This window comes from Hypanus sabinus, chromosome 30 (genome assembly GCF_030144855.1).
Source record: "Hypanus sabinus isolate sHypSab1 chromosome 30, sHypSab1.hap1, whole genome shotgun sequence".
Lineage (NCBI taxonomy): Eukaryota > Metazoa > Chordata > Chondrichthyes > Myliobatiformes > Dasyatidae > Hypanus > Hypanus sabinus.
In genome coordinates, this window is record NC_082735.1 from 19,291,118 (window position 1) to 20,444,550 (window position 1,153,433).

Here is a 1,153,433-nt window from a genome sequence, read left to right on the forward strand (position 1 = left end):
GCCCAGAATGACTCACCCCAAAGCGCAATGCAGATGCCACTACACCACCAGCCAACTAAATCATAGTGCTTTACTCCAAAATACAGGCCATTTAGCCCATGATGTTGTGCTGACCATTTAATCTGCTCAAAGATCAATCTAACCATTCCATTTGACATAGTTCTCCATTTTTCTTATCCATGTGTCTAAGTATTTCTTAATTACTCCTAATGTACCTGCCTGTACCTCCACCTTGGCAAGACATTCCATGCACCCACCACTCTCTGCCTTCTCCCCTAAAATTTCCTTTTAAAATTATGCTGCCTGGGTACAGCCATTTCCACCCTGGGATAAAAGTCTCTGGCAATCCGCCTGATCTATGCATTTTATCACCTTGTATCAAGTCACCTCTCGTTGTCCTCCTCCTCTCCCCAGTGGTTGAGATTTTGAAGGTGGACATCTGTTGCACTCTCATGAACCGAAGTGGATGATTTCAAGAGCTTTGGCTGTTGTGGTGATTTGTGAGAATCTGCTTCAGTCAAGGAAGAGCATTCACTAAACCCTCCTTAACGATTGTGTTGCCAGGCACTGTAACCGAGGCACTGGAAAGAGGCTGAAATTCCACTGCTTCTGTCAGAATCACCATTAAAATCTCTCAAGTTTGCAGCCTTGGAGCATCACATTCACAAGAATAGATGCCCTTCATTTCTCATCATTACCTTTTTTTTGGTCTGATAATTTCTAGTTAATTGTATTAATTAATACTTGAATGATTTTAATGAATGGTAAGAGCTAGACACATTAAATCACTTCTTCATGTTGCAGACCCAGGTATTATTAATATGCTCACGGACTGTATGCTGGAGAACACTGATTTGTTTTGGTGGTCTTCAGTTTGAACACTCACAGGTAGGTGCCTGCTAGTACATCTGGAAAAAACATCTCCTCAAGCTGCGAATGGTGTTAGGAATCTGGTGCAAATCCCTCTCCCCACCCCACAATGATTCTCCTGCAGCAGAGAGTCGTCCAAAGTCCCTGGGTGCTCACCTTGTAACAAGAGACAAACCTCTGGACTGGGGAAGGCTATGCAGTAAAACAATGCGAGGTGGAGCCAATGACTTCCATCACATTTAGTGGGTGGTGCTGAGGAAGATCATGGTATCCGGGCGATGCGTCGAAATGTTCAGTGGCCAAAGCCTCGCAAAGCTTGTCACACTTGTCAGGGTGGAACCCTGAGCCCACTGCTCAGCACTGAGCAACTGTACTGCTCGCTCAGTGCGCCCAGCTCCGACCCTCCGCACCAAAACTTAGAGTGCCGGCAGACGGCAGAGACTGAAACCAGGCTTGCTATATGCTGATCCTGCTTCTGTTCATGCCCTTGGGACCGTATCCTAAGCACCACATGGTATCAGTGTGTGAAACTCTTCATGGCTTTTGTTATGCAATAAATTCTCCATTTATAATGTTTCTGCATTACTTTCCAAATTTTTATTTGTATGTAAGACAATTATGTAAATTGATTCTGAGCAAGTTGGTTATATAGGTTATACGCTATACCAGAGGCAAATTTCTTCAATATTTTTGCATAATTCCCCCATATACATCAAATGATAAGTGCATGCTTTCCATCTGTTCACTTTAACCAGAATGGGGAGAAAAATATTTCATTGTATTGTATTAAAATACCGATCCAGGTTAAAATATGCCCAGTATGAGTACTCTCACTAAAATGTATGTACATGCACACGCGCACACACACACACCTGTGCAATAGTCTTTGCTACCCTAGCTATATATGTTTTTGCTCAATACTGGTAGTAATTTAATGTATTGCACTGTACTCCTGCCACACAAAAAAAAAACAAGTTTCTTGACGCATGTGAGTGGTGATAAACCTGATTCTGATATGGGTCTCAATCGTGGACTGAGAGGGGGAGAGAGGTGGGGGGGGGGGGGGTTCATGGTTGGGAAAGGAGTGGGAAGGAAGCGGGAAGCACCAGAGAGACATTCTATAATGATCACTAAACCGCTTGTTTGGAATCAAATGACCTTGCCTGGTGTCTTAGGGTTTGGTGTGTCTGCAGCCATGACATTCCCCAACCCCAGCACTCCTCCACACCCCTCCTGCAGCGCTCAACCTTCACCATTCCCATAGGCTTTTGTTCCCACCAGTTTTACAAACTTGCACTGTGCTCCATATTATCAAATACAGTACGATGCAAAGGTCCTAGGCATCTAGCTATATATTAGTGCCTAAGACTTCCGCGCAGCGCTGTAAGTATATGCGGTATTTTTACCTCGTACATCGTTGACTCACTCATTCAATGGTACAAAGGAATGAGTCTTCAATGTAAAACATTCCACTTGAGCAAATCACCCCCCAACAACAAAGGTCACAGACAACCTATTGGAGTAAGTAGTTGAGGGGGAATTTGGCAATGACTTTCTCCAAGTAACTCAGCAGGGTGACTTCTCCATAGACACAATCGAATTTGTCTCTTTTCTTGACAATAGTTGTAGTTCCAATGTCTGTGTGGTGCCCTGGCATGTCAGGCGCTCCTCAGAAATGGCCGCTGAGGTTCTGATTTTTGAAAATGAAATTCCCCTCAGCAAATTATAAAATGTCAGCAGTGTAACAGTCTGCTCCCCAGGACTTGTTGTTTATAATGTGCCATGAAGAAGAAGCATTTGGGATGTGATAGAGAATCTGGTTTATGAGCACATGAAGAAGTGGAAAGAGTACACTACTTCACAAAGTGCCCACCTATCTGCCCCACGAGGTACCTCCTGCCCCAGCTGTAGAAAGATCTGTGGTTCCCATATTGGCCTCAGTAGTTACCCCAGAAACAGAGTGGAAACGATCATTCTTCATCCTGAGGGACTGCGTCAGTCAAGAAAATGGCTTTTTTTTCCCCCACTTGTCCACTGAAGGCGGTGGTGAGATGTGACTAGATAGCTTAGATGGTTGAGAGTTCAAGGCACTTCCACCAAAGACCCTCATGGTTGAGGAGTGCTTCAACAACTTGGTGCTGATTACCTCTCTATTCATGCACACCCTCAGTGGGTCAAGAGATTGGGTATTTATATTATTTGTTGCTCTTGACTGTGCTCAAGAATTGTGAAAGCTGTGTGCATCTGCTTGTTATCGTAGCACTGACAGCCCTATAAGTATTTCAGTTTTATGTAATCAAGCTGGTAAGAATTATAATGAATAATAAAGATATTTAATCCATGTTTTGTTTCCTTTTCACTATTTCAATTAAAACCTGGCTCCCAGTGGACCATCAAGTTCATTTTATCTGGTGATAATCCTCAAACTAAATCTTTCCCCAGCTAAATTTCATAAAGTATTATTGTGATTTGTATTAATTTTGCTGAGAGTTTTTATACCTTTGGTTGTGAAGAATATAGAGGCGGTTTCCCCATAAATTATAAGCAGTTATAAAGGGAACCCTGATGTGAAACAATCTGCTTTCCACAGTTAGTGCAGTATTCAGTGCAGTCATTACCTGAGGTCTCACCTTTTGGATCATGGCCTTATCTGAATGTAAATATATTTAAAGAAGAGCTAAAGAATTTTACCTGGTGTTCTAGCCTGTTTATTTCTCTCAACACAACTGAAGCAAATTGTCCCCTAGCTCATTATGATTGTGGGTTATTACTGCCCTAAGTTTAATTCAATTTCAGCTTGCCCCTTGAGTGTGAAACAGAGAATGTGGTCATGTGTCCATTATGGAAAGTGTCCAGTTTTCTATTCCCTTGAGAATGAATGCAACTTGATCTCTCTCAAGTGCCCATTAGCTCTACGCTTCTCTGACTATCCACATAAACAGAAGAATAGACTCAGTCTATGTGCATCGTAGAGGAATGAAGAGGACATCGATATGCATGTAAAAGAGGATGAATTGTGGGGGAACCAGATGGGGCAATGGGATTGATGAGAATGCACTCGGTCAGTATAGACTCAATAGTCTCTAATGTTGTGAGAAGGAGAATATAGGGATATTTCTTCAGGGACTTCTGCAGGTGGGAGATGCCCTGGAGGATGGAGTCAAATGAAAGAGGATTGAAAGAGGGGTTGGTTGGGGTGGTTGTGCTTGAGCATACTGAACATGAAAGTGGGTTCCTGGGTCACTGAGTTATAAAATAGAACCAATAGTGGAGTTAGGAAACACCTCTTGCTGTGGTCCTGGTAAGATCTGTCCTTGCAGCTCAGTGGCAGAACACTTAACTGCAGATAAAGAGGTCCGGGGTTCAAACCCAAATGCCTCCTTCAGAATTTATGGGGCAGCTCTGTTTAGCACAATGCTAAGGATCGGGGTTTGATACCCACTGCTGTCTCCAAGGAGTTTGTATGTTCTCCCCATGAACACGTGGGTTTCCTCTGATTTCTCCACCTTCCTCTCACATTGCAAAGACATATGGTTAGAGTTCATGAGTTGTGGGCATGCTACACCGGCACCAGACTCGAGGTGCAGCACAACCGTTGTCTTTACCTTTAGATAACATTTCAGCCATCTAGGTAAAGCCTGTTTCTATGTTTAAGGCAACACCATTCCTGTGCAATGCTACGTTCCTCAAGGGTTGCTGTTTGACATTGCTAGTTCCTCCATTTGAGTGAGTATTATTCCCCTGATATCGTGTGGGTTTCCTCGGGGTGCTCCAGTTTCCTCCTGCAGTCCAAGATGTACCAGTTGATAGGTAATTGGTTATTGTAAATTTTCCCGTGATTAGGCTATGATTAAAATCTAGGGTTGCTGGGTGGTGTGGCTCAAAGGGCTGGAAGGACCTATTCCACACTGTATGTCAAAAATAGTATGCACAGAGGATCTATTAATTCATGAAAGCACACTATCAGTCCTCAACATACCCGATTCCATTTAGTGATTAGACTTTTTATCAAATTTTACTGTAGAGCTCATGAAAATCTAGCAATGCACGGCAGAATTTCTAGGCTGAGATATTTTAATTATTTTTTTCTAAAGTAAGTGTGATCAGGCTACATACATTATGTGATGATTATAAATGTATTTCGGCTCCAGTTTTGAAATTAACCCAAGTGTCCATGACTCTGGAACTGACCAGCTTTAAAGAAGCTCTCCTACTCCGTCATTCTACCTTTCTTCGAGTGACCCACTGAAAGAGTATGTTCGGCTGACAGCCATTTACAAGTTGCTGCTCAAAATCTGCAACTTCGGAACTAAATATAAAACAGCCATTTTGAATAATTCAAGCAGCAAAGTAATATATTTTGATAAAATCAATGACAGGATGTTCTGCGTTGATGTTGAGGATGCCTGTTGGAATCTCTGCAAAGTTCCTGCTGCAAAAACGTAACTTGAAACTTAACAGCTGATGGTTTTGCGATCAATCATTGTTAATGTCTATCAAAATAATATACACTCAGTGGCCACATTATTTCGAACCGGCGGTACCGACTAACCTGGTTACTGAGTGTATGCTTGTGGTCTTCCACTACCGTGACTCATCCACTTCAAGGTTCAATATGTTGTGCATTTGGAGTTGCTCTTCTGCACACTGCTGTTGTAATGCGTGGTTATTCAAGTTGCTGTCATTTTCCTGTCAATTTGAACCTGTTTAGATATTCTCCTCACTTATAAGGTGTTTTCACGTGCGGAAGTGCTGCTGTCTGGATGCTTTCTTTGTTTTTGCACTTTTCTCTGCAAACTCTAAATCTGTACATATCCCAGAAGATCAGCAGTTTTTGAGATACTCGAACCACCCTGTCAGGCACCAACAATCATTCCGCGGATAAAGTAACTTGGATCATACGTACTTCGTCTCCTTTCTGATATTTGGCCCGAGTAGCAACTGAATCCCTTGACCACTAGGTTTTATGCATTGAGGTGCTGCCATGTGTTCGGCTGATTAGATACTTCAATTAACAAGCAGGTGTACCTTATAAAGTGGCCACAGCAGCAGTTCAACTAAACTGAATGTGCCATGCACCCATGGTTCACAATGCAGTTTTGACATAATGCCGGGGAGCAGGAAGAAGACTTAATTTACCTTAATATAAGGATAAAGGCCTGGTGGGATATAGCAAGGGAACAGGCCCATTGATCCACAGATATCTTAGATGGATCTCACGCTCTATTCTACCACTCATCTATAGACTATAGGCAATTTGCAGTTTGCAAAAAAAAACTTATGGAGAAAATCATAAACTCAAGATATTCTGCAGATTCTGGAAATCTGGAGCAACACAGAATCGGGTTTAATACCATTGACATATGTCGTGAAATTTGTTGTCTCTGTGGCAGCAGTACAATACAATATGTAATAATAGAGAAAAAAACTGTGAACAGCAGTAAACACATGAATATATTTAATAGTTAAATTAAATAAGTAGTGTCAAACATTTTAAAAAGTAAAAACGTAGTGAGGTACTGTTCATTCAGAAATCTGATGGGAGAGGGGATGAAGCTTGAGAAACACAGCAAGCTGATGAATCAGACTCGGATCCTTCATCAGGATGAGTCTCAATGAAGGGTCTCAGCCCAATATATCGACTGTTTATTCCCTCCCGTAGATGCTGCCTGGCTTTCTGAGTTCCTCTGCCATTTTGTGCGCTTTGTTGGAGGAAATCAGCAGGTCAACCAGTCCTCTGCAAACAATTCACATATCTTTAGACTTGAGGGAAGAAATCAGACCATTCAGAGGAAGCTCAACGTGGTCGCAGATGGTACAAAGTCCATCCAGACAGCACCCGATGTCGGATTAGGTCTCTGTGGCGATGAGGCAGTTACTTTGCTAGCTGGGCTGTTGTGCCACTGATTGAGATGACTGACCTCAGTCAACTAAGCACAAATCAGAACTAAACTTTAAACGTCTGTTGTGTGTGTACTTTAGTTACAGATGGCTACACATGCACAATCATCAAAGAAACATTAAAAGACTGAAAAAAGATCAGTGAGCATATTAAAATGAAAGCATTATTAATGTTATAGTGCAGTAATGTGAAATGAATTTTGAAAAAGTTGAGGGTTACTGCATAGGAATATTGCATTTTGTTCTATTTAGTTTGTTATTCGAGAACTATTTAAATTGGTTTGGCACAACATTGTGGGCTGAAGGGCTTGCACCTGTGCTCTACTGTTCTATGTTCTAGTTCCATTTTGATTGGGAATGTACACTCTCTTGCTGTGGTAAGGGGTTGCCACCAAAATTAAATCAAATGCTCAAAAGCACAGACAGAAGAGGTGGTGCAGATGCTGGAACTCTAGAGCAACATACACTAGGTGCTGGAGGTGCTCAGCAGGTCAGGCAGCATCTATGGAAATGAATAAACTGGACCTGGACTGAAAAGGAAGGGGTAAGAATTGACTTCATTCCCCTTGCTCTCCAGTCCTGATGAAGAATCTCAGCCCAAAACGCCAACAGCTTATTCCCATCCAAAGATGCTGTCTGACCAGCTGAGATCCTTCAGCGCATTCTGTCAAATGCTCAAAAAGACAGTTGACCCAAAGGTTCCTTTCATTTTATTCCCATGGAACTTTGATTTTGACTGTCATGAAGCAGAAGTCTTAATGGCATAAAAAATATTTTGTTAGTGGAATAGACAAGAAGTCGTCCTTAACCTGTTATCTTTAGTACGCATTTGGCTCAAATTTGGAATAACAAACAAATTGCTGGAGGAACTCAACATGTCAGGCAGCATCTGTAGAAGGACATGGATAGATGATGTTTTGATTTGAGACCGTTTATCTTGAAGACTTAATTTTCCTCTGGCAGTTTGATTTTTCTCCAGATTCCAGTGTCTGAGGTCTCTTGTGTCTCCATTAGGCTGACTCAAGTATTGAGTCATTCAAAGTCAAGTAAATCCTCAAGTGCACAAGCTCTGAGTACAAGGCTTCCTGATAGCTTTGTTGGAAAAATTGATCATGAAACTTTGTTGATGATCTTACAGAGTCTAGTAGTGGAGCACAGTGCTGCTCTGATTCCCTGAGCATTGCTTTAGAAAATCACTTCTCGGATCACAGTTTATCCTTACCCGCTGCAGGATCTGAAACCTCGTTTAATTCAATGGGGATTTAAGGCCTGAGCATTCAGAAGGAAAGGAGAAGTTGCATTGCATTTTTTTTTCCTATTTATGCTGCTGTAGTTAAATGTTTATGATTATTCTAAGTAACTTGTATGTTTCTAAACAACTTTTAAAATGTAATTGTTATTTTTAAATTGATTTCATCAATGTTAATATGCTTTGTGTAGTGAGAGGAGGTAGAAAGATTGCTTTTCTATATGGAAGGTGCAGGGACCCTCCATTCCACTGGTCAGATTTGCTTCTGACTTGTGTTAATATGGTAGATATGGATATGAGAATCAGTGATATAGATAGAAGAATGAATTGTCCTGGATTACAAAATAATGTTGGTCAGCGGGACAGTTGGGTTCAGAAATCGGAGGTGGAATTTTTATTGTGATAAGTATAAAGTGCTGCATTTTGGAAGTTCAAGTAAGAATAGGACATACACAATAAACGGTAAGGCCCAAGCAAGTATTGATGAATGAACAGAAGGACTTTGTGATGTGCCATAGATCACTGAAAGTTACTGCACACTAGACTGGAATGCTTGCCTTCGCCAGCCTTGGTATCAAATGTCAGAGCAGGAACATCTTGAGGTATTATGTGCAGCTGTGGCCTCTGCACTATAAACATGATGTGATTGCACTGGAGAGGGTGCCGAGAAAATTTTCCAAGAGTTTGCTTGGTTTGGATAATTTCAATTAAATGGAGAGATTGCTTAGACTGGCTTTCTTACCCTGGAGTGAACGAGGCGAAGGAGTGACTTGAAAGAGCCATGCCAAAGTATGAGGAGCACTATTAGTATGAATGTTCCTTTCCATAGTGGAAGTGTCTAAAAGAAGCGGTCATGGGTATGATTGAGAAATAGAAGGTTTCAAAGATCTGCACAGGCAGTAATTTTACAGAGAGTGGCTGAGGTCTCCATTGTGATGGAGGCAGATGCACTCACAATTTTAAAAACAATTAAATTCCATGAGAGCCACAGCAGATGGTCTAACACCCAACCAGGCCATTAAAACCTGGCAAGCATGTTTTGTGGGCAGGGTTAAGGCTTTCTGTCAAGGAAAGCTATTGTTCTCACTGAATCTCACTGCTTGACTCAAGGGTGTAGAGGGCCAGCAAGATCAGCCCACCAAACATCCGCCGGTCAGTCGGTGGGAGAGCTCCTGGACAGTGAGGTGCAGTTTCTGCAGAAGACAAGATCCAGCAAGGCTTGACTCAAAGACTTTTCAACCAAAAGGGAATTCTGGTGGCTCTCACCTATGCTATTCAGATGGTAAACTAGTTTATTGATGTAAGAATGGCACGAGCAGCTTTGGCTCAAAACATTTCAGCGAAAGAGCTTCTGTCTCATTGTTGTTATGGTAATTCTTCAGTGCTACAATAGCAATTCCCATTTGATTTTTAAAAAAAATTGTTCTATGCTTTGAAATAGATTCGAATCAAGACTGACACCAATTTAAACTGAGGGTGTTCCGATGGCTTTTCTTTTGTTAGAATAAAAAGCAAATACTTATGGCAGAGCTAACTTCTATGTACAACACCATCTGCTCAGAGACATTTCAGTTTCCTGTCAAGAGGTTTGATTTCTAATAACAAAGGAGGCAGCATGATGTCAACACAGGGAAAAAAAATGCTTCTCTTTGAGCAAAATTTTAAAAAGCTCTGAGCTGCCAATTTTTATATTGAATTGCAGAATAATGGGTATATGTGACACGTAACAGCACAGTCCTTAATCAAGTTAAACTTAAGGCATTCAATCAGATGCTGGAGAATTTGCATACCTAAATGAATTTCTCTATGCATGAATGTGATAACCTACAGGGGTGCCTGAACTCTTTGAATGTTGTCCAATGTCAGAAGTTGTCTGATCTGAATACTGCTGCTTCAATCTTCGTAATTTTCAAGTCATTTTTTGCTTGCTCCAGTGCACCAGTTGTGGAATTTGGCCAATCCCACGTTTAGAACTATTCTCTTTGATTCCCTACCTGAAACCCTGACATTATCTCAAGATGCAATATTTCCACCTAACACAAATAGCGTGAAGGCTTCAGAATGTGCCAACCCATGCAAAGCCTCTTGTATGTAATGTTCAGGGCCTTGTACATAGTGGAAGTTTGTAACAATCATTTAGATATCATTGTGCAATACAGATTTGATGCACTGCTAAAAGTTTCTAGGATGTGGTTTATGACTAGCCAAAATTTTCCTTCAAAGCTGATATTGACAAAATACCCTATAGATTTAGATGACTTCCATCTTGATTATTTTCCAATAAGAGAGTACGGGATTAATGCAGCAATCATGAAGGAGTACAGCTGGTTGCACCAGTCTAACATTTGGATGTGCAGTAGTTGACAGCACCAACATGTAGTCTTAACCAGGGAAGTCATTGGTCAACATATTCCTGCTCTGAGACTTCTCGCTAGCATGTTTTGACAGTCACTCAGTTCTGCTTGATGACTGCGGCCATCAGAAATACATTGTGCTCACTGAGCTGGAAGGAATTCAGCCTCTGTCAGTAGCCTACCCTTCACTAGGAAGTAGTCCATCAGGATTATTTCTGCTGGGGCAGTATCCGATACAATTCAAAAGCGGATCGGTGAAGTTCTGGATGGTGGGCTGCTGCAGGAGAGGTTGAACAAAAGGGCTGCAAGAGGCCGAGAATGTCTTTAATTGAGAAATGAGAATTTTGAATTGGAGCCATTGGATGACTAGGAACTAGTGTGGATGAGCAAGGGCAGGACTGATGAAAGAACATGGATATGGTGTGGGGTAAGATAGGGACAGTAGAGCTAACGGACTCTGTGATTTACGCTGATACTTTATTGTCTTATTTATTTAGTGGTAAAGTGTGGATTAGGCCTTTGCAGCTGTTTAAGCCAGGCCAGCCAGCAACACCCGACAAACCCAATTTACCCTAACCTAATCATGGGACGATTTACAATAACTAAGTAACCTACCTGGTAGGTCTTTTCAATGTGGGAGCAAACCAGGGAGCCTGGGGAAAACCCACAAGTTCAAGGAGCTAGCCATTGACTTCAGAAAGGGAAGCCAGGAGACAACAGGGCAGTCCTCCTTGCTGGGTCAGAGCTGGAGAGAGTCAGCAGCTTCAAGTTACCAGGCATTAACATCTCAGGTGACCTGTCCTGGGCCCAGCACATTGATGCAACCACAAAGAATATGCACCAGATTCGGTACTCTCTCAGAAGTTTACAGAGATTTTGGACGTCATCATGCACTTTGCAGATGCATTGTTGAAATCATCATGACCTGGTACAGCAATTCAGTGCACAGGGATTCAAAGAGGCTGCAGGGAGTAGTGGACACTGCCCGGCCCATCACAAACTCATCATTTTCCACCATTGAAAGCATTTACAGGACATGCTGCCTTAAGAAGGTGCATCTATTATCAAGGATCCTCACCATCTAATTGTGCCTCCTCCTTCCTGCTACCATTGAGCAAGACCTACAGAAGCCTGAAGTTTAGAGTCACCGGGTTCAGAAGTGGCTGATTTTCTACAAGAGTTAGGTGCTTGAACCTGTTTGAATACCCCAGACCACTACGTCAGCAATTTATCTTTGGCCCTTTGTGGACTTATCTCTGGTTGGGTCGCCCGCCCTTCGCACTCCTTCTCTGCCACCTCGCCCAAACCCTCCAATGGCACTCCACCCCCGCCATTCCCAACGTCCTTTGTTCCTGCCAGATTTACAAACTAACTCTCTACTCCATGTTGGCAAATGCAGCGCTGTGCAAAAGTCTTCGGCAACCCAGCTACATGTATATGTGCCAGAGACCTTTGCACATTACTGTAGGTAAAACATCTTATTCTTGGGATGATGGTGCTGTCATATGAAGAGAGATTAAGGTGACTAGGCTTGTCCTCAATAAAAATGAGATGACTGTGAAAGATTCCCATTTAAGTTCATATATTTCTCATAAGGCTGGACAGACTGGATGCAGGGAGAAGGTTTCCCCCAGCTGTGGTGTCTGGAATGAAGAGTCACAGTCTCAGCATAGGGAATAAAGATACGTAGGGTTAAAATGAAGACAAATTTCTTCAGTCAGGTGGAGGCAGGCCTGAGGGTTTTTTATAAGGGCAAACTGAAACTGTTTAAGAAGTTAATAACTTATCTCCTTCTACCTTAGGCCACAAACTTGTGTGTGTGTGTGTGTGTGTATATATTCACTGCTTCGATAGGTTTCTGTAGGTTTCTATACATACATTTAATGGCAGATACATCCTGAAATTCTTCTTCTTCGTAGACATCCATGAAAACAGGAATTTCCCCCAAAGAATGAATGACAGTTAAAATGTTAGAAGCTCAAAGGCCCCCCCCCAACTCTCCCTCCCACGCACAAACAGCAGCAAGCTAATGGCCGTACCCTACCCCACTAACGAGAAAGCATCAGCACCCTTCGCCAAGCACTCAAGCATGCAGTGAAGCATCGGTAAAGACACAGACTTGCAGTAGCTGAAAACCTACTTGTTCACCTATTCGACATATCACAGACTTTCTCTCTCCCTTAAAAAGGGAAAAAGAGATGTCCTTGTTTCACAGCAAGAGGGGAGATGTAATAAAAACTTGCTGATATACAATGTTAAAAGTCTGTCGCATCGCCTTTTCTGTGCTCTGCACCCAGAGAGCCAGCACCAAAAAGGGGGCAGCTCTCCAGACGCACAACCCCCGGCAGCTAACCCATTGCTCCCGATGTTCCGTGTTCCCCCGTGATGCTTCGGTCAGGGGCAACGGCCTCGAATCAGCATGACCCTAGAGCCACGAGATCCCAGAGCCCTGAAGGTACATTCGTCTTCCAGGCCACATGCTTAGATATCAAAAAGCGCCTGGTCGTGAAGCTCTGAGAGCGGGTCCCATTCCCACAAAGAATCAAAGTCAGAGTGCAACTCCAGGTCAGGGTGTTCAAAAGGACCTTGAAAAGGTATAAAAGAGATATCAATGATAGAAATAGAGCTGTTTCAGAAGATGCAAGTAAAGGAGTCGCCGTTTGGTGCCATCTTGACTCTGCCTGTCTCTGCCAATTTTACTGTAATTGATTTACTAATTTTTTTCCATGTTATCAAGTACTGTATTGTATTGTTGCTTGCCAAGTTAACAAATTTCATGACATATGCCAGTGATGTTAAACCTGATCTGATTTTGATTTCTGGATGCCAAACTATGAAGAGAAAACAGTGACTGGGTATATATATGTGCCTCAGATTTTTGAACAGTACCGTATTCTCCTCAACGTACTTATGCACATACTATAAACTCGACTCGTGATGGCACTCAGGGTTGAAATGCATTTCACAAGATAATATACTATATGAGGAATTTAGCTATCACCTGTAACAGCAAATGAACTGTACTGCGGAGAGTTCCATATTGTGCCAGGACTTCACAGGTCAAAGTCGGACCAAAAGAATGTAGGATAAAGAACAGGATCTGAACTGACTGATGAAAATTATGTATTATTTCAGTTATAGCTTAATACCCATAATAAAGTACACTTAGCAGTCCATAAAGTCTCTGTAGGAAGTACTGGCTTTTAGCTATAATATGATGGAGATTGTATCAGAACGATTTCTCCGGTTACTTGTTTTCCAACTTACTTAGGGCCCCTAATGGCATTGGCATTTAGTACAGTAATGAAGGTCTTCCATCTCTCTCTGATGTCCTGCCAAAGGATCTCGGCCCAGAACGTTGACCGTACTTCTTTCCATAGATGCTGTCTGGGCTGCTGAGTTCCTCAGCATTTTGTGTGTGTTACTTGGATTTCCAGCAACTGCAGACTCTCTCGTTTGTGATTTGTCCTCCATCTCCGGCAGTTTTCAGGACATCCTTCATCATGTCAGTAGCTTCCTCTTGGTTTTCACTACTGTCAGTTATGCAAGTCCTGGGTGGAGACTCAGGAATGCCATCATTCTCAAACGTAGAGGGAATCTTCATTGCTGTTTCCCTAACAATTGTGTTTGACCAGTCAGGGATGTTAGCCCCAAGCTGAATCCCCAAACCTGAGGACCGGTGGTGGGCTACTCTTTGACCTGTTCATCTTGAGTGACCACCAAGAGCCAAAGAATAAAACCCTGAATTCTGTCAACAAAGCTCTCTAGGTTTCGGGGCGTGCACACCTCTGTGCCACGGCAAGGTTGTAGCCATCTTGCAGGTTGTTTTCTCAGTTTTGAGGTAATTGTATATATAATTGTACATGTTTTGAGCTATGCAAAGCATCAAATTTTGATAAGATCAAAATTCACCTGCTGTGTTTGCAAAGTAGCAGTTGCTCTTTACAGTCATTGTTTACATGCTGTTGTGTGCTGTCTTGTCATCGGGGATTTGTATTGGGCTGTCTATGCATGGTGAACTGAATAAACCTGTTTGCTTCTGGTTTAACACTAGTGCAGTCAGGTGGCAATCTGTTACTCTGCATTGCACTGAAATAACCAAACATTCACTATTCGGCTGCTGTACAGTCGATAAGAAAAAAATAATAAGAGAAAAAAATAAAGGCAAGTAACTTAAGATATTGCTTTCTTGATTCGGTTATCCCTTCCCTCATCTTAATGGTTTGATTTTTCACCTGGCCACACTGGGGAATGATTAGCAAAGCAAGCAGTATATTGCTCCAAATTTTCTGTTAATGCTGCAACAACAGACTTGGAAGGAAATGTTCCACTTGTTAATGAGAATCCCACTGACATTTTCCTTAATGATCTTACAGATTTCGTATTTAGATGATAGGGATCTTAGCCAACAAATTTCCTGTCAATATTTCAGGCTAATAGCCGCAACTTTAGACAAGGTAATTTGAGGACATTGATTTAAGGATTTTCGTTTGTCCACCACTGTTAAAGTGTTGATAGACATTGGCTCTCTGTTGCGCTCATCTCATAATATTAAATCTTGTTGATTTCTTGTTACTCTCCTTTATAATTTCCTTTCTACCATGGCACAGTAACATAGTTAATGCTTTGCTTTATGACGCCCCAGCTGGAAGATTGGAGTTTTACACTGCTGCTCTTTGTACATTCTCCTTGTGACTTCATGGGTTTTGTTCAAGTGCTCCAGCTTTCCCCCACATGCCAAAGATGTACAGTTAAAGTCAGCGTGTTGTGGGCATGCTATGTTGCACCAGGAAGAGCGAAGACACTTCGGAACTGTCCATTCACTCATTGCTGATTTCATTTGACACAAATGCTGCATTTCATGACATGTTTTGATGTACAGTTGAAGTCGGAAGTTTACATACACCTCAGCTAAATGCATGTAAACTCAGTTTTTCACAATTCCTGACATTTAATCCTAGAAAAAATTCCCTGTCTTAGGTCAGTTAGGATCACTATTTTAAGAATGTGAAATGTCAGACAGAATAATAGTAGAGAGAATGATTTATTTCAGCTTTTATTTTTCATTACATTCCCAGTGGGTTAGAAGTTTACATACACTTTGTTAGTATTTGGTAGCATTACCTTTAATTTTTTTTAACGGGTCAAATATTTTAGGTAGCCTTCCACAAGCTTCTCACAATAAGTTGCTGGAATTTTGTTTCATTCCTCCAGACAGAACTGGTGTAATGGAGTCAGGTTTGTAGTCCTCCTTGCTTGCACATGCTTTTTCAGTTCTGCCCACAAATTTTCTATCGTATTGAGGTCAGGGATTTGTGATGGCCACTCCAATACCTTGACTTTATTGTCCTTAAGCAATTTTGCCAGAACTTTGGAGATATGCTTGGGGGTCATTGTCCATTTGAAACACCCATTTGCAACTGAGCTTTAACTTCCTGGCTCATGTCTTGAGATGTTGCTTCAATATATCCACATCATTTTCCTTCATGATGCCATCTATTTTGTGAAGTGCACCGGTCCCTCCTGCAGCATTCACCCCCACAACATGATGCTGCCACCCCCATGCTTCAAGATTGGGATGGTGTTCTTCAGCTTGCACGCCTCACCCTTTTTCCTCCAAACATAACAATGGTCATTACGACCAAACAGTTCAAATTTTTGTTTCATCAGACCAGAGGACTGTTCTGAAGGAAGAAGCAGTGGAGATTGCGGAGGCATTAGCAATGATCTCTCAAAAGTCGATAGATTCTGGCCTGGTTCAGGAGGACTGGAAGATTGCAAGTGTCACTCTGTTATTTAAGAAGGGGCAAGGAAGCAAAAAATAAATTATAGACCTGTTAGCTTGACATCGGTGGTTGGGAGGTTGTTGGAGTCGATTGTCAAGGATGAGGCTATGGAGTACCCGGAGGCATATGATAAGAACTCAGCATAGTTTCCTTAAAGGAAAGTCCTGCCTGACAAACCTAGTGCAATTTTTTGAGGAAATTACAAGTAGGCTAGACAAGGGAGATGCAGTGGATGTTGTGTATTTGAATTTTCAGAAGGCCTTTGACAAGGTGCCGCACATGAGGCTGCTAAACAAGATAAGAGCCCATGGAATTAAGGGAAAGTTACATACGTGGATAGAGTGTTGGTTGATTGGCAGGAAACAGAGTGGGAATAAAGGGATCCCATTCTGGTTGGCTGCTGGTTACCAGTGGTGTTCCACAGGGGTCCATGTTGGGGCCGCTTCTTTTTATGTTGTATTTCAACGATTTGGATTATGGAATAGATGGTTTTGTGGCTGCATTTGCTGATGATACAAAGATAAGTGGAGGGGCCAGTAGTGCTGAAGAAACCGTCTGCAGAGAGACTTGGATAGATTGGTAGAATAGGCAAAGAAGTGGCAAATGAATTACAATGTTGGAGAGTGAATGGTCATGCACTTTGGTGAAAGGAATAAACGGGCAGACTATTATTTATGTGGGGAGAGAATTCAAAGTTCTGAGATGCAACGGGACTTGGGAGTCCTCATGCAGGATACCCTTAAGGTTAACCTCCAGGTTGAGTCGGTGGTGAAGAAGGCAAATGCAATGTTGGCATTCATTTTTAGAGGAATAGAGTATAGGAACAGGGATGTGATGTTGAGGCTCTATAAGGCCCTGGTAAAACCTCACTTGGAATGCTGGGTGCAGTTTTGGGCTCCTTATTTTTAAAAGGATGTGCTGACTTTGGAGAGGGTTCAGAGAAGATTCACTAGAATGATTCCAGGAATGAGAGGGTTAACATGTGAAGAAAGTTTGACCACTCTTGGACTGTACTCCTGGGTGTTTAGAAGAATGAGGGGGGGACCTCGTAGAAACATTTTGAATGTTGAAAGGCATGGACAGAGTGGATGTGGCAAAGGTGTTTCCCATGATGGGGGAGTCCAGTAGGAAAGGACATAACTTGAGGATTGCAGGGCATCCATTCGGAACAGAGATGCAAAAAAAATTTTTAGCCAGAGGGTGGTGAATCTATGGAATTTGTTGCCATGGGTGGCAGTGGAGGCCAAGTCATTGGGTGTATTTAAGGCAGAGATTAATAGGTATCTGAGTAGTCAGGGCATCAAAGGTTATGGGGAGAAGGCGGAGGAATGGGACTAAAGGGGAGATTGGATCAGCTTATGATAAAATGGTGGAGCAGACTCGATGGGCCAAATGGCCAACTTCTACTCCTTTGTCTTATGGTCTTAATGGACATTTCTCCAAAAAGTAAGATCTTCATCCCCATGTGCACTTAGTCTGGCTTTTTTATGGTGGTTTTGGAGCAGTGGCTTTTTCCTTGCTGAGCAGACTTTCAGGTTATGTCGATATCGGACTCATTTTACTGTGAATATGGAAACTTGTCTACCTGTTTCCTTCAGCATCTTCACAAGGTCCTTTGCTGTTGTTCTGGGATTGATTTGCACTTTTCACGCTAAAGTACATTCATCTCTAGCAGACAGATTGCATCTTCTTCCTGAGCAGTATTGTGGCTGCGTGGTCCCATGGTGTTTATACTTGCGTACTATTGTTTGTACTGATGAACGTGGCACCTTCAGGCATTTGGAAATTGCTCCCAAGGATGAACCAGACTTGTGGAGGTCCACAATTTTTTTTCTGAGTTCTTGGCTGATTTCTTTTGATTTTGTTTGTAAACTTCTGATCCACTGGAGTTGTGATATAGTCAATTAAAAGTTAAATAATCTGTAAACAATTGTTGGAAAAATTACTCGTGTCATGCACAAAGTAGGTGTCCTTAACATCTTGCTAAAACTATAGTTTGCTAATATGAAATCTGTGGAGTGGTCAAACAATGAGTTTTAATGACTTCAACCCAAGAGTATGTAAACTTCTGAATTTAACTGTACTTGTGACATATTAAAATTTAAATCTCAATGCGAAAAATGCCTCTCAAGTAGCAAAATAATTAAAGCTAATGTGAGGAAACATTCATTTTATGCAGCAATGTGTTATGACCTGTAAGGAATTGTGATGTTCAACAGGGAAATGGAAACCCTAAATTTGAAAGAACAATACATCACTATAAAGAGTTTTATGTGTAAGAGGAGCTACAGTGCCAGCACAGATTTACTAAATAGGCTCTTCTGTACTGTCACCCTTCTTGGGTTGGAAACGACAATATACATTCCACAAAACAAAACCAATGGAAAGTTGCAAATGTCAGTATATGCAGAGTGCTATATTCAGTACTGTGCAGGAGTCTTAGGCACATATACATAGCTGGGGTGCCCAAGACCATTGCACACTATTGCACTAATTTTATGTATTGCACTGTAATAATGCTGCTGCAAAACAAAAGCAAGTTTCATGATATATGTGAGTGATGATAAATCTGATTCTGATGGGTGTCTCCATTGTGGATTGAGAGTGGGAAGAAGGCAGGGAGAGGGAATCACGTTTGGGAACAGGGGAAGGGGAAAGGGAAAAGGGAGCACCAGAGAGACATCCCGTAATGATCAATAAACCAGTTGTTTGGAATCAAATGACCTTGCCCGGTGCCTCAGGGTTGGGTGTGTCTGCACCCGCGCCTCAGCCACTGCTCTCGGTACTCCTTCTTTGCCAACTGTCCCACACCCCTCCCACAGCACTCTACCCTTGACATTTCCAACAACCTTTGCTCCCACCAGATTAACAAACTTGCTCTCTGTCCCATGTTGACAAGTAGAGTACTGTGCAGAAGTCTTAGGCACCCTACCTGTATATGTGCCTAAGACTTTTGCACAGTACTGAATATAGCATTCTGCATATACTGACATTTACAACCTTCCATTGATTCTGTTTCATGGAATGCTAAATGGTAGTACTTAAGCAGAGCCTGTTGTATTTTCTTTCTCTGAGAGTCAGAACCTCTCCAAAAAGCCACCAATATCAATGGCATTTGAAAAGAAAGATCTAAAGTGTTGCAAATTGAATGTGTACTCACTATATGAGGCACTTAAAATCTGTCTTTTCATTATCCAATTTCCCTTTCGTAATAAGTTATTGATTTAGCAATACAACTCTCTTAATTGTACAAGACAGCTGCTGCTTGGCTGAAAATACTCAAAGGTAAATTCTAAAGGGGGTAAAGCAGAATTGGTTACAGTTAGAGAGCAAACAGAATGGTTAATTGAAAAATGCCAAGTTAATGTTATAATTAGGCAAAAATGGGTTAACATTTAGAAATTCGAAAATGCAATTACACTTAAATTATACATGAGCATGTATTGTCTATGTTATTGTTTTTCTTAAAATATAGTAGCTACATGCAGTGATGCTCAGGACTTGACTCTGGATTGGCAGACTTTCCATTTTATTGGATGATATGTTTATTAATATCAGAAGACACTTCTAATTCATGCTTATTTAAGGTTTTACACAACATTTTATTTTTTCAGTGAACCAGATTAGTGGGAAAAGAACACTGGCTCTGTGAATTGGTGGGGATTAAGGTAAATATCATCTGATAAGCCAAGTGCAACACCTTTGAGATTATCAATCATGAGTTATTAGGATTCTACTGTAACCATTCAGAGTCCCGTCACTGGCGAGTCCTCAGCTTAATGCCGAAGATTGATGCCCAAGGGTCTATCGAAGATCTGGAATTCACTGTCCTGGTTCTGTGAGTCTGCAAGTCCATTGGGGAAGTCAGTTTCAATGTCTGCAAGTCCACTGGAGACCTGTTTCCTGGGCTTAGAGGACTGTCTGTCTGTGCGGGTGGGTTGTCTGGTGGAAAGCAGCTTATTTTACTTTTGTTGTTGTTGCTCCCATTGTTCTGATGAACATTGTGGGCATGCTAAGTAGGCACTGCATTGTATTGGGACTCTTGTGAGCCACCCCCATCCTGAGGTTGTATCGGTCATTAACGCTAATGATGCACTTTGCCTTGTGTTTCAAAGTACATGCAGCAAAAAATACATCTGAATATGAACACACAAGCTATAGGGCCCAAATTTATCTGGTCCATGGAATTTTCATCTTAGTTGACACCTCAAACATCTGGAAAAATTTCTGTCGCTAAAATGCCTATACGATGGCTAAAGGAAAAAAAAAATCAGACATTATATACACTTTGTAGCTCTCATTCAATCTGGTTGATACTTGGCAAAAAGAAAAAAATCCTTTAATTTCTCAAAATACTTTTGTACTTTTGTTACTGATTGTCAAAAGGATGCTGAAATGGTATCCATGTTTGTGCTTCAAGGAGCAATGCCTCAAAAGTGATGACATCCATCATTAAGTACCACCGTCACACAGGACATACCCTCTTCTCATTGGTACCATCAGGGAGCAGGTACAAAAGCCTGAAGGCATGCACTCAGTGACTCAGGAACAGGTTCTCCCCTATACCATCTAATTTCTGAATGGACGTTGAACCCATTAACACTACCTCACTGCTTTACTGTATTAACTTTTTACTCTATTATTATATATTGCAATGTGCTGCTGCCACAAAGACAGCAAATTTCATGACATACGCTAGTGATACTAAACCTGATTTTGATTCTGATTAAGTTCTGTGAGGTGGACCTCCAGCGTGTCCAATCCCTTAATAATCTTATATGTCTCAATCAGATCCCCTCTCATCCTTCTAAATTCCAGTGTATACAAGCCCAGTGGCTCCAATCTTTCAACATATGATAGTCCCGCCATTCCGGGAATTAACCTTGTGAACCTATGCTGCACTCCCTCAATAGCAAGAATGTCCTTCCTCAGATTTGGAGACCAAAACTGCACACAACTGAGTTATATTTGCAAACAGCTTTAAACAGATCTGCAATTAAGATATAGCATCATTACAAATCACTTCCTAGTCTTGCCAGAAATGGCATACGGATTTCATTTTATGAGAGGTTATTGTGCAAGCATTTCCTTCAGCTATTGTGGAAATAGAAAATTCTTTAAAGCACTCAGTAAGTTTAGGAGGAGAAGTTAATTCTTCCAGGTGATGACCTTTTATTAGAATTTAGCTAATTTAATCAATTCCCCCACTTCAAAAATAGGTTGGATGGTCTAGATCAGAATAGTTAAACTGATTATTATTATTATTTAGTAAACATTGGAGTCTGGGAAATGAGTTCACAGTGGTAATCCAAAAAGGTAAATGTGATCCATTGCTGCTTTCTGCTTCATTATGTTAGTCTCATCATACCGTAGGATTGTTGGAGGTACATTCATGGCCACTTGATCAGGTATACCTACTTGTTAATGCAAATATCTTATCAGCCAATCATGTGGCAGTGAGTCAATGCATAAAACTAGGCAGACATGGTCAAAAAAACTCTTGTTGGTCAGACTAAGTGTCAGAATAGGGAGAAAAGTGATCTAAGTGATTTTAACTTTGAATATTTGTTGGTGCCAGATGGGGTCATTTGTGGACCTCAGGACTCGCTGATCTCCTGGGATTTTTATGCACAACAGTCTCCAGAGTTTACAGAGAATGGCGCGATAAGCGAAAATGCCTTGTTAATGAGAGTCCTTGGAGGATGATGGCCAGACTGGTTCAAGCTGACAAGAAGGCAACAATAATTCAAATAACCATGTATTATAGCAGTGGTGTGCAGAAGAACATTTCTGAATGCACAACACATTGAATGGGGAGGGGGTGCTACAATAGCAAAAGACCATGTATCAGGAGATACCTGATAAAGTGACCACTGGATGTAGATTCATGAAGACTGTGGTAGTTGAGTGGAAATGTTCCCGCTCAGTAAGCATTATGGAGCTGTGTTTAAAGTGAGGAGTATTTGGAGAATCACTTTGAAAAGTTGTGCAATATTAACAATTTAAAGATGATATTCCAACCAAAATGCTACCGTATAAACTTCACAGTGTTTTATTTTTTTCTTACTTTAGCAGGCGCTATCTTGTTGATTGCACATCATGCAAGATGTTCTGTCTTAGTGTACGCCCAGTGTATGAAAACTACGAAGCTTTTTGATTAACATTAAAATGCAAAATATTATCCAGATGAAATCCCAGTTGTAAGGTAGGGAGATTTGAACCATATTTGGCACAGAACCCAACGTGCCAGTAATAGTAAACCTGATTCTGAATCAGATTCCTTCAATAATTCAAAGGTTTAATTTAACTTTAGAGAATGTATACAGTATATAACCTGAAATTCTTGCTCTTCATGGAGATCCGAAAACAGAAAAAAAAATGAATGACAGAAACATCAGCACCCCAAAGCCCCCGCCCACACACAAACAGCAGGAAAAGCTTCAACCCTGTCCCCCCCCCGCACTTGCTCCAGCTAAAACACCATCCCATTTACCCACCCCCACCCCACCATGCAAGGAATAGCATATACTTTATGAAGCAACAAAGCGTGTTGGGCCACAGGTGTTTTCTATCCAAGTGTTACGTAGATCATCAAGATTTATTCCAAATGTGAATGTTCTTGTACTTTTACAAATAGAATTTAGTAATTTGGAGAAAGAAAGAAATAATAGGGAAAGAAAATATGCCTGAAAGGTTTGAAATGCTTCTTCAAAACTTTATGTACTGAATGAAATATTTTGGGAATATCTGCATTGCCATTTATCAGAATATTAGAACTAATTAGGTTTATGTCAATACCACCAAGATTTGCTCTGGGAAAATTTAATAAACTTTATCATGTCTTAACGACATTGAAAAATATCATTGCTATTGTCGTAAGTCCCCACCTGTTTCAAAAAGGCATCAATTATACCAGTCGTGTGAACTGCTTTAATGACTTATCGTCCAATAGCACTCACATTTATGGTGATGAAATGCTTTGAGAGGTTGCTCATGACTAGAATCAACTCCTGCCTCAGCAAGGATCTGGACCCACTGCAATTTGTCCATGCCACAGCAGGTTTACGGCAGATGCAATCTCAATGGCTCTTCACACGGTCTTAGATCACCTGGACAATACAAACACCTATGTCAGGATAATGTTCATTGATTATAGCTCAGCGTTTAACACCATCATTCCCACAATCCTGATCAGAAAGCTACTGATCCTCGTCCTCTGCACTTCCTTTTGTGTTTGGATCCTATCTGGAAGACCACAATCTGTGTGGGTTGGTAATAATATCTCCTCCTTGCTGACTATCAACATTGGTGCACCTCAGGGGGGTGAGCTTGACCCACTGCTCTACTCTGTTTATACCCATGACTGTGCAGCAAGCTATAGCTCAAATGCCATCTATAAATCTGCTGATGAATGAAGGAATTGACTGAACTGACTTTATTTCTTGCATTCTTCACATACATGAGGAGTACAGAATCTTTATGTTCGTCTCCGTCTAAGAGTGCAATGTGCAATTTATAGCAATTTATAATAAATAGTATGTACAACAGGACAATCAATATAACATAGCAATACAGTTGTGTAGGCAGTCTGATGGTCTGGTTGAAGAAGCTGTCCTGGAGCTTGTTGGTCCTGGCTTTTATGTTGCGGTGCAGTTTCCTGGTCAGTAGCAGCTGGAACAGTTTGTGGTTGGGATGACGGGTCCCCAATGACCCTTCGTGCCCTTTTTACACACATGTCTTTGTAGATGTCCTGATTAGTGGGAAGTTCACATCTACATGTCCGCTGGGCTGCCCACACCACTCTCTGTAGAGTCCTGCGATTGAGAGAAGTGAAGCTCCCATGCCAAGCAATGATGCAGCCAGTCAGGATGCTCTCGATCATACCCCTATAGAAGGTGCTCCGAATTTGGGGCCCATACCAAACTTCTTCAACTGTCTGAGGTAAAAGAGGCACTGTTGCCCCTTTTTAACCACACAGCTGGTATGTACATACCACATGAGATCCTTGGTGATGTTTATGCCAAACAACTTAAAGCTGTTCATCCTCTCAACTCCAGGGTTATCCTGTCTCCATTTCTCCTGTAGTCCACAACCAGCTTCTTTGTTTTTGCAATATTGAGGGAGAGGTTGCTTTCTTGATAACACTTTGCCAGGGTGATGACTTCTTCTGTATAGGCTGCCTCATTATTCTTTGAGATAAGACCAATCAGTGTAGTGCCCTCAGCAAATTCAATCAGCAGATTGGAGCTGTGGATGGCAACACAGTCATGGGTGTACAGAGAGTAAAGGAGGGGCTTAGTATACAGCCCTGAGAGGCACCTGTGTTGAGAGTCTGAGGGGCAGAGATGAGAGAGCCCACTCCTACCACCTGTCAGCGATCAGACAAAGTCCAGAATCCAGCTACACAAGGCAGAGTGAAGGCCAAGCTCTCTTAGCTTCTTGTCAAGCTACGGTGTTGAATTCTGATCTGTAGTCCAAGAACAGCATTCTCGCATAAGCATCTTTCTTCTCCAGATGTGTAAGGACGGTTTGTGGAGCTGTGGCTATTGTGTCATCTGTCGATCAGTTATGTTGGTAGGCGAAATCTACGGGGTCCAGATGATACAACAACTGTTGGTAGAATCTCGGATGGAGATGAGAGGGCATGCAGGAGCAAGATCTACCAGCTTGTTGAATGGTGTCACAGCAACAACCTTTCACTTAATGTCAGGAAGACGAAGGAGCTGATTGTGGACTTTAGGAAGGGTATGACGAGGGAACATGAGCCAATCCTCATAGAGGAATCAGAAGCGGGGAGAGTGAGCAGTTTGAAGTTCCAGGGTGTCAAGGTCTCTGAGGATCTAACCTGGCCCAACACATCGATGCGGCTGTAAAGAAGGCAAGACAGTGGCTATATTTCTTTCGGAGTCTGAAGATAATTGGTTTGTCATCTAAAGCACTTGAACACTTCTATAAATGTACCTGGAGACCATGCTGACGGGCTGCATCGCTGTCTGGTATCGGGGGGGGGGGGGTGGTTATGGGGGAGCTGCTACACAAGATTGAAAGAAGCTAAAGGAAGTTGTAAAATTAGTCACCTTCATCTTGGTTACTAGCCTCCATATTATCCAAATCGTCTTCAAGGAGCGGTGTCCCAGAAAGGTGGCATCCATTATTAAGGACCCCATCACCCAGGCCATGCCCTCCTCTCATTATTACCATCAGGAAGGAAGTACAGAAGCACGAAGGCACACACTCAGTAATTCAAAAACAGCTTCTTCCCCTCTGCCATCTGATTCCTGAATGGATATTGAGCCCATAAAGATTAGCTCACTTTTATACATTATTTATGTTTTGTGCTATATTTTTAATATACCTAGATATACTTACTCTAATTGATTTGCTGATTTACTTTTTTTCTTTCTACATTACCATGTATCGCGTTGTACTGTCGCTGCTGAAGGAACAAATTTCACGACACCTGCCAGTGATAATAAACCTAATTCTGATTCTGAATTGACAAAGCTGTGCTCAGAGAGTAACACGAAAACCCATATTTTTCCTGATGAGGTCCCTGCTACCTCATGTTGGATGTTTGTCAATTTGGTTTATAAGTCTCTTCTGTTCATGTGTTCCAATCTCTTATAATCATCGTGGTTTTATCCAAAATTATGAAATTATATTTTCAGTTTACAGTTGTTCTGAGTAAAATACTAAACCAAGACGGTGCCAATGTTGCAGAGATGATGTTAGTGATGTTGCAAGTCTGAGTACCACCACCAAAAGAAAAAATGCTGTTTTCAATAAACCCAGGTGCCAGGGAAAGATATAGTATTAAGATCAAACTTCAGTTCAGAATCCCCTGTTTAAAATTCATGAAATGTGCTTGTGAGCCAATTGTTGCGCACAGGGAGCATCAAACTCTGATTGAATTTCTAACTCAATGCACTTGTGGGGGAAAATTCTCTGATAAATAATTGATCTTAATATCTTTTTTATTGTCAGCAGTTTTGTATCATAAATTTGCATTATGTTTGCAATGTTTCTGATTACTTGGAAAATAATTCCCAACTGCAGTTGATTACAATGCCTTGTTTGGAAACCAAATGCCCATACATGTTATTGATGAGGATCTTTGGGGAAAAAAAATAATTCACAGAAGATTTCCCATTCCATTCTAAATTGTAGGTTGTCATTCATGCTAATCCAAAATTCAGTTGTGAAGGATGAAAGATTTAATATTGTTCTCGTTGAAACAATCAAATTGAAAACTAAAAAGCAGGAAAAAAAAAGTTGCAATATGTGTGAAGTTTCCATGGGACGATTTTGGGGTTATGAAATATGTTCTGATGTCATGCTCACCTAATCTGCAGACTCAGAAGGTCCTTGGTATAGTCCTTCTTCTGGATTAAGTTCTCTATGAGGACTAAGTTAGCTAATTTTCCACTAGAGTAGCAATCTGGCATCATAGTTGACCACAGTCCAACTTGGAAAATCACCCATTATTCCTAAACACTTTGAATAGTTTTGAATGAAAAGTATGTGTGTCTAAAAGGTGTATGCCAATAAGATTGGTTAGGCTATGATCAACCAGTAAATCCACAGATAGTTAGATAGTCAGTGTCAAGATTCATATCTGAAAAGTTGGGTGAGGTGTTATTGTGCTGTCAACACATATGGTATCTTTGACATCAGAAAGGAGAGAATATTTTGGGCTTACTAACACAAGTATTTGACTTTCATGATTACGTAGTTTAATAAATGGGAACGTCAATCTTCTTTCTCTATCAGCAACTGTAGTTTTATAACCTGATATTTCCACAGAGTGGGACTTATTTTGTTTGAAGCTCAGAGGAAATTTCACATGTCAAGTTGAAATATTATTTATTTAATTTAGTATAATCACTTGTTCATTTTAGAAACAGAGAAACATAGAAAATAGGTGCAGGAGTAGGCTATTCGGCCCTTCGAGCCTGCACCACCATTCAGTATGATCATGGCTGATCATCCAACTCAGAACCCTGTACCTGCTTTCTCTCCGTACCCCCTGATCCCTTTAGCCACAAGGGCCACATCTAACTTCCTCTTAAATATAGCCAATGAAATGGCCTCAACTGTTTCCTGTGGCAGAGAATTCCGCAGATTCACCATTCTCTGTGTGAAGAAGTTTCTCCTCATCTTGGTCCTAAAAGGCTTCCCCTTTATCCTTAAACTGTGACCCCTCGTTCTGGACTTCCCCAACATCAGAAACAATCTTCCTGCATCTAGCCTGTCCAATCCCTTTAGGATTTTATGCGTTTCAATAAGATCCCTCCTCAATCTTCTAAATTCCAGTGAGTATAAGCCTAGTCGATCCAGTCTTTCTTCATATGAAAGTCCTGCCATCCCAGGAATCAACTTGGTGAACCTTCTCTGTACTCCGTCTATGGCAAGAGTGTCTTTCCTCAGATTAGGGGACAAAACTGCACACAATATTCAAGGTGCAGTCTCACCAAGGCCTTGTACAACTGCAGTAGAACCTCCCTGTTCCTGTACTCAAATCCTTTTGCTATGAATGCCAACATACCATTTGCCTTTTTCACCGCCTGCTGTACCTGCATGCCCACCTTCAATGACTGGTGTACAATGACACCCAGGTCTCGTTATATCTCCCCTTTTCCTATTCGGCCACCTAATTTTGCCCTTCTGTTGTGTGCGTACATTTACTGATGCTTCTGGACACATCATCAGTGATGTTCCTGGAATCATCAGGTATTTCAGGTCTTTCAACATTATACACCCTTCTCCAGGTGATCCAGCCGGAGCTGATCAGATCCTGGCTTGTGTCCAGTTGGCGAGCTACTGCGGTTGTCTCCATGGCTCCCCTCTCTTGAGCCACAGCCTCCTTAAGGCCCTCCTCTTCCTCTTTCCCTCGATGCCCAAATTGCTGTAGGCTCTGGCTAAGGAATGGGCTGTGAATCCCCTACTTCCACTGGGAGACACCTCGCTCTCCGTCCAGCCTGCTGGCAGTTGCTGACCAGTTCTGCGTACTTGGAGAGCTTCCTTTCAAAGGCCTCTTCCAAGTGATCTTCCCAAGGGACTGTCAGCTCCAGCATCACCAACTGCTTCGTAGACTCAGACACAAGGACAATGTCTGGTCTCAGGGTGGTGGCTGCGGTATGGTCGGGGAACCTCAGCTTCCTTTGGAGGTCCAGCAACAGCTGCCAGTCTCTCGCAGAGGTCAGGATACCTGCCGATGATCTTTTGGCTGCTCCCCAGCTCTTACAAAGGCAATGGTCAGCTTGGAGGGCTGGGACCATTTCGCCCAATCCACTCCTGCGCTGATGGCTTCAGCGATGGTCTTCAGGACCTGATCATGCCTCCATCGGTACCGTCCCTCACCAAGTGCCCTTGTGCAGCTGCTGAGGATGTGCTCCAGGGTTCTTCGCTTGGAACACAGTGGGCACACTGATGAGTCTGCTTTGCCCCATGTGTGCAGGCTTGATGGGCTTAGAAGCACATGGTACACAGCCTGGATGAGAAATTGGATGCGGCTTTCCAAAGCTCAGCCCAGGTCACTTTCCTCTCCACTGCATTCTCCCATCTTGTCCAAGCTCCCTGTTGCTTCATTCCCACCGCCTTGCAGGTTCTCCTCTCCTCCACTGCTGCTCTCACCTCCTCCTGAACTAGATGGCGCCTTTCCTTCCCTCTGGTGTCCATTTGTGGAGTTGAAAAGGATCCTAGCCCAGCTCCGCCTCGTGTGACCACTCCCACCAGCCTCCAGTGATGTAGCCTTTTCTCTGCTTCCTGAACAGCTTCCTCTGCCCTCCACTTCCTGCCAGTCCTCACTTGGATCCCTGCTCGAGCCACCTTCGTGTCACTTGAGTCCCTGTACTGTACCACCTCTTGTAACTTTGAATTCCTCCTCCAAGGAGTTGAAGGGCAGTTACAGTTTATTGTGGTGTCACAGAGCAATGTGTGGTTAAGTGCTTTGCTCAAGGACACACACGCAGCCTCAGCCAAGGTTTGAACTAGCGACCTTTAGATCACTAGACAAACACCTTAACCTCTTGGCCATGTGCCAACACAAGACGGGTAAAGAACACAGCATGATATAGATCAGTTGCAGATATGGGCTGAGAAATGGCAGATGGAGCTTAACCCAGATAAGTGTAAAGTGTTGCATCTCTGTAGAGCAAATGGAAAGAGACAGTACACTGTTAAGAGCAAGGTCCATAAGTGATTCTGAGCAGAGTGATCTTGGGATTCAAGTTCATAACTCCTTGAAAGTGTCGACACAGGTCGATAAGGTGGTTAAGAAGGCTTATGGAACACTTTTATTAGTCAATGCATTGGGTTCAAATGTCAGGAGGTTGCAACTTTATAAAATTCTGGCTAGGCCGCATCTGGAGTATTGCATATAGTTTTGGTCACTAATGGGGTTAAGTTGAGGTTTACCAAGATGCTGACTAGTTTAAAGAGCATGTGCCATCACAAGAGGCTGAATAAATTTGAGTTGTTTTCTCTGGAGCGTTGGCAGATGAGGGGTGAGCTGATAGAGATTTAGAAGATTATGAGAAGCATAGAGAGGACAGAGTATCTGTTTCCCAGGGTTGAAATATTTAATACCAGAGGGCATTTATTGAAAGTGAGAGGGTAGGTTCAAGGGGGACATGAGGAGTAAGTTTTGTACTCAGAGTATTGTAGATGCCTGGAATGTGCTACCTGGCATGGTGGTAAAGGCAAATACATTGGAGATTTTGAAGAGATGTTTAGATAGACACAGGGATGTGAGGAAGATGGAGGGATATGGACATGGTGTTGGTAGGAGGGATTAGTACTTGGGTGTTTTTGATTTACTTTTTAGCTGGCTCAGCACAACATTGTGGGGCAAATGACCTGTTCCTATGCTGTACACTTCAATATTTTATGTTCTATAACAGTTTTCTCTCAGTGATTTTGCTGTAGTTTTACACTTGCCCTTAAGTGATTTGAGTAATTAAGTGATTAAGGATGATCATCCTTTTCGAAGTATTTTTTTTTCTGGACTGCAGTTCATGAAGAACTAACATCCATGATGCTGAGATACCTCCTGGTATGTGCTGGAATACATCATCAGAGATGTAACCTGGGGTCATCGTGTGTTTTGGGTCTTTTTAATCAGACACAGTCACCAAAGGGGTACACCTCTTGATTCATAGCCATCTGAAGGCTCACTCAACAGCCTCTGTGATGGCTCTGACAGCTCTTTTTGCAGCCACTGTAATGCTGAGGAGTAAGTAGGTTCCGCAAAGCGAGCTGGCGCAAAGCCTCTCCACCCCACCTTTATAGGCTCACATCATGTTCTCCACCCCTGTCTCTGGCACTGTTCTACCAGCTCCTGGTTTTTGGTTTTCTTATGCTGAAATGCCTCCTTCATCCAGTCTTCCCTGTGTGTTCTGCCATGACCACCTGCTTCAAGGTTTCTGATAGAATGACCATTTCCTGCCTCAGTGATGATGAGGTGATAAAGTCAGGGAACATTAATTGCTGGCCAAGTTCGACTTTCAGTTGCTTGTGATATGCAGTGTTAAGCAAGCCTGCTGGTGATCTGGGCTAAGGCTGAGGTTGGTCTCCAGTTTTGAGAAAGACCATGGGTAGTAGAGGTACTTTCTGCTGTTGATGGCCAAGGAGATATTTTCTGTCATTGCCTTCAGCATCTGCTCATAGTGCCATCAAAGACTAGCTCTGTTCACACTGCTTTTTCTGTTTTCCTGTTTTGCGTGCCACGAAGTTGGAAGTCAGGACCAAACCATGAAATTGTATTATCTTTGCTTTAAGAAGTCATTATCTTGGTTGTTGCCATTTAGGAACTTGTTTGTTTTTCAAATGGCTTGCCACTAGCTATGTCTCCCATGGAAATAAGGGAGAATGGGAGGGATTACAGAAAATAAGGGGGATAAAAGAGCAATGACATTTGGCACTTCCTGAGAGACTCCTACTCCCCCAGCTAAACAGTAATCTAATGGCCCCTGTTGATCACAACGATTTATTGGTCCACAGATTAAGGAAACTATGCACTACAGTTATGTGGTCATAAATGCCTTCATCTTCACAGAGGACTGCTCTCATCAGTTTTTTAATCTAATCAAAATTTTATGAGAATAAGTTTTGAACATTAAGATGGTACAGTATCCTAATTCAGAAGGAGATGGCCATTTTAATGTACATATGATTTTTTTAATGTTCTATCGCTGAGCAGCAGTGAACCATCTGATTGGCCTATCAGAGTTCTCTTTGGGAACTAGTTGACTTGATCAGCATTTCTGATCTGGCTATTGTTCATGATTGCACAATAAAAATAAAAAATCATAGTTCATTGCTTTCAGCAGAATGTATTCCTTTCTTTATCATGCGTCACTTGCAAAGGTTGTACATCATGACCTTGAGAATTTGTTTCTATTGTAACCAAAATAAGCTGGAGGTCCATTGATAATACCTGCCAAAAATATGGCAGACATGATGCCTAGAAGTTCCTGATTCTGTCTCCTGATTGGTGAGACAGAAATGGGCACAAACATTTAAAGAAAAGCATAAGTTCCTTTTTATACATAGTTTGCACATAGAACACAGGCACATTTCCTTTAAGTCAGATGACCTAATGTTGCAGCCTTGTGTTCAACTTAAATGTTTAAGACGAGAATTTGTGCATCAAGACCAACACACACAAAACTCTGAAGGAACTCAGCAGCTCAGGTGCATCTATAGAAAGCAATAAACAGTCATCATTTGAGGTTGAGGCCTTTCATCAGGACTGGAGAAGAAGGGGGTGGAAGCCAGAAATAGGTCTGATCTTCCTCTCCCTTCCTTACTAGTCTTGATGCAGTTTCTTGGCCTGACATGTTGCCCATTTATTCTTCCCTGTTCATGGTTCCTGAGCTGTTGATTTCCTCCAGCATTTTGTGGAACTTGCTCTTGGTTTCTAGCATCTGCCGAATCTCTTGTGCCTAAAGTTATGGAATTAATTTTCACACTAAGTAGTACTTCATTTCTTTTACAAGCTCATTTCTCTTTAGAAGCAGATAATTAAAAGTGACACAACATTTAATAATATCACATTTGTGTTTCAGGACAGAACTGTGGTGATACATTACATGGACCTAATGGAACAATAGATAGCCCAGGCTTTCCATATGGGTATCCAAATTATGCCAACTGTACATGGACAATCATCACTGAAGAGCGAAATAGAATACAACTGGCATTTCAATCATTTGCCTTGGAGGAGGACTTCGATGTACTGTCAGTTTATGATGGTCAATTGCAACAGGAAAACCTAAGAACAAGGTACTTTGTTCACACATTGTGGCTAACTTTAATTAATCAAACCTGTTTATCCTTGTTGAGGCAAATGTTTTTCAAAACTGCAGTTATTTTAGAAAATTAGATAGCAATAGTCTATTGATGTTTTGTCAAGTTAAAATTATTATTTTGTGAGACCATAACTTAAAATGCTCATACATTTATTTCTACCATACTGAAAATTAATAATATTAGAAAAATGAAATAAGTTTCATAAATTCAGTGCTCTGTAAGAGAGTAGAGTTGACACATCAGATGCACAGCCAGTGATTCTGAAAGATGTCAGCCAGATTTGTAGTGAAGTGTTTCGTTCCTTTCTACAAGTTATCATTTTGCCATCTCAGGTTGAGATTGACAAAGTTGAACTGTGCTTTTGTTGATGTGTAGCTTTTATAAAGGATCATCCTTTCTAATCAGGAACCTATTTAACTCCACTTTAAATATACCCAATGGCTTGGCCTCCACAACTGTCTGTGGCAATGAATTCCACAGACTCACTGTCAAAAGAAATACCTGCACATCTCTGTTCTAGAGGGACAACCTTCTATTTTGAGTTTGTGTCTTCTGGTCCCACTATTGGAAACATCTTCTCCTCATTCACCCTCCTCATTTCAATTTCTTAAACATTTCCGTACAACAAAACTAGGACCTCACTTTGGATGTAAAATCTTTTTTTTTTGCCTTTCTATTTAATGTAAGTACTAGCGTGCTTTGCCACTGTGCTTCATCACGTCCCTGCACTAAATGTGGGCATGTTTCTTCCATTGCATTTGAGTCACAGTCGTGACATCTGGGTGGATCAATTTTATGGCATTACTTTAAGGTGTTGGGTCTTTGGAGATGCATCAAACTGACTCAGAATCAGATTTACTATCTCTGGCATATGTTGTGAAATACGTTAACTTTATGGCAGCAGCACAATGAAGTACAAGATAAATAAACATAGAGGGAGAAAATGTCCAGTAAATGTCTGTGAAATAGTTAAGTAGTGCAAAATAACTGAAGTAAAACAGTAATGAGGCGGTGCTCATAGGTTTAATGTCCACTTAGAAATTGAATAGTAGAGGGGAAGAAGCTGTTCCTGAGTGTGTGCCTTCAGGCTTCTTTCTGTGCTTCCTACCCGATGGCAGCAGTGTGAAGAGGGCATGTTCTGGGTGGTGGGACTCCTTAATGATTAATGCTGCCTTCTGAAGGCACCGCTCCCTGAAGGTGTCCTGGATGCTAGCAAGGCTGGTGTCCAGGATAGAACTGACAGATTTTACAAGTTTCTGCAAGTTATTTTAATCTTGCGCAGTAGCCAACTACCCCCCCCCCCCCCAACCTTCCCCATACCAGACGGTGGTGTAGCCAGTCAGAATGCTCTCCATGGTACATTTGTAGAGATTTCTGATTGTCAATCTCCTCAAACTGCTAATGAAATAGAGCCACTGCTTAGCCTTCTTTATAGCTGCATCAATATAGTGTGTACAGGTTAGGTCCTCAGAGATATTGACACCCAGGAACTTGAAATTGCTCACTCTTTTTACTTCTGATCCCTCAATGAGGATTGGTTTGTGTTCCCTCGTGGTACCCTTCCTGAAGTCCACAATCAGTTCATTGGTCTTGCTGACATTGAGTGCAAGGTTGTTGCTTTGACACTACCCAACTAACTGGTGTATCTCACTCCTGTACGCCCTTTCGTCACCATCTGAAATTATGCCCACAAGGTTTGTATCATCAGCAAATTTATAGCTGTAATTTTGAGCTGTGCCTAGCCACACTGTCACAGGTGTTGAGAGAGTAGAAGAGAGGGCTAAGCACTTATCCCTGTGGAGCACCAGACCAGTATTAGTTGCCAGCAAAGTGGAGATGTTATTTTCAATTCACACAGATTGTGGTCTTTCAGTTAGGACATTGAGGATCCAGATGACGAAGGTACAGTCACCTCAGTTCTGTAGCTTTTCGGTCAGGGCTGTAGGAAAGGTGGTATTAAATTAGGTATTTTCATTGTCCGGGTGATCCAAACCTGTGTGGAGAACCATTGAGATCACGTGTATTGTATACCTATTGTGGTGATGGGCAATTTGCAGTGGGTCTAGGTCCTGCCTGAGGCAGGCGTTGATTCTATCCAGGACTAACTTCTCAAAGCATTTCATCATCATAAATGTGAGTGCTCCTGGACGATAATCATTGAGGCAGCTCATGCTGCTCTTCTTGGGCACTGGTATAATTGTTGCCCTTTTGAAACAGTTGGGAACTTCCATCTGTAGCAGTGAGAGATTGAAAATGTCTTTGAATCCTCTTGCCAGATCAGAGACTTATCAGATACTCCTGTTTGACTTCAGCTTCCAAGTCAGAGATCACATGGTCATTAGATGCTGCAGGGATCCTCATAGCTATAGTTTTATTTTGTCTTTTAAAGTGAATATAAAAGGTGTTCAGCTCTGCCAGTAGTAAAGCATCACTGCCACTGATGATGTTGAGTTTTGTTTTGTGGGAAATAATGATTTGCAAACCCTGCCAAATTTGATGTGCATCCGCTGTCGCTTCTAACCTCTCCTGGAATTATTTCTTGGCACTTGAAATTGCCCTATGCAAGTCATACCTAGTTTTTTTTTAATACAAACCTGGATCACCAGACTTAAATGCCACAGTTCTAGTACTTAGCAGCTTATGAACATCCTGGTTCATCCACAGCTTTTGGTTCAGGAATGTGCAGTAAGTTGTCATTGGCACACACTCATCCACACATGTTTTAATGAAGTCAATGACGACTGTGGCATACTCATTCAGGCTTGAAGATGACTCTCTGAACACAGTCCAGTACATTGATTCAAAGCAGTCCTCTAGGTACTCCTGTGTCTCCTTGGTCCATACCTTCTCACTACTGATGCTGCAGTCTTTAGTCTCTGCCTATACTTAAGCAGTAGAAGTCGAGCCAGGAGATCAGACTTACAAAAGTGTGAGCATGGGATAACATGGTAGGTACCCTTGAACTCAGTGTAATAGTTGTCCAGTTATTTCCTCTAGTACTGTGGGTGATTTGTTGACAATAATTACTTGGTGACTTTATCAAGTTAGCCTGGTTAAAATCCCCAGAGTAATGAGGAAGGCATCAGAATGTGTTGGTTCATGCCTGTCTGTTGGGAGCCTGTCCAACATTAGCCTGAGGTGGAATGCACACCACTACCAAAATGATTGCTGAAGTCTCCCATGGCAGATAAAATGGCTAGCAGTTAATTGCGAAGTGTTCCAGGTCTGGTGAGCAATATTGGGAAGTCAACAACATATTGGCACACTACAAGGAGAATGGGTTCCATGGTTTTCTTTATTTCATGACTGTCAGAGGAAAAAAACGAATCTCAGGGTTGTGTACTGAATAAATGCTTCAATAATGAATGTACTTTGAAACATTGAATCTCGAATCTTGGAGGTAGGTGTACTTTCACCAGGTGTCAGACCCTGATGGTGTAAAGGGCTGGGTCCTGAAAACCTGGGCCAAACAACTGACCTTCACTGTTGTTATCTGAGGTTTCCACCAGCTTTAAATGAGTAGCAGAAGGATAGCAGAAAAGGTTCCCAAGAAGAGTATGGTGTGCTGGATTAATAATTATGAGCCAGTAGCAGTTCCATCTGTTGTGATGAATTGCTCAGAGAGTTGGTCAAGGCCAGAACTACTGCCTGTCTGAGCCAGAATCTGTACCTACCACCACAACAGGTCTGCAGTGGATGCAATCTCATTGGTTTGCCATTCAGTTTTGGAGCACTTTGAAGTATTACCTACATCAGGCTGTGGTTTAGTGATTATAGCTCAGAAGTCAACACAATCATTCCCTCAGTACTATTCAACAAGCTTCAAAACCTTGGCTTTTAGATATCTCTCCGCAACTCCATCCTTGACTTCTTCATTGGGAAACTGTGGTTCGGTAATAACATCTTCTCCTCACTGAAAATCAATAAAAGTGCACCTTAAGGATATATGCCTAAGCCCAGTGTTCAACTCTTTCTACATTCATGACTGTGTGGCTATGAGAATGTGAAGAGGGTAAGGAGTACGTGTAGAGGGGGTGGGCGAGGGGTAAGTGTAGCAAAATATGTAGACAGGAAAAGAGAGAGGTACGTCATTTGGGAAGTAAGGAGAGGTAACTAAAATAAGGTGCCAGGCCAGATGTGGAGACCACAAGGAAAAGGGAACCTGCGACCACAAGACAATGTGTTTGGCAAAGTATTTTGAGCTATACTTATTTCAAGTGTTTCGAAGTGCGTCTGTATTAATTCCAAGTATTGCGCTTGAACCTTTGCTAACTTTGAGTATTTTGCGTGCTTAGCTATGCAATAGCCAATCAATTAATGAATTTGAATCGGTAACCATATTTGCGAATGTAGTACCCTGCTTTTGGGTATAAGTATGACCTTCGTAAACCGACAAATTGGGAGTTGGCTACCGTACGCCTGAAGTGCGTGGGGGCTGCGAACTCCTCTCTGGATAAAAGCTGCTTCAGAGGTAACTTTGTGTCTCTGGTGTTTTTCCTCAACCGAGCAGGTAACAGTTACAGGTTGACAATGATCACTGCTAGGCACAGCTCAGACACCATATATAAATTTGCAGGTAACACCAGTGTTGTTGGCAGAATCTCAGAAGGCATCTAGGAGGTGTACAGAAGTGCAGTAGGCTGGCTTGTTGATTGGTGTCACAACCACCATTTAACATGCAAATTTCCTATGATTACGTTTGTTCATAAAATAAAAACAGGGTGCACAGGGAAAGAATTACTTTTTTTGTTGTTTTATTTGGTTAGGCTTTAAATAATTGGGCGACACAGTAGTGCAGTGGTTAGCACACTGCTTTACAGTGCAGGCAACTCCGGTTCAATTCCTTTCACTACCTGTCAGGAATTTGGATGTTTTCCCCTAGACTGCATGGGTTTCCTCTCACAGTCCAAAGATGTACCAGTTGGTTGGTTAATTGGTCATTGTGAATTGTCCCATGACTCAGCTAGGATTAAACTGGGAACTGTTAGGCAGCATGGTTCAAAGTGCCGGGAGGGGGCAGACCTGTTCCATGCTATAAATATATAAATAAATTCCCTTTATGTTTTCAATTTGACCTCATTGAAAAATTGACAGTATACTTGGATTCTTGTTTGTCAGCCGTATTGGATTTTTATGTATTCCAAATGAATCAACTTAAAAATTTACAAGATTACATGTTTCTGTAGAATTAGATGGCCAGAAGCTTTAATTTTCAGACTTGGAAATGAGCAAGCACATCGAGCTTGCTTCTGATTATATCTACCTTCTGCCAAGTTGCAAGGGACCGCAGACAGCTGAATTTGGAGTAAAAATAAATTACTAATTGGAAAAAATTAACCCTTAAATGGACACAATTTGCAATGCCATTTCCTGATATACAGTAGAGTAGCAGCTAATGCAAAGCTTATACAATGCCATCTGAAAGATTGGGTTTCAATCCTATCACAAAGGAGTCTGTGCATTCTCCCTGTGGCTATGTGGCTTTCTTCTGGGCACTCTGCTTTTCTCCCAAATTCTTAACCAAAGACATGGAGTTAGGGTTCTGCGGCCATGCAGGGAGCATGGTGATACCTGCGGGCAGCCCAACACAATCCTCGCTGATTTGTTTTACTGCAAATGGAGCGTTTCACTGTACTTTTTGATGTTCAAATCAAGCTAATAAGCCTACTCTTTGTAGGCTGTCTCACAATGCATTTATTCTGGCCTGCTGCTTTCATTTTCATTTTTAAAATATCTACAAAGTTATGAGTAGAAAGATGCTACTTGCTTAAGGCAGGTTAAACAGCATCCATGAAAGAAGATGCAGTGGACATTTTGAGTCCAGAACTCTTTATCACTTTTGGGTCTCTAATCCTGAGACCTCTCTAACCCTACGATCACTGATTGCTTAGCTTCCCAGTCAGCAATTATCTTCCCCACCCCTAAATTCTAGTATCTTCCTTGTTTGGGAAATTAAACAACTTGCATTGAGTTGAAAAAATAGATGGAGAAATTATTTTTAAAAACTGTAATCAGAACGAAATAAAAGTAACCATGAGGCTGCTGAGTTGGTTCACTGGATTTTGAGTTGCCTCGGTTTTTATGGTCCAGTGAGTTGCTGAAACATCTCACTGAAGCAGACAATATTTATTCTGAAAAAGCTTTTCTAACCTCACCAGGGATGAGATCATTAGCCTTTGTGTTTAGCAAGCTGTCACTCATTTTGGCATTGTGGTTCAATGATTACTAACATGTCAAGAAAGCTGCAGAGTATGATTTAGGTGAATGGCAAGGCATAAATTAAGAGCTACAAGTGTAATGTAGTTGCTGGCTGGCACGAATACACACATTTACGAAACTTGCAAAAATAAATCTTAGTTTCTGTGGTGTTGTTTCCTTTCATGTGATTACTGGGTGAAGTTTCAGTGGTGCTGTTTTTTCTCAATGTAGTCAAATTGGTTCAAGTGATCAAGAGATTTTAAGTAAACCTGACATAAAAAGTAAACCAAAATCTCAAAATCAAGATTAGAGTTTATTTATCTTGTGTACTTTGAAACATATAGTGATTTTTTTTTTTTGCATTAATAACCTGCTCCCCACAGGACAACACAGAGCACACCAAGTACCAAAACAGTAACTGCTAAACGAGCTCTATTCCACACTCATACACAGTCCTTTAACCCTGGACACACTGCCTTCCACCCACAGCCTCCAGCAGACTCGGAACCAGATTCAGGCCTGCAGACACTGTAGAGATGGTTAATAGTTTTATTCTCATTCCACTCAGTTAGCCTCTCCCACATGGGAGGGGTTTACATATTGTGCAAGCAGTGTTATCAATAATGTTCAGTTCAGTATCTTGCATGCTGACCTGCTGGTATGTGTTCTGTACTCTCCCTCATTATCAAACACGACAGCTCAACCACGGCAAGTGTGAGGTGGTTCATTTTGGCAGGTCAAGTATAATGGCAGAATATAGTATTAATGGTAGGACTCTTGGCAGTGTGGAAGATCAGAGGGTTCTTGGGGCCTGAGTCCAGAGAACACTGCTGTGGTTAAGAAGGCATACAGTGCATTGGCATTCATCAATTGTGGGACTGAGTTTAGGAACTGAGAGGTAATGTTGCAGCTATATAGGATCCTGGTCAGACCCCACTTGGAGTACTGTGCTGAGTTCCGGTCTCCTCAATATAGGAAGAATGTGGAATCCATAGAAAGGATGCAGAGGAGATTTACAAGGATTGTAAATCCCTGGATTGGGGAGCATGCCTTATTTGAGAGTAGGTTGAGTGAACTTGGCCTTTTCTCCTTGGAGTGACGGAAGATGGGAGGTGACTTGATAGAGATGTATAAAATGATAGGCATTAATCATGTGGATAGTAAGAGGCTTTTTCCCAAGGCTGAACTGGCTGCCACAAGAGGAGACAGGTTTAACGTGCTTGGGAGTAGGTTCAGAGGAGATGTCAGGGGTAAGTATTTTTACGCAGAGAGTGTTCAGTGCATGGAATGGGCTGCCGGTTACTGTAGTGGAGGCGGATATGATAGGGTCTTTTAAGAGGCTGCTGGATAGGTACGTGGAGCTTAGAAAAATAGAGGGATATGGGTAACCCTAGGTAATTTCTCAGATAAGCATATGTTCGGCACAGCTCTGTGGGCTGAAGGGACTGTATTATGTTGTAGGTTTTCTATGTTCCTATTAGGCTTCAATTTACCCAGCAAACTCAAATGTTCCTCACTCCTCCACTGTGCTCCTCCCAATGATATGTTATAGGCAGGGCAAGTGCAATGATTGTATTGAATGTTAGCAATTATTTTATAGATATGATTTTATGATTATAACTGTGCCTGCTTTTCACTTGCGTGTTTTGTGGGACTCGTTGGTGTCACTCTCCATAGAGAGGGTCGAATCACACCGATCTGAATTCACTGCCAGCCCACCGCACCTGCGCTAACTTCTTCCATTAATGGAAGGATTGTTGAATCAGTGCTCTGTACATAATAATCACTCAACAATGTACACTAGACCGTGAGCAATAACTATATCCCTGGCAGGGAGCACTAAAGCCTTGACCTTGGTATCTCAGATGGCTTTTTGGATAGCGCACTCCTAATAAATGATTTTAAATTGTTTTAACCTATCATAAACGTAAAAATGCTGTTCAATACCGAATTAAATACTTAAAATTTATTTTATACCCACCTAAAATTCAGAAAAGAAATACAATTAAGTAAAATTGAAAAATCAGAAATTAGTTAAAAACAATAATGCAGGATATAGTTAAAAACAATATTATAGGACAATAATATAGGATTTACAGGGTAAACTACTGAAAACACTGACCAGTGTACCCAGGGCCAGTCCTATCATTCATGTTCAAGTGATCTGGTCAATTTGAAGGGCCATCATCATTTCTGAGGGATTGACCTCTCTAGGGTGTTATGGTTCTAGAACTGCAAGACCTTATACAGGAGAGTGATCACTGGGGTTTCCCTCCTCCCCCCCCCCCCCGAGATTTACCTAGAGTATTGTATACGAAGGGCCTGCAGCATTGTTGAGGATCCCTACCACCTATCCAGCAATCTCTTTGACCCACTACTAGGAGGATTGAAGTGCAGGAGCATCAGGACCAGGACTACCAGACAGGCTAACAGCTTATTCCCTCAGGCTGTGAGACTAATGAATACACTGATACCCCTGAGGTCCCATCACTAGGACAGCAAGCTGATTGCTGTTCACTGTACTGCTTGCTGTTTACCTGGGCTGTGCATTATATACACTTCGAAGGTTATATTATTAACTTATTTGAGGCAATATTTTGTTTTATGTGCTGTGTATGATAAGTTTTAAGGGGACACTGTGATGCATTTCATTTGGTTGTATGTATGTACAGTCAGATTACAATAAACTTGAACTTGTACAGCACATCCAGACCATCCTTTCAGAGCACTTTTACTCTTCTGCTGGACTCTGTTGTCAGTTCAGCAATGGAGTAGGTGATAGGTACAGTGCATCCCAGGCAAAGCCCTCTGCACCATTACAAGGAGCACCGCCACAAGAAAGCAGCATCCATATTGAAGGCCCCCCACCATCCAGGCCTTGCTCTCTTCTCACTACTACCATTGTGTAGAGGTTGTAGGAGCCGTAGGTTCCATACCACCAGGTTAAGGAACAGGTATTACCTTACAATCTTAAACTGTTATGGAGAACTTCACTTACCTCAACAGTGAACTGACTCCACAAACTGCAGACTCACGTTCAAGGACCCTACAACTAATGTTCTCAGCTTTGTCTGTAGATCTGTCTGTATACAAGCTGTATTCATTTGCACATTAGTTGTTTGTCAACCTTAATTTATTGATAGTTTTTCATAAATTCTATTATTTCTTTATTTGCCTAGAAATGCCTGTAAGAAGATAAACCTGAAGGTAGTATATGTATATATACTGTATATGAATTAGATAATAAGTTTATTTAACTTTGAATTAATATGATCACCATTTCAACTCCAACTTCAGCATCGCAGCATTGTGTTCAGAGTTGAGCTGAGTGTGAAGTAGCTAGTGTTTCTCAATGGAGAAATTGGCTAAAGGCAAGAAAAGTTTCTAAATTTGCATATTATTGTCACATGACGTACAGTGGATATCTTAGTCTTGCATGCCATTCATACAGGTAATTTTATCAGATCAGTATATGGAGGATATACGCAGGAAAAACAATGAAAGGATAATAAATGTACTGTAAGACTTTGTCCATTTATTTAGTGGATTCAGTACATTGGACTGGTTGAGTTAAAGTTATTGCTTTTTATCCGTCTATTTTTAATGCAGTTCAAAACAAAAGAAATTGATCCCAAAACAGTTGTGGAGGTTAGTAAAACTCAACAAGTTGTTGGAGAGGAGCTCAATCACTCTCCTTGGTTTGTTTTTGTACTCGTGATAGAAAATCTTCCCTGAAGCAACAGGGTCTTTCCATCAACCCAGTAGCCTCACGGGCACTTATTTTCTTCATTCATTACTGCTTTTACTGATTTCAGTGGCTCAATTTAATATCGGAGAATGTATACAGGTTACCACCTGAAATTCTTACTCTTCGCAGATATCCACAAAAGCAGAACAGAGCCCCAAAGAATGCATGACAGAAAAATACTAGAACCCACAGCACCCCTCTCCCTCCTCCCACGCAGAAGCAGCAGCAAAACATCAACCCTCGCCCCTTGACCTACCCACTTATTTCAACAGCCAGCATCACTGCTCATCACCCACCGAGCACACAGTAACAATGCCCACAAAGAGAGACAACGAATTGCAATCTAACAGTAACTATAATTCCCCTGGTAATTTGACATGCCATACACTCTCTCTCACTAACAAGGGACAGAGTGGTGTCACCCTTGCACAGCAAAAGGGGAGACCAACAAAACAAATAGTCACTGGCTGTGATGTTACCGCCTGCTGCATTGCTTTTGTTCTGAGTTTCTCGGACTTGAGAATCAGCAGCAATCTCTCTCCCACCATTGAGAGAAAGGTCTGTCCAGATCTGTTTATTAACTTATACTCATGTCTACTTTAACATTACATCCAAAGCCAGTGCATCCCACATCAGGACAACACTGAAGTTTCAACCAAAACTTGGGTATACAGAACTGTAGAGTTTTGACTTTCTTCCAACTTCATGAGTTGTATCTTATGTCCGAAGTTTTTCCAAAGTACATCATTTGTAACTTCAAGACGTACAAAAAAGCTGGATGAACTCAGCAAGTCGGGCAGCATCCATTGAAAGGAGCAATCAAAGTTTTGGGTCGAGTCGAAGGGTGCCTGACCTGTTGAGTTCATCCAGCTTTTTTGTACGTCTTGATTTGACCACAGCATCTGCAGTGTACTTTGTGTTTATCATTTGTAACTTTTTGATTCAGAATTATGCTTCATGTGTAACACATCATCTTTCATCTCCAGGTAGAATGTTCTTACTCCTTTAGATGGGGATTATTTTTGTTTTTTGTATGTCTAACCTAACTTGTTATGGTCATGTTGACAAGAAATCTGCTGAGTGAATTAAAAAAAAAGCTGTTTTAATTAAATCTGTGAACATTGCCAACTAAGAAGTCGAACAAAAGAGGAAATCTATTTAATACATTACAGCCACATAAAATAATTACAGTGATTTATTCATGAAATAATGTGCCTTTCTGACTTTTTGCTGAAAGACATCTTGAGCAATTTGTTACCCATGAAAAGCTCAATGAACACGTTGACATCAAAAATGCACTGTAATATTACAGATTCATGCTTTAGTGGTTAATGTTGAAAGGGCAATTAACCAGATTATCCATTATTTTAATTACTTCATTCACTGTTCCCCTCAGTTTCATCAGTTTCAAAAGATTTAAATAGTTCTCCTTGTTTCCTTTGGTGGGAGGAAGAATTTTGTTTATTTAATAAGCATGAACAGTTGAAAAACTACACAATTTGAATTCAGTAACAATTTACAACAGGATAACAAAAATATAACTAAATAGGATAAGCACATTAAAAGGAAACTGTTTAACACAAATTACATGGAACAAATGATATTTCCAGGAAACCATCTGGGTGAGATAAATTAATTATACTTTTTAAATAGAGTTCTACAGGTGAAAACATTATGGCTATTAATTGGAGTTGGTTAATTATCTAATGCAATTTCAATGGGGCACTTTTTATGCATGGAAATGTGATGTGTTAAATTAATTTGCATTTTCACAGTGAGTAAAATAAACTGAAACAAGTAAGTGTTTATTTAATATTTCAGTAACATTTGAATAGCCCTGTAAATATTGTTTGATTAAGCACTCATCATTGTTTTAAATAATTATGATTATATTTATGAAGTATGTGAAATACATATGTCATGACACTACTGCGATACATGCGTGCCTCACTTGAAGTAAACATGAAGCTAGACTCTCATTTTGGACTCATGTCTTTCCTTTAATTAGTTTAATGTTTCGGCGTGCAAATTATAACAGTGTTGATGAGGTATTTTTGAAACAAATTTGAGTGGAAGGGCAACAAGATATTGAAATTTAATAGAATGCAGTGCAACACAAATTCTTCTGAAGGGAAGACATGTTCAAAAAAGGTCTGAAAACGGAAAAACACAGGTTCAAAAATTGTGAGTACTGGGTGATAATAATCATGAGAAAAGCAGAAACTGTTGGCTACATCAGAAAGATCACACATTCCATTAAACAGATAATTGGATCTTGTATACTAAACAAATTAAGCAGAATTTTAAACCATATTGAATAGCCAATGAGAAACAAGTACCAATTTTGCTGTGTGCTTTGGATTTAAAGGCATACCGTTTGCTTTGAAGTTTAACTGCTCCGACCGAACCAGATGAAGTTAGCTTTGTTGATATCATTATGAAACATTTGCTGATTGCAGAATGTTTAGGTTTTATAAACAGAATCAAAAAGAAGGGGAGTCCATTTCAGCGTACGTGGCTGAATTTATGGTCATGGATTTATGGAATTAGTTGCCACATACAGCTGTGGAGGCCTAATCATTGAGGGTTTTTAAAGAGGAGATTGACAGGTATCTAATTAGTCAGGCTATCAAGGGATATGGGAAAAAAGCCGGAAATTGGAACTAGACGGAAGAATAGTTTAGCTGATGGTGGAGTGGCAGAGCAGACTCGATGGGCCAAATGGCCTACTTCTGCTCCTTTATCTTGTGAATTGAAGAGTTTGTCTGAGTATTGTCAGTTCAGTGATGGACTTAATGATGCATTAAGAGACTATTTAGTTTCTGGAATCTTACAAGAAGACACTTAAAAACAGCTCCTAACTGAAGTACAACTTGCATTTAAAAGAGCAGTTGAAATCACTGTATCATTGGAAACAGCAGGTGTAATAGAATTGTAGTCAGGAATGAAAGGAAGCATGTAGAAAATTCCAACGACTGAGCTAAAGCATACCTGGCTGAACAAATTGTGTTACTGTTGCAGCAGGCACTCACGTACACCTGACGAATGCAGGTGTAAAGGTGAAACTTTCAGAAAATGCAATGAAGTCGGACTCATCCAAAGAGCACGTTGGCCAGACTTGCGTAAATAAGTGGATTGCACGAGGAAGAGAAAAAGTCAAATTACAGTTTCAGAAAGAGCACTAATTTGCATAATGTTGATGAAAAATCTGATAATGTTGAGAGTGATACAGGACTGGTTAGTCTTGAGGTTTACAGTGTGAAAATGAACAATAGACAAGCAATATAGCTTACACCAGAAGTAAATGGCAAACTAATTAAAATTGAATTGGACACTAGCTTGGCTGTCTCCACAAAATGCTCAGTCATTCCACAAAATGAGTTTGAATGGCATTTCAAAGATACTCAACCAAAGCCCGCAGTTTAACTGCAGTTAAAATGATTTCCAACTAAGAACGTTACTGGAGAAAAGATAACTCCTGTTGGAATGACAGTTGTAACAGTGAAGTACATCAACCAACAAGCCACATTGGGCTTGTATCTGGTTAAAAACAGGAGGGCCAGCATTTTGGGGACATGATTGGCTAAGACAACTACAACTTAATTGAAAATCCATCTGCAATTTTCATACCGCATCCCTTGGAATAGACTCAACCGAAAGCGAATTTGGAAAGGTACTGGATGATGCCATAACTGTATCCATGCTGTACATCATGAACCAACAGAGGGCAGACAGGTGTTGTTGCCAAACACTGTGCATCTGTTCGGAAAGCATATTGGACCAAGGAAGGACAGTGCTGCTCAGAGGAACTGTGAAAGTGACAAATGCAGTGGACCGACTTCAACAGTTATTGTAGGCAATATACCTGAGAGTTCAAGGAGCTTTAGGAAAGTTGCAAGCATTCTGCTTTTATGAGAATAAAGTACTGGAATCTACTCTTTGTGAACTTCAATTGGGGGAACAAAGAGCTGCTTGTAAAAGTAGATGCAAAGACCAAGGCCCAGGTGGATGAATGGAAACCCTAAAATAAAGCAGTCAAGGAGATACAAAACAAAGGATTTGTCATGACGTTGTGGATGAAAAAGCCAAGATGAGAGATCAGATCATAAAGTTTCAAGTTAAAAGTAAAATGTATTATCAGTTTACTTGCATGTCACCAAATACAACCCTGAGATTCTTTTTCCTGTGGACATGCTTAGCAAATCTATGGAACAGTAACTATAAACAGAATCAAAGAAAAACAAATGCAATTATAAATAAATAGCAGAGCATGAAGGGATATGGGGAGAAGGCGTGGGATTGGAGCTGAGAGGAAAAATGGATCAGCCATGATGAAAAGCTGGAGGAAACTTGATGGACCAAATGGCCTAATATTGCATCTATGTATGGTGTTATAGTCTTATATCAGTCGTTCATTATTCACAATTGTCTAGGATGGCTCAAGAACTGGTGCAGGGGGCAGGATTTCAGATTTCTGGATCATTGGGATCTCTACTGGGACAGGCTGGTTAGAGTTGTTCAGGTGGGTTTAAACTGATTTGGCAGGGGGTGGGAAACAAAGTGATGGTGTGGAAGATGAAGGAGCTGGTTTACAAACAGAGGCAATGTGTAATGAGACTCCCAGTAAGGAGAGACTGATGATAGGGCAAAATTGCAGTCAACAGAATGAGTTGCAATGTAAAAGATGGACAAAATCAGAAAAGGTGAATACAGGATGAAAGGTATTGTATTTGAATGCGTACAGTATACAGAATAAAGTTGATGAACTTGTAGCACAGTTACAGATTGGCAAGTATGATGTTGTAGGTATCACCGAAGCATGGCTGAATGAACATTATAGCTGGGTTCTTAATGTCTAAAGATACACATTGCATCAAAAGGGTAGTCAGAAAGGGAGAGGTGGTCGCGTGGCTTTTTTGGTAACAAATGAAATTAAATAATTGGAAAGAGGTGACATGGGGTTGGAAGGTATTGAATCATAGTGGGTAAAGCTGAGGAACTGCAAGGGTTAAAAAAAAACCCCGATGGGAATTATATACAGACCCCAAATAGTAAAGATGCAGTCTATAAGTTACAAGGGGAGATAGAAAATGTATGCCAAAAAGGCAACATTACAATAATCATGGAGGATTTCTATATGCAGTTAGATTGGGAAAACCAGTTTGGTGTGGAATTCGAAGAGGGGGAGTTTCTAGAATGTCAATGAGATGGCTTTTTAGAGCAGTTGATGGTTGAGCCCACTCAGGGTTCAGCTATTCTGCATTGGGTGTTGTGCAATAAACCAGAATTGATTAGAGAGGTTAAGGTAAAAGAACCCTTAGGGGAAAGTGATCATAATATGATTAAAATTTACACTGAAATTTGAGAAGGAGAAACTAAAATTAGATGTATCATTATTACACTGGAGTAAAGGAAATTGCACAGGCATGAGAGATAGATTCTTGATTGGTCAGGGCATGAAGGGATGTGGGGAGAAGGCATGGAATTGGGGCTGAGAGGAGAAATGGATCAGCCATGATGAAAAGTTGGAGGAAACTTGATGGGCCAAATGGCCTAATATTGCTTTATGTCTTATGGTGTTATAGTCTTATATCAGTTGTTCACTATTCACAATTGTCTAGGAGATCTTTTTTTTTAAAAAAGAAGCAATTTCCTTTTAAGGACTGGATCAATATGAAACATGAAAGTCCTTTTGTAATAATAGTTAACAAATTATGTCAACAGCTGAAATCATATTTTTAACAGTTGTTTTCATGACAAATTACTAGCTTGTATGTATTGTCTGGATTTTTGAAAAAGGAACAAATAATTTTAGTGTTCTCCATTTACTGAGTGCCTCGTGAAATGCATGTACAATTTTATACACCATTACATGTCACAGCAAGAAATGTTGAATGAAAATGAAATGTAATTTCAAATGTATCTATTAGTTTGTTCCAATAGTTTGTTAGGAGAATGTGGATTACCTCTAGATTTTAACATCCCATGCTGCACAAGAGCTTATAAAATCCCCAGTGTTATGCTTTGTAACTTCAAAACATTAAACTAATTAAAAAAAAACATGGAGTCTAGAATTCGAGTCTAACTTCATGATTACTTTAAGCGATGCATGCATGTATCATGTGGTAGTGACATGACATATACAATTCATGTATTTTTACATATAATCTACAATTAATTATTAGAACAACATAGAATGCACAATCAAACAATATATTTACAAGGTTATTCAAACATTACTGAAATACTAAACACACAAATCTCCTCGTTGTTTACTTATAAACTTCAACTTTCGTGCATCTCAACTATATATGTACATAGTATACTATATAACACAATTATAAGACATTTACTGCATATTAAATTTTAAATTGTCTGATTCAGGCCTAAAGATTTAATTGTTATGAAGACTATAAGCACAATTAGGCTATTTGACCCACCGAGTCTGCTCCGCCATTTCATCAAGGCTAACCATTTTTCCTTCCAGCACCAATCTCCTGCCTCCCGCCCCCCCCCCCCCCCCACCGCATCCCTTCTTGACCTGACCAATCAAGAATCTAACAACCTTGGCCTTAAATATACATAAGACTTGGTCTCCACAGCTGCTTGAGGCAACAAGCTCCACAGATTCACCACTCTCTGGCTAAAGAAATTTCTCTTCACCTCTGTTCTAAAAGGACACCCCTCAATTCTGAGGCTGTGTCCTCTGATCTTATACACTCCCACCAGAGGGAACATTCTCTCTACATCCACTCTATTAAGGCTTTTCACCATTTGATAGGTTTCAATTAGGTCACCCATCATTCTCTGAATTCCAGTGAATACAGGCCTAGAGACATCAAATGCTCTTCGTATGACAAGCCATTTAATCTTGGAATCATTTTTGTGGACCTCCTTTGAACCCTCTACAGTTTCAGTGCATCCCTTCTAAGATAAAAGACCAAAAATTGCTCACAATGCTCTAAGGGAGACCTCACCAGTGTTTTATAAAGTCTCAACATTACGTCCTTGCTTTTCTGTTCTAGTCCTCTTGAAATCAAACAATCGCATTTGCCTTCCTTTTCATAGCTTCAACTTGCAAATTAACCTTTAGGGAATATTGCCCAAGGTACCCCAAATCCCTTTATGGCACAGGTTTCTGTATTTTGTCTTAATTTAGAAAATAGTCAACTCTTTCACTTTTTCCAGATTGCATGACACTGTATTCTATCTTCCACTTCTTTGATCATTCTCCAAATTTGTCTAAGTTCTTCTTTAGCCTCTCTACTTCTTAAAAACTACCTGCCCCACCACCAATCTTTATATTGTTTGCAAACTTTGCAACAAAGCCAGCTATTCCATCATCCAAATCATTGACATATGATGTAAAAAAACATCAATCCCAACACAGACCGCTGTGGAACACCACTAGTCACTGGCAGCCAACCAGAAAAGGCTCCCTTTATTTCCACAGTTTGCCTCCTGCCAATCAGCCACTGCTTTATCCATGCTAGAATGCTTCCTGTAATACAATGGGCACATCACTTTTAAGCAGTCTCATGTGGTGGTATCTTCCCAAAGGCCTTCTAAAAATTTAAGTATAGAATATCAACCAATTCTCCTTTGTCTATCCTGCTAGTTATTTCTTCAAATAATTCAAAACATTTGTCAGGTAAGATATTTCCTTGAGAAAACCATGTTGACAACAGTCTATTTCATCATATGCGTCCAAGTACTCAAGTGAAGGTGCAAGTGAAGTTGAGTGTAGTTATCCTGTTTTGATCAGGAGCTTGATGGTTAAGGGCTAGTAACTGTTCTTGAATCTGGTAGTGCGATTCTTCAGGCTGTCTACCAGATGGAAGCATCGAAAAGAGAGCATGACCTGGTGGGTGGAGATCCATGATGATGAATAGTATTAAACTACAAGAGCATTTCATGTAGATGTGCTCAATAGTTCAGCTGGCTTTACCTGTGATGGACTGAGTCAAACCCACTACTTTTTGTAGGACTTTCTGTTCAAAAGCAAATATTTGGCAATACTTGTGACCTGCTGCATGCACATCCTTGGGTCTGTTGGCTGTTATTGTAAATAACGTGTTTTGCTATATGGTTCAATGTACAAGCAATAAAAGAAGCTGAATCTGAATCCAGGACATTTGTTTGATGCAAATGTTTCTTGTCAATTCTCAGTCCATGCTGAAATCCATTTAGTGTTGCTGCATGCTGGCATAACCTGCATTTTTTAAGAGGCTGTCGATAGATTTGAATATTGTGTCAACTGTAATAGCCATCCCCACTTCTGACATTACTGTGGTCTGTTGTCTCTCTTTTTTGTCAGCCGCAAATTTACAGTAATTGTTATATATTTGAAACATATTTTGATTCACCTATTATAAATTATCTAGGTGAGTGGCAGCATTTGGGGGAACTTTATAGACTGTGAGGAGAATAAAAATGAGCTTGATGAAGACCGGATAGAACTGGGAGTCCTTTCAAAAGTGTGGACTTGATGGACTGAAGAGCTTGTTTACAAGTTCTATCACTCTTTTATTGCATTCTCTGGGGCTTCTGAGTGTAACAAATGACTGTGGTAAATGTCATAACCTGAAATTCTTTGGACAAAGTGTTCCAGCAGAACTTTAAATTCTAACACTGTATTTTGCTTCATTGTCAAAGCTAAAGGCCTTATCCATAGTTGTGCAAGCACCTGTTCAACTCAGTCAAACTAATTTTTACTTTATTTCTTTGGCTTTAAACTTGTAACCATATCTGTGGACCTGTTCTTGGTCTCATTCTGTTAACACTTATTCTTTGCTAGTTCCATATTTGTCTTCATTCCTGGAACAGCTATTCCACATTGCCATGAATTTATCTCTACAGGTTATTTTTTTACCATTTTAGATTTTTATTTAAGTCTAAAGTGCAGAAAGCAAAAATAATTCCCTTTTATTACCATGTTATTCTTCAAAGAACCCATAATGGGCCAAACTTAATATCTGAAGGAAAAATTATTGGTTGTAATTTTGATTGCGAGAACAGGAGCAATTATTTCATATCTGTGATATTCCTTGGGCTCTGTTACTTTCAATGATTGTTAATGATCAATGATTGTTATCTTTCCTCCTACGGGGTATAGCCAATAATAGAACCATAGTACCATCAAAATTTGAGACTCCTGCTCAAAAAATATTCGGTCTTAAGATATTGTCTCTTTACTTTGTGCATTGAAAGGCATGTTTACCAATGTTTGAATATTGTCACCCTTTATGCTTTTATTGTGTTAGTGGAAGTGATACCTATATGATATTGAAGTACTTTGCTAAATGAAATAATTACCTGGTACACCAGACCTGGCACACTCTGTGTGCGTTCTGTTTCTTTAACACTATGGTTCTCATTTATTGCCTCCTCTAATTCTACTTAGGCCTGCAGCTTGGTTGGTCTATCTATTTCATCAGTTGCTATTATTTGTTCCCTTCACCACTGTTACCCATGTAATCTCTTAACAACTTTACTCTATCTGTCTCAGTCTCACTTGAATTGTTGCATTATCAAAGGTTCACTCGGTATCTCTCTCTAGTCTTTCAACTTGTTTTTCGTCTCATCATCCCATCACACTGAACACAAATTATTTTGCTACACAGCTCCATAAACACAGCATGAGGTAATTATGTACTTCGCCATTGGTCTGGTTTCATTTATCAATCCTTTTGAGTAAATTTAATTCCAAAAATAGAGTTTCTGCAGACTGAAATAATCTGAAATAAATTATTCCTTGCTGGATGTAAGTGTACAAAATTCTCCCATATCTTTGCTTACTGAGTTTATCAGCTTTTGCATTGGATTCAATTCTTCTTCCTTATTCAAGCCCAAAGCAATTTTAAGTCCTTCAAATCTCTTCACCCTTCTATTTTGTTCACTTAGTGATATCAAACATATTCCATAGGTGTATGTGAAAACCAGCTTGCATTTAATGCTTTTAAAATTCCCTCTATCAGCAATCTTCTTATTTTTCTATCTTAAGATCGGAACCTTGGTAAACGTGCTTTTACATATGTATCATGATTCCCCAACATGACTTTGTGCAGGATGGGATATCAGTTGTTGAGCTGTGGCTCAGCTTATTGATAGTTGGAGAACAAAAATAATGTGGAGTTTAGACTTTACAAAAGAGGAGAAATTCCCTTTCAGAGGAAATAAGTGCAAGAATAAAGCTATTGGCTCTTTGAGCCGGGCCTGAAATCCATGAAGTTCATCATTGACTATCAAGTTTTATTACCCTAATCCTACAACTCTTGAATGCTATAGTGTCATTATGAGTCTGCTCAAACACTACACACCTTGGATGGAGAATTCCATAAATCCTTTGTTTCTCCCTTGTGAATGATCTATATAGTGCATACGACTTTGAATACCAAACCTGCATTCTCTTTAGCTGGGGTATATGGCTGGTGAAGCTCTAGACTGTCTGATCAAGTTACAGATTTAATAAATCAAAAACAGAAAATATTGAAAAATTTCACTGTCCACCAGTATCTGTGAAGAGGTAAGCAGGAAAATCACCATTTTACTTATTTAATTTAGTTTGTATACTTTCACAAATCTGTAATCATTAGCGATCCAATTCCCAAATGCAGTCATGAAGCCTTGAGATATCACAAGGTTTTAACTTTGAAATTGAATTGTATGAGCAAGCAGAACAAGCTTCTGTTAATATATTTTCTCTTTATTTTCTGCACACGAGTGATACATTATCAAATTAATGAGCTGGTAGATTCTGATTCAGGAGCAGAAAAGTGCTGAGCAACCTTAGCTCTCCTCTTCCTCATGGGGAGTCGAGGGTGATCGCAGCAGGGAAGTATTTGCTGTAATTTGGTCAGTAGCTCTAAATTTTCTAGGTCTGTGGAGGAATTATTGAAAATTAGGAACTCATCTGCTGAGAATCTCAGCAGGACTCCACAAAATCCTATCCATTTATATTACTGCTGGATGTTAAATGAGCAAACAATTCTGTATTAGTTTAGCATCTTTTGCAGGCAAAATGCTGCAATCAGTAGTCAAAGACAAAATAGCCCATCACAGAGGAAGGTGGAAGTAATCAAGCATAGTGAACATGTTTTTATGAAAGATGAATTAAATTTGGTAGATTTGAATCTTTAAGGATTGGACAGGAGGAACTGATAAAGGGAAACCTATCAATGTAGTGTTTTCATATTTCAAAAAAGCATTTGACAAGATGCTTTAGTTGAGGACGGTGCATGAATCAAGAGTCCAGAATCAAAGGAATGTGGTAGTGCTCACAGAAATTGGCTGTCACATAAACAAAGAACTGAAATAAATAGATCCTTTTCAGGCTGGATATATATAACTAATAGGTTATATAATCCAAGGATTAGTTCTGATCTCTCAGTTGTTTATTGTTTCTATTAAAGTATGGGAGAACTAAATATAATGATTTTACAGTTTCTCTTGATGCAACAATAGGTAGAAGGGACATTATGATTCTTCAATGGGATATAAATAATTCTAGTGATTGGGCAAGCACGAGACAAATGGAGCTTAGGGTTGGTGAATTGTGAGATCATGCAATTTGGCAAGAGGATTGCTATCTAAAGGGAGGGAGAAAGAGCGAATATGAATGAGTGAGGCACAGCGGGATGAAAGTGTTTTAGTGCATGAATAACAAAAACAACCAAGTCCAACAAGTAGTTCAGAAACCAAATGGTATTTTGGGATATAAAGCACAGAACACACTGAAAGCAATACAACACTGTACAGGTTCTTCAGCCCACAAATGTTGTTCTAACCCTTCAACTTACTCCAAGATCAATCCAGCCTTTCCCTCCCACATTGCCCTCTATTTTTCTCTCAGCCATGTCCCTATCTAAGAGTTACCTGAATGTCTGTAATGTATTTGCCACTACCGCCTCCCCGGTAGAGTGTTCAATGCAGCCACTATTCTCTGTGTAGGAAACAAAAACTTTCTCTGACATTCTCATCCTCCATCTTTTCCTCTAATCACTTTAAAATTAAAATGCCTCAAATTAGCCATCTCTGCCCTGGGGAAAACTTAATTGTCCATGCTATCCAAGCCTCTTGTCATCTTTTGCATCTCTTTCAAGTAAATTCTCATTTTCCTTCACTCCAAAGAGAAAAACATTCTTCACTCAGACATTCCTCATAAGATAGGCTCTCTGAGTTATGCAGTATCCAGTTAGATGTTCTTTTCACTATCTCTAAAGCTTCTACATCCTTCGTATTGTGAGGCAACCAGAACTGAACACAATACTCGAAGTGTGGTCTAACCAGGATTTTATAAAGTTGCAACATTAAGTAATGGCTTTTGAACTCAGTCCCCTGAGTAATGAAGACCAACACAACGTATGCTTTCTTAACAGCTGTATCAACTTGCTGGCAACTTTGAAGGATCTATGGCTCTGGAAGGCAAGATCCCTCTGTTCTTCCACACTGCTAACAATCCTGCCATTAACCCTACATCTCAAATCTGACCTTAGAATGTGAATCACTTTACACTTTTCCAGGTTGAACTCCATCTGCTATTTCTAAGCCCAGCTTTCCATCCTAACAATGTCCAGATGTAAACTATGACAACACGATCCAAAACAACACAAACCTTTGTGTGACCTACAAACTACTAGCACACCATTCCACTTACTCACCTGCCATTTATAAATATGACAAAGAACAGAGGCCCATGGAACACCACTGGTCATGGATCTCCAAGAACAATACACTGTAACTATAACTACTCTTGGCTTTGTGTGGCGAGACCAATTCTATATTCTCATAGCCAAGTTTCCCTGGATCTCCTGCCTCCTAATTTTCTAAGTGAGTCTACTATGGGTAATCTTATCACATACCTTTCTAAAATCCAGATACACCACACCCACTGCTCTACCTTCAGAAATGTGTTTTGTCATATTCTCAAATAATTCAATTAGGCTCGTGAGACCTGAACATTCCCTCACAAAGCTGTGCTGACTATCAGTATTTAGACAATGCTCCTCCAAATGTTCGTAAATTCTGTCTCTTGGAATCTTCTCCAATAATGCTAGACAACATAGATTTTGCTTCGTAAATGATTTTGGATGTACTTTGTAGATTTTGGCCTGCTGATCATGAAAATCACCATGAAATTTCCATATCATGAACCTTTTTTAGAATTTGCCTATATTTATGATCATTCATAATTTTAATTCATAATTTATGTCAGAATAACTTATGCCAAGATTAAGGAATGCATTTTCCTTGGTCCACAAGCCAAAGAGGTTATCAATGACAGACAATTCAAAGGACGTCTGGGACCAGAGAAAATCACATGGAAAGCATTCCAGGATGTTGTCAAACTTTTTCTTGGAAATTACAGCACACCAAACATTATGCATGCAAAACCATGAAGTGGAACATGTAACTAAAGATTTATTTTCTGCATTCCCATTTAGACTTCTTCCCTGCGAATCTTGGCACTGTCAGTGATGAGCAAGGTGAACGGTTTCACCAGTACATTGCACTCATGGAGAAACTGTATCAGGGCAAATGAAATCCATCAATGCTGTCTGATTATTGTGGATACTTAAGTGAGAAGCATCAGACATGTAGTACAAACAATGATCATCAACAAAACATTTTTAGCTTATTTAGCTTTATTGCAAAGTGTCAGAACTGTTATGCAATTAAATGCATTATATTCAATAAAAGTTAATTTCTTGCTTCTCTATATTCCTAAGTGATACAAGTAGTCTGGAAACATACTTGTATTCAGCTGCAAGTGGTCTATCAAAAAATATCTCAGGAAGCAACACTTAAGAAAAAATTTGTTGTTCAGTGTAATTTGCACACCACTGAAGTAAAATTCACTAGTTTATAATTTGCAGGCTTATCCCTACTCCCTTTCTTGAACAAAAGAATAATGTTCACCCTCCGTTCATCCGGTGCTGCTCCTGCAGCCAGTGATGATGCAAAGGTCACCGCCAAAGATGAAGCCATTTCTTTCCTCACTTCCCTTGTTACCTGAGCTGTATCCCACCCAGCCATGGGGACTTACCTATCCAAATCTTTTTCAAAAGTTCCTGCACATCCTCTTTATCTTTCTTAACCTGAGCATGTCCTGGCATATTAACCTGTTTTACACTGATATCGTATGCATGAAAGTCCCTGTCATTAGTGAGTACCAAAGCAAAGTATTCATGAAGGCCTCTACTGCCTCTTCCCACTTTAGCTCTCCTAACTCTATTCTTAATCTCCTTCTTGCATACCTTGTAACTCTAGTGTCCTGTCTAATCCTTGCTTCCTAAACAGCCTTCTGTCTTCCTTTTGATTAGGTGTTTCAGATCAATGGTCAACCATGTTTCCTTCAACCTACCATCCTTTCCTTGTCTCAGTGGGACAAACATATTCAACAACCCATCAAGTACTCCAAAGACAAACTCTATACTGTGTCTGGTGCTCCCGGTGTGGCCTTTTAGATATTAGTGAGACCTGATGCAGACTGGGAGACCATTTTGCTGAACACCTACGCTCGGTCTGCCAGAAAAAGCAGGAACTCCCAGTGGCCACACATTTTAATTCTACGTCCCATTCCCATTCTGATATGTCTATCCATGGCCTCCTCTATTGTCAAAATGAATCCAAACTCAGGTTGGAGGAACAACACCTTATATACCAGCTGGGTAGCCTCCAACCTGATGGCATGAACATTGACTTCTCTAACTTTCGTTAATGCCCCTCCTCCCCTTCTTACCCCATCCCTGACATATTTAGTTGTTTGCCTGTTCTCCATCTCCCACTGGTGCTACCCCCCCCCCTTCTTTCTCCTGAGGCCTCCCGTCCCATGATCCTTGCCCTTCTCCAGCTCTGTATCCCTTTCGCCAATCACCTTTCCAGCTCTTAGCTTCATCCACCCCCTCCGTCCGGTCTTCTCCTATCATTTCACATTTCCCCCTCCCCCCACTACTTTCAAATCTCTTACTATCTTTCCTTTCGGTTAGTCCTGACAAAAGGTCTCGGCCCGAAACGTCAGCAGTGCTTCTCCCTATAGATGCTGCCTGGCTTGCTGTGTTTCACCAGCATTTTGGGTGTGTTGTTGTTTGAATTTCCAGCATCTGCAGATTTCCTTGTGTTTGCTCTATATTTCCATTTAGCTTTCTCCTGAATATATTTGCTCATGTTTTACATTCCAAAGTTCTTACCTAACAGCAACGTAATTACCCTTCTCCCAGTCATCTGTTCCATCTGCTCCTATCCTTGCCCAAGGTTATGGTAAAGGTCAGGGAATTGTGGTACCAGATTGTTTATCCACTGATGATCAGACACTAACTTGGTTCATTGTTTAGCATCAGATCCAGTGTGGCCTCTCCCCTAATCGGCCTGTCTCCATATTGTGTCAGGCACACAATGAGTTTCAATATGGACAAGACTAAAGGGATGACAGTGGACTTTGGCAAGGTACAAGATGACCATTCCCCTTTGTGGAGAGAATCAGGAGCACTAAGTTTCTTGGCGTGCACATTACTGACAACCTCACCTGGTCCCTCAACCCCACCTCTTTCGCCAAGAGAGCACAGCAGTGTCTCCATTTCCTGAGGAGACTGAAGCAGGTGAGGCACACCCCCCCCCCCCCCAATTCTCACTACATCTTACACACTATCTGTTGCAATGCATCAGATCACAAGACCCTGAAACAGGTAGTGAGGACTGGAGAAATTATCACCGAGGTCTGTCTCTCTCCAACCCTCTCATTCAGGACATATATATCAGAAATGCCTCCAGCATTTTCAAAGCCAAGTCCCATCTTCCCTTCTTTGACCTCCCTGTTTGAATGCCCGGCTCAGCCCACACCCTCACCCCCCATTAAACTCATAGACACATTCTCAACCTGCACTGGTCTCTTCCATTATTTTATCGTCGCTGTTTCACATATTTATGCCACTGCTTATTTTTCTATAGTGTCAGTGACATTATACATAAACGTACATCTGGCATTTCATGAGAAATTCTTGAGCTTCAATCCATGCTACTTAGGGACTTGCGTTAATATTATTTTATGACTGTATGTGCTGGGTTTGAAGTATATAGATAGATACTTTAATGATCCCAAAGGAAATTATAGTGTCACAGCAGCATTACAAGTGCAAGTATACTTTATGCTGTGTGTGATTATATATACTGTGCTTTGCCCCTTGGATCCAGAGGAATGACGTGCCTATAGAATACTCCCAAAAGTGTGATTGCTCACTTCCTGTTTCTGATTTCCACCCATGCTGATTCAGTGGACTTCTTCACAACGTCCAACACCCCTCCAGCTGAGATACTATGCCAGATAATATCTAATAAGGCGTGACCTTCAACACAGAAGATTCTAAGTAGGTTGTTCAGGGTACATATTGAGAGAAAGTAAATAGTGGGAGAGTCATGAACAAAATAGAGGGCCAGAATATATTTCCTCATGTTCCTGTACTCTCCGGAAGTCCATTTATCTTCATTCTAATGAACATAGAAATGAAAAGAGTTTGGGGAAGGGTGGGGGGGGGGGGGGTTGAATAGATCCAACCAGTAGTATCACAATCCTTGTCTTATCCAGCTCCATAAGAATTCCCAGCACTCAGTTGTACAAAAGGAATGAATTGCAAGATAAATCTTCTAGTTTACAAGTCAGAGGTAAAACTATTCCATTAAACTCCAACATTCCTAGAATATTATTAAGTATTTATTCAAGACATATCTTATTTAGTCAATCATATATGAAAAGAAGCATTTTCTTTGAGGTTAGCTGCGTGCCTGCAATGTTGCTGTGGGTAGGTTTTTTATTCTACCTGTGCATACACTTACCAGCGCATAAGAGAATGAACTCCATTTGCATGAGAAGTCATTAAGCAGTCTGAACCTTTACTCTCAAGTTTTAAAGAATGAGAAGCAATCTCATGAAAAATACACAAAATATTTAAAGGAGCTCGTTAGGCTAGATGGGAAACTAGAGGTCACAGTCCCAAAAAGTGTGAACATTCAGAGGAGAATTGAGAATCAATTTCTTCAGACGGCTGTGAATTTTTCAGAATTCATTCTACAAAACAGCAGTAGATGCTCAGTCCCTAAGTTTTTTTTTCAAGCAAAAATCAATAGATTTTTGGATATTAATAGAATAAAAGTATACGGGAGTATTGATGGAAAGCAGTGCTCAGAAATAACATCATTCATTGATTTAAGGAAGAACAGATGAGCCCCCGCCCCAAAGGAACAAGCGGACTATTCCTGCTTCTCAAAAGCAACACGCACTAAATGCTGGTGAACCTCAGTAAGTCAGGCAGCATCTAACGAAAAGTGTAACAGTCCAAGTTTCAGGGTGAGACCCTTCATCAGAGAGGAAAGGAAGAGGAGAAGCTTCCAGCATTTTGTGTGTGTTCTTTTGGATTTTGAGCATCAGCAGATCTTCTTGTGTTCATAATTTTCCTGCTTATGTTTTCTATGCCATGTTATATTCTCAGTAACTGATTATGTTCTTTGCTGAAGGTTTTGGGATTATGATACAACTGTATCCAGAATAAAAGACTGCCAGTCAACCATATACACAATAGCAAGATTATTCTTTTTGGATTTTTGGTTCATAGACTTCAGTTCAGCATTCAACACAACCATTCCTCAGAAACTGATTGGAAAGCTGAGCCTACTGGGCCTGAACACCTCCTTCTGCAACTGGATATTAGACTTCCTGACTGGGAGACCTCAGTCAGTCCGGATCAGAGGCAGTATCACCAACACCATCACACTGAGCATGGGGGCCCCCCAGGGCTATGTGCTCAGTCCATTGTTGTTCACTCTGCTGACCCACGACTGTGCTGCAACACACAGTTCGAACCATTTCATCAAGTTCACCGATGACATGACTGTGGTGGGTCTCATCGGCAAGAGAGGAGGTGCAGCGGCTAATGTTCTGGTGCAGAGCCAACAACCTGTCTCTGAATGTGAACAAAACAAAAGAGATGGTTGTTGACTGCAGGAGAGTATGGAGCGACCACTCTCTGCTGAACATCGACGGCTCCTCGGTAGAGGTCGTTAACAGCACCAAATTTCTTGGTGTTCACCTGGCGGAGAATCTCACCTGGTCCCTCAACACCAGCGCAATAGCAAAGAAAGCCCAGCAGCATCTCTACTTTCTGAAAATGCTGAGGAAAGTCCATCTCCCCCCATCCTCATCACATTCTACAGACATTTTATTGAGAGCATCCTGAGCAGCTGCATCACTGCCTGGTACGGAAATTGAACCATCTCGGATCACAAGACCCTGCAGTGGATAGTGAGGTCAGCTGAGAAGACTATCAGGGTCTCTCTTCCTGCCATGACAGACATTTACACCACAAGCTGCATCCGCAAAGCAAACAGCATTGTGAAGGACCCCACACACCCCTCATACAAACTCGTCTCCCTCCTGCCATCTGGGAAAAGGCACCAAAGCATTTGGGCTCTCACAAACAGACTCTCACACAGTTTCTTCCCCCAAGCCATCAGTCTCCTCAATACCCAGAGTCTAGACTGACACCAACTTACTGTCCTCTATTGTGCCTACTGTCTTGTTTTCTATTTATTATAATGCCTGCACTGTTTTGTGCACTTTATGCAGTCCTGGGTAGGTCTATAGTCTAGTGTCATTTTTTCTGTGTTTTTTTTATGTAGTTCAGTGTAGTTTTTGTACTGTTTCATGTAGCACCATGGTCCTGAAAAATGTCTTGTTTTCACTGTATACTGTACCAGCAGTTATGGTCGAAATAACAATAAAAAGTGACTTGACTTGTTGTTCTATTTACAAGGGAAACCAAATGCACAAACAGTTTTAAAACATATTTATTGCTTCCTTAAAGTCGCTTGAGCATTGTATGCAAGATATGAATTAATATGATAAGAGCATGTTTTATTGAACAAGCTGAAATTTGGCATCATTGAATTATGTCTTAGAGGTAATGAGAAGCAAATTAATAATAATTGATTATTGATTAATAATTGATCCTGAAAATTAAGATTTTTTTCATGTTACATTTGGCAAAAGATCTCCTTTTGTAGATACCATGCATTCTGTTTGTTGTGTCTGTACATATCAAATAAATAAAGGCACGCACTGGGAGGTGAACCTAACGTGTATTTTCACTTTACAGAGAGAGCTACAAATCAATGTGGGTAAGTTGTCAGTCAATAATTAGTGCTAAGGGGGGTCTATACAGAACGCTTTCCTTCCCCGTTAGATTAATCTAACATTAAACTACACATGTAACAAAACATTCCATTTTCCTTTAACAAACCATGTTCAAATAAACGTGTTCACAATAACAGTGTTTGTTTTATTTTTCTTTTTATTAATAGCAGTCTCTAAGTAACTTTACTATACTAAAGATCCAGTCTCTTGGCTGATGCTCCGTATCTTTCAGGATAGCGCCTCTGGACCTGTGCAGTGGCATCAGGTTTGGCAGGTGTCTTGTCAAAGACAACTTTCTCTGTTGCAGTTTATTTGATGTTATTAGTCTCCTCGTTACCCCGAATGCCGTTTTTTTGCAGCTTTCTGACTGCTCCCATTTTGCTCCCGTCTGCAACAGTGCATTCAATAGATGCAGCACTGTAGCAAGATTGGGGAGAAACCCTTGGTAGTAGTTTACAAGGCCCAAGTATGACCCGAGTTGTGATACATTTTCCAGATTTGGTGCCTGCAGCATTGCTTCAATCTTTTCTTGTACTTATGTTAAGTCATGCTTATTGCTTCCACAATATGGGATTTCGTTCTTGAAAAACTCACACTTTTCTCTCTTTGCAAGCAGACCGTACTCAGTCAGCCTGGTAAGCACTTTACCAAGGTTCTGGAAGTGCCCTTCATCATTTTTGCCAGTCACAATGATGTCATCAAGGTAACGTTGTGTCCCTGGGATATCTTGGAGCACTTGTTCCAATGCTCTTTGCCAAATTGCTGGAGCTGATGTGACGCCAAAGATAAAGACAATTGTACTGGAACAGTCTCTTGTGAGGAACTTCCTGCTTGACTCTGCCATCTCAGTTTGCATATAGAGTTGTGACAAGTCAATATTTGAAAACCTCTTCCCACCCGCCAAAGGCACAATAATGTTTGTGGCAGGGGATACTGCTCATTATGCGGAACAGGGTTGATGCTCACTTTGAAGGCCCCACAGACGCAAACAACTCTGTCTTTCACTTTCTTGATCACTGGGACAATGTGCATGACCCAATCGCTCCACTCAACCTTAGAGAGAATACCAGATGCCTTTGATCTTTGAAGTTCAGCATCCACTTTAGGATATAGTGCATAAGACACTCAACATGCTTTATGAAATCTTGGTAGTGTTGCTGATTCACCCAGTTCATTACTAGCCTTCAAGCCTTTGAGCTTATCAATATCCTTCTCAAACACCTTCTCATAAGCATTAAGCAGCTTTGCCAGTCTCTGGCTAGTGCTACCATTTGGGTTGAAGTTGCCTGTTGATGACACATTGAGAGCTTTGATTGTGAGCTAGTCTAGTAGGACTTTTTTCAACCATTGATGTCCAAAAAGTACTGGCCCTCCCCTTTTCAACACACAAAGCTCTTACTGTTGTGCTTTGTTTCCATATGTCACATTCACTTTCAGTTTGCCTTTGGGAGGCACTTTTTTTGCCTGTGCAGTTCTTTAGCATCACCGAGTTATTTTTTCTAAAGGTAGCTTAGAAACAGTCTGTTGTTGTCAGCCACTGAAGTTACAGACAAAGCTGACCCTGTCTCCAACTCCATTTTCATTTCTACACCAGACACATCGGCTGTGATCCATATGATTTTGTGATCTGCTTCAGTAATGCTATGGAGTTCTAGGCATGGCACCTCACCTTTGTCAGACTCTGTGTTGTCTGATTCAGTTTCATATTCTGTCACTTTATGCATTTATTTTGTTCTGTGTTTGAAACGTTTTACTCTGTGTAGTTTTTCTCTTTGATTGTGCTCTTGTCTGACTTGCATATTCTCTCTGTCTCCTTGTCTGTGACACTTCCTGCACACTTTTTCTTTGAACCAACGGTTATTTTCATCATGGGAGGATTTGCCACATCGATAAGATTTTTGGCTTTTTGCACCATTCAGGGGCACTTTGTGCATTTCACTTTCTAGACTCCTTTTCTGTAGGTCTCACACACCCTTTGCAGCTGTCTCCATTGACATTACAATGGTCAATAACTGTCCTAAGGTTAGGTCTCCTTATGACAATAGCCTCTTTTAATTACTTTGACTAAGTATGCCACATACAAGCCTGTCCCTTAGTGCCTCCCAAAGCTCATCTTCATAGTCAGGGTATTGGGAAAGTTTGCACAGTTCTGTAATGCATTCAGAAATACTTTCATACTTTGCTTGGTTCCTTTTGTGAAATCTAATTATCTCGGCTATTATCAGGAGTTTTGGGCTCAAGTGATTTAGTAAAATTTCAACAATTTCATCAAATGTCTTGTTTGCTAGCTTTGCCAGAGTTAGTAAGTTGCAAAAGAAACTATGTTCTAACACCCATTAACCTAAGAAATGTGGAGACTTTCTTTTCTTCATCCATGTTGTTAGCATTGCAAAGCTAACAACCCTCTCGATATATGACTCCCAGTCCTCATTAGCACTATCAAATTTGTCAACTTTCCCAACTAAGGCTGTTGTAACATTATTTTCACTTCAGCTTCGTGAGTTCTGTATTTCTCACTGTGTACTGTGCCCTGTCACTCATGCATCCCTGTGCTAGCATCCGTGACTGCCTTCTCTGTAGTGCTGCACTCTTTCCTCTCGCCATCTCGCTCCCTTCCTCTGAGTTCTGTCATTTCATAGCTGTTGGTGCAGTTGGTGATATTTGCTGACATTCAGGCCCATACACATTGCCAGCATGTTGTGTTTGTAGAGATTCATATCAAATATGTAAAGGCACACACTCAGAAGTGAAGTTAACTTGTATATTCACTTTGCAGAGAGAGCTACAAATTAAAGCACGTGGGTAAGTTGTCAGTAAATAATTAGTGCTAAGGGGATACGTTGCACTAAAAGAAACCGATCAATACACCACTCTGTTAACCTATATCTATGAGTTTTTCTGTACTATAGGATTAAGCATTAAGGTATTAACTGTACTCTGAGAAGTGAGGAAAAATCTGGTATGAAGAGTAATGGCAATGGATGATTGAGCAAATTTGGATTTCTTAAATTTCTTCTACTTTGTAACACCATGTTCATGTTTTGATTGAGCCCAGCCATAAGGGATTAGTGTAGAATAGCCACGATGTCAACTACAAATTAATAGGTATGCCTGACTAAAATAAGCTAAGCTGCCACTTCTCACAATATTTTGGGAATGAATTTATGTATTATAAAGCACTTTTGAAGCAAAGTTTAATATCTCCTGTTCTGTTTGGCTAATGATCAGTCATAAATCTTCCTTGTCATTACCAGATGGGAAATGGAATGATTTATAAAACTGCAGGGAATGATTATCATTCACAATCCATTCTCAATTATTTTACAGTTGATAAAGGGAACTGTAACAAAAGAAAACAAATAACATACTGTCTAGCCATTAACTATAATAATTTCTTGGGTAAAAGTAGTGTACAAACTTAATTAAGAAAGTTACTGAGATGCAGGCATGTCATGGAAGTCAAAACTTTCTCTACCCCCATCTTTTGTTATCACAATATAAAGTGAATTGGGGATCTGTAGAGTTTTTATTTGTGGTTTGTTCCCTGTTTTGTCCAGGAAAATAACCTTCAACTTTTGGAGAGAGCACTTTGATATTTGAAATGTTTTCAAACTTCACTCTATACTCTAAATAAGCATATTAATTTCTCCATGCATACTATTAATTTCACATTTAACTTGAGGGGAAAATGAGAGACAACAAATCTAGCATTAAATGTCTTTTGATCACTTTATTCTTTCCAGGTGACTAGTGCTGCAATTTCCAGTTGGGCAAGTTTTACATACTTGTTGGCAAAGGTATTGCCCCTAACCAGCATTTATGAGAAGTAACTTAGTCATTATTACACAGCTTTTTATTGGACTGTTGGAAGTTTTATTGGAAGTCCTGTAGGGGTGTAGAATTTCCTAAGATTGTAAAATGCTCCAATAAATTCAAATTCATTTGCTCTACACTGCTACTCCAAAGCCTAAGTATATCTTTATTGCGGTGAGGTATTGAATTTATAATCTGTGAGGAATAGAGGTCAGAATTCACTGTGATGAGAAGTGGCAATTTGTTTCTTTCAGAGTGTGCTTTTTCAGATAGCAACTTCTCAAATATCTAACTGACTGATATTTCTATGTGAGTACTTAGGTGGTTTAAAAAAAAACAACAGATCCTGGAGTTTCAGGAATTGTGAGTTGTGGAAGTAACTGTCATAGCCAATAATAAAATAAGATAACTGAAATAACTGGGCCCAGAACACAGCATTCTTACAACTCAAGCATTCTTTTGGTTTCACTTCTGCACAAGGAATGAAGCATGGGCCCCAATCACCCACACTCTTCTGAAGTCTGAACAGAAAACTGCTTTTTGTATAGAGAATTGGCTTATCACTATGGATATTGATCATTGATTTCCTTACTCGCAAGATCAATCACCATTCACAATAGAAGTGTTAAAGTCAATCAAAGCTTCAAGTGAACCAGCAATGATGTTTTGAAGTTAGTAAAGAAAATAGAACTTTAGTTTTTGGGTATGTTTCACATCTTCCTGTTATCTCATCTGACTCTGACACCTCCTATTGTGTAAAGGTATGCTATGAAGATCTTTCTGGAAGAGTTTCATCATAGAGATCACACTCAATTGGCTTGAGTACACACTATCACAATCAATTCAGCCTATCTCATTTACAGCAAGCAGAGGTGTCTCTAGTAGTCTCACTTCAAAGGTTTCACTTGATTACAACTGTCCCAGGCTATCTTTGCTTTGCTGTGACTCCCACAGAGTGGCTTAAAAAGAAAATTAAGAGCTGCTCTTGAGGTGCCTGATTGGTTTGGAAATGAATGCTAGCATTGCATTTGCCTTCCTCAGCACTGACTCAACCTGCGAGTTAACTTTTAGGGAATCCTGCATGAGGAGTTTCTCAAATTTCCATGTCTCCGATTTTTGAATGTTCTGCCTGATTAGAAAATAGTGTTCTTTTGTTTCTTCTACCAAAGTGTATGACCATAAGCTTCCTGACACAGTATTCCATCTGCCACTTCTTTACCTATTCTCCTAATCAGTCTAAGTCCTTCTATAGCCTCTCTGTTTCCACAAAACTACCTGCTCTTCCACCTATCTTTGTATTGTCTGCAGCCTTGGCCTCAAAGCCATCAATTCTGCCAACCAAATCATTGACATATAGTGTAAAAAGAAGTGGTGCGAACACTGAGCCCTGCAGAACACCGCTGGTCACTTGTTACTGGCAGCAAAAAAAAATCTCCCTTTCTTCACACTTTTTGGCTCCTACCAATCTGCCAATACTCTATCAATGCTAGTGTTTTTCCTGTAAATACCATGGGTTTGTAACTTGTTAAGCAGCCTTGTGTGTGGCACCTTGTCAAAGGCCTTATGAAAATATAAGTACATAACAGTCATCAATTGTGCTTTTTCTATCATGTTTGTTATTTCCTCAAAAAAATTCTAACAGATTTATCAGGCAAGATTTTCCCTTAAGGAAACCATGCTGACTTTGTGCTATTTTATCATGTGCCTTCAAGTACCCTGAGACCTCATTCTTAACAATAGACAGTAATATCTTCAAAACCATTGGGGTCAGGCTGCCTGCATATAAGTTCCTTCTTTATGCTTCCTTCACTTTTCAAAATATGGATTGACATTTGCAAATTTCCAGTCCTCAGGAACCATGGCAGTATCTAGTGATTATTGAAAGACCATTACCAATGCCTCCACAATCTATTCTGCTACCCTCTTACAGAACCCTAGGATGTTGTCCATCTGGTCCAGTTGACTTGTATACCTTCAGACCTCTCAACTACCTAAGAACCTTCTCCCTAGCAAATGCATTTGCACTCACTTCTGCCTCCTGACACTCTCAAACTTCCAGCATACTTCTAGTGTCTTCCACTGTGAAGGCTGATGAAAATACTTAATTATTTTGTACGTCATTTCCTTGTCTTCCATTACTACTCCTCCTGTGCCATTTTCCAGCAGGCTTTCTTTGCTCTTTATATACCTGTAAAAAAAAACTGTTAGCATCCTCTTTTATATTATTGGCTAGCATACCTTAATATTTCATTTTTTCTCTTCTTATGGCTGTTTTAGTTGCCTTCTCTTACTTTTTTTAAATCTTCCCAATCCTCTAACCTCCCACTACTTTTTGCTCTATTATGTGCCCTCACCTTTGCTTTGTTGTTCTTGACTTGCCTTGTCAGCCATGGTTGCATCCTGTTGCCTTTAAAATGCCACATTTTCTTTGGGATGATTCTCCCAGAAACTCCAGCCATCATTTCTGCTAGTGTCCCCTTCCAATCAGCTTTGTCCACTTCCTTTTTCATTCCTTTACAATTACCTTTACTCACTTGCAATACTGATACATCTGACTTTCGCTTCTCCTTTTCAAATCGAAGGGTGAATTATATCATATTATGGTAAATGCCTCCTTAGGATTCCCTTACTTAAATCTCCTTAATCAAATCTGGTTCATCGCCAATACCCAAGCCAGAACTGCCAAGTACATTTGATTTCCCAGCTTTTAGCTTATGTATTTTGAGAGGACCGGAAGTGACGGCATTGATGAATACTTATTTTTGTGAGATATTATAAACAGCCCACTTTTTTTTTCCTTCTCTTTTGTTTGTTTTTTTTTCTTTTATATTACTTATTAGCTATAGTTGTTAGATTAGATTAGTTAGTTCTGCATTATATAAATTTTTTTTTGTTTTTTTTTCTTTCTTTTTTCTGTTTTTTTTTATATTATATATTATGAAATATTTAGATTTACTATGTCCATACATATATCTTATGGCTTATGTCTTGGTAAACTCATTTATATTGTAACTATTATGTATGTTTTTTTTCATATGTAATGGAATGTGTATGTTGGTAATTTCTTTATCAATATATCATCTGTATTCTGTCCATATTATTAATATTAATAAAAAGATTTAGAAAGGAAAAGGAAAGAACTGCCTTCCCCTAGGGCTCTAAATAGCCCTCTTGTAGGCATTCTACAAATTCTCTTTCTTGTGATCCCACTCAAACCTAATTTTCCCAAACTACATGCAGATGGAAATTCCCATGACTATCATAAAATTGCTCTTTTGAGATGCATTTTCTATCTATTAATTTGTAGACCACATCCTGTCTACTGTTTGGGAGCCTGTATATAACCCCCATTAGTATCTTTACCCTTAGTTTCTTAACTCTACCCTTAAAGATTCTATATGTCATCTCTTTCTGAGGATGCAATTACATTTTTTTTTTACCAAAAGACCATGCCACCTACCTGTCCTTTTTGATGCAATGTGTATCCTTGGATGTTAAGCTCTCAACTATGAACTTCTTTCAGCCAAGACTTGGTGATGCCCGTGTCCTAACTGCCAATCACTAACTGTGCTACAAGATCATCTATATTCCATATATTGCATGCATTTAAATATTACACCTTCAGTCCCATATGCATCACCCTTTTTGATTTTATCTCCATGTTGCACTACAACTCATCCCATTGACTTCAATGTTGCCCTATCATCTGTCTGCCCTTCTTGACAGTCTCACTGCATACTGCATCTAGTTCTATACTAACTGTCACATCCTCAGTCCTATCACTCTGGTTCCTATTCCCCTATAAAATAGGATTAAATGCTCCCCAGCAGCTCTAGAAAACCTGCCCACAAGGATATTGGTACCCCTTGGGTTCAGATGTATTCATTCCTTTTGTACAGGTCATACATTCCCCAGAATAGATCCCAATGATCCCAACGTCTGATGCCCTGCCCTCTACACCAGTTCCTCAGCCATACATTCACCTGCCAAGACATCTTATTCTTACACTCACTGGCAAGTGACACAGGCAGCAATCCAGAGATTACTACCATGAAGGTTCTGCTTTTTAGTTTTCTGCCTAACTCCTGAAATTCTCTCTTCAGGACCTCCTCCCTTTTCCTACCTATGTCATTGGTGGCAATATTAACCAGGCTTCTGGCACCTGGGAAGCAACATACCATCCAGGTGTCTCTTTCAGGTCCACAGAATCTCATTTCTACTCCTTTAACTATGTAATCTCCTATCACCACTATAGTCTTCTTCTCCCTCCTTCCTTTCAGAGTTGAAGCACTAATCTCAGTGTCAGGGACCTTGTTGCTGCAACACCCCAGTGGTAGGTCAGCTCCCCACCCAATGCCCATCAGTATCCAAGGTGATATATTTATTAGTGAAGGAAAAGGCCACAGAGATTCTCCATACTAGCTGCCTATTCCCTTTTCCACTCTTGACAGTCACCCAGGTATCATCCTCCTTCAATTTAGGGGTGACTACCTCCCCTGTAGCTCCTATTTTTCACCTCAGTTTCCCTCATGAGCTGAAGGTCATCAAGCTGCAGCTTCAATTCCTTAACATGTTCTCATCCAATGTGCTTGAAATTAGCCTGGAGATAACTACAATATATGAATAGCCATAAATTCTGGGGCACTATCAAGTACAGGCCACCATTTTGATATGCTGTGACTAATGCCAGCTTGGATCATACAGAAAATTGTTACCGCTGAGTAAAACATTTTGTAACTTGAGCACTACGTTGAACATGAGTACAAGATCTTGGAGGCTTGAGCAGAATGCTGATGAGTTTCATTTGCTGTTTTCAAAAGATTCCCTGTCTGATTTACCACTGGACAAAAGAGCTTTCATGATGCAATGCAAAGCATGATTTATTACTTCCAATTGATCTTTACTTCCAGTTAATCAGTCTCATTAAAATAATGTGGGCTAAATCCTGCCAGTTGACACATCCAAAGGGAGCTGTCAGTGGTGTGCATACACGTGTTAGCTTGGTCCTAGCTTCTATGCCTGGGGAGCAAGTGTATATCTTCAGCTAGATCAAGCTCGTCCAACATATCAGCTTATTTGTACTGAACTGGCTGACTTCATGGTTGCTACATTTCTGACAAGCAAACTTGTTCATTTCAAGAGAAATATTGTATTGACTGCATAGCATTTTGAGAGAAGTGGAAGAAAAACACCATCTCCCTTCTTTCTTATCTACCTCTATGTAAACCTTTAAGAAAAGAGACATTCAACAGAGCTTATATTGTAGTTTAAAAGACTTGACTCTTCAGTGCAAAAGAAAAACAAATCTAGATGAAGTCTAGATGGGCGGTCTCAACATTATATGCTTACTACCTATTTCCCTCTGAAAATTGCACTTGACTCTCAGAGTTCCTCTGCTCCAGATTCCAGCATCTGCAGTTTCTTGTGTTCATGTTGTAAAAGTGGGAAAAATGAACAATAAATTATATTATCATCTCTAATTCCGTAAGAATAATGACACACACAATCTAATTCAAGATCTAATCTGCATCCAACTCAACTAAGGGGGAAATATATCCGTAAAACTCCATGAATTTATTTGCATCTAATTTACTTACAGTATCCATTTTGGGTGTTGTCAGCAGAAAAGCCAAATGGGAAATCAGAGCATGATGCTTTAGGGTTCCATGACTATCAGAGCAGAATGAAAATGCACAGTTCATGCCTAATATTTCTTTCTTTTTGCTCTTAATTTTATGGATGTTGTTTGGGAACAAGGTTGAAGGAAGTAACATCTTGTATTATTCCTTTTTGCTCAGCCAATCCAGACCTTGTGAAATTGTTGCTTAAAGAAAATAATTTGCCATTCCATCTGGAAGATAATGATGGAGTAAGATATGTGTGGTCATCAATATGCATGATTGATTTATGATTGAATGGCTTTTGTCACAGCATTACACTGGTGTCTTGCTTTAAAAATTGCAGAAATTTAATTTTATTTTACTTAGAAACACAGGGGGTTTAGTTAAGACATGATAATTAGTATGCACTGCAGAATGTGCATTGAAATGCTTATGTGAGGAATATCTCTCATTAGATATGCTGTATTATGATTGATGGGCTGACTTACTTGACATGAGCAATTGCAAAGGAGTACTGAATTTGAATGAACTTCTGAATCTGCTTGGTTATGTGTGGATATAAAATTTAAAGACAAGTTGGCTTAATCAGTTTTTAGGTGCTTTCTGTTGCTGTGTTGAATGGTAAAGTGCACATGGGTCAGGCAAAGAGCTTTATGGATGAAGCAGAAGTTTAAGTCATTTTTTGAAAATCAAGTTACATTTTCAGCCTGGAAAATATCACAGCTTCATAAAAACGCATGAAAGGTGCATGAAGGCAATAGTGTATATTTTGTGCACTCCCTATATCAGAACAGTGCCTATTTTTTTTAAAGTATTTTATTTAATTGAAACCTGCCCTGCATAACAAAATATGTACAAAGGCCTTTATAATTGGCTAAATAGGAATGAGAATGTCATCATACTAGGAATGTTTGGTGGCTCTGGGTCTGTACTCGCTGGAATTCAGAAGGTTGAGGGGGGAGGGATCTTATTGAAACTTTCCAAATGTTGAAAGGCCTAGACAAAGTAGATGTCAAAAGGATGTTTCCCATGGTGGGAGAGTCTAGGATATGAGGGCACAGCCTCAGGATAGAGGGGCGCCCTTTCAAAACAGAGATGCGGAGAAATTTCTTTCGCCAGAAGGTGGTGAATTTGTGGAATCTGTGCCATATGCAGCTGTGGATGCCGGGTCATTGGGTGTATTTAAGGCAGAGATTGATAGGTTCTTGATTGGACGTGGCATCAAAGGTTACAGAGAGAAGGCTGGGAATTGGGGTTGAGGAGGAGGTAGTAAAAAACGATCAGCCATGAATGAATGGCGGAGCAGACTCGTTGGGCCAGATGGCCTAATTCTGCTCCAATGTCTTATGGTCTAATATTACTGGGAGAAATGGGGTAGAATCAGATCATGGAATACTGGATGGGACTAATAGAGACATGAGGGAAATTTGAAAATAATTTTGATAATAGATAATAGGTGTTTGAACTATTTGGTTGCTTGAGCTAGTTGGTTGTGCCATGTTGATGGTTACGTGGGCTATGATTTGTTCAATGTCTGATGGAAGAGACACAAAGGGGATTTACAGTGAAGAAGGTAGAAATTAGAGTCAATGTGTTATCTCTTGGGAAGGTCTACACACTAGACTTGTCTGCTTATGTTGGTCCCAAATTAGTTGTACAGTTCTGGGTCAGGGTTGTCTTCTGAAGGTCTGCTTCATTTCATTTTTGCACAAATGTATGTGATGCAAGACATGCCAAAAGGTGTGCCTGATGTTAATTGATAGCATGCCAGTTGCCCTGGTAGCTCTAATTCTGTAAAATGTGAAACACTCAGATGACTTTTAATAAATTTTATGACCCTTATTAGTTGTAATACAATATGATTTAAATTCTTTCACATGGCACACAAAGCAAAGACCGAAGTAAAACAATTTCTTAACTTTTTTCATATTTACAAGGAAGGTATTATTACTATTAGCAAATCCATGTACCATGATTTAATATTCTGTAAACATATTGTAAATATAAAAATCTATAAGTAACATTCATTTCTCCAGAAATTTTTCACATAATGACATTGAGCATATTTCCATATTCAAAGTCATTGTATCAGTTTTTGATGTAAAGCAGACAGTGTGTGGCAAATAATTTACTGAAGTGCAGTTTCTTTCCTTGAGTTATGCACATAAGGCTACAATAAAAAATCTTGTAATCTTACTCTTGATATTATAGGAAATTACTCAGATTACCAGGATGATGATTTTACTATGAGGCAAACATGCATAAAAATTAAATGGGGCTTTCCAACCCACAAAGATCTCTTTTATCAGGATTCAAAGTATCCCAAAGAGAGAATGCTAATTTGTTATGCACTAACCTTTTATAGAGAGAACACTTTCAACTGGCTTTGAGCAATCATTTGCTTCAACAGCTAAAGTAACCAGAAACTATTTTCCACACTTCCCAAGAGGCCTGTAATGAACACTATAATGCTCCACTTTTTTAACTGATGCACCACCGAAAGTATCCCATCAGGATGCAGAACACTTGGCATGGCAACTGTTCTACGTGTGCCTGCGAGAAAGTGCGGAGAGCTGTGGACACAGCTCAACATATCACAGAAGGCAGCTTCCTCTCTAAGGACTCTGTCTATACTTCTGGCTGCCTCAGTAAAGCAGCCGGCATAATCAGAGACCACACGCACCGGATATGCTTTCTTCTTCCATCTCTCATTGGGCAGAGAATACAGAAGCCTAAAGGCATGTACCATCAGACTAGAATACCCTGCTGCTGTAAGACTATTATGTAGTTTCCTAATACAAAAAGCTGGACTCCTGACCTGACAAAATACCTCATTATGAAATTGTAACTGGTTGTTCACTTGCACTTCACCTTCTGTAGCTGTTACATTTACTCTGCCTTGTTATTGTTTTACCCTCTTTTACCTCAATGCGATGTGTTCTGGTCTAGACTGCATGCAAGGCAAGGTTTTCATTGTACCTGTAAACGTGTGGCAATAATAAAACAATTCCAATTTTGTGATCTTGTTAATGGCAACAGATTGTAGATTTTAGACAAGAATTACAATTGATTGTCTGTAGAAGGCTGCATATGGAATCTCTATTGAGCGCCTCCGCTCCATCTACCAAAAGCAGAAAAGCCAAATATTTTAATTCCAATTCCCGTTCCTGTTTTGACATGTTAGTCCATGACCTCCTCAGAGTGGAGGAGCAATACCTTGTATTCCGTCTAGGTAGCCTCCAACCTGATTTCTTCAATATTGATTTCTCATTCTGGTAAAAAGAATCCCCTTCCCCCAACTCTGCTCTTCTTCTATTCCCCACTCCGGCTCCTTACCTCTTCTCAGTTGCCTATCAACTGCCCCTATGACCCCTCCTCCTTCCCTTTCTCCTGTAGTTCACTCTCATCTCCCTCCTCTCCAGCCCTTTCCCATTCCTATCCACCTGGCTTCACCTATCACCTTCTGGCTAAAATCCTTCCCCTCCCCCCACCTTTTAATTCTGGCATCTTCCCCCTCCCTTTCCAGTCCTGATGAAGGGTCTCAGCCAGAAACTTTAACTGCTTATTCATGTCCATATATGCTATCTGACCCAGTGAGCTCCTCCAGCATTTTGTGTGGGCTGAGATGGAACTAGTTGTCTGGGAGTCTTAGAAGCTGTTTGGAATTGTCTTCTTGAAACCGATTCACTGTATTTGGAAAGTAAATGATTTTGTGCTTCAGTCAATTAAAATAATTGTGTTGCAGTGACAGTAATGTAATATAGATGTCAATTTGAAGGAATCAGACCTACCTTCATTTATGTTTTAGAGGAAGTTTATAATAATTTTCAATAATTTCAATCTGTCCATTGAGGTACAAAACAAAAGCCTTGATAAATTACAGACATTTCTTGTGTGGCATATAAACCGTCTCTTCACGCAGATGATTATAGGATGATTTGCAAGGAGGGAGGTTGAAGTTGTACATGAAGCTATTTAGCTGAGTGAATTACTGAATGACTTTAGCAAAATGAAAATAAGGTAAAGTCATTGGAGGATCTATCCCAAGTCCAAAATATCAACACAGTTATAAAGAAGGCAAGGCAGTGGCTATATTTCATTAGGAGTTTGAGGAGATTTGGTATGTCACCAAAGACGCTCGCAAGTTTCTACAGATGCACCATGGAGAGCATTCTAACTGGCTGCATCACTGTATGGAATGGGGCTGGGGGCAATGCACAGGATTGAAAAAAGCTGCAAAAAGCTCTAAACTCAATTAGCTCCATCCTGGGCACTAGCTGCCCCAGCATCCAGGACATCTTCGAGGAGCAATGCCTCATAAAAGTGGCATCCATCATTAAGGACTCCCATTAATCAGGGTAAGCTCTCTTCTCATTGCTACCACCAGGGAGGAGGTACAGGAGCCTTATGGCACACACTCAATGATATAATATAGAAAATATAGAAAACACTCAATATAGAAAAAGCTTCTTCCCCTCTGTCATTAGAGCTCTGAATGGACATTGAAATCATGAACACTACCTCACTACTTTTTTTGCACTACTTATTACATTTAACTTTTCATATTTATTTATACTTCTTACTATAATTCACAGTTTTCATTATTTTGTATTGCAGTGGACTGCTGCCACATAACAACAAATTTCATGACAAATGCCAATGATATTAAATCTGGTTTTAATTCTGATTCTAGCAGGATGTGCAAATATTTTTGAACAGTGGTGGATTAATCATCAAAACAAAAGTAATACTCACTCATTAAAGGCTTAAAGTTTTGTTTCTCAACAACTAACGCCCGGATGATTAAACCATGCAAATCTTTGGACACAATAGGGATTTCCTAAATGGATCTGCAATGATTCAGGAAGACTATGAAGACCAATGATGATGGAGCTTGTGAGCACATACAATTTTGAATATGTCATAAGACTTTGTGTCCACTGAAATTTGGGAGAAAGAGATGGTGGGGGGGGGGTGGAGAAATCTGGCTTGAAAAAGGGACCTTTTTAAGAGGTAGAGTTTTAATACAAAGAAACATATATGAATAATTTTCTAACCATGTTGTAAAAGTGGAGGTCAATAAATACAAAGAGTCCAAAGGTATTTTAAGGCATATTTTATATTGAGTGGAATAGAGAGATTATATGGCAAAGTTAAACATAATCTGAGCAGGGAGGCTGTTGGACTCATAGATTAAACCTAGATTTACAAGGCAGAAGAGTGGTGGGAAAAATTAAAGTTTTCAGAATTTAAATGTCAGAATTTTACAGTTTTTTAGTCCCAATACCAAGATCATAGTACTGGGAATTCATATGTTGGAAATAGTCTGCATCTTTGTGAAAAGTGCTGCTTTATCAGCTAATGTTGCTGAGTGACAGCATGTGATTGATAAAAGTAGATGACCAACATGAAATTGAATAATCATTCAGTTCTTTTTGCCCAATTAGAAAATGTTATAGAGGCTTTTCTGAGGTTGGAAAAGAGGTTTACTAGGCTGTTGCCTGGAGTAGAGACCATATACTATGAGGAGAGACTGTATCGAGTTGTGTTCTCTGGATTGGCAAAGGTGGACATGAGAGCTTACTGAGGTTTATAAGATTATGAGAGATATGAATGAGAAATTGAGGTAGAACCAGGGTTTTCTTCCCAGATTCCAAATGTCTAATACTAGACAGAACTCAGTTAAGGTGAGAGGGGGTAAGTTCAAGAGATATGTGTCAGACAAGTTTTTCTTATAACGCAGGGGCAGGTGAATGCCTAGAGTACACTTTCATGGGTGGTGGTGCAGAAAAATATGACACAAATATTACATCTGCAGATTTCTTCGTGTTTGCTACACAAATATTCAAGACACTTTTAGGCAGGTTAATTTGCAGAGAATGGAGGAATATGGAAATTGTATAGGCAGAGTGAGTAAGTTTATTAGATATTTAATTACTAGCTTAATTAGCTAAATTCAACATTGCAGGTTGAAGGATCTTTTTTGTGCTCTACTGTTCTATGTTCTATTGATAAGAATTGGAAAAAATGATGAGGAAATGATGTCAGGAAATTCACTCATGGAAAGTAGTGATGGATAATCTCAACAGTAGGAATAGCGGGCTGTTCAAAATACACAACTTTGACTTTGAAGGAATGAATTTTGAAGATACAGTGCAATATATTATATACAATGCAATTAGCAACAAGAGTGGGAAAATGAGTCTTCAGGCAGTTCTGTGTGACAGTGGCTTTCTACCCTTTTTGGAGGATCTTGAAGAGAGTGAGACTTCCTAGAGATAATATAGGGATTGAAGAGTAGATGTTTTAAAAGAGCAGAATAAGAATTGAGGAATCAGAATCAGAATTGGGTTTAATCACCAACATATGTTTGCGATATTTGTTGGCTTTGCAGCAGTAGTACAATGCAATACATCATATATTTATATACAGTATATTGTTAAATTAAATCACTAGTGCAAAAATGGAAATATAAAGTAGTGAGGTAGTCTTTATGGATTCAGAATTTGGATAGAAGAGGGGAAGAAGCTGTTCCCGAATCATTGAGTGTCTGCCTTTATGTTTCTGTACCTCTTTTCTGATGGTGGCAATGAAAAAAAAAAGGCTTGCCTGCGTGATGAGGGTCCTTAATGATGCACACAATCTTTCTGAAGCATCGCTCCATGAAGATGTCCTGGATACTACAGAGGCTAGTGCCATAATAGACCTGACTAAGTTACCATAAGACCACAAGAGAAAGGGACATTTGGCCCATTGAGTCTGCTTTGTCATTTCATCATGGTTGATTCAATTTTCATTTCAGCCCCAGTCTCCTGCCTTCTCCCCATTCATGCCCTGACCAATCAAGAATCTATCAACCTCTGCCTTAAATATATATATTGACTTGGCCTCCAGCATATTCCATAGATTCACTACTCTCTGGCAAAAGAAATTCCTCCTCATCTCCCTTCGAAAAGGACACTCCTCTATTCTGAATCTGTGTTCTCTGGTCTTAGAATCTCCTGTCACAGGAAACATTCTCTTTACATTCATTTTATCAAGGCCTTTCACCATCTGATAGGTTTCAATGATGTCACCTTACATTCTTCTGAATTCCAGTGAATACGAGCCCCGAGTCATCAAATGGCCTGCCTATTACAAGCTACTCAATCCTGGAATCACTCTCATGAACCTCTTTTGAACCATTTCCAGTTTCAGCACATCCTTTCTAATATGGGGGCCCAAAACTACTCACGATACTACAAATGAGACCTCACCTGTGCTTTATAAAGTCAAAACATTACATCCTTACTTTTATATTCTAGTCATCATGAAATATATGCTAACATTGCATTTGCCTTCCCCACCACAGACTCAACCTGTAAATTAACCTTTAGGGAATCCTGCACAAATGCTCCCAAATCCATTTGCATCTCAGTTTTTTTTTCTATTTTCTCTCCATTTAGAAAACAGTCGACCTTTTCATTTCTTTTACCATAGTGAATGACCATACACTTCCCGACACTGTACTCCATCTGCCATTTCTTTGTCCATTCTGCTTATCTGTCTAAGTCCTTCTGTAGCCTCTCTTATTCCTCAAAACTACCTGCCACTCCATATATCTTCATATCATTTGCAAACTTTGTAACAAAGCCATCAATTCCATCATCCAAATCATTGACATATAATGTAAAAGAAACATTGCTCCCAACACAGACCCCTGTGGAACACCACTAGTCACCAGCAGCCAAACAGAAAAGGCTCCTTTTATTCCCACTCACTGCCTCCTGCCAATCAGCCACTACTTTATCTATGCTAGATTCTTTCCTGTAATACCATGGGCTCATAGCTTGTTAAACAATCTTGTGCATGACATCATGTCAATGGCCTTCTGAAAATCCAAGTACACAGCATCACTGATTCTCCTTTGTCTATCCTGCTTGCTATGTCTTCAAAGAATTCTAACAGATTTATTAGGCAAGATTTTCCCTTGAAGAAACGATGTTGACTACAGCCTAGTTTATCATGTGCCTCCAAGTACCCTGAGACTTTGTCCTCAATAATTGACTCCAACATTTTCCCAACCACTGAGGTCAGATTAACTGGCCTATATATCCTTTCTTCTCCCTCTCTTCCTTCTTGAAGAGTGGACTAACATTTGCAATTTTCTAGTCTTCTCGAACCATTCTATAATCTAGTGAGTGCTGAAAAATCATTACTAGTGACTCCACAATCTTTTCAGCCACTTCTTTCATAACCCTGGTGGGTACACCATCTAGTCCAGTTGACTTATCTACCTTCAGACATTTTGGTTTCCCAAGAACCTTCTCTCTAGCAAAGGTAACTTCACACACTTCATGCCCCTAACACCTCAAGCTTCCACTGTACTGCTAGTGTCCTCCACAGTGAAGACTGATGTAAAATACTTATTCAGTTCATTCGCCATTTCCTTGTCCCCTATTACTACCTCTCTACCTGTCCAATGGCCACTCGCACCACTCTTTTCCACTTTATGCACCTAAAGGAAACCTTTGGTATCCTCTAATATTACAGGCTAGCTTTCTTTCAAATTCCATCCTAACCTTCTTAATGACATTTTAGTTGCCTTCTGCTGGTTTTAAAAGCTGCACAATTCTCTAACTTTCCATTAATACTTGCTCCATTATATATCTGTCTTTTGGCTTTTCGGTTGGCTTTGAATTGTCTTGTTAGCCACGGTTGAGTTATCTTTCGTTTAGAATACTCCTTCCTCTTTGAAATTTATATATCCTTTACCTTCTGAATTGCTTCCAGAGATTCCAGCCATTCCTGCTTTGCTGTCAACCCTGTTTCAGTGTTCTATTAAAATAATTTCTAGCCAACTCCTCTCTCATGCCTCTGTAATTTGCTTTGCTCTACCTCAACTCCTCCTTCTGAAATTTCAGGGTGAACTCAGTCATACTATGATCACTGATCAAATTTGGTTCATTGTACAGGTCCCAATCCTGGATAGTTAATCCCCTAGTGGGCTTAACCACAAGCTGCTGTAAAAAAGCCATCTTGTAGGCACTCTAAAAAAAATTTCCCTCCAGCACCAGCCTGATTTTCCCAATCTAGTGTGAAGTCCCTAATATCAACTTACTTCAATCTTGTGCAGTAACCCACCCACTGCTGCCATACCCCCCCCATACCAAACAGTTAGAATGCTCTTCACAGTACAACTGTAGAAATTTAAAATGTTTTAGGTGACATACCAAATTCACTCAAACTTCTAATGAAATATAGTCACTGCTGTGCCATCTTTATTGCTGCGTTGATATATTGGGTCCAGGTTAGATCCTCAGAGATATTGATACCCAGGAACTTAAAATTGCCAAGGTGATGAGATGCTGAGAATGTAGAAACATAGAAAATCTACAGCACAATACAGGCCCTTCGGCCCACAAAGTTGTGCCGAACATGTCCCTACCTTAGAAATTACTAGCGTTACCCATCACCCTCTATTTTTCTAAGTTCCGTGTACTTATCCAAAAGTCTCTTAAAAGACCCTATCATATCCACCTCCATCACTGTTGCCAGCAGCCCATTCCATGCAGTCACCACTCTCTGCATAAAAAAAACTTACCCCTGGCGTCTCCTCTGTACCTACTCTCCAGCACCTTAAACCAGTGTCCTCTCATGGCAGCCATTTCAGCCCTGGGAAAGAGCCTCTGACTATCTACAAGATCAATGCCTCTCATCATCTTATACACCTCTATCAGGACATCCCTCATCCATTGTCGCTCCAAGGAGAAAAGGCCGAGTTCACTCAACCTATTCTCATAAGGCATGCTCCCCAATCCAGACAACATCCTTGTAGGTCTCCTCTGCACCCTTTCTATGGCTTCCACATCCTTCCTGTAGTGATTCATGCAGTACTCCATGTAGTTCTGTAAAGAAATGTTGGGTAATCAGTAACAGGGCATTTAGTCAATGAAGCATGGACGTGAAAAGTTGCAACCTAGAACAGACAGCATAGCATGTACCGCATTGGTTTGATAGTGATTATTGATTAGTGATTATAGTATGACTGAGTTCACCCTGAAATTTCAGAAGGATAGCATGGTACAGGCCCTTCAACCCACAATATTGTGAAAACCATTTAACCTGCTACTAGGTAATTTACATAATTCTGGTGTATATAGCTCTCCATTTTTCTTACCTCCACATGCCTACAATTCTCTTAAATATCTAATAGACAATAGGTGCAGGAGTAGGCCATTCAGCCAGCACCGCCATTAAAATGTGATCATGGCTGATCATCCACAATCAGTAACCCGTTCCTGCCTTCTCTCCGTATCCCTTGACTCCGTTACCTTTAAGAGCTCTATCTAACTCTTTCTTGAAAGCATCCAGAGAATTGGCCTCTACTACCTTCTGAGACAATACTCCCTAATGTATCTGCCTCTGGCACCAGCTCCATGCACTCATCCCCCTCAGTGGGGGATAAAACTTACCTCTGATACCCACCTATACTTTTCTCCACTCACCCTAAAATTGTGTCCCTTGTTTCAGCCATTTCAACTCTGGGGAAAAAGGCACTGACTATCCACTCTATCTCTGCTTACTATTTTATACACTTCTATCAAGTTGCTCATCATCTTTCTTGGTTCCAAATAGGAAAAACCCAAGCTCACTCAACCTTCACTTGTAAGACATACTCTCTACTTCAAGGTGGTTAAGACAATGTCAAGTTGAATTTATTGCCCTGTGGACAAACATGGTGAAGTACAAGTACAGTGTATGCAGCAGCAACACAAGCACATAGGTTCAGACAAAACACAAATATACACAATTTACATAGACACACAAGACAGTGAAGTTAAGAAAACTGAAAAATAACATATTAGTGCAAAAAACTTCATTTGGAGGCAAGTCCATAGTAATGGTCTCTAATGTAATGTTGCTGAATGGAAGTTATGATAACAGTTAAGGAAAATAACCACCCTTGTCTTCTGAAATGTATAGTGTCATTTCAGAATAATGAAAGAACTTCACTGTTGATTGACAGAAATAAGTCATTTGATCAAAGTTTGTTGTGGTATATGCAGATAATGTAGATACTATGTGTGATGCTGTTGCAGGTAGACCAGAATTACCTTTAGGATTCAAAGTGAAAGAAGAAGCAAGGGAGTTGTTCAGCTGAACTGAGGTGTTAAAATAAGATTTGAATGGTCAAATAAAGATGTTTATTTCCAGATCTGAGATCAATAGTGCTGGAGAAGAGAAAAGTGCATAAATCCAATGAATGAGAAATGAATGTGACCTTGGGTTTTAAGATTCTGTGTGTGATACCAAAGTGAAGAAGGTGGTAATCCATGTATATTAGCATGGAGGAGCCCAGAACAAAACTTAAAAATTGCAGATTTCGCAATTTCAATAATTTCAATTTATGATTCTTTTATCTTCGAAATTGAAAGTATAACTTACAAGAGCATGGCTCTACATGATCCTGACTAGTCATTATTTTCTTTGAATTTTCTGTTCAGAATTAGTCTCCAGATAAATTATTTATAAATTAACTACAGTGATGTTCAATGGGACACATCAAGTGTCGTATTTAAAGGCTAACTTTGAGCATGGAAATGGGGCAGGAAATTCAAAGAAAGTAGTGATCAGAGAGAATCAGTCAGCACCATGCTTTTATGGGTTACTTATTTAGCTTCAATTGAAATTGTAGACTATTACAAGTTATCTTCTAGGCACCTCCAGGCTAATCCACAGGAGCCTTGATGTATAAAATGACATCAATGCCATACAATTCGGGTCTGTCTAACATGTACCTTCCACGGATACCTCAGGCCACTCATTAAACCCCCAGTTGGAGACATTCTTTGCCCTTTTTATGATAGCCTCCCTCTGGGGTTCTATAACCTTGCTGAACCCACCAACATGTGACCTTGCTCTCCACCATCAACTCTGATGGACAATCTTAAATTGACACTTCCACACACCAATAACCCAATTCACAAACACAACATTCCATAATGCCCGATTTCAGTCAAGAATTCATCAGTGAAATGAAGTACATAAAGGAAATATCTTTGAACAATGTCAACCCTTTGGCCTTAGCTCCTAATGGATTTAATGCTGCAGCACAGTACCTCCCATACAGAACCGGACGGACTCTTCTACCAGCAACATTCAATGCTTAAGCATACTTTTGCCACACTATAGAGAACAGAAGCCACAATATGAGCTTTTATTTTTGCTTATTTGAATATTTTTAAAGTCTTCATTACATGAAAAATCCTATTATAGATCATTTGAAGTACATACTAATTATATGCAGTGAAAATTGTATCATAAATGGACATGCAAATCATACATATCTTGAGACTACTGGCAAATGTGGAGGATTAAGATGCCAAGTTTTATGATTACTGCTGTGTTCTATCCCAGAATATGTGTTTAGTGACCTGAGTTAATGGCAGAAGCGTCAGATTCTATGGTCTGTTAAATTATCTTAATTAACAACTCGTCGGGTATGCATGAAGAAGAAACAAAATTATTAGAGGACTGGGTACCAGTTGCAATTAAGCAAAATGCACTGATCTTTTTTTGAAGGAAACTTGGTCAACATAGAGGTAACCCTTCTGTTGAGATCTGATATTGATTTTTCCCACATCCAGGCAATTCCCAAATGGGAAATGTCATCCAGGCTTTACTCAGTGAGATCACGGTCCTAATTGGCTCTGAGATTTCTACTCTATCTACTTTGATTACGTAATATGAACTTCTGTAGATTTTTCACCTCTCAGGATGGATACTTTATATAATTTCATTAAACTTTAACTATGTATCTGTGTATTCCTTTAGATTTCATATTTAGTCATTAAACTTAATTCTGTTTAGCATGATTTTTAATATTTGACAGGTCCCAAATGATTTTTTTTTTAATGGTTTGAGTGTCCACAAGTAGGAGAAGAGCTTGTATTGCAAGAGGCCTTTTGCTGCCTTATTCTTTGTCCATACACTGGGAGACTGATGTGGAGTGGTACATTGTTAAGCTAACAATAAAAACAACATGTTACCTTAACTGTGTTTTTATGGTATTTTAGTGGTTAATGTATTAACAGTAACCTACAAAGTAACATTTTTATCAAAAAATGCAAGAAAATGTTTTAAAGTTTTAAAGTATGCATTGTTGTGTTAAGCAAACAAGAGCATTGAGTCAACATGTCCATCACTATATTTATTTAATGGCATGGGGTTAGCTTACTGGATAATACTGATCAACGGAGATAACATGATCATTGTATTTCCTCAGCTTTTCAGTTATACATAAACTTTCTGAGCTATTAATCTGCCTAACAAGCCCTCTAAAATGTAGACCTACTGTAGGGTTAAGCAAGTTCCTCATTCGAATTCATTGGACTCAAAGGAATTATCCCTTATTTTCATTGTATTTCCATTATTTTGATTCATAAGTCCTTAAGTAATTTTCATTGAATAGTTGATGGACCAACATTAAAATTATTTCTGTCTTCTACATCCTAAAATATTATTGTAAAAAGAAACATCCTTTTTTAACATTTAATTTGTCCTATTAAATTTTACTTGCAACTTTACCATTATCTCCATACCCTTTGAATGTGTGGTCCACTCAAAACTTCACGTAAGCCTAATAACTTCTCTCCTTCACAGTGTTGTCCTTCTTGAAATCAATCTCAGGTTATTTTTATTTTTTCTTTAATAGTTTCCCTCAAGATTTAACTACCTCTTTGTCTGTATCTGTAAGTCTTTCTCCCTTTGTACTGTATTTAAACACTTACTTTTTAAGGAAATATAATTTCCTGAGTCCCAATGCAGGGTTCTGACCACAAACATCAACAATTCCTTTCCATTTCCTGAAAAACAACTGAATTATTATTTTTTGTGCAAGAAAACACATTGAATACTCAATGTGTGTTCTGTAATACAGCCCTTTTTTGTAAGAATCAAAGACTACCAGAAGGTTAATGGTATCTTACAATGTGTTTTTATTTGTCCTTGTCTCTCAGGTTGTGTAAAGAGAAAGTTGACAGCAAAGAGCATTTTATAGACACACAGAATGCTAAATTGATTTAAAATACATTGGGAGCCCGTGCCATTAATTCTGTTATGTATAAAATATTGATCTTGGTGTAATTTCATCTTCAGAAAACTTCACCATTGTATAATGATAACATGACAACAAAGCTGTTACTATAGAATTTGTTTAAAGACCCTTCTCTTGTATTCCAATAGCTCACAGCAAAGAATATGTCAGGACAGGTGAAACTGGTGGATTTTTAAGAAAAGTTTGAAATTCTGAGAGAAACAGGGTGATTGATGTCTCAGGAACAGGGCAAGGGAGTAAATGGCAAAGTTATGAGAACTAGATGGTTACAGGCTTGGGGATGGGAAAGAGCAAGGCCAAGTAGTGATTTGGAAATGAGAGTATGAATTGAGAAATTGAATTGGTGAGAAGCCATGTTCTATTTTTATGACTAATATCTGTGTCAGCATCCTGCAAGTGTCTTTGTGTTTCCAAGTCTTTGGGTCATAACATGTCATATCACACACTTACTCCCTCACTTTAGACCCTTGAAAATCTCTCACAAGAAAACATAAGGTACATTGATCAGTCCCATAAGAGGTAACCTGTGAATCAGCCTGATATTTTAACATTTCCCCGAGACATAATTGTGCTTTAGCCAAGACATACGACACACAGATTAACCTTGAAGTTGGTACACCAAAACTAACAAGGTTCTGAAAAAAACTAGCTGGCAGTTTTCAAATAAGAGGCGATATGGCCAACAAGTAATGCATTAAAAATTACCGAAGGTTGACCAAATTACTTGTTAGTATTTTTATAAATAGTGTGGTTACAGTCTTAGTATTTTTTTACATTTAATGCTGTCAACATAGACATTAAAAAAGATTAGAAAATAGCATGGTATAAAATTATCATGCTGTCAATTTCAGTCCATAACAAATTGACCAATTAAGTGGAATTTCAATGGAAATAACTATTACTGGAATGGCAATGGCAGTAAAAAAAAAGTATTTCAGTTAATCATTTTGGAGGATATAAATGCATTTTTGATTAGAATGTAATTGCAGTATTCACAGCTACAAACCATGAAAATGTAATTTCATTAGATTCATGAGGGAAGTTGGGATTATCATTTGTAATACCAGTTAAACATAGTACTTTAATGTTGAGTATACACCATCAAAGTGATTTCATTTTGTCTTTGTTGTAAATAGATACAAGGTCTCACTATGGTATATGATGACAACTTGGTTCCTTAAGTTTGTCATGGCTGGGGGGTATAGTGAGGATACCTTTTAAATGCTCCCAAATGGTGTGTATCTCAAACAGACTCTGACAACAAAGTCCAGCAGCTGAATTTCACATGTGGCTTAGCTACAAGCCTGGCAGAACCATTTCTGCTGGCAGGGGCAAAGGCGGGCTACTGGCGCGTTGAAGCCACTTGCTAGGGTAGATGGGGCTTGTCAGCTGTGGTTGGCAGCTCATCTAGAAGGAAAACTCTGATCTCAAACTTCTGCTGCCTTTTGACTATACCCACTTATGGGGAAGGCATCAGGAGTAAACCCTAAGAAAAAATCCAGATGGGCTCCTGAAGGTAGGCCAACGTCGAGTTCGATGCTGACCGGCCCCTCTTGCAATGACACTGGTATCAAACGATATTGGTCTCTGCCGTCCCCTTGGATTAATCATCTGCATGGAGAGGGGTGCTTGCCATGTGGGCATCAGCTTGCCTTCCTTATCGTATTGCCCATGGCTTGCGTATCACATAGACACCAACAAAGGACTTCATGGTGACTACATACATCTTATAATGGTAAGGAGTGGATGAGTTTGATCAGCCGAATTTTGTGGAACTGAAGGTCAGAATAAAATCAATCTTGGATATCGAGCTGATGGCAATTCAGTAATAAAAGTGTATGCTGGTACTGATAATTAAACAAGTCTTCAATCTAATCTTGAGGTGTGTGAATAAGTCAATTTTGGGCAATATAATGCCTGCTGATGTTAAGAAGATGGATAAGCAGGCAGCATTCCACATAGTGAACTCAGAACAATCATCAGCTCATACATTAAGATTTTGAACTTACAAGTATAGCAAAGGAAATAAATACATCTTTTTGGAATGCAAGAACAAATCAATGATATATTGAATTTGCTGATAAAGTATTATGACTTTATTCTTCTATCTATGAAAGGGTATAATAAGATTGGAAGCAGGAGAGAATGATGAGGTTAATTCCTGGGAACGAAAGAGTTGTTTTATCATGAGTAGTGGAGAAAACATTCTTCGATGTTTAGAAGAATAAGAGGTGATCTTATTGAAACAAGCAAGATTATTGGGTTGTGATTGACAGGATAAATTAATGTATTTTTTCTGATTTTTCCACCTGTCGGAGAATATTAAATGAGGGGATCCCAGTTAGGAGATTTGAGGATTGTCATTTAAAACTGATATTCAGAGTAACAACTTCTCGCAGAGAATATGGAACATAAGAACCAAGGAGCAGGAGAAGACCATGAGCCCTTCAAACCTGTCTTGCATTCAGTATGATCATTGCAGATTACCTGATCACCTCCTCTTCTGTGCTGTTTCCCCATCACCCTCAATTCGTCAAACTTTCAAATATTTAGCTAAATCCACCTGAAGTATATATAATGATTTGGCATCCACCACCATCAGGGAAGAAAATTCCCAAGATTCACTATACTCTATGAGAAGATGACTGCCCCTTTATTTTGCAGCTCTATCCCTTGTTAAGGAATTACCTACTAATGTAAACATCTCAATATCTATCTTGTTAAGGCCCCTAGGTTTATCCCTCATTTTTCTGAACTCCAAAGAGCAGAGGCCCAAACTATCCAGCCTCTCGAGGTAAGGCATCTTCCATTCTCTGGAATTAGCCTAGCGAATCTCCTTTGGACTTCCTCCAATACCAGCCTATCCATTTTTTGAATATGAGGGCATCAAAACTCAGCACTGTATGCCTGATGTAGCTTTGCCATCATTCTGTATAATTGTAACAAAACCTCCCTCATCTTGAACTCTAGCACTTTCACAATGAAGACCATAGTTGCCGTCTTAAATTAGGCAAAAAAAAAACAAACTGGTGGAGGAACTCAATGGGTCAGATAGTATTTGTGGAAGGAAATAAGCAGATAAAATTTGGAGTAAGGACACCTGGACCCCTCTGTATAGCACTCATTTACAGTCAAAGGTTCATTTGTTACTGAAGCATACAACTCTGAAATTCTTCCCTCCCTGCACAAATAAAAAAACAAACAAAAATGGAACAGGCATATTGTCCCCAAATCTCCCACCCTCACACACGAAAAAAGAAAAAGATTGGGCAAAAACACAGAATATAAAAAAACTCTAAGACTGATATCTGAAATCTGACCATTTAGATTATAGTCCGGCTTTGATTACTCTTAGTTAATTTCATAATGTTGCACATTGACAGGCTCTTGGTCTGTAAATGTTCCTTATTCGCATTAATGACCTGGAAGACATCAAAATATGTATGGCGTCTAAGTTTGCTGATGATACGAAAATAGGCAGAACAACATATTGCAATGAGAATGTGAAGCAACAATCTGTTGGAGGTCCTGGAGCAATTTATTTCAACCTGAAATGCTAATAATTCCATTCTTCCCACAAATGCTGCTCAACCTGCTGAATTTCTCTAACAGAGTACTTGTTTCTCCAGATTCCAATATCTGCAGCCCCTTGTACATCCATTGTGATTTTGCAACAGATAGATTTTTACATTGCAGGGGAATTAAGGGTTCTGTGGAAAAAGCAGGTAGATAGAACAGAGCCCATGCAGGTCAACCCTGAATGGCGGAGAAGATGGTCTGCTCCTGTTCCTGTTTCTTGTGTCTATTGTAGCAAGCCTCCAAGAAGACCACAATCTTGTCATAGGGCTTAAAGGCTTGCATGCCTCATTGACTCAAAGAGCTATGTTGGCCGGAGTCAGGGCCTTGTGCTTTGACTCTTGGTAGGGTCACCCATGTTAAACAGATCAAAAGGTAGAGACCAGATGATGAGTGGTCCACCAGTTCTCCAGTTTCGGGGGTTCAGCTCAGGGCAGCAACACTGACTGGTCAAAAAAAATTGTTATGGAAACAGCATAAAAAGCTGCCCTAAGTGCCAGCAGTGTAACAGGCAGCAACTAACTGACTAATTCAATAGGATAGCATAATTAGATGCATTCCTGGGAATTATGTTTCAAAGTGAGGAAGTGCAATGTTGTGAAATTAGCTAAGAGTCTATTGTCCTGTTGGCACACGGGGCTTCCACAAGGGTCTTCCATTTCTGTCGGTCTTGCACTCTGCCGCTCGCCGTTACCCAGTTCATGCCAACTTCTTTCATTTCTGCTTCCACAGATCTTTGCCACATCATTTTGGACCTGACCCTACTTTGCTTTCCCTGTGAGGTCCACCTCAGTGCTACTTTTGCTGGTTGATCATTTGTCATTCTCATTTCATGACCCAACCATCTCCACCGTCTTCTTTTCACACAAATTGAGATTGCAAGATGTAAGCAAGTCTTGGTTTCTGATTTTCTCAGGCCAGAAGATCTTCTTGATACATCGTAGACATTTTGTCTGGAACGTGTCAAGTTTCTTGCAGATGTCTTTCATCATCTTCCAACATTCACTTCCATGAAGTAGCACCCTTAGGATGTTGCTTTTAAAGATTCTGAGTCTTATAGTTTTTTTTATATTCTGTGTTTTTCACCCGATCTTTCTCTTTTTTTTTTGTGTGTGTGTGGGGGGGGGGGGAGGGAGATTTGGGGTTGATATGCCTGTTCTATTTTTGTTTGGTTTTGATGTGCAGAAAGGAGATAAGTACTTGAAAGATCTAAGGGCTAAGGGGAACCACACAGATAATGAGGTAGCGTCTGGAGGAGGTCAGCCTTGATCCTATTGAGGGGTAGGGAAAGTTTGAGGAGCCTGATTGTCTTCTGCTCCTTCCAATATACAAAGTTTTTCAACACTTATATCGCCATCAGTCTGATACTCAATGAATAAAAAAGTGGCAGAGAGTTGCCAGTGATTGGCAGCATTAATATAAGTAACACCATGGGACTAAATTATTGTTAACTACAAGAATATTAAATAAAGCCCACTGTTGTTAAGTGGATACAAACTTTCTTTTTCTGACCCCCCCCACTCTGCCCTTTTACTTCTTCTCACTTGCTTATTACTTCTCCCTGGGTCCTCTGCTTCCCCTTCTTCTATTGTCCACTCTTCTCTCCTCTCAGATTCCTTCTTCAGCCCCTGGTCTATCACACCCACCTGTCTTCACTGATCAACTTCCAGCCAACCTCTTCCTCCTCCACTTTTTAATTCAGGCATCTCGCCCCCTTCCCTCTCAGTCCCAAAGCAGGGTCTTAGTCCACAACGTCGACCATTCACTCTTTTCCATAGATACTGCCTGACCTGCTCAGTTCCTCCAGCATTTAGTGTGTGTTGGTTTAGATTTTCAGTATCTGCAAACTTTCTTGTGTTTGAAACTTTATTTTATTGGCTGTTTTTGAATAGTATTAAAAAAGTTGATTTAAGACACTAACTTTCTAGAGCCATAAGTATTTCAAAGACAAATAAAATAGAGATCATTTACAGAGGCAAAGAAAGCTTAGTTTGTGTTTTGTAGAATTATTCTTTTCAAAGATGTCTGTTCCAATGCTCTGTGTCTATTTCGAATGGGAAATATAAAAAATCAATATTCTCCACCTGCCCGCATAAACAATCCATGAAAGATCATGTAAGCTTGAACATCAAAGTAAAAGTCATTTGATCTTATTAGTTCAAAGTGCGGTTTAGTTGACAGTTAATTAAATACTGATTTTTGATTTGCTTACATCTTTGTTGCTAAGCTTGAGGTACTTGCAGAATATTTTCAACCACACTGGCAGGACTTTGTAACCACTAGTAAATAAATAAATAAATGGTACTGTTTGTTCACTATGTTTGCATTTACCCACTGATGTAACCAACTCTGGTACAGGAAGTAATTAGAAGACCAGACTGAATGTATGAACAAGGCATATACCTGCTTTTCTCCTGAACAAATCTTGCTGAAGAATCCTTCACAAGCTATTCAGGACCAGAATGTGAAAGAACACACAATTTAACATCAAATCCTGTATTAAAATGCACAATAATAACAAAGAACGATTCAAATAGACAAGTGTTTTAACATTTGATATTAAATTTTACTATTTCTAACAATAATTAAAGTCTGGAGGAGCATATAGCTTTGTAAAATTACGTTCACCAAATACAAGTGTGTATATTTTCTCTAGTAATTAAAACTTAACATGTTTTAAAATATTCATAGTGGTAAAATTGACGTAATTTTATGTTATGTTTTTGAGACTTTAGCAATTATCACTTTATCAGCTAGCTACTAAGTGTGCTATTGCTTGACTCCTCCCAGTGCAATGTAACTTTTGAAGGGCAATGTTGTCAGCAACAGCCTGATTTCTCTGTTTAATTGTGTATGAACTTTTCACTCACACTTGTCTGATTCATTTATCAACAAGGTGAAGTGTTCAAGGTAAATTTTTATGTCAAAGTACATATATGTCACCATATACAGCCCAGAGATTCATTTTCTTGTTTCTTGTTGACATACTCAGCAAATCTATAGAGTAGTAACTACAACAGGATCAATGAAAGATGAACCAGAGGGCAGAAGATGACAAAATGTGCAAATGCCAATATAAATATATGGCAATAAATAACAAGAACATGAAATAATAACGATAAAGTCCTTAAAGTAGGATAATTGGTTATGGGAACATTTCAATGATGGTGCAAATGAGTGTAGTTATTGTTTTTTATTTAGGAGCCTGATGCTTGAGTGGCTGAGTAACTGTTCTTGAACCTGGTGGTGTGAGTCCTGATAGTCTTGTTCATGGTCATGTTGCAATTTAAATTGCAAGGAATGGAAGTCACCTTCTTTGTTAGTTCCTTGAGATACAGGATGACCCTGTTCCACTCTAGTTTGTAATTTATGCATTGACTGATGAGTCTGGTGATGGAACAGCTGACACTTCTACAGATGGAGCAGAAGGAGCTTTGAAAGAAACCTCCATCATTCTTTTTGCAAAATCCACCACAAGGGAGAACAAATCAATGTAGAACTTTGCATTGTTGCCAACATTCCAAGTATTGTGGCCCTAGTTACATTCAGTTAGCGCTATGGGGAAGGCCATGGTGCCTAAATGCCCACTATGAATTCCCAAATCAGCCAGTCCATTTCAAGCACTGATATGGGAAGAGATTGCCAAGCAGGTGGTGGTAACATCATAAGTATTGTTCTAAACATCCATGTAAAGATGCAACTTTCTTATTTACTTTTAGCCTCTAGCCAAAGGCCGCTCAAAGTGAAGATAGGGTATTTGGGATGGTCTTGAGTAGCTTGAATCTTTGTGTTGGGGGGGGGGGGGTTGAACCAACAATCATAAATAGTATAAGTAATGCCCAACTTCCAAGCCATACAAACTTCTAAAGTTTAGCTTTACTTGTCACATATACATCAAAATGTACAGTGAAGTGCATTGTTTTCGTGAATGAGAAACTCAGTCTAAGGATGTGCTGGAAGCAATCCACAGGTGTTGCATGCTTCCAGTGCCAACGTACCATGCCTACAATTTACTAACCCTACATCATACATCTTTGGAAATGTAGGAAGAAATGAAAACACCTGAAAGAAACCCCCAAAGACACAGAAAGAACGTACAATCTACTTATAGGAGTGAGTTGTACCTCGATCGCTGGTGCTGTAAAGTGTTCTCTGACTGCTACGCTGCCATGCCGCCCCAAACATCAACCCAACCTCAAAATTGAGCAGGACAGAAGCTCAGGCTGAGTTGAATAGGACTACACAGAGGTTGGGTGGGACTGCAGCCAGAGGTCATGGGTAAAGGGTGTAAGGTGGAAAGTTTAACCAGAACATAAGGGGAAACCTTCAGAGGGTCATGAGAGCACGGAATGAGCTGCCAGCAGAAGTGGTGCATGCGAGCTCGATTTCAACATTTAAGCGAAGTTTAGATAGGTACATGGTTTGTAAAGGTATGGAGGGCTATGTTCCCAGTGGAGGTTAATGGGAGGAGGCAATTTAAATGCTTTCATCATGGATTGGATGGGCCTGTTTCTGTGCTGTACTTCTCTATGACTCTATGATTCCATGAGTAAAATATTCTTAATGTGGCGGCTTAAAGTATTCCAGAGATACTGTATGCACATCAGCAATTTCTCCTGAAGTCATTGATTTTGACTTGGTTACATCCTTTGATCTTGCTCACCGAGCAATCTCGTTAATGAAATTTCTGAGTTCTTTAGCCCTCTCTTACTCCAATAAATGTGTTTTGCAAAATGCTAACATCTCACCTTGTTTTCCTCTACAGTATTTATTTTTTAAAATTATATGCAAGTTTTTATGGTTGAGCTGCACACCATTGCCAAGAAACTGGATATTTATATAATGTGCTGAAAGGCTGCTGCATTTATTATGAGTCCCAAGCTGAAAAGCTGGACAGAATCAAATGTATCACAAGTGTGTACAGTATTGCACCCAAAGATTAGGATTAAAGCACTGTCCATGCATTTATTAAGTGAGAGCTTAAATTCAGAGAAGCTGTTGATAATTTCCTGTGCAACAGCCCTTAAAGCACATTCCACAAGGTATCCAGACAACAAGGATAAACACTGCTGCTGCCAAGGAGGGCGGACCTGCAGGTGACTAGAGGTGAGCCTCCATATTCTGGATTTTATAGACGTGCATGATAACTGAAGGTCATAATTTAGAGGTTTTTCAGCAGAATTTTCTTGACCATGCTCCATTGCCAGATCCAGCTGTGGATCTGGTCAAAAAGTGCAAATCGACAATGGTTTCTTCATCTAAAATCTACCACAAAACCTGTGTCAGATTAGACCAAGATTAGAAACTGCATTGCAGCTCACTTGAACGGAGATGACTGGCTGTAAAAAGTCATGCCTAGCTTTAGGTGATTTATATTTCATCAGCTGTCTCGAGCTTTATACCAGCTGTGTAAAATCTCAATTGCTGAAATATTCCAATTTCATGAAAATATGATTTTCATTTCTCTGTAGTTGACCTGGTGTTCTGAACTCAGACTGCCCTCTGAATATAATTACAATAGAATCTTTTGACCCTAACAATGACTTAACAAACCAGAACAATGTCGTGCAATTGGATCCAAGTGAAATTGTAGGGAACACCAGCTTGTTATTGTAATTTTAGAGAAATGGCTTCTGTTAGCTGATGAATTGGTTTAGAATTGTTTTGGTGTCAATATTTACTGATCACAAGATATTGTATAATTACTTGGACAGAGGAGCTCAGTTAGTGGTTGTGTTACAGCTGAATGTATCTGATTAGATTGATTAGATGGCTCTTAACTTGTAATTTTTTTGTATCAGATACATTGCTAATATTAATTTAGTAAGTGTTGTGTGGCAAAATATAAAGGTAAACGTAAGTATGATTCCAGGAAAATTTCAGTTTTTTGCTGAAAGTAAAATTGAAAACCTTAGAGTAAAACATAGTACCAGAGGAATATCAGGGACTGCTGTTTACTTTGCTTCATGGAAACATGGCTTGCACTAACCATTTCAGATGCTCAGTGACTTCACCATTCTTCACAAAGACAGGGCAGTTCGGTCTTTTAAAGGCTAAAGAGGAGGAGTGTGCTTTGTGATTACCTCATCGTGGTGCAGTTCTCTCTCAGTCCTGCTCACTCAACCTAGACTATTGAGTGACCAAATAATGTCTATTTTATCTGCTGAGGGAGTTTTCCACCATTGTGATCGTGCTATGCATTCCACCTCAGGCCAACGTCAGGCAGTCTCTGAGCAACATAATCAGCAGGCAGAAAACTTTGCTGCACCCCACTGCCTTCCCTATCATTGTGTTAGATTTCAACCAGGTCAACTTGAAGAAGTCTCTGAACAATCATATTACCTGTGGAACCAGAAGAGACAACACACACATGATCACTGTTTACCACCATCAAGAATCTGTGCCATCCCACTCTTTGGAAAGTCCAATCACATGCCAGTACTTCTGCTCCCAGTGTGTAGGTTCAAACTAAAGACTGCAGCACCAGTGGTGTGGACCAAGATGCTATGATCAAGGGAGGTGGCGGTGCACTTACAGGACTGTTTTGTGTCGGTAGACTGCTGGACAATATTCTGGAGTTCATCATTGAGTCTGAATAAGTACGTTACACTTGCTGCCGACTTCTTCAGGGCTTGTATGGATGAGTGTATGCCTTTGAGTATACCGGACATGCCCAAATCAAGTCATGGAAGAACCAGGAGATGTGTAGTCTGCTAAGGGCCGGGCCTGTTCCATTCAAGGCTGCTGATTCAGAACTGCAGTACCCAAGAAGTCCAGGTATGATCTACAGAAAGCTATCTTAAAAGTGAAATAACAATTCCAATTGAGATTTGAGATGGAATTGGATGCATGTCAGCTCTGGCAGGGCTTGCAAGCTATTTCTTCCTAGAAAGTGAAACTGAACATCAGGAATGGCAGTGATACTTCATTCCCAGATGAGTTCAACATCTTTTCTGCACATTTTGAAATGGAGAATAAAACTACAGCATCCCTACTACGTACGGTGATCCTGTGATCTCTGTCTCAAGTGGGGCATCAGAAAACCTTTCAAGAGGGTGAACCCTCGGAAGGCATCAGGTCCTGATGGTGCACCTGATCACGCTCTGAAAGCCTGTGCCAACCAAAAGGTGAGAGTGTTCAAGGATATCTCGCCATCTCTCATTGCTACAGTCGGAGGTTTCCTTCTGCTTCAAAAGGGCAAAAATCATACTAGTGCCAAAGAAGAGCAGGGTGAGCTGCCTCAATGACTGTTGCTCAGTGGAATTCATATCTACTGTGATGAAATGTTTTGAGAGGTTGGTCAAGAGTAGAAACAACTTGGACTTACTGCAGTTTGCCGATCACCACAATTAGTCTTCAGCAGATGCAGTCTCGCTGGCTCTTCACTTGGCATTGGATCATCTGGACAATAGAATTACTCATGTCAGCTGCAGTTTATTGGCTACAGCTCAGTATTTATTGCAATATACACTCACTTCTAGTCAGAAAGCTCCAAAACCTGGGCCTCTACACTCGCTGCAATGGGGTCCTTCACTTCCTCACTGATAGACCAGTCTGTGTGAATTGAAATTAACGTCCCCTCCTTGTTGATGGTTAACACTGGCGTACCTCAAGAAATAACCCTCTGCTCTACTGTCTCTACACCTACGGCTGTATAGCTAGACACAGCAGTTTGCCAATGATGCAACTAGTGCCGGCAGAATTTCAGATGGTGATGAGGAGGCAGACAGAAGCAAGACAGATCAGCTTGTTGAGTGGTGTTGCAGCACCCAGTGTCAGTAAGACCAGGGTATTTATTGTGAACTTTAGGAAGGGTATGTCGAAGGAACATTGAGGGATGAGAAGTGGAAAGGGTGAGCAGTTTCAGGTTTCTGGGTGTCACCATCTCTGAGGATCTGTTCTGGGCCCACATATTCAAAAGGACAGCAATCACACTGGTGTGAAAGAAGAGCAGGGTGAGTTGCCTCAATAACTCTTGCCCAGTGGAATTCATATCTACTGTGACAAAGTGCTTTGAGAGGTTGGTCATAGGTAAAAGAAGGCATGACAGTGGCAATATTTCATTAGGAGTTTTATGAGATTTGGTATGTAACCAAAGACACTCACAAATTTCTACAAATGCATTCTAATTGGTTGCACCACCATCTAGTATGGGGGGGGGGGCACTGCACAGGATCAGAAAAATCTGCAGAAATTTGTAAATTCAGTCATTTATGAGCACTGGCATCCCTGGTATGCTGAACACCTTCAAAAGATTAATGCATCAAAAAGGCAGCATCCATCATTAAGGACCCCCATCACCCAGGACATACCCTCTCTGATTGCTACCATCAGGGAGGGGGTACAAGAGCCTGAAGGTATACAGTCAACATTTCGGGAACAGCTTAACACTGTAAAATTATATTACTATGAATTCCATTACACTGCTGCTGCAAAACAACAGATTTCACAACATATGCCGGTGATATTCAACCGGAATCACATTCTGATTTGGAGTGCCATATTAGTCACACAGTGACAGCCACACTGACAGTCGAAGCAAATACACAGATACAAAACAAATTTCAGTTTCTGTTTTATTTTGCTCATGCACTGTTTGTTAATTTTGATGTTTAGTGTACTTAGTGTGATAAACTTGACACAGCACGAACCAGTAGAAAAATCACCTTCTCTGCTTCTTTCATGAAAAAGAAAATAGGCATCAATTTGCTTTATTTTGTAAACCTTCAAAAAATGACGATGCATTGGAATTCATCTGCAGCAAGAAGGCTCTTTATGCATGGGTTGCGTTTTCTCTACTTTCCTCTACCATACTTTTTTTTTATTCTATTCATAGAATGGGTGGAGGCCAAGAAGCATATTTTATGGCACTGTTACCTGGGCATAATGGTGTTGAAATCTGAGGGGAACAACCAGAGTATGGAAAGGGGCTAAATTCTCCCTTCAGTGTAATGAATATATGAAGGCATTATACCCACTTGACTTCCTTTAACCTCCTGAAGTGCGCAACCAGAGAGCACAATGTTCTACTTCTTGTTTAAACTTAGGGTACAACTCTGATGATAACCCAATCTGATCTAGCAAAATCCAACCATTTCCTCAAACACGGTTTTATTTGCGATAGGAATTGTAAAGAATACATCTATAAAGCAGTTTTCCACATGTAAATATTATGAAGATTTTGACAGTTTTCACAACTTTGTTTTTTGGAATCTTGCATGAAGTCCAGCAGAGGAGTAAGAAATTTTTCCTCTTCTTCCCAAACCCAATCATGCTGGGAAACCCATTCCAATTCCATGTGCAGCTTTGTGTGGATAGCTGGGACTGCATATAGCCAGCTTACATAGACATCATCTTCAAATGATGGCTGAGGGCTGGACAAAATATCAGCAAATGTTACGAATGAGTTATTCTTTAATGATCACAAATCCATTTACTGCTTTTCTGCCACACAGTATTCTTCTGCTAAGTAGTTGAATAACCATTTAATCTCTGTGCTGTCTCGGTTTTGTAAAATTGATAATAACTTACCAGATATTTGGCTGGATTGACTTGGATCTGGCCCACTCCCCAAGCGTGCCTTGTGCTCTTTTCTTTGCACTAATCTACTGTGGATGGAGGTGATTGTAAGAGGTGGAGGGACAAGTGAACTGACTCTCAGTGTCAGGGAGGTTTCCTCCAATATCCCATGGGCATCAGGTAACAAACTAGAGAAAGTCTGCAGATGCTGGAAATCCAAACAACACACAACATGTTGGAGGAACTCAGCAGGCCAGGCAACATCTATAGGAAAAAGTGCAGTCGATGTTTTGGGCTGAAGCCCTTCGGTAGAACTGGGGAAGGAAAGCTGGAGTAGATTTAAAAGATGGGGAGAGGAGAAAGAGAAATACAAGGTGACAGGCGAAACCTGAAGTGGGAGGGATGAAGTAAAGAGCTGGGAAGATGTTTGGTAAAAGAGCCTGAAGGCCATTGAAGAAAGAAAAGGGGGGTGGAGCACCAGAGGGGAGGTGATAGGTGGGCAAGGAGATAAGTTGAGAGAGGGAAAAGGAAATGGGAAATGGTGAAGGAAAGGGTGGGTGGGGGGCATTATCAGAAGTTCGAGAAGTCGATATTCATGTCATCAGCTTGGAGGTTCCCCAAACGGAATATAAGGTACTGTTCCTCCAACCTAGGTGTGGCCTTATCTCAACAGTGGAGGAGGCCATAGGCAGACATATCGGAATGGCAATGGGAAGTGGAATTAAAATGGATGTCCACAGGAAGATCTCACTTTTCTAGCAGATGGAGTACAGCTGCTTGACGAAACGGTCTCCCAATCTACATCGGGTCTCACTGATGTACAGGAGGCCACACTGGGAGCACCGGACACAGTATACGACCCCAACAGACTCACAGGTGAAGTGTCGCCTAAACTGGAAGGTCTGTTTAGGGCTCTGGAAAGTAGTGAGGGAGGAGGTGTAGGGGCAGGTGTAGCACTTGTTCCACTTGCAAGGGTAAATACCAGGAGGGAAATCAGTGGGGAGGGACAAATGGACAATGGAGTTGCCTAGGGAGCGATCCCTGCGGAAAACAGAAAGTTGGGGGGGGGGGGAAGGGAAGATGTGCTTGGTGCTGGCCTCCTGTTGGGGATGGCGGAAGTTTCAGAGAATTATGTGCTGGACATGGAGGCCGGTGGGGGTGATAGGTGGGGACTAGGGTCCATGGTATCCACATACCTATCCATGGTAGGAGGATGGCAGAAGGATAGGATAAGAGCAGACTCTGGAGATAGAGGGAGGGAGATCAAGAAAGAGGAGGGAGATGTCAGAAATGGACCAGGTAAATTTGAGGGCAGTGGGGAAGTTGGTGGCAAAGTGAATGAAGTCAACGAGTTCAGCATGGATGCAGGAATCAGTCACTAATGCAGTCGTTGATGTAGCATATGAAAAGTACGGGACTGAAAAGTACTGTTCCACGAAGCCAAGAAAAAGGCAGGCATAGCTGGGACTATGCGAGTGCCCATGGCTACACCTTTTGTTTGAATGATGTGGGAGGAGCCAAAAGGGAAATTGTTTAGAGTGAGGACAAGTACTGCTACTCAGAGGAGATTGGTGGTGGAAGGGAACTGGTTAGGTAGGGTATCCAGAAAGAAACAGAGAGCTTTTCCTTCTGGGTATGGAGGTGTATAGGGACTGGACATCTATAGTAAAAATAAGATGATGGGGGCCAAGGAACTTGAAATCATTGAAAAGATCTAGAGCGAGTCACAGAAGTGTCACAGAAGTAGGTAAGAAAATGACTGAACTAGGAAGGGAGGGGTGATAAAACAGTCAAGGTATGCAGATATGAGATCAGTGGGGCAGGAACAAGCTGAAACAATGGGTCTACCTGGACAAACATGTTTGTGGATCTAGGGTAAGGAGGTAGCAATGTGAGCTGTGGGGTTTGGGATCAGATGCTGAATTGCCATGATGGCCTTTGGTAACTCTATGTCAAAATCTTTCACAGAGATTTATAAATGTCCTTGATCAATGATGTTTTATAACACACTTTGGCTTTCTAATTCTAATTTTAGAAAATCTATTTTAAATTAGAAATGTTAGAAAATAACTTAAACACTGTTAAAATGATAAATAACCCATTTACATTTGTTAACCCTTTCCAACAATGTTGGTGAACCAGTCAGCTGAAATCTCTAATTATGTCTGAGTGCTCTCCTCCGTCGTTCTCCGCTATGCCACACTCAGAGAATCCAGTGGTGGTGTGGGAGATCAGGTGTACTGGAATCTGACCACCGGTTCGTCTCCAGTTTTCCAAGATATGCTGATCTCAGAAGGACATATAAATCAAGTCCAAGTTTGTTGTCATCTGACTGTACATATATACAACCAAATGAAACAATGTTCCTCAAGACCACAGTGCACCCTCAATATATATATCACACACAGCACATAAGCTAAACTATTGCCACAAAAAAGTTAATAATCAATAGTTTTCTCATTGAACTGCCAGCTAAACTTTAGCTTGATCCTTCCCATTATTCACCCTGTGGCAAGTGAAAAACTTTCCTAAATTCCTTTCTGCTTCAGATCCCAAAAATATGCATATTTTGTTGCTGTAGTTTTGGGCAACTCTGGGAATTATGCTGTTATAGTTATACCAGCAGTTGTGAATATATGTCGGATTTCCTCTGTATTTAGAAGTAAATTTATTATCCAAGTGCAAGTATGTCACAATTACAACCCCGAGATTCATTTTCTCGTGGGCAATCACAGTAAATGCATGAAATAGTATAAAAAATGTTAATGACTGCACTCAACAGGGTGTTCAAACAGTGTGCAAAAGATAACAATGTGCAAATACAAAAGAAAGGAAAAAATAATAATAAAAAAGCATTAATTAAATTAAAAAAAAACAAGAGATGATGAGTCCTTTGAAGTGAATCTATAGGTTGTGGAGCAAGTGAGGTTGAGTGAAGTTATCTCCTGTGGTTCGAGAGCCTGGTGGTTGAGGGGTAATAACTGTCCTTGAACTTGGCCACATGTGTCCTGAGGCGGCTGTACATTCTTCCTGATGGCATCAGCAAGAAGAGAACATGACCTGGTTCATGGGGGTCCCTGATGATGGATGCTGAATTTTTGCAACAACATTTCATGTAGATGTGCTCAATAGTGGTGTGAGCGTCATCCATGATGGACTAGGCCATATCCACTGCTTCCTGTAGAATTTTCTGTTCAAGTGCATTAGTGTTTCCATACCAGGTCGTGATGCAACCAGTCAATATACTCTCCACCACATGTCAATAGAAGCTTATCAAAGTTTTAGATGTTGCACCAAATCTTTGCAAACTTCTCAGGAAGTAGAGGCACTGTCATGTTTTCTTTGTTATTGCACTTATGTGCTGGATCTAGGACATGTTCTCTGAAATGATAACACCAAGGGATATACAGTTGAGGACCTTCTCCAGCTCTGATCCCCTGATGAGACATCATGGACCTCCGCTTTCCTCCTCCTGGTCAATAATCACCTCTTTTGTTTTACTGGCACTGAGTAAGAGTTTTTTTTTGTTGTGACACCAATCAGCCATATTTTCACTCTCCCTCCTATATGTTGATTTATCAGCACCTTTGACTGTAGTAACATGCTCTCTGAATTGATTTTGTCTGTTGTGAAGGCAATGATCAGAATTTTCAGGACACTATTCCTAATTCTGAGCTTTATGTTTTGTTAGAATGTGATCCATGTTCCCCTTTATGAGCCTCTTTGTGAGCCAGATAACTTTAGTACCAATAACTGTGATAGCTTGCTATATTTGTACTGTTAGTACTTTCAATAACAGTTGTTTGTATGTGTAGTCTCCAAGCAAGCCTAGAGGGAAAAAATCCTTTGAAAGTCACTCTACGATGGTTGAATATTAATTTTTGGTGTAGTGCATTGACCCATTCTTGATCTCAATTACAGCTACCATCTTAATAAAGAAGAGTCAGAGGTTAGAAAGGAAAATCAGTAAATGCTGAGGGAAAAGGGAAGTTAATTTGTAATTGATTATTTTAAAAATACAGTGCCTTACAGTTTGGATGTAACCTAATTTGTTCAGGGCAAAGGTTGCGAGATGGACCCACAGTCCCAGATGCGACTATCAGCATTTTTCTCACATCATCTCAGGAAATTGGGAACTTTTACACAAATGAGAGGTTTCCAGTTTTCTTGATGGTATTTGCTGCTGACATAAACATTTGATTACTTTTTGGAATGCTTCTGCATATAAGAAATATCCACTGTGAATCAGTATTTTTTTATGACAATAAGCTAGGCAGGGTATATACACTCAGTGGCCATTTTAATAGGTATACCTGCTCGTTCATGGAAATGTCTAATCAGCCAATTATGTGGTAGCATCAGAGTGTATGCAGACATGGTCAAGAAGTTCAGCTGTTGTTCAGACCAGACATCAGAAAGGGGAAGAAATGTGATCTAAGTGATTTTGACCGTAGAATGATTGTTGCTGTCAAACAGGATGGTTTAAATATCTCAGAAACTGCTGTTCTCCTGAGATTTTCACATACAAAATTCCCTAGAGTTTACAGAGGATGGTGCCAGGATATAATTCAAAACGTAAAGTAAATATTTGGAGGTGTTTGAAATGCTGGGGAGGTTGATCTTCATAAGTGCCAAACGACTAATAGAAGTTATGCTGCTGCTTAGCAATACAAATTTTCTTTCCATCCAATAACAACAATTTTGTTTCCTTTGTGATGTTTCACTCTAGGAAAAGTCATTGAGATTATCTCCCATCTGTAGTCATGTTTACAGATAGCTAGCCTAAACCATTCACCTATCATGACTAAAATTCAAATATGTTTGACTAAATAGGAACCACTGGTAACCTTATGCTTAATTTCTGAAAATACTTTTTGAAATATTTAAGTAATTCATAAATAAGAACATAATAATGGAATTCATTGCATTTTAACTATGGACTACATAAAATTGTAGAACCCGATTCATAACTCCCTGTATTATTTTTAGAGTTCTAAGTTTTTCTTCTGTCACTGAAATGAAACCAGTTATAATATAAATAGTTTAATATATTCTTTACTTAACAATTTGCCTGAAGAGCATCAGGAAATATGGACTACAAAGAAGAAATACGAGGTAAAAATCTGGAATTAAATCAGCTGTGTATTTATCTGGAGATCAATGTAAATTCACTGTTGTTTATTCAGAATGGAGAGGTATCTAATGTTGGTCATGGAAATAATTCTTATACTCAATGAATAAATGTGTCCAGATGGCTGTTAATTATATCAGTGATTTTTGCCAAGAAGCTTTTAATATCATGTTTGGGACTGGAAAAGGCCAACTGATGCAGCATTTGTTGGATAAGATGGATCACAATGTTTTTTTTTCCCACATTTAGTTTTTTTTATACAGGAAGGGTGTTTCCATTGATTCAATTTGGTATCAAATGACAGAAACAGGAGATAAGATGGTCTTTCATCAACCAAGTTTAAGGAATTTTGTGTAGCTGAAAGGAGGGCAATGGATTTGAGATAATAAAGAATGATTCCTTCGGAATTTACACTTGCTGATATTTTGTCCACCCCTCAGCTGTTGTTGGAAGATGGTACTTATGTACAGCCATGAAAGAGCAGGTTGCTATGTATCTATGTTCAGGGGATTTACTGTTAATTTAAAACAAACCCCAGGTGGGTATGTCCCATCATTTACAGTGCAGTGAATTATCCATCGCCAATACTCTTATATTAGTAAGCAGTAAGAAGCAGATGATTATTTCAAAAATATACTAATGGTGGAATTTTGTAGCTTTTGGTAATGCTAAAATTATAACTTCTGCTGAGTTTGGTAATGATTTTAAAGATTATCACTGAAAATCTCAAAGGTAATAAATTCAAACTCTAGTAGTACTAGGCAACACTCCCGAACATCTACCCAACTCTTTCTCTCATTCAGTTTGCTTATAGTATATGCAGACAATGGGTTTGAAGTTTTGTTGGTCTACTATCACTAAATATTGAATTTCAACTTGACTGATAATTTCCATTAATTAATTTAGTCTCTCAGGATTTGAACAAAGCAGGGAAAATTTTTGTTCCTTAGAGCTTTTTGCAATGTTATGAAGGTGAATGCTTCCAGGTTAAAGTGCTAAGAAGAACCATATATCAGAATCAGAATCAGGTTTATTATCACTGGCATGTGTCGTGAAATTTGTTAACTTAGCAGCAGCACTTCAATGCAATACATATTATCGAGGAAGAGGAAAAATAAATAAATAATTAAATTGACTGCCGTTTGTATATATTGAATAGATTAACAATTGTGCAAAAAACAGAAATAATATATATATATAATAAAGTGGGGTAGTGATTACGGGTTCAATGTCCATTTTTGAATCGGAAAGCAGTGGGGAAGAAGCTGTTTCTGAATCACTCAGTGTGTGCCTTCAGGCTTCTGTACCTCCAACCTGATGGTAAAAGTGAGAAAAGGGCATGCCCTGTGTAGTGGAGGTCCTTAATAATGGACGTTGTCTTTCTGAGATACCGCTCCTTGAAGATGTCCTGGGTACTTTGTAGGCTAGTATCCAAGATGGAGCCGACTAAATTTACAACCCTCTGCAGATTCTTTCTGCAGCAGCCGCCACCCCTCCATACCAGACAGTGATACAGCCTGTAAGAATGCTCTCCATGGTACATCAATAGAAGTTTTTGAGTGTATTTGTTGCCATACCGAATCTCTTCAAACTCCTAATGAAGTACAGTCACTGACTTGCCTTCTTTATGACTACATCAGTATGTAGGGACCAGGTTAGAACCTCAGAGATCTTGATACCCAGGAACTTGAAAATGCTAATTCTCTCATTTCTGATCCTTCTATGAGGATTGATATGTGGTCCTTCATATTACCCTTCCTGGGGTCCACATTCAGCTCTTTCATCTTACTAATGTTAATTACGAGGTTGTTGCTGTGACCCCACTCCACTAGTTGGTATATCCCACTCTTGTACACACTCACGTCTCCATCTGAGATTCTACCAACAATGGTTTTATCATCAGCAAATTTATAGATGGTATTTGAGCTATGCCTAGACACACAGTCATGGGTATAGAGTAGATCAGTAGGCTAAGCACATGCCACTGAGGTGCATCAGTGCTGATCGTCAGTGAGGAGGAGATGTTATCACCAATCCCAACACATTGTGGTTTTCCGGTTAGGAAGTTGAGGATCCAATTGCAGAGAGAAGTACAGAAGCCCAGAATGATGGAAGTAAGTGCTGAGCTGTAGTCGATGAACAGCGTCCTGACATAGTGTTTGTGTTTGGTCTTAAGCCGTTTGAAGTGTCATTGAGATTGCACCTGCTGTTGACCTATTGTGGCAATAGACAAATTGCAATGGACCCAAGTCTTTGCTGAGGTAGGAGTTCAGTCTAGTCATGACCAACCTCTCAAAGCATTTCATCACTGTAGATGTGAGTGACACTGGGCAATAGTCATTAAGGCAGCTCACATTATTCTTCTTAGTCACTGGTATAATTGTTGCCTTGTGAAGCAAGTGGGAACTTCTGCCCGTAGCAGTGAGAGGTTGAAAATATCCTTGAATACTCCCACCAGTTGGTTGGCACAGGTTTTCAGAGCCTTATCTGGCACTCCATCAGGAAATTCTGCTTTGTGAGGATTTACTCTCTTTAAAGACAGCCTAACACCGGCCTCTGAGGCAAAGATCACAGGGTCATCAGGTGCAGCAGGGATCTTCACAGCTGTAGTTATACTCTCCTTTTCAAAGCGGGCATAGAAGGCATTGAGTTCATCTGGCAGTGAAGCATCGTTGCCATTCATGTTTTGGGTTTCACTTTGTGGGACATAATGTCGTACAAACCCTGCCAGAGTTGCCGTACATCCGATGTCACCTCAATCACATTCAAAATTGTCTCTTTGCCCTTGAAGTAGCCCTCTTCAAATCATACCTGGTTTTCTGGTAGAGACCTGGGTCGCCAGACTTGAATGCTGCAAGTGAAATATCAAATGATTTTTGCAGTTCAGTAATGTATGCATTTTGTTAAGAGGTTATTCAGTGACTTAAATGACCTTGCAATGGTGAGTTAATACAAACACAGCTATATTGGGCATCCTGGAGCATGCAGGAAGTGGTCTGTGGAATCATTTCTGTTTTCTGGAGAGACTCAGAGGTCTGAGTAGATACTTAGATCTGTGCCCGCAAGTGGTTCTCTCCATAACCTGACATTAATGTAGGCAGACCCATTTCCAACATTTGCAAGCTGGTCTGACATGGGTCACCTCAAGGTTCTCTGCTACAAACCATTGCACCAAATGCAGAATTTATTTACCATCTATCATCTTCATCTATGGTGTTTCATCAAAGGCAGTGGATCAACCTACTGAGATGGATATTCACTGTTCAGGACCAAAGTGGGCCTTGCTTTTTACGAAGCTCTGCTTTCTAAACACTAGCAGCTGAAACTTCTAAAGATACAGTGGTTGTTTTTGAATAAGATGAACTTCCAGCCAATATTCTTTGTTTAGCTTCTTGTCGTAAACTTGAGCCAGTCTTCAGTTCTTAATGTAAATAATAAGAAATAATCAGTTTGAAGTTAAAAAGAAAGCTTTTTAAAGCCAGACTTCCTGGCCCCATTGCGCCTCTGCTAACTGCTCAAGAGGGACCCTGTAAGACGATGTGCTATTTCATTTGACTTGTTTCAAATTAGCCAACACTGCCTAACTTGTCTCGCTCAAGGAAGCCTGCAGGTCAGATAGGTACTATCCCTTATCAATAGTGGATCTATTCATAAGTTGGAATGTTTGTATACTCAAGGAGTCTTCTTTACAGTGTTAATTGTGGGTACCTGAGAACTCAGACTCCAGAAGCTTTTTGATCATTTGTGTTAAAAGGTAATTGGAAAAAACATCCTGTGTGTGAAATCATCCAAGTGGCAGAGAAATAATATAAATGTGGACAGCAGTTCAAGTTTTTTAGGAATGGTCCAGAAAAATCAGGAAGAATGACAGAAACACAGTGTAAATTAGCATCCATTCCTTTGCCTTCAATTTCTGTGATGGATGACTGCTTCATCAGTATGTATTTTTAGCTTATAATAATTATTCCTATATTTTGGAAATCTTTTGTGGTTTAGAAATGGTTTCTAAGTTTTATAAGATAGAAATCCTCTGTGAGCTGTGTTTTAAGAGAGTTGTTTGGATTTAAATGTGTTATCACTGAAAATAAATTAACCGTGTTTTAATCTAGATTGTGAGCTGGAAATATTTCCTCCTCGGTGGGGTGGGGAATCTAACACGCAAATGGTAGGTATTGGCTGCTAAACTTTTCAAGGAGAACAAACCAAGAAGTGAACTACTCTTTGAAGATTGCGTAATTACAGTATAACCTTTCTTTCGTGAGGGTACCCATGGCTATGTAAATCGAATAGGGCTTAAGGTCTTTGGTTGAGTTTTGAACTTCATAGTCAGCAATCCGAAAGCCATCACACTACCTGATCTCCTTTCAACATATATCCACTGCTGCTTCCTGGTGACTGAATATTAATATTCACAAAATAAATTACTGGACTAATGTGTCCAGTTAAGAACTTGTCCAGTTAGATCCCAAAGTCACAAATGCAGAAGTCTCAGCTTCTACTGCACTGCCCAGACATTGGATGGTATCTCCATCTGAATTGAGTTGAATTGACTTTATTCCTTACATCGTTCACATACATGAGGAGCAAGAGTCTTTACATTATATCTCCGGCTATATGTTCAATGCTCAATCATAGTAATAATATATAATAAATAGAACAGTCAATGTAACATAGAAATACACTCAAATCAGTGTGAGTTAATCAGTCTGATGGTCTGGTGGAAGAAGCTGTCCCAGAGCCTGTTGGTCTTGACTTTTATGCTGCGGTACTGTTTCCCGGATGGGAGTAGCTGGAATAGATTGTGGTTGGAGTGACTCGAGTGTCCAATGATCCGTCAGGCCCTTTTACCACACGTCTTTGTAAATCTTCTGTATCACTGGAAGTTCACAACTCCAGATGTGCTGGGCTGTCCGCACCACTCTCTGCAGGATCCTGCGATTAAGGGAGGTACAGTTGCCATACCAGGCAAATATATAGCCAGTCAGAATGCTCTCAGTTGTGCCCCTATAGAAAGTTCTTAGGATTTGGGGGCTCATACCAAACTTACTCAATATTCTGTGATGAAAGAGGTGCTGTTGTGCCTTTTTCACCACACAGCTGGTGTGTACAGATCATGTGAGGTCTTCGGAGATGTGGATGCCAAAGATTTAATGTTGTTTTCCTTCTCAACCCCAGATCCATTGATGTCAAAAGGAGTTAGCCCATCTCCATTCTGCCAGTAATCCACAACCATCTCCTTTGTTGTTGTGACATTGAGGAAGAGATTGTTTTCTTGACACCACTGTGTCAGAGAGATGACCTCTTCCCTGTAGGCCACCTTGTTATTTGTTGAATTTAGGCCAATCAATGTAGTTTCATCAGCAAATTTAATTAGCAGGTTATATCTGTGGGTGGCAACACAGTCATGGGTATACAGGAAGTAAAGGAGGGGACTTAGTACACAGCCCTAAGGGGCTCCTGTATTGAGAGTCAGAGGGGTGGAGGTGAGGGAGCCCACTCTTATCACCTGCCGGCGATCTGACGGAAAATCCAGGATTCAGCTGCACAAGGCAGGGTCAAGGCCCAGGTCTCTGAGCTTCCTGTCGAGCAAGGATAGAACAATGATGTTGAATGCTGAACTGTAGTCAAGAGCAGCATTCTCATATAAGCATCCTTCTTCTCCAGATGCGTAAGGGCGGTATGTAGAGCAGTGCTATTGTGTCATCTATCAATCGGTTGTATCGGTAGGCGTATTGTAAGGGGTCCAGTTTGGGTGGTAGCATGCTGCAGATGTAGTCCTTGACCAGCCTCTCAAAGCATTTGCTTATTTTTGAGGAGAGTGCAACATGATGCCAGTCGTTCAGGCATATTACCTTGGTCTTCTATGGTACAGGGACAATGGTGGATAATTTGAAGCCAAAAAAGAAGCTTTAGAAATTGATCAGCAGACACTATATGATTATTGAATGTGCAGAAATGAAGCTAGCTTGCACTTCAGTGCTGAGTACATTTGGTGCTAGGCTCTCTGCAAAGCCTAAATGAAACTGGATCTCCTCCTAAACTTTGCAAATAAAAAAAGACTAAAGAAGATCTTTGACCTAAAACCTTAGCTCTGTTTCTCGTTCCTCAGATGCAACCTAACTCGCTGTGTATTTCCAACATCTGTTTTAATCTCAGTCTCTTCATAAGCCTTGAAGGTTATCCATTTGAAGTTGTGACTGATAAAGTGAAGAAATATGGGATGATTGCTTACAAAATCTCTGTGTCAAAAGTCAAGAGATTGTGGAATGAGAGTAGCAGTTTGAGAAGAAGGAAGAGCCCATAAGCATATTCTGTGGGCATTGACTCTGATTTCTGCCTTAGCAGCTAGAGCGAAATGGGAATTGGTGACCAGTTTATTGTTGTCACATATGGACAAGAATACAGTGAAAAACTTTGTTTTGCTGTCATCCAGACAGATCATTTTGTAAGTACGTCAGGATTTTACAAAGGGGAAAACAATAACAGAATGCAGAACCCCTGTTAAGTGACTATTGACAAGATTTATAAATCAACTATGAATCATGGATTGTTCCAATAGTCTTCAAAGGCAGTTAACTTCGAAATTAGGATTAGAGTAAAGCTCACTCATCAAATTTGCAGAAAAGGGACAAAGGGGCAAAGAATAACAATGCAGAATGTACTGTTAGAGAGACAGAGAGTGTGCAGTGCAGGTAGACTATAAACTGCCTAGCCAAGACAGTGAAAGTTACTTCCTCCAGCTCATTTGGCCAATCCATGTGCACATCCTCCTTCCAATCAGTTGTCAACTTCTCAAACAAGAGAGAAGTAAATGTATCAGAGAGTGCTTAGTAGTGGGTCTACTATGGCTGACCTCTGAATGTTAAGCTGCTTGTTGTAAATTTGGAGTGTGATTAAATCTGAGACACATGAATGCTATTAGAAATGCTGCTTGTTGGTTGAGCCTGGGGGCAGACTGAATGTGCAGAAATCTCCAGATAGGTAAAGGTATATTCAGAGACCTTAATAATGGATTTAAAGTGCAGTCTCTTCCTGCACAGGGTTCAGCTCCTGGGGGAAGGACTTAATTCATTAATTCTTCAAAATTCAAAGTAAATTTATTATCAAAGTACATACTGTATATGCCACTATATACAACCCTGAGATTCATTTTCTTTCAGGCATTCACAGTAAACACAATAAAAGAACTCACTCAACAGGATGGACAACCAGTGTACAAAAGACAACAAACTGTGAAAATACAAAAAAAATAATAATAGTAATATTAATAATAAAATAATAATAATAACTAAATAAACAATATGAACATCAGCTGAAGAGTCCTTGAAAATGAATCTGTAGGTTGTGGGAACAGTTCAGTGATGGGGAAAGTGAAGTTGAGTGAGGTAATTCCCTCTGGTTCAAGAGCCTCATGGTTGAGGGGTAATAACTTCCAGGATCTGATGGCGTGAACCCTGAGGCTCCTGAACCTTCTTCCTGATAGCAGCAATGAGAAGGAAGCATGACCTGGGTGGTGGGGGCCATTGGTGATGGATGCTGCTTTCCTGTGACAACATTTGGTTTAGATGTTCTCAAAGGTGGGGAGGGTTTTACTCGCAATGGTCTGGGCTGTATCCATTTCTTTGTAGGGTTGTCTGTTCAAAGGCTTTGGTGTTTCCATTCCAGACTGTAATGCAGCCAATCAATATATTATCCACCACACACCTATAAAAGTTTATCAAATTTTAGATGTTGTGCTGAACTTTTGCAAACGTCTAAGGAAGTAGAGATGCTGCCATGCTTTCTTCATAATTGCACTTACCTGCTGGGCTTAGGAAAGAGCCTCTGAAATAATAACAATGAGTAATTTTAAAGTTGCTGACTCCTTCCCATTCTGATCCCCTGATGAGACATCATGGACCTCCAGTTCCTCCTCCTGAAGCCAATAATCAATTCCTTGGTCTTGCTGGCATTTAGTAAGAGCTTGCTGTTGTGGTAGCACCACTCAGCCAGATTTTCAATCTCCCTGTTATGTGCTGATTTGTCACCATCTTTGATTTAGCTAGTGACAGTGGTGTTGTCAGCAAACTTAAATATGGCATTGGAGTTGTGCTTAGCCTCACAATTATGAGTATAAAGTGAAGAGAGCAGAGGGCTAAGCATACATAATGTGATGCACCTGTGTTGATGGAGATTGTGGAGAAGATGTTGTTGCCACCTCGAACCAACTGGGGTCTGCAAGTGAGGAAGTCAAGGATCCAATGTACAAGGAAATATTATGGTCAAGGTCTTGAAGCTTATTAATTAGTTTTCAGTGCGTAGTAGTATTGAATGCTGAGCTGTCATCAATAAAGAACATCCAGATGTATGCATCTTTGCTATTCAGATGTTTATTGAATCTGGGGATGTTTGATCCAGAGGTTCTTCAGAAGTCAAGAATGGCATGATACTAGGTGATTACTGCCATCTTATTAGATGTTATGAGAACCAAGGAACAGGAATGAACAGAGAATTTTGTGGTCATTTTATATTAAAAACTAACACAGATTATAAAGCTAAAGGACATCCCTTTGATTGTAATTAAACTATAAAATAGACAGGTTTAATGTTGTAACACAGCCTGCAGAAAAACTTCAAGAAAAATAGAGAACTAGCTATACTACAATTATTGAAATGTCTCTGTACAGTTACACACAAACAAGTGATTATATTAAAAATTATTAGCAAGCATGAAGAAGGTTAAATTACAAGAAAAATAACAAGGCTCCAGATCCAACAGCACATTCCTACTGGCACTTGGCATTTGATCATTTCCTACCTAATCACCATTGCCAGTGTCATGACTGCTAATGAAGCCACTGAGAGACACAGCTGGTAGCTATAAAAGTATTTATTAGGGACTCACACAAGCTGACTGCCTTTGGAGTCATTTGAAAGACAGAGTTTCCCCCACCCAACATCACAGCACATTTGAATATGTTAAAGAACAAAGGTAACTTGACAATTTCTATAGTTACAATGTCAAAATGCTTCTTCTGAGTTACATGCAATTTTTCAGATACTTGGATCCTCCCCCCAGCATACCCAAGATGAGTATTGATTACTGTGGTCTCTGAGTTGTATTCATACCTGTTCAGACTATCAGGTTGATGGGGTATTGATTGAACTCATGCATAAGCAGACATCTCAGTCAGTTAGGTTTTTCCTGGTCTGCAGTTTATTCTAAAATGCAGCTTCAGGAAGACCATTGTTCCGAGCAGCATCTTAAATAAAATCTACAATCCACATTCAGGTATAAAGACTGCTTGCTGATGAAATTAATATTTACTGTTTTGCATATCTCCAGCATATGCCCTAACAGCCACGTTCACTTTCTCCAAGCCCAGCAGTGTCTAGATCTCTTGGGAGGAGGGGACAGTGGAAAATCCTTGGATTGGTCCTAAGAGTGTGGTTGGTGTCTAATCATTAAATAAATTACCAGCTGTTGAGAAAGCATAGGAAAGCCAAATCAGCCAAGGTTCATTTTTTAGGGTAGAGCAAGTTTGAGGGGTTGTATGACCTATATGTGATGTTTGTGGTCTTGCAAACACAACATTTTTTTTGTGGAATGTCATCACTCGATGCAAGTTGCATCGTGTGTTCAGTGGCATGTCACATTGGGCTGAATTTCCAAAGTTATGTAAAGCGACCCTGAAATGATTATCACTAAATATTCCTTGTTCTATGTGCACCGATTGTTTAAATTAGTGGCTGAACTATGTGAGCAACAATCTGGATAATATTTTTCATTCCATAGATAACTAGTTTAGTGGATGGGCCAAACTTTCTTTTTAAATATATAAAACCACCATTATGTAACATATGTAGTCCTTCAATTATACTGTATATAACAATATATTATTTTACATAAAAATATCATAATATATTGAATGCCCATTGTAAACTTAAGTTATACGAGAATTTGATATGTGTTCTTATTGACTGTTGATTCAGCAACATAAGCACAATCTTACTGACACATACTTGCTTCAAAACTTGAGGCAGCCTGATTTGTATCTTAACTCGGCTCTACTGAAGTAGGCCAATTTAGATTGTGTTCAGTAATATTACTCATCAATAATTCAAAGAGCTCTAGTAATTTCCATACAGAGCAATGAGACTCTTTAACATACTGCACTGATCAAGAAACTTGCCTGTCCAACATCAAACCATAGAAAATGAATTTCAGCAAATTGCCCACAAAGGAATTTGGTACAGAATGTTACATAAACCAAAGTTTTATGGAATATTTCAACAGATTTTAATATAATTCTTTTTCCTCAACATTTTGAAAAGTTACTTCAATTAACTTCACATTTTTTTTTAGAAATAAATCTCGGTTATCTTTGCAAGCCTTGTTTAGCAACAAATACTGATTTCCTTATGATCCTTCAATGCTTCACAGGCTTTGACAGCCTAGCCATGTTTGTTGCAGCACAGCTCCAGTGAACTTCTTTGCTGGGGCCCCAGCTTGGGCGCTGCAGTGCAGTGCACAAACTGTCACACCACAGACAGCTTGCTATTCTCAGAAAATGGTTTTGACTGTCAGCAAGACCCTGTATTCATGATTGCTGCCTGACAGTGCTGTCTCTGGCATTAACTGGTGGATATCTTTGAATTCTGGTGGTGGCATCCGTTGGTCTTGAGAGACCATGGATCTGCACCTGGTCTTTCCAGGGCGCAGGCCTGGGCATGGTTGTATGGGGGACCGGCAGTTGCCCAAGCTGCAGGCCTTCCCCTCTCCACGCCACCGATGTTGTCCAAGGGAAGGGCACTAGGACCCATGCAGCTTGGCACCAGTGACGTCGCAGAGCAATGTGTTGTTAAGTGCCTTGCTCAAGAATACAAACACACTGCCTCAGCTGAGGCTCGAACCAGTGACCTTCAGGTTACTAGTCTGATCTTTGAATCAGGTATCTTTGAATACCTTTGACATTAACAAATATCCAATAATACTTAGGAGCTAATTAAAATGAAGGTTAAAAGGTATATTTTAACACATTAAAACAAGTGTCAGTTAAAGACTAAAAATAACATTAAAACTAAGAAGAATTTTAAAAATCCTAGCTTTTTCTCTGAATGTTCAATGTGTCCCTTCACTTAAAGAGGGTTTTGCAGCACTGGAGTCATGTTTAGACAGTACAGATTCAGCTTGCAAGGCACTTAGGGTGAATGATAGAAATAAAAACAGAAGATGCTGCAGATGATGGAACTCCAGAGTAACACATACAAGATGCTGGAGGAACTCAGCATGCCAGGCGGTATCTATGAAGCGGAATAAATAGTTTAGGGCCGAGATCCTTCAGGTCTGATAGATAGGAAAGTAGAAGAAGTTCACGTGACTGATGTTCTCTTCGGCCATTCTCTTGAGCTTAGCCATTTGATCAGAGAATTAGGATGGAAACGGGTCTGTTGGTCCACTGCATATGCACCCATTTACAGTAATGATACCTTAACCCCAATTATTCTCCCCACATTCTCATCAACTTGTCCCCAGATTCCACAAGTCAAGGATCATATACAATGGCCAACTAACCTACTATTAGATCTGGTGATATTGATCCAAAGGTTCTTCAGAAGTCAAGAAAGAGGCATAAAAGATGGTGGTTATGGCCTTGCAATTCAGTGTTACAAGAACAATGAAGAAAGGAAAAAAGAAGACAAAGAAAAGGAAGCTGTGGCAACCTCATTCTCAGACTAGAGATAAAAGTACATTCCGTTGATAGATATAACCCACCCAGTTGCTAAATTGAAGCAGTGACAAAAGCTGCAGAAAATCTGAGTAGCTTCTAGAAAATACATCATTTGCTCTACTATAATTACTGGAAAATTTATGGAATAATTACACATACATGGGTAATCATTGAAGCCAGCATAAGAAGGTTTAAACTACAAGAAAAATAACAATTCTACACCCTAATCTAACACTACTTACCTGTTTGTCTTTGGGATGTGGAAGGAAGCCCACATGGATTAAGGGAGAACTTGCAAACTCCACATGGACAATACTGGAGTCGGGATTGAGCCAAGGTCACTGCATCGGTGAGGTAGCTTTTTTTTCCAGTTGCATCATGGTGCTGCCTTGGGAAACCCTTGGCCAATGGCTGCTGAAAATGGAGAATGAGCATTGAAGTAGCTTGGGGAACCCTGGATCTCTTTGTTACAATTTCACAGAGGCCCAGTTAAAACAGGAAGTTTCCATGATACATGATTCAAAGCTGTTCTGTTAAACGCCATTTGCCCCACCTGCAATAGAGTCTACAAATGCCACGTTGGCTTTGTTATCTATCTTAGAACCTGATGAACTTGAGTAGATACAAAACATTCTTGATTGGGGAGACTGTTTAAGAGGATGGAGAGTTATGGGCAATCCATCATTAATACATGGGAGTAAATTAATTTTCCAGTCCCAATGTAATAATTATTCTGAAAGACCTGAAATGAGTAGGACTGGAATCAAAACTTTCTACTGTCTAATGTAAGAGGCATTATATATAAGAGCCCTTGGGGAGGGATCAGTACAAGGGATATAAAATCCATATATTAGATGAAAAATGCTTTCAGTAAACTTCATTTTATTGTACATGCTAACTCAACAAAATTATAGGTCATGTCTCTTGTGACACATTGCATGCATGGAAGAATCCAAGATTTAGGTAATTAACTAGGAAGCGCTCCAACTTGTCTATTAACTACAGAACCAATTAACTCCAAATTAATATGCACACTTTCTTGCAGTAAAAATACACTAAGCTATTTAGAGCAGAAGGTGATTGTGCTTCCTCCTCTCTTTCCCCAGCACCATCTGATCATTGTCAGAGTCACAACTCACAAAGCCAATAGGCACTAAACGAAAAATTCCACTGCTTTATCTTCCATGCACATGCAAACAGCATAATAGATCAGAACTTCCATTCCCAAACCAGTGGCAAAGCAAGGATTTGCTTGTATCTCCTGACAGAAATCTTCATTTTGACTAGGTAGCACAGCGATCCAGTGAGTCAAGTCGCCCTATGATACTGGGAGCTTTCCTCAAGTGGATTAGAGTAGGATTTGGGTTAATGGCCATTGTGGATGAGGTGGGTAGAATGGCCTACTTCCTCACTGTAAGTCTCTATCACTGTACATATCTATGAATCAATATAAGCACTGTTCCTTTCAATGGTCCATTTAGAAATATTGTCCTTGCATTCCTGTTAAGTTCTTACTATAACAGAGCTTAAAATTGAGTTGCTCCTTTAGGAGACTGGTGACAGGTACTGTATGTGAATGATCTTTGGAAATTTGCTTGAGAGGGCATGAAGAAGTTCATTCTGCCAGTGGATTTGAAGGATCATTTGGAGACTGTGATTATACTCCAGTACTTTAAGAATCAGCTGCAACTACTTCATGGTCTTCAAACATCCAGAAAGAAGGGGGAGGGGTTCTGCTCTACAGAGGACGTTAAGCTTTGTGGTACATCATAGCTTCTGAACTTTGAACACTCTTTTGCTAAAAGTTCCACTATAGTCCTGATAAGTTACATCTTTGATGTTGTCCTTTGGTGAAGGATGTCATGGAACAAGATTTATGTTTTCTGGGGATCATTGAGAACTTTTATTATTGGGCATAGTATTGTGCAATTGTTGGGAGATTGCTAGAAGATCTTTGTTTCATAGTGAATGGGTAGAGATTGTTCTCTATATGTTAGTTTGTAGGTCTTGCCTGCTTCTTCACAGTTGATATACAATCAACGCCTTTGGTGCTGACAGTATCTGAGTTAGTTTTTAAATGTGGTAGATAGGAACTTCAGGCACAGTTCCCACCTTTCTCTCACCGCTGAGCTGAGCTGAAGACCACAGAGCTCCGGTGACCATGACCATCTTCAGGATAGCAGAAAACTCCTAGTATGGAACGACAGGGAGATCTCAAACAAGAGAAAATCTAATGTGTTGGAAGTCCAGGCAGCACACACAAAATGCTGGAGGAACTCAGCAGGCCAGGCAGCATCCCTGGAAAAGGGTACAGTCAGCTTTTCAGGCCGAGACCCAAAAGAAAACTTGTTCTAACTCCTTATCTTCCCCCCCCCCCCAATTCTGATGAAGGGTTTCAGGCCAAAAGATCAGCTGTACCTCTTTTGCATAGATGCTGCCTGGCCTGCTGAGTTCCTCCAGCATTTTGTTTGTGCAACAGAGGGATCTGCTGTCTGCCTTGGACAAAGTCATTGCAAAGGATCATCTCACCTGTCGCCTTCTTTGGCTGAAGAGCTATTTCCCAAATTACAATGTGTTCCATCCATCTCAATGTACATTAGCCATGACTTTCACTACGTGTAAACTCTAAGAGGAATGTAGGGAGCAGCATTATTCACCACTCTGATCTTTTTTGGCTTTGTAAGAATTTTCGTAAATCAATATGGTCTGCGGAGAATGCTTCTCAATTGTGGGTGTCTGCTAAAATTGGTCTCTATTCAATGCCTGCTACTTGATTGTGTGTAAGCAGTGATTCTAACCGATGCACCTTCTATAGATTCAACCTCAGTGCAGATGGGAGTAATGCCAGGTGCTGTCATCTCTGTAACACTTTTCTCATTCTTTATTGCAACTAAGCTGTGGCTCACCTCCAACAAGTTTCGTACTTGAGTGGAGTTCATCTGCAGGATAAGAGGGATACTGTTTGAGCTATATTGTCTTTACCCCAGACCAAGGTCACCCAGCTTCAGTGTCATAACCACAATTAGATCAAGATGTACTCAAGTATGAACTAAAATATAAGGATTTTTGCAGTGATTTTACATTCCTATCTAAAAAGAAACTTAAAATGCAATTTTTTGTGTGTTTTGAGAAAACCCATATTTCAACAGTCAAAAAAGTCAAAGACAAGGTAAAATTTATTATCACAGTACATACACATAACCATGTACAACCCTGAGATTTCTTTTCCTGTGAGCATACTCAGCAAACCTATAGAGTATTAGCTATAAACAGGATTAATGAAACAGCAGGTAGCGCATAGAAGACAAAAAACTGTGCAAGTGCAAATATAAATAAATAACAAATAAGAAGAGCATGAAATAACAAGATGAAGAGTCCTCACTCATCTCAAAATGTGAATGTAGTTATCTTCTTTCATTCAAGAGCCTGATGGTTGAGGGGTAGTAACTGTTCTTGAACCTTGTTGTGAAAGTCCTGAAGCAAATAGACCTTTTACCTGATGGCAGCAGTGTGAAAAGAGGATGGCTTCAGAAGTGAGGATCTTTGATGGAGGATGCTGCTTTCCTACAACAGCATTTCATGTAGATGTGCTCAGTGGTTGAGAGGTAGATTTTCCCATGATGTACTGGGTGGAATTCATTAGATTTTATAGGATTTTCTGTTCAAGGCACTGGTCTTCCCATACCACGCCATAATACAGCCAGTAAATACACTTTCCACTACACATCTTTAGAAGTTTGTCATAGTTTTTAATGTCATGCTGAATTTCCTCAAACTTTTAAGGGAGTGCAGGCAGTGTCGTGCTTTCTTTACAATTACATTTATATGATGGCTCCAGGGCAGGTCCTCTGAAATGGTGGCACCCAGCAATTTAAAGTTTACTGACCCTCTCCACCTCTGATGAGGACTGGCTCACCTAATTATCCAAATTGTGATTTTCAAATGTTCGTTTTTCACTTAGACTGATCTGGTAGCAGTTAGAAATCTCCCTCCATTCCTCTTCCTTAACCTATTCCTTCTCTCCAACAAAATGCCAAACAATTACCTGCTCCGGAGAGTAAAATTACAACTAGAAATTGAGTCCAGTGGTGACCATTTCTCATGCATATATTGTGCACAAGAAAGACTTTTCAGTCTGGTTACATTATCTTATCACTCTCTTTTAAATGAAATCATTCCTATTGAGAACTGGGCTTTTCTGCACGTGAATTACCACAGAGCATCTAATGTTTGCCCAACGTCAGTCATGTACTCAATTATGTCTCAAGTCATGCACTGCCTTACCTGCATACATTGATGTTCATTGTACCATCTCATTACTTTCAGCACTCAAGATGAGATTGTGAATGACTTGTCAATTACAACATTTCCAGCCTGACATTGATATCTGGCACACGGCATCTGCCAGATTCAGTTTTCAATGTTCAGGATGTTTGAAACCTCATTGTTAGGTGTTCCATCATTGACTGCAGTTTCTTCATTTTATGTCTAACATAATAGTTACATACTGCAATTACTGCATTGTTGATCTTCCTGCATCTTGTAGTGAAGAGATCTCTAGCAGTGCAGGATTCAGTCAGGACAAGTTGTTACCCATATGTAAAAAAAGATTATTGCAAGCAATCTCGTCCAAGTATCTCACATCTCCAAGGTAAACTTTTATTTCATTACAGCATAAAAAAGGAAGCCATTTCAGCCCATCACTTTGCTGCTGTCACACAGGGAAATTCTATACTTCCAGAATTCTCTCTGCAACCTGTTCTTTCTGCGTTCCCATCAGTTTCCCAGCACCACCCATCCCCGTATTCTATCACTTGGCTGTATTCTATATGTAATATACAGAGACTGAGTAGTCTAGCAACATGTTTGGGATATGGGTGGGAAGTGGAGCACTTGTAGGTAAGCTACATAGATAGGGGAAGAATGTGCCATCGACAGACATCCAGAGACACAGAGACAACAACAGCGTTGAGGTCATCAGTGAACCTGAGTCCCAGGAGCTGAGGAACAGCCATTCTACTTACTGCATTACTGTACCACCTTATCTTACTGAGAAGTATCTTTGTCGCCCCCTTCGAGCTTGGCTGCCCAGCATCTCTCGATTCAACCCTAGCCTAATCATGGAACAATTTACCAATTGTCATTTAAGAGACAGTGAGCAATTAATCTATCAATCAGTATGTCTTTGGACCGTGTGAGGAAATTGGAGCATTTGGAAAAAACCCTCATGTTCATGGGGAGAATGTACAAACTCCTTACAGGCAGCAGCGGGTATTGAACCCAAGTCACATGTACTGTAAATCATTGTGCTAACAAATGCACTACCATGGAATTATGTTGTGCGCTGTTCCTTAAGGTCTGGTTCCATTGCAAGTAATCTCTGTGGTGAAGAGAAATATCTTAGGAGCTTTTAATACAGTCCCTGTCGGGAACTGCATTCTTTGGTGTTACTGCACCTGAAAACTGTGACATCCAACCTAGGCATGCAGATTTTAATATGTCATGAATTACAATATAGCAGGCTATTAGAATTTGGAGCATACTTTGAAATTTTAATCTTGAGTTAAAATGCAAACAGCAGATATTCTAATAAATAAGAACCAAACATTTTGTTTAAAAAAAAATGCAGAATGTATGCAACTATGTCTCCTTATTTCAGGAACAGTGATAATAGGTGTCAAACAAAGTATCTTCAGAATGACATTCAAATGAGAGTATTTTTCATTGATGTAATTTCCTTCAGTAATTACTTTATCTGAACAAGAAATACTTAGCTTTCTGTGAATTGCATTTAAATTCAATGAATCAAAATGCACTGTAAAATTCTAGCTCTGAAAGATAAAATTAAAATAGAAAAATACAGTTTTTTTTATTTTTAAATACATTAAGAATTGCCTCCTTCTCTGTTGAATAAGATCTGCTAGGCTTGAATTAAGTTAAAAGACATCTTGCCAGTTAAATTTACATAGATTTTCACACATCTGACATTTTTTTTTGCAGTACTAGCAATTCTACCAATATCTGTCAAATTAAATAATTCTCTATTTCGAGACAAAGCTGCCATTTAATATATGGACAAATCAATCAATTCCAATTTGGTGACATTTATTCATTGACAATGTCACATCGTTTTTGACAGCATCATTCATGTTGATAGATAATGTTTCCCTCCAGGGCTCGAGGACATTCCACTTATTAAAATTGACGCCCGTCAGATTTTTTCTTAAATTTGTAATCCTGTACAAAAGACAGGATCAAATTTTCTTGCATGTTAATTTAGTTTATTCCTGTACACTTAGGTATCATTTATCGTATTAGTTATGCCTCTATGATTCATATATAAAAGTGACTTTAACTCCAAATGTGTGCAACTTTTCTGTACTTAATGGAAACTTCCAGAGTTTATCCCAACAGAAATAAAGACTATTAGTTGGACATTGGGACACACAGTAACAGGGGTGACTGGTTTGTGCTGTTTCTATGTGACATGTCATTATTAGCAAAATTATGGAGTGCTAGTGATTGAAACCAAAATGGCCAGCATTTTAAAAAGATTATACTTTATCCAAAAATACACCAAATTGATTTCATATGCCAGGATTTGTAACCCGACAAGAGAAAGCCTGAAGCACTTCCTAACACCTCAAAGCTTTTTCTGTTATGTTACGCACCCAACCATGATAGCTTCTGGGGTTTAGACGCTCTAATTCTCTGGAAAATGGATAGCTGGCACAGTCCCTTTAATGATTCAGAACTGTTCTGCTAATTAGCAGCCATGTTTTGGCACCAGAATTTCAATATTTAAGGAGCACCTCAATGGAGGTTCAGTGCTCGCCCGTCAGCTCTACTTGGATTATCGACTAGTGTCTAGTTTAGTATTCTGTTCTTGAATTAGTCTTGCATCATGTCTCGGTGCCAGCCTTGAATGCTCCAGCACCTGGGGCTAAGTGCTGTTTGCAGATTCAGCTTCACACTGCCCACCACCCTAACTTGGAAACATGAAGTCTTTTGTTTATCATTGATATAGATCTTGGAACTCCCCAAACAGCAGCACAGTTAAGAGTACATTCTATTAGTTACACTGAACTGAGGCTTTGGCTTGTAGTAATGGACTTCTGGACTGGCTGTGATTGGTTTCATGGCTGTGACCTCCCTTTCCTGATCTTCAGTTCTGAATGTTATTTGCTTACTCTTATTGTCTTTTTTTTTATGAGTTCTGTTGGGTTTCTTTGTTTTGTGGCTGCCTGTAAGTAGATGAATCTCAAGCTTGTATGTACATCGATAATGCTTTGCTTTGATAATGAATGTACTTTGAACTTTGGGCTTGGACATTTCTAAGAATAATTGCAGCAGTCCATAAAATGGCTCACCACCACCTTCTTAAGAACCGGTCAAGGTTTAATAATACATGCGAGCCTTTTCAGCAGCACCTGCATTCTGAAAAATGAATAAACTTGTCACTCTTCATTCCATTACTGATTTCATGTTGTCTCTCAGAATCAGACTCTCGGGTTTTTCCTCCTCTGCTATCTCAGTCGGGTCAACAATGTTTCTTCAGGTTTTGCAATTCAGATGTCACCTTCTGCAAGTATAGCTGATTGTTCATAGGCATGTTTACAGAAAGTGCTGCAAATGACATTGATTCTTGGTGTGCAGTGCATGCACTTAACATAAGTGCATACGTTAGAAAAAAATTGAGGTAAGGTATGAAAAAAGTACATCTCCATTGCAGGCACAAACCTCCCCACCATGAAGGATATCTTCAACAGGTTGTGCTTCAAGAAGACATTGTCCATCTATTGATCAACATTCAATGATTCTCAAAATCAGCTCCTTCCCCTCTGCCATCAGAATTTTGAACAGTCCATGACCTACTGCGAACACTGGCTCTCTATTCTTTTCTGGTACTATTTATTAAATTTTGTAATGTATAATAAACTTGTCCTTGTACTGCTGCTGTAAGGCAACAAATTATGCATAATCTAAGTCAGTGATAATAAAAGTGATTCTGATTCTAATCTCTTTCTTTGAGCTAAGTTGACCTGTGTCTTCAGGGAAATCAAAATCAAGCTCACTATATTTAAGCTAAAGTGGAGATGTTGCTTGTTATCTTTAAAAGCTGGTTACTGGTTGTGCTGTGAGAAGTAGGACGTGATACCCCATATATATTTAGCTTTTCCTCCCCCCTCCTTTTTTTCTCTCTACCCATCACTCTGCCTGTTTTCCAGCTCCCTCTGGTGCTCCCCTCCTCCTTTCTTTCTCCCTAGGCCTCCCATTCCATGATCCTTTCCCTTCTCCAGCTCTGTATCCCTTTTGCCAATCACCTTTCCGGTTCTCAGCTTCACCCCACCCCCTCCGGTCTTCTCCTATCATTTTGTATTTTCCCCTCCCCCTCCTGCTTTAAAATCTCTTGCTATCTTTCCTTTCAGTTAGTCCTGACGAAGGGTCTCGGCCCAAAACGTCGATAGTGCTTCTCCTAATAGATGCTGCCTGACCTGCTGCATTCCACCAGCATTTTGTGTGTGTTCCTAAACCATCCTCTGGATTCAGAGCTTAGCTGAGTGTAATGGGCTGGGTTGATCAGACACGAGCAATTTGTGTGTCCAGGAACTGTGGTAATCACGACAAAGTAACCTAAGCCTAATTTATTATCATAAAATTGAAAACACAAATAGACCACACAAAATATTACATAGTAAGTCACAAAGATTTCAGGGCTCTCGATCCTTAGTCATCTCTTGATTGTCGCTGTTGCTGGGGGAGCTCCGAATTTTGACACACTCAACAAACAGCCCCTGGTTCCTGGGCACTGATCACAATTTCCAGTCCAGTCCCAAGGAAAGGTCCCCACTAAATGTGAGTCCACAAGTGAAGAGAGACACACAGAGACCAACAAACTCTTTGATATTTTGTTCTTATGCCATTAATTCATCCTGGTTTGAAACAACCCATGTGCTCATCAACACAGTGTTCAGTATACACTGATAAATCAATTAGACTCTTTAAAAGTCACTTCTTATTCACCAGTCCACCAGTGGTTTGGACTTAACATTCCTTTAGTTGCAAAAGAACATGAATACTACATACTGTATAAGTGTTAAACTTAAATCCATTAAGTATCCATCAAGCCAACTTGACAGATGTTAAGAATCCAACACCCGAGCTTACAAAGTGACCAATGGCCATTTAATCATTAACAAACATCCCCATATTAATGATGACTGAGACTAAGAAAGGATCCAGCTGCTATCGGCAAACATTAGACATTAACAGACCTACAGTGTTTACCTTGTACAGACATTCTACATGCTGTGAGCTCACGAAAAGTTAAACTGTCATTTTGAAGTGTTAAGATATCCATCCAGTATTTTAAATTTATAATATAACACAATAAGAATCTGCTAAATGACAATCATGAAATTGAAGGCTTTGAAATTAGCTGAACAGTAGATGACTGAGCAAGATTAATGTTGTGTGTTCAATATTTCAGTAATATTTGAGTAATATTGTAAATATATTATTTGATTAAAAATTGTTTACATAATTCATTATGGGTTGTATTTAGGAAGTACGTGAATGGCATACACTGGAGAAAAGATAACTCTTGTGGGAATGACATTCGTAACAGTGAAATACAACAACCAACAGGCCGCATTGGGTTTATGTTTGGCAAAATCATGAGGTCGGCATTGTGGGACTGTGTTTGGCTGAGACAACTATAAGTTGTTTGGAGATCCACCCACCACCTGCATGCCACATCCCCTACAATGGAGTCAACCGAAAGTGAATTAAGAGAGGCAGTGGATGCTGCCACATTAGTGTACAATGTTGGTAGTGGGAAACACAAACGTATCCAGGGTAAAATATGGTGAACTGAAAATACAATATCCAAGTTTTGCAAAGCCTATCCAGTTCCTTAAATAGCACCATTGGTGATAAACTAACAAGTGAGCTAGACCTCATGGAGGCTGAAGGATTTTTTTCCAAGGTTGAGTGGAACCCATGTGCAACACCAGTTTTCCCAGTGGTAAGAAGGATGGATCTGTCAGCATCATTAGAGTGATTTTTGGGTTTAGGACATACACATTTAGCAATTGACTTTGGCTACCAATCTTCACATCTGAATATGTATTGTGGATTTAATTTGGAGAGCAGTTCTGAACAATGGGTTCCAGAAAAGCAATAAATCTCAGACCAGACAATGCTGATTAAAATTCATTTGGATGTTTGTGGTGTAGATTGGAATCAAAAGGTGTGAAGGTTGTATTCAGTTTGAAAAAAAAAACATTGTCTGTACATTGTAAATATGGAATTGTCCTTTGATGTTTGACACATAAAATATTGAGCCCCACATTAGGCCACAAGCCTTTCGTATGATGTCTGCTGTTGCTTTGTCAAATAAAGAAGCTGCTTTGTATCTACCAGTACTTCTTTCTGATGACTTCATTCACACAACAACAAGCATCTGTGGTAATTTTAAAGTCACCATCAACTCAAAACTACGTGTAGGTCAATACCCCCTGCCCAGGATAGAGGATATCATTACAAACCTTTCTGGAAGAAAACACTTCAGCAAAGTAAACTGAGTCCTACCTACAAATAGAGTTGGAAGAAGCATCCAAAGTGTTCCTCACCATAAATACTCATAAAGGACTTTATCACTATAACAGGCTTATTTTTTGGAGTAGCATCTGCACCTGCACTGTGGCAAAAAGCTATGGACCTGGTGCTGCAAGGCTGTCCAGGTACTTAGTGTTACTTGGATGACATCACTGTTACTGGTGAGGATGACACAAAACATCTCCAAAATATTGAGGCAGTGTCAAAAATCCTAGAAGATTTTGGGCTCAGAACACCACAATGACAATGATGAATTCTTTAAACCAAGCATCACTTACTGTGGGCGCACCATTTTTGCACAGGAATTTACTCAAGGGTGCTGAGAAAATTTAAGCAGTGGTGGATACCCTAAGGCCAAAGGACATGTCAAGTGTGGTCCTTTTTTCGGATTTGTCAATTACTATAACAGATTCCTGTCAATCCTACAGTGCTACATCCATGACATCCCATAGCCTTTGTCTCATGTTCCCTTGCCGCTGCAGAAAATAATTATGCACAGATTGCAAGAGAGGCCTTGACAACGCTTTAAGCCCAAGTACTAGTTTGGGGTGAAAATTTTTACCTATGTTGAAGAGAGTTTACTCACATTACTGATCATCAACCACTGGTGACCATTTTCAGTCAAAAGAAGGGTGTTCCACTGAACTGCAACACCAGGAATACCTGTTTCTTGGAGGAGACAATTACAAGATCAAATTCAAGAGGATGACGAATCATGGAAATGGGTGACTAATCATGGATTGTCCTGTTTACCCTTGGAAAAGGAGATACCTGAAAATTTTAGAAAAGGAGACAGTCCTTTCAATGTATTCTCCCTAATACAAATCAAAAGTCTCTCGATTATGTGAGAGATGATCCAAAGAGAAACCAGAAAAGACCCCACACTGACTCAGGTCTACATGGCCACCCAAAATGGCTGGAATATGCAACAGAAATTTGAGTCCCCTATTTTTCCCAGCGCCAGGAGGAACTTGCCCTTGATGGGGCTTCCCTGTGTGGGGTTTGAGAGTAGTTGTACCATCCAAGCTGAGAGCTACTATGCTGGAAGAGCTACATGCTGGTCATCTAGGCATGGTCAAAATAAAAACATTGGCTTGAAGTTTTGTCTAGTGGCCAGGAATAGATCAGCAGATCAAGTAGCTTGACAGGCACTGTTTGTGATGCCAACAGGTCCAGAAGATGCCATGGGCAGCACCGCTCCATCCCTAGGAATTCCCTCCATTGCCCTGGTGAAGGATTCATGAGGATGTTGCTGGACCATTCATGGGCACAAATCTCTTGGTAGTAGCAGATGCAGCTACAAAGTGGCCTGAAGTGTTCCCAATAAGATACACGACAACCTGGCACACTGCTGATGCATTGAGTAGAGTATTCTCAAGGACTGGTCTTCCAGCCAACTTAGTCACGGACAATGGGCCACAGTTTGTGTGGAACAGTCATTCCTGGAAAGGAATGGAATAAGGCATATTAAATCTGCACTGTACTACCTGGCTACAAATGGTTTGGTGGAAATATTTGCCCAGAATCTAAAGAATGCACTGTGAGTGATGTCAGCAGAACACACTACACTGATTCAGAAGCTCACCAATTTTTTGATTTACACACTCCATAACCCACAACTCACCAACAGTGCTGTTCCTGGGTCATCCCTTGCACTCATGCTTGGATCTCCTCCTACCAAATCTCAGAAGGAGATGTAGGACAAATGGCTGAGTTAAATTGAGGGCATCTGAAACAAGGAGGTTCAATATTTCACTCCTCAATAAGCAGTCCTGGTGAAGGATTGCTGAGATAATCAAAAGCAGGCACCTGAAAAGATTAAGGACAGAACTAGACCACACACCACCTCAGTAGAGTTGGCGTCTGATGTCATCTGGAGATGACACGCCAGTCAGTGGAGGAGAGCAAAGACATTTGTGAAGCAATGTGTCCAGAGCTGTCAAAACTACAAATGTATTTCCTGTTGTCCCAGAGTCAACTCGTACAACCACCATGGAGGAGGCCACAGAACCTGAGATTGTTTCTCAGCCACAGGTCTCTCCCGTTAAGCAGAGTGTCCACCCCCACCCATCAGGAAAGACATTATCGCACAAGAGTAAGAAATCTTCCACAGTGATTTAAAACCTAGGCCTGAACTGGACAACTTAATATATACTGTGCTCTGGAAATCTACAATGTATATAGTCTGGTGGCATTAACAACAACCATTATAAAATGCTTTGAGCGGCTGCTCATGGAGCATGTTAAAAAGCCTTTCTCCCAGTTACACTGGACTCTTTCCAGTTCGCTTATTGCTCAAGTCAATCCACTGCTGATGCAATAGCGTCTGCTGCCCTCCAATCTGTCCGGCCCCACTTGGAAAATCAATGGAGGAGTCTAGACTGCTGTTACAGACTTCAGTTCAGTTATCAGCACCATCAAATCCCAGGGACTTGTGGGGGAAACTGTCCTCGCTGGGTCTCAACACCTCCCTCTGGAATATGATAATGGACTACTTTACAGTAAGGCTACAGTCAGTCCGTGTGGGCAGCAATGTCTTTAGTCCTATTATATTGAGCACTGGCGGCTACCCCCCCCCCCCCGCCACACACCGTGTGTGTGCTTAACCTGCGGCAGTTCGTACCGTCGATGCATGACCGTGTCACAGGGTCCAGCTCAAACCATGTCATCAAGTTTACGAGTGACGCTACACTGGTTGGCGTTATCCAGAACAATGATGAGATGGAGTATAGCGAGGAATTGGAGTGGCTGATGGATCGGTGTGAGAAGAACAACCTAAGCCTGAATGCGGAAAAGACAAAGGAAATCATTGTGAACTTCAGGAAGGTGCAAACAAACCATCCCTCTGCGAATCCATGGCTCCTCCGTGTAGAGAGTTAAGTGCACCAAATTCTTGGGAGTTCATATCACAGATGACCTCACCTGGTCCCTTGATATCAACTCCCTGAACAAGAAGGCTGAGCAGTGCCTCCACTTCCGAAGACGATTGAGGCAAGCAAGGCTCCCCCCAACCTCCATCTTAACTGCATTTTATAGGAGCACCATTGAGAGTGTCTTGACAAGTTACATCTCCATCCGGTGTGGGAGCAGTTGATCGTTGCAACGGAAGTCCCTACAAAATGACTATGAGAACATCTGAGAGGATCATTGGGGTTACGCTACCATCCATCGAGGAGTTAAACCAGGAGAATAGCAAATGCAGGACCCTTAGTATTATCAAGGATCCCACCCATCTATCCAGCATTCTCTTTGACTTTCTGCCATTTGGAAGGAGACTATGATGAATAAAAACATGAATGGTTGAGATGAAAAACAGTTTCTTCCCCCAGGCCATTAGGCTTCTGAACTCCTAGCCACATTGTATTCAAGGTGTCACTGGTTAATATGTTTCATACCTTACAATATTTACAATGAATGCAATGATGTCTATTATTTATGTGTGTCTCATCTATAGGTTTTATCTTTACCTTAATAAGTTAAGTATGTTATGAATACAATTGTGCCTTACACCCTGGTTTGAATACGCATTTGTTTTCTAGAAACATTTTATGATTATATGTGTTGTATACATGTATATAGATAAACATCAATACCCTTGGCTTGATTTGAAATATAGACATATGGACTAGGGAGCGACACATTACATGCTTAAGATGCATTTTATATTGAGTTGGAGTTTATAGCTAAGCAGTGGGAGGAGTGTAGTGCATTCAATATTTTAGTAATATTGTTTATATTTTGTTTAATTAAGCATTGTTTGTTCACATAATTTATTATGGGTTTTGTAAGAAGTATGTAAATAGCACAGTATATGTCATTACACCGCCACATCATATGTGAGCTAAGAAAAAGGGAAAGAAATTAAGTGAACAGCATCCCGGCTCTTGTGTTTTGCTTTTTTGATTAGTTTCTGGAATATAAAACAAAACAGGTATTGGCAGTTCCATTATGCAAATAATTGCCTTGAGACAGGAAATTTCTTGTACTTAGTGTAACAAATAGATGCTGAGTACAGCTTAAACATCAAATCAGAAGCTCACAAAGAAATTAAGAATTTGGAAGATTAATGCTTTAAGAAGCTTTCAGGGTGATCCCTTTAAAACTCGTCCTGTTCATTTTTCACTCTGCTTTTGGAAGCAAAACCATTGGTGCACTAACTGATGGGAATTGAGTCCAGCCCTGGTAATATTTCCTGTATGGCCACAGGGTAGATTCTTCACGGGACTGTAAAGCTTTATTAATATTGAGGTAAATTAGAAAATTGAAAAGAGTAAAAATAATTGGGGAAAAATACTCAGCATGCTGTTACTCAGAATGCACGGGACATCTATAGCTCTGCAGAAAGTCAAGACCATAACCTTAAATAATGGGATCAAAAACACAGATCTAAATCAGCACATCTGATCATCTGAATTCGAGGTTAGAAGTTGTAAACAGTATAATTGGAAGGAATAAATTATAACAGATGTGACTATAAGTATTTAGAACCATTCAATGCATACAAAATGTGAGGAGCACTGTTTTTCGCAGAAGATTCCTAGAACAGGTTGAACAGAAGCAATGGAAGTCTATACTTGCATTTGTAAGCATTTGTGGATGAATCAGTAAGATATTGTGGATAGGGTGTGATAGAATAGATGTTCTGTGATAATCCAAGCATCATCACAAGACATAGTAGTAGAATTAGGCCATATGGCTCATTGAGTCTTCTCCACCATTCAATCATGGCTGATTCTTTTTTTCTATCTCCTCCTTAACCCCAGTTCCCAGCCTTCTTCCTGTAAACTTTGCTGTCAAGTCCAATCAAGAACCTATCAATCTCTGCCTTAAATGCACCCAACAATCTGGCCTCCGCAGCTGCATGTGGCAACAAATTCACCACCCTTTGGCTAAAGGAATTTCTCCACATCTCTGTTTTGAAAGGGTGCCCCTCTATCCTGAGGCTGTGCCCTCTTGTCCTAGACTCTCCTGCCATGGGAAACATCCTTTCCACATCTACTCTGTTGAATCCTTTCAACATTCTTAAGATTTCAATGAGATCCCCCTTCATCCTCCTGAATTCCAGCAAGAACAGACCCAGAGTTGCTCTGCATCTCAGACTCCTGGGTTTTCTCTGCATTTAAAAAGTTGTCTGCACATTTATTTCTGCTATTAAAGTGCATGATCATGCATTTTCCAACATTGTATTTCATCTGCCACTTGCTTGCCCGTTCTTCTAATCTGTTTAATTCCTTCTGCATCCTACCTGTTTCCTCAACACTACCTGCTCCTCCACCAATCTTCGTGTCAAATAAACCAATATATTACAAGCTTATTCATCAAGAGGCTTGGAGTAGTTAGAGATCTATTGTTTAAGATAAAATCTATTGTTTAAGATCAAATCGTTTAAGATAATTAAAGGATTTGATAGGATTGAGGCAGGAAATATGTTCCAGGTGTTGGGAGAGTCCAGTACCAGAGGGCATGGATTGAGAATAAGAGGTCAGTTATTTAAAACAGAGTTGAGGAAGAGCTTCTTCTCCCAGAGAGTTGTGGAGGTGTGGAATGCACTGCCTCGGAAGACAGTGGAGGCCAATTCTCTGGATGCTTTCAAGAAGGAGCTAGATAGATATCTGATGGATAGGGGAATCAAGGGATATGGGGACAAGGCAGGGACTGGGTATTGATAGTGAATGATCAGCCATGATCTCAGAATGGTGGTGCAGACTCGAGGGGCCGAATGGTCTACTTCTGCACCTATTGTCTATTGTCTATCTAAGTCAGGGTTTGGAACTGTGATGAAGTGGCACACCTCGGGAAGGACAGTTTGTATTTTGCAGGAGTACTGGTGAGATGTACCAGGTGCTTTCTAGTGCCTCTGGAACTAAATTACAAAGTATGATTACACAAATTAGGTGCTTGTCTTTCTGAGATTAAAGAAGTGGATTGAAGTTTTGAAAATGTTGCAAAGAACTGATGGTGTGAGAAGGGTTGGTGAATTCTAAGATTTGGAGGCATAGTCACAAACTCAGAAGCAGGCCTTTCAGGACAGGATTGTAGGGGTTTGGAGCTCACTCCCATAAATGATCATTGATGTTTTGGTTGATCGTTTAAGGTTTTTAGATTTGTTTACCAGTTGTACAGAGAGTCATGTGGTTAGAACCACTGTTCAGTCAAAGGTTAGTTGTGATCTAAGCAAATAATAAACAAGTTCAGGGGGCCAAGTGGCTAGAAACTTGTCTATGCTTTACATTTATCATTACTAAAGTCTTATGCTGAAAAACACATACAGATTTGCAGTTGGAGCCCAATCAAAGTTCGGCATTAATAAAGTACTACCACTAGAGGGGTGACGTGGTGAACAACGTAAGATCAATCATTTCTTTTACTCTGATACTTTTGCGCATGTTCATGTTCATAGATATCTAGGATAAATTCCTCTGGTTCCTCCCAACTCTTACCCTCACACCATTTTGGAAATAATCTACCTTGTCCTATTTTGATGCAGCCTTAATAGCCTCACATTGAGTTCAATCTGTCCTCTGATTGGATCATTGTGTGTGTGTTTTTTAAGCTACTTGCTACTGTCTGGAACATAGCCAGAGATTGACTACCCACTCACTGATGTTCTTTGTAATGCCAGCAGTTGTCTGTAAGTCAGATGATGACAGGAAATCTGCACAGGAGAGTTTTTAAGAGGAAAATCCTTTGCTTTGGGGTACTTCCACTTTCTTGTCCTCAGAAGTCTGAGTCAAGTGGTATAAACAAGTGTCAGAAATGGAGGCCTTCCTTGCTTGCAGTGGATGACCATGATTTTGTCTGTCCCTTGTCATGCCCTTTGCTCTCAGGAGAGTCAGCAAACGTACTTACAGAATACTGGGCCAGTGATTGCAGTCCAAAAGAAATTACTGGAAGGCTTGAGAGATTTAGAATCCTCTATTGCAGAGAAGTGACATGTCAGTCGTAGTATGTGAAGTCAGCTCCGGCGGATTGGGTGGATGAGATCTACAGTGATGTCCACTGGCCAGGAAGGTGGTACTGCAATGTTCTATAGAGAGCAAAGAGTGGAAAATGCCAACAACATCATTAATTTCAGGTTCAGACAAGATTCTGCATGTAGACAGTCTTTAATGCATTGGAGAAAAAGGGGACCTAAGTTGGATGGCGACATCTTTCCCCCCATATCCCAAGAGGGAATAACATTGGTAGGTCTATGAAATTTTTGCAAAGCTCCAAAACTGCATGTCAATGTTAGGAGTATTGATAGGAAATTTGCAAGGATGAATTGGCATAGTGAAAGAAAATTTGTTCAAGAGTTAAGGAAAACCATGATATTTTAATACATAATGGTCACCAAGATATCTATAGATAATGAGAAATCAAAAAAAAAAAGAAAGAAATATAGAAGCAATGAATCTGAAACTTAAATAAAAACAGGGAGTTCTAGAAGACTTGAGAAGTGGAAAAGGGAGTCAACAGCTTTATGACGATGATCTTTCATCAGAATCTTGAATCTCAAGGAGGAAAAGGAATCAGTGATAACTACCCAGTCTGTCATTAAACTTCTGGAGTGACTCTGAAAAGGGAAACAAAATGATCTTTCAGGAGAAAGATCTGAAAAATTACCTCCTTCTCTGCCCACAGATGCTGCTTGACTTGTTGCCTATTTCTAGTCATTTCTGTTCTTAAGATGGTTGAAGATTCACATTCCAAGTGTTTTAATGTATAGTGCTCATTATCAATTAATAGCAGCACATCAAACCCGCATGCAGGCATTATCATGCTACTTTTGTATTTATAAATTTCCAGTAAATATCTATCATTTGAGCAATAAAAGTGAATATATTTGTTCTTTTAAAAACACATTTATCTTTTCTCCTTAACTCATTGCCGTTTGAGTTTAATGGAGTCATGTTGGTTTAAAATTGTCTTGACAGTGCACATCCATTAATACTAGTGCCATCATTCCCCTGGATGCCTTTTATTGGGTTTATTGAAATGCAAGTTTTGATACAAGTATATGTTTCAAAAGTGAGCTCCATTGCAGGCTTCAGTAACCAAACAGAAATTCAGTGTAAGGGACAAGGTTCACCTTTCATAAATCTTGAATTTCATGAATAAAACAACAAGAATAAATATTTGTTATCAGTCATTGGAGTAATTTATTAAATCAGATTACCATTCTTCTGATCAATAAAACCTAAGTTAATCTCATCAATTAATCTTAAAATTTCAATATTTTAAAAAACCATAATCTTGAGAGCATGTTGAAATATGATCATCTGATCAATACACTAAACAGAAACACTGAGGACTAAGCTAAAGAAGGCAATCTACCTGAAGATTAAGAAATTAAAATTCATGTGCAATGTAAATCACATAACTTATTGTTCTAAACCAAAACTTTGAATTACTTTCTTGGACTCTGTTTCATTATCGTTCATTCATTTTGCGCCTATTGTTACTGATTCATCTCCTGCTGTTAATAAATGGTCAGATTCACATCAGAGGCTTGGTGATTACATGGTCATTTTTGCAATTATGAAAAAAATCTTTTCAATCATGTTTTTCTTTTAATGGCAAATCATCAAGGATTTGCAACTTTTCCAGTGATGCAACCTTCAGTCCCACTTGGCAGCAGAATTAACTTTGCTGTAGCATATGAGTTCTACTTTAATAAAGCTGGATTAATCTATCAATATCAGCAGTGTAAGCCTCTGCATCTGGGTTATCCAATGTAAGTTAGAGTGTAGCATGCAAATCAGATCTAATATCATCCGCTGTTTTAATTATTCAATTATTGGGAACATACCTCGTAAATTAAATAGAAGATCAAAATGATCATTTTTTTGCTTTATGGTGCTGCTCTTGCCCTCTTTCCACATTTTGCAAAAAAAATTTAATATCCTACAAAGATATCTACCATGATGAAGTGATTTGAGAAATGATTATGGTTTGATTGAACTCCTGCCTGACAAGGACCTGGTCCCACTGCATTTTGCTTACTGCACTGCCAGGTCATCAGTCACATTGGCTCTCCAATCAGTCTTGGACCACCTGGCCAACAGCAATACATAGGTCAGACTGCCACTTATTGATTACAGCTCAGCGTTCATCAGCGTCTTCCCCTCAGTACTAATCAACAAGCTTCAAAACCTGGGCCTTGGCATCTTCCTGTGCATCTGGATCCTTGACTTCCTCATCAGGAGGCCACAGTCTGTGCAGATTGGAAATATCTCCTTGATGAAAATCAGCAGAGACACACCTCAAGGATGGGTGCTTAGCCCACTGATATACTCTCTCTATACACATGAATGTGTCATGAAGAAAGCAAGCTAATGTCTATAATTCATTAAGAGTTTAAGGAATTTATGCATGGCATTAAAAAGTCTATCAAATTTCTAAAGATGCACTATAGAGACCATTCTGACTGGATCCATCCCTGTCTGGTATGGAAGCTCCAATGAATAGGATAGTAAAAACATTGTAGAGGGCATTGGACTTCGCCAGCTCTGTCATGAGCACTGTCTTCTCCAGCATTGAGAACATCTTCAAAAAAGGAAGTCTCAAGAAGGCGACATACATTATTAAAGACACTCCCTATCTAGGACATGCCCTCTTCTTATTACTACAAGCAGGGAGAAGGTTGAGAAGCCTGCAGACACACACTCAATGTTTTAAGAACAGCATTTGCCCCTCTGTTATCAAATTTCTAAATGGTTCACGACCTCAGTATTTTGATCTGATTTTGAACTATTTATTTATTATTGTAACCTATAATAATTTTTAAGTTTTATACTGCACTGATGCTGCAGAACACCAAATTTCAATGTATATGTCAGTGATATTAAATCTGATGGTGATTCTACATTTTGTTCTAATATCCAAAGTAGCAAATGCAGAAAGAAATACTGTGGATTGCATTTGTTCATATACACTGAACTGATCCAACTGAGGTCAGGATCACATTTAATAAGGAAATAATTGAGGAGATTCTGCAGCTCTAGCTACATTGTGGTATGTTATTGCATTAATAGAACAAGACAAAACATTATGATATCATAGCTTTCAATATTCTTCCATATTTTGAAGTACATGAATGATTTGCATGCCCTGGTGCTTTGCTGTTGGAAATGCTAGACAGTAAGGTTATTGTGTCTTAATTCCTTGTGAATCTGCATTCTGAGCATTGCAAAGGAAATATAAAAGCATAATCATTAAATTCCACTGAACATTGTTGCATCCTAACATAAAATTAGGAGCAGGAATAGGTCACTCGCCCTTTTGAATCTACTCTTCCACTTATCAGATTGTAGTTACATTCCTATCCACTCAGCATACACCCACCTCATTATTGAAGAAGAATCTGCCCACTACTGCCTTGAAAACTTTGAAATTGTCTGCATCTGCCACGCTTTATGACAGAGGTCAAAAGGCTTACAACACTCCTTGATGAAAATTTCCACCTCATCTCTGTCTTAAATGGGTGATATTTGTTATTAAACAGTGACCACTAGATGTAGATTTACCTACAAGTTCTAGATCTGGATTTCCTCATTTGTAGACCCCAGTCAGTTCGGATTGGCAAAAGCATTTCCTCCACAATCTTCAGCAGCACAGGAGTGCCACAGGGCTGTGTACTTAACCCCCTGCTCTACACACTTTACACCTTTGACTGTGTGACTGAGTGCAGCTCCAACATCATATACAAGTTTGCAGACAACACTATTGTAGGCTGTATCAAAGCGGGTGATGAATCAGTATACAGGAGGGAGATTGAAAACATGGCTGAGTGGTGTAATAAAAACAACCTCTCACTCAATGTCAATAAGACCAAGGAACTGATTGTAGACTAGGAGAGGGAAACCATGAGCCAGTAATCATTGAAAGATCAGAGGTGGAGAGGGCCAATAACTTTAAATTCCTGGGTGTCACTATCTCAGTGCACCTGTCCTTAACCCGTCATATAAATGTTATTGCAAAGAAGGCACAACAGTGCCTCTACTTCCTCAGGAGTCCACAAAGTCTCAACATGTCATTGAAAACCTCGGTAAACTTTCACAGATGTGTGGTGGAAATTGTGTATTATGGCCTGGTATAGGAGCACCAATGTGTGTGAACAGAAAATACTACAAAAGTTATTGGATTTGGCCCAGTGCATCTCGGGTAAAACCCTCCCAACCATTGAGCACATCTACATAAAATGTGCCATAGTTGTCGTAAAACATTGATACTCACTACTAATTCCACTCTTCACTGTTCATGCCTTCAGCTTCTAATCATTGCTGCATTTCTATCCTTGTCTGTCCTGTGCCCAGCCCACCCTCCCCTTTCATAGCCTTTTTTTTCCAAATTCTTTTTTTTAAATCGGTAACCCTTGTTTTCATCCTTCTGCAGGTAGAATTTTTTAACATAACAACTTTGGGTTTAATTAACCTGGGTTACAGGTGCCTCAGGACCCACACTGCCACATTCAAGAACAGTTACTACCCAGCAACCATCAGGCTGTTGAAAAAAAGGGGATAGTTACATTTATTTAAGGACTCATTCAATGGCTCTGCTATATTGTTATTTCGTGATCATTATTTGTTGCTATTTTATGTATATCTACATTTGTACCATTCCTGACAACAGCTACTGTTCTATAGATTTCTAAGTATGCCTACAGAAAAAGAATCTCAGGGTTGTATGTGGTGATATGTATGTACTCTGATAACAAATATTACTTTGAACTTTAAACCTTGAAGAAAAAAAAAATCCCATTAAGTTCCATTCAGGCAAATGCCTCAGGATCTTATATTTCTATCAAAATCCCATTCATTCTTCAGGATTCAAGCCTGTCTTGTCCAAAACCTTCTCATGGATCAATCTGCCCATTCTAAGCACTGGTTTTTCAAACTTTGCTGAACTGCTTCCAACTCCATAAGACCAAAGGTTTTCACAGAACTCCAGATACGTTCTCACTAACGCCCTCTGTAATGGAAGCACAAACTCCCCATTTTAGCATTTAATTCTCCATAACATTTTTTTTTAAATTTCTAATCACTGCATACTGACTGCAACCAAATCAGTTTCACATGTTTCTACAGTCTCATTATTATACACAATATGTTCTTTTACCTTACTTGCCATATAGGAGTATTCCCTATTTCCATGCATTGTCCTCAATTTACTTTTTCTTTGCCACTCACATACCCTATATCTCTCTGAAGCCTCTTTGTGAGTGCTTCACAACTTACTTTCCTAAATTTCTCTGATGCCAACAGCAAACTTATATCTTTTGTGCCTTCATAGAAGTTATTCACGTCAACTGTAAAGACTGGTCCCAGCACCAATCTCTTGTGTTGGATTTTCTCAAGGATCAATGTTATTACCCTTTTTTTCTCATCTCTATAGAGTCATAGAGCTATGGAAAAGTATAGCACAGAATTTGGCCCTTCAGCCCATCTAGTCCATTGAACCATTTAAACTGTCTCCTCCCATTAACCTGCCATTAACCCATTAACCTGGATCATGGTACTCTGTACCACTGCAATCCATGTACTTATCCAAACTTCTCTTAAACACTGAAATCAAGCTCGCATGTACCACTTGCCCTAGCAGTTCGATCCACACTCTCACAACCCTCTGAGTGAAGAAGTTTTCCCTTATGTTCCCCTTATGCTTTTCATCTTTCACCTTAACCTGTGAGCTCTAGTTGTAGTCCTACCCAGCCGCAGTGGAAAATGCCCTGTCTACACTCCCATAATTTTGTAAACCTCTGTCAAATCTCCCCTCAATCTTACACATTCCAAGTAATAAAGTCCTAACCTATTCAATCTTTCCTTACAACTCAGGTTTTCCACTTCCAACCACAACCTTGTAAATTTTCTTGGTACTCTTTCAACCTTATTTACATCTTTCATGTAGGTTAGTGATTAATTATACAACATCTCATAGAACTTCAACATAACTAATTTATGATGGTCATCTTGTGTCTTAATGTCATTTAAGGTATCATTATCATTCAGAATGTGTGTTGTGTTAACAAGCAGCCTTTGCTTCGCACCATCTTTGTTCTTCTTCTTTCTTATCCTCCATCCTATTTTGAATAAGTTGGAACATTTCTCACACAAGCATTACTTATATTGAAGTTACCTTGTCCTCTGTTGCCTCTGATTCTCTGGCTATTTATTTTGATCACCAATTCATATTGCTGGAATCCACAGTACATATTTTTGACCGTGACCCAGATTTCCAGCTCAGATTCATCTCTGTCTTAAAGATAAGTGTCTCTCACCAGCTGATGGACCCTTTGGCCTCTATTTCAGCTGACATACTGCAGAGACTCTCCCTTCACTGCACCAACAATGACTCAGGAAAGCCCTTTAAATCAACGGAAAAATCTTGGCTTTAATACCAGCATCCTACCTAAAACTAATAAAGTAAGCCAAGTTCTTTAGGACCAGTCATTCAGAGCAGAATTTTCGATATCCATCTTTTCAAATGAGTCTTCTCCTTCCACTTACCAATGGGTAAAGTCCTTGTAGTGGTCCGAGGAATGCTGTCAAATTATGTTGAAAATATACCTCATGAAAGTGGCTGTTGGCACCCGTGTAGGAAGGAACAAGCGAATATCAGCCTGAAGGGTGCCACATTCTCCATCAGGCAATGAGGAAAACCACACAATCTTCACAAAGAAAAAGAGAGAAGGAAAAAAAGAATATGAATCTTTTCTCCATCTCCAGGTAGTTGAACGGAATGCCTGTGCTTTCTGTGTGTGGGTTTGTGGTCCCAAAACCTTAACTGGAATCTGTAGTAATGATCATTCATAAGCAGAGAAAAACTGCTTGTACTTTGCTGCTTTTTGATTTGACTGTTTCATATACTGCACTTTCAATATTATCCTACAGTACAGAAGACCCTTTGATTATTAACTCAGCATACATATTATACATATAGACCTCAGTAATGCAAATATCTAATCAGCCAGTTAGGTGGCAGTGGCTCAATGCAGACATAGTCAGGAGGTTCAGTTGTTGTTCAGCCCAAACATCAAAATGGGGAAAAATGCCTATTTTTGCCAGTGAAATTATTGTTGGTGCCAGATGGGATGGTTTGAGTACCTTAGAAATGCAAATCAGTCTCTAGAGTTCATAGAGAATAGTGATTATAAACAAACAAATAAATCCATTGTGCTGCAGTTATGTGGGTGAAAACATCCTGTTAATGAGAGAGTTCAGAGAATGACCAGACAGGTTTCAGCTGACTGGAAGTTGACTGTAATTCAATTAACCAAGCATTATAACAGTGGTGTGCAGAAAAGCATCTCTGACTGTACAATACATCAAACCTTGAAGTGAAATAGTTGCAACAGCAGAAGATCACACTGGCTTCCTCTGCTGTACCTAATAAAATTACCACCGAGAGCTGACTCTTTGAAAAACCCATTATCCTATTCCCCCTGCTTAATTCCCATAATTTGTTCTCTCCCATGTGATCATCCTTCCCCTTCCCACCTATACCAGGAGATGATTCACAGTAGCCAATTAACCTTACATCCAAAGTTTAAAGTTCAAAGTAAATTTATTTTCAAAATACATATATGTCACCATTTAGAACCCTTCAGTTCAGCTTCTTCCACACACCTTCATAAGTCCATAAATGAATGACAACCATAACAGAATCAATGGAAGATGCACCAACTTGGGCTTTCAACCACTGTGCAAAAGACAACAAACTGTGCAAATACAGAAAGAAAAAAATAAGGAATAAACATCGAGAATATCAGATGAAGAATGAGTCCCTTGATTGTGGGAACATATCAGTGATTAGACAAAAGAGGTTGAGTGAAGTTATCCCCTTTGGTTCAAGAGGTGTAATAACTGATCCTGAACCTGGTGGTTTAACTCCTGAGGCTCCTGTACTTTCCTCCTGATGGCAGAAGTGAGATGTCAGCATGACCTGGGTGGAGAGAGAGGGAGTTGTCAATGATAAATGCTGTTTTCCTGTGACAACACTCCCTGTATGTGAGCTGCTCCCAATAGTGAGGTGGGCTTTACCCACGATGGACTGGGTCATATCTGATATTTCTTGTAGAATTTCCCATTCAAGGGCATTGGTGTTTCCATACCAGGCTGTAATGCAGCCAGTCAATATACTCACTACCACACATCTGTAGAAGTTTGTCAAAGTTTTAGATGTCATGCCAAATCTTCACTAAAACCTAGAGGCCTGCCATGTTTTCTTCATAACTGCACTTATGTGCTGGGCCCAGGACAGGTCCTCTGAAATGATAGCACTGAAGGATTTAAAGTTGCTGACCCTCTCCACCTTTGATCCTCTGAAGAGGACTCGTTCATGATTTCCTTCTCCTGAAGTCAATAATCATCTCCTTGGTGTTGCTGACATTGAGTAAGAGATTGTTGTTGTGGCACCACTCAGCCAGATGTTCATTCCCCACCCTATTCTGATTCGTCATCACCCTTCTTTCAGCCTATGACAGTGGTGTTATCATCAAACTTGAATATGGCATTGGAGCTGTGCTTAGCCGCACAGTCATATGTGTAAAGCAAGTAGAGCAGGGGATTATGCACACAGCCTTGTGGTAACCCTGCACTGTTGGATATTGTGGAGGAGATGTTGTTTCCAATATGATCTGACTGGGATCTCTGCAAGTGAGGAAATCAAGAATCCAATTGGACAAAGAGCTATTGAGCCCAAGGTCTTGAAGGTTATTGGTTAGTTTTGACAGGTTGATAGCATTAGAATAGCAAACCGTAGTTGATAAAGAGCACCCGGACACATGAATCTTTTCAGTCCAGCTGTTCTAGGTTTGAGTGAAGAGCCAATGAGATGACATCTTCTGTTGTGCTGGTAGGCAAATTGGAGTAGATCCAAGTCGCTTATTAGACAGAAGGCCTAAAAAATAATTTTTCTAGCTGGAGAAAGTCATCCAGCTGAGCAGCATCTGTGGGAGAAAATCATTGCTGATGTTTCCAGTGGCATCTCTGCATCAGGAAATAAACAATTCCTTTCACCATCCTCACCTCCCCCACCTCTCAGCTACTGCTCAACCTGCTGAATTTTTCCAGCAGATTGATTGTTGTCCCAGATACCATCATCAGCAATCTCTTGTGATGTCAACATTATTTCATAGATCGTTTTTCGTCACTGAAACCTCAGTTTCCACTTTGTACAGAAAACCCCTCTGCCATTACCATACCTCTTGTTGCCTGTTTCCAAGTGGCCATAGTTTAAAATATCACCTATGATTACATTTTTTGCACAGCCTGTATTCCTCTATTCTATCCATTTCTCTAATTTATTCCAGCCCTATCACGTTCCAGTTACCTCATTCCTGTGACTCTGACCCTTGTATCTCCCATTCCTCTGTTAGTGGTCATGCAGTTATCCAAGGGAAATTCAATCTCAAACCTGTAAGGCTTCTCATTTTAAACCCCAGTTGATTGTCCAGCTCTTCCAATATTTGTGATTCAAAATCTAATGCTTTTGAAATCTTATGAAGAAATACTTTGCCCATGTGTTACTCTGAAGTGCATTAGTAATACACAATGCAGTTGATATTTGCTGGTCGTGTTTTGTTGGCCTCTGCTGGACTAATGCATTCCACTTTTCCCAGCACACATCTGTAGCCATGCACCTTCCTGCATTTCAAGTAATTAGTAAGTCTCCACATAAAAGAAGCCTTCTGTGGAACATCACTTCTTGACTCACTTTGATCATACATAAACAACCTGCCTGGCAACGAGAGTAAACAGATTTATCTTATTCGCCTTAGCGATACATTTAATATTATTAATCTACAAAAACCTGGTTTTCTCAAAGGGAATTAGTTTCAATATCTCAAAGAACCTCTTCATCCTGTTAGGCAATATCTGATGATTCTAAATTTTACACTCTCAGTATTTTAATGTTCTCTCCTTAATTCCTGAATAATTTAGAATTAGTTGATGCCTTTCCAGGGGCAATATTAAAAGAATGGAACTTTTATGTTTATTTCAAGAGCCATGCTGAAGTAGAAAGAGGTCCTAAGGAAATAAATCTTAGGTACAAAGCTCAATTTCAGAATGTTGAGCATATGTCAGGTGGTCAACGCACCTAAATAAACTAAAATTAGACCATTGATGTTTAAATTCTCCTGCTAATACAAACAAGTAATTGAATTCTTAAATACGAAGTAAAGCATGAATCTGGACGAATGAGAGGAACTATCAGTTCACATTATTATGCAGATAGGGTAAATGAAAGCAGGCTTTTTCCTTTGAGGTTGGGTTGGGACTACAACTAGAGGTCAGGAATGAAGGGTGAAAGGTGAAATATTTAAGGGGCACATGAGGGGAAACCTCTTTACTCAGAATCTCGTGAGAATGTGTAGTGAGCTGCCAGCACAAGGTGTGCATGTGAGCTTGATTTCCACATTTAAGAGAAGTTTGGATAGGTACTTGAATGGTGGGGGAATAGAGGACATAGGTGCAGGCGCAGGGTGATGGGAGTAGGCACTTTAAATGATTCATCACAGACTTGATGGGCCAAAGGGCCTGCTTCTGTGCTGTACTTTTCTAAAATGCTATTGTTCTCCAGGATACAATTGCAGTGAGAAAACTTCCTCTCCTCAAACCACCCTTGTGCAGAAACTTATGTTTCCACATATCTTGAATGTAATCATAATGCAACAAAAGAAAATGTAGTATAAAGAATCGTTTTACTCTATCATCTGGGATGATTGAAGTTGCTGCAAAAAGATTTAAAAGAGTCAATTTGTTTTATTATTACACATAAGAAATGGTGATCAGGGAGTGGTGGTGGGGGTCACATCATTTTGATTCATGAGCTGCCAGTTTAAAGCATACCATTTTGCATTCTTATAAGTTTGTGTGCTACACTGGAGCAATCAGCAGGGGAAAAAAAAGGCAATACTGTTGTTTTATTTCAACCTTGATTTGAGATTATACTAACAGTATGATTCCAATGCAATTTCTGGTTTATATATAAACCCTCTTTTGAGATGTCCTTCAGAACATTACTTGTATCTGATTCTCAGCAGAATAGGGAAATTGAAATATTGCATATTGCCTATCATCAGAGGATATAAGCTTTAGGAAATTGGTCACTTTATCCAGCTATTCAGCTGTTTGATATCCCACGGCATTTTGTGTTCTAGATAATCAAAAAAGCTGATATAGTGGATGGATATGAGGAATATCTCTTAGGAGAAAGGTAAATAGAGAGGTAGATGCTTGAGGGTGGAATTCCACACCTTAGGGCAATAGTAGCTAAAGGCATGCTATTGATGGTAGAGTTATTATATTCAGTTATAATCATGAGACCAGAATTGGAGGAAAGCAGCTATCTTGAATGGTTGTAGGGCTAAAAGACATTACAAAGATAGAGGGCTGATTTGAAGATATGGATGAAGTTTTCAAATATTTGCAAATCATAAGCATTTCATAACTGAGCAACACACACACGAGATGCTGGAGGAATTCAGCAGGCCAGGCAGCAACCATAGAAGAGTATATTTGACTGTACTCTTTTCCAGAGAAGCTGCCTGGCCTGCTGAGCTCCTCCAGCATTTTGTGTGAGTTACTTGGATTTCCAACATCTGTAGATTTTATAGGTGCTGCCTGGCCTGCTGTGTTCCACCAGCATTTTGTGTGTGCTGTTATCTGTAGATTTTCTCTTGTTTGACACTGCTTAGCTGAGAGCCATTGTAGTTCAGCAGTCAGGGTGCCATTGCTGAATTGGGTTATGTTTACTCAGACAAGGACAGCAGGAATTTGATGTTCTCAAGTTTAAAGAGAAGAGAAAGGGGTAATTTTGATAGGAGGGTATTACAATAGTTAATTCAGAAAGGGATGGGACACAAATCAACGTATTCTGGGCAAGGTCGTAGGGACTGGGAGTATGTTCGATTGGGTATGTGGATATCAAGTAACATTGCTGAGATGGAACTGGAATTCTTTAATTGTGGTGTGGACCTAGGATCAGAAGCTGATGATCAAGGATCCAGTTGCAGAGAGCTGAAAGGGTGTGTAATTAGAGTCAGAATATAGCATGAAACAGGCTTTTTGGAGAAATTTGCCCAATCCAACCAAGTTGCCTATCTGAGCTAGTTCCATGTGCTTGTGTTGAATCATATTCCTCAAAACCCCTTCTAATCATGTATTTGTCTAAATGTCTTTTAAATATTGCAACTGTATCCACTTATAACACTTCCTCTGCTGACTCATTCTCTATTCCTACTGCACTCCATCTAAAATGTTGCCCCTCAGTTCATTTCCAAATCCGTCCCCATTCAATTTAAATCTGTGCTCCGTAGTTAAAGATTCCTGAGGAAAAACAATGACTGGGAACTACTATTTGTGAGGAGGAATTGAGAAAATGTCTGGTCTTCTCAATAATTTCATCGGAGGACATTTCCACTCCTCCTATAAACAAAATAGTTAATTATTGACTAACCAGCGGGTCATGCAGTTTCTGTGGAGGCAGAGTTTTTGGTCAATACCCTTTCATATTCTGTAACAGGTGGATGGCCATATAATGACAGCAAGGGAGGTGTGATGAAGTAGAGTTGGATGTTGTCATGTGGAAGCTGAGGCTGTTTAAGAAAACTCACCAAGGCAAACTTAAGGCCCAATGGTGATGATGTGAGTGAGATAAATCATCTGGTAGTATTGGGTGAGAATGCGCACCTGGTGAAGAATGATAGGTTAAGACTACTGTAGGGCTCGTGTACACAATGGCAAAAAGCAGTCAATGAAGATGTCAGTGCGATCCACATGTATTGATTCCAAATACTCAAAATCCTGGCATTGAACCTGTTTTGATTAGTTTCACTGAAGTTAATCAAAAAGGTTGTTGTGACACGTCTCGTGTGGTACTATAGTGGGTAGTGCGAGTCGCTCTGACTTTCAGCTTCCACCACTGGCTAGCAGTGTCACAAGAAGGAGAGATGTATGTGTAAGTCTCCTCTAGTCAGTACATAGCTTCTCCATCAGCAAACCCTGTTTAGTGCCTCCTTGCAGGCGACACAGGGAAACTAAACCCCTTTCGGACTCAGGGTGAACTACAGAGGATGGGGAGGAGGTCTGGCTCCTGCACACGTAGCACACAGCCCCACCAGTATGTGGACATGCCCTGGTGCTGCAGAACCAGATCCACAGCTATGAGTAAATAGCCCCACTGCCTTGTGGGCAGCCTCGGGAGAGACGAAGACTGCGGGAGAAAGCTCATGCAGCAAATCCGGAGTGGAGCCCCGGAGTCAGCCGGATATCATTGAACATCCTTCTGGCAGCTCCTGCTGCCAAACTGGTGCCAAACACATTGTTTCTTAAGCTTCTCTTTAGACTATGCTGGTATGACCAAGGGGGAATCTTGATAACTGGGCATCTCAGGATCTCTTTACCTTCCGAGGTATCAACATCACCCTTTGTCCTTCGAGACAGATGGATGTCAATCAACCACTGAATCAAGCCTTGCATTGTTTTAAAGATCTTTTCCTGTGCCAGTGAACCATGCAGTCACAGTCCATGCATGTGTAAATTAATTTTTGTGGCAGTGACATTGCACCATGCATTGGATGCCATTGAATATCATATTGGGTACCTCCCTGCATTGCAGAGCAGAGAGAATTTAACACCCAATGTACCACACAGTAAAGTGTTCCAGTGAGGTATCAGACAGACAGACATACTTTATTGATCCCAAGGGAAATTAGATTTCATTACAGCTGCACCAAGAATAGTGAAGAAATATAGCAATATAAAACCATAAATAATTAAATAATAATAAATTAATCATGCCAAGTGGAAATAAGTCCAGGACCAGCCTATTGGCTCAGAGTGTCTGACACTCCGAGGGAGGAGTTGTAAAGTTTGATGGCCGCAGGTAGGAATGACTTCCTATGCCGCTCAGTGTTACATCTCGGTGGAATGAGTCTCTGGCTGAATGTACTCCTGTGCCTAACCAGTACATTATGGAGTGGATGGGAGTCGTTGTCCAAGATGGCATGCAACTTGGACAGCATCTTCTTTTCAGACACCACCGTCAGAGAGTCCGGTTCCATCCCCACAACATCACTGGCATTACGAATGAGTTTGTTGATTCTGTTGGTGTCTACTACCCTCAGCCTGCTGCCCCAGCACACAACAGCAATCATGATAGCACTGGCCACCACAGACTCATAGAACATCCTCAGCATCGTCCGGCAGATGTTGCATTGAATATATAAACTTTGTATTCCTTGCTAGCACTTCAGATTACTACAACTAGAAGTTCAGAACCCATATTTAGATTGGGATTTTCTTTCCACAAGAACATATCTACAAAAATAATAGGGGAAATGGGTATTACAACATATATGGTGCTTTGCTGAGCGATTATAATAGCTTATATACAAAGGATACATTGTCAAAGGCACTTTCAAATCACACTTGTTTGGAGCTGAATTGTAGTGCAATAAAATTGAGATTATTTTGAAATTATTTCTACAATTCCCAAATGCATGGTTCACAGATATAATAAAACTTTAATTAAAGTGTTGGAAATGAATTGTAAAGACGAACTAAAAGTGATTTCAAAATTGGTTTAGAAGAAACAAATAATAGTCAACCATTGAAGTGTCTTGAAGCCAGTGATGAAAAGTTTTCATGAACTTTGTAGCTCAAGATTCTCTAGTTAGACATGAGTTTGACCTTAATATTGTTGCAAGCAAATTGTGGTGAAGGTAGATGAGTTTGCACAACAGAGCGATGAATGTTCACAGTTAGCAAAGCATGGAGTACATATCAGAAGAGCCCAAAGATGCAATTTATGTAGAAAGTTAACTTTAAGTATAGATTTTAATTTTATTTAATTTATTTCATTAACATTTTAGTTCATTAACTACTTTTTAAATAAGTCAGTCTTCAAAATTGTTAAGTTATTTTTTATTGTTCGACTGTAATTATGACTCTTTAAAGACTTAGTTACATTTGGTGATCATGGATGCCATTACAGTGACAATAATCAGTAATTACTAATTTGATGAGCTCTGAAGATTTCTGTAGCATGTTTTGTGTAGGAACAATGCATCTATTACAGCACGTATGGATATTTGAAGCAGCTAGCATTATTAATGATAAACAGTGGGAGCTCTGGTAATGATATCATTGCAAATATAGGGCCTAGATATGTTGGTAATCACCTGGTTTACTTGGCTGTGTAAGTCTAGGGAATACACACTCCAGTCCCACCAAACTCGTGAGATTGAGACAGCTCTCCTGCCCCCAACCCCTGGTTTGTGTGGGTGCTGTGTAACTTGCTACCCTGTTACAGCTCAGTGCCAAGAAATAACAGATAGCAAGTTGCATATGATTAAAGGAAATATATTTATGAACTTTAACTTAATTAAAAAGTTAGTAAAGAAAAAGTAAACAAAAAGGGCCCATTATAACTAAACAGTCAAATGTGCACAAGTTAGAGCTCAACTTTTTCAAAATTCATACATATTCCCTGATCCTCAGTAGAACCCGACACCTTGCTCCATCAAACCCTGGTCCCCCACTGTGTCAAGTCCTATGACCACTTCTCTCCAGCCTCTTCTTCTCCCACCAAGCAAAGGACCCAGCTCACACCAGTGTCAGGCACACAACACAAACCACACACTCATTGGACGGCTCACATTCCAAAGCACCCATTATAACCCAAACACTGCTTCAACAGAAAGACCATTAGAATAGTAGTGAAACTTTCCCCAGGGTATTACAATGACATGCAGATTTTTACACCATATATTACTTATATCACCAAATCAGTTGTTGCTCTTTGCTGTTCACATCCTAGTTAGATTATAGTCTGGTAATCCAAATTCCACTTCTTGCATAATGTTACTACTCAAAAGTGACAATTTTGCATTTGAAATTACAAACTTTATGACCAAGAAACTCAGTCACATGCTAGTTCAGTTCAGAATGATCTAAGTCAGCATCAGTTATATTTTTGGAATGGAATAGAATTAGGATCCTTTCCAGGTGAAACATCAACACCCCAGAAATTGAACTAACAAATACAGATGGTATCATTACTGCACAGGCACGGATGAAATGACATATTGCCCCAGACCGTGCTTCAGTGCCTCGGAAATTAGGTCACATTTTTTCAGAGGCTCACCTGATGTTGTTCCTGGAGTAACAGGAGAGCCACAACCCGATACTCCCCACTAGCAATGTAGAAAGCACTGAAGCTAACCTGCCAAAGGCTTAGAGAATCCTGCTGCCCCAATGACTGCCAAGCTTTGCAAATTTTTCCTCAATATCAAAGGTGATACAATTCCTTCCTCATTGCAGCAAAATATGTTTAATATCTTCTTAAAGATTTAATTGAAAGGAACAAATCTGCAACGATTTTCTTCAAGACACCCTTGTTCTTTCTATTTCCACAGTATTAAGCAACCACTCTTCTCTTGGCCTACCTAACTGAGACATACCAACTCTCAGCAACTATTATACCTGTTGTTTATGCAATGACCACCAAGTGGCCAATTAGCCCTTCACTACCAGATTGCATCCAGCAGTTTCCCTCTCTCACAATCCCACCAATGACCTATTCACTCCCCTGTTCTGTTTTGTAACTCCAGAAACTAATCGAAAGAATAACACATACGGGTTTACCTAATTTTACTTTTGTGAGGCTCTCACATATGATGTGGTGGCATAATGACACAGACCAATCATGTACTTTTGCATATAGCCCAAAATTAATTATGTAAATTAACTAAGAATGCTGAACTAAACAATATATTTACAATATTATTCAAGTATTACTGAAGTATTAAATACACTGCATCCCTTCGACTCAGATCAGACCTCAGCAACCCATACATAGGTCAAATAACTCCTTCTGTGCCTTAATTGTTCTGTGAATCTCTCAGTATCTATCCCTCTGGTGTGAACAGCCTGGCAAATCATGGCTCAGGACTTTTGCCCGTCAAAGTATAAAATCTGTGCACTAAGATGTAGAAGTTCCTGCTGGTCATTAATTTGGATGCTACCTTTTTGAGGTATCGTTCCTTCTCGAAGATGTCCCAGGTACTATGGAGGCAAGTGCCCATGATGGAGCTGATTGGCTAAATTAACAACTCTCTGCAGCTCACTTTAATCCTATGCAGCAGACCACACAGCCCCCTACCCCACACCAGAAATCAGTAGAAATCAGTGAGTGTTTTCAGTGATATACCAAATCTCCTTAAATTCCTAATGAACTATGGCTGCTGTCTTGCCTTCTGTACAGCTGCATCAATATGTTGGTCCCAGATTAGGTCCTAAGAGATCCTGACACCCAGGAACTTGAACTCTCCATGTCTGATCCCTTAATGAGGATTGGTATGTGTTCCCTCATCTTACATTTTCTGAAGTCACACTTTTTGAAGTTTAAACATTTAAACTAGTAGAAAATTTATGTTGCAATTCAAATATGAGGACTCAATTTGAAAAAAAGCTAATCTATCTTGAATGATAAATTAGATGTAGTACTTTTGAGATACAGATTACATAAACTGTTATCATTGAACTGTTTATATGGGGAAAACCTTTTTATCCGACCTTGTCCGCATTGCAGTCACTGCTGTTGGCTGAATTCCCTACATTGCACTCCTTTCATGAATCCCTGTAATGCATAAAAATGCTCAGACTTGATTTTATTCCATACATGGGAACTTACCCCGACAAAAATATTAAATTGATGAAACAGTACAAGCCATAGAACAGAACAGGCCCTTTAACTTACTCCAGGATCAAACTGCTGTAGCCCTCCCTTTATGCGTGACACACCATTTTTCTTTCATCCATGTGCCAACAAGAACTTGTAATGCCACAGGGAATGGAGCTACTGCAACTTAAGTTGCACAATTACCCCACATTTTTATGACTTTATGCAGATGTATAAAAGTGGCTTTGAGGAAAGAGAAACAGAATGATTCATCTCGACGAATGATTGCATTTGTTACATTAATGGCTAGAAGATCTATTTTATTGAGTTGGAAAGAAATTGATCCTCCAACTATATTTCACTGGTTTTATCAAACTATCTCTTGTTTGAGCTTAGAAAAAATTAGAAGCGTTGTTTTTGATCCTTCAGTTAAATTTGAAGAAACTTGGAGACCATTTATTCAACGTTTTCACATGAGTTAAATTGTCTTTTCCTAAACCTTACTTTCATTATCCTTAATTATTTGGATGGAGGTTCGGAGGTATTGGCGCTACTGTATGTATTTAACATTATGCAATGGCCCATGTTGGTTAGTGTATTTTTTCCTTCTCTTTTTTTGTTTTTTTTTCTTTTTGTTTCTTTTGTTCATAAATACTATGAGTTTGGGAGGCTATATATATTTATTATTATATATTTGAATGTTTACTTAAACTATCAATTATGTACTCTCAAACACTTTGTATTCATGTTTCATTTATGCTTGTTTAAAAATTAACAAAAAGATTTGAAAAGAAAAAAGAGAAAGAAACAGAATAAAGGGTGTAAAGGTAGTAAGGCTGAAGGGCTAAAGTGTGTGTACTTCAATGCAAGAAGCATCAGGAACAAAGGTGATGAACTGAGAGCTTAGATACATACATGGAATTATGACGTAGTGGCCATTACAGAGACTTGGCGGGCACCAGGACAGGAATGCAGGAATGGATTCTCAATAATCCTGGATTTCAATGCTTTAAAGGGATGGGGGGGGGGGGGAGGTGAGGTGGCGTGGCATTACTGGATGCTACTACAGCTACAGAAAAGTGTGGGTAATGTAACAGGATCCTCTTTTGAGTCAGTATGGGTGGAAGTCAGGACCAGGAAGAGAGCAGTTACTCTATTGGGAGTATTCTATAGGCCCCCTGGTTGCAGCACAGATACCGAGGAGCAGATTAGGAGGCAGATTTTGGAAAGGTGCAAAAATAATGGGGTTGTTGTCATGGGTGACTTTAACTTCTCTAATATTGATTAGTAACTGATTAGTTCCAATGGTTTAGATGGGGCAGAGTTTGTTAAGTGTGTCCAGGGTGGATTCCTGTCAGAGTATGTTGACACTCTGACTGGGGGAATGCCAAACTAGATCTAGTATTAGGTAACAAACCGGGTCAGGTCACAGCTCTCTCACTGGGAGAGCATCTGGGGGACAGTGACCACCACTTCCTGGCCATTAACATTTTCATGGAAAAGGATAAAATCAGAGAGGACAGGAGAATTTTTAATTGGGGAAGGGCAAATTATGAGGCTATAAGGCTAGAACGCGGGTGTGAATTGGGATGATGTTTTCGCAGGGAAATGTACTATGGACATGTGGTCGATGTTTAGGGATCTCTTGCAGGGATAAATTTGTCCTGGTGAGGAAGATAAAGAATGGTAGGGTGAAGGAACCATGGGTGACAAGTGAAGTGGAAAATCTAGTCAGATGGAAGAAGTCAGCATACGTCTAGGAAGAAAGGAGGTTTAGGAAGCAAGGATCAGATGAGACTATTGAGGAATATAGGGCAGCAAGAAAGGAGCTTAAGAAGGGACTGAGGAGAGCAAGAAGGGAGGGTGAAGGAAAACCCCAAAGCATTCTTCAATCATGTGAAGAACAAAAGGCTGACAAGAGTGAAGGTAGGACAGATTAGAGATAAAAGTGGGAAGATGTGCCTGGAGGCTGTGGAAGAGAGCAAGGTCCTCAATGAATACTTCTCTTCGATATTCACCAATGAGAGGGAACTTGATGATGGTGAGGACAATAACAATATGAGTGAGGTTGATATTCTGGAGCATGTTGATATTAAGGGAGAAGAGGTGTTGGAGTTGTTAAAATATATTAGGCCGGATAAGTCCCCTGGTCCTGTCGGAATATTCCCCAGGCTGCTTCACGAGGCGAGGGAAGAGATTGATGAGCCTCTGGCTAGGATCTTTATGTCCTTGTTGTCCATGGGAATGGTACCAGAGGATTGGAGGGAGGTGAATGTTGTCCCTTTGTTCAAAAAAGGTAGTAGGGATAGTCCAGGTAATTATAGACACAGTGAGCCTTATGTCTGTGGTGGGAAAACTGTTGGAAAAGATTCTTAGAGATAGAATCTATGGGTATCTAGAGAATCATGGTCTGATCAGGGACAGTCAGCATAGCTTTGTGAAGGGCAGATCATGTCTGACAAGCCTGATAGAGTTCTTTGAGGAGGTGACCAGGCATATAGATGAGGGTAGTGCAGTGGATGTGATCTACATGGATTTTAGTAAGGCATTTGACAAGGTACCAAATGGTAAGCTTATTCAGAAAGTCAGAAGGCATGGGATCCAGGGAAGTTTGGACAGGTGGATTCAGAATTGGCTTGCCTGCAGAAGGCAGAGGGTTGTGGTGGAGGGAGTACATTTGGATTGGAGGGTTGTCACTGGCGGTGTTCCACAAGGATCTGTTCTGGAACCTCTACTTTTCGTGATTTTTATTAATGACCTGGATGTGGGGGTAAAAGGGTGGGTTGGCAGGTTTACAGACAACACAAAGGTTGGTGGTGTTGTAGATAGTGTAGAGGATTGTCAAAGATTGCAGAGAGACATTGATAGGATGCAGAAGTGGGCTGAGAAGTGGCAGATGGAGTTCAACCTGGAGAAGTGTGAGGTGGTACACTTTGGAAGGACAAACTCCACGGCAGAGTACAAAGTAAATGGCAGGATACTTGGAAGTGTGGAGGAGCAGAGGGATCTGGAGGTACATGTCCACAGATCCCTGAAAGTTGCCTCACAGGTAGATAGGGTAGTTAAAAAAGCTTATGGGGTATTAGCTTTAATAAGTTGAGGGATAGAGTTTAAGAGTCGTGGGGTAATGATGCAGCTCTATTAAACTCTGGTTAGGCCACTCTTGATTTAAAACATTACATCTGGTACTTCACAAGCTATTGTAAGAAATATGGTACCACTATTTTCATGTAATTTAGAATATCACAAATAATCAATGTGCTCCTTTATTTGAAACTATATGGATTTGAAAAGTAATTCGAGCAATTTTAGAGGGCTTGGCTTTGCAAGAATTGTCCCTGTTCTGAAATAAATTTAGTGCAAAGGGTACCAATTGAAAGGTTGATATGTTGTCTGCACAGCTATTGCAAAGTTCCAAATAACTATTAGTCTAGGATGCAGGCTGAACGCTTAAAGCAGATCTCTGCTAATATCTGGTCTTGAACTTAAAATTGTCTTTTATGTGTCTTGTTGATGTCTGGTTGTGTAAAATGGATGGAGTTAACTTTTTTATAGATTCAGGAATTAAGGGCTATAGGGGACTGGCAAAAAGAGAATTTAAGGCCTGTGGAAATCAACTATTATTATACTGAATGAAGGACAGACTAAGGAGGCCCAGTGGCTGACTGTTGCTCTTACTTTTAACTAATGCAAGGACACAGAATCTCTTTCCCCAAGTTTTATTCTTCTACATGATGAGCTTTGCATTTCACTATTCCCATTGTCCAACCATCAGGAACTGTGCTGCTCTTCATTTCTCATACTTTGCTCTTTGATTATGTCTTTAATGGCACATATTTTCTCATTAATCATGCTATACAGATGTAAGTTACTCTTGAATGCATTGAATGAGTTGAAGAGCAGTGTACTGATTCCATCCTTGTTCCATAAACCTATCTAATATTGAAAGGCCTCAATAGAGTGAAATTGAGAGGCTGTTTCCAATAGTGGGAGGGTCTAGGACCAGTCTCAAAAGAGAAGTATGCCCCTTTCAAATAGAGATGAGGAGGGATTTCTTTAAGCAAAGAATGATGAATATGTGGAATTTATTGCCACAGATAGATGTTGTGAATTAGTTATTGGATATGCTTAAAGGGGAGGTTGATAGTTTCTTGATTAGTAAGGGCATCAAAGATAACAGGGATAAGGCAAGAGAATGGTTTGAAAGAGATACAACATCTGCCATGATGGAATGGCAGAGCAGACTCAATAGGCCGAAAGGCCTTATTCTGCTCCTATGTTTTGTGGTCTTGTGTTTGGGAAGCTAATCCAACAAAAAAGCCACTCAGCAATGGTGTATGAATATGAGCTAGAGTTCTGAACCACTGATTTCATGATATGTTCAAATCAAATTGTGGTAGATGAAGAATTAAAATTCAGTAAAGTAAATAAAATAATACTGAATTAAATCTTGTAGCATAAATCATAAAACTATTGTTGCAAAAATCCATCTGTTTCAATGTCCTTGAATGAAAGAACTCTGCCACCCTTGCTCAAGTGTGCATGTGCCTCCAACCCAGCAATGCCATTGACTTTTCACTGTCTCTATGGTCCCAGGGCTAATTAGGAATGACTCTTCTTGTGTTGTTCACCTCTGGAGAAAATATTTTTATGTATGCAAAATATTAATTTTATCAGCATAAGTGTTTAAATAGGAATTGTATTCCGTACATGAAAGCAGTAAATGTAGTTGTATTTCCAAGTTACATTAACAAGCAATCCCAGCTGAGCTTCCTTCACAAAACTATTTTGCAGGCTGTGTTTCCAATAAATTTTAACTCATTCCTATAGAACCCCGGCATTTGTAAGAAAGTCAATAATGAAGCTTTGGGAGCAAACCTGTATTAAGGAGGAAAGCAAAACTCTGGTGTATCAATGTGTAGTTAACAGCAGAAATTCACAGATGTTTATCAGTGGTGTCCTGTCGCTATAGCAAACAGTTCAAAATAGAAGTCTTATCACATCCCCTCCAACCTTCCCCTCTCTGATGCAGATTGTTCTGTCCTCAGTAAGGGCCTCACCTTTGTCCTCCTGTGTGCACACGTCAGTGAGTTCCACGCACGTCATGACACTAAGCTCTTGTTTTGCTGCCTCTGTCCTCGTGCCTTCTTCTTTGACAAAGACTCTCCACACCACTCCGATGACCCCCTTGCCTGTCTTTATCCCTTCTCTTCTTACTGGACACCCCACTCTCGTTTTCTGCCTGCTCTGGATCTTTGCATTGCTAACAGCGGATAGGGTATCAACCATCTCATCTTCACTGCTCCTCTCTCCAAAACCAAACTTTCTCCTTCCGAATGCACTGCTCTCCCCTCTCCACATTAATCCTAACTTCACTAACAAACCCACAGATAAGAGGGGCGCTGTAGTAGTCTGACAGACTGACCTGTACCTTACTGAGGCCCGGCGACAATTTTCGAAAAACTCCTCTTATTTTCTCCTTGAACAGGACTCCACTATGGAGTACCAGGCCATTTTCCCCCACACCATCATCGATCTTATTAACTATGGGGATATCCTATCCATTGCCACCAATCTCATAGTTCCCCCACTCCACACCTCCCATTTGTACTTCCTGTCTAAGATCCACAAATCTGCCTGTCCATGTAGACCCATTGTTTCTGCTTGTTACTGCCCCACTTAACTTACATCTGCATCCCTCAACTCAGTTTTATCCCCCAGGTCCATTCCCTTCCTACCTACATCCGTGACACTTCACATGCTCTTAATCTTTTCAATGATTTCAATCTCCCTGGGCCTGATCATCTTATTTTCACTATGGATATCCATTCCCTAAACATCCCCATCCCTCATCAGGAAGGCCTCAAAGCTCTGTTTCTTTCTGGACACCAGACCCAACCAGTTCCCCTCCACCATCACTCTCTCCATCTGGCAGAACTTTTCCTCGCTCTGAATCATTTCTCCTTCGGCTCCTCCCAACTCCTTCAAACAAAAGGTGTAGCCATAGGCACTCGCATGGGTTCCACCTATGCCTGTCTTTTTGCTTGCTGTGTGGAACAGTCTATGTTGCAAGACTACCCTGTATCACTCCCCAACTTATCCTACGCTACATTGACGACTGCATTGGTGCTGCTTCCTGCACCCATGTGGAGCTCTTTGACTTCATGAACTTTGCCTCCAGCTTCCACCCTGCCCTCAAATTTACCTGGTCCATTTTTAACAGCACCCTCCCCTTTCTCGACCTCTCTGTCGCTACCTCTGGAGACAACTTATCTACTGATGTCCATTATAAACCCACTAACTCTCACAGCAAGCTGGACTATACTTGCTTGTGAAAATGCCATCCCTTTCTTTCAGTTCCTCCATCTGCATAACATCTGCTCTCAGGATGAAGCTTTTCATTGTAGAACTAAGGAGAAGTCCTCCCACTTCAAAGAAAGGGGCTTTCCTTCCTCCACCATCAACACCTCAACCACATCCCTTCCATTTTGCGCCCAGCTGCCCTCACTCCATCCTTCCACCACCCCACCAGGGATAGGGTTCCTCTTGTCCCCACCTACCACCCCACCAGCCTCCACATCCAGTACAAAATCCTCCTTAAATTCCTCCATCCCCTGCAGAATCTCTTGGGGTCATCTACTGTATCACTTTCACTTATCAACCTCCCAGCTCTGTACTTCGCCCCTCCCCTCCTCCTGATTTCACCCATCACTTTATGTTTCCTCCATCCTTCCCCCCCCCCCCCACCTTCTTACTCCGACTCTCTCTTTTTCTCTCCAGTCCTGATGAAGAGTCTGGGCTCAAAGTGTTGACTGTGCTCTTTCATTGACGTTGCCTGACCTGCTGAGTTCCTCCAGTATTTTGTGTGTGTGTGTTTGCTTGAACTACTGAAAGTCAACTTTCCATAACCTATAGAAAGCTGAAAGTATTCTACTTTGTTGAATAAAATTTGACATTAATCATGTACACAGTCTGCTCTATTGCTTAATAATCCTTCTGTCTCTGACAGAAAAAAAACTAATTTGAATGTATGGGATTTCTTTCCTCTGAGAAATTAATTTTAACTGGATGGATTCCTTTTTTTAAGTTTGATATTTTATCTTTTGTCATATTCCATGTGTCAATCTTTGTTTTGTGCTTCACAAGATGTCTAGACAGGGTGTTCAAAATGAGTATTTTGCAAATGATGACTTTCTGTATCATAATTCTTGCATCAGCTTCCTCAGCTAGATTAATAACTTTGGTCTTGCTGGGGTCCACTAGAGCTTAAGAAGTGATGAACATTTGCAACTGACATCAATAAAGTGCAAATCTATGTCAACAGCATTCAAGGGCAATGAGCAGACTTAAGCGCAGCTAGCCCCAAAGCCTGGAATAGGAGATTGATGAGAAGGTTGAACATGCTGTCTGGTTCTCCTGAGTGAAGATGTCAGCTTTGGTTAACAAACAAACTATTTCATGAGGACTGGGTTTGTTGCTTCTTGTAGAATCTTCATTTTCCCATTGCATTGAACCAGAAAGACTTGCAATGTTCAGTATCCTATCGTGTTCAGTTGCTCAACTGACAATACAGCTTCTGTCAGCTGAGCGCAGAAGATAACCGGTTGTGATGATACCTGAGGCTCAGGCCAACCCAGCACTGCATAAAAGACGATGAATACCCAAAATAATTGGGTAATTTAAAATTGGGTAATCATGAACTGAGATTTAGTGTGCACAATACTTTTGACCAATAAGAGATATTGCCACATCCCACACCAGCACACTAACTCATCTGAATTTGGGTCTATTACAAAGATTGTGTAGTTGCTTTGTGGCCTGCAACTTGGTGAACTGTTTTTGAATGCTGATGCTGCACTTTCTGCCTTAATTCTGATTTTTGTAATGAATCTCTCCAGCTTAAATCACCAACGAGTTTGAAATTTCTGATTGTGTTTCTTATTTCTTTGCAGGTTAACAGGTTTTCAGATTCCTCCTCCAATTGTGAGTTCTGGATCTGTTCTCACATTGTGGCTTCTCAGTGATTATGCAGTGAGCGCACAAGGCTTCAGAGCAATCTATGAAGGTAGGGTGCTGATTCATGTTGGAAGTATCTTGGTTTATTGTGCAATATGCAAAGAACTTGTTAAAAGTTAACTCAGACACTATTGATGAGATGTTACAGCTAAAACCAAAGAGTTATTTTCATTATACTGAGGAATAGGAAAAGGATATTGGAAACTTTATTTGTTGAATATTGAAAATAACTTGTCCGGAACTACTGATAGAATACCTTTGTCACCACAAACGTCCTGAAGTCGAAAGCTTAATTACAAATATGGGAATATGCCATGTTTCCAAAATTATGCAGCGTATTATTTATTTTTCAATGTGTGCCTTACAATTCCATCACTGTGGTGACAAAATAAATATGAAATGTGGCTGCAGATACTGGAGTGTAAATAGTGGAAGCAGAACTAGAAGAACAAAATATTAATGGAAAAAAATCCTAATTGTACCTCTTAGGGTGGCTTGTTTGACATCTTAAGTTAAAGATGGTTTTGAATTTTGTATTTATCCAGAGAGAGTGGTGGTTGATATTGCAAGTTATAGGAAGTTTTGTGATGATGTAGAATAGTCCACTATTTGGTGGTTACAAGAATCACAAATTTCTTACGTCCTGCCAGTGTGATAAACTTGTATGCTTAATATCAGATTATCACTTGGGTTAATGAAAGCAAGCTTTATTGCTTGGTGATGCTGGGAGAAAAAAGGTGAAAACTCATGAGCAAGAGTTATAGATGAGCTTTGCATTAATTTCAATGTATACTATTTTGGCTTTTGCAATTTAGTTCTGCAGTTTGGTATACTGTTTTATCTACACCATATTTTAAAGGAGCAGAAGAGTAAAAAGGTTGAAGTTACTTAATAATGCAATGTTTGCAAGGAAATCAGCAAAGCAGAAGAAAACTTAGTAAAACTTTGTACAAGTGCAGAGTTTTACACAGGCAATATGAATGCAAACAATACAGGAAACAGTATATCATTTAGTTTCAGGATGTGTCTTGATCTCAAACATTGACTACTTCTGCACAGGAATTTAATCACATTTCATGAATTTGAACAAGCAAAAAATAAGTATGAGTGTTGGTAGTTTATTTTAATTTTTTTACAATTAGATATTAATAGATAAATGAAAAGAAACAAATAACCATTGTTTCAAAGAAAATGGCAAGATTTGCTGAGATCTGAATCATACACCAACCATATTATGTTCCTGGATGTGTGACTCCCACTACTTTGTAAGCAATATGCATTGTTTTCTCATGCTAGGTGCAGAGTTGACTCATCAGACATCTGATAATCAAAATTAATCATGGAAATTCAAGGAAATTTAACAGGAAATTTAAAAGCAAGTGCAAGGAAATTCAATAGCAAATAGATGATTTGCATTGTTGCTAGAGATAATGAACGAAAACTGAGAATATTTCAGGTTTGCAACAAATGAGGTAGAATATGTTAGAGATTAATTTAGTAAGAATCAATACACAGCTCAAATGGAGTAGGCTGTATTTTGTCATAATTATAGATGAGCCTTAAGTTTGTAATTATAGAAGCAGCTGAAAACCATTTATGAAATGCTTTTGTCAGATGAATTTAATGAATATTTTAAAATATGAAATGTATCTAATAGTAATTATATTATGCATATTTTGGTTTGGTTTGAATCTTTGAATCTTTGGTTTTTTTTTCTGATTTATCATTGGATGTTACAGCTTTTCCAAATGACTAGTTAAAGTAGGTTGTGAGGAAGTGGTACTCTCTAATGGATTGTTTCTTTGAGGAAGTAACAGGCAAGATAGACAAAGGAGAGTCTATGGAGGTTGTTTGCATTGATTTTCAGTAGGACTTTGACAAGGTGCCACACATGAGGCTGCTAGATAAGGTAGAAACCCATGGTATCACAAGAAAGATACAAGCATGGATAGAAAATCGGCTGACTGGCAGAAGGCAAAGAGTGGAAATAAAGGGGGGATTTTCTGATTAACTGCTGGTTACTACTGGTGTTTTTCAGGGGTGAGTGTTGGCTCTGCTAATTTTCACATTATATGTTAATAACCTGGATGACTGAATTGAAGGATTTGTGCCCAAGTACCGATTTTGTGCCGATGATACAAAAATTGGCGGAGAGGCAGTTAGTGTTGAAGAACCATACAGACTTGGACAGATAAGGACAATTACACACAGCTATGGAGGCAAAGGCAGTAGATATATTTGAAGCAGAAATTGATAGGCTCTTGATTAGTAAGGGCATCAACATTTATGGGGAGCTGGCAGGAGATTTGAGAAGAAAAATAATTCAGCCACATTTGAATGGTGGAGCAGACTCAATGGGCCAAATGTCCCGATCCTGCCCCATGTTTTATTTTCAGACCGTTTCATCTATGGAGTATCAGTAGAATCAATACTGTTTAGTTGAATTGGAAATGGTCGTGCAATAATGGGTACTAATTCTTCCAATGTGGGTGGCATGATACAACTTTCTCCCTTTATGTTATTACTGTTTTTAAAAAGTGGTGATTTGAATTTGATGACAATGCTGATGTAAGGGCTGTGTTAATTCATGTTCAATCAAATGTTTTAAATGGAAGTCAATACATTTGCAAAGGATGAAACAATTTGCAGAAAGTGACACAGATAAGATTTTCATAGAATTACTGAAAAGATGAGCAGAAGACTAAAAGCATGTTTGTTGTACATTTGAAATGTGATACAGGTGAATTGTAACATATCCCATCCTTTGGCTGCAATTTGTTGGCTATTGACAAAGCAAGGACTTTATTTGAAAATTCTTTGCACTATATTTTAATTCCTATGGATTTGCATCAGAGAGAGGCAAGTTGACTTGATGCTTGAGTGGAGAAAATGCAGTGATCTATTATTACTGTGGGTGATAACTGTGCACTTAGAAGTCAGTGGTGTTAGTGCAAATTCAAGGTAGGCCTATGAAAGACAAGAACTATTTGCTGTTACGTTTTAAAGTTTTAACTAACAATGTTGATGAAACATGAATACATGTCACAAATTTTTGACAAATAAACATTCAGTAAGGAACCATCAAAATTTACTGGAAAGGAAAACATCTTATGAGATTAGTGGTTAATATATTTAAATAGATTAATAGCTAATGTTTAGAAACAGATTAACAATAAATAGGTCATTTTATCGTCGTAATCGCTTTATTTTTCTGATCGTTCTTACATTTCTGTAAGGTTTTTAGTGATTAGTTTTTGTATGGAATTGTTTTTTTTGTTCTCTTTAAGCAGTGTAATACTACAAAAGCTGGTGATGATATATAGTTAGTTGTTATATTTGAATATAATTATTCATTGTGATTGAAATTGGAGAATGTGGTAGCAATATATAATAGAAATTTATGAATTTGGTTAGTATATTTGTCTTTGTTACAAATTGGTCAGAATGTAAAAGTATAAATATTAAGTTGCACTGAAATCAATAATATTCAATATTAAAACTATGCATTACTGTACCACAGAGAACAGTTTCCTACCCCAGCAAGTTTGCAAGAAAGAGATTTCTCACACTGCACAGAGTTTTTCCTCAAATCCTTTCATGATTTCACTTCAGAAGCACACAATAAGGATTTGCTCAACTGAATGTTTTGGTTAGGAGATTGTCCTTTGAAAATTGTTGTCTGAATCATTACTGCTGGAACTTTGAAACATGAAAGTGAAAGAAAATGAAACTGCCACACAGTTTCTCAGTTGGGTGCTGGTTTTAGTTTCTACTGCTGCTGTAGATAGCCAGGATATCACAGTGACAGAATAAGAGGTTAGATATTGAGCCCTGAGGATCTTTTTCTGTCAATGGCTGACATCAATAGAGTCTATTGTACCAAAAGAATTACTTAAGTTCATGGGATAATTCTATAAAATGTAGTACAGATAGATCACAAACCGGAAACACTTTGAATAGTGGAAGATATTCAAAAGCAACAACAATCTTTTGTGGCTCCGACAACTGACATGCTTATCTTCCTAACTTTATAACCCTTTGGTATATCTGCATTGTTCCAATTCTGCCCACCAGGTTATCCTTGGTTGTGAATGTTCCATTGTAGCTGGCCACATCTTCTGATGCTAAGGCACTAAGTCCTGGAATTGCTACTTCCCTACTGTTTAAGTTGATCCTTAAAACCTACCCATTTGTCCAAGTGCTTGACTGTCAACTGGAATATTACTGAATGAGGCTCAATGTCAAATTTATTTAGTTTATCATTCTGGGAGCTGTCACAGAATGGATTGCAGCACAAATACAATTCACTGATTCTCTTGTACATTTTCTGCAAAGGTTTGAAAGGGCCGTTCATAAGGATTGTATTTAAAAATCATATAGATTTAATGAATCATTATAAGCAAATACTCCCTTGTTTTGATTTAACCAATCTCAGAAAGCTCTAATTAGAACTTTCCCTAGAAGCTGAGGCTGAGTGAAGAGAATTGCAGAAAATTATATTGAAAATTCATCCCTTATAATAAGGACCATTGATGAAATGTCAGCAAAAGGGAAGCAAACCTATAATATTATAAAATGCAAATAATATACTGGATTCAGGCAATTAAAATTGTTCATCAGAATCAAAATTACCGGACAATTACAATGATCTCTCGGTGACTTCCCCATACTACAGATGGTAATTGAGGTTATTTTGTAAGAGGCAATCAAAGTGTGACTTGTGGCAGTAATATTTTATGATGCATAGTTGAGCTCTTTTAAAAGATAAAATTACTTGAGTATAATGATTAGAATATTTGCTTTATTGTCAAATATTTATCTGAAATAATGCCATTCAGCATTAATAACATATACACTTCAATATGCTGATCCTTATAAGACATAGGAGCAGAATAAGATGATTTAATCCATCGAGTTTGCTCTATTATTCAATCATGGCTGATTTATTCTCCCATTCTTCTGCCTTCTCCCTGTAACCTTTGATGCCCTTAGTAATCAAGTACCTATTGACCTCTACCTTATTACAGCCAATGATTTGAACTGCACAAGTGTTGGTAGCAATGAATTTCATACATTCATCACCCTCTGACTAAAGATATTCCTTCTCATCTCTGTCTCAAGGAATGCCTTTTTATTGTGAGGATACGCCCTCTTGTCCTGGAATTCCCGCTACTGGAAATCCTGTGCATGTCCACTTAATCCTTGTGTTTCAAAATTTGATATTTCAATGAGATCGCCCCTCATTCTTCAAACTCTGGAGAGTACAGGCCCAGAGCCAAAAAAAAAAATCTCCTCCTGTGTAAATCTTTTCGTTTCCAGTATCTTTCTTGTAAAACTCCTCTGGACCCACTCCAGTGCCAGCACATCCTCTCTTAGATATGGTACCTCAAAACTGTTCACAATGCTACAAATGTGGTCTGTACAATGACCTATAAAGACTTAGCATTACATCCTTTGATTTTATTTTCTAGTCTTCTTGAATTAAATGCAAAACATTGCATTTGCCTTTCTTACTGCTTTCTCAACCTGAAGCGACCCCTGCACAAGGACTCCCAGCCCTCTTATACCTCTAATTTCTGAACGTTCTCCCCATTTAGAAAATAGGCTTGAAGTAGTCACATTTTATTCAGAGATACTTAGCCTTGGAAGTTATTACAGGAGATGCATGGTTTGCCAAAGTAGTTCCTCTATGGAAAAATAGAGAGAAGAGAAAAAAAAAACTGTTGACTAGACTAATGGCCAGTAGATTGGTTTCTGGTAGCAGTATTGAACAAAGGTAACATTCACCTAAAAACATAGCATGGATTTCTTTTAGTTGAGGATTTATGACAAGTAATGAAAGAGACTTTAAATTAAGGTGTGTTATGATCCCAGCCCCCTCCTTTTGTGAGAATCGCCAGAGCACCCGTCGAAAGAGGTGGGGGGGGGGGGGTCAGTAGACCCAGTCAGAGAGAGAGAGAGAGAGACGTGCCAAATTGCAGGTCCCACTAGGGATACAGAATAAAGACAACAGCGACTATTGTCTCATGGACCACGTGAAAAGCCCTCAGGCAAGGTGGGCTGGTTGAGAGAGAGATTGCATCATCACAACCTGATTGACACCTGCGACCCCGTGAGGAAGTATAAAGGAGAGTCTCAGGGGGACAGCCCCTCAGACGCACCCAGAAGACACGAGAGAGTGATCCCGCAGCAGCGGGGAGCGATTCTGAAGGAAGCCACGTGCGTTAGATTCCGGGATTGGAATTTGTGGCTGGAATCACAGAAAACCGCTTTAACTAACATCGGGGAGAGGGAACCAACACTCCCCCGATTTCACGGAAGATTCATCAAGACTCGGCAAGTTCTTTCTCTTCTCCCCCAATCTCTCTCTCTCGGTCGCCCCACGTGAAACCCAGCGATTTTCAAAGGGCTGAGGCCTGCAACCTTCTGAGTGACTTTTATATTTCCAACGGACAATCTATTAACCCCTAGACATCAGCAGAGCTCACTTCTTAATGATGATTATTACTATACCCGCGCTTTAGATTGAGTGTTGACAATGTGCACTATCTGAATGTATGTATTAACCCTACTTTTGTGTCCCTTTACGAATAAAACGTTTGAAAATAGTGACATCAGACTTCAACGGACCTCTCTATCTTTGCTGGTAAGTTCTCCAGTTACAGGAGACGTAACAATTGGGTTTCTCGTCCGGGATTTGACACGAAATTGGGAGGCCAATGAATCGGGCTTGTAAATCAAAAAACTTGAATCTGGTTACACGGGTAGCCAGACGGGAAACCAGCAAAGATGGACGTGGGTGAATTTATGGAAAACCAGACGGTGGGGGCGCTAGAGGCGGCCACAAAATCAGACTTGTTAAATTTAGCGAAGGGGTTGAACCTCACAGCAGTGAGGTCGTCCATGAAAAAGCGGGAGGTACAAAGGGCCATAACTCAGTATTACGTTGGGAAGAATGTGTTTGAAGATGAGGTATTGGAAGATATCCCTGACAAAGTACCATCAAGTGGGACGGTTCAGATAGAGGTGGAGAAATTAAAGTTGGAACGTGAACTTAAGTTAAAAGAGCTGGAAGTGGCTGAGAGAGAGAGAGAGGGAGGGAAAGGCAAGAGAGAGAGAGGGAAAGGCAAAGGCAGCATGAAATTCACCTAAAGAAGCTAGAAGCAGAAGAGAAAGAGAAGGAACGGGCTGAGAAAGAGAAGGAACGGGCTGAGAAAGAGAAGGAATGGACTGAGAAAGAGAAACAGAGGCAACATGACTGGGAAATTGAGAAGATGAAGAACGAGCGAAGAGATCAAGGGTTAGACCAAGCAGAGCGGTTTAATGTTAGTAGGGAGTTGAGATTGGTGCCTCCGTTCAAGGAGGCAGATGTCGATAGTTATTTCTTGCTTTTTGAAAAGGTGGCAGTAAATCAGAAGTGGCCAAAAGAGCAGTGGGTGGCTTTGTTACAAAGTGTGTTAAAGGGGAAGGCCCAACGAGCATATGCGGCCTTGTCCCTGGAGGAGGGAGGAGCGGAGAATTATGATGAGGTAAAAAAGGTCATTCTCTGGACTTACGAATTGGTACCTGAGGCTTATAGACAAAAGTTTAGAAATTTAAGGAAAGGGTGGAATCAAACATATACTGAGCTAGCCCATGAGAAAGGGGTGCTCTTGGACTGTTGGTGCACCGCGGAAAGAGTGGGCGAGGATTATGGGCGTCTCAGGGAGTTATTTTTGATTGAGGAATTCAAAAGTTGTGTTCCGGAGGAGATCCGGGTGTATTTGAATGAAAAGCCGGATAAGTCCATTTCAGAATTTGCCAGGTTGGCGGACGAATATGCCCTAACCCACAAGACAAAGACTCCCTCGAATAAAGGTCCCCAGAGAAACCGTGGGAACGATCGAGAAAGTCGGACGAGTGAGGCAGAGGTCCCACCGGGAGCTAGCGGTAAGGTTGAGGGGGAAAGGCAAGACGGCCAGAGGTCTCCGGGTTTGACCTGTTTTAATTGTGGAAAGGAGAGGCACATTGCATCTCGACGCTTTGCTCCGAGGAAGGAGATAGGAAGAGGGAAAGCAGCAGTCCCTATCAGGTGTGCCGTGGTAACCAGCAAATCGACCAGAGAGCCGAGGGTAGACAGAGTACGAGAAGGCTCTGGGAGTTGTCTGTCATACGGAACTGTGTCTGTGATGGAGGGAGACACACCAGTTTCCGTACGAATCTGGAGGGATACGGGCTCTGAATTATCCCTGGTTAGCCGTAAGGTACTGGAATTTGGTCGGGAAACGGGCATGGTAAAGGTGGAAGGAATAAATAAACGGATAGAAATGGTGCCCTTGTATAAGGTCATTCTGGATTGTGAGCTGGTGTATGGATCAGTTGAAGTGGGGGTGCCCTCAGAATTCCCGAGAGCTGACGTGGACATCCTGCTGGGAAATGACTTAGCAGGGGGTAAGGTTTGGTCAGCAATGCTGTCGACCTGGTGACCGGCGAGTATGGTGGCCCCGTCCCCAGCGCCCAAGGACCATCTCGCCGGCGCGGTCACTCGCAGCCTGTCGAGAGAGAGAGCAATGAACGAGAGCAGTTTAAATCTGGCCAGTTTTGATTTGGCCGAGACGTCTTTGCTGACCCTGTGCCATGCGGGTTTAGAGGGTGGTAAGACGAAGAGTAGTAAAGTGAAAGGGGGTAAGGGAGAGGAGATAGATCTGCCTTTAGCGAAGAGAAAGGTCCTAAAGGTAGGAAATAAAGATGAGAAACAGATAAAGCTGTTAAAAGGTCCAGAGTTGGACATGGATGATCTGTCTGGTTTGGCAGAATTGTTTGAAGAACTTGAGAGTTCTAAAGGTGTTCCCGATAATGAGAGGAGGGCAGTCCGAGATGAAAAGGATACCCTTGCCTCGAAGGGGTCTGCTGAAAAGGCCGAGGAGGTTGTTTCAGCTCGCAGGGTTGCGCCTTCCCCAGGTGGGAGCTGCCCAGAGAGTAACTGGGAGGATCAGGGGAAGTTAGAATTTGAAAAAGGTATGGGTGTTGAAAGCCTGGAAGAGGCCAATGTCCCGTTTGAGTGTGTCCAAGATGGGGATGCCCGAGGTGCTGAACCTGGTAACGGAGCTCAGAAGAAGTCTGAGGTATCTGATCCAGTGGAACGGGACGGCCGTCCTTGTGGGTCAGATGGACTTGGTTCAGTGGGAAAGGGGTTAATCTTGGTAACCGGGGGAAGTGTGAGTTCCCCGGCGTCTGTACTCAAAGGAGTGTTCAAAGTTAATGCAGAATTCAAGAATGGTGGGGTGAGGATTGTTGGCGAAGGAAACAAAAAGTCTGTAGTTTCCAAATCGAAGGAAGAAATCTTAAACCTGGCAGATCGCTCACAGAGTGAGCCGGGGAATAGCGGGGGGCCCCCCACTCTATTGTTATGCCAGGATGGGGTGTGAAAAGGCTGCCTTCCACTTGCTACTTGAGCGAAGAGTTTGAATCAAACACCAATAGCCTGAAGGGGACTGATAAAAGGGCCAGCCACCTGGGTAAAATCGAAGAATTGGGTGAAAAGAGTCTAAGTTTGGGGCATGGTGTTGCAAAAATAACCCCGATGAACGAGGCTGGCGGGAGTTCACCATGAAAAATTACTCAAGTTCCCCACGGGGGGGCTCACCGAAAAAGAGGCGACGGTTAATGGAGATGCCATTGTTAGACAGCCAGGCAGGTTGAACCAAAGCCTGTGAATAATAAAGACAGCCCTTTGGAGACGTGCCGGTTAAGTTAAACGACTGAAACGATTAGTATTCGCGTAAACTTTTGTAAATGCACCTAAGCTAAGGTCACACCTCCTTAGTTTTGTTGCTTAGGAAAAAAAAAATAGGTGGTTATTGAATTGAAGTCTGATGTACAGTTCGCAATGTTAAGATATTAAAGAAAGGGACACTGTAATCGTTAACTATTTAGATACTGACTTGAATGTATAACGGTAGTATTTTGTGAAAAGAAAAACTTGTGTATTGTGTTAGATTCAAAACTCCTGCAAGACTGTGGACCACTCCGTTTTAACCACTGGTAAAAATGTTTTTTAAGAGGGGAGGTGTTATGATCCCAGCCCCCTCCTTTGTGAGAATCACAAGAGCACCCGTCGACAGGGGGGGGGGGGGGTCAGTAGACCCAGTCGGAGAGAGAGAGACGTGCCAAATTGCAGGTCCCACCAGGGATACAGAATAAAGACAACAGCGACTATTGTCTCATGGAGACCACGTGAAAAGCCCTTGGGCAAGGTGGGCTGGTTGAGAGAGAGATTGCATCATCCCAACCTGATTGACACCTGCGACCCCGTGAGGAAGTATAACGGAGAGTCTCAGGGGGACAGCCCCCTCAGACACACCCAGAAGACACGAGAGAGTGATCCCGCAGCAGCGGGGAGCGATTCTGAAGGAAGCCATGTGCGTTAGATTCCGGGATTGGAATTTGTGGCTGGAATCACAGAAAACCGCTTCAACTAACATCGGGGAGAGGGAACCAACGCTCCCCCGATTTCACGGAAGATTCATCAAGACTCAGCAAGTTCTTTCTCTTCTCCCCCAGTCTCTCTATCTCGGTCGCCCCACGTGAAACCCAGCGATTTTCAAAGGGCTGAGGCCGGCAGCCTTCTGAGTGACTTTTATATTTCCAACGGACAATCTATTAACCCCTAGACATCAGCAGAGCTCACTTCTTAATGATGATTATTAATATACCCGCGCTTTAGATTGAGTGTTGACAATGTGCACTATCTGAATGTATGTATTAACCCTACTTTTGTGTCCCTTTATGAATAAAACGTTTGAAAATAGTGACATCAGACTTCAACGGACCTCTCTATCTATGCTGGTAAGTTCTCCAGTTACAGGAGACGTAACAGGTGTCTGCAGCAAATAATGACACACTCCAATGAAGGGAATTTAGAGGATGTTGTGAATGTGAACTTTCAAATGCCATTGATAGGGTGCCAGCTATGTTACACTAAGGAATGTGATTAAGTGCAACAGGCCTGATCTCTGTGAGCTGCAGAGGATTGATCACATCAATGTCAGCTAAGATTTAACAAAGTGAAGATATGAGGTGATATATTTTGGAAGGAAGAATGAAGACAGGATATATAAATTAAATGATACAGTGGTATAATTGTGGTAGAGCAGAGGTCTAGGGGTTCAGATACACTAATCTTTGAAATGGGAGGACAAACTAATAAAGCCTTGGTGTTATAAAAAGAGCTATTGAGTTGAAAGGCCATTAAATAAATGTATATTTGTATAAATCATCAGCTAGGATACAGATAAAATGATGAACAGCTTAATTTTATAAAGAGTGGCAAACATACCCGAAGCCTGGACTGGCACCTTGCCCTACTGTCCTGTTTATTATTTATTGTAATGCCTGCACTGTTTTTCTGCACTTTAAGCAGTCCTGTGTAGGTCTGTAGTCTAGTGTAGCTTTCTCTGTGTTGTTTTTTTACGTAGTTCAGTATTGTTTTTGTACTGTGTCATGTAACACCACAGTCCTGAAAAACATTGTCTCAGTTTTACTCTGTACTGTACCAGCAGTTATGGTCGAAATGACAATAAAAGTGACTTGACTTGACTTGACTTGAAAAGCATTAAAAAAAACTTCACAAAATAGGTTTTATTTTTCCAAGGAGCTTGGATATGTAAAAAGACAGGAATGGGTAGAAGACTGTAGACCAAATGCAGATGGGATTAGCGTTGGAAGGCATCTGAGGTGGCATGAACGAGTCGGGCTGAAGGGAGTGATACTACTCTACTAAGCGGCAAGAGAACACCTTGGCTGATGACTTTCCAAAGCATGTGTTCCAGGTACTGGATCTGCAGCTGCTATTGTGAGTCAAGCAGAAGAGATCATTATGATGGGAACTATCCACGAAGGTACTCCTACCAATTTGTTTTACAGGAAGTGCATTGACAACTCAGGCAAGAAAGGCCTTTGAAGAGCATTACTTCCCTTTTTTTTCTGCAGGGTACCAGATCCATCTGTCATACCAAGTCAAGATAAGGATGCAAACAAAGAATTCTTCAATGACACTTACAATTAGTCAGTTCCTTTTCTAAATCTGAAGTATTATTAGCCTTTATTGCATAGCTTTTATTGGTTACTATATTACTGTAATGTGTTGGTGATTGATCATACAAATATGGATTATAAGTGTCCTCAAGGTTACCAGTTGGTCAATGCCTATATCCAACCAGTGAATTTTTTTATAACAATAGAATCTTCTGGTTCAAACTTTGAAACAATTTGGTGGTAGGGGCCATATTGTTCTCCTTGTGCATAGGTAAATACAATGTGTTTGAGGAACGAGTGCAAGTTTTCTGATTCCAGTCAGTCAGCAGCGACAATGCCAGTCAGGACAAGTCAATTACACAGCTGGGCACAGGACCATGTAAGCGTTCTCTGTACATAAGGACTAGTTTGGGCTAGTGTTTCTGGAAACATTGCTGTGAGTTCCTTTACATGTGTCGCCATCCAGTGTTGTGGCAAAATTGATATTAATGAGATTGTGATTGAATTGATAAAAACATAGTCAAAAAGCTAGGGCAGATTGCTGACTGGAGAGATGGATATATGTAAGAGGGTGTTGGATTCCAAGCTGGAACCTGCAAAAGATGGAGGAGTTGCATTGCAGTAGATTAGTAATCTGTAAACCTACTGAGATTTCTAAATATATTGTTGGACAGGGAAAGGAAGCAGGAAAAAGCTTTAGACCTGCTGTTCCCAAACTTTTTTGGGCTAACATCCTTTTGGATCCCAGATCTCATCACAAGAGCCAACTCTCCCTTTCCAGCCATTTCATAAAAATTATAAAGAATTTGATTTACGATGCACAGTGAAAGAAAATAGGAACTGCAAATTCAAAGCAATGATAAATAATTGTAAAAATTATTCAAATCTAATCAAAGCTACAAATAAATTACTTATTTAATTACAGTAACAACATTTTTCATCAACAATTTTAGAGCATGCATTAGTAGTCCAATTATTCACTACCTCATTGCCTTTTGACCTTTCCATGAGATGGATGAGTTTGGTGCAGTGATATCAACTTCTCAATGTCAGGGTGAGTGTCACTGAGAAGGACTCTCAGATATCCATGTTCAGTAATTTGCAGTCTGTTTTGTTGCTTTGAAAGAAGTTGGGAGACTGCACGGAGACCAAACACCAGTAAATATAATATCAGAAAGGCAAATAAAAACATCTTGACCTTTTTCCACAGGATAGCTCTCTGAGGTTTCATTCTGTAAACAAAAGAATTGATGTGATTTTTTTGAACCTCGGCTTCAGCTCAGTAGTGCGATCCGTTCTTTCTTGTTCTTCTTGATAATTCCTTATTACAGATGCCTTGCAATAGATTTACGACCCGATCAGGAATCTGGATTGAGAGAAGATCCTGAAGTATCTCTGACATGTCTTTATGCAGCTCACCCAGGGAGGCACAGTATACTTGAACAAGAGAAAATCTGCAAGATGCCCAAAATCCAATTGACGCACACAAAATTCTGGAGGAACTCAGCAGGTCAGACAGCATCTGTGGAAAAGAGTATAGTTCTGCTGAGGGGTCTGGGCTCGAAACATTGACTGTACTCTTTTCCATAGATGCTGCCTGGCCTGCTGAGTTCCTCCAGCATTTTGTGTGTTTTGGCAGTATAGTTGAAGATTATTATCTGATATTCTTTCTTTCTCTTCCAACTAAGTGAGGCTCAGAAATTGGAAAAGGTTCCAATGGCATATGTTGCACTTAAATAGGGTTAATGTAGACAGAAATGTGGAGATGACTAATTTGACTTTAATAAGATTCACATTATTTCCTTGCAATTGAAGGCTGATTTCATTAAACTTTGTGAATAATTCTGACAATTAAGCAATGTCATGCCTAATATTCTACAGTTGATTACTCAATGAAGTGTTCAAATGTTCAAAGATTTTTATCACAATTTTAAGAAATGCATAAAAGCATCTCAGGCAGTTTCCTTTTGAGGAATATTTGACTTTGTGTTTAACAGCAAGCTTTCAAATGTTCATCATTCTCAATACAAAGCTGTTGAAATAGTCAAGAATTGTGAGCATGGGACTTGATTTTATTTATTGCTGTGATAATAATATTCAATGATTTGTGCAGCTGATCACTAAGGTTATTTGTGACAAAATTTTGCTTGTGAATTACAAGAAAGTAATAATGCCACAGCAGCATACTGTCATGTATGGTGGCCTATTTGCAGAACAAATAAAAATGTTGGTGAGCAGAATGTCCTCCTCTTTTTAAAAATTGTTCAATAACCCAAAACATCCACTCTTCGTTTGTATCTGTTTCTAAAAAAATTCCCATAAAAGCACTGATTGAATGTATAAAATAATCGCAGAAATGCAATTTTTTTGCCATTCACCTAAAATGCATTTGTGATCAACTTAAATATAAGCAAGAGTTTTGTAACATATCGAGCTCCACAGCATGATCAGGACAGCATGGTAGTGTCATTAGTGTAACACTATTATGGCACCAGCAACAGGGGATCAACTCTCAATGCAGTCTGTATGGAATCCTCATGACTGCATAGATTTCCTCTGGGTGCTCTGGTTTCCTCCCATATTCCAAAGGCATTTGGGTTAATTGGTCACATGGGCGTAATTGGGTGGCATAGGCTCATTGGGCTAGAAGGGTCTGTTACCATGCTGTATCTCTACATAATAAAACATCTCAGAAATATATTTTTGATTACTTTAGGCTGATCTGATATTCCATCTATACCTTCCTTTTATACCTTCATTGAAGATCTTTGATATTTACATCTGAAAACATGCAAATCTTATTAAAAGGGCACAGCTTTCCCTTGCCTTACACTTAGTTCTGTGTTCCTCACTGGAACAATTCAAGTGGTTTGTTTAATGACCAAGACACGAATCTATCAAATGACTTGCACCATAACCTTTCGACATTAGTCATTAATTCCATTTCTTTTTCTAACAAGCTCAAATTGAATTAATGTTCTGGCTAACTTGAACTGAAATGATATTTCATTGATAGCTCCTGACACCATCATCTCAGGCTTATTTCTTACCAAGGTTCCATCAATTGTTCTTCATAGGACAAACCAACCATCTCTTGACGTAGGCTGGAGAACCTTCGCTACAGTCCCTCTGTCACTAACATATTCTTTTTATAGTTGGAGGACTGAGACATTACTGTATTCCAATACAGTTGCTTTTGCGTTACTATAATAAAGCAATATATCAACACTCTTTTACCTAAATCCTCTTGTATTAAAGGACAGCAGAGCTTTTGCTTTTGTAATTGCTTGTCGAAGTGGCAACTTATTTCCAGTAATTCACAAAGTTACCTGATCTTTAACTGTCTAAGAAATACACCTATTTTCTGTCTTTTTCTACCAAAATTGATGACCTTATATTTTGTGCAAACATATCTGTCACAAACCAGGTTTTTATCCATTCACTTGGCTTATGGAAATGTCCATGAAACCTCATTGCATGCTCCTCACACCCCAAACTGCTTCTTATCCCCATATTTGTCCTGGATAGCTTATATAGTAGCAACACACAAAAATCAAACCAGATAAAGGGTCTTGGCTCAAAATATTGACAGCTTATTTCCCTCCATGGATGCTGCCTGACCTGTTGAGATTCTCTTGCATTTTATGTGTGTTGCTCAAGATCTTCAGCAACTGCAAATTCTCTCCTATCTCCATATTGCACAGTAGTGTGGGCTGCAAGGAGAATTTATTTCTTTGAAGTTTGCTACATTGCTAACTTCATGCCCAGCTCAGTTATGTTGGTTGTCCCTCATGGAATAAACTTCACATTCCCCTTTACAAATCCCTCCATAAACTTGCTTTGGGCTTTGTCTGCAATTATTGAAATCAGAATCTGCAAGCCAGGTTCACTTTTCTCCAGCCAGTTTTCATCCACCAAGTTTTCATCCAGCCTCTCCACAGTCAACAACATCTTCCAAAGGCAGTACCTCAAGAAGGGAGCATCCTTTATTGAGGACCATCACTGTCTGAATTGCCCTCTTCTCATTACTATGATCAGGGAGGATATAGAGGAGCCTAAAGATCCAAACTCAAATATTTTAGGATCAGTTTCTTCCTCTCTGCCATCAGAATTCTGAACAGGTCATAAACCCATGAACACTACCTCACTACTCCTCTTTTGCACTAATTATTTATGTATTTATTTTTATTCTCACATAGGAATTTGTTAAGCTACAGTCTACTGCTGTCATGAAACAATAAATTTCACAGTTCACACCCAGTGGCTACTCTATTCGCTACACATGTACAACCCATTAATGCAAATATAAAAATAGCTGATCATGCTGCAGCAGCTCAATGCATAAAAAAGGTTTAATATTTGTTCAAACCAAACATCAGAATGGGGAAGAAATGTGATCTAAAGTGACTTTGACCATGGAATTATTGCTGGTGCCTGAAGGGGTGGTTTGAGTACTTCAGCAACTGTTGATCTCCTGAGACATTCACACATGGCAGCTTCTAGCATTTGCAGAGAATGGTGAGGAAAACAAAAAAAAAATCCAGTGATTAGCCAGTTCTGTTGGTGAAAATGTCTTGTTTACGAGAGATATCAATGGAGAATAGCGAGACGGTTTCAAGTTGACAGGAAGGCAACAGGTACTCAAATAACCATGCATTACAACAGTGCAGATGAGTGTCACTGAACACACATCATGTCAAACCTTGGAGTGGATGGGCTGCAGCTGCAGAAGGCCACGTCCGGGAGGTACCTAATAAAGTGGCCACATAGAAGAGTTATCTAATAAAGTCACCATTGAGTACATGTCACTGATAATAAACATGATGCAAATCCATCAGACTCGCATTTAATTCTAAAATGTCTGGTTGATTTATTTCTCTTTCAAAATCCTTTTGAAACTTTGTTGATCAAATACTCAGAATCAGAATCAAGTTTAGTATCACTGGCATATGTCAGGAAATTTGCTATGTAGCAGCAGTGGATTACAATACATAATAAAAACTGTGAATTATAGTGATTGTATATATTAAATAGTTAAATAAATAGTGCAACAAAACAGTAGTGAGGTAATGTTCATGGGTTCAATATCCATTCAGAAATCTGATAGCAGAGAGGAAGAAGCTGTTTCTGAATCGTTGAGTGTGTGCCTTCAGGCTCCTGTACCTCTTCCTTGATGGTAGCAATGAGAAGAGGGCATGTCCTGGGTGATGGGGTCCTTAGTGATAGATACCACCTTTTTCAGGCATTGTTCCTTGAAGTTATCTTGGATGTTGGGGAGACTAGTACCCATGATGGAGCTGAACGGGTTCACAACTTTCTGCAGCTTCTTTTATTCAGTGCAGTGCTCCCACCACCCCCACCACCACCCCCACCACCACCACCATTACCAGATGGGGATGCAGTCAGTTAGAATGCTCTCCGCAATATATATGTAGAAATTTGTGAGTACCTTTGGTGTCATACTAAACCTCCTTTAGCTACTAATGAAATGTAGCGACTGTTGTGCCTTCTTTGTAGCAGCATTGATATGTTGAGCTCAGGATAGATCTTCAGATATATTGTTCCATTATATATGGAAGATATCAAATATAGCCAAAATGGAACATTTTACAACAAAAATATCAAATCCTTTTTCGGAATGTAATTGCATTGGACGTATACCATGGCAATTTGCAAAGTAACTTGAAGTATCACATCTGTTCAATTATTATACAAAGATGGCCTGTTTTCTGCTAATTTGTTCCATGTGAAATTTTAAATGAGACTCCTGATTTTTTTCTCATATATCCAGACAGAGCAGCAAGTGTGTTTATTTTCATCACTAAGATCAGTTGTGTTTAAGTGATATATTAATCTTGAGATAAAAATAGTTTAATAGAATTTTACTGTGAACAGGTGGAAGGACCATCTGTCACTAGTAAGGGCATAAAATACATAGTATGTTTATATGTGTGAAATCTTTCTGCAAAATTGTATTTAATATTATTTATAGTTAGTGCTATGATAACCAGAGTTGTAGTTTCCAGAAATAAAAGACTACAAACATTTCCACTGCATGATGAGAATTTTAACTGCTTAATATATTTGATGCCAATATTTGTCCATTGTTATTGGATTTCAGCTGCAGGCAGATTTCAACATGTTCTCATCACTGTTGCTCTTTATCAGTGTCTTTTTGTTTCTTCATGATTTCCTTCACTTCCTCGAGTATATGCCGCAAAGCTGTCACTTAATTTCTATTTACGTCCATAATTCTCACAAAAGATGTGCAAATTATTATGCAAATAACAGAAATTCGATTCTAGCCATCTAGTCCTTGCTCCTGCTCCATCATTCAATAAGCCATGGCTGATGAGTATCTCAATGCCTTTTATCCACTGTTCTCTATCGTGTAACACCATTATGAATAAAAATCTATTGATGCTGTTCATGAATGTGACCCAGCATCCTGTCTATTGAGAAAGCTAGTTTAGATTTTCAGATAGTGCATATTTAATTTTTAAAAAATGCTTTCATATTTCACTGTAAAAGAACTGGTTCTAATTTTAATATTTTGGTTCAATTGTTCTCGATTCTGCACTTTTTTCGAAGGAATAAAATGATTTTGACAGAATTATGAATTAGCCTTAAAACCCAGTATCCTTCTGGAAATCATGCCTCTGAAGCCTCATATTGTTCTTAATAATTTAGACTCTGTACCTGAAATATCAGCCAACTGATTTTTGAATTCAGTCATCTAAATGCCAACTTTATATTAGCCATTATCCCTTATGATAACCTGTCCAAATCTGTTCAGTGATTTTTTAAATTATACTTGAGGTCTGAAACTCTGCTCTTAGTGCTTCTTCACTGATTTATGCATTGTTACCGCTCACTGTTGTTCATTTTAGTAATCATTGTCAGGATATATATATGTCACATAATTCTTGTCTGAATCCTTGGAAATCTAAATAGTAAGTGAAAGGCATTAATCTACTGGCAAAAAAAATCTATTTGCATTACCACTTTTAAAAGTGGAATATACTGCTGACCACCAATTGATCAAAGATGTCCTAAGTATGTTAGTTTCCATTGCTAAGGAGTTAACTCTGTGCTGCTGCTTATCATATGTGGATTAATAATTAAAACTGTCTTTCTGTCACCATTCTATTGTTCATTGTTATGGGTTCTTTCTGTGAATATTGCATGTATATTTTATTCATGCTTTTATTGATATGAACCCTTAAAATGTGCCAGATGTGTTCACCATAAATATTGACTGCTCACTAGCGTTAACACAAATTACACAAACTCTTTAAGTTAAGAAAAAGCCCATTATGCTCCTTAAAACCAGCTTTACATTTCAGTGTGTTTATGGCTGTCTCCTAGCTACGTTTAATTGCTTGCTCTTATCTATATCTATTCTCAGCTTACATGTAAATGGCATAGTCGCTACTCTGAGACTAGACGCACTGATTAAGGATTAGCTTCTCAAGCACCTTAAGGCTTTTATGGTACAATGGGACCAATTCCCATTCTACTGAAGTTGAAGCAATTTTCAATCTTACCTCAAAGCATCACTGGATTGAATGTTGAGAAAGAATTGATTCCTCTTGTTCCAAATTAAAATCAAGTAAACCTTTCTTTTTAAATCTATGGTATGCCAAACTGTATCTTTTTCTGGGTCAGGAGTCTAAAATATCCATGGCACTGTAGCTGTAGACTCACCAAAGCCAGGGATAATGACAGAAAGGCTTCTTTACTATTGAATATCAATTCTTGAAATAAATAATAACATATTAATAGACCATTTACAGCACATTACAGGCCCTTCAGCCCACAATGTTGTGCTGACCAAGTAACCTACTCTAGAGACTGCCTAGAATTTCCCTAGCGCATAGCCCTCTCTTTTTCTAAGTTGCATTTACCTCTCTAAGAGCAAATTAAAAGACCCTACAGCATCCACTTCGGCCACTACAATGGTTGGCCTCATCAGCAACAAAGATGAGTCAACATACTGAGGAAAGATAGAGAAGCTTGTCTAATGGTACAAGAACAACAACCTGAGTCTCATTGTGGACAAGACAAAAGAGGTGATTGTGGACATTCAGGAAGGTGCAGGTTGACCACTCTCCATTGCACATCAATGGCTCTGTTGTGGAGAGGGGGAAGAGCACAAAGTTCCTTGGTGCGCAAATAATGGACAATCTAAGCTGGACCAACAATATCTCTTTATTAGGCAAGTGTCTACACTTTCTAAGGATATGGGGTTTGCAAAGGTTCACTGCCCCCATTCTAACAACTTCCTACAGAAGCACCATCAAGAGTGTCCTGTCTGGCTGCATCATTGTATGGCATAAAGGCTGCAAAGCATTGGACCACAAGACCCTATAGTGGATAGTAAAGACCACCAAGAGGATCATTGGAGTTTCCCTTCCCCCGTTTGTAACATTTACAGGAAGAGTTGCTGACAAAGAGCTCAGAGCATTGTTGAGGATCCCTACCACCCATGCCACTATTTATTTGATGCACTACTGTAAGGAAGAAGGTGCAGGAGAATCAGGACTAGGCCTGCCAGATTAGGTAACAGCTACTTCCCTTGGGCTGTGAGAGTAATTACCTTGTCACCACAGAGGTCTTGGCACTAGGACAGTGAGCTGTTTTTGGTACTGTTTCCTGGTTACCTGTGCTGCACACTACCTGCATTTTAACTTATTTATGGTAATACCTTGCTTTATGAGTTGTGTGTGATATGTGTTTTGTGGGTGCACCATGATCCAGAAGAATGGTGTTTCATTTGATAAGCTTGAACTTGAACAAGTGCAGAGTTAAAGTGTTCAACAAAATTGGTGACATCCAGGCCCACTAGTCTGCTTGGCAGGCATTCCACTTTCCTCCTCAGCTTTCAAGGTTGTCATCAGAGTTACATAAGTACATCATTACAGATCATCTCATCGTAACTCTAAAGCCCACTATTTCTGTTGTTAAAAAGGTAGAAGAATAGTACTTACCTGAAATTTTCATACTAAATTGCACATCATCTGAGCAAAGCTTTGTTGAGTCTCTATTGATGCTGTATCATAGTCTTACATTTACCTTTCTTACAACACTGTAGAGACAACATCTTGGTATTCCTGAGAAATACTGGTTTTCCAGCATGTGTTATACAGTGCAGATGGAAATGAAGTACTTGTCTGATAATTTTGCTATATCCATAATCCCCATTATAGTTTTATCAATCTGTGAATTTCTTCCCGATTTATATACACATGAAGTTCCTTTGACCTGTTTCTGTATATTTTACTATTTTATTCCTTTTCTTTTTTCTCTTGCTTGGCAAAGCTCTCCTCAGTTTCAAAATCTTGTGACTCTACCCAATATCGAGGCAATCTTCAGCTAGTCATGTTTCCCCCCTCCATAGTCTCTTATTAGCTTGAAATAGTTGGAACACTTTCATATTTATTTGCAATTTCTTGAAAGGAGTGTACAGTATATTCATCAAGAAGTATGAACTAGTTTAATTGCCTGTTTTTGAATCAAGTTATACATATAAGAAATAATTTTTTTAATTTTTCCTTTTTGAATTAAAGTTTCTATTTCATTAGATTTCGGCAATAACATTGTTTGACCTAATTTTTCTCTTAAATAAGCTCTTAGTTGAAAGTAACAAAAAAGAGTATTGTTTGATACTTTATATTTATTCTTTAATTGATCAAATGACATTAATATACCTCCTTCAAAACAAGACAACAATGAGGAAGTGACTTGAATATTAAAATTGAAGAAACAAATTGGTCAAGACTATGTCTTGATAGTATGACAAATACAATAAATGGCCAGTTAAGATTAGTGCAATATAATTTTTACATCAATTATATATTACACCACAAAAAATAAATTAATTAAACCCAAATTTATCCGATCAATGTTTCCGATGTAAACAAGACATCGGTACTTTTTTACACTCTACTTGGTCGTGTTCTAAAATTCAACCTTTTTGGACAAATTTAAGAGTTTTATTGGAACAAATTATTGGAACACAACTTCCACAAAATCCAATATTATTTTTACTAGGCGATATTGAAGAGATGAAACCGAAACCCAAATTGAATAAATATCAGAAAGAATTTATAAAAATTGCATTGTCAGTAGCCAAAAAGGCTATTGCAGTTACTTGGAAATCGGATACATACTTAAGTATAGATCGTTGGAAGAAGGAAATTTATGGCTGTATTCCACTTGAAAAAATTACTTACAATTTAAGAGATAAATATGAAACATTTTTGAAAATTTGGCACCCTTATTTACAAAAGACAGGATTAAATAGATAGGTGCTCTGAAGATGAAATAATTGGTTATTTGGGGAAATAAATAAATACATATACTAAAGTTATTACGAACTCCATGGAGCATGTGGGGATCTTCCAATATCCAGGCACTCTTTCTTTCTTTCTTTCTTTTTTTTCCTTTCTTTCTTTCTTTTTTAGATAGGGATGTTAAGGAGGAGGGGTTAAGTGGAGGGGGGTAGGGTATATATATTTTTTTTCTCTCATATATTTTCTTTTATTTCTGTAATTATTTAAAACAAAAAAAGTAAAAAAAAAGTATGAACTACACTCATTGGCCCTTTATTAGGTAAAATTGTACACCTGCTTGTTAATGCAAATATCCAATCAGCCAGTCATGTGGCTTTAACTCAATGATAAAAGCATACAGTCATAGTCAGAAGCTTCAGTTGTTGTTCAGACCAAACAACAGGATGGGAAAAAAATGAGATCTGACTGACTTTGATTGTGGAATGATTGTTTTGCCAGACAGGGTGGTTTGAGAATCTCAGAATCAGCTGGTCTCCTGGAATTTTTACACATGAGTTTATAGACACTGCTACAATAAACAAAAAAAAAACCCAATGAGCAGCAAAAACTCCTTGTTAGTGAAAGGACAGAGGAGAATGGCCAGACTCACTTACAATATTACAGTGGTGTGCAGAAGAGCATCACTGAACTTCAATCCTTAAAGTGAGTAGGCCACAGCAGCAGAAGACCATAATCATACACTCAGTGTCCACTGCACTAAGTACATATCTTTAAGTATTCTCATCTAACTGGTGATTCTTTCTTCATTTTAAGGTACAAACAAGAGAGAATCTGCAGATGCCAGAAATCCAAGCAATACTCACAAAATGCTGTACGACATCAGCAGGCCAGGCAGCATCTATGGAAAAAAATGCAGTCGATGTTTTGGGCTGACACCCTTCAGCAGGACTTCAGGACCGGTCCGAAAGGTGGACTGTACTCTTTGTCGTAGATGCTGCCTGGCCTGCTGAGTTCCTCCAGCATCTTGTGTGTGTTGCTACATTTTAAGGTAATTGACTTTGCTTCACTTTCTTAGAAGACTCTTATTTCAGAATTAATCGCATTACTCGCAGTTTCATGTTGAGGTTATCATATTATAACTCTTTCCCAATGAATCTTTTTAATATCATTGATAATTAGCCTAGTCTCATTACACAAAAATATTCTGAATTGATGTGACTGTTAGTTAGCAGCTAAGAGCAGAAGTGCAATGTTTAATAAATATTGATTGCCTTTTGTATACTCATACACAGTTGTTGGAAATATTGAATAGATTGTTCTTGCATGGCATTTTATTTCTTAGCAATCTTTTTAACTTTAAGAACATTGCTCAGACCAAGATATACAATACTTGTCAATTTTTTTGGCTGTGAATTGATTTCTGTTTATTTCTACTAAAATGGATATGCTCAGGCCATTAATTTAATTAACTCTATTATGCCAAATCAGTGAGGATATACAGCTAAGGATGATTATTAATTGGGTGCAAGATCATGGTTTAAATTTGCAAATGCTGTAATCAATATGAATTCCAGTCCTCAGACTAGCTAAAAGCATGAAAAATCAGATCATAAATAGATAAATAAATAAACTATTAAATAACGCAGTGAGTTCCTTTAAATCAAAATGAATTATAGCATCATAAGAGTTTGAGATTATTGTAGTCAGTTATTTAAAACAAAGTTTAAAATAAATTTGGATATTTGGATATTTCTTAATTTAAGAACTTAAGGAATTTGGATATTTCTTAAATTCATGTTAAACAGGCATTTTATAACATTTCTGAGTTTGGGTGTAGCTGTAGTCTTTCTTCCCTCTTCTCTTCGGATGAATGAGTCAAGCTGATCTCTTTCATTGTCTGGCAATTTTGGCATTCACAGTGGAATAATTTGCCAGTTAACTCCACATGATCAATTTGGATCAACTGAGCACACCTTTTCTGTATCAATCATAAATAAATAAACAACGGCCGTTGTTAACTGAATGCAAATAACTAGCTTTATTGAATTATTTCTAGTGAAGATAATGTTGATATTAAAGGGATCTTGCTGCATTCATCATGTTTCTTCTTGCCTTCTGCAAAATTTTTTACCAAGAAGGTAAAAAGTTGAAAAGAAACAAAGTTAAAGGAGAGCTCAGATTGTGCTGTTACTCATGGTATAAACATTTCTCTTCTGCTATTTTAACTTCAAATTAAAGTCAGTACATTCAATCAGCGTGAAGTGTCATAGACTTTTTCCACTCTCCTTTGCGGATGGTCATGAATAGATATGGATCCCTTGTTAATCCCCCTGTAATGTAATGGCCAGAAGAGCACACAATGTAATTTGGTTGATGTTTAAGTAATGCTTTGTGATATTTCAGTGTAATCTCTCTCCCTTTATATTCTTTATCTTGGCAAGTAAAGAGAAGCAACCTAAATACTTCATAAGCACTTCTGTTTCCCTCTCCTGCCAGTTTTAAAATTGTATGAAGAAACACTCCAAGATCACTCCTTCCTCTACAGTTCAGAGTATCTGATAATTCATTACATAGTTTTTGTCGTTTACTTTCACTGAAATAAAAAGGATGATCCATTGAAAATGGTGGCCAGTGGGGTGGGAAGCTAAGGTGCAGTACCTCATCTCCCGATGAGTTATGGTATAAATCCTGAGATTCAATAATTTAATATAACCAGCCTTTCCTGTTTGAATTTGAACTTCACTTATAACTGTAATTCTGTATTTTTTTTCTAATGTGTCCTGATCCAATGAGTGTTTGCATTCTCTCCACCCACCCCTTGACTGCAACTTAAACCACACTTAGTAAACACAAAGTACACTGCAAATGCTGTGGTCAAATCAACATGTACAAACAAGCTGGAGGAACTCAGCAGGTCGGGCAGCATCCGTTGAAAAGAGCAGTCAACGTTTTGGGCCGAGACCCTTTATCAGGACCACGCTTATTTCCTTACTTTCACAGTTCTGATAAAGGCTCAGTAATTCACCTGTTCCTCTCTTCGTGGGTTCTGCCTAACTTGCTGAGACTTTCCAGTACTTTTGATTTTATTTCAGATCACTGTGCATCTGGACTTGGTGCAAGATCCAGTGTGGTTCCAAAAGTGCACTTTGATTGGGAGCTAGTTTGCCAGCGTTCACAGAGTGGCTTCAGACAGTCATGAGGGGACGCCCCTAGGTTCATTAGCAATCAAAACTATCACTGAAAATGAATGTTTGTAAATGCTTTTATCCTTAAATTATTAAATATGTTTAAATCTTTTTCACCAAGTTACACACTGAAAATCAATTCAGTAAAAACTAAACAATTAATTGCATTTAAAGACAACTATATTTGACTTCCTTCCCTTGACATGGTTTACATTCCCAAGGCTTAGCCAATTAGAAACAGAAATGACTAGAAACACAGAGTGAACCAGGCAGCGTCTGAGGAAGCAGGAACGGTTAAAACTTCAAGTCGTTGCCCCCTCATCAAATCTGGGAAGAACTGCAAACAAATTTGTTCTCATTTGCAAAAAAAGTGGTGGATGTATAGGTTTAAAAGTACATCATACGACTATGTGATTAGATCTCTGCTTTAGTTAAATTTGGCATTGGAGCTGTAATTTGTCACACAATTAAGTTTGCTGATGACACCACAGTCTTCAGCTGAATCAAGGCATGACAAATCGATAACTATCTAGTAGGGAAATTGAAAATCTGGTTAAGTCGTGCTACAGCAAAAGGCTTTTACTCAAAATCATCAGAACCAAAGAGCTGATTATCAACTCCAGGAAGAAGGTGGCAGAGGTCCAAGAGCCAGTCCTCACTCAGGGAACAGAAGCAGAGAAGGTCAGTAGTTTAAAGTTCCTTGGTGTTATCATATCAGAGGATCTGCCTAGGATTCAGCACATAAGTGTCATCATAAAGAAAGTATAACAGCACCTCAACTTTCTTAGTGTAGATTCATAGTGCCAAAAAGTTTGATTAGCACAGTGGAGTATCTCTAAGTGGCTGTATCATGGCCTAGTATGGAAGCACCAATTCCCATGAATGGAAAAGTTTACAGAAAGTTGTGGCTACAACCCAGACCATCACAGGCAAAGCCCTCCCATTGTGTCCTTTTGCATGGAGCATTTCCATCAGAAAGCAGCATTCATCATCAAAAAACCCAACATCCAGCCCATGCCCATTTCTCACTGCTACCATTGTACAGGAGGTATAGATATTAAAAGGTGCCCTAGTTGTCAACTAAAGAGAATCTAAGGAAGGTTCTTATTCAATGTTTTTCAACTGCATTCACAAAAAATGGGAAAGTTGCTGATTTAGTTATTATGCAAGTTTAAATTATTGGATTTGTTCAACATACTAAAAGTCTAATTGTTAGGCCAAGAGAAAAATTATTCCAGGCTGTGAAACAAAAGGGAAGAAATTGCACAGGTTCTGACTATAATTTTTCAATCCCCTCTCCACAGGAATAATGCCAGATAATGGGAGGACTATTAGCATTGTATATTTCTTTAAAATGAAAGGTTAAACTCAGTAATTGCATGCCTGTTTGATTAAATTCAACACTGGGCAGATGATTGGAATCCATTCAAAATGACAGTATACAAACTCCCACTCAAAAAAGCAAAGATTAATCAGGTGTAATTAGCATGGATTTGTTAAGGGAAGGTTGTGTTTTATGAAGAACTGAATTCTTAGAGGAGGCACCAAAGAAGGTCGATGAAGGCAGTGTGCTTGATGCCGTTGACGTGGATGGATATCAATAAGATAGTTGGCAAAGTCCTACAAATTAGGCTGGTTAAAAAAGTAAAACTTCATAAAGTGGAGGGTGGCAAATTGGATGTTAAGCTGCATCAGTGGCAGGAAGCAAAAGATTAAGATGATATGTGTGTGTTTTTTGTGACTGGAACTTTCATAGGGGAGTTTAAGGTACGATTGGAAAGCTGAGGATTTATTCAGAATAATGGAGGCTGAAAAGAGATTTAATAGAGGTCTGCTAAATTATGAAGGAATTGGTATTGGTTTATTATTGTCATATATCAAGACACAATTTAAGGCTTGTTTTGCATATTACAAAGTACAAAGTAAATTTTATTATCGAAGTACATAACCCTTAGTTTCATTTTCCTGCAAGCACACACAACAAGTCTATAGAGAAGTAACTAAAATAGGACAAATGTAAGATCAACTAGAGTGCAGGAGACAACAAACTGTGCAAATGCAAATATAAATAAATAGCAATAAATAACAAGAACATGAGATAACAAAATAAAGAGTCCTTAAAGTGAGATAATTAATAATGGGAGCATCTCAATGGATGGGCAAGTGTGTGTGGTTGTCCCCACTGTTCAAAAACCTGATGGCTGTGGGGCAGTAACTGCTGTTGAACCTGGTAGTGCCAGTTTTTGTTAAATCAGATCAAATCATTACAAAGTGCTTTGAGGTAGAACAAGGTAAAACAATAACACTGCAAGATAACAATACAGAGAAAGAGCAGTGCAGGTAAGCCATAAGATGTAAGATCATATTGAGCTAGATTGTGAGGTAATGAGTCCATCTTATACGAGGGAAGCCATCTTTGTAGGACATGTTTCACTTAGAGAGGGCAGAATTTAATAAAGCAGTTTGTTATACAATAATTGTAAAAATATTTAGAGCAGGGGCTCCCAACTTCTTTATGCCATGGATCCCTTAACCATTAACTGAGGGGTTCATGGGAGATGTGGATTTTTTGGGTGGAGATACGTGTCTAGAAATCACTGAATGAAATAGTGACTATTAAACCCTCATCACATTTAAGTAGTACTTAGACATACATTTGAAGGGTCATAACCTGCAGAGCCACAGAACCAAATGTGAGAAGGTGGCACTGGATTAAGTAACCCTATGGCTGCATGATCTTCTATGAAATACCACCAGAATATACTCTGAAGATTTGTGTTATTCTTTTCAAGCAAGATGATCTCCTCTGCTGCAAATCCACTTCCTAATAATGAGATTTAACTGCAATACCTGTTATTTGCCAATAATTACATACAATCGCATATAGTCATTTGTCAAAATAAAATGTTCCAGCAGGGTTATTAGAAAATCTACTTACATTCATCAGCAATCTTTTCCAAATTATGTTCAACTACATATGTGTGTTACAGTTCCAAATATTAAATCAGTGCATAACCATACCTTATTTAAATGTTTGTATTGTATTGAAGATGAAAACAAGATTGAATATGAAAAAAGTATTCAATAAACCTGTGCATCAGTTGCTTGCAAAGTATACATGGATTTCACTTCGCCCAAAGTTAACCATGTAACAATATATTTTATTTGTAGTAACAACAAAATTTCAGAATCACCTGTTTCAATTGTTACAGTAGTAATAATTTGCAAAAATGTTCATTTTTTTGTAAAAAGCATTGATTTAAACAAGTATTTTTTCTCTGTCCATACATAAATTAGTTCAACTAAGAAAGACTCAGTCAATTATCAAAGCTGTCAAGGCCCATTAATAAAGATGGGAAATTGTGCTGCAGGTGTTCAAGAAACAACCGTGAAAAATCCACATGAAATCAACCATTAACTTCAGTTGTAAGAGACAAGTCATCTTCCAACATTTACAAAAAGTATCAAGACCATTTTGTACAGTTCATGCGAAAATGATTTAAACAATAGCACATCTTGAGCTGGTACTGATCATTATAATGTGTACTGTGCAGAGGCCAAATTTTTACTATTATAGCAAAGTATTAACATATATTGCTAAAGTCATGAAATTCTGCAGATGCTGGAAACCTTGAACAAGGTGCACAAAATGCTGGAGGAACACAGCAGGTCAGGCAGCATTTATAGAGAGCAATAAACAGACCAGCAATATTTTCAGACCAAAACCCTTCATCAGGATTGGAAATAAAGGTGGGCAAAGCCAGACTAAACAGTCAGGGGAGGGAAGGTGTCCAGCCTGTCTGAAGGTGAGGGTGGATGGGGAAGGGGAGATGTTGTAAGAAGCTGGGAGGTGATAGGTTGAAGAGATAAAGGGATAAAGAAGAAACACTCTCATAGAAGACCACAAAAGAAAGTGAAGAAGGAGGGCTACCAGAGGGAGATAACGGACAGGTGAGAAGAGAAGTAGTAAGAGGGGAACCAGAGTGAAGAGGGAGATTATGAGAAGTAGCAGGGGAGAAAAATGACCAACATGCAATAAAAAATGCCGTGGACCACTATGTTGGTGTGGGAATGGGCAGTCGAATTGAAATGAATGGCACCAGGAAATGCCAGCTTTTGTGACAGGTGGAGTGAAGGTATTGGAGGAAGCGCTCTCCAAATCAGCGTCAGATCTCGCTGATGTGAAGGAGGCCACACTGAGAGCACCGGATATAGGACAAACTCGCAGGTGAAGTGTCACCTCACCTGGAAGGACTGTTTGGGCTCCTGAATGGTGGTGAGGGAGGATGTTTAGGGGCAGGAGTAGCACCTGTCCCGCTTGCTGGGATACATGCCGGCAGGGAGATCAATGTGGTGGGGGGGGGGGGGGAATCAAATGGACAAAGAAGCTGGGAGTTGGAAAATGGAGACTGGGTAGGGGCCTATTGAAGTTTGATTAGTTGTAGCATCATATTGTCAATGACAGAAGATAGAAAGAATGTTGCCGTTGGGTACAGAGGCTCATGGGGTGTTATATGGTCAAATGGAATCCTATCCCCATCGTGGCTGTCTTAGGATGGGGTGAGTCCAGCTGTGCAGGAAATGGAGGAGAAATAAATGGGGGAAGCATCAACGCTGGTGGAAGCAAATCCCAGTCTTTGAAAAAGGAGAACACCTCAGGTGTTCCACAATGGAGAGCCTCATCCTGGGAACAGATACCATAGAAATGAAGGAACTGTGAAAAGGGAATAGCATTCTCACAAGTGATGGGGTGGGAAAAGGTATAGACAAGAGAACTGTGAGAGTCAGTTGATTATAAAATATAGCAGAATGGAGACAGAGAGCTCAAGAAAGGGAAAAGAGGTGTCAGAGATGGCCCAGATAAATTTGAGGGCAGGGTGGTAGTTGGAAGCAAGGCTGATGAAATTGACAAGTTCAGCATGGGTGCAGGAAACAGCAGCAATGCAGTTGTTAATATAGTGTAGAAAAAGTTCAGGGATTAGTGCTTTGCTGAGTGTGAGATTGAATCATTGAAACAAGTGATACATGAATGAGGATAACAGTGGCTGGCAAGGTCACAATTTATCATCCGGTCTAGTTTGGCCTTGTAAGTGTGAACCTAGAAAGGAGATTTCAGTATTTAGGTCCACTGATAATGAAAAATAAGGTATGATACATTTCAAAATAAGGAATTGGAGAGAAAACTCACAGCTAATGAGATTGATTGCCAAGTGTTGACTCATAAAACGGCATTGTGTTAGTGGATCTTATTCTTTGCATTGAAATTTCAGCGATTTCAGTTTCATATTTCCTTGGCCTCCACAACTGTAATCTGCTTGATGGTTAAGGCAGGGGTCCCCAACCTTTTTTGCACCGTGGACCTGTTTAATATTGACAATATTCTTGCGGACTAGCGGGGAGGGGGTGTTAATCACAACTGGAATATAGGTGATAAGTCAACTATGTCACTTGCAAGTGGCTAATACACTCAATTTCATTTCTAAAAGGGTTTATCTAATGAATTTAATATTAAACACACAGCACATATTTTCCTCGCATGAATATAGTGATAACTCAATTATATGTCACTTATAAGTCAATAGCATCATAACATTTTAAGTAACATTTGGATATGAAACACAGTGCAGATTTTCCTCATAAGAACATATATCGTTGCAACACACCAATATCACCGAATCAGTGGGAGCCCTGGGCTTGTTTCCTTACAACAAGACGGTTCCATCAAGGGGTGATGGGAGACAGTGATATTCGAAGGGAGTTCCTTTTGTCCAGTCCATTCAGCAATTTAGTTTTCCTTACATTCATTGCAGAAAACCCCGTTTCGCAGAGATATGAAATTGGAAATGAAAGCAATGTTTTCAGTGCTTTTGTGGCTATCTCAGGATATTCAGCCTTGACTTTGATCCAGAATGCCAGCAGAGATGTTATGTCAAACATACTTTTCAGCCCACTGTCATTTGCAAGCTCAAGGAATTGATCTTCTTCCCGCGCTGACATGGATGATTCATCAGGGACATTCACAAATGGGTCACGGACCCATTCCTTTGCACGTCTTTTCAACATAATTGTATAAGGGCTAAGAGTGTTGTAAAAACAAGCCTGAAGGCTTTGTATGTCAATACAAGGAGCATTTGTAACAAGGTGGATGAATTGAATGTGCAGATAGTTATTAATGAATATGATATAGTTGGGATCACAGAGACATGTCTCCAGGATGTCCAAGGATGGGAGCTCAACATCCAGGGATATTCAATATTCAAGAGGGATAGACAGGAAAGAAAAGGAGGTGGAGTAGCATTGCTGGTTAGAGAGGAGATTAACGCAATAGAAAGGAAGGACATTAGCCAGGAGGATGTGGAATCAATATGGGTAGAGCTGCATAACACTAAGGGGCAGAAAACACTGGTGGGAGTTGTGTACAGGCCACCTAACAGTAGTAGTGAGGTTGGGGATGGTATTAAACAGGAAATTAGAAATGTGTGCAATAAGGGAACATTAGTTATAATGGGTGACTTCAATCTACATATAGATTGGGTGAACCAAATTGGTAAGGGTGCTGAGGAAGAGGATTTCTTGGAATGTATGTGGGATGGTTTTCTGAACCAACATGTCAAGGAAGCAACTAGAGAGCAGGCCATTCTAGATTGGGTATTGAGCAATGAGGAAGGGTTAGTTAGCAATCTCGTCCTGTGAGGCCCCTTGGGTAAGAGTGACCATAATATGGTGGAATTCTTCATTAAGATAGAGTGTGACATAATTAGTTCAGAAACAAAGGTTCTGAACTTAAAGAAGGGTAACTTTGAAGGTATGAGACGTAAATTAGCTAAGATAGACTGGCAAATGATACTTAAAGGGTTGACGGTGGATATGCAATGGCAAGCATTTAAAGATCGCCTCGATGAACTACAACAATTGCTCATCCCAGTTTGGCAAAAGAATAAACCAGGGAAGGTAGTGTACCAGTGGCTGACAAGAGAAATTAGGGATAGTATCAAGTCCAAAGAAGAAACATATAAATTAGCAAAAACAAAAAGCGGCACACCTGAGGACTGGGAGAAATTCAGAGACCAGCAGAGGAGGACAAAGGGCTTAATTAGGAAAAGGAAAAAAGATTATGAGAGAAAGCTGGCAGGGAACATAAAAACTGACTGTAAAAGCTTTTATAGATATGTGAAAAGAAAAAGGTTGGTCAAGACAAATGCAGGTCCTTTACAGTCAGAAACAGGTGAATTGATCATAGGGAACAAAAACATGGCAGACCAATTGAATGACTACATTGCTTCTGTCTTCACTAAGGAGGACATAAATAATCTTCTGGAAATAGTAAGGGACCGAGGGTCTAGTGAGATGGAGGAACTGAGGGAAATGCATGTTAGTAGGGAAGTGGTGTTAGGTAAATTGAAGGGATTTAAGGCAGATAAATCCCCAGGGCCAGATGGTCTGCATCCCAGAGAGCTTAAGGAAGTAGCCCAAGAAATAGTGAATGCATTAGTGATAATTTTTCAAAACTCCTTAGATTCTGGATTAGTTCCCGAGGATTGGAGGGTAGCTAATGTAACCCCACTTTTTAAAAAAGGAGGGAGAGAGAAACCAGGGAGTTATAGACCAGTTAGTCTGACATTGGTGGTGGGGAAAATGCTAGAGTGGGTTATCAAAGATGTGATAACAGCACATTTGGAAAGAGGTGAAATCATCGGACAAAGTCAGCATGCATTTGTGAAAGGAAAATCATGTCTGACAAATCTTATAGAATTTTTTGAAGATGTAACTAGTAGAGTGGATAGGGGAGAGCCAGTAGATGTGGTATATTTAGATTTTCAAAAGGCTTTTGACAAGGTCCCACACAGGAGATTAGTGTGCAAACTTAAAGCACACTGTATTGGGGGTATGGTATTGATGTGGATAGAGAATTAGTTGGCAGACAGGAATCAAAGAGTGTGAGTAAACAGGACCTTTTCAGAATGGCAGGCATTAACTAGTGGGGTACCGCAAGGCTCAGTGCTGGGACCCCAGTTGATTACAATATATATTAATGATTTAGATAAGGGAATTAAAAGCAGCATCTCCAAGTTTGTGGATGACATGAAGCTAGGCGGCAGTGTTAGCTGTGAGGCAGATGCTAAAAGGATGCAGGGTGACTTGGATAGGTTAGGTGAGTGGGCAAATTCATGGCAGATGCAATTTAATGTGGATAAATGTGAGGTTATCCACTTTGGTTGCAAGAACAGGAAAACAGATTATTATCTCAACGGTGGCCGATTAGGAAAAGGGGAGATGCAACGAGACCTGGGTGTCATTGTACACCAGTCATTGAAGGTGGGCATGCAGGTACAGTAGGCAGTGAAAAAGGGGAATGGTATGTTGGCATTCATAGCAACAGGATTTGAGTACAGGAGCAGGGAGGTTCTATTGCAGTTGTACAAGGTCTTGGTGAGACCGCACCTAGAATATTGTGTGCAGTTTTGGTCCCCTAATCTGAGGAAAGACATTCTTGCCTTAGAGGGAGTACAGAGAAGGTTCACCAGATTGATTCCTGGGATGGCAGGACTTCCATATGAAGAAAGACTGGATCGACTAGGCTTATACTCACTGGAATTTAGAAGATTGAGGGGGGATCTTATTGAAACGTATAAAATTCTAAAAGGATTGGACAGGCTAGGTGCAGGAAGATTGTTTCCGATGTTGGAGAAGTCCAGAATGAGGGGTCACAGTTTAAGGATAAGGGGGAAGCCTTTTAGGACTGAGATGAGGAAAAGCTTCTTCACACAGAAAGTGGTGAATCTGTGGAATTCCCTGCCACAGGAAACAGTTGAGACCAGTTCATTGGCTATATTTAAGAGGAAGTTAGATATGGCTCTTATGGCTAAAGGGATCAGGGGTATGGAGAGAAAGCAGGTACAGGATTCTGAGTTGGATGATCAGCCATGATTATACTGAATGGCGGTGCAGGCTCGAAGGGCCAAATGGTCTACTCCTGCACCTATTTTCTATGTTTCTATGTCTTGGGTCATTTGTGGTTAGGAAATTCCACTGACAGCGAAGACAGATGATCGTGCACCAGCTGTAAGAAGGACGGTGCAGCCTCAGTCTCTCCCAAAATCCCAGCTAACATTGGGAACATGTCAAATATGCCCCTGTCCACTCGCCATCCCCACAGATCCAGTTTGACTTTGAAAGCACTTTATCTGCCGACTTGAAGACAGTTGTAATTCTCCCCTGAAGTGACAAATTGAGCTCATTGAGCAGGTTGAAGATGTCACACAGGTAAGCGAGTTTTGCTATCCACTCCTCATCACATGGTGACTCGTTAAGCTGTTCCAACAGCTGTGCTTTGATGCCCTCCGCTATGTCATCGATTCTCCTTGAAACCGTGGTAGCTGAAAGAGAAGCCTGTGCCATCTTGTTAGCTGCAGCTTCTCCCAACAGTTCACAGCACATGTCCTTGGCAGCAGACAGAATCAATTCTTCACCAACAGTGAAAGGCTTCTTAGCCTCAGCAATACGGCCAGCCACTGAGTACGACGCTCTCAGAGCAGCAGCATTTGTGGAGGTGGTAGCTCTCAGCACTTGCTTCTGTCCCACTTGCTCACATTTTTTCCACTCAAGAAACTCAACGGGTTTGTTTTTAAGTGCAGGGTGCTTGGACTCAAGGTGCCGAAGCAGTTTTGAGGGCTTCATTGCCTCATTGGACAGCTTGTCTCCATGTATCACACACATGGAGCTTGGAGCATGCAAGTCACCAGTCGCATTAAAGCCATATTTTAAGTACGATGTGTCATACTTTCTGTGGAAGGAAGCTTTCTTTTTTTTTGCAGTCTCAGCCTCAGATGTCTCTGTGTTATCATTATCGTTAGACATTTTATGTCCCCTACCACCTCTTCCAAAGAAACTCTCAAGCAATGTTTTTTTGCTCATCAAGTATTTGTAGGTTAATGACTGAATGATGACCTTGTGTGCGTTCAAGTTCAACAGTGGGCATGACAGGGAATGAAGAAAGGTGCAGCTTACTCATATCATTTCACATGCTTTGCAGCCCGGTGGTTGGGGACCACTAGGGTAAGGGAAGTACTTACAAGTATTAGTAACATACCAATGCTGTTTACCTGGGCTTGGAGATGGTGACTGGGAAAGTTGGCGAGAGTTCTTCTGCTGCTGTGTGGGCTTGGGCTTGGGCTTGGGCATGGAAATGGAGACACAGAGCAGGAGATATCTGTGGAGAAGGGAAACGGAACAGGCACAGGGGAAGTTGTGTTGAAGCAGAAAGCAGAATGGAAGGAGTACCCTGGGCTAGCATTCAGATGTGACAACAATGAGAATCATAAGGGGAAACTTATGTACATTTCAGAGGCTTCAGAAGGCAGTCTAGAGATTGAGACAAGGGCGCTTGTGCGATTGGTTGCTGTAGGGCCATCCAGGCAAAAGTTGGGGCTGCCTAAGGGCTTACACAAGTATTTTAGACGTCTCACAACAGGATGTGCCTGTAGAAATTGCAAAACTAGTATGACTTGTGGAAATGGTTGCAAGCACAGATTTCATTGGATTGGATTGATTTGCATACCCGGTAGCACTAAAAATAATCAAATGGTCCAATTTTAAGGCATTTCAAGAACTAATATTAAGTTCTAGTATGTTATCTATCAGCCAGAAATTGCACACATATGAACATGAAGTTAAGATGGGTTTTTGCATGATTCCAGTGCACTCCATGGTAAATAGTATTTGTTATATAATCTTGTGGTAGAGGTGAGGTAACAACATTTAATGCATTGTCCTGGCATGTAAATAGGATATGATTAAAGCTAACAATGGACAATGCCCCTGTGCTTTATATCTGTGCTCACCTCCCAGAGGCGTTCTAACCAGACACCTCTAGCCCCACCAACCCAAATGGCCAGTCTATCCATTTAGTTCAATGTCAAGCAGGAAACACAGTTAATAAATGTAAACAACACTCTGCAGTTATAGACTGCAGGATTGTTATGACTTTGACCTTATTGATTTCTTTGAGACTTTTTATTTTAACTCATAATCTTCCAGTAAATGTGAAGAAGTCACTTTTTTTTAAAATTGTTGAAGTGCATAGTGTGTTCCAGTCAGCAACTTGTCAGCATTTATTGTAAGGAGATCTGGCTGTAAGCGGCAGGAAAGCCATATTCTTTCATAATTTTTAATGCAGTGGGAAAGAATGAATTAAACCAGAAGCTGTCATGAGCAATTTTGTTCTTGAGGTGAACATGTGTCTGGAAAACAAAAAGCCCAGAGTTCTATTTTGACTTGTCACTTGAATAAGACACTGGAAAGCATATGCCATCTACCATGTGTCACAGATGAAAGCTGATACTGAAAGGTTATTTTGTTTTTAACTTAAGCAGTATTTTTCCCCCAAGATATATTCTTAAACCAGGGAATAGACAGTCATAAGCTACAACAAATGCTGATTCGGCCATCAAATTTGAAAGATAAGTAGACAGCTTTCTCGATTCAGCAAAAAGATAAAATAGTTCAGGATTTGTAGAATGGTGTGTGAAACAAGGAATAATGACGGAACCACTGGATTTAAATCAAAGTTAGGTTGATATAATCACATGCTTATTATTCTTAGCTTGTTCCTATTAGATGTATTGGCCTTAAAATTTGTAAAATGCGTCAAAATGCAATATGCATGCAAAAATATTTATGGTGAATATTTATAAATTACAAAGTCAATATTTCATCAGATGGCAATCAGTATAATAAGTACAATAGGTCTCAGCTAACAGTTAACCAGATACTATTATGAAGTATAGTGCATTTTATATTACACTGATAAAACCGGTTCTTTAATGCTTGTTTATTAAGGTTAAATTATTTTGTTCATTTCAAAGATCGATTTTATTCTGAAGATACTTCATCTGTATCTTAACTTCTTAAGACTTGTTGAAATTGATATATATATTGCCATCATTGGCTCTAGCTTCTCCAGCATCCAGGATATCTTCAAGGAGCAATGTTTCAGAAAGGCAGCATTTATCGTTAAGGACGCCCATCATCCAGGACATGTTGTCTTCTTATTGCTGCCATCGGCGAGCAGGTGCAGGAGCCGCAAAGTCAGTGATTCAGGAATAGCTTCCCCTTCTGCCTTCAGATTTCTGAGTGGACATTGAACTTGTGAACACTACCTCTCTACTTTCTTTTCTGTTTTTGCACTACTTATTTAATTTAACTTTTTAAAATATATACATACTTCTTACTGTAATTTATGGCTTTAATTTATATGTATTGCACTGTATTGCTACCACATAACAATAAATTTTACGACATATGCTGGTGATATTAAGCCTGATTTTGTTTCTGATTCTGATCATATTTCAGATGTTCTTGAAGGAATGCATGTTTGTCTTCATGTAGTTTAAAAAATGTCTGCAGCACTCAAAGGTTAACAGCTCTGCCCTACAATTAACACATCATAAAACTTTCTAAGCCCGTCATCATTTAAAAGGGTCACAAGTACTCTTTTTTAGTGTTCGGTACATGAAGGAATCAATGTTAGAATGACATTATTAACTTTAAAGTGATCTTATTTAAAGGAAAATTGCACTTGTTTGTAAGATCTTTCTAAAGTAACTCAGTTTAGTTTAACCTGGTCACCATTAACGATTTTGAGTAGCTATAGCCTACTTTCATAGTTCAATAGTTCAATGTAGTTCCATTTAATATCTGAGAAGGTCTACAATATACAACAGAAAATTCTTACTCTCTGCAGACATGCTCGAAACAGAAGAAAACCACCCCAAAAAATGAATGACCGAAAGAAATGCAAGAAACCTGAAGCCCCCTGCCCACTCCCCCACTTATTCTAGCATAAAGCATCAGCATTCCCACCACCCACTATACAAATAATAGCAAAGCCTCAAAGAGAAACCATGATCTACAATACGTCAAAAATAACTACAATCCAACATTTTCCACATCCCTCAGGCACTCTCTCTCACTCATGAGGGAGAGAGAAATTCACAGCGATGGGGAGACAACAGTCACTATTTTGATGTTGCAGTCAGTCTGAAGCACTGCTTTTATTTTGAATTCCCCGACTGAAGAATCAGCAGCAGACCCTACATTGCCATTGAGAGAGGGAGAGAGGTTGATTACCAAGTGCAGAGCCCTTCGCTAACCACTCTCACTGCCTTTGATGTTTCGGCTCCCGCTCCGCTTCTGTTTGCAACAGTGTCGAGAATTTGTGTCCACAGGGCCGCAAGTCATTCAACTTCAGACCAAACATGGACAGACTGAAACGGGGCTGATTGGCGAATTCCAAGAATGGGAACACACTGTCATGCAGAACTGCAATTTTGAGTGCGGCTGTAGATCAAAGATCCCGATGGGACCCCAGCCACCCTGAAAAGGGTAATAGAGACATTAGTTTCTCTGATTAGTTAGGAGAAGTTTCCCTCCAGCACCAGCTTTAGCTCCGCCCACCACTCTGTTCATAAACTGTACGTAATTTTGCTTATTTTATCTGTACATCTGTTGAGTTTGTCCATCTTTATATAGGATAGCAAGAATGCAAGTAGTTATCTGTGCTGCAATATATGCACTGGTGTAAGTAGGGCAGCACGATCAGTGACCCGGGTTCAATTCCCGCCGCTGTCTATAAGGAGTTTGCACATTCTTCCTGTGACCATGTTGCTTTCCTCTGGGTGCTTCGGTTTCCTCGCACAGTCCGAAGACTTACCGTTTGGTTGGTTAGTTGGTCATTGTACGTTGTTATGCGATTAGGATAGGGTTTGTTCAGGGGTTGCACAGTGGGCAGTGTGACTCGAAGGGAGGGAAGCGCCTGCTTCGTGCTGTACCTCAATCAATAAATAAATAACTTCCAGTTGCAGAATAAATCAGGAACTATTCAATGTAATTCTCAAAATGGGTGGACTTTGTGAGCATATCATTGCTCCATCACTACCCATCAGCAGGACTTTTCTCTATTTCTATTCTTATTTTTATTTGATCAACATCTTATCATTATAAAAGTTCTGTCTATGGATCTGAGGATATGATACATGCCTTTTTGTGGGAAGTGTAAAGCACCTAATCCTTCTTCACCTCTGTTTTTTTTCTGGTACATTGATGACCGCTGATTCCATTCTTGCTGAGGCAGGGGAATCTATTAACTTCTGTTCACCACTTGCAACCACGTCCCCATCCTTATAAGGTTTGTTTGCAACTCTGCTTCCTCAGCCGATTCAATTCTCTCCTTAAAAAATCAGACCTTCTGATGTATCTTTGTCAATTAAGAAATTCCTTCCCTCTACCTGACAGCATCTTTCTTTCCAGGATGCTCCCTAAACAATTCAACTGAAGCTCCTCAGCTTTTTTTTTTTGGTAAACTCAGCACAACATCACATTGTTATGTTGGAATCCCGAGCAACACACAAGGTGCCAGAACTCAAAAGAAGGGTTCAGATGATGGACTTCAACCTGAAATTTCAATGATTCAATGTACATTTATTTCCAAAGTATGTATGCAGAATACAACTCTGAGATTCAACTTCTTGCAGGCAGCCATGTAACAAATAAGCACCATGGAACTTGTTCTAGAAAACACTGAATACCTAATGCATAATAACAAAGAACAAATCACACATACAGCAAAAACAATACATAGAATATCAAACATCAAACCAACAGGATTAAGTTTGGTTTTCAGTGCCATGCCACTAGGCAGTGCGGGGTCATTCTTTGCTGAAGCACCCCAGTCCGCAACAATTGCCCCAATCAAACCGCTAAAAAATGGCAAAAAGTGCAGCCAGAATCCAGGAACATGTGCAGCATGAATCACAAAGTCCCTAAAAAAAATGAGTCCACAGCTCGCTGATCAATCCTGGCAATGTGGATCCCAAGATTCCTGCACTTACTTCCAACAGCAGATACCAAGAGGGAAAGGAAGACCTGTCAAACGCAGGAAGATGGTGCTGAACAGCTGCCCAACCTCTGCTTCGACTGTTCATTTCACTCCATATATGTTGCTAGGCCCACTGAGTTCCTGCAGCATCTTGCTCATTGAAATAAATCTGCTGACCGAACCAACCACTATCCTTCTACCCATTTCAACATTTCTGCCATCTTGAGCACCTGTAACCCTGCTCATCGTGGTCCAATACTTAGCCATTTTCCTTATCACCTGCAAACATCATAATGTTGCTGCTTATGCTCATGGAAAGAATAATCACTTCAAAATTAATCTGTCGGATACAACCATTTGAAGCAATATACAACTTTGAAAATTATCCATTTACCACCCATCTTCTTACTCCCTGCAATGTTCATTCTGTACATCCTATTCTTTTTTGATTTGTTGTGCTTCCTGCTTGGAATGTTACCGCTGTATTATTTATCTGCTTTTCCAAATAATCATTAGCAAGAGCTCAATCACTTTCCAAATGAATTATTTCAGAGAATTATGTAACTGTTCGCATTTTGCATTTTTAGTTTCATCTTCTGTTTCTCTCCGTCCTTGGATGACTTCCAGTGTTTCAGCTCTCTGATGTTAAAAAGATGAGACCAGCTGCCTTTGTTATCTTGCTACTTTAGAATTGCCAGGGAATCATTCTGCTGATGATGATGTTCCATTTTCCGAACATACTACAATGCAAGAAAATATATTATATGTACGTGCATTTTGGGTGATAGAGATAATTAGTCTTCGGAATCTAAAAGTGATGTTTGTTTGGATCCTTGCCAATAATGCAGTTATCCAGCATTGTTTGTTCTATGCACATTTAAAAAGATTCTTTACTGTTGGAGGAACTGGGCAGTTTGTCAGGTTGCCAAGTTGCCACATGTTCACAGTGGCCACTGCCTAGGTTGTTTTCCTGGATGCTTGTTGACTGAGTTATGTTCTGCGATGTAGGCTTCCAATATTACAAAAAGATATAAAAATCTGACATCTTTTCACATGAATTTTCGATGTCATATGGTTTTGAATGTGTTCTTTAAATGGAGAAGAAAGAAAATACAATGTGATTTGTTTCAAGACTTCTCGCTTGTGAAAGTTAACAAGTCATTAGTTTCTGAGTTGTCATTTGGGTTTGTCAAATATCAATGTTTACTTATGGTGCCAAAGGCATACCCTGACATTTGAAATTTTTTCTTGCATTTTGAAAGATTGCCTACTTGTTTTATTTCTTTAAAAATTAGCCAAAACAAAAGAGAATTAATCTGATTGTTTGATCAATAGCCTTTGCAATGTAAATTGTGAGCAATTCCAATGCTGTAATGAAGAAATAAAAATGCAATTTGTCCATCAAAGCAGCCTTTCTCAACCATTTTGCTCTGGAGGAACCCTTGAAATAATTTTCAGGTCTCAGGCAGCCCCTGTGTAAAAATTATTATATCTACAGCTAACACTATGTTAGTGTAATCAGTAAGTTGTAGACAGAATGATCCAAAAATAATTGTCAATGCTCTTTTGAGTAGAAAATGGATTTTTAGCCAAACTTTCTTGAGGAAAAAAAACAGTTAATTAAGCTTAGCTTACCTTTCTTGAAATTAATTTCTTTATTTCTCTTTCATAAATTTTAAAAATTCATCAGGAAAACATAATAAATTTATGTTAAATTACTGGCTTAAGCCAAAATGGGATTTAATTTTTCTAAAGGTAGGCTCGGTAGATTTAAATCAAATAAAGGTTGTAAATTGGTTTTAATTAATGCTATTTACAACAAGAAAATTAATTGACTACATTCAATAGTAAAACTACTAAAACCCATAAGCCAAAGCAATATGAATAAAAAATATAGCCTAAGACACTATTTTATACAACGATTTGAAAAAACATTTTCTTACTAAGTGACATGATCAGACTCAATTATAGGCCTAGAATGTGAAACCTTCTGTTGTTTTTTTTCGCTGCACATGTACTCAATTCTGTGTCGAACTTGAGATAAGCACGCAGGGATTGTACCTTCAACCAAAATGAGAAGATTTCTATCCTTGCATTTAACACTTGTTAAACAAGAAACAGCTTGCTCACACATGTGAGAAGCTGAAAAGTGCAGCAAAATATTCCTATGAATGGCAGGATACTCTTCTTTCACAGAAATCCAAAATTTGTTCAGGGGCAGGTCAGTAATCTCATCTTGAATGCACTGCAGACTGCACAATCACCAAGTTCTTTCTTTTCTCTCTAAGTCAAGTTCTCAGGCTGAGCAGAAGATTCAGAGAAAGGGTCACACACCCCATTATACACCTGTGTTGAAAGAGAGGAAATATGCTGTTCAATTTTGTTATGCAATTCTTCCATGTATTAATTCTTCATTAAGACTTCCTGATATCCTTCCTCACTCTGAAGCCCAAGCAGCATTGGAAATATTTCAAGATTTCCTTTTGCAACATGATTTTTCCAAAGATTCAGTTACTTTTTTAAATCCAATCATCTTGTCACTTGAAGTCAAAACATTTTCTCCAGAGCTTTGCAGTGACTTGTTCTAATGATTCATATGATGAAAACTGTCTGCTAAGTAGGCGAGTTACTGCAGCCATTCTTCATCTTCAAAGCACTCCGCAAAACCTGGCCTTCTATTTTCTTGAAAGTACTCCTGCAATTCACCTTTCAGTTCAAATATCCTCTTGAGAACTCTTCCTCTGCTAATCCAATGGATATTTGTATGTAGCAGGAGACTGGTGTGCTCTTTCTTGAGGGGTACACCCAGTTTTTGAACATTCTTGAGTGAACTAGTCTTTGTTTAATAAAGTTAACCAATTTTGTAGCATCATCCAGAACTTTTTTTCATTCATCTCCAAGAGGTTTTGACATCAGCACCTCTCTATGAAGAAAGCAGTGTGTTAAGACAACATCAAGATTTTCTTTTTTTACAAGAGAAGTGGAGTCAACATTGATGGTGCTCCATCAATACAGTTGCCAACACAATTCCTCCAAGACAGATCTTTTGTTTCCAGATATGAAGGCAAAACATTAAATATATCTTGGCCATTGCTTGTTTCGGGCAGTTCTTTGCAAAAGAAAAGGTTTTCTTGGATTTCACCATCATTTACAAATATAAGAAACTTAGTTCACAAGTCCATGTAAAACCCTAAGTAGCTTTCGTTGTAAAGACAGATTTTTTAGTGCAGTGAAATGACTTAGACAATTGTAATTCTTCATCATTAACCTTATCAGAATTGTCCTTACGCCTATGCCTAGAATTCTCCTCTTCAAAAATCACTATATTAGATCATATTAAAAATGAAAATTTCTCTCCAATTTTCTGCTATACCAGCAGAGTTTGGTCGCTCCCATAAGTCAGTCAGCAGCACTTAAGGGGAAGTTGAGTGAGGTAATTATCAAGAGGGTGAGGCTGACGTCACAGCCCAAGTTGGGCGACTCCGTTCAATGCTCGGAAAATATACTTCACGCTCGTCCCGAGCCTACCATCCTTCCCTCCATGTGAAACAGCACTCCTCACGAGCCTACCATCCTTCCCTCCATGTGAAACAATGCTCCTCATTAGCCTGATGGCCCTCCCTCTATGCAATACAGTGCTCAGCAATTATCAACGGCCTCCCCCATTTCATGTCCAAAACTGAGAATGGGCTCAACCAAATAAACACAGTCCCAATGTGCACTGCCATACTGGGCTGAGAGACCTAATGAGTTTATAGTGGGGCTTTTAGTCACTGCCTATCACTGTGAGTGCTAACATTGTGCATTGCGCCAAGTTCTAAACGACAATTTTTTAAATCTCAATCTCTCACAGAACCCCTAGTGATCTCTCATGGAACCTTAGAGTTCCACAGAACCCCCTTTGAGAAACCCTGATCCATTGTTTTCAAAGACATCAAAGTTCTCTTTCCACCTCCTGAAATCTCTTTGTGTATCCACTCTATTTGCAGACACTCAACTATCATGTTTGCCCTTTAAGTAAGACTGGACCTCATCCATGTGGGATAGAAATGATCAAGATTTTCAGAACAACACTAAAAAGCTTAATAAGTTTAAGCAAATAGCACAGGTAAAATAATACAAATAATGTAAACAATAAACATAAGAGCTCAAGACATGGGAGGAGAATTAGTCTATTTGACCCATTGAATATTTCCGCAACTCAATCTTGGTTAATTAATTTTCCCTCTCAACTCCATCCTCCAATAACTTTTGACACCTTTGCTTATCAAGAACATGTCAATTTCTGTTTTGAATATACCGAATGACTCAACCTCCACAACCATCTATGGCAATGAATTCCATAGGCTAATCACCCACTGGTTAAAGAAATTCCTCCTCATCTCTGTTCTAAAGGGATATACTCTAATTAGAGGTTGTGCCATCTGGTCTTCAACTTCAATTAGATCTTCCCTCGTTCTTTTGAACACCAGTAGGTACAGGCTCAGAGTTATCAAATGCTCCTTATACATTAACCCTTTTGTTCCTGGGATTATTCTCATAAACATCCTGTGGACATGGTCCAGTCCAAAGTTAGGATATTTTCCCTTAGATATAGGGCCCAAAACTGCTTACCATATTCCAAATGTGGTCTGACCAATGCCTTACAAAGCCTCAACATCATATTCTTGCTTTTATATATTCAATCCTCTCAAAATAAATGCTGACATTGCATTTGTTTTCTTACTACTGACTCTTACTTACTCCAGCAACTTTAAATTCCTTGGTGTTAACATTTCAGAGAACCTGTCCTGAGCTCAGTATGTAAGTACAATTATGAAGAAAGCTCAACAGCGCTTCTATTTCCTTAGGAGCTTGTGAAGATTTGGCATAACATCCTACACAAAGTGGTGGATATGGTCCACTTAATAATAGCTGAATCCCTCCCCACCATTGAGCACTTCTACATGGGGTGTTATCACAGGAGAGCAGTACCCATCATCAGGGAGCTCCACCATCGATGTCATGCTTTCTTCTTGCTGCTGCCATCTGGAAGAAGGGACAAGATCCTCAGGAGCAGTTATCATCCCTCAACTAACAGGCTCTTGAACCAAGGGGTTAACTTCACTCAGCTTCAATTGCTCCATCACTGAAATGTTCACACAACCTATGGGCTCACTTTCAAGGACTCTTCATCTCATGTTCTCAATATTTATTGCTTATTTATTATTAGTTCTTTTTTTTATTTGCACAGTTTGTTGTCCTTTGCACATTGGTCAAGTTAGGAAAAGGAGAAGTACAACGAGATCTAGGTGTCCTTGTTCATCAGTCACTGAAAATAAGCATGCAGCTCCAGCAGGCAGTGAAGAAAGCTAATGGCATGTTGGCCTTCATAACAATGGGAGTTGAGTATAGGAGCAAAGAGGTCCTTCTGCGGTTATACAGGGCCCTGGTGAAACCACACCTGGAGTATTGTGTGCAATGTTGGTCTTCAAGTTTGAGGAAGGACATTGTTGCTATTGAGGGAGTGCAGCGTAGGTTCACGAGGTTAATTCTCGGGATGGTGGGACAGTCATATGTTGAAAGGTTGGAGCGACTGGGCTTGTATACACTGGAATTTAGAAGGATGAGAGGGGATCTGATTGAAACATATAAGGTTATTAAGGGATTGGACACACTAGAACCAGGAAACATGTTCCCAATGTTGGAGGAATCCAGAACCAGAGGCTACAGTTTAAGAATAAGTGGAAGGACATTTAGAATTAAGTTGAGGAAACACTTTTTCACCCAGAGAGTTGTGGAATGCTCTGCCTCAGAAGGCAGTGGAGGCCAATTCACTGGATGCTTTCAAGAAAGAGTTAGATAGAGCTCTTAAAGATAGAGGAGTCAAGGGGTATGGGGAGAGGGCAGGAACGGGATACTGATTGTGATTGATCAGCCATGGTCACAGTGAATGGTGGTGCTGGCTCGAAGGGCCGAATGGCCTACTCCTGCACCTGTTTTCTATTGTCTATAGGTTGTCTGCCCTATTGGTGCGTACTTTCATTTATTCTGTTATGGTTATTGGATTTACTGTGGATGCCTACAAGGGAAAGAATCTCAGAATTGTATATGGTGACATACAGCAGATGTACTTTGATAATAAATTTACTTTGATCTTTGAGGAATTAATGAGTGGAGTCCATCCCCCGTGATCTGAATCCAGTGCAGAAAAAGCTTTCATTGGAACACTTCAAATCTATTATCAAGGTCTCTGAATACACCTTCATCTATCTGGAGGGACTTTGGCAGCTTGCTGCATATTCAGTCTGCCCCAGATTCAACCAACTAGCAGCATTTTGTAAATAACGTTCACATGTCACACATTTAATCACACTCCTAATTTACAACAAGCAGCTGAGCATTCAACAGCCAGCAAAGGTGGATGGACCCATCACTAAGCACTCTCTGATATATTTCCTTCCCTCTTGTTTGAGAAGTTAACAACTGATTGGAAGGAGGATGTGCACATGGATTGGTCAAATGAGCTGGAGGAAGTAACTCTCACTGTCTTGGCCATGCAGCTTATTGTCTACCTGCACTGCACTTGCTGTCTGTAACAGTACATTCTACATTCTGTTATTGTTTTCCCCCTTGTCACCTTGCTGCAGATTTGATGAGTTTACTCTGATACTGATTTTGAAACTAACCTGCTTTGAAGAATGTTGGAACAAACCATGGTTTATGGTTGACTTATAAATCTTGTCAATAGTCATTAACAGGGGTTCAGAGAATGAGACGCATACAATATCACTGTTTTTTGTATGAGCTTATTAAACTCCCATCATTCCCAGCATGGTGGAGTAAAGTTTACCTGATGGGTGGTGGGGTGGAGATGCATTTAAACCGAAGGAGGCGTAAGGCGCTCCTTCCCTCCGCTAGCCTGTAGGTTGCCATAAGCAGGTTGTAGCACCTGCTTAGTTCCTTGATTAGGATCACATAAAGCTATGGGAGAAAGTGGTGGATGGTCATATGAGCAGCTGGTGCTTATCGCAAGCCCAAGTTATGTAATCACTGATGCCAGGCAGAAAATCTCTTAAGACTAACTATTGATAATAGCTGGAGTTATCCATCTTGTAAAAACACCTCCCAGAAGAAGGCAGTGACAAACCACTTCCGTAGAAAATTTACCAAGAGCCACCAATGTCATGGAAAGGGCAAGATCATCCACGTCATATGACATGGCACTTAACAAATGAATGATGTTGGTTTTACCTTGAGTTAAATGCACACTTGTTGGATACTGACTACTCACCCTTATCACTCAATCTCATTTTTGACTCCCTTTCCTTCTTGTACACCTCGAACTTCTGAAGGAATCCCGTCTATGAAATAGATGCAGTGTGATAGTGGTTCTGGTTGTGAACTCCTTAAATTTAGCAGCTTCAGGCTAGTTGGACTCAATTTTGCAATTTTGAAGGGCTGACCCTGTTGTGCATTGATCTGGTAAATGCTAAACAAAGTTTTATTAAGTCATGCTTTCTCAGAAGTCGCATACTTTTTTCCTAAGCTTTGCAACCTTGATCTGCTTCCTTCAACTCTGAAACTCTGAATTAATTCCCAAACTTTATTCAGCTTCTATGCACCAGCTGTTCACTTAGTTCCCAACCTGGGGTCCACAGACACCTAGCTTAATGGTATTATTCCATGGCTAAAAAAGAAAGGTTGGGAGCCCCTGACTTAGGAGCTTGCTACAGTGACTCCTGCCACAAGGAAAGAAATCAGTTCGGGGTGGCACAGTTGTAGCAAAGAGAATTTTCAGTGAAACGATAGGATAGTTGAACTGATGTGCACACTGTGAGATGGTACATTGAGGAAAGTTATTCATTGGTTTCTTTTTTTTTTAAACTTTTTTTATTGCATTTTTAAATGGTTACAAAGTATTTCTTGAAGTAAAAAAAAATCCAGATGTTAATCAGTCCATTGACTGTGTAGTTGCAAGTGCTGCAACATTTGCAGTTCATTTGATACCTGAAGTTAGGTGAGCATTCTTTTTATTTTATATGATCACTGCTGTATGAAACCCAAAGGATTTTGATCTAAATATTAATTCTATTCTTTGCTAGAAATAAATTTAAAATTGATTAATATTATCTGTCATTTAGAATTCAGATCTTTACTGTCTTTATGGCCACTCACATGAAAGCAATTACAATGAAGCATAACTGTGGTTAGAATTGGATCCTGGTGCTTAGTCCACTTATTTTGCCATGTTCCTAATTAATAGAAATATATTGATGTGTGGTACATACCAACGGCATTTAGAGAACCTATTATTGGTGACTTCTGAATAAGATAATGCACAGATTTCAGGTACTTACTGCAGTAAGAAAGGTAATATGTAGTTATTTCAGGCTACTGTTTCATATCTCTGAGTGTATTTACATAATCCTAGATGCAGCACAGCAGCCATTGCTTTCATTTCAAGCTGTGTTGAGCATGTGCAATAAATGCTGGACTGCCAGTACCTTATGTTTGAGTTAGGACCTGAAGTCCATTTTTATTTTCTTCTGAAATGAAGTTGTACAATTTATATTTGCTACTCTTCAGCTATCTTGTAAAAGGAAAACTGGATGTTTAAAACCTTTAAGGAATGACTTGTCATCATCATCATCATCATCATTATGCACCATGTCGTATGACGTAGGCGATCATGGTCCTCTATCCATGACAGTGATTGTTCTCGGCAAATTTCTCTACAGAAACCTTCTTCTGTTCCTCAGGGCAGTGTCTCTACAAAATGGGTAACTCCAGCCATTATGAATACTCTTCAGAGATTGTCTGCCTGGCATAAGTGCTCGCATAATAAGGACCTGTGATTTATACCAGCTGCTTATGTAAACCATCCACCAGCTGCTCTCATGGCTTCAAGTGACGCTGATCGGGTGAAGTGGGGGGGGGGGGTACACTTAGCCCAAGGATGACCTGCTGGCTAGTGGAGGGAAGGAGTGCCTTGCACCTCCTTTGGTAGAAATGTATCTCTACCCAATGACCTTAAGCTATGATTAAGAAACACACAAGTTGATAATTTTTTTTCTGCTGTGAAGTAATTTACCTTTAAAGTTAACAGATCACATAGAAAATGTCTTGATTCTTTATCAGAGTATATCTTTATCCCTTAAAAGTGTAATATTTGAAATTACTTACATAAACTTTGCATGACCGCTACATCATTGGCTAAAAAACTTGCTGTGAAATTCAGCGATCCCCTCCTTATCATAAATCTTGTCATTCTCATGAATCCAAAACATTGTTGTCTTAAAACATGCTGGAATCACTCTGCGGGTTAGGTAGTATCTTTGGGAACACAAACAGTATTAATGTTTTATTCCAACACAGAATCTTGTAAGTGAAACATCAACTCTGTTTCTGTTTCCACAGATGCCGCCTGATTTGCTGAGTGTTTCCGGCAATTTTGGTTTTAAAGTTTTTGTTTGATATTTTCTTATGTGCATCTGTTTTTTGCAATAACCACTCCATGTGTTCCACATGATAATCAATTTCTAGGTAAAAAAACTGCGGAATTCCTTGCTGCTTTTATTAATGACGTCTCAGTTGAGACACCAATTGCTAATGCAGTTGCCTCTATTTGCTTTTCTCAGCATTATGCAGTTGCAAAGTAGTGCATTATTTGATAATGACCTTTTCTGGTGCAAACTGCAATACTAAAAAAAATTCTGAATCACATGTGTCACCCTGATACAATTGCTGTATGAGGGGCAAGTGTGGTGAGATAACTATGAATTGACTGTGTGATCATATGAGTTCCAGATCTTGATGTACCCAATCTCCTCTAGTAGCATCATAGAAAAGTACAGCACAGAAACAGAACCTTAGCCCATCTAGTCCATGCCAAGCAATTATAATTGCCTACTCCCATCAGCTTGCAAAAGGTCTATGGCTTTCCATGCCCCTACCATCCCTGTACCCATCCAAGCTTCTCTTAATACACTGAAATCAGTCACATGCACCACTTGCGCTGGCAACTTCTTTCCATCCTCCCATCATCAAACAGACTTTTGTGATTGAACAGGACTTCTTTGTAGAAATGGTCTGATTTTTTTGTGGCCATGAATTTTATTGTACCTTGAGAGCCTCAGGAGGAGTGAATTTTCCAAAGATGTCACTTGGGGCTAAGTGGAGGCAATTTGGCTATGAGACTGGCAAGTACAGTTTGATCTGGGAGAAATTGGGGATCAGGATTTTTCAGTGGAGTGGGTTCAGAGAGAACTGAAGTGGGTGGTAAGACTGGAACGGTGGTGCTCAGTCCAGGGACACTGGTGTATCAAAGGGTGCAAGTCGATGATGTACTTACCCAGCAACTAAACCATGTCTTGAAAAGATCATACTGCCCAGAAAATGCCTTATAGTAGGTAAGTCCATTTAATATAGTCCAGGTTCCTCCATGGTGTTCTGAACAATAAGTTGTAGGGTGAGTGATATGACTTGGAAATAATGCCAGCAGCATATGAATTACTGACTCCAGGAATTAAAATTCACTTGAAAGTTACTCATTCCCAAGTGAATTAAAATGATTGGAAAATTATCAATAATGTATTTAATGGAGAAAGTGGCTTTTGTTGGTATTATGAAGCAGCTGGCATATATTTAAATTCCAAAGTCCAAAGTAAGTTTTGCTATCCAAGTGTGTATACATCAGCAAATGCAACCCTGAGATTAGTTTTCTTGTGGGCATGCTCAATAAGTCTATAGAATTTTATCCATAATTGACTCAATGAAAGACCAGCCAACTAGGACATTCAACCAGAGTGCAGAAGACAATGAACTGTGGAAATTAAAAAAAAATTTAAAAATATAATAAATAAATAAGCAATAAATATTGAGAGCATGAGATGAAGGGTCCTTGAAAGTGAGTTCATTCATTGTGGGAACATTTCACTAATGGGGTCAAGTGAAGTTTAATGAAGTTATCCCCTTTAGCTCAAAAGCCTGATGGTTGAGGGGTAGTAACTCATCCCTGAACCTAGTGGTGTGAGTCCTGAGGCTCCTGTACCCACTTCCTGATGCAGTAGTGAGAAGTGAGCATGTTTTGGGTGGTGGGGAGTCCCAGATAAAGGATACTGCTTTTCAGCAATAGTTCTGGTAAGGCGAGATGGGCATTTCATTATTAATTTAATTAGTTCTGCACGGTACTGCAAGCCAAGGGACATGTTTATGTTTTGTGTTCTACAAAGTATCTTAACTGTTGTCACAGGACTTGTGCAGAGCATTTACTCTGCAAGTAGCCAGGTAAGTTAGTTTAACATGGCTTTGTCTTCACTCTTGCGTCATTTGCAGAAATGAATTTGTAGAACAAATTCTACAGCTCAAGAAAAATAAATGCAAATTGAGTTGATGCAATAAATCAACTGAGGTTCAAAAAACTGATGTGTCAAATTTTATACTGACTCTTTAATCTATATACTTCCAAGCCTTGAAATGAAACAAATTTGTAAGTATTTAAAACCTATTAGCAATCCTGTAGTCCTCATTGATTTACAGTAATGACTGAAGTTGCTGTACATAGGTACAATGTATGTTGATAATTTGCGAAGTTAAATATTTGATTAAGAACACTAAATCACTCCTAAAGCTCCTGTGGGTGGACTAATCTGTGTTATCAAAGAGGGAGCTGCAGGTTTCCAGAGCTGTTTTTGAAAGGAGAACACTGGCATTTTTCTGAAGTGCATGCTCTTCCTTAATATCTTAATTACAAAATACCTCTCCTTTTTCTAGCTCACCATCATGCCATCTTCCCCTTATTCTTTTTAAGATTATCCGTTATTGTTATTGCTCTAAAAATTCAAATGGCCCTCTTGCTAGTGGACGGTGGCGGGGTGCATCTTCTTCAACAATCCCTTGGGAATGATGGTGTCTTACTCTTGTTCTGTTGTGTCTAGTTTGACCAATGAAGTCATGAATATTTTAGAAATGGGCTGGTTAGCCTATGCAATGATGCACTCTCTTTGCAGTTAGCCACTGTTGCTCAGCTTCTTTGTCCTCTCCACATATGAACTGATGCTTCTTTGTGTCAGATCCTATTTTCGCCACTTTGACCTGGTTGGTACCAGGGATTCACAGATATACTGGTCAACAATTCCTTCCAGATCAAACTGTACTTGCCAGTCTCACAGCCAAATTGCCTCCACTTAGCCCCAGGTGACATCTTTGGAATCACAATTTTCAAGTATGCTTTGAGAACATCCTCAGATCTTTTCCTCTGACCACTTAGAGTCTTTTCCAGAATACGGGTTTGAACAAAATATAGATTTCAGGATTCTTATCTTCAGCATGCAGACATTATACACCATGAAATGAAGCTGACAAACTGTAATTAGAACCTCAGAGCTGAGGATTTTATTCTGAGGGAGCGTGCTGATAATTACTATCCTTATCCTGCCAGTGGATTTGATCGATGTTGCAGACAGTGCTGTTGCTAGCTTTCCAATGCCTTGAGGTGCCTATTACAAGTCATGCAAGTCTCAGAAGCATTTAGGATACCAGGAATCACTGCTCCCCATGATACTAAGGATTTTGTCCTGTTTTGAATTCTCAATCCTGAACAGCCTCTTTCTTCTGTTAGAGAAAGGCTCTGCTGATGCACTGACAGCGTTGACCCTTACTTTTGCTGGGAGGTGTTCTCTGAGCTATTGGTAGTGGCCCACAAACTTTGTCAGTGCAGAAGCAGCAGGTTACTTGAGGATCTTTCTCTTGTGGATGTTGAGCATGAAGTGGATGTGAATGACTTGATGTTAATCAGAAATTTGGCCTAAATGTGTGCAATTGCAGGCATCATCCATGTACCAGAACTTGACCACTGAGATTGAGCTTTTCTTGGTCTGGGAGTGTTTTTCAGCTTCAGTGGAACAGTCCACTCTGGCTTGTTTTAGATGAGATGCCACACTGTGCCAAAAGTGATGAACAGAAGAAAACTTGGTACACGGACATGCAGTAGCCTTGACAATGGTCTTCACTAAGAATAGCCTTAGCATAGCTTGTATTATGGTTTGTGCATCATGGAGAAAAGTAAGGATAGCCAAATTTGAGGAGGATGTTTTAGGGTGTCAAACTGGCCATGTTAGTGCTGCTTCCTGCATTTCCCTTAGAGTTGCTATGAGGGAAAGATGATATGAATTTTGCTTGTAGATGAACAAATTACACTCTGAGTTGGAGAGGAGTTTTTTTGCCACTGAGAGGAGATACTAAGAATGACAAGCAAGGACTTGCCTGTGGCAGACAGCAAAAAGATTACTCTGTAATCACAATCATTCAACTTTTCAGCAGCCGACTGTGTCACAACCACAGATTCAGAAGTGCAGCAGATATGGCAATTGTGCTTGTGAATATGCATGTGTCAGCTAATTATTATTTCATTGTGATAGCATTTAGCTCCACTCATTCCGTTGCAGCTTTCATAGAGACCTAGACACAGCAACGCTTCACTGCCTGCTTGCATTCAGCCTTGCCTAAGAAATTGGACTATCGAGTCAACTGACTCTGAAAACTAGTGGAATTTGTTTTATTCTTACTTGTTCTTTTCAGCCGCAGTGAAGGCTTTGTTTTCCATTTGAGAGTTTTAGTCAATGGCCCTGTTTGGCCTAGCATTTATTGTTTTCTCTTCCCATCAACACTGTTTGCATTAAAGTCTGATCTATCAACCTGCTTCAGTGTCTCTCACTCTGCACTTGGGTGATATCCAAACTGGGTAACATACTGCAAACAAAGTCAATGAGAACGTTTTATCACAGTCTGGTCTGTGTAGAGAGGTAAACTGTTTATCTGTGGAATTCTAGGTATTTTTAATTACAGTTGGGGGAAAAGAAGTTAACCTTCTGGCAATGAGTAGGTAGGAAGCTGAATCCAATGGGATCATTCATGAAACGGTTTGAACAGACTTGTAACTATCTCATTACTTTACCAGAGAGTTGAGCAGAAAACCTCTTCATCCAGGTATCATTATGTGAAAGAAGGTTCACAATTGTTACCCACTACACCCACACTGTTACTGATACTGATGATTTCTGGAGCTTATTACTCTGTTAACCCCAACAAACTGACCCTAAAATGTCAGGAGTCACTAAGCGCATTATCACAAGGAGATCAATATCAAATTGCCGACGGATCCCACAGAGGTAGTTCTTCTCAGATAGGACATCGCAGAAAAATAAACTTGTTGATACCCAGCCAATAGAAGCTCCAGTCGGAGTCAGTCCACAACAAATGGGATGCACTAATTTCCACCATAATTGACTCCTGTGAGATACAATTGGTCTGCCACCAAGAAAAACTGAGATTTATGAAAGTGAATGATCATGGAGCTCATCTACTATAAACATAAGACATTCATGCAAAGGACACTCCACCATTTCTCAAAGGAAAATAGGTTGCCCAATAGTCAAACCCATGAGCGAATGGCAATTGAAATAGCACAGTCCCCTCATCCCCAGGCTCTGCACACTGAGAACAGAAGTGAACCCATCAAGGGCAGGAAGGCACTCAGCACCTTCTGGCTGGAAAACGTTTTAGTGCCTCCTGATCCTGACTGTGACTGTTAGGTGAGCTCACAGACAAGCTATGAAGCAGCAAAGTCTTGGTTTGATCATCTACAGCATTATTTATGTGTCATGTCTTATGACAAGGGTGATCATGGTCTATGACCATGATTGTTCTTGACAATTTTTTTTACAAAAGGGTTTTGCCATTGCCTCCTTCTGGGCAGTGTCATTATTAAGAATCGAACCATTATCAGTGCTCTTCAGAGACTGTCTGCCTGGCGTCAGTGGTCGAATAACCAGGACTTGTGATATGCATCAGCCGCTTGTACAACCATCCACCGCTTGCTCTCATGGCTTCTCGTGACCCTGATCAGGGGGCTAAGCAGGTACTACACCTTGCTCAAGGGTGACCTGCAGGCTAGCAAAGGGAAGGAGCACTTTACATTTCCTTTGGTAGAGATGTATCTCCACCCAGGCACCTTGGTTTGGTATCCTTTGTGCAGTCTATAACTCAGTGGTCAGCGGTTTCTCTAATGAATCCACAACCTTGTCATCTCCATCTGAAAAGAGGGGAACACAGCTGCAAAAAAAAAAACTTTTATGGCGAAGGAAACATATGTCTTCATAAATTACTTGTTCAAAGAAAAATGAAGAGAAAAATAGAACTAACTGGAGTTTCTGGAAAAATATAACTGTAGAGCCTCTTCCAGCTTTGATGCTCATTTGGCAACCATCTTTGCTATGATGGATCATGTTGTGAGTTCTGTTTTGCTGATGCATGTTTAATTTATTAGGGAATGATAAATTGCATGACTTTGGGTGAAATAAATATACAGAATCAGTCCATGGCAGTGTAATGCTATTTGCTTTGCTAAAGCACTAGAGGGCTTGTAGAGAGAATAGATGAAAGCTGGTGCAATATCCATGTTATGCTGATAAAATGTATCGTTTTGGAGGTCTGGTTTTAGCTTGCAACTTTGGCCTTACTTGCTGATTAACATAATCAGATCTTGCCTTGAGGTGCTGATACTGACATCAGGATTTGTGGCACTCAGTTGTGGAAAATGAAAACATTCAGGCGCAGGATTATTTGAGATGACTTAATGGTGGAGTTAAAAGGCTCATTTTCTTTTCTCCGTTATATCAATGAAAATCCTTGTGGATGATGTTTCGTGGGGGAAATCTCTGCAACTGCATTTGCGTGGGTGGGGTGAGGACTCCAAATCACCCTCCTACATCTCTGAACTTCTTAATTACAAGAGGTTGTGCTGCCTTCCCTCATCTAAACTACCCGCTGGAGCAAGACAGATATCTCTAGCTGAGAAGTTAGTGGTGATATTCACAACTGACAAGATATCTTCCTTTTTTTAAAAAAAAAATGCGTTTTGGTGCACTCTTCACCATTGAGAACATCTTCAGGAGGTGGTGCTTCAAGAAGGTGGCTTCCGTCGCTGAGGAGCTTCTCTCTCCAGGACATGCCCGCTTCTCATTACTACTGTGGTGAACTACATATACCTGTCAGGACACGCCCCCTGCTGACTGCTCCTGTGGCTCCTCCCACAGACCCCTGTATAAAGGCGATGGAGGTCTGAGCTCGGCCTCTCTGTCTCCAGCATGTAGTATAGTGGTCACTCACTGCTTGTTCCTTCTTCCAGTCAATAAAAGCTGATACCTCGCTTTTACGTCTCAGAGTGAGTTATTGATGGTGCATCAACTACCATCAGGGTGGAGGTACAGGAGCCCGAAAGATTCACATTCCATGATTCAGAAACTGCTTCTTTCTAACCATGATCAAATTTCTGAATACTCCTTGAACTCTTGGATGTTTCCTTATTATTCCTTTATTCACACTTTTTATTTATTTTGTAATGTGTAGTAATTTTATGGCTTTGTATTATTCTGCTGATGCAAAGTAACAAACTTCACATCATCTAAGACAATGATAATAAACCTGGTTCTGATTAATGTTCAGACCTAGCCAAGTAGAGTAATTTGAAAGAAGCAAGGAACAGACCTGGAATCATAGAGGATGCAGTGTAGGTTGGGTAGCACCCTCTAAGAGTTGCACACTTACAATATTCACATTTGTTTGATCATCATAGATTCAGCCATGGAGCGTAGGATGTACAGAAGTAGATTAAACATACATACCCTATCATCTGTATTGATTTCTGTACCTTCTTCCAAACATGGACTTGCTGGCAGTTGTCCAATACTCCCTGCTCTAGGCTTCAGACTGATTATTGCTGAATTGACTGCCAGTAGTTGCTGAAGGTGTATTAATGTCATTTTTCTCTTGCAAGAGGAAGATTCTTCCAATATCTGTAGATGAGATGCAGTCAACAATTCATTGGTGAGCTTTTTGGGTGTGTTTTTTGGGTGTTTACACAAATGACATATTTCACTCGATATTTTGATATACATGTGATAAGTAAATCTGAATCTGAAATTTTATGAGGCTAATGTGACCTGAAACACTGAGAAAGGCATGGAGTTCAAGAGTGATGGGCAGGGAGAGAAAAAAAAGGTCATTGTCCCTCCTCCCCTTCTTACCTCATCCCTGATTTATTTATTTTCCCCCCCCCTCCCTTTTTTTCTCTCTCTACCCATCACTCTTTGCCTGTTCTCCATCTCCCTCTGGTGCTCCCCTCCCCCTTTCTTTATCCCTAGGCCTCCCATCCCATGATCCTTTCCCTTTTCCAGCTCTGTATCTTTTTTGCCAATCACCTTTCCAGCTCTTAGATTCACCCCACCCCCTCCGGTCTCCTATCATTTTGGATTTCCCCCTCCCCCTTCTACTTTCAAATCTCTTACTATCTTTTCTTTCAGTTAGTCCTGACAAAGGGTCTCGGCCTGAAACGTCGACAGAGCTTCTTCCTAGTGATGCTGCCTGGCCTTCTGCGTTCCACCGGCATTTTGTGCGTGTTGTTTCTTTCAATAATATGGTTTTAGATTCATTTAGTACCAGTTAGCTTCAGAAGATTTTGATGTCCTGAAATTGGACTTAGCAATAAGAATTCATGCAAAAACTAGTTGATGCCGTTTTAAGGTTACATAAATGATAATCATACGCTATCAGAAATTTCAGGTGCACTGAATCTATATGGCATATCTGCCTGCATATTGGAACACCAATAGATCTACTGTCTATATTTTTTCTTGCTTAGAAGACACAGAAAATATTAATCTCAAGTTGATGAGAAATGCAAAAGAAAAACAAATTTACTTTCCACCCCTGTAATTTCTGGAGTGTAGAAAAATTATTTATTATTTCAACCATTCAAGAAAGTTTTCTTTTGTGAAGTTGTAGGGAGAAAGGATCAATGATTCTGTGAAATGAGAGAATGGAAGTTGAAGACCCAATGTCTGTAAATCCACAAATCTACCAGAGGCCAACAATGGCCTGTCCTGGGATTAGAGGACTGTACCTGGGCATGGGTAGGTGGGAGGAAGGGAGGAACGGGTTTGCTTGTTTGCTGTTTTTGCTTGTTATGTTCTGTTTTGCTATGTACTCCATCATTTTGCCAAGCCTGGTTGGCATGCTATGTTGGTGCCAGAATGGCTGGCAACACTTGTGGGCTGTCCCCAGCACATTGTTGGGTGCGTTGGGTGTTTGCACAAATGACATATTTCACTCAATATTTTGACATTCATGTGATAAGTAAATCGGAATCGGAATCTGAAATTTTATGAGGCTAATGTGACCTGAAACATTGAGAAAGGCATTGAATATTTTGCTCAATGATTATTGGCCTAGAGTCAGTATCCAACCTTTTGAGAAGTTTTGTTTGATAGTGCTTCCACTCCTTGTGTAACCAACCATTAATTTTCTACGAGAATAAGACAGGTTAAGTTATACAAGTAACAGAAGACCAGGGAAATCTTGATTCAGAGAAAGGGTACAGGCAAAGCTAAATTATAGGCATCTGATCTCTGGTTCGTGCTCAGTTCTGATGCCTGTTATCATTGACGCGAGGACATTTACAACAAGCTTTGTGTTGTGGGCATCAAATGCACAGGGCAAATGCAATGAAAGGACAAGCTGTGCCTAACCTCTGGGAGCAACTGGTTTAGTGGGACAATGGTTACTTGGGGTTTTTCGCTTCGTAGTAATTGCGTCGTCACTTTGGTGAGTTGTCGTAGTAGGTGGCAGCAGTTTGTATGCAACCCTAGCACATTAATATCCAGTTCATTTCATTCAGCAAGTGAGAAGTTTCAGGTGATTGCATAAAATGTCACAGAGATTATGGCCAATTTCCAACATGAAATGAAACATTCAACTCTTCAGTCTGTGCTGCAGCAATCACCTGGCTCCTCTCCTCAACATTAAACTGTGTCTGTGCAACGTCAATCTGCAGGTAATTTCCCTTCTGAAGTCAGCCTGATTTTGTCAGTGAAGGTGAAACCAGTTGAGACTCACAAACCTCTCCAAATCAGAACTCTAAGAGTTTATTAAAACTCAACCAACTGCCAAAAATAAAATGGTATAAATATAAACATTACAAATAATGTCACATACAACGTTACATGAAATTACTGAATGTATGACAGAAAGTATTACAAGTCTCTGATTTCTAATAAAAACCTATGTATTCTGTACATCAGTTCAATTATTAAAAGTAAATCCTAGTGTGTGTCTCCCTTCCCCCCACACTGCTTCCCCTCCGCCACTTTCCCGATACTGTTTGGTCACTACTGTTTGCGGTTTCTGTAGAAGTTTTTCTTTAAAGATGTTTTCTACTTTAACTCTACTGTGGATCTGTGGCTGTGAACTTCCCACTATTCAGGACGTTTACAGCGACAGGCACGCAAAAAGGGCCCGAAGGATCATTGGGGACCTGAGACACCCCAACCACAAACTGCTCTAGCTGCTGCTATCCAGGAAACAGTACCTGCAGCATTAAAGCCAGGGCCAATAGGCTCTGGGACAACTTCTTCCACCAGGCCATCAGACTGACTAATTCATGCTGACACAATTGTATTTCTAAGCTATATTGACTGTCCTGTTGGATATCTTACTGCACAGACAGACAGACAGGCATACTTTATTGATCCCGAGGGAAATTGGGTTTTGTTACAGTTGCACCAACCAAGAATAGTGCAGAAATATAGCAATATAAAACCATAAATAATAATAAGTAAATTATGCCAAGTGATAATAAGTCCAGGACCAGCCTATTGGCTCAGGGTGTCTGACACTCTGAGGGAGGAGTTGTAAAGTTTGATGGCCACAGGCAGAAATGACTTCCTGTGACGCTCAGTGTTGCATCTCGGTGGAATGAGTCTCTGGCTGAATGTACTCCTGTGCCTAACCAGTACATTATGGAGTGGATGGGAGACATTGTCCAAGATGGCATGAAACTTGGACAGCATCTTTTTTTCAGACACCACTGTCAGAGAGTCCAGTTCCACCCCCACAGCATCACTGGCCTTATGAATGAGTTTGCTGATTCTTTTGGTGTCTGCTGCCCACAGCACACAACAGCAAACATGATAGCACTGGCCACCACAGACTTGTAGAACATCCTTAGCATCATCCGGCAGATGTTAAAGGACCTCAGTCTCCTTAAGAAGTAGAGATGCCTCTGCCTCTTCTTGTAGACAGCCTCTGTGTTTTTTGACCAGTCCAGTTTATTGTCGATTCGTATCCCCAGGTATTTGTAATCCTCCACCATGTCCACACTGACCCCTTGGATGGAAACAGGGGTCACCGGTGCCTTAGCCCTCCTCAGGTCCACCACCAGCTCCTTAGTCTTTTTCACATTAAGCTGCAGATGATTCTGCTCGCACCATGTGATAAAGTTTTCCACTGTAGCCCTGTACCCTGCCTCATCTCCCTTGCTGATGCATCCAACTATGGCAGAGTCATCAGAAGAATTTTGAAGATGGCAAGATTCTATGCAGTAGTTGAAGTCCGAGGTGTACATGCTATTTATTACAGATTAATATAATTTGCATATTGCACATTCTGATGGAGGCATAAAGTAAAGATTCTTACTCCACTTTTATGTAAAGGATGTAAGAAAATATAGTCAATTCAATTCAATACAGGGTTTGAATTAATTATCCACAGTAACCACTGAGGATTTTCCGATGGTAACTCCTTGCAAATTCCCTGTTGCCAGCATTCTTCTGATCTGAAAGTTAATCCGGTGACAGTTTGATTGAGACAGCTTTCCCTTTAGATTGTATCGCCTCCATCCTGCTTTTTATTGTAGGAATGCCAAAAATACTTTAATTGGGAAGTGTTAGTCTATCAGCAGTCCAAAACTTGTTAATGAATATTTTCCCAACATTCACACTTGCAAATGCCTGTTGAGGACAGAGCTAGACACAATCTAATCAGCCTGCTGTTTATATGACAACTTGCTACTTGAGCCACGTTGTCACTTAACAGGGATCCAGGGCTCCTGTTCACATAACTGAGCATTTCAGAATTTCCTTTACAGCCCTTAATCTCTTTAAAAAGCTCAGCAATGAGTTTCCCACAATACCATGGGATATGAATTGCAGTCAGTATTTTTAATCTGATTATGGTTCTTTTTTTTAAAGTATCTGACTACAGATCTTTTTCAAGTATGGGATAAATATACTTGAAAATATCTGGTCATTTAACCCAGGTGAAGTATGCAAGTATCTATACTCCACTCAAAGTCCTCTTTCAACTTGTTCAACTAATCCCCCTGTTCTTATCTCCCTCATATAATTGTGAAAACCTTTCGTAAGTGTCTCTATAATATTGACACACCTTGCTGTAGCAGAATCTCCATTCTCACCAATTATTAGGTGAAGAAATTTCATCTGGATTTCTTGTTTACTATCCCATAGTGCTAGCTTTTATTTGTTTTTTTCTTCAGAAGTGGAAATATTCTCTCTGCACCAATTCCATCAGAACTCATGCTTAATTTTGAAAACATTTTTCTCTTCAGCCTTGTTTTCTCTGGAGAGAAAACTCACTCTGTTCATGCTTTCCTGATCTGTACATATTGCATTTCTCATATCATTTTCATAAAACTCTGCATCCTGCTGCCTCTACATAATCTTCATAATGCAGTATTCATTACTTCACTGTGGTCAATTCTGACTCTGGTTTAATTTTCCATCCCCCTAAAGATGCTTGGCTTTGTTTGTTCTTTGTGGCTTCCTAATCAGTGGTGTAACTTTCACAGACTGACATATTTAGACTCTCAGATTCATTTTTTCATCTTCTCCACCTTATAAGTGATAAATTTCCTCTTTATATTTCCTACCAAAATGTTTTGCCTGTATTGAAAATCGTCTGGCAGGTTTTTTTTGGGGTATTATACAATTGACATCACTCAGCCTTATTTGTGTATTCTTTAAAACAAAGGTCATTGTTAAGAAAATAATTTACTTATGCTATCTGTGACTATTCAAATGAAATCACTCACGTTGTGTCATCAAATAATGTTCCAAATTAAAGTCTAGAAATTGGATCGGGTGCTTACTATATTGTACTAATCTATTGCTCCTCCTTATAACAGGAGTTAAGGTCTCTTTGGACAGTAAAATTAAAACTGATGTTCCTATTGCATAAAACAATTTGTAATTAAATGAGTCAAATTACTGTAAATTTATTATTTATTGTTTTTTTTCTACTTTGATGGAATGACTAAGAATGTTTTGAGCTGAAGCTATGATTGTAGCCAAATTAATTATACAATGAATTAAAAATGCTAAGACTTTAAAGTTGCTATATTGGTCCTGGAAAGAAAGGCTTGGCAGTTTATAGACCCCTTCATCTGAAGCACCTAGTTTGTATCTGATTTTTGTCTCTGAATCTTTATGTTGCTGAACTGCCTCTGTGGTTGCGGCCCACAGCCATTGAGCCCTGGGACTGGCAGCAGTGCTGAACTGCCTCTGTGGTTGTTGGACTGGCTGGAGCACTGATTGGACCCTGTGGTTGTAGGCTTACAATCAAGGACTCTGCTGTTCACGTTCTGTGTGTTATTTGTTTACTTTTTTATTGTTTTCAATGGCTATATTTCATTATGAGTTTGAGGAGATTTACTACATCACCAAAGACATTCGCAAATTTCTATAGATGTGCTGTGGAGAGCATTCTAATAGGTTGCATCACCATATCGTATGGGGAGGGGAGGGTGGCTACTGCACAGGATCGAAATAAGCTGCAGAGAGTTGTAAACTCAGTCAGCTCCATCATGGGCTCTAGCTTTCATAGTATCCAGGACATCTTCAAGGAAGGATGCCACAAAAAGGCAACATTCATCATTAAGAATTAAGGACTCCCATCACCCAGGCCATGCCTTGTTCTCGTTGCTACCATCAAGGAGGAGGTACAGAAGCCTGAAGGCACACACTCAACAATTCAGGAACACCATCTTCCCCTCTGCCATCGATCTCTGAATGGACATTGAACACATGAGTATTACCTCACTATTTTTTTATTTTTACTTTTTCACTACTTATTTAATTTAACTATTTAATATATACACTTGCTGTAATTCATATATTGTCTATTAATATGTATTGCTTTATACTGCAGTCACAAAGATAAGTCTCACGACAAATGCCAGTGATATTAAATCTAATTCTGATTCTGCTTAGTTCTATTTTCAAACGTTGGGTGTTTGACAGTCTTTGTTGTATGTGGTCTTTTTTAGTTGGTTCTGTTGTGTTTCCTTGTTTTGTGGCTGCCTGCAAGGAGATGGATCTCAAGTTTGTATATGGTAAACATATTTTGTAATTCAAATTTTTATTATTATTTAGTCTTATTTTACAAAGCAGCACAACATATCACAGAGCAGATGCAGTACAGCATATTAACACAGCCATCGCATGACAGGAAAACATATAAAACTAAGAAACAGAAAAAACTTCTGATTGAAGTTTAAATTAACATACACATTTTGATAATAATTGTACTTTGAAAATACATTATGCCACAATCTGTCATTATGTCACTTGGTGTGTTCCTGGGATCGTACTTCTTGTCTCTTCTCTTGCATACACTTTGCATACATTCTACTTTAGGATCAAAAGTCACTAATGGCTTTAATATTTTATTGTGGTTTCATCTTTTAGGTGTCCTGCAACACAAATATTAAAACAAATATGTTTAGATTGTAGACAGATAATCTGTTAAGAAAAGAGAAGTCAGATAATTTTTATACTCTTTGGCTGTAAGTTTACTTCATGAACAATACTAACTGACTTAATTTCACAATTTACCTCTTTTGCATGACCAAGAAAAGATACCATTCACTATATTGTATGCTTTCTGATTAAGCTGTCCAGATGCACCTAAAGATATAAACTGATCTAATTATTGTTGCGCATAAACCTATTTTATATGTGAATACTCTTTTCAACTTTTAATCATAAAATTTCATGGATGGGATGATTTTAATTCAATTCCCATTGCAGAAATGAGACAGTTCAAATTGAATGGTTCAGTTATTCACCCAAAACTCACCCCTTTCCTATCATTTTTATCCCTGAGCTACAGGATTTTACAGATGATTGAGACAGATGTTTAAACAGGTGGACTGCTTATAAATGTTTGCAGGTTGTAGTTTTAACAATTTCCCTGATGAATAAGTGAGAAGTTTTCTTGCCAGGTAAAGGAATTTAGCAGCTGCTGTGATGTCAACTAAACAAAACAGGTAAGGTCTGTTGCTGAAATGGGAATTGTTACAAACAAGATTCTCTCCCCTCAGAAGCTACAACCTCATGAACAACCAGAGATACTCTTAAGAAAACTCTAGTGTGAGAAAGAATTATTCCTTTTTCTTTGAATATGACAGTACTAAGTTAATACACTCAAAATGCTGGAGGAGCTCAGCAGGCCAGGCAGCTTCTATGGAAAAGAGTAAACAATTGACATTTCAGGCTGCGACCCTTCATCAGTATCAAATTAAAAAGCTTTTAAATAATATTCATAGAGCAGGACAGACTGGAATACATTTTCACTTTGGTTTTGAAGCTGTAACATTAAGGTCAAAAGTTTTGATATTTTACCATTATTTTTACATAATGCTGGAATATAATAATGTGCCAAGTAACAATCATTTTAATTATAAAGCAATTAATTTATCTTGGTGAGCCGTTCTGTGCTGGAAAAATTGACTATCAGTTTACCAAAGACTATGAAGTTTTATAGGTTTCTTAGACTGAAAAGGGTGGCTACTTACTCATTGGAATAAAATAATGTGCTATGAATTCATTATTTAATACATAGCGATTTATTTCTGAGTTTAAAAAAAATTTCTCCCAGAGTTAATTTTCTAGTCTGTACCTTCATTATTCCTTGCATTAACATCTCTGTATGCTGTTTGGTTTTCCTTATTGAGGAAGTATATCTCGTACAATGTGCCCTTAGGATACACGACTGGATAAGCTGTCATGCATAGGCTCAAATGACCTGTGGTGCTTCAGTAGTTGTTAATTCTACTAAATACATAATATGGTTAGGTAAACTGTCCTGCCAAAGCAAATAGAAGGCATCAACATGTAATGCAAATAGTACTTGGAAAGCAAGCACGGACTCAACTGTGATGAATATTTGCTTCCTGGGCCAGTGGGAAGGGGTCACTTTTTGCCAAGCTTAGCTTTCTACACTGGCTTGATTTTCCAAAATACATCATCTGTATTGACATCCACTTGCTCCTCCTCGTCCCCCTTCACTAACTGATCAAGGTTGCCCTGTTATCTAACCTTCTTCACTTTGAACACCACCTAATTCCGTGTCAACTGCAGACATACTGATTAAGTCATGTACAATCACATCAAAGTGATTTACATGAAAAAGACATAACACTGAGCCCTGTAGCATACCACTGGCCTTGAATCCACTTAACTAGCTCTCCCTGGATTCCATGTGATCTCACCTTCTGACTAGCCTAGCGTGTGGGACTTTGTGGAAGCTTTGCTGAAGTCCAAATAGACAACATCATTTACCCTACCCTCATCTACCTTTTTGGTTACCTTTTCAAAAAGCAGTGAAATCTCATCAAGTATGACTTTCCATGCACAAAGCCATACTGATTCATTCTAATCAGACACTGTCCATACGAATGTGGTAGATCCTGTCCCTCAGAATTCCAAGTGATTACCCTTAAATGAGGTTAAGCTGATCAGTCTGTATTTTTCTGTCTTGTCCTTTACTACTTTTTTTAAACAATAAGCCAACTTCCAATCTTCATGAATTTCAGCAGTGGCTAATAATGAAGCAAAAATCTCAGCAAGGGCTTCTGCAAATTCTCCTGTAGCCTCCTGCAAAGCCCAAGGATGTACTTGATCATGCCCTAGTTATTTGTCTACCTTAAAGAGCTATAAGGCTACAAGTACCTTCTCACTGGTAGTATGGATGTTCTCCAAAGTGTCTCTGCTTGTTTCCCTTGACTCTTGAGTGACTATGTTTTTCACCTCTGAATACACCATGACGAAACAGTCTGTTTGATTAGTGTAGAGATTGGGATGAGCGGATATTCCATATTTAAAAACATAGAACATAGAATAGTACAGCACATTACAGGCCCTTTGGCCCTTCTATTAAAATTTAAAATTCTATTTTAAAATAGAATTAACAGTTTGGTTTGATGGTCTTCCAAATGAACAATAGTTCATATAATAAGTGGTTTTGAAACTTGAACTATGCGTGGTATTGAATGCAGATATCCACACTTTACAGGAAGCATATGTTTATTTCTTAATATAAATGTCAACATGAAGTGTAACAATATGACAACATGAAGTGTATCAATCAAACAATATGACAATATGATGTGTAACAATCAAAAAATAACCTTTAATTTAATGTTGAGATACAATACATGGAGCTGGGCTGGAGACTGTTTCTTAATAAAGGAATTTTTACCTTCAGACAAGACATGACAAGTAAGTGTAAAATAAAATATGGTGAAACATATATGCACTCAATAGTCACTTCAATGGGTACACCTGCTAGTTAATGCAAGAATCTAATCAGCCAAATACGTGGCAGCAACTCAATGCATAAAAGCATGCAGACATGGTCACAAGGTTCAGTTGTGGTTCAGCTTACAGATCAGAACGGGGAGGAAATATGATAGAAGTGACTTTAACCATGGAATGATTGTCTCAGTATCCCAGAAGCTATTGATCTCCTGGGATTTTCATGCACAGCAGTCTCGAGAGTTTACAGAGAATGGTGCAAATGCAAAATACTTCCAGTGAGCAGCAGTTCTGAGGGTGAAAATGTCTTTTTAATGAGAGAGGTCAGAGGGGAATGTTCAGAATGGTTCAAACTGACATAAGCTGATAGGAAGGTGATAGTAAGTCTCAAATATTGATGGTTACAACAATGGTGTGTAAAAGAGTGTCACTGAATGCACAACACTTTGAACCTCTGCTCTACAGCAGCAGAAGACCATGAACATACACCTAATCAGGTGCTACTGAGTATATACCCTCTGCATTTATACCTTCACACTCCCCAGATAATGAACCATTTCACATACATTTATAAGTTCAGAATCAGAACCAGCTTTAATATCACCAGCATATGTTGTAAAATTTGTTAACTTTATGGTAGCAGTACAAAGAAATGTGTGATAAATAAACATAGAGGAAAGAAAAAACACAGTCTCCATTGGTACATCTGTAGAAGATTTTGAGGGTTTTTAGTTGACAAACCAAATCCCGTCAAGCCTCTAATGAAATATAGCCGCTGTCTTGCCTTCTTTATAGCTGCATCAATATGTTGTGTCCAGATTAGGTCTTCAGAAATAATGACAGCCAGGAACTTGAAATTGCTCACACTCTCCACTTATGATCCCTCTATGAGTATTGGTTTGTGTTCCCTCATCTTACCCTTTCTGAAATCCACCATCACCTCTTTGATCTTGCTGACATTGAGTGCAAGGTTATTGCTGCAACACCACTCAACTGGGTGGTATATCTCACTCCTTGATCCACTTGCCACCATGTGAATTTCTGCAAACAATTGTATCATCAGCAAACTTACAGATGGCATTTGAGCTATGTCTAGCCACACAATCATGGGTATAGAGAGAGTAGAGTAGTGGGCTAAGCACACATCCCTGTGGTACACGAGTATTGATTGTCAGTGAGGTGGAGAAGTTATTTCACTCTACACAGATTGTGGTCTTCTTGTTAGAGAGTCAAGGATCAGTTGCAGAGGGAGGTACAGAGGCCCAGATTCTGTAATTTTTTGATCAGAACTCCAGGAACGATGGTACTAAATACTGAGCTGTAGTCAATAAGCAGCATCCTGACATGGATACTTGCACTGATTGTGTCCTTGTTGAAGATGAAATTGATACTCGATTTGGCAACTGTACCTTGACAGTATTGTAATAAATGGCAACAAAAGCAGTCATAAGAATAATTACTGAAAGTGCAGAGGGAGAGAGGAAACTAGTGCTGAGTTCATAGGAACAAAAGTGCTTAAGTATGTTGGACTTTTAAATTTAGTATTGTTATAGGAACTCATTTTTTATGTAGACATGTCCACAAAGAAGGATATTTACATCCTGAGACAATTAGACACTCTATTGGATTGTATTAAGTATAGTTCTGCTGGCATTTGGTTGCATCTAGGACAAGTATTTTCATGAGAGTGTTTGCACATTATGATGAAGAAAGTTTATGAATCTTGAATTGTAGACTCCAAGGTCAAATAACCTCCTTCTGTGCTGTCGAAGAGTTTGTGACATAACAGTGTCACATGATAACAGTATAACATGATAACATAATTATATGGCATCGAAATATTCCCCTCCCCATCATGCCTATGCCTGCCATCATCTTATTTATACTAATCCCATTCCCTAGCTTGTAATCTCCTTTGCCCTGGTGTTTCAAGTGTTCATTTAAAGATGTCTTAAAGCGTTGTGAGAGCTTCCACCAGCCTCTCAGGCAGTACGCTCTACGTGAAAAGCAAATTCCATAGATGTCCACTGTCTCAACCCTCTGCTCATCAGCATCTCTGCTAAGGGAATACAGTACCTCAACATCTAACTTGTTTGTGCCCTCATAATTTTGATTCCTTGGTCGGGCCCCCATTTAGCCGACATCACACCAGAGGAAGCAAACCCATCCTGTCCATCCTCTCCTCGCAGCTGAAGGGCTCCATACTTGACAACATTGTGCCAATTCTTCCTTTTTCTCTCTCCTCTGCAATTACAGCATTTCTATACTCTGGAGGGTGTTGAAGGGTGGGCTAAACTAATGTTTAAATGGTTAATCCATAACCAGGCTACTTTTATATTCCATATCCTGACTAATGAAAGCAAATGTCTTGTTTGCCTTCTTAATCACTTTATCTACCAGATTTGCAATATTAAAACAATCTTTGAACATGCAAATCCAATCCCTCTGTTTCAGAGCAGCAAACTCAAAATGCTGGAGGAACTCATCAGGTCAGGCAACATCTATGGAAAGGAATGAAGAGTCGACATTTCAGGCTGAGGCTCTTTATCAGAACTTCTTCCTTTCTTCTACATAGATTTCCTCTTCATAGATACCGCCTGACTGCTGATTTCCCTCAGCATTTTGTCTGTGTTACTCTGGATTTCTTTTTTTTTAACACCTGCAGAATCTCATGTGTTTATGTATCCTTCTGTATTTTTTCATGTTTCCTCAGGTCATACCACTCAATATGTATATCTTCATCATGATCTTTATTGTATGCTGTGTTTTACAACATGGGTGATCTTGGTCTTCCATCTGTCCTTATTCCTTGTGGGGAAGACCCCCTTATCACTGGTGTTCTTATTCCTTGGTTCTATCCATGACCGTGATTGTTCTTGGCAGATGTTTCTACAGAAGTGGTTTGCTGTTGCCTTCTTCTGGGCAGTGGCTTTACAAGATGGGTGACCCCAGCCATTAGCAATACTCCTCAGAGATTGTTTGCCTGGCATCAGTAGCTGTGTAACCAGGACTTGTGATAAGCACCAGATGCTCATATGACTATTCACCACGGCTCCCATGACTTCACAAGACCCTGATTAGGGGTCTGAGCAGTTGCTACATCTTGCCCAAAGGTGGCCTGCAGGCTAGCAGAGGGAAGTAGCACCTTATGCCTCCTTTGGTAGAGATATATCTTACAATATTAAATTCAGTTTACGTTTCCCTGCCTGGTCTTACTAACTAATCTATGTGGTTAGATTTATAATGTAAAGTCAGAAGTTCTGTTCTATTGAAACATGCTGTTAAATTTATGCTGTCTAATTTATGACCCACCTTTCCACAATTAAAACAGGTCAAGCCAGGACCCCTCCTGCCATCTTGCCTTTCTTCCTCCTTATTTTTTACCACTAGCTCCCGGCTGAGTCTCTGCCTCAGCCAGCGGGCTTTCTCTACTGTTCCTACGGTCTTTCTGGTAACTCTTATTCAAGGAAAACTTTGTCTTGTGGGTTAGGGCATATTCATCTGCGAACCTAGCAAATTCGGATATGGACTTATTTGGCTTCTTGTTCAAATACATCCGGATATCATCCAAAACACAACCTTTAAATTCCTCAATCAGAATTAACTCCCTGAGATGCCGAAAATCGTCTTCCACCATTTCTGCTGCACACCAACGATCCAAGAACACATCCTTCTCATAGGCAAACTCTGCATACGTCTGATTCCACCCTTTCTTTAAATTGCTGAACTTTTGTCTATAGGCCTCAGGTACCAATTCGTAGGCCCGAAGAATGGCCTGTCTTACTTCCTCGTAATTCTCATACTCCTCCTCTTCCACAGACAACACCACATATGCTTGTTGTGCCTTCCCTTTTAACACACTTTGTAACAACACCACCCACTGATCTCTGGGCCACTTCTGACTCACTGCCACCTTTTCAAAATGCAAGAAATAACTATCAACAGCCGTCTCCTCGAACGGAGGTACTAACCTAAACTCCCTACTAACATTAAACCTCTCCTCTCAGTTTGGCCCTCGAGCTCTTCGCTCTTTCCTTAACGTCTCCATGTCCAGCCTCTGCTGCCTCTGTTTCTCCTTCTCCTCATACTCCCTCTGCTTTTCAGCTCTTTCCTTTTCCTCTTCAGCTCTTTTCTTCTCCTTTTCAGCTGCTTCCAGCTGTATTAACTTAATTTCATGTTCCAACCTTAATTTTTCCAACTCTAACTGAACCTTCCCACTAGCTGGTACCTTTTCAGGGATCTGTTCCACTATCTCAGCCAAAAACACATTCTTCTCAATATAATGCTGTGTTATGACCCTCCACTTCTCCCGCTTTTTCATTGACAACCTCACCTCTGTGAAATTTAGTCCTTTTGCAATATTTATCAAGTCCAGCTTTGTGGCAGCCTCTAGCGCCTCCAGAGTTGGTTTTTTTATAAACTCGTCTACGTCCATCTTTGCTGGTTTCCCATCTGGTTACCCGCACAACCAAGTTTGCACTTAAAAGCCTGATTTACTGGCCCTCCAATTTGGTATCAAATCTCGAGACGAGGCCCCAAGATGTTACGAACCCCGTAACTGGGTTACTTAACCAGCAAAGATAGAGACGTCCGTTGGAGTCTGGTGATACTATTTTTAACAGTATTTATTAGTAAAAATACACAAAAAGAATATCAATACAAATATACAGATAATATACGTCATCAATATTAAACCTAAAAGTGCAGGTATAATAATAATCAATAAGAAATAAGCTCTATCGTTGTCTAGGGGATAATGAACTATCCGATGGAAATATAAAGTTCATTTCAGTTCATACAGGCTGCCGTCGTTTGTTTGTCACTGTGTTGCAATTGTTGGAGAGAGAGAGAGATAGAAGAATGGGAACAGTTACCGCTAAGTGTTTTGCCAACCTTCCTTTGTGATTTTGATCCGTCGGTGTCTCGTTGTTGTGGTCGTTCAAGTGTGACCTCTCCTTTAGCTAACCATTCTTCCATGATGAGCCCACCACCCAGGCAAGGGAGGACACATGTGAGCTCTCACCGGCTTCGCTATAAAACGCTGTCACTGGATTTCTAGCATTTCTCCTGGTGCATCTGAGGGGTGTTCCCCAGACCCATCTTTTATCCTCACTCACGGGGTCTCAGATGTCAATCAGGTTGGGATGATGCAATCCCTCAACCAGACCACTCTGGTTGTCCCCTGAGGGGATACAATGAATAGTACAGTACACAATACACAATTCCTTCTCCAAGAGACAGTAGCAGTAATCAGTAGTTCAGTTCCACGTTGTTAGGAGACATTCCACCTTGTTGTGTATTCTGTGTTTCTCTCTCTCATTTCCTGACATGCTGTGAATTTCTCTCATTTCCTGGGTCTCAGACCTGAAATAATAGCGATCTTGTGATTTTCAAAAAGGAGGGGGCGACTTTTCACACTTTAGCCCATCAGAGTTGCTCCATATTCATAACACTTTCGGTACCTCTCCACTCCTCAGACTTCTCTACCATCACCATCATATCAGGAATCTGATGGCTACAGCAGTGGTCATGAAGCATGCCTTCCCTCTCCACAAAGCAGACTAACCTGAGTGATACCCCAGTCTGCACCTGGACATCCAGCACTACTGCTGCTGATGGACATAAAACACACGACTATCTGCGACAGTGATTTCCCTGTGCTTCTTTAGAAGCTCCTTCCAGCCCCACAATGTCCACTTCCATGAAACAAGGATGACTCTGCATCGAGTCTCTTGAAACCCCAGCTGAGACAAATATTACTATTTCTACAGCAACATTGAGCCAAATCTTATAATTTCCACTTAACACCATTGTAGCAATTCTGTCACTACCAGTCCAAGTTATGTTTTAAGAAGGCAGTCATCATCTTAGCAGAACAACAAAGGGTCATAAATACTGACTGGTGATAGTACTCGTTGACCCATGAAGAGTTTTTGTAAGACATGCCTGTCTTGGAGACTGTCAATTGAAAGATTTAGATTTAATATAAAAAAACTCCTGTGTCTAAACCTAAACTTAGGTTTTGTTTAATTGCGCAATTATATGTGAAAACCAAGGAGGATGACCCTGTTAAAAAGTATTTTTAAAAAGATGATATTTAGTGTAATCCAACTTATCTGTTTAATGGTCCCCTTAAATTTAAAAATTATTTGCCAAAATATTTTTCATTTGAGCACATAAAATATAATTCCTTGCAAATCTGTATTTGATATTCCATTAATAATTGTAATGTAGATTAAATGTTCTTTGATGAAACAGATGGGTTTCATAAAAATGTGTTAAAGATCTGTTAGTTTATTAGATCACATGGAAGCATCCAGGAAAATAAATGTGGAATTGCAAACTATTAATTGATTAATTTCAACTGGGATTAATGAAAAGTATCAAATCATTAATAGAGTCCAATGTTCCATTAAATTTGCTCAGTACTGTAATGATTCTGTATGTTATCAAGAAAAAGGAGGCTTAGAAATGAGAAAGTTCCTTTCTCAGTGGTTTACAGCTCATTAAATACATAATTTGCAGGACCGTGATTAGTATTCCTTACATTCTTAGTGTTGCATAAATTTTATAATGAGATGAAACTTGCAAACAAATCAGTTTAATTATCCATTATCCATCTTCATCCCTGACATTAAAATTGGAGGATGTAGGATGAATTTTCTGAAAGTGATTTACTAAGCCCATTTTACAGAGTGATTTGTGTAAATACTTTGAAAAATGAGTAGATAATTTCAGCTTGACCAAGCTCTTTGGTGTTTTACACTCATGGTGGGTTTACGGTCATGTTGCCAGAACATTATTAACATAAATTACTCTGTTTCTTTTTCAAAGGCTGTCCTCCTGTAGGAATTTCCCTACAACATTGGATGTATTTTGGATTTATCGGCCAAGGAAGTTTCCTGAATTGTTAGAAAAAATCACCCTGAATTCAGCTCACTGACTGGACTCGCTGACATCTCCCAAACTCACCCTCCCCCTATACCCACAGTATGGATGAGTATGTGCAATCACCCCATGGCTCATGCTCCCAGAAATAGGCAGCGATATGCAGTGACCTCAGTGATGATATAATATAAATCAATTCAACATAATATCAATTCAACACTAACTGAAATACCACTATCATTTGTCAAAATCATCAAGGAGAAAACAACCCTTTCCTGATTCATTCCAACTTTCCCATTTCTTCTGCCGATGTTCAGCTTGAGCTGACAATAAACATTCCTGAACAACTTCGTAATATAAAAGTCTCTACAAAATGCAGATCACTAAAATTTTGACCATTCAATCACCATTCTTCAAATCTTTTAAAAGAGTAAACTAACAATACAAATGTACAACTAAAAAATTTTGGAAACACATACTTTTAAAGCCAAACTCTCAGCAAGGATATATTTATAATACTATACTGATATTTATAACTCCAACATCATTGGGAACTTTCAACTGACATGATGCCTTAACTCATTATTTGGCAATTAGAATTGTCATTGTCCTTTGTTTACAGAACTGTGTGAAATGTTAAGTTTTGTTTTAAATCAGCAATGGGGAGGAAGATAAAAATGGAAAAAGGAGTGAAATAAATATCTCAATGCTAACCTAGTAGATGTGTTCATATGAACTTACACAACTATTTGAAAAGCTGTCATTACTACTGCTTCCATTGAAACAGAGGAATTGAAAAATGACTTCCCCTTATATGGCCTGTTCCATACTTTTAGTGTTAACTAAAACACTTTGCAGGAAATGGAAGTATTTTGGAAGATTTGCCACAGTAGGAAAAATGGCAGGCATTTTGCACACAAATCTATCATCAATATAATGGCCAGAAAATCTCCCGTTATTAATTTTGTTTATTAAAAATAAAGGAGAAGTTAGCAGGCTAACTTCTTTTCTCTTTATCAAAGTAAGGGTACTGTTATGTCTGTTTAGAGAACATAATGGGGATTCTGTTTAATATATCTTTTAGAAGGAAACACTTCTGAAAAGCCCTCATGGCAACTGAATTCTTGAACTCAGGTTACTGAATGAGAGGTTTTGGACACAGAACCAACTGAATGCAGCTGACACTGAAATGGATTTGTCCCGAAATGCATTGCTTGCACTTTAATGAAGGGCACAAATTTAATAATTTATTTGATATTGAGTTAGTTGTCTTTTATATATTGTCTAGTAATCTATATGATGGATATGCCAAACAAATTTCACTTGACCTTTGTAAAAACATGTCTATGCTAGAGCAAATTTACTCAAGACATCACTGAAGGATGCAAACCATGACTTATTGCAGTTAAAAGAGGCATTTCACATATATAAATTAAGGAGGAAGCATATTTGTTTAGTCATCTGTTGAGCATTTTATTTTGGAAGGTAGTATGTTCTAGAGTTTGAATTTTTAAACAAAGACGTTGAATGATGGACCAGTGTTTAAGTTTGGTTCTAATGAATCTTTTGGCAGAAATATACTGTAGAGGATATAGAACTGTCCCATTTTAATTCCATTTATTTCAGAGGAGTGCAAATTGGACAGATGGTCTGATTAGCGAGGTATCATCTGGGCAAAACATTGAAAGTTGTCACCTTACACATATAGCAGGAATTATTTTATATAATATTGAAAAAATATTAGAAACATAGCATCTACAATATTATCCAGGATATCAATATTGAAAAACCAAATATATATTCTCCTTGTCAATTGATGATAACAATATTGATTTCAGTCATTTGCTGCAATTTTCCTCAATAGTTTTCATTTTGTTCCAATCAATGATTCTCTCTAACCATAGGTCTATGAATAGTGAAAGGATGCTTCTGAGGCAACCTAATATTAGATTCCTATAGATTCATGAGATAATCTCCAGAGGGAAAACTCCAAAATAGACATTTTTCTCATGTTTATTTCCCACAATGACTGATAATATTCATTATTTTGTAAGCTGACAGATCTTTTAAAATGTCTTACAAAAATATCCTTAGCAGTGTTCCCCTTTACTAAGATACAGATAGCAGTCAAAACAAGTTGCAATGATTACCATGGCTTAAGCATATACTGTATAAAGTTAAACAAATTTGAAATGGGCATAGTGAAATTCAGTCTTGGCAGCATTTGCTTGTTAAGATTGTTCAAGCAAAATGCAGAACATGAAACTTCTACCCACAGATTGCTCATGTAAGTACTTGTGCAATAAGTCAGTAGAAATATTGATTCAAACACGGTAACAGACAAGCAACAGCTTCAATAAATCTAGGTGGTTATTCTTTGTGAAGCTTAATTTCCTATTATGGAAATTTAATGGTGTTTACTGATATAATGTTTGTAATCTATATAACCTTACCAAAAGGCATTGGATCCAATTACTGGTAATGGGTTGGTTGGGAAATTAGTTTGGAGTGTGTTTTTTAATGTAAGTAAAATCATGACACCAAAAACAATTATAAATTGAGTTTTTCTTCACATGCTTGACATTTATTACATTTGATATTTAAGGGAGATCAAAATAACAAAAAATGTAATCAAATTAATTTTCCCCAGTTATAGATTTATTTCCCTCTATTTAATACATGAGCTCTATGGTTCAGAATGTGCAGTAGAAGTGTTAATAAAATGATTGCTGCTGACCAATGTTTTATTGCCAAACTGTTGACAGCTCAATTCCCTTTCATGTGTAGTTTAACACAAGATTTAAGCATGCAGTCTGTAATTTATCTCTCCTCACCAGGAGAGCAATTTAGGAAGTTCCTCTACTGGAATCTCTCGAGATCCATTGAGTTCATGGCATCTGCAGTAATTTACAAATTGGTCTTCCGGCAAAATACTCTGATTGTGTTACTTTTGTGGTATGAGACCTACCGTATGCATTTTTTATTTGTGAAATATCACTATTACAAGTGACACAGTACTCTGACTACTTATTTTATAAATTGTATGTGAATTGCACTTTCCTCAGATAAACATTTTTAAATATGAGGGAATTAAAAATATTTTTGTATATTTTAGCATTAAATATCGCACTCTTCAGTTTGCAGTCTGAAAATATGTGATATATTTGTTCAAAGATGAGCTTTTTTTTCTTTTTTCCAGTCTGTAGGAATTTGGACTTGTGTTCCTGGTGTATATGATGAACAAACTCTTCTCGGGCATCCAGCCAGCTACAGGTATCAATTTTTACCAATGTTTGGATGACAAACTCTGCTATCTTCATCAGGGATGATGCTTGTGCATGTCTAGTCTGGTGATACTTATAACCCTGTCATCCGTGCAGTCTTGATTGGTTAGTCCTCATCCAATCAGGTTTCCAAGGTGGGACAGACAAACCCTGTTTGGATGAGGACTAACCAATCAGGAGGGATGGATGATGGGGTATAAGTACCAGTGTGTTAGACATGCCCAGGCATTATCCATGATGAAGATGACAGAGTTTATTATCAAAATGTTAGTTAAAAACGATACCTGTACCCGATTGGAAACATGAGAAGAGTATTATGTAAGATTTGCTTTCCTGATCAGTACTGTCAAAAAAAAATACTTATGGGTTAGTAGATAGATGGCTCACATGGGTGCAATTAGGCAGCATGAGCTCAATAAGCTCGTTTATTATAAGCTCGCTTCCTATTATTGTGCTGTAAATCTAAGTACAAATTAAAAATTATATCTCACTTACATATTTCCAGCTAAAACACACTCTCACATACTGCTGTCCAACCACATAACCTGCTCTAGCATTCCTATTGTATTGTTTACTGTCAATTGTTTATTGTAACTACAAATCTGATCAAAAGAAAGATAAACATGCACTTTGTTCTTACTTTTAGCGAGGCATGCACATATGACATGGTGCCATAATAACATGCCATTCACCTACTTTTACATATAACTCATAGTGAATTATGGAAACTATAAAGCATGATTAACCAAACAATATATTTTCAGTATTACTAATACATTAAATGCTCAACTCTCCTCCCTGCTTAGCTATAAACTTCAACTCAATATAGTGCATCTCAACTTATGTACATACACGTGTGTGTGTGTGTGTGTGTGTGTGTATTATAAAATTCTATAATGGATTTATTAAGCTTGCCCACAAGAAAATGAATCTCAAGGTTGTATATGGTGATATATTATGTTCTTTGATAATAAATTTACTTAGAATTTGAGGATATTCTTCTGGGATCCATTAGCATTTCCATGATTAGTTGTCCCCTTGAATTTCAAGTCAAGTCAAGTCACTTTTATTGTCATTTTGACCATAACTGCTGGTAAAGTGCATAGTAAAAATGAGACAACATTTTTCAGGACCACGGTGCTTCATGACACAGTACAAAAAACTAGACTGAACTACGTAATAAAAAAACAACACAGAGAAAGCTATACTAGACTACAGACCTACACAGGACTGCATAAAATGCTCAAAAGAAGTGAAGGCATTTACAATAAATAATAAACATGACAGTAGGGCAAGGTGTCAGTCCAGGCTTCAGGTATTGAGGAGTCTGATAGCTTGGGAGAAGAAACTGTTACATAGTCTGGTCGTGAGAACCTGAATGCTTTGGAGCCTTTTCCCAGATGGCAGGAGGGAGAAGAGATTGTATGAGGGGTGCAGGGGGTCCTTCATAATGCTGTTTCCTTTGCAGATCTTCTCAGCTGACCTCACTATCCGCTGCAGGGTCTTGCAATCCAAGATGGTGCAATTTCCGAACCAGGCAGTGATGCATTTGCTCAGGATGCTCTCAATACAACCCCTGTAGAATGTGATGAGGATAGGGGGTGGAAGATGGACTTTCCTCAGAACTTTGCAAAAAGTAGAGACAATGCTGGGCTTTCCTTGCTATGGAGCTGGTGTTGAGGGACCAGGAGAGATTCTCCGTCAGGTGAACACCAAGAAATTTGGTGCTCTTTACGATCTCTACTGAGGAGCCGTCGATGTTTAGCAGGGAGTGTTCACTCTGTGCCCTCCTGAAGTCAACAACCATCTCTTTTGTTTTGTTCACATTAAGAGACAGGTTGTTGGCTTTTCCCCAGTCCATTAGCCGCTGTACCTTTTCCATGTAAGCTGACTCATCGTTCTTGCTGATGAGACCCACCACGGTCTTGTCATCAGCGAGCTTGATGATGTGGTTCAGGCTGTGTGTTGCAGCACAGTCGTGGGTCAGCAGAATGAACAGCAGCGGACTGAGCATACAACCCTGGGGAGCCCCCGTGTTCAGTGTGATGGTGTTGGAGATGCTGCTCCCAATCTGGACTGACTGAGGTCTCCCGTTCAGGAAGTCTAGGATCCCGTTGCAGAGGGAGGTGTTCAGGCTCAGTAGGCTGAGCTTTCCAATCAGTTTCTGAGGGATGATTGTGTTGAATGCTGAACTGAAGTCTATGAACAGAATCCAAAAGTATGTGTCTTTTTTGTCCAGGTAGGTTAGGGTCAGGTGAAGAGTGGTGGCAATGGCGTCATCTGTTGAGCAGTTAGGTTTGATCTTGTAATTGTGTTCACCAAGGAAAAGAGCCCATCTCTGCATTCTTGCTGCTTCTGCAGGTAGAATATCCTTTTGTAGATTGTAAATAAACACCAGTGGCTGGTGATCAGTCATGGGGGTAAACTCTCTCTGATTCCAGTAAAAGTTAAAATGTTTTACAATCCAAACCAGCCTCAAGATCTCTGTCAATCTGTGTGTAATTTTTCTCTGCATTGTCAATGCAAAGGATATGGGACATTCACTTCCATCACTCATAACACGTGACATGTCCACATTTATACCATAAAGCGAGTTGTTTCAGGCAAGCTTTGCTGGATAATGTGGATGATAATGTGTGAGTACCATGTCTGATATTACCATTTACCTTCTGGAAAGCCACCTCACACTACTTTATCCATTGCCATTTCTTCTCAAACTGTAGTAATGAGCTCAAGAGATGGAGCACAGTAGCCAGGTTTGACCGGGATCTGTTATAGTAATTGACAAATCCTAAAAGGGTCAGCAACTGTGAAACATTCTTTGGCCCTGTGGCATCTTCCACTATTTGAATTTTCTGAGTACACTTACGTAATTCTTGTGCAACAATAGTGTGACCACAGTATGTGATGCTTGGTTTAAATAATTCACGTTTGTTATGTTGTGCTCTGACCCCATGATCTTCTAATCTTTTTAACACTGTCTTGAGGTTTTGGAGATGTTCCTTGTCATCCTTACTGGTAACAAGGATGTCATCCAGGTAACAATGAGTACCTGGGCAGCTTTGCAGCACCTGTTTTATTACTTCCTGCTAGAGTGCAGGTGCAGTTGCTGCTCCAAGAATAAATATATTACAACGGTAAAGCCCGTTATGAATGTTTACGGTGAGAAACAATTTAGACACGTTTTACATCTCCATCTGTAGTTAGGGCTGAGCTAAATCCACTTTGCTGAAGGATTTTCCTCCAAAAAGGTACGCAAAGATATTCTCTATCCTTAGTAGATGGTATTGATCTACTTTCAGTACAAGGTTAATGGTGACCTCAAAATCACCACAAATCAGGACATACCCATTCTTCTTGGCTGATGAGACTACTGGTGTTGCCCATTGACTCCACATAACCTTAGAAAGAATTCCTTTAGCCTCCGTGCAAACTAGCTCACTGGCTATTTTATCACAGATGCATAAGGAAGTGGACCTTGCAAAACTGCTAGTGTAGGCCATACTGTTTCTTGTATGCTACTTTTTACATTATAAATCTCAAGGCTACCCATTCCTATGTCACGTCACTCACATTGGTATCAGATTTTTCATCAACAGCAAGTTCAGTATGCTTTTTGAATCTGCAATTTGACTTTTTATCCTTTTCACTTCTCTGTGGAGTGCATTTATTTTGCCTGCCCGGCATGCTCTTTGTATGTGTTTTCACAAATTACACTGTATCCTTGAATTGGTCTGGTGTATGTGAGCCCTTGCCACAATGGTACCATGATTTGTTTGGATGGGCAAGTTTCTGTTTAGATGTTGCAATTCTGTTCACCCTCATTTCCATTCCTGAATGCACTCAAGTGTTTCTCTGTCTGTGGTTTCCATTGATACAGCAATTTCAACTGCTCTTTTGAGTGTGAGTTGTGTTTCAGTTAGGAGTAATTTTTCAATGCTTTCTTGTAAGATTCCACAATCTGAATGATCTCTCAGCCCATCACGGAACTGGCAATGCTCAGAAAACATTCTTTCAGCCATATGAGCTGAAATGGACTCCCATTCCATTGATTCCACTTATGAAACCTAATACACTTAACAATTAATAATGGTTTGTACTGTAAATGTGCCTGTGTTACTTTTATGATATCTGTAAAGTTCATTTCAGCTGATTTAGTTACAGCAAGCAAACTGTATAGCTTTCCACTTATTTCACTCAGAATAACTTGTACTCACTTTGCATTAGCTATTTGATTTGCTTCAAGATACTGATCAATTTGCCCAGTATACATCAGCAATTTATCTTATATGCAATTAAACATGTCTCTCTTTCCAATGTACCTAGCTATTTCTGCTTTCTCTTATTATTTATTTTGATTGTCATTCACTACTCCTCGTTTATGAACCTGTGAATTTTGTCGGCTTTTTGGCTTTTTTTTTACTTGATGTTCTCTCTCCTCTTCTGAAGAACATGGGCTGCTCTGAGGAAAAAAATGTGATGCTTTTTTTTTAACTCAAATGTCTCGCTGTGCTTCAACAGATAAGTAGTCATCTCGGGTTTATTTTAAAACTCACTCATCACCGCTGTTAAGTTTTGTAATTCCAAAACTATTCAAAACAAAAACACAGGGAGCCTGTGGATAATTATGTGGACGTTGTTTTTACTTTTAGTGAGATATGGGGTGGCGTAATAAAGTTCTGTATGCCAGTCACATACTTCAACATATAACCTGTAATGAATGACATAAAGCAAAGAATGCTTAATCAAATAATATATTTACAATGTTGCTCAAATATTACCAAAATATTAAATACACAACTATAGTTTTCTTTCCACCGCTAATTTCTTAATTTCTCATCCTATTCTATCTCTGTCAAGCTAACTTTTGCTGTTTTTTAAAACAGCCTATTCTCTCTCTCCATTAATATTTTCTTTGTGTTCCTTTGTCTTGCTTGTACTCTTTGCTCACCTGCTCTCTTTTCCCGATCTTTTTCCTCCCATCTCCTGGTGCTAAGTTCTATATTGTAGATTCAAAGCCCCGTGTGTTATATTATTGAACGTCTAGTAAGAATAAATAAAACCTGTAGATAGAAACTAAATTCAATAGATGCAATTATTTTGAAGATTATTGCCTAACTTGATTTTGGTTTTGGCTCCTCAAATGTAAAGTCTTGGAAAATATTATAAGATAAATGAAATTGATGTCTGTATTCTGCAACAACATCATTATGTTCATTTCTATATTAGTCATTAATAAACGAAACCTCGCATTGCCTAAGCCAGTTTTTTGCTTGTATTCTGTAACCAAATACTTCATGAATGATCATTTAAACCACATTCCAATAATTGAAAAATCAAAATAATCAAACAATTGTTCAGTGAATTGTGAATTATTTCTTGGCAGAGAGGTAAAATCTATCTTAAGTGGGAACATCTTGTATAAGAATACAGAGAGAAGAAGAAATGATCGGAATGCAGAGCTACTCAAGAGGGAAGTACATTGAATAACAGATTTAGTGTACAACATCCCTTTACCAACTCCATATGGAGCTTGAGAATTTCAGTAAAATAGAAATAAAAATGGAAATTGGTGGAATTTTTTTTTTAGCAGGTTTGGTAGCTTCCATGGAAAGAGGAAAAACAGTGAATATTTTAAGCTACTAATCATTCAGCAGCACCTTTTTTTTGGTGGGTGGTTGCTAGTCACTAGAAGTATTTTGTTTCTTTTCCAACAAGTATATTCCTCTTACACACGTGGAAAGTCATGTCTGACCTGGAGTTCTTTAAGAAGGTTATCATTAAAGATGCTAACAGAAAGTTAATGAGTGCTGACTACATTTTAGATAGGCCTTTGATGAAGTCCTGCATGCAAATCTGGTTAGGAAGATTCAGTCGCTTGGTATTCAGGATAAGGTACAAAATTAGATTCAATATTTGATCACTGACTGGATTGGGCTAGTGACAGGTGGCAAGCCGCAAGGGTAGATGCAGGATCCACTTTTGTTAGTTATCTATATCAATGATCTGGATGATAATGTGGTAAATTGGACCAACAGATTTCCAGATGACACCAAGATTGAATGTGTAATGAAAAGAGACGAGGGGTATCAACGCTTGCAGTGAGATCTGGACCATCTAGTAAAATGGGCTGAAAAATGGCAGATTGGAGTTTAATGCAGACAAGTGTTGTAAGGCATTGCAGTTTCTGAGGACAAACGAGTGTCGGACTTATTTAGTGAATAGGAGCAAATACATATTCCCCCCTAATTCCCTAAAAGTGGTGTTACAGGTATATAAAGTCATAATGAGAGACTTTCTGCCTTCAGTCTTCAAAGAATAGAGTGCAGGAGTTGGGATGCTCTATTGAAGTTGTTTAAAACACTGGTAAGGCCTAATTTGGGATATTGAGTGTAGTTCTGGTCACCCACCTACAGTAGAGATATCTATAAGATTTGAAAGAGTACAGAAAAAAATTACAAGGATGTTGCTGGGACTTGAGGAAATAAGTTGTAGGAAAAGGTTGAATAGATTAGAAATTTATTCCCTGGAGTGTAGGAGAATGGGGGGTGGGGTGCAGAATTGTCAGATGAATACAAAATTATGAGGGGGATAGGTAGGGTAAAAGCAAGCAGACATTTTCAACTGAGATTGGGTGAGACTAACACCTAGAAGTCATAAGTTAAGGGTGAAAGGTGATATATTTAAGGAGATTCTGAGAGAAAACATTTTCACTCAGAGGGTAGTGACAGTGTGGAACGTGCTGGATGCGGGTTTGATTTCAACATTTAAAAGGAATTTGACAGATACATGCTTGGGAGTGGTATGGAAGACTATGGTCCATTTTGGGTCAATGGAAGAAGACAGAAAAATAGTATGGCATGAACTGGATGCATGAAGGACCTGCTTCTGTGCTGGAGTGCTCTGTGACTCTATGGCTGTATAACGCTCATATGTTTTCACTCCTGTTCATGTGCTTCTTCTTCAAAGAGACTGAAAAGCAGCTCATTTACAGTATATTCTCCATTCTGCACACCGCCTTGCCTTAAAAACATTGTCAAAGTCAAGATCGAGTTTATTGTCTATGCACAAGTATATCCGTGCAGAGTCATCACAAGCACATTGCATCATATGCACAGCATTCACAGGATAAACTAAAATCATAAACAATTTTCACAGGGAAAAATCAATTAGAAAAAAAAACTAAGTCAATTTTAGTGCAAGGTGATCAGATTAGTCATAGTATTGCTAAACTATAGTTTAAGATTTGCCAGTTGGTTCAAGAACTGAATGTTTGAAAGAAAATAACTGTTCTTGAACCTGGTAGTGAAGGACTTCAGGCTTCTGTAACTCCTGTCTGATGGTGGCTGTAAAGAGAATACTACTGCTGGTGAGGATGGATGTACCTGTAATATATTGGGCAGAGTTCTCTATTGTCTGCTGCTGCTTATGTTCCTGTGAATTAGACAAGCCATACCAAACCATGATGCAACCCAGCAAGATACTTTTAACAGTTACCTGTAGAAGTTTGTTAGACCATTTGTTGAAATGCCTAATGTAAAGTCAAATCAGGCTCGTGCTGGGAACTGAAACAGAAAATACTGACTGTGAATAAGTATGCTAATCACCTATTTACAAACAGTAAAAAATTGACCAAACATTCAAGTGTCCAAAGTTACAGAAGCTACAAAACTGAATATTCAACCTGCATACTTATCTAAATGTGTGTTTAGAGCATACATTCCCAAAGGTTATGTCCACCGCTTGCCTCATATAAAGGTGGAGAGGGAAAGAACCTCCCACATGTGCTCTCTATAAACCTGAGATATTTGAAACTGGGCACCAGACCGCTAACCAATGGGAAAAGCAGCTTCATTTTCTGATCTAACCAATCACGATGGAAGCGATTTTCAATAATCAGAATAAAGCACACCCTCCCACAGGACATTCCACCCTTCAAAAGTTGGAAACGTGATGATCCAAATGACAGACTAGTTCCCAACTTCACAACACCATTTGGCACAGGCACAGCCATCCCAGTTTACTGTTCCTGCTCACACTTGCCATCTACCTTGCAGCTTATACCTGTACTCAGCATACCGCCCACACCAACACTCTGTCAATTGGAGGAATCATTTTAAGTGTCAAGGCCTTCCAATTAAAAAATGAGTCATAGGAAAATACCAGTCCTTAAAGTACTTACAGTACTCCATTCGGGCTATTAATGCTCAAGTCCCTTAAGGCTGTTACCATACTTTGGGTTGAGGTTGGCTGGAATAGGCAGCTCCCCCAAAATAGAATGCCAAAACCCAAGAAGCCAGCTAATTTCCCCAAACTGTCTTCATCCTTGTCAAAAGGATCAGTATCAGTGGCACCCCTTCCGCAATGGAGTAAGGAATCCTCATACAAATTCAGAAATCTGACCAACTGGTCTGATGTGCAAATTGAAACACCATCACCAGGAATCTCCCACCACAAATTAGCATTCACCATTTTGCCATTCTACAATGCAGAGGGAGACATATGCACTCACCCCTGATTAATTACTGGATATTTAGAAAACAACAACAACAACAGTACTACTAGAATTGTTCCCCAAGTGTTCAATTCCCTCTGAAATGTGGGCACCTCATATCTGGAACAAAGTTGCCTTAATTTCTCAAAGTTGCCTTAATTTCCCATTAACTCAAATTTCATCTGGCCAGTATGAAAGGAGTGTTCCCTGAAACCAATTGCATGGAGAAACAAGAAATAAAGTAACAGATTCAGCCACAATAAACACATAATAGATTAAGAAAACATGAAATAAAGTAACAGATTAGAACACAAAACAGAAAGTACTGTTCTCTTAAAACTTAATTTGGAACTGCAAAAACTTAAAACAGTTAATTTCTCAGAGAAACGACACACTTATCAGAGAAGAACTGAGAAGGTAAAAGCAAATGGGTACATCCAGAGTCACAGAGGCAAAATCCACACACACATACGCACACACCCACCCCCCCCCCCCCCACCCAAGTGGCCACACCTTACATTTCTCCACATTCAAATCATTCATACTATTTACAGGAAAGAGCAATGCAGGCCAAATGAACTCCTTCCTACAACTATGAGTTGCGAATGTGAAGTTGACCCAAATTCCCACTTCGCACTAAGCCATGGCACTTTGTAGGGAATCCTGAATGGAATGTGAGGAATCTGGCAGAGGCAAAAAGGAAACCTTATTGGGAGAGGATTTGAAGAATGACAACAGTTTCCTCAACAGTCTTCCTTTCTTGCTTCTCCCAACTGTACTTCCTCCACATTGCATTTACCTGCTCCTTTGGAACCCCAGCTTTAAGCAACACTAAAAACATTTTTTTATGGGATATGCGGGATCCCCCACTCCCTGCCTGCTTATCCAAGTTCCATACCTGGATATGCGCACCATCTTCTACATAGTCTAAACCTTATAATAATTGAATCACTGTACTTATAGAATGACCAACAGCTGGGAATATGAAAGACAACACAACCCATTTTATTGGGGGGGAGGAATCAACCTGTAACCACTTCTATCATTTCAGAAGTTAATTCAATATAATCTGGTGGGCTACCACTATTGTAGTGTAACTCTATGATAGCAGCCCACTTGCATAGAACTTTAGTGCCTCCCTCTACTGTACTCCATTCCTTTTGGCGTTTTAAATTCTGTTCAGTAAAAGTGGAATACCTAAGTTTAACTGCTGCCATTACTTGAAACCATAGTGATGCATTATACTCGGGGGAAGCAAGCAGTGTTCTCAGGGCAATTATGATTGTGTGCTGGGATGATAAGCTCCTGAAAGCGCCCATCTCTTTGTTAAATAGGATCACTCCAGTACCAAATAACCACACGGCCAGAGACTTCCTAACCTTTTGTCTACACCTATCCCCTAGACCATAGGTGTCAAACTCAAGGCTCGCGGGCCATACCCGGCCCGGCGTACAATTATATCCGGCCCGTGAGATCATTTTAGATAGATCTATTATTTTAATTATTAATGGCCCGGCGATATGAAGCCTATGATTGTAAGTTAATACCAATCATAAAAATAATGCTTGCTCAGCAGTGTTCTTCATAAGAAATGGAATTTGTGAAGTGAAACACTTTGTAGTTATAGCAGAGACTGAGACACATGCGAACAGGCTGAAAAAACGGAGGCAATGAAAGCTGCGTTCGCACGCGCCCGACTGATCCGGCCCGCATGAAGCTGCATTTTGCCCAATCCGGCCCGTGGCCTAAAATGAGTTTGACACCCCTGCCCTAGACTCACTAGTTCTTTAGCAGAGAATTCTCTGCGCTCAACTGTCTTGAAGGTGTCTATTGTACCCTCCCTCACACATTCCTGATCCTCTTCCCCTTCCCTCTCCTGATAGAAAGAAGCTGCGGGCATGGGAACGTGTGATCACTGGGCTTGGCCCATGCTGCTTTGGACACACAAGAAAGAGGGCGATCATTTTGAGGGATAAACCAAGGGGTCCATGCTACCATCTTTCACTCGTTTTCATCATCCAGCCAGACATCCCCATCCCTCAGCCCCCACCCCCCCAAAAGAGTCTATGGGCTGTAGTTTCATTTGCTGACAAGCTTTCTCTGTATTCTTATCCTCCAACTTTGCAGCCTACCCTGAACCATCAGTAGTGATTCTCTCAGAATGATACAGCTCTGACTGAGATTTTCCAGATCATTCTTGCTGTTATTTTATACTGCTCTTTTACAATCACTGTAAACACCCAGAAAACATCCCACTGGCTACCCTTCTTCTGGTAAAACCCAGTTAATGAAGTATGGAAACAATGTGCTGTCCCATTTCAACCCCTGGCAAAATCTAACTGGTCTGACCAACCTAATGGCATTCCCTAACTCACCAGTAGATTGGCGAGACTTCCAAAGCCTGCTCTATAATCTGTCCACTCGGGAACCCTACATCTTTTGAACAAAGGTTCCACTCTTTAATGGGATGCTTTTCTGCTCAAAAAGCCAGACCCTTCTCACTGCAGCACCAAAATGTAATGTTGAATCAGGTTCACAGGTCTGGGAAGTCGGGCAGAAAAACACTGACTGCAAACAAGTAGATTAATCATTTACTTACAAGGGGTAAAAATTCAACCAAACATTCACGTTCCCCAAGTTACAGAAACTACAAAGCTGAAGACTGAATAAACATACTCAGCTAAGAATGCGGGCAGAGCATGCTTTCTGATGCCCCATCAATAACTCACTCTGAGACGTAAAGGCGAGATGTCGGCTTTTATTGACTGGAAGAAGGAACAAGCAGTGAGTGACCACCATACTACATCCTGGAGACTGAGAGGCTGGGCTCAGGCCTTGATCGCCTTTATACAGGTGTCTGTGGGAGGAGCCACAGGAGCAGTCAGCAGGGGGGGCGTGTCCAGACAGGTATATGTAGTTCACCACACTTTCCCAATGGTCATGTGCGCTGCTTGCCTTAAATAAAGGAAGAGAGAGGAAGGGCCTCCCACATGTGCACTCTGTATACCCAGGATATTTGAAACTAGACACCAGGCAGCTAACCAATGGGAAAAACTGTTGCAGATTCTAAAGTAACCAATCACGGCGGAGGCGACTTTAAACAATCTGAATAATGCATGCCCCCCCCCCCCCCACCCCAACACAGGACACCTATCCTCATGAAAATGTAAAGGCACTGCTGTGCTTTCCTTATGATTGTGACTACGTCCTGGGCCATCTCTATGTGGGCTATTTGCAGGTCATCTGGTATGTTAATACCTTAGATTTTAAATCTGTTGACTTCAGTACTGTCAATTCCCTAATATGGTCCTCCTTCCTCATCCTGAAGTCAACATTCTGTTCTTTAGTTAAGCTGATGCTGAATGTGAGGTGACCTGTTTTGTCCTGGTAAGCTGTCTCATTCAACCTCTCATTCATTCAACACCAATTGTGTCACTGGTGAATTTGAACATGGTGCTGACTTAGCCACAAAGTCAAGTGCGTATAGAGAGTAGAATAAGTGCTCAACCACAAAGCCTTGATGTTCACCTGTGTTGATGATTGGCGAGGAGGAGATATTGTTACCAATTCTCACTGATTGAGGTCAGCTGATGAGGAAGTCAAGTATCCAGTGGAGGGAGGTACAGAGGCCCAGATCTTGAAGCTTGATGATGATTTTGAACGGGATATTGTTCTGAAAGCCAAGCTGTATTTGAAGAGCAGCAGCTTGTGTTACTGTTGCTGATGTCCAAAAGGTCAAAGGCAGAATGAAGAACCAGGGAAATTGCATCTGCTGTTGACGTGATGTTTGGCGAACTGGAGTGCATCTGGGTCGTCTCTGAGGAAAGAGTTGACTTGCATCAGTAAGGTTGATGTAAGTGCTACCAGACTGTATTCACCGAGGCAGATCACCAGGCTCCTCTTGGCTATCGGTACCATCGATGCCTTCTTGTGGGAACCTCAGACTGCTGTCAGAAAAGGTTGAGTTGGTTTAGCTCTGTTATATAGGTCTGCTGATATTCAAGCTGCTTCTTAACAACACGCAATTAAAGGTTAAAAATGATGCCAATTTTTCTTGATTTTTAAAAATTAGCAAACTGTGAAAACTTGTATTTTTTAAAGCCTGAAATTAGAAATGTAGACCCTGAACATACAAATTCTCCCTGATGTATGGCTGTAATGGTAATGGTAATTAAATTGGAATATCCATTGCTGTCCCTGTTTAAGTATATAAGCTTACTCAATATTAAAGGCCAACGTTGTAACTGAGAAGAATAAGAATATGTTGTGAAAGACCCTTCTGACAAGATCAGATTATGAAGCCAGCAAAATCCATTGATGAGAAATTAACTCAGTGGAAGAGAACAGTAGTACAGTGGAGGGTTGCAAAATAACATTAGATTTCGAAGATTCTCTTGGCAACAAATAGTGCTATTTGATATAAGAGTACTAACTAATATAAGAACTGAAGAAGCCATGGGTGTTTTAGGATTTGACTGTAAACTATTGCTTGCCTTCACATTTCAGAAGATATTTGTACTAATGGGGCAACATTATGAAAGCTATTCTTCTATAAATTCAACACATGCAACCGTTAATGAATTAATACCCTGTGTAAGTAAGCAGAATTAATCTTTTGTTTTGAATGATATTTTTTGTTCTGTTGTTGATTTGTACGAATAGTGTTTCAATCATGCACTGTCATATGTTTTGGGGTAGAAATGGAACTTTAGCAGATATATTTCATACAATATGCAATTCAGATCTCAAAGTGGTTTCATTTCTGAAATTGGGTAAGAAGGGCACAGACCAAAATAGGATTAAATGAAGGAATTTATTTTGCTGTCAATAACAAGTTAAATTCAATTAACAAAAATGGTGTGTGACAACATCTTGTTTTAAGCCTAAGCATCAACAGTGAACTTGTTCAACCTAATGAATGCTTCCTTTCCTCTTGTGAATTCATTTGGAACAGTTTATAGTGCCCATGGATGGAGGAAATATGGAATGGGCCAATAGCACTACCACCAATGATCCTGACTCTAAGCCCAATTTCTCCCTTTAGGCTTAATAGGAAAAATGTAATGCTCTTTGCCTTCTGCCTTGTCCAGTCCATCCCCAATGCGTCTAGCCTTAAAAAAAGACCCCGTCCAACCCAGACATTCTCTCTCAGATACAAAAATGGGGATGCATGTACCAACAGGCTTAAGGACAGTTTCAGACCTGCTGTTATGAGACTATTGAATGGTCCCTTAGTGTGATAAGATGGACTCCTGTCCTCAAAATCTAACTCATTAAGACTTTGTACCTTATTGTCTGCCTGTACTGCACTTCGTATGTAGACGTAGCACTTTATTCTGCATTCTGCTATTATTTTATCTTGCACTCCGTCAATGTGCTATGTAATGATTTGACTGGCATAAACGGCATGCAACACCTCAGTACACTTGGCAATAATAAACCAATTCCAGTTACATTCAGTCCATCTCCAATTATCTGTAGCCTACTAGATTAAATTTGCCAGCTGAGTCATTGTGGAGTACTGTCTGCATGAAGAGCAAAGAGCCTTCTTGGTTGTATCAATTGTCTTCTTCGAAGTGAATGATTGGATTTCATACCCAAAATGCCTCTCCCAAAGTCAAACACCTCTGTCATGTTGCTTTAGCACATCCATTCAGACAGGGAGACATTCCAACACACATATTAAATTGTGCCATGTTATTTTTATTGTGTGTATGCAAAATTTATTGACCAAGTGGTGAAGAATTGGTTGTAGGGTGATGCAATGGTGCTGCTCACAGAACTGCTGTGTCACGGTGAGAGCTGTGTTTACACAGTGTGTCGAGTTTGTGACCACTTGGATTTCTTCTGGGTGATCCATTTTTCTTTCACACTCTAAAAATATGTAGGCTGGTAGGTTAATTGGCTGCTGAAACTGTGCCAGTAGTGTACAAGTGAGTGGTAGCATCTGGAAGGAGTTTTTAAACACTCAGAAAAATAAAATAAAGGGATTTATGGAAAATGAGTGTATATTGGTAAGTAATAGTCTGAATGGGTTCAGTGGGCCATGTTCCAAAGACAGTTAATTGGTCATTGTGAATTGTTCTGTGATAAGGCAAGGATTAAATCAGGGAATTGCTGGGAGGCATGACTCGAGGGGCCAAAAGCACAGGACCAAGCCCCATGATCTACAAGGTCTGCTGTGAACATGGTGACAAATTAAACTAAACCTCTTCTGCCTGCAGATGATCTGTATCCCTCTATTCCCTGCTATCTAAAAACCTCTTAAATGCCACTTTCATATCTGATTCCACCACCACTCCCGGAGGCTTGTTCCCAGCACCCAACTCAGTATATAAGCGAGAGAAAAACATGCCCCACACATCTCCTTTAAGCTTTTGCCTTTCTACCTTAAATGCCTGTCCATGAATATCAGACATTTCTACCAGGATAAAGATTAAAAAATTCTGACTATCCTACGGTTTCCTTATTTGCATTATGTTACAGTGTTACATGAAGGCAAGCTTTATGATGGATGCCAGCCTAGTTCATGAGGTGCGCAGAGCTGAAAGAACTGAATAACTTCAGCAGGCTGCTAGTTCTGCCTTTGCTGAGAACAAGCGGATCTATAGGTCTGTACCCAGACCTGGTCTGGTTTTTGAAAGTGGCACTGAAGGAGGTGTATTTTTGAGATGGCCCCGTGCTTCTGGCCAACTGTTGTAAAAGTCAAAAAAAGCTTAGTTTCTTTTTTGCATAATGCAGGTTGCAAATACTAGAACAAATTTACACCTCGTTTTGCTTTCCACCATAATGCAATATTAATAATGATCCTTTATCTGACGAGAAAGTCCCTATTTCGTTGCTGATAACTATAGACTATTATTATTATCAATATAATTATTATTATTATGTCATGAGCTTTTCAGTAGTGCTTACTGTACCTGATCACAGGCATTGATCCAAAAACTAAAGGTATAAAATGGATTGAGAGCTAATTTCTGGTAGTCTTCAGAATCACTGGACTCTTGTTAAGCCGCAGCATAATTTTCTGTTTGTTTCTACGAAGTGGATTAATTGTACAATAGATTCAGTGTTGAGAATGAAAAGGAAGAGCCCCCCCATACATCTCAGAAATTTGTTTTCACATGCACAAATAAAAGAAATGTAAGATTTGAAAACAAAAAATGCATTTCATGGTTGTGATTCATTCGCTACTTCAACACCACCTGACTTAACCAACAAAAAAAAATTGGATACTCACAAAGAGCAAAATTTGCTTTATGAGATATCACGGTGGATAAAGCTAGCGCAAAGCTCAGGGAAATGGATTCTTACAGTATATAAGTTTCAACCATCCAAAGTTTAAACAATCTGAGAGCATTGGTGTGATGTGGTGTAGTGCCCTCTACAGGGATTCTGGTTACTGCATAAACAAGGAAAAGTGACTGTATGTCATCTTAGCCAGTTGCTGAGGTATATAACACAAACATGTGCCCTCCGAGCCCATGCTGGCCATCAAGTACCCATGCTCACTATTCCTACGTTCACACGATTTCTGTCCTCTCCACATGCGCATCAATATCCCCTAAAATTCTTCCACTTACATGCACACTTGGGAATGGTACGGTGGGAAACTCTGTCACATGGTGCGAGCAGAATCATCTGCAGCTTAATGTGAAAAAGACTAAGGAGCTGGTGGTGGACCTGAGGAGGGCTAAGGCACCGGTGACCCCTGTTTCCATCCAAGGGGTCAGTGTGGACATAGTGGAGGATTACAAATACCTGGGGATACGAATCAACAATAAACTGGACTGGTCAACGAACACTGAGGCTGTCTACAAGAAGGAGCAGAGCCGTCTCTATTTCCTGAGGAGACTGAGGTCCTTTAACATCTGCCGGACGATGCTGAGGATGTTCTACGAGTCTGTGGTGGCCAGTGCTATCATGTTTGCTGTTGTGTGCTGGGGCAGCAGGCTGAGGATAGCAGACACCAAAAGAATCAACAAACTCATTTGTAAGGCCAGTGATGTTGTGGGGGTGGAACTGGACTCTCTGACGGTGGTGTTTGAAAAAAGGATGCTGTCCAAGTTGCATGCCATCTTGGACAATGTCTCCCATCCACTCCATAATGTACTGGTTAGGCACAGGAGTACATTCAGCCAGAGACTTATTCCACCGAGATGTAACACTGACCTACATAAAGTCTGTCTGACACTTGTGATGGTTTGCAGCATTTCTTTCAGCAGTTGAATTCCAATCTGATCACGAATAACAGTGAGCCCAACGAACCCTGTTTTTTTTTTTGGAGTGAAATCAAATCCATAAATAACTGTGTTGGTAAATTTTATAATCTGCAAAATTTGCTGAATTCAATATAATAGGTTAAAAATGTCACCATACCCATACCAACAGGTTCAGGAACAGTTACTATCCTTCAGCCATCAGTTTCCTGAACCACTCAACACAACACTAAACTGAACATTGAACACAACCTTTGCACTCGCTTTCAAAGACTGTACAACTCAAGTTCCCTGTTAATCATTTTGGTTGTTCATTTATCTATATATTTTTTCATTTGTTATTTCTTGTTTCTTTTTGTACTTGCACAATTTATCATTCATTGTGTGCAGTTTTCATTGATGCTATTGTAGTTCTTTGTTCTACTATGAACACCTGCAAGAAAATGAATCTCATGGTAGTATTTGGTGACATATATGTACTTCAATAATAAAATTTACTTTGAATTTGTAAATATCAAGAGCCAAATTTCTCTTTCTGCTTCTGACTTTTTTCCTTACCTAAAAGCTCCATCCCTGCATAACCATTAAATCTGGCATTTATTATTAGTGCTTGGATATTGTGACTATTCAGGACAAAGATAAGAAGAAATTTCTTCTACAAGACTGTGTTGAATCAGTGGAACTCTCTGTTCCTTAGTGGCTGCTGAGTATGTTTGATAGCTTTTTGGATATTATGGGAAATCAAAGGATGCTGATTAAATTCATGAAGGTGGTGCTAAGGTAAAAGATGTTGAATGGGGAATAGTCACAAGGAGCCAAATGACCTGCTGTTGCTCCTATTGCTTTTGTTCAATACAAAACTTCAAACAATGCAATAGCACTTCAGAAGAATAATGACTGAACTAATCCATTTGAGGACATTGTTTCAATCATATTCTAATCCATCAATCTCCTTTTTGAACATTTTCAGTATCTGAACCTCGATAGCCTTTTGGGCAATGAATAACCTCAAGGGTAAAGAAATTTCTTCTCATCTGTCTCCTCTATGTCTTATTTTAATCATATTTAAAAGAAGAAATTCCCTGATGCCTGGAAGCTTAAACTGTACTTAATCATTTTTCTATTCAGACTTTTGTGCTAACTAGGCTCCCAAAAATTTAATAAAAATGTACTAGTGTTAGTTATTAAAGCAAATATATAATGTAATCAATGTAAAAAGTATTTTCCCGTATTTAACTTGAAATGCAATGGCATTTGCTTATGACTATTGTTACGCAATGTTAAATTGATTTCTTTTTGGTATAGTGGAATATGATGATAAGAGATCTGCAGTATGTCACTGTAATGTGAAGCAGGTTCACAGGTTAGTGAGTGAGAGAAAAAACGCTGACTAAGAATAGGCATATTCATAATTTATTTACAAACAGTAAAAGATTTGACCAAACATTTAAGTTACACCAAGTTACACAAAATACAGAACTAAATTTTCAACAAACAGATACATAACTAAAAATATACACAGAGCAAACCTTCCTGATGATTCTGTGAAACAAAGGAGAGAGAAAGAGAGAGATATTCTCACACGTGCTATTTTATGCCCATGAGGCACAAGGTGCCCAGGACTGGAAATTGGTGCCATGCCACCAAAGCCAACAAGTGGGAAAGAGTGGCTGCAGTTTTTAAATGGACCAATCGATGACCAACATGGTGGAAGCAGCTTTTGACTGGTAAATGAACCACACTCCCACACAACAGTCACTTTATGTCATTCTGGAAATTCAAATGGACATAATGCTGGCTGACTTTGCAGCCCCTTTCCCCATTTGGAGCACTGTGCCAGAAGTCAGCCTCGTAAATGCATACAGGACAATGCTTATACTAGAAAGCTTTTAGGATCCAAAGTTATCAATGGAATTTCAGTGGCTGAAACAAATGTACTGTACTGCTGCAGCCACTTGCGTTGGAACTTCAGTCAGTTGTGTTTGTCACAAATACAAGGAGCCTCAAAAATACAAAATCCCATACCTAATAAAGTGGCCACTGATCATATGTTTGTGATTTTCTGCTTCCGTAGCCCATTATGGTTCAACATGTTGCACATTCAGAGATACTCTTCTGCACATTACTGTTATAACATGTGGTAATTTGATTTCAGGTTGCCTACCTGTTGGCTTGAACAAGTCTGGCCATTCTCTTCTGACTTCTTTCAATAATAAAGCATTCTCACCCACGGGATAGTGGATTTTTTTTCCCTTATTGCACTATTATTTTACAGCTGTGTAGGCCAACCATTGCTCTGAGTCGGAAACTTTTACAAGGCCTGAAAATTGCATGGCACCTTAAAAGATTTTTAAAATTAGTATATGCATACTGTCAATATTTAGTATGAAAATTGAGAAGTCACATGCTTTTGATTTTAGTTATTAATTGATGGGTACAAGTAAATACAATACCACAAAGAAAATCTTTCATGTTTTGCAAACGTTTTTCTAGTTCCATACAATTCCAAGTGCAAAGTAACAGAGTAATGCTACGTGCACAGGAGCATTTCAGTTATTCCGCAGCCATGCACCCGCACTGCTTACAGGGAACAATAGTTGGGCTTGAATATTCCAGGAGATCAGCTGTTTCTAAGATATTCAAACCACCCCGCCTGGCACTGACAATCATTCCACCATCAAAGTCGCTTAGGTCACATTTCTTCCACATTCCGATATTTGGTCAGGACAACAATTAAACCTCTTGGCCATATCTGCATGCTGTTATGCATTGAGTTGCTGCCATATAATTGACTTGAGTAAATATCTATGGTAATGAGCAGTTGTGCAGGTGTACCTACCATTCAGTGTAGAACCACACAGCAAAGGGATGGGTTGTGGTGAACTAATTACGCAAGTAATTAAACACCTTATTAAACTATTCCCTTCTGCCATATCTCACCATTCTCTGCATATCAAGGTGCCTATTTAAGATGCTCTTAAACACCTTTATTATATTTACCATCCCTGGTAGTGGTTTTCAGCATCCGCAACTCTCTGTCTGGGAAAAAAAAGCCCGTCCTGCACATTTATTTTGAACATAGTCCCTTTTACCTGTATGTATTTTTAGCTAGATGTATGGCAGTTCTGATTAATTCTGGGTATCAGCAAAATATAGACATTCTGTGTATAAAACAAAAAGACTTTGTGGCAGGGCTTCACATTCTCCACTACCTTATGTGACAGTGGGGATATTCTGCCTCATATGGAATGATCACGATGATCACTGCACTGAAGGAAATGATTTCGCAGCTGTGGAATAATTTTTTAAATCTGGTTACCTTGAAGTGAAAACAACCATATGCGACAATGCTGTTTTTACACTTGGAGTGATTGCCAGATATCATAAATTGAATGCTTAGGGTTATTCACCAGCATTCAAGGGCAATGATCAGACTTAAGTGCAGCTAGCCCCAAAGCCTTGAATAGGAGACTGATGAGAAGGTTGAACACACTGTCTGGTTCTCCTGAGTGAAGTTGTCAGCTTTGGTTAATATTTGAACAAACTATTCCATGAGGATTGGGTTTGTTGCTCCTTGTAGAACCTTCATTTTCCCATTACATTGAACCAGAAAGACTTGCAATGTTCAGTAGCTCAATTGACAGTAAATCTTCTGTCAGCTGAGCGCAGCAGAGCATTGACAAAAGATTGTGATGATGCCCGAGGCTCAGGCCAACCCAGCAGTGCATAAAAAAAACAATGAATACCTAAAATAATTCTTAAAATGAGGCCGGAAATTCCAATATATTAGGTTCTAATTCCAAATCGTTATTTTTGAAAGTCAATGAGTCTGAAACTGCTCAGGTTTCTCCTAAATAAATGTCATGTGGAATGGTGTGGACAGCTGGTGGATCTTTACCCGAGTATGGAGATACCTGCTTGAAAGAAAATGAAAGATAGGATCACTCAAAGCCTTTCTAGAATGAAGGATTGCCCTGTAAGAGAACAAGTTAATTAGGACAATGAAAAAAAGATCTAATGCTTTCTTGGTGTATATGAAGAATAGACTCTTCTCGGCCTTTCAGCCAGGTACAGGTATTGATTTTAAACAATGTTTTGATGACAAACTCTACCATCTTCATCAGGAATGATGCTTTGGAAAATGCAGTGGTATTTATACAGTACCCATTGTCCATCCCTCCTGACTGGTTAGTCATCATCCAATCAGGTTTCTGCTGTCCCCCGTTGTTTCCAATCAAATTCAAGTTCTTGCTTAGAGTGAGACCACCATCTTTGTTAAAATTCTTTTCCTCTAGTTTTATTTCTCAAATAGATACACTTACTTTATTGTAACCAAACTATTGATACTAGAGCATACAATCATCACAGCGATATTTGATTCTGCGCTTCGCGCTCCCTGAAGTACAAATCGAAGTAAATATAATAAAAATTTAAATTATAAATCATAATTAGAAAATAGAAAAGGAAAGTAAGGTAGTGCAAGTCAGGTCCGGATATTTGGAAGGTATGGCTCAGATCCGCGTCAGGATCTGTTCTGCAGTCTTATCACAGTTGGAAAGAAGCTGTTCCCAAATCTGGCCGTATGAATCTTCATGCTCCTGAACCTTCTTCTGGAGGGAAGAGGGAAAAAAAGTGTGTTGGCTGGGTGGGTTGTGTCCTTGATTATCCTGGCAGCACTGCTCCAACAGCGTGCAGTGTAAAGTGAGTCCAAGGATGGAAGATTGGTTTCTGTGATGTGCTGGGCTATGTTCACGATCTTCTGCAGCTTCTTCCAGTCTTGGACAGGACAACTTCCATACCAGGTTGTGATGCACCCTAGAAGAATGCTTTCTACGGTGCACCTATAATGATTATTGAGGGTTTTAGGGGACAGGCCAAATTTCTTGAGGTTTCTCAGGAAGTAAAGGTGCTGGTGGCACTTTCTATACTCCTTGATGTAGAGCAGCACTTATTGGCCAGACAGGACACATGGTGGAAACCTGCATCAAGGATCACAGGAGGTGTATCTGTTTGGGTTATCCGGAGAAATCAGTGGTAGCAGAACATTGCATTCACAATGGCTAGAGGATTGAATTCAAGCTACTGTGCCGCGACAATGGCTTTTGGGATCGCCTGGTGAAGGAAGCCATTGAAATAAAACCAGAGGCAAAGATTATCAGTGTTTGATAGTTGATACAAACTCAGAGAACTGCTTGCATTCTGCATAACTCCATGTCTCTAATAAAGGTGAGAAACAGAATCAGGGCCTCCTTTTTCTTCAGACCATCAGGAGAGCACTAGCTGAGTTTCAATAAACTACTGAACTCCTCATTCTGTTACACTTCCCAACAGCTGTAAAGGGTTGGGAATTGCATAACTTATTCCAAACCCCTTTCAACACTGGCACTTCCTTTCTCAGAGGTATACAGAACTAGGAGGGGAGCGGGAAGGGTGAAGAAACCTAGGTAGACAGGTGTGCGTGGATGGGAGAAGAATGGCAGCAGGTAGGCTATGTGAAATTAGGAAATTTGGTGTTCATATCATTGGGTTGTAATTTACCCAAGAGAATATGAGATCTTGTTCTTCCAATTTGACCTCACTGTAGCAATGGAGAAGTAATTTCCTCCACATTGGAGAAAACAAAAGTAGACTAGGTCACTACTTTATAGAACATGTGTTCTGTCTGTATTAGTGATTTTGAGCTTCCAATTGCATGCCATTTTGATTCTCCTTTCCTCTCATACATCAACCTCTCTATTCTCAGCCTTTTCCATTACTGTGACAAGAGCAAGCATCACCTGCTTTTCCTGTAAGGCCTCAATAATCACAGTCTGAACCGGTGGTGCCCCATAGCACTAAGGAGGGATCCTTCAGAAAGGAATATTCCATGGCAACACGGCCAACATCATCCATGGGATCTTTGGAGGTGGGAGGAACAAAAGCACTTGATGGCGTTCAGTGCTGGCTTTCTCAAGACATACACACCTTTTGATGTAGCCATGTAGAATTCTATGTTTCGATGTATACATAAAAGGTGGCAACCAGGTCGAGAGTTACATTGGGTACAATCGCGCCCACTTTCCGTGGAGACGTGTCTTGCAATTCTAGTTGACATGGTGCGTTTCTAATCTTCAGATAAAGTAAAAACCAACTTAGGAGACTGCTACAAAGTAGGTACAGTATTTTGGTGACAACCATGTTTACGCACAGCAATGCAGAAATCAACTGATTCTTCCCACAGTAGAGTGGGAACATCACCTCTGCTTTACCTTGGTTATAAACGCCATACAGTTCTTGGTGCTTGACCTGGCCCTCTGAGCCTTAAACCTGGCTGTGAAGGACTGACGAGATGATCAAGTATTAAAGCATATGGCTTTCATTTTGCTGTGATTAACTTTAGCCCTGACTTTATCGGAGCAGAAGAGAGTGAAGTCGTTCATGAAGAGGCAGCCTTTCATCAGCATGCCCCTAGATGAGACCACCCCTTTTCTTAGATCTGAATCCTTCTTGATAGACTTACTGAAAGGTCACATTTAATCCAAAAGCAAGTCAGAGAAGAGAAGGTATCTCTGCCAAACTCCAGACTGAATCATAAATAAGAGAAAATCTGCAAGCACTGGAAATCTGAGCAACACACAGGAAGCTTTGGATCGGGAAGCTTCAGATGTCCTCCCCTTTTAAAAGCTGACACCAGGTCAGACGAGCACAGGTTAACCGCACACTGCAATCCCCTCATCTAATAAAGCATTTTTCAGTTTAGTTCCCTTCGCTGTATTATTGAGTTGTCAGGGGCCAGAGAGCCACAGCATTTTGTTTTAAGAAAATTATTAAATTTCCATTTACTTCAACAAGCTTCTCAACTATTCTTAATTTCTTGCTAGATTAAGCTTTACTGCTTGTAAGGCTGCCAAGGTACTATTAATTGTACAGTGGCCACTTTATTAGATACTTCTTGTCTGTGATAAAGTGGCTACTGAGTGTATGTTTGTGGCTTTCTGCTGCTGTAGCCCATCCACTTCTAAGTTCCATGTGTTGTGGATTCAGAAATGCTCGTCTGCATTCCACTGTTGTAAAGTGTGGTTCTTTGAGTTACTGTTGCCTTCCAGTCAGCCTGAACCAGTCTGGCCATTCTCCTCTGAGCTCTCTCACTAACTATGCATTTTCGCACACAGAAATGCTGTTCACTCCATGTGTTTTTTTTTTGCTTTTCACACCATTCTCTGTAAACTCTGCAGAGTGTGAAAATCTCAGGAGTTTATGAACTTCTAAGATCACGTTTCTTCCCCATTCTGATACTTGGTCTGGAACTCTTGACCATGTCTGCAGATTTTTATGCATTGAGTTGCTGCCACATGATTGGCTGATTGGATTCAGCTGTCCCTAATAAAATGGCCATTGTGTGTAGTTTTGAGAGTTAAAGTCATTAAGGTAATAACATGAAAAATATAAGTGACAGTGAAGATTAGAAGAGACTGAGAAATAAAACCTTAAACTACAGCAGAGGCAAAGGGCTGCGACAGACCTGTCAACCTTCCTTTGTCAATTCAGAAAAATTGTGTTAAAAATTTTTTACTCAGCGAGTGGTGAGCGCATGGAATGGACTGCCGGCAACGGTGGTGGAGGCAGATATGATAGGGCCTTTTAAGAGACTTTTGGGTAGGTCCATGGAGCTTAGAAGAATAGAGGGCTATGGGTAACCCTAGTAATTTCTACGGTAGTGACATGTTCGGCACAACTTGGTGGGCTGAAGGGCCTGTATTGTGCTGTAGGTTTTCTACGTTTCTATGATGCATTGTCAGAATAGGCTTTGATATGAAGGCTGAATAAATTTAGAGGAAGATGTGTCTCGATTTTGCATTAAGTATTTTTGGATTAAGAAAATCAGAAGTATATCCATCTTTATTAAAAATCTAAGTTAAACATTTCAGTTAGGTTTATAGTAATTACAATACACACTGAAGTGTGCATAGATATGCTGCAAATGAGTCTGAACAGACACCACTTTGGCTGCTATCCCAGTGCAACAAGGTATCAGAGGCCCAAGATCTTAGTCACAAGTTTCCCGTCATTGTGGCTTTTATGCAGGAAAAATTTGTTTTCCCTTCTCCTGTCAGACTTGGGAGTTCAGCCAATGGCCCAGTTAGGTCTGTGATCAGGGAGCTGAAGGAAGGCAATTGGAGCAGACACAACATGTAGGTGGGTTGGGCTCAGGCCAGGCAGCGATGGGAGGAAAGTTGGGACAGGCAGCATCAGGAGAAAACAATATCACAGATAGAAAGTCAATGAACTGAAAAACTAAATTGTAAAATAATTAGCAGTTTCCAACAAATGATGAAAACAATATTTACTTTATGAATCCGTGATCACCTAGCATGAGCCTCTGTGTTTATATTGTTCCTTTAATTTGAAAAGATTGCAAGTAGGTAGTGGTATCATTAACTATTACAGGTGAAAAAAAAGCAACACATTGTATACAGAGTGGCCTGTCTGTAAAGGTGTTGTAAACATTAAATTAAGTTTACTTGATGAAATGTATTGGTTAACCTTTAGAGCAGTGGCTCCCAAATTTTATTATGCAGTGGACCCCTATCATTAACCGAAGAGTGTGTGGACCCCAGGTTGGGAATACTCCGCCTTCGAAGCTGATCTTTTCTCAGCAACATTAAAAGAGAACCATGAGAAATTTATCTTATGAAAATTAGAGCATTGTTTAGCCACAGATTCAAAAACATTTGCATAGGTAGTCTCATCTCTTGGTCTCAAATAGTTCCACATTTATTCACCATTTGATTTGATTGCCATATTTTTTCTGCTCTAGATTACGTGTTTCCATGCGATTTAGCACTGATCTCTGCAGTTTTTGGACAAGTTGACCAAATACATTTTTTCAATGTTCTTGCTTTTAGTGAGTTACTTTTCCCTCAAGTAATTGTTGTATATATTGTACACTCAGAATAAAAGCAATGCGGCAGACTGTAACATCGCAATAGTGACTGCTTTTGTTGGTCTGCCCTCCTGCTGTGGTGATACCTCTTTAGTGAGAAAGAGGGCAAATTGTTGGTGAACAATAGCTTTTGTTTTACTGTAGATCATGTTCTCTCTTTTGGGGCTATACTATTGCTTTTGTGGTGGGTGGTGGGTGCTGATGCTTTCTAAGGGGGAGGGTTGATGTTTTGCTGCTGTGGCTTGTGCATGGGAGAGGGACAAGGGGCTTTCGGGTTCTAACGTTTTGTAGCTATTCATTCTTTGAGGCTCTCTTCCATTTTTGTGGGTGTCTGTGAAGAGCACGAACTTCAGGTTGTATTCTGTATGCTTTCTTTGATATTAAATGGAACCGTTGAACCATTAAAAATCTAAGATTACCTATTTCAGTTACATTCATAGTATTAGTGCATCCTAACGTGTATGGAGACATGCTGTGATTGAGTTAGAACAGAAAGTACTTTGGCTCCTTGTTAGGCAATCTTGATTCATTTGGTCATTGCTCATCAGTTCCATGTTGAAAATAGCAAACATCTGAGAACTTAAGTATTTTTTGCAGAAGTTTAATTTTTTTTTAAATTAATTCAGGGAATCACTCTCTCTTTCTCACTTGAACTCTCATAATCTCACTCTGGAATGGTGCAAAAGTATATGACTTTGTAAAACTCTTTGAACTGAAAACTGATCGCATTATTTTAATACCAAAAAAAGATGCAATCACAAGTTAAATATGGATAAACAGAAGCAAGTAAGAGGAATAACCAAATCAATATGTGTAAATTTTACACTTAGGGAAGGTGACCTCCTTTCGGGATGAATTGTTAGGTAGATCACTATTATTTCAGGAGCTGTTCACATTGTTCAAAGTTCAAAGTAAATTTATTATTCAAGTACATCTATGTCACCATATACAATCCAGAGATTTATTTACTTGTGGCCATGCTCAATAAATCCAATAACCATGATAAAATTAATGAAAGGCCACACCAGCAGGGTGGACAACCAGTGTGCAAAAGATAACAAGCTCTGTGAATAAAAAACAGAGAATAATAGTAATAACAATAATAATTATAAACAAGTATGCAGTAAATATTGAGAACATGAGATGAAGAGTCCTTGAAAGTGAGTCCATAGGTTGAGGGAAAATATTAGTGATGGGCAAGTGAAGTTGAGTGAGACCCTTTCATTCAAGAGCCTGATGGTCGAGGGGTAATAATTGTTCCTGAACCTGGTGGTGTGAGTCCAAAGGGTCCTTTACCTTCTTCCTGATGGCAGCAGCGATAAGAAGCAAGGGGGGTGGGGGGGAGTTCTTCTGATGATGGTAGCTTCTTTCCTGTGACAACATTCCTTGTAGATATGCTCAATGGTGGGGAGAACTTTCCCATGATGGACTGGGCTGTATCCACTACTTTTTGTAGGATTTTCCATTCCAGGGCATTGGTGTTTCCATATGATGCTGTGATGCAGCCAGTTAATATAATCTCCACCACACATCCATAGGAATTTATCACAGTTTTAGATGTCATGCTGAACCTTCACAAACTCCAAGGAACTAGAGGCACTGTAGTGCTTTCTTCATAACTGCACTTACCTGCTGGGCCCAGGTCATCTGAAACAATTATCACAGAGGAATTTAAAGTTGCTGACTTTCTCCACCTCTGATACCCCAATAAAGACTGGCTCATGAACTGCGAGGTTCATCCTTCTGAAGTCAATAATCTGCTCCTTGGTCTTGCCGACACTGAGTAAGAAATTGTTGCTGAGGCCCCAGTCAGCCAGATTTGCAATCTCCCTCTTTGAGCTGATTCATCACCACCCTTGATTTGGCCTGTGACAGTGGTGTCATGAGCAAACTTAAATATAGCATTGGGGCTGTGTTTAACCAAACAGTCATAAGTATAAAGTGAGTAGAGCAGGTTGCTAAGCACACCGCCCAGTGGTGCCCCTGTGCTGATGGGGATTGTGGAGAAGATGTTGTTGCCAATCCAAACTGACTGGGGTCTGCAAATGAGGAAAACAAATGTGTCATATCAGACAATTTAAAATTGTCTCTCTTTACAATATTCTTGTTCATTTTCTTTTTGTAGAGCAATTACTGTTGAAAGGGCTTGCATTTTTAGAGTTGTTTTAGAAAATGCCTTTCATCAGCCTGAGGTGGTGTGAGGAAATTATAAAATCAGGTTACCAGCACTTTCATGTTGCTGACATAAACATTTGAGAAGATGCTGGGAAGAGGTAGTTTCATCTGAACAGTGCCTACCTATCTTTTACCTCCAAAGAAGAGCTCTGTCATGACAATACGGCACTTGCCTAAAACATCACTGAAATGTTAGCTGCATTAAGAACACTTCAGAGATGATCATTGCTTTAATCCACCGCCTCCTGACTTGGCTAAGAGTGCCACTTCTGAACTGTGGGCACTCCAAGATGAGGAGTGCTTTTGGAAATTCAGATAACCCAACTTCCTGCCTGTTAGTTAACTTTCCCCTGTGCTATGAATACCACAGCTCTTCAAAGTCAAATATTTGCAAAGGCCTTTGAAGAATATCAATACATTCTGTGTGCAGTGGCAACGTTTACCTTAAATTCGCTGACCTAAAGCTTCCCGAGAGAGTGTTATGACCACAAAAGATAAGTTTAGGCAAATATCACTTAAATGAAAGGGTAAATGTTTTATGGACTGCAATGTTCTTGGTGTTCTGATGGATTTCTAAATGAGTCATTTGGCTTGAAGCTTCACGCCGACCCCTTAAGCTTGCTGATTCCTTGTATCGCTGCTCACCCTCCCACACACTCATGTTTTATTCCATATGTAGTACTCCTCAAGTTGTGTGAAATCAGGTTTGTTGTATAACAGGACCCTTCTAATTGACAAGCTGTGTTTCTTGCGTACTTGGAACTGACAAAACTTATTACTTAACGTATAATGATCGACTGATCTGGAGACCAATTCCACAGTTCTCTCCGATATCTGCAGAGACATTTACTGTGGAAGCAGATAATGAAGTTATGCAACAGCATCATTACTAAGGACTGGATAGAGTGACAAGGAAAATGACCGTGACCTAATATTTAAATACTATGTGACTAAAATGTAAAGGAGCTGTATTCCAGTTCTTATAAGACAAACACACATATATATCACTGCTTTATAAATTAATAAAAAATCTTAATAATTAAGGAAACAAACTTTTTTTATGGAAACCTGTAATATTACTTGGGGAAAATATGTGACTATCTTTACCTGCATTATCATTGTTGCGCGATTGTACAATAAGAACATATCCAGAAAGAGACCAGATCTCCATGGTTTATTTGTGCTTTGAGAGAACCAAGTGTACAAGCTGTGGATCTATCGTACAGTGAGAAAGAGAGAGAGAGTGAGAGAGAACAATATTCATCTGATGTCCTGTGGTTTTTGATTATCTTCAAAGCAGTAATGCTCACAGTACAGCTGCAGAATATGTTTTTTTTCTAGCCTAAGAAGCTATTAAGAAAACTAACATGCCGGACTTGCCTGTAACACATGGCATGTCATGGGATTAGTCTGGTTCTATCACAAAAAAGCAGTCGCAGTGAAAACTTAAACTTTTGTGGTTTTCCCCAGCTAAAATATATCCAACTGTGCCTGTAGAATTCTATTGAACTCTTTATTCATCTGAAATACTATTGAAGTAAAGTAATTACTAATTATGGGAGTTGTTAAATCACCAGGAATATAATCCGAAATTATTACTTTGGAACATTACAAATTATATCCAACTGTATTTTCAGATACTGGACAGGAAAGGAGTAACATGATCACGTTTGCTCTGGCCAGCAAATGAGGGGTGTTTTAAATCAAAAGGGAAGCCATGATTTCTATTTTTTTTTATTATTAAGGTAGAGCTTTTTTAAAAGCAAGATCTTTCAAATATAAAGGCAGCGTGGACAGAGAGAATGGCGTGGTCAGTCACCAGAAGTTGTACCTCATTGATTCATGTGCGTGGATCCCTGGGACAGTTGTTGTTTGTATACTTAAGAGTTTATTTGTTTGTTTGTTTATTTATTGAGATACAGCACGGAACAGGCCCTTCTGACCTTTCGAGCCATGCCACCTCATAATCCCCTAATTGCATCCTACCCTAATCATGGGACAATTTACAATGACCAATTAACCTTCCAACTGGAACATCCTTGGACTGTGGTAGGAAACCGGAGCACCTGGAGGTAACCCACATGGCTTCTTTGCAGGCAGCAGTGGGAATTGAACCCACCTCACCTATACTGTAAAGCAATGTGCTAACCACTATGCTACCGATTCATTTTGTGGTAAGGAGAGAAAGAGAGAAATGGAAGGGTATCTCAGTGTGAGCAGTTACACAAAGGTTACAGAAATTGTTTGACCTTGAGTAATGATGTTGCACTGCAGAATAAGGGGGTCAGCTTCTATGCCATTGAATAAAAATTGGTAATCTGGAGTTGTGTACATCCATTGGTAATTCAGTATGGGTCTATTGTAAGCAGAGAAAGGCATGAGAAAGACAGGAGAGCTACATATCCTATAACACTTATAGACAGTGAACTGTTTTGAAGTGTAGACAGCAGATGTAAGCATATGTAAATCAGATCTTCACAGGATGGTCGGAAACATCCTTGTGTGAAAAATCAAAGAGAGGGACAGGAAACACAGTCCATAGCCATGAAAGCATCCCATAGCCAAAGTACATCAGAGATTTATTCCATTGACTTCAGAGGAATGAATTCTGGAGACATTGGATAATATGCTGTTGCTGCTGTATAATGCATTCAATGCAACCATACAGGGACTAATTTCTAGGCAAACATATCAGAAAGGTACATATTTCATGAAGGTGATCACTTTTTTTTCTCTTGATCTTTCCTTGAAAAAAGTTGGTTCTAGCAACTGCACTGCTAGTTTAGTCTCTCTTAGGCACTTCATACACATTGAGATTTCTAAATTTGATCTGGTAAATTAATGGAAAATCACTAATTCTTAAGATTGAATATCTGTTGCAAGTGGAATTCTGCTGATGCATAGATGAGCTCATTTCAAGTTCCTGCAGTACTCTAAGTTTCCATCAACATTCCATACTTTCTTATTGCAAGATTGAGTTATATCACTTGTTTTTACTTGCTAACAAGGCCATCATTTATTGGCTGTCCATAATTTTCTCCTGCACTGAATGACAGTTAAAAGTTAACCATATTAGGGAATCTAGAATCATATGTATGCTAGATCAAGTTAGCATTAGATTTCCTCCCCTTAGCGTTAATGAATCAAACCTATTCTTTATTGACTATTTATACGTGTTTTAATCCAGATGTGTGAAATTCCCCAGCTCCAGTATCTCTGGTTAAATTGTCCTGGAGAAGGGTCTCTGCTGAAAACATCGACTGTTATTCATTTCTACTGATGCTGTCTGACTGGCTAAGTTCAATGATTCAATGCTTTATTGGTTGTATTTGATATCAGAGAATGTATACAAAAGACAACCTGAAATTCTTACTTTTCTCAGACATCCTCGAAACAGAAGAAAAACTCCAAAGAAAGAATGACAGAAAAAACATAAGAACTCCAAAGCCCACTGGCCCTCTGCCATGAACAAGTAGCAGCAAGCAGAATCAATACTACCCCTTCCCCTCTTCCTACTTATTCCAGCATAAAGCATCAGCATTCCCACCACCCGCAATGCCAGCAACAGCAAAGCCTCAAAGAGAGACCTCGGTCTACAGTCCATCAAAAACTAACTGTTCATTCCAACATTTTTGACATCCCACAGGCACTCTCTCTCACTAACAAGGGAGAGACAGATATTGCTCCCACAGCAGCAAGAGGGGAGACCACTATCACTATTTCGATGTTACAGTCATTCTGAAACTTTGCTTTATTATCTTGAGTTCCCCGACACGAGAATTGGCAGCAAACTCTCCTTCACCACCGAGAGACAGAGAGAGAGGGTGATCAATCACCGAGTGCAGAGCTCTTAGGCAGTTCTCGCTGTCTTTGATGTTCCAGCTTCCTCTGGCATTTCTTGTGTGTTGCTTTGGATGTCCAGCATCTGAAGTCTTACTCGAGTTTATGATATGCATTTCTTTGTTCACCAGTCTAGTAACTCAACCACGTTCTACAGTTTTCTAATAGGACTGAATGATATGGAGTGTAGAACGAAGAAGCAGGTCACTCTTATTTGAAATTTTATTTGTGTTAATGGCATTATTTGACAGGATATTCTTAAAAGTTCAAAGATTCAAAGTACATTTTTTAAAATCAAAGTATAGAGACAGAATGTTGCTCTAAGATTCGACCTCCTGCGGGCAGCCTTGAAACAAAGAGACAGCTTGCAATCTGTTCAAATAAAACATCAAATATCTAACCTGTGAAAAAAGAACGCATTGTGCAAGGGCTGAAAGTGGGCGAATAACACATAGAATATCAACATCAAACCAAAAGTCCAGGAGTATTCAGTTTAGTTCTGTTCATCGCTGTCAACTGATTACAGATCATAGAGGCAGACTTGGCCAAAGTGACCCAGTCCACATTGATCAAAAATAAAAATAGCAAATAATGCGTAACCAGAATGCAGAAACACAAGCAACATGAACCTCAAAGTCCCAAAAATTAGTCCACAGGTACAAGCCACGCTGATCCAACCTTGCAGCAAGGAACCCAGGACTCCTGAACTTTCTTCTGACAGCATTTAGGGAGAGGAAGAGGAAGGCCAGTCAAACACAGCCAGACAGCACCAAACAACCACCCACACTCTGCTCTCAGCTTCATCGGCTTCAGCCTTGCTTGACTCCCCAATCTGAGATGAGCAATGAACAGATCATGGGCTTGTGCCCCACATCCAGGCATCTAGAAACCCAGGCCATAACACTCCAGTCCCAACTTCACTGAACTCCCTTGGAGTCATCAAAGCACCTTGTCACTCAATTGGCACAGAAACACACCATCAAAATGTAAATTGTGGTTCCAATCACGCACAGCGTAGTAGTAGAAACATATTTGAAAGAAGAAGTAGTTTTGTAAACTATCTGCAGGACATCGTCATTGGTCACGTTGTTCACTGGTGTCATCTTGGAGAACTAAGAACCCAAATCTGATGGGTGTAGTTACACAGCATGGCTAAATAAATTGAAAATTGTGATCTAGCATAAGTGGATTACACAACGTCTATGGTTTTTCACTATTCATCTGTTTTGCTTTGAATGAAATGAATCTTTGGATCCAGTCCCTTCTAGTTCTTCCATTTACTGTGTGACTCATCATTATATAATCTTCTTTTTACTTGGAAACCTCTGCTGCTTTCATGGATTTTAGTTTACATAATATAACACTTAGTGAAGAAGCTGGCAAGCATAACTTTCCAAATGGATTTTAATATCTGCATCAGAAATTAATGTCCTGGAATCATGCCCATGTAGATCTACTGTTAAAATGTGTGTGTGGCTGCATAATGAAGTTCAGAGGTGCAATTCAGTTGCACTTGCATTATTGCAACCACTGATTAGATTACTGCTTTGCAACTCATTCTGTGCATCTATTATTCTCTGCATTCTAACTGCTTCTTTTCCCCAGTGATTCATGCTACCTGGAGGGTCACCATTGATGCAATTACCACTTGGTAATTCTGTTATCAACCTAACAGGATTAATGCAACTTATTTCTGGTTCTATTTATTGATTTCAGTAAGTAGCATGGTAATCATATTTTAAAGGAGCTGCAAGTTGTAATAGAAATCATTTTGATAATTTGATGTCTGAGCAGTCTGTGCTAAAACCCTTTTTAGTCACAGTCATTCTATTTAAACAGGAATGACTTTATTGATCTAATTATTTCCTTTCATAGTTCCAATACCGTGCTGCCATTTTGTCTCCACAGTTCCACTCTACCATTGTTATAAATGCAAATGTCTTCCAGCTTTCTGTTTACAGATACCTATGATAAAGTTAACAACATGTAATTTGCTGTTCAACAATATAAATGATTTAATTTCAAAAAGTAATTAAATATTTGTGGCATACATTGAAAAGTATATGATGCACAATATTGTTCTGTTTCTACAATATAGAAAGTAAGGGGATCCTGCTGTGGGATTTTATCTTGCTTCAAGGAGATTTTTTCTATGTGATGAATATTAATAACTCAACTTAATTTTATTCGGAAGCCTTTATAAAATGAGAGGGCAAGCAATGCCTGAACTATTAAGCCCAAAATTTCTTTTCATCATATAATCAATTTGAGCACAAGAAGAAATTTAATTTGAATTGCTTGTGTGGCGCAGAATGCTAGCTCCATTAAGGGTTCAAAGTGCATGGGATCAGGTCACACATGAAAACATCAAGATATGCTCAGTGACGTCAAATGGTATCCAAAATAGCTCATGATGCCACTTCAGCTAAAAATTTTTGTGAATGGTGCAGCAGACTCAAACGGAAACAGAACTCATGACATAGGCCATCACAGGACAGAAAAGGTCTATAACTGTGTGATTTAAGGTAGACTATTCTGACCCGATGACATGATGTGTGGCTGTAAATTTGGATTATACATTATCCCATATCAAGTACATCCTTAACTCCAGCTGCACAATCATATATACTTTCGGTCTTTGGCCTCCTACATTGTCCCATCAATGTCCAGTTAAAGCTCAAGAACCAACAACATATCTTTTTTCTCGGCACAATACAGGTCTCAGGATTCAGTCATGAATTCAATAATTTCAGGTAATGTACTTCTATCCTCTCTTTTCTGTTGGATATCTCAGTTTCACTTTTTTTTTCCTTTGCTTCTTTTCTCTGAATTAACAGAACTTCCAACTGAACTTTTCTCTGAACTTCAGTGTAATAGTTACCTTGATAGCTTTGGTCGGCATCTTTTCACGGACATTCCCTCTGTTCACTCCTCCTCCTTACAACTTAAAGCAGGCTATTTTTCTCCTCTCACTCTTCCAAATCTGATCAAGAGTCTTTGAGCTGAATTATCTACTTTGCTTCTCTACCCATGGATGCTGCTTAATCTGCTGAGTACTTGCAACATTTTCTGTATGTAGCCAAAGCAAGCATCTGTGCAAAGTTAGATGATCGCCAACAGTGTGGTGGTTGGAGATATTATTTGGTTCTGGATTTAGGGACAGAGAACTTGTTGTTGTTCTCTCTCCTGCTTGCTTTTCATAAGATTGGGAAGTGTAAATGGAAATCAAAGATAGAATCGGCTTGATTTGTCATCCTCTTACAATAAGGATGCCTTTTCTCATGCATTGTTACTATATATAATTATAATGCATGGTATTTATATATTTTTTTATTTACATTATATATTATCATATAAATATGCTCTAAATATATGTATCTGTAGTATATTTGTATATTTTATGCATTGAACTGTACTGAAGACTCAAACCAACAATTTCATGACATACTGTATATAAGTGACAATATAACTGATTCTGATTTGAGGTAACTTAATGCAAGACATCATCATGAAGTTCACCCAATTATCACAGCACTGGTGAAGCAGCCTCTTCGAAAGCTTCAAGCCAATTTTACAGTTTTGAAGAAATCTTCTCATGAACTTTACATTTATGCACGTAAAATGAGTTCTTTATCATCCTACACACACAAAATGCTGGTGGAACACAGCAGGTCAGGCAGCATCTATAAGGAGAAGCACTGTCGATGTTTCAGGCCGAGACCCTTCGTCAGGACTAACTGAAGAGAAAGGTATTAAGAGATTTGAAAGTAGTGGGGGGAGGGGGAAATGCAAAATGATAGGAGAAGACTGGGGGGGGGAGTGGGATGAAGCTAAGAGCTGGAAAGTTGATTGGCGAAAGTGATACAGAGCTGGAGAAGGGAAAGGATCATGGGACAAGAGGCCTCGGGAGAAAGAAAGAGGGAGGGTGGAGCACCAGAGGGAGATAAACAGGCAGAGTGATGGGCAGAGAGAGAGAAAAAAACAAATAACTAAATATGTCAGGGATGCGGTAAGAAGGGGAGGAGGGGCATTAACGGAAGTTAGAGAAGTCAATGTTCATGCCATCAGATTGGAGGCTACCCAGCCGATATATAAGGTGTTGTTCCTCCAACCTGAGTGTGGCTTCATCTTGACAGTAGAGGAGGCCATGGATAGACATATCAGAATGGGAATGGGATGTGGAATTAAAATGTGTGGCCACTAGGAGATCTGATTTCTCTAGCGGACCGAGCATAGGTGTTCAGTGAAATGGTCTCCCAGTCTGCGTTGGGTCTCACCAATATATGAAAGGCCACACTGGGAGCACCGGACACAGTATACCACACCAGCCGACTCACAGGTGAAGTGTTGCCTCACCTGGAAGGACTGTCTGGGGCCCTGAATGGTGGTGAGGGAGGAAGTGTAAGGGTGTAAGGGCAGGTGTAGCACTTGTTCTGCTTACAAGGATAAGTGCCAGGAGGGAGATTGGTGTGAAGGGATGGGGGGGGGGGGAATGAGTGGACAAGGGAGCAAGGGAGTCGCATAGGGAGCAGAAAGAGGGGAAGCAGGAAAGATGTGCTTGGTAGTGGGATCCCATTGGAGGCGGCGGAAGTTACAGAGAATTGTGCGTTGGATCTGGAGGCTAGTGGGGTGCTAGATGAGGACAAGGGGAACCCTATCCTAAGTGGGGTGGTGGGCGGATGGGGTGAGGGCAGATGGGCGGGAAATGGGAGAGAAGCGTTTGAGAGCAGAGTTGATGGTGAAAGAAGAGGGAAGCCCCTTTGTTTAAAAAAGGCAAAGATCTCCTTTGTCCTGGAATGAAAAGCCTCATCCTGAGAGCAGATGTGGCAGAGATGGAGGAATTATGAGAAGGGGATATCTACTGATATCTTCTATAAGCCTACAGACTCTCACAGCTACCTGGACTATTCCTCTTCCCACCCTGTCTCTTGCAAAAATGCTATCCCCTTCTCACAATTCCTCCATCTCTGCCGCATCTGCTCTCAGGATGAGGCTTTTCATTCCAGGATGAAGGAGATGACTTCCTTTTTTAAACAAAGGGGCTTCCCTTCCTCCACCATCAACTCTGCTATCAAATGCGTCTCTCCCATTTCGCGCACATCTGCCCTCACACCATCCGCCCACCACCCCACTCTGGATAGGGTTCCCCTTGTCCTCACCTACCACCCCACCAGCCTCCAGGTCCAACGTATAATTCTCCGTAACTTCCGCCACCTCCAACGGGATCCCACTACCAAGCACATCTTCCCATTCTACTTACCACAGGGGTCGCTCCCAACACGACTCCCTTGTCCACTCGTCCCCCCCATCCCTTCCTACCGATCTCCTTCCTGGCACTTATCCTTGTAAGCAGAACAAGTGCTACACCCACCCTTACACTTCCTCCCTCACCACCACTCAGGGCCCCAGACAGTCCTTCCAGTTGAGGCAACACTTCACCTGTGAGTTGGCTGGTGTGGTATACTGCGTCCTGTGCTCCTGGTGTGGCCTTTTATATATTGGTGAGACCCGACGCAGACTGGGAGACCATTTCACTGAACACCTACGCTCGGTCGGCCAGAGAAAGCCAGAGAAAACACATTTTAATTACACGTCCCATTCCCATTCTGATATGTCTATCCATGGCCTCCTCTACTGTCGAGATGAAGTCACACTCAGGTTGGAGGAACAACTCCTTATATACCGGCTTGGTAGTCTCCAACCTGATGGCATGAACATTGACTTCTCTAACTTCCGTTAATGCCTCTCCTCCCCTTCTTACCCCTTCCCTGACATATTTAGTTGTTTGTTTTTCTTTCTGTCTCTGCCCATCACTCTGCCTGTTCTCCATCTCCCCCTGGTGCTCTCCCCCTCCCCCCTTCTTTCTCCCAAGGCCTCCCGTCCCATGATCCTTTCCCTTCTCCAGCTCTGTATCACTTTCGCCAATCACCTTTCCAGCTCTTAGCTTCATCCGACCCCCTCCAGTCTTCTCCTATCATTTCACATTTCCCCCTTCCCCCACTACTGTCAACTCTCTTAATATCTTTCTCTTCAGTTAGGGTCTCAGCCCGAAACGTCGACAGTGCTTCTCCTTATAGATGCTGCCTGACCCTCTGTGTTCCACCAGCATATTGTGTGTGTTGTTTGAATTTCCAGCATCTGCAGATTTCCTCATGTTTGCTCTTTATCATCCTCACCAATTTTTCTGTTTTGCTGGATGATGTTTTGACATCACTGAATGGGGCAGCAGGAGAGAATACATTGCTGAAGATTAACTTTACTGCCGGCTTTAAAGTAATAGATAGCTGAACATTCAGATTCCTATTTGTTAATACTATTTTGTATGTTGAAGTGTTAATGCCATTGGTACTGCTGACATTCTTACCCACGTCGTCTATGTGACCCATGAAGAATTGCTCCTTGGTTTAAAATATTTATGAATAAACCACTTGGCTAAAGCAGTTTGCATGACAGATTATGACGATTGCCAGCAATAGCTGCACCTAGCTGTTCATGCAGGGCTTTAGAATGAGGGGGGATTGATGTTTGCAGGCATGTTTGGGCCATCTGAATCTTTGGTTGTGGTGTGAAGAATTTGTCTGCTGAATTCTCTTTCATATGTAAGGAGGCAGCAGAGAACTTTATGTATTTCAGTGCTGCTGTAATGTGGAATGATCTTATCCATATAGTTCTGATCCTGGGTCTTGTGTGATGTTACATTGCTGCTCCAACTTGATTAAAAGTGAAACTTTAAAATTGAAGAAAAAAATTGATCAAGACTATGTCTTGAGAGTATGACAAATACAATAAATGTTCGGTTAAGATTAGTGCAATATAACTTTTTACATCAATTATATATTACACCACAAAAAATAAATAAATTAAACCCAAATTTATCCGATCAATGTTTCTGATGTAACCAAGAAATTGGTACTTTTTTACATTCTACTTGGTTTTATTCTAAAATTCAACCTTTTTGGACAAATTTAAGAGTTTTATTGGAACAAATTATTGGAATACAACTTCCACATAATCCAATATTATTTTCACTAGGTGATATTGAAGGGATAAAACCGATACCCAAATTGAATAAATATCAGAAAGAATTTATAAAAATTGCATTGGCAGTAGCCAAAAAGCTATTGCAGTTACTTGGAAATCGGATACATATTTAAGTATAGATCATTGGAAGAAAGAAATTTATAGCTGTATTCCACTTGAAAAAATTACTTATAATTTAAGAGATAAATATGAAACATTTTTGAAAATTTGCCGCCCTTATTTACAAAAGACAGGATTAAATATATAGGTGCTCCGAAGATGAAATAATTGGTAATTTGGGGAAATAAATAAATATATATACTAAAGTTATTACGAACTCCATGGAGCATGTGGGGATCTTCCGATATCCAGGCATTCTTTCTTTCTTTTTTTTTCTTTCTTTCTTCTTTTTTTTCTATAGGGATGCTATGGGGGAGGGGTTAAGGGGAGGGGGGATGGGTAATATACTTTTTTTTCATACTTTTATTTTATAACTACTGAAATACAATAAAAAAATGTTTAAAAAGAAAGTGAGACTAGGTCCAAGATATTTATTAGATTAGAAAGGAACCTGAGGGGAAACTTCTTCACTCAGAGGGGGATGTGAGAGTGGAACATGGACAGGAAAGGAGTGGAGGGTTATGGGCTGAGTGCAGGTAGGTGGGACTAAGTGAGATTAAGAGTTCGGCACGGACTAGGAGGGCTGAGATGGCCTGTTTCCGTGCTGTGATTGTTATATGGTTATATGGAACGAGCTGCCAGAGGAAGTGGCAGATTTCAATATTTCGATTTCAATATTTAAGAGAGGTTTAGCGAGTGGTATGGATGGCAACGGTCGAGGTGTGGGCCAGTGAACCTACGCAGATTAACAGGTCATCATGAACTAGTTGGGCTGAGGCATCTGTTTCTTTGCTGCAATATGCCATGACTCTAGATTTAATTTAGTGATAGTATTGTAAACCTTTTAATAAAATAGTCTGCCTTTGCATGGACTGGAAGGGTAGGACAGGGAAGTGATGGAATTCTCTCCACTTACCTGGATGAATATAGCTCCAAAAACACTCCAAAAGGTCAGGTCAAAGCAACCCCCACCTCCCAACCCTGTCTTCTACATCCATTGTGCTAGACTACCTTTGTTCCAGTTATTTTCCTGACCTACACAAACTGTATCTCCCAAATTTATGGCTTCTCTCACTGAGATGGCCCACAGATGCACGGACACCAACTGTCCAATGACGTTGAAGTATTGCAGCAGTTCAACAAGGTGGAGTATCTCCAACTATTCAGGGTAATTAAGGAGGCCAACAAAATGCCCTAGAAATTGACTTTCTTCCAATATAAGCATTAAAATTGCATTGTGCTTTTGGCCGGATATTGGTTTTAAAAGCTTCCAGAGAATAATGATCTTCTATCACCCTCCTAGTGTGATTTTCATTCACCAACCCCCCCCCCCCCAACTTGCACTTCATTTTTTTTAAGATTGGAAGGCTGAGCAAGCAAAGGTCTTTGGACTGACTAAAGCAGGTTTGACAGGATTTATGAAGAGGAATGATTCACTTTGATCATGGAATCCTAGTCTTCTAATTCTTCTTGTTCATCCTTCGGAATCGAAGACAACCACAACTTCTGTCAGGTGGAGGGTTTGTGACTGTGGGTCCGGAGGTGACTGGTGAGACCAATCAAGGCCCTGCAAGCTTGACCACATGTGCGACACATGAGGGTAGGTGCTGCAGTGGAAGTGGAGGTAGTTCGAGCCTTGTGCGTTTCCTCTGAGCCTCTGCGGTGCGTCTGATTTCTGCTGCATACGCTCCTTTAGTGGTCCTGCTCCACCAGGTTGGGCGGTCCAGAGCAAGTGATTCCCAGTTACCGGGATTGATGTTGAGGTCTTTGAGGGACACTTTGAGGCAGTCTTTGAAACGTTTCTTCTGCCCTCCAACTGAGCGCTTGCCCAGGCTCAGCTCTCCATACAGCAGCTGTTTTGGTAGTTGACTGTCAGACATACTGATGACATGGCCAGCCCATCTGGCTTGGGCTTTCTGTAGGAGGGTGTAGACGCAGTGGGTGCTAGCCCGCTCCAGAACCTCCATGTCTGGGACTTTGTCATGCCATCGTATGTGGAGAAGTCTGCGGAGGCAGCTCAAATGGAAGTGGTTGAGCTGTTTAGCGTGTCTGCTGTAGACAGTCCAGGTCTCGCTGGCATAGAGGAGGGTGGTGAGAACCACTGCTCGGTAGACCTTCAGCTTGGTGGTAAGGCTGAGTCCTCTCCGCTCCCATACATTCTCACGGAGTCTCCCAAAGGCGGCACTGGCTTTGGCAATTCTGTTGCTGATCTCTGCATCTATGTTCACTGCTTGTGATAGAGTACTGCCCAGATAAGTAAAGCTGTCGACTACCAGTAGCTTCTGCCCCTTTACTGTGATGTGTGGTTCCTGGTAGGGCTTTCCGGGTGTGGGCTGGAACATAACTTCGGTCTTTTTGGTGCTGATTGTAAGTCCGAAGTTGTCACGGGCTCGTGAGAGGCAGGCCATTTCTCACTGCATCTTCTGCTCTGTGCTGGCATTGAGGGCGCAATCATCAGTGAATAAGAGGTCTCTGACGATGGTCTCCTTCACCTTTGTAACAGCCTATCGATGCCGGAGGTTGAACAGCCCACTGCCAGTCCTGTATCTGACGTGTATATCATCCTGATAATCGCGCAAGGCATCATTCAGCATAGCAGAGAAGACCATGCTGAAGAGTGTAGGGGCGAGAACGCATCCTTTCTTCACACCCTTCGTCACTGGGAAGGCTTCTGACTCGTCACCATCATCCAAAACTTTCACCGTCATGCCATCGTGGAACTGCCGAACAATCTTGATGAACCTGCTAGGGCAGCCAAACTTCTTCATTATCTTCCATAAGCCATCTCTGCTGACCATATCAAATGCCTTGGTCAGATCGACGAAGGTCATAAAGAGGTCGCTGTGCTGCTCTTGACATTTTTCCTGGAGTTGGCGTGCAGCAAATATCATGTTGACAGTTCCACACTCTGCACGGAAGCCACACTGGCTTTCTGGGAGGAGACCTTGCTCAAGGTGTTGGAGAAGGCAATTAAGTAGGATGCGAGCCAAGATCTTCCCAGCTATGGACAGGAGGGAGATGCCTCGGTGATTGTCACAAGACTGGTGGTTGCCTTTCCTCTTGTAGATGTAGACTATACTGGCATCTTTCAACTGTTGTGGGACATTTCCTTCGTTCCACATAGACTGGAAGAGCTCAGTCAGCTTCTGCATCATGAATGGGTAGCCCTGGATCTCATCGGCCTTGTTGCTGAACCAGACATTCTGCATCTCACGCAGTTTCTTCTGCACTTCCCGTCTTGCACTGGCGAAGGCATCTATCTTTGCTTGTGATGTGGGATCGTTCTGGTGCGCTCTGAACAGTTGGTGTTTCTCTGACAACAGTGCCTGTATTCCTGTATCTCCTCGTTGTTCTCATCGAACCAGTCTTGATGTCTACGGATTGCTGGCCCAAGGTGTTTGAGAGCAGTAGAGTAGACTGCATCTCTGAAAGCCGTCCACTGCTCTTCGATGCTGGTGTGGTCATCCTGGGGTGTGTCAAGCAGCCTGCTATCTAGGTCTTCACGAAATTCTTCTGCAACTACGCTGCTCTTCAGCTTGGAGACATTGAGCCTCTTTGCAGTCTTCTGACCTTGGGGTCTTCTCACAGACAGGATGCAAAGTTTAAACTTGGTCACTATGAGTCGATGATCCGTCCAGCAGTCGGCACCACACGTGGTCACTCTCACGTCTTGCCAGTCCCTCTTTCTGGTGATGACATAGTCAATCAGATGCCAGTGTCTAGAGCGTGGATGCATCCAAGATGTCTTGTTACGGGTAGGGAGGCGGAATAGGGTGTTGGTGATGACAATGTCATGCGTAGCGCATGTCTTGAGGAGCAGCAGGCCATTGCTGTTACACTTGCCAGTACCATGTCTTCCAAGAATCCCTTCCCAGGTCTGGTAACCTGTTCCCAGTCTGGCGTTAGTCCCCGAGGGCAATAAGCTTCTCTAACTGTGGGACTGCTGCTATGAGGGTGTCAAGTACTTCATTGAACTTATCTTTGATGTCATCTGGGTTGGTCATCATTGGGGCATATGTGCTGATCAGTGTTGCACTCCTCTTATTGCCAAGTGGGAGCCGAAGCGTCATCAGGTGATCGTTGATGCCTTCTGGAAGCTTGGCAAGTTTACGAGCGAGGTGGGATCCCCGCCAGCCGCGGTGTGCTGGCCAGGGTAAGATGAGGTAGGCTATGTTTGAGGCACCTTTTCTAGCCCCTTCCTCCATGGAGGTGAGCAGAGCGATTCCTAAAGAGGACTGCTCAGACACCCAGGGAGCTGCCGAGCTCCACTGCTGCCTCATTCCAGCGGAGAACGACCCAATGCCCTGGGCCGCCTGTGTGCAGGTTTGTGACTGCAGCTTCCAGTGTATCCACACCTACTGCTTCGCCACTCGCCCATCGCCACAGGACTTGAAGTTTTTAGCAGAATGGGTTTGGAGTCGTGACTTGGATTAAAGTAAGGGAGAGTTGCGCAAATCGTCAGCCTCACTCTCTCGTCCTGACCTATCTGTATCCAGTTGCAAGACGGAGTCGAGACGGCTGGAGATAAGTCGGGATGCAGTGGATGGCCAGCAGTGTCTTACGTGTCTCACTGTGCCCTGATTGCACTCCACAAAGCTTTGCTGGGTTCGCCTTTCTACTCGTTGGACCGCCAAGTGGTGGTCTCCTCCGTGTAGTCCGCCGAATTCAGTCTTCGCATGCGTAGGTAGACAAGCCCTAACTCACCAAGCTCTTGCCGGCTGGTTGAAGCCGTTGCTCGGGGTGTGGCTGCTTTTGCATGCAAACAGCTCCGAGGAACCACTGGTGAGAGCTGAGTGTTGGGTAAGAACCAATGCGGACGAACTACTCAGAAGAGTACGATGTGTTCCCCGTCAGAGGTACTACCTCTCCCTGACACCCCATACACCCTAGTCTTACAACTGGAGCTAAGGCAATTAACTGGGAATGCAGGATACAGTCCTTCTTGCATACTCTAATGGAAATATGGTGCTTCTCTTACCATTAGAAAATGAAGGATGGTAAAAGGTTCATGCTTGATATCACTAGTGAAAGTTAACGAGAAATATGGCAAAAATCTTGTAAATCTATCTTTCTTTCTTTCTAAATCTTTTTATTAATATTAATAATATGGACAGAATACAGATGATATATTGATAAAGAAATTACCAACATACACATTCCATTACATATGAAAAAAAAACATACATAATAGTTACAATATAAATGAGTTTACCACGACATAAGCCATAAGATATATGTATGGACATAGTAAATCTAAATATTTCATAATGTATAATATAAAAAAAACAGAAAAAAGAAAGAAAAAAAAAACAAAAAAAAATTTATATAATGCAGAACTAACTAATCTAATCTAATAACTATAGCTAATAAGTAATATAAAAGAAAAAAAAACAAACAAAAGAGAAGGAAAAAAAAAAGTGGGCTGTTTATAATATCTCACAAAAATAAGTATTCATCAATGCCGTCACTTCCGGTCCTCTCAAAATCCATAAGCTAAAAGCTGGGAAATCAAATGTACTTGGCAAAGGGTCATATTACATCATATGAAAATGTTGAATAAATGGTCTCCATAACTTTTCAAATTTAATAGAAGTCTCAAAAGTACCACTTCTAATTTTTTCTAAATTTAAACATAACATAGTTTGAGAGAACCAATTAAATACAGTGGGAGGATCAATTTCTTTCCAATTCAACAATATAGATCTTCTAGCCATCAAAGTTAGAAATGCAATCATTCGACGGGCTGAAGAAGATAAATGCTGTGAATCTAACATTGGTAAACCAAAAATTGCGGTAATAGGATGAGGTTGTAAATCAATATTCAAAACCGCAGATATAATATCAAAAATATCTTTCCAATATTTCTCCAAAAATGAACACGACCAAAACAATAAATCTAATACAGATTGTTACTTAATCATGGATGAGGAAAAACAGTCCTATCCCTTATCCGTGGGAGTGGATTGAGGGAATGAGTCAAAGGAGTGGTTTGAGGAGATAGTGATGATTTGCCATCCTCGCGAATGACCTGAAATGAATCTCTGGCAGGGAGATGGAAGTTAATTGGAGTTTGATGAAATTAAACCATATTTGGCAATGAATGACTCTCCTTTGGAACCTCATTTGCATCCTGTGGAAGAATCGATCCAAAATATAGCAAGTGAACAATGAGGATGCTAAGAGATGCTGATGGCGTTGTGTGTAATTTATTGATTAATTAATACCGTGTTTTTACAGTCAAGTCAGTTGAAACTATGCACCAAAAAAAAACCTGTTCTTTTTCATAACAAATCAATAATTTTGGAGAGATCATTGCAAAACTTACTACATTCAAAATGTTTAATGAAGTGAGGAAACAAACATCTTAGTTGATGAGCCAAAATTAATTTTTCATCAGTTCATGTGCAAGCACCCTTCCTTCCATTCCTTCAATACTGGGATGCATATGTGATGAAGAATGAAGGAAGAAGGGGACAAAAAAGAAACAAAAATGCAGCAGAGGTGAATGAAGAGAAACAAATCAAAGATAAACATGAGGAAACTGGGATGTAGTCATTGGTAGAAACAAACGATCAGGAAGAAAAAACTCACTGAAATAATCCAGTGAACTAGAAATATTGTAGAATATAATGAGGAAGTATATAAAAACTGCAACTGCTGTGTTTTGTTATCAATACTATTTTTATCTTCCCTTTACTATCTTGGAAGAGCACAACTTTTTCTACAGCTGAATATTGAAGAATATTTGACATTTAGGAAGTCCAGGTTAGAGGATATAAAGAGTTGTGATAGAGTTGTTAATGAGGAATGAGATTAGTAGGGCATAGATTGCTAGTCTTGGCTCAGCAGATCATAATATAAATTAGAGTCTTCTTGGGTGTAGCTAACAATGAGCAAAAAAAATCGGTGGGAGTAGTGAATTATCATTACGCACCATGTCATATGACATGGGTGATCATGGTGATTCCATGTCCACGAATGTTCTTGGCAAACTTTTCTACAGAATTGGTTTGCCCTTGCTTTCTTCTGTGTAGTGTCTTTACAAGACCAGTGACCACAGCCATGATCAGTACTCTTCAGAGATTGTCTAAAGAGATCATATGACCGGGACTTGTGATATGCACCAACTACTTCTATGACCGTCCACCCCCTACTCCTGTGGCTTCATGTGACCTTGATCGCGGGGAGTAAGGAAGTCCTACACATTGCCCAAGGATGACCTGCAGGCTAAAGGAGGGAAGGAGTGCCTTCCACCTCCTTTGGTAGAGCCGCATCTCCACTCTGCCACCCACTAGTGGTTAATAGACCTCCAAAAAGTGTTTGTATTACTGGGTACAGCACAAATCATAAAATTAAAGGTGAAAGTCAAGGAGGAAATGCACTCTTCCTGGCATTACTTGAATCTATATACAAACAAGTCAAGCAGTGGTAAATTAATGGAATAGATAAAGGATAGTTTTCAAAGTTATAATCAAAGTATTTATATGTCACCATGGCCACTAGAGATTCAGTTTTTTTGTGGGAATTTAGAGCAGATACAGAGAAGTACAATAAAATCAATGAAAAACTAAACACAGAGAAAGATGGATGATCTATGTGCAAAAGACAAACTGTGCAAATATAAAACATTGCAAAAGAATTAAACAACCATTTTTTCACTTTATGGAAGAGACAAAACAAAATTGGAAGAAATATCAAAGAACTGAGCATCCAGTGTGAATGAATAACTGTGGGAAATAAGTAACAATCACAAAACATTGAGAAGAAGTTTGTGAATGTAAAAGTTAGTAACTCTCAAGGATGTGACAGCATTGAAAGAGATGGGCTGTGGATCTGTGGATAATATGGTTACCTCCTTTCAGAACAAAGAAGAATATGAAACAATTCCTGCGGATTCCTGCGGATTGTGATATAACTAATTAAGAAATAAAGGAGGAAGGAAACAGTGAACCTGGGACCTATTAGCCTAATATGATAGTTGGAAGCTATGTAACAGCAGAATATATAGAAAATCAATAAATTATGTTTGAGTAATTTATTGGAGTTGTTTGGGGATGTAACTTGTGGAATGAAGGAGCACTGGCAGATGTAATGTATTTAGATCTTTAGCAAGTTTTAGCAAGGTTCCACACAGCAGTTTTCTAAGAAGTTGAAGCTCACAGAATTCACGGTAATATACTGGAAAGGATGTAATAATTGGTTAACAGACCTGACACAAAGAATGGGCATATATGTATATTTCTGAGGCAGACAGACTTCATCTTATATCCTACTGCACGAACCAGTGCGCATGCTATTCTTACATATTCTTATTATATATCTTAGTATATATTCTTATATACATGTTTTGGCTGAGAGGACCAGGTGACATTTCTCCCACTTGCTCATTTCGTCATGGTTGATCCCAGATCTCACACCCTTGACGGCCCGACCAATCAGGAACCTATCAACTTCTGCTTTGAATGTACTCACAGACTTGACCTCCACTGCAGTCTGTGGTAGAACATGCCGTGGATTCACCACCCTTTGGCTAAAAAAAAATCCTCCTTACTTCTGTTCTAAACAGTCATCCCTCAACTTTGAGGCTGAACCCTGTAATACTGGATACCCCCACCAGACAAAACATCCTCTCCACATCCACCTTATTTAGTTCTTTCAACATTCAGTAGATTCCATTGTTGAGATCCCCACCTTTCTTCTGAATTCCAGTGAGTGTGAGCCCAAAGCTGCCAAACGCTCCTCATACGTTAATCCCTTCATTCCCAAAATCATCATTGTGAATCTCCTTTGGACTCTGCCAAGTAGCAACACGTCCTTTCTGAAATAAGGGGCCCAAAACTGTTGACAATACTCCAAGTGCGGCCTGACTAATGTCTTATATGGCTTCAGCATTATCTCCTTGTTTTTACATTCTTTTCGTCTTGAACTAAATGTCAATGTTGCATTTGCCTTCTTTATTACAGACTCTACCTGCAAATTAACCTTCAGAGTGTCTTGCAAGATGACTCCTAAGTCCCTTAGCACCTCTGATGTTTGAATTTTCTTCCCATTTAGATAATAGCCTGCAATTTTGTTCCTTTTACCAAAATGCATTATGATACATTTTCCAACACGGTATTTCATCTGCCACTTTTTTGCCCATTCTTTCAATTTGTCTAAGTCCTACTGCAATCGCATTGCTTCCTCAGCACTACCTACCCCTCCACCTATCTTCGTATCATCCACAAACTTTGCCAACAAAGCAATCAATTACACTATCAACAATGTGAAAAGTAGCAGTCCCAATACTGACCCCTGAGGAACACCACTAGTCACTGGCAGCCAACCGGAAAAGGTCCCTTTTATTCCCACTCACTGCCTCCTGCCTGTCAGCCATTCCTCTATCCATGCCAGTATATTTCCTGTATCACCAAAGGATTTTCTTTTCCTAAGCAGTATCATGTGAGGCACCTTATCAAATGCCTTCTGAAAATCTTGGGAAATTAAATACACTGCCTCCCCTTTGTCCACCTTGCTTGTTACTTCCTCAAAGAATTGTAACAGATTTGTCAGGCAAGATTTCCCTTTACAGAAACTATGCTAACTTTGATTTATTTTATCATTAATGGTCAATTACCCCAAATCCTTAATAGTGGACTCCACCACTTTTCCAACCACAGAGGTTAGGCTAACTGGCCTATAATTTACTCTCTTTTGTTGTCCTCACTTCGTAAAGAATGGACTGACATTTGCAATTTTTCAGTCCTCTGAGAACATGCCAGAATCAAGTGAGGCTGTAGTACTGCTTGTTGTAAAACATACACCAAATTTGCAGATAAGTTAAAACTGAGGGTGAGATTGCAACTGGGGAGGAGAATGTAAAAAGACTTCAAGGAGATATAAACAAGTGAACTCAGTGGGCGTGAACATGACAGATGAAACAATGTAAAAAACTGAGATTATCTAAAGTAATGCTCTAAATAGAAAAACTGAATATTTTTAACGGTAACTTATTTAATATTTAAATGTTGATATTCAATGGGAACTAGATATTTCCATACACAGCTCACAGCTAACATGCCAGTACAACAAGCATTTAGAATATCAAATGATCTACGGCCTTTATTGTGAGAGAATTTGATTACATGAGTAAAGGAATCTTGCTAGAAATATGGTGTGATAATTTTAGCAGCTTTGGTGCCCCTACGGAAGAAAGGTGCGCTTCTGCAGACTGCAACCATAATCTACCAGGCTACTTACTGATGTAGCAGGTTTTCTCCATGAAGAGGCTGGTCTATATTAGGTTATACTCTCTAGAGTAAACAGGAAACAAAAGGTGAACTTGTGGCAACCCGCTTCCCAGCGCACTCGAACCGGCTCACAAAGTGGCGCACACCGGCATTGAGGCCGGTCCCAAAGAGGGCGACAAGCCTGCTTCATCAGCAAGGGGAAAAGCCCGTGTGCGGGATGGGACTGTGAATACATGCCCCCTACAGCATTCCCACCCAGGGAGGGCAGGAGCAGGAAGGCTTTAAAGCGAGGCCACGAAGTTTGAATAAACCTCTTTGCAACTGCAGCTCATCGACTACGTGTCGTTATTTCAGTTCTGCGTGTCGTGCGCCACTACAATCTCATTGAAACTGGTTAAGTTAGAAGGCTAGACAGAGTGGATATAGGGTGGATGTTGTATCTCGCAGGAATCCACATTGAAAGATCACTCTCTTATAGTTAAGAGCCGGCCATTTAGGACAGAGAAAAGAATGTTTCTTCACTTAAAGGATGATATATTTTTGGACTCTTTGCAGTCCAGATAACTGTACTGAAGGCTGATTCAGAGCAGACAGTGATAGAACACTGGATATTAAGTGGAACAATCAATACGGGATTACAGGAAAATGGAGCTGAGTTGGAAAATCAGTCAAGATCCTGATGAATGGCAGAGGAGAATCAGAAAGCCTACTTCTGCTCCCGATGTTCATGTTCTAGAAGCTTTCTTGACAGGTCTTGACTTTGCTGTTTCATTTCTTACATACAGCACAGCCACAAAAGGTGGCAACGGTAGACTCACAGTTTGAATCAAACAATCATAATTATTTTGAATTTCTTCCCACATAGTCGAATTAGCCTCAGACTCATTGTGAAGAAGGCTGGATTAACTCTACAAATTAGTGAAAGTCTTACAGATTATTTCATAATCTTGTACTATTGTCATATTCTAATTTTAATATATCAGGTGAGATAGTTTTCTGGCAACAAGCTATCTTCATTACTTGGCACTTATGTCAATGTAAAGTCATTCTGGACAAACATACTATAGGCAACGTTAATGCTTTTGTTCCTGACAAGAACAATAAAAGGGGATTTTGCCATGGAAATATGTTTTGAGCATGGTATTAGTAGCATTTTTTATTCCATTCAATTGAAGAAGCATTGAGGTAACAAAGAAGAAGCTCCGCTGTTCGAGTGTTAAACAAAACTAAATGCTGTTCACCATTCATCTCGCCAAACACATTTTTAATGTATTTTGTTTGCTTTCTATGTGATGTTTAATTAATAATGAAATACTTCCAATGTCGTCATGCTGTGTATTGTACAAAATAAATGAAAAAGGAGTAAATTGAATTTGAAAGTAACAGTTGGATTATTCTACTTCAATTCATTGGAACTTGAGCAGAATCCGAGTGGGCTGGAAAGATTTCAGCTTGCACTGCTCACACCAAAAGCAACTTTTAATTCTCAAGACTGAAATATCCCATAATATCTAGCATTTCCTCTGTACCTGAATGTATCTACCTTGGAGAGTGCCCTGAGTTGATTATCATTTTACATGTGTTCGCCCTGCATCAGTGATTAGTGTTCTTCATTTCACAGGCCAATTTTTATGGGTTTGAGTACAAATTCAGAGACAAAAGTTCTGGAGTACTGAAGCAACTCTGAACTTTCAGAGGTACCATCTTTTGGACCAGATATTGACATAAAGCGTTATGAAATAATTTGAAAATGTCACTGACATGTTCAAAAATAAAAGCAGATAAATGCTTATGGTGCTCTCTCCAATATTTGTTCTTCAACCAACAATAAAAGACAGATCATCTGATCACCATTTCCTTGCTGATTGTTGGATCTCAGTGTCCAAAACTTGGCTGGTATATTTTCCAAAAACACCATGGTAACTTGAAAAATATTTCATTGGCTCGAGAATGTCATGTGGGTAATGAAAAATAAAAAAGGAATGAAAATAAAGTTCTGTTAATAAAGTGCACTTTTGATTTGCTGCGTGACTTAATAAAGGAAAATGTTCTGATATCCTATAGGTCCTCTTCAGGTTGGTTCAGGGTTCAGTCCCTGTGAACTGTTTGTAACCTGAACAGTCTACAAATCAGAAATGTAGCTGCAAGCAGAGTTCATACATGGCAGCATATGCCGTGAAACCCATCCCAGTGGTCTCCCAAAAGCACATATGTATAGGCTCTAGCTTAAGATGGGTGTTCACGAGCATGGCAGAACTTGTAATCCTTGTCGTTTTTCCTTTCAGTTTTAAGATACATAAAGTTCTCAAAATGCATTGAAGTGGAAATTGCTTGAAGTACCCTCTGTGTTGCCATCTCATTATAATGACAGAATGCCAACTTCTGTTAGGATGGAGGTTTTCGAAAGAACTGAATGGCAGCCCATCTCCAAACTCTGCGTAATTATTTCACTCTCTCACTCTAACATGTGAACCAAAATTATATAAACCACAGTCACATTTCTTTTCAGGTTCTGTTCTGCTGTTGTTACAGGGAATAAAACCTGAGGCTATTGGCTACCCAATAAACTCATCACTGGAGCAGTTCTCTGGACACAGTCAGAGACCTTTCCAGTATCAACCCACAATTTTCCACATGGTAATGATAATAAGCAATACTGGAAATGACATGCTATTTCTTTTTTTTTTTGTAATTTATTTTTTTATTGAAGTTCATCATCAAACAAACATTTCCATAAGATGTATTTCAGACATTGTACATATATATCATATAATCATATATATCACACATCTAAACAAAGTATTTATCTGAGGTATACACTTACAGAAAAGAGTGGAAAGAAAAAGCAAGCAGAAGGAAAGAACTATGTACAAGTAGGGAGTGATCTTTTTTTACAACATATTCATTGATTTGTGAGAATAAAATCAGGCTTGTGAAGCATTATGTAGTTAAACCGTTTTTCCCAGTATGATTCAAATTGTTCCACCTTATGATTAACAGATGCTGTTATCTTCTCCATTTTGTAAATGTCCATTGTAATTTCCAAACACGTATTTAAAGTTGGGCTCTCCTGTGATAACCATTTCCTAGTAAGAGTCTTTTTACCAGCCAGCAACAGTATATTCATTAAATATTTACCTCTTTTCAACCATTCTTAAGGTATATATCCAAAATATATGGTCTTACTCTCTAAGGGTATTTCACATTTAAAGATGTCTTGTACAGCATTGTGTATCCCCCTCCAATAGTCTTTGATAACAGGGCAGTCCCAAAAAATATAAGAATGATTTGCATTTTGATTTCCATAATTTCTCCAGCAAACAGGGAGGTTACTATCATAATGAGATTTCTGAGAGGGTGTAATTATGTTGCAAAGAACTGTTATTCCTTTAGCTGTCCAGTCCTTAAATCTAGCATCCAATTTATTTGGTGTAAAATCCAAGTCATATGCACACCATTTAAGAATTGTAATATCTCCCTCTAGATTATATTCTTTTGTAGTAGTTATCCATATTTTAAAAGTCAATTTCACCCATGGGTTATCAATAGTATTTATGTACCTTTGCAGGTTGTTATCAGTCAAAATTGCTTGTATGGGGATGAACAAATATATTTTATATCACAATTTGCATTATTTTCCAGATGCTGACTGGTGGTTTCATTTTTCTTAAACTGGAATATTTTGATTTAATCCTTAATTTTACCATGAGTATAACATGGTCCTTCCTTGAACAACATATCCTATACGCGCAAAAAAAATTTTGACTAGTAGAATGGTTCTGATTGTAAATGATAATCAGACTCATTTATCATAGAAACATATATATTTAAAAAGGCCATTCAACCCACTGTAGCTGTAATTGGTTCATATACTCTAACATAACCCAATTTTCTGCTGTCTTGTCAAAACACTGCTACTGTTTTTAAAGGACTCAGTGATCTCTCATGTATGTTTCCTTTAGTAAATTTTGATTAACTATGTACTGTAGAAAGACAATTCCTGTAACCCCTGTGATAGCTTTACATGTTCAAAGTTCAAAGTAAATGTATTATTAAAGTATGTACAGTATATTATTTTGAGATTCATTTTCTTGCAGATATACACAGCAGAGCAAAGAAATATAATAAAATCAATGAAAATCTACACACAAAGATAATGTGCAACTGAAGACAAACTGTGCAAATACAAATAAATCAATAATGCTGAGAACATTATTTGTGAAGTCCTTGAAAATGTGTCCATTGGTTGTGTCCAGTGACCATTTCAGTGTTGGGGTGAGGTTAAAGGGAAATAACTGTTCTTGAACCTGATGATATGAGAACTAAGGCATCTGTACCTCCTTCCTGATGGCAGCAGCAAGGAGAGAATTGTCTGGATGGCAGAGGTCATTAATGTTAGATGCTGCCTTATTGTTGCAGTACTCTTTGTAGATATGCTCAATGGTTCCTTGTTGTTGTCGCTCCCCCTGTCAGTTAAGAACAGGGATAATGGAGGTATTAAATCTTTGTTCCTTCTTTCAAGTGGCATCACTTTGCACCTTCTCAAACTACTTGCTTATTTCTGAAGCAAGTTCTCAAAATTTCAGACAGTTTTAGCAGCTTTTTGGTTTATAGGATAAAATAGAACTTATTAAAGCCAGATTTTGTTAGATACTGCTAAATTTGCATCTGCTTTATTGAGAAGAATACTTGCTGAGTTAATAAACATTCCTGCCACATCAAAAAGAGGTGAACTTTGATTGGTTACTTGGCTGCTGTAAATTGGCCCAGCATAGGTGGGTGGGAGGAGAACCGGGTGAGGATTGGTGAAGATAGATGCAGAAATACTGCTTGTTGGTTTACATTTCCTATTAGCCAGAATTGAATAAGGTGCTCCAATAAAATCCCAAGTAATCAGCTGCATACATTTTGTCCTTGGTAGTCTGTTATCGCATTTGTAGAATGGGAAACTATTTTAAACTTTCAAAACTGTGTCCAACTGCTCTCACACTTTGAAAGAAATGTAAGCATACTGTACTTTGATGCCTTTGTATAACTGTGATTAGTAACCTTTATATGGAATTGCACTGATACATTCCTTATTAAATTTAGTGGTGCATTATTGTCACATGGACCAAGGTTTGGAAAGAACTTGTCATCCATACAGATCAATTCATTGTGATGGCGCACTGAAGTCATAGAAGGTAAAACAATTAACAGTTGCAGAATAAACTGTTCCAGGACAGAGGAAGTTCAGTTCAAGTACACAGTGAAGTGTATGGTCACAGTGAGGTAGTGTGTGAGGTCTGAATCCATCTTATCATACTGAGAAACCATTTAATAATCTTATAACAGTGGGTCAGTAACTGTCATTGATCCAGCTACAGGGTGTTGTGCCTTCTGCCCATTGGGATGGGGAGGAAGAGAGAATGTCAGGGTGGATGGGGACTTTGATTATGCTGGGTGCTTTAACAAGGTAGCAAGAAGTGTAAACTAAAATAAAAGAATAAGCTGTTTTCTAAATGGAGAGAAAATACAAAAATCTGAGGGTCAAAGGGATTTGGGAGTCCTCATACAGGATATCCTAAAGGTTAATTTATAGATTGAGCCAGTGGTGACGAAGGCAAAGTTAGCATTTATTTTGAGAGGACTAGTATATAAAATCAATAATGTAATGTTGTGGTTTTGTAAGGCACTGGTAAGGCCTCACCCGGAGTATTGTGAGCAAGGATATGCTGATGTTGAATGGGGTTCAAAAGGGATTCATGAAAATGATTCTGGGACTGAAGGGTTTATCGTATGAGACGCGTTGAATAGCTCTGGGCCTCTCCTCACTGGAATTCAGAAGAATGAGGAGGATCTCACTGAAACCTATCAAATGTTGAATGCTCTCGACCGAGTGGATGTGGAGACGATGTTTCCTGTGTTGAGGGAGTCTAAGATCAGAGGATACAGCCTCAAAATAGAAGGACGTCCATTTGGAAAAGAGAGGAGGAGGAATATTGTTAGCCAGAGAGTGGTGAATCTGTGGAATTTGTTGCCACAGGTAGCTGGGGAAACCAAGTCATTATAGTATACTTAAAGCAGAGGTTGATAGATTTCTCATTAGTCAGGACATGAAAGGATATGGGGAGTTGGCAGGAGATTTGAGCTGAAAGGGAAATGGTTCTGCCATGATGAAGTGGCAGAGCAGACTCAATGGACCAAATGGCCTAATTCTGCTCCTATATCTGTGGTCTTGTACAGAGAGTCCATGGAGAGGTGACTGGTTTCCATAATGTGCTGACCTATTTCCACAACTCTCTGTTGTTTCTTGTGGTCATGGGCGGAGCTATCGATATACCACTCTGTCCTGCATCGTGATGAAATGCTTTCTATGGTGCATCCATAAAAAGTTGGCGGGGCTCAAATAGGGCATGCTGAAGTTATTTATTCTTCTCCGTTTTCTTCTCCCAAGACTCATGACCTCACACTTCTCATTTCAATATTGTCAGAAAATTTCCATACTTTATTTTCCATCATGGCTCTGGTAGTCTACACAGAGATAAGGAGTGACTGAGAAGAAAGCATAAAAAAGAAAAGTATGTATATCCCAAGTATTGACTCCTGTGAATGATTTTCAAAGCATCTTGAAAGAGGCTCATTCACACGCTCTCCATAGAAATGACTCAGCATGTTTGTGTAGCCATCAAGCATCAATCTACAATAATCTCCACCCGATTCTCCTCACACCCTCCTCTGCTGGGACAATTTATGTGGCCAATTAACCTATCAGACTTCACATCTTTGTGATGTGGGAGTAATGATCTGCAGCTCCACCAAGTTCCTTCACAATAAGCTTGAAGCAAATCTAACAACATTTATCAAGATTTGGGTTAAACAACTATTTTATTCCATTAACATTAAACGTTTAATCTTGAAGTAGGAATTTTGAGATTTTTTACTGAATATAGACGTTACCAAAATACACTATAGTTTACTGTAATTCAAGGGTTTATTTCTTGAGCAGAAGTGTCTAGCTCAATTCATTTCAGCCAACAGCCTTAGATTTGTGAGCGAAATCCTGCAAACCTTGCAATTTTTCTTAGGAACATGTTATCTCTAATAGTTTTTGTCATATCTTCCTGCTACTGTTTGCAACTTTTAATTTGTGACATGATGTTTAATTAATGTCATAGGAGTATAACATTTGCAAAATTCCAATCCAAGCATGATGGAAGACTGTGGTTAAGGCTTCCAGAATATGCACAGAGCGGTAGGCAAGGATGCAGTCCATCTGGACTAGTTGAGCCACCACAAATCCTTTTCCAATCTTAGCCTAGAAATTCATCTGTGTCACTAAAAGTGGCTGAAGAGGGGTTTACCAAGCAAACAACAGTTTAAATATCAGCCAAGCCAGAAAAAACAATCAGATTTATGGTCACTGGCATAAGACCATAAATTATAAGGTATAGGAGCAGAATTAGGCCATTCAGACTGTAAGGTGTGCTCCACTATTCCATCATGGCTGATTTATTATCCCTCTCTATTCCATTCTCCTGGCCTTACTCCATAACCTTTACATCCTTACTAACCAAGAACCTGTCGAGCTCCACTTTAAATATATCCAGTGACTTGGCCTCCACAGTTGTCTATGGCAATGAATTCCACAGATTCCCCACTCTCTGGATAAAGAAATTCCTCATCATCCCTGTTCTAAAGGGCTAAACCTCTATTTTGAAGCTGTGCCCTAGGTCCAAGGTTCCCCCACTCTATCCTCTCCACATCCACTCTGTCTAGGCGTTTCAATATTCAGTAGGATTCAGTGAGGTCTGTTCCCATGCTTCTGAACTAGTGAGTACAGGCCTGGAACTATCAAATGCTTCTGATACATTAACCCTTTCTTTCCCTGAATCATTCACATGAACCTCCTCTGGACACTCTCCAATGCCGGCACATCTTTTCTTGTATAAGGGGCCCAAAACTGCTCACAAAGCCCCAGGTGCTGTCTGAACAATGCCTCAGCATTATATCCTTGTTTTTATTTCTGTTATTTTTGTATGTAGAGATACAGTGTAGAACAGGATCTTCTGGCCCTTTGAGACATGCCACCCAACAATCTACAGGTTTTAACCCTAGTCTAATCATGGACCTATTTACAATGACCAATTAATCCACTAACCAGTTTACCTTTGGACTGCGGGAGGGAACTGGAGCACAAGGGGAGAAACCTACACACGGGAAGGAACGTACAAACTTACTTGCAGAGGAGGTCAGAGTTGAACTCCATGCTCCACCAACCAGAGAGAGCTGCAATAGTTTTTGCACTAACCGTTACACTGCAATAGCATCTATATTTTATCTCTAAATGAATATCAACATTGCTCTTGCCTTCATAACATCCCATTCAACCTGAAAGTTAATCTTTAGGTAATCCTGCACAAGTACTCTCAAGTCCATTTGCTCCTCTGATTTTTGAATTTTCTTCCTGTTTAGAAAATAATTTATGCCTTTATTCCTTCTACCAAAGGGCATGACCATATATTTCCCTACAATATATTGCACTTACACTTTTTTCCCATTCTCCTAATCTGTCTAAGTCCTTCTGCAGACTCCCTGCTTCCTTAACACTACCTGCCCCTTTACCTACAGTATCTTTGTATTGTCTAAAACCTTGATCACAAAGCCATCAATTCTGTCACCCAAATCACTGACATGTAACATGAAAAGAACCAGTCCCAACACCAACCCCTGTGGAACACCATTAGTCACAGGCAGCCAATCAGAGAAGGCCCTCTTTATTCCCACTTTTTGCCTCCTGACAGTTGGCCAATCTTCTAACCATACTGGTACCTTTCCTGAAATATCATGGGCTCTTATCTTGTTAAGTAACTTTATTTAAAGGCATCTTGTCAAAGGGCTTCTGAAAATCCAAGGAAATAACATCAAAGATTTCCCCGAAGAATACCCATAAGGAAACCATGCTGACTTTGGCCTATTTTTTCATGTGATTTCAAGTATCCTAAAACCTCACCCTTAATAATGGACTCCAACGTCTTGCCAGCCACTGAAGTCAGTCTGTCTGGTCTATAACTTCTGTTTTCTCCCATGATGCTTCAGTCGGTGGCATCGGCTTAGAAACAGCTGATCCACAGAGCCATGATACCACTGAAACCCTGAAAGCACACTCATCTTCTAGGCTTCATCCCTGGGCTGTTGAAAGTGGCTGGTCGTGATTCCCCAGGAGCAGGTCCCACCACAGCAAAATCTGAAGTCTGAGTGTAACCCCAGGTAAGGGTCTTCAACAGAACTCCATCCACCCTGAAAAGGAAAAAGAGAGGCATCAAAGGTAGAAATCAAGCTGTTTTTGTGGATTAACATGGAGTCGCCATTGAGTACCATCGTAATTCCACCTCAAACTCCTTAGCAATCATCACTGCACTCACTTCTACCCCATAATACCCTTGAATTTTTGACATACTGCTAGTGTCTTACTCAATGAAGCCTGGCACAAAATATTTTTTAAGTTCATCCTCCATATCCTTGTTCCCCATTATCAGCTCCAGCATTACTTTCCTGCCATCTGATATCCACTCTTGTTTCTCTTTCACTCTTCATATATTTGAAAAATCTTTTGGTATCCTTTGATAATATTATTGGCTAGCTTAACTTCCTATTTCCAATTTTCTCTCCTTAAAGGTTTTTTAGTTGCCTTCTGTTTATTTTTAAAAGCTTCCCAATCCTCTAACTTCCAACTAGTTTTTGCTATATCTTATACGCTCTCATTTGCTTTTATGCAGTCTTTGACTTCCCTTGTCAACCGCAGTTGCATCCTCCCCTTAGATTACTTCTTTGGAATGTTTATGTTCTATGCCTTCCGAATTGCTCCCAGAAGCGCTGGCCATTTCTGTTGTGCTATCATCCCTGCTAGTGTCCCCTTCCAATCAACTTTGGTCATCTCCTTGATTATGACTCTACAATTTCCTTTACTCCACTATAGTACACTGCAATGTTTCTATAATGGAATTAGCTGTTATTTTGGCAGCAGTGTAGTGCATAACAAATTCAAATAAGTTACAATCATGAAAAGTAAGTAAGTAGTGCAAAAGAGGAATACCAAAGTAGTATTTATAAATTAATGGATTGTTCAGAAGTTTGATGGCAAAGGGAAAGCAGCTGTTCTGAGAACACTGAGTGTGGGTCTTCAAGCTCCTGAATTCCTCTCTGATGGTAAGAATGAGATGAGGGCATATCCTGAATGGTGAAGGTCCTTATGCTGCCTTCTTGAAACACCACCTTTTGAAGATGTCCTTGATGGAGGAGAAGTTTGTGCCCATAATGGGGCTGGTTGAGTCTACAATACTCTGAAGCCCCTATGATCCTGTGCATTGATGACTCCACACCAAATGATAATGCGACCAGTCAGAATGCTCTCCACCTTACATCTGTAAAAATTTGCTGCTCTTTGGTGACATTCCAAATCTCATCAAACTCCAAATGAAGTTCAGCTACTGGTGTGCCTTTGACAGACCAGAACATCGATATGTTAGGCCCAGGATAGATCCTCTGAGATGTTGAAACCCAGGAACTTGAAGCTGCTCACTTTTTCCACCCTCAACTTTGCAGTATGACAGACAGAGCCCCAGGGTTTAAAGCTTGTTGATTAGTATTGAGGGGATGGTGGTGTTGAATCCCAAGCTGTAATCAAAGAGCAACCTGATGTAGATATTGCTGCTGTCCAAGTGGCCCAAGCTGAGTGGAGAGCCCGTGTGATTACATCTGCTGTAGACCTGTTGTGTTGGTAAACAAATTTCAGTGGGTTCCGGTCCTTCCTTAGTCAGAAGTTAATTCTAGCCATGATAAACCTCTCAAAGCACATCGTCACAGATGTGAGTGCTACCAGGTGATAGTCATTGAGGCAGCTTGCTCTGCTCTTCTTGGGCACTAGTATTATTGATACTGTTTTCTAGCATAAGGGACCTTTCACTGCTACAATGAGAGGTTGAAGATGTTCTTAAACACTCCTGCCAGTTGGTCAGCACAGGTTTTCAGCATTCTGGTACACCATCTAGGCCTGATGCCCTGAGAGGGTTCACCCTCTTGATGAATGTACTGACAACAGCCGCCAAGTCAGAGATCACAGGCTCACCAAGTACTCTGAGTATTTGCACAGTTGTGGGGTGTTATTCTCCTTTTCAAGGTGTGCATATTGTGCATAAGTGTGCAAAGTGTGCAAAGTAAGCTCATTGGGGAGTGAAGCATGACCGCCAATTATGCTGTTAGGTTTTGTCTCGCAGGAAATAATGGGATACAAATCCTGCTACAGCTGGTATGCCTCCAATAGTGCATCAAATTTCACATGGAATTGCCCTTTCAATCTCAAGATGCCCTTCCATAGGTGACACTTGGAATTATAGGGTTCTAGATCACTGGCCTTAAATGCCATTGTCTTCCCCAGTCTGCAAATCTCCTGACAGATCTGGGATTTCTGATTAGGGTAAGTTAGGTATGTTCTCAAAGTCTCACACATTCATCCAAGCAGCCCTAATGAATTTGGTGGCATTTGCTATTGCAAATTCAGTGCTTTCCAAGTTTATTTCCCTCAGCACCTTTCACAAGCAACAAATGGAAACAGAAGGAAAAGGAAGCCTGCCAAGGACAGATAGGACCAGCAATGAGAGATCAGGCCTGAGATTAAAATCTATGGCACAGCCTCCACTTCAGTTTGTTTAAGTTTTTACTTATTCCATTGGGCAATGATGGAAATGCTTGCATTTATTGCTTATTCCCAATCACCCTCAGAAAGGAAATGATGAGCTGCCTACCCGAACTCTTACAATATTTATAGTGAAATTGCTCCCACAATACTGTCAGAGAGCAAGTTCGAGGATTTAGACCCCATGGAGATGAAGGTACAGTGACATATTTCAATGTAACAATGGTGCTTTGCGGCTCAGAGGAGAACAGTAATGTGGTCGAATTTCTCGAGCCCTATATTGCACCATGGAAATTGTCACAATTGAGTTCAACTCTAAAAATAAATTATTTTCCGACAAGTATCACCAAGAATAACAGATCATTGCATCCAAATTTCAGGCAATATAATTGATAAAAGCTGATCCAAGCTCGGAGTTTCCAAGTCTTCCTCTCCTTGTTTTATCTGGTCTATGATTCTTTATTTCTGATTCTGTATGGTATTGTATTGCCAGTATCTTCTTATTTGACAAAAACAAGTTCAGATACTAGTCAAATGCCAAGGGATTCTGCAATTAAGTGAAAACTTGAGCAGCACACACAAAAGACTGGAAGAACTCAGCAAGTCAGGCAGCATCTATAGAAGCAAATACATAGTTGATGATTTGGGCTAAGACTCTTCATCAGGACTCTCCGTAGATGTTACCTGACCTGCTGGGTTCCTCCAGCATTCTGTGTGTGCTGTTCAAGTAGTTACCAAATGCATCAGAAAGATTACCCCCTATTTTGGTCCCAAATCAATTGCAATCTTCTTTCAAAAAACACAAAACTACGTAAGTTTAACAAAAACTTTTGGGATTCTATTTTATTTTAGTCACCTTGTTTTTTATTCTTTCACTCAGTGTGTTTCAGCTATGTACACTCAAGTTAATGATATAAACTGAAACAATGATATGTGGGTATATGTTGAAAAATAATGAGCTCACTCAGAATTTTGAGAGATTTTTTTAAGTAATCAGTATGGTATTCAGCTCACTCTCATTCAATGAGATAATTGAGTAATAGGTGGTGTCAGGCAGTCTCCTTGAAATTTGACAGCCTTGTCATAGTAAGATCCTGCTCATAAGGTTACTTTGTTTTTTGTCAAGCATATGCAGATTATGCTCAGAAGTTACCATCTGAAACACTGTGGTTCTCATAATTGCAAAGATGATTTCCTGCAATTCTGACATTCTACCGTTTTCCAATATTACTTTCTGTATTACTGATCAAAGACAGACTACCATGGTAAGAATTCAAGCTGACTGCATGACTACCTGGTATGGGAAGGGGAGGAGAGCTACTGCACTGGATCAAAACAAGCTGCACGGAGTTGTAAATTTAGTCAACTGCATCATGGGCACTAGCCTCTGTAGTTTCCAAGTTTTCTTCAAGGTGCAATGACTCAAAAAGGTAGCATCCATCATTAAAGACCCCTCCCACCCAGGACATTCCCTGCTCTCAATTGCTACCATCAGGATGGAGGTACAGGAGCCTGAAGGCACACACTCAATGATGATATTCAGGAACAGGTTCTTCCCCTCTGCCATACGATTTCGGAATGGACATTGAACCCATGAAAAATGCCTCACACTTCTTTTTATTTATTTTTTGCGCAACTTATTTAATTGAGCAATATATATATATATATATATCACATGCACACGCACTTGTAATTCATAGATTATTTTCTCTTTAACTATGTATTGCATTCTACTGCTGCTGCAAAGACAATAAATTTCACGACATATACCAGTGAAATGAAACTTAACTCTGGTTTTATTGAGTGTTGCTTTCAGGTCAACAGTACAGGCAGGCAAGGCTTCCATGTCACATGCACAAACTTTCTGGTGGTTATCAAATGCAATATTCAATCTTCCAAAGAATTTTTTTCCTGGTTTTAGTCGTTTATAAGCCTTGTTTGATTTTTTTTTCCTTTTTTTTTGCCGTTTCCTGATAATTAATTGGATTTGGACCAAAACTGAAGTATTGACTAGCGTTTTTGCATGTTCCAATTTTTATTTTCTGGTTGTACATCAGAAAATCAATTTTGATCTTTTTCTTCTTCTTGACCCTGCTCAGACAATCAAAAGGTCAGTATTCCCTGGGCTCTCTGCAATAAAAAATAAACAAGATTCTGTTCCCTTTTACCCTCAAACACCAGATGTCATGCCAATTGATTTTCCTGCCTTGCTCCATGACTTTACTGTCAGTAGGAAGTTAATGATCAGCAAATCATGTGTGCAATCCAAAATCCTTTATTGTATAGGACATTGATTGTCCCAGTACCTGGCTTTGACTTCCTGCAGATAGGTAATTGGATGAGTGAACTTGTCCCGGGAGAAATTCTGATATGACGGAAATGAGATCTAACATGATATAGCATTTAATTGTTAATGTGACTCAATGATTAAACAAAATACAAAGAAATTAAAAGAGTAGAACACACATAACCATTCCCATCTGTATCAATCTGTGATTTTCCAATCTATTTTTAATGTTGGATTTTCATCATTTTTTTCCCTTCAGTCCCCTTGCTTTCTGTAACCCTTGTGAAGAGAACTGAAAATAGGAAAATGCATTCAGAATTTTCCTGTGCATTTTAATGCTGGATTATATAGTGAGATTGTTGTAATTTGAGTATTATTAAAAGTAAGTTAATACTAATCGGGAAACTGTTGGTAACGAGTGGCGGGATCCAGGGTTGGCGGGGTTTTTACCCCTGCTCTTTTTACTCCCAGTATGCGTTGCATATAGTTCCTCCACCCATGCCACACGAGGTACCTGGAAGCCTCCGTATGGTAAATATCATTTGCCGTCCCAGATAAAGATGCTCTTTTGCCCATCAAATTGTCGAGTGGTCTTTTTGTAAAGTAGAAATTACCACAGAGATGATTTCAAATACTGTATTATATTACTTCTCTTTTCACAGTGGCTCAAACTTCTCTCATGACGGTGCACATTCCTCCTTTTATAAATGAAATAATAAGCTAACTGTTTATATATTATGTGTAATAATGGTTTCAGGCCTGTGGTCTTGTTCATGTTTGTTGGCTCAAAATGACTGTTCCAAATCACTTAATCTTCACCTTTGGGCATGTGAAGGTATCGGTTATCAGGATGAGGACTGAACATACTGTGCTTGTTTTCCTTGTTGTACCTGGTTGAAGTTGGCTGCTGCAAATCAGCTCACTTGAAATATGCAGTTACTTAATGCAGGCAAAAAATGTTCTCGTCAAAACTGTGTTAACTTCAGGGACTGAGCTCCTATTCTACTCTGTTGTAATAACACTGAATGTATGTTTATGTTTGGAATAGCATCATCAAGTGTGTAGTCAATAGTATATTTATTTTAACAAAGATTGCTCGCTTTACTTGCACATGTTGAAGCAGCTTATGATGGATAGGGACTTCTTATTGCTTCCATGCATATCAGGATCAATGGAATTGTGTTGTTATGATAAGAAAAATATCCAAATTAGCAATTCCAATGAAAGATTGTCAACATTAAATATTAAATCACTTCATGGCTACATATTTACCTTTTATACATCTGAGCGAGAAGCTAGTGTATGAATTTTTATGGAGCATTTTATTCCGTTACCTCAGTGTTATACATTCACATAATCATTGCAACGTTACACACAGTGGCCACTTTATTAGATATACCTGTACACCTCTTTGCTAATACAAATATATAATCAGCCAATCATGTGGCAGCATCTCAATGCTTAAAAGCATACAAACATGGTCAAGAGTTCAGCTGTTGTTCAGACCAACCGTTAGAATGGGGAATAAATGTGACTTTGACTGTAGAATGATTGTTGGTGCCAGATGGAGTGGTTTGAGTAGGGATGAGGTGGTTGATCTCCTAGGAATTTCATACACAACCGTCTCCACGGTTTTCGGAAAATGGTGCGCAAAAACAAACAAAAAAAATAATCCAGTGAGTAGCTGTTCCATTGGGTGAAAGATTAATGAGAGAGGTCAGAGGAGAATGGCCAGACTGATTAAAGCTGACAGGAAGGCAAGAGTAACTAAAAAAAAATGTATAACAACCGTGGGTGCAGAAGAGCATTCTTAACATGTTGAACCTTAAAGTAGATGGGCTGCAGAAGACCATGAAGGAGTACTTAATAAAGTGACCACTTATTATATTAATAGCGATAAAACAAAATGAATATTTGGGCAAACATATATGTATTTTATTCTGAGCATAATTTATTTCTCAAGTACTCTAAATTCTTTTAAACATACAAAATATTGCTAAACCCAACAAGGTTAAATGAGTGGCAAACCCAGCATGTGAAAAATTAAAGTTTAATTATCTGACTATTCTATCCCTTTTGTTACATTATATTTTATGAAAATAACTATAGATTTCATACAACATAATTAACATTATTTTAATAAAGGGAGAACCCTTCAAGCAATTGTGTAGTCACAAGCACAATTAGATCTTAAAATACATTTAGGTCTTGCATAATACTTCAAATCAGATATTGTCATCCCACTCTGCCTTGAAGCAAATTCTTTGCACTCAGAAGAAGTGATAATGCTTGGGAGGATTGGAACTTTCAAAAATAGGTTTAAAAAAAACTTTTTTACTTATAATAATTTACAGTGTTTTTGACCGAAGCATAAGGAAATTAAGACGTGTTATATATTTCTTCATAGAGACTGCAATGAATTTTAATAGGAAATACAGACATAAATAATGATTAGGAATCTTTGCTGGCATTGAGAATGTACTATAACATGTATGCTAGGAATGATTAGAAGAAACTGCATGAAGCACAGCTGGATATAAAGAAATTAGAGAACTTGGTTATTATATAATGATTTTGACAAGGGGGTAAATGTGAATTTTTGCTTTTAGTTTTTGACAAGCTGTTGTTCTCCAGTCTGTGTGTCAGTGCATTTTAACAAATAGAAATAAGGTAACATCCATATTATATAGTAATGTAATAAGTTTACTATTTGAATGAGCAGTTAAAACTCGTTATATATTGCAGTTGCTCTGATAGTTGTTTAGTGTTTTAAGACATGATTCAAATGAGAACATTACTGCTGTCTAACTTACCCTTCAAGTAATTATTATTTTTAAAAAACCATGAGATTCATAATCATTTAGTGTACATAATGAACATATGATATGTGTCTGGAAGACATTGCTGGGGGTGTGGCAGTGGCAGTAAGTATAAGATGCTCTTAAATAGGTATAGAATCTGCAGGAAGTAGAAGAATGTTGATATTGTGTAGGAAGAGGGAAACACTGGTATTTAGAAAATCTTTATTTATACCAGTTTAATTAGTTCAGCTCAACATCATGGGCCCAATGGTGTGTTTCTGTGCTGTGCTGGTCTATATGCTTTAAGCTGACTTAACCATCTATCCAAACAAGACTCAATTTTTTCATTTTACTCTAAAAATAACTCAGTATTTCATGTATCAAAATACAAGTAAGTAACTGTATTTATTGTGCGGTGAAGCAGATCACCAGAGACAAACTTCACAAAGTCAATCCTGAAGATATAAGGACCCAGATATAAAATCTTTGCGCTACTGCAGGTGCCACAAGCAAAATGCTCATGTTAAGATATTATGGCAGTGAGAGAAAAAGTAGGAAAGAGCAGAGAAAGAATAAATGCATTGAAATTAGGAGACTGCAGTGCTGGAGGCTAGAGTACAAAGGTTCATTTTTAAATCAGTTTTATAGACTATCTTCTAATGCAGAGAAAGTAATATTTTCTGATAGCAGAAATAACGGGGACCACAGACGACATCCAAGTGCCGTGACCTCAATATTGCAACAAGGCCAAAATTATAAATCACTTTCCAACTACCTAACAAATATCATAGTAGTTGCACACAAGGAAACTCAGTGTTTTTAATCATGCGTCTGCTGTCTGTTTCCAGTTAATTAATATATATATATATAAAATTATGGTTGACATTGACCATCTTTTTGTCCTTGTGATCAAAGGCCAAGTCTCACTTCTTCAGGACATGATTTGGTAATTTACCTCTGCAAATGCATCTCTGATACGTTCTTGATTGGGTTACAGGGTGAAATCTGAAGTATTGTGTGGAAAGATAACCAGCCATGATTGAATGGTAGAGCATACTTGATGGGCTGAATGGCCTAATGCTGCTCAGGTATTGTTTATTTGTCTAACTTTTCATGAAGATTAATTGCTATCAATTTTAAAGGATTGAGGTCAGAACTTCAGAGAACCTCTATCGCATTGTTGTGAGCATTAGAGTCCCCTGGACAGGCAACAACAACAAGGTAGCAGACAAAAATATTTTGTTTGTCTTATTCTTTCTGACTCCCTGTTTTCGTAGTTGTGCATTCACAAATTCTTGTTTCTCTTATACTGGGATATGAAGCTTTTGGTCAGGTTCTGACTATAGGAACCATTAGCTGTCTTTATTGTACAGATACCCTGCCTTGAACAGGTAGATAGAGTTTTCCACTCTTCCTACATATATTTCCTTTACATGGGAAACAGTAAATAAGCACAGCTATCTAAGAGCTTAGTTAGACCCCTTTTGGAGTACTGTGTTCATTTCTGTTCACCTCACCACAGGAAGGATGTGGATACTATACAGAGAACAATGGAGATTTGGAAGCATGTTGCCTGGATTGGAGAACGTGCCTAATGAGAATAGGTTGAGTGACCTTGGCCTTTTCTCCTTGGAGCGATGGAGGTCGAGAGGCAGCCTGATAGAGGTTTATAACATGATGAAAGGCATTGATGATGTGGATAGCCAGAGAGTTTTCCCCAGGACTGAAATGACAAACACAAGGGGGCACAGATTTAAGGTGCTTGGAAGCAGGTACAAATGGAATGTCGGAGGTAAGTTTTTCACACAGAGTGGTGGGTGCGTGAAACACACTGCCAGTGAAGGTGGTAGAGGAAGATATAATAGGGTCTTTTACAAGACTCATGGAGCTAAGAAAAATAGAGTACTATGCAATAGGGAAATTCTTAGTGTTTTTTAGAGTAGGTTACATGGTCGACACAACATTGTGGGCCAAACAGCCTGTAATGTGCTGTAGACTTCTATGTTTCTATGTAACTAGTGAGCTGGGTAGGCAAAAGTGTTGATGAAGAAGACATTTGATTACTGGGGGGGGGGGGTGAGGGGTGTCTGGTATTAGTGCAGTGGAACCAACAGATCTAAAGCTAACAGAAATATTGATGAAGGCTTCAGCAGACACTGTTCAAAGGGAATGGTGGAGTTGGGCGATCATGTGGCAAAGGTTGGGCGATCATTGTTGAAAGGTTGAACAAGTTAGGTCTCTATTCATTGGAGCATAGAAGGTTGAGGGGGGACTTGATCGAGGTATTTAAAATTTTGAGAGGGATAGATAGAGTTGACGTGAATAGGCTGTTTCCATTGAGAGTAGGGGAGATTCAAACGAGAGGACATGATCTGAGAGTTAGGGGGCAGAAGTTTAAGGGAAACACGAAGGGGTATTTCTTTACTCAGAGAGTGATAGCTGTGTGGAATGAGCTTCCTGTAGAAGTAGTAGAGGCCAGTTCAGTTGTGTCATTTAAGTTAAAATTGGATAGGTATATGGACAGGAAAGGAGTGGAGGGTTATGGGCTGAGTGCAGGTAGGTGGGACTAGGTGAGATTAAGAGTTCGACACGGACTAGGAGGGCCGAGATGGCCTGTTTCCGTGCTGTGATTGTTATATGGTTATATGGTTAATAGAAGTAGGCTGCCTTAACGAAGGTCCAAAGCAGGTTGCCGTTGAATAAGGCAGAGAGCTTGCAAGCTGTCTGGGTCCATGAACCTTATTTGCTGTCTGGAAATGAAGTCATCACCCTCAGTCTCTCCGATATTTCTTTGGAGGAAACTCCCATACTCGATGATGATGGAGAAGCAGCCTGACAATTAAGAACTACGAGGAGCGTTAGAGGCCATAACAAATGAGAACTGAGAGTTGTCAGCACACGTGTGCATACTGATGCTGTATTTTTGCATGATCTTTCTGATTGAAAATAGAAATAAAAATGGCACGAAATTCTTGAACGACTCCAGGACAGCAGTACAGGTGTGCGAGGAGAGCTCCTTGCTCATAGGTATGAAGCTGAGAATGGAACTAAGAGAACACAAAGTAAAGTGAGGGTCAAGGGTTAGTTTTGCAGGGAGCAGTGTCAATGGAAAACAAAATCATGTGCTATAAACATTAGCACAAAATGCTGGAAATTCTGAAAAAAGATAGTCATTCTCTGTGAAGAAAGAAACAACGTGAACAGTTCTGTTTGATTACTTTTCTTATTTGAAGGAGAGGGCAGTAGAACTGCTGGCAATTTCTAATAATATATGGTGACAGAAGAAATGTGAGTGGGAATATATAGGAATGAAGAAATTAGCCTAATAAGATGAACTCAAACAGTGCACCACTGAATCTCTAACTACTTATCAAGGGTTAATCCAATACACATTTAAGCTGCTGCAAGATCACCTCATGTGAATTAAGGCGAGCTCTGAATTTCTGGAAGCTTAATTCATATCTACCATGCAAGTACAACAGTCTCTTGGTACGTATTGGATATCAATGGTGACGTCTGGAAAAGGATGTCTATTTCACAAAACTAATGGAGGAGCAGCACACTTCAGACAGCAGTTGGATATTTCCCATGTTTAACCACACGTTTACACTAACTTGGATTTGGTGCAGCTTCCGTGCATGGGTAAATTCTAAGTACTGTTAAATACCGATGTTTTCAAAGTAAGCAGTTTGTAAGCTGATTACTTTTGTTAATTCTTGTTATTGCATTACAAATCAAGGATCAAATCTATGGCTTACATTGTGTTTAGTTTCAAACTATGGAACATGCACTTTTGAGAATTATAATACATGATTTCTGCACAGAATATACTGCATCAGTGAAAGAGCTGGTTTAATAAATATATAAACACAAGGGATTCTGCAGATGCCGAAAATCCAGACACAGTAAATCCCGGGGAGTGGAGTGGGTAAGGCAGCATCTATGGAGAGGAATAAGGAGTCAATGTTTTTGTCAAAGATGCTTCATCAGGACTGGAAAGGATAAAAAAAAGAAGGCAAGTTCAGAAGGTGAGGGGGGAAAGGAAAGTATACAACATGGAAGGTGATAAGGAGGATTTCTTGGTGACCAATCATTTTAATTCCATGCCCCATTCCATTCTGGCATGTCAATCCACAGCCTCCTCTACTGCAATGAAGAAGCTGCTCTCAGGTTGGAGGAGCAACACTTCATATTTTGCTTGGGTAGCCTCCAATCAGATGGCATGAACATCGATTGCTCCAACTTCTGGTAATTTTCTCCTGCTCCACTTTCTATCCTTTTCCATTCCCCATGCTAGCTCCCCTCTCATCCCTTCTCCACACTTGCCTATTACCCCCTCTAATGCCCCTCCTCCTTCCCTTATCTCCATGGTCTATGCTTCTCTCCTTTCCTGGCAGATTTCTTCTTCTGCACTTTACCTTTCCCACCTATCACCTCTAAGCTTCTCTGCTTCATCCTCCCTCCCCTTCCCACCTATCTTCCCCCTTAGCTAGCTTCACCTGTACTCTTTCCCCTTCCCCCACCTTTTTCTGGCTCGTACCCCCTTCTTTTCCAGTCCTGATGAGCAGTCTTGGCCTGGAAGTTCAACTCTTTATTCCTCTCCATTGATGCCCCCTGACTTGCTGAGTTCCTGCAGCATTTGTGAGTGTTACATTAAGTACATAAGCATTCTCAATCCCCATAAATTCTTCCATTTGTATTGCTCTTGATAATTCAGCAGATTATTCATTTTGGTCCGGATCCCACAACCCTTTTTCTCAGTCGTAGGGTTGCTTTTGCATGTCTTGGGCTAGTGAGGCCTAGCAGCGCCCATCCCTCTCCAGGCCAGACCATATCCAATGTCCTCCAGCCCGGTGGCTTGCCCTGGTCCTGAACACGTGGCTGTTGTAGTTCTTCGAGGAACTCATTCGCCCTGGCTGAAGACTTGGTCAACAAGATGCTTTGTCCAGGGGTGTTCTGTCATTGCCCCGTCATACCATTTAGCCCACCAGCCGAAGTGGTGTACAAGGGACTGCCACTTGGAGGCAGATGAGAGAGATTTAGGAAATGGATGCGGACCAGCAATGCCCATCCACCCTACGAGGTAGAGTGCAGCTGCCAGACATTGAAGGTACAACCTCCATCCAGCGCCCCCTACACCCCATAATTATATGCCAATAAATTATCTTATTACAACACACTCCTGTCTGGTGGTTTGAGGGTGGTGGAAACATTTATAAGTTTTAGATTAGCACCTCATGGCATAAAATGAAAAAAGTGAGAAGCCATACCTTGCTTGTGGCTTTTGCAGTCACTCTATTTGTGGTGGACAATTAGTTGTGGAAGGTCAATGAATGCTAGTGGGTTGGAATTCAACTTGTTTCTTTCAGAAATGGTCATTGTGTGTGTGTGTGTGTGTGTGTGTGTGTTGTGAAGATTATTTTTCACTATCGAGGCCAAGTTAGTATAATTATCTGAGCAACCAGAATTTTTTACTAATGTTCTTTTCATCAATGGATAACCTTGTTTCTGATTTTCTCATCTTATACTTGGAAGCCCCTTGACAAAGCAGTTGTAGGTACACTCATGGACCACTTTATTAGGGACAGGAGTGGAACCTAGTGTGATCTTCTGCTGTTGTAGACCATCCACTTGAAGGTTTGATGTGTTGTGCTTTCAGAGATGATCTTCTGCACACCAGTGTTGTAACACATGCTTATTTGAGTTACTGTCAGATTCCTGTCAGCTTGACCTAGTCTGGTCCTTCTCCTCTGACCTCTCTCATTGGCAAAATGTTTTCACCCACAAAACTGTCACTCTCTAGATGTTTAGTTTTTTTTTTGTTATTGCATCATTCTCTATAAACTCTAGAGAATGTTGTGTGTGAAAATCCCAGGAGATCTGTGGCTTCTGAGCTACTCAAACCAACAATCATTCCACAGTCAAGGTCAGCTAACATTTCTTCACCATTGTGATATTTGGTCTGAACAGCAACAGAACCTCTTGCGTGTCTGCACGTTTTTATGTACTGACGCGCTACCATCTGATTGGTTGATCAGGTATTTATATTAACATGTAGGTGTACAGGTGTACCTAATAAAGTAGCCATTGAGTGTCGTTCCCCAAAGATCATGCAATAAAGTTTTAGAAAGGGAATGACTGACTTGCAACAAAAACATGTCTTCTGTTTTACACAAAGCACAAAACCAATCCTGGACAGCCCCCCCATTGCTTTTTGCTTTGTCATGATATCAAAGGTGGCCACTCACCTCCCAGCCTCTGGAATGCAGCTCCCAAGTCCTTGCATGACCCAGTTACGACACTCACACCTGGCTTCAGGCAAATCCAAAAATGTCAGCCATCTTTTGTGCTTGGTGAACTTGACTGCTTCAAATGTCATAAGATCTGGTATCTGTCATACTATAAAGCATGAAAGACCATAAGACAAGCTGGAAGGTGATAGGGGAAGCCCAAGCTCTTGGGAGAAGTTTCATGCAATCATTGCCTCTGGTTTTAGTCTTTAACTTTCATCAATAACCATCATGGTCATTTGTTACTGCACTGTCCAATGCTATTTTTATCAAGATAGAAGAGGGTGCTACTGACAGACAAGTATCTATGGGGCCATGTTTTAATTTCACCATGTTGTTACCTCATTCTCACATAAACCATAGGTTGCTTCTGGTTTGCTTGTTGAAGCAGGGTCCATTATAACTCAACTTCTCATGGACTGAAAGGCTGTAATTACAAGGAAAGACTGGATAAGTTGGGACAGTTTTCCCTGGAGAAGAGGGTCATAGACCAAGTGGGTAGTTGCAGGGTAGGGACATCTAAAACTAAAGGCATAGGCTTAAGGTGAGATTTAAAGGGGATCTGAGGGGCCAGGTTTTCCACACAGAGGGTAGTGGAGCGAGCTGCTAGAGGAGATGGTAGTGGTAGATTGTGATACTATTACAGCATTTAACAAACATTTGGTTAGGGGTATAATTAGTAAAGGTTTCTTGGGATGTGGGCCAAATACAGGCAAATGGGATTATTGTAGACAAGCATCTAGGCTGGCATGTAGGTGTTGGGCTGAAGGTCTTGTTTCCATTTTGTATAGCTCTCTGAATGTAAACAAAAGTCAGTGGTCTGTAAGGTAAAGGAAGAGTGAGGGGTGCACTGGTCTATGAGATTATTGATTACAATTATATAACATTCTACACATGCTGATTACCTGCAGCACCTCTTTATTACAGGTTTTAAACTGATAGATCTACCCAATGTGTAATAAGACAGGATCATAAATGTTGATTTTAACTCCCATTGTTGAGAAATATATTTGTGTTGGGTAGTATATTCCTTTATCATCAGCAGTGGTGTCCTCCTGTTTATTTTCAATGGTTAGGCAACTTCCTCTTACTCAGATAAGCTAGGAAATCAACACTGCGGTCTGAGAGAGGATACTGACATCTGCATTCATTAAACGTGGAGAATTTTACAGACACTTCATTTTGCCCCTCCGTTACTCTGAGGTGCTTGCTGCGGGTAGTCTACAGTTCAGGGGCATATAGGAGTGCAGGCATCTCTGTTGCTCAGTGACTTATAAGTTATCCTTTCCTGCTAGATCTGAGATGGAACTGAATCAATTTAAGTTAAGTATTTGTGAAATCTTAGTCAAATGCCGGAAAATATGAACTCATGTCATAAAAATATTTTGGACTGGCCTGTTATCTGTTCTTTAAAGGAAATCTAAGTCAAAGAAGGAAGTTCTGAGCAAGTTTTCTTTTCAGTTAATGAAGGAACAGCAAAGCTGAGTTGAGGCGAGTGCCCGGGTATTTCAAACTACTTACAACACACTCTCACTATGAAGCGCTGTCACTGCATGTCTTCTGATATTGATTAGATTACAGAGCATAACCAAGCATGTCCATCCAGTCTGCTTATGGATTTCCCCCAAGTATCTGAAGATGCCCTTTTGTGTCAAAGGAATATTTTACTATGGTAAGGAAGTGTAAGTTATTTTACCAGAACTTAATGCAATACATTTTGGGCAGGGGATGGTTGAAATTAATTTCGCAACAAAATGAATTGCATCTCCATCTCTGCAGTTTCTGCTTTTCTGGTAAATATCTTACTGAGTTATAATAAGTACGAGATGTATGCAATGCATATAATTGTGACACAGTAGCATAGTGGTTAGCACAACGATTTGTAGTACCACCCATCCGGGTTCAATTCCCGCCACTGCCTGTAAGGAGTTTCTACAATTTCCCCGTGACCATGTGATTTCCTCTGGGTGCTGCCACTTTCCAACGACACACTTGTTGGTGGGTTAATTGGTCATTACAAATTGTCCCATGACAAGTTAGGCCAGGATTAAACGGGGGTTGGGGGGAATTGCTGACCGTACATTTCAAAGAGCCAGAAGGGTTGTTCTGTGCTGTAAATCAGTAAGTAAATAAATAAATTTTACTCTCTTATCTGTTGGCTGTCTGCTTCCTCTCCTCAAAACTCACTTCTTCTCGCTGACCTTTTACCACTTGTTTCGAAAGTGTTGTCTGATTCAATTACACCTCTGGGAAGAGTTGCACAACAGATTTTTTTTTCCCCCTATGGTTGGTAGAGTTGCTACTTCAAATCTTCAGTGACCCAGTTTCAACCCTGACCTCTGATCCTACCTGGGGGGGGGGGGTGGATTTACCGCCAGGTTGTCTGGATCCCTCCCACACGAAAATACTTCAGAATGGTAGGTTAGTGTGCCAATGTAAATCGTCTCTATTGTGTTGGTGATTGGTAGAATCTGGGGGGAGTTCATGGGAATATAAGGAGAATAAAATTGGATTAGTGTGAATGTGTGCACAAGACCAATGGGTGAATGTAATGTTTATCTGAATGCCTTTTTTTCACCATGAGACTTACATCCAGAAATTTCATGTTCCTTCCAGATGTAAGCTTCCACAGACAGTGAATAATATCAGTTATTGCAGACTGCAACAATCATAGTATGTTAATATCATGATTTAAAACCACGTAAGCACTGAGAGCTGCAGATTTTTTAAGAAAAGGTCCGAAAGATCAACTCCACCCTGGAAGGATACTTAGAATTGATCTGTGCAGCTGCCACAGGCGACACTGAGAGTTTTGAGGTGATGCTCTGACCGTTTAATGGAGCAACTGGCCCATTATCTACATAATCATAAAATTAAACTGATTGCTTCACACTTAAGATTGCCCTTTTGGCATAGCAAATCCTGAGAACTGCCCAGAAACTGATTCAATTAGCTTAATACTGTATGTTCCAGCAGACATTAGTCATGGCAGCTGATTGATTTCGACGTATACTGCACAAATAGTGAATTGTGTTATTTTTGTCTGTTGGTAATTTTAACTTAGTTTTAGTTCTCATAAATGGGAAAAATATCTAAGAAAGATAATTTCATTGCCTAAAATGAAATCAATAGCTTAATTAGGCTTTATATTCCAATAATTTTCTATTATTATCATAGTTTCCATCAGGTTTCCATGCAATTGCCTGAAGTTAATCATAGGATATCTTTCTTTATGAGTTTTATGGCTTCTGTGCTGCAGGACTAAAAATTCATTCAGACATTTAAAAGTAAAAAAAGCTGCTGAAGGATGGTTTCATTTGAAGAAATTTGTGCATATTTCTGGCTGTCGTGGTGCCCATTGGAAAATCAGTTTCATTTCTTGCTGATATTTTCATTCTCCCTGGCACATTTTTTAAGCCTAACACTCCTCCAAACTACAGCAAAATATTAATTAATCTGCAGTGAGTTTGGTCTGCCAAGCAACAGTCATATTGACTTGCAGAACAAACTGGTTTTCCGAAATTATTCTCTTCTATGAATTGTGTTCTTTCAACTGTTAAAGCACATAGTACATTCTCTGCCTTAATGAGAACTTCCATTGCTAAATGAAACTTGATTGCCCTGGCCATCTTATTAGAGTATTAACATGTTAAAATTTGAACTTTGGGAGAAATCTGGGGTGCTGCTAATCTTACTTACAGCAGTATTTCATTTAGAGATACAACATGGTAACAGGCCCTTCTGGCCGAATGAGCTCAATTACACCCAGGTGACTAACTTATCTACTAACTCGTACATGTTTGGGATGTGAGAGGAAACGCAAATGGTCATGGGGAGAACAAACTCCTTACAGGCAGTGGTGGGAATTAAATCCAGGCCACTCTCAGCAACCAAGCCTCAGAACTGTCACTGGATGCAGTTATGATTCGTAACTCCAACATATTAAATGGCAGAGATGAAAAGCGAGGGAGCCGGGAAATAACTCGTGTACATTCGTTTTACTTTAAATAAGGCATGCACATGCCACGTGGTAGTGTGATGACATTTGCAATTAACATATTTTTACATATAACTCATAAAGAATTAATCCGGCTGGTGGCGAAGTAGCATCAGCGCTGGACTTCGGGGCGAGAGGTCCCGAGTTCGAATCCAGCCGGCTCCCTTGCACGCTCTTCATCCGTGCCTGGGTTCAGTGCCAAGCTAGCAACTTGACCTTGTAAAAAAAAGCCTGGACAGGGATGGGCTCTGCCAGGTTTCAGATGCCCAAGACACGCCATACGATGAGCAATCACCAAAAAGATGGGTGCAAAAAGTTTGTTATGCAGCGCTCCAACGACACCAGGAGTTAAAGGCGCGCGCACACACACGTAATGAATTATTTAAAGAACAAGAATGATCAAACATTACTAAAATGTTACGGAATGCACAACGCTCCTCCCTGCCTAGCTATAAACTTCAACTCAATATTGAATGCATTTCAACTTATATACTATATAACGCAACTACTATATAGACATCCACAGCATAGTAAATTTTAAATTGTCCCATTCAGGCCTAAAGGTTTAATCATTGTGGAGGATTTCTTACTCTTGTGGGATAATGTCTTTCCTGACAAGAGAGGTCATACTGGGTGGCAGATGAGACTTGTGACTGTGAAAACAATCGCACGTTTTGGAGCCTCCTTTGTGGTGGTTGTAGGAGTTGACTCTGAGACTGTGAGAAGTGTTTCTATTAGCTCTGGACAACTTTCTTCTCCTTTTATTGACTTTTCCCTTTGAACCCTCTTCTACCCTTGTGTCTCTCCTGGTTCTGGCATTGTTCTCTCTCTTTATCCTACTCTTTTACTTTCTCACATTTCTTCTCTCTTCCATGCCTTTCTTTCTCACTGACATTATTTCTCTCTATCTCTTCACCCCTCATCAACTTTGTGTCTTTCTTTTTCTCACCTTTATTTTTCTTCTACTAGTTTCTTATGAGTATTTCTGAATTTGCTAATTACTTTTGAGAAAATAGGTCTTGTTTATCCTCTTCCATTTCCATAGCATTCATAGTATGTCATCCTCCCCTTTATTTTCTCTTTTCTTCTTTCTATGATGTGTATCTTGATTTTGGGAAGGTGAATATAGTCTTATTAATCATTCTATTGCTCCCATTACAATCTTGTTTTTCTCAGCCACAACATCATCTGACAAATTTCTGCTTTTGTACCTCCATTGACTCCTTGTTTTTGGTCTTCAATTCATCCAGCTGGGTTTTGGTTTTTGCATTTATTTTACAAGTAGCTTTTAGTCTCCCACTTGAAGTTTATGCAGTAACCTTAGTGCACTCAGAGTGGCTTCTGGATCTTTATTCTCACAAAAGCTAAATGCTTGCAACTTTTCTGAAGCTCCTTGAACTCTCCACCACCTTGAAGCCAAGCCATATTTCTCAAGTAACTGCCTGATTAACACATCAGAAGCTTTGTCAAATATGTTGCATACAAAACCTGTTATAGTCGGATTACTGCTTTCGTCACTTTCACAGTTTCTCTGAGAAGTATCTCCCTGCTTGGTCCAACTTGCATTCCAACCAGAGGCACAGAGCTTGACAACAACACTTGTTTTCCCTCTCTGAGTTCATGGTGTACAGCATAGAGACAGCTTTGGAATCACTACCTTTCTGAAATTGCTTTCAGTTGACTCTATTACAGGGTTGTGGCATGCAAGTTATGAGGGGATCCCCAATCAAGTTATAGTTGTCTCAGCCAGTCATGTCCTCCACAAGGCTGGCTCTCCTGTTTTTTTTACCACATACACACCAAGGTGGCTTGTTGGTTGTTTTATTTCACAGTTACAGATATCATTCCCACCAGAGTTATCTTTCCTCCAGTATAAGTTCTTAGTTGGATATCTGCAGGCTTTATTTCAATATCTTTGAAATGGCATTCAAACTCATTTTGTGCAATGACTGAAGCAGCCGAGCCAGTGTCCAATTCCATTTTAATTAATTTGCCGTTCACATCCAGGTGAGTCATATTGCTTTTCTTTTGTTAGTTTCACACTAAATCTCAAGGGTACACAATCCAGTGTCACTCATCATTATCAGATTTTTCATCAACAGCATGCAGATTAGTGCTCCTTAGAAAACTGCAAGTTGACATTTTATCTTTTTCTCTTCTCTGTGCAGTCCATTTATTTTTGACTGCTCGACATGCTCTTTGTATGTTTCCTATTTTGTTGCATTTTCTGTGGTTTTCACCTTTAAATCTGCATTGTAATGGTATCTGCGAGCCCCTGACACAATGGTAACACAATTTGTTCTGCAAGGCTGGTTTCTGTTTAAACATTGCAATTTTGTTTATGCTCGCTTTCATTCCTGACTACAACTCAGTTGCATCTCTTTCTACTGTTTCTGTTGATACTGCTGTTTCAACTGCATCTTAAATGTAAGTTGTGCTTCGGTTAGGATCCCTTTTTGAATGCTTTCTTGTAAGATTCCACAAATTCAATGACCTCTCAGTGAATCATTCAGCCCATTACTAAACTGGCAATGCTTCGGCAATCTCTTCAATTCAGCCACATCTGCTGAAATGGTCTTTACTTCTTTTCATTTCTATTTATGAATCCTTAAGCACCAACAATGGTTTCAGTTCTAAATGTCCCTGCGTTGCTTACATGATATCAGCAAAGTTCATTTTGGCTGTTTTGGTTGGAGCAGTTAATCTTCAGAGCAAACTGTATGCCTTTAAATCCAATGCACCCAGCAAAATTGGCACTTGGTTCTCAATGGCTATTTAGTTTGTTTTAAAATACTGTGGAATTCACTCAATATACAATATCCTGTTAGCTGTTGTGTAAGCAAACATGTCAAGCTTTCCGATGTTGCCAGCCATTTCTGATCTTTTTATTTAATCATTATTTTCACCTGATACTCACTGTTTATGAACCCGTGAATTTGCCCATTTTCTGCTGTTTTTTTGTAACTTGATTACCATTCCTTTTGCGTAGTAGAATTGCTGCTGTGAAGAAAAAAATGTGCTGCTTTTTTTTCTAACTTAACTGTTTCTCAATTCATTTTTTAAAAACATGAACATCTTGCACTGTTTCAACTTGTAAGTAGTCATCTTGGGTTCGTTTTAAAAATCTCGTCACCACTGTTATGATTTATAACTCCAAAACATTAAACTAATTAGAAAAAAATCAAAGGAGTTGGGAGACAACTTGTGTACATTTGTTTCTACTTAAAGCGAGGTGCATACTTATCACATGGTAGCCTCATGACATATATAATTCACGTATTTTTACCTAAAACCTTTAATGAATTATTCAAATGAACAAGAGTACTGAATCAATATATATACAATATTACTCAGATACTACCAAAATACTCAATACACAACAGTTGCTACTGCTGATTTTGGCTATATCTTATAATTTGTTGTCACAGTTACTTTTGGGAGGTTATTAAAATTTTCTGCGGCCCACAGAAGCAGGCACAGCAGGCTGATTTGCATTATTTTTTATTCCTCCCCCCCAGCCTGAAGAGTGGACAATTGGTGGTGGGCCTGGAGGATCTCAGTAGTAAGTAACATGGTCCTGTTGAAATAGTTCTTCTGTTCTGGTCCCTCGCACTGTTTAGGAGTATTTTCCCAACCCAAAGTTGAGTTCATTGTCCAATGCAATAAAATATTTATTACGAACAGGAGTAATGGAAACCTTACTCGCAGCAGGCATTCAGCATCATATAAGCAACATAGCAAGAAAAACATAAATTAGACATACATTATAGAGAAATATTTACAAAAATGAACTCAATTGGAATAACAGAATATTCCCACTGGTCATGACGTTGCTACCCTGAAGTAGTGATAAGGTTTGTACAGGTTGGTTCAAGAACCGAATTGTTGAAGGCATGTAGCTATTTTTGAACCTGGTGGTGTGGGACTTCAGGTTTTGGTACTTCTGTCTGATGGTCACTGAAATAATATTGTGTAATCTGGATGGTGGGTATCTTTGATAATGGTTGTTACCTTTCTGAGGCAGCGCCTCAAATAGATACTACCAGTGGTGGGGACGTGTTGTGCCCATGATGCATTGGGTGGAGTCAGTTACTCGCTGCAGTTTTTTTGCATTCCTGCACATTTAAATTGCTGTACCAGATTTGATGCAATTAGTGAAGGTTCTTACACAGTGCACCTGTAGAAGTTTGTTTTGTTCGAGTGTTTTGCTGAACATCCTTAAACATCAAAATATGTAGAGATGCCAGTGTGTTTTTTTTATAACTGCATCTATGTGCTAGGCCCAAGACAGTTCATTCAAAGTGTTATTACCCAGGAATTTGAAGCAACTGATCCCTCCAGTTCAGATCTATCAATGTGGAATGGGGCACGTTCACCCTCCTCCCCTGTTTTAAAGACAGTAATCAACTTTTTCATTTTACCGACCATCATTTTAGCCCTATCTTTGTAGCATCCATTCACTTAGTAGTAATACTCACTGTAGTCTGACAAGGGTCAGCTGTATTGTTATAGGTACCTTTAAAAGCTGATAGCATATATTTTACCTATGGGTTATGTTATGTTTTGTAACTTCAAAACATTAAACTAATTCAAAGGAAGACCCAAGAGTCCGTGAATGCTGGTCCATCTGTAAGCCAGGCATGCACGTATCATGTGGTAGCATGATTATACATAAACTCTTAAAGAATTATTTAAACCAACAAGAATGCTTAATCAAAAATATAGACTCAATATTACTGAAATATTAAATATACAATATGTTGCAAGAACTTGATTCATACAAATAAGGACCATTAGACTTAAAGCATTCAAGTCAGTTTTAGCATAGTGTTATGGAAAGAAATCAACAATTTTGTGAATCCTGCAATTGACTTTATTCATACAAATATAAAATATATTAGTCACCCACAATATAGTTTTAATAACAGAAAAAATGTTTGAGCTATTTTCTGAAATGTATTTTTTTCTGATTTTTCACATTTAGAAAGATCTTATGTGATTTTTTTATATTGCAGACAATATATATTTTATATATTAGCCAAGTGTGTCAGATGAATCACTATAGTTGTTTCTATGTTGTGACATTGTTATCTAATACTGGAATAACTAGACTTTGTATAAACCCTGAATACTTATATATCTTAATCTTCATATCACAGCTTTAACAATTTGATTTCAAAATTACTTGCAATGAAATGTATAAATGGATTTTCCATTACAGTGGTTATGTACTGAATAATGCATGTTACATGCATATAAACTTTGACTTCCTTGCGACATAATGTGAGATATGGGCAAACAATGCTTTGATATCACCTGTCATTGTGCACAGCTTTGCTGTGATTGTGCAGAGTATATCTGTAGCAGCACCAAAGTCTTTGTACTGAATGTTTTTAAATCATTCCTGACAAGGACAGTAATTCACAATGTTGTACAGTAATATATTATTAAATTAAACATATATTACTTTGAAGAATCCAGTTGTAATATTTTTGGACCTGTATACCAAATTTGCAGAAAATCCATGTCTTGAAATTGAAACTTTGCTGAAAATCTGAAGAGATGCTAACTCTGCACATGTCTTTAAAAAACCTTAAACTAAGCCTTTTAGTGATCCTTACCGATATATATTTTTTAAATAATTTGTTTAATTAAAGGGGAAGACCATGCACGTTCCTGACTTCTCTGGTTCCACGTTGCTGTGAGGAGCTAGACACACCAGAACTCCCAGTCCCTAGAGCAGAGATAACCTGAGATGAAATGCTAGATCTATTTTGCTTCCATTCCCTCAGTTTTACACCAATAGTAGTTGACATTCATCTGAGAATGCTTGCTACAGGTAAGTGCAGGGAAGAAGTAGAAAGAAACATTAGCTGCTTTTTTTTTTTGTCAAATCTACTTCAATATACCGGAGCATACTGAGAAATGCATCATTTTGTCTTAAATCAGGCTCGCAAGGATTGTTCTGGAGGCAAGTACCACCATGTTTCTGGCACCAACATAGCATACCCACAACTTACTAAACCTAACCCTAACTATACATCTTAGAGTGTGAGAGAAAACTGGAGCTCGTGAAAGGAACCCAATCAATCACAGAGAGAAATGTTCATCAAAGACATTTCAACACCTTTCAAAGGCCTTTAGAATCAAAGAAAGACTGTCCCTTATAGGACGGATAAGGGCCACAGTGTAAAAGACAAATTCTAGGCTTCAGATTGCAGTGAAAGTAGTTCAGAAGTATATTTAGAAGTCTTGTAGGTTTCCCACAACACATCACCCTGCTTCACCTGTGCCATCTTGAATCTAACATTACACTGTTAATTATGTGTTTATTTGATGACTAGCACCGTATTAAAGTATCTCTTTGCAACTGCATTTTTATGGTTTTTCAAAAATAATTCTTAGCATGAGCCAACCCCAGAGCCATTCAGATGTGTTACAAAATGTAAAGTTCTTGTATTTATGCTATAGATTTTTAACAGCACTTTAGCTCTTAATTTTTGACAAACAGGTGCTTCGACTTTGAATGTTAAGTTTCACAAGGGTGGAGTCTCATTCCTTCAGATGAGAATTATTGAAAGGTTTAAAAAATATTAATTTCTTACAAAAAAGCTGGATGAACTCAGCAGGTTGGGCAGCAACCATTGAAAGGAGCAGTCAATGTTTTGGGCCGAGACCCTTCGTCAGGACTAAAGTGTTTATTAATTTCTTCTTTATTTGGTCTTTACTCTTGCTATCAATAATTTAAAAATACTTGTTTTTTCATTAACTTTTATTTTTTTTCTGGTTTGTAATGTTCCTATCCACTTCCTGATTCAAATCCAGTTCAATTCATTCACATCAGTTTGGTCTGTTTGGTTAAAGCAGTACACTCATTTGTCCTGTTCGCACAGCCCTTAGTTATTAAATAAAATACCTTGAACTCTTTGAATCAGGAACTGACAATAGCTTAAAATAGAAAAGGTCATAGAAATTAAGTAGTTCAGTATTTCTGGTCTCTGCAATGTTTTGCAAATTGCAAACACATAGTGCTGTGCATGCTGAAAGTGAAATCAAGTCTCAGGATTCAATCTCTGTCAGTGGAACTAAATTAGCCCAATATTCACACAAGCTTATTGTTTTCTTCCTCTGAGATCTGTTGTATTGACTTTACTGCAGTAAATTTCAGAGGCAAAGTACAACACACCAATATGACTTTATAGTTCATTTAGCAGACTGGGGGTGAATTTATAGGCACAGATACGGAACATATTCAGAGTATCTGTGAAGAGTAAAACATTTGCAATCCGTGAAATTAAAAAAAACGATGCTAAAAAACTGAAATAAAAGTAAAATAAAAACGATGGAAAGACTCATCAGGTCAGCAGCGTCTATGAAAGAGAAATATAGTCAACACTTCACACGAAACACCATTTGTCATTTTTCAATTACCAATTCTAACTTTAAGTACCTGAATCAAACCCTGTGAAGTAGTTTGGTCAAATTGGTTAAGGAGATCAAATTGCTTGTCCTGTGTGCACAGGTTTTAGGAACTCAGTGAAATGCTTGATCTGAGAGTGACTTGTAAGGTCTTTACATTGGAACACTATCCTGAAATATTAGCGTTCCTTCTTTGTGCCCAGGTTCTGTGTTAGCGATTGAGAGTTTCCCATACTTTGTAAATTTTGTCTATTCTCTATTTCAGAAGGCTTCAAGGAGCATGGGTATTCTAAACCTCAATGAAGATGTAAATCTAAATAATGGATGTTGTAGATAATACATTGAAGGGAGCAGCATATCCAATTTGGATTGTACCTGATCCTGTCCGTTACAGATCCTATCTTATCAAATGGGCTCTGTACTGATTCTTATATGAATCACCATATCTAGACCTCTGATTATTTTTCAATTACTCGCTCAGCGATTTGCTGGGCGTCTAAAGAGTTCAACCAACCCAATTGAAATATAATCAGCTAGAAATGCCCCTATTGCCTCTAATCAAACAACAACACACACAAAATGCTGGTAGAACACAGCAGGCCAGGCAGCATCTATAGGGAGAAGCACTGTCGAAGTTTCGGGCTGAGACCCTTCGTCAGGACTAACCAAAAAGAAAGATAGTAAGAGATTTGAAAGTAGTGGGGGGAGGGGGAAATGCAAAATGATAGGAGAAGTCCGGAGGGGGTGGGATGAAGCTAAGAGCTGGAAAGGTGATAGGCGAAAGTGTTACAGAGCTGGAGAAGGGAAAGGATCATGGGACGGGAAGCCTTGGGAGAAAGAAAGGAGGGGGGAACACCAGAGAGAGATGGAGAACAGGCAAACTACTAAATACGTCAGACATCCCTAACAAGGTGTTAAAGGACAGACACATGACCTGTGGCCAATGACACTAGAATGCAGCATTTGAATTCATAAGGAATGGATATAAAAGTGGATGCTTTGTGTGTGCCGGTGGCAGTACCTTCTAAGAATAACTATCACAGATACAAGTGTGAGCAACCCTGCGTGAAACAGGTGGTGGGTGAATCGGGAACATGAAGAATGCCTGGCCGGCGTAGACTCCTTTGCCCGGGTAACACCTTTGCTATTCTTTGACTATTCAGGATAGTCTGGGATACTTAGCGGGTGTGCACACAAGGTATTTAGTGTATGAATTCACGTACTTGTTAGTTTTGTTACGAATGTGGAGCAACTCTGAGGGGCCGAAGGGTGCAAAGTCGCCCCCTCCTTTTTGAGAATCGCAAAATCGCTAGTATTTCAGGTCTGAGACTCAGGAAATGAGAGAGATACACAGCATGTCAGGAAATGAGAGAGATACACATCATGTCAATAATGAGAGAGAGAGAGAGACACAGAATACACAACAAGGTGGAATGTCTCCCAACAACGTGGAACGGAACCACTGATTACTGCTTTTGTCTCTTGGAGAAGGAATTGTGTATTGAGTACTGTACTATTCATTGAAATCCCTCAGGGGACAACCAGAGTGGTCTGGTTGAGGGATTGCATCATCCCAACCTGATTGATATCTGAGACCCCGTGAGTGAGGATAAAAGACGGGTCTGGGGAACACCCCTTAGACACACCAGGAGAAACACTAGAAATTCAGGGACAGTGTTTTATAGTGAAGCCGGTGAGAGCCTGTGTGTGTCCTCCCTTGCCTGGGTGGCAGGCTCATCACGGAAGAACGGTTTTGCTAAAGGAAGGTTGGCAAAACCTGTAGCGGTAACTGTTCCCATTCTCATATCTCTCTCTCTCCAACAATTGCAACACAGCAATAAACGAACGACGGCAGCTGTGCGAACTGAAGCAAACTTTATATTTCCATCGGACAATTCATTATCCCCTAGACAACGATAGAACTTGTTTCTTATTGATTATTATTATACCCGCACTTTTAGGTTTAGTATTGACGACGTATAGTATCTGTATATTTGCATTGATATTATTTTTGTGTATTTTTACTAATAAATACTGTTAAAAATAGCATCATCAGACTCCAACGGATGCCTCTACCTTTGCTGGTAAGTAACCCAGTTACGGGGTTCGTAACAGTTTAAACAATAAAGATTCTTGTTGGTAAATACAGATTTCTCTGTGCCTCACTAATCATTGTTATAAGAGGTATTTTTTTACAACGTTATTTTTTTATTCGTTCTTACTTCTCTTGTATTTTTTATATCTGTGCACTTGTAATACTACTGTGACACTGTAATTTCCTTTGGGATCAATAAAATATCTATCTGTCTATCTATCTATCTATCTATCTATCTATCTATCTATCTATCTTATTTTAGATCAATTTGTGTTTGTTGACAGCACAGTATACTTATATGTCAGCTCTGCAAAAGACTGATTAGTGTGTGTGTGTGTATGCATGGTCTTGCATGTATGGAGCAATTGTGTGCATCACTGTGTTAGATACTGACTAAATGTCAGAAATCATTTAGTTATTTGTTATTCTGCTTCCACCAGTGAATGACATTTCTACACTTCTAGTACCAAACAACAATCTATAAATTTAAAAGCTGATCTTATTTCCTTGATTATACTGCTGCTAGTCTGGAATTAGTTAAAGAATTTGGGTGGGAAATGTCCCTCTGATAAAAATGTTGTCCTGGTATTCCTCTTTGCCAACATTTGGATACGTTGTTCAGACTTGTTCACGACCTCAGGATAAAGTTGTGGTCTGGAGACAGCCCTGGGGTAGGGCTGAGGACTTGTATATTGGTGGGTTTTCTGCTGAAAACATATGGGTGGATCAGAGAAACCCCAATTCCAAAGAATGGCAACTGTCGAGGCCATATACCCATCAAAATTATCAACATAACTCTTTTTAGTTTTCTTGACTTTTTCAGTTTACAATTTACAGTCATTTGCTATTTTGCATCTTTCCAGATTAAGTCTAATCTGCTAAAAGTTAAGCCTGCAACTTTTGCACTGTGTACGTTTGGGAATTCCTGTGACCCTGGGCACCTTTGGTGGGCTCTCACACAAGTCTCCAGGATGAGCATCACAGTAAATTGATATTAGTTCTCTTAATATGCATCTATCTATAGAATTGGAGAAGATGGTTTTCTGCAGAGTGAAGTCATTGAACACTGGAAGTTATGTTGTGCTGTAAAACAGAATGAGACACCCAAAAACAGGAAAGTGGCTTTAAGTGAAGAATGCCATTTGTATCCAGTGTCTTGGTAACAGAAACGCGGGAAGAAAAAAAATCAGAATTATTTGCATTAACTGAGCAACTTAACACCCACATCATCAGCTTTAAATAATGTTTTACAGTTGATTTTCAGAAAAAAAGTGTAGAAAGTAAATTCCTACTTGCTAAATATAGAACAGTGCAAAGGCAGATTGATTCCTCACCTCAGATAATCAATGAACGTTTTATCGAGAAGGGTCACATATTCCCTGAAAACAGGGTTAAACAGGGTTAAAGCATGTTCAATACATGCTTCTAGTTGATAAGTATAATATAGTCTGCAAGAAAGGAACTGCTTTACCAACCTCTGACGGAGCAGAGAGCCTGTGAGTAAATGCATGCTTTCGACTGTTTGGTCTTTACCCTTGTGATTGTCGTCTCTTTTTTTTGATGCTTGGCGCTTATCAACACATTAGTCAGAAACCTAATCCTCTGAGAGCCGCTTCCTTTCACTCCCATCTTGGTAGCTGATTCATTCTGTGGGTCATTATTCTTCTAAGTCCTTCATAGATGTTAGGAAGGACATTACATTGACCGTCAGCTTCATTACACTATTGACACAACCTCCCATCGGAAAAGAGAGAACCACTCAACAAAGAATTCTCCTCATCTACACCTTACCCCTGACTTCACTAATTTCCATTCTGAATACATGCATGTTGTCCTGGAATACCTGCCTGATAGATGTACAATGAAACACTTTCCCAAATTCCTTATCAATTCTAAGCATTTATTGAACATAGCTTTAGGGAATTTGCAACCCTTACGATGTTTTACATTATCCCTTGTGGGGCTTAGTTGATAACACAATTTTTTTTCCTGTTGTTCTACTTCTTCAAATTATGTGAATTAACAGCAGGAACTCGGTATTCTAAGCATAAAAAAGCAAAAATCAGTTAATACAAAGAGTTCCATCCATGATGTGCCATGTCGTATGAAGTGGGTGATCATGATTGTTCTTGGCAAAGTTTTTCTACAGAAGTCGTTTGCCATTGTCTTCTTCTGGATGCGTGACCCTAGCCATTATTAATACTCTTCAGAGACTGTCTGCCTAGCAATAGTGATTACATAACCAAGACTTGTGATATGCATCAGCTGCTTATACGACATACTCCATGGCTTCATGTGATGCTGATCGGAGGCTAACCTTGCCCAAGGGTGAGTTGCTGGCTAGTGGAGGGAAGGAGCATCTTACACCTCCTGTTGTGGAGATGTGTCTCCACCCTTTCACCTGAATTCAAAGAGTAGCAATGACAAACACAATTTAGTCAAATTAATCTGTTATTTCTTTTTCTTGGCTAAAAGGAGCATTATGTACACCAACATAGCAAGTTTCCACCATACACACTTTCTTTAAGTGCCCTGTGCGTCAGCTTATAATTTTGAAATGGGAGCCATCCGATAAAGAGGTGAGATTCTCACCCATTAGCTAGAGAGTTAGTGTCTTCCATGATGATTTGCCTAGCAAGTTCTAAATAAGCAGTTCCACACATTTGCCAGCCATGCATCCTATGCTCGTATGAGCCAATGAATAAAAGTGTTTGGATAAATTAATTCCTTTTATCATTCATTACAGTGGTGCCCCTCTCTCCAAGCAGTGTGACTGGCCATTATGTTCTGTAGGTGGGAACTCCTGAGAGAGTTGTTGCATAGAGTGCAGAAGACAATATCAGCCATTGACACTGAATGTGAATTGGTGTGTCAGCAGAGGATGACCAGACCATGATGCACCGTCTGTCTGAGTAAATCACTAATGGAGTGGATTCCTGTTAATTGGGACACATCAGGACCAATAAATTCTGGCCCAATTAAGTGGCTGCATTTAACTGAGTAACAAATTATGTATTTAAATGGAATATAGAACAAATTAGAACACTACCAACCTTATTCAAAGTTCAAAGTTAAATTTATTATCAGGGTACCTACATGTCACCACATACAAACCTGAGATTCTTTTTCTGTGGATATATTTAGCAAATCTATAGGACAGTATCTATAAGCTGTAGACTGTAAGCAAACTGTTCAAATGCAGACATAAATAGTTGTAAATAATGAGCATAAAATAACAATATAACAGAATCCCTAAATAGGTATAGCTATCTCCTTTTGTTCAAGAGCTTGATGGATGAGGGGTAGTAACTGTTCTTGAACCTGGTGGTGTGAGTCCTGAGGCTCTTGTACCTTCTACCTGATGGCAGCAGTGAGAAAAGAGCATGGTCTAAGTGGTGAGGATCTTTGATGATGGATATTACTACAGTACTATTAAACTGTGTGTTAGTTGCTTTTTGTTATTGACAGAGGAATTCATTCAGTGTATACTGCCATATTCTTTTGATTGACTATAAATGAACCAAATCAACACAGGCAGCTAGTGCAGACAATGGACTGACTGAGTGCATTCCTACATGAATTAGTATCAAAAATTACTGCTTTTTAATTTAGTGTCGGTCAGCCAAATGAGTGAAATAACACTGATACTATTTAAAAACTATTAATTCTAAGTTTGGTGTAGTGTCTAACAGCCACAAAACTGCATTCGACTGACACTAGTTAGCAGCAGTTGCACCTTCCAAATCTTCTTCTTCATTGTAACATTCAAGATGATTGCCGGTACCTTCAAGTTCTTCAAATTTCTTTACTTGCTGTAGCAGTGAAATCATTTTATTTTCACTCCCGGCTGTTTCTTGCATCTCCAAGCCTGAATGCTTGAAACTGCAGTGAGCAAAACAGTTCTATACTGCTCATTTGTCGACAACAATGAGACAAAAAAAAATCACAGCTTTTTGCACACAAGCACATGCAACTGATGCTATTTCAAAACCATTCACTCTAACTACATTGTAGTATCTAAGACTGCACAAGTCAATGGGACTGATGCTAATTAGAAACTGTTCGGCAAGTCTCCTGTCCCAATTAAGAGGCATGGTGCCCAAATAAAAGAAGGGATTCACTGCTATTTTTGGATTAGCTTTTGTTCTCTAAAAGTTAACTCAAACAAGCAGCTGCTCCAATATACCGATGGTCCAATTTACCAGAACTTACTGTAGTTGCAATACACAATCCTTTAATACTCTCCTTGTGAATTAATATATTCAAATCAATAAACAACAGTTCTGAACAACCAGACAGGACCCTCTAAATATCCTGATATCTTAATTCCTTACTTTTCATTGACTGCCTCTTCACTGCCAGACTTCATCCAGGTTGTTCCATCATCCTGCTGCCAAGTGAGGGTAACTTCAGCCAGCAGATGGCATTAAAGCATTTTCAAGCCTTTACAATATATTGAAACATTTTATTGGTATTTACAAAACAAAAACAAGGTAGGAAATAGTCAGGAGAATCTGAGGAGAGAGAAAGGATGTGAATGGTTTTAGATCATGAGACACAGGAGAAGAATTAGGCCATTTGGCTCATTGAGTCTGCTCTGCCATTTCATCTAGCTGATTTATTTTTCTTTTCAATTCCATTCTCCTGCTTTCTCCCCGTAATCTTTGATGCCCTTACTAATCAAGAAATTATCAACCTCTGTTTTAAATATACTCACAGCCATCTGTGGCATTGCATTCCACAGATTTATCACTCTCTGGCTAAAGAAATTCTTCTTCATCTCTGTTCTAAAGGGACGACCTTGTAATCTGAGGCTCTCCCTCTGGTCCTGGACTCCGACGCTATAGGAAACTTCCTCTCCACGTCCACTCTATCTAGGCATATTAAATAGTTAATCTTTGTCCCTTGGATGTGATGAAATATATGACCTTACACTAGAGCTGGAAATGAAAATGACAATTAATCTGTAATAATTAATTTTATTTCATTCTCCACAGATGCTGCCTGACCTGTTATATATAGAATCATAAAAATCATAAAATCATGCTGCTCTTGAACCCACTGAGTCCACACTGACCATTTGTACGAATCCCATGTTATTCTCCTCACAGAATCTAGCACTAATCTAAAGATGTGGTAAATTACAGTGGAGAATTACTGTAAAACGATACAGTATCCAATTGTTCAGGCAAAAGGACCACTTTAGAAACATAGCAAACCTACAGCACAATACAGGCCCTTCAGCCCACAAAGTTGTGCTGAGCATGTCCCTACATTAGAAATTACTCGGCTTCCCCATAGCCCTCTAGTTTTCTAAGCTCCATGTACAAATCCAAAAGTCTCTTAAAAGACCCTGTCGTATCCGCCTCCACCACAATTGCCGGCAGCCCATTCCACGCACTCACCACTCTCTGCTTAAAACTCTTACCCCTGACATCTCCTCTGTACCTACTCCTCAGCTGTTTAAGCCTGTGTCCTCTTGTGGCAACCATTTCAGCCCTGGGAAAAAGCCTCTGACTTTCCACACGATCAATGCCTCTCATCATTTTATACACCTCTATCAGGTCAACTCTCATCCTCCATTGCTCAAGGAGAAAAGGCTGAGTCCACTCAACCTGCTTTCATAACGTATGCTTCCCAATCCAGGCAACATCTTTGTAAATCTCCTCTGCATCCTTTCTATTGCTTCCTGTAGTGAGGCGACCAGAACTGAGCACAGTACTCCAAGTGGAGTCTGACCAGGGTCCTATATAACTGCAACATTAGATCTCGGCTCCTAAACTCAGTACCATGATTGATGAAAGCCAATGCACCATATGCTTTTGTAACCAAAGAGTCAACCTGAGCAGCTGCTTTGAGCACCCTATGGACTTGGACCCCAAGATCCCCCTGATCCTCCACATTGCCAAGAGTCTTACCATTAATACAATATTCTACCATAATATTTGACCTACCCAAATTAACTACTTCACACTTATCTGGGTTGAACTCCATCTGCCACTTCTCAGCCCAGTTTGGCATCCTGTCAATGTCCTGCTGTAGCCTCTAACAGTCCTCCACACTACCCAGAACACCTCCAACCTTTCTGTTATCAGCAAACATCCTAATCCATCACTCAACTTCCTCATTCAGATCATTTATAAAAAATCACTATGAGTAAAGGTCCCAGAACAGATCTCTGAGGCACACCACTGGTGACTGAACTCCATGCAGATATGGCCGTCTACAACCACTCTTTGCATTCTTGTGGGCAAGCCAGTTCTGGATTCACAAAGCAATGTCCCCTTGGATCCCATGCCTCCTTACTTTCTCATAAGCCTTTCATAGGGTACCTTATCAAATGCTTTGCTGAAATCCATATACTGCTCTTCCTTCATCAATATGTTTAGTCACATCCTCAAAAAATTCAATGCTTATAAGGCATGACCTGCCCTTTGACAAAGCCATGCTGACTGCTCCTAATCATATTATATCTCTCCAAATGTTCATAAACTCAGCCTCTCTGGATCTTCCCCATCAACTCAATGACCACTGAGGTAAGACTCACTGGTCTATAATTTCCTTTGCTATATCTACTCCCTTTCTTGAATAAAAGAACAACATTCACAACCCTCCAATCTTCCGGAACCTCTCCTGTCCCCATTGATGATGCAACGATCATCGCCAGAGGGTCAGCAATCTCATCCCTCACCTCCCACTGTAGCCTGGGGTATATTTCTTCCGGTCCCAGTGACTTATCCAACTTGATGCTTTCCAAAAGCTCCAGCACACCTTCTTTATTAATATCTACATGCTCAAGCTTTTCAATCTGCTGCAAGTCATCACTACAATCACCAAGATCCTTTTCCATAGTGAATACTGAAGTAAAGTATTCATTAAATACCTCTGCTATTTCCTCCAGTTCCATATACATTTTCCCACTGTCACACTTGATAGGTCCTATTCTTTCACGTCTTATCCTCTTGCTCTTCACATACTTGTAGAATGCCTTAGGGTTTTCCTTAATCCTGCCCACCAAGGCTTTCTAGTGGCCCCTTCTGGCTCCCTAATTTCCCTTTTAAGCTCCTTACTGTTAGCCTTATAAGCTTCGAGATCTCTAACATTACCTAGCTCTCTGAACCTTTTGTTAGCTTTTCTTTTCTTCTTGACTAGATTTATTACAGCCTTTGTACACCACAGTTCCTGTACCTTTCCATAACTTCCGTCTTATTGGAATGTACCCATGCAGAACTCCACATAGATATCCCCTGAACATTTGCCACATTTCTTCTGTACTTTTTCCTGAGAACATCTGTTCCTAATTTAAGCTACAATTTCCTGTCTGATAGCCTCATAATTCCCCTTACTCCAATTAAACACTTTCCTAACTTGTCTGTTCCTATCTCTCTCCAATGCTATTGTAAAGGAGACAGAATTATAATCACTATCTCCAAAATGTTCTCCCACTGAGAGATCTGACACCTGATCAGGTTCATTTCCCAATACCAAATCAAGTACAGTCTCTCTTCTTGTAGGCTTATTTACATATTGTGTCAAGAGACCTTCCTGAACACACCTAACAAACTCCACCCCATCTAAACCCTTCGCTCTAGGGAGATGCCAATCAATATTTGGGAAATGACAATCTCCCATCGCAATAACTTTGTTATCATTACACCTTTCCATGATCTGTTTCCCTGTCTGCTCCTCGATATCCCTGTCACTATGGGGCAGCCTATAAAAAGCACCCAGTAAAGTTATTGACCCCTTCCTCTTCCTAACCTCCACCCACAGAGACTCCATAGATAATCCCTCCATGACGTCCACGTTTTCAGCAGCCGTGACACTATCTCTGATCAACAGTGCCACGCCCCCACCTCTTTTGCCTCCTTCCATGTCCTTTCTGAAACATCTAAAACCCGGTACTTGAAGTAACCATTCCTGTCCCTGAGCCACCCAAGTCTCTATAATAGCCACCACATCATAACTCCAAGTACTGATCCATGCTGTAAGCTCATCCGCTTTGTTTACAATACTCCTTGCATTAAAATAGACACATCTCAAACTGTCTGTCTGAACACATCCCTTCTATATCACCTGCCTATCCTCCCTCACACATTGTCTCCAAGGTTCATCTATTTGTGAGCCAACCGCCTCTTCCCCAGTCTCTTCCGTTCTGTTCCCACACCCCCAACAGTTCTAGTTTAAACTCTCCCCAGTAGCCTTAGCAAACCTCCCTGCCAGGATATTGGTCCCCCTGGGATTCAAGTGAAATCTTTCCTTTTTGTACAGGTCACACCTTCCCAAAAAGAGGTCGCAATGACACCAGAAGCCAGGACATAACCCAGGTCATTGAATCTGTAAAACAGCAGCTCCATTAGCTGAACTACTATCCTGACCTGGCATTTTCTACTTTTACTTTCAATTTCCAGTATTTTAATATAACAAATACTCCTTCATAAATTTACCTTGTGGCCACTTTCTTCAGGATTTTAATGATGGACTTACTTTCATTTTGAGGGTTGAAGTGATATAGCATGATATATAGCATGTCACTCCTTTTATAAAATAGGTCAGAGGTTATATATATCATAACAGATATATATTCTACCTTGAGCTCTAGGCAATTCCCATACTTAGGGCAGCCATTGACTATGATATCTTAATAAGCATTTTATTGTTTCATAGAGTCTTAAAAATGACCTTTGCCCATTTTGTCCATGCCAAGCCACTAATCTGTCTAGTCTCACCAACCTGCACCCAGACCACAGTCCTCCATACATCTCCTATCCATGGAGATACCTATCCAAACCTGCATCCACCACTTCTGCTGGAAGCTTGTTCCCTATTCAGCTGAGTGGGGAAATTCTCCCACATGTTCCTCTTAAACAATCCATCTTTCATCCTTAACCCATTTACCTGGTTGTAGTCTTATCCAACCTCTTATCCAAGCCTGTTTGCATTCACCCTATTTATACCCTTCGTAATTCTGTACACCTCTACCAAATCTCCCCTCAATCTTTTACATTCTAGCGAATAAAACCCAAATCTGTTCAAGCTTTCCCTGTAACTTAGGTCTTCAACACTTGGCGAGTTCCTTATGAATTTTAGCTGCACGCTTTGAAACTTATTTACATCTTTTCTGTAGGCAACTAACTCCATATTCAGCCTCACCAATGTCTTACACAATTTTAAGTTAAGATGCCGACTCCAGTACTCAATGCATTGATTTATGAAGGCCAAAAGCTTCCCTGACAACCTATCTAACTGTGATGCCACTTTCAAGGAATTATGAATCTGTATTCCCTGATTCCTCTGTTTGACCAGATTCCTCAGTGACCTACATCTCACTGGTTAAGACACACACTGGCTGGCCCTCCCATGGTACAACACCTCACAATAATCTAAACTAAATTTCATATGTCATTTTTCAGCCAGTCCAGATCCCCTTGCAAGCTTCGATAGCCTTCCTTGCTGTCTACTATACCCACAGTCTTGGGGTGATCTGAAAATTTGCTGATCCAGTTTACCACATTATCATCCAAATCATTGATATGGAAGACAAACACCACCACCAATCCTTGTGGCACACCACTGGGCCTCCAGTCAGAAAGGCAATGATCCACTATCACTCTCTGGCTTTCCCGTGAAGTCAATGTCCAATCCAATTTGCTACCTCATCTTGAATTCCAAGTGACCCTGTGTGTCTCTCAAGCAAATACAGTTGCAAGAAATCTTGTTAAGATCTCCCCCATCTCTTTCAGCTTGACACATAAATTACCACTCTGATCTTCCAGAGAACCAATTCTGTATCTTGCTATCCTTTTGCTCTTAATATATCTGTAGAAGCCCTTAGGATTCTTCTTCACCTTGTCTGCTAAAGCAACCTCATGCCTTCTTTTTGTCGTCTTGACTTTTTTAAGTGTTGTCTTGCATCTCTATACTCCTCAAGCACCTACTTGCCTATACCTGTTATGCAGCTCCATGTTTTTTCTTAATCAAGGCCTCAATATCTATCAAAAGTGAAGGTTCCCTAAACCTTTCTCCAATTCAGAATCTTAACCTGTGGACCAGACCTATCCTTTTCCATAACTACATTGAAACTAATGGCATTATGATCACTAGGTGCAAAGCGTTCCCCAATCCAATCTTCTGTCATCTGCCCTGTCTCATTCTTTAATAGAAGATCTAATATTGCAGTTTTTCATTGGGATTTCTATGTACTGATTAAGGAAACATTCCTGAAGACATTTAACAAACTTCCCCATCCATCCCTGTTACTTTATCGAAGTCAGTACAAAGAAAGTTAAAATCACCAGTCAATATATAGAAAGTGAAAATCACCTACTATCACAACCTTGTGTTTCTTGCAACAGTTTGCGATCTCTCTGCCAATTTGCTCTTTTCAATCCCACGAACTGTTGGGTAGTCTATAATATAATCCCATTAACATGGTCATACCTTTCTTATTCCTCAGTTTTACCCATAAAGCCTCACTAGATGAACTCTCCATTTTGGCTTGTATGAGAAGTAGAAGGTTTGAAAAGTTCCTTAAAAGTAACTTTTTTAAAAAATAAAAGTAATTATTTCAAACACCAGAGAGACAGATAAATGCTCATTACAGCTGGATTATCGTGCAATTGCAGCAGATCAAGTGAACCAGTTGGGCATAATCTCTTCTCTGTTCCTATATAACCATTTTAATCACCTTCATTTTCCATGCAACAGTGATATGCATTTCGACTTAAATGCCCATTATCTTACAGAAACGGCATTCATATAATTCACTTAAAATGAATTAGAACAGAAAAGTGTTTCAAAATAGCCTTAAGTACACCATTTTATTTTCTCCTGACATTTATCAATCACGACACATCTACTCACAAGATGCATATTCCCTTTGGCTTGATTCTTGTGCAAATCCAGAGCCCTGTTGCTAGAGAGGGATCAAAAATAATTGGCTATTTGGATTCACAAAGCTTCCCTCAACATTTCCATCAGCATTTGGCAATCTTAAAGGATGACCAGTTTCATTGTATTACTCTAATGATTGTAATTTTGGAAGTTCTTTAGAGGCTTATATTATAATGACCATGTTTGGATGTTGGTAGTTCAAATAGTATTCAAAGAGCAGCAAAGTATAAGTAGAGCCCAGGAACTTTTTGTTGTTTTATGATTCCAGGGAATCATAATCAGGCAGATTAATTGTGCCTCAGTGGGGTTATTATGAATTTGCTATTGTTTTCAAAGTCTCCAGTTGTTGCTAATGGAACCCTGTGATATGACATTAGTCAAGTGTGTGAAAAAATAATATTTTGTGGTCATATTTCATACAGCACTCATGGCATATCTGTTTTGCTCACGTATGAAACAACAGGAATCAAAGAGCGATTTTTAAAAAGCATATTTGACATGAACATACCTCACTGAATTTACTATATGCAATTTACTATTCTCAGCAGTGGAGCATCTAGAAGAGCTTTTCTCTCTGATTTCCTGTGATCCAGGTTCAGTCCCGACTTCTGGTATTGTCTATGTGAAGCTTTCTTGTTACTCTGTGACTGTGTTGTGTCCAAGGGCTCTGGTTTTCTCCCTCATGTGGTTTGATAGGTTATTTGTTGTCATGTGGGGTTTGGTTTACTTGTCAATCGAAAGCTGCTTCTGCTGTCCCAATTATCAGTTGGCCCTTTTGAAGGATGCAGCAGCTCTTTCCCATTGGTTGCCTTGTGTTCCACGGCACCTGTATCTGGTTTCAGGTGCCTCAGCGATATAAGAATTACATGTACGGGGGGTTCGGTCTCTTTCACACTGATTCTTCACACTGAGGTCACGACCAGTGCTGAAGAACCATTGGGAAAGTATGTTGCAGACTTAGAAGTCCTGCGTGCATTCTTTGCAAGTATCTGTTTGTTGAAACTTTGGGGAACTTAGATATTTGTTTGAATCTTTTACTGATTGTAAGTAAATGATTAATGTGCTTCTTCAAAGAAACAAAGAACACCTGTAACACAATACAGGCCCTTCGGCCCACAAGGTTGAAATTACCAGGCTTACCCATCGCCCTTTATTTTTCTAAACTCCATGTGCATATCCAAAAATCTCTTAAAAGACCCTAATCATAGTCAATGTCTTCTGTCTCGCTCACCAAACCCATAAACCTGCTTCCACATTACATTTGGTTGCTGTAAATGCCCCTACTGTGCAGGTGAGTGTTACAGTCTGGAGGGGAGTTGTTGGAAATCTGGGGGAAACAGAGCGAGACTAATACAGATGTAATCAGTAGCCCAGAAGAACCTGCTTCTGTGCTGGTGGTGGGAAAGTTATAGGAAGAAATCCTAAGAAATAGGATTTATTTTATTAGGAAAGGCAGGGACTGACTTGGGAAAGCCAACACAACTTTGTTCAAGGCAACTCGTATCTCATGAATAGCAATACTGTTCCCCCTCATTAATTTGATTGAGGTTCTTGAAATACTGAAGAAAAGGATTAATGAAGCCAAGGCAGTGGTCATTGTCTCAATGGACTTTAGCAATACTTTTGAGAGGTCCCACAGATTAGGCTGGTCCAGAGGGTTAGAACACATGGGATCCAGGGCAAGCTAGCCAGCCGGATATAGGAAGTGGCTTGATTGTATTAAGCAGGGGTGGTAGCAGAGGGCAGTTTTGCAAATTGGAGGCCAGTGACCAGTGGTGTATCAGTAATGAAACCTTTTCTGTTTCTCAATAATATGATAATAACAGCAACAAGAAAACAAGCTGCTGAAATTGAGTTTCTGGTGGACTTGCTTCATTTGGGCTGAGAAAGGAGAGGGTAGACGACCAGTATAACGAGTACTGAAGTAAAGATGAGAAGGGGTCGTGCAAGGTCTTGACGTGAGGCATCAACAATTCCTTTCCCCCAGATGCTGTTCAGACTAATGAATTCCTCCAGCAGTTTGGTTCTCATTCCAGATTTCAGTAATCTCTTGGATCTGCATATTTATTATTGTTTTGGACGAGCATGCAGGTGGCATGATCCGGAAGTTTGCTGCACAGTGAAGAAGGTTGTTTAAGGTTACAGCAAGATATTGATCAACTGGGAAGGTGGGCAAAGGACTGGCATTGGGAGTTTAATAGACAAGTGTGAAGTGGTGCATTTCGGGAAGTAAAATTAGAGCAAGGCAAACACAGTGAATGACAGGACCTTAGGGAATGCTGAGGATTAGGAAGACATGAAGAACAAGTGCATTCTTCAAAGTTCAAAAGTTCAAAGTAAATTTATTATCAAGGTATTTATCTATAACAATATAACACCTTGTGATTCAGTTTCTTGCAGGCATATCCAGGAAAAGAAGAATTTTATTAAAAAAAAACTATACGGTTACAGAAAAACACTGACAAACACCAATGTAGTAAAGGAAGATTGTGCAAATAAGAATTACATGAGTTGTAAAGAGTCCTTGAAAAAGTGTTTGGTTCATTGAATCAGTTCTGAGTTGTGTTGAATGAAGTTATCTGAACTGGTTTAGGAGCCTGGTGGCTGAAGGGTAATAACTATTGCTAAACTTGGTGGTGTGGGACCTGAAGCTTCTTTACTTGCAACAGGCATGAGACAAGGGCATGGCCCGGATATGGTGTGTCTTTGATGGTGGATGCTGCTGTCTTGTAACAGCACTCCATGTAAGTGCGCTCAATGGTCGGAGGGCTTTGCTTGTAATGGATTGGGCTATATGATATTCAATATTCGATGGGCCAAATGGCCTACTTCTGCTCCTTTGTCTTGTGATATCCATCACTTTTTGTAGACTTTCAGTTCCAGAGCATTGGTGTTTCCATAGTAGGATTTCATGCAGCCAGTTAGAAAACTCTCCAAAGTGCATCTATTGAAGTTTGTTAAACCTTTTTGGTGACATACCAAATCTATGCAAACTTTGAAAAAAGTAGAGATGCTGTTGTGCCTTTTTAGTGATAACACTTATGTGTTAGTCCTTGGACAGCTCCCCTAACATGTTGACACCAAAGAACTTGAAGCTATTGACTTGTACTCTGTTTCCAAATTAGGATTGACTCATTTACCTTTGGCTTTTTCCTCCTTCAAGAAAGGAACACAGTTGGACAGAAAGTTGAAGATGGTGAATGACTGCTTGCCTTCACCAACTGAAGTGTTGAGTAGAGGAGTTAGGATTTTATGTTATAGTTGTCCAAACAGACCGAGTCTGTTCCCCATGAAGCAAAAGAGGCTAAAAGGTGATGTGATAAAGGTGTACTAAAATCTGAGAGGTTTCAATAGGGTGGGCAACTACTCTGTTTCCCATGGCACAGGTTTCAAAAACTAGAAGGCACAGGCTAAAATGAGAGGAAGGAGGGCTAAAGGAAATCTGATGAGTTACTTTTTCACACAAGGAGTAGCTGGTATTTGGAATGAACTTGCATATCATCTGGACAGCTAGGTCCCAAATAGCAGGGAAATTCATCTATTGTTTCCTACTTCTATAGTTTCAATGGGACAGAATCTGAATGTCCCATTAAATTGTGTACAGGTTTCAGTTCTGGAAGACTAGCTCTTATTTTAGTTAATCCACCATTTACGCGTCGATAATGTCCTGACTCCAGAATGATTCCTAATACACCTGTAGCCCACTATGCTGGTGTTCTGATTGCTCATGCTGTCACTACACCTCCAAACGTCTGTGATGATCGGAGGCGGTTGGCAAATTTAGAAGTAGATGGGAAAAAAATTGAAAAATTATCAGTAAAATAAGTAGTTACTGTCTTTAGCTCAAAACATATTAATCTGCTTACAATTTTGTTTAAAAAGTCTACATTGAAGCAAGTAAAGTTAATCTCTTTAAAAGTAAATTGGCAGGGCTCTTCAAAGGAATGAAGCCAAGGTGTACAGTATGTCACAAACTGTATCCAAGATTTGCAGGGGAAAAATCTAAATGGGAATGCAGAAAATGAATCTTTAGTGACATGTTGCATTTCATAGTTTTATATGCTTGAAGCATGGTTTCAACCAGCTGCATGTAGTTTGGTGCTCTGTAGGTGCTGACAAAAATTTCAACAACTTCCTTGAATGTCTTCCATGATATTTTCTCCGGTCCCACTAGAAGTTCTTCAAATTGCCTGTCATTGATGACCTGTTTGATTTGTGGACCAACAAAAATGCCTTCCTTAATCTTGGCATCTGTTATTCTGGGAAGCATCTGTCTCAATTATCAAAATCCTTCATAGAAAGGTTTGTGCCTGGTGATAACAAATTCCATCCTTACAGTCCTGAACTCAACAATTATTACTAAAACCTGTCCTGCCATGCAGCAGCCCTGCCACCTAAGCATGCCCAAGCATGCCTGGACAAGATAGGAAACTTTCCAGCTTACATTGTAGGCAACCTTAATTGACTTGAATTATGAATTGAAATAATAAACATAAGTTTACATTGTAGGCAACCTTAATTGACTTGAATTATGAATTGAAATAATAAACATAAGTTTATTTAAAAAGGTGCGTGAGAAGGAAATTTCATGGCAATTTTCATGATCAGTAGCCCAAAATTCATAAGGTACACCTAAAGGTATTCAGGAAGTAGAATCTTTGTTGTCCGGTGTTATCTGTGGAGAGAGAGCCGGTTAATGCTTTAGTTTAAAGATCCTTTGTCAGAACTGATGAAGGGTCTTTGACGGAAAACATTAACTCTGCTTCTCTCTCCACAGATGATTCATGACCTGCTGAGTGTTTCCAGCATCTTCCCTCCAGTACTTTGCATCCTTTTTGTAGTTTTGTACATGGGTTAGGAGGTTCAGACTCCAGCGCGCGCAGACGAAAACGCTTCTCTCCAGATACTCCATCAGATGGGTAACATATTAATTTTTTTGATATATAGCATGGAATAGGCACTTCTAGCCATGCTGTCCAGCAATCCTCTTTATTTAATCCTGGCCTAATCACAGGACAATTTACAAAGACCAATTAACCTAGTAACCAGGATGTTTTTGGGTCGTGGAAGGAAACTGGAGCACCCCTAGAAATAGTGTTCCTAAGTCTCACAAATGAATAGATTTTAAATCCTTTCTTCTGACAATAACATTTGAAGTGAACTGATAAAATGAAAATAAAATGCCATTTTTATTTTTTGATTTTGTTACACTTGTTTCTGAAATGGGATTGGCAAAGTTGTCAATAGTTTAGTACCAGCAGTTGGTTACCTAGAAGTCTTGAAAGATTCCCACATTAGCACAGTCCACACAATATCAGTACCTGTATATTATCTTTTATTTATCCTTTAATCAATCTGGTTAAGACTTCACAGGTTTCAGGTTCCTTTAAGGAGCACAAATATTAAGTGTAGTGAAGAAAAAATGGAAATCAGAATGAGATTTGGTACTGTTACGTACCCCGTAACTGAGTAACTTACCAGCAAAGATAGAGAGGTCTGTTGAAGTCTGTTGTCACTATTTTCAAATGTTTTATTCGTAAAGGGACACAAAAGTAGGGTTAATACATACATTCAGATAATGCACATTGTCAACACTCAATCTAAAGTGTGGGTATATTAATAATCATCTTTATTAAGTGAGCTCTGCTGATGTCTAGGGGTTAATAGATTGTCCGTTGGAAATATAAAAGTCACTCAGAAGGCTGCAGGCCTCAGCCCTTTGAAAATCGCTGGGTTTCACGTGGGGCGACCGAGAGAGAGAGATTGGGGGGAGAAGAGAAAGAACTTGCCGAGTCTCGATGAATCTTCCGTGAAATCGGGGGAGCATTGGTTTCCTCTCCCCGATGTTAGTTAAAAGCGGTTTCCTGTGATTCCAGCCACAGATTCCAATCCCGGAATCTAACGCACGTGGCTTCCTTCAGAATGGCTTCCCGCTGCTGCGGGACACTCTCGTGTCTTCTTGGTGCGTCTGAGGGGCTGTCCCCCTGAGACTCTCCTTTATACTTCCTCACGGGGTCGCAGGTGTCAATCAGGTTGGGATGATGCAATCTCTCTCTCAACCAGCCCACCTTGCCCAAGGGCTTTTCACGTGGTCTCCAAGAGACAATAGTCGCTGTTGTCTTTATTCTGTATCGCTGGTGGTACCTGCAATTTGGCATGTTTCTCTCTCTCTCTCACCGACTGGGTCTACTGCCCCCCCCCCCAATGGGTGCTCTTGCGATTCTCACAAAGGAGGGGGCTGAGATCATAACAGTACTATTGATTAATTAAGACCTAATTTAAATGTCAATACTTCACTTTCAATTCATATTGTTTAAATATAATGTTGTTTGCATTGCCTTTAACATTATTTTGTAAGCCTACTTAAAAAATAAGATAACAAGAGGATAGTGAGGGATAAAATTGGCCCCTTAGAGAATCAGAGTGGTCAGCTATGTGTGGAGCCGAGGGAGATGGGAGAGATTTTGAACGATTTCTTCTCTTCGGTATTCACTAAGGAGAAGGATACTGAGTTGTGCAAGGTGTGGGAAACAAGTAAGGAAGTTATGGAACCTATGACAATTAAAGAGGTGGAAGTACTGGTGCTTTTAAGAAATTTAAAAGTGGATAAATCTCTGGGTCCTGACAGGATATTCCCCACGACCTTGAGGGAAGTTTGTGTAGAAACAGCAAGAGCTCGGACAGAGATCTTTAAGATGTCATTAGAAACGGGGATTGTGCCAGAGGATTGGCGTATTGTTCATGTGGTTCCATTGTTTAAAAAGGGTTCTAGAAGTAAGCCTAGCAATTATAGACCTGTCGGTTTGACATCAGTGGTGGGTAAATTAATGGAAAGTATTCTTAGAGATAGTATTAATAATTATCTGGATAGACAGGATCTGATTAGGAGTAGCCAGCATGGATTTGTGCATGGAAGGTCATGTTTGACAAACCTTCTGGAATTTTTTGAAGAAGTTATGAGGAATGTTGACGAGGGTAAGGCAGTGGATGTAGTCTATATGGACTTCAGCAAAGCCTTTGACAAAGTTCCACATGGAAGGTTAGTTAAGAAGGTTCAGTCGTTAGGTATTAATGCTGGAGTAATAAAATGGATTCAACAGTGGCTAGATGGGAGATGCCAGAGAGTAGTGGCAGATAATTGTTTATTGGGATGGAGGCCGGTGACTAGCGGGGTGCCTCAGGGATCTGTTTTGGGCCCAATGTTGTTTGTAATATACATAAATGATCTGGATGATGGGGTGGTAAATTGGATTAGTAAGTATGCTGATGATACTAAGGTAGGAGGTGTTGTGGATAATGAGGTGGGTTTTCAAAGCTTGCAGGGAGATTTATGCTGGCTAGAAGAATGGGCTGAACGTTGGCAGATGGAGTTGAATGCTGAGAAGTGTGAGGTTCTACATTTTGGCAGGAATAATTCAAATAGAACATACAGAGTAAATGGTAGGGCATTGAGGAATGCAGAGGAACAGAGAGATCTAGGAATAACAGTGCATAGTTCCCTGAAGGTGGAGTCTCATGTAGATAGGGTGATGAAGAAGGCTTTTGGAACGCTGGCCTTTATAAATGAAAGCATTGAGTACAGAAGTTGGAATGTAATGTTAAAATTGTACAAGGCATTGGTAAGGCCAAATTTGGAATATTGTGTGCAGTTCTGGTCACCGAATTATAGGAAAGATATCAATAACTTAGAGAGAGTGCAGAGACGATTTACTAGGATGTTACCTGGGTTTCAGCACTTAAGTTACAGAGAAAGGTTGAACAAGTTAGGTCTCTATTCATTGGAGAGTAGAAGGTTGAGGGGGATTTGATCGAGGTAATTAAAATTTTGAGAGGGATAGATAGAGTTGACGTGAATAGGCTGTTTCCATTGAGAGTAGGGGAGATTCAAACGAGAGGACATGATTTGAGAGTTAGGGGGCAGAAGTTTAAGGGAAACACGAGGGGGTATTTCTTTACTCAGAGAGTGATAGCTGTGTGGAATGAGCTTCCTGTAGAAGTAGTAGAGGCCAGTTCAGTTGTGTCATTTAAGGTAAAATTGGATAGGTATATGGACAGGAAAGGAGTGGAGGGTTATGGGCTGAGTGCGGGTAGGTGGGACTAGGTGAGATTACGAGTTCGGCACAGACTAGGAGGGCCGAGATGGCCTGTTTCTGTGCTGTGACTGTTATATGGTTATGGTTATATGGTTAATATGTTTACTTTTCAAAGCAGCCTTCTGACATTGTCGGTTTAAACAATCCAAGACTGTGATTATCACAGTCTTCAATTATCACAAAAATATGAATATTTCACAGGTAAACCCAATTCTTAATTACAGCAAGTTCAAGATCAGTTTATTATTATTCAACTGTACACATGTATACTGCCAAATGGAACATCATTCCTCCAGACCACGGTGCACAATACACTACATATAACTCAGACACTAGTACTTAAAGTCATATTACTTTAAGTAAATTAATAAACAATAAGGTGCATTTAAGCCACAAATTAAAAAGTAAACAGTAAACAATCCTGCTAAGTGTTTCCAGCGTTTTTAGATTTTTCTTTATTAAATTGGATTTCCAGCATTTGCAGTTGATTTTTGCTGGGTAATCAACAAAAATTTGTGCCCAGCTTGGACATTTCCGCTCAATGGTGGCGAGTAATCAGTATTTACTCGTGTTCACCTTAGTTCTAACATTTATGTGGAGATGGCAATGCTAGCATCTCATAGATGACTTTATTAGCATCACTTCTACCAGAATGGTCACGTTGCTGTAAAGTATTTTCTTATGAGTAATTTATAGGAGATTGAGGCAGAGAAGAGTATTTCCAGTTGTGATATTATCGAGGCCTCATATGTCAAGAATTCTGAGTTGAACATATTATTATTCAACAGGATTTATCAAAGCATCCATTATTTAAATAAACTTTATTATTCTGTGGATGTTATTGTCCTGCTCCTAATACAGAGCTCAATCTTATCAGTACATGCAGCTATATAACTGATTGATGCCAAATAAGGGACTTATATGGCATACCAAAAGCTTATGTACAGTATGTGTAGTGATGGATTGTTACCTTGACATCTGTTTCGTGTATTCAGTATTAGCTGAAATCATTTCAGTTTCTCATTTGCTTCTCTCTCATGGCAGGTTGCTGTGTTGATGCCAAGAAGGGATTAACAAAAGGAGAAAAATGAGCGGGAGAAAGCATAACAGAGATACATGAGATAGAGGGCAGCGGGAACTAATTTAATACAGAAGTCAAGGGAGAAGCAGAAGGAGTAACAAAAAAAAAGCAAGGGACAAACTGTGCAAAGACTGATTAACAGATTGGGCAGTAGGAAACAAAAAAGGAGGAAAAACATTGGATGAGGTAATTAAAAAGTATAAGCATTGGACGCCATTGTGAAGTCGAAGTCTTCCTGAAATTTTTTGGACAAGCTTTTCAAGAAAACATTTACCCAGTTAACATCTTACTCAAGCAGGAGAAGTAGGGCTTTCACACCAACTTGTTAAGTAGTTATATGATGGTATTCTATATGTTAATCTACATATTATATATTTTACATACTTTATAATCTGCATATTATATATATTTCTACATGTGGTAGAAAGGGTAATACAAGTGTTGGGCACTCTGAGATCCTTAAACGCAGCTGGAAGCAGCAGTTCCAATGGTATTGCTGTGGATAACAAACCCAGTCTCAAAGCACAACTAACTTCCCAGACAGCACCTTGAGTATAACTTTAGCCATGCAAGAAAGTGTCTTCCTCTGACAGTGTTCACTTCTTCAGTGCACCCAGCGGTTGAAAAATCAACCTACAGCTCTATCCATAAGGATTCGTTCAGTAAGTCTACTTCTACATGCATCACTCCTCCTCACAGTTGTGGATATTTGTTAATGGCACCACAGTGTTCAATTTCAATCACATGTTCTAAGAGAAAGCATTAATCCATACTTGCATGCACCAAAACTATGCCAACATTTGGGTGAATTCAAGTAATGTTTATATTAATTCCATGCAGACCACTAGTCAGAGATTTTCTAACTGCATACCCTAGATACACGAGGTATTGCCATTACCATTAACACCCTGTGGGGCACAATTGACCCAAAGTGGCCCAATAACTTTAATATTGAACCGTATGAGCAGATTAGAGACTGTAATGTGTCAGTTGGTGGAACCCATTACACCACCAGTGATTGGAGTTCAATCCCACTATTGTCTGTAAGAAGTTTGTACGTTTTCCCTATGACCGCATGGATTTCAATGAGTGCTCCAGTTTCCTTTCATGTTCCAAAGAGTTATGAATTAGTAAAGGTTAGTAAGTTGTGGTGGTATGGTGTTGGCACTGAAGCATGTGGTACTTGTGGGCTGCCCCCAGCACATCCTCGGACTGTGTTGGTTGTTGACGCAAATGGCGCATTTCACTGTATGTGCGGATGTACATGTGACAAATAAACACGTGTTTAAAAGGAAGCTTATTTCACCCCCCCTGATTCCTTTCCATCATCTACAAGGCATCAATCAGGAGTGTGAATGAAGACTCTTTTTTTGCTTGAATTGTAACAGCCAATGACATGAAAGGAGCTTGACCCCATCCAGGACAAAGCAGCCTGTTCATTTGGCACTCACTCTGACTGTATTCAATCCCTCCACTACGGCTACCATGTGCACCAACCACAAAATGCCCTGGCACCTCCAGACCACCATGGCCTCTACCAGCAATGAGGAAGAGAGCACCATGGGATCTGCATCATGCGGTCCCCCTCCCCCCTATGATGAACACCATTTTGACTTGGAAATATATTTCTGGGATGTTTCATCATCATATATACATATCCAGGAACTCCAAGCATAATAGTATAGCTGAAAATACATCAGCAGCATTGCAGTGCTTCAACAAGTTAATGCACCGTTCTCTTCTCAGGCACAGTTAGGAATGAGCAATGAATGTTGTTCTTAACGATGATGTAGACAACTTCCAAACGAATGAATAAATGAATACTGTGAATGTGCATTTGTCTGAAGTAGTGACAATATTATGGGAAAACATACTTACTGAGTGTGACATTTACTGAAGATCAGGGAAAACACATTACACCATGCTGCAGTAGCTTATGGTGATGTTCATCATAACTGTCATCTCCCACTTCCTTTTCAGAATCCATCTAAAGAACCTTCCATGCTGAGAGATATCATATTTCCTTATTTTTCCCTAATGGCACCATACGAAGATCCAAAGATTGATCCCATGAATGGAATGGTTAAGTATGAGGCATGTTAGATGGCTCTAGGCCTGTACTAGCAAGACTTTAGAAGGATGAGGAGGGTTTGTATATAGAAAGGCTTAGATAGAGTGGGCATTGAGAGGATGTTTCCAATAGTGGGGGTATCTAGAACCAGAGGGCGTTGCCACAGAGTACAATTACATCCCTACAGAACAGTGATGAGATGGAATTTCTTTAACTATAAGGTGCTGAATCTGTGGAATTCATTGCCACAGACAGTTCTGGAGCTCAAGTCATTTGGTATTTTTAAAGCAGGGATTCATAGGTTCTTGATTAGTAAAGACATCAAAGGTTACTGGGAGAATGTAGGAGAATGGGATTGAGAGGGATAATCAGCTATGACGGAATGACAGAGATGACTCAATGGGCTAATTGTGCTAATTCTGCTCCTCTGTCTCAAGAAAACCTTGAAATCCACTGCAATGTATTTATCAAACCACAGCCCGATTTGATTTTTAGCGGAAGAGATGCCAGTCTTACACCACAGTTTGACTTCATATTTGAGAGCAGGCTATTGACTTTAACCGTTGCAGGCAAATTTGAAGTGCTGCAAGCTGTCCATGATGTTGGCCCTCTGCTGAGGTGTACAGCGTTGGTGTTGGCTGCCCAAAGCAAATATGCAAATTGAAAGTCAATATGGAATTGGTCACATGCACAAGAAGCAATATTAGTGGTCAGTTATTAATTGAGATCCCTCAGGCTCAGCACTCTACACAAACACTCCCCTAAACTGCTCTTTAATAATACTATTAGGAGGATTATTGTTTTATATAGGTTTTTGAAAAGCTGTGGGAGGATTAAAAATTGAAAACTTGGTTCTGTGTCTACAGTTAATGATATGCAACTTTGATAAATCACAGTTGATAAATCAGCCTCATTACTTGAAACATCAGATGTACTTATACGCAAGTTTCTCAGATCAAGGATATTAACATATCTTTGAAATTATTCTAATGTAATAATCTTCTGTGAAATTGTGTTTGTCCCTAATTTGCAGAAACCTTAGAAAAAAAATTATGTTCCATTTGAAACTCCCAGGGATGAAATTTTATGAAGGCATCCAAAAAGATTTGGTAATTGTGTTTACAGACTTGTCAATTAAGATAATATAATCCTTTAGATTGTCAGTGGAATTGGCCCTTTTCACTGTAATCTTATGAAAGCGGTCAAAGCAGTCATTTATGGACTTAACTGAAGGCAGCTTCTCTTCCAATCGTGAATAATTACACTGTTGTTTTCCAGAAGAAGTTTCTGATACCACTTCATTTGTTAATCTTCCCACCGCTGTCTGTGAGGAGTTTGTACATTCTCACCGTGACTGTGAGGGTTTCCTCTGGCTGTTCCAGTTTCCTCTCAAAGGCCAAAGACGGCCCAGTTGTCATGTCAGCTGGTTATTGTAAATTAACCTATGGTTATTCGAGGTTAAATTGTTGTTTTACGGGTTATTGGTGCAGCTTGAAAGGCCAAAAGGGCATGTTCCACGCAGTATCACAATAAAAATAAAATCAGTAAGTAAACTGCATTCAATAAACACAACAGAGTTGAAAAGATTGAAATATAGAGATAGTGGCCAAAATACAGTCTTTACAGACAATTAATATTCTTAATTTCATGTCAGTAGATGGACATGAAGCATCTGGTGGAATTTAACAGCTGATATCACATATTTAAGCTTATTCCATTAATCATTTGTCTTCCTTTTTGTTCTGCAATGTTCTATGAAGTAAAAGAAAGAACAAAAATGCTTCCTTACAGCTAAGTAAACAACAACTAACCGAGTATTTATGTACAAATTGACACATCTGCAGATTTTCTGAAAATCCACCTTCATAAATCAAATGGTTCTTGAATCAGGCGGAGACATTGCTGTATTCATTCCACTGCACAAGTAAAATTGAATCTGATGAAAACTAATTTGCTTTATATAACTTGAATTTGAAATGATACAGAGATATATTTCGTCAACACAAACTGAAATGACTAAGGAGAAGTTTATGGATAGATCTCTAGAAACTATTACATTTGCACTGTAGGGCCATTTGTTATTGTCACAAGACATGGGCATTGCTGCTAGCAGTTACTGCCCATCCCAGAAGTTCTTAAGGTGGTGATAGTAATAAACTACCACCAAGAAACATTGAATTCCTCTTGGTGAAAATATTCTGTACGACAGGAGTTCCCAATCTGGGGCTCATGGACCCCTCAGTTATTAATGGTAGAGGTCCATGGCATAAAAAAGGTTGGGAATTCCTGCTCCAGGTAGGGTTATGAAGGGAGTTCCAGAATTTTGCTGCTGTATAAGCCGGAATTGTGCAGGTGGAGGAAAGCTTTCTGTTGCTAGATTCCTGTTACTCTGACACGCTTGCCCTTGCCTGTGATAGAGTGAAGATCCTGTAGGTGTCTTTGAAGGAACTCACGTGAGATCCCACTGTGCATTAGACACTTGTCACACTTTTAAGCCACAGTGCACAGGTAGTGAAAGGAGTGAACATTCAGGGTCTGTACGGTTACCAGTCAACCAGGATGCTTAGACTAGATCAGTGTCCAACACCTTGGTTGTTCTTGGAGCTGCATTCATGCGGGCTATTGAAGAGGATTCCATTTTATTTCTAATGTATCTTGCAAATTGTAGAAATACTGAAAGAAGTTTGCAGATACTCAACCTGGGAGGTGTTCTGCTATCCATTGCGGTTTGTTCAGTTAACATTCAAGTCTGTATTGATCCTAGGATATTAATAGTGCAACATTGACAGAAATGATATTTACCCTGGATCTGATTCTGGAGACTGCCATTGATTCCAATCATTTTACCTTGCATCCTGAAGCCAGTCACCCTTGGACTATAAGGAGATAGGCTATTGAGTGCCTTTGAGTTAGGAGCTAAAGAGAAGATTGTACATACAGATATTTCCCACTGATGAAGTCTCTCAAAAAGAGTTTTATGTGCCAGCTGGACTTGCCATAAGGCTAACACTAGAATAGAAAGCAATTCAAACAAGCATCCATTCTGTAGTCCAATTAATACATTTCAGATTTTTTTCTGTATGTTTTGAGTATCAATTAATATATTGGAAATTAGTCCCTATTTTACTGACAGGTTCAAAGGTGCAATTTAATGTCAGAGAAATGTATGCAATATACATCCTGAAATGCTTTTTCTTTGCAAAACATCCACAAAAACAAAGAGGTGCCCCAAAGAATGAACGACAGTTAAACGTGAGAACCCCGAAGTCCCCTCCCAGCTCCCCCTTCCCACGCATAAGCGGCAGCAAGCAACAATCCCCCCTTCCCCCCACCCCAACTGGCAAAACAGAAAGCACATCCACCCGCTACCAAGGCTATCTGAGTGTTAAGTGTATATATATATAATGACTTGTCATGGGCTCTTGGCATCTAACAACGTACAACATAACAAAGCTCTCACCCATAGATACTAAATATTTAATCTTTTTGCATACTGGAATCACTGAGATTCTTTTTGGTGCAATAAATTTTGAATGGTAATTAAGTAGGAAACAGTACTGCTTGAAATCCTTGAGGCATACTTGCCCACTCCAACTGGGCAAATTCCCAGGAACACCTCCAGTTAACAGCCCCCACACTCAATCCTTACAGCAGGCTTTGACTGTCAGGAAGCAGAGGCTGGAACTTTGCTGGCACAAAATTGATGGTCGATTTTGATTTTGAAAGCTTATTAAATACTGCTGAAATTGAAGCAAATGTTTTGATAGTGATTCATTTAAAAATGTTCATTTTAATTTCAATAGTTTTAAAATGTAATACTATTAAAATATCTTTAAAAAACAAAAAATAAAGTTTACTGAAATACAAAGACATAATTACTTTTCAAAAAACAAAGCGAAATAATAAAATGATTTGCTTTTCCCTTTGATTCATTCAGCAAGACTGAACTCCCACTGCCCTCCAAAGCATGGGGTAACAGATGGATGTAATCTCTACCAGTACGTCTGGAATGTTCATTTTGGCGGAATACACAAATCTGGTCTTTGCTTCAGTTTCAGTGATTGAAAACTGGGATTTTTGGACAGGACCTGCTAGCAATCATCAGAAGATAATCCCTGTTCATTTTTAATTTTTCTAGGATATACTTAAGTTTTTTTGCATAGGTCAGTAATTTAATTGTCAGTAGCTATACCAATAATACTTCTTGAAGTGGGATAATAGTAATTCTTGTTGAAAGAGAAACAAAGCCTAGCTTTTAAATTTTCTGTCCACCCAAAGCAGCCCCGCACTGTTGCATTAGTCCACAACATTCAGGATTAATATTGATTTTGAGAACCACCATGTTAATACCAGAGGCACAAATGATCCCAAATGAGCTGAATTAATATATCCTTCTTAAATATGTGCAAGATTTGACAATTATGCATATTTATGACGGAAGAAAAGGGTTTGAACTTCTCTATCTTCAGTGATATCACTGAAATTAATTTCTGAAATTTGGCTGCTTGAAACATTAGTCACAAATTCTGCTTTTACCTTTTTGCTGAAGCTACTTATTAATTAAGTGTGGCGTTAAGAAGACATTACAGAAGATGGCTGAACTTGGACGATCAAGGATTGATTGCATATGTCTGCAGCTTATTCAGTCTGCTGAGAATGTTGTAAATCATGCAAGAAGATCACGAAAACCTAGTGGACTAAATTATTTTTATTCAATTGTTAAATGTGAAAAAGAAGTGCCAGACCATATATTCATGAAAAAGTTACAAAAGAATCAAAAATCAAGTTTTAGTTCGACAGAATGGAAATATCAAAAGCATGCCTACAAAGGCATAAAAAAATCATTTTGCAAATGGACCTAAAGTGGAAAATCCACCTCGTGAACAGGTTCAGTTGGCGAAGTATTAAGGAGAGTGGGATAATAATTACATAAAACTGAACCAACCAGGCAGCCAGACAATGCCAATCAAAATTACATTTGACAGTAGCTTTGACAGTCAAAGCTGTTGCTACATCCTAATTCAGGAAGCAAATTTCATTCATGTGATATTTGCAAGCAAAAAATGTCAGTAAGCTCAGGCCTAGAATTATGGAACTGAATTGTGATAAACTACTTTGATTTGTGAAGTATTTTATGTAAGACATCCAGCAAATATGTTTCTCAATTACTAGAGCAAGTTCAGCATCTCAGTGAAGGTAATGGATTCCAGCTCTTCAATTGTCTACGAATAAAGTTAGTGAGATGAATTTTGTGTGTGGACTTAACAGTGAAGCAACTGGAACACTGTTACCAATGACTAAATTGGACACATTACAATCCCATATTCTCTTTACTTTGCTTTTGGTTTGAATAGATAATTTTAGATTGGATTAACACTTCACAGGTGTCTTCCAGTCAATAAAAGCCGATAACTCGCCTTTATGTCTCAGAGTGAGTTATTGATGGTGCATCAATTACGTCTGGAAGCAGCAAGTCCTTTCCCAGCCTATCTCAACATGGTACCTGACTGGTAGATCCCCTACTAAAGGCATGAATTTGTGGTGTTTGATCACTGAAATAATTAACTTCTATTGCACAAAAATGTATATTTATAAGAATCGAGCCATAGTCTTTGAAATATACATAATTAGACATAAAAATATAGACTGGGTTTCTTGCAATACCATAACCTCTACTTTTTTTGCCTTCAGTAAGTAAGTTTGTATTGCATTAACTCTTCAAAGTTGCAGGTTTAAACTGTTCCCAAGAAATTCAATGGTTTAATCTTTTATTCATTGTTGAGCAATTGAAAATCAATCTTTTCAGAGTGAACTACAATTGTGACAATTCCTAGTCATATTCATAAAATTCAACCAGGGATCATGCTTACAAACTTGATGTAACTTCCAGGCCTGTGGTGATGGTTTACCCATGTTGGATTCTTCTAAAATGTTACAGGAACATACACTGCTTTTTGTCTCAGCATAACCAGGCATTATTCTCCCAGTGCATTGCTAGACTCATAAGTCTTCCACATTGATCAGAGACTTACCTTCAGAAGTTAGGTTGTACGACATAACCTTTACTGCCCTCTATCACATCTCTGTCTATCATCCCCTGATCCTGTCCAAGGCCTTGAGCCTTTAAATTTTCCTTGCTTGCAATTATCTACAGCAATCCTCATTCCCTTCATCCTTCAGTTCCTGGGAATCACATTCTAGCTCCAAGCCAACTAGCCAGGCTCTTTATCCATTGAAAGCTTGAGAAGAGGTTGAGATTTGTTTAGCACCCAAAGCCTCTAATCGCATAAAACTGCTTCAAGGATCAGAGAGGATTAATTGGGCTTCCAATTGTTAGCAGTATCAATCAGCTGGTGCCCTGCTTTGGACCAAATTCGGTTGGTGAGATAAGCACCAAAATAATAATTAGTGTCACAATCCTGTGCCCCTTTAGTTCACCTAATCATATGCCAATTCTTTAATCAGATTAGTTGAGATGTACAGTACCTTTGCTTTGGACAATCATCATCATTGTTATGTACTATGTCGTATGACATAGGTGACCATGGCCTCGTGACCATGGTTGCACTTGGCAAATCCTTCTACAAAAGTGGCTTTCCAGTGCCTTCTATTGAGCAGTGTCTTTACAAGATGGATGACCCCAGACATTATCAATACTCTTCAGAGTCTGACTGCCTGGCATCAGTGGTCGCATAACCAGGGCTTGTGATATGCACCACTTGCTCCCATGGCTTCAGGTGACCCCTGATTGCGGGGGTGTTAACCAGGTGCTACCCCTTGCTCAAGGGTGATCTACAGATTAGCCGAGAGAAGGAGCACATTACCCCTCCTTTAGTAGAGATGTATCTCCACCCCGCAAACCAAATTTGGACATTGAATTCTCCAAATTCAGCTCTTCCACTCCGCGCCTGGTCTTCTTCCCTTTTCCGATGTATTCAGGTGGTCCTCCACACACCCTTCTTTCCACCCACTGTCCCCAGCCTCCCTCCACCCTTTTTCTTTCCCATCCACCATCTACTCACTCTGCCCATCACTCACACAACCTGACCCTTTGGGATCAATCCCCTCCCACTGTTTCCACTTCTCCACTTTACCTCTCTTACTTAGTTGCATGCCCCACCTTCCTTTCTTATCAGATTCCATCATCTGGAACCTTTGGTTGCCTCCACCAATCACCTCCCAGCCTCTGTTGGTATCTCCACCCTTCCCTGCCCTACCTGACTCCATGTGCCAATCTCCCTCCCCCCACACTCACTTGGATCTGCCTACCACATGCCAATTGTTGCCCTACACCTTCCTAGTACCTACTTACAATAGTTATCTAACTCTTGCTCTTTCAATCCCAATGAAGGATTTCAACCCAAAACATCAGCAGTTCATTTCTCTCCCCAGATGCATCCTGACCTACTGAGATCCTCCAGCCTGTTGCTTTGCGTTTGAGATTTCAGCGGCCACAGTCTCTTGTGGTTCCACACTCTGCTTCTCCTCAATTCACACACCAGCTAAAGATGCTACACTGTCTTGACGGTATGATAACCACAAATGACTATGCAAGCATCTTCTGGACTGGAAAGAAAATGCACTATAAATCACAGAGATCACTGTAAATATAGCTTGTTCTCCCCTGGACACAAAACCCAGCATTGATTCAAAATATTGTACTTAAGCGGGATTTTGATCCTTTTAAATGGTGATGTGTCACACTGATCTGCAGTGCAAGATGCAAGGGGAAATAGTCCTGATTTATTCTAAATGTTGTAATTTCATACTGCATCTGAAAGTTTATCTGTCCCAATTACCAATACTCTTCAATCTGATTTGAGTGATTCAAAAGATGATTTCCTTTGTCTTTTTATCCTCTCATAATAGAATGAACTCGCACTTAAACAAATTCATCTCTTGCCAAGTAAGAGGATTGTACAGATAATTTCTGATAAGGAATGTCCAATTTGCAGAGAAGGCTCACCTGTTTTTCATGCTTCAAAGGGTTTTTACTGCAAAAAAACCTCTCATCGATGTAAAATAGCAGCTATTTATTGCAAAATCTTACTTGTTTCAAATCAGGCAATTCTTATTTCAATATAAGCAGAGTGGTAATCCAATTCTAACATGCTTCACTTTACACCTATTTTACTTTTGTAGTTGTCCATATATTTCTTAGCCTGATCTGTTTGCAGACTCTGTGTCTCCTTGCTTTCAGAAAATGAACCTACCCTGTGATCTGACTTTTGGCTGCATTATGACTGGCTGCACTGCAGAAAATAGTTTATACTCCTGAAGTAAAATCAGAAAATGCTGGAAACAGTCAAAAATTATCTGTGAAATGGAAAATGGAGTTAATGGTTCAGATTGAAGACCCTTCGTCATTTTAGTCCAAGAGCAGTTTCCATGCAGTAATTTTCTCCTGCTTATAAATAAGGAAATTCCAGATGTTTGGGCTCCATTGTTGGCGAAGTAAACAGACAAAGATGGTTTTCAAATCTCTTACAAGAACCAAATTTTCATAGGAGCATTGACCTGAAACATTAACTCTACAGATGCTGTCTAAACTGCTTAGTGTTCCTGGCAGTTTCCCTCTTTTACTTCAGATTTCCAACATTATCAAACCCTACTCAGATAAGAACAGAGAATGCTAGAAACAATAAGTAATTCTGGTGGCATCTGTAGAAAAAATAAAGTTAATGTTTTTGATTAAAGATGCTTCATCCTAATACTTCAACATTAACTTTTTTCCGGTTACCATAGAAACTGGCTGACCTGCTGAGTGTCTCTAGTACTTATTTTTCTTTATTTCAGACTTAAAGCTTATGCATGTTTTAACATTTTCATTTACTTAATGTAGACAGATTTGGAAAATGTGAAAGAGATATACGTACCCAATTTGCACAAATTCTCTACTTCTGGCCTTAGTAGGTTGTACTGTGCTGCCCTTAATAACCAGCTTTCAATAGCCTCCTAGAAACTACCAAGAAAGCTCACCAGTATCTCTACGTTCTCAAGAAGCTAAAGAAGTTCAGTATGTACCCTTTGACTTTCAACAATTTTTATCAATACACCAAAGAAATTATTGCCCATGTCTGGTTAAATCTGCAAAGCATTGTGAACACAGATCAATATATCATAGAAATCATGGACTCTATACTTCTTAGTGCCTTGATAAAGGGACCAACATTGTCTGGAGTTGCCCACTAACACCTGACAATCATTCTTCTCCCATCTCCAGTCAGGCAGAAGATACAAACACCTGAAAGCAGATATCATCAGGCTTACTCTTCTGTCTTGCTGTTGTCGGACTATTGAACAGTCCCCTAGATGGACTGCTAACCACACACTCTGCCTTGTTATGGCCTTGCACTTTATTGTCTAACTGCACTGCATTTTCTCAGTGACTCCTTATTCTCCATTCAGTAATTGTTTTACCTTGCATTATTGCAATGGAATAATGTGTACTGATACTATGCAGGACAAGCTTTTCACTGTGCAACAGTAAATGGGACAATGATAGATGAATTTAACTTTCACTGCTCTGCCCACTAGGCAAATTTAGTCTCTTTCCTGAAAGCCCCAGTAGATGAAATCTCTATTTGTGTTGTTACTTAAGGAGAATAGTTATGAAATCCTAGGGAATTTTTTCTGGACGAGCAGAATAACTTGGGAAATTAACTCCCATTGGATGAGAAAGCATGATAACCACATTGCTGGGATCCCTCCAGTTTTTTGCAAAGCATGATGCAAGTTGATCTCACATCAAATATTTCCTGCCGTTTTGAATTGAGAGGTCAGTAAATGCTATAGCAATTAGCTTTTACTTTTTCAGTTCCTAATTCTGATGTTTAGACTTTATTTCTCAGGGATTATGCCAACATATCAAGTCAAATCCAAGGCATTAAAACAATACTTTGGTGAAATTACAGAGCGCTAATGTATTCCCTTCTTGACAATCTCTAAGGCAGAGGTTTCCAACCTCGGGTCCACGGACCCTTAAGTTAACGGTAGGAGTCCATGGCATTAAAAAGTTGGAACCCCTGCTCTAACGCATCACAAAGCTGTAGATTTAGGCAACTATGTGTGGCCTTAGACATTGCCAGGGAGGGTATATTAATGCATTCCCACGAAATAATGCAATGGAACAAAGCAAAAGAACAGGCTCCAATTAACTACAAAGTTCTGATAAAAATGTAAATTCTAATGAGTTCATTTTCTCTATAGTTTGCAGTAATTAAGTTGATTTTATTAATTTGATCTCAGTCCTGCTGAAGGATCTCAGAGCATAACCCTCGACTGCTTACTCTTTTCCATAGATGCTGCCTGGCCTGCTGAGCTCCTCCAGCATTTTGCGTATGATCCTTTGATCAGCTAACTGTGAAGCAAACAGAAATCATTTATGAATGCTGATTTGGAAACCTCTTCCAGCAGATTGGGTTGTGCAAGCACGTTTTCGAGGGCTATCCTTGTTGCTTGTGTACTGTTGAAACAGTTGGCTGTGGTTGTTGGAAAGCAGAATTGGAATTGGTGGAGCAGGACAGAGCTGACATAGACAAAATTTCCTTCCATCTAGGTTTTGTCTTTAGTGTTTGGTATGAGAGCCTATTTAAGCAGCTGTTAAATGTACGGTAGGAAAATAAGGAAGAGGTAAGATAGTGATGCGCTCGGATGCAGTGGCCTCTCTGGGATCAATCAAAGATATGATTGTTCTTCCTTTACATCTTTTTTCACAATCGCAAGACTCTGTTGGATATTAAGAACACTGTTCTGCAGGTCTACCTCACCACCATTCCAATTCACTAGTTCATTGGTAAGACCAATGGTGGGGATTTGCTTTGCTTTGATTGTTGTGAGGATGCTCGTTGAGGCCCCGAGGCATGAGGGCCATGCCCAGGAGAGCAGACGGTGCCACTGGATTGTGTACTGGGTTTGGGGCTGGCCACTCCTGTTGATGCTACCCTCTACTCTTTACTAGAAGACAAGCAGGATTATGATTGTCTGTGGCTGCACTTGAATGAGATGAGGACTGCTACGAGCATGTTCTTGCAAAAACCTGGCTCCAGGACATCATCCATGTACCATCGATCTACAGGTCGCGACACTCGGGGACTTGGGCTATATTAATATATTTTTTGAACTGTATATTTTTTTTTGCAATCATAATTATATGTGCTTTATGTACTGTGGGCTGTGTGTGATTGTTGGTACTGTTCTTTGCATCTTGGCCCCAGAGGAAAGATGCTTCATTTGTCTGTATTCATGTGTATGGTTAAATGGCAATTAAACTCCAACTTGACTGTATTTCACTGCAATTTCATATTGAATGCTTACTCAAATCAAATTGAATAGAATACGAAGCACAGACAGGATAATTTTATCCATTGAGTTTGTAATCATCTTTATCCTCCACATGGATTTACTCCTGTTCTAGTTTTTTTCATACGAATCTTTTCCTTTGTTTCTTCTAGATTTATTTTTTTCACTCTTGAAAGCAATACCTTGGTCTCTTTTTAAGGTAATGTCTTCTGTAATTGTTCCCTGGGTCAATACTTCTCACTTTACTTCCCGATAAACTTCTGATTCCTTGCTGGTTTTGAATTCTCCCATATGAAAAATACTCTCTGCCTTTATCATTTCCAAACGATTAATAAGTTTAAAGTTTCTCCAGATGACCTCCGTTTTTTTCATAAAAGAGCAAAGCATAATCTCAGCAATCATTCCCAATATCTGTAATCACTAGTTTTATATCAGTCTTGTATATCCAGTGCTTTTATCATAAGATGGGTATTATATGTGAAATGTGAAGTCCTGCAGATTTGTATACATATGTTTAAAAAAGTCATTTCCCTTGAATTCGGTGTATTCCCATGAATTGTCATATATTCTTTATTGAGCTTTTGAGGGATCTTGTAGATCATCTTGCTTCACTCTGAACGTATTTTGATTTTTGTTTTAGCCAATTTTGAAATATTCAGTGATGTGACCACTGATTCCACATACCTGTATTTTCTTTTTCATCCTGCTGTGGTACATTTTTGAAAACCTTTTGCAAAGCAAATCATTCACTGTCCATTATATTTCCTTTTTCTATTACTTTCATAAGTCTTGAAATAATCCTGCAAGTAGTGTCAGCATGACTTTGCCAATCAGATCCCTTCTGGCTATCTTTTTTGCAATATTTTCAGTCTCGAAGCTCTTATGTCATTTTTCAATTTACAGTTAGTGATATTAATCAGATTACTTATGGTTCCTAATTTTTTTTATTTCTTTCTCTTCCTTTGTATAAATAAAGTTCTTTGAGATAATCACTCTTCTATAAAACTAAAAAGTCTTCTATTCTATCCTTAAAACTACCTTGATATACCTTCTAGGATACCAGACGTGTTTCATCTGCTTGATTATTATATTATACTTGTTTAGTATTTATCCTGCTTAGACTCATCTTTTGGGAAGAATCTCCTACATTATTGTCAGGAAAACCTTAAGCCACAAATCAGGTGTTATTTTCTACATCCCTTGGTGGTCAATCCCTTCAAGTTCCATATAAATCTAGTGGTTCCAGAGATCAGAAAGTCGTTATGCAAACTAAAGGCTGTCTTCATTTTTAGAGACAGTCAGTGAACCAGGACAGAAATGATACAAAGTCATCAGTTTCTTTTCTAGGTTGCCACAACCTTTAAAGATATCAGCTGCACCACATTTTTGTGCCAGTCAATATCTGAACCAATTTCAACATGGTCAGCAAGCTGACTCTGAAAGTTCCCTTCCTATTTGTTAGCACAGTGCACACTAACAGCTAGTCAGAGGCTCTGTGTGGCAAGTTACAATGGATATCACAGCACATTCCAGCCAGCTAAATATTGCTGGGCCCAACTCACAAATGATGGGAGTTAGCTGTGAGGCATATATCAAAACCTGAGAAATCCAACTCATTGATATCCCCCCTCCTCCAATCACCTCTTCACTTTCTCCCAGCAGTACAAAAGTCCATGTACCACCTCTGCTCAGTACTTGCAAAATTTTTGTTTTATTTCTATTGAATGAATTGGTTCTTGCCATTCCTTATGTGCCTTTCTTTTGTTATATTTTCTGGAAATCAAATATTTTTTAAAAACTTGTAATTAGTTCAAAATTTGTTCATTCTTGTTAAAATGGTTTAAATGATGTAATCAAATTAGCAAATTTACTTAAAATGCATTCAACTTAATGATAATATAAGTATACAAAATTAAAAAAACAGCTATATACAATTTTAATGAAAGTGTGTACAAGTTAAAATTCAAATATATTTTCACTTCAACCATATACATATGTACCGCCAAATGAAGCAATGTTCCTCTGAACCAAGGTGCACAACAAAGTATATATAACTCTCCCACAATATTATCACAAATACATGAACAAACAATTAATTGATTAGTCACCTAATTCAAATGAGTAAGTCACACCAGATGTTAAAACATGGAGAGGCCACATTTTGTGTTTCCTTCACCATATATCTGCTAGAGGATCTTTGGGAACCCTTCAGGCTTAATCTCATGAAAACATTTGATGGTATTGCAGTGTATTAGGTTAATGTGATACTATAACACCTCCCTCCTCATAAATATCTCTGGCACTATTATTTCCACTGAAGCTTTTAAGACCCCTTGACCATTAAAGTTCTCCCACCTTCTCTTGTTCTCCCTCCATTCTTTCACTGCATGACCTCAGCCTTCTCATTGACTTGTCAAGCAAATCTCCAGCAGCATTTTGTTTGTTGTGATTGCAGCGGAGCAAGTAAAATCCAGCCCACAGTGTAATCTTGCTGCTTACAAAAGCTTTATTTTAAAAAAATGTTCATCAATTGCGAGGGTGCTTTTCTTCTAATGTCCCTAAAGGAAACACCTTCATATGTGCTTTTAAACGTACAGCTTGAAAAGAGGAGAGCAAATAGTGTCAGTAACAATGTGTGTAGTTGTCTAAAAGTGAAATTTAGCAATATAAATATCCAGTTGCATCGTTCATTTTTTGAACCATAATTAGAATTAATCTTCACAGAAATACACCTTTCTTTGTGATCACTCAGCCATTTTAAGTATGTTATTCTATCCAACATCTCCTAAAAATTAGATGCTGTCTAAAGATACTACTTGCTTTAAGGCAAAGATAAAATTATACAAAGGGGCAATGTCTCAGTGTTGATATTGTGGTCCATTCCTGGGAAATGAAGAAATTTAACTTTTTGACAAAAGGGATAAATTAACATGGAGAAGACCATCTCACCATTGTCTTCTACTCTTTTCACCTCCTGGGTTCATGAGGACATTCAGACTCAACCTCTTCAATTTGCGTTGACAAATTTCCCTCCTACTTTACTGTTACCATTCTCCTCATGCAGGTTCCATTCATGAACATTGTTTCCCCTCCACCCACAAAGCTCTGTTCTCAACTTTTCCATTATCTGTCATCCGCATATTAACCCAAGTCCTGATTCTATTTGCAATGCATCAGAAAGACAAACCCTCCTGCACTGATTATTCAGTCAGTAAATTTTGATCCCCCCCCTTCCCCATGATGTTAAACCCTATAACATGAGGTTTCTCCAGGTACATAATCAATGTGATGCCTATTGTTGATGAAGTTTTGATTTTAGTAAGTTAGCGTGTCTCAGACATTGCTAACAAGCTGAGAATCCCTAGTTTCACTTTACAATTTAGAGATGAACCAATTTCTTGAAGAGCAGATTATAACAATTAATAACCTGTTTGATTTATTAATGATGGGCAAGAAATGCTGATGATGATAACATCCCATAAATAAATAAATAGAGAAAAAATCACATGATGGTCGCAGTTAGTGTACCACTATTACAGCAACAACTGCCAGATTTCCATTCCACTGTTGTCTGTAAGGAGTTTGTATGCTCTCCCTGTGACCACATGGGCTTCCTTTGGGTGCTCCAATTTATTCCCACATTCCAAGGAATGACGGGTTATTGGTATAATAGGACAAGTGGGTATAACTGAGTGTGTGGGTTTATTGGGCTGGAAGGGCTTGTTACTATTCTCTATCTCTAAATTGCACATCCCTGTTAGAATGTTTACAACGTAACAGTTAAAATTACTATTTCATTATTTCAACATGGATTATCTGATCTCAGTCTTGATTTTGAGTTGGGAATGATTGAAGAAAGAAATAATTGAAATTGCATGCTCTTCGCATTATATAATGTCGGGAGTTACCTCTGAGACCATGCTTTGATTGTTTCACAACTTCGTTCATGTCACTAGTGTCACTAGAAGTTAATCGCGTAACTTCTAGAATGGGATTTCCATCAGCTTTTGAATTGATTCTGAGCCCACATTGGAGATCAGGGAGAGTGAATGTTTTCAAGTTAGTGAATTACTTTATACTTCCCTTTTTGCTGCTGGTGTTCAGGACAGCAATGAAGGTCCTCCGTCTGTGTTGTATTCGGCACTTCCTCTTGGTTTTCACTACTGTCAGTCATACAATTCCTGGTCAGAGATGCAGGAATACCATTGCACTCAGTCATAGAAGGATCCATCATTGCTGTTTCTGTAACTACTTTTGTTTTACCAGTCAGGGTTGTTAGCCCCGAGATACAACCCTGAACAGGAAGACCGGTATATCACTCTTAGTCTGTCCTCTAACCATTGGCCTGTTTGGCATCGGCAACCCTATTGATAGGCATAAAGCCCTGACTGCAGCCAACATAGGTCTCCAGGTCATTGAGGTGTGCAAGCCTCCAAACCATGACAAGGATGTGGTCCCCTTGGAGGAGGATAGTGAACACGCCGATGGTATTTCTCGTACCACATTGGATCCAAGACAAAATGAAGGGGGTGGCACGGTAGGCAGGTGGTGAGCACAATACCTTACAGTAAAGGTAACCCAGGTTCAATTCTGGCCACTGCCAGCAAGGAGTTTGCACTTTCTCCCCATGACTGTATGGGTTTCCTCCTGGTGCTCTGATCCATCCCACAGTTCAAAGACCTACCGGTTGGTGGGTTAACTGGTCATTGTAAATTGTCCCATGATTAGGCTCAGTTTAAATCGGGGTAATGATGGGCAGTGTTTCTGAGTTGGCCAGAAGGGCCTGCTCCACTTTATATCTCACTAGATAAATAAGTAGACAGATAGATAGATCAATCTTAGATCATCATATTTCCCTGAGATTATAATGTGGAAATTACTATTCAAATATAAAACCCATTCCATTTTAACCACTTTATAGGCGTATGTGTATGTTTATCCTGCCACCAATAGTTCTACATCCTAAAAACATATTTGCAGGTAGCCAGAGTTCCTGCAATATTACTAAGATATTACCCAGAATAGAATATCAAATATTAGAGGACATACATTTAAGCGGAGAATCAGAGAGGGAAAGTTTAAAAGAGACAGATACATGAATATGCATCTGTCTGCATGTGCATACACAGAAGGAAGAGATTCGACTTAATTTGGCAATGTGTTTAGTGCAGGTGTGAAAGGCTGAAAGACCAATGTATTTTAGCCCTATCCATTTGCTTCTCAATGTTGATGAGTCCATTTGATCTATAGCCATGTGAATTCAGAGCTGAAAAATGCTAACTTTTAAAATATATAATTACATTGTCTTTGTGAAAACAAAATTGCAGAAAACAAGATATCACTGAGGGATTAGCAAAGCCTGCTTAATTACCATAGAATAATACCATCACTGAATAGACAGATAAAAATATCTTAAAACTATAATTTTATGTATTGCTGTAATATAAAATACCAAATTGAGATCATCTGCAATAGAAATAAGATACTTAAAAATTAAGTACAGATATTTATGATATATATTGTGAGAATTTATTTTTATCATAATTTGGTTAATTTACAATGGTTGTAGTGGGTACCAGTCATAATAATGCTTTCTGCACTAAACTATAATAATATACCAAATGAAGGTTCAGTTCATAGTAACAGCTGGACATTTAACAGGTTGCAATTTTATAATTGATTTCTGAGATTAAGCACTGAATAAATGTCTGGAGTGCTGAGAACATGTTTGTTCATTTAAAACGTCCAATGGCAAGGCTGAATACCTGACACCACCAAACAGTGTTTTGCCCTTATCGCTGTTTGTCAATCATGTAAATGCAGTTCAGTTTTCTCATCTACTAATCTGCTCTAAAGATATCCTATTAAGCAATCCTTTGCCCTGAAGCCAGGTAAATTGTGCAGGAATATAAGAGAGGGGAGGGGTTAGTAGATGTGGATAGGGAAATTTCATAGAGATTTGCGGAAAATGTCATTGCAATTAGTGGAAAGGTTGAGAACCAAATTCAAGGTAGTTGGCAAATGAAACAAATGAGAAATAATGAAAATCTATTTTGCTTATGAAGGGAGTGATTAACATCTGGAATACATTGAATGAGGGGATAATTGAGACAATACTTGAAAGCAAAAAACATAATTGTAGTGCTGTGGGGTATGGATTTGGGAATAAAATTAGCTGCATTTTGCTTTTAGACAGTTCACATTGTTTCAAAGAATGGCTCCTTTTCATGCTCTACCCATGCAAAGACTCCGTGATTTCTTTTATTATAAATACAAAGCATTGCTTGAACCCATTAGTCACATTGTGATATAATGGTTAAGGGATTATGAAATCATAGAACATAAATATTCATTTGAACAAAAAGAACAAAAGTTAAATCATCCCTTGTAAACCTGATTAATTTTTTGCATTGTTGACTCAAGTATAAGACAGGCAGCAGGAGCTAAGCTGACTTATGTATCCACAAGACAAGAATACAGAAAGGGAGGTGAGTAAGAAGTTATATCTGAATGCTACCAACTGCTCACACTCCTGTCCACTTGTCAATCCCCAGGACATATATTAACTTGATACCATGACTAGCATTCATGCATATACAGTCCTGGAGCTGATCTTTGAGGCCTTGAGAGACGACAGGGTCTCAAATGATGCAATAAACTAAGTTGAATGGACCAATACAACAGGTGAGTTAATTTCTCCGGGACTGGGTCTGAGCTACCTGTGGATGGAAAGCCAGAACTTTGGGAAGCAAGGTTAGGAAACACTTTTACGAGTAAACAGTCAACTAAGCTTGGAACTCATATCATAGAAACAAAGAAAACCTACAGCACAATACAGGCCCTTCAGCCCACAAAGCTGTGTGGAATATGTCCTTACCTTAGACATTACTTAGGGTTACCCAACCTTTCTATTTTTCTGAGCTCCATGTACCAGTTGTAATAGACCCTATCGTATCCGCCCTCACCACCATCGCCAGCAGCCCATTCCATGCGCTCACCACTCTCTATGTAAAAAACTTACCCCTGACATCTCCTCTGTAACTACTTCCAAGCATCTTAAAGCTATGACCTCTCGTGCTAGCTATTTCAGCCCTGGGAGAAAGTCTCTGACTATCCACATGATCAATGCCTCTCATCATCTTATACACCTCTATCAAGTCACCTCTTATCCTCCATCACTCCAAGGAAAGAAGGCCGAATTCACTCAACCTATTCTCATAAGGCATGCTCCCCAATCCAGGCAACATCCTTATAAATCTCCACTTATAAATCTTCTAGATCTCTGTCATTATCTAGTTTTTTGAACCTTTCGTAAGCTCTTCTTTTCTTCTTGACTAGATTTACAGCAGCCTTTGTACACCACAGTTCCTGTACTCTACCATCCTTTCCCTGTCACATTGGAATGTTCCGATGCAGAACTGCACACAAATATTCCCTGAACATTTGTGACATTTCTTCTGTACATTTCCCTGGGAACATTTGTTCCCAATTTATGCTTCCAAGTTCTTGCCTGATAGCCTCTTACTTCCCCTTACTCCAATTAAACACTTTGCTAACTTGTCTGTTCCTATCCCTTTCCAATGCTATGGTAAAGGAGATAGAATTGTGATCACTATCTCCAAAATGCTCTCCCTCTGAGAGATCTGACTCCTGATCAGGTTCACTTCCCAATACCAGATCAAGCACAGCCGCTCATCTTGTAGGCTTATCTACATATTGTGTTAAGAAACCTTCTTGAACGCACGTAACAAACTCCACCCCATCTAAACACTTTGCTTTAGGGACGCGTCAATCGATATTTGGGAAATTTAAATCTCCCACCTCAACAACCCTGTTATTATTAAACCTTTCCAAAATCTGTCTCCCTATCTGCTCCTTGATGTCCCTGTTACTATTGACTGGTCTATAAAAAAAACACCCGGTAGAGTTATTGATACCTTCCTGTTTCTAACTTCTACCCACAGAGACTCTGTAGACAGTTCCCCTATGTTTTCCTCCTTTTCTGCAGCCGTGACACTATCTCTGCTTAAAAATGCCACATCCCCACCTCTTCTGCCTCCCTCACTGTCCTTTCTGAAACATCTAAAGCCTGGCACTTGAAGTAACCATCCCTGCCCCTGAGCCATCCAAGTCTCTGTAATGGCCACATAATGGCCACTCTGTAATGGCCAAGTACAGATCCACGCTCGAAGCTCATTCGCTTTGTTCATAATACTCCTTACATTAAAATAGACACATCTCAAACCATCGGTCTCCTAGCTTTCTCTATTTGTGAGCCATCTGCCTCTTCCTCCGTCTCTTCAGTTCAGCTCTCACCCCTCAGCAATCCTAGTTTAAACTCTCCCCAATAGCCTTAGTAAACCTCCCTGCCAGGATATTGTTCCCCTGGGATTCAAGTGCAACCTGTCCTTTTTGTACAGGTCACTCCTGCCCCAAAAGAGGTCCCAGTGATCTAGAAATCTGAATGCTGCCCACTGCTCGAATCCCTCAGCCACACATGTATCCTCCATCTCACTCTATCCCTGTACTCACTGTCACATGGCACAGGCAGTAATCCCAAGATGACTACCTTTGAGGTCCTGTTACTCAACTTCCTACCTAACTCCCTGTAGTCTGTTTTCAGGACCTCCTCCCTTTTCCTGCCTATGTTGTTTGTACCAATATGTACCATGACCTCTGGCTGTTCTCCTTCCCACTTCAGGATATATATGTCAATAGAGACATGTTCTTATTTTAGTTTACATCTGAGACTTAATCAAAAGAGTTGATGGACATGGGTCTAGAATAGGTCTGTGGTTCTGATAAATAGTATTACTGAATAGTAGAACAGATTTATATAGAACTTCTCATTTTCATTTATAATGAACTCCCTGGTAAAGAAGCAGTTCAGCCTGCGTGCAATAGAATATAGACAATGCCCAACTATGAACTGATAATTGGCAGATTATCATGTCAAATCAGAAAAAAGGTTAGCTATCTCTCTTTGAACTTTAAAGGCAACACCATTATCAAATCACCCAACGCCATTATCATAAGGGTCACCATCAACAAGGAACTTAGTTGGACCAGCCATTTAACCCAAATTTTCCAGTCTGTGGTAAATAACTCTCCACTTGACTCCCAGGAACCCTCCTACTATTCAGAAAGTATTGAAGGAAAGTGATAGAACGTTATACATTTTCCTGAGCTCAGAATGGTCAGCTTCACTCAGGACAGAGTAGATTGTCTGGTTGGAATCCACTCCTGACATCTTCAGTGAAAATCAAGAAACTACAGATACTGGAATCATACCTTAATTATTCTTTTCCTACTGCACCAACATATCTTGGCTGTAGTGTGTGTCATCTATATTGCTGCAACTTGCCAAGGTAACATCGACACTAACTTACCAATTCTGCAAGCTTTGTTATCCACAGTCAAAGACAGTGTGAGGAGTCCCACTGCATACAGGTTCCCCTCTGTATTGCTTGCAATCCTGATATACACACATGTAACTACTCATAAGGACTCCTCAAGATTGTCATAGTCAGGGAAGGTAGTGGGGATAAGCTCTCACTGCCGATTAAATGCTCCCAATGCATCTCAAATAGCATCTGACCACAAGGTCCAGCTATTACCCTTTATGCGCGGTATTACTACTAAGCTTGGTGGAACTGCTTCTACTGACAGGAGAATCGGCAAGGTGGGTTACTGGTGCCATAAAACCAGTTGCTTTGGGCAAAACCAGCCATTTTGGGCAGATGGGGCAAGTCAGCTGTGGTTACCCCTCATCTAGGAGAACAAAAAGTGAAAGCTTTGGGAGCAAACCCTAAGGAAAAATGCGGAGCTGGGTTCCCTAAGGCTGTCCTACATTGCGATCAACACTGACTGGCAATTCCAGCAACACCACTGGTGCCAAACTGTATCAGTCTCTGACATTTCTTTGGATTCATCAGCTGCATGGAGAAGGGAAGCTCGCTACGTGGGCAACAGCTTGCTCTCTATATTGAACCACCCTACCTTGCATATCACGTAGACAGCTAGGATGCAACCCTGACTAACCCTGATCAGCTCTTTCATTGATGCCATGTTAAAATCTTGGAACCTTCTACCAATCAGTAGTGTGGAAGCACATAACAAATGTAGCATTTTAATTTTCAAGGGAAATTTAGAAAGGCCATTAAATACTGGACTTGTCAACGTTGCCTGCATGCTAAGAATAAAGAAAAGGGGTAACTTCAAGGAGCTAAGTGGCTTCCTTTCATTCCTGACTCCTTAAATTATTAAGTTGTCAAATTAAAGTTAAAATTTACATACATTAATTAAAGTATTGCAATGTTAAACTAACATATTACCTCATCAATCAGGTCAACCCAGAATTTCTGCTGCTGCCTGATTACTGGTTTCCATTATGGTGTATTACTATATCCATATATCCCATCTATCACTGTACACCAAAAAATAGCAAAGAATGTGAATTTTAAACTCTTAATGAACATTCTCAAATCTAAAGCTCCTGGTAGCAAAGGATCTAGATTTATGCAGCATGGCACCTGCTTTTCGTGAACTGTGAATGGAAATAGAGACATTGCCATATTGAGTCTGAACAAATAGAGCCACCCTTATGTATTTCCAAACCAAGTGTTGGGCCTCTAGCATTTGCACTGAAAAGGTCTAATGTCTGCTTTAGAACCTTACTGCAATGACAGCACTGGAACCCATTTTTTTTCAAAAGTGTTGCTTTCTCTGAAATTCTTTCTGTTTTTGATAGACCACATTGAAGCTGAACACAAGTATAATTGCAGACTATTTGTGTCACAAAGGAATTTGGAGAAACAAGAAATTGACTTTTATTGTATATAATGTGTTTAATTGCATAATGGTGTTGACTCTTTGCAATAGTTCAACTAAGCTAAAAATGTTTTGTTAAAGATTTTCCTTTGTGCTCAGTGTCTGAGGCTTCTCACTTACGTGCCGGACAATAATCGGCAAGCAGTGATGGATTCCAGTTGCCCCAAAACCATTTCTCCATGGCCGCACTGTCTTTAGAACATTAGAAAATTTTTGACACAAACAGGCCATTCACCCAACAAATCTTGCCAAATTCCTGTTCACATAGTGTGTTGAAATAACTATCGAGTTTAGATTTAAAAATCTCTAAGGTGCTACTTCCAACTACACAACTAGGTGTCCATATGTCCACAACTCACTTTGTAAGGAAATTCTTCCTGATGTTAGTCTGAAATCTCACTACTATCTCACTAGTCTCCAACTACGTCCTTGTTGATGGATTAATTTTGAATTGCTAGCTGGCATCCTCCTTACTTATACCCATAATGATTTTGAATACTTCTATCATGTCTCCTCTCATTCCACATCTACTTAGCCTAAGAAGATTTAATTATTTTAATCTTTCTTCATAGCTCATACCTGACAGACCTGGAATGAGTCTCGCTGCCATTCTTGCCTTCATGTTCCTCAGAAAATAAGGACGCCAAAATTTTACACAGCATTCACAAGCAGCCTCACAAGCGCATTATATAGGTTAAGGAGAACGTCTCTAGACTTGAACTCTACCAAGCCCAATGTTCTGTTAGCCTTCCTAATCGCTTCTGTACATTGTCTAGATGTTGATAGTGATCAGTCTACAAGGAAATTCAAATCCATCTCGTACAGTGCACTTTTGAAATAGATGCAAATATACAGTGTATATTTATATCTAATATTTCTACTTATTTGTGATATTTTACATTTACTTATGTTAAATATCATCTGCCATTTATCTGCCCATGTCTGGAGTTTGCTTAGATCTAACTGTATCGATTCTGCTGCCTGAGTCTCTCTGCTTAATTTTGTGCCATCTGCAAACTTTATTAGTTTATTTGTTATGTGTTTATTTGAATCCTTAACGTTAATTAAAAACAGCAGCGGCTCCAAAACTGATCGCTGAGGAACCATACTTTTAACATTTTCTTGGTGTGAAAATGATCCTCTCACTGTAACTTGTTGTTTTCTGTTCATGAGCAAACCATTCACACACCTTACCCTGCACTCCTACCGCCTGTAATTTGATTATTAACCTCTTGTGGGATACCTTGTCAAAAGCCTTCTGAAAGTCCATGTAAATGATATCAGCCACTCAATAGTTATCATAAATTTTAGTTGCCTCTTCGTTGAACTCCAGCATATTAGTAAAATATGATTTCCCCTTTCTGAACTCATGCTGGTTTTCTGCTAACATGCCTGTTCTTATCAGCTGTTTTTCCTCCTCTTTCTTTATTCATGTTTCCATTATTTTACCTAGGATACACATTAAGCTTATTGGTCTATAGTTACCAGGGTCAGTGTGGTCACCCTTCTTGCATACCAGAACAATTTTAGTCTATTTGCGGTCCATAGGGATTTCACGAGTCTTCATTGACTTTTGAAAAATACATGTTAGTGGTTTGTATACATAATCACAGACCTCTCTAAGTACCACTGGATATTTGTGGTCTGGCCCTGGAGAATTATTAACTTCCAGGCTTTTCAGCTGAAGCAGGACTTCACTTTCTAAGAACTTAAAAAAACACATTAAAAGTTACTTTTTTTTCCTTCTACACTTACTGGCATATTGCTAACATCTGTGCAGGTGAATACTTTACCAAAATATGAATTAAGAGTATTGACTATGTCCTTCTCTGCATAATTTAATACCCCACAGTTATTCTTGCTGAAACATTCCACCATGGTTGTCACTGACAGCAACAAGATTGGCAGAAAATAAGTCTCGATGGGAATTTAGAAAATGAAGCTTTAGTGACATAGTTTTGTACGCTTGAAGCATTTGTCAACCAGCTGTATATAGCCTGATGTTCTCCAGTTGCCAAAAAGCATTTTCAACAACACCATTGAATGCCTTCCATACAATTTTCTTTGGTCCCTCTAGAAGGTCTTCAAATTGCCTGTCATTGAAGACCTGTTTGATTTGTGGAACAACAAAAATACCTTCCTTAATTTTGGCATCAGTTATTCTGACTTGAATTATGAATTTCAATAACAAATATAGGCAATTTCCACATGAATGTTATAGTATAAAAGCTATAGACTTAGCAACAGGATTGCTGCCAGTGCTATGTGATAGTGACGGTAAGAATTGGAGGAGATGGCAGTTGAATGCGTGGCTGAGGAGTTGGTGCAGGTCGCAGGATTTTAGATTTTTGGATCATTGGGATCTCTTCTGGGGAAGGTGGGACCTGTACAGATTGGATGGGTTGCACCTGAACTCAAGGGAGAGCAATATCCTTGCAAGTAGGTTTGCTAGCATGGTTCGGCAGGGGTTTAAACTAATTTGCAAGGGGGATGGGACCCAGAGCGATAGAGCAGTGAAAGAAGTGCATGGAGTAAAGCCAGATGTAACATATAGAGAGGCTTTGAAGAAAGAGAAGCAGAATAAAGGGTGTAAAGGTAGTAATTTAGAAGGGCTAAAGTGTGTGTACTTCAATGCAAGAAGCTTCAGGAACAAAGATGATGAACTGAGAGCTTGGATTCATACATGGAATTATGATGTAGTGGCCATTACAGAGACTTGGCTGGCACCAGGGCAGGAATGGATTCCCAATATTCCTGGATTTCAGTGCTTTAAAAGGGATAGAGAAGGGGGGAAAGGGGAGGAGGGGTGGCATTACTGGTCAAGAATACTATTACAGCTGCAAAAAGGGTGGGTAATGTAGCAGGATCCTCTTTTTAGTCAGTATGGGTGGAAGTCAGGAACAGGAAGGGAGCAGTTACTCTATTGGGGGTATTCTATAAGCCCCTGGTAGCAGTAGAGATACCGAGGAGCAGATTGGGAGGCAGATTTTGGAAAGGTGCAAAAATAACAGGGTTGTTATCATGGGTGACTTTAACTTCCCTAATATTGATTGGCACTTGATTAGTTCCAAGGGTTTAGATGGGGCAGAGTTTGTTAAGTGTGTCCAGGATGGATTCCTGTCACAGTATGTTGACAGGCCATACTTGATCTAGTATTAGGTAACAAACTGGGTCAGGTCACAGATCTGTCAATGGGTGAGCATCTGGGGGTCAGTGAACACCCCTCCCCGGTCTTTAGCATTATCATGGAAAAGGATAGATTCAGAGAGGACAGGAAAATTTTTAATTGGGGAAGGGCAAATTATGAGGCTATGTACACAACACTGGAAGAACTCAGCAGCCCAGGCAGCATCCATGAGAAAAGAGTAGCCAAAGTTTCGGGCTGAGACCCTTCATCAGGAATGGGGGGGGGGGGGAAGAGAGGGCCGAAGCCCAGTAATAGAGATAGGGGAGGGGGTAGGGCCCAGAGGCGCCAGGTGGAAAACCAATCAGAGGAAAGATAAAGGGGGGAGGGGTTAAGCATGAAAGAAGCTTATGAGGCTATAAGGCTAGAATTTGCAGGTGTGAATTGGGATGATGTTTTTGCAGGAAATGTACTATGGACACGTGGTCGATGTTTAAGGATCTTTTGCAGGATGTTAGGGATAAATTTATCCCAGTGAGGAAAATAAAGAATGGTAGGGTGAAGGAACCATGAGTGATAAGTGAAGTGGAAAATCTAGTCAGATGGAAGAAGACAGCATACATGAGATTTAGGAAGCAAGGATCAGATGGGTCTATTGAGGAATAAAGGGTAGCAAGAAAGGAGCTTAAGAAGGGGCTGAGAAGAGCAAGAAGGGGGCATGAGAAGGCCTTAGCGAGTAGGGTAAAGGAAAACCCCAAGGCATTCTTCAATTATGTGAAGAACAAAAGGATGACAGGAGTGGAGGTAGGACTGATTAGAGATAAAAGTGGGAAGATGTGCCTGGAGGCTGTGGAAGTGAGCGAGGTCCACAATGAATACTTCGGTATTCACCAATGAGAGAGAACTTGATGATGGTGAGGACAATATGAGTGAGGTTGATGTTCTGAAGCATGTTGATATTAATGGAGAGGAGGTGTTGGAGTTGCTAGAATACATTAAGATGGATAAGTCCCTGGGGTCTGATGGAATATTCCCCAGGCTGCTCCACGAGACAAGGGAAGAGATTGCTGAGCCTCTGGCTAGGATATTTATGTCCTTGTTGTTCACAGGAATGGTACCGGAGGATTGGAGGGAGGTGAATGTTGTCCTCTTGTTCAAAAAATATAGTAGGGATAGTTCAGGTAATTATAGACCAGTGAGCCTTACATCTGTGGTGGGAAAGCTGTTGGAAAAAATTCTTAGAGATAGGATCTATGGGCATTTAGAGAATCATGGTCTGATCAGGGACAGTTAGCATGGCTTTGAGAAGGGCAGATCATGCCTAACAAGCCTGATAGAGTTCTTTGAGGAGGTGACCAGGCATATTGATGAGGGTAGTGCAGTGGATGTGATCTACATGGATTTTAGTAAGGCATTTGACAAGTACCACATGCTATGCTTATTCAGAAAGTCAGAAGGCATGTGATTCAGGGAAGTTTGGCCAGGTGGATTCAGAATTGGCTTGCCTGCAGAAGGCAGAGGGTCTTGGTGGAGGGACTACATTCAGATTGGAGGGTTGTGACTAGTGATGTCCCACAAGGATCTGTTCTGGGACCTCTACTTTTTGTGATTTTTATTAACAACCTGGATGTAGGGATGGAAGGGTGGGTTGGCAAGTTTGCAGGCGACACAAAAGTTGGTGGTGTTGTAGATAGTGTAGAGGATTGTCGAAGATTGCAGAGAGACATTGATAAGATGCAGAAGTGGGCTGAGAAGTGGCAGATGGAGTTCAACCTTGAGAAGTGTGAGGTGGTACACTTTGGAAGGACAAACTCCAAGGCTCAGTACAAAGTAAATGGCAGGATACTTGGTAGTGTGGAGAAGCAGAAGGATCTGGGAGTACATATCCACAGATCCCTGAAAGTTGCCTCACAGGTAGATAGGGTAGTTAAGAAAGCTTATGGGGTGTTAGTTTTCATAAGTCAAGGGATAGAGTTTAAGAGACGTGATGTAATGATGAAGCTCTGTAAAACTCTATTTAGGACACACTTGGAGTACTGTGTCCAGTTCTGGTCGCCTCAGTATAGGAAGGATGTGGAAACATTGGAAAGGGTACAGAGGAGATTTACCAGGATGCTGCCTGGTTTAGAGAGTATGGATTATGATCAGAGATTAAGGGAGCTAGGGCTTTACTCTTTGGAAAGAAGGAGGATGAGAGAAGACATGATCGAGGTGTACAAGATATTAAGAGGAATAGACAGAGTGGACAGCCAGTGCCTCTTCCCCAGGGCACCACTGCTCAGTACAAGAGGACATGGCTTTAAGTTAAGGGGAGAGAAGTTCAAGGGGGATATTAGAGGAAGGTTTTTTTTACTCAGAGAGTGGTTGGTGCATGGAATGCACTGCCTGAGTCAGTGGTGGAGGCAGATACACTAGTGAAGTTTAAGAGACTACTAGATAGATGTATGGAGGAATTTAAGGTGGGGGGTTATATAGGAGGCAGGGTTTGAAGGTCGGCACAACATTGTGGGCTGAGGGGCTTGCAATGTGCTGTACTATTCTATGTTCTATGTTAATATCACCCTTTCTCTCAATCTTACATCTCTGATCAACTCTCTCCCTGCAGGCTCAGCCTTTATCCCTCCTTCCATTGCAATCATATTTTCTAACTTCCTTATTTCCTATTATTCTCAGTACCAAGGCCCTCTACTCCATTACTGCAAAAGCTAAAACCAACACAAGAGATTCCGCAGATGCTGGAAATCCAGAGCGACATGCAAGAAATGCTGGAGGAACTCAGCAGGGCCAGCAGCATTTATGGGGAGGAATAAACAGTTGATATTTCAGGTCAAGGTCCTTTATCAGCACTGGAAAAAGAAGAGAAAGAATAAGATGGCAGGTAGAGAGCAAATAGTACAAGCTGACAGATGATAGATGAAACCAGATGAGGGGGAAGGTGGGTGGTTGTGGGAGGGGGAATGAAGTAAGAAGATGGGAGAGCTTAGGTGGAGAGGTAAAGTGTTGAAGGAGTATGATAGGAGAGGAGAGTGGACCTTGGGAGAATGGGAAGGAGGAGATGATAGGCTGGTGAGGAGAAGAGAAAGGGTAAGATAGGAACCAGAAAGGGGAATAGAAAAAGAGAGAACAGGGATGGTAGAGGAATCGATGTTTATGTTTTCAGGTTGGAGACTACCCAGATGGAATATGAGTTACAGAGACAGTGATCTGCAAGGAAAGCAGAGAATTGGGGGTGGAAGAAGAAAGATGTGCTTCGTGGCAGAATATAAGCTAACATGTGGTAGCTTATTGAGTTATTAATGGCCCAACAGTGGAGCACTCAACCTTTGGTGTTACTCTTACTGAGACATACAGGATGTAAAAAAATTCAATGGTTTATTATCATCAGGTTTCAGCATTGTACACAAAGTAATAATCTAGCAATTGTACATTGTACCATTGTACACTGAATGAATTGTCATAAGTTGGAAAACAAATGATGCAGCAAATGAAAGTAAAATAATCGACAGATGCTGGAAATTTCAAATTTCAGTGTTCAAAGTTCAAAGTAAATTTTATTATAAAAATTCAAATATGTCATGATATACAATGCTGAGATTCATTTCCTCTAGGCATATTCAGCAAATCTATAGAACAGTATCTATAACAGGATCAATGAAAGATCAGCTAGAGTGCAGAAGACAACAAAATGTGAAGATGCAAGTATAAAACTTAACAGATATAAAGAGGCCTTAAAGTAGATAGTTTGTTGTGGGAACATTTCAATCGATGGGAAAGAGAGGAGAGTTATCCCCTTTGTTCAAGGGCCTAATGGTGTTGGGTTATTAACTGCTCTTGAACTTGGTGGCCTGAGACCTGAGGCTCTTGTACCTTCTACTTGATTGTTGCAGTGAGAAAAGAACATTGACTGGGTGTTGAGGATCTTCTTGATGGATGCTGCTTTCCTACGGTAGCATTTCATATATATGTGCTCAATCTGAAATTAAAAATGGAAAATATTTAGGCTGCATCTATAGAAAGAGAAACAGAATAACTGACTGAACAGAACTTTGTTCAGCCTCTTAACAAAGCCTTATGCTTGGCCTTGGTTCTATTGATTTATTTGAGAATCATGTAAAATCTGCTGAGATTCTGCAACACTTTTTCCCACCAAAACAGAACTTTTATTTGTTCAACCAATTAATTAGTCATGTGATCCTTTGAAATTATTCCACTTTAATTAAAATTGCTCAAGAGCAAAATTCAAATGCTTTTAGTGTTTAATCTAAAAGGTGTAAATTACATTCTCAGGGCTTATTCAATGATGGTATTTTGTGTCAAATGAATCAAAAAATCTCCTGAATGCATTCAAGAGTTGAAACTTAACAAAGAATATTATTTGTGAATCACTTTGGTTTTGTAATGCAATTTATGACTGAATCATTATTATTCATATGTGGATCAATTTTAAAATTGAAATATTGAATCCTGAGTTTTGAAGTAAGTCCTTGAGATACAAATTCACCTACGTTCCCGCCCATATTTGTAAATACGTCATTTGTTTCTTCCAACATGATGTAAAGGAGGGTTTATTAATACGTCAGCAGTTTGAGAAAATTCCTCTTGGAGTAGTACTTTGAGAAGAAAATTTCCCAGTGAGAGAAACAATAAAACAGTACTTATTGTCCTTTAATGCTGTATTTGTGTGAGCTTTACCTCTGAAAGTCAGCCCTCAAAAATGTTGGAATATCCTGCATGAAATGATTTCAAATACTTTTGTTTTACTTTCATTTTCAGTGAAATCTTAAAAAATATTACAGACAGGATAAAGAAATGCATTTGAACACAAAGCACCCTTTATTATCAAATGTTTTGGTAAACAATTCAGGGAAGCAATTTAATAGCTTACCGTGACTTTTTAATTGCTGAAAGAATCATTAGCAAGGCACTGAAAACATCTTGATACACAAGCTTAATTGAGTATCAGATGTAATGAACCTGGAAAGACAAACCTCAAGGTTATTGCGATAAGACAGACTTTTCCCAGCAGAAATGAACACTAGATACTATGATGGGGATAGGAAACAGGTGATTATCCAGAGCAAACTTTTGTCAGATTTATAATTGATCATTCAAGTGTTTTTGCATTAATAACACTTTATTACTTTATTACTGACAGAATTTAGTGTTATAAATCAGTTCATAATTGTCACATTACTGATGAAGTTGACTGTAAAATTGCAGTAAAGGGGGAAAGAATACATAAACAGAATGAAAATTTGAAGAATTGTGATTCCTCTTGTGCGATATTGTAGTTTCTTTTTCTGCATTGCTAACTTCCCTGTTTATTAAAGTATTATTCCCTTTGTTTCATACAGATCAAAATTATCCCAGCAGGTCACTGGAATATACAATTAACAAGATAAAAAATAGCTTTCTTCATCTGCAGCAGTCATTCTCTATGTCAAAGTTTTAGATTGTGTTTGCTGTCCTGGTAATTCATGTTGTTTTCATCTCCTCTTATTTATTCCTCTTCTAAACATGCCTTTATCACTTTTTTCAGGAGCACCACCACTATTTCTCATTTAGCATTTTCTGGTTTGCACCCTGTCGTGGACATATGTCTTTCCTCCTTCCCTCACCTTCCGCTGAGATGTTGACTTTATTTCCATCTCCACAGAAGCTGCCTGACCTGAGAATATTGTACAGTCGGCCCTCCTTATCTGCTAGTTCTGCATATGCAAATTCAACCAACCGCAAATCGAGAAAACCCGGAAGTACTCTTCCAGCACTCATTCTTTGTGCATGTACAGACGTTTTTCCTTGTCATTATTCCCTAAACAATGCAATATAACAACTATTTACATAGTATTTACATTGTATTAAGTATTATAGTATAAGTAATGCAGAGATGATTTAAAGTAAACGGGAGGATGTGCGTAGGGTTATGTTCGAGATCGAAAAAAATCAGAAGTTCTCTTACTACATAAGTAGGAACAGCAACATCCAGTATTATTTAGCGTTAGTTAGTCAAACATTTGTCTTAGAAAATAGTATATATTTTACTTTTCTATGCATATAAAACACTTAGGAAATGTATGTATTTCAATAATTGAACCACTGTGTTGCTTAGTAATAATTGTAGCTTTCATCGGGGCAGGGCCTTTCTCACTTTATCCTTTAAAACTGTTCCGATCATTGACTGACAGTAGCCTAATGCTTTCCGATTGCTTTATTATTTCCACCTTATTTTCAATCGTGATCGTGATTACGGATTCAGAGCTCCGCCAGGTCCTAAAGACCACCGCTCTGAGACAGGTTAGATAAGGTCCAGGGTTCCACTGGGTTCTAAAGTCCACCGCTGTGAAACAGGTTAAATAAGGGACTTAGGCATCCGCGTTTCTTGGTATCCACAAGCGGTCCCAGAACCAATCCCTCGTGAATAAGGAGGGCCAACTGTATCATTATTTCTATTTATATCATATTCTCACTGAATTACTCTCTTTATTTAACAGATTTTCAGCTGTTTAAATGTTGATCTGTTATTGGCTAGACAACCGAGGTCTCCATTGACTAAGCTCAACCATGGATGTTGCGTCTTAGCTGTCTAGATTCATAAGCTAGCGCTCTGTCGACTCATCTGATGAACCCAAAAGAATGACAGAGGCTGATACAGTTTGGCACCAGCAGCTTCTCAGGATTTGCCAGTCAGCGTTGAACTCAATGCAGGACTGTCTTCAGAACTCCAGTTCCGGATTTTTCCCTTGGGGTTCAACTCCCGAGGCCTTCTTTATGAGTGGGTGTAGCCATAAGGCAGTGGTAGTTTGAGATCAGGGTTTTCCTTCTCCTAGGTGAGCTGCCAACCATAACTGATGGGCTCCATCTGCCCAAAACAACTGCTTTTAAGGTGCCAGTAACCCACATTTGCCCCACCGCCTGTCAGTAAAATTTGTTCTACCAGGCTTGGTAGCTAAACCACACATGAAGACCAGGAGCTGAACTTGGTTGATAGAGGCTATTTGAGATGCACAGCATTGGAAGCATTTAATAGGTCATGGGAGCTTATCTACATCAGCACCCCTGGGTACAACATTCTTAAGGAACCAGGCTAGACTAAGTTCAGATTTATTTTTGTGGGTACACAGTACTTGCCTTGAAAATGAGCTTAATGCACCAGCAAAACAGGACATCAAAAATTAATCTAAATTAGACTATTTCCTTAGTTGCCAATTTACATAGCAATGCCTTCTCCTTCATCTATGGCACTCTGGACCATTCCAAAATTATAATTTTCTTCCACATTACCCATTCCATTTCTGTTATATTTTTCTACTGATCCTTTAACTGAACAGGAATGTGACAGACATCTGGTTCTGTTCATTCTCAGAGGGGAGAATTGCCATTACTGTGGTCAGCCAAAACAACTTGCATTTTTAGAATCATCTTGGATTGTACAGAGTATCACCACTCCCAACCTTTTATTTAAAGTTCAAGTAAAATTGTGTTATCAAAGTGCATGTATGTCACCATCTACACACCTCTGAGATCCATTCTCTTGTGGGCAAATTTAACAAATCCATAATAGAGTAATAACCTTAATAGAATCAATGAAGGACCACACCAACTGAGCATTCAACTAATGTGCAAAAGACAACAAACTGTACAAATGTAAAAATAACTAAATAATAATAATTAATAAATAAACAATAAATATCGAGAACACAAAGCAAAGAGTTCTTGAAAGTTTGTCCACAGTTTGTGGTAACGTTTCAGTGATCGGGCAAGTGGGTTCAAGAGCCTGATGATTGAGGGATAATAACTGTTCCTGAACCTGGTTGTGTGAGTCCTGAAGCTCCTGTACCTAATAGCAGCAGCGAGACAAGAGCATGACCTAGGTGATGGGGGTCCCTGATATTGGATGCTGCTTTCTTGCTCTGTGTAGATGTGCTTAATGGGTGGGGAAGGCTTTACCCATGATGAACTGTGCTGTATCAGCTGCTTTTTGTAGGCTTTTCCAGACAAGGGCATTGGTGCTTCCATACCAGGCTGTGATGCAACCAGCCAATATACTCTCTACTACACATCTATCGAAGTCTGTCAACATTTTAGATGTCATACTGAATCTTTGCAGTCTTCTAAGAAAGTAGAGGTGTTGCCATGCTATATACTGGGCCTAGGACTGGTCCTTCGAAATTATAACACTGATGAATTTAAAGTTGCCGAGCCTCTGGTGGGGACTGGCTCATGGACCTCTGATTTCCTCCTCCTGAAGCCAATAATCAGCTCCTTGATCTTGCTGACATTAAGTGAGAGGTTGTTGTTGTGGTACTACGCAGCTGGAATTTCAGTCTCCCTCCTCTATGCTGATTCATTACCACCTTTGATTCGGCCTGCAATAGAGATGTTATCAGCAAACTTGAAAATGGCCTATTCTTATCTCTGGAGCTTACTTTCACTCTAAGCTCCATTGGGAATCTGCAATACTCCATTCTGTCCGCCAGAATATTCTCAGTTAAACCCCTGTCAAATCCATGCACTGTAATTCTCTCCTCATTGCACTGGCTCTCTTTTCTCCTTGTGAAGTGCCCTGGGAAAATGTTATTTTCTCTGATGCACTGTAAGTGTTTACACTGTATGCAAGTTCTTCTTTTTCTGAAAACGCTTTTATAATTCATTTTGGCATTGAACATTTACTGCCCAAAGAAATATTTCATCAATAGTACAACAAATATTTGCTTTTCTGTTGTTAATAAACTGAAGGACAAACCATCCATTGCTGAACAGAAGCAGCAAGAGTCTTGAATTATTCTATTTCTGTTAAGAAATCTTTTTATTTTAGTTATTGTGTCTAATGGGTTTGGAAACAAAGCCTCATTAAGGCCAATGAAGAGTTCTCACAGCTGGCCTATTTTTTGGCTTGTTCCCAGGTACCCTATTTATGATTCAGTCAGACTATTCAAGTATATTTAAAAATAAATTGTCATAAATTGCAGCTGTACATTGAAAAACAAAAACAAACTTTTAATCTTTCTTTTCTCTTGCACTAGTGAAAGTGGTTTGAAAGGGAGATTCCAGTAGTTCCTTGATTAACTACTAACCCTAATACCTCTAAGTACCAGGAACTTTGGACTTCAAAGGACTTCAATTTCTAAAGCTTTGAAATTATTGAGCAGGCTCTTCTTGTGACGTCCTGACTGTCCTTCATTGTTGGAATCCAGAGAGAGTCCAGCAGCAGAATATGAATTTAATGAATTCCCCAATGCTTACATTGGGAAGCTTGTCCATTGGGAAGCATTGAGTCACAAGTTCCTTACTTCAATACAGGGAAGCAACTCTGTAGGAGACGAAGTAAACTATAAAGTAATTTACATCTGAAGGATTTAAGTTATTTTAAATGTTCATGTTTTCTAATTTTAAGCATTTAAAAAATTTTAATTGCTTTATTTGTAGTATTTTTACAGTGCTACAAAATGTCAATGGTATTTTGAGGCATTCAAAGTTCTTGGGTACTTTGACACCTGGCAAAGCAAGGAAGGTTGCTTGCCTTGCCATTACTTTTCCTGGCAGTCATTCCAATCCACTTTGTTTGAAATCTCAGCTGTCCTTAGGGTATTCATGTGGTTCTGTTCCTGATCCCAATTTTTTCACATGTCAGAAATGAAAAATTTCAATGAAAGTTAATTAACAAGAACATTGGTCTATTCTCTTCTTCTGTGTATTTGTAAGGGTATTGAATCAGGAAGACCCAGATCCACTTGTTAGTTCTGACAGCCTTGATGCATCATTAGATGTTACAATGCTTGATGTAGAAGAATTTTGACTTCTTAGGTTCCAAAACAAATCACTAAAGTGGTTTCCTGCACATTTTAGAAGACTTGATCACTTTTCTGAAGATGGGTTGTTTTGTGAATTAATTCATTTATTACTTTATTCCATAACTCCTGAGGTGTTTGCATTTCTGTAATCTGTGAAAAATGATTCAACATTTATGGGAGAATTAGTATAAAGACAGACTTCCTTAAGTCAGCTCATGTTCTGAGCACTGTGGGTCTGAGGTTTCTGGAGCACCAGTGTTTGTTAATTGTTGTATTTACTAGAATCGTTAAGCCCTTGTGTTTCTGATTAATCTTGTCAAGTTCATTTTGACTGGCACGGGTTTGCCACATTCTGTGATGATTTAAAGCAGACTTTTGATCAGCGCTTATCGCGGGGTCTTTGTTTTGAGAATAAATCATCTCATGGTGTCGCTCGTCAAGCCACCAATTTTCTGCTGAAATTCCTATGTATAAGTTCTTGTTTCAGTCTCTACACTGGTGTCAGCTGCTCCTCCGCACCTAGGCTCAGTTGTTGCCAGCACCTACTGTGACAGGTCATGCACAACCCAATGAGCCACTGCTATGTCGAGTTTCCTTGAAAACAACCATAGTAGATTTTAAATTATAACAAAGCAACAACTGACTTACATAACTAATCTTACCCGAAGGCTGCCTGGGAGAAACTAATGATTCAGATATGGCTGAGCTTCAACTTCTTGTCTTTAATTCATAGGCCTCAATCATAAAGTTCTTAGTGATTGTAAAAATTGTTTTTGTCCTGTATATTTCTCTTTTCATTACTTAAACATTTCTTGTCGTACCACATGGAATGAGTGTAATGAATTATTTGAATCACTGTTGTTTCTGTTCAGCCATCGAATAATGTGTCATAATAATTGTAGCCAAGGGTTGATTATTCTTCTGTTTCCTTGCTCAAAAATTATTGTAGTATTATAGCATTCATACAAAAGATATTTGGAATTCTATTGTTATCATCTATCACATCACCATTTTTGCTTATAATTTTGAATTATGCAGATATGTAAGGGAAATGCAGTGTAATGGATAAACCCAGGCATAAATAACCCTGACGGCTTAATGTTGCTTCAAGAATACTTCACCAATTTTAGCTATATACCAATTCAAAGATCATGGGAAAATTTGCTTGGTTATAATACATGATGACACGTACTTTATATTTTCCATAACAAAGATAATAAAAACAATGTCCAAGGCATTTCTTATTTCTTGTGGTAGAAGGTTACTGATGCTGTTTCATTCTACACAGCCATCTTGTGCTTGTATTATAGAAACTCCCAAGGACAATCCACAACCCATGAATAACTCAAACAGCTTGTGAATTGGTGCAATGGCCCTGGTTGTTGGGAAGCCATAAATATCCATGCACTCATAACAATATGGAAAAAAGAATCATCCTTCTGCACAATGCATAATTATCTAGTTAACTGTTATTTTACCTGCATTTGGCAGGTATTAAGCTTTATGTCAAACCCTATTGCATTCAACTTAATTGGAGTAGTACTCTGACATCCGTTTCCCAATATCAATGGTTTGGCATTTGGCTCACTAGGTGATGTTGCCTGCAGTCCTCTTCCACAAACTAGGATGCCAGATCCTGTGCTTCATTCATCAGGGTTCTCATACGACCTGAATTCCCTGTTGTACACACATAGCTTTCCCACTCACTGGGGTCCTGATCCCATACTTGCACTGCACACAATGGGGCTCTGGTATCCATGCTCCTCTTCTGCTTCACAGCACTCCATTTCCTACAGTCAATTTATCTCACTGGTTTCATGAAAAGTTTATTATAATTCACTGACCGAATTGTGTTGAATTATTTGAGTTTTACTTCAGAAGCTTTTCACAAGAAGGACCCATTGTAAATGGGGGTTCAGTGCTACAGCCACAACTATTATTTATACAGTTGGTTGTTTTTGTGTGAACAAAATCGCCAGAGAGAAGTACTGGTAGGTATGAAGCATTCTCTTTATTCAGCAAATACAGCAGGCATCATGTTGAGACTTCTTTTGGAGGAAAATGACCTGCTTGACCCAACATTACATGGAATTTTTCATGCTAAAGATCAAAGAAAAATTCGGGGTAATTCCATACTTACAATCCTTCCTTTGAACTGCATACCACCTTCACATCTCCTTCTTCGCACTCCTACTACAGACACTCACATACACACAAATAACAGATTTAAATCAGCATTGTCTGGTCTTCCAATTAACTATGGTGCCCTTTAATTAACTTGGCTCACTGTTCTTCGGAACCCATTGCTCAGAGCAGCATTTTAGGTTTAATCCGCAGTTCATACTCTCATCAGAAGACTGGTAGCTGAAGTTATTTGCTACATATGCTATCCCCAAATAACATTCTAACAGTTGAAAGGAACTAAGTGAATTAACAGAGACTTCAAGAGCTGCTGAATTGTGTGACTGTTTGCTACAGTGGCACCTCTGCAAGTGCCTGGAAGCTTTTGCAATGAATCTAATAGTTCAGAGAATGCCAGGTAGTATCTCACCTGTAGAAACAGCATCCTGAAAGCAAAAGTTTTATATTTGCATGTTTTCTTACAAGAAGCTATTCAACCTATCAAGTCTATGACAGCCCTGAGACCAACCCGATGAATTGCATCCCTCAACTTATTTCCCTGTAACATTCTCTATCTCTCACATGTTTATCTTTTCCCTCGATTGTCATGACCGTTGCTCCATTAATTTTCAATATCCTATTAACCTGGCAGCTAACACATCTTTGAGAGTAAATGTAAGAATGGCCATACACCACAAAGGCAGAAGAGGAAGTTAGGATCAAGCCCTTGTCACTGGAGCGGGAAAGCAACATTTCTTTCTGCAACTGTGTCTCACCCTATCCAATCAAATTAAACCAATCTAGTTAAAGTTTCATAGTTAAGGTTGGGTAATTAAAAAATAGATTTTATGAATCTAATAGTTGGTTCTCTGGCAATTACTAACTTTTTATGGCAAATTATTTTCTCAGTTTACTCCCAAAAATATTGTGACATAGAAACAGACGAACCTGTCTATGGACGTCTAATTACCAGGGGGTGGGTTCAACAGAATGGAGAATAAAGCAAAAGAGAAAAGTGTGGGTAACAGTAACATAAAAGGAAACATTAAAAAAGCGAAAAGCAAGGGTGGAGTGCAGACAAGTCAAGTGCAGAAGAGACAAAGGTTATTAGATTTTAAAAGCACAATGAGTATAAAGGTACTTTATCTGAATGCCCGTAGTATTTGAAACAGTCAGTGAACCTGTGGCACAAATTAATACAAAGGGGTATAATTTAGTGGCCATTACTGAAATGTGTCTGCAGGTGGAGAGCAGTGGGAATTCAATATACAAGGATATCAGGTAATACGGAAGGATAGGCAGGAAGGTAAGGGAGGTGGGGTAGCACTCTTAATTAAGGATGAGATCAGGGCAATAGTAAGAGACAATATAAGATCTAAGTTGCAGAATATTGAATCCATCTGGGTAGAGGTTAGGAATAGTAAAGGGAAAAAATCACTGGTGTGATTTGTCTATAGGCTGCCGAATAACAATATTACAGTGGCACAGGCATTAAACAGAGAAATATCTGAGGCATTTAAGAATGGAACAGCAGTTATTATGGGGGACTTTAACTTGCACATAGATTGGGTGAATCAAGTTGTTTGAGATAGCCTTGAGGAGGACTTCATGGAATACATAAGTGATAGCTTTCTTGAACAGCATGTTACTGAACCTACAAGGGAACATCTTATCTTTGATCTGATCCTGTGCAATGAAACAGGTAAAATTAGCAATCATGTAGATAGGGATCCTCTTGGAAAGTGTGATGACAGCATGACTGAATTTTGCATACAAATGGAGGGTGAAATAGTTCGAGCTAAAATCAGTGTATTATGCCTAAACAAGGGAGACTACAACGGCAGGTGGGAGATGGATAAGCTAGACTGGAAACACAGACTATATGGTGGGACAGTGAGGAGCAGTGGAAGACTTTCAAAGAGATCTTTCATGGTGTTCAACAAAAGTATATTCCATTTAAAAGCAACAACAGGAAGGATGGGGAGGACCAGCCATGGTTAACTAAGGAAATGAAAGAAGACATCAAATTAAAAGCTCTTGCATACTAAGTTGCCAAGAGTAGTGGGAAAATCAAAGATTGGGAAAAACTTCAAAAAGCAACAAAGAACCACTAAGTGAGCAAAAGACAAAAGGTAAGATAGATTACGAAAATAACCTAGCACAAGATATAATTTTTTAATAATTATATAAAGCAGAAATAATGCTAAAGTGTACGTAGATCCCTTGGAGCATGAGAAAGGGGAATTGATATTGGGTAATGAAGAAATGGCCAACCCTTTGAATGACTATTTTGTGCCATTCTTCAGGGTGGAGGGGATATGTCTAACATGCCAAAGAGAGATGACATGGATGCAAATGTGAGGTGAGAACCTCGATACAGAATAGAAGAAGGTGAATGTGATGGTTCAAAAGACAATGTAGGCAAAAGGCAAGTAACTATAGGACAGTTAGCTTAACATCTGTATTTTGGAAAATGGTTGAAGCTATCATTAAAAAAAAAATGAGGCGTCTGGGAAGAAATGGATCCATCATGCAGATGCAGCATGGATTCAGCAAAGGCAGGTCCTGGTTGACCAATTTACTGGAGTTCTTTGTGGATATAATGATTACTGTGGTTAGAGGGGAACATATGGACATTATTTACTTGGATTTCCAGAAGGTGTTTAATAAGGTACCACATAAAATACATTCCTAAGGTAAGAATGCATTGAGTTAGGGATGATGTGTTAGCATGGATAGAGGATTGGTTAACCAATAGAAACCAGAGAGTTGGGATACATAGATGTTTCTCTGGTTGTCAATCAATAGTGACTGGTTAGTGCTGGTTCTGCAACAGTTCATGATATACATTAACAATCTAGAAAAGGGGATCTAAGTTTGGTGATGACCACTAAATTAAGCTTAAAAGCAAATTGAGCAGAGGATATGGAGAGTCAACAGAGAGATAAAGATAGGATAAGCGAGTGGGCAAGGGTCTGGCAGATGGAGTATGGTGTTGGTTAATGTGAGGTCATCCACTTTGGAAGAAAAAATGGAAGATCAGATTATTATTTACATGGTAAAAGATTGCAGCACGTTGCTGTGCAGAAGGACTTGGGGGTGTTTGTGCATGAATCCAAACAGATGGTTTGCAGGTGGAGCAGGCTATCAAGGTGGCAAAGGGAATGTTGACCTTCATTGCAAGAGGGATTGAATTTAAGGGCAGGAGGGCTATGCTGCAACTGCACAGGGTACTGGTGAGGTCTCACCTGTAATATTGCGTGCAGTTCTGGTCTCTTTACTTGAGGAAGTATAGACTGGCTTTGGTGGTGTTGCAGAGGCCGTTCTCCAGGATGATTCCAGAGCTGAGGGGGTGACGCTATGAGGAGAGATTGAGTCACCTGGGACTGTACTTGCTGGAATTCAGAAGAATGAGAGGAGATATTATAGAAACATATAAAATTATGAAAGTGACAGATAAGATAGAGGCAGTGAAGTTGTTTCCACTGGTAGGTGAGACTAGAACCAGGGAAATAGCCTCAAGATTCGGGGGATTAAATTTAGGATGTAGCTGAGGAGGAACTGATTTCCCTTAAGAGTGCTGATCTGTGGAATTCTCTGCCCAATAAAGCAGTGGAGCCTACCGCAGTAAATATATTTAAGACAAGTTTGGATAGACTTTTGTCTACTGGGGGAATTAAGAGTTTTGAGAAAAAGGCAAGTAGATGGAGATGAGTCTATGGTCAGATTAGCCATGATCTTATTGAATAGCGGAGCAGGCTCGACAGGCCAGATGGCCTACTCCTGCTCCTATTTCTTATGTTTTTTGAGTTTTTTTGCTCTATCTTTTTGAGAGAAGTATCATATTAGGTTGTTTTTGCTCTTCTGCAACATATGTTAACATAATAATAAGTAATTGCCAATGTCCCTTAAATCCCTTCTTTACTTTTTGCTCAAAACCTCTCGAGAACCAATTTTGAAGGTTAGTTATTTAGAGCAGCTCAATCTACTTAGAAATTTGATTTTTTTTTAAATTCATATTTCTTATTTTAATTATTTTTTCTGGATTTTAGCCAAGGAGTTCTCTGCCTGAGTTAATGTGATACAGCAGAGTTCCTTCAATTTTAGTTCACCGCTGTATTCCTGCCCGCAGATTGTGTGTTGCGTGGTCTAGAGGCCTTTCAAACATAAAGCCTAATTCTGGAGGCCAAAGCCTGTGATATGTTTGATATGTTGAGGGAATGCAATAACATGGTGGAAGTTTGGCAAGGGGTGAGGATTGCGGAATAGGAGAAATTGTGACACTGGTGAGGAGAGGAAGAGGGGTTACAGGATAGCTTGCTAGGCTTTACAGAATCAAGCTGCTGCTGGAAACATAAGAATTGTTGTAGCCACCTGGTGCATTCCACACCTTACACCTGCAAAGGTAGAAGGATTTTGGAATGAGAATTAACCAGAATGCAGTGAGTCTGATTATAATTACAAATCATACATGCCAGTGAAATAGATGTTCATACGCTGTATGCTATCTTTTCCCATCTGTTCACTATTTAGGTGTGCTTTTGAATCATCTGTATAGGCTTTGTCAGTTTGCTCATTTAGATCAAAGATACAAGGACAGTTTTATTTTGGGGAGAAAATTATTTCTTCGGCACAATCAACATTATTCCTTTGAAGATTTTCCAGTGATGTGATGAATATTTTTGTCCGTTACATCTAAGAATATAAGAGAATAAAATTGGGTTAGTGCGGAATTAATATAAATTGGTACTTGATTCTAAGCATGAACTCAGGAGTCTCTCTCCATGCTGCATATTTTATGACTACTTATTTTAGTCCTCCTTATTTCCTCACAATTTAAGGCCATTGAAGTCAAAGTCTGTTTCTCGTTCCTTTGCATCATCACAAAAATGGATAATTTCATTGCCAATGTCCTCTAGAGATTCTAGAACATCCATTCCCTATATAGTTCAAATACAAAGTACTTGTTCTATATTTTATTTGGTTCAAAAGCTAAGTGCAAATTCAAGATGCTAGTGCTTCGCATAATATTATTTATGCTTTAGATTATGAAAGAATCATGCTCCTTGTTTATCATATGTAATTCTAAGCAGTTTGTTTATCCCAACTTGTAGTTGGTTGATGAAAGTCTCTGTGATAGTGGCTGCTTTGTTCTTTCCTATCATTCTATAATTGTATTAGCTTAGGGCAAATTTGCATTTCATTACATATTAGAGATTTCAATCTAACTGTTCTTTATTAGCTTCGCCCCTCCAATAGGATCAACTTCTTTCATCTTTCCATTCTTTCAAATGAAAACTTGGCATGAATGTGTTACTGATAAAATTTTGAAAAAAGTGTTAATTAAATATTCATTGTCCACCTTTTACCCTTCACAATAAAGATTTCCGTGTCAAACGATAGTCATTTCAAAACATGATACATGCATTTGGAAGTGCTTGCCTGAGCATGAGAAGAAACACAAGAAGTGTAATTAGATCGTGGAAGCTTTATTCCAAAGTGCTTATTTATCCAGTTACAATGTTAAGAAGAGCTATCTTATTACGAATCATCTGCCATTTATCTGCACAATGAATTTGTGAAGATTTATTATAGCAATTCTTGCTTTTGAGAGCAAGAGATATTTGATGGCCTCTGTGGTCAGTAATAATAATTCCAAGCCCCCACCCACTTACAGCATGCACATAAAGAGTTCCTTCTTCTTCAAGATTCCCTGATCTTTTGATTTTTATGAGCATCTATAGTTACTTTCCAGAAAGGAAATGTGAAGGGAGGAACTGATTCAAATCTAGCTTCAGTCATGACCAGACGCATTGTGGGGTTCTTTGGAATGTCTGTCAAAAAGTGGAAAGTGTTTTGGAAACCTGAACTGAAGGGAAAAGGAACGAATAACCAGGGGTTGACAAAGTCACTCATAATTTTAATTAACAGTGAAAGTGAATGACATATGGTCAGTAATACAGAACTCTGCTGCAATGCTTCACAGCATTTGCTGGGTGATAAATTGATCTATGCAAGTGTTCAAATTGTGATAAACTCCTGGAGGGCTACAAGATGCTAATTGGTTGGAAGTCCTGTCATTTTAGATCATTTTCACTTCCCTTTATTCTGTTCTACTTTCGGAGTTTCATTAGACCAGTCAGGCATTAAGTTCATTTAGCTCTTTATCAGTTCAGATAAACTGCTTTTTAATTCTCCGCACATTCTTCATGGTTCTGAGTAAAGTGTTTTGTCCTTGTACTATCTACATTGAATTGAACCACAGAAGAATAATGTGCGTCCACCCTTGTTTTCAACCTTTATGAACAGCTAGGCAGCTTTTAAAGTAGGTTACATGGTCAGCACAACATTGTGGGCCAAAGGGCCTGTAAGTGCTGTAGATTTTCTATGTTTATAACAGCTGTTATGCAACAACAATGAATTGTTTAATATCTTGCATAAGATTAGTAAATTCTTTAAAACAATGTTTATAGTGAAAACCAAGTTGATGATTTGAAAATACTTTAATGTTTGATTTCAGTAGTGACATTTATGTTCAAAAACTGATTTATGTTACAAGAAATATCCTGGTGTCTTGGCTGGTATGGATGAAGCTCATAACTAGGGTGATACAGTTAGTATATCTTCTCCTTCATATCTCCAGAGACTAGGGTTCAACGTTAACCTCTAGTGCTATGTTTATGGAGTCTGGATGTTCTCCCACTGACCAGGTCTGTTTCCTCCAGGTGTTCTGGAGGAAACCAAAGACATATAGGTTCCACAAGCCAAAGACATGTGTATTGGTAGGTTGTTTGGCCACTGTAAGATTTCTCCAGTTGTTAGTGAGCATTAGAATTGATGTGAATGAGAGGAGAACATATTACAGAGGAAAATTAATGTTTGCTCATTTTGACTCAGTGGGCACAAGGGTCTTTTATGTCATGCAGAAAACTAAAATAAAACTCAGTAAAGGACAATACTGAAGAATGATATGTGCAGGGCATTCATGGCAGTAATTGTCCAATCAGCAACTTATTCCTAAATCTGGTTCTATGTGCCCTGGAGATTTTATGCGTTAAAGACAAATGGTGCGGCCCCACAGGATGCTGTGGGGTGGAGTGAAAAATGCACTTATTTATTTATTTATTTGTTTATTTATTTAGTTGTTCAGCATGGATTAGGCTCTTCCATCCCTTCAAGCCATGCCACCTCAGCAACCCCTGACATACTCAATTAAACCTAACCTAGTCACGGGACAATTTACAATGTCCAATTAACCTCCCTGGTACACTTTTGGACTGTGGGAGGAAACCAAAGATCCTGGAGAAAACCCATGCTACCATGGCACCCTATCAACAACAGAACTGCCAATAAGGAGGCCATTAAGCTGATCCTTCAGGCAAATGTTGATGATCTCTCTATTCTTGATATGCTTACCTTTGTATGTAGCTCTTGGTTCTTGTTGAGGAGAAGCTTTGGGCATCTGGGCCATAGATGACCTTGACCGCACTGAAGAACACTCTCATGTGTGCCCCTGATATTAGCAGCTTCTTGAATATCTGCATTTTTTTCCCATTAACTAGTCTTCACCTTAGGGATGTCTGCTGAGTCTCTGGTTTTCACGTGTGTAGAGTTTTTTTTTACAGTTGTTTATTTTGCTTCTCGGGAGAAAAGTATAAAACTCTCTTCACAGATGCCAATTTTGGCAGTCTTAAAGGCGTGCCAATTATTATGGACACTCTAGGTCTCTTGTTAGCTGGGAACCTTTAAGGTGGTCCTTGAGGCAGTGCCTGAGAAGTGTTACTTTTGTAGGGTTTTTGAAAGCTTTAACATTTCTGATGCTGTTACATTAGGGAAAAATCAGTGGAGATAATATAGTGGATTAGATAGTGGTCTATCCTGTGTTTTTCAAGGCAAAGATGGTGTGCACACCTTTGTGGTCTCACCAGAACTATTATATTATTTTAACAGATGCCAGTCCCTGGATTAAGAGCAATGCCATGAAGTGTGGTGCTTATCCCTCTAACAAAAGAGTGCCACATTTTCTTTGGTTATGCTGGGAGAACCTCACAATACAGGAACTCTGTTGGGAGAAGAAATTACTGAGTGGATCATCCATGGAAAATGTCACAACATCTCCACTGAATCCTGACAACCTTTGATCTGTGACTACTTACAGTACAGAAGTGGCCTTCAGAATGGTCCTGAGAGCCATATCTCTTACTTACTTACTTATTTTGCAGAAAGAGACCCCAAGACCATAAGATATAGGAGCAGAATTAAGTCAATTGGCGCAATGAAGCCGCCACTTCATCATGGCTAATCCAAATTTCCTCTCTGCCTCAATCTCCTGCCTTCCCCCCAATCTCTTCATGCCCTGACCAATCAAAAATCTATCAACTTCTGCCTTAAATTTACATAAAGTCTTGGCCTCCACAACTGCCTGTGGCAATGAACTCCACAGATTTACTGCTCTCTGCCTCAAGAAATTCCTCCTCAACATAAAAGGAACCCCCACCACTCTGAGGCTGTGTCCTTGGGTCTTAGATTCTTCTACCATAGGAAACATCCTCTCCACATCCACTCTGTCAAGGCCTTTCACCATTCAATAGGTTTCAATGAGCTCAGCCCTCATTCTTCTAAATTCCAGTGAATGCAGGCCCAGAACCATCACACTCTTTTCATATGACAAACCATTAAATCCCAGAATCATTTTCGTGAACCTCCTTTGAACCCTCTTCACTTTCAGCATACCCTTTCTAAGATAAGGGACACAAACCTGCTCTCAATATTCCAGTTGAGGCCTCAGCAATGCTTTATAAAGTTTCAATGTTGCATCCTTGCTTTTATATTCTGGTCTTCGTGAAATGGATGCTAATATTGCATTTGCCGTCCTCACCACAGACACAACTTGCAAATTAACCTTTAGGGAATCCTGCACAAGGACTCCCAAATCACTTTGTGCTTTAGATTCTCTCCATTTAGAAAGTAATCAATCCTTTCATTTCTTCTGTCAATGTGCATGACCGTACACTTCCCGACACTGTATTCCATCTGCCATTTCTTTGCCCATCCTCCTAATCATTCCAAGTCCTTCTGTAGACTCTACTTCTTCAAAACTACCACCCTCTACCTATCTTCATTTCATCAGCAAACCTTGCAACAAAGCCATCAATTTCATCATCCGGATCATTAATATATAATGTAATATGTTTTGGTCCCCTGCGGATCACCACTAGTCACCAGCAGCCAGCCAGAAAAGGCTCCCTTTATTCCCACTCTTTGCCGCCTGTCAATCAGCCACTGCTTTATTGATGCTAGAATCTTTCCTGTAATATCATGGGCTGATAGACTGTTAAGCAGCCTACCTCATCCTTAATAATCAACTCCAACATCTTCCCAACCACTGAGGTCAAACTCGCTGACCTATAGTTTGCTTTCTTCTCCCTCTCTCTCTTCTTGTGTAGTGGAGTGACATTTGCAATTTTACAATCTTATAGAGTTAAAGAGTCAACTGCACAGAAACAGGCCCTTCAGCCCAACTGGTCCATGTTATCCAAGATTCCCATCTGACCTTTTATCATTTGATCCATATCCCCCTAAACCTTTCCTACCTATGTAGCTGTCCAAATATCTTTTAAATGTGGTGAATGTCTTGTATCTGCCTCAACCACTTCCTTTGGCAGCTCCTTTCACATGAAGACCATTCTGTAGGTGTCCCTAGGGTTTATATTAAATCTCTGCCTCCTCACCTTAAACCTATGTCCTCTCGTTCTTGATTTCCCAACCCTGGAGAAAAGACGGTGTGCATCCACTCTAATTATGCTCCTCATGACTTCACACACCTCTAAAAGGTCACCCTTCAGTTTCCTATGTTTCAGCCTGTCCGACCTGTAACTCATGTCTTCTGGAACGATTTCTGGAGATCCTTGAAAGAGCATTTTGAGTGCCTCCACGATCTCTTCAACCACCTCTTTCAGAACTCTGGGGTGTACACCATCTGGTTCAGGTGACTTACCAACCTCAGACCTTTCAGTTGTCCAAGAGCCCTCTGTGTCGTTATGGTAACTTTACACATTAAGCACCTGAAACTTCCATCATACTGTTGGTGCTTAATGAGGACATTATCCATGCTGGTTCCCAGCAAAGATACCCAGTAGACCACTGGTTATGGAACGTAGAACAGTACAATACAGGAACAGGCCTATTAGCCCATAATGTTCACGCTGAACATGATGCTAAGTTAAAATATATCTCTCTTGTCTGTACACGATCCATATCCTTCCATTTGATGCATATTCATGTATCAATCTGAAAGCTACTTAAAAACCACTGTGATCTGCTTCCGCCACCACCCCGGCAATCCATTCCAGCCACCTACTACTCTCTGTATAAAAAATAACTTGCCCCACATACTTCTTTTAAACACTTCCTCTCTCTTCTTAAATGCATATCCTCCAGTATTTGACATTTCTACCCTGGGAACAAGATTCTGGGGTACCTCTAGCCTATTTCTACTTGTCATATTTTGATCTAATTCCCTCTCAGTTCTCTCCTCAGCAACTGATATCCCTGAGAAAACAATCCAAATTTTCTCATCCTTTCCTTGTAGGTTATACCCTCTAATCTAAACAGTGTTCTGTAATATTCCATGTGCAACCTTACCAAAGATGTGTGTAACTTCAACATGACTTCCTTACTTTATACTCAGTGCTCAGACCAATAAAGGCAAACACTCTATCTACTTGTGCAGCCACCTTCAGTGAACTATGGACTTGGACTCCAAGATCTCGCTATACACATTCCCCTTGCATTTGACCCCCCAAAATACAGCATCTCACTCTTACTGAAATTAAATTCCATCTGCCATTTCTCCACCCATATCTGTAACTGATTTACATTTGGTTCTTTCCTTTGTCATCCCTCTACACTGCCTATAGCTCTACCAATCTTCATGTTGTCTGGGAACTTAGTAACTAAGTCACTTTTATATATTGTAAACAACAGAGGCCCCAGCACTGATCCCTATGGACAACCACTTGTCATAGACCACCACCCAGAACAATATACTTCCATGCTACCCTCAGTCTTTCATTGTCAAACCAATTTTCAATCCAAACCACCTAGTCACCATGAATCTCATGCATTATCTCATGAATGCATACTAATCTCCCAAAAGTATATAAAACTAACATTCTCCCCCAATGTTGTACCCTAACATTTTTTTTCAATTTGTCATTGTGTAATATTTCTACTAACTATTCAATTTGAGCTCAACACAAACTATAAAACTATAAAAGCAGTACAACACAGGACAAGCTCTTTGCCCCACCATATCTTCTTCAATGATGATGCCAGTCTAACTCTTCCCATCTGCCTTCATATTGTATATATCTCTCTATTTGTCTGTAAAAAGGCCTCTTAAACTTTATTATTCTATCTGCTTCTACCACTTCCCTGGCAGGGTGCTCCAGGCAAATATCACTCTCTGTGTAAAAAAAATTGCCTTGCAAATCTCCTTTAAACATTTCCCCTCCAACCATAAGCCTGTGCCATGTAGTACATCTTTATATACTTAATAACACGAGTATCATCAATTCTGTAGATTTAATGCAGCATGAGTGAGAAGATAACGCACAATTATCCACTGTTGATGATTTTGCATTGATAAACTGTCTTAAGTGTGAACTTGTAAATTACTTACAGGAGATGTGATAAGGTAATGGTTATATCAAAACCCCCACTTTTATAAGGTTCATTTATCTCATCTCCTGCTAACTACATTTCAGCAGAAAGCTGATGCCCTCAAATTGTTTCTAAAAATTGCATTTTTGCCACTTAAATCTTGAAAATTAATTTGTAATAAATTAGCTGTTGCGAGGGGCAACACCATTTGAGCCTAATTGTATTTGTTCAACACGCCATTATGTTAAAGATTGCATTTGGTTCTCACAGTTCGTAATGTATAGCTGTTCCTCACAACCTGTAATTTATAATCTGTAAATTATGGGACTTTATTTGGGGTTCTGCACAGTTATTGGTCAGATTATTGTGGAAACTGTCAGTTCCATATGCAACCACTGACATTCTCCTAGATGCCTTCTTCAGATGTATGTGCAAATGAGAAAGAGCCAAGGAAGACAGATGTTGTTGAGTCCAACACCAATGCACAGTGTTTACTATATGAATCTACACAAAAAAAAGCTTTTTACCAATAAGATTCAATGTATTTGACTTCAGTTAAGTCAACCCTGCAACAGACCTTGACCCAAAGTGTCAACGATTCCTTTCTCTCTACCGATACTGCTTGACCTGGCTGAATTCTCTTGTTGGCTTGTTTCTTGCTCCAAGCCTTCATTCCTTGTCTCATATGAGATGCAGTAAATCACCTGTTGTAAAAGAATATTTACCTTCAGTTTGAATGTGATCTAAGACTACAGAAGTAGTGACCATGTGGAAACTTCCAAGTTAAAAGCTCGTCTTCATTACTTCCAGTCATTGGATGTAAATATTCTAGCTACTGTTTGTAAAGATGTCCACAGCCCATTTTAAGAACAAGATTCAGTTTATGCCGCTGTTCATAAGGAGGTTGTATGTTCTCCCCATGACTGTGTGTGTTTCCTCCGGGTGTTCAAGTTTCCTACTACACTCTATCTGGTTTACACTGCCCTGTCATTTCTGAGGTTGGATGTCATAGCAGTTATGACATAAACTGAATGGTTAGGATTAGCAAGTTATGGCCATGCTAGGTTGGCACGGTAGGCATGCCAGCACTTGCAAGCTGCCCAGCATAGTCCTCGCGGATTGGATTCGGTGCCTACAACACAATTCATTCTATGCTTTGATGTACATGTGATAGAGCCATGGAGAAGGACAGCACACAAAGAATCACTTCGGCCCATCTAGTCCATGCCAAGACTATATAAACTGCTACTCCCATCGACCTGCACCTGGACCATAGCCCTCCAAACTGCTACCATCTTTGTATTTGTCCAAACTTCTCTTAAACATTGAAATTGAGCTCGCATGCACCACTTGTACTGGCAGCCCATTCCACACTTTCTTAGCCCATGACCTCTTGTTGTAGTTCTAGCCAAGCTCAGTGGTAAAAGCCTACTTGCATTAACCCTATCTATAGGGTTTTGTATAAAACCTAAAACCTCATAGTTTTGTATAACTCTTTTAAATCTCCTCTCAATCTTCTAAGGAAGAAAGTCCTAATCTATTCAATATTTCCTTTTAACTCAAGTCCTCCAGACCCGGCAACATCCTTATTAATTTTCAAAGGTTTCAAAGGTACATTTAATGTCAGAGAAATGTATACAATATACATCCTGAAATGCTTTTTCTTCTCAGCTATCTACGAAAACAGAGGTGTGCCCCAAAGAATGAATGACAGTTAAATGTTAGAACTCCAAAGTCTCCTGCAGCTCCCGTCCCTCCCGCGCGCAAATGGCAGCAGGCAACGATCCCCCTCCCCCATTGGTAAAAAAAGCATCAGCACCTGCCACCGAGCACTGAAGCGTGCAGCAAAAGCAATAGCAAAAGCACAGACTTGCAGTGCTCCAAAGACAATGTGTTCACCCGGTATTCGACATACAGTACCACTGGTTCTCTCTCTCCCTAATTAGGGAGAAAGAGATGTCTCCATTTCACAGTGAGAGGGGACACAACAAACAACTCGCTGGTTTATGATGTTAAAAGTCTGTTGCGTCGCTTTTTCTGAGCTCTGTGCCCAAAGATCTCAGGTTGCTGGGCACACAGCCAAAGATCTTCCAGCTCTCACAATATACCGGTCTGGGGCACTGATCTTCAATCCAGCTGTCTCCTGAATCCCAAAGATCCTAGGCCTCCAAAGCTGAGACAAACTCTTAGGCTGATCAGATAGCAGCCAATCGTGAAACCCCAAGAACGGGTCCCATTCCTACAAAGAACCGAAGTCAGCATGTAACTCCAGGTCAGGGTCTTCAAAAGAACCCTGAAAGGGGAAAGTAGAGATATTTAAGATGGAAATAGCGCTGTTTCCAAAGATGCAAGCAAATGAGTCACTGTTTCTGCATGCTATCTCATTTACATAAACCTTGATAAATAAATTTAATCTTTAACCTTTTCTCAGTGCATTATTCTTAAAATATTTTCACTTGAATCTAGACCATTTACAAGTTGTCTGTAAACATTTCAAACATTAATTTGTAGATCCTAAGATGCTGAGGAGCTGATAAATAAGAATGCATGGGGATTCAAAATTTACTTGGTTATAGGTTGATTAGCTCAAAGGTAAATGTATATAGAGGTATTTACATGTCTAAAGATTTTAGATTACATTTAGTAATCAATATGTGCATAAAATATACCAAATTTGAACAAGTGTACAACCAAGCAAGATTGTGAACCATTAAATTGCATGGTTATGCAAAGAAGTATTTTAATTGGAAGCTTGAAAACAATTTTTTAATTAAATCTTGATGAATTTATAGCATCAAGGCTGAAGCATTGCAAAGGCAAAATATGATGATGGTGCATTGGTTAAGGTTGAGCTTGGCCTACACAACCAGCTCTGTGAGGCTTCATCTTATCACTTTGAGAATTTAAATACAGTTACAAATCTGAGGAAGTGGAACAAACAACTAGCTTTAGAAATGTCCCTCGTGGAAGAAAAATCATTGATCTTTATCCAGTCTGGCCTATGTAGGACTTCAAATCTATCATTGCAGTTTTCCTTGAAAACCTTTCAGTTTATGCCACATCCCTGATAACATCCACATGCAGAGATGGCAGCACAATTGAAGGCAGATGGAGGGAATTAGCATGAATACAGATTCCAGCAAATCCATTAATGATGAAGTATGGGCAAGGAAACCTCCCATAGATCACCAATCACAGGCTTCCCTCAGTTGAAGAATCAGTCCTCCTTTATATTGAACAATACTTGGAGGGCACATTGGGCATAGTACTTCTCAGCGGCTTTTGCCAATTTATTACCAAGAAGCATCACTGGATAGAATAAAGGCTACGGGACCAGACAATGTAGAACTGAAGACTTACACTCCACCAACTGTATACTCTATGTATACCCCTCATAACTTGATGAACTTCTGTCAGGTTTCCTTCCCCTCAGCCTCTGAGCTCCAGAGGAAACAGTCAGTTTGTCCATCCTCTTCTTGCTTTTACTCACTAATCCAGACAGCATCTTGGTAAATCTCTTCTGCACACGTTCCAAAGCCTCCACATCATTCTGAAGTGGGGCAACCTGAACTCCAAGTGAGGCATATCCGAAGGTCTGGCAGCATCTATGGAGGGGTACAAACAGTTGATGATTTTGGGCTGGGACACTTCATCCGGATTGGAAATGAAGTGGGAAGAAAGCTTGAAATGGAATGTGGGTAGAGACAAATGAGACTACTGGCAGGGAATAGGTGAGAGGGAAGGTAGGTGTGTGGAGGAGTGGGGGGATGATGATGTGAGAAGCGGGGAGGTGAGAGGTAAAAGAGGTAAAGGGCTGAAGAAGGATTCTAGTAAGAGAGCGCAGTGAGCCATGGAACAAAGAGAAGGATGTCGGAAACCAGACGGAGGTGAGAGGCTGGCCTTGTGGGCAGGAGGAGGAGAAGTCCTCATGACCTGCCCATCACCCTCCTGTGGCTCCCCACCAGCTTCCCATCGTGAGTAATTGAGGTCATGGACAGACCTCCTTCCCTTCCCCCCGCCCCATTCTGTCTTCTGTAGGAATCATTCCCAATGCATCTCCCTTATTCACTCATCTCTCCTCACTGGGTCTGCTCCTGGCACTTTATTGCTGCAAGCAGAAGTGCTACACCTGCCCGCTGACCTCTCTTCAGGGCCCCAAACATCCCTTCCAGGTAAGGCAATTCCTCATGTATGAGTCTGTTGGGGTCATCTATCGCACAGAGTACTCCCGGTGCAGCCTCCTCTACGTGACTGAGAACAGACGCGGGGGGTGGGGGTGGGTGGTGGAGGGAGCTTGCTTTGATATATCCTCTGCAACAGCCAACATCTCCCGGAGGCCACCCATTTCAGTTTGGTTTCCTACTTCCACACTGACTGGTCTGTACACACGGTCATGCCATGTCCCTTCTTTACAATCCTATCAACTTGCACCACCACCTTCATTGAACAATGGACTTGGTTCCAAGATCTGTCCTTTCTGGAGTATTACTTCTATTCACATTGAGAACAAATCATGTACTTTTATTTTTATGAATACACTGTATATGTTGGAATGTATTCAGTGGCAATATATTATTTAAAATAGGTTATCATGTCTTTCAACTGAGCAGCAACAAGCACATCAGTTGACTAGGAACTAAATCTTTATAGTTCACAGATACGAATGAGGAGCCAGTGTTAATTCTGCTGTGATGGATGTTTCAATGTTCATTTGTTCACACTTGCATTTCTTTGGTAGTAAAAGAAAACCTTTCAATGGCTTTTTTTTTGTGCTTGTCGAAATGTGGAAATCATGGGTGATTGTTCCCTTCATTTCTAGTGCATGGCCATGCAGAGAATCATCGATCTGATTCCTCAGCAGCATGTTCATGCTTGTGATGTACACTGAAGTACTGGGTAATGGTTTAATTCAGGTGCTTAGTGCATTGGAAATTTTAAGAATATTTATACTGGAGTAATTTGACCATAAAAATTTATTGTCTAAATGAAAATTGCATATGAAATTACCAGTAAGCAGAGGGCACATGGCCATCTTTTCTGAATCCCTCTCTTGATGTATAATGTATTTGGAAAACTGGATTATATGATGTTCAATGCTTGCACCACTGAGCAGAAGCCAGATTTCACCACTTGTCGCCTCCCTCTGAAGAAGGCTTTGATATTTTAAAGATAGGCAAGAAAACACAACTACCTGGGAGATGAAAGGCCCACTGAATGAACCCATCTCAGGGTAAGGAAATCCGTCAATCCCAAACCTGAAGTCAGAACTTAATTCAACTGAATACACAAGAAGCAACTTTCAGGGACATTACCACAGCCAGAAATGAAAAGTGAATAATGCAGGAATTGCAACCTCATCATGCAGATGTGTTACATCTGACCAGCTTTTGTTCAATGCCATTAGCACAATCATATTGTATAAAATTACATATAATAAGATTCTGTGCATGTGATGTTTGATTGCGGATCATTTTAAATCTGCGGGCAGAACTCCTGACTTCACTTGGAGTTCGAAATAGATACAAGCGAATCATTTTTTTTCATCATGTGCCCAGATAGTTTTCTCATTTCCGATGGAAGGGAAATTAGGTAGGCTGCACAATCTGTGGTCAGTCTTCCTCCACTCATTTACATCTTGGTTAAAGCTGAAAGAGCTGATATTTTAAAAGGGGTGTGAAAATGTGGTATAGAAAATATTATTTTAAAAACAAAATATCAACAAAATAAAATATATTGTGGCAATCCGGGGGCGTGGTTGACAGCCCGCTCCAGCATTCCAAATGGCCAGTGCTATTTGTTGTTCTGTTGTTAAAATGCTTTTGTGGGATTATGGTGGGTTGTTCCAGTTCATTTATTGCTACATTTTAGATTGGGTTATACAGTTGTTCGCTTGTGCGGCTCAGGGTCACTCTGACTGTAATTGAAGTGTGTAATTATCACTTCCCCTATCTTTATGTGACCAAATGGGCTCTCCCCCGGGACATAGTTCCCAGTCTGTTTTTTGTGCTTGTCGCAATAAAACTGGCAGTTGAGCTAAACAAGCTTCTTTCGTCCATCATCATGGACCGAATGCTCGCCACATTGGTGTCAGGAGTGTGATTTGAAATTGGCAGTGAGATTGATGAGTTACGACATTGGATGGAGCACCTTATGACCCAGGGGTTAAGTTGAGGAACCGAACAATATGCCTGACTGCACCTTCGGGCCAGGCTCCTGAAGATGGGGCATCTCTCTTCCCGCCATTACAGTTATTTACACTACACGCTGCATCCGCAAAGCAAACAGCATTATGAAGGACCCCACACACCCCTCAAACAAACTCGTCTCCCTCCTGCCATCTGGGAAAAGGCACCGAAGCATTCGGCTCTCACGACCAGACTGTGTAACAGTTTCCTCCCCCAAGCCATCAGACTCCTCAATACCCAGATCCTGGACTGACAACAACTTACTGCCCTCTACTGTGCCTGTTGTTTTGTTTGTTACTTATTGTAATGCCTGCACTGTTTTGTGCATTTTATGCAGACCTAGGTAGGTCTGTAGTCTGGTGTAGTTTTTTTTTCTGTGTTGTTACTACATAGTTCAGTATAGTTTTTGTACTGTTTCACGTAGCACCATGGTCCTGAAAAAACATTGTCCTGTTTTTACTATGTACTGTACCAGCATTTATGGTCAAAATGACAATAAAAAGTGACTTGACTTGACTCTGAGGGAGGACCTGGGAAATGAGCATCTTGCCTTCTCATGAAACCCCAATGGGGCGAGTGTACCCAGAGTCCCCAACCCGGGGAACACAGTGGAGTGTATCAGCAGCCTCCCTCATGGCCTGCACTGGGTAGTCCAAGATTCCGCAGCCACGGGAGGATGGGGAACATGGCAGACACCACCGATGCCACCGGAGCAAGAGGGAGACGAATGGGCCTCAGTAAATCACTCCCACAGATACTGCTTGACCTGTTGAGTTCTTCTAGCAGTTTGTCTGCTGGCCAAGATTCCTCCATTTGCAGTCTCTTATGATTTCTTAACCTGCTTTCAATTATGTTCTAACTGATTAAAAACAGACTGTCGGATTTTTAAGAAAGAGTAACACCAAGCTTCTGAATTTGTGGGAGGTGCCAGCTCACTGTTTGTGTGTTCAAATAATTTAGCAACTGAATTCATGAAACCTATACTTGGTATTTTGCAGCATCCATTGCTAAGGAATCCCACATTGCACCTGATACTAATTGACAATGACCAGGGTTGTCTAATAATTTGTAAATAAATGCAAATTTTTAAAAATGCCATGCTTTGTAACACTACAAATGATTTTTTTTTTAAAATGATCACTTATAATTATATATTTGAAGCAGCTTTAGGAGCTGCAGCAAATTGCACCCAAATCCCTGTTCTGTGATCCTGGTGATCTTGTATTTCTCTCTCATTAATTCAAATACGCTTCGTAACTTTTTCAAAGGTTGGTTGGGCTAATAGAGTGATAAACTCAGCAGAAGAATGAACGGCATGTATGATTAATGATCTAACTTTTATTTAAACCATTTAAAGTAATTGTCACATCTGTATTCAGAGGACTGCTCAGTTCCTCTGCAAAACAAAAAATGTTGTGAGTAGATATAATGTGAAACATTAGCATCATCTAAAACTGGCATTTAGATAATAGGACTAAAAAACCTGCCATGCTATGCAGTTTTAATTAATACCAGACCCTACAGGATTGCTGCATTAATTATCGCAGGAAGTTATCATTAGCTCAGCGTGATCTGCAGGACCTGCACCATAATGGGACTAAGCTGCCTTATTTATTTAATATATGGACAAAATATTTAGAGGAAATCCTCAAATGCCCTGTTTATCATTTAAAATACACAGCAGAGAACTCTGACCTTCCTTCAAATTCCATTCAAAGGGCTCTTTACTGAGAGCTCAGTAGCTCCACACCGTTTTTTTTTAAAGTTCAGTTCTTATTATCGAAAAAAATGAAATAAAGTATTTTTTAAACTAACCCTGCACCATAACCATTATCTCTCGATTTATACCATGGATTTGGGAACTAGGATTAAGATATGGTGAACATGGGCATCTCAAAGATCAAAAATTCAAAGTTAATTTATTATCTTTATTATAAGTTAATTTATGTATACATTATACAACTTTGAGATTCATCCCCTTACAGGCAGACAGAAAACAAAAAAACCCAAAGGAACCCATTTTAAAAAGTCCAACCCAAATTGCAGGGAGAGAAACAAACAAAATGTGTAAACAATAAAGCAAGCAAGGAGCATTCAGAACAAAAGTGAGTCCACAGACACGGAGCAGACCACAGTCTGAGCTTCAGTGGAAAAAAGAGCAGAGCGAACATTGCAGAACAGTGAGCAGAACTAGCCTGACCCTTGCCTCTGGTCCTGGTCCTTTTTCAACCCATCCGGCCCAGCGTTTAACCCATCCAAACATCCAAAATCCCATTTGTTCACAATCACCATCCACTCTGAATTTTCTTCTGTCAGAACTTTTCTTGGTTCATCATCTGCTAATTGCTTAAAATCTTGCAAGCAAACACTACGTTTGTCTGTGCCTAGTTTTTGGAAGGTGGAGACTTTTTGAAAATTGAAGCTGCACGCACGTGCATTTTGGATGAAGCACACATTTTCAAAGCAGCAATGAATGCACAGCCAATGTCCATTTAAAGCACATAGAGCAAACAATCTCTAGTGAGTAGTAAGTTTTGTTCTGATGCCATCACTGCCATTTTTTGGCTGTTTGCTTCCGTTTCTTTTGTCTATTAACTTTATACAGTTAAATGGATGTTAAGTGCCATAGAGGATCAGCCTCCCACCTCTCTACTGCCACCCCATATCTGTGCCATTTACAGGGATCAAAGTTCAAGGTATATTTGTTATCAAAATATGTATACAGTATACAAACATGAGCTTCGTCTTCTTGTAGACATCTACAAAACAAATAAGCACCATCGAACTCATTTAAAGAAAAACTCCACACAAATCCATCAGACATGTAAAAGACATTGACAGTCAAGATTGATGGGATGTGATTCCTGAATAAGTGTTTTGACCCAAAACTTGGCTCTTCTCCCCTTCAACATGTTTGCTCTTCAGCAACAGAACTCTTCCAACAGATTATTTTTTGCCACAAATCACAGCATCTGCAGTTTTGTGTGACTCTTGTATGTTCTCTTCAGGCTGTTCGTATAATTCTTCATATTTGTTGTGTTTCCCATCATTCCTTCAGACAACCACAAGAACTGGTGTGATAGTATCCCAAGGGAGGGTGTTAATAGAATGCCTCTAAGATGGCATTTTAGAGGAGTTTGTGGTTAAGCCCACTAGGGGAACGGCAGTTACGGATTGGATATTGTGTAATGAACTGGATCTCATGAGGGAGATTAAGGTAAATGAAACCTTAGGAGGCAGTGATCATAATATGATAGCATTCACCCTGAAGTTTGAGAGGAAGAAGCTGCAGTATCAGTATTACAGTAGAGTAGAAGGAATGACAGATGCATGAGAGAGGAGCTGATCAAAGTTGATTGGAAGGAGACATTACCAGGGATGATGGCAAAATGCAAAGGCTGGAGTTTCGGGGGGCAATTCAGAAGATACAGGATAGATACATCCCAGAGATAAAAGAAGTATTCTAAAGGGAGCATGAGGCAGCCATGTCTGAGAAGGGAAGTAACGGCAGCATAACGCAAAAGAGAGGGCACATTATATAACAAAATTAGTGGGAAGGTACCAGATTTGGAAGATTTTAAAAACCAGCAGTAAGCAACAAAAAAAAACACATAGAAAGAAAAGATGAAATATAAAGGTAAGCTAACCAATAATATCAAAGAGGATACTGTTACAAACCCCGTAACTGGGTCACTTACCAGCAAAGATAGAGAGGTCCGTTGAAGTCTGATGGTACTATTTTAACAGTACTTATTGATAAAAATACACAAAATAATATCAATGCAAACATACAGATAATATACATCGTCAATACTAAATCTAAGCGTGCGGGTATAATAATAATCAATAAGAAATAGCACTATCATTGTTTAGGGGATAATGTATTGTCCGATGGAAATATAAAAGTCACTGTTAGTTCGTTCAAGCTGCAGCGTTTTGGTTTGAGAGAAAGACGGGTTTAAAACTTGCCCAGGCCTTTTATGATGTCAATCCTTCGAGTCGTTGGGAGTTGGTTTCCCCATTGTTAGCTAAAAGCCGTTTTTCCGTGATAAGGGCACCGGTTCTGGGGCAAATGGAACCGAACACACGTGGCCTCCCCACCGGCTTCCGCTATTACGGGATCACTTGCGTTTCTTCTGGTGCGTCTGAGGGGCTGTTCCCATAGACCCTCTTTTATCCTGACTCACAGGGTCGCAGATGTCAATCAGGTTGGGATGATGCAACCCCTCCCTCAACCAGCCCACTTTGCCTGAGGGCTTCCATGTAGCACAGGATTGCAATACACAAGTTCGTCTCCAAGAGACAATGGCCGTTTCCCGTAGCTTTATATCGCCGGGGGAACAAGACATTCCGCACGTCTCTCTCTCATTTCCTGGGTCTCCTGACCCAAATCAATAGGGATCTTGTGATTCTCACAAAGGAGGGGGCTACCTTGCACCCGTCGGCCCCTCAGAGCTGTGGTACCTTCATAACAATACCAAAAGCTTTTCAGATATATAAAGAGTAATAGAGAGTTGAAGCAACACACACAAAATGCTGGTGGAACGCAGCAGACCAGGCAGCATCTATAGGAAGAAGTACTGTCGATGTTTCGGGCCGAGACCCTTCATCAGGACTAACTGAAAGGAAAGATAGTAAGAGATTTGAAAGTAGGAGGGGGAGGGGAAAATGCAAAATGATAGGAAAAGACCGGAGGGGGTTGGGTGAAGCTGAGAGCCGGAAAGGTGATTGGCAAAAGGGATACATAGCTAGAGAAGGGAAAGGATCATTGGACGGGAGGCCGAGAGAGAAAGAAAGGGGGAAGGGAACACCAGAGGGAGATGGAAAACAGGCAGAGTGATAGGGAGAAAGAGAAAGAAAAAAAAAGGGAGGAGGAAAAAAAGCTAAATATGTGAGGGAAGGGGTAAGAAGAGGAGGAGGGGCATTGACGGAATTTGGAGAAGTCAATGTTCATGCCATCAGGTTGGAGGCTACCCAGCCGGAATATAAGGTGTTGTTCCTCCAACCTGAGTGTGGCTTCATCTTGACAGTGGAGGAGGCCATGAATAGACATATCAGAATGGGAATGGGACATGGAATTAAAATGTGTGGCCACTGGGAGATCCTGCTTTCTTTGGTGGACAGAGCGTAGGTGTTCAGTGAAATGGTCTCCCGGTCTATGTCAGGTCTCACCAAAATATAAAAGGCCACACTGGGAGCACCGGACACAGTATACCACACCAGCCGACTCACAGGTGAAGTGTCGCCTCACCTGGAAGGACTGTCTGGGGCCCTGAATGGTGGTGAAGGAGGAGGTGTAAGGGCAGGTGTAGCACTTGTTCCGCTTGCAAGGATAAGTGTGCTTCTCCATATAGATGCTGCCTGGCCTGCTGCGTTCCACCAGCATTTTGTGTGCGTTGTTTGAACTTCCAGCATCTGCAGATTTCCTCATGTTTGCCTTTGATAGAGAGGTGAAGGTGGTTTTTGGACCACTGGAAAATTATGCTGAAGAGGTAGTAATGGGGGTAAAGTAATGATGGACATACTTAATAAGTACTTTTCCACAGTCTTCGCAGTATGCCAGAAACTGAAGAGTGGCCGGGGCAGAAGTGAGTGTAGTTGCTATTACTAAGGAGAATGTAATTGGGAAGCTGAAAGGTCTTCAGGTGAATAAATCACCTGGACCTGATGGACTACAACACAGTGTCTGAAAGAGATAGCTAAAGAGACTGCAGAGGCATTAGTAATGACCTTCCTTTCAAGAATCACTAGATCATGGAGTGGTCCTGAAACCAACAAGCTTTGTGATCTATGCGGTTGATATTAAACCCACATTCTGATTGTGATTTTGATTTGGATGTCACTTCATTCTTTAAGAAAGGAGGGAGGCAGAAGTTGTTGTTTGGGAAGATGTTGGCATCCATTATCAAGGATGAGGTTTTGGTGTACTAGGGGCACATGATAAAACAGGCCGAAGTCGCCGTGGTTTCCTCACGTAAATACCTTGCCTGAGAAATCTGTTGGAATTCCTTGAGGGAACAGAATGCAGAATAGACAAAAGAGACTCAGTGGATGTTGTTTACTTGGATTCTTGGAAGGCCTTTTACAAGGTGCTGCACATGAGGCTGCTTAAGAAAATAAGAGCCCAGGAAATTACAAGAGAGGTTCTGGAATGGATAGGAGACTGGCAGACTGGTAGGAGGCAAAAGTCAGAATAAACCGAGCATTTTCTGTTTGGCTGCTAGTGACTAGTGTGTTCGGCAGGAGTTGGTATTTGAATCGCTTCTTTTCACGTTAGATAGGAATGATTTGAATGATGGAATTCTAAGGTTCAAAGGTCAAATTTAATGTCAGAGAGATGTATACAATATACATCCTGAAATGCTTTTTCTTCACAAACATCCATGAAAACAAGGAAGTGCCCCAAATAATGAATGAGAATTAAACATGAGAGCCCCAAAGTCCCTTCACTGAGATCGCCCCTCCAGCGTGTAAGCGGCAGCAATCAATGATCTCCCCTCCCCCCCACCAGCAAAAAAAAAGCACATCAGTACCGTCACCGAGCCCAAGCGTGTGCTAAGCAAGACACAGACTAAAATTACCTCCAAAGGCTTCACATTTCTTCCAACATTCAACAAACGACGGGCTCTCTCTCTCCCTGGCAATGAAAAGGGAGAGGTCCCCATTTTTCACGGTGAGCAGGAGACAGAACAACAGCCCAATGGTTTACAATGTTAAAAGTCTGTTTCGTGGCTCTTCTCAAGCTCTTTTTCTGAAGATTGCAAAGACTTCAGGTCTTTGGACCCACAGCAAAAGGTTTTCCAGCCTCCCTGATGACACACGGGTCTCCTGCCGTGACACTGACCCTCAATCTGCCCGTCTCCAGAGCCCCAAGATCTTAGGCTTCCAAACACGAGTGAGACTCTCAGGCCAAACCCTTGGCATGTCGAATAACGGCCAGTTGAGGCACCCAAGAATGGGTCCCATTCCCGCAAAGAACCGAAGCCTGCATGTAACTCCAGGTCCGGGTCTTCAAAAGAACCCTGAAATGGAAAAATAAAGATATTAAAGGTGGAAATAGAGCTTTTTCCGAAGATGCAGGCAAAGGAGTCACCATTAAGAGCCATTAACCCTCCTAAGCTTTGCCTTCTTTGCAAATTGATAGCTTTGTGGTCAGATTGGAGGAAAATACAAAGATAGGTGGAGGGGCAGGTAACATTGAGGAAACAGGGAGTCTACAGAGAACTTAGATCAGGAGAATGGACAAAGAATTTCCAGATGGAATATAGTGTAGGAAAGTGCATGTCATGCACTTTAGGAAAATGAATGAAGGCATAGACTGTTTTCTAAACATAGAAAAACATCAAAAATTAAAAAAATCAGAGGTACAAAGGGGCTTGGGGGTCCTCGTGCAGGATTCCCTACAGGTTAACTTGCACAGGCCGAGTAAGTAGTAAGGAAGGCATATGCAATGTTTGCATTTGTTTCAAGAGGGCTAGAATACAAGAGCAAGGATGTAATGCTAAGGCTTTATAAAGCATTGGTCAGCCCACACTTGGAGCATTGTGAGCAATTTATGTAAGAAATGGTATGCTGCCATTGGAGAGGGTCAAGAAGAGATTTGCAACATTTATTTTGAGAATGAAAGGGTTAACATATGAGGAGCATTTGACAGCTCTGGGCCTGTACTCACTGGAGTTCAGAACAATGGGCGGTGGAGGGCGGGGAATCTCATTGAAACCTATTGAATATTGAAAAGCCTAGATAGAGTGGATATGGAGAGAATGTTTCTTATTGCGGGTGAATCTAGGACCAGAAGACACAACCTCAGAATATAGGGATAACCATTTGGAACGTAGATGAAGAGGAATTTCTTTAGCCAGATGGGGATGAATCTGTGGGATTTATTGCCATGGTCAGCTCTGGAGGCCAAGTCTGTAAGTATATTGTGACACTCTGGGGTGGGTTGGGGGTGATGATAGACAGCTCACCCCTGCATTTCCAGTGACTAGCACTGTTTATTATTCTTGTGTTAAAATCCTTTTGTGGGATTATGGTGGGAAGTTCCAGTTAATTCATTGTCATGTTTTAGCTTTGGTTATACAGGTGTTTGCTTGTGTACTTGAGGGTCACCTAACTGTAAACGGGGTGTGTGATGGTCACCTGCCCCATCTGCATGAGGCCGGTTGGGTTGTTCCTCCTGGTCATGGTGCCCGGTCTGTTTTGTGTTTATCACAATAAAATGGTTGTTGAGTTTAACCAGCTTCCTCATCTGTCATTATGGACCACACGCTCGCCACAATATTTGAAGTGGAGGTTGATAAATTCTGGATTAGTTAAGTTGTCAAAGGTTACAGGGAGAAGACAGAAGGATGGGGTTAGAGTGATAATAAATCAGCCATGATGGAGCAGTCTCAACTGGCCAAATGGCCTAATTCTGCTCCTATGCCTTATGGTCTTTTGGTCTTGGGTACTGAAGGAGTTTGAATTGAATTGAATTGAACTGACTTTATTTCCTACGTCATTCACAGACATGAAGAGTAAAACTCGTTATGTTACAACTCCGTCTAAATGTTCAATGTGCAATCATAGTAATTTACAATAATTTATAATAAATAGAACAGTCAATGTAATATAGAAATAAACTCAAATCAGTGTAGATGGTCCTGGCTTTGATGCTGTGGTACCATTTCCCAGATGGTAGCAGCTGGAGTAGAACGTGGTTGGGTGACTTGGGTCCCCAATGATCCTTCGGGCCCTTTTTTCACACCTGTCTTTGTAAATGTCCTGAATCGTGGAATGTTCACAACTACAGATATGCTACAGATATACCACCCTCCTCAAAGTCCTGCAATTAAGGGAGGTACAGTTCCCATACCAGGCACTGATAGACCAGTCAGGATGCTCTCAATTGTGCCTCTGTAGAAAGTTCTTAGGATTTGGGGGCCCATACCAAACTTACTAAACTATCTGAGGTGAAGGAGGCACTGTTGCGATGGACATCAATGTTTCGGCACTAACCAGTAACCCTGGGGGAAATATCCATGTCCTTTGCACTTAAAAATCCCAGAAGCAAAGGCAGAGGCAAGCTGTTAGGTGAAAGAGCAGGGAGGATGGGAAGGAGGGTAAATAATGTGGGGGACACTGGGAAACTATGTTCTTCAGGGAATAATTCACAATTCTGATCCTTAGAACAGTTAATGTTCAAGCTGTCTTGTGTTTCAGTGAGTCTGATTGCTGCAGTCACAAGTCCAACATTAAACAAGGCATAATCTATCATGCCAGTGTCTTTGAAAGTGACAATGGTTGCGATCTTCATTATATGTGGCTAATTCCTAATTAGTTTTGGAATACCAGCTCAACTTTTCCATTTCACAGATGCACAAATGGGGTGTGGAGAGAGAGTATGGCTACTGTGGAAGTCAATTAATTCCCTCACTAGAGATAAACTAATAAAATAAGTACAAGGCACTTAAGGATTTCTAGGCTTCAACTGGTTAGAGAGCATTCCTGAATGCATGTTTTTCTGATGGCTGCTGTGAGTCAGCTCTTCAGTCTACTGCAGCATAAAAGCACGATATCAAACAGCCTGATGACCATACTCCTGTCAGGAACCATGTCGTCTTCCCATGGGCTCTCAGTCAATGTACAGCTGGGACCACTGGTCAAAACCTTTTCATTCTTCGGACATTTCTTCTTGGTGACAGTTGGCAGTCTTATGTCAAAATGTGAATAGCTTCACGCCTCATGAATCTCTTCCTAAATGTTCTCAAGATTTCAGGAATCTCTGTTTCATAGTTTACTTTGTTTTTGTCTGCTTTTGCTGCACCATTAATGCACATTTTAAGTCCATGCGCAAGTTACTGTCCTGGCCTAGTTACTTATCTTGTAATATTAGAGAAATAATGGAATCATAGTGAGTTTCTAGTGCAGATGGACACCAGACCTTTCGATTCATTCAGATCACAAAATGAGCCACCTAGCTTTATCTCATCTTTTAGCCCACAGCACTGTGTGTAAAGGAGCTTCTAGTACTAATCAGAGACGACAGAGGGAGTGGTCAATGGGACTTATTCTGACTGGAGATCAGTGACTAATGGTGTCCCGCAGGGATCCGTATAAGACCTTTGCTGTTTGAGATAAATAAAAATGTGGAAATGCTTTTAAGTTTGCAAGTGGCACAATGAGTGATGCCATTGTGGATTGCATAGAAGGTTGCCAAAAGGTACAGCAGGATATAGGTAAGTGACAAATACTGGTGGAGAAATAGCAGGTGGAGTTTAATCTGGGCAAGTGTAAGGTGTTGCTCTTTGGGAGATCAAATTTAAATAGCATTTACTATCAAGATCCTTTAACAGCACTGAGGAATTTCAAGGTTCATGTTGACAACTCCATGAAAGTGGTTGCACAATTTCTTCTGGTGGTAAGGAAAACATGCTTGTCTTTATTAGAGGATTCTGTTGAAGAGTCGGGAATTTACGTTACAGCTTTATAAATATCCATTTGGACTGGATTTAGAGTATTCCTTTCAATTCTGGTTGCCTCATTAAAGGAAGGATGTGGATGCTGCCCCTGGATTAGAGGATTGGTTGGATTTCCTGGAGCGGCAGAGGCTGAAAGAACTGATAGAAGTTTATAATATTATGAGAGTGCAGCATCTGTAACCCAGTATTGAAATGCCTAATAGTAGAGCGCATGAATTAAAGATGAGAGGGAGAGAATTCAAAGAAGACACTTCTTTTTTAATACAGTGGATGATGGACTTAATGCCAAGGATGGTGGTGGAGGCAGATATGAAAAACACATTTAAGAAGCTTTTGGACAGGCACATGAAACTGCAAAGAATGAGGGGATATGGTGTCTTTAGCCTAATTAATTTGTCATGGATTGAAGGGCCTGTTGCTGTGCTGTACTGTTTTATGTTCTATGTTCTTTTTTGATGTGATCAGGGTTCCTGCCAAAACCACATAGTCAGGCAATGACTTTCAGATCTCCACTGCACACCAACTGATTTTCTGCCCTTTATTCCTTCTACCAATCACTTTAAATCTATTTTCCTTCTTTAGTCCACTCACGAACAGAAATTAATCCTTTTTATTTATTCTACTGAGACTCTTCATAAATTTTTACATCTTAATTGAATCTCCCATCAGATTCCTGTTTTCCAAAGGAAACAATCCATGTGAGAGGCTTTCAAATTTGGACAACACCATATCAGATCTTAAATGCATTTTAATCTGCATTTCCTTTCCCTGTTTGTTCTTTTGAGATGTATTCGTGCACAAATTTCAAATTTGAACTGCTATCTACTTGCATATCCTTCTGCATTTCCTCCTGATTGTTCGTGTTGCTCTCTGAGCCCAGTGGCACATCAATTTCAGCCTTGCAATTTCTTTAGCATTTTTTTTATGAGGACAAGTTGCTATTTTAATGATCAACCCAGCACAGATGTAAAGTGTACAAGAAGCTGGCCAGATTCAAACCTGACACCATTTGCCTCAAAATCCGATGTAGATGCCACTACCCCACCATCCGGCATTTCCTCCTAATGTCTCCCTGTATTTGCCTCCCGTAAGTCACCCAAGTCTTTTAGATAATTCCTCCTCATTTCCACATCCAGTTTCATTTCAATAACATTTTGGAGACAAACAATAAAATTGTCAGATGCTGGGTAACGTTATTGAGGGAATATTTGCAGAGAAGAATTTCTGAGCTGACAGTGTGCCAAGCTCAATTAGTATCAACAAAGATAAAGTACAGAATTAGCAATATTGCCACTTGTGCTTTACAAATTAATTCAGCTGTTACAGATTGTCAAGCTTCAGTAATTCTTTCAAGCAAATTTTAATTCCTTGTGCTCACAGTTAGAACAAAATGCCCATCTTCAATTATTTCTTTTTACCTTTTCTCTGCAAGAATAAGCTTCCAATAATTTTTAAGCAGACATTTTAATTTGTATTTTGGAGATGGGATGTAAAATGATAAGCAGGCTAGGACACGGCAGAAAGCCAACTACACTTCATTTTGGCTGAATTGTAGGCTTCTCAGAATATCAAAAACATACCAATGCAAACTTTTAAGTTCTAGCTGCCAGTAGGTTAGGGAAAAACGTGGTAAAAAGTTACTTTAATCATTTGAAGCAAGTGCACTTTACTGAATGTATTCCTAAAAGTATTAGATTGTCCTTCAAGGAACAGAAACAGGCCATTCAATACCTTAAGCTTTCACTGCAATTTATTAAGATCATAGAGGACCTACAACTCATTATCATGTCCCAACATTCTTGATTATAGTATCATCTTGAAACAAAAGTTTCATATTGACATAGATGAATAAATCTGAGATGTACTAATCTCAGATCTAAAGTTAACGATGGATCTTACATCATTTGCAATTGGTGGAAGAGTTTCAGACTTCTGCCATTCACCACACTGAAGAGTGCCAAGCTTCACTGCCAAAGATGATGGCTTCACTTTTACCTTTTCATCTTAGTTCTGATATAATCCAATGACACCAACCTCTTTTGTTGGCTTCTGAGACATGTTGCTACAGGAAAATATTGAATACACTCCAGAAATTTGCTTCCATTCTAACTTCCCAATATTCAAATACTGCATATCCCATTACTGACAAAGAGTAAATCTCCCATTTAAACTAGTATTACTTTAATAATAGTTGTCTCCTTTCTACATTTACATATACTACCGGTTAACTGTTACTAGTTACCTAGCACAACTCCCACAGTAGGCCTTCCAGTATTATTTCTTAATTTCATCTATTTCTACAAAGTCCTCATTGCCTGCATCCTTTCTGTTATACTCCATTAATTTTATTCTGAAAACTATTTCTCTAGTTTTCTATTTCTTTACCACAAAACTTATAACTGGTTGTATTCAGTCACCAATTTTGACTGCCTTGCCATCCTGCTTCAGCAATGAATACTGGGATATGTCACCACTTAATTTGTCTTCGCAATTCATTCAGTTTGTTTTTTTATGAAAAGTTCATTTGTTTGAGCCATACCCTTGGATCTATCCTATCTTTCATGTGATTTGGTCAATTTATACTTAAGCAAGTAATTTATACTTACTTCTCAGTGTGACATACTATTACCTTTCAGTTTTCCCTTATCCATTATGCAAAGGTACCCTTCCTCGCTGAAACTTCAGGAACAAACTAAATAAGACACAAAGAAATGTCTTATAGGTTTCTTCTATTGCACTTACTTTAGAAATTATCTACATCTGCTCCCCATCAGAGTAAAATCTCTGTTACTGCTGTATATATTTTTTTCTGCTTGGTCCCAAACCTGGTTTGTTCTGAGCTCATTCCAATCCCATGAAGTGCTACCTGCATTTCCCACACTGCTCCTTCATCAATTTCCCTCCTTAATCTGCCAATCCCCATGCTATTTTACACATGGCATACATTAATTTTATGGTTCATTATCTCAGTAGTGAAAATCTTTCAGTACTTAAAATCCTTGCTGATTTGCTGAAATGTAATTCTTTTCAATGTATCTACAAATGACTACTCCGCCTTAAAATGCTAACATACAAAAAAGGCAGTATGTTAGTATGCAGTACACATCGACACTTGATGAAAGAGGATTCTGCAATCTTTTGATTTTCAGTTGTCTTAGTCATAGCTAAATAGTTAGAGAGGCACAAAGGCTGCCTTAGTGAATGATATGCTGCATTTACACCATATTCTCTATTTCTATTGATAATTTCCTTTTATTTTTGCCTGGGTAGCACAAAGCTTGTTTTCCTCTAAACATGAATAATCAAAGATGATCTTCAGGGAATAAAATTTCCAGTTTGATGTGCATGATTTGGAAACAATCTTCAAATACTATTTTTTCTCTGATTTCTTTTTTGAGATACTGTTGAACATAAGGAATGGGGTTGCTGGAGCTGAAATTGTTTTTTTTTTAAGACCAGTTATATTACTCTTGTCAAATTCATTGTCTTTGCATGACAAGGCAGAAGAAAACTATTTTATTGTCAAATAAGAACTGCTTAAATTTGGCCCATAATTAAATGACTATTGGGCTGTTTAAAATAATGTTATTGAAAGGTAATCGGTTTCTTTTTGAATAATAGTTGTCAGTTATATGTGAAATCTTGAACTCAACATCAGATTTTTTTCCTGAAATATTAAAAGAGCATTTGAAGCTTTAAGTTAGTTTTGGTTGAAGTGATTAGATCGTGGCTGAATTTACCAGCAAATCTGTGATGAGGCATGCTCATTAGTATAAAAAGTCTGCCAGATTCTGCATGGAAGTAGAATTTCCTATTTGATATCAAAGAAGTGAGGTATCGTTACAGGGTGAGAGTATGACTTGAAGTTACTCTGCCAAACAAAGTGCAGATGAATTATCTGAAACTCACACATGAGCAATCTCGTCAGAGGCAGTGATCAATTAGGGTGACAAATTTAAAGATTAAGTTATACTTCAAGAACAACTGTAACCAAACTACAGTGAGAAATGAGGATGCCCAAACCGTACATTTTTTTCCTTTGGTTCTCTCCAGGAGGCTAGTGTAAACACACACAATATCAATCAGACTGTGGTAGTTCACCACATCAACCAGTTGAATGATGTCTTGTTTGTCGGGGAACACAGGTAATATATTTTCTTTGGACATGGGAGAGGAAGATAACAAGAACTGCAGCATGCAGTAGAAAACCAGAAATCCCTGGATTTTGCACTTGCCACATTCTGAGACTTTGCTTTGAGTTTTTGATAGAAGTCTGATTGAGTGAGAAGAGGCCATAAGCTACAGTCATAGGCTTCTTTTCTAGTTAAGCTTTCCTATTATTAATTCACAGCCTGCAGTTTTCCTCAGCAGGCTTCCAACACCCATTGCTTATTGGGATTGCATTAGATCAGCTATACTACACTGCACCTGGAGTAAGGATGAGATCCAAAATAATTATTTGGACATTTTGTATGTATTTTTAGAATCATCCTCTTGATCACAATAAGATACATAGAAAACCTACAGCACAATACAGGCCCTTCGGCCCACAAAACTGTGCCGAACACATCCTTACCTTCGAACTACCTAGGCTTACCCATAGCCCTCTATTTTTCAAAGCTCCGTGTATCCATCCAGGAGCCTCTTAAAAGACCCTATCATTTCTGCCTCCACTACCTCTGCCGGCAGCCCATTCCACACACTCACCACTCTCTGCATAAAAAAACTTACCCCTGACATCTCCTCTGTACGTACTTCCAGGCACCTTAAAACTATGCCCTCTCGTGCTAGTCATTACTGAGATTAGCTTTTCTGTTTATTTAATTAATTAAGTAACTACTGCTGATATGACAGAATTTGGACCTAGTTCTCTGTATTATTGATCTGAGTTTCTCAAACACAATTCCACTAACATAATCACTTGGTTGTCAAAACTCTAAACATCTATTGTAAATATCAGAAACTAAATAATGTTAATTAAAACTTTACATTTGGATTTGAAGGAACCTATTGAAGAGGTGGACTTGCACTCCATTCTTGGTTTCCTCTTTTGGAGAATACTTTCTTTCAGATGTAAAATTGGCATTTCATCAACATCCCCACAGTGCACAGAGTAAGCTCGGTAAATGGTACCTTTTCCCTTGACTGGTAACAATTTCAGGATTTCTGCTTGTGAGAAATTTTCATAAAACCTTTCAACAGGCAAATTTCAAAGAGCCAATGTTTGGCCTTTGCCAGAGGCCGCTTGGGAACGATTCAAAGCAGTAGATCGGAGACGAGGCTGAGTTGAGGTGACAGGGCCGGGGCCCAGGAGCAAGGAAGAAGTAGATGTTTGACTGATTTAAACGGCAGGCCAGATTGGAAAGCTTGAGTACAGGTCGAATCACAGTGGTGGGTCCTGAGCCCAGGAGCAAGGAACGACCTGCGGTTTGGCCAATTTTAACATTGGGCCAGATTATAAAGGTCAGGGTCTCAGGGCGGGAGGAGAGGGACGAGCAAATATTCAGCTCACTGCTCATGAGGTTTACTCATCTGTGCTGAACTGAGGCTGTGGCCATCAGCTAATGGACTTCTGGGCAGGCTATGGACTCCCTTTCGTGAACTTCAGTTCTGAAAGTTATTTGCTTACTTTTATTGTTTGCACAATTTGTGGGTGTTTTTGCAAATAGGCTGTTTGATGGTCTTTTTTAATGTGTTCTATTGTGATTCTGTGTTTCGTGACTGTCTATATGAATCTCAAGATTATAGATAGTATACATATTTTGATAATAAACAAAATTTGAAATTGTACAAGCACAATTTTTATGCTTGAAGAACATTACAGAATGTTTTAGAAATACTTCCTTGCTCACTTTATGTACATGATAACTAGACCTTTCGCAGTTGGAATGAAACCAGTGTGTATTTTCTGGTTGATCTTCCAGAAGCTCTGAGATACACACATGGGAACATATGAAGCATTAGAAGTAAGAACAAGAGAAGCCTGTTATGTCATATAGTAAGATAAGATGATAGTGTCTTTGGCCTTATCTCCATTTTGCTGCCTGATCCCCAGTTCCCTTGATTCAGTTTTGATTCAATTTTCACCTTCCTCCATTTACAGATGCTGTCTATTACTCCCTGAGTTTCATATTTCGTAAGATTTTTAAAACTTAGTGCAGGAATTCCTTCTCATTAGAGATTTAAATAACTGCCTCCATATCCTAAAATGCTGCCCTCTAATTCTTGACTTTGCAGTCAGGGAAAATATACTCAGAACATTTACGTTGTTGAAAGTTAGCCACCCTCCAGTCCTCTGGTACATAAACTTTGGCTAAATAAGATGTAAAAATCTCTCTTTCCCTACTTCCCATAGCATGTGACCCTCATGTTTGTCTGCCCTTACACACTTTAGACCATGCCAGCACCTCCTTTTTCATCATATTGAAAAGATCAGGGATATCACTCTTCTCTTCTATGACCTCACTTGTTTCCCTGTCTTCATTGTAAGTACAGATGAGAAGTATTCATTTAAACCTCTACAACTTGCTGTCAGTCCATATGTACATAGATAACCATGCTGATCCTTAAGGAGATCTGCTCTCTCCTGTGTTACCATTTTACTTTTATTGTAGTATCTTTGAGGATTCTCCATTATGTTATCTGCGGGGGATAACTCATGTCTTCTTTTGCAGTCCCAAATTCTTCCTTGAGTGCATCCCTGCAAAGCTTGTAGTTCACGAGAATCACACTTGATCCCAGTTACTTTTACCTGGCTTATGCCTGCTCTTAAAAGGACATGCCAAGATGGCATAGTAAGGTAATAATTAGCACAATGTTATCACAGCGCTAGCAACCAGAGGTCAAATCTGCCACTCTCTGTAAGGAATTAGTATGTTCTTCCCATGATCATGTGGGTTTCCTCCATTTGCACTGGTTTTCTCCGGTATTGCAAAAACTCTCATCATCTTACACAGGTGTGGGAGCCATTGATCATGTGGATAGTCAGAGGCCTTGTCCCCCCAGGGCTGAAATGACTAACACGACAGGGCACAGTTTCAAGGTGCTTGGAAGTAGGTACAGAGGTGATGTCAGGAGTAATTTCTTTTAAAATGCAGAGAGTGGTGAGTGTGTGGAATGGGTTGCCGGAGAAGGTAGTGGAGGCAGATGCAATAGGGTCTTTTAAGAGACACCTGGATCAGTACATGGAGCTTAGAAAAATAGAGGGCATAGGTAATATTTAAAAAAAAATTGGATAAGTATATGGACAGGAAAGGAATGGAGAGTTATGGGCTGAGTGCAGGTCGGTGGGACTAGGTGAGAGTAAGTGTTCAGCATGGACTAGAAGGGATGAGATGGCCTGTTTCTGTGCTGTAATTGTTATATGGTTATATGGTAATTTCTAAAGTAAGTACATGTCCAGCACAGCATTGTGGGCCGAAGGGCCTGTATTGTGTTGTAGGTTTTCTACGTTTCTACGTAACACAAGAGATTCTGCAGGTGCTGGAAATCCACAGTTACACACACACACACACTGTTGGAGGAATTCAGCAGGTCAGGAAGCATCCATAGATAGGAATGAACAGTCAGTATCTTGGGTTGCAATCCTTCATCAGGACTGATGAAGGGTCTCGTCTGAAACATCAACTGTTTATTCCTTTCTGTGGATGCTGCATAACTTGCTGAGTGTTTTCTTTTACCTGCATACAGAGTCAATATTCCTCATCGACAAGATTTTCCCTAATCTTGCCAGCCATGCTCTTCACTCTAGCAGGAACATGCTGGCCATGAACTCCTCCCATCTCAATTTTAAAATCTTCTTGCTTGTCAAACTTTCCTTTACCAGCAAACACCTTCTCCCAATCAACTCCCTTGCCATCAGAATCAGCCTGTAATAAATTGTTTCTTAAATCCTCAAACTATTCCACAGAAATTGCATCAAATGCATTGCCTGAACTCATTCTCAACAATTCCTTGCCAATTTTATTTTGTTAGTTTTTATCAAAATTAATTACCAATAATTTTTGTATTATTTGACATCCTCAATGTTCATCGTATGATTCTAACTCCGAAATGGTAGCATAGATGTGCCTTTTTACAGCAACTGATAGTTTCCGCAACCCTCAGTGTACTCTGAATTTATATTAGACCACAGAGATTTTCACCTCATTATAAAGAATGTGAGATCTGTTGGAAGAGGGCAATGATATTGAATGCAAAGACAAGTTCATATCTCTGATCTGCCAACTCTCAAAATCACGAATAAGGTACAAGAATAGCCAATTAATATGAAACCATCTGTATCAAAGCCAAAGGTTTGGGGCTGATTTCCTGTCATAATCCATAGTTACGACTGCTTTTTATGCATATGCTCATGACATATTCCACTATTGTAAACTGGCCAGGACATTCAAAAGAACTGCTTCACTGTTGGCATCCCACACACACAACTCACAAATAATGTGCTGAATTTGCATATCATTTGGTCATTAAGTTCGCATTAGAATACTATGTATTGCCATTACCAGTGTAAAAACCCTATTAATGTGATAATTAAGGAAGATCGAGCTTCAAAGTGGTCTTTGATTGGGACCTTTTCCATTGAGGTGCCTTGTAACATCAAGCAGTCATGGACCCTGGATTTGAGGAGGGACTGGACAATGATGTTAGTGAATCAGAGAGGTTAGACTATGAACTAATTAGATGATTGGGTTAAGAGATTGGTGGATGTACAGGGGTTGGAGAATGAAGAGTCAGGTGAAGAAAGGAATGTATGCATGTAATTTGGGAGAGTTGATATGCCACTAAATCGTTAATGTTCCAGGATTTTCCAACATCCTTCATTTCCAGTGAAATGGAAACCATTTCCTCAATAGTGCTACAAAAGAAAGACTGCAGGAAGGATAACTCCATTCACTGCATAACTGAAGCTAAACACTCACCAGAAGCCTTCAAAGTTCAAAGCACATTTATTATCAAAGTATGTATACATTATGTTGGCGTGTTGGCAAGTGGTTAAGGCGTTCGTCTAGTGATCTGAAGGTCGCTAGTTCGAACCTTGGCTGTGGCTGCGTGTTGTGTCCTTCAGCAAGGCATTTAACTACACATTGCTCTGCGACGACACTGCTGCCAAGCTCTATGGGTCCTAATGCCATTCCCTTGGACAACATCAGTGGCATGGAGAGAGGAGACTTGCAGCTTGGGCAACTGCTGGTCTTCCATAAAAAACCTTGCCTAGGCTTGCACCCTGGAAACTTTCCAAGGCACACATCCATGGTCTATCGAGACTAGCGGAGGCCTATCTACCTACATTATGTAACCTTGAGATTTTTCTCCTAACACGAAACAAAGAAACGCAGAAGAACTCATTAAAAACAGAAGACCAACAGACACCCAATGTGCAAAGAGGAAAAAAAAAACAAATCATGCAAACAATAAACAGAAGCAATTTGCATTCCGACTTGAAGTCCATCAACAGACCCTTAGGTCAGCGCAGAGCAGAGCAGTGAGCTGAATGAGCTACTCCCTGGCCTCAGAGCCTGATATGCTGACCTTTTCAAATGGCCCAGTGCCTAAATCATCGTCCAAACATTGGATTCAGTTGCTTCCATGTGCTTTGGAGCTTGGACCCCACCACCTGGATTCAGCCTATACCTGACCCTATGAATTCATCCTGGCACTTAAATCAATTGAACCGTGGGTCTTCCTCATCCCTGGCCTTGTGAAATTTCTCCAGGGAAGCTCTGTCACCCTAAATTAATCATAATGCATTTCACTGTAAAGTTTATTTTGTATTATTTAGTGCAGAAATAAATATTGGTACACAATTGAATGAAAGCAGGGTAACTTTGGGAGGTCAGTTGTAGCAGCATGCATTATTTTAAATAACATATTTTGAGTCTTTGGGTGGGGGGGGGATGTCAAAGGATGCCATTAGTACAGAAATACTACTAGTGGTGTAAATGAACAGAAAGTTAAAGTAAATGATTACTTTTTCCCCATCTTCCTGCTTTTCATGTTCTTCTGAAGACTCAATGAGGAAGATTTAAATATTCAATTTATAATTCAATGTACAAGACATCTTCAAGGTGCAGTGCCCCGGGAAGGTCCATCCTTAAGGACCTCCACCACCCAGGACGTGCCCTCTTCTCATTGTTACCATCAAAAAGTACATACAGAAGCCCAAAGGCACATGCTAAATGATTCAGGAACAGTTTCTTCCCCTCTGCCATCCAATTTCTAAATGGACATTGAACCCATGAACACTACTTCACTATTGTTTTTGTTTATTTCTGTTTTTGCACTACGTATTTAAGTCTTATGTATTTACTATATCTACTGAAAATCATTTTTTTCTATATTTATCATGTATTATATTGTACTGCTGTTGCAAAGTTAATAACTTTCGTGATGTAACCTGGTGATATAAAACCTCATTCTGATTCTGATTGTAATTAATGAGGTGACTTCTTTACATTTTAGAGGAATTCTAACAGTATTTTGGGGAACATTGTTTACTATGGAACAATGATGTGGCCATGCCTATAACGATGCAGGCAATTAATAATACTGAACCTGCCAAGAGACTTAGCCTAGCCCTGGGAAATTTGTTGCCTGATATACCGGATGCATTTTGAAATCCATGGCACTGCCACTTTTCAAATAGAAATTAATTCATTCGTGCAGATTTAGAGGTATTTCAATGTTAAAAATAGTTGCTTTTCATGTTATTCACCTCTCCCCTCCCCCCCACCTGCACCTATCAAGATTGCAGATGGTGACTGTTGCTATGGTGAAGCACCTCAAAGACATTTGTGGCTGTACCTGTCAATATTTGACTTGTTTGACTTGTACAGCAAACATTCAGAATGCTTTCACTACATGGTTAAGGAGTTATTCCGATAAGCCAAAGAATTCTACTAATCTGCAACAAATAACATCAGCATTTCAATTTGTATAACTTAAATATTACCTCCTTTATTATCTCCTGAATACAAAGAGTGGATAAATTAACTGAGATGGGTTGAACAATAGTGGCAATTACTTCTGTTTTCTTCTGTCAGTTAATCAAAATAGTAGGATTTTCCCTTTGGTCATTGAGTCCAGTAAATTTGGGTATTAACTTGTGAGGCATCAAAGCACACCTTCAACATTGAATGAAATCATTGATAAGCTTGTATAATGTGGAAACCTGTTATGTTTATGTAGAGAAATCTTAGTTCATTATGAAAGAAATGTATTGTTTTTAGGTAACAGAATTTTAGCTGAAATTCATGACAGAAATTTCATCTTTTTATTCTGGAAGGAATGTTCTGCTTCAGATTCCAATTTTACTTCTACCCTCCAGATATAATCCAAGGCAAAAGGGGAAAGTTTTATTTTGCATTTCCCGGATCAAGAATTGCTTTGTGAGTGAATATCAAATGGAGGTTTACATAACTTACAATCTAATTTGTTGCCTGTTGAAACACAATGAAACTACTTTCCATCTCTTGGAACTGCATTAGCTCCAACAAGTTGTGAATCAGATGCTACTTACTGGTGAAGTTCAACTTTCCTGCCATAGCTTAAAATGAGAAATTCATTTTAAAAAAATGCAGGCTTTCAGTTTATGAAATATGCAAGCTAATGGGAAGTAAATGTAATGCTTGCTAATATCTCCTGGGAAATTATCCTAGGACTCCCAGTCCCCCATTTATTTTCAGTTCTTGACAGCCTTCAGTCACAGCTGTCATTTTGATGAACGTACAATGTAAAAGCATTGGCACAGATAACAGTGCCTTCTAGATATTTCTAATCACCATGTAATCGAATGAAATGTTGGAGATTTCAGGCCAGTATACAACTCAGATCTCTGCAGCAGTGTAACCAATCCAAACTGACTCCAACACTGAATCCATTTCATTTGGAATTATCCAATCTCGCAGCTGACGGTGTGTAAGAGGAAAATACTCGTCATGAAAACCGTGTTAACACATACAATGTAATGAAGCAGACAATTAGAGTCCTTCATCAACACTTCTGCAGTCAGGTTAATTTTGGGGGCACGTTACAACACAGTACAGGAGTGAAGTCTCATGCCTGAGCTAGTAATTACAGTCTCTTTTGTTATAGAGCCTCGGTATTTTCCGGCCATGAGTGAGTAATTGATGGAGGAGGAAGCTCCTTTCTTATAGGGCTTGCAGGGAAAGATTACCAGCACTGATGTTTTGGTGAAGAGAGATTAGAATCCCTGTGAGAGTGCATGTCTGCAGTTCCACACAGCAAAACCCAGACAACACTCAAGACTTAAGCTGATAAATGACAAATGGAAGCTTCTGTCTCCAATGAGATAAGAATGTACACCTATTCCCATTAGTGTTTAGCAGCATTCCCCACCATCAGCTTGCAGGGACTCACCTATCTCAGAAACTCGAGTGGAACAGGCACATAACTGTTGTGCCCACAGGAGCATACGAGAGGTTATGCGCTTTATAAAAAGTGATGCAGCTCCAAATTCCCTAAAGCCTTTCCATTGTGAGCAAGACATTAGGTTTGTGATGAAACTCTCAGCACTTACCTGGATTTATACAGCTCCTGCAACACAGAAGTAGCCTGGCCTCTATCCAGACAGACAGACAGACATACTTCATTGATCCCGAGGGAAATTGGGTTTCATTACAGTCGCACCAACCGAAGGCATCGCAGATTGGCATGTCAATTGCTCTGCCTGTAGCCAAAAAAAAAGCAGCAGAGAAAGTTTGGACATAGTTTAGCACATCACAAAAACCAGCCTCTCCTCCATAAACTCTGTCTATACTTCTCACTGCATCCTGCATCAATGTTCTCTCTTCTCCCCTCTCCTATTGGAAAGAAAATCCAAAAGCCTGAAAGCATGTACCACCAGGCCCAGGGATGTAACACAATTATAAGTTTATCAGACCATCCTCTAGCACAATAAAGTGAACTTCTGATCACACAATCTATCCCATTTGGCTTGTACCTTATTGTCTACCTACACTGTACTTTCTCTGTAATTCTGCATTATATTATTGTTTTTACCTTATGCTATCTAAATACACTGTGTCACAGTGATCGCTCACAGGACTGGATCGAAGTGCAGACTCTGTCACAGTGAGCAATGGCAACAACTCAACCCAGGAGTGTAGGACAACTAGATCCCGTCGTGGTGAGTGCTGGTAACAACTTGACTTAGGAGCGGAGAAACTGCAGATCCTCATGAAGAGACAGAAACAAGCGACTAGACCTAGGTATACCAACAGAGCATCAGAGGCACAACCAACCTTATACCATGATACACACTATTCCCCACAAAAGTACTCCACTACAATGCTAACTAAGAGTCTCCTTTAAGTAATCATAGAATATGGGAAACATTTGCCAGCCAGAATTAACTTGACAACATTAAACCCGAAAACACCTGGGCTTAATGGCTTTAACAATTAGTGAATACAAGTTCTCGGGGAACACAGAAGCCCAACGTACTATTGCAAGCCTCAGAGGCCTGCAGTGTTCATGACAGCGCTGTTGTAATGAAATGGTCTGAATGGACGGTATCCGGCACGTTTTTCACTGCATGTGATAATGAAGAACTAATTTACTAATTTACCAAAGCAGCCTGCCAGATTAGAGACCTGTCCGTGTCCTTTGGCATACTCTCCCTCCACCAACAGTTCATCATGCCAGCAGTATATACTGCCTTTCAAGTGATAGGCAGAGAGCACATGGGAGCACTATTACCAGCTAGCGTCCTTGGTGTGGTACAGTGTACTGACTTGGAAACACAGTAGATCTACTTCCTTTCATTGTTGCCATTGGTGAAGCTTCCAATCATGTCTCACTGTGGAACAGTTTTACCACAATGATTGTTGTGGTCCAAGACGTGTCTTCTCATTATCTCATTAGGGGCAATTATGGCTTCTGATAAATGCTGGTCATGCCAAAGCTGGCTCCATACCATGGTTGTATAAACATAATGAAAAGTTATTTGTCTTTGAACTATTGTTTCTTCTTAAGCTTTCACTAAGTTATTGCTGTTGGAATGACCAAAATTGATGATGAAATGCCAGTCAGGTCAGTCAGAGGAATGTACTCACAGCTACCCTAGTGCTGACACTTCATGTACCTATTCATTTATCCCATATTCCCCAGATGGCTGCAGATAGGCTGGTAGAAAATTATTAACATGTAATGAGGCAGACATCTCAGGAGGATCTTGAGCTGGGCTGGGCCAAAGTGACATGATTCTCTAATGGGCCACCTTGCCATAGTGTGGCTGTCTGACTGGTAATGGCAAGTGTACAGGCCACGTGGCATTGCTTTGCTCACAAAGCACCGAGAGAAGCAGGCCATCTTGTGGTCTGTCGTCAATTGTCACTTGATAAAGAGCCTCAGCAAACTCACTAATCAACTGAAAGCTGGATAGCTGACATATCCTCATGTTGAGGCTAGGACATTGGATCCAATGGAACCAAAGTAGGAATCATTAGATTGCTACAGGTGGCTGTTGAAGCCAAGTCATTGGGTTTATTTAAGGCAGAGGTTAGTAGATCCTTGATTAGTCAGGGCATGAAGGAATACTGTCACAAATCAAAAGAGCAGTAGTGTGCTCTGGGAGTATTGGGTGTACCACAATCTTGGTGGCTCTGTAACTGGCCATTGTGATTGTTGCTCAACTAATAACCAGTTTAACTTTTGCTTGTGTGTCAGTTTTGGAACTGGTAGTGCACCGTCTCCTTCTGTTAAAGTGATGCATGTGGGGCAATGCACCATCCATGTGCCTGATAGGGTTGTGAAAGATGCAAAATGTGAATCAGTATCATGTTTATTATCACTGGCATTTGTCATGAAATTTGTTGTCTTGTGACAGTATCCCTTCATGGAGGGGAAGAAGCTGTTCCTGAACTGTTGAATGTGTGTCCTCCAAATTCTGAGAGCTTTCTAGAGTGGCATGATTGAGAGCATCCCGAATGGCTGCATCACTGCCTGGTATGGGAACTGTACTTCCCTCAATCACAGGGCTCTGCAGAGAGTGGTGTGGACAGACCAGCGTGTGAACTTCCCACTATTCAGGACATTTACAAAGACAGGTATGTAAAAAGGGCCCGAGGGATCTTTGGAGATCATTCCAACCACAAACTGTTCCAGCTGCCACCATCTGGGAAATGGTACTGCAGCATAAAGGCCAGGACCAACAGGCTCTGGGACAGCTTCTTCCACCAGGCTATCAGACTGATTAATTCACGCTGATACAACTGTATTTCTATGTTATATTGACTATCCTGTTGTGCATAATATTTATTAAAAATTACTATAATCGCACAATGCACATTTAAACGGAGACGTAACGTAAAGATTTTTACTCCTCATGTATATGAAGGATGTAAGTAATAAAGTCAATTCAATTCAAACTCTCAAAGCACTTCATTACAGAAGAGGAGAGTGCCCTGGGTGATATTTGTTGAAGCAACTTACCCTGCTCTTCTTGCGCAGTAGTATGATTGCTGCCCTTTCGAACCAGGTGGGAACCTCCACCTGCAGCAGGGAGATTGAAGATGTCCTTGAACACTCCTGTCAGTTGTCTGGCACAAGTTTTGAGAACCTCTCACCAGGCGCACCATCGGAGCCTGACATCTTGAAAGATGTTCTGACGTCAGCCTCTGAGACAGAGACCACAGGGTCTCAGAATGCTGCAGGGATTCACACAGTGTAGTCTTATTCTCCCTTTCAAAGTGTGCATAAAAGGCACTGAGCTCATCTGAGATTGACACTTCACCATCGTTCACGATGTTAGGTTTTGTTTGTATGGAGTAATGGCCTGCAAACCCTGTTAGAACTCTCATGCTAGAACAGATCCTGTCTCTAACCTCAACTGGAATTAATTTTACACCCCTAAAATAACCTTCTGTAGGTTGCATCTGGAATTCTTGTATGTTTCTGAATCACCGGTTTTGAATGCCACAGATCTAGCCCTCAATAGACTATGAATATCCTGGTTCATCCATGACTTTTCATCTGTGTATGTCTGATATGTTCTTGAAGGCACACATTCATCCACACAGGTCTTGATTAAGCCAATGACAACTGTGTCATATTCACTCAGACTCGATGATGAATCCATGGGAATTGTCCAGTTCACCATTTCAAAGCAGTCCTGCAAGCACACCTCTGTCTCCAATGAACACACTTTCTTGGTCGTCACCTCTGGTGCTGCAGTCGTTAGTCTGTGAGTGCGACTTGAAGTTATGGTTAGCTGGTGAGAGCATGGTGGGTTATATTAATTTGAAGATGCTCTGTTGGAGTAATCTCAGAGAATTAGAAACTCTCAGAAACTAATGATTGATCATGAGTGAATGCACAATCCCCAATGTTTCGTTGTGGCTCAGGAAGCCATGGGTAATGAAAAAGAGGAGGAAAGAATTCCATTCTCATTATGGGCAAGGAAAGTCCCCTAGGGCAAAATTCAGACAAAGTCAGAGGCTTGTCATAAAGTCAATGGCAGCAGTGTTTGAAGATTTTTAATGACTCCACATTGGTGGATGTTGCTTATGAACTTGTACCTTGAGGATGAGGCAAGCAACCAAGTGGTTAATGCTGACTGGATGCCGAAAGCTTGGCAAGGTTGCTGCACCATTTTCTATGTGCCCTGGAATGACTCAAATACGTGCAAGACAATTCCACATAATGGTCTCAATGCATTGTTCCATTTTAGCGTCTGAGTTGCATATGGAGTGAGCAAACTATTTGTAATAATTCTCATAATGTTATCTTTGAAGCTTATGTTCACAAATTAAATTCAGAGATACGTTGCAACAGTCACAAATAATATGCGATAGAAGGCAAATCAAAACAATAAAAGTATGCACATGAATAATTTTGGTAAACTGTCCTCCAAGGGGAACACTCATACGATAATGACAGGATGAGATCCCAGTGTGGCCAACAGTATCTTATTTACATATTCTCGCAGCCTTCCTGAAGAGAGCAAGAAAGAATTGCTCTTGTCCTTTCTGCTAAATTTTGAAGTCAGACCAAGTAATAGTAAAATGATGCTGATTTTCAGCAATCAACAGAGAGTGACAGGCCTGAAGACATTTGATCCCTTTCCAGGGTCAGTGAGAACTTATTTTTGTCTCTCACCTAGTTTCTCCTTCTAAAGTTCCTGAGCCATTTCAATTCTGTGAAGTACAGGCTGGCAGCTGAAGAAAGAGCAAGAAAATAAGATGTTGCTGATTGACTGCCTTTAATAGAAGATAGAGCCTTTTTCATTTTCTGCCTCTAGCCATCATGGTCAGAAGCAGATTTAAGTCAGCCATGCTTCCAATTTTTCTGGCACTCTTATCCTTGTAACCAGAAAGTGAGACTGGGGCCTTGAAATTCAAAGAGGTTTAACACTGAATTTGTCACTTCAGCCTCTCCTATTTTTCCAACCCACACAAATCCCACATAATCGAGGTTTACCTGACAGCAAGAACTCAAAGGAGCCTAACAATTAGGAGCAGGAAAATGCCATCTCATCCTTCAATCCTATTCCACGATCATCTTCTCTCAGCACCATTTTCCTGCATTATAAACATATCCTGTGTAACACAGAAGAATTTAAAGTTGCTGACCCTCAACTACAAGTACCTGAGGTCAAGAATGATGAGTTTGGAGAAGGACATGAAGATGTAGAAGGCACTGCTGTGGAGGGCTATGAACGACATGAAGGAAATCTGGAGGTCGATCCTGACCAGAGGGCTCAAAAATTATAGCAGTCATAGAGTCCATTGTCATGTACAGATGCAAGACGTGGACACTCACCAAGACCATGCGAAAGTCACTAGATGGTTGCTCTACACAAAGGCTCCGGATTGCTCTTGACATGATTTGGCAACAGCATGTGACAAACGTTGAGCTCTATGACAACCTACCGATGCTCACTACTAAAATCGAGGTGAGAAGACTGCAACTAGTGGGGCACCGTCTACGCCACCCTGAGCTAACTACCAGCCTAGTCATCACTTGGAAGCCCAAGCATGGGAGGATGAACCCTGGGCGCCCTCCCAACACTATGTTCAACACGCTCCTAGAAGATTGCGCCGTGGCTAATGTAGATGAACCGAACATACCGATGAGGGAGAGGGAGGAGTGGAGAGTCCGTTATCCTGCCGACACCGGCCCCCTAGGCCTGAATCGATGTAGTAGTACCTCTGATTCCCCCAATGAGGAATGGCTCATGAACTCCTCCTGAAGTCAAAAAAGCATCTCCTTGGTCTTGCTGACATTGAGTGAGAGGTTGTTGTGGTGGCCTTCCTCCTATATGCTGATCTGTCACCATCTTTGATTTAGCCTACATCAGTGGTGTTGTTGGCAAACTTAAATATGGCATTGAAGTTGTGCTTAGCCTCCCAGTGATAAGTATAAAGTGAGTAGAGCAGGGAATTAAACACATAGATCTGTGGTGCACCTGTGCTGATGGAGATTGTGGAGAACGTTTTGTTGCCAGTCTGAACTGACTATGGTCTGCAAATGAGGAAATTGAGGATCTGGTTATACTAGGAGCTAATGAGGCCTTCATCTTGAAGCTTACTGATTAGTTTTGAGGGCATGATATTATCGAATGTTGAGTTGTAGTCAATGAAGTTAAGCCTGATGTCCAGATGTTTCAGGATTCACTGAAGAGCCAATGAAATGGCATCTTGAAACTTTATTATGAAGTTGCGTAATAAATATCCTGCTCTGTTTTCTATGGTTGAATTCATTTCTGCTCCAGAATAAATTAGTTTTCCCAGTGGTGCTAAATAAGTACTTCAGTGGTAAGTTACAAGTATGTTTCAGCACCACATGGATTGCAGAGTTCATTTCAAATACAGAACTTACATTTCTAAAATGATATTAAACCACACACAAAATCAATGAAAGGGTTTTCCATTTGATGATACTTAAGATAATTTGAGAAACAATGGGCTGGAAATTGGATTGCATCGCACCATGTATTCCATTTTCAGTGTCATTGAAAACATCATTGAAAATGGAGGACTGTGCAAATTGCATGAAATTCATGATCTTTAAAGGAGGTCTTCCACACGCCTATCCCAGAGCAGTGTAGTGGTGTTCAGCAGTGTGCAACATCAACCTGCCTGTTGCTGCCATCACTCAGCCAGCCATGCGTGACTTGCTCCATCTCCCGGGCGTTTACGTTGAAGCAGATTTTCACAGTGCCACTCGGGCCTGCTTTTGTGGAGCTGACTGAAGAGATTGAAGGCAGGCCCTTGCCACCAGTCAATGGTAAGTCCCTTTGAAAACAATGGATCCCTATCAGTGGCTGAATTTCCAATCCAGTGTCACCTACTGATCCACTCGTCTGAGCCAAATCACCCATTTGTCACTCACTACTCACTATCAATAGCCAAGCCTACCATCACACCTTGTATGCCAAGCAATCCCATGTACTCCTCAACTGATCACCTAGCCTTTCTCCCCTGACTATTTTAAGCCTTCACCCTGACTGTTGATTCTACTTTTCACAAGTTGCCAACAACAGTCCTTGTTCTAAGACATCTTTTACTAGCAGTGCACAAAGGAATTTAAACTGCGCACAAAAGATTGTCACCCTCTACCTCTTTGGCGGGTTAAGTATATTTCACAATCCTACACAATCTTATTTCTTTTCCGGATTCTGATGCGGACAATGTTGACAATATGGCATTTGTGATGATTTGTCAGCAGGTTTTAGGACTGGCTTATTTATGTATTTTTTTAATTAAAGATGTTATTGATTCACTATGTTGAATTCCAAAGAAGCAATGGGTGTCAGATACAAAAGGGCTGACAGTTCATTTAAAGCAGATGGCTTAATGAAACAGCAGAAACAGCTACATCGAGAGCTCATGAGGTCAGGAGCGTGCAGCTATGAGAATTATACATGTACAATAGCTGCGTGTATTGTCACGATGCAAAAATTGCTGGAGAATACGCAAGTGGGAAGAAATGGAGTGGTATTTAGAAACTTGACTTTTACGGCATCGTCGAGCAGGCAAATCACATTTAGATGGTGTGCAAAAGCTCTGGCGAGAAAACCCTTCATTACCCGGTAGATGCCTACTACGTATGTTTTGTGAGGATGCAGATGAATAAGAGTGAAAAAGATCAAATCCAGAGGAGATCTAAGTTCTCATTGACAGTATATTGCTAGCTGTTAAAATGAACACCTCTATGTATAAAATTCAGTGCGCACATGTTGTTGTCACTGGGCAAAAAAATGCACGGGACAAGAGTTTTGCACACACTGGTCATTACAAATTAGAGGAGGCATCACCCAGGGGCCTATAGAATGCAGCCGTAATACTTGTGAGAAGTTCAGATATTGAAATTCCCATGTAGATAAAACATAAAATCATAATCAAGTTTATTGTCATCTGCACAAGAATATGTTGTTCCAAATGGCCAGACCTTTACTGTGAAGCCGTGCCCTCTGATCAGAGATGCTCTGACTGAAGGAAGCATCCTCTCCACATCCACCCTGTCTAGGCCTTTCAACATTCAATAGGTTTTAATAAGATCCTCTCTCATCCTTCTAAGCTCCAGTGTGTACAGGCCCAGAGAGGTCAAAAGTTCCTCATTCATTAACTCTTTCATTCCTGGAATTATTCTTGTAATCCTTTTCTGTATCCTCTCTAATGCTAGGATACCTTTGCTTAGATAAGGGGTGCAAAACTGCTCACAGTGCTCCTAGTGTGGTGTGGCTAATGCCTTATAAAGTCTCATAAAGCCTCAGCATTACATCCTGGCTTCTATATTCTCATCCTCTCCAAATGAATGCAAATATTGTATTTGTTTTCCTGACCACTGATTCAACCTACAAGTCATCTTTAGGGAATCCTGCACAAGGACTCACAAACTCCTTTGCATCTCTGATTTTTGTATTTTCTCCCCATTTAAAAAATACTCTGCATCTTGATCCCTTCTACCAAAATGCACAGCCATACATTTCCCTACGCTACATTTCAACTGCCATTTCTTTGGCCATTTTCCTAATCCAAGACCTTCTTGCAAACTCCCTTCTTTCTCAATATTTCCACCTATCTTTGTATCATCTTCAAACTTGGTCATAAAGCCAATAATTATATCATCCATATCATAGACATATAACATGAAAAGAAGCACTTCCAACCTTGACTTCTGGGGAACACAACTAGTCTACTACAGTCAGCCAGAAGATGATTGGTGCAGGAAAATGGCACGGCTGAATGGTGAGAATCTCTGGTGATAGACATTCCCCCTTGAGGCAGTGCCTCATTAGATACTTTGGATGGTGGAGAGGGATGTTCCCATGATGAATGGAACTGAGCTCACTATAGTCCGAGATATTCTGAATAACTGCACCAGATTTATGTGCAACTAGTCAGGCTATTTTAGACAGTATATCTCTTGGTTTCTTTGAATGTTCCATGTCATATTCAGCCTCAACTTTCCAAGGAAATGGAAATGTTGCCACATCTTCTTTGGAATTGCATTTGTGTGCTAAGTCCAGGGCAGCTCATCTGATTTGTTAACACCGAAGAAATTAAAGCTGCTAACCCTTTCCACAGGCTGAAAACAGTGAGCTCAGCACATCTTTATCCTAACCCTCTGTTCCCAATTTCCCATGGAAGCATTCATATATAAGCATTAAAGTTGATGCTTATCAATTACAGATGAATGACCATATGATTGTTGCAAGAAAATGGTATGACAGGATGATGGGATTCTCTGATAACAAACATTCCGACTTGAGGCATTGCCTTAGTAGATACTTTTTTATGATGGAGAAGGATATACTTATGATGGTACATTCCGGACTTCAGGAATTACCCACTCAAACATCTTGGTAATTACTTACATTGTGTGCAAATATATGGGGAGTCAGTGTTCCCCATATAGATCTCTGAGCAAGTAAGATTTTCGTTATTAGTACTATTATTATTATTATGAGTTTACAAGGTTATTCCCAAGCCATTCTTCAAAAATATCTGCAGTTTTACAGAGTTTCATGTTACTTAAAGTTTTTTCTTCTCTTTGCAATTAGTTACTTCAAGAAAGTACCCAATAAAATCATCTGTCTTGCAAGGGGTGGCGGTGGGTAAAGGGGTTCACAGTCTTCCTTCTGTTATTTTAATTCTTGACAGTCTAAACAAAAAGGCATTGAATAATAAATTTGGCCGAGTGCTGCCATATTTACAAGGTCTCTTCTGCTCCATTTGTTTGCAAAGGCTCAGCAACACCACAGTGGTTAATTTCATTGAAGCAGCTCACAGCTTCCAGTTCCACATGATATTCCCAGTTCTTAAACAATCCAAGCATTTTTTGCCAGCCCATTGCAAACCATCTGACCATTAGATGCATCAAGCATGGTTGAAGCAATTATAGTCCAGGGTGGCACAGTATATGTTCCACATGGATCTGTAGTGCTATCTGTGTGGTTTGCATATTTTTCAAGGGTCTTTATGCATCTCAAAAATGTGCCAATCGGTAGGTTAATTGGCCATTGTAAGTTAACTCTAGAGTAAGTGATTCAAGATGGTTTTGTTGTGCATCTGAGAAACAAGCAGGATCAGTTTTATTATCACTGACATATGCCTTGAAATTTGTTGTTTTGTGGCAACTGTACAGTGCAGCACATAAAAAAAACTAGAAGTTACTGTTACGAATGTGCCACAACTCTGAGGGGCCGAAGGGTACAAAGTCGCCCCCTCCTTTTCAAGAATCGCAAGATCGCTATTAATTCGGGTTAATTCACTATTAATTCGGCTATTAATTGGGACCCAGGAAATGAGAGAGAATCCACAAGGTTTGTAATGTGTCCTGGCCTCAGCGAATCAAAAACCCCGGATAACGGCTATTGTCTCTTGGAGACGGAATTGTGTATTGAGTACTGTACTATTCATTGAAGCCCTCAGGGGATGACCAGAGTGGGCTGGTTGAGGGATTGCATCATCCCAACCTGATTGATATCTGAGACCCCGTGAGTAAGGATAAAAGAGGGTCTGGGGAACAACCCCTTTAGACGCACCAGGAGAAATGCTGGAAATCCAGTGACAGCATTTGATAGCCAAAGCCGGTGGGGCCCTTGTGCGTCCTCCCTTGCCTGGGTTGGCAGGCTCACCACGGAAGAATGGCTTAGCTAAAGGAGAGGTCACAAGTGAACGGCCACACCAACGGGACTCCTGACAGATCGAAATCATAAAGGTTGGAAAACCCGTAGCGGTAACTTTTCCCATTCAATTCCTATTTCTCTCTCTCTCCAACAAAGTGCAACACAGTGACTACCGAAAGAAGGCAGCTTGTGGAACTGCAGTGAACTGTATATTTCAATCGGACAATTCATTATCCCCTAGACAACGATAGAGCTTATTTCTTACTGATTATTATTATACCCGCACTTTTAGATTTAGTATTGACGACGTATATTATCTGTATATTTGCATTGATATTATTTTTGTGTATTTTTACCAATAAATACTGTTAAAAATATCAGACTTCAAGGGACCTCTCCATCTTTGCTGGTAAGTGACCCAGTTACGGGGTTCGTAACAGTACGATAACATGAAATAAATAGTGCCATAGAGGAATAGCAAGGTAGTGTTCATGGACCATTCAGAAGCCTGATGGCAGATGGGAAGCAGCTGTTCCAAAAATGTTGAGTGTGAATCTTCAGGTTCCTCTATAGTGCCATGTTGGATGTATTGAGAAGAGAGCAGGCCCTTACTGATGGATTCCACTTTCTTGAGGCACTGCCATTGATGGTCGGGAGGCTTGTGCCCGTGATGGAGCTGATAAACCTACAACCCTCTCAAGTCTCTTTTGATCCTGTGCATTGTAACATCCTAACCAGGCGGTGATGCTACCAGTTGGAAATTTGCTAGACTTTGGTGGCATACTAAACCTCCTCAAACCCCTAATGAGGTGTGCCTTTGTTGTGATTGCATCAATATTTTGGGCCCAGGATGAATCCTCTGAGATATTGATGCCCAGGAGCTTAAAGAGAATACTGGAGTTTCAAGGGGGGATTTGGATTGTTCTGAGAGTTATCACAGGCTCAGTGGGTAAAATGGTCATTTACATCATAAGACAATGAAGAAATAAGAGTTTTTTTTAAAATGATCATCAAAAATATTAATCTGACTACTTGTATTGGTAGGATTACAAGGAAAAGAGTAGCAAGGATGTTTCAGCCCGAAACATCGACTGTTTACTCTTTTCCATTGATGCTGACTGACCTGCTGAGTTCCTCCAGCATTTTGCGGGTGTTGCTTGGATTTCTAGCATCTGTTTGCAGTGGGATCACTGTTGGTTGTTATTCTTGCTGACATTTGGAAGTAATTTATAAGGAATACATACATAGTTTTGTAATCATGGAGGAACCTAATCCTCTTCATGAGTTATTTTGATATTTTTTGGGTCATTACCGTGAGGTTAATGTTATATTCAGACCTGCCCAGCTGGGAGCCACCTGGTTTTCAACATCAGCATTGAATTCAGACCGTTGTTAAAATAATTGACTAGTGGATAAGCCAAAGGACAACGAACAGTAGATGGTTTGGCCTTTAATATTCAGCTGACTATGCTTCATCACGTTGCCTCTTAATGATCCAGAACAAGAATGTCTGTGTAATTGCTAAACAAAGCAACTAATTTCAGTTATACTAATAGAAAATCAGTTATTTTGATTTTTTCATGAAGCAACCTACTCACTGTATTTATGAGAATAAAGATAAAGATATATACTTGATTAAGTGTCTGCTACTCACTTTTCTTTCCATTGCTAACTTTATCACAGCACTGACACTTTTTTTATTGAACAAAAAGATGGAATTGGTTTGATTTTCATCCTGATGTTCTGTCAGGCAGCATCGCTGCCTCCCCTGTGGCTGACAAGAGAACCAATTGACTTCTCTATTCCAGTCTCATGTTGAATGGACCAGCAGACATGCTGTTGCTGAATCAACTGCTTTGGTGAAGTAACAAAATGTGCCATTGATCTAGTTGTCAAAAAAGCATTTGATGAAATGCTTGCCAATAAAATTGAGCTCACAGTGCTAAGTGATCAGCTGCTGCCTGAATACAAAATTGGCTAATAAACTGAGAGTGGTGTGAAAAGACACTTTGACAGATACAGGGATAGAAACGATTTAGAACAACACGGATCAGACACAAGCAGATAGGACGAGCTTAGGCGGACATCTTGATTGGCAAGTACATGTTGGACTGATGGGCCTATTTTCTTGCTGCAGTACTCTATGATTCTGTGTGATTGATTGCAGACTGGAGGGGACAGTGCAGTAGTGTTCAGATGGAACTATGATAACTACCTGGGCTTGGGTATACAGAGTATCATTATGAAGTCATAAATGCACTAAGTCAAGGATGGAATCAGGCGCAGCAGAGCGGGGGAAAACAACGGATGAAACTTCAAGCATCAAATGATACCTTTAGTTGGAAGGAATGAGGAAATGTTTTAAGAATGCAACTGTACATTGGGAAACATTGAACCCATCATACTGCCCAGACCAACTGCCTGGGATATCCTCCTGCCTGCCTAGTTTGTTCCTTTTCTGGACGCAGAGGCTGAAAGGCAACCAACCGGGCAAGATGGATCCTGAACAGTGACAAGGCCTCTGCAAATGTAATCCATTCCTATCTCCATGGAGATGTTTAAAAAAATCTTCGGAGTGATTTAAATAATTCAAAACTAAAATAATTTTAAACCACTAAGTACTACCAAATAATTAACCTTTGAAATAAACTAACTTAGAACTTTTCCTATCTGATTGGGATCAACAAGAATGCACCTGACCTTCATCTGACCTCACCAAGATGTCCACAGCAAGCCAGGCAGTGATTGGCTGACAGCTGATCAATCATGTAGGAACTGTCACTGTCACTCAGTGCTCATATTGAAAAGGTGCAGAGACAAAGCTGTGGGTGGCACAGTCGTGCAGCTTACGGAACCTCAAACTTGGCACCAGTGGCTGGGCTCAGTCCTGGTCTTGTAAAGAGTCTGCGTGGATGTTGCACATTCTCACTGTGACCACATTAATGTTCCCTTGGTGGTCTGGTTTTCTCCCTTTTCTCAAAATGTGTGGGTTGGTTGGCTAACTGCCCATTATAAACTGCCCATTAGATCTAGGTGAGTGGTAAAATCTGAAGGCAGCGGATGAACTGTGGGGATAATCAGAATCAGGTTTATTATCATTGATGCATGTCATGAGTTGTGTTATTTTGAGGCAACAGTGCAGTGCAAGACATAAAAAACTATTGTAAAAAACAAAAATATATATAGTGCAAAAGATGAACAAAGAGGTAGTGCTGAGGGTCCATGGATCATTCAGAAATCTGTTGATGAAGGGGAGGAAGTCTTTCTTTAAACATTCAGGCTAGTTATTTTAGGTTCCTTAACTTCAGGGTTTCCCATCCTGGAGTCCACAGACCCCTTGCTTAATGGCATTGCTCCATGGTATAAAGAAGGTTGGGAACCCCTGCTGTACTTCCTTTCCGATAGTAGTTATGTGAATGGTGAAGGTCCTGAACGATGATTGCTGCTCACTTGAGACACGGCCTCTTGAAGACGTCTTCACTGGTGGGGAGGGCCTGCAGCGCCACCCTAAAACTAAAGCTGAAAAGAGTACAGCAGGGAAATTGGATCAGAATTGGAAAATATTTGTGCCTGCTCTTTTTTTCACTGTGTAAATCATACATAATGCTGGTGCCCATTTCCCAGTTACAATTAAGGTGTGATCTCAGACCATGGCCTTTATTGTTCATTAATTAGCAGAGGACCAGGAGGACCCTGTGCAGAAGGTCAGGAATCACAAATCAATCCAAGGCATTGTGTTCTTTTTACTGACTCTCCACACATCATACAATGCTACCCTTTTGTAATAGACAACAGTAACAATGACCACAGTTACTGTATATTCGCTACTCTGATCTGCCATCATGGTGTTCACTGTGGAAGAGGACCTATGTGCCAAGCTGGATCATCTGCTGCAAAGTCAGTTAACTCCTACCCTACCACAATTTCACAACTACAATTTTTAAATTCTTTCGTCCCTCTCCACTTCATTCTAAGCTTTTTATTATATAATTCTAATGAAAGATAATTTCATTGAAGTATTAACTATATTTCTTTCTTCACGGATGCTGACTGTTGAGTATTTGCCACATATGATGTATGCATTTCAGATTTTCAACTACTACCATGTTTTGCTTTACAATCCAAGTATTAAGTTTACTCTTGTTAATGGCCTTATTACTTTGCTTTGCTACTTTTTTTGTGAGTTGAATACTCTTGCCCCTTGTTGCCATTTAGGCTCCATTACCTGGGCAATATGTGACCTCCTTACTACAACAGCATAAAACATCATCATTTTGAAATTAACTTGCCTGTTACATGCTGACTTTTCAAGTTTATCCATGTCTTGCATTGCATCACATTCAAAGTACATTTATTACCAAGAATGTATAAATTTCACAACCTTGAGATTTGCTTGCTTGTGGGCAGCCACAAAGCAAGAAACCCAAAAGAACTCAATTAAATAAAAGACTAACACTCAATGCGTAAGAGAAAGGGAAAAACAAACACATGCAAACATTTGAAGCAAATGACACAATTGAACAATTGAATTAATGTTAACTAAATCTTCAGTCTGTTTGAGTTGCATAGTTTGAAGTAGTATTTTTGTCTGAGAATGAATCATTAATGTCACTTCTGAATAGTTACACTGTTATTGATTGTACTTTCGAGTTTGCATGCACAGCTGTTACATTTGACAAGAACTTTGCATTCATTTTCAATTTCCAATCTTGCTTTCTTCATATTTTGCTCCATCCCTTCAATACCTGCAGACAGCTTAACTGGGAAAATAACCATATTCATTGAAAGTTTCTGCACAGTGTAATATATTTTGAAATTAACTTCCCTATGTAATCTTAGACCTCAGGTGCACTGGTGAAAATGATGGATCCCCAATGTGAGGGAGATTAGTCAATAATTTATTACCACAGGTGGGCGGATTCGCAGAGTCCCTGGAAAAGAATCCTGTTAGCAATGAAGAGCATCAGGTTATATTTTGCACATCTTTTTAAAACAGCAGCAAATGCCCAAAATCAGATGCTTCTTTGTGTTGTATTTCTATTGCAAATACATGAAACTGTTTTTCTATCTCTGTGATTTCTTCAATACTAATGGAAAAATAATATCATTTATACTTTTCTCTTTGCATATTTGCCCTAAATCCTCCTCCAGCACATTATTCTGCAACACCGAATGTTTGCAAACATGTTGTCCTCTTGTTGCACAAATGATTACACTAAAACAGTAGCAATTGATTATTTCTACAATGGAACTAATGTTGAACAATTTGTTAAATTAAACAAAACTCAATATTTTGAGAAAAGTTGCTTGGTTATTGTGTCTTAAGGATTTAAGAAACAGGAGCAGAAATAAATCAGTCAGCCCTTATCATTCAATAAGATCATAGTCAATCTCCTCTTATCCTTAACACCACTTTCTATGCTTTGTTCATTCCCCTTTACTGTCTTGTTGCTTAATTGTCTGTCAGCCTCTGCCTGAAATATATTCAATGGTTCCTCCCCCAGAGCTGTCCGGAGTAGAGACTTACAAATATTTATAATGATCTGAGAGAAGTTTGTTCTCCTCTCAGTCTTCAGTGGGGGACCACTTATTCTGAAATTATGCCCTCCCATTAAAGATAACTTGTTGTTCCCTTCCACGCCTGGTGGTGCATCCAGCAGCAACCTTGCTGTTTCTTAGCATTGGTCTGTTTTTAACAAGGTGAGTTGCTAGCTCTATGCTCAACCCTGTACAGATCCAAAATGTGCAAGGAGCCAGCTGGGTTCTAACCTGGGACTGCTCATCTTGAAGTCAGGTGCAGATGTACTACATCGCTGGCCAACTAATACCAGGTAACTCCAAGCTGAAAAAAATATCCTTACAGCATCCTAAAAAGATCTTTATGCTGCAGTAGATAACCTCCAATTCTTCTAAACTCCCTGAGTATAGGGCCAGCTTATTGAACCTTTCTTCATGAGAAGCGCAACAGGGGCAGACCAGGAAATTATTAGTTTTAAACTTTGCACCAGTGGTATGCAAATTATTGGAGAAGATTCTTAGGGACAGGATCTACCCACATTTGGAAAAGCATGGACTGATCAAAGTTATATATGATCTTTGATGAGTTTATAATGGGCTTGATCATAGTGGGTGGTGTTAGAATGCTATTGTTCAGATTCAACATGGATTAGTGCTGGGACATCTGTTCTTTGTTTTATACATATATATATATATATATGATTTAGATAAAAGTGTAGGTGGTCTCATCGTGATTCCTCAAATGTCCTGAACATTGGTGGTGTTGTGGATTCAAGAGGAAGTCTGACAGAGACGTGACAGATAGTGTTTAATCTAGATAAATGAGATGTGATGCATTTTGGAAGGTCAAATGAAAGAAGAAAATATACAGTAAATGGGCAAAATAAATTACCTGATATACAGAGGGGACCTTGGGGGGGCAAATCCATTTGCTGCTTGAAAGTGTCAGCACAAGTAAAGAAGGTGATTGGTATGCTTGTCTTTATTGGTTTGGGCTTTCAGTGTAAGAGATGGGAAGTCGTGTGGAAATTGTAGAAAATCTTGGTTGGGACAAAATTTGGAGTACGGTAAGCAGTACTGGTCACCACAAAGTAGGATGGCTTTGAAATGAATGCAGAAGAGGTCCATCAGGATGTTACCTGGATTGGAGTGTAATAGCTAAAAGAAGAATTTGGACAAACCTGTCTTTTTTCTGACTGGAGCATTGAAGCGACCAAATATAAGTACATAAAATTAAGAGTGGCATAGGTATGAGAGATCAAACATGAGGAAATCTGCAGATGCTGGAAATTTGAACAACACACACACAAAATGCTGGTGGAACACAGCAGGCCAGGCAGCATCTATAGGAGAAGCACTGTCTATGTTTCGGGCCGAGATCCTTCGTCAGGACAAACTGAAATGAGAGATACAAAGAGATTTGAAAATAGTGGGGGGAGCCACCTCCAACGGGATCCCACTACCAAGCACATCTTTCCCTCCCCCCTCTTCTGCTTTCCACAGGGATCACTTCCGAGGCGACTCCCTTGTCCACTTGTCCCCCCCCCCCATCCCTTCCCATCGATCTCCCTCCTGGCACTTATCTTTGTAAGTGAAACAAGTGCTACACCTGCCCTTACACTTCCTCCCTCACCACCATTCAGGGTCCCAGACAGTCCTTCCAGGTGAGGCGACACTTCACCTGTGAGTTGGCTGGTATGGTACACTGCGCCTGGTGCTCCTGGTGTGGCCTTTTATATATTGGTGAGACCCAACGCAGACTGGAAGACCATTTCACTGAACACCTACACTTGGTCTGCCAGAGAAAGCAGGATCTCCCAGTGGCCACACATTTTAATTCCACGTCCCATTCCCATTCTGATATGTCTATCCGTGGCCTCCTCTACTGTCAAGATCAATCCACACTCAGGTTGGAGGAAGAACACCTTATATACCGGCTGGGTAGCCTCCAACCTGATGGCATGAACATTGACTTCTCTAACTTTTGTTAATGCCTTCCTCTATCCCTCTAACCCTATCCCTGACATATTTAGTTGTTTGTTTTTTTTCTGTCTCTCCCTGCCTGTTCCCCATCTCCCTCTGCTGCTCTACCCCTCTCTTTCTCCCGAGGCCTCCCATCATATGATCCTTTCCCTTCCCCAGCTCTGTATCACTTTCGCTAACCACCTTTCCAGCTCTTAGCTTCATCCCACCCCCTCCGATCTTCTCCTATTGCATTTCGCATTTCCCCCTCCCCCCACTACTTTCAAATCTCTTAGTATCTGTCCTTTCAGTTAGGCCTGACAAAGGGTCTCGGCCCGAAATGTCGACAGTGCTTCTCCTATAGATGCTGCCTGGCCTGCTGTGTTCCACCAGCATTTTGTGTGTGTTGTTAGATTGAGAAATTGTTAGTCTGTTTCCAAGGTTGGAAATATAAAGTACTAGGACGCTATAGCTTTAAGACAGGGGTTCCCAACCACGGACCCCTAGCTTAATAATATTGCTCTATGGCATAAAAAAGGTTGGGAACTTCCTGCTTTAAGGTGAGAGAGATGAGGGAAATTTGAAGGAAATTTGCAAGGCAGGTTTTTGAATGGAGCCAGATAGGTGCCTGGAATATGCTGCCAGAAAGGAGGTAGAAGAAGATACAGTAGCAATATTTGAAGTACCTAGGCAATCAAATGGACAGACAGGGGATAGAGGGATATGGAGCAGGTAAGACTAATCTATATAAGCTTTATCATCAGGACACCCAGGCATGGTGTTCCAAAGGGCCTCTTCTGTGTCATGTTATTCTGTGTTTTGCTGCATGTTCTATGTTCTCTGTCAGCCCCTTCATCCTAGGAATCTTATCTGCACAACCTCCAGTGCTGGTATTCGACTCTTTAAATACGGAGACCAAAACTGCGTGCACTTCTCCCAGTGTCTCCTCACTAGTACCCTGTAAAGTTGACCATTCCTTACAACAGTCTATTAGCCTTTCCAATTATTTGTTGAACCTGCATGCTAACATTTCACTTGCTATACCAGGAACCTCTCAGTCATTAACTTCATTTATTTTCTTGGTGCTATTTTCCTGTGATAGAGTTTGTTTTAATTTCCCGTGTCCCTGTAGTCCTTCACTATCTCATGTTATTGGGATATCCTTAGTGTCTTCTGTTGTGAGACTGATTGAAAATAATTATTTAGAATCTTTGATATTTCCACATTTCCCAGACTCAGCCTCTATGAATCTACAGTTTACTTTAATCACTCTATATTTGTATGCCTGTTTTGATATTTTTTCTAGTTTATTCTCGTTCTCTATCTTGCCCATCTTTATCGTGTTTTATAATCACGCTTCAAATCCAGGAGTTCCGCAGACCTCCAGTGAACAATTAAACTTCACAATTTGTGTTTAATAATAACCTTTACTTCCATAGTTAGCAATGCAAAAGTTAGAAGTACAGTACACATCCTTCTCAAGTAGCTTTACTCCTGCACTGGAATGTCCATTTGTCGAGATTGATCCTTAACTATCTGCCACTACTGAACTGTCATATTACCCTTTAATCTACTTTCTGAGTACATTTTAGCCAATACTGTCACCCTACTTTTGCACCTGCCTTTATTGAAGTTCAGACCCAAGGATTTCACCCCAACAGTAAATTTGAAATTCTTTCTTTCCTAGTAGTTGCTACATTATGGGATCATTAATACGTCTTGTCTGATTATACATACAGTATCAATTCCGTTTGCCGAAGGGTCTCAGCCCGAAACGCCGACTGTACTTCTTCCTATAGATGCTGCCTGGCCTGCTGTGTTCCACCAGCTTTTTGTACGTGTTGCCTGAATTTCCAGCATCTGCAGATTTCCTTGTGTGTTTATAGTTAGCCCTATGATTGGTTCCTCAATATTTTGCTCTAAGAAGCCATTTTGAAAGCACCATCAATATATTTCCAAACATACTCTTGCTAATTTCATTCATTCACTCTTTAAGGTAATTAATATTTTTAAAAAAACAGCCAAGATTATTGCCTTTCTTTAGAAACATCAGTTATTGACATATATTATACCTTACACTACAGTTTTTGTTCAGGGCCCTAAGTACCATTTCCACCAATGACTGTTTAGTTCTTAAGATCATAAGAATTATGCCATTTGGCCCTTCGAGTCTGTTCCCCCATTCTATCATGGCTGATTTATTATGCCTCTCAACTCCATTTAAAGCTGCTTTCTTCCCACAACCTTTGACACACTTACTAAACAAGAACCTATCAAACTCTGCTCTAAGTATATCCAATGGCTTGGCCTCCCATAATAATAATACTCTTATTATTTATCTCTACATCTTAAGCTCTGAGCGAACATCGTGATTGCGAACTTACCAACAGATACACCATTTCCTTTTCAAATTCAGGTTAGCTTATTGTTATTTGCACTAACCGAGCACAATGAGATTGCTTGATCATGTGAAGCATGCGGAGTTAACAGTATACATGGTAAAATAATAAATCCTACAAAAGTAGTGGATACAACCAATGCCATCAGTAGTAAAGCCCTCCCAGCCATTGAACACAGTTACAAGAAACCCTGTCACAGGAGAGCAGCATCTATCACTGGGGACACCCACCACTCAGATCATGCTTTCTTCTCGCTGCTTCTATCAGGATGAAGATACAGGAGCCTCACAACTTACACCAACAGTGTCAGGAACAGTTATTACCCGTCAACTGTCAGACTCTTGAACCAAAGGGGAAAACTTCACTCAACTTCACTTGCCCCATCGTTGAAAGGTTCCCATAACACATGGACTCACTTTCAAAGACTTTTCATCCCATTTTCTTCAGATTTATTGTTTATTATTATTATTATTATTATTATTTCTTCCTTTTATAGTTGCACAGTTTGTTGTCTTCTGCACTCCGGTAGAATACCCTAGTTAGGTGTTCTTGCATTGATTTTGCTATGGTTACTATTCTATAGATTTATTGAGTACACTTAAAAGAAAACAAATCTCAGAGTCATATATGGTGACGTATATGTACTTTGATAATAAAATTTACTTTGAACTTTTGAACTTTGAATATATAGAACAATAAATACGATAAGTGTGAAAGGGCAGAATTGTGTTGTCTGGGTTACTGCAAAAAAAATGCTAAATTCAAAACAAAGGAATAGCCAAGAGAAAGAGAGTTAAAAACAGAATGAGACGTGAGAGAAGTAACTGGTTTGGAAGTTCTTCTTGAGTTTGACTGGCCTGTCCCTTATCCCAGAAAGTAGAACAGAGAAGAGAGAAGTAAAACAAAAAAAGTGTAATGATTTGCCTTTCTGAGTTTTGGGCTCCAATTGCTGGGTCAAAGGATAATGTTGACTTCACTCTGACAAAGTGCTGTGTTTGCAGTCACAACATGTTCACCAATGTTTGAGAAGGGCCTTTTTCTCTGTGTGCTCTGCACTGATACCTCTCCTGTATAGAAAGGGCTACAATAATTTAAAAGGATTGGCAGTGCAAAATTGTGACTTAAGAGCCAGAGTAATTTATTGTGACACAGTGTAGTTTGTTGCATTGGACACTGACTCTACCTTCAGATGAAATGCTGAACAAAAATAACATGCAGGAAGTACAGCATCGAATATTTATCCCATCTACTTTACCCTCTGGCAGTTTTCTATGTTGATAGGCAACATCAATTATTAATAAATTACCTTTCACCCCTCTTCTAGAAGGAGATGAGGAAAGCTTAACCTATATCGTGGATTTCAATTTTGCCCACTTTCAGTTTAGGCCACATGCTAAGAATAAAACTGTTCTTTGTGTATCTCAGCGAAGTTCAGAATTTTGAAGTAGCATTGCAATAATAGGTCTTAAGAGGTAAGTGCAGCATTTTCAATGTTGGAGTTACTCATATTTTACAAATGATAGTCTGCTAAATATTAAATGTCATTTGAGTTCATATTTGCAGCTCCTGGATGATAATTGAGTGCAAAAGGGAAAACAAATGAAAAGTAGAACTGTGCATCTGTTTAGTTTAATTGCTAGCATCATATCTTTCACAAAGTTATCGGCTTGAGCTCCACGTGAGTTATCATGGAGTAACTGAAATGACTATTGAAGAAACTCTTAGAGGGCCACATAGATGAAAGCAAAATGGGGGGATATTTGGAAGGGAGAGTTTAGATTGAACTGAGAGTAGGCTAAAAGGTAAGCACAACATCATGGGCCAAAGCGCCTGTACAGTGCTGTACTGTTCTATGTTATTTGTATTTCTCCACATAACATACTTCCTTCAAACAACACTTTAAATTGTAAATTATCTCTGCTAAATTGAATACAAAAGGGCTCGGGCATTTGCTTACACAACAGCCATTGCATTTTGATGATTTTATTTTCAAAGTTCAAAGAAAATTTATTATCATAGTGTGTATACAGTATGTTAGCATATACCCTGAGTAGGTTACCCTGAGTTTCATTTTCTTGCGGGCATTCACAGTAGAGACAAAGAAACACAATAGAGTCAATGAAAAATAAACACACAAAGAAAACAAGCAATGTGCAGAGTAAAACAAACTATGCAATAACCAAAGCAAAATTAAATAATAACTAAATTCTACCATTCAAAAGAATTGTAGAATGCTTCTAATGGATATTGAGTACATTTTCTATTCAGAATTCTTCTAGCTTCCCTGCACTGATATTCAGCAGAAATATTTTCTTTTAATTTGTTTGTAATTCACATCCCAAACTGCATTTTCATTCTAAGCCTGACACCAATGGTGTGAGATGAAGCTTGTACCCAATTAAATTTTAATTTAATAAGGCATTTTATGCCAAAAGGTAGGTGTCTGAACTTTGGTTTTGCAGAGGCATTCTATCAACATCATTTGTCATGACTTGAGAAGGAGGTTTCGAGGACGTGGCAAGTCGGAATGACTCCAGGAAGTAGACAGTACAGCCCACTGAGGCTTCTGCCTGACAACTACTTCAGATGCTAATATGTACAGTTTTGTCTGTCACTCTCCAAAACGGAAGACCAGGGTTGAGCAGAGAAAGGAACTGAAGGTCGTAGGTTGTTGTTACGATCATCCTCATGCTGCCTGGCAACAGCCGGTCTCCTTGCCAATCATTGCCACTTCTTATCAGCTGAACCATACTTTGATGAGGCAGCCAATCCCTGATGCATTTGCTGTTACCCAGGTGATTAGCATCTTTGAAACTGCAATGATGGCTCTTGACTACTCTGCCATGCCTCCTGTTATTCAAACCCATGCAATATAATGACCCTCTGTGAATGGAATGCAATTTAAAGCAGAAGCATAGGTTCTTGTACAAGGAAAAAGGTACAAAATCCCCAGGACATGCACCACCAGGCTTAGGAATAATTATGACCCATCAACCATCAGGCTTCTGAACCAAAGGGGCGAACCTCACTCAACTTCACATCACTTGCCTCATCCTTGAAATGTTCCCACAACCAAAGAACTCAATTTTAAGGACTCTACATCACATTTGCTTAATGTTTATAAATTATTATTCTTTCTTCTTTTTGCACTTGCACAGTTAGTTGTCTTTTGAACTTTAGTTGAATTCCGTAGTTGGGCGTTGTTTCATTGATTCTGTTTTAGAAACATAGAAGCATAAAACATAGAAAACCTACAGGCACAATATGGGCCCTTTGGCCCACAAAGCTGTGCCAAGTGTCCCTACCTTAGAAATTACCCAGGGTTATCCACAGCCCTCTATTTTTTGAAGCTCCATGTACCTATCCAGCAGTCTCTTAAAAGACCCTATCATATCCACCTCCACCACTGTCGCTGGCAGTCCATTACACGCACTCACCACTCTCTGCGTAAAAAAGAAATTTACCCCTGACAACTCATCTATACCTGCTTCCAAGAACCTTAAAACTGTGATCTCTCGTGCTAGCCATTTCAGCCCTGGAAAAAAGCCTCTGACTATCCACGCGATCAATGCCTTTCATCATCTTATACACCTCTATCAGGTCACCTCTCGTCCTCTGTCTCTCCAAGGAGAAAAGGGTGAGTTCACTCAACTTATTCTCATAAGGCATGCTTCCCAATCCAGGCAACATCCTTGTAAATCTCCCCTGCACCCTTTCTATGGTTTCCACATCCTTCCTGTAGTGAGGCGACCAGACTGAGCACAGTACTCCAAGTGGGGTCTGATCAGGATCCTATATAGCTGCAACATTACCCCTCTACTCCTAAACTTAATCCCATGATTGATGAATACTAATGCACTGTATGCCTTCTTAACCACAGAGTCAACCCGCGCTGCAGCTTTGAGTGTCCTATAGACTTGGACCCCAAGATCCTCTGATCCTCCACACTGCCAAGAGTCTTACCATTAATACTATAATCTGCCATCATATTTGACCTACCAAAATGAACCAGTTCACACTTACCTTGGTTGAACTCCACCTGCCACTTCTCAGCCCAGTTTTGCATCCTATCAATGTCCCACTGTAACCTCTGACAGCCCTCCACACTACCCACAACACCCGCAATCTTTGTATCATCAGCAAATTTACTAACCCATCCCTCCACTACCTCATCCAGGTCATTTATAAAAATCACAAAGAGAAGGGTCCCAGAACAGATCCCTGAGGCACACCTCTGGTCACTGACCTCCCTGTAAAATATGACCCGTCTACAACCACTCTTTGCCTTCTGTGAGCACTATGGTTCCTGTACCCTTTCCCTGTCTCATTGGAACATACCTATGCAGAACTCCATGCAAATATCCCCTGAACATTTGCCACATTTCTTCTGTACAATTCCCTGAGAACATATCTTCTCAATTTATGCTTTCAAGTTCCTGACTGATAGCTTCATATTTCGCTTTACTCTAATTAAGCGCTTTCCTAACTTGTCTGTTCCTGTTGCTCTACAATGCTATGGTAATTGAGATAGAACTGTGATCAGTATCTCCAAAATGCTCTCCCACTGAGAGATCTGACACCTGACCAGGTTCATTTCCCAATACCAGATCACGTACAGCCTCTCCTCTTATAGGCTTATCTTCATATTGTGTCAAAAAGCCTTCCTGAACACACCTAACAAACTCTACCCTATCTAAACCCCTCACTCTAGGGAGATGCTGTAGTTCTTATTCTATAGATTTGTTGATTATTCCCACAAGGAAATGAATCTCAGGGTTATATATGGTGATATATATGTACTTTGATAACAAAATTTACTTTGAACTTTGAACTTTGTGATGCCAGGAGGACTTCCTTTATTTGAAATATATAAAACTGCAGATGCTGGAATTCTAAAATAAAAAGCAGACAATGTTGCAAACACTCAGTAGGTCAGGCAGCTTCTGCGGGGAGAGAGCTAGAGTTAACATTTCCAAGTTGAAGATCCTTTATTTCAGTATTTTCAGCTTCATTTCTGTTTTAATTACATTTGAAACTTCTCAGAACGATATTGATGAATTGAGATTTCCTGTTGTTTCTGTACAATGCTGGGGATGGGGAAATGAGTGGAGTAATATCCACAAACCAGTCTGCTCTGAGGATTGCTAGTGGAAAGCCCTTTGGTGTCAGTAAAAAGGGATGAGGACAATATAAAATGAAAGTATAGTGAAAACTACAACAGACTTCCAAAAAAAAAAATTGCCATACAATTTGATGGGGTAGTTAAGAAGACACATGGTGAGTTTGCCTTCAATAGATGGGGGATTAAATTCAAGAGCCATGAGGTAATGCTGTAGTTTTATGAATCACTGATTAGACCAGACTTGGAATATTGTGTTCAGTTCTGGTCACCTCATTTTAAAAAGGATGTGTAAGCTTTAGAGTGTGTGCAGAGGATATTTACCAGGTGCTGCCTGGATTAGAGGGCATGTCTCATGTGGATAGGTTGAGTGATCTAGGGATTTTCTCTTTGGACAGACGGAAGGTAAGATAAAGGTGCACAAGATGATAAGGGGCATAGATCTAACGACAGCCAGAATTTTTTTCCCAGTGTGGAAAAGGCTAATACAAAGGGGCATAATTTTAAGGTGACTGGAGGAAAATATAGGGGCGATGTCAGAGGTAGGTGTTTTACACAGAGAATGGTGAGTGCATAGAACGCCCCACTGAGGTGGTGATACTGGCAGATACATTAGGAGAACTTAAGAAGTCCTTAGAAACTGGAGGGTTAGGTTGATCTTAGAGTAGGTTAAAAGATCAGCACAACATAATGAGCCGAAAGGCCTATAGTATTCTGTAACATTCTATGTTTCATGTACTAAAATTACTTTGAAAAATGTGCATACTTTTTAAATGTTCTTTTGCCTGAAAAGTATTGGGATTCCATAGCCTGTGGCACCCAGTTTGTTTCTAAGCATCAAAAATAGTTAATATCCCTTCCAAAATTGCTTCTGAAATTTGGCAGTGAAGGTCCCGCTAGCTGACAGTTGGGACATTGGCACACAAACTGATGCCTATCCAAAAATCAGGTAGGTTTCATGCAGAAATTTAGTTTCTCATTTCCTCATCAAAGCCATGAATTTCTCTCCCTTCTTATTTCGTTTAATATCTTCCATTTGATAAGTTTGGCACTGTGGCTCCTCTCTAAGAAAGTGTGCTTGTGAAGTTTGTGAGGAATGGCTAAGGGGTAGAGGGGTGATAAAAAGCATTATGAATGATGTTTCAAAGAACTGCCACAGGCACAATGGACTGAATCACTTAATTCTGTGGCATATTATGATGCGCAGAAATGCAACGTCCATAACACTTGGCATGTATTTGCATGGAAGGACTTGGGAATTGACAGATTCCATGATAGATAATTCAAGAAAAGGTGCACTGGTCACTAATTCTCTCATTCTCAGTGTGCTTGGAGCAAAATTACTCCAGATAGATCAATACATATTGCCTCTTCTACTCTGAAGATTTTTGAATCTACTTCTGTGTAATTATGGTGATATAAGCAGTTGCCTAACAAACTCATGACAACATACTGAAGATGTTGATGTTTTGTTTTTTTCTTCTTTTTTAAATGACCCTTAAATTCACTGTGAACTCTTGCTGCCATGTTGGGTTTTTTTTGCCACTGATTAGCTCCATATGAAACCAGTTTGAACTGCAAGATCATAACTATGAATTATCAAGCTATAATTAAGTCATCACTGACTGGATTATTTTTGACAATTCTACAAAATGTTCATACATGTGGAGCAATATGTTATATACAGTACTTGGTTGCTTTATTGATTTTGTTTTGTGATCAGCTGTGCGCTAAAAGAGAATCTTTTATTCCTTATTTTTGGAATGAGTTGGGAAGAAATTTTCCTGGTTGTTTCTACTAATATATGGTCTCGTCGGTACAAAGTTCGTCGGAAATCGTCCAAAGTACATGTACTAAATCTCCATGATTGTTGTGAATTCCATTGTTGCAAGTTACTTTGTGGTGCATTTAATGCAACTGCACATCCACACTTGACTTTGGGTTTTAGCTGCATCCGTGATCATTCTTGATGATTGACTTTGCTTGTGTTTGACATTTATTTAGTGGAAAAAAAATAGCTCTTATTTCAATAAATAGATTATTGCAACTTCCTAAACAAGATTTGTTTCCAAAATGTGAAGATATTTGTTAAGTGCAGCAGACCATAATTTGTTTAAAGGCATACGGAAGTGCTGAACAAACTTGATTTGGTGAACCTTTTGGATAAGAATTGGGCTATTAGATGTCAGAATGCAAAGAAATATTCAATTGCCAACTGCTAAATTGCTTTCCACCTGGTATATCAGATGATCACTTAATTAAATATCTGAAATGCATTCATTTTCAAAAGAGAACATTTGAAGCACAAAGTAATAAGTCAAGACTGTGCATTTAAACATTAGTGCACAAGTTAATGACTTGAAGGCAATTCAGAAAGTGTTTTAGGTATTTTCAGAGTGATTATGAGCACAGCCAAAAATCAAAGTGCTTTATTTTTGCTTTTGGAGTGTAATTTATAGGAATCTGATAATGCTATAAATTGTCAAAGAAGTCAAATTACTTTTATTTTATTTAGCAACTTCTGAAAGATTTTTTGATCTTTTTGTCAGGTCTTTTTCATTGGAAATATGACAGAAACGCAAAAAGCATCTACACCCCTTTGAACTTCTGATAGCAATGCAAGATTACTACTTCTCTTTTCTGTTCAATTGACTAACAGTAACATTTACAACAAATATTGAGTTTCTGCTGTAGGAGATACTGACAGTGTTGAATGGTGGATAGTGATTCTGTTAAATGCGTATAATTGCAAGGAATCCATTTCTTCTAAATCTCAATTTGATTATAATTTATTTTTGGAATGATTGAATACAAGATGTGTAATAAATATTTATTTGGCTGTTCTTTCAACCAACTGTAGTATTTGAATACATAATGGAAATATCTGTCTAGTACTCACAGAGAAGAATATTTTCAAACATACAAATTTTCAGATGGGGCATTAAGCCTGGAAATCTTTTTGCATAAATTTAAGCACAGAGCTTCCGCAGGAAAGCCAACTAATGCTTGGGCTAGAGAGTTCTCCCATATGTGTGGGCCAAAGGGCCTGTATTGTGCTGTAGGTTTTGTAAGATTTCTATATGCGAAAATTAGTGTAAAATTAAATTGTCTTTCTTTCTCCATGAGGCAGAAGGCTTGGAGAGACTATTGTGATGAGAGGCACTTCAAACACAAATGAGGGGAAAGTAGAAAACTTGATCATTCTCACTTTTCTCTTTTGTTTATACTGTGCCAAAGGCTTGGACTAAATTTCTCTCCTGTTAGCTTATGCATTTTCAAATCTCCCACAGGAATTCATTTGGTTCAATAGTGTGCTGAATTCTCTTTTAAAATTGGTCTCCAATTTTTAGAAAAAAGAATTACTACACGTGTTAGTTCCTTCTGTCACACACAAAGAAAACTGGAGTCTATTAAACCAAGTTGGTTTTTGAAAAGTAAAAAAAAAGTGACTGCAGCCTCTACAAATCTGAAATAAAGCAGAACATATTGGAAATACTCTGCAGATGCCAGAAATCCAGATCAACACACATAAAATGCTGGAGAAACTCAGCAGATAAGGCCGCATCCATGGAAGGGAATAGGCAATGTTTCAGGCCAAGACCCTTCATCGGGACCCTTCTTCATTTTTGTGTGTTTTATGAAAACTTGGCAGCTTAGGCATCATCTGCAAAGAGAAAGCTGTTGCTTTGAGTCAACAAGCTACTACCAGACTAGAAGTTAGAAATCAAAAACGTTTTATGTTGGAGAGCAGGGAAGTGGTAGAGAAAACATTGGGAATGTTTGTAAATAAGGTGGAGACCAAAAGACTGAATAATAGAGAAAGAGTTAGTCCTAGCTGAGAGAAGGTGGTGAATGATTGTTCATCACAGCTGGAGGATGTGCCAATAGAGATATATGAATTAGCACAGACAGCAAGGGAAAACAAAGCAGTGCTGAACCAGTGAGATGCATAACTTGCAGTTGCTGGAAATCAAAAATTAATGAGAATACTAGAAATATTCAACAGTTCAGATAGCATCAGTGGAGAGAAGATAACTTAGTTATTGCAACTCATTCAACTATCTCATTAGAATGGTCAATTCTGACACAAATTGAAGTTAGCTGTTGAATGCAGATAACAACGGCAACACTAAATAAGAAAATCATAGTTCCTAACATGGTTGCTGAAATACTGGTTTCAGGCACACTGTCTAAATCCGGTTTTACAGTTTAAATTAGTGAGAGACACAGCATAGATATAGAGATACTTGCTAATAATGAATGTGCTATCCATCTACCACTCATTTATTTTAATCCTACTTTAATTCCATTCTTATATTCTCTGCTGCCTTGCAAATTTGACTCCTCCAAATCAGGTTTTAGTATAAATTTTAATCTAATTCATGTTGGGGCCTTTACCTGGTAAAAATTCCAAAGAATTCCAAAGCAGGATACAAGTCTCATCAAAATCTAATTTGCCCTATTCAACATCTCAACTAGGTGATAACTTCCTGTTAATGTAACAAGGACACCACAATTGTTTGAGAACAAAGTTATAAGATTGTTTTTTTATAAATCTAGGACTCTGACTGCAAAACAAACTTCAGTGTGCAATAATCAATGCTAAATTGGTTGAACCTTGATGACTGAGATATACTCAAACTTATGAAGAACATAGATGGATCTTCTATAATTAAGAGATGACAAGTTTTACACAACAGAATAACAATGATAAATCACAGAAATGGATGAGTTATAATCTTTTAAAATGTCCTCAAGGACACATCTTGAAACATTTTCCATAAACTTACATTACAAATACGAGATATAAAGCTCTTGAAAATTATGTTTTATAATTCAGTAAAATATTTGGATTTTTGTTAAGACCTTTAAATTTAAAGAAACTGAACGCTTCCCTATGGAAGTGTGATTAAACCTAATATCTTTGCAATATTAAATTTAATATTAAACATAACTTATTAATGTCTAATAAAGATTTTAAAAATTTCTTTCGAACAGTTAACATAGACAGTGGACAAATACAGTTTTGTAGTTATTTTTGTTAAAATAAATCTTCTCCATTTGTTCAGCAATGTTGTGACAATACAAGACTGATTGGTATGGTCTTTGCTTTATTGGATGATAAATCAGCATTTGTCAAAAATGCAACTAAATTGGACTCACTGGAGTGTCAAAGCACAGATTCTAAAAAATGTTATAAAGTGTCAACAAAGTATATTTAGATGTTATAAACATTCTCATTTTTTGAATGTTTTACTGCATTTATATTGATTTTTACGTCAACGATCAAAATAGACAACTTACAATTATTTGTGTCACAAAGACGAGAAATCTGCAGATGCTGAAAATCCAAGCAATACATATAAAATGTTGGAGGAACAGAGCAGGCCAGGCGGCATATATGTGAAAGAGTAAACAGTGGACATTTTGGGTGAGGCCCTTAATCAAGACTGTTAAAAAAGATGTAAGGTTAGAGCAAGAAAGTGGGCAGAGGGGAGGAATAAGTACAGGATGGTATGTGACAGGTGAAAATGGAAGAGGGGGTGGAGTAAAGAACTGGGAAGTTGAGGTGTGAAAGACATAAAGGGCTGGAGAAAGGAGAATCTGATAGTAGAGGGTAGAAGACCATGGAAGAAAGGGAAGGGAGAGGAGCACCAGAGGGAGGTGATGGGCAAGTAAGAAGCTGGGGTGAAAGAGGGAAACAGGAACGGAAATGAAAATGGTATTTGTATCAATTGCCATCAGAAGTGTTTATAAGATGATTTGGCATAACAAACCTATAAACAATTTCACAAATCAAAAGATATCAAGTACAGCTATGACTACTTAATTTTCATCAATTAGTGATTGAAATTTTTGCATTGAAAGTTAATAGTTTGATAATAATTAACTTCAGAAGATGCTTTTATTGCTTCATTTTGATTTAAAATATTACATTTTATGAATTATTTCTAATCTCTCTGATTTTGACATCTAGAAACAATGGAACTGGCTGTCTGAAATCCAGAACTGTCCAGAAGCCATCAGGGTGGGACGCGGATGAGTGCTAATATTAGTAACTTGAGGTGTAGCTGTTGTTTGCTGACCTTCTGCCTTGTAGAACAGTTTGGGGAAAAGAGTGCATTGTTAGTGGGTATTGCCCTTCACAGTAATATAGTGATGAAGTGAATGTAGCTGGGAGAAAGTCAGCTCTGGCTGCATTGAAACAAATGGCTTTGGTGGTTGAAAGTCAATAATCTTGGCCTTTAATCACCAAGGTAGAAAAGGAAGAAATTAACAGGAGCTGAAACTGTGAAATAAAACAGAACATGCTGGAAATAGCAGATAAGGCACCATCTGCACAGAAAAAGTTAAAGATGATCTTCCAGGCCATCAGATGGTGTCTAATCTGCTGAGCATTTCCAGCATTTTTGTTTTTATTTAATTTGCATCTGAGTTCCTCAAGTCTGTGTCCCGGTCTACCTTCAGCTACTTCATTAATGATCTATACTTTATCATAGATGTGGTTGGTACTGCTAATAACATACTAGCATAGATAACAAAGTAACCCCGGCCTTTGAGAAACAAGACCTGAACAATCATCAATTATAGACTGATAAATGGCAAGTACTGCTCAAACCGCATTCGCGGTGACTATCTTGACGTTGTACCACATGACAATTATTAAGTTCTTCATTCAACTGCCTAGGGTTCACCATTGGACATGTACATACTAGTCTAGCGACATAAATATTGGAGTTGCACAGCAAAACAGGTACCCTACCATCAGCGACTCATATCTTGTTATCCCAAAGAGTTTCCACCACCTAGATGCCACAAGTAAGATGTAGAATGGAATATCCTCCACGTGTTTCTCTACTCTACTGCCCATTATGCCACTGGCATTTAGGGCAGCAATGAAGGTCTTCCATCTCTGGCAGTGTTCATGACTTCCTTCATCATGTCAGTAGCTTGGTCTTCACCACTGTTAGGCATGCAATTTCCAGGTGCAGCCTCCGGAATACCCTCACACTCAGATGTTGAAAGTTTCTTCATAGCTGTTCCCTGTAACAGTTTTGTTTCTCCAGTCAGGGTTGTTAGCCCTGGGCTGAAACCCCAACCTGGGCACCACTCCTAGTCAAGCCTCTACCATTTGATCTGTTTGGTATGGATGGCCCTACCTCGACCCTAAAACACAAAGACTAGACTCCAGCCATCAAAGCTTTACAGGTCATTGAGGCACATCAGACTGCGAACCCTACAACAAGGTTGTGGATCTCTTGGATGTTCACTTGCTTAGGTAAATATAATTCCAGTAACACAAGAAGCTCAACATTACCCAGGATAATGTAGTCCATTGGATTGGGTCTTGGTCCTCCAGCCCTAGCATTCATGATTAATATGCAAGGGTCGCTTTCTCACTAACCCAGCTTTCTGCCTTAATAATGATCTGAAAGCATTGGAACACCCCTCCAACAAGATTTCAACTATCTTACCACAAGGACCTCAACACTTCTTACCAACATCTTAAGGGTGATCAGGATTGAGGAACAAATGCTGGCTTTGGTTTGTACAGCTTGCATCCCAAAAATAGATCAAATAAAGCAATCCCCATTTAGAAGTTGTACTTAATTTCTATTGAGGACTTCAGTTAAAGTGTCAATTTTAACTAGTTTTTATAATTCTGAATTTACTCTATTATTGGAAATGAAGAAGTGAATTGCAGATCGGTCCACATAACTTAAAGAGCAGAAGAAAAAAAAGACAACCGACTGGTCTGAATGCCTCAACTGACATGCTGAAGGAAACATCAATAAATTTTTCAATGTCGTGCTGTTTAGTTACCTTGAGTTTTCAAGAGCTATTCAAGAATTCTATTTATAATATTGCGTGATATGACCATGGCCTCCAAGAAGGGAAAAGTGATTTCAAGAGAAGTTACTTGTAGAGCTCACCATTGTAGTTTGTGGCATTTCAATCTCAGCTTAAAGCAGCTTGCTTCTCATAATTTGCACTGAGATTGTCTGTTTTCTCTACATAAGAGTAAAGTGAACAACTTATCGAAAAATAGCTCAGACAGGCTCTTGATAATCAGAATCAGGTTTAATATCATCAGCATACATCGTGAAATTTGTTGACTTTGCAGCAGCAGTACAATGCAATACATAATTATACTGGAGAAAAAACTGTGAATTACTGTAAATATATATAATAGTTAAATGAAATAAGTAGTAGAAAAGAAAAAAATAGTGATGTATTGTTCATGGGTTCAACGCCTATTCAGAAATCAGATGGCAGCAGAAAAATAACCTGTTTCTGAATCGTTGAGTGTTTTCGTGTTTCTGTACCTCCTTTCTGAAGGTAGCAATGATAACAAGGCATGACCTGCGTACGAGGGTTCTTATTGAAGAAGGCTGTCTTTTTGAGGCATTGATCTTTGAAGGTGTCCTGGATACTATGGAGGCTAGTGCTCGTGATGGAGCTGACTTATTTTACAACCGTCTGCAGTTTACTTCAATCCTGTGCAGTAACCACTCTACTCTCCCACCAACCCCACACTCCCACCACCATACCAGAGAAGACGCAGCCAGTTAGAATGCTGTCCATGGTACAGTCCACAAATAAGTCTTAAACACAAATATTTTTAAATTGTAAAATCTTAAATGCATTAAATTCTCTTCAGTATCATGAACCTACTGTTAGAACATCTTTGCGTGTCTTTTGCAACTGAAATTAAGCACAGCCGTGGCATCAAATTTATGTAAGTTAAATAACCTGTCAAATTATGAAAATAAAATGAAGCCAACTGACTGACAAGTGAGATAAAGAATACACATTTGAATCAGGAAGACAGGCTAGCCAAACTTGGTGCTTGAGTAAACACGAGAAAATCTGCAGATGCAGGAAATTCAAACAACAACACACACAAAATGCTGGTGGAACGCAGCAGGCCAGGCAGCATCTATAGGGAGAAGCGCTGTCGACGTTTTGGACCGAGACCCTTTGTCAGGACTAACCGAAAGGAAAGATAGAGTATTGAAATTTCTTACTATCTTTCCTTTCGGTTAGTCCTGACGAAGGGTCTCGGCCCAAAACGTCGACAGAGCTTCTCCCTATAGATGCTGCCTGGCCTGCTGTGTTCCACCAGCATTTTGTGTGTGTTGGTGCTTGAGTATATATTTTTTTTATCAAACTGGCTGGTTTTGGCATTTCTAATCAGCAAGTACATTGTAAAATTATGCACGTTCACATTCCAAAAGACATTAAGTTTTCAATGCACTTGGGGTTTCAACTGTGATCTTACTGTCTTCAAACTGAGCTGCTTAAAGTCTTTGTGTGCCAAAATGAACTGAATTGCTTCATTTCAAGAATAAATTGCAAGTATGTTTATGGAGTTACCCATGGTGCAATTTCACCTACAGCAGTGCTGAAGGCTTCAGAGATTCCTTTTAAAATTCTCATTCATATTCTTTGCTCTATTCGCTCTGGATCAGCTGGGATTGTAGGTTATATAGAACAAGAGCATATTGTGTCATTGTTACCCTGTAACAAGCAAGTGGATCCACTGCTTGAAGCAGGCTAAAAAGTCAGGTACATTGGTCTGCCGTTAATATTAGCATATTCCAGCAACATAGAAAGCATAGAAAGATCTATCTTGCAGGAAGAAGGGAAGCACTGAGGACAATGCACATGCTTACATTCTGAGAAGCAGACAATAACATCACTGATTTGATTTATTGACTACAATAATTACAATTTGTAACCAGAGTTAAATTACTTCTGAAAATCCTCTCCTGCCAATTTTATATTTCACACAGTTAAGAGAAGATCTTCGGAAGATCTTTGCATTTTCATTTGATTACAGCCATCTATGCTTCCAGACATAATATACAATGATAGTATTGGTCTGATACAATCATTTAATATATTTTCAGCAAAGTTACTTTAATTAACCTATTTGAATGTTATCCACATCAGGACTGTGGAGTGTTCTGGGACTAGTGTCCTTCATAACAGACAACAAAAATCTAAGTCAAAACTAAATGGAAGCTCTGACAGAACCTGCACAGTGAACAATTTTTATAATACCAGATATTCTGCAGTAATTTCAAGGCTACAATCTTATCTCAGGGTTCAGGACATAGCTGTGAATCACTTGAGCATTACTTTGAAGGTGCAAAGCATCATTTGACCTCCTTGATATATTATGTCATTAAATAATAGTAATGTTGAATATCTGTTTATTTTCTGATCCTTAGGGTTTTTCCAGGACTCAGGAATTATGAACCACCTTAATTCCAAGATTTCAGTTTATCAGAGTACAAAAAATACAATACTAAGCAAATTAAAGACCTGAGAAACAATGCTAAAAGGTGTCTAGATGCAAAGACAAAGGAATAAAGAAACTACAATGATGCCTCTGAAAAATCTATTACTTTTACAATAAGTTAAGGAAAATTCTTTCGGTTGGAATAATTAGTTAATAAGCAACACAATTAAACCAATTACATCACATGGGCAATGTGCTCACACTTAGCTAATGACAAATGAGAAAGTGCTAAACTGTTAGTTTAGCTGCTATACCACTTTCTGCCAGTGAGTGTGAAAAAATACATAAGTTTGATAAAAAGTATCATTAAAAGCAGTGATTTCCAACAGTAATTTGTCACACAATTCAACCATATGATATTTAAGTTATTTACATCACTGTTAAGTTCTACATTTGTAGCCCAGGGAAAAGTACACACTCAGGACAACAAATACTTTTTCGTGTTTTAATTCCTTTATCTGTTTTTGATGTTTTAGTGCTGGAAGAGGGTCTTAGAACAAACGAACAAATTTACAACCAGCCCCTGCCATTACAATCTCAGTTTAACCTCCGATCCACACCCTTGTGTAACGACGAATTGTATAAAAATGCATAAAGCAAACCGTACAAAATGGTAGTGGCAATTCTGAAGGAACACAATACAAACAACATTAGAATCCCCCCAACACTGTAGCAACGAAAATGTAAGCGAATACATCTTATCTAAGATGTCTACTCCCTTTGAGTACACACGTGCTTAACTTCCAAACAGAGACTAACTGTTCACATTACGTTGTTACGTTTGCAATCAGTCGTGGTACAGTAAAGTTGAACAAAAGGTACACTTTGGCACAATTTTTACAAGATATTGCCTGGTAGTTATATTACAGGAAGACTGACCTACTTGGCTGGTAAGGAACCTTGCACAAGCCACGCTATCCAGTGCTGATGCCTTCACTCATGAAAATCTAAAGCATCCACATGTAAAGCATGTCAAATTACCAATATTCTCGATTCACCAACAAGCAGGAAAAAATTCACATGGATATCGTCAATTAACACTCACTTTTCCTCACCATGCCCAGTATCTCTGGGAGGGACTTAATCCCAAAGCTCCACCAGCTGCTTCTGCAGAAAACACAATGGTCTCCCGACTATCCCGCGCATGCGTAATGACATCATCGTCTCCACTTAAAGACACAGGCAACTATTCTAGCATTACCCAGATGGTTTCCTAAGTACACTTTTAACAAAAATGAATAAGATTCGACGGTCACCCGGTTACACATGCATAAGACGTAAAGCATAAGTTGAAGCGATAACCGCAAGAGTATCCTATCTGAAGGGACAGATTCGACGGTCACCCGGTTACACATGCATAAGACGTAAAGCATAAGTTGAAGCGATAACCGCAAGAGTATCCTATCTGAAGGGACAGATTCGACGGTCACCCGGTTACACATGCATAAGACGTAAAGCATAAGTTGAAGCGATAACCGCAAGAGTATCCTATCTGAAGAGACAGATTCGACGGTCACCCGGTTACACATGCATAAGACGTAAAGCATAAGTTGAAGCGATAACCGCAAGAGTATCCTATCTGAAGGGACAGATTCGACGGTCACCCGGTTACACATGCATAAGACGTAAAGCATAAGTTGAAGCGATAACCGCAAGAGTATCCTATCTGAAGGGACAAAATGGTAACACTAATTACTTTGACAATAGCCAAACTTCACTGAGCATTCCTACCCACTTCGTCCTTGGCATAATATATGTAGACACAGTTGTTTTCAAGTTTTAATTTTGTACTTCTTTATTATATTGCAGTTATTACAATAATCATGTACACATATCCATAGTCAACATAAGAATGCTGGACTTTATTAGATAAAGTTACAGCATTATATGGTTCACAATCAGAAACTTCTGCACACCATGTTCATCAGATGGCATCATGTCATATGATGAGGGTGATCATGGCCCTTTGACTATGACTGTTCTTGGCAAATTTTTTACAAAAGTGGTCTTCCATTGCCGCCTTCTGGGCTGTGACTTTACAAGGCGGGTGATCCCAGCCATGAGCAATATTCTTCTGGGATTGTGTGCCTGGAGCCAGTGGTCACATAACCAGGACTTGTGATAGCACCAGCTGCTCGTACGACCATCTGCCACCTGCTCCCATGGATTCATTTAACCCAGTTGGGGTGGGATGGTCTAAGGAGATGCTAAACTTTGCCAAAGGGCTACCTGCAGGCTCGCGAAGGGAGACAGTGCCTTACACTTTCTTTGGTAGAGACATATCTACACTCAACCATCCAAACCTACCCAAACCCATTTTATTCTCTCCAAGCCCCCAGCAGATTCCACCAGCCACTTACGCTAGAGGAAAATTACAGTGGCCAATTTACCTAGTAACGTGTTTGGGATGTGTTTGGGATGCAGAAGGAAAACAGAAAACCTGGGGGAATCCTGTGTGGTCAGAAGGAGAATGGGCAAATTCTACAGAGACAGAACTGAAGCTTTGAAGTGAGCCCACGTTACTGGATTTTTGAGGTAGCAGTTCTGCTGTTCCTTGGACTGACCTGATTTGTGATAAAGGATCTCTGTGCCCTGTGCTTGCTCAGTGAAAACTGAACCAATGAAATTACTTCCAACCAAATAGTCCTGCTGCAGAGTTTTGGCCTGAAACATTGACTGTACTCTTTTCTTAGATGTTGCCTGGCCTGCAGAGTTCCTCCAGCGTTTTTTATGCGTTGCTGTGAAGTCAAAGGTAATTTTCTCAGGGTACTCTAATATGTTTATTATCATGGCTGGAACCCATAATGAAAATGCATAAATTGTTCTTTATTCTTTGGAATATAGGACACTGTGGTGTGACATTGTAGAATTGGATAAATCATGAGGGGCACTGATAGGGTGAATGCACAGAGGGGCGTAGGTATAAGATGAGGGAGAAAGATTTAATAGGAACCTGAGGTACAAGATTTTCATACAGAGTGTGGCCAAGCAGCCAGAGGAAGTGGTTGAGGCAGGTGCAATAACAACATTAAGATGTTCTGACTTGAAGGTGGATAGGAAAGGTTAAGTGTAACTTTTGTCAAATGTGAGCAAAAGCGACTAGCTTAGGAGGGCAGCTTGTTGGCATGGACGGGTCTGACGGGTATGGCTTTTGACAGCAACTCTCCGACTTCTCCCTGGAGCATGAGATGAGAGCCCAGGCCATCTCCTGCAGGAAAATCATTGAAGTAATGAGTGAGGCACACAAAATGCTGGAGGAACTCAGCAGGCCAGGCAGCATCCAGCAAAAGAGTAGAGTCGATGTTTTGGGCTGAGGCCTTTCAGCAGGACCGCGGAAGATTTAATTTTCTTTAGGGTAGGCATCCCTGGAAGAGACTTCACAGAGTAGTCTTCACAGAATAATGAGCAGTCTTGCCAAAGGATTTCGGCCTGAAACATTGACTGGACTCTTTTCCTAGACGCTGCCTGGCCTGCAGAGTTCCTCCAGCATTTTGTGTATGTTGCCCAGGTTTCCAGCATCTGCAGATTTTCTCCTGTTTGTGATTGGATTGCTACTCTGCATAGTCTCTTCCAGGGATGGCTACCCTGAAGAAGTTTAAATCTTCCCAGTCCTGCCAAAGGGTTTTGGCCCAAACTGTCGACTGAACCCTTTTCCTTGATGGTGCCTACCCTGCTGAGTTCCTCCAGCACTTTGTGTGTGTTGCTCAGATTTCCAGCATCTGCAGATTTTCTCTTGATCGTCATCAAAATAATAAGCCTAATTTTGCGAACAATTTCACAAATGTGTATTAACTATTTTACATTTAATATTTTCCCCTACCTTTTCAGAATATGTTCACAGTACTTAATATTTTTCAAATGTCTCTCAAATACATTTGCAACATGTTGACAAAATTGATAGTCAAGTTAGTAGGGTCCATGGCTCGCACACATTCACTTCAACACCTATTTATAGATCACAACTGATTCATCTCTACCCCTGCACATGAAACACGATTGAAGGGAGGCTCAGCTGGACTGCAGAGCATTCCAGCTGAGGAACTGGCTTCCTTCATCCAGAAGTTCTGTCAGAATATTTTCTGTCACTGTATACAAGAATAGAACTAAAAAAAAGAGTTCGGCAGTTTTCATTATGTGCCATTGTCTGTTTAAGGATAAATATTTCTCTTAAAAGAAGCTTTTCAAAGAGACTCTGTCACATCTTTTCAGCAGGTGATGAGCAGAAGATAAATGTGAACTTAGACCTGAGGTCAGCTACAATTGCAGAATACCTACTATTGAGTACAACAGTCTGACTATGAATTATAATTGTCAAGTTCATACTGGTAGCAAACTGCACTGTGGTAACAGATATAAGCAGTTAGAACCTGCTCCACCATTTAGTTAGATCGTAACAGATCTGCTTTGGTCCCATACTCACCATATTCCTCTCAGATAAAACATGATTCTATAGATGTATAGTGGAGAATATATAGACTGACTGAATTACAGCCTGGTATGGAAACGCCAGTGTCCTTGAACAGAAAATCCTATGAACTGTAGTGGATATGGCCAGCCCATCATGGGTATAGCATTGTGGTAAACTATGTATACCTGTCTGGACATGCCCCTCTGCTGACTGCTCCTGTGGCTCCTCCCACAGACCCCTGCATAAAGGCGATTGGAGGCACTGCTCCCCCCTCAGTCTCCGAGATGCTGTGCTCCGTTTTGCTGCTAACAAAAGCCTATTGTTTGCCTCTCGTCTCTGAGAGTTATTGATGGTGTATCAAGCATTGAGCACATCTACATGTTGTCACAGGAAAGCAGCATCCATCGTCAGGGACCCTCACCACCCTGGTCATGTTCTCATCTCACTGCTTCCATCATGAAGCAGGTTTAACTATCTCAGGACCCACACCACCATGTTCAGGAAATGTTATTACCCCTCTTCCCACGACCTATGGACTCACTTTCAAGGCTCTTCATCTCATGTTCTCAATATTTATTGGTTATTTATTAATTATTATTATTCCTTTCATTTTGTGTTTGCACAGTTTGTTGTCTTTCTATTATTGGGCATACTATTTGAATGCCCAAGTTGGTGCAATCTTTCATTGCTTCTACTATGGGTATCATTCGATTTTAGATTTCTTGAGTATACCTGCAAGAAAATGAATCTCAGGGTGCGTATGGTGACACTTATGTACAGTACTTTGATTCATGTCTGTTTCCACTTTGAAACCACTTTGCCTCCAGCTTTCTAGGGCAAGGAATTCCACAGAATTATTCAGAGAAATTCTTCATCTTCTTCATCTCAATGTTAAGTGGGTGACCCTAAAAAGAGAATGGGAGACAGGTTCTGGTAGATAATTCTTTTGGGAGATACTGTTATAGTTTTCTGTGAAACTCACCTCACATTGAACAAAGTAGAATGGAAGGTAGAAACATAGAAAATCTACAGCACAATACAAGCCCTTCGGCTCACAAAGTTGTGCCAAACATGTTCCTACCTTAGAAATTACTAGGCTTACCCATAGCCCTGTATTTTTCTCAGCTCCATGTACCTATCCAAAAGTCTCTTAAAAGACCCTATTGTATCCGTCTCCACCATCATTGCCAGCAGCCCATTCCAGGCACTCACCACTCTCTGAGTAAAAAACTTACCCCTGACATCTCCTCTGTACCTACTCCCCGGCACCTTAAACCTGTGTTGTTTTGTGGCAACTATTTCAGCCCTGGGAAAAGCCTCTGACTATCCACACAATCAAATCCTCTCATCATCTTATACACCTCTATCAGGTCACCTCTCATCCTCTGTCGCTCCAAGGAGAAAAGGCAGAGTTCACTCAACCTATTCTCATAAGGTATGCTCCCCAAGATCAAGGAGATTCACAATTATTAACACAGCAAATAACTTCCCTTTACGATTGCCTGAAAATAAAATATTGTTTGAAAAAAAAGACATCACAAAACAAGCCATGTTTCCCTGCAGAATTATTCACCATGGCAAGTCCCACTGGTTTTGATGATTAATCCTGCATGGAAGCATTGCTTTTACTTATTTAGATGCAAAACCATGAATAGGTTAGATAAACAAGCTTTCAATTATTCAATTTGAAAAGCAAGTGGCTACTGTATTTGGTAAATGTTTCTTAATAGAGCTTTTTTTTAAAATATCACTCATTAAAGCCAGTAGCTGGAATAATAACTTTAATTATCAAACTTAAGTACATCAAGTCAGTTTTAAAACAAAATTTAAAAAGTAAAACGCCATGCTGTTCATGCACTAATTCTCAGAGGATTTTATTTATTTAATTGAGATACAGCGTGGAGAAGATCCTTGCGGCCCTTCAAGCTGCACTGCTTACCAACCCCTGATTTAACCCTAGTCTAATCATGGGACAATTTACAATAACCTACTGACTGGTACGTCTTTGGACTGTGCGAGGAAATCAGAGCAACCAGAGGAAACCTACATCATCACAGGGAAAATGTGCAAACTCGTTACAGGAAATGAACTTGAGCCGCTGGTATGGCTGACCACTACATTTACCACTGTGGCATTTGGGTGGAAGTGTAAGATAAACACCTTTCTTAAAACTAGTACAGCTTACACATAGACTGCTTAATGAACTTAAAAACTTTATTTTATAAAGTTGCCATTTTATAAAAATGTACTGTTTTGAGTATCAGGAGGTCTCAAAATGCTTTTCAGCCAATGAAATCCTCTGTGAAGTGTAGACTGTATCTAACTGTATTTGACTGTACAGTCGGCCCTCCTTATCCGCGAGTTCTGCATGCGGGAATTCAACCAACCACGAATCGAGAAAACCCAGAAGAGTTCTTCCAGCACTTGTTGTTCGAGCATGTATCAACCTTTTTTCTTGACATTATTCCCTAAACAATGCAGTATAACAACTATTTTGCATAGTATTTACATTGTATTAGGTATTATAAGTAATCTAGAGATGATTTAGAGTGTACAGGAGGAGGTGCGTAGGTTATCGTGGATTGTGATCGAAAAAAATCGGAAGTTCTCTTACTAAGTAAGTCATAACAGGTACATCCGGTATTATTTAGCGTCAGTTAGTCAAACATTTGTATTCGTATATAGTATATATTTTACCTTTCTATGCATATAGAACACTTAAGAACATATGTTTCAGCGCCGGGCTCAGGAATGGAAGTTCCCGAGTTTGATCCAGTGACAGATTGCCCCCAAGCACGCTGTCCATCTGTGCCTGGTCGAAGTGGAGGATCAAAAACCCAAAACCCAATAATTAAACCACTGCATTGCTTAGTAATAATCGTAGCTTTCATCAGGGCAGGGCCTTTCTCACTTTAAAATTGTTCCGATAGTTGACCGACGTAGCCTAATGTTTTTCCAATGATCGATGGCGTTTCACCTCTTTCCAATTGCTTTATTATTTCCGCTTTATTTTCAATCGTGATCATGATTATTTTCGTGAACAGAAACACTGCGGATTCAGAGCTCCACTGCCAGGTCCTAATGTCCACCGGACAGAGACGGGTTAAATAAGGTCTGGGGTTCCACTGGGTCCTAAGGTCCACCGTATTGATACAGGTTGAATAAGGGACTTGAGTATCCACATTTTTGGTATCAGCGAGGGATCCCGGAACCAATCCCTCACGGATAAGGAGGGCCAACTGTATTTCAGTACAAAACAAGCCAACCAAATTGAGCAAAACAAAATTTCACAAAAAGCTCTGAGACAAAAAAAGGAAGTTCGTTAGTTTCAATTATGTTATTTGAGGGGTAAATATTGGCAAGGATTTTGCCGGTAATTTCTGTTTAGCACTGTTGGTATTGCAATGTTTGCACCTTCAGAATTTCCATACAAATGGCCCTGCATAGAATATTTAAATTCACGAGAGTTTTCACCCATAATGAACCTTATAAGTGAACTGTTTGTTTGCATAGGTTTCATGTACCAACCAATCACATCCTTACATTTGCCTACAAATTACATTATGTCAATATTAGCATCAATTTTTCATTCCTAAGCATTTAAGTAGTAATCTGTCTCGATAGTTATTTCTTAGCTCTGGTGGCAAAAAGAGCCAAAACCGTGGTCTTTATATGTAAGTCCTTTGCAGTGGTGGCAAAGAAGCTTTGATTTGTCCGTCACTAAATAGTCTTGCACCCTGGAGTGGGCCAGTCTACTATTCATCTGTGAGCAGCCTCAACACATTTGTTAAAACTTCAATAAGTGCATAAAAATAAATACTGTTTTTTTTACAATCATTCTACATTCAAAATCAATACAGTGTGTACACTTCAAATGCATCAGTGCCACGTGCTTCCTCTTTGAACAATAAAATGATTCAGTCCTTCAAAGTCCAGTGGGAGCAGACCCTGGATTGTGATCCTTTTGTGAAGATGGATCACTGGCTTGTGGTGGCTGCACTGGTTTCAAAATGAATCTGCAGTCCGGACATGGAACTGCTTGCTGTGAGTTTGTAACTGTTTTGCCTACCATGTGAGTTCAGGCACGTCATATTGCTCGTTCCCTACATTCTACCTTCCTGACGCAGTCTCAAGGCTGTGTGTGATATCATACACACTACCATCGCAAGACCCCAAATGCAACACCCCGATGGGTTCATTGCAATATCAGGAGACTTCAGCCATGCTGCTCTCTTGATAACCATACCCACCTTCAATCAGTTTGATTTGTGTCATACAGAGAAAATAATAACATTGGACCTTTTGTACGCAGATGTTAAAGATGCACACAGCTCCACAGCTCCCCCGCCCCCCACTTGGAAGATTAACTCACAACCTGGCTCACCTCATGCCCTTGTATCAGCCCAAAGTACAGCAACAGCTAGCTATCATCAAGTCAATACAGTTGTAGTCTCCAGAGGCTATCGAGGCCTTGTAGGGCTGCTTTGAGATTACTGACTGGAATATGCTTTGTGGACCATATGGAGAGGACATTAACGAGCTTACTGATTGCATCACTGGCTGCTTCTGTATGGACACTGTAATACCATCAAGGACTGTTTGCTGCTTCCTGAGGAACAAACCATGGATCACCAGTGATCTAAAGAGAGCCTTCAGATCAGGAGACAGGGAGGAATTGAAACAAGTGCAGAGGGAGCTAAAGAGTAGCACATGGGATGTGTGGAGAGGCATGTAGACCATCACTGGCTTCAATCAGCCTAGCTGAAGAGCCTTGGAATGCAGCCGTGAGTGGGCTAATGAGTTAAACAAATTCTTCAATAAGTTTGACAGTTGCCCTCCTGTTGACATCCCCCTCAGCACACCAGTCCAGGTGCTGAGGCACCCAATGCTCTCTCAGCACTAACGCCTCCCATCCTTTCTCCTCGTCCTCTCCATTTCAACACATGGATGAATGACACAGGCTACAACTGTCTACAGCACCTCCTTTCCCTGCATTCACCATCTTCACCTCCACATATCAAGTGCTATCATCCCAATCTTCACCTACAGAGCCCCCACCTTCCACCAATTCCCCACTCATCATGGACTTACCTTCACTACAGGACTCTGAGGAAACCCAGACACGGCAAAGCACTGGGAGTGGGTGGTGTGAACCCCAGGGTACCGAAGGAGTGTGCTGAGCAACTGTGTGGAGTTTTCTAGTGCATTTTCATTCTGTGTCTCAGCCTGGAAAAGGCCCCGAGTGTATAAGATATCATGTGTGGTCCCAGTACCCAAGAAGGGCCGACTGAACATATTGAATGATGATCATTCAATGACCTTGACCTCTCACATTATGAAGACCCTAGAGGGGCTGGTCCTGGCTCACATCCAACTCCTAGTTAGAGCAGCCCTCCATCCCCTGTAGTTTGCCTATCAGGAACACATTGGAGTCAACAATGCTGCCATCTACCTGCTAAACAGAGCCTACTTCCATTTAGATATGTAGGGCAACACTGTGGGGATCATGTTTTTTGATTTGTCAAATGGCTTCAATATCATACGGTCCTCATTGCTGGGGGAGAAGCTCCATTCAATGCAGATCGGAACTTCCATTGTATCCTGGATATTGAACTAGCTGATGAGTTTGATAAGGGTTGCTATGAGAGTACTCGCCGCATTATCCGAGTGACAGAGGACACTCCTTTCAGAGAAGGGTCTTGATGGTTAGCACCAGGGGAGGTGGAAGGTGTTCGGCAACATCTGTTGAAATTGAAGGAAGCTGGAATGGTCACTGAGTCAAGGAGTGCCTATGCGTCATCCAAAGTGGTGATGAGGAAGACGAATGGGAAGGTATCAAGGTGTGTTGACTGTTGAAAATGGAAACAGCGTACAGTCCTTGACCAATACACTGTTCCATAGATCAAGGATGCCCTGGCCTTCCTGAGTGGAGAACAATGGTTCAGTGTGTTGGACCTAAGGAGTGGGCTTCATCAGATACACATGAGGGAAGCTGACAAAGGGAGGGTGGCATTTAGATGTTGACTGGGATTCTTTTAATTTAAACAAATGCCTCAGAGAATATCAGGAGCAATGGTTTCTTTCCAAAGTGTCATAGAGAAGACTGATGGGGACATGAACTAGCTTGAGGTACTGGTGTACATGAAAGATCTCATAGTGTTTGGGTCTCCACCGGAGGAGCATGGGTAAGGCTCGTGAAGTTGCTAGACTGCCTGAAAGCTGAATGGTTAAATCTGTCTCTGGACGTCTGCCAGTTCTTTAAGATGCCAGTCAACTATGTTGGGCACATAGTCTCAAAGGATGGAGGAACTATGGATCTGTTCAAGATAGAGGCAGTGACCACATGGCCAATGCCCAAGAAAGTGAGTTCTCTACCCTCATTCTTTGGATTCTGTGGGTAGTACTGGAGATCTGTACAGGACCCATTCCAAAGTAAGCCACCGTTTGCTTCTGTATGGCTACCCTCTATTGGGGAAGAAAGGAAGGAGATCAAAAGGAGAAGAAGGTAAAGTTTATCTTAGACCTTCTGTGCCTTTTGGGGAAAGATGGGATGCAAATGTGAAGATGCCTTTCAGCTGCTGATAGAATTACTGACTAAAGTACCTGTGTTGGCCTTTGCAAGCCCCCAGTTGCAGTATGTACTCCATACAGTTGCCAGCCATGAGTGTTTAGGGGGTATTCTATATCAGGACCTGAGTCTGTCACTCTGTGAAAGAAAGCACCCTTTGCACAAATTGGAATCTCTGGTATTGAAATGGGCTGTGGTGGATAAGTTGAGTGATTATCTATATGGTCATAGTTTGAGATGAGGACTGATAACTATCCACTGACTTATACCCTGACCTCGGCAAAGTTGGATGTCATGGGTCACCACTGGTTGGCAGCATTATCTGCATATGATTTCAGCCTGAAATATTGGCTGGGGAGCCAGGACATTGATGTAGATGTGTTGTCCCAATGTTTGCATGAGCTGCTGGAAATGGACTGAGAGCAGGAGAGCGTTCCGTCCTCTGCTGGTAAAGCAAATATGCCAGTTTTCTGCAGTGGGAAAATCAGAGGCAAGGCTATGTCATGATTGTGCTGTGGATCATTTGGGAGCCTCTAGTTGTGCCATTCCACAAGCCTATTGCAACTTGACCACTCTGGATATGAAGCATTGAGTTAAATAACTGCAAGCGTAAAATATCTCGCACATTGCTATCATACTGAATTTCTCGTAAGTAGATTGACGCATCAACTAGCGGTATGAATATGCCAGGAACCAAGAGAAAATACCTATCCCCCACTGGCAATCCTGCCCCAGTAAATTGTTCCCAAGGCTTGGTGTGAACAGGATTGGTGTTGGGTGAGCTGAGGCAAAAGGTACTGCTGAGATTGGGCAGGAAAGTATCTCAAAAGAGTAACTTTGTTGTATGCCTGTGAGATGGGTTTTTAGGGCAATTTGTCATTGAGCCTACTGTGGATCACCTGTACTGGATTTGGTGTTCTGCATTGAATCTGAGGCGATTAAGAAGATTAAGGTAAAGGAACCCTTAGGATGTAGTGAACACAATATGATTGAGTTCAACTTGAAATTTGATAGGGAGAATCAAACAAAGTCTGACGTTGCAGTATTTTGGTGGAGTATAGGAAATTATAGTGGTATGAGAGAAGAGCTGGCCAAAATAAATTGGAAGGAGGTGCAGCAGGGATGACAGTACAGCAGCACTGGCATGAGTTTCTGGAAAAAATGAGATAGGTGCAGGAGAGGTGTATTCCAAAAACAAAGAAATGCATATATGGCAAAATTGTACAACTGTGGCTAATGTAGAAGCAAAAGCGAGGGCATGCAACAAAGCAAAAATTAGCGGGAAGACAGAGGATTGAGAAGCTTTTAACAGCCTACAAAGAGCAACTAAAAGAATCATTAGGAGGGAAAAAATGAAATATGAAAGCAAGCAAGCAAACAATATCAAAGTGGATGGTAAAAGCTTTTTCAAGTATGCAAACAATAAAAGAGAGATGAGAGTGGATATAGGACCGCAAGAAAATGAGGCTGGAGAAATAATTGATAAAGCTGAAACTAGTGAGCACACTTCTTTATAATTGTATGTTGTGAACGATTTGTTATTTCTTGGCAATGGATAATTTTTTAGGTCAGTATTTCAACAGCATTTGCTCAAGTTGGGGTTCCATTTATTGAAACTTCCCAACTTTCCTGTTTGGTTGAACTCAGATCATAACGACCCTAGACGTGTATTGTTGAAGAAAGGTGGCCTTCTCACTACTAGTCCCATGTTTGTTAGCAGAGCCGACTAACAAGCCGAGTTTGGGGAGTCACAATATTATGTCCACAGTTGGTTTGAGAGTGTCCGATCTATTCTGCAGTTCTGAGAGAGAGAGTTTATAATAATGGGCAAGCAGGTTCTTCTAGTTGGCCCTTAAAAAACAAGGAAGGTAATTTGCTTGGTTGTCCAATCAGCCCTCTGACCACAAAAAGAAATCACTGCCTTCAATGGTTTCCAAGTCAAGCTACTGATTGACCATGACTTCTGTTTGCCTGAAGTGTTTTGCATATTCCTGGTCCATTTGATTTAATGGAAAAGAGCCCGAAAAGTTTTGACAATGAATACCCTGCTTGTCCTTTTGTCTCAGTGTTTTACAGGAGTCAGCTCTTTAGTTTTCTAGTTTGTTAAATTATAGTACGAGTACTGTACACACTTAGTCTTCCTGAATTTTCTATCACCCATTTATAAACTTGATGGAATGGCTCCAGAAAACAGCTGCTGTAAGCTTACAGTAGCATAACCATAGTGAATTGGGGATAGAGGTAGCTGGATGATATATTCGGAGTGTTAGGCATTATCAAGCCTGCTCTCAAAGTTTCAGGCACATGATTTGAAAGCATTTTTTTTCCTGATCAGAGTCAAATGACATACAAAACCAAATACACTAAAGTTATGCCCAAAGTTAGTGTGGAATGAATGGGTAAGTGTCCCCTAGGCACACTGCTTTGTGTAGTGTGTATCTGTGATCTGGTATTCATATGCTTCACCAGTGTACCTGACAAAGATTGCAGACTGGCTCTGTGCTCTCATTCTAGTCAGAACACATTGTAGAGGCATTCTCCAGAAGGAACAGGTTAACAGCTTCCACTGCTTGCTGCTGCTCTGATCATCGATAACAGAGTTGCTGTTCCAATTTACCTTGAAGCAAGTAAGTGCTAGGCTCAATAGATGATGCTGCTCTTTGACACTGTCCTCCTCTCTGAATTCTGCCCTATACATCTTGTTCTTATGGAAATCAAATTGCCTTGGAGACTCGCAAGAGTGAAGGTCAGCTCAAAGCCCTAGCACTGAAAGACTGGCAGTCTTCGTCTGTGGATTTGGTGTGTCTGGCATTGCTCTTTCTCCTTTTGACTCAATTCCCCTTTGGTGTGTCATCAATTCTGAAATTCTTAAAATTAATATCAAGAGAAAAAAATGTGCACATTCATTGTTGAATTTCTTCTTATAAAATACTTGCCTCAATAAACAATTTTACAGTGTAGTGCATTTTTATCATTTTCTGAAGAGAGAGAAAAAAAGGTGATGTGGTTATTAAAGGTTATCTGTAAAGCCTGTGGAGCAGTGACCCATCTGTTCCATGCAAAATGGTGCAATTGTTTGAATCCCAAGGAGGGCTGGCCTTCCTGCAAATATTTCCTTTTACAGTGACTGTAATTAGAGCTCCGATGGCAGGTAACTGTATTGTAATACGTATTTGTGGGTATTACATAATTATTGAGACAACATAGCCGCTAGCTGGCAACTAAAGAATCAAATGTAATTAAGCTAATTTGCCAAGACCGACATTGCATGCTGGGCAATTTTAATTAATAGGAATTCTTGCCTGGTGAGCTTTTGTTCCAGCCGGGTCAACAGGTAAGACACAGATCTTGGCAAGATTGCAAAAAGTGACTGTTATCCACCTACTTGCAGCTGGTTTGAGGATAGAATAGTGTGAGAAGGCCTACTCTATATTTACTCAGCATAAGCAAATGCCATCTTGCTTTAAAGAGAGGGGAGATACATAGCCAAGAAAATAGATTTAAAGTCTGAAATAGATAAATGCCTGGCAAGCAACTGTTCCTTTAAAGAAAGACATTTACAGGAGTTGTACCTGAAATTAACACATGAAACAGATGTACTTGCTGCCAAGTGGTTTAATTTTGAACTGTTCTGGCACACATAAGAAACTACTCTTGCTTCAAATCTGAACTAAAAATAGTGAATAATAGAAACACAGATAAGATGCTATTGAGAGAAAAAAAGAACAAATCAATATTTAGACGGAGATTCAGTGCCTTTTAATTATCACATATCACTTCTAAACATACAGTGATATGTGTCATTTGCATTAACAACCAACACAACCTGTTGAAGTGCCAGGGCAGCACACAAGTGTTGCCCCACACTGCAGCGCCAACATAGGATGCCCACAATGTGCCGCTAAATAATTAGCAATAAGAACACAACAGCAGCAACAAAGCAGAACAAAAGTAGCAACCTAGTCCTTCCTTCTCTCTAACATCCACCCACCCACCCACTCACACACACAGACAGACTGCGTAACATTGAATTCAATAATGTCAGATAACCTGCCCTTCCAGTGCTTATCAGATTCAGACAACTCTGATTAAAAAGTCGTCAATCTGACTTGTTCGCACTGATTTTCACTTTCTGCTGAACTTTTCCAGTATTAGGTGTTTCCATCTCAGATTTTGAACATTATTGACTGAAAATAAATGTTACAAAGTTGTAAATTTATTTGACACAAAGCAATGAATTAAAGCAATAGTCACATGCAGAAATGTACTCATGCTCTTGGCTCTGCAATTTGGCGACACAACTGGATTCATAGTGATTTCAGAGGTACAGCAAGGAGTCAGTGTGCATGTGCCTGACATCCAGAGTGTTCTCAAGTTCATGCAGATGCTAGAATTTCTGGCCTGCGGTATTCCATGCCTCCACAGACATCGTGTGATCCTCAGTGTTTTCTTTGGTAAATGATGCAAATCTCATCATCAGGTGATGACTTCATGTCCAAAAAACAGGTAAAATTTTGGTTATAAAGAACTGTAATGCAACAGAGACATCCTGAATTGCAAATCCAGAAATAAAAACTTAAGGTAGCAGCTCAGGTAGAAAATAAGGTCATGTAAGCATTTAGAAGTCTTTCTTCAGACAGGTACAAGAACATTTTGGATAAAATATTAAAATATACCTATAGTTCTGTGCACATGTCTAGTCATTACCCTATGAGAAAATACTGATTGCAGTAGAGAGTATGCAAGAAAAAAAAACAGTATGTTGGTGGTATTAAAATTAGAGAATTATAGAATAATAGTCCAAAGAAAAGACCTCCTCAGAAGGAATAGTCTTCTATGGAATAAAGGAAAGAAATAGTAGAGGGAGGTGTATAAAGTATCAAATGCAGAGATAGATTAAAGAGAAATGCCCTAGGACAACTATTTAGGAACAATCGGAGCATTTTCTTCCCTATCTGGTAGTGAAAACAACCAGATAGAGAATAAATTGCTGCTTGCAAGTGTGGTGGACATACTTGCAGGAGCCTTAACCTACAATTCCATGGACTGAGTACAAGGAGGTGGGTTTAATATATAATTCATCTTTGGTCAGAAAGAGAACAGTGGACCATGTGGGTGCCTTCTGTGGCATACATTTCTATAGTTTCTATGATGAGATATTCTGCAGTCCTGTATGACTTTGAAGAACATTTATAAAAACAATGATTAAAAAAAGAATTTAAATGAAATGTTGCTTGCATTCTGAATAAGAGAGAGTTATTCAAAAGTGAGGATGGCCAACATGAGAACAGAAACATGAACAACACCCCATTGCAGTTTGCATGTTGAGCTACATAGTATTTGAGTATGGTACCTTACCTTAGATAGCATTTCATTAAAGCTTTACGCACACACTGTTTGAAACATAAGAAAATTGAATTTCTTTGATTCCTGGTGAGGGGTCTCAGCCTGAAACATCAGTTGTTTATCCCTCTCCCTAGATGCTGCTTGACCTGCTGAGTTTCTGAAGCATTTTGTTTGCATTCCTCAGGAATTTCAGCATGTGCTCTGTTTTTGATTTTGAATTTCAGTTCAGAAGCAAAACACTGCAAGACTTTGAAAAACAATGAAAACTTAACTTTCTTTGATGTATTACAGGGTGTTTTCTCTCACTTTAAGACGTGATTCAGGAATCGCACTCAGTGGTTCAGGAATAGCTTCTTCCCCTCTGCTGTCAGATTTCTCAAGGAGAATGAAACCCATAAACACTACCTCACTATCTCACTATACTTCATACTGTAATTTACAGTTTTTATTATGTATTGCAATGTGTTGCTGCCACATAACAACAAACTTCACACCATATGCCAGTGACATTAAACCTGATTCTGATTCTGGTTGTTCAAACCTCATTCCATGATGTCACTTTGGAGTTCATGATTTGCTGATCAATTCAAGGCTGAAATAATTAAAGAATCTCACCTGAATGCTTACTGCTGCACGTTGTCAGGAGATTTTAATCACTTAGTGACTTCTACTAAGCAACACAGAGCATTTACAAGCATGGTGTAAATCTTACAAAATATAGAAAAGTGAAAGAAATTGATTTGTCTTATTGCAAGACTTAAAGCATAAATCCATTGCCAGTAGAGACAAATACAGAAAAAAAATGACCAAAACTCTTGAGATGTAATTAATCTTTATACCTGATAGTAATTTGATTTGTGTCCAAATATTAATTGGTCATTGAGGAATTTATGATGTAGAGCCTCTTATTGACTGTCTTTGGTAATATAACTGATATATTACTGCCATGTCATAAATTATATCTATGATGGACTTTTTGGAAATATATGAATATTAAATCTGGTTCACTGCCACAACACAAATATTAACTGATGTTGTAAGATTTCTGAATTTGCTATAGTTTAGCCAGCTTTTGGAGAAATGCTCTGTATGATCCAGTCTGAATTGAACTGGTTGGAACAAATCACAGTCTCCTAATTTCTTTCCCTGGGGTCCCCAGGTAGTAGCAGATTTGTAGATGTACCAGTCTAAAATAACTTTTTTATCAACTACTTATCAAAATTTGAAATTGAAACAGCATAGCCAAAAGAAGACTTGAAGGGAATTCATTTCATTTGAATAAATGCCAACTTTTTTTGTTTACTTTCAGTGTCAAGATTGTACAAGAATGACAAATAGATACATTGATCCCAGAGAATCCGCTTAACAAGTTTAAGAGAAAGAAAAATTAGTTTGGAATAAATTTGGATCAGTTAATTCATCCTCGGTTTGGAACCCTAAACAATTCTGGTTCAATGATTACAAGAATTGGTATGAGAGGAGAGGAGGTTCAGAAACAAATAATAGCATTAATTGGGAAATGCAGAATTCTTATTCCAACACAGGCAGTGGTGAAATGCCCACTGATATTAATTTAGAATGCAGGATCTATAGTGTGAGAACATTCAGAAAGAAGTTCTTTCTCAAACTCATGGGATTCTTCAAAGAAATTACTAAATGAATGGAGATCTAATCAATGCAATTTAATTAAATGTAAGACATTAGTTTGTAAGGTACCTTGAGTGTGCTTTGGAAATATGATTAACAGTGTACAATTAATAGAGTTCATGGATTTAATCTTATATGAAAAATGCCATGGGCAGGATGGGAGATGTGGTCCTGCAATATGATTTTAGGGAGCTCGGTAGTAAGGCAGTTTGTCACTTTCAGGATTGTATTCTTAGGATTACTACTTATGCCACACACTTAGAGTGGTGAGAAATGGGACGATGGTGAAATTCCATACATGTCTAAGGAAATGGTGCAGGACAGAGAGCTTCACATATGGATCATTGGCCTTTTTTCTGAGACACATGTGAGGTTTAGCTGGCGAGACAGGAAATGGGGAGCTTGATCTGTAAGGCAGTACGTGGAAGAGTTGAGGAAAATGTAGGTATTATGACAAGTTTAAAATGAATGACAAGGTGGACTGATGTATTGAAGTGTGATTATTTTGACATGAGGAGTATTATGGATAAGGAGGATAAACTTGGAGCCTGGATGTATATATGGAATTATGATGCTGTAGTCATCATTGTGAGAAGGACATGAATGGCAGCTCAATGTTGCTGGGTTAGGATGAGATATAAATGAGGTTGAAGAGTTGCAATACCAGTCTGGGAGAATGTCACAACTGTACTCAGGAGGTACCAGAGAGTTTATGCACTGAGTCAGTATGGGTAAAGCTCAAAAATAAGAAAGATGCAGTCACTTTGATGGGGTTATCTTATAGGTCTCCCAATAGACAGCAGGAGTTCAGCAAACAGATATAAAGGCAGATTATGGAATGATCTACTAGCAGGGTTGTTGTAGTGGAAGATTATAGTTTCTCCAATAATACTAGGACTTCCTTAGTGCAAGAGGCATAAATGGAGCAGAATTTCTTCAGTGCGAATAAGAAGGCTTCTTGAATAGTACATGTGTAGTCCAACAAGAGGAGGGAAGGTACTGGGCCTTGTTTTAGGAAATGAGCCTGGCCATGTGACTGGCCTTAGAGTGGGAGAGCATTTTGGAAACAGAGCTCCTTAAGTTTTAAGGTAGTTATAAATAAGGCTAAGTTTAGACCTTGCAGGTAATTGAGCGAGAAAAAATTACCACATCATTAGACAGGTGCCAGGAGGAGTTAATTCAGAGAAGTTGTTATCAGGCAAGTCGATTTCTGAAGTGTGGAGGTTTGTCTAAATAACAAATGATCAAAGTACATGAAGGCTATATTCCAGAAATAGGAAGGATGGAAAGATAAGGTCAAGGAAAATTATTGACGCGAGAGATTATGAGTTTAGTCAAAAAGGAAAAGAAAATATATGTAATGTTTAAGAAGATAAAAAATTTCAGACAGAACTCTTGAGGAATATAATATAACAAAAGTTAAAGCTGGTGATAAGGAAGACCAAAAAGGGCAACACACTAATCACCAGTTAACCTAAAATCAATTTTAGAAACTTTAGAAAGCAAATTAGAAAATACACACATTCACAATTGTAGGTCAGGCACTGCACTTTGACCTCCTGATTTCCTGAATGTGCTGCAGTAAATTTGTGGCCTTCTGTGTATCACCCTGCTTGACCACACACTAAATGCAGAAGCTCATTCTACAATCAAATCTCTGTCAATTCTGGAACCCTGAAATAAAAGTAGGGAATTAGGAAAAATGTTGTAGGTAAAGCAATGTCTGCGAGTAAGGAAATGGACGGTTTCATCAGAAGTATGAAATGTTAGAGATGTGACAGCTATTTAGCCAATGGAGTAACAAGGATTGTCTACAATGATACTGCCAGTCACACTGGTATCTCATGATTCCTGTGGTTCAATCCTGGCTCCGTCCTCCTGAAACAGACCCTATTTTAAGATCTATCAGTGCAGGAGATTAGTGGACAAACTTCAAAGATGTGTTTAAATCCACCTTGGATTTGTATGTCCCTGGCCCACAACCACTTAAAATGGAGGCATTGCCAGCAATGAGCTCATTAGTTGGGAGCACGTAAGTCCATTATAAATGATGGGAGAAGAATTCCACCTCCCAAATTACCCATCAACTTGCCCCTCCAGCCCCCTCATAATGGAAACTGTGGGTCCCACAGTGGTCTCATCTGTCACCTCAAAACCCATGGAACTCTGATTGAAGCAAATTCACCTTGACCCTAAGAAACTCACAAGAGAGAGAAAGAATGTGGAACACAGAACAAGATTTAATTAGCAATAACCTAAAGTAGTCAAATAAAGCATTAAGTTGTGTGAGCTATTTTTAATATGTATAAATCATAGTTAAACTTATTGTGTGCAGTGTATAATGTAGTAGAATTCTCACTTCCTTGCTGCAAAAATAAACCCAGTGGAGTCATGTAATAATCAATTAGTGTTTACACTATATTGACCACATCACGGTTGGGTGCTACCAGAAAGCCTTAATGATAATATGGCAATAGTTCAATCCTTCCAATAGTCACATCATCTAATGTCAGACATTGAACTATGTGTTTCCCGTTTTTCTTTCCCTAATCCTTCGCATGCCAATACATTCTGATAGAGGTGTACAAGATAATGAGAGGCATTGATCGTGGGGATAGTCAGAGGCTTTTTCCCAGGGCTGAAATGGCTAGCATGAGAGGGCATAGTTTTAAGGTGCTTGGAAGTAGGTACAGAGGAGATGTTAGGGGTAAGTTTTTCATGCAGTGAGTGGTGAGTGTGTGGAATGGGCTGCCGGCGGTGAGGGTGGAGGCAGAAACGACAGGGTCTTTTAAGATGCTCCTGGACGGATACATGGAGCTTAGAAAAATAGAGGGCTATGGGTAAGCCTAGGTAGTTCTAAAGTAAGGACATGCTTGGCACAGCTTTGTGAGCTGATGGGCCTGTGTTGTGCAGTAGGTTTTCTATTTTTCTATTAAAGGTTGCCAAAATTAAAATTATTCTTTACTAACAAGCTCCAATCTGAATCAATCAATAGCAGTGTGATTAGTAATTATTTTGCTTAAGCTGGCATTGCAAGAGTTACCCAAATTACTCAGTAATGTTGAATGGCTTTAAAATCACTCCTCACTGCTGAATCTGCCGTCTTCAATCACTCCTCTCATCCCCTTCCCCCAGTGCCTTTAAGGTGAGCTGGTTACTATGGAGAAATCTCCAACGGAGAATAAAACCTCATAGCCACACACAGCAAGGGGGAGAAAGCCACTTCCAGATCATCGACTAAGCGATGATGAGAGGAATCGTGGTGGTCTGTTGACGTGTAGAACAGGCACTGCCATTCTCCAGCAATGCCCGTGCTCTCTGTGCCAGACAGGGTACGGCCATGAGACCCACATCTCAGCAGCACCTTTTGCCTCAGCTCACCCAACACCAATCCTCTTCACACCAAGCCTCGGGGACAATTTATCGGCGCACAATTGCCAGTAAGGAACAGATACTTTCTTTTGGTTCCTGGAATATTTGTACTGCTCGTGGGATGCATCTCTCTTGTTTACGAGAAATTTGGTATGATAGCAAATTGCGAGGCTTTTAGACAGATACACAAACAGGCAGCAAATGGAGAGATGTAGTCTGCGTGTAGGCAGTTATACAGCATAAATTGGCGCTGGGCTCAGTACAGACATTGTGGGCTGAAGGGTCTGCTCATGCGCTGTGCTGTTAAAAGGTCTCTCATTCAATTACTGCTCTCAACTCTGCAATAATTTTGGACCTTTACAGAAATTTACATGGCTCTAGATTTAGTCTATTGTTATTGCACTTCTTAGGTTAATGTAAGGCCACTTAAATTTTGCAAGAATGTCGCCCTGGTACATTAACTCTGTTTCTGGCTCTTTAGCTACCTTACATATTATTATTTATTCGAGATGTAAGTGCAAAGGTTGAGGCTGCTAAAGATCTAATCTTGAATTGCACCCCACCCCCAGTTTGCGTACATTGTTGGTCAATGAGAAATGGGTACTTTACCGTATGCCCAGAGTCACACATCGGCCACTCTGGGTAGGTGCAGCTGATTGCCTTCCTTTAAATACATAGCCTCCAGCTATGCAAGCTGAATCTAATAACCTGGTAGTTTTGTCTGTCACTGATACTGCTTAATAGATGAGATGTGTTTAATCATTGAAGTTCAATTTATCAGCTGTCATGGGTTTGACTCACTGTGGATTATTAGGTGGTACAGCAGAGGATAACTTTGAGTGGCAAAAGAGTTCACTTTAGTGGTCTATGGAATTTTTCTGAAAAGGATAATTCCCAAGAATCTACCCATCATGCATGATTTATTGCATACTCAACATCATTCTTTTACCGGACTCTCAAGCCAAAAACAACCTCTTTGCTGCCATGCCCCGATATGTATCTTTAAGAGTTTCTTTCTCAAGCATTTTGTTTTAATAAGGAAATTTATCTTTTAGTGAGTCTTATAAGTTTGAGAACTCAAGATTAGGGTTGATCAATATTGGCATAAAAATAGAAATTAGAAAGGGCAGCATGTTTATAATGAGTCTTCAAAACGTGGGATGGTTTCCACAGAAAGAAATCAACGATAATCGTTGAACCTGAACTGAATCTTTAATACATCAGATTCAGTTTTTGTAGCACAGTAGACCCTGCTGCATCAAGTAGCCCAGAATGCAAAGTGAGGGTACTGTTCTGTTCTCATATCTCTTTACTTACTTATCCAAATTCCACTCCATGTTCTGTCTTAGCCCTGCTCCACTGGGTTGCGATGTGAATTTAAAGATGTGCACTAGGACATATCCATTTGTGCTTTAGAAATGGTTCAGGTCAACAAGTGGTGCACAGTTCAAAGGATTTTCGAGTACACAATAACAATCCACAATGGTGGCGGTTCGGACACCAATGATAGCATAGTGAGTACCGCCACAATATTCAGTTCAGAGTGTTCTGAATTTTAGTGTTCAGTTCTGGTGACATCTGTAATGGAGTTTGGACGTTCTCTCCATGAATGTAAGAACTTTCTCTGGGTCCTCTTTCTTCCTCCCACAGTCGAAAGACAGGTCAGTTAGTAGGCTGATTGGTCATTGTAAATTGTCCTGTGATTTGGCTAATTTTTAAGAGGTGAATTGTTGGGTGGTGCAGCTTATTGGGCTAGAAGGGCTTGTTAGGCACCATAGCTTTAAATAATAAAAATAAATGGGGTGTTTTCGTGGGAACAATGACACCATGGAAGTATCGCATTCCTCCTGATGAAGGGTCTCGGTCCAAAATGTTAACTGTTTACAATTTTCCGTAGATGCTACCTGACCTGCTGAGTTCCTCCTTTACTTTGTGTCTGTTCCTCATTAATGAGATTGCATTTTCCATCTGAAGCTGTTCCAGTTAATCCTCCGTTCTTCCAATTAGTGCACAATGTAGAACTTTCAATTAACTAAACCCAGTTCACTACGGCTGGGCATTCAAGAAACACTTAGATAAACTCATGGATGATACAAACATGGAGGCTATGTAGGAAAAAAGTATTTGATTGATCATAGTATAGGTTAAGAGGTCGGCAACATCATGGGCCAAGCGATCTGTTCTGTGCCATAGTGTTCTATGATATAATGTTCCATTGGAATCAAGGAATTTCAGAATTCATGTTCAATACGTAAACTTTATAGCAACTTGCATGCACAGAGGATGAACGTCCGCTTTGATGTTACTTGCCTTTTCTTTCAAATACTGCAGCTTATCACAGATCATTTGCAAGAATTTTATGGAGTAAAGTCTTTCATGCCAATGGGGATGTTTGCCACCCCCCCTTATGTCTGACGTAAATTAATATCTACAATAAAAGATGTAGCTGTGTGCTGTTCTCAGCAAAGCAAAAATGTTTGGTTCCTCGTTCAACCATGGTCTGATAGACGGAAATTAAATGCAGGGAACAAGCTTCAATCTTATTGAACTGCATTTTCTCTAACTCCTAAGTACTATTTGAACCCTCAGAAGGACAGTACTGCAAGAACAATACCAAAAAACTTGAATGGATACACGCTTGATTAGTTGTGCAGGAAAATATTAACCAAGAGCAAAATGATACAAGAAGTTAGGTACCAAGGTAATTACTTCCTTATTGTGACACAGAAGGAAGCCATTTGACCCATCAGATCAAAGCCATCTTCCAGCAGAACATTTTCATTATTCCCATTTCTCACAGCCTATTTTCTTCTGTTCCACTGCAGTTCAGTATTTCTTCCATTTCCATCAAGAGTCCTCCAATACTTTTTACCATGTGCTATTTGTAAGAGGAAATTTTTGCAGTGCATCTTTGGGAAGAAAGCAGAACACCCACCATCACAGAACATGCAAATTTCTACACATACCAATACCAGAAGTCAAGATAAATTCCAGGTGCCCTTGAGTGCTAACTGATCTGCCTCCATGTCACCCTGCACTGAAGGAATAAAGCAATTATCTTTGTAGAATCAAAATAGAAGCAGGACTGGATTTTATAGGACAACATGCTGAAGTAAACCAGTACTCATTTATAAAATAGACGTGGATCATGGATCTAGGACTTAAATGCAAGGTTTGTTCACCTACACTAATGGTGGTTGTGGAATAATGAACGGCAAATTTTCTTCTAGTCAATGTTTTCTTACATTAGGTTCCTCTTCACGAACCTTTTATACTGAGCAGAAATATTTCTCAGCCCTTTATCCTAACATTTTCTGATTGACGACATTTAAGTTGAATAGTTTCTTCAAGACTTACAGCCCTCTGAAGGTTCACACAAAGCTTCATCTGTGCTACAGAAATGGTGCTTTTTAGACACTGTAAATCACACTCAATTATCTTTCCACACTGCTGCCACAGATCAACTATTATGGTGAGAATAACAATAGAGCTACCAGCCACAATGTTTCGATATATGGGAATTACCTGACATGGGTTTATTATGGGAAAGTGGCACTGAAGTATAAGACCAGGCCCCATCTTATTGAATAGTAGACCAGATATAATGGGCTGAATCGCCTGCTGATTTTTTTTTTTATGATCCAAAGATCAAAACTTGATTCCTGCTCATCAGACTATTCACCTTACTGCCATAAAAATCAGAAGGAAGTATACAGTGCTGCCAGAGATCTAGCAGAAGAACTACTTTAGGAAATTATGAGTTTAAAGGGTTTAGGTTTGCTCGCAAAATCTTTGGAATTTGCTATGCTGCAAAGCAAGACCACTCATACAGTTGTATGAGTTGTACAGAGGGCAAGTTGTCATCAGTGTAATAATAATCACTGTGTCTAACATTGATGTGTATAATTAACCACTTGAGAAGTGGCAGGGAATTCAAAGTTCAAAGTAAATTTATCATTGAAGTACATATATGTCGCCATATACAACCCTGAGATTCATTTTCTTGCAGACATTCACAGTAGACCAAAGAAATAAAATAGAATCAATAAAATATTATGTACAAAGACTGACAAACAGCCAAAGACAAACTGCAAATTCTAAAAAAGTATAGTATTAACAATAAATAAATAAGTAAATAAATAATACAGAGAACATGAGTTGAAAAGTCTTTGAAAGTGGTTGTGGAATCAGTTCTATTTTAAGAAACTATCATAGAACTGATAGTTTAGGTTCAGAAGTCTGATGGCTGAAGGGTAATAACTGTTCCTGAATCTGGTGATGTGAGACCTAAGGCTCCTGGACCTCATTTCTCATGGCCGCAGGGAGAAGAGTGCATGGCTAGGATGGTGGGGATCTTTGATGATGGATGTTGCTTTCTTGCTCCTTGTAGATGTGCTCAATAATGCGGACCAGTTCAATTGGAGATCTGTAGAATTGCGATTTCATTGAGTGCATGGAGGGAGCTTTTGAAATTATCCCTGTGGCTATTCAGCAGTCCATCTTCCCATTGCAGCTAATATCAGACTTATAAATTATAGCATATGTTGGTTATTTAAAATCTTTTGGCAGTGAAGAGGACAAATATGAATCAACATGTCATTTCTATATTTTAAATGTTGAGGTATTTTCAATCTAGGTAAATATAATGACTATTCTTGAAACTGTAATTCTGAGTATCACTAATATTCATAACCATGGCTTATTGTCTTCTGGATCCTTTTGCGACAATATCTGCAGTTGCAACATGCCACTGTTACAATGCAGCACACATAAGTAAAGCACATTTATTATATAATTTACTAGAAATGCATTTAACATACTCCATTTCAATATCCAATGCAGTACATGCATGTGAATGACTGTGGGAGAAAAAGTCACCAGTAAGATATTTGTTATTTTCACCCTATTAGCTTAATGTCCTCCTTAAATGAGTGAGGAGAACTGTACTTCAAGGTTGTAATATCCTTGGTAATGAATGTACTTATTAAACATGGCATGTTCTTCACATGAATGAAACAGAGCTATTGTTAGAATAACCTGTCTTTGTCTGAGAACTTCTCTGGACTAGTAATTGGTACATTCTTGCCGATGTTAGTATAAAAATCAATGACGTGACTGTTAGATGAATTGTTTCATCTGGCATCTTTTATTCCTCATTTTATGTTCCTGATAAGCCAAACATAATTAGTTAAATCTAACAAAATAGAGTTAAACTATAACTTTGGCTAAGGAACGACAGTCAAATATATTTGCTGAATAGCTCTAATTGTTACAATAAATGATAAATGTTTGCATATTTCAGCCGGTGTAGCTATTGTGCAGTAGCCTAAACAATTTTAACAATTGTGTGCAAAGAATTTCTGTTGACAGAATTGACAATACCTATCAAAAGACAAATACAAAATCAAAATATTCTGTGTGTATCCAGAAAGAAGTGACCTTTAGCTAGGCAGCTATAACATTATGCATACAAAGAACATGATGACTTATCTTTTGCTCCAGATCTCTTCATCTCATGTTCTCAATATTCATTGTTTTTTTTTTCTTTTGCATTTGCACAGTTTGATGTCTTTTCGACATTGGTTGTTTGTTCATCCTGTTGGGCATAATCATTCATTGATTCTAATGGTTCTTGGGGATTTGCTGATTTACTGAGTAAAGCAGCCCACAAGAAAATGAATCTCAGTGTTGTATGTGGTGAGATATATGTAGAGTCATGACCACCACCACAAAAACAGGTCCTTCCGCTTATCAAGTCTGTGCTGAAGCATTTAAACTGCTTACACCCAACAACCTGCATAAGGACCATGAGCCCTCTATCCCCTATCATCCATGTACTTCGGTAATAGATTTATTTTTAATTTACTTCATAACAGTAGTTATATTTATTCAGCACAATTATCTGGAAATATATTTAAAGTTGTGTATGATTTCTGGTGTGTTAGCTATTGCAAGCAGTGTTTAAAATGGAAACAAAAATCATTCTGTAGCATCTTGACAGTAATAATCCAGGATGTACTGTGCAGTGTCATGATATGGCTTTCAAAATAAATGGGTAAATGTTTCTATAAAGGCAATACTGCATTATGATTCTAAGTAATGTTATACAATGAACATTATTGGAGAAACTCACCATAATATTCCAAATGTTATTATGAAATATGGCATTAGATTTGTGATAAGACCTTCAGTTATAGTGTCATTTTCATTCATAAACTGACCATGACTTTGAATTTTGGAGTAGCACTGCTACTATTAGAGATGTTGCCTCCAGGTTAACATGACAGCAATCTAAAGGTCAGCTGCTTATTGAGTACTACCATTATGCAATGCAATACTTTTTTATTCCCGATTCTGATCTTTGATAAGGTTGATTCCAAAAGGGGTACTTCTGTTGCTGCTAATTTTTCTTGATGTTTGATCACTGATGTGAAGGCCTTTGTTATGAACAACAACCCGGATGGAGCTCCTACTCCGTTTCTCAACATGGGAATTAATACCATGCCTAAAAAGGGAGAGTGAGGACACTAATCAGTAAACCTGCAGTCTACCAATGTAAATACCAACAAATGGTTATTAGAGAGCTACAATGATGGCTATCATCATAGCTGGATTAAGTGTACTGAGCTGTGCATATTAACACCAAAGTCCTCTTGTCCATCTTGCACTTTCTTAATGAGGCTCTTCATTACCTTGATCAAACTTTCAGCTAGGTCATTAGACTTTGGGTGATGTGGGCTTGAAGTTATATGTTCAAACCCCCAATCATTAGCAAAGGACTCAAACACACAGCTTAAAAATTGTGGACCATTATCTGATACCACTTCACTTCTATGTCTCTCAAACAACTCTTTCAGGAAGGTGATGCCCACTTTGCTGGATGTTGATTGCAATGTTGCAACCCCTGTGTAAGCGGGAAAGTATTCTGTTATAACATTATGACTCTTCCTATTACAATCAAACAAATCCACTCCGACTTTGAAATACGGCCCATGCTGTACTTCCTCACTAAGATGCATTTTGTGTATTTTCTGGAGCTTGTCCTTGTGTCGCAACACTGGAATTACAATCATATTCCCTTTGAAGACCATATTTTCCACTACTGACTGTTCAGCTCTGCGTGCCCAATAATCCTGAATAGACAGTCATTGTACAGTTATTCATAGTTGTTGGCCATCCTATCTGTATTGTTTCTTTGAGTACATTCAGTGTTACATCTGTCCCTCCTGTTGTCCTAACCTTCTCTGTTCTATCAGGAGGTACTGGAATGAAGCTGACAATCATATCAACATAGGCCTGTGTAACAACAATAATCTCTTGGTCACTCTTTTCTTTCTTGTTGACTGCTCAAGAGAATGCATCAGCAGCAAACATATATTTTCCTAGTGTGTACATCATCTTCACATCATATTTATGCAAACTTTAAAACCTGTGAAAACCGGAATGGTCCATTAATGTTTAGACCAATCTTCCTTGCATGCAAAATGCATGCAATCTGCAAATGTGCCACACATAGCAGAGGAGCAAGAGCATTTCAAGGCCAAGGCCAGTAATGCTGGCTCAAAGCTCTGAGCAGCAAGAAAACAAAGTTAATTAAATTGATTGGTCACCTGTTTATGAGTTATTAGTTGCATGAACTGTTAACTTAAATCTACACCAATTCTCCCACGTAAAAGGATTTCTCATCTATGCGGTGTCTCATTAGCAAACATGCACACCTTGAAGATGAGGTCAAGAGACCCTAAATCATTAACGATTACCTCACATAGAGAAGAGTTCTTGCTGCATCATTTTTGATGTGACATTGCTGAAACAGCTTCATTAAAGTTTGCTGACAATTATATTGTGATCTTGTTCATTTCTCATGTAAACAGAAAAGTCCCTAACATTCTAATTTGAACATGGACAAGATTTTCCAGAAATTAATATATCTTAATATAAACTGAGAAAAGTCAAAACTTATTGTATTCTGCTTGGACAATACAAGAGCTTGTAACTCCAGAGCTCCTAGTGAACAAGGTTCATCGCTATCCCTTCATGCAGTATCTATGTGTTATTTTAGATCATCACGAAGATGCAAAAGCTTTGGAAATTAATACAATTCCAAAATAATGCAATGCAGGTGAAGAGCAAAAGATACATTTTTTTTCAGGTTTCAATCATATCCATTGACAATGGGAGTGACATTGGAAGATATCAGGATGTCACTAAGCAAATAATATCAGATAGATAACACTTCTGACTTGGGCCCCAATTCCTTCAAAGAGTGCCACACCTCCAGAAGCTATAATGTCACCATATGGAGGAATAGAAACTGATCCTGATCTTACAGGTTCTTGACAAAAGACTAGTATAGCAACATATTCTTGGCGGTATGCTATACCTTAGCCATGCTTTCTCAGGTTCAGAAGCTAGCATGAAGCAATCATTCAGAGCAATCCATTGATTAAATTCCCTTTTGAACCTATCGAGGAACAAATTGGCACTTGGAATTGGAATTTGTTTGTTATTATCACATGTAATGAGGTATAGTGCGAAGCTTGTTCATACAGATCAATTCATTACATAGTAAATTTAAGTAGTTCAGGGTAAAAATATAAGAGAATGAAGGACAAAGTGTAACAGCTACAGAGAAAGTGTTGTGCAGGTAGGCAACGGTGCATGCACCTCATAAACAACCATAGATTTAACAACTCCTGCTTCACACATGTGATGAAGTGCAAATTATCCCGGTCTTTACAACCCTGAGCAAACTAAGTGGATTTCTTAGCATTTCTGAAAGAAAGCCATTTGCTTGTGTAATTTAAGACAGTTGCATTAACTTCTGTTTTTACTTTGTCGGAATATCTAGTTGCTTTATTTATACGCCATATGCCCCAAATCCTCATAAAGTCCATGAAGCAGTTTTCAAATATTTGTTGCTCTACTTCCATGCCATTCAACCAAAATGCAAATAAGAACAATTACACTATAAATGCTTTTATAAAAAGGCTTAAAATAATATGGAAACTACTTCACGTTTACTTATCCTGAGACAAGTGGTATTTGTTCATTGCTTTCTGTTTGCATCTTGTTTTTCTGACTTAGCAGTGATAAATAAGCATGATTACAACAGTTCCTATGCTGAGCATTATGTGTGGTTGCCTTGAATGCATAATATCTTGTGCTGTTTATACTTGCAATGCCAGCTAATCATTGGCAATTTCTATTAAATGCTTCTCATTAAGGCAAAATTGCCCATTTCCCCAATGAAAGCTCAATTAGAAGAAGCAGAAGTGCTGAAGCCTTGAAAATGGGACATTCACAAAGAAGCTTCAGTCCCCATAACAAATTAATACTAGAGTAATAATGGATACAACTTGAGGAGAATATAGGCAATCCATGGGATATTATCGATCAGCAAGTAGACTGGATTGTTTCTGTTGTTCTGATGTAATATTACCTTTTTTTGGAGAACGTAAAAAAATATAATGAACACACCTTTATAGAAGGCAGCGATCTGAAGAGTCAAAGTTCTCATGGATTGCAATAAGTTCTGTGCATTCAGCCACATGATAAAGAATTTATGTTATGATTTGTGCTCTCTATTTGGGAGAAATACTCCCCCTTGAATGGAATGCACTGCTTATAAAGTAAGCACCATTTAGAAATTCTGATTTGATTGAGGAAGTTCCTCTTTGATGAGAATGGATTTTTGCTCAAAATGCAATAGATTTCCCAGCACAGGCAATGGAAGTACAATACCTTTCTAAATGTACGTACTTCATTTTCTGAGGATGTCATCTTTTAGGAGAGCAGCTATGTGAGCTCATCCAGACTCTACATGTATTCTGTGAGTACATGACAAACAATTTTAGGGTGGAAGCCAAACCTCTGCTAATCTGATTGATTTCTTGAGAGAGAAATAAATGTTGTGTCACTTAATGGTTTGGATGCACTGAGAATGATGGTTTCTTTTCTCTCTCTTACACTTTCTATAGACTATGACTTTAAATATTGTTACATCCCATTGTTTGCTGTTCGTGTTTGTCACAGGTCTTGCTATAATATATCACCGAAGTTCCTGAATTGAAAGCAAAACGAGAATTATTGATATTTGATCTCTACGATTGATTCTAATCAACTGTACAAGAGGACACGCATTGGACTTTTCTTTGCTAGCTGGTTAGGAATATTTTGTAGTGTTAATCAATCTTAAATAAAGAATCAACAATCTCATCAGTTCAATCTTAGAGTTCATTGTGTTAGTTCTGCTAACAATATTTTCAAAAATAAATGTTATATCTCCTGACAATATCCTTGGCCACTAAGCTTAAGTAATCAGTTTGTTTTCATTTGCATTCTCCATAGAAGTCATCAGACTGAAAAGTGGTAGTCCATAAATGTGGATAATAGTCAGCATTATCAAAATCAATTGACAGCACTTTTTCTGTCTTTTGCAAATTAGAATGCAGTAGTATTTCCAAATATAAATTTGTTCAAAGTTCAAAAGGTTCAAAGTACATTTATTATCAAAGTATATATGACATATACAACCTTGAGATTTGTCTCCTTACAGGCAGCCCCAAAACAAAGAAACCCAATAGAATCCATTTTAAGAAAAGATTGTCAACCACCACCACCCAGTATACAGAAAAAGAAACAAATCATGCAAACAATAAAAGTAAGCAAATAGCATTCAGAACTGAAGTTCATTGACACAAAGCCAGCAGCTGATTCAGGAGCCTGCTAGTAGCTCAGTGTAGTGTATTCATTAAAATGAAAACTTTAGTTTTTGGCAGAATTTTCACAGTTTTGACAAATAATGATTGAAATGTATAGCAAATTAAGTCCATTATGCCCACACTGGTAAAGCTGGGAAGTGTGTTAATTCTGCTCCACAGCTTTCAGTTAACAGCCCTGTAGGTCTCCTTCTTCAATCTGTCACCCTCTGATGAACTACCCTCTTCACCTCCATTTTGCTGTGCTTGCAAAGCAGGTTTTAAATGTTGTTAAATTTGGTTGTAAATTGGCTTTCTTGGGTTACTGATATTGGTTTTGTGGAGCACATTTGAGACTTGAGAACACATTATCACAGTTATGTGTTAACATTGAAAGCTAAGGTTGACATTAAATAAGAGAAATTGCAATTCAAATAAGTAAATGTAGAAAAAATCCATTTCAACACAGAGGAAAAGAAAGACAGAAGTACTGCTCATGCATGTGTAACTACTCGAAACCCTGGTATGCATTAACATGATGGCTCCTGACACCAAATAACATAAGCAGGGGAAATTGTATTTTAACATTTAAATGATCAACATTTATCTTAATTGAATGTCTCTGCAAGGATTTGATACATACTTAAATATTTAGCCCTGAATTTGGTCAGTTGTTAGATCTAAATACCACTGAAGGCATTATTTCACTCCGTGCTGTGTGTGACATTTTAGGTGTCTGCTGATGTCAGTTTTATTAGATAAATTGATGGTGTTTGTGGGAGGTGTTAAATTGTTGCCATCACATAACAATATAGAAATCTTTGACATGAGGTGATGAATGAATCATTGGGTGAAGCGGGCTCTTAGCAAATAATAATAATAGCTACGGTTAAATTGAGAATGTCAGGCAGCTTACTACCTCCCGTTATATCCCCTCCCCCTACCAATCCTGGCAAAATATGATGTGTTCTTTACTCAAATGAGACTATGTTAATTTATATATTGGTAGGCTAATTGGCCACTCTGAATTGCTCCAGTGTGTAAATGGGAGGTAGAATTGGCATGGTAGCATAGTGGTTAGCACAATGCTTTACTGTACAGGTGACCTGGGTTAAGTTTCCGCCGCTGCCTGTGAGGAGTTTATACCTTCTCCCCATGACCGCATGGGTTTCCTCCAGGTGCTCCAGTTTCCTCCCATAGTCCAAAGATGTACTGGTTGGTAGGTTAATTGATCATTGTAAATTTTACCATGATTAGGCTAGGATTAAATCGGGGTCTTTCTGGGTGGCGCTATTCGAAGGGCCGGAAAGGCCTATTCCACATGGGGTCTCAATAAAATCTCTTAAAAATTAAAACTTCCACTGAGAAAATAGGGCAGCAGAGTATCATAGTAGTTAGCACAGCGCTTTACAGCATAGGTGACCTGGGTACATTTCCCACTGTTGCCAATAAGGAGTTTGTATGGTCTCCCTGTAGAAGTGTGGATTTCCTCCAGGTGTTCCAGTTTCCTCCCACAGTCCAAAGACCTACAGTTTGATAGGTTAATTGATCATTGTAAATTGTCCCGTGATTAGGCTATTGTTAAATAGGGGGTTGTTGGGTGGTGCAGCTTGAAGGGCCTATTCCATGCAGTATCTCATTAACTATATAAAAATATCTGACAAGAGTTCAGAGAAATATAGGGAGACTAAACAAGATTGGTTCAAAATGGATGCTTGATGGTCAGCATGGATTCAATGGGCCAAAGGGCCTGTTGCCCAGCAAGTTGACTGTATAACTACCTTGAGCTACATCAACAGAGGTACTGCTTTTTGGGATTAGATGTTAAACTATGATTCATGCTGCTTTCTTGGTCCTCAAGGGGAAAAATCTAGAGGAAAAATGAAGATTTACTGACAGTGATGTGGAGAATATTTAGCTTTGTGTTAATATTGGTTACACCTGACTACCTCACCATTGTTCCTTTGCTGTTTGTAGGAGTTGATGCATAGACATTATGTTGCATCTATCATATATTTTTCCCCACAAGGATCAGTTTAGAACTTTCTTCAAAGTCAGATCAGTTGTTGTTGTCTTGGTTTGTAGATCCCCAAGTCACGACTGCAGCATGTTGGTTCCAAATTATTATGTAATTCTACAGGGGGAGTCATTGAGATGTCAGACTAATTCATTAATATAAGAGATTCTGCAGGTTCTGGAAATCCATAGCAACACACACAAAATGCTGGAGGAGCTGAGCAGGTCAGGCAGCATCTATGAAAAGAAATAAACTGTTGACATTCGGAGCTGAGACCCTTCATCGGGGTTGGACTTTAAGGGAAGGGAGAGGAAGCCAGAATAAATATATTACCTCCTTTCCCTCCGCCTATCTTTTTATTCTTCCTTCCCCTTCCTTTCCAGCCCTGGTGAAGTGTCTTGGCCCAAAACACCAAATGTTCATTCATTTTCATAGATACTGCCTGACCGGTGGAGTTGCTCCAACATTTTCTGTGTGAGATTAATTCGTCGTTGATGGAAAAGCTCATTCTGTGAGGAAAGTGTTCATTTTCCAGTTCTCCTCCACCAGAAGCCACATCTTCCACCATGTACTTTCAACTGATGAATTCCTGCCTATCATATCTCACTGAGTGCAACACCATTGATGTCAGAACTGCTGAGTGTTCTAATTCTCCCCTTGGTTTTTACTCTACTGCTGCCTTTAATGCTATATCAAACTTCAGAGTACATTCATTATCAAAATATGTATATGTATACTATATACAAACTTGAGATTCATCTCCTTACAGCCACAAAACAAAGAAACTCTATAGAACTCAGTAAGAAAAACAACCATCAAACACCCACAAGTCATCACTGTACTTTACCAGTGCCATCTTAACATGAACAAGAACTACCTATCAGCAGTGAACTGCCAGGCTGACTCCTTCAGACTTCTGCCAAATAGGCTGCATTTTAAACTTGTAGTCCTAAAGCCAGCCAGTATGGCAGGAGGACTGAGGAGATATACTGATTTACATTGAAGAAGCAATATGAACTCCATCTTCAAAGCAGTCGAAAATACTTTGACAGTTAGGCAAGATTAACCAGTCTGCTTCTACAATTTCTACCATTTACAAACTTCCAAACAATTAAAAAAAATAAAACTTGTTAAAAAAGAACCAAATATAAACAGCTTGAGAAGACTATTAAGCCATTTATAACACAACCAAACTAAACACAACACAACTAAACTCTCTTAATTCATTTTTGACCTGACACCAGTCCAGTTGACAAATTCTCCAATGTAAGTTTTGATGGATGGCCATAAATTTGTATTCCTTCACAGTCTAATATCATTAACAGTTGGAAGAAAAGCTGCCAAAAGACAGTCAGTGAATTAATGTCTTCTTGAACTCAGTGTACCTTTAGATGGTGATGAAAGGGCATACAGGAGCGAGATATACCAGTTAGTTGAGTGGTGTCGCAGCAACAAGCTTGTGACTGAGTGTCAGCAAGACCAAAAACCTGATGTGGACTTCAGGAAGGGTAAGACAAGGGAACACAAATCAATCCTCAAGGAGAGATCAGAAGTAGAAAGAGTGATGAATTTCAAGTTTTTAGGTGTCAATATCTCCGAGGACCTAATCTGGATGCAACATATTGATGCAGCTGTAAAAAAGACAAGGTTGTGGCTATATCTCATTCAGAATTTGAAGAGATTTGGTTTGTCAAATAAGACACTTGAAAACTCCTACAAATGTTCTGCAGAAAGTATTCTGACTGGTTGCATCGCCATCAGGTATGATGTGGGGGGTGGGCAGTGGGGAGAGCTACTGTAGCACAAGATCAAAGTAAGTTGCAGAAAATTAGTCAGCTCCATCATGGGTTCTAGCCTCCATAGTAACCAAGACACCTTCAAAGAACGGTACCTAAGGAAGCCAGCACCATCATCAAGGACCCCCATCACTCAAGACATGCCCTGTTTGTTCTCATTGCTGCCATCAGGAAGGAGGTACAGAAGCTTAAAGGCACACACTCAGTGATTCAGGAATGGCTTCTTCCCCTCTGCCATCCGATATCTAAATGGACATTGAACACATGAACACTACCTCTCAACTTTTTTATTTCTGTTGTTTTGCACTACTTATTTTAACTTAACTATTTAAAAGATATATATATATATATATATATATACTTACTGTAATTTAGTTTTTTCTTTTCTTTATATTGATTTATCATGTATTTAATTGCACTGTTGCCATAAAGTTGACAAATTTCACAATATATGTGGGTGATAGCAAACATGATTCAGATTCTGATTCATGAAGTTGTTGACAGTTCCTGCAAATTCTCACCAATTCCTGCAAATTTAGACATTTGGTTCCTGAAGCTCTTTGAAACCAAGACAGTTCTAATTCAACCTGAAGCCTGCAAAAGACTAACCTGCAAATTCTGAACAATTCCTGGAAATTTGGACATTTGGTTCCTGAAGCTCTTTGCAACCAAGGTAGTTCTAATTCAACCTGAAGTCTGCAAAGACCAATTGATCAAGACTGATGGCTATGTTTAATCTACTCCATTACTACTGTACAACATGATTACTGTGATGTTTGGGATCAAGTTCATTCAGCCTTCATTTCCCAATCCAATATTCATATCTGGAAGATTTCTTCATACCCTGATTATTCATTGCATCAACAAATGTGGTCTGATATTATTTGAATATTTTCTTTAGTCTAAATTAGCATTACTCACTTGGATGGCTATAAGATTGTATGCTTATGGAAGATCTATTCTGAGATGGCTCCTTTGTAGGCTGGAATACAATTTCCATCTTTAACAATAGGAAACAGCTTCTTATTTCTCTAAGGTTAAAACATCAGCTTTAGTTTGGAGAAGCTATTCATGAACTGTCTGTTTTTTGTTCCCATTCACAGTGTTTTACAGTTAACGGTAATTAAATTGTATCTGCCATTTTCAATTACCTATCAAAAAAGTTAATACAGTACTGCTTACAAGGCCACTCACGTCACCTTCCTTGTTCTGACACTTTGAAAAAGTTGTCCTATCAGTCCCATTCTTTTCTTCATCAAGAGCCCTGTAAGATTTCCCACTTGAAGTACTTTTCTAATTCCTGTTTGAAATATTTCTTTTACAACTACTGTGTTCATCATTCCAGACTTAAAACTAAACCTGCATTCCTCTGTTATTCTTTTACCAGCTAGATTAAGTCCACAACGTCTGATTATTTGCCGTTCCAGGTGCCCTTCTGTTCCAGTTTTGCTTTAAGCATTCTACCAAGGTTTCTTAGAACTTTGAACATCTTCCTTATTTTCTCTTCTTGATGAAGAGAAAACACCTTAGAATATTCCATGCATCCAACACATTTAGAAGATTTGTTGCACATTTATTGCTCCTCTGAAGCTCATATTGTCATCCAGTTTAATCACTCGACTTTCTGAGTTTAAGTTCTGGTTCAAGTTTATTGTCATTGGTACCCAGGGTATAAATGCCATGAAAACGAGCATTTTGCAATGACAGCACAGTACGTTAAAAACGTGTCAGACATAAATTACATAAGCTTAACATAAAACATATGGTATTTATGTGACAAAATAAACATAATGACATTGGTGCAAGTTGGTGCAAGAACCTAATGCTGCAAGGCTGTCCTGGCATTCAGTATTACCTGGAGAACATTGTTGTTACCAGTAAGGATGACAAGGAACATTTCCAAAATCTCAAGACAGTGTTAAAAAAATCGAAGTTTATGGGCTCAGAGCGTGACACAATAATGAGCGAATTCTTTAACCCAAGCATCATTTACTATAATCACATTATTGATGCCTAAATATTACACAAGCACGCTGAGAAAATTCATGCAGTAGTCAATGCCCCAAGACCAAAGGACATATCACAGCTGTGATCCTTTCTCGGATTTGTCAATTTCTGATAAAGGTTCCTGCCAAACCTGGCTAATGTGCTGTACCCCTTCAGCTCACTATTACAGATTGGGAAGAAATGGCAATTGATAAAGGAGTGTGAGGTGGCTTTCCAAAAGGTAATGAAATGGTGATATCAGACACTGTACTCACATAGGCAGGATGTATGAAGGATGGTAGACTGCCAAAGTACATCGTCTATGGAGAACTAGTAACAGGCAAGGGGAAGATTGGTAGACCCCAGCTTCGCTTCAAGGACTTCTGCAAGCGTGACATGAAAACTTTAAAAATCAACACAGAGTGCTGGGAGGGTACAGGAGATGACCACAGCAAATGGTGAGGTACTCTTCAGCAGCATCTAGAGCAAGGCAAAAGAGTGATCCTGAGTCAGTTTGAGGAACGGAGAGCACAGCAGACAGCAGACAATAATTCCATGATGTCCTACATATGCATCAATGGTGGCAGAGCCTACTGTTCCAGGATCGGCTTCAATAGCCACAGTCGACGCTGCTCGACAAACCAGTGACTACCCATGGTCGACCATGACCGACGGAGGCCACAAACTCACACATTATGATCCGCCTCGTCCAGTGAAGCTTCCCATACACTGCTTGGGATGCCAGCATGTCCAGAAGGGAGATATCCAGAGCTGTCAGAACCACTGCCTGCAGTCCCAAACCAACTCCTACAACCACAAGAAACAGAGATTGTTTCACAGCCACAAGTCTCTCCTGCCAATCAGAGTGAACCCCCCTGTCACCCCTATAAGGAAAGGCATTATCCCACAAGAGTAAGAAGTTCTCCACAGCATTTAAATCTTTAGGCCTGAATGGGACAATTTTAAATTTAGTATGCTGTGGGTGACTGCATATAGAAGTTTTATTATATATTATACTATATATACACTTAAACTGAGATGCTTTGTGTATTGATTTAGAATTTATAGCTAAGCAGAGAATAGTGTTGTGCATTTAATATTTCAGTAAAATTTGAGTAATATAGTAAATATGTTGTTTGAGTAAGTATTCTTCATTTGTTTAAGTAATTCATTATGGTTTCTTTGTAAAAATACGTGCTTGCATATGTCATGACGGCTACATGTGATATGGTGAATGCCTCACTTAAAGTAAAAGTGAAACTAAGGCGGTATTCCCGGCTCCATGTTCTTGTTTTGATTGGATTTATCTCGAAATTACAAAACATAGATGTTATGACCAGACGTCTCCACCATCTGTGGAATTTATCAACAGCGGAATTTAAAGTCAAAAAAGTGGAAAGTGTTCAGCAGGTTAGGCAGAGTCTTAGAAGAGAAAAACAAGAGTTAAAATTTCAGGTCATGACCTTACATCAGAGTGACCTGAGTTCTGATGACATACTATTGGCATAAACTATTAACTATATTCTTTCCTTGCAGATGCTGTTTGGCCCACTGGGCATTTTGATTCAAATGTACAGTACTTACAGCATTTTGCCTTTCATTTCCCCGATCGGTTTGATACACAAATTAGTAATAGGATGATCTTTGTTTCTCCCCATCGCACTGACAACCTTGTTTCCTGTTAACAATGATTGTTACTGCTGTGTCTGCTACAGGGCACTAAATGGTTAGAATCTCACTGAGCATGGAAGGAACTGGGCAGTCACGTATCAGACATAATAGAACGCATAGTGTTCCCAGTTGCCAAATGCACTTTAATAATAATTTGGATTGTCCGATGCTGATTTCAAGAACAATGCCTACAAACAGCACAAATCTTGTATTTATTTACAGTTATTTTTACTCATAGCACAACGTTTTCATAATAAAAACAGAAAATACTCAGGATACTCTATGGAAAGAGAAACAGTAAACACCCTTACCATAAAGATTTAGGAGCAGAATTAGGCCATTTGGCCCCCTACTCCACTATTTTGTCATGTCAGATTCATTTCCCACACAGCCCCAATATCCTGCCTTCTCCCCGTATCCCTTCACTGACTAATTAAGAACCTATAAGAAGAAGGAAGCCTTTAACTCCAAGTGGAATCATTGGGATGCCATCATATTTTTAGCAGGCTTGCTTGTTTTTAATGAGGTTGAGTTGTTAGCTCAACACTCTACCCAGCATAGATGGAAAGCGTGGCAAGGGAGCCAGCTGAATTCAAACTCAGGAGCCTTCACTTTGAAGTCCAGCACTGATAACACTACACCAGCAGCCAATCTAGTAAAATTTTCCCTTAAGGAAGCCATACTGACTTTGATCCATTTTATCATGTGCCTCCAACTACTGCAAAACCACATCTTTAACAATTGACTCCAACATCTTTCCAGCCACTGAGGTCAGACAAACTGGCCTGTAATTTCCTTCCTTCAGCCTCCCTCTCTTCTTGAAGAGTGGCATGATACTTGTAATTTTCCAGTCCTCCGGAATCAGGCCAGGATAAATTGATTCTTGAAATATCATTACTAATGCCTCTGAAGTCTCTTCAGCTTCCTGCTTCAGAATGCTTGAGGGTAGACCATCTGGTCTAGGTGATTAAGTCTACCTTCAGACCTTTTAGTTTCCCAAGCACCTTCCCCCTAGTAATGACAACTTTACTTAGTTTCACCCCCTGAACTTCTGCAATACTACTACAATGAAGACTGATAAAAAAATAGTTATTTGCTTTGTTCACCATTTCCTTGTTCCTTAATACTACCTCTACTCTTGCCTATCACTTTATATACCTGAATGAACTTTTCATATCTTCTTTAATATTATTGGGTAACTTACATTTGGTTTCTACCTTTTGTTTCTTTATGGCTTTTTTAGTTGTCTTCTGTTGGTTTTTAAAAGTTTCCCAATCCTCTAACTTCCCACTTTTTTTTATTATCTATTATATGCCTTCTCTATGACTTTTATGTTGGCTTTGACCTCTCTTGTCAGCCACGGTTGAATCATCCTCCCTTTTAGAATACTACTTCTTTGGAATGTATCTATCCTGTGACTTCTGAACTGCTCCCAGAAATTCCAGCCATTGCTACCTGCCATGTTCCCTTCCATTATTTTTTTTGCCAACTCCTCTATTATGCTTCTGTAATTCCCTTTACTCCGCTGTAGTATTGATACATCTGACTTTAACTTCCCCTTCTCAAATTTCAGGGTGAAAGCAGACATATTATGATCACTGAAGGTTCCTTTACCTTAAGCTCTCTAAACAGTTCTGGTTCATTGCACAACACCCAATCCAGAATGGCTAATCCCATTGTGGACTCAACTATGAGCTGCTGTAAAAAGCCATCTCATAAACATTCCACAAATTCCCCCTTTAGTGATCCAGCGCCAACCTTATTTTCCCAATCTATCTGTATATTGAAATTCCCCATAAGTATCATAACATTGCCATTTTGACATGCATTTTCTGCCTCCAATTATAATTTTTAGATCACATCTTTACTACTGTTTGGGGGGCTATATATATATATAACTCCCATCAGGGTCTTTTTACCCTTACAACTCCTTAGCTCTACTCACAATGATTCTATACCTTCCAATCCAATGTCACCTGTTTCTAATGATGTGGTTTAATTTTTTACCAACAGAGCTACCATACCTGCCTGTCCTTTCAGTACAATGTGTATCCTTAGACATTAACCTATAGTCTTCTATCAACCATGATTCCATGATGAGACACTGAATATATATGTTTATATGAAGCTATATTGCATACAAATGCAGTAAGTGCCTTCCAAGATCTTGTTGATCTGATTAATCATACATTTTCTTCTTAATGGAAAATAAATGTATACTGCATTATCAAATAGCTGACTGCATATTTACAGCAAGATCCATGCTTACTGCCAAGTCGTCAAGTGAAGTGTCCTAAGAGCTTAAGAACTACAAGCATAATTAGGCTATACTGACATTCTGCTTCATGGTGCAGAAAAGTGAGGCCTTTTTTATTTTTAAACTATAAACTTAAGATGATTGATTACTGCACACAAGTACTGTGTTTGCAAGCAGGTAAGATGTATGACTAAAATTCAAGAAAGTAATGCAATTTAGTTTCAGTTATGCAATTAAAAGTAATTTTGTTTTCTAGAAGGAAACCCAATAATGATCTTTTTTGGGTTGGTTCCCCCCACTACCGAAAGTCAAACTGATTGACTTTCAGGTTCCTTGGAATGATTGTGAAAGCAGTATTTCAGTCAGATAAATAGCACACTTAGCTCTGTCTGGAAAAAGCTATTTGACTTGCTGTAAACTGCTGTTGTGACTGGTGGTAATGGACAAAATGCTCCCTGAATGCAGCAATGATTTAAACAGCAAGTCTGAAAAGTATTATTTTAGTTTCCAAGTATTTTTAATCTGTTATGAAACAGTGTCTCTTTTCTTAAACTTGTCTGGTTTGCTTTTTAAAATTCAAGTAAACATGCCAGAGCTGACACAGTTGGAATATATGAGCATCATTTAGAGGTCAATTCACGTACCAAGCTATCAGTTTAAAATTGGAGTCAAATGCAGTCAGGTGCTTTTTATTATCAGAACATGTGGTCTCCTCTTAGATATTCACTCCATTTCTTTCAGTGGTCAAGCAGAATTATGATGTAAATTCACTTCTGTAGATGCAAGAGTGTCTTACAGTAAATTTTGCAGGTGAATTTTTCTTTTTCTCACAGGGGTTTTCCATGGTGCTTTGAGAAACCTGATGACTTGGAAGACATGCTTATATTGAAATTAAAGGTCCAGACGTCTATTAAATTAAAATAAATCTTTACTTATAGAAATGCACAAATGGATAGGTTTTCCAAATAAATGTGAAACCAAAATGTTTTGAAAAAAGATCATTTGGGATAGATGATGGTGGCATTCTGTTGGTCGAGGTCAACCATAGACATAGCGACCCAGATATCTGTGATGTTGGTGCAGCACCATCTGTGGCTGACGAGATTATTGTGAGATTGGCAATTTCTGTTGCAAAGATCACATCTCTAAATGCCAGAGCCGCAGCCTTCCTTCCTATGGGTCCATTTGTCTTCTGTGGCTTTAAGGATCTTTTCTTTGCTTGACTTAAAATGTTGTTTCTGGGTGCTTCTCCACCTCTTGCAGTCAGCTGCACGTTCCTCCCAGGGCTCTGTTGATATCCATTGCTTTCATGTTCCACTTGCAGACATCCTTGATGCAAGGATGCGGGCAGCCAATGGCTCTCTCACCTGAGGCTAGCTCACTGTAGAGGAAATCTTTTAGGGTGTGACCATCCTGTGTGCAGCAGACATGGCCCAACCGGTGCATTCTATGCAGCCTTAGCAGGAAGTACATGCTAGGGAGACCAGGCTGAGAGAACCTCAGCACCGGGTATTCTTTCTCTCCAGCAAACGACCAAGGTGCAACAAAAGGCGACTTAAAAGAAAGGTTTTGAGCCTTCACTCCTGCTTAGTGTGTGTCGTCCAGTTTTGTTGCCGTAGAACAGTGTGCCGGTGACACAAGTATTTGTTCACAGCCATCTTTGTTTGGACTGAGAGTTTGGAGTTCTCCCATACTGCAGGGAGACAAAGCAAAAGTTGTTGCTGTCCTCGCAATGTGCTTGTCAATTTCTGTGTCCGTGTAGAGGCTGTCACTGTTGACCCCGGTACATGAACAGATGAATAATATCCAGTTTGTTGTTATCAATTGTCTTTTTCAGGCTGATAGATAAAAGTTCTTGCACTCTGAGAAGCAAAGAGCCCTAGAGGTGCTGCAGAGTGTGAGATGCAACTGCTGCGTCATCAGCAAGCAGTGTGACACTGATCACAGTCTTGTGCACGTTGAATTTGGCTCTTTTGCAAGCGAGGTTAAAATGCCTGACATCTGATCTGGCATGCAGGTAGCTTCCCTCCGTTGCAGTGCCAAATGTGTGCCTCAGGAGAAGGGCAAAGAAGATCCCAAAGAGCACTGGGGAGGGGACACAGCCTTGCTGGACATTGCTGCTTGTATCAACGGGCTTTGAAGAGCTGCCATTGTACTACACGGTCTGCTTCATATTGTTGTGGAAGGATTCATTCATGCTCTGCAGACTTGTTGGACAGCATATCTTGGAGAGGGTCTTAAAGGGCCTTACTTTACTAACCGAGTCAAATGCCTTAGTGAGATCAACAAAAGTGAAATGCTTGGCACAGATGATATAAAAAATATCAATTATAATTATGTTGTCTATATTGATTAAGGTGGCACTGCAGATGGTTTGCACAATGCCTTGCAGTACCAGCGACCCAGGTTTGATTCCCGCCGCTGTCTGTAAGGAATTTGAGCATTCTCCCTGTGACTACATGGGTTTCCTCTGGGTGCTCTGGTTTCCTCCCACAGACCAAAGAAAAGGAATCTCAAGGTAATATATAGTGACATATACGTTCTTTGATATTAAATTTACTTTGACTTTGACCAATATGATGTAAAAATCTTGATTCAATAAGTCTGGTGCTACCAATGTCATCAATAGCTGTTGATCCACTACTTGAGTCAAAAAAAACCCTCAAGTATACGTAGGTAATGAAAGTGGAGAATCAAAATCTGACCAATTACTGGAAGAACAAGGTCAATGAATTAACATAAGTGAAGATACTTTTGTATTTATTTTTGCAAAAAAATGATCATCCCAGATCATTTTGCAGAGCAGAAAATATGCATAGTAGATGAAAGAAAGGTCAGGTAAATTTACAGAATTACATAGTTAAAATAGTAGCACATACCAAACTTTTGTTTGATTATTGTTTAATAATAATAAAATTTATTATCAGAGAACATACATGTCACTAGATACAATCCTGAGATTCTTTAAATAAATAATACTGAGAACATCAGTTGTAGAACCCTTGAAAGTGAGTCCAGTGGGTACAGGTATCAATTTTAACTGGCGTTTTGATGGAAAACTCTGCCACTTTCATCAGGAATATGCCTGGGCATGTCTAGTCCAGTGGTATTTTTACCCTTGTCGTCTGTCCCTCCTGATTGGTTATTCCTCATCCAATCATGTTTCCACTGTCCCACCTTGTTTATAATCAAACTCCAGTTCTTATTTAGAGCAAGACCTTTGTCTTTGTTAATATTCTTTTTTTCTGGTTTTATTCCAATGGCTTTCTTTACCAGGCAGTCCCAATCCCACTGGCATGGCACAGTAGTTTTGCGCCATTGAAATCAATCTTATGGCCATTGCGAATGCAGTGTTGTGCTACCGCCAATTTCCCTGGGTAACCCAAATGGATACGCCTCCTGTGCTCATTGATACGCGTTTCCACCGTGTGTCCTGTCTGGACGATATATGCTGCACTGCATTCACAGGGAGTCCTATAAGTGTCAGCTGTCCTGCATCCCAGCTCATTTTTGACACACATAAGCTGTGACTTAGGCTTCCTTACAAGTCTATGGGTGGTATTAATCCAGTATTTCTTCAGGATCCCGGTGATCCTTCCAGGAACGGTGGAAATAGAGGGAAAATTGGTTAAGTGATAATGCTAAACTGTGAGACATTGGCAGTATTTCAAATGAAACAGTAAAGGAACATTTATTATAATGGTTACACGGAGACTGAAGTGGCAGCTGGAACTCAGGGCAAATAAACTCAGAGCAGAAGCATTTGCAGATTGATATTCAATGGGACACAAGAGCATGAAAATCTGATAGAGTAAAGCCAGGAAGTTTTTGTTGGTTACAATGTTCCTAATATGGATAGAATTCTAATTGTCAATTCTGATATCAACATCATTACATACTTGATGCCAAATGTATTAAATGCACGGACGCTTAACTGTTACGTTTCCACAACTGATGTGGTGATATCTGTCCACACAAACAAATCTGATCAAAACTTGGCAAGTTATGTGTGAGCCTGGTCAGGACAATTGGCCTGAATTGCAGGAAATATATCTTCATGCAAGAGAGAGAGATCTAAATCAGGTTTAATATTACGGGCATATGTCAAGAAACGTTTTGTCTTTGTGGCAGCAGTACAATGCAATACATAATAATAGAGGAAAAATACATGAATTGCAGAATTGTGTTATATTATGTACTTACTGATTTGTTGAGGTCTGAGCAAGGTGAGAAGGCTTTGTGTTTAAATGAGCTAAAGAGTTGTACTGCAAATGTTGTTTTGACTGGTGTTGAAAGCAAAGGTACCAGTTGTCCTTAATTTTCACACAAAATGTATATAACACTTAGGCATGACCTTCTAGGCCTGTGATCAAGAGAACTGAAAGGCAGAGCTTCCTTGGCAGCAGAGGCTAAAAGTACAAAAGTGGAGAAGACAGCCAGGAGGACCAGATTCACAAGCCCTCAGTCAGTGTTGATTTGAGTGGTAATTAGTTAAGTAGGACTGTGAACTTTAGAGGCTGTTGTGTGTAAAAATCCCAGAGGATCAGAAGTTTCTGAGAAACTCAAACCTGCCTTTCTGCACAGTCAAAGTCACTTAGATCATATCTCTTCCCCATTCTGATGTTTGGTCTGAACAACAACTTATTGACCGTGTTTGTATGCTTTTATACATTGACTTGCTGTGACATGATTGGTTGATTAGATATTGGCATTAATAAGCAGATGTACAGCTGTATCTAATAAACTGGCCACTGAGTGTATTTCTGTATTGTAAATAAAATTATGACATAATGGGGTATTACTATACTATGTTCATCTGTAAACCTTAAGATTCTAATTGTGATGATAGGTTATCATTGCCCTGGAGAGGTGATACTGTTTTGGCAAAGGGCTAGTTCACACCATGGAAAATGGAGTCTTTCCCTGCTGTGATGATATGAAATCTGATTGCACATCACGTTACCAGGAAACGTCATGAACAGAAGTGCAAAATATTCTGCGTATGTAAAGCTGATCAGGCACCATTCGTGGAGGAAGAACCGCAGTTTTCTTCCAGGTCGTCAGAAGTGAAAAAAGTCAAGAATTAAAGCAAGCAGAGTGCAGAGGAGAATGGAGACTAGAACAAAGGGAAGTCCTGGCGTAAGACATAGGAGCGAGAAGAGACCATATGGCTGTTTGAGTCTACCCTGCCATTCAATAAGATCATGGCTCATCAGATCTTGGCTTCTACTCCATTTTCCAGTCGGCTCCCCATACTCATTGACTTCCCTGCAGACCAAAAATCTGTCTATCTTGGCTTTGAGTTGATTTAGTGACAGCCACAACAACTCTCTTGAGTACCAAATTCCACAGGTAGAAAGCTCAACAAGAGGAAAGTCTCTCAGAAATTACAAATTTCAATGAGATTTTTGTCTAGCCTCAATTAATAAAATCCTAACCTCTTCTCATAAGTCAAGCCTTCACCCCCCAGTGTGAATTAATGTATTCACTGATTAATCATTGGAGAGAATGCTTAAAAATGGGAGAGCTGATAATAAATTTTTATTTCATAAACCACTCACAACCTGCATTAGAGGCTCGTGAATGAGTCCTGAATTCTGTTTGGCAGTGCAAACCTACTTGTATTACTCGTCTAAATCCTGTCTCAACATCTTATTGTTTACTTGAGAAGTTCGTTCAACTAAATACCACATCACCATTTAACATCAGGTCAATTATTCCCTTGTGGTGGACTGGGGGAGCTTTATTTATTAAAGTTGAACTGATACAAGTGTGCAAGTTTGGGACAGATAAGTTCCAGAGATCTCCCATCCACAAAGCTATTTCTCAAGCCCTCATTAACCAAGGCTTCTGGGACATGGGGTTCCCAACCAGGGGTTCACAAGCCCCTTAGTGAATAGTGAGGCTCCATGGCATAAAAAAAGGTTGGGAATCCCTGCTCTAGGAGAACCAGTGGATTTGTGCTCTCTCTCTCTCTCTCTCTCTCTCTCTCTCTCTGTCTTGTTTTACGGTGGTTGACACCCAGCTTAATGGTGCATTACCGCCACCTTCTGCTCTGGAGTATGCGATGGACTCACATTCTAAATCCCTTCACCCAATCACACACATACACATATCCTAACCTACACTTTATCCTCCCCATCCTAGTACCCTATTTCTGTTTATCCATCATATCCTATAAAAAACCCCTGTACCCCTTAAGAAAGCTAAAAATGCCCTGACCTGTGTTCTCTCACCCATGCCCAGCAACCCTTTTAATGTGAATTCCTGCACCCCCAATTCTCTTAGACTAATTCTCATCATCTCTCTTTTTATCCCATACTGTGGATTTGTGCTTGCAGCAGACATTGATTAAGTACTGCAAGTATATGCACCTGTCTGTGCTGGGAACAAGCAAAAGTAGCTTGTTCACCAATAATCACCTAGAAACCAATGGGAAAGTATAAAATTGAATAGTATGAGGAGACTGAATAAAGAATTAAAAATTAATTTGTGAGTTTAACAAGGTAACCCTGGTTTTATTGCAGTGTAAAGCTAAGGAAGTCTTATCTCAGTTATATAAGGCTTTGGGTGTGGCCAATGCACTATTGTTTATGGGTTCGTAGCAAAAATTTAAAAACATTTACTCTCATAGAGAGCTATCTTGGGAGCAGAGACTTGGTAGAATGTCCGACATTTTGTTGAGTTTACAAGACTGGGAATAAAACATTTAAAATTCTGCAAGGTCTGATAATAAGAATGCTTTCCTTAGCTGAAGACTCAAGAACTAATGGCCGCTATTTCAGAATAAGGGATTTACCACTCAGGTCAGATCATGTCGCAGCAAGCCAATGCATTAAAGCATGCAAACGTGGATGAGAGGTTCAGTTGTTGTTCAGGCCAAACATCAGAATCGAGAAGAAAAGTGGTCTAAGTGACTTTCACTGTGGAATGGTCGTTGGTTCCAAACAGGTTGGTTTGAGTTTCTCAGAAACTTCTGATCTTTTGGGATTTTCACACACAACAGTCTCTAAAGTTCATAAAGAATGTGGCGTAGTACAAACAGATATCCAGTAAGCAGCAGTTCTGTGGGTGAAAATGCCTCATAAATGAGAAAGATCAAAGGCAAATGGCCAGACTGGGTTCACGCTGATAGAAAGATGACTGTAACTCAAATAACCATGCATTTCAAGCAGTGGTGTGCAGAAGAGCATCTCTGAAAGCACAAGCTGTTAAATCGTGAAGTAGATGAGCCACGACAGCGGAAGACCATAAACGTAATCTCAAAGAGTGCAAGTTTAAATTCCTGATGGTGAACTGAGTTAAAATGACAGGGTGGAACTTAGGTCAGTGGTTTGTTTGTCCGGGTCAGACCAGAATATCATGGAATCTTTTCTGCCTACCTGAGGGAATATCCTAAGTTAATGTCTAGCCTGTAAAACTGTACCTCTGACAGTGAAGCACTTCCCCAGTACTGGTCCATGACCTAACTCAACATGCAGCGTTGTGCAGAAGAGCATCTCTGAATGCACAGCACGCTGAGCCTTGAAATGGATGGGCTATGGCAGAAGAAGAACATGGCCACTTTATTATGTACAGGAGGTACCCGAGTGTGTCAGAAAAAAAAATTATTTTCCATTTACATTTTAGTTTGCCATGGATAATAAGCTAAAAAGATCCATACAACTTAAATAAATTCTGTAATTTTAAAATTATAAGGTAATTTTAAGTTGTCTGGCCCAATCTATCTACCTATTTTATCACAGTAATTGTATAAAATATTAGTGCAAATAATTTGATGTATTTGTGTAAATTTGGCAATAATTGGTAGTTTCTCTTCTCTTTAATCTTGTACCTCAAATTCACTGTGCTGAATACGAAACATTAATTCATAATTAGAAATAGTGGTCCTTGACCTCCTTAATTATGCTGCCATTGGTTTGCTCCCAGGAGTTTAGCCTAGGTTGATAGAAAGCAAATCCTTTAAAAGTGACATCTGTTAATTAATAATTGTGTAATGCTTAATTGTGTGTTTAAAACACAAGTTGCAACAGTTCCATTTCTCAACATTCCATGTTGCCTTTTGTTGTGATTAAATCCTTGCCTTTGGGCATTTTCCTGTATTGTGCTTGCTTCTCTTCAAGGAGCACTCATTGCCAGGGAGATATGCTGTCAATGTAAAGTAGATTATAAAAAGGGTTGAATTTAAATAGGTTTTGAATATCTTATATTGCTCGGCTGCTGATGTACCATGTGAAAATATTACATTATTTTAGTGTAATTTTCCAAATTCACAAAGAATCTTTTATACAAAACTGTCAAAGACCTTAACCTATGAGATTTTGCTGATAGCTGAAGCTGTAGAGAGATGTGTCCAAACGTGTATACTGCAACTTGCTACTTAAGGGTCACCAAATAGACAAAGAACATTTTATTCTCAGGTGAGATGAGATGAATTACAACATTGTGTTGTATTATAACATTTTCCTTTAGAGAGACACTGAATAAACACTCTTGTCTCATATCTTACACGCTGTTACTTTATGTGTAAGAGTGAGAAGAGAGATTAAAACCTTCCTGTTTGTACATTTGCTGTGACTTTCTATATTTGTTGCAATACTCCCAATCATTTGGAAACTGATGTGATCAGGAGCAATGCTAGATACGTACCAGCTGTATGGTACAATGAAACATGTACATGAAATGGATGAGCTTTCTGAGCACGCTTACTTGATTGAAAGGTGGCTGAGTTCATTGAAACATTTTGAAATGCAAATTACATAACTTGGCCACATTCTGAGCAGCCTTTATACTAAATGATGGGTAACTGAGTTTGTTGGAACATTTTGAAACACAGGTTATGGTTAAACAGTTAGATGGTCGCAATGCTAGATTTACTACGTTGCGGGATTCACTGAGCTGATTAACTCTGCCAGAGCACGGTTGCAGTGGCAACTTGTGCTGATGGAGAACTTTTTGTGCGAGGTGCAAGGTACCATTTCATCCTGGATGAAGTATAATTGGGGGCAAGCACAGCCAATTCACCACTGGAACATGTCACAAGAAATGCCATGGGCAGAAGAGTGAATGAAGGCATTCTGTAGTGGACTGGGGACCCACAGGCTCTTCTTTAGATAAGTACTCTATTGACTAGGTTCCCCTGAGTACTGAATAAATTGAATTGTGCTTTAAAGTTTTCGTGCATCCTCTGATTCTCTCACCGTCAGATCTCAAACTGAGCATAACACTTTCTGATTTTACTTGCCAGTAACAGAGAACTTTGGAGCTCCAGCTAATTCTGGGACAGGCAGCAGAGTAACTCGGCAGGTAATGCTGCCACTGCAAGTTCAATCCTGATCTCAGGTGCTTCCTGAGAGGAATTTACACACCTTTGCTGCGATTGAGTAGGTTTCCTCTGGGTGCTCCAATTTTCTCCTGCATCCTGTCAACATCTGAATTGATTACACTGGACACCAAAGATTTTGCTTCTTGAATAATTTTGGATGTATTTTATGGATTTTGAGCTGCTGATCATGAAAATCACCATGACATTTTACTATTACAGACTATTATTTTGAAATCACCTGTATTTGTTATTTCAAATCATAATTTAAATCAATTAAAATGTTGTTCACAATATAAGCTGAAAAGTTTTGTATCTTGTTTATTTTTGTCTGGGCATGCCTACGCAGGGCAGATGCTGTATGGCAAGACAGGTTTTAGAAGGGCTATAAATTTCCATGAGGGATTTTGATATTTGAGACAGATGTTTCCCAGAATTACTGATGCCAAGATTAAAGAAGGCACTTCTGTCAGTCTAGAAATCAAACAGACCATTACTAACAGGTAATCCGAAGAACATCAAGTGGGACTCGAGTAAATCGTATGGAAAGCATTCAAGGATGTTGTTGAAAATTTTTTTGGCAACTACAGAGCACCAAACTATGTGCAGCTGGTTGGCAACATGCTTCAGGCATACAAAGCCATGAAGTGGTATGTGTCACTAAAGATTCATTTTCTGCATTCCCATTTAGACTTCTTTCCTGCAAATCTTGGCACTGTCAGTTACAAGCATGGTGAAGGTTTGCACCAGTATATTGCTGTCGTGGAGAAACGTCGTCAGGACAACTAGAATCCATCAATGCTGTTTGATTGTTGTTGAACACTTAAGTGAGAAGCCTCAGACACTGAGTGCAAATGAATATCATCAACAAAACATTTTAGTTGAACTATTGCAAAGTATCATCACCATTATGCAATGCATTATATTCAATAAACATTAATTTCTTGTTTCTCCAAACTCCTACTTGATGCAAGTAGTCTGAAATTATACTTGTGTTTAGCTTCAAGTGGACTGTCATAACCAAAAAAAAAAATTCTGAGGAAGCAACACTTACAAAAAAATTTGTTGTCCAGTGTTATTTGGATACTGTAAATGGCCTCCAGTAGAAAAGGCAGTTGGAGAATGTGAGGGCGAGGGAATCTGATGAATATATGAGAGTGACTAGGTTGCAGGGAGGCAATGAGGGGACTGCTGTAGGAGCCTGCATTGACTCAATGGGCCAAATGACTTGCACAAGGAAATATGAATGATTTGATTAAATGCGATCATCTTCAAAATGCCCACTACACTCACTTCACCAGAATGGTGTAACAAATCAGAAACACAAGAAAGTATGCAAATGCCGGAAATCCAAAGCAGCAAAGTGCTGGAGTTATCTCAGCAAGTTAGGCAACATCTATGGTTATGAATAAGATAGTCAATGTTTTAAGCTGAGACTGTTCTTCAGTTCTAAGGAAGTGGGAAGATGCCAGAAAAAAAGGAGGCGGGTAGGGAGGGAGGCTAGCTGGAAGGTGATAGGTGAAACCATGTGGGTGGGAAAGATCAAGGGCTGAAGAAGAAGGAATCTGATAGGAGCAGAATGTGGACCATAGGAGAAAGGGAAGGAGGAGGGGACTTGCAGAAAAGCAATAGGCAGGTGAGAAAAAGTAGAAGGTCAGAGTGTAGAATAGAGAAAAAGTGGAGAATGTTTTTACTGGAAGTAGAAATCAATATTCATGCAATCAGGTTGGAAGGTAACCAGACAGAATATAAGGTGCTGATCCTCCACCCTGAGGGTGGCATCATTTTGGCACAAGAGGAGGCCATGGAGCGACAGGTCAGAATGGGAATGGGAATGGGAATGGGTACAGGAATTAAAATGTTCTGCCACTGGCCCTATTTGTGTTACTGAAATCCTTCCATCAGAGAAGGAAGTTATACATCCTTCTCCATTTGGCACATGTGACTTCAGGCCTATAGTTTATGCTTAAATGCACTCTGAAATGGAATGGCATGTCATTAGTTCAGAGGGCAATTAATAAAGCACCAAATTAAAGTCCCAGGAATGAATCAATAAGGAATCCTACTGGCTGGCTACATATTTCTCACTGGTCCCTGGCAGTAACTGATGCCACTCAAATCCCATTCCTTCATGGAGCCTTTGTTATTACTCCTGCTGTTTACAGATGCGAATATATCCAAGAGAATGGAAACAAGATATAGTCCTTAAAATTTGATGAACCTTCCCCAAATAAGTTAACCATTTGTCATCATTGGAGACAAATTTGATCCAAGAAGGCTTTTATTATTGTTAAATCAAAAAGCACTCTGTGAGACAATCCAGAACAATTATAACATGATCGATGTTTTAATTGGTACTGTTGTATGTTTAACAGGAGGCAGTTGATATTCCCCATTTGCCACTAAGAACTTGACAAAAAAGACTGCATTAATTTTGGGGATTTGAATTGATCCACTTTTTTTTTCTTTCTTGTTTGACCTTTTGTTCCTGTGGTCTGTTTTGCTCATGGAAAGTTTTAATATGGCATTAGTCTGTATATGAAATACCTAACTTTGGAGGTAATAGAAACTTCAGGCAGCAAACCAGATTAAGCAATACGATTTCCTTGGCATTAAAAAATTGAAAATTGATTTTCCTTATCCCCTGGAGCACAATGAAATAATGACCATTTCTAAGTCATTTTGCGTCACTCACTCGGGAAATTCAAACAGGCATTTCCAGGCAGGAATGACACTTTTCTGCACTGACAGTGCACAGGAATTCTCCCTGCCTCCATCACCTTTCAAACTTGCAATGCTCCTTTTGCATTCTGGAGAACTTTGACCAGATAGTCATATGAAGTTCCTTTAAGTATGCATTGGACATTCTGTTCTCCCTGATGTATCAAATTGAACCAGATCAAGTTGCATATTACTTAACCATTCGTGGATACAGCTAAACAAAACAATGCAGGACAGTTCCCGTCAATCCAGCCGGTCATTCCAACAATTGAACACTGGAGAATAGCACTGATGGGAGAGGCCAGCCTCCAAGCAAGCATGGATGTCACACTACACCACCTCCGGTGACCCATCACCTGGACAATCAGTCAGTCAGTTTGGGGTGTTAGACATTTATATACCTCACCCTCTGCCACTGTAAATGCACACATTAATAATTTAATAAATAATGCCAAGAACATGAGTTGTAGAGTCCATGAAAGTGAGTTCATAGGTTGTCGAGTAAACTCTTCTCAGACATCCAGACCCCTGTCGTCCGTCCTTCCTGATTGCTTAGTCCTCATCTAATTAGTTTCCACTGACCCACCAAGTTTACAATTGAACTCCAGTTTTTACTTAGAGCACAAACTTCATCTTTGTTCAAATTCTTTTTCTTTGGTTTTATTTCAATGGCTTCCTTCACCAGGTGGTCTCAAAAGCCACTGGCACAGCTCAGTAGTTTTTTGTGACATCTAAGTCAAACCTTTGGCCATTGCGAATGCGATGTTCTGCTACCACCCAAATGGATACACCTCCTGTGCTCCTTGATGCGGGTTTCCACTGTGTGTCCCATCTGGCTGATATACGCTGCTCCGTATTCACAGAGAATCCTGCAATCGCCAGTCGTCCTGAGTCCCAACACACCTTTGACCCGCATGAGCTGTGACTTGAATTTCCTTATGGGTTTGTGGATGGTATTATCCAATATTTTTTCTCTCCACTTTACTGAGGAAATCCAGGATGGCTGTAGACATATGGCCCCAGGTGCCAGTACCACCAAGACTTTATGGGCTCCCTAACATACACCAGGAGGGTCCCCCCTGAGGCCTATTATCAGTGGGATAGATTCTCCAACTTATTACCTCGCTAAGCATTTAATGACCATTCAGTTTCCCTTTGTTGGGGGCTGTGAGCATCACATCACAAATTCAGCCAATTTCGTAAAAACCCCGGAAGACAAATTAATCAGTTTTGATGTGTTCTCACTGTTCACGAGAGTTCCCATGAAGGACAGCTTGGTTCTCGAGCAGTCATGGTTTGATTAGGATACCATTGACCCTTTATGATCACAACTTTCCATCAATGTACTTCCTCTATAAGAGGAGCTACTATGAACAATCAGATGGAGTGGCCATGGGATCGCCCTTGTTGCTGGCAATTGCTAATTTCTACATGGAGGTCTTCGAGGAGAGGGCTCTGAGTTCATTGCCCTTATGCCTCAAATACTACTTGAAATATGTCGATGATACCTTCATAGTGTGGCCTCTTGGACTCCGGGCACAGCAACAGTTCCACGACTATCTGATCAGTCGACATCCAAACATTCAGTTTACAGTGGAAATGAATAAGAATGGTTGCCTTCCATTCCTTGACGTTCTAATATGGCAGAAACTGGATGGTAGCCTCAGACATGGTGTCAATTGGATACCCACTCACATGGACTTGCACCTCAACAAAAAACAGCCATCATAATGCCTCCCAATGTAGAATAATTCTTTCTACTTTGATTAACCATGCAAAGTCTACTTTGGACCCAGAGAGCCTCCATGAGCAAATAAGATGGTTACGTACAACGTTCCTACAGAAAGACGACAATGTGAAGGAAATCAATCAGGCCCCTAAAAAAGCCAATGACAAAACCAGGAACCCTGACAATGAGGAGGAACTTGACACTACTGCCTGTCTTCCCTATATTTCCACAGTTTCCAGAAGGGTCATCAGGATCCTGAAGAAATACTGATTTTTTTTTAAATTAATTTTTTATGAGTTTCTACAATACAACTACAAAAAATCAACAAAATGGAGATGAATACAGTGCAAAGCAGATGTGTCTAATATATAATTTGTAACAGTAAGGAAAACGCACCCAAAATAAAATCATATAAAGTTAGTATCCTCCCTGCCCTGCCACTACAAAACTTCAGGCCAACCATTACAATGTGTAAAAGAAAAATTTATTGGAGTGTTCAACCCCACAGAGCTGTAAATATATATATAAATATAATGTCTACTACCAAAACTATAATGTAATTCACATCAAAAATATGTAAAACTTACAGGAAAAACAAGCGGAAAATAAAGGATATTTGTACAAAAAAGTAAGCTTAATTCAAAGAGCAGTTATGAAAATATTCAAGAAAAGGTCCTCACACCTTATGAAACTTTATGTCGGAATTGAGAAGTGAATAATGAATCTTTTCAAGGTCTAAACAGGACGTAATATCACTAAGCCATTGAGCATGAGTGGGTGGGGCACCATCTCACTTTCATAAGGTGGGGGCAGGGGTGCTGGGAGAGGACTCACAAGTAGGACACAAACACGTCTTTCTTAGGTTCAATAAAATAGCGTTTATTACTCGCTACACAGAGAACCGGGAAATCAAGGAGGACAAAGAGGAACACGAGCCTTGGACTAGGAGACTGGGAACTTGGATCACTGCGGACCTTGGACCTGGACACTGGAACTTGGATCACCACAGACCTTGGACTTGGAAACTGGGAACTTGGATCGTCACGGACCTTGGAAGTGTAGACCAGGACTTTGATCCTTGATTTGCTGCAGCCAGAACATGGACACCAAGGTTAGCCGCAGCCAGAATGTGGACACCATGGATCATCGCAGCCAGAACATGGACACCAAACACAGGACAGGAATGTCGAGCCAGGACTCTGCCTTCAACTCAGGCACCGAGCTGGGATCTTCTTCGAGGGATAGACATGGATACTGGGGTATGAACATCGAGCCGGGACTCTGCCTTCAGCTCACCCTTGCAGTTTGACCTTGCCCGGACCCAGTCTGGTGAAGGAAGATGAATTGCCAGCACTCCGATGCGGGCTGGATAACTCTGGCTTGTGGTAGCGATGGTGACTTGCTAATGCTTCCTAACACTCTCACCCTGAACGGCTAAAGCTAGGGGCTTATAAGCTGCCGGTTTGGGTCGAGAGTAGATTACCTTAATGGCCAAGCTCAAGGGACATGTGAAATGGAATTGGAAGGGAGCAATGAGTCAATGGTCCGGATCATAATGCAACCTAACTAAATTTAAAGGGGAATCGATCCGGACCATGACACTCTCCACCTGAGAAGACCTAAGCATCTAGCCAAAAGAGAGGCAAAATATAGTGTTGGACATTTAGTTGGACTCAAATGCATGTCTACTTCACTCAAGGTACCAAAAAGAGCAATCAGAGGGTTAGGTTCTAAGTGGCAATTAAGAATATGGGATAAAGATAAAAAACTTCTCTCCAAAATTTTTCTAGATTAGGACAAGCCCAGTACATATAAATAAAAGAAACCTCGCTCCCTTTACACTTGTCACAAATGGGACTGATGTCAGGATAAAACCGCAATAATTTAATTTTAGACATATGAGCCCTACGTACAACCTGAAACTGCAAAAGGCAGTGGTGAGCACATAAAGAGGCTGAGCTAAATGACTTAGGAATTGAATCCCAAACCACATCAGACAAAGAAATATTTCAATCATGCTCCCAGGCAGTTCTAATTTTATCGAAGGGGGCATGCCTCAAGGTCACTAACTTATCACAAATAGTAGATATTAAGCAGTTACCCAATGGATTAATATAAAGAAACAGGTCCACAACATTTTTCTTGGGCATCTCAGGAAAACTTGATATTAAAGGGTTAATGAAATGTCTAATTTAAAAGTATCTAAAGAAATCAGTATTAAGTAGGTTAAATGTTACAGACAGTTGTTGAAAAGTTGCAAAATGATTATGTATGAAAAGACCTTCGAAGCGCCTAATGCCCTTTCTATACCAATCATGAAATGTTGAGTCTTGCATAGAAGGCAGGAACAGATGATTGTGTAAAATAGGACTAGAGAGAGAGAGAGAGAAACCATGAAGGCCATTATATTTCCTGAGCTGAGCCTATATTCTCAGAGTATGTTTAATAAGAGGATTAACAATTAGTCTAGGAACGTGATAAGGAAGTGCGGAAATACTGAATTAATACCATCCACAAACTCGTAAGGAGGTTCAAATCGCAGATTATGAGGGTCAATGATGACCTGGGACTCAGGTCAGCTGGCGTTTACAGGATTCCTCGTGAATGTAGAACAGCATATATCGGCCAGATGGGATGCATGGTGGAAACTCCCTTCAAGGAGCACAGGAGCTGTATCCATTTGGGTTACCTGGAGAATTCGGTGGTAACATAACGTAGCATTTGTAATGGCCATAAGATTGACTTTGATGGCACAAAACCACTGTGCCATGCCAGTGGGTTTTGGGACTGCCTGGTAAAGAAAACCATTGAAATAAAACTAGGGGAAAATAATTTTAACAAAGATGAAGGTCTCACACTAAGAACTAGAATTTGATTGTAAACACGGTTGGACAGTGGGAAACTGATTGGATGAGGATTAAGCAATCAGGAAGGACTGACGACAGGGGTATAAATACCACTGGACTATTCATCCCTGATGAAGGTGACAGAATTTGTCATCAAAATATTGGTTAAAATTGATACCTGTACCCGGCTGGAAGCTTGAGATAAGTTTATTCAGCTACTTATGGACTCACTGTCAAGGGCTCTACAACTCATGTTCTCAACATTATTTATTTTTAAAAAATCTCAGGGTTGTACGTGATGATGTGCATGTTCTCTGATAATAAATTTTATTTTGAACTTTGACCAAAGTGATTCTACTAGTAAGGGATGTGCCAGCATTGCAAATATGTAATTCTGTAAATTGACTGGACTATATTTGAAACATTAAAGTTGAACAGTGATTATAGCAGCTGAAACTGTAATTATTTGTTTATTGTTATCTTCGTTTTGAAGTAGAAAATATTGTCAGGAGAGTGAGCTTCTCTTGGACTCTCTCTCCTAAAGGTTCACTGTGTAAATAAAGACTTTCTTACACTATTTCCCAGTTAAAAACTTGCAGGTGGCTTGGTTTTAGTCAGTCATGACAACATGCATCTACAACTTGTAATCCTCAGACACTATAGCAGGCTTTCATTGTCAGATCACTTAAAGGACCAGTCTGGACTCAAATCAGCCAAAACAGTGATGCTTTGAGTCAAACCATATATTCCTAGGTGGCTTAATGTTAGCTACTTTCTCACAGCTTAAGTGATCCAGTTTTAATCTTGGTATTCATAATTTCTGTGTAGAGTCCACAGATTTTTCTGGTAACCTTGTACATTCATACATTATTTTTGCTTCTCTCCTCCCACACCAACCATCCTCCCTCTATCCAAAGGCAAGCACAGTAAATTGACCCTGGTGTGCAATGAATGTTAGACACTGGGAAGGCTGATGCAAATTTGATTAGAGTCCACTAGAATTGGTGTAGCGCAATATAAATAAGAGCTTGATGGCTGCCCTGGACCTGATGAGTTGAAGAACTCTGATTCTATGATATTACAAAGATTATTCATCTTTATTATATGGATGGCTTTTACTGGATGGCCATAATCCCACTTTCTCTGTCCCAACTGCTCCCCCCCCCCCCCCAATAACTTGGTGTTCCATAAGTCTTTCAAAACTTCATCCCTTAGTAAGCTACAAACATCATTTCTTGGGCAGGCTAGGGCTTCATTCCTTGGAACATAGGAGACTGAGACGTAACCTTATACAAGCTATAAGATCAAAAGGTTCATAGTCAGGGTGAATGCACCTAGTGTTTTCCCCAGGGAAAGGGAGCCAAAAATACAAGGAAGCATAATTTTGTGAATGGAAGAAAGTACAGCAGGGATGTCGGATGTAAATGTTTTTACACAAAGTAGTGCAAGCATGGAACGCCCTGCCAGAGATAATGGTAGAGGCAGATACACTAGGGACATTTAAAAATCTCTTAGATAGGTACGCGGATGATAGAAAACTGGAGGCAAGGTTAGATTAATCTTACAGTAGCTTAATAGGTTGGCACAACATCATTGGCCAAATAGCCTGTACTGTTTTGTAGTACTCTATGCCCTATCTTCAATGTTCACATACTAGAGAACGCAAGTTTAAAGTGAGTGGGGAAAAGATTAAGAGGGACCTGAGAGGCAAATTCTTCACATAGACAGTAGTGCCAATGGGAAATGAGATGCCAAAGAGAGAAGCTGAGGCAAGTACGGTAACACTTAAAGACATTTGGATAAGTACAGTGCATAGATAGCAAAGGTGCAGCGGGATATGGGCCAAATGTTGGCAAGTGGGTGTGGTCCCCTTAATCAGATCGGACGAGTTGGGTCATTGAGCCTGTTTTCAAGCCTCATATGGCTGTGAGTCAAAATGGTGACCAGCTCCATCACTGGGATATAATTCCAAGTCAAATCTGCCTCTGCACTTGACCAGACTTTAGGAGGTCCTCTCATGGCAGGAGATCACACTGCATAATTCATGCTAAAAAATATAGAAAGGCAGTAGGTCAGCGATTTAGCCCTTCAAGCCTTCTGTGTCTTTATTCCAGTCTCAATGCAGTTTTCCTGTTGCCCAGCTACACTCCATGATGCCTTTTGTGTCTAAAAATCCATCCATTTCCTTTTCCAAATCTACAGAGAAACTTGGTCTTCTTATCGTTGTCTCAGTCCAAAACGTGTTTCCTCATATGCTGAGGTTATGGCCATGAGTTCTAGATCCCACAGCCAAAGGAAACATCAACCTTGCATCCAGCCCAGTTAGTTAACTGAGACAAAGTACATGCGAGGGTTCAGGTTTATCATCACCAGGTGTTACTCTAACATGTCCTCCTGTGCCTTATTTGCTCTACTTCTCAGAACGTCCACCTAAAATATCCTTAGTCAGTTACAGATGTGCTGGGAGAAAAAATGTTAATTTCCATTTGGATAGTGCCTACCAATTCTCCTCTGGAGCCTCCTAGAGTCCTTGTGGCCAGTGAAATATTGCTTCAGTAGTCACTGGTGAGCTATCTGTTTCCAGTATGGAGGAAACCTTGTAATGTCAGGCCTGCAACAATGCAGATGTGATATGATGACCTGGGTTTCCTGTGGTTGGAGATCCTCACTGGGCCACAAGACTGCAAAGCTCTCCTTGTGCTGTTTTCAGGATGGGAAAAGGAGTGTTTTAAAAGATAGAGACAACATTTATCCACTTCTGAGAAATTTCATTTGACCTTCATGTAATTTAACTTGCTTCAGAAGAAAGAAAAGCAACAATTGCAGGTCATTTATCATGAAATCTATGCAAATAACATTACATTGCAATGTAATTTATGTCACTGAGTTGTGCAGCTGTGAATGAATGAGAAACAGGGAAAACCATTCTTCATAAAGTCAGTATTCCTGCTAAATTTCCCAAACCTGCTGTTTGGATGACAGTGGTGTGGCACTGCAGTGAACATTCTGACAGAATTCACTTGTAAGCCATTTGACATTAGAAAGTTAGCTGGCAGCAGTAGCTATATAAAGCCACCAATAGATGCACTGTACTTACAGCAATGAATGAGAGGGTGATGGCTGAAACAGTAGACAATGCACAGGAACAATAATAATAATAGATCTTACTGTTTATTTGTCAAGAAGTGCTATGTGACTTTTTATCGTCCATTCTAGCAAGCAGTTGGGAGTATTGATCATAAAGCACTACAGAACAAAAACAGGCCATTTTTGTCCATCTAGTCCCTGCTGCCTCTCATCCATGTACCTATCCAAATTTATCTTAAATATTACAATTGAACCTGTATCTACCACTTCCGCTGCAGCTCGAGCCATACTCACACAACCCTCCGACTGAAGAAGCTCCCCCTCAGAGTCCCCTTAAATATTTCTTCTTTGACTCTAAACCTGTGACCTCTAGGTCTAATCTCACCCAACGTGATATATGGTTCCTATCTGAACCCCTTATAATTTTGTATAACTCTATCAAATCTTCCTTCATTGGGAATATCAGACAATCTCTGATCACTTAAATTCAGAGTGAAATAAATTTGCCAGTAAGTATTGGAACATGGAGATTTAATGATAGGCTTTATTAATTAGAATTTATGTGCTTCAGACTTCTAGTTTATTGAAGAAGAATTCAGTGCGGGCACCAGGCAAAGGTACCAACCATTTTCACCTCCCCCACTGCTCTGACCACCATTAGCAGCAGTGGGACAGGTGTGGCATATTTTCAAGGTTGGTGATACTCTGTGCTGAGGCTGGGCTTGAGATGGTTTGTGACCACATATTTGATCGCACTTGTGCTATGGCCAAGGTATGTTAGATATCAGAGCCTGGCACGTGTGGACAGTAGGTTAAGGCATGCGTGCATAGCCAAGGTGTGGGAGTAGTGTGCATATAGCTGATGGCTTCAGTATCACTCTCCCCCTATCTCTCCTCTCAGAGATTCAAAGGAACTACAGAGCACTTTAAGCAAAAGAAAAGCTTAGCAAGGGTTGGCATCTTCTCCCTGACTCAATCCTACATGAGTCGATTGATTCTGCCCAATTCCTCACTGAAATATTTGCAAGGACGTAGAGAGAGTTATTGATCTTATGCTCCAGTCATTAAAGTGGTACACACCAAAAATTTCAGGAGGCACGCACGCTATTAAGATTCTGAGGGATAACTTGAGGGTAGTTTGTAGATGAAGGAAACATTACCTCAGGATCTGGTTAGCGGTGTTGGGTGCTCAGCATGGAGATTGATGGATGATTGGGTGGTCAGTGCAGGACTGGAGGGAAATCTCATGGAATTTGATAAACTGAACAGACCTTTGCTCGTTGCAGCCACAATTGTCAGAAGTTTGCAAAGGAACATCTAAGCAAGCCTGATGCAGTTTGGAAGCAAGTCCTGTGGACTGATAAAGTTAAAATAGAACTTTTTGGCCACAATGAGCAAAGAGATGATTGGAGAAAAAAAGGTGCAGAATTTCATGAAAAGAACACCTCTCCAACTGTTAAGCATGGGGATGGATCAATCATGCTTTCGGCTTGTGTTGTAGCCAGTGGCATGGGGAACATTTCACTGGTAGAGGGAAGAATGAATTCAATTAAATATCAGCAAATTCTGGAAGCAAACATCACACCATCTGTAAAAAATCTGAAGATGAAAAGAGGATGGCTTGTACAAAGGACAGTGATCCTAAACACACCTCAAAATCCACAACAGACTACCTCAGGAGGTGCAAGTTAAAAGTTTTGCCATGGCCCTCACTGTCCCCGACTTAAACATCATCGAAAATCTGTGGATAGACCTCAAAAGAGCAGTGCATGCAAGACGGCCCAAGAATCTCACAGAACTGGAAGCCTTTTACAAGGAAGAATAGGTGAAAATCCACCAAACAAGAATTGAAAGACTCTTAGCTGGCTACAGAAAGCGTTTACAAGCTGTGATGCTTGCCAAAGGGGGTGTTACTAAGTACTGACCATGCAGGGTGCCCAAACTTTTGCTTCGGACCTCTTTCCTTTTTTGTTATTTTGGAACTGTAAGAGACAGAAATAAAAAGGTATTCTTGCTTAAAATATTAAAGAAATGTGTCATCCTTAACCTTATGCCTTTTGGAAATCAGGTTGTCTTTTATTTGCTTAGCTATTCACAGTAACAGAAATTCTGAGCATGAGTGCCCAAATATTTGCATGCCTCTGTGTTTATTTATTGTTTGTATTTGTATTTGCACAGTTTCTCTTCTCTTACACATTGGTTGTTTGTCAGTCTTCATCTGTGTGTAATGTTGCATTGATTGTACTGTATTTCTTTGTTCTACTATAAGTACCTGGAAGAAAATGAACCTCAGGATAGTATTTAGTGACATATTCACACGTTGTTAATAAATTGACTTCGAAATTTGAGATCTGTCCTGAACTGAGCATTAAATGGCAGGGATACACCTCTGCCAATGTGGCAATGGCAGGAACATTCATCTATTATCTGACCTTATGTCGCTTCAACGGGATAAGATCAATGATTGGTTTCACTAGCCACAAAATATCAGCTGGAAGTTAAATTGTTTGCAAATTTTATTTCCTGAAAACTTGTTTTAGTTCATCTATAGTTATGATAGCCATAATTGACCCATTAAGTGATCTGACAGCGAAAGCCAGCTATAGTGTCTGAGGATTACAAACTGTATACGCATGTTAGAATTTTACATTTGAGGTCAACCTGCTGTTTGACATCATTACACTTTCAGTATTCGCTGTGTGTAAACATAGCATATGCATGGAGAGCTGCTGTATGTTTTCTCAAAACAATTATGCAGGCACGGATGTACAGACAGATTTTGGGAGAAAGTTCCCTAGTGTAGCATAATATTGCACAGTACAGCAATGGTTCTAGGCTTGTGAACTTTGCAAATGTGAAAGAATTTGTGGCATACAAAGAAACTGCCAGAATTGCCTGAGATAATAGTAACTATATAGATTTAACTTATGCTAACGTTTCCATTGAGCATCTATTTAAATTCAATTGCACACTTGCCGAAAAATGACTGCTATTTTTCAAGAATTGCTTTGTGAGATAAATGGTGAAACTGACAGAAAGACTTCAAAATATTTTCCATGTTTTCATTACATTCATACCATATCCAAGTTACATTGACCGAGGATGATTGCAGTCTGTTCACAGTTCAGTCAAAAGGTTAGTCGTTAGCACATTGCTTTGCAGTACCTGCGATCTGGGTGCAATTCCTACTACTGCCTGTAAGGAGTGTGCATGTTTTCCCTGTAAGCATGTGGGTTTCCTCCAGGTGCTCCAGTTTCATCCCACAGTCCAAAGACATACCAGTTGGTAGGTTAATTGTCCTATGATTAGGCAACGGTTAAATTGGGAGATTACTGGTGGCATGGCTCAAAGCGCTGGAAGGGCGTGGTATTTGGGATAATGTAATGTAGCGCTCTGTTTAAGATTTTACTGCTGGTGCTGCTGGTAGTAATTTAGTAGTTTTCTGTAGAAGCAGTGTGCTTTGCTGATAATATTTGGGTTACTGTTAAAGATAAGCGGTTGTGATGCTCAGCTTAGGAATGTCAGGTCAGCCAATCAGGATGGTGGAATTGGGAGAAAGTTCCAGAGATGCTGGGAGGAGAGATTTTGTGATGGACACTAAAGAGAGAGAGAAGAAGATCAAGAGAACCGATGGTAGGATTCAATCTAATCATATGCATGATTCAATGGAGTCCAATATGGAAAGTTCTACCGGTGATTGGTGAATACGTGTTGAAACTGTGAGTACAAGGACACATCTATTTTTAAAAGAGCTGAGCTTCAACTTTGTCCACAATTGACTGTTCCACAATTGACTGTTTTAATAATAGTGGGCCTTTTTATTGTTCTCTCTCTTTTTCCTTTACAACTGTTAGATTAAGAAGACATTCATAAGTAAATACACCTTATAATTGTATGCACTGTATGACCTGCTATTTCTTGTGATGGGTAATTGCAAGTGGGCCGCATTTACACAGCATTTACACGCTTAGCTTGGGGGTGCGGGTGGTCAAAACATCCCAGCTTTCCCAGTCTGCTGGGACGCCAGTCATATCAACCCTAGACATATGGAGTTCGAGAAAGAGTTTTGTTCAACGCTGAGTCCATTGGCTTGCTATCGAGGGGCTAACCAGCCATATTTCTAGAGAAGTCTGGTAAAAAGGAATTTCAGTAATAATAAGTCCAGGGAGAATGGTGAATTGTACCTGCTTTAATATACATGGTAGAATTCACCACAATCTGGACCACAGAGGTGTTATAGATAGTGCTGTGACTGCTGGACGTCTCCAATGAGCTATGTTCATTACTGACATCGGATCCTGTCAGTATGGAGTTTATACATTCTCCCTGTGACTGACTGGTTTCCACCCACTTCCCAAAGACATACTGGTAGGTTAATTGGCAGCTGCAAATTGCCCTTAGAAGATGGCTGGAGAATTGGGAGCACTTGATGGTCAGATGATAGAGAATAATTCACAGGGAGATAGGTTGGGGGAATGGGACTAGTGGGATTTCTCAGAGATCTGTCAATATCTCAATGGGATGAATGATGTAACAGCATTTCAGAAATAATGAGGTAACTGCACAGGAGATGGTTTGTGGTCCACAATCCCAGAAATTGTCCAACTCTATAATAAACTTGAATGCCCTGAAATAAACTGTGAAATGTACAAGCTGTGAGAACAGATTTACATGTCTTTTTTTCTCTCTGACCACCTGTATGCTTTGTCCAGAGAGATGCAGTTTTTATGCTGTTGTAAAACATTCCCCTTATGTCGAGGTTCTGTCCTCAGAGTCTTTAGGCATGCTAATAATTATTTTATCCATGTGTCTACACAGTGTGGCAACAAGAGCAGGTTAAAGGCTACAAATCCTGCGGAAAGTAATTCACCTCACAACTCCAAATGCATTTCCGCCATCTATAATGCTTAACTTAGGATTGTTCAAAGTTCAAAATAAATTCATTATCAAAACATACATGTCACCATATACTACATAGAGAGGTATTTTCTTGCAGGTATTTACTGGAAAATAAAGGAAAACAATAGATTTGATGAAAACTAAAATTAACAAAGACTACCAAACAACCAAGCTGCAAAAGAGGGCATCATGCAAATAATTAAAAAGTAAATAAACAATAATAAGTTGTAGAATCCTTGAAAGTGAGTCTCTAAGTTGTGGAATCAGTTCAGCATTGAGGTGAGTGAAGTTATCTATGCTGGTTCAAGGGCCTGATAGTTGTAGGGTGATAACCATTTCTGAACCTGGTGGCACGGGACCTAAGGCTCCTGTATCTCCTGCCTACTGGTAGAAGTGAGAAGAGTAGTTGTTGGATGGTGGATAATGGGTTCCTTGACAATTGATGCTGCTTTCTTGTGTCATCTCTTCTTTAACACTCCACTTGCCTGAATGAATACAGTTCCAACACTTTCAAGGAGTTAACATCATATAGGTTATAACTCACTTGATTGCCACATCATCAGCAATCACTCATTCACCCTACCACCAATACCCAGTTGCATCAGTATGCACCATTTCCAAAATGCACTGTAGAAAATCATCAAGACTCCTTTCACAGGACTTTCTAAACCTATGACTTCTACCTGCTTAATGAGAGATCACTAATTTTCTTAAAGCTGCAGATATTTGCAATCCTGTCCTTCAATATGTGATTATTTTCCTCAGAGAAAACATGAATGAGATTTCATTAAAAAAAGGATAGTCCCATCAAGTTTTTCTGTGTAGATATCTTTCCAAATCATACAATTGAACATAAACCTGCATTACATACAAATTAAAAAATACATTAATTTGGTACGCTGGGGGAAAATGAATTTGCTGGCACAAAGAAGCAGCCATTGCGATTTGTGTTGTCAGAAACGTTAAGCAATCAATAAGTCATTATTCTGGAATTGGCCATCACACCATGTAAACTATTAGTTAATATTTCCTTGTGCATTAAATAGTTGGACGTACAAGCTGGTAATGACACATTGAACACAACAATGTATCTGGTATTTAAATCAACAGAAGGCTCTGCAGTATTGCCTGGACAGATCTATTGCACTGGCTGGGAATTTGTATTGGTCCATTCTATCCTCTGTTTGGGCCTGGACCCCAGCTCACTGATGATATTTGGGGATGGGAGACTCTTGGTGTTTGCATATTGATTGGGTGGGTGGCCTCAACGAACAGGGGCTTTATTTCAAGGGTAAAAGGAAGTTGGGGTTCAATATTGGGACAGCAGGTCAAGTAATTAGGACCTAACACTTGGACAATCATAGAGGAAGTAGAATTGTAAAATTGCATCTCTAATTTTCAGGAAAAATCTCATGAGTAATTAATCCCCACATCTAGCAGATGCTTAAAAATAACAGAAAAGTTAAGGGCACAATGTCATTTGCAGAATTCAGGTGACATAAATTTGCAGGCAGGTTCAGCAAAATTCCTTATCTTCAGAGTCTACTACATAAATTCATGATTTTAACATTGTATTCTATTAATATGCAAATCATTTCCCAAAATATATGGCCTATTGAAATGAAATATGCACCTATGAAAAATGAATATGCTATCCATTAATTTCTCTGGATACCTGCTTTATACCATAAGGATAATTTATTTTAAACACTGTTTATAATGGTTGTCAAGGAAAATACATATATATATTTAAATAGCAAATTATTTAGCTCATTCTCACCTTTGTAAATGTTAATCTAATAATTATTCATCTCAGTGGAAGGAGCGAAGCACTTCAATAGTCAATGGTTTATTAAATTCAAGCAATCCCATTAAAAGACAAGAGGATGCCTATTGTCAGTATTTCATTATTATAGAACTCATTAAACTATTTTTTCCTAAATGCATTTTAATGTTAACTGTCATGTCTGCTCTGCCTTTACACTTTTCCTTAGTACCTATGCTAATCCTTAATTGAGAGTTGAGAGCAGACACTCACTACCAGTCTTTAGCCAGTGGTACAAATGAGTTGTCTCCTGAAACGAGTGCCAACAGCCTATGGTGTGACTTGGCAAACTGTTTTTCCTCTCTCCTACTGAATCGGAGCATCTGGTGTATACATTCTGCAACATAGATGGGATTATGTATCGTGTGGAGAAACCACAGGCATAAACACTAATGTTGTAACTGTGCAGCGTATGATCACCAATGCGTAACGATTAAATACAAAACCACACCCATTGCATATTAAATACATAATCGAACACTTAATTAACCTGTACCCAGCAGCTATTATTATGACACACAGCATCAGTGAAATACTGAACAAGGCCCAACACTTTTTAACTATAAAATCTTACTCAGCACATATTGACTATCATTTGTCAACATAACAGTCTTATATTACTGACAAGGAATTAAAACAAGAATCTCTAACTAAAAGAATCCAGAATTAATTCAAGATCTTAAGCCTCTTGTTCCATGCAATACTGAAACAGTTTGTTCTGCTATCAGAGACCTGTGCTGAATTCTTCTATTCCCATGTTAGTCCATATTCTGGGCCCTTGCTCACTTAAGGCCTCTGATAAAGCCTTATTGCAATAAAGTCCATTTCTTTCAAAACATAAGAAGATCTGACCTATTTGTTTATTGAGATACAGCGTAGAATAGGCCCTACTGGCCGTTCGAGCTGCATTGGCTAGGATATCCCACTTTAAACCTGATGCACCATCAATAACTCTCTGAGACGTGAGGCGAGATATCGGCTTTTATTGACTGGAAGAAAGAACAAGCAGCAATTGACCACCATGCTACATCCTGGAGACTGAGGGCAGGGCTCAGGCTTCAACCGCCTTTATACCGGGGTCAGTGAGAGGAACCACAGGAGCAGTCAGCAGGGGGCATGTCCAGACAGGTATATGTAGTTCACCACAAAACCTATCCAAGTCACAGGAAAATTTACAATGACAAATGAACCAAATCTTTGGACTGTGGGAGGAAATCGGAGCACCCGAGAAAACACGCGGGGTCATGGGGACAGTGTACAAACTCCTCACAGGCAGCGATGGTAATTAAACCTGATTTGCTACCACTGTAAAGCATTGTGCTAACCATCACGTTACCATACCACCCCCTGGTATTTTTAGGGTAACGCACTCAAAATACTGGATGATCTCAGCAGATCAGTCAGCATCTATGAAGAAGAATAAATAGATGACGTTTTGAGCCGCGACCATTCATCAGGGTATCACTGGGCTCATGACATGAATTCCGTAGAAGGGTCTCGGCATGAAACTTTGATGTTTATTCCTCTCTATAGATGTTGCCTGACCTGCTGAGTTCATCCAGCATGTGCTACTCAGGATTTCCAGTATCTGCAGAATCTCTTGTGTTTATTATTTATTTATGGGCTGTTGGCTGGCTGCTATGTTTTTACCAAGTGTTCATTAACCTTCTGAAGCCAGTTAATCAGGCAAATCAAATGCAAGGTTGAGTGCTTTTGAACAAAGATATTGCTTTTCACGCCTGGCTCGTGAATTCTCAAAGGCTCATACTTGGCAAACATTCTGTTCCACATTCAATTCAGCAGTTCAACTGGACATCCTCACAGGGCTAACCACTGAGATCTTGAAATATTGCATTGGTTCTAAAACACAGCTTTACTTTGGGTCATTAGCTCTGGATATGCTTGGGACTTCAGTCGGGTTGGCTTTGAGGGGGCTCGACTGCAGATTGCTTCGGTCATTTTGAGCTGGCAGCTGATTGTTTTGACATGTTGAGTCAAGGGGTTTGATTCAAGGATACGGCGAGTGTGAGATGTCACTATCTCCCTGACAGAGAACATCCTACTCTCCTCCAGTTTCAGGGCTGAATGAGGGGTTGAAGTACAGAAACCACTGATTAGCTGAAGACCAGATTTCAGGCTGTCTGTAATCTGATTAAGGGCCCTATTGTTCTCTTTCTGGGCCAGTCAAATACAGAGGAGATGGTAAATCCTATCGCCCAAGTGGCCTCCATATTAAGACCTTGGAGCATAATGCCCTGGTGCAGAGATCCCTGCAAGGTGCAATGTTATGATTGAGTAAACTGAGTCAAAGAGAATTTGTAACTGGGAAACTCCAGACACCCCAAATATATCCTTTTGTTACAGCGTTGAGGGTTGGCACATGAATATACAAGTAACCAGGAAGTTACATGACAAAACGGATCTGTCCTGAAGTGTACATTTTCGTTCTTTGGAAAGCATTCTGGGAAATTTGAACTCGCACAGTCCACCCAGAATGCAGTACTAGTGAAATATATGGACTTATACCATGAAGCTTGGTAAGGACACCTGAAACAAACAAAAGAATGAATCTTCATCGAACTCCTGTTGAAATACACTCAGTGGTCAGTTTATTAGGTACTTCCTGCACATAATAAAGTGGCCACTGCTTGTATGTACATCGACTTATAGAGTCATAAAGTCATAGAAAAGCGTAGCACAGGATTAGGCCTTTCAACCCATCTGGTCCATGCCGAAAAAATTTAAACTGCCTACACCCCTCAACCTGCACTGGGACGATAGCCCTCCATTCCCCTTCCATCCAAGTACCTATCCAAACTTTGCTTAAACATTGAAATTCAGCTCACATGCACCACTTGTGCTGGCAGCTAGTCCCACACTCTCTCTACCCTCTGAGTGAAGAAATTTCCTCTCATGTTCCCCTTAAACTTTTCACCTATCACTCTCAATCTATGTCTGGTTGTGGTCCCAGACAACCTCAGTGGAAAAAGCCTGCTTGCATTTACCTTAACTATACCTCTCACAGTTTTGTCTACCTCTATCATAGTTTGTATGCCTCTATCAAATCTCCTCTCAATCTCCTGCTTCTGTAGCACATCCACTTAAGCCTCATCTTGCTGTGGATTCTGCACACCACCATTGTAATATGTGGTTACTTCAGTCACTATTACCTTCCTTTAAGCATGAACCAGTCTGACCATTCTCCTCTGATCTCTCTCTATCAGAAGCCCTGTTAGCCTTGCACCAGTATTTATTAATTGTTGTCTTACCTAGGGCTGCAAAGCCTTTGTACTTTCTGTTTAATCTTTTGTCAAATTTATTTTGACTGGCACAGGTTTTCAGCCTACTATTATCATTTAAAGCAGACTCCCAGTTAGTGCTTATTGTGAGGTTCTTGTGTGTTTCAAGAATGATTCTTCTCACAGTGTCGCTCGGTCAAGCTACTGAAGTTCAAATGAATAAACTCTTGTTTCAGTCTCAACATGGGAGTTTGTTGTTTCCTGAACTTGGGTTCCGTCATATGCCAGCACACACTGTGACACTCTAATTAACAAGTCATTTTTGCCCACAGTATTTTTTTTATATTTTTCATACCATTCTCTGTAAACTCTAGGGATTGCTGTGTGTGAAAATCCCAGGAGATCAGCAGTTTCTGAAATACACAAATCAGCCCATCTGCCACCAACAATCATTCCACTGTCAAAGTTACTTTGATCACATTTCTTCCCTGTTCTGACGTTTGGTCTGAACAACAGTTAAATTTTGTGGCCGTGTCTGCATGTTTTTATGCGTTGAATTGCTGCCACGTGATTGGCTGCTTAGATATTTGAAATAATGAGCGGGTCTACCTAAGAAAATGGCCAGTGGGTGTGTATGAAAATAGTTCACCTAAATCTCATTTTCCAACTTGTTTTTTTATATGTATGTTAACATTCACATGTGGCAGAATTATGCAGTAATAATCTAAACATTCAAAAACATTTATTTGGAAGATGCTGTTTCTCTTACATGCACTAAAATTTCAAACTAAGATAATTATGTAGATAATCATCTTGATGTTGGATTATCACATCTTGGTACAAATAAACAGGGTATCTTCAAACTTGTGCAGTAATTCTTTCACTGCTTAGCCAACTGTGACTGCCATATCACAGTTCTATCTGCCAGCCATCACAACAAGTGAGCCTTGTTTTTGCAACTGTTTGCACTACTTAAGGAGAAATAAACCATTATCACTTCCAACCAAATATCATGCCAGATGTCCTGTTTAGATGGAACCTGGCTTTTGCAAGTAAAGAGATTTTAAAGAAAAATCTCTTAAAACAATGCTAAATCTTTAAAAAGTAACCTCTGCAAGCATGCTTTGATCCCTGATGATACTTTGGGAACACTTGTTATCAGTTGCTACGATCACTTCTTGAGTTCACCTGGCATGATACACCAAAGTGCCTCCCTTAACCATCTTAAATAAAATGTAGAACGTCTCTTGCCTTTAATGTAGTCAGGACCTGTTTTCTCCTTCTTTTTGAATGCCATTGCTGTAATTTCAGAATCACTTGATTCTTGCCTTTCCCTTCGCCAATCTGTCTCTTGTCGATGTCCAGTTGCTTTATCCTTTCCCTTCTTTTTTACCTCTTTGCTACCTATTCTCCTTTTCCCTGCCCCCTTTTGTATAGCCATCTTCTCAAACTACAGTCTCACCCCCCATGTGAGACTATCATTTATTTTGAATTACATGACCAAAATAGAGATTACAATACAAGTCCGCCATTAGATCCCATTAATGGTCAACACCAATGCAAATGGCACCATGTCCAGTCAGAAGGTCTGTTGCACAGAGCACTTCAGTGTTTGTTTGTTTCTCAAAAATAAGGGATCAAATCAAAGAGTTCCCTGCTTCCTGAAGCTTTTGAGGAAACAAGATGTTCAAAGCAAGTTGGAGAACTGTATTGCATTTGTAAAATTAGATTCAAAAGGGTCCAGTATAAATTGCTGGCATGGTTGAAGTAATGAATGAAGACAAGCTTGAGAGATTAAACATACGAGCTGTTTGTTCCCATCTACCATCATGCCATTGTTTCTGAATATCCAGAGACAGCTACCTGGTATTGGCCAGGGGCATCTGCCTCCACAGGTTTTGGGATCAGTGGAAACTAGCTGCAGAGCGATGCCATCTGCTGCAGGGAAACCTGTAGCCAATAATGCTACAGGTTATGGTTTCTGTCAGTCTTGCCTTATATTCCTGCCTCCATTTGACACTCATGTGACTATCATCAGCAATAATAGGCAATGTGTTGCGCACTAGCGTAACAAGCCAGTGAAGTGAGCGAACTTTAAGCCTTCCCTTCTTTGAAGCAGTTAGTGTAATTCTATTACAATGCCAACGATTGGGGTTCAATCGTCACTGCTGTCTGTAAAGCATAGTTACTTCTCCCTACGACCAAGTGGGTTACCTCTGGTTGTCTAGTTTCCTCCCGCACACCACAGCCATTTGATTAGTAAGGGCTAGTAAGTTGAGGCCATGCTATGTTGGCACTGGAAGCATAGCAACACTTTCAGGCTGCCTCCACCACATATTGAGACAGCGTTGGTCCTTGAAGCAAACAATGAGACAACTAAAGTTAATCTTTAGATCCTTAATCGTTGTTGCTGTCCAATTGCACTGCACCTTAATATTTTTCAGTGAAGTGGATTGTTGCTGTAGCTGTTTTGATCACAATCCATGCTCCTTTATTGCAATTACTTGCTCTTCCTTACAAATACATACTGCTGCACTAGCGTTCAGACCTTGTGCTTCACAGAGTCTTCAACCTGGAACATTAAATGGTTTTCTCTATCCACAGATGCTGTCAGCCCTACTGAGTTTTTCCAACATTCTCTGTTTTTTTAAAAAATTTGTATTATTTCATTCATTAACTGCAGCCCTGGAAACATGTTACAGCATGCAATAATGCATTGGTTGATATAGGGTGCTCCGACCTGTTCCAAACTGTCTTTATCACTGAAGCTTCATGAAAGCAAACATTGTGGAAATGTGAGGAAATCTGCAGATGCTGGAAATTCAAGCAACACACACAAAATGCTGGTGGAACGCAGCAGGCCAGGCAGCATCTATAAGAAGAAGCACTGTTGACATTTCGGGCTGAGACCCTTCGTGTGGAAATGTGTTTGGTAGTCCCTGAAAAAATATGTATGGACTCCCCTGTTATACGAAGTAAAAATAGAAGATGCTGATAGCACTGATAATATCTGTACAGAGCAAAGCACCAAATTAACTTTTCTGGTCAGTAAGCATTTCCTTTGTTATGTTAGTGACCGATTTCGCAAGTACTTCAATGCCTGTCAAGCATTTTGAGAATTGCCTAAAATGGATGCAGAAAGGATGGTACGAATGTCGATCTACCTTTATCTCCTTTCTGTTCAAAGGTTCAGTGGTTCCATTTAATATGAGAGAACGTATGCAATATAAAGTCTGAAGTTCTTGTTCTTTGTAGAGACATCCATTAAAACAGAATTTCAAAGAAGGATTTGACAGTAAAACGTTTGAAACCCAAAGCACCTATCACCCCCCTCCACCCACGCACAGGGAAGAGCAAAGAATCATCCCTCCCCACCACTTATTTCAGCAGGACTATAAGTAGCCACCACCCACCGGGCAAGCAATAGCAAAGCCCACAGAGTGTGACCATGAACTGTAGTCCAACAAAAAACAATTGTACACCTGACAATTCAACATACCAATTCGCTCTCTCTCTCTCTGCCTCCCTCCCTCCCTCCTTCTCCTTAAAAAGCGACAGAGAGGTATTGGAGACCAACAAAACAGAACAGCTCACTGTTTGGTTCCATATATGAGGAGAGAGGTGTGGAAATTGCTTGATATGTGAGGAAATGGTTATTATATTATATGGATGGAGGTGAAAGAATTAAAGGTGGTGTGGATTTACAAATTCATGCTGAAGTCATATCTGTCTATACAAAAAAAGTAATTCAGCAGTTAAATGAAAGTGAGTGCAGTCTCACTATACAGAAAACAATGGGGAAAACATATATTAACATGGTTGCTCAGATACGGATTAGTTTGGATAACGTGATATATCAGATGGCACAAGGGATTCATTACCTTGGTGACTTCCTACAGATATTGACTCCATTCAGCTAATAATGCAAGACAGGAGAGTTATAGCAAAGTAAATAGCAGTGCGTACTACACAATCTTTAGATCTTTTAGCCTAGCTACTAACCTGAGTATTGTATGTGATGAAGCCAAAAGAGTGCTAACCAGACTTACCACAGATTTCCAGCATTTTCAAAATCTTTTGTGTTCTAAATCCCAACTCCTGAGCTTTCCACTGAGCTCACCCTTGTAATGTTTTAAATGCAATGATTCTGGAATTGATATTCAAAGAAAATAAAAGTCAGTGAAAAGTAAGCAATGTATATGGCCTTGAAGGTTAGCATGTCTCATTTTTTTTCTGGCATTACATAAGTGAAATCAAGTCAAGTCACTTTTTGTTGTCATTTTGTCCATAACTGCCGATACAGTACACAGTAAAAAGAAGACAACGTTTTTTTCAGGACCATGGTGCTACGTGAACAATACAAAAGCTACATTGAACTACGTAAACCAACACAAAAAAAAATTACACTAGACTACAGACCTACCCAGGACTGCATAAAGTACACAGAACAGTGCAGGCATTACAATAAATAATAAACAAGACAATAGGCGCAGCTGAGGTCAGTAGGTTGGTAGTCCGATGGCTTGGGGGAAAATCTGTTCCATAAATAAACAGCTGAACAGCAGCGTCCAGGATTCCATCTGTTTCTGTACTCCTGCTGAGTATTTTGTTGCCACAAATGTAGTCCAATTTAATGTCCATTGGAGAGCAGAATGGACGGGGGAATGGAATGGACTAGGGTTTGCTTTTATCCTGGCACGGACTCTTGCCTGCTCACCTCGTTTCTGCTTCCTCGCGCACCACTTCCTATACTATATCTACCATATCTGAAGGTCTGAAGTGGACCATGATCATGACCAAGTTCAGCTTGAGTTGAACCTGGATGCTGTCTGCGATGGAGTTTGCAAAATCCCATTCTGAAAGCATATCTTTCCCTTGGCTACTCTGGTTTCCATCCGTGCCCCCGATACGTTCACGTTAATGGGCTAATTGATAACTGTAAATTGCCCAGCCTTGGAATATCTTGAGTAGTTGATGGGTGTATTGGGAGAATAGAATAGGTTTGGTGTAGGATTAATGGGTGATGATAGTTGGCATGGGCTCAGTCGGCCTAAGATCCTACTTCCAGCTCAGTAATTCTGTGATTGTAATGACATTATTCATTGTACACCGCATCGATAGACTGTGGCGTGGAAAATTCGGTAACATTGTTCTGAGGTGCACCTGCCATGAGCGCTTGTTAGTCAATCAGATGTTAATAATGTTATTGCCTCTGCAGCATCGTGATTTTTTTCAAGAGACCACGCTGAGAGTGTCCCAGATAGGCATAGACAACCCAACTCAGAACTCCCCAAGGGCTTTCCTGACTGAGACTCACTGCCACTTCCTATGCCACCTATCCCCACCCTGAAATGATGACCCGTGGCTGGTATTCTATCATTTAACTAATTCTGCCTGAAGCCTAACAGTCCACCATACCACACAATCCCACGGGACAAAACCTGGTTGACAGGTTTACATGAGACTTTGTACCTTTGTGTAACAGGTAGTGCATAACGGAATGCAAAAATCATTCAGTAGCTCCCTGCACTTCAGGCACCATTAAATTATGCAGTGGTGAGCCCACAGCTGAAATATATATGAACGCACCCTGCAGGGACTATTTATCAGAATTTCTGGACCAATGTATTTTATGCAACAGCTTGGGACATTTTGATTCTTATTTCTCCACAGCACTTTTTTCAAGTATCTCAAGGTTGATCACAAGATAGCAATACTCCTGTGTAAGCCAAACATGCTTTCTAATCTGTAAATACTTACTTTTCATCATTTGAACAATCATCTGAATCTGAGTCTTGGGATGCCTGGCTTACTGTCTACTCCTCATAATTCTCAATTATTGAACTTTGAATTATGCTGTGATAAAACCTTCGTTCTGAGATTTCAACATCAACCTGACATTTATTCACTAAAATTAAAACTGTGAAGATTTAAATATGTACCACAAAACTTGACATCAAATTCTTCGAAAAGGCTGTATTTAATAATGTCATTTTACAAATGGAAATGTCAGGAAGTCTGGCAGACGACTGAAGTGCTCTCCAACCCAAATAAATGATTACCAATATTAAAAAGCACAGAGTAGTCTTTCAATAAAGACTATCCTTGTGATATTCAAACAGAAATCCCCAATATAGAGAAAATAAATCAGTATATTTAAATACTAGGTTCCTGTATGAGTTTGCAATCTCATTTAACTTTGAACAAAATATATACTCTTAATCGAAACTTCCATGCTATTTGAAGGTGTTCAGATTACTATTTTCCCACATTCAGAATTTTAAAAGATATATACAGAAAGAGAATGGTGAGGATATTTCTATTCGTCTGAAGGATGATGTTTTCAGAAGAGCCCGAGAAATAAAATCGTAAATTCTCTGATATTATTTATTTCCTTGTTTCCACTTATTTGATATGACTTTGTCTTTATCACTTAACTAATCACCAAACTAAAAAGCCAAATATATCCATACTCCCCAGGTATTATACAATACTTTTTTAAGCATGCGCAATTTTCACCCATAGTGACAACTATGTTAGCGTACAGTGAGGCAGCTGGTGTAGATTGTGATTGCATGAGTTGCAGAGTTAAGATGTTAGTGAGACTACAAATAAATGGGAATTTATCATTAGACCTTGGATCCATCCACCCAGAGACAATAGAAATTGTCAGGAATTAAATGGGAAACAGAAGGCTAGTCAAAGTTGTATTGTTGCAAAAACTTTGGATCACAGAGAGATGTTTGGCTTGCGTTTTGTCAGCAGGTTGGACAAGTGAATGCTATTCTTTGTAGTTTGATGATAAAGTTATATGAAATTGCAATATAGAGGTGTTATAGTGTAACATGTTTATAAGTAAACATTTTTTTCTTCATTCACATTTCCATGTATGGCAAATTGTGATATATCTAGTGAGTGTCATACCACTATGAGCTGATCAAGAACTAACAAGCAGAACTCATATAGGTTATTTGTGTTTCTCAACCAGCCTTTCAGTGAGTGAGTGCTTCATATGGACTGCTTGTACAGAACTGTGATTATCAAACTGTTTCCTGTTCTACTTTCATTAACAAGTTTCAAAGCTACAGACATGTTGAATTTGTTAGGTACTTTATCTTGCCATTCCTCATGTTTGTTGGGGTTCATTGTCCATGCACTCTATTGTTGCTGCATTTGAAGTGTGAATGGGTTTGTTTGTTATGTTCATGTCATATGATGTAATCAATCGTGGTCTTTACCATGATTGCTTCTGTCAATTTTTTCTACAGAAATGGCTTGCCATTGTCTTCTTCTGGGCAGTGTCTTTACTAGACAAATAACCCCAACCATTATCAATACTCTTTAGAGATTATCCGGCTGGTGTCAGTGGTCACATAGCCAGGACTTGTGATATGCGCCAGCTACTAATACGACCGTCCACCATTTGCTCCCATCGCTTCATGTGACCCTCCGGCAGGGGGCTAAGCAGATGCTACACCTTGCCCAAGGACGACCTGAAGGCTAGCAGAGCAAGGACTGCCTTATACCTCCTTTGGACATAGAACATAGAATAGTACAACACAATACTGTGCTGTGAATAGCCATCTTAATTCCATTGGATAGTGTTCTGCTACCTTTGTGAACACTATATTTCAGCATCACTTCCATTTATCTGATTTCGCTGACAAAGAGTATCTATCCTGAGGAAATTTATATTCTTCCATTTCTTTGGATAAATTTGTGCAACTCCATTCATCTTTGATAAAACACATTACATATAGGCCACGGTATTTTTTTTGTCTTTTTGAGATATATTTCTCCCTCTTTAATGATCAACACCTTTGCAGTGGAGCCTTTGAAAGCTTGAAGATACAAAGTGGATATGTTCATTTAGATCTTCTAGCAAGAAGCATAGCAAACAAGTGGGAAAATTCCAGTAGAATTTCAATCAAATGATCTTTTAGTCATTCCTTGTTTGATCTGTTGTACAGTAACTATACAAAGCAAAGTGACTCATCATGACAGTGAGAAGTATGAAACCTAAATAAGAATTTTGGTATTTATTTTGATGCCAAAGATCATTTTGCTTATTGGGTCCACACCGACTACCACTTGTCTCATCTCACTCTCCTTATTTTTCTGTACTTATGTGGTTTGCTCTCTCACACATTTGCCCATCAACTCACCATTGATATTTTTGCATTAAATGTTGAATAAAGTTAAGAAAAAAATGTTTTAAAAGATACCATACTGTACAAAATCCAAAATAAAAACATAAAACTCTGTAAGTTGCTTAGCCTTTCTGGAAAGAGCAAATCAGATTAAGGATCAAGAATCAATTTATTCATAAGTGCACAAGACCATAAGGTTTTATTCACCATAATGTTTAAGTAGGAATTTGTTGTGTTGTGCCAGTCGGAGCATGCCATGCAACAAACATTCAGCGATTATAAAGAACAAAGAACTATCAAAAATAAGAATAATTTATAAATAAATAACTAATTAGGGTAAAGGATGGATATGGAATAAAAAGTGCATAAATGAATGAATAACCAGCATGCAGTTTTCTTTCACACTTGAAAGTAGATGCTAAAACATCACTGAACTGCTAATATATCAGTTAAGTTTGAAGCCAGTGGGGAGTGATTTTCTTACATGCAAGATGTATTACACTGTGCTTTTAATTATCAAGAGCCCCAGACATTTTGTGCAATTAATAAAGAAGTTACATTTCAAATGCTAGGTTTATGAGAGTGGGGTCTTTAGGATACAGTCACATGTCCATTTCCAATGCCGGTGACCAATTGCACACAGATTTGGACAGCTTTATATAAAAACACATGTGACGATCAGGAGTGTCACTCAATGTTTCAAATAGGCAATGGGACCAGGTCCCACTGGAGAGGTGCTCCTAAGGCAAAAATTCCTGCAGTTATCCAAACACTAAAGTCTTTGTCTATAAGTTGGAAGACATTGGGACCATCCATGTTGAGACTAGGGCTTATATTGCTGTTGGCACAGGTGGGGACTTCACTCCTAAAGGTTCGAAGGTTCATTTATTATTAAAGTATACAAATCTGAGATTCTTCTTCTCCAGATAGCCTTGAAACCAAGAGAAAAAAGAATGGCCATGCAATTATCACCCCCCCCCAACAACCCCACTGTCCTACACAAAATGCAAGAAGAATATTGGCCCCCAATTCCCTGCCCCCACACAAAATGCAAAAAGAACACCAGCTTCCTAATCCTGCACTCCCCTGCAAAGAAACTAATATTAAAAAAATGCAACAAGAACATTGGCCATAGTCTCCCTACCCCAGCAAAAAAAAATGAGAAAGTACGGACAAAAACTCAGAACAAGAAAACTATAATACTGAAAAAAAGTCCATAGCCCATAGTCCAAATTCACATCCATATCCATATCCAAATGCCGAAAACCTTGTTAACATCTAGACCTCTACCTGTTTATGAGATCCATAATGCTTCTATAATATCTACTCTAGCGAGGGTTTGCTGTAGCTCCACATCTATGAACTTCACTGCTGAGTAACAACACATAGTGCAAACACCATTTGTATGATGGACTATGATATAATTTACCATAAGGAGATTAGTGTGCACAGAAATGCTGATGCTGTCTAACATAATACACACTGAGTACACGGTGTGTGCGAATTTTTAAAGCCTACATTTATTGTGTAGACTGTTACCTTTTTCAGCAGATGAAGGACCAAATGGAAAAAAAACATATTGTCTGAGGGTTTAGAATTGTGAAGATCTTTTGTGCTTTGTCAATCAGTAAATGTGTAACATTAGTGATCTGTGTGGGAGATGGGAATCCAGTGACATCTTTTGATATATTGTTCAGTTGAGAAGTGAATATAATTTTGAGCCTTGTACATCTGCAGGAGAACATTGATTCCACAATTCTTCCCACAGGGCAATGCAATCCAACATTGATTTTGCCAAACATAAATTGCATTAGTGATCATTCCCAGGAAACTCAAAGGAATTGTGAAACTGGACTGAGCATTTGCAGTCGTGGTTCACAGAAGAGCATCCACTATTTTCTCAGGGCTGCCAAGTAGCAAGTGATGACAGAAGTAACACATTGCATGCTTCAGCTCTGTGAGACAAAAAAATGGAGTCTAAACAGCATGAATAAATGATTGTTGAACAGTTACGTAAAACCATAGTATGGATCTACTTTCTATGTCGTTTTAACACAACTGCATGGACCATTCAGCTGAGACTGGTACCCTCCACAAGGACCCACTAACACAGAGGTAGCACTTGCATGTAGCCAATTTTGGGCTCACTTTAGAGATCAAAAGTGGACAGTTGTGCTACAGCAAGGATGTTTTACAGCTCCAGAAGTGAATTTTCTGGCTCTCTTGATTAAAGCTAAAGTCAATTGAGTTTAATATACACTCCTGTACCTAGTAAAGTGGCCACTGAGTAGATGGCTTTGGTATTCTGCTGCTGTAGCCCATCCTCTTCAAAGTTTGATGGATTGTGTGTTCAAAGATGCTCTTGGGTTACTGTCACCTTGATGTCAGTTTGAACCAGTCTGGCCATTATCCTCTGACCTCTCTCATTAACAAGGCATTTTTGCCTACAGTAATGGTGGTCACCAGATTTTTTGCTACAGGAGACTTTAGTTCAAATATGTTCTCATTTTGATTTATTAAGGCCTCAACCTTAACACAGATTTCAAACAATTTATCAGTTGTTTCAAATATTGTGTTACAACTAATTTTGAAATTAATGTCACATTGTAAATATAGAGAAAAATAATTAATATGCGAGTTAGTGTTATTTCTGAGTTACATAATACATATGCTCTTCCTCATTGGAATAGATGGAAGAAATTAATTATGCTCTTTGAACTGACTGTTCACTCAATTTAGCAGAGCGCCTTATAGCTAATCTTTATTGGATGACATCAGTTATTACTCTGGATTCATAGGAACCATGCTTTAAACCCAGACGAATTATAAAGAACAATATCAGTTAATGAAATAAAACTTCCTGTAGAGCACATTTGGTGTAGATTTTGCTGAATAATAATATTCTGAAGTATTGTACGTCTTCCAAGTGGAAGTGACGTACAAGTGGTATTGTAGCCTCCATCCTGATGGCATGAACATTGACTTCTCTAACTTCCGTTAATGCCCCTCCTCCCCTTCTTACCCCATCCCTGACATATTTAGTTGTTTGTTTTTTTTCTCTCTCTCTCTGCCCATCACCCTGCCTGTTCTCCATCTCCCACTGGTGCTCCCCCCACCCCCTTTCTTTCTCCCTAGGCCTCCCGTCCCATAATCCTTTCCCTTCTTCCTTCTGTATCACTTTCGCCAATCACCTTTCCAACTCTTAGCTTTATCCCCTCCCCCTCCAGTCTTCTCCTGTTATTTCGCATTTCCCCCCCCCCCCCCCGACTACTTTCAAATCTCTTAGATCTCTCCTTTCGGTTAGTCCTGATGAAGGGTCTCGGCCTGAAATGTCGACATTGCTTCTTCCTATAGATGCTGCCTGGCCTGCTGTGTTCCACCAGCATTTTGTGTGTGTTGTTTGAATTTCCAGCATCTGCAGATTTCCTCGTGTTTACAAATGGCATTCGCTTATTTAGGAAAGGAGAAGTCATGCATGGGGCATGTGTTATTATCTGAGCCTGCAAGGCAAACTTAGTTACTTGGAAAGTATGATTTTCTCTAGTGTGTGCTTTAATAAGGGTAGTTTGTCAGTTGTAGCTTGGATCTTGTTCTTCCTCATACCCTGAATCAGGCTCAGAAATACTTTGTGATTTCCAGGCTTGGATGGAGGTCTTGGAGAACAGCCAATCACTCAGTGGCCATCAGTAGCAAACCCACAGCATTTCTAGGCATACGGCATCACTGGTTGCTTCCCGCTCTCAATACCGTATGTCTCAGCATTTCTCTGATCTTGGCTATCAGGAGCACATGTGGAATTTGGGACTATTGTTATCCAATCCATATTCTAAGACAAATGATGTTCTGATTAATTATATTTTTTTATTTTAAATATCTTGATTTATATGTGGGAAATGTGTATTTGAATATTCTGATTAATCCAATACCAAAGTATTTGTGTTTTCTAAGTTCAAAGTAAATTTTATTATCATAATGTCACTATATACAACCCTAAGATTCATTTTCTTGTGGGCATACTCAAAAAATGTATAGAATAGTAACTATGACAATGAATGACCACTAAACTCAGGCTTTCAATCAGAGTGCAGAAGACAACAAACCAGGCAAATGCAGGACAAAAAAACAATAAAATAAGCAGTAAATATTGAGACCATGAGATGAAGTGAGTTCTTGACCATGAGATGAAAGTGAGTTCTTTGGTTGTGGACACATTTCAATGATGGGGCATGTGAAGCTGACTGAATTTACCCTCTTTACTCGCTTCAGATGTTTGCCTTACTCCTGAGCCCTACCTTTGAGGGAGAGGGCCTCTGGGCCTGGGCCTGTGTTTGCTGTAAACATTATTTGAAGTCAAGGTGCAAGGGTGATTTAATAAATTAGCCACTGACACCACTACCCAAACTTCCCCCTCTTTCACCTCCATTTGAACATAATCTCGGCAAAACAGGTAACTGCAGATAGATGACTGATCAGATTACCGTACTGCGTGCTATTATCCCTCCCACTACCCCAAATCCCCATTCGCTGCTGTAAAATGAATATTTCTGATGAGTGTATGTTTCCACTTAGATGACAACAATTTTGCTTACTAGCTGTGGCCATTACATTATTGCCCTCTGGGACACCTGTTTCTCGAGGGCTGTGAGCAGTACTTGGCAGCATTTTCTGGACCTTATCTCAATGTCCTCCCGTTGAGAGTGGTTCTGCTGCTGCATCACACTCCAGGAATCTGGTAGATTGGCAAAGAACAGATGAGGTACATTCATAGGGGCAGTTAAGTTGACTCTGATTTATAATGACAAATGGAGCTTGGATTCATTCCAAAGTCAGCTGGTTAATTTATGTTCTGAGTTGGCACCAAAGAGAGCCAGACCCATCCCCAAGGATGATTTCATCTAGTTATGACTTGAAAGTAGAAATTGCCATCAGGCATTTGATGTGAGCAGTCTTTCTTTTCCACATGTTATATTTGGTCAGGGCATTTCTTTTTCTCTTTGTTCTTCAATCCCTGCCTGAATTAATTTGCTGATAACATCCATAATTCAATGTCCTGCACACTGACCAACAAAACTCCTGGTTGCAGAAGAAAACCAAATTCTGAGGCTTAAATTTGCAATCACAGCTTCTAACGTATGCATAAAGAAACATTTTAAAGTGAATTCTCCAATTACCCAGTCTTTGAACTTGAAGGGATGAAAGCACTGATATCTCCACTGGAGCTGTAAGACCATTCTTAGCCTAATTCCAGCTGGAATCTCTAACTCCGTTACTCCTCCAGGAATAGGAAGCTATCAGTTTTCTTCTGTTTAGATGTTGTAAAACCACACACTTCAATGAGTTTCAAGTCACACAACATCTAAAACAGCTTCAATTAAAAAGAAAATCAGTATTAATTAGTTGCAGATTATGGGCAGCAGAAATGATGTATCAGAGATCACCAAAGAATAATGTACAAAAATTTAGAAAAAGCCAGTGCCAAAAGAACCATCTGCGAGTATGGCAGTTAATTAGCTAAAAGAACTGGGCCAAAACAATTCCTTTACACAATCCCAGCAAAATTGCTGATGTGCAGTTGAAAAATAGCTTAACCCAGGGTGAATCAATAGTGTAGTCATTTATGGGTCTCTCAATGCTTTTCAAGACATTTAGTTCCACTTTATCTGGATTTTCTTTGCTACGCCACCTTTTTAGTCTGTGCACTAGACTCTCTCAAGTAATATCAGGTACTGCAACATATAACATTTGCCTGCAGTGTGACTTTTAATCGCACTGGTCTGAAAGAAAACTGACAGTTGCTATTTACTCAGAGAGCATCCAAATTTTACAAATCTTGCTTTGCCTGGAACGTGCTACTTAAAAGCTGAGGCACAAATTGCATTTTTTGCCCTTATTAAGATCTCGCAGTTTCTCCGCACGACTGCAACATGGAGGTTACCCAAATGCCATATCTAAGACAAGGAGACTTAATCTATTTTTCCTTCAGCTCACAGGAGGAGACAGGCACACACAAGGATTCATCTGCAATGCTTGTTTCCCTGAAGTGCAGACACTGAGAGAGTGCATCCATCTATTATACTCTTTGTAGACATGTCCCCATTAGTATTAACTGACTATTTCCTTGGAGGTTTTCTGTGACCCTGTTTCACAGAAACTACACCTACCATGGACACTATCCTTTGGCAGCTGCTCTAACAAAATCCCCACCCCAAATCCTGCCTCCTGCATCACTTGTTCAAAGATTGGCTGGAAAGATATTGGTTATTTTGTGGTGTGAGCTGTAAGAGCTGGGGGCAGAGATCACAGCTGCAAGGCTAAATCCTAGCAGCTGCAAGAACCAGTAATGGATTTGTAGAGAATAATGGAGCTATAGAGACTGACACTTCATTGTGTTACATATGGAAACCCATCAATTCTGTTCTATCAATCGCACCACTGAAGGACTTGATTTTTATGCAAAATTTACAAATGATAGGGGAGACCCCACATCATTTAAAAATATATTTATTTTTATTTAATTTAGAGTTACAGCTCGGTAGCCGGCCCTACTGGACCAATGAACCCCCGCATCCCAAATGACCAATTGATCTACTAAACTTTTGGAATATGGGAGGAAATTAGAGCATTCACGGGGAGAATGTAGACATTCTTTACAGGCAGCAGAAGGAACTGAACCTGGCTCACTGGCGTTATAATGCCATGATGTTAAACTGTTGCCACAAAGGGACGAGAAGGAATTTCTTAGCTTTCACCCAGTATTCCACCGATGGAATTTTAATCATGCAACACCTCACCTCCACCAACCAACTTTGACTCCTTACAAGGAATCAATTCTACAGGAGTCTTGCTGTCTTGCCAAAGTTAACCTAACTTTATTTTCGTATTTGCATGTTATTTCAGAATAAGGTTTTCATTCCAATCCTGCTATTATTTGACTATTTTTGGTGACCTTAAATAGGAGGCATGAAACCCTATCTGTCTGAAGGAAGATCACTCATTTACATATGTGTAGAGTGGGGTTTTAGGATGCATTTGTACGTGCTCACCCGAGAATATTAGGGACATATGTAGGTGCTATCTAAAAGTAAAATTCTAAAGCAAGCATAAACTTCACCCTGAGTTATTCAGTGTCAATTTAGTAGGAAGAACAAATCGAAAATGGCAGTGGTTGGAAATCAGTCGTCAAAAGAGAAAATGCTAAAAATTCTCTGGAGATTCCCTGGAAAGTTTAGTTTATTCCTTCCTCAACAGATATTGCCCAGGCTGGGGAGTATTCTCACAATATTCCTTTGTACATAATATTGTTCGCTTAGCAAAGATTAAGCTAATTATGCCCTCACTAGTAGCACCACAGCCAAAAGAAAATGATAGATTGTGGCTATGAATTTGAATTTGGTAGCATTTTCACATCCTTACCAGGTAAAGAGCACAAGAGATTCATCCGCTTCTAAGGGAACAATTTTCTAAAGATCACAAATTATTCTCTTTCCCTTCCCTTTCTCTATCACACTTCTACTCTGTCTCACATTCCTATGAATCACTCCTCTTCCACTGGTCCCCTCACCCAACTTTTCTCATCTAACCGCAGCTCTGCCTCCCTTATTTGATTCCATGTTCTACCTTCCTTTTATTTAATCATCTGTAGTTCTTTGTTGTCTTTCCCTCCTAGCCTCTGTCATTGTGTCCACCATCTATTTGTTACCCCACTTCATCTGTGTATCACCAGCCAGCTCAACTCCTTTCCCTCACCTCCTTATACTGGCTGCCTCCCTTCCACCTTCCAGTCTAGATGATGGGTCTTAACCCAAATCATTGACTGTCTATTTCTCTCTACAGGAGCTAATGGATCCACTGAGTTGCTCTGGCATCCTAATTATTACTCTGGATTTCAGCACCAGCAATGCCCTGCCTTGTATACCTGCTCTCCTTCTCACTTGATTTCTCCTACTTTCACTCTTGCTTTATCATGTTCTTTCTTTCACTCTCGTTCTTTGTCGTTCACCTATTTGCTTTTTCTTTCATTTCCTTCCTCGGTCTTTTGCTCCATTTCTGTTAGTCGTTGCAGCGTTCACTTCCCTACATTGTTTCTCTTGCTCATTCGCTTTCTCTTGTTTGTCTGTACCAGCCAGAAATGTCTTCATAAGATGAATATATACCAGAGTAACACATACATAACAGCAAGGAGCCAACTAACAGTGAGAGAAAGGTTGTTTTGTATGAAGTGTGAGCATCTGGAGCTGCCTCGGCACTCCAAATACATCACGGGAAGCATTCCCTCATTCAAGTTCACCCTGAGCCAAAAAAGTTAGAAGTAAATTTTATTTTCAAAATACATATATGTCCCCGTATACAACCTGGAGATTCATTTTCCTGTAGGCACGCTCAGAAAGTCTATAGAATTGTGGCTATAACAGGGTCAGTGAAAGATCCAGCAGAGGGCAGAACACAGCAAACCGTGCAAATGCAAATAGAAATAAATAGCAATAAATGACGAGAACATGAGACAATGAGATGAAATCCTTAAAGTGAGAACATTGGTTATAGGAGCATTCCAATGTTGGAGCAAGTGAGGGTAGTTTTCCCCCTTTTATTCAAGGGCCTGATGATTCTGGGGTAGTAACTGTTCTTGAACCCAATGATGTTAGTCCTGAGGCTCTTCTACCTTCTACCTGATGGCAGTAGCATGGCCTGGGTGGTAGGAATCTCTGATGACGGATGCTGCTTTACTACAACAGTGTTTCATGTGGACCACAGGAGCCACTTGAATGTGATAACTTCTGAGTCCTTTGGCAGTTTCGTAGAGACTGTTCTAATCCTGTCAGTTCTTTGATGCAAATGATCCAGTTAGTTATGGGTTACACCCTTCTCTGATAATCTATGACATTTTGCCAGATGCCTTTGAAACTATTTTTACATGTCTAAACTGTTGCGACATTCTACTTATAATGTCTGTATGGATTCATCATTTAGACAGGAGAAAAACTACAGATGCTGTATATCTGGTGCAAGACACAAACTGCTGGAGGAACTCCACTAGTCATGCAACGTCAATGGAGAGAATGAATAATGGACCTTTTGGACCAGGAGCATTCATCATTTCTGGAGAGAAAGAGGGCAGAAGCCAGAATTGAAGGTGCGGGTGGTGGGAGTAGTAGAGGCTGGCTGGTGAATACAGGTGGGGGGAATAGATAGGTGTAGGATGAGGAATAGTTTTTTGACTCCTTGTCTAAAGTTTTTGATGGTTGACTTCAAGAAGTCATAATTTTCAAATCTTGTTAAGAACATAGAGCAGTACAGCACCAGAACAGGCCATTCGGCCAACAACGCTGTGCTGAATCAGCCAAAAAGCAATCAAAAACACTCAAACACTAATCCTTCCTACATACACCATGTCCATATCCCTCCATCTTCCTTACATCCAGGTGCCTATTCAAATGGCTCATAAAAGCCTCTCACAAACAAGAGAAAATCTGCAGATGCTGGAAATCCAGGCAACACAAAGTGCTGGAGGAACTCAGCCAGTCAGGCAGCTTCTATGGAAAGAGTACAGTCAACGTTTTGGACTAAGACCCTTCATTAAGGCTCTAATATTTTTGCCTCTACCACCATACCAGACAGCGCATTCCAGGCATCCACCGCTCTCTGAGTAAAGAAACTGACCTCTTACATTCCACTTGAACCTAACCCCTCTCACCTTCAATGCATGCTTTCTGGTATTAGATAGTTCAACTTTAGGAAACAGAAACTCTCTATCCGCTCTATCTATGCCTCTCATAATATTGTAAAGCTTTATCAGATCTCCCCTCTTGTTCTGACTCCCTGGAGGAAACAACCCAAGCTTATCCAGCCACTAATCATAACACATGCCCTCGAAGCCAAGCAGCATCAAGGTAACACTCTGCTGTATCATCTCCAAAACCTCAACATCCTTCTGGTAGTGGGATGACCAGGACTGTGCGCAATGCTCCAGATGTGGCCTAACCAGAGTTTTATAAAGTTGCATCTTAAACTCTTGACTTTTGAACTCATGGCCTTGTTTGATTTGCTTTGTTGACAGATTCATTTGGCCTTGTGTCTCCGCCAGCTAAACTTACTGCAGCACTCTTTGAGAAGTATTGTTGAGGTTTTAAGTAATGCAGTGTCATGTTTCGTTCTCCCCTGCCATCCTTCCTATCAAAGTTGTTGTCAGTGAATCTCGGTGATCTGAATCTGCAAAGCAGTTTCATTGTCACAAATCACATTCACCAAATGAATTTGCAGCTGCCCAATCAGTCTGGTGTCATTCAAAGGATCTCAGAAAACTCTAAAAAGGAATTTAACTGATACATCGTCTATTACCGTTTTTCCAAGGAAGGTATCTTTAATGGGTTTAAATCGATTCTCATTTATTGTCGCAGGTAAAAATATTTCATTGGCTGTAAAGTATTTTGATACATGGTATTTTAATGCATTAATGCATGTCCTCCTTTCATTCCTTAATTGACATTCAAGAACAGTTGAAGATGCAAAATTGATTTGAAGGTTGAGTATTTTGCAAGGTAACATTTTCAATTCAATGTCGGCAGGATTTCTGTCTTTCTCTGGACAGAATGCTGGTGAACCATGCATTAACCAAAAGGTGAATGAATGGCAGTAAGTCGATTTCTCTCTCCTGGTGACTGTAAATCACAGGTCGGAGCTGTGAAGGATGGTGCCTGAATTATAATTTGAACACCTCTTTTAACTCTTTCTATTCAGAACTGTGGTTTGAAGAGTGAATTAATAGAAAAGGTGAATAATACTGGTGATAAATTGGTGGATAGATTGATTCAGGCTGGGGAACACTGAACAGATTGAAATTTTTGATATGCTTTAAAGGTTGTGGAATCCTTGACGTGCTTAGTTGTGAATAATCCTGTCTTGCAGCACAGCGATCTAGCAGAGTTGCAAATGGAATTTCTAAGGACATGCAGTGAATGCTCAGTGTGAGAGTTCGTAATAAACATCTGTAATGTTTCAAGGGATGATTGGCACTGGCCTTTTGAATCTGTGAAGCTTTCGAAGTGCCATATGTGGCATGGGTATCATAGCACAAACCCAAAGGCACCAGTGGTACTTGTTGTTGTACACCTGTTAAAGGCTCAGCTCGTTAAAGTCACAAGTTGTAGTTGAATGAAGGAATGCCTCTCTTGTTGCATTTGAGTGCCTGAACAGCTCCAGATGCTCACACTCCATATAAAACAGCCTTTCTCTCACTGTTTGTTGGCTCCTTGCTGTTATGTATGTGTTGCTCTGTTTAAGGTTTCTGACTAGTGTTTGTCATTGACTCCTGCTGTGCTTAATTGCTATTATGGGGAAAAATAAATTAGTAAAACATATAGGATTGTACTGACAGCTTCTTACTGATTTCTCTGGAGAATTATCAATGTCTACATCTTTGGAAATTATTGTTGGTGTTATGGAAATAGATTCCATGTAGGATTATTATCCGCTGCAAAAAAAACTTTTGTTCAAAATATAATTCTGCAATATGCATATATTTTGGGTGCCTGGATTACAAATGATTCTAAGTGTTGTTGTTTGAAAACTCAGTTAGTTTGTGACAGGGGAGGATGACACTTACAGCAATATCAATCTCTTCCATCTGTAAGAATGTGAAAACATTTTATAATTTGCTGAAATATAATTAAATTCTCATTCTTTCTACGATTTTGGCAAGTTTCATGCATTGGACGAAGTCAATGTAATCATGTTAAACTAATCTATTGAAACATTGTGTCTGGAAATGACCATTAGGGTAGTTAAGGAAGAAGCAACAGTTCTTTCTTGTATATTGCAATGGTCATATCCACACAATGGTATAGTTGCACTTTAAATAGGCTTTTGATAAGGTTGGACTTAAAGAATAAGGGATTAGCTGGGAGTGAGGTACTAACATGAATTAGGAATTATTTGATAGAGAGGAAGCAGGAGATAAAAATGAGAAACACAAGAGGTCATATGTTAAGGGTGAAAGGCGATATTTTTAAGGGGATAATGAGGGGACACTTCTTCACTCAGAAAGTCATGAGAGTGTGAAATGAGCAGCCAGCACGTGGAGCATGCAAGCTCGGTTTCATTGTTTTAGAGAAGTTTGGATAGATACATGGATAGTAGAGGCAAAGAGGGCTATGGTCCTGGAGTTGGTTGATGGGAGAAGGTAGTTTAAATATTTTTAGCATGGGCTAAAAGGCCTGTTTCTATGCTGCACTTCTCTATGACTCTAAGTCTGCAGATGTTGGAAATCCAAAGCAACACACACAAAATGCTGGAGGAACTCAGAAGGTCAGGCAGCATCTATGGAGATGAATAGAGAGTTGACATTTTGGGTCGAGATCCTTCTTCAGGAGGGGGGAGGATGCCAGAATGAAAAAAAAAGTCTGGGAGAGGAGAAGGAGGCAGCTTGGTGGAAAAGGTCAAGGGCTGGAGAAGAAGGAATCTGATAAGAGAGGGTAGTGGACCATAGGAGAAATGGAAGTAGAAGGAGACCCAATGGGAAGCTATAGGCAGGTGAGAAGAGGTAAAAAAAGGTCAGAGTGGAGAACAGGGGAAGTTGAGAGGGAATTTGTTTATTCGAGGGAGAAATCAGCATTCATGCCATCAGGTTGGAGGCTACCCAGATGGAGTCACTCTGCCCTGAGGGTGACCTCATCTTGGCACAAGAGGAGGCCCTGGACCAACACATTGGAATGGGAATTGGAATTAAAATGTTGGGACACTGGGAAGACCCGCCTGTAGCAGCTGGTGTGGAGGTGCTCGCCGAAGTGGCCTCCGATTTACAACAGTTCTCACCAACATAGAGTAGTCCACATCAGGAGCACCTGACACGATAGACAACCCCAGCAGATTTGCAGGTGAAGTGCTGCCTCACCTGGAAGGACTGCTGGGGCCCTGAATGGAGGTGAGGGAGGAGATGTATGGGCAATTGTAACGCTTAGGCTGTTATGGAAACGAAAGAGCAGGAATATGCAACTGTGTGTCATTCAATGACCACTGGGGTGCCTCAGGAAGCAGCACATAAACCTCAACCATTCACAATGATTTAGATAATTGAATGAAATACAACATCTATAAGTCTGTAGACAAAACAGAACTTGGGGGAAGCAGCAAGAGTAAAAGTTGTAAGAAGGATGCATAGTTTGTTTGTTTGTGTTTCAGTGTGTTTCAGATAGGTTCGATAAGTGGGCCAATAGATGGCAGATGCAAGCCACCTTTTTTATAAGTGTAAGATCATCGTCTTTGGTAGTTTACAAAAAACAGAAAAAAATTGAAAGGTTATTTTCTGGATGATGACTCGTTGGGAGATGGAAAGCTGCTTCGAGGTTTGGGTGTCCTTGCACAGTGATTGCTAAAGGTACGTAGTTGCTGAAGGTGCAGCGGCATTTATGAAGACATATAAAATGCTTGCATTCATTGAAGGAGCAAGGATATTGTGTGCAGAGGTAGAGGGCCTTTTGTCACTCCTCTGGATGTTATGTCGAGTTTTGATCTCATATCAGGAATGTTCTTCTTGTAAAAAGGGGAGTGCTATGAAAGTGTACTGAAGTGATTTCAGGGAGGGCAAGACAGATGTTTGAGGAAATATTGAGTCCATGAGGCCAGCAAATGGGATACTGGTCTGCGAGTTGTATGAGGGTTATAGATTAAAGTGCTAGCTTCTGGGAAGGAAATTCCCCAGGAACATTTTGTGAATGGCTTTACAATCCTTCCAACCATGACAATGTGGTAGCTCTGTGGACCCATGTTGGTTTCCGATATGTTTGACCAGATAATTTGAACAGAGTGGGTTTGGAAATATCTGGAAGCATACTTCCTTTTATTTATTTATTTTTTTAATGTAGCTTAAAGTACTTTTTTCCACATCTTACGCTGTACTTTCCTTCTGATCGCTTTTCTTGTGTTCACAAGAACCTGTTAGACATCGTTAATGTCGAATGCTGCAAGTCCAATTGACTGATTGGTTGGCGGCTGGCAGTGGTGGTGGGCGGAGGAGTTGCATGGTCTTGGTCGTGGCGAGGAGTAGGCCTCAAGCCGCCCATGAGAGAGGCATCAGAGATGTTGCGCACCACCAGAAGCAGTGTGTGCAGCATACAAGGTGGAGTCGGTGTTGCTGCTGCCCCCTAGAGTTCACTCGGCAGAAGACGAGCTGTATTGTGTTTGCATTCTGCTGCAGCATTCATGGACTCAGGTTCTCATACTAATTTTTTGTGTGACTGTATTTTACTGCTATCTTCTATGTGCTTACCATGTACCTTGTGCTGTGTGTGACTGCTGGTTGTGTGTTTTGCACCTTGACCTGGGAGTAATGCTCTTTTGTTTGCTGTATTTATGGGCATTCATTCCTGAATGACAATTAAACCTGAACTTGAACTTGTACTGCTTCCACAAAACAACACATTTCATGACATAAGTCAGTGATAATAAGCCTGGTTCTGATTCTGTACTTGTTCCTGCAGTTTTCCTTCCCAGGAGCTTGTATTAACCCTTAGCTCTGAATACTCAGACCTGATCTCTGGACAGTAATTACATTCCTGAAGCTGACTGCTTGAACTCCAGCATGGAAAACAGCAAGTCTGATATCTTGGCATTTGCATTGGAAGGCTGAGATTCTATCGCCAAGATTAGTCTTACTGCCCGTTACGCTGCTGGTTTTTAGGGCAGCCATGAAATGTCCTCCATCTCTGGCGGTGTTTAGAGCTTTCTTCATCATGTCTGTAGCTTCTTCTTGGTTTTCGCTACTGGCAGTCATAAAAATCCTGGGTAGAGTCTCAGGAATGGAGACAGGAAAGGAATGGAGGGTTATGGGCTGAGTGCAGGTCAGTGGGAGAAGGTCAGAGTAAGCGTTTGGCATGGACTAGAAGGGCCGAGGTGGCCTATTTCCATGCTGTAATTGTTATATGGTTAATACTGTCACACTCAGATGTAGAAGGATTCTACTTTGCTGTTTCCGTAATAATTTTGTTATACCAGTCAGGGATGTTAGCTCTGAGCTGAACCCCCAAAACTGAAGGACCAGTGGACCATTCTAAGTCTGGTCTCTACCCTTTGACCTTCATCGCCGGTTCTGGGGGGGGTGTTATGTGGCGACCCATTTCCTGGCACATCCGAACCGGCTCACAATTAGATAGCCTACGGGGGGTTGCGAGCACAGCTTTGGAGCCTCTGCGCCACGGGGGGCAGGTTGAGGGAGGCTTAAAAGTGAGGCTGAGGATTTCGAATAAAGTTTTTTCCTTCGACTGCAGTTACCGACTCCGTGTCGTAATTTTAGCGCTGCGTGTAGCACACCGCTACAATCATATACTTTCAGTTGATTGTAATATCAGTTTCTTATTCCCTTGCCAATAAGTAGTTTCCAAAAGTTTTCACCCCTCTATTTCTGTCCTTCATGAACTGTGAAAAGTCCCCCTCTGTACCATATTAAGTGAAATCCTGAAGTGTGTAAACACAAGTTGATGCTGCACATCAATGATGGGAGCGGCTGTGAGAAGTTCATGTGAGGTTTTGGAAGAATATGGAAGGCTATTCTGTTCACCTCCAGGGGCAGGGAAGGATAGATAGCTGATGGAGATAGACAAAATTACAATGGGGCATAAATAGAATAGATGGTTAAAAACATTCTGCATGGTAGAGGTATCTAAAGCAGGAGGGGAGGAGGGGTACAGAGCCTTGGTTTCAGAGCAGAGAAACAGACCCATTGGCCCAATCAATCAAGCCACGGCATCCTTCTGGTCAGTTCCAAATCAGAATCATGTTTAATATCACCGGCATATGTCGTGAAATTTCTTGTCTTTGCATCAGTACAATGCAATACATAATAAGCTCTTAAATTTCCAATGACTGGCAGCTGAAGGAAGTGTCCACCATTTTGCCAGTCCTTCCCATGGGAAAAAAACCCACAGGCAAGTATATGGCAATGGTGGAGGAAGAGCAGTTGCCAGCAGAAAACTGCCTTACAACATCTATATTTATTTTAAATCATTTTGAAAATACATCCAGAGGGCGCTTTATTAGGTCCACCATAATATAGGCTCATTAATGCAAATATCTAATCATCCAATCATGTGGCAGCAACTCAATACATAAAAGTATGCAGACCCGGTCAGAAGCTCAGCTGTTCAGATTAAACATTAGAATGCGGGAAAAAGTGTGATATAAGTGACTTTGACTGTGGAATGATTTTGGGTACCAGGCAGCGTGGTTTGACCGTCTCAGAAACTACTGATCCCCTGGGGTTTACACACATGAGTTCCTGGAGTTTACAGTGAATGGTGCAAAAAAAAAGCCAGTGAATAGCAGTCTGCGGGTGAAAATCCCTTGTTAATGAGAAGGATCAGAGGAGAGTAGGCAGACTGGTTCAGTTGGATAGTAAGTTGGCAGTAACTCAAATAAGCATGTATTACATGCAGTGATGTGCAAAAGAGCATCTCAGAATCCACAACACATAGAGCCTTGAAGCGGATAGATTAGAGTAGCAGGAGACCATGGACATACGACTCAGTGGCCAGTTGATTAGTTACAGGAGGTATCTAATGAAGTGATTACTGAGTGTATTTTCATACAAGGATGTGTGCAAAATGTTAGTGGCATGAAAGACTTCTCAAAAAATTCAACTTTACCTGGGAAAGGTTGGACACACAAGTGTTGAGTCAGCTCCTGGGAAGGTCTGGAGAGTATGTTAAGGGCAACGGAAGAGGATATCTCCGAAGCAGGACCAACTGGGCCTTGGGGAAACTCTTCAGAAATGTACAAGGACAATGGGGCACCACCAATATACAGTGAAAGCTTTTTGTCTTCAGCTTCTGGAACTGACGTGGCAGGGCTGTTATCTACAGCAAATACAGCAGAGTTAACATTCAAGAACATAGCCAGTGTTTCTCAATTGCTGAGATATGACATCTGTGTCCAACCTTTAGATTAAATTGACATTAAGATAATAATTAAATTGTACCATGTGTGTGAGTCCTCTCATTTTGGCCCCAATACTGCCCAGTAATTCTTCCTTGATAAATATATCTGATAGAAAATCATTTACATTCAGAATGCATGAGCAGTTTTCCAAATGAGGAATGAGTTATGACCCAACATGCAAAAAAGATATCTGCATCCCTCACATTTGCAATGGTGATTGTTGGCTACTGTGCTCTGTTTCTGCAGAGATAGTTTCCTTTACAAGCTGCTGGTGATGTATAACCTGCCCCACTGACCCCCCCCCCCCCCCCCCCCCCCCCCCCCCCCCCGGTTTGCAGGATGTGGGGTGTGTGGGGACTGCTAAGCATTCATTCAAATAAGCTGACCTTGCACTACAGCAATGATTAGCTAAGTAGAGCATGGGTAGACTGTGACTAGACTGCATTTTCATCCCTTTCATGAATTTAGTTCTTCTGGGACTGAATGACAAGCACCCACAAGGGAAATGCACACATGTAGGAGAAGAGTAAAATTTTACAGGAGGGTGTAATCAGCAACGTGAATCACCAATCCCACACTGAATATCAGGCGAAGTAAGTGAAGGTCCAGTCATCATTAAATACTGCCCGTTGTGATGCAGAATAAGATATAATTTAAAATTTTTGTTAAGTAAGTAACAATAGCAGAAATACCAGTGATCGATTCAAGCGGGGCCAATTTGCATTTCATGAACTGATCCAGATTATTCAAACTCAGTGCATTGTTTATAACAAGGAATTTGACATGGCCTTCCAGTATATCAGTGATTGCTATTCCCATTATAATGTGTCTGCAGACTTAAAATAAGTAAGTATTGAGTAAATAATTAGCCAAGGAAGCCATTAAGTTGAAAGGTGTATTTGTTCAGCAGTAGTCTATGCAAATCAAAATGGTGAACTTGTGGAGTATCAATATGTCCTGACGTGGAACTCTGTTAAAGTGGGTTACTGCGACTTGCATAATGATTGCCATCATTAATATGTTGTTAATGACCTGAAATTAAAATTCCATTTCTGTTGTTGATTTCTCCTGAAAATTTTCTGTGTCAACATAATTTGTTTAATTGCTAATTATTAAAGGCCAATCTTGAAAATCTATATCTATGTCTTAGTTCCAAATAACTTCTTGTTGTCACATTTTTGCATTATAAATTCCAATGTTCACATTTGCCATTTTTTGCCTCTTGTCTGAAGTAACTTGCTACGTAGGTTGTGAATCGTGTTGTTACTCTTGTGTGTGTCAGGGCAGCTACCATTTTGTGTTCTTGTGGCATAGTTTCATCTACTGTAATGTATAGCCAGTTGATCATAGTTCATATGCATTGATAATTGTGTTCTTATATGAGTTTTAATCATGTACTTTGTAATCCTTAATACTTAAGTACATATTTAACCTGCAGAATAAATGATTATTTTCAAGCTGTTTCACTTCCCCATTGCTCCATAACCTCCTGTCTTTTTAATCAATGTAGTTAATCCCTAGGTATGCACAAAATTATTTTTATAAAAACAAGATGTTGTATATTCATTTAAACATCAAGATATTTCTTCCCTACCTCCAGGAATACTTCTAAAGCTATTGACAACCAACTCCATCTCCTGGTGATTATAGTGTGGTGCTTTGCTTTAACCTTGGCTGCAGAATTCATGCATTGCTCTCCGGGTGATGTTGAAAGGCATCCCGAGATATGAAAGAGGTGACTAATAGACACACAGTGTGCTAATCTTTTCCTGTATCCTGACTGACTCCCAAGGAAATTGACATGAAGACAATATATTGCCTTTTCTGGTGTTTTATTTTCCTACAATAAGCCTCTTGGTGTACTAATCTATCTTCTAGTAAACCACTGGGCATCCTCTGGTGTTAAACCTTTGTGAGGTAATAGATTGTGTCTCAGCTGGGCACTACCCTTTGTCATTTATGTCAAGACTTGGACAGGTGTGACATGTATATTCGCTAAAGTTAAATTAAGGAGTTCCTGGGATGAGGTTGTTGTCTATCAAAAGTAGCTACAGTGCACAGAATATAAAAATTAAAATAATGGAATTTAAAATAATGAGGGATAGCCCTCTTAAGTGTTTCTCATGGGGAATGACAAAATCTATGTCAGAATGTTTCCAATAGAGGGTGAATCTTGAATTAATTCATTGTTACAAGATTAGGGATCTCTCATTTAAAACTAATGAACAGAGAAACTCTGGAATTCCCTCTCCCAGAGGTTTGTGAAGGGTTGATTATTGAGGGTACTTCAAGAGGATGTTGATGTATTTCTGGAGGATCAGTAAATCGCAAGCTTTGGGAATCTGGTAATAAAGAGGAGATGAGACCTAGCAGTTCAGTTATTACCATATCAGAATATAAACTGGGAGGGAAGAAGTATCTGACCCGTGGAAGATAATAAGAGTTCTGAGTTACGAGACACATGGGAAGACAGGATTCCTTGCAGAAGACTCTCATGTTTGGTAAAACAGAAGGCAAAAGAAGGAGAGGATGACAGAAGCTACAATGGATAGATAATATTACTCAGACAACGCGTATGACCTTGGGGTATTTTAGAGGGGCAGCTTCCAGCAAGAAGGCTTGGTGTGCAGGAGTTCTAAGTAGGCCTATCCCTGTCAGGAAAATATTTTGTAAAAATGATGAATAGAGAGATGCTGGTCAGATTCAGAATCAGAATCAGATTCAGGTTTGTTATCACCAGCGTGTGTACTTCGCAGCAGACTACTACTGCGTGGATTCAGGCCTAGGGGGCCGGCATCGGGCACGATGATGGATTCTCCACTCCTCCCACTCCCTCATCAGTGTGTTCAGTCCATCTTCAGTTTAGCAGCAGAAGTACAACTCAGTACGTGATAACATAGAAAGAAAAAAGAATAAAATAAATAAGTCAATTGCAGTAAGTAGACATATGTATAGTAAGTAAATTTAAAACAGTGAACAAACTAAAATAACATATATTAAAAAAGTGAGGGAGTATTCAGGATTTCAATGCCATTTATGAATTTTATGGCAGAGGGGAAGAAGTTGTTCCGGGATCGCTGAGTGTGTGCCTTCAAGCTTCTGTACCTCCCTCCTGATGGTAACAATTAGAAGAGGGCAGGGTGATAGCAGACCTTAATAACGGATGATGCCTTTCTTAGGCATTGCTTCTTGAAGATGTCTTGGCGCAAATTTTACAACTTTCTGTAACTTCTTTCGGTGGCAGTGGCACCCTCCCACTCCTGTACCAGACAGTGATGCAGCTTGTCAGAATGTTCAATACCTTACATCTATAGAAGTTTTCAAGTGTTTTCAGTGACAAACAAAGTTTCTTTAAATTCCTAATGAAATATAGTTGCTGTCTTGCCTTCTTTATAGCTGCATCAATATGTTGGGACCAGGTTAGATCCCCAGAGATCTTGACACTCAGGAACTTGAAATTGCTCACTCTCCCCAATTCTGATCCCTCAATGAGGATTGGTTCATTTTCCCTTGTCTTACCCATCCTGAAGACCACAATCAGCCCTTTTGTCTTACTGACATTGAGTGCAATGTTGTTGCTGTGACACCACTCAACTAGCTGGTGTATCTTGCTCCTGTATGCCCTCTTATCTCCATCTGAGATTCTACCAAAAATAGATGGTATTTATGGATGGTATTTAAGATATACCTAACCACACAGTCATGGATAAAGAAGGAGTGGAACATTGGGCTAAGGACACACCACTGAGGTGCAATAGTGTTGATCGTCAGTAAAGAAGAGATATTATCATGAATCCACACAGATTATGGTCTTCCCGTTTGGAAGTCGCGGATCCATTTGCAGAGAGAGGTACAGAGGCCCAGATTCTGTAGCTTATTTGTCGGGATTGTGTGAATGATGGCATTAAACACTGAGCTATACTCAATAGCTGAACAAATGGAATCCTGATATAGGTGTTGTATAGCCCAGGTGATCTAAGGCCGTGTGAAGAGCCATTGAGATTATGTCTGCAGTTGACCTATTTTGGCCATAGGCAAATTGCAGTGGGTCCAGGTCCTTACTGAGGAAGAGGTTCATTCTAGCTATGACCAACCTCTGTGAGTGCCACTGGGCAATAGTCATTAAGGCAGCTCACGCCACTCTTTTTGGACACTGGTATAACTATTGCCTTTTTGAAGCAGGTGGGAACTTCCAACCATAGCAGTGAGAGGTTGAAAATGTCCCTGAATATTCCTGCCAGTTGGTTGGCACAAGTTTTCAGAGCCTTACCAAGTACTCCATCTGGACCTTCCACCTTGTGAGAGATACCCCTCCTTAAAGACTGCCTCTGAGACAGAGATCAGAGAGTCACTGGGTGCAGCAGGGATCTTCACAGCTGTAGTTGTATTCTCTCTTTCAAAGTGGGCACAGAAGACATTGTGCTCATATGGTAGTGAAACTTCACTGCCATTCATGCTATTGGGTCTCACTTTGCAGGATGCAATGTTCTGTAAGCCCTGCCAGAGTTGACATGCATCCGATGTCACATCCAACCTTGCTCAGAATTGTTTTCTTCGCTCTTGAAAAAGCCTCTCACAAGTCACACCTGGTTTTCTTGTACACACATGGTGTGACTTAAATGCCACCGATCTAGCCCTCAACAGGCAACGGATCTCCTGGTTCATCCACAGCTTCTGGTTTGGGAATGTACAGCAAGTTTTCATAGGCACACACTCATCCACACAGGATTTAATGAAGTTGGTAACAACTGTGGCATACTTATCCAGATTCAAAGATTAATCCCTGAATGCATTCCAGTCTACCGATTCAAAACAATCCTGTAAGCGCTCCTGTGCTTCCCTTGTCCATACCTTCTTGGTCCCCACTACTGGTGCTGTAGTCTTCAGTCTCTGCCTTACTCAGGGAGTAGAAGTACAGCCAGACTTTCTGAAGTGAAAGTGTGGAATAGCACATAGGCATTCTTGATAGTGGTGCGACAGTGGTCCAGTGTGCTGTTTCTCTGGCACTAAGTGATTTGTTGATGGTAATTATTTGGTGATTATTTTTAGACTACCCAGTTTAAAATCCCCCACAAGGATGGTGAAAGCTATGTGCTGCTCCGTGCATGTTGATCCCACTGCTCAGATCATCTCCAATCTGTTCGACAGTGATGAAAAGTACGCCGCTACCAAAATGATCACAGAAATCTTCCGTAGCGGGTAAAATTGACGGCGCTTAATTGCAAAATAGTCCAGGTCTGATGAGCAGTGCTGGGACAACACTGATACATTTGTGCACCAAGAAGAGTTGATCATGAGGCGTACACCTCCCCCTCTGCTTTTGAGAGACTCAGCAGTCCTTTCCTCACGGGGTATAGTGAACCCATCACTCTGAATCACTGCATTCTGTATGGAAGGGGGTAACCAGGATTCTGTGAAACAAAGGACGCAAGAGGTCCTAATGTCCCTCTGATACAGCAGCCTATCTCTGAGAGCTTTGATTTTGTTTACTGTATGTTTGAATCAAGGTAGTCGATATTGGGAGTCAAAAACCCTATTTTCTTAAACACATCTGTAACTGTGATGGGCTGCCATGCTTCCTACGAGGAGACCAGCGAGAAGTATGGCTTTGTTTCCATCAGTTTTAACCAGTGATAAATTGTCTAATTGCATTCAGACATCTTTATTAACTGTACAGACCTTTGAAGAGTTGTGATTCTCAGCTGAATCAGTCTGAAATGGGAATATTTTATCATATCCATTAAGCTGAGCCACGCGAGTTCGCCTTCAAGGCATCCCGGAAGGATATTGAAGTTTGCTTGAGGAAAAGAAGGAAGCAGATATCAGCTATATGAAGTTGTTATCAAACAATTCAATTGAAGTCTGTGCAGGGCAAAAAAGAAAAATTAAGAAATTGGATGTCCCGAAAAGGGCCATAATAAGACCTTGGTAAGTAGAATTAAGGAGAATCCTTAAACCTGCTATAAGTATGTTAGAAGCAAGAGGGTAGCCAAGAATAGAATTGGTCACTTCAGGCCAAATGGATAATATCTGTGTGGAGTCAGGAGAAAGAAGCAAAATCACACATGAATATTTCTTTTTGGCACTCACCCATGAGAAGGATTTGGAGGCTGGTTAGTTAACTGAGGGGGGTTTGCTGATACATTAGACTATGCCTATATCAGGAAGGAGACAGTGCTAGGCATATTGAAGTATGAGTGTGGATAGATTACTGCCCATGGCTGGGTGAGATCTATCCCAGGGTTTTAAGAGAAGCAAGGGAGGAGATTGTTGAGGGTCTGACAGGATTATATTTGCAATTTTTTTTTAGCTAAGGGTGAGGGACCAGAAGAATGAAGGATATATTTGCTGTCCTATGTTTAAAAGTAGCAGCAGGTTTAAGCCTATAAACTATAGGCCCTTATATCAGTAGCTAAGAGACTTTTGGAGAAGACATAGAAGAATTTATGATCACATGTAAAGGCATGGACTCATAACGTGGACTCAGCTTGGCTTTGTGTAGGGGAGGTCATATCTCACAAATCTAATTGAACATTTTGAACAGATAATGAAATTGATGAAGGCAGTGCAGAGGTCTTGCTTTCCATGGACTGAGGTAAAGCTTTTGGCAAGGTCCCACAGAGTAGGCAGGAAGTTAAGACTCAGGGATCAGAGGTGTGTTGGCTAAATGGATCCAAAGTTAGCTGGGTGATAGGAAGTGGAGAGTAATGTTGGACGGAAATACACAGGGATCTATGCTTGGATCTCTGCTTTTATAATATAGAAAGTAGGGAACATAACTAGTAGATGATATAAGGCATTGATAATGTTATTAAAAAAAGATTGTCTGATGTTATGGTGGGACATTGTTCAGTTGAAAAGTTGTATGTAGTAATGGAAGATGAAATTTAATCCAGATAGGTATGAAGTAGTGCATTTTGGAATGTCAAATCCAGGTAGGACATGTTGAGCAATGACAGGCGTTTTAGGAGTGGGAAAAAAGGCTACACAGGTGGGTAGGGTAATGAAAATGATGTCTTCAGTCACCAAGGTATTGACTATGAGAATTGGGCTGCAAAAAAGTTGGTTAGATCACAATTAGTAAATGTGCATATTTCTGATCACCACACTACAGGGAGTGTGGGAGAAACTCATCAGGTTGTTCCCTGAAATACAGGGTTATTATTAACACTCAAAGTTTTAGGAACAGTTTCTTCCACTCTGCCATTCGATTTCTGAATGGACATTGAACCCATGAACACTACCCTACATATACATATAGATAGATACTTACTGTAATTCATTTTTTTTTCTATTACTGTATATTGCATTGTACTGCTGCTGCAAAGTCAACAAATTTCATGACATATGCTGATGATATTAAATCTGATTTAGATTCTGATTAGGGGAGACAGGGTTTTGTTTTACTGGAGTGTAGGATAGATGAATTAGATGATCATATAACCCTTATATAATCCTCACATCCATAAAAATTTGTCTACGTTTTAGATATCATGCCAAATCTTTGCAAACTCCTAAGGAAGTAGAGGCACTACCATAGTTTATTTACAAAGATGCTTACGTTTTGGACCCAGGACAGATCCTCTGAAATGATAACACTGAGGAATTTAAATCTGCTACCTTCTCCACCTCTGATCCTCTGATGAGGACTAGACTTATGGTTTCCTTTTTCTGAAGTCAATAATCTGCTCCTTGTTTTTGCTGATGTTGAATAAGAGGTTGTTGTTGTGGCACCACTCAGCCAGATTTTTAATCTCCCTCCAATACGCTGAATCATCACCAACTTTGAGTGGGCCTATGACAGTGATGTTGTCAGCCAACCTGAATAAGGCATTGGCTCTGAACTTAGTCTCATAGTCATAAGTGTAAAACGAGTAGAGCAAGAGACTAAGCACATAGCCTTTTGGTGCACGTGTGCTGATGGAGATTGTTGAGGAGATGTTGTTGCCAGTCTGAACTGGCAACAACATCTCCTCAATGATCTCTGTGGATAATAAACTTCAAGACATCAAGACATTAACCTCAGTACTTCCTTGTGCAATTTGATCCTCGATTTCCTCACTTGCTAACCCCAGAAATTGCACAAGGAAGTATTGAGGTCAATGTCTTGAAGTTTATTATTAGTTTTGAGGGGATTACTGTATTGAATACCAAGCAGTAGTTGATAAAGAGCATCCTGATGTATGGATCTTTGCTGTCCAGATGTTCCAGTGTTGAATGAAGAGCCAAGTAGATGGCATTTGCTGTGGACCTGTGGTGCCATTTAACAAATTGGCGTGAATCCAAGTTGCTTCTCAGGCAGGAGTTTATACGTTTCAGTACCAATCTCTCAAAACACTTCATCACTGTGGATGTAAGTGCTGCTGGACAATAGTCATTAAGGCAGGTTACCACGTTCTTCTTTGGCACGAGTATAACTGAAGCCTGCTTGAAGCAGGTGAGTACCTCGGGCTGCCAAAGTGAGAGATTAAAGATTTCAGTGAACACTGCAGCCAGTTGATTAACAAAGGTCTTTAGTATTTTGCTAGGTACCTTATCTGGGCCAGATGCTTTTCCTGGGTTCACCCTCCTGAAGGTTGCTCACACGTTATCCTTAGAGATTGAAATCACAGGATCATCAGGGGCTGTGGGAGTTCATGATGATTCTTCCATGTGTTGATGGCCAAAGTGAGCATATATTCCAGGTATTTGTTTAGGAAACTTCCTTCAACTGTTTTTTAAACTCATTAACATCTTTAACTATTATTACATACAGTGCTCCAGGTCTGTTCTTACAGATGCCCAGTATAAATGAAGAATCTCCTCCCCGATTTTGCATCAATTTCCTCTTGTAACATATTATATTTTGTTTCTTTTCTGAATTGCTTACTTGAACTGTTAATTAGCTTTTTTTGTGAACTAAATACCAAGGCTTCCAGAAGCTTTTACATTTCAGAGCTCTGAAACCTCTGTCTGTTCAGCTATTTTTTAAAAAAAATATTTTCATTCCTATCAAATTGAGTATTTTCACATTTTCCCTCCTTATGTTCAAGTCAGATCTTCGCCCATCAGGGCTTTTAAAATCCTCTTTCCAACTTAGCTTCCTACTTATCTTTGAGTCATCAACAAATTTGGCAACTATAACTTTGGTCTCATTATAAATGAAAAGAACTTGCTGTACCAGCACTGTTCAAAGCATCTCACCGCTCGTTGCATCTGGTCAATCAGAAATAGCCCCATTTCTTCCCACTCTCTCCTTACTGGGTGCCAGCAAATCTTTTACCTATGGAAATATGTTGTCTATGAGTTCCTATTTTCCAAATTAATCTTTAATGTGGCACTTTATCAAATGCCTTCCAGAATTTGAGGAGTAGTTCGTCCATTACCTCCTCTTCATGCGCAGCACATGATTCGTCCTCAAAGAGTTCTATGCATTAGTTTATCATAATTTTCCTTTCACGAGGAACAGTAGGGTAGCATATTGGTTAGTACAACACTTTACAGTATCAGCAATGAGGGTTCAATTCCCGACGCAACCTGTCAGAAGTTTTTAGACTCTCCACATGACTGTGTGGGCTTCGGTGCTCTGGTTTCCTCCCAATAAATACATTAAACCGTGTTGACTTTACCTGATCATTTTTAAAGTTTCTAAATACCCTGCATTTATATATTCAATAATAACCTCATTTCCCACTTGACAGATGTTAAGCTAAGTGTCTGTAGTTTCCTGCTTTTTGTTTAAGTTTGTTTGAATGCACAAATTACAAGTTTTGCTTTCAGCTTATTTTGTTACTTCTTAATACTCTTTAGTTTGGCAGACATGTCTTTCCTTTGGTAAAGAGACATACAGCACTCCAGATCTTATGAAAACCATAAACAGCAATGTCTTCATTTTAATATTCAAATCCACTTGCAGTTAACTGTAACATTCTCTTAGTTTTCCTTTTTTACTGTACTTGAATAGCAACCATTTTACGAATCATGCACTACAGCATGCAAATCCCCCGCTACCAGGTCTCACCATTTCAGTTTGAGATTCATTTCAATCTTCATGTTATTTCTTTCCTTTGATGCCATTTTTTTCACTAATTCACCCCATTTCCTCAGATTCCACTGAACTCAGCATTAGAAACACTAGGAAATACATGGCTTATCTTTTCATTCAAAAGGAAATAAATCTACCTCCATGTGTGAAAAGAAGCACTCAGTGCTGAGTGGTGCTAGCTAGTCAAGATTTCACAGTGGCTATGACAATAATGCCATAAATGTTTGGTGTGATTTCCTTTGAGTCTGACATCCGCTCGGGATTTTTATACATACATTATTTAACTTCAACATACTGAAGTTGCTGTAAGTCATTCAATCACCTCTATAACACACACCATTAACCAACTTCCCCAACAGGATCAAGGATTTTTAAATTTTATTTATTCATGTACAATAGATATCATTGACACTGTGATTAGTATTTGCCCCTGAGTTAAGGAAGTAGTTATGATTCAACCGCATTCGTGTTCTGAAATGGCATTTATAAGCTAGGCAGAGTAAGGACAGCAGATTACTTTCGCTGAAGGACTTTAATGAAGCAGATTGGTTTTTATGACAATTTTCATTTTTATTGGGAGTAGATTTTATATTTGTCTTTACAGATTTTATTTAATTACTTGAATTTAATTTCCCCAGCTGTAGGTGTGGAGCAATGCTTCAGACTTGTACATGCTGCTGCATTCACATCACCACTGTCTGCAAATCCCACTTCAACTCACTTGGGCAAACACAACTTTATATGATAAAGTCTGATAACATGTCTGAGGATTCTCTACAGATTTATATGAGGCTTACGTGACTGATGCTTGGCAAACAAAATTGCTAAAATTAGAACTATTTTGTACATTCATTGTAATTTTATTACATATAAATTTCAAAACATTAAAAAAATCATTCGGTATATTTCGCCTTCTATCTTAACCATAGCAGTACGTTTCAGTCTTTAAAATTTCCAAAGTTAAATAAAAATTGTTCTTGGAATTCTTTGTGAGCATCCGTTAATCTGGTCTTGAGGATTTTACGTTATTGTCCCCCTCAGATTCTGAGCCAGAGTGAACTGGGATGAATAGCTAATGTGACCATCATTTGTGAGGTGGGGGAGTTGCGCTACTGATAGTGGAGAAGGTACCCAGAGTACCCATAGATGACTTTGGTGGATTCATCCACAAAGGCAAATTGGTGAAGGTCAGAATTAGGTTAGATGCAGTTTATTAATGCTGATAGATGCAGTGGGATTATACTGTAAGCCTCCCAAGAGCCACCGAGAGGTGGAGAAATGGATACGTAGACAGATGGTGGAAAAGTACAGAAGCAAGAGGGTTGTCATAATGGGGGCCTTTAACTTCCACAGTATTTATAGGAACTTCCTTATGCAACCCTCTCACTAGGGCTCATACACCAGCTTGGCTCGTTAGCTACTCTGTGAGTGAGAAGACCACCTTTCGTAAGCAATACGCGTCTAGGGTTGGTATGTTTTGGGGTTCAACCAAACAGGAATATCGTGATGTTCTGTTTAAAGGTACCTTGATTTGAGTGAATGCTGTTTAAATACTGCCCATACACAGTTACCAGTAGCTCAGAAGTAACAGTAGTACATTTTACCAATTTTCAGCTTTATCAAACAGTTAACAAAGAAAGAAAAAGAAAGACCAAGGGGCTCATTACAATTAAACCAATCTAAATGTGCACATAAATGCTGGAGCTCATTTCAGTAGTAGCTGGGTGTATCACTTTACTCACGGCACTGAATTTCCATCACCAAATGCAGTTAGAACTTCCGTTCTTGGAATTCTCTGCCTCGTAAAGCACTCCGTGAAAAATGTCTCCCCTTTGAATGGGATCCTCCAAGCATCTCACCTGTTCGTCCCCTCACCTCCCACCAAGAGAACCCAAACCAGACTACTGTCCTTCAGAAATCTCTTCTGCCTTGCTCCCTAGAAGTTTCCCTCACATCACACAATCCTGTATGCCTGACCCAACATTCCTAAATTGGACAACATGGTTCCTTATCTTTAGCTGAATCAAAACACTCTTACCAGTAGGGCACACTGCTTTTACAGAAAACAGCTAAGATAAAACACCTCACAGCACAGCAGTAGAAATCTCAACCAGGGCATGAAACTTAGATGGGGTGCGATTTCTTCAGTACAATCAGGAGGGGTTCGTGAAACTGTATGTGAAGAGTCCAACTGGAGGAGAGAACTTCCTCAACCTAGTTTTGGGAAATAAACTAGGCCTGGCGACAAACCTGATAACGACTGAATGCTTTGGGAAAAATGACAATCACTCATCATGTTTTTATTACGTACAGTATTTCATTCTTGTTCCATGTAAGATTAGCCATGGTACACACTGGGCAACTTACAGTGTGGGACCAACAAACCTGGCCCAACAAGATGAAAACATGTGCAAATGAAAGACTGTGCAAAGAGGGAGGTTCTTCCCTCTCTCTTTGCACGGACAGGAGGCACAATCAATTCACTACGCCATCAGTCGGCTGATTGTGCAATTGCTGTATTCTCACAATTGATATTGATCATTAATAGATATGGCTTAAGAGTGGCAGGTGGAGTTTAATCTGTGCACATGTGAAGTGATGCACTTTGGGACGTTAAAAAGAAGGAGAATGTATACCATCAATGATAGGCCCCCTAATAGCCCAGGTCTATATTTCACTAAAAGTAACTACAGAAGTAGATAAGGAGGTAAAGAAGGCACACGGAATGCTTGCCTACACAAGGGTAAGGAAGTCATGATGCAGCCATATAAAACTTTAATCAGACCTGCATTACCTAGAGTATTGTGTGTAGTTCAGGGCACCCCATTATAGAAAGGATGTGGTGATTATGGAAAAGCCAGAATTAAAGCTGATGTGAGGGGTGAAGTTTTTGCGCAGAGAGTTATAGGTCACTGGAATTGGTTACCAGGGCATTAGCAGCATCAGGCGGTTTGTGGAGTTCAAAAGGCTTTTAGATGAATATCAGAAGCAGAATCAGTTTTAATGTCACTGCCATATGTCAGGAAATTAGTTGTTTTGCAACAGCAATACATTGCAATACATAATAATAAAAACTAAATTGCAATAAGCAGGATATATACGCACAAAAAATTAAATGAAAAAGTTGTGCAAAAAAAAGTGAAAAAAAATTACTCTGGTTGTGTTCATGGGTACATGGTTTCTGTGCCTTCTCCTTGATGGTAACAATAAGAAGAGGGTATGTCCTGGGTAATGAGGGTCCTTAATAATGGATGCTGCATGTTTGAGGCATTGCCCGTTGAAGGTGCCCTCGCTGTGGGTGAGGCTATTGCCCATGATGGAGCTTGCTGAGCTTACAACCATGTACAGCTATTTCTGATCTTGTCCAGTTGTCCTTCTATACCAGACAGTGACGCATCTAGTTAGAATGCTGTCGACGATGCATGCGTAGAAATTTGTGAGTGTCTTTGGTGACATATCAATTCTCCTCAAAGTCCGCTGTCATCCCTTCTTCGTAATTGCATCAACGTGTTGGGCCCAGGATAGATTCTCAGAAATGTTGACACCCAGGAACTTGAAGCTGCTCACCCTTTCCTCTTCTGATCTCTCGATAAGGACTGGCGTGTGTTGCCTTGGCTTCCCCTTCCTGAGGTCCACAATCAATTCCTTGGTCTTACTGACATATGAGTGCAAGGTCATTTGTGTGACATCACTCAAATAGCTGATCGGCATCACTCCTGTATGCATCCTCATCACCATGTGAAATTCTGCCCACAATAGTCGTGTCGTCAGCAAATTTATAGATGACTATGAAGGGAATGGAGAGATATGGTTGCCAAGTAGGAAGAGGACTTTTAGTATAAATTGGCATCAAGATTGGCACAACATTGTAGACTGAATGGTCTGTCAGTACTCTATTTTTCTGTGTTCTTAACGCAATTAGGAAGTCATATAGAAAAATACACGAGCCTTCTTCGACACGTGTTGTCCACCTAATATTGTCTAACAGCCTCCTGTACTTTTGGAACCAGCGAGCTAAATACAGAAAGATAAATGTTGGTGTGTCACTTTGTTCTTACACTGTTATTGCATCGTCTACTTGCTCATTTCTGTAAAAATAGTTTTATGTTGTAATCTTTTTAATTGCTCGGGAAAATAAAATCTCTTGGTACAATGCAATTTACATGGAAAACACTCCCATACATGTACACCAGTATTCTCAATGGTGAATTTGATTAAACAATGGCTCTGCCATGGGGGAATAAAATCAAATAAATATTTTCATTAAAATGTGCAAATAAGTTATTTTAGTCAGAGGTAGAATCTGATTTAGCAAATAAATTCATGTTTTTTTCTGTTATTTATGTGATACTATTTGTTTATATTATAATGAGATTACTTTTAAGAAGAACTCTAAAAGACTTGACTTGTTCACATTAACTGTGAACACAAAGTGCGAATTTAGGCTTCCTCTTTTTATCACTTCATTGGAGTGACTGGATTATAAATCTTGTATTTTCTAGCAAATTTTCAACTGTTCATATTTGAGGGAGTGGCAAGGAAAGAGACCATTTGCAACCATTCTATAATATCAGCGTCTGACGTGAATGAGCGTTGTGTCCTCAGTGGCTTGAAGTAATTACTTACCTTTATGCTGCATTAACTCTGAGGTGACACCTATTTAGTCAATGTTGTAAAATTCGAGCTTTTAAATGCTAATGGTAATTTAAAAGATAAACATAAACGTTTCTGGTTTCAGAAAGATAATTGGATGGTTCAAAGGTTCACTTTAATATCTGAGAATGTATACAGTATACAACCAGAAATTCTTACTCTTCACAGACAGTCGGGAAACAAGATCCCATAGAATGAATGATAGAAACACCAAAGCTCCGAAGTCCCCCTCCCTTCGCACAAGCAGCAGTGGAAGCATCGGACCGCCTCCTCCCCCACCACTCGCGCCAGCAGAAGCACCCACCTCTCACTATGCAAACAACAGCAAAAGCTCCGCAAAGAGACATTGATCCAGAGTCCATCAAAACTACAGTCCACAACCCAACACTTTGGTATCTCAGACAGGCTTTCTTTCTTTCCATTGAGAGAGAGAGACAGGGAGAGGTCGCTCTTGCAGCAACAAGAAAGGAGACAGGCAACTCGCCGTTCTGATGTTACAATCGCCCGCCCCGCTCAAGATAAAGTATCTTTATTTTAATGGTTTGAATTCCAAAAGCCTGTCAACTATTTTCACCATCAACCTATTTGTCCTTCGTCTGACAGAGTCCTCTTCTCGACCTTAATCAGTGAGAAAGTTCTGAGAGATGCTCAAGATATTCAAAACTGAAAGATCATAAAAAGTTGATCAGTTGCAGTGCTTTCTGTGATCCCTCTAAAATATATCACTTTTTGTTTCATTGCTTGTGTGTTATTTTACTTTCTAAGGAATATAGAATGCCTGTTAGGTTTAGCAGGACTCTGGTTACACTTTTTTAGAAGATGGTAGTCATGTCACAAAATTACTTCTGACTGATTGAGTCATAGAAGAGTCATAAAGTCAAACAAAACTACAGCACAGAAACAGGCCTTTCACCCCATCCAGTCTGTCTGAACCTTTCAAATTGTCCACTCCCATTAACCTGCACTGGAACCATTGCCCTTAATTTAAAGGCTATGATTTATTTTTGTCCCTTTGCCTCATTTTCAGACGTGAATGAAGTTTCTCAAGTAAGAGATCATGACAAATGTATGATTTTATGCATAAGGAAAGTACTTTAAGTTGTTTAATATTAATACAGGTTTCAAATTAGTTGTCAAAATTGTGTAACAAAATTTTATACAGAGACAGCAATGAAGATTCCTTCTACATCTCAGTTTGATGGTATTCTTGCATCTCCATTCAGGACTTGCATGACGACAGTATAGAGAAAACCAAGAGGAAGCTACTGACACAATGAAGGAAGCCCTGAACACCACCAGAGATGGTGGACCTCCATTGCCAATGGCATAACAGGCAACGTGACTGACAAATTACTTGTACCAAACATGCAATTTACGGACATTTCTTGCCCATTAACTTCATATTTGGTACAAGTGATTTGAAAATCTCTAATTTCATGATGCATCTCATTTCAATAACCTGAGTATTATAATTTTATCAACAATTCATTGTATTTTCCTATCAAATGCCATTGGGTTAATAATTGAGTTGATTTCTCTCATTTGGAAAACATGAAGGTAATTGTTGAAGGAATGTAAAATAAAATGCATTTAAAAATTGGTCATTTACTGAAATAAGACTGGAGAAAGTTATAAAAATACAATGACAATAGAAGGAGAAACACAAATGCCTTTTGAAAATGACATACTGTATAGAGTAATGACAACTCTGGATAGAGAAGCTTAATCACACATCAAGGAGAGAACATGCACTTACATAGTGCATTATCAGATTATTCATTTGTTCCAATGATCCAAATAACATGGGATTCTATTCCAGAAGCAGCCTAACCAGAGGAATAAGATTATTTTCTTCTATTGCTTATTAATCTTTATACCTAATTGCACAGATGTTTACAATTCTGACAATGAAGTTTCTTCTCTGATCAATTGAAAGTAAATTATTGTTTTTGGTTCATTTCTCATTGATCACCTCCATGTCATAATGCACAATTGGCTTTCAATTATGAGTTGGTTGCTTTCTTCTATTGTATCCGGTGCTCCCAATGTGGCCTAAACTACATCAAAAAGATTTGACATAGATTGAGGACAATTTTGTCAAGCATTTTTGCTCTGTCAGCCACAAAAGGATTTTCCCTTGGCCTCCCATTTCAATTCAATTCCCATTGAAATTCCGACACATTGGTCCGTACGCTCCTCACTTCCATGATGAGGCCAAACTCAGGTTGAAGAAGCAACACCTCTGATTCCATTTGGGTAACCTCCAACCTGATGACATCAACATCAATTTCTCCAGTCTATGAATATCTCTTCCCGCTTCTGCTTCTCACTTACTCCATTGTCTCCCTTTTTAGCCCTTCTCTTCTCGACCTACCCATCATCTCTCTTTGGTGTCCCTCTTCATTCCCATTCTCTCATGGTCTACTGCACTGTCCTATCAGATTTATTCTTCTTCAGCCCTTACCTCTTCCACTTATCAGCTCCCAGCTTCTTACTTCATCCCATCCCCAACTATCCTCCATCTCAACTGGTTTCACAATCACCTGCCAGCTTGTAGTCCTTCTCCTCCTCTGCTTTCTTAATTTGGATTCTTTCCCTTTCTCATCCTGATGAAGGGTCTTGGCACAAAACATTGTTTGCTTTTTCCTCTCCATAGATGCTGCCTGACTTGTTAAATTCCTTCCACAATTTGTATGTGTTGCTCTGGATTTCCTGCACCAGCAGAATCTCTTGTGTTTCTTAAGTGATTTTATATTGCTTTATGTTCATGCAGAAGAGCTGTTGAGCAGAAGTGTGGTTTAAATTTTCAACATAAGGCAGGAGAAATTTGGACCTCCTAGATTTGCAATCACTTTGAATGCTAACCAGCAGAGAGAGAGCTAAAGGGAGTGATGCTTATTGGTAGATGCAAGCAAGCATTCTCTTTATCGAACAATCTCTCACAGCTCCTACAAATGTATTGTTGTGGTTTTTCAATTTGCTGCCTTTATAATAAGACCTCATGCAGGCAGAGGCTGAAAATCTAAAGAGAATGCAATGTGGCAAGTTGTGAATTGAGGTTTGCTGATGTCACTGCAGCGTTGGGGCTCATCAACAACAAAGTTGAGACGGGCTAGATAGGATGTGGAAGAACCAAAGGCCTGGTGCAAGGCAAATAACCTCTTCCACAATATCAATAAGACAAAGGAGATGGCCTTCAACTTAAAGAGAACTTGCACTGCTCACACCCTCCTTACGCTGGCAGCACAGTACTGGAAACTGCGAGCTGTTCCTGGGAATGCACTTAGCAAATCTATAGAACAGTAACTAAAAAGGATCAGTGAACAACAAACTGTGCAAATGCAAATATAAATAACTAGCAATAAATAACAAATATAAAATAACAAGTCCTTGTAAGTAAGAGCATTGGTTGTGGGAACACCAGAAATAGAAAGTGTAGTTATCCCGTTTTGTTCAAGAGCCTGGTGGTTGAGGGGTATTAACTGTTCTTGAACCTGGTGGTGCGAGTCCCGTGGCTCCTGTACCTTTTCCCTTATGGCAGCAGTGAGAAAAGAGCATTGCCTGGGTGGTGAGGATAATGGTGCTGCATTTGTATGGCAATGTTTCATGCAGATGTACTCCATTGTTGGGAGGGTTTTATTCATGATGCACTAGTTTGTTGCTGACATTGACCTGATTTCATCGGGAAGTCATTTGTATTGTCAGCGGATTGGGCTATTGTACAACGACCTGTCATTGATAAATTTTTATAAATGTTCAGAGAATATTTCTTTGGTATTGAGGATATAGAACTTTTTTGATGGATGATATTGCCCTATCAAGGTTTCTAATTATTTATAAAAATCCCTCAATTTTTAATATTTTTAATGTAAAATTTTGATTGATGTATTGATGTAAAGCCCATAAAGCTTCAAAGCTTCATTTAGGATCAAAGTATATAACCATATAAAAGTCATTAAAGTCATTCAGAGAGAAATATCTAACTCACTTCCATACAAAAAAGAATGGCATCCCAATCATCAACTCCCAAAATACCCCCTACTCTGCTCAAAATGGAACATCAACCCCCACAAAAGCAACCCCCCTCTCACACAAATAACTAATAGAACACAACAGAACACCATCCCCTCAAAAACCTACCCCTCACTCAACAAAATGGAAAAGGAACAGGCGATTAAAAAAACTCAGAATAAAAATGTCCACAGTCCAGAAACTCAACAGTCCCATCCATAAACACAGAGCCACAAAACCGTCCTACAATACCACCAACATTTGGCGAAAGACAGGGACACCTCACGAGGCAAAGCGGTCTACTCGCCTGCCGCAACGAGCTACAATGTGATAGGCTGTTCACTGATTCCTTCTCTGCAGCGATCAAAAAGCAGGCAGTTGGCACTGAACTCTAGCTCACCATCTGCATTCACCTTGATATCTCAATCTTCCTCGACCTGTTAATTTGTGATGAATGGGAGCTTTGACCAGTGAAGTGTAGTCAAACTTCGGCTTGTACCCCAATGCATCTGAGTATGCGCTCACTTTCCAGAACCTTCTCAGAGACACTTAAGTACCGTGTCTCACAGACAATCTCCATAAACTCAAATCTAATGAATCGCTTGTACCCCAATGTAATCCCTATACCAAGGCAACACGAGTGAATCTGCAGATGCTGGAAATAAATAAGAAACACGAAATGCTGGCATGAACTCAGCAGGCCAGATAGCATCTATGGGAGGAGGTAATAATGACGTTTCGGGCTGAAACCCTTCATCAGGAGTGAAGTAACATGGGATGATCGAGGGGGGATAAGAAGCGGGGGGGGAGGGATAAAGTAGAGAGCTGGGAAGTGATAGGCTGGAGGGAAATGGGCTGGGGGAAGGTGGAGAATTAGAAATAAAAAAGAAAGAAAGGTAGGGCTGGGAGGAGAGATTATAGTAAGGGGGGAAAAAAGAGAGAAAGAGAACCAGACTAAAATAATAGATAGGGATGGGGTAAGGATGGGGGGCAGGGGTTGAACTCAGCAGGCCAGACAGCATCTATGAGAATTTCGTGTTTCAAAGCATTTTGTGTTTTTTATGTAATCCCTATACCCTTGGCATTTGAAATCAGGAACTACTTGATGGTCAATCAGTTTATTTGTATTCTACCATTTCTTCTTTGATCTCTGTTAATGGAAACTAATTGTCTGCCATTTCTTCTGCTGAGTAAATCTAAGAAAGAAAGTGGCAAACTTTTAGACTTGGAAAGAGTCAATGGATCTGGAAGTAGTGTCACGAAGTGGTGCTGGGGTTAAAGGTCAACCATGACCTTGCTGAATGGAGGAGCAGCTACAAGGGGCTGATTAGCATATTCTTGTTTCAGATTTTATGTTTTAGTCCCATTACCATAGAACCATAGAACACTACAGCACAGTAGAGGCCCTTCAGCCCTCCATGTTGTGCTGACCCTATAATCCTTAAAAAAAGTACTAAACCCACAATACCCCATAACCCTCCATTTTTCTTTCATCCAAGAGGCTCTTAAATACCCCTAATGTTTTAGCCTCCACCACCATCCCTGGCAAGTCATTCCAGGCACTCACAACCCTCTCTGTAAAAAACTTACCCCTGATGTCCCCCCTAAACTTTCCTCTCTTAATTTTGTACATATGCCCTCTGTTGTTTGCTATTAGTGCTCTGGGAAATAGGTACTGACTATCCACACTATTTATGCCTCTCATAATCTTGTAGACCTCTATCAAGTCCCCTCTCATTCTTTTACGCTCCAAAGAGAAAAGTCCCAGTTCTGCTAACCTTGCTTCATATGACTTGTTCTCCAAACCAGGCAACATCCTGGTAAATCTCCTCTGCACCCTCTCCATAGCTTCCACATCCTTCCTATAATGAGGTGACCAGAATTAAACACAATACTCTGAAGTGCAGTCTCACCAGAGATTTGTAGAGTTGCAACATGACCTCTCTACTATTGAACTCAATCCCCCTGGTAATGAAGCCTAGCATCCTATAGGCCTTCTTAACTACCCTATCAACCTGTGCAGCGACCTTGAGGGATGTATGGATTTGAACCCCAAGGTCCCTTTGTTCATCCACACTCTTAAGTAACTGACCATTAATCCTGTACTCAGTCTTCTGAGTTGTCCTTCCAAAATGCATCATCTCACACTTGTCCAGATTGAACTCCATCTGTCATTTTTCTGCCCAACTCTGCAGCATATCTATATCCTCTTGTAACCTTCGACAAGCTACAGCTCCATCCACAACTCCTCCAATCTTCGTGTCATCTGCAAACTTACTCACCCATCCTTTCGCTTCTACATCCAGGTCATTTATAAAAATCACAAATAGCAGGGGTCCCAGGACAGATCCCTGCGGCACTCCACTAGTCACTGACCTCCAGGCAGAATACTTTCCCTTCCACAACTACCCTCTGCTTTCTTCCTTTAAGCCAATTTTTTATCCAAGCAGCCAAGGTTCCACTTATCCCATGCCTCATGACTTTCTGATGAGTATCTCATGAGGGACCTTGTCAAATGCTTTGCAAAAGTCCATGTTGACCACATTCACTGCCCTAACCTCATCAATTTCTTTTGTTACCTCTTCAAAAAACTCTATCAGGCTCATAAGGCACGATCTTCCCTTCACAAACCCATGAGTATCCACGAGTAGACTGTAGTTCTCCAAATGCTGGTAGATCCTATCCTTAAGAATCCTTTCCAGTAGTTTGCATCCCACCGACGTAAGTCTCACTGGTCTATAGTTCCCAGGTTTCTCCCTATTACCTTTTTTAAACAAGGGAACTACATTTGCCATTCTCCAGTCCTCCGGCACTTCCCCTGCAGTCAAAGAGGATTCAAAGATCATAGCTAATCCTCCTATGATCTCTTCTCTCAATTTCCACAACAACCTGGGGTGTATCATATCCGGCCCTGGAGATTTATCAATCTTAATGTTTTTAAGAAGATCCAGCACTTCTTCTTCCTTAATCTCCACATTGTCCAGCACACAGGCCCGCTCTACTTTGACCTCATCCTGATCAAGATCCTTTTCACTTGTGAATACTGAAACAAAATATTCACTTAGGACCTCCCCATCCTTCTCCACTTCCAGGCACATGTTGCCCTCTTTATCCTTTAGTGGTCCCACCTTCATTCTCGTCATCCTCCTATTCTTCACATATGCATAAAATGCCTTGGGGTTCTCCTTAATCCTACAAGCCAAGGCCTTCTCATGCCCCCTTCGAGCTCTCCTAAGCCCTTTCTTTAGCTCCTTCCTGGCTACCCTATATTTCTCATAAACCCCTCCTACTTCCTGCTTCTTATATCTAACATCTGCTTCCTTTTTCCTCTTGATGAGTTGCCTCACATGTTTCGTCAAACACGGTTTCTTTTTCCTACCATTTTTTTCCTTGCCTCAGTGGGACAAATGCATCCTGAACCCAGCTCAAGTGGTCCCTAAACTTCTCCCACATTACTTCTGTGCTTTCCCCTTTGAACATCTGTTTCCAATTTACTCTCGCTAGTTCCTGCCTCATCCCTTCAAAGTTAGCCCTTCCCCAATTAAGCATTTCATTCAGTGCCATCCATCTATCCTGCTTCTCACCTAAATCCACAGCTCTATTCAATTCTTCACTCAGTGGCCACTTTATTAGGTACCCCCTGTACATAATAAAGTGGCTACTGGGTATATATCTCTGCTCTTTTGCTGGACCTACTTTTTGTGTCTTTTAAATACTATTACATGGAACATTCAGCTGAGAATGGTGCATGGCACAAGGCTTCTGCTCCACTGGGATCCGCAGAACCCTGTTTTTGAAGCAGAATGCACTCTAACTCAGATGTAGCACTTTTGTATAACCAATTTTGGACTCTCTTTAGAGATCAGAACTGGAGAATAGTGCTACTGCAACGATGTTTTAACTGCCCCAAAGGTGAATGTTGTGGCTGCCATGACTAAAGCTCAAGGCAATTCTGCTTAATATATATTCTTGTAACTAATAAAATGGCCACTGAGTGAATGTCTGTAGTCTTCTGCTGCTGTAGCCTATCCATTTCATATTTTGATGAGTTGAGCTTCCAGAGATGCTCTTATGCGCATTACCGTTCTAACGTGTGGATGTTCTCCTCTGACCTCTCTCATTAACAAGGCATTTTCACCTACAGCACTGCTGCTTACTGGATTTTTTTTTTTGTTTTTCTCACTGCTCTCTGTAAACTCTAGAGAATTTTGTGCATGAAAATCCAAAGAGATCAGCAGTTTCTGAAATACACAAACCACCCCAATGACTGGCACTTACAATCATTCCATGGTCAAAGTCACTTCGATCACATTTCTTCCCCGTTCTGATGTTTGGTCTGAGCAACAACTCAACCTCTTGACAAGGTCTGCATGCTTTTATGCATTGAGTTACTGCCATATGATCGGCTGATTACTGAGCTGGTGCCTAATAAAGTGTGTATATTAGAGTACAGTGTGCAGCAGGTTCTTTTGGGCCTTGGAAACACACCGTCACAGCAAGCCCCAGTAAACCAGATTAACCCTAACCTAATCATGGGGCAATGTACAATCACCAATTAACCAATCTGGTGTCTTTGAACTGTGGCATAAAACCTGTGAACTTGGAAAGAACTCATGGAGAGGGTGCACAGAGACTCTTTACAGAACAACACATGAATTGTACTCTGAACTCTGGAATTCCCCAAGCCGTAGTGGCACCTCTCCAACTGCTACCCTTCTGTGGTATCCATTCCCATAAACATCTACAGAAAATACAGATGCTGCATTATACATTTGTAAGTTAAAATTTTAAGCTTTATTTCTGAATAATGTCAATAAGAAGATGATTTCCATTCAGTTTTGTTCTGTTAAATGCAAATGAATTTGCTAGATTCTATCAATCAATCACTTAATTCTTCATTTACCAGCAGAGAGCAAACAAGTTAACTTTTATCGGTCAATCATATTCTGAGGGAACATGCATAAAAGCCTTTGACTTATTCCCTTTCTACAACCTCATTATACATGGTCTGAGGTCCATCTTTATGAGACACACTTGTCAAATTTATTTGGTTTCATATCATTAATAGAATTGGAATAAGGACTAATCATCCAGATCTGATATCTGCTGTCAAACATTTGCCTATCACTTTTAGCACATCAAACTAGACGGAAATTCTCCTCAAACATGTGAATGACCTTTATGTGCTGTTTTAAGGAAATTTGATTGCAAGAAAAATATTCATTGGAAACTATAATCAAAAACCCAAATCATATTTCACTTAATGAGTCTTTATATTTATAAAATATATGTTAAAGCTGATGAATCTTCTGTTTGAAACCAATGGCTTTCTTGTCTTGTTTGTCAAATAAAAGCTTGTATTTTATGAATTAAATGAAAGGTTTGCCAACCATATCAAGCATCAAGAGTCAATGATCAACCGTATCTGCCATTTTCATTCAAATGTATAAGGAATTTGCTGTGAAGTGTTGTTCAAGGAAAACAAAAAATAACATTCAACAATTATAAGAAATAATGATTTATTTATTTAGTTATTGAGATTTAGCCTTCCAGCCCTTCAAACCATGCTGCCCAGCAATCCCACGATTTAATCCAAACCTAATCACGGCACAGTTTACAATGACCAATTAACCTACAACATGGTATGTCTTTGGACTGTGGGAGGAAACTATTGCACCCACAGTCACGGGGAGAATGTACAATCTCCTTACAGGCAGCAGTGGGAACTGAGCCCAGGTCACCTCTATTGAAGAGCGTTGTGCTAACTACTATGCTTCTGTAGAACCAATAAGGTTAGAGGTTAAGTGATGGAATGAAAAGTAGATATATCTGTAAATACCTGAATGAATATACAATATAAAAAGCATTATAAAAAGTGGTTTATGGTTTCTGTAGTCTGGTGCTGTGAGAGCAGTAATAGAGGGAGGTGGTCCTTTCTCTTTAACACCCTAGGTTTCATCTCGGTGCTTCTAGTCCCTCAAAGATAGGGAAATTGGACACTGCAAATTGCCCCTCGGCTGTGTAGCATAGGTGTGTGGTAAAATCATGAGCAGGGTTGATGAGAATGAAAAGAGTGTGCCTTGTGAATTTCTAACTTCCTTCAATCGCTTATGGCATTTTGGAAGAATTTCTTCCTTGAATCTCTTCAAACTCTTTAAAATCCTCATGAATATTTCCTATTTTGGCCTTATCATACAACTGTAAATTTGCTTGGGATGTCTTCTTTTGTTAAGGCCAATCTTTGAATGCAAGATGTTATTGCTGTAGTAAACCTATTTTACCATTTGGAACCACTTATTCTAATATCTCCTCCACTTTGCCAACAAAAATCTTCAATTATTTACCAGAATATGGATGGCAAGGACCTTTATGTTGCATGACTGAAATATGCTACTAAAAATTAAACCATTAGTTAGTGCTGTCTCAGCAATCCGTCATCATTCTTTTGCATTGTATAAACTTGCAGCTAACTATTTTGAATACTATAATAATTATTGAATGTTCATTGATCTTGAAGCCTGACTTTAAGACTGGATAATTATAATTTGATCATCAAGTTGATAGTTCATTTTAACAAAAAATGGAAACTAAGATTTGTCCAAAGTAGACATTAATGTGAATGCCATTTTATTTGTGTTGTAACATCCCAGAAGACAAAGCTGATAACTCTGTAATAGTTCTAAAGAAGGGTCTTGACCCAAAATGTTGACAGTTTGTTCATTTCTGTTAATAGTGCCTGATCTGTTGAATTCCTCCACCATTTTGTGTGTGTTGCTCTGGATTTCCAGCGTCTGCAGAATCTTGTCTGTTTATGATAGTAATTCTGATCATTTGTGGCACTACCCATTGCATCAAGATTTCTTCTTGGAGTTATAGACTTAAAAAAAAAATAATGTAGAAGGAGGACTTTCAGGGACTTATCTCCATGTTGGCCCACGACTCTGCCATATGCTGTCCATAGCTCTGCAGGTTATGACCTTCCACATGTGTTTCTTATGAGTGTGGCCCGCCTTTTTTTGGGAATATGTTCCATGTCTCAACTAGTCGTTATGAGATATATGTATTCTCCAATCCTTCTTCCCAAATACATTATGTATATTACATTGAAAGGGAAACAAACCACAGAATCACAGAAAGATATTAGCCTTTAAGGCCATTGGCTTTACAGGAATGTTCTCTTTTTTTTGGAATTGGAATTGGTTTATTATTATATGTACTGAGATTACGTGATGTTGATGTGACCTTATCTTGAATACTCTTCACACAGCTCAAATCATTACACAGTACATTGAGGTAAATGGGGAAGAAAGAAGAGAGGATGCCCAGGGTAGGTGAAGTCTTTGATTTTGATTGAAGATTTACTGGTGAAGAGAAAAGTATACTCAGAGTCTATAGGGGAGAGGCTGGTTTCCATGATGTGCTAACCTGTGTTCCCAACTCCACACAGTTGCCATACCAAGCCATGGTGCATCCAGACACGATGCCTTCTATGGAGCATCAATAAAAATTGGTCAGGTTTGATGAAGCCATGCCAAATCTTTGAATCTTCAGAAGAAGTAGAGGCATTGCTGAGTTTTCCTGGCTGTGATGTCTACATGGTTGTGCCGGGAGAGGCTACTGATGATATTCACTCCTAGGAACTTGAAGCTTTCAATCCTCTTGACCTTAATATCATTGATGTAGACAGGAGCATGTGATTTGCTGCCTTTTCTGAAGTCAATGACCAGCTCTTTGGTTTTGCTGAGATTAAGGGAAAGGTTGTTGTCATGACAACATGTTACCAAGCTCTCTGTCTCCTTTCTGTATATCAACACATCATTATTTGAGATATGGTGCGCTACGTTGATGTGATCTGCAAATCTGCAGAGGAAGAGCAAGCCAACTATCCCGCTCTCATGGTACAACCAATGGAGCAGATAAGAACTCCAGATTCTCATCAAATCAAGGTATGAATGTCAGTGGAGAATTAAATGGTTAATGGGAAGTGGTAGCAAGTAATAGTTACAGCCCAAAACACAAAGAAATGACAATTTTCAACAGGTTTGAATCTAACCACTGACCTTGGCATCCAGCATTACCATTAGGAAATATCTTTGATGAGCACTTAAGTACTATGGCTGTAAAGATAAATCAAAGGATAAGAATCATGGGGCAGCTAACTCACCCCTTCACATCACAAAGGTTTTTCACCATCTACAGGTCAGGAATGTGTTTGCAAACCCAGCTAAAACAGTCCTTCCCTCCCTGTCCCTTCCAATGCTGTAATGTTCATGCCCTGGTATGAAGTGCTGACAGTGCCTGTCATTGACAAAGTGCCAGTTTTATAGCAGCACTCGAACCCAGAATCTCCACTGCCAAGCAGGAACACCACTGATTGTAGATTCCCTTCCAAGTTTTCAAAATATTTAAGACTTTCCTTTCATTGGAACTTGTCTAATTCCTAGAAATCCCTCCCCAACAGCACTGGAATTACCTTTATTGGAAACACTGTAAGAGTTTAAGCAGATGACTCACTGTCCCAGCTAGTGGAAGAAACAAATGGGCAGACTATTATTGAGATGCAAAGAGAATTCAAAGTGCAGAGATGCAAATGGACTTGGGAGTCCTTGTGCAGGGTACTCTAAAAGTTAACCTCCAGGTTGAGTTGGTGGTGAAGAAGACAAATGCAATGTTGGTATTTATTTCTAGAGGTATAGAATATAAGAGCAGAGATATGATGTTGAGGCTCTATAAGGCACTCATGAGACCACATGGAGTATTGTGAGCAGTTTTGGTCTCCTTATTTTAGAAAGGGTATACTGAAATTGGAGAGGGTTCAGAGAAGATTCACAAGAATAATTCCAGGAATGAAACAGTTAACATATGAGGTACATCTGGCGGCTCTTGGGTTGTATTCCCTGGAGTTCAGGAGAATGAGGGGGTTCTCATAGAAACATTCCAAATGTTAAATGGCCTGAACAGATTAGATATGGCAAAGTTATTTCGCATGGTAAGGGAGTCCAGGACAAGAAGGCACAACTTGAAGATTGAAGGACGCCCATTTAAAACTGAGGTGTAGGTGGTAAATCTGTGGAATTTGTTGCCATGAGCAGCTGTGGAGGCCAAGTCATTGGGTGCATTTAAGGCAGAGATAGATAGGTTCTTGATTAGCCAGGGCAACAAAGCTTATGAGGAGAAGGCAGGGGAGTGGGAATGACTGGAAGAATTGGATCAGCCCACAACTGAATGGTAGAGCAGACTCAATGGCCCAAATGGCCTACTTCTGCTCCTGTACCCTATAGTCTTATGGTTTTAGCCAGTTATGGCCACATCCTGAAGCCAAGGAGTAATAAAACACAGAACTAGCCATTCAACCCTACTTATCCATGCAATCAAGCTGCCCACATAAGTTAGCCCCATTTCCCTGCATTTGTCCCATGTCCCTCTGAACTTTTCCTATCTGTGTACATATCCAAATGTTTTTGAATGTTGTTATTACACCTGCTTCAACTATTTTTTTCTGATGGCTCATTCCATACACGTGCCAACTCCTGCAGGGAGAAATTGCTCTTTTTATGATTTTCTGTCCTACCTTAAACTACCGTCCCCCAGTTTTTGATTCCCTTTCCCATGGAAAAGGGCAGTGTGCATTCACCCTATTTATGCCTAAAAGAAAAATAATAAAAAACTGATTATCCCTAAGTTGTAATTGATTCCTTCAAGAAAATCTCACTACTACCTTAACCTCTACCAACTCTTTTATGAATGGTTACATATTTAATGTGTTTCCCATTACACTCAACTTTTTGACACACTTAGAATATGGTTTTGAGCGTGTCCCGCACAAACTTGACCATTTTCATCTTTCCTGGTGTAGAGGAATCCCAACTCAGGAAGTTCAATTAACATTTTTCCTCACTTTGAAGGATATCCAGCTCTTCCTTTACAATATTAATAAATCCCTCTTACGTGCTGTAAAACTGGAACTGAAGTAACTATTTGAAAGTGTGTTATATTGTAAAAAAAATAAAACACTGCCACATTAGTAAGCTACAACTTTTATCAATCAGGCCAGGGTTACAAATAACGAGACTCGATCCTCAACAGGAGGTCAATTTTATTACAATTCATTAGCAATAAAACTGACATAATTTTGTATTCGCAATAGTTGTCCAGCATTTCAGAAATACATCTTATGTGACAACATCAGAACCTCTTACTCATTGGGTGAAATATTTCTGGAATGAATATTGAATTACTTCTTGAATTCTTTCCAATTTGATAATCCTTTGTTCTTGCTATTAATGACAAGTTTGGTTAGAATATTGTACTCGGCCTTCATAAAGTATTTTTAATGAAGCAATGATAATCTTTCTCCATTATTAAAGTGGCTTCCTAAACCAACATCACTTTGTGGAAGATGATAATAAAACCCATAAATTTTGACTCATAACAATGCTTTTTCTCTTGGCATTTTGTACCAGGAAACCATTTTTTTCAAGCTGAATTAAGCTATTTATGCTATTCCATAAATTCAATTAGGTGTATCTTGTCAAAATTCACCCCAGGGCATGACATGTTTTCCACACAGATAATGCTGGAGGAACTCAACAGGCCAGGCAGCATCTGTGGAAAAGCGTATAGTCAGCGTTTCAGGCTGAAACCCTTCAGCAGGATTGGAGAAAAAAGAATGAGGAGTAAAGTTAAAAGATGGGGAGAAGAGCACCAGAGAAAGGAAATGAGTGGCCACTGGGAGATCCAGTTTTTTCCTGGCAGAAAAGTGGGATTTTCCAGTGGCCACCAATTTTAATGCCTATTCCCTTTCCCATTGCAATATGTCTATCCATGGCCTCCGCTACTCTCACGATGAGAACACACTCAGGTTGGAGGAACAACACCTTATATGCCTTCTGGGTAGCCTCCAAATGATGGCATGAACATCGATTTTTCAATCTTCCGGTTTGGCCTCCCTCTCTCCTTCACCATTCCCCATCTGTTTTAACTTCTCTCAGCTTATCTCCTTGCCTGCCCATCACCTCCCTCTGTTCCACCCCCACCCCACTTCCCTTTCATTCTTCCATAGCCTTCTGTCTTCAATGGATCAACGGATCTGGGCTTGAGAGGGTGAACAGCTTTAGGTTCCTCGGCATAAACAGGATCTCACATGGTCAGTACATACCGGCTGTCTGGTGAAAAAGGCACAACAGGATCTCTTTCACCTCAGATGGTTGAAGAAGTTTGGTATGGGCCCCCATATTCTAAGAACTTTCTATATGGGCACGACTGACTGGCTGCACCACTGCCTGGTATAGGAACTGTACTTCCCTCAGTCGAAGGACTCTGCAGAGAGTGGTGCGGACAGCCCATCGCATCTGTAGATGTGAACTTCCCTCTATTGAGGACATTTTCAATGACAAGTGTGTAAAAAAGGCACAAAGGATCATCAAAGACTGGAGTTCCCCCCCCCCCCCAACCACAAACTGTTCCAGCTGCCACCATTCAGGAAAAGGTACTGCAGCATAAAATCCAGGACCAACAGGCTTCTGGGCAGCTTCTTCCACCAGGCTATCAGACTGCATAATTCATGTTGACACAACTGTATTTCTATGTTATATTGACTATAATACTTATTATAAATTACTATAATTGCACATTACACATTTGAATGAAGACGTAACGTAAAGATTTTTACACATGTATATGCAGGATGTAAGAAAAAAGTCATTTCAATTGAGTTCTCCTATTAGGTTTCATCTTCTCCAGTCCTGTACCTCCTTCACCAATCACACACCGCCCCCTCCTGGTTTCACCTATCACCTTGTGTTTCTCCTTCTCCTCCTCCCCCCCTCCACCCATCGTTTAACTCTACTCCTCAACTTTCTTTCTCCAGTCCTGCTGAAGGGTCTCAGCCCGAAAAGTCGATTGTGCTCTTTTCCATAGATGCTACCTGACCTGCTGGTTTTCTCCAGCATTTTTATGTGCGTTGCTTGGATTTCCAGCATCTGCAGGTTTTCTCATCTCTATGACATGCTTTCCACTTCAGATATACACGTCCTTATGTCATATCCCAAGCAGCTGTCCTTTTGAATGAGCTTCATATGCAATGTTGCTGAGGAATTAATCTTTGTTGACATTGGACTTTCATAAGTAACCATGTTCTTATAACCAAAAATGTCCCCACAGTGACAACTCATCTTGTTCTGTGAACTCACGTCCCCACTTCCTCAGACTATCAAGCCCCATTTCCCTAAGGCTCAAAATACACTGAGCCACCTCCTCCACCTTACTCGATAAGAAGACCAGCTAGTGGCTATCTTGTGCTGAACTGCAGGTGCACTCCGGGTGCAGAGAGTAAATAATTAAGGTTCATTCAGAGCCTAGGGAAAATTCTTAATGGTAGTACATGACAAGCATCAGGATTTGCAACAGTTTAAGGCATACCTTTCAGTTATATATATATCACTTTCTAGGCAGAGATAGTCATACTATACAGAAACAGGCCCTTCAGTGGAACCAGTAACTGTAAAACAAGTCTGACATCAAGCTTCAACAAATTAAAGAACAATCAGTGCACTTATTGTTAAACTAGATCTAAATATTTTCTACAGTTTTCTTTGCTCCTGACTTCAAGGACAATGATTATTAATTCTGCTTTAGATTTTCCTCTTCTGGCGATGGGCATACATTTTAAATTTATATTCCTCTGTTAAATTTATTCGTACCTCCACTTTTATCCATTTTTTTATTCTTTTGTATCTTCTTTTTTATCTTGTTTCTTTGTTATTGGTGTATCACTGTCCGTGGTCTTTACGGAATGATGAATCAGTCACAGTACCAGAAAGGTACAAAGGAAAATTCTTCTGGGTCTTCTATCATTACGTTTTGGCATTTTCCTGTGTAGTTGGAAATTCTGAATTAAATGGCTAAAACTCTGCCCTGGTAGTCAAACTCTTTTGTGATGAGAATCCACAACAGTTACATTGGGAAATCCATTCCTGGGTATAATGCTGGGTTCAATCCGACTCACGATTTGTATGGAGTATTGGTAGGGGTCTATCATTTAATTATTTGTGTTTTACAGCCATACAGTGGAGACGCAGGCATTTCAGCCCACCATCACCACATATTTGCAATAATCCTATACTAATCTATTATACTCCTCCCACTCCCATCAACCCTCCCCATTTTCCACCTTGCATTAGTTGCACTCTAGGGGCAATTTACTGTGACTAATTAACCCACCAGTTGCAACACACACATTTGTAACCAACCATTTATGAGTTTTAAGTGTTTTACTTATTTTAAAGCATTGAAATGTTTTATTTTCAATTTTAAATTTCTGTTTCATTTTCATAGTCCTTGGAAGCAATGAAAATCTTAACTTTAACAGAAGACAGAGATGAGTTGGGACTTGCAGTGTCAAAGATATCCATGGGTACTTGGGGAAGGCAACTGACTCAATGACACTGTTCAGAGTCCAGCTGCTGCCTGGGGCCATTCTGTTCCTCAGCTGTATCCAGAGAGCTGTGTTCAGTCAAATGGAGAATGTGGATGCCGACTGTGGTAACAGGAATCACACATGAAAACACGCTACTATTTTTTACTGTTTCGAGTTAAAAAGTAAAAGAGGCAACTCTTAAAATTAGGAACATGATCTAGGTCAGAAGACCAGTTTTCCCTTATTAAACACGCATACTGAGGAAGTACTGCTGAGGAAATATATAAACAGTAAGTTCATCTTGACATAAATGTAGTTCAAGAATGTTTTAAATATCTTCAGGTACATTTGTACTTAGACGTATTCAAATTTCTCATTTGGATAGTGCATAATGAAAGGAGATGCACAAGGTGATCTGGTTATCGATCGTTCAGGAAGAATTTGCCATCTGCAGCAAGCATACCTGCAGGCAATTTACAGCATATGGCTAGCATTTCCCTTAATGATATTCATCATTGCTTATTGTCTGACAGCATTAAAGAGTCAGATATTATGTTGCTCAGGTCAAATTTTTAAACTGCAAAGGCAAATGGATTAAAAGAAGGAAAGGGAGTTTTGAATAAAGCTTTACACCAACACCAACCGACTTACCTTGAGATGGCTGGATTGCTGTATATTTTCAGAGCAGTAGTTTTGAGCTGATGCATTTTATTTAAATTTAGTTAACCCTCTGTTGTGTGAAGAGGTACGCTGTTTCCCTGAATGCAGGGCCTGGCTCTGATGTATAGCCAGGATTGTGTGATCAACCTCATAGCAATGTCAGTGTCACAAGATTCATTGGTGATGCTTAATGTGAAGGACACTTGTGTAATGACCTGGAATGGAAGTAAATCACGACTAATGGTAATATTCCAATTTGCATTCTCAAATATCTGACATTAATCACAGTTGGGGAGTTCCTAATTTCAGAATGTCAAAAAAAAAATTCTTCTCAGATTCAATGGAGGAAGACAAAAGTTAAACTGTACTGGGATTCAAACATTAATGGTCAATTTGATTGAAGTATATAGCTAAAAAGTGTTGACCTGCTGTCCAATTAAAATAGAACTTATGGGTTCATCTGTAATAAACAAGCATGTATGAATCACAGGCAAAGCTCATCAATTCATCCTGGTGCTAAGGACCTCATCAATTATGTTTTGCTGCTGGTACACCAGTCTGAGTGATGAATAGAGTTGTAGGAGGACTGAGTTGGTGTTGGTTGAACCTACATTGGAAGCCGTACTACATATACATGTTCTGTGGTTGTAGGAAATCAAATTTTATCCTATCTTTTTAATGTGGATCTGAAGATACAGAATAACAGAGTAAAGATGGTGTAAGGTCCACCTAGCCATTTGCAAATTTGAACATGATTCCTGACTGAACCTTTTGACTGTTGATTTGTACACACAGGGTACAAAACTCCTCTATGTACCAGGGAAAAGAAGGGAATAATTTGTCATGACCATACTGCTGCCAAAACTCAGTCCTGGGAAATCATTCCCCAAATATGTCCTTCACTTGTCCTCTCCCAAAAAAATGCTCTGATCATCTTCTCTCCTCATATTTTATATTGCAACATTGTTAAAGCATTTCACCAATTCCCCCATTCCACTATTCCCCCTCCAAAATTGTCCTTTATATTTCAAGATTATCTGTATAAACAACAGAGATTCATCACAAAGTGTTTGTTTTTTTTTGGATTTTTTGATTCACTGAAGAAATCTTTGCTGATTTTCATTCCATACTGAGAAAATTTAAAAATCATTTTACCTTTCCTTCAGTCTTTCAGGTTATATTTAAAGAGCTTTACAGATGATTTGTCTTTCGTTCCCTGGGCATTAAATACAAATGGGAGGATCAGGCTAATAGTTCAGTACAGAGACGCTGGCTGGTTGCCACGTTCTCATTAGTAAGCTTGAGACTTTTGGTGATCAAATGTGGGTACTTCTAATGTCTTGTCTCATCACTGATCTCACCTCAGGGAGAAAATGCTACCCATTTTAAAATGAGCTGGGAGGGCGAAGGCATGCTTCATATCCAGCCCGTCAGCTTTACATCAGCTACAGTACAGATGTATCAGTATTACAGTGGTGTCAATGGAATTATAGAAGCATGAGAAAGGAGTTGTCCAGAATTGATTGGAAAAGAACACTGGCAAGGATGATGGCAGAGCAGCAATGGCACGAAATTTTGGAAGCAATTCGGAAGTCGCAAGATATATGTATATCCCAAAGAGGAAGAAGTATTCTAAAGGGAAGATGACACAACCATGCTAACAAGAAAAGTCAAAGCCAACATAAAAACCAAAGAGAGGGCATATAATAGAGCAAAAATTAGTGGCAAGTTAGAGGATTGGTGAACTTTTAAAAACTAACAGAAGGCAACTATAAAAGTCATTAAGAAGGTAAAGATGGAATACAAAAGTAAGCTAGTCAATAATATTCAAGAGGATACCAAAAGTTTCTTCAGACACATAAAGTGCAAAACAGAGGCAAGATGGATATTGGACCACTAGAAAACGCTGCTGTACAGGTAGTAATGGGAGTCAATGAAATAGCACTCAAACTGAATAAGTATTTAGTATCAATCTTCATTGTGAAAGATGCTAGTATGGTGGAAATTCCAGTTGTCGGGGTGGGGGGGGGGCATAACTAGAGAGAATGTTCTTGTGAAACGAAAAGGTCTAAAGTTAGATAGGTCACCTGGACAAGATGGTGTATACCCCAGAGTTCTGAAAGATGTGATTGAAGAGATTGTGGAGGTATTAGTAATGATCTTTCAATAATCACTAGATCCTGGAATGATTCCAGAAGACTGGAAATTGCAAATATTGCTTCAAGAAGGGGGAGAGGCAGAAGAAATGAAATTATAGGGCAGTTAGTCTGATGTCACTGGTTGGGAAGATGTTCGAGTTGGTTATCAAGGACGAGATCACACAGCACTTGGAGGTACATGATAAAATAGGCTATAGTCAGCATGGTTTCAAGGGAAACTCTTCCTTGACAAACCTTTTGGAATCCTTTGAAGAAACAACAAGCAGGATAGACAACGGAGAATTGGTTGATGTTGTGTACATGGATTATCAAAAGGCCTTTGATGAGATGCCACACTTGAGGCTTCATAACAAGCTACAGAAAAGATTCAGGCATGGTATTACAGGAAAGATTCAGGCATGGGTAAATCAGTGGCTAACTGGCAGGAGGCAAAGAGAGGGAATAAAGAGAGCTTTTTTTGGCTGGCTGCCAGTGACTTGAGATGTTCCACAGGGGTCTGTGTTGGGACTGATTTGCAGAAGATATGAAGAAAGGTAGAAGGGCCAGTAGTTTGGATGAAATAGAGAGGCTACAGAAGGACTTAGACAGCTTTGGAGAATGGGAAAAGAAATGGCAGATGGAATACAATGTCAGAAAGTGTATGGTCAAGCACTGTCGTATAAGAAATGATAGGGTTGACTATATTCTAAATGGAGTGAAAATATAAAAAAAAAACTGAGATGCAAAGGGTTTTCTAAAGGTCAATTTGGAGGTTGAGCCTGTGATGAGGAAAGCAGATGCAATGTAAGCATTCATTTGAAGAGGACTAGAATATAAAAGAATATGAAGTTTTATTAAACACTGCTGAGGCCTCACTTGGAGTACTGAGAGCAGGTTTGGGCCTCTTGTCTTAGAAAGGATGTGCTGAGATTGGAGAGGGTGCAAAGAAGATTCACAAAAATAATTCCAGGACTGAATGGCTTTCTAAATGAAGAGAAAATACAAACAACTGATGTGAAAAATGACTTTGGAATCCTTGTTCGGGATTATCTGAAGGCTAATTTGCAGGTTGAGTCTGTGGTGCGGAAGACAAATGCAATGTTAGCATTCGTTTCAAGAGGACTAGAATATAAAAGCAAGGAGGTCATGCTGAAATTTTATAAAGCACTGGAGTATTGTGAGCAAGTTTGGGCCCCTTATCTTAGAAAGGATGTGCTGAATCTGGAGAGGGTTCTAATGAGAGTCACAAAATAATTTCAGTACTGAATGGGTTGTTATATGAAGAGCATTTGATAGCTCTGGGACTGTATTCATGAAAAATCGGAAGAATGAGGGGTGATCTCATTGAAACCTATCAAATGGTGATAGGCCTGATAGAGTTGATATCGAAAGGATGTTTCCTATGTTGGTAGAGTCTAAGACCAGAGGACACAACCTCAGGATAGAGGGGTGTCTATTTAGAAAGGAGATTAGGAGGAATCTTATGGTCTTGTATCTGGGCCATATAGTGCATTTCCATTCACTGAAGTCACTAAAATCATCAGTGAAGAGTTTTTTCTTAGTTTAAATTATTGTATCAAGGCTAAGTAGAATAATTATCTTAGCAAAATATGGCCATTGAGTGTACATTTGTGGTCTTCTGCTGCTGTAGCCCATGTTTGACATGTTGTGCATTTAGAGATTCTCGTCAGCACATCACTATTGTAATGCCTGTGTTTTTTTTGAGTTACTGCTGCCTTCCTGTCAGCTTGAACCAGTCTGCCCATTCTCCACTGGCCTTTCTTATTAGCAAGGTACTTTTGCCCACAGAACTGCAACGCACTGGATTTTTTTTTTTTTGCACCATTCTCTGTGAACTCTAGACACTGTTGTGCATAAAAATCCCAGGAGATCAGCAATTTCTGAGATACTCAAACCACCCCATCTGGCACCATCAATCATTGTGGGGTCAAAGTCACTTTGATCACATTTCTTTCTTTATTTATTTGAAGCTACTGTGTGAAACAGCCCTTACAGCTCTTTGAGCCATGCTGCCCAGCAATACCCCAATTTAATCCCAGTGTGATCACGGGACAATTTATAATGACCAATTAATTTACCAACTGGTACATCTTTGGACTGTGATAGGAAACTGAAGAACCCGTAGCAAACCCATGTGGACACGGGAAATATACAAATTCCTTACGGGCAGCAATGGGATATGAATTGGGGGGGGGGGGGGGGTCGCCTGTACTGTAAAGCATTGTGCTAACCACTACTCTGCTGTGTCACACACTTCTTCTCCATTTTTGGTCTGTACCTCTTGACCATATTTACATGCTTTTATACAATGAGATACTGTCACATGATTGCATTAATGAGCAGGAGTACATAATAAAGTGGCCATGGAATGTAAATTCAATGTGCTGTTAAATGCATTTAATATTACATTTTAATATTTTTTAAAAAATATTTAAACCATATTGACAGGCGTTGGAGATAATAAAATTTGTAGGAAGTGCCTATCAAGCATAAACTGTCAGAATGTCCTGAGGGCAGTCCAGGGATTGTTGCTTAGAGCCTTCTATCTCCAGTAACTAGTTATGGATGACCTCACTTCATAGGATGAACACAGTAATGTTAGCAGTCCTTTGGGAAAGCCAAGTCTGACTGCAGGCATCTCACATGATGCAAAATCAAGGAGTACGTCACTTTTGGTCCAGTCAGTTTCACTAGGAGTTGGATTGATGATCTATTGTAAAATCTGACCGCTTCAGAGAAACAAAAACAGAACAGCCGTTAACTCTTAGCTCTTTTCAATACAGCCATTGTTTTTTATCCCCCTTGATTTTAATGAAAACATTGACCTACAACATTAATGTATTTTTTAACTGGTAAGCCATAGTTTTTTTGTAAACTACTTCACCCTTGTAGTGAAGTTAACAATGCCAATGTTAATAGGCGCATACTTCCTGACTTGCGCATCTTTTTATTAGTCTCTGTATGTCTACTTCATCTCTCTAAATGCTTCTAAGATATTCACTTCAACAAGTGAATAGAACTAGCAAGTTCTATTCTTTTCATTGTATCCTTCATTGAATTTGTTGATAAACATCTTCATACTAAGGACCGTCTGACTTTTGGACCCCTCAAGTGGTGACAGTATCTTCTCACTGTCTCCCATTATAAGTCCTTACAATATTAGAGTGTTGGTTTGAGTTGCCTCTCAGCAATCTCTTTTGTTTATTTTGTTTGATCTTGTACTTCCATGAGGTCAGTCCTTCTGGGTTATTCTACACCATTATGCTCCCTCATCTCAAGCTTTCTAGCAGACCTGTTCTGTTATCATTGGAACTGTGTAATTTAATCCACTGAAATTTAACCTATGTTCCCTTGGTTGGGGATTTTCCTTGCTTCACTTAGAGAGTCTGTTTGTTTGTAAGGATTGTTAAGCAATGGATTTGAAAGGAATCAATGGAAAATGTTGGTCTCACAGAACTTTTGCATGAAAGACGGGTAGTGCGGCAATGTCCACCTGACTGAGATGTTACACAGCTGTGGGGAAAGAACCAATCTTCATCACACTGGGATTAGATAAAACTTCAACACATACTGAAACTTGCTGCCCATGCACTTGAGTCTCATGTACAGCCTGATGTAGCCACATTTGAAGGTAGTCATCAGGATGAGGGTGACAACTTTGCCCTTGTTTATCACGGTCTGTCGGAATCATTCCATCAGGGATCTCCAGATGAACCGGAAGATAGCATGGATGATCTCCAAGCTAGAGGACCATGGCTATAGGCCACACCCACAGTTCTGAGAACACCTCACATCTGATGGCCAAGATTTTTCCCTGTTATTGAGAGGAAGCACCATTCCCACAGACCCAATCTCTGTTTAACTTTCCCAATTAATTCCAGCCTATTCTTGATACACAGCTCAGGTCCTTTGAGCCAGATCCCCAGCCCCCAAACCTGATATGGGAGGGACTGTTGGATTGATCGGGTTAGTTGCCAAGGAGCATGGCCTGGCTTTTTGTGAGATTGATGCTGGGCCCTGATACCACGTCAGATAGATCACAGTTGCTGATCAGTTTTGTGACCTGACCTTGGATCTGAGCAGAGGAAGTACAGGGAAGTTTTCACCTGGCTGCCTCCACTGTCTGGCAGTGTCACCCTGCTTATGCTCTCAGCCTTCTGATTGTTACAACAAAGGAGGCTCCTCCCTAGAACAAAGCAGGGACATTTTCGGTAGTCTGAGTTGTCCACAATGAGGCAACTAACAGTACCGTTAAGGCTAAAAGCTCATTTCTAGTACAATAGAGGTTCATTAATACTGGGCTCAACAAGTCAAAACTGCCCGTCATGATATAGGTATATACCAGTTTAAATGTAATTTCTGAAAAATAGCATCTTCTGTCCCAATGGACCATTTTGATGCTGAATATTTTATAACCATTGCTCTTGAGCTCTTAATTCTGATGGATCTATTTAAAAAGTGACAGGGTAGCAGTGTGTGCTGTTTAATATAAATTGAGATTTAAAGTATTATAAAAAGTGCTCATATTGTGCTTGATCTATTCAGTATAGTTTGGTTCTGTATCGTTATTTCTTTTTCTGTCTGCCCCTTAATCGAGAGCTTACAGGTCAGAAAACAGCTGCAAAGAGAAAAGATTTACCAGCTTGTTATTTTCGCCTTTTTTGGTGACTTGAACATTCTACGTTCAAGGATACACAGCATATCTGTGTTAGATAGTGAATTGTGTTTTTCTTTCATGTATGATGGTAAAGATTCATAATGAACAATTCCTGACCTTTATTTGGAGGTAGATGTCATTTTCTGTTACTCATAGCAACCGCAGATGCAGAGATTCGGGAAAAATAAACATTTTATGGGGGAAGTTTATCTTAGCTGAAAAAATATGGAACTTAAATCTGGACAGTATTTAAAGTATGATATGCTACCTGTCTACAACAAAGATCATTTATGAGTTCATATGAGCTTATATTTTGTCACCTGAATTTTACTGTTATTTTTAAAGAAGGTTCACAAAGCATTTGGATATTTAGAGGAATTTGACAGTAGTACACCAGAAATTTGTCATGTCACTTGTACTAACTAGAAAATTTATTAATAGATGAGCCTCGTATACTGAGGTTTGATTTCATTCATGTCAATGTAAATGAGGTTTGAAGATCCTCATTTGCAAAAGCATAACCACTTCATGCAGTTTCTAGTCCAAAAATTTCATGCAAGTTTTTTTAACCCTGATTTTCAGATCCAGATTTAGATTTAATTATCACGTGTACATCAAAACACACAGTGAAATTAGCCATTTGTGTGAGCAGCCAACACAACCTAGGAATGTGCTGGATCAACACACAAGTATTGTCACACATTCTGGCGCCAACATAGAATTCTCACAATGCTCAGCAGGATGTTCTGCAGTTCATGAAGTAATAAGGTAGAATGATGCTGCAAGAGTTTTAAGGCAGTGTTTGTTTTGCTACCTAACTGTCTACACGTGGATAAGCTAAACTTTTCTTCAGATTACCCAAAGCTAAGACTTGCCACCTTGTAATTGGAAAGGTTAAGGGGGATGTTAAAAAGTGCAGAGGAATACAGAATGATGGGATAAATAAGCATGAAGCTCTGGTAGTGACAGAAGTAGGGACATTACTTTAAAGTGATTGGAGAGAGAACCATTGCTGACAGAAGGCAACTTTTTTTTGTATACAGCAAGTTGTGATGATATAGGTGCACTGCTTGAAAGGTCAGTGGAAGCTGCGGCATCTTAAGTGGAGCTCCGTTTCAGTGTCAGGAGAACGTGCAAGCCAGTGGAACAAATCGGTATCTTTCTGAGAGCTGGAGGAGGATGGATGAGCAAACTTCATCCCATGTCATGTTGTCCTTTTATCTTAAATCTCAATTTAAGATGTAGTGCTTTGTAAAATTGCCAATTTTCTTTCATTTATTCATTCATGGGATCCAAATTTCATCTTGAAATGACAGAGTTCAAAGTCAATTCATTATCAAAGTATATATGTGTCACTATATACAATACTAAGATGCATTTTTTGTGCCATATTCAATAAATCCATAATAGATTAACAACCATAATGATCAATGAAAGACCGCATCAGTTGGGTGTTCAACCTGTGTGAAACAAAGAAAGAAAGAAAGAAAGAAAGAAAGAAAGAAAGAAAGAAAGAAATAAGACTAATAAATAAATATTCAATAAATATCAAGAACTTGAGAGAATGCATCATTGAAATTGTGTCCATAGGCTGTGAGAAAATTTCAGTGATGGGACGTGAAGTCATCCCCATTGGTTAAGACACTGTTGGCGGAGGGGGTAATAATCGTTTCTGAACCTGCTGGTGTGAGTCTTGAGGCTCCTGCATCTTTTTTCTGATGGTAGCAGTGAGGGAAGAGCATAGCCTGTGCGGTGGAGTAATTGATGATGGGTGCTGCTTTCCTGTGACGACGCTCCACTTTGAGGTGCTCAGTGGTAGGGAAGGGCTTTACCTCTAATGGACTGGACCGTAACCACTACTTTTTGTAGCATTTTCTGTTCAAGGGCATTGGTGTTTCCATATCAGGTTGTGATGCAGCCAGCCAGTATACTCTCCACTACACATCTATAGAAGTTTGTTGAAGTTCTAGATGTCATGCCAAACCTTCGCAAGCTCCTAGGGAAGGAAAGGCGCTGCTGAGCTTTCTTCGTAATTACATTTTCAAGCTGGGCTCAGGACATGATAACACTGAGGAATTTAAATTTGATTACCCGCTCCACTTCTAATTCTCTGATGAGAATTGGCTCATGTATCTCTGGTTTTCTTCTCAATAACCAATTCCTTGGTTTTGCTGATATTGAATAAAAGGTTGTTGTTGGGGCACCACTCAGCCAGATTTTCAATCTCCTTCCAATATGCTGATTTGTCACCACCTTTGATTCAGCTTTCGACAGTGATGTTGTCAGCAAACTTGAATACGACATTGGAGCTGTGCTTAGCTGCATAGTCAAAAGCGTAAAGTGAGTAAAGCAGGGGGCTATGCACACAGCATTGTGGTGCACCTGTGCTGATGGTGATTGTGAAGATGTTGTTGCCAATTTGAGCTAGCTAGGGTCTGCAAATGAGGAAATTGAGAAGCTAATTGCACAAGGAGGTATTGAGGCTGTCTTGAAGGTTAATGATTAGTTTTGAGGGGATGGTAGTATTGAATGCCAAGCTGAAGTTGACAAAGAGCATACTGATCTCTGCTTCTTTGCTGCCCAGATGTTCCAGGTTTGAGTGAAGAGGCAATGAGATGGCATCTGCTGTGCATCTGTTGTGCTTGTAGGCAAATTGAAGTGGATCCAATTTGCTTCTCTGGCAGGAGTTGATATATTTTATTGCCAACACTCTCAAAACCCTTCATCACTGTGGATGTTAGTGCTGCTGGACGATAGTCATCGAGGTGGGTTACCATGTTCTTCTCAGGCACTGGTGTAAGTGAAGCCTGATTGAAGCAGGTTGGTACCTCAGACTGACGATGTGAGAGGTTAAAGATCTCAGTGAACCCTCCAGCCAGTAGATCAGCACAGGTGATAGACTTACAGCAGATTTGTTGTACATCTCTCATTGTCTTGAATTGAGAAGGCAGTTAAGAGACATCTATATTGTGCTGAGGTGTGATTCAAACAGATCTGCTTAAGGATGACACATTTCCTTCACAGAAGGATATCAAAGATAAATTTTGCCAATAATCATTCACCCAAGAACATTGTTCCCGAGATCATCCTTAATACCTGATTTATTTAATTACTTCTTTTTAATTTGTCCTGAAGATGAGCCTTTCTTCTTGGGTCAATGATCTAGATCTCTGGGAATTAAACCAGGATACCTAACTATACTCTACCAGCCCTGGAGGTAAATGAAGAAACGTTTTTTAAGGAAAATTTCCTCCTAGATGAATGAATTCAGTGGACCTTCTCCCTTAAAACACGTTGTTATTTTCTGTTGGAAGAATTTGCAGGTTTCTGTCTATTTTCATATATCTTTAAGACTTGAAGAAGGCCCTTAGATCCATTAAGTCTGTGCTCCTCAGACAAACAATCTGATTTCCTCCCTAATTTTCCTGTAATCCATTCACTCACATTATCAACAAGCATGTTTATTAAGTCGTGCAATGTGCTGTGTGGTAACAGTATAGTGCAAGGAATAAAAATTATTAAAGTTACAAAAATTAACCAAATAGTGCAAAAAGGCAAAGGGTGAGGTAGTGTTCATAGAAATATGATCGTGGAAGAGAAAGAGCTGTTCCTAAACTAGTGAGGGTGCATCTTCAGGCTCTGTTGCCACCTCCCTAATGCGTAACATGAAGAGTGCATGTCCTGGATGGTGAGGATCTTTAATGATGGATGCTACTGTACCTTGAAGCTGTCCTGAAGTGTTGACGCTCAGGAGCTTGTAGCTGCTCAGGCTTTCCACATTGATTCTTCAAAGAGGACTGGTGTGTTTTCTTTTGCCTTCTCCTTCCTGAAGTATGCAATCAATACCTTGGTCTTGCTGACACTGAGTGCAGGATTGTTATTGAGACACCACTCAATCAGCCAATCTATCTCACTCCTGTTCTTCCTAAGATTCACTTACAAAATCTATGATGGCTGATTAATCAATAAAGGTTTACCCAACCCAGCTGCCTTTACAATATCGAGGAAACCGGAACACTTGGAGGAAACCCACACAGTCACATAAAATATGCGCCAACGCCATACAGACAGAGCCAGAGATCAGGATTGGTCCCTGACTGTGTAGAGCACAGACACCTCTGACTGTGCTATCGTGCTGCCCTAGGTAATGTGAATTAAAATCGACACAAGCAAAGATTCTGCATTGGTCTGATAAGACTCTGGAAAATGTTTTTTGTTCCTTGTTCTCTTACACCCAGGGTCAGAGTGGATCCATTCTACTCACCTGCATTCGGTCATAACCTCTGGTGCTTTCTCTGCAGAGTTCATGCATTCTACCTCTTACCATATGGATTTCCCCTGGGAACTCCAGTCCCCTCCCATATCCCAGGACATACAGGTTCAGAAGTGTATTGCCCCAATGAAATGGGGTGGTAGGATTATTCGGAGAATCAATGAGAAGGTAGGAGAGAATGTTGAATGGGAGTTAGTAGGGTGTTGGGATAGATGGGCATTCTCTAAGTGCTGGAATAGGCTTGAATGGCTGCAGGGTACCATTAATGTCATAGCTCAGGATTAGTTGTTTGTTGAGGTTTGAAGGGCTGGTTTTGAGGGCAACATGGGTGCTAGGGTATGGGTTAGATCTTAGTGACAGGGATGAGGGGGTTTAGAAGATAGGGATAGTAATTAAGTGTCTGGGACAGGAGCCAGAGTTCCAACTCAGAGCACTCCTTGGTAAACACAGGTTGGCAAACACTGAGACAATGATAAATAGGCCCTGTGGACAAGGGTAGCTGACACCCAGGTCTGCAAGATCCCTAGGGCATTTGTTCCTAGATTGGAGGTCCAGGAGGCATGAGGACTGGAGATGAACCCAGGTCATGTATCCTCTGGTTGTAGATTTGCATGAGCTCGGAGCTCAAAGCCAGGAATTCAAAGTCCTTTGATCAATAGGTCCTGGGGGAGATAGTGAAGATCAATGACCAAAGACAGTGAGCTTAGAAGTCAAGGCCTGATGTGTGTAAGCCTACAAGTCCTGGGTTGAAAGCAATGTGAATCTGGAGTTCAAAGTCCCGTGATTGGCGAGTTCTGGGATCAAAAACAAAGTCAGTAAGTCTGGAATGTGAGGATCAACGATCAGGATGTCTAGAAGCCAGGGGAACAATGTCTACAAGTCAGGATCAGGGAATTGAGGTTGGAGGCCTGGAGGCAGCATGTCCTGGGGTTGGAGACCACTTTGTGTGAGTGTGTGGGTGGTTGGATGGGAGAAAGGGAACTTGATTTGCTGTTATAGTTTTGTTCTGGAGCTGTCGCCACTGTTGTTACTGATGTTCTACTGAACGTTGTGGACATACTATGTTAGTGTCAGAATATGTGGCAGCATTTCCAGGCTGCTCCCAGCACATCCTTAGGTTGCACTGGTTACAAATGCAAGCAACACATTTTCCTGTATGTTTTGGTGTACCTGTGATAAATGAATCCGAATCCAAAAACCGTACAAAAACATGTGACATTTTTTACTGGAGAATTCCTCTAAATGTATTTGTGACTTGGAATAGTGTAGCTTCAAGGTTCAAGTTTAAAAGGTTATCAGAGAGAAAAAAATATCATTACCACACAGCAATAAGGCAGGGATTCCTAATGGTAAGAAGATATCTTTGTCAGATTATTATTGTCTGCTGAATATTACTACAAAATTCAGTTATCAAAAAATGGACCATATTTGAGTATTTTTCAGAGAGCTGGTGGAAAATTGCAGGAAATTAAACTGCAGTTTTGCAGCAAAAAATCTTTTCTTTACTATCTCAGGAACACCGTGTTGTGGATTATTTCTTGCTTTGGTACTGCGGGTTTATCTTTTATCTGTAACAACCAAATATATTTTCTATTTCATGTAATTTAAGGATTATCTCCATATCTTGAGTTAATTTTTTACTTGGAGACCATGACATTGTACATTTTATCAATTATGTTTGAGAACTTCGGTTAACTTTCTTAAATTGAAGAGCAGCTATCTCATATAAATAGAAAATAACTCCAAACTACATTAAATTCTTTATTTTCTAAACCAGTTTTTGAGTGACTATAGACTTTACAGTCTGCATGGTTACATAATCAGACAACAAACAGAAGCAGGGCTGGATCAAAAGCCTCTCACATCTGTTAAGAAAAGCGACTAGACCAGTATGGTGTAATGTGGAAGCTGGTTCACTGTTTTGGTGAAGTGAGACAGAAGATGCTAATTACAAATAAACACATTGATCATTTATTTACAAGCAGTACAAGTTTTGAATAAACACCTGAGAGATAAAAGTTACACAAAATAAAAAACTAAATACTCAACAAACAGATGCTTTGCTAAAAGTGCACATGTGTCTGCCTAGCTGGTAGCCTGCTTTCCCAATGGTTCTTCAGCCCTGGTCAGGACTTCAGTGTTGAGCAGGCCCTGCAGATGCAAACATAGGGGCCGAACCTCCCTCATACGCTGTCCTTAAGCCCCTGAGGTGCCTGAAAGTGGATATGGGTGGCGAGGTACACAAGGCAACCACTGGGAAAGAGCTGCTGCATCCTTCAAATGGGCCAGTCAATGCCCAGCATAGTACAAGCAGCTTTTGGCCTTCAAGTAAACCAACCCCCACATGACATCCAGGTGCAGTCTCTTCAGGTCTTGTCTAATTTCATTGAGGTGTCTTTAATCTCATAACCTTGTCATGAATACATACCTTCAGAATTGCTTGTTGTACCTGCACGTTACTCTTCACTGATCAGTGTACATCTTCAGTCTCATCAACAAAATACTGTGATCTTCTGGTTTTGTTTGTTCAGAATCAGAATCAGATTTAATATCAGAAGCATATGTTGCGAAATTTGTTAACTTGGTGCCAGTGGTACAATGCAATACAAGATAATATAGAAAAATATATAATAGTAAGTATATATGTATATTAAATACTTAAATTAAATATAGCGCAAGAACAGAAATAATATTTAAAAAGTGAGGTAGTATTTATGGGTTCAATGTCCATTTAGAAAGCACATGGCAGAGGGTTAGAGGCTGTTCCTGAATCCCAAATAGATGGCCTTTCATTTTTCACCTGTCAGTCTTTTCCCATGCATGTATCTGTTCTGTACAGCCTGAAGCTGTCCTTCTCACATCTAAAAATGCCATCCAGCTTAAATAGCAAAGGAATGTTGTATTTTGTCCTTTTGTTTAAATTGCTGATACAGATCATGAATGCCTAAGGCCTCCTATAACACTTCATCCAAATAACTCAAAGTCCCCGATGAATATTTGGTGTAAAACTGCTGTATATGTGGTGGAGTTCTTGCTTACAGTGGCTTTTTCACAAAGCAGCTCACCTAGGGATCTGTCAGTTGCCTCAGTATGCCTTTCAGTTGTACCATCACACAAATAAATTTGTGATTCCCATCTTGCACCTCCCACTTCCTGTCAATCCTGGTGGCTGTTTCTCTCAATGATTAATGTACAGTTCCAAAAGGGTGGCTGGGTGAAGATACGTCTGTGCCAAAGGAGGTGTAAGGTGCCCTTTCCCTCCGCCAGCCTGCAGGTCACCCTTGGGCAAGGTGTAGCACCTGCTTAGCCCGCCAACCCCACCCCTGATCAGGGTCACGTTGAGCCATGGGAGTAGGTGGTGGATGGTCGTCCGTGCAGCTATGTCAAGTGAGTACTGATGCCAGGTAGACAGTCTCCGAAGAGTATTGATAATGGCTGGGGTCACCTTTCTTTTGCTGACCAGAAGAAGGCAATGGCACACCACTTCCATAGAAAAATCTGCAAAGAACAATCATGAACAGTTCCAAAAGTTGAAGGTGGCTTCCACACGAGAATAAGTTTAGCTGTGACAACAAGAATAAAGGTACTACAGTTGGTCATCAGTTCAGGATGTCCCTTAATTATTTATAATATTCATTGTCCTTCAGGTAGTCATGAACACCACATCTTTCAAGCCCCATTCTTGTGCATGTTTTCTGTCTAGTGAGTTGTTTTTCACCCTATTGTGCATTGACGAGCACAGTCTGAGGGAATTAGACAGTCATCTGTAACCATATAACAATTACAGCACGGAAACAGGCCATCTCGGCCCTTCTAGTCCATGCTGAACACTTACTCTCACCTAGCCCCACTGACCTGCACTCAGCCCATAACCCTCCATTCCTTTCCTGTCCATATACCTAACCAATTTCACTTTAAATGACAATTCCGAACCTGCCTCTACCACTTCTACTGGAAGCTCGTTCCACACAGCTACCACTCTCTGAGTAAAGAAATTCCCCCTCGTGTTACCCTTAAACTTTTGCCCCCTAACTTTTAACTCATGTCCTCTTGTTTGTATCTCCCGTACTCTCAATGGAAAAAGCCTATCCATGTCAACTCTATCTATCCCCCTCATAATTTTAAATACCTCTATCAAGTCCCCCTTTAACCTTCTACGCTCCAAAGAATAAAGACCTAACTTGTTCAATCTTTCCCTGTAACTTAGGTGCTGAAACCCAAGTAGAATTCTAGCAAATCTTCTCTGTACTCTCTCTATCTTGTTGACATCTTTCCTATAATTTGGTGACCAGAACTGTACACAACACTCCAAATTCGGCCTTACCAATGCCTTGTACAATTTTAACATTACATTCCAACTCCTTTACTCAATGCTCTGATTTATAAAGACCAACATACCAAAAGCTTTCTTCACCACCCTATCCACATGAGATTCCACCTTCAGGGAACAATGCACTGTTATTCCTAGATCACTCTGTTCTACTGCATTCCTCAATGCCATACCATTTACCATGTATATCCTATTTAGATTATTCCTACCAAAATGTAGCACCTCACACTTATCAGCATTAAACTCCATCTGCCATCTTTCAGCCCACTCTTCTAACTGGCCTAAATCTCACTGCAAACTTTGAAAACCTACTTCAATATCCACAACGCCACCTACCTTAGAATCATCTGCATACTTACTTGTGGTGAACTATGTGCCTGTCGGGACACGCCCCTGCTGACTGCTCCTGTGGCTCCTCCCACAGGCCCCTGTATAAAGGAGACCTGCGGCCTGAAGCTCGGCCTCAGTCTCCAAGACCTTGTATGATAGACACTCACTCCTGGTTCCTTCTTCCAGTCAATAAAAGCCGATATCTCGCCTACGTCTCAGTGTGAGTTATTGATGGTGCATCATTACTAATCCAAATTACCACCCCATCATCCAGATCATTAATGTATATGACAAACAACATTGGACACAGTTCAGATCCCTGAGACACACCACTAGTCACCGGCCTCCAACCTGACAAACAGTTATCCACCACTACTCTCTGGCATCTCCCATCCAGCCACTGTTGAATCCATTTTACTACTTCAATATTAATACCTAACGATTGAACCTTCCTAACTAACCTTCTGTGTTAAACCTTGTCAAAGGTCTTACTGAAATCCATATAGATAACATCCACTACTTTACCCTCATCAACTTTCTTCGTAACCTCTTCAAAAAATTCAATAAGATTTGTTAAACATGACCTTCCACGCACAAATCTATGATGGCTATTCCTAATCAGACAATGTTTATCCAGATAATTATATATACCATCTCGAAGAATACTTTCCATTAATTTACCCACCACTGACGTCAAACTGACAGGCCTATAATTGCTAGGTTTACTCTTAGCACCCTATTTAAACAATGGAACCACATGAGCAATACGCCAATCCTCTGGAACCATCCCCGTTTCGAATGACATTTGACATATTTCTGTAAGAGCCCCTGCTATTTCTACACTAACCTCCCTCAAGGTCCTAGGGAACATCCTGTCAGGATCCAGAGATTTATCCACTTTTATATTCCTTATATGCACCAGTACTTCCTCCTCTTTAACCGTAATAGTTTCCATAACTTCCCCACTTGTTTCCCTTACCTTACACAATTCAATATCCTTCTCCTTAGTGAATACCAAAGAAAAGAAAATAAGTTGAAAATAAATTGTTCAAAATCTCCCCCATCTCTTTCGGCTCCACACATAGCTGTGCACTCTGATTCTCTAAGGGACCAATTTTATCCCTCACTATCCTTTTGCTTTTAATATAACTGTAGAAACCCTTTGGATTTATTTTCACCTTATTGCCAAAGCAACCTCGTATCTTATTTTTGCTTTTCTAATTTCTTTCTTAAGATTCTTCTTACATTCTTTATATTCCTCGAGCACCTCATTTACTCCATGCTGCCTATATTTATTGTAGGTATCTTTCTTTTTCCTAACCAAGTTTCCAATATCCCTTGAAAACCATGGCTCTCTCAAACTTTTAACCTTTCCTTTCAACCTAACAGGAACATAAAGATTCTGTACACTCAAAATTTTACCTTTAAATAACCACCATTTCTTTATTACATCCTTCCCATAAAAATCTACATCTACATTTAGAACTACCTTTAGAAATTAAACACTACACACACCATTCTGAAAGTGAAAAGCAAATTTGACATGACTGACATTTTATTGTCAGCACAGAATGTTATAGGTGATTTAAAAAATTAAAAATGATTCTGAATTCAAAAATTCAAACGTTTTTTTAAATTAAAATATAGAGAAATTATCTCCTAAACTTTGACCATCATAATCCTGATAGTAGTGTCTCGAACAAGGAATGGAAGTCACTTCAGAGGCTGAATGCCGCAGAATACAGAAAGTTGACTGCAAAAAATTCTACTTTACCTAATTGCTTGTAGCAGAAACAGTAAACATATTTGGGGAACAACAACACACACAAAATGCTGGTGGAACACAGCAGGCCAGGCAGCATCTATAGTGTGAAGCGCGGTCGACATTTCGGGCTGAAACCCTTCATCAGGACTAAATGAAAAGAAAGATACTTTCTTAGTGTAGATTCATAGTGCCAAAAAGTTTGATTAGCACACTGGAGTATCTCTAAGTGGCTGTATCATGGCCTAGTATGGAAGCACCAATGCTCATGAATGGAAAAGTTTACAGAAAGTTGTGGCTACAACCCAGTCCATCACAGGCAAAGCCTGACGAAGGGTCTCGGCCCGAAACGTCGACAGCGCTTCTCCCTATAGATGCTGCCTGGCCTGCTGTGTTCCACCAGCATTTTGTGTGTGTTGTTGTTTGAATTTCCAGCATCTGCAGATTTCCTCGTGTTTGCTCTTTAAACATATTTGGGGCTTGTGTTTTGGTTAGTGGGACTGGTATCCAAGCGCAGTCTGATGATTATCAGAGGGAAGTGTCAAAGGTTTGGCTTTGTGGGAAACCCCAGAATTGGAATGATGACCACCAGAGGGAGGAAATAAGAATGAGTTTTGGTGGCAGATAGGTCAGGAGTAGCAGCAGCAATGGGCTAGTAGAGATAAAGGTTTATTGGAGGCAGGGTGTTCCTGCAATTGGGATGTGCCTATATGAGGGGTTGGAGGCTATTCTGCAAAATTGGAAATGGAGATCCAGAATGATTAATTCAAGTGAAAGTATCCCTGTCAAGGACTAAGTCAGAGAAACCAAAATAACAGAAGAGAATCTACCAAAAGCTGCTTGCAGAATGTTTGAGTCCAAGTTCCCCTCAGTAGTCACAATGGAGCATTACACAGTGAATGATGTCATCAGGACATCTTGTCTGACATTATCACATCAGGCACATGTGAGTAATTCACAACTGCAAGCACCTTTGAATTTACAGAGTGCCATATACATGTAGGAAACCGTGTAATGAGATTTAATGCCTAGCAATCATTTTTGTAGTAATTTTTATCAATGCAGAATTTTCAGACAGAAGTTATCGATATTTAAACCATATGAGGAAACTGTGAAATGTAATTCCACAATTTTCTTGATGAGTGTCCTCTCTACACTCGAATGGTCTCCTCGCAAAATAATTCAACTGCTGCCTCTGAAATTTTCATTGGGAGTGAGGATTTTATTATAACATGAACTGAAATGATATGATTCATAAATTGGAAATACGTTGATTTACTTGGAAGAAATATGTTGATTTACTTGGCGGAATATTAATCTACACTGTGTTCCAGCAGGTTGTAAGTGTGGGATTTTATATGTCTTCTAAATTAATTTTCCTTTTTTTTACCTGGATAAAAGAATTATTCTGTAGTCAATTATTGATTACATTTAAATACAATTTTATCCCTTCTTCTCTGTGTTCTCTTTAAATTTGACTGAATTTAAATAATATCAGTTATTCACCATAAGGTCAAACATTTTAGTTTGCTTTTGAATTTTCTCTGAGTTTCAAGTTACAATCCACATCATTTCATCTCAGGTTACAGGGTCATAGATTCAGAGACCATCTCGTAGACTCCGGAAAAATTATTTTACAAGTAAATTTATTAAAATTAGACTAAACTCAGTGAAGGACTACCTCTCTGGTTGTAGTTATTGGAGAAGTAGTTAAATGACAGATACTAACCATTGAAAAATCTGAATTCAAATCCCATGATTGGAATTTAAAGTCAGGTATTTTAATGCTCTTAAATTATTCTGTAAAAGCTAATCTTCATAAAGCCTCACCCAGTTTGCTATTGAACTTCCGGAGAGGAGTCTGTATTCTTAAACTGATCTGTCCAGAATGTGATTCCAGGCTCAGCAGTATTATAGCTGAAATTGAAATGGCCTTGCAGGCTGCTGTGTTCAGTGGCAATTATGGATGGTCAGTCAATGCTGGTATGTTGGTGCATGCATCATGAAAAACAGTTAAAAAGGTCAACTTGAATCTTATTATGAAATTGTCTTAAATTGCAACCCCATTTTATATTGTGGAAATCAAGAAAGAGTAGGGAGTAAGCATGATCATCAGCCCATTCACCTCAACAAGTCTCTCAGCAGTGGTGGTTTGCTCTGGTCCGGGACTTCATGAAGTAATCCTTGGCCATGAGAACGTAACGGTTCCCTGCACCATTGCAGAGGAAGGGGCCCACACTGACCACCCCTACATGCTCCATTGGGGCCCCCATTGCATTGGCTCCCTAGACTGCTGGCCTGACCCCTTCTGGCACGTGAAAGCATCGCCACAGTGCACAACAAGTTCCATGTCCCGTCTGCACCCAGACCAATAGAAGCATCTGCATAGCTTGCCCAATGTCTTCACAGTATCAAAATGGCCAGGCCGTGCTCCAACCGTAGCAGCGTGGTGCTGGAGATGTCTGTTGCCATCAGAAAACAGTCACAACCAGAAAGGCAATCTGTTGCACAGTTCCAGCATGCTCCACTGTGAGAGTATAGGGCTTGGGTTTCCGGATCTAGGGCAGGTACCTTTGCCCCCTCCAGCATCCGACCCACACTCAGTCACCCCCTCACCCAGACCAGCACGGGATCACTCTCCTGCCTGGTGCGTAGTTGCTGGTGCTCAACGGTGGGGAGGTTCTACATCACTACCGGCTATCACCTCCACTGCCGCCTGCCTCTGGCTCTGCTTCTCATCCCCGGCTGTGAAGATGGTGAGGTGCTGGCCCTGGAGGTCTTCCAGCTGCCACCACTGATCCTGATCCACTGCTCTGCCGCCTCAGCTCCCGCACCGCCCGGGCGGTCTTGATGGAGGGCTCTGCTGCTGAGCCGCCGATGTTATTGCACTGTGCCGATGCAGTTGCTGATGACAGTGGTTATGGCGAGAGTCGCCCAGTCGCAGGTATCAGCATGGTGCTCTGCATTGTGTTGGGCCGCCTCAGGGTTTGTCGCACCGCCGTGGGCCGCTCCGACACGGGTGGCGGTTGTTGCCTTGTTTGCCTGGTCCGCTTCCCGGAGATCCACAGCGTCAGTGCCGAGGTAGAGCGTTGCCCCCCCGGTACGTCCACACAGGTCCCCCAGCAAGACAGCAGACCCAGTCTATTGGTGCAGGCCTCTGGGATGTCAGCGAGCCGTACCTCATGCTGCGCTGCGTTTCTCCCCACTGCGACACACGGCCAGCTCTTTCCTCGCACTGTCGCCGATGACCATAGCCAGTTGGACCGGTATCACTGTCCACCCAGGCAGAGGTGGCTGGTCCATGTTGAAGAGGACACCCAGGTGGCTGATGGTGACAGTTGACCCCCTCGTCCAGCAACACACGGCATCTGGTTCCCTCCAGCACGCAGTCCTAGCCTTGCTCTTCCCTCAAACTGCCCACCTGGGGAACAGACGAAGGAGGGACTCTGCTGGAGATTGTGGCATTTCCTGATGGCTTCAGAGGGCTGTGGCGTGGTGCTGGTGTGGGGCAGTTAAAGAACACATGGGCATCTCTCCATGGCACGTGGTGGGGCCAGTGCAGCACTGGTTGGACGTGTCTCACGGTCTCCTCCTCAGCTTCAGTGACACAAGCCCGGGCTTGTGAGTTGCAGAGTGATGTTGGAACACCTTAGGGGGCTAAAGTACGCATCTGCCCTCTCTGCCTCTGCTAGCAATGATGGTCATGTCAGGCCAATGTGCTGCCAAAGGCACTCCGACATCAGTGCCTTTACAAAGGTGTGGAGGGCAAGCTCTTCCTGGTCTGCAGGAGGGAACTGGGTTAGCCATACCGAGCACAGTGGCAGAGATCTGTAGTGAATGCTCCCAGGCTTTCTCCCGCATGGAACTGTCTGCTGCCCAGTTCTTCCCTCACTGCTCCCCCCGACGGCTGCTCCAGTGCCACTACGCGGGCTCTGTAGTCATGCCACTCAGCTGGCATTAGATCAAGGAGGTCCTGCATGGTATCACCCTCCAGTGCCAGGGCAAGGTGCACTGCTGTCTTGGTGTGGCTCCACCCTTGTGACATGAGGCAAGTGTCTGGTGAGGTTTCGGGCGGCCGGTACCACTGTATCTGGGAGCTTCAGGGTGGATCCTTTGGCGTTAATTTTTAGAGCCCCTTAGTCTTCCTCTTTCTCTGGTGATGTTGGTTGTGCCTGTCATGTTGCCCGTCCTTCTGTGGCTGCTGCATCTTGGGTTCCCCGGCCAGGGCTACAAGGAAGGCAGGTGATGCACACGGCCATGTACCACTGGTCAGGTAACCTGGCTATGCTCACACTATTGGGGTTTCTTGGGGATGCACGATGATCGCGTCCCATCTTTTGGAACCCTGTCCATGGGTGCATATGGGAGGCATACCGCTCGGTCCTTTGATTTATTCCCCGGGCTTTAATGCACTCTATCCCACATCGTAGCTCTTCAGTTTCGCTGTCCATTTCTAATCCCACTGCTGACGCTAATGTGACAAGCATTCAGTCCACGATAAACAGATGAGAAGAGCTTGTTTATCTCAACTGCCATTTTTATTGCGACAAGCACAATACAGTCAGGGCTCCATCACTTGGTGAGAGCCAACCCAGTCTCATACAGATCGGGGAGGAGATTATTACACATCCTGGTTACAGTCAGGGTGGCCCACAAACACGTAAGTCAGCAACTGTATAACTCGAGCTAAAATAAATGAACGTTAATATTCCACCATAACTCTACTGAACATGTAAACCACAAATGCTTTTTAAAATAATAACAATAGGTAGTGCTGGACACTGGAAATGCTGGAGTGAGCTGTCAACCATGCTTCTGGAATGCCACTATATATATATATATATATACACACACACGCACACATATGACTGTTATCTAGAATCAGAATTAGATTGATTATCACTGTCTTAAATTACATGATTTTTTTTTGTTTTGTGGGAGCAATACAATGCAAAGACAACAAAATCACCATAAATTATAAAATAAATAGTTCAAACAAAAAGTAATAATGAGGTAGCATTTGTTCTTTCATGGGCTGTTAGAAATCTGACAGCAGGCAGGTAGGAACTTTTCCTGAATAGCTGAGTGTGGGTCTTTAGGTTCTTGTACCTCCTCCTCGATGGGAATAATAAGAAGAGGGCATGTCTCGGATGGTGAGGATTCTAAATGATCGATGCCACCTTCTTGAGGATGTCTTTAGTGGTGGAGAGGATTATGCCTGTGGTGAAGTCGAGTCTATGAACCTCAGCAGCCTCTTGCAATTCTGAGCCGTAGAGCCTCCTGACTGTACTACGATGGAATCACTCAGAATGCGCCCTAGATCTATAGAAAGTCTTTGGTGGCGCACCAATTCTCTGCAGGTTCCAAATGATGTGGAGCTTCTGATGATTGCATCACAAAGAAGAGCACCACAGTGGCACAGCAATCAGCATAATGCTGTCACACCTCAACACATCGCAGTTTGGAGTTCACCTCCAGCGCCGTCTGAAAGGAGTTTGCATGTACATTTCTAGATGCTCCAGTTTCCTCTCACAATCCGAAGAAGTACTGGCTAGTAGGTAAACTGGCCATTGTAAATTGCCCTGTGATTAGGCTAGTAGTAAATAGGTGGGTTGCGGCGTTGTGTGGCTCATTCGCTTAAAAGGGCCTGTTCTGCACTCCATGTCTATAAAAGATAAAATAAATGAAATAAATCAAGGTGTTGGGTCTGGTTGGCACATTTTAAAGTTCAATGGTTTATTTTAATATCGGACAATGTGCATAGTATACAGCCTGAAGTTCTTGCTCTTCACTGACATCCACGAAACAGAAACACCTTAGAATGAAAGATAGAGAATTTGAAGCCCCCAAAGCCCCTTTCCCCACTTTGCACTAGCAGCAGTAAAAGCATCAGCACCACCCCGTCCACTCACGCCAGCAGAAGCACTGCCCCCCACCCACCCACCATGAAAGCAAAGCAGAAGCCCCCCCCCCCCCCCAAAGAGACAGCAATCCAGAGTCCATCAAAACTACGGTCCATAATCCAGCACTTTGGTATCTCAGACAGGCTGTCTCGCTCCATCAAGAGAGAGAGAGGTTGTTCCTGCAACAACGAGAGCGGAGACCAGCAACTCGCTGTTGCGATGTTACAATCTTCTGCATCGCTTCTCCAAGCGCCCTGTCTTGAGGACTGACAAGCTGTCATTGTCCATCAAAAGAGAGAGTGAGAGAGAGAGAGAGAGAGAGATTGCTGTTTGGTGTTCCACTCTTGATGTTTCAGTCTCCCACAATGCCTCATTCGGCAAAAACAGCAAGGAACCAGGTCACCCACAGGGCCGTTCTCTGACTGCAGCCTCCCAGCTCTGAGGGCACACATCTTCCAGGCCATTTCTGGAGATAACGAAGCACAAAAACCCACCTCTTGCGAAGAATTATAGATTGAACTGAACCTTGAAAAGAAAAGAAAGACATAAGAGAATAAAAATAAGGTGTACGTGGATAAACTGAAAGAAGTAGCCTGGGTCTACAACATCCAGTCGTATCATCTTTCCTCGATCCTTCCTAACAAACTCTTTCACCCTATGAAACATTTTCTTATTTTGCTATCTTTTATCGCCCAAAAACAACCCCTTGATATTAAATGCTATAAAGTGTCTTTCTAAGAATGTGAACAACTATTAGCTTGAAGATCTGAATGTGTTTTTTTTTTGATGCACAGTATCAACTCAACATGAGCCAGAGGAACAGGGAACAATTGACTTCAAATCCCATTAAACAACATCAGTTCAAATAATTCTCTGTAGCAAAGGAAGTGATGTATTTTTCATTTAGTCACTCAGAAGAGAGAAACTGTTTCTCTTTGAACAATTTTTCTCATGTTTGATAAATGATACATTCATATCTGTGCAGACCAAAATATCCATGTAATGTTAGTACATCTCTATCAGTCTCTGTACATAGTGATTTATCATCCCATTGTGGGAAGTGTTGGAAATGTGTTGCGTGCAAAGTGTTAAACATTAAAGGATACACACAGTAAGCCCAGTCCCTGGTGGTGTGGCCTGTTTTAATGTTCATGGCCATGTATCTGTTGATGTCCAAGTAACAAAGAAACGATGAAGAAGAATTATTTGCAAGTTAAGCTTGACTTACACTGTCTTACTGACAGCATTTTCCAAAAGCTGTGGGTTCTGCCAAAAGTTAAAGTGGCCACTTTATACTCACTAATTTGTCCTCTGAAGATCAATAACTTACATTTGTTACCCTGCACTTGCCATGTGCAATATATTATTTCACAATATTTTGATTAAAGCATCAAGTATATTTGTCTTGAAATTGGATTCCACCCATTTCTTGAGTGCTAATTAGACACTATGCCTTACCCTAGCAGGTGTCAGCAAAATCATCATACATTAATGTTGGCTGCTTTAGAAGTGATTTTGTCCTTTGAGAAATGTGAGTGAAATTAAGTGCTCAGGTGCTACTGTGATGATATTGGGTTTACTGACCCTAAAATTCTAAACTCAAATAAAGACCATAAACTCTATTCAATATAAATAGCCATGAGTACGAAGAGGTACTCATATAGCCAGGAGGTTAAATAAGTATCCAATCTCCAGAAACTAGTTCACTTCCCTGTTTATTCTCCATGGCAAATTAAGCTGGCAGTACCCGCTATTCGAGTGGTGTGTCCTTTCCCCCTACCAAGGAGAAGATAATTCCAGCTAACAAAGTAGTTTAAAACACAGTTGATTTATTTACAATGTTACACATTTAAATCCACACAGCTCTCTTAAAGCACATGTAAAACACACAGAGGATTTCCATCTGAAACATTTCCTAATTACAAAGCAGTTGTAAGACAAACCATTTCAAAAGCACAAAGCACAAAGAATTTCACAACCACAAGGAATTAATTATTTCCACTGGTACAAGTCGTATAAACTGAAAAGACATGCCAATATGTAGATGAACAAGTTGTGTGTTGCAGAAGCAAGTTGTGTTGATGGAATGGATTCTAGTTCTTCCATGTTCTTGATATTCCTTACCTCATTCCTAAAAAGCTTGAACTGCTCTGTATATTTACACCCTTTTCTCCCACTTGTATGACTTCACAAGCATGTGATATTTCCTCAGATACTCTTTTAACACAAACAATTTCAAAGATTCTCAGTCAGAACATGAAGGAATACAGGGAGAATACAGGAGATTGGGGCAGAGAGGAAAATTGGATCAGCTGTGATGAAATGGAGGAGCAGACTTGATGAGCTAATGGTCTAACTCTGCTCCTATATCTTATGATCTAAAAGCATTTTTGGAGACAAGGATCTTAACTAGTTACCACTGTTACAACCCCGGATTCGCCAGCGCATAGATATGGAAATTGTGCTTGTAAATTTGCACATGTCAGCTAATTATTATTTAATCATCATAGTACTTAGGTTCTTACTGGTCGTCGTAGTGCTTGTCGAGACTTGGACAGAGCACAGCAGTGCTTCGCTGCTGTTTTGCTTTCAGCCTTCCCTGAGATATTGGACTTCCAAATCAACTGACTCTGAAGACTAGCGGCATTCATTTAATGTTTAGATGTTCTTTTCAGCAGCAGAGCAGGCTTTGTGTTCCTTTTGAGAGTTTTAGTTAACGGCCCTGTTTGGCCAAGCGTTCATTGTTTTATTTTCTCTTTAACACCTTTTGTATTAAAGTCTGTGGACTATTGACCTGCTTCAGTGTCTCTCCCTCCACACTTGGGCCATATCCGAACCTGGTAACAATCATTAATGCTGTAAAACTAACTTCTGAGTATATAAACTTATTGATTATAAACCCATTAGTTATTGATATGCTAAATAATATTATCCATCTGGTTCTGCAATCTACCTTGAAATAAACATCTTAAGAGTCAGCTTGTTTGTTTGAAACAACCCAAATTAAACAATCCGTTGTCTTCTACTGTACTTTTAAGCAATTATAAAACAGGTGCAGTGTCTCTTTACCTGCAGAGCATCTTCAAAATACGGAGATGATTTGAAAGCAGAGATTTTTTTTTAATTTCTAGCTGCTTTTCCACTTACATTATAAGGACTGAATACTGACTTCCATTTATGACTAGTAGTTAAACAAGGCAATATAGCTGAAAATGTACTTACAACTGTTTGTGACCTTTCAAATGGCAGCTGCTATTTAGAAAGCAAGCTTAGCAAACATGAGATATCACATTACTATATTGCACATTTTGACCATGGAATGGAGGACTGTTTTCTATCTCATTGCGCTCAAATGTTGGTTTACTTTCAGATTCTGTCATAGTACAGTAAAGTTTGTCAGAAACATACCTTGTAATTTCAGGAATTGGAGTATTTGTGTGGACAGTCCCAGAATCTTGACAAGATTCTGTTTTTTGGGATTGTTTGTAATCCATGCAATTTATCAGACAGAAATGAACAAAAACAGAATGCAGAAGAGGATCACAGAAACAACTGTGCCAGGAGACTGAGTGGTCTCCAGCTGGCCTCACTGACTTAGTGAATAAGCAAGTGAGACTGGTCAGTAACCCGAACTCTGTCTGGCTCAATGTGGACCTCATCATTATGGCTTGGATGGTGTATCTGGGTTCCCTTATGTCAGAAGATGCCTGCAGCCCCACAGCAGCTGGAAAATCCCTCCCCGTCCACCCTGCTGATCTCCCAAACACTCACTCATATGTTAAATATTTGTAACCTGGGCGGGACCTGTAGTTGCTCGTGAGAGGGATGGAATCACAATACTTGCTATCTGGTGGATAGTCTGTTTGGCTCTGGACACAGGAGCTGAAGGGTTCTGATGGAGAGGTGCTACCTGAAAATTTGCACAAACTCTTTTACCATCAAATGTGATTTCTTACATTTCAGCAGCAACTTAATGTAATGATGTACTGTAAATCTGCCATAAAAGGTGTCTTAATGAAGGTGTAAACAGCATAATTATTAGATTTATATTTGTTGGATCTTCTCCTGTGATTACTTCATTTCCCTTTGTTTCCCAACTGCTTTAAGCTACATTGAACAATGGGCAAGATATTTGGGTTGTGATATTTATTTCCTACACTAGCTTTTATCTAAATCACACTAGTTTCATTTTCCCATATTATTTAACTGAATGAGTAACAGCCATTGTGAGTTATCATTCTAGATGTGCATTGGGAATCCAAACGAAGCATGATTATTATTCCCCGGTAAACATTACACAATAAAACCACGATAACATTCTATTCCATGCACAGAAATCAAAAATAGCTTGTAATTTGGCTCACAGGGTCCTTGATCTCACATTCCTTAGAAGCACATCAGGGGCCCATTCCTTGCCCCTTTGAACTCACTGGTATTTTTTTCTTGTGCTCTCTTCAACTTCACTTGATTCAGTGGAACACCTCTGTATAACATCGACATAAGTGAATTAAATGTCCACTGGTCTACTAATATGAGTAGCATCCTGTAGTCTGCTAGTCTACCTATTAGGTAGCAGATTATTTGGAATTTTCTATATTGAGATCTATGACTAAGTCTCATATTGGGATCAAACAATCTGAAAACTAAAACCATGTGTATATGTTGCCAAAGAAAATTATTATTTGGACTAAACAGCTTCAATATTTGTTTTACTGTTATGAGCATGTTGTTTGAAAGGGTAAAAGGTGTCAGATTAGTGTTGCATTTTTCATGAGCATTGGGTATTCTGCTTTATAGTCAATAACAACATGAAGCCAATAATGAAGCCAACATGCCGTGCTAGCTTCCTCAAGGTCTAAGAGCTTTTACAGATAATGTATTATATAGGGACACATGACTGAATTGGGATAAAGTAAGCTGTCAATTGGCTTTATTGATTGCCTTTCTTTGGAGGGCAAGGATGTCAAAATACCAACAATATGTCTGTGACACTGCTGTCTTCTAATCAGTCATGTGATTCTCAAGGACAAAAGGGTGCAACATCTCTGTGTGTGAAGAACATAAATTAGAAAAAGAATTAGTATTATTATGTGGCTCACTGATTTCATTTTTTATGTCACAGATGACGAGATGTTATTGGGTTTCATGGGAACCTGAAGAGCCTGTACATTATCATGATGAATGTCTGTCGGCACCCAGTAACTGCAGTTAGTGATTTTACCAGATGAGCACTTAATGGGTTACATTTTGTGAGGGAATGTTGGCAATTCTACACATAACTGCTAGCATTTCCTTGCAATACTGTGAGTAGCACCAAGGATTTCTGTACATACGCATGCATATATGGTGGTCTTAAATTTACAAGGAGCTTTTTGCTGGTCATTTCCAAATTGTGCTTTGGTGCCGGATGTGATTCCTAGGGCAGAACATAAAACTGCAGCAATTCCTCAAAATTATCTGGAAAGTACCTGATGATCTTGTACTAGGATCAACCTGGAACTCTCATTCATTGATTTTAGTGAAGGTGAATGTCTGTAAATGTTTGAGCAACAGGCACAAAATACTGGAGGAACTCAGCAGGTCAGGCAGCATCTATGAAAATGAATAAGCAGTTCATGTTTTGGGCCAAAAGCCTTCATCAGGACATTCTGATAAAAGGTCTCGGTCTGAAATGTTGACTGATTAAAGTAAATGTTAGGACATTTATATTTCCTGATTCATTGTATTTCTGTTTAAGAAATTAATTTTGAATATTTTTGAAATGCTTTAGAATTTTTTAGGTCACATTTTTACCAACTGAGTGAGTCTGTGATGAAACCTCACATCTGCTGGGATTGACAAAGGGAGAATTCTGTCATGGTATGAGGCCCCAACACTGAGTTAGCAACAGGGAGCTTGTTTGTAAGTCCATCTTGGTAGACCTAGATGAGGTAAGCATCTTCTTTGACTGTAGCTTAGCAAATAACAGGATTTCAGTGCCAATTTATCTATCTGCTTCAAATTATCGCATTAGGAAAAAGCAGTTTATTTATGGCTGCTTCAAGAATGTCACAAAAATTAAGCACGTTTACTTATATTAACAATGAACCTTGTCATCTTTAATATCTTCATCAACACCTTGATCTCAAATGTTACTCAAAATATTCCATCAAGAAGCCCATAGCATGATGATATTTGGTGTCATTTCTACCGTGGAATACCAGTGTATCCAAAATTCTCATTTCAGTTAGTGCGATATAGCCAAATTTTAACACTTTCTTCAATGTCAACTGCTTTGTTTTTGATTAAATGTTAGATTTCTGAATGAATTTTTTTTCATATACCTGTAGACAACGTATTTAAATCCTGAACAGTTATTAAACTTTTTAAAAATCACCAATGGCTTACCAACCACAGTTCGCTCACACATTGTCACACTTCCCCTCTGCTATCCCATTCCTAAATAGACATTGAATCTTTGGACACCACCTCACTTTTTTTTAATATACTGTACATTATTTCTGTTTTTGCATGTTTTTTAAAAATCTGTTCATTATACATAATTTATTTATTTATTTATTTATTATTATTACTTTTTTTTCTCTCTGCTGAATTACGTATTGCATTGAACTGCTGCTGCTAAGTTAACAAATTTCACTTCACATGATAATAAACTTGATTCTGATTCTGACTTGCTTGTGACATTAGCCAACTTGTAGTATATCAGACCTAGTACTTAACTCATCACATTTCTTTAATTTAGGAAACTAGTCAAGAGTAATACAACAGTAAAATGCTGCATTTTCTTGAAATTTTAAATAATAGAATACAACGTGCATCCTTGAACTCAATTATTTCAAACACATATGACAGAGAAAGAAATGAATATTTCATGTTAATGATCTTTCTCTGAATAGGACATTGTACAAATGTTGCAAAATTTAGGTGATGATAGGAAGGGGGGTAAGTTGGATAATAAGAGAAGTGCATATTTATGCTAGGATAGATGGTAGTGCTGAGTAAGTATCACAAATGGTGTTACCTCAAGGTGTAAGTGGGATATGGTGACATATAAGTGGTACTATCAAGACTATTAACCATAGTTGTAACACAAGTAACAGAAAGTTGTGGCAAAGCTCCTTACACAATGCTAGAGACCATGCATAATATTCCTGCTGTTACCAAATACACCTCTTCTAGATCTAACGTGCTGCTTTATTTTACCTGTAACTAACCCTCGTGCATCTTCCCTTTTTATGTGTCATAATCTTGTCTGCCATGATTTTTATGCTAACACCTAACTTAAAGAACAAGACATACGTCACTAAGTCTACTATAACATATAACAATATAACAATTACAGCATGGAAACAGGCCATCTTGACCCTTCTTGTCTGTGCCAAACACTTACTCTCACCTAGTCCCACCTACCTGCACTCAGCCCATAACCCTCCATTCCTTTCCTGTCCATATACCTATCCATTTTTTTTTTTTAAATGACAATATAGAACCTGCCTCTGCCACTTCTACTGGAAGCTCCTTCCACACAGCTACCACTCTCTGAGTAAAGAAGTTCTCCCTCGTGTTACCCCTAAACTTTTGCCCCTTAACTTTCAACTCACATCCTCTTGTTTGAATCTCCCCTACTCTCAATGGAAGAAGCCTATCCACGTCAACTCTATCTATCCCCCTCATAATTTTAAATACCTCTATCAAGTCCCATCTCAACCTTCTATGCTCCAAAGAATAAAGACCTAACTTGTTGAACCTTTTTCTGTAACTTAGTTGCTGAAACCCAGGTAACATTCTAGTAAATCTCCTCTGTACTTTCTCTATTTTGTTGACATCTTATGTAATAAAATATGAGAATATATTTTGTCAAAATATTTATTTTGACACAAAATATTTATGTCTTGAGGTTCCAGTAGAAGTGGTAGAGGCAGGTGCGGTAGTGTCATTTAAGGGAAAATTGGATAGATATAGGGACAGGAAAGGAGTGGAGGGTTATGGGCTGAGTGTGGGTCAGTGGGACTAGGTGAGACTAAGTGTTTGGCATGGACTAGGAGGGCCAAGATGGCCTGTTTCCGTGCTGTAATTGTTATATGGTTATATTGTTATATCTTTCCTATAATTCAGTGAAAGACTTATTTAAAATGTTCAAAATGTTTAACTAAAGTAAACCACAAGATATAAGTATAGAAATTATTTCTTATTTCATATCTCCTTACATTTTGGAAGGAGGCCATTTGGAATGTTGAGTCTCTCCGAGCCTTCAGATCTTCCCCAATGCTCCAATCACTCCCATATGCCCATTAACTCCCATCTTCCCGTTTGCCGACAGTGGGGTTACATAACGTTCACCTGCCAATGAGCATGTCCTCAGAATGTGAAAGAAAATTGAAGCACCCAAGGGAAAAGCTTTAGCCAGAGGATGATGAATTTGTGGAGTTCATTACCACTGATGTCTGTGGAGACCAAGTCATTGGTATATTTAAAGCGGAGGTTGATATATGTGTGATTAGTAAGGGCATTAAAGATTATAGGGAGAAAGATTAAAGATTAAAGGCATTAAAGATTATAGGGAAGCATGAGGTTGAGACAGATAATATATCAGCCATAATGGAATGGCAGAGCGGTAAGGATGCATTGAATCACAAACAGGAGAACATCTGCAGATGCTGGAAATCCGAGCAACACACAAAATGCTGGAGGAACTCAGCAGGCCTGGCAGCATCTATGGAAAAAAAAGTATGGTTGACATTCCGGGCCAAAACCCTTGCATTGAATAATGGGTTGAATAAATTAATTCTGCTCCTATGTCTTATGGCCAAGGTCTAAAACCGTACAGTCAAAGGGGGAAAGTACCCTCTTGCTTAGTGTCTTTATTGAACCCAGGCTGCTGAAGCTGTGAGGCAGCAATACAACTTTCAGCATCATTTGGCTGCCCTTCAGTGTATTTTTCTGGCTATAAATTGAAGATAAAGTGGCTTGTTACAGAGTGAACTATCTTTCTCTATTAAAATTAATGCACCGGATTGAAACACACAGATCCCTTTGCTTTGCTTCTGATGAACATCAGCTGAAAAGATATGTGTTGATTGTAGACATTCTCACTTCCATATATGACATATTTTCTTCTCTTCAATGTTCATATTCATGTAATTTTTTTATAATGATTACATGTACTTGACCTGGTGATTTGCTGTGGTCATTGTAAAGACATTTAAGCATATAAATGCAAATAAGTACTAGGAGAAAATATGTTCAAACAACCCTGATGATCATTGCAAAACTACAGGTCTCCTTTAAGCTTTTAAAACTTTTCCAATGTTTTGTAAGTCAATGACAATGTTTAACATGGTTTAAATCAAAACTCCTAAGTTCTATTTGACACCATGAAAAATATGAACATGCAAAACTAAAAACTCCTTCTAATATTTGCTGATATTTATCTACAGAGATTTCTTGAAGTTTCATGCAAGTTCATGTAGTTTTGCTTTGCTTACACCAAGCCTGTTTGGTGACCTGTCAGAGCTGTACATATACAGTTATTGGACTGGTCACCTGTGGGAGTTTCTATTGATTCAGTGATCTGATTTTGAATCCCAGTATCATAAATGCCAATTAAATATATTCAAATCATTAAATTGATTTTGAATTATAAACAAATTTCTACAGATATACCGTGGAGAGCATTCTAACTGGATGAATCACGGTCTAGTATGGGGTTGGGGCGGCTACTGCAGAGGATCGATGTAAGCTGCAGAGAGTTGTAAAATTAGTCAGCTCCATCATGGGTGCTAGCCTCTGTAGTATCCAAATCATCATCCAAATCAAAGAGTGAATCCTCAAAAAGGTAGCCCCCATTATTTAGGACCACACCCTTCCACCCATCCCCACAATATGTTCCTCAAACTCATAGGTGCTCTTTCCATTGTTCACATAATTTTTCTGCTTCCTTACGTTGAATATTAGTCTCATGGGTAAATGTAAGAGACCTAGTTTTTGTACTACAGCTGCATATTTATACATGTACCTAGCGCAATACAAGAGTTACTATGTCGATGCTCGATTTCTCCTTAAGTCAACTTTAATCAAATCCTCCAACCTGGAATAGGATTAGTTTGTATTTTTGACCTGAAATAATCAAACATGGAAGTCTTTTCCCCTCCTCCGATTAATTGTTCCTTTCCCACTTTTTTGCATTGTGCTGCCATATTTAAAGAACACTTCCTGCTACAATCATAAGGAAAATGCCCCAGGAATGATCTGTTCATGCATTTTTCAGTATGTTGCTAAAGCCAACGCTGTCCCTTCAGTCCCTCGAACGGAGCTCCTGTTCAAAGACAACTGACTGACAAAACACATTACAGGAAACAAAGTATATATTACACAGATCAACATGGTACATTCTTCGACATTTCTAATTTCTTCCTTCAGTGCTGCTGTCACACCATAGTAACCTCTAGTCTCTTGTTTAAAATTTGTGAGTCTGACTACTGACTGCACATAGGCAGGAGAAGCTAAATGGCTAATATGTTCTGCTATACATGAAAGGGATATGTACATGGATTTGTCAGCAGCATATTAATTGATTAACTTTGTACATTAACATCCAGCACCATTGAATTATATTTTCCCTCCTCTAAGTCATTCTCAATTCTTGCATCAGTATACATAGGGCACACCAGTCCTCCCAGGTGAGGCAACCCTTCACCTGCAAATCTGTGTACTGTATTTGGTGCTCCCAATGCAGGCACCTCTGCTTTGGTGGAACCCAATGTAGATTGGGATAGTGCTCTGTCAAGTCCTTCACTCCATCCTCATCCTGGTGCCCTTTCTCCTTACCTTTCCATTGTCTTCTCCTATCAGATACCTTCATGTTCCTGCTTTTTACTGTTCCCACCTATCCCTTCCTACATAGATTCTTTCTTCATCCTCTCGTGTACCCACGTGACTTCACCTATCACTTTCTAGCTTGTATTCCTTCCCCTCACCCTAACTGAATGTTCATAGGAGATGTATAAGGCAATTTTTTTTTCAATCTTTTTATTAATATCAACATCTTGAGATAACAAAAATTGATACATAATTATTGGGATTACAAAGTTAAAATGAACATAGAAGGATACATAAACAATAAGTACAATAAAATTAAGTCTCCCAAAATCATACATGATATGAATATAATATGAAAAAGACAAAAAAATAAACTAGGTATAACAATATTAAAAAAGGCAGAAAATGAAGAAAAAAATTACCCCTCAAAAAAAGAACTAATCTAACAAACTAACCACTAACTTAAAAAAAAGAAAAAGAAAAGAAACATGGGCTGTTTATAATATCTAAGAAAAGACAAAGAATAATCGGTGTCATCAACTCCGATCCTCTCTACATGTATATAATCAGAAACAGAAAGAAATAGGATTGGAACAGGATCAAATTACATCATATGAAAATATTGAATAAATGGCCTCCAAGTCTTTTCAAATTTAATAGAGAGATCATATATGACACTTCTAATTTTTTCCAAATTTAAACATAACGTAGTTATGAAATGTGGTAGGAGGATTAATCTATTTCCAATTCAACAAAATAGATCTTTTAGCTATTAATGTAAAAAATTCAATCATCCAACAAGCAGAAGGAGATAAATGAATCGACTCTATCATTGGTAAACCAAAAATTGTGGAGATAGGGTGAGGTTGTAAATCAATACTCAATACCGTAGAATAATATCAAAAATATCTTTCCAATATTTTTTCAAAGATGGACTTGACCAAAACATGAGTTAGAGAGGCTGTTGCAAAGTGATGTCTGTCACATATAGAATTTATATGGGAATAAAATGAGCTAATTTATCCTTGGACATATGAGCCCTGTGCACAACTTTTAAACTGTATCAATGAATGTTTGGAACATATAGAGGATGAATTAACTAGTTGAAGAATTTTTTCCTATTTCTCAATACGAATAGTAAACTTAAGTTCCCTTTCCCAATCAGTCTTAATTTTATAAGAAGCCTCTGAACTTACTTTCATAATTATATTGTAAACATTTGATACTACACCTTTCTGTAAAGGATTTAATTCTAGCATTTTCTCCAAAATACCCATAGAATCTAAATTTTGAAAGGTAGGAAGTACAATGTTTAAAAAGTTCCTAATCTGTAAATATCTAAAAAAATGGGATCTGATCTGGGCAGCAAATTTTTACACCAGAAAGTGGAGTATGCCTGGAATGCCTGTGGAAGTGAAAGAAGCAATTGTGATTGAGGTGCTTAAAAGGTTCTTAGAAATATTGATGTGCAGGAAATTGAAGTTTATAGACATTATGTAGGTAGAAGGGATGTTTATTTGGGCATTTGCTGACTGATTTATCAGTTCAACACAATATTGTGGGCTAAAGGGCCTGTTCCTGTGTTGCACCATTCTATGTTCTATGTCATTACAGAATATTGCAAGGGATTGGTGGTCGAATTTTACACTTTCATAAATTACAAGGCTGATGTCTTGTTTTAGGAGAATGAAAATTAAGCTTCGGTCTTACGCATAGTTTTTGCATATTAAGTGCCTTCCTTATCCTCATTAAAAAAAGTTTAACATTTGAAAAAGAAGCGAAGGGATTGCAGCAGATATCAGAAATTTCTTGGAGGTGCTTCCCTGCTGACCCAACATGAACTCATGCAGAGCTTCTGATGAAATAGCTGAGACAGAGCAAATGGTTCTCTGAGAGATTCATTAGTCATACTTGTCGAACTATAATACTTGACTTATTTCATTCTTGTTCAGGAATAATGTACACAGCCAAATTGTTTTGTTTTTAAAGATTGGAGGTCTCATGACGCAGTCATGTATTGAAGGAATCCCTTTGAATTGTTGAGTCTGTGGTGCCTGTCAAGCACAAAATAATACCAATCATGTATCAAGGATCAACTTTGTTCACCATATACGTACACTTATATCTATTAGGTTATTGCTGTGGTGTGTTGGTCAAAGTGTGATATGCAACAGAAAGCAATTACATTAAGCAATTATAAATCATAAAGAATTATATGAAATGTAAGATTTGAAGTTAAAATATAGACGTGGAATAAAATGTGCGTAAATGCATATATACTAGCATGTATTTACAATGTAAATATCATTATAAAAATGGTTGAAAATGTGTATTATGCAGTGCAGGGACAGGGTAATAGAAAGAGAGGTGGGGGTGGTTAACTGGAATAATTGATCAAATTAAGAGCCTCAGTGGGAAAAAAAACTTCTAAATTGGTGTGAAGTTTTTGTTTTCATAGCTCTATATAACTTTCCAGATGAGAAAGTTTGGAAAAAAAGCAGTTTACAAGGTTGGTGGTATCCTGCACTAAACCTTATACTAATCCTATTTACTCGAAAGTCCCTTCAATTTTTCCCCTCTGATGCCCAATTACCTTACACACCAGGAGCTGTTAGGCTGGTCAATAAAAGTAGCAACCTGCATTTCTTTGGAAATGGGAGTAAAGTGGAACACTGAGGGGGGGAATCTGTGCTGTCATGGGGAGAATGTGCAAATACCATAAAGAATGTTCTAGAGGCCTGGATTAGACGTGGATTATTGGAGCTGTAAAGCAACAGTACTGCTAATCGTGCCATTGCTCATTCATTTCTCGTATGTTGTGCTACATGATCACGGCAATGACTATGACTGTTCTCGGCAGAAGTTTCTACAGGAGTGCTTTGCGTCGCCTTCCTCTGGGCAGTGTCTTTACAAGGCGGGTGACCCCAGCCATTATCAGTACTCTTCACAGATTGTCTACCTGATATCAGCAGACGCATAACCAGGAAATGCACCAGCTGCTCCTGTGAATTCACGTGACCCTCATCTGGTGCTATAACTTGCCCAAGGGCCAGCAGAGAAAAGGAGCGCTTTACACCTCCTTACTGCCTGTTACGCTGCTGGTGTCTATGACAGCAATGAAGGTCTTCCAGCTCTGGCGATCTTCAGGGCTTCCTTCATTGCGTCAGTAGCTTCCTCTCTCTTTTCACTGCTGTCAGTCATGCAAGCCCCGGGTGGAGACTCAGGAATACTGTCGCACTCAGATGAAGAAGAATTGTTCATTGCTCTTTCCATAACATGTATTTTTACCTGTCCGGGTTGTTAGCACAGAGCTAAATCCCCCAAACCTGGAAGACTGGCAGACCACTCTTAGTCTGTCCTTGGCCCTTTAATCTGTTTGGCTTGGGTGACCCTATCACGAGCTAAAGCATAAAGCCCTGACTCCAGCCACCATAGCTCTCTGGATCATTGAGACACGCAAGCCCCCAAACCCTACGACAAGATTGAGGTTTTCTTGGAGGTTCCAGCTCCTGTGGTGGAGGACAAACTGCAACAAAATTATTGAATCTAGTTGACAAAATAATCAGTTGAAAATTATGGTGGTACAGTTTTAGCAGAGTTTAGTGTAACACAGCAAATCAATGATAATAGGCCCAAGTTCCTTTGAATATGTTTTTCAGCATCACATAGTTGGCACTCCAGCTATAGATTCCCTCAGACTCTTTCCCCAATATTTGGAGCAATGAAAATTTAGCAAACTAGGTAAGCTGACGATTGTTTTTTTCCTCATCATTTATATTTGTGAAATAAAATTATGTGTATTCCTTGCAAGCAGCTGTTTTACTGCTCCCACCTGGTACCCACTGAAAACAGACTCCGGAAAATATCTCTGCATAATGGGTAAACTGTACAGAGAAAAGATACAGCTCTTCTATCACATTGCAGGTTATCAGATATATTAAAACCATTTCTCTTGTACTAAGGTGCTTCTAACCTCTGGGCGAGGTATTTAGCAAACTGAATGTAATTGTTCTACTTCCTCATTCATTGGGATTGTTTGTCTAACCTCGAGCCGATGTCTTTATTGTACTGTTAACCCAATCGATTTAAAATGCCACCACTTTAGATTTTTCCCTGTGCTGCACGTTAATACTTTTCCTCTGTTTGTAGAACCTTGCTGAGTGCAAATTTGCTCTTGTGTGTTTTGTATTCCAGCAAGGTAAATTGTTGGAAGTATTTCACTGGCTTTAAAGCATTTGGAATGTTTTGAAAATTAATTGCATTCACTTGTTTCAGAAAAGATGTATAAATTTATATGTAAATATAAGATGCTTGAAGCTGACTTCAAAATTTCTGTTTTTTTCTGTTGTTTTGGCAGCAACATCTCCACAATCTCCATCAGCACAGGTGCACCACAAGGCTGGGTGCTTTCCCCTCTGCTCCACTTGCTTTATACTTATGACTGTGAGGCTAAGCACAGCTTCAATGCCATAATTAAGTTTGCTGATGACAACAAAGGTCACGATTAGGAGGGAGATTGAAAATCTGGCTGAGTGGTACCACACAACATCCACTCACTTAATGGCAACAAGACCAAAAAACTGATTATTGACTTCAGGATAGAGGAAACTGGAGGTCCATGGGCCAGTTCTCATCAGGGCAGCTGAGGTGGAGAGGGTCAGCAAATTTAAATTCCTTTAGGAAATTTTGTTACTGAGTCCAGCACCTACACGGGATTATGAAGAAAGCTCGGCAGTGCTTTTACTTCCTTAAAGTCTGCAAAGTTTCAGCATGTCATCTAAAACTTGGACAAACTTCCACAGAAGTGTGGAGGGGTGTATAATGACTGGCTGCATCATGGTCTTATCTGCAAACAATGGAAGAGCCTACAAGTCCATCGATGATAAAGTCCTCCACACCATTTAGCACATCTACATGGAGCTCTAGTTCAGGGAAGCAATATACATTATCAAAGACCCCCACAGTCCTGGCCAGGCTCTCTTCTTACTATTGCAAGAAGAAGGTACAGGGCCCTCAGGATCCACACCACCAGGTTCAGGAACATTGATTACACCTCAGCCATCAGGCTTTTGATCAGATGGGTTAACTTCATTCACCCCATCATTGAACTGTTCCCACAATCAATTGACTCACATTCAAGGACTTTTCATCTCATGTTCTCGATATTTATTTCTTCTTTATTTTCTGTTATTCTTTCTTTATTTTTTTCTTTCTTTTTGTATGTGAAGAGTTTGTTGTCTTTTGCATGTTAGCTGTATGTCCATCCTGTTAGGTCTGTTCTTTCATTGATTCTATTATGTTCCTTGCATTTACTGTGAATTCCTGCAAGAAAATGAATCTCAGGCTTGTATATGGTGATATATATCTGTACCTTGATAATAAATTTACTTTAAATATCGAAACATAGAAATAAACATACTTTATTTGCTGTTCCTCAGGTTCTGAAAATGTTAACTCAGTGCTGAAACCTAGCCCCATTGCAATATGCTTTGCAATAAATGAAACTTTTATTAGTTCATTAGCCTCATTAGTTGGGCGGAAGGTCCTGAAATAACTGGGATTCCTAATAACTAAACTCTATAGTTTTAATTTCATGCAGACGGATATAGTTTTATAGTAACGGCAGACACTGGAAATTGGTTCAGCAGAATAGACTTTCTTCAGATGTTCCTTTTGCTTTCAATTATAAATGTAAATCCTTCCAACTTTTCACCAATACTGAATGTTAACATTTTGTAATATTCTCACTGGTATAGTCTATGCTTCAGTGGCCTCCTTTGGGACCAACATACCTTTTGTTTTCACCAAATTATTATCGCTATGTTGGATTAGCTTACATTTAACCCAGTGCACAGCTTCAAAAGGTATGGTACCTGCCCACCCCAGCTGACATTTTTCAGCTTTGATTCTCAGTGCTTGTGAGGTGATGGAGCCTGCTTTGAACAATGAATGGCCTTCGGTGAAGTATCGTAATATCCTGTACCCTCACAGCCCTGACAGCGTTAAATCATTCATAGCAGTTAAATGCCTTTGAATTATTTTTGAATATCTCTAATGGTCAGAGGCTTTAAAAAAGATTCAACTTGACTTTCAAACGATTTAAATAAAGCAGTTTAATATGAAAAAGTATTAAATAATATTATAATATATACATATAATTCAAGCAATTACCTAGCCTTTTTCCACAAAGTAAGCCAACTTATTTAATTGAATATGGCTGCCATCCATGGCATAGAGCCAAAATAAATATTGTTGACAATTTGAAGTCAGATGAACAATAGCAGGTAATTTACATTTTTCAGTCTTTTCCACAACGGGTGTCCCCCGCTTTACGAATGTTCGCTTTATGACATTTTGCTTTTACAAAAGACCTACATATAACCATATAACAATTACAGCATGGAACAGGCCATCTCGGTCCTTCGAGTCCATGCTGAACGCTAATCCCACTGACCCGCATTCAGCCCATAACCTCCATTCCTTTCCTGTCCATATACCTATCCAATTTTGCTTTAAATGACAATACCGAACCTGCCTCTACCACTTCTACTGGAAGCTCATTCCACACAGCTACCACTCACTGAGTAAAGAAATTCCCCCTCATGTTACCCTTAAACTTTTTCCCCCTAAGACTCAAGTCATGTCCTCTTGTTTGAATCTCCCCTACTCTCAATGGAAAAGCCTATCCACATCAACTCTATCTATCCCCCTGATAATTTTAAATAACTCTATCAAGTCCCCCCTCAACCTTCTACACTCCAAAGAATAAAGAGCTAACTTGTTCAATCTTTCCCTATAACTTAGGTGCTGAAACCCAGGTAACATTCTAGTAAATCTTCTCTGTACTCTCTCTATTTTGTTGATATCTTTCTTATAATTCGGTGACCAGAACTGAACACAATACTCCAAATTCAGATTTAACAATGCCTTGTACAATTTTAAAATTACATTCCAAATCCTATACTCAATGCTCTGATTTATAAAGGCCAACATACCAAAAGCTTTCTTCACCACCCTATCCACATGAGATTCCACCTTCAGGGAACTATGCACCATTATTCCTAGATCACTCTGTTCTACTGCATTCTTCAATGCCCTATCATTTACCATGTAAGTCCTATTTGGATTATTCCTAGTAAAAGAAAAACATAGAAAATAGGTGCAGGAGTAGGCCATTCGGCCCTTTGAGCCTGCACTGCCATTCTGTATGATCATGGCTGATCAACGAACTCAGAACCCTGTACCTGCTTTCTCTCCATACCTCCTGATCCCTTTAGCCACAAGGGCCATATCTAACTTCCTCTTAAATATAGCCAATGAACTGGCCTCAACTGTTTCCTGTAGCAGAGAATTCCACAGATTCACCACTCTCTGTGTGAAGAAGTTTTTCCTCATCTTGGTCCTAAAACGCTTTCCCTTTATCCTTAAACTGTGACCCCTCGTTCTGCACTTCCCCAACATCGGAAACAATCTTCCTGCATCTAGCCTGTCCAATCCCTTTAGAATTTTATATGTTTCAATAAGATCCCCCCTCAATCTTCTAAATTCCTGTGAGTATAAGCCTAGTTGATCCAGTCTTTCTTCATATGAAAGTCCTGCCATCCCAGGAATCAATCTGGTGAACCTTCTTTGTACTCCCTCTATGGCAAGAATGTCTTTCCTCAGATTAGGGGACCAAAACTGCACACAATACTCTAGGTGCGGTCTCACCAAGGCCTTGTACAACTGCAGTAGAACCTCCCTGCTCCTGTACTCGAATCCTCTTGCTATGAATGCCAACATACCATTCACCTTTTTCACCGCCTGCTGTACCTGCATGCCCACTTTCAATGACTGATGTACAATGATGCCCAGGTCTCGTTGCACCTCCCCTTTTGCCTAATCGGCCACCATTCAGATAATAATCTATTTTCCTGTTCTTGCCACCAAAGTGGATAACCTCACATTTATCCATATTAAATTGCTTCTGCCATGAATTTGCCCACTCACCTAACCTATCCAAGTCACCCTGCATCCTCTTAGCATCCTCCTCACAGCTAACACCGCCGCCCAGCTTCGTGTCATCCGCAAACTTGGAGATGCTGCATTTAATTCCCTCGTCTAAATCATTAATATATATTGTAAACAACTGAGGTCCCAGCACTGAGCCTTGCGGTACCCCACTAGACACTGCCTGCCATTCTGAAAAGGTCCCGTTTACTCCCATTCTTTGCTTCCTGTCTGCCAAACAATTCTCTATCCACATCAATACCATACCCCCAGTACCGTGTGCTTTAAGTTTGCACACTAATCTCCTGTATTGGACCTTGTCAAGCGCCCTTCGAAAATCTAAATATACCACATCCACTGGCTCTCCCCATCCACTCTACTAGTTACATCTTCAAAAAATTCTATAAGATTCGTCAAACATGATTTTCCTTTCACAAATCCATGCTGACTTTGTCCCATGATTTCACCTCTTTCCAAATGTGCTGTTATCACATCTTTGATAACCCACTCTAGCATTTTTCTCACCACCGATGTCAGACTAACTGGTCTATAATTCCCCAGTTTTTTTCTCCCTCCTTTTTTAAAAAGTGGGGTTACACTAGCCACTCTCCAATCCTCAGGAACTAATCCAGAATCTAAGGAGTTTTGAAAAAATTATCACTAATGCATCCACTATTTCTTGGGCTACTTCCTTAAGCACTCTGGGATGCAGACCATCTGGCCCTGGGGATTTATCTGCCTTTAATTCCTTCAATTTACCTAACTCCACTTCCCTACTAACATGTATTTCCCTCAGTTCCTCCATCTCACTAGACCCTCGGTCCCCTACTATTTCTGGAAGATTATTTATGTCCTCCTTAGTGAAGACAGAACCAAAGTAGTTATTCAATTGGTCTGCCATGTCCTTGTTCCCTATGATCATTTCACCTGTTTCTGACTGTAAGGGACCTACATTTGTCTTGACCAGTCTTTTTCTTTTCACATATCTATAAAAGCTTTTACAGTCAGTTTTTATGTTCCCTGCCAGCTTTCTCTCATAACCTTTTTTCCCTTTCCTAATTAAGCCCTTTGTCCTCCTCTGCTGGACTCTGAATTTCTCCCAGTCCTCAGGTGTGCTGCTTTTTCTGGCTAATTTATATGTTTCTTCTTTGGACTTGATACTATCCTTAATTTCCCTTGTCAGCCACGGGTGCACTTCCTTCCCTGGTTTATTCTTTTGCCAAACCGGGATGAACAATTGTTGTAGTTCATCCATGTGATCTTTAAATGCTTGCCATTGCATGTCCACCGTCAACCCTTTAAGTATCATTTGCCAGTCTATCTTAGCTAATTCACGTCTCATACCTTCAAAGTTACCCTTCTTTAAGTTCAGAACCTTTGTTTCTGAATTAACTATGTCACTCTCCATCTTAATGAAGAATTCCACCATATTATGGTCACTCTTACCCAAGGGGCCTCGCATAACAAAATTGCTAACTAACCCTTCCTCTTTGCTCAATATCCAATCTAGAATGGCCTGTTCTCTAGTTGGTTCCTCGACATGTTGGTTCAGAAAACCATCCCGCATACATTCCAAGAAATCCTCTTCCTCAGCACCCTTACCAATTTGGTCCACCCAATCTATATGTAGATTGAAGTCCCCCATTATAACTACTGTTCGATTATTGCACGCATTTCTAATTTCCTGTTTAATGCCATCCCCAACCTCACTACTACTGTTAGGTGGCCTGTACACAACTCCCACCAGCGTTTTCTGCCCCTTGGTGTTATGCAGCTCTACCCATATCAATTCCACATCCTCCAGACTAATGTCCTTCCTTTCTATTGCATTAATCTCCTCTCTAACCAGCAATGCTACCCCACCTCCTTTTCTTTCCTGTCTATCCCTCTTGAATATTGAATATCCCTGGATGTTGAGCTCCCATCCTTGGTCACGCTGCAGCCATGTCTCTGTGATCCCAACTATATCATAATCATTAATAACTATCTGCACATTCAATTCATCCACCTTGTTATGAATGCTCCTCGCATTGACACACAAAGCCTTCAGACTTGTTTTTACAACACTCTTAGCCCTTATAAAATTATATTGAAAAGTGGCCCTTTTTGCTTTTTGCTCTGGATTTGCCTGCCTGCCACTTTTACTTTTCACCTTACTACTTTTTTGCTTCTACCTTCATTTTACACCCCTCTGTCTCTCTGCACTTCTTCCCATCCCCCACCACATTAGTTTAAATCCTCCTGAACAGCAGTAGCAATTGCTCCCCCTAGGACATTGATTCCATTCCAGCCCAGGTGCAGACCGTCCTGTTTATACCGGTCCCACCTCCCCCAGAACTGGTTACAATGCCCCAGAAATTTGAATCCCTCCCCCTTGCACCATTTTTCAAGCCACGTGTTCATCTGAAATATCCTATTTCTACTCTGACTAGTACATGGCACTGGTAGTAATCCAGAGATTATTACCTTTGTGGACCTACTTTTTAGTTTATCTCCTAACTCCCTAAATTCACCTTGTAGGACCTCATGCCGTTATTTACCTCTATCGTTGGTACCTATGTGCACCACAACCACTGGCTGTTCACCCTTCCACTCCAGAATGTCTTGCAGCCACTCAGAGACATCCTTGACCCTTGCACCAGGGAGGCAACATACCATCCTGGAGTCTCGTTTGTGGCCGAAGAAAAGCCTATCTATTCCCCTTACAATCATGTCCCCTATCACTATAGCTCTCCCACTCCTTTTCCTTCCCTCCTGTGCCGCAGAGCCACCCATGGTGCCATGAACTCGTAGCACCTCACACTTATCAGCATTAAACTCCATCTGCCATCGCTCAGCCCATTCTTCTAACTGGCATAAATCTCTCTGCAAACTTTGAAAACCTACTTCATTATCCACAACGCCACCTACCTTAGTATCATTTGCCTACTTACTAATCCAATTTACCACCCCATCATCCAGATCATTAATGTATATGACAAACAACATTGGAGCCAGTACAGATCCCTGAGACACACCACTAATCTCCGGCCTCCAACCGGACAAACAGTTATTTACCACTACTCCCTGGCATCTCCCATCCAGCCACTATTGAATCCATTTTACTCCTTCAATATTAATACCTAACAATTGAACCTTCCTAACTAACCTACCGTGCGGAACCTTGTCAAAGGCCTTACTGAAGTCCATATAGACAACGTCCATTGCTTTAGCCTCGTCAACTTTCCTCGTAACCTCTTCAAAAAATTCAATAAGATTTGTGAAACATGACCTTCCACACACAAATCCATGTTGACTGTTCCTAATCAGACCCTGTCTATCCAGATAATTATATATGCCATCTCTAAGAATACTTTCCATTAATTTACCCACCACTGACGTCAAACTGACAGGCCTATAATTGCTAGGTTTACTCTTAGAACCCTTTTTAAACAATGGAACCACATCAGCAATATACCAATCCTTTGGCACCATCCTCATTTCTAATGACATTTGACATATTTCTGTCAGAGCCCCTGCTATTTCTATGCTCACCTCCCTCAAGGTCCTAGGGAATATCCTGTCAGGATCTGGAGATTTATCAACTTTTATATTCCTTAAAAGTGCCAGTACTTCCTCCTCTTTAATCATCATAGTTTTCATAACTTCCCTACTTGTTTCCCTTACCTTACATAATTCAATATCCTCCGCCTTAGTGAATACGGAAGAAAATAAATTGAAAAGAAATTGTTCAAAATCTCCCCCATCTTTTTCGGCTCCATGCACAGCTGTCCATTGTCATCAAATGTTACCAAAGAGGTTACTGCAGTAACCTGTTTTTGCATTACAAAGAGGATTTTGCTTTTTTGAAACTTTTCCCATGTAAATTAATCGCTCTTCACTTTAAGCCATATCAGCTTAAGAAAGGTCTCATAGGAACGCTCTACCTTTGTAAAGGGGGGGGGGGACACGTGTATTCAATAAAAGCAGTGAAGAGTCTGATGTTACTCAATTTTCTTGCTGCAGCTTGTCATAAAATCATACAACCATAAAGCATAGAAACAGGTCCTTCAGCTATCTAGTCCATACTGAACTAGTTTTCTGCATAGTTCCATTAATGTGCACATGAATTATAACCCCCCACACCTATCCCATCCATGTACCTATCCAAACTTTTCCTCAGTATTGAAATCAAACCCACATCCATCACTTCTGTTGACAGCTCATTGCACATTTGCACCACTCTCTGACTGCAGTTCCCTCTCATGTTCCCCTTAATCATTTCACCTTTCACCCTTAACCCATGACCTCTAGTTCGAGTCGCACCCAACCTCAGAGGGAAATGCATGCTTGAATTTACCCTATCTCTGCTCCTCATAAATTTGTGTTTCGCTGTCATATCTCTTCTCATTCTCCTATTCTTTAGGGAACACAGTCCTAACCTATTCAACCTTTGTCTATATCTCAAGTCATCAAGTCCTGTAATTTTTCTCTGTACTCTTTCACACTTCTGTCTGACTGAACATTAATATCTCTGATATCTCACATTAAAAATTTACACTACACTTAGTATCAAGTGCATATTCTGTAGCAGTTACAAACTTCTCTCAGCTGCAAGAATATAAGACCATAAGATATAGGGACAGACGCAGGTCATTCAGCCCATCGAGTCTGCTCTGCCATTCAGTCATGGGCTGATCCAATTCTTCCAGTCATCCCCACTCCCCTGCCTTCTCCCCATACTCTTTGATGCCCTGGCTAATCAAGAACCTATCTCTCTCTGCCTTAAATGCACCCAATGACTTGGCCTTCACAGCCGCTTGAGGCAACAAATTTCACAGCTTTACCACTCTCTGACTAAAGTAATTTTTCTACATCTCTGTTCTAAATGGGCACACTTCAATCCTGAAGTTGTACCCTCTTGTCCTAGACTCCCCTAGCATGGGAAATAACCTTGCTGTATCTAATCTGTTCAGGCCTTTTAACATTTGGAATGTTTCTATGAGATCCCCCTCATTCTCCTGAACTCCAGGGAATACAGCCCAAGAGCTGCCAGATGTCCCCCACAGGGTAACCCTTTCACTTCTGGAATTATTCTTGTGAATCTTCTCTGAACCCTCTCCAACCCTCTCCAACCCTCTCCAATGTCAGTATATTATTTCTAAAATAAGGAGTCCAAAACTGCACACAAGTGTGGTCTCACAGGTGCGTTATAGAGCCTCAACATCACATCCCTGCTCCTATATTCTATACCTTTAGAAATGATTGCCAACATTGCATTTGCCTTCTTCACCACTAACTCAATCTGGAGTTTAACCTTTTGGGTATCCTGCACAAGAACTCCCAAGTCACTTTGCATCTCTGCATTTTGAATTCTCTCCCCATCTAACTTTACTACTTCTGAAAGACCTGGTGCAAAAATGTAAACCAGGGCCCTTTTAGACTATACAACCAGTAGAAAACACACTTTATTTTTTCTCCTCAATATCTTTAAATTATTATATGTAACTCCTAATCTTTTAAATTCCTGTGTATATAGCTTTAATTTGTGCAATTTATCGTATTTTAATCTTAAAACTCCAAACCTCATTTTTGTAAATCTACATTTGCCTTCTCTCTATGGTCAATATGTTCTCCCTAAAGCATGGCACACAATATAATCAGGTGTAATCTAATCACAGACTGACAGCTTGCCTTATACATATTTCAGTCCTGGAGCAATGAAGACCAATATTCTAATTTCTTTTATTATGCCATTATTTTCATTATTTCTTTACTCTTTTAATTCCATTGTTAATCATTTTGAATAAATTCAATTATTTTCCAAAGTGCATACTATTACAGCTGTCTGAAATTTGTTGTTCAGAATTTTGTCCATTTTATTACTGTTATTCACACTGTATACAATGACTCTTCTCTGGGCCAATGATAAACTTGGGGTGCATGACTTTCCATCTTACATAATGATAATATTACCATCATAAATACTTGTAACACAACACTGATCCTTGCAAGACACCACTTGTAAGATTCTCCTGCCAATCTGTGCAGCTATTTAGTATTCCTGCTTCTTGTCTCCTGTTGCTCAGCCTGTTTAACAGGTTAGAAACATCTTTCCTTGTGAAGACCATTTGGAAGTCCAGTGAGACTCACCTGTCTTCCACTTCAGACAGCTGTTCAGAACCTAATCTGGACAATACAATATTGTTCCTTCTGCTCAAAGTTCTAAGGTGTTCAGGCACTCTGTCCTTAATCTAGTAATTTTCCATCCCAACACACACGAAATAAATCCCACACTTAAATATTATAGTGAGGAATTTTCCAATGTAAAGGAACAATTCTTAAATTGTGAGAATTTTCAAAGGGTATTCTCTTCATATTGCACCCACATACAAGAAAATGTTTAGTCCCACAACTCACTTCAGTATATACTTTAGTATAGAAAGTCATACACAAGATGCTGGAGGAATTCTGTGGACCAGGCCGCATCAATGGCAGGAAATAGGCAGTCAATATTTAAGGTCAATATGCTTAACCTGGATTCACAGTACAGATGAAGGGTCTTGACCTGAAATACTGAATGACCGTTTCCCTCCACAGTTTCTTCCTGACCCATACATGACTTCATAAGTCAGTGAATTGAGCATAGAAGTTGGGAACTTAATGTTGCAGTTGTACAAGATGTAAAAGGCCACATTTGGAATATTGTGTTCAGTTCTGGTCCACCTTGTTATAGAAATGATGCCACTTATTTAGAAGGAGTGCAAGGGGATTTACAATGCTTTTGCAAGGAACAGAATTATAGGGTAAGTTTCAGCAGGTTGAGCCTTTACTTTGGAGCATAGGAAAATAGAGATGATCTTATAGAGGAGAATAAAATCATAAGGGGGCTTCATAGTGCTAATGCGCGTGGTCTTTTTAAATTGACATAGCATTATACATGAACTAAGTACCTTGTAGAAATTGAAATTCCTTTCTGAATGTAAGTCATTATTGTAAGCTGCGGGATATAGCACAATGTTTTAAGCATCCCCATCTTTAATAAACAAGGAAGATGATAACGATCAGCTAATCTGTTTATGAAACAATGTTGATTTCCTAGTCAAAAACTGAAAGGCATATAATTGAAGTAAGAGGGAGAAATTTAATAGGAACCAGCAGGGTAGGGGAGGCAACTTTTTAGCCTAGAGAGTGGCCAGTATACAGATTGAGGAAGTGGCTGAGGCAGATGTATTAAAAACAGTCAGAAGGTATTTGGAGACTTACGGTACATAGGTAGGAAAGGCTTAAAGGGTTAAGGGCCAAATATGGGTAAATAAAACTATCTTAGACAGGAATCTTGCTTGGCATAGATTTGTTGGGTTGAATGACCAATTTCTATGCTCTATTTCTCTATGACTCTTGGTCCCACTCCCGAGGTTTGAACAAAAAGAAATCTAAGCTAGTGTTTACAGTGCATAACTGAAAGAAGCTGCACTGTCAAATGCTCTGTCTTCTTTTTCAGTTAAGCCAAGTGTCTTCTTTTAGATAGATATAAAAGATTTTGTGGTGTTTTTTTTTCAGAGAAGTACAGAGTGGTATTGGGAAAACAACAGTGATGTAAACAGATTATCTGGGCCATAATAATTTTCCTTGTTTATTCAAGGTTAGAGTGTTTAAAATTCCATGCTGTAAGTTGCTTATTCCAATGGTGACTTACCTTCATAAATGCAACTTTGTGTGTTTTTCTAAATTTCTCTCTTACTTGGTTTTGATTGTATTGCCATTTCTTTTACAATTTATTTCTGAAAGAATGGCAATTTTGCTTACATTAATCCTGGTGATTTTCCATCCTTGATGTTGTATTGGCCAACACCTGGAGCTCCAGCAGAGAGCTACTGACTGCTGGCACCAGTTCATTTGGTGTGCAAGCTTGGTCTAATGCAGAAGTCAAAAATGACCTGCTGGTCAGGAGCAGGCAGGGTTTGAATCATCGCCCATCTGCTGGGACATTGGTGACTCACCCAAGGAGTTGTGGAACTGGCACGTTGATTCTGTAGAGATAAAATACTAAGTGCAATTTTAGTATATAAAGATATTTGACTTTGTTTTTTTAATTTGTTTTGGAATTTTCAGTTGTTTGCAGTAACTTTATAATTTTAATTGTGATTTTTACATACAAAAATTATTTAAATAGTTTTAAATGCCTGTCAGAGAAATGTCTCCCAAAGGCTGTAAGGGACTTATAGGCCACAGGTGGGCTAATCCTGCAATGCCTCTTGGTAGTATAGGGGCAGCCCATCCATACATAGTGGACGTAATTTGTTGGGCTACTCACCAGTTTTCTTGAGAATTCCAGCAAACTCTCCACTTCCTCTAAGTATTCTCACAAGGTAATCATCCAGGATGTTTCGCCTGTCCTTATTTTTGTTTGGGACATATATTACCATAGGGGGTTTTGAATGGGGAACTCATCCATCTTCAAGGACCCCCACCATTCATGTCATGCTCTCTTCTTGCTGCTGCCATCAAGAAAGAGGCACAGGAGCCCCCAGTCCTACACCAACATGTTCTTGAATCAGAGAGGATAACTTCACATACCCAACACTGAACTGATTCCACGAATTATGAACTCACTTTTAAGGACTCTACAACTCCTGTTCTTGATATTTCTTGCTTCTTTTATTATTATTATTATTATTACTATTGAAACATTCTGGTTTCCTCCGCTGCATAAGTCTAGGGAAGAAAACCTCTTGTCCCGCGAAACTCATGAGATTGAGACGCATTCCCACACCAAACTTCTTTTTGTATGGAAGCTGTGTAATTTGCTACCCTGTTACAAATTAGCACTTCAAGATAACAGACAGTACACTGCATATGATTAAAAGATTTATATTTATGAATCTTATCTAAAGGGACAGTAAGGAATAACAAAAAGGAAAGGGCCCATTCTAATTAAACAGTCAAATGTGCACAAGTTGGAGCTCATCTTGAACTTCTCCGTCGCTCACGAGCTGGGCCTTCATCAGCGTGAATGCCCACACCACCTTCCGAACGTTGCTCGCAATCCATCTCGGATAAACAGGTCTCCCAACGGATCGTATGCTACGACCAGTTCTCCACAGCATCCTCTCTCTTCATCTCTCACCGAACAAAGGCCCAAGACCTACCTTATTGTTCCTCACTCAGATAAACCTCAGGCTAATTAGATGGCACACATTCCACATCATCCCTTATCTTCAACAGTAAACCAAACAAGCTGAAATGAAGCAAGCTAAGGACAAGCTGCTCTTACAGAACTGCCAAAATGAAATGCATATAGCATAGCAGTAAAAATATGAACCAGGACATTCCATTATTATTACTTTCTTTTTGTATTTGCACGTTGGTTGTTCGTCTATCTCTATCAGGTGTAGCATTTTCATTGGTTTTATTGCATTTCTTTGAATGCCGACAAGGAAATGAATCTCAGAGTAGTATATGGTGACATATACTTACTTTAATAATAAATTTACTTCAAACATTGAACATGTGACTGCTCCACTTTGGTGTATTTTTGGTACATAATTCATATCCCAGATGATGTTCTTTTTAAGCTCCTTATACATAACTCTTAATTCTGTCACTTTCATCTATGTATCCCTCCCACTTGCCAAATCTTGTGATAGTTATGGCATATATTTTTGCTTGGATTTATTAATTTACACATATTGTTCCTCATGCCATTGATTTATGGATTTTTTAGCACGTGCATTTGTGGTCCTTAGGGGGATAACCTGATTCTGCAACACATTAAATTCTTCTTTAAAACCTCTCATTGAACTTAGCTCAGAAGCAAATATGCAGAATTTACCATCTGTCTCATCTTGATGTTGCCTTATTCAAATTAGATATAAGTCATTTTGTGACAGCCATTAGATGAATGTTCACACATCATTAGCCTTATATCTAAAATAGCCTTATCACTTATTAAGTCTGCCGCTTTGTGGTTTCCAGGACACATTATGGACAAAAATGTCCCAACTACATTAAAAAAATTCACTGAGTTAGAAATTTTATAGCTTAGCACAATCGTCAATGTTGACTGATAGAATTTCAACAAAAGACTGATCATTAAGTCGATCAGGGGCTTAGATTGTCATTCATAAAGTCCTGCAATTTGCATTTTGAGTTCCTATGCATGCTTAACAAGTGATTATCTTTCATTTAAAAACCAAGTGAATGCAACTATAAGACGGCTATGTTTTCACTGATTCCACATTTGAAATATTGTGTGCGCTAATGGCTTTCTTACTTAAGAAGGAATATTTTAGAAGCAGTTCAGAAATGGTTTAGTAACCCTATATGAGAAAAGACAAGCTACATATTTTATGAGGAAATGCCGCTTTGTTTTATCTGGAATCCACTGGAATTGTTAAAAATGAAAAGACATAACAAGTCTTAACAAGGCGGGGTGTGGGAAGAGAGTATTTCATTTTGTTGAAGAATTAAATACCAGGGCTATTTGGAAAGATGAGAATTTCTTTTTCTTTCCGAGGGTCCTTAGTCTTCAGAACTTCTATCTTCAAAGAATGTTGGAAGTAGAGTCTTTAAATATTTTTAAGTCAGCTGGCATTGAGTTTACAATTGAATCAACCATGATCTTATGATGTGTTGGAGCAGCTCAACGCCTCTGATTGACCTAATCCGGCTCCAAATAATGTTTGTCTGATCACTTTTATTTTTTACCCTCTGATCGGTATGATTTGTCTGTCTCTCATTGACCTCACCCTCCATCAAGCCATCAGCTCCCTCTCTCCACTCCAGTCACACCTTCTGTTCATCTCCAACTGTTGAAAAGCAGAGTAATCCAGATAATGAAAATCTGAAATAAACACAAAGGGTACTGGAAGCACTGAGAAGGTCAGACAGCAGTTGTGGGGAGAGAAACAGAGTTAATGTTTCTGATTGATAACTTCTCAGCAGAAGAAATCTCAACAAATTGAAACCTTTACTTATCTTCTTTTTCCACACATGGTGGTTAACATTTAAATATTTCTAGCATCTCCTGATTATTACATGTTCCCATCTGACCTATTGACCTCCCAGATCAAAAATGTCCTGATCATAACCCAACAACCTCCAATGTACATCTCCCTCTCCCCCAACTACAGATCACCAGAAGATGTCCTTCAGTGCTGTTCCTTCCCATTCCCAGCTCTCCAACACCCAGCTCCTCCATCCCACAATAGCTTCGACCAGTCCCTCTCAAGCCTGGCTCTGCCCCTGGTCTTCAATGATTTACTTTGTAGATACTGCACTGACACACCACATGAAGCGTGTCTTTACCTCATGAGGCCTACTTAGATGAACCTTGAGTGCAGTTGAATTTCCAAGCAGCCAGAACCAAATTTGATATGAGTGCCTCTGTCATCACGGCTACATCACTGTAAGCATACATTTAGGGTTTAGCACATTGACAGAGCTGCCACCTCACAACTTCAGTGGCCCAGAATCAGATTTTGCCTTTGGTGTTGCTGTGTGGCATTTGCACATTTTCTCATTGACGCTGCAAATTTCCATAGGTTCCCCAATTTCTCCTCACGTCTCGGCGATATGTAGGTTGGTAGCTTAACTGGTCTCTGTAACTCACCTCCTCCTAGAGTTGGGAGAATAAAATGGGATTAGTGTAAATAAGCACTTGATGGTAGGTGTGGACTTGATGGGGCAAAGGGCTTTGCTCCATGATTGTGACTCATGGGTTCGATAGCTGAACATGAAGGCATTTTGTGGACTGTGTTACAGAAACTTACTGAAGCTTCGTACTCCAGAATTTTGATAATATACAAGCTATAAGAAGTGGGAAGGACACCGGCAAATACTTAAGTTACTTAACTCTTTACTAACTGTGACCTCTCCCCCCAATGATCGCTGGTTATATTTAAAGTGCCCATATATTTAAAACTTATCAACAGGTTGATAAGTTTTTGATTAGTAAAAGAGCATCAAAAGTTACATGGAGAAGGCAGGAGAATGAGGTTTAGAGGGACAAAATATCAGCAATGATTATATGGCAGAGCATTTTCAATGGGCCGAACAAAGTAAATCCTGCTCCTATGTCTTATGGCCTGAGAGGGAGTTGAGACAGTATGTTGTTGGTTTATAAGTCGTTGGTGAGGCCAATTGTATAGTGTTGGTCACTATGTTGTAGGAACAATGTGGTTAAACTGGAAAAGATGTAGAAAAGAATTACAAGGATTTTGCAAGGACCAGAGGGCTTGAGTTATAGGGCGAGGATGGTCAGATAGATCTTTATTCCTTGGAATGTAACAGAATGAGGGATATCCTTATGGAAATGTTCAAAATTAAGAATAATATAGATAAGACAGATGGTAACAGTCTTTTCCCCTGGGTGAGGGTGACCAAAATTTGGACCCACAGATTTAGGATGAAAGGGGAAAGGCTTAAAAGGGACTTGCAGATGGTGGTATATATATAAACAAGCTGCTTGTAGAAGTGGTTGAAACAGAGAAAAATATTATTATTTAAGAACATGGATGGGTGGGGTTAGAAGGATATGGGCTGAATGCAGACAAGTGAGTTTAGCTGGATGGCCATTGTGGTTGACATGTACTGATTGTGCTAAAGGGTCAGTATTTGTGCTTTAATGTTTTATGACTCTAAAACTAACTGACAGTAGTTCAAAGTAAGGAGAGGAAGAGAGAAAGAAATAATGAACAACACAAATTGTGCAAACAATAAAAGTAATTTACAGCATTCAGAATTAAATTGAGTCCATGGACACAGAGTCTGGTACAGCTGGAGTAGGCCCAAAGCCTCAGCCTCAGTTCATCGCACAGCTGAGCAAGCCTCCACAAAGCTTGTAGATAAGGAGCCGAGAGCACCTGGAGTAGTCTCACGGCCTCAAAAAATTCTATTGCAAAAAGCAATTAATTGTTGTATTCCTACTTGTGGGTTGTATAGTCTTAACTCAATGAAAATGACTTCAAGAAAAGAAATCAGAATCTATTGTTTAATTTTATTGGTATATAGATGTCAAATTTTAGATAAGTTATTTAAAAAGCATTTTACATTTATTTAATCCTGTCCTCGCCTCTAAAAATTAGGAAAGGTTAATCTTGGAGACACTTAACCAGTTGTAAACTAGCACAATCTGCAGTAATTGACACAGCCGATTAAATCAACTTGGGACAGGGTCTGCTACCAGAATAATGACTTCTACATTGATGTAAAAAATGACCAACCTAAATGTACTGAGTATAATTGGCACATAAAACTCAAATGCCCTTTGCATTGGTTTCACTTATTTTTCTCCAACTAGACAACATGACTCCGTAAAAGTTGTGAACAATGAATTTTCAAAACCTTTGGCTTAGAATACAGTTCAAAATAATAATTTTTATTTTTGTCGTGTGAATGGAACGTTGACATCTACAGCACATTACAGGCACTTCAGCCCACAATGTTGTGCCGACCATTTATCCTACTCCAGAAACTGCCTAGAATACCCTACTACATAGCCCTCTATTTTTCCAAGCTCCAGGTACCTATGTAAGAGTCTTTTAAAAGATCCTTTGTATCTGCTTCCACCACTATCGCCTGCAGAGCATTCCACGTACCCACCTCTCTGTGTGAAAAACTTACCCCTGACATCCCCTCTGTACCCCCTTGTTTTAGCTATTTCATCCCTGGGAAAAAGCCTCTGGCTATCCACACGATCAATGCCTCTCATCATTTTATAAACCTTTATCAACTCACCTCTCAACCTCCATTTCTCCAAGGAAAAAAGGCCAAGTTCACTCAATCTATTTTCATAAGGCACGCTCTCCAAACCAGGCAACATCCTTGTCAGTCTCTTTTGCACTCTTTCTATAGTATCTACATCCTTCCAGTAGTGAGGTAATCAGAAATGAATACAGTGCTCCAAGTGGGGTCTGGCCAAATCTTATATAGGCATGGCATTACCTCACAGTTCTTGAACTCAATCCCATGTTTGATGAATAGCAACACACCATATGCCTTCTTAACAACACTGTCAACCTGTGTAGTGGTGTTTGGTGTCCTATGGATACAGACCCCAAGATCCCTCTGATCCTCCACACTGCCAAGAGCCTTAATATTATATTAATTATTATAATTATAATATTATATATTATTATAATAATATTATATTAATATTATATTCTGCTTTCAAATTTGACTTTCCAAAATGAACCACTTCACACTTGTCTGGGTTGAACTCCATTGGCCATTTCTCAGCCCAGTTCTGCATACTATCTATGTCCCACTGTAACCTCTGACACCCTTCCAGACTATCCACTACACCGCCAACCTTTGTATCATCAGCAAACTTGCTAACACACCCTTCTACTTCCTCATCTAGGTCATTTATAAAAATCACAAAGCGGAAGGGTCCCAGAACTGATCCCCGTGGAACATCGCTGGTCACCAACCTCCATGCAGAATATGAGCCATCTACAACCACCCTTTGGCTTCTGTGGGAAAGCCAATTCTAGATCCACAAAGCAAGGTCTCATTGGATCCCCTGCCTCCTTACTTTCTGAATGAGACTTGCATGGGGAACCTTATCAAATGCCTTACTGAAATCCATATAAACTACATCCACTGTTCTACCTTCATCAGTATGTTTTATTACATCAAATGAAGTTGAAGTTTCGTAGCAATCAAAAGGAAAGCTATGTAAGTCTTCTAAAGTTTGGGAACTTCAGTGTACTGGGTGAGCTTTCAGAGCATGCCATCCATTAAAATGCAGTGGTGCACAGTTTGTTCCCAAACTAAGATAAAAAATGCAAAATTTGTTGAAATTCAAAATACATTTACTTGAATTTTAGGAAAGGATGATCAAGATAATCAAAACAAAACAGTACATTCGGTTATAACAGAGTGATTATTTTTATTTCTTTTAGTATTGCCAAGTCATACTTGTGGAAATCCTGGCAAATTACAGAATGGACTGCAGCAGGGATCCACGTTCAATATTGGTGACAAGATCCGGTTCAGCTGCAACAATGGTTACTTCCTCGAGGGACATGCGGTGCTGACTTGCCTTGCCAGCTCAGAGAACAGTGCTTCATGGGATTTTCCAGTTCCCTTTTGCAGAGGTAAACTGAAACTGGAATGGGGATTTCAAATGAAAAGCCAGAATATTTAAATTAGTGACTTTATCATTCACTTCAGACAGGAACTGTATTGTGGTGGTACTGGGTTTGCTAATCGAATCGCGAATTCTTAAACTGAAACGACAAACTTAAATTCTATCCAATATAAATAGCCACATGTACCCACAATAAAGGGAGATTATACCCTTCATCAGGACCTGATGAAGGGTCTTAGCCTGAAATGTCAACAGTTCATTAATTCCCGTAGATATTGCCCAACCTATTGAATTCCTCCAGCATTTTGAGTGTGTTAATCTGGATTTCCAACATCTGAAGAATTTCTTGTGATTATGATCAACTAGTAAGAATAGGTTAAAAATTGGCTGACAAATCCTATTTGCAATTCTCCTTTGCCCAGCATTCCTTTCCAGAGACAATGATACATAGCTGCTCCACTTTGGCACGATGTAGTGGAGACCAGTGAGAACTTAATGAGCCAAGGTAAGATAACTGGTTATCCCGTATAAAACAGCAGTTAGGTTTATGTATTCTGAATCTATTTACTTAAAAGTAAGGTTTGAAGCTTTGTGAAAGTTGTAACTGTTTCTATGGCAGGGGCTCTGCCATCAATTCAGCAGCATTGGAGCTTCTCTTCCATGAACTTCTCTGTTGTTGTGCTATTGTGTGAGGGACATATATTGGTTTCTGACCCTGTCACTGATGCACCTCTGGCACCCTTCCCAACAATTGTTGCTGGGTTTAGCATCAACGTCTTTTTGATTTTGACCTTGATTGTAACTCAAGAGTGCAAGCTTGACAGTTATAGATTAAGTCTGCCCATGGTTCATTTGCTAATGGAATAAGGTCAGTAGAACCATCACAAAGGTAGTTGCAACTCTGACGTCAGCTGTCAGTTCCTACTTCTTATCTCTGACTGGCAGGTCATAAAAGTCCCACTTACCTTTGGGGCCAGCCATTTACTGCTGGCCATGTCCAGTGCTCTCCCTTTACTCATCCTCACAGAGAACATAAAAGCAGGAATAGGTCACACAGCCACGCAAGCCTGCTCTGCCATTTAAAGTGATCATGATCATGACACTTTTGGTCTCTAACATTACCTTTCCTTCTGCACAAGATCTCTTTAGTAATCTATTTGCTGATCTTTCAGAAATTTATCTACTTCCTCTTTAAATATCCTCCATGATCTGGCCTCCACAGCAACTCTAGGGTAGGGGAATCCAGAGATTCACCAACCTCTGTGAGAAGGTTTACTGGATTATCACTTGATTTTTTAACTATGTTCCCTTGTTTGAGATTATCTCACCTGTGGATACATCCTACTATCTCCACCCCTATGCCCCTCAGGGTAAGGTAATCTTTAATTAGATCATTCCTCATTCTTCTAAACTCCAAGTCACATAGGTTTAATTTATTTAGCTACGCTTGATAGGTTAACCTTTTCATCCCAGGAGTTAACAGATAGAATCTTTTTTGGACTGCCCCCTGGTGCCCGTGCATTCTACCTTAGCCAAGAGGTCTAAAGTTGTGTATTGTACGCTCGATGCAGTCTCACTAGTAACCTGTACAATTCTAACACGACCACCCTATTTCAAACTTCTACGCCACTGGAAATATAAACGTCCCCATGACGAACTCTTTAAGTGAAACAGGATCTGCTTTGGACCACTCAGTTGATGCCATGCATTAAAACATCAGTATTGTGTCGCTTGGCACTTGACGTCGCAGTGCAAATCCACTGTCTTTTGGGACGTCACTATGTTTCAGGTTACTACTTTCTGTGATATGCCATGTGATTGGGAAGTGTGATCAGATTTAGTGATTTTCAATAATGTTTTACCATAAGGTGCATCAAAACATTGCTCTGTGCAAAGCAATTTTTAGGTCTTGAAGACCATGAAACTAATGGAGTGTAAAACATCACCTGGTTCATTGATGCCATTAAATTTGGGCTCAAATTTGAACAGAAAGGTTGGGGAATATCCGAACACAATTGAGCATGTGGTGCCAAAACCATTAAAGTTGAGACTTGATTGCTGCTATTCTCAAGCACTCGGATAATTCAGAAAAAAAATGAGTTTGGCAATTTTGCTTACATTGGACTTGGATCATAGAACTTTGCAGCACAGTACAGGCCTTTCAGCCATCAATGTTGTGCTGCCTTTTTAACCTACTCTAAGATCTACTTCAAGCTCTTCTCTATACACATCACTGACTATCTCACCTGGACTGTACACACAGGCTTTGTGGCAAAAAAATGCACCACAGCATCCCTTCCCCCTCAGGCAACTCAAGAAGTTCGGCACAGGCCCCCAAATCCTCAAGATCTTCTACAGAGACACCATTGAGAGCATACTGACAGGCTGTATCACCACCTGGTAAGGGAACTGCAAAAATGTTGATCGCTGGACACTGCAGAGAGTGGTACGGACAGCCCAGCGCATCTGTGGATGGGAATTTCCCTCCACTGAGGACATTTACAGCAGCAGGTGCAGAAAGAAGGTCTGGAAGATCATCAGGGACACTAGTCACCCCAACCATAAACTGTTTCAGCTGCCTTCATGTGGTAAACACTAACACAACATGAAAGCCAGAACCAACAGGCAATGGGACAGCTTCTTTCTACAAACTATTGGAGTTTTAAATTCACATGTCTGTACATTGCAACAGAGTCATAATGCAAATATTTTACTCCTTCACATTGTGGGATGGATGCAAGACTTAAATAAGTTCTAAGTTCTAAATTATAAATTCTATTTAACCTTCCCTTCTACATAGCCCTCCATGTTTCTTTCACCCACATGCCCAACTCAGAGTTGTTTGAGTATCCCCAAAGCATCTGCCTCTACCACCACCCTAACAGTCTGTTCCACCTACCGACCAATCTCTGTGTAAAAACAAACACTTCTGATATCCCTGCGTACTTTCCCCAAGTCTTCTTAGAATTATCCATTCATGTATTAGCTATTGTCACTCTGAAAAAAAGCTTGAGATGGTTGTCTTTTTGTGATCTAGGATTAGAAGTAGTGATCTGTGGACTGTTGATGTTGTGGGTTCTGGAACAAAGATAATGCACCTGATTATTCATGGTTTCCAATCAATGTCAAATTAGTGTCAACCAGACTAACCAAATGTAATGGACATGTAGACCTCAATCCTATTTATAAGCCAAAGCAGGCAAAGTTCCAGACCCCAAAGCACAGAGTTCGCCACTCAACCTATCAGCGACGAGACTCTCTGCTTACATCACAATTGATTTTCCACAATGACTACCAATCAACTGATTGATAGCTATATAAAGACCAATCATTCGGAGGACACACTACAAATGAACAGCACACTGATGATGTCTTCTGGTATGGTGATGAAACGTTTGCAAATGTATTGCCAAGATCAGAGAATAGCTCAACTGAACTATCGACTACTTGAGCTACACATTTTCCGAGTTATTTCCAACAACGTCAGCATCATAGAGTACAGAAAGACATATTCCTGCAGTCATGAACATAAAACTGAGGGCAGTTATTCATTTATTGATTGATTAAGACACACCATGGAATTGGCACTTCTAATCCTTCGAGCAACACTGCTCAGTAATCCCCTGATACAATCCTAGTCTAATCATAGGAACATCTTTGGTCTGTGGAAAGAGACCCACAAAGTCCCAGGGGAAACATACAAACTCCTTACAGACATCGGCAGGAATTGAACCCAGGTTGCTGGTACTGTAAAGCATTGTGTAACCATTGTGCTACCATACAGCGTCAATGCAAGTTGATCGTTGGTGAAGCCAGAAATTGGTGAGTATAATTTTAGACCAAATCGATGCTGGTCTGTCACAGATGGTTCAAACAAGATCAAAAAAGTGTAACTCTCAGAAAAAAAATACATAAAATACATTTTACATTAAAAAAAATGTGGCTCATGTTAAACTTGTGTTTGATGTAAGAAGAGCTGGAGAGTAGAAGCAGATCTGAAACGTTAAATTGCAATGTAGTACTTCCCTTTGATGTGAACAGAGGATGTTCCCTCAAGAGATAAAATAATGGATAGCCTACATATTCAAGCAGTCCCTAGGCTCTGGAAGAAGTGGGGCTGCTGAGTGAATTGCTTTCTCTTGCTCTGGGCAAGCTTACATATCTCATGCATTGGGAGCTTTGTAAAATTATTCTGGATAAAAACCTGAAGAAGTTGGATATTTTGGAAAACAGTACTCTAATACTATAAACAACAGAAGTTGTTGCTAGAAAATAATTCAGTTTCCCTCTTAATGCTCAAAGCTGACTTGGATTTTTAAGCATGATACTGTGCTGACAATACATTGGTTAGCGTGAAATTTTCACCAGGTTGCCAGACCTTCTATTGGTCTCATCCATGATTTTCCACAGAGGTCCTCAATGCTAAATAAATAATATCGCTATTTTTGCTGCACTGGTGGACCCCATGTGGAGTGCCACAGGGTAGTGCAAATTTGCATGTGCTTCCAAACACTCGGGCTATGGAATCTATCTGTTGAGTGCGCATCAGGCTTATCTGATGCCATAGACTCTAGGCTTGACAACTGCAAACTTTAGTAGCATACTGTGTACAAAAGCCTCAGGAGCTAATGAACTTTGATTTGTTTATAAGGTGAAGATAAGTTCCTACATCAGAGGGAACAAGAAGGTTGCGATTGCTTCTTTTCACGTTATACATCAGTGATTTGGATGATGCAATTGATGGCTTTTGTGGCCATGTTTGTAGATCATACAAAGAAAGGTGGAGGAGCAGGTAGTTTTGAGGAAGCAGGCACCTGCAGATGGACCAACACATTAAGATAATGGCAAAGAAGTGGCAGATGGAATACAGTGTAGGATGGAGTGTATTTGTACACTTTGGTAGAAAGAATAAAGCTATAGATTATATACTAAATGGCAAGCAAGTTAAGTAACTGGAGGTACAAAGGGACTTGGGAGATGTAGTGCAGGATTCCCCAAAGGTTAACTTGTGGGTTGAACAGATAGTAAAGAGGACAACTGCAGTATTAGAGTTATAGAGTCATAGACCACTACAGCACAGATTAGGCCCTTTGTCCCATCTAGTCCATGCCAAGCTATTTATCTGCCTAATAACCCTTTAACTCATCATTCTGGATAGGTACATCCATCCAAGTGTCCCCTAAATGTTTGAATCAAACCCACATCCACCACTTCCACTGACAGCTCATTCCACACTTTTATAACCCTCTGTGAAGAAACTCTCCTTCCTGTTCCCCTTACATATAACCCATGACCTCTAATTCAAGTCCTTAAGTCCTGATCATATCTGTGTATTTTTTCTCTGTAAGCTTTCAGTCTTATTGATAATTTTTTCCTGTACATAGGTGACCAAACTAGCACACAATACTCCCAATTAGGCCTCACTAACATCTTACACAATTTCAACATAATATCCCAACTCCTGTACGTAATACTTTGATCTATGAAGGCCAATGTATTCAAAGGTTTAATATGACTCCATCTACCTGTGACATAACTTTCCCTGAAATGTATATTCCCAGATTTCTCAGTTCTGCTGTACACCTCAGTGCCCCACTGTTCATCCTGTAAGTCTTTGCTTGTTTCGTCCTCCCAAAGAGCAACACCTCATGCTTGTCTGCATTAAATTCTATCTGCTATTTCTCAGCCCATTTTTTCAGTTGGTCCAGATCCTACTGTAAGCTTTGATAGTCTTTCTTGCTGTCTACTACACCCCCAATCTTAGTGTCATCTGTGAATTTACTGATCCAGTTAAACAAATTATTACCCAGATCATTGATGTAGATGAAAAGCTATAGGCCCAACACCAATCCCCACTGCCCTGCACTAGTCACTGGCCTCCAGTCAGAGAGGCAACCATCTACTATTACTCTGGCTTCTCCCATGAAGGAAATGTCTAATCCAATTTACTGCCTCATCTTCAATGCCAAGTGACTGAACTTTCTTGACTATCTCCCAAGTGGAACCTTGTCAAAGGCCTTGCTAAATTCCACGTAGACAACATCCGCTGCTTTGTCTTCATCAACGTTCCTGGTAATTTCTTTGAAAACTCTTTAAGAATGGTTAGACACAACCTACACTGCACAAAGCAATGTTGACTATACTATCCCTAATCAGTTCTGTCTATTCAAAAATTATAATACCTTCTAATAACTTACTCACTACTAATATCAGGCTCAGCTGGCCCATAATTTCCTGGCCTATTCTTTGAGATTTTCTTAAATAATGGAACTACGTTAGCCATCCTCCAATCCTCCAGCACCTTACCTGTGGCTAAGGATGTTTTAAATATCCTGCCATTTCTGCATGAGCTTCCCACAGGGTCTGATGGAACCTTGTCAAGCCCTAGGGATTTATCCATCCTAGTTTTTCTGAATGCCTCCTCCTCCATAATCTGTGTATGGATCATGACCTCAGTGCTGTTTTGCCTCACTTCTATAGACTCTGTATCCATCTCCTGAATAAATACAGATGAAAAAAAGTCTATTTAAGATCTCACCATCTCACTTGGCTGCATGCATAGATGGCCAATCTGACCTTCAATAGTAACAATTTTGTCCTTTCTATCCTTTTACTCTCAATGTATCCATAGAAGCACTTGAGGAACTCATTCAATTTCTCTGCAAGAGCAATCTCTTGTTTTATTTTAGTTCTTCTGACTTCCTTAAGAATTCTCTTGCATTTCTTGTACTTCTCAAGTACCTCATTTGCTTCTTCTAGCTTATACCAGCAATGTAACCTCCTTTTCCATAATCAGGGTCTCAATATCTCTTGAAAATCAAGATTCCCTAAACCTATTATCCTTGCTTTTTATTTCCATAGGAACATGCAAACTCAATACTCTCAGAATTACATTTTTGAAAACCTCCCACTTACCAAGTACATCTTTGTCACAAAACAACCTATCCTTATTCACTCTTTCCAGATCCTTTCAGATGCCATCAAAATTGGCCTTTCTCCATTTTAGAATCTCAACCTGAGGACCAGACATATTCTTCTCCATAATTATTTTAAAACTAATGGCATTACGTTATGACTAGATGTTAAGTGTTCCCCTATACAAACACCTGTCACCTGCCCCGTCTCATTCCATAACAGGAGATCTAGTATCATACTCTCTCATTGGGACTTCAATGTATTGATTAAAAAACTTCTTTGAGTACATATGACAAACTCTATTCCTTCCAGCCCTTCTACAGTATGGGAATCCCAGTCAATACGTGGGGAATCATGAGTTTGAACAAAAGTGCATTGTCTAAACAGAAACCAGCCGGCTGACAAAGTTGAGTTACCATTGTGGCAGGTGTTCACATCACTAAACAAATACAGATTTCAAGGGTACAATTTAATGTCAGAGAAATGCAGCGAGCAATAATCCCCGAGCCCCCCGCTGGCAAAAGTAAAGCACACCCGCTACCAGCACTCAAGTGTGAGCAAAGCAATAGCAAAGACACAGACTTGCAGTTATCCCAAAGACTACATTGTTCACCCGATAATTTGATGTGCTGCAGGTTCTCTCTCTCTCCTAATAAGGAAGAATTCTCCATTTTCCAGTGAGCAGTGAGAGATAACAAACAACTCATTGATTTACGATGTTAAAGTCCATTGTGTTGCTTTTTCGAGCTCTGTGCCTGAAGATCGCAAGGATCCCAGTTCCCCAGGTACACAGAGATGTTCTGACTCCCCCAACGACACACGGGTCTCCTGTGGCGACACCGACCCTTGACCCGCCTGTCTCCAGCTACTCAAGATCCCAGGCTTCTGAATGCATGCTGAAATCTTGGGCCAAAACTTCGGCATGCTGAATAGCAGCCGATTGTGGAACCCCGAGAGCGGGTCCCATTCCCGCAAAGAATGATAGTTGTCATGTAACTGCAGGTCAGGGTCTTCAAAAGAACCCTGAAGGGGAAAAAAATAGAGATATTAAAGACGGAAATAGAAGCAAAGGAGTCACCGTAGGGCACAGTAGGGCACATACAAACAGCATGTCAGGCAGACAAAAATAAATAAAAGAGAAGAGAAAAAAGACAAAGGTTCAAGTTGCAGTTTCAAAAAGTGCACCAATCTGCATGTTGTTGATGAAAAATCTGATAATGATGCAAGTGTAACAGAACCGAGTTCAGTTGAGATTTACAATGTGAAAGCTAAAAAGAAAAAACAATATAGCTTACTACAGAAGTGCATGGCAAATTAATTGAAATGGAAATGGACACTTGTTTGGCTGTTTTCGTAATTCCACAAAAAGAAATAGAATGTTATTTCAAAGATACTAAACTGAAGCCTGCAGATATCCAGCAAGAACTTATATTGGACTAAAGATAACTCCTGAGGGATTGAGAACAGTGAACTGCAAAACCCAACAAGCCACATCCAGCTTTCATGTGGTAAAATCATGAAGTTTAACATTGTAGGGATGTGAGCGGGCTGCAACTTGATTGGAGGTTCATCCACATGCTGCATCTCCTGCAATGAAGCCAACTGAAAGCAAATTAAGAAACGCACTGGATGATGCCACAACTGTTGCAGCGACAAACATCATGAACCGTTTCCCAACAGAGGTCAAGCATGTGTTTGAGCCAACCCCTGAGCCTTTGGTTTGAAATGATATTGGACTAAGGAAGGTCCATGCTGCTCAGAGGATTTGTGAAAGTGAAAATGCAGTGGTCTGGCTACAACAGTTTTTGTAGGTAACATATCTGGGAAGGCCTCTGATCATGTTAATCAGGCAGTCGTGAAATGTGGCTATGTTTTGAGCTGGAAGAGAGCTAAGAGTGCTTCAGGAAAGTTGTAAGCATTTGGCTTTTGTCAGTATGAAGATCTGGAATCTACTCTGTATGCATTAAGGTTATTGCATGAACTTCAAGTGAGAGAAAAAAGTTGCTTGTAAAAACAGATGCACAGACCGGAGCCCAGCTGGATGAATGGAAGGTGAAAAAGAAAGGAGTTAAAGGAGATACTTAAACAGAGGATTTTCCAGATGATGATGAGATGGAGTAGGAAACCAAGAGGAGAAATCAGATCATAAAGGGAGCAATAGAAGGAGTGAAAAGAGAATACTCCAGTGAACCGAATACACCTTTCCAAGATCAAGATGCACAAACTAGAAGAAGAAAAAGGAGGGAGGAGACACAGAGAAAACATGTGAATGAGAAAGGGAATAGTGCGAAAATGAGAAGGAATGTGAGAAAGAAAAAGAAAGGGATTGAAGTAGATCCAGAAAGAAAATGGAGAAGAAGGGTGTCTAGTGCTGTCTGAGCCACTTCTTGTCGTCTCAAAGTCAAGTCCTGCTGTCACTATAGAGGAGGCACCAGAACCTGAGATTTTTTTGCAGCCACGTCTCACCTGCCAGGAAGAGTGATCCCCTTTGTCAGGGAAGGCTTTATACCAGAAGATGAAGGAATTCTGCATAGAGATTCAATCTTTAAGCTACAATGGGATAATTTAAAAATTGACGATGCTGTGGATGGTAGTTGTGTTATTGAATATTCTGTGTACATTGTTCAGATGCATTCTCTATTGAGTTGGAGCAGGGACAGTGTCTATTTAATATTTCAATGGTTTTGAACAATATTATATATATATATTGGTTTATTAAGCATTCTTGTTCATTTAGATAATTCATTAGTTATATGCAAAAATACATTAATTGCATACATTATCTCATTACCACGGCATACAAGCTCACCTCACTTAAAGTAAAGACGAAGCTAGACCTGCTTTTCAGGCTCTCATGTGTTCTTTTGAATTAGTGTAATAGTTTGAAGTTACAAAACATAACAAAGGGCTTCTGGCTATTGAAAAGATAAAGAAGAACCTACCATCTGTGATCCCTCACCCCATTGAGTTCCAGATACTGGAGAATGGAGTTAGAACGCCAGCAAATGGGCATGGGGTGGATTATGAAGCTTCCTTTCTGGATTCTTGAGGTGCAGTTCCAATGCCTGATGCATTCAAATTACAACAAAAATGTATTACCAAAGCACATATATGTCACCATATACAAACATCAGATTCATTTCTTGTGGGCACTCACAGGAAGACAATGAGTACAACAGAATCAATGAATTCAAGCTGTAAAGTCCTTAAAAGTGAAAGGTTGTGGAATCAGTTCAGTGTTGAAGTGAGTGAAGTTATCCACATTGGCTCCAGAAGCCTGATGGTTGATGGTATTAACTGTTCTTGCACCCAGTAGTGCGGGACCAAAGGCTTCTGCACCTCCTTCTTGATGATAGCATTGAGAAGAGAGTATAGCTTGGATGGTGGTGGTCCTTGCTGAGGGCTGCATTCTTGTGGTCGTGCATCTTGTACCAAAATTCAGGAAGTTGTCAGGAAAAGCCCAGCAGAATCCCTAGCTTTCCCACTTTGTTGCCATCTACTTGACCTTGTGCAGAGCTGCAAATATAAATGCAGAACCATTGTTATTTAAATTCAGCCACTGACCTCAGCTTGCTCATGTGTCACAGTTAAATAGTAACTTTGTCAGTGGTTAAGAAGTGTATCAGGGCCTGAACAAAAAGCTGTTTGAAGTAAATAGTTGCTGCCAGAATGTGGAGGTCTTAAAAATCACATGATGTTTCTTTAAAGAAGCATGAAATTAAGAATTTGGTGAGAGTGGAAATTTAATTTTGAGTGAAATCTCTAACATGTTATGTAAACTCAATTCAGTAGGTATTTCAATTCTTTCCAATGTTTTAGTGTCCCTTGTTTTAATATTTATTATTTTAGTGTTAGAACTTGGAGCTGGTGGGTGTTAGAGGTGTACAATACATTCAGATGAGGAGGTCATGGATGGTTACATTCCCACACAAGGCTTACCTTGGAGAGAAGAGCTGAATTAGGATTGAGCTGTTGTAACTGACATTGTACAGTGTAAAGAGTGAGCAGGGGACACACTTTTCTGCCTGTGAGGAAAAGATTAAAAGATTTCTGGCGTGCCATGTCATGTTGGAGGGTGAAGCCACGGAGAATGGGAGTGTGAAGCAGGAAGGGGTTGTACCTGAGCTATTGGGTATGATATGGTGTTACACATTAGGAGAGTTTCACCATTTGTGGGTATTCCTTAAGCGTTTGTAATTAAAAAAAAAATGTATGTCTATAGGTTCATGATTAAGAGATGGGGCACATTTGAGAGTCATATTCCAACCTCACCATATTCCAACCTCATATTGCAGGGATAGTTCTGATATGAAATGCATGCAGGATGTGAAGGGAAGGTTCAAATATGTACATATAGTCATCCCAATTAACTGAATTCTCTATCGTTCTTGGGACCTGTGGTGGCCAAGGCCATGAACACATGCACTCTTTCTTCAATGCAGCAAAACTTCTAAGCATGGTAGGGTCACTCCACTGCCCCGTTTCCAGTCCTTGGCACTTGCGTAAATTGGGAGAGGGTATACGTGAGTACCTGTGCCTGTTTTGGAATACAGTGGTTTCTGGATAATTTGATTATCAGTTAATTGGGGAAGCCACTTAAGTGAGACAACTCTTAAAGAACGAAAGCTAATCCAGAAAATAAATGGGATTCCCTTTGTTTATTTGGGACATTATGCCACTTAATTGGGACAGTTTCTAACTAGCATCAGTCCACATGTACTTGTGTGGCTGTCAGACATGACACTGTGCTTAGAGTGAACAATTTTTAAATAGCATCAGTTACATGAGATGTGTTCAAAAAACTACAAACGTTTGTATGATTTTTGTCACTGATAGTTGATGAGAAATAAGCAATAAGTCAATTTAGAACTGTTTTGCTCACTGCGGTTTCAAGCACTCAGGCTTGGATATGCCAGAAACAGCCTGGAGTGAAAAAATGAAAGAATTTTGCTACTTCAACAAGTTAATAGCTACAACAAATTTGAAGGTGTTGGCAGTCATCTCGAATGTTACAATGTAAATGAGGATTTGGAGAATGCAATCATCAAAAGTGTTGTATGAAGGTAGTACATTATTTACACTAGGTGTCTGCAATGATTTTTTTTCATTTACAGTCAATCAAAAGAACATGGCAGCATAACTAGGATGACTTCCTCCCTCGGTAATTATTAGGAACTAATACGATTTCTCATAATACTGGAGTACAATTGGTAGTGTTCCAATTTGTTCTGTATTTCATTTAAAAGCATAATTTCTTACTCAGTTAAACAACAGTTCCATGACACTCCAGCTAATCGGGGCAGCTGCTTAATTGGGCCAAAATATATTGATCTCCGTGTGTCCCAATTATTCAGAATACACTGTATATGATTATTAAAATGGCCTGGTGATTGGTGGGTGTTGTGAGGGAGGATGTTAGATGCATTCAAAGTTCAAAGTAAATCTATATCAAAGTACGAATATGTCACCATATAAAACCTTAAGATTTATTTCCTTGCAAACAATCGCAGTAGAACAAAGAAATACAATAGATTCAATGGAAAACGACATACAAAGGTTGACAACAAAACAATGTACAAAGTCAGACAAACTGCAAGTAACAAGATAAGCAAAATAAAAAATTCTGAGAACATGCATTGCAGAGTCGTTTGACTGCATGTACAAGTGTAAGGTTAGTTATGCAAATTTTGGCTGCTTGTAAAAGTTCATGATTTTATATGGCAAAAACTGTCACATTCTGCTTTGTTTTGTTTCATTATTGGCACTATTTCAGAGTGAATTGCCTCCTGACTAAATTCAGATACTTTTCTCGAGTTTGATCTAAACTATGCATTGCAGAAATCTGAAGACACCACGGAACATCTCCCAACCAAACATCCACTGTTATGAAACCAGCAACAGAAGAAGTGTTCTCTTCTGCTAATTCTTGTGTGTAAACCCGCAATGACACTGCAGAGAAAGAAAACACATGGGGCCACCCTAAAAGTGAGCACATGATGGTCTGGTCGGGTTTGACTCTTGTGAACTCGGGCTGGTCTGAATATCTTCTCCTGACACCAACCCCCACTCTTCCACCATGACTGGCGATTAAATCATTGCGTGCTCCTGTGCAGCTCTACAGACAAGAAAGTGGTAGCACCGGAGAAATTTAAGCAGGTGCTAGAAGTCTGAAACAAAAACAAAATATAGAACCATTGAGAATTACAGCACAGAAACAGGCCTTTTGGCCCTTCTTGGCTGTGCCAAACCATTTTTCTGCGCCAAACCATTTTTCTGCCTCATCCCACTGACCTGCACCCAGCCGATATCCCTCCATACACCCCTCATCCATGTACCTGTCCAAGTTTTTCTTAAATGTTAAAAGTGAGCCCGCATTTACCACTTCATCTGGCAGCTCATTCCACATTCCCATTACTCTCTGTGTTACTCATTACTCTCAACTTTTTCCCCTTCACCCTTAACTCAAGTTCTCTGTTTTTTTTTACCCCTAGCCTCAGTGGAAAAAGCCTGCTTGCATTCACGCTATCTATACCCATCATAATTTTATATACCACTATCAAGTCTCCCCTCATTCTTCTACGCTGCAGGGAATAAAGTCCTAACCTATTCAACATTTCTCTGTAACTCAGTTTCTCAAGCCCCGGGAACATCTACGTAAAGCTTCTCTGCACTCTTTCAACCTTGTTAATAACGTTCCTGTAACTCGGTGACCAAAACTGCACACAATACCCCAAATTCGGCCTCACCAATGCCTTATACAACCTCACCATAACATTCCAACTCTTATGCTCAATACTTTGATTTATAAAGGCCAATGTACCAGAAGCTCTCTTTACTACCCTATCTATCTGTGACACCACTTTTAGGGAATTTTGTATCTGTATTCCTAGATCCCTCTGTTCTACTGCACTCCTCAGTGCCCTACCGTTTACCTTGTATGTTCTGCCTTGGTTTTTCCTTCCAAAGTGCAATACTTCACACTTGTCTGTATTAAACTCCATCTGCCATTTTTCAGCCCATTTTTCCAGCTGGTCCAGATCCCTCTGCAAGCTTTGAAAACCTTCCTCACTGTCCACTGCACCTCCAATCTTTGTATCATCAGCAAGTATACTGGAAAAGTTAGCAACTCAGGCAACATCTGTGGCAGAAGAAGTAGTTAACCTTTGTGAATCTAAGAAAAACTGAAATACTAACTGATTTTCTTTCCAAATGTTTTGCTTGACGACCTGAGCTATTTCAGCATTACACACAAAATGCTGGTGGAACGCAGCAGGCCAGGCAGCATCTATAGGGAGAAGCACTGTCGATGTTTTGGGCCGAGACCCTTCGTCAGGACTAACTGAAAGGAAAAATAGTAAGAGATTTGAAAGTAGGAGGGGGAAGGGGAAATAAAAAATGATAGGAGAAGACCGGAGGGGGTGGGTTGAAGCTGAGAGTCCGAAAGGTGATTGGCAAAAGGGATACAGAGCTGGAGAAGGGAAAGGATCATGGGACAGGAAGCCTCGGGAGAAAGAAAGGGGGAGTGGAGCACCAGAGGGAGATGGAGAACAGGCAGAGTGATGGGCAGAAAGAGAGAAAAAAAACAGAAGGAGGGGGGGAAAGCTAAATATATCAGGGACAGGGTAAGGAGGGGAGGAGGGGCATTAACGGAAGTTAGAGAAGTCAATGTTCATGCCATCAGGTTGGAGGCTATCCAGCCGGTATATAAGGTGTTGTTCCTCCAACCTGAGTGTGGCTTCATCTTAACAGTATAGGAAGCCATGGATAGACATATCAGAATGGGAATGGGATGTGGAATTAAAATTTGTGGCCACTGGGAGATCCTGCTTTCTCTGGCGGACTGAGCATAGGTGTTCAGTGAAACGGTCTCCCAGTCTGCGTTGGGTCACACCAATATATAAAAGGTCACCCCTGGAGCACCAGATGCAGAATACACACCAGCTGACCCACAGGTTAAGTGCCGCCTCACTTCATGGTTTTGGAACTGGGAAAATCCGCACTAACCTTTGATCATATTTGAAAAGACTTCTTGAGCTTTATAAACTAACAAAGTCACACTTGTGCCTGAATTATGTTCTTTATGTCCTTCTGCTTCAGGGGAATGAGTTCATCTAGGACTTTTCAATCTTTTCTGCATTTTTGAAAACTGTTAGCACTCAATTCAAATTATGGTCTCAAATCCTATTTTAATTACATTTAATGAAACAGGTGTCAACATAGAAGAATATACCTGGGTCATGTGAATTGACCACGTGGGACTCCAGTGCACTGTTTGCTTGCTAACCTTGCAAATCATAGTGGAAAAATCCATATTGCAAAATATGACTAGAGAGAACTGCTTTGGTGTGTATTGATTTTAATCAGAAAATCAAGTTGAGTAAGTAATTTCAGAACAGAATGGGAGGTAGGGGCACATTTTGTAATTTTACTGTGTCATCTGATGACAGGTAAGATTTAAGGCTAGAGAGTTTGCTTTACTTGGTGGAACGGAATCACTTAAAAATCCAATACCCGATGCTCAGATTGCATTATTTTCTGAGATAAGATTTTTTTTAAACTCAGATTCATTTTACTATCTCATTCTATTTCTTCCTCTCATTCTAAGTTAGGTACAATATTGTTTCCCAATTGCAAAAAAAAGCTGCATCAGCAAAACTAGTGCCAGTATTATTTGACCAGCATAATACAAATAGCTTTGATTTGAGCATAATGATGCATTTCAATCAGGGGTTTTGCTGAAACTCTGATGGATATATACATTTATTCGAATTCTTAGGTGTACGTTTGACCAAAAATCTATCATTTTTATTGCAAGTGAATTCTGAAACATATAAATACAGTTTGAGGCAAAAGTGAACTTGGCAATTACTGACAGCCCATGGGAAAAGTAGAAACTGAAAATACATTTTTGAGTAAGTTTTGGGGATGTATAAAGATCATGCTAGTGCATATTTATTTCTTGATTAGGTGCATTTTCTGACAGTGCAAAATTTCTGTCACTTTGAAGTTTTCTGTGGTTTTAACTTTTGATAAAAGAATGAAGAATAAAGAAGCAAGATAGTCTCCAAGGCATAAGGACTACTTTGCAAATTTCAGTCCTCTCAATTCAAGATCTTGATGTTCTATTTGCGAGCTGAAACCTTTTGAAATGCATTTACGACAATCATACTGGTAAAGCTCACTGTCATTTGTGTAAATTCTTTAGTTACATAAGCTTTCGTTCTGATTTCGCTTTAAGAAATAATTTATTCATTTGATGGAGTAGTATTAGGAATTGCAGTGGAAATGGGGGACATACTTTTGAATGTTTAATTTGAATCAGTTCTGTTACTTTTAGATTCCATTTTCCTCAATCTGATTGGTTTGATCAGTTCCTGTTGGGCCTCCTAAATATTGATAGTTACTGCAAACTTTGTAAAAAAAAAAGATTTTTTTTAATGAAGGACAAAAAATGTTTTTTTCATCCAAAGCTACAACAATGTACATTATTGTCCTGAACTTCTCCTCCCTATATTGTGCTCAATTTTTTTTTCTTTCTTAATAACAATATACTTGACAGTGATGTGTAGCCTCATAGTGCAGATATTTTGTTTACATGCATGGTATATGTCAGTGTAATTAATAAAACAAAACTGATAAGAATAGTGGCAAGGTTGCTTCAGTCAATGCAGATTAATGTTGGGAGAGGTGTAAATCTATTAGCATAAGCAGACTGACTTGCAAGCAATCTTGACTGGAAATATTAGCAACAAACCATTGAAACTACCAGAATTCTGCTTGAGGTCAAGAATTGTTCTGCTTTGCCCCAGGATTGTTAAAACAATGAAACACAGTGCACTAAAGCCTTCTAAAGTGCTGATATGATAATTATATCCTATATTTAAATCACTTTTCTGCAGGGGTCTCTGAGAAAACATGACATTCCCTCTGTTTTAGGACACTGAAACAGATATCTATTGGGGTACTGTTGAAAGTAACCTACTAGGTTATCTGGCACGGTGATTTGAATGCACAGGGACATAAAAAGCTGCATACAGAAGAGGACTCAGCCCAATACATCACTGGCCCACATCTCCCCACTGTAGGTAGTATGTGTGCTCCCCATTTCCACTGTAGTTCCTACTGCTACTCCATCAAATGAATAAGTTATTTTGTAAAACAAAATCAGAAAGAAAGCTTATGTAACTAAAGAATTGAAACAAATCACAGCGAGTTTTGCCAGCATGATTGATGTAAATGCATTTCAATAGGCTTCAGCTCACAAATGGAATGCCAAGGTCTTGAATTAAGAGTGTTACTGCACTGTGGTGGTGATTAGTGTTACGTAGCTGCAAGAAGATGGCATCAGGCAGGAAGTTCAGAAGCTTGAAGTCCACACCATAAGGTTCAAGAAGTTACTTCCCTTCAACCATTCAGTTCTTCAAGGTTCAAATTTCAAAGTAAAACTTATTAGCGAAGTACATACATGTAACCATATACAACCCTGAGATTCTATTTCCTGCAGGCGTACTTAGCAAATTTATCGAACGGTGACTGAAAACAGGATCAACGAACAGCAAACTGTGCAAATGCAAATGCAAGTAAATAGCAATAAATGATGGGAGCATGAAATAACAAGATAAAGAGTCCTTAAAGTAGAACCATCTGTTGTGGGAACACCAGAACCAGAATGAGTGTAGTTATCCCCTTTTGTTTTAGAGCCTGATGGTTGATCTGAACAAATCTAATCCCCACTGCAGTGTAGTAACACTCTGATCAGTTTCCACAAAAGGACTTTGATTTTTGTTCTAATTGTATTCTTCTTGTATAATTATAAAAGTGCAACGTGGCAATTCCATAATAAACTTGAATCACAGTGGGATGCTCGACAACTCTGGCAAGGCTTGAATGCCATCACCTTCCACAAAGCAAAACCAAGCAACATAAAATAAATTTCAAGTTTAATTATCATTAAACCATACATGAATACCCATGAATACAGCCAAATTAAACAGCATTCCTCTGGGGCCAAGGGTGCAGAACACCATACCAACATTCATAAACAGCACAAGGCACATATAGCATATAAAAGATAGCAAGTAAATATACAGTCACATGAAAAGAATATGCATAACCCAAGTCCCCGAGTGACATGTCCTGTAAGTTGATGTTGCATGTGTGTTATCGGAAAGAACAAGCAGTTCTCAGCAGTCCGCAGAAGAACGTACACACACATGCTTGCAGTTCAGTTTGTCATTCCACCAATTGAACACTGGAGGGCAGCACCGATGGGCGAGGCCAACCGCCAGCCTAGTGTGGACGCCTTTCTTTACCGCCTCCAGTGTCTCCTGGCCTGGAATGCTGCAGCAGGCAAGTCCACATCTTGAAGCCTATTTCTTGCTACATCTGAAGCCAAGCAGCTCCCCACTACCAGTCTTACCAGTAAAGAAGGGGAATGGACTTGCAGCGTTTTACATTACCAATGCTCAACTGGGTCTTGCAATTGCAAAAGAAACAGCCAAGAAAATCATTAGCCGTCAGACTGCACGGCGGTTTTGTGCACTGAGTCCAATGCTTTCCTGCAACAGGCAGTAACATGATCTGCGCTGTCCAGTTCCTCGGCAAATGAGAAGTTCGCTGATGGGTTAGATCAGCAGTACTTGAAGTTTTTGATGTCCAGACTTGTCTTGTGATCGTTCAAAAGGTGTTTAAAAAAAACCTGATTGGTTGGCCACTGCACCTGAACATACCACTATCTTACTGGAACTTCTGGTAACTAGGTTTCGCTCCTAAATGAACTCAATAATTTCTGTACTCACTTTGACTAACAGAACCTGGAGGCACCTTCTTTAAATCTGACATGAGAACATCCTTTAGGAAGGTGAGTCTATAGAAAGCATCTGCCCAGAAGGCGTACCTGAAAAAGTATGGATTATCTGTGCTAATCAACTGTCATTCTGAGGTACCTCCCTCCTTCAAGCAGGCATCAGCCACACTGGTGCCTAGGAAGCATGTGATAACTGCCTGAATGACTATCATCCATTAATGCTTTGATACATTCGTCATAAAGCATAGCTGCTCTTGAATAGTGACTTGTTTCACTCCGAGTTGCCTTCCATCACAACAGGTCAACAACAGATACTATCTTTTTGATTCTTGACTCAACTCTGGAACACCTGGACAATGAACGTGCGTACATCAGAATGCTTTTCATTGACAGCAGCACAACATGAAACTCATCACTAAGGTCTAAGACCTGGGCCATGGTACCTCCTTGTGTGGCTCCTAGCAGGCCCCAGTTAGTGTGGATTTGCAATAACATCTCCTTACCACTGCACACACTGTCAACACAATGGTGTGTGCTTAGCACCCTGCTCTACTCATTTTATAGTAACACACACAAAATGCTGGAGGAGCTCAGCAGGCCTGGCAGCATCTATGGAAAAAAGTTCCGTCGACATTTTGGGCTGAGACCGCACCTTTTTTTTCATAGATGATGCCTAGCCTGCTGAGTTCCTCCATCATCTTGAGTGTATTAAACAACACACACAAAATGCTGGTGGAACGCAGCAGGCCAGGCGGCATCTATAGGGAGAAGTGCTGTCGACGAAGGGTCTCGGCCCGAGGAAGATGCTGGAGGTCTATGAGTTTGTCCTAGTAAGGGGAATGGGGGTGGTGAGGGTCAGTAGCTTTAAACTGCTTGGTATTAACTTAACAGAGGATGTGTCCTGGGACCAGCACATAAGCGTTGTCACAAAGTAGGTGTGATAGCCCTTCTATTTTCGTAGAAGTTTGCATAGGTTCTGCATGTCATCAAAAACTTAGACAAGTTTCAATAGATGCACAGTGGAGAATATCCTAACTTGCATCACGGCCTGGAATGGAAATACTAATGCCCAGGAATAGGAAAGGCTATAAAAAGTTGTGGACACACCTCTGTTTAACACAAAGAGCTCTCCACCCATTGAGTACATTTGGAAACATAGTGAAAGATAGAAAACCTACAGTACAATACAGGCCCTTCAGGCACAATACTGTGCCGAACATGTACATACTTCAGAGATTACCCAGGGTTACCCATAGCCCTCTATTTTTCTAAGCTCCATGTACCTGTCCAGGCATCTCTTAAAAGACCCTATCGTTTCCGCCTCCACCACCGTTGCTAGCAGCCCATTCCACACACTCACCACTCTCTGTACCTTTTCCCAAGCACCTTAAAACTGTGCCCTCTCATATTAGCTATTTCAGCCTTAGGAAAAAGCCTCTGACTATCCACATGATCAATGCTTCTCATCATCTTATACACCTCTATCAGGTCACCTCTCATCCTCCATTGCTCCAAGGAGAAAAGGCCAAATTCACTCAACCTATTCTATAAGGCATGCTCCCCAATCCAGGCAACACCCTTGTCGATATCCTCTGCACCATTTCTATAGTTTTCACATACTTCCAATAGTGAAGTGACCAGAACTGAGCACAGTACTCCAAGTGGGGTCTGACCAGGGTCCTATATAGCTGTAACATGACCTCTTGGCTCCTAAACTCAATCCCACGGTTGATGAAGGCCAATACACCGTATGACTTCTTAACCACACAGTCAACTTGTGCTGCAGCTTTAAGTCCTATGGATTCGGACTTTGAATTTCTTCTAGCATTGTCACACCACTGTTGTCAATTAGTTGTGTACTGCAGCTTCAAGAGCCAGTCCTTAAAGGGGGACACACAATACCCAAGATTACAGCTGCAACCTATTAAAAAGATGCTGTACAGAGAATGACAAAACCAGATGCAGGCAATAGAATGTGCACCCACATTCACTGTCAGGAAGTGGAGTTTGTGTTGGATGAACGTGTATGGTGAAAGAAGACCATTATGCCGAGAGAATGTCACAGTGATTTACTCCTGGTAGGAGGTTGCTCAGAAGAGCTCTGCTAGGGTGGATTGATAAGTGACTATCTTTTGTGTAGGCCGGGATAATTGAAAAGTAGTCTGTCTTATTCTCCGGGTAGGAGGAAGAGTAGAGGAAATCTACTGTTGTTGAAAGTTTAGGTAATGAGCCCCTTCTGTATTACAGTCAAATAGGCTGGCTCCAAGAGTTTCGTTCAATTTTTGCGCCTTTCAGCAGGACTAGCATCAGAAAGTTTCATTGGAAGTAAGCTTTGAGTGCAGAAGCGTAATCAAAGATGTAAGGAAGGTTGGCTTACAGGGTGTGAACAGATTTTTAGAGAGAGCATTGGGATGGAAATTGTTGTGGAGAAGTCTGTCAAAGAATGTACCGTGAATATGATTAGACCTTTAAGTGGTATAATTTAAGGGTAAAGTGCTTGAGTCAATTAAGCTTTAATTAAGCAAGGACTGATGTATTCTGGAGCAATGAAGTTGAAAAAATGCTGGTTGGCAAAAATAGGCCTTGTTTTATTACTTAGAACATTGGGACAAATTTCACAGTGGTATTTCATCAATGTTTAAACATTAAGTCTTTGTTCGCCTTTTCCTAACTGTTAATTTGTGTTCTGAAGTCACAAACAACATTCATTTATTGATTTGTCAGTTATTTAACTGCTCATCAGTGAGACGCAATCAACTCCAAAGTCTGCAAGGTATTTTGTGGAATTGAGACAAAATAACGATGGTACAAATAAAACACTAGATTTGTTTGGGCCCATTTTACACTTATAGCTGACCATTTCTGACTCACAGTTGATGTAATCAGTAAATTAGTGCTTTCTTTACTCTATTGTTTTATATGAAAGTTAAAGTAATTTAAATATTGGTCACATTTTCAAGACAGATTTTTCATTTTTTTAAAAATATATCTGTTTATTCTGCAGCTGATGATGGTTGTGGAGGGACCTTGCGAGGGCAAAGTGGGGTTATCTCAAGCCCTGGTTTTCCATCAGAATATGACAATAATGCAGACTGCACTTGGACTATTCTGGCAGAGCTTGGTGACACCATTGCACTGGTCTTCACGGATTTTCAACTGGAAGATAAATATGACTTCTTGGAGGTCAGCGGGACAGAAGATTCATCAACATGGCAAGTTCACAATTTTAGCATTGTTATTGGCACTGTTTCTTAAATGTTGTGGGAATTGTGCTTCCATCATACTGTATACGATAAGGATACATGGAAATCTCAGTGCAAATCTACTGCCATTTTGATGGGGTTTTATTTCCAAGTGATTATACTGTCCATGGTGGTTACTTGTGAGCATTCCTTACCCATCAATCCTTTTCTCAAGTATTGTACTTTCTTAAAATAAGTCACGGCAGAGTGCATATTCCAGGATCAACAGCTTCGTAATTTCTTCTGAAACCTCCAGCTGCGTTTTTACCATAGTCATTACAGGGTGCTGTGCATGGCTAAAAATATTCAGCAATTTATTAAATGCCAAGAAAGGGAAAATGGGGGATAAAAATGCCTTCATTGCACAAAATCTTTGTAAAGGTGATGGGTTGCTGTTCCCTAATTAATCTGAAGTTGGAATCTGAATGTAATATTGGGATGTTTTAAAGGAAACAGGGTCTAATAATTGCTTTCTCTTGGGAGTAGAAATTGTCATTGACATAGCAATGGCTATAACAAATTTCTATGGTTTGTTTTTATATGTACATACAAACGTTGCCTTACTGAGTGTGGATTTTGTAATCATGTGGAAAAATATCCTTTATTTGAAAGAATAGCATAATTTAAAGTATGTTTCTTGGCTTAAAATTGTCATCTGGAAACAAAACCTTTAAACAAGGTTTTCGGAATGTGTTTGACTACCTGACAAGAATTCACCCAGAATTAGAAATAATATTTTTTTTCCATTTATGTCTATATAAGCTAACGTTTTTCTACTAACATTTTAGATAAATTTGGCTTAATAGATGGAAATATTTAAACTGAGTAAATTATTGTAATGTCTAAGATTAGTAAGTCAGATTTGGTCAGAAATGCTATGCTTTGGATGAAACGTTATGGACTATGTTGACAGATGGCTAATGGAGATGCACCTGAAATCATGATCCAGTTTTTGGCTCATACTTTCTTATAATTGTCCACAGATAAGTGTGAAGTAGATTTGCTATAAGGTCCAGGTGTCTTAGTGGAAAAAACTGCCCTTGATTAGAGAGATATGGTACCAATTACTTGACTTTATAATAAACCTACAGTTGCTGCAATTCTGAAAAGAAACTAGAATTGATGGAAATTCTCAGCACATCATTGCACATTAATGAAGGGAAATACAATGATGATTTCAGGTTGCTGACCTTTATGTTGTGATGGTGGGTCATCAACCTGAAATGTTAATTCTCTTTGTCACTCCCCTGATGGTATTTGGCCACTTGGAATTTTCCAGTATTTTATGTTTTATTTCACTTATAATGTCAATGTTTGCTCTTGGGAGGTTCTTGTACATTAAAAATAAAATGCAGAAGTGCTTAGACAATTGCAGGATCTAGCACTGCTGACAGGACAAGTATTTATTGTTACTTCATAATTGCCTTTGAGAAGCTGGGAGTGAGCCACCTTCTTGAACTCTTGTATTCTATCTTGTATGCACTACGCTTTTTGGGAGGTGGTTTAAGCACTTAGACTAGGATTGACCAAGTAGCAATGATATATAGGGGTTCCCAGAAATGTACGTGTTCTGTTTCTGAGAACTGTCTATATACTGAATTTTCTGTAAGTCAGAAGTCAACAACAATCATGATATGAAAGCCGTAGCCTAATTATCCCTCGCCTCCAAGAGGACCACAACCTTGTCTTTGGGCTTGGAGGCTTGCGTTCCTCAATGGCCTTGAGAGCTATGTTGGCCGGAGTCAGGGCTTTATGCTTTGACTCTTGTTAGGGTCATTCATGCCAAATAGGTCAAAGGGTAGAGGACTGAATAAGAGTCGTCCACCAGTCCACCAGGTTCGGGAGTTCAGCTCAGGGCTAACAACTCTGGCTGGTAAAACAAAATTGACATGGAAACATCAGTGAAGAATCCTTCTACAGCTGAGTTTGATGGTATTCCTGGGCCTGCATTCGGAACTTGTGTGACTGACAGTAGTGGAAACCGAGAGGATGCTACCTATATCATGAAGGAAGTACTGAGCATTACCTGATACGGAGATCTTTCATTGCTGCCCTAAACACTGGTGGTGTAACATAATTAGCCCTCAGGAACCGACAGGAATAGGTTAGCAAAAGTGATGGGAGTTATTATTAACAAATGAGCTGAGACGAATGTGTGTCTGAATACACTCCATATGGAGTGATGGTGGAGGGGTTGTCATTTGTGGTGTGAGCTGATTGTAAGCTGATGTACTGACCAGCAAGCTAACCTTGACTCACTTGGCTCAAGGTTCTTAACATTTGATCTTGTGTGAAGGACTTTTTGGAGGAGGATTTGGCTTCTGCATGACCACTGTATTTATCTCTGCATGATTTCTGGCTGAAGAGGTATGAGTATATCGCAAGAGCAGAGCTTGGGAGAATTTGCATTAAACTGAATTTTCATTAATCGCATCTTACATAACCCAAACACCTACTGTGTTTCCAAATCAGTATAATGTGGTGTTTCCCAACCTGGAGATAATGTACCCCTTAATGTTATTGATCCACAGCATAGAAAAGGTTGGGAACCCCTGCAGTAGTGTGTGACTTGAAGAGGAATGTTATGTTCATGTATGCCTAAATATCTCAAGTTGAATTTATCCTCTATTTATTTAAGGATCTACAGTTCATGAGTTATTTATTCTTTTTGCAATGATTGTAAAATCTGCAGTATATTTGTGATTCTAATCTAAGTAGATAGTTCTTATCAGTGAGGCATGTGCAAAGACATTAGTGTAATAATGGAAAAGATGGTGAATGGCCTATGTGGGATAAAAGATAAAACTGAGAAACTAGTTTTCTGTTTTTTATTTAGTTGTTCTCTACAGTACTATGAAACATCGCACCTAATAGGTAACTGTTCAACTGCTTTGCACCATCAGGAATTTTAACTGTGGTATATTGTATTGAATATCATTCTGTGCAGAAGTCTTAGGCCCATATATATAGCTAGGGTGCCTGAGACTTTTGCACAGTACATAATGCACTGTATTGCTGCTGCAAAAACAAAAACAAAGCTCATGACATATGTGACTGATGATAAACCCGATTCTGATATGGGCCTCTTTTGCAGACGGAGAGAGGGAAGGTGCCAGGGAGAAGGGGAATTATGGTTGGGAAAAGGGGACGGGAACAGAGAGGGAGCAGGAAGCCCCAGAGAGACATTGTGTATGATCAGTAAACCAATTGTTTGGAAGCAAATTACCTTACCTGGTGTCTCAGGGCTGGGTGTGCCTGTACTCATGCCACCCCTGCACTCCTCCTCTGCTGTCCATACCATTCCCCTGCCACAGCGCTCCACCCTCACCATTCTCCATCTCATTTGCTGCCACCAGGTTTACAAATGCGCTCACTACTCCACCTTGACAAGGACATTACTCTGCAGAAGTCTGATGCACCCTAGCTATATATGCGCCTAAGAGTTTTGCACAGTATTGTACATCAGTTAAGAAATGAAGGAAGATGCTCCAACATCTATCTTTCACTCTGGGATCCTACTGCCTATTTGGCTTGTTTTTTTGTTCAGTTATAATCTTCATAATCTTGTAAGTATTCTTTAATGCAGAATTAGCAGCTATATGAAATCAAGTCAAGTCACTTTTTATTGTCATTTTGACCATAACTGCTGGTACAGTACACAGTAAAAATGAGACATTTTTCAGGACCATAGTGCTACATGAAACAGTACAAAAACTACACTGAACTATGTGAAAACAACACAGAAAAAAAACACTAGACTACAGACCTACCCAGGACTGCATAAAGTGCACAAAACAGTGAAGGCATTACAATAAATAATAGACAGACAGTAGGTACAGTAAAGGGCAGTAAGTTGGTTTCAGTCCAGTCTCTGGGTATTGAGGAGTCTGATAACTTGGGGGAAGAAACTATTACATAGTCTAGTCGTGAGAGCCTGAATGCTTCAGTGCCTTTTCCCAGACAGCAGGAGGGAGAAGAGTTTGTATGAGGGGTGCATGGGGTCCTTCATAATGCTGTTTACTTTGCCAATGCAGCGTGTAGTGTAAATGTCCATAATAGCGGGAAGAGAGACACCGATGATCTTCTCAACTGACCTCACTATCCGCTGCAGGGTCTTGCAATCCGAGATGGTGCAATTTCAAAACCAGGCAGTGATGCAGCTGCTCAGGATGCTGTCAATACAACCCCTGTAAGATGTGTTGAGGATGGGGGGTGGGAGATGGACTTTCCTCAGCCTTCTCAGAAAGTAGAGACACTGCTGGGCTTTCTTTGCTATGGAGCTGGTGTTGAGTATCCACTAACTAAAAACACAAGGTCCAGGAAATTCTCTAGCGTGGAACAACATTTTTGCTTGCTACTTGATGAATTTTATTATTATTTATTACAAATGGGAAGATCTTTTCAGAAACATTTTATGGGATTACAAGTGGCATGGTTGGCACTTAGCAGAGTCCACAGTGTGCCTCATTATATTCTAATGCAGAAAGTGGAAGGCCTGGTGAAGCTCTGTCTTATAATGCTAAAGCATTACTTTAAATGAAGTCAAAAAATAAAATACAAAAATGCACAAAGACCAGGAGTTGGAGACTTTGCTTGTCGTGTTGGGAAGAGAACTTCTAGAGTCAGACAGAATCTGAATATTGACTCGAGATGAGGACCAGTGGATTGACGGTGCCAGAGCTTTATCTGTGAATGGGAACTGAACCTGACTAACACACTAAGACGAGAAATGCAGAACTCAATATCTGGTAACACTGTTCAAGAATTTTAGCTTGAGGGGTTGAGGTCCTTTGCGACCAGAAAAATTCTGCATGCATAAAACTCACAAATATTAAGGGCCTTTCATGAGATGGGCCCAAACTGCTGGGTTGAGGTCTGTCCTTAATCACTTAATAGATGGTCTGACTTTAGCTGGTTCACTGTATGGTTGCTCCTTTCCCTCATGCTGATGTTCTTGAGGTTTGCAATTGTCTCTCCAAAACTCCACCTGCTGATTGACATTGTCAGATTTCATCTCAATGAAAGCCACTAAAACCTGACTCTCTCCTGTCTGTCATAATCCTCTGATCTTGTATCCCGAGTTGTAGCTCTAACTCCAGTTCATTTCAAATGCTGGCCGCCTCCCCCCCACCCCCCCGAGCCAATTATTCCATCTCTTTGATCGTCTGATTAACATCCACAAGTCGATCTTTTGCCTCACTCCACACCATTGAAGGTATTTAAATGAAACTGAATAATGTTTTAGCTATCATTCGCAACTCAAATTCTATCACCTTAGAATAAAATGTTTTTTGAATTCCGTAAAACAAGCTTTGTGATTGTGGCTTGTAACAAAGAGAGAACAACACATGACATATGTTTAAGGTAAAATTTTCAATGTTACATTTTTCCAGTTGGTAAAGTGTATATTCCATGAAATAACTTACATGATTATAGATATTGGGCTATGTTAGGCTTTGTTTTACCTCAGTATGTTATTTGAATTAGGCTTTTTAATAATTGGTCTCCTGTGCATGTCTTCAGCCTGTTAGTTGACTTTATTGGGAAATGCCAGACGATTTTGCCAATATTTATTCTCACCCATTTCAAACATCCTATATGTGCTGTGTTCAAATGATTGTTAAAACCAAGATACAGATTTGTCAAGAGTACATAGAAGGTCTTGTATTTGAAACCCAGTCAATACTTTCCACACACTTTGTATTGTGTCACTGACAATTAAGTAAGAGATCAGAGATTGAAAGACTGTGCTGGATCTTGACATTTGCCAGGATCACCAGACTCAAAAAAAAACAATTGCTTTCCCCAAGCAGTAAGACTAATCAACACCTCCACCTACTAACTCCACCACGACTTTATTATTTCCCATCAGTCACCTTATGTACAACCTTGCATTACTTTATGGACGTAGATCAATCTATGTACATAGATCAATCTATGTACATAAGCCATATTATATACTTATATTTAATGTGTGTTCTTATTGTGTACATTATCTTTTGTGTTTTTTTATACATTTCATCGGATCCAGAGTAACAATTATTTTATTCTCCTTACACTTGTGTGCAGGAAGTGACACCAAATAATCTTGAATTTTGAATGATAATCCTAATTAATGCTTCTCTCTTTTGGATCTTCGAAAATGGCATTCCACCAAAATTGTGCAGCACTTGTTTGATGAAAAACTTTTTGAAACAAGCTACCCTCCATCTCTTATAAGGTGCATTTGCTAATTCTTTTTTTTTTTTAATAATTTTTTATTGCATTTTTAAATGATTACAAAGTATGAAAAAACAATGTATATAACCCATACCCCCTCCCCTTAACCCCTCCCCCCTAACTGCCCTATAGAAAAAAAGAAAGAAAGAAAGAAAGAAAGAATGCCTGGTGGTTGGAAGATCTCCACATGCTCCATGGAATTCGTAATAATTTTAATATGTATATTTATTTCTTTCCCCTAATAACCAATTGTTTCATCTTCAAAGCATCTATATATTTAATCCTGTCTTTTTAATGCACTGGATTTTGCATCACACATATGCTAATAAGCAGTTTTTAATCGGTTATCCAAATCTTATCTGAACAGTACCTCCTTCAGAAAGAAATTAGAAGAATTTGATTAGACTATTCAACATTATAGGTCCAAAGTTCCATTGTCCATGCCATGTCTAAATTGCATCCTGAATATCAATTCTGATGCATGGATTATCTTGCAAGTATGCACTTGAATGCAAACTTTATCTGTGGTTCAAGATTACTTCAAGATCGTCATTTAGCCGAGATGTACAATTTGAAGTATTTTACATTGTGGCAGATTTGCTTTGGTTATAATTTCTACTGTTACAATAATTTGCAGTTGAGAGTGTTTGTAGGTTAGAAAGGTTATTGTCAATATTTCTGTGTTGCTAGTCTATTTATTTAACATGAACTAATTAGCAGGAATTAATTGAAGCAGCTACTGTCTAATTGGGCTAAGTAATGGTAAGGGCCAGCAAACAGTTCCATGGAGAGACATTGAACTGCTGCAATTCATACATCAGTGCATACTTGACTTTGGCTGCTGTTCACTGTATTATAGGAGAACAAACTGCACATTGGACCTCCTACTCCATGTCTCGACTTGTCACTGAGCCTGAGGGTGTCCCGTAACAAAGCAAGGTCTTTGGAGACACATTGCATCCGCTCTCAGCTCTATGCCAGTCAAAGCTGGCACATCCAAAACATGCACAATCATTGAAAGAGGGCTGATTGATTGGGAGTAAGATCAGGAATTGGGGTATTTTTTTAAGTTCGCTTTGTAGCTGATTAATTTACATTCTAATTTTTAATTAATTTATTTATTTATTGAGATACAGCATGGAGTAGGCCCTTCAATCCATACCAGACCAATTAACCTGCCCACAAGTACGCCTTTTGACTGTGGGAGGAAACCAGAGCACCTGGAGGAAACCCACATGGTCATGGGGAGAACGTATAAACTCCCTACAGGCACCCAGGTTGCTTGTACTCTAATGTGTTGGGCTAACCACTTTATATTTACTGTGCACCATACTGCCCAAAATATTTATGAAGCATTTTAAATTTTCTATGGTTTCTAATGATCTCTGCTTATCGGAAGTATTTGGAAACAGTGTTGAACCCTTCTGATTACAAGGTAAATGGATGAGGCACAACAATTACAGAGTTCAAAAGACATTTGGACAGGACAGATGTTGAGGGATAGGGGTTTAATGCAAGTAAACAGATTTAATGTAGATGGGCATCACAGCTGGCATGATAAGGAGGCTGAAAGCCCCTCTTGGTGTGTGCAATGTTTCTAGTTTCCTCTACCTGTGGTCTGCTTGTAGCTTGCCGTCTATTCTGACTCACCGGATGATGATATTAGTAACACCAACAGGACATTAGCAGCCACATAAACATAAAAGGTACACAGGACTATGTGGTGAAACAAGTCTACAAATTATGACGGAGTAAGTAGTGATGTGGGGGTAAGGATTAGGTCCAGTGTGGTCTGACTCATTATGATTTGCAGACTTCTTAACCTTGATGTGCAAAGGTTTAAAGTACATGTGAATGAACTGTAATAGTATTGCTATATTTCTTAAATGCAGTTAACAATATTGTGCTGTACAGCTCTGCCACAACTATTGCCTCCACCAAACACTTCTTGTGACTGGCTGCTGTTGGAATTTTTAATTTTTTTCTGATTGCTATGGAACAAAGTGGTCAAAGCAATATTTCAACTGATTGCTGCCGTCAGGTCCCAGATAAGGCCCAGTTCAGAAACACATACTGTACGTTTGGGTGAAAACCATATTTACACTGTTGTAAACTTGTTTATAACTAATTTTACAGTTTTTGGGGAATCTAACTAATTTAACAGTGCGCATCATTTCACCAAAAATAAAGGAAATCCAATTACCGGGCAGAAGTGTGCAAAAATTAGTTGTTTTAATTGATTAAATAAATAATTATGACAGTTACATTTATTGAATATTGTAAGGCAATTTGGTGATCAGCTGGCAATCAAGCTCTCTGGAGCCACAGATTGACACATTATTGAAGATCACTCAGCTTTTAGTGTATTTGTCTAGAAGTGTCATTCAATTATCCAGCAACCTGAATTTCATTTACTAGCTATATAATTTTATTTTCCTTTTCAATTTTTTATTCCTATAAATTCTGAAGGTTTGATTGAACTGAACTGAGTATTCTGAGACTGTTTCAATAACTTTGTGTGTTGCTGCTTTATATTCCATGTTTTTCACTTTTTTTCCTGTTTGCACAATTTGTTCTTTTTTTGCATACTGGGAGTTTGATGTTTTTCTTTGTACACGTGTGTTTCTTTGTTTCATGCCTGTCTGTGGCAAGATGAATTTCAAGGTTGTATACTGCTTACATAGTTTGATAACAAATGTACTTTTGAACCTTTGACTCTGCAACTCCTGTGAAAATTATGTATTTTTAATTAGGCTTGGGGAAAAATTAAATCACATAGAACCAAAATTTTGCATAAAATGTGATTCAGCTTTGAAGAAAACTGGAATTAGAAGTGAAGACTTCAGCCATTATACATATTAAAAGGAGTCTGTGCTTTTCTTCTATCTTGTCCTTGTGACTAATATGGAAAAGTTCAGATATGTACAGCCAGTCAAGACGCACATGGACTGCCTCATTCCTGTGATTTTCCGCAGATTGTATGAACTGTGGGGTGGCTGGTAGGGCTGCTGCCACACCTCACCAGAGACCAGTGTTCATCCCTAACCTCAGGTGCTGACTGTGTGAAGTTTGTACGTTCTTTTCTGTGTGACTCTGTGGGTTTCTATTGGGTCATCCGGTTTCCTCTGACATCCAAAAGTCATGTAGGTTGCTAGTTAATTGGCCACTTGAAAATTGCAACTCATATGTATGTGAGTGGTAGAATCTGGTATGGAATGGGGAGGATATAGGGAGAACAAAAAATTGGATCAATACCATTTTAGTTTTCATGTAAAATGTGTGATTGATAGTCATCTTAGGGCAATTTTTGCTCTGCACCTCTCTCTGACTCTATGGTACCTGTTCAGAAGTATGCCTTTACAGCTTTTGTGAAGTCTGTTTTAGCAGAATTGGTTGCTGGTAGCCTTTCATCTCTCATAGGAACCTCTGCATCACAGATATGTCCGTATCCTCCCTTAGCTCTGAATATAACCCTGCTCCAGTTACACTCAGCCACTAAAACCATCCTCCTCAATGATCACTGACCCAATCCTACCACTGATGCTTTGTTTCCCAGGGCCTGTTCCTTCCCCATCCTGTGCCCATTCCAACATGGTTTCCAATACGACTGATCTCCTTTCAGTGCCTCGCAGTGTTGGGAAACCATTTGACCATGTAAATCCTGCTCTATAGAATTGATACTCTGTCCCATTAACATGTCTTAACTGTTTCTTTCAACTTCTTAACTATGTGATTTAAAAAAAAAATGTTCTCCTTGTATCTCATTTTTTCTTGGCCTGTTTTACACTGGCCTGTCAGTGGAAACTGGTTATTATCATTTACTCCAACATGCTCATTAAGGCCTCTTTTTCTTCTCCTCTCAATCCTCTCCTCATCACTAATCTAGTCATTGCTCATTCCTGCTCCAGCTTCCGTAATTTTGCTGTGCAACTTCCTTAAGGCCTTGACAGCTTTCAAAAAGCATTGTCCTTTGATTTGGTTGCATGATCCTTGCTGAGTGACTGAGTAACTATAAGAACAATACAGATAAATTAATAAAAGCAAAAGGCATCAAAGACTATTGGTGAATGTGGTTTGAAGGTAGATATTCATATTGAATAGCTTAACAGCCTCCAAGGCTTTGAGTGATTTACTCCTGCTTCTGAAGGCTATAAGTTGACTATGAAAAATTGCCAAAATGTCATTGCTCTTGTACTCTCTACATCCAACAAGAAAATGCAAGCATTAAAATGAAAAAAAAAAGTAATTATAGTTTTCTCACAATATCATTTTCTTATTCTGGCACACGATGAGGAAATGGCACCGGCTCAATAGGCTGAAAGTCTCCTCCTACGTCAAAAGAAAGTTTAATGAAAAAATAATGTTTCTGTTACTCAGGGTCTGGGAACAGTCAGTCAGAAGTTACCACAGAATCATCAGCCCAGAGTTAGCCATGTATCAGGGATAAAGATCATGCGGAATACTACCAGATGCCCCATCTGAGAAGTGGCTGTGAGCTGCCAGCTAGGTTTGCAGTTATACCTGTGCAGAATCTTTCTAAGTATCAATGGCATAGTCCTGGGAGGGAAGTCAGAGCAGCCTGTGCTCAAAAAATTGCTCAAAGAATATTTTCCCAACCAATTCCATCAAGTGCTGCCCTCTCCAGTTGACAAAAGTGGCATTTTCTAAAATCAAAACTGTTAAAAATTAATCAGACTAAAAGAATTTGTTTAAACATTATTAAAAATGAAAACTTGAAAGCTCTTTGCAATATTTAAACAGGTTAAACATAACTAACATAAAACTAATTAATCCATTATTGCTGTTGTTCTCCGTTGAAGTTGCCATCGGTGAGAACCCCTTCACCTGTAGGTTCCTCAACAAGCTGGACACTATTCAGACCTTTCCTTTCATCATCATTGAGGTTAAGTCCTGGAATTGCGTGCATTGTGGAGCACCTTCACTCGATCAATTGATGTAGTCTAAGAAGGTAGCTTGCCATCTTGTTCTCAAGTTTGCTGACATGAATAGAGAAATGCTTGTTGTTCTGCAATAAGCTCTCTGCACTTTCTTACAGATTTCGATTTCATACAGTTTTCAATAATTCAATTGGTTTCAATTAATGTCACACTCGCTTTTAAATTTAGAGATAACAAGACTCCATGATTCTGTTATCCGCATAAGAGATGTATATATCATTATTGTTCACACAATTGGTTTTGAAAATATTATAAATGCACAAGGTTAGCTGATTAGAATACTTTAAACTAAGTAGAAGCAATGACTGACTAGTCCAACAAATCAATTCCCCTGAAAGGTTGGTCACTGTGTTCCTAGTCTTTACGGAAACTTGATTAGCTGAATGTTTCCATTTTCTGTCAGCACATTAAAAATAAGGATCCTTATGCTTTAGCTGTAGTTAGAACATATAAAACAGCAACAGCAGTAGGACACTTTGCCAATTGAACCTGCTCTACCATTATATAAGGTCATGTTCCCAACACAACTTTTCGATTCTCTCAATCTCTCCTTTGACTCCCTTGTCATTTCAATGCTTGTCATTTTCTGCTGTGAATATATTCAATGACTGCCTTCACTGTTCTCCAGGGCAAAGGTTTCCTAAGATTTACAGCCCTCTGAGAGAAGAATTTCCTTCTCATTTGTCTTTAATGAATGACTTTTTATTCTGAAACTACATTCCCTTGCCAGCCTCTCATCAGTCTAGGTAATTCTTGGCATCCATCTTGTCAAATGACTTCAATCCTGGAAAACAAACAAAACTATAGATTCTGGAATTTGAAACCAAAAAAAAACTGAAATGTTGGATGAACTCAACCAGTCCATCAGCATTTGTGGAAGAAGAACCATTTTTTTTTTCAGATCAAGGACCTTTCCTCAAAACTGGAGAGAGAGTGATGAATTTACACACTTTGAAGCAGAGCTGGGGGAAGGGTTGAGGTATAAGACTCACAGCTTTTTCCCATGAAACTAGAGGAAATAAAACACCTGGAGACACAAGTCTGGAGACATGAAATGTGGAACTACAAACAATCTGGTGTGAGAACTCAGTTGATCAAGCAGAATCTGCTGGGAGAAAGGAATTGTTGACATGTTGACTCAATAGCCTGCATCAGGACAAATCATGGAGAGGGGTACACACACACGCAAAATGCTGGAGCAACTTAGCAGGTCAGGTTGCATCTATGGAGGGAAAGATCAGTTGACATTTTAGGCTGAAAGCCTTAATCAGTCCTAATGAAGGGCCTCAGCAAAAATGTCAATTCTTTATTCCCCTCCATAGATGCTGCCTGATCTGTTGAGTTCCTTCAATGTTCTGTATGTGTCGCTCAAGATTTCCTGTAGCTGCAGAACCTCTGGTGTTTAGTGGAGAGGGGAGATGACCAGCATAAAGCGAGGAGTGTGAGTGGTGAGATGGGGCAACGGTGACTGTATTGCAGCAGAAGTCCATCTCACCTGTTCATCGAAAGTTGCTCCCCCATTCAAGGAGCATTGCAGCCCTCGCAGTGGGTGCCATTTGGCGCCTGTGCCAGGTGCAGGTAGAGTATAAATCTAGCACACTTAAAGCACAGATATGGTGCACAACATCAACCTTTTCCCGAAGGTGGGGAAGACCAAATGAGGGGAATAGATTTAGGGTGAGAGGGGAAAGATTTAAAAGGGACCTGAAAATACAAAAAAGGAGAGCACAGCATAGGGCCTTCAATCCATGAAGTTGTGCTGACCTTTTAACCTACACGTAAAGCAATCTACGTAACCTTTACCTCTCCCATATCCTCTGTTTTTCATTTTTGAGGAGCAGGGTGATGAGTATATGGAACAAACTAGTTTAGGCAGGCACAATAGGATCATTTAGAGAGCTACATGGAGAGGTGGAGTATAGGAATCGGGGCTGAACACAGCAAATTGGTTCTGTGGTCGGGATGGACTGGATAGGCCAAGCTGTCTGTTGTGCTGTATTGATTTATGGCTCTACTGCTTTAATTTTCAGCCCCACTCCCATTCCAACCTATCTCGCTGTCACTTTCTCCACTGCCACAATACGAATTAGAAAACAAAATCGGTTTGGTCGTTGAGTATAGGAGTTGGGAAGTTATGCTGCAGTTAAATAAGATGTTGATGAGACCTAACTTAGAGTATTGTGTACTGTTTTGGTCACCCTGCTATAGGAAAGATGTTATTAAATTATGAAAACTGCAGAAAAGATTTACCAGAATGTTGCCTGCACTTGGGGGCTTGAATTACAAAAAGAGGTTGTGTAGACTAGAACTTTATTCCCTAGGACAGAGGAGATTGATGGGTGACCCGAAAGAAGATTATAAGATCATGAAGGGAATAGATAGACAGTGCATAGCCTTTTTTCCAGGGAAGAGCTGCTGAAAACAAGAAAATGTGGGTTTAAGATCAAAGGTGAGAGATTTGAAAGGGATCTTTCATTGCAGCTTCTTCATCAAAGAGTGATTGTGATTGGAATGAGCTACCAGAGATAGTGTTTGAAACAGGCACATTATCCATATTTAAAGACAAAAAGATAAATACTTTGATAGGAGAGGTTTGGAGGGCTATGGGCCATAGACCGGCAGTCAGCTTGGACATTTTGGGCTGTAGAGTTTGTTTACATGCTCTCTGACCCTGGAGTTTCAGTGCTTCCTGCCTGCAATCACATTCGATTTCAAACACAGCGCCAAAGTGCCCATGTGAATATTTTCATGCCCGTGTGCTTGGTGGAATTGTTTTTGATGAGAATGTGCCAATGGACACAACTCGGTCAATGAGACATCAATGAATAGTTCAGAGTTTAAAGTAAATTTATCAGCAAAGTGCTTGTATATGTTACCATACACCAGCCTGAAATTCAATTTCTTGTAGGCATTCACAGCAGAACAAAGAAATGCAATAAAAAGCTACACGCAAAGATGGATAAGCAACCAATGTGTGTGCAAAAAAACCTGACAATGATAAGTAAATAAGTAATACTGAGAACATGAATTGTAGAGTCCGAGAAAGTGAATCAATACATTGTGAAATCTGTTCAGTGTCGAGGTAGTTGAAGTTGTCTATGCTGGTTCTGGAGCCTAGTATATGAAGGGTAATAGCCATTCCTGAACCTGGTAGTGTGGGACCTAAGGCTCTTGTACATCCTTCATGATGGTGTCAGTGCAAAGAGAGCATTGTCTGTATGGTGGATGATGCTGCTTTCTAGGGATGGAGTTCCTCTTGTCCTTTCCTACCACCCCACGGGCCACTTCATCCAACACATCGTTCTCCGCAACCTCCGCTATGTCCAAGTATATCTTTACCTGCCCCCACCTCCCCAACTCTACTTTCCCCAGGTTGCTCCCTTTGTGATTCCGTTGTCAATTTGTCCCTCCCACTAATCTCCTCCTGGCACTTATCCCTGCCACCTGCTGATTCATCTCCATTCATGGACCCATACAGTCCTTCCAGGTGAGGTGACAATTTGCCGGTGAATATGTTGGGGCTGTGTGTTGTGTCCAGTGCTCCCGATGCAGCCTTCTCTACACTGGTGAGAACTGTGGCATATTGCTTCATCGAGCATCCCTACTCTTCCTGACACAAGCAGAACTTCCTGTGGCCAAACATTATCATTCCGATTCCCATACCTGTTCCAGTCCACAGTCTCCTCTTGTGCAATGATGAGGCTACCCTCAGGATGGATGAGCAACAACTTAAATTCTGTTTGGGTAACCTCCAACCTGATGGCATGAATATTGATTTCTTCTTTGGTAAAACAATTCCCTCTCCCTCCCCTCTTCTTCTATTCTTCATTCTGGCCTCTTAGCTCTTCTCAACTGCCTATCGCCTCTCCCTGGGTTTACTCTTTCTTCCTTTTCTTCAGTGGTTGACTCTTCTCTCCTATCAGATTCCTTCCTCTGCAGTCCTTTACCCACATGCCTTCATCTATCAGCTTCTAGCTAGTCCTTCTTGCATCTTTTTATTCGGGTATCTTCTTCCTTCCTTTCCAGTCCTGAAGAAGCATCTCGGGCTGAAACCTCGACTGTTTATTCATTTCTATAGATGCTGCCTGACCTGCTGAGTCCCTCCAGCATTTTGTGTATGTTGCATAAAATGTAATTGTTAATGTAGAAAGGTGGAGGAGTTCACAGAGCAAGAATAAGGAGATGGGTTTTGATGGTAGAATTAAATAATCATGAAAATGATAAATTAACATTTAGCTTTTTACTTCAGTCAATAGTAAGTGCAATTAACAGTCATAAAATTATTAAATACATCTTTAATCTTGATAATGCATGCATATTGAGTTTTTAGAACTTGCTGGGCTATATTGAGTTTATAGATTAGTTTCCACTCTCTGTGGCTTTCACTAAATGTTGGGTGAATTTATGATGGTGGGTTTTTTTCTTGCAAAGCTCAGTGGTTCTGGTTAATTTGAACCAATTAATTACAAGCAGCTTATTTTTTGTTTCATGCTATTTGGTGTAGTTAAAGGCAGTAGTCCTTGATTCGTGGGCAATCTGTACCATAGATTTATGCGAGAGAGCAAAGATGTGTTGGTGTCCAACGATGGAAAAGGAACCCTGTCTGAGAGGGAGCTGGTATTTCCTGGCAAGTCAGCTCCTTTTCTTCTTATTCTCACTCTTTTTTCAGCTTTGAGGACAGATCATCCTGAAGTAGTCTATGGCATAATGTTGTATGTGCACCATTGAGGCCAACTCATTGCTGTGACAAACAAAGGTCTCTAACATGCTCCAGGGCTACCAAGAGATCTACTCCATGTCAGGAAGAAGTGTCCCCTGTGTTGTGTTGATCAGTAGACCAAATCTGAAGTTTGCTGTCTAGAACGTCAGAGAAAGGTGGAGATCTTAATCTGCCCAAGTAGCAGGATCTTGGCATATTTAATATTTTCTCAGGATATTCTAACTAATCTGGTATGGATACTGCAGTTACAATGGTAAATAGTCTAAATCTTGGTGGCAGTCCTTCTTCAGCAGTAGATGATCAATAGTTGTGTAATATAGTTTCAACACACATGCTGGGTTGGAGGAGTCAGAAGAACAAATCTGTGATGATTATTTTTTCTCTTGTTCAAACTGATCCACATTCCCATAGAATCTAGTCACATATTCACCCCAGCTGTTGGCTGCATGTAAAACATTCCAGCAGTTTAATTGGCATCGTTCACTCTATCACTTTCCTGGCACCTGCATCTGCTCTACTTTGTATTAACCACATCAACAAACTTGCTATTCACGTTAATGCAGTTTTTCTTGTGTTTCATGATTCATCTGTCTCTCATTGCATCCAACTGTTCTCGAGTTTTGACTGAATAAACAAAGGAAAGTAATCAGATTGTGGGTTACATTCTGCTACATTTAGCTGTGTTGTTGGAACCAACCCATCAACAAGACTTGCCTGAGCTCCCCCTGGATGCATTAAATCTCTTCTGGAATAGCTGTCATAGCTGAATAGCAAATTATCCGCTTTTATTCTTGTCTCTCCAGCTTTTATAGTTGAAGCACTAGACATCTCAACAGCACTATATTAAACTTGTTGGAGCTTGTAGCAATCTGAATGTGTACTGTGCTTTGCTTTAATTCCTTTTGTAACAGCCACAGTTTGTTTCTGTATTATTATAAATCCAAGTGCACATGCATTCCATTGTTGCTAACAGATATTCAGTGTCACATTGGGTTAGATCTCCCATGCTACCACTTACTGGCATTTCATACTGCACAGATACTGGCAGTTTGTCTTATTTCTTTTTTAATTTTGAGATATTGCGCAGTAACAAGCCCTTCTGGCTCAGCAAGCCTGAGTTGCTCAGTTACATTCATGTGCCAAATTAATCTGGTAACCTGAACATCTTTGGAATGTGGGAGGATACCAGAGCAGCCAGAGAAAGCCCACAAGGTTACGGGGAGAATGTACAAGCACATTACTGACAGTGGTGGAATTGAACCCAGGTCGTTGGCACTCTAACAGATTATGCTAACTGCCACAATACTATGCTGACAATTGTCAAATCCCTGGGTGGTATTAATGTGTTCTGAAGACTAGTTGAGGGGCCTTTCCATGTTCTGATGAAGGAAATTCCTCCACTGGTGATTGTCAATGGGAATGTTTACCTTTTTAAGGCTGTTAGCGAGTTGGATGCAACAAAATTGTACCTTTGTTGACCAAGGATTTCCCTGTTAGTGGTGGTTGGTAGATGTCCAGTGAGATTTGATAATCCTTTCCATCATCAGAGGCAAACATGTCTCAAGTTCTCTCCAACAGTTGGTCAAGTATTTATATCTGATAACCACTTCTTCCAATGTTGTGCCTCCAAAAGGAAGTGAAGCCGGAGTTTCCTCTTCAGGTTATAAACCTGGGCAAGGAATATGGAAACAGGCTTGTTACTAGTTCCCTAATTCCCAATAGGGCACAGCCCAGCTATGTCTTTTGATAATTGTGTGGAATGGGAAACTACGATAAAGACAATACTGTTAGTGCTTCGAACCAGTGAAATCTAGTTATCACAGATGCACAGAGGCATAGATAATGAAATCTGGTTACCACAGATGCAGGTTGCTTTAGTTGTTAGTAAGTATTTGCAGGTAAGTATTATCTGTGCATCACAATCTTTACTTCCTCCCCACCCCAGCTTTCAATTCTACTCTCTCTCCTAATTTCTCCTCTCTCCTAACCCTGCCAGAGCCTCCCAACTATCAGCTGTAAAGTCTTGACACTTACCTAGGTCACTGGTAGCAAAGGCTGTCTGCTGGCGCAGAAGTTGAGGAGAGTTCAGACTCCACAAAAGTACAATGGAACAGCAAAGATCCAATGTCAGTGGTCGGTCAGAGAGTTGGAGAATCACCATTCAGTGTGGGCTTCCGTGTATCTTCCCTTCAGACCAGACAAGCAGGTCAATGCCACTAGTTTCTTCTTCAAATGTTAGTCAGCATGTCGGACAAATTGATCAAAATGTTAGAAGTGTTCTCGCCTTGATTCCGCAGGCTGTAGCATTGACTATCAGCAAGCGAAATAGAGAAAACATGGATGTGGTTGTAATAATGCAATAGTACTTGTTTCATTGAATCCATTACCAGCTTGGAGGCTCTTGGATGTTCCATGGCTCTTGGAGCCAATTCTCCATCATGCCTGCATGAGGTTCAATGTGACTTCCTGCCCACCTGAGAACAAAACCAAAAATTGCCCATATTTCAAATTGACTAGCCTACTTACGGGAGTTTAAGAAAACCAGGGAAGCTTATTGACGCACTGCATTGATCCAATTTGCATTCACTACCAATTTATCTCTTCTGCCTTAAATTCATTTCCATGATGAAATGAAGTGCTAAATAAATTCTTAGTTTAAACTGTACAATTAAAAATGTGTATCTTGCTATCGGTACCTCATGAAGGAGAAGAAGCACATTTAGTCTAGATTGGAAACTGACTTTTAGAAATGTATGAAGTTATTCCAGTCCCAGTTCCTCATTGTTCTTCCACCCTGTCTATATTTCTTTAATATCTTTCTATCAGAATTGCAAAACAAATAGGAGAAATAGAGGAACTAACTGAATAAAAGATGGGAACAGCTTTTTTTTCCTTTCCGTGGCATTTTCCAGCAATATAGATTACTCTAACAAAATCAAAATTTTAAATGCTAGATCCAAACTGTGCCATGGGCATTCAGCTTAAAGAGAAAGGTAATTTTGTTTAGTGTTCTTCTGTGATGAAATTGTCAATATAATGCAAAATACTAATAAGGGTGCTAATAACAAGAGAAAACAATTTATCTCCTTTTTCTTCTGTAGAGAGTGGGATATATTACAGGTATACAGATTTCTCAGGAATAAAAGCTTTCCAAATGTTAAATGAACAATAGACTCCTGAAGTACTCTGGGCTCCATGGGGGTACCCATAAGTCTGCGTGAATCCCTTGATTGTCACTCACTGTATCTTCAGGAGATCTGGCACTATGCATTGAATTGATCAATATAACTGGCAAGATTGTTTGACTCCTTTCTCTCAAGCCATCAGCTGAAATAGGTCAAATTCTGCACTCTGTAAAGGTTTGAGGTGAGAGTAAAGGGGAACAATCTTCTCCCCAATCCATGTTTTCAGTCACATTAGTTGAGCACACACAGCCTTGGGTCTTCCTTTGTAATGATTTCATTAATAATAATAATAATAATAATAATAATAATAATAATAATAATAATAATAATAATAATAATAATAATAACTTATTTATAGAGTACTTTTCATAAAAACTAATTCAGTTCAAATTGCTTTACAATAGGATAAAGAGCAAACATAAAAATAAAATAAAAATATGCAAGTTAAAACATTAAGTAAGTAAGTTTTATGCTGGTGTTTAAATGTTGCAACTGAGTCTGCATCCCTTAAAGTTTTAGATATTGAGTTGCACAGTTAGAGGCATAGTTCAAAAAAGCTGACCTACCAATTATCCTTTGAGGGAGGTAGCTTAAAAAAGAGACTGGCAGAAGGGTACCTGAGAGCTTGAGCAGGATTATAAATGGATTCAAAGAATGCAGTTAGATTTGTAATAAAATCAAATATTTTCATGTAAATGAGATTGCAAAGAAAATGCCAAACAACAGTTCGATTAATAGCATAGGTCACCACCATCAAATCCGTGACATTTATGTGGTTTAACAGTTTACAATGAACTAGTGGTGAGTCAGAACACCCATGTCCACATGAGATCGTGGTAATTTGGTAGTTTAGGAGTTGCCCTGATCTACCAAGTACTTCATGGAAAAGATCCAAGTTGCTGCAAATTCAACAAACCAATGATCGCAAAGCCATGGATATAAAATGTAATATCTTAGTGAGGATCTAGAGGAGAAAGATTATGTATATGGTAGAGATGCCTTCTTTGAGCATGCTTGTGGGATGTGCTCATAGCCTAGTGATTCATCTGCAGCATCATTCTACACAAACTATTAAGTATTCCTTCCTCCCATGGTTCTTTGCTGTTACCAGACTTTGGACTTTCAGTCAACAAGTTGTCATAATTCTGTGGAAAATTTCTGGAGGATTTACTCTGCAATTTCATCTGAAACTACCAATCCAGATACATTTTGGTCTCAACAAAGGTCTGGACAATGGCAGAAAATCTGAACTTAGGTCCAGAATTTGTAGACATGTAGACTTGATTTTATATGCATATGAAATACTGGAAGGTGCTGTGATGATCTGCGGTGAGAAGTTGAAACCACTGCACCACAGGTGGTGAAATAGATCCTCATTTCCAATGAGTTCATGAGAAGAATGGAATTGGATGTGTAATAAAATTGAGCATTTTCATATTAATGAGACTGCAAAGGAAATGCCAAACAACATGCTATTAAGTATCACAAGCCTCTGCAGACAACTACACAATTTTTATTGTGATTCAACAATTTATTCATCTTGCCCCTTGATGGTGATAAACAGATGTGCAATGAATAAACTCGTCCTGGGTTTCCAGCCGAGGAGAAGCCAGAGAAGAGTTTATTCATCTTATACACAGGGTAAGGGGATCCTTTTTCAGCAGATGTACAAGTTCAGAACTGACAGCAGTGCTCCATTATCACTTTTGTTGAGCCAAACCTCAGTACTCAATTGGAGAACTAAGCTGGACTATTTCAATCCAGTCTTTTGGTATCCGCAGGTCAATGGTCGAGCCAGATTGTTCAGTGAAACTCCACCCAAGCATAAACACACTCTTCTTTTGTCAGGAAAATGGATTGTAAGTAACATTAGAACTTATTTCCTGACTTAGCAACACTTGCTCAGCTGAGATAAGACAGCCAGATACAGAGCAAATGACACATTTACATGTGAGTGCCTCATTTGGTTTTCCAATTTGGTCATGACAAAATTTTTTCTTGTTAGAAAAAATTTGAGCTTCTTCTCGAAGGGGTGGGCAAATTGCAAAATAATTGTATTCTGTTGCTTCTTCCATCAACTTTTCCTTGTGCATACAAAATAATTTGGATATTTGGATATTTGGAAATATATTCAAGTCCAAACCATGAGATAAAGAGAATGGAGAAAAGCAATTATTGCTGAGAATCTATTTTTAAGTTCTTGCAGAACAGAAAGAAGTACTGAAGTCCTTTTTTTAATCTGTCAGGCTGCTAGAATACTGCTGTATGTTTGTGGCTTGGTGTAATCTATGACCCTCTCATAATATTTGAGAATTTTACTTTTCACACTTTGATATCTTTCTCATGCACAGATCATGCATGTCACAGTAAGGCGATGTGAATAATGAATGAATAATTTCAGAGGTCTCATATCAATCAGATGGACAGTGAAAAAAAATCTAATTTGAATAGTGAAGAAAAGACCTGCAATAACCTCACATTAAAGGAAGTAAGGATCAGAATATATCTGCCTTTTATCTCCCTATGAAAAGTATAGTTAATGGCAGTATTACTCTTTTCTGATTCTGCCTGGCAGGATATGTAACTATGAGACAGATTTTGAAAAGAAGCAAGTAAAATAAATACTAAATCTTTCTTGTTATTTTACTGCAGGAATTTTGCAGGTCAGGAATAAAATGGCCTCAAATACAAATCTAAGGAGATTTTTAACGAGCTCTATGTATGCATGAGGAGTGGGGGTTGCTGATGCTTTCAGCTAGAACAAATGGGGGGGCGAGGTGGAGGGTTGATGCTTTGTTCCTGCTGGTATGTGGCAGGGCAAGGAAAGGACAAAAAACAAAGAACAATACTGTACAGGCCATTCGGCCCACAATGTTGTGCCGACCCTTAAACTCTGCCTCCCATAGAACCCTCAACCTTAAATTCCTCCATATACCTGTCTAGTAGTCTCCCAAATTTTAAAGCTTCGGGGTTCATTCATTCTTTTGTTTTTTTTTCTGTTTTGTGGATATCTTTGAAGAGTAAGAATTAAAGGTTTTGTACTGTATACATTAAATTGAACTATTTGATTTGATTTGAGAAATTGTGGAAGTTACATAAGCAATGATGGTGTCCAGGCTCATGAAAATACCAAAGAAATTTGGTCTATACTATAATCTCCTTTATAACCAATAAATTACCTTTTTTTTTGGAGTAAATTTAGTTACTACTGCAGTATTAACAATGGAGCAAGCATTTTGCGCACAAATAAAATGTAAATTGAGTCTGATAACTTTTATGATGTTTCATGTATCGGTGACAAACATTGGCTGGGATATCAGGCAGAAAACTAGCCAGTTTCACTGCAAATTTTATCATGTAATAAGGCTTTTGACATCTATCTGAGCATGTTAACAGAACCGTGGTTTAACCTCTTCGAAAGGCTAAATCCCCATCAATGTAGTTTCTCCTCTGCTTCAATAGAATGACACCAGGACAGACAAATAATTGCCACAATGATCAACACAATGAAACTGAACAGAATTTTAATGGAGCTATTTGACTCGTGACGTCCAAATCAGTTTCAGGGCAGTAGGGGCAAGGGTGTTTAAAAATAGCTTATTTTGCAGTAGTCTCCACAGGAACTTATCAAGAACCAGTTTCCAACCAGAACCGAATACGCCCAGCATAGCAAACATGTTCTGAGGCAACAGATTTTCTGTGTGCTGAGATCCATATTTAAATTGTCTCCATATCACAAGTTATTGTTAGTATGACTTGTAACAATATATTCTAGATGCATATTCTGTGTTCTATTGAGAAACAAGATCCACATTTGAAATCTGTTGTGCATGGTGTGGGAAAGTAGCTTTTATTATCTAATTGTCTGTATACACAGCACCTTATACATACAATATCAAATATTAATCATTCTGTTTCATGACATACCAGGGATGAATTTCTGCCTTGGAATGCACATTATTGCTCAGTTCCCATTGTTGCTTCCATAACACTGAATACTTCAAATTTAATGAAGAAAAGGGTTATACGTTTTTTCAAAATGGGTTTTGGGATGTAAGAAATTAGTTCAGCTGTGTCCGGTTATTAGTTGAATGCAGGAGTTCCCCTTGCTTGCAGACTGGTTCATTGGTATACTTACCAACAACCACATGCTTGATTGTAAGTTGTTAATTAACATTATATCTGCTTTATTAAGCAGCAGAGCTACCCGGCAATTGGGCGAGTCTTATAGAAACATGGAATTTTGCATTTTGGACCATTGTTCTTATTTCAATCTTCTGATAAACTACCTGCTCCTTGCATTTCCTACCTTTTTTGTTATTTAATGGCATTTAGTTTTGCAATTATTTCTTATTGCTATTTTTAAATATATTTTCAATCCCATTGTTTCTTGTCCTCAAAGACCTTCTCATTTAAAAATAAAACATTTACCTTCATTCTTCAAGTGATCTTAAATTTTTGTTATTTGGTTAATGCCTCATTGAGCAGAGGAAATAGTGTTTTTTTTCTCTCCAATTTAAGTCATCAAAACTTATTATAATTTTCAATGTCTTTATCAGTTTTATAGCGTAGTCTTCACTGTGGTAATGAGATGTTATGCAATTATATTGGAGATAAAATGAAGGCACACAGAGCAGAGTGACAGTTATGCAGTAAAAAATTGTTTAGTAAAGGAATATATCGAAGTTCAGTGAATTGCAATTTGGTAAGCAAATGACCTGCATCAGACACATGAACTTAATCATTGGCTTCTTCGACCACTTTTCTTCATTCTCAGCTAACCTGTCATAATATAACAAAACCCTTATTGTAGCTTTATTGTAAACATTGAGAAAGCCTGCAGATGCTGGAAATCCAAAGCAGCATGCACAAAATACTGGAGGAACTCAGCAGGCCAGGCAGCATCTATGAAATGAATGAGCAGTCAACAGTTTTGGCCAAGACCCTTCTCCAGGACCGAGAAGGAAGGAAGACAATGCCAGAAGGAAAAGGTGGGGGTGGAGGCCAGCTGGAAGGTGATAGGTGAAGCCAGCTGAGTAAGAAAGGTCAAGGGCTGGAGAATCTAACAGTAGAGGAGAGTGGACCATAGGAGAAAGGGAAAAAGGAGGGGGCCTAGGGGGAGGTGATAGACAGGAGAGATGAGGTAAGGGGCTAGAGTGGGAAGGGGAGAGGGTCATTTTTTTTTACCAGAAGGAGACATCAGTATTCATGCCATCAGATTAGGGGCTAGTCTTTATCTGCCAAGGGTTTACCAATCCCAAGCTTCAAACAGCTGAAAATTGGTTAAGTTAATGATACTGGTGTATGATTGAGATATTGAGCAGAATGGGCTCTTCTGGCCCTTTGAGCTTCACTGCCCAGCAATCTCCCGATTTAATTCTGGATTCATTTACAATGGCCACTATGTCTTTGAACTGTGGGAGGAAAGCAGAGCACCTGGAAGAAACCCAAGCAGTCATGGGGAAAACGTACAAACTCCTTACATGCAGTAGCAGGAATTGAACTTGGGTCACCTGTGCTGTAAACATTCTGTTAACTACTACACTACCATGCTACTCTATTGATGAATCAATTGCACCCTCTAGATGAACAGTGAAGGATTACCTGCAAACTGTTTCTTTCTTCCCTTTTAAAGATATGTAATTTACTTTCTCATATCTTGTTAAATTAAATATCCTTAGGCTGAATTCAGTAGATATGGATTATTTGGATGTTCAGAAGGTCCCACATAAAAATCCAATGCACAAGAAGAAAAAAACTCATGGCATTCGGAAGGTGCTTGCATGGTTTGCAGCTATTGCAAAGAAGCAGAGAAATGAATCAATTTTTCAGACAGCAAGGCATCACATGACAGTGTGTTCCAAAGATCCTCCATCATTTACAATTTATATTGATGATCTGGAACAGAGGAGAAGAGTGTAAGGTATCCAAGTTTGTTGAAGACACAAAAACAGCCAGGAGAGTGTATTGGAACAAGGACAGGACTACGCCACAGGATAAAGATAGATTGAGTGAGTGGGGCAAAATGGAGTTTATTGAAGGAAGTGTAAAGTTTTGTAGTTTGGTATAAGAAATCTAAAGGAAGACTTTTATCTTGCAGAGAGATATTGCAGATGAGTCAGGGACAGAGAATTCTTGATGTTCTTGTGAAAATCACTAAAAATTGCTTGAGAGGAGAAACATCCGTTTGTCAGGAAAGCAAATAACCTATTGATCATTTTTGCAAGAGGTGGAATTTAGAAATGGGGAAGTATTGTTGCTATTGTACAGAATGAGGCTACACCTGGAGACCTGTGCAGTATTATTTAAAGCTTTTGGCAAATCAAAATATAGCACTTTCAGCAGTTCTTTTTTTAACACACACTGCATGTTATTGCTTTATTAGTAACTTAGTCACACATGATTTCTCTTTCAGAAAAGCATGTTGCCTTTGCCTGATCTACTTGAATTTTTCAACATATTCTCCTGATATATCCCAAATAATAGTTTCTAACATTTTCCCCATGACAGATTTTAAGATAGCTAATTTCTAATTTCTTTTTATTTTGCAGTCCAGTGGGACCCTTCTGAATCTGGGCTGTCAACCATCTCACTGCAGACTTATTTTTTTTTAATGATTTTAGGATGAACTCTATCAGCACAATTTCTTGCCCAACATCTCCAACAATTTGCTTAGTACCTCCTTTATAATGAAAGAAGTTTTCAATGGATGTTAGGTATGAACAAAATGCCATTATCTGCAAAATCTCTGAAAGAAAGATATTCCAAAGCGTAGTTCCTCAAGAGATGGAATATTTCACTTAAAATCACTCTGTATAATGCTGCTTTTCATCATTTTCAATTTAAAACTGTTTGGATTTTTCCAGAGAGACATGCAATAATGACTATATCCAGTTTGTTCTCAGCCACTTGGAAAGTTCAACTGGACTCTTCCTGTCTTCAATCATCATTGCAATCTGACATGGATTACACATATGGGGTGTGTATGATGGTGTCATTTCCCCATACAAGCATTTCAGGTAACTGGATTATGCTGTCCAAGGGATGCCTACCATTGAGCATTCCTGAACATGGACATATTCGTACTTGGGCATCTCATTGCAGCCCCACCATCAAAGTAACCCTGACAACAATCCATTATCTTCAGATGAAGGGAGAGAATGACTGCTCTCCTCTCCCCATGCTCACTTTGAAGGCACCAATCTTGAAATTTCTCCCTTCTCCCATAACCCCATGATTTGCCCTTGTAATCTCCAAACTTCTATTCTCTCACTCCCTTTATCCTCTAATTGCCTAAATTTTTCCATCAGCTCCTGCCCACTGATCCTATTTCTCCTCTCTGCGGACACACTAATGTTCTCCTCCCCGCTCCAATGCCTGCTAGTCTCCACAAACTTGAAAGGCTTGCACCACTCTGATTTTACATTCAAATTCAAGATAGAAGTCTATCATTCATCTATCCCTCAACTATTTCACTCAGAGCATCGTGAGACTGTGGAATGAGCTGCCAGCCCAAGTGGTGTCTGTGAGTTTGATTTCAATGTTTAAGAGAAGTTTCGATAAGTACATGGATGGTGGGGGTATGGAGGGCTGTAGACGGAGTGCAGGTTGATGAGAGAAGGCATTTTAAATGGCTGGGCATGGACAGATGGGCCAAAGGACCTATTTCTGTGCTGTACTTTTCTATAACTCTATAAGCCTGATAATTGTTAGAAACAATGAGGCAAAAGACATTCTTTGCCCCATCATACCTACACCTGAATTAAAGGCCTAGAATTTTAAAGCTCAAGAAATTTAAAAAAAATCTAATTTCATACTTGAAAAATATGTGAATCTTAGCAATCTATGTCTGTTTCATTAATTTCCTTGTTCAGAGCTATCCATAATTTTCACACATACAAACCAAAAAGCTTATAATTTAAATTTTAAATAATTTTCATTCAGCTTGGTGCTTACAATGCATTTTAACAGGAATGCTGTTATTGCAGAAAACAGACTATTTATCAGAAAAGTAAATTAGTGACAAGCCTGACAATTCAGATTGCAAACAGAAATACTTTACTTTGTGAAGCACAACTATTGCAAATCTGCCACTGGTTTCTAATTTTTGGCTTTATTTTTCTATTATTATTTTATGCATTACCATTAGATCAATATGTAATCATAATCTCTTGAGGCAAGCAGATTGAGATATCCACAAATATGTAGGGAAAAGAACTTATGAAGCAAATTGTCACTTTGCAAAATTATAAATATTTGACAGCCAATTGCTGTCTGATAATCCATGTATGGTTGCTGGAAGTCTAATAAAATGATTGGATCCAAAATCAGTTACCATTGGAACTGCAGAACACGGGACTCAGCAGTTTGCATGTAAAAGCTGACCTTTTGGTATAAAATGGGTCAAGTGGAAAGCATTTCTCAGAATAATTAAACTGGAAATAATTGTTTTGGCTTCATTCTAAGATTCCCTTTCCCTTTCCCATAAAGTAGTTGTTGTCTCAAAGGTTTTCCCTTGGCCCAAATTTTCTAAGTTTGAGGGAATTTTTTTCTCTGTGTGTATTACACTTGTTGAATGCAGATCAAGATTAAGAATGTTGCATTTTACTTACAGTTGTAAGTAAAAACATGAAATGCTCTTCAGATAAAATTGCACCAGTTAATCAGCTTATAATTTTTCTTTTATTTTATGCTCAGTATCTTTATAAAATATAGCCATGTGCACAAGTATCAAGAGTTTCAGACTGTCCTTCTTGAAGTATTTTTACTTCCTTAGTCACAGTACAATGCTCTTTATCGTTAGTTAACCAGAACAGGGCATACTGTTCTGGTGATGGAGCATCAATTATTCATTGCTTACAAAGTTTTGGACTCTGTTGCAAATAATTTGTAATATTTGCTATTATTTAAAAAAATGTGCACATTTCAGAAAGAATGAAGATAAATTGAAAGCCTCTCTCTATTGCCAGATGTTTTATAATCCTGTCAAATTGAGTTCATTGTCATGTGCTTAAGTACATGTATACACATCTGCAATAAATACAAGCACAAGCACATAGCATTAAAGACATCATTCACAAGGAAAATTTAAATTATACAAAATTGTATAAATAAAACAAAAATGGTCCATTGTAATGCAAAGTGTTCATGATGTAGCTATACTAAAGTAGTGATTTGGCTTTTGCTGGTTGAGCCAAGAACCAAGTTGTTGAAGAGAATTAATTGTTTTTTTAACCTGGTGGTGTGGGGTATTAGGCTTCTGTACTCCCTGCCTGATGCTAGTTGCAAGAAGAGGGCATGGCCTGAATGGTGGGGACCTTTAAAGCATCGCATTTTTGAGGCAGAGTTTCATGGGGATACTTTCAGCTGTGGGGAAGGATGTGCTATTAATTCGAGATGTTAGATTGTTTATGGTCATTTCCTGTACAGAAGTAAAAAGAATGAAATAATTGTTACTTCAGATCCGATGCAGCACAAAGAAAACACTATAGATAAAGGACACAATAATAATAAAACATAATGAATATAAATGCATAAGATAATTTATATATATGGATTGATTGTGTGTCCATAAAGTGATCCTAGGTACTGGAGCATCTATACATAAGTTGACTGACGGAAATAATAAACTAGTAGTGGATGGGGACATGGATGGGTGATGGGTTAGTGGGTGGAGGTGTTGATCAGCCTTATTGCTTGGGGAAATTAACTGTTTCTGAGTCTGGTTCTCCTGGTTTGTATGCTACGTAGCCTCCTCCCTTATGTGAGTGGGACCAACATTCCATGAGCAGAGTGTGTAGGTTCCTTTATGATTTTACTGGCCCTTTCCTGGCACCTTTCAATATATATATATATATCTTTTTTTTTTCTCTACTCTTTGCAATTTCTTACGTGCTTGCATATCTAAAATGTGTCACTAGACCATGTACTTCTGAATATTTAACCATTAAACTAAAATGTATAGAAACATGGAAAACCTAGAGCACAATACAGGCCCTTTGGCCCACAAAGCTGTGCTGAACATATTCTTACCTTAGAAATCACCTAGAGTTACCCATAGCCCTCTATTTTTCTAAGTTCCATGTACCTATCCAGGAGTCTCTTAAAATATCCTATCATATCCACCTCCATCACTGTGACCAGCAGCCCATTCCACACACTCACCACTCACTGCATAAAAAACTTACCCCTGACATCTCCTCTGTACCTACTTCCAAGCACCTTAAAACTCTGTCCTCTCGTGCTAGCCATTTCAGCCCTGGGAAAAAGCCTCTGACTATCCACGGGATCAATGCCTCTCATCATCTTATATAACTCTATCAGGTCACCTCTCATCCTCTGTCACAAAATCTCAAAATTAGTGACATAACTGAACACAGATAAAAGCACAGAAAATAAAACTGTGAAACAAATATATTCCATTGTTCTGTTATGTCTCTAATTTTAGAATATATTTTAGTTTAATCAATAAATATTCATAGGTACATGCATAAAAATATAGCAATACTCCCAAAAATAAAAATAAAAAATAAAAATAAAAAGATTATAAGCAGGATTCAATTTAAAGAGAGACATGAATAACATATGCCTCCAGGATATAACATCTTTGTATAATTAATCGGTTTAAGCAAAGTTTTGGAACCTAAAAAGAACCTTGAGCATTTTTGCTTTCTTTGGTGAAAAGAACTAATAATTAACATATGAGATGGCTCTGTAGAAAGAAAAAAAAATGTGACTGAAAACCGTATGTTTGCTTCGATTTTATCCATGAAAATTGTACTCAAAAAAGGAATTCCTAAAGGGCAGTTTTACATAATTGTGATCATTTTATGGATTGTTGGTTTGAATTAGACTCCTTACAGAAGTATAAATTGTCTCCTTTACATGCCTTGTGAAAAAGAACTTCTATTATTTCATATTGAGATAAAGTCTGATATAGAAGGTTTCAGTTAAGAGTTGACAAAATTCAAAGTTGCTCACGATTAAGTGATGTTTTTTGATGACATGTTTTGGAATTATTTTGGAGGTGTATTTTCAAATGCATTAATTTAGAACACTGAATATGAGTATTGTCAACAGATTTTCTAGACATGTGCGATTTAAGCTTTGTTTCCCTACCAATTTAAGTTGAATAAGATGTAATATAGTGATAAATGTTGTAGCTCAGCTGAGGTCTGAGATTTGATCAATTAAACACATCTGACTTGAGATGAAGTTTAGATATACAGTACAGTGGACTCTGGTTAATCGGGTCATCGGTAGATTGGGCCAGCAACTTATTTAAAATAACTTCTAAAGAACAAAAACTAATTGAGAAAATTGAGATTCCCTTTGTTTATTTGGGACACTTTGCTACTGAATTGGGACAAGTGACTGTTGTCAAACAGGTTCTAACTAGCATCGGTCATATACATTTGTGTGACTGTTAGATACTCTATCATGGCTAGTGCGATAATTTTTAAACTAGCATAAGTTGTGTGTGTTTGTGTTTAAAAAGTGGTGATTTTTGTTTGTTATTATTGGTGAGAGGTAAGTACTAAGACAATTCAGAACATTTTGCTCACTGCAGTTTCAAGCATTTATGCTGAGAAATGTTAGAAATGACCGGGAGTGAAAATGAAACAATTTCACTACTTCAACAAGTTAGGAATAATGAAGAATTTAAAGGTATTGACAATCATCTTGAATCTTACAAAGCAAATGAGCATTTAGAGGATGCAGTCATCGAAGGCATTGTATGAAAGTGTCCGTTATTTAGACCGGGGTTCTGTATAGATTTTGATCACTTATAGACAATCAAAAGAGCATGGCAATATACACTGGATGAATTCCTCGATTGATAACAAATAGGAGCTAATGCATAGTTTGGTTGGAAAGTATGGCCTGCATGTACATTATTGTCTCTTAATTTGTCCCTTAATTTAAAATGACAGCTCACTCAGATACAGAATTTCAAACAGCACCTTTTTCAAATGGATTGCCGCTGTACAAGGTGACAAAGATTTAGTTGTGACCCTTTGGACAGATTTATAGAAATCAGACTCAGTTGGACTGGGTATGAATGACACTTAAAAATAAGAACAGGAACAGCACAGAAATTTTAATGATGCCTAATAACAAAATTAGTCATCAGTATAATTTATAGCTCTTTGGCCATAAAGTACAGGAGTATAATTGCATTCATCTAGGTACTAACCTGTACATATTGTAGGAACATAAACCCATATCCATATATTCACTGTAGTCTGGTTGTACTTCAGTACTGAATCAACCCTTAATATTGTGTGTAACTTGCTGAGAAGACATTGTAGTAAATCAAAACTTCTGAAATACAATGCAGTACAAGCCTATAATTACCTCTTTGTTCAATTATCAAGATTTCCTCTGTTCAAGTCTATGTTCTCTGCTTGTCTGCAAAGACCTTCTCTGTATTTTGGCTAGTGCAGGTGCCCTCCTGATCTCAGAAAAGTGGGAATTTATCAGAGTTTTGAGTTACACTGGGCTGGAGAAAGAAAAAACACATTTTTTTTCTGGCACTGTAGAACCCAACTGTGATAATCTACTGCAGATGCTGGAAAGCTGAAATAAAAACAAAAAATGCAAGTCAGTCAGCATCTCTTGGAAAAAAATACTAGCAGATCAGCATAAACATTTCAGGTCTAAAGCTTCTCATCAGAACAAGAAAATAAATTATTTTTAAGTTGCAGGGAGTGTTGTGGAGGGAATATCTGTGAGTGAGTGAGATAGTTGATGTAATGGTATACTGTTTACAAAGCAGTTTGGTTAATAAATTTATGAGGGGAAACAGAAGGAGAACATACAAAGAGACATGTGCCCAAAGAGTTGAGAATTCCAGATGACAGCTGTTACAGAGAATTGAAACCAAAATAGAAACTGTTACGGGTTGATAACCTTGCAGTACTTCTTGAAAGGGAAAGAAGTTGTGATAGATGACTCATTGAACACAGAGACAGGTGGGATGGAAGTGAAGTCCAAGGGTATTCTGCTCTTGCAATTGCTGGAAGTAGTGGAGATGAAATCAAAGGTGTTAGAAATTAGGTCAAGGGCTCAGAGTCAAGAAATTAGGTTAAGGGTGAACAAAGACTTACTGAAGGCAACTGAGCAGAAACTGTAGTCATTGCACTAAGAAGATACAATGTAAATGGAGGAACTGGGAGAATGGAATTAAGTCCTGGTAAGCCAGGTAGAGGAAGCTCTTTCAAGGTGTCTGTTTCTATTACTTGGTATTAAAATTGACTTCCTTCTTATAATTGTGATCTTCCTTTCAAACTCTCAAAAATTGTGTGTAAACGATGTTTAATTGATGTATTTCTTGTGAATGCTAATTCTATCATCCAACTGTATGTACCTGTAATGGAGATACAAGTGAGATTTTCATCGCACTTGTGCATATGCGTACTTGTGCAGAAGACAATAAACTTGACTTTGAGCAACACACGCAAAATGCTGTTGGAACACAGCAGGCCAGGCAGCATCTATAGGATGTCGATGTTTCGGGCCGAGACTCTTTGTCAGGACTAACTGAAAGAAAAGATAGTAAGAGATTTGAAAGTAAGAGGGGGAGGGGGAAATCCAAAATGATAGGAGAAGACTAGAAGAGTTGGAGTGACGTTAAGAGCTGGAAAGGTGATTGGCAAAAGGGATACAGAGCTGGAGAAGGGAAAAGATCATGGGACGGGAGGCCTAGGGAGAAAGAAAGGGGGAGGGGAGCACCAGAAGGAACTGGAGAATAGGCAAAGAGTGATGGACAGAGAGAAAAAAAGAGGAGGGGGAAAATAAATAAATCAGGGATGGGGTAAGAAGGGGAGGAGGGATATTAACAGAAGTTAGAGAAGTCAATGTTCATGCGAACAGATTAGAGGCTACCCAGACGGTACATAAGGTGTTGTTCCTCCAACCTGAGTGTGGCTTCATCTTGATGGTAGAGGAAGCCATGGATAGATATATCAGAATGGGAATGGGACATGGAAACTTGTCTTTGACTTTGTCTATAAGCATGTAATGGATATTTGCACTAAACTATCTCCAGGGTAGGGACAGAGAGATCCAGAAAGGAAAGAAAAGATTGGAGATGGATCATATAATGATGTCAGTAAAGTGGAAATTGGCAGCAGAAGTAAAAATATTTTGACTTCCATGTGAGTATAGTAAGCAATACCAGTGCTGTTATCAATATATTGGGAAAAAATAAGGTTAAGAAAGATGGTTCGGTTAGACTGTAGCAGGGACTGTTCTATGTATCCCTCATAATGATTTGGGTAAAATGAGTGATGCAAATCTCCAATCTTACAAATATTGCTCAACTCAAAGTTGCCCCTTATCAATCACCCTAACATTAACCTTGCTATCAACCAATCTTCATCCCTTTCCACCCCAACCACACAGATTACCCACTGCCACACTTACTTCAGATCTCATTTGTATTTGTAAGGTGTGTGTCTTTTGTACACTGGTTGTATATCCAAGTTGGTGTGGTGTTTCATTGATTCTGTTATGGTTATTATTATATTATGGATTTATTGAGTATGCTCACAGGAAAATTAATCTCAGGGTTATGTATAGTGACATATATGTACATTAATGATAAATTTACTTTTAATTTGTTATATGCCCATAAATTTTTTATCTCCCTTTTGTTTGATTTTATTCATTCTCACAAAATACTAGAAGATTCCCATAACTTTGACCCTACTTGCCTGTTTGGAATTGTAGACTGAATGATCACCTCTCCCAGGAACTGTTCATTGGTTCAAGTAATCAATCACAGAATATGTTTCATTACATGTTTGGCTCTTATAGCGGTTTAGCAGGAGTACTTTTTATAAAATTCCAACTATACAATGCTTTTTGTTGGTGCTTAGGACGTGTGCAATGTGTGATGCATACAGGTATATTAGCTCGATGCTTAAATCCGATGTACTATCAAGAACCAGACCTTCAAGAACATAAATCACCACCCATCCTTGAGACGCCTCCCTCACATCTCCTGACACAATCTTCTTCCCCCTCTTTTATCATGCCAATCTAATTAAGTTGCAGTTCACTTCTTCTGTGATCTCCATCCTTCATGAAGGGAAGGCTGAGTGAAATTTGGTGATAGGCCATGTTACTGTGTGCAATACCACAAGTGTTATGCTGCCTGCAGGTGTTTCTGAAGAAAGCTAGAACATGCTACCTATGAAGTGTCTCATGAACAAATATATTAACAGAATCAAAATGGTGAAAAACCTCAGCAGGTCAGTCAGCATATATGAAGGGGAATAGACAGTCAGTTTTTTGAGTTGTGACACTTCCCTAGGCCTGGAAAGGAAGGGGGAAGAATCCTGTCTAAGAAGAGGAGAGCAGAATGAGTTCAAGCTGAAATGTGGTAGATGAAATGCAGGTGGGGGAAGGTGGGTGGGTAGGGGAGAGTGGATGAAGTAAGAAGAGGGTGGAAGAAGTAAAGGGGGAGCAGACTGTTGGAGATGATCATGGACAGCTAGAGGAAGGGAAGGAGGAGAGGCACATGATCCATAGCCCTCCAAGTTATGCAATGATAGGCACTTGATTAAAGTACCCTTCTAAAAGCCTCTGAAATACCATCATTGTATCCTCTTCCACTACTACACCTGGCAGTGTTATTATGTTCACAAAAAAATTTTATCATTTCAAAAATTTGCCCTTTCATCTTAAAGCTATGTCTTCTCATATTCTGGCTGTTCATCCTATGACTCGTATGTTTTTATCAATAAACTTTTTTTTGGGTCTGTCCTCCACCTCTGGTGCTCTGGAGAGAAATAGTTCAAGTTTCTCTAACTGCCCCTTATAGCTCAAAGCCTCCAATGCAGGCATTATCCTGGTAAACATCTTCTGAGCCCACTCCAAAGTTTTCACATCCTTCCTGTAATGTGGCAACAAAGTTGTCCGAATTAATCGAGGGTGGTCCAGCCAAAGTTTTTTACAACTACTCCATGAATTGCTGTTTCTCATACTGAATGCTTCTAATGATGAAGACAAGTATGCCATTTGCTTTCTTTATCACTTTATCTACTTGCCATACCACCTTCAGGGAGGGATGGGCTTTGAACCCCAAATCAATGCTGTCAACATTCTTATAGCATGAAGCACTCTGCATTTCAGATCTTTCGATGCTCAACAAGTAGCCACATTCACTGGTTGCTTGAAGTGTCAGGTTGGGATGGAAAAGACATATCGAAGTGGAGGAAAAGATGGTCATGGAGAAATGGATGATGTAATGGATGTTGGTATATATGCTCTGCATTAGGAAGAGCACTGGATCAACAATGCCTGTGGATGAAGAGGCTCCAAGCAAAGAGCAGAGAAAGAGCCAGTTTTGGTCTCTCTGCTGTTGAGATCTAGAAGGTTTGGCTCATCTTAAACCTATTCTTGTTGTCGAACTGCAAACCACAAATTCAAGAGATTACACAGACACTGGATTTTTAGTAATGCACACAAAATGCTGTAGGAACACAGCAGGTCAGGCCACCTTTATGGAGAGGAATAAAAGGACAATGTTTCAAGTCAAGACCATCATCGGGACTCAGTTGACTGTTTATTCCTCTTGATTAATGCTGCCTACCTGTCGAATCCTCCAGTATTTGCACACGTTACACTGTTTGTGGGACTGAGTGATGAGGCAGTAATGAAGGATACTTACTTACTGCCTGTAATGCCGCTAACATTTAGGGGAGAAATGAAGGTCCTTCATCTCTAGCAGTGTTCAGGGCTTCATTCATCAATCATGTCAGTAGCATCCTCTCAGTTTTCACCACAGTCAGTCATGCAAGTCCTGGGTGGAGACTCATGAGTACTGTGCACTCAGCTGTAGAAGGATTCTTCATTGCTGTTTCCATAACAATTTTGCCAGTCTGGGTTGTTATCCCTGAGCTGAACCCATGAATCTGGAGAACTAGTGGACCACACTTAATCTGGCCTCTACACTTTGACCTGTTTGGCCAAGAGCCCTGATCTCAACAAACTATTTTGCTGGGTCATTGAGGCATACAAGTCTCTGCACCCATTGACATAGTTGTGGTCCTCTAGGAGGTACGAAGGATAGGTTCTCCTTTTCTGCTGTGCTGACGTTCTACCAAAACATCCAGCCTTTTTTTTCTGTGTATCGAGCAGCCATTAAGGAAATTATCCATATTTTACAGTAGCTGCATAGAAATAAAGGGCCAGTGCAAACTGGCAGCTTAATTTCAATTGGGTATTATTGGTTTTGTAGTAAACTTGGTAGTGAGATTGTAGTAATCAAATTGCTGATGAACTCCACCATTTGATCTACAAATGACCTTTGTATCTATTTCATGGCGGCAACGTAGTAAATAAGTGTGCTCTGCCTATAAAATGAATAACATTCAATAGACCTCTAATTTAAATTAACAAAAAGCATTTTAATTGATTTAAACTACAGATAGGAAGAATGAGAAAACCGATAATGATCAGCTGAATAGGTGGCTGAGAGAAAAGCAACGACGTCATTTAATGTTTAACTGTATGCTATCAAAAGTGACATTTACCGAAGACCTTATTGTAGTGGTTATCTCTTTGTTAACCTGCCAACATAATGCAGTATTTCTTTGAAGTCAGCAAGCTTTCCCTTGCATTCCTAATATAGGGACAGAAGAAGGAGTTCAGAACATGAATTCGGTACATGCAAACCGAGAATAATTTCCTTAAATTGGAAGCAGTGTATCGTCCCACCTTGAAAATATAATCACATTTCCCAGCCAGATGATTATAATTAAAACATTATTGATGATTTGTGTATATAAACTGACACTGTGGCAGCCCCCACGTGTCTGCATGCTTCCGCACTAACATAGGATGCTCACAGCATACTCCTGAGTGTGCAAGTTCCATATTGACAGTGGCAGGATTTGAGTTTTGATCAGTGATCGCTGTCCTGCGATAACGTGGCACTAGCCACGATGCAACTGTGCTGTCCTATTCAACAAACAGGAGTTATGCCCTATAGATCGTTCAGGTGTAAGAGCCTATGTTAGCTGAATTCTCTATAAGTAACCTTTTATGATTGTGGAGCTGCATAGGAGTTATCTAATGCAATTTCATCAACAATGCAGGAATAAGGATTATCTGCTTGGTCTTTAATTTACTGTGTAAAAAAGATATATCACTCTTTATTTAACTCCTCTGTTCCGAAAGTATATGCTGTTGGGAATTGGTAACATAAGATCCGGTCATGTTGAATCCATTGCCCCCTCCCACTCACCCGAGTCAGATACAGAGGACAGTCCCTCAGACCTCCCGCACTCAGGGGTTGTGGAGTGAGTTGTCAGCAGCCCAGTTCCCAGAAATTGGTTGCTAGCACGTTCTGATAGCTGATAACAAGAAGCAGAACAAAAACAGAACTTCACCTCTTGTCAAAACTGAGGCTTTTCAATATTTGGGTTTTGTTTGTCTTTGAAGACATTAGTGATCAAAAAGAGTGATATAAGTAATTTCAAAATAGGTAAGCAAATTAAACAATAAGTAGTTAACTAAAATGCATTGAAGTGCATATTTTGATGAAAACTAAGCTTGAAGCATAAAAACAATATATTGACCTTCTCCTTATTCAGGCTAAGAATTACCTTTGAGATGAATGGTGCTTCAATCCACTCCAGGTCTAGCTGGTATGGAATTGGAGAGCCAAGCTGTCCATCGTAATGAACCCTGCGTTTGTCCTCTAATATCAGAGGGAAAGGACAGATGTGGTGTGCATCATTGTGAATGCCTTGGACTGCAGGTGATCGATGAAAATCTACGACTAGTTTTGGTAGGAAAAGCTGAATGCAAGCAGTCGCCATATTTTCACTTATTTTATACTTAAAAATTAAATATTTTTCATGTTCTGAATCTTCCTTCAGAACATTTATATCAGTAATGTAATAGGCCACTCATCCCTCTTAAGACTACTAACCCTTTGATTAAAGGGTTAACATCCTTTGATTAAGATTATGGATGAGCTGACAGTATTGTTATCTTCACCTTTTGCTGGCATTGAAGAGGGTTCAGGGGAGGATCATAAGGATGATTCTGGGAGTGAAAGGGTTATTGTATGAGGAACGTTTGATAACTCTGGGCCTGTATTCACTGGAATTTATAAGAATGATGGGGTGGATCCCTTTGAAAGCTTTTGAATGTTGAAAGGCCTAGACAGAGTAGATATTGAAAGGATGTTTCCCATGGTGAAAGAGTCTAGGACAAGAGGATACAGCCTCAGAAGAGTGGCATCCATTTAAAACAAAAATGCAGAGAAATTTCTTTAGCCAGAGGATGGTGAATTTGTGGAATTATTACCATTGGCAGCTATGGAGGCCAGGTCGTTTGGTGTATTTAAGGCGGAGATTGATAGGTTCTTGATTGACTACAGCATCAAAGGTTAGGGAGAGAAAGCTGGGTAAAAAAAGGATCAGCTGTGATTGAGTGGCAGAACAGACTCAATGGATCTAATGGCCTAATTTTGCTCCTGTGTCTTATGGTCTTATGCTTTTATGATTTTCACCCCTACTGTTAGCAGTCCAGAGGATTGGATTAAGGTGGATTTAAAACCATCCTGCTCCAGTCCCTGTGCTAATCTTGTGGCTGTTTCTACCCCTGGCCCCCCATGGTACCTGTCAGATTGATTGTGTTGAAGGTTTTCACTCTACTGTGAAGTCCCGAAGCCCACAAGCGGTGATGAGCTCTTAGCAGATGGAATCTGCTCCTGACAGTGGCTTTTTAAGTCATTTTAAATGTGTCTGATATTGGATTTTAATAATTAAAGAATAAAATAATTGAAAAATAGTTAAGAACATTAAATGAATATAAAAAGCTATATACAACACAAAAGTTAAATATAAAATGAGACAAAAATGTTTTCCTAAAATTAACTGACTCTATCCATTGAATGGGGTCACTGCTTGAAGGTCAGCCTCGCCTTATCTGACAGAACTTGGATGTGATGTCTGTTCCTCAGTCATATACACTTGGAATCATCACCGACCTCTAACCAGCATCAGACCTCTACGCGCATATCCAACGTAAGCTTTAACACATTGAACGTTGGAGGGTGCATGGACAGCAATTCCAAATGTAACTGCCAGTCACAGCAGAGCTTAATACAGCCCAATATATTGGCCCTGAGGTTTATTTGCCTTCTCATGAAGGACATTAGCTTCCTCAAAACTTAATACTGCAGTATGAAACAATTCAAAACTTAATATTCCATTAGCCAAGTTGCAATACATGCCATGCAGATTCAGAACAATTTAATTCCACCCCTCATTCTTTGCCTCTTTCTGAACAATATAATCTTGGTCTTTTCACTGTCCCCAACCAGGTATAGAGCTGGCAGGTCAACTGTTTTTTTGCTTTCCAATTCAAGCAAGGGAAGTAAAAATTACCATCTAGTTAATAGGTTGACTACATAAAAGTGTATTCAGTCTGAAGTGTCCATGCTTCTCGATGATGTGTTAATCAGCCTTATTTTTTCTTGTAGCACAGGTTGCATAACCCAGCAGGTCACAACTGTTTGAAAAAAACATCTAAGAAATTCATAGGTAATCTCTTACAGAGTGGTTATTTTCTTTGTAAAACAATATTATGAAATACCATAATGCAGTAAGTTATAGAAAAAAATAATCGATTAAGAACCTTAAAAATCTTCATTAAACTGTTTTCTCCTTTTTAATAATCAGTGCTTCTGAACCAAGAATATTTTATGTGCTTTAGTTGGGGATACAGTGTGTAACACGCCCTTCTGGATCAATAAGCCACAATGGCCCTCGCCTATCACAAGACAATTTAAAGTGACCAATTAACCTACTAACTGGGTTGTCTTTGGAATGTGGGAAGAAACCCATGTGTTCACAGTGAGGACATACAAACTCCTTACAGATGGCACTGGAATTGAACTCTGAACTCTGACACCCAGAGTTGTAAATGCATTGCACTAACTGCTACGCTACCATGTTGCCCCATTAAAGATTCCTTCCTGGCTTGCGGGTTCTGAAGTGGCTAATAATGCATTATGGGAACCACTTAGATTCTTCCTCAGATGGTGATGAAAGTGGGTCGTTCTGATGCAGTTCTTCTGTTACTTATATTCCTGATGCATGGCCTCAAAGTTCTCAATATGATCCATGTGCAATTCTCTACTTTGATTAGTCATGGGCCAGATAACGCCAGGAATTGGAAAGGATTTTCCATGATAGTTTTCTTAAATAAGCTTTGCATGTATCTTTGAATCTTGATGAGTCCACATAGATTTCAACAAGATGCCATAGGTGAGGCTGGTGAGGCTGGTCAAAAAAGTAAATGTGTGTGATTGGTAATTTGGATCATAAATTGGCTCAATGGCAAGGAGTAATAATTAGTGGATGTTTTAATGGCTAGTCCGTTGTTCCCAGTGTGGTTCCAAAGGCTTACCTTCCAATGTCTTATAACTTTTGTTGTAACCATTAATAATTTATACTTTAAATGCAAGAGGTGAGGTAAAGAAGTTTGAAGTGAATCAAAAATTGGTTGTGTGAATGACAAGGAGGGGAAAGGATTTTGACTTCAAGAAGAAATTGATGTAGATGGTCTAATCAGTTGGGCAGGCGAGTGTCAAGTGAAATTTGGAGAAATATGATGCACTGCTTTTGCAGAATTGCAAGATGGCATGGGGAAAGCATAATATATGGGAAGTGTGGAGAAATAGCGGGTCTTTGGAATTAACACATTGAGTGCATTACTGAATACTGTTCTGGTTGTCATATTATAGAGAAATTCTGATTCTACTGGAGAGGTTGTAAAGGAAATTTATGAAGATGTTGCCAGACATGGAAAACTATAGCAGTGATAAAAGATTAGGTACACTGGGATTAGTTTCTTTCCAAAAGTAATTGTCAAGGAGAGGCTTAATTAGGATGTATCAAATTGAGGAGGTGAGGTAGAATAAATAAAGGTCCTACTTCCCTTATTCAGGGGTCAAAAACCTTCAATAAACCCAAAAACCTGGGGTGGCATCATAGTGTAGCCATTACGTAATGCTATTGTAGTGCCAGTGACCCAGGACCATCTCCCGGTGCAGTTTATAAGAAGTGTGTACACTCTCCCCGTGGCTGCGCAAGTTTCCTTGGTGTGCTCTGGTTTCTTCCCACATTCCAAAGACATATGGGTTTGTAAGTTAATTGGTCACATTAGTGTAATTGTGCACTAGGGGCTCTTTGAGCTAGAAAGGCCTGCTACTGTGCTGTACTGTATCTCAGATTATAAATAAATGGAAAACATGTGGAAACTCTTACCATATTTTTTAATGTCCCTTCATGTGTACTTGGAAGAGCTATGACCTGCAAGGCTATGGACTGAGTGCTGGAGGTGAGATTGGATGAGTGAGCTCTTAATGGGCGTGTATTGAAGTTCCTATTCTCTGTGCTTAAACTGGCTGTGAAGGCTTTGGTTTGAAAACTTCATTGGTAATGTTCCAGTTAGTTGTTTGGAGATAAGCAAAAGAAAGCTTAGGCTAAATACCTGTGTAGTTTGTCTTTTGAACCACAGAACTATTGCATTGCAATTTTTTTTATATTGATTTCCTGATTTTATTGCTTACATACAATATGTGGGGTCAGAGAGTAGAATTATTTATTTGAAATTGCATTACGTGATGCAGAATATTACATCACCAATCCTTTCGACAAGTTGCAATGATGGTTGCATGTAGATTCATTTATTTCATTATTAGCAACCTAAAATCCTCCAAGAGGAGCACAATATTGCCGTGGTTTGGAGGCTTGGGTGCCTCAGTGTTACCTGGAGAGCTATGTTCGTTGGAGTCAGGCCTTTGTGCTTTGGCTCGTAGTAGGGTCACTCATGCCAAACAGGTCAAAGAGTAGAGGCCAGACAAAGAATGGACCACCAGTCTTCTTGGTTTTGGGGTTCAGCTCAGGGGCCTGATTGGTAAAACAAAATTGTTATGGAATCATCAGTGATGGAGATGCCAAGGGCAGAGATGGAGAGTCTTCATTGCTGTCCTAAACACCTGTGGTATAATGGGCAGTAAGTAAGTAAGCAACGTAATATGCTGAGCTTTGGACTTCAACACGACAGTATCTTTAAGTCTTACCTTTGATTTAGAAGTAAGACAAACTTCCAAGTCATACCATTGGAGGTTGGAATGAGTGGAAGAGAATGCAGTTCAGGTTGGCACTGCATTAGACTATCTAGTCATTATTAAATTCTTTTTTTTTATTATAGATTCATCTGTGGTGTTCTGCTCATTTCAAGCTTGTGTACTTTTAAAAGTTACTGCAACAAAATCAAGGTATATTTTATAGGGCATGGAGGTTCTCTTTGCCATTGTTTAATTCTCAAATGATACAAATTCCTGTTGCTTCTTCATTCTTGCTATGTGCAAATTGATAGTCATATTTCCTGATAAGGCAAGAGTAACTACATTTCAATAGTTACAGCAAATGAAGTGTCTTACAAAGGAAATATGAAATTCTCTTCTCTGGAGGCAAAGTGAGAGACATGTACATTAGATGCTATTATTTAGAAGGAGAGCAATTTAATAGATTTTTTTTATTAGATCTCAGCCTTAACATTGTGTTGGCTTCCATAAGTAAGGATATAGTTATTTTGGAAGGGTTGTCCTTAAATTGTAGCAAAAACAGAAAATGCTTTGAAGCATATAGTAAGTAAAGTAAAATTCATGGGAAAGAAATAGAGTTAACATTTCAGGTCAAGGACCTTGTTTCAGAGCTGGGAAAGTGACAAAACAAATGGGGTTTTAGGAGAGGAATTAAGAGAATAGAGGGAATATCTGTAATGTGATGCAGATTGAAATTGCCAAAGTAACATTAATTTTCAATGCAATGAGTTCAAACTTTAAAGTGAATTTATTACCATATATGTGTGTATCACTATATTATACCCTGAGATTCATTTTCTTGCAGGAACTCACTGTAGAGCAAAGAAATTCAATAGACTGACAAACATCCAGAATCAGCATTAGGTTTAATATCATCAGATCATCGGCATATGTCATGAAATTTTCTGTAATGTGGCAGTAGTACACTGCAGTACATAATCATAAAATATAAATTACAGTATTTATATGTGTACACCCTGTCCTCGTTATAGGTGGGGGATGCATTCCTTACAGGCGACGTATAATGTGAAAACGCATTATGAGAATAATTATTTAAATAGAGAAAACATGGATGTGTTCTGGAGGGCTTCCTAAAAAGGTTTCATCTGTAACTTATTCACATTTTCATATCAATACGACACAAAAGCAGTACCACAAGGCAACATTCGTATTACATTTCATCAATTTAAGGTAATATTCAATGTAATAAATCATAGAAAGTTAACATACTAGGGTGTAAAGTACTTAAACCCTTAAGAGCTTGGGGGTTTAGTGAATGGTAACAAAGACAGGCTTCATCTTACGGTCTCCTTTGGCATTGGAACACATAAATAAAGTCAATCTATCCTTTGCTGCCTTGGAACCTGACACACTCTTTTCATCCTTACTATTGTTAAGTGTGTTTCGGCATACGCTTCCAAAAAAGCCATGTCTCGTCTACATTTAACACCTGCTTTGGTGTGATGCCTAACTCAGCTATCATAGCTTGCAACTGCACAGCGTTCAGTGTCACTAACTTGCTCACCACGCACAGCTAAGATGTGAAGCCTGTGATGATTAACAAACTTAGAAAAACATCCCCTACTTGCATTAAAGCTAACAATATCACTTGACACTTCCTCACTAGCCTCTGAACAAAGGCGACCACAAATTTCCAAAGCTTTCACATGAAGATGATTGGAACTAAGTGTTTTTTTTCTTCTTTGTTTCATGCTCAATGTACAAATTCAGCGTTTTCGCCATTTTTGTCATAATGGGGTTACGCATTTTGGTAACAATCTTTGAAGACACTTGTGGTGAATTAATCACTGCACTTTTTATTTTCTCAGCATTTTTCTTTATGTTTCTGCTCATGGACTCACCTAGGCTGAAGTAGTGTCCCAGAGCTGTGATACCTTCACCTGATGCCGCCCTGTTTATAATTTCTAACTTTTTTTCAAGTGTTAAAGCAGTTCTCTGCTGCTTAGCTGATGGCCCAGGACTTGACATTGGACGCTTAGGAGGCATAGTTAAATACTTCAAGCACAAAATCACTGCACTGTAGGTAAAAACAACAAAAGTTTAAGAGCGCCATATCGCACATCCACACGTTGCCAAAACCATTGCGAGACTGGCGGGAGTGAGACTGTGACGTGTGTGCACGTGACTTGTATTGGCGGGAAAGCATTGCTCCTTGTGTAACTGTGAGTTTTGGACGCATATAAGGAGAAGTTGGTAGAAAAAGGTGCCTTGCATAACTGTGAATTTGCATTGTCTGAAGACGCATATAACAAGGATAGGGTGGAGTTAAATCAATATTGTAAAAAGAGGAAACGATAGTAGTGAGCTAGTGTTCACAGGATCAATGTCCATTCAGAAAACAGAAGGGAAGAAGCTGTTCTTGAACTGTTGAGTGTGTGCCTTCAAGCTCCTGTACCTCCTCCCTGATGGTAGCAATGAGGAGAGGGCATGTCCTGGGTGATGGAGATCCTTAAGGGTGGATGTGGCTCCTTTTCAAGGCATTGTTCCTTGAAGATGTCTTGGATACTGTGAGGCTCATGCCCATGATTCAATAGCTTATTTCAATCCTGTGCAATGGATTTTGCCCTAAATCGGATGGTGATAGGGTCTGTTAGAATACTCTCTGTGGTAAACGTGTCGGAATTTTTGAGTGCTGAAGAGCAAAAGAAGACAAACTCCGCAAGCACAAAATAAGCAAGATAAATAATATGGAGAATATGAGTTGTAGAGACCTTGAAAGTGAATCCATAGGTTGTGGAACCAGGTCAGTATTCAGAATGAGAGAAACTAAACACAGAGCTTGTTGACTTTTATGCAGCACATTGCCATTCACTCTGCCATGCTGAGAAAAAAATCACTATTCCTTTTTGTTCCAATGTGTTACTTTTCTTCTGTGTTTAATTGCTTGTGTTTTATATCTCCCTGCACTCTATCTCAAATGTTCTGTTAGTTCTCCACACCTGTCCCTTTCTTCATCTCTTCTACAAGAAATATGTAAACCTACAGAAAATATATTAAAAAAAATTGAAAGAGTTCAGAGAATGTGGCCAGGTCTGGAGGACTTGAGTTCTAAGGAAAGATTGAACAGGTTAGGACTTTATTCCCTGGAACATAGAAGAATGAGCGGAGATTTGATAGAGGTATACAAAATTATGAGGGGTATAGATAGCATCAATGCAAACAATCTTTTTCCACTGAGGTTGGCTGAGCCTACAAAAAGAGGTCATGGGTTAAGGGTAAAAGGTAAAAAGTATAAGGGGAACGTGAAAGGAAATTTTGTCACTCAAGAGGGTTATGAGAGTATGAGATGAGCTGCCAGCACAAGTGGTGCATACAAGCTCAATTTCAACATTTAAGCGAAGTTTGAATAGGTACTTGGATGGTAGGGGTATGGAGGGCAAAGGTGCTGGTTCAGGCGATGAGAGTATGCAGTTTAAGTGGTTCACATGGACTAGATGGGTTGAAGGGCCTGTTTCTGTGCTGTACTTTTGTATGACTCTAACTTAAAATACTCGCCTAGTTCCAATGAAGGCTCCTTGACCTAAGTTTCTCCTTGATATGTTTCTGATATAAGTTAGTTATGGCCCTTATGGCTAAAGGGATCGGGGGTATGGAGAGAAAGCAGGTACAGGGTTATGAGTTGGATGATCAGCCATGATCATACTGAATGGCGGTGCAGGCTCGAAGGGCCGAATGGCCTACTCTTGCACCTTTTTTCTATGTTTCTATGATCCCATTCATGCTGCCTGTCCTGCTGAGCACCTCCAACATTTTCTCCCTTTTCATTCAGAGTTTCTGTAGCTTTGTTGCTTCACTAGGTTGATTGCTGGTTGTTACTAGAATGAAGAAAATGTTTAGAAGCAACCTATATTCTCTGGAGTTTAGAGGAATGGAGAGGATATCAACGAATTGTAGAAAATTCAGAGGATTCCAGTTCTAAAATGGGAAGTATAGTTTGTTGAAAAGGGATTAGATATTGAGGTTGCAAATGAGAAAAAATGTGTTCTGCTGTGAATTGTTGGAATTCTTCAACCTAACAGCTGTAAATGCTCAGTCATTGAGCATAGACACGATTGAAAAAAATAATTTAGGCATTATAGATCAAAGGAATATGAAGTTAACATGAGTTCATGAGTTGAGGTAAAAAAAAATACCCAGGTCCAAAAGTTCCAATGTAAATGTGATGTAGTCCTGGTCCTCTTTCTTATATCTTTAGTTGGATTTTGGAGGTTTCAGTCGTTCATGAAAGATGCTGTATCAATACATTCCTTTTCTTCCCCACCATCCATCACTATTTACTTTAGAGCTATTTCCATGATGACCTTTCATTTTAATTTAAAATTTTTGCTTTTATCACTGTACTCCCATGAATAAATGACTACCCTTCAAATAAATGTTTGAGACATATTGAGGGCATGAGAAGTTCAAAAGTTTTTTTTTCCCTTTCACTTCCTCATTTCTAGTCTTGCACATCTACAGCACCATGTCAAATATGTTGAAGTGGCACTGATCAGGGTGAGAACGACTAGTTCCTCCTCAATGAATAGAATAGTCAGTTATATTCTCAGGATAGGGGAGTCTAAAACTAGAAGGTATAGATTTAAGGTGAGAGGAAAAGGATTTAAAAGGGATCTGAGGGACAAGTCTTTGACCAAGAGGCTGGTGGGTATATAGAGTGAGCTTTCAAAAGAAGTGGACCCTCCTGGTGTCACTCCTTCTTCCCTTTTCCCTCTGGTCCAATCTCCTCTCCTATCAGATTCCTTCTTCATGAGCCCTTGACCTTTCCCACCCACTGAGCTTCACCTATCCAGCTGGCCTCCTTCCCTTCCACCCCACCTTTTTCATTCTGGACTCTTTCCCCTTTCTGCTCAGTCCTGAAGAAGGGTCTCAGCCCAAAACATCATCTCTTTATTCATTTCCACAGATCCTGCCTGATCTGCTGACTTCTTTCAGCATTTTGTGTGTGTTGCTTTGGGTTTCCAGCATCTGCAGATACTCTCGCGTGAACCATTACACTGTTTAAAATACTGAGGCGCAGGGTTCCAAGGCTCCCCCCTCCCCATCTCCCAAGATTACTCCTGTCTACTATGCTGTCATTAGAAAACAAAACTGAAAAAGTAATATTGCTTTATCAAAGGGACATGGAGATCTGCAGTAGACTCCATTTCAGAGATATAATTCACTCCAAACTTTCCCGACATCATGCTTCAGCCTGAGGGTTGTATGATCCACCATATGGACCAGATGGCAGAGTTGGATGTGGGAAAAGGTGGTGATATCTGAGCAACAGGCTCTGTTCCTTCTCTCTCCCTGTACAGAGGCTTGAAAATGCAGCACTGATGAAGAGGAAGAGCTGGACAGCAGAATTGAATCATTTCGAGTCAGTTCACTGGAACATGTTCAAGGATTCTTCAACGGATCTCAGTGAAATGTCATAGCAAACCTGAATCACCACTGCAGTTTAGCAACAGTATGACCTCTCCAATTACTTTCTACTAAAATGGACTATTTTTGTTCTAATTGTATCCAATTTTCTTGTAAAATATATATATAATTTATATTTAGTTTAGTTTTTCTTGTAATTGCCTTTTAAATGTTTCTATGTGCCTGTGATGCAGCTGAAAGTAAGTTTTTCATTGGACTTCTGCATACATGCGTTGTGCATTTGACAATAAATTCGACTTTGACAGTTGCAGAGTGACGTGGATAGGATGGACAAGGGTCCTGATTCTATGCTAGATAACCCTTGAATGGTTATCCTTTGTACCTTGGTTTTCTTTCCTATATTGTTTTGTATCATCTTGAAGTATTATAACTCCAAAAGGTGAAATATTATTTTTTTTATGTATCACATCTGAGAAGTCAGCGGTGATCTGTAAAGAGATCCAACATGGGTAACTATATTACCGTTGAGTGCACAATATATTACAACATATATTTCTTTCCATATTCAGTCCATGAAATGCTACTGGTCTATCTCTTCTTGCTAGATTATGTGTTCTGTTTACAGTTCATATGTTAGCTTTTGCTCCTCTTCCTTCCCCCACCTTAGTCTGGCTTCTACCCCCTTCCTTTCCATCGTGACGAAGGAACTTGGACCAAAACATCAATTGTTTATTTCCTTCTCCAATAATGCCTGAGCTGCTGAGTTCCTCCAGCATTTCATATGTTAATCAAGTTTTCCAGCCTTTGCGGAATTTATTGTGCCTCTGTTTACAGTTCTGGCTGCCATCTATTCCCAGGGCTGTGCTTTATTTTATCCCAAACATGGTATCTTGAAGCACCAAGCTGGGCAAGAATGCTCACAACTTTGCAGTCTTTGTCAAAGCTGATGGAAAGTACAAATAAAAAGAAACAATAAAACCATAAGGTGTGTGATTAGACAAACTCATTATTGTAAAATATGGAATAATAACTGCTGTATGTATCCCATCATGATGGCCAGAATGCTCAGAACTGCACAGCCTTGAAAATGAAAGGCATTAACATTACAAAGCATTGACAGCACTGCACAGTCTACATATGGTGACTTGTATTTATTGGATGTATATCTTTGTGTCATTTGAAACACAAAAAGGCATTGGTAAACTGTAAAAATGTTGGTGTGCACGTGTATTTACTGGAAAGTTCAGAAGTCGTTTGGCATTCCTCTTTTAACCTGTCTCGGACTGAAATCTTCAAGTCGAGTTTGTTGTCATGTATGACAAAGGTAAAGCACAATGAAATAAAAACTTCATTGCAGCAGGATCACGAACAGGCAAATAAAAACAGCAGGCAGAATATAAAAGTATACTCCACAGTGAAAAATGGTAGCAGTGCCAATCAAAAATGTCACAATTGAGGATAAATCAAGGGTAGTGGAAAAGGTGGTTTGAGGTGTTCCATTGCTAAGATAGGATTAGAGTTGTGCAGGCAGCCTAAGAACCCAATTGTTGCAGGAAAATGCTGTAGCAGTTCTTGAACCTGGTGTGATGGTGCTTCAGGCTTCCATATCTCCTGCTTGACAGTAGCAGCAACAAGAGTACATGGCCCAAATTGTTGGGATCCTTGATGATAGATCCCTCCAGCAAATTCTGTCAATGGTACGGAGGCCAGTGCTTGTGGCAGACTGGGCTGTGTTGCATAAACATTGCAACCTCATAGTTTATTTCAAAGAATATTTGGATTGTGTGGAACCCTGAAGGAAAGCTTTGAGTTAACTCAGTGCAAAGGCCTTTACTTATTGTTGACCGTGATGGTTGTCTGAACCAAAATATCACCAGGTGAGGAACTCAAGTGTTATCATTTACAAATCCTGACCAAAATTTATGTCATCCATCTGTACTTTTCAAAAATGTTTTACACTTTAGTTTATTTAATCCCTTACAAAGCACCTTGGAACTTCAGAATATCTACAATTTACATAATGAGAAAAGCACAGGCTAACTTTGAGACTATATAGCTGGAAAACAGTGTTGAAATCTGGCCCTTCACATTATTATACACCAGATCATAGAAGATATTTGCGTATGCATGTATCTTTCACATTCTTCTCAGCTGGTTGTCATTAGTTTGCCCTTGTCTATTTCAATGGTCTGTACACTTCTGCCAGCATCTGTTAGTTCCTCAGTCTTAAAGTTTTCATCCTTGCTTTCAAATTCTTCTGTGGCTTTGCCTACATGGTAGCTTTCAATCATGCATAATCTTTATGCTCCTCCAACTTTGGTTCCTTAATTACTCTGCCAGTGAACATACGTTCAGTGTTTTTGAACTGCATGAACTATATCATCTCACTACATTCCTCAGATTCTCTCTGCTCCTTGAGGATATTCCTCAAAGACTACCTGGACTGGCATTAGTGCTTACTTCTGTCACCTCATCCCATCCTTTACTGAAATGCTTTCTGATCTGACTAAACTGTAGATGTGAGTGGTTGCTTTTTTTTTGCTGGATGAATTTCTACTCTGCATTTGAGATTAATCTCATGTCAGGTACATTATCAACGTCCTGCCTCCCCACCGTTTGCTGGAAAAGGTTAATTCAGATTCTCATCTATTTGGCCTTAATAATAGAAGCTACTTCTAGTTTTCAAAATTGACTGGAGGAGCTACCATCATTATCTCAGAGAACACCTCGAGGTTCTTGAGCTTTCTTTTAAATCACAGTATGATTTCTAGTCCCATTACAGCATTTCAATGCAGTTTATACTTCCCTCGGGCCACAGTGTTTCTGGAAACACAGATAACCTTTTGCTGTGCTAATGCAGGAAAGCAACTTCATTCCATTTGTTTCTGGATGTGATTTATCTGTTTTAGTGCAGTTGCATGAATAATTCCATCTCTTTCACTCTTCTGCTTCCCAAGACAAAAGAGACTGTTGCTCTCCGCCCAACAATGGTGAACAGACTACAAAAATAATAGTGGTCATGATGAGCTGATTGGGGCATCATGTGGATTGACTGGATAAATGCAAGATAATTATTTTGTAAACAAATCCTTTGTGGCATTCCCTGTTGTTTAAGTTAACAAAACTTATTCTGCTACATCCCACCAGTTTTGGGATAGTTTTGTTTTACATTGCTATAAGTCTCACATGCTCATCTGCTTTTGTACCAACCCACCAGTGTTTAAGACTGCATGCACTAGTCCCTACAAAGTGAAAAGCTTTTTCTAGTTAGCTGCGTTAAATAGCACATAGAACTGTATAGCAGATTATTGCTACTATCGATCGCGATACTATTTAGTGCGGATAACACCCACATCTCTTTGTTCCTTAAGAAGACAAAGGAAGAAGATAAACCAACTTTCATTACTTCTGCACAAGTTGTGAAGTTCTTTATCATTAATTCAGAACTTTTGGCCAAAGGGCATTTGTAGTTCAAAAAAACCCAAAATTCTCTCAGATTGTAGTTGCTGCTCTCAGTTTTAGGGTATTATTTTTCCGTTTGTTTCATTCATTCCCTGGAGCTTTATAAAGTGCTGTCTAATTGACAAGTGATCCTAATTCTGATCAAATTCATGATTTTTTTCTTATTTTATATACACAATTTACATTTACACATTTACATTTACCTCTTCAGTGCATGTTAAGGTAGCTGCCTTATTTAGCTTGGGATTATGTAGCTCTCTGAACATCGGATCTTGAGCACCACACTGCTCTGTGCCAGGAAAAACACCATGGACCAGAATTTATAGTCAAAATAATGGTGAGGTGACTGAAACTCACTTCACATCATATGTAAATAGTGTTGTGTATTTGATATTTAAGTAATTTTGTACATATATTTGATTATGCATTCATGTTCATTTAAACAATTAATTACAGGCTATATGTAAAAATACATGAATTGCGTAAGTCGTCATGCTGCCACCTGATACGAGCAGTCCTCACTAAAATTAAACTCGAACTACGTCAATATTTTTGGGCTCCCATGAGTTTCTTTGAATTAGTATAATGTTTTTAAGTCATAAAACATAAAATGTAGCACTGAAGCCAAAATTAACACAGCAAACAATGTGTTTCACTGTATGTTTCAATGCACATGTGACAAATAAAGCTATTCTTAAACTAGCCTTAAATAAATGCATGTCTAAAAACTGCTCTAACCTGTACTAATTAACGTGCTTCACAGCCTTTGCTACAGGAGTCTTATTACGTGACACCTATAATACCTGTAAGTATTAGTATTAAATGACATGAAGTGACTGTTGTTACTTGATGCATATGAACCAAACTCACAAAAAAGTCAAATTTTTCCCATTTTTGTAAATATCATTTTCACGACATGTAAATTGCAATTACCATCTTAAGGCCATTGAGATTTATCTGATACTAGTGTAAAATCAGTAGCATCAGTCACCATGCATAATGGAAGATTCCCTATCATAAATTCCCAAAAAAGTAATGACAGCAACTCCTTGTATTGTGGGGAAATACAGGAGACTGCACATGGTGATGTTACGAATGTGCCACAGCTCTGAGGGGCCGAAGGGTGCGGGGTAGCTCCCTCCTTTGTGAGAATCACAAGATCACTATTAAGTCAGTTCAGGAGACCCAGGAAATGAGAGCAAGACAGGCAAAATCCACAGAGAATTTGGAATGTGTCCTGGCCTCCGAAAGGCAGAACCATTGATACCGGCTATTGTCTCTTGGAGACGGAATTGTGTACTGAATCCGGTACGATGCATCAAAACTCCCAGGCAATTAACCGAGGGGGAGGTTGGCGGAGGGATTGCATCATCCCAACCTGATTGACATCTGAGACCCTGTGAGTCAGGATAAAAGTGGGTCTGTGGGAACAGCCCCTCAGACGCACCAGAAGAAATGCTAGAACTCCTGTAACAGCGTAATAGCGAAAGCCGGTGGAAAAGCTCCACGTGTGACCTTTTCCATTTGCCTCGGAATCGGTGGGCCTTTACCACGGAAGCACGGCTTTAGCTAAACACAAAGGGGAAATCAGCCCCCAATGACTATTGAAGGATTGACATCATAAAAGGAATGGGCAAGTTAAACCTCTGTCTTTCTCTCCAACCAAAAAGCTGCAGCTTGAACGAACTTGAGTGACTTTTATATTTCCATTGGACAATACATTATCCCCTAGACAACAACAGAGCTATTTCTCCTTGATTCTTATTATACCCACGCTTTTAGATTTAGTATTGACGACGTATATTATCTGTATGTTTGCATTGATATTATTTTTGTGTATTTTTATCAATAAATACTGTTAAAAATAGTATCATCAGACTTCAACGGACCTCTCTATCTTTGCTGGTAAGTGTCCCAGTTACGGGGTACGTAATAATTGGGGTTCTCGTCTCAGGATTTGACACCAAATTGGGAGTCCAGTGAATCGGGCTTGTAAGTCCAAACTTGGATCTGGTTACGTGGGTAGCCAGAGAGGAAACCAGCAAAGATGGACGTGGGTGAATTTATAGAAAACCAGACTCTGGAGGCGCTAGAGGCAGCCACCAAATCAGACTTAATAAATTTGGTGAAGGGGTTAAACCTCACAGAGGTGAGGTTGTCGATGAAGAAGCGGGAGGTACGAAGGGCAATAACTCAGTATTATGTTGGGAAGAATGTGTTTGCAGCTGAGGTATTGGAAAATATCCCTGAAAAGGTACCAGCGAGTGGGACGGCTCAGTTAGAGTTGGAGAAATTAATGTTGGAACATGCAATTTAGTTAAAGCAGCTGGAAGCAGCTGAGAAGGAGAAAGAGAAAGAAAGGGCCGAGAGTGAAAGGGAGCATGCCCTCCAGCTAAAGGAGCTAGAGGTGAAATGGGAGCAGGAAAGAGCTGAGAAACAAAGAGAGCATGAAATTCAGTTAAAAGCTGGAAGCAGCTGAGAAAGAGAAAGAGAACTAAGAAAGAGAAATAGAGAGCCGAGAAAGAGAGAGAGAGGGCAAAGAAGGAGAGAGAGTATGGGGAGGCAGAGAAACAAAGGAAAATGACTTGGAGATGGAGAAGTTAAGGCAAGGGCAAAGAGATCAAGGGTCAGACAGAGAGGAGCGGTTTAATGTTAGTTGGGAGTTGAGGTTAGTACCTCCGTTCGAGGAGACGGATGTTGATAGTTATTTCTTGCTTTTTGAAAAGGTGGCAGTGAATCAGAAGTGGCCCAGAGATCAGTGGGTGGCACTGTTACAAAGTGTGTTAAAAGGGAAGGCACAGCGGGCATATATGGCGTTGTCCATGGAGGAGGAAGAGGAGGAGAGTTATGACAAAGTAAAGGTGGCCATTCTCCGGAGTTATGAGTTAGTACCTGAAGCGTATAGACAAAAGTTCAGAAATTTAAAGAAAGGGTGGAATCAGACGTATACCGAGTTTGTCTATGAGAAGGGTGTGCTCTTGGACCGTTGGTGCACAGCAGAGATAGTGGAGGAGGATTATGGGCGTCTCAGGGAGTTAATTCTGATTGAGGAACTTAAAGGTTGTGTTTCGGAGGATATCCGGATGTATTTGAATGAGAAATAAGTCCATCTCAGAATTTGCTAGGTTTGCAGATGAATAAGCCCTAACCCACAAGACGAAGTTTTCCTCGAATAAAAGTTCCCAGAGAGACCGTGGGAATGATTAAGAAAGCCTGCCGGCTGAAGCAGAGGTCCCGCCGGGAGCTAGTGGTAAGATTGATGGGGAAAGGGAAGATGGCCAGAGATTTCTGGGCTTGACCTGTTTTAATTGCGGACAGGGGGGGCATATTGCATCTAGGTGCTTTGCTCCGAGGAAAGAGACAGGAAAAGGGAAAGCAGCGGTCCCTATCAGATGTGCCATGGTAATCAGTAAATCAACAAGAGAGCCCCGGGTAGACTTTTATATTTCCATTGGACAATACATTATCCCCTAGACAACGATAGAGCTATTTCTTCTTGATTATCATTATACCCGCACTTTTAGATTTAGTATTGACGATGTATATTATCTGTATGTTTGCATTGATATTATTTTTGTGTATTTTTATCAATAAATGCTGTTAAAGACAGTACCATCAGACTTCAACGGACCTCTCTATCTTTGCTGGTAAGTGACCCAGTTACGGGGTACGTAACAGTAGAATCTGAACCAAGTATCTAACTGCTGGATAAATTCAGTAAGTTGAGCAGCATCTATGGGGAATGAAGATTTGTGAATGTTTCAAGTTGAGAACTTGCACTGAGACTAAGAGGGAAGATAACTGGTTGAGGATGAGGAGTGGTGAGACAGGATTTGGGAGGTGTTAGATAGATTGAGGAGGGTTGAGGAATGATAGGTGGAAGAATGCAGGTGGAGGAAGTGGAGGGTGAAGGGGAAGACAGCAGTTGACGGGCAGTAAGCAGAATTGCAAAAGCAACAAGTGATGACATCCAGTGAGTGAGGAAGCTGATAATGGGGAGTAGGGGAATTGGAGTCAGATAGGGGAGGTGATCTTGTTGAAATGTGTAGGTCATGGGTAAATGGAACCAAGATGGAGGAGGATGAAAAGGGTGATGGGGGGGGGTGGAATCCATACGATGCAAGATATGGGAAAATTAACAAAATAGGATGACTAGAGGTGGACTGAATTGACAAAGACAAGGAATTCAGCAGATAAGTGTGATATGAAATTGGGAAATTCAGGGTCCAGTACTATTTGGTTAGAGACTAGCCAGGCAGAATTTAACATCTTGCTCTTCTACTTTATGTTGTAACATTTAGATCTCATCTTAAGGGCTGCTCTGCTCACAAGTGAGCACTTCACATGGCAGTTCAATTGCAAAACTCGTTGGAGAGACCTGGTGGTCTTTATTCAGAATCCATCAATGTCATTGGCGAAGGAGATTGCTTTGATTACCTTGTTCACTTGGTTGAGGATCAGAAGATTGTGAATTCAAGGTTTGCTCCAGATATTTGAACACAGGATACCTTTGGCACCCAGTTATTGTTCTCTTGGGGTATTCCCCTGCTGGAGGCATGTACCTCTTGAGTGAGATGTTAAACCGTAGTATTAAATGCTAGATCTGGTAAATATCACTGAACAACTACAAATAATGCAGAGTAGAGGAAGGCAGGTACATCAATACACTGACTGTTATTTGTCAGTTAATACAGAATTCCTAAAACAGATAAAATTAATACATTTTGGAGCTTACTGTGGGCAAACTGCTGTCTTCCATACTTCTCAGAAGTGCTTCACGGACTGAAAAGTACCTTGGATAGCTTTGAAGTTCTGTGAATCATATTTCTCTTTAGCCAGTCAGATTGATAGGCTCTGCAAAAATGCAAGTGTCTTCGAGTCCCGTTATGCAATGTGGTGACTTATCAGCTTGTACGTTCAGCAACTTGCCATACAATAGATATAAAAATTCAAAATGTACAGGGCACGCTTCCCTGAAGGGAAATGCTCACAATTGTGCCATTGCAGTAAATTATGGCCCATTAACTTTCATTTTCTCAACTCTCTTCATCATTACAATTGCAGAGAAAAATGTACGGTTCCTTGTACATTTAGGTTCATGATAAATCGTAAGCCTCAAGTTTATGCATACTGGTTTTACGTATTGCACAGCAGTGAAGTTTCTGCTATTTACAGAATACTCATCCTAAAATCAATATCTCCATAATTAAACTGAGCTTCTTTTATGGAGTATTTTAATGTATTTTCAGTACCATCTAAAGTTAATATACATTAGAAATTCAATTTTTCAAATGTCTGTTTAGCATTCTTTTGTATCTGATTTAGCTGGAGCTCAATAATTTCAATTTTGCTTAAGTTGTGTAATGAAGGGTCCCAGCCCAAAGCATTGGCTGCTTGTTCTCCTGCATAGTTGCTGCCTGACCTGCTGAGTTCTTCCATCATTTAATGTGTGTTACTCTGAATTGGAATCCTTTTCAGTTTCTCAGTGACGGAAATTGGTATTAAGAGGTATTCTTGATATTACATGAGCCTTTTCTTAATCCTGCAATGGCAGTATATTATATGGACGAGGTCTTCAAAGGCACAGGCAATTACTCGCCTGTGCACCAGAGGGTGCTTTTCCTGAAATTGATCTCCATAATGGTCCTCAATGGGGATGTTAAATGTTGGCAACCGAAGAACCTTGTTCTTTTGTTTTGCATGATCAGAGCAAGGCTGTGGCAATTTGCCATCACATCATTTTTTGTTTTGATTTGTGAAATGATCCTGAATAAGCCAGGAAACGGAGCATTTTTAGTTTCATTTATTGACAAAACAATAAGAAACATATTGGTGATCTATTGCCATTTTTCATAGCTTCCAAATTTATCGCTACATAAGCTGACATCACTAATTGACCACAGCAGTCTATAGAACTTACTGATTCAGTAGTGTTTTTAATCAGATGCTGCTGTATCCTTAATATAACCTCAAACCAAATCAGAATTGGTTTAGAATTCTGGCATTCTTAATTAAATGTAGGAAGTAATGATTTTTTTTTCTTCCTTCTAAATAGAGCATGCTTTTTTTCAAATTTTGGCTCTAGTGCACAAATTATTTCAGTGTAAGCAGGGAAAGAAAATATGGTCACTCATGGGTGAAAGTAATCAAATGAGCTAATGACGTTAACTTAAAATAATGAATGATGGTTGCACTCTTTGAAAAGTTCTTCCAAATTGGCTTCCCACCTTATGATCTTCTGTTTTTGTATATTACTTTTCTCAATGTGATATGTTTACTTCCGCCATTTGCATTGTGGGACCCACTTCCTGCGCAGGCGAACCGGCTCACAAATAGCCAGCGCACGGGGGGAGACTTTGGTAATGCACCTCTGACGTCATTTCTGCCCAGGGAGGGCGGGTGCTAGGGATTAAATGCCAGCACCTCGAAGTTTGAATAAACTAGTCTCGAAACAACTTACCGACTGTGTGTTATCTCTAGCTCTGTATGTAGTACATCGCTACAGCATTTCATTTTCTTTCATTTCCGTGTGTACTGGGCTTCTGGAAGACGAGCACTCTGGAAAAAGTAAATCCCTTTGGCAGAATGAAAAGCATGCAGATAGTGCAAAAGTTTCATTCAGTTTATGCAGCTGAAGTTAGACATCACCAACCAAAAGTATCAATATTTTGTTGAAATTATAACACGACCTGCTCATGTTGTATTAACCAGAAAATGGTTGAATTTAGCCCTTGTCTGCTAAAAACATATGGATTGAAAGCATGAGAACACAGATTTGGGACTGTATTAATATTGTTCTAATTCTGAAGCTGTGTAAAAGCTTGTATATTACAGCTCAATCAGTATCTAAAGGCAAAAAAGATGAAAATTTTAAGTGAATGCAGACAAGTATGAGGTGTTACACTTCAGTAGGACCAACCAGGGTAGGTCTTCCACAGTGAATGTTAGTGCACCGACAAGTGTGGTACAACAAAAGGATCTGAGAATACAGGTACATAATTTGTTGAAATTGTTGTTACAGTTAGATAGGGTCGTAAAGAAAGTTTTTGGCACAGTGGCCTTCTTACATCAAAGTATTAAGTACAGGAGATGGGGTGTTATGTTGAAATTGTATAAGACATTGGTGAGGCCCAAGTTGGAGTACTGTGTGCAGTTTTGGTCACCAACCTGAAGGAAAAAGGTAAATAAGGTTGAAAGAGTACACGCGATGTTACCAGATCTGAAGGACCTGAGGTATAAGGAAAGATTGAATAGGCTGGACTTTATTCCTTGGAACATTGGAGACTGAGAGGAGATTTGATAGAGAATACAAAATTATAAGGGGTATTGATAAGGTAAATGCAAGCAGGCCTTTTACTTAGTTTGGGTGGGACTACAACCAGAGGTTATGGATTAAGGCTGAAAGGTGAAAAATTTAAGGAAGCATGAGGGGAATCTTCTTCACTCAAAGGGTTGTGGGAGTGTGGAATAAGCTGCCACCTCAATTAATGTATGTGAGCTTGATTTGAATTGAATTGAATTGACTTTATTTCTTACATTCTTCAAATACATGAGGAGTAAAAATCTTTATGTTGCGTCTCCATCTGAATGTGCCAAGTACAATCATAGTAATTTATAATAGTTTATAATAAATTAAGAGAAGTTTGGATGGGTACATGGATGGTAGGGGTATGATGAGCTATGATGCTGGTGCAGGTTGATGGAAGTAGGCAGTTTTAATGACTCAGCGTGGGGTAGATGGGCCAAAAGGTCTGTTTCTCTGCTGTAACACGAGTGAATCTGCAGATGCCGGAAATGAATAAAAACACAAAATGCTGGCAGAACTCAGCAGGCCAGACAGCATCTATGTGAGGAGGTAGTGACGACGTTTCAGGCCAAAACCCTTCATCAGGAGTGAAGTAACACGGGATGGTCGAGGGGGGATAAGAATTTGGGGGAGGGATAAAGTAGAGAGCTGGGAAGTGATAGATAGGCTGAAGGGAAATGGGCTAGGGCAGGGGTCAGCAACCTTTACCACTGAAAGAGCCACTTGGACCCGTTTCCCACAGAAAACACTGGGAGCCGCAAAACCCGTTTGACATTTAAAATGAAATAACACTGCATACGACGTTTTGTTTTGCCTTTATGCTATGTATAAACAAACTATAATGTGTTGCATTTATGAAATTGATGAACTCCTGCAGAGAAAATGAAATTACATTTCTGCATGCAACAAAAACATTTTGAACTCCGAAAAAAAGACGTTGGGTTGAAGGTTACTTTTAAGTAAAATACTCAACGTCTATTTGAGTCCTTCTTTTATTTATGAAAAACGCCAAACTTAAATTTGCCGCCAGCAGCAAACCAAAAATAACGTCAGCCAGCTGTCAACCTGAAAAATAAAAGGACTATTTCACTGAACAATGAAAACATATGAATATACGTAAAATAATAGGCAATTAAAATATTTATCATACTTGTTCAGGTTGACTCACACCTGCCAATGCAGTCATATTCAGTAGGGATGGATCGATGCTTAGGGGAGTGACCGGGAAGGATAATGTGTTTTTTTCCTCTCTGAACTCACAGAAGCGTTTCCCAAACGATGTTTACATTGCGATGATTGCAGAATGTAAATACTCCGAATTTATCATGTCGTGACCTTGTTTGAACTCTCTCAAATTGGGGAAGTGAGACAATGTGCCTTTCTGTAAATCTCTGGCAAGCAACGTCAACTTGCGCTCGAATGCCAAAACATCCTCCAACATGTGCAGGGCTGTACGTCCTTACCCCGTTGAAGAGCTGTGTTCAGCGTGTTCAGGTGTGCTGTCATGTCTACCATGAAGTGTAGCTTTTCCAGCCACTCTGGCTGTTCCAGCTCAGGAAAGGTGAGCCCTTTGCTGCCCAGGAAAGTTTTCACTTCTTCCAGACACGCGACAAAGCATTTCAGCACCTCCCCTCTGGACAGCCAGCGATAAAAACACGTTGTAGCGGTGTGCTACACGCAGTCAGTAAACTGCAGTCAAAGATAGCTTTATTCAAACTAAACAGCCTTGCTTTTAAGCCTCCCTCAACCTGCCCCCCATGGGCGCGGATGCTGCAAAAGACACGTACTCACAAACCCCCGTAGGCTATCTCCCTTAGCCTGAACGCTGGCTAATTGTGAGCCGGTTCGGATGTGTCAGGAAATGGGTCGCCACGACGTCTTATTTAGATTGTACAAGATCACCATAATCTTCAAATTTAAATTTACATTTCAAAAACTAACAAACTAACATAAAATACATTTTAATTAAATACTGACCATGTAGCGGTGTGCTACACGCAGCGCTAAAATTACGACACGGAGTCGGTAACTGCAGTCGAAGGAAAAAACTTTATTCAAAATCTTCAGCCTCACTTTTAAGCCTCCCTCAACCTGCCCCCCATGGCGCAGAGGCTCCAAAGCTCTGTGCTTGCAAAACCCCGTAGGCTATCTAATTGTGAGTCGGTTCGGATGTGCCAGGAAAAGGGTCGCCACAACCAATTATTTCCCAAAGCAACAGGGAGCCGCAGCACAGACGTAAAAGAGCCACATGTGGCTCCGGAGCCGCGGGTTGCCGACCCCCGGGCTAGGGGAAGGTGGAGAATTATGGGAAATAAAAGAGAAAGAAAGGTAGAGCTGTGGGGAGATTTTGGTGAGGGGGGAAAAAGAGATTATGGTAAGGGGGGGGCAGGGGTATCAGCGGAGGTCTGTGAGTTGAATGTTCATGCCGGCAGGTAGGAGGCTACCTAGGCGAGAGATAAGGTATTGCTCCATCAACCTTCGTGTGGCCTCATTTTGACGGTAGACATGTTGGAGTGGGAGTAGTCTGTGGAATTGAAGTGTGTGGCTACAGGGAGATCCCGCCACTGCTGGAGGACTGAGCGCCGGTGTTCGGCGAAATGGTCTCCCAGTCTGCAGCGGGTCTCCCCAATGTATAAATGGCCACATCGGGAGCACCGGATACAGTATATCACTCCAGTTGACTCACAGGTGAAGTGGTGCCTCACCTGAAAGGAATGTCTGGATGGTGGTGAGGGAAGAAGTGTGGGGGCAGGTGTAGCACTTCTTCCATTTGCAGGGATAATTGCCTGGCTGGAGGTCTGTGGTGGGGGGGGGGGGGGGGAATGAATGGACAAGAGAGTCGTGTAGGGAGCGATCCCTGTGGAAAGCCGAGAGTGGGGGCTGGGGGGAAGATGTGTCTGGTGGTGGGATCCCGTAGGAGGTGATGGAAGTTATGGAGTTACGTTGGATCTGTAGGCTGGTAGGGTGATAGGTGAGGACCAGGGGCACTCTATCCCTGGTGGGCTGACGGTGCAATTGGGTGAGGGCAGAGGTGGGTGAAATGCGGGAGACGCGATGGAGGGCAGAGTTGATAGTGGACAAAGGGAAGCCCCTTTCTTTAAAAAAGGAAGACATCTCCTTTGTCCTAGAATGGAAGACCTCACCCTGAGAGCAGATGCGGCAGAGGTGGAGGAATTGAGAGAAAGGGATAGCATCTATGCAGGAGACAGGGTGGGAGGAGGAATAGTCTAGGTAGCTGTGAGAGTCTGTAGGTTTGTAGTAGACATCGGTGGATAGGCTGTCTCCAGAGATAGAAACAGAAAGATCTAGAAAGGGGAGGGAGGTGTCGGAAATAGACCAGGTGAATTTGAGGGTGGGGTGAAAGTTGGAGAAAGTTCTCTGCTGTACTTTTTTATGGCTCTTTGAAATTACCTGCGAGGGCTATTATAATTATCAAGGATCTAAGTTAGAATCTACTGTCCACTCACTTCTGATTCTTAGATTGGATTATATAATTTCAAGCTTTATAAACTTAAAATGAGCATTACATGGTTGTTAAATTCTCATCGTGCAGGAAGGAAGTTAGGGAACCCCACAAATAAAGGATTTGAGGCTTGGAAGGGCACATTATGTAATGCTGATACTGTACGACCCTGGTGACCCACGTTCGATCCTGACCTCGGGTGTTCTGTAGAGTTTCCCTGCTCTTTCTGTAACTGTGTCAGTATCTTCCAGGTTCTCTGATGCTCTCCTGCATCCCAAAAAAGAGGGTTAGTAGAGTAACTGACCAATGCAAATTGTCCCTCTTGTATTGTCCAGTATAGAATCTGAGTGGAATTTGGAAAGAATTGTTGATAAATAAAAATAAAATTATTGTTTAAATGGGTGCCTTTTGGTTGCCATGGAATCAATGGCCCAACCAGCTTGTTTCTATGCTTCTTGATAATATCATGATATGCCAGAATTTGGTGGTGTGGGATCATTGCTATGTTGAGCATGTCTAACCACATTGCAAGAATTCAATAATGTCAGCCTATCCTTGACAACTAGATTGAAACTAGGAATAATTGTTATTTTGGACTACTGACACATAGTCAATATTTTCTTCTGTATTGCAATGACAAGGAGACTCTCAGCATTCGTTCTGCAGTTCACATGCCCCTCCAGCATACCACAGCAAGGTTTGCCACGTTTGCATAGAATTTACAACACAAAAAAACTGACCATTGGTCACAACAGATGCATGTCTGTGATGTGTTCTCCTTGGAGACAGCTCTTGTGTTATCTTGTTCCACTTTCAACAATCCAGTCATGTCTTTCTCTTTTCTGTACCTACGAAGCTTTCCCTCAAATGCTTTAGCATCTGACTGAAGTTCAAAGTTCGAGGTAAAATTTATTATCAGAGTACGTACATGTCACCACATAAACCCTGAGTTACTTTGTCCTGTGGGCACATTCAGCAAATCTATAGAGTAGTAACTGTAAACAGGATCAATCAAAGAACAAGAGCATAGAAGACAACAAACAGTGCAAATGCAATATAAATAAATAACATAAATATCGGGAGCATGAAATAACAAGTTAGAGCTTTGACCAGCGGTAACTCAGACATCAGAAGTTTGGAGAGGACTTCAATCAGGTCTACTGCCCGAGGATAAAGGGCAGCAAAGGGTCACAGCAGCCTATTAGGGCTTTGACCAGAGACCAAACTGGACGTTGGAAGTTTGGAGAGGAGGGGACTACAATCAGGTCCATGGCAGCGTAATATTGAACTGAATTGAATTGACTTTATTACTTATATCCTTCATATTATCATCATCATCAGGTGCTGTGCCCAGTTTGCGGTTTGACTGCCATGGCCCACTCACTCCTGTTCCAGGGCAAGTGGATCAATTCATTGGTATTCATTTCCAGTTCTCTGGCTGCTGTCTCCATCACCATTTGTCTTTGCCTTCCTCTTGCTTTCTTCCTTCAGTCTTTCCCGTAATTACTGTGCATTCTAACTCCTCTTTCATAATCACATGTCCAATGAAACTCACGTTGCCTTTTCATGATCTCATACATTATTTCTCTTTTTGTGCTTGCTCTGTTCATGACATCCTTGTTAGATATTTGTTTTACCCATGATATTCTTTGCCTCGTCCTCAAAAACCACGTCTCTGCTGCTTCAAAACATTTCCTCATGTTACTAGATATTGTCCAACATTCTAAGCCATATGACATAACTGGATAAACGTAACATTTCAGTAGTCTGAGGCACTAAACTGCCTAGTTTAGTGTTGGTTAGTATATTCTTCATTCTCATAAAGGTGTCTTTTGCCATCCCTATTCTTCTTTTGATGTCCATGTCACACCTGCCATCTGATGTCACCCAGCTTCCTCAGTAGCAAAAGTTCTGTATTTGTTTTATGCTTTCCCAGTTTATTCTCAGCCTGTAGATAGGATTTTCCTGCTTTTTAGTTATCACCACACATTCTGTCTTTCTGCAATTGATAGATAGACCCATTTTTGCACTTTATTCAACAACTGTACCGTTAAGTTTTGTAGTTCTTCCTCCGTACTTGCAATTAACACAGTGTCATCCACATATCTGAAATTATTAATTTTTCACTGCCAACTTTGTTTCCCAAGATGTCCCTTATTTTTCACTGTACACATTAAACAAGTCAGGGGAGAAAACACATCCTTATCTAACGCCTCTCTTGATTTTCGTAAATGGACTCACTTCTAAATCTATTCTTACAGCAGCAGTCTGTTCCCAGTACAGATTTGTGATTAGGCTGAGATCTTCCGAATCTTGATCTAGAGTTTCCTGTAATATTTTGAATAACTTATTTTGCTTCACTTTATCAAATGCTTTTGAGTAGTCGATAAAACAAACAAACAAATCTTTTTCCACTTGAATAGCTTGTTCTGATAGTATTCTTAGCTATCGTGTTTCTCCTACCTTTGTCTTTCACAAAACCACATTGATCTTTACCCATTTCAGCCTGTATCTTACTTTTAGTTCTTGTCATCAAAATTCTTAGGAATATCTTGGTGCTATGACTCATTAAACTTATGGTCCTATGTAATTCATATTCTATTGCTCCAGGTTTCTTAGGAACAGTGATAAGTACTGTTTTTTTTTCATCTCTTTTGGTATTATTTCAGTCTCATAAATGTCATTGATTAAATCAGTAAGTTTTTCAATTCCATAATCTTCAAGGGCGATAATTTGTTCTATTACTAATTCATCAGGATCTGCTGCCTTTCCTTTCTTCATCTTATTTATTGCATTACGAACATCAGATTTTAAAATACTTGGACATTCAATGTTCTTTTTAATTTCTGGTTTTTCACCTCAATTGTCTTCAAAAATTCCTGAACATACTCAGTCCATCTGCTCATAATCTCATCTCTTTCCTTTGTTTTCAAAAATCAACCTGAAGAACAGAGGAGCTTTTTACCAGTGATATTCTTGATTTGTTGATGTAACCTTTTTGGATCAGTAATAGGGATCCTTTCTAGTTGCTCACGTTCTTGCTCCAACCATTCTTCTTTGGCTTTTGACATAAGCTTCTAATTTTTTTTAATCTAATGACTTACATTCTATGGGATTTGCTGTCTTCTGTCTCCTTTCTTCCATTAGATTTTTGATCTGTCATCCATTTATTCTTTGTGCTTTTTTTTCTTTTTTAGGAATCACTGACTTTGCTGATTCTACCAAGGCATCCTTTAGAGAGATAAACTTCATTTCTGCATGATTGTTATCATCTTAAGCAGATTCTATTTCTAGACTTTGAAATCTATTCCTTACTTCAATTGTGAACTTTTGTCTTAAGTTTTCTTCTTTAATTAATTGCGAGTAGTCAAGGGATTGTTCAGGTTTTTGCTTCTTTAGTTTTTTAAGTGTTACTTTTACATGACATATTACTGGGTTATGGTCACTATTGCAGTCTGCACTTGGATATGTTTTGCTTTGAGTCATTGAATTTCTAAGTTCTTCATAGGCATGAGGAGTAAAAATCTTTACATTATGTCTCCGTCTAATTCATAAAAAATAGTATGTACAACAGGACAGTCAATATAACGTAGAAATACAATTGTATCAGCATGAATCAATCAGTCTGATGGGCTGGTGGAAGAAGCTGTTCCAGAGCCTGTTGGTCCTGACTTTTATGCTGTGGTACCGTTTCCAGGATGATAGCAGCTGAAACAGTTTGTAGTTGGCGTGACTCGGGTCCTCAATGATCCTTTGGGCCCTTTTTACACACCTGCCTTTGTAAATGTCCTGAGTAGTATGAAGTTCACATCTACAGATGTGCTGGGCTGTCCGCAGCACTCTCTGTAGAGTCCTGCGATTGAAAGAAGTACAGTCCCCAGGCAGTGGGGCAGCCAGTCAAGATGCTCTCAATTGTGTCCCTGTAGAAAGGATTTGGGGGCTTTAAGCAGTGACTATTCAGCATCTGGGATTGATCTGTAAGAACACATTAAAGGATGGCAGGGGCAAGCGCAGCAGCTATCGCTTGGGTAGAAATAGTCATAATGGTGATTGTGAGGCTCCAGCTCTTCAAGGCTTCAGCCAAGAGAGACTTCAATCAGAGAAAGTAAAGGAAAGGAAAATTCAAGTTTTTTTTTTCCTTCTCTTCTTTATATCTGCTCAGCTAGGACAGTAGAGATGACAGGCAGGATAGTGAAATGCTCCTCTTGCGAGATGTGGGAAGGCAGGGAGACCTCCAGTATCCCTGGCAACTACAACTGTGAGAAGTGCATCCAACTGCTGTTTCTAATAAACCATGTTAAATTAGTTGGAGCTGGAAATGGATGAACTCCGGATCATTCAGGAGGCTGAAAGGGTGATAGATGCAACATATAGAGAGACACGTGCAGGACATGGAAAACTGAGTGACTGTCAGGAAGGGAAAAGGGGTTAAGGAGCCAGTGGAGTATACCCCTCTGGCCATTCCTCCTCAGCCACAAGCATTTCACTTTGGACACAGTCAGGAGGGTTGACCTAACAGAGGAGAGTCACAATGTTCAGGCCTTTGGCACTGAGTCTGCCTCTGTGACTCAGAAAGGAAGTGGTGGGGGAGAGAAGAGTCACGTGGTGGTGATAGGGAATTTGTTAGTTAGCGGAACGGACAGGTGGTTCTATGGGGGAGAGCGAGATTCCAGAATGTCTCATGGGTGCCAGGGTCTGGGATATCTCAGATTGACTCCTCAGCATTCTTAAGTGGAAGGATGAACAGCCAGAAGTTGTGGTCCACGGTGGTACCAATGACATGGGTAGGACAAGTAACAAGGTTCTACATAGGGAGTTCAGGGATTTGGGTGCTAAATTAAAGGGCAGGACCTCTGGAGTTCTAATCTCTAAAATTCTGATCTCAGGATCGGTACCCTTGCCATTTGCTAGTGAGGCTAGATCTAGGAAGATTATACAGTTTAATACATGGTTAAAGAGTTGACGTAGGAGGGAGGTTGTAAGAATTTTGGACCATTGGGACCAGTACAGAAGGGATGTTTGCACTTGAACTCAAGGGGGACTAATGTCCTAGCAGGAAGGTTTGTTACTACGTGGTGGGGTTTAAACTAGAGTTGTAGGGGTATGGGAAACCAGAGTGCTAGGAGGTTGTGGAGGTAGATGTTGATAAGTCCTCAGAGAAAGTTAGGAATCAAATGGTTGAGCATGCTGTGACCTGTATCCTGAGCTGCCTATATTTCAATGCAAGAAATACTGTAGGAAAGATGGATAATCGTGCTGAAGATGAGGCAGCTGGTTTACAAACAGAGGCAACATGTAGTGAAGAGAGGCTGTTGATAGGGATAAATTGCAGTCAACAGGATGCGTTGCAATGTAAAAGGCAGACAAAATCAAAAAAGATGCATATAGGACTGAAGGTGTTGTATCTGAATGCATGCAGTATACATAATAAGGTAGGTGAACTTACAGCACAGTTGCAGATTGGCAGGTGTAATGTTGTAGGCATCACAGAATCATGGTTGAGAGATTATAGCTGGGAGCTTCATGTCCAAAGGTACACATTGTAACGAAACGATAGGCAAGAAGGCAGCTTGTGCGGTGTTGCTCTGTTAGCAAAAAATAAAATAAAATCATTAGAAAGACCCTGATTGGAGTTGCATACAGACCGCCCCCCCCCCCCAAACGGTAGGAAGGATGAGTCCTACAAATTGCAATGGAAGATAGAACAGACATGCTAAAAGGACAATGTTACAGTAGTCATAGTGGACCAGTTTGCAGGTAGATTGGAAGAATCATTTTGGTGCTGGATCACAGGAGGGGGAATTTCCAGAGTGTCTGGAAGATGGTTATTTAGATGAGATCATGTTTGAACCCACTAGAGGATGAGCTATTCTGGATTGGGTGTTGTGCAATGAACCATAATTGATTAGAGGCCTTAAGGTAAAAGATTCCTTAGGGGCAAGTGATCAAACTATGCTCAAATTCACCCTGAAATTTGCGAAGGAGAAGCTAAAGTCAAAGTAAGCATGGTTTCCTTAAGCAAAAATCTTGCTTGACAAATCTATTGGAATTCTTTGAAGAAATAGCAAGCAGGAGAGACAAAGGAGAATCAGTTGATGTTCTGTACTTGGATTTTTATAAGACCCTTGACAAGGTTCCACACATGAGGCTGCTTAAGAAGCTATGTGCCCATGGTTTTACAGTGAGATTCTAGCATGGATTAAGCAGTGGCTGATTGGTAGGGGACAACGAGTAGGAATAAAGGGACTTTTTCTCATTGGCTGCCAGTGAGCAAAAGTGTTCCACAGAGGTCTGTGTTAGGAACAATTCTATTTACGTTATTTGTCAATGATTTGGATGATGGAATTGATGACTATTTTGCAAAGTCTGCAGACGATTGCTGGAGGCACAGGTAGTTTTGAGGAAGTAAAGAGGCTACAGATGGTCTTAGAGAGATTAGGAGAATGGGCAAAGAAATGGCAGATGGAATACTGTGCTTGGTAGAAGTAATAGAAGGGTTGACTGTTTTCTAGATGGAGAGATATACAAAAATAAAACTGAGGTGCAAAGGAACTTGGGAGTCCTTGTGCAAGATTCCATCAAGGTTAATTTGCAGGTTATGTCTCTGATGAGGAAGGTGAATGCAAAGTTAGCATTCATTTCATGGGATTAGAGTATAAAAGCAAGGATGCAATGTTGGAACTTTATAAAACACTGATGAGGCCTCACTTGGAGGATTGTGAGCAAGTTTGGACCACTTGTCTTAGAAAGAATATTCTATAACTGGAGAGGGTTCAAAAGAGGTTCATTAAAATGATTCCAGGATTGAATGGCTGGTCACATAAACAGTGTTTGATGACTCTGGGCTTGTATTCACTAGAATTCAGAAGAATGTGGTGTGACATAATTGAAATGTATTAAATGCTAAAAGGCCTTAATAAAGTGGATGTGGAATGGATATTTCCTATGGTGAGAGAGTCTACATCCAGAGGATACAGCCTTAGAATATAGGGCCCTCCTTTTAGAAGGGAGCCGAGGACAAATTTCTTTAGCCAGGGAATTGGAAATCTGTGGAATTCTTTGCCACATGCAGCTGTGGAGGTCAAGTCTTTATGTATATTTAAGACAGAGGTTGATAGACTTTTGATTGGTCAGGGCATGAAGTGATATGGAGAGAAGGCCAGAGATTGGGGCTGAGAGGAAAATTGGATTAGCCATGAAGAAATGGCAGAGCATACTAGATGGACCAAATGGCCTAATTCTGCTCCAGTATCTTATGGTCTAATAAAGACTCCTTAAAGTGAGATGATTGATTGTGAGGACATCTCAGTAGATGAGTGTAGTTATCTCCTTTGTTCAAGAGTCTAATGGTTGTGGGATTGTAACTGTTCTTGTACCTGGTGGTGTGAGTCTTCAGGGTCTTGTACCTTCTACCTGATGGCAGCTGCTTGAAAAGGGCATGCCCTTGATTCTGAGGATCTTTGATGATGAATGCTGGTTTCTTATGACAGCATTTCATGTAGATGTGCTCAATGGTTGGATGGGCTTTACCCATGATATACTGGGCTGAAAAAACTACCTTTTGTAGAACTTTCCATTCAAAGTCATTGGTGTTCCCATACCAGGCCATAATGCAGCCAGTCAATAAGCTTTCCACTGCACATCCATAGAAGATTGTCAAGGTTTTTGATGCCATGCCAAATCTCTGCAAGCCATTTGATATTGTAGGACATTTAGGACAATGGGTGAGCCTCCATTGTATTAACTCACCTCCAGGTCCATCATTAAGAAAGAGCAGTGTGGCTCATCATCAATCATCAATCAATCCACCAGTAGGATTGAGGCATGATCTGGTACACATTTTCACTTAGAGGTAACTCAGCTGAATATTTATCTCTGTCTCACTATTTTCTTCCTGTTTCTTATTATCTCCCAAAAGTTTGACTTCAACACTTGTTTTTTTTCACTTTCTATATTCTGCTGTCTTGCAAGTTTATCGTTTCCATTCATCTTGTCTTTGACGCAGTGTTGTTAGAACTGGTAGAGCTATGATCTGACCAATCCCCTTAGCTGTGCGTTAACCAGCATTTTGTAGAATCTGAATCAGATTCCTTTTCATTGTTCGATGTGATGTGCAAATTGTTGCTTTGCAGCAGCAAAGACATACAACTACAATAAATTGCAAAATAAATAAATGGTGCATATAAAGGAATAATCAGGCAGTGTTCATGGGCTCCTGGGCCATTCAGAAGTCTGATTATGGAGGGGAATAAACTGTTCCCGAATCATTGAGTATGGGTCTTCAGGCTAAGATATCTTCTCTTTCACAGTAGTAGCAAGAAGACAACATATCCCAGATGCTGATGGTTCTTAATGAAGGATGCCTAATTTTGAAGCATTACCTCGTGAAGATATCCTCCATAGCATAGAGGCTTGTGATGAAGCAATGATGCAGTGGGCAGTGGAATTCAAATTCTGATATGGTCATTAAATGTGAGACAACTGGTTGGACTTGATCTTCAGAACTAGCCCACTTATGTTTTCATAATCAGAATTACGACACTACATTTCAAATTGTGGTTTGACTACAGACATTCTCTTCTCTGCTTTTTTGTTTTTACAAATTCATCCTTATCCCCTTGCTGTTTTTTATCAAATTTGTTCATGGAATGTGGACTACGCCAGCATTTATTGTCCAAACATTATTGAAACTAAAGTTAAGTTTTAACTACAGAGAATCAAGAGAGTACGTAAGGCAACTGGATTCCCTCCTGAAGGATAATGTGTGAACCAGATATGTTTTTAACAACAATCCCATTGCTTTATGGATATTAGCTTTTTATTTCAGATTTGTATAATTTACGATTTCAAATTCTGACATTGAGGGAATTCATATTCTTTTCTTTTGCATCAATATTCCATGGCTCAGAATGTTCACCCATAACTTAAATATTTTGCTACCAAGGTCAATCTGTTTTTTGTATAATACCCATGTGGTGTATAGTGCTTGTGTTTGAACTGTAATTCAGAATTTCAGTGGTATTTAGTGTATACTGCAAGGAATGTATTTGTCTTTTTTTATTCCCCCATGTTTATTAAGCTTCACTTGAAATAGCTTTGTGTTATTTCCGCAAATTTTCCCATATCTGTACTATTCTCTACATAAGGAAGCTTCTCTTGTCTCTAAAGATTGCTTCAGCTGCCCTTCCATCAGGCCACATCAAGATACAATTTTGCCTTTGACCAGAGGAAATAAACCTGACATGTTTAGCCTTTCCTTTCCAGTATGTGCATGGATATCCAACAGAAGAGGTTTTTTTTTGATCAGATCAGAAACCTATTTTTGCTATATATTGTTATATACCACCGTGTGTATGTTCATGGCCTCTAACTGTTGTAGCCCATCTACTTCAAGGTTCAATGTGTTGTGCAGTAAGAGATGCTCTTCTGCACACCTTTTTCTAACACATGGCTCTTCGTGTTACTGTCACTTTCCCAACTGGTTGAAACAGTCAGGTCATTCTCCTCGACGGAGCAGTTGCTCATTGCATGTTTATTTCTTCTTTTCTTCGTACCATTTTCACACCAAAGACTGTTGTGTGTGAAAATCCCAGAAGATCAGCAGCTTCTGAGATGGCCAAACCACCCACAGTCACATTTCTTCCTCATTCTACCGTTTACAACATCTGAACCTCTTGACCATGTTTGGGTGCTTTAATTCATTGAGTTACAGCCATATGATTGGTTGATTAGGTATTTGCCTTACCAGACAGCTTTACAGGTGAACCTAATAAAGAGGCTGCCGAGTGTATTTATAATTATTCTAGGGAGATTTTTTTCTGAAAAAATAATAAAATGAAAACTATCCAAGTAGTTTGTTGCACTCATATTTAAACAAAAGCATTCCTTGTGTAGCCTGCATGGGGTGGATAAGATAAACAAGAACTCAGTCTTAGAGAAAGGATATTTGAATGTTTTTTGGATGTTTGATATATGTGTAGGATAGTAGAGAGAGCAAAAAACAAGGTGCATGTGATTTTACAGTTTTCCATCTGTCATAGTAATTAATGACATTCCTGGCACTGAATCACTAGGAATGAATGGGAACTCATATACACAATAACCATATCATCCCTTTATTTAAACATGTTCTCCTGCACAGTTCCATCTTTAAAATATTGTCTGCAAATCATAAATTATACAAGTGGACCAGCTGCTTCCTGCCAGACAAGTTGTGTATGAACTGCTTACTGGTGGAGAACATTGTATTTGTGGATTTACAAGGTTCGGTTTCACTTTTATTTAAAGAAAGGAATGTAAAAATATTGACTCGATGGTAATTCCCCGGAAAATTGAGATGCCCATCTCAGGATCTTCAATTCATTTGGCATGCTTCTGAAGTGTAGAAAGTTGCAGCAGCATCCGTTGGCTTGCAATGCAGCTCTGAAGTTTACTTCTGCATTTGGATGGACAGATGGATGGTTTGTCAATGACATAGGCCAAGCATTTAAAAAGCCTTCCACTACATCTGTGAGTGCAAATTTAGCATCACTTAAAGGTTACCTTCAAAAAGTACATTCCAGGGACTGGTATCTGGCATTGGAAATTAACCTCCACTTGGTTCCCTTCAGTAACTGTACTTCCCCCTTACACTACCATTCTCACCCAGTATCTAAGTCTCCCTCACCAGGCTTATTTCTTTGTACTGGTCTTAATAGGAGAGGATACAAAACAAGCCCTGCCCATCATTTTGGATCACGCACACTACATTTTATTATCAAGATCCTTGCATGGTGGTACCTTGACTTAAAAATTCAAGTTCACAGCAAGTTTCCTTTGCAGGCATTTCATTCTGCTAGTTAAAACTCAGTATCATGAATAGATCAAATGTCTTTAATAATATATGATATCAGTGTATCACTTTATAGAGCGGAGTACTACTATGCCTTCTGTAGATTCAAATCACCGTTCTAAAGCCTGAAAATTAAATCAAGGCTGACACTTACTTTCAAAATTGGCTGTACTGTTGGATGAGGCATTAAACTGAGACCCTGGTTGCCTTCTCAGCAGGTCATATAGTAAGTTATAATCACCAGTAATACTTAACTCACGGTGAATGACAGTGACAAATAACTGACTGGAATTCTTATCCCAAGAAATGAGAGGAACCTGATGTGTGAGGTTAAGGGAAATCATGCAGAATTTGGTTGTCCAAATACAAGCCTTTTTGCTATGGTAGTATCACTGACAAATACCATAATGGCTTTGTTGTGACCAAGTCATTCCTCCACAGGCATTTGAGTATGTAGAGATGAAAAGTATAGTGACAATCTTTTTCTTCATCAAAGTACCTGAGTATGCTGTGCTAATGGTTAGACATTGAACATTTCTATTTCATGCTGGCTATAGCTACAAAATATGAAATCAAAAGGGAACGGCACATTAAACAAATTGCCGCAGGTGTTATTTTTGTACATTAAGGAAGGATTAGGACAAATTTGGCAATTTGAAATAAGCTGCAGATGAACTGTAACACATGACAATGAGATCAACTCAAATTAGCACAGAGTTAAAATGAACGGAATTAAAAGTTCAAGTTAATAAACTTCAACTGTAGCTTGCCTGTAATTGCTCATTTGTACGTAATTAAAGGAAAATGTATATATGTTATGCCTTCTAGGTACGGACTAACCTTTATAAGGCACAGAATACAGAGGTTATAAAATGTACAACGGTTTCTGGTACGTTAAACTATATCAAAGATGTTATTTAACATTTTATGCAAAATGTCTCTTGTGTATGTATTTATATTCTTTTGTTCAATTTGTTTTAGTTTTAATGAGCATTTTAGAAGTGTTCTAGGCTGAGTTAAGTGGAACTAAAAAGATGGCTATAAATGACAATTATCTTAGAGAAAAAATTATTCCATGGTACCCTTTCATACAATAGTTTCCGATGCTCTGCTTTGTGTCCAGGTCACTATTTAATCTTCAACCAATATCAACAAAGAAAATTATTTAGAAAATATCAGAACATCATTCAAGGAAGCTGGTTGTGCATAATTTACCTGCCTTCACTCAAGATACTTTTTCAGTGAAATGTTTTAGGCTGTTCTGAAATGGAAGGGAAAGGTGTTGTACAAATGCAATTTTTATAGATTTTAATCATGATCAGAAGATTGTATAAACTAATTTGTTGGTTATGCAAAAAATGTGGCGTATGATATATTGGTGTAATTTACAACCACGTGAAGTTAGCAAGTCTTTTGAAGGTAGTTCTCTTGATGCATAAAATCTCTGAAGTGACCTTAATATTTGAGTATTTTTGAAAGTACAGGGCAGATGAATTTCAGGGACAGGATCTCTGCCATTTGGTGTTAACTAACCATGCTGAAATTTTTTAAAAAATATATAAAAATATTTAAGCTAAAATTTTACTAATTGAACTGAAAGTTACTTTTGAAATAATCCTATTAAGATGTATTCCATCATGAATTATTTTTTGCAAGAGCATACTTTGTGCCAGATTAAATTGGGTATACAGTATATACAGTGGCTTGCAAAAGTTTGGGCACCCCGGTCAAAATTTCTGTTACTGTGAATAGTTAAGTGAGTAGAAGATGAACTGATCTCCAAAAGTCATAAAGTTAAATATGAAACATTCTTTTCAAAATTTTAAGCAAGATTAGTGTATTACTTTTGTTTTGTACAATTTTAGAGTGAAAAAAAGGAAAGGAGCACCATACAAAAGTTTGGGCACCCCAAGAGATTTGAGCTCTCAGATAACTTTTACCAAGTTCTCAGACCTTAATTAGTTTGTTAGGGGTATAGTTTGTTCACAATCATCAGTAGGAAAGGCCAGGTGATGCAAATTTCAAAGCTTTATAAATACCCTGACTCCTCACTCCTTGTCCCAACAATCAGCAGCCATGGGCTCCTCTAAGCCGCTGCCTATCCCTGTGAAAATTAAGATAAGCGATGCCCACAAAGCAAGAGAAGGCTATAAGAAGATAACAAAGTGTTTTCACGTAGACATTTCCTTAGTTCGTAATGTAATTAAGAAATGGCAGTTAACAGGAATGGTGGAAGTCAAGTTGAGGTCTGGAAGACCAAGTAAACTTTCCAAGAGAACTGCTCATAGGATTGCTAAAAAGGCAAATCAAGACCTCCTTTTGACTGCAAAAGACCTTAAGGAAGATTTACCAGACTCTGGAGTCTGGTAAACTCCCCGCTGAGCATCGACAGCTCCTCCGTAGAGATCATTAACAGCTCCAGATTTCTTGGTGTTCACCTGGTGGAGAATCTCACCTGGTCCCTCAACACCAGCTCCATAGCAAAGAAAGCCCAGCAGCGTCTCTGCTTTCTGCAAAGGCTGAAGGAAGTCCATCTCCCACCCATGTCCTCATCGCATTCTACAGAGGTTCTATTGAGAGCATCCTGAGCAGCTGCATCACTGCCTGGTTCAGAAATTGCACCATCTCAGATCGCAGGACACTGCAGCGGATAGTGAGGTCAGCTGAGAAGATCATCAGGGTCTCTCTTCCTGCCATTACGGACATACACACTACATCCACAAAGCAAACAGCATTACGGAGGACCCCACGCACCCCTCATACAAACTCTTCTCCCCCCGCCACCTGGGACAAGGCACCGAAGCATTCGGGCTCACGACCAGACTATGTAACAGTTTCTTCCTCCAAGCTATCAACTCCTCAATACCCAGAGCCTGAACTGACACCTTGCCCTATTGTCTTGTTTATTATTTATCGTAATGCTTGCACTGTTTTGTGCACTTTATGCTGTCCTGGGTAGGTCTGTAGTCTAGTGTAGTTTTTTTTTCTGTGTTGTTTTTTTATGTAGTTCAGTCTAGTTTTTGTACTGTGTCATGTAACACCATGGTCCTAAAAAATGCTGTCTTGTTTTTACTATGTACTGTACCAGCAGGTATGGGTCGAAATGTCAATAAAAGTGACTTGGCTTGACGAGTGGTGGTGCACTATTCTACTGTGCAGCGATGCCTGCACAAATATGACCTTCATGGAAGAGTCATCAGAAGAAAACCTTTCCTGCATCCTCACCACAAAATTCAGTGTCAGGAGTTTGCAAAGGAACATCTAAATAAGCCTGATGCATTTTAGATGCAAGTCCTGTGGACTGATGAAGTTAAAATAGAACTTTTTGGCTGCAATGAGCAAACGTATGTTTGGAGAAAAAGTGGTGCAGAATATCCTGAAAAGGACAACTCTCTAACTGTTAAGCACGGGGGTGGATCAAGCATGCTTTGGGCTTGTGCTTCAGCCAGTGGCACGGGGAAAATTTTGCAGGTAGAGGGAAGAATGAATTCAATTAAATACCAGCAAATTCTGCAAGCAAGCGTCACACTGTCTGTAAAAAAAAAATGAAGATGTAAAGAGGATGGCTTCTACATCAGGATAATGATCCTGAACACAGCTCAAAATCCAGAATGGACTACCTCAGGAGGTGCAAGCTGAAGGTTTTGCCATGGCCCTCACAATCCCCCCAACCTAAAACATCATTGAAAATCTTTGGATAGACCTCAAAAGAGCAGTGCATGCAAAACGGCCCAAGAATCTCACAGAACTAGAAGCCTTTTGCAAGGAAGAATGGGTAAAAATCCCCCAAACAAGAATTGAAAGACTCTTAGCTGGCTACAGAAAGCATTTACAAACTGTGATACTTGCCAAAGGGGGTATTACTAAGTACTGACTATGCAGGGTGCCCAAACTTTTGCTTCGGGCCCTTTTCATTTTTTGTTATTTTGAAACTGTATAAGATGAAAATAAAAAAAGTAATCTTGCTTAAAATATTAAAGAAACGTATCATCTTTAACTTTATGCCATTTGGAAATCAGGTCATCGTTTACTTGCTTAGCTATTCATGGTAACAGAGATTTTGACCGGGGTGCCTAAATGTTTGCATGCCACTGTAAATTAACATGAAATAGATATTGCCAAACTGTTTCTAAAATGCATCTTTCTTTCTTGTCTATATCTGTTACACATTTTATTTGTCCAAGTTTTATCCTGCCTGTTTACCAAGCTAAATACAAGGCAATTAGACAAATCTAATCTGTAAATCTTGCATGTATTTCCACTCTTTATTATTGCTAGAATGGTTTGAGTTTCAAAGTGATGGATAATTCAGCTGCTACAGTTACTCACAGCGATATAAACTGGCATTGCAAGGTTTTACTTGTCACTCTGAGTTGGGGCTCTGCCTTAAAACAGTCAAAGCAACTCAAACTGCTGCCAATGTTGTATCTAAACCAAAGATGTTAAGAAAAGAACAACTGTTAGAAGCAGAAGCCACTGATAATTGCTGAATTGCTTATCATTTCAGTAGCTATTTGCATCAAAATATAAACTACTTTGTAAGCCTTCAGTCCTGTAGGTAAAGAGAAAGAGAATTCTGTTTATCTGGATTTTGCAGTCGGTAGAAAGACTTTGGTATGTAAATCTCATTTCAAGTTCAGACAAAACCATCACGTCAACTCCACAGACTTACTTCAAACTCTTATTCTTGCCCTTTTGCTTTGCCAGCTGTCAAAGTTTTTCAAACCTATGAAAGTTTCAAATATACCAAAGTTTTAAAAATCAAATTGTTACAAAAAACATATGACATTCAGAATTACCCTGATTTCTTGATCTCTCGTATCAACCATGTTCCTCCCAACTGTAGAACAATTACCCCTTGCCTGTCCTCAGATCAAAAGCTAGACCCCTTGAGTCATAATGGTTAATTTTAAATACTGTTAAAATGTTATGAATTTAAAACACAAATATTTAATTTGTTTTAAAAATATTTTAAGTGTTATAAATTCATATCAATATCTATATTGGGCAGTGTTTGAATTTTCTGTGAACTGTGTTGGATTCTGAAGGTTTTTAATCCAAGGTTCTGCAGCACTGATCAATAGGCTAAGGAACCAGGGTCTCTCTACCTCCTTCTGCAATTGGATCCTTGACTTCCTAATCAGCAGACCAAATTCTGTGTGGATTGGTATTAATAACCCCTCCTTGCTGGCAATCAACATTGGCGCACCTCCGGGATGTGTGCTTAGCCCACTGCTGTACTCTCTCTATACCCGTGAGTGTGTGGCTCGGCATAGCTCAAATGACATCTATAAATTTACTGAAAATGGGGACGAGAGGGCATACAAGAGTGAGATATACCAGTTAGTTGAGTGTCGCAGCAACAACCTTGTAAGACCAAAGAGTTGTTTGTGGGCTTTAGAAAGGGTAGGATGAAGGATCACAAACTAATCCTCATAGAGGGATCAGAAGTAGAGAGAGGAGCAATTTCAGGTTCCTGGGTGTCAAGACCTCGAAGGATCTGACTTGGTCCCAACATATTGATGCAGCTGTAAAGAAGGCAAGACAGCGGCTGTATTTCATTGGCAGTTTGAAGAGATTAGATTTGTCACCTAAGACACTCGGAAACTTCTACGGATACACTGTGGAGAGCATTCTGACAAGCTATCTGGTATGGGGGCAATGGAGGTACTGCATAGGATTTAAAGAAGCTAGAGAAAGTTATAAAATTAGTCAGCTCTATTTTGGGTGCAAGGCTCCATAGTATCCAAGACATCTTCAACGAGTGGTGTCTCAGAAAGGCAGCGTCTATCATTAAGGACCACCATCACCTAGGACATGCCCTCTTCTCATTGTTACCACCAAGAAGGAGGTACAGAAGCCTAAAGGTACACACTCAGTGATTCAGGAACAGCTTCTTCCCCTCTGCCATCCAATTTTGAAATGGACATTGAACTTATGAACACTACTATTTCTGTTTCTGCACTATATTAAATTTAACTATTTAATATGCATATACTGTATATACTATTGTAATTGATTCACTTATATATGTTTTTCCTATATTATCATGTATTACATTGTACTGCTGCCTCTAAGTTATTAAATTTCATGACATATGCTGGTGATATTAAACCTGATTCTGATTCAGATTAAAGAAATTTGAAAATAGACAGTGATAGAGCCCTGGTAAGTGAAGAGAGGGAGAGACAAAAGAGATAAAAGGAAAATAAAATACAAGCCACTAAATCATTTTTCAGCTTCAAAGAAAGTAACAATTAAACAGTTTCATCCAACAATCCCCCCATGATCCTAAATCACACATTTAGAATCATTACATCTAAAAATTCAGAGGCAGGACAGCTTGTAGCATCTATATTAAGTATAGATATTAAGTTGTAAGCTATAATAAAGAATGGCAGTATAATTATTAGTACTCTTGGTAAGTAGGGGAAATTGGCAAGAATATAAAAGTTCATGTTAAAATAAACTTCATAGTGTCTAGTAGTTGTCAACTTTGTGCAAAGTCTTTTGGCTGGTCAATGACCTGTTCATTGTAGCCCCAGCATAGGCACTGTGCCAGGGGATGTGAAAATGTTGACTACATTTGTTGTCCACATTGAGTGCCACTTTAACTTGCTTCGAGTATGTGGCGTGTATCCACTTACTTATTCCTCTACCTTCACTGTCGAGCTAGTAATTAACAGCACTTGGTAAAGACCTTCCCATTATGCTCGCAGTGGTTTCTTAATCAGAACCCACTTGCCAGGAATCAGGTCCTCCTTTCAGGTGCATCACTCCAAACAGCAGAAACATATTGAGAAGCAGACTGGACAGCTTGGGATAATTTGACACAAGAGTTATTTAAGCTGTTTAATATAATGTGTATATCAGCCTCTCTGAGATTGAGGGCTCCCAGCAGGGACATAGGACATCCCATCACCACCTCAAATGGACTTAGTTTAGTTTTCTTGCTTGGGGTACTCTGATAGGACCATGGGAAGTGTCATAGGTCATGGATTGCCTTCTGCATGAAGTTAGTTGTTGTTTGATGGTTCCATTCACTTCTTAATAACCTGTTGTACTTGCAAGCCAACTTTTTGCGATTCCCAAGTCCCTCTGCACAACCTTTCACCATTTAAATAATAATCTGCTCTTCTATTATTCTTTCCAGAGTGGATGATCTTGCATTTACCAACGTTTTATTCTATCTGCCTGACCTTGGCCCACTCATTTAACCTGTCTATATCCCTCTTCAGACTCTCCACTTCCTTTGTACAATTGGCTTTTCCACTCAGTTTAGTGTCATCAGCAAATTTTGCTATGCTACACTCAGACCCCTCTTCAAAATCATCAATGTAAATGGTAAACAGATGCTGGCCCAGCACCGACCCTTGTGGCACCCGACTCACCACTGACTGTCAACCAGAGAAACAGCCATTTATACCAACTCTCTGCCTTTACTACTTTGACCTTCTAAATTTATTTTTTCTCGCCCTGTCCTACCTTTTTTGCAGTTTCACCTGTGAATGCATTTCCATGGCCTTCCACCATGCTCGCTTTGGAGTGACTTTTACATTTTAATACAGCAACTTCTGATGGGAATTATATGACGATCTTGAATTCTTGTACTAGAAGCATACAAAGCAGAAGTTAAATAAAGTATAATCAGATAATAATTGTTAAGCTGCAAAAAAAGCAAATAGTCTAATTCAACAATAGCCACATTCCTTTGTCAGCTTCCCTAAATGTAAATTGAATTTTGCAAAAAATTGGTATTGAATTGAATTGACTTTATTACTTATATCCTTCATATACATGAGTAAAAATCTTTACATTACATCTCTGTCTAAATGTGCAATGTGCAATTTATAGTAATTTATAATAAATAGAATGTACAACAGTACAGTCAATATAACATAGAAATACAATTGTGTCAGCATAAATTAATCAGTCTGATGACTTGGTGGAAGAAGTTATCCCAGAACCTGTTGGGCCTGACTCTTATGCTGTGGTTCCATTTCACAGATTGTAGCAGCTGGAGCAGTTTGTGGTTGGGGTGACTTGGTTCCCCAATGATATTTCAGGCCCTTTTTACACATCTGTCTTGGTAAATAGCCTGAATAGTAGGAAGTTCACATCTACAGATGTGCTGGACTGTCCACACAACTCTCTGCAGAGTCCTGTAATTAAGTGAGGTACAGTTCCCATACCAGGCAGTGATGCAGCCATTCGGGATGCTGTCAATTGAGAAAGTTAAAGAAAGAAAGAGAAAAAGAAAAATAGAGAAAGTTATTAGGTTTTTGGGAGGAAAGTTTATACCAAACTTTTTCAACTGTCTGAGGTGAACAAGTAAATGGGAAGCAAATTTTTGTAACTTCACACCAGAATATTTGGCACAATGAGGAAGAAACTTGTGAAAATAGCCACAGTTAATTGCAGCTTCATACTGTAAAGAAATCCAGAAGTAGCTGAGTTATGTGAAGAAATTCATCTCTTCTTCCTAAAATGTTTTCCAGAGATGCCATCAACTTTGAATTAAGTCTGAGCCTATCAGAAAGTAATGTTCAGGCCATGCCCAAGTTAGTTATTGCATTGTTAAAATATTGCAGTGTTTACATGTCTGAGACCATTAATGCTTTCCAATTGTCTGTTTGTATTCAATACAATGCTGAACTGAATTGTTAATAACCTTTTATCTAGCTTGAAATATTGTCTGCCTGTATAAAGCTCAAGGCAGATTTTAAGTGCTTCCCTATTATCTCTTTTGACCTTCTTCCCCTTGAAAAAAAAGAGGACATAAAGAGCAATGACATGGTGAGTAATGGAAGCTGAACTTGATTGGAGATTTATGGCATATTGTAAACCGTTGTGAAATGTTTTCAAAATGGATGAGCACGAGTGAGTTCTTCAGGTCAGGGAATGCCACTGCTCTGAGGTTAAAACTTTCATCTTCCTTCAACGGCTGAACTGCTGTTCTGTTTTACAAGCCGCTTCATTTAAATGAAAGCTTTGTAATTCAGCATCAGGAAGATGAACCAATTACTTTTCAGTTATTACCCGTGGACGCACGGATGTTAGCCCACTTCGTGTTCTGCCCCAACTGAGATATTTTCAAACTGTTCTCATTTTAAGGTGGTTGAAGAGAAGTGTAGGAGGGTGTCAGAGGTAAATTTTTTACACAGAATGGTGAGGGTGTGGAATGTCCTACCAGGATTGTTAGAGGCAGATTCATGAAGGGCATTTAAGAAACTCTTAGTTAAAATTATGGACAATAGATCATTGGAGAGCTGTACAGCAGGGAAGAGTTATGTTGATCTTAGAGTAGGTTAGAAGGTCAGTACAGCATCATGGGCCAAAGGGCATGTACCTTGCTGTAATGTTCTATGTCACATATGTTCTGTGTTTAGATACTTACAGAGTTTTAATATATCAGGTTCATTAATCACCAACTTGTGTTTAAGAAAGAAGCCTGCATCCTTGTCAAAATTCAAACTTCAAAGTAAATTTATTACCAAACTACATTTATGTCACCATATACAACCCTGGAAATTCATTATCTTGTGGGCATACTCGATAAATCTATTAAACATAATAGAATCAATAAAAGACCACACCACAAGTGTGGACAACCAGTGTGCAAAAGACAACAAACTGTGCAAATACAAAAAGAAAGAATAAACATAATAACAATAAATAAATAAGTGATAAATATTGAGATAATGAGATGAAGAGTCCTTGAAAGTGAGTCTACAGGTTGTGGGAATGTTTCATTGATGGGGCAAGCAAAGTTGAGCGACGTTTTCCCCACTGATTCAGAGGCCGAATGGTTGAGGGGTAGTAACTTGATGGTGTGGGTCCTGAAGCTCCTGTACTACCTTCCTGATGTGAGAATAGAGCATGAACTGGGTGGTGGGGATCCCCAATGCTGGACGCTGCTTTCCTGTGACATCATTCCAGGTAAATGTGCATATTTAATGGTGATGAGGGCTTTACCCAGGACATATCCACAACTTATTGTAAGATTTTCCATTCAAGGGTATTGTGGTTTCCATAACAGACAGTGATGCAGCTTATACTCTTCACCACACATGTATAGAAGTTTGTCAAACATTTAGGTGACATGCCAAATCTTCGCAAACTTCTAAGGAACAAGAGGTGCTGATGTAATTTATTTCTACTTGCACTTACATGGTGGGTCCAGGACAGGTCCTTTGAAAGGATAGCACTGAGGAACTTAAAGTTACTGGCCCTCTCCACCCCTGATCCCCTGATAAAAACTGGCTCATGGACCCCTGGTTTCCTCCTCCTGAAGATAATAATCAGCTTCTTGGTCTTGCTGACATTGAGTAAGAGGTTGTCGTTGTGGCACCACTCAGTCAGATTTCCAATCACCCTTATATTTGCTGATTTGGCATCACCTTTGACTTGGCCTACAACAGTAGTGTCACCAACAATCTTACGTATGGCATTGGAGCTCTGATTAGTCTCACAGTCGCAAGTGTACAGCGAGAAGAGCAGGGGGCCAAAAAAAACAGCCTTGTGGTGCACCTGTGCTGATGGAGATTGTGAACAAGATGTTGTTGCCAATCCAAATTGAAAAGGTTCTGCAAGTGAGGAAATCTAGGATCCAATTACGCAAGGAGGTATTGGTGCCAAGGTCTTGAGGCTTATGTTAACTGCCAAAGTTTACAACAGCAAGAAATGTTTACATTTTCTGCTGTGCTTAAACTAACTTGCTAAGATGCCCTATGCATGATAACAAACTCTGTGTTTGTAGCAACAGGAGTGGTTCTGTCAGGCTAAAGGCCAACTCCCTGCAGTTGAGAACCTGGTGCTCACTTCATTTGAGAAACTGGCAATTCAGGGTAATGAGTCCAGTCCTGTGCCAGTCCCTGAGCTTGCTTTTTAAATAAATGGAAATTGGGGATGCTTTCAAGATATCTTAACAGCCAGGCGATTAATTATTTTGTGCAGAGAACACTCGTGTGACAGTCAGAACCATGTACCACGTACACATTTCACTGGGCTGGAGCCAATAGTCTTGGTTTGGTGGTTTAAATATACAGACTTTCAAGTATTATGTTTTGGGAATTAGTATAACACTCAGATGGAAAATTAGCTGTTGTAAGTGCAATTTTAGTAAATGTTCTTTTGGAGCATAAAATGTCTTGGTGAGAATATGGAATGTAAAATGCCAAAATTGCAAAGAGCATTTTAGAAAAGAATACATCATATATGCAAAGTTGCAGGGGAGGTTGTACTGTAAAGTTGTTTCCTGAATCAGGCCTCATTACCTCATCTCCTAATTCCAATAAAGTTTTAAATACATGATGAAACCTGGAATTTGGTGAAGTTCCATGGAGTGATGAAGAGGGGAAGTTTAGGTAGTTGACACCACTAGTTTAGTAACAATTATCTGGAGGAAATCAACAGGTCAAGCAGAATCTGTAAGGCAAAATGATGGCTGGGACAGTGCTTCAGGACTGAGAGTGAGGGAAAGGAGCTGGACTAAAGAGGTGAGAGGGTGGGTGAAATGGGGACTGCTAAGAGATAAGTGGATCCTGGTGAGGTGAGGAATTATGGGCAGATGGAGTCTGGGAAGAGGGGTGTGAAGGAGTTAGTTCTGAGGCTGGTGAGTGAGAAGTGGAAATAGAAAAGATAAAACAATGTTAATGTGGAGAGAGGGAGGGAGGAAGGCAGAGACAAAGATTGGAGGTGACAAGTAGAACCAAATACAGGAAAGATGATGGGCGGATGTGACAGACTGTGGGAGAATATAGGAAAGATAGGGAATGTGGGTCAAGATGAAGAAACTGAGGTGACACACACAAAATTCTGAAGGAATTCAGCAGGGTCTCAGCCGAAAATGTCAACTGTACTCTTTTCCTAGATGCTGCCTGGCCTGCTGAGTCCCTCCAGCATTTTGTGTGTGTTGCTTGGATTTTCAGCATCTGCAGATTTTCTCTTGTTTTAGAAACTGAAGTGAAGTGGGCTGCTGTAAATTGCCATGATTCTGGCATTATGGACTTACCCAAATTAAAAAAAAACCATGGATGAATCAGGAGATTTGTAATCTGGTGAGGACAAGATCTGTGGCATTCAAGACCGATAATCCAGTACTATATAAGAAATCCAGGTACGACCTACGGAAGGGTATCTTAAGAGAAAAAATCAATTTTGATTTACGTTAGAGATGGAATCGGATGCACGTCAGTTCTGATAAGTTTTGTAGGCCATTACTTCCTACAAGGCAAAACCTAACATCATAAATAACTGTGATGCTTCACTCCCAGGTGAGTCCAGCACCTTTTATGACCACTTAAGAAGGGAGAATAAAACTACAGCTGTGCAAATCCCAGCAGCATCTGATGACCCTCTGACCTTTGTCTTGGAGGCTGACGTCAGAACATCTTTCAAGAGAGTGAGCCCTTACAGGGTATCTGACCCTAATAATGTACCTGGTAGGTCATTGAAAACCTGTGACAACCAACTGATAGGAGTGTTCAAAGCCTTCTTTAATCCTTCACTGCTACAGTTGGAGATTCCCACCTGCTTTCAAAGGGTGATAATCATACCAATGCCCAGGAAGAGCAGGATGGGCTGCCTCAAATCCTATTGCCCGTTTGCACTCACATCTCAATTCCTGCCGTAGCAAGGACCTGGGTCCACAGCATTTGTGTACTGCCACATTAGGTTTACAGCAGATGCAATCTCACTGGCCCTCTACTTGACTTCGGATCACACGGACAGTAACAATATCTCGTCAGGTTGCTGTTTATTGATTACAGCTCAGCATACAACACAATTGTACCCTCAGTTTTAATTAACAAGCTCCAAATCCTGGCTCCCTGTAACTCGATCCTTAACTTCCCCACTGGGAGACCACAATCACTGCGGATTGGAAATAACCATAAGATAGAGGAGCAGATTTAGGCCATTTGGCCCATTGAGCCAAATTTCCTCCTCACGGTGCACCACGAAGGTGCGTGTTTAGCACACTGCACCGCACCCATGACTGTGTTGCTAGGTCCAGCTTAACCACCATCTATAAAATGAGATAGATCAGCTGGTCGAGTGGTGTCACTCAACATCAGTAATACCAAAGTGTTGATCATGGACTTTCGGCAGGGGAAGTTGAAGGATCACAAACTATTTCTCATCAAGGGTCAGTAGTGGAAAGGGTGAGCAGTTTCAAGTTCCTGGATTTCAACATCTCTTTAGCTCTATCCTGGGTCCAACATAGTCATGCGGTTACGAAGAAGGCACAGCAGTGGTTATATTGCATTAGTAGTTTGAGGAGACTTGGTATGTCCCCAAAGACTCTCACAAGTTTCTACATGTATTCTGTAGTCAGCATACTAACTTGCTATCAATCTCTGGTATGGAGGAGCCACTGCACAGGTTTAGAGAAAGCTGCAGGAAGTTGTAAATTCAGCCAGCTCCATCATGGGCTCTAGCCTCCCCAGCATTAAGGACACCTTCATAAGGCAATGCCTCAGGCAGCATCCATTATTAATGACCCCCGATCTCCCACGGTAGGCCCTCTTCTCATTGTTACCATCAGGGAGGGGGTACAGGAGTCAGAAGACACAAACTTTATGTTTCGGAATGGCTTCTTCACCTCTGCCATCCAATTTCTTCTCTTCTTTGTAGTCAGCACAGGGTCAGTAGGCTCTTGCCAATGATCACCAAGTATCGTGGTTTGTCTATCATGCAACCACTCTAGTCATCTGTGATTAGGAGGGGTTGGATTGGTCTGTGGGTATGTAGATGGCTGGGAAGGGCAATCCACACTGGAAAACGCCAGATTAAATAGTGTTGGTGCCAAGACGCAACCCTGCTTTACTCTGTTTGAGACAGGGAATGGCTCGGATGTCTCACCTTTGATAAATGTGTGAAGCAAATTGCCAGTGCACTGTGGGAAGCAATGTTCAAATTTTGTTTTAGTGTTGTAGATGGAATATTTCTGCAGTAACACACACAAAACACTGGAGGAACTCAGCAGGTCAGGCAACATCCTGATGAAGGGTCTTAGCTTGAAACATGGACTCTTTATTCCTTTCCACAGGTGCTGCCTGCCCTACTGAGCTCCTCCAGCTTTTTGTGCATGTTATGCTGGATTTCCATCATCTGTAGACTCTCATGTTTACATTTCTGTAACTTATCCACATGTGAAACAAGAAGAGGAACCATCGAAATAAATAGTATGCCAAGAAACAAAAAAGAAGTGCCCATTGGTATTGATCTGAGAACACAAGACAAGTTTTGCAACTTCAGGTTGCATTTTGGGTTCACCTTTACACAATGCCACATCAGAATCAAGCAAAGACATCTGAGTGTAGAAATCTTTATTGCACAAAAACTTAAGGACATTTTGAGGACAGCTGGCATATGTGAACACCCACAGAGAAAAAATTTAAACGGTGAGACCCCGTAGCAGAATGGGAAGAATCAAATTTCCCCTGGAGTTTCATTCATCATTTGCTGAACAATACCAAAGCAAAAGAGCATTAACCCTTAATACATTAGAGCTCAGTTACAGAAAGTAATGATGGTATATTGCTCTTGAGTACGATAATGATAAATTACATCATTACTCTAACTAATGTATTTTCTCCATAATAAATTGCTTCCTCACATGAATTCTATGAATCCTACATCTGAATTTAATCGTACTATTCCAACCATACTTTTGCATTTGTTTTCTTCTCAGTGCTATAGAATGCACTGTGACTAATTATGTTGGAACAGCCTATAATGCTGAGGTTTCATTTGACACATGTGCAGTGTGCATTTTTATTCAGAAAGCTTCATTCTGGCAGGAGGAACATGAAGAGACAAAAGATGCAGAGAACTGCAGACAAACATAAAACTGTAACAGCGGATAAAACAGAATATAAAAGATGGACCATGAATAATGCAGTGCAGGGAGATGCAGTAAATAGTGAAGAACTAAATGAAAATATTGCATTTGATTAACAAAATTCAAGAAGAGAAAAAGACAACCATGATTTTAAAAAATAGGTCAATAGTTACCTGTTAAGCCCCTGAATGCTGATCACCTTAAACAAGACAGGAAAGAAAATTAATGGGAGGTGATGGCAAACTTCATTAATCAATTTTAAGACAAGGTATCAACATTCTGATGATATAATGGAATTGTCATATACGGAATAACAATGCTTAATTTTCTGTTTGGTTTTAGTGCCCCTGATACTCAGTTTTACATATTCTAAAACAAAGTATGTTAAAATGTTTAGCTGGGATTAAAACACACAAGGTTTTACTGATAAATTGAAGTTGAATTTGGAATCTGAAATGTAAAGCTATGAAGCTGAAGTATCTGACTGCATTATGCTTTCAGTTCTACCTGTTTGTCACCTCCCACTAGAGATTTAATGCCACTATAGAGCTAAATCACAATTGAAAGTGTCCTCTTGATTGAAATATGACTTAAAAATTCCAAACATGAGGGGCAAGTGAACTCTGTTGGGGTTTGAGTTCAGAGTAAAAAGCCTCAATGAATTTGGAAGATATTTCACTTCATTGACAGACTTCAAAGGAGGAAAGAAATGGAAACCAATTATTTATGAGTTTTCAGAATCCAATTGATACCAAAAAGAGGATTTTTTTTTGTCTGTTGAAACTGAAACTGTACCTCACATACTGAACTAATAGATAGATGGCTGAGTATAAAACTTCAATGATTGGATTCAGTTTAGGTTGCTCCATAGTTACTTTTTCAGCCTAGAAATGGGGCTAATTTTGACATCAGTTACATCTTGAGAATATTCTGAGGGCAGGCTTTATCAGGACAGGACAGGCTGTGAAATGCAAAGGATGGCAATTATGTCTGATACCTCATTTATTTGCAACTACTCCGTATTTTCTTGCAAGCCAGGGAGAGATGATAAATGCAGCATATAAAGCAGATGGGAACCTTTTTTGTCTAATAAAAAGGTTTCATGGAAATCCGTGTGTTATTATGACGCCATGGTGAATAATAGATACAAGAGTTTCTGCAGATCCTGGAAATCAAGAGCAGCACACACAAAATCCTAGAAGAACTCAGGAGGTCAGGCAGAATCTATGGAGAGTAATAAACAGACAACTTTTCTAGCCTTCATCAGAACTTCATGTCGATGAAATGTCAACTGCTTATTCCTCTCCATATTGTTACCTGACCTCTTGAGTTTTCCCAACATTTTGTGCATAATAGATACAGTGGTCACAAGTTAACAAGTTAACTGTTCAGTAGCTTATGGTGCAAAATAGGTGGAAGTGGGTATGATATGTACTCTAGAGATTGTACAAAATGTTGATTTAGAGATTAGCAGTCTTTCAGAAAAGGTGTTTGAATATTAATGTAAGAACATTAAGAAGAGAAGTTGCTCTTTGGCTCTGTGTATTCTATAAGATTGACTCCTCATTCAATAAGATTGTGACTAGTCTCTTACCTTGGCACTACTGTTCTGCATGATTCCCTCCCGCTTTCTTCTATCCATATATCCATCGTAACTTCTCTTAAATGCACTTGGAGACGCAGTTCCATGGTGCCCTTGGATAGAGAGTTCTGCAGGGTTATAACTCTTTGGGTTAAAAAAAAATCTTCATATCTGTCCTTGAGGACAAACCCTGATTTTGAGTTTCTGACTTTGAGATCCAGGGATATGGGGAGGTCCTGTAACCTTGACAAATGGCAAGAGAATTTTGTATGCTTTGATTGTATTGCAACTATGTCACTGTTAATTTATCTATCTTCTTAGATCGTGTACATTTAGTTACAGAACCATCAGAAGGATCTCAGCCCAAAATGTCGGCGGTTCATTTCCATAATTACTGCCTGAACTGCTGAGTCCCTGCAGCATTTTGTGTGTATGGCTTGTGTCTTTTACAATCTTTTTCCAAGCTTTGTGTTTAATTGGATGTATAACCTTATGTTTCCTAGCACTGCCCTTCCTGATAGACCCTCATTGTTCTCCACTTCACTATCTTTGTTCTTGATCTGAAACTTCCTAAATTACTTCCCAGCAATGGAGAAAAATTATTTTGACTTAACCTTCACATTCTCTAAATTAGGTATATTTGTCATATTACTGCAACATAGTTGAACTTTATGTGATTCACAAAAATGGTAACTTCTGCTTTCTTCGTTTTTGTTTAATAATAATGTAATCAGGTGATTCTAGAATATCTATTTTGTTATTGTTAAAGTGCACTTTTATATATTCACCTTGGTAATGCTAAAAATAGCTGCTTGTGCCTTTAAGTGAAAATGGTGATGCCATTTTGTATGGGTGGAGTAGAACGAACAGTTGGCATGTTCTGGAAAGGATGATGTTTGAATATTTTTCCCCGGTTTGGTGAGGAAAGATTTTCACGAGTAAGGTGATCAATGCTGGGTCGCGTGATTGTGAAGTTCCTTAATTGGCCTACTAGCGTGAGTGAGGAGAATTAATTTCAAGGTCTAGCCTATATGTGTCTGGTTCTTTATATTTTGTTTCAGTTATTTTCATACTGCATACATAACAAGGGTATGGTCTGAAGTTAAACTGTGATTGTATTAGTAGGAACTGTTTTAATTTATTTTGTCATCTTTATATTGCAATAAAACACCTAAAAAAAAGGAAATTAAAACCCGAAAAAGTATTTGTGATCCTGTGTGTATATTTTTCCCCAGGCTACAATAATTTGAAATTAAATACACAAGATTAAATAGTGTCTTCACCAGGTCTTACTGGATTGTACTGCATTGTAGTTTAATCCTAACCTTAATCCTGGTTTTGGACCATGTGGAGAATACTTGCATACATCCAGAGAAAACCAGCTTCCTGGACCCATCTAATTAAAATTCATCTGATCCGTTGCATTAATTTTCTCTTCATTAAAATTTGAATCTTAATGATTATTTTGATGCATTGAAAATAACATTATATCTTCTAATAAATCTTCCTCCCAAAAATATCTGTATTAACTACTCCACCACAGTATTGATTTGAATCTTGTATTTTTTGAACTGTTTATGAGCATGAAGCATCTTCTATTTTGAGAAGACAATGAATGACGGATACATTTTGGCTTGTCTTTCTGACCAATATCTATCATTCAATGTACAACAGATTTTCTGGTCTTATGTATTTTGTTTTTTTTTTGTCAGAACCTTGCTTAAAAAATGGGCAGCAACAACGAAGTCTGTTAGAGTAATTCAGTGGGTCAAGGAGCACCAGTAGGGGCGGGGGGGGGGGTGAACTGGAAATGCTTTGGGTCAAAACCTGCATCAGTCTCTTGGATCTCCTTGGTTCATAGGTAGATGTGGTTCGTTCATTACCACAGATGCTGAAATTCGTAAGTACTTCATTGGTAATTTTACAACACAACAAATGGAACATGAAAAATGCCAAATGATTTCCTTAACATGCTGACATATTAGTTACCAAGACAGGTAATTTCCAAATGAGCTTTCACTAAACTTTCATTTGCTACAAACGAAAGCAGGGTTTGACCACAAAATGCTTATACATTGTCTGAAATGTCAATGCCTTTTCTTCATTGAAGTGAGGTTTTATAGGGGGGCAGAATTTAATTACTTCTGCTGTGATTTCTTCAATCAAGTATCCTCACAGAAACTAGCGCTATATGTGGCTTTTTATGTGCTGTTAATCGAAAGGTTCTCTGAAATGCAGCTGAGTAAAGTGGTTATAAAGCAAGGAACTTTATGAGTTACTGGGCATCATTTTAAACTTGCTGATGTTTAGTGCAGAAGGCTAAACTGATCAGATGACAAGATAATGGATTATTTTTCACTTGAAAGATCCAGCAGTGGAGTGAAATATGCAACTCCTGACAAAAAAAAATAGATTAGATGGTTGAACAGAAACTGAATTGAACTGCGTTGTGTTTACACCTATTGGTGCTCATCCACTGAATTAGTACACTCCCACCTCGTTTTACCTCACCCTATCAACATATCCTTCAGTCTCTTTGTCTCATGTCTCATAAGCTCATGTTCCTGGTCTTTAAGTGCATCATGTTAATCTCCTCAACCACTTATTTACTAGTCTAGGTAAGGAATTTTGTCCTGTATTCCTCACAGGAATCTTATACAATATTTCAAAATATACTAAGGTCATAAAAATTAAAAAGTATATAATGCAGATGTTCAGATCAATATATAATGCAGATCATAACCACAAGAAATTCTGCAGATGCTAGAAATTCAAAGCAACACACAAAATGCTGGAAGAATTCATTTTCTACGGAAATGAGCAAAGTGTCGATGTGCTGGATCGAGCCTTTCTTCAGGACTGGAAAGGAAGGGGGAAGATGCCAGAATAAAAAGGAAGGGGGAGGAGAAGAAGGATAGCCAGAAGGTGATAGGTGAAGCCAGATGGGTGGGAAAGGTAAAGGGTTGGAGATAAAGGAACCAGATAGGAGAGAAGAGTAGACTGTATGGGAAGGGAAGAAGGGGGGCACTGGGGGAGGGGAGAGGCAAGTGAGAAGAGGTAAAAGGCCAGAGTGGGGAACTGAAGAAGAGGGGAATGGAAGGGAATTTTTTTAACTGGGAGGAGAAATCGATATTCATTCCATCAGCTTGGAGGCTATCCAGACAGAATATAAGGTGTTGCTCCTCCACTCTCAGTGGCATTATCATGGCACAAGAGGAGGCCATGGAGCGACATGTCAAAATGGAAATGGGAATTAAGATTAAAGTATTTCTGCACCAGGAAGTACCATTTTTGGCAGACGGATTGGAAGTGCTCAACGAAGCAGTCCGCCAATTTATGACAGAGCTTGCCAATATTGAGGAGTCTGTGTTTGGAGCACAGTGTACAATAGAAAACCCCAGCAGTTTTGCAGGTGAAGTGGGTGTTCAGGTTAATGTTGTCATTGCAAGCCATGTTATTCCAATCATTTACTCTATCAGCACAACATCAGTTATCAGTTTTACATAACACCTGAACAAAGAGTTTACAAGCTTTTAACACCAATTCCAATGTTGAGTAAGTGTGACCATGAGACCCTTAAGCTGTGACGCTTCCTCACAGACTGTTTGCAGTGACTGCATCCAGCTTCAACATAGCCCTCACGTGAACCCGAGACCCTGCTGGTTTGCAGCATCCATTTGTGGGTAAAAACTGAGTTGGATTTTGATGGATCAGTGGGCAATTTTTGCTGTTATTGTTTCCCCAGCAGTAGGTGTTCACTTCAGTGTCTTCATCTGGGAATAGTTACTTTGCCCTGAGTTTTACCGTAATCCCAGTAATTCAGCATCTATTTGAATCTCTTTGCTGATCACTCCTCTACTCACAGTCTACAGTTTTAGATTTTCCCATGGGTTCCCTTGGTCCACACTATTTAACCCTTCATTATTCTAAAGCCCTTCCTAATGTAATTTCTTAATCTTTTAAAGAAAAGCACAACCCAGTATGTTCATATTTGAGTTTGAAGATAATCATTGAATATTTATATGTAGGGTTTTCCAGTAATTACCTGCAAAAGTTCTGAAAGGTGTAGTTTCATCTTTGAATCAAAATCAGGTTTATTATCACCGGCACGTGACGTGAAATTTGTTAACTTAGCAGCAGCAGTTCAATGCAATGCATAATCTAATAGAGAAAAAAATAAAAATAATAATAATAAGTAAACAAGTAAATCAATTGCTTATATTGGATAGATTTTTTAAGTGCAAAAACAGAAATACTTTTTAAAAAGTATACTTTTTAAAAAGAAATACTTTTTTAAAAAGTGAGGTAGTGTTCAAAGATTCCGTGCCCATTTAGGAATCAGATGGCAGAGGGGAAGAAGATGTTCCTGAATCACTGAGTGTGTGCCATCAGGCTTCTGTATCTCCTACCTGATGGTAGCAGTGAGAAAAGGGCAAGCCCTGGGTGCTGGAGGTCCTTAATAATGGACACTGCCTTTCTGAGATCCTGCTCAGAAAACAGTGGTTTTACAGATAGCACTGACTAGTTGCCACCATTGAGACTGTTGCATGCTCTGGAGTAAAATGTATGGCACGGTCAACTACTGAATTAAAACCCATGCTTTGAAGAAACTGCAATCTAGAACTAGCTATAAGCTATCAAGATTAATGTTTTATCATGCACTGTCCCTTCAGTTCATCATTAAATTGTAATCACTTTCAACAGTGGCATTTAGATGTTGAAAATAAACTTAGTGAAAAAATTCCCTTTATTAAATATGTTCAGTGTTTTTTTAACAAATGCATGCTGAGTTACAATAACTTCCTAAATCTCTAAATGCCCACAATCCTGGCTTGTTTTGTGGTTTCTCTATTTTGTTACAGCAGGTGTAAGACCACTGCATAGAAATTGAAGTTCACCCTTTCCTACAGTGCTGCACTAATGTTCTGTTTCCATGAGTATCCAATGAGTACCCAAAATAGATTATAACATTGATAATAGCTGCTTTGAAAAAAATTGTTTGGTTTCTTCCTACTTAGAATGGCTTCAAAATTAGCCCTGCTTTGTACCTGGTAACTGCTGACTGCAGAGATGGCATTGCCATGTCTTTGAATCAGAATCAGGTTTACTATCACTAACATATGTCAAGAAATGTCTTGTATTTCATTGAGTAGAGCCGTTACTTCGGCAACTACCTCATCCCAATTTGCACATCCATATAGGATGAGAAAATCCTGATCAAAGTGTCTGCAATTCCTTTCCGGATTTTCAACTTCCAACGGCAAACACTAACATGACCTGGTCTTGTTAATTTTGCTCAGACCAATTAATTGAACACTAAAGTGTTGAAAAATCAGACCACCCCCCCCTTTACCTGTGTCAGATTGCAACTCAGCACTGAAGACAATGGATGACTTGAAATCAAATGGCAGTGATTATTTATTGAGATACAGTTCAGAATAGGCTCTTCTGGCCCTTCGAGCCACGTCACCCGACAATTCCCCTGATTTAATCCCAGCCTAATCACAGGACAATTTACAATGACCAACTAACCTACTAAATGGTGCACTTTTGGACTTTGGGAAGAAATGGGAACACCCAGATGAAACCCATGCAGTCACAGGGAGAACATACAAACTCCTTACAGGCCGCAGAGGGAATTCGACCTGGGGCACCTGGACTGTAAAACATTGTGCTAACCACTAACTATCATGCATTTTGATAATGAGGATGAATGGTTTGCTCTTCTGAATATATTGGAGATTGCATTGTCTTGGAGAGATTTACATGTAAATTAAGCCACCAGGGCCTCTTAATAGCTGTGAAAGCCAGGTATAGATATGTATTACAATTGAAACAGCATCTCTAATCCAACCTGTGACAGATGTCATTCTGAAGTTGCTTCATTGACCCACATGTTTTGGTCTTGCCCCTGCTTGCAAAATTATTGGAAAGATATGTCCGGTACTATTTCAACAGTTCTGAATATCAAATTGCAACTGCATCCTATTACTGCAATTTTCAGTTTACCAGTGGTGGATAATAGTTGTTTATCCCCCTCAGCTCGATGGATGATTGCATTTGTTACATTAATGGCTAGAAGGTCTATCCTATTGAACTGGAAAGAAATTAATCCTCCAACTTTATTTCAGTGGTTTTCTCAAACTATTTCTTGTTTGAGCTTAGAAAAAATTAGAAGTGTTGTCTTTGATCCTTCAAATAAATTTGAAGAAACTTGGAGGCCATTTATTCAACATTTTCATATGAGTTAAACTGACTTTTCCTAAACCCTGCTTCTATTATCCTTAATTATTTGGATGGAGGTGCTGAGTTATTGACGCTACTGTGTATATTTGACATAATGCAATGGCCCATGTTGGTTAGGTTTTTTTTCTTTTCTTTTTTGGGGATTTTTTTCCTTATTTACTCCTTTTTTTGAAATTACTATGAGATTGGGAGGTTATTATATATGAATTATCATCTATTTGAATGTATACTTAACCTATTAATTATGTACTCTCAAACTCTCTGTATTCATGTTTCATTTATGTTTGTTTAAAATTAATAAAAAGATTTTAAAAAAAGGAACAGCATCTCAGGTCAGTAGCTAATTACCTCTGGCTCTCACTGTTTCCAACAGTTTGAATCCAGACATCATCTTCATCTTTTCATTGATGAAAAGTAGGCATCACTAACAGGGCCCTTGTTTATTGCATTCGAAATGCCCTCGAGGAGGTTGAAGTAAGCTAACTCCTTAAAACCTTGTTCTGCGATATCTGCCAGTTCACCCTCCCAGTGGAATCTATCAGCAGTTCCTAGTCTTGCTTGGAATTCTCCAACACTGCACAAGGAAACTGACTTTCAGATACTGTGGGATGTTTGACCTCGCACAGAGTCTTAGACTTCATTAGATTCCACTTAAGAAATATTGCAGGCAAAGACGGCGCAGATAAGAAACATTGTTTGAAGTTAAAGTTTTGTTTATTCGTGTTTGATGGTTCTATTTTAAAATTCAGTTTATTTTAAGTAACTTACTTCACTTTGGTAGCTTCTATGGAATGTTAAAAACTTTAAAAAAAATTAATTACAGCTTTTACAGCTGACTCCTTCTTTGCCTGCTGTCAAAAATTGTAGGTGTTTCAGTCACAGGACCTTTCACTATTAAGCCATATTGATAGACCACAGGAGTAATTTCTCCTTGTTCATCCCAATTTTTGCAGGCTTAGGGCCCAGGTGATATAATCCACAATAAAAGCTCTAGCAGCCGGTAATTATAGACAGCACAAGGAAGGAAGTTGTTGGTAGAGTTGATTTTATTTCTAAATTTATAATAGTAAGATATTTTATTTGGTGTGTTTTGGGGTTTTATTAAGTTCTATTGAGGTTTCAGTGAGTTTAGAACAGTGCGCTCCAAGGTGCTTGAGTGGAGCAGCGTCCAGGCTGCAGTGGCTTGGCAAAAGACAAGCCCTGTTGTGGTTGTCTGCTGATGTCAGCGGTGTTGGATGGCTTAAGTTTGGACTCTTTTATGAGTAGCTGCATCTTTCTACCTTATACGTGCTATGTGTGCTTTGTGCTGTGTGTGACCATTGCTACTGTGTTTTGCACCTTGACCCAGAGTAACCCTGTGTTGTTTGGCTATATTCATAAGAATTCATGTATGGTTGAATGGCGATTAATCTTGAATTGAATCAAATTGAGGACTGTCAGTCCATAACCCAGGAGCACCTGAAAGCCCAGGTAAATGGTGAACGGAATAAATCTTTTCACAAGTGCCACCTTTCTCTGTTTGCAGGAGAGTCCGTAGTGTCCACGCTGGCTTCACGAGTCACCTCAGAAGCCACAGAAGCAGAGTGGAAGTAAGTCTTCCAAAGGGATTGCTTCAGAATTGTGTTAATTTCGAAGTGACTTGTAATGAAGGATATCTTGTGCATTGTTTGATGGTGTTTCCGGGTATTGAACAAATAGGTTTTGCAATATTTCTTGTTGGTTGTAATGATAATTGTTGGTTATTAGATGAATTGGCCATTTGGATCGATTTCTTAGGTTACATCTGCCTAGTAAAAAGAGTAAACAATCACAAATACTTATGATAAGGAAACCCATGCAGCCTATCTTGATATATCTGTCCTGTGACTTTCTAATACCTCATCGTAACTTTGCAGTATTTCTTAAATAATCCATGATTGTTGTTTCTGTTAATGCCTTAATATTCACCTGCATTCATGGCTCTGTGTGAAGGAACATCTGCAACAGTCTCTGCTATGTGACTGCATCACTAATTCAAACCCATGTCCCCTTGTTCTTCTCCAGGATTTAATTTAATATCAGGGGTCTAAATTTATTACACCCTAATAATGAAAGTCAGAATTCATTCAGAACTCTGCCAGAAGGCTATTGAGGTTGGATGTTTCTGAAAAAAAATAAATAATTAGTGTTTTTTACAGAAGTTATTACACAAAAAATCTATTAATATATATTTTGGTGTGTAAATTTGTGATATCTACATGAACAATTCTTTTCACCATCTTCACAAGAGTCTCATGCAGAGCAAAATGGGGAGACTTCATAATGACTTAATTCCAAGAAGGATGATTGAGTACAGTTAAAAAGTCATATAAATTCATGAAATTAATTTAAATTTAATGCAGCTTCAAGTCTATCGGTCAAATAAAATAATAATTTCTGAGGTGATGTCTGGATATCCATTGTACTAACCCAACAATGCCAGAGACAATTTTTCTCTACAAGTCTAAAATGTCAGCTTCACGATCAACAATAGTTAGGCAGGTTTACAGTAGTAATTGCTTGTCTTTGCCAACAACTATTACAGAAGTTGTTCAATTTCTGGGTAGTTCTCCTTGAGGAAGAACTCCCTCTCCTCAGCTACTCAATGAGCACTTTATAACAATATATATCTCTGCTTCCCAGACCTTTGCCTTTTCAAAATTCAATGCACCCAAGAGAGCTTTTCAATCAGAGTGATTAAGATTTTTGAAGGGTGCAACGTGTGGATTTTTTGACCAAGAAGCAATGGACAGGAAACAGAAAGGTCAGATCAGCCAAGCATCCTAGTCAATGGTAGAAGTCTTAGAGAGCTTATTTCTGTTTCTTATATTCAAAATGACTATTTTAGCCAGAGTATCATGTATATATTTGGCAGTAAGCATAGGTTTGTTACTTTCTCCAAGAGAAAACGTTTCAATATATATGGGAGGGAGAGGAAAGGACATTTATGGATGACATGCACCAAGTGGAATGAATTTTGATGTACTGTTGTACCAGTCATTATTGAATGGTGGTTAGAATCAGGATCAGCTTTAATAGCATTGGCGTATGTCGTGAACTTTATTGTCTTTGAGGCAGCAGTACAATGCAATACATAATAATAGAAAAATGTGAATTACAGTAAGTGTGTGTGTATATATATGTAAAATATCAGCCCTGGCTGGTCAGCTGGAGAAGAGTGTATGATGTTGAAAGACCAGAAACACCCGATTATTCCCGGAACATCACTGATTGATGATGTGTCTGGAAGCATCAGTAGATGTATGCACACAACGATATCTAAATTAATTAAGTAGAGCAAAAATAGAAAAAAAAAGAATAGTGAGGTGGTGCTTATGGATTCAATGTCCATTCAGAAATTGGATTGCAGAGGGGAAGAAGCTGTTAATGATTCACTGAGTGAGTGTCTTTAAGCTTCAGTACCTCCCCCCTGATGGTAGCAATGAGTATAAGGCATGACCTGGGTGATGGGGCTGTTTAATGATGGATGCTGTATTTTTGATGTATCACTCATTTACATTCAATGAGTGAATTTTTTGTTACTTTGGTGAAAAGCAAGACAAAAGAAGAGCCTCTTGAAATTACACTTTATTTTTATTTTAGATTTATTTGGAATAAATACAAATAAATTTTACATTTGACCTCCATTGCTTAATTTTCAAAGTTGATGTTTTTGCCTCTGCTGTAATCAGTATTGTAAATATCCCCATAAGTTCTGCAATTAAAAAAATCAGGTAACTCATTATACACTAATTAAATCACATAGCTACATTGTCACATTTGATGCACAAGAGTATTTGTGGAGCATCTCTGTTAGCAGTCAATATCACACTCCCACATTAATAAATACTTAATGCATTAGATTGATTCTAACCACAGATAAAATTAAATAACATTTTAAATTATCATGCATAATTGAAACTTCATTAATTGTGATTGAAACATTTTTTAATTATGGTTCATATACATTCATCCTCTGTGATCTAGCAGGTAAAGTTAATCAATTGTTCTTAAATATAATTAAATACTTGTCACTTTAGAATCATCACATCACTTTAATAATCAGTGAAAACCTTAAAAAAATGCAATATTCCCATTGACCTGCAAATCCCTGGCCCATGGCAGCTCAGTGTGGAGATTCAGCATTGAGAATCTTCAGTTCCTGCTTCAGGAGTGCAAGGGAGTCAATGTAAGTAATAGGAGGTGACTACCCATGTAGCCACCCCCACAGACACCTTGTTCCATCTGTTGAAACGGACTGCGGTTCATACATTGGCATCATCATTCACCTCACAACTCACAAAACTGGAGTGGACGTAAATCATCCTCCCATCCCAAAGAGCTGCCTAAGGAGTTCAAAGTTCAAGCCAAATGTTTTTCTGAAGTACAGTACATACTTGTCAACATATACCATCCTGAGGTTCGTTTCCTGGCAGGCATTCACTGTTGATCAGAGAAATACAGTAGAATCAATGAAAAACCACACACAATGACTGACAAACAACCACTGTGGACAAACTGCAAATCAAAAAAACTAACTATGTATATAATAATAATGAGAACGTGAGTTGTAGTGTCTTTGAAAGGGATTCCATAGCTTGTGGAATCACTTCACAGTTGAGGTGAGTGAATGTATCCACAATGGTCCAGGAGACTGATGGGTGAAGGGTAATGCCTGTTCCTAAACCTGGTGGTGTCAGTCTTGAGGCTCCTGTATCTCCTTCCTGATGGCAGCAGCGGGAAGACAGCATGGCCTGGATGGTGGGGGTCCTTCATTACTGATGCAGCTTTCTCGCGGGAATTCTCCCTATAGTTGAGCTCAGTGGTGAAGAGGTCTTTGCCTGCGATGGATGGGGCTGTGTTCACCAATGTTTGCAGGCTTTTCCATTCATGGGGACTGGTGTTTCCACACCAGGCTGTGATGTAACCATTCAGGATGCTGTTCAAATGGGCACTTTTAGAAGTTTGTCAAAGTTTTAGATGACATGGCAAATAGCTAAAAATCATGGAAAAAGAACAATCAACAGTGAACTGTGGAGTATGTTTATCTTCATCTACTGCTTTAAGATTATACATATGTTTCCTTGATGTTAAAACATCACAACCTGGAATACGTCTGATGCTTTCAAAGGCACACTATGGGTCATTACGCAGTCCAAATAGTGTTTGAAGGGAAGGCTTTACCTCAGCCCCAGAAGAAGTGTGAGTGAGGGGTAATCATGTATCAGAAGTCAGTGAAAGTCTGGTGGAGATTAAGGGTTGGCTATGAATAGGTCTGGTAATTGAGGGAAACCCATGCTTGCTGGTTTACAGTTGATGAGGGGTGACACATTAAATGGTTGACTTGGACTAGTTTGAATTTCAACATTGTCAGAAGTTCTGTTCAAGAGATTGGTTGATAGTGAGTGTGGGTCAGCTGTCGGGGCTAGTGTGAGTCAAGTGGATGAGTTGATCTGAATTGAAGGTAGTCAATGCATGGAGGGGTTTATCCTGAAGCAAGTATCTGGAATCAAGTAGGCCACCTATAAATTACAAAAGTTAAACTCCACGAGCATATTAGAAGCCCACCTCTGCTGCAATGGTCTGCACTGCACGATTCAGACCACTGTAAATGAAAAAAGCAGAAAACATTCCCAATGAAGATCTGTTTGAAGTACATTTTGTATTTTTAACAGGTATCTACACATGCCTCACAATGCAAATTTTCCCTGAGATGCTTGCCAACTTGCATTTTGGTTTTCATTTTTTCCCCAACTAATTAGCAGATGTATAATTTTTTTCCCTTTGAAGTTTGGAGAGCAAAACAAAATTTAGATATGGCCTAACTAAATTAACATTGGGATTACACTTCACACACAGATTAAGCCACAGTTAGTAATTTGAAAGGTTAAATGCATATTATCACAATGGTGTTGGATAGGAAGGGGCTCTGGTGTTACATTAAAATGACATCTTTAACTGATTGATTTTGTTTGTTTCTGGAATCTCTTTTGTATATAAAAGCTGGAAGGTTATTATATTTTTAACCCTGTTTTCAGTGCTGCCCCTCAAACTTAATGCAGTCTACTTTCTTGGTTTCAAAATAGTTTCAAAACTAGCTTAATCTCTACCAGCTCAGGATCTAGATATTTTCACTTATCTTCTTCAGTTACACACAATCACGTTTTATTACAAACATTCCCTGATTTCTCCCTTCTACATTCCTAGCAGAGAATTCTGGTTTGCTTACAAGTTTTATTATAGTTCAGATATTTAAGTTCCTGTCATACTCAGGAATGGAGGCACAAGAGTATACAAATGCTGGAATCTGGTGCAAAAAATCCAAACTGTGGGACAAGCTTCACAGCTGAAGCAGCATCTGTGGAGGCAGAGGGTTATTTGGCATCAGGACTGAGAGTGTAGAGGTCAGAGAGCCACTATAGAAAGGGAGGCTTAAGTCAGGAGCTGGCATGTGAGAGATAAAATCAGATGAGGAGGGGAGGGGTTGGTGAGGATTGGCAGGGGGAATAAGGGTGGAGTTAAAGATAAAGTCAGAAGCTGGAGGTGGTAAATGGAGATGACATGGGAATGCAGATTCTGATACTTTTTAACTAAGATAACTGATAATACGATCGGCATCTTGCTTACCCTTTCACGTTTAGTCATATGATTACTTTTTAATTGAAATAGAATTAATATGTTGGAGGTAAAAATTGTTGGAAGGAGCAGGACGTGTCACAGCATATTTGGAATATTGCAACTCTGTTCTTATAAGTTAAAGATGATACTTTCGTATCAGGGAAAATTTGGACTGATTTATTGTTAATGCTTCAAAGTCAAACTCATAGATCTATACAGCACAGAGACAAGTCCTTCCAAATGACCATCAAGTACCAACTTTATAATTCTGTTCACCTTCATGATTTGAACTCGGAAATTTGCTGGATTAAACCAATTTTTGTACAAGGAGGGTATCTTGAAAGGGAAATTTCTTGTGTCACTGTAAAAAGTGAAGGCATGTACTTAATTCCTTTTGAACACATTTTGATGCTGCTACACGTTATTGGAAGAATTGTTATCTCATTGTGAATTAAAAAAAACATGATTCTGATTTTTATAATTTCAAGCATGTGGTTACCACATTATGAACACTATATGAAAAATTTAAATTCAAGCCCATTATGATGAATATAATGGAATAGATTCTGTCAAAAATGACTAATATGATTATTATTAGGATGGAAGGTGAGAGGTGTAAATGATCAAATATTTTCTAGAACATTACCTAGAGACCTGAAAATGTTATCAGATTGAATCAATAAGCTGTGTTAAGATCCTGCAACTGTTAAATTATCTGTGAGTCCCAAGAGAAATTTCACATACTCAGGTATTTCACCTGTCTGTGGCATATGTACCATATGATGAACTTAGTTAGATGGTACCTAAATTATGTTTTGTTTAGTGAAAGAGTTCTTATAATTTTTAAGAGATACTAAGAAAATCTGAAGTGTTGTCTTAAAAGTAAAAGGAAAACTTATTCAACCTATTTCAGATTAAGACAAGTAGAATGAGGGTGATAGGTTTATATAATAATACATATGCATGCTTCACAATTATAACCATTTTATTGACTGATATCATAAGAATATTCAAACTAGGACAAATCAACAATCTAATGAACCCTGTCATTGGCTTACAAAACACATCCTAATGATCATTATCCTTCATTGTCATATGAAATTTATTCAGTTATTAAATAAATTTAGCCACCTTCTTTTTAGAGTTTATATTTCTGGTGATTATTTAACAGGGATAAGTTTCCTTTTAACCTCCCACCTTCCCTTCAACTGCCAAAATCCTTTTAAATTCTTATCCTTATCTCCTTGTCTTAATTGCTTCAAACCTTCACTGCTTCTATGTAGAACAAGGGCAGGCCCTTTGGCTCATGATGTCTGTGCCAAGCATGATGCCAATGAAACTAACTCCTTCTGCTTGCACATCATCTATATCCCTCCATTCCCTGTATATTCATGTGCCTGTCTAAAAGCCTCTTAAATGTCAAGATCGTATCCTTTATTAGCCATGACCTTTTTTATTCAAAATGCTTGACTTTACCAAGCTAAGTTTTATAATGCCAAACTTGGAACTAGTTTGTAGTCCATTCTTTTGTTATTTATTCAATGCAGCTATGCATTCGGTGATTCATCACTTTAATACAGGGGTTCCGCAGGCCCTTCAGTTAAAGGGTAAGTGTTCATGGGATAAGAAAGTTTGGGAACCATTGTCTTAATACAAAATTGATGAAGTGGATCTTTGACTAATACATTACAACAATCCATTTATGATACTTCAACAGATGAGTTCTTTCATTCCCCACAATAATTTCTGATTCTGGTTGCTTGTATTTGGTTCAACAAAATATTTTAAGATGTTCTGTAAAATAGAGGTTTTTAATACCTCTTTGATTGATAAGTTCATGGCCTAAGGGAGAAGAAGGTGAGTTATTTTCAAACTTTCTGCATAATCACTCAGATATTTGACCAGCATGTACACGTAATGAGAGCTGTATAACTCATCTCCTTCTACCTTAGCCCACGAATTTATCAATCACCCCTGCTGTGGACATTTTCTTGAAGTCCAAGATCCATATGCTCCACAACTGCTGGACTAAGTGTGTAAATGTAGGAGGGGACTAGGTTGAAAAATAAATGTTTACTAAAATTGACTCCTCCTATCTTAGGCCACAAACTTATCAATTACCCCTCGTATTGTCATTCCTGTTTTCGGAAACCATTCCCAACTTCGAGGTTTTCTCTTGAATTTGGAGGACTTCTGGTTAAGGTCTTACAATTCATATTCCTATTGCCCCTCATGAATTAAGGGTGAAGTCCATTTGGATGAATAGAGCATAGGTGCAGGAGTAGGCCATTTAGCCCTTTGAGCCAGCACCACCATTCACTGTGATCATGGCTGATCATCCACAATCAGTACCTCATGAAGCATGTTCCATGAGCATGGAACAACCTTACCTCCAGAGCAATCTTTATGCCATGCCAATGTCATACAGCCTCTTGGTTGGGTTAAGAATGCTTTCCCTTTTATTCTAAGGTGCCTGATGAGTCCTCTAGAGGATCAGCTTCCATGGTCTCTATTGTGAAGGATCACTCATCAGAAATTCTCAAGAGCTAGAGAGGGCATTATATTCTTCAAGTGTTTACTCTATCTTCCTGGAATTCTTTGCCCATGATGGAGCCTGGAGTAGAATGTTTACCGAGGGAGTTTAGTGTTGAGCTTGTGGAAAATGTGGCTCTCAAAGTGTGCTCAGAGCCTTGATCCTTTGAATTTTGGCATGGGAGAAAATGCTGGCATTGACTCGTCTTTCCTGACAATCAATCCAGAGGATTTTGCATAAGTGGTCACCATCATATCCGGACTGCCAGCTGCAAAAGAGCATCAGCAATAGAAGCAGGAGTTGCGGCGTGAGGCCCCTCAAGAATTCAGTAAGACCATAGCCATCCTTTTACCTCAGTACCATTTTCTTGCACAATCCCATATCCACTGATTCTTGTTATATTTAACGATCTGCTTATCTGCAGGGTTGATGTTTCTAAAGTATACAGGAAGATAGAGATTCCTGCTACTTTGGAGACTATGGGATTATGTTGGAATATTCTTCCCTTCAATGGGCTGAAGTCTATGCTGATACTCTGGTAGCAGTGGCAACTTTTCATTATGGTGTGTTCCATTGTTGTGCTTCAGATATGGAAAGTGTTGCACATTTTCCATTGTGAGTCCTATATCTTGAAAGACAAAAAAGGGATGGAGATGTTTGGTAGGAGAAAATAAATAGTTGCCTTCTGGATATTTGGGGTAAGTCTTATCCTCTTCAGGCTGCATTGAAGGAATCAATGCGGACAGAACACAGCCCTGATCGTGGTTTCCATATTGTTACATAGTAGAGTATAGGGCAGCCAAATCTGAGCAGGATTCATAGTAATCAACCTATTTGATGGTTTTGAAGCCACTAGCCTTGGGAGTATGTTAATTAAGGTTTTCTGACAGACTTCAGAAACAGACAGAATCCGTAATTGCTAAAACTTGCTGATTTTTTCTCCAACATGAATTCACAACCTCATTTACTTCATGAAGAAGGGGTTGAGCATGCTGCAGGATCTCAGAGATGCCATGATGATGGATGTCTTTAAGTCCAGTTGTGGTAATTACAGAGGGATATTTCCATAGGCTACCATGAGCTAACTGAACATGTGTTTTTTTTTAGTGATCTTCTCCCAAAACCACAATACAGCTTCTATTTACAAATGGACTTGACCTTAATTGTCTGATGAATTCAAAATGAAAGGATCATCACTAATCACAGTGTAGTAGGTACATCCTGTACCTAATAAAGTGGGCTCTGAGAGCGTGTTTGATGTCTTCTGGTGTTGTAGCCCTTTCACTTCAAGGATTCATGTGCTATTCGTTCTGAGATGCTCTCCTGTACACCACTGCTGCAATGCATATTTATTTGAGTTGCTAACACCTTCCTGTCAGCTTGAACCAATCTGGTCATTCTGCTCTGATGAAAACAAAGTGTTTTCACCCACAGAACTGATGCTCTCTGGATTGATTCTTTTTTTTTGTACCATGCTCTGTAAACTATAGAGACTGTTGTGCATGAAATTCTCAAGAGATCCACAATTTCTAAGATACTCAAACCACGCCACCCCATCTGGCACCAACAATCATTCCACAGTCAAAGTCACTTAGATTACATTCCTTCCCCATTCTGATGTTTGGTCTAAACAACAACTAAACTTCTTGACCATGTCTGCATGCTTCTATGCATTGAGTTGCTGCCACATAATTGGCTAATTAGATATTTGCATTAATAAGTAGGTTCGCAGGTCTACCTAATTAAGCGGCCACTGAGTGATTATGGAGAATTTAAAATATGCTAATTGTCTGAAATTTGTTACCGTTCCTTGTGTGCTCCAAGCCTGATTTTACCAATTTATCTCCCTCCCTTCCATAGATCCATACCCCATGTGGAATGCCATGTCAACATACCAATCCTCAACTCCTCAGTTTGTTGTCATAGCAACATTTAATCATCACATACAAATCAATATGACAAATGTAAAACTTTTTAACATAAATTATTTGCCCTGGAATCAAGATCCAGAAAACTTATAAAATCAATTCACAAATCACCCTTGGTCTCTTGTGATAAATGTGAAGTTCTGAAGTTCAAGTCCAATTAAATCAATTGAGTTGCATTTTGAAAGCAAAATCACTCCTGTGTTGCAAGTTGAGGTGAAATTGGAGTCCTAATTATTCTTTAAAATCTAATGACAAGCCATTTGTAACACATCTTTCTCCTGCACTGATAGATCTGAAATAATTCAGTTTCTTTTTACTTGCATGACTTTTAAATGGAGCACCATTTTAATTAGCTTCTATTCACAGTGCACCTACTTGGAGAAAGGGATTTTATTAAAGGTGATCATTAACTAACTTAGTTTTGTGTTTCTCCTTGATATTTCCAAATGTTTAGTATGATATTTCTTGCCTATATGATTTAATTAAATGTTTTGCAGCTGCTTCAGACCTGTTAGCTTATCATTAATACTGGCCATCAGATTTCAAGGAATTAGTGGGTTTTGCAATACTGTGTACCCTTATGTGCGTGCATTGACTTTTCAATACTGTAATGGTTGCAAGTTGAAGTTTGTTTCCAAAATTCAAATCATTATAACAACTTCAGCAGTGTAAAAATGAGTAGTCACATCTATGATTAGATGCTGCCTTTACAGGTAAAAGACTTAATCCCACATCACTTATTATGTAGAACAACAGGATGTGGAACAACATCATGAAAAATGCTCTGCAATGCCTGGGTTTTCAGCACCTGCAGACTTTCTCTTGTTTATGAGAAGTGCTTTCTGTTTGCCTTAATATTGTGGCGAGTATTTGGTCCATAACGACAGATGAGGATGCTCGTTGAACTCACCAACCATGTTATTGTGATAAGTACAAAACAGACCCGGGCATCATGACCCGGAAAGTGAATCCAACCAGTTGCGTACAGATAGGGGAGGTGACCATCACACACCCTGGTTACAGGGTGACCCACAAATACACAAGAAAATAACTGTACCCAAGCTAAAATGTAACAATAAATGAACTGGAACTTCCCACCATAATCCCACAAAAGCATTTTAACACAAGAACAATAAACAGTACTGTTCTTTAGAAATGCAGGAGTGGGCTATTGACCACGCCCCCATCGAAGCTCCACAATTTGTACAGTGCTGCATTGACTGTACTGTATTTCAAAGCACACAATTGATTGAAAAGTATTTTCAATGGGCCAAGTTCAGGAAAGACTGTAAATAATTGAAAGTCATTCTTCCACAATATTACTTCTGCTGCTAAATCCATTTTGATTTGAAAGTAATGGATTTTCTATCCTTTGAAGATTTTCATTGTAGATTTACCAAACTATTTTCTGTTTGCTTTACCAAATTACTTTTCTCATTTCCCCAAAACTTTAAGTTCAAGATTATTAAGTATATTCTTTTTATATAATGCTGATTACTGCCTCAGCTAAATGCTCACTAAATCTAAGGTGGTTCCCCAGCTACAGTCTAGTGATTAAGATTCCTTTCTCTTTTGCACAACTTTCCTTTTAAATAGACTGACTACACTTTCTGCAAGTAGTTTCTGATCTAAAATCCAGAGGTGAGCTGTTTGAACTTGAAGAAAAATTAAGGTAATTGTTGTTGCATTGAGTCATGACTCACTCTATGGCCCCACCCTTCTCCCACCAGGCTGATGGAATATATTACAGAATATGTCACAGAAACACTGTGGGTCTATTAAATGGTGCACATGTTTGCCTTAATTGTTTCTCTTGATTGAAGTCCCTGTTGGACATTAGTAACAGAATATGCTGCAAGTTTAGTTCATTGGTGAGACCGGTGATGGGGGACTAGCGTGGCCTCTGGTTGTTGTCTGGAGCAGCCTCGCTGACCTCTGCATTGCCCGTATAGCTACCCATGAGAAAAGGTGCCAGAGAGAACAGAGGCACAGCTGTCCCACTGTAAGACATGCCAGGTTGGGGACTGGACAATGCAGGCGTTTGCTCCCTGGACGACAAGTTGGATCACCTTTATCTATGGCTGACGTAGCACGAGATAAGGAACTGCTGCGAGCTTATCCTTGCAGACACATATACCATCAGCTTCCCGGCCATGTTACTCAGGAGTTAGTGCTGGGTACATTTTGTGATTGTACATGCTATGGTAACTACCTGTGCTGTGCGTGACTGTACATACTGAGCGCCATGTCGGCATGGCGATTAGCATGATTCTATTACAGCTCGGGGTAGTTGAGTTCAGAGTTCAATTCCAGTGCCGCCTGTGAGGAGTTTGTACTTTCTCCCTTTGATCACGTGGGTTTCTTACGGGTACTTTGGTTTCCTCCAACAGTTCAAAGACGTACCAGTTAGTAGTCTAGTTGTTCACTGTAAATTGTTTTGTGGTTAGGCTACTGTTAAGTAAGCGGTTTGGTGGGTGACACAGCTCGTTGGGACTGGAAGGGCCTGTTTAATGCTGTATCTCTACATAAAAACAAATTTGCTCCTTGGGCCCCAGAGGAATGATATTTCATTTAGTTGTATACATGGGTGAATGACAATTGAACTTGAACCTTGATACAGCAAACCAATATAGTCAAACAGATTTTCATTCAAACCCCGGTTCTCCTGAAAGTACATCAAATTGAATTCATGGAAAATCTCTCACCAAACTTGTTCTGCACTTAGACCTGACTGTGGAAGCTCTTGGAAACAAAGCACTGATGTTCATTGCAATTGAAAAAAAACAAGATAGAAGCATTAAATAAAGACAAGATGAGATCGTAAAAAATTCACTGCCTGAAGAAGTGGCGGAAACAAACGTCACATTTTCAATTATTTGGATGTGTCCTTGAAGAATGATGACCTGTAGAACTTTTGACTTCACATTTGAAGGTGAAATTAGGTTGGAGGGGATCTGGACCATCAACTTGAAAAATAGGCTGAAGGTGTGATGCACCATCAATAACTCTCTCTGAGACGTGAAGTCGAGATACCGACTTTTATTGACTGGAAGAAAGAACAAGTAGTAGTTGACCACCATACTACATCCTGGAGACTGAGGCCGGACTCAGGCCTCAATCGCCTTTGTACAGGGGTCTGTGGGAGGAGCCACAGGAGCAGTCAGCAGGGGGCATGTCCAGACAGGTATATGTAGTTCACCACAAGGTGGCAGATGAAATTTAATGCAGACAAGTATGAGGTGTTGCACTTTAGGAGGACAAATGTGGGTAGGGTTTACATGGTGAGCAGAAGGGTGCTGAAGAGTATGGTAGAGTAGAGGTATCTGAGAATGCCATCCGTAATTCCTTGAAATTGGCGTCACAGGTCGGTAGGGCTGTTAAGAGAACTTTTGGCGCAATGACCCTCTTAAATCACAGTATTGAGTACAGGAGTTAGGGTGTTATTTTTAAATTGTATAAGACATTTGTGAAGCCTAGCTTGGAGTTTTGTGTGCAGATCTGCTTACTGAATTACAGGAAAGATATCAATAAGATTGAAAGAGTGCAGAGGATGTTATGAGAAACTGAGGACTTGAGTTATTGAGCAAGGTAGACTAGGTGAGGACTCTATTTCTTAGAGTGCAGGCAAATGAGGGGAGATTTGACACAGATATACAAAATCGAGAGGTAACTTTATTTATTTATTGAGATATAGTACAAATAGGCCTTCCTGGCATTTCGCGCCAATCGGCAACGCACAATTTAACACTAGCCTAGTCATGGAACAATTTACAATGATCAATTAACCTACCAATTGGTATGTCTTTGGACTGCAGGAGGAAACCGGAGCACCTGGAGGAAACCCAGGCTGTCAATAAGTAGAAACTCCTTACAGACAGCGGCAGGAATTGAACCCAGGTTACCTGTACTGTAAAGCATTGAGCTAACCACTATGCTACCATGCTGCCCAATGCAGTCCACTGAGGTTAGGTGAGAATTAGAGGTCATGGGATATCGGGAACCTGAGGGTGAATTTCTACACTCAGAGCGTGGAACGAGCTGCCAGCAGATGTGCTGGATTTGGGTTCAATTTCAACACTTAGGGGAAAGTTGGGTAGGTATATGAACGGGCGAGGTATGGATGGCTATTGTCCTGGCGCAGGTCGATAGGACTAGCCAGATTAATAGTTCGGCACAGACCAGATGGGCTGAAGGGCTTTATTTCTGTGTTGTCGTGTTCTATGACTCTAGGTGCAAAGTTCTTGTGATGCAATGCACCAATTAGCTTCCTTCTACATCCTCATTTACTGTGATTATAAAAAGAAACATTCAGGTAATGGCATGATGAATATTATCGGTTCAGTCTATTTAAGAGCTTTCTTTGCTGCTTCAAATCCACCACACTCCCACTCCACTGCCAGGCACTCAGTGTCATAGATATCATGCATGTTAGATTCTTTTGACGCTCTACTTGTCTTTATATCATTTGGATCCTAAGGTACAAACTGAAGATGGGTTCTTATTTTTTGATTTAGTTTCTTTGAAGCTATCACTAATTAGTTATTGCTTCAAGCCATCTGCGACTTCTGCAAACAAGTCCCTCTCAGGTTGCTCATGCCTGCACTTGCAAATCCCAGCTGTCTGACCTTGGGCCTTCTTTTATCATGTCATCGTTTTTTTCATTCACTTATATACTCCAAAAACTGTCAGAATATCTCTCATTGGTAATTGCCCCAAAAGAACTTTTATCTCCACCTCCTCAGAGATAGAGGTTCAGAAAGATCCTGACAATTTTACACAGCATATTTGAGCTACATATTACCAGATCCTGCTGAACCACACATAGCTCTGTCAAGTCCTACTTCATGCTCTGAAGGACAGTGTTCTTTATACACATTAATGATGAGTCTTTGCAGATTTCAACATGGTCCAAACATTCAAAGGTTTGATCTCTAGGTGCAGTCAATTGTTTTTATGGTGCAACAGTCCCTGAAACGTAGCAAGTCGCTTAATCTGTCCATTTCTCGTGGTATAAAGTCCATTATCTGCATTGGCAACAAGAAAACGGTCTCCTGTTTACAGTCCAGGTGACCCAGGTTCAATTCCCACTGCTGCCTGAAAGGAGTTTGTATGCTCTCTCCATGATGGCATAGGTTTCCTCCAGGTGCTCTCGTTTCTGCTCAGAGTCCAAAGACATACCATTTGGTAGGTTAATTGGTCATTGTAAAGAATTGGTCATTGTTAATCTTCAAGTAGGTTAAAAGGTTGGCACAGTATTGTGGGCTGAAGGACCTGTGCAGTAATATTGCATGTTTTGTAGATTGTGCTGGGGGAATGAATGGAGATTTACTTACTGTTATACTCTGTGCGTTAACTTGGTTATACTCAGTTCTAGGAGCTGTGTGATTTTGCAAATACATACAGTTTGTGACTCCATTATAAATTTCTTTTCTCTGTGTTACAATAGGAAACTGAGTTTGTCAGCGTGGCATAGTATAGTTATACCCTGGTGTTATTGTGTTATCTCTGTGGGCGATTCGGCCTTGGTGATAGAGGAGGGGGGTACACAGACAGCATGACAATTTTATGTCGCTAGTTTTCATTGCAAGTAAGTGAAGGAAATGTTCTTATGTGAAGGGTGTCCTGCGGTGTTTCATCTTGGGGAGCATTTGAGAAAGCGGGAAAGGAGAATAAAAATAACTATTCTAGGTCACCATTTTAAAGTTGCATGATCTGTCCTTGTTTTGATATGCTCGTCGATACAATTTCTCCATTTTCTCTCACTGGCCTCCCTTTTGCGAATGAATTGTAGGAAGGGGAAAATTCTAGTCAAGTGGAGAGGAAAACTTTTGAAGATTTCACTTGAGCTGGTGGACAGTCAACATCTGGAGGGCACAGTAGTCCATAGATTGTAAGCCTGTATTTTAACAGTTGAAACGTTAAATTCTAGCGCTAGTGTTGGGTGGGGGAGGTGGTGTTGCTATGACTGCAGAATGAAATATTGTAGCGGTGTGCTACATGCAGCGCTAAAATTACGACACAGAGTCGTTAACTGCAGTCGAAGGAAAAAACTTTATTCGAAATCCACAGCCTCACTTTTAAGCCTCCCTCAACCTGCCCCCCATGGCGCAGAGGCTTCAAAGCTCTGTGCTCGCAAACCCCCGTAGTCTATCTAATTGTGAGCCGGTTCGGATGTGCCAGGAAATGGGTCGCCACAATATTACATAAAATCACAGACTACATGGCTCATGGATTGCAAATATAAGTCGACATGTGATTTTCTGTGTTTTTGAGATTTTCCATTATAACTATTATGACAGCTTTAAATGTTTACCTAACAGGCCAAACTTATAATATTAATTTTGTCAGCAAGTTTTTGCTTACAAAGACTCTGACTATATATTTTCCTAATACGGCTTTGTTGACTGAAGTTAGGGAATAACCATGAAGACCCTGTAAACTAGTAACACAAGAGATTCTGCAGACGTTGGAAATGCAGAGTAGCGCGTACAACATGCTGGAGGAACTCAGTGGGTTCAGCCAGTATCTACGGAAAGGAATAAACTGTTAACTTTTTGGGCCAAGACCCTCTTCATCAGGATTCAAGGTCAGGTCCTGATGAGTGGTCTCAGTCTGAACTGTTGACTGTTTATTCCTTTCCATTCATGCTACCTCACCAGCTAAGTTCCTGAAAAATTTTCCTTATTTGGAGGTATAGTCTGGAGCAGGTCCTTCCAACCAAATGAGCTACACCAGGCATGGGCAAACTACGGCCCACGGGCCATATGCGGCCCGTTAAGCTTTTTAATCCAGCCCGCAGAACTTTATGAAATTATATTAATAAACCTTGTTAACGTTTTTTTCCCCGCAATTCTGGTGTTTTCCCAATAGATAATGCACTCTATATACATTGACCTTTGTTGAGGTGCAGCGTATTACTCCACATCTGCGCTTTACTCTTTGTTCGGCTCGACCTATTTGTGTGAACAGGCGTTCAGCGCCATGAACATCAACAAAGCCAGCCACAGATCCAAGTTAACTGACCAACACCTCAGATCCATCCTGAGAATCGCCACAACAAAACTAAATCCAGACTTTGATGCACTAGCTAAAAAGGGAGACCAACAACACTGTTCCCACTGAAATTAAAAATAATTTCTTCGTTGTGTTATGTAAAAATGCATTTGAAAATATTTTTTTCAATAAGCCTTACATGTTACATGTCATTTCTGTTAAGTGATGGACATGAGTAGTACGCAGGTGCACGTACGTTCTCAAAATAAAAAATGCGCTCCAGATCAAATAATGCGCTCCGCATACTGGCGCGCTGTCACTGTTCTGTCTTTGTGCTGGTCATTGTTGAGTTTTGGCACAGGGGACAATTGAATAAGAAGGAGCAGAACAAGTAGACCTGCATCTCCTACCGTTTTTGAAATAAAGACAGTCAGGAGGAAAGTGATGATGATAATATCGTGAAGGATAACAGAATTTTCAGTGCTTTAAAATAATAACTGTTACTATTAAATAAAGCTGTATTTTATTCATTTAATTTTCAGTGTTTTAAAAGTCATTTCAATAAATAGCTAAATACCATGGGACTTCAAAGACAGATATTTTGTTGTAATGCATTTGTTCATTTTCAATTGAAATTAAAGCACATGTTTTCTACATATCCCATGATATTTTATTTTCTCTTATGAGGTGTATTACCAAAATACTCCGTCCATCTGCTCCTGGTCCGGCTCCCCTATCAAATTTTAGAACCCTTTGTGGCCCACAAGTCAAAAGGTTTGCCCACCCCTGAGCTACACCATCCACCACCCTGCATATTTAACCCTAAACTAATCGCAAGAAAATTTAAATTGAACGATTAACCTACTAACCGGTATGTCTTTGGACTGTGGCAGGATATGAGAGCACCCAGTGAAAGCCCACACGATCATGGGGTGAACACAGAAGCTGCTTACAAATAACTTGGAAAATGTGTAGCTCAGGTTGTTGATAGTTGGGCTGAGTTGTTCTCTGACCTCAGCAATCCATTTGCAAATATTTCATCATCATACGAGGAGGCATCTTCAGTGTGCTGTTCACTTGTGATATGTCCTCCAAATGCTTGGCCTTTATATAACATGGAAACATAGAAACCTTACAGCACATTACAGACCCTTTGGCCCACAAAGCTGTGCTGAACATGTCCTTACCTTAGAAATACATAGGCTTACCCATAGCCCTCTATTTTTCAAAGCTCCACGTACCCATCCAGGAGCCTCTTAAAAGACCCTATTTATCTGCCTCCATCACAATCATCGGCAGCTCATTCCACACACTCACCACTCTCTGTGTAAGACACTTACCCCTGACGTCCCCTCTGTACTTACTTCCAAGCATCCTGAAACTGTGCTCCCTTGTGTTAGCCATTTCAGCCCTGGGTAAAAACCTCTGACTATCCATACGATCAATGACTCTCATCATCTTATACTCTTGTGTATATCATATACAACTATATGATATATAGTTGTCAATCAGTTGATTGGCTGTCATTACGGAGACCCAATTGTGACATGGGGGGGGGGGGGTCTCATTGTTGATTAGTTGTGTGGAGGACTGTGTGTTGTCTGGAATTTTGCCTGCTTTGGCTTATACATGGGATTGAGGTCTACTTGTCTTTTTATAGAATTGTTTGCAGAAAACCATGCTTCTAGGAACTGATTGATAAGTATATAAAGACCAAGCATTCAGCGGATGCGCCACAAGTGAACTGCACAGTGATGATGTCTCCTCATACGGTGATGAAACATTTGAAAATGGATTGGCAAGATCATAGAACAACTCAACTTCTCCTTGCCAAGGATGCCGGAATTGAACTTTGAACTCTTCCCAAGCTGTAATATCAGCACACTAACCTCTATGCTACCACGGCACCAATGTACGTGTTACTCTGTAAAGCAGTACCTGCCCAGTTGAATGGAGGTTTCCTTCAAGATTGGGAAATTGAAGATTGGGTCACAGCACAAAACATGGACACCTTATTCCTTTCTATAGATGTGGCCTGACCTGCGGAGTTCTTCCAGCATGTGTCACTGCCAACGTTAATCATTCCAGGGTGAGTTTGTGAATGATACGTAGCAGCTGGCACTCTTGAATAGAAAACACCATGAAGCAGAAGAAATACGAAATGTAAATGTTGCACATGAGGAGCAATAACTATGGGAAAAAAGCTGTTTGTCAAATAATTATTGGCCAGTCTCTCTATCAGTCTTCTCACTGCATGTTTTTATAAGCAAAGGTATTGATACAGCAGTCATGTTATTTTCAACTATTGGTGTGTTTGCCAGAATATCAGCCTTTATAACCTCAACGTTGACTCAAATGGCTAACGATGATGGATGACATCAACATCATACAAGTAATGAATTTGTTTTGGAACTCTCTTATTTCTGTGATTTTTCCCAAAGTATCACCAAATGGAATTGCTTTGTTACCACGTAGTGTACCAGGTGCCTAATAATTATTCAGAAGTATTTTCTGGTCTTTTTCTTAGCGATTCCATTATTCTCAAATGACTTAAGGTAGAGTTAAAGTCTGTCCCGAGCCTTATAGGCTCATCAGGCCGATGCTTATGCTGGTTTCCATGGCGTGAAGCGACTGAGAATACGAGTCTACCCCCCCCTCCGGATAGGATGCCTCGGTTGGGGCTCGAACTCACGACCTTCAGATCGCTAGTCCAACGCCTTAACCAGTTGGCCATGCACTACACATTCTCAAATGATAATGCACCTTTAATGATTTGGAGAAAAACTTGCAAATATTGGGTCCTGTTAATATAACTCACATGGGACAACACACTACTACAGTGGTTAATGCAATGCTATTACAGGACCAATCCCAATGATTGGGATTCATTCCTGCCACAATCTGTAAGAAGTTTGTATGTTCACCCCATGACTATGTGGGTTCTTTGATTTCCTCCTACATAGCGAAGATGTAGGATTAGGGTTTGTGAGTTGTGGGAATGCTATGTTGACTCATGGAATGCTGTCACTAAAAGGTAGCATCCATCATCAAAGGAACCCACCAGCTAGTCCATGGCCTCTTCTCAATACTGATATTGGGCTGGCGATACAGAAGCCAATTTGAAATGCAACCCGTAAAAAGAGGTGACATGGGATTTGAATACATAGAATCCTTGTGAGTAGAGTTAAGAAACTGCAAGAGTAAAAAGACTCAGCACCCCCCCCCCCCCACCCAAACAGTAGCCAGGATGTGGGATATAAATTGCAACAAGAGATAGATAAGGCATGTAATAAGGCAATGTTACAGTAGTCATTGGGGATTTCAACATGCAGGTAGATTGGGAAAATCAGGTTGGTGCTGGATTTCAAGAGGGAATCTGTAAAAACGCCTATGAGATTTATTTTAGAGTGGCTTATGGTTGAGCTCTCTAGGGGAAAGACAGTTCTGGATTGGGTGTTATAAAATAAACCAGATTCAATTTGTGAGGTTAAACTCCCTATTCATAAGAACCTTGAGAGGCAGAGATCATAATGATAAAATTTACCCTGTAGTTTGAGAAGGTCAGATATGTAACATATGGATTTATTTATTTTAGAGCAATGACTCCCCTCAGCACTACATATTATCTGATGGAGGATGAGAGGTGACCTGATAGAGGTGTATAAGATGATAAGAGGCATTGTTCTTGTGGATAGTCAAAGGCTTTTTTCCAGGGCTGAAATGGCTGACATGAGAGGGCACAGTGTTAAGGTGCTTGGAAGCACAAGGGGTGATTGATAAGTTTGTGGCCTAAGGTAGAAGGAGATGAGTTAAACAGCTCTTGTTGCATGCACCTGCAGGTCAACTCTTTGAGTGATTATGCAGTAAGTTTGAAGTTAATAACAAATCAGGGGTGATTGATAAGTTAATGGCCCAAGGTATAAGGAGATCAGTTATTAACTTGAAACTCCTTCTCCCTCATATGTTCAGGGGAGATACCAGGTCAAGTTTTTTACACAGAGGGTGGTGAGTGCGTGGAATGGTCTGTCAGCGTCAGTAGTGGAGATGGATAAGATAGGTTCTTTTAAGAGACTCCTGGACAGGTACATGGAGCTTAGAAAAATAGAAGACCATGGGTAACCGTATGTAATTTCTGAAATAAGTACATGTTTGACACAGCTAAAGGGCCTGTATTTTGCTGTAAGTTTTCTGTGTTTCTATGAAACTGTGAGAGGAAAGAGTTAAACAGCAGAGAAGGCCATGATGGATGCCAACAAAGGGACACATGAGTACATTGCACAGTACACAGTGAAATACACATAAGTAACAAAGCTGAAGTGGAAATAATGTGGCAATGGCTTTAGTCGGGAAAGTTGGTGAAATAAATAGTGTTAATGAAAGCTGGGAGTCATATATTGAGAGGTTTGAGCTGTATTGTAAGGGGAATGGTATGGATCAGCAAAAGAAACCCCCATGCTTCTTAGCTAAATGTGTGCAAGGATTCTTACCTCTCTTACCTAGTCTCTTAACTAGTAACCTCTTAAAAGCCAACAGGAAAGATGTCCGATGAAATCGTCACAATTTTACAAAATTGGTTGAGACATAAGCTGCTGGTAATAGCTGAGATATTTAGTTTTTAGAAAGGGAACCAGTCAAAGGATGAAAGCATTTCTGAATACATTGCAGAACTATGCACTTTCCCAGTACTGTGACTGTAGAGGTGGACTTTCTGATGCATTAAATGATAGGGTTGTATGTGGCATGCATGGTCAAAGCACTCAAAAGAGACTACTTTCTGAAAGAGACCTAACCTCAGAACAGGCATTGACCATTGCTTTATCATTACAGACTGCAGCAAAGCATGCAGCAGAACTACAGAAAAAGGGGTTAGAATGTGAGATTCACAAAACGACACTGAATGGTACAAAAAGCCAGAAAAGTTATTAATGTGGCAAATCCTCATATGATGCAATTGACTATTGGTTCAAAGAAAAAAGTTTACAGAAAGTGTCACAGATAAGGTCATATGGAGAGAGTATGCAAGAGAGGCAAAAAAGCAGAACCAAGTGAAAAGTCTCAAACACAAAACTAAGCAGTGCATAAAGTGACCAATGTGAAACAGAATCAGACAACAGGGTCTGACAAAGGTGAGCTGACATGCCTAGAATTCCATAATATTGCTGAAGCAGATCACAATAGCTGTGTTTGGTATAAAACTGAAAATGGATACAGGGTCAGGTATTTTCTGTAATTTCAGAGGATGACTACAACAGACTGTTTTCTAAGCTACCTTTAGACAAGACCTCAGTGATGCTGAAGTCCCACAAAGGCTGTTTGGGGTGCCAGAAAGTTTAAGATGGACCCCCACAGGCACTATTACACCTGTGGGTGTGCCCATCATCACCAAGGCAAAGAGTACATATTGAGTTTCTTGGAACATTCCTGAACTCCGTTTCTAACTGCTGTGGATGCTCATTCAAAGTGGCTGGAGGTTGTACTAATGAAGTCAACCACCTCAGCAAAGACAGTCTCTGCTCTAAGGAATATCTCCATCAGGAAAGCCTTACCAGAATAAATTGTGAGTGATAACAAACCACAATACACATCAGAAGAATTCAGACTGTTCATGAAGAAAAAATGGCTTCAGAAATTACAATTCAGCTCCTCATCACCCAGCAAGGAATGGGTGAAAAGTTTATCCAAAAATTCAAGAAGTCCATTAAAATGATGGACAAGGAGGACATTTCTCTACAGCACAATGTGGACAACTTCCTTTTTGTGTATCAGAACCCTGTTCATGCAACAACAAATCAAAAACCTGCAATGCTGTTCATGTGCAGGAATCTGAGATCTCGCATAGACTTCCTGAAACCAGATCAATGGTGGGAAGTGCAGAATAAACAGTACAGCCAGTTGTCAAGTGTAGCAGCAAGGAGCTTCGAGGTTGAACAAGAAGTCCTGACATGTTATTACCAAATAAACAAGTGGACACCTGGTAGGATAGCTACAAGGACTGAACCACTGATGCACACACTAGATGTTGGAGATCATACATGGAGGTGTGATGTGGACAAGATACTGAATGCTCAACTGAAGAACATACCTAAGATTATTGCATCCAATGAGATGGACACGTAACAGCCACCTGATTTACCTCTCAGTGACGATCATGTCACTGACAGCAACATGACACAAGCAATTCAGACAAGACACCTACCAAACCTAATGCCACTCCATATGCCCAGAGGCACAATCCTGAATTAAACAGAGTACTACCTAAAAGACTGAATCTGGTACAGTGAAGTTAGTTATGGACCATTATTGTGAAAGCATGTTTATTTGGAATATGGTTTCTGAAGGGTAATTGTATGTTTTGTACGTAAGCAGTTTTACATTGCGTTAATCTAAAGCGGGAGGAAGTTCAGTGTATGGATCTATGTCTTTTAGAGGAGTGACTCCCCTCGGCACTACATATTATCTGTTGTATATGCATACACATTGCTCTCTTTCTCTCTCTCTCTCACTAAAATGAGAAAACACAAGTTAAAGTTATCTCCCATGTGTATACTTTATTTTAATAGTTATGAATTTGTGCACAGACACAAGAAGATGTATCACTATTAGAGTAGAGTAAAAGAAATTGCACTTTGGCCAGCTTCACTGAAGCTGGCCAAATTTGATCGCAAGGGGACACAACAGGGATGATGGCAGAACAGCTATGGATAGAGTTTCTGCGGCAATTCAGAAGGTACAGGATCAATACATCCCAAAGGTGAAGTAATATTCTAAATGGTGATGAGGCAATCATTTTTCACAAATGAAGTCAAAGACAGTATAAAAGCAAAAGAGAGGGTGTATAATAGAGCAAAAATTAGTGGGAAGTTGGGAAGCTTTTAAAAACCAACTGAAGGCAATTTCAAACATAAACATAGGAGAGATAAGATGAAATATGTGGGTAAGCTAAACAAAAGTATCAAAGAGGATCCCAAAAGAGTTTTTTTCAGATATATAAAGAGCAGAAGAAAGGGAAGAGAGATTATTTGGCCATTGGAAATGACAGTGGAGAGTAGTAATGGGGAATAAAGAAACTTAATTGGTGTTTTGTTTCATCTGTACTGTGAAAGATATTAACAGTATGCCAGAGGGGCAGAAGTGAGTATAGTTGCTATTATTAAGGAGAAGGTGCTTGGGAAGCTGAAAGGTCTGAAGGTAGATAAATCATCTGGACCAGACGAATTATACCCCAGGGTTCTAAAACAGGCAGCTGAAGAGTTTTTGGAGGGATTAGCAATGATATTTCATGAATCTCTAGATTCTGGATTGTTTCTGAAGGATAGGAAAATTGAAAATTCACTCCACTCTTTAAAAAGTCAGGAGGCAGAAGAAAAGGAAATTATTGGCCACTTAGCTTGGCTTCAGTGGTTGGGAAGATGATGAAGTCCAATACTAAGGATGAGATTTCAGTGTATTTAAGGTGCAAGATAAAACAGGCCAAAGTCAGCATGGTTTCCTTAAGTGGAAATCTTGATTGACAGACATGTTTTTGAATTTTTTGAGGGAATAACTAGCATGATAGAAAAAGGAGCAACAGTGGATGTTGTTTACATGGATTTTTAGAAGGCCTTTGACAAAGTGCTACACATGAGGCTACTGAAACAGGATAAGAGGCCATGGTATTACAGGAAAGATACGAGCATGGAGAGGAGATTGGCTGATTGCTAGAAGATTGTTAAGAGTGAAAATAAAGGAGACCTATTCTAGTTGGCTGTTGGTGACTCTAGTGGTGTTCTGCAGGGGTCAGCATTGGGACCACTTCTTTTCACATTATATTTCAATTATTTGGATGATGGATTGGTGGCTTTGTGGTCAAGTATGTAGCTGATACAAAGAGAGGAACAGGAGGAAAGAGGCAGGTAATATTGATAAAGCAGGGATTTCTGCTGGAGGACTTAGATTGGGAGAATAGCCAAATAAGTGGCAGGTAGAATATCATGTAGGGAAGTGCATGGTCAGGTGCTTTGATAGAAGAAATAAAGGTTTTCTAAACAGGGAGAAAATTTTAAAAATATGAGATGCAAAGAGACTTGGGAGTCCTTTTGCAGGATTCCTTCAAGGTTAACTTCCAGGTTGAGTCAGTGTTAAGGAAGACAAATGCAATGTCATCATCCATTTCGAGAAGACATGAGCAAGCATATGATGCTGAGGCTTTAGAAAGCATTGGTCATGCTGCATTCGAGTATTGTGAGCAGTTTTAGGCCCCTTATCTAAGAAAAGATGTGCTGGCATTGGAGAGGGTCCAGAGGAGATTCACAAGAAAGATTCTAGGAATTAAAAGGTTAATACATAAAGAGCATTGATGATTCTGGGCCTGTGCTTATTGGAGTTTAGAAGAATGGTGGGGGGGGGGGTCTCATTAAAACCTATTGAATATTGAAAGGCCTAGACAGAGTCATTCCCATAGTGGGTGAGTCTAGGACTAGAGGACACAGCCTCATAACAGACCCATTCTGATCCATTTAGATCAGAGATGAGGAGGAATTTCATTAGCCAGAGGGTGGGTAATCTGTCAAATCCATTGTCATGGACAGCTATTGAGACCATATCATTCAGTATATTGAAATATTGAAAGCAGAGGTTGATACGTTTCTGATTACTTATGAGGAGAAGGTGGAAGAAATGGGTTGAAAGGGATAATAAATCAGCCATGATGGAATGGTGGAGCAGACTTGATGAGTCTAGTGGCATAATTCTATGCCTACGTCTTATGGTTTTATGGTCTTAAGCCTTAGGTTCCAGAAGCTCGGGGATAGTTATTACCTTACCATCATCAGGCTCCTGAACCAGGGTGGAAATTTTCATTCACAACTACACTGAACTGGTTCTACAGCCTATGAACTCACTTTCAAGAACTCTGTACAACTCATCATCTCAGTATTATTTTTATTTGCATATTTTGTGGTTGTCATCCGTTGCTTATGTATAGTTTTCCTTAAAATTGTATTCAATTACATTTTTCCTTGTAAATACCTACAAGAAAATGAACATCAAGGTTGTATGTTGTAACATATACGTGCTTTGTTAATAAACTTGCTTTGAACTAACTACACAACAAAAAGCGCAAAGGAACATTCAGTTGAATTAATCACTTTTTATAAAATTGGTGACTTGCTTTGCATAACTTAATGTACTTGTACTTTTTGTGTGTTCCTTTTAGTGCAATCTTTTGGCTTTAATTAGTAGTTCCTTTCCAGTTATGGATGCAATGATTTCAATTGTATTACCAAACCCACAGACAATAGCACCAATGGAATTAGGGCATGTGTGTTATTCTTAGATAGCTTAGTAATTGTCCATCCAGTTGGGGGTTAAATTACTCTGAAAACTAAAGTAAAATACCGTGATTTCATAAACTGATGTTGTTCAGAGTCTAAAACTTTAAATATTATCTTTCAGAAGAAGCTCTTTGTTATATTCCACACTGTTTCATTTAAGAACAACAATGGGCTGTAAATGCATACAATGAGTCTAGTGACCATCAGTTCAGAAAAAGAAATTGAAAATTACTCAACCATGTGTTCAAAAAGCAGAACAGGCCTTCATTTATATGGAAACTTTCAATATCTCGGGATTCCCCAAAGTGCTTTAAATCCAAGGAATTGAGTCTTTGCTTTAATATAGGAGTGATGCTGGTAACCTCTGATACAATAATATGATGAGCCTGAGCCTCAGACAAACCGGTTTGAGAAAGGAGAAATCTGATTTATATTCAACTCACCTTAAAAATCAATGCTGCATGACAATAAAGTGTACTTATCTGATTATTCAGTGACAAGAGATAACTCTACTTTCCTTTGAAGTAAGGCACTGCATAAATAATGCCTTGTTGCTTTTTGATAAATCCATGTAGTTTCAATTTGGTTTTGATATTTGTAGGGATGGGGTAACTTTCCTTGTGAAGGTTGTTTTGTTGCACTTTTATACAGCATACAGGAACTGCTGCTAATCCATGAACTCAGTGGAGAACATTACTTCTGTCCCTTGAGTACAAAACATAATGAAGCATTATTGAATGTGCAGGACCAACACGTTCCACAAATCACCCTCTGGTGCCTGTCACAAGAAGCTATCCTTCATGTGAATCTCTGGATGAAACTGGATTACCTTGACTTCCGGCAATACCACTGCCTTTTCATTGGATGGCTGATAAGTAATATTGACGTTCTATAGAGAAGAGTTACAAAAAAAGCTATCAGGTGTAAGATGGAGACAGCAGATTGCCAGACCCCTTGGCTCTTCAGTACTGCCAACATTCACTTTTTATTTCCAAAACAAACTACACCCTGCCCTAGATGTGTTTGGAGACACAAGAGACAACAGTGCTGGAATCTGGAGGAACAAACTATCTGCTGGAGTCAAGCAGTAACTGTAAGAAAAAAGGAATTGTCAATGTTTCAGGTCAAAACTCTGCATCCATTCTGAAATCAATACCTTCTACAAGTTGCCCCCTTGTGCCTTACATAAGCAATCATCTTTTGTGCAAACCTACCTTGACTTTCAACACTGCAACTGTGCATTTATTGTTTGTCGAGCAAGTAGCATTGATATTCTTTGCTAAAGACCTGCAGGAGAACTGCAGGGTCCATAATACCTGGGTTGGCAATTGGAGTCTAACTGTTCATCTGCACTGCATGGAAAATGGTGAGAGGCCATTTGGATTGTGGATGACTTCCGCATCAGTCATAAGTACAGCTCATTAAAAGTTCATTAAACAACACATTCTGCTAGATTTTCTCTTCTGTCTTTCCTCTGGTATCCATTTAGAACAAGACCAACAGAGTTGTGCTTATCTTTCAATTAACAGCATCCTTTATTGCGGACTTGCTGTTTAAAACACAGTTTGGAATAATGTGCATTAGATATAGTATTTTAATTACTATTTTTCATTTGTTTATGTTGAGATTAATTTAAAATTCCATCAATATAACTTCTAGAAAAATGGGAACCAGGAAGATCCACACAGTGATTGTACTGTATATACTCCTATGAAGAGGTGGTGAGGAAAGAAGATGACAAATTTGTTCACTATAAGGCAAATCTTAGACTTGTTTTCCAGAAAAAAATGGTTATCATTTGCCTGTTGATGCAGTGACAGAAATTTAAAAGCCTAATTAACTATTCCCTGCAAATAAAATGTTCAATATAAGGAGTGATCGCTAAACTGCAGAAATCTGTATACCATGGATTTTTATTCAGCCAGAATTGTTTTTTGTTAAATATTTAAATGTTCACAGCTAATATTTACTGTCTCTGTTTCCACACTTGCTATCTTACCTGCTGAGTTTTTCCAGCATTTTTAGCTTACGTTTCAGATTTTCCTCTTTAAATTGCTTATGATTATTTAAGTTATTTTTATTTTGATGTGTATATTTTTTACCAATGGAGACATACCAGCTAAAGTGCAGTCATTCCCTATATGATCATAAGACATTGGAATAGAGTTAGGCTGTTGATTCTTCTCCGTCACTGCATCATGGTGCAGAACAAGCCTTACAGCCCTTTAAGCCATGCCTGCCCAGCAATTCCTAGCCTAATCACAGGAAAATTTACAATGACCAATTAACCTACCAATTGATTCATCTTTGGACCATGGGAGCACCCAGAGGAAATCCACACAGTCACAGGGAGAAGGTACAAACTCTTTACAGGCTGTGGAGGGAATTGAACCTGTATCGATTATGCTGTGTAATGCTTTGTGCTAGCCACTGTGCTATTGTGCCGCCCTATTTGAGTGTTCCATGTCAGTACCCTTTTAGACATAGGTCTATGGGTAGCATTGCATTGGTAATTATTTACTCTTGTCACATATACCAAAATACAGTGTTTTCCATGCCACTGATACTGATAATTTCATACACAAGTCCATTGAAGTAGTACAAAGTGAAAAGCAACAACATAATGCAGATCATAGAGTTACAATCACAAAGAAAGTACTGTGCAGGTATGGTGAGGTAAACTGAGGTCAACAGTTCACCTTGAACAAGTTGTCCATTCAAGAATCTTGTATCGGTGGGATAGAAGCTGTCCATTCTCCTAGTGGTGCTTGGTTTTAAGTTTTTTTTAAATATCTTCTGCCTGATAAAATGGGGCAGATGAGAGAATGATCGGGGAGGAGGAGGTCTTTGATCATGTTCATGTCCTGAGGCAGCCGGAAAAGTCGACAAGAGTTCGTGGGGACTGGTATTTTGTGATGGACTGAGCTGTGTCCACAAATCTTTTCAGTTTCTCATGGTCTTGGGCAGAGTAGTTATCACGTACTTGGATAGGCTGCTTTCTGCAGTGCATCTATCAAAAGTGGTGAGGGTAAATGAGGTTCAGAGGAACAGAGAAGGTGAGAGGGACAGCTGACAATCAGAGTGCTGGGTGAGGTAGTGGGGGGAGTTGGATCTGATTTTGAGTGGTCTCTGGGTGATTGTCCTAACTTTGTGGATTTCCCAATAAGCAGCTGAATGCGCGTGAATTGGATTCCGGTTAATTAGGACACACTGAGGCCAGTACATTTTGGCTCAATTAACCGGCTGCCCCAGTTAGCTTCCAAGTTTCCTGGAAGTAGTTGAAAAAGGATAAAAAAGGCAATCTTATCATTTAACTGAGCAGCAAATTATGTATTTAAATGAATACAGAACAAATGAGAACACTACCGATACTGCTAGTAGTTGTCCTTTATATCTGTTAATAACAGGAAGCCTGCACAGGAGAGTTTTTTTAAGTGGAAAAGCCATTGTACTGGGGCAGTTCCACTCTATCAACCGTGGAAGTCCAGGTCCAGTGGTACGAGTAGAAGTCATAATTGAGGTCTTCCCTGGTTGCAGTGGATGCCTTGTCTTGCCCTCCATTCTCTGCCTAGTGTTGCAGAACTGACTACTTGGCCATTGGACCTCACTGTAGATCTTATCCGCCCAGTCAGGCTGAAGCCCACTTTGCATGTTAGGACAGGCATGTCCCTCTCTCCCCTGGGTGTGAAGCCCACTAACTACCCTCACCTGGCTTAAACCACCCGTCAGAACAGTACACCAAGGGGTAGCCACTGTTACATAGAAACAATTACTTGGTGCCACAGATGAGAGCTGAATGTCCAAAGGTAACATTCAAGGTGGTTTTTGATGTCTTCAATTTCTTTGTAGTTCCTTATTTTTTTTTTTTAAGTAGTGAAATCCTTTCATTTTCACTCCTGGTTGTTTCTGGCATTTCCAAGTCTGAATGCTTGAAACTGCAGTGAGCAAAACAGTTCTGAATATCGCTTATTTCTCACAAACGATCAGTGACAAAAATGACTGCTTTTTGAACACCAACACATGCAGCTGATGGTATTTATAAACCATTCAGTTTCAGCATGGTGCAGAGTCTAACGGCCACATGTGTATATAACTGATGCTAGTTAGAGACTGCTCAGCAACAGTTTCCTGTCCCAATTAGATGGCACAGCATCCCAATTAAGTGTCATTGTGTCCCAAATAAAGGTAGAGAATCCCAGCTACATTCTCAATTAGTTTTTGTTCTGTTGTCTCAAATAACTGACTGCCCTGATTAACCGAAGGACAAATTACATGGAATCCACTGTATTCTTTCACTTGGACTCACATGTTGGAACTTACTCAGAAATTTACTGTAATAATGAAACAAGGAGGAGCTAACATCCACATCCCAATCCTTTAGACATACACATCTTATATAGATCTTTTCAAATTTGATTTCATTAAGTGATCAAGAAACTTTAATGCTAGGCTTTTCTGATACAAAATGATATTGTATATCAAGTAATAAGAATGTTATGCAGGATTATTGAAGATTACAGAAAAATGCACAAACTGCAGGCATTGTCAGATCGTAAATCTCCCATCCTGAATCTATCTCTTAATCAAATTATGCTGAAGTGATATAACAGAAGCACATAAGTAATCAACTCAAGCTCATGATTAATGGAGCAATACTTCTGCACATTTGCAGATATTTATAAAGTTTTCACTTTCACATTTTGGTTCCAGACAATGATCGATTGGATGAAGTAATCAAAACAAATACTGGACAATTAAATATTACGTTAAGTGAATAACAAGAAAGCACACAGGACTAAATTTGTTTACTAAATAAATCTTGACAAATGTATATCTTAAAAAAATATTTTTCATTGTATAGCCTTTGGTCAGCATCAACGGTTTGACGTATGGTATGGAACACTGTCAACTTAAATTACATCTTAGATTTCTGTTGAATAATTTGTTCTCTCCAACTCTGAAGCTACCTAATTAGGAGCAACATCTTATATTCCATCTGGCTACCCTCCAATCTGATGGCACAAATATTGACTTCTCCTTCTGGTGAAAGAAAACTCCTCCCCCCACAATTCTATTGCACACATTAATCTTTCACTTCTTCTCACCTGCCTATCCCCTGGCTCCCCTCTCCTTCCATTTTTTCTCTATGCTCCCCTGTCCTCTTCGATCAGATTCCTCCGGCCCTTGACCTTTCTCAACCACCTGGCTTCGCCTGTCATCTTCCAGCTAGCTTCTTTCCCCTCCCCACCTTTTAATTCAGGCATCTTGCTCCTTCCCTCTCACCCTTGAATAAGTGTCTTGGCCTGAAACTTTGACTATTTACTCTTTTCCATAGACGCTGCCTGACCTGCTGAATTCCTGTAACATTTTGTGTGTGTTCCTATTAATGGACTCTGCTTTTGTTTAACATTTGGCCAAAGGTAATCAAATACTTATCATGCAGAAAACAGTGGCAAAATAACAAAGGTACTAAATGAGCATTCATAACACCAGACACCATTAATCATTAAGTTTGAATCACATCACGGCAGGTGAAGAATTTAACTTCAAGTAATTAAATGAACTTAGAACTTGAAAGCTATTTTCAGTAACAATAATCTACTGGATTGTCATTAAAGAATCACATTTACTAATGTCCTACAGGGAAAGAAATTTGCTTTATGTATGTGTTCAGACCCACCAGTGTAGTTGGTATTCCAATTACGGATGGGCATAAAATGTTGGTCATGCCAGGGACATCCACATTTTATGAATGTTGTTTTTAAAGTTGAATTATAATGACTGTCTAGCTATTCTAGTGAAGTTCTTCCGAGCTCTTCAATTACATTTAGTATACTTGCTTACTGCCTGTTACGCCAGGCATTTAGGGCAGCAATGAAGATCCCACATCACTGACGGTGTTCAGTTTCCTTCATCATATCAATAGTTTCTTCTTGGTTTTCACTGCTGTCGGTCATACAAGTCCTGGGAGAAGATTCAGGAACACCGTTACCCTCAGATGTAGAAGGATTCTTCATTGTTGTTTATGTAACAATTTTCTTTGACCAGACATGGTTGTCAGCGCTGAGCTCAACCCAAAAACCTGCAGAACCCACGAAACATTCTTAGTCTGGCCTCTACCCTTTGACCTGTTTGGCATAGGTGACCCTACCAAGAGCCAAAGCATAACGCTGTGACTCCAGCCGGCATAGTTCTCCGGGTCATTGAAGCATGCAAACCATGACAAGGTTATGGTTGCAACACACACAAAATGCTGGTGGAAGACAGCAGGCCAGGCAGCATCTATAGGGAGAAGTACTGTCGACGTTTCGGGTTGAGACCCTTCGTCAGGACTAACTGAAAGGAAAGAGAGTAAGAGATTTGAAAGTAGGAAGGGGAGGGGGAAATACAAAATTATGGGAGAAGACTGGAGGGGGTGGGGCGAAGCTGAGAGCCGGAAAGGTGATAGGCAAAAGGGATGCAGAGCTGGAGAAGGGAAAGGATCATGGGACAGGAGGCCTAGGGAGAAAGAAAGGGGGAAGGGATGGTTATGGTTCTCTTGGTGTATTTAGAAATCTGGTAATATAATAACCATAAACTAATTTGTAAAAATAATATTGAAATTTGGGGCCAGTAATTTGTACCATGGTCAGTAAGGGCCATAGATCCCTTAAAATTACCTTTTGTTAGTCAGAGGATTGATTTCAAGAGCTGTGAATATTCTTCAATAGCAACATGGAGACAGAAAAATTGGAGAGCTATGTGGGGGTGTTATCTTGGAGCAGGTTAAAATGTTAGTATTACATGATAGGTTGAAGGGCTCGTACTGTACCGTATTATTCTATGTTCTTCGAAACAGAGGGAAACTGGGTGTTATGCTGATAGATTCAGAAGAGGAAAGTTATTACAAGGGGAAAAATTAGGTTCAGATTTGAAGTGAGTGGGGTCAGAGGTCCAAAACGAAAAGGAAGAATTAGAAATTAGTTGCCTGGATCGCTAACATAGCGCAGCAAAGGGTCAGAGATTCAGAATGGTGGTCTGTGATTAGATGTGTGTGTTGAGGTCAGATATTGGTTGGTAGCTCAGTAAAGGAGGTATTCAAGGTGGCTTAAACAGAGAGAGTAAGAGAATGAAAAACAAGTAAAAACAATCTTGTTAAGTCCTTAGTGTCTTTAGCGAGTGACATGTAATGCTGGAAAATGTACATATGACCCATGGGGTAAACACTTTGCGTAGCCTGGCTGTTTATCTGTGCTCTACACCACAGCTGTTCCAGCTACCCTGCAAGTTTTCTCCCACATATTAAAATGTGTCCACACTCCCAGATTCCTGATGTTCATTGTGTTCAGTGTTTCCAGTCTTGATTAGTTGATGTATGATTCTCATTTTAACGTTTCAGTTAGGAGAAACTGTAGAGCTAAGTAATTGGCCTATTGAGGGGCTCAGTGGGGCCCTATTGACTATTTGGGCATGTATCATTCAAATAAATCCCTTTCCCCTTGGGATATTACTCACCTACTTTAAAAAAAACAGCACGAGAGATGTTTTGTTTGTTGGAAATATGAGTGGAACACTGAGTAGACAGAAAAGGCAAGGAAGCATTAAAAGCTGTTGTATTTGTATCCATAAATATGATTAACAATATCAGTATCTAGTTACATACAATTAAGACAGAGTGTGTTTTGCATGGTTGGTCCTCAGAAGTGTATTGTAAATTTGACCCTACAACATTTGTTTGCACAACTGTTATGTAAATGAAATGTAAGAGGAAATGATAACTTCATAAAGTGGAGAAATAATCAGCTCTCCAAAGTCAGTCAAGCTCAAAAATGTTCTTTATCAATGCCTGAAGGAATTGGCTGATATGAGAAATTATGTTAAAAGTAGCTTTTTCAGCATCACAGCAATCTATTGTTTTCTCCTTTGAAAGTGGAAAAAAAATGCAGATGGCATTAACCTGAATATAAATCAAATGGTTAAAAGCACATAGCAGGTCTAAAAGCATTTACCAGGGGTTTCGAACCTGGATTCCACAGAACCCTTGGTTAATGGTAGAGGTCCATGGCAGGATAAAGGTTGGGAACCCCTGAATCTAGATGTTTCAGGTTCTGATGAAAGATCCATGACTTGAAACATTAACAGGTTCTCTCTCTTCCACAGATTCTTTCTGACCTGCTGAATGCTTCCACTTACCTTTTATTCTCCTTCATGGGCTTCCACCTACCCCTTGTCAGTAATGTAAGCAAGATTATGTTGGAAATTGACTATTAAGTTTCTTCATACTTTTCACTAACAGAAAAATAGGGACTCTTAAGTCATAGATTTCTCTTCTTTAACATTGCTGTAAGATTTCATTGTTTAACATCCTAACTGAGAAACGGCAGACGTCCATGTTGGAGTTCATTTTGTGAACGTCATCAGAATTTGTAGATGCTCTGAATCAAATTTGCTACTTATGTGCTGGAATTACCTAGGCTTGGAGCAAATGCATTTTTCCCCAGACCATAATAAGCCATTTTCATTAAAACAACCAAAAATATAACTCCCACTATTTTATCTATTTAAACTATTTACCCTGTCATGCCAGTTCCCACTTAATTAGCTGTCTGTCTGGAAGGAGATAAGTAGCCGCATATTAACATTGACAAAAGCATAATTAAGGCACTGAAATACAGTTAATCTATCAAACATAGCAATGCTCATTCCTGTGTAAACCTGCTGACTGCCCTTTTTTAACTTTGTAGATTGGTGAAATGGAAATGAAACTGTTGGGCACAAATAGATGCATGATTAATGAAATTAATAATTAACACCCTCATGCAATTTTAACTGGATATCCAGAAGCTACATTCATTGTCCATACCACCAAGTTAATCGTGATGGGGGAACTCTGAAACTGACATAACATGAGGTACTATTTAAAGACACACTGAGATTGCCAGGATCTCTTGCCTTTGAGTTTAGTAGTTTGCTTTAAATAGCACAAATTAAAACTTTCCTGTGTCAGTTCAGGATCAGTTTTAGTATAAACGACACGGGTCATGAAATTTGTTAACTTGGCAGCAGCGGTTCAATGTAATACATAATATAGAAGAAAAAATAATAATAGTAACCCAATAAATAAGTAAATTGATTACAGTATACGTATATTGAATAGAATCATGCAAAAAACAGAAATAATATATATTAAAAAAGTAAGGTAGTGTTCAAGGGTTCAAAGGTTTGCCAGTTCCTCCCATTTTTGAACTTTGTGATTGCATTCTTTTGTATCCTAATTAAGTGCCTTGTCAGGGTTTCCATGCTTTTGACCTGAGGATCGTTTGAAGACAGAGCAAAAACAAGATTAACAGCAGCAATCCTAGCATCAGGTCCATGTTGGGCTATTTAGATCAGTGCACCAGCAGTATCTTCTAGGCTGAGCTCCTCAGCTATATCAACCATATCATCGATATCCTTACTTCTGGAGCTAAACCAGCACATCACCTTTCTAGGGCTGTGGACAGCCAGATTTTGTATGTTCCAGGAACTACAAAACCAGCTCACTAAGTGAGCTTGGGACATGATTGACTACAATCATGTGGCTGTTAGGGCACTAGAAGCTGATTGCAAGCAGAAGAAGCCCTCAAACCATCATTGTGAAACGGTTGCGTTATTACTGAATCTCCTTTAGCTAGAAGCAGCTGCGTAACTTGTGCAAGCAAACCTGTCCTCTCATTCATTAACTCCAACTCTGCTCCCCGGTTTCCAGTCAAATCAGAGAATGGCTGCTCAACCCACAGTCAACGGAATCATCGGGAAAAACTTTTGGCACATTGAATCCAAGTTCGTCTTTTATTGATTGGGGTGTCATTTAATTTTGCTCAAACAGAGTGTCCCACATTATGATAGCATGCTGGAGTCTGTGCTACCAAGCAATGCATGGTATGTTGCAGATGGATACTGCTGAGCAACTTCTAGGGAACCTGCTGATAATGATGAGTTGGAGAGAGAACCAGAAGACTAAGCAGAACAAAATATTGCAGACATTAATTAATAAATGAATATTTTCGGAGGCATGCTCATGTTGTCCTGAATGGTATTGTATAGACATGAAGTCGTACTGCATGGAAACAGGCCCTTTGGCCCGACTGGGCCACGCTAGCCAAAATACCCACCTTAGCTCTTCCCATTTTTCTGTCTTGGAATGGTGCATGAGCACATTTGGTTTCATTCTATCAGAGATGTTCTAATGCTCTATCTATCCCTCACTTATCTTCCTGGCAACTGAAAACCAACTTGTACCCTCTCTTCCCCTGTTTTGAGAAACCTGAAATGACATCTGTTTCTTTTTCCATGAATGCTCCCTTATCCGATCAGTTTTTTAATTGCAGAAGTAGGGAAGCTACCTGCAAATGTTCAGGGTATTGATGACATAATGCAAGGACTAAGACATATAGTTTTGGTTTCCTGTTATAAAGGAAGGATATAATTCCCTTTGTGATTAGATTGATTTTATATAGGAAGGGAAGATCTTATGAGGAAAAAGTTAAGCAGATTCCCTGAAGTTTAGAAGAATAGGACGTATAATAGAATGTACAGGAACGGCAAGGGATAATGTTTCATCTGGTGTGGAAATCTGGAATTCATGAACTTTGGATAAGCGTTCAGCTTTTTATGTTGAACATGAAGCATAATTTTCTCCCTCCAGGAGTTGTGAGTTTTAACCAGAGAGTGGTATTGTGAAGTGAAATAATTACTTAGAATAATTTTTTAGTAATTAAGGGAATAAAGTGTTATGGGGACTGGGCAGAAAACTGGATTTGAGGCCAAGATCAGATCACGAAGATGTTACTGGATGGCAGAGTAAGCTCATACACCAGGTCCATTAGTTGTGGAGAAGATCTTTCCAGTAGAGAGAAAGTCCACAATCAGAGGGCATAGCCTCAGGATGCAAGGATATCCTTCTAGAGCAGAGATTAGGAGGAACTTCTTTAGCCAGTTGGTGGCAAGTCTGTGGAACTCATTGCTATGATAGTTGTGGAGGTCAAGTCATTGGGTATATTTAAAGTGGAGATTAATAGCTTCTTGATTAGTAAGGGCATCAAAGGTTACCAGACAAAGAGGGATAATAAACAAGCTATGATGAAATGGTGGAGCGGACTCAGTTCTGCTCCTATGTCTTATGGTCTATAATATCTTCTAACATTTGAATAGGAATAAGAAAAATGAAGCAGAATCTGTGTTTAAATATTTTTTTCATAGGCCTTTGGAAGGCTTATCTGAAATGATGCTGAGATGGTGCCTAGGTTCATGGTTAGCTACATAACAATTAGATTTCTAAAGCCAAGCAAAGAAAATGTCAGGGCTCTGAAATCTTCCACACTGAATGTGTTGAATGCATGTCCTGACTGAATGATCAACAAGGAAGGATACCTCTTTCATTCCTAGTTTTAACTCAGCCAATACAACGACTGATCATATATTTATCGTATTCTGTCATAAATAGTCTAATTAATCTATACTGTTGTAATTCTATCTGTGATAAATGCCTCAGTATTTAGTCTCTTATTTTTTAGGACATGATATTTTGTTGGCTTTGTGCTAAAGACACAGAAGTTAAAGGGAAATTAAATTTTAGTGAATTTCTAAGGCATAATTATTTTTTATGCACAAGATATGAGCTATTGCACTCAGTTATAAATTTGAATTCTGTTAGTCCATTATAGAGAAGTAATTAATTTAATCTGGTAATAAACAACGTGTTTCCTCTTTTCTTTCATATAGAAAATGGATATTAACTGAACTTTTAATATCTGCTACTCATAACAGGACTGATTGATAAAGTAGTAAAGAATTATGTTATTCAAAGGCTTGCTCTATGCCTCTGCAAATCTTGAGTTTGTGGATCTTCTGAAATGTTTAAAAATTCAGAAAAAGTTTTGAAATTGCTAGTTTCTCAGTCAGTCAGCAGTTTTCTGAATTCTACTTCAAAGAAGCATCTCCAGATATATGTGCAGTCAAAGGACTGTTCTACCAAATTGCAAATCCAAACCCAGCAAAACGACTTGAATGATTTCTTTATTCTGGTGCCCAAGTGCATTTTTGTACTTTCTGATGAGCAAGTACATATTTTCAGTTAGCTGCATGAATTGGAAAATCCCAGTGTCATTTCTATAGTTCTTAATTTATGTGTTAAAATCTGACTTTATGAACCAATCATTTGAATTGTTTTGGGAAGTTGATCCTCACCATGTGGAAAATTCATGGAATTACAAAACTATTTGGCATGGAGCATGTAGGTAATGTGTTTTCCTCTGATATTGAATTGAATTTGTTTAAATCTTACATCCATCCCACATCATGAGGGAGTAAAAATCTTTGTGTTACAACTCCATTACAATGCACAAATGTGTGAATTTGTAAGTCTAATGGCTTGTAGAAAGAAGCTGTCCCACAGCCTGTTGGTCCTGACTTCAATGCTGCAGTACTATTTGCCAGATGGAAGCAGCTGAAGCAGTTTATCGTTGGAGTGACTGGTGTCCTCAATGATCTTCCAGGCCTTCTTTATGCACCCGCTGCTGTAAATGACCTCAGTGGATGGAAGTTCACACACACAGATGCTCTCTGCTGTCTGTACCACTCTCTGCAGTCCCCAGAGATTAAGGCTAGTCCAGTTCCCATACTAGGCAGTGATTCAGCCAGTCCAGCTGCTCTCAGTGATGCCACCGTAGAGGATCTTGAAGATTTGGTGGCCCATGCCGAACTTCTTGAGTCGCCTGAGGTGCAAGAGATGTTGTTGTGCTTTTTCTGCTGCACAGCCAGTGTGTACAGTCCAGGTGAGATCATCGGTGATGTGTATAACGAGGAATTTGAAACCACTCACCCCTCAATTGCAGTGCCATCGATGTTGTTTGGGGTGAGCCTGTCTCTGTTCCTCCTGTTATCCACGATCAGCTCTTTTGTTTTTTGGAAATTGAGGGAGAGGTTGTTACTGTGGCGCCACTACAGTATCAGGGTGTTGACCTCTCCTCTGTAGGCTGTCCTGTCACGACTAGGAACAAGGCCGATCAGTATCATTTGATCAGCAGATTGGAGCTGTGTGTGGCAGCACGGTTGTGGGTTTAAAAGAAGTAGAGGAAAGGCGTCAGGACACAACCCTGGGTTATGAGTCAGCAGGTTAGGAAATTTGACAGAGGCACATATTCAATACATACGCATGCATTATAGCGAGCAAGGAAATGCAACCCAGGACTTCGCAAAGTCTGCAGAATGAAACTAATTTTTTGATTGCCAGACTCGTTTTAAGTACAATTTGCGCTTAAAATACGAGCATTGTAGCTGGTATCCCTGCTGCCATTTTGCAACAGATCCACATAAGGAATAGAATATAATATTGAAACACAATTAAGCTGGTGAATCTGGTCACAGGTACACTGAGCTAAATTATTATGGTTCAGAGGACAAAATGTAGATTTCATTTTAATTATTTATTTTGAACACAAAAGGCATTTTAAGTGATTTTATTTTGATGTTCATTTTAAATTATTTTCTAAGTGCTTTCTTGAATTTCAGGGTAGGCAGGTGGTACGTTAAGGTAGAATGAGCAGTGGCTGCGATTTTTCAAAACTCAAAGTTCAAAGTAAATTTTTCTCAAAGTACATAGAGTATATGTCACCATGTACAACCCTGAGATTTGTTTTCTTGCAGGCATACTTAATAAAAGCAATAATCAGAATGGAATCGATGAAAGACTGCACCCAAAAAGATGGACAGGGAACTCATATGCAAAAGACAATGCAATGTGCAAACACAAAGGAAAAAAAGATAAAATATTTAAAAATATATAAGTAAATATACAATAAATATTGAGAACATGAGATGAAGAATCCTTGAGTTGAGTCTATAGACTGTGGGAACTGTTCAGTGATGGGACATGTGAAGTTATCCCCAATGGTTCAATAACATGATGGTTGAGGGGCAATAACTGTTGCTGAACCTGGTGTTCTGGTACCTTTCAGATGGCAGCAGCGACAAGAGAGAATGACCTGTACGATGGGGGTACCTGATTATAGATGCTACTTTCCTGCAACAGTGTTTCGTGTAGATGTGTTCACTGTTGGGTGTGGGGAGTGGTTTATATGTGACAGACTGGTTTGTATCCACCACTTTTTGTAGGATTTTCCATTCAAGGGCATTTGTATTTCCCATACCTGGCTGTGATACAGCCATTCAGTATACTCTCCGCCACACACCTATCGAAGTTGTCAGTGTTTTAGATGTCATGCTGAATCTTCACAAACTTCTAAGGAAGATGGGGTGCTGCTGTGCTACTTCATAATTGCTCTCATGTGTTGGGTCTCAGTACAGGTCCTCAGAAATGAAAACACCAAGGAACTTAAAGTTGCTGACCCTCTTCATTTTGGATCTTCTGATGAGGATTGGATCATGGACCTCCAGTTTCTTCTTCCTAGAGTCAATAATCAACTCCTTGGTCTTGTTGACATTAAGTTATTTATGTGGCATCACTCAGCCAGATTTTCGATCTCTCTCCTATTTGCTGGTTCGTCACCACCTTTGATCCATCCTGTGACAGTGGTGGCATCAACAAACTTGAATATGGCATTGGCCACACGGTCATAAGTGTAAAGCGAGTAGAGCAGTGAGCTAGGTTTATAGCCTTGTGGTGCACTTGTGCTGATGGAGACTGTGGAGGAGATGTTGCTGCCAACCCAGACTGACTGAGATCTGCAAGTGAGGATATCAAGGACCCAATTGCAGAAGGAGTTATTCAGGCTAAGATAATCAAGCTTATTGATTTGCTTTCAGAGGATGATAGTATTGAATGACAAGCAATAGTCGGTAAAGAGCATCCTGATGTAGGAGTCTCTGCTGTCCAGATGTTCCAGGGTTGAGTAGAACCAATGAAATGGCATCTGTGGACCTGACCCATGCCACTTCTCAGCCAGGTGTTGGTATGTTTCATCACCAACTTCTCAAAACACTTTACCGCAGTGGATGTAAGTGCTACTGGATGATAGTCCTTAGTGCAGGTTACCACATTCTTCTTAGGCGCTGGTATAATTGAATCCTGCTTGAAGAAGGTGAGCAGTCTCGTTGGGCGGGCTTTGTTTGGACCTCCTATTTGACCTGCTGAGAACTTGCATATTAAGTGAAGGACAAAAGGGCATCAGGGAGTGAGCTCAGCAAGGTCCTGCCCAGTGAAGAACGGCATTGCACAGGTGGATAAGACTGCAGAAATATGGACTAGACAATTTTCCAGTCATGTAGGCTTTCTCCAAGAAGAGGAAATGCAGAGTGATGTGTTCTCACAATTGCCCAGGATGGGATGCCACAGCATCATACAACATAGAAATAGCCCTACAGTTCACCATATTCATGCTGATCATCAATCACCATTCTATAGAATTCCTACTTTCCTGCAATTGGTCTATAGTTTTCTGTGCCATGCCAATTGTGATCTTGTCTAGAGATCCTATTACACCTAATAGCCCTCCATGTTGAAGCTAACTGCAGTAGGCAATGGCATAACCTGCAACTGCACCACCAGCTTTGGAAGGTGCCCATCACTAATTCACCAACATGCTACTACACAGGGCACGTACCTTAATACTCTTAAGCTCACCTCTTTCTTGCCAATGATATAAACTGCACATCTGTCTCACGGAGCTTGCCTGCACTGTCAATGAATAACCCACATCAGTCGCTCTCGCGAGTCTGCTGGTGCTGAGACCTGGAACGAGAAGCAATCTGTTGAAAGTTATCAGCAGGCCAAGGTGTATCTGTGGGATGTCTCCTAAACACATTGTGCATTGCCTGCCAATGAACCTCTGCCTCTATTGCCAGGCAAGTCAGCTCAAGACCAGAAACAGAAGCAGCGAACATAAGGATTAAACAGGGCTGAATGATCTCACCCACACCACCATGGAGGACAGTGTTCAACATGATTGGAATGACATTGCTGAGTCGTATCAGCAGCAGTGTTGCAAAAATAGAAAGTGGTGATGTCCTCCATCTTGCATCTAACTTCCCCTGTTCCACTATCTTTTATTTATTTCAATGTAACAAGCATACAACCTCTCCTCACTGCAACATTTCCATTTGCTTCTTCTCCATAAGAAAGAATGAAATGTCACAAGTTATTCTGAAGCTGGGACCTTCAGTGAACTTCATCCAGCATTAGTTGATAACTAACTGGGAAGCTACAAATACCTGCAACTACAAACTGGAAGGAGTATGGCACCAGGGCAACCTTGGCAATGTAAGCTTCTTTCTTTTCTGAGGCACTGACTCAGAAGGAATGAATGGCAGTGTCCAATCAGGTTGACCACACCAAAGTACAGAAATATCATGTGTGGTCTCTTAATTAAGTTTATGTAGATTGTTCAGATTCGATGAGAAAATTCTCCACACTATTCACAGAACTTTCTTGATGAATCAACTGATGTTCTTTAAGTGCTTACTGAAGAGAACAGTCTTATTGGTATATGTAAGATTAATTAACCAATTTTAATTATGTTCAGTCATCTCTAGTCATATTTAATAAAGAAATTGGTGTCTATCAAAATGTGTCATCAGCAATCATGCAATGATTTTCTTTTTTTAATTTATAAGAAAATTGATAACAGTCTAAAGTGAAATTCACCTGTATTAATTCAGCAATGTTCTAGCTTTGTAGCTCTTGATGATTAATAAGTTGATTATTTTGTAAAGTCAATGGAACTTAACAGGACTTAAGTTAGAAATTCCAGATATTGTTCCCCATAAGTAGCTAATAAATTAATCCAAATTCATGTATATTTATTGAGACTTGATTCACTGAAGTGTAATTGCTGATGGCAGTATCTTGTGCTGTGATATGGGATTCACTCAGATATAATGTTCTGTGATGCAAAGCCTTTGACATGATTGCTACAAACATTTAATTATACTTTTAAATGTTTCCTGTGTTGTATAGTTCAGCTTTACAATTCTGTTCCCATTGATTTATTGAAATATAGTGTGACTAGAAGGTGGTCTGTGTGTTTGTATGGGAACACAGCAAGGGAAATAAGTACATTATCAGCTTCAAACAGACAGAGATTCTGTGATTGTACCTTTTGTAAAGAGATCAGAGTTTATTTTACTGACTGATGGAGATTGTTATTTTGGTTTCAATGAGTGTTATTACGATGCACATGGTGCTACTCACTCTTTCAAATGCTTTGTGCTCTTCAGTCGTTGTGATTAACCAATGCTCATGTCACTCGTGATTAAATCTCACCCCAATTTGATGCTGCATGCAAACTGTCAAATGAGTGTATTTATTTGCCTTATGATCATATTCATGTTATTTCTTTTTATTGAAGTGCTAAAAAGTTGAAAATAATTTTCAAGCTAGTTCAGATGGAGAGGTATTGAGATCATGTCAATTCTGCTGATAGGTGTATCTTGAAGCATAGTCTTCACTTTATCTGGACCTGGTAATCTGAGGAAGGTTGTCACATTCTACTGCTATTGGTGAAAGTAACCTTATTTTTAAAGGGTCATACAAAGCATTTGCAAAAATATTATGAAAAACCATTCACAGGCTTAAATACCATTGTTACAATTTGTGTTTTTTTCTGGAATCTAAATCAACATATTGTTCAAGAAAGTTTTCTTTTTTTCTTTTTTTTGTTGGACATTACTCACAAATGACATTTTCCTTTGGGGTTTGTTTGGAAAAAGTCAGAATTAATGTTATTCCTTGAAACAATACATTTTCAAAGGCATTATGGTAGAAGCTCAACTCATTTGAAGACATATACTGTGTGTACAGAATCAAAATCCTGATGAAGGGTCTCGGCCTGAGACGTCAACAGCACTTTTCCCTATAGATGCTGCCTGGCCTGCTGCGTTCCACCAGCATTTTGTGTGTGTTGCTTGAATTTCCAGTATCTGCAGATTTCCTCGTGTTTGAGAATCAAAAGGTGTTTTTTTTAAATGTAGAGATACAGAGCAGAACAGGCCCTTCCAACCCAATGAGCCACACTGCTCAGCAACCCACCTATTTAACCATCTCCTAATCACAGGATCATTTACAATGGCCAACTAACCTACTAACCAGTGTACCTTTACCATGGGATGAAATCGGAGAAACCAAAGGTTGTTGGACATTACTCACAAAGACAGACAGACAGACAGACATACTTTATTGATCCCGAGGGAAATTGGGTTTTGTTACAGTCACACCAACCAAGAATAGTGTAGAAATATAGCAATATAAAACCATAAATAATTAAATAATAGTAAATAAATTATTCAAAGTGGAAATAAGTCCAGGACCAGCCTATTGGCTCAGGGTGTCTGACACACTGAGGGAGGAGTTGTAAAGTTTGATGACCACAGGCAGGAATGACTTCCTATGATGCTCAGTGTTGCATCTTGGTGGAATGAGTCTCTGGCTGAATGTACTCCTGTGCCTAAACAGTACATTATGGAGTAGATGGGAGATGTTGTCCAAGATGGCATGCAACTTGGATAGCATCCTCTTTTCAGACACCACTGTCTCTACTGTTTCTACCATCAATTTCTACTGGGGTTTGTTGGAAAGAAATCAGAATTGATGTTGTTCCTCTAAATAATACACTTTCAAAGGCATTATGGTAAGAGCTCACCTCATTTTAGGACACATATACTGTATGTGCAGAATCAAAGGCATTTCATTTAGAAATAAGTGCGGAACAAACCCACCTAACAAGCCACGCTACTCAGCAGCCCACTATTTTTTAACTCTAGCCTATTCACACTACAATTTACAACGGCCAATTAACCTACAAACGTACTAACTGGTACATCTTTGGACTGTGGGAAGAATCCAGAGAACCGAGGAGAAAGCCACGTGGCCGTGGGAAGGAATATACAAGTTTCTTACAGTGGACATTGGAATTGAACTCTGAACTCTGGTGCCCTGAACTGTATTAGTGTTATGCTGTTATGCTACCATGGCACCCCATGGTAACATAATCAGAAATTGGCCACATTGTAAATGGACTACATTTGCAATGCAGTCTATTTCCTAAATATGACTCTGTTAATTTTAGTAGAAACAAGTTTAGGAGTGGAATACACTATACAGATCATTAAGTTTTAATTGAATTTCTACCTCATTAAATAGTACTTTAGCTGTTATGTGTTTTTTTTATTTCAAAGAAAAAAAATGTAAATGCCTCAAATATTTATAAGCAATCCAGAAGCTTGGTTAAACTCACTGTCCAATGACTTGCCTTGATGAGGCCTATTGAGGCCTCAGTTTACGTATTTCTCACGAGTGTGGCATTCCACTGCTCAGGGCTCTGTCAATCAGCTTTAAGGTAGCTTTCTTGAGTACCATAAGAATGGAACAAGTTGGAACAAAACTAATGGAGTCCGATGGAGGACGGAAGGATGGAGATTGCAACAGAGGCTGTAGATGAAGTTAAGGATGAAGGTGGGACATAGAAGCATAGAAGGCAGATAGGTTGTGCACATTGGAACAGGAGGGAGAGGTGATCTGATGGGTGAAATATGTGGGTGATAATCAGATGGAGTAGGTGAGTACGGAAAAGAAACTGAATGATAGGGTTTAAAGTGGGGGGGGTGAAAAGAGGGTGTGTGGGAGAACATTGGGTAGATAAGAAGGGGAGAGAAAGGAACAGAGGAGTGGCAGGTTATCTAAAATCAGAGAATTCATGCTATTGGGTTATAGACCTAGTTTCTTTTGAGTCTCACCCTGGCAATGGAGGGTGCCCTAGATAGATGGGTCAGTGTTCTAATTGTGGTAGCAGTGGCAGTCCATAGATTTGTATTAAATGTTAGTGAAGAGAGCAATAGAGATCACAGAGGGGATGCACTGAGGTGGTGTTGGGGGGTGTTTTCAAAGAACTCATGAAAAGATAGGAGGCAAACTTCTTCAAACTTGGTATACCTTGATGAAACTTCACAGTTGAGAAGTAAAATGGAGGTGCAAGTGGCTACAGACTACCAAGAACATCATGGCTCCCTCAACTATCTTGACAATGACTTATCCTATCCTATTATCCCACACAATACCATTCTCTGTTTCTCAGTCTCCATTCCATCTGATCTTCTCCATCCTACCTACTGTTGAGATGAGGCTTTCCACTCCAAAACACACATGAATCCTTCCTTTTTTTGCTTTTTTGCCTTTTACCTTCTTCTATCCACGTGCTCTTACAATCTCCCTTTCTGAGAAAAGTCCTGACCAATATTTGAATGTTGTTCCTTTGAAACATTGGGAACTGAAAATATTAATTACCTTTCAATTATGAATATACAATTTTATCTTTGTTATTTCAATGACACATTTTAATCAGAAGTGATTGAATTGAAGTGTAAGTTTACACTTAACATCACTTAACATCAATGAGTTTAAAAATGCATGACATGATATTAAAGGATTCACGTTATATAATGAAAAAGCTTTATTGGCTTGAAAAGAATAAAAAGTTAAAGAGCTGGAAATTTGAAATAAAATTGAGGTGAAAAGGCTGAAGTTCTTTAGTGCTCCTCTCAGCTTTGGGATGTTCCAATGAGCCATTGTATAAGATTTTATAATATCAGAACTGAGATGTTTAGATCCCACAAGAAGTAATGAGATTTTTAGGAGGTTAGCATTTGTAATGAATTTGAGACAACTTGTGCAGTTCCCTAGAAAATGTTAAGTTCTATCGCAATTTAGAGTACAAAAAATGATTATCATTCAATATTTATTCAAATACTTCAAGCAATAAAAATTCCCTTAAATTCTGCATTGAAGATTTAGCCTCAGTTTTGAGTTCATATTTGAAGTGAACTTGAATGCAAACTTGTAGCATGATGGCAAGCTGGTTGATTTTCATTTGTACAATCATACAGAACAGAAGCAGCCCATTTGGCCCAACTCACCTTTGTAGTTTATTGAGTATTCCTTCCATAATAACTCCAACTGCATCATTTGGTCCATAGTTCTTTATGCCTTCATCTGGACACTTCTCAAATGCTGTTAGTAACCAACTCTGACTATAACTGGTCAGTTGATGAATATGAGTGCATCTTGTGTTTTGCACCTGCCCAGTTTTGTTCCTTTTTATAATTTCGTGAGATTTCCATCAGACAAATTAGGTCAAAAGAGTATCTGAAAATGCTGATGCTGAGCCGACAGTATTTAATGATGATATATATCTGTGAGACTGAAAATGCCATCTCTTTTTCTCAATTTCCTCTTTCATTTTGTTCTCACAGGGCATTTACTCGGATAATTCACATCAGAAAAAGATAATATTTCAGGTGCGATTCTTCATCAGATTCAACATTTTTGTCCAAGTGTCACTAAAGTCCTTTGTTCTCTGGACAATAATTAGCGTTCTACAATTTGAGAGAAGATCCCTTATCTTAAAAATGTTGTTTGATATATTAACAGTATTCCTTTCTCGCATATCTCAGTGGTTCATTTCTTTAGTAAAAGCAAACTTCCAAGCTTGAGCTGTGTTCTGCATTGAAGCCTTTGAAACAAAGGTCAGCATTTTGTAAGGGACCAGGGTTTTTGAAACATGGTACTATGAACAAGATGAGGAAACAGAATATTGATCTGAACAATGGAGCCTGAGCCTCTCTGGTTTGAAAGTGTGGAATACAGAAGTATTAAAGCTCATTATACTTTGGTTAGATCTTCTCACAAGTTTTCCCTCAGGTCCTCATCACTTCTTCCCAACCTGACCACCAAATTCCAGCTGCAGTAATGTGGACCTCAGAGTTCCCCATTGATTTCTACCAGGCATGTACTGGACTTCACTTAATTGGACTCCTCCTGTGCTGTCTTAAATGCATTTCCTGCTTTCTGTTTGGACAGCCAGGTACTAGAAATGTTGCACTGTTTTCTCAGATCTTCAGAGATGGTACAGATACATAGAATAGTTCTACTGCAGGGTACTTCCATCCTGCATGTCTGAATAATGTGTTGATGACATCGTCTACATATTCAGGTCACTAATTCAATTCATCACTAATTTCTTGGATACTGATCATAGATAACCAATTATATTTGGTTTTAAACTATCCCTCTCTACTTAGCATTTATCAGTTGAAAAAAAATAGTGCAGAATGAAAATCTGTCAAGGACTGAAATGTTCCTTCAGCATCTCTGGAAAGATAAAATAAAATAATATCTGCTGCTGAATATCTTGAATAATCTGATGATGAGATTTCAACCTGAAATGGTAACTCAGCTTCTCTTTCTATTGATACTGCCTGATCTACTCAGTTTTTCCTGTATTTTCTGTTGAAAGTTCAAAACTTCAAAGATCAAAGAACATTTTCAAAGTACATAGACTTATGTCACCATCTGCAACCTTGAGGTTCATTTTCTTGTGGGCATACTCAGCAAATCTATAATGACTATAAGAGGATCAATAAAAGATTGCCTAGAGTGCAAAAGACAACAAACAGTGTAAGTGCAATTACAAATAAAGAGCAATAAATAATGAGAACATGAGACAAAGAGTCCTGGAAAGTGAGCTCATTGATTGTGGGAATATTTCAATGATGGGGCAAATGAAGTTGAGTGTAGTTATCCCCTTTTGTTCAAGAGCCTGATGATTGAGGGGTAGTAACTCTATCGTTTATAATGGTATCAGTGTCTTGCTTTGCGTATATCATTCTCCAAGTATTGCTCATCTCACAATGTATATGTTTCATAAAATCAGAAAATAATGACTATACTAATTAACAAACAACAACTTTTAAAAAAAGAGTACACAGCAGCCTTTTCAAAAACACAATGTGCATATCAGTTCACCACATGATTGTAGTCTTTCCTTTTTTTTTTGGACTGGTGTGCATCTTGAATTCCAAGAAAGGATTTGCACCCAAAACATCAGCTGTAATATTCTTTCCTGACAGTGGCTCCCTAATATGCTGGGTCCATTCAACCTCAGCTCTGTATAAAATCTGTTCAAACGATAGGTAACAATCTGATACCTGAAAGGTGCCTGAAGGCCTCTTGTTTTCGTAGGTTGCGGAAACAAAAACATTACCACTTGATTGCTGATCGTTCTCTCTCTTCTTTGTTTGATCTCTTCCTCTTATGTTTTCCAGCATGAGTGATCTTGTCTTAGCTCCACTATGCACTCCAGTCATCCTATTTCTCGATTATATTCAAAATTAAGATGTGAACATGACCCTGTGCTCAAGGACATCAAACAGTGTAACTGTGGAAACATTTATTCAGCAACCCTCTCATCCTCCTATTCAGATCAGTCTTTTAAAAAACAGAAATTAGGATACAGACTGTGTTTTCATCTTTGTTCAATCTTTGCCTGGCTCTTCTTGCTTTATCTCTTCACCTTGATATCTCATTGAGTTTCTTAGCCCATCAGTAGCTACACGTTATAGAGCAAATTTCACTGCAGATATTTGCTTCATGAATCATGCAATGGGCACTTTATACTGAAGAACGCCAATGCCCTGAGTTGTCGCCAGCCACATCCTCTTAATAAGCTCAGACATCCCTGCAGCAGTTGAATTCAAAGCTGCTCTGTTATTTCTGTTGTACCTCCTGGGAGGAGTTAGTGTCTAATTGAAGCCATGAACTGTGCTGTTGGATTGTCGACAGCATATTGTTCTTTGACACATAGGATTGGACAGGCAATTTCTGCCAGTGGAACATACAGCAAAAGTGGTTCTAATGGCAATAATGTTAGTACGTGATCAGAAATGCTATCTCTTTAAATGGTATATAACATGGTAAGGTTTCACAGAAGTGAGAAAATTATTTGTAGGATGCAGTCAGTAGAAGGTTAAAAACATTACATTAGAGTAAATGGTTCAATGGCCTCAGATAAAGCCAGGAGGGAGCACTCCTGCAATAGGTTCAGCAGTATTATTTACACTCATTTTACAGAAAACAGATAGAAACGCACAAAGCCATTTATTACAGTGATTGGAATTCAAGCACGAGAACATACCATTTGGGTCTTTGAGTCTGCTTCACTATTGATTAAGATCCTAATTTAGATCCCCAACTTTGCATTCCTGTGCACCCCCATTAGCCTGTCTATTATTTATTTGTAAAGATTCTATCTACTTTTCTATCTTTGCAAATGAAAATTTCGAAGACTCAGCCCAGTAAAGACCCAATCCTTCAAGTCATTATTTACTGTAGGAGATTTTGAAATTGTAATATTTTATTTCTTTTATTAATTTTCATTGCTTTTTTGCTTTCATCTCTGAAACCAACTTTTCCATCCATATCTGATTACACTCTTATTCTCAGCTACCTTCCATGACAAGATATACCAAGGACAGTTGCTGTTTTTAATACTGCTTTTTACCAATGTCATGTTACCTCTATTGTTAATAGTTTGCCCTGGCTGTAGTTAATAGTTTTCAAGTATATCCAAAAACCATGAGGAACAATTGTGAGATGGCTTCTTATTTACCACCAATTTTTTTTTATATCAAAGAGATGCAAGAATAGGTCCGATAACGCTTTACATATGTCCTCATCCACCAAAATCCAGGAACTTGACACTGAAAGCTTAGTGAGTGAGCCAATAGTTTGGGTCAGAATTAAAATAAATAATGATGCTTAAAAGCCCATATGTTTATTACTTGTGTGGAAATTAGTCAGCAAGTTCATGCACAATCAGAGAGGGAAGAATCTGAAAGAGAGGCACATCATTTTAGAATCAGAATCAAGTTTAAAATCAAGGCATATGCCATGAAATTCGCTGTTAAGCAGCTGCAGTACATTGTAATATACAAGAAAAACTGTGAACTATCGTAAGAAGTATATATATAGATAATTTAAGAAGTTATATTAAGTAAGTTGTTCAAAAGAAAGAAAAAGTAGTAAGGTGGTGTTCATGAGTTCAATGTCCATTCAGAAGTCTAATGGCAGAGGGAGAAAAGCTATTCCCAAACAGCAGAGAGTGTGCCTTTAGGCTCCTGTACTTCCTCCCTGATGGTAAGCAATGAGAAGAGGGTCCTGGGTGATGGGAGTCCTTAATGATGGATGCTGCCATTTGGAAGCATCGTACCTTGAAGATATCCTGGATGCTGGGGAGGCTAGTTCCCATGATGGAGCTGGCTGAGTTTACAACTTTCTGAGGCTTACTTTGATCCTGTGCACTAACACCATCTACCCCCAACCCGTCCCCATGCAACTAGTTAGAATGTTGTCCGTGGTACATCTTACATGTGCAGCATCAATAGGAGATGCTGATTTCTGGTTTGTTACTCAAACTTATTGATCTGACTGTTGTTCTGTTTCTGTTACACCCAAAAATGCAGAAAGCTGGTACTTTTCTATTCTAGGTTGTGTGCCTGCTTCACCGCAATGCAAAGTCTTAATTACTATAAACCAACTACTGTGGCACTGAAAATTAACTATCTTTGCTCATGCTCCAAGTTCATTCTTTAATTTAGATTCAAATTCTGATATTTATCTTTTGTTTGATATTTCTAAGATCTTTTCTTTACTTTTTCATTCCCTCTTTCTCTTAAATCTTTCCCTTTTATTGTTTTATTTTCTACTGCTGAGTTTTAACAAGTTCGCTTATCCAAATGCTTCAAATTCTGCTTTGTTTGTGAGGCATTCTACAATCTAGTACAAGGAGTGTTGTTATTTGAAACAGGTATGGTATCTGATTCATGATCTGGTGAAGAACATTATCTGGAAACCTCAATCCTGTTTGCTTCTCCACAGATGTTGTTTGTTCTGCTGAGTGTTTAGAACATTTTTATTCCAGATTTCCAGATTCTGTGATGTTTTTTGTTTACATATTAGTTGAGGAGATTATGGCTGTCTATCCTTAACATACATCCTCTGGGTACCATACTATGTTGATGTCTCGCTTTCAGATATTTACCATGGAAATTTCTGCCTTACAAGTCTTTGCAATATTTGTTGACTAATTTATCTTTTTACTCGATAAATAAAAAAAAAAAATACTTGTAATGTGTTCACTGGTGTTGCTATACTCCGGATTAAAAGTTAATGATAACTGACTGTTCTTCAACTTAATTTAAATTTTCACATTTTAGACTAGACCAGGTCACTTACTGATTATGTATATTTGAAAATGCTAGGGCATATGAGTCAAGCTTTAAGATTTACACAGAGCATTAATGCTTGTAGAAAACTAGGCATTAGGGCAAAAATGCTTTTTCCTGTATTATTGCAAAATAATAACAAATACAAAATAACCTGGTGCTTTACTTAGTTTAGTCACAGAGCATTTTCCAGAATATGTTCATGATGGGCCATCACAACAGGTGCCATTCATCTCCAATGTATTTATTCCACTTCTTATGCTGATAATAATCTACTGTTTATCCTTCAGGACATAGCTCAATTACTTTCTTTGTTCTGGCTCTAATGTTGGCGCCTCATGCACCAGTGAGACTGGCAGTCAACCATTTCTGAGCAGTTCATACATCATTGAGTCTCAAACTTAACCGAATAAGAAAAAAAATGAGGTCTGCGCCAAACAGGAGCTGCACCATTTCAAAGTAAATCAATATTTTAAATACAGGATAAAAATAAAAGTGCATCACTGCAGCTTTGGACTTGCTGTATTATTTGTGTTTTCTTGCTGACTGGAATAGGACATATATTCTCTCAAGTAACTTTGAAGAGGTGGTTATGTAAGTGCATTAAGCATTTTCTTTTGTAGCAGTGCTGTTTCATAATGTTTACAGCACTGCTGTGGGCTTTTAAAATATAAAATATATTTTAAAAGTATAAAATAAAAGCCTCTCTTGGTAAATCTGGACTGACTATACCTCCCACATAATCTGTTTAAAAAAAAAGCCAGATGCAGCAAGTGTACGTTTGTTATAAAGTCGGAGTGTTGCTTCATGATTGTCAAATGGAATCGAGTGCAAAATTCAACATCTGAGCAGGAAAAGACAGAGACCTAGATTTTAACAGAGAATGTCGCCCTCTTTGATGCAGATCCTCTAGCAGGTCCGTTCAAAATGCCTGCTCCAAATACTAACATCCTGAAGTTTTTGGAGTTTGTGAGGGACCCCTCCTTAATCCATTTGTATTTGTACAGAGCTAAATTTGCTTACTGGAACATTAGACAGCATGCGAGGTACTGACAGATAAGGCTTGGGGAAAGGGGCAGTTAGTAAGAAATGGAAAGTTCCTGAAAGAGAAATCCACTTCCTTGGTCCTTCTCACCATATGTCCAAGTCCATTTTTCCCTTACCCTGTAAATAATAAGCTGCAGACCATATAGACTCTGAAGTATCTGTGATAGCATAGAGGACTATGGTCTGGATGCAGGTAGGTGATACTAAACAGAAAATCAGGCCAGAATGGACTAGATGGGCAGAAGGATCAGCTTCTATACTTCTAGTGTTCTATGCCTTTATGATTCTATGTCTTTCATTGAGGAGTTTTTCATTCTCAGCAATTCCTTGCTGAAGGCCCATATATGCTTGCATGTTTGCCACATCTAGTATTGATATTGATGGCCATAGTTTTATGACAAAGCACCCTAGTTATATGAAAATTCAAACCGCTCGTGCACAAGTTGGAACTTCGGCATTTGTCTGTGAGGAATTGCCAGATGGCTGACCATTTACCCAGCTACTCCAGAAGTAGTTTGTTTGTTAGTCACCCTTAAGACCTGAGATCAATTGTATAGCTTTGCATAATTTGGAGGACCCTGCAGCCAATCACACAGAGTTTCCTTTCTTTTTCAATCTTTTTATTAAATTTCATATATAAAAAAAAACAACACATAATAATGAATAGATTACAGATTCAATAAACTTGAGATTACATTAGTAATAGGATAATAATATCCTATTAAAACATCCATCAACAAAAGGTACATAAATCAATCAAGTCTATATAAATATATATGAAAAAAAAACAAAAATAATCATCGAAAAAAGAAAAAAAAATTGAAATTATATATGAGAAAAAATATATATTGAAAAAAAAATACTAAACTAAAACTAACATGGGCAATAATAGCACTTTATAAATATATGAAGGTGTCAAGAAAAGAACTCCGGAACTCCATACCTGAACAAGGATAAGTAGAGAAAAGGATCTGAAATAGGCCAAATTAATTCATATGAAAGTGTCGAATAAATGGTCCCCAGGTTTCTTCAAATTTAATTGAAGAATCAAAGATAGTGCTTCTGATTTTTTCCAAACTCAAATAAGAAATAGTTTGGGAAAACCACTGAAATGTAGTAGGAGGATTTACTTCTTTCCAGTTTTGTAATATAGACCTTCTGGCAATTAATGTTACAAAGGCAATCATTCGTCTGATTGAAGGGGAAAACTGATTGCCATCTTCATTTGGTATACCGAAAATTGCAGTAATAAAATGGGGTTGTAAATCGATATTCCATACTGAGGAAATGACATCAAAAATGTCCTTCCAATAGTTATGTAAAGTGGGACATGTCCAAAACATGTGAGTCAATGAAGCCACTTCTAAGTGACATCTGTCACATTGAGGATTAATATGCGAATAAAATCGGGCAAGCTTATCTTTAGACATATAAGCTCTATGTACAATTTTAAATTGTATTAAAGCATGTTTAGCACAAATAGAGGAGGAATTAACCATTTGTAAAATTTTTTCCCATTTATCTGTTGATATATTACATCGAAGTTCTTTTTCCCATTCTTGTCTAATTCTATCCGATATTTCTGGCTGTATCTTCATAATCATGTTATAAATAAAAGCTACTAATCCCTTCTGACAAGGATTAAAAGTAAAAATCAAATCTGAAAAATCCGATGGAGTTGAATTAGGAAAAGATGGAAGAATTTTATGTAAGAAATTTCTAATTTGTAAGTATCTAAAAAAATTAGATTTAGGTAATTCAAATTTGTTGGATAGTTGATCAAAAGACATCAAAGTACCTTCAAAAAAAAGATCACGAAAACATTTTATACTTTTCCTTTTCCATATACTAAAAGCTTGATCTGTCAATGAAGGTTTAAAAAAAAAATTACATAAAATAGGGCTGTCCAGAGCAAAGTTTTTCAGATTAAAGAATTTGCGAAATTGAAACCAAATTCGTAGTGTATGTTTAACAACAGGGTTAGATATCTGTTTACTGAATTTGGCTAAATCAATAGGAAGAAAAGAACCAAGAACGGAAAATATAGAATATCCCTTAACCTCACTACATTCCAAATTTACCCACTGTGGGCACACAGATGAATCCAAATCTAGTTTCCAGTACATTAGGTTACGAATATTATTCGCCCAATAATAAAATCTAAAGTTAGGTAAAGCTAGACCACCATCTTTTTTAGACTTTTGTAATTGCCTTTTGCTTAACCTAGGATTTTTATTTTGCCACACAAATGAGGAAATTTTTGAATCAATATTATCAAAAAAAGATTTAGGAATAAAAATTGGTAAAGCTTGGAATAAATATAAAAATTTCGGTAAAATCATCATTTTAATAGCATTAATCCGACCAACTAATGATAAAAATAAGGGAGACCATCTTGTAGTAAGTTGCTGAATTTGATGGAGCATAGGTAAAAAATTCAGTCCAAATAAATCTTTATATTTCTTGGTGATTTTTATACCTAAATAGATAAAGTTATCAGTAACAACTTTAAATGGCATCCTATCACTCAATAAAGTTTGCGCGTTTAAAGGGAATAACTCACTCTTATCTAAGTTTAACTTATAACCAGAAAAGCTACCAAATTGAGCCAACAAGGATAAAATAGCAGGAATAGACCTACTAGGATTAGAAATATATAACAACAAATCATCAGCATAAAGCGATAATTTGTATAACTTCTCATTACGAGTAATACCAAAAATATTAGGAGACTCACGAATAGCAATAGCTAAAGGTTCTAATGCAATATTAAATAATAAAGGACTTAAAGGACAACCTTGTCTCGTACCACGAGATAATTGAAAAAAAGAGGATCTATAATTATTTGTAAGAACAGAAGCAACAGGTTTATAATATATTAATTTAATCCATGATATAAAATTAGGACTAAAATTAAAGTTTCTCAATGCATTAAATAAATATGTCCATTCAACTCTATCAAAGGCTTTTTCAGCATCTAATGAGATAACACATTCTGGTGTTGTAGGTGATGAAGTATAAATTATGTTAATCAATTTTCTAATATTAAAAAAGGAATACCAATTCCTAATAAAACCAGTTTGATCTTCTGAAATAATCTGTGGTAATACCTTTTCTAATCTAATGGCTAAAATTTTTGTAAGAATCTTAGAGTCTACATTTAATAATGATATAGGGCGATAAGATGCACATAAAGTAGGATCTTTATCTTTTTTAAGAATTAGAGAGATAGTAGCTTCATAAAACGATTGAGGTAGTCTCTTCTTAACAAACGCATCATTAAAGATTTCACATAGCCAAGGAGAAAGCAATAAAGAAAAAGTTTTAAAAAATTCTACAATAAAACCATCAGGACCAGGAGCTTTCCCTGAATTCATTGATGAGATAGCCTCTCTTATTTCATCCATAGAAATAGGAGCATCAAGCAAGCTACAATCTTCATCTATCAGTTTAGGAATATTCAAGTTATTAAAAAAATTATCCATCGTAAACCGGTCACCGTCAAATTCTGATTGATATAAAGATTTATAAAAATCTTGAAAAGTGTTATTGATTTCTTTATAATCAGTAGTTAAATTACCGTCTTGTTTACGAATTTTAATAATTTGTCGCTTAGTTGAAATAGCTTTTAATTGATTAGCTAACAATTTACCAGTTCGATCACTATGAATATAAAATTGAGCCCTAGTCTTAATTAATTGATTCTCAATTGAAGAAGATAATAATAAACTATGTTCCATTTGAAGCTCAACTCTCTTCTTATAAAGTTCTTTGGTAGGAGTAACGGAATAAATCTTATCAATTTCTTTAATTTTATCCACCAATAAAGCTATATCTGAATATCTTTGTTTTCTTTTACCAGCGGAATATGAAATAATTTGTCCACGAATAAAAGCCTTGAAAGAGTCCCAAAGTATTCCTTTATCAATCTCTTCATTATAGTTTGTTGAAAAAAATAAGTCAATTTGTTGTTTTATGAAGGTAATAAATTCTGGATCTTGAAGCAAAGTAGCATTAAGTCTCCAAGATCTAGTATTGATAGAAGAGTCCGGAATCTTGATAGATAACTTCAAAGGCGCATGATCCGAAATAGCAATAGAATCGTATTTACAGTCTGTTATTAACATCTGTTAATAAACGATGATCAATAAGGAAATAATCAATTCTAGAATAACTATGATATACATGTGAAAAAAATGAAAATTCTTTATCTTTAGGGTTCAAAAACCGCCATATTTCAGTAATTCCAGAATCAACCATAAAAGAATTAATAAGTAAAGCTGATCTATTCGGAAGAGTTCGAATAGGTTTAGATCTATCCATCGAAGGATTCAAACAACAATTAAAGTCTCCACCCATAATCAACATATATTCATTCAAATTAGGAAGAGAAGTAAATAAATGTTTAAAAAATTCAGGACAATCAAAGTTTGGAGCATAAATATTAACTAAAACAACTTTCCGATTAAAAAGTGAACCAGTTATCAACAAAAATCTACCCTGTGGATCAGAAATAATTTCATAATGTGTAAACGAAATTGAGGTGTCTATAAAAATAGACACACCCCTAATTTTAGCGGTACAATTTGAGTGAAATTGTTGACCTTTCCAGAACCTAAAAAAACGTTGATTATCCTCCCTCCTAATATGGGTCTCCTGTGCAAAAATAATATTAGCGTTCAATCTATGGAATACTTTAAATATTTTTTTACGTTTAATCGGATGATTTAAACCATTAGTATTCCACGAGATAAAGTTAATAGATTTATCCATCATACCAATATTAATTGTGTGTATCATAAAAGGTTAAAAAGACACATAACCCACAATTTAGGAAGAAGGAAAATTGATTCAGGAGCAACCGGAGATCCTGACACCTCAACAATATTAACAATTTAAAGTCAGCCCATAAACTAAAAGCAAAAAAATAAAAAGCAAAAGCATGAAAAAAGATCCCTCCCCCCTCCCCCCACCCTTTGAAAGAAAGCCAAGCGGCAGGCGCATAAACTAATACTAATATTACCCCCATTTCAAGATGGCAGCTCCATAAGAAAATTTTTTTAAGAAAAAACTATATAACACCCTAATTAAAATATAGAGTTGCAAAAAAAATATATATATATATATATATATATATACCTACATATATATATATATACATACACATACACACACATATCAGACAAGTCAAAAAAAAAACTAAAATAGTAAAACCAGAAAAATCATTAATAAAAAAAAATGAACATTAAAGTTTAAAAATGTAATACACCTTTAAAAAAGAAATTCCATATTCAGATACAAAGATGACGTTTCACAAGCCAAGACTTATGGGAAGAAGAAACGACATTTTGAGAAAGCCATATTACAAAATATGAATATAAATTCAGCAATCTAATAAGAAAATTTAATAAAAAAAAGTTATCAAAATAGAATTTTTTAAAAAAAAAGATTTAATAGACACTACAACATATATAAAAAAAAGACTAAAAAAAAGAATTCAAAACCTTTATTCCATTTCTAAATACAGGCAAGCAAATAAACGCTTATAAAAAGTAAAGACTTATGGGAAGAAGAAACGACATTTTGAAAAAATAATTCATTATTACAAAATACAAACGTGTATAAAAAAGGATATTATAAAAATTAAAACAGCATCTATAAGCAATAATAATAGTAGTAAAAAAAGACCCAGACCCATAGTTCAAAATAAAAAGTTATAACCCAACTTCCAGGGTTAAAACTTAAAATGAAATGGCATCCTCTCTCCAAAAAAAAATCTTCAATGCAACTCATAGTTCAAGTTGCACTAGAGGATCGATATTCTTCAACAAATTTCTTCGCTTCTTCAGGAGTGTTAAAAAAGTGTAGACTGTCGTCGGGCAGCACAATTCTAAGCTTCGCTGGATACATTAAAGCTTGTTTAAATCCAATCGAATGAATCTCTGCCATCACTGGTTTAAAAGCGATCCTGGCTTTCATTACTTCATACGAATAATCCTCAACAATTCGAAATGAGTAATTTTTGTAGGAGATCATACCTTTTTTACGAGCTAATCGAATTAGAAGCTCTTTCTCACGAGGATAATGAAGGCGAACAATCACCGCTCGTGGTTTATCAGGCACAGACGAAAACCTCGCAACTCTATGGGCGCGGTCGATAACAGGTTCATTTTTCAAACCTTCACCACCGAAAATTTCCCACAGTAATTTAGAGAAAAATTCAGTTAAATCACCGGACTCAACTTTTTCGGGAATTCCGATGATGCGCAAATTCTGTCTGCGAGAACGATTTTCAAGATCAGTAATTTTAAACTTATACTGATCTAAAGTTTTAGCAGTCGACTCTATCTTCTTCTCTAACACTTCAATTGTACGTGCTTTTTCACAAATTGATTGTTCAAGAGTCGTGATCTTATTTCCAAGCTGCTGAACCACTAACGCCTGCGACTGAAACTTAGTTTCAAGCGATTTAACAACTCCTTCAAGATCGGATATTTTCGTAGTAATCCTCCTTTCCAAACTTAACAGTTTACTGTCCAATTTACCTTCTAGTCTGCCTTCCAGACCCGCAAATTTAGCATCTAGTTTACTGTCCAATTTACCTTCCATACCCGCAAATTTAACATCCAGTTTAATGTCCAAAAGATCAGAAATTGCGTCGATGGATACAGGATCCTTAGCCGATTTCTTACTTGTAGCCATTTTAGGTTTGACAAGATTAGATCAACTATTATTTTAGGAAAAAAGGGTCAATCAAAGGTAGCAACTCATATGATTAAGTTCGAAAAGATCTAATTAAAGGGTGATTATAGTTGAAAAAATAAAGAGCGCCTAAAAGGCAGATGCTTACGTCGCCATCTTGAAACTCCACACACACAGAGTTTCCACTGTGGCCTTTTGCTCCAACCTCCCTTGTGATCCGGTAACCATCACTGAATGTCGAAGCACTCTTCTTCCCAGACTCAATGAGTATGTGACCCAATGTGTGGTGAATCAGAGGTGTAAAGTTAGTATACCCTCAGGCATCCTCTTCTAGAAGCAGTAATCCCTTGTCAGGGGTTAAAAACAAATCAGAACATCCTAATTAAATTTTTTTTTAGTTAACTGCTGACTTCCCCTGTTTGGTTTAGTACTGTGTGCTTTGCCACTGAACTGGATTAAATTCTGACATAGTTAGTTGTGTAAGATTGAATCTCCCTGTCCCCAGTGATTATACCTTCTGATGTACTATTATCTCCGGACACCCCTGAAACTTCTCTATAGCATTTGATTGATGTTCTGTCCTCTCCTTTGCATGGAGGGAAGCCAAAGGCCACCAGAGGATGTTAACATTGGCATTCTTCCATTTTAACCTTGAGCTTCACTGAAACATTTGGACCATTGTGTATCAGCCCATCTCTTTTTCATTCCTTACTCTTATTTTTTTTCAAACACCTTACGTATCTGATAACAATGTAAATAAATGTTCTAAAACTTATCAATCATTTTTCATATGGCTTCACAAATATTGGTCTTGGACTGTGTCTGAGGGAATGAGAAGGAAGCAATTCAAATCAAATCAAATTCAAGTTTACGTATCATTTAACAATGCATGAATACAGCTGAACAAAAGAGAGATCTTTTGGTGCCAAGGTGTTAAACATACACCACACATTCCAAACAGTGAGCAAAAAAAACATAGTCATGCAAAAACACATATATATATATATAGCCCAAGTTCCTGAGTGATATATACCGCAAATTGATGATGCAGTTCTCAGCAATGCACAGACAAGCATATGCACGCAAACCAGCCTGTCATTCCACTGATTGGACACTGGAGGGGAGCAGTGTTGGGAAAGGCCAGCCCGCAATCAAGCACGGACCATGCTACATCACCTCCAACGTCTCCTCTCCTGGACCGCAGAAACAGGCAAGCTCACGACTTGAGGCCAGGTCCAAACAGCTCCTTTGCTGTTTGCCATGCCACCAAACAAAGGAAACTGGCTGGTGGCATCTTATCTAAACAAAGATTATAAATGTACTGAGGCAAATTACCCAATTACCCAACTAATTATGAAGATGACTAATTAGTCAAAGACTAATTAGTTTGTAGTTGAGGGGGTAAATATTGATCAAGATACTGAGAACTCCATTGATTCTAACTGAGCACACGTCCACCTGAGAATATTTTTATCCAAACTGGAAGATGATACCTTAAACATTTCTGCATTGCCTTAGAATGGGACTTAAGCCCTTAACCTTCTGACTTTGCAAGGTTGACTCGTCTTGTCATTTGACAAAGAAGATATATTCCGCATTTAATAGTTTACAGGTTCTTGTTGAGAGCTCCCTCATACTGAAATGTAATACCTTAACAGCATTGGTTGAAACATGTTGGGAGTGGTATCTGAAAACTTAATCCTGTACAACTTGGACTTAGCTCCCCTGCTGTTCAACACTGCGGAGAGACATTATTTAAAAATGAGAACATAAAGACTTTTATCTCATGCTATGATTCAGTAAAAGTGCTGGTGCTGCTACTTAGAAGAATCATGTCCTCCCTGAAGTGTTTCCACAAGGCCACAGTTAATCTTGATAAGCTCAAGCTTCAACTGATATTGGTCTTCTAGTAGTAGTAGTAGGCCTCCATTAGTCTTGATAGACAATGGATTTGCACCTTGGAAAGTTTCCAGGGCGCAAGCCTGGGCAAGGTTTTTTTTAATGAAAGACCAGCAGTTGCCCAAGCTGCAAGTCTCCCCTCTCCACACCACCAATGTTGTCCAAGGGAAGGGCATTAGGACCCATACAGCTTGGCACCGGTGTCGTTGCAGAGCAATGTGTGGTTAAGTACCTTGCTCAAGGACACACACGCAAGCCTCAGCCTCGAACTAGTGACCTTCAGATAACTAGATGAACGCCTTATCCACTTGGCCACACGCCAACAGATTGGCTAAAGTATATCCTGTGATTTGAGTTGTGATGATGAATAATAATGGCCTCAAAGTCTACAGGTTACCTAACATTCAAGCACATCATCAGTAATTTCTTAGATTTTTAGGTTGAAATGTGATTTTCCACCATTGAAACTAACTGACCAGTAAGTAAATTGGAGTACGTGCATCACAGTGACAAGTCACTTGTATTTCTGTTATTAACAGCACTGAACCTTCAAATTGTAGCTGCAACTTAATGTTACACGCTGGATGCTGGAGATTTTAATGGTTCTCTGGCTGCTGCATGTCGAGGAAACCACATGGTGGGAGATTAATGCTCATTGAAAATAAGCAAGCACACCAGGGAATCTTTTCTGTCCCTGCACCTGATAATTTGCGAGACTCCTGTAGTCAGATTAAGGTCAATGTAATCAGAGATATGAAGGGAGCAATACATCCTGCAGTTCTCCATGCTTTTTATTACTGTTATCACTAATGGCTTAACCTTATGATAATTTTTACTGTTTATAATGAATATATTAATGGGTGTTGCTTAGCAGATGTCTATCCTTTACTCTAGTGAATTTTGCATATGATATTTTTCTGACCTGACATTTTGGCATGATGTGGGTCAATTTCATTATATGGGGCTGCATAAAAAAATGTAAAGCTTTACACTTTACAGAAACACCCTGTTAAAATGCCCAAATATTTAGGCCATTTTCCATTTCCAAAGTAAAACTGTTAGACTTTTTGCATGTTTCAGATCTTTCTGCACGAGCATTTATTGATAATATGGTCAAAGGAATCTTCAGTTGTGTTGTGCATTATATTGCTTAAATTAGCAAAGTGATAAAGTTTTTTTCTGATGTCCCTTTCAATCCGGTACATGTTAGCTAGAGGAGCTGCATGCTTCTTACTTGATTATTCTATTTCCATTACTGTTACTGTATTGACAACTTCTCTGCAAGAACTTCATTTAACATCATCCATGTCCAGCTGCAACCAACGACATGGCAGAATGCAAAACAATTGTAAAAGTAAATGATGACTGAAATTACTGCAACACAAATTACTTTACCTCTGGGGAGGTAAAGCCAATCAAAAGATAACTTCAAACACCGAGAACACAGAAGTGGAAAGGTATGATATTGTTGTCACAGTAATCAAAGAATTGATGTTCACGCTGACAGTTTTCTCCTGCTATTTGTGAACTTTATTTCTGTGACTTTGCCCATCTCACAGACCTGTTTGTGTGCTGGTACCTGACCACACCAAATATTTTGTAGTTGCTGCTTTCAAGCATGCAACTGTGATGACACACACACTATTAACGACAATCACTAAGTTTCACTCATTCTATCACCAGTTCCAACCCACTCCCCCCATAACAGAAAAATCCATGGCTATGAATCAACTGGCTTTGAGGATCTACATAGACTCGAAGCTCTCATGCTGAAAATATGACTGAAAGTGAAGATAGTAATTTAAGATTCAAATATACAAGTTTCTACTCTGAAGCAGACACCTACATCCATTTATAACTGTGCATTAAGCTGTCAAAATTATCACCATCTGGTCACTCATAATATCTGATGCTGGTTGTTAATTATGACTTACAATCTAACCTGTAATACAAGTAACTATGGAAACTGTTTACTTCAGCTAGATATTAGAATAAGAAGTTTTCATTTTCAGATCTTCTGTTCATCATTGTCAACTGTATTTACAAAAAAAGCTTTAACTCAAAACTGACCAAGTTAATGCTTTTAACTTGAAAATCAATAATTGAATGAGGACTTTGCAACAGCATGAACTTCCATAATTTCCCCACAAGACACTGGAAAGACTTTTAACAATAATTAACACAGGCTTAACTCAATGTTTCTCAGTTAATGGGTCAGCTGTGATGTGTTGTTTTTCAGAATACCCCACAATTCTACATAAGGTACATACTGTTCATGTATTTGGTTTACAAAAAAGACTGAACAGTCACTTCTTAATACAGCTATTGAATAAATGTCAGGACATTTTGCAATTCATGTTGTATGTCAGAAATTAAGTAGAGTTTAATATTATTAGGTGTCATTATTGAATTTGTACCCTTGGATATTATTGTACTGACAGTTTTTATTAGTAAAACGCTAATTGATATTCTGCAGAATATTTTTGCATTGAACTGTGGGATAGAAGGACCATCTCATTTATGCAATTGTCCAGACAGAATAACTGATATACTGAGATCTACTATAATTATAAAGCTGATAAAATTTTGCAGAAGTTATTTCTGACTGCTGTTGAGCATTCTTCAGTACTGTCAAGTTTCCATGTTCATCATTGAGAGTTTAAGAACATAGATAAAATATTTTTTTTTCTGTTTCTGTAACAAAATATGTGTTTTAAGTCTTACCTCAGTGTGATTTTCACTGAATCTGAGCAGCATCAAACTTTGTTTGTGAAACTTTATTTTAATGATATCTGCCTCCACGGGTATGCAAGTCCCAGCTCCTTTGGGTTGGATTCAACTCACAAACTTCTTGTTAAGGACTTTCTGGCTACAGAGTAATATTTAAGGCTGCAGTAATATTTTTATTTATGTGAGTTGAAAGCTAAAAATTCAAAGGCATTTAATGGAGCATTGAAATTGATTTACAACAGTGTGGGATTGGAGTTGTACTTCTTTGGACAGAGATCTACAATCCAGTACCCTGTAAAGTTATTCCAAACAGTAACACATAGCAACACTTAACATAAAACCAATGTCCCTTGTGCTGTCCTTCAATTTGACCTGGAACAATCTGTATTCTAAAATGACCTACTTTCTTGTCTTGATCCATGCAGACTGCATTGCAATTGCACATCCCAAGGTGACAGCTTATTTGCATGAATAAAGGATGTTCCCATGAGTGTGCTAAGCTCATGTAACTGGCCCAATAAGTTTAGACCATTAAAATACTGTCCCCCAAAGGTATTAAATCTGTACATAACATCAACCTAAATTGATTGAATTTTATAATTGAATACTTCACTTATTCTAAAACTAGATGTTTAAAATACTCATTTTAATTGCATTCAATCATGGTTTAATATTTTAAGTTGCACTAAATTAATGGAATGACTACATATAGTTTTGATTTTGTGTTTTATATTCTGTGTTTTCACTTGGTTTTTTGTTACCATTTATGCGTCTTTTGAATGTGGGGGGTGGTGGGTGGGGTTAGGGTTTTATGTTTTTCTTCGAGCATGTTGTTTCCTCAGTTCTTTGTTTTGTGACTGTTTGCGGGGAAGACAAATTTCAGGGTTGTACACTGCATACATACTTTGATAATAAATGCTCTTTGAATCTTTGAAAATGATAGCATGTGAGCATTTTTGTAATGTCATATTCTGCCGTTGCTTTCTTTTGAATGTTTACATGAAAAGTGGATGATTTAGATGATTATCTTCATTCTAAAAAAAACACACAAGATGCTTGGATTTCCAGAATCTGCAGATTTTCTCTTGTTATTCATTTTAAAGTTTAATTTATGATTTAATATTCACAAACTCAGAAGGTTGCATAATCTTCAGTGCATCTTGTAAATAAGGTCAACATCTTCCTATTTCTAAAGCAAGATTAAAATGGGTATTACGCTGTATTTTCTCTCAACGGTGATTTGGCGTCAACATTTTGTGTTAATTTTCTCCTGAAGTTAAACTCAAATTCTGGCATCTGCTAAAATCAAATCAGAAAATTAATCCTTTTAGCAGACTAATTAAAGAGCAAAAGATTCCAGATGCTGTAGTTTGAAATAAGAAAAGTGGTTTGGAAAATATTTAGTAGGTCTGACAGTGGTGGTGGAGAGAGACAAAGAATTAATGGTTCAGGTCACAAACACAAGAGATTCTTCAGATATTGGAAATCTTGAATAACACAGAGAAAATGCTGGAGGAACTCAGCAAGTCTGGCTGTATCAGTGGAGGAGATTAAACGGCATTTTGGGCTGAGACCCTTCGTCAGGACTGGAAAGGAAGAGGCAGAATTCAGAATAAGAAAATGGGGAGGAGAGGGAATGCAAGCACGGCAGGGTCCAAGTTTACATTCACACTTCATAATAATGTTATCATTAATGATATTTGATTATAATTGGATTGGAGTTATTTTATCAGTTGCTATGTTAAACACTATTTGCTAGAGATATATATATAGAGAGATAGAGATAGATATGCACAGATTCCAAATGATTCCAGAAATGTTCAGTAGTTCATTAACTCCAGCACTTCACCCATGTCATTCTCTTTGTTTTTTCTTAAATTTGATTTTGCTTCTGAATGTTTGGGAAGGCTTTTCAACATTAACTAATTGGTAATGATTTGTGCACTTTGACTATGAACATTTGATTATTAGGGTGATGCTCACACTATTATAATTAAATCATAGTTGTTACAAACCCAAGCAGGAAATGGAAGCCTGCTGTTTTCCTTCCCAAATTTGTACGATGAACTCAAATATAAATGAACATTTGGTTCCCAAAAGCGATGCTTTGACTTATGCTTCTCATGAGTTGGTGGCAGCCATATTGGAACTGAACTTTCACCACTTGAACTTAATAAAGCAGAAGCAAGTGAAAGTTTCATTCTCCTTAGGACGAGTTTCTAATGAGTGACAGTATACAAAGCAGCCTTTAATTAACTAAACATGCGTACACATTTATCAAGATAACCCAGAAAAAATACAAAGATGAATCTTGTGAGCTTTCCATTAGTCCAGGACTCTTTTACAAGACATGAGACAAACTACTTACTCTGCAATCAACAGCTAAACTACAAATCCAGTGAAAGACTATTGTGTCTCACGGAACCAGTCTCTTACAAAAAAATAGGAATATACCATAAACAAAAAGAACAGTCTGTGGTTATATAGAGCCTTTAACATTAAATACGACAATATCCCACAATGATTTCTACAAGCTTTATCAAAAATAGGATCTTGAGGTATTGTGGAAGAAAGCACATGGATAAGAAAGGATTAAAAGGATATCGCCAAGATGTGGCACGATGGAGCAAACTCAGGCAGACAGCTTGGTGGGCATAGCAGAGTTAGGCCTGTTTCCATGCTGAATAACTGATTCCAAACTCTGAATTAGGGTGGATGGACACAATGATTGGTCAAGTAAATTGTTAAGGGAATTCTCAGTAGGGGAGTGGCAGAAAAATTTACAGAGGGAATATTGGAGCTAGAATTCCTATGGTTAAAAAAAAGGCAAAATTGAAGCATTTGGATTCAGGACTTGAATTTGAGAAGTATATACATATTGAAGGGCTGGAGAAGTTTGTAAAAGAGAGAAAAGTAAGGCCAGCAAAGAATTTCAAAGTGATACATTGTAGCAAAGTCATTTATTGTAGCAAACAAAATCATGACATGGGAGCTACTTTTCTTCAAAGGACATCACCTCGAACCTGGCCAATGATTCATTAGCATAACCAATCTGTTGGTGTTAAGGTCTAGATGAATGTTTCAAAATCCATGTTGAGACTGGTGTAGTGTGATGGAGATGGAAATTAGTGGCATTAGTCATGATGCAAATTATGGTGTGAAGGTCATCTTTGTGACAAATATGATCCCAAGATTCATTTGACAAACGGAAGAGAAAAAGATGGTGTTGATCTCTTGCAATGGAATTTGTAATAGGAGCGACAAAATGTAGCTTCCCGTTATTGAAGTAAATGCTCAAGTTTAATTGTCATTCATCTATACACTTCACTCCCCCAAGCCATGGTGCAAAACGCCATACATACAGTCGCACACAGTACATACTGTCACAAAATAATATTCGCACAAGTCCCTGAGAGGCATGGCCTGAAGATTGATGATGCTTGGGATGTTGTCCTGGAGCCACATTTCTGAAAGAACAAGCATGCAGCATTTCCTTATCTCGTGCTGGGTCAGGTACCAATGAAGGCAATCCAGCTGGTCTTCCAGAGAGCGAACATTGGAGAGCTGACCTGGAGGTGTCAGCTTCCAACTCAATGCAGATTCCAGCATGCCCGCCGTGCTCTCTGTTCTCTCTCACAGCACATCCGGCACCTCCTCCCCCGAATTGCCATAGCAGGCAACGCCAAGGTATGGGGACCTGGTCCACACAAAAACTGAGGCCACACAGCTCCCCCACGTTTACTCATCCGTGGCTGCAAGTCCAAAAACAGTCAAAAAGCTTCAAAGAATTGCATGCCATGGTAGCATAGTGGATAACACAACACTATAATGGCTTGGGCCATTGGAGTTCGGAATTTAATTTTGTTGGTGTCTGTACAACCTTCCCATGAGCACGTGGGTTTCCTCCTGGTGCTCTGGTTTCGTCCATCATTCTGATAATATACTGGTTAGTAAGTTAACTGGTCGTTGTAAATTCCTCTATGATTAGGCTAGGGTTAAATAGTTGGTGGCTGATCAGAGTGACTGGGTGGGTTGGAAGGGTCTGTCCTGCACTATCTAATGGTGGAAGTAAGAAAGAGGTTGTTAAGATATAGCTGGATATTGTCCACTGAAGATACACTTGCAGATCATGAAGCTGAAGGCAGGTGCAGATGAGGAAAGATTAGATTGTTTTCAGAGAAACAGAAATAATGGGGGTGCTGCGGAAATGTAGCATCTGCAGGAGATTTACCTGTTACTGTTGGATTGAAACAAGGAACCTTGCTAATTTAGTCCCACTTTACTGCATGTTGGTGGAGTGCCATTGAAGAAAAATGTTATCGTTAATACTCACCTTGGCTACACATACATCAGGAAGAATGAAAAGTATTAATATGCTTTTGTTACACTCTTACAGGATATCGTTACCTATTTTTCAGGAGGCAGTCTGTATTCAAGCCAAATACCCAATTGGAGGCTTTCAAACAAGGAATATTGGAAAGATATACATGGATTTAGGAGACCAGGGCATGTTAAAGGAAGAAATATTATGGATGGGGCCCTTGCATATAATAATGGAGGTGACAGTGTATTTTTTTGAGGAATTCTGCACAAGGAAATAACCAGAAGTGGCCTTTCCCATGGCAGAGAAAAGGAATATAGTAAGTCCATAGGAGATGATGCGGTCCAGAAAGTGACCAGGAAAGTAAGTAAGTGATCTGTGTTGAGGGAGAGGAATGTGATGAATTCCGATGATAAGGGACCATGTGAATTCAGCTTGAGATTGAAGCTCTTCCAGTCTTGCTTACAGAGATCCATTTTAATGTAACACACCTGATTTGAAAATTGACAAGAACTATGTAATGTTTGTTTGCCATTCAATCTAGTTAGCTCTCTGCTGAAGATATTTAGTCCTTAATAAAACATTAAGGGCCATTTCACTAAATTGGCCTATTATTACATTCAAATAAAAGCAGTTCTTGCCTAATTTTGAATGCAAATGTACTCTTATGTTCTTTTGAGTATTTAGACATTCCTCTTATGAACAAAGTTATAAATATGTAAGGTAGCATGGTTTCTGAACTAGTTATCAAAGAGGAATTCATTCCAAAGAAGATGCAGAGGTCCATATTATCCTAAATTTAATATTTTTAAATAGAAGAGCAAAATTCAGTGAAAGCATAACTTCAAAATAATTAGGAAAAACACACCTAGATAGAAAACCAACTGCATAATTCTGCTGTTCTTTTAGATTATGCTACTGAAATTAGTGGAGTGAACCATAAGATCTAAACAACTACTGGCCCCCTGCTACAATGTCCATTTGGCACAATTCATGAGCATCCACGGTCACCAACATTAATAAAGATTCAGATTTATTTTTACTTAATTCATGCTATTCTACATTGATGCTTTCCAGAGAAGGATTCTTCCTTTCAAAGTTCAAAGTACATTTATTGTCAAAATATGTACAGTAAATATGTCTTAAAGTAGCCACAAGAAATAGAAACATAATAGAACTTGTTAAAAAAACACACAAGTTTGCTGACTATTTAATATTTCACTAATATTTGAGTAATATTGTAAACATATTGCACGATTAAGCATTATTTTACGTTTAAATGGTTACGGGTTCTATGTAAAGTATGTGAATGGTATATGTAATCACACGTGTCTCACTAATGTAAAAACAAAACCAGAGTACACACGTTTGAGTTGGGGAAAAAAGTGCAGTGAGAAGTTTGAGGTAAAAAAAGGTGCAGCAGTTTTTTTTTTCTTCACATGGAGAGATAAACATTCAAGTAGAAAAAAGGCAGAATATGGAGAAATTCACAGGTTCCTAAACAGTGAATACCAGCTGCTAATAATCATAAGTTTAAATAAAAGCAAAAATAGCTGGCCACTTCAGAAAGATAGACACATGTGATTGTAGAAGAGATAACTAGATAATGTATACAGAGCAAATTAAATGATATCTTAAAACAAATGAAATAACCAATGAGAAGCGAGTCAGAAACACTTCCTGCAGTCCAAGAGACAATTCTACAAGCACCACAGAGGAGGCCCCAGAAGCTGAGATTGTTTCATATCTACAAGTCTCACCTGTCAAGCACAGTGACCCCCTTGCTAGAAAAGGCTTTATCCCGCAAGAATAAGAAATCCTCCACAGCGATTAAATCTTTAGGCCTGAATGGGGCTGTTTAAAATTTGTTATGCTGTGGATGTCTACAGGTATAGGTAGTTGCATTATATGTTATACTGTTAGTATAGTTGAGATATATTCCATATTGAGTTGGAGTTTATGGCTATACTGGGAGGAGTATTGTGTATATAATAATCCAGTAATATTTGAGTAATATTTTTGTATATTTTGTTTGATTAAGCATTCTTATTCATTTAAATAATTATTATGGGTTACATTTATGTAATGTCATCTGACAACACTTTATTCTGTTATATGTGTGCTCCTCACTAAAAGTAAAACAAAACTAAACACACACATTCTTCTCTCTCTCCCTCCGTGTCTTTCGAAAGGTTTTATGTTCAGAAGTTATAAAACATAACACCATTAAATACTCAGTGTCTGAAAGAAAGAACAAATGGTGAAAACAATAAAAAAAGTAAACACTTAACACCCAGAACATGAACTGCAGAGACCCCGAAGGTGAGTCCACCGCCACAGAGCCTGTTCAGCACGATGCTTGTAGGCCACAGCTTCAGTGTCAGCTCAGTGCTGAGGTGAGTAACATCATGGAGTGGTGAGCTGAACACCAATCCATTGTTCGCCCTCAGCACTGATGTTTGATCTTTTTAAATTAGCTTGATGCTTAAATCAGACACACATTGGTTCATTTTTGCTCTTGGTCCTGGACTTCACCGCTTCAATCTGGCACCATGACTACTCCACCAATGGCCAAATATCAACTCATTTTTCACTCTCAGGCCTGGGCCCCACCACTTCGATTTGGCCCCTTGGCTGCTCTAGCAAAGGCCTCCAATTTATCCAAATGGGATTTAGGGTTCTTTGATAGCACAATTAAGGGAACAATAATTGTCTAGCTTTAATTAAAAAAGACATAATTGCTACATAATATGTCAAAGTTTTTTTATAAAAACTGTAAACCATTTGCTTTCTTATTCTTTGCTAGCTTTCTCTTTATCCTGGGCAATTGAGAGTGAGCAGTGAACTGTAGCACACATCAGTTCTGTTATTAGCAAATGAAGAGCTATTAAAATAGACAGAATAGAGAGTTATCTGTTCTTGTTTCCTGTACCTTTCCCTGTCACCCAGTCAAGAATAAAACATCTGTGTCACTTTAAACTCTGTGAAATGCTTTGTGTTGTAGTGGGGAATCATGATGCAGAGTGTATGAGCTCGTTGGAAAATATTTAACTTAAAAAAAAGCTGTCTCTCGACTGTATTTAAGTTTCTCAATTTTAAATGAACAGGCTAGAATAGGCAAGACCATTTTTGAAACTCTCAAGTCAATGACGAATTTTAATGACTCAGAAGTGGACAGAATGTAGTTTTGTTGATCAGTGTGGTAATACCATTGACTAACAATGCCACTCAATATTTTCAAGTATAATGCTTTCTTTACATGTCAACCTGAACGTATTTACCCTTTGATCCTCTCATCAATTAACTCACATGAAATTGCCAGACATGTATCACTATGTTTTTATCAGTTATCCAATGATTACAAGACATAATCCTTGTTGTGGAGCAGCAATTTGACTCCAAATCTGTACAGCATTACTTATATATAATGCTGACTGCATTTGACATTAGCATTTAAATCAGTGGGTCAATGGCTTGTACAGAAAACCATGATGTACATTTTTTGACATGATATCCAACGTAGCGAGAAACGTTCACTTGTATATTTGAACTCACAATCCATTTACTAATTTTACAGCAGATCAGTTAGTTTAATATCTGAGATGACAGAATAACTTTCTTCAATATGATCCTCTAATTCAGTTAATCCACAATATTTAGGAGCAGACCTTTTAAAAGAAATATTCCCTATTCCTGTTATCTCATATTATTGAACAACTAATTTTGAAAATAATTTTCCTGCCTAAATTCAGATTCTTGTAATGGATGTCTGACTCAATCATCATGGGTGAGATTTACAGATTTGTTTTGGTTGGTTCTTCATTATATGACATCATACTTAGAGTCTTAGGTCTACAAGTTGAACAAGGTATCGAACCAGCAGTGAACTTTAATTTTCCCATATAGTTCCATTTCCTAAATCCACAGCTTTGTGGTGACTTTCCTGATAAAATGCAAACCTACGACTGGGGCATGTCAAAAATTAGGAAGCATTAGCTTAACGTTGGCAACTGATATGGTCACCATTCTAATTTATGTCACATCATAGAAGAGATGGAATTAGGAAAATAAATATTGTGTAAACTTTATTCTGCATACAACATGTCTTCATGTAGGAAATTAATGAACAGCTGCAGTTGTGATCATTTACTGGCATATTAGTTGATTTTGGCAAAGACATCATCACTGATGACCCATTGGACAGCTGCTTGTGAGCCTACTAATTTTTAGCTGGGACTCACAAATAATCACGTGCCTGAGCTCCTGCTTATTATAATCTCATTCAGCAAATGGAATCATGAAATGAGCTTGCTGTTCATTTACATCTACTGTGTGTTACAATCAGTGCATAGGAACTAGATGAATAAATCTTTTGGCAATTTAGTAAGCAATGGCAAAAATGTTTAATTTTCAGTCCATCAACAAAGTAGTTTTTTAATTCATGATCAATTAAAATCTTTAGTCATTTCAACCAGGTTGTGTGAAGGATTCATAAGCCCAGAGCAGCAACCATGCACTCTGCTTTTATTTGCAGTGACCTCTTTCAAAAAAGCCTCATCTCTTTTGAGTGTCAAAATTATGTAGAAAGTTTCTGCTTTAGTCAGTTATGGGATCATGGTTTCAAGGCCAAGTTTGCTTTAATTGGCCATTGTGAAGTCCATTTCAAGCTGTTCCAGCATGCATGGTGCGACCCCTACAAACCCTACAAGAGTTCTGACAAAGACTTGGACCTGAAATGTTAACTCATACTTTCTCCACAGATGCTGCCTGACCTGACATGTTTCTTTTTATTTCTTACTTCATTAGTTCCTTTCAGATTCTCAGCATCTGCAGTTTTGTTTGAGGCTTCATCATTGAGTCATGGTACAGTGACTAGGAAAAGAACCACAAGCTTTAGTGCTTCCATTAGCATGTTCACCTTGTCTACTTCAGATGCTGAAGAGCACGGGACTGAGAGATTGATGCACATTTTGTGACTTGCTGCAATATAAATTGTAGCTCATGCATTCTGATCCCACAATGCACTGGGGAGCAAAGGATGGGGGTTTCCAGGGAAAAAATAAATGTAGAGATGTCATGTAGATCCCAATCTTGGATAGTATTGGACTGCTTATGAAATACAAAATTCTCCTGACTTGGGTATTGTAAAAAGCACAAAAGTTTGTGGCATTCAAAGATAAGGTTTTGCTGCAGAATATTTAACTTCTGTTGGCTTTGTGAGGCTAAATTTTTCAGTCTTCTTTTGACATAATTAAATAGATTGCTAAGTTATTTCAGAGATAATCTGAGAGTCTGCATTGTTATGATTGAGGAGCCACCTCCACGTAGATTTTCTTCCAATGGGCCAGACCAGCATTTTTAGACTACAAGTTTTGGACTACTGAAAATATTATCAATCATCAAAGGCCTGTTACACTACTGGCACTTAGGGCAGCAAAGAAGGCCCTCCATCTCTGTCTGTCTTCTCTATAATGCCCCTAGTTGGTTCAGGGTCATAAATTCTGCCTCCACGGTATGGCTCCCAAGTTGTCTTTGGTCTCGCACATTTTGCTCTGTCCTTCAGAGGTCCAATGAAGTGCTGTCTTGCTGATGGAGTTGGCCTCTCTTCTCATCACGTGCCCACACGCTCTCCATCCTTTCCTCATAATGATAGTGGCCATGTCCTCTTGGTGATATTGAAGGAACAGGACATGGTTGGAGATCTTTCTTGGACAGAAAGTATGGAGGATCTTCCAAAGGGCCATGATATGGAAGGAAGAAGGTCGTTCTCTGTCACTTACCAGCATTCTGACCCGAACGAGGGCATGGATAGAACACATCTCTGGTACAGCTTCATCTTCACGTGGTCATTGTACTTGGTTGGTCTCCATATGTTGTTCATTAACCTGAAGATGCTTCTAGCTTTGCTGAGTCTGCACTGGGTGTTGTCCTTGGACCTGAAGATAGTCAGTATACAAAATGAAGGCTAAGTTGTTAACACTTTTGAGCTATAAAAACAGGAGATTCTGGAGACGTTGGAAATCCAGAGTAATACATTTAAAATGTTACAGGGACTCAGCAGGTCAGACAGCATCTATGGCACTGAAAAAAAGAGCTGATATTTCGAACCATGATGAAAGGGTCTCAACCTGAAACCTCAAATCTTTACTCCTCTCCATAGATGCTGCCTAACCTGTTGAGTCCCGCCAGCATTTTGCATGTATCACTGATGTTATAAAGGGTAGTTTAGGAAAATGCAGGAAACAGTACTTTGTATTTTAAATTGCTCCATGGAAGTTGTTGAACCTCTGTTACCATTTTGTATGATGGGTCAGAAGATATGTTTCATAATTACAGCAGCATTAAATTTTGTAACAAATCATTTGATATTATGCAATTAAATTGAACCCTTGAAGCATTTCAGTGCAATTAAGTGTGATGTTTTAGTGCACTGGACCTTTTCATATGGTTTGCAGAGAGTACTAGACAGGTTTCATAATCATTGGCTGAACCATTCTGTTTGTATCTTATAATTCTGCTTTCCTCTGTGTGAACTCATTATGAAGACTATTTCCTGCTGCCTCCTATTATCCTCTTAACTAATTCATCTGCTGAAACTTCATCCACTTCAGTGGAACTTGGATTTTTTTGTGTCAGACTTTTTAATAATGCTTTCTATGAATTTTCTTGATATTGTTTATTAAAGGCACCAGAGTTATTTGTTACCTGTTCCTAATGGTTTATAACAATCATTGGATGGTCACCTTATGTCTGAACTTCCCTCTCATTTTCGTGGATTTGGTAACGCAGCTTCTGTTTTTCTTCACTTTCCATGCATGTTCTTTGAGATAGCTATGTGTTTATAACTTTTCCTTCTAAGAAATTTCCTGACGTATGCCAGTGATATTAAATATGATTCTGATTCTGATTCTATTGCCTTATTTTGCTTCCTTCTCTCCCTCTCCACTCTTACCTTTTTATCCCTTCTCTCTATCACTGTCACTTTGTTTCTGTTGTCTGCCTGCTGCCCGAATATCCTGATTTTCTGTTTCTTTGTTTGTACTTTCACTGCCACTCTCCATCAAGCAACGTCTCACATCTAGTCTGTCTTCTCTTTTCTCTCAGTCATCTGTGCATTGCCCTTTCTCTGTCACTGTCAGTCAGTGCATGGACAGATGTCCATTTGTCTCCCTGTTGCCATGTCCCTCCCTGTGTCTTTGTCACATGTACTTGGTAAATTACAGCTGTAACAATAATGTTATAATCATGAAATACAAGAGAGTTGTGGTTGGATTAAAAAAATTAAAAACTTGTCCCTAGAATCTACACGACCCAGTTCTGGCCTTACAAAGGAGGAGAAACATATAAATGGCCACCATCATCCCAGAGAACAGATTTGAATATTTAAGTGTTATTTACTTATTTTAATCAGCCTCAAAGCCTCTGGTTTGTCAAGCAGGTCACAGAGGACATCCACTATGCCAAAGCTTCTGAAAATCTGACAGTTTAGAACTATAAGGTATTGAAGTAGAATGAGGCCATTCAGCCCTTTGAGGTTGTTCTGGCCTTCAATCATGGCTGATTTTTTTTTTCAACACCATTTCCCCAGCTTTTCCTCATAACTCTTTACTCAGTCGAGGTCCTTTCACTCCCAGCCTTAAATACACCCAATGATTTGGTCTGCCTGTCATTCTACAATTTTTTTTCACCTTTTGCCTGAAGAATTACTCCTTATCTCAGTTGTAAAGGAATGTCCCTTTATTTCAAAGGTTGTAGCCTCAAATCCTAGACATTCCTATCATCATCTCCATGTCCACTCTATGCAGGCCTTTCAATTCTTATGTTTCTATTGGGACTATATGTGTCACTATACATATTTTCCCTCAAGCCCCTGATCTGTCTGAACTCCTTCAAGTATAGGCCCAGAGACATCAGGTACTGAAGGGATGTTAGTGGAACTTCAGAAGAAAGAGAGCTGTTATTTTCAGCCCTATTCATGTAAGATTTTGCCTCTCAGAATGTGTAAGTTTTCTTTTTGCCGCTTTTGCCTCTGAACTCCCAAATCAGGCAAATTCCAGAAAAAAAAAACCCAGCTGAATTTGAAATGTCTTCCAGGACTTGAAGAATAAAAGTCCCGATCTCCCCCTTCCATTCCATGTCCTTGGATTAGACTTGTTTATACTTGCAGCTTGTTAACAGGCTGACTTGTGTGTCAGGAATTCATCATGCAGTTCCTCCAATACCACATGGTGCTCAACCAAAATATCATCAACACCTCCATGTAACTTGACTCTATCTTGCCATGTGCTCAATGCAACTCATAGTGGGCTATATAAAGTATCAACAAGTGCTTTGACATGGTATGGAATTATGCATGAGCTCTATGGGATCAGATCATGCTCAACCATACCTTGCCTTGAGTTCACCTCCAGGAGGATGCTTGCATCTGTATCAACCATGGTGCACCCAGAATTCTGCAGGCCCCTCTACTGCAGTTGATCCACAAGATGGAGTGGTTTATAGGTAGCTTCTGTGTCTCGGATATTTCCTGCAACATATTCCTGATCTCCAAGGTCATTTAGAAAGAGTTGCAACACTTCTAAGTTCCTATAAAGACACTTAAATAATACATATGGAAAAACATAGCAAGCTCACGTAAATTTGTTAAAACACAAGTATTAATGGAAAGTAAGCAGAACATGCAACTTCACTGATTTTATTAATAAAGACTGATAATCCCATCAGATAAATGGGCCCTTGTTAGATGGGTCTGAAGAGGTTTAAAGCCAATAGTTTTAGACAGTTTGTTTGGCTCCTCTGCTTTATCCATTTGGAAACTGTCATTGGACTTCTTGATGAATCTGAGAATGGAGCAGGAGATTAGGTGTACCTCCATCTGAAGTCCAATATTTTCCATATTCCTGTGTAGATATCTCCATAGAACTTCCAGCTAGGAATGAGCAAGAGGGAAGCCATTGCTGTTTCCCTCTGGGAAGTGGATATCTATGTAATATATTAACCAGTCTGTTTATATTGATAAATATAAATGCCTTGCACCTGTTGATTCATTGAGTCACCTGTAAGGGTCCAACAAGGTTTCATGACTGAGAATAGTTTGATAAAATGTAAACACACAGACTTAAATCCACATGGCTTTTGAAAGTCCTCGGACACAAGGCTGATGCAAAGTGTGGGTGGGTAGTGAAGGGGAGTTTGTTGATTGCAGAAGTGAGCAATCAGCAGTCATTTTAAATTGAGCCAGATGACCCACTCACCTGAAGGGGAGAGTGATAGTTATTTTTAGAGCTAATTTGCACTGATAGACTAAACGATTTGCAGCTGCTGCTCTGAGTGCTATTTCATGGTGAAATGCAGAAATTTAACTGCCTCCATCCAACGATGTTCTGTTGTTCAGATTCAAGATTAGGGATTGCTTAATCTCATTTCCAGAGTACAGGTGTAAAAGAGAATGGAATAGTTGTTATTCTGGAACCGATGCAGCATATAAAACACACTAAGATAAAGAACAAAATGATTTAAAAAACACAAGAAATATAAGTACATAAGATAGCTTGTATACATAGATTGATTGTATGCACATAGACAGATGTTAGGTACAGGAGTGTCTCCACATAAGCTGATTTTGACAGAAAAATTGTGGTGGGGTGGGTCAGTGGCTGGAGGTAATAATCAGTCTTAATGCTTTGAGTCTGGCAGTCCTGGTGTGGATGCTATGTAGCCTCCTCCCCAATAAGAGTGGGACAAACAGTCCTTGAGTAGAGTGGGTAGGATTTTTTAGATATTACTGGCCTGTCTTTGTCACCTTTCTGTTTATATTAATACGAGAAGGAAAGTGTTCAAAAGTTCAAAATAAATGTATTATCAAAGTACATAGATGTCACAGATGTCACCGTTTACTAACCTGAGATTCATATTTTGTAGTTGTTCACTGTAGAAAAAAGAGATACAATAGAATCAATGAAATAAAATACACACAAAGACTCAGAAACAGCAAATGTGCAAAAGCAGACAAACTGTGCAAATAAAAATGAATAAGTAATACTGAGAACATGCTTTGGAAGTAAGTCCATAGCTTGTGGAAACAATTCAGAGTTGAGGTGAGTGAGTTATCCACAATGGTTCAGGAGCCTGATGTTTGTAGGGATTCATTGCTCCTGAACCTGGTGTTGTGGGAGCAATGTCTCTTGTACATCCTTGCCAATTGCAGCAGCGTGAAGAGAGAGAGATGGGAGTGTGGACTTTATTAGTAAACATGATAGACACAGGGTGGGGCTTGCCATTGGTCAGAAGATCCACTTTCATTTTCAACAGAGCTGTTGTTGGATCAGATTTCACCTGACCACCCGCTGACAGAGAATTCCTGCCTGTGCTCACTGCTGACTACCAATCAACTGACTTCCCTGGAGTACTTCATCCATCAGTAGCTAGTGGTCTGAAACCCTCCATCTTTTGCATCAACATTAAATATGATCTTGTGGGATAGACAAGGGGTGTCACAACAGCACCCACTCACCAAACAATCTTGAAAGACAGCTTAGTCACAACCCATGGCTTAACTAGAGCATCTAGAGAATTCTGAATGCTTCAATCATTCAAAAATATTCAGAAAAATGCAAAATCTATCAAAATAGAAAAGGGATGTAGCAAGAAATATACTGCTAGTTCTTGCACCACCTCTTCCCCTTGCCTTTATTAATGTCTTCCTCTAGTCTTTCAGTTAAGATCAAGGGTCTCAACCCAAGATGTCAACTATTTACCTCTACTCGATGCTGCCTGATGCTTTGGCAGCTCATTTATTATACCAGTTCATAATCAGCTTGGGAAGATTTTGGTGTGTACTATCAAAGGCGAAACAATGAAGCCTTTGATAGAATAAATTCTAAATAGAGAAAACAAAGACTGAATTGAACAGGAAAATGGTAATTGAAATTGGATGGAGTAATAAGAATTTAGATTGATATAAACAAATGTTTTAAGGTGGAAAGGGGCTAATAAAGTGGGATTGTTACAGAATCACTGAACATAAGGGTGAATCTGAGCATGGCATCAGTGGACATAAATGTTTGTAGTGATCATTGGATAATGCATAGTTGAAGTAATTTGTAAAAAAATGAAATCTCCCCATTATACAATAGATATTGAAAAAAAAAGTAGATACTGGATTGACTAGCTTGAGTTCACTATGATTCATTTTATTCTGAACAAGAATGTCTTGGGCGAAGCTTTCCATACCTGCTACCCTCCAAGACCTGGAACATCTGGACAGTGAAAGTACATACATCAGGATACTCTTCATTGACTATGGGTCAGCATTCAAAACAATCTTCCCTTCAAAACTAACCAAAAAGCTTCAAGACCTTGGCCTCAATACCTCCTTGTGCAACTGGATCCTTGCTTTCCTCACTTGCAGATCCCAGTCGAATCAGCAACAACTCTTCTCCACAATCTCTATCAGCACAGGTACACGACAGGGCTGCGTGCTTAATCCCCTGCGCTGTTCACTTCATACTTATGACTGTGAGGCTAAGCACTGCTCGAATGGCATATTTGAATTTGCTGATTACATCATATTTGAGGGGGATTTAAAATCTGGTTGAATGGTGCTGCTACAACAACCTCTCACTCAATGTCATCAAAACCAAGAAGCTGATTATTGACTTCAGGACGAGGAAACCGGAAGTCCAAGAACCAGTCCTCATTAAGGGATCAGTGGTGGATAGGGTCAACAGCTTTTAACTCCTTGGTATTATCATTTCAAAGGATATGCTCTGGGTCCAGCATGCAAGTGCAATTACTATGAAAGCAAGGCGGCACCTTTACTTAGAAGTTTGCAAGGATTCAGCGTGACATCTAATAGTTTGATAAATTTCTACAGATATTTGGTGAAGAGTTGCATCATAGCCTGGCATGAAAACACCATTGCTCATGAATAGAAAAGCTTACAGAAAGTAGTGGATATGGCTCAGTTCATCACAGTTAAGACCCTCCTCACTATTGGACATATCTACATGGAATGCTGTCACAGAAAAGCAGCATCCATCTTCAAAGACTCCCAATATCCAGGCCATGCTCTCTTCTTGCTGCTGCCATCAGGAAGAAAGTACAGAAGTCTCAGGACTCACATCACCAGGTTCAGGAACAGTTATTACCCTTCAGCCATAAGGATCTTAAACAAGGGGGATAACTTCACTCAACTTCACTCGCCCCATCACTGAACTGTTTTCACAGTTGATGTACTATTCAAGAACTCTTCATCTCATGTTCTCAATATTCATTTCTTATTTCTTGGTGTAGCCTTTCATTGATTCTGATGTGCTTCTTTGTATTTACTCTGAATGCCCACAAGAAAATGAATTTTGGTTGTATATGGTGACATACCTGCATTTTGATAATAAATTTACTTAGAGCTTTGAACATTTTTTCATGAAGGCCTTGACAAAAAGCCAGGCCCAGAATTTGTAACCTGATTCATCCATTAGATAACTTCCCTAATTTGAGATAAATGTTATACAGTAAGTTGATGGCAGAGATGAATAAGAAAACCTCTGGAAGAATGCAACATTTTTATTCTTGACCCTGCTGTAACACTCATTGACATCATAATAACATAATAAATAGAAACAGGAAATAGCCCATCTGGCCCCTTGAACCAACTCCACCATTCAGTAAGATCATGGCACACTATTCAGAGTAGAAACAGCAGCAGAGTTAGGATGAAGTTTGTCAATAGCTTGAGCAGTGGGTTTCATATTCCTGCACAGGAGGCAGTCCTGAGATTATTACCTTTAAAGTCCTATTTTTAAATTTATCAACTAGCTCCACCTGCTTTGCTGTTGGAACCTACCTGGACCATGAAAACAAGCTGATCATCCACAGTTTGTTTTCTTTTGCACATTGATGTCCTTTTGGGACAGTCTTTCATCGATTCTATGCTGTTTCTGTATTTACTGTGAATGCTTGCAAGAAAATGAATCTAAGGGTTCTATCTGGTGACACATATGTAGTTCGATATCAAACTTACCTTGAACTTTGAAATGCTGAATATCAACATATAATCTATGCAAGAATTTTCTGTTTTGTACTGAGTGGGTGCAACATTCTTGAAAAATGCTATTTCTGAGATGGATATTCTGACTAACAGTATTTTACAGGTAGTTTGTTAAAAGAGTTTTTGTATGTGATACAGTTTTGTCTGATATTTTCAGTATATTGAATTGAGACATCCGATGTGCAAATCCTACCTCCTCCTATTTCTGTATTTGCATTGAAAGAGAAAGATGAGTTAATATAGAAAATATTCTTGGAGTTTAAACCTTCTCTTGCATGAAACTCAGAGATTTCTTTTTCCCTACTCATTTTTTTAGGGTAGGTGAGGAAAGATATCCGGGCAGTCTTATACTACAGATGGAAAACTTCGTCTAATGTTTGCTTAAAATATGAGCTAAATTTTTCACAATAGTTCTGCAAGTGTAATCTTTTGCAGCCAGCACTATCATAGTTAAGTCCATTAACATCTTAATCATCTCAGTGTGGTTCTCTCAAAAACTAGTGTGAGCATACATTGTATTGAAAACTTTGGTTTAGAAACCACACCTCCACCGAGTGTGTGATTCTTTCTCTTGCTAGATTCGAAAATGTGACAGATCTGGATCTTCAAGCTTCTTCGTCAGTATGCTGTAGCCAGTGCAGATGACAAGACTTGACAAACTGTATCTGCTGGTTCTTGGTTTGGTGTAAAATATTGTTATGGATGCTGCCAACATTCTCATTCATTTCAAATAATGGTGAAAGACATTTTTGTTACAGCTGCATAGATTGTAAATAAGGCTTGAATTTCTATTTCATGTGAGCTGCACCTCGCTAAAGATAAAGACATTAAAATTTGATTTACTTGCCACATGTAAGTTGAAGCATTGATGCATACAGTGAAATGTGTTGTTTGTGTCAATGACCAACACAAAACAAAGATTTGCTGGGGGCAGCCCACCAGTATCACCATGCTTTTGGCACCCACGTTAATAGCCAACAACTTAGTAACCCTAACCTGTATATCTTTTGGAATGTGGGAGGAAACCAGAACACCCAAAGGAAACATACAAACTCCTTACAGTCAGTGGTGGAAATTGAACCCTGATCATCCAATTTTTAGTGCTGTACAGTGCTTTGTAAACAGCTACACGACCATGCTGCCCTAACAATACACTCCAAAAGTGAAACTTTTACCAAATCTATATATTATATATAGAAGAAATTCTTAGATCCTTTTCTCCCTCACATTCAATTTTGAAATAACTAGGTTGTATCTATCCAACAAGCTTGTAAATTTATCAAAATGACTGCATTATGTTTGTGGTTAACACTGTAGTGATTGAAATGAAAGCTGTATATTGACACAGCAGCCACTTATAGGCCACAGTATTTAGTAGCCTATTAGTTTATAATGCAATCTTTTCATTGGACAATTATTTATCAACCTTAAACTTTCCTCAGAGACGTTCTTTGTTTTTCCAATTAACTGTTAAGTTGAGACTGACATTAGAGAATGTATGATGCTACTTGTAGAAGAGCAGGGGATTTCCTAGTATCCAATGTTTCTTCCTTAATCAACATCAACAATATAGATTACCTGGCATTTATCCCATTGTGGACCTGTTGTGTTCATATTAGCTGTGAAGTTGGTCTATTCTACAACAGAGAAGACAAGTATTTCATTATCTGTTCCGTGCTCTGGAATGACCTAAGATTATGTTAAGCACTTCATAAGTGCAAAATATTTCTTCCTTCCTACTAAGTAAGCTCTGCTCAATTTCAGCAAAGTTTAATTGCCTTGCAGTGATCAAGAGTGTCTCCTGACAAATTCTAATCATAAGATTTAGAAAATTAAAATAATATAAAAATGCAAATGCTGGAAATTTACAAATAAAAATAGGAAAACAATGGAGACGTTGAGTGTGTTATGAAGCATCTGAGGAAGGAGAAGCAGCTAATGGTTAAAGTTCAGCAAAGTGAGACTTAGAAAGGTTAATTTGAAAGGAATTTAGGTTTTTGATCAGATTCTTGAAGTACGTTTGAGCCCAAGAAATTATTTGTAGGATAACTGCTCTGTTACTGTGGAATAATGTGGCTGCTGATCGCTTTCCACTTGGTATTACTCCTTTGTGACCTTTTGTTTGAATCTTGATATATTTTATCTGTCTCTGTGATATTAACAATATTGCCTTACTGTGTGGTTAGCTAATTCATAGGAAGCTAACAGCAGCAAAGTGAATTAAAAATACGATAATTTCTTGAGCAGAATCTTAACGCTAAGATTTTCACTCTTCCTAATTACTGAAAGTCATTGCTAGTATCCTGTCAAAGTGAGGGAAATTTCCAAAGATCTACATTCCAGGCAGAAGGCAGGTGAATGGGTTTGAGAGAAAAAAATAAATCAGCCATGATCGAATGGTGGAGCAGACTCAATGGGCCAAATGACCAAATTCTGCTCCTATGTCTTATGGTCTTGTTTCTTTTCTTGGTCACGTTAAGGAGCAAGGTGAGAAGAATAGAATAGGCATCCAACTTTGCACTTGGAAAGTTTCCAGGCCCCGGCAAGGTTGTATGGAAGACTGGTAGTTGTCCAAGCTGCAAGTCTCCCCTTTCGACACCACTGATGTTGTCCAAGGGAAGGGCAAGGGCTGATACAGCTCAGCACCGGTGTCATCGCAGAGCAATGTGTGGTTAAGTGCCTTGCTCAAGGCCACAACATGCTGCCTTAGCTGAGGCTCGAATTAGTGACCTTCAGATCACTAGACCAATGCCTTAACCGCTTGACCTCGCACCAACAACATGAGAAGGTCATTTAGATAAACTGGCTTTGGAGGCAGTGCAGAGGATGCTTACCAGGTTGATTCCAGAAATGAGGGGTTAGACTATGAGGAGAGATTGAGTCGCCTGGGAGTGTACTCGCTAGAATTCAGAAGAATGAGAGGAGATCTTATTGAAGCATATAAAATTAAGAAAGGGATAGATAAGATAGAGGCAGGAAAGGATAGAGACTGATAAGTGAGACGAGACATAGGGGACACATCCTCAAGATTTGGAGGAGTAGATTTGGGATGGAGATGAGGAGGAACTGCTTTTCCCAGAGGATGGTGAATCTGTGGAATTCTCTCCCCAATGAAGCAGTGGAGGCTACCTCAGTAAATATATTTAAGACAAAGTTGGATAGATTTTTGCATAGTAGGGGAGTTAAAGGTTAAGGGAAAAAGGCAAGTAGATGGAGTTTGGTCCATGACCAGATCAGCCATGATCTTATTGAATGGCGGAGCATGCTTGACGGGCCTGATGACCTACTCCTACTCCCATTTTTTATGTTCTGATATGAAGTCCATGTATGACAACTGTCATATGCCTCATTCTTTCTAGTTTAATGATTGGTTTGTATTTGACTATGAGGCACAAACCCAACAGTAGGCATAATTGGTGGATAATTGTTTATCGGGATGGAGGCCGGTAACTAGCGGGGTGCTTCAGGAATCTGTTTTGGGCCCAATGTTGTTTGTAATATACATAAATGATCTGGATGATGGGGTGGTAAATTGGATTAGTAAGTATGCCGATGATACTAAGGTAGGAGGTGTTGTGGATAATGAGGTGGGTTTTCAAAGCTTGCAGGGAGATTTATGCCGGTTAGAAGAATGGGCTGAACGTTGGCAGATGGAGTTTAATGCTGAGATGTGTGAGGTTCTACATTTTGGCAGGAATAATCCAAATAGAACATACAGGATAAATGGTAGGGCATTGAGGAATGCAGTGGAACAGAGAGATCTAGGAATAACAGTGCATAGTTCCCTGAAGGTGGAGTCTCATGTAGATACGGTGGTGAAGAAGGCTTTTGGAACACTGGACTTTATAAATCAAAGCATTGAGTACAGAAGTTGGGATGTAATGTTAAAATTGTACAAGGCATTGGTAAGGCCAAATTTGGAATATTGTGTACAGCTCTGGTCACCGAATTATAGGAAAGATATCAATAAATTAGAGAGAGTGCAGAGAAGATTTACTAGGATGTTACCTGGGTTTCAGCACTTAAGTTACAGAGAAAGGTTGAGCAAGTTAGGTCTCTATTCATTGGAGCGTAGAAGGTTGAGGGGGGATTTGATTGAGGTATTTAAAACTTTGAGAGGAATAGATAGAGTTGATGTGAATAGGCTGTTTCCATTGAGAGTAGGGGAGATTCAAACTAGAGGACATGATTTGAGAGTTAGGGGGCAGAAGTTTAAGGGAAACACGAGGGGGTATTTCTTTACTCAGAGAGTGATAGCTGTGTGGAATGAGCTTTCTGTAGAAGTAGTAGAGGCCAGTTCAGTTGTGTCATTTAAGGTAAAATTGGATAGGTATATGGACAGGAAAGGAGTGGAGGTTTATGGGCTGAGTGCGGATAGGTGGGAATAGGTGAGATTAAGAGTTTGGCACGGACTAGAAGGGCCGAGATGGCCTGTTTCCATGCTGTGATTGTTATATGGTTATATGATTATAATTCATGAGGCTTTGATCATGTGGATAGGCAGAGGCTTTTTACCCAGGGCTGAAATGGCTGACATGAGGGGGCATAGCTTTAATGTGCTTGGAAGTAGGTCCAAGGGGGATGTCAGAGATAAGTTTTTTATGCAGAGAGTGGTGGGTATGTAGAATGCACTAACAGCGACAGTGGTAGAGGCAGATACAAAAGGATCATTTAAGAGACTCTTTGATAAGTACATGGAGCTTAGAGGGCTGTGCTGTAGGGTAATTCTAGGCAGCCTTTAGAGTAGGTTACATGGTCAGCACAATATTGAGGGCTGAAGGGCCTGTACAGTGATATGTTGTAGATTTCCAAAAAATAGTAGCCACTCTGATTAATCTCTGGAATTCACGACTTGTTTAAGTCATAAGGCTTGATGCAAATGCGCTACTACAACAGGTAGGACACAGAGAGGAGCAATGAGCTGGTTATTTTTTGTGTAAGCGCTGCTGGTAGCCTATCAAATCTCGACAGATGATTGAGAGCAACCTGATGAGGTGATAATTGAGTATGTTCTGTCTGGTGCAGACAAGGGATTTCTGAGCGCCTTTGAATCATTGTAGAGTAAATGCCAATGTGGAAGCTGCAATGAAACCGAGAGGGATGGCCAGCTCTGCAGTTCCAGACTTCTAACAATACAACTATGAGGCCTGGGACCTCTGTGACTGGCTGCTTTTTGACATCATGTAGAACTGATCAAATGTCAGAGACCTCAAAGGGAGGATAAGAGGAACCACCTACTTGGTACTTATAGCTGAATACTAAGTTATAGTCTTAGATTTGGCACTCACGTTGGGAATGGCACTGGAAATTGTGACTCTGGAACTTCTGGACCCTGTTAGCTGTGGAGATCTGTGAAGTATTAATCAGTTGGTTATTGCATTTCAGATTTTAATATGCCATGTATTTCACCACACAAGCTAATTATTTATGATTTATTTTGAATGCTAACTTTTATACAAAGTGGGTTAATCACTCTAATTCTTCTTACTTTTTCTTGCCTGTTGTCTTTTGTGTGCTTGCCTATTCAGCTAAACATGAAAGGTCACCAAAATTGCTCAGAGAAGATCGGATTTGGCTATTATGTTTCCTTCAACAGAGACCACTGAAAACAGATCTATCATCATCCATCATTAAGGGTGCCACAAACCTGCTGTTTCTGCTTCTACAGCAGCTTTCAGTATTTTTCAAAGTAATTCCTTTCGTGCGAGGCTAATTCAGTTGTTTTTGCAAACACAAAGCTGCCATGTAATCTTTCTCTTTGTCCGTTTGTAGAAGTGGCAGCTGCACATCAGTGGAAAACATCCTTGCTTCTGAATCAAAAGGTTGAGAGCAGAAAATTGCGGGTAACGGTCCTGTGTAGTTCTGAGGAAATTCTGCACTGTTGGAGGAGCTGCCTTTCTGATATGGCATCAGACAGGAGAATAAACAGAACCAAGTAAAGAAAGGATCATGCACCCTTTCTCATTGAGCGGTCAGTGGTGGAAAGTGTCAGCAGCTTTGAGTTTCTGCCTATCAACATCTCTGAGGATCTGTCCTGGGCTCAATACCTTGATGCAATCACAAAGAAGGCACATCAGCATCTCTACTTTGTTAGGAGTTTGAGGAGATTTGGTATCTCACCAAAACTCTTGAGATTTTCTATACAGCAGTTGCACAGTGGAGGCCATTCTGACTGGCTGCATCATGGCCTGGTCTGGAGGCTCCAATGCACAGGACTGAAAGGCTTCAGAAGATTGGAGATTCAATCTGTTCTATCTCAGGTGCAACCCTCCCCACCCCGTGGATATGTTAAAAGTTGGTGTCTCGAGAGAGTGGCATCCATTATTAGAGACCCTCACTACCGTTGGGGAGAAGGTACAGGATTTGTTTTGTCCATAGCCAACGGACAGGTATAAAAATTTTCCGTTGTAATGCACACACTTTATAGTCAGAAAACCGGTAAAACCTATCATATTCTTCGATGAAATAACAGCATCATATTGGAATCTGTTTTATCACTGTTTACTATGACATGAAATTTGTTGTTTTGTCTCAGCAGTACAGAGCAAGGCCTAAAGGAACGTGGAATAATACGGCACAGTATAGGCCCTTCAGTTCACAATATTGCGCTGATCTTGCAACCTACTCCATTGTTAAATTAATCCTTTCTTCTTACATAGCCCATAACCTCCATTCTCTTTCATCTATGTGCCGACATAAGAATCTCTTAAATGTCCCTATAAGTTACCAAAGAAGAAATAAATAAATAATACAACCGGAAAATAAGAGGTGTGTGCCCTCTCAAATTCCCTTTCCTGAAGTCTACAATCATTTACTGGTCTTGCTCATTTTGAGTTCAGAACAGTGTCCGGTTCTGGGTCCCCTACTGAGGAAAAGATATGGAGGCTTTGGAGAAGATGTAGAAGAGATTTTCCAAGATGATTCTTGAAGATGACAGACAGGAGAAGCTGCGATTGTTCTCCTTTTGACAGAAGAATGGTAGAGGGGCTGTGATAGGGGCATTTCAGTCATGAAGGCGGAAGACAGATGAAAGAGAAAATGTACCCCTCAGCAGAGGAGTTAAGAACCAGAAGTTATAAAATGGAGTTGCTTGGGACAAGAATCAGAGTGACAAGGGGAAGCAGTTCAGGGAATGTGTGTTTAAGGCCAGGAATGCATCTGAAGTGGTAGTTCGAAGTTGAGTCAGTTGTAGCATTCATAAAGCAGCTGGGTAAGGATTTGAGAGGAGGTATTTGCAGGATAGAAAGAAAAGATAGAGGAGATAGACCATGTTCAGTCAGAATTACCTCAGTGTGTGTTTTGTATGTGATTCCCAGAATCAGCCTTCCTGGATACGGTTTACTTATACTTTACTACTCTGAAAATAATGCCTGAATCTTGTAGTTACATTATTTGAATATTTCTGCTACTAACTGTTTGCTCGTCATAGGTCAAGATGCCTTAACACATCTGTATGAAGTAATACTGTAATACTATAGGAAGTAGAAGCCTAAGTTGTTTGCTTCTGCAGTTGAGAAGAAATTTTCAAAACATGCACTTGTGCCCTCTTCATCGATTTACCTTTCTTGAACTCTGCATGGTCAAAAATTGTTGTTCAGCCAAAGAGGTACTGTGCAACCTCTGTGTAATTGTCCACATGTTTGCCTGGAAACTAGATTGCCCAGCACAATGTGTTTGTGCGTTAAACAAGCCAGTTTCAATGACAAGCAAGAGGGAATGGAATATCAGGCTCACCGTAGGCTGCAGAAAGTTGGTGTGGTGGTGAGAGGTTACCAATTGGTTCAAGAAGCAAAAGTCCTTTTCATCCAGATTGCACCTGATGTATGGCCACTCATAGGAGCCCAGGCATACTCAGTGACATCAAGCAACATGCAAAGCTCTACTAGACACCATTTCCAGAATTTTCATTCATGTAATTTAGTAGTGAGCCACTTAAGCAGAAACATGGAAACCTCCTTTTAAGCCTGTTTCATTGTGGTGTTCCCAGTCTGGTCCAAATTAGGCAGCAGGGTAAGGCTTTTTATGAATTTATTCATGCATTGAATCCCTCAGCCCCAGTAGTCAAACTCAGAGTTGAGTTTGTTGCCTTATGCACAGGTGTGAAAAATGCAGTAGCATCACAGGCCCATAGTATATAAGCAGACTTTGCAAGCAAAACGTAAATTAAACATAGATTATATACAGTTAACAAAAAGAAAAACACTATTAGAACAAAAAAGTAAGTTTGTATTAGCACAAAGTAGTCAGAGTTTTGTTTAACTGTAGTAATGATTAGGATTTTGCATTCAAGAGCCAAATCATTGAATGGAAGCAACTGTTTTTGAACCTGGGGATGTTATACTTCTTGCTCCGCTATCCATCCTACCCAAATCCCAAATTCCAGCTGATGACTACTGATATTCTCATCTTCTATCAGTGTCCTTCTCTGACTGCAAACAGCCTCCCACTCAAGAAGGAAATTCCACCCAGACTACCTTCTACTAACTATCAAATGCACCTTCTTTTACATCTATTAGCCTTTCTGCCACCTGTCTCATCCCTTTCTCTTACTCATTTATTTTAATACTTTCTCTTTTCCAACTATTGCTGATAAATGATTCCTTACTTTCTCAAATTCTGATTCTTTCTACCCTGTTCCCATCTCTGGTCCTCATTTCTCAGTCATGGAGTTATACCTCACAGAAAAATGGCACTGCGTTCATAACAACTTTTTTTCCCCACCTGGACCAATCTAATTTGCCTCTATTAGAACCATAAAAAAGAGAGAAAATATAATGAGGCAGTGATCATGAGTTCATTGTCCATTTATAAATCTGAAGGCAGAGGGGAAGAATCTGTTCCTGAATTGTTGAGTGATTGTTTTCAGGCCCCTGTAACTCCTCCTTCATGGTAGCAATCAGAAGAAGGCATGACTTGGGTGATGGGGGTTGTTAATGATGGATGTTTGAGGTGTCCTTGATCCTGGGGAGACTAGTGCCCATGATGTAGCCAGCTGAGTTTACAACTTTCTTCAGCTTTTTCCGATCTTGTGCAGTGGTCCCTCCTTAACAGGTGGTGATGCAGCCAGTTAGAAAGCTCTCCACAGTACATCTGTAGAAATTTGCAAGTCTCTTGGGTGACGTACCAAATTTCTTAAAACTCCTAAAGAAATATAGCCGCTGTCATGCCTTTGTTGTCATTATTGGGCCCAGGATAGATCCTCATAATTTTTTAATTGAATTGACTTTATTATTTACATCCTTCATATACGTGAGGAGTAAAAATCTTTACATTGTGTCTCCATTCAAATGTGCAATGTGCAATTATAGTAATTAATAATAAATATTATTGTACATAAACCACAAACTGTTCCAGCTGTTTTCAATATAACATAGTACAGTTGTGTCAGCGTGAATTAATCAGTCTGATGACCTGGTGGAAGAAGCTTTCCCAAAGCCTGTTGGTCCTGGCTTTTATGCTGCGGTGCTATTTTCCAGATGAAAGCAGCTGGAACAGTTTGTGGTTGGAGTAACTCAGGTGTCCAATGCTCTTTCAGGCCCTTTTTACACACCTGTCTTTCCAAATGTCCTGAAAATTTGGAAGTTCACACCTACAGATGTGCTGAGTAGAGTCCTGCGATTGAGGGAAGTACAGTTCCCATACCTGGCTGTGATGCAGCCAGTCAGAATGCTCTCAATTGTGTCTTATTAGAAAGTCCTTAGGATCTGGGTGCCCATACCAAATTTCTTCAAAGTCTGAGATGAAAGAAGCATAGTTAAGCTTTTTGTCAGCACACAACCAGTATGTACAGACCACGTAAGATCCTCGTGATGTTTATGCTGAGGAACTTGAAGCTGTTCACCCTCTCAACCCCAGATCCATTGATGTCAATAGGGCTTAGCCTGTCTCCATACCTCCTGTAGTCCACAACCAGCCCCTTTGTTTTTGCGACGTTGAGGGAGAGGTTGTTTTCTTGACACCACTGTGTAGGGTGATGACTTCCTCTCTTGCTCGGCTGCCTCATTATTATTTGAGTTCAGGCCAATCAGTGTAGTGTTGTCAGCAAATTTAATTAGCATGTTGGAGCTGTGGGGGCGATATAGTCATTGGTGTACAGAGAGTAAAGAAGGGGGCTTAGTACACAGCCATGAGGGTGTAGTGAACTACATATACCTCTCTGGACATGCCCCCCCCCCCCCCCAGCTGACTGCTCCTGTGGCTCCTCCCACTGACTGTGGCTCCTCCCACAGACCCCGGTATAAAGGCGATTGGAGCCTGAGCCCTACCTCTCAGTCTCCAGGATGTAGTGTGGTGGTCAATTGCTGCTTGTTTTTTCTTCCAGCCAATAAAAGCCGATATCTCACCTCACATCTCAGAGAGTTATTGATGGTGCATCAGAGGGACACCTGTGTTGAAGGTCAGAGGGGTGGAGGTGAGGGAGCCCACTCTTACCACCTGCTGGAGATCTGATAGGAAGTCCAGGATCCAGCTATACAAAACAGGGTGAAGGCCAAGGTCTCTGAGCTTTCTGTTGAGCCTGGATGGAATTATGGTGTTGAATGCTGAACTGTAGTCCAAGAACAGTCTTTTCACATAAGCATCCCTCTCCTCCAGGTGTGTAAGGAAGATGTGTAGAACTGTGGCTATTGCATCATCTGTCAATTGGTTGTGTCAGTAGGCAAATTGTAGGGGTCCAATGTGGATGGTAGCAAGCTGCAGATGTAGTCCTTGATCAGGCTCTCAAAGCATTTGCTTATTATTGAGGTGAGTGCAACAGGACATGTTACCTTGTTCAGACATAATCCCCTGGTCTTTTTGGGTACTGGGACGATGGTGTATGTTTTGAAGCAGGACACTCTACACCTGGAGAAGGAGAGATTAAAAATATCTGTAAACACACCTGTCAGTTGTGTTGCACACATTCTGAGTACTAGCCCTGGGATGTCATCTGGTCCCGCAGCCTTGCACCCTGGATCTTGAAACTGCTCACCTTTTCTACCGCTGATCCCTCAATGAGGAATAGTTTGTGTTCCTTTGACTTCCCCTTCCTAAAGTCCACAATCATTTCTTTGGTCTTACTGACATTCTGTGCAAGGTTGTTGGTGCAATACCTCTCAACCAGCTGATCTATCTCACTCCTGTACACCTCCTGACCACCTAAATTTCTGCCAATAATTGTTGTGATGTTGGTAAGTTTATAGATGGTGTTTGACCAGTGCCTAGCCACGTAATCATGGGTATAGTGTATTGTGAGCAGTTTTGGCCCTCTTATCTTAAAAAGGATGTGCTACAACTAGAGAGGATTCAAAGGAATTTCACAAAAATGATCCCTGGAAAGAATTACTTGACATATGAAGAGTGTTTGATTGCTCTGGAGAATGACGGGAGACCTCATTGAAACCTATCGAATGGTGAAAGTCCTTGATAGAGTGCATGTGGACAGGATGTTTCCTATGGTTAGAGAGTCTAAGACCAGGGAACACAGCCTCAGAATAGAGGGGCATCCTTTTAGAATGGAGATGAGAAGGAATTTCTGTAGCCAGAGAGTGGTGGATCTGTAGAATTCTTTGTTTCAAGCAGTTGAGGGGGCCAAGTCTTTATCTATCTTTAAGGCAGAGGTTGATAGATTCTTGATTGGTCAGGGCATGAAGGGATACGGGGAAAAGGCAGGAGATTGGGGCTCAGAAGAAAATTGGATAAGCCATGATGAAATCGTGCAACAGAGTTGATGGGCTAAATGGCTTAATTCTGCAGCTATATCTTCTGGTCTTAATTAGGCAATGTGGTCTCATTGGGCCGGAAGAGCTTATTACTGTGCCGTATCTGTATTTTTTTAAAAAATGGAACTGGTTATGTAAATCAATCTGAGAAATGCCATAGCTCTGCTAGTAATGTACTTTTGCCCAATTTTGTAATTTCTAATTCAGGAAATTTGAATGGCATTGGTATAGAACACAATATATTTTAACACACCAGATCTAGTTGAAATCCTGTTCCTCATCAAGCTTTTATTAACTTTAATCATGTTGCTGAAGTCTGAACTGAAGAGTGATAATTGCTCTTAATTTGCATGTAAGCAAACTAGTTTGTTTGGATGTTTTACTGAAATATAAATGAACAGTGACTCTCTTTGACATACTCATCCTGTATCTTTCAAAGGTTCAGGAAAATGACTTTATTGTTAGACAACTTAACTGTATCAATTGCCTAAAAGGTGTACCTTGTCTTGCCTCATATTAAAGAATATATTTTGTTACCTTTGCATCTTCTCCAAACCAAGTTAAAATCATTTTCTTTTTTCTGCCAAAATATCTGATAGGACATCATATTAACGTGCCAGCTACCACAGGCCAAATTACTTTTAAGGTTAGGAACAAAGGAAACATATTAATGCCAAAAGCCCTTGACTTTGTCATTGCCTATTAATTTTGACTCATTGACACTGAAGGGACAGAATGATTGGTGAAGCATTCAAATGGAAGTCTGACTGTTATGTTAGCAGTCGATTCACTTTTGGCACTTTTCCTTCCCAGATCTTGTCCTTTGCAATGATTTATTGGCCTGTAATTAGTCACATTTAGCATTCTTCAGCCTTCTTGATCAGGCTTTCTTCCCTCTGGACAAGTGCCCAACTAGTGATTGACTACACTAATCACACTGAGCAGCAGTGTATTCACAGAATGAAGCACACATAATGCTGCCGGTCTTGTCATCTTCGGATTCCAAGTATAATGATTTTATATTTAATATGCATTACAAATCCCCTTTTTTCACTCTGTTTTGAAGCAACGCACTTTTGTTATATTTGCTCTTTTTTTTGTTGGCTTTCTCAAGCATGAAAACAGCTGTATGATATTTTTCCATTAAATGCATTCCTTATATGCTCAGTATTAAATGCTGTAAGCAATAGAGAATTTAATGTTTAGTTACTTGGAAAGGAAGACCAAAGTTTTTTTCTTCATTTTTCCTTGGTCCTCTCTCCATTTATCTGAAGATGATTTCATTTCCATTCCAGATAACTGTATGTAGATTGTAGATTGAAAAGTAAAGGGCATTAAAACACTAGGCATAAACAGAGGACAAGGATGTATAGAGGGCAGTGTTTGAGCTGGAAGATTCACCAAGGTTATATTTGTTACTTGTACTTTAAGTAGTAATTCTGAAGTAAATGAGCATTGTAAATGAAAGACTATCCACTTGCAAACATATGCATCATTACCCAAGATGGAGAGCTCAAGAAACTGTGATGGACACATGAAAGACAGAAATGTCTAAGAAAATTTTGGTCAGGTTCCACAGCAAAAAAATTTGCAGTTAGCAATTGTGTCCTTGCAGTAAACTAATTGTGGCTAGTATTATAAATTGGAGACTTCTTTAATCTAAGTCATTTGAAAGATGTCAACTTAGTGGGCCCATGAATCCTTTTCTCAATCAACTTCAGAACTGCAATTATTGTAAGTTACTTGCCAGGTCTTGACGGGGTAGATGTGGACAGCATGCTTCCCCCGGGGGAGAACCTAGAACCTGTGGTTGTAATTTTTAAAAAAAGGTCGCCCATTTATAATGGTGTCGAGGTCAATGTTTTTTTTCTCAAAGGATCATGAGTCCTTGGAAATCTCTTCTTCAAGGAAATCTCTCACCAGAAAGAAGAGTCTTTAATACTTTTAAGACAAGGGCAGATCATTTTTGATAGATAAGAGAGTGAAAGGTTGGTGTGCAAAGTGGGATTGTGGTATTGAGGTTACAGTCAAATCAGCAATGGTCTTATTAGATTGTGAAGTGGACTTGAGGATCTTCCACTTCATAAGTCCGTGTGTTAGTTTACACACTTTTGCTCTGATTCCAAATGTGCAAGGACTACACACATACAAAAGGAAACGGGGGCAGTAATAGATTCTCCATACTTCCCCACTCCTTTGTATTACATTGGCTGATCTATCCTTGCTCAGCTCCTCTTCTATGCCTGTTCCCCATAACTCTCCATTTCTTGATCTTACTTTCCAATATTGTTTTATTAATTTACATATAAGAATACAGAGTACAAGAAAAAATATATATCAATACATTATACTAAATCGCATATAAAGACTCCTTACCCTTTATTCATACAGATTAATTAACATTGAAATATAGTAATTTTATTATATAAAAAAATCTAACCCACTACCAAGACCAAAGCTGATGAATAAAGTAAAAAAGGGGAAAAAAATTAGTCATCATCTGTGCTTTAACAGCAAATCAAAGATTTTGAAAATAATTCAGAAAAGGTCCCCACAATGTTTGAAAGTCTTGACTAGAACTTCAATAAAAAAATAAATTATGAAAAAGAAAGTCTTGACTAGATTCAGAGATTGAACATCGAATCTTCTCTAAATTTAAACATGACATCATATCACGTAAACATTAGGCTGCATCTTTCTATTTAAGCAAGAGCGTCCTTCTGGCTGTAAGAGAAATAAAAACCGAAATGCAATTTTTAATTTGAAACCTTTTTATAATGGATCTATATCTAATATTTATGATATGCTGTTGGGAATGAGAAGTGTTCCTTCAGATAAAATTAAAAATCTTTGGGAACAAGATTTACAAACTTCAATTTCTGAGGAAACTTGGAATCAAATTCTTAAATTGGTTAACACTTCATCATTATGTGCCCATCACTCCGTCCTACAATTTAAAGTGGTCCATAGGGTGCATATTACCAAGGGTAAGTTGTCTGATTTTTATTTAAGTATATCTTCATATTGTGATAAATTTAATAATAGAGAAGCTTCATTCATTCATATGTTTTGGACATGTCTGAGTCTTGGAAAATATTGGAAAGAGGTATTTCAAACTTTCTCGATACTTTTCAAAGCAAACTTTAAGCCTAATCCTCTGAGGATATTATTTTGGAGTCTTCTTGATCTTTCAAGTACAGTAGATTCCAGTTAATTAGGACACATCAGGAGCAGTACCTTTTGCCCCAAATTAATAGCTGTTGCAAATAGCAAAAGTGTCAATAGTTGGAAGGGTATTTAACTGAGTAACCAATTATGTATTTAAATGAAATATTGGACAATTTAGAACACTACCAATACTACTACAGTACAATAAACCTGCACATTGGCTCATAATATTTATCAATAGAGGAATTCATCTTGTATACACTGCCATGTTTTTACTGAACATAATCAGTGCCCACACCTAGCATAGATACTGGACTGCCATCATACATTAATTTCAATGATTGCATCCTCGAAATCTTCATTTCCGTTGTAATATTCATTACTATTGTCGATGCCTTCAAAATTTTCATTGTTCCTACCTTGTTGAAGTTGTGGAAGTTTCATTTGCAATTCTGGCCATTTCTGCCATCTGCAAACCTGAATGCTTGAAACCACAGTGAGCTGAATTGTCTTCCTACTTCTCACCCACTATCAGTGACAAGAATCATCGCTGTTTTTGAACACTAGCACACACAACTGATGCCATTTAAAACCCACTCACTCCAGCATGGTGTAGCTAGCTTTGGAAGTGAATGTGACTGACACTAGTTAGAAACTATTGAGCATCAGTCTACTGCCTGAATTAAGTGGCAGAGTGTCCCAAATAAATAATGGAATTCCAGCTATTTTCTCAATTTGTTTTTAATCTTAAAAGTTATCCCAAGGAAGCAGCTGCCCTGATTAACTGATGGTGCACTTAACTAGAAAGCCCTATTTTTACTATTTCCACCTTAAATACTGCATATCCAATTATCCATGTTCCACCATCCTCAGCAGCAGAAAATTCCAGCAATTAACTGCTCTTTGAAATCAGAAATTTCTCTGCACCTCCATTTTAAATGACCGGCATCTTATGTTGCACCCATTGCTCGTGACTCTTCCATCAGTTACAGCATTTCAATATTAACCCTGTCAAGCCTATTAGGGTCTTACAGAACAGAGCTTGCAAGTGTCTAAAAACCATTCATACTAACTTAATAGAATCAGAAACATTTTGCTGAGGCAAAGTGGTTGGGAGACAGAGTGGGTGGGGAGGTGTGGATAGAAGTGTGCAAGAAATGAACATAAACTGAAGGAGGCATCTTTGGGAGATTAAAATACATAATCTGTAAAAGTAGAGTGAGATTCGCTTTGCCACTAACCACCAATGTTTCTGAACATCAGAAGTGGAATATTATTCATTTTCCTAGCTTCAGTTTGATGCACTTAAATTTTGAAAGACGAGAATTCCAGGTGACCATGCTATCTAGGAAAAAATAAAACTGGTAGCCGGAAATATTCTTCAATATCCTTGCATTGTTATTCCAAGCAAATGTTTTCCATTTTTGTCTCATATTGATGGCCTCATGAAAATAATGTACTAGCTAAAAGTCTCTTAAGAATGTATCTTTGCTCGCCATACTGCTGGCAGGGATGGCTCCTTCTTGGAGTAAATACAACGAAAAGCTATGAGAAAGAGTGGAAGGGGTTAATTTAATTTGCTTCTCTTGTACTCTACATTATAGCAGGGGAAGACAGCATGAGACTAGAACAGATGAGCACAGGTTCAGATGTGAGCACAATTGTTGGAACTCTCTTCAGGCTCAATGCAGGAACATAGTAACACCAAGTTACTCCACAGGTCTCAGAACTGATGTCTTCAGAAGAGCTTACTTTTTGTTTTATTTTAGAGACACCATGAACCTCTAATCTTTACAGCGATGAGAAAATAAGTAACTGAATTTCAGATGACAAATAGGTGCAATCTCAGTTTATTCAGTGTACCTCGTCTAAGCTTAGAATCAGAGCACTATTTAGTGGATTGTGAGTACCTTTACAATTGTGCTTGATTGCTTCAACATCCATTGCCTGGGCACCATTCCAGCTGGGGTTACTGAACATAAGGTCAGCACTTGAAATTATATCTGCTTTGCTGATATCCTATCCAAGGACACATAGGATACGTTATTAGTTACAGTCATGAGGGTTTGAATAAGTTTGAATAAGCAGATATTGAATCTGGATGCTTTTTTTCTGCATACTGTGGTAACTCAAAAAGTCTCCATTTAAACTTTTTCTTCCCTCTGAACTATAAACCAGCTTGTTTACATAAATTAATAGCATCAGAATTAAATAGAACTATTTTGAAATAACTCTTGAGGATTAATTCCTGCTGCTATGTTGTTAAAACTTATTGGTTTTTACCTCATGGTTATCATTTTATTTTGAAACAAAATCTTTTCTTGTTTTTAAATGTTTTCATAATTCTTGAGAATTATTATTCTTGTCACGCTCTGTTTCCTTTCTAACAAAATCATCTCCTTTATGATGACTCATTGGTGTATACGATATTTAAACACTGGCTCAACACAAAAATACAAATTTGGGAGATGGAAACTGAAGATGCATTGTACATGTAGAATTTATGCAGAAGTTCAAATATTGAGTGGTAATGCAGGTTCAATGTACTGTTCCTGCTTTTCTACTTTATTTGCACTATGTACTCCTCTCCTTCACTTTAATTTCTTAAAACAATTCTTGCAATAACTCTAAATCAAAGCATTGATTGGTCTTTGAATTCCTATATTACCCCTTTGAGCAAATGCAATGAAACTTCAAGTCAGATAATGGAAGTACTGAGTATTATGTGCTTAAGTTCCCTGTTTGGACAGGATTACTAAAGCAGCAGCAAGTACAGAGGTCAGTTGGAATTTGATGTTTGGTCCAGAAAGTTTCAACCTGAATGCAATGGTTAGCCACTCTATAGCAATTACAGAAGGTTAGGATAAACTGGACTCCTAAGTGTTGGGAGAAAGTCTAAGAGGTTCAGGTGGGATAAAATCATCAGAGATCCCCACCACCCAGGTAATGCTCTCCTCTTGCTGCTGCCATCAGGTAGAAGGTAGAAGAACCTCAGGACTCACACCAGCAGGTTCAAGAACAGTTACTACCCTACTATAGTTACTATCTATGGATTTGCTGAGCATGCCAGTGAGAAAAATGTATATGGTGACATATCTGTACTTTGATAGTAAAATTTACTTTGAACTTTAAGTAGTTGTTGTAGTTCTTACTGACAAAACCATCTACTCAAATGTACAAAAATATTCTGCTGTTGCAAAATTAAAAATATTGAAGACGTATGGGATTCCAGCCAAAATACCAATATAGCAGATGGACATGAATTAATTCTCTTCAGCTAATCTCAGTATCTCTTGAGTAACAGTATAATGAGATGGTAAATCTTCAAAAATTTAATCAGTGATGACTGTTTTCTGTGCAGTCTTGGTGATGATGAGAAAAGCATGCTTCAGATTTGTAAGCAATTGTTCATCTGCAGCAAATTAATGCCATGACTCAGTGGAACACACATCTTTGACCACAAACAGTGAGTATGTTCTACTCTAAGGACTGAGCACAAAATATATTATGTACAGTATGGGGTGAGTGCCAAGCTGTTTACTAATTCACTTCAGTCAAAAGTGTTAAGTGCATTATGTGTTTCTATTAGCTTGTATACTACCTTTGAAAGTAATTCATAAACAAAAATCATAAAAAATCTGCACATGCTTGAAATCTGAATTAAAAACAGAAAATGCTGGAACTGGCAGATCAGGTGGCATCTAAAGAGAGGCAAATTAATTAATATTTCAGGTGGATATCATCAATAGGTTTGCTTTGGATGTGATGCAGAGTTCACTTGAAAGATGTAGAAATCATATTTACCAGAACAGGGGGACTATCTTTGGTGACCTGGCCAGTTCTTCAGCTGAATATCACATGAGAGGTGAAAGTACTGTCCCAGTTCCCCACATATATTTGCCTTAGATTTTCTTCCAGATTCAGAGAACCATTGTATCCCTTCCATATCTTCAAGTCTAATGCCATCCTCTTGGCAGTGGCTGGGTCAGGTAGCCCATTAAGGAAGCCTGGCTTACAGTTGACCTGAGAGAAAGCTATGCCAAATGTAAAAGTTGATTTGTTGCTTTCAAACATCATTAACATTCCAAGCCACAAAAAGATTTTGAAGCTGACATAAATACATTTTTTAAATAAATGTGATGTTTTAGAAGTAACTAATTTAATTAGACTCTTTGCAATGCCTGCTGAAATATTTTGGCTCTTAGATTCTGCAAAGGGTTCATTCTGGAGTAGGATCCAAGTAGTGATTTTCTCCAGTTTATTACTGGAGAATCCTGGATAAATGGACACCATTGCTCTTCTCCGTTCACAGTCCAACGATGAAATAAGCTGATAGAAAAGACCTACTCACATGTACTGTAATTTTAACTCTGATTTTCTTTCTGTGGTAGTTGCTGAACTGCCAAGTATCTTCAATATCTTGTGACTTTATTCAAGACTTTCAAGTCTGGCAGCACTAGTTCATATGTCAGCAACTAGTTCACTGGAGGATCCAGCGCCAGCTCTTAACAAATTGGTTGCTATTTATCCTACATTTAATTAACTTTAGAATTTGGTGCCTGAAAACAGAATGTGTCTTTTTTTTTTGTTCATTCTTTATCAATCTGCCTTCCTTGAATTTAATTATTTCCACACAAAGATGTTTTACATAAAAACAAAAATGCCCAGAGATACATTAACTATTATGGACTCATTCAAAAATATATATAAACATGTTTTATCAAGTTTAATGAAGTTTTCTGAAAAGCTTTCTTTCCTTCCCATACTGCTGGTTTTCTTTAGACAAATGTGTATACGATATCCTTGAAAATAGAATCATGACTGATAGGAAACTAATGCCTCACTCTTTTACACACGATCAATATTAAATTTTGTTTTCTTAATGAAATAAATGATACATTAAACTACTTAAATTTGCCAGTTTAGAACAATATATAACTTTAAATGTTTAGTCATCTTTTGGTATTTATTTGCTACAAGTCATTCCAAAAGAATTGTTAGAGAACGCAGCTTCTAGTTGATATCTAAATAGTTGTTATTAACCATCTAATGCATTTTCAATATGAAATTTATTTGCCATTTTGTCATTCAAGAAAGTACAGGTAAGGAAATTGGTAGAAATTAGAAAAATGCAAGGATTCATGGTGCAGTGCACAAATAAATTCTTAAAATGATAAAGTATTATCAAGATTGATGCCAAACCTGGTATTAACACTGATATAGGGTTGATTTACATGCTTGTTGCATGGTTTAAAGGAGAATAAATAAGCCCTATGCCTTAAGGAATACAGAATTTCATAACGTTCTCTCATTTAAGGGTGATATGACTTTTGTCTAATGGATTCCCCATTCCTTTCAGGTGATTTTTTGAGCAGGGACTTTTCTTTTTGTGTAGCTGGAGATCTGTGCTTGAGTCTATGTTACCATAAACCAGGGGTCCTCAACCTTTTTTCCTTCACTTCCTACCATTAAATGAGGGTCTGAGGACCCCAGGTTGGGAACCCCTGCATAGATGATCACCTGTCTTTGCCTACTGAGGGATGTGTGATGTCAATGGTGAAAAAGGATCTGGTGTGGACGTCTCAGAGCATATCAACATTGGATGTTCAAAGTCGGGTCCATTGACAACACATGCTGTCTGCCAAATATACGACGGATTTGCTCTGGGAGAAGCAGGGTACTTGTGTACTTATTAATTCAGGACATACTGAATGTTGTTGCTCGCCAGCAATGGACCCAGGAGTTCAAATATAAGAGGCAGCAATCTAAGAAAAAAATTAAAATTAAATCATTTTCCAGATAAATCACAAAATTTGTGTATTTTGAATGGGGGCAACAAATATCTACTAGCAAGTGGTTGACCTGGGTGACTGCCTGAGATAAGACAATAAGTTCAGAAGATATAGGAGCAGATATACGTGTTTGGCGTTTTGAGTCTGCTCCGCTATTTCATCATGGCTGATCCATTTCCCTCTCAGCCCCAATCTTCTGCCTTTTTGCTGTACCACTTCTTGCCCTGACTAATCAAGAAACTGTCAAACTCTGCCTGAAATATAGCCAGAGGCTTGGTCTCCATGACCGCATGTGGCAACAAACTTCACAGAATCAACACTCTCTGACAAAAGAATTTCCTCCTTGTTTCCCATTCTAAATAGACATCCCTCTATTATGAGGCTGTGGCCTTCTGTCCTAGACTCCCCCACCATATGAAACATCCTCGCCACATCCATTCTATCAAGGCTTTTAACATTTGATAGGTTTCAATAAGCTTCCCTCTCATTCTTTTGTATTCCAGTGAACACAGGCCCAGAGCCATTAAATGCTCTTCATATGACAAGCCTTTCAATCCTGGAATCATTTTTGTAGATCTCCTTTGAACTCTCTGTAATGTTAGTACATACTTTTGAAGATAAGGGGCCCAAAACTGCTCACAATACTCCAAATGAGGCCTCATTAGTGCTTTATAAATTCTCAAAATTGCAACCTTGTTCTTATATTATTTATTTCCCAAGAATCTTCTCCCTAATAGTGGCAACCTCACTCACTTCTGCCTCCCTGACACTCTCACACTTCCAGCATAGTGCTAGTGTCTTTCACAGTGAAGACTGGTGCAATTCACTTATTCAGTTCATCTGCTATTTCCTTGTCCCCCATTACTACCTCGCCAACATAATGTTCCAGTAGTTCAATATCTACTGTCACCTCTCTTTTACTCTTTATAGATCTGAATATTTTTTTGGAATCCTCTTCAGTATTATTGGCTAGCTGTATTCTATTTTTTCCTTCTTTATGACATCTTGGTTGCCTTCTGTCGGTTTATAAAAGCTTCCCCAAGTTCTAACTTCCCACAAGTAGAATCGTTTCATGATTCTGATATTCCCCATCGAACATTTCCACTCCAGGAGTTACCTGAAAGAGAGTGGAATAACGTATCTTCACTGTAGTACATTATGGAATTATATAAAGTTCAAATACATGTATATTTCTGAAGTTTAGACAACAATAGTCCCATATGCTCCATGGCACATCTATGGAGTTGATAAAGGAATATCATGTCTAACAAGCTAACAAATGTAAATTCTACAGTATAATTGATAGAATTCATAATTCAATTCAAATTTAATTTTCATTCAACCATGCATGAATAGCCGTGAACACGGTCAAATGAGAAAATTTTACTCCAGGGCCAAGGTGCTAAACACAGTACCAATAGTCATACACAGCACAAAGCATGCATAACACATACAAGATAGCAAGCACATGCAAGATATCAGTAAAATACAGCAAAGAAAAAATATAGTGCGTAAGTCTGCAGTCAACCACAATACAGGTTGTCTTTTGCTGAGCGAATACTAGGGGTGGGAGACACACCAACTCCAGCCTGGACTCTATACCATACTGTCCCCGGAGGAGCACACTAGCTTCAGCTTGTGGTTGATATTACGGATTACCAAAAACAAAGTTCTTAGTAGCACTTGCAAGAACATTTGAACCCTGCATTTGCGGCATCTATATGAAATTATCTGATACTGAAAGCAGACCACAGTGATGAAATGGCAATAACACTTACACAGGACTACATACATTTTTTGTGAAATTCAGTTGTCTGATAAACAATGCCATAAAAATTATTGCTTTCCATATTTTTGTATAGACAGACTTGGCAAATACCAGACTGTCACTTAAAAAAATGGTTAAATGTGCCATTTGTTAAATTAGATTGTTTAACTGAATCATGTGTCTGTTAAAGTTGGCATCAGAAATAGTCCCGTGTCATTGCTTGAAGACACGAGGTGTACTTTTTTCCAATCCACGATTTATTCCTTCTTCACTACTAGTAAAACTGATTAACCAGCCAGTTATCCAACATCTGTCTACAAAATACTGCTTTGCAGAAGCTGGAAGCCATTGAATTAACAGCAATGATTGGACCTCGAGTGGAAAAAAAACAACTCATTGGCTGCACAGTACTGCTTGATGTCATGGAGGCCCCTGTGGTGTCATACGAATTAACATTAGTTGGTTGTACATTCTTCCAAAGCATTTAGTGAATTTCCTAATCACAAAATGGCTGTGTAGTGTTTTTATATTCTCAACGGGAATTTCATGAAAAGTGGGAATCAATGAATAGCTTAGCGTGCTGTAGCTTCAGTTTTTATGGGGGAATTAAACTGCCAGGGGCAGCTTGTGAAAAGTAACAAATGTAGTGGAGGGAGGATGAGAATGAGAACCTTAGGGAGGTGAAAGTCGAATGCTACTGTTTTGTTTACTTGAGATGAACAGATCTGCTGATAATTCTTTAATTGTTTTCCTTCGGGGATTGTCTGAAAATTTCCCTAAATGCCAAATATTGACAGTCAGATAAAAATGTAGCTTTGAAAATAAAATCTGAAAATTTACAACGGGGGGCAAGATCCATTCCATTGAGTACAAGTGTGATCGTGACTTCATAATTCCCGAGTTGTCTTCACACAAACAGCTTGATATTTGGGTGTTGGACTTTATTGCTGGAGAACGGTGTGACTGAACTATGGACTCAATAATATAGCTTTTCAAATCATCACTGAATAGAGAAACTTGTGCCCAATTTCCAAGATTCTCTTCAGCAACAATATTTCATCATCTACAAACCTCAAGGGATCTTAAGGAGCAAATATTTTTCCTTTACTGGCTTGATTCAGATTGCAGAATCATGACCAGAGTCATTGTTGAAAGAATTGTGGTGTGTGATGGGATGGGTGGGATGAGCCGACAGGAGATAGAATTGGATCAAGTTATATGTTGATTGAAGGGAGACTTGAACAAGGCAAAGGGTTAGCTGGAAATTGAATCTGGTCATGAGCAGGGATTGGAGGGCAGGTGTGATGAATGTTGGCCTGAGATTGAGTTCAGAGTTTTGGGGTTTCAATCTGACAGGGAGCATGGGTGTGAACAGATGTTGAGAGTCATCGTATGCAAAGCCAGAATGAGATGAGAAATAAATATGGTGTAAATAGTTGGCAAGCTATTTAAAAACACTGTTCTATCAGCAAGAAAAATGTTAACTTACTTCAAGTCAAGCTCTCTGCCACTAGATTTTTTTAAAAAAAAGCTATTACAAATAAATTTACTGTTTAATTTTTCAGATTTTAGGGAATCAGAATCAATTTGACTCTTTTCCTTTCTTTGTCTCATTTTCCCATAGTTTGCATTAGTAATGACAAAATGTGTTGCCTATTGTTCAAACTCATGGTCTATTTTCTCAAACAATTCCATATATTTTACCTATACATGCAGAGAACCCACATTTCAAATACATTTGCAATGTATCAATCATTATGATACACCCTTAGACAAGGTGGAATGTCATCTCTGATGCAGCATGTTTACTCTTCTAGACACCAACAAACAAGCCCCAGGGTTTGCATCTAACTACAGCTTTTCATATTCTGGACACTCACAAAGTTCTTCCAATTTCTTTAATTTCCCCATCCAGTCTCCTCAGTTTTGGTTTCTTGATTGTGCATTACCTGTGACTTTTTATATCACGTCAATTAGCTATTTCTTCTCAATCACTTCATAACTATATCACTCTGATTTTGAAAATCATTATGAAATTTTACCTTTAGTCTCCTCATAGTTTCAGTAATCATGTTAGACATTGTACATGCAGTGAACTAGATGCACTTAGGAAATATGTTAACATTAAAGGCCTATTATTAATCAAAGTGTTGTGCAATTTGATATTCTTGTCACTAAATTTGCTACAAATGTATTCACATTATGCTTTATAGCAATAGCATAAACACCAACAAATCTAATTGAATGTTCACGGCAAATAACTTGCACAAAATGTGTTAAAACTCAAAGCATGGTTGACACTGCTAACTCACACAAAATGCTGGAGGAACTCAGCAGGCCAGGCAGCTTCAATGGAAAAGAGTAAACGGTCAACATTTAGGGCTGAGACCCAAAAAGTTTCAGCCCAAAATGTCGGCTGTTAGCATTTTTCCATAGAAGCTGACTAGCCCACTGAGTTCCTCCAGCATCTTGTGGGTTGCTTTGGATCTTCAGCGTCTGCGGATTTTCTCCTGTTTGTGATACTGTTTAGCTATTCAATAAAATGAAAAGATGGTGGTGCATGATGGTGTCCGTCCTATCTAGCAGAGCTACTTCTCTTATCACTCTTGTACATTATATTTTATTTGCTTGTAACAGGTAAAATTTCTTGCAACTGATGTTGTATGTCAGTTCACCAAAGTTTGCTGCCTAACTAACAATGCAGCTAATCACATTAAGCATTGTTTAAGTATAAGTGCAACAGAATTTCATACAGCTCCAGACCCACAGTTAAGTATGGAAGTCAAAAGGTGGTTGTCAGACACTCAGCGCTATATGGTTAGCTTTGTAAAAGTTTCACCTCACTCTCTTGCTCCATTCAAAAGCATCAAGCAGAACATGGTTCCTATATGCTGACTGTTGGACTTCCTTTCTTTCCAGTCCTGATGAAGGGTCTCGGCCCAAAATGTTTGATGATGATGATGATGATGTTCATGTTTAGTCTTTTCTATAGATGCTGATGACTTCCTCCAACAGTTTATGCATGTTGCTCCCGCACTTACACACTAGATGGGAGGTAAATATGATGTAGAAAGTTGACAAGCTATTTAGAGTAATATTTTAACAGCAAAAATTAATAATAATTTATTCAAAGATGTGCTCTCTGTAGCTAAAAATAAAAACAATAATAAATAAACTTACTCCTTAAACAAGGAGAGCGAAAACAAATTTTAACTTTATCTTAATGTTTCTTTGCCTCTTTTCCTATCTTAATCACATTTTATTTCTCCTTTTCTCTCTCCGGACCTGATTTAGTACTGTATTCATCAATTCATATCCCCTTCTTCAATTTTGATCTGATGGACAGACCAAATGATGGGTCTTTTATAAGACTTGGCCTCATCCAAATCTCTAAGCTGTTTTAGTCTTTAAATGACAATGATAGAAATGTATAGCGGCAGACTTTACAGAGGATTGAGTGAGCACAGTGAGGAATTGTGTATATTTTTCACAAATTACCAAAAATGTGAAATTAAATAATATCAGGTGGACAAAGTCAAGTAATCTCATTAGCTATTCAGCTAAAAAGATTGTGAAATTCCCAGTGAAGGGACGAAAAGGATAATACAAACTATCACAGAAATTTGCTGGAATAACCCCAAGCACCATTTTTAAAAGAAGACCAATCTATTAGAATATCCACAAACACAAAACTAATTAACAAGGGCATGAACAATAAATTAGGCAGCTACATATTAGTAAAAAGAAAGCTTGAAATGTCAGTCTGGGTTTGAACTCAGAGAACTCAAGGACAATAGACTTCATGAACTATTCAGGTTCTGTTTATCTTGTGGTTCTACTTTTTAAAAATTAATTGGCTTTCTCACTTTGAATTGCTAGAGCTGTGTCTGAGAGAAATGAAAATGCATTGTGTTATGGTGCTTACAAATTGCTGCCTACTGCTTTTTAGGTCAAGGATAAGTATTTTTCATTAGAGTTGTGTGGATTCTAGGGTGAATGAGTCTTCTGCTGGATTGGTGTCCAGGTGGAATAAAAGATACATTACAGAGTTGATGGATGTATTGCCCAGGTTGCAGCATATTGTATTGTATTGTATTTATTAACCAACATCTGAGAGTTCTCCATCACAAATTCTGCATGATTCCTGACTATAGACATTGTAGACCATGTCGAGCTGACCATGTATCTTGTTAGAAGGGAATGGCCATGGAAATTGTCAGTGTTTTCCCCCAGGCCAGGTCAGCTTACATGGTATTGGATTAAATATGGGTAAGAGACCTTCCTGCTGCTTGTCCCCCTTTGCCCTCGCTCTACTGATGAATCAGTGGCCCTCCAAGTTAAATTCCATTAGAAAACATGTGAAGGGTTGCATGGCCACAAAATGTATCATGGTTGGCTCCCATCAATGTCCATCACCAAGAGCTGACTTGGTGGCAAAGCCTTTGAACCAGATGTAAGATTAGGAATGTAGCTGATGGTGAGATAAGCAACATGTGGCAAATATCTAAACTGGATCTTGTTGGTGCCAAGCCACCTTTCAAAAACGATCTATTCTAGATGACACCAGTCTGCGTGATCATTGCACAACTGTTGAGAAGACCCCATTCCCAGCATTCCAGAGAGGAAGTGTGTGCTATTTTTTAAGACGAACCAGGATCTTCTGTAAGATCTTATCTCAAATTCATGAGCTCTGCCGTCAAGTAGGATACAAGCTTCTACACTGCAAGACCTATCATTTCCCTCCCAAATCATACTCTATCCTTCCTCCTTCACTGATCAAGATCCTGGAACTCCCTGTAAAATGACACTGAAGGAGTGCTTGCATTACAATGACGACAGCAATTCCATACCATAGTTATCATTAACACAAGAAAGTCTGCAGGTGCTGGAAATCTGGAGCAACACACACAAAATGCTGGAGGAACTCAGTAGGTCAGGTAGCATCTATAGAAATGAATAGATATTCAAAATTTCAAGGCAAGATCCTTCTTCAGGACTGAGTGGAAGGAGGAAGATACCAGAATAAAGAAGTGTGGTGGGGGGGTTGGTGGTGGAAGGAAGATAGCTGGAAGGTGATAGGTGAAGCCAGGTTGGCTGAAAAGGTCAAAGGCTAAAGGAGAAGGAATCTGATAGGAGAATAGACCTTAGGAGAAAGGGAAGTGCTATGTGATAGGTGAGAAGAGGTTAAAAGTCAGAATGAGGAACAGAGGAAGGGGGAAGGGGGGAGAAAGTTTTACCATAAATCAATGTTCATGCCATCAGGTTGGAGGCTACCCAGGTGTTGTTCTTCCACCCTGAGGGTGACCTTATCACGGCACAAGAAGAGGCCATGGACCGACATGTCAGATAGTTATCATTGCCTGCCCGAGGGCAAATGTGAATGCTGAATAAATTCTGACCTTTTTATTCAACTTTTTTTAAAAGTTGGATTTTAAACAAAATCACACTTTAAAATGAAAGATTTGCCTCTTGTGAACCTGATTGGTTCAAATATCTTTTTAACAGCCTCTACTAAAGAACAGCTGCGTTATTAAGATGAATTCCATTCATCAAATGAGTAAAGATGATCCTGACACAAAGCCACAGGTTATTGCATTAGTGGCAGTCAGCAAAGAGTAATGGCTGACAGATGTTTTCCAGACTGGAAGGATATAAACAGTGAAGATCTGTGTTCCTCAGTACCCCAGTCCCTTTGTTTCCCTGATGTACTTCAGCAATCTAAACTAGTCACACTAGCCATGTTTAAGAAGTTTGCAGGTGATACTAATATAGTGGACAGTGAGAAATAGCGTTTTAGGCTGCAGAGATAAATTGCTCAGGCAGTGGAATTCAACCTGGATAATAGACAATAGACAATAGGTGCAGAAGTAGACCATTCAGCCCCTCGAGTGAGTCTGCACCACCATTCTGAGATCATGGCTGATCATTCACTAACAATACCCAGTTCCTGCCTTGTCCCCATATCCCTTGATTCCCCTATCCATCAGATATCTATCTAGCTCCTTCTTGAAAGCATCCAGAGAATTGGCCTCCACCGTCTTCCGAGGCAGTGTATTCCACACCTCCACAACTCTCTGGGAGAAGAAGCTCTTCCTCAACTCTGTTTTAAATAACTGACCTCTTATTCTCAATCCATGCCCTCTGGTACTGGACTCTCCCAACATCTGGAACAAATTTCCTGCCTCAATCCTATCAAATCCTTTAATTATCTTAAACTTTTCAATCAGATCCCCTCTCAATCTCCTCAATTCCAGCGTGTGCAAGCCCAACCTCTCCAATCTCTCTGCGTAAGACAGCCCTGCCATCCCAGGAATCAACCTAGTGAATCTATGCTGCACTTCCTCAATTGCCAGAATGTCCTTCCTTAAACCTGGAGACCAAAACTGTACACAATATTCCAGGTGTGGTCTCACCAGGGCCCTGTACAAATGCAAAAGAACATCCTTGCTCTTCTATTCAATTCCCCTTGTAACAAAGGCTAACATTCCATTTGCCCTCTTCACTGCCTGTTGCACTTGCTCATTCACCTTCATTGACTGGTGAACTAGGACTCCTAGGTCTCTTTGCATTTCTCCCTTACCTAACTCTACACCGTTCAGACAATATTCTGCCCTCTTGTTCCTGCTTCCAAAGTGGATAACTTCACATTTATTCACATTGAATGACATCTGCCAAGTATCTGCCCACTCACCCAGCCTATCCAAGTCTCCCTGTATTCTCCTAACGTCCTCTTCGCATGTCACACTGCCACCCAGTTTAGTATCGTCAGCAAACTTGCTGATATAGTTTTCAATGCCCTCATCTAAATCATGGACATAAATCGTAAAGAGCTGTGGTCCCAATACAGAGCCCTGTGGTACCCCACTAGTCACCTCCAGCCAGTCCGAGAAACACCCATTCACTGCTACCCTTTGCTTTCTATCTGCCAACCAGTTTTCTATCCATGTTGAAACCCTGCCCCCAATGCCATGAGCTCTGATATTACTCACCAATCTCCTATGTGGCCTTCTGAAAATCTAGGTACACAACATCCACTGGCTTACCCTCGTCCAACATCCTTGTTACACCCTCAAAAAACTCCAACAGATTAGTCAAGCATGATTTGCCCTTGGTAAATCCATGCTGGCTCGGCCTAATCCTATTTCTGCCATCTAGATGTGCCACTATTTCGTCCTTAATACTGGACTCAAGCATCATCCCCACGACTGACGTTAGGCTAACAGGGTGATAGTGGTCCGTTTTCTCCTTCCCTCCCTTCTTGGAAAGTGGGATAACATTAGCCATTAACACTTAGGTAATGTGTTTAAGGAGTGGAAATCTGGACAAGAATATTTGCAAAAAAAGTGCAGAGGAATAGGCACATATTCAAAGATAAGATGAATGAACAGGTAGCAGAAAAAACTTGATTTATTGACTTCAAGAAAAAAATCTGTAACGTATAGATCGAGTTGCTATGTGGCATATTGTGAAGCAGTGTTGTTCTGCAACAGAAGGAGAATATTAATATGAACGTGAACATATAAATACCAAGTGATTCGACCATCTCCTGAGATTGAGAATACTATGAGGCTTCAAGAGTGGCTCAGCTGCATAATTATTAGTCTTGCCGCCTCATAGATCCAGAGACCAGAGGTAAATCCTGACATAGGGTGCTTACTGTGTAGAGTTTTCATGCTTTTCCTGTAACCATGTGATTTTCCTCTTGGTGTTCTGGCCTTCTCCCGCAGGCCAAAGATGTGCTGCTTGGAAGGTTATTTGTCTTTTCTAAATAGTTTTAAGCGTAGGTGGGTGGTAGAAGATTCAGCAGCGGTTGAAGTTAATGTGGATGTGGGAGGAAAAATTGATTTGGTGTAGACGGGTGTTTGTTAGTCATCAAGGACATATTGGGCCTAAGGGCCAGATTTGTTTTCTGAAAATTCTTTCTAAGGTGATAGAAAAAAAGCTAAGTAAAAGATCAAGAACATGGAAGGTGGCATATAATGTGGAAAAGATATCCTGTGAGTTACTGAAAGTTAACATGTGCCTGCTTCAAGCAGTTAAGAATGCAAATGGTATGTTGTTCTTTATTATAAAAGGATAACTTGCAGGACTGATGGGTTTCCTCCTTTAGTTAAATAAGGTGAACCTGGAATTTTGAGTACATTTTCACTGACATTCTTGAAAGAGAGATCGATTTGCCACACCACAGTAATAATTCAATTTCATCGTTCCAGGGATATCCATTTGTTTGTACAAAGAGAGATTGAGTAGGCTTGGTCTGTATTCCCTAGATTTTGGAAGACTATAAAGAGACGTCATTGAAGCTTATTAAATTCTTGGAGTTTGACAGGCTGGATGCAGGGAGGATTTTCCTCTGAGGAGTCCAAATCCGGGTTATATTTATGGAATTCAGGGGATGGCTGTTTAGGACTGATAACAAGACATTTCTTTATGAATTTTAAGTTTGTGAAATTTTTTTGGGATTTTCCATTCCAGAGTTTTTCAAAGCCACAATAATTGGATTTTGGAAACTAACAGAGTCAAGAGCTAAGGTGGCTGTGCAGAAAACTGGCAGTGAGGTTGAAGGTCATCAGTGATGCATGAGGGCAGGACAGGCGCAAAGGGTGAGATGATCCAGTCCTACTCTTCAGCCTTATGTTCAACATCATTTTTTGCTGCACTGCCTATGCCTGGACTATACTGGGGAACAGCTTTAGGAGTTCATATAGGCAGAGTGACTCTCTATGGATTTCCCAGCTCTTGAACTAGGAAGTCTGCCTGCTGTACCACTCCTTGAAATTAGTAGAAATAGAGGACTTTAATTACCTTGGTAGTTTTATATCACAAGATGCTAGAAGTAACAACAAGGCTTAGGCTACTAAAATGTCACATCTGGTCAATCTTGCTGTATGCTTCTGAAGCATGGACTATAACACCAGAACTCCAAAGAAACTTAGAAACAACAGAAGTGTGGTTTCTTAGGAGAATGCTGAAAATATCATATAGAGACAGGGTAACTAATGAGACAATACTCCAACGTGCCCATACAAAAAGATCTTTAACGAGAACATTAAATGAGAGGAAACTTAATTTCCTGGGCCATGTCATCAGAAAGGGAGAAATAGAATGCCTGACATTACAAGGCCGTATGCCTGGGAAACTAGGAAGAGGAAGGCAAAGAAGAGAATATATAGACACTGTGAAAGAACTAACAAATCTAAATGTGTGAGATATCATTGACGCTGCGAGGGATCGTTTGATGTGGAGAATCATGATTGCCCAAGCATGAAGAAGAAGAGAACTACAGGAGCTATAAGAATTTGATTGAATTCAGAACATTTTAAATATTTTGTTAATTTTATGAGTTATAGGTTTTTAGAAGCTATTGTAAATTGATCTCAGCTGCATTTGCAACTGTATCACACTGACACACATTCAACTTCGGAACTAACGTTCGCAGCCTATGAGGTGGGAAGTACTGTCTGACTGGTTGTCAGAGTCAGTCGATATGTGCTACAGGGCCACTGGTGCTGAGAGAATCCTGCACTGAATCACACTGCACAGTCATGCTGGAAGACCACGTCCAATGGAAAACTGTGGCTGAGACCACCCGATGAGAAACAATGTGGCATAAGGACAAGTGGAAGGAAATCTGTTTATTAGTGAAAGATCCCTTACATCATGGAGTGGAGCCAACAGAGATTATTCTTCAAGGTGGCATCATAAAGAGCACAATAAAAAAATGGCTGTTTGGCTCACCAAGTCCATACTGGCCACCACCATCCATTTTGCACTAATTTTACCCTAATTCAGTTTATTCTCCCCTCATTTCCATTAAACTACACGAAAGACAATTTACAGTGGCCAATGAATCAAACAAACTGCTCATGTGAAGGGAACCCCACAATCACAGAAAAATACCAGCAAATTCCACCTAGAAGCACTAGAGAACAGGATCAGATCGGTCTGGTTGTGAATCAAATGACCTCTGCAGATCCTACATTGTGAGCATTTTCCTCCCTTTCCATTCAGTGATAAAAACAAAAGCCAAGAAAGACTGTGTAACTACTGGAAGTTTATAATAGAGTCATGTAGGTGATGAATTTTAAACCTTAAACACGTACTTTAGCAGAAGCTGTTAGCAACTCGACAAATGGTGTTGAGATATTTAGTGCCGGAGTAAAGGTGTAGATCACTGTTGTAGCTTTTAAATTTTGTGTTCTTAATATGACAATAACCAAGTATTAGTGAATAAGATCAGTCAACTAGATCTGGTTATAGTTATGTCTACAGTCTTCTCACAGGAATCATTGAAATAAATTATAAATGGCTCTATCTCTGTTCAATATCTCTGGTTTAAGACAAATATGAATGGCTTTGAAGACAAATATATAGATAATATTGTAGTGATATAAAAGAAAGAGCAAAGAGATTGGAACTTAAGTAACAGAGAAGAAGAAATTTAAACAGTATTTACTTATACTAAATTCCTTTCAAAATGAACAATTTGGATTATGTGAAGTATTTGCAGTAAAGTTAAATAAGTTATGTAATGTATACACAGCTATGGATTGCCTTCAGTGTGATACTGTTAAAACAAAGTAGTTTACATTTCTTAACTCTGTTTTCCTATATTTTCAAGGATCAGCTTTATTCACCATATGCATTTACATGTATTGGGAATATGCTGTGGTGTGTGGTGCTACGTGCAATAAAATACACGCAGCAATTAAAAGGATATAAATTAAAGTTAGAGCTTAAATAACAGATATGGAATAAGATATGCAGTAATAGATAAATATCAGCTTGTAATTACACTTTAAAGAGCATTATAGAAAGTGGCTTGAAGTGTTGATGGTATGATGGGGTTAATAGATAGGGTGGGGCGAGTCTAACTAAAATGATTGATCAGATAAACCGCCTGGGGGAAGAAAGTTTTAAGATGGTGTGAAGTTTTTGTTTCAATAGCCCTATAGAGCTTTCCAGAAGGGAGCATTTGAAAAGACAGTTTGATGAAAGAGAAGTGCCCATAATGATTTTCTTGTCTGCTTCTTCGTCCTGGGCACATACAGGTCCTACAGTTATGGTAGACTGCAAGCCAATGACTTTTTCTACTGACCTGATAGTTCACTGTAATATTCGTATATTGTGAGAGGATGCTGCACCAAACCAGACACTAACCACATAACCACATAACAATTACACACGGAAACAGGCCATCTCGGCCCTTCTAGTCCCTGCCGAGCACTTACTCTCACCTAGTTCCACCTACCTGCACTCAGCCCATAACCCTCCATTTCTTTCCTGTCCATATACCTATCCAATTTCTTTTTACAATGACAATATTGAACCTGCCTCCACCATTTCTACTGGAAGCTCGTTCCGCAGCTACCACTCTCTGATTAAATAAGTTCCCCCTCGTGTTACCCTTAAACTTTTGCCCCTTAACTCTCAACTCACGTCCCCTTGTTTGAATCTCCCCTTCTCTCAATGGAAAAAGCCTATCCATCCCCTTCATAATTTTAAATACCTCTATCAAGTCACTCCCAACCTTCTATGCTCCAAAGAATAAAGACCTAATTTGTTCAACCTTTCCCTGTAACTTAGATGCTGAAACCCAGGTAATATTCTAGTAAATCTCCTCTGTACTCCCTATATTTTGTTGATATCTTTCCTATAATTCGGTGACCAGAACTGTACACAATACTCCAAATCTGGCCTTACTAATGCCTTGTACAATTTTAACATTACATCCCAACTCCTATAGTAGAAGAAATATACATATAAATATAGCAAAAGAAATAAACGGGCAGACTATTATTTAAATGGGGAGAGAATTCAAAGTTCTGAGATGCAGTGGAACTTGGGAGTCCTCATGCAGGATACCCTTAAGGTTAACCTCCAGATTGAGTTGGTGGTGAAGAAGGCAAATGCAATGTTGGCATTCATTTCTAGAGGAATAGAGTATAGGAGCAGGGATGTGATGTTGAGGCTGTATAAGGCACTGATAAGACCTCATTTGGAGTACTGTACTGTGTGCAGTTTTGGGCTCATTATTTAAGAAAGGATGTGTTGACATTGGAGAGGTTTCAGAGAAGATTCTCTGGAATGATTCCGGGAATGAGTGGGTTAACATATGAGGAACCTTTCACCGCTCTTGGACTGTACTCCTTGGAGTTTAGAAGAATGAGGGGGGACCTCATAGAAACATTTTGAATGTTGAAAAGCATGGACAGAGTGGATGTGGCAAAGTTTGTTTCCCATGGTGGGGGAGTCTACTACGAGAGGGCATGACTTAAGGATTGAAGGGCACCTATTCAGAAAAGAGATGCAACTAAATGTTTTTAGCCAGAGGGTGGTGGATCTGTGGAATTTTTTGCCACAGATGGCAGTGGTGGTCAAATCATTGGATGTATTTAAGGCAGAGATTGATAGGTATCTGAGTTGCCAGGGCATCAAAGGTTATGGTGAGAAGACAGGGGAATGGGACTAAATGGGAGAATGGATCAGCTCATGATAGAATGGCAGAGCAGACTCATTGGGCCAAATGGCCAACTTCTGCTCCTTTTGTCCTATGGTCTTATTGTGTTCCATGTGCTGCATTGGATACAGAATAACAGCTATTTCATTCTCCTTTACACTTGTGTACTGCAAATGATAAACCTTCCTGAATCTTGAAGAAATACATCACCCACTGAGTAACTTTGTTAATGAAGGAGATGGGGTTCTCCCACATGAGGTTCCGTGAAATAATGATGCCCAACAACTTGAAGGCTAAAGCGGTGCTAACTGTAGATTATTGGTGACGAGTGAGTGGAGAAGAGATGCATTTCTACTGAAGTCAATATGCAACTCAATGGTTTTGAGAGCACACATCTCCAAGTTGTTAAAGATGCTAAGGATGTTCTACAAGTCTGTGGTGGCCAGTGCTATTATGTTTGCTGTTGTGTGCTGGGGCAGCAGACACCAACAGAATTAACAAACACATTTGCAAGGCCAGTGATGTTGTTGGGGTGGAACTGGACTCTCTGACAGTGGTGTCTGAAAAGAGGATGCTGTCCAAGTTGCATGCCATCTTGAACAATGACTCCCATCTACTCCATAATGTACTGGTTAGGCACAGAAGTACATTCAGCCAGAGACTCATTCCACCGAGATGCAACACTGAGCGTCATAAGAAGTCATTCCTGCCTGTGGCCATCAAACTTTACAACTCCTCCCTCGGAGTGTCAGACACTCGGAGCCAATAGGCTGGTCCTGGACTTATTTACACTTGGCATAATTTACTTATTACTATTTAATTATTTCAGGTTTTAATTTGCTATATTTCTACTCTATTCTTGGTTGGTGCAACTGTAACGAAACCAATTTCCCTTGGGACCAATAAAGTATTTCTGTCTGTGTGTATTTAACCAGGACACTGCCTTGTTCACTTTTCTGGTGGTTCTGGGATTTGTCACCTTGCTTGCCAGTTCAGAATGGAATTCTGAAATCTCTTTGTTCTTCTTTGATTATTCTCCACTTTAATTAAAGTTGTCTTATCATCATCAGTTCCTTGAAATGCACACACTTTTTGTCAGTGGTTTGGAAGAGAACCACAAACAAGAGAATCACGGTTCAAAGCATCCATAATTTCAGTGGCTGCATCGCAAACGGGGATGCACTGTGGGTTGTATGTTGGCACGTATACTCTTCGACCCCAGCCCTGGAATCACCACTGTGCCCAGGGATGGTTCCTGGTCAGACTGAGTCAAAGAGCCAAAGCATTTTCTATTTGATTAAGGTCACTGACATCAATGGAGAAGGTCAGTGATGGTAGTGCTTGTTATTATTTTGAATTAATGATTTTAATTAACTTACTTTGGATAAATGAACTTTAAGTTATGAGTTTTAATTTTTAAATCATTTTTAAAATTCCTTATCAAATTGATGTAATCTGTCACTGCAACTGTTCACCAAGGAATTTTAGAAATAATTGAAACTGTCAAAATAGTAGAAACCGCCAGAAGTCCAATAGTCTGGTCTATGGGCAAAGGTCTCAGGTTCTGCCAGTTCAGGTCTGTTCAGAGCTCAGAGACTACTCTAATTTGTGGATTCAAAGCTTTGAGTTTGAATGCACACGTGAATTGCAAGAGCAAATTGTAATTGCAGGAATGGAATTGTGGAATGATAATAAAGCACAAAGCCTGGGTCAGGATTGATCCATCCTGGTGGGTTTAGCCTTTTGCTGTCCTTTATTAGTGAGCTCAACATTCCTCTCTCCACGTCACTTGAACCATCTCATTGGATTCATTCTTCCTAAATTAGCAACTCCAACCTTTCTTAGGAAGTAAAGAAATATAAAATTAATGCATTTGCAATTAATTAATTTCAGATGTTACAAAGATTGTGTGTACTTTTTCTGTGAAACTGAGCCAGAATGGTTTATGATGGTTTGGAACCTCTTGCCGTTGGCACAGAAGCAGCGACTGGCAGTTTGAGAAGAGTTCCTATCATTCTCTACAGTGTATATGATTGGAGAAAAAGGATCCATTTGTTGACACCATTACTCTTAGCCAGAGTGCAGGCAGAGTGAATTGAGCAATTCACCCATCAATCATTATTGAGTAAGATTGAGTTTGCTCCTGTAATGGTGTATTGCAACCCTTCGCCATTCATGGCATTTTGCAAGAGAATTCATTGTACTTTTCCCAAGGGATTATGATATACAGTAGTTTTGATCAAGAGTTTGTGATGGTATTGGATTCCCTGTTTGCAAAGCCTTAAACTGCAGAAAACATTTTAGACCCCATCCAATATAGATATATATGGGTACTCTCATTATAGGGAGATTACACTCCTACTCTTCAATGACTGGTTTGCATCTCAGTCTTATCTCTGCAGTGAGGTGTGGCTGTCAATACCCACTATTTCAGTGGAAGAGAAACTTCCAGGTAATGAAGAAGTTTGATCACAGTTTATTTTAAATTTAATGATACACATTTAAATTTAGACAATTCGTTCATTCTGTATTTTAACACTCACAGAGGGTTTACAATTTATAAAAGATTTCCTGATTTACAAAATAGTTAGAAACTACAAATGATTTCCAGCACAGGAACAATTCTTACAAACTAAGGTAACATACTTAGTTGCAAATGAATGAGTTTCTGTTGCAGAAACCAAACATGAGGAATGAAATCAAGTTCTTCTTTCTGTCAGCCTGCCTTTCTCCTTGTCGTTCTGAGCTATCCCCAATGCCTCCTAACATTTATTCTGTTTTGATACTTAATGACATCATCTGCATGTGATGTTTTCCAGATATCTTTGCTGGGACAAAGTAATTTACACAGATGGTCTCAAAGCTTCAGAGGACAATGGTGCAAATAACTTACCAGTCATTGTCTGGTTTAATGCAAGCCAATTAAGATAACTCCATTGTCTTTATATTTGGCTTATGCAGATAAGAGATATCATACAGCCCACATGTTCTTTTAACACTTCAAGCAAGTTACTGCTTTCAATTTACATTAAGAACTGAAGAATGGTTCTTGTTTACAACAAGAAGTTCAGCAAAGAACATTCAATAAAGGTTTAACTTTGTCACAAACAATTCCAACACTTTGGAAGGGTTGTGCTAGTGTAGTAGAAAACTAAGGTTATCAATAAGCCTCTTTGGCCCTGAAAAGTGACTACCCATCACAAATTGAGTCATATTTTGTAATGGAATTTAGGGCTAACCAATATAATGCAGTAGCCAGGCAAGGCAGAAGAATTGCATACAGTTGTGGTCACCACACTGCAAGACTAATGCCATATCCAGAGGGAGTTCAAGTAAGTTTATGATGATGTCTTCAGGGAATGTGGAAGTCAAGTTATGAGTGGCATAATAGCATTGTAATTAATGTAAAGCTATTATGTCGCCAATGATCAGCAATTGGGATTCAATTCCTGCCACCCATTATGAGAAGTTTGTATTTCTTCCTTGTGACCACACAGGGTACCTCCTGGTACTCTGGTTTCCTCCCATATTTTGAAGATGTACTGTTGAGGTTGATGACCTGTGGGCATGTTATGTTGGTGCTGGTAGCACGGCAATGATTGTGGGCTGCCCTCAGTTCCTATTCAGACTGTGTTAGCTGTTGACACAAATCATGCATGTCGCTGTATGGATTGAGGTTTCCTTGTATATGTAACAAATAAAGCTTATCTTTATTTTTGACAAAACACTGGAAAGCTGAGTCATTTTTTCATTAGCGCAGAAGAACCTGAAGGATATTTAATTGCACTCTTTTAAAAGTGAAAAGAAATCAACTTTTCCTTTCCAGGAAGTTTAATAACTCAGAGATATACATTTACGTTCAAAGGTTTTTGGGGACCTGAGGAAGGGAAAAATTACTCCAAATGTGCTGAGGTCTGGAGTCCACCACTGAAAGTGGTGTTTGAGACAGAAATGTAGATTATATCCAAAAGTTTGCTGGAAGAATTCCTGTTGCACTGTAAATTTCAAAGCTGTAGATGGAAAGCTGGGAGTTGGCATCAGCTTTAGTATCACAGAGGAAGACAGCCCGAGAACATACTCCTCAGCTAACCATCACACACTTAAACAAATCAATTTTTTTTTGCAAACACGAGGAAATCTGCAGATGCTGGAAATTCAAGCAACACACACAAAGTGCTGGTGGAACACAACAGGCCAGTCAGCATCTATAGGGGAGAAAAAACCTGAAGCCAACTGGAGTCAGTTGGTGGCAGAGACACGTTCCAAGGAAGGATATATGGCTTTAAATTTTTTATTTGTTCTCCACATATTCTCATCAACAGTCCCCAGATTTCAAACTCACCATCACACCAGGGTAGATTTGCAACAGCCAGTTAACCTGCCAACTTACGCACCTTTAGAATGTGTGAGGAACCCACAGGGTCACAGGAAGAACGTGCACTTCAGGCAGACAGTGCTCAAGGTTTGGATTGAACCTGGATCTCTGGTGTCATAAGTCTGTAGCTCTCCTACCTGTCTTATGGTACCACTTAAGTACTACTCAGAAGGCTAAATAGCCCCCTGTTTTGTAGGTTGCCATAACTCTCTGTTGCTGCAATATGACTATTTCAAGGATAAGTGTGAAAAGATTGTTTGCTGTACAATATAACCTTGCAATTCATGCCATAGTCCCACTTCCTTCAGATCATCAGCTAACAATACAATGTCAGCTGCTAGTCCAATTTGCTATCAATTTTTGAACCTCATTGTCAATGGACTAAGAACTCATTCTATGACTGTCACATGTGCCGTCCCACCCATCCCACCCCTTTAAGAGAAAATATAAACAGATGTCTTCCAACTGAATTTATAGAATGTATTTACATTGCTAATTAGTGGGAAATCACTAGTGTAGAAACATCCCTCAGAGCTGATTATCTTTGGTGAAATTGCAGGGCTCAGCAATTGCGATAGGAAGTTGTATCTTTCATACAAAGCTTTTCACAAACCATAATATAATCGTCCAGATTTCAAGCATCTGATTCATTTGAGACAGAATGTGAAGCAAACACTGAAAGAAGACATTCTCTCACAGATAGGAGGAGATTTGCTTAAGAAACAGAATTCTTTGTACTTTTTACATACCAAACTATTCAAAACTGAAAGGGCAATTAGACTGGATCTTGTCTATTGAGATTATGCAGTTCCCCTGGTTATCTTCAGTCTCTTATAACATTATTGGATAAAAAATTGAGCATTTCCATTCCCTGTTTGAGATTTACTCTGATCCATTTCAGTACTTGGACAATTTCATTTAGTATTAGTGGAAGCCTATTTTCCAAATTACAACTGACATTCAACAAACTATAAACTGAATTGTTTATCCCTTTCCTTCTAGAGCTTTCAACAACTGTAGGGTTTTGTATAACACATTTTGTAAATAAAACATTGAGCCAAATGAAACTGACTGACGGCTGGCAGTTCCATCAGGACTGAAAGATGCTTGCCGTTAAACTTCACCATATTTTAGACACCTGGAGAATCAGAAATAGGAGCAGGTCACCATAGCCCTTTATTCCCATGGATGCAAGCACTTTGCCTTAATGCACTGTAAAGTAGAAAGGAACATGAAGTGTAAACAGATGGGGCCATTGTCTTCTGGTACTGAAGTGAGACCTTTAGAATTAGAAATGATAATAGCACTCAAACAAAAGGTCTATTTTTGTGAATGTGCCACATCTTGAAAGACAGTCAGTACATAGTTCCAAAGTTTGCCAAAATAGATGAATCTAGAAATATTTCTTCGGGCAACTTTGCACTTCCATTGTTGTAATTCAGATAACAAGTAAATTGCTGCATTGGCCGAAGTATATTTTTCTCTAATACGCTTGTTTGCAGTATTTTTATCTCCCATTTTGCAATGGCAATCTCCATGCTAATTTGAATGGCATCTTGTTTAGGTAGTGGGTTAAGAAATTTCTTGTGAGCAAATGTGGTGTTTGTATAATAAAACTATTCAAAATAATTTCAAGCGTCGCAATAAGATATCACATGAGTCCTAATGTGTCTCCCAAGTTGTCTGAAACAACTTGGTACTTCTCAGAATGTAATAATAATGGTTTGCAAATGAGGGAGAGAATTGATGACTAACTCAGATGTTGTTTAGCGGGAATTATGTTTCGAATAATAAGAGCTTGATTCCAAAAGAAAAATGCAAATTTGGAACTGGTATCACAAGTTGTTTACCTTTCATGTTGACTAACAAAACCACTGGGCAGCCATACAAAGGTGGAGATATTTGAGAGTATTTTGGGCAACTATAAAAGGACCAGCCAAATGTTTTTTACTTATGCATAACTGTCTTGGGATCCTTTTGTTTGTGAACAACTTTGACATAGAAAAAAATCCATTTCCCAGCTGTCTCATTTTGATTACCAAAACATTTAACACATGCCATCTGAAACAATAGAATACTCCAATCACATTTACAATTAAGAGACATTATTTCCTATTGTTACAACATGGAATATGTCCAAATCTTCATTTAATTGAGCAGTTACTGAGTTGAGGATTTAAATTATTGCTAATTATTTCATTAAGTAAAATAAAAACTCGGCTCCAGAATGCTTACTAAGTTAACCTGAGGCTGAGTGCACAATATCATTTGTTGTAACATTGCTGACCTTGCTGCATTTTTATAGCCTGTGGAATGCATGAGTGTCTGTTGCACTTAGAAGCTATTGTGTCTACTTGATCTGAAGAAAAGTGAAAAGATACAAAATAGAAAATGAATTGCTGCTTACTGCCCATTAAGCCACTGGCATTTAGGGGAGCAATGAAATTCCTCCATTTCTGGTGGTGTTCAGGACTTACTTGCTCACGTCGGTAGCTTCCTCTCGGTTCTCATTACTGGTAGCGCAATGGCATCGGAGCTGGACTCCGGAGCGAAGGCTCCCGAGTACGAATCCAAGTCGGGCCACCCCCGAGCACGCTTTCCATCCTTGCCGGGCTGAGCGTCGAGCTAGCCACTAGGCCTCGTAACAAATACAAGGGTCGAGTCAAGAACATTCATATCGTGACCCGGTTAATCTGAAAGAAGACCAATCCTGACACCGTGCGCCTAACAAGAATGGCTGACTGTCTGGTGCGATACGCTAAAAAAAACTTGGGTGGAGACTCAGTAATACTATCACACTCAGATGTAGAATGTTAACTGTTTACTCTTTTCCATAGATGCTGCTTGGCCTGCTGAGTTCCTCCAGCATTTTGTGTGTGTTGCTTGGATTTCCAGCATCTGCAGAATTTTCTTGTTATGGGTTCTTCATTGCTGTTTCCATAACAATTTGGCTTTACCGGTCAGAGTTGAACCCTAAACCTGGAGGGCAGTTGGACCACTATTAGTCTGGCCTCTTTGCTTTGACGTGTTTGGCACGGGTGACCCTACCAAGAGCCAAAGCGTAAAGCCCTGATTCCAGGCCAACGTAGCTCTCCAGGTCATTGAGGTATGCAAGCCTCCAAACCCAAGGACAAGGTTGTAGTTCTCTTGGAGGAAGATGAATTGTAGGTGGAAAATATTTGTGATATTTCACAAGAATGGAATGTGCATACACGGGTGCTTGGACAGAAAAAGAGCTGCAAGACATGGAATGTTTTGTGTAGTTCAGAAATATCCTTCATTGGGTATACTTAGACAACCCATCACAATTGTGATCTTGGCACTAGCAGATTTTATAGATCATTATATGTAACCTATTATGAAAACATAACACACTTCTTATTCACTTTTTTGAAAATGTTACACGGTATTGCAATAAATGCATGAGTGAAGCCAGGTAAGTTTAAATGGAGTGCAGCGAATGGATCCTGGTAAATCGAAAGAGATTGTGGAAATTAATCCCAGGAACTGAGGCCCTGCTGAGTGCAAAGAAGTGTGGGAACCATTGCCCTAGAGAATGAGAAGGGAGCACAGAAATTGTGGCCCTTGTGTTTAGCCAGAGATCGCAGGGACTGAATCCCTAGAGAGCTGGAAGGGAGTGTGGGACTGGAGCCCTGGTAACTAGCAAGGGAGCATCTGGGATGTTAGTGATCAGGAAGCTAGTCTGCAAACTGGGTCCCTAGTGAGCATCAAGGGAACAGGAGTACTGGGGCTTCATTAGGTGTAAAGAAAAAGATCATCTCTGAGCTTGATGAGGAACCAAATTATCCCTGATTTTCAGCGCTTTACAACCGCTATCATGTTTAAAAAGGCTCACAGTGAATGATTTGATTAACATGGAGCTCTGAACATTTGCCTGCAACACCAATGAGATTATTTTAACTTAAGACAATGTTTTTGTGTACTTTCAAGTTGAATATGATGTAATGGTAGTCCACAGAATGTCACATTACTGAGGAGTTCATCATTTTCATTTTAATGGTTGAAGCAGGTGTAATATTATAAATCTCTTTGGTAGCTTTTGTTACGGGCTTCTTCTACTGCTGCTTACTATAGATTCTCTGTGCAGTGTGTGGTATAACTTTGATCCTCCTTTAAACCAGTCAGACATTTTCCTTTTTGTAGTTGGTCACAGCTTTGGGTTGGTCATGGATTTTAATGGAAATTATGTACTACTAAGAATTTGCCTGAGACCAACTTTGCAGAGAACCTAGAAGGCTATGCCAGCAGATACAATGAGACATTTACCATCACAGAAGTTAACCCTCTAGAAGTATTGTCAGCTTGTCGATTGATAAACCAAAATCCTGCTTTAAAACCAATCTCATTTAGGGCGCATCATGAATTTCATTAAGAATTTCCCAGGGTGGCATGAATTTCAAGCTAGTTAATTATATTGAGATAAATTTATATCTTGGATTAGAATTTGCTGCAGTGGAAGTGCTGACCTCCTCTGGCTTGGCCTTTGAGTTTTCTTGCAGCATTCATCTCAGGGCAACATCTGAAAGTGCGCAATTTCTATTAACCAAGATTTGAAAGTCACAGAGCAATTTGCAACTTCAAAAAATAAATTTTTGAAATCTGATTGATGTGGCCAAGACCAGTAGATACATTTCCAAATGCAAATAGTACAACTTGAACGGAAACTCGTAGGTTGTGGTGTTTGTTATCACCCGATGATCTTGGTCTGTTTAAGTTGTAGAGGCCACGGGTTTGGGAAATGGTATCGGAGTAAACTGGCAAGTGTTTGCAGTCCACTTTGCGAATGATGCGCACTGCAGCCACTGCACGCACCGGTGGTTGAAAGAATGAATGGGCAGGCTGATTTGCTCTGATAGTGTTGAACGTCTTGAACATTTTTGATTCTGAACTCATCCAGGCAAGCGGAGAGTACTTCATCTGATGTGCTTTACAGATGGGGTGTAGGAAAGGAAGTCACTCACTAAAGAATGCTCAATGTAGCAGCAAAGCCAAAACAAAATCATTGCCGCTAGCCAGCGACCACTACAGAGTTGTTATACTTCCATGATGCTCCCTTAGCTCCAATGAAGTGATCGTTCCAAAGAGTTCAATTCTTTATTAGCAATTATAAACAAAACAAAATCGAAGCATGAACTTAATCATACCATGTAAGCTAAGCATTATTCAGCGTTACCTCAGTGATCAGCAAAAGATATGGTCCACCTATCCCTAGCTATAAACCACAACAAAATTAGCAAGTTGACGTAACTTATACTTTTGCTTTTACCATGCCCCCACTCATGTGACTAGTTATGAATTATGAATTGAATGAATTTACTTTATTTCTTATATCCTTCACATACATGAAAAGCAAAAATCTTTTATGTTACGTCTCCGTCTAATGTGCAATGTGCAATCAAAGTATAATAAACAGGCAATGCAACATAGGAATACACTCAAATCAGGGTGAGTTAATCAGTCTGATGGCCTGTTGGTCCTGGCTTTTACGCTGTGGTACTGTTTCCTGGATGGTAGCATGAAGTTACCATAATACCAGCATGAAGGCACAACACAGAATATAAAGCAGATGAGAACAGATACATGGCTCCTACACGCAGCTTATGATCTGCTCATGTCTCGGGCCAAAACGTTGACTGGACTCCTTCCTATAGATGCTGCCTGGCCAGCTGTGTTCCACCAGCATTTTGTGTGTGTTGTATAATTTATGTTTCTGGTTTAGTTAAATTTCAGGAAGTTGATAGCAATAAAAATCAATGATAGTATTGCCATTGAATGTCAAGAGTATTTGACTTCTCTTGCTAGAGATAATCATTGCATTGGAACTTTCGTGCCACAAATGTAACTTGCCTCCTACCAGACAATGTCTAAATATTACCTGCACCTTGCTGCATGCATACATGGGCTATTTCATTTGCCATGGTGTTGAAAATGGAACTGAACAATGTGTGACCATTAGTGAACATCCCAGCTTTTGATAGAAGGTATGTCATTGATGAAGTACCTGAAGCTAGTTAAATCTGTGATCCTGCTCTAAGATCGAGAACGTTTGACCTCTGATACCACAACCACCATCTTTTGTGTGAGCTCTGAAGTGTTTTCCATGCATAGTTCAGTGACTATGGTGTCTTGAACCCTTATTCCGTTAAATCTTACTTTGATGTCAAGCTCAATCACTCTCATCTCACGTCTACAATTCTGTTCATCGACATGTGTTCACCCGAGGCTGTGGTCCTTCCAAAATGCAATCTGGGCATTGGTGAGTTAGTTGCTGATGACTAGTGCTGCCAAGGTAACAATGTTGATGAACAGCTTTCAGCTCTACTGGTGATCAAAAGTGTTCTGATTGAGTAAGTAATTACAATTATCCTGAACTTGAGAACACGGCATTACGTATTTGTCTTTTAAAAATAGAGGATACAACATGAATGTCCAATAGAGACTTTACCTACATGCAGGCATTGTTAAAATCTCTGTGACAGTTGAAAAATATAACCCAAAGGATGAATAATTGTATTTTAATCTAGATGCCTGAAATACAGGCTCAATTCCCTTAACAATTTTGCAAAACACTAGTTAGTGTTCAGTAACGGGCAATAGATCTTAAGATAGATATATTGGCCATGTAGGGAGAATTTTTTCTTGGGCTCATATGGGTAAGTTAGCAATGAGATTATATAGCATCGGGATACTATCCTTTGATTTCATAGGATTCTTGGATGTTATAATTAGAGTCAAGCTATTTAAGGTTAACTCCCAGACAAGAAGAATGAAAGCGCTTAGTGAAGAACCTTCAACTTAAATATTAAATTTGTATTTTTTCTTAGCTGAGGATTGTTTCCAGCATTTTAATTATTAATTTCAGACTTCAAGCATTTGCAGTTCTGTTGTCATTGGAATTTTCACTTCCGCATGCAAAATAATAATTGATGCTTGGTCAGGTAAGCCAAGAAAAGAAGGGATATAAGACAAGGATGAATACACAGAGTGAAATCATGATGTCTGCAGGCAAATAAAAGTTCCGGCCGAGCAGAGCGGCCCTTTTGGAGTGGCAATTTGGAGAGGGGCTGCTGTCATGTCAAAGTGCTGCTGGTTGCCTAAGAGTGGGCTTTGCTGAGGAGGACAAGCATCCTGAATTAAAGGATGCTGAATTAAAGTAAGGTGACATTAGCATCTTCCTTTTTTCCCCTTCAAAGTCATTCAGCTATGGCAAGTGAGCTCAATCTCATCTCACAGTCCACTTCCACAATAAAGGAACTCATCACAGCAGCCAGAGTTTCTGATGACTACACGTACAGGAAGTGTACAGCTTGCAGCTCCTGACAGACCACACAGTTTCCCTGAAATTGTGTGAGGATTTACTTTGGGGTTTCCATAATGCTGAAGATATCGTGTCTAACACATGTACTGAGATGGTCACACCGCAGTTTAAGGGCTGACGGGAAAGTAACGAATGGGTATCTAACAAGCAGGGCAGTAGCACGAATGTTGTTCAGGAGACATCTGCAGTCATCTCCCTTCAAGAAGAATACAAGTTGGGGGAAATGGTTCATCAGGGGATGCAACAGTAGCCAGGATCATGGTACTATGAATCATAGAACACAGTAGCACAGAAAAAGGCTGTTCAGCCCATCTAGTCCATGCTGGGCCATTAATCTGCCTAGTTACATCAATTTGCACTGGATTATACCACACTCATCCATATACCTATCCAAGTTTCCCTTAAATGTTGAAATCAAACCTGAATCTACCGGTTATGCTGGCAACTTGTTCCATATCCTCACCATCCTCTGAGATCCCCCTCATATTCCCCTTAAAGATTTCACCTTTCACCCTTAACCCATGACCTACAGATCTAGTCTCACCCAGCCTCAGTGAAAAAAGCCTGCTTGCGCTTGCCTGTCTATACCCCTTATAATTTTCTATAGCTCCAGCAAATATCCACCCATTCTCCTATGCCCTAGAGAAAAAAGTCTTAACTTATTTAAACTTTCCCCAATAACTCAGTTCATCAGGTCCTGGTAGCATCCTTGTAAATTTTCTCTGTACTCTTTCAATCCAATTTCTATCTTTTCTGTAGGTAAGTGAATAGAACTGTACGCAATCCTCCAAGATGGACCTCACGCACATCTCATACAACTTCAGTATAATATCCCCACTCCTGTATTGAATAATATGATTTATAAAGGCCAATTCAAGATTGTTTAATGTCATTTCCAGTCCAGGAGAATGAAATGATGGTAACTCCAGCTCTGATGCAGGACAAAATAATTAATCGGGTGAAGAACAATATAATAGTATTAAAAAAAAACACGGTAAGTACATGAAATAGCTTATTTACATTGATTGTATGTGCTTAAAGTGTAGGAGTATCTGTACATTAGGTGATTGACAGAAAATGTTAAAGTAAGGGTTGTCGGGGGAGTGGAGGGATGTTTTAGTTCATCGAACAGGTTGATCAGCCTTACTGCTTGGGGAAACTAATTGTTTTTGAGTCTGATGGTCCCAACATGTATGGTACTTAGCCTCCTCCCTGATGGGAGTAGAACAAACAGTCCATGAGCAGAGAAGGTGGGATCCTTCATGATGTTAGTTGCCCATTTCAGGCACCTTTCTGTACACATGTCTTTAAAGGCAGGTTGGCTTGTGCTGGTGATGCATTGGGCAGTTTTGACTACCCATTGTAGTGATTTCCTGTCCACTGCAGTGCAGTTTTCATTTCACGCAGTAATACACTTTGTTAAGATGCTCTCTACTGCTCATCTATGGAATAACGAGAATATAGATGTGCATAGTCCAGGACCCTCAGAAAGCAGAGGCTTTGGTGAGCTTTCCTAATTGTGTGGAATGTGTCTGGGACTATGAGAGGTTGTGCAAGATGTGCACTTCCAGGAGTTTGAAATGCGTCACAGCATCCACTGATGCAAAGAGCGTTGTGAGCGGTACAAGCTCTCTGTGAAGTCGATAACCATCTCCATTGTCTTGTCGACATTGATTCACTTAATTATTGCCTATTACACTGCTGGAATTTAGGGCAGCAAAGAAGGTCCTCTATCTCTGGTGGTGTTCAGGGCTTCCTCTTGGTTTTTACCTCTGTCAGTCGTGCATGGCCCAGGCAGAGACTTAGGACTATTGTTACTCTCAGATATAGGACGATTCTTCATTGCTGCTTCCATAATTTTGTTTTACCAGTCAGTGTTGTTAGTCCTGAGTTGTATCTCCTAACCTGTAGGACCACTGAACCACTCTTAGTCTGGCCTTTACAATTTGATCTGCTGGCGTGGCTACCCTACCAAAAGCCAAAGCATAAAGCCCTGACTCCTGCCAACATTGCACTCTGGATCATTGAGGCATGCAAACCTCCAAACTACACCAAGGTTGTGGTCCTGTTGGAGGTGTTGGCATTGATGAAGAGGTTATTTGCTTGATTCCAGGCCTTGATCTCTTCCATCTCCTCTCTCTAGGGCATCTCATCATTATTGGTGATGAAGCCAACCACTGCGCCAAAAGCTCTTTTTATGTCTCTACCTAATTGACACCACTTTCAAAGAATTATGACCTATATCCTCAGATACTTCTGTTCTAACAGATTCTTCAGTACCCTACTGCTCACAATGTAAATCCTACCCTTGCATGTCCTCCCGAAGTGCAATATCTCACAATTGTCTCATTAAATTCCATCTGCCATTTTTCAGCCCATTTTTCCAGCTGACCTACATCCTGCAGCAGGCTTTGATAGTCTCCTCGCTGTCCACTATGCCCCAATCTTGGTGTCGTCTGCAAATCTGCTGATCCAGTTTACTATATTATCATCCAGATCATTGAGATAGTAGATGAATTGAGTTGACTTTATTCCTTACATCCTTCATATACATGAGGAGTCAAAATCTTGATACTACGTCTCCATCTAAATGTGCAATGTGCAATTTAGAGTAATTTGTGATAAATCATATGTACAACAGGACAGTCAATATAGCATAGAAATACAATTGTATCAACGTGAATTAATCAGTCTGATGGCCTGGTGGAAGAAGCTGTCCGGGAGTCCGTTGGTCCTGGCTTTTGTGTTGCGATACTGATTCCTGGATGGTAGCAGCTGGATGTTGGGGTGCTTTGCATCCCCAATGATCCTTCAGGCCCTTTTTATACACCTGTCTTTTATTGTTCTGAATAGTGGGGAGTTCACATCTACAGATGTACTGGGCTGTGCGCATCACTCTCTGTAGAGTCCTGTGATTGAGGGAAGTACAGCTCCCATACCAGGCTGTGATGCAGCCAGTCAGGATGCTCTCAATTGTGCCCCTGTAGAAAGTCCTTAGGGTTTGTGGAGACCTACAAAACTTCTTCAACCATCTGGGGTGAAAGAGACGCAGTTGTGCTTTTTTCACCACACAGCCGGTATGTACAGACCACGTGAGATCCTCGGTGATGTGGATGCTGAGGAACTTAAAGCTGTTTGTCCTCTCAACCCCAGATCCATTGATGTCAATAAGGGTTAGCCTGTCTCCATTCCTGTTGTAGTCCACAAACAGCTCCTTTGTTTTTGCAACATTGAGGGAAAGGTTGTTTTCTTGATATCACTGTGTCAGGGTGATGACTTCTTCTCTGTAGGCTGCCTCGTTATTATTTGAGGTTAGGCCAGTCAGTCAGCAAATTTAATTAGCAAAGTTGAGCTGTGGATGGTGACACAGTCAGGGGAATACAGAGAGTAAAGGATGGCAGTTAGGACACGGCCTTGAGGGGCACTTGTGTTGAGGGGCAGAGGTGAGGAAGCCACTCTTACCACCTGCCGGTGATCTGACAGGAAATCCAGGATCCAGCTGCACAAACCAGGGTGAAGGCCGAAGTTTCTGAGCTTCCTGACATGCCTCAAGGGAATTACGGTGTTGAATACTGAACTGTAGTCCAAGAACAGCATTCTCACATAAACATCCTTCTTCTTCAGATGTGTAAGGATGGTGTGTAGACCTGTGGCTCTTGCATAATCTGTTGATTGGTTGTGTTGGTAGGCAAATAGTAGACAGTCCAGTGTAGGTGGCAGCCTGCTGCAGATGTACCAGCCTCTAGAAGCATTTGCTTAATACTGAGGTGAGTGCGACAGGTCACCACTCATTCAGACTAGCCTTTTTAGGTCCAGGGACAATGGTGGATGTTTTGAAGCAGGCGGGTACTCTGCACCGGGAGAGGGAGAGATTAAAAATGTCTGTAAACACACCTGCCAGTTGTGTCGTACACATCCTGAGTATCCGCTCTGGGATACTGTCCATTCCTGCAGCCATTGTTGACGAACAACAATGGACCTGGGACTGATCCCTGCAGAACACTGTGAGTCACAGACCTCCAGTCGGAGAGGCAGCCACCTACTACCACTCTCCAGCTTCTCCTGTGAAGCCAATGTCTAATTCAATTTCATACAAGAGAAAATCTGCAGATGCTATAAATCCAAGCAACACACACAAAATCCTGGAGGAAATCTATGACCTGCTGAGCTCCTCCAGAATTTTTTTGTGTGTTGCCTAATCCAATTTACTACCTCAAGCCGAACGTCCAGCACTGGAGCCTTCTTCACTAATATCCACAGAAGTTCACGTAACTGATGCTATTTAAAAACTCTGAGTATGATGTACTGTCTAATAACTACACCAGTTCACGTAACTGATACTAGTTAGAAGCTAATCAGCAACACTCTCCTGTTCCAATTAAGTGACTCATTGTCCGAAATGAACAAAGGAAATCCCCGCTATTTTCTTGATTAGGGTTTGTTCCTTACAATTTGTCCCAAATAAGAGGTTTCCCCAATTAACTGATGGCCTAATTAACTGGAATCCACTGTACTTGTACATCAGGTAACTTAGAGTACCTTACAATAACTTACCCACTATTGATGTCAGTCTCACTGGCCTACAAATTCTCGGTTTATTTTAGAGACTTTCTTAAACAGTGGAACAACATAAGCTATCCTCCATTCCTCTGGCACCTCACCCGTTGCTAAGTAGGTTTCAAATACCTCCACTAGGGTCCCTGCAATTTGTGCATTTCTTTCCACAAGGTCTGAGGGAACTACTAAGTGGCTCTGCTGTATGTGAGGGCAGAAAAAAGAGTTGCACAGTTATCACGGTAGGGGATTGCTCGGCAATGGGAATAGACAGGAGGTTTTGTGGCTGCAAGTGAGACTTCCGGTGATTGTATTGCCTCTCAGTGGTGGTAGGGTTTTCCGGAAGGGTAGGATGATCAACCATTTGTCGTGGTCCATAAAGCGGGAGGAGGTCCTAGAAGCCAAACTTAGAGAGCTGGTAGATAATTTTTTTTTAAAAATAGGATCTCAAAGGTAATAATCTCAGGATCGGTACCTGTGCAGGAGCATGAAACCGTCCCTCATGCACCATTGTTCAAGCCATTGACAAACTTCATTCTAACTCTGCTGCAGTTCATGCTCTGAGTACTGTGTCATGTTCCTGTGGATTAGTGGAGTTGGTTCAAGGGGCTGGGGTTGCCTACTTCCTCCTCCTATTTCTTACGTTCTTATGGTGTCAATGAATGTTAGAGCAGGGTCAAGTATAAAAATGTTGCACTGCCCCCTGAGGTTTTCTTATTCACCTTCACCCTTTACCTACTGTACAACTTCCATCTCAAATCAGGGTTGCTGCTTCACTAATGATTCAGGTTACCTGCCTGCTCATAGTTAGCCCGGTTTCTAGATTATGATGTTAATTAAAGCACTTATTTCCAATACTATATTCCTAATTTACCTGACAGAGACATGAAAGCAGCATATGATTAGGTTGGGCAATCTCATTGGCTGTACACAAATGCTGGACCTTGCTTTTTGTCAGGGCTTTCATACACAAATGTTCAAAACTCCTAAGTAAATTTATTATTGAAGAACAAATTTGCCACCATATGGAATCCAGAAATTCATTTCCTTGCAGGCATTCACAATAAGTACAAAGAAAGACTGCAGAATCAATGGAAGACTGTACCCAGCAAGGTGGACAAACACCAGTGTACAAAATACAATAATCTGTGTAAATACAAAATGAGAAAAATAAATAAATGAACAATAAATATTGATAACATAAGATGAGGAGTCCTTGAAAGTGAGTCCATAGGGTGTGGGAGCAGTTCAGTGATGGAGTGAGTAGAACTGAGTGAAATTGCCCACTCCGGTTCAAGAGCCTGATGGTTGAGGGGTAATAACAGTTCCTGAACCTGGTGCTGTCAGTTTTGAGGCTCCCGTAGCTCCTTCTTGATGGCAGCTGCAAGAAGAGAGTATGGGCTGGATGGCAGGGGTCTTGATGATAGATGGGGCTTTCTTGCGACAGTGCCGCACGTGGATGTGTTCAGCGGTGGGGAGGGCTTTTCCCATAATGGACTGGGTCATATCCATTACTTGTTGTAAGCTTCTCCATTCAGGAGCATTGGTGTCTTCATGCCAGGCCACAATGCAACCTGCCATTTTCTCTATTCCACAGCTAGTGAGCACCCTTCAGTGATCCAAGTTTGGACCTGAACTGCCACTTGAAATGTGAGATGGCTTTCCAGAGGTCATACCTGGACCTCATGTATTGTTCTTGGTTGCCTGACTTGAATGACATTGATCCAGCCCTCTGAACGTTGCAGATCTCATGCTTCATCCAGGGCTTCTGGTTGACTTGTGTAGACACCGTTCCTATGACTGTTTTTATAAAGACCAAAGCAACGGTGGCATATTCATTCAGATCCTCTGAGTCCTTGAACATGGCCAGGTTGACCAACTTGAAGCCCTCCCATAGCCACTTCTTTACCTCTGAAAGGAATGCCTTTTTTTTTCAATTTTCAGGAGTAAAATAATAATCTGGACACGTGTCTACAGGTAAAGAAACAGAACGGGATGCATTTAGTATTGTTTCAGCTGGATGTTTAATTGATCATGGAATATTCAGATGAGTTTTATGTTACCTTCAGCTGCAAGAAGATGAAATATAACTGATTGAAATGTATTACAATCAATTGATTGCTGAAACATTTTAACTTATCCAAGAGTGCATGGAATGTTTGTTCTTTTGATTAAATCATTTACATTCACAGGGATTTACATATCTAGTCAGCAATCCAATTTTTGTTGTAAACCATGTTGAGTATCAATTTCAGGTTTCCTCTGACATTTTGAGTCATTAAAGAAACTAACGGTCTTGTAGAAAGAAAATGAATGCAATAATACATTCAATTTAACTGTTATGGCTTATCATCTATGTCAATTGATCACAGCACCCACGATTCTTATAATAATATAGTACCATCCGATGTGTTTCTTATCCCTATTCTTGGCTGGCAATATTCTATCTATTGACTTAATATCAGTGTGCTCCCAAACATTTTTAAGGTCATTAACCCCTACCATTAACTGAGGGGTCAGTGGACTCCAGGTTAGAAACCCCTGGCCCAGGGTATCTAGATTGTGATTTGTTTGGCTGGAGATGTATCTTCACTGTTTAGGAGGAATGAAACAAAAACCAAATCGGTTCAGTGAAAGTGATTGATCCAGCTGACTATGCAGGGAAAGAAGGGGAACATTTACTCTTGTGAGTTGACAGTAGGCATCTATAGTGTTGGGGCAGGTAATTATTCCAATGAAGAATTATTAAACTAAATGTTAATTCCATTTCCCTCTCTGCAGATGCCTACATTCCCAAGATGAAAGGTCTAGCCAGTTAGGACTGAAATATGAAGACATTTCTTCTACTCTATGGTTGTAAATCTTTGAAATTCTATACCGCTTTAAGGTCCAGTTGCTCAGTATATTCAGAACTAAAATCAATAGATTTTTGGACAAGTCAGGAATCCAGGGATATATGGATCAGATGCTTCATGGACTTAAAGATCAGTATTCACTGAAAAAGCAGATAAAGCTTGAAAGGCTGCAAGTTCAACTTCTGTGTACCTTAAGGAACTAGTTACAATGTTAAGATTTATGGGCAAATTTTTGGTAAGAAGTAGAAATTAGAAGCAAGTTTATGCACTTTGGATAGGTTAAGGTAATAACTTTCCGTGCACATGAAATACTAACAGCCTCACATGCTGAAATGAATGCAAGCACTTTATAACTGATGGTGTAAATGGAATTTGTGTAAAAAAAAATCGCAAAGCTACTTAATAAATTCCATAAGCAAACACGAGGAAATCTGCAGATGCTGGAAATTCAAGCAACACACACAAAATGCTGGTGGAACACAGCAGGCCAGGCAGCATCTACAGGGAGAAGCACTGTCGATGTTTTGGGCCGAGACCCTTTGTCCTGATGGGTCGAAGTCGACAGTGCTTCTCCCTATAGATGCTGCCTGGCCTGCTGTGTTCCACCAGCATTTTGTGTGCGTTGCTGTAATAAATTCCATGCTGGTGTGGATAAGGGTTTAATTGGCCCCTTAGATGACAGATTGCTCTGGACTTTTTCTTTGCTCCAATAAATTTCAGTATCTGAGCCAAATGAATTGAAGTTGAGATATTACAATGATATGATAATAACATTCAAATTAAATTTCAACCAGATTTTTGCAGGTTATGCAACAACTGAGAGTAATAAGTAGATTTGCAAGGACACTAAGCAGTGCAAGCATAAATGCTTTAACAGACTCAAAAAGAGAAAAGTTTTAGTCAAGAGTAAGACTGCCAAGTATACAAATTAAATTAATTGAGATTTACTTGATAATACATGTCTAGTTTGAAGTTGTAGCTTTACATCAAGAACTACCAAAATAATAATCACATAATCATTCTCATGCTCTCCAGTGTTTTGGGAGAAAACAATTGAACTGTGTGTCAAGATCATTTTATTGAATGTAAAAAAGTACCAGTTTCCTGGTTACATCGGAAACACTGATCCGATAAATTTGGATTAAATTTTTTTATTTTTTGTGGTGTAATATATAATTGATGTAGAAAATTATACTGCACTAATCTTAACCGAACATTTATTGTATTTGTCATACTGTCAAGGCATAGTCTTGACCAATTTGTTTCTTCAATTTTAATATTCAAATCACTTTCCCATTTTTGTCTTGACTTGTGGACTCCTTGCTTAATTACCTGTCTTTGAATCAAATTATACATGCAAGATACAAATTTTTTGATATTTCCTTTTTGAATTAAAATTTCTATTTCATTAGATTTCGGCAATAACATTGTTTGACCTAATTTTTCTCTTAAATAGGCCCTTAATTGAAAGTAACAAAATAAAGTGTTGTTTGATATTTTATATTTATTCTTTAATTGTTCAAATGACATTAATATACCTCCTTCAAAACAATTCCCTATATATCTAATCCCATTTTGAATCCAATTATATAAAAGTTGATTGTCCATTGTAAAAGGAATAAGTCTATTTTGAATTAAAGATCTCTTTGCTAATAAAGATTTTTTTATCTCATCATCAACATTTATCTTATTCCATAAATTTTGCTCTAAAATTCAACCTTTTTGGACAAATTTAAGACTTTTACTGGAACAAATTACAGGAACACAATTTCCTCATAATCCAATATTATTTTTACTAGGTGATATTGAAGGGATAAAACCGAAACTCAAACTAAATAAGTATCAGAAAGAATTTATAAAAATTGCACTGGCAGTAGCCAAAAAAGCTATTGCAGTTACTTGGAAATCGGATTCACATTTAAGTATAGATTCTTGGAAGAAAGAAATCTATGGTTGTATTCCATTAGAAAAAATTACTTATAATTTAAGAGATAAATATGAAACATTTTTGAAAATTTGGAGCCCTTATTTACAAAAGACAGGATTAAATATATAGATGCTTTTAAGATGAAACAATTGGTTACTAGGGGAAAGAAATAAATATACATATTAAAATTATTACGAACTCCATGGAACATGTGGAGATCTTCCAACCACCAGGCATTCTTTCTTTCTTTCTTTCTTTCTTTCTTTCTTTTTTTTTTCTCTAAGGGGTAGTTAGGGGGGAGGGGTTAAGGGGAGGGGGTATGGGTTATATACATTGTTTTTTTCATACTTTGTAATCATTTAAAAATGCAATAAAAAATTATTTAAAAAAAAAGATCATTTTATTGGATCAACATCTTGGATTACTTACTTACATTAAGGACAGCAGTGATGAAGGTCCTCCATCTCTGGTGGTGTTCAGGGCTTCTTTTATCACGTCAGTTGCTTCCTCTTGGTTTTCACTACTGTCAGTCATGCAAGTCCTGGGTGAAGCCTCAGGAATACCATTGCACTCAGATGTAGAAGGAATCTTCATTGCTGTTTCTATAACAATTTTGTTCCACCAGTTAAAGTTGTTAGCCCTGGGCAGAACCCCTGAACCTGGAGGACTGGTGAATCTCTGTTAGTTTGGCCTCTACCCTTTGACCTGTTTGGCATGGGTGACCCTACCAAGAACCAAAGCATTAAGCCCTGAATAAAAAGATTTAGAAAGACAAAAGCATTAAGCCCTGGATCCAGCTAACATAGCTCTCTGGGTTATTGATACATGCAAGCCTGTAAACCCACCAATAAGGTTATGGTCCTCTTGGAAAAATATCTTGGATTATCTAATTCTTAATATGCAATCACTGGTCCTGTAAGGCTTCAACCAAGGTTAGAACTGATGATAGACAAAGGATTAGAAGTGAGGAGTTATCCAATTTTAGTCAAAAACAGATCAATCTGATCTCATAAAGCATCGTTATTTTCTGATGAACTGATAGTAAATCAGCTGTAACTTGTGGTCATGGTTTTTAATTTCTTTGCTTTTGATTATTCCTAAAATTTAATTTTGCTCATAATATGTGGATCTGGACTCGTGAAACAAATTGCATCGTTGCTGGTATCTGCCTGTCCAGTCACCAAATGAACACAAATGTATAAAAACATTATACAGTGTTTGCATGTAAGAAAGCCACTATGACACTCACAACATAAATTGCACAACCATGTTTTGCAATTGTACATAGAAAAACACAAGATTTTGTATCAGGATGTGGCTACACATTTGGTTGAGAATACAGAAGACAAAACAAACCAAGGATCTATCTACTTCATATATTTCCTAGATAGAAAGATAATTGCTCCAAAAAATGTTTCACTTATGCATTGACATTTAATTCACTTAACTTGGATAACTGGCAAATTGTGACGGTTAACAATATGATAATCTTCTCTCACATTTCCTCCATCCCCATTATAATCTCTAAAGATAGTAATAGATGTACAATATTTTATTTGCATAGAATAGAACTTCTCAGTCAATTGCTTGACTGAAGGAATAATAGATGCATTTCTAATTTGGCAGGATATTTGATTCCATTCTTCTCAGATGATAGTTGGGATCAAGTATGTATTGTACCAACTCTGAAATCCTTAATGTGGGTAATTTGGAATCCACGTACTCTGCTCCAGGTGAAGCTTGAGGTGCTTGGTGAGGAAATATGCTCCTATTCTTTGTATTTGCTTTTTATGCATGTAGCTGCAGTACACAGCACTATCAAGAATCCTTCTGCTCCACTGTGAGTTGTCATAAACAGGGAATTCTTCAGATTATCTGACATTTTCAGTGAATTTCTGAACAATTGCTTGAAACATTTCATCTGTCCACCCAGCAATCTCTTGATGTGACAGAGATAGGAATAGAATTTCTGCTTCAGGAGTGTGGTGTTGGATATAGGGTCAGTACTGCCTGCCCGATGGACCCAGCTGTGCACCATAGTTGGAGCCCGGGAGACCTGTAATATTTGTTCGGGAGAGGACACTGATGTAGGTTTCACACACAAAATGCTGGTGGAACGCAGCAGGCCAGGCAGCGTCTATAGGGAGAAGCACTGTCGACGTTTCGGGCTGAGACGTCGACAGTGCTTCTCCCTAGAGATGCTGCCTGGCCTGCTGCGTTCCACCAGCATTTTGTGTGTGTTGCTTGAATTTCCAGCATTAGCAGATTGATTTCCTCGTGTTTGACTGATGTAGGTTTGTTTCTTCTGTGAGCAGATTTAAAGAATTTTGTGGAGCATGCCAAGCCTCGTAAACATATAGGAATGTAACGATCACTGCATGCCGTCAGGCCTTGAGTTATAATTTGAGATCTTGATTTTTTAGTCGTCCTCTTTACTAACAGAAGGATGAAGGCAGCAGTGATTTTCATCACTGATGTGAACCTCCACTGAGATGTGGCACTGGATGTATGAGAAGTGGCCCACAGTCTCATTATGAACCTGTATTATTGATGTGAGTGTTTAGTTGAAGTCCCATCCTTCTACTTATTTTTCTGGTGAACCAGCTAATGTTGACTTGGAATTCAGCCTCCAAGCGTGTGTATACCTAAGTTGTCCCACTAATCCAGCTCAGCTACTAAGTGTGGAGTGGTGTTGCTTTTGGTGTGGAGATATTTCAGTTTAAACAATGTCCTATTAGTCCTGAAAGTTACAGTCCCTTCAGCAGGACAGTTGTTGGAGTTGAGGTGCAGCATTACAGCTAGAAAGATTGGAAAGCAAATCACTTGACACCAATCACTCTGAGATTGGACCATTTGTGGACTGTCAGTCAAGACCAGGGCTTACAGACTGTCAAACAAGTGTCAGTTGGAGATTAATTTTTGAGGACAGTCAAATTTGAGGAGGACATTTCATTCTCTCCTTAGATTGACATATTCCAAGTTTTATGAAATAATAAAGGAGAAGCTGCTGCTGATCCTCACATTTTTCTTGGTATTATTGCACTGTAAAAATTATAACCAGATGGATAAAATCCATGCCATAAATCCAAAAGCAGCTCTTCAGCTGCTGGGACGAGAAGGTTGAGGAAGATCCCGTTAATGGCTTCCACTCTACCAGACAAGAAGTGGACCTTAGTACAGTTATTTGTCTTTATTACAAGAAATAAATGATTGAATGTTTCATTTAAAAGAGCATCAAAACTTAATAATGCCTAATAAACACATAATTACATTCTAATTGATAGTTAATTTACAAAATCAGAAAAATATCTCTTGGAATATGACTTGGGGGTTGTTCCATATTTGTATGAACTTAGTTTAATTTGTTTGATTAATGTTTTTTGAATAAAGTATTTCATCAGGTGCAGTACATATTGCTATTGTGAATTCAGCAACATTGCCATTTAAAGAATCAATCAGTTGAACTGATCTATGCATATTTTGTGTGAATTATACTGATCATCAATATCCTTCGATGTTGCAATTTGACCTTTCTGATCATGCTGATATCTGAACTTTTTTTTAACATATCAGAACATAACGAGAGGCAATTGAGTCAATTGCCTCCTCTGGCAAGGCATCATTTTCACCATTTTGAGGATATTACACACAGCTGCCAGGAGCTGTTCACCTTAATAGCTCAGCAACTCCAACAGAAAATGCTGAATGTACTGAGAGAAGAACAGTTTCCAATCCAAGGTCATTTCATTACAACCAGGAGAACTAAGAGATAAACGGTAAGACTATGGGAGGGGGTTGAGAGTATGAGTCATGGAAGTGAAGGAAAGACCTAAAGCAAAAGTGTGTGAGAGAGGATAGAAGGTAGGATATGTATATTCCTTTATCTCTTGGTCTGCTTTGATAGATTGGTCTATGTACCTGGACCCAGCATCACAAAATGTAATTATAATTTTTACCACTTTCAAAAGTATCCAATTTTGACAGAAGAAAAAGTGTGTCACATGAAAATGTTGAGTTTGAAGACAGCAATATGTCAACATGTTGGACTTCTAGTAAGATGGTGGCATGTTTTGATGCAGTGGCCTCTCAGAGACCTACCAAATGTGTGTTTGTGTTTTTATACGTCCTTTTTTTAATGTTTGCAAGATGAAGCTGGACTCAGATGCTGCAGATCTACACCACCAGCGAGTTCCACATTGGTGGAGGAGCTGGACCTGGTGCGGACCGTGTTACTGCCTGCCACAGGAAGTCATCGAAGTCTGTGCACAAAAGCTATGTGTGCGCAGTTGAACAACGAGTGATTGTCTTGAACCTTACTCTTGTGATTGCAAGACTCCACTGGACATTGGTCATGTAAAATGCTGCAAGTCTGTTTTCCTGTTTGTTGGAGAGATAGACAGAGGAACTGCATTGACGTGAGGATTAGGCCACAAGCTGAGGGCTGGCCTGGTGCAGCAGTCCAGGAGAGGAGAAAGCAGAAGCAATTTAGTGTGACATCCATGCTGGATTGGTGACTACATCCTTCTGTTTGTGCTGCCCTCCAGTGCTCGACTGGTGGAATGAAAAGCTGGATTGCATGCTTGCGTATGTATGCTCTGCTGAGAACTACTTGTTTTTGCCAAAGCATCCATGCACCACCAACTTATATGGCATATAACACATTGACTTGGTCTATATTTTTTTTGTGTGATTGCAAGTTTACTTGATATCTTCTATGTGCTGTATGTACCTTGTGCTGTGTATGATTGTTGGCATTTTGTTTTGTACCTTAGCCTGGAGTAACTTTGTTTCATTTGGCTGTATTCATCTGTGGTTGAATCCAGCCTATCCAGCCCGGCTCTGAATCAAGCTTAGGAACAGCGATTTTAAATGTTTCGATTCGGTTGCAGAGGTGCAGACCTTCATTGATAGCCTGTCTGCTACTTCGAGTTCCTCAGATACGATATGATATGATTTTTTTTCTTTTCAGCCTTTTTCGTTTCTGTTTAGATAAAGGTTATTTTTTTTCTAATATTCTAATCGTTATTTCTATCTTTTTTATTACCCATTTAACTCAATATATTTCGATACAATGGATTTCTATTTTTCAGTATGGGCAATTTCATTTTCCTTAAATAGAGCTGACTGTGAAACTTTGTAATTAGACACCTCTTAAAGGTCTTTGGAGACTTTATTTCAAAATGGAGTCAGTGTCGCATTGAAAAATTGATATCGATTCATGAAGCGACGACGTCTTTGGTTTTTTGTTTTTCTTTTCAGACTTCAGTCTACAATTTCTACAAATCTTGATATGTTCTTTTTTAAATTTAAAATGTAGCTGTTGTCACATCTATTTCATTAGTAGCTTAATTATTTTGCATTGTTCTATTGAAGATTTTTTCCATTTTCTCAATTTTAGTTTCTATCTTACATAATTTTAGTTCTTTAAAGGTGATTTTTTTTTCTCTCCGGTTAGATTATTTTAACCTAAAGCAGCAGTTGATGTTGTACCTTTAAGCTCAGTTTCGGGTTTAGATCAAATTCCTCTCAAATGGATTTTTCTTTGGTGGTTTTTTTTTTCCTTTCCAAGATGTTTTTTTCCCTTATTTTTATGATTCAATTGGATTACTTTGACATTAAAGTTTTTTTTCTGTATAACTGAGTTTATAGATTTTTTTTTGTTTTATCAACTCTAGCGGGAGGGTTGGGGTAAAGTTTTTTTTTAGACCATTATTATACTTTAAGATTTACAAACTTTGAATGTATTTTTTCTTGTTAAGGTAAATCTTTGTTTGTTAACTCTTAAAGCTTTTTGGTGTTTATTTCCATTACTGTATCAACAATTGGAGTGGAGATAATTAAGGTGATACCTAATTGGAAGTCCAGTAGGGGGTTAGTTTTTCTCAGGGAGAGCTTGCTGCTTTATATTTGCAGCTTTCCTGTTGTAGGTTTAGAGGGTGTGGGTGGGAACTCCAATGCTAATATTATATATGGAATTTTGACATATTTGTACTATACAGGATGTAATTTCATCCTGTTTTTTTTTCTTCTATACTTTTGCCCCAGAATTACACATAAATTTCAGATATAGTTTAATGCCTGCTATCCTTTTTATTTTATGTTCAATGGTTAGTCCAATGAACTTTGTCAGCTGGAATGTTAAGGGTTTGAGTCATCCGGTTAAAAGGGGGAGCGTGTTTGCACATCTTAAACAGCTTAGAGCAGAGGTAGTCTTTTTACAAGAAACACATATTTGTCACTCAGATAATTCTCGTCTTATGGCACTTTCATTTAACTTTTCAAGCCAAGGCCGGGGGCATTACAATTCTTATAAACAAAAATTCTTCTTTTGAGCTTCACAATAAGATATCTGATCCTAATGGTCATTTTATTATTGTTTCGGGGAAACTTTATAACACATGGGTGGACTCAGCCAACCTTTATACTCCTAACTCGGATGATGTAGGGTTTTTTGACCATTTTTTTACTTCATTGCCAGAACTAAGTTCATACTCTCTTATATTGGGTGGTGACTTTAACTGTTGGCTGGATCCAGTTTTGGACAGATCTTCTTCTATCTCCAGACAATTAAGTAAATCTGCTTTATTTATTCAATCTTTTCTTTCTAATTATGGAATATCTGATATTTGGCGTTTCTTTCATCCACATGAAAGAGATTACTCCTTTTTCTCACAAGTTTACCATACATTTACTAAAGTCGACTATTTTTTAATTGATAATCAATTGATCCCATCCGTCCATTCTTGTGACTATAAGAGTATATTGATTTCAGATCATGCCCCACTTACATTGTCCATAGTTCTCCCTGGCCTCCCTCAAGTAAATAAACACTGGTGTTTTAATCTGACCTTGTTGTCAGATAACGACTTTGTAAAATTTATGGAGAATCAGATAACATTCTTTTTAAATACTAATGCACTACCAGAAACCTCTAGTCAGGTGGTTTGGGACACAATGAAAGTCAAATAATTTCCTAAGAGGTCAAATAATTTCCTACACAGCAAATTTGAAAAGAAAGACTCACAAAGAATGTTTAGAACTGATCAATCAGATTAAAGCTATAGACCAATTATACGCCCAGGTCAAGGATCCGGAGTTATATAAGAAAAGAATGGAACTTCAAACTAAATTTAATCTTATTTCTACTTATCCGATTGAACGCCAACTTTTGGGCAGTTGGAGTAAGTTCTATATTCATGGAGATAAATCTGATAAGTCCTTAGTTAACCAACTTAGACGCTCCAAAGCAAAACAACACATCACTAAAATTTGATTGAGTAATTGGATTATTAGTGTGGACCAGTCTGAAATTAATGAGTAACATTCAGGAATTGTTACTCTCAACTTTACACCTCTGAATCCTTTAATGGTAATACAACTGTTATGCAATTTTTAGATCGTTTAAATATTCCTAAACTTTCTTCTGATCTTAAACATAAATTGAATGAGCCATTATCCTTAGAGGAAATATTCTCTGCTATTTCTGCTTTGCAGCCTGGTAAATCTCTTGGTCCTGATGGGTTCTCTACAGAATTTTATAAATCATTTTCCTCATTGCTCTTAGTTTAGTTTTTTTCTGATTCTTTTAAACAAAATATATTGCATGCATCATTTGATGAGGCTTGTATCATTCTTTTAGCGAAAAAAGGCAAGGATCCATTAGAATGTGCTTCATATAGGCTGATTTCTCTATTAAATGTAGATGCTAAAATTTTAACTAAAGTTTTGGCCAGTAGGCTGGATACTATTTTACCCTTAATTATCTCTGAGGATCAATCTGGCTTTATTAAAAATCTCCTTCCCTTTTTCAGCATTAGATGTCTTTTTAATATTCTATATTCATCTTCATCAGGGACCCCTGAATGTGTTACCTCTCTTGATGCCGAAAAGGTGTTTGATCAGGTGGAGTGGCACTATTTATTTGCGGTTTTAGAAAAATTTGATTTTGGATATAATTTTATTAAGTGGATTAAGTTACTATATTCTCATCCAATTGCATCAGTTTTGACTAATTCCCAGCAATCCCAACCGTTTGATCTTAAACATGGCACCTGACAGGGATGCCTTTTCAGCCCTCTGTTATTTGATTTGGTTATCGAGCCATTGGCAATTGCATTTTGCAGTTGTACTGAACTGACTGGGATCTGGAGGGGCAGTTTTGAGCACAAAGTCTCTCTATACGCCAATGATTTGTTACTTTTTATATCAAACCCGACCACCTCCTTACCTTTGTTGTTTTCACTTCTCAGTAAATGTAGTCACCTATCCGGATACAAACTTAATCTACATAAGAGTGAACTTTTTCTAATAAATAAGGAAGTACAAGAATTAGAATTTCACAATCTCCCTTTTAAAGTAGTAAACAATTGTTTTACTTATCTTGGTATTATCATAACAAGGAACTATAATCGACTGTTCGATGAGAATTTCAATAATCTTTTAAATTTGACAAAACAGACTTTAGCACAGTAGTCACCTCTGTCCATGTCTTTAATTTGGTGAGTTAATGTAATTAAAATGTATATTCTCCCTAAATTTTTATACTTATTTCAATCTTTACCTATATTTATTTCTAAAGATTTGTTTTGATTCTTTAGATTCTATTATCTTGTCATAACTGTGGAAGGGTAAACAGCCCAGACTCAATAAAGCTCATTTCCAAAAGCCTAAAAGAGAAGGTGGCTTGATGTTGCCTAATTTTCATTCATATTATTGGGCAACCAATATTTGTAATATTATCTTTTAGTCCTACTTTTATAATCAGTTTGTTTGTCCAACATGGGTGGCAATGGAATTAAACGGTTATAAGAAATTATCTATTCCAGCTTTACTTGGATTTGTTCTTCCTTGCCAATTGCCAAAATCTATTATTAATCCTGTAATCAGGCATACTCTGAGAATATGGGCTCAATTTAGAAAATACCGTGGTCTTTATAGTTTTTCCCTCTCTAGTCCTATTCTATACAAACATTTATTTCAACCGTCTATGCAGGATTCCACATTCCAAGACTGGTGTAGGAGAGGTATCAGGCGTTTTGAAGGTCTTTTTATAGACAATCAGTTTGCGTCTTTTGAACAATTGTCTATAAAGTTTAATTTACCGAATATTCATTTTTTTTAGATATCTTCAAATTAGACATTTTATTAGCACTTTAATACCACATTTTCCTGAACAACCTGATAAAAATGTTGTAGACTTGTTTCTTCAAATGAACCCCTTGGGCAAAGGCGTAATTTCTACTATTCGTATTAAATTTATGATTCTCAGATGAGCCCCTTGTGGTGAAATTAAAACTGCTTGGGAGCATGACTTAGGTTTTTCTTTGTCCATCAAGGTTTGGGATTCAATTCTTAAATCCGTCAATTCAATCTCTTTATGTGCTCGTCATTGTCTCCTGCAGTTTAAAGTCGTCCACAGGGCTCATATGCCCAAAACCAAATTGGCGAAGTTCTATCGTAGTGTGACAAATGCAAAGGAGGTGAGGCCTCCCTTTTCCATTTGTATTGGGTATGTCCTACTCTGGAAAAATTTTGAAATGATGTTTTTTTAAACTTTATCTTCTATATTAAATTGTCATTTGGAACCTGATCCTTTGATCGCTCTTTTTGGTATTCTTCGAGACCCTGACAAGCATTTGACCCCGGCTAAACAACGAACATTGTCTTTTGCCTCTCTTCTAGCCAGACGAGCAGTACTCCTTAAATGGAGAGATGTAGTTCCCCCTACCCATGCTCATTGGCTTAGGGATATTATGTGTTGTTTTGATCTCGAAAAGATTCACTACTCACTTTCTAATTTGGACATAAAGTTCCATAGGGTGTGGGGATCTTTTCTCGAATATTTTCATAACACTCACCTAGATTGACAGGTGTTTGTTCTTTTTTCCCTTGATAATCAGACCCTACATTTCCAGCTCTTTTTTGACTTCTGTTTTTTTCTGATCAGGTAGCAGTCTGCCCCCCCCCCCTTTTTTATTACAATATATAGTTCTGGGGTAATAAAACTGTACCTCATATAATGGTTGACTTGGAGTTGGATTGGTGATGGATTGGGTGCTTTTCTTTCTTTTTCTCTTTTTTTTCCTTTTTTACTATGGGTGACTTGCTCATTTGTTAAGACATGTATTATTGTTATTTTTGTTTATGTGGCAATGATCCTTCTATATATTATTGATTTTCTTTTCTTCGTTGTAGTTTGTAGAAAGTTATAAATAAAGTATTTTTTAAAAGAAATTGAATAGCAGATGAGGTGTTGCTCAATCTGATGATAGCTCACATTGGAACAGTGCAGGTGACCACAGATGGATAAGTGGGGTAGGGAATTAAGGTGGTGATTAGCCGAAAGCTCATGTTTGCCCTTAAAAGGTGAATGTAAATGCACAGTAAAAGAGTCAGACAATCTGTTTTGTTTATCCATTGCAGAAAAGATCACACTATATTTATCAAATGCATCTAGCCCAGATTAGGAGTTCAAGTGAACCATAACTTATATCAAAATGTTTTAGTTCTATTATAAGATCATCTATCTGTAACTTTTACTTATCCTTCTCTTCAGACAGTGCAATTTCTGTTTTCTCTTGCTCATTCTCTTTCTCTCTCAGCTTTTCATTCTCACTTTCTTGTTCTTTCTCCTTTTCTCTAGTACTCAAGATATAGCTCTCTCTGCTTTCTAGTTCTCACTTTCTCCCATTTGCGCTCTCTCTCTCTCGTCCCCACTCCTTTCCCAGCTCTCTCCCTCTCTCCCTAGATCTCTCTCCGCAGCTCCCCGCCCCCCCCCCCACACTCACTTTCACTTGTCATCACCTAGTTTCAACATGACAATACTAGTTTTGCCTGCTTTTTCTTCACTCCATTCAGGTTTTCTACATCATTTATAGTTTTCCCAGTCTTCTCTTTCTGTTGAACTGTCTTTCAGTTGAAATGACTTTCGTTCTCCTTCCTCAGCTGCTGCCTGGCTTGAAGAGTGCTTCCAGCATTTCTTTAAAATTTCACATTCTTAGCATCTGTTATTTTTTGATTATTTATACTTGAGTTTACGAGAGAGAGGTAATTTGATGAAAACACCATATTCCTTGGTGCCTAATAGGGTAGATGCAGTGCTGATGTTTCCCCTGCCTCCAGGATTCACTAAATCCAAAGTCAGTGGTCAATCAGTCAACTCACAGATGTGAAGAGGAGGTTTCCTTGTCTAAAGGATCCTTATCAACACTTGGTCATTGAGTATATTCTAGAGAGTTCAATAGATTTTTGCATATTAGGCAAGCTAAGGATTTAGTACAGTCAAATCTGCTGAGGTGGACATTCAGCCAGGAACCTATCAATTATTTTGACGATTGTGAACCAATAAGTGGTGATCAAGTGTTGTGCTGTCCTACAATCTTTGCTGTCCCATGTGTCGAACGTCAAAGTGAAAGGCACTTTGGCCTCTGAATTACCAAGACCCTCATACCAAAGACTTGAGGATAACTATTTACTCTGATTCTCAAGAACAATACTTGGAGATTGCTGCAATATTAGAGGTGCTGTTCTCAGATGAAATGTTAAACTCATGTCTTCGCTGACCTCTCGCTCAGCTATAAATGCTCTACAGTATCACTGAAGAGACAGCTGAGTTTCCTCTGTTCTTGTTGCCAATATTTATGTCTCAATACCACAGATCAAGATGATTGGATAGAAACCTGTCCATCATTGTTCATGGTTAAAAGCAATATTGTGGTGTGTAGGTATTGAATTCTGTCTGGAGTACTATTTGAATCCAATTTTAGAAGTACAATGTTCATCTTCCACTATGTTACTTACTAATTGTACAACCCAAATCAAATGGCTGTCCTAGTACCTGCTCATGATTATTGTGAGGTTTTTGATTAGTGCAAATTAGCTCTCTTGCTTCTTGAATTGCTTTTGGCCCTGTGCACCATGAGTACTTCATTGGCTATTAAAGCATTTGAAATCACCTAATGTTGTTGAAGGCACTTTAAAACTTCAAATCATCACTTCTTGTTACTGTCCAAATTTCAGTCTTGCAGAATTTGGTTAATTAGCAGAAAGTAAATGCAGTAAAAAAAATCAGAGCATGATTTCACACAGAGCACTGTTGGATTTCTGTTTCTGTTAGAATCCATCATTTACAACAGAAGTAGATGTTATCTTTTTCTTTAGTGCTGCTGCTCTGCTACAAAAGTGAGCAGCGAAAACTGTGCGACACTGCATTGACTTAGATGTGTGGCTTAAAGAGAACTTTCCAAGATAAGGGTATGTTGCATATAGATATTGTGCTTGAAAGAGGGCCATCTTTGCAGTAGGTTCAAAGTTGTTAGATAGCTTGAAGTTTTCAGAGGTTTTCCAATTTGGATCTAAGTATTGCACAAGTTATTTGCTTCATACAGATCAAAATTGGTCCATGATCAGAACTGAGATAAGACCCTTCGTGGTTTTAAAGAAATTCTATTTAGATAAATGTTGTTTTTTTACTGCACATTTCTTTCATCATAATAACACTGGGCTGCTCAGAAGTTATACACCGTGCTGTGTGATCATGGTTGTGATTTCAAATCTTACTCTTCCCATCAAATCTCCCAATAACTTAACATTACTGCGCCCTAACAATCATTTCCAGCTGCAAGGACACCAGCTGCTGCACAGACCTACTGATTCACCTTCACAATTTAAGCTTGCTATTTTAATCAGCATTGCTGCTCCAAAAATCAAAGCAGCGATACACCTCAGCAGCTTCATAAAGCTACTACTTTTTACATGGGCTTTCAGAGGAATTAATTGTCAATTACTGCTCTGTAACTATCTTAGTTGTACTTATCTGTAAAACATTCTTTATCTATGCAAAGAACTTGATAAATGTGAAAGCTATTGCTTTTTTTTGAATCGCCACACTAGCGCAGAATGGATTAGGCTCTCCTCCGAATTTAAGAACAGGCAACTGCTTAAGTTGTGTTAACATAATATAATGCCCACACAACACTAAACCTCACAGCCAACACTTTGACAGATGTATTATGTAGGTCGGGATAGAAATGTTCATGCTGTCAGCTTCATTCCGAAAATGAGTCAATATTTGATAGATTCTTGTGGAAACCAAGCAGCATAGATCAGATGTTGAGCAACTCTGTTGTATTTTGTTACTGTGTTCGGCATTTAAAGTGGTCATATCGAAAACCTCAGCCTGTATTATCACTGTGAACCATTTTCCCCCAAGGTGCTTCCTCTCTTTTTCCCCATTCTCTTTAACGTATATTCCTGCTGTGGAGAACATCATACAAATGTATTGTAAACACAAAAGTACACTGCTGTGGTCAAAGCAACACATACAACATGCTGGAGGACTTGACAAAGGGTCTCGGCCCGAAACGTTGACTTCTCGTTTCCACGGATGCTGCCCGACCTGCCGAGTTTCTCCAGCGCGATGTACGTAAACAAATATATTCACGCTAATGATAATAAATTTGCACAGAATGTGTTTCTTTAAAGGCAAAAGAAAAAGTTCTCAAGTATACTCTGCATGTATAAGGCAACTATTTCCATTTCTAATCTGGGGACTTTGAAAGCAAACACAGATAAAGTGGAATGAGTTAAGATTTGATTAGTAGATCTCACAACAATGATATGCTACCTGTCTAGAGGAGCAACACAATGGTGTAATGGTTAGCACAGCACTTTACATTCCCACCACAGCCTGCAAAGAGTTTATATGTTCTTTCCCTTGACCGCATGGATGTCCTCCCACAGTCCAAAGACAGAGGGTTGGTAGGTTAATTAGTGCTGTAAATTGTCCCATGATTAGGCAAGCATTAAACTGGTGGGTTGCTGTGCAGCATGGCTCCGAGGACCTACTCCATGCTGTATCTCAATAAACAAGTAAACACCTGAAATAAAGGACAAAAGATGAACATAGTCTTGTTAGATTCATCGCAGATTCAACAAAAGCTTCTGTAGATGTACCGTGGAGAGCATTCTGTCAGGCTGTCTGGTATAGGTTGGTGGGGGGGTGGTGCTACTGCACAGGACCGAAAGGGTCATAAATTTAATCAGCTCCATCTTGGGTACTAGCCTACAAAGTACCCAAGATATCTTCAAGGAGTGGTGTCTCGGAAAGGCTGTGTCGATTGTTAAGGACCCCCAGCATTGATGCTCATTGCTGCTATCGGTTTGGATACCATCCAATTCCTAAATGGACATTGAACCCATGAACACTACCTCACTTTTTACTGAATAATCTGTTTTTTCATGAATTTTAATCTACTCAATATACAGATACTGTTATTTATTTATTTTTACTCTTTTTCTTCTATATTATGCATGGCATTGAACTGCTGCTGCTAAATTAACAAATTTCACAACACATGCTGGTGAGAAAAATCTGATTCTGAGATTAAACTCAGTAATAGCCAGTACATAAAGGCTAATGGACAAAGAGATCACAGCAAGGATAAGCGATATGTAGAAACATGCCGGGGAACCAGTGCTGGTACTTTACATATTTCAACTTAGGATAGTTTGTCATATTCTTCTGTCAAGTACCGAGGCAATCAGCCATACATGTTAACGTACAACTTAGTGCCGCGTGCAATTAGTAGGTGGTAATCCAAAATCTACAGTGGTTTGATCATTGACAGCATCAATTGATTTCAATGAGAAGGAATTCTTCCATACTAGCAATGACTGACTGAACCTACATTATCTAGGGATACCACCCACCAAATTAAGGATTGGACTTGATTTAGGGAAACCATTATCCTCAAATGTCAGTTAGACCTTACGGATATTGAGAACAGTGGCATAAAATCTGGTACAGCATCAATTATGCAACAAATTTCAGAGAATTCAGCTATTGACCTACCAAGGAGTTAATATTGGGCTGCATTGAACTGTATTCACATGGGACATGGATTGTGGATCCATTTATTGAACAGACATTAAAAGGGTTTACAGATTTCCAAGTTTGGTGAAGTTTATTCGAAGCACCTAATTCCAAACTTAAGTCGATTTTACACTCACGAAGCAGCCATGCTGGTATACCACAAGACCAAAGCAAGATTCGGACATGTTTTAAGTTGTGTGAGATGCAGAAAAAATAGAAGGAAATAGCTGTAATTGGGTGGACAACAAGAATGTCTGGAAATGCAGTTGATTCTGTGTGAGGGACAGTGATGAATGCTTGATAATTGAACTGACCTTTTTGGGGACACAAAATACATCCTGGGGTGGTTCAGGGGGAAGAAACAGTCTCCAAAGTTTAGAGTCTGCTGTTAGAATCTGTGTAAAACAGGAAAGAATATGTCTCAAAGACTTCTGCAAAAATCATTTGCTTTCAAGTTGGTACAGATGTCCCAAATAAAAAGAAGCAGAATATCAAACATTTCTTCATTGTTCAGCTAAATGTTGCTGATTAATTGTAAAAGGAAGAAATGGACATAAAATGAAACAACAGGGAAACTAATTGGGAAATATCTGCTATTTGATAGTTTAATTATACCTTTATCTACTTTCTGTCACAGCATTTGTTGTTCAAATTTTAAGTGTGTTTTACTTTGAGTTTTTAAGCTGCTTTTATCAGACAGAGGAAATTTCTTTTTGACTGGCCTGGATGTTACTGCAAAATATTGGCAACTGCATACCTGGATGCCAAAATTTTGCAGCAGACATGCTAGTGAGTTTCAAGACCCTGTGAATACTGAAATATATTAAAATTAAAAGTTAAGGGAAGGCAGCCGTTACCTACCATGTTCTGCGGCTGGGTTCTCTGTTGAATCCTACTGCAGAATTGGTTGCTGCTGAGATCCTTCAGCATTTACACTTGGAAGCATGGTCTTCCATCTTTTACTAGATTTAATCTGGCACAGGGTCTGTCAATGCATCGATTGCATGAATGATCATTGGCTGAAGAGAAGAAAACGCAAATCATTGTTTTAATTACCTGTGTTTTAAATGTTAAAATAACTTCCTTTATTTTAAATCTTAATATACATTATTTTAATACATTTTTTATTTCATTGTTAATAGTCTTAATGAGTAACCAGTCATTAAACTAATGACTTTCAGAAAATATAAAAAACATCCAGCACATAGTTCTCCATAACTTCTGCCATCTAAAATGGAACTCCAGCACTCATTACATCTTCCCACCTCACCCATGCATTTTCTGCTTTCTACAGAGTGTACTCTCTAGGTGACTCCTTGTCCGCTTATTGTTCTGGTGGACATTGTGTAAATGCTCGGCGAAGCGGTCTCTCAATCCGGTGGCCACCCATTTTAATTCTACTTCCCATTCCCATTCCGATATGTCCATCCATGGCCTCCTCCACTGTTGCGATGAGGTCACACCTAGGTTGGAAGAGCAACATTTTGTATTACATTTGGATACCCTTCAACCTGATGGCATGGACATCGATTTCTCAAACTTCTGGTAATGCCCCCCACCACCTCTGCACTTCACCACTTTCCATCCGCTTTTCCCTCTCTCACCTTATCTCCTTGCCCACCCATAGCCTCCATCTGGTGCTTCTTCCCTCTCTTTCTTTCTTCCAAGCCCTTCTGTCTCTTTCAGCAATCAACTTCCCAGTTCTTTATTTCATCACTCCCTCTCCAGATTTCACCTGTCACCCCCTGTTTCTCTCTCTCCTCCCCACCTTTTAAATCTACTCCTCAGCTTTTCTATCTCCAGTCCTGCCAAAGGGTTTCAGCCCAAAATGTTGACTGTACTTTTTTCCATAGATGCTGCCTGGCTTGCTGAGTTCCTCTAGCATATTGTGTGTGTTGCTCGGATTTCCAGCTTCAGCAGATTTTCTCTTGTATGAGAAGTGATTATAGTCGCTATTACTAAGGAGGAAGTACTTGGGTAGTGGAAAGTTGTGAAGATAGAAAAGTCACCTAGAGCAGGTGGGCTACATTCCAAGGTTCTGAAAGGGGTAACTGGAGAAATTATGGAAGCCACTAGATTCGGGAATGGTTCCAAAACACTGGAAGATTGCAAATGTCACTCCACACATTGGAAGTTATAGGCCAGTTAGCCTGACTTCAGTAGCTGGTATAATGTTAGAGTCCATTATTAAGGATGAGGTTTTGAGTACATGGACATACAGAGTAAAATAGGTTGTTGTCAGCATGGTTCCATTGCATTTTCTGCAAGTTTTGCTTTCAAATCTTCATTGGTCTGTTGTATGTGAACCCTGCAACAAGTGGTAACATCATTTGTTCTTTGTAATTTTTGTTCATGCTCACCTTCATTATTGACTGCAACTCAATTGTGTCTCTGCAGTTTCTATTGATACGATTCCAGCTGTTTTTTTCTTAATGTGAGTTCTGCTTCGAGGTCAGAACCAATTTTGAATGCTTTGTTGTAGATTTCTATGAACTAAACAATCTCTCATTGCACCATTAATCCTATCTCTGAAATGGCAAATATCTGCCTATCTCTTCAATTCAGCCAAGTAAACTGAAATGGATTCCCTTCTCTCTAGATTTCACTTACAAAACCTGAAGTATTTGTCATCAACAATGGTTCTGGTTCTAAATGTTCGTGCATTACTTTCACAATATCAGCAAACCTAATTTCTGCTGGTTTAGTTGGCGTAGTTAAACTTCTAGACAAACTGTTTGCTCTTCCACTTATTCCATTCAGTAAAATTGGCACTTGCTTTTCATTGACTATTTCATTTGCTTCACAATACATATTCGACTTATCTCTTGTGCAACTGAACGTGCCCATCTTTCTGATGTAGCCAGCTATTTCTGTTTTTCTCATTCATGATATTATCCAGTACTCACTGTTTATGAACCCGAGAATGTCCATTTTCTACCTTTTTAAGAAAAAGATGACCTGTTATTTTTTTTAAACTGTAATATCTCACTGCACCTCAACAGGTAGGTACTCGTCTCGGGTTGATTTTAAATCTTCCTCATCACCACTAATATGTCTTGTAGCTTGAAAACACAAAACTGATTGAAAGAAAAAGATAAGGGCCTGGGAGAACACGTACGTTTCATTTTTACTTTAGTGAGGCGTGCACTTATGATGTGTTGTGAGGAGATTTGCCATACAGTACTCTTGCATATAACCCACAATGAATTGTGTGAACAACCAAGAATGCTTAATCAAACAATATAGTTACAATATTATTCAAATAGTGCTGAAATATTAAATACAGAACAGGCAGAGTTTGTGGATGACACCAAGATGGATAGAGAGATAGATAGTTTTGAGGAAGGATGGAGTTTGCAGAAAGATTTGGACAGGCTAGGAGAATGGGCCAAGAAGTGGCCGATGAAACACAAAGTAGGGAAGTGTATGGTCATGCGCTATGGTGAAAGGAGTAAAGACTATTTTCTAAACAGGAAGCAACTTCAGAAATCAGAGGTGCAAGTTCCTGGAGCAGAGTTCCCTAATGGTTAACTTGCAAGTTGAGTAGGAATTATGCAGAACAAAAGCAGTGTTAACATTCGTTTTCAGAGATTTAAAATACAAAAGCAAGAATGCAATGCGGAGGCCATGGTTCAGACCACTTTTAGTGCATTGTGAGAAGTCTGGGCCCCATATCTAAGGATGGATGTGCTGGGATTGGAAAGGGCCCACAGAAGGTTTACAAGAACGGAAGTGTTAATGTACGAAGAGTGTTTGATGACTCTGGGCCTGCACATGCTGGTGTTTATAGGAATGGGGGAATGGTCTCATTGAAAACTGCCAAATATTGAAAGGCCTAGCTAGAGTGGACATAGAGAATATGTTTTCAATAGTGTGTAAGTCTATGACCAGAAGGCCCTGTAATAGTTGCCCTGTGATCGGTATTAAACTTACTGGGTAGAAATGTTATGGACCTGACCCGCTACCCTAAAGTATCCCAAAGGCAAGCAAAAAGGCTATAAATGGTAGCTTGGCTCCGAACACGCAATAAAACTGATGCACCATCAATAACTCTGAGACGTGGGCTAAGGTAGGCTTTTATTGGCTGGAAGAAAGCACAAGCAGCAAGTGACCATCACACAACATCCTGGAGACTGAGGAAGGGTCTGTGCCTCCAATCGCCTTTATACTGGGGTCTGTGGGAGGAGCCACAGGAGCAGTCATCGGGGGGCGTGTCCAGATAGGTATATATCGTTCACCACAAAAACATCACTCAACATGGAAGCCATGTTCCAGAGCAAGGTTTCCCAAACTTCTTATTCCATGAACGCCTACCTTTAACTGAGGGGTCTGTGGCCTCCAGCTTGGGAACCCCTGGTCTGGATACTTCCCTTTCTAAATGTTGGTTGTTTGAAATCCTGTTCTTGCATCAGTTTGTTTTGTTAGTGGATGTTTCCAGTTTAACTGGGGTCTATAATTATGAGCGTAGCTTTTATCTGTGCTCACTTTAGAGCATTATCACCATTAACAATTAATATCGAAGATTCACTGTAATCAAATGACACATCCTAATACCTTAGATACTCCTCAAAATACAGTACTGTGCAGACGTCTTGGACACATGTATATAGTTAGGGTGCCTAAGACTTTTGCCCAATAGTGCATTCGTCAACATGAAATGCAGAGCGATTTTGTAAATCTGACGGAAGCGAAGGATGTGGGAATGGCAAGGGTGGAGCACCATGGCAGTGGTATGGGACAGGTGGCAGGAAAGGAATGCCAAGGTGAGGGGTTGCATGGGTACAGACACATTCTCTCCTGAGACTGTCATGATTTTTTTCTGTGGCAGCAATGCAGTGCAATACATAGAATTACTGTGCAAAATTACTGTGCAACCTAGCTATATATACACACACACACACACACGTGTGTGCTTGGGGCTTTTACACAATATTGTAGAGTAAAGTCATAGAGCTGAACAGCATTTCAACCCACTATGCCTGTGCTGACCATCATACCCATCTATATTACACCATTTGCCTCCATTAATCCGACAAACACCCCAGCCCTACATATTCACTTAGTAGTCAGGATGCCTCTTCCTGGTGCTGGTTTCTTTACTTCCCAAAAAAGGTTATTTCAAACGACAGCTACTTTTCATGTGAAAAATTTTGGATCACCTTTAATTTTCACCTTCTTCCTATACCTTCCAGCTTTAGACAGCATGGACAGGAAAACACACTCCTGCTTTTATTTCTTCTACTATGGAACACATTAATTTGGAAACTAATGGGTTGGATATTGTAAACAATTTCCACCAGTGAAGCTATGACCTGCTCAACTACTAAATAGACAATACATTGCTCAACATCCTAAAGGTAGCAGATCTTGCAACTTTTCAATTAAATTCACAATGGAAATGTGCCTATCAAAACACAACTCCCATAATTTCTCATAACCGAACATGATTTCATTATGCATTGACATTATATCAACCTGTCAGTCGTAATAGCTTTGTTTTCATTGTTTTGGCTCACTACACTAAGTTCAAATTTCTTTGATGGATTCTTAGAATGTCTCTAGATTCTATCCTGCACAGTAACTTAATATTTAAAAGCCTGGCTGTCTGTTACTAAGTAATAGATTTAAAGAATTAAAAGCAGTGAGATGAGGAAGGGGGAGAAATAGCGTACGTGGTGAAGTGAGGGGGCCAAACACAGGCACAGTGCAGAAAGGAATCTCTTTCAGTCACTGAGATGCAGAACATTGGTTGTGTGGATTAGAAAGCTAATGAGCCAGAAGTAATTGTCCTTCAATATTAAACAAATATATGACAATAATTGGACTATATTATATTTGTTATGTAACAGGGTTAAATCAAGTGATAAAATTTGACTTAAATATTTGTAATTGAGTTTGGGAAATGACAGACACAGCCCTCTCTCCATGATTTAATTGCTGTGACTTTTCACGAATATTACTCCATGGAAAAATAGGATTGCTTAAATATAGCCAGGGTTAGTAAGACTGTGCTCCTCAACTTGCTTGACTCAGAATGGTTTCTTTGCGGCGCTGGAGTTCTATCTTCATGCAACATGAAGAATAAAAGACTTAACATTGCGCTGGAGAGCAATAAAAATTGTAGCTGTGGTACCTCAAGGTGCTGGGAATGCATGTTAATCAGAATTTCAAATGTTGTTCTTCGTGACAATGCATCACTGAATAGAGTGCTGTGATTCAGACAATTGTTTTTTAGTGACAATTTGCCAGAGAATCTCAATAAGTTCCGCCCCTTGAAATAGGAGGATATACAATACTGTAGATGATATTCTGTAAATCAGCTTTTGTTCCCTTGTTCGACCTTATTTGACAGAACTGCTAACCAGTTTATTTTAACACCTTTTTTGCAATAAATATTTTAACACTCTGTTGTGAAGTCACTTGGTATGTTCTCTTTTCTATTTCAGTGGTGGGATCAAATAGTACCATTTCTACCCTGCAACTAGACCGTAAGACATCGGAGCAAATATTGGCTCATAGAGTCATTCAATTGTGGCTGATTCATTATCTCTCTCAACCCAATTTTCTTAACTTCTCTCCTTTACCTTTGATGCCCCCGCTAATGAAAAGCCAATTAAACTCTGTTCTGCAGCGTAGTGGCTAGCATTGTGCTTTACAATACTAACAACCTGAACTCAATTCCTGCTGCCGTCTCTAAGGAGTTTATACGTTCTGCCTGTGAGTGCGTGGGATTCCTCGGGGTGCTCCAGTTTCCTCCCTAGATCCAAAGGTGTACCAGTTGATAGATGAATTGGTCATTGTAAATTGTCCAGTGATTAGACTAGGGTTAAATTGGTGGATTGCAAGGCATTGCAGCTCAATGGGCCAATTCTATACTGTATCTCAATAAATAATTAAGTAAATATACCACAAAACTTGGCCTCCACAGCCACCTGTGGCAATGAATTACACAGATTTACCATCCTCTGGTTTACTATAATTAACTATAGTGCCTTTTAATGTGCTCTTTCTCTTGGGGAAAGATATGCAGAACTTCCTGTAATTTTGTCCCATAATGCACCTTCAGTCATAATCGCACCACAGTGATCCAATTCTCCAATGGAGCATGTTCTTGTTTTCCAATAATGACAATGGCACCAGTTATTTTTCACCTACAGAAATAAAGACAGACGAAACTTTGTGCATTTTATGCTTTGCACAAAATGTTCAAGATGTCTGTGGATGGGAATATTTAACCTTTAATGGAAAAAGTATTTTCTAACACCAGTTGAAATTGAGGTGGCATCCTAAATCCAGAATTAATTTTCATATCTCTTTAATACAATTCAGGGGTTTTGTGTTGTCTGTTAGTAATTTCTACTGACTAAGTTTATCTTTCGATACAGTCAATAAAGTTAGTTTCACTGAATACCGGGCAACTTGCAGCTGTTTGAGTGCCATTTACTTTCTTAATCAAAGCAGCTCATTGGCAACTTGCACCATAATTACATATTCTAAGTTGTTTTCTTCTGCTTTGATAGTCAAAATATAATTTCTTTTGCAATCAGAGCTTTTTCAAATGTAATCAATATATTGCAGCATCTGCATAAAATAACTGATTTCACTCATGAATGTATAATATTGATTATTGAAGTAATGCAATATGATTTTTTATTTATTATCACATATAATTTAAATAGAATTTTTAAATTAGAAATGAATCCGTCTTTCTTGAATACTTCAGTATGGTGCTGTAGGAATCATACAGGTTGTTGCATGCTTAAGCCAGCCATTCATTCAAATCATTGCCATCCACCATCCCACAGAGTCCAAACCTCTGTGAACTCAAGCCTCTGTAGAAGTATGTTGTCTAAGATGTGTTTTTGGTTGGTCCCTTCTCACTCGATTTGCTGCCAATTTAGAAATTTTGAAATGTCTGAAAATTCTTAGTCTATTTTCTAAAGATTTATAGGATTTATAAAGATTTATGTCGTCTATTTTCTCATTTTCCACCTTCAAAATAGTTGTGATTTTACTTCAGTTTATGCATCTTTCTGCATCTTAGAGCCAAAATAATTGCTAGGATTTCTGTGTAGCATTATTTTTCTCTTTCACATTATCTGCTTCCATCTTTAGCAGTAGTTTAACAATAATCTCTCAGCAGTTTCTGTAATTAAGGGGGAATCCACAGTTCTTGGTTTCCCACAAGGTACCACATGGTGAGTTTACTGACATACATAATTTTATGTGATTTTCAATCATTTTGCTGTACTGTTCCGACTTGGGATCTACCGTTGTGAAAGAATCAGCAGCAAATAAAATAAAACATGTATCTGTACTAGGACAAGTGTGAGTTACCGTTTCTGCCATAAGATGTACCAATGGAAATACTGACTTCAGCTCAAAGCTCGTGTTAACAAATGCCTAAAGATGACACAGCTGCAGAGAAATATGTATATTGGAGCAGATTCAGATTTAGATTTATTTAACTACACTGAAACATACAGTGAATTGAATGGTTGAGAAATTATTTACTGAAGCTGCATGATTTGAAGTCTGTCTTGGTTAAGCCTCCCAATGGACTTGTGGGGGAGCTCTGCAGGGACTGCAGTTCTGCTAGTGACATTTATAGTCTGAAGTGCTTCTTAAAACTCACCTTCTAGTTATTATCACAGTGTCTTAGAGCACATATGGTGCCATTTCCTTCTAGTTCAGCTTTCTGCAGAATGGGAAGCTTCAAATTTTCTGAATTTATTGCCAAAGACCTTTGCTAACAATATCCTGTTAAAATGAAAGGAGTTTTATGGACTTCTTCCTTTTATTCTTCTGTGATTGATCTCAATATCTCTGGAATTTATGTAAAATTTTTATATCTTTGTTCCACACTGTTTGAACATATGTCAATTCTCTCTGGTATTAAGAGGTGTTAGAAAGTTGAGTTCTTATTGTACAGTACTCTGCCAACACTCATTGTTATATTTAATTTATAGGCATGATGTCTTGCTTTTCAAATTCAACACCATGACAAACTCATCAACTATATTTATTTAGATCTCCAGCTAATCCCCGCATTAGATAATGGAGATTAGCAGTGGGGAAAGTGGAAGACTGTAGAAGTATTTAGTTCCAAGTATTAATTGATGAGAGTAAACCACCCCTGATTCAATCTTTGCCAACAGGCGCAATAAACTGATTAGAAAGGCTGGCTCTGTTATAGGAGTCAAAAGGACACACTGGAGGCTGTGGTAGAACAAAGGACCCGATGGAAAATCCTGGCAATTCTGGACAATGTTTCTCACCCTCTGCATGCCACCTTGGCTGAACAGAAGAGCACTTTTATTCAGAGACTAAGACAACTGCACTGCCCAGAGAGCACTATATGAAGCTATTCTAACCCTCAGCCATTAGGCTCTATAATGAGTCAACCTGTAGCCAGGAAAGTGATGACTGTTAGACTATTTGTGATAAAGAATGAAAATTAAGTTCTTACTTCTCTTCTAACATTTGTATGTTTGTGCACTTGTAATGCTACAGTGGCACTACAATTTCCTTTGGGAACAATAAAGTATCTATCTATCTAGTTAACCTAACTCTCTATGTCAGTAGCAATTGAGGGGAGCGTGTCAGACTACAAATTGGGTAACTTATGGTGGGGTAAAGAAGAAATGAGAATGAAAATATAAGTATTGAATAATATAGAAATCTATACTGTGAGTTCAGGTATGAAGTTCATGATTATACTTGAAAACTTGTTAATGGATAAAGCAAGAGATATACCAATGTTCAATTCTACGCTACGTACAGTTCTTTTGTATTAGCTTATTTAGTTTATAGAAAATACTATAGAATAGTTATTACTTTTGAATTAAATATAGGATGCATTTTATGCCCCTGTAATGCCATTGAAGTGTTTTTTCATGGATTGTGAGGCCTTTAAAGTTCAAAGTAAACGTATTATCAAAGTACATATACAAATGTATGTCATCATTTTTAAATCTGAGATTTGTTTTCTTGTGGGAATGTTCAGGAAATCTATAGAATAGTAACTATAACAGGATCAGTGAAAGATCAACCAGAGTGCAGAGGACAGCAAACTGCAAGTGCAAATACACCAGTAAATAAATAGCAATAAATAATGAGAACATGCGATAATAAGATAAAGAGAACTTAAAAATGAGGTCATCGGTACTCTTCAGTGAAGGGGCAAGTGAGTATAGTTATCCCTTTCTATTCAAGAGCCTGATGGTTGAGGCGTAGCAACTGTTCTCAAACCTGGTGGTGCGCGTTCTGAGGCTCTTCTACCTTTTACCTGATGGCAGCAGCGAGAAGAGAGCATGACCTGGGTGGTGGAGATCTTTGATGATGGATGCTGCTTTCCAATGTCAGCATTTTATGTGGATGTGCTCAATGGTTGGAGGGCTTTATCACTGTTGTACTAGGCCAAATCTACTACCTTTTGCAGAATTTCCATTCAAAGGCATTTGTGTTTCTGTACCAGGCTGTGATACAGCCAGTCAATACACCCTGCACAAGTTTTAGATGCCATGCCAAATCTCTGCATCCTAAGGAAGTAGAGGGGCTGCAGTGCTTTCTTAGCTATTGCACTTATGTGCTGGGTCTTGGACAAGTCCTTTGAAATAATAACACCCAGGAATTTAAAGATGCTAACCCTCTCCATCTTTGGCCCTCTGATGAGGACTGGCTCATGGACCTCTGGTTTCCCTCTCCAGGTGTCTTTAATCAGTTCCTTGGTCTTGCTGACATTGAGTGAGAGGTTCTTGTTATGACACCACTCAGCCAGATTTTCAATCAACGCCCTGAATGCTGATTCACCACCATCTTTAATTTAGCCCACACCAATGGCATCATCAGCAAATTTAAACATGGTATTGGAGCTGTGATTAGCAACACAGTGTAAAGCGATTTGCTAAGCACATTGCCCTGTGGTGCACCTGTACTCGTAGAGATTGAGGAGGAGACGCTGTTACCAATCCAAAATGATCGGTGTGTACAAGTGACGAATTGTTTCCAAACAGAAAACCTACGCTTCAGAAGTTTTTATTTTTTAAAAAAACTTTTATTTACAATAATTTCTTTTTTAGCCAACTAAATTTCTGTTTTCTTTTCCTTATTTGCTATACATAGTTGATAAATCTAAAGGTTCACTGTCATTTTAATTATGGTAATGGAAAAAGCCCACCATTTTCTAATCATTATTTTTCAAGATGAAACAGCAGAGTTATGCCGCTGTGTAGCACCCTGTAGAAGTGTGAGAGAAAGGGAAAAGAAGTACATCTTAGAACTTGAAATCCACCTCATAGTGTTGCGTAATCTTCTACAAATTCTCCATTAACTGTGGGGGGAGAAAAAAAGTTGTCCTAAATGTGAATCAGTGCAAAGGTTCATGTGGCCAGCAGCTTAATCCAATTGGGGAGACAAAATTGACAACTATTTTAAGAGATAATAAAAGGGCAAAAATCCTTCAATGGTGGCAGCTAATATTCCATCTATTACTAACAAAGGATAAGTAGCAGAAACAAAGAAAGGAAAATAAAATGTTGTGGGGATTAATCACAGGGTAGAAGTCTGAAACAAATCCAGCAGCTAGCAAAAGATAACTTTAAAATAGAAGAAAGTAGATTAGAAGTGTAAGATAGCAAAAAGTATAAAAGTAGAATGCACAAACATATATGTTCCTAACTTAAATGTTGGTCTTGACAGAGTGAGATTAGGAATTAATTATGTGAAATAAAGGAATTAGAACTTTAAAAAAAAAATCAGTCTCTGGGGCTGATGGATCTAAAGCTATCCCATGTATCAGTGAGAAATGGGACAAAATGAAGTAATGAACTTGAAACAATCACTGTCACTGTGTGAGAGGTACCAGGCAATGCAATGGGTTGAAGTGGAAATGGGTCTCTTTGAGATTATGCCACACAATCTGATAGGTTCAAGGAAATAACTGTGAATAGTTAAATAATTGGCTATGATTTTCTAAGTATTCTCAACTGACAAATATATTAGTGTTTAGAATTTTTTGAGGATGTAATATGCAGTGTTGAAAAAGGGGGAACAGAAAATAGTGTTATTTTGATTTCCAGAAGGCTTTAATAAACTATCATGCCAAAAAATACATAATATCAGTTGATGTATTTAGTAGAAAAGAACATTGGTTAAATAAAGGAAAAGAATTTGAATAACTCAGTCACTTTTGTTTGTGAACTGTAATTAGAGAGAGTAATATGAGAACTATTATTGGGGTCTGAACTAAGTATAAACTTTAATAATGATTTCAATGAGGGGACCAGATAGAATTTATCCAAATTTAATAATGATGAGGCAAAATAGGAAAGGAAGTTGTGAGGAGAATATAAAGAGTTTCCTAAGGGAGGATAAAGATATTTTAATGAAAATCATAAGAAGCATTAAGTATGATGATAACCACTTTGAAAGAAAGAATTGCAAAGCAGAATGCTATTGATGAAGTACTAGAAGGAACAAGTTTGTACTCCATAGGAGCAGAAATAGCCTGTTTGGCCCCTCAGATCTGCCCCATCATGGCTGATTTACTTTTCCCCTCAGCCCCATTTACCTACCTTCTCCCCATAACCTTTGACACTCTTACAAAGAACTGCTTTAAATATTCACAATGACTTGGTCTTCACAGATCATGTATGTATGAAACACAGGTCGGTCAGATAGGATGCAAATGAGGCATTGGTTTTTACTGCAACCATGATGGAGAGAACTAGTGATGACTGTGCAAGAAATAACAAGTCCACAGACCTAGAATATTGTAAACTAGTTGGTCTTATTATCTGAAGAAGTATGTATATACATCAGAAACAGCTTGGAGAGATTCACCGGGTTGAATTCTGAGGTGAAAAGGCTGTCTAATAAGAAAATGACAGGCAGGTTTGTTCCTATGCTCACTACTGTTGGGATATCGATCTTTCAAAACCTTTCAGATTCTAAGGATTTGACAAGGGAGATAATGAAAAGATGCTTCTTCTCATGGGGAGAAGTTTGGAGTAAGGGGCTAGTTTCAGAATAAGGAGTCATTTAGTTAAGGCAGATTAAAAGGATTTTTTTTCTCTCATGTTGACTCTTTATTGTTTAATTCTCTGAATCAGAAAGGTAGAAGCATTGATTACATTCACTGCTGATATTGGCCCCGTTTTTTTTTTGCTGACATTGGCCTATATGTTCTGTGAAACACTCCCAAAAAGCAATTCTGAAACTAATTTCAAATCCGCTATGATCTTATTCAGTGGCAGAGAAGCCCTGACATGCTGTGTGGTGAAACCTCGTTCTGATTTTTTTTGCTTCTGGCAAAGGTTATAGGTAGGAGCCTCATTCCAAGAAAGGAGCAAATGATTCAGGCTTACATTTGCTCGGAGAACCTAAAGAGAGTGGATTTGTTGTCGCCTAAAGCTGAGGGCTGTATTTCCCAATTCACTTGCAACTTAAAAGTCCTTAGCACCATTCCAGTAGCATGGATTTCACTCAATATCTCACCAACAACCCTTCCCTAACTGATGTCAGTTAAATCATCTATATGATAATACAATGAAAACCAAAAGAATTGAAAGATCTTGCACTTGGAAAGATCACTGCTTTCCTAAGTAATTTTAAATATTAAATGCTTGTTTTTAAAATTGCTCAAGGGATTGCTGGCAAGGTCAGTGAATGTTGCACTTGAAGCTGATGATGAACATTACGTTTATTCAAGGCGTTCTTTGTTGTCAAGCCACTTCAGCTGTGCTGTCAAGCAGGAACACTTATGTAGGCACACAATTATGGTGAAGGAAGAACAATACTTTTTTTTCTAAGTGATATGTTCCAAATAAACCTGTACAATTTAATAACATGGCATGAATACGAATCTCTTGCTTTACACTCGGAAGTGAACATGTAAATAATTGAAGTTATGTATTCAACAGATCTCTGAACACAGCATTAAACCAAAGTACTGAAGCTAAATAAGTATTTTAATTTTCCACTGGTAAAAATGCAGAGTATGTGACATTTATAAATGTGCCAAGGAAAGATGGGTAAAGGAGTGCAAACATTTAACTAATGGGAAGGGAATGATAATATTTCTGCTTTCAGTTCATTCCAAGTGATGGTGGACATCAACGTCACTAAACTGGAGCTTCCAGAGAAGTGCAGCAAGCAGCATAATCACCTCCGGTAATAAGCAGTGAACAACCAGAAATTTTTTAAAAAGTAGTGAGGTAGTGTTCATGGGTTCAGTGTCCATTTAGGAAATGGATGCAAGAGGATGGCATGTCTATTGGAAGAAGCTGCGCCTGACTCACTGAGTGTGTGCCTGCAAGCTTTAGTACCTCCTTCCTGACGTAACAATGCGAACAAGGCACGACCTGGGTAAATGGCGTCTTTAATGATGGATGCCGCATTTCTGAAGCATTGCTCCTTGAAGATGTCACGGGTACGACGGAGGCTAGTACCCATGAAGTAGCTGACTAATTTTACAGCTCTTTGCAGCTTTCTTTAATCCTGTGCAGTAGCCCTCCCCCTCACACCAGACTGTGATGCAGCCAGCCAGAATGCTCCCCACTGTACATCTGTAGATATTTTTCAGTGTTTGTTTAACAATTTTGTTTAAAATTGCTTACTTACTCCACTTCTGATCCTTTTACAAGGATTGATTTGTGTTCTCTCATATTATCCTTTCTGAAGTCCACAATCAGTTCTTTGATTTACTGACATTGAGTGAAAAGTTACCTTCCTCAAAAATGACTGCCCTTAAATTTTTTCCTTTGCCTTCCAGGGGTTATGTGATGGTTTACAAGCACTGAGTTTACCTGATGGATCCACAATAGGCACAGTCTCATTTCAGACTTGTGTTGAGTAATGTTCCAACACTATCCCGACACCTCTCTTCCACTGGGTATCCAGCTGGAGTAGATCAAATCCATGTTGCCTCCAGTATGGAGCTAAGGTCACACCACCCTCAGGCAGTGAGTAACAGTACATGACCTTCATATATGTGTATTCTCAGAGTCCCAGCACCAAGCCTTTGACAACTTATTCAAGGAAATGCAAGGGAAGTATAGTAAATAGCTGCAAAAAAAAAAAAATCCTCCACAAACACAAGAGATTCTGCAGATGCTGGAAATCGAGAATAGCGCACTCAAAATGCTTGAGGAACTCAGCAGGTCGGAAGAGAAATAAAGAGTCAACATTTTGGGGTAAGACCCTTTGTGAGGACTGGAAAGGAAGGGGGGAGAATCCAGAATAAGTCCCTCCACAAACTGACCCTGGTGTATAGTTTATTTTAAAAGTGGAAGTCCAAGACAAGACGAGGAAAATATCAAGTACCTTCCCTTTTTCAGGAGGTACCTCACAATGAAGGGAGATATCAATGATCAAACCACAATGGCTTTCAATGCATGTTCTATAGCGGGCGTTAATCTTTGCCCTATTACACATGTGTGAAACATGGACTACATATTGCGGACACATCAAAGCACAGGAGAAGTGGCATTAACAAACTCTGCAAAATCCTCCAAACTTGCTCGAATGATAACTCAATCAATATCTCTCGCTGGCTGTACAGCCAGCACTGGGGACATTTTAAACAGAATTACCTCCAATGGACTGGCCATCTTGCTTGTTCGTCATTAAATAGGCATTCCAATCCAAAGAATTCCAGGAGGGCAGAGAAAGCAAATCAGGAAAGTTTTTCAGGTCTTCTTGAAAAGATGTAACATCCCCACTTGCTTGTGTGAACTCCTTGCCAATGGTCAAATTTCAAAATGGAGAAAGAACACCTGAGACCTCAAAATAACCCTTTCTTCTGTTGGTCCAAGTAAAAGTTTATTGTAAGTAATGAAAACCATGCACCACCTCCCAATCACCCTATTACCTCTCTGTCTTCTTTCTACCTGCCCACATCATGAAACACCTACTACACTCATGACAGGATTCATACTGGCTTTATTTGCTACTTTAGAACCCACAATAATAATAGAGTGAAAGTAAGAGATACTTAACCCTGAACGTCTGTCTAACACAAATAGATCTATTAGATCCAAGGATGAGACAGCAGAGCTAGATTTATCCTCTTATGTGCTCTTCAAGGTATATTGAAGAAATTATTTAAGCTATTGACCAGTGCAGTTAACATTTTAGATTTTTTATAGTTGATTAGGTTTGATCTGAAGATTACTTTAAAAGCTCAACGTTCTAACTGGATCCTCCGAGAGGACCACAACCTTGTTGGGTTTGGAGGTTTGCAAGCCTCAACAGCCTGGAGAGCGATGTTGGCTGGAGACAGGGCCTTGTGCCTTGACTTGTGGTAGGATCACCCATGCCAAACAAGGCCAGAATAAGCTTGGTCCACTTGTCCTTCAAGTTTAAGGTTCAGCTCAGCTACTAACCCTGACTGGTCAAAAAAAATAGTTACAGAAATAAATGAAGAATCGTTCTATGTCTGTGTTCGACAGGCAGTAACTAGCTAACTATTCTGGCAGGATGAAATATAATTACAAGTCCCATTCTTCAAAAGGAAACCACCAAAATTGTCAAAAGCATGTAAGTCAAAATTAGTATTTGGACAACAAAGCATTGTTGAATTTTTAATGTATCTCTCTCCTTCTCCCCGTTTCATGCATGCGCACACACCGTGAATTCGTGACTATAAAATTGAAAAAGCAGAACAATCTGTTTCATAGATTGATTTTGTTGCAACTAGGTTTATGGACTGTCTTAAGGAATTGACAAAGTTCTGGAATTTTCAAGTGGCAGGTTTAAAGTGAAATTTATTAACTCATTTCCATGATTTGTTCACACATCTTTGTCACTAAATTGGAATTAAACTGTCCTCTGTAATAACATTGTGTCTTTAGGTGAACTTATTGTTGTAATAACAATTGGTTGCTTTCAAAAGACTTTTCTAAGCTCGGGCATTTGTCTCCTTCAGATCAATAGATTAGAGATCATCGGGATTAGTCCTGGAGGTATCAGAGCGCAGTATTACTCGTGAACATCAGCATGTCTTGATAAATTGTACTTTTACATGGAAAGCTATTTCAAAAGTGTCCTTTTAATTGAGTGAACATTCAGCCAAGGCCTTTGGAGCTGCTGAGTTAATATGATGAACTTTAAGAGCCATAAGGCATTCATAATTTTATAAATGAATTTTTATGACTCTATCTTTCTAAGGTTTATGGGATACTACCAAGCCTTGTGCATATCTACTTACTGCTAGAGCTAGAGGCCCTTTAAGTTTTGATTTTAACATGGAACGATACAACACAGTATGAGTCCTTCATCCAAAGATATTGTGCTGACCTTTAAACCTAGCCCACAGCCAGTCTAACCATTCCCTCCTACATAACCCATAATCCTCCATTTTTCTTATACTCTTGTGCCTGTCGCAGAGTCTCTTAAATGTCCCTAACGCTTCAACCTTTACCACCACCTCCAGAAGAAAATTTCCGGCACTCATCACTCTCTGTAGAAAACACCTTCTTCTGACATCTTCCCTCAACTTCCCTCCACACATCTTAAAATGATGTCCTCCAGTATTAGCCATTGCTGCTGTAGGAAAATGGATGTCCACTCTATCTATGCCTCTTATAATCGTATACTGTATAAGTCCATTAATTCACCGCTTTTTCACTCTGAAGGGAAAAGCCCTAGCTCTCTCAGCTTTTCCTCATAAGACATGTCCTCTAATCTTAATCGTGTTTTGCAGAAGTCTTATTGCTTATTAAAATTTAAAGATGTTTAGATTCAACTTTTCACTTTTGAAGTATTTTTATTAACATGAGCCTGCAATATTCCCAGGTAGCTCAGGATGTGTTGCCACCTTCCTTACTGAAAACAGAAGTTACTGTCTGTTGCTGCTGGGGTAACATCTAAATGTGGTTTGTGTGTGTGTGTGTGTGTACTCTTTAATTTGGCCACAGGAGGATATGTAACTGAAGACTTGTAGTGATACAGGTGATCTTGGGCAAGGTTTAATTGACACGATTTGTGGATTTGACTCTGGAGTTCACATGTGATGTGTTTCTGGTTTCTGGTCACTCCTTTGGTTTCTATTTCCGTGCAACTTTGAATCAGTGTGGCCTACAGATAATGAACTGAATATTTCTGGACTCCTTCAATTTTGTAGTTTATATTCTCCGATTTCCACTCGCTTTTTTTGGCTACCGTTTGTGAGATTTTTTTTTTACACACCTGGGGGTGGCGGGTTTGATGTTTCCCTGAACGGGCTCCATTGTTTTTCTTTGTTTTGTTACTGTCCGTGGGAAAGACAAATCTCAGGGTTGTATACTGCGTGCGTACAATACTTTGTACTTTGAATCTTGAATCATTGAATTTGATTCATAAAGTGTTGATCATTCCAAGTTGCTTCTTAATAACAAGAACGTGATGTTTGGCAGTGGAGAAGCAGGGGTACACAAGCTAAGGATATATAAGGCATTGACCAGACCACACTTGGAGTATTGTGAGCAGTTTTGGGCCCCACATCTCAGAAAGGTTATGCTGACGTTGGAAACGGTTAGGAGGTTCAGGAAAATTATCCCAGGAATGAAAGAGTTAATGTACAAGGAGCATTTGATGACTCTGTGCCAGTTCTCACTAGAGTTTAGAAGAATGATGGGAGGTATCATTGAAACCTATCAAGTATTGGAAGGCCCAAGTGTTCAGTACATTTGGAAACAATGTTTTCTATAATGTGGAAAAACTGAAGTATGTTCCTTTAGAACAAAGATGAGGAGGAATTTCTTTAGCTAGAGGGTGGTGAATCTGTGGAATTCCTTGCCACAGATAGCAGTATATAGAGTAGGTTCTAGTTAATTGGGATGCATTGGGACTGTACATTTTGGCCCTATTTAGTGGCTGCCCCATTAGCCAAAACTTCAAGGAAATAGTTAAAAAAGTATAATACTATAAAACTGCATATTAGTAATAATTATTGATGGAGGTATACATCCAGTCAACTCACACAAAATGTTGGAAGAACTCGGCAGGCCAGGCAGCTACTACTAGACTGCTAAGTTTCTTCTAGGGATGCCTTCCCTGAAGAAGTTTAAAACTTCTTCTCGCCGGGGGTTCAGTGAAACCTTCTCTCACTGCTCCCCCTCTGTGTCTACTCCAGTGTACGCCAGCATATTCTTTTGATCGACTGTAAATGAACAACATCAGTAGAGACACCCACTGTGGACGAAAGACTGCCTTCATACAACTCTTTTGATTATTGCAAACTCCAAAGTTTTACTTGCATTGTAACATTCCAGGTGATTGGAGGTACACTCAGACCCCACTTAACACTGAGGATGCAGTCCTCAGAGGTGGAGCACAATGTAAGTCACCACTATGTGGGGTCATTATATCATTACATAAATGGATGTCTGCATCTAATAAAACAAGTCAAACTCAAAATAAATGGCATATCATGTACACACAGCAATTTGTGGAGCAACAAATATGCAAATAGGCCTAATCTGTACATCAGTGGAGCTTCAACACGTCACAGCAGCAGCAGAGGAAAGCCGACGATGGTTGCATCTTAGAGGAATGACCAAACCGTGGGTCCTCCTCTGACTTTGACTTCCTCTTCAAACAGGCGTCAAGATTTGACCACCTTTTCTTAAGTGTCCTCTCATGAGCAGTTCTCAGAGGCAGGAAATCATGTTGAGAACTCCTCTCTTTGCCTAATTGCGTCCATGTCTTCAGATTCACCCAGGATGCATTGCTCTGCCAATTTCTTAAGCTCTTCATTCTTAAGGCTCTCAGCGTGAGAATGCAGTAACTCCTCAACATTGCCATCATTAACATCCTCTAATCCCGCTTCACTAGCCAGTTCAAAGTTGTTTTGGATGGCTGGTTCTCAGAAATGCTTTTCCTAAATCTTAGATGTACTAACCTCACTGGAGGTTACAGGCCACTTTCCAGACATTATTGAGTGGGGGGAAAAAAAGAATAAATGGAGAAGGGATCAAGGATGTTTACACAAACAGGAGAGGCAGAATGTGAACTGATAGGTGGTTGGCTTTGAGTGGTTAAGAGCATATACACAGCACTCTCATTGGCTGGTTGAATGTTTACTATAGTGGTGACCACTCATGAGAATTTTTAAGTGTTGTTTTGGATGAACTTCTGTAGTTTAAATAAAATTCAGTTGTGAATTGAATAACCGCATTATAACGAATCAGCACTTTGCAGGATAGTGTTATATAGAGTCTGAGTGTACCTTCAAATTCTTCATAGTTCTCAACCTGTTGAAGTCGTGAAATCATTTCATTTTCACTCCCGGCTGATTCTGGAATCTCCAAGCCTGAACGTTTGAAACTGCAGTGAGCAAAACAGGGAGCAATTGTCTTGCTATTTATTTCTTACCAACTATCACTGACATAATCATTGCTTTTTGAACACAAACACACACAACCAATACTATTTTAAAACATTTCACTCTAAACACAGTGTACTGTCTAATGGTTATACAAGTACATGCATCTGACGCTAGCTGGAAGCTGTTCAGCAACAGTCTCCTGTCCCAATTAAGTAGCATAGTGTCAAATAAACAACAAAGGAATTATCATCTGTTTTTGATTTACTTTCATTCTTTAAGAGTTGACCAAATAAGCAGCTGTCCCAATTAACTGATTGCCCAATTAACCAGAATACACTGTATTTGAAACGGAGGTTATATTCTTAATTAGTAAGGGCATCAAAGGTTATGAGGAGAAAGCAAGAAAATGGGGTTGAGGGGGATAATAAATTAGCCATGATGGAATGGAAGAGAAGAATCAATGTCAGAATGGCCTAATATTGCTCTTATATCTTTTTGTCTAACCTTTAACAGTGCATCTTTTTTCCCAGATTCATGTAAAACATTTGCTTCCTTTTCCAATTTCTGCTTTATGAATTTGGTAATTCTCATGCATGAAATTAATATGGGACACCAAATACTTAAATGTTGTGAGAATCAGTTGACTATTCTACAGAGATATTCTGCAAGAATTGGGGGCAGCTCTGTCACAATCATTACATACAAATTTACCAGCTGTGGATCCACCATTACACTATCATGCTCCACACATTGTGTGTTCCAGGACTAATCTGCTGAACATAGAGACTGATGTACACTGGATATCTTCTATACCCGTGTAATACATCTGTTGAAAGCACACTAACAGCATACAGAGAGGAAGTGCAGCAGCTAACGGACTGGTGCAGAGCCAACTGCCTCTGAATGTGAACAAAACAAAAGAGATGTTTGTTGACTTCAGGAGGGCACGGAGTGACCACTCTCTGCTGAACATCAACGGCTCCTTGGTAGAGATCGTTAAGAGTACCAAATTTCTTGGTGCTCACCTGGTCGAGAATCTCACCTGGTCCCACAACACCAGCTCCATAGCAAAGAAAGCCCAGCAGTGTCTCTACTTTCTGCGAAGGCTGAGGAAAGTCCATCTCCCACCCCATCCTCATCACCTTCTACAGGGTTTGTATTGAGAGCATCCTGAGCAGCCGCATCACTGCCTGGTTCAAACATTGCTTCATCTCGGATCGCAAGACCCTGCAGCAGATAGTGAGGTCAGCTGATAAGATCATCGGGGTCTCTCTTCCCACCATTACAGACAATTACACTACACACTGTATCCACAAAGCAAACAGCATTATGAAGGACCCCACGCACCCCTCATACAAACTCTTCTTCCTCCTGCCATCTGGGAAAAAGGCACCAAAACACTCAGGCTCTCATGACCAGACTATGTAACAGTTTCTTCCCCCAAGCCATCAGACTCCTCAATACCCAGAGTTTGAACTGACATCAATTTACTACCCTCTACTGTGCCTATTGTCTTGATTATTATTTATTGTAATGTCTGCAGTCTGCAATGTTTTGTGCACTTAATGCAGTCCCGGGTAGGTCTATAGTCTAGTGTAATTTTTTTTGTGTTGTTTTTGCATAGTTCAGTGTAGTTTTTGTATTGTTTCATGTAGTACCATGGTCCTGAAAAACGTCTCATTTTTATTATGTACTGTACCAGCAGTTATGGTTGAAATGACAGTAAAAAGTGACGACTTGAAATTAAATGTTTGCCATGATCTCGGAGAAATTTGGAGGAGCTGCAAGAAGTTGCATTAAAATTGCAAACTCTGATTTTAACCAGTGTATTGTGTGATTTTTCACACTAGTGCATCTCAGAAGGTAGATTATTTTATGCTTCAAGGAATTAGCTTTGTCAAAATTCAACAATTTGCTTTATACATAATTGACATCTTTTCCATCTCTGAATGTATCACAATTGGCCAGTTAAATTGAATAAGATCTAATAAAAAGGATATAAAACATTTTTGAAATTGAAATCTCTTCAATTCCAGACAATAAAATGAAGCACATTTATAATCAATTGTTAATTTTCTGAACAGATTTACTGGTTCCATTCATGATATGCAGGCGCTGAATACAAAAGCCATTGAATTTTTGGGATCACTATGGCCAAGTCTATAGAGTCGCAGAGCACAGAAGCAGGCGATTCTGCTGCCAGTATCTCAGCTGACGTTTAAGTGCCCAGTCATTGGTAGTATCTATTCATGCTTTATTGTTTTCTGCTGCTAGCTTTTAACAGTACCTCTTGTTTAAATTCTGGAATTGTAAAATTATGGTAGGACTTGCTAATATTTTTGTATTTGAATTAAAATTCAAGTTCAGTTTAGTGTCAGTTAACTGTACACCCGTGTACAGCCAAACTAAACTATGTTCCTCCAGACCAAGATGCACAACACAGGACCTATATCTCACACATATATCCATAAAGGTAATATAACCTTTAGTAAATTAACAGATTATAAGGTGAATTTATGACACAAGTTATAAAGTAAACAGTATAATGCTCCTGGCGCTTCATGCATCATGAGATTAGAGTGGTTGCAGGGAGTTTAGTTGTATTAATGGCCTGGGGGAAGGAGCTGTTCACCATCCTAACAGTTCTTGTCCTAACACCGTAGTACCTTCTGCCTGATGGTACATAGTCAAAGAGATTGTAGGACGAATGGGAGAGATGATTGACAATGCTAAGGGCCTGCATGCGCAGTGCTCCTGATAAATACCTCTGACAGTTGGAAGGGAAACCCCAAAGACTCTCTCAGCACTCCCCGCAATCATTTGTAGGGACTTGCAGTTAGGTGCCTTGCAATTCTTGTACCAGTCAGTGAAGCAACTGGTCAGGAAATTATCAAAATAAATTTTTATTTAGGAAGAGGTCAACATGCTTAAAGAAGTTGTTATGAATTGGACACAAATACTGACACCATATTCTGCTGATGTAGCATTCTATTGTGGTTATCTTGCTTATTCCTTACTTCCTTACTGAAGAATATGCAAACAAGAATGTGAGTGATTAATTTTGTGGTGAGGATATCCTTTTTCCCTAACACCTCTCCCACCCCTTCATAACTACAAATTATTTTTATTCCTGTACGCTGTAATGATTCATGTTGGCATGTGGTTGTGTGGACACTAGGAGTGCTCTAATATTTCATCGCATCTTCAGTGAATTTTAGTGTGCTGTTCAGCTGAGTAATGGATGCAGGAGAAGAGAAAGAAGCTGAAGTGGTCCTGATTTTATCACAGTAAAAGTTTCACAGAATAACAATAGAGGATGAAAAGCAGGATTGATATTTTGTATTTCTGTGGCTTACCTACCACTGAACTGGCTATCGACCTGTCGTCGACCATGTATTGTTGCAAAGTCCTCCTGGTCTCAATAACCTTTAGGACTCTTCCTGTGGTCTGCCGACTCTTCCTCTTTTATCATTCCCTATAAGCATCAACACTTGCCACTGTTTCTCGTTATTTTGACTGTCTGAAACAGAGCCTTATGAAAGCTGTAACTGGCAATTTAAAACCCTTTATTCACACAGCACACCTGCAGGAGACAGAGTCCAAAAGAATTTCACTCTCCTGACATAATGTTTTATTCTTTTCCAATGCAAAGATAACAATAAATGATTAGCTACAATTTCATTTGCTAACATTTTAAATATAGTTGGGTAAATTTACAGAATTACATTTTTACAATGGTAGCACATCTCCAGCTAGCAGAACCTCTTTGAATATTCAATACTGGTGTCTTTCCAAAGACCTGGGATACACAAAATCTACCCTTTTTGTTAGTGTTGAGGGATGGCTCCATGAATATGTAACTAACCAAAAGGTTATGTGACTAAACTGATCTGCCCAGAACTGTGCCTTAAGCAGCAGGGATAACTCTTTAACAATCTGTTAATATCTGGAACAAACATTTATTCTGGCTTCTTTCTCCTTCCTTTCCAGTCTTGATAAAGGGTCTAAGCCAGAAACATCGACTGTTTGTTCGCCTCCAACTTATTGAGTTCCTTCTGTATTTCGTTTGTGTTGCTCAAGATATCTGCAGAATCTTTTTATGTTGAGGGACGTTCTTTGATTATCTTCCCCTGTATAGTTCCATTGGAATAGAATCAGAATGGATTGGTTTCACTTGCCACGAAGTATAACTTAGCTATTAAATTGTGTACAGGTTTTATTTCATGAAGACTAATTCTCATTTTAGTTAATTCATAATAATGTTCTCCATAAAGTCATAAGTACAGAATAATCCCTAAAGCTGTGAAGATGAATAAGTGATGCAAACCAAAATTAAAGCATTCCAATATTCTAACACTTATAAGTTAATGTGCTATTTTTTGGTATTTAAAACTATTAATATTAATAGCATTCCAAATTTCTAAAGCTTTCAAATTTCTAACAATTACCCTCTCCACTACCCCACCTACACAGTTTTCTCTATTCTTCCAACTGAAGGTCAAAAGCGGTTGGCTTGTTTCCAGGCTCAAAATACTTCCTTAACATCCCAAATGAAAACATAGCTTTTTCACCAAACTTTAATTATGCATTCCTGTTTCCCAATCTTTGATTCTGCATGCCCTTTGGTTGATTTTACTCCTGTTTTATTAGGGATTTTTCTTCTTCGGTGGTAAAGGCTACACATAATTGCAAAGATGAAAGCCTGTCCTCACATTATTTAAAGCGTATTCCTCATCTGGATGGAGCTCCTTCGCCAAAGCAATTTTATTTATGTTCCTAAGGCTATAGATCTCTTGCATAAATCTGACCGTTTTAGTTCAAGATTATTCAACCAGGCTATTCCTGGTTCACGTTCCTACATTTAATAGCATGATGTACAATCGACCAAAGTTCAAAGTACTTTTATTATCAAAGTATGTATTCTGTATACAGACTTGAGATTCATCTCCTTATGGACAGCCCCAAAACAAAGAAAGCTATTAAAGACCTTCAAACAGCAAATGTGCAAAAAAAAGAGTAAGTTGTGCAAACAATTAAAAGTAAGCATATAGCATTCAGAACTGAAGTTCATGAAAGTGAGTTGACGGCTTACGAAGCCTGTCATGTTGAGGCTCCACATAAAGGCAAACCTGTCCTACATGATCAGATGAGTAGCTATTGCCATTTGGGTTTTTTTGCGTTATTATCTCTTTCAAGTTCAGGTTTCCTGATTGCATCCCAGAGATCAGTTAGTTTCATATCTCTCATATGAAATGGTCAGAGGTGTATTGGAAATGTGATAGTAGGGGCACCTGCCATTATATCTTTAATGAGAAAATCTCAAGGTAATTGGGCATTGTCAACATGACTTTGGAAAATAGTGTTTGATCAATTTATTAGATCTCCTTGAAGAAGTTACATGTGCAGAGGTTAAGGGGGAGCCTGTGAACGTCCTATACATGGATTTCCATAAGGAATTAATAAAGTTCCATATCAAAAGTTACTGTAGAAACAGAAGGCTTATGATATACAGAATAACATACTAATGTGGATAAAAGTTTGGCTAGCTAACAGAAAACAAGAGCAGACATAAATGCAACACACACAAAATGCTGGTGGAACATAGCAGGCCAGACAGCATCTATTGGGAGAAGAACTGTCGACGTTTCGGGCCGAGACCCTTCGTCCTGACGGTGGAAACCGTGAAAACGATAGTGTCCTGATGAAGGGTCTTGGCCCAAAATGTCTACAGTGCTTTTCCCTATAGATGTGGCCTGGCCTGCTGTATTCCACCAGCATTTTGTGTGTGTTGCTTGAATTTCCAGCATCTGCAGATTTCCTCGTGTTTGCTACAGACAAAAATAGGTCTTTTTTTTCTAATTGGGAAGATGGCACAAGATGTCCCTACTCTTCATGATTTTTATAAATGACCTGGATGAGGAAGTGGACGGATGGGTTAGTAAATTTGCTGATGACACAAAGGTTGGGGCTGTTGTGGGTAGTGTGGAGGGTTGTCAGAGGTTACAGCAGGATATTGATAGGATGCAAAACTGGGCTGAGAAGTGGCAGATGGAGATCAACCCAGATAAGTGTGAGGTGGTTCATTTTGGTAGGTCGAATATGATGGCATAATATAGTATTAATGGTAAGACTCTTGGCAGTGTGGAGGATCAGAGGGATCTTGGGGTCCGAGTCCATAGCACACTCAAAGCTGCTACGCAGGTTGACTCTGTGGTTAAGAAGGCATACGGTGCATTGGCCTTCATCAATCATGGGATTGAGTTTAAGAGCCGAGAGGTAATGTTGCAGCTATATAAGACCCTGGTCAGACCCCACTTGGAGTACTGTGCTCAGTTCTGGTCGCCTCACTACAGGAAAAAAAGTGGAAACCATAGAAAGGGTGCAGAGGAGATTTACAAGGATGTTGCCTGGATTGGGGAGCATGCCTTATGAGAATAGGTTGAGTGAACTCGGCCTTTTCTCCTTGGAGCGATGGAGGATGAGAGGTGACCTGATAGAGGTGTATAAGATGATGAGAGGCATTGATCATGTGGACAGTCAGAGGCTTTTTCCCAGGGCTGAAATGGATAGCACAAGAGGGCATAGTTTTAAGGTGCTTGCAAGCAGGTACAGAGGAGATGTCAGTAGTAAGTTTTTTTTTTTATGCAGAGAATGTGTGGAATGGGCTGCCAGTGGTGGGGGTGGAAATGATAGTGCCTTTTAAGAGGCTCCTGGATAGGTACATGGAACTTAGAAAAATCGAGGGCAATGGGTAAGCCTAGGTAGTTGTAAGGTAAGGACCTGTTCGGCAGAGCTTTGTGGGCGAAAGGGCCTGTATTGTGCTGTAGGTATTCTAAGTTCTGTGTATACTGTAAGGATAGCAAGGAAGGTGAAAGTAGTGTTGTTACATTTGCTGATGAGAAGGGGATAAGGTGATGCAACAAGTATGATATAAATAATGCAGTACAGTAATCTGTTTTCAGCCTTCAATTGTTTATGATTCGTATTAATAATTTTGGGGGGGCAGAGTGTATGGTATCCAAAAACTAGGTGTGAGGGACTGTTGCACTGGAGATATCCAAACTCCAAAATAGGTTAGAGAGAAAGTGGGTGAAAACTTGACAAAAACTTTATGTGCAAAGTGTAAGGTCATGGACTTTGATCAGAGAAACCAACAGACAGATTATTATCTAGATGGAAATATATTACGGAAGTATGGAGTACAGAGTGCTTGTGTATGAATCGCAACAGGTACAGCTGGTACTTCAGAAGGAAATTGGTACATTAGCCTTTATCACAAGGGGATTCGAGATAGGAAAACATTGCTATGATTGCATAGAATGTTGATTCAGTTTAAAGACCATTCAATCCGTCTTCCATATTATTTGATCCAGCTTTGAAATTTGCATTTCAACACAGAGTTCCTCTGGAAGAACTAAATCTGATTAAACCTATTCCAGCTTCCTTTGGTTGAATAATATGTATTTTCAAATAACATTTATTACATACCTACTCAACTGATCACAATACAGAATTTTAATTTGTTATCAGATGGAAAGAACATACTGGTTGTCTTCTGAGCAAACACAAGGGAATCTGCAGATGCTGGAAATTCAAACAACAACGCACACAAAATGCTGGTGGAACACAGCAAGTCAGGCAGCATATATAGGGAGAAGCGCTGTCAACATTTCGGGCCGAGACGCTGATGAAGGGTCTCGGCCCGAAACGTCGACAGCGCTTCTCCCTGTAGATGCTACCTGGCCTGCTGCGTTCCACCAGCATTTTGTGTGTGTTGTTGGTTAGCTTCTGTATGCCTTTGGTCTTTACTGCAGAGCAAAGTTCACTTGCATTAAAACCATACTCACAAGTATTAGTATTAATGGCAAGGACTGACTGACATGAAATAGATGGAAATAAGGGATGGGGTAAAGCTAAAAATCAAAAGAACTGTAGATGCTAGAAATCAAAAATCAAACCAGAAAATTCTGGAAACTCTCAGCAGGTCAATGCACACATGTGGAAAGAGAAATGTATTTCACAGGTCAGGGTGAGGTTCTTTGTTAGATGTAGGAAGCAGAGAGAAAAGAACAGCAAGCAATGCCTCTAGTATGGTATTAGTGAGAGATAACGGCAGTAAATGGGAAACAATGCCATCAGTGCAGTAAGAAAGTGAATATACAGACAAAAGAACATAGACAATGGGAGTTATAAACATTCATAGAAACATTCCGAATGTTGAAATGCCTGAACAGATTAGCTATGGCAAAGTTATTTCCCATGGTAGGGGAGTCTAAGACAAGAGGGCATGACTTCAGGATTAAAGGATGTCCATTTAGAACAGAAATGCAGAGCAATTACTTTAGTCAGAGGGTGGTAAATCTATGGAATTTGTTGCCACAAGCAGCTGTGGAGGCCAAGTCATTGGGTATATTTAAGGCAGAAGTAGATAGGTTTTTGATTAGCCAGGGCATCAAGGGGTATGGAGAGAAGGCAGGGGAGTGGGGATGACTGGAAGAATTGGATCAGCCCATGATCAAGTGTCAGAACAGACACTATGGGCCGAATGGCCTACTCTTTTATCTTATGGTCTTAGAAATTGAAAAACAGGGAACCATGCTTGGGAAATCACTGTGGTCATGTCTTCTGCTTTCAGAGGTTACAATAATGTAAAGAAGAACAAAAAATTAACAAACTGTACCAATGAATGCAGACAAGTCAAGTTATCTGAAGTTGCAACATAAGTCAAAAGTAAGACTGAAATCCCTTTTGTACAGATCACATAGCTTTACAGCTTTCCTTCCATGATGGCTGTTTGTTTAAAACAAAATGAATTATCTTTGTCTAAGACATTTCACAAAACATGTGGAGTTGGAATTTGAACATGGATTCTTCGAGTTTCTTTGTTGGCACTTTACTGAACTGGAGCCTTGTCCTTGGAGAAGGAAATTAAGCAAGGAATATAATTAGGAATATAACTGGGAATTTTAAGCAATGAGAAAGAATTCTCAACTTCAGATTGATTTCCTGAAATATAATGAAAACAGCAGGAGGAAATTAGAATCTGTCCCAAGATCTGTTCTAGCTTGTGACTGCTGTCATATAAAAGGGAAAAATAACTAAATGACAAATGAGGCCAAATAAGAAAGGATCAAAAATGATGACCATTTTCTCCTCCTGCAAAACTTCAGCTCTGCAATTTCCTCCTTAAACTCTTTGCACATTTTTGATTTGCTCTGCTCCATTATAACCTTCTTTAGAACTTTGACCAGCCTTTTACACCGTTTTTTTGTTCCTTCAGCTTGGCATCCACTTGATTTTATTTCTCCAAGAAGCACCTTTGATAATTTCCTTTTTGAAAGTTATTTTTTGGTGGGGCCACACTGATGTGCTTCTATGAGCAAAAAAAAAAATTGAGTTATCTGCAATTTCAACATGCAATCAAAAAACCTTTTGTTGGTTGACCAAAATTTGAACTAATCTAAAGATAAATCACTTTGTGCTAAATGCAGTCCAGTTTGGCATCAATATTATATCTAGTTTTAATCTTCATAGTACTGTCTCTTCGTCTCTCTTCAGTCTAGTGAGATGAGGTGAATATAAATGGGTGTATTGACAAGTATTAAGGGTTAGTTAATTATAAAGAGAACTAAGCAAGTGATCAGAAGTTAATAACCACTCATCTGGATGCCCTCAGCATGGTCCTCTTTCATGTGGATTTAAATCCACTCTGCAGGTGCACTTGGCAGCCCATTGACATCTCTAAGGCATATCCATAATTAAATATACTGCCGTTCATGAAAAACTGGTGGTAACATCATTAGGTTTCTTTATCATTTATTTCGCTGTATATATGAGGAGGTGATTTAAAAAAATGTTTGAATTGTCAGTTCTGGTGAGTTTATCTTTATCCAACAAGTTGATGACTGACCCCAATGTTACTTGCACATGGTGCAATGTGAACAAAATAAATAACAAACCAATACAGTAATGGTATAAAAGAACAAAACTAAAAATATTCAGTTGGGGCAAGCAGTATCTGTGGTGAAATAATTAATGTTTTAGGTCTTTCATTTTAATTGGGGGAAAATCTTTGAACTTTTTCCAGTTCAAACTCTAGTAAAGTTTATAGTCATTTAACTACAAGCCGACATGTGTATAACATATGTAACCATATAACATGTCTTGAAACGACACAATGTTTCTCTGAACCAGGGTGTAAAACATAGTGGTACACATAATACACAATATCTTATGAAGTTAAAGATAAAATTAGCAGATGAATCACACAGTGCATTAGTATTAGATGTTGTAAGGTATGGAACAGATTAACCAGTGACACTTTGAATACAATGTGGCTGGGAGTTCAGAAGCCTAATGGCCCAGAGCAAGAAACTGTCTCTCATCCTGACTGTTCTTGTTTTTGTGTATCATAGTCCCCAGCCTGATGGTAGAAAGTGAAAGAGGGTGATGAGTAGATGGGTGGGGTCCTTAATAATAAAGGGTCTGTGTATGCAGCACTCCTGATAAATGTCCCCAGTGGACTGTAAGGAGACCACTATGATCCTCTCAACTGTTCTCACAGTCCTTTGTAGGGACTTCTGCTCTAAAGCTTGACTGCTCCCATACTAGATGGAGATGTAACTTGTCAGGATGTTCTCAGTGGTGCTCCTGTAAAACACATGATTGCCTGCCTCGATCTTCTTCGGAAGTGAAGGCACTGCTGTGCCTTCTTGTTCAGGGAGGTGATACTAAGGGACCAGGTGAGGTCATCCATGATGTGGACTCCCAGGAACTTGGTGCATTTAACTCTCTGTGCAGAGGAGCCATGTATTCGCAGAGGTACCTGGTTCATCTGCACCTTCCTGAGGCCCAGAATGATTTCCTTTGTCTTCTCCACATTCAGGCTTAGGCTGTTCATCTCACACCGATCCACCAGCTGCTCCATTTCCTCTCTGTACTCTGACTTGTCATCACTCTTGATAAGGCCAACCACTGTTGTGTCATCCACAAACATGAAGACAAGGTTTGAGCTGGATCCTGTGACACAGCCATGCATCAGCAGTGTGAACGGCAGCGGGCTGAGCTCACAGCCCTGGGGAGTGCCAGTGCTCAGAGTAGTGGGACGAGAGACTTTGCTGCACACATGGACTGACTGTGGCCTTACTGTTAAGAAGTCCAGTATCCAGTTGCAGAGGGAGGTGTTGAGAAGCAGTGAGGACAGTTTCCCCACTGGTTTCTGGAGTATGATGGTGTTGGATGCCAGACTGAAGTCTCTAAAGAACATTCTGGCATATGAGACCACACTTTCATGATGGGACAAGACAGAATGGAGGGCAGAGGCTATTGCATCATCAGTGGATCAATTTAAGTGATAAGCAAACTGGAAAGGGTCCAATGTAGCCGCAGAAAGGCTTTGAAGTGCTCCATAACCAGCCATTCGAAGCATTTCATAATAGTTGATGTTAACACCTCCAGACAATAGTCATCTCTGCAGGTTACTGTCACCTTCTTTGGCACTGGAATGATGGTTACCACCTTAGATACTGAGGGGACAATGGATTGTTCCAGAGAGATACTGAATATATCTGTCAGCACCTCTGTCTCCGGTATCGCGGACGTGACTGTAAATTCTCTGTAAGTTCTGATGGAAGATCATCAACCTAATGCCGCCCACAGATGCTGCCTGAATTACAAATACTTTCAGCATATTGTGTGTTTTTAATATTTCAACCACTCAGAGTGTTTTATATTTGTAATACTCTTCACCTCAATAGTTTAACTGTGGCGTGTAAGATTGTATTCTGGCATTTTCCCCCTTCCTTTCCAGTCCAGAAGAAGAGTCTCAGCCCGAAATGTCGATTGTCCATTCATTTCCATAAATGCTGCCTTTCCTGCTGAGTTCCTCCAGCACTTACTGTTTTTCTTTGGATTTCCAGCATCTGCAGACTTCCTTGTACTTACAACATTGTTGAATTGGCAATTGGCCCTAATCCGCAACAAGTTGTCACTAAATTGAAACGCACACTCAGAAGTCAATGGAATTGACGGTGTGAACAATGGCAATGCTGCTTTGGTGCAGGAGAGGGAGATATCATGGGCATGTTCTAAAGGGAGAGCAATCGTCCTTCAAGTCAGCTGAGAACCATTGACTTGCAATGTAACTGTAGAATCCACTGTGAATCCTTTGGATGTAAGTAATACTTCACTGATGTCCCCTTCTTGTCATCGTAGTCGTGGCTATCCCTCGAGGTCAAGGATGATGGTCTTCATTCTGTTTCCACAGAGCGAAGATGCCTGTGTGTGTATTTGTTTAATGTGTACTTGATGTTGCACTCCAAGAAGCACATGATACTTCACAAATCAACCAACTGATTCCAATGGCATGGAAACCATGATGATTGGAGCTGATAGATTTGTTGCAGCCTTCATCCGCCTTCACAGCGGTTGAGTTCGAAGTAACTCCATCCGCCTGTTCCACCGTTGAGGCCTTGGTCGGATTGTTCTTTGTCAGGGACCTCACCCTCAACCTTACCGCCAATGGGTGACCCTACCAGGAGCATAGCTCCAGATGGCATTGCTCTCTGGATCTCAGGAGCACACAAGCTTCTCCACCACGACAAACTGACAATCCACTTCTATGAAACAAGCATCAACCTATTCAGCACGCAGGTGTCACTTGACACATGCAGGTGATTACTGCCATTACCTGAAGATTAACTATATTTGTCCAATATACTTTAAAACATAGAGTTAAATGCATCATTTTGTGTCAGATCAAATTAGTAAGGATTATGCTGGGTAGCACAAATGTAGCCACACTTCTGGCACCATCATAGCATGTCCATAGCTTACGAACCCCTAACGGTATGTATTTGGAATGTGGGAGGAAGCCAAAGAACTTGATGGTAACCGTGCAGGCACAGGGAGAACTTCCATGCTCCTTGCAGATGGCTGTGGCAATCGTATACCAATCTCACAGCTGGCCTTGTAAAGCAATGCTTTAACCACTACACCACCATGATGGCATAACCTAACAACTTCAGTTAATTTAGGAAAGGGATATTTTTATTTTTACAATATTTCCTTGTGGCACAGGATGAGCTTGATCATTCAGCCCAGCAAACCCAAGCCTGTTCTGTAAGCAATCCCATCAATTCCGCTCTCCCACTTTAACCACTGTCACCTATGCTCACTTATAACTGCACAACTTGCCTATGGCTCTCCCATGACCCACCTACACTAAGGGTAATTTTCAACAGTCAACTAACTATGGGAAGTGAAAGGAAACAGGCTTACCTTGAGGAAGCTGGCACAATCATTGGGTAGGTGTGCATAATAGTTGGTACCCGAGGTCAGGATCAAGCCTGAAGATGTGAGGCAGCTCTCATAACTGAAGCACCTTGCTTCCAACACTTTTCACATTCTTAATTTATTGTAAATTCTACAGCTGTCACGGTGGAATTTCGACTTGTGTCTTTAAACTCAATAGTTTTTGACTTGTGTTCAACTCAATAGTTTTCAAATGTCACATTTTTGGTTGAGGAGAAGTAAGGTGCTGTGAATTTTTCTGAGTGGTGTCACACCTCGTATCAGAATCTGTTCTTCCATGAGAATACTGAACAGATTCATTCGTTCGATGAATGCTTTGATCGTGATGCAGATCCCGAGTCACATTTCAAGACACTATAATCTAACTCCCAACACAGAATTCTATTAATCCAAAACAATAAATCTAAAATAAATCTGTTCATTGACAGTGGCAAGAGTTAAATAGTTTGGAAATTAAAAACAGAAAATTGAAATATTCTGCAGATCAATTAACATCAGAAGAGAGAGGAAGTAAATCAATATTTCATGTCAATGAACATTTCGCAAAGCTTTTAAAAAAGAGATGTATAATAGGGTGGGAATTTGTTCTATGCTGCTTCTGCTACTTGAGTGATATTATTCTTGTAGGGAGAAGGCAGGAAAATAGGAAAATGAGGTTGAGAGGAATAATATATCAGCAATAATGGAATGGTAGAGCAGAATCAATGGGCTGAATGGCCAAGTTCTGCTCATATGTCTTATAGTTTTATAATGAAGTGTGAGCTTTGAACTATATTTCAGGAATTTCAAAGAAATGTCAGAAGTGATGTTCATCATGATCATTTACTCAGTCAAATATTTCGTACATGTAACCCAGGAGTAATTTCCACCCTAATAAATTTTAAGAAGCAGAGAAATGAAAGAGGATGAAGGTTACAAGCTAAATAATGTGTTATAGTTTGGAGCAGAGGAGAATGTCAATGACAAAAAGGAAAATCAAAAAACAATCTGCAGATCCTGGAAAACTAAAATAAATCAGAAAATACTCAGTAAGTCAGGGTGCATCTGTGAGAAGAGAAGCAATGTATTGGAAACCAATATTTTTAAATTAATTTTTATAGAGTTTGCACATTATAAAGAAAAACTCATGTAATTTTCACAGTTTGTGGTGGTTCATCCCCACTCACTGGCAGAAGGCAGCATAGCAGTTAAGCTATTGATTTATAGTCTTTCATTGGCTAAGTATTAGCATATTACCCACATAATGCTATTGTTTTAATTATATAATCTATTCCCTATCTGAATAATTTCCCTCATCTATAAAAGTAATGGATCTTTCAGATGTGCCATCTTGGCTTCTTTATACCTTTGTCTTCGCATCGATACACCTCTTAAAATCGTTTCTCAACTGTTTATTTAGTTTGCTTAGTATTCATATGTAAATATTCTAAAAATAAACTGGGGTCTTGGAATTACGACTACTCGTCATTAATTACTCCCGGAAGAACCCTACAGATCAGAAAACAAATGAAGATCCAGCAAATGTTAATGCCTCAGGTTGAAGACACTTGGCAGAGCTGTGAAGGTGACAATGACAAAAGTGTTGACTGTACAAGTCACAAGTGGAGCATTATTTGACAAGAAAGGAAATATAATTTGAGCAGAGAGAAAGCAGAATCTATCTGAAACTGCCTTTGACTTCAAAACGCCGCAAGGTATTTATGTTCAGCTTTGCTCAAACTCTGCAGGATGACACAGGTCACAGACTGAAATATCTGACTGAGAGAGGCTGGAATAGAATGGTTGCTTCAGAAGTTTGGTGTTGGGCATGGGAACTAGGTTGCCTAGCAGATTGAGAGGAATTAGTACTTCACTGTTGCAGTTGTTGGTCTTGGAAAGGATCCTGTTATTCTTCAACTGAATTTGGAAGGATTTTGCAGAGGTACCAATGGCTGCATTTTCCCAGAGGCTCAAGTAGTTTATTTTGGGTACCCAAGGTCTCAGCTTTAGATGCAAGCAATATTGCTGCCCAATACACCATAATTTTTATCCCAAATACCTTCACCATCGCCTTCAAATACTCTTTCACTCAATCATCCAAAGGAAATGTTGACTTATTAAAGCGTACAGCCTTCACTCCCAAGATACGGATAGTGATCCACATTTTCCAGGCTCTTGCCAGAAACCTTGATTTTTGGAGCGTCGTGCAGAGCATGGAGGAACTTAGTCCAAAAAATATTCTGGTTAATCCACTCCAGAGAAGCTGCCTAACTTGCTAAGTTCCTCGAGCATTTTCTGTGAAATGTCACATATTTAAAATATATCCATAAAATTGTATTTCAAATTTTTTATATTATTTAAAATATTTCAGATGATTTTCAGTCGGTTATGCTTTGTTACGGTGTACTGATGTGCCTTTACTGTCTCTGGATTCTCTGACTTGCTTTTGTCTCGTTGTCTAACATTGTCATTTGACAATGATGTAAAGTGTTCTTGAGCTAACAGAAAGGTTAAGTAGTTAGCATTTACGCCTTTGTTCTGTAACCTGAAATTCCTTACAGCACAATGTCCTGTTGCACACTGTGAAAGAATGCACGACAAACATAAAGATAATGAGGTGCTCTGCTGGCAATATAGCCCAATGCTGGGGAATCTATCAGTGCTATCTAAAATATAGTTATAAAGCTAAATGTTCATAATCAAAGAATATAAAGATATTTAGATACAGATGTAATGTGGATAATTCTCCTGTAACGTCTTTCCCAAATCATAGTCTGGGAAATTTTGAAGTATGATTTATTTTTAAAAATGATCCACGGCCAATGTTTAGCTCTCATTACTATTGTGGTATCTTGCTGTGCAGAAATAGGCTCTGGCACTCCAAATGATATTTCACATAAACGACTGAACAGTTATAAAAGCTTCTGATGCTCTAGCTATGGTTGAAATTGTGTAATGTTTCATGACTTTCAGTGTGATTGTGGGTGGTGTGAAGATGTTTGGTAGGAAAGATTAAAGCTTGGCTTTAATTGCCACATGTAGATGGAAACATCAAAACATAGAGTGAAATGTTGGAGGGACTCAGCACATCAGTGTTACTTGTCCTGCTGAGTTCCTCCTACATTTTGCATGTGTGTGTGCTGCTTCAGATTTCCAGCATCTGCGGACTTCCTGTTGTTCATGATTTGATGCAGTGAAATGTGTTGCTTGCCTCAAGGAGGGGCTGGGGGCAGCCCACAGCTGTTATCATTTTCCACTGCCAACATAGCATAACACTAATTCATACTTCTTTAATGTGTGAGAGCAAACCAGGGCACTCAGAGTAAACTTGTACATACGCAGGGAGAACATACAAATTCCTTACGGACTGCAGCTGGAATTGAACCCCAACCTTCGAGCTGGTTCTGCAAAGCGTTACGCTGAGTACTATGTTATTGTGCACCGCATGACTTCAACAGCCTGGTTTCATGAAGCTCTTTGGAGTATCTGAGTGAAAAGTGCTATATGAGCCGTGTCTTTCCTGCTCACACTCAGGATCAGAAGGATATTGAAAACTGGAAAGTCCTTTTAATATGGTCAAGAAATGTGCAAGGATGATTAGATCAGGGAAGAGATCCAGGAACGGGGAAATGTGGAAATATATCAACATAGATCTTTGAAGATGGAGGAAGTGGTTAAAAATAGATGAGATCCAGTCCTTCATAAGAAAGGTTTTGAAAATAATGCTAAATATATGAACCTCTATAAAATAAATGTTGGAACACATCAGGAAACTGGTGTTCATCTTTTGATACTGCACTGGAGCATGGATGGAAAATATGTGGTGAAGGTTCTGAAAAGGTTTATCGGAATCATTTCAGCAGTAACGGGTTAATTTTATAGGAACTTGCTGGAGAGGGTGTGATTGTATTATTCAAAATAAACAAGGATCATGACTGAGAGAGACTGTTCCCATTTACAGAAGGGTTGCAAAGTTGATGACAGAGTAAATTTCTTATAGCCATATAGAGCAGAAACAGGCCCTTTGGTCCACTATATCAGTGCTGATTATCAAGGACCAATCAATGTTAACCCCAGTTATTAGTATACCCTTTGGCGGACCACCCTTCACCATTCATTCAGCCAGAGTATGCCAGATTCCAATCACCTTCCAGGGGAAAGGATTCCTCCTGTGATCTCAAGATTCAAGATTCAAAAACTTTATTGTCATTCTAACCGTACATCAGCTCTGCAGGGCAGAATGAGACAGCATTTCCCAGGAGTAGAGCAATCAAAACATAACAAACGCAACACTAAATAATAAACATAACAATAAATAGTAAAACACAACAGCCACATGTCAGTTAAAAACAAGTTATAAGTGTCCAAAGCAGAGTCAGGTAGAGCAGCTATTTCGCAGTCTGACTGCCTGTGGGAGGACACTGTTTAGTAGCCTTGTGGTTTTAGTTTTGATGCTCCTGTAACGTTTACCTGATGGCGGAAGAACCAACAGTTCATGGAGAAGGTGTGAGGGGTCTTTAATGATGTACCGTGTCTTCTGGAGGCATCGACTCTGAAAGAGATCTTGGACAGAAGGTAGGGAGACCCCAATAACCTTCTCTGCTCCCCTAACCACCCTCTGCAAGGATTTTTTGGCAGCACTGCAGCTGGATACCAGGTTGTGATGCAAAAGGTCAGCACACTCTCAACCACGCCTCTGTAGAATGTAGATAAGATGTTAGTGGGGAGTGATGCTTGTTTAAGCTTCCTCAGAAAGTGCAATCTCTGCTGAGCTCGTTTCATGATCCCAGTGGTGTTCCTGGACCAGGTGAGATTGTCCGAGATCTGCACCCCAAGATCTTCTACCTCTTGTCCCAAAGTTATGGCTGCTGGTTTTTGACATCTCTGCTTTGGACTGTCTACACTGTGTCTCTCACAATTTTGTATATTTCTATCAGATTACCCTTCAGCCTCCTCCACTACAAGGAAAACAGGCCAATCCAACTAGTCACTTTGTAAATGCAATGATCTATCTTGGGTATATCCCACTGAATCTTCTGTGCATTTACTCCAGCGCATCATCTACTTCTTGTAGTGTGTTACTTGAACTGTACACAGTCTTCAAGCTATGATTGATTGACTTTTTTTAAGTTCTACAACCTGATCTTATAGTGTTTACATCAGCTAATGAAGTCTAGTGTTCCCCATGCCATCTTCACCACCGTATCAACTTGTGCAGCCACCTTCAGGGAACGTGTACACTAAGTTCCCTCTGTCCCTCAAAATTCCTCAGGGCATTTTCATTCATTCTGTATGGCCAATGCTTATTTGTCTTCCCAAAGTCCTCACCTCACATCTCTCAGGATTAACTTTCATTTGGTATTACTCCGTCCACCTTGCCAGTTAATAGGTATCATCCTATAGTCTACAACTCCACTGACAACATCACAAATTGTCATGTCACTCACAGTTTAACTAATCTCTTCTTTTACAATGATACCCAAATAGTAAGGGCTCCTGCACTGATCCCTGTGGTACACCACTGATCGCAGGCTGCTAATCATAAAGGTCCTTCTCCACCATCATCTCCTCCTCATTATCAGGACATTTTTTGATCGAGAGCAACACACACAAAATGCTGGAAGAAATTAGCAGGTCAGACAGCATCTATGGATATTAATAAACTTGACATTTCAAGCCAAGGCACTACATCAGGACTCAGCTTGCATTGGATTCTATGGACCTTAACCTATTGGATCAGCCTCACAACATTTGTCACAAAATTTACTGAAGTTCACATAGGCTACATCAACCACAATGCAAAAATATTCTTTGTTATTTCTTTAAAAGATTCAATCAATTTAGTGGCAGAGAGTTGAGGAGTGAAGGTGGGGGCCCTGATTGTCCAGTCAATGGAGACAATTAAGTCTAACAAAATTAATGCAGCAAGTGATTTATACCCAGAAGTCATTGACTGATTGGACAGTGAAAAGGAAAACTCATCATGATCTTTGAAGGGGATGTTGATCACTGTTTGGTTTAACAAAGTACTTGCTTCTGAAGAAAAATGGTACACTTGGACCAGTTAAACCACTTTTGTATTAAAACAGTATGGATTAAAACAATCTAATTCCTACCTCCTACACTGTTGACATTCTGTGATATGTACTTTGAAGCATTTTGTTATTTTGCACACTGGTGCCTTGGTGAATTATTAAACTTGACCCATCTTAGTCACATTTGGAGAAAATATTGCAAACAACAACTGCATTCAGAAGATCCAGTCTTGGCCCATGTGAAGAGTTAACCTCCCTAGCAAAGACCTGAAGCTTACATCTCATTGGTCAATGTGAATTTCAGGGACCTGGAAGTTTAACACACTTTTTGGTCCTTATGCCTAAGTAGAAGATAAGTCAGAAAAACTGAATTTGTTAGTAGTGTGGCTTGAAATGTATACAACTGAAATGTTTATAATAGTCAAGAACTGATAACATTTGCAGGCTTTTGTCAAGTACAGTGGTGGGGAAGCCATGGTAAAGGCAAGTATTTATTCACTGCGCTCTGTTCCCATGCTCTCTTTTTCCAGAAAGGTTAAAGACAGTTCTTCAGGTACTCACTTTTCATCCTGCCAGCCTCCTGCTTCAACCATTCTTGCTTCATAATTTCTATCATCTTCATTGGGGTTCTGCCACCAGACATATTCTAAAGTCACCCGCACACTTTGTGCTCCCTTTGCTCTTCTCCTTCACCAACTATTCCCCTCAAAACACTTACTCATGAAACTGGAAGAGATACAACAACAGTACTTTTGCTTTCCTTTCCAGCATGGAGGAACCTAAATAGTGCTTTCAGATGAAGCATCTATCCACTGGCACTTTTTCTCAACCAATGCAGTGCATTCAGTGTGGTGTGCTGGATAGAGGAGAAAACAATCACAGATTGATTGACCACTTTTCCTTCTTTACATTGCATTGAATGTTGCTAAATACCATCAGTAAGTTTCAATATTGCAGCAATACAGAGTCTTAGGAAGATTCTGCTTTCAGGTGCATTAAAATTGAGTCAGCGCAGGTGAGTGACTGATACATAGATATGTGAGAGGTTTTCTGGTGAAAATTAACAGGATAAGTTTGCCTCTAAAAGAGCATTATTGTTCTTCAAGACAAAATTAGTTATGTGATATTAGTTGTTGGGCTAAGTGATGTGCATGGTTCTTTGAAGGACTTCTCTGTCCTTCTTTGATTAAGTACTCTGGATAATTTTCATTTAGTGTAGAAAGAGTATTTGGGTGACTCAAGTTTATGCTTCAAAACTGCAGCGCAAACTGGGCATGGTACTGGAATGTTCAAGCCTCAAGTCTTAAACTGATACCTTCACAGATAAGAGTGTTATAAGTTCAAGTGTTAGGAAGCAAGGAACCATGTATTCTTTCAAATCCTGTGTTCTGATTTTCACAAGATCATCAAGACAGCAAAAGGAGTCGTTTTAAAAAAAACAGGAATCTGGCAAATAGCGGTGAATTCTCCTTCTCCCTATGCCAACGTAGCAAATAGACTGAATGACTTGATCTGTGATCTCCATCAGAGCTGGCCGTATGTATCTGCATTGTTTATTATTATGTATATCATAACTCCATAAAAAAACAACAGCGCATATTAATAACCTGCTCATAAAAAATGTTTGACAGATGATGGACTGTCTTACTACAAAGTGAAGATGGTTTTTACAATGGGAAGTAGTTTAAGTGTCAAATATGTAATAAGGGATGCTAAATAGTTTTTTAAATGACCATTTTATTTCGCTGGTTGCTTAATTTAAAACAAAAAACTAAGAAATAAACAGTCTTAAAGTTTAATGCTTTGGCTTGTTTAAAGCAAACAGATTAATAAATTTCACCGTATATTCATATATTAGTATATAGTATATTTATTTCTAATTTCTTATTTCTGTATTAACAACAAATTTCAAAGGAAATAAGTCTTCGTAGTCATAGCCATCCTATTTGTATGATAATGAAAAACCTGTTTTCATTAGTTCATCTTCCTGCTGTGGTGCCTGTTTCTGTTATTTTGATAGTTACGGATTCTTAATCCCAGGATCACTTCCATCGACATTGGCATTGGTGTTCGTTTGTTATTGCCACATGTACCAAGACACAGTGAAGAGCTTGTCTTTCGCACTGTTCATACAGAACAACTTATTACCCTGAGGTAGAACTGTAGGGTTCTGTATTTGGTGGGAATGTGAAGAATTCACAACCATCAACGTTGACTTGGGGTTCACTTTTGGGAGTGCATCTGACGTGATTATATAATTATGTAAAGTACTTTTACCGCACTCAGTGTTCAGTTTTTTGGAGTTCAATAAATGGGTTGATATGGCTTTTTATTAAACTAAAACGCCTCACATATTTTATTTGTGAAAACTTACAGACCAAGGTAAAACAGGAATGCATTAAGTGTAAAAGCTGTCTTAAAAAGTGCAGTGCAGGTAAACAATAAAGTGCAAAATCATAATTAGGTAGAGTGTGAGGTCAAGAGTCCATCTTTTTGTCCAAGAGGTCCATTGGAGAGTCTAATAACAGTGGGATAGAAGCTGTCTTTGAGCCTGATGGTACATACTTTCAGACTTTTGCATCTTCTGCTTTATAGGCAATGGGAGAAGAGAGAATGTCCATGGTGGGTGGGTCCTTTGATAATACTGGCTGCTCTACTGAGGCCATGATAAGTTCAGACAAAGTCCATAGAGAAGAGACTATTTCCCATGTTGAGCTGCTTTCATGACTGTCTGCAGTTTCTTTCAGAAAACAGATGAGGAGGAATTTCTTTAGCCAGAGAGTGGTGTATCTGTGGAATTCATTGCCATGGATGTTATGGAGGCCAAGTCATTGGTATATTTCAGGCAAAGGTTGATAGGTTCTTTATTAATGACGGTATTAAAAGTTATGAGGAGATGGCAGGAGAGTGGGGTTCAGCAGGAAAATAAAAATCAGCCATGATGGAATGGTGGGGCAGACATGATGGACCAAATGACATAATTCTTCTCCTATGTTTGTGGTCTTCAATACATTGAAGAGCAAAAATAAAGATAATGTTAAATCAAAGGAGGTGTGATCCAATGTATGGATCTCAAGAAATATCAAAACATTCAGTATTACTTATTATGAAATAATTGCTTCAATTCATTGTGTACCTCGCTTATGAGGCTGACAGTAATACAAATTACAATAGAAGATAAACTTACAGATGCTGGAAATCTAAAACAAAAAGTGAAAATGCCAGAAATGGCAGGTCAGGCTCCATTTGGGGGAAGTGAAGATAGTTCAGCATTTCAGATCAGAGACTCTTTATCAGAGTTGCAGATGTGATGCATATACATTAGGATCATCAGTGGTCTGGTTTCCTTACACTGCCTTTGGCAAAACCATCTTGTAATCCCTCTGCAGTTTCTATGAGAGATATCTTTTATAGGATTTTTAAAAATATCCAGCTAATATGCTGCCGTTATGCTAACAGGTCCTAAGCATCTCAAATCAAATCTAATTATCATTCAAACCATGCATAGGTACAGCTGAATGAGGCAGTGTTCCTCTGGGGCCAATGTGCAAAACATTCAAAATAGCGAGTAGCATAATTCAAAGTAGTGAGCAAAGAAGCGGATCCACTTGAAAATAAACACATATATGAGCAACAATGTCTGGCAACTGATGGTAAGTCTCCTGGCAGTGTGCCGACGTACACAATCCAGCCTGTCATTCTATCACTCGAACATGCGAGGACAACATTGAATGGAGAGGCCAGGCCCCAGCCGAGCGAGGACGCCACACTGTAGTGCTTCCACAAACTTCTCCCTGGACTGCAGCAGCAGGCAAGCCCAAGCCTTAAGGCCTAGTCCTCGCTTCAACTGAGGTTACAAAACTCCCATGTCACCTGTCCTTCCATGAGATAAGGGTAACAGGGCTGCAGCAACTTACATTACCAATCTCCAAAAGAGTCTTATGATTGGAAGTGAAATGTCCGAGACAAACTCCCACAGTTATACTGCACCGACTGCGATGTTTCCAAACAGCAGGCAGCAATACCGTTAACTCCTCCATACTCAAACTGGCCCCACCGACATTCACATAGGCTCCTTCAATATCCCAACTGTCCCCTTTCCCGATATCCCGACCAATTCCTTCTCTAACATCCCAGCCGGCACCTTCGACACTTCAGCCAGCTCTGCCACCACCACCAGTCGAGCTACTTTTCAGTACAGTACAGTTCCACAAGCAGCCCTGCAGTACCCAAACTTCTTGGAGCAGAATTGTCTTTGGATCATAAAAAGCACATTTTACAAAGAAAAAAGTATCTGTGTATTGTAAGTTAACTTATGGCATCAGTGGATGAGTTTCCGGGCTTCCCTTCAATGTTGCTGTGCAATGCCATCTATTTGTTTTCATTATTTCTGAATGAGACACTTTGGATATTGGGCATGACCTTCACTTCCTTATTTCCTTTTGGTACAAATCACAACTAATTCTATTTGGTTGTTATATTTCCATCTTGCCTATTGACTATCTGGCTGTAGGCCTAAAACATTTCTCATTTCATCCTATGAACTGTTGTTGAGGGTGGGAAATGTCTTTCATAATCCCACACCTCGACTCCTAGTTTGTGACCTTCTCCAGCTCCTGCTGAATTAGTTAACAATGTGCATGCATGGTCCACATTAAGTAGTATTTATTAATGTCTGTTTCGATGCAAGCCAACAGTTGTTTATATATTACAAACTAAGGCAAAAAGATTATTATTTTTCATTAGGACAGCTGCTCTAATCTTCCCCCACACCCCACCCTCCAAAATTAAGGAAACAATGTCATTGGTCAAGGTTTTTGTTGTTTTAATTTATTGAAGTATAGTATGGAATAGGCTCTACCAGTCCTTCGAGCTGCACCACCCAACAACCCCAAGTTCAACCCTAGCCTGATCACGGGACAATTTACAATGACCAATTGAACTATCAACCTGTCATCTTTGGACTGTGGGAAGTTAGGCTTGTGAGTATCAGAGCTGTTCAAATAAAAAAGATCATTGATTTGATACCCAGTCTGTGCAAATTGGATCTGCTAGTATGAAGCAGAGGTTTGTTATAATTGATCTCTGTCTTTCTCATTCAGAGACTGTCAACTGCCTCCAGCTGCTAGAATTTTATACCTATTTGAATTGGAAGAAATACCCAGAGGTGCTCTAATTCCCTCCAGAAACTGATAGCTTGTTTGCAATATGTCTTTGCAACAGTAGTGGCTGCAATTTAAAAATAAACTCAAGATGTTTGCTGTGCAATGTCCTTGGGTGCTAAACAATTCGTGATATGCCAGGCTTGTGATCACGATTTGTGGAACTTATCACCACAAGTAATCAATGCTTTGATGAAGGATGAAAAATTGGTGGAACATCTGCTGATCTTTTTTTGTTGAATATCTGACAAATTTTTGTTTAAAGCTATGGTGGGGTTTTTTTGCTCTATGGTTTCAAACATAGATTTGAAACTATGGGGATCGCAGAATACATTGTTCTGCAGATTGTTTTCAAGGTTAATCCAATTGAGCCTTATCGAAAAGTACATTAGGTCCAGAGAACCTGAACAAGAGCTTTAATGTTTCTCTGAGGTTGTCTTTGATAATTCTGGATTTCAGAGCCTCTGACTGAGATAAATGCTAAAGCCTACAGCTTCTTAAAATTAAATATTTCAACTGCTGAGTTCCACATCACAGAGATGCGCAAAAACTCTGTGATATTTAGGTGTTATATATTCATTATTCCCAACTGAATAATGCAATTTAATGTCTTTAAATGTTATATTATGTCAGTGTTGACCAATGTATCACTCTACAGCTTTATCTTTTGCTTCTGTTTAAGGTTATAATGAATTCAAATATTCAAATTTATGATTTAACTTGAGTGAAATGCTCTTCCAAGTCAAAGCTTTCTGTCAATCTGTGGAGAATGGAATTATCTGAAAATTACCTTGAATTTTACAAATTGTGCCTTTTAGTTTCCCTCACAAGTTCTTCTGAATGAAAATCATACCAGAAAGTGGAATTCTTAAATGTCCATTGAATTTTAGCCTGTGGTACATGTTGAATGAAATGGGAATAATGGTAGAACGATGTCTTCAAATATCCCAATGGCTTCTTTTTCTATGTGGAAAATCATCTACTCCATGTTTACCATTTAAACTACTGAGAATTTAAAGAAATCCCACCAGGACTGCGTTTAAAGTAGATGATCCCTTGTAAACAAGAAAAGAATAAACAAGCAAATTATTTCTTCTCGTGGATTTTCGACCCAAAGTGGCTTTAATTCCTTTCTCCCATCGATGCTTTACAGCCTCGTGAGTTCATCCAGCTGATTACTTGCTGTTACTTTTTCCTTTATTCCCCAAATACTCCTTTGTGAAGTTTTTGATGTGCAATTAGGAATGCTTCACCTACTGGTGCAATTCTTCTCTCATATTCTACTGAGAGGGCCTGCTACCTAAATCAATGTAACAGGAGCCAAAAATTAACCTTTTGAAAGACACTGAATTCAAATTCTGCTGTTATGCATCACTGTTACATTGAAACACCTCTACAAAAAAGCATGACTAATTTGACATTTCTATTCTGTTTGTAATTGCTCATTTATTTGGCATATTTCTGTTTAATTAATGAGCGCTTGATAGAATAATTGGAGGAAGTGTATGGAACGGGTAATCAGGTTTTTCAAGCAGAGAAATTCTAACATAATAGAGGTGTTGACAGCAGAACGTTTTGCAATTGCCCGTTCATTGTACAAGTTATTTCCATTCCTTCATTTTGCCAACTTCAGTAAGTGCTACAAAAGATGTAAATTGGGAATTAACTACCAAACAAACAAGACATTACTCGGAAGGTTGTAAAATTTAATTATCTCAACAATCCCATTTCTGGCAGATGTAATTTTAGTTGGGAGAATTTTCATTCCTAGATAAATGTTAATTTTTCAAGAGGAGGAGTAAGTGAAAGGCAAAATAAACATGTTATACAGAGAAGTGTTTTAGAAATCTATCCCCATTCATCCAACTTGAAAGGCTTCATCTCCTTGTAATGTCAACTGGAGCATGATGCACACTTGAAGTATTATGAATGATAAAATTACATTATCATCAAGCAAGATTGTATGATGATAACGTAATATAATGCAATTTTCAAATCTGTTTGTTGATAACCAAATTAAGAATTGTTCCACTGCAATTTTATGCAACTCTTCAGGTGAATTAATCTTTTCATAAAATGTAGCTGATAGATTGTTTGGGCATCTGTTGTTCTTTCTATAGTCATATGTATCTGCAGGATCATAGCGGTGTAGGTACAACACTTGCTATCATGTCAGTGATTTCCCTAATCCAGTATATGTCCAAAGTGCTTGCTGTATATATTGATTACTTCCTATTTAATTTTAGGATCAGAATCAGATATAATATCGCCGGTATATGTTCTGAAATTTGTCAAATTTGTTTGTCATATGCATTAATGATCTGGATGATGGGGTGTTAAATTGGATTAGTAAGTATGCAGATGATACTAAGATAGGTGGTGTTGTGGGTAATGAAGTAGGTTTTCAAAGTTTGCAGAGAGATTTAGGCAGTTAGGAGAGTGGACTAAAAGATGGCAGATGGAATTTAATGCTGATAAGTGTGAGGTGCTACATTTTGGTAGGGACAATCAAAATAGGACATACATGGTAAATGGTAGGGCATTGAGGAATGCAGTAGAACAGAGTGATCTAGGAATAATGGTGCATAGTTCCCTAAAGGTGGAATCTCATGTGGATAGGGTGGTGAAGAAAGCTTTTGGTATGCTGGCCTTTATAAATCAGAGCATTGAGTATAGGAGTTGGGATGTAATGTTAAAATTGTGCAAGGCAATGGTAAGGCCGAATTTGGAGTATTGTGTACAGTTCTGGTCACCGAATTATAGGAAAGATGTCAACAAAATAGAGACAGTACAGAGGACATTTACTAGAATGTTACCTGGCTTTCAGCACCTAAGTTACAGAAAAAGGTTGAACAAGTTAGGTCTTTATTCCTTGGAGTGCAGAAGGTTGAGTGGGGGTCTTGATAGAGATATTTAAAATTATGAGGGGGATAGATCGAGTTGACGTGGATAGGCTTTTTCCATTAAGAGTAGGGGAGATTCAAACAAGAGGACATGAGTTGAGAGTTAGGGGGCAAAAGTTTAAGGGTAACACGAGGGGATATTTCTTTACTCAGAGAGTGGTAGCTGTGTGGAATGAGCTTCCAGTAGAAGTGGTAGAGGCAGGTTCGGTATTGTCATTTAAAGTAAATTGGATAGGTATATGGACAGGAAAGGAATGGAGGGTTATGGGCTGAGTGCAGGTAGGTGGAACTAGGTGAGAGTAAGCTTTTGACATCGACTAGAAAGGCCAAGATGGCCTGTTTCCGTGCTGTAATTGCTATATGGTCTTATGGTTATTTGTTAATTTGGCAGAAGTAGTACAATGCAATACATGATAAACATAAAAAATGAATTATAGTATATTATACTGTATATGTATATTAAACAGTTAAATAAGTAGTGCAAAATTAGAAATAAAAATGTAGTGAGGTAGTGTTTGTAGATTCAGTGTCCATTTAGAAATGGGATGGCAGAGGGAAAGAAGCTGATCCAGAAAAGCTGAGTGTGTACGTTCAGACTCCTGTACCACTTTCCTGGTGGTAACAATGAGAAGACGGGGTGTCCTGGGTGATGGGGGTCCTTAATGATTGATCTTCCTGAGGCATCACTCCTTGAAGTTAATTTGGATGCCACGGGAGCGAGTACCCATGAGGTGATTAATTTTACAACTTTCTGCCACTTACTTCAATCTTGAGCAGTTTCCCTCCCACACCAGATGGCAATTTGCTAAAATGTTACAGCATGAGCATGTAGACATCCATTTGTATCACAGCTGTCATCCTTTTGTTAACGAGTTTGGTATTGGTATTGTTTTATTGTTGTCAACTGTACAAAGATACAAAGAAAATCTTGTTCAGCATACTGCATGTACAGATCAAACCATTACACAGTGCATTGAAGTAGAATAGGATAAAGCAGTAATAATGCAGAATAAAGTGTAAAAGCTGCTGAAGAAATGCAGTTCAGGGAAACACTAAAGTGCAAGAACAGAACGAGATAGACTGAGTTTGTTCCCCTTTCCACAGCATTAAGCACTCATCTTCCTGCAATATTGTAACTGCCAATTTCACATCTGTTGCTTATTGTTCTTCTCTCTGCTATTTAAATTCCCCATTCTCAGTTACAACTATAGTGACCAGAGAGTTCTATTTCCAGGTGACTTAGCAGATCATTGCTACCTTCTATCCTCGGGATCAGCTCATAATTTGGAACAATCTACTTGCCCTGGCATTTGCTCATTAATAAAGTTCAAAGTCACCACATGCAACCCTGAGGTTCTTTTCCTGCAGGCATGCTTCCAAAATCTATAGAACAGTAACTGTAGACTGTGGGGAAAAAAAAACTGAGCAAATGCAGATACAAGTAAATAGCAATAAATAACGAGCATGAACTAACAGCATCACGGAGTACATTAATGAGTGCGGCTATCCCCTTTTATTCAAAAGCCCGATGGTTGAGGGTTAGTAATAGTTCTTGAACCTGGTGGTGCGAGTCCTGAGGCTCTCGTACCTTTTGTCAGAAGGCAGCAGCGAGCATGGCCTCGGTGATGAGGATCTTCGATGATGGATGCTGCTTTTCTACGTCAACGTTTTGTGTAGATGTGCTCAATAGCTAAGAGGGTTTGACCTCTGATGTACAGGGCTGAATCCAGTACCTTTTTGTAGGATGTTCCACTCAATGGTTATGAAGTTCCCATACCAGGCCATAATGTAGCCAGTCAGCACACGTTCCACCACACATCTATAGAAGATTGCCAAGGTTGTCGATGATGTACTGAACCTCCGCAGACTGCTGAGGAAGAAAAGGCGCTGTCATACTTTCTTCACAATAATATTTATCTGGTGGGCCCAGGCAGGTCTTCTGAGATAGTGACACCCAGGAATTTAAAATTACTGACCTTCTCCACCTCTGATGCTCTGATGATTACTGGGTCATGGACCTCTGGCTTCCCTCTCTTGACGTCTACAATCAGTTCCTTGGTCTTATTGATGTTGAGTGAGGGGTTGTTGTTTTTAAACCACTCAGCCAAATTTTCATTCTTCCTCCTACATGCTGATTCATCACCCGCTTTGATACAGACCACAACATGGTGTCGTCAGCAGGTGTATACATGGAGTTGGAGCGGTGCTTTAAACCTTGAACTTTATCTACATACTTTGATTATAAATTTACTTTGAACTTGTTTGAACTTTTGGACTTCGGCATGCAGCATCGACACTGTGACAATGCATTTTTTTCTTGGAACAGTGATAATGTTCAACATATACATATTTGTCCATCCGTCAATACATTTTTGCTGAAAGTGAACACGTGAAAATAACAAATGAGAAATGCACGGCAATGAAAATGGTGTTTTAGCTCTTCTTCAGCCTGTGAAAGTTCTATGAATGTTCTCAGAAGTTGTTGGGGTGTGTAATTGCAGAGTTAAGCCAAAGCTGTAAGGATAATCATTTGTCAATAGTGTTCATTGCTTTAGTCTTTCGAGCTGATTCTAAAGTGGTAGATACCCATGTTTTTATTCCTACACTGTAATTTCTTCTTCAGCCCTGAAGAAGGATTGCAGCCTGAAATGCTGACTGTTCATTTCCATAGATGCTGCCTGACCTGCCAAGCTGCTCCAGTGTTATGTGAGTGTTGATCTAGATTTCCAGCATCTCCAGGATCTCTTGTGTTTAAGGCTTGTCTTCAATTGCTGCTCATTATTTTAAGAGTTGATAGAGCACAGAATAGGAGACTCTGGAAAAATACTAAGTGGTATCAGAATCCGTTTTAATACCACCGGCATATGTTGTGAAATTTGTTGTCTTTGTGGCAGCAGTACAGCGCAATAGGAAAAAGAAACATGAATTACTATAGATATATACCTGTCTATATTAAATAGTTAAATTAAACAAATAGTGCAAAAATAGAATTTAAAAAGTAGTGAGGGAATGTTCATGGGTTCAATGTCCATTCAGAAATTGCTTGGCAGAAGGGAAGAAGCTGTTCCTGAATCACTGAGTGTGTATCTTTAGGCTTCTGTATCTCCTTCCTGATGAAAGCAATGAGAACAAGGCATGACCTGGGTGATGGGGTAGATCAGTTTCAAAATTCCTTTGATGCACAATAAACACTGTCTTTGATAAGGTGTGATGTAGGAATTCTGTGAATATTCTCAGAAGTTGTTGGGGTGTGTAATTGCAGAGTTAAGCCAAAGCTGTAAGGGTAATCATTTGTCAATAGAGTTCATTGCCTTAGTCTTTCGAGCTGATTCTAAAGTGGTAGACACCTGTGTTTTTATTCCTACACTGTAATTTCCTCTTCCAAAACCAACAGTGAATAGAATTTAGGCTATCATAATAAAGAGTTTTCTTTTTGCCAATGGTAGATTTGGTCTTAAAAACGTTCACAAGTTTTTTCTTTTCAATCTTACAAAATTTGTTTCCATCAAAAATCTCTCAAAGCTACGTGAATAAAGTACAAAACTTGCAGCTACATAGAGAAAAGGAGATATCTGTACATGCCACACTGAGATACGAAAGACTATTACATCAAGACTTGGAAATGAATGGTTAAGATATTTCAGATCAATTCCTAATTCTGCTATAAAGCAGAGCATTTGCTAAGGGTTTCACTAGATCAGACATCTGTCGATTAGGTGACCTCAATTCATAGACTCTAAGTAAATGATTGCATTTTGCCCTGTGCTTGTATTACAATCGGAGTTTTACTTGTGGGCGTGGGAAAGGAATTAATAATGTTTGAAAGGGAAGGATTAGCTTCTGAGGAAGGTTCATCGGATTATTCTGCACCCTTTGTAAGGACAATATCCCAGTTCCTGGTCAGACTTTGTCCTTGCTTCCCTTGAGAAGTGCTTAATAATTATATGTTGAGCAAATCTGCTGTTTTCATTGTTGTTTATATTGAGATATCAATTTTGTACCAATCTACCACTTATTGGCAAGTTATACTTTATCCAGTCTCCCAGATAAACACATCTGCACCAGAGGCACTGAGTTGCAGCTCCTGAGAGAATGTATCAAAGAACTGAAGCTGCAGCTTGAAGATCTTTGATTCATTTGGGAGAATGAGGAGGTGATAGACAGGAGCTACAGGCAGATAGTTACCCCTAGGTTGCAGGAGACAGGTAACTGTGTGACTGTCGGGTGAAGGAGGGGAAATGCACTTGCAAAGCAGAGTACAGCTGTGGCTGTTCCCCTCAATAGTAAGTATGCGACTTTACATACTGTTGAGAGGGATCACCAAACAGGTCTCTTTACACTGAGTATGGTGCAATGGCTCAGAAGAGCAGAGAGGTGAGGAGGATTGCAGTGTTGATAGGAGATTTCTTCATCAGTGGAAACGAGACAAAGTTCAGTGTGTGCGATAGAGACTTCTGGATGGGATGATTTGGATCGGGTCCATGGCATTCTCAAGGGAGAGGTTGTGGAGCCAGAAGTTTTGGTGCATATTGTCATCAGTGACATAGGTAGATGAGGTGAGGAGGTCCTGAAGAGAGATTTTAGAGAACTAGGTAGAAAGCTGAGAAACAGGACCTCCAGGTTAGTAATCTCTGGATTGCTGCCTCTGCTACTGTTAGTGTGGGTAAGAATTGAGTGATTTGGCAGGTGAATACATGGCTGAGGTATTGCTGCAGGAGGCAGGGGTTCAGATTTATGGATCATTGAAGTCTCTTCTGGGGAAGGGATGACCTGTTCAAAAGGGATAGATTACACCTGAACCCAAGGGGGACCAATGCACTTAAGGGCAGGTTGGCTAGACTTGTTTGTGTGGGTTTAAGCTGATTTGGCGGGGGGGATGGGAACCGGAGAAAGAGTGCTGAAGATGAGGTAGTTAGTTTAAAAACAGAGGCAATGTGTAGTGAGACTCCTTGTGAGGAGAGGCTGATGATAAGGCAAAGTCGCTGTCAACAGGAATGAGTTGCAACAGCAAAGGTGGACAAAATCGAAAAGGGTGAGTACAGGACTGAAGATGCTATATTTGAATGCACACATTATACAGAATAAGGTTGATGAAATTGTCGCACAGTTACAGATTGGCATGTATGATGTTGTAAGCATCACTGAATCGTGGCTGAAAGAGGTTTACAGCTGGGAGCATGATGTCCAAGGATAAGCATTTTATCAGAAGGACAGGCAGGAAGGCATAGGGGGTGGTGTAGCTCTGTTGGTTAAAAAAAATAAAATTTTTAGGAAGAAATGACATGGGTTCAGAAGGCGTTAAATCATTCTGTTTAGATCTATGACCCCATAAACAGTAGTCAGGATGTGGTCTACAAATTACAATGGCAGGTAGAAAATGCATGCCAAAAGGGCAATGTTACAATAGTCACAGGGGGGCTTCAATATTCAGGCCAATTTAGAAAATCAGGTTGGTGCTGGATTCCAGGAGGGGAATGTCTTGAGTGCCTAGAAGATGGTAAGGACTCATTTCCTACAGGTGCCTTTTGTCTGTAATTCCAAAGCCCGAAGGAAAAATCCAAGTTGGTGCTGACCTTTGTTTAGTGGTTTATCTGTGTAGTTTATTAGGTTCTTAGGGGTGTTTTTTGAGACAGAGGTGAGTAAGATGTCAGCCTAGCATTTAAGTCTAGATTCTAGGTCTCCACTCTATGTTTGAAGACCAGTGACAGCTACGAGGGTCGTCTGCAGACTGGGCCAGGATGTCCACTCTCATGTCATGCTGGCAGACCAGTGTAAATTTTGTAGACTGTTTCATACTCTGGTGATTGATAGAAAGTAAAACAGATACAAGCTACTCATCAAAGAAAAACAGAGAACCTTTTCATAAGATTGGAAAAAGGATTAACAAGGCATCATATCTTCCATGAAAGAAGTCCACTCAGCCCATTTTGATCCTATGCTGGCTCCCATCAATTTAACTTCCTTCAGTTATTTTCCAGTAACTTATTCCCTTGCAAGTACCCATCATCTCCCATTTGATTCTTTCACAATCCACCTACATTTAGAGTAATTTACAGATGCTAGTTTATGTACTAAAGAGCACTTCAGTGTGCTTCATTGTGCTGTGGCATGAAGATGGAACACTTTGGTGAAACCCACACTGAAGTAGAATATGTAAAGCCAGGCCAGAGATCATTGAAGGACAGGATCAAATCCAGGTCACTGGAGTCTCACAATCAGAACAACTAGTTGAGGTACTAGCCAAAATTTTGGCCCATGACACTTCAAAATATAAGATGATGTTGGGAACCACACAACATGCATTAAATGCAGCTTGAATGAATGCAAGGCAGAAATAAGTATAATAGCTTATTTTTCTTTGGTAAGAATTGACCTCATCTTGATTACATTGTCGAATTTTGTCTCCTAATATAGTGATAGATATCAAGCCCCTAAAATGAAACTTAAGAGGCGTTGATTAAATACAAATCTTGAAGTCCATTATTTTTTCATAATAGCATTAATTTCTAGATAAGTACAGGCTTCAAAAAAGATGTACTTTTAAAAATTGATATGGAATGAATTACTTCAGGACAGATTGGAGAAAATGTGTAAATACTGACAAAAGTAAATGCAGCAGTTTTTCCTTCTCTTTCTAGGCATTTGTGACCTTTAGACAAAATGCTCATTTTTGTTGAGAGTTCAAGTTTACTACCATATGGCTGCTGGGTGCCTTCCAGATCATGATTGATATCACAAAAGTTGAGTGGTATTGCATGATGTCACATTGGTCTACTGAATCAATGTTGATCATCATTAAGGGTCACAGAGGACTTTCTCTGTATTTCTATTTACAGACATGGCTTCTGGTTCCATCTGTCCTTTGCAGGCAATCATGTGCATTAATGCTTCTGAACTGTGCCATCAACGATGAAGCAAATGTTCTATAGCTGGACTTTTAAGCCAAAGGATTTGATTTCAAATCATTCTGTGGTAGCTCAAGAATTCACTAAATAACCACTAAAATAGACTAGCAAGCCACTTAGGTATATAAAGAACACACACAAAAAAAAACTGCAGATCCTAGAAATCCAAAGCAACACACACAAGATACTGGAGAAATGGATCAGGGAGAATATGTTAAGAGTAGTATCCTCGTGTATTTCCTTTTCCAAGGGTAAACAGGACAATCCATTATCATTTCCATGATTTGTTGATCTCTTGAATTTGATCTTGTAATTATGTCCTCCAAGAAACAGAGCCAAATTCCGCATTTGTGCTGCTATTATTAGTGGAACACCCTTGTGTGGATTGAAAAATGGACAAGTGATTTGTGATCAATAATGAGGGTAAACTCTCTCCCTTACAAGTACTGGCTGGAATATTTTACACCTTAAACTAGACTCTGGGCCCCTCTATCAATTTGTAATTTTTCTCTGCAGTGGTAAAGGAGCACGATGCATAATCTATAGGGCATTCATTTCCATCACTCATAACATGTGACATGATTATACCTATGCAATAATGCAAGGCATCACGGGCAAGCTTCACTGGACAATATAGGTCATATTGTGTGAGTACAGAGTCTAACATCACTATTGCCTTTCAATTTTGGAAAGCCATCTCACACTGCTTTGTTCATTGCCATTTCTTCCTGATCTGTAGTAATGAGTTTAAAGGGGTTGAGCACAAGTAACCAGGTTTGGCAGGGGCCTGTTATAGTAACTGACAAATCCTAAAAAGGACCACAACTCTGACACATCCTTTGCCCTTGGGGTATTCACCTCTGCTTAACTTTTCTTAACACACTTGTGTAATGCTGGTGCATCAAAGGTGTGACCACTGTAAGTGATGCTTGGTTTAAAGAATTCACACTCGTTGCATCATGCTCTGAGCCCATAATCTTATAATCTTTTGAACAGTGTCCTGGTAACAGTACCGGTAACAATGATGTATTCCAGATAACACTGGGTGCCTGAACCACCTTGCAGTACTTGGCCCATAGCTTCCTGTCAGACTGCAGGTGCAGATACTACTTCAAAAATAAGCCTATTAAAGTGATAAAGCCTTTTGTGAATGTTGATAATGAGAAACACCTTGGACTCTTCTTCCATCTGCATCTGTAGGCAGGCCTCAGCTAAGTCCACTTCGCTGAAATGTTTCCTCCAGAAAGACTTGCAAAGATACCCCTATCTTATGCAGAGGATTTTGACCTACTTTCAGTACTGGATTGATGGTGACCTTAAAATCACCACAAATCCAGACCGGCCTATTCTTGGCTACTGGGGCCACTGGCATTGCCCATGGGACCTACTCAACCTTGAAAATAATTCCTTCAGCCTCCATGTGATCTATCTCACAGGCTACTTTAAACTGAATGGTAAAGTGCAGCCAGGGTCTAATTTCCAGATTAAATAATCTACCGTTTTTTCATTTTCTGCAAGTTTCGCCATTAAACTTGAATTAGTTTGATATATGTAAACTCTAGCCACAATGGTAACACATTTTGTTTGTCCAAGTAGGTTTCCATTTAGAAGTTGCAATTTTGTTCGCACTCATTTTCATTCCTGACAGCAACTCAATTGTGTCTCTGTCTGTTGTTTCCAATTATTCAGCAATTTCAGCTGCTCCTTTAACAGTAAGCTGTAAATATCAGGAACTGTAAACTGCAAATAAACTGTACAAATGCAGATAATAATGAAATAGCAATAAATAACAAGCATGAAATAACAAGATCAAAGAGTCATTAAATGAGTGTAGTTGTCCCCTTTTGCTTAAGAGACTGATGGTTGACGGGCAGTAACTATTATTGAAACTGATGGTAAGAGTCCTGAAGCACCTGTACCTTATACCTGATGGCAGAAGCAAGAAAAGAGCATGGCCTGGGTGGTGGGGATCTTTGATGGATGCTGCTTTTCTATGGCAACACTTCATGTAGATGTACTGGGCTGAATCCACTACTTTTGTTGAATTTTTTGCTTAAAGGTGCTGGTGTTCCCATACCAAGCCTTAATACAGCCGGTAACCTCACACTCCACCACACACCTATAGAAGTTTGCCAAGGTTTTAGATGACATGCCGAATTTCCACAGACTCCTGAGGAAGTAGAGATGCTGTTGGGCTTTCTTCGCAATTATATGTTTATATAATGGCTTCAGTACAGTTTATGAAACCGAAAGCATTCTACAGTCAAGAATGGTTTTGGTTCTTAATATTCCTGCATAACTTTCATGATATCAGCAAAACTTATCTCAGCTGGTCTGATTGGAGCAGTTAAACTTCGAAGCAACTGTATCCACTTCTAACAATTTCACTCAGCAAAACTGACACTCACTTTTCATTGGCTATTTCATTTGTTTTAAAATACTTCTGAATTCACTCAGTATATATCAGCCAGTTACCAATTCTGCAATTATACACATCTATCTTTACGAAACAGTTTTGTTTTTTTTTTAAATTTATAATCATCATCACCCAGTTCTCACTATTTATGAACCTTTGAATTTGTCCATTTTCTTTTTTTTCAACTCAATATGTCATGGACGTAGGTAGGGAGGGACTAAACCAAGGGGGATTGAATAGAATTGAGATATGAGGACATGAGTTCGATGGAGCAGGAGCATCGCCTTATATTCTATCTGGGTATCCTCCAACCTGATGGCATGAATGTTGATTTCTCCCGGGGAACAAATCTCACCTCCTTTCCCCCCTTCCTCTGTTCCCCACTCTGACCTTTCAATTCTTCTCACTGGTCTGTACTTTTCTTGGGCCCCTCCTCCTTGTCCTTCTCATATTGTCCACTTTCTTCTATCAATTTCTTTCTTCCCCAGCCCTTTACCTTCCTCCCCACCCTACCTGGCTTCACCTATCACCTTCCTCTTACCCCTCTCCCAACCTTTTTAATCTAGCATATTTCCACTTCCTTCTCAGTCCTGAAGAGGTATCTCAGCCCAAAACATCAACTGTTTTACTCTTTTCCATAGATGCTGCCTGACCTGCTGAGTTCCTCCAGTGTTTTGTGTGTTGCTTCAGATTTCAAGCATCTCCAGACTTCTTCGCTTTTGTTTAACATTTAGACATTGCCAAAAAAAACCCAATGTTGATTGAAGTCAAAATAGAACTTTGTCTATTTGTGCCCAATAGTCTTGCTCATTTTTTTTTTTAGAAATTTCTTTCTAAATGATCTGCTGTGAGACGTACACTACTCCAACCCTTTGCTGTCGATCCTTGCTGCCAATACCATAATTTGCAGCACAGTCGTCAAGAGCACGGACCATTTTCAGTAGCAGTATATATCCAGTAATCTTGGGTCAAAGTAAATGAAAAGCAAGCATGACTGGGTTTGCCAAACGAGACCAGTTTTCCCATGGAGAGTACTTGAAAGGCAGTGGCCTTTAAGAGACATTACAGCTCAATTTTACCAGCTAAGCATCTTCATTAAATGCAATACTACAGGTTATATGTAAATGTGCACAGAATTAAAGAAAAAAGTGAAAGCAAAAATACAGAGATAATTTTTAAATGTACTTTTATATTGTTCTTGGCTCATGATAGAAAATTGAGTTTATCCAGAGTACAGTGGTATTGAGCTGTCTGAGCATCCCAGGAGGAATATTGATCTTCAGGCAAGATTTTCCTGTTCTTAGTATCTTTTTAATTCTGACTTTGTTGTGATTTTAAACCCAGCCTTGCAGTTTTAGCTGCGAACGCTTTAGCACCAAATCCTTAAGAGGGACCTACAGCAGTACAACTCAGAAAAATCATTTGTTTTAATCAGAGAAGTAAGTTAGTGATACAGCATAGAAACAACTCTTTCGACCCACTGTGTTCATACACATTTAAACCTACTCTAAGTGCCATGTTATTCTCCCAACATTGATTGTTCATATTTGTTTATAGATTTTACCAGAACAGTCTGCTTGTAGCTGAGCGATGTATTGGGTCACAGCTCCGACTGCTTTCTTTGTTTCCACTGGCTTCCGTTTTTTTTTAAATCTATCCTTGTACATTTGCTGAGAATACTTTGGTTGTGAAGATCAAAGTTAAATTGAAATCACTCTCAATTTTGCACTCACAAGGTTATTCCAGGCTGCTGATGCCAAATGTTCCCATATCTCACAGCTTTCTGCTTACTGCTGAACTAGGGAGGTCACCCAAGTTCTGTACTCAAGGACGGGAGGCTTCATTTAATTTTCAAGAGTGGGCATGAATGAACTCCTGGCATTCAAAGTTTGCAATCATTTATTTGCAAAGACGTTCCTGGTAACTTCCTAATAAAATTCCATGGCCTCCATGCACAGAGATTATACGTTGTGTGGGCCCTGTGCCCTACGAATCACTTCCAATTCCCTCTTCCAATTGTTGCAGCATTCATTCATTGAACTACAACTTTCTTAAGGCTGCATTATAGTACAAACCTTAAGAGTTGTCCTTGGTGATTGTCCTGAAGAGTTTATTACTCTGAGAACTTCCCGAATATCAATAGAGAGAAATGAGCTGAAATCAGCAATGTCAATTTCAGAATGTCATGACCCAAGGAAACAGAACTATAGATTTTCATGAAGCTTACACCAAAAGATTTTGCTGTTTATGCAACTTTCTATAATTCTTTCTTAATGCATTTACAAAGTAACTATGCAATTTTTAGCTTAGAATGTTAAATTAGGAATTATAATCTTCATCGTTACTGTTCAATAGAATCTTGAATAGTAGGTTTGCGCCAATGTCAGAAGTTCATCCTTACCTTGCAAGTTAATGCACCCATTTCTGAAACGGCCTACATTTCTAACTTATTTGTGGCAAGATTGCTCTCCAGTCTTGTGGGTTTTTTTTCTCTCTCATCTCAATCTATACTGGTTGAGCACTGCTCTAGGTACCATTAAGGGGCAACCTAAATTGCACCCTTTCCGATTAGACTGCAACTTTCAGCCACAAAGCTGAACAGGCACGTTTTCAGCCTGATGCTCAAATTCCCCAGCTAAAAATACAGGACTGTTGTTGCAGTGTAGTAAGCAACAAAGTTCTAAGTAAATTTATTATCAAAGTACATATAAGTCACAGTATCCAGCCCTGAGGTTAATTTTCTTGCAGACATTCAAAGTAAATACAAAAAAAACAGCAGACTCTATAAAGACTGCCCCAGCAAGACAGGAAATCAATATATAAAAGGCAGCAAATTGGGCAAATACAAAAAGGAAAAAAAGAAAGAATAGTAAATAAATAAACATACAAATAAATAAATGTTATTGAGGACATGAGTTGAGAAGTTCTTGAATGTGAGTCCATAGTGACACGAATCCCGTGACAAGTTGAAAAGGACCAGCAGAAATGGAACACACCTGGAGTCTGGTTTACTATAAATTAAGACTATATTTATTACTACTATGAATTAATATTATTAAAACCAGATAATACAATACAGGTTATAAACTATTTTATATATATCTCCGTAAATGTGTGTGTGTGGATACAAAAATTATAGTCCCGGAGGTAGATATCAGTCTTACAGTGTCAGGTAAGTTTAAGCAGCTCAGTTCACTTTGTGTTGCGTCGAGTTGAATTGATGGAGAGAGAGAGAGTTAATTGAGTTGATGTTTATGTTGGCAGCTTTAGTCGATCTTGCTTCCGAAGTCTTTAGGGTCACTTCGTGTGAACCCCACACAGACACAGATGGACAGAGCCCCTTCTAGGGAACAGTCTGCTAACCCACGGCACGGATTCACCACCAGCAGACCCCCACAGGCAAGCTGTTACCCGCACTGGTAATCACAGGTTGAAATTAATCGGTCCGTGGCCTCCACCGTTAAACTCCACCAGTGGTTTCTCAGGTAGCTTCCGCAACTTTCCCGTGTTGTGTCTCCTCTGCCGTTATCAGACCAAAAGCCTCAACTTTTTATAATTCATTTGAAATTCCTTGCCATCTGTTAGCTCAGCTGCTCTGAGCTGTTACCATGGTGACTTCCCAGCTCGTGTCTCAGCTGGCGCCATACTCTCTCTCTCAAGGTCACAATCAAAAGTGTTATCAAAACCAAGTTAGAGTCCTCTCTCTCTTTTAATTGCCTCCTTCTTCATTAGACTGCTGAAATTTCTAGCATTTTATCACCTGCGTGACAACAGGTTGTGGGAACAATTTTCTGATAGGGAGTTTATAGTTATCCCCTTTAGTTCAATATCCTGGTGGTTGAGGGGTGATACGGATGATGATGGTTTGGGTCCTGAGGCTCCTGTACTTTCTTCCTGATGGCAGAAATGAGAAGGGAGAATGGCCTAGATGGCGAGGTCCTTGATGATGGGTGCTACTTTCATATAACAGTGTTCCATGTAGATGTGCTCAATGGTGATGCACTGAATTGTATCCACTGCCTTTTGTATGCTTGACACATCAATGATAAAAGTCAAAGTTTCTATTTTAATCACCTTTCAAGGTAATAATAAAAATTGCACAAATATTTCAGGAACTGCAATGCAGGGACCTTATTGGAAGCACTTGCTTGTTATTAAGCTAGGCAGCACTGACTTTAATCCGACTTTGTACCAAATTTGTTAATGAGGGCTGATTCTTAATAAATGCTATACATTAATGCTTTATAATGAGGGAACTGTCCCATTGGTGCTCACATTTCCTCCTCTTCTCTCTCTGTGGCATCCAAATTGGCTTAGTATTAATTGCATATATTCACTGGGGCTAGAAATGGGATAAGTCAAAGTAGCATTTGCAGGGGGAGATGGGAACAGTGTGTAATAGAAGGTCTGACACACCGCCAGCTCAAATGCACCAATAATAATGGTTTCCGTCACCTTCAATAAAATCGCAAATCAATCACCATGCAAGTTTCGGAGATTTCGTTATGGAAGAAATGATTAAAATTTATCCTTAACTGGTGAAACTACAGGCAAGAGAAAGGTACTGATAAGCAATACCAATGACTATTCAACTGAAAGGAATTAAGTTTTTTTTTGTCTGTACACCTCAGTAAAGTCCATGAATACTGTAATGGGTTTACACTTAATTTCTTACCCCTATAAAACTACTGAACATTTCATTGTGACACTGGATATTTATTACTTGGCAATTATTTTAGAGCATTGGATCATATTTTCCTGTACCTGCAATAAATCAAATAGTACAATCACAAATTTCATCCTGATATATTTAGGTTTCATTTCTGAGAAGGAGTTGGTTTGAAAATGATCGTTCTAAATCAATGTCTTTTTATCTCTGACGATTGAAGCTGGGATAGCACTCATGTAAAAGTAATGCTCTGATATTATTCTTCACTGGTCATGAATGGAGAGACTAGAGAGGCCATAAGTTGCTAGAAAAAAAAACTTCATACTTCAATCAATTTAAGATTCCTGCTCGTTTTCATATTTCTTTCCTAACCTTTTCTTGCTGAAGAAGTTCATGTTGCCGGACTGTGAGTAATATAGGTTGGTAGTGTTTATCTGTGAGACCGTGGTACAATTAAGGCAATCATTGCCTCACAGTGCCAGTAATCCAGATTCGGTCTGGGCCTCTGGTACTGTCTCGACAGAGTTTGCATGTTCTTTGTGCTGGAGTTGGTTTTCTTTGATACTCCAGTTTCTCATACATCGCAAAGGCAAGCAAGTTTGTATTTTAATTAGCCAGGGTAAATAAAGCTGATGAAATACAGATTGTCTTGGGTCACAAACAGTTCTATTTTTACAACGGCCAAAATAGATTTTGACTGATTCAGTTGGAAAACATTTCTAAAATCTCTGAATATGATAACCATATCTCCACATTATTCAATTACATCAAAGGTACACATATCTGATTGGAAGAAATATTTTAAGTTGAGAGAGAGGCAAAACTAATTCAGACATCTGTAGGAATGAATATATGTACATTTATTAATATTATGGAAGGTCATAGAAACATAGAAAATAGGTGCAGGAGTAGGCCATTCGGCCCTTCGAGCCTGCACCACCATTATGATCATGGCTGATCATCCATCTCAGAACCCAATACCTGCTTTCTCTCCATACCCCCTGATCCCTTTAGCCACAAGGGCCATATCTAACTCCCTCTTAAATATAGCCAATGAACTGGCCTCAACTGTTTCCTGTGGCAGGGAATTCCACAGATTCACCACTTTCTGTGTGAAGAAGTTTTTCCTCATCTCGGTCCTAAAAGGCTTCCCCTTTATCCTTAAACTGTGACCCCTCGTTCTGGACTTCCCCAACATCGGGAACAATCTTCCTGCATCTAGCCTGTCCAATCCCTTTAGAATTTTATACATTTCAGTAAGATACCCCCTCAATCTTCTAAATTCCAGCAAATATAAGCCTAGTCGATCCAGTCTTACTTCATATGAAAGTCCTGCCATCCCAGGAATCATTCTGGTGAACCTTCTTTGTACTCCCTCTATGGCAAGAATGTCTTTCTTCAGATTAGGAGACCAAAACCGCACACAATACTCTAGGTGTGGTCTCACCAAGGCCTTGTACTACTGCAGTAGAACCTCCCTGCTCCTGTACTCGAATCCTCTTGCTATGAATGCCAACATACTATTCACCTTCTTCACCGCCTGCTGTACCTGCATGGCCACTTTCAATGACTGGTGTACAATGACACCCAGGTCTCATTGTACCTCCCCTTTTCCTAATTGACCACCATTCAAATAATAATCTGTTTTCCTGTTCTTGCCACCAAAGTGGATAATCTCACATTTATCTACATTAAATTGCATCTGCCATGAATTTGCCCACTCGACTAACCTATCCAAGTCACCCTACATCTTTTTAGCATCCTCCTCACAGCTAACACTGCCGCCCAGCTTCGAACTTGAAGATGCTGCATTTAATTACCTCATCTAAATCATTAATATATATTGTAAACAACTGGGGTCCCAGCACTGAGCCTTGCTGTACCCCACTAGTCACTGCCTGCCATTCTGAAAAGGTCCCGTTTATTTCCATTCTTTGCTTCCTGTCTGCCAACCAATCCTCTATCCACATCACATGTAGGTATGTCCGTAAATCAAGAGTTTGTATTAATAACCTTTGTTTTAGTACAAAATAATGAATAATCATAACGCTGGCTTGAATAAGATTTGGTTACAAAATTCTGCTCGATAATGCTTGCTGTTTGCGTGCTACGACTGCAGTTTTCTGCAGATTTGCTGTTCACTGGACGTAAGCATATATAACAGAATTTGTATTGTCAAACATCTTAGAAAGGGCAAGTGTCAACACAATCCTTATGCAGCGTGGAAATGCAATTATTGATAAATGATAGCATTGATCAATGTGCAATGCATTGCGAAGTTGGACCCTCAAGATATTAAAGGCCTGATATTGGTTTGAAGAGTGAGGCCTGCTGTTAGCAGCACCAGCAAAAGCTATCCGCCTGTGCAGCCTAAAGAAATAGTCAATGACTTGCTCTTTGTTGTGGAACTAATTTAGAGTAAATGGTTTGGAGTCAATTACAGGGTAAGTCTTTCTCTGATAGCAGCTTCAGTAGTTGTCACTCTCCAGTTTTACAGAAGAATGTAACTGAACTGATTTTTCATGGTCAGTATACAAGTGATAACATGTGTCCTGATATTTTCTTCGCAAAATGAGGGCCATTATGTGGGGAGAATACAATTATTCACAGACGTGGCTTCTGTGGTAACTACAGGATGTGCAACAGTGAAGAAATTGGTAATGACCAAAGAGAGTGACCTCGAGCAGCCAAGGTGGCAACGTGTGATTCAAAACAGGGAGCAGGTCCAACTGACTGGTAAGGAATACTGGGACGAGCGCTGTCAAAGTGGCATTGGTAGAATCATGAACAACTTCACCCTGAAAAGCGAACCACATTGTATCTCACGGTTGTTGGTGCCAACCACCCTGTACAGGAGCACAACATATCAGAGCATTCTATTGGAGGATGCTGAACGAGCAGGGCAATCTCAAACCCTTGTTGAACTGACATCCATAGTATAATGCCAACAGGCTGACCTGGATATTTTTCGCTTCTGCTTCATTGTGTCTGAGGCACTGTTTGTCATTTGCTGCAGTGAAAGTTGTTGACATCTATGGGCCTCAGATGACTGAGTTGGACACACACCCCTGCCCCGTTTCCCTTGATATATTTTTTCAGATTATCAAGCATTTTTTTTACACAACACACACACACAGTGCTGGAGGAGGTCAACAAGGCAGGCAGCATCTATGGGAAAGAGTACAGTCAATGTTTCGGGCTGAGATAAAAAGCTGAGTAGATTTAAAAGGTAGGGGGAGGAGACAGTGAAACACAAGGTGTTAAGAGAAAGCGGGAGGGATAAAGTAAAGAGCTGGGAAATTGATTGATGAAAGAAATAAAAGGCTGGAGAAGGGGGAATCTAATAGGAGAGGACAGAAGGCCACGAAAGAAAGAAAAGGGGAGAGGAATACCAACAGAAGGTGATAGGCAGGCAAAGAGATAAGGCGAGGGAGGGAAACGGGAATGGGGATAGTGAATGGAGGGTGATGGTGCAACTCCTGGAAGTTTGAGAAATCGACGTTCATGAAGGCTACCCAGACGCAATGTAATGAGTTGTTCCTCCAACCTGAGTGTGGCCTCATTGCGACAGTAGAGGAGGCCATGGATGACAAATTGAATAGGAATGGGAAGTGGAATTAAAGTGGGAGATCCCATTCCTTCTAGCAGACGGAGCATAGTTGCTCAGCGAAGTATTCCAATCTACGTCGGGTCTGACCGATAGGAGACCACACCGGGAACACCCATTTTTTTGTTTGATTCTGTCTGGTGCAGTGGGTGTCAGATCAAATGCAAGCCATCTTCATACCCCTGGTTGTTGAGTTTCCTGAATTTTTTGGCAATGTGAAAAGAGGAAGGCACAAGAGTGAGTGAGGTAGTGAGGTGAAGTTAGGACTGCACGATTACAGTTTCTGAAGCTTGTTAAACTGAAGAGCACAGGAAGTCAGTTTGCCTTCTTTTGTTCATTGGTTGTTTATCAAACTTTGTTAAATTATTTAGAGATAGTGTGGAATAGACCATTCTGGCCCAAAGAGTCACACCACCCAGCAACCAACTATATTAAATTAGTCTAATCATAGGACAATTTACAGTGTCCAATTAACCGACTAACCAGTGTGTCTTTGGACTGTGGAAGGAAACCAATGTGCTCACAGGATGAATGTGCGACCTTCTTACGGACATTGTTGGAATTCAACTCCACACTCTGATACCCTGATCTATAAAATGTTGCACTAACCCACAATGCTACCATGCTGCCCCAAAATGTTTAGTTTACATTTAGTTTTTTCATAAATTCTTTTGTATTTCTTTATTTCCCTGCCAATGCCTGAAGGAAAACATATCTCAAGGTAGTAAACAGTAATATATATGTACAAGTGTCCCCCGCTTTATGAATGTTCTCTTTACACCACTTAGCTTTTACAAAAGATCTCCATTAGTAACCTGTTTTTGCATTACAGAAGATTTTCACTTTTACAAAAATGTTTCCCATATGAATTAATGGTTCTTCGCTTTACGTCATTTCAGCTTAAGAAAAGTTTCATAAGAATGCTCTACCTTTGTAAAGGAGGGACTCCTGTATTTTAATAATGATAGACTAGCGGTTAGCACAGATATTTGCAGTACCAGCGACCCAGGTTCAATTCCCGCTGCTGTCTGTAAGGAATTTGTATGTTCTTCCCATGACTGCATGGGTTTCCTCCGGGTGCTCCGGTTTTCTTGCACAGTCCAAAAATGTACCAGGTAGTAGAATAATTGGTCATTGTAAATTGTTGCGTGATTTGCTCGAGTTAAATTGGGGCTTGCTGGATGGTGCAGCTCAAACAGTCAGAAGGACCTTTCCCACACTGTGCCTCAATAAATAAATTAAAAATAAATAAGTTTACTTTGAACTTTTGAACATTGAAGAGATTATGCAAAGGGGACAGAATGGATTGGAATTGGAGAAAGGAATTTGTTATGAGCAGGTTTAACACTCCCATTGCATCCGATGGCCACAAGCTCCACCTGTGAGGGGTTTTCACTGTTCAGGGCCTTTTTGCTAAGTTCCACTTTCTAATACAGCATCTGACACTTCTGGAGATTACAGAGTTGTTTTGAGTAAGTTAAACTTCCAATTAATATTCTTTGTTCAGCATCTTGTCGTAAATGGGAGCCAGCCTTCAGTTCTTAATGTACAGTAAATAGCAAGCAATAATCAGGCTGAAGTTACAAAGACAGCTTGACAAGCAAACAGCACTGCCTATAGATCAGACTGCTGGTTCACAGCATGGGGCTGATTGCTCAAGGCATGAAGTGTAAGACAATAGGTTTATGTAAATTGGCTTGTATCAAACCAGGCAACACTAGTTAAGTTATTTAATTCAAGAGAGCATGCAGAGTAGATTGATACCATCACTTAGCTTGTCAAAAAGCTGATCTATCGATAGTTGGAAGGTTTGTGCTCTCAGAGGGTCAGCATTCACAACATTTAATTATGGCTGTTTGGAAAAGCTTTCAGACCATCTTTGTGAAAAGATATCTGAAAAGTCACCCAAGCAGCAAAGAAGCTGTATAGATGTAAAAGAGCAGTCAGGCTTTTTAGGAGTGCTCAAGGAACAATAAGTGAATGATAGAACGATGTATGACTAGAATTCATTCATCTGCCTTTAATTTCTGCAATAGGTGACTAGTTCATCAGCAACTCTGTTATGTCCTTTTAACTTATAGGAATTGTACCTGTGTTTTCTAAATCCATTGTGAAATCATGTGCAATTTGGAAAACATTTTAAGGTAGAAATCCTTTGAGTTTTAAATGTATTTTGAAAATTTTATCTAAGTTTAAATATGAATCACTAAAAGTAAATGAATTGTATTTTAAGCGACTTTGTTAGCTGGAAGTATCTCCTCTGTCGTAGGGAGGGGAGATCCTCCACTCAAATGGTGGGTATCGGCAGTTAAACATGCCATGGAGAATAAACGGGGAAGTGATCTCATCTTTGAAGAGTAGGTGTCTAAAGTATAAACTTTGTTTAGTGAGGATACCCATAGCTATCTATATCAGATAGAGTTTAGGTCTCCATTTGAATTCAGAACTTCACAGACAGCAAACCCAATACCATCACAGAAGATGGTGTCTCCTCCAGGGGAAAGTGTCTTCACAGTCATATGCTATTGTGCCTTGGCCCACACAGGAGACCTGTGTTGAGACTGAATTTCCATATGTATGGGTGAAACACCTATCACACTGTCGGTGTGTTGCAAATTACAGATGGGAGTGAAGTTTGGAATCTGGTTAAGTGCTTGAATCCTGATTGATGGAAATTGCTGATAGATGACTGAGAGAGTGTAGAACCTCGACTGATAGGTGTCACTGGTGGTTCAGTGGAAGAAGTTAATACTTGATGATAGGTTCATTGATTTTAATCATACATATGAGTCATTGAATACTGGCCTTTACTGGCAATTACTTTAAATGCTTCTTCCTCCCAGTTAGCATGTGCCTCGTAGATCTTTGAGTCCCTGTGATTAGAGAGTCACTCTCCTACTATCTGAAAATGAGTGTGCCCTCTGTTTTTTGTGCTCATCTATAAACTTCAGCATGCATTGCCATTAATTCTGCCTCTGCTTTCAGGGCTGCAGATTCACATCAATCTGTAATTGTTAGCAGGACCCATTGATAATCAGTCACAAAACTCTGACCCTCGGTGGTGCTGTGACCTTGTACCGTGTGGTTATAAGTGACTTATCACTGAAATCATGGTAAATGAGGAGATGTGCACTATAGATCAGTTTAAATGAATAACTGGCTATGACACTGCAATTTTATTGCCCATTTTCAAATTCAGCTTTCTTAATTTTAACAAGTATTTATTGTTGAGAAGGTCATTGAAGCTAGTGAATTTAGGGATGAGAACAGTGATATGCCGAAATAAATTGCCAGAGAATGTAAGACATATCAAGGTGGGCATGCAGGAAATTACAGTCCAATACGTATCAATGGAGAAGTTATGGGAGTAGATTCAGAAAGATAGGGTCTATTGGAATTTGGAAAGGAAAGGACCAATTAGTGATAGTCAGCATGGCTTTGTGTATGGGAATAATGTCTCATGTTTTTTGGTTTACCTTCTTTGGAGAGGTAGCCATTGGATTGATGAGTGCAAAGTGGTACACGTTGCCTGCATGGACTTTGGCAAAACAATGACCAGGTCCCACCAGATAGGATTGTCTGGAGGTGACAGCACTTGGCAACCAAGATGAGCTAGCCAGTTGGATACAAAATTAGCATTGTCAAAGGAGAGAGATGGTGGAAGTGGAGGTTTGTTTTTCAGATAGGAGGTCAATGCTGGTTCCCTTGTTGCATCATATCTGTTAAGAATTTGGATGAGAACTCAGGGGCAGTAGTTAATAAGTTTGTAAATCTTTTTAATATGGTGGACAGTGAAGAAGGTTGTCAAAAACTACAACAGGATCTGGATCTAGAAAGAGGATCAGAAGGGTATGCTTTTCACACAGAGAATGATGAGTATACATAATGAGGTGCCAAAGAAGTGGTAGAGGTTGGTGCACTTACAACTTCTGAAAGACATTTGGACAGGTTCATGGATAGGAAAGATTGAGAGAGGTAGGCCAAATGGAATGAACTCAGGAAAGCAGCTTGGTCAGCATAGACCAATTTGCAAGACAGTAGCTATACTTTATTAGGAGTTTGAAGTGATTTGGCATGTCAACAAATACACTCAAAAACTTCTATATATGTACTGTGGAGAACATTCTGACAGGCTGCATCACTGTCTGTTATGGAGGGACTACTGCACAGGAGTGAAAGAAGCTGCAGGAGGTTGTAAATCTAGTCAGCTCCATCTTGAGCACTAGCCTACAAAGTACCCAGGACAACTTCAGGGAGCAGTATCTCAGAAAGGCAGCGTCCATTATTAAGGATCTCCAGCACCCAGGGCATGCCCGTTTCTCACTATTACCATCAGGTAGGAGATACAGAAGCCTGAAGGTACACACTCAGTGATTCAGTAACGGTTTCTTCCCCTCTGCCATTCAATTCCTAAATGTACTTTGAAGCTTTGGACACTACCTCACTTTTTTTAATATACAGTATTTCTGTTTTTGCACATCTTTATCTTTTCAATATATGTAATTGATTTACCTGTTGATTATGTTTTATTTTATTTACTATTGTTATTATTTTTCTCTCTGCTAGATTATGTGTTGCATTAAACTGCTTCTGCTAAATTAACAAATTTCACGCCACATGCTAGTGTTAATAAATCTGATTCTGACTGAAGAGCCTGTCACTGTGCCATATACTGTATCTATAACAAAAAGAATGTTTTTAAATACTTTTATGATTATCGCTACTCACCACTGGGAATTTGCAAGTAATTAACAGGGAAAGTTGGTTGGGAAATGGAATAGATGGGATTGCTCGGAGAGCAAAAGTGGATTTAAATGACTGAGTAACCTCATTCTGTGCTGTCAAGGAGAATGGCAACACATAAAAATGGCAGCTGCCATAATTTTGGAAACCTCTTTTAGATGCCTGCCTTCCAGCTTGTTTGCTTTATGAGGGCAGGTGGTTTATTTTTGCAACGTCCAAAGTCTGGGTTATTTTGACTTAAATGTATTGGAGCAGGGGGTCCATAATCAAAGTCAGATCAGGGTCAAAGTGGCATAGTATTCAGCCCCACCTCTTAAAACAGATATGCTGGCTATGGAGAGGTTCCTGGGGAGGTTCACTTGGATGAATCCGGGGGTGAAGGCTTAACATGTAAAGAATGTTTGATGGCATTGGACCTGGACTCGATGGAGTTCAGAAGGATGAAGGAGGATTTCATTTAAACCTACTGAATCTTGAAAGGCCTGGAGTGGATATGAAGAAGATGTTTCCGTTAATCACAGAGAGTAGGATCTGAGGGCACAGGCTCAAAATAAAGAGGTATCACTTTACAACTGAGATTAGTCAGAGGGTGGTGAATCCATGGATTTTCTTGCGACTGGGAGCTGTGGAGGCCAAGTCATTGGGTTTATTTAAGACTGAAGAACTCCTGAGATTAAAAGGTTCTTGATTGTTTAAGGAGTTAAGTGTTACTGAGAGAAGGCAGAACATGGGATTGAAAAATAAATCAGCCATGATTGATTTTCAACCACTTTTAAACCAGAGACATTCTCAGAATGATCTCACTAAATGCATAACCTTGAATTTGATTCATTGAACATTTTATTGAACAGCTGTTCAATTGTATTGTGATGTCCTGAGAATTCACTGAAAGGGTCTTATCCCATCAATGAGGTAATACATAAATATTCTGATTGGTTGTAGCCAAAAATCAGATCATTTCAGAATTGCAGTGCCTGATCACCTCTTACAACTTGTAGACTCCCAATCATCCAAGTATTCTCTGACAACTCCCACTCAATCCATTTCCAAACTAGATTAATTTTATGTGATCCAACATTAACTAACAGGAATGACCACTCCAAACTCAAGCAATCCTTTTTAATCACATCCAAAAGCATTCCCTATCTACAATTACAAGTCACTCCTTCAATTTTTTCCCAAATTTCAATTTGTTTCACTGGATATGACCTATTATTTGCAAATTAGTTTTTTGCCATATCCTGTTCCGTATTTTGCTGATCATGTTTGCATTCACATTCAAAATCTGGAGCAAACTCAACAGATCCTATCCCATCATGTATTTCATTTCAAATCATATGACATCTTAGTTGATCCAAAGAGATTAAGTGTGAAGACGTCAACTGGAGACATTTGCACTCTGGAATTTATCCCTTTGCTTGAATTCCTTCATATTGCACTTCAGCACACAGCCAGCTTTGCAGAACTTGATATATGTAACTTTTTTTTTTCATTCTGGAGTCATTGAACCTAAAAGCTCTAGTTTGCTTGAAGCTATAAAACATTAAGTAATAGGTTCAATATTTACCACTACATGTTTACACAAACCATTTCATATTTACAAGTGCAACAATCTCCTTCCTCCTTTGCACTGAATTCCTGTTCTGACTAAACTCCAAGCTTCATACTCTATGTAAGAAGTACTCCATTTAAATCGAAGCCTGTGGCCACAAAGGAAGAATGGCAAAGCTCACAGCATCTCAGTTATATTTGCTGTTGATATCAATCGTGTCATGCAGGTAAAAGCATTAAAAAACAGAATCAAAATTTAGCCCCGTTGTGGCATACAGTAAAATGATTGAATACAGCACCACTTAGCCAATGCTCTTGATCTCCTTAAGATTTCAATATCTAAAAATAGAATGGAACAATCAATTGTCCCCTGACCATCCCTGAATTTCGAATTTCAAAGCCCTCTGGTTCCTCACATCAAGTGTTCTATGAGCGTGGACAGATCTTAACAAAGTTGAAAATTATGATTCAGAAGATCTGTACTCTGGAAATGATGTGCTGAATATAATAAACAGGACAAATTGTTAACTATTCAAAGCTTGGGTATCATTGATTGACAATATCATTTACTCCATTTGAATAATTGAGTCCCATTTCAGCACAGCTTATGAGAATATATTGTTAATACTTCCACTCTATGGATTAGTTTGAAGTCATATGCATCAAAATCCATTATGATTTAGCAACTCAAGAAAAATGAATAATATTATTGTTGGAAAGTACAGGGCAAATAATTTGCTTAGTACCTTAAGAACGAGGCCTTGAAGTATTTAGCCCCCAACCCTTTAATCACATAAATGAGTATTACAGCCAGGGATTTTGATAAACTTAATTGAGAATTTTTGTTTGTAAATCACATGCTCCTTCTTTCACAGTAGAGCCAAAAAGCAGGAAAAGTTGTAAAGCATGTAAAGCTAAAAATTCTAAAACTGAAATGTCAGCAGTTCAAAAGTATTCATCTTTTTTTGTTGAGTACTTAATTGAACCACCTTTCAGAGATATTACAGACTGTAGCCTTTTTGAATAAGTCTCTATTAGCTTTGAACATGTGATGGAGCAAGATTTGACCATTCTTCCTTGCAAAATTGCAAAAGTTGTGCCAGGTTAGTTGGGGAGTGGTGGTGGACAGCACTCATGAGGTATTGTCAGAGCTGTTCATTTGGATTAATATCAGGACTCTGAAGGACATTCAAGGACATCAATGTTCTTCATTTGAAGCCACCGTATGGTTGATATAGCAGTGTGCTTTGGGCCATTGCCCTATTGAAAAACAAACTTCCTCTCCGGTTTAAGCTTCTGGCAGAGTCTAAGTGGTTTTTATCCGGGATCTCTATATTTAGCAGCATCCATCTTCCCATCAGTTCTGACCAGATTTCCCATACCTGCTGCTGAAAAGCATACCTATAGCACGACGCTACCTTGACCATACTTTACAGTAGGGATGGTGTTACCTGGCTGATGCACAGTATTAGATTTATGTCTTACGTACTGCTTAGTGTTGAGGCCAAAAAGTTCCAATTTAATCTCATCCGACCAATATTTACAATATATTCGAAGTTACGCTTTGCGAAGTCTTTACTTCAAGAAAATGTTTTTTAAGACAGTGCTTCTTCCTGCCACTTTTCCATAAATACCCTTTTTCGTTCAAGGCCTTAGAGATTGTAGAGCCATAAACTTGATCTCCAGTTGCAGTTACTGACTTCTGCTGCTCACTCAGAATGACTGTTGGCATCTCAGTAGCCTCTCTTACAAGTACCATTCTCCTCTGGTGACTAAGTTTAGAGGGGCAGCCTGACCTAAGCAGCGTGCCTGTGGTTTCATGTTTCCCACTTTTTCTCAATGGACTGCAGCTAGCTCCGAGGTATGTTCAGTGCCTTTGACATGGTCTTGTACTCTTTCCTAGATTTCTGCTTCTCTATTATCATTTCCCTGACTTATCTGGAATGTTCTTTTGTCTTCAATTTGGTATGTTGAAAATCTTCCATTCATTTGTCCCTGACAGAGAGAAGGGGTATTTATTCTTATGAATTCATTGAAAACAGGTGATTCTCCAATTTTTAGCATCAACAAATTTGGGTGAGCAGGTAAGGTATTTTACAGTATGACACCTAAGGAAAGTAAGCTTGGTAACTACAAAGAGGATAAATACTTTTTCAGCCTCACAATTTTGATTTTTAATTTCTTGTAAATTGCTGACAAGCTTTGGATTTTTTTCATTTGATTTGACATGATGCACAATGCTTTTTAGCTTATCCCCAAAAAATCCTACTTCAATATATTTTTAATTTATAGAATGAGACAAAAGATGTGAAAATTTTACTGAATACTTTTTCAAGCCACTGTAATTTGCCCTTTGTGTTCGGAATGCGTAATAGTTCTCGAGGAGCACATAATTGGTTGACTAGGAAAGGAGATGAAATAAAGCACATATCCAGACAGCCTTGCAGAGTTTATAAATTAACCTAAACTTCATTATTTGTGAGCAAGTTATTTTTAGAACAAGAAGTGGGAGAATAAATGAGATGAACATTTTGACATCTCTTTTTACTCATCATTTATGTTGCCGGCTGGTCTTTATATTGGCAATAAATAATGACATGATTGTTGGCAATATTTTGTTATGAAAATGATAAACATCTCAGTCTTTATATAGAAATTATTATACCATTGACAGCATTCATCCATTTCTGTGAGGGGAAAAAATGTAATCCACGATTTTTATTTCCTCACGATTTCAGAATTATCTGGTCTGAAGCAACCTCTTCTCCCTGCAACAGATTATGTTTCCTTTCATTGCAGAGAGGTGCTGTTCTCTGACAGTGTGGAGTGAACACTTTTTCCTTTATGGTATAAGACATTTTCTTCATTATTTTCCTCACCACTATTGACACAGTTCACCTAAAACTTGACAGAGTATTTCTCTGAGCTCTCTGCTTGCAGCAATAGTTGAAACAATCTTACATTGACAAATGACATGAAGGAGATCATTTTAAGATCCAAAAACATCAAATGATGCTCTTTTGACTGCATTTCTGGTTGATGTTTTGTTATTAAGTATGCTACACAGAAGGTAGTTGCTTGGACCAACTTTAAAAGGGAATGGCAAGTTATTCATATTTCATCTTCTTTCTCCACATATCTGAATTACTTCACTTTTAAAAGAATATTTCTAAGTTGCATTATTAAAATTATAACACGTTAGTAATTTTGCAATTGTGTGCACAATATTACTATAGAAAACTTTCATTTATTAAAACTGAATCACCCTTCTCCAACTTCCGATAAGACATTTTGGTTTTATCACTGAAAATAGTGTCTGCAATGACACAAATATCTTCATGGACTTTCTGGCCCTGAATCAGGCATAACGTTATTATTTTGTATTTATTTTTGTTAAAATGCCACAACTTCACTTTATTATATACATATATATATATCCACAATATCCACTGCACATTGAGTACCTACACTTAGAGGCCAGTTGATTTGGAACTTCCAGTACCAAATAAAGTAGGCACTGAGTAAATGTTTCCTGTTTTCTGCTGCTGTAGCCCATTCACTTCAAGGCCCAACATGTTATGTATTCAGAGATGCTCTTCTGCACACCACTATTGTAATGTGTGGTTATTGAGTTACTGTCGCCTTCCTGTCAGCCTGAATCGTCCTAGCCATTCTTCTCTGGCCTCTCTTATTAACAAGGCATTTTCACCCAAAGAACTGCCACTTGATGTTTTATGCCTTTCACACCAATCAGAATCAGATTTATCATCACCGGCATGTGACGTGAAACTCCAGAGACTGGTGTGCATGAAAAGCATAGGAGGTCAGCTGTTTTTGAGATAATCAATTCACCCTGTCTTGCACCAACAATCAATCCATGGTCAGAGTCACTTAGATCACATTTCTTCCTCATTCTGATCTTTGGGCTGAACAACAACTGAACCTCTTGACCGTGTCTGCATGCTTGTATGCATTGAATTGCTGCACGTGATTGGCAGATTAGATACTTGCATTAATGAGCAGGTGTCAGGTGTACCTAATAAATTGGCCACTGGCTTTATATTCACACGCTGAGAACAGGCCCGGTCAGATTTATTTATCACATGCATATGGAAGCATACAGCGAAATGTATCATTTGTGTTAACAGCCAACACACCTAATGTTGTTCTGGGGAGAGCTCACAAGTATCACCATTCATTCTAGTGCCAACGTAGCAAGCCCATGCTGCTCAGCAGAACACAGAACACAACAAATCAACAAGAGCAGAACAACTCTCTGTCCTCCCTCCCATTTACCCACACACATGGACAGTCTTCCAACTCCAATACAGGCCTCTGGGTCTCCAGTCTCCAGAAATGACTTTGACTTCCAAACCTTTGGGTTTTGATCTTCAGTATTGACCCCAAGACTAGCCAATGAGGGGACGCTGAACTTCAGGCTTGAGCTCTGTGTTTGCTAATGCACAGGCTCTTGTGTCTCCTGCTCAGATGGATCTCTGACCCTTTGCACAGAGTGATGCTCGCTTCTTGGTGCCCGCAACTCCCTGCATTCTCCGTTACCACTTCCTCTCTACTCACCATGCACGTACAAAGCTCTGAGGTGTAGCAGAGATTGGCAACAGTGGTTTAGAATGATTTAGAATTAAGAGTGGTTTAGAATGTTTAGTCTGTGATCTTGACTGTGATCATTCAAGCATGTGTGAGTTTTACTTTGAGAGTACAAAGGGCCATCTTGTTAAATATCCTCAGAGAAATTCAAATGTGAGATGACCTTGCGTTGATGGAGTCTGTGGGAGTGAACTCTTCTTTGAGTGCTCCAATATGTTATCCATGCTGCCTGTGATACCATTGAGGTCTATCTTGCATACTTATGAGAGGGCAGTCAGGCCCAGGTGAATATTCACAGGAAATACATTTTGATTTTGGAAATGCAACAGAGGTACAGGAAAGTGCATTTAAGTGTGGCTGTCTGTAAATAGTGAGAGCACACTGGGCTGTAACTGGAAGCTGTTTTAAACAGTGAGAAAAGTATTAGATAAAGTTGCTTGACCTCTGAATGAGAAATAATAGTGCAAACTGTCACCAGTCAAAAATTAAGATTGATGTAGACCAATCTGTTGTCAACCCCTAAGTATAGGCAAGCAAGCAGTCCATCACAGGAGCACAGCCACAAGCAAGAAGCATTTATCATCAAGGACCTTTACCATCCAGGCTCTGCTGCCATTGGGAAGGAAGCACAGGAGCCTTCAGTTCCACACCACCAGGATCAGGAACAGTTATTCCCCTTCAAGCATCAGGCTCCTGAACCAGTGTGCATAACGTTGCTCACCTCAACTCTGTACGAATTCCACAATCTATTTTCATGGACTCCTCAACTCACGTTTTCAATATTACTCATTTACATTTTTGTTTAATTCCCAGTTTGTCTGCTTTTTGTACATTGTCAATCTTTGTGTAGTTTTTCATTGATTCTATGTGGTTCTCTATTCTACTGTGAATGCCTGCAAGAAAATGAATCTCAAGGTAGCATATGGTGACATATAAATACCTTGATAATAAGTTTGCTTTCAACTTTGTATATCCTGCCTTGTTAATTGAAGGTAAGAATTGTAAATTTCCTTCCTTCCTTGTGGAAATGGATTGTTTAATTATACTTGCAGCAGATATAGATTTGAGGTTGCGGCCTTTTCTTTTTTGATTCTAGTCATCAGGGAAACTAGCATCTCTGCATTTACCCTATTAAATTAATACTGCCACTCTAACAATGTAAAACTACTGAAGTTTTAAGGCAGCTAAAGTTTTGAGGCAAATACTGAGATTAAAATGACATTGGAAAGTTCAGAATAGCCATGACGTTATTGAAACTGATGAAAATCCAAATAGAAAGTTAGGGACATATTCTGGGTTAGAGGTGTGGGACAACAAGAGTTTCTGTAGTTGCTGGAAATCTTGAGCACAAAGTGTTGGAAGAACTTTGCAAGTCAAGCAACCTGTATGTCAGGAAGTAAACAATTGATATTTTGCACCAAGACCCTTCATCAGGTCCTGATGATTTGTCTTAGCCCAGAGCATTGATTGTTTATTCCCCTCTATTGATGCCATGTAGCTTGCAGAGTTCCTCTATCTTTTTTTTCGCTGTTAGAGATGTGGCAATGTCACAGTTTTGTTTTATTCAAAATTAAATACTGGGCTGAGAAGTGGCAGATGGGGTTCAACCCAGATAAGTGTGAGGTGGTTCATTTTGGTAGGTCAAATATGATGGCAGAGTATAGTATAAATGGTAAGGTAAGGGACTTGGCAGTGTGGAGGATCAGAGGGATCTTGGGGTCCAAGTCCATAGGACACTCAAAGCTGATGTGCAGGTTGACTCTATGGTTAAGAGGGCATAGGGTGCATTGGCCTTCATTAACCATGGGATTGAGTTCAAGAGCTGAGAGGTAATGTCACAGCTGTATAGGACCCTGGTCACAACCTACTTGGAGTACTGTGATCAGTTCTGGTCACCACTCTACAGGAAGGATGTGGAAGCTATAGAAAGGATGTAGAGGAGATTTACAAGGATGTTGCCTGAATTGGGGAGCATGCCTTATAAGAATAGGTTGAGTGAACTTGGCCTTTTCTCCTTGGAGTGACGGAGGATGAGAGGTGATTCTATAGAGGTGTATAAGCTGATGAGAGTCATTGATCGTGTGGATAGTCAGAGGCTTTTTCCCAGGGCTGAAATGGCTAACATGAGAGGGCACAATTTTATGGTGCTTGGAAGTAGGTACAGAGGAGATGTCAGGGGTAAGTATTTTACACAGAGTGGGTGGGTGCATGGAATGTGCTGCCAGCGACTATGGTGGAGGTGGATGCAACAGGGCCTTTTAAGAGGCTCCAGGGTAGGTACATGAAGCTTAAAAAAATAGAGGGCTAAGGGTAACCCTAGGTAATTTCTAATGTAAGTACGTGTTTGGCACAGCATTGTGGGCTGAAGGGCCTGTATTGTGCTGTAGATTTTCTGTTTCTAGGTTTCTAAACCCTGTTTCAAGTCACTCCACTGTTTTTCAGCAAGGTGGTCATTAATTTCCAGGCGAGAACTACTGCAAATTATCAGCCTAGTTTTGGTCATTGTTTGGTCTAGTTTTGGCCTAGACTTTGAAATGCCCAAGATAAAAACTCACATGAGCTAAGGCACCAATCTTAGTTTCATCAGATTCATATCAATGGGTCAAATTAGAGCTTTCTCATATCTCCATGAACAACAGTACATGAAAATGTCCTCGCCACCAGAATACACTGAAAATGGCTTTTCTCAGATTCTGATGGGAATCTGAGGAGAGAAAAGGCAAAATCTGAATTGGAAAGATGTTGAAATTGATAAATAATCTGCATATCCATCACTGAGGAACTAAATAGGTATTATTGAAATGAATTGCTCTGTATTTTCTTCTGAAACTTTGTTTTTGAATGGTTATCCATGAAAGGTTACTGTAGCGGCCAATTTTAATTAAAACAATCTCCGCTGCTGGCATCCGCACTGATTTGTTATACTTGCTTGAACTGCCCTCAGCTCCAATAATGATTGCTCCAAAGTCGAAGGTGCATATTCGATTCTTTATTAGTAATTAGCAAACGTACAAACTTGAAGCAACGAAGTGTACCTAAATGTAAGTTAATCGTAATTGAGCCCTGAGCCGAAGATACAGCAACTGCAAACAGCCCAGAGCAAAGCACAAACACGTAACTTATTCCCCCTCACTTTTACCACGCCCCCACTCAAGTGAATAGTTACTGTAATAGACATAATAAACCCACAGCACAGAATATAATGCAGATAGAAAACAGATGTATGGCTCCTACAGTTATGTTTTGATGGTACATGAAATAAATTCAGCCTTCTGACTGTCTGCATTTTCTAGTATATTTGAATATCTTTTGCTGCTGTCTATACGGTGGATGTGGGGGAATAAAGAAAGTTTTGATGTATAGAAATCTGAATATCCAGGCAGGAAGAAAGAGAGACATTTTAGAGGGATATTGAGTATTCAGGTGTAATTCCATGTTGTCAGCTTCTCAGTATCACTTGAATAGCCCTTCTCTTGACTGAGGGTTCACAAGATTTCATCCACTCATTAGATTATAGGTTTTCTAAATTCCCATATGAATTTAGCAGCTTATTTTTGTGATTTTTTTTAAACACAATGGAAGATTTGGGTTAGCCAATGAGAGGCATATTTCATCATACTTTTTATTTTTAAAGGAGAAAACAATTACCGCAAGCACAAATAATTTAAGTTTGTCAAAGGATACCTTTCTCTGCTGCAAGTGAGAAAACTGATAAATTATTTCTATTAACCAATTTTAAGAATTCACTGAACTAAAAAATTAATTTGTGGTATCCTTGGGCAAGTCAGCGAAGTCGGCAAATGAGCTACTCCGAGAAATTGAATCTCTGAATTTGTCATGCGTTTAAAAGGAAAAGCTGAATAAGGGACAAAATTCTGAGTTCCCCTTTGCTTCTTCAGCGTTTGTTTTGCAAGTGTTTTTACTCTGTAAAGTTTGAGGAATGGGATTAGCCCAGAAGGAGTAGCAGAATGTCTTCAGTCTATTTATCATTCTTAAGTTAAATAGTACATTTAGAATATATTGGTGACACTTCACCTTTGAGTCTGTTGGGGTCATCTACTGCATACGATGCTCCTGGTGTTGCCTCCTGTATATCAGTGAGACCCAACATAGATTGGGAGACTGCTTCATTGAGCACTTCTGCTTGCCTGCTACAAAAAGTGGGATTTCCTGGTGGCCACCCATTTCAATTCTATTTCCCATTCCTATTCTGATATGTCAGTCCATGGCCTCTTCTGCTGTCTTGTTGGAGGAGCAACACTTTATATTTCGTCTGTGTAGTTTCCCACCTAATGGCATGAACATCGATTTCTCAAAGGTCCGGTAATTACTCCCATCCTCTCTTTCACCATTCCTCATCCCTGTTACACCTTCTCTTCTTACTTGCTTGTCACCTCCCTCTAGTGCTCCTCCTCCTTCCCTTTCATCCGTGCTCTATTTTTCCTCTCCTTTCAGAATCTCCATTCTTCAGCTCTTGATCTCTTTCATCAGTCAACTTCCCAGCTCTTTACTGGGAAGCCTGTCCTCTCCTGGTTTCACCTATCACCTGCCATCTTCTACTTCTTTCCCCCCTGCTTCCCCCACCTCCTTATTCTGTCTTCTCCCCTTCCTTTCCAGTCTGATGAAAGGCCTGGGCCCAAACTTAAACTGTTTGCTCTTTTCCATAGATGCTGCCTGACCTGCTGAGTTCCTCCAGCATTTTTTGAGTGTTGCTTTGGATTTCCAGCATCTGCAGATTTTCTTGCATTTTAGAATATTCTCGTTGTGCATTCCTCTCCAAGTGGAATGGGGGGGAGGAATATACGCACATTTGTTACCCCCATACGTTATCACTCATCAGAGACATGGAACATTTGCACCATAAAAGGAGGTGTTTTGGTTCATCAAAAATAATTGTCCATCCTAACTCCCCCTTCCCACACTCCATCGTTAACCTTGCATGTCACGGCCCTTCAAGTGCATGTCAAAGTTCTTCGCAAATGCAGTGAGGATTTTTGCCTCTACCTCTACTTCAGGCAGTGAGTTCCAGATACCTTGGTGAAAAATGATTCCTCACCAATCCCATAAACCTTCCACCAATTACATGTAATGTACCTCCTCTATCATTAGAAGGGAAACAATCACAAATGGTTTCCTTAACATCGCATAAATGTATCCACCTCAATGGGTTTTCTCATCTTTCAACAAACCCTAGTATATTCAGTCTATTTAGCTGCAACTTTTCAACTGTGGCGATTTTTTTTCTCAAGCCCCAACCCCCCAACCCCCCCACCCCCCACCACATCTCCAGTGCAATCACATTCATATAATAATATGGAGAATGGTAATGGTATTTAAACAGAAGGCTGAGTTGGAACTGAATAACATCTGAATCAAATTGACTTTATTACTTACATCCTTCATATACATGAGTAAACATCTTTACGTTACGTCTCTGTCTAAATGAGCAATATGCAATTTAGAGTAATTTGTAATAAATCGTATGTACAACAGGACAGTCAATATAGCCTAGAAATACAATTGTATCAGCGTGAATTAATCAGTCTGATGGCCTGCTGGAAGAAGCTGTCCCGGAGCCTGTTGATCCTGGCTTTTATGCTGCGGTACCGTTTCCCGGATGGTAGTGGCTGGAACAGTTTGTGGTTGGGGTGACTCGGATCCTTTTCTCACATCTGTCTTTGTAAACATCCTGAATCATGGGATGTTCACATCTACAGATGTGCTGGGCTGTCCACACCACTCTCTACAGAGTCCTGCAATCGGGGGAAGTACAGCTCCCATACCAGGTAGTGATGCAGCCAGTCAGGATGCTCTCAACTGTACCCCTGTAGAAAGTTCTTAGGATTTGGGGGTCCACGCCAAGTTTCTTCAACCATCTGAGGTGAAAGAGGTACTGTTGTGCTTTTTTCACCACACAGCTGGTACGTACAGACCCCGTGAGATCCTCAGTGAAGTGTATGCTGAGGAACTTAAATCTGTTCACCCTCTCAACCCCAGATCCATAGGGGCTAGCCCATCTCCATTCCTCCTGTAGTCCTCAAGTAGCTCCTTTGTTTTAACAATATTGAGGGAGAGGTTGTTTCCTTGACATCACTCTGACAAGGTGATGACTTATTCTCTGTAGGCTGCCTCATTACTAATTGAGATTAGGCCAGTCAATGCAGTGTCACCAGCAAATTTAATTAGCAGATTGGAGCTGTGGGTGGTGACACAGTCATGGATATACAGAGAGTAAAGGAGGCTTAGTACACAGCCCTGAACAGCACCTGTGTTGAGAGTCAGAGGGGTGGAGGTGAGGGAGCCCACTCTTACCACCTTCCGGCGATCTGACAGGAAGTCCAAGATCCAGCTGCACAAGGCAGGATGATGGCCGAAATCTCCGATCTTCTTGTCAAGCCTGTGTGGAATTATGGTGTTGATTGCTGAACTGTAGGCCAAGAACAGCACTCTCACATAAGCATCCTTCTCCCGATGTGTAACGATGGTCTGTAGAGCTGTGGTTATGGTGTCATCTGTTGATCAGTTGCATTGGTGGGCAAATTGTGGAAGCATTGCTGCAGATGTAGTCCTTGAGCAGCCTCTCAAAGCATTTGTTTATAATTGAGGTGAGTGTGACAGGACGCCAGTTGTTCAGGCATGTTACCTTGGTCATTTTAGGTACAGGGACAATAGTGGATGTTTTGAAGCAGGAGGGCACTCTACAGTGGGAGAGGGAGAGCTTACAAATGTCTGTAAGCTCACCAGTCAGTTGTGCCACGCACGCTGAGTACCTCTCCTGGGATGCCATCTGGTCCCACTGCCTTGTGACTGTCCACTCATTGGAAACACCTTACTTCAGCCTCAGAGATGACCAAGCTGCAGGTCTCTCAGTGGCTCTCCTCAGGGGCTCAGTGTTGGCGGCATTGAATTGAACGTAAAAAAGATTTAGCTCATCTGGGAGAGAGGCAGTGGTGTTGGAAAAACCACTGTGTTTAGCTTTGCAGTCTGCAACAGTGTGCAGACCTTGCCATAAGCTGCGTGTTTTGTTGGTGGAGAGTTGTGTCAGGATCCTGTCCCTGTATTGTCATTTCTGTCCTTTCTCTTCTATCACTGACCAGTGTCAAACGAATACTTTGCTTTCACTCTGGTTCCCTATGAAGTGCAATGTGTCAAAAGAACCAGATGACTTTAAGTAAGAATAAGTCTTGATCTCATCAAGGCTTTGGCGTTCTACAATGAAACACCTCCCTTCCATACCAAATTGCATTTTCTGTGCTAATTTCAAACCTCATGAAAGCTATTAAATGAGGAACATGAACTCAATTGACATCTTATGCAACAGAATTTTGCCCTTCCGTTGGGAGATGAGGGCACAAAGATGAGAATTACTTGGCTCCTTCTTGTAAATTACTTATAAAATAGCTGTTTCACCTCCTTGATTGTGACCTATTACAGCACAGCAAATTCTGTTTGGCTCTTATTTTACTTAGCAACAGAAGTGGCAAAGTATAAGTGAGCTCCATCAATGAGACCCTGGTTTCTACATTTCTAACTAATATTATGCCAAGTGCCTTTTCTCATGTCTATGACTCCACCAGATCAAACCAGCTTGTTTGAAAATGGGACAAGAATCACAATCAAACTAAATCCTGTCTTCATTCAATATGTATACATTTCTTGTAAATGGTTAGGAATCACAAAATAGTTTACATGCTTTGTTTATAAATTCAATGATCTGAAAGCTACAAATAATACTTTATACCATAATATGATGGCCAGTGGTGTAATGGCAAAAACACCAGACTTTGAGATGAATGGTCCTGATTTTGAATCTGGCCAGCTCCTTGCACGCTTTCCATCTCTGCTAAGTGCGTGGCGAGCGAGCAGTGCAGCCTTGTTATATACTAAATAAATCAATACCAAATGCCAAAAAAAATGGCTAAGTTGCTGCCCAATATGCCAAAAGGCATGGAGAGGAATAACACATTACCGTAATACCCCAGTCTCTCTGTTTCTCTCTTATTCTCATTCTCTTTTTCACTGCAAAAAGATAGTTTCTCTCTCTCACACACACACACACTCTCTCTCTCACACACACACTCTCTCTCTCTCTCTCCCTCTCTCTCTCTCACACTCACACACCTTTGATGCAAACAGATTATTGGAGCAGAAACAAGTTTAAAATATGCCAACTCTGTACTGTGACCCAGTAACAATTTAAACCCAAAGGGCGATAAGTTAGCAGTAACTGCCACTCATTGTCCAAAGTTGAGCTTTTTTTCTGATCAACAAGGGAGCTGGAAATCTTTTGAAACTCCATTATAGAATGACTGCAATCCTCAAGGGAAGCCATGCTGTCAAAGCCCAAAGAAATAAATTTCTGATTTTCTACATCACTGCTGAAGGACGCATGAGGATTATTTACGGCGTTCACACTTCCTTAAACAGTGGAGTGGAGCTCCTGTACATAAATATGCCTTGATGAAAACAGTCAAATATACAGGCCCAGAACTGAGATCGTGGCGCTAGCTGTGTCAATGACCATTTCCAGAGCAGATGCTGGAATCAGGCACAACATGAAAAAGCTGGAGGAACTCAGCAGGTGAAATGACATTTATGAAGGGAAATAGACAGTCGACATTTCAGGTTCCCCTCCCCACCTTTCTCCCATCATTCCACCATCTTCTCCGTCATCTTAATTTCTTTGTCACTTCTGCCTTGATTTTCACTTCATTCCCATTCACAACACTCATCTGAATCCACCTAATACCCACAAGAATTTGCTCCATCTCTGCTCCCACCTTTTTGTATTCTGCTTTTCTTTCCACTACAGGTGAACGATCTCAACCAAAAGGTTAACTGTCCATTTTCCCCCATAGATCAAACCTGACCCATTGAAATCCTCCAGTGTTCTTTGTGGTGCAAGTCATCATTTCTGGGTTATATGATGCCTCTCTGAAAACATCCCAGGGTCCTTGCAACTAATTGCTGACCTTTATACCTAATGCAATATTGACATTCAATATGACTCAAGTGATCTTGTTCCCTCTGCTTTGTTTCCTTTGGAATATCGGACAGAAATTAGCCCATATAATCCTGGGAGTATTAATTATTGGGCTTTTCTGGGACAACCAAGTTTCCATTATCTTTCCTTCAGACTGAAACCCCACTAAGGTAAATCCTATTAATTTGCTTCTATCTTTGACACTGACCTCCATACCCCACAAACCACTGACTCCTTAAACTCCCTGATTCACTGGAATTGCAGTCCAACCAATCCTGTGAGCATGGGATTATATTAACCATGTCTAACACAGAACTAACCACAATCGCAGCCCCCACTCCGCTTCCCTGTACTTAATAGGTACCAGTTTTCACATTTCCCACTGGGCACCAATTTGATCACCCATTCTCATCCCTACAGTACACCCCCAACCATCTGCCTCCAATTTGGCCTCTGATGTAAGAGCCTTGTCCCCTGCTCTGATTGGTCCCAGAAGCAGAATTTTTATTTGCATATTCCACATTTTTGAAAGGACATTTTAAAACAATTATCCACAACACCTGAGACCTTCACTCCTGGGTATAACCACATTTTTCTCAACAGACCCACAACTGCAATAGTCAGTAGCTTGCTATACATCGGCAAGCCCAAATTATTACAGCCTGCACCTCTCTCTGCAGGAATAAGCCCAAGTTTATTGTAAGACTTTAAGACATGTGAACAGAATGGGCCATTCTATCATGGCTAATTTATTATCCTTCTCATCCCATTCCCCTACCTTACCCCATAACATTTGATGGCTTTATTAATCAAGAACCTATCACCCTCCACTTTAAGTATACCCAATAACTTGGCCTCCATAGTCACCTGTGGAAAAAAACTAGTCACATACATCCACCGCCCTCTATCAGAAGAAATGTCTGTACATATCTGGTCTAACTTCAAATCTTTCAAAAGGGATGTCCATAATTTGAGGTTGTGCCCTCTGGTCCTATTCTCTCCCACTGTAGGACACATCCTCTCCATGTACTCTCTATATAGACCTTTCAATATTCAATAGATTTCAATGAGAAACCCCCTCAATCTTCTAACCTCCAGGGAACACAGGCCAAGAATCAGATTTAATATCACCGGCGTGTCATGTAATTTGTTGGCTGTACAATGCAATACAAGATAATATAGAACATAAAAATAAATAATCAATTATGTTAAGTGTGTGTGTGTGTATGTATGTATGTGTAACCCTCTGGGTCGCCTCAGGCTCGCTCAGCTCGTTCTCGTCTAGGGGGAGCAACCTTCGGCCCCGCCAAACTGGGTAATCAGCTGGTGTGGATGCTGTGTGATGTCCTCGCCTGGCCCAAAAACAGACAGTACACCATATGCGATTAAATGAGTACAATTTATAAAGGTTACTGTAACTAAGTGATTAATAATGATACAGTACATATGAAGGAAAAGAAAATAAAGAAAAGGCGCCAACTTATCAAAGTCCAAACCACTTCGTGCACAACCGTTGCAGCTCAATTGCTGAAGTCTTCTGGCCACCATTCGATCCCCTCCGAACTCCTCAACTCGCAGCTCAGGACCACCCGAAGTGGTCAACCAAGCACATCGTCTCCTCTCCTCGGGGTACCTCCTGGCCTCGGACCCCTGCTTGGGGTCCATTCCTCGCCCAGTTTACAGCATTGCGTCCTCTCTTTCTCAACCCCTCGCGCCGATCCCCAAAAGCCCACCAACAAAAGCTTACAGACTCAGAAGAAAAAAACAACATTAATCCCAATTGGTTAGCAAAGGAACACAATTCTTGTTATCAGTAAATTTTAACCCAAACAAGCTTCCAGCACTCTCTTGCAACAAAGAAGCATTCCTGCTTTTAACAAAACAAAGAAGCTATTTTGATTTACACAGTAACAAAGAAAAAGAAGAAACCTCCCTTTACATATGTATGTGTGTGTGTATATATATATATAGAGTTAAATATAGTGCAAAAACAGAAATAATATTCAAAATGTGAGGTAATGTTCATAGGTTCAAAGTCCATTTTGAAATTGAATGGTAGAGGGAAGAAGCTGTTCCTGAATCACTGAGTGTGTACTGTTAGGCTTCTGTACCTCTTTTCTGATGGTAACAGTGAGAAGAGGCACTTGTTGATGGGGACCCTTACTAATGGACGTCGCCTTTCTGAGGCATCACTCCTTGAAGATGTCTTGGATGCAATGAAATCTAGTTCCCAAGATGAAGCTGACTCATTTTACAACCTCTGTCGCTTCTTCCGATCCTGTGCAGTAGCACCCCCCCACCATCCTCACATACAAAAGTGATGCAGCCTGTCAAAATGCTCTCCATGTAACACCTGTAGAAGTTTTCGAGTGTCTCAGGTGACAAACCAAATCTCCTCAGACTCCTAATGTAATACAGCCATTGTCTTGTCTTTATAGCTGCATTGATATGATGGAGCCAGGTTAGGTCCTCAGAGATCTTGGCACCCAAGGAGCTTAAAATTGCTCACACTCTCCACTTCTGATCTCTTTCTGAAGACTGGTTTGTGTTCCCTCATTTTACCCTTTTTGAAGCCCACAATCAGCTCATTGGTAGCACTCAATTAGTTAGTATATCTAGATCCTGTACACCCTGTCATCTACATCTGAGATTCTGTCAACAAGCATCAGCAAATTTATAGATGGCATTTAAGCTACAGCTAGCCACACAGTCATGGGTATAGAGAGTAGAGCAGTGGGCTGAGCTCACATCCCTGAGGTGCCTCAGCTTTGATCGTCAGCAAAGAGGAGATATCCTTCCCAATCCACACAGATTTTGGGCTTCTGGTTAAGAAGTCAAGGATCAAATTACAGATTGAGGGATAGAGGCCCTGGTTCTTTAGCTTATCAGTCAGGACTGTGGGAATGAGGATGTTAAATGGTGAGCTATAGTCAAAAATAGCATCCTGACATAGGTATTTCTATTGTCCAGGTGATCCAAGACTGTGTAAAGAGCCATTGAGATTGCTTCTGCCGTAGACCTATTGTGGCAATAAGCAAATTGCAGTGGGTCCGTTTCCTTACTGGGGCAGGAGTTGATTCTAGCCATGACCAACCTCTCAAAGCATTTCATCATCGTAGATGTGAGCACTACTGGGCAATAGTCATTAAGGCAGCTCACACTACTCTTCTTGGGCATTGATATAGGTGTTGCTCTTTAGAAGCAGAGGGGAACTTCCGACCACAGCAGTGAGGGGTTGTAAATATCTTTGAATACTCTGGCCAGTTAGTTGGCACAAGTTTTCTGAGACTTACCAGGTACTCCATCGGGCCTGCTGAATGTTGACCCTCCTGAAAGACAGCCTGACAGTGGCATCTGAGACAGGGATCACAGGGTCACTGGGTGCAGCAGGGATCTTCACAGCTGTGGTTGTATTCTCTCTTTCAAAGTGGGCATAAAAGGTGTTGAGCTCATCTGGTAGTGAAACATCACTGCCATTCATGCTACTAGGTTTAGCTTTGTAGAAGTAATGTCCTGCAAACCCTGCTGGAGTTGATGTGCATCTGATGTTGCATCCAACCTCACTCTGAATTGTTTCTTAGCTCCTTAAGTAGGCCTCCACAGGCCATATCACAGATCTAGCCCTCAGCAGAGGACAAACATTCTGGTTCATCCATTGCTTTTGGTTTTCATTCGGCACGCACTCAACCACATAGGCTTTAAAGAAGTCAAGTAACAATTGTGGCATACTCATCCAGATTTGAAGATGAATCCCTTAATACAGTCCAGTCCACCAATTCAAAGCTGTCCTGTAAATGCTGCTGTGCTTCCCTTGTCCATATTTCCCTGGTGCTCACTACTGTTGCTGCAGTCTTCAGTCTCTGCCTATACTCAGGGAGTAGAAGTACAGCCAGCTGATCGGACTCCCTGAAGTGAGGGCGTGGAATAGCACAGTAGGCATTCTTGATGGTGGTGTAACAGTGGTCTAGTCTGTTGTTTCCACTGGGACTATAAGTGATTTATTTAGTGACTTTTTCAAGCTGGCCTGGTTAAAATCCCCCAAAATGATGGTGAAGGTATCATGGTGTACTATTTCATGTATGTTGATTCCATTGCGCAGATCATCTACAGCCTGGTTGACATTGACCTGAGGTGGGATATACGTTGCTACCAAGATGATCAATGAAATCTTCCACAACAGGTAAAATGGCCGACATTTCATTGCAAGATGTTCCAGGTCTGCTGAGCAAACCTGAAGCCACTGCTCACACTCTTTCACCCCAGGTTCATTTTTGTGAGCACAAGAGACTCTGCAGATGCAAGAGATCCTACAGTCCTGTTGAAGGGTCTTGGTCCAAAACGTCAGTTATTTATTCTTTTCCATTGATGCTGCCTGACCTGCTCAGTTCTTCAACCTCCTCTTATGTGTCTCATTCTCCTGAAGCTCCTGTGGACCCTCTCCACTGCCAGCACGCCCTTCATTAGATTAGAGCCCCAAAACTGTTCACAAGTGCAGTCTGACCAATGTCTTATTAAGCCTCAGCATTACATATTAGTTGCTGCATATTTTACTTCAGTTTTAAAAATTGCAATAGATCTATTTAAAAATTAAGGATGTAATGTTGGTGCTGTATGAGGTGTTTTGTGAGGCCTTACTTGGAGTATTGTGAGCAGCTTGGGTCCCTTATATAAGAAAAGATGTTCTGACCTTGGAGAGGATTCAAAGGTGGTTCACAAAAATGATTCTGGAATTGAAAGGCTTGTCATATGCAAAGCATTTGATGGCTCTGGGCCTTCATTCACTGGGGTTCTGAAGAATGAGGCATGAGCCCATTGAAGATCTACCAAAAGTTGGAAGTCCTCAACAGAGTGGATGTGAAGAGGATGTTTCCTATGGTGGGTGAGTCTAAGGCCAGCGGACACAGCCTCAGATTGGATGGGCATCCTTTTAGAACGAAGATGAGGAGGAATTTCTTTAGCCAGAGTAGTGAATCAGGAATTCATTGCCACAGGTGGCTTTGGAGGACAAATCACTGGGTATATTTAAAGCAGTGGTTGATAGGTTCCTGATTAATCAAGGCATGATGGGTTACAGGGAGAGGGAAGGAGATTGGGGCTGAGAGGGAAAATGGATCATCCATGATGAAATGACAGAGGAGACTCGATGGGCCAAATGGCCTAATTCTGTTCCTATATTTTACAGTCCAATGGTCTTAAATCAATAGAAATAGATTTTAGAAACAGAGTGGTATACACATTTCCTACCATGTTGTACGTTTAAAAATGCCAAATAGAATTTCAAAGGAATTATCTGCAACCACTGATGCATGTATTTAACAAGAAATACAAGTTTCTTACTGGAACATTAAAATTATGAGCAGATCAAATAGTTGGTTACTCAAAATGCGCACTGTTAGACACACTATATCTGCTGAAGTTTACCCATCCTAACTAAATGTGGTGGAAAAAGTCGGCGTTCAAATCAAGTCACTTATTGTCATTTCGACCATAACTGCTGGTACAGTACATAGTAAAAATGAGATGTTTTTTCAGGACCATGGTGTTACATGACACAGTACAAATACTAGACTGAACTACATTAAAAAAACAACACAGAGAAAAAGTACGCTGGACTACAGACCTACCCAGGACTGCATAAAGTGCACAAAACAGTGCAGGCATTACAATAGATAATAGACAGGACAATAGCACAGTAAGGTGCAACCACAAGGAAATCTGCAGATGCTGGAAATTCAGGCAACACACACAAAATGCTGGTGGAACATTGCAGGCTAGGCAGCATCTATAGGAAGAGGCACTGTTGACGTTTTGGGCTGAGAAGGGTTTCGGCCCGAAACATTGACAGTGCTTCCTCCTATAGATGCTGCCTGGCCTGCTGTGTTCCACCAACACTTTGTGAAGGCAGTAAGGTGTCAGTCCAGACTCTGGGTATTGAGGAGTCTGATGGCTTGGGGGAAGAAACTGTTACATAGTCTGGTTGTGAGAGCCCGAATGCTTCAGTGCCTTTTCCCAGACAGTAGGAGGGCGAAGAGTTTGTATGAGGGGTGCATCCTGAAAAAATGTTGTCTCCTTTTTACTATGTACTGTACCAGCAGTTATGGTCGAAATAACAATAAAAAGTGACTTGACTTAATTCACTTTTATATCCTGTATGTTCACATTTTCTTCATGTTTTATAAGTTTTTTTAATGTTCTGCTGGACATGACTTGGACAACAGTTTGTTTGTAATTGACTGATGTTAAGTCGAGTTCCTTCATCGTACACACCATTCGGCATAATTTAATAGAACTTATATCAGGAATGAACTGAGATTTGACTTACTCATAACTATAAGATTTATCTCTGATTACCATCTGCCATTTTTAAGAGATATTGGCCTAGAAATTAGATTTTCCATTCAATACTAAAGATGCTGATTAGGTCTGATATTTTCTCATAACTGCAGCATTTCTTGACATATTATCCACCCTTATCAGAAGAATGCAGAACAGGCAGTTGGAGACATTGGTCCTCAGAAATGCTGAGTTAAAGCTAACTTTTCCAAGACTGTATGTATATTTCAAATGCATTGTGTGATATTCAAATAATCAAGTCAAGTGAGCTGGTCTGAATTATTGTACAGTTATAACACAGAAAGAAGCTGTCCGGCCCATTGTGTCTGCACCAGCTCCCTACCAGAATAGCTGTGCAGTTCCACTCTGGACCCTTTCCCTGCTGCCTTACAAACGTCTATTTCCCATTTTTTTTTACCACGTCTGCAACAGTGCACTCCAGAAATACACAGCACACCACTTTCTTTTGCTCCAAGCAGCTCTTAGTTACTTTGCTGTTAATTTTACACCTGTAACGTCTGGGCTATAAGCCCTCCATCAAAAAAGAATACAATCTATCTTTCTCGAGCCCCATCCTCATAGTATCTGCTAGTTTCATATTATTCTTCAACCTTCTCTTTAAAGAAAACCGTTCCAGCCATTCTAATTTATCTAACAAAACATCTTGGTCTGAAACATCAATTCTTAATTCCTCTCCATAGATGCTGCCTGACCTGCTGAGTTCCTCCAGCATTTTGTTTGTGTTACTCTAGATTTGCAGCACCTGGAGGAATCTTTTGTGCTCATTCTAATTTACGCTTGCAATTATAGTTTGTTATCGCAACGAACCATTCCCACAAGAGCAGAGAGAGGCAGCACTTTTCTTCCACCATTTCCCTTCATCTGGGCAACTTCGTGGCAACCCCAGTAACCTGTAAATTTGTTGATAGCAGAATTAGTATGTCAAATTATTTTGAAAATCTGATATTTCAAAGTGGTACAGTAGCATAGTGTTTGGCGCAACATTGTACAATGCCAACAACCTAGACTCAATTCCCACCACTGCATGTAGGGAGCCTGTAAGTTCTCCCCATGCCAACATTGTTTTTTTCTGGGTGCTCAGGTTTCCTCACACTTTCCCAAAGACGTACCAGATGGTAGGTTGATTGGTCATTGCCAATTCTCCCGTGATTAGGCTAGGATTAAGTCGGGGTTACAGGGTGGTGCAGCTCAAAGGCTGGAAGGGCCTATTGTGTGCTGTAGCTTCATAAGTAAATAAATAAATCATTTTTAAAAGTGGAGGCTTTGGGTGTGAGCTTCCAAAAAGAGGAGATGGGCCAAAGACATGGGTTCCTTATCAGAGAAGCAAGGGCAACAGATATACAGAGAAACTCGGCAGGAGCAAATCGGCAGGCCAGGCAGAATCTATGGAAATGAATAAACATTCAATGATTCAGTCAGAGAGCCTTTATAAGGACTGGAAAGTAAGGGGGAGAATTATGCCAGAATGAGAAGGTTTTGGGGGGGGGAGGGAAGGAGGACAAGCTAGATAGATAGGTGAAGCCAGGTGTGTGGGGGAGGGAGGGGATGAAGTAAGAAGCTAGGAGCTGATAAGGTGGAAAAGGCAAAGAGCTGGGGAAGAAAGAATCTGACAGGAGAGGAGAGAGGGCCATGGGAGAAAGGGAAAGAGAATAGGCACCAGGCTGAGGTAACAGAGGAGAAGAAGGTAGAGTGGGGAGTTGAAATAGAGGGCAGAGGAATGGGAAAAATTGTCAGAAGTTGGAGAAAATTATGCTTATGTCATCAGGTTGGAAACTAACTCGATGAAATATGACGTGTTGCTCCTCCAACCTGAGAGTAGCCTTTTTGTGGCACTAGGTTTGGGGGATGGACTGACATGTCCAAATGGGAATGAGGATAGGAATTAAAATGATTAGCCTCCAGGAAGTTCCACTTTTTGCAATGGTGCAGAACAGCCCCTCAATCTATGTCAGGTCTCATCAGTATAGAAGAGGCCACATTGGGAGCACTGGATACAGTAGACGAGCCCAACAGATTGGCGGGAGAAGTGTTGCCTCACCTGGAAGGATTGCTTGGGGCCCTGAATGCAGGTGAGGGCCGGTGTAGCACTTCTGCCAGGAGGGAGATTAGTGGGGAGGAACGAATAAACAAGGGACTCACATAGAGAGCAATCTGTATGGAAGGCAGAGAGTAGGGGTTGCCGGGAGGGTAGGGGAGGTATAGCTGATTCTGCTGGTAGGGTTTCATTCAAGATGGCGGGAAGTTGAGGAGAAAAGGAGAATAATGTGTTGGATGCAGAGGATCATGGAGTGGTCATTGAGAACAAGAGGAACACGATCCCAAATAAGGTGGCGGAAAGATGGAATGATATCCAAGAAAGGAAAGCTTCATCCTGGGAACAGATGTGGCAGAGATGAAGGAACAGAAAAAAGGGGATGGTATTTATTGTAAGGGATACGGTCAAGATAGTCATGGGCATTGGTAGGTTTATAAAAGCTAACAGTAGGTAGTTTGTCTCCAGAGTTGGAGGCAGAGAAATAGAGAACAGCGAGAGATGTATCAGAATTGGACCAAGTAAATTTAAAGGGATGGTAGAAGTTGGAGGCAGAGTTGATGAAATTGACGAGCTCAGCATTGGTGCGTGAAGCAGCAGCGATGCGGTCATCGATGTAGCAGAGAAGGAGTTGGTAAGTGTTACCAGAGAAGACTTGGAACATGGACAATGAAAGGCAGCCATAGCTGGGGCCAACACAGGTGCCCATAAATACACCATGAATTTGAAGAAGGTGGGAGGAACCGAAAGAGAAATCGTTGAGGGTGAGAACCAATTCTGCCTGATGATTTGGGGTGGCAGTGGAAGGGAACTGGTCAGGTCTGTTTTCAAGAAAGAAGAGTAGAGCTCTAAGGCCTTCTTGATGGGGGGGAGGGGGTAGAAATGTAGAGGGTTTGGATTTCCATGATGAAAATGAGGCAATCACATCCAGAGAACTGAAATTTGTTGAAGAGATTGAGAACATGTGAAGCATCATGGAGTTAGCAAAGGGCAACAGAGATGGCCTCTTTTATCCCCCCTCAAAATGCCTTTAAAGAACAATAATCTTTTTTTCAGACACAAGTAGGCGCACTTTATACAGAGGCTATTTTTCTCTTATGAAGTCATTCAAATGTGACCACTCTGTGGCTTTCTACTCAAGAGCAAGGGAATTGATCCGAAGTGCAGGCAACAGGGTGTATAAGTTTTCCTCAGCATACAGGGAGTGATGGGCCATAGCAATGCATCTTTGAGGCCTCTATACAGAATCAATTCAGAAATCAAAAGGCTTTCAATTCTTGAACATGCAACCAAAAATAATGATGTTTGACCCAGGTAGCCTGCTATGTCTGATACATTTTGGCCAATCCCTAAACAGTCAGTGATCCAACAAATGCTGCCAAATGTTTATATGATGAAAGCTATAGGTTAGTGCAGATGATCAAGGAAACATACCTTGGCGTGCACAAGTAAAATTGTGACCCTTGAAACTGAAGCTAAATCCTTTAGAATTGGAAATGATAGAAAAAGCATAACTGTGTCTCCTAGCCAGTGATATTGAGTACTGCTGTGAGATATTGGGCAGGCCACTTGGAAAATTCAAGTGAGAGCGAGTCTGCTTATAATGAAACTATGTACTTTATATACATTGTCTCCCGGTGGTCCTCAGTACTTAGCTCTCTGCTTTTCTTTTTGCAAATGGACATCAGTTACACTATCAGGGACTGATAAACATTTTTGAAAGGTATCAAAATAGGGACATCAGGAAGAAGGCCAATCCTTTTGAATAATTTTGCTTTCAGGTAATATTTGAAGCAGAGTTCAGGTTTTCTCCAGGTCATTGCAGTTATGACAGCTAGAACAAAACACAATGGTCTCTCTCATCTGAAGCAGTTGTTTGGGCTAAGCACATCCTGAGTGCTGCCTGTTTGCCCTTGCAAAGCCAAATCCATTAAAGCTCAATTAGACTAAATGGAGCTATCTGGAGTTAGATAAGACTTGTGTGGTGGAAGCTGAATATCAGCGGACATTGCTGAACTAGTCAGAATGTTTTTCCAGTTTGTCTGTTTTGCAGATGTTATGTTTTGTAACTCTGAAACATTAAACTCATTTAAAGGAATAGACAGAGAGTCCAAAATTTGAGAGTGTTAGTTTTTTACTTTAAGTTTATCATGTGGCTGCGTCATGTTATAATATGCAATTCAAATAATTTAACATATAATCTGAAATTAACTATTTAAACAAACAAAAATGCTTAATTAAACAATAAATATTCTCATTTATTCCTGACATATTAAATACACGATAGCAGATGGGTTATTCAGCAGGTTAATAAGTACAACTATATGATCCAGTTACTAGGCTTTGTAGTAGTAGAGGCACATATTGTGGAGATAGCAAAATACAGTGGATTCTAGTTAACTGGGAGACATCAGGACGTGTACATTTTGGCCCAATTAAGCGGCTGCTCCAATTAGCCAAAGTTCTATACAAATAAATTTGAAGTTACAAAAACAAGAAAAACTACTCTTTAACTGAGTAACAAATTGAATATTTAATTGAAATACAGGACAAATTATAGCACTACCAATACTACTACAGTATTATGAAACTGTGTATTCAGAGGAATTCATCCAATGTCCACTGCCATGATTTACTGTAAATGACTAAAATCCATATAGACACCTAGTACAGATAATGAACTAACCTCAGAATGATTTCGACTGTTTAATCCTTCAAATCTTCATTTGCATTATAACATTTAAGATGATTACCTATATTTTCAAATTCCTCATAGTTTCTAACTTGTTAAAGTAGTGAAATCATTTCATTTTCACTGTCATTTCTGACAATTCCAAGACTGAAAGCTTGAAAACACAGTGAGCAAAACAAAAGCCCTACTTCATTTTCCAATAGAAAACATGAAGCTAAAATTCTTTACCCTGCCTCGCACTGCTCATGTTTGCCGTAGATTCTGAAATTTGAGAAGTTCCTCCAATAAAGGGAAGGGTATCTGCATGTTGTCCCCCTCATTGAAAGAAGTTGCCCATAGATACCATTACTGCAACCTTCGTTGAGTCACAACTCAGATTTAATTATTTTATATATTTTTTTAGGTTCATAAGGATGGTTTTGGAGACATAGAGCAGATTTAGGGATGAGGTTAGCGTTTATGGACAGGAAGATGTGGGAGAATTTGAAGTTAGGGCAGAGTCGAAGTCTCCACTTTGCATTCAAAGACCAACAACTTGAACATGGGAAATCTGTGCTCAAATGTCCAAAGTCAGCTGGCAGAAAAAGGACAGGAGTCTGGCCAAGTCAGCAAGTTGTTGGTGGGTTTGAGAGTTGGAGTTCCATTCGGGCAGGAGAAATGTTCTGCTAGCTTTGAGAATTGGTGGAATGAGAGTTTGAGGCTTAGTTTTCAGAGTTCGAGGCCTAATGTTCAGTAATCAGTGTGTCCCAGGATCGATGCCAAAGATCAAGGCCCAAAGTTCAAATTGGAGGTCCTGAGGTCGAGGCCAGAGACCAGAGACAAGTTTGCAAATCTCTGTGAGTGTACTGAGGAAGTTGAAGCCCCATCTCTGAAAACCTGAGTCGGAGTTTAAGCCCACAGGAGGCTAAAAAGATGGCCGGACCTGGGTTTTATGGACTATGTATATAAGTGAGTGGGAAGAAGGAACAGGACTTGTTTTGTTGTTGTTGCTTTCTGTGTTGCTCTGCCAATTATCATGGACATGCTATGTTAGCGACACTTGCGTGTTGCCCAAAGCACACACTTGGGATGTTGGTTGTTAATGCAAATGATGCATTTCGCTGTGTGTTTCACCATCTATGCGATAAATAAACTTGACTCTTGAGTCTTTTCCTTTCGTTTGTAGTTGGTCATTGCTTTTTTTTTGTCATGTTGGTGTTTCCTTTAGTGGATGAGTAGGTGCATTTGTACCCCAATAGTGTAACATCCTGAAATTTGCAGATTGTAAAGCAAATCACTGCACATTTGATCTGATGCAGGATTTGCATTTTTTTTTAATTAAGCTATTCCAAAGATTGATTGAATAGTGCAGAAAATGTATAAGTGACATGGACAAAATTGAAGTTTTGGTTAATAGTTTGCAGATGGTGCAAAAATTGATGGAGTGGCTGACAGTAAAGAAGGATACAGTAAGAATAGCTGACTTCTACTGGAGACATGGCATTTCATCTGGGCAACTGTGCGGTGTTGCACTTCGAATGGTTAAATATATGGTGGGTGGGACCCTAAACTGTAATGATGTGCAGAGGGGTCTTGGAGTCCAAATCCGTATCTCCTTGAAAGTGACGATGCAAATGTATGAAGTGCTAAAGAGGGCATAACACATGTTTGTCTTCACCATAAGCAACATAGAGTCAGAAAACCATGATGCAGTTATAGAAAACTTTGTTTCAGATACACTTGGAATATTGCGTGCAGTTCTGATTGCTGAATCACAGGAAGAATGTGGAGGCCTTGGAGAGAACGTAGGAAAGGACGGCTAGGATGTTGTTTGGATTAGAGGGTTTCAGCTACATGGAAAGGTTTTGACAAACTTGGATTGTTTTCTCTGGAGCATTAGAAGTTGAGGGGAGACTGGATAGAACTTTTAAGCAAAGGTGGAATGCACTACCAGAACGTTTCTCCCAGGATAGAAATGTTGGATGCTCAAAGTCATTGCTTTGTGAGAAAAGGAATGTTTAGAGTTGACTGGCGGAGCAAGTTTATTTACACAAACTGGTCGGTGCCTAGCATGGGCTGGCAGTTAGTGGGAGCAGATACATTAGAGGCATTCCAGTGGAGTTTAGACAGATAAATGAAAATACACAAAATGGAGGAAGATGGATCATGTGAAGAGAGAGAGACTTCAATTTAATTTGGCATTATGCTCAACATAGATATTAAGGGCTGAACGGCCTATTCCAGCACTGTACTGTTCTATGTTTAGTGTTCATAGTTCACGATTATAAATTTTAATTCCACCTATTATATTGTGGATGACAAGCTGCGGAGAAAAACGACTGTCCAGTAAAATCTTTTTCTCCTGCTGTTAAGGATGTGTAAATAAAGCTTATTCTTGAAGTGGTTGAAAAGTGATCAAAAACACATATGTCGAGGACTTTGGGGTTTAATCTAATAATAAGAATTCTCCTTGACTCCGTACGGCTGACAGAGGCATGGCCTCAGCTCATTATACCCTGCCACGTTGCCTTTTTCCTATGATTTATCCTTTCTCTCCTTAACTGTAGATGAGATTAATAAAGATGTTGTCCACGTTTCCCTAAACATTCAGTGACCTTTCTCTGACAACGTTAGTAACATCATTATGCTGTGGCAATCCATCTTGAGAAAATTTATGAAGGTAAACAATACTCATGAGCATTATGGCTTGGCACAATGCAGCGTAATATTAAAGTCAAGCCATTTATTGCAAACTCACAGAGTACTGACTTTCCTTATTGAGGATTTGTCTTTTCCAGGCTTCACTTCCAGTACTGTGCTACAACAGGGTTCAGACAAAGGTTTATTCTTATTATACTAGTAATATCAAAGTTCATGGGTGGTTAATATTTTATTTCTTCATAATCACTGGGGATCAGTCTTCCTTCACAGATACCAGGCTTGCCTTGAATTGGAAGTTCCTGAGTTTAAACCCCACTCGAAAGATTTGAACACATAATCCAGGCTGACTCTTCAGCGCAGCCCTGAAGGAGTTGGAGATGCTGTCAGATGGATGAGGAATTAAACCTATTTGCCCTTTCAGCTGGATGCAAAAGATCCCATGGCACCATTCAGAAAAGAGCAGTTCTCTTTATATCCCAGCCCATTAATTATACCTCAACATCACTGAGCACAGATTACTTAGTCATGTCCCTGATAATTGTTTGCTCACCCAGTTCCGTATTCAAATGCACTAATTCATTTCCTTGTGTTGCAAACATCAGTTCACTACAAATGTGCTTAATTAGCTGTAATGTGGTTGGGAATGTCCCAAAGGTGAGCAAGGTGATGTATAAATGAAAACCTATCCCGTAATCTGCTGAAAATTAGAAAAAAACATGACAAGCTCGGCATTGCAGCTATCAGGATATCCTGAATATTTTTGGATGTTACCATCATTGATATTTGTGGCAATCAGTTAATTTGACTGGGTTACATGAGTGAATCTGCAGATGCTGGAAATAAATATAAAACACAAAATGCTGGCAGAACTCAGCAGGCCAGACAGCATCTATGGGAGGAGGTAGTGATGATGTTCCGGGCCGAAACCCTTCATCAAGAGTGAAGTAACATGAGATGGTCAAGGGGGGAATGCAAGTAATGGATTAATTCTTGTTCCTTTCCCTATAATGTCCCTTTTCTATTTCATCCACATTTGGAGCAAAATTCTGCTCACAGTGCAAGTTGCTCACAGTACAATAAGTTATAGAGAAGGTGTGCTATTCTCTGCAGCGTGATAATTGGAAGTAAAGCAGTCCATGTCATACAGTATCATACAGTACAATACCATTCTTTTCTGGCCTGAGAGTGTATTTTGTGACGTTGCACCATGACAGGCCCTTCTAGTCCAACAAGTGTTGTCAGGGAAATAGGTTCCATAAAACAAGTATTTTGAAGGAATAATGTGCCTTGGGGAGATAATGCCGCTGATAGACCATTAAACCTCCTGGGCTGATAAAACTGTTGATATTTCAACACATCCATAAATTGCAGTCTGATACCATGGAGCAGCTTCTAAAATGTTATTTGAGATTGAGTCATTCGAATCAGAATCAGGTATAATATCACTGATTAAATGCTGTGAAATTTGTTGTTTTGCAGCAGCAGTACAGAGCAATACATAAAAAAACAATAACTAATATATGTTTATACAGTATATTTATTATATGTATATATGTGTACGTATGTACACACACACACACACTCACTCCCTCAATCTCAATTAAGTGCCCCAATCAGCCAAAGTTTCGTGGAAAAGTTATAAACATATAAAAAGACTAACAATAAAAATTATGTATTTAATGAAGTACAGGATAAGTTAGAACACTACCAATACTAGTATGGTACTATATAACTGTGCATTAGTTCCTAATAATTATTGGTGGTTGAATTCATCCATATCAAAGAATGTAAAAGAGTAAAATCAGTGCAGAACACAAATGCAGATAATAGACTGCTTTCGTATAATGCTGTCGATGATTGTATCCTCCAAAAGTTAGACATCACACTCACTCACACACGGATATATAATAAATTAATTAAGTAGTGCAAAAAAGAGTAAATATAGTGAGTTAGTATACATGGGTTCATTGTCCATTAAGAAATCTGGTTAAGAAAAGTTCCTAAAACTTTGAGTGTGTGTCTTTGGGCTCCTGTTCCTCCTCCCTGCTGGTAGCAAAAAGAAGAAAGTAAGTCCTGGGTGATGGTGAACTTTAATGATGGATGCCATCTTCTTGAGGTATCCTCTATGAACAAGATTTACAACAGAATTTCATGTGATCTGACAGTAAGGCATTTGCAGACCATGCTGATGCTTTTGTTGTATATTTTTTCCTTTTGGATCACAGCATAGAAATGAAACAATCAATGTTTTATACATTAAAAATAGGTGCATATAAACAGCCCATTGTGGGAGAACACTGAATCTACCTGACAATTTCATTATTATGACAATAAGTTTAGTTTGTTTTTGGCTGGATTTTCGAACATATAGCTTCACTCTGGGGAGCTGAAACCAGAAGTGATCAATCTCTAGGTACTGCAATAACAAACTGACATGTAGTTTCCAGTCGAATGAATTATGTTCCAATTTTGGTAACAGCTGACATTTATGTAACAAGGTCTTGATTGAAATAGTTTGCATTGAAAGGATATTTAGATGATGCATTTGTCACGTGGTCTAACCAGAAAACAATTTTTTTCAGATATCCCAGTCAGATTCACTGTGCTTTAGAACATCAGGTAGTCTTTAGAATATAATTAGCTTAATACACCATTGACCTTTGATGATACAGAGTCTTTCACTTGAAAATGTAGTTCTGCACATTCTAAGATTGGTATGAATACCTTGCTGTGTCCTGCTTCTGACTTTTTGTTCCTGTCTCTCTCTTCCTCCTCCTCTGTCTCTGTCTCAGACTCTGTCTGTCCCCATTGATTTGCATTTATCTCAAAATTTCCGTTAACATCCATTTGTGTGATAAAAATATATGATGTTTGGCAACAATATTCTCCAACTAATTTTAAGTATTTACAATTTTGTCATTTAAAAAAAATTAAAGAGCTCTTTTTCATGAAGAACTATTTAAATAAAAAGATGACTGAACTAAATATAAAATTTCAAAACTTTAATGTTTATATAATTTGTTCTTGGCATAGCTTGCATCGGTAATTTGTTTATGTTCCCACTTGGTATTTTCTCCTTATCAAATTCGGCAAGGTTTGGTGGCTGAAGTCCCGAAATTATTTCAGGATGGCAGACATTAGGAGGCCAGGTTTGAAAGACTCCTACACACTTAAATTAGAATGTACAATTTGTGAGCTAGCAAGAGTTGAAAAAATAGCGCTACTATACTTCAGAATCAGATTCAATATCACCGGCATTCTGAATGTTGTGAAATTTGTTATCTTTGCGGCAGCTGTACAATGATAATAATAGGGAACAAAGAACAGTGGATTATAGTATGTATACATTAATCTAAATAAGTAGCACAAAAATAGAAATAGCAAAATAGTGAGTTACTGTTCATGACTTCAATGTCCAATCAGAAATCGAATGGCAGAGCGGAAGAAGCTAGATTCTATAAATCATCTTTCATTTCACAACCAATAGAGTACTTGTGCACCACTGTCATGATTGCATAAAGGACTGGCAAAGCAAGTTAATGATCTGTTGGTCATTGTCATCAAACTAGTGTTGCTGTTCTTTAATAGAATAGGGCAAAATACTTTTCACTGGTATCAATTATCCAGACAAAGTGAACACTCTGTGGCAACAGTTGGCTGGAGTTATCGGGTTATCTGTGAGACATTGACTAAGCGGAGCTGATCTGCAGGGGATTTCAATGTTTCCTTGGTGATTTTTTTTTCTCTGCAGCTATGTTCTTGTTCCCATTTCCATCAAAGGCTCAGATTGATGGAGATGACTCAGTTCAACTCTTGACGGCAGATAGATTTTTCAACTTTTGGGAGTATCCTTGGATTTTCTTACTTGGATGATGATGTAATCAAGCAGCTGCCAATGTTAGTATCAAGGGCCTTGCCATGTGATCTTACAGTTCTTTTCTCGAATGAACTGAGCTTGTTTATGACAAGAATGTGTTCCAAACATTCCATAGCAAGGGGAGGCTCTGTTGGAGTTGGCATGCCCTTCTCCCTCCTTGTCAATCATAGCATTGCAGTGTCTGCATACTTTCTAGTTTTGGTGTTGAAGCCTCCAAGGAGAATCAATTAGTCTGCCTTTTTCGGACTTGGCCAGACAATTGTTCAAGGCAGAGTCGAATTACTTTTTGACCTTGTCCAATGGTTTTATGGTTGGGGAGTATGTACTGATGACTGTAATGTTTTGGTTTCACATTAGAATGAGTTGGAAAGTGATAAGGTATTTAGTTCCACTGCAGGGAAGAGGTGCTGAATTGTCAAACAAGGGAAAGTAACTCCATGAAAATGGTGATTTTCTTCTACTTTCTATCTCTCAGTTGAAACAAACAGCAGACAACTTTTTTAATGCTGATTCCAATACACCAATATAGACTTTCAATACCTTGAGGTACACAGAATTCAAAGGCTAAAATATGATAACCACCTCAGAGTCTACCAAACAGCAGTGATCAATAACTCCTTCTGAACTTAAGACATTGAAGATGTCTCAGGGCAATGGAAAAAAATATCCAATTCATGGATATTTAAAGCACCTCCTTGGGAAAGAAGAACATTGTCACTGACTCACAGAACTCAGCTGAAGAGGAAACATTTCAAATCATCCCGATTTCTAGGGTGTGTTTAATGGGAATGTGTGAAGGCTATGTCGTACACCTATTTGCACTTGGAAGCACAACTGTCCTACCTATAGAAAAATCTGCAGCTGCTGCATCAGACTTTACGTTCTCATCTAAGCCCACAACAGTTGGAGAACACACATCTGGAGTCCATGAGACTGCCTTACCAGTAGATATCAGGGTAAGGCATAGTATTGCCAATTTTAATGCTCCAATAGCAAAAGTACATGAAAGCCATTGGTGTTCATTGTGATGTTTTTTTTTGCAAGAACAATAGGATAATTAACAAATATATTTTATTGCTAGTTCTATGTCATACACTATAATTTTATATATATTTCTTTTTGCTTGCAGTGTTTATTTTATGAAGTCATTTTTTTAATTGCATTTGGCCAGTTACAGACTGTGATGGTTAGGGACGGGTAGAATGAAGCACCCAACAGTGTTATACCATTTACCTTGTAACTTGTGTCATAGGTGCATCTTATTATTTGTGGATTTATTTCTGGTAGTATAACTTTATGTATTGTGTGTGAACTATATGTACTGTGTTGTGCATCTTTGTCCAGCGGAACTTTGTTTCGTTTGGCCGTGTACATGCATGTATATGGATGAATGGCAATTAACCAGAACTTGAACTTGTGGTGTGGAACTGCTGGTGAATGATGATTTGGGGGTGATGTTAACTTGTATCAAAATTTACAAGTTGTTTGGGAAAAGCCTGATTGGAGTTGCCTTTACTCTTTCTCCCTCCAGGCATGTATGCTGTTTTGCTGTAATGCAGTATTAAGTTACAGGCATGTTGCCAATCCATAACATGGGATACAGATATAATCTACATGCTGGTGGTTTCCTTAATGTCAGTAATAGCCAGTTGATAGTTAACTCACCCTTGAAACAGAAGGTTGAAATTTCAAGTCCCACTCCATTAACTTAAGCATTAAAAGAAAGCTGACATGAGTACAGTGCTGGTTGAAGTTCAAAGTAATTTTATTATCCAAGTACATATATGTCACCATATGGAACCCTGGGATTCATTTTCTTGTGGGCATTCACAGTACATACAAAGACCACACACAAGATGGACAAGGGAAACCATAAGCAAAAAGCAACTAACTGTGCAAATACAAAAAAAATTATAATTGATAAATAAGCAATAGGTACAGAGAAAATGAGATTCAATGTCCATAAAAGTGAGTTGATAAGTCATGGGAACAGTTCAGTGTTGTGATGTGTTCTGAAGTTGGTTAAGGGGTAATGACTGTTCCTGAACCTGGTGGTGTGGGTCCTGATGCTGCTGTACCTTTTTCTGATGGGAACAGTGAGAAGAGAGCATGGATTGGACGGTGGGGGTCCTTCATGTTGGATGTTGCTTTCCTGCCACACTGCCCCTTGTAAATGTGCTCATTGCTGGAGAGGGCTTAAACAGCGAGTCAGATTAAATTCTAAACTCAGCTTCTACCTGCTCTCATCATTTTACAGCAATATTCTAAAGAGGAGTCTGGAAGGTGACACTTACTCCTCAATTAACAACACTAAGATAGAAAATAACTGGCCATTACGATAATAGTGCTCTTGGTAGCTTCATCTCAGTATGTCAGCTACCATGTTTCCCTGAATTACAGAAGTAACCACACTTTAGAAACGCCACAGTATCTGGTGACTTTTTTGAGATATCCTGAGGTGGCGAGAGGCATTTGATAAATTAATGTTTCCACTTATCCCTTTGTGTCTTTTTTAACATGTAACTGTAGTTTACGAACTGTGAAATGTATTAAACATTTTTGCAACTCCAGACGGGAAGGAGAGAGGCCTACTGTTTAATGGAAACATCGGTCTCCACAGCAATTGACACCTTGATCCTTGCCACACTCTGTGGCTGCCATTCTGATTGGAATAGATGGCAGGTGTCAGTGAAATAGACTTCAGTGAAGTGTAAGCAAGTCAGATGTTGCTCCTTTCTGTGGTTTCCATTGGGGAATTCTTTCCTGAACACTGAGTGAAGTTTCCATATTTCTGGGAACTGTTCTTCTCCTCCTTGCTTAACTCTATTCCTTGTTCCATTGGGATCGCCAAATGAGCAAAATTCAATTCAAGTTCATTTGCCATTCAACTATACATGAATACTTCTGAATACAGCGAAACAAGACAGTGTTACTCCAGGGCTATGATGCAAAACACAGTACCAACAGTCACAGCACAAAGCATACATGGCATTTATAAGACCATAGACCTTAAGACAAAGGAGCAGAAGTCAGCCATTCGGCCCATCGAGTCTGCTCAGCCATTTCATCATGAGCTGCTCCAATCTCCCCTTCAGTCCCATTCCCCAGCCTTCTCACCATAACCTTTGATGCCTGACTACTCAGATACCCATCAATCTCTGCCTTAAATACACTCAATGACTTGGCTTCCACTGATGCCCGTGGCAACAAATTCCATAGATTCACCACCCTCTGGCTAAAAAAATTGTTTTTGCATCTCTGTTCCTTTCGTACTAGATTCCCCCACCATGGGAAACAACTTTGCCACATCCACTCTGTCCATGCCTTTCAACATTCAACTTAAGACAGAAAGATGCAGTCACACAATAAATTCAAACCAACCAACACTGCCAAAATCTACAGACCACCACAATACAGCTCATCTTCTGCTGAGCAAACACTGATGGGGTGGAGGCAGCACCAACTTCAGCTTGGATGCCGTGCCAGACTGCCCCTAGTGGCTATAAACAGGTGACACAGTGGCTTCAGGTCCATTTCTTGCACCTACAAGATTCCAATCACATATAGGAAAAGGTCTGAAATTATTAGAAATTCTTTCAACAGCTCTCAGCCTTATGATTGATGTTTCAAACTTTAAGCAACTGTAAAACTCATCAATGCAATGACACCAATGTCCCATAGATACTTGGATTTGTGATTTGAGGGTCAGGAGTAGAGTTGATTAAAATGCTTTGTGGAACATACATTTAATTGTGTAAGGTGAAGAAGGAAATGTTCAAAGTGAATTTATTAATAAAATACATCCATGTCACCAAATACAACCCTGAGATTCACTTTCTTGCAGGCATACTCAATAAATCCATAATAAATAATAACCATTTAGAATCAATGAAAGACTCACCATCTTGGGTATTTAACACCATGTGCAAATGACAACAAGCTATGCAGATGCAAAAAGAAAGAAGAAGAAGAAGAAGAATAAATAATAGATAGATAGATAAATAAGCAATAAGTATTGAGAACATGGGATGAAGAGTCCTTGAAAGTAAGTCCATTAATTGTGGGAACATTTCAATACTGGCCAACAAAAGATGAGTGAAGTTTCTCTTGTCTCCTATCAGATTCCTTCTTCTCCAACCTTTTAGCTTTCCCATCCTTCTGGCTTCCCCTATCACATTCCAGCTAACCTCCTTCTCCTCTCCCACCATTTTACTGAGATCTTCCCCCTTCCTTCTCAATCCTGAAAAAGTGTCTTGGTTTTAAATTTTGATTGCTTATTCATTTCAATATATGCCACCTGATCTGCTGAGTTCCTTCAGCATTTTGTGTATGGTGCTTTGAGTGTAGTTATCTCCTTACATTTAAGAGCCCAGTGGTTTTGGGATGATATCTCTTCCTGAACCCGGAGGTGTGAGTCCTGAGGCTCCTGTACCTTCTTCCAAAGTGCTGGAGCAAAAGCATGGTTGTGTGCTGATTGATTCATGATTCATTATGTACTTCAGGTGGACTGTAACTGTATATACAATTCCATCAGCAATTTTCTACTCGCTTTAACTCACGTCAAGTGCCACATTGGGATGCATATGATGTCTTTCAATCCAAAATCAAACAGTGTTTGCAGACATGGTATTTGGAAAAATCAAAAGATCATTGATAGGTTTCAAATTTTTCAATCCTTTGTTTCTAGATGCACTTAAAGATTGATCTAAAATAAAGATATGTCACCTTTGAGTGCATTGACAAGAAATGAGAAATTATTTCAAGGTGTTTTCAATTCCACAGTACTTATGCATCCATATTTATGTAGTTCAAGGAATAGGCATTTCCAAACTAGTTTCAGGACTGTATTTGGATCAAAGGAGAACTGGTGAATAAATAGATTCATATTTAATAATGAATCTGTTACTAGAAATTTGACCAGGTGCATGGGAATGCTGTTGTTTCAAATAGTGGTGTACAAATCATTTTACATATTGCAGTGAAAGAGCAGTTGTCTTATTAACCAGAATGCTCTATGACTCTGTCCAAAAAGAAGTCTATAGCACCAGCTGTAAAACTGCATTGCCTCAGGATATATACCCTTCACAGGCCTTTGTAAATAAGCTCACACCAGTCAAGGCAAAAGAGCCACACTTTCACATTTTCCTCTTAAAGCAACAAGCACTCATATTTATCTCTTCGAGTCTTCTACATGTATGCTTTTGGGCTGTCAATGATAGTTTACCCAACAGGTTTCATTTAAATCTAATAGTCCCACATCTCTGTGAACGGGATATTCTGGACGTCTTCGTACTGCAAAGCAACTGCACAATATAGAATGTGTTTCATGTGAGCACTGAGGTTGATTATGAGACATCGAATAGTTATCCAGAGTATCTGGGAATCTCACGTTACTTCTCCAATCAAACACTAATCCAGACAAAGAGATCTCAGCGGTTTACAGAATTTCTATATTCTATCCTCAGATTTCATTTTTTCCTTAGTACGGTATTTATTCCACAGGTAAATTAATGCAAATATAAAACAGTTGAGCAACTCTTCACCTGCTGGTGTCATCTATTGTGTCTGATGCTCCTAATGCAGTCTTCTCAACATTGGTTAGACCCAGCATAAAAGGGGGACTGCTTTGTCGAGTACGTCCGCTCCATCCACCACAAGCGGAACTACCCAGAGGGCAACCATTTTAATTCAGATTCCTATTCCTGTTTCAACATGCCAGTCCATGGCTTCCTCTTGTGTCAACATGAGGCCACCTTCAAGGTGAGGGAGCAATACTTTAATTTCCCTCTGGGTAGCCTCCAACCTGATGGCATGAATATCAATTTCTCCTTCAGTAAAAAGTTCCGCACACCCCGTTTCCTCCTTTTCCCCACTCTGACATTTTACCTCTTCTCACCTTCCTATCACTTCCCCCAGGTCCCCTCATCCTTCATTTTCTCCTATGGTCCATTCTCCTCTCCCATCAGATTCCATCTCCTCCAGCCCATGAACTTTCCCACCCACCTGGCTTTACTTTTCACCTTCCAGTTAGTCTCCTCCTTCTCCTCTCACCTTCTTATTCTGATGTCTTCCCCTTCCTTTTCAATCCTGAAGAAGTGTCTCAGCCTGAAATGTCAACTGTTTATTCATTTCAATAGATGCTACCTGACCTGCTGAGTTCCTCCAGCATTTTGTGTGTGTTGCTGATGTCAATCAGCTGGCCTTAGACCATAGAGTTGATAAGCATCAGTTTGCAGAATTCCTTTCTGTAAAGTAACAGTAGCTGTGAATGGTCTTTGATGATAAAGACAACAGTTGAGAAGTTGCTGGACGTAGGCCTATCAGCCTAGGGCTGAAATGGCTAACACGAGAGGGCACAGTTTTAAGGTGCTTGAAAGTAGGAGATGTCAGGGATAAGTTTTTTTATGCAGAGAGTGGTGAATGCGTGGAATGGGCTGCCAGCAACAGTGGTGGAGGTGGATGCCACAGGGTGTTTAAGAGACTCTTGGATAGGTACATGGAGCTTAGAAAAAAAAATAGAGAGGTATGGGTAACCTTAGGTAATTTCTAAAGTAAGTACATGTTCATCATAGCATTGTGGGCCAAAGGGCCTGTGTTGTGCTATAGGTTTTCTATGTCTCTAAAATTTCCTGTGTAAAACCAGACAGCTCTTTGCATATCCATGCAAGTGGACATCCAAAAAGATACATTGGTCATCTGCAGGATTAAAAGATGGTATCTTTGTAGAAATTATTGATATGTTGCAAAATTCAACTATTTATAAACTGTTCTTGGTGTAAGGACCAAGAAACTGATGTGTTGAAAAGAACAATTTTATTTGTTTAACAATATGATTGGCTGTGGTAATTAATAAGCCATCTTTTAATTTTGTGAATCTAATTTTATATGTGGAACTCATTCTTACCAAAGGCTATGTTAAAGTTGCAGATATTTTTTTTTAAAATGTGCCCTGATAAAAATGAGCCCTGAAGAAGGGTCTTGGCCAGAAACGTCAACTGTTGATTCATTTCCATAGATGCTGCCTGACCTGCTGAGTTCCTCCAGCATTTTGTGTGCATTGTTCTGACACTTGCCTTCTTCCTTAATCTGTGTGTTTCAAGGACCAATTTCATTTGCTATATATGTTTACATGTATTAGGGATGTATTGGTGTGTTGGTGCAACATGCAACAATAAAACAGCAATCAGCTTTCTAAAGAATAAAGATTTATATAAAATAAGTTAGAGGTTTAAGTATGGATATGGATTAAAATGTGCATAAATGCCAGCATGTATTTGCAATGTAAACAGTTTTATAAAGAATGTTGATTCACTGCCTGGAGCAAGAAATTTTTAAAATAGACAAATGAAGTTTGTTTTCTATAAAATTGTTAATTCCTACTTACCTGTTGCTGAGAATTTGGACCTAATTGGTAAATCAACCTTCCAGTTATTTGCCGACTAGATATCAAGAACCTTTTGCTGCCAGTACCACATTCAAACTGATGTTGTTAAACAGGATGTCTGTGTACAGTATGCCGTTAAAACTTAGCTGACTGTTTCCAGTCCTTGTATCACTGACCACAAAATTATGTAAACAGAAAATAATGAGAGTGTAAAGTCAGGCTAGGACTATAGGTTCTATATCTGTGCTTGTGTAATTAGCTTGAGTTGAGATTCACAACCTTAAGGCCACTTTGAGATTATTTGCTCAGCCTGTGCTAACAGAACTTCGACAATGATTATGATCCATGGCCGTCCATAATGAAGGGTATGTGCTTCACCCTGTATGTCTGTGCTTCTGCAGTCCAGTTGATTCCATCAGTACTATATTGCTCCTTACTACCCTACTCCAATCATGCTCCCTCAAGCTCTGTATTCAGTTCAGACTGCAAACACTGTCGATGTTCCTCCCTCTCGCCACTTCTGGCATTAATATTCTGTACAGCACAGGCAGAAAGGCTTGCCAAGACAGGAGTATCAAAGAGTTCATTATTTAAGTATTTGTTTGTATTAAAATCTGTGACTTGCAAGTTCAAAAAGTTATATTTAGCTTTCCTAATGATGCAGTTGTTGTTATTTTAATTGAACAGTACAATGGTATAGTCTGCTCCTATTTCTAATGTACCTATTAATTAATTTAGAGATACAGCATAGTAACTGGCCTTTCTAGCCCAGTTACGCCCACGTGACCAATTAATCTATTAACCTGTACATCTTTGGAACGGAAGAGGAAACCCACATGTTGACAGGGAGAACATTCTAATTCCTTACAGACAGCGGTGGGATTGAGCGCTGATTTCTGATGTTGTAATAGCATTATGCAAACTCCTAAGCTGCTGTGCCACATCACAGCAGTCTGAGCTATGTCAGGATCCTGCTTCTGGATTTCAGTTCTGCACTCCACACTACTATCCCACAGATCCTGCTGAACAAAATCCTCCTCCTCAGTCTGTGAAGCTGGCGTTGGACTTCCTAACCAAAAGACCTCAGGCAGTCAGGATACATAATTTCTCCTCCCTTCCCCCATCTTCCTCCACACATGACTGCATGGCCAGACACCTGAGCAATCACATGGCCAGGTTTGCCAACGACACAACAGTGGTGGGACTCATCATCGGCAATGACGAGACAGCCTACTGAGAGGAGGTGGAAGAGCTCAAAGCCTGGTGCCAGGTAAAAAGCCTCTTCCTCAATGTCAACAAAATAAAGGTTTGGTTATCAACCTCAGAAGAACTTGTCCCACTCGCACACCTCTTTACCTTGGTGGAAACTACGAATAGTTTCAAAATCCTGATAATGCGCATCTCACACATCTTCTAATGGTACCAGAACAGATCCTACGCAATCAAGAATGCTCACCAATGCCTCCACTTTCTGAGGGGGCTGAAGAGAGCTGGGATAAGCACATATATGCGCATATAATTCTACAGATGTGCAGTAGAGAGTATTCTAACCAGCTGCATCACCATATGATATGGAAACTGTACTGCGATGAACAGAAAGGCTCTACAATGGGTAATGAAAACACACCACAGGCACCAGCCTACCCACCATCAAGGACATACAGAATGATACTAGAAAAGGGCCAGTGGCTTCATAAAGGATCCCACCCTCCCTGCTCAAGGATTGTTTGTTCCACTCCTATCAGGGAGGAGAGGCTATGTAGCAAACACATCAGGACCACCAGAATCAAAAAACAGTTACTTTCCCCAAGCAGTAAGGCTGATCAACGCCTCCACCCACTGACCACCCTTCCATATCTCCAACCCATTACTACTTTATCATTTCCTGTCAGTCAACTTATGTAGAGACACTCCTGTACTTCAAAGAACTAAAATAGAGAACCATAGAACATTACAGCACAGTAGAGGCCCTTCAGCCCTCCATGTTGTGCTGACCCATATAATCCTTTAAAAAAAAAGTACTAAACCCACACTACCCCTTAACCCTCCGTTTTTCTTTCATCCATGTGCCTGTCCAAGAGGCTCTTAAATACCCCTAATGTTTTAGCCTCCACCACCATCCCTGGCAAGTCATTCCAGGCACTCGTAACCATCTGTGTTTTTTTAAAAAAAACAACTTACCCCTGGTGTCTCCCCTAAACTTCCCTCCCTTAATTTTGTACATATGCCCTCTAGTGTTTGCTATTGGTGCCCTGGGAAACAGGTACTGACTATCCACCCTATCTATGCCTCTCATAATCTTGTAGACCTCTATCAAGGCCCCTCTCATTCTTCTTCGCTCCAGAGAAAAGTCCCAGCTCTGCTAACCTTGCTTCATATGACTTGTTCTCCAATCCAGGCAACATCCTGGTAAATCCCCTCCGCACCCTCTCCATAGCTTCCACATCCTTCCTATAATGAGGTGACCAGAACTGAACTAAATATGGTCTCACCAGAGATTTGTAGAGTTGCAACATGAAAATCTATCGATGTGCTTAAGCTATCTTTTGTATTCATATTTAATCTGTTTTTAATATATCATCATTATGTTCTTTGCCTTGTATGTGTTTTTTTTTTGTTCTGCATCGAAGCTGGAGTAACAATTATTTTGTTCCCCTTTACACGTGTGTACCAGAAATAACACTAATCTATCTTGAGGATATGTGAAGACACTGTGTGTTCTTTGTTTCTTGCTGCAGGTTGACAAAAAGTCCTGTTTGTTTTACATTGGCAGAAACAAAATAGTGGCAAAGACACTATCAAAAAGTGATCAGACTTTTTGGCTTGACTTGGTTACTTACCACAACGATGACTGTGTCAGTTGAGGCAGAACATTTTGTTTCCTGCAGAACGGTGATAGTGACCAGAATTAGCAACACAGTACAGTGCTGCTACCTACATAATGGTACCGTGGTGGAGTTGGCCCAGTGTCTTATTCCAGAGTTGTTTTTGAAATTTGGTTTTGGTTGACTCATTTATGGACCAAATCCCACATCGAACCTTTTGAATAAAACCACTGTATTCATGAAAACAAATTGGTCCATTAGTTTTCTGGCAACCATGAAATGTTATAGTCCACAATGGATCAAATAAACAAATAAAGAGTTTGATGGAATACTTTTTCTGCACTTTAGGAGGTTGAGTGGTAACCTGATAAAAGGACATAAAAATATGAGAGGCTGAGGTGGGGTTAACAGTCAAAAACTTTCTCCTATAATAAGAGTACGAGAAACAAGAAGGCATTCGATATAGGGTAAGAAGGGATCTAATCAGTGATTTGTAAGGCTTTTATTCCAATTCCTGCTGCCTGTGGAAAGGAGAGTGGTAAATTGATTCTATAGTTAGTAGCTCAGGGTTGAGTCCAGGAGGGTGTGATCTGCATATTGAGTAAAGTATTCTTTTCACCCTGACGCTAATTTTCCCTTCAGTTTCATCGGAACAATGCATGAAGTCCAGACTGAAATGTTTAGGGTGCAAGAAGGATGTGGAGTTAATGCTACAGCCAATGACATGTTCAGCCCAGACAGAAGTGTTCAGCTTGGTCATCATCCAAATTGTTTTTGGACTCATCATGCAATGCGCACTATCTTGGACAACGTATATAGTGAGCAGTTAAAGAGTAATACTGCATGAAAATGAGTCCTTCAACCCACTGAATCTGCACAAACTACCGAGCACTCTCGTTCACAACATTTTATACACCCACATTCTTAATAACTCCCTCCACCACTCACCTACTCACCACACAGGCCAATTAGCCAAGCAACCCACTCATCTTTGGTAGTGGGAGAAAAGGAGAGGATCTGAAGGAAACTAATATGGAAGCATACTGGAGTTTGAGGCAGCAGATCTCCTGAGCTGCTGTTACTAGAGTTGCAAGTAAGCTGTCAAGATAGCTTTCTACTTGATTGGTGTGAAATACAAATAGTGGTTTGGACTAGTCTCTTAATGATATTGCTTTTCCAAATGTTATTTCATTGATGGCAAATTGAGATTGGTGTGAACGTTAACACAGAAGCACGTTTTAATGTGATGCAGTGTTCTCTCTTCAAATTAAATTTTCTGAAATTCATTTTTAAGGAACACCATTCAGTTATCATGTTGAATTATGTGCAGTTCATTGGACAATAATTGAAAATTGGTGATTATAAAAAGTGTTATTGCCCCACTAATAAGTAGCATAATGCTCAGTTATTTGTTAGAGTATCAAGTACAGGAATATTCTTGAAAACTATTTATTGGGAAAGATGTCTGGTAAAAAATTAATTTATGAAAGGAATATTATGTTTGCTGTGCAAAAGTGATTATGAAACATCAATTGTGTTATAATGGACAAATCTGTGTATGGCTAGCTATTAATAGCTATATTTTCAAATGTAGTCTTGCATCAATAGTCATAATAAAGCTACTAAGTCATAGAGTTGTACAGAATAGAATCAGGCCCTTTTGCCCACTACTTTATTTATTTTGAAATACAGTGCAGAGCAGGACCTTCTAGACCAACGAGCTGCACTGCAGACCAGCCTAATCACAGTACAATTTACCTACTGATCAGTAGGTTTTTGGACTGTGGGAGAAAACGGGAACAGCCAGAAGAAAGTCGCACAGTCATGGGGAGAATGTGCAAACTCCTTAAGATGGTGCCGTGATTGAACTCTGAACTCCAAGCTATGATAGTGCCGTGCCTACCACTTCGCTATCATGACACCGCTACATCCCGGCCAAACTTTTGCCAATTTAAGTTAATTGTGTTTGCCCGTAGGACAAGTTCAAGTTCAGTTTATTGTCATTCAGCCGTATACATGTATACAGCCAAATGAAACAATCTTCCTCCGGACCAAGGTGCACAATACAGTTTATATAACTCACACACATAACACATAAAATAATGTTACCTCAAATAAATTTAACAAACATTAAGGCACATATTTGATACAGGTTAAAAGATAAAGAGCATAACACTACTGGTGTTTCATACTGGGTGAGACCTGGGTGCTGGTAAGGTATTCAGTAGTCTTACGGCTTGGGGAGGGAGGCTGTTTCACTTCCCAGCAGTTCATGTTCTTATGCCACAGTACCTTCTACCAGATGGTAGGGGGTCAAAGAGATTGTTGGACGAATGGTGGGGGGCATTCACAACACTAAGGGCCCTGTATATGCAACAGTCCTGAGAAATATCTCTAATGGGTGGAAATGTGATTTCAATTATCCTATCAGCAGTCATCACAATCATTCACTTGGACCATGTCCTTCTATACTTGTCTATTTTATTTGTATATCTGAATAGGAATTGCATCAGTCTTCACCACCTCATTTGGCAATGTGCTTCAGATATTAATCACTCCTTGTGTGCATATAAAAGCACTATAAATACGTGTGTAACGTTCTCCTTCGCGTGTCACGAACGCCGAATTTAACGTCGAGATAAACCACAGTTAATAAGAACCAGATCGCAGCAAGATTAACCATTTACTGTTCACTCTTCACATTAACATATGGTGAAAACTGTTGATAAAACAATACAAGATTGATACAGTATTTGTTCCTTAATATCACATTTCAAGTGTAAATACTTGCAAAGGTGACTATAACTACATTACACTAAGGTGCAGTATACAGGGAGAGTTTACCTGCTCCGTTGACTACTTTAAATACACTTCCATGCAAACTATCCGCGACTCTTTAACTAACGAAAGCATAAACATTATCTACCGTCGTTACTTCTAACAGGATCGGCATTAACATCTTAGTCCAACATATCGATTATCTATTAACTTACAGCGTTGCTCTCACTGTGATTTCTCATGCCTGCAAAACAACTTCTGCTCAGGTGAGCCTCGTGGTAAGCCCCCACCCTCGCGCTAATTTCGAACCGGTATTTTCCCACAAGACGCGGCGAAACCGGATGTGACGTCATCGCATGCGGATATATTTTACATGCAATGAATATACTTTAAACACTTCTATTTCTAACTAGAAAATACTATTGAATGAATTACTAAGCGAAAATATTATAAACTAAATAACTGTCGTAAAGACAGCACAACGTGCTTGGATCCCTTGTCACACTAAATCTAATGCCGTCTTGTTTTTGATACCCTTACCCTGGGAGAAAGATTTTGACTGTCTACCCTGCATCTGCTTCCTATATTTTTTATGTACTTTTATCAGGTCACCACTCAACCTCCTTCAGCGCAGGGAAAGCAAACCCAGCTATCGAATCTTTCCCCTTTACTAAAGTCCTCCAATCCAGACAACATGCTGGTGAAGCTGCCTTCTGCCTTCTCTCCAGTGTGATCACATCCTTCCTGTGGAGCGGTGTCCAAAACTGCACACCATACTCACAGTACACTCGGAACTGTGTTGCGCAGAGTTGACGCGTGACAATTCAATTCATTTATGCTGTTCTTAAAGGCATGCATGAGTTTCGCCTTCACCACCGTAATTGGATAGTATTTTCTTCACACAAGGCTATGTTGACAAACCTTAATTAGTCCTTGCCTTCTTCAATGCTCATGAATCCCATCCCTTCAAATTTATTCAATAATTTCCCAACCACAGATGTAAGGCTTATTATTCTCTGATCACCTGGCTTAAACCTGCTGTCTTTCTTCAATAATGGAACAACATTTGCTTGCCACCATTTTCCTTTGCCTACGCAACTATATCTCTCAGGATCCCAGCAATCTCTTCACTTGTTTCCAATTTAATTCTGGCACAGGTTTCATCTGGGCTTGGGGATTTATTCACTGTGAAGCATTCTAAAATATTTAACGCCTCCCCCTTTTTTAATGCTGGCATACTCCAAATAGTAAATGTATCACTCTCTGAACTCAATATCCTTTACATTCTTCTGTACAAGCAATGAATATTATTTAAGGAATTTGCCTAAATCCCCTGGTTCCACGCTAAGATTACATATTTGTTCCCAAGTAGGATCCACTTTTACTTAACTACCTGCCCACCCTTTTGAGTCTGATATACCTAGAGAATAAATTAGGATGCTTAATCTTCCTTGCCAAGTACTTTTTCTTCCTCTGATTTTTTTTTCCCCTAAGTACCCTCTGTGTTCCTCAAGGTACTCAGTTGATTGAAGTTAACATGACCTGTCATATTTTTTGCTGATGAAATCTTCAATAACTTTCTCATCCAAGATTCCCTCTTTGCCTTACATTCTTACTGGAACATGCTAGCCCCAAACTCCTGCTTCTCTTTTAGAAGACTCTCTCATCCCAGATGTTGTTTTATCTGTAAGCATCTGTTTCCTATCTATTTTTACCAGGTCCTCTCTTGCTTTCTTGAAATCAGTCTTCCCCCTACTTAGGACCTTAACTTGATAAACAACCTTATCCCTTCCATAATTACCTTTGAACCCTACCAAATGTGATCACTATCTCCAACGTACTTGCAAACCAATACTTGCACTATTTCCAAAGATAGGTTGAAGTGCAGCCCTTCTCTGCCAGGACTATTTGTGAATAGTCCCAAAAGGGTATGTTGGACTGCTTGACAAATTCTGCCCCATCTAAGCCCTTTGCAATAAGACAATCTCAATCAATGGTGGTGGTGTTGAAGTCCCTCTGTGTTATTGCCCTAATGTTTTTAGAACTTTCTGCAATTATCTTAGGCCTGTTTTTTTTAAATCCAGTGAAGTGACCATCCTTTCCTTCATCCTATATTCTTCGACAAGAGGCTGATTAGGCAACCTCTACAGAATATCCACTCTATATATTGATGCTGTGTTCTCCATAATAGAAGTGTGAGTTGCTTCTTTTTTTGCGTCTTGTATGGCATGACTGTACCTTTTAGCTTGCAGAATATTGAGCTGCCAGCCCTGCCACTCACTCAGGCACACTTCTGTGATTACAATAATTTTATAATTCCACGTACTGATCCATAAAGAATTTCAGGATGTAGACTGTATATATTTCCCTGGCATTAATGCACCTATCATACCTATTAATCCAAACTCAAATGGCCTACCCATAATTCTCCTTAGATAAAAGTAAATGCTATTGAACATTGCTATACCCCCGTGTTCCCTAACCTGACTTTCTTCTCTGCGCATTGGACTTGCTTGATGAATCCTCTGTTTCAGGTCAATTCCAAACCTACCAAGCTGCTACGGAGCTTCCTACCATCCTGCCAGGTGATTTAAGCCCACCACGGAGTATACCTCCCAGCAAGGATATTGGTCCATTTTGATTTCAGGTATAACCTTCAAGGTTCAAGATTGTTGAATACCATTTCCATTATACACCTGTAAAGGAGAACAAAATAATTGTTGGTCTAGATTTAATGAAGCACAAAAAAAAACATGAGTGCAATAATAAAAACACAATAAATCTAATTACATAAGATACTTAATCCAAAGATATACTTGTTTGTAGATTAATTAAATGATCATTGTAAATTGTCCTGTGAATAGGCTAGGTTTAAATGGGTGAGTTGTTGGGCCAGAAGTGACTTTTATACATTATATCTCTAAATAAGTTAATGTATATCAATAAAGTGATGCTAGTTACAGGAGTATCTGTACAACCTGTTGTTAGAAAGGTCATCAAAGTCGTTCCATTGATGTAAGCACCTGCAGCCAAGAGGTAAAAAGAGCAATCCTGAGATTAGGATGGCACTGCTCCAACTTTTTAACTGCTTTTACCTAAATCTCTAAATTAACTCTGCAGAATCTATCTATCATTGGAATACCTAACTTCGGAAATAACAGTTCCATGCCTGAAGTAGGATGTCTTAAATTCCATCTGGGCTGGATCCATGTCAACAATGCTGTGTCAGTTTGTTGTAAGATTTTATTGGCATTCTCTGTACCTTTATGATAGCTTTAGCAGATTCTCCAGCAAAGTGTAATAGGCAGAAGTAGTCATCTCACCAACTGAGTAATTTAGTTGGCTCCCACTTTGTTGAAAAATTTTTTGTCAAACTGATTTACTTGTAGACACCAGTTAATCAAACCAGCAATCACTTGACACTTGTAAGCATTGCATCATGCATTAGAACAAACGTCACAATTTATCTGTTTGTCTTTTCAAGCAAAATGCTCGCGGTAGAGGTTGAAGGCTTGATGACAACAGTTTTTAACAGTAGGTGAGCTGTTGAAAACCTTCAATGTGTTCCATAGGCCGAGGCTTGGGATATGTTGCCTGAGGTCAGCTGCACGGAGCTGGCTCTTTCTCTTCGGATGCTTGCTGTAATGGGGATAAGGAATAGTCAGGTTGTCTACATCACCGCAACTGGAAAAGTTTTTGAGGTCCAGCTAGCCAGAGTATGATCTAGTCCATTGTGTCTTACAATGACGTGTGGCTACTCTGTCAGGCCGGACCTTGAATACTTTGTCATTTTGTGTTTCAGTGAGTCAAGGACTGGTTCATTTTGAGAGGAACATATTGGAATATTAAATAGCAAGAGAATCAGACCCAGTTTTAATATCACCAGCACATGTTGTGAATTTTTTTTGTCATTGCAGGAGCAGTACAGTCCTATACATAATAATAGAACAAAACAAGAATTACAGTGTGTGTATATATATGAAATAGTTAAATTAAATAATTAGTACAAAAATAAAAAAAAAAGAAGAAGTGAGAGAGTGTTCATGGGTTCAATGTCCTTTCAGAAATTAGATGGCTCAGGGGAAGAAGATGTTGAGGATGCCAATTCTGAAGAGATTGGTGTTTTCTTTCGTTTTCTACCTCCAGACCTCTCTCTAACCCCAGCTACCAATTCTGCAGAACATTTGCTTTCATTTGAACATTCATTTTGTTGAATCTGTCATAGAAAAATGGGTATTTAAAAGACTAAGTAACACTGCTAATGTGAATAATATACTACAGGTCCTCATTTCTCAATTTGTCATTTGCCACAATTCTAATAACCTCCAAGAAAATCAAGGAAAATCCGCCCTGGTAAAATTACCACTAAAATATTTAAAATCATATGCAGGCATTCAAAAGCCAGCAGCCAGAACATGGCCACAAACCCAGTGTTTAGATGGAAGGAACTGTGCAATGGATAAAATACTACCTCATCTGTAGCCCACAGCAAAGTTCTCTGGCTCTTAAGCATTTCGGAGTTCTATCATCAGCCTTGACTGTGTCTACAGGGCCCATTTACAGTGGTAGCACCTGCTTCGCAAATGGACGATGCTTAATGACTCAAAGTATAACCATGGGCATAAATCCCTGGCGATGAACACATCATATCACATCAAGCTGCTTGACTTTTCATGCCATAGAAAATATCTCTAACCACTGAAAGGACAAAAGGACAGTGATAGGACTTAGCATAGGACTTTTCTGGACTTTCCCATCCCTTGGATAATTAGGATGACAAAAAGTACGGCTTCCTTGGAAGGAGGATGCATTTTTTGGAGATTGGAAGAAAGTGTTACATAAAATGGCTGTCCTCCCTTGGTGAGAGACCAGCTGTCATTTGTTCCCATTATTCTCCTGTTAATTGAAGCAGAAGGTGCACATCACCTTCAATTATCCTGTGTTTACTTTATTATTAATATAACCATATTGTTTGACATTGATACATTGGAAACTGTGCATGTATCTCCCTGTAGAAACGTCCTTGGGTCTGTAAAGCTCATTCCACATTCATATAACCCTGGTCATCAATTATTACTGGCCAACCCTTTCATGCTGTCATTTCTCGAAGTGGATCAAGAAATATTGTCGTGAACACCCTGATCGCAAATTTTACGCTTGCAAGCTCAAACCAAGCCAAGTTTCCATGACATTATTGTGCTCGTGAAACCATAAATTGTCATCATATTTATTACTAACTTGATGTTATATGATACTCATTTCATCCTACAGTATAAATTTAATTTGGTACCTCACTAAATTTCAACGTTCAATAGAACAAACCAATGCCCTGCTTTAAATTACATCTCCATTAATCAGTATTCAATGATTAATTTTGGAAGTATTTCCAAGCACAATCAATTACTTATGAGTTTGTAATAACTCAATGGAGGAAATGAATGGTGTAGCAACTTGTAACAGTTTCTTCCCCCAAGCCATCAGACTCCTCAATTCCCAGAGTCTGGACTGACACCAACTTACTGCCCTCTACTGTGCCTATTATCTTGTTTATTATTTATTATAATGCCTGCACTGTTCTGAGCACTTTATGCAGTCCTGGGTAGGTCAGTAGTCCAGTGTAGTTTTTTGTGTTGTTTTAAATAGTTCAGTAGATCATGTAGCACCATGGTCCTGAAAAAGTCTCGTTTCTACTGTGTACTGTACCAGCAGTTATGGTCAAAATGACAATTAAAAAGTGACTTGAACTTTCTGCTGACCAATAGTATAATGGTTATCATAGTCATTTAATAATGACACACTTTGAGTGGTTGGTGCTGTCTTAAACCATTAGCAGCTCCTGCCATTTGACCAGCAACTGATATAAGCAATTAATTTAATTTCTTCATTCAACCAACTATCACAGAACACCAGCCTAAATGTATCTGAACCTGATTTCTATGCTACATTTGAACCTTTGTTTCTACTCCTTACCCATCAACCAAATGGTAACCTGTCACCGATCAGGAGACCACCAGACATTATCCCCAAGCTATAGGATTTTTGTCCTTCTTTCTTACCTATGTTTTCAATCAAATCATCACTGATTCTGGATTTCATGAAATCATGGAAGGCAAGAATTCCTCATTCTCTCTTGAAGGTCGAGAATTTATAGTAATCATAAAATAAGACATGCTTTCCTTTACCTTAACTCTTCCATGTTTTTGGTTGAATCTTGCTTACACTCACAGCCAACCACTTTGGGTTAACCTGTTGTCTGTCAATTCTATGCAACACAATCTTTTCCCTGACTGCAAATCCCTTGTGGCTATGGTGTTTTACTTTGATGGTAAATTCATGATAATCATAAACAACTGTTCAAAGTTCAAAGTAAATTTATTATCAAAGTTCGTGTATGCTACCAGTGGAATCAGTTCGGAGTTTTGTTCAGTGAAGGATGATCAGCTTTTTAGCTTTCCTGACATTGAGTTGAGAAGTTGTTGTGACCGTAATTGCAGCTTCCACTTTGATCTATCACGAAGTTTTATACTCTCCACTCCATCATAGTTTGAGAAAACAGGACTTAGACCTCTTCCCTTTTCCATTCCAGATTTCCATCAGTAGTTTGATACACATTTTTAAAAATATTCTGAAAGGCCAAAATGCTGAATTACATTTCAGGTTGTCAAACACAATTTCAATTCCAATAATGGGTTCCACGTTCTATTTCAAAGGGTTTCAACTTTGAAGCAAGTTTAAATGAAGTTTCAGGTGGTACTAAAACTTCTCCACTCGTTTCTCTTTGCACAAATGAGCACTGATGTGAAATGCCATGTGAAAATTAGAAAGCCTTCAGACACACATTGGAGATTTACAATTTCAGTGTCTTGTTGGTTTACAATTTTACTATTTCTAATTTATTTTTAACTCAATAACTGCTGCCTCTGTTAGCATACTTAAAGGCATTTGAGGACATATAGAACCAATTTTGTTACTGTACTATACAGCTTAGAATCTTTGGATGGTCAAAGACTACAAGGGTCAGAAAGAAACATACAATAAAAGCCCCTCTTCCATCAATCTGTTCTCAGATCTTGCATGTTCAGAGAGCTTTTGGGCTTCTTGTTGCTTGTTGGGATATTATACCTTTGGTCACTTTTTTTTGGATTTATAGAACATAAATCCAGAAAACCTCCGATATTTAAGTAAATCTTCAATGAGAGTTGATATAGGAGAGCAGCATTCATCATCAAGGAGCCCCACCATCAAGACCATGCTCTATTCTTACTGCTACCATCAGGAAGTAGGTACAAGAGCCTTAAGTCCTACATCACCATGTTCAGGAACAGTTGTTACCCCACAGCCATCAGGTTCCTGAACCACAGTGCATAATATCACTCAACTCTGAACTGATTCCACAACTTACGGATTCAACTTTTAAGGAATCTGCAACTCATGTTTGCAATATTTCTTTCTCCTTTTTTTCTTTTGTATTTGCATTATTTACTGTATTTTGCAAATTGTTTTTTTTTTGTTTTGAGCAGTTTTTCATTGATTCTACTGTATTCATTTGTACTAACTGTGAATGCCCACAACAATGAATTTCAGGGTAATGTATAGTGACATACCTGCATTTTGATAATAAATTTACTTTGAACTTTAAAATGACTCTCCTGTAGAGTCACACTGTTCACATTATTGATTTAGTTAGCTATTGCAAATCCGATTGTTGTTTTCCATCCTCCTGTGACTGATGTTTCGACCATCTTTGTTTCTCTTCCTGAGATTTGTCATGTAGGTTTTTGTCGTTGCCAAATATGAGAGACAGTTCTGTTATGCACAATACCTTGCATATTTGACACATACAGTGAAATTTTGTATCAAGCTGCCTTTATATTAGGCTGCTGAAGCCTCACACATTATTGTTTTAATGTAGTTTACTTGCCACAGAGAGATTCTGTGCAAAATATCTATTTCTAAATTAAGCTATTGTCATATAGAAGGATTAATACACACTCTTTCTGTCTATTAATGAAAGAGTGACATTTAAAGGTGTATTGTTTGATCCTAATCTCTTGATCCTTTGATAATTTTATCAGAAAATATCAAGCAGACTTTATTACAAAATCAATTTAATTCAAACGAATAGGTAAATGTCACATCAGCCAAATCTTGTGAGTAATCCTTTGAATTCAAAGAAAGACTGAGCAGAAACAAGGAAAGACTGAATTCAAAAGATGTTTTCATACAGGGTGGCTTCCATTATATAAAGCTGAGGGATTAAAAGAAAAAAATATGATGATTATTAGCAGTTTTAAGCTGAGTGTTTGCACAGAGTTTTTTGACTAGAATTCACATAAGCCAGTGTTGGATATGACTCCACCATGGGAAAAAATTTCCCTCCTGATTTCCAGTGACTTCAGATTCTTAGCATTCCTCATGACCAGGTATTGCTATGATGTTGACGACTGTCATGCATTAGGACTGCAATTCGGATCTCCTCCTCATGGCTAGACTCCAGTTTGAATGGAGAACTGGAATCGAATGGTTATAATGGGAACAAAAGCACAAGGGAGTGATTTCACTGTTGCTAATGAGCTGCCACTCATTTTCACAACTGATAATTCCTTTCAACATATTCCTTACTTCTACTTTTTACAACAGAGGTGGAGAGCACGTGTGTGTGTGTGTGTGTGTGTGTATATGTTCACAGTAAATTTATTATCAAAGTATGACACCATAGACAACCCTGAGATTCATTTTCTTATGGGCATACCCAGCAAATCTGTAGAATAATAACTATAAAAGAGTCAATGAAAAGCCACCCAACTAGGACGTTCAACCAGTGTGCAAAGGACAACAAACTGTCCAAAATCAAAAAGAAACATATAGTGGAAGCAATGAATAGTGAGAATATGAGATGAAGAGTACTTGAATGTGCATACAGTGGTTGTAGGAACATTTCAATGATGAGGCAAGGAAGATGAGTAAAGCTATCTCCTTTCGTTCAAGAGCCTGATGGTTGAGGGGCAGCAATTTGTAATGCAACTGCGACACTGTAATTTCCTTTGGGATCAATAAATTAGCTGTCTATCTATCCAAGTCTGTGTATATATGCAGTATATATATTGTGTGTGACTTAGGAGTGAAATTAAACTTTGTTCATTTATCAAGGAACATCTCTTTTATATCTCCTTTTGACACTGATGGAGCCATTCAGCCCATCAAGTCTCAGTCCAATCAAATCAGTCTCAGTTCTCCACTTACTTCACTGTAGCCTACCCTCCCTTTTGTTGTCACATACACCCCTCTAGGTTTGCATGAAGGATAATTTAATGTGGCCGATCCAGCATATCTTTGGCATGAGGGAGGAAGCCAGCATATCCAGTACTGGAGGTCATGCTCAACTTGGATCACGAGCACAGGGAGATGCACTTGTTGATAGTTTCTCTCAGACACTAAGTAAGGAAGACTTCCAGTGATGTTCAGAAGCTGGTATAATTGGCCTCCAACAATTTTACCTTTTGCGAGGTATAACCCCAAACTTCAGATTTTTTTTTTCAGCTGAATGCTTTTGATGCCATACTTGGTCATGTACGACGCTGCAGTCCAGTGTACTCACTTTCCCATCCCTGGAACCTAACTTCTGAGGCCAGGTCAACCCAAGCTGGGAATTAATGACCAGGTCACAGGAGAATACATGCCATTTGGTAATTCATTTGAATACAGTTCTGTCACTTTACCGGAGACTGGCATTGTAGTAAGTATGGTAAAAGATTAATGATTAAAATGCACAAAACTCCTTTTCATGTGCAATTATAGTAGTTTTATTTCTCTTAGAGCTCAGGTCTTCAACTTGACTGCTGGTGTATCATCAGGACCCAACACCCTTCCAATATCCAGTGCCTTCATCTGCTTCAGGCTGCTACCTGGAAACCCAAAATGTGCCTGAATATTATTCTGCTGCATTTAATCTACCAGAGCAATGCATTAGTGTTCAGCTTGGAGCTATTAGGTCTGTCATGAATCTAACATATGTAGCACTGTCATTAAAAGATGAGCCATACTCGTGCAGTGCCCTCTGCTTTCAATGCTGTCATAAAGAGAAACATCTCTGCAGGAAGCTCAGTGAGGTCAAAAAGCTTGCTTTGGTTCTATCACCACATTCCGATGGACCAGGCTGACACGAGTGTACTTAAGAATTAAGCTAGCCTGTTCACCAGTGGTGTCTGGAGCAAGTGTCAACATTTCATAATAAATTCCCCATCCCAAGTTCATTTGATGCTCAATTCAACAGCTGAGATCCACAGTTCAAAGTTTAATGTAAACTTAGCATCAAAGTACATATATGCCACCATATACAACCCTGTAGCCATACTCAATAAATTTAATAATCATAATAGAATCAATGAACGACTGCAGATGGTAATCAGTAGTGGGTATTTGACCCACATAACCAGGTCATGTGACCTTGTGAGTGTAAAATTAACATTGAGGACAGTTCCTTCAACTGTGTACCACTGTGTTGCCATATCCAGTCTTGGTACCGGAAGTAAACAAACTCAGGAGATGATGGAAAGATCTGTATTGTGGGCTTAGAAGTCAGAATTAGGTTTAATAACACTGACATATGCATGAAATTTGTTGTATTGTGGCAGCAGTACATTACAATGCATCACAATAATAATTTAAAAAACTAACACTAATAAGTACGTATAAAAATAAATTAAACATGTATGCAAAAAAAATTCAAGAAAAAATAGTGAAAGAGTGGTCTTGAGTTCATTGTCCATTTGGAAATCCAATGGTGGAGGGCAGAAGCTGTTCCTGAAACATTAAATATGGGCCTTCAGACTCCTGTACATCCACCTTGATGGTAGAAGTTGGAAGAGGACATGTCCTGGGCGTTGTGAGTCCTGAATGATGGATGCTGCCTTTCTTGAGGCATTGCCTTTTTGAAAAAGTGTCATCATGCTGGGGAGTGTAGTGCCAATGGTGGTGGAGCTGGTTGAGATCGCAACTTTCTGCAGAAGCCCAAATTAGGACTGACAATTCTGTAAGAGTACGGCAGTAAATATTAAAGTTCTAATGGTTACCTTTCTCTGTGAGAAATTGGTCTTTGACTCAGAGCAGGAATGAAATAATAGAACTGTTTCACCTATGTTTTTTAACTGTCTTTGGATCTTTATATCTCACCTCCATCATGTCATCATGATTTCTTGGCGTCATTACTTTAAGGTATTGTTAACTCAGGACATTTGTAAGTGAATTGATTTTAATAGGTGCTGAGCTGTGATAACTTAACAGCAGAGTGTTACTAAAGCCACAGGGATACTATGATTTACGGTAAAATACATGAACCATAACAACTTGGAACTTCTTTGCTTTGACAGACAGCCTTAATGCAAAGATGAACCACCGCATTGATAAAAGAAATTCTGCTCATGTATCACAGGGACCATGGCTGCAAAATTTGATGTCTTGCACAATAAATTGGTTTTATTTTAGTGCCCAGTGGATGTGTTCAAAATTGTAGTGTGATTTATGCTGGAGTTACACATATTCATGTGAATAACTCTGGCACTTGCTGGAAGTGCACCATGTTGGCAGATCATGATGTCAATCCTTCTGCCTTTTTTTAACAGTACTACAGCTAGCAACATTGCAGTTAATTACACTGGTGCCCGAACGAACACCTTACAGCACAAAAGTTGTTTGTCATGATGTGCAGGATGGTTGCTGATTAACTTCACTAAATGCTGCTTCAACTTTAATGCCATTTAATGCTCAGGAATTCCTGGGAACTTGAAGCATCTGCAGTGTAAAATATCCTTGCATACAAAGTTCTTAGCCACAATCTACGTTCACTGAATCCATTGCGGACTAATGCACGTAAGCCACAAAGGACTGAAACAATGTCTGTACAGTTTAATCAAGACTTTGTGGGCTTTCTCTGGAAACTTTCTGTAAGATCTTCAAGTTCAAATTTATTGTCATCTGACTGTATGACTAGTATATGCAACCAAATGAAACAGCATTCCTTTGGACCATGGTGCACCCAGAACACATTTATCACACACAGCACATAAAAGAAAATATTATTGCAAGTGCGTTAATAAAATACAACTTGAAATGTATGTGAAGTGCACAGGACAGGTAAACCGTCAAGAGTACAGAAAACAGTTCACAGCTCTTCGTCCTGGTGACAAGACCTCAGTGATGACAGGGTATTTATTAGTCTCACAGCCTGGGGGAAGAAGCTGTTACCCAGCCTGACAGTACTAGCCTTGATGCTCCTGTACATCCTTCCTGGTGGTAGCAAGATAAAGTAATAGTGGGATGGGTGATAGGTGTCCTCAACAATAATTCAAGCCTTTCATATAAAACAGTCCCAGTAAGTGTCACTAATAGGAGGGAGGGAGACCCGGTAATCGTCTTGTCATTTTTACTAACCCCTGTAAGATCTTGCAGCTTCCATACCACACAATGAGGCTCCCAGACAGGACACTCTCAATGATTCTCTGGGCGAGGAGACTTGCACACCTCAGTCTCCTCAGAGAGTGTAGATGCTGTTTCGTCTTCTTGACCACCGAGGAGGTATTGCAAGTCCAGGTTAGGTCACCTGTTATGTGCAAACCAGGGAATCTGATGCAACACCCAGAGAACAGTTGGTCACTTGACATCTTCCTTAAAGAAGTGCAATCATTTTTCAGATCAAAACCAATATGACATGCCCTATAGGTAATCTGCTGTACCAGGAATTGAGTTGATCACAACTCCCAAGCTCTTGTGGGAGAAATAATCACTGTTGTATAGGAGTCATGCAGTAGTGGTTTGACAGGGAGAATGGAGAGAAGACATCGAGAATAGAGCAAGCTGGTAAAACAGAGAGAGGTTTAGAACTGTGGCGCCATATCTAGTAATGGTCTTCCTGGAGTAATATCCACTTCTGGCTATTGTGTTGGGCAATGCAGCAAGTTCCTGTGATTTATTGATGAGGGCCTCTGAAATGCTGTTGGTCAAATAAATACGCCCAAAATAGCTTTGTCTGTGATCATTAAGACATCAGTCGCTGATTACATCATTCATCAAACTCCTTCTTGACTGCAGTTGGAGAGATCTGCAACGTATCCCAAATATCTATCTATCGATGTATGGAGATGTCCTAGCTACATCAAACAATACACTGTAACATGAGATGTAATAGATCAGAGGCAATGGAGTGCTCACATTTAACATCTGCCATTGAGATGGGGACTGGGAGTACACACAAGTGAATTTGGCAGTTCATTGTGCTCTGCTGAATCACAAGCTCATAGAAGGATAACAGTAGGAAGCTACTGAGTCAGTTCCAGCTCTCGTAAGAGGAATATTGCCAATTCCTCAGCCTTGCACTCTTCTCGTATTTTTGCAATTTTATTTTCAAGTCCTCATCCAAATCCCTTTTGAATCACATCTCAGAATCCACTGCCTCTGAATAACTGTTAAAATCGATGACAGATTTGACAGAACATCAAGCCCCATACCGAGCCTTGTCATCTGTCAGAAGCAAGCCAGAGCATATTGAGTTTAGTACTTCCACTCTGTTTTTCATAGCCCAGTTGACATATAGTTCTTTACCCTGGGAGAACTAAAGATGAACTGTGGTATCAGGGAAGGAAAACAATTCATTAAAGTGAATGTAGGTTTTAATAGATTGTTGTAATCTGTGCCTAACTAGAACAGGTAATTATTATTCATTGCATGACTAATTACCTTGATGATCAACACCATGCAATTATCAAAACCCTTTCTTGTTCAGAATGATGGCTCCACTTCTTTAGTCCTAAATATATGAAAGGAATAACTAAAATACCGAATACCAACTAATTTGTCCTCATAAGCAGTAAAGAAAACTCATCAGTTAAATTGATCTTGTCTGTTTCACCTTTGTTTTCAAATTAGTTTTTAATAATATATTTCTACCATTGATATTGTAACAATTAAAACACATGAAACCTAAAATGCAATTGAAAACTTAGAGTCATAGAAAAGTACAACATAGAAATAGGGCCATCGGTCTATCTAGACTGTGTCGAACCATTTGATCTCCTATTCCCATCAACCTGCACCCAGATCATGTCCCACCGATACCTCTACCATCCAAGTGCCTATCTAAACTTCTCTTAAACCTTGAAATCGAGCTTGCATGCACCACTTATGCTGGCAATTCATTCCACACGCTTATAACCTTCTGAGTGAAGAAGTTTCCCCTCATGTTCCCCTTAAACATTTCACCTTTCACCCTTAACCTATGACTCTTGCTCACTGAGCACTACACCCCCAATCTTTCTGTCATCTGCATATTTGCTGATTAATCTCATTATCAGTCTGGATTGGAAGCAGCATCTCCAACACCATCACACTGAGCACGGAGCCCCCCAGGGCTGTGTGCTCAGTCCACTGCTGTTCAGTCTGCTGACCCACGACTGTGCTGCAACGCACAGCCCAAACCATATCATCAAGTTTTCCGATGACACAACCGTGGTGGGTCTCATCAGCAAGAACGACGAGTCAGCATACAGAGAGGAAGTGCAGCGGCTAACAGACTGGTGCAGCGCCAACAACCTGTCTCTGAATGTGAACAAAACAAAAGAGATGGTTGTTGACTGCAGGAGGGCACAGAGCGACCACTCCCCCGCTGAACGTCGATGGCTCCTCGGTTGAGATCGTTAAGAGCACCAAATTTCTTGGTGTTCACCTGGCAGAGAATCTCACCTGGTCCCTTTGGTCCATAGCAAAGAAAGCCCAGCAGCATCTCTACTGTCTGCAAAGGCTGAGGAAAGTCCATCTCCCCCCACCCCCCCATCCTCATCACATTCTACTGAGGCTGTATTGAGAGCATCCTGAGCAGCTGCATCGCTGCCTGGTTTGGAAATTGCACCATCTCGGATCGCAAGACCCTGCAGCAGATAGTGAGGTCAGCTGAGAAGATCATCGGGGTCTCTCTTCCCGCCATTACAGATATTTTCACTACACGCTGCATCCGCAAAGCAAACAGCATTATGAAGGACCCCATGCACCCCTCATACAAACTCTTCTCCCTCCTGCCATCTGGGAAAGGGCACCGAAGCAGTCAGGCTTGCACGACCAGTCTATGTAACAGTTTCTTCCCAGAAGCCATGAGGCTCCTCAATACCCAGAGTCTGGACTGACACCAGCTTACTGCACTCTACTGTGCCTATTGTCTTGTTTATTATTTATTGTAATGCCTGCACTGTTTTGTGCACTTTATGCAGTCCTGGGTAGGTCTGTAGTCTTAGTGTAGTTTTTTCTTTGTTGTTTTTACGCAGTGCAGTGTACTTTTTGTATTGTTTCATGTAGCACCATGGTCCTGAAAAATGTTGTTTCATTTTTACTGTGCACTGTACCAGCAGTTATGGTTGAAATGACAATAAAAAGTGATTTGACTTGACTTGATCATCCAGATCATTGATATAGATGGCAAGCAACAACAAACTGATCACTGCGGCACTCTACTAGTCACAGTCTTCTGGTCAGAGAAGCAACCATCTACATCACACTCTGTCTTCTCTCACAAAACTAATGTTGAATCCAATTTACTACATTATCTCGAATGTTGAGTCACTCATCCTTCTTGACCAACCTCCCATACGGGATCTTGTAAAACGCCTTGCTTAAGTTCATGTAGATAATATCCACTGCCTTGACTTCATCACCTTTCCCGGTAACTTCCTTCAAAATCTCTATAAAATTGGTTAGATATGATCTCCCATGCACAAAGCCATGCTGGCCATGCTTAATCTGTCCATGTCTATCCAAATATTCATATGTGGCCCCTTTGAACACCTTACAATAACTTTCCCACCAATGACATCAGGCCCACTGGACTGTTAATCCTTTGTGTATTTTTTAGAGCCCTTCTTAAGCAGCAGAACAACATTAACTATCTTTCAATTCTCTGATACTTCACCTAGTGTTAGGGATTATTTAACTATCTCCACTAGGCCTCCAGCAATTTCTGCACTTGCCTCCCACAGGGTCCAAGGGAACACCTTGTCAGACCCTTGGAATTTATCTACCTAAATTTGCCTCAAGACAGCCAAACTTCTTCTCCTCTGAAATCTGTACAGGGTCCAGATATATGCAGCTCACACTGCTGTTGTGCCTCACTTCTATAGACTCTGTGTCCATCTTGTGAGTAAATCCAGATAGAAAATATCTATTTAAGATCTCCCCCATCTCTTTCGGTGGCATGCAAAGATTACCATTCTGATTTTCCAGAGGGTCAGTTTTGGCCCTTGCAATCCTTTTGCTCTTAACATATTTGTAGAATCCCTTAGAATTCTCCTTCACCTTGTCTGCTAGGGCAACATCATGCCTTCTTTTAGCCCTCCTGATTTCCTTCCTGTGTGTTCTTTTGCATCTCTTATGCTCCATACGTACCTTGTTTGTTTCTACCTACCATGCAACTCCTTTATTTTCTTCTTCACCAGGGCCTCAATATCTCTAGAAAGCCAAGGTTCCCCACACTTGTTATCTTTACCTCTTATTCTGACATGCACATACAAGCTTTGTACTCTCAAAATTTCACTTTTGAATGCCTCCTATGTACCAGCTTTGCCAGAAAATAGTGTGTCCCAATCCACACTTCGCAGATCCTTTCTGCTATCATTAAAATTGGCCTTTCTCCAATTTAGAATCTCAACCTGCAGCCCAGATCGATCTTTCTTCATAATTGCTTTAAAATTAATGGCATTATGTTTACTAGATGCAAGCATTCCCAGACACAAACTTTTGTCACCTACCCTGTCTCATTCCTGAATAACTGATCTAGTATCACAAACTTTCTCAATGAGATCTGTATGTACTGATCAAGGAAACTTTCCTGAACACATTTGACAAACTCTATCCTATCTAGTCCCTTTACAGTAGGTGAGCCCCAGTCAATATGTGGAAAGTTAAAATCAGCTCCTACAACAACCTTATGCTTCTTGCAACAGTCTAGGATCTCTTTACAAATTTGTTCCTCTCAATCCCACAGACTGTTGGTTGGTTTATAATTCCATTAACGTGTCTTATCTTTCTTTTCCCTCAGTTCCACCCATAAAGCCTCACTGATGAGCTCTCCAGTCTGTTCTGACTGAGCATGGCCTTGACATTTACCCTGACTAGAAATGCCACCCCTTCATCTTTCCTCTCATCCCCCACCCCCGGCTCTGTTACGTCTAAGACAACGGAATCCCGGAATATTGAGTTACCATCCTGCTTCTTCCACTGCCAAGTCTCTCAAGTGGCTCTAATATCTCATGTGTTGATCCATGCCCTAAGCTCATTTGCCTTTTGTACAATACTGTTTGGATTGAAATATACACAGCTCAGGATAGTAGTCACACCGAGCTCAACCTTTTAATTCCTGATTTTGTCTGAGATCTTAACAAAATCTGTCTCCACAACCTTTCCACTATCTATTCTGGTGCTCTGGTTCCCATTCCCCTGCAACTCTAATTTAATTTGCACCCCCCACCCCACCCCATGCAGTACTAGTAAACCATCCTGCTGGGATATAGTCTCCCTCCTGTTCAAGTGCAAACCCTTTCTTCTGTACAGGTCCTAGCTACACTGGAAAAGAGCCCAATGATCCAAAAATCTGATGCCCTCCTTCCTACACCAGTTATGATACCAATTATGACAATTCATGATCCATATTTAAAGTGTAGAGTGTTTGCATTATAATTGTTCATTAAAAAATCTACCTGCTGGATTCTCAACTTTATATTTGAGTATCAACCTTACTTCTTGTCATACTGATTTATCAATGTATATTTTCACTGTGTGGTATTCACAGATTTGTTGTGTTTCTTTTTCATTTTCACCATGTTGCACCCAGAGACGATACCTACTCCAGTTCTGAATTCTGCTTCCCCTCAAGTTATGGAATCTCATCTAAGTACCTAAAGTTCACTGTGGATGCAATGGTGCATTGAATATTTAGCTAATTCAGCTGATGACAATTTATTTTCTCTAAAATCTCAACCAACAGACATGCCTGGGGCTCACATTCTCAGAGCAGACCATTAAAGTTTCTTTTCTTCAGGGGAAGGTAGTCCACTTGTCACACTCAAAACATAAGTAACCTTTGCTTTTGCATTTCCTCAAAGGGCTATACTTTCATCGGATCGAACTTGGTATATTACCATATTTTCTAATAACATTTTTTACAATTAAAATTCTTTGCTACGCAGATAACCTGATGTTATATATCTCATAATGCATGAGATAGTCAGTTCAATATATCCAGTACCTCATACTCATTTCAGGATGTTTTCTGAAATCCTGCTCAGGTAGAAAGCAGCATTAAAAAAACTCACACTGGAAAACAACTCCAGTATTAAGCATTCAAAGTCTTTCCAAAGTAAATCATGCATGACAATTTCAGCTGTTCCGAGAAGCAAACAAGTCTTGCATAAGTAATACTATGTTATTCCCGGTACATGGCAAACCAGACTTCAAAGGGGCTGATTTGAATATATTTAAATTATTCCATTAAAGAACAAGCAAGTTGAGAAGAGAGAGATGGAAGCAGAGACTCCAGACTAGTTCACTAACACTACCTCATGAAACATTGGTAATGCTCATCTAATCCTGCAAATTAAAAAAAAAACACATTTGAAGCAAGAGTGATTTGGGTGCAGGATTATTGTGTATAGTGTTAAGTATTCAAGTATTCATCTGTTTGAAAATCATGAGGCATGCTTGAAGGAGTGGCGTATCACTTCCTTCTGGTGAATAACAGGACCAACGGAATGACCCGGTGATGCTGGGTTCAGACACTAAGGCCTACAAGCACACAAAAAAAGAGTTCCAGGTCCATCTCTGCCATTCATTAAGACCTTGGCTGACCATCTTCCACTGTGCCATGAGATCAGCCATGATCGTAATACATGAAAGACTGAATCACTAACAAAACACAATCCCCTCTTCAAAGATTCTTAACCAGACTTGTGTGGAAAAAACAGTGTGGTAGTGAAGAGGTACGCTTATATATGCTTAGAAAGCTCTGCTAATATGTTGGCAGTGCGTTCAAATGAGCTTTAAAATTTCATAAGTCTTTGTTTTATGTTGGAAGATTTCTTCAGTTGACATTATTGCAGAACTTTTACAAAGTGTGTAGCACAGCCTTGACAAAGAACACTTCAGAAAATCTATCACATTATTTCCTTTCGTGCTTAGCTGTCTTTTTTGAGCAAAAGATCAACAGCTGTTTGAGTGGCTATCCAGTATCTGTTGATCGCACCTTGTTTTCCCGTTTGGATCAGTATTAATTTTGGAAGCAGTATACCTGTGTTTAATTGCAGATATTTGAAAGTCAGTGGTATATTGGCAATTGGCACAGTGATTAGTGAGTGATCTGTTGATATTTTGAACCAGGAAATGAAAGCATTGACAATCAGTTTCCGGATCAACAACCTCTGTCAGCTATTTACAAACAAGAGAAAAGCTGCAGATGCTGGAGGTCCGAGCAAAATACACTAAATGCTGGAGGAACTCAGCAGGCAAGGCAGCATCTATGGAAAAAAACTACAGTCGACGTATCGGGCTGAAACCCTCGCTGTGTTCAGTGCTCCCGGTGTTTGGTGCTTCCGCTGTGGCCTCCTGTATATCTACAAGACCCAACATAATTGGGAGACTGCCTCGTCAACGTCTCTCTCCATCCGCCAGAAAAAGTGGGATCTCCCAGTGCCCACCAATTTTACTTCCACTTCCCATTCCCATTCTGATATGTCCATCCACTCCTCCACTATTGTGATGAGGCCACACTTAGGTTGGAGAAATAACGCCTTATATTCCATTTTGGTAGCCGCCAACCTGATGGAATGAACATCAGTTTCACTAACATCGGGCAAAGCCCCCCACACCCCCTGCCCCTTCACCATTTCCCAGCCCCTTTTCCCTCGCTTACCTTATCTCCTTTCCCATCCATCACCTCCCTTGAATGCTCCTCCCCCCTTTTTCTTTCTCCCATGGCCTTCTGTCTCTTTCACCAGTCAACTTCCCAGCTCTTTACTTCATCCCTCCTCCTCCAAGTTTCACTTATCACCTGGTATTTCTCTCTCTCCTCTCTCACCTTTTAAATCTACTCCTCAGCTTTTTTTCTCCAGTCCTGCCAGAGGGTTTCGACCTGAAACGTCAACAGTACTTTTTTTTTCCATAGACGCTACCTGGCTTGCAGACTTCCTTCAGCACTTTGTGTGTGTTGCTCAGATATTTACCTTCAAAGGAAGAACAAACTAAAGAATGGAAGAAAATAACTTTGGAATATAGCAAAAGGAAATATGTGACAATTCTCAATACATGACAGTTAACATAGATGTTATGTAGAGTCTGGACTTGTTCGATTGGATTGGCCTTGACCAAGCACATTGAATTGACTTTATTTCTTACATCCTTCACATACATGAAGGGTAAAAATCTTTATGTTAGGCCTTCATCTAAATATGCAATGTGCAATTGTAGTAATTTATAATAAATTATAATAAATAGAGCAGTCAATGTAATATAGAGTACACTCAAATCAGTGTGAGTTAATCAGTCTGATGGCCTGGTGGAAGAACACACACACGCTTATGATTCAAGCGTTCCTTTTATTTTGCTTGTGCACAAGGAAAACATCATGGGCCCCTGACACCCTCACTGTTCTGAAGTCCGAACAGAAGATATTTGTATGGAATTAGCTTATCAGTATTTGGATATTGATGATTTTAAATTGGAAATGTTTGAATTCCTCACTCACAAGATCAAATGCCACTCACAATAGAAGTGTTAATGGCAATTGAAACTTCAAACAGACAGATGATGATATTGGAACACAGCAGGCCAGGCAGCATCAATAGGAAAAATTACAGTTGACGTTTCAGGCCGAGGCCCTTCGTTGGTCTCGGCCCGAAACATCGACTGCAGTTCCTCCTATAGATGCTGCCTGACCTGCTGCGTTCCACCAGCACTTTGTGCGCGTTACTTGAATTTCCAGCATCTGCGCATTTCCTCGTGTTTGAGATGATGATATTTCAAAGGTAGTAAAGTCAATAGAGTCTTAGTTGTTGGGTATGTTTCACATTCTTCTGTTATCTCATCTGTCCCCAGCACCTGGTATTGTGTAAGGAGAACTAGGATTTAGGAAGACCTGTTTGGAAAAGTTTCACTCAAGAGGTCTCACTCCTTTGATCTGAGTATACATCGTCTCATCTGCAGTAAGCAGAGGTGTCACCAACGGTCTCACCTCAAAGGTCTTGCTTGACTGCAACTGACCCAGGCTATTCTTACCTGTCTGAGACTCCAACATTACCTTATTGAATAAGTCAGATCTACACAAAAGTGCCAGATAGTAAACACTGGAAGGCCTTAGTGAGAAAGATGGTAATCAAAGATAGCTGGCTTGTTCCACTTGCCATCACCATAGTAACCATGACCTTAAGTCAATAAAGGGATGCCTTATGCATGAGGCCATCAGAAGATATTAGAATCAACTGATCATGCACCTACTTAATCACAAAAAAAATCCTGGAGATGCTGGGAATTCAAGCAACACACACAAGGTGCTGGTGGAATGCAGCAGGCCAGGCAGCTTCGATAGCAAGAAGTACAACCGACGTTTCGGGCCAAGACACTTTGTCAGGACTAACTGAAAGAAGAGATAGTAAGAGATTTGAAACTGGGAGTGGGAGGGGGGGGAGACCCGAAATGATAGAAGACAGGGGGTGGGGAGGGGTGAAGCTAAAAGCTGGAAAGTTGATTGGCATAAGGGATACAGAGCTGGAGAATAGGGAGGATCATGGAACGGGAGGCCTGGGAGAAAAAAGGGGGAGGGGGAATAATAAACAAACAAACAAACAAACAAACAAACAAATAAGGGATGGGTAAGAAGGGGATGGATAAGTGCCGGGATATCTTTGGAAGCGGAACAAGTGCTACACCTGCCCTTACACTTCCTCCCTCACCATCATTCAGGGCCCCAGACAGTCCTTCCAGGTGAGGTGACACTTCACAGTGAATCGGCTGGTGTGGTACACTGCGTCCGGTGCTCCCGGTGTGGCCTTTTATATATTGGTGAGACCCGACGCAGACTGGGAGACCATTTCGCTGAACACCTATGCTCGGTCCGCCAGAGAAAGCAGGATCTCCCAGTGGCCACACATTTTAATTCCATGTCCCATTCCCATTCTGATATGTCAATCCATGGCCTCCTCTACTGTCAAGATGAAGCCACACTCAGGTTGGAGGAACAACACCTTATATACCGTCTGAGTAGCCTCCAACCTGATGGCATGAACATTGCCTTCCTTCTCTAACTTCAGTTAATGCCCATCCTCCCCTTCTTAGCCCATCCATATTTTTCTCTCTCTCTCTCTCTCTCTCTCTATTTATTTATTGCCCTTTTTTTCTCTCTCTGTCCCACTCACAATCACTCCTTGCCTGCTCTCCATCTTCCTCTGGTGCTCCCCTCCCCCTTTCTTTCTCCCTAGACCTTCCAGCCCACAATCCTCCCCCTTCTCCAGCTCTGTATCCCTTTTGCTAATCAACTTTCCAGGTCTTAGCTTCAGTCCCTCCCCCTCTTGTCCTCTCCTATCATTTCAGGTCTCCCCCCCTCCCCCTCCCACTTTCAAATCTCTGACTAACTCTTCTTTCAGTTAGTCCTGACGAAGGGTCTCGGCCCGAAATGTCGACAGTGTTTCTTCTTATAGATGCTGCCTGGCCTGTTGCATTCCACCAGCAATTTGTGTGCGGTGCACCTACTTAATTTGGATTGGGCCTGCGGTGTCATCTGAAAGCCTTGTGCATTGTTGAAGATGCTTCATTCTATCTCTAACTGTACTGTATGTAGAAATGCCGTGTTTGAGCAATTGGAGAGAGAGTGGATGGGCAGCACGAGAAAGATGAATGAGCTTCACCTTGCTCTCATTTTCTCTTCTTGAAGGGCAAGATTGATGGTAAACATACATTTTTGTTTAACCTGAGAATAGACCATGTTTCTACACAGCATATTCAGTTTTGGGATGTGTGCAGTATTGATGGAAAAAAAACAATAATTAATTTTGTTCCAGATTGTTAGAGAGAAGTGGGCCTGAACTCCTCCCATTTTTTTCATTAGTGCAAAGGATGTCCCTTCCCACAGTGCTGCTGGAAAGGAAATATCAGGATGTTGATCCAGCACTACTAAAGGATCAGTGGCATATTACCTAGTATTTCTGGGTGGCAGATGATGTTGGTTTGAGAGATGACATTGCTGAAGCCTTGTCAAGTGTCTTCCATGCACGTGTCACATGATACCTCACAGCAGCCATAGTGTTAATAAATGTTTAGGGTGCTGCAGTAAATGGGATGGCAACCAAGCACTCTGTTTTGTCCAGGCTAGTTCCAAGCCTCGTAAGTGTTGTTATAACCTTGTACATCTCAGCAAGAGGAAATTACTCCATCACATTTTGACCTTTGCCTCATGGATGGTGGAAGCTGCAGTGTATCCATTCCCTGACCAGATCCTGAAACCAATTAATTCTGCTCCTGTTCCTGTTTCAAAATATTAACAGTGCTGGATCTGGAAATGGAAAGTCTATTAAATATCAAAGACTGCTGTTTGTATGACCTTGATTTGGAGGTGACATTGCCAAGGGCTTGGGGAGGAAAACAGAGCACCTGGAAAATATCCATGTGGTCAACATGCAAACGTCACACAGACAGTACCGAGGTAAGATTACATCTGGGTCACTCATGCTGTTGAGCAGCAGATCTACTCTCTGTATTATTATGTTGTCCTGGAAATGATGGGTCCCAAATGAAGATAGTCATTTTCCTTTGCAGTAGGTATAACTCCAGCCAGTGGAGTTTCTCCTTGAAGCCTATTGACCAGATTTACTGGGATTGCTTGATTTGACACTTAGTGTTATGGTAGTCATACTTCCCTGTGAAGGTAGTTCTTGAATCCATATGGACAAGTGCTGCCATGTGGTTTAGAGCTGAGAGGTGCTGTCAGATTTTAAATTGACTGTTAGTCAGCAAGTTGCTATTGAATGCTTTACTGATGATTGAGAGTAGACTAATCAGATGATGACTGGTGTGATTTGATTTGACCCACTACTTGTAAATAGACATACCTGGAGAAATATCCACTTTACTTGGCAAATGTCAGTATAGTAACTATAAAGAAATATGCTAACAAGGAATAGCAAGTTCTTCTCCACTCCAACTGGAACGATGCCAACCTCATATCCTTTACTGGAGCCCTGAGACGTGGGTTGATAGTATGTGAACTGAATCAAATTGGGGAAATTCTGGTTACCGTGACACATGATCACTTCAGCTGAAGGCTGTGATGGATAATTCACTTGATATTTCCACTTGCAAAAGCTCCAGTTTTACCCTTATATTTGTGCCCTGGACTCCACTGTTGTGCAAGCTGGTTCTGTACTTGGAGACTCCATGCTCCTCCATTATCTCTTTTATTCTCCAGTGCTATTTGCAACAGTTTTGGTATCAACCACACAACTAATAATCTGTTCGGGAGTAATATATTGACACTGATTAAAAATTGGTTATCAGACAAAAGGCAAGCTGATTGATTGGCAAGCTATTCGTTTTCGAATATGACAGTCATTGAGAATTGGACCTGAGCTATTCATAATTTGCATCAATGATTTGGCAGAGGGAACAAATGTCCTCTTTTAATTTTGATGATGATATTAAATTAGATAGGATTGTGAGTCAGACTTCAAGGGGCTATCAGCAATTTGAGTAAGAATATGTCTGTTGCACAATAATATAGAAAAATATGAAGTTATCTATTTTAGTAAAAACACACAGGAACATAATGTCTTTTAAATTATGATATATGAATTAATTTGCTGAACAGAGACCTGATCAAACTTGTACACAAGTTACTGAAAGTAACTTTCAGGCTCAGCAAGTGATTAGGAACTAAGCATTTGTAGAATCTCTTGTGTTTGTGAGTGATTAGGAAGACCAGTGGTGTTTTGACCTTTAAGAAGATTTGAGCACAATAATGTAAATCCCATATTGCAGTTATATAGACCTTAGTAAGATATCATCTGAAGAAGAGTTTTAGTCTCCTTCCCTAAAAATTGTGGATATACTTGCTACAGATGGAATGAAGATTTGGTTATACAGATGGAAGTTTTACTGAGTGAGAAGCGATTGAAAAGACAGGAACTGTATTCTCTAAAGTCTAAAATAATATGGGAAGATTTCAGTGAAGCTTAAAATGTTTTTAAATGTCTCAAGAAGATGGATCCATGGAGGATGTTTTTCTGTGGCTAACACTTATCGAACCAAAAGTTACAATTCCAGAATAAAAGTGTAAGATCAATGTGAGAAGAGATTTCTTCATGTAGAGGTGAGCAATGTTTGGAAGTCCCTACCTTGAGTGGAGTTTCAGCCACTCTCTTCATTCAAAGCAATAATCAAAAGATTTGCTGATATTAAGGAGGTCCAATGATATGGGAGTAGTGTTGAACAATGAGGCTTTGCAGAAGAGCTATGACCTTGATGAATGGTGCAGCAGACTCAAGGGGACAAGTGGTCTTCTACTCATATTTTCACACTTGACAACTCGTCATTGCCTATGAAGCTATTTAAACTATTCTAAATGCCCCAACCCCTCCCCTAAACTCACACTATTTAACAGGTGCATCGTATTTAGTGAAGCTCCACCAGTTGACAACTCATTTCATATTTGGTTCTCTCCTGCCATATTCTTGCTCACGAGCCATGATTGATCTCTTGGCTTGATGTAAGTGGGAGAGTGATGGATAAGCTGGGCCTGAAGTTACAGGTGTTGGTGAATTCTGTTGGTATTACTGTAGATCCCCCAAGTCATGTGAATGATGATTTAGTTGCTAAATTTGTTCTGATTATTTGTCGTTGAGCATGGTGCTAATATTACAGTACACACTAGAGGGCTATAAACAAGATAAGATGGGAGAAATTTGAAAAAGACCTTAAAGGTAACTTCTGTACACAGAAGGTAATAATTAGCTGCTGCAGGAAATGGTGGAGGCAGGTACAACTACAACATTTAAGAGGCATTTTGATGTGTACAAGGAGTGGGGAGGGATTTGGAGTGTTATTGGCTGAATGTGAGCAAGTTGGACCAGAAGGGAGGATGCTGCAGTCAGCATGGACCAGTTGAGCCAAGAGGTCTGTTATTACTCTGGCTGTTATCCTATTTATGAAGGTGTATCTTTGTCACTTTATGGGATATGAGATGTTTGCTCCTAATAATAGATCAGGGTTGTTAAGGGTGTGGTCAGATATGATTTTACTTGCAACACCCACAAAATACTGGAGGAAATCAGCAGGCCAGCCAACATCTATGGAAAAAAAAGTACAGTTGACGTTTTGGGCTGAAATATCAACTGTACTTCTTTTTTCCATAGATGCTGCCTCACTTGCTGAGTTCCTCCAGCATTTTGTGTGCGTTGCTCAGATTTCCAGCATCTGCGGATTTTCTCCAATTTATGATTTTCTCTTGTGCTATTTCATCTCCTTGGACCCTGTGTCTTGGGCATCTTGATCAGCCGGGATGCTACGAAGCTACTTTGTTGATGGATATTGGCTGCTGATCATGGTGTGCATTAATACTTCTTACATGGTGGGTACTAAGTATGATCTGAGAGACAGCAGTAGGTTGTAATCTTCAAGCAGTTTCCTTTCTCTATTTCTGTGTGACTTGATCTTGTGAGATTTAAAATCAATTTTTAATCTACCTTGGTTGGTCTCTCTAGCTGATGACTACAGTTAGGCTCCAGTGTATATTGAAAAATATGATGTAGAATTAAACTAAGGGAACAGAATGGAGAAATGTGGGAAGATTGCTAAATACTAATGTATAATTCTGTGTATTTTTGATTACCTGAAGTTACTGCTTAACTAGTCTATAGGACAGCTTCCATAATTTATTCCTAAATCTCCCAGCCTGGGAAGGGAGTGCTTTTCTCCTACTTGAATTTGAATATTTGAATGCTGAGGTTGACGTATGTCATCAACAGATTTCATTATTTCAGTGCTTTGTCGTAGCAACTAGAAACAACTGATTGGTTAGCCAGGCTAAAAATCAGCTTGGACCAATTTTCACTCCTAAGGTGTTTTGGTGAACCAGATTTTTTTTTTTACAGATTCTGGTGCTTTCATTGCTCTTGTTATCTTTAAAATTTCATTTAATTCAATTAATCTGAATGTAGAAGCTCCGAGTATTCTGTCAATTAGCTGTTGCTGGCAGGGCAAGAAGTTACTGCATGTTCTTAATCACCCTTGAGCAAGTGTGATACCCTCTTTAACAACCACAGTTCTGCAAGTGAAGGTACAGCCATAGCCTCCAGCTGTTTGTACGTTGGTTTGAGGCACATTGCCTGATAATCATGTAATTCTTAGGACCAGCTTGTCTGCAGCTAAGAATCCAAGAGCTCCATTATCTGGGAACCAGGCCCCATTTAATATGCAAGACAGCATATTGGTTTTAGTTTAAGGGCCTGTCACATATGCCAATTAGCCTTACACAATAATGCTGATGGGGCAGGCAGGGAAACTTTGCTGTAGTGAATAATAAAAAGAGTAATCCTGGCCTCTGCTTCTGAAACAGTCCCTCAGTGCTGAGGTGGTGATGCACCATCAATAACTCTCGGCAATGTGAGTTAAGGTAGGCTTTTATTGGCTGGAAGAAAGCACAAGCAGCAAGCGACCACCACACAACATCCTGGAGACTGAGGAAGGGGCAGCGCCTCCAATCGCCTTTATACCGGGGTCTGTGGGAGGGGCCACAGGAGCAGTCAGCGGGGCGGGGGCGTGTCCAGACAGGTATATGTAGTTCACCACAGGTGGCACCCTCTGGCCAGGTCTTGATCTCACAGTGAACTGGTTTGACTCGTTTTACCAGTGATCAGCAAAATGAGTATGTGGTCTGAGTATTCAGGTGAGAGGATGAGGGGGATGGGGGCAGCCTTGTAGGCTTCGTGAAGGTTGATATAGACCAGAGCTAATATATTCTCTCCTCCGGCTGCAAAGTTGACGTAACTGAAGTCAGCAGGAACAATGAAGAAAATGTTGAGGTGAGTGGCCTCAAAGTCACAGATGATGCTGTAGGGCCCCTGAAGGGCTTCCCCAGAACTAGCACAGGGTGGGGGGGGGGGGGTGCATGTAAACTACCATTAAAATATTGGGAGTGAACTCCCTCTTTATGTAGAAAGGTCTGAACTTCAGCATTAACAAATCTGTCTGTGGTGAGCAGCTCTTATGGTTACTGTTGAGGCATTCACATATTATTTCTTATTGACATAGACCAGAGACCTCCTCCATGCGTCTTACTGGAAGTTGCAGTATTTCTATCTATCTGAAAGGAGTCTGGAGTGGTATCCTGGAACCATGTTTCCAACAGGACAAGGGTGCAGCAGTCCCTCATCTCCTGCTGGTTCAGAAACAAACACAAGTAATCCAGTTTATTTTCTAGCAATCAGACGTTAGCAAATAGAATTGTTGGGAGCACGGTCCACTTTAAGTAATAGTGGTGTGCTTCCTGGGCTTCTTCATCCTTGCACACTGCTTCTGATGTTCTGAGGTCCCCAAGTAGCTGTTGTAGGCCATGGGGCGGAGTGAGGGCCCACTCCACACTTTAGGCCATAACTGCACAGCACCTTCATTACCCAGCTCACTAGCAAGGTAGGTCTACAGATTTTAGTGTTCTTTCTGATCAGCAGTGTTTTGTTGATCATAGAAAAGATGAACAGGATAAAAAAAAATTCAGCAATAATTGGAGCTGGAGAGACCACTGTGACTGTGCACGCCACCATCTTGTGACGTGTTTTAGTTTTTAATTGTTTTGTTTTTGCTATAACCATTTCTTGACTAGAGAAGAGTGATGTTTCCTGACTCACTTCAGTATAAGTGTAAGCTGTTTCTTCTACAGCCTTCACTGAATCATCTTTTTTAATACACTTGCGATCATATGGAATTAAGTGGCTTATGTGTACCCTTCTGATTTTATCTTCTATTTGCACAAGGTATTTCTTTGTATTGTCATCTTCAGCTAACACTCCAATGTCCTATTTCGCAAATGTCAGATATGCTATGTAACATTAACACACAGATTTCACCGTATTGTTTCTGCTGCGGCTCTGTGACCTGAGTCACAATTCCATTCTATCTCGACGTCTCTCTTCCGATATCCCCTCAAGAATTGGTGGAACTAAGTTCTGATTCTTCAATAGATTGGTTACTCAGAAGGAATAAAATCTGTTTGAAGCAAAGCATTGTTCTGTCTTGGATGAACTTTTTGAAATCTATGCCTTACTGTTGAAATTAATTACCTTTTATACTTGATTCTTAAATGTTTCTTTGACAATTTTGACTACTTTCTTCACAACAATTGCTGGATGCTTGATGTAAATGCATTTAACATTTGCTTCAATAAGTGATCAGACAGAGGTGTTAGATGGAAATTAAATCAGAGAAATGAAAGGGGTGTTATCCTGGGATTGCTATTTTGATTAATCATGAGATGAAAAGACTAGATCTTTGTTCTTCATTAGTACATTGTTTTGTTCACCTCAATGTTGAACAAAAAGGAGGTGGAAGCTCCAAAATATTCCCCCTTCAAAGATGGGGTGACTAGCTGAAAACAAGATCGAAGGGAAAAGTACAGAGTGGATGCCCCATCTCTCCCCTTGAGACCTCCATTACAGAAAACAATTTTTACCCAATTTCGCTCACTCTGTGCTTTACTTTGAATTCTTGAGAGTACTAGAAAGAGCAAAGGCAACGGACCTTAGACGTGAGAAGGTCTGAAGATGCTGAAAATCCAAAGCAACATACACATTGTACCACATCTGACTTGAGTACTGAAAACTTGCATTGTTGAACTACTCTTGTTGTTAGCCAGTCAGCTTAATACTGGTACTTATGCAGCAAATTACCCTGATTTGTTCTGTTAGCACTTGATTGAGTGTGGCATCAGTCAATCCTGATGAAACAAAGTCAGTCAGGAAAACTCTCAAAATGCTTAGGGTGTTAACTCACACAAAGGAAGATAGTTATTGTGTTGTCCTGATGAAGGGTCTCGGCCCGAAACGTCAACATTGCTTCTCCCTATAGATGCTGCCTGGCCTGCTGTGTTTCACCAGCGTTTTGTGTGTGTTGTTTGAATTTCCAGCATCTGCAGATTTCCTCGTGTTTGATAGTTGTTGCATTGTTCATTCCAGGGCATGAACATCATTCAGGACACTAACCAACTCATGAGCCCCAATGATCTTCAGCTGCTCCACAATGAACTTTTGTACATCATAATGTCAGGAGTGGAGATGATTATTGATATTGCACAATGTTTAATTCCATTCTTTTCTCCTCAGAAAATGAAGAAGCCCATGTCTATGTGTGCAGGACTTAGACGACATTTAGGCATGGGATGACAACTGACAAGTTACATTTGTGTTGCAGTAATGTGAGGCAATGAGATTCTCCAACTAACGAGAGTTGAACCACCTACCCTGGACATTCAGTGATGTTGCCCCGCCATCATTGTTTTCCACAAACTTAACTAGAAAACCACATATATAAGCACAAAAGTCTGCAGATGCAGTGCAACAGACACAAAATGCTGAAGGAACTTAGCAGGTCAGGCAGCATCCATGGAAAGGAATGCAGAATCGATGTTTTGGGCCGAAACCCTTTATCAGGTCCATATAACACAAACAAAATGCTGCAGGAGTTCAGTCAGCCAGGCAGCATCTATGGAAAAAAGTACAGTCAAATCCTTTGGACCGAAATGTCAATTCTACTTTTTCCCCATAAGACCAAAGGTCCATAGGAGCAGAATTAGGCCATTTGGCCCATCAAGTCTGCTCCACCATTCAATTATGGCTGATTATTTATTTCTCCTCCTCAACCCCATTGCTCGGTCTTCTCCATGTCCAATCAAGAACCTCTCAATCTCTACCTTAAACACACCCAATGACCTGGCCTCCACAGATGCATATGCAACAAATTCCACAAATTCACCACCCTCTAACTAAAGACATTTCTCTGCATCGCAGTTTTGAAGGGATCCCCCTGTAACCTGCAGCTGTGCCCTGCTGTCCCAGAGCCTCCCACCATAGGAAACATCCTTTCCACATTTACTCAGTCCAGGCCTTTCAACATTTGAAAGGTTTCAATGAGATTCCACCCTCATCCTTCCAAATTCCACCGAGTACAGACCCAGAGCCGTTAAACGTTCCTCATATGATAACCCTTTCATTCTTGGAGTCATCCTTGTGAACCTTCTCTGGACCCCTCCAATGCCAACACATCTCTTCTAGGATGTGGAGCCCAAAACTATTTAGAATACTCAAGGTGAGGCCTGACGAAAGCCTTATAAAGCCTCAGCATCACATTCCTGCTCTTGTATTCTAGACCTCTTGAAATGAATGCTAACATTGCATTTGCCTTCCTCACCACCGACTCAACCTGCAAGTTAACCTTTAGGGTGTTCTGCATGAGGACTCCCACGTCCTTTTGCATCTCAGATTTTTGCATTTTCTCCCCATTTAGAAGACAGTCTGCACATTTGTTTCTACTATCAAAGTGCATAACTATTGATTTTCCAACATTATGTTTCATTTGCCACTTTCTTGCCCATTTTCCTAATCTGTCTATGTCCTTCTGCATCCTACTGGTTTCCTCAACTCTACCTGCTCCTCCACTAATTTTCATATCAACTGCAAACTTAGCAACAAAGCCATCTATTTGATCATCTGAATCATTTCTATACAGCATAAAAAGAAGTGGTCCCAACACCAACCTCTGCAGAACACCACTAGTCGCTGGCAGCCAACCAGAGAAGAGTCCTTTTATTCCCAGTTGCTGCCTCCTTCCAATCAGCCAATGCTCTAACCTTGTCAGTAGCTTTCCTATAATATCATGGGCTCTTAACTTGGTAAGCAGCCTCATGTACAGCACCTTGTCAAAGGCCTTCTGAAAGTCCAAATATACAATATCCACTGTATCCCCTTTATCGATCTTACTTGTAATCTCCGGAAAGAATTCCAACAGATTTTTCAGGTAGGATTTTCCCTTAAGGAAACCATGTTGACTTTGTCCTATATTGTCCTGTGTCACCAAGTACTCCATCACCTCATCCTTAACAATTGACTTTAACATCTTTCCAACCACTGAGCACAGGCTAACTGGTTCATAATTTCCTTTCTGCTGCCTTCTTCCTTTCTTAAAGAGTGGAGTGACATTTGCAATTTTCCAGTCCTTTGGCACCATGCCAGAGTCCAATGATTTTTGAAAGATCACTGCTAATGCTGCTACAATCTCTAATGCTACCTGTTTCAGAACCCTAGACTGCAGTTCATCTGGTCCAGGTGACTTGCGTACCTTTAGGTCTTTCAGCTTTCTGAGCACCTTCTCCCTTGTAATAGTAACTGCACCCACTTCTCTTCCTTCGCACTCTACCACATCTGGCACACTGCTAATGTCTTCCACAGTGAAGACTGACACAAAATACTCATTTGGTTCATCTGCCATCTCCTTGTCCCCTGTTATTATTTCTCCTGCCTCGCATTCTAGTGGTCCTATATCGACTCTCATCTCTCTTTTATTTTTTACACATTTGAAAAAGCTTTTACTTTGATATTATTTGTTAGCTTGCTTTTATATTTCATCTTTTCCCTTCTCATGAGTCTTTTAGCTCCCTCTAGGTTTTTAAAAGCTTCCCAATCCTCTATCTTCCCACTAATTTTTGTTTTGTTTTAATGCCCTATCTTTTGTTTTTACATTAGCTTTGGCTTTCCTTGTCAGCCACAGTTGTACCATTTTGCCATTTTAGTATTTCTTCATTTTTAGAATACACAAGTTCTGCACCTTTTTCATTTTTCCCAGAAATGCCCGCTATTGCTGCTCTGCTGACATCCCTGCCAGCAGCTCCTTCCAATTTACTTTGGCCAACTCCTCTCTCATACCACTGTAATTTCCCTTACTCCACTGAAGTACTGCGACATCAGACTTTACTTTCTCCCTAGCAAATTTCAAGTTGAACTCAGTAATATTTTGATCACTGGTTCCTAAGGGTTCTTTTATCTTAAGCTGCCTGATCACCTCTGGTTCATTACGTAACACCCAATCCAGTATAGCTAATCCCCTAGTAGGCTCAATGACAAACTGCTCTAAAAAGCCATCTCTTAGGCAATCAACAAACGCACTCTCTTGAGATCCAATACCAACCTGATTTCCTCAATTGACCCACATGTTAAAATCTCTCATGACTATCATAACATTGCCCTTTTGACAATAGGTGCTGCTTGACAGGCTGAGTTCCTCAGCATTTCGTGCATGTTACTTAGATTTCCAGCATCTGCAGATTTTCTCTTATTTGTGATCAGGTCCTTTGAGAACAAAAGTAGGTCAGCAGCTGAGCACTTTGGTGAAGATTGCTCTTGTCTTGATGCCACAAAGCTCTTCCATCACCTGCAGGACACAGATGAGGCATGTGCTGGATAACTCCTTGCTTACCTGGATGGATAGTTCCCATAATATCCACGAATCTCAACATCCACCATGACAAAGTGTTTGTCGAATTGATATGCCATCCACAGTCATTTCCTTTGCTACAACTGTCATGTAGTCATGGTGTCAATCATTTACAAATTCAACTGTGGCTACTCATCTTGGTTAATCCAACCAAGTCAGGCTCTTGATCTCTATGAAGAAGGTCTGCAGGTACATGGTAACACATCTAACTCCCATCTAACTCATGTGCTGCCCTTTCAATTAAATCAGCATTCTATTACTGATACCAGCCCTCAATCCTGGAGCCCAACACAGCATGGGACTTCTTTATTGGATGAATAGATGTGAATTAAGGAAGTGACTCATCTCCATCATTTCAAAAGCACATTGGGATGCACAATAAATAAGTTATTAATCTTGTTAAATGAACAAAAATATATTTGCAATAATCTTTAGAATGCATATTTGCTTTTTGTGAACCTCCTCTAGCATCCAATCAGTTTGAATATTCATATTAGATGTGGCTATTAATAAATTATCTAGACTGCACAATCATTGATGTGCTCTTTGTTAGTGTTGTCCTTCATGGCTTGAGATTTTATCTCATATATTTCCATATAAGAATAAAAATACATTTATGAATTGATCAGAGAGTCATAGTCAGAGAGTACAGCACAGAAACAGTCCCTTTGAAACATCTAGTCTGTGCCATACCATTTAAGCTCCCTACTCCATTGACCTGCACTGCGACCATGGCCCTCCAAACCACTACCGTCCGTGTACCAAACCAAACTTCTCTTAAATGTTGAAATAGAGCTTGCATGTACTACTTGTGCAGGCAGCACTTTCCACACTCCCACAATCCCCTGAATTAAGAACTTTCCTGTTGTGTTTCCTTTAAATTTTTTCACCCTTCGTCCTTAGCCCATAAACTCTAGTTCTAGTCTTACCAACCTCAGTGGAGAAAGCTTACTTGCATTTACCCTATCTATACTCCGCATAATTTTGTATACCTGTATCAAACCTCTCTCTGTCTCTTATGTTCTAAGGAATAAAGTCCTTGGTTTGTCATACTCTCCTTATTCATGTCCAGCTTAGCACTTGTCAGATCTAATAAAGTGAAAACTTAGGCTCCTGACAGCTCCACATACCAACCTTGCAAACTGGGTAATAAATGCTGCTCACTGTCAGCAATTTGGTTGAATTTTTTCTTGTAATGCCCATATAGTGAATCAGCTACATCAATTTTATCAATTCCATAACTAATGTCTCGGAGTCACTATGGCTTCTCTGCACCAAAATTCCATTTCATCCTAACTTGTCTAACTCTTTCTCCATCTAGACTTGCAGTAGATTTATTTTCCACCTGGCTAGACACAGATATAGGCTTTGTTACTTGTAATAACTACTCAGGTATCCAGGAACATTTCTGCTTTCTCTCCCTGTAATATATTGAATTGTCATTTTGAAAAGCAGAAACTGGAAACCTCTTTCCAGTTTAGTTTCAATTTTCTGAACCAATCTTTATTCATCACCGTGGATCAAGTTGTATATACAGCTTTAAGCATTGATAATTCTTTTGCTACATTTAGTGATGCACTGGATATTTCAATTGACCTTAAATCTTCAATGACTTTTTGGACATTTTCACATCTGAGATACCCTCATTTTCCAAGGAACATGGTTTCTCTTCCACCACCATCCATGTTGCCTTCACCTCACTTCCTACATTTCCTGCTCATTTGCGCTAACACCATAATAGAGGTAGGGTTTCTCTTGCCCTTACGTATTACTCTGTGAGTCTCCATTTCCAGCAGGTCATTCTGTGTAATTTCTGGCATTCCTCAGTGAATTTTGTCATCTCCAGTTGGATCCAACCACAAAGCACATTTTTTCCTCCCACTCTTTCTCTGCTTTCTGTAGTGATAGCTCTCTGTATGACTCTCTTGTCTACTCATCCCTTCCCACTAATTTCCCTCCTGCAACTGGTAAAAGGGCTGTACCTAGGTAGAATTAAACAAGAATGGGAAAAAGAACTTCAATATAATATATCAATAGAAAAATGGGAAAAAATTTTACATATGGTTAATTCTTCTTCTATATGTGCTAAACATGCTTTAATACAATTTAAAATTGTACATAGAGCCCATATGTCTAAAGATAAGCTTGCTCGATTTTATTCTCATATTAACCCTCAATGTGACAGATATCATTCAGATGTGGCTTCATTGGCCCACATGTTTTGGTCATGTCCTGCTTTACATAACTATTGGAAGGAAATATTTGCTACCATTTCCTCAGTTTGGAATATCGATTTACAACCTCATTTTATTACTGCAATTTTTGGTATACCAAATGAAGATGGTAATCAGTTTTCCCCTTCAATTAGATGAATGATTGCTTTTGTAACATTAATGGCCAGAAGGTCTATATTACAAAATTGGAAAGAAGTAAATCCTCCTACCACGTTCCAGTGGTTCTCTCAAACTATTTCTTTTCTGAGCTTGGAAAAAATTAGAAGCACTATTTTTGACTCATCAATTAAATTTGAAGAAACTTGGGGACCGTTCATTCGACATTTTCATATGAATTAATTTGGCCTCTTCCAGACCTTCTCTTTACTTATCCTTGTTCAGGTATGGAGTTCCGGAGTTTTTGGCACTATCATATACAAATAAACTGTTATTATTGCCCATGTTAGTTTAGTTTAGTATTTTTTTTTATATTTTTTGCCTGTATTTTTATAATTTTTTCTTTTTCCTTTGATGATTATTTTTATTTCTTTCATATAATTATTATCGACTTGATTGACAATGTACTATGTTTATATGTTGATATTTTAATAGGATATTGTTATCCTACTACTAATTCAATTTCAAGTCTTATGCATTTATAACCTATTTATGATTATATTATGTTTCTTTTATATATGAAATTCAATAAAAAGATTGAAAAAGAAAAGAAAAGGGCTGTACCTGCCCACACACCTCTTCCCTTACCATTATTAAGGTCTTACCAGGTGAAGTGACACCTGCAAGTCTGTTGGGGTCAAGTTTTGCATCTGGTGCCACAGGTGCAGTGGCCTCTACATTAGCGAGACCTGGTGCAGATTGGGGGACTCCTTCACCATGCACATTCACTCTGTCTACCACAAAAGGCAGGATCTCCCGCTGGTTAGTTATTTCATCTCGATTTCCCATTCCTGTTTTGACAAGTTTATCCATGGCCTTCTCTACTGTAACAATGAAACAAATTCAGGTTGGAGAATCAACACTTCAAATTCCACTTGGAAGCCCTCAAACCTGTTGGCATGAGCGTCAATGTCTCTAATTTATGATAATTTATCGCTCCATGGCTCCTTATTTTTTCATCCATCCACCATTCTGGTTATACTCTCACTCTTTTTCTTCTCTTCCCTCACATTCCTTTACTTCCCCTCTTCCTTCCCTTACTTCCATGATCTATTAGATTGCTACTTCAGCCCTTTATCTCCTCCACCTATACCCTGCCAGTTTCTTACTTAATCTATTTCCAACCCCCACATCTAGCCACCTTCCCCCTCACCTGCTCTCACCTTTCAAATACCAGCTTGTACTTTTCCCCATCCCCTCCTTCTTATTCTAGCTTCTGTCCACTTCCTTTCCAGACTTGATGAAGGGTCTCAGCCCAAAATGTCAACTTTGTATTCCCCTCTGTAGATTCTGCTTGATTTGCTGAGTTCCTCCAGCATTCTGTGCATGCTGTTCAAGATTTCCAATATCTGAAGAATATCTTGTGTTTTTAAATTCACTGTAGACTTTGTTAATGATAATTGGTTGAATTGATTATGATATTGATGCACCATCAATAACTCTCGGAGTCTTGAGGCGAGAGGTAGGCTTTTATTAGCTGGAAGAAAGTACTGTCAGCAGCAAGAGACCATCACACAACATCCTGGAGACTGAGGGGGGAGCAGTGCCTCCAATCGCCTTTATACAGGGGTCTGTGGGAGGAGCCACAGGAGCAGTCAGCAGGGGGCATGTCCAGACAGGTATATGTAGTTCACCACAGATATACATCCTTGCCCGGTGTTTATCAATCTGTTGTTGTATTAGTGCTCGTATGAATGCACTTATTTCTGTTGTGAAGTTGTTGTTTTTTTTAACTTTAATGCTCTGTGTGATATAAATGCAATCCAAATTTAAATTTCTCTGACCTAAACATTAAATTCTTCTCCAGGTAGCTTCTTTTTCTGAAAACTAGCGTCTAATATAATTGCTTTGATTGACTATCTTGGCTTTAGAGTGCAGTGCTGAGGGTAGGTAACTTTTTTTTCTGATTGTTAAATTAACATATCATGGACAGCTTCCATTACTTCAATTCACAGAGAAAATTCAGAAACCGCAGGTGCAAAGGGACTTTGAAGTCACCGTGCAGCTTTCCATAAAGGTTACCTAGCAGGCTGAGTCCGTGGTAAGGAAGGCAAATGCAACTTTAGCATTCAAATCAAAAGAACTAGAATATAAGAGCAAAGATGTAGAGGTGAGGCTTTATTAGGCATTGGTCAAACCGCTCTTGGAGTATTGTGAGCAGTTTAGGATCCATTATTTAAGGAAAGATGTGTTAGCATTGGAAAGGGTACAGAGAAGTTTCATGAGAATTATCCTGGGAAAGAAAGGGTTAACATATGAGAAGCATTTGATAGCTCTGGGCCTCTACTCACTGGAATTCAGAAGAATGATGGGATCTCACTGAAAGGCTCAGGTACCTGACCATATGCACGAATGTAAACAGCACACGTTTTGTTTGACCTGTCCCTACTATTGCAGTGCTGCTGTTTCCCCTGACGTACTATTAGACCTCCTTGTAGTTAAAACTTGGTATGATTACTTGCAACACATTGGACTTAAGCTAAATTTTGCAAGTGGCCAATGTTAAAACCATTCTAGCTGAGAGACTCAAAAAGTCTTCACATTGTAGTAGTGCTCCGCCCTGTGTAACTGTGCTGTGTTCCTTACTGCAGAATATGCAGAGGAACATGGAGATCAACTTGCGCAACTTGTTCTGCAACCTTCCACACTGAACATTACCAGAGTTTTGCTGTATGTCATATGCAAGAATACATACAAGTAGGCAAGAGTTGCAACTATGCATGCAATATACAGTTCATAAAATGAAACTGATAATACCCTGTTTGTAATTCAGTAGACTCAATATTATGGCAACAGTCTTACCTCCCAAAGTTTTTTGCACTCCCCTGAGACTCCTAGGGGTCTTGTTCCTGCATTTCTCTTATGATCACACAGCTCCCTTTCATCTTCCTGGGTGCACTGGAAAATCTATTACCATGTTATGTTAGCATCTGAAAATAAAGGTGAGTTAAAGAGTGTGTTAAGGTACTAATAAGAATAATAATAACATTCACTTGTCCAGAAAATCTATCAGGCCACCAGCGCATGACAGATATCAAAATTGGACTGTATATGTCACCTACCTGCTGACAGCGGGTGCTGGGAATTTGAAGGAAAACATAAAATGGTGAGAATGCATAACAACTCAGGCATTGGATGCTTTTCAAATTTGATTCTTATTAGATTTATTGTATACAGTACAGTTCAACAAACAGCAAGAAGATTGATGAATAGGATACCTTCTTAATAAGGTTATTTCAGATTTCCATAAATGCTGGGCAGCCAGTCCTGTCCTTCAAATTGTGTCATGGAATCATTTTTATTCACCTGAGAGGGCTGACAGAATTTCATTTTATTGTCTCATCTGAAAGATGTCCCTCTGACAGTACACCACTCCCTATGGGTTGTACAGAGTATTGGCTTTGATTATGTACTCAGGAGCCTGGAGTTATGCTTGAAACTCCAGCCTTATGGCTAAGAGACAAGAGTGCTATCATTCAACCGAAATAATACTAACAGTCCTGAAATTGTTGTCCGAGCAGAAAATCTTTAATTAATCCAGTGTACAAATCAGTGGGTTAAAATATTCTTGTACAAAAATCCAAAGTGTTACATTAGTGTTGTTGTTGTGTTTAGCAATGATAAGATTGTCTTTGTATTCATGTCATGTTTTTGTCTTTGAAATGCAAATTTGAATGCAACAAGAACATTGTACACATATGTAACAATGTTTTAGACATGGAATTGATTAAATAATTGAAACATTTAGAATCCCACACTACCGTATTTTGGCATCCTGGATAGGAAGATGCTGAAAGGTAATTCTGTAGTTGATCTGGCTTTTTAACAGGGACATGACTTGTTATTTCTTGGCAACAAAACACCCCTTAGGAAAGAACAGTCAGACTATAAAAGGGAGTTCATTACTTCATCATAGCTGTGCTTTTGAGAGATTTATTTTGCATTTTTTGCATTGAACATGCCTTCCAGTTCATCTATTGTCATGTTCATGGCAGCAGATTTTTAAAGTATGTTCAGAATATTGGAAATACAGTTGGTTTGTTACTGGCTCTTATATTGAGGTACAGTGAATCATTGCACAATGATTCACAGAACAGTTCATTGCACAATGCATTGTGGTAGTACAATGTAAAACGCTAACAAAAAGTAGATTAAAGTGTAACAGCTACAGAGAATGAGCAATGTTTGCAGACAATTGTAAGGTGATAACAAGGTGGATTGTGAGATTAAGAGACCACCTTATTGTACAAAGGTACCATTCAGTAGTCATATAACAGTGGTGTAGAAACTGTTCTCGAACCTGATGGTACATACTTGTAGGCTTTTGTACCTTCTGCTTGATGGAAGAGAGGAGAAGAATGTCCCAAGTGGTTACGGTCCTTGATCTTGCTGGATGTTTTAGCAATGCAGCAAGACATATAGTCAGACTCCATGGAGAGGAGTTGGTTTACCATGATTTTGAGCTATGTCCACAACTCTCCACAGTTTCTTGAACTCACATCTACATAGTTAGACCAGGACAGGATGTTCACTTCTAGGAACATTAAGCTCTCAAACTCAGCAGGCATATTGAACTACCCTCTTCCTAAAGCCAATGTCCAGCTTATTTTTTTAGCTGACATTGAGGAAGAGGTTGCTGTCATGCCACCAAATTACTAAGCTCTCTAGCTCTCTCTCTCTCTCTCTCCTTCCTGTATTCCGGCTCATTGTTATTTGATTCGTGGCCAACTATGTCAGTGTCGTCGGTACACTTGTAGATAGATATGGAGCAGAATCTGGCCATGCATTCATGTATGCACAGAGAGTAGATGGGAGACTGAGGACATAATATTTGTGGAGCACCAGTGTTCAGACCAATTGTGGAGGATTGTTCAGCCTGTCAATTGAGGATCCAGTTGCAAAGGGAGGGGCTGGACTCCCAGAACTTGGGGTTTGGTGGTGAGTATGTTTGGAATTATAGCATTTAAGTATCGGTAATTTTGTACCTCATACGCCATGATCCAGAATAGACACATCTTTGACCAAATGCATTGTATGCTATAAGGTCAAAAACGCTGATGAATTAATTTGAATTAATCATAATGAACTGAAGCAGAAGGATGCAGCTCATAACAATGATTCTAAACTACTTCTTTGCTCAGGTTTCTGTGCACCATTCTCCAAGGCACATCTCATTGCTTTAAAATGGTCTATGCTTTGAATGATAAGTTATGTTTTCTCCAAATATCTGGATAAGCATATAAAAGTAGCCTTGTACGAGCACAGGCAAATGACTACAGTTGACCTTCACTGATCCAACTACCTGTAATCCGGTTCCTTCGATAATCCGGCACTGATTTCAGATTTTCCGCACAACTGTAATTTCAAATTTCCCAGACCACTGTGCCAATCTGCTGTGCATTGTTTTGGTTGCACTAGATCTGTTCACTTGCTGGCACGCTCTTGTAAGCTCAGACAGGCGATTCTTGCTTGTTTTCCTGCATTTATTAATATCACTTGCATGAGGCGCAGCCGCCCGGCACCTGCCCCGTCTCGCCCGCCATCGGCGGGGGAGCTGGCGCACACTGGGTTGGTCCGACTTCTTGCCTGCCTGCGGGCACTACCTCAGGTGTCGCCCAGCCAGCACTCTGTTCTCTTCTGCCTATGACCTCAGATCAGACCCACTGAACTTAAGCATTTTTACTAAGCGAAGGACAAAAACCTAACGAGGATTCCCTCAGTAACTGTGAATGAAGAGGGAAGAGCCCAGCGCCGAATCCCCAGCTGCCTGGTGGTCATGTGAACTGTGGCGTATAGAAGACCTCCTTTCTCCAACTTCTGCTTCTGCTCACCCAGATGTGCTGCCACCATCATCAACAGTTTTTGAAGTAACTGTTGTGCCAGTTTCAGCACCAGTTCCTGATGCTTCACTCAGTTCTCAAGATGAAGATGATGATGATCCTGACAACCCCACACTTGCAGACATGTAATTTTGCCTGAAGGTATATTAAACGTGTCACTTTAGAAGCAGAAGTGCTCAACTGTTCTGTATAAGTTAATTCCTGTATATTTACCTGTACCCTTTATTTTATCTGTGTCTGTATAGTATATTACTTTATTAAAATTTTACTTGCTATTCATTTAATATTTCTGTTTCATTATTATTTAACTTGTACTAACTTGCATGATATTTTAAAGGTATGATGAGGCAGTTAGCCATTGCTTAATGTGATCCTTCTGTAATTCGGCATTTTCACTAATCCGGCACTCCTCAGGTCCCAATGGTGCTGGATTATAGAAGATCGACCTGTATTTCCTGCATATTAAATTAAAAACCTAAGCATTTTGAGAAATTGTTGACTGTTGATGCCTTACAAGTACAGCAAGATAGAAAATGGATTTCTTAGTGGATGAATTACTTTTCTGGGCAAAGGGTCAGTGTTTCATCACAGGGTTTGAATCAGGAACGATTATGATGTTGAAACGCTCGTCCTAGATCTGTTTCTCCCCATACGCTGGGAATGAATGCTCCAGTGGCATTACAGCCCTTGGCTTTAACAGCAAAGACTGGTCTTTAACGAATTGACACAGAAGATGATTATGGATACTAAATACTGCACTTGGTGTTTTTGTGCCAGATGTGCCTGATTCTTACTGCTGTTGTCATTTCAAATAGGGATTATGTTATTCAATAGACCATTAGACCTGAAAATGGTGCATGGGTTTGTATTAAATCCCAATTTGCATAGGTACCAAATGTAACCTAGGGGCATGTTGGCATGATAATTTCTAGAACCTTGTATTGGGGGGGGGGGGGGGATCAGATTTGCCAATAATGTATCAGATTACCAAAAAAGAAACAACATAAGTTCTCCTTTGAAGCCACTAAGGACTGTAGAGAAAGGCAGTGTTGGAGACAGTAAAATAAATGTGCAGGATTTGTGACATACCTAGGTGTTGCACTGTTCTCCTTGTCTGTGTTCTGCTTGGACCTTTAAGCCATCACTTATGAAGATATATTGCACGTCATCTGTTTTATGTGTTTGAGGAAAACTTTTGTCTTCACGGTTAATTATTTCCAAATGCTATTGATAACAAGGCTCATGCTGGATGAAACTGCTGATAACTGCAACATCTTTTGGGTCATATTTCCTACAAAGCTCAATAACTATATTTGGTGTGAAGCTGAACCACAGGACAGTGAAAATCACGGTAGGGATAACAATTAGACTATGTGATTTTGGCATTGCATCCTACGGATTGGGCTTTAAGGTGTACACAGTTGTTGCTTTGGTCAATAACACATATTTCAGCAAGGAATCATTGCTTTGAGGAGAGTGATTATGTGCTGATAGTCTACAGAAATAAAACCGACATTGAAGGAGACTGATGGTTTGTTCTGCTAAAAAAACATACGAGCATTATAATCAATCAATGATAATCATATCAAATGCTGTGGTTGGGAAACTAATTATTTATGAATAACAATTTCAGGCAAAATAAATGAATATTAAATTACACATTGTTACTGTTTTCCACAACAGTAAGCCCCAGTGGTGAACTTGACACTAATGACTGGTCAAGGATAACCTTTTATTTTGTATGTAAAACAGCCAACTGTGCTTTAAAACTGAAGAAATTATGATCACTTGAAATTATGTTTGCAGGTATTGGTTCTCCTCACTACTAAAGTAAGCTGTGGGGAAATGCATTTATTTAGAGTCCTAAACATGCAATTACAGAGTGGAATTTTTGAGCCCTTTGCAATTGAAATTGAGTTTAGCCTGGAGTAAATTGCAGAATGAGTGTGTCAGGATGAACTCCCCAACCTGACTATATATTTCATATCATGCCCTTTTAGGTATGTTGCAGGGAAATTTAGGACACTTTTTCCAGGGCTGACTGTTCATAGAACTCTCCCAGGAAAATCTGGCCTTAATCTCACAGTGCTAAACCAGCAGACTTGCAGGCATGGGAAAAGGCTTTTCCTGCCCCTATGCGACTGTAATTACTCTTGCTGACAATTACTCAGTTCCGGTAGCATAGCTGTTAATATAATGCTATTGTAGCACCGGTTTAAGATCGGGATTCAATTGCATCTGCTCACTGCAAGCAATTTGTCGGTTCTCCCAGCGTGGGTTTCCTCCGGGTGCTGCAATGTCCTCCTGCATTCCAAACATATATGATACGGTTAGGGTGAGGGAGTTGTGGACATGCTGTGAGGTGTCAAAGCAAAGCGACACTTGGAGACTGCCCATCACAAACTTTGCTGATTCGATTTGACACCAAAGATGCATTTCGCTGTATGTTTTGATGTACGTGTGACAAATAAAACTAATCTTTTAAAATTCTGAGGCACATATCTGCTCTGATCAGCTGAGCTTTACTGAAACAAGTAATTCTCCTTTACCTATTACATTTAAAGAGTGGTAAAGGAAACAGGAAAAAAATTGGAATCAAATTCAGCATTAAAAAATGAAGAAAACAGGGAGGTAGAAAAAACTAAGGAAGGATTTTAGGTTTATAAAATAATGAATGATTTACTGCATGAAAAATATTGGCTAATACTTTAGAGTTTTTGTTTGCTGGGACAGAGACTTTTTGGGATTGCATTATCAAATATTGCATTGTTAAAAGTGTGACTTTTTACATTGAGTTTCATTGCCTTCATGTTCAATTGAGTCAGTTCTTTTAAATAACTGAGGTTAAACATATTTACTATCTTGTGGAAAGCAAATAGATGAACTGCATCATAATTTCTGTGGATTTGTAAATTGGACAATAATTCTTAACCCCCTGTATTTGCTTGATGTTAAGTTCAATGTTAACAGGAGATATTTTTAGTAAAGAATTCACTTCCCTTGGGTACCACCAGCATCGGACATGCTGTGCCCTTGTGTGTAACAAACACACTCGCCCTTCTTATCATCTTGCATTTGCATACAGAAATTTGCGATGAGGAAGTCCACCCCTCCTGCAAATGACCAGGTGCTGTGTCTCACCGTGGCTGATGTGAGAAGAACCCTGTGCAGGGTCAACCCACAGAAGGCTGCTGGACCAGACAACATCCCTGCTAGAGTGCTCAGAGGATGTGCAGACCAGCTAGCAGATGTTCTCACTGACATCTTCAACATCTCCCTGAGCAGTGCCACTGTTCCATCGTGCTTCAAAGCCGCCACCATCGTCCCCGTGCCGAAGAAGTCTTCAGTGTCCTGTCTAAATGACTACAGTCCCGTTGCACTCAAAGCCATCATCATGAAGTGTTTCAACAGGCTCACCATGAGGCATATCAAGACCCTGCTGCCCCCCTCACTGGACCCCCTGCAGTTTACCATCACCCTCCATCTGGCCCTAACCCACCTGGACAAAAAAGACACATACGTTCGGATGCTGTTCATAGACTTCAGTTCAGCATTCAACACAATCATTCCTCAGAAACTGATTGGAAAGCTGAGCCTGTTGGGCCTGAACACCTCCCTCTACAACTGGATCCTAGACTTCCTGACTTCCGGATCGGGAGCAGCATCTCCAACACCATCACACTGAGCATGGGGGCCCCCCAGGGCTGTGTGCTCAGTCCACTGCTGTTCACTCTGCTGACCCATGACTGTGCTGCAACACACAGCTTGAATCACATCATCAAGTTCGCCGATGACACGACCATGGTGGGTCTCATCAGCAAGAATGACGAGTCAGCATACAGAGAGGAGGTGCAGTGGCTAACTGACTGGTGCAGAGCCAACAACCTGTCTCTTAATGTGAACAAAACAAAAGAGATGGTTGTTGACTTCAGGAGGGCATGGAGTAACCACTCCCCAATGAACGTCGACGGCTCTGCGGTACAGATTGTTAAGAGCACCAAATTTCTTGATGCTCACCTGGCAGCGAATCTCACCTGGTCCCTCAACACCAGCTCCATAGCAAAGAAAGCCCGGCAGTGTCTCTACTTTCTGCGAAGGCTGAGGAAAGTCCATCTCCCACCTACCCATCACATTTTACAGGGGTTGTATTGAGAACATCCTGAGCAGCTGCATCACTGCCTGGTTCGGAAATTACACCATCTTGGATCATGAGACTCTGCAGCGAAGAGTGAGGTCAGCTGAGAAGATCATTGGGGTCTCTCTTCCCGCCTTCATGGACTTTTACGTTACACGCTGCAGCCACAAAGCAAACAGCGTTATGAAGGACCCCATGCACCCCTCATACATTCTCTTCTCCCTCCTGCCATCTGGAAAAAGGGGCAAAAGCATTCGGGCTCTCACGACCAGACTATGTAATGGTTTCTTCTCCCAAGCTATCAGACTCCTCAATACCCAGAGCCTGGTCTAACACCTTGCCCTATTGTCCTGTTCATTATTTATTGTAATACCTGCACTGTTTTGTGCACTTTATGCAGTTCTGGGTGGGTCTGTAGTCTAGTGTAGTTGTTGTGTGTTTTTTTTTCTCTCTGTGGTTTTTTACGTAGTTCAGTCTAGTTTTTTGTACTGTGTCATGTAACACCATGGTCCTGAAAAACACTGTCTCATTTTTACTATGTACTGTACCAGCAGTTATGGTCGAAATGACAATAAAAGTGACTTGACTTGACTTGAAATTGTCAAATTAGTGCATATGTTTCTTTCCGAGTAAATCTTGCTTTTCAAAAGGAATCAAGTACAAGCCTTGGCTTTGTCTTGTATGCAAGGACATCATGCAACAGAATCTTCAAATGAAGTGTTTTCACATATGGTAACTCCTACCATTTGCATGTGACCTTGCGAGGCCATCACAAATGTTTTGCTTAACCTTTGATTTCTGAACTTATTTCTGTATTTTATTACCATGAAGTTGCTTTAATCAAAATAACTCTGCTCCAGTATTCTTGAGTAGGGCCTTTGGATGAAATTAAAAGTTGACTCGAATTTCTGTGGCATCTTTGGAATGTCCTAAATTATTTCCCTGCTATGTGTAAACTACTGCATAACATAATTTTGCAATTCATTCTTTCAATATGTGCCATGCCTTATGATGTAGGTGCTCATTGTCTTTCCATGACCATGATAGTTCTTAGCAAATTTTTCAACAGAGGTGGTTCGCCATTGCCTTTTTCTGGGCAGTACCTTTACAAGACGGGTGACCTCAACTATTGTCAATACTTTTCAGAGACTGTCTGCCTGTCATGAGTGGTCTCATACAAGTCCTGGTTAAGCTGCCGTTGTTGATGCATCCACTACCTGGCTCCCATGACTTCATGTGACCCTGATTGAGTGTCTAAGGAGGTGCTACTCCTTGCCCAAGGGTGACCTGCAGGCTAGCGGAGAAAAGGAGTACCTTATGTTACGCCTGCAGCCCCCTCCTTTTTGAGAATCGCAGGATCGCTATTGATTTGGGTCAGGAGACCCAGGAAATGAGAGAGAGACGTTCGGAAAGTCTTGACCCCCCCCTCCCCCCCCCCCGGCGAGATAAAGCTACGGGAAATGGCCATTATCTCTTAGAGGTGGAATTGTGTATTACAATACTGTGCTACGTGGAAGCCCTCAGGCAAAGTGGGCTGGTTGAGGGAGGGATTGCATCATCCCAACCTGATTGACATCAGAGACCCTGTGAGTCAGGATAAAAGAGGGTCTGTGCGAACAGCCCCTCAGACGCACCAGAAGAAACGCTAGCGATCCTGTAATAGCGGAAGCTGGTGGGGAGGCCACGTGCGTTTGGTTCCATTTGCCCTGGAACCGGCGTCCTTTACCACAGAAGAATGGCTTTTAGCTAACAACGGGGAAACCAACTCGCAACGACTCTTGAAGGATTGACATCATAAAAGGACTGGGCAAGTTTTAACCTGTCTTTCTCTCAAACCAAAATGCTGCAGCTTGAACGATATAAAAGTGACTTTTATATTTCCATCGGACAATACATTATCCCCTAGACAACGATAGAGCTATTTCTTATTGATTATTATTATACCCGCGCTTTTAGATTTAGTATTGATGAAGTATATTATCTGTATGTTTGCATTGATATTATTTTGTGTATTTTTATCAATAAATACTGTTAAAAATAGTACCTTCAGACTTCAACGGACCTCTCTATCTTTCCTGGTAGGTGACCCTGTTACGGGGTACGTAACACTTACAACTCCTTTGGTAGAGACGTATCTCCATCCCACCACCAGAACTGCTGCAATATCAAAAATAAATGATTCAAGCAGCACACTACAAGTAGCATTGACCTCTGGATTATAAACCTTGCAAGCATCTCTTTCAATTCATGGCTGTGAAGATCCCTGCTGCATCTGATGACCCTGTGACCTATGTCTCAGAGGCTGTCTTTGAAGAGAGTGAACCCTTGCAAGGCTGAAGGTCCAGAAGGAGTACCTGGTAAGGCTCTGAAGACCTGTGCCAACCAACCAGTGGGAGTATTCAAGTATGTTCTCAACTTCTCACTGCTATGGACAGAAGTTCCCACTTGCTTCAAAAAGGCAATAATTATACCAGTGCCGAAGAAGAATAATGTGAGCTGCTTAATGACTATCGCCCGGTTCCATTCACATCAACAGTGATGAAATGCTTTGAAAGGTTGTTCATGACTGGACTGAACTCCTGCCTCAGCAAGGACCTGGACCCATTGCAGTTTGCCTATCGTCACAATAGGTCAACGGCACATGCAATCGCAATGGCTCTCCACACAGCTTTAGACCACCTGGACAATACAAATACCTGTGTCAGGATGCTGCTCATCGACCATAGCTCAGCATTTAATACCATCATTCCCACAATCCTGATTGAGAAGTTGCAGAACCTGGAACTCCGTACCTCCCTCTGCAATTGGATCCTCGGCTTCCTAACTGGAAGACCACACTCTGTGCAGATTGGTGATAACATTCCCTCTTCACGGATGATCGCGTACCATAGACAGCATTCTGACAGGCTGCATCATTGACTGGTATGGAGGGCTGCTGCACAGGACTGAAGGAAGCTAGAGAGGGTTGTAAATTTGGTCAGCTCCATCTTGGGTACTAGCCTACAAAGTACCCAGGACATCTTCAAGGAGCAGTGTCTCAGAAAAGCAGCGTGCATTTATTAAGGATCTCAGCACCCAGGACATGCCCTTTTCTCACTGTTACCATCAGGTAGGAGATACAGAAGCCTGAAGGCACACACTCAGCAATTCAGGAACAGCTTCTTCCCCTCTGCCATCCAATTCCTAAGTGGACATTGAACCCTTGGACACCACCTCTTTTTTTAATATATAGTATTTCTGCTGATTTTGCACACTTTTAGTCTATTCAATGTACGTATACTGTAATTGATTTACTTATTTATTATTTTAATTTTATTTTTTTCTCTTTTATATTACATATTGTATTGAACTGCTGCTGCTAAGTTAACAAATTTCACGTCACATGCCAATGATAATAAACCTGATTCTGATTCTGAACAAATCAAATAAAATAAAATAGAATAAAGTGAAATTCCTGATCTTGATCTTTTATTTTAATTCTTGTTTGACTGTTTCATATTGACAATAATAAAACACATGGCTAGGAATTTGTGCTGTATCTAAGCTGAACATGCCACAATCTCTGTGCACCATGTGGGAAAAGAGTTTGATAGAACATGGACAAATGGAGTTATGTTTACAGAACAAAACTACAGTCTACATTACAGGACAGTTTGAAAAATAATTTTTTACCTAATATTCCTCATTCTGTTACAGAACAAATATTAGCCCAAGTTTTGAAGTACTCCATAAATCTTTTGAAGAATTACTCTTTTTCTTCTGAAAGTCCTCCATGACTCATCAACTCTCCATCTGTTTGCACAGTCAAAATGAGGAAGTGTCAACTGAGATAAAACGGCAGAATTGGAATATGTACATTGTCAAAGACTTAGTGTTTCTGTGCTACTTTGAGGGTTTGTGACCAAGAGCACTACCAAAATCTGTCTGGTGGAGAACCATTTCCACTTCCTATATAGTTCTTCATCATGGAAATTATAGATTTCTCTATAGCAGTGGCAAAATTTGTTCAGTTGCAGAACCCGGCATGTAGCACAGTGTTTAGCACAATGCTTTACAGTACCAGCAATCCAGGGTCAATTCTGCAAGGAGTTTGTGTGTTCCCATCATGACCACATGGGTTTCCTCTGGGTGCTCCAGTTACCTCCCACTGTCCAAAGACATACAGTTCGTAGGCTAATCGGTCTTTATAAATTGTTCTGCGATTAGGCTAGTGTTAAATTGGGGGTTGCTTGACGGCATAGCTTGAAAGGCCAGAAGGTCCTATTCTGCATGGTATCTCTAGAAAAAAAAATACACGGTATTGTTAAAAAAAAAAGCTGCCTGCCCCATGCTCTGGTCTTCATTTTTCCCCTCTGACAAGTCATGACTATAGTCAGAACCACTGTTTGTGAATGAGAGGACAATGTTGTTTGTTACAGCTATATACACAGTGGGAATTTCTATATGTACTCCTCAATTCTTCCCGTTTGTTTTAACAGATGGTAAATCAGGGACTGCTGAAAGCTCCAGTCTTTAAATATGCTGAGCATGTTATTTCTGAAGTCATAAAGTAAGCACATTGCCTCTGTGTGATGATTTTGTAAATGTATTTGGAGCTAAGAATATTCACTGGTGTTTTCAAAAGCATTTTGCTGTTGTGTGGTAGTCACACTTCTTCGAAGCAGAAGACCGTCATTTCTAAATCTGACTGACTGTCACTGATTGTTCACTGTGGAATTGAAGCCCAACGTTAATCATGTAATCAATTTCTTATGTTATTTCTCCTTGGCAGCTGGATGTCCTGAACAATAGATTGCCATGATAAACTGGAAATTCTAATTTTGCACATATTATTTAAAGGTATACAGGCAACAGTACATGATTAGAGGTGTTGACAATTTAAGTTACTTTGAGTTACAGCTAATGGGTATGTTGTCATCAGATTGTTTGTGGTTATAATTGGGTGCCATACTATTTTCCTGAGAGAGTTGCAAGATGTATTTCAATAAACAATTGAATTAGTGGGAATTAAGTATTCACAATATCAACTCGTGAAGCATACAGTATCTTCCTGTAAAAGTAGACATTTGTAAATTAGAAAAGAAAGCATAAGGATTAGCAGTTTCAAACCAGCCCATTTTATGGGACAATGAACTCATAAACATTTTCACTATTTTTGCTCTCTAGCACTTCATTCAATATTTTTATATCTATTTCTTACTAAAATTTATATTGATCTGTAGTGTTTGCCGAACTTCACGGACGTTTCATCACCAGTTTAGGTGACATCCTCTGTATGCAATTTTTGGTGTTTCTCTCTGAAAGTGTTTGTGTTTATATGGCTCCCAGTCCATTTGCCTTGGTCTTGACTGGCTATGTCTTTGAATTCTATTGGCTTGCATTTCTTTGGCTTTTGGGGGTTTGTAGATGGCATCTATTTTGCTATGTGTGTTTATGGAGTTATTGGAATAGAAACAGGCTTCGAAACATTCTTATGCCTGTTTTGTATTTGTCTGCGGCAGAACCTCCGCAGTGTCCCAGTTAAAGTGGTGCCCTTCTCAGTGTTTATGTCCTGAGAAGAACGACAGTGGATCGTGCCTCCATACCTCCAGTCTGTGTTTCCGGAAACAAACATATTGAAATAGGCGGCATCTACAAACCACCAAAGAGCCTAAGAAATGCAAGTTGATAGAATTCAAAAGGTCAACCGAAGTGGTAGCAAATCAGGACTGAGACAAGTGAACGGAGGCCTATATATACTCGAACACTTCCAGAGAGAAACACCTACAACTGCACAGTGAGGATGTCACCTCAAATGGTGATGAAACATCTGCAAGCTTATTGCTAAACTCGGCAAACACTACAACATCAAATGCCTCAATCTGAGGTACCAAAATTCACCACCATTCTCAAATTTATATTTTATCTTATGTATTATACTGTACAGCTACTGCAAAACAACAAATTTTACAAAATACAGTATGGTAGTGACAATAAACCTGATTCTAATTTATATAAATTTATTAATGCAGTATTGAAACAGGCCATTCAGCCCATCTTATCCTCACCCTATTTTTATTGGTTATTCTGAAACTAGATTCAAATAGCAAATGGATACAAAACCAGCTGATTACATTTAATTTATTTTATTTTATCCAAGAGAGTTGTTGTCCCTGTATTTTAAAATCCATAGTCCTGGACTTTAATCAGCCAGTCAAGTGTGTTAGATCTTGTGAATGATCCCCATCTGAGGATAGGAAATTGAAAAGGAAAGAACAGCACATTCACTGGGACATTGATGCCTCAGATTGTTCTGTGATGTAACTGATCTTGATGGTCTGTGGAAAGGACAGTTGACTCCGATATTCAGCTCAGTTTGTAGAAAAATGCACTTTTGCAAATTATTTGTCTTCTTCAAGTCTACTCAATCCAAATTGTAGAAAGTCCGTAGAGGCGGTGGCTGTCTTTTCTGGTTGTGAATACGTTTGTAGAGAATTAATAATGGATATTGGGCATGTAATCAATAGCAGAGTACTCTTCATTATATCTGTGGTAATTACCTAGTAGTCATTTAATATTTTTATGTAAATATTATTGCATATGCTGGACTTGATACGTGTGTCTGCATCTGAGACATCATGCTGGCATAAAACAAACTATCATGGCAGACAAATTAGTGAATATATTGAAGCTCCTTCAAATTCTGAAGATATATATAGAACTTTTGAGCATGCACATTTAACTTCATCAAATTCCCCAAAAACCTGATCCTTTTTCTATTAAAATTTTCAAGTCATTAGCATTATGCAAGGACTGACAGATGTTTAAATGCTTGTCAAATAGGGGTACATGCTCATCTGTGTGAGTGGTAAATTGTAGTTTCTCCTACCTCAGATTTCATTCATCCTTCTTCTTAGAAGATCCTCTCCAATTTATTCTTTACCCCTGCTATCACATACATGCTCTTTGCTGCCTGAAAGGGTGATTGCATACAGATCAGAATCAGAATCAAAATCAGGTTTAATATCACTGGCACAGGTCATGAAATTTGCCGTTTTTCCTGCAACAGTACAATGTAATAAATAATAATAAAAACTGTGAATTTATATTATAGATTTTGTGGCATCACTCCCTGAAGATGTCCTGGATATTATGCAGGCTAGTACCCATCATAAGATAAACATGAGCAGAATTAGGCTGTTTAGCCTATTTCTGCCATTTCATCATGGCTGATCCAATTTTCCTCTCATGCCTTCTCCCCACAACCTTCCATGCACTGACCACTCAAGAATTTGTCAAACTCTGCCTTAAATATACATAAAGACTTGGCCTCTGCAGTGGCCTGTGGCAAAGGATTCCACAGATTCACTACTCTCTGGCTGAAGGAATTCCTCCGCCATCTCCATTCTGAAAGGACTCCCCTCTATTCTGAGGATGTGTCCTCTGGTCTTAGACTCTCCCACAATAGGAAACGTCCCCTCCACATCCACTCTATCAAGGCCTTTCACCTCCCCCTTTCTTTCTCCCTCGGCTCCCCGCTCCCTTTCTCTCCCCACCCCACTTCTCCCTAGGCCTCCCGTCCCATGATCCTTTCTCTTCTCTAGCTCTGTATCACTTTCGCCAATCACTTTTCCAGCTCTTAGCTTCATCCCACCCCCTCCGTCCGGTCTTCTCCTATCATTTCTCATTTCCCCCTCCCCCCACTACTTTCAAATCTCTTACTATCTTTCCTTTCAGTTAGTCCTGACGAAGGGTCTCGGCCCAAAACGTCGACAGTGCTTCTACCTATAGATGCTGCCTGGCCTGCTGTGTTCCCCCAGCATTTTGTGTGTGTTGTTTGAATTTCCAGCATCTGCAGATTTCCTCGTGTTTGCTAACTAGCCTATAGTTTCCTTTCTTCTGCCTCTCTTGCTTCTTGAAGAGTGAAGTGATTTTTGCAATTTTCCAGTCTTCCAGAACCATTTCAGAATCTGGTAATTTTTGAAATATCATTACTAATGCGTCCACCATCTCTTCAGCCTCCTCTTTCAGAACCTGGGGTGTACACCATCTGGTCCAGGCGACTTATCTACCTTCAGAGCTTTCAGTTTCCCAAGAACCTTCTACCTAGTAATGGCGACTTCACACGTCATGCCCCCTGACACCTGGAACTTTCACCATACTGCTAGTTTCTTTCTCAGTGAAGACTGATACAAAATACTTATTCAGTTAGTCCACTATTTCATTGTCCCCAATTACTACATTGTTTTCCAGCTATTCGATATCCACTTTTGCTTCTCTTTTACACCTTATGTATCTGAAGAAACTTTTGGTACCCTCTTTAATATGATTGACCAGCATACTTTCATCTTCCAAATTTACCTTCTTAATGACCTTTTTACTTGCCTTCTGTTGGTTTTTAAAAGCTTCTCAGTCCTCTAACTTCTCGCTTATTTGTGCTCTATTATGTGCTGTCTCTTTGGCTTTTATGTTGCTTTTGACTTCTCTTGTCAGCCATGGCCATGTCATCTTGCCTTTAGAATACTTCTTCCTCTTTGAGATGTATATATCCTGTTGCTTCTGAAATGCTTCCTGAAATCCCTGCCATTGCTGCTCTGCCATCATCCCTCCCAGAGTTATTTTCTAATCAGTTCTCACCAACTCCACGCTGATGCCTCTGTAATTCTCTTTAATCCACTGTAATACTAATATATCTGATGTTAGCTTCTCCTTCTCAAATTTCAGGGTGAAGTTAATCATCTTATGATCACTTTCCCCTAAGGGTGTTGTTTAACCTTAAGGTCTGTAATCAATTCTTGTTCATTGCACAACACCCAATCCAGAATGGCTGATCCTCTAGTGGGCTCAACCACGAGCTGCTCTAAAAAGTCATCTCATTGGCACTCCAGAAATTTCCCCTCCTGTAATCCAGCATCAATAGGATTTTCCTAATCTACGTGCATATTGAAGACCCGCATAACTACTGTACTATTGTCCTTTTGGCATGCATTTTCAATCTCCCATTGTAATTTGTAGGCAACATCCATACTACTGTGTGGGAGTCCGAGTACAACTCCTATCTGGGACTTTTTACCCTTGCAGTTCCTCAGCTCTATCCATAATGTTTCAACACCTTCTAATGTATGTCACCTCTTTCTAATGATTTGATTTCATTTTTTACCAACTGAGCAATGCCATCCCTCTGCCTTCCTGCCTGTCCTTTCAATACATTGTGTATCCTTAGACCTTAAGCTCCCAGCTACAATCTTTCAGCCGTGATTCTGTGATGCCTATGACGTCATAGGTGCCAATCTGCAACTGTGCTGCAAGTTCATCTACCTTATTTCATATACTGTGCACATTCAGATACAACATTTCTGCAGCTTCTTTTGATCCTGTGCAGTAGCTCCCTTCCACCCCTCTGTAATGCAGCCAGTTAGAATGCTCTCCATGGCACATCAGGGTTTAAATACATTCCTTGGTATGCATTGCTCCTTAAACGTAAACCCCTATATGAACTTGAATCCACTTGTACCAATTTTATAATGGTGCAGTATTGCTGTAATCACTAACACCTATTATCTATGCAATATCACTTCGATAAATGATCAAGATGTACTTCCTCTACTATTCGCATGTAAATGATATTTTACTTTGAAAATTAACAATAACAGACAAGTAAGTTATACATTTGTTCATGTATGGCTGTTTCCATCTTTAAATGATGAAACAGCTTAAATAACATTAATCAAGATAATTCATTTTGAATTTTAATCATTTATATTTTGCTGATTAAGTTTCCATAATCATTTGGGATACAGTTTCTTGTCATTGTAATTAATTTGAGACAGTTGAATGACGGTTTTAGTTAATGTCATATGGCACCAACCTATCACGTTATAAATCAACTCTCCCTTCAGAGTGCATGGCTTATCATCGCATATGCTCACGTTGTATTGTGTTTATATGATGTGAAGTAACAAAGAAATTATCACATATCAAGGCAATGCCAGATAGCTGATGCAGTCGACAGCTCCTGATTTCAGCTCCTTGCAGCAAGGAACAGAATCAAAACAGTTAGGCAGACCGCACTAGTTCTGAGGTATGTGCAAAGTGACTTTACCTTAATTAAGTATATGAGACAGAGAGAAAAATAGGTCAAATACCTTTCAAAACATTACAGTTAATCCACACAGACAATCTGCTATGCAATTTTTAATGCTGCTTTTTAAAAAAAATTCCACATGAGGCAGTCATTTTTGAAGTAAGTGGGAATGTATGGAAATCTAGAATCTATACACTAATTTCAGAAGAGAAATCTCAGAAGTCATGAAATATTAATAATTGTCATTGTGGCATTGGTATAAAATATGTGAAGTTTAAGAAATGTGAACCTAGAGAATGTTTCAAGGTATTTTATATTCAATGGAATTGCCATTTTATTGTGGGGTCTGCAGTAGTCAATTTAAATAGTTCAGCATCTTAGAACCAGATACAAATACATGTATGCTTTGCAAATTGGTTGAGGATAAATAAGGGTCACTATATTGGAAGAACTTCAAGGCTCTTCTTCAATTGGTCTATTTTGCATATGTTCACCAGAAAAGACAGCTTGTGTGTGAGTTGAAAGTTTCAATGAGTACAACTAAAAGCTGAGAAATGGACTCACAATTATGAAATGAAATTTAACATTAGGATGTCAAACTCTTGAAAATTAAATCTTAAGTGGGATAGAGGAATCACAGGATCTTGGTATATACAAGCTAGTGACACAGGTCAATGTCCATTAGAAGGAGAAAAAAAACAATTATTAAGTTCTGGAGAAATAAAATTAAAGGCACACTTGTTAATTATCAATAGAAATGTCTTTAAACTTATATTTAAAGTGCTAAGAGCACTGTTTTCTTATCATTGAAAAAGACCAGAGATGGTACAAAGAAGGTTCTCGAAAAGTCTGTCTGAATGCTTACAAGGATGCAGAAAGTGCTGTGAATATAGACATGAAAACATCAGAGAAACAAGAAATAATAAAAAATATATATAATTAATACTTTACAGAAGAAGAAATTGTAAGTGATTCTGGTATTTAAGTAGCTTGCAAATGCAATTGTAATCATAGTATGAACAAAATATAAACCTGCTTAGTCAAGTATTTCAGATGATATAATATTGTCAGATTTCAACAAGAGTAGCCAAAAAAAAGCAACATATTTTTATGCTACATTTAATGTAGCAACTAGCCTGGGATGCTTTGTGGTGATGTAATGATGCAAAACTCGGTGCAAAGCCACATAAGCAAACTTCGTTGCCGGTAGCTATTGACTTACAAGGAAAATGTTAATGATGGAAAGAAAGGGAGATATTTGGGCAGGAAAATTCAGAGCTTATGTCTCTGGCATTTGAAGGTATCACTGTTGGTGGTGAAGTGATTAAAATGAAAGATGCCCAAGAGGACTGAAATGTTGGAATGCAGCGTCATCATGGTTGTTAAGGCTGAGGGAGACTGCAAGGATGATGCTCTTTTCCTTTCCAAAAATGTCTGAAGAAAATATTTGAAGATCATTTGCTTTTGACCTAATGATATCTCCAAGGCACTCATTAGTGAAATTCAGTTTACAATATATATATATAAAAGTCACAAAACTTGGTGTCTGTTAATAATGACTCTTAAATGATACAAAGACTAGAACAGAGTACCGGCAAAAATAAACAGAGTGTGTCGGGGGGGGGGGGGCGGGGGGGGGTAGAATCGTGGCTAAAATTGGGAATTTAAAACACCTATTTTCCTTGGTGAGGATACACTTGCAATGGTTATTACCAATACACCATTGGTATTAACTCGCTCAATAATTATCCACCATTAGATGATTTTTGAGCCAGATAATGCCGATTGTGATGATAACCTTATGTATAGCCACAAGATGCAATTTTGTAAGCAGTCATCACTTGTTGAAGTCCGCTGGCACGGACTGCAGTCATGCTGCACACATGGGGTCGAGATTCCTGTACAAATCAATCAGAGGTTGGGAACCATTCATTCTAGTGAACCCAGGCAATATCTCAATATTTGCATTCGCTGCTGTTGTCACTGATAGGGCTTTTGAGTGGACAGAGTGGACTTCAAAATCCAGACATAATCACGGGTACTGTGGTTAGTCAACAAGTCACACCCTCACTGTCCATGGTGAACAGATAACTCAAGTATTTTTAATTGCATCTTCAAGGAAGTATTGTGGAGAAATTTCAAGCCTGGGGAAACTTTGGGAAGTTGCATGCCAGCAAATGAGAAAAGTACTTCAAGCTATATGAGCATTGAGCTAATCATGAAATCATGGTCATTATAGTTTAATCTTTGGCATTTAACCATCATGTGTCTGAATTTTTATGTTACCATAAATGATACTTCCTTTTGAGAAAACCTTGAGATGATTTAGCTGCCCGGTTAGTATGAGCCCTGCAGTGCCTAAAAAATAATTTATGTTGATTAAGACATCCTGCATTGTCACACCTATAATGAAATAGGACTATAATTAGGTGTCAATGAAGCTTATTAGATTGGTTTATTATTTTATTCGTAGCTCATTATGGAATCACAGCAGGACTTTAATTACTCTCGTCTCCAGGTTGCACCAAAAATACTTGAAGCCTTTGCATATTAAGGTGAATTTAGCAAACATATCCCAATGATAAAGTGCAGCTGTCAGTCGTGGGGTTTTTTTTCAACCTCCTCTCTTCAAATGTCCTGCATGCTGATTTTAAGACATCTTTTACTTCACGTTCCTTATCAAACATTTCTGTTTATCATTCCCAGTTTCAAAGTAAGTAGCTAGGTGTAGTTTCATAACACATTGGTGTTATGGAATATTTTATGTGATATAAATGTTTTGAAATTTTTCTCCTTTTCTTCCTTCCTTGTCTTCCTGTTGCCAAACCCCCATCTGCAGGAATGTGCTTGACTCAAGTGTTTGTAGCAGATTGGTGGCAAGTGGAAGGGCATAGTTTGCATTCTAACAATACACACAAAATGCTGGAGGAACTCAGCAGTTCAGGCAGCACCTATGAAGGAAAATAAATAGTTGATGTTGTGGCCTAAGCTTCTTCATCAGGACTACTTAAGCAGTAATGCGAGTCCTGATGAAGGATTTCATTCCAATCTTCATGAGTCCTGATGAAGTGTCTTAGCCTGAACCGTCAACTATTGATCAGGGCTCTGAGTCCTGGTAAAGGGTGTCGGTCCGAAACATTGACTGTTCATTTTCCTGCATTAGTGCTGCTTGACCTGCTGAATTCCTTCAGCATTTTGCATGTGTTAATCAAGATTACCAGTACCTGCAGCAGGTCTTGCGTTTATAATTGCTACTCTTTTGCCGAAGGTCAGCCACAATATTATCAAATAGTGCCGCAGGCTTGAAGGGGAAAGTGGCCTACTCATTTTCCTATTTTCCATGTTTATACAGTATGCATTGTTAAGGCCTTTTCTTTCAAAATGCATTTAGAGGCCCATTAATTGTGGAACAATTTGAATTTTTATTGCAGCTTTAATGGGATGTCTCAAGTTGTTCCATGGTCATGAAAGGAAGTTACTTTGATGTAGAGTTACATTGACTTGTAAACTGGTGACCGCAGACCGTGTTTGGTGATTCATGTCCATGCAGGGATTCCATCAGTTTTGTTAGCCCTGCAGCATATTTATCCAAATTTCAGTAGGGCAGTGTGCATCTGAACAATTCCCAAATGCCAACCAAACAATCCCACAGCACCGGGCACTCTGAGCTCAAGAAGGAGGCAAAGTTCAGTCAGTTAAAGTATGAAGGAGATATTTAGATTTACCCATTCAAAGGATCTGAAATTTCTGTCTTTATAGCAAGATTAAGTCACACCATTATCAGTGCTCAGTGCTAAGTGCTAAATGCTAGTAGGGTGAATTAAGTTAACTCTATCAACTTGATTTACAAATTTAAATGGCGAAATGCTAATAATTTATTAATGTATTGCAAATTTAAGGTATTACGTTATGACATGATTTACTGGTCATATGTTTCTATGTGAGCTGATTAGATTTATTTGTAAAATTGCAAAATATCCATTGTAGTTACAGAAAATATTTATAGCTGGAGTAGCAGAACACTAGTCTGTCAGAAGAAGATACTGCCGAGGGCAAATGGATCTAAGTGAGGCAATGCAGTTGCAATCTGCCTGTTATTAAGGAGTGTAACCTGCATGAAAGGACATTAAACTGCCATTTCAAACATTGTACCTGATATATAAAGGTCAGCTGAATCAGCTAATTGAAAAGCCTATTTCTAAAGCTGTTCTTTCCAAGTATCCCAGGAGAGTTGAAGAGCAGTATTTAATATGGATTTTTTTAAAAATCAGCAGTTATTCATCTTACAAAATAATTACATGAAAAAAGGTAGGGGCAGATTTTGACATGGTCCCGATTTTAATTAGTTTGCACGCACAGTGAGTGGGCAGGTAAACATTTTAAATTAAGAACGTTAATACATACCTATGGTTGAGTGAGTGTAGCAGAAGTTCACTGAATTGATTCCGGGGTAGTGGGTTGGTTGCTGGAAGAGAGATCAAGCCGATGGGGTTTATACTCTCTTGAGTTTACAACAGCGAGACATGATGTCATTACAATATGCAAAATTCTTATGGAGCTTGCGAGAATTCACGGATGCTTTTTCTCTCAGCTGAGCTGCCTAGAATGAAGATCACAGTCACCAGATAAGGTTAAGCATTCATGTGAGAGAAGGAAATGTTTTAGCAGCTAGTGAGCAGTGAATCTTCTGAACACTCTATCCAATATGGATATAGAAACTTGTTGGCTGAGTGTATGGAGATTGGTAGATTAATTTTGTTGGATATCGAGATTATTTGAGGGACCACAGAAGATTCTGCAGATGCTGGAAATCCAGAGTAGCACATACTAAATGCTGGAGGAATTCAACAGGTCAGGCAGAAAGGTCTCAGTCCAAAACATTGACTCTTTATACCTTTCCACAGATGCTGCTTGACCTGTTGAGTTCCTCCAAGCATTTTGTGTGTGTTCCAGGAAGTTAGTGCAGTGGTATTTAATCAGGAAATTTATAAAGAGGTTTTTCATGAAATAAAGAATTTTCTCAGTTGACCGCTAAGTGGAAACCAAAATGGCTGTTGAAAGATCCTGAACAGAATCAAATTCAAGGCCAACCAATTTCTGGAAGAGAGATTCAGCAAGACAGGACAAGTGTGTCTTTCTGGTGGATGCCTGTCTGGGACAATTAAAAGTAACTCTTTTAGATTCAAACTGTTAGAACTCAAGCATGGAGACTGGAGATAAATTGGTGCAAAACTTCTTTGGACAACTTTGATTCTTCAGCTTCTATGCTGTGGAGAGAGTTAGTATCTAAGAATGTTGATATTGACTCATATAATGATATGTTTGTTAAGAATAAAAGGGATCTATGAGATTTCAAAGCAGAAATCACATCAAGATGCTAATAGGTTCTGTTGAGTATAATTGATGTGTGACTAAGTAGTTTTGTAACAATAATCTGATTAAACTCCTAAATCCCAGGGGTTAAACTTCAGAGACATAAAATGCAAGAATTTGCTTCCTCTACATTATTAGCTATGCTCAGGTCAGCTGCAGGATTGTCAATTCTAGAGTAAAAATTCTTAACAGTCTTTTCAAAAGGAAACATAACCTTAACCATGAATAAACATTTTAGTCAGATCCCTTGCATATCACCTTCATTTGAAAACAGTGCAATCCACTTGCAGTTTTACCTATCGGATGGGTATCTTTTTAAGATATTTCTCATTTCTGAGAAGAGTAGAAGGTTTATGGCTTTGAGATGATGTACATCCTATATATTTATAATTATATACACTATAATTCATTAGTTTTTGATGTCACTGGAGAAAAGTACTGGGGTAGTTACAAAGCAGCTTCTTTATTTGACAACACAAGCAACAGTAGGCATCATATGGTGATGCTTTCAGTCAAAAGGTCTCGCTGGTCCAATATGGGGCTCGATATTTTATGTGCTAATCATCAAAGGAGAATTCCATATTTATAATGTACCATCAATGCTTTCTTTGAAACTACACACAAACTTCACACCTTCTGATTCGCACCCACACCACAGGCATCCGAAAGAATTGCAATCAGTATTCTTCAAAGCTGCACTCCAAATTAAATCCACAATACATATTCAGATGTGAAGACTGGCAGCCAAAGTCATTTGCTAAACATAAATGTGCTAAACCAAAATATTGCTCTAACATGCTCTCCTGGACAAAAATAAATTTGTACCAGGACAGGACAACCTGAAGGGAGATCTACCCAAATAAGGCAGCATAAATCCATCCCCGCCCCCCGCAATTATTTTATGTGCAGCTACATCTACCCTATTATCTTTAATCACTCTCTAAAAAATGATAATTGGAGACATTGTTCCAGAAATTTGAACAGCAGTCTTTCGAAACGCAGCTTCATTCATGCGGCTCCTCCCCTGCTGGCGGACTTCAACTTAATGACATTCCTCATCTTCATCCCTTCATTCTTTGTTTGTTACAACTCTCTCTCTCCAGGGGCACCAGCAAGGGAAGTGCATCAGGCTCACAGGCCCTCTCATCGCTGTACAGGAAGGGGTTGGGGTGGTCTCTATTTGAATGACTACAAGGCCCTCTCCCCAGTGGCACCCCCTTCTGAACTGTCCAGTCGAGCTGCTGAAAGGACCCAACTCATTTGTATTCACACCCCATTCAGTACTGCCTTCAGATGCCCGGTGCATTGTTCCTCAGTCTACCATGCTATATAGGGAAGCTGTTATTTCTGACTTAAATCCCTCCAGAGCTATTTTCCCCAATATCTTTTCTATTCTATGCTGTTCATCTAATCACCCACTTTCCACAACCAGCCTTCATTACAGAGTACCGTTACAACCACACTTCAGCATGCTATTCGCGGGTTCTTTGTCGCACGCCTGCTGTCTTTTGCCTTCACGCTTCCTGTCTGCATGTTTTCGTCAATTGTGGTCAGGTCTGGTGTGGACGGCTGGTGTTCATCTCTGAGATTCTCTGTAGTTACACGGTTACCGGGTACACTTGTTCTCCCCATGCACTCTGTCTGTGGGACCAACAAGAAGGTGAGTCGTATGGTTTAGCCTGGGTCCAGTGTTTTTACTGGATGCCTCACTGAGTCTGCACAGAGAGTAGACCATCTGTGGACCTATCCATCTGGGTGCAAACCCTGCCCTTTCAGTCAGCACCCTCACCATGAGTTGGTCACCCGACTGTGGGAGGACTATCTCCTCACCTTCCAGCTCTCTCTGATCAGCGATTCGCTGCTGTTGTTTCGCTCAGTCCTTCAACACTTTAATTTGGTTACAGAGGTCTTTCACATACTATGTCATTCTATCCCTGTAAGCCCCAGGCTCACTGCCCCATGTAATTACCCTGTAAGGGAGTTGCATTGCTTGCCCCATCAATAATTCGTAGGGGCTGAGACCCAACGTGCAGGTTCGGGTTGCTATCAATCTCATCAGGATTCCTGGTAATACATCAACCCATATCTTTGTCATCTTAGCTATAGCTTTGGCTAAAGCGTTCTTGATTGTTCAGTTCATCCTTTCTACCACTCATGAACTCTGTCAGTGGTAATGTTGAAGGAACCTTCGTCGAATCCCTAACAGCCTGCACATTCCCTTCGTCACTTTCCCTGTGAAATCTGAGTCCCCACCTGAACTGGGATTTCTTGAACTAGGATCCGTTCAGCGGTGCTGGTGGTGCAGTCCCTTGTTGGGAAAGCCTCTACCCATTGGGTGAAGTGATCCATAATTACTAGACAGTAGCTTCTCCCCCCTTGCTTTTTGATAGGGGCAGTGTGAAGTCCATTCAGGTATTGTTCCAGGTTCCCCTCGGCCGTGGCTGATTTGCCATCTGCAGCTTTCTGTTTTCACCAGGGTTATGCTGGGCACAAATGGAACAATGGTGGCAGAATTTCTCAACAGCCCTGCCCATCCCTGGCCACCACCAGCTCTGCCAGAGGGTTGTGATCATTCTCTGCCTTGCCTGATGCATCACCCCATGATATAACTTCAGTAGTATCTGTCTAATACTTGGTGGTGCCACCACGGTTCCTTCTTCCCCATGTGTCCAGCTCTCATCTGGTCTTTCCTTTGCTCCCTTTCTCCTCCATTTCTCCCTCTCTCCTGCCTCCACCTCTTCATGTAATTTTACTAAACTGACTTTCATCATTTCTTCCTGCACATTTGCAATTTCAGTTGCCTCTTGTTCCTCTGCTGTCTTCTTTACAGTGATGTCTGCTCGCCCACTTCCTTTCTCCTCCTTACTCTCCCCTTTCTGGTGAGTCTTTACTTTGTGTCCTTGAGCAAGGCACTTAACTACACATTGCTCTGTGAGGACACCGGTGCCAAGCTGTATGGGTCCTAATGCCCTTCCCTTGGACAACATTGGTGGTGTGGAGAGGGGAGACTTGCAGCTTGGGCAACTGCCGGTCTTCCATTAAAAAAAACCTTGTCCAGGCTTGTGCCCTGGAAACTTTCAAAGGTGCAAATCCATGGTCTATCGAGACTAACGGAGACCTACTACTTTAATCAGTGCCACCAGACTCACAGTGCAGGCAGACTCACTGCTTCCAGTAGTTGTAATAAGTGCCCGTGCTGAATAACTGCCCTCCTGCTGTCAGTGGCCGCTCTCATCCTCCCTGTGTTTAGGAGCTCTACAATGGTATGGGGTGAGTGTAGTATGAGTTGACCCATCATTACAATTGGTTTACTTACTCGCATTGCCCAACCAGCGCAGTCTAAATCTGCTGCACAGCAGGGAATTCAGACTGCAACGGGTGTCTGTTTCCTTGAATAATATGCTACTGGCCTTCTTGTGTCCCGACGGTCCTGCACCACTACTGTATTGTGGTACCCTCCCTCATTGCTGCAATGTCAAAAGGGCATCCGGTCATCATAGCATGGGCGCAGGGACCAGGGCTTTCTTGGTGTCAGTGAAAGCCTTTTCCTCATCTGCTCCCCATCTTACTTCCTCCAGAGGGGGCTTCCCTCTTTAATCAAGACCTGTATCAGGGCCACTAGTGCTGAGAACCCTGGTGTGAAATTATGGCAATAATTGAATAGACCCATTATCTTCCTCTCTCCGCTTACGTTTACTGGGTGGGGCATGAAGCTGATTGCCAGAAGTCTGTCATCTGATACGTCCTTCATCCCCTGGGGGATGTTGTAGTCGAGGTACTGCATGCTTTCCTTTCCTAGCTGAGCCTTGTGTGGACTGATCTTAGACCCCTCTTCTTGCAATATCTCTAAAGCTCTGGCTGTCACCCCTAAGTGACCTGTTTCATCTTCCAAAGCAAAGACTTGGTCATCTGCATATTGGAAGCTGGTCGACTAGTAGGACATTAGACTGAGCTTTTCCAAAGACTGTTCCATGACCTTAAGAAAAATGGCCAGGCTATTGTGGAATCCCTGGGAGGTCAAATTTGGCACAAGGCCAAGTTGGAACCCAATGGCTAAAACTTCATCCTAGCACCAAACCTGGTAAGAATAGTGGCATCAGTGCATTGGACTGTAATTTGGAAATGTAATATCATTGAAGATATTGAATCTGAATTTCAGAAGTGGACTTCTGTGTTTAGCTGCCTTTATACATGAGTGTACTTACACACAAACATGAAGCTGACCCTTTCAACTTTCTACTTCTTTATCTCTACAGTTCTTTCATGCTTATCCCCTCCCCCTCCCCCCTTTATCTTTCCTCTGATTGGTTTTCCACCTGGAACCTCTAGGCCCAGTGGGGTCATTATTTCCAGACATTCATGCTACAAGAAATGACTCAGTGCCTTAACTGCTTTCTCAAATCTTGTTGAAAAATGGTTTGATTTGAATATTTCCATGATAGCTAGCAAGTCCTCCATTAAGGTCAACAGCTCAATTGAATGGAAACTTTTGAACCCTCCTGGAAGGAGAGCTAGTACAACAAATTGCCATTGACTGTGAGATCCACCTATGGCTTTGTGTTTTGGCTCAAATTCCTAGGGAATTTACTGTTGGGTATTTGAATCAGAATCAGGTTTATTAACACCAGCATGTGATGTGAAATTTTGTTAATTTAGCATCAGCAGTTCAATGCAATAAATAATCTAACAGAGAGAGAGCAAAAATAATAATAAATAAAATAAAACAATAATACATAGACAAGTAAATCAATTATGTGTATTGAATAGATTTTAAAATGTGCAAAAACAGAAATACTGTATGTTAAAAAAGTGAGGCAGTGTCAAAAACTTCAATGTCCATTTAGGAATCAGGTGGCAGAGGGGAAGAAGCTGTTCCTGAATCGCTGAGTGTGTGCCTTTAGGCTTTTGTATCTCCTACCTGATGATAACTGTGAGAAAAGTGCATGCCCTGGGTGCTGGAGGTCACTAATAATGGACACTGCCTTTCTGAGACATCGTTCCCTAAAGATGTCCTGGGTACTTTGTAGGCTAGTGCCCAAGATGGAGATGACTAGATTTACAACCTTCTGCAGCTTCTTTTGGTCCTGTGCAGTAGCCCCTCCATACCAGACAATGATGCAGCCTGTCAGAATGCTCTCCATTATACAACTATAGAAGTTTTGGAGTGTATTTGTTTACATAAGAGTCTAATGCAAACTTTCACTAATGTATATAGCAGGTGAAGCACAGGTTATTTGAGTTTGTAATTAAATCTCCCCTGTGATACCAACAGCCTGAATAGTGGGCTGCTTTCCATTTTTTGCTAGCTGTCCTGAAGTGGAAATCTTCATTAGTGCAAATCTGAGCAGCTTCCATTTCAGCTCGAAGTTGTCATCAACCATGAAGAACTTTGCTTAATAACAAACTGGTGCCTGATCATGAAAGCAATCCTGTGCAGTTCTTTAATGTTCCTAATCTGGGGTGGCCCAACTTGGATGAGCTCTTTACCTTTGAACCTCACTTGAAGAAAAATAAGTTTCCTCAAACCTGGCTAAAAATACCCTTGAGTAATTTGACCAACAAGCACAAGCAATTCTACAACATACATTGTGCGACAACCAGATGTTCAATCAAGCAAGCTAACAAATCACTCTTCTAACTAACCATCCATCTGTTGTTCATTCACCAATTGGTCCCATTTACTTTACTTTCTTAAGCATTCATCATCAAGCAGATGAGTTGGCAACTGTGCTGAACACAGGAAAGTGATGTGAATAAATACCTGCCATGCAGATGAATGAATAACAATTTGAAACTTATATACATCACTTAGTTGTGCATTCAGCCTCTCAAAAACCATGGAAGCCAATTGGTCTGTTCAAGCGAGTCATTTCCATGTATTGTACAATTATGTGCATTATTATTACTACATTTTTAATATAAGTGTCAGAAACTCAAATAGAATACAGGGAGTTGTAAGCAAAGAGTAGAATAGAAAAGCATATCAGGCATTTTGATCATATTATATATGTAACAATATGATTTAATTACCTTCTGAATCAAATAATTATTCAGCTCCATTTTGCAAGAGTTTTATTGACTGTTATCATCTATGATTCATCATTCATTATTCTAGAGTGTGTATAAAAAGAGCATTCTTTGTGAGGTGCTACTGTTGTAATTTTATTTGTGCTATAAGCCATGTGTGCCTTCTCGAAATTTGATTAGCCAAATGCACTGGAATGTGAAATGTTCATTCAGATGGAAACACCACTTAAAAGAAGAAAGAATGCAAAGAAAAAGCCAATGGAATGGTATTTTTATAACCTGACTGATGAAAATAAACCTGAGTATACTTGGCATTTGAAGTGATATATAGCATGCTAGAAATTGTTAATTATACTGAGGGCAGCATAATATTTAATTTTGTTTGACTGAGTAAAATAGAGTTCATCACTCAGGCATCATAAATCTTACTTAGTCTTGAAATGTAAGAAGCACAAAGTAAGCTTCTTCCACTAACATTAGAAAACTTTAGAATGATTTATGAATTGTGATTTTGATGCCAGAAGACACAAATATTACCATCATCTGGTTGTCCAGGTTCAGATATTAGGTATATCATTGACAGCCTTCATGGTACTGAGACCTATAGACACCAAGATGCTTTGTACCCAAAAAAAGAAGTCCGCTTAAGTGAAATTGTTTCTTTTGGAAGAAAAAGCTACTGCAATTGACATCTCTTCTATGGATTTGTTGAGGTGATGGGGTGAAGATACATCTCTACCAAAGGAGATGTAAGGCACTCCTTCCCTCTGCTAGGCTGCTGGTCATCCTTGGGCAGGGTGTAGCACCCAGTTAGCCTCTTGATCATGGTCATGTGAAGCCACGGGAGCAAGTTGTGAATGGTTTTATGAGCAGTTAGTGCATTTCATAAGTCCTGGTTATGCGAACACTGATACCAGGCAGAAAACCTCCGAAGAGTATTGATAATGGCGAGGGTCATCCACCTTTTAAATACAATGCCCAAAAGAAAGTGATGGCAAATGACTTCTGGAGAAAAATTTGCCAAGAGCAATCATTTTCATAGACCATGATCACCCATATCATATGATACGACACATATTGATGATGATTTGTTGAGGCAAGGACAAAATCCTGCAGATCATTGGTGAGCTAATCAGAGCCTCTGAAGGAGTCTGCTGGATCTTTGATGGATTTGTCTAGTGGTATAGACATTGTTGACTCTCGGCTATTAATAGGGAATCAAATGTGGACAATAAATATCACTCTGTTGGCAGCATACATATCCCACCAGCAAATTATCGCCGAGATTAATTAAATGTATTTCTATCTGGAATGCTACCTTATTTTGTCAGACTAACGTAATGCAATAATGATTCCTGTAGATTTTATATAATCAGTCATGGGATGAAGAAATTCAGGACCGAGCCAGCGTTTATCTAACTGTAGGTAAAGTGTAATGCTTGTTATGATATTTTAGAGGGAATGCAAGAGTTCAGCACTCTGCTCTGGAGCTGGAGTCACGTCCATCTCTGAAATACATTCACATATGAAGATCTTGGACCTGACACAAAACTCATGATTTCTGTTTTGGCAAAAGTGATCACTTACTTCTGGGATTTGGATTACCTGCAGTAGACACCTCAAGGCATTGGGAAAATAATACCAACATGGTGTTTTCAAAATCGTTCTATAACTAATTCTTAGACTGCTGAGGGTATAATAGCTCTCAAATTTCCAATCATATCCTTGTAACCTATTCTCATAGATGCGATTCAACCACCCTTCTCCCATCCACCTACACAAGGGACAGTTTACAGTTGTCAGTTACCTTGACAACCAACAAATCCTTGGGATGTTGGAAGAAAACAGAGCAGACAGAAGAAAATAATCAGTTTCAGGAAAAATGTGCACAATTATTTCAAATTGAGCACAGATCCCTGGAGCAGTAAATAGCTTTGCATCCAAATGAATTAATGGCAACGTTTTCTCCCAACATTCCCAGTATTGAAGCCCCAGCTGGACTTAACCAGTTGGTAGTGTTCGATAGGCCAAGCTGTTATGGGTGGTCGACACCAGACTCTCGATACACACATTCTATTCTGAGCAGTGTTTCAGAAAGGGATTAGCAGGTGAACAAAGAAGAGGCCAGGAGGTATTTAATGCCTACGTGGAAAATTTCAAAATTCCGCATGCTTCCTGGATTACTATCTGATGACCACTCTCAGCATAGGAAGGGAGCATTCAGAATTGTATTGTGAACCTCAATATTGTTCACTGAGCACAGTGAGAAAGCTAGAAAATATGGTGGAACAAGTTAACCTCATGGACCACCCAACTACCAGTCCTGTTCTCTGGTAGAGTTCACGTAGCTCCATGACTGTCAAGTTATCTTCAGTCCTGAGGGCTACCTGGGAAGAAGTGGAATTTCAACAAGAACTAAGAGAAAAAAAGCAAGCATATGCAAATAAAGGACCAAGCGAGGAGGATTTAGGTGAGAACATGGCATGGGCAATTGAGAAGTGAAGCAAGTGACAAAGGCAGTTGAATTGAACTTATAGGCTTTATTGTATTCAGGATCCCTATTTGATTTAGGCAGAGGTGCAAGAAACAGGGAAAGGGATGTCGTTGATGGAACACGTTTAGCCCAGTGATGCCAGGTGAACTTACAAATAATTATACGTGGCTAATTTTGGTCACCTTCAACAAAAATGAACAAGGGCAGGGTGCGGTGAACTACATATACCTGTCTGGACATGCCCCCTGCTGACTGCTCCTGTGGCTCCTCCCACAGACCCCTGTATAAAGGCGATCAAGGCCTGAGCCCGGCCTCTCAGTCTCCAGGATGTAGTATGGTGGTCACTCACTGCTTGTTCCTTCTTCCAGTCAATAAAAGCCGATATCTCACCTTACGTCTCAGAGTGAGTTATTGATGGTACATCACAGGGTCAGCACCAGGTTGCAAAAGAGTAAAGATTGCAACTGGAAATTCTGACATCAGAAAAGGAGAAAATAGTTTAATTCAAAATAACGTGGCTATTCGAACAATTCTTAACCAACTCACCTGAAAGAAGGAAAATTCCATTAGAATCGTAGAGAACTTGTCAGTCAGTGGAAAGGATAAGATCGTAGATAGGGGAAAATACTGCACATTTCCACAAACACAAGAGATTCTGCAGATGCTGAAATCTTAGAAACATAGAAAACATAGAAACACAGAAAACCTACAGCACAATACAGGCCCTTCGGCCCACAAAGTTATGCCAATCATGTCCCTACCTTAGAAATTACTAGGGTTACCCAAAGCCCTCTATTTTTCTAAGCTCCATGTACCTATCCAAAAGACTGTTAAAAGACCCTATCGGATCCACCTCCACCACCATTGCCAGCAGCCCATTCCACGCACTCACCACTCTCTGCATAAAAAACTTACCCCTGACATCTCCTCCGTACCAACTCCCCAGCACCTTAAACCTGCGCCCTCTTCTGACAGCCATTTCAGCCCTGGAAAAAAAGCTTCTGACTATTCACAAGATCAATGCCTCTCATCATCTTATACAACTCAATCAGGTCACCTCTCATCCTTCATCACTCCAAGGAGAAAAAGCCAAGTTCACTCAACCTGTTTTCATATGACATGCTCCCCAATCCAGGCAACATCCTGGTAAATCCCTTCTGCACCCTTTCTGTGATTTCCACATCCTTCCTGTAGTTAGGTGACCAGAACTGATCACAGTACTCCAAATAGGGTCTGACTAGGGTCCTATATAGCTGCAACATGTTGAGTTACATAGAACCATAGAACATTACGGCAGAGAAACAGGCCTTTTGACCCTTCTTGGTTGTGCCGAACCATTTTCCTGCCTAGTCCCACTGACCTGCACCTGGACCATATCCCTCCATACACCTCTTATCCATGTACCTGTCCAAGTTTTTCTTAAATGTTAAAAGTGTGCCCGCATTTACAACTTCATCTGGCAGCTCATTCCACACTCCCACCACTTTCTGTGTGAAGAAGACCCCCCCTAATGTTCCCATTAAATGTTTTCCCCTTCACCCTTAACCCATGTCCTCTGGTTTATTTCTCCCCTGGCCTCAGTGGAAAAAACCTGCTTACATATTGGAGTTGGGATGTAATGCTAAAATTGAACAAGGCATTGGTGAGGCCGAACTTGGAGTATTGTGTACAGTTCTGGTCACCGAATTATAGGAAAGATGTCAACAACATAGAGAGAGTACAAAGAAGATTTACTAGAATGTTACCTGGGTTTCAGCACCTAAGTTACAGGAAAAGGTTGAACAAGTTAGGACTTTATTCTTTGGAGTGTAGAAGGTTAAGGGGGGACTTGAAAGAGGTATTTAAAATTAAGGGGGATAGATAGAGTTGACGTGGATAGGCTTTTTCCATTGAGAGTAGGGTAGATTCAAACAAGAGGACATGAGTTGAGAGTTAGGGGGCAAAAGTTTAGGGATAACACGAGGGGGAATTTCTTTACTCAGAGAGTGGTAGTTGCGTGGAATGAACTTCCAGTTGAAGTGGTAGAGTATTGTAATTTAAAGTAAAATTGGATAGCTATATGGACAGGAAAGGAATGGAGGGTTATGGGCTGAGTGCGGGTCAGTGGGACTAGGTGAGAGTAAGCGTTTGGCACGGACTAGAAGGGCCGAGATTGCCCGTTTCCGTGCTGTAATTGTTATATGGTCATATGGTTATATTCACTTTATCTATACCCATCATAATTTTATATACCTCTTTCAAATCTCCCCTCATTCTTCTACGCTCCAGGGAATAAAGTCCTAACCTATTCAACCTTTCTCTGTAGCTCAGTTTCTCAAGTCCCGACAACATCCTTGTAAACCTTCTCTGCACTCTTTCAACCTTATTAATATCCTTCCTGTAATTTGGTGACCAAAACTTCACACAATACTCCAAATTCAGCCTCACCAATGCCTTATACAACCTCCCCATAACATTCCAACTCTTATACTCAGTACTTTGATTTATAAAGGCTAATGTACCACAAGCTCTCTTTACTACCCTATCTACCTGTGATGCCACTTTTGGGGAATTTTGTATCTATATTCCCAGATCCCTCTGTTCTACTGCACGCCTTAGTGCCCTACCACTTACCTTGTATGTTCTACCTTAGTTTTTCCTTCCAAAGTGCAATACCTCACACTTGTCTGTATTAAACTTCATCTGCCACTTTCCAGCCCATTTTTCCAGCTGGTCCAAATCCCTCTGCAAGCTTTGAAAACCTTCCTCACTATCCACTACACCTCTAATCTTTGTATCATCAGCAAAAGTCTTAATGAAGGACCTCTACTTGAAATGATGACTTTTTATTTCTCTCCACAATAAACACTTTCAAATGATTCAGTAATCTCTATTTAAAAAGTGCAAGGCATTTTGCTGTCAGTTTAGATCTATCTCTGTGGATATGTTTCCCTGTGACTCACAGAGAAACAATTCTTGATATGTAATCTTATAGGCCTCTCTATCAGGATGTCTCTGAAGATGGATATAATGGATTTGCTTGACAGTCAGTGCTGCTTTGAGATTGACTGGGTGCTTCTGCTGGAGAGTATGTGCAGTGGATTTAAGTTACTTCCAACAGTTCACTTCTGAGGACAGTCTGGCCACTCTTATTAATATAATTCTAGTGACAGGTACATCCTAATTCTCACCAGTACTCAGCAGTGCACAGATGCTTGTCTGCTCTTCTGCTGTGCATTGTATAGCCTTGATCTTGATGCCCAAAGGTAATTATTTTGCTATTATCAGAGTTATTTATCATTCAGAGGTTGCACTTGCTTAGCCAGCACTCTGTTAAATGGATTGAATCTCAAGGACACAAGGAAACTGTTTGATCTTTATCACATTCTGCATGCTGGGAAGAAGAAAGGGCCAATCAGAGCCCTGGAAGGTCTTTTAAGGGGAAGATGGAAATTAGGCTGGAATTCTAAATTCCATTCTGGTGGCCAGGAAGCAGAGTGGGTAGAGGAAATAGGGGTGCGTTTTCTGTTTCCAGACCAGCTCTTCCACTGCAGTGAGATTGTCGATCACTTGGTTCATGGAGCAAGTTGCTGCTCTGATTCTGCTCTCGGGCACAGTTTTCCACTGGCCCTCAGGACGTTGCTGAGTTCCAGAGCAGTACAGGGACTGCACTGGGATGTACGGAATGGCGCCTGCACTGAGGCAAGGGATTGGGCAGTCAGTGAGGTCGTGACCCATGACATCACATCTACAGTCAAAGTTGAAGTTTAAAAATCCTTCAGGACCTACTAAACATCAAAGTGGTTAGTTTTAATCTTTCCTTATTGCACGCGCACGTGTGCACACACACACACACACACACACACATTGTAACTTAAACCAAATAAAGAAAAAAAAACTTTGTTTTACTCCTGGCCCTTGATTGCCAAATTGTGTTTTCTTTATTTCAGCCTTTCTTACGGATTTGAAATAGTTTCTACCACAAAGATAATTTACAGATTTTTTTGTACATAACCCACTTTTTTAATCTACATGGAATGGTTTTAAATCTTTCTGATTATCGATTAAAACCAACTATAAAAACCAATGGCAGAAGCAATCTATCAAAAAGCCCAATGGTCTGTGTGGGGTAACTCTTCAGGATTCTTATCCTAAGACCCAGTCTCCACTCATGGACTCCTGCACTTTACAGGATTTTTTAGCCACTGGACTAACAAGAGGTCTGAACATGTGGACCCACAAGTAATAAATGCAGTAGTGACGTCAGTGTCTAGGGTGTCGAGGAGCTCATGGGCAGAGGACACAGGAGTTGAGAAGGAGGAGTAGATTGGATCTAATACAATATGGCTGAATATATAATTTTTAAAATGAATGTTCCAGTTCTTCTATGGATTAGTTGAAGGTAAATGTGTTAGTATTAGGCTATTAATTTAACATGCAAGTTAAAAAGTGGTTGTTATCAGAAGCAATAACAGGTTCTCCATCAAATCTGCCCTTTTGCTACTTCGCTGTGCAACTGTCTTGAAAGCTAGTGGACAGCAGTTTTGAGCTTCATGCTAGTTACCCAACTGCAGAAAGATTCCTATTTCTAATTCGGTGCAGTAACTAACATCATGAATTAAAGGGATCCAACTGAAAAGAAGAAAAAAAGGATTGTTGCCGATAAATCCAATAGGGAAATGAGAAGAGACCTTTTAATCTTGTCCTGGACAAAACTGTGGAAATGTCACTATGGGATATAGTGCAGGTGAATCACATCAATTTACCCCAAAGGAAATTAAGGAGCACAAGAGGGTGAACTGAAGGTGAAGAGAGGTTGATTGATGCCTCAATGGGGATTAAACTCTAGTTTAAACTAAATATACTCTAGAATACTTTTTTTACTTTGTAATAGTCTTTTAGTGGATTGAAAGTGAAGGACCTGGTTGTGCTTACTGCCTGACCTATTGTTAATGTGCTGGAGATTCCTTGAAGGTAGGTTAAATATTTTCAGACTGATGTCAGAATCTAGGAGCAGAGCAGAACCAGTTGTTGAAATAGCTGCTAATCCAATGCCTCACCTCTGTATGTTTCCAAAATGCTTCTCAAATCACTACACACTTTTCAGGCAGCAAAATAAAGACATATAATTCACAGTGTTGGAATCAGAGACATTGGAAACAGGGCTGAAGATATGATGGTCCAAATTTTGTTTCAAGTGACAAATTTTAATTAAAATTTTAATTTTAATTTTAATAAAGAAGAATGTTCTAAGCAGAGAGAAAATTCCAGTGTGTGGCAATTCATTGACAAAGAGCACGGCATCTATCGCTGGGGCCCAGGGACTGAGTGGGTGCACAAGAGGCTTGAGACTAATATAGGTGATGAAGGAATGTGACATTTGAATAAAAGGCATTGGGAAATAAGTGTGCCTCTGATAACGAGTAAGATTAAGAATGAGTGAGTTTTTGGCTACAGCGCTATGCATGAAAATAGGTTAATTGAGGTTTGGAGTTGGAGGCCAGCCATATAAATGTCAGAATGGTCTCTCTAGTGATGACAAAAGGTAGGATTGTTGGAGGTCTCAATAATAAGTGCTCTTAATTGATGATAATCATGTAGTAAAAACAGATGTTTTTCTCTTAGAAAGAAGTTCAATACGTCGTCAACTATGTATTTGATATCTGTTTGATCCTACAATGACTGACCAGGTAGATGAAAGTCATTGCAATGGTGTGACTTGGTATCTAGAGCAGGCATTCATGGTTTTAATTTCACCATTGTTTAAACCATAGAACCACAGAATACTACTGCACAGTACAGGCCCTTCAGCCCTCCATGTTGTGCCAACCCATATAATCCTTAAAAAAAAGTACTAAACCCACAATACCCCATAACCCTCCATTTTTCTTTCATCCATGTGCCTGTCCAAGAGGTTCTTAAATACCCCTAATGTTTTAGCCTCCACCACTATCCCTGGCAAGTCATTCCAGGCACTCACAACCCTCTCTGTAAAAAACTTACCCCTGATGTCCCCCCTAAACTTCCCTCTCTTAATTTTGTACATATGCCCTCTGGTGTTTGCTATTAGTGCTCTGAGAAATAGGTACTGACTATCCACCCTATTTATGCCTCTCATAATCTTGTAGACCTCTATCAAGTCCCCTCAGATTCTTCTACGCTCCAAAGAGAGAAGTCCCAGCTCTGCTAACCTTGCTTCATATGACTTGTTCTCCAAACCAGGCAACATCCTGGTAAATCTCCTCTGCACCCTCTCCATAGCTTCCACATCCTTCCTATAATGAGGTGACCAGAATTGAACACAATACTCTTAAGTGCAGTCTCACCAGAGATTTGTAGAGTTGCAACATGACCTCTCTACTCTTGAACTCAATCCCCCTGTTAATGAAGCCTAGCATCCCATAGGCCTTCTTAACTACCCTATCAACCTGTGCAGCGACCTTGAGGGATGTATGGATTTGAACCCCAAGGTCCCTTTGTTCATCCACACTCTTAAGTAACTGACCATTAATCCTGTACTCAGTCTTCTGAGTTGTCCTTCCAAAATGCATCATCTCACACTTGTCCAGATTGAACTCCATCTGTCATTTTTCTGCCCAACTCTGCAGCCTGTCTATATCCTCTTGTAACCTTCGACAAGCTACAGCTCCATCCACAAATCCTCCAATCTTCATGTCATCCGCAAACTTACTCACCCATCCTTCCGCCTCTTCATCCAGGTCCCTTATAAAAATCACAAATCACAGGGGTCCCAGGACAGATCCCTGCGGCACTCCACTAGTCACCGACCTCCAGGCAGAATACTTTCCCTTCCACAACTACCCTCTGCTTTCTTCCTTTAAGCCAATTTTTTATCCAAACAGCCAAGGTTCCACTTATCCCATACCTCATGACTTTCTGGATGAGTCTCTCATGAGGGACCTTGTCAAATGCTTTGCAAAAGTCCATGTTGACCACATTCACTGCCCTAACCTCATCAATTTCTTTTGTTACCTCTTCTAAACACTCTATCAAACTCATGAGGCACGATCTTCCCTTCACAAATCCATGAGTATCCACGAGTAGACTGTAGTTCTCCAAATGCTGGTAGATCCTATCCTTAAGAATCCTTTCCAGTAGTTTGCATCCCACCGACGTAAGACTCACTGGTCTATAGTTCCCAGGTTTCTCCCTATTACCTTTTTTAAACAAGGGAACTACATTTGCCATTCTCCAGTCCTCCAGCACTTCCCCTGAAGCCAAAGAGGATTCAAAGATCATAGCTAATGCTCCTGTGATCTCTTCTCTCAATTTCCACAACAACCTAGGGTGTATCATATCCGGCCCTGGGGATTTATCAATCTTAATGTTTTTAAGAAGATCCAGCACTTCTTCTTCCTTAATCTCCACATTGTCCAGCACACAGGCCTGCTCTACTTTGACCTCATCCTGATCAAGATACTTTTCACTTGTGAATACTGAAGCAAAGTATTCATTTAGGGCCTCCCCAACCTCCTCCACTTCCAGGCACATGTTGCCCTCTTTATCCTTTGGTGGTCCCACCTTCGTTCTCATCATCCTTCTATTCTTCACATACGCATAGAACCCCTTGGGATTCTCCTTAATCCTACATGCCAAGGCCTTCTCATGCCCGCTTTGACAGTTTAAATGACTGAATTTATGGTTCATCCAATCAAGCAGGAGGAGGACCATCCAGGAATGATCTGTGGAGGGTCCTGAAGACAGCAGAGCAGCAGGGAAGAAAAAGCCAGTGTTGGAGATGCTCAGGATAGATTAGTGTGAAGACAACAAGAGTCTGTTTACAATGAAGAAGAAGCTTTCGATCAGAATGATATGCTTGATTAGTTGTCGTCTGTAGGGGACAAGGAAATAATGCCGAAATATCAACATTATTTGAGTTATCATTCTAGCCACGGCTTCTGGAGGGTAATGGATGGGTAGAATATGTGAAGCAACCCTAAGTATTAACCAGATTAGGCAAAGTACATGCAGATTTTAGCCCATATTATTCATGATTTCAGGGAAAATCACGTCATTAAATATTTATCTGCTAGCTGGAACATTTACAAACGTGACAGATGGAATTTTATGCAGATAAGTGCGAGGTGCTGCACTTCAGAAGGGTCAACCAGGGTAGGTCTTACACAGTGAATGGTAGGGCATGGAGGAGTGCTGTAGAACAAAGGGGTCTGGGAATACTGGTCCATAATTCATTGGAAGTGGTGTCACAGTTAGATAGATTGTAAAGTAAGCTCTTGGCACATCTGCCTTCATAAATCAAAGTATCGAGTATAGGAGATGGGATGTTAAGTTGAAGTTGTATAAAACACCAGTGAGCCCTAATTTGGAGTATTGTGTGCTGTTTTGGCCACCTACCTGAAGGAAAGATGTAAATTTAAATTTACAAAGATGTTGTTTGGTCTGGAGGACCTGGATTATAAGGAAAGATTGAATAGTTTAGGACTTTATTTCTTGGGATGTACAAGAATGAGAGGACATTCAATACAGGTATACAAAATGATGAAGCTTAAAGATAAGGTAAATGCAAGCAGGCTTTTTGCACTGAGGTTGGGTAGGACTACAACCAGAGGTTATGGGTTAAGGGTGAAAGGTGAAAAGTTTAAAGGGAACATGAGGGGAAACTATTTCACTCAGAGGGTTCTGTGGTGTGGAGTGAGCTAGCAATACAAATGGTGCACGCAAGGTCAATTTCAACATTTAAGAGACGTTTAGGTATGTACATGGATGGTAGGGATATGGAGGGCTCTGGTCTGGGCGCAGGTTGATGGGAGTAGGCAGTTTAAATGGTTCGGCATGGGCTGAAGGGCCTGTTTTTTTGGCTGTACTTTTCTCTGTCTCTACAACTCCATGACGTGACAGTGCATGCCATGATGGAATCCTGTAAGAGCAGTGTTAAGTAAGTACAGGTGGTTTGTTTAAATTGGCTGCCTTCATTTGAGAAGAATGTGATTGTCTTTGAACTGTGCCATGGAATTTGAATGATCTGAAACAGCAGCCTTGGTATAACAACTCATCTGAAGGATGGTTTCTTCTTCAGTAATAACATTTGACTTATTATGGAGCTCTAGAACAGAAGTGAAATGGCCCAGAACTGAGCTACTGCAATTAAAAAAAAATCTACTTCATATAGCAAATTACTATTCACATTCCCCCTTACCCCACCTGAAAACAGTGGTTGTCAGTGGCAGTATTTGAGTGAATATGACATGACTGCTACAGACAAAGATATGAAACGACTATTGTCAATGAACAATAACCACAGCATCTTGTGTCAGTATTTCACATTCTCAGTGAGTTATAAAATCTGGGGATAACATAAGTGTTGTAACTTCACTGCAATTGTTTTTGAACTCCCTGCAGTATGCTATATTAAATTCTAGACTTTGGGTAGAACTGTATGTGTACTTCCTAAACGATCAGAAATGTTGTGATTTCCTCCGCGAGCCAAGATTAGAAACAATTATAGACACAAAACATCTGGAAATTACATCTTTGACTTCATTAAATGATTGCAATTAGTCCATGGAGCTAAAATGGGCCTGACTACTGTCAGTGCAGCAAGCTAAAGGTATGTTTAATCAGGTGGCAACTTTATTAGCAGAACCTGCACACCTGCTTGTAAATGAAATTATCTATTCAGCCAATCAAATGGAAACAACTACATGCATAAAAGCATGCAGGCATGGTCAAGAGATTAAGTTTTTGATCAGACCAAATCCAAGAATAGGGAAAATTGTGATCTAAGTAATGTTGACTGTACCAGATGGGGCAGTTTCATTATCTCAGAAATTGCTGATCTCCTGGGATTTTCACGCACAACTGTTTCTAGAGTTTGCAGAGAAAGGTGCGAAAAACAAAAAAGAAACATCCAAAGAGGACTTTGTTAATGAGAAGTCAGAGGAGGTTAGACAGACTGGTTCAAGTTGACAGGAAGGTGATGGGAACTCATATTACCACCCATTGAACAACAGTTTAAGAAGGGTATATTTGAGCACACAACACTTCAAACCCTGAGCTGGAAGAGCTGCAACAGCAGAAGACCGCACTGGGTTTTATTCCTTTACCTAATAAATTGGTCACTGAATGGTCTGATTACCTCCTGATATTAGATCAGGGGGCGCAGAGGCTAGCAAATTATATGAGTCATTCTCCTACATTTTTAAATGCCAATGAGAAACTGGGATCAGATTACTCTAAAGGAAAAATAGGCCACCTAGCTTTTACAAAGAGAAAGGAAGGTTGGGAATGTATTGATTTATTTTCAAATGTTGTGATTTTGAAATTTATGCAGTCCAGTGTAGGTCTGTAGTCTAGTGTAGCTTTCTCTGTGTTTTTTTTTATTACGTAGTTCAGTCTAGTTTTTTGTATTGTGTCATGTAACACCATGGTCCTGAAAAATGTTGCCTCATTTTTACTATGCACTGTACCAGCAGTTATGGTCAAAGTGACAATAAAAGTTGACTTGACTTGACTTGATTTTGGAATTATGGGACTGAGTCTAAAGGCTTCAAAGAAAATTGGTGTCAGCTGTGTTGCCTGTGTACATTTTTAATTAACTTAAGTTTTGTTTAATTTGCTATTGTTGAACTGTCCAGAACACCAACATCTCCAAATTTCTTCTGATGTGCAACAAAAATCAAAAGTTGAGAGAATTTTTAAAAAATGCCTAGATCCTAAGCTGGCAATTTTGTTTCTTGAGCTCATCAAAATGATGAGTAAATGTTAGTTAATTTGATTTTCCCTTCTGTGGTTAATAAACTAAAGCAGCATTTATACTATTGTACCATCAAACTTGGAAGTGCTTGAAAAAAATACTGGCAGATTTGATTCTGGGAAACGTATTAATTTTTCTTTCACCTCTGATTCTTGTTGCTGGTCTCAAGAAGATGGGATAAGTTGATGTCAATCAATGATGCCTTCTGTGCAATTGAGCAGGAGTTCAAATCCTGGAAAGTCCAAATTGAAACTGCCATAAGTCATTCCACTACTGATGCCAGCTGGCCAGTAGAAATGGGAGGTCTCTATTTCTTCTGTCTGAATTGGATCACAGAGGTGAAATGACAATCATATAAGAGATTTATCCTGGCCTTTTACTATTCCACTGCTTTTTTTGTTGGTGGCAACAAGCATTCATTATAAGATGTTGAGTGTTTCAACTGTAACCAATTGTGAAAAACAATTATGAATTAAAGTGTTTTTCCCCACATAATAACTTCCCCTTGACCTCCCAGATCAATCCTTGTGAAAAGTGGAAGGCTTAGATTTTTTTTCATCAAAGGATTATGGGGCAGGTATTACTGGAGGTTATATGTGGCATTAATAATGAATGGGGACAGCATTAGTGACATTAATATTGGCTAATGGGATGCGATGAATTAACTCTAAAATTATAAATATGCTTTTCCTGCAGTTATTTACTCGAGTGCCTATGAATCAAACTGGTGATCATTACAAAGAACCCTTATATAGTCTATGTAGATCTGTCCTTATTTGTGACTGCAAGGACAAATAATGCTGTAGGAACTGATCAAAATAATGAAAATAACTCACCATTGTGCTTCCAGCAGCTGAGATTATAATTAATATCCTTGGCAAATTATTTTTTTGGATAAATTGTTGGGAGGACAGCTTAGATAGAAAAGTTTAACTTTGCTGAAAGACTATACAGGGAGAAGTGGTTTCACACTATTAATCATCTCTGGTTTGTGTTTGAGCTGACAACTCCAGTCACATTGGTCGCTTTCTTGTCCTGAAGGCACCATATTTTTGACAAAAGAAATGGGAAGGGGGGACTGAGCTGTTTAAAAATTAATATTCAAATCTAATTAACAAAATAGCATGGTTGGAATTTCACAGGAGAAATCAGAACAATGCATCCACAGTAATTGATGAAGTAATGTTTACTTGCTTGAAATGTTGTATCTGACTCGATTAAGTTGTCTGGAGTAAAATCCTTTTGGGCGTGTGATGTGAAGATAATGCAATATTTTCAAGCCTTTGATTGCCAGATGGTTGCAACAACCAGCTGACCCCCAAAGATGTAATTCAAGTCCATTTTCCCTTGAGCTTTACTAAATTTCATGACCACCTTTATTTGCAGGTTGACTGGAATGAATCTACCTTCTCCTGTTATCAGTAGCAAAAACTGGCTCCGACTTCACTTCACATCTGACGGTAATCACAAGCTGAAAGGGTTTAGTGCTCAGTACCAAGGTAAGAGCTTATGCCTACTTACACAGACCTCAAATGAAATGTAATTTCAACCAAATCTTATTATTGATCAAAAACTTCAAGAAAACATGGTTGCAGAAACTCTGGAATAAGAATAGAATGTCTGGAAATATCCAGAAAGTCCGATATCAGCAATGAATAGGGAAATAGAATCAACATTTCATATTGATTATCTTTAATCAGAATTGAGAGATAAGAAAACATGTTGGGTTGTTCTCTGATCTTGGCAATTTACTAACAAACATTTTCGTCACCATGCGAAGAGGCATTGTCAGTGCGCTGTTGATTGAGGTGTGTTCTCAATCCCAGCGCATCTGTAGTTGTGAACTTCCCATTATTCGGGACATTTACAAGGACAGGTGTGTAAAAAGGGTCCATAGGATCACCGGGGACCCAAGCCATCCCAACCACAATCTATTCCAGCTGCTACCATCCGGGAAGCGGTACCGCAGCATAAAAGCCAGGACCAACAGGCTCTGGGACTGCTTCTTCCACCAGGCCATCAGACTGCTTAACTCACACTGATTTGAGTGTACTCTATATTACATTGACTGTCCTATTTATTATAAATTATTATAAATTACTATGATTGCACATTGCACATTTAGATGGAGAAGTAATTTTTACTCCTCGTGAATGCAAAAGATTAAGAAATAAAGTCAATTCAATTCCTCCAAATGGTTGGCCTTTATATATTTTTCAAACCAACCATCGACCACCCAAGCTACACACCTTCCCAGTTATTTCCAAATAAACATGTTTTAAGGAAAAGGCAAATAGGAATTGCTCCTTTAGTGAGAAAGAGGATTAGTAGCCTAGTCAGTGGTTACAGGAGAAGTTGAAAAGGATACAATGATATTGGAAGAGTGGTGGTTGTTGATGGAAATACTGAGAGAGAAGGAAAGGTGACATGTTGCTATTGACAAAAATTACAGAATGCCACAGTGGTTCACCAGCATATCACCTAAATGGAGTATTTCAATATTCAAAGTAAATTTATTATCAACCTGCATATATATCAACATATACAACCCTGAGATTCATTTTCTTGCAGACGTTCAAATAAATACAAAGAAGCAAAAAGAAACAAAAATAATAAGCAATAAATGAGAATATGAGATCATGAAGAGTCCATAAAAGAGAGCCCATAGGTTGTGGGAACAGTTCATTGTTGGGGTAGGTGAAGTTGAGTGAAGTTATCCCCTCTGGTTTAAGAGCCTGATGGTTGATGGATAATAACTGTTGCTCTAAAGACTATTTATTTTCTGTAGAGCACAGAAGGCTGAAGGTAACCTGATTAAAATATTAAGCTATAAGACCATAAGACATAGGAGCAGAAGTAGGCCATTGGCCCATAAAGTCTGCTGTACAATTTAATCATGGCTGAACCTTTTTTCCCCTACTCAGCCCCGGCCATCTCCCCATAACCTTTGGTGCCATGGCCAATCAGAACATACCAATCTCTGCCTTAAATACACCCAGTCATCTGGCCTCCATAGCTCCCTGTGGTAACAAATTTAACACCCTATGTCTAAAGAGATTTCTCTGCATCTCTGTGTTAAATGGACACCCCTCTATCCTAAGGCTGTGCCATCTTTTCCTAGGCTCCTCCACTGTCAGAAATATCCTTTCCATATCTACTCTGTCTAGGAATTTCAACATTAGAAAGGTGTCAATAAAATACCCCTCATCCTTCTAAAGTCCAGCGAGTACTGGCCCAGAGATATCAAACGTTCCTCATATGATAATCCTTTTGTTCCTGGAATCATCCTGTCAAGTCAAGTCAAGTCACTTTTTATTGTCATTTCAACCATAACGGCTGGTACAGTACACAGTAAAAATGAGACAACGTTTTCAGGACCATGGTGCTACATGAAACAATACAAAAACTACACTGAAACTACGTAAAACAACACAAAAATTATACTAGACTACAGACCTACACAGGACTGCATACAGTGCACAAAACAATGCAGACAGTACAATAAATAATAAGCAGTACAATAAAGGCAATAGGCAGTAGGTTGTTATCAGTCTAGGCTTTGGGTATTGAGGAGACTGATGGCTTGGGGATGAAACTGTTACATAGTCTAGTTGTAAGAGCCCGAATGCTTGGGTGCCTTTTGCCAGATGCCAAGAGGGAGAAGAGTTTGTATGAGGGGTGTGTGGGGTCCTTCATAATGCTGTTTGCTTTGTGGATGCAGTGTGTAGTGTAAATGTCTGTAATAGCGGGAAGAGAGACCCAATGATCTTCTCAGCTGACCTCACTATCCGCTGCGGGGTCTTGCGATCCGAGATGGTGACATTTCTGAACCAGGCAGTGATGCAGCTGCTCAGGATGCTCTCAATAAAATGTCTGTAGAATGTGATGAGGATGGGGGTTGGGAGATGGACTTTTCTCAGCCTTCACAGAAAGTAGAAATGCTGCTGGGCTTTCTTTGCTGTGGAGCTGGTGTTGAGGGACCAGGTGAGATTCTCTGCCAGGTGGACTCCAAGAAATTTGGTGCTGTTAACGATCTCTACGGAGGAGCCGTCGATGTTCAGCGCAGAGTGGTCGCTCCATGCCCTCCTGATGTCAACAACCATCTCTTTTGTTTTGTTTGCATTCAAAGACAGGTTGTTGGCTCTGCACCAGTCCATTAGCCGCTGCAGCACCTCCTCTCTATATGCTCCCTCGTTGTTCTTGCTGATGAGACCCACCACAGTCATGTTATCAGTGAACATGATGATGTGGTTCGAGCTGTGTGTTACTGCACAGTCGTGTGTCAGCAGTGTGAACAGCAGTGGACTGAGCACAAAGCCTTGGGGGCCCCCGTGTTTAGTGTGGTGGCGTTGGAGATGCTGCTCCCGATCCGGACTGACTGAGGTCTCCCAGTCAGGAAGTATAGGATCCAGTTCCTCTGAACCGTTTCCAATGCCAGCACATCTTTTCTAAGATAAAGAGCCCAAAACTGTTCACAATATTCAAGGTGAGGCCTCACCAGTGTCTTATAAAGCCTCAGCATCACAATACTATCTTATATTCTAGACCTCTTGAAATGTATGCTAAAATTGCATTTGCATTCCTCACCAGCAACTCAACTTGCAAGTTAACCTTTAGGGTATTATGCAGAAGTCCCTTTGCATCTTAGATTTTTGGATTTTCTCTCCGTTTAGAAAATACTCTGTACATTCATTTCTTCTACCAAAGTGCATGACAATGCATTTTCCAACATTGTATTTCATTTGCCATTTTATTGCCCAATCTCTAAATCTGTCTAAGTCCTTTTGCATCCTTCCTGTTTCCTCAACACTACCTGCCCCTCCATCAATCTTCATAACATCGGCAAACTTGGCAATAAATCCCTCTTTTCCTTTGTCTACGTTATTGACATACAGCATACAAAAAAGATGGTCCCAACACCAGTCCCTGTGGAGCACTACTGGCCACTGGGAACCAACCAGAAAAGGATCCTTTTCTTCCCACTCACTGCCTCCTACCAATCAACCAGTGTTCTAACCATGCTAGTAACTTTCCTGTAATACCATGGGCTCTTAACTTGGTAAGCAGCCTCATGTGTAGCACCTTGTTAAAGGCTTTCTGAAAATCCAAATATACAACATACCCTCTATCCCCTTTATCCCCCCCTACTTGTAATCTTATCAAAGAATTCCAACAGATTTATCAGGGGAAAAAAAATCCCTTAAAGAAACCATGCTGACTTTGTCCTTTCTTGTCCTGTGTCACCAAGTACTCCATAACCTCATCCTACACAATTAACTCTAACATCTTCCCAACCACTGAGGTCAGGCTGTAATTTCCTTTCTTCTGCCTCCCTCTTTTCTTAAAACATACTAACATTGAAAGCCTACAGCATAATACAGGCCCTTCGGCTTACAAAGTTGTGCCGAACATGTCCCTACCTTAGAAATTATTAGGGTTACCCATAGCCCTCTATTTTACTAAGCTCCATGTACCTATCCAAAAGTCTCTTAAAAGACTCTATCGTATCCACCTCCACCACTGTTGCCAGCAGCTGATTCCACGCATATACCACTCTCTGCACAAAAAAACTTACCCCTGACATCTCCTCTGTACCCACTCCCGAGCACCTTAAATCTGTGCCCTCTTGTGGCAGCCCTTTCAGCCATGAGAAAAAGCCTCTGACTATCCACACAATCAATACCTCTCATCATCTGTGACCTCTATCAGGTCACCTCTCATCCTTTGTCGCTCCAAGCAAAAAAGGCCGAGTTCACTCAACCTGTTTTCATAAGACATGCTCCCCAATCCAGACAACATCCTTGTAGATCTCCTTTGCAACCTTTCTATAGTTTCCATATAATTCCTGTAGTGGGGCAACCAAAACTGAGTAGAGTGGAGTGACATTTTCAATTTTCCAGTCCTCTGGCACCATGCCAGAATTCAATGATTCTTAAAACATCATTACTAATGCCTTCACAATTTCTACTACTCTTTCAGAATCCTAGGTTGCAATTTATCTGGTCTGGGTTACTTATTCACCCTTAGGCCTTTCAGCTTTTTGAGTACATTCTCCCTTTTTATAGCAACTCTTCCCTCACACCCTTCAACATCTGGCACACTACTGCTGTCTTCCACAGTGAAGGCTAATGCAAAATATTCATTTCATTCATCTGCAATCTCTTTGTCCCCGTTATTATTCCCCCCCTCATTTTTCAGCAGTCTATATCCACTTTCATCTCTCTTTTATTTTTATATACTTGAAAAAGCTTTTTCTATCCACCTTGATATTGTTTGCTAGCTTGCTTTCATGTTTCATCTTTTCCCTCCTAATGATTCATTTAGTTGCTCTCTGTAGGTTTTCAAAATCTTCCCGTTATCTTTTTCTTTGCTGTATGCCTTCTCATTAGCTTTTATATTAGATTTGACTTGCCTCGTCAGCCGTGGGTATACTGTTTTGCTATTTGAGTACTTCTTTGTTTTTGGGATACATGTATCCTGCACCATCCTCATTCTTTTCCAAGAAACTCAGGCTATTGCTATTTGCTGTCATCCTTACCAGCATTTCCTTCCAATTTACTTTGACCAGATCCTCTCTCCTACCACTGGAATTTCCTTTGGCACACCGAAAGACTGTTAAGTCAGACTTGATTTTCTCCCTATCAAATTTCAAGTTGAACTCAATCATTTTGTGATCACTGCCTCCTAAAATTTCCTTTACCTTAAACTCCCTGATCACCTCCAGTTCGTTACATAACAACCAATCCAGTACAGCTGATCCCCGAGTAGGCTCACCAACAAACTGCTCTAAAAAGGCATTCAACAAATTCACTCTCTTGGGATCCATTACCCACCCGAATTTCCCAAGCTGTTAAAATCTCCTATGACTATCATAACATTGTCCTTTTGACACGCCTTTTCTATTTCCTATTGTGATTGGTAGTCCACATCCCAGCTTCTTTCTAATGATTTGATACCATTCTTTACCAGCAGAGCCATACTGTCTACTTTCCTACCCCTCCGGTTGAGAATGTGTAACCTTGGACATTCAGCTCCCAACTACAACCATCCTTCAGTCATAATTCAGTAATGGCCACAACTTCATACCAGACAATCTGCAAAGGTGCAAAAAGGTCATCCGTGCACTGAGGTATAACACCTTAAATGTTGTATTTACTACCCTTTTTGATTCTGCATCCCTAATGCACTGATACTCACCCTGCTGTCTGCAATTTTGTCCTATCATTAGCCTGCCCTTCCCGACAGCCTGACTGCATGCTATCTTTGTATTTTTGCCATCCGTCCTATCTTGAGACCCTTCACTCTAGTTCCTATCCCCTTGCCAAACAAGTTTAAACCCTCCCAACAGATTTAGCAAACCTGCCTGTTGGAATATTGGCCCCCTTGGGTTGATCTGCAACCAGTCCCTTTTGTACAAGTGACACCTCCCCAAGAAAAGATCCCAATGACCCAAGAACCTGAAGCCCTGCCTCCTGCACCAGCTTCTCAGCCACACATTTATCTGCCAAATCAACCTATCTCTACCCTCAATGGCGCGTGGCACTGCTGGCAATGCAGAAATTACTGCACTGGAGGTCCTTCCTCTCAGCTTTCTGCCTAGCTCTCTGTATTCTCTCTTCAGGACCTTGTTGCTTTTCCTTCCTACGTCATTGGTACGGAAGTGTACCAAGCTGTCTGCTCTCCCTCCCTCTCCAAACTGCCATGGACATGATCCAAGTCATCTCTGACCGTGGAAATTGGGAGGCAACATACCACCTGGGTATCCCGTTCATGTCCACAGAATCTCCTATATGTTCCTCTGACTGTTGAGTCCCCTATCACTACTGCTCCCTTCTTCTCTCTTTTTCCCTTCCACACCATAGACCCATGCCCAGTGTCAGTAACCTGGTCTCTGTAATATTTCCCTGGGACTTTATCCCTCACAACAGTATTCAAAACAGTATACTCGTTATTGAGGGGAATGGCCACAGGGTTACTCTACGTTTACTGCCTATTTGCCTTTCCATGTCTTCTCCTGACAGTCACCCAGCTACCCGCCTCCCACAGCTTAGGAGTGATTACTTCCCTGTAACTCCGAATGATGGTCTCCTCACTCTCCCAAACAACCCAAATGTAATCCAGCTGCTGCTCCAGATCCCTAACACGGTCTTCAAGGAGCTATAGCCAAATGCTCTTCACATAGATTTAGTTCCCTGGGAGCCTCTGGGTCTCCCAGGACTCCAACCTTCAGCACACAACGGCCATTTAAACTACACTAAGCACCCCTCACACTGTAGGAAAAAATGCAACTTAGCAGAGACTTACCAGGAGCCAATGCCTTTTCCAAGCCGAAACCTTCTTTGAGCCAAAGCCTGACACTCCCACTCTCACCACTGGCCTACCCCCAGCAATGGCCACTCTGCCTATCCTTTCTGAACTTTTACTTACTCCTCTCTGTGCTGCTCCCACTGCTAATTGGGCTGCTGGAATGGCACTGAACCCCCAGGAAGCTCTCCATTTAAATGGGCGAGAAACCTCCTCACTGCACTGCTTCCGCTACTGATTGGGCCACCGGAAACAATGGCAGAGTTAAGGAAATGGTGAGAAACGTTTCCTCCAGTGGAAGTGTTGATGACTAAACGGAATAGTTCAAGGTAGGAGATTCTGAGGAAATCAGGGGAAGAAATATTTCACCTGAGCAGCAGTTGAAACCTGGAGCTCACTGCCTGAAGGGTTAGATGAACAGTTGGCACATCATGACATAGAAGTTAGTGGACTACAAGTTGGAAAATTGGATTAGTATAGGTCAATATTTGATGGCTGTAATGTCATGATTGACTCAAAGCCTTTTTCCATATTATATGACTCTTTGACCATATTTTACAGCAGTTCATCTTGAACCTGAAAGATGTAATAGAGTACAGTAAGGGCAAGTGTGGAACATTTTTGTGTTGCATGTGTGAAACAGCACTTTCTTAATTTATTAAGAGAGTGTGTTGACAATAACATGGAATTTAACCTCTGAACAATACCTACAAAATGCTGAAGCAACGCAGCAGGACAGGCAGCATCTATGGAGTGGGATGAACAGTTGATGCTTGAGGCTGGGACCCTTCACCAGAACTACAAGTAGTATTTTTCCTGAAGTTCTAAAACTCACTAGTCACAAATTTATAACCACACTTCCCCACATCTTGAAAGAGGAAACCATGGCAGAAGATCTCAGGGATAATGAAATTCAGACCATCTTCAAGGAAAAGGACGACTCTGATTGTGGTAACCTCAAAAGAGATTAGGGCTACATTCTGCAGCCTAATGCAACAGAGAAGCTCATTGCCACAGTCCTCCTTGACTGACTTCCTCCAAAAAGAAGTAGGACATGGGAGCTGGGCAGTTAAATTTCAGAATTAGTACTTTAATAATTCCTTTGGCACCTCGCCGCAGCAGCTGGATAATTTGCATATGAATAAATACATTTGGAAGTTAGCAATTTATGTTTAATAGTAACTATGCAATCACTAGAAACCATGAAACCCCATTTGTTTCATTAACACCCTCAAGGGAAAGAAATCTATCATCTTTACTTCTTCTGACCGGTTTGAGACTGGTTTCCAAAATGGTTGAGCAAGATCCTTAGGTCAGAGTCTATCAGGGATATACACCAAATGCTTGGCTTTATAGCTCCAAATGTTTATGAATAAATATAAGTCAAACCACAGAATAAATTTTTGACCATTTATAAGGCTAGAAGTTGGATTCCATCACAACCCTTCACATAATTTTCCCACTGTACTTGCTTAGTCAGGCTTCAACATTCCCCTGTGAATTTTAGAGAAGCTGAAGAAAGCCTCACTGAGGGAAAGAATTCAGTGCTGCTTTAACTATATTCTCAAAACAAAACATCAAGCAAGCTTCTACCACGACTGCTAATCAGACTGAAGCACAAATTGCCAATATTTCTGCCCCAGAATTTAGTTAGAGTGAGTGAATGATTCAATTGGATAAATATAAAGAAACAAATTCCTCTGGTGGGCGTCATTGAAAAGATCAGATTCTGAGAATTAGATGTCTAAAGATAATCATAGAAGACGATATGAAGTGCTTAAACAAATGTTTACCAGCTTTCATTTCTTCGTTTTGCTTTGGTTGCAGAGTCCTAATAATTGATTACAGTCAAAAGGCATAGAAACAGATCATCCATCTCTTTCAGCTGAATCTCTAAATTAATTAGGCCACAGTTGCCTTGGACATCACTCCACTGGCCTGACTTTGTTTCCTATTCCTTCAGGCAGCAAAAGTAAATTTGGATCAGAATGGGAAAACAAAAATTGACTGCCTAATCTCTCTCAGTTTTTCAGTTCAGAGAGAATCCAGGATTTTCCTTACCTTTTATGTCAAAATTTGAGACCAAATCTAATTCTTAGATTCTGATCTTTTCAATGGCACCCTCCAGAGGAAATTGTTTCTCTATATTTATCCAATTGAATTATTCACTCACTCTAACAAAATTCCAGTGCAGGAGTTTTGACAATTTGCGCTTTAGACTGATGAGCAGCCGTGATAGAGGCTTGTTTGATTTTTCTTTGGAGAATTCAGTTAAAGCTGCACTGAATTCCTTTTAGACACAAGAAAATCTGCAAATGCTGGAAATCCAGTGCTTCCTGATCGCCTGAATTCTTCCAGCATTGTGTGTGTGTCGCACAGAACTCTTTTTCTCAGAAAGGCTTTTGTCAGCTTCTCTATAATTCACAGGGGAATGTTGAAAACCATACGAGCAAGTGCAATTGAAAAATTATGTGGAGGATTGCAATTGAATTAAAATTCTAGCTTTATAATAACCGCAAATAGTTTTGTGGCTTGGCTGGTATTAGAAGGACGGTTTAGAAGCCATGCTTGTTGTGATCAGTCCCTATTAGAGGGTGACAATAGCAAGCTGTGGTTCAAGTGGTTGGCACAATTAAGCTGAATCAGTTCAGATTTAGTTGTACAGCTTGTTATTATTTTTCATGCTGTTTGATTGATATTGTCATCTGGTGTCATCTGTTGTCAGTGATGAATTATTACTGCAGATAATATCAGCTGCAAGTTGAATACAAATGGCTGAAATGTGTGGGGCTTAGAAGCTCGGGGCAGAACTGGCACTGATGAAACCATTTCTATTTCGACAGGTGAAATCTGCAGCTGATTTGAAATGCTAGGAAGCAGAAGGCTTAGCAGAGAAAGCACACCTGACTTAGAGAGTCCTTATGATTGAACAGAGGTTCTTTCCTAATCCCAGCCACTGATTCCATCAGAGTACCATCAGGCTGTAAGACGACCAGGAAAAGAGACATGGGTATTATCTTTAGGTTTCTGATGGAGTAGCTAATTGACTGCTGGTAGACTGGAGGAGGAGGAGGAGGTCCTCCTGTGTAGAGATCTGTGAGGAAATGACAGTTTGGTGTTTAGACATGGGGGAGCGTTGGCATTTGGGGTTGTAGATCTGTGAGTTGGAACATCAAAATTGCTCAGAGGAAGTAGCAGAGTTAGAAAAGGCTGTAAGATGTGTCTCTGGCTATAGAGGAAAGTATCTTACTCCTAGCAAAGGAATTACGAGGGTCAAAAACAAGGAAGACTAAATATGATAAAGTCTGCAGGTGCTGGAAATCCAAAGGAACAGACAGAAAATGCTGTAGGAACTCAGCAGGTCAGACAGCATTTATACAAATGAAAAAGTAGTCAATATTTCTGGCCCAGACCTGTTTTCAGGACTGAAAAGGAAGGGCGTAGGGGAAGGAGTCTAGCTGGAAAGTGATAGATGAAGACTGGTAGATGGGAAAGGTAAAGGGCTGGAGAGAAAGGAATCTGATAGGAGAGAGGTGTGGACCATAGGAAAAAGAGAAGGATGGATAAGTAAGAAATGGTAAAAGGCCAGAGTGGGGAATAGCAAAAGAGGGCAGAAGTTTTGAATTTTTTTTTACCAGAAGGAGAAATAGATATTCACACCATCAGTTTGTTAGCAACCCAGATGGAAGAAGGAAGACAAAATCAAAATTTCTGACTGCAACAGTATTTTCACTTTGTATTTGTATGGCCATCCTTGGCCTGTCACAAGTTTCGGTTTGGTAGCATTGCTGGCGGCAGAGGGTGCACAGTCTGATGTTCAAATCAATTTCCTCCTTCCTTGAAGTGCCTCAGAACCTCATTGGAAAATAGCCTTTTTTATACTTTGATATATTTGACATTAGAGAAAGAGATTTCAGCAGTCTTGATGGGAATTCACTTTGGCAATTGGTGGCACATTTAATTGGAAAATAGATGTTCCAATAAAATTAAGAGAAATTGAAGGGCTGTTTTTTGTATCTGCCTTCAGTTTATGCTGTTCCACCCCCTTCATCTTGTTCTGGTTTTGTTTTATTGTTGCATTGTTACCTAAATGCTTTGATCATTCTTTCCTCATTTTGAGTGTGACCAGCAATGCCCAAGCTTATTACATTATCTGTCCTTTAATAGTTTAACCCAGTACTGGACATGAATAATTAGTGTCCTTGAAAAAGGATCTAGTGTTCTTCTTGATGTTGATACTGGCTCTTCATTAGAATCCAGAACTGCTGATTGGTAGTTGTCTGCCCAAGAATCACATGGCTTTTTCCAGTGTAGTCTCAGTTGTGGTATATTACTGAGAGGCAGCTTCCCAGTACACCGGTGTTGCCCAAAGTAGTGAACTACAATAGGATGTCTCTTCAAGCATAAGTGGCCTACGACAGTCAGTGCACCTCCTCTTCTGATTCCCCAGGTTTGTTGACTGCCTTTTGAAGTTGAAAGTTTTAGAGTGGGTTTTGCACTTAAAAACCATTAAAAAAAGATAATGCTGCAGTCACAATAAGAACACTTTCTCAAATCTAAAGGTAATTAAAACCAGCTGAATTAACTGAATTAAATCAAATCAAAGAGACCACATTTTTTTTTTTACCACTTATTTAATCTATTCACCTAGCAAACCTTTCAATAAGTTGGAAAGCAAGGTAACCCAGTAGTTAGCCTAATACTATTTCAGTACCAGCGACCCAACTTCATTTTTGCTACTGTGTGTTAGGAGTTTGTACCCAATCCCTATGACTGTGTGGATTTCCTCTGGGTGCTCCGGTTTCCTTCCACAGTCCAAAGACATACAGATTAGTCAGACAGTTGGTCACGTGTGTAACTGGGGTGGCACAGGCTTATTTGGCTGAATGGGCCTGTTACTGTGCTGTATCTCAAAATAAAAATTAAATTGCAGCGCTTGTACCAGGTTTAACCTGGGAGTAGATCACCTTATCAAGGCCCAAATATTAGGAAATCTCTGGAGGATGGAACAATCTGATGGAACTCCATAATATGTTTAGAGTCACTGGCAGCACATCCAGTGAAATGGCAGATGCTACTGTCTGCTTGAAACAGGGATTTCAAAATCAGGTTTAATGTCACCAGCATGCGTAATGAAATTTGTTGTCTTTGTGCCAGCAGTACATTGTAATACATAATAATCAAAAAAAATACTGTGAATTACATTGCCAAGTTAGGTAATTAGTGTAACAACAAAAGTTTTTAAAAGTAGTGAGGTAGTGTTCTTCGGTTCAATGTCTATTCAGAAGTCGATGGCAGAGGGGAAGAAGCTGTTCCTGGATAGTTGAGTGTGTGCCTTCAGTCTTCTGTACCTCCTTCCTGATGGTAACATTGAGAACAGGGCATGTCCTGGTTGATGGGGGTCCTCAGTTATCACCCCTAGAAGGTGTACTGGGTGCTGGGAGACTAGTGCTCATGATAGAGCTGACTAAGTTTACAACTGTCTGCAACTTATTTTGATCCTGTGCAGTCGCACTCCCCTTTGCCCATACAAGGCGGTGGTGCAGCCAGTTAGAATGCTCTCCATGGTACATGTGGAGAAATCTGAGAGGTTTCTGAGCAGAAATAGAATAAGTTCTGGTAGGAATACTCATACGCGTATAGGTCCAATCAGACAATGATGCTTCATATCTTTTCCCTTCTTTCCATCCATTCCAAATCATGCAGTCAATTCAGCGTTTTTATCAGGATGTTACATCGTCTTACTTGATTGCAAGCAATGCAGAAAACCAGAAGAATTCTGGTAACATTTGATTTTAAATCCCACGAATAGGAGTTCAGTTACACATTAATAAAGCAGTAATTAGAATACTAATTTGCACCAATACCTTTGTAATTACATAGCATTTAATTATGATTGAACATGTTGTTCTCGGTTAATTAATATATAGAACTGCCTTGGTCCTTTCATTATTAAATTGTAAATTGAGTGTATTATGTTAGTCCAAGGGAATCATGTAACAAATATTACTGCAAACTTGAATGGACACAATGCTGAAAAATAATTGATGTATTGTAAGAGAATATAAAAGCTATTATTTTAGTTTCATTTAAACATTGTAAGTATTGAAGGCTGGAGGCAGAATAAGTATTTCTAGTAATGTGGTAGATAGTGCCAGATTTTGATGGCAGTTTCTGCAAGGAATTACCAAACTTTGTTGGCACCAGCTGGATTGATAAGCACTTACTTAAAATGTCCTTGCACTCTGAGGAATCTTCAAGATGGTACACATCTGTGAGCCCATGCATTTCTGTGGAGATGTTAAGTTGTGAGGAATGGAAGCTAAATTCTATTTGCCAACACAGTAATGTTTTTAGAAGTTAAGGTGGTTCAAGTCATTTTGATTTTTATTTATATGGGAATAGCTGAATTTTTGAATAGCTATTCATTTATTTTAAGTGGTTTGCAAGTGTATCTGAGTGTGAAGAAGAGCTTGAATCGTTGAAAAAGCTTGTCTTTGCATCTGGGAACATATTTCACTGCAGTTCCTAGGATGAGCTCTTGCTCGGTCCCTTCTCTGTGACCCAATTACATCACTTGAGGCCTTGATATCACTCAGTTCTCATTGACTGTAGCCTGGAGTTCTGGACCTGCGAGCTTCTCAGTGGTATGCATCAAGTTAGTTGCAGGGAAGATCACAATATCTCGGGGCTAAGTGAAGTGTCAGCAAGATTTGTACCTTGTCTAACATGCCACCGAGTCCAAGGACTCTTTCAGCAAGCATTTGCTAAACCAGATGGTACGTACAAAGGCAAATACGAGGAATTCCATGCAGAACTGGCATCAAATATGATCTATAAATCAAATTGAAATATTCTGCTTCCAGCAGAAATCAAGTATATTGATTGTGTTTCTGCATTCTGAAGTGAAGCTCAAACTCTTATCTCAATCTTTCTTAAGTTTCATGCTTACAAATAGTGATTGACATATTGTAAATCCCCAGTGTAGCACACGGTACGATGAAACTGAATTGGATTCCATCTGCTTGTTGAATGCCATATGTTCGTGCTGACTAAAGTCAGATGTGGAGGAACAAACAAGCTGGCACCCAGCATCTGGGAAGCATGGTCTGGCTTCCATGTTGAGTAGGCCTCAAACAGTGTACTGAAAATATTCTGTAAGTACATCTGCTCTTGATGAAGTGTCTTGGCCTAAAACATTGACTGTTTATTCCTCTCCATAGATGCTGCCCGACCTGTTGAGTTTCTCCAGTATTTTGCATGGGTTTGTAAGTTGAGAACCCAAAAAATCTGCAAAAGTGCTGAAACATATTATCTGTGACAGATGGAAAGTAATATGGTGAAATGTGTGGTTCTGATGCGAAAATTGGAAAGGCAAGAGCAAAAATTCACAGAGTGCCGGAGGAACTCAGCAGGCCAAGCAGCATCTGTGGAAAAGAGTATGGTCGATGTTTCGGGCCGAGAACCTTCATCAAGACTGGAAAAGAAAAGATGTGGAGTCAGTTAGAAAGTGGAGGGGGGAGGAAGAAACACAAGGTTGGAGGTTAATCTGGGAGGAGGTGGGAGGAGTGAAGTAAGGAGGGAAGAGGTGCAGGACTGGAGAAGGAGGAATCTGTAGGAGAGGACAGAAAGCCACAGAAGAAAAAAAAGGGGGAGGAGCACCAGAGGGAGGTGAGGGGCAAATAAGGTGAGGGAGGGAAATGGTAGTGCATGGGGCATGGTTTCAGAATTCTGGATCATTGAGATCTCTTCTGGCATAGGTATGACATGTATAAAAATGACTGGTTACAGCTACACCCGAAGGACACTAATATCCTTGCAGGCAGGTTTGCTAAAGCTGTTGGGGAGGGTTTAAACAAAGCTGGCAGGTGATGGGAGCCAAAGTGATAGGACTGAAGATGGAGCAGTTCGTATACATGACAATGCAGTGCATCGTGAGACTATGAGGAAGGACAGGCAGATGATAGGAAAAAAATTATAGTCAGTGGGATGAGTTGAAGTATAATAGGGGGCAAAATCAGAAACAGTGATAAATACAGCACTGGAGAAGATGTATTTGAATGCATGCAGTAGCAGAATTTGGTAGGTGATTTTGTAGCACAGTTAGAATTTGGCAAGTATGATGTTGTGGGCATCACTGAGACGTGGCTAAAAGAAGATCATAGTTTGGAGCTTAATATCCAAGGATACATCTTGTGTTGAAAGAACATGCAGGTAGGCAGATGGGGTGGGATGCCTCTGGTGGTAAAAAATCAAATCAAATCATTAAAGTGATGTGACTCGGAATCCTTGAGGGCAGAGTTAAGAAACTGTAAGGTTAAAAAGACTCTGATAGGAGTTACATACAGGCCCCTGAGCAGTAGCCGGGATGTGGGATATAAGTTTCAAAGGGAAATAGAAAAGGCATGTAAAAGGGTAAAGTTATGATAGTCATGGGGATTTCAATATTCAGGTAGATTGGGAAAAATAGGTTGGTGCTGAATCCCAAACAATGAAGTTTGTACAGTGCCTAAGAGACAACATTTTAGAACAGGTTATGGTTGTTCTAACAGCTGAGAACTGCTAGGGTATGGCAATTATGGAATGGGTGTTGTTTAATGAACCACATTTCATTAGAAAGGTTAAGATGAAGGAACCTTTGGAAGGCAGTGATCATAATATAATAGAATTCATCCTGCAGTTTGAGAGGGAAGGATAAAGTCAGATGCATCAGTATTACTGTGGAGTAAAGGGATTTACAGAGACTTGAGGGAGAAGTTGACCAATGTTGATTGCAAGGGAACACCAGCAGGGATGATGGCAGAGCAGCAATGGCTGGGGTTTCTGGGAATATTTGGAAGGTGCAGGATAGTTACACCCCAAAGAAGAAGAAGTATTCTAAAGGCAGGATGAAGCAACTGTGGCTGACAAGGGAAGTCAAAGCCAGCAAAAACGCAAACGAGAGGGCACCTAATAGAGCTAAAATTAACAGGAAGTTAAAGGATCAGCATGCTTTTAAAAACCAACCAAAGACAACTAATAAAAAACAATAGGTGAGTAAAGATGAAATATGAAGGTGAGCTAACCAAATATATCAAAGAGGATACCCAAAGTTTTTTTCAGATATGATGTTGGACTGCTGTAAAATGACACTGGAGAGATAGTAATGGGGACATGACAGATAAACTTAATGAATATTTTCCATCAGTCTTCAATGTGGAAGACACTAGCAATATGCTAGAAGTTCAAGAGTGTCGCAGGGCAGAAATCAGTGTACCTGTGAAGAGAAAGTGCTTGGGAAGCTAAATGGTCTGAAGGTAAATAAGTCACCTGGACCAGATGGACTACACTCCGGGGCTCTGAAAGAGATAGCTGAAGAGATTGTTGAGGCCTCTTATCTGAGAAATGATGTGCTGGCTTTGAAGGGTGTACAGAGGAGTTCAGGAGCATGATTCCAGGAATGAAAGGGTTAATGTATGAATAGTGTTTAATGGCTCTAGGTCTGTGCTCACTGGAGTTTAGAAGAATGAGGGAGAGATCTCATTGAAACCTATAAAATACTGTAAGTCGCAGATACAGTGGATATGGAGAGCATGTTTCCTACAGTTCCTCAGATCAGAGGGCACATCCTCAGGATAGAGGGATGTCCATTTTGAACAGAGAAGTGGAAGAATCTCTTGAGCTAGAGGGTTAGATTCATTGCCATGGACAGCAGTTACTGAGTATACTCAGGCCAAATCACTGAGTATACTTAAAAGCAGAGTTTGATAGGTTATTGGTTAGTCAGGAAATCAAAGATTGCAAGGAAAAGGCAGGAGAATAGGGGTGAGAAAGGTAATAAATCAGCCATGATGGCAATGTGAACTCAATGGGCTGAATGGCCTATTTCTGCTCCTATGTCTAATGGAAAGATGAATGATAATCCTTAAGCCTACTCACTTTCCCAGGTCTTATGTATGTGTTTTCCAAAAAGGAAATATGAGTTAATATTGGAAAACACATACATAAGAACTGGGAAAGTGAGTAGGCTTAAGGATTGTCATTCATCTTTCCATTAGACATAGGAGCAGAAATAGGCCATTCAGCCCATTGAGTTCACATTGCCATCATGGCTGATTTATTACCTCTTTCAACCCTATTCTCCTGCCTTTTCCCTGCAATCTTTGACAGGCATGGCTACCAACCTGTAATCCATTGTCGATATACACATACTCACTGAAGTTGAGCTTATACTTAGTACCAACATTGATCAGCTTGCTCAAAGGCCATCAACCAGATATACTGTATTTTACTTTCCATGAGGTGCAACGTGAAAGCACTAATCAAGAACATTTCAGTGATGCGAGTTTAGGGTGCCTGCTTTAAAAACCCATTCATTATTTTCACTGCTTCAGGGGTTGAAAAGTCCAAGATGTCCCATGAAGAATGTAAAAGACCTACAGAAATTCAGGGCTATTGGCTGGGAAGCAGTACATTGGGAGAAACAACAGTGCTGCAGGGTTATAGAAATAATGGTATCAATTTTAGGAAAAAAAACAGTAGATTTCTAAGGTGAGAGGGGGACTGTTTTCAGATGTGTGGAACAAGTTTTCTTTTACACAGAGAATGGCAGGTGCCTAGAAATGGCTACTAAACATTATTGTAGCAGCAAATATGATGGTGGCATTTAAGAGGCTGCTTGATAGACATGAATATCCTGGGAGTGGAGGGATATGGATCACCAACAGGCAAAAGAGATGTCGCAAAATTCAGGAACATTGCCAATTCTTTTTCTCCCACAGATGCTGCTGAGCACTCTGAGTTCTTCCAGCAGATTGCTTGCTGCTAGGATAGCTCAGCATTGTGCTTGGTTCTGACATTACAAGCTGAAGAGCCCATTCATACGTTCTAAGTAGCGACCTTGATCTCAAGTCCTTCAGGAAACTACAGACCATAACTCACCACTTCGGCATCTCAGACAGGCTTGCTCTCACTAGAAGGAGAGAGAGGTCGCTCCTGCAACCAACACGAGCAGAGGACCAGCGGCTCGCCGTTTTGATGATGCAATCTGCCGCACCACCACAGGCCCTCACCCTCCGTCGAGAGAGCAGGAGAGTGCAGAGGCCTTTCTCTGACAGCAGCGCATGCTGTATCCTGTCAATTAATAAGCAATAGTTAAGGCGCGTTACGGTGTTTAAATTGTGAGGTATTTAGATAAAGAAACTCCACATTTATAACCCCAAACTTGATATTGCAGAATGTCTTGAAATACAACTCAACTCAAAAAGCTAAAATCATCTCCATTCTCCGTGCTGAATTCAGCACAAGAGCGATGTGAATAATTAATAGAATTTTAAAGCAGATAACCCACACATACATCCTTAACATGACTCAGAGAGATGAAGATTCTGTATTTTATCCTCAGCATTAGGTGACACATTAGACCTACTGATTTATGATGATTCAGTAAGTTACTGATATAAATATTCAGTGAGTTGTCCTGCAGAAACTTCTGACATGCTTTATTTTGCCAGGCATAAAAATTACAGCCTTCAGAATGTGGACAGAACCAAGATAAAAATAATATATTCAGGAATTAATATCTGAAAGGCAAATACAATCCTTGTCATTTCAGGACTAGTCATCTCCCAGCTTTAGGCAGATAAAGACTGACATAGATTGAGCAGGGTTTTTATAAAGTGATAATTATTAGGCTTAAGTTTAGATCTAATTGTGTACTTATTTTTAAAGATACATAATCAATTTATAAATCATGATTCCAAAAGATTTTGGATCAGAATGATTTGATTGGTCAGTGAAGTGGTACATGATTGGTTTAACTAATTAATCATTTATTCTGGTTCTTGTTGTTCATTGCTCATTTTCCTTTGGTTTAGCAATCATAATTTCCCTTTGATGAGTTCACATCTGGTTAATTTGAATGGTTCAGCATGGTTACTTTCTAGTGATTATGAGAATCAATCAGTAAATTTGCTGTTTGAAATGTTAACTTGCAGCTACATTCGAGACTTTTTTTTCTTGATTACATTAGTGAAGAAAAGGAGAAAGGCACTTCAGATGTGTGAGACATTTGTTCATGTATAGATTCGCAATGCTCAGATGTAGGAAAACGAATGTGGGAAAGAGAAAAAACAATGGATAGATTTTTTTTTAGGTGACTCTAATAGATTAAATTACACGATTAAAAAATTCTGGTGGTTATCTTATTGGACTAATAACCTGCAGACTTGTAAACTATGGCCTGGTAAAGTGAGCAGAGATCATATAATGGTAAAAAAAAACTCATTAGTAATCTTTCATTTGTGCTCAAGTTATTTGTTACTTAAAGTGTATATGGTGACATATATTTGTTACTTAAAGTTGTTATTTGTTACTTAAAGTTGTATATGGTGACATATATGAACTTTGATAATAAAACTTACTTTAAACTTGAAATTTGTACCTGTAATCAGGGTCTTGATGCAATATTAACATTCATTTGCGAGTTCCCAAAATAAACATTGAAATTCATTTGCACCTGCAAGGGTACGTTAACTGGTTGTCACATTGTCATGTGGCAGTGACAGCTTCAACCATGGTCTCCTTGAAAATTCAGTAGCACCTGTGCTCCATGAATCCTTACACAAGGGCTGGTTCATTGTAATATTGCAGTAGAACAGGGTGTATAAATAGAAACTCGTGATCTTGTTCCTGGGGATGGCAGGGAAGAGTGAACAATGGTTGGAGCAAGACCTAGTTAGTGATTACATGGGAAGAGGATGTTGGGGGGGAGGCTGCAACAAGTTAGAGTGTGAGGTGCATGTGGAATGGGCTTAATACTGGAGTCCTGAAGAGGCTTGACATTCAGATTTTAGAGTTGGGAGTACAGGAGTAAATGTACGTGAGCATGAGGCAATAATTTGGCTCTCCAGTTTGGGCAAAGAACATTATGAGGTTCAGGTGACTGGAGGTGGGGGTGCTAGGAATTGATTTCATTGATCAGGGCTTTTGACCCAGGATAACCAGTGCTGGAGAATTGGAAAATCAAGAATGGCAGTGTTGGATTATGATCTTGAACTTGGGATGGGTGATAGTGTTTGAGAGCATTCTTGTGTTGTGCATGTGAAAGTTGGAAAATAATTAAGACAGTACCTGAATCAGGTTTCTCATAAGTGCTGGGATTAATTAGAAAGGCCTTCTTAAACCAGGCTGATGTAGATTTAGCAATGTTGTCAAAACCTCATCATCTTCTGTTGCCAAACAGTGGATGTGTATAGGACCCATTCCGAAGATGATTCCCGATACTGCTGTAAATAAACTGTGTATTAGGAATGTAAATAACCAGATACATTTCCAGAATGATGTCATTCAATTTGGAAGACCAGTTAATTTCACTCCACCAAAACTGAGGTTCACAAGCATAGCTTTAGAGAAAAATAAGGTATCTAATGATTGGATTTCCAGGCTATTTCTTTGCAAAGGAATCCTTTATTGTAGCCTTACTTCTAATGTAAGGTATAGTTCCTGGCCACAAGAGCTTTTCAGTAGTTCTGAACAAATTGTAAATTAGTGTCAAGAGATGCTTCTGTAACTGATTGCAAAAAGCTGTTGAAATACCAGTACTAATTTACGTCCCACTAGGATTGAATGGGATGGGATAAAGAGCTAAGCAGCTGGGAAGGTGCTCAGCACTTCAGCAATGTTCTGCTTCATGTTTCTTACACAGACCAGTCAAGAAACAGAGTTCAATGTTTTTTCCATTTACATGTTTATGAAACTGGATTTAATTACATTGGAGATTTCAAAGTAAGTTTATTATCAAAGTACATGCATCACCATATACAAACCTGAGATTCATTTTCTTGTGGCCATTCACAGTAAATACAAGGAAACAAACAAAAATAAAGATACACAATAAATATTGAGAACATGAGATTAAGAGTCCTTGAAAATTAGTCCATAAGTTGTAGGAACAATTCAGTGTTGGGGTGAGTGAAGTTATCCTCTCTGGTTCAAGAGCCTGATGATTGAGGAGTAAATACTGTTCCTTAACTTGATGATGTGGGTCCTGAGGCTTTTGTATCTCCTTCCTGACTGCAGCAGTGAGAAGAGGGCATGGCCTGGATGGTGGGGATGATAGATGCTGCTTTCCTGCAACAGTGCTCCACTCCATGTAAATGTGCTCAATGCTGTGAAGTTTCCACTATTTTTGTAGGCATTTCCATTCAAGGACATTAGTGTTTCCATAGGAGGTCATGAGGCAACCAGTTAATATACTCCCCACCGTACATCTATAGAAGTTTGATGAAATTTAGCTAACATGCTGAATCCTTGCACACTTCTGAGAAAGTAGAGACACTGCTGTGCTTTCTTTGTAATGGCAATTATGTGCTGTACCCAACATCTGACTTTCAATAAAGTAAAGGTCTGTTTTAAGTGACTGTTCAAGAATCATAGTGTTAAATTGGAATGAAGGGATAGCAGATAATAAGTTAAGTCTCTTGCATTGTATCATTGTTAAAAAAATAAGTTGTCAATTAAAAAATTGGAGTCCAGTTCTATCAAAGAAAATTTTCAATTCATTAACGTTGCTTCTGTGACCCGATTGTGCATGGAACCAAATGCAGTTTCTGTCACTTTCAAAGTACAAAGTAAAATTCACAGAACTCGATTCCCATTTATCGTGAGACAGTGTTCCAAGAAATCAGGACAGGATGATATAGCCACAGCATCTTTACGAGTTAAAAATAATTAGCTTTAAATATTTGATATCATTCTGGTGAAGCGTTTTGACTTGTACTCTGACATATTATCAGTTTTTTTTGAGAATGTTGTTAAAGCAGATGTTTCAAATGAATGAGAACGTCTTGTTACAGCTGCAAATCACTTAATGTAAATGTAGTTGGGGACAGAGTCCCAATAAATGTCAGATTAGCATTTAGAATTTATTGATTTGAAGCTTACTGATAAAATTACTATGCAGTACACAGAGTCTCCCTTATTTCTTGTCCTCTTGAAGATTTGAGAATGAGAAGCTTGGGTCAAGACATTCTCTCACAAGCATACATGTTTTGGACATCTTTTGATGGAATATTTGACAGAAAATTGAGTGTATTACACAATTAGATACTCATAACACCACAGAAGTCCAACAGGTTTTTAATTCTATTCCTCTGCTTGACGCTTACAGTTACATCAAATGGTCTACAAATCTCATTTTATATCAGTGCACAAACTTTGGACTCACAGTTCAGGCTTAAAATGTTGCTGGCATGGAAGCTTGTCTTCAACAATGGAGGAGATGGTGTGCTGAGATTTGATTTGAACAAAAAAGGTGTTGTTAAGTAAATTCTTTTCAGTTCCACAAAGTGGACTTCATATTGTTTTGCTACTATCAAGTGGATAATAGATAATAATTCATCCTTGTACTAAGATTGAAAAATAAATTGCTCATTTAGAGAACCATTCGTAGCTGGGACATTGCCAGGAATCTGAACCAACCATCTTGTATTCCAGGAGGCTGTTTTTTAAGTTTGCATGCTGTAGGCAAGATGCCCTCCCCCCATGGCCTGTTTTGGCTTTGTTGTGAATTTCAGTAGAACCCAACTAGTTGGCCTTAGAAAGGTCGCAACCCAGAAAGGACAAGAGCTTGACAAAGAACATAGAAAATAGACCAATCCAGCACAGAAACTGGCTCTTTGTCCACAATGTTGTGCAGAACCTTTAAATTAGTGCTAAAGTAATCTTTGCTGCCAATTCAGTGTCCATACCCTTCCATTTTCCTCACATCCATGTGCCTATTCAAACATCCCTTGAAAGGTCTTTAATGGATCTTCCTCTACCACCACCCCAGGCAGCACAATCCAGGCACAATTTCTCTGTGTGGGGAAAAAAGCTTATCTTTTTATGATCTTTGAATACTTCATTGCACTTAAACTCTAAATCTAACACTACAAAACCTATACTATCTGTGTTATATAAACTCGGTAAAATGCCAAAAGGACACTGGAGTGCTTATGAAGAGCCTTGATTCAAACTGTCAGCTATAACTGTCTTGTTGCTTGACCTGCCGTGTTCTTACAGCAGTGTGTTTCTTTTTGCTCCAGCTTCCAGTATCGGCACTCTTCTGTGTCATCACTACAAATGTTTTTTTTTGTTTCACAACTACAAATTACTTGTAATTCTTGATCAACTCTAAACGCTTCCCAAATGGAACCCATTCTGGCAATCAGTGAGAGAAGGTTTTTCTCAATATTACTGGTGATCACGGCTGTCCAAAAGGTTGGTACAGCATTGTGGGCCAAAGTGCCTGAACTTTGCTGAACTGTTCTATGTTCAACCCTTCCCTCTTGATTGTACCCTCTATTTGGCTGTAGTCATTATGTCCAGAAATTATGGAATGTGTGGGGGGGAGGGGGGAAATAAAATGAGATGAGTTTAAATGGGTGGTTGATGGTCAGTCAGCTTGTACTCGTTGTATGTTGATAATTCTATTTGCTGGATTTAATTAATGCACATCATCAAGTCCCATAGAAAGACTGTAAAGAGAAGAACTCTGAGCTGATCGTCACTTTGAAACATTTTTTATTTTCGTAAGCATTTATCCGTGGACTTGTAAATGCTTTGGCCCACTGTTTCACATGAGCGTTGTGTAAAAAGTGAATAAACTAATGCTCACAGAATTAAATCTCTGGGTTCCTCTTATGTGTACCTTTGTGTGTGTGATTACTCAGCTTACTAACTCCCCAGTTTCTCACGAACTCATAAAATAGGATGTTTCTCCAATTTTAGGTGTGAAGGCCACAACTTTCTTTGCATTGCAACAGTTCAGTATTTGTTTTCCTTGAATTAAGTAAGTTTATTACTGTTGGCTGAGGTACACTGAGTCCAACTCGCATCCTTCCAATTGCTGAGTTCTCAGATCCATACTTTCTACCAAACACTCCTTGATCAGTGCCTGATTATTTTCCTAACCAAGCAAAATAAGTCAAATAAGCAAACAAATATGACCCTGACCAATCACTTCCCTAATTGACCTTCCATTCCAATTCTCTCCCCAGCTATCAACCTCGCCCATTGTACCTTCACTTACCTCTCCAGCCAAATCCCGCCTCTGATTATCCAAAGATTCCCTCTTTCTGTGGTTTTAACCCAAACCTTGGGATTGAATACATCATCAATGGTACATCCTGTAGGCAGGTGCAGGGTTGCCCAGTAGCTCCACTTTAATGTGCTTTTAATGCTTCCAGCCCACCAACTCAGATGAATTACTGTTTCCAGGGAAAACGATGAAACAGCGCTGGCTGAACCACTAATGGAACAGCTGAGCACATCAGAACAACATCTAGTAAAAAAAAAGCACTTTTTAAAAGCTTGTCTGTTCAATATGCATTTTCACATGCTTTGGAGTGCTTTTGTTGTTGGTTTCTGTTCTTCAGTTGAATGGTGTGGAATGTCAAAATGGAAAATTTCACTTGAGACCCAGTGTTCACAGCAACTGCTCCCTTGTCATTTATGTTGTGAATTACATGCAGCACAAAGCTCTCTCTAATTGGAATATCTGACCTCAGATGCAACATGATTTTTGTTTCTCTTATCATTCGTACATTCGGAGTCTATGCACATCTCATTTCATCAGGGAGCTATTCAATTGTTAAAAGTAGGTGATCTTTGTTTTATAAATTGCCAGGAGTACAAATATAAATAGATATTTCAAAGAAGAATACTTTATATTGATACATAAGCCATGATGAAAAAAAGAATTTCTCTATTTTCATGTTTTTTTTACTTTAAGATATATGTGCAAATTTTTTTCCAACATTCTCAATTTCCAGAAGTTTAATTGCACAAATGGAATCAAAAATCGTAACCTCTAGTTTAAGCACATCTGTACCCTTTTGCACTCACTAAGTCCAAAAATGGTGCACCGTGACTGCAGTAAATACCATCCCGATAATGCAGGTGATTCTTCTTCAGCACTTTGACTCAATCCTATAAACTCCAGCAGGTAGGGTTTTACATATTGCTTATTTTTATTGCAGTATCTTAGTAGCTAATATTGAGCTTTAATATGTTTTTAAAAGATAATATGCTCATGTTTTTACGTACCTCTGGCACAATCTGCCTCTACTCCTCGCCTTGCCTCATTTCAGTGCTGCCTTCTATTCAGAAATGAGAGCTTCGCCAGTCTATTGGGGCAGAGTCAGCGCATATCCATACTACTTTCTGAAACCCACCGCAGGATTGGGAGGTTCAGGACTAACACCTTAAACACAACTTCCGTGGCCATCTTCAACCTTTCAACAATCATTGCACTAGACACTTGCCCTGGCCGCCAAACTGATCACAGACTCCTGATGATCATTAATGGGAGTTACTCACTGTTAGTTTCATTCGATTATGAGTTTCTTAGGAGGTTGTTACAATTGCATTAATATGCAGAAAGCAAAATTTGTATTTATATGAACCATTTCAGAGCACCAATAAAATTATTAAATGGTTCTGAATAGTTTTGTTTAAGTCATTCCAATTTCACACCAGTTTATTCTTAGCTAGTGATTTTATATTGATTTTTGATTAATCCATTTTTTTCCTCCATAAGTTGCAATGTTTTCACTGATATACTTTTGCAGAACAGGAAACAGCTTGTCCTAAGTATATCCACGTTCGCAGTTCATAGATGAATATATTCAAAAAATACATTCATATATGATACCAGGATGTCACTGGGAAGACAAGTATGTAATTCCCTAATTGCTCAGGAAAATAGACCTGCTTCTTCAACAGGCACAGACTCTTTGATAGAAGTTCGCCCATTAAATATTGGATAAGGAGTTTTTGGAGTAGGGCTAAGGAAAAATAAAAGAATGATGACAAATTTCCAAGTGAAGCTACTGTGTGAATTGGGCGTTGGGTATTCCTATGTTTGTGATGTGTGCTGGTTGGAGGTTGCAGGTTTGAGCAATGCTATCGGAGTAACCTTGATAGCTAAGTGCACTACATATTACAGGCGCTACATCAGAATCAGAATCAGGTTTATTATCACCGGAATGTGTCATGCAATTTCTAACTTAGCAGCAGCAGTTCAATGCAATACATAATATAGAAGAAAAAAATAAATAACTAAATCAATTTCAGTATACACATATTGAATAGATTAAAAATCATGCAAAACAGAAGTAATATGTATTTAAAAAGCGAAGTAGTGTCCATGGGTTCAATGTCCATTTATGAATCAGATGGCAGATGGGAGAAGCTGTTCCTGAATCACTGAGCGTGCGCATTCAGGCTTCTGTACCTCCTCCCTGAGGGTAACAGTGAGAAAAAGGTATGCCCTGAGTGCTGGACGTCCTTAATAATGGAGACTGCCTTTCTGAGATATCACTCTTTGACGATGCCCTAGGTACTTTGTAGGTTAGCACCCAAGATGGAGCCAACTGAATTTACGACCCTCTGTGGCTGCTTTTGGGCCTGTGCAGTAGCTGCCCCCATACTAGACAGTGATGTAGCCTGCCAGAATGCTCTCCATGGTACAGCTGTAGAAGTTCTTGAGTATTTTTGTTGGCATACCAAATCTCTTTAATAAAGTATAGTCTCTGTCTTGTCTTCTTTATAGCTGCATTGATATGTTGGGACAAGATTAGGTCCTCAGAGATCTTAACACCCAGGAACTTGAAACTGCTTATTCTCTCCACTTCTGATCCCTCTATGAGGATTGAAATGTTTTCCTGTTTCTCAACCTTCCTAAAGTCGGCAATCAGCTCTTTCATCTTACTGACATTGAGTGCAAGGTTGTTGTTGCAACACCTTTCCACTAGTAGGCATATCTTGCTCCTGTATCCCCGCTCGTTTTGATATGAGATTCTACCAACAATAGTTGTATTTTTAGCAAATTTATAGATGGTATTTGAGCTATGCCTAGCCACACAGTCATGGGTATGGAGAGAGTAGAGCAGTGGACTAAGCGCATGCTCCTGAGGTACACCAGTGTTGATCGTCAGTGAGGAGGAGATATTATCACCAATCTGCACAGATTGTGGTCTTCCGATTAGGAAATTGAGGATCCAATTGCAGAGGGAGGTGCAGAGGCTCAGGTTCTGTAACTTCTCATTCAGGGTTGTGGGATTGATGGTGTTAAATGCTGAGCTATAATTAATGAACAGCATCCTCACATAGGTATTTGTATTGTCCAGGTGGTCTAAGGTTATGTGAAGAGCCATTGAGATAGCATCTGCCGTTGACCTATTGTAGTGATAGTCACACTGCAGGAGGAGCAGGTCCTTGCTGAGGCAGGAGATCAGTCTAGTCATGACCAACCTCTCAAAGCATTTCATCACTGTGGATGTGAGTGTTATTGGGTGATAGTCATTAAGGCAGCTCACATTATTCTTCTTATGCACTGGTACAAATGTTGCCTTTTTGAAGCAAGTGGGAACTTCTGCCTGTAGCAGTGAGAGGTTGAAAATGTCCTTAAGTACTCCTACAAGTTGGTTGCCAGCCACAGGGTATTTTTGGTTGTGGTAGTAAACGCAAAGTGTAGTGGATAGGTACATTCAAATAGGTCAGATGACTTGCCCAGAGAAAGCAATGGCAAACCACTTCTGTAGAAAAATCTGCTAAGAACAACAATGATCATGGAAACACCACAAATGCCAATGTCATATGACATGGCACATAATGAACGAGTGTATATCTTGGACATTATTGAAATACTTGAATGTTCTTGTATTGCACACTTCTCAGTATGTTGTTAAACCAACAGAAATCAATTAATCTGATTCTGGTTTGCTGATTTTGCTGGGTATAATTCTACTTCAAGATTTTGTCTGCATCCATCTTACCTGTTATACCATCAGGCTCATGTTTTTTTACCTAGGATATGAGTACACCTATCATTTGAAGATTACATACATTGGAGATGATAGGAATGAAGTTGAATTTCCATGGACCGGATCATTCTAAGTATTGTTGGTGGTTTCAGTTTGAACTGATGGTGTTGTGTCACAGAAACTGGAATAAGCTCTGAATGGCTTGCACGTTCACTATGAAATTTGAAAAACTGGGGGCTCACCGACTCAATTGAAAACGGAAACTTGTCCTTTTCTTCCATTGGGTAGCCAATAGTGGAGCCCAGCCTGGCTAAAATTGGAGTGAAATTGCATGTCAAAAATTAATAAGCAAAAGGGAAAAGAAGTTACATTTTGACTGCTTTTGTTGAGTTTTAAGCCTTTTAATTATTTATGTTTTATGTGCTTTCAGTAAATTTGTTTACTTTTCAATAAAGTATTTGACAACTCGTACTTTTTTTGTTTACTTGGAGCGAAGATATTGGTTTGAAATATTTTGGGGGATTAGAGACATCTAATACCATTAAAAGAATAAGAATGTTGGCTATTACAGTCCTCAAAGTTTTGCTGGCAGTCATAGTCATTTTGGGGTAGGATCGACTCACTATCCCAATGAAAAATGCATTTGAACTCCAGTCTGTGCTAGTCCCTTCATATGAATCTGAATATGTGTGAGGGCCAGGAATTCAGCCAGAACAATCCAGGCAATCTCTTCACTCGCATCTGTGGAGCTAAAGGAATGTTACCATATCTACTATTCATAATATTTGTAAGGCAAAAAATACTGTTTTGAAAAATACTGTTTTGTTTGGAAACTGCTGGCAACTTAAGCATTTCATTAGAAAAACATATTTAACAGAGAGTTTACTCCATCACCTGAGATGTTGTTACAAATCTATGATGGGCGTTCTGTCAAATAAATTATTTTATCTTCATCTGAGTTTTGGCACTTGCGCTGTTGGTGAAATGTCTGTCACCACTTCTAATTCCTGTACCTCTGCTAGCCATGCTGTCAATCACTGTGAGTGAAAATGGTTGAACAGCCATGCTATCTGTACAGCAGTTTTAGAGGAATCTGAACAAATCAATGAAACGCAAGTCACTGAAGTAGTTTTCGAAGTGCTAGTACTATACCCATGAGAGGGTAAGTGAGAAAAATGGGAGTTGAGAAAGTGGTCTCGGGGGAAAAAGGATGTGAGGCAGCAAACTGACAGAAAGGAAAGATCAGAAAATTAGCAATTTATTCAGTGTTCAGAGAAATCAATCCTCTGCAGAGCACAAGATTGATAGTTAGAAATAAATTCATTTCTGCATTGGTCAGAGATCTGAAAGCTGATGATTGACAGATGATGATTGGTGTCTGTTCATCCATTCAAACCTTATGCAGGATACTTCAGGTTATTTGGAATTTCTACGTGAGACCGACCTTCCTGAACTGTTACCAGACTTGTGACAGAGAAAATCCCTTTAATTTTTTTCTCTCTCTCTCATACTGTTCCTGCACATTTTACTTTCCATCTGTTTCGGTGGTCTAATGGCTAGGAATGTGAAACAACATCCTTCATTTTACTTCTCTGTGGCAAGAATCACTGATCCCTAAAAGATGAACAGATGATTCGAAGCCATTGATGCTGGGCTCAGTGTTCTGCGTAAATGACATCAGTCCTAAGGCAAGCTGTCGGCATTTACCTTCGTAAATGCAGATGAACTTGGGATGGAAGCATAATGTGTAAGTGAACCCAGAGGTCCCAAACTTGCTGACAGGTTCTTCTTAACAGATTTGTCAGTACACTCCACTGCTCAGCAGACCCATGGACCTGCTTAGATTCCCCAGCAGGCAATGTAAAATCAGCTCATGGAGCTGAGGTAGAATCTAAGAGCCCAGTCATATCAATCAAGATTTTACGATAATGAAGTAGAAGGCAAGAAAAAGCTGCGTTGCAGTTTATATATATATCTGTGTTTGCTGTAGTGTTTTAAATATTTGAAAACATGGTAATGGTCTTTTGGGTGATTTTTTTAAAAGATTGTATTTAAATTTTTGTAAGTTTTTATGTAGCAGCAGCTTTACAAACATAAACACAATAGATTTTGCGGATACTTTAAATCCAAAGCAACAACTGTGAAATGGTGGAGGAACTCAGCAAGCCAGGCAGCATCTATAGAGAAGAATAAACAGTTGAGGTTTTTGGCTGATACCTTTCATCAAGCCATGTTTCAGGTCAGCATTGCAATGATGTAACATATTTTGTTGAAGGCAAAGCTAGGGGGATGGCTTTGCTACCAGTCAGAAGATTTCCGGTAACAAATCAAAACCTGTAACTTTGCCATCTATCAAAGCTGTGCGTTGGGTCTTTCCCGGCCTCCCCGATGATGTAATTATACTACCAAGGGCCTGAGCATCACTTGGGATGGTGGAGCTCTCCAATCAGGTCAGTCAGTATATGAATGTGGGGCATTGAAATACATCCATAGTGAAATCTATATCTTGTTGTTTCAATATTCGTCCATGAACTGCTCTGTCCACTATTGCTCGGTACTTTGAATGAGCCCTGTGTATCTGTTCTTTCAAATTTTAGTTATTCATTTTCTGTTTAAGTGGTGTCACTCTGTCACTAGTCCTGGGCACCACACTTCTGTGAAAGCTTGAATACTTTAATGATGTGCAGAAATGGTTTACTGAAAAGCCTCTAGGATTATTCGGGTAATGCGGAGAAGATGGTGTTTCCTTCCTTGGGACTAAAGAGTTTATGTGAGGATCTGAAAAAAAACTGGGGAGAATGTTTCCATTGGCAGAACGTCCAAGAACCAGGGAAGATAAAATTAAGGTGATTGGCAAACAAACCTCAGTGTTTCATAAGGAAACCAATGTTACACAGCTCAGCTTAATGCTCGCATGGTGGTGGGGTGGCTGCTTCTGCTGGCTCAGGTGGAACGGAGGACGGTGTAGATGATTTTGCTAGTGCTTGGGTGAAGGGGGGACTTCGGGGCTTCGATGTTTCTATTGTTCTATGGGGTTCTTTTGTGGATGTCTGTGAAGAGGACGAATTTCAGGTTGTATATTGTATACATACTCTGATATCAAATGCACTTTGAAACTTAATGACCTTTTATCAGGCCATGGCATCAGACTGCAGTGACAAGATCATACCTTCATTTACAAGTATCTTAATGCTTTGATTTTCAAAATTAATTCCCATTCACCATTCTATCTTCTAAAGTGAATGGTTTGATATCTCACCTCTGCAGATGCTCTTCCATTTTAAATTTCGAGCATTCCTCACTTCACACCATTTCAGCTGCAGCTGGCTGTACGCTACCTTCTTCAAGACAGAGAAGGAGTGGGAGATGTGGCAGTATGCCTCATGTACTCTGGGTGGTGTATCCGATTAATTGGCAGTGCCAGCAAACCGTGGGATGTGCGTGGTGAGCATGTAGTTGTGAGCTTCGGATGAATCATATCGAGGCATGACTGACTGATTACAGCTTCTGGCTAATAAATATGTTTGCCAATGGATTAATTGATTGTGGGCACCATTGGAGTTTTACACTCAAGTGTGTTTTTGCTGAAGTGTAGGCATTGACCTGTGTAGGGTCTGGATTGTGTCACTTGGTGTGACTGCTGATAATTTGTTGAACCGATGACTTGCAGTTGAATAGTGACCGCCTTGATTGAGGGATATTTGCATATGAACTATTGTCTATTTTCAACATGAAAGTAACCCCACAAGCACTAGGCCAGTGAGGAGTTTGAGGTGCTCAACAGCAGGCGAGTGACCCAGCTTGAGGGAAGCAGGTAAAGGGGACAGTGGTAGTTGAAAGACGCGTGGGATATGTCTGTGAATTGGAGTGTCATGCACAAATTCAGCTATTTGTACTGTATATGGAAAATATAGAAATATTCCCAAGAACTAAGTAAATTTTTGAGATCCTGAGGGAAGAGAGAGAAAACAACAAAATGTGAATAAATGAAAACATTATTGCTGCTGGTGGCTGGACTGAAGACATACAAGTCTATTGGCACCATAAACTGCAGATGGGCATGGTATAAGATTCCAAAGAGGTATTCAATTAAATGCCAACAAAGATTCACACAATGTCTGGATTGGGTACATGCATCCAAGGACCAGAGGAAACGATTAGCAAGTACAGAGAAAAAGATGCATTTTCCAGATCTTTTCAAATCTAGAGTTGTAGAATCAACTAGTATGCCAGACAGATGAGAAAATGTGGGCCTAATATTTAAGGGTATATGTAAAATGGATTTTTACTTAGCATCAGCATCTCTGTTTTATTATTTTTCTCTTGAAGCAACATCTCGACAATCTTGATCTCTGATTCTGGTGTTCTCTACCACCTCAACTGTTCATACTTAGCAGCAACATAACAATTAAAGTCAGCCTTAGTAGTCCAGGCAATCTTACCCTGACAAATAGAATCATAGAATGGCTACAACTAAGGAGGAGGCTATTTGGTTGACGTCTGTGCTGGCTCTTTACCAGAACAACTGAAGAAGACATTTGTCCTTGTTTTTTCTTCAGTTTTACTGCAATGCTTTAGGATGTCTAATTCCCTTAGAGACTCAATAAGAAATTTTAAAAAATTAGAGATTTCCATCAATCATGGATCTTTCCAAACCTTGGTAAGCAATGTTATACAGATGAGGCAGTCTGCAGATGCTGGAAATCCAAAGCAACACACACACTGTTTGACCCGCTGTCGTCCAGCAAAAGGTTCAGGACACTATAAGCCAGAACAAATAGACTGAGGAACAGCTTCTACCCCAGAGCTGTGGCCTCCATCACACCACTCCCACAGAGCAATGACTGAAACTGTGAGCACACACATGCACACACAAGGACTCAAATACTTACACTAATGGCATTTTGTGCATTACTGTGATATTCTGGTGCTGCTACAACTTATTTTCTGCTACTTACCTATTTAATACTGTTTTTCTATTACTGTCTTGTTTTTACCTACTGCTTGTTTGATTGCCTGAGAGGAAGCCAAACGGAGTTTCATTGTACCTATGTATTATGATAATAAAGCTCATTCAATTCAAATTCAATTCAATTCAAAATGCTGCAGGAACTCAAAAGATCAGGCTGCATCTGTGGACATGTCTTCCCCCTTTACAGTCCTGGAGATGGGTCTTGGCCCAAAATGTTGATTGTTTATTCCTTTCCTTAGCTGCTGCCTGACCTGCTGAGTTCCATCAGCATTTGAGTTGAGTTGAATTGAATTGACTTTATTTCTTACATCCTTCACACACATGAGGAGTAAAACTCTTCATGTTACGTCTCCATCTAAATGTGCGATCATAGTAATTTATAATAAATAGGACAGTCAATGTAATATAGAGTACACTCAAGTCAGTGTGAGTTCATCAATCAGATGGCCTGGTGGAAGAAGCTGTCCCGGAGCCTGGTGGTCCTGGCCTTTATGCTGTGCTACCGTTTCCCGAATAGTAGCAGCTGGAACAGGCTGTGGTTGGGATGGCTTGGGCGCCCAGTGATCCTATGGACCCTTTTTATACACCTGTCCTTATAAGTGTCCTGAATCATGGGAAGTTCACATCTACAGATGCGCTGGGCAGTCCACTCCACTCTCTGCAGAGTCCTGCAATCAAGGGAAGTACAGTTCCCACACCAGGCAGTGATGCAACCAGTCGGGATGCTCTCAATTGCACCGCTGTAGAAAGTTCTTAGGATTTGGGGGCCCATACCAAACTTCGTCAACCGTCTGAGGTGAAAGAGGCGTTGTTGTGCCTTTTTCACCACACAGCTAGTGTGTACAGACCACGTGAGGTCCTTGGTGATGTGGATACCGAGGAACTTGAAACTGTTTACCCTCTCAACCCCAGATCCATTGATGTCAATAAGGGTTAGCCTTTCTCCATTCCTCCTGTAATCCACAACCAGCTCCTTTGTCTTAGTGGCATTGAGGGAGAGGTTGTTTTCTTGGTACCACTGTGTCAGAGAGATGACTTCTTCCCTGTAGGACACCTCGCTATTGCTTGAGATTAGGCCAAATCGATGTAGTGTCATCGGCAAATTTAATGAGCAGTTTGGATCTGTGGGTGGCGATACAGTCATGGTATACAGGGAGTAAAGGAATCTGTACATAGCCCTGAGGAGTTCCTGTATTGAGAGTCAGAGGGGTGGAGGTGAGGGAGCCCACTCTTACCACCTGCCGGTGATTTTGACAGGAAGTCCAGGATCCGGCTGCACAGGGCAGGGTCAAGGCCGAGGTCTCTGAGCTTCTTGTTGACCCTGGATGGAACTATTGTTTTGAATGCTAAACTGTAGTCCAAGAACAGCATTCTCACATAAACATCCTTCTTCTCCAGATGTGTAAGGACGGTACATAGAGCAGTGGCTATTGCATTATCTGTTGAATGGTTGTGTCAGTAGACAATTGTAGGGGATCCAGTTTGGGTGGTAGCAAGCTGCAGATGTAATACTTGAGCAGCCTCTCAAAGCATTTGCTTATTATTAAGGTGAGCCAGCATTTATTATTTATTATTGATGCTTATTATTGACAGGATGCCAGTCGTTCAGGCATATTACCTTGGTCATTTTGGTACAGGGACAGCGGTGGATAATTTGAAGCAGGAGGGCACTCTACACTGCGAGAGGGAGAGATTAAAAATGTCTGTAAACACACATCCTAAATACTCGCCCTGGACGCCATCCGGTCCCACAGCCTTGCAACTGTCCACTCATTGGAAACATCTGCGTACCCCAGACTCAGAGATGACCAGGTTACAGGGTATGGTGGTGGGTTTGCTTGGAGGCTCAGAGTTAGTGACATCGAACCTAGTAAAAAAGTGATTGAGCTCATATGGGAAAGAGGCCATGATGTTGGCACTACCATGCTTTGAAGTCTGCAATGGTATGCAGCCCTTGCCATAAGTCACGTGTGCTATTCATTGTGAATCTTGACTCAATGTTCTCCCTATATTGTTGTTTTGCAGGCTTGATAGCTTTACGCAGATCTTAGCTGCTTTTCTTGAGCTCTAGTTTTTCCCCAGCGACGTAAGCTCGATATCATGCTGTAAGTGCTGCTCGCACGGAACTATTGATCCAGGGCTTCTGGTTTAGGAAGATCCTGACCGATCTTCTGGGAGACAACATCTTCGATGATCATCCGGATGAGGCACGTGACTTAATCAGTGAACTTGGAGACATCCTCATCATGGAAGACATTCCAGTCAATGTCATCGAAGCAGTCCTGTGTCATGGAGGTCAATTGGTCAGACCAACAGTGGACAGTTTTAACAATGGCCTCCTCTTGATCGAAGGGTGATCTGATTTTCCAAAAGCTGGGTGAAGGAGAGCTTTGTAAGCATTGTGGAAGGGAGTGTAGCAGTGGTCAAGTGCGTTACCTCCATGAGTGCTCACCTGGATGTGCTGACAAAACTGCCGAGAGACTTTCATCAGTGACGCTCGATTAACTTCACCGACGACGATGAAGGCAGCCTCTGGGTGTGCAACCTCCAGCATGTTGATGGTCTCCTACAGTTCCTTGAGAGCTAGGTCAGTATCAGCCTGCTGTGATGATAACAGCCGTGAACTCCCTAGGCAGCCAGTAGGATCTGCACTGCAGCACCAGGTATTCTGAGTCTGGGGAACAAAATCCGTTTCTGTGGGTTGCACCAAGAATTGACGACCATGAAGCATACCCCTCCTCCTTTACTCTTCCCAGTGAGGTTTTTCGACCTGAAAAACCCCGAGGGTTCGATGGCATGGTCCGGTATCTCATCCATCAACCAGGTCTCCACGAAGCACAAAGCAGTGCATTCCTTCGTTTCCTGCTGATAGGAGATTCTGGCTCTCAGTTCATAAAACTTGTTATCCAGGGACTGAACGTTAGCCAGGATGTGCTAGGGAGCAGCAGTCAATTTTCACGTCCCTTCTCACTCACCTCCGGCGCTTCTTCCAAGGTAGTGGCGGTGTAAGAGATGAGTCTCCGATGGATCACGCAAGCAGGGTTTCCCAGTGTAGGAAAGGCGGCACATAGTGGGTAAATGCCTTCTTTCCAATGTTCAGAAGGGTCGGTCTATTGTATTTGATGTGACCATCAGCTACTTGAACAGAAAATGCTAAGAATATCGTAGAAATTAGTAGTATACTGTAGATTTGGAATGGAGCTCACAATGTGGCCGCCATACATGGCGCCATCTTGTGTTTTGCTGTTAAAGTGCAGTTATATATGTGAAAGTTGACAGACAGACAGACAGACATACTTTATTGATCCTGAGGGAAATTGGGTTTTGTTACAGTCGCACCAACCAAGAACAGTGTAGTAATATAGCAATATAAAACCATAAATAATTAAATAATAATAAGTAAATTATTTCAAGTGGAAATAAGTCCAGGACCAGCCTATTGGCTCAGGGTGTCTGACACTCCAAGGGAGGAATTGTAAAGTTTGATGGCCACAGGCAGGAATGACTTCCTATGACGCTTAGTGTTGCATCTCGGTGGAATGAGTCTCTGGCTGAATGTACTCCTGTGCCTAACCAGTACATTATGGAGTGGATGGGAGACATTGTCCAAGATGGACAACTTGGACAGCATCCTCTTCTCAGACACCACCGTCAGAGAGTCCACCCCTACAACAACATTGGCCTTAGAATGAGTTTGTTGATTCTGTTGGTGTCTGCTACCCTCAGCCTGCTGCCCCAGCACACAACAGCAAACATGATAGCACTGGCCACCACAGACTCATAGAACATCCTCAGCATCATCCGGCAGATGTTAAAGGACTTCAGTCACCTCAGGAAATAGAGACGGCTCTGACCCTTCAGTGTTCTTTGACCAGTCCAGTTTATTGTCGATTCGTATCCCCAGGTATTTGTAATCCTCCACCATGTCCACACTGACCCCTTGGATGGAAACAGAGGTCACCGGTGCCTTAGCCCTCCTCAGGTCCACCACCAGCTCCTTAGTCTTTTTCACATTAAGCTGCAGATGATTCTGCTCACACCATGTGACAAAGTTTCCCTCCAAGGCCCTGTACTCAGCCTCATCTTCCTTGCTGATGCATCCGACTATGACAGAGTCATCAGAAAACTTCTGAAGATGGCAAGACTCTGTGCAGTAGTTGAAGTCCGAGGTGTAGATGGTGAAGAGAAAGGGAGACAGGACAGTCCCCTGTGGAGCCCCAGTGCTGCTGACCACTCTGTCTGACACACAGTGTTGCAAGCACACGTACTGTGGTCTGCCAGTCAGGTAATCAATAATCCATGACACCAGGGAAGCATCCACCTGCATCACTGTCAGCTTCTCACCCAGCAGAGCAGGGCGGATGGTGTTGAACGCACTGGAGAAGACAAAAAACATGACCCTCACAGTGCTCGCCGGCTTGTCCAGGTGGGTGTAGACACGGTTCAGCAGATAGACGATGGCATCCTCAACTCCTAGTCAGGGCTGGTAGGCGAACTAGAGGTGGTCTAAGTGTGGCCTAACCATAGGCCGGAGCTGCTCTAGAACAGGTCTGTCCATGGTCTTCATGATGTGGGAGGTCAATTCCACCGGTCTGTGGTCATTGGAGCCACTGGGGCGCGGCATCTTCGGTACAGGGACGAGGCAGGATGTCTTCCACATCACAGGAACCCTCTGGAGACTCAGGCTCAGGTTGAAGACATGGTGAAGTACTCCACATAGCTGGGGGCACAGGCTTTGAGCACCCTGGGGCTGACACCATCCGGGCCGGCAGCCTTGCTTGGGTGGAGACGTTTCAGTTGTCTTCTCACTTGTTCAGCTGTGAAGACCACCGTGGTGGTTCCAGATGGGGGAGGGGTGTAGTCATGACAGCAGGGTGGGAGACTGTGAGGGGGGGTAGGAGGGGAGAGTAGAGTATGTGTTGGACGTTAGCTTTACTGATACATTTGTTAAAAAATTGTATTCAGATTAGACAAGAGAGTTACATTTCAACTGAGCCAAAGTCAAATGATTTTATGTTACAATCTGGATAGGAAGTAGGAACTCCCTTGTACGTTCTGATCAGATGATACTATATTTTGCAAAACCAATAACTCTGCATTCTGAAATACCCATTGATTTCAATTAAAATGAATCCATGTGAGCTCAGTACATGTATACTACCGCACAGTATGTGCTGCACATACTGGAGAGTGAGTTTCTACTCCCAGGTACTGGATGATTTCTTGACATACAATCAGATTTTGGTTTATTATTCCTGTCATATGTTGTGAAATTTGTTGTTTTATGGATGTAGTACAGTGCAATATATTAAAAATAACTAAGTTACAATGAGAAATAAAAACAAAATAAGTAAATACTGCCGAAAGAGAGACAGGGTGGTGTTCATGAGTTCATAGACCATTCATAAATCCCACGGCGGAGGGGAAGAAGCTGTTCCTGAATCATTAAGCATGTGTCTTTTATCTCCTTATTTAAGAGAGTACTGTCTTCTAAATTGGCTTCAAGCTCATGAGTATATATATTATTCACATCCTCCCCCAATAAACTATTATTTGTTTATAACACTTTTCCACAGTTGTGTACTAATTAAAGAAGAGAATTTATGGTGTTGGAGCACAGATAATATAAATGTTCATTATTCATCACCGTAATTTATTCAACTGTGGGAATATAGGTAGTTAAGTTGGATTGGGCTTGAGCCATTAGAGACAGTGTTACATTAACTTACACTATATTTGTCAAAATTATGGTAAATAATTTCAATTATGGAAATTGAACGTCCTTTAGAAAAACACCATTTCAGTACTAAATGTCACATCACAGACCTGTAAATGTTTCAGTAGCTTGATTTAAGGATTATTATTCATGGCCGGGCAGCTCCAGGGATCTTACAGGAGTTTCAGCATTAAAGTTGAAAAATCCAGAAGTTAGCTATTTAATGTGCTAAAGGATTCAACAAGTAATGTAGGACCCAATCTTGTTTGAAAATACTTGTAATCTCAGTCTTCTGTATCACTTGAGGAAATGGTCTACGTTCCTCTGTATTTAGAAAAATAGAAGATATTACTGTACTGAACAATGAAGAGCAAAGCCATGTGTAAAGTTCAGAATTCAAAGACACTGTACAAAATGTACAATATATATCTATATTGGGTTACATATTGTAACTAAATAATGTGGTATTTGCAAAGCCCAGATTGTAAAGGATAAATTTTTGTTTACAGTCTGGCAGTGTTGTGGCACAGCTGGTTGTGCTATTGTCTAACAACACACACAGAATACTGGAGGAAGACACTCAACATGCTGGAGGAACTCAGCTAATCAGGCAGCGTCTTTGAAAAGGAGTAAACAGCCGATGTTTTGGGTCAAGACCCTTCTTCAGGACATGGCCCAAACCTTCAAGAGTCCTGCAGAATGGTCTTGGGCCAGAATGTTGACTGTTTACTCTTTTCTATAGATCTTACCCGACCTGCTGAGTTTCTCCAGCTTTTTATGTGTCGTGCTTGGATTTCCAGCATCTGCGGATTTTCTCATCTTTGTGAAATACTGGACGGACGCAGTAGGTCAAGTGGTATCTCAGAAGGGAAATGCATTCTTCTTGTTTTGGGACGAGGCCCTTCAATAGTTCTTGGTCTCAGCCCAAAACATAGACTGTTAATTTTCCTCTACAGATGTTGCCTGTCCTACTGAGTTCCTGCTGAATTTTATGAATACTGGGCTATTACCTCACTGCGCCAATGACCTATGTTCAGTCCTGGCCTTGGGTGTTCTTAATGTGGCGTTTGATATGCTTCCCATAGCTGTGTGAGTTTCTTCTGGATGCTCTAGTTTTCTCCCATATCTCTGCTGTAAATCAGCATGGTTGTGTAGATGAGCATCCTTTAGAAAAACACTATTTCATTACTCAGTGTTACATCACAAACCTGATGTGTAGTTGTCCTTCTTCTTCAAAGAATGGAGTTTTCCTTCCTCCACCATCATTGCTGTCCTCACCCGCATCTCCTCAATTTCCCAAACTTCAATGTTCACGCCATTTTCCTGCCACCTTACCAATGATAGAGTTCCTCCTGTCCCCATGAGCCTTTGGATCCAACACATCATCATCTGCAACTTCAGCGATCTCCAAAGAGATCCTAGCATCAAATTTATCTTTACCCCCCCCCCCCGCCCCTGCTTTCTGCAGGATTGCACCATCCGTGATTCCCTTGTCCACTTGTCCCTCCCCACTAATCTCCCTCTGGCACTTATCCCTACAGGCTACCTAAGTGCGACACCTGTCCATTCACCTCTTCCCTCACCTCCGTTCAGGGGCCCAAACAGTCCTTCCAGTGAGGCAACACTTCACTGGTGAATCTGCTGGGGTTGTCTACTGTGTCCGGAGCTCCTGATGTGGCCTCTTCTACATGAGTGGGACCTGTCCTAAACTGGGGGAATGCTTTGTCAAGCACCTCCGCTCCATCCACCGAAAGTGGAACTTCCCCATGGCCAAACATTTTAACTCCAATTCCCATTCCCATTCCAGCATGTCTTGTACCAAAGTGAGGCCACTTTCAGGGTGGAGAAGCAATACCTTATAGGCTGGTCTAGGTGACCTAAAACCTGATGGCATGAATATCAATTTCTCCTACCACTCCCCCTTTCCTCTTCTTCTTTTTCCCATTCTGGCCTCTTACCTCTTCTCATCTGCCTATCACCTCCTCCGGGGTCCCCTCCTTCTGTTTCTCCAGTGGTCCTCTCTCCTCTCATATCAGATTCCTTGCTCTCCAGTCCTTTACCTTTCCTACCCACCTGGCTTCACCTATCACCTTCTAGCTATCCTCCTTCCCCTCCCACCACATGCTGGCGTCTTCCCCCTTCCTTTCCTGTGACGAAGAGTCTTGGCCTGAAAGGTCGACTGTCTGTTCATTTCAATAGATGCCGGCTAACCATCTGAGCTCCTCCATCATTTTGTATGTGTTGCTGGATTTCCTGCAGACTTTCTTCTGTTTACAGTGTGCAGATGAGTGGTCGAAGTTCAAATTCAAGCTTAATGTCATTCAACCGCACGCACGTACACAGGTAAATGAACCAATGTTCCTCAGGGACCAAGATACAAAAAAGCACAGTATATATAGCACATAAAATAATATTAATAGATTAGGAGAAGTACTCTGTAGATGTACAAGTTGACATTGGTTAAACATACAGTAGCATTACTGCTGTTGGCTCTGTCATAAATAATGTGT

At 39.6% G+C, this 1,153,433-nt stretch overlaps 2 protein-coding genes across 2 annotated transcripts in view; both read left to right on the plus strand.

Annotated features, from left to right (window-relative positions):
- The first annotated feature begins 28,297 nt into the window (after positions 1–28,297).
- Positions 28,298–665,487, plus strand: LOC132383327 (CUB and sushi domain-containing protein 2-like). The gene is made up of 5 exons (XM_059954230.1): positions 28,298–28,358; positions 32,228–32,444; positions 158,305–158,417; positions 643,324–643,518; positions 665,237–665,487. The coding sequence occupies exons 1-5, from the start codon at positions 28,298–28,300 to the stop codon at positions 665,485–665,487; spliced, it is 837 nt and encodes a 278-aa protein (XP_059810213.1).
- A 42,360-nt stretch (positions 665,488–707,847) lies between these two features.
- LOC132383328 (CUB and sushi domain-containing protein 2-like) overlaps positions 707,848–1,153,433 on the plus strand; it is a 487,635-nt gene continuing 42,049 nt past the window's right edge. The window contains exons 1-2 of the mRNA XM_059954231.1: positions 707,848–707,867; positions 1,112,532–1,112,644. Coding sequence (XP_059810214.1) covers positions 1,112,542–1,112,644 — 103 coding nt within the window. The 5' untranslated portion in view covers positions 707,848–707,867; positions 1,112,532–1,112,541. The remainder of the gene's footprint in view (positions 707,868–1,112,531; positions 1,112,645–1,153,433) is intronic.

What these genes read in the sequence shown, in the direction of transcription:
- LOC132383327 (XM_059954230.1), top strand. Translation starts at nt 28,298, where the DNA reads ATGGTCGGGGAACCTCAGCTTCCTTTGGAGGTCCAGCAACAGCTGCCA. An exon ending in CAGGAAAACCTAAGAACAAG is followed by an intron (nt 32,445 to 158,304) that starts GTACTTTGTTCA and finishes ATTTCTTTGCAG; the next exon opens with GTTAACAGGTTTTCAGATTC. An exon ending in CTTCAGAGCAATCTATGAAG is followed by an intron (nt 158,418 to 643,323) that starts GTAGGGTGCTGA and finishes TATTTCTTTTAG; the next exon opens with TATTGCCAAGTCATACTTGT.